Source organism: Mesoplodon bidens (assembly GCF_964165515.1).
Source record: "Mesoplodon bidens genome assembly, chromosome: 5".
Classification (NCBI taxonomy): Eukaryota; Metazoa; Chordata; class Mammalia; order Artiodactyla; family Ziphiidae; genus Mesoplodon; species Mesoplodon bidens.
The window spans coordinates 45355710-46345902 of NC_138161.1; the positions used below are offsets into that span (position 1 = coordinate 45355710).

The window sequence follows — 990193 nt, forward strand, 5'->3', positions numbered from 1 at the left end:
CAATAAATATAGTATATACAATCTGAGAATTCTGTTCTTGGAAAAAGGCTGGCAGTTATTCAAGTAAATGTCTTCACTTTACAAATCAGAATAATGATGCATAAAATAATTTGGTGATTTATTCAAGGTCAAATCACTAATTAGTGTCAGAGAACATCTCAAATTATTGTATAGAACTCATATAATGCAGACACTTTCTTTTTGAACATATCATAAAATCCCATTGTAACACATTGGGATTCTTATGTATCTGGGGAATTTGTTTATGGAATTGTTTTATTTTAGGTTGTTTCCTCCAGAGATTTTGCTCTTATATAATAGTGATTATGTCTTGAAAAATGCTACAGTAGCAAGCTTATCTAATCATTTCTTAGTTAAAAAAGTCTTATATGCTAAATAATACTCAAGTTTACAATGGCTATTTATAATTTCCTTAAAAATTAATTACACATGACAAAAATTTTAAACAACATACATTACCCCCAAATGGTTCAATGTGTAAGATGTCAATGTTAAGTTAAATATTGCATTTGCCTGGACAATCACCATGGATTTAGAAAGGTATTACCCATGAGAAAATATGTACTCCATATGTAACATATCACAATTATTTTGTTTATTAATTTCTTATACTTAATGAAATGTCTTATTTGGAAGTTGTTTCTCATATTCACAGATATAGAAAACAAACTTGCAGCTACCAAAAGGGAAAGGGAATGGGGGGGAGCAACAAATTAGGGGTATGGGATAAACAGACACAAACTAAAACATAAAATACCTAAGGAACAAGAATGTACTGTATAACACAGGGACTTATACCCATTATCTTGTAATATCCTATAATGGAATATAATATGCAAAAATACTGAATCACTATGCTGTACACCTGAAACTAACACAATATTGTAAATCAACTATACTTCAATTTTTTTTTAAGTTTTTATAAATGTTCACTAAGGCAGAGCAAAAATGTAAAGTTTTTCAGTGAAAGAAATGCTTTTGAAGTAATCCAAAACCAACTGGAAGATAATTGCTGTAAATAAAATATTCTTGTGATGGGTGCCTTTATCATTATATTAATGCACTTTTAGAGAAGGTAAAAATATATGTGCTCAATACATATAACTGAAATGTAAACTCAGTGATTAATTTTAAATTGAACAATATAAAGTTGGTTATAATACTTCTGTGCAATGCAAACTATTATATATAGAATGAATAAACAACAATGTCCTACTGTATAGCACAGGGAACTATATGCAATATCCTGCAATAAACCATAATGGAAAAGAATATAAAAAAGAATGTATAGGGCTTCCCTGGTGGTGCAGTGGTTGAGAGTCCGCCTGCTGATGCAGGGGACACGGGTTCGTGCCCTGGTTCGGAAAGATCCCACATGCCGTGGAGCGGCTGGGCCCGTGAGACATGGCCGCTGAGCCTGCGCGTCTGGGGCCTGTGCTCCGCAATGAGAGAGGCCACAACAGTGAGGGGACCGCGTACCGCAAAAACAAAAAAAACACTGTATAGTAAAATATACATCTTCCCATGTTCTAGGGAGAAAGCCTAGGATTTCAGTTTCCACCCACTCTCTTGGCTGGGCACCTTTGGGCAATGCAAAAGCTACACAAAGCTATAAAGCTATCATTCCTATAGTCTGCGTAGAAACCTAAACACATTGGAATGACTAAACTGAAGCAACAGAGCTATGCTTTGCATGGTACACTCCAAGCTACGGAATGTTAATTCAGAAAGTGCCTTAGACATCTCCATAGAGTCTTCCATGTCCCAGAGTGGACCTGGAGTAGTGGAATGAGTTCCATGCACCCAGGAGTAACATGAACATAGTTCAGAAAGTGACTATACCTATAGGACCATTAGGAAGAATAAAGGAATGGATTAGCTAAAACCAGAATGGACAGACAAATGAGGAAAACACATGATGAAGGGTGTCTCAGCTGAAGCTGGCAAGAATAGACAACACTGAGACTAGCAGTCTCTAACCCCAACACAGATTTGATGCTCCTAACACTACCACGACCGACAATAACAAAATCTCATTAAAATAGAGTCATAACTCTGGAGAAAGGTGTGTGCAGATCCCTGAAATACATAATAAGGTTATATTTCTGACAAAATGAAAACCTGAAATTAAAATTGAGTTATAAGAAAATGTTATATTTCTTGCATCTGAGTTTGTGGAGCAAGATGCATATTTACTAACTTAGAATAACAGATATTATAATCACCTTTAATAGCAAGGCCCTGGCAAGAATTCTAGACCCTCTTGGAAACTACTGTGCTTAATTTATATTTCTACCACCCAACAAAGGAATAACTGAAGTACTAAGATACAGATAAACATGATATCTGAGATTATTGTATATAGCTCTCTGAGGATAAACAAGACAGTCTTAGTATGGACTTGGACAAACACTGGGGGGGGGGAAATGAAAAACTTGATAGATCTTAACTTTAATCTTGAGCATTTTAAATTTATTGACAACATTTTCACCATCCAGACTTCATAATTTATAGGACCATTCTGTCCAACTTTCATTTGATTACCCAGACAATGGCAAAACCTTACTTCTTTCTATGAAAGTTGAAGAACTAACATTATTGGCCATTTTCACTTTCCTAACTCATCGGAGTTTACCTAAAAACCTTCTCCCTATGGCATCCCAATCTGTTGTTGATGCTCACCTCACCTGATCCCAGTCTCACCATTCGTAAATTATCTTCATCTTCTTTATCTCTGTGGCATTGAATTGCACCATGAAGATACCATATTTTCCTCCACTCTAAGAAAAATACTCTAAGTCATTATCTTTATGAGTCAAGACTACCCTAACTTTTCTATATGTAAAATTAATCTTATTTATATCCAATATTTGAGTAATCAGGAACAAGAATAAAGAGAAATAAAGAATAAAGAGAAATACTTCAATATCATAGTTAAAATCTGGAAGTTTTGCCAACATTCTTAAATTTAAAATAGTGACTAATTTCACCTGTGCATCAGCTCTTTCAGTAACTGGAGGTGAAAGAGACAGAGGAAGGATTATAGCTTATATCTTTGTAGGCCTTATGGTAATTAGGCTTTCTACAGAAGTCTCAGTTTAACAAGCTGTGGCCAACTGATGACATTTATTTTTAACTTTCTGCATCTGATCCAAACTTGCCTCAATCCACTATTTAAGTGCGTGGGAATGTTTTAAACTACTGTATGGGAAAAATTCCGCTTTAAGAACCCTTCTGATCTAATCTGATAAAGGATAGAACAGACATCCACTTGAGAGACAATATATCAGACTCCTAAATTGACATGTTACCTCTAGCAATGCATGTTATTTTGAATCTTACTTAGAGTAAATAAAGTATAACAGCACTATGATTACTAGGGTCAGTTATAATATTGGACTGACTGAAAACTGGTACTTGTCATAAACTCCCATGGAATATTCATTATTGGGAAAATGCTCTTTAAGGGACACTTCTTTTTTCTTTGTAACGTGCTAGGATCTTTATAAATATATTGTTAGGCTAACACTAAGCTGCTTAACTGACTGTATTGTCAGAGTTATACAGACATGTCTTTTTTTTGGGGGGGGGTGTTGTTTTTGTCCTTAATTTTTGAATTTTATTTATTTTTTATACAGCAGGTTCTTATTAGTCATCAATTTTATGCACATCAGTGTATACATGTCAATCCCAATGGCCCAGTTCATTGTCTTTCTTAATTACAATTTAATCACATGGTTTTGGTGTCCAGTTGAATATTAATTCTGTACCTCTTTATTCTATAAGAACTTACTGAGGGCCTATTGAATGCCCCATACACTGTGTAGGGGCTGGGAATAAAAAGTTGAACAAGTCAAGGTCAGATGCCCCTAAGAAATTTCAGTTTAATTAAACAAATGAGCACATAAATTATTAAAATATATAACTACACAAATCAGTATATGCATAGGATGCAATATATCTGTGGTGCTATGGGAGTACACAGTTGGGTCACAATACTGTAACTGAATACAGATTCAATTATGTTATCCAATAGCCCTTATACATGGAAATCATGTTTATTTTTCCTGGAAGTCAATGATGAGAAGTAAGTTTATTTCCACAGAGAAATTTTACACTCTCTTTTATTATATAATAAGAACTAGATAGCCTAAAGTAATTTGCCTTTTCTTTCTGACTTTAGTGCATTCCAGTAAGTAACTCACACTGTGCCTGATACTTTTTTTTTTATATATCTTTTCCAAATTAACTTTTGATGAGGAATGGATGAGGAAAGGAAGAGAAGAAAACAAAGAAAGGAAGGGAAAAACGTTAAGAAATTTAGAAGGGTTTAAAATTTAGTTTTCTCAAAATTTAGAAATAAATCTTACAAATTACAGCTGTCAAAAATCTCACCGTAGGGGCTTTCCTGGTGGCGCAGTGGTTGAGAATCCGCCTGCCGATGCAGGGGATACGGGTTCGTGCCCCGGTCCGGGAAGATCCCACATGCCGCGGAGTGGCTGGGCCCGTGAGCCATGGCCACTGAGCCTGCGCGTCCGGAGCCTGTGCTCCGCAACGGGAGAGGCCACACAGTGAGAGGCCCGCATACCGCAAAAAAAAAATAAAAGGAAAGAAAGCAGCAGCATCTGTTTCCAACTGAATGCTTACAATTGAACTGAAGTATCATCTGCTTCCAGCTGAATACACCTACAATGGCCACTTCACGGGGCTCGGGTTTCTTACAGCATGGTAGGTCATATTCCAAGAGGCAGAATCCCAAGCGTTCCAAGGAGCCCAGGCAGAAAATGAAAGGCTTCTCAGATGTCCCAAGATGTCACTTTCACTGCCCTCTAGTGGTTCAAACAAGTTAGTACAATTAGGCTAGATTCAAGAGGATGGGGAATTAAAACTCTATCTTTTGATGTGAAGAAGAGTATGAGTATTCCAGGAGGAAGGAATTGATAGCAGCCATCTTTGGACATTATGTACCCGAAGAGGTTCCACCAGTATTCTCACATCTCAAGACTGCATGGGAATGCTTTAGAGGAGACACATCACAGCAAAACCTTCGTCAATAAATAATTTTGAGTGTAAATTATTTAGATGTACCCCCACCCACAAGTTTCACTCTAAAGAACTCAGTAAATGTGAATTTATCCTTTAGATTTTAAAAATAAATTATTACATTCCATTGACTTTCATTTTAAAGAACTTCAATATTGCTTTTTTCATATATACAACAGACATGAAACAGAAATCAATTAATCATAGCTTTTTCATTGTCATTGTATTTTTCTTAATTTTGCATTTTCACTATTGACTACTTATTTTCAATTGCAACAAGACTGTCAATATGATTATTAGTGGACTTAAAACTGTCATTGAAAAAAAATATATTAAACATATATTCCATACATGCATATATTAAAAATAGATAGATGAACATCCCTTTATGCACATAAGGTTTTTATTTATCATATTCTGCTAAGTTTATCTGAATGCTTTCTCTGGTATAAAGCTGGAAATAACATAAAGTGTAATTGTGTTGTATTTCCCAGAGAGCTTTTGTTACACCAGTATTTTAAGAAAAACTCCATCATATTTTACACAGCTCCCAGCAAGCAACAATACATTCAGTCACATCAGTACTGCCTTTGCCTAGTTATCTGGAAGATCTGCTGTCCGTATTAATATGTTAATCTTCCAGACATTGAGGGAAAATCACAATATCTTATGGTTCCCATTATTTGGGTTCAAGGGTCTTATCAGTCATTACTAAGAACTGCAAGTTTCTCTACAAGAAAATGTTTTTGGTAAGCAAGCCTATTAGAATTGTCCTTTACGAGTATTGTCAGCATTCTTACCATTTCATACACCTACAAATATTCTTACTTTTTCATGCTAATATTTTCCCTCTTATTAATTATCAACAAATTTATCTACCCTTAAAATTCAAATTAGTATTGCAACAACTATGAACTTATAGGACTATTTAGTTAATATTTTATCTTATTATTTTATTGGTATAATATTAACAGAATGTTTTTCTACTAAAATTCAAAGCATTCCCACAAATGTCAAATGACTCACTTTAGCCATTAGGAAATTTCATTTTCCAAACCAGTTGCGTGAATCCTCAGAAACAATAACTTTTAAATTGCTTTGGATAGTCTTCTAATGCTTCTGCTGTTGTCAGGTTACCACTTGAGGAATATTGTTCCAGTTCTTCAACAAGATAATATCACACCTATGTACCTGTATCTCTGAACAGCAGTGTATAGATTATATAACATCAGTTGCAGTATCAGGGACTTATATAGGTCCATTTCATATTTCCTTAATCAACTCTGGTACAAAGCGATGCCTTGAATACATGTGAATCAGTTATCACCTAGAATTAGTTACTATTGTCCTACAAGGAGTTACCTAATCTGGAAGGAGATTGTGTGTGAGGCAAGGATTTCAACAGAAAATTAGCAAGATGAGAGCAGAAATTTCACTTCTGAAAAAGTTACTACAATTTGAAACAAAATTGGTTGGCAAGCCTCATATTCAATATTCTCTACTAATCTGACACTGGGTATTTCTTTGGGATTGAGGTTCATCTGAGGATGCATGTTTTCTGTCCTTACTAGTAGTAAGGAATAAAAGTGTGTAATTTCATAGAAGTACTATTAGCAGGCCATTAACCGGACAGAAGTATGGGTGGATTTCTGGAAGACTAATAGACCTGATCAAAGTAAGCCACATGTAACTGGTGTGTTAAACATATGACTCATAGAATGTCACCTAATTGAAAACCTGTTTTGATTTCCTCCTGTCCCTTAACATTTTTTTTCCAGTGGGGAAGGAAATCCTCCCCAGCCTTGGATATAAATTTGGACATATCCTATGAGTACCGTATTCTGTTTTAAGCAATGGATAGTCACTTAACCTCATAATCATAGACTCTATTTAGAATACAGAATATCTATCAAAATACTAATTAAACACTAACTCAAGAGTATGATTTCTTAAAACATTTCTCTCCTCCTTCAACTCTACTTCTATGTTAGTCCTGAAGGAGTCTACCTGCTTTCATGTTCAGTGATATAGTTGATCTCTACTCCCTTCATATTCAAGGATTTCTACTCTAGCTGTGGTTTGGTCCACCAGGGGAGAGAAGAGATATAAAAGAATAGGAAGAATTTTACTTGAATTGGGTGGCTTCTCTGTTTCTGGTTCTGGCAGGGGTTTAACACTGAATTCCTTTTTCTTTCTCATGAGCTGCTATTGGAAAATTTTCAGATATTTTAGTCTGTGACTGATATTGTCATTCCTTTGAACTGAGAAGGTGCATTTCTATACCTGTTGGACCCTTATGACATTCCACATTCTCTACAAACCTAGTGTTTATCTGCTTTTTTTTTAAGTTTATTTTTTAAGAGCAGTTTTAGGTTCACAAAAAAATTGAGGTACAGAGATTTCCCATATACTCCCTGCCCCCAAAGACACATAGCTTCCCCCACTATCAATGTCCCTCACCAAAGTGGTACATTTGTTACAACTGATGGACTTACATTGAGAATCATTGTTCTCCAAAGTCCATAGTTTAAACTATGGTTCACTCTTGATGTTGTATGTTCTATGGGTTTTGATAAGTGTATAATGGTATGTATCCATCATTGTAATATCATATAGAGTATTTTCACTGCCTGAAAATCCTCTGTGTCCCATCTATTCATCCCTCCCCACCCCCAATCCCTGGCTACCACTGACTTTTTTATTGCCTCCGTAGTTTTGCTCTTTCCAGCATGTCATATAGTTGGAATCATACAGTACATAGCCTTTTCAGATTGGCTGCTTTCACTTAGTAATATGCATTTAAAGTTTATCCATGTTTTTTCAAGACTTAACAGCTTATTTCTTTTTAGCACTGAATAATACTCCATTGTCTGGACGTACCACAGTTTATCCATTCATCTACTTCAGGAAATCTTGGGTGTTTCTCAGTTTTGGCAATTATGAGTAAAGCGGCTACAAACATCAGTGTGTGGGGTTTTGTGTGGATAAAGACTCAACTCCTTTGAGTAAATACCAAGGTCCACTAGCTTGTATGATAACAATATGCTTAGTTTTGTAAGAAACCACCAAACTGTCTTCCAAAGTGTACCATTTTGTATTCCCACCAGCAATGAATGAGAGTACCTGTTGCTCCACATCCTCACCAGTATTTGGTGTCATTGGTATTCTGAGTTTTGGCCATTCTGATAGGTGTGTGGTAGTATCTCATTGTTTTAATTTGCATTTTCCTGATGACACAGCTCCTGTTTTTATTACTGAAGTTCCTCAGTATTTTACTGTCCCTATGAAACTGAATTCAAAATGACCTGAGGGAATATTCATTCTCATATGTCCCACTCATTCTTTGTCCAACAAATTGAGGTTCAGGCTGCTCCCATTGCAGCACGTCTATCTTAATTTTACAGATTAGTTAGGCTTTCTAAAGTGGCCACAAGACCTTCCAGCACACATGCTCTTCTTACAATGTAATATTCATATACCTCCCCTTAAAATGTAGGGCCATTGTTCTCTGAAGAAGCCTAGACAACATGGAGGGGTATCAAGTGTAGAAGTCCTAATTGATGGTCCCAGCTGAGGTACCAGCCAGCATCAACTACCTGACATGTTTGGAAACCTTGAGTCATCCACAGCCACTCTTCCAAGCTGAAGCCTCAGACGTTGTGAAACAGAGATGAGTCCTGTTCCATGCTGTGCCCTGTCTGAATTCCTGCCCCCTCTGAGTCCTGAGTATAATAAAATGTTTGTTTTATGCCACTAAGGTACAGGCAGTAATAAATAAATAAATAAATAAATAAAAGTATATCAAGAGTGAATCATGCATCAGCCTCCTATGTCTTCCATATGCAGCAAATACATTTTGAGCTTTAAGTAGTCTGATGGATCTTCCTCAACTTGTACCACCATTTTACTTTTTCAGTAAGGCAACAGATTTTTTCACAGAAGTTTCTTCAAAATCCTTCTCCTTTAAGCCCTAATCCTTTTTCTAACAGCTGGGTCAAGGGGACATGGAGTGGATTCTTGTAGAGTTCCTTTGTAAATGCACGTAATAATCTGGCTTTGCTGTATCTAGGTATCAGGTTAGTGTCAAAACATCAATTTTAATATTTGTTACACACAGTATAAAGCATCCATAGAAGTTTGGGCCAGAAATGAGAGGTATTCTTCCTGTGGGGCTCCAGAGACAGACTTTATACTATGCCCACAGAATGACCAAGGACAGCAATATATGACCCAGGGACAGAAGTTTAGGACTTCCGGGTAAGATGGCGGAAGAGTAAGACGCGGAGATCACCTTCGCCCCACGGATACACCAGAAATACAGCTACACGTGGAACAACTCCTACAGAACACCTACTGAACGCTGACAGAAGACCCCAGACCTCCCAAAAGGCAAGAAACTCCCCACATACCTGGGTAGGGCAAAGCGGAGAGATTCCCGCACAGAGGATCGGTGCCGAGCGGCACTCACCAGCCCGAGAGGCTTGTCTGCTCGCCCGCCGGGGCGGGCGGCGCTGGAAGCTGAGGCTCGGGCTTCGGTCAGAGCGCAGAGAGAGGACTGGAGCTGTCGGCGAGAACTCATCCTGAAGGGGGCTAATGTGCCACAGCTAGCTGGCAGGGAGTCCGGGAAAACTCTGGAGCTGCCGAAGAGGCAAGAGACTTTTTCTTCCCTCTTGGTTTCCTGGTGCGCGAGGAGAGGGGATTAAGAGCGCTCCTTAAAGGGGCTCCACAGACGGGCGCGAGTCACGACTGAAAGCGCGGAGCCCGGTGACGGGCGTGGGACGCTGGGGCTGCTGCTGCTGCCGCCAAGAAGACTGTGTGCGAGCACAGGTCACTGTCCACACCGCCCTTCCGGGAGCCCGTGAAGCCCGCCACTGCCGGGGTCCCGGGATCCAGGGGCGGCTTCCCTGGGAGAACGCACGGCGCGCCTCGGGCTGGTGCAACGTCACGCCGACCTCTGCCACTGCAGGCTCGCCCCGCACTCCATGCCCCTCCCTCCCGCCCGGCCTGAGTGAGCCAGTGTCCCCAAAGAGGCTGCTCCTTTAACCCTGTCCTGTCTGAGCGACGAACAGACGCCCTCCGGCGACCTACACGCAGAGGCGGGGCCAAATCCAAAGCTGAGACCCAGGAGCTGTGAGAACAAGAAGAGAAAGGGAAACCTCTCCCAGCAGCCTCAGAAGCAGCAGATTAAAGCTCCACAATCAACTTGATGTACCCTGCATCTGTGGAATACATGAATAGACAACAAATCATCCCAAATTGAGGAGCCAGGAGTCAGTGCTGTGCCTCTGAGGTGGGAGAGCCAACTTCAGGACACTGGTCCACAAGAGACCTCCCAGCTCCAAATGGCGAGAATCTTCCAGAGATCTCCATCTCAACAGCAGCACCCAGCTTCACTCAACGACCAGCAAGCTACAGTGCTGGACACCCTATGCCAAACAACTAGCAAGACAGGAACACAACGCCACCCGTTAGCAGAGAGGTGGCCTAAAATCATAAAAAGTCCGCAGACACCCCAAAACACACCACCAGACGTGGACCTGCCCACCAGAAAGACAAGATCCAGCCTCATCCACCAGAAAACAGGCACTAGTCCCCTCCACCAGGAAGCCTACACAACCCACTAAACCAACCTTAGCCACTGGGGACAGACACCAAAAACAACGGGAACTACGAACTTGCAGCCTGCAAAAAGGAGACCCCAAACACAGTAAGATAAGCAAAATGAGAAGACAGAAAAACACACAGCAGGAGAAGGAGCAAGATAAAAACCCATCAGACCTAACAAATGAAGAGGTAATAGGCAGTCTACCTGAAAAAGAATTCAGAATAATGATGGTAAAGATGATCCAAGATTCTATTTCCCAGATCCAAAATCTTGGAAATAGAATAGACAAAATGCAAGAAACAGTTAACAAGGACCTAGAAGAACTAAAGATGAATCAAGCATCGATTAAAAACACAATAAATGAAATAAAAAATACTCTAGATGGGATCAATAGCAGAATAACTGAGGCAGAAGAACGGATAAGTGAGGTGGAAGATAAAATAGTGGAAATAACTGCTGCAGAGCAAAATAAAGAAAAAAGAATGAAAAGAACAGAGGACAGTATCAGAGACCTCTGGGACAACATTAAACGCACCAACGTTCGAATTATAGGGGTTCCAGAAGAAGAAGAGAAAAAGAAAGGGACTCAGAAAATATTTGAAGAGATTATAGTTGAAAACTTCCCTAATATGGGAAAGGAAATAGTTAATCAAGTCCAGGAGGCACAGAGAGTCCCATACAGAATAAATCCAAGGAGAAATACGCCAAGACACATATTAATCAAACTGTCAAAAATTAAACACAAAGAAATCATATTAAAAGCAGCAAGGGAAAAACAACAAATAACACACAAGGGAATCCCCATCAGGATAACAGCTGATCTCTCAGCAGAAACTCTACAAGCCAGAAGGGAGTGGCAGGACATAATTAAAGTGATGAAGGAGAAAAACCTGCAACCAAGATTACTCTACCCAGCAAGGATCTCATTCAGATTTGATGGAGAAATTAAAACGTTTACAGACAAGCAAAAGCTGAGAGAGTTCAGCACCACCAAACCAGCTTTACAACAAATGCTAAAGGAACTTCTCTAGGCAAGAAACACAACAGAAGGAATATACCTACAATAACGAACCCAAAACAATTAAGAAAATGGGAATAGGAACATACATATCAATAATTACCTTAAATGTAAATGGATTAAATGCTCCTACCAAAAGACGCAGATTGGCTGAATGGATACAAAAACAAGACCCACATATATGCTGTCAACAAGAGACCCACTTCAGACCTAGAGACACATACAGACTGAAAGTAAGGGGATGGAAAAAGATATTCCATGCAAATGGAAACCAAAAGAAAGCTGGAGTAGCAATTCCCATATCAGACAAAATAGACTTTAAAATAAAGACTACTAGAAGAGACAAAGAAGGACACTACATAATGATCAAGGGATCAATCCAAGAAGAAGATATAACAATTGTAAATATTTATGCACCCAACATAGGAGCACCTCAATACATAAGGCAAATACTAACAGCCATAAAAGGAGAAATCGACAGTAACACACTCATAGTAGGGGACTTTAACACCCCACTTTCACCAATGGAGAGACCATCCAAAATGAAAATAAATAAGGAAACACAAGCTTTAAATGATACCTTAAACAAGATGGACTTAATTGATACTTATAGGACATTCCATCCAAAAACAACAGGATACACATTTTTCTCAAGTGCTCATGGAACATTCTCCAGGATAGATCATATCTTGGGTCACAAATCAAGCCTTGGTAAATTTAAGAAAATTGAAATTGTATCAAGTATCTTTTCCGACCACAATGATATGAGACTAGATATCAATTACAGGAAAAGAGCTGTAAAAAATACAAACACATGGAGGCTAAACAATACACTACTCAATAACGAAGTGATCACTGAAGAAATCAAAAAGGAAATTAAAAAATACCTAGAAACAAATGACAATGGAGAAACGATGACCCAAAACCTATGGGATGCAGCAAAAGCAGTTCTAAGAGGGAAGTTTATAGCAATACAATCCCACCTTAAGAAACAGGAAACATCTCGAATAAACAACCTAACCTTGCACCTAAAGCAATTAGAGAAAGAAGAACAAAAACATCCCAAAATTAGCAGAAGGAAAGAAATCATAAAAATCAGATCAGAAATAAATGAAAAAGAAATGAAGGAAACGATAGCCAAGATCAATAAAACTAAAAGCTGGTTCTTTGAGAAGATAAACAAAATTGATAAACCATTAGCCAGACTCATCAAGAAAAAAAGGGAGAAGACTCAAATCAATAGAATTAGAAATGAAAAAGGAGAAGTAACAACTGACACTGCAGAAATACAAAAGATCATGAGAGATTACTACAAGCAAGTCTATGCCAATAAAATGGACAACCTGGAAGAAATGGACACATTCTTAGAAATGCACAACCTGCCAAGACTGAATCAGGAAGAAATAGAAAATATGAACAGACCAATCACAAGCACTGAAATTGAAACTGTGATTAAAAACCTTCCAACACACAAAAGCCCAGGACCAGATGGCTTCACAGGTGAATTCTATCAAGCATTTAGAGAAGAGCTAACACCTATCCTTCTCAAACTCTTCCAAAATATAGCAGAGGGAGGAACACTCCCAAACTCATTCTACGAGGCCACCATCACCTTGATACCAAAACCCGACAAGGATGTCACAAAGAGAGAAAACTACAGGCCAATATCACTGATGAACATAGATGCAAAAATCCTCAACAAAATACTAGCAAACAGAATCCAACAACACATTAAAAGGATCATACACCATGATCAAGTGGGGTTTATTCCAGGAATGCAAGGATTCTTCAATATACGCAAATCAATCAATGTGATACACCATATTAACAAACTGAAGGAGAAAAACCATATGATCATCTCAGTAGATGCAGAGAAAGCTTTCGACACAATTCAACACCCATTTATGATAAAAACCCTGCAGAAAGTAGGCATAGAGGGAACTTTCCTCAACATAATAAAGGCCATATATGACAAACCCACAGCCAGCATCGTCCTCAATGGTGAAAAACTGAAACCATTTCCACTAAGATCAGGAACAAGACAAGGCTGCCCACTCTCACCACTCTTATTCAACATAGTTTTGGAAGTTTTAGCCACAGCAATCAGAGAAGAAAAGGAAATAAAAGGAATCCAAATTGGAAAAGAAGAAGTAAAGCTGTCACTGTTTGCAGATGACATGATACTATACATAGAGAATCCTAAAGATGCTACCAGAAAACTAATAGAGCTAATCAATGAATTTGGTAAAGTTGCAGGATACAAAATTAATGCACAGAAATCTCTGGCATTCCTATATACTAATGATGAAAAATCTGAAAGTGAAATCAAGGAAAGACTCCCATTTACCATTGCAACAAAAAGAATAAAATATCTAGGAATAAACCTACCTAAGGAGATAAAAGACCTGTATGCAGAAAATTATAAGACACTGATGAAAGAAATTACAGATGATACAAATAGATGGAGAGATGTACCATGTTCTTGGATTGGAAGAATCAACATTGTGAAAATGACTCTACTACCCAAAGCAATCTACAGATTCAATGCAATCCCTATCAAACTACCACTGGCATTTTTCACAGAACTAGAGCAAAAATTTTCACAATTTGTATGGAAACACAAAACACCCCGAAAAGGCAAAGCAATCTTGAGAACGAAAAATGGAGCTGGAGGAATCAGGCTCCCTGACTTCAGACTATACTACAAAGCTACAGTAATCAAGACAGTATGGTACTGGCACAAAAACAGAAAGATAGATCAATGGAACAGGATAGAAAGCCCAGAGATAAACCCACGGACATATGGTCACCTTATCTTTGATAAAGGAGGCAGGAATGTACAGTGGAGAAAGGACAGTCTCTTCAATAAGTGGTGCTGGGAAAACTGGATAGGGACATGTAAAAGTATGAGATTCGATCACTCCCTAACACCATACACAAAAATAAGCTCAAAATGGATTAAAGACCTAAATGTAAGGCCAGACACTATCAAACTCTTAGAGGAAAACATAGGCAGAACACTCTATGACATAAATCACAGCAAGATCCTTTTTGACCCACCTCCTAGAGAAATGGAAATAAAGACAAAAATAAACACATGGGACCTAATGAGACTTAAAAGCTTTTGCACAGCAAAGGAAACCATAAACAAGACCAAAAGACAACCCTCAGAATGGGAGAAAATATTTGCAAATGAAGCAACTGACAAAGGATTAATCTCCAAAATTTATAAGCAGCTCATGCAGCTCAATAACAAAAAAACAAACAACCCAATCCAAAAATGGGCAGAAGACCTAAATAGACATTTTTCCACAGAAGATATACAGACTGCCAACAAACACATGAAAGGATGCTCAACATCTTTACTCATTAGAGAAATGCAAATCAAAACTACAATGAGATATCATCTCACACCAGTCAGAATGGCCATCATGAAAAAATCTAGAAACAATAAATGCTGGAGAGGGTGTGGAAAAAAGGGAACACTCTTGCACTGCTGGTGGGAATGTGAATTGGTACAGCCACTATGGAGAACGGTATGGAGGTTCCTTAAAAAACTACAAATAGAACTACCATATGACCCAGCAATCCCACTACTGGGCATATACCCTGAGAAAACCATAATTCAAAAAGAGACATGTACCAAAATGTTCATAGCAGCCCTATTTACAATAGCCCGGAGCTGGAAACAACCTAAGTGTCCATCATCGGATGAATGGTTAAAGAAGATATGGCACATATATACAATGGAATACTACTCAGCCATAAAAAGAAATGAAATTGAGCTATTTGTAATGAGGTGGATGGACCTAGAGTCTGTCATACAGAGTGAAGTAAGTCAGAAAGAGAAAGACAAATACTGTATGCTGACACATATATATGGAATTTAAGAAAAAAAAATGTCATGAAGAACATAGGGGTAAGACAGGAATAAAGACACAGTCCTACTAGAGAATGGGCTTGAGGATATGGGGAGGGGGAAGGGTAAGCTGTGACAAAGTGAAAGAGCTGCATGGACATATATACACTACCAAACGTAAGGTAGATAGCTAGTGGGAAGCAGCCGCATAGCACAGGGAGATCAGCTCGGTGCTTCGTGACCGCCTGGAGGGGTGGGATAGGGAGGGTGGGAGGGAGACACAAAAGGGAGGGGATATGGGAACATATGTATATGTATAACTGATTAAATTTGTTATAAAGCAAATATATATATATATATATATGACCCAGGACAATTTCAAGGGCCTACCTCTAAAGAAATAGAATTGAATTTCTGGAGTGGATAAGGGTTCTTAAAAGGGGTTTTGTTTCCCTCAGAGTAAAGAATTAATTATTCTGATAAGAGGATGGATTGGAGTCTAAGTACCTGACTGCTAAAATTTGACCAAATAGAAAAAGGGTTAACTTGGGAAAATCAAACCAGGAGGTCCAGTCCTATATAATAATATACAAGGGATATAAAACAAATAAAAATGAGACAATATAAATGATAGAAAAATATTTCCCAGAGACAAATAACAATGCTATTTTTTAAAAACAGACTTTATTTTTTAGAGCAGTTTTAGGTTAACAGAAAAATTGTACAAAAAATACAGAGAGTTTCTATTTATCCCTGTGCCCTGGCATATAATTTCACCTATTATTAAAAATTTGCATTAGTACATCAATAGATGGTACATTTATTACAGTAGATGAACAAATATTGATACGTTACTATTACCATTTTCTAGAAGAAGAATAGGGGCAGAATCTAGGTACCATTTAAGAATGCACAAAATGACTTTCCCTTCTGAAAACATATAGTTCAAAATGTAGAAACATAGCTTCAAAGCCTTCTTCAATAGCTCAGTTTATGGTTTGAATAGGCTTTTTTTTTAAACGTAAATTTGTTATATATATAATTAGGCACCAGAGCCATTTGTCATCACTAACAAGATAGTGTGAACCACCATGCAGATCAGTAGGAAGTCCTACCCATTCCACCTTCGAAATATATGGAAAATCCATTCACTTCTCCCTTCCTGTCAGCACCCTAGGACAAACCACTCTTATCTCACTCCAGAATTATTGCCCAAGCCTCTTATTTCTTCTCTGTGCTTATATTCTTACCTGCATTACAAAGAGCAGACAGAACACTCTTTGAAATGTAAGTATCACTGCTCCTGCCTCTTATTAGTATGTATTCTATATGTTTTGGCTTCACCATTTGTAAAACGGGTACAAAAAGAGTACCTACCTCATAGGGCTGTGAATATTAGATGAGTTAGCATGTATAATGCACTTAGAGTGAGACACATGATAAGCATTTTAAACATATAACACTAGAGTGTAAGTTCTATGTAAGCACATGTTTTCTGTTTTGTTCATCACTCTAATACTCAGTGCCCTGAAAAGATGCTCTGCATGCAATGCATAATTGTTGAATAAATGTGAGCTAGTAGCATTGGGAGACAGGTGTCATTTAAGAGAACGATTTTAAGACAAAAGAGAAAAACTATTTGGCATGTCGACTGAAAAAAAAATGTACAATGTGACAGTTGTGAGTTAAGTTTTTTTGAGGCAAAATGAGGACTATAGCCCAGGAGACAACATTTCAGATAGCTCTGAGAATCTGCTCCCAAGAGGTAGGGGGGGAAGGTCAGTATATATGTGATTTTGGTGAAGGGGGAATACATTCAATCAAGCACATATTTTTGGCAGAAGGTTGCTGCTAGTCTCATGAAGGTCACTGTCAGTCAGGAAGAGCAGACATCACCATGAAGAATTTTAGTGCTTTTTTAGATAAGAGGAGATGCAAGAATTAGGCTCATAAAGTCTTCTCCTGAAAATATCTAACTATCTGAAGACCTGTTCTGCAAGTTTTTTCCAGAGCACAGAGTGTCTCATTCCTGATCTCCACCCTGAACTCCTTTCAGGGACTGTTGAAGGTCAGCAGCTGCAGGGGCTCATAATTTAATCCTTATAGAGGTAGATTGCAAGTGCCAAAGGCAAGTGCCAATTTGTAGGTGACAGGCAAGAGTAACAAATGTGTAAATGTTGGGCCTTGAGAATGAAGAATGAGGTCATTTGGGAACTTAGTCACAGCTGGGAAGAATACTCACTGAAAAGATTCCATGACCTAAGCTTAATTTCATAGAATTAGATAAATTTTTCATAGATAGGTACACAGATGTATGCAAACTACATATGCATATGCTTGTGTATATTTGGGTGAACATTCAGAGATACAGGAGAGGCAGCATAACAATGAAAGATACAGCTTTTGGAGCCAGACTGCTTGGGTTCACATCCCTGCTTTACCACTTACTGGCTGGGTGACTATGGGTCAGTTCTGTGTTTCAGCTTTCTAACCTATAAAATAATGATAATAACAGCAACTACTTCAGAGTGTTGCTTTGAGGAGTAATTGAATTCCTATTTGTGATTAGTATTTGAAATTAAAATCTGAAGTGAATATTTATACTTGGAACAGTGTCTGGCACACAGTACAATAAATACTATATAACTGGGCTTCCCTGGTGGCGCAGTGGTTGAGAGTCCGCCTGCCAATGCAGGGGACACGGGTTCGTGCCCCGGTCTGGGAAGATCCCACATGCCGTGGAGCGGCTGGGCCTGTGAGCCATGGCCGCTGAGCCTGCGCGTCTGGAGCCTGTGCTCCACAACGGGAGAGGCCACAACAGCGAGAAGCCCGCATACCGAAAAAAATAAAAAAAAAAAAAAAAAAAAAAAAAAAAAAAAAAATACTATATAACTTTTTGCTAAGAAATATAAAAATTAATACTTTTTATTTTATTATATTTTAAGATTTATTTAAGAGATAATGACATTTTTATTGGATTTTCTTTTTTCTTTTTTTACTTTGTGCTTATGCCAAATTAAAGTTATAAAGGATATCATCAAGTGACACATTTTAGGACAAAATTAATAAAACAGTGGTAAACATTCTCCAGCTTTCCTGTGAAACCACACATTTTTAAAAAATCTACTAAAATAAAAATGAGATCCTGACAATATTTTTACATGTAAATTTAAAAGTCAAAAACAAAACAAAACAAAACATAAAACAAAGATAAATACTAGCATCTAAATGGAAAAATCTTGCTGTTTCTTTGACTGATCTCTGGGTAGGGGTATTAATTTTGGAACCTCTACTGCTGTTATTGAGTCTTTCAGGTCGTTTTAGTTTTGTAGAACCCAGGATGGTGCAACAGACATAGTGGGCATAGCAGGGTGATGGCAGCTCCTGAACCATTTAAAAAAGTTTAGCATCCATGATTAGGCATGTTAGGCAAGTAATTCTACTCAGAATTGAAATGATTTTTAATAAAGTTTCTATCAGAGCGACTACTTTTAATGTCTTCTGACTAACTCAGTGCAATATGCAAAAGGCACATCATATCAGGCTAGCTTTGAAGACTGTGTAAACACATGCAGTAGTAAAGTTATTGTTCAAAGTGAGCTTCATTTTTGTTGATGATAAACATGACTGTGTGTAACAGAATTCCTAGAGTAAAAATGAGCTGTTCTTGTAGAAGGTTGTACTGTGTGTTTACATGGTTTTCAAATCCTTTTCTTATTTTCCCCCATTATTAACATGGAAGTGGAAGTATTGGAAATAAAACTATAATACGCATGCACACACACACACGCACTAGACGAAGCCACACATGGCTAATTAATTTTAAATTTAATAAAATTAACAAAAAAAGTCAGTTCCCCAGTCACACTAGTCACAAACACTCAAAAGCTACATGTGAATGTGGCTAGTGGTGACTGTATTGAACAGGAAATATATACAACATTTTTAGTATTGCAATAAGTTCTATAAGGCAGTATTAACATATAGCTTTGTTATAGATAAATAACATATACACTTAATATTTATTTTAAAATTGTACATATTCTCCATAAGCAAGGAACTTCCTTATTTTTTTCCATTGGATAAAAATACTCAAAAACAAGCTTGAATATTCTTCCCATTGCTTATATATTTCAAACCATGATGCAAAATGAATCAGGAGCAAGTAAATCAAGAAGTCTTTGACTATTTATTAAAACTAATCTAAGTCAAGCTACCGTTTGTTTGTTTTTTCCCACTAATTTAGAAAATTTTATTTTTACCTGTAAAAATAGAAAATATATTACAATCGAATTCCAAACACTGTGAGCTTCAGTATACTTCCAATATTATGAAGCATGAATGGAATTTAACACTGAAATACTAGAGAAGTCTCACATGGACTCTGTAGTGGGGTTAAGTTCCCCAAGGAGTGAAAGACCATTTCCCCAACAACTCACAATAGGCACAACATGTATGTAATAATTATTATTCATATATAACACTTTATAAAGTTAAAATGACTCAAGTATTTAATAATCTTTAACAAACAGAAAAAGGGCAACTACATACTTTTTTACAGTTGAAAAATATAAGTATTAGATTATTCTTTACGAAAAAAGTTAATAAAGATGGTAAATTTGACCTAAAAGATAAATATTATTAGTATTTAAACACAAATTATTTAGCACATATTTTTTGTAGAGATTTAAAAGAAACATTCTCTGCTCTTTAGATTTTTCGAGGTCCTTGGGGAGACTGGAATGTGTTTCAAAGTTAGGCAAGGATAGGAAGAACCATATGCTGATTGTCAAAGGATTGGTATAAGTGAGTTATATAGAATTTGCACTTACCAGATAATTATAAGGATATATTAAGAAATGTTTATCTTCCATGTAAACATGTTAACAGCCATGGTAAAGAAACACACTATGATTAAAATGATATAGAACCCCTGATTTAAAAGGTAAATATTAGGTATATTAAGTTTTTTGGGTTGTTAAAGCTCACTTGGAAATATAATGATATGTCAGTCAAGACCTGTTCTTTTATTTTTTAATCGTTTAATATACACCAAAAAAAAAAACAAAAAAACCAAGAGAACGTCAAAAATGCAATCGTGGTAGCTGATTTCAAACTAAACTGAAATATTATAGAAAATATTTTTATAAAAAGGAACTTACCCACAAAATCCAGCTTAAGAGGTAATTAAGGAATCACTTCTCTTTATCTGACACTTTTAATCTATCTCCAATTTGATTGTAGTAAAATAATGTTTCGCATTATTCATACAAAAATAATTAAAATGTTTAAGTGACGGGGCTTCCCTAGTGGCGCAGTGGTTGAGAGTCTGCCTGCTAATGCAGGGGACACGGGTTCGAGCCCTGGTCTGGGAGGATCCCACATGCCGCGGAGCGGCTGGGCCCGTGAGCCACAGCTACTGAGCCTGCGCATCTGGAGCCTGTGCTCCGCAACGGGAGGGGCCGCGATAGTGAGGGGCCTGCGCACCGCGATGAGGAGTGGCCCCCGCTTGCCACAACTAGAGAAAGCCCTCGCACAGAAACGAAGACCCAACACAGCAAAAATAATAAATAAATTACTAAACTCCTACCCCCAACATCTTCTTTAAAAAAAAAAAAAAATGTTTAAGTGACAATGGTTATTAATATGGATAATATTATTTATAAATTTAACTATTTGACATACCAAAGTATTTTTATTGCAAAACCTAGCTTTGCCTTTTCCCAAAGCAGGGCTAAAACTGTCTTAGTACACTAAGATATAGTGCACTATAGCACACTAAATAAATACTAAGTTTATTTTGATAGGTTAATTTGAATACTTGAAGAGAAATTAATAGCAACAGTCCTGTGATATTATCTTATTCATTATGATGGAAATAATCATGCAGATTTCAATACATAAAGGATTATTTTAAAGATAGTTTTACTTTTTTCATTAGTTGTTCCTTGTTTGGTATTTAGAATATGATATTTAATGGTATTTATTCTAATTCAATCAAAAAAAGTTGTTTTGACACAGCTGGTCATTTTGGGGCATGAGAGATAAATGATAATATATCACCTGTAAAAGTAAAATAAATTTAAATATATTATTAAAAATTCTCTACATAATTTAGTTAAAATACTTTTTTGTGGATACCTGATGTCACACAGACTATTAAGTATATTTCATTTAAAAATTGTAAGTTACTTGAACCTAATAGAATTATTTGGCCATTTTGCATAACCTTTAGTACTTTATTATACTTGATATAATAAAAGTTCATGCACTAGCTTTCAGAATCAATTCACACCAGGAGTAAGTTTAACTCAAGCCAAAATAGTAACTGTAGAGATTCATGCCTTAGAGGGTGAGGGTGTGATTCCTCTCCTCTTGCATAACTGCAATAATTTGGAACTCCATTGTGGGATAACATACAATGTTTGTATTGGAATAATTCATATGTCTGTGCCCTTTAATACAATATAAACTTCCGATTGTTAGGAACTAAATCCAAATAATTGTTGTACCTTCCCCATAATGCTCAGCACAAATGCACAGGAAAATCTTGCTTAGTAAATTGTTACTGAATTAGAAAAGTACTAGAGAGTATGTTTTCACTGAATTAAAATTACATACACTCACAATGCGTATTACATATATATGTACACGATATATGTAATATATATATTTTTCCTTTTACTATAAAATACCATACAATATAAGAAGAAAATGCAATATGACAGCAGAATAAACCATGTCTTCATGTCTTATGAAGCCTCATGCTGCTTTTTTTCTGTGAGGTTTTTAAGATTTGACATGCTAACAATACAGTATCCAGCACTGCTTTGAATGTCTTCTTCCAGAAAAATATTAATTACCTTCTAATATCAAAGAAAAATTTCCAAAGTAAATAGTGTATGTGCTTTATTCTCTTAAAGCAAAGGGTCTCAAATTAACTATATATATTTGACTCTGTGGATTTTTTTTTTTACTTTAGCTGTATGCATGCTAAAACATACAATCATTTAATTAATTTATATTTAAAGGTGATGAAATGACAACAATAATACTGTTTAGAGCATGTCTCTAAATTTTATATTAACAAAAAAGACTTAATGATACTTATTCTAAGTAAAAATGAATATTTTAGACTTAATGTTTTGACATACTTGTGGATCAATATTCTTTTTACTCATGTTGCTTCTATCTTGACCTTAGAGAACACAAATTATAGATTTAAGTGGATTAATTTACTCTTTTACCAAAATAAAATACTTAGGACTTTCTCAAGCCTTGAAATATGCTCAGTATTAAACATTATAATACTTCCTTTTTTTTCTCAAAGGAATTAATTGCAAGTTAAGTCTCTCATCATTTAAAAAGCAAATAGTATTTGTGAATACTATTATATCTGCTATAAATGAAAGCTTAGACTAGTTTTTAGTGTCATATATCCTTTATTTAATAAAAATTTAATCATTCTTACCTGACTCCAGACCACATATATCATGAAGAACAATGGTCTTAGAGAATACAGAAGAATTCTGAAAAATATAGTACTGAAAAATTAGACATGAATGCTTTTCTGATTATAGGTATGATTCAAACAGGAAAGTGCAGATAAATCTACATGAATATTACATCTGGTTCATTGAATGGCTTATAATTTTGAAACTGTCACATGTCAGCAAATATATCAACACTGCTAGAAAATTAAAAAGGAAGTACATTTCTGTTAAGTGCAGTTGCTTCTATCTCACATAAGATAACCATGACTATATTTTAAATAAAAAGTTACTTTTTGTAAATAAATTATTTTTACTCATATCACCATTAACTCTTCTGAGTGAAGAGACCTGAGCACTAAAAAGAGCTCAACAAATATTTTAGAATGAATATGCATATACACATTATGTATGTATGTATGTATGTGTATATATAAATATAAAATGTATAACACAAATGGTCAGGTGGTTATGGTAATTCTATTTAAAATCCTGTTTTGAAATTGATAATCATGTCAAACCCATGGAATCTCACTCTAGTCAAAGATCAAGAAAATTACATTTCAATTCATCTTCTTTGAGATGAGTTTTTAAAAGGCCATTATATTCTACACATGCAAAAAACTGTCTAAAACATGAAGTATGTTTTATTTTAATATTTAGAAAAATCTTGTAATTATTTATTTTCTTAAAAACCAAAATCAGATTATGACTTTCAATTATCTGACCAGGTAAGTAATATATTATGTCATGCCTGACAATGATTTATTTAAACAAACAAAAATTGTGAATTGTAGGTGAATTTTTAGGTAGGGGTGAGGATACAAATCCAGGTTACTCAGCGCTTATTGTTACTCTGAAGTAAATACCAGTTTAGTTGTACCATGATATTGTACCTTAATTTGGAAATTGTACCATAATTGGAAATATTGTATCATGATTTGGAAATAAGTGTGAATCCTAGAAATAAATCTTAGGTTTTCTTTTTTTACTCTTTCTCTTTTCCCTCTATCCTTCCTTCTTTCCTTCCTTCCTTCCTTCCTTCCATTCATTAGAGCCATTTCCTTCTAGCCCAACTTTAAAAGAATCTTCTTGGTGTTCTCTTTACAATATAGTCTCAATTTTGCAATACTCAAGCAAAATATCAGAATTTAAGTTAAAATTTTGATAGTAGAATATTTTTACTCTAGGGTTTTTGTTTTTTTTGGGAAACAACTTCTTTTTAGTGGTATTCCATTCAAAAATTCTTGTAAGTCTAGTTAATTTAGAAACTAGAAGTTTAGAAATAGATTAACATAGTTTACATTTCTAAGTTAATAAATAGTATTATACATTCCTTCAGTTTAACAGAATATAACATATTTTTGGCATTTATAAGGAGTGTCTTCTTTGGCCAAAATTTTTCTCTTAGTGAGCTGTTAATGACATCTATAAAACTATCCACTGTAAGTGAATTTAAACATTTAAACATAAGGAATTCAAATTTAATTATAAAAAGGTCATGAAAAGATATTCTTTGACAGTAAATAAGATTATTTCGAATCAAAACATTAGTATATTGAATCATCAAACGCTTTTAAGAACTCTTATTTAAGCATAATGATTTATATTATAACGTAGTCTTTTAATTTTACAGTTTATAAATTGTAAACTGACTTTGCAAAAGCATATTGCAAATGATATTGACCAGTCAATATCTGTAAGAGTGGTAATGAGTAGCAAAATCAGATTTTACTCCTTTAAATACTAATATATAAACTCCATACTTAGTTATCTTTTCAGAAGTGATTTGCATACATTTAAATTAGCGTGGACACGTTTAAAGAGAGGCAGTGTCGAATTCCTAATGAAAGTGGAAGCACAGTCACCAATCGGAAAACTTCCTCAGTCTCAAAATCACTGGCATTTCACATTTCTCTTTTTGTAGCTGACTTAGACGTGCGGCATCTTTTGTTCTCCTTCTCTTTGCCTCCAACTGACTATAATGCAATAACTGAAACCACTTCTACTGTATGTGACACAAACATAGCAGCGCTGAAACGCGTCGAATGGAAGGCTGCTTTCTCCTCCAGAATTCTGTAAGCGTCGAATGCCAACCCTTTGCTCCTTCATTTACTCCTTCCCCAAATCTCGCCACTGTGCCATTTCCCTCTCGCCACTGTGCCCTATGAAAGGAAAATATCCTCTACTTTTTTTTTTTTTTTTTCTTTTTGCGGTATGTGGGCCTCTCACTGCTGTGGCCTCTCCCGTTGCGGAGCACAGGCTCCGGACGCGCAGGCCCAGCGGCCATGGCTCACGGGCCCAGCCGCTCCGCGGCATGTGGGATCCTCCCAGACCGGGGCACGAACCCGTATCCCCTGCATCGGCAGGCGGACTCTCAACCACTGCGCCACCAGGGAGGCCCTCCTCTACTCTTTACAATACCGCTGTTTCTCTTCTCGGTTCACTTTTCTCCATTGCCATAAATTTTTCTTCAAAACATTCTGATGAGTTTTGGGGAGGGCTTTTCGACCTCACTCGACTGTAATACCCTAAATCTTTTCAAGAAAGAAAACGATGATACTAATAACAGCGAAAAAAGTATTACAGAACCCCCACGCTAGTGACACGGGTTGCTTGGCGCACCCTTCACAAACGCGTTAAGTATAGCCTGAGCGCATTCCTCCTTCCGCGTGATGAGCCTCTTCCACCTGAGAGCAGCGGAGGCATTTTTGTTGTCGACTAACCCCCTCTAGCGCCGAACTGGCAGCATCCGAGCGGCGCCTGTCAGGAGGGCAGAGCGCGGGGCTTGGCGGAGCTCAGCTGCGCTCGCAGCTCGAGCTCTGCCCTCTAGGCCCGCCTAGGCCGCGGGGCGAGAGTGTGAGGGCCAAGCGCGCTGAGGCCCCACCCTGTTAGCACCTGTGTTGCCCGCCCCCCACACCCAACCTTGGGGGGCGAGGACGGCGTAGTCCCGTCAGGCAGCGGGCCGCCGCGGCTTCCCACCGACCCGAGCGCTGGGAGGGAGTGGGCGCCGCGAGGGGGCGGCTTGAGGGTGCGCGGAGAGAACTGTTCACTCGCAGGCACTCGGCGCCGCTGTGGATGTGGCCACGCACCGCTCAGCCCGTGGGTTCTCTGAGCGCGAGGTCCGACGCCGCCACGCTGCAGGCGCTCCGGGCCCCCGGAATCCCAGCGCCCACGGCTGCGACAATGCTCGTGACCTCCACTGAGAAGTCACGGCCGCACGGCGACGAGAAGACCTCAGTGAGCCCTGGTGCCAGGCACCCGTCCCTATCCAGCCTGATGTGACTTTCCTCTGCTGCTTGCTCTCTTCCTTCGCTCTCCTAGGACCAGCAGCGGAGGCGGCCGCAAAGCTGAGGCTCTCGCCCTACTGGGCAAGTTTGGGCGACCCGCGCTGAGGAGTGGTCAGGCTGGTCCGCCACCGCCAAGCTCATCCCGGACCCGGCGCGCTTGCCCACAGCACTCGCTCCCCTCTGGCGGCAGAAATGTAGAGAAGTCGGGGGTAGCCGTGTTGGGAGCTGACTAGCCCTAAAACGCTGGACGCTGCTTCCGCGAAATGGGGAGCAAAGTGCTTGGGGGACTAAGTGCGGCCTCAGAGATGCCCGGGAAGCGGTTGTCGAGGCCGAAGCGCGGCGCAGACGCGGCCGAGCTGGAAGTGTCTGCTCTGCGGCTCGCTGCCGTCGCCACCTAGGCGAGGGGCTGAGGGCGCAGCTCGGTAACTCGCTCGGACAGCTCGTGGCCCCGCGGAGCCTCTTCAGTCGTTCGGCTCGCGCCGCACTGGCCGGAGGAAAGTTCCCGCGGCCCCCGCCCGCTTCACAGCTGCTGTGCCCTCCTTGCTTTTGGTCCTGCAAGTGCCCACTTCAGTCCGGAGAGGCGCTCGGGCCGTCAGAGCTGCAGGAGCTGCCCGCCGCACCTGGTCCTCGTCACTCCCCCGCTTCCGGCCGTGAGGCGCCCTTCCCCGCCCCCGCGTTCCCCTCCTCCAAACTACAGCCCGAGCTAGCTCCTGCGCGCACGCTCTCCCGGGCCCAAGGGAATAGTCCTCGCGCGAGCGGGACACGGTGGTGGATGCAATTCCGCTCGCCTACAGCCGCCAGGAGCTCCCTGGCGCCTCAGGCAGCGTCCTCCTCCGAAGCAGCTGCGCCTGCCCCTGGGCAGCCTGGACCTTTGTGCCCTGCCCCCGGGGCCTCGAGCGGGGGGCGCCCCGGGACACCCTCTGTGGGCCGGGTGGAGGAGGAAGAGGAGGAGGAAGAAGACGTGGACCGGGACCCGTACCCTACGCGGAACACCTGGCTGCGTTGCTGCCACTTCTCTTTAAGGGGGAGAAGAGAGCCGGGGAGAGCCATGGGGGGCAGCGAAGTCCGGGAATTTCTTTTGCAATTTGGTTTCTTCTTGCCTCTGCTGACAGCTTGGCCGGGCGACTGCAGTCACGTCTCCAACAACCAAGGTAAGGGACGGGGCGCAGAAGCGAGAGGGGGCGGGAGGAGGCGGTTGCTCTGAGGACCGGTGCGTTGGTCGCCTCCTGCAGGTAACTTCGTCCCGGGGTAGGCTTCTCCGGGCTCTCTACACGAGGGGGTAGAGGATGTCCCCTCCCCAGAGCGCCCTGTCCACATCGGCCGGGGCCGGCGACCTCACGAATTCCGGTCCCTTCTGCTTCCAAATGTCTTTAAACGGATGCGTTAGCATCAGCAGCAGTTGGGTCCCAGCCCTGGCGGCTGCGGGCCCGCTCCCCGCTGCGCGGTCTGCGCTGGAGGTCAGGCTCCGTGGTACAGGCTTAATGGAGACTTCTGGTTCTCTGCGGTCGCTCGCAGCACGGTAACATGTAGGTATCTCCCACATGCCTTCAAGAAAGCAGATTGCTCTCGCTGTAGCCTCTGGCCAAATACCAACCTTTTGCCTTCGGTAAACTAAGCCGCCCTCGCCCAGGTGCAACCCCTTTATCCCATCCAGACCGAACGTAGACTTGTTGGAAATTATTCCGAATTATTTCTAGCCCAGATTCCCGAAGGGGCCAGGGGATAAGTGTTAGGTGTGAATTAACAAGTTGTGAATATCCTATTTATAAAGTCAGGTAAAGTGGTAAAGTGAAGATGAATAGTGTGTGAAAAGTGAAAGTGAGGTTTACTGAATGGAAAGCACTGAGAATTTTTGAACATTTTCTTGCCTTCTATCCAACAATCTTTATGAGACATATCTCATTGGATTTCTGCTATGAATATTTAAGGATCTATAAAAAACATCACCTGCATAATCTAAATCCTCCTAGACTAAGAGATGAACAACCATAAAAGTTTTCCAGCATGTACCTGGCTTGATGCTCTCACTGGCACTGTGATGGCTACCAATGTTACCTGGTAATATCACACTTTTACAAATACTTCAAATATAAAACTTCAATTGTAGTTACGATTCAACATATAAGGCTTCAAAATAATTTGCAGATATATAAATGGAGGTCAGATGACGTGAAAGTGTGCACTGTTTTTGCGAGGGTGAGAAGGTTGAGAGAGAAGGCAAAACAACACAGCCTTCTTTTTTGTTATCAACATGTATGACCAATTTGTTAGAATTATTCAGAATCAATATTCAATTGTTCTTATTTATACAACTGGTACTTTTGACATGTTTTTCTAATTCTTTCTCTTTTTTTTTTTTTGACCTGCGAAGTTGCAATCACAAATGCATATGTCAATTTGAAAATCCTACACAACCATCATGCCTGTAAGGATGTATCATATGAGCACCACCTATAGTGCCATACTCTCCTATGGCGGTGTATACCTTCACACACATCCCTTACTTGTTTTCAAGTAATATTGGCATTAAATATCAAAGGGGTAGTTACTTAATCTACCTCTGAAAATAGAAGATTGTTAAAAATAACATGTAATTATTTGACCTTTTTATTGAAAGAAGAGAGGAAATTTTTAATAATTGGAAGATCAGACATTTATGTTGTACCAAATGTGTCTAGGGCTACTAAAGAGATGTATACTTTGAAGTCAAGTTTACTAGAGATATTTTAACGGTTATTTCCTTGCAATCATTTCCCTAAATCAACATATATTTTTTCATTAAGTGCTGGTAACTCTCCAAGGCCCTGAGGATACCAACATAAATAAAACACATGTTAGACTCTTCACATGACTAAAGTGCCATTCTACCAAAATGTGTCAAATGTTAAAATATGACCTTTCAGATATTCATATTAAATTTAAGGACATAGAGGAGTTGTTTGTTAACCTCTTGCAGTAATTTTTATTTATTTATCTATTTTAATGACTTTCTCATACTTTTAAAAGACATTTTACCTAAAATATTTACCAATTATATGTAATTTATGTATGTTTTTATAAGTTAGCTTAACAGTGTCAGTATTACTCAGTTTACCCAACAAATAAGATAATTAAAGGTAGTCTCCTAAAACTCTTAATTTGAACTTGTACTAACATGCTAAAAACACAGGCTATGCATTACATTTGGGTAATATAGTGCCTAAAGGCTAAGTTGGGTAAAATTTAGAGAAGTTCTTCAACAGAAGATTATAGAGAAAATATGCTCAGATTTTTTTCATCAGACACAAATGATTCCTTTTAAAATGCTTTTTACAGCCTAAAGTCATAATGATTAGAAATTATGCCTTATAATACTTTGAGATAATTTTTGAATACTGAAATCATCACGCTAATAGTTAATAAAATGTGGAACTTCAAAATGTTATTTTTGTGAACACTTGGGGGATATTTTCTTATTTGTAGCTTCATAAATAGATGACATGAATCAACATATCTTACCAATTTGTAAACATTGAAAACATGAGGTATTACAGAATTATTATAGTATGTACACAATATAGAAATATTAATGTAAAATATAAATCAGATTTTTTTACACATAATAATAAACATCAGTAATATGATGAAGAGTTAATTTTAAGGATATCATATTCATTTTCTTAGTAACTTTTCATCCTAAGAGCTAATGGAATTCATGTTTTATTTTTAAAATTTGTTTTGGAGGGTAAAATTTCATTTTTATTTAATTTGCCTTCTCATTAAGTATATTCACAAGGTAAATTTTTAATGTTATTTATCTATTTTTACCAAATCATATAAAATCTTTCATGGTTGAATGAAGGAATCACCCTCTTCCCATTTCCTAGTTTTCCATATGTAGGCATAGTAAAACGATAAAAAAAGTGAACTACCTCATTTTTAACCTGGTGCTTAAGATGGTGCTAAGAGTAACTTGAGTACAGGAAGCATCTCTTCTCTTGTTTTTTTTAACTGCTGTGAAGCTCTGCACTATAAAGACAAATCAGTTTGACTTTCTCTTCCTGTTACCCAAACCTCCTTGAATCCATCAAAAAGTAGTGTTGCTTCCTAGATCACTTCATCTGATTAAGTAAGTGAAAGCGTGATTTGTACTCAGATTTCTCTTATTCCATTAGTTTTCCCTCTATTTAAAACCATAGTATTTATTTCGTGTTGGTAATTTTTATGTAAAAATAACAGATTTTACCCTCTTAATATATGTAAACTTTTATTTCCGTACTAGTAGGATACTTAGGAGAATATAAAATACAATCTTGTTTCATATGTAAGTAACCAGGTGTATCAATAACAGTGGTTAGTAGCCACCAGGGATCCATTAATTCAGAGATTACTCTGCTTTAGTCTAAGAGTTGACGCATCTCTCAGGGTGTGACTCATGTTTCCAAAAATAATCAATACTCAAATAATATATTAAATCAAAATATGGTTTGAATATGAGAGTCTAGTGAGCTCATTTTACTACCAAGATTGTGTGAATTGATCTTTCTCCTCCACCCAGGAAATTCAGTGACAAATGAAATAAACAAGGAAAACAGTAGTCTGAATCATTAGTTTCATTGAATTTATTAATTTGAATGAATTGAGTGTAAAATACACTAAGTTGTGTGTAAATACAGGTGAACATAGCTGAGCAGAAAAATATCTGCTTAATAAAATTCATAGCCCCAAATTAGTTGAACTTCCATAAGTATTGTTCACAAGCTATAAGTCTGTTGTTCTAATATTTATTGAAGGGGAGGAATTGAAATATTTTCAGAAAGGTCAAGAGTGAACTTTACTGAAAATATTTAACGTTGTGTTAAATAAGGAAAACTGAATGATTTATAAAGAATATTTCTAAAAGAACTTTCACTTATATAAAATTTATTTTCAGAGATAAACTATTTATAGTTGTAAAGGTGCAGATTGTAATCACATGTTTTCTTGTTTACCATAAGTATAAAAACAACCTAGAATGCAATTTTATTATACATTTACAAATTGAAATAAGCCATTGTGTAATTAGTCATTATGATTAGTGTTTAAAATAGAAATATAAAATGTCATTGATATGCATTGATCATCTAAATGTTTTTTGCTCTGGGTTTGGGATAACACTATATCTAAAAATTTTTTCTTACACAAAAATTATACAGTGTTCTTTAAGGATCTCTTCTTCAAACTAGGAATAACATGAATAAAGCAGTTTTAATTAAGATTTTCCCAAGGGGAAAATATATATCTAAAATTAGTGGTTAAATAACATCTTTTTACATTTTTAGTATTTTCAACTTTTCTAATAAGGAATTTGTATTACTTTTATGTTACAAAATTAAATATTGAGAAAAATACTAGAGTTGAAAGTCCCTTCTTCACTAATCACTACTGGTATAAATAACTTAAGTGCAAAAGGCATCATACATTTCTTGTATTTCCTTCTACCAATCCTCTTTCCCTATGACAAGCACCATATCTCAATCTTTCTCTTTCATTCTTCTCTTTTCACACACATGAGTACTTCTGACTATATATTTTATTTGTCCTAAATGGCGAGAGAACAGATCTTATTTTACAGTGTACATAGTCAACTGAACCCCAAAAGTAATAGAAATTTCTTCATTGTGTCCTTGACTCAACATTTCTTGGGAGTATAAATATGGTGGAGATCAGTACATATAGTTAAGTAATGAAAAGGGATTGACTTTGTCAATCATGTAATCAAACTAAATTTGTACAGAAGGATTAAATTGTTTATACATCCACAGTGTTATTTTTAAATAAATATTGTATATATTATATCATACATATAAAAATTGTGCAACATAATTTAATATACTACATCTATAGTGTTCTGATCAACTTGCAATTTCATTAGACTGACATTAGTTCTTTAAAAAATGGAAATTATATTACCTCTACTTTTGCCTTATTTTATTGAGTACTGTGTTTTCGAGTTTAATATTTAGATGATGAAGAGAAAAAGAATAAGTAAGGCAGACTTTATAAATGCCCTCATGGAATTTATTTTCTAGTAAGGGAGACTGACAAAATAATATTTAAGTAAATGAAACTATATGCTGTGCAGGAAAGAATACAGGCACTGAGCAAATAAGAGGAGGGACCTGCTATTTTAAATGTGATGGTTGGAAAGGCCTATCTGGGAGGTGATATGTAAGCCACATTCTCAAGGATGAGAAAGAGCTAATTGTACAGAATGGGAAGAAGTGCATTCTAGGTAAAGGGAATTGCCTGGTCAGTGACCTTGAAGGGAAATGAGCTTGACACGTTTGAAGAAATAAGTCCAGTGTGACTGGACCTTACTGAGCAAGGAAGAGATTTAGCACAAAGTAAGGTTTGAAAGATAGTGAGGAACCAGATACCACAGAGAAGAAAACAAGCCATGGAAAGGAACTGGGTTTTAATATTATCCTAGGTAAAATGGGAAGCTATTGAGAGATTTTAACCATTTTTCATTTTAAGAGCATTATGGCTAGTGAGCAAAGAGATGATTGGGAGATGACAAGAGTAGAATTAGGAGTCTGTTGCAGTTATCTGGGGTGGGGGACATGGTGGCCTGGCTAGAGTGGTGGTAGTGATATGGGGAGAAGAAGATGGATTTGAGATACATTTTGGAGTTAGGATTATAGGATCATTTTATCATTACAGAAAAATAAATGTAGATATTCAACATTTATATCACTTTTTTTCCAAAGCGCTGAAAAAATTTTCCATTACTCCCCGTAAAAATGACCTTGCTTATAACACTTGATAATTGACAGAGGATAGGAAGAGGGGGATGAGGCCCACTTTCCACTCTATTCAGCTCAGACTATGATTTAAAATATAATCTTAACAGTTTTACTATTTCAAACCATTGTCAAACCATTGTACATAACATTGTACACTCATATTGGATCAACAAATGAAATTTTTTAATGCATATTTGACATGATAACTTTCCATATATAGTCGTTTGTTGTCAGAGTGGATAATGGCACACATGGGTGGAGACATCTTCACAAAGCAATATGGTAATCCAACAGAGTCTATTAAAATATAGAGCAATATTTGGAAGTTTGGCTTATGCACCAATTTTGTTCATCTTTGTTATGATCAGATTACTGTAACTGAAAACAAAAATATAAGTGATACTAGATATCAAATAAGAATGTTTCACATATTTACTATCAGTCTTCTTTTATCTCTGCATTTTGTTTCAATGAAGAGAAATAAATACACGTTCAGAAAGCCTATAACAGATCCAGAAAATGAGATCTTAAGATGAGGGAAGAAACTATTAGGCTCTCCACTAAACGACAGTATATTGCATGTAATTTAAAAAATTTCCCTGACCAGTTATTATTCATTACAGTGTGTTGCATTATAATAATAATATATGAATGTAATCATTAAATAGAGAGAAGCATAAGAATTCCTAACTTAGTCATATATACTTTGTATATATTTAGAAAATTCATACTCTGGAAATGCTTCATTTAAACATTTCTAAATATTCTTAAATATACATATTCAAACATAGTAAATCTTATATTTTACTTTAGTGCTTAGAATGTTCTGGAGAATACTATTGATATTTTATAGTGATTTCCTTTCAGTAAACATTGACTTCTTAGGGATATACAATTTTGTTTTTCAATGATAAATATTCTAGAACTGAGTGAAAACATTCGTTCTTCAAACAGATATTTATCAGAGGCCTACTATTTGATAGGCAGTGTACTTACCATATATAAGAATTCAAGGAGAATTTTCCCTCCCAGAATATATGATCCAGTGAAGGGTTTCCAGTCTCTTTCCAAGACTGGCAGGAAAATTTTCTGTTTTCTTAAAATTAGATCCAAAATTAATTAGAAAAACTTTAAAAACACATTTGTTATATGGTAACATGTAACAAGTACTGTTGCTCAATTCTCATAATATATTTATGTACCATTTATTTAAAAGTAATTTCTATTCATTACAGTTTATCTCAAAGTTAAAAAAATAAGTCACTCAACAGTCACATATTAAGAATCTCCCTGTGTCAGGCATTATGCTAGGTTCTAAGTCTACAACAGTGATTATCATACAATCTCTGTTCCTTAGAAAATCAGTCTTCTCTGTTGATGTTATATATCCTTGAGTAATTGATATTTACTCTAATTACTTGATGATTTTTATGAGATGAAGAATTTTACAGTAAATGAGATCATGAGGGAGAGAAGGAAGGGGCTAAAGTAATACTACTAACACTTTCATGTGGTTTATTTGTAAAATTGCTTCACAAGGATCTTCTAATATTAGTTTTATGGGTGGGCATATATTCTATTTAATTACATGAAAAGTAAACATAAATATGCATTTAAAAACACAACTATGCATAGAAAATACAAATATTTCACATCTGTAATGGCTTTCCATGGACTGACAGGTAGAGGGAGATTTTTTTTGAAGGATGTTAGATGAGCTTTTTATGGTGTGTTTATTTAAGGTGGATTTATTATTAAAAACTGTGGTTAATGGTGAAGAAGCTAGTTTCCAGTTTCAGTTAGCAGCAAGCATACCTTTTAATTAAGCTTTGGAGTGGGAACTGGGATGAAAGTGTGTATTTTCAGTCCATGTACTGAAAAATAGATTCAGCTACTTTCCCAGGATACTGCTGTGTCCTCTAGCTGTTGGCCTGTTTGATGATCTGAACTTGCTGGATATAAATGAAAAATCACCCCTCTTCCTTCTATTTCATTTTATAACTTCAGTTGTAAAGTTGTACTTAACTTCTTGATCATAGAAGATATAACATCTCCTTAGAAACTGAATGTTCAGGAGGTAGAATTAGTTATGTATTATTCTTATAATGTTAAGTATCTGGATATATGGGATATTTATGTACATAATTTATTTACTTATGTTAACTTACTAATAACATAACAGTAGAATAATTATGTATTCTTTCAGATTATTATTATAATACTCATATTGGTGGTACACGAGCCTTGCAAAGAGAAACACATTCTTGTATAGTACATAGAGTATAATGTATAGAATAAGGAAAAGTACTTACACATGATTAAAAAAAATCAATATATGAAAAATTTCCTACCTATGATGACTAGGAAATAAAAAGGTATTACATTAATATGTATTCCAAATAAGAATTATCTAAAACTAATTGAAATGATTGCCTCCAAATATGAGTTGAAATATATCTCAATATCACCTTAATTTTTACTTTTAATGGAAGAAATTTGTTCCTTATATTGCTATGATACTTTAATATTGCTAAAACTAATTAAAATTAAACATTTAATTAGAAAATTAAACTATGTAGTGGCCAATGAATGTTATTCTAAAAATTGATGTCTAAGACAACTGAAGTTTATTTTAAAATATAATACAGTAGCTAAGTAGCTATAAACATGCAAAATGAAAGAAAAATAGAGATAGAAAAAAACTGAATTATGGTACTAATTTTAAAATGAACCTAATTGGTTAAGAAGTCTTTCTTGTTATACATATATATATATAACAATATCGTGGGTTAGAGCCTTATCTCTGCAAGTATAGAAATGTCCTGAGGACAGACAACGTTAGCTAAATCTCTTTAAAAAAAAAAAATCCTGAAAATTTCCTTTCACTCTCCTTCTGGATTTAAAGTATACTTAGACAACATTTAAACTGTGAATGCAGGTGAAAATAATTAGTAGTTGCCATTATGTGTGACAGGAAAGAGCTGAGCAAACTAACAGCATTGCACAAAATCATAAGACTTTTGTCAGTTTCTAAAATTAAATAAAGTCTATGCATTAGTCCACTTGTTAACAATTATAATGCCTGATCAACAACAACAAAAAATCCCAAGACTGCAGTAGCCACAACAATTTCATAACACTAGAACATTTAATGAGGAAACTACCCTGTTTCCTTGGCTGTTTTACATGCTCAATTTAATGAGGGAGCAGTCAGAAAGAGATCCTAACTTTTATCTGAAAAAGAAACAGAATTTCAGAAGTGCATATTGTTGGTATAGCATATTGCTTAGCATGTTTTAAAATAAGTGAAAAATAACATGCTCCAATTTTATTTTTATGATACTATATTAGAGCAAAAATTGTACCTATATTATAATGACTTACTGTCTTAAAGTGTTATAGTATAATAATTTCATTTTATAGTTTAGAAAGCTAGAGTTCACCCCAGTTATTAAAATAGCAGGTAGTTTGTTTATTTAAAATTTCATGTGTAAGAACCTTTATGATATTCACTAGTTTATGACCAAAAATCCATGTATATATATGCACTGTTTTTTTAGATTTTTCAAGAGCTCTATTACCTAGTAAAGCAAAAGTAAAATTTAAGAATTTATTTTAAAGTTTAGTATTCTAGAGTTTTAAGTACTTGTTAAAGCTAAATGAAAATTTCCCCTGAATTTATGAAGCCTTAAAATCAGATGAAATTGTTATCCTCTTTCTGCTATAAAGTTCTGAAATACTTTTCCATTGTAATATAGATATAGTTATCTTTGGGTTTTTGTTTGTTCATTTTTATTTTTATTACTTATATATAAACACTTCAGTTCTTAATCTATATGGTTTATTTGTATATATTTTCCTAGAATTCTCAAATTAGTTCAAAATTAAGTATATATTCATCCAATTTTTAAATGAGATATATTGATACCTACTATGTTTTTTCACTGTGCTGGGAACAGGAAACGTAAAGATGGGTCACTTTGCCCTGGACTTCTGAGAGCTTAAAGATTTAACTAATGAGGCTATTTATATGTCATTGAATAATTGACAAAACAATATGGATTTAGCTGTTCCATAGATAAGTTCACATCTGTGAACTATTGTTTACAGAGATGAAAATGTAAAAGTACCATTTTCACTGATCTATGAATTAGTATATGGAGACATTGAGAATAAATATTCATTCAGTATATTGACCATGACCCTATATTGGCACTGACTTTGTGTGCCTGCTAGAAATGAAATAGGATCTGCCCCCTGACATTAAGTACAACGTAGTAAAGTTGAAGAGTTGTACTTAACAGTTAAATACTAGCAATATAGCAAAGATAAAGGGAAATAATTTTAAAAATTATAAGCAGAAAAGAATCTTGAGTTACATATGGGAAATGAAAATGAGTCTCACATTTATCAGGATTCATCATCATAAATATATATAAGCAATAAGAGAATTAAAACAAATGACTCCTCTGGAAACTTCAATTTTTAAGCTACCTTGAATTAGTTGTTCTGCACTTGAAGATTAAAACTTACTCTCTGTATAGGTAAAAATAAAATCCAAGTAAATAATATCTTAGATTGAACATAGTTTTTTTTTTAACATCTTTATTGGAATATAATTGCTTTACAGTGGGGTGTTAGTTTCTGCTTTATAACAAATTGAATCAGCTATGCATATACATATATCCCCATATCTCCTCCCTCTTGCATCTGCCTCCCACCCTCCCTATCCCACCCCTCTAGGCGGTCACAAAGCACCCAGCTGATCTCCCTGTGCTATGCGGCTGCTTCCTACTAGCTATCAATTATACATTTGGTAGCGTATATATGTCCATGCCACTCTCTCACTTCGTCCCAGCTTACCCTTCCCCCTCCCCGTGTCCTCAAGTCCATTCTCAACATCTGCGTCTTTATTCCTGTCCTGCCCCTAAGTTCTTCATAACCATTTTTTTAATAGATTCCATATATAGAACATAGAGTTTTTAAGTAAATGGCACCACTTGGCTTTTTCATTAAAAGTTTTATCATATTCTTTAAGAAATAGTGTGTTTGATGATGGTGGCTGCTTTTAAAAAGAAACAGCACAAAAACTATAACAACACAAAATCTTGATTTTAATGGATTGTATGTGGCTTTCTCTACTGATTATTTTATATTTAGATGATGGTAAAATTGTAAAACCTGTATGATCTACACTATATGCAATTTAAATATTAAAAATGTTTCTCTAGTTTCTTGCCATCTCTTACCATTCTTGTTTTATTGTGATTCTCTCTTCCTTACCTCTATTAAATATTGGTTTTTAGAGGTGTTTCATAACTTTGAAATTGCTAGTATTCTTTAACATTTATGTTGAGAAATTAGATAAATTACCTTTGATAGATTCTGTATTTTATATTTGAGAAATGTGCCTGTAGAAGAGCATAGAGATAGAAATTGCTGCCAGAACTTGGTACTTTTAAACAGAGAAAAATCAATGGCAGATTATCCATGATTAGCTGTTGACATTTAGATTTGTACATTTATAATGTCAAAAAGCACTGAAAACTGTCAATTTAGTTTCTAAATTACAATAATATTCTTATTTTCAAATCCAACATTTTATGGTTCTCATCTGTCCTTCAACATAAAGATATATTTAAAATAATAATTGAAATAATTGCAGATCTTTTGACAAACTGGACTTTAAATAATTAATTGAAAAATTACAGATCTGCTAAATAAAAAGCCTAATGAATTACTCATCTCTTTATGTGCATCTAGGTTTGTGTTGTTGCCCTGATCATTATTTCAATACCCTAGTGCAGGCGTTATTTCTAACTTATGAAAATAAATATCTTTATAAAGGTATATTATGATAGGATTAATATTTCTTCTCCTTTAATCATTACACAATACCTAGAATATGGTCGTGTATTGCTATGTCATAAAAATTATTTTAATTCTGTGCTAGAGTATGTATCATAAGTCTTTAAAGTATTTTCTCCTCCAGCAGATGATTTGCCTGGGCTGTGAGAATCTGAGTTGTTGTCAGGCTTTACTAGATTGAGGATATTTTTTGAGGTTTGATATCTTAATTGTAAAAGATTATGATTTTAAGTACATCCCACCACACATATGCCACATTTATTATGGAATAGATCCCATCCTCCAAATGCACACTAGCTTGGTTGGAAGTTCTGCTTCTAATGTGGCACCAGAGTGTAGGAAGCTTAAATAGTATCTATATAACTAAGGAAAAAGCCATCAATTTTCTTTTTAATATACTTGTCTCTGATATACTTATTGTCCAGGTCCAAGATTATCCTGTTCAGTCAGTTGCTCTCAATTTCTTATAAAAAATTTGGACTTAATTCTCTTCTAATGCAAAATTAGGGAATGTTTCATGCAAATGGACTATTTTAAATTTATCTCCTTTAGCTAGTCTTAAATTGGAATGATTATGATTTTCTTTTATGTGTAAGTTCTTTATATACACTACTTACATATGTCATGTTAATTCCAAGTATTTCCCCCAAGTTACCTTTAATTATATTTATTACTGTTTGAATATCAAGATTGGCTTCAGCCTCCAAATTTTTCCACTTATCATTTTTCCCCTCTAATATTTGCTTCTGATGACATGCACACATTGAACAATAAGCAGTTGGGAAATAAATGCCCATTTACCAGTCACTCTAATAGTGCTTTATATACCAACGATAAGCTCCCTGACAAAATGTCAGTTGTAACTAATGTAACTTATGCTGAAGTGGGGTTTCTTACCTTCCAATTTTAATCTAAATCCTCCCAAATTCACTTATCTAATATTCACATGAACAAGAATGGCTGATACCTACCTAGTTATAGGTAGGTAGAAGACGAGGAGGAAAGGTAGGCTCAAGTTATAGGAATATTTACCACATGGAATGAGGATGACAAAAAAGCGGTTGCACCTGGCTCTACTGTAGGTGTGACATTATGCTGGATCCACACACATACACGATCTTCCAATATTGTCTAGCTTGGAAAAACTCCTTGGGTGGAAAAGCTAGAAAACAGTTGAAAGGGGGTTGAGAATTTGAGTAAGAATTTAGGCTGAATATGTAGCTGAAATCAAGGAACTTTCCTTCCTCAGTGATTATTTCTCAACACTTAATCTTTTTGGAGGAGTTTATAATTTTATGGAATGATGTCTATTAATCTTTTTCTCAGTTTTTTTTTTTAGTTTTTTTTAATGTGTAGAGAATCTTTGCACATCCTATTTAACTGTATTTTCTAGATGTGTTATGGCTTCAGGTTAATATATATCATGCCTCAGAGTGTGCTATGACAACAAACATTTCTTTTGAAGATATAAAGTGTTCTAGAAAGCAGTTAAGCAGAAAGTTGAAAAATATTCATATACTTAGATTATTAATTCCACTTTTATGAATTTAAATTCTAGGGGAATGCATGGATAAAGACAGGCCAAAATTTATATACAGGACTTTTCATTTCAGCCTTATTTATCAAACTGAAGAATTGGCATCAAAGTCAATGCCCCCAGATAGAAACATCTTCATAGAGACATAACTTCCTTTATTTGTAAAAATTTCTTCGATGAGGGCATGTGTATCAACAGGAGTCCCAACTCCCTCAATGTGAGATGGTGGAAAAACTTGTTTTGCTACTGAGAGAGCACATAAGAGAGATGATAGGAGAACAAGGAAGGAAGCCTTTGCAATAGGAGCAATCTGATGGAGATTCTGGGATTTGTTGAGAGTAGCCAAGAGGATGGTTTAAAAATGATGGTGTCTGTTGTTCTATTTGAAATTGTTCGCATGACTGCGATGTTAACAATTTCCCCTATCTTCACCTCCAACATTTTATCAAACTCTGTTATACTCCAGAAAAACAAGAATAGAAATCAGTTCTAATTTAAGTTCAAAATAAATGGATAGCATCTTTGTACTTAAAGAGGATGGTTCTCTGAAAAACTCAAAAATGTTTTGTACTCAGCAGTCTCTCCCATTAATACACCTATAAAAATGTATCTCCAGTTGATGGAGTATTTGACATAGTAGGAAAAATGAAGAAAAAGGCCAAATGCTTTTCAACTGTGTATATTAATTTAATTCTACCACTTTATCTTTTTATTCCACCTTTCCAAAGTAAGTAAGCAGCATAAATTACTGCACTTATTTTACTAATGGAATTTATATGGACATTAAGTTACTTGGCAAAGCTGATAGAGCAAATTAGTAACCACAAAGGAAAAAGAAAGCAGGCCTTAAGCCTGTTAGATCAGTGTACTTTCTAAATGAGAAGGAGAATTTCAGGCAACTCCTAGAATATTAAAAATGCAAAGGTATTGAATTTAAATATTGTTCCTCTACATCAATGTCTTGAGAACTTTCTAAAACACTTAACCTATATCACTTATAAATATCGATAATCTGTTTTAAAAGAATAGAAGAATTTTTTGGAAAAATATTTATAAAGAAGGATTTCTTTTACTGGATTATACAACTTTTTAAAATTAGCATTTAATAGTTATGACTTTAAGTAATATGCCATTTTTACTCCCATTTTCTTTATATATATTATTTTTGTGGTTGTAAGGCCCATTACTGTGTGCTTTTGCTTGTATGTTTATCATTTGTTTGTTTACTAATTCGACCAGATGTTTAAACTGCTTGTTAGGCACTGTACAAACAGTCTTGATTAATGAGCAATAATGACAATTTAAGTATCTAATGCGAAGCTGTACAATTTGAGTCTTCAGCCCCAGACTCTCCTCCTTTTGGACTACTTTTGATTTTCCTTCAATTCAGATCTAGCATAGCAACTATCAAGTCTTAATGTCTATAAGAACTGCTGAAGAACTTTTTCAAATGACAGATTGCTGAGCCCCACTACCAAAGAGTTGGATTTAGTGTGTTAAAGATAGTGTTGAGGACTGTTCATTTTTAATAAACACTCTGCTAAATGTAGATGCAGATGGTTTGAGAAACCCTGACTTAGGGATCCCTATCTGTATCCATTGCAGCAAATAGGGATTAAAGCTAGCTAAAATAAGCAGAAAAGAAATTTATAAGAAATTGGATATCTTATAAATAAAAATTGGATTTATAATATAAATGTTGGATTTATAAGACTTTGGATAAGATGATTTCACAGAACTGAAGAGACTCCTAGAGAACCAACTTTAGCAAAGGATAAGAATCAGGGCAGCACTGGGGATCTAGACATCAGGAATTAATCATCAGTCTCATTGGGCTGAATTGATTTCAACCCTTTTTCCCTATAATTGTGTTACTCAGCTAAAAATATCAGTTCTGCAAGAGTGAGTCTGAATGGCCTACATTGGATCATGAGCCCCTGCATCACAGAAAGAGTAGGACCCCTTGATTGACAACCTTACCATGACTGGACACTATGGGGGACAAGGAATTCCTTTAAAATGCAGTTACTAAAACAAGTGGAATGGAAAATGGGTGGCCAAAACCTAGCACATGTCTAATCACTGATAGTATAATATAATCCAAATAACTTCTTTTAGAATTTCAGCCCTTACACTAAAAACTCAATTATGAAATGAATATGACTTTGTATAATTAGAGTCTATAGTGTCTCCCAGTTCAGCCCAGAGGAGTTAGGCATCATATTGCTACTACCCTCAATAGAGTATTAGCAATTTAGGAGGCATATTATAATAGAATCATGAAGCCAGTCTCCTGAAAGGATAGCATATATTTGCTTTTACTCAAGTACAATTTGAAATATCATAATATGTTATGATAAAACTCTTATCCTGCCGTATAGAAGATAAGGAAACAATATAGATGGCCTGAACTAACCTTTTCTTTACAAGAAATTTGACTTTTACCAAGTGGCTTACACAAAATTTCAGTGCATTCAAAATACTGTACAATATTCTGGTCATTACTGTGTGCCTGGCTAACATAAGAAAATTTGTGACACAAAATATTGTGCCCAATATTGATCCAACTTCCATACACAATTATTGTGCTTTTAAAAATAAACCTATTCCTAAACTATAGAAACAAAATTGATATGCCTCTAAATGTTTTATTTTAAAAATATATAGTAAATGATGTTTTAAGGGGCTTGGATTTTAAGATTGCTAGTGTTCCATTTCAAAATAATTACATTTCTATGGGCCATTTTCCCAGAAATAGCTGTTCAAATGCAGTATAAATTCTGAGTTTTTGAGTGGTTACTCCTTTCTAGGCACCATTCTAAGTACTTCAATGTATTCAGTTGTGTAATCTTTACAACAACCCATAAAGTTAATCATTTTTCTCTCAGTTTTATAGGTAAGGAAATCAGGACATAAAATAGGTTAAGTAACTTGTCACAGTGTTAAATGGTAATAGAGTGTTATGCATTCAATTGTGTCCCCCCAAATTCCTATGTTTAAGTCCTAATCTCCAGTACCTAAGAATATGACCTTTTTAGGAAATGCAGTTGTTGCAGATGTAATTAGTTTAGATGAGGTCCTAGTGGAGTAGGGTGGGCCCCTAATCCAATATGACTGGTGTCCTGATTAAAAGGGAGAAATTTGGAGATAGACATGCACACAGGGAGAAGGCTATGTGAAGATTAAAGCAGATATTGCAGTTATGCATCTACAAGCCAAGGAACACCACAGATTGCCAGCAAACAGCCTTAAGCTAGGACAGAGTCATGAAACAGATTCTACCTCATGGTTCTCAGAAGGAACCAACCCTGCTGACCTCTTGATCTAAGATTTCTAGCTCTCAGAACCGTAAAACAGTAAATTTCTGTTGTTCTAACCCAGTCGTGGTACTTTGTTATGGCAACACTATGAAACTAACATGCAGAGTAAGGATTTGGATTTACACATTATAGCTCCAAAGTGTACATTCTTAACCAACACACTGTATTGTTTCCCTGCAGATAATTGAATAAATACATCATCTGTTAGGATGTAAAAGAGATCTAGACTAGGAAAGCTAATCCAGACTAAGAGAGCTAATAACATTTTTCTGGAACCTGACGTGCCTCTTTGTAAGGGCATTGAGAAAGGTACTTAAAATATTATTTTCCTTCAAAACTTCCAGTAACAAAGTAGAAAGAGACTATGACTAAATATGTTTGGAAAAAATCATGATCTGAGAACCACAGACTATAAATTTGTATAAATTAAGTTTATTTAAATATCAAAAAAGTGTCATCCTTAATAACTCTTGAGAGAAAGATAGAAAGTCTTAAGGAAGATCTCTGCTATACCTGTTAGGTGACTGTTTACATGTATTTCAGTTCATGTAGAGCATAACTTTTGCATATACCCAGACCTTGACTACTAGTGAATTAAACAGGAAAAAATGTAGAAAAATGATTGCTATTACACAAAGACCATAATGGAGACTGTGCATGGTCTTCTGCCCATAGATTTTTCTAATTAAAACAAACAGCCATGGAATTAAGGAAAAGTCATGTATAACCTAGGTATATTGATACCTCAGCTCTGAAATATTAGAGACAATAAAAGCTCAAGATGCCAGAGTTGCTCTGAATTGCCAAGAATAGAAGGGTAATAGCCTAAAAACCCTGAATTTTTTTTTTTCCTTCCAACTCTAAGAGGAGATTAAAGATGAGTTAAGGGGAAGTTTCTGCTTGGATTTATTAGTGGTAGGAAATGGTAATCTATAAAGCAGAAATATCTTCCTGTTAAAGTTTGGTAAGATGCTTGATATGTATCTCGTTGTATTTCTTTAATTTTTACTCTGTTCAGTGTTGCACAAATAGGCCTGGGTCTGAATTCCAGTCCTATGCCTTATTAAAATTAATTTCTTAGAAAATGGCTACTGTCTTAGCCTTGCTTTAATTATCTATATAATAGCAAAAATAACACCTATTGAGTTTTATTTTGAGAATTTATAAATGGAATATACCATATATATATATATGTATGTGTGTGTGTGTGTGTGTATATATATATGTGTGTGTGTGTGTGTGTACCTGGCCACGCAACAACAGTCACAATAATATAATAGTTAATATTTATCTACTGATTACTATGTTTTAAGGACTTTTGTGCATTGCTTCATTCCTTTAAACTAGGAAGTAAGTCATATTATTCCAAGTTGACAACTGAATTTGACAACTACCTCATAGAGAGTCTGAGGAATTTCCTCAAGGTCATAAGCTAGTAAGTTATATACAAAATTTTAGAATCAAACCTAGTTTACTATATTTGAAATAACATAATTAACTATATTACTAGTGGCCCTTTGTCAGGGATACAACTATAAGTAAACTTAGTTTTTTATGAATTTATTGTCTAATAGGAAGAGAAAGTCAAATGGGTGGAGACAACTTCTTGTCAGTGTGGTGATGGAAATAGGTACAGGTTACCAATGGCTTTGAAGGAAGGAAAATGTGGTCACATGTACTTTCAGGCATCAAGAAAGACTTCATATAGGAAGAGAAGCTTGACCTGAGTGTTAAAATACTAGTCACTATTCATTAGGTGACTAGTGATTACAAATTATTCCAGATAGATGGAATAACAGGTCCAAGGGCCTGGCAGAAAACACAATAGCATTTCACGGGGTCCTGGTAAATAGTTACGAATAGATAGAGACTATAAGGAAGAGAGAGGCAGGAGATGAAGGATGAAAAATAGACAGGGGTCAGGACATGAAGAGCTTTGATCAGCTGTGCCTAAGTGGTTTGTACTTTATTATTAAAAGCAAGAGGTTCTTAACTCTGGCTGTCCATCAAAATCTTATGGGGGGCCTTTGAAAAAATACTCATACTCAGGTCCAACCCAAATCTATCTTTATAAATACATTTTTGTGGTGAATTTTGGACGTCTTTCTTCCTACTCTTGTTAACACCCTATTAAGCATGTAGTAGGCAATAAATATTGGCTAATTGATGGCCTTTTGTCAGCTGATACAGCAACTTCAGAATTATTTTTAGTTATTTTGGTGAGTGATGCGAAGGGAATTTTTTTTTCATTATGGAAAAGTTACATTTTTATAAGAATGTTCTAGAATTTTAAAAAAAGATATGAAGGTAATAATGACCTGGAATATCAATGTGATATTCTGATATATTTATTATTGATTTACTGATAAATAGCCAAAAGGTGCATTTTTTTGGTGAGCAGCACATTCCCATGTTCCTCCCCTACTTGCACTGTTAGTATTAATGTAAAACGCACTGACTGCATTTTTTCCCATGATCTTGAAATCGACAGTATAGTTTTTTCCCTGTTTTAACTTCTAATACAGAACGAATATATTACCTGTGGGTTTTGTGTGTGTGTGTGTGTGTGAGAGAGAGAATGCAACATGCAGATTTAAAGTTTTTCATTAGTGCTTCAAAGGCAGAAAAGAATGAAACTAATCTAAAAATGTCTATCTGGGCATAAAAAAATTCAGTTTCACATATAAGGAGCTTGCGAGTCACCACTCGGTTCTAACAACAAGCAAAAACCTGAAAAGACTGAAAAATCAACTCTTCTTTGATCCGTAAGAGAGGGGAGGACACAGGGCAAAGTGCTTGCCCCCAAGGTTGGAAAGACAGACAGGCAGATGCAGGGAGTTATGGCTTCCCAGAGCAGAGCCTCACAAACAGAAACAGCCACCAGAACCATTGCTGGGTAGAACATGTCCAGCTATCAAGAAAAAAAATTACAAGGTATACCAAATGCAAAAGCCACAATTTGAAGAGACAGAGCAAGCATCAAAACCAGACATGACAGGGGTGTTGGGATGATTAGATTGGGAATTTAAAACAACTATGATTACTATGCTAAGGACTCTAATGGATTAATTAGACAGCATGCAAGAACAGATGGGCAACGTAAGCAGAGAGATGGAAATCCTGAGAATGAAACAAAAAGAAATGCATGTATATGTATGTATGTTTATATATAAGTGAAATGAATGACAGCAGTGATACATGGGAAAGAGGAGGAAATAAGACTATTTTGTTATTATAAGGTACACTACCTACAAAGAGGTATAGTGTTATTTGAAAATAGGCTTGCATTAGTTGTAAATGTATATTGCAAACTCAAGGGCAACCACTAAAAGAAGTGAAAAAAGAAGTATAACTGATGTGCTAATAAAGGAGGGAAAACGAAGTGAAATTTCATTTAATTAAATGGAATTAAACTGCAAAAGGTAGGAAAATAGTGAAGAGAAAGATAGGAACAAAGAGCAAGGGCAACAAATAGAAAGCAGTAATGACTGTGTTAGATATTATCCAGTTATACCGATAATCACGTTGAATGTCAGTGATCTAAATGGATGAAATGAAAGACAGAGACTGATGGAGTGGACCAAAAAACAAGACGCAACTATATGTTCTCTACAAGAAACCCACTTTATTTTTTTTATTTTTATTTTATTTTTTTTACATCTTTATTGGAATAAAATTGCTTTACAATGGTGTGTTAGTTTCTGCTTTATAACAAAGTGAATCAGTTATACATATACATATGTTCCCATATCTCTTCCCTCTTGCGTCTCCCTCCCTCCCACCCTCCCTATCCCACCCCTCTAGGTGGTCACAAACCACCAAGCTGATCTCCCTGTGCTATGCGGCTGCTAGATTTTTTGAGCACAGAATGGAGAAATATTGAACTAGTAATTCAATGTGGTAAATATTCTCTGGTAGGAATATACACAGGAGTTCCTGGAGCGTGAGGAAGGGTGGTATGACTTACTCTGCATAGAGGAATCAACAAGGCTTTCCATAGGCATTAAGATAATGCTTGTACATTCTCTGTGTGTATGTGTGGTAAAATGTGCATAACATAAAACTTATTACATTAGCTATATTTAAGTGTACCGTTGAGTGGTACTAAGTACATTCATATTGTAGTGCAACTATCACCACCATTTTTTTCTAGAACTTTTCATCTTGCAGAACTGAAACTCTGTACCCATTAAAAAATAATTTCCCATGACCCCTTTCCAGCTGCCCCTAACAGCCACTGTTCTACGATTTTTCTTTCTTTTTTCAAGTTTCACCTTTTCCCCGTGCCCCAGCCTTTGGTAACCACTGTTTTACTCTCTTGTTATTATGAGTTCAGCATTTTTCCCCCAAATATAAGTGAGATTATGCAATATTTGCCTTTTTCTGTGTGGTTTATTTCACTTAGCATAATGTCCTCCAAGTTCATCCATGTTGTTGTAAATTTTAAAGGCTAAAAATATTCCATTGTGCATATATATCAGCATTTTCTTTATCCATTCATCCATCAACTGACGTTTAGGGTTTTTCCATATCTTGGCCATTGTGAATAGTGCTGCAGTGAACAAGGGAGGAGAGGTATCTCCTAGAGATAGTGATTTTATTTCATTGGGTTATGCACCCAGAAGTGTGATAGCTGGATAGTATGGTAGTTCTGTTTTTAATTTTTTTGAGGAACTTCCATGCTGTTTTCATAGTGGCTGTCCCAGTCTACATTCCCACCAACAGTGTACAAAGGTTCTGTTTTCCACAAATCCTTGCCAACACTTACTATCTTTTGACTTTTTGGTAATTGTCATCCTAACAGTTGTGAGGTGATATTACATTGTGGTTTTGATTTGCATTTCCTGATGATTGGTGATAATGAGCATCTTTTAATATGCCTGCTGGCCATTTGTGTCTCTTCTTTGGAAAAATATGTATTCATGTCCTTTGCCTGTTTTTTATTTTATAATTTGATTTTTTTGCTCTTGAGTTCTAAGAGTTCCTCATATGCTTTAGATATTAACCCCTATTGGATATATGATTTGCAAATGTTTTCTCCCATTCTAAAGGCACCTTTTCATTTTTGTGGTTTCCTTTGCGTTCTAGAAACTTTTTAGTTTGATGTAGTCCCACTTGTTTATTTTTGCGTTTGTTGCTTGTGCTTTAGGTGTTATATCCAAAAAAATCATTGTCAAGGCCAGTGTCAGGGAGCTTTTCCCCTATGTTTTCTTTTCTAGGAGTTTTACAGTTTCATGTCTTACATTTAAGCCTATAATCTTCAAGTTGATTTTTATATATATGTAAGATAGGGGTCTGATTCTATTCTTTTGCATGTGGATATCCAGTTTTTTTAAGACCATTTACTGAAGGGACTTCCCTGGTGGTCCAGTGGTTTAAGACTCCATGCTTCTACTGAAGGGGGCACAGTTCAGTCCCTGGTTGGGGAACTAAGATCTCGCATCCTGTGCAGCAGAGCCAAAAAAAAAAAAAGACCATTTACTGAAGAGACTGTGTGTTCTCCATTGTGTATTCATGGCACCTTTTTGGAGAATCAGTTGACCGTATATGTGTGGGTGTATGTGCAGTTTATTCTGTTCAGTTGATCTCTGTGTTTGTTTTTATGTGCAGAGTCTTGAATGACATTGTTTATGATAAGGGAGAGTCAGTAGCAAAGGGCTTTTCCAAAAGATTGAAGAGACAATTCCAGTAGAGAGAGAACTAAAGAGTTTGGCATTTCTGTGAGAGAACAAGTAATTTGATATAGTTATCTTTTGGGAGGGGGGCAGAAGGGATTGGAGATAGAGGGGAAATCGAAGAGTGAGGTGATCCTGAATCGTTTTTCAGGTAGCATGTTTCAATAACTTTGTACCTTTTTCACTATGGTATAATGTCTTTAATACCTTTAAATAATAGCTCATTTAATCACTTTTGGTGTAATATGGCAACTTTGGGTAAGAGCATTTTACTTTGTTTATTATTAAAAGTATAATGAAATTAATGTAAAATCAAATCAAAATATAAGGAAGAATTTTACCTTTTTGTTTGATTATTAATATATACCTTAACATAATTATTTAAGTAATAATTATGATTTTTCTATAAGTCAAAGTATATTTTAGTATACCAATTAAAATACATTTATTTGATATGGCATAAAAATCTCTAATATTTTGATATTTGAAATTTATCAAATTTGCACTAAAATTCTCAGTGGTTCATTTTAATTATGTTCATATTCTAGAGCAACATGATGAAATAAATAAGAGGTCAAGCTGCAGTTTCAAGTACTTATCTGTAAATAACACATTCTGTGTGTTGAAAGCTACCCAAAATAAATGAATAGTTAATTACATACAATCTTTACCAAATTTTATCTTTTTTTTTTTTATTTTGCGGTACGCGGGCCTCTCACTGTTTTGGCTTCTCCTGTTGTGGAGCACAGGCTCCGGACGCACAGGCTCAGCGGCCATGGCTCACGGGCCCAGCCGCTCTGTGGCATGTGGGATCTTCCCGGACTGGGGCACGAACCTGTGTCCCCTGCATCGGCAGGAGGACTCTCAACCACTGCGCCACCAGGGAAGCCCTATTTTTACTCTTATCTCAATTCTCAAATTAATCTCTAAGAATATACATTTCTTTGTTTTATTGTTAAGGACTCATAAAGACAACAAAATTATTGAGACTAAAACCAGTTTTTGGAATAAAAACAACATGTAATAAGCAAGTTTTTTCTACTGTGTCCTCATAGCCCATGAGCCATTATTAGTGGGGTTGAGAATTGAGTAATGTTTTTAGGTTCATTCAATCATAATGAAAGGAAGAATTTTTGTTGAGTTTAGGTGATACTAGAGGAAATACCATCTTCAAGAGGAATATAAGAAAGGCTTAGTGAGTAAATGCATACATGAAAGTTGTGTTTTGTTTTAAAATTGACCAATTGCTTAGCTTAGTTTTATCATTATTTATGGTGTTATGGTAGGAACATTTCATTATAATGTGTGATATTTTGGAGTAGGCCTGAAGCAACTGGAGTATTAATCTTCTAGAAAAAAACAGAAATTTCACTTCTTAGCAACATGAGTCCAATACTATATCAAGAGGGTGTTCATTGAAATTTAATCTTTTGAACAGGATGAATTCAAAATTCTCTCCTTAAGTCACTAAGTTTCACAAGTTTGGGTCTGTTTCCTAAATGTTCTCAACTACCCTATTTTTAAGGATTTTACATGGTACAGTATATTATTTAGAATTTGAAGTAAAAGTAATTTGTTCATCTCAAAAATGTACTTCCTAATGCGAAATGGTTTGCTGTCCATCAGCCTATTCCCCTCTGTTCCTTATTGACTTGAGTGCCTCACAGAGTTCTTGGGTTTACTGAGTACCCAACAGAGGGTTGACAAAGGAGGAGCCCAATGACTGCGTCTTCAGTGTTTCTCACATCAGTAGCTTCCTTACCTGGGATTGGGGCTTTAGACAGTACTATTTATTTAATAGGTGCATTGTGGAATTCCTTTGAGCTAAAAATGTTTTAATATGTCATCAATTTCTCTGTAAGCAAGATGACTAGGATATCATTTCCTTTATAATAGAGGGTATGTGAGATAATTGCCACCATGGTCAGAGTAACCTACGTATTGCTGATTATTATCAGTTTGGCTCCCCTACTTAGAAAAAAGAGAACCCTTTCCCCAGTAACTATGTGAAATCTTGATATATAGGGGCTTCCATACTTCCCTAAATTCACAATTTGCTCTTCTAAGGCACAAAAGAACATGATCAAAATTTATAACTATGTCCCAGAGGAATAATGGGCATGAAGAATTGTTAATATTCTCCTTTATTTTCTGAGGTTTCAGGATGTTTAGTGTCTTATAAAAATAACTTTGCTAAAAGTTTGAATTTATATGAAAACCTAACCAAAGAGGGGCTCAACAAAAGTTATCATTCTGGCCACTTCAAGATGAAAGTGTCCAATCAGTAGGGTCCCTACATTTAACTTCAAAGATGTTGTAGCCACCTCTGTAGCTCTTTTTAAATGCTTTTTAATACCATCTGATGTTCCTTTCTGTAGCCATTCTCCAACTTCAGTGGCCATAATACACTGTTTTCTTTGTTAAGAGCACCAACTGATTTATTCTGGGTAGATGGTTCTTCCTGTTCATAGGTAAATTTTTTCCTTATATTTGAGTGTATTCTTTCAGATTACATATATATATATTTTTTCTAATCTGAAAAGATATGCCTAAAACTACTTCAAACATACTTTATCTTCCATATATAAAATCTCCCCTACCAAGTTTCCATTGAAATTTCTTTTGCTTAAGTAGTGATTTCATTTCAGTAGTTTTTTTTTCTTTCCCATATAATCAGGATTTTAGGATTATTACTGTGGCTTTGCAAATGTTTTGACTCTGCTCAAGTAATTTGTTTTCACACAGTCTGATAGAGAAGCATAAAGTTCTTTTATTATTTATTGCTTTTGGAACACTGGATTTATAATCACAGATCTTACCTACTCCCTCCCCAATATAATCTTCTCAGTACTTTGCAGATACTGAAAATAAAATATATTTTTTGTGTGTTCTGATTTATCCATTTTTATTGACATTTTGAGCCTTTACTAACTGCAGTTATATGTATTTAGTTATTCTAAATTCCTCACTCGTTCATTTTCATTTTGCTTTTCTATTCAAATATTCTTTTTAAAAAAGCAATCTTGAGGAAGAGTGTGAGGATTAAAATACACAGTTCTGGCCTTCAAGGAATTTAGGTCTATGGAAGAACAGTTACGCAAAGAAATACATACTGTGTGGTAAAATAAAGTAAGATAATTACTGTTAGTGAAGTATGTGCAAATTTCAATAAGGGGTAAGAATAAGAGCATCTCCATCTTATGGGGGTAAATTATGGAAGAAATCACATTTAGGTTAAGCCATAAGTGATGACTAGGAGTTGTCTTTTGGGACCAAACAAGCAAGAGTATTTCAAGCAGAAAGGAATAGCGTGAAATGTAGAGAGGTGAGAGGGCAAGGCAAGTTTAAGGAAGATCAGTATATCAGAGTAATGTAGGGTGAAGATGGGGTGTTGCAGAGGGACAGGAAGATGGGACCAAGCCAGGAAGTGTCTTGCATGCAATAGAAAGGAATTCAGAATATACCTTGTAAGGCAACAGTTGCCATTCAGTGTTGTCTTGAAAAATTTCCCTCTAATGTTAGTATATTTTCAGTGGGAAAGAAAAATGAGTGCCAAAAAAATAAGGAAAATACTGGGTTAAAACTAGTTAAGCAATATTTTATTTTATGTTTTCTCTGATCATTGTTACATAATTCACATCATGAATCTAAAAGCAATATAGAGAATAATTCAACTCTGTATAATCATATCTTCCTTTCTAGAGGCTTTCCATGAGCTTGAAATCCAAATTAAATTCATAGCACTTAGTATAATACATAGTTACATGTTTAGTTTATAGTTTCTGTTTATTTTCTCTTTTTCACATTAGATCATAATCACCCTGAAGGCAGGTGTTATGTTTATTTTGATTTACCTTTATACTCAGAACCTGGTTGTATGGTCAGTATGAAGAAATAAGTGCACATCTGAAGCAAATATTTTGAGAGAATTTTATAGACGATAAGGAGAACCACTGAGGAATTTTGAACAGAGAGTGGGGAAATCAGATTTGAATTTTAGGCAGATCACTGATGCTGCATTGTGGAAGTTAGATGAAGGGAACAAGACCAAGGAACCCTGTCCAGTTGAGAGAGAAAACTGGGGTAGGGAATAGAAAACGGATAGATTTGAAGATGATCCAAATAGTTAAGTATCAGTTTTCTATTGCTGTTGTAACAAATTATCACAGATTTAGCGGCTTGAACAACACAAATTTATCCTTACAGTTTTGTAGCTTAGAAATCTGACATGGGTCTCCCTAGGCTAAAATCAAGGTGTCAGTGGGACTGTGTTCCTTTGTGGAGGCTCTAGGGGAGAATCCATTTCCTTGCCCTTTTCCGCTTCTGGAGTCTGTTCACATTCCTTGGCTCATGGCTCCTTCCCACATCTTCAAGCCAGCAATGTTGCATCTCTCTGTTCCTTTCTTCTGTAGTCACATCTTTCTTTGACTCTCTTCCGCTTTTAAATACCCTTGTCACTACAGTGGGCCCCCCAGGTAATCTAGGAGGAGAAGAGTGTTGCCCCCCTATTTTAAGATCAGATGATTAGCAACCTTAATTTCCCTTTGCCTTATAACATAGCATATCCACAGGTTCCTGGGATTAGGGCATGAAAAACTTAGGGGGACCATTCTTCTGCCTGTAATATCCCATATGCAAACTGATAGTTGGGGAGTGAAGGATGAGTCAGGGATCAGATACAGGTTCCTAATTTGTGCACTTGTGCAGATCTAGGGTAACAGTAACTGAAATAGGGAAATCAGGAGGTGGTACCCATTCATGGGAAAATAATGAGCTCAGATGCAGACATGTTAAGTGTGAGGAGTGTGGGAGGAGGTAATTGAGAAGATATGAATACCAGTTGACCTGTGAGCTGGACCCAGGCAACAGGAGGCTCCTCACCGCCTCCCCTGTCCTTGGAATGTACAGTTCTGCCCACCATTCCCGCAGTGGGACCTGTTCCAAAGACGCAGCCTTGAGAGAGTAAGGTGGTGTTGAGACCATCTGGACAGTATACATGACTGAACCCAGTTGAGGCCTCTATATAAACTTATAAGATTCAGTCCAGTGGGTGTGGAGATTTTTCATCTTGTGGCTGCCCAAGACAAGCCTCGTATAAGCCCCCTTGTTTATTAAAGCCTACCACCTCCCGATCTGGAGTGGTCTGCCACTTTCTTTGCTCTCACCTAGCCTGCTGTGTACAGGGACCAGTTTGCAAACTAGCAAGGGGCCTCTGAATTGTGTCTAAAGTATAAGAGAGATTTATGCTGGAGATACTATTTTGGAGATTGAAAGCATTGAAATGATAGTTGAAACTTCCAAATGGATAAGTTTTCTCTGCAAAATGTAAAGACAGAGAAAACAAGAAAGAATAGATTCCTAAATAGTGTGCAATTGTGCATTACTTAAAATATGGCAGTTTTGATTATATGATGAAATTAAGTCATTGGGGAAGGAAAAACTATTAAGAGAAATTGCTCAGAAACTATCTGCATTGAGAAACCAGTGGTTTTTAGTTTTTTTTTAACTCTTTTCATTCTTTGTCAATAAAAATAAGGACGGCAGTGTGTTTACCTTTGTAAAGAGCAACCTAAGACAGAAACAGTCTGGCCAGCTAATTGTGGACACCATACCTAAATGTTTAGATTCTTCCCTACATCATCAGCAAATATTATTCTCTGTCCTTATTTGAAACTGTATAAAATCAACTCAGTAATTGGGATTTATTTTGCTCACACATAAGGATTTTTCTTGGAAAAATACATATACTTTGAATTAAAGAGAGTCTGCAGACAGAACCAATTCTCTTTCCAAAGAATAAAAATAGGCCTTCCAAAATTTAGCCAATATCAGATGGGCTATAACTATGGAAACTATAATATGCCTTGTAAATAGTATTTGAAATGCCAAAGTTGTAGTTGGCAGTACAGTACATATGTATGAAAACCTAAATAGAAAACTTTTCATTGTTTCTTCAGCACCATTCAATGTGAAGAGCTTTGTAATGGGTGGATAAAATTCTTTATTTCATAAATAGAAATAAACCTAGGGTATTTAAAAAAGTAAAACAGGGTTACTCTTTTCTCTTAATTTAGTACTTTTCAAGAAATCTGATCTTTAATTTGGTCTCTTGATATGTTTCCCTTCAGGGAAGGAGATTCCCTGGGGAGACAGATCATCAGTGAATAAATCATCCATCTCATTTATAAATTAGTCTCCTGTATGCCTGATTAGCAAGATTTAGTCTTCTAAAATATGACCACTCCTCAGAAGAATAAAAATTGAGCTTCTCAGCCGTGAAAGCTGAGGATGGAATTTGGATCTTGACGACTTCACTAAAGGAGTTTCTCAACATTTTACATTTCTTACCATAATTCGTGTCTTGGGTAATCAATAAATTGAAACTGATCAAGGTCTTATGAAAGCCTGCTTCTGCTTTCTTCTTCTTAATTATACTTGGTATACCCATGTTGGATAAAATATTCTCCATTTGCCTAAATGTTAAAATCCCATTATCATTTTTGTTGCATTTACTTTATTGCACAGGATCCTGTTGATAAACACTATGACAGTAGAACTTAACGATTTGCCTTCCATACAGGATAATGATGATGCCTGTTTTTTAAAAAATGCTTTTTTTTAATTTTTTCTGCCAACAATAAGGCTTCCATCTGTTATTCTTTTCTATATACTGAAGCCATGCTGCTCTTGGCATGGGTCACATTTGTAAATGTTTCATTTATGAACCATTCCTCCTCCTGACTCCTCTGCAGTACAGAAATATGCCACAAAAGATCAACTGTCTTGCAGTTCATGAGCTTCTAAATCTGGCATTGCATTTGCTCTGTCATTTCCTCAATAGTTTCCAGTAGGAAGTTGTCCTAAATAATTCTCGTGACTTTATTTATCAAATAATTATGCTAAAAAGCTGTTTAATGTGTAAAAGATATGACAACTGCTTGTCTTAATATTTTATTTGTCTTCACATTTTTACTGCCCATTTCTCTCATCATAGACTATTCTGTTCCATAGGCAATATTACTTAACAAAATCCTCAGTACAATTGAATTTAGTGATTCAGAAGACAACACACATTCTTTAGGCAGTCAAGGATGTTGAAATTATGGTAAAAGAGTTAAAAAATTATGTTTTTATTTAAATTATTCCTTTGTAGCATATCCCCAGAATGTATACTATTGTATGAACAGATTATCAAGTTTCATGACCTGACAACAGTGTTTTATAAGCAGCTGACTGTGAAATGTTGGTGTTCATAAACAGTTTAGTTAGCTGACTTAGACAAGAGTCTTAAACATTGGCAATTAACTGTACCATTTTTAGAGACTAAAGAAGCTAAGGTATGGATAATATTTCTGGGATCAGCTGGACAGGGGGTGGATGGGGAAATCTAAGAAAAAAATAACGATTTTTTTTCTTAGTTCTCTCTAGAAGACTCTTTGAGTAGATCAATTAATAAGAGAAATTCAACGGGCAAAGGAGAGACAACCATAATCCATAAAACAATAAGCAAACTTTTGTTTGACTTTATTTTTTTTTAACATACTATCTTGGTAGAGTGGCTAACAAGGTTAGAGTGTATTGAGAGCCAGATACTAAAGCTTAGAGCATCATTGATACTTGGTTTAAGGCAGGCCAACTCCCAATAATTGGTAGAACAAGAATTTTGACTTGGCTAAGTTTACACAAGCACACAATAGTAGAGCCACATATAGAACCCAGGAAGTAGATAGAAGGTATAATCTAAACAGAGGGTAATGTTTGGAGCTGATAGAAGTTGGAGTTTTAGGAATCTCTTTCAATATGTTTCTATGAGGAATTGCTTACATAGTGTGATTTTAGGTATGCCGTGAAAAAAGCTAAAGTCACTGTCACCTGAAGGGTGCTGTGATCAATTCAAATTTAACTTGAATAAATAAATAAACATTGCTAAGGTGAAATGAGTATTCATAAGCACATTTGTGTGCTATTTTATTTAAGATGTTTTCTTACTATGACAAATGCTTTCAGTGGGGCAGCAGATAGAGGGGGATAATTTGAACACTGTACATTGTCAGAGATGGAGATAGATGCACAGGATTTGGACTGAGAGAGAGCAGCCTGAGGGCACTCTGATGAAAGCGTAGGGGCTGGGTAGAGCAAAGAGGACTCCAAAAGGTACAGAAAATGTGTTCTTACAGTCCATTCTGTGCTCAATACAGCAGCCTACTCACTTTGTCTCTTAACCACATTTAAGAGAGATCATATGTGATAACCTTTGACCTTCTCCATTACAAACTAAAGCACAATAACCATTTAAATTTCCTGCAGTGCTTGCCTTCCCACTAATCCTGCACTGCATTTTCAATATTTGGTTAAGAACATTTTTACTTAAGGTATGAGTTTTTGGCCCACGCTCCCTTTCATTCACTTAGTTCGTTCGTTCATTCATTCACTTATTCATTTTATTCAACAAGTATATACACATACATACACAGACCCTTCCTTTGAGAAGGTCATATTATATTGGCAGAACTAAATTGTAAATAAATATTGATAATTGTATCTCTATTTGGCTATAATTTCATTGGACAAAAATGAGAATATTGTCCTTTCAAAGTTTTTTAATATATATATTTTTCAAAATTTTGAAAATACAATTACTATTTTTACCTGAAAATTTTTAAATTTCTGATGATTAAAACTTAGATTAGAAAAATGTTTACTTCTGATAATGTTTTAACTTTTTTTTAATCTCCCACTCTAATTAACACACTCTGTCTCTCCTGCCAAATTTAGCAGATATTTCTTATATTTGGTATTATTTTGGAGGAGAGTACCCTTCAGGTAGAGAATTATTTCCCTTCATGTTGTCTACCGGGGTGCATTTCTACAGTCTATTCATTCCTTAGCACTTCTTTAGAAACTGAGGTAAGTGGTCCAATTACTAACAGTTTTGATGGTGCTGTTGATGTAATATTGGGTGTCTGCCCTTTTAGAATAGCAATTTAATTTTACACCTTCTACTACACAGCTTCAGCCTTTCCTCTTCTGCACCTTCAGAATAAGGGCATTTTAATCTGTTTTGCTATATACATGTTTGAATAAACTAGGGCATGTGGGTTGACACAAAAATTCTAACAGTGGGAGTGAAAAGATAACACCAGAGACTCCTTGAGGGTAGACATTGTATCTTATAAACTTTCTAAACCCTGCGGTAGTTAATATAGAGTCTATATATAACAGATACTCAATTAATGGTTGTTGAAATAATATGGAAATGTCTTCATATAAAATCAAGTAACATTTTTGTGATTCCTGTGTCCTAATGAAGGAAGTAAAAAACTATTTCTATTATGTCTACGTAAGTGTAATGGCGGGAAAAAGCAATCTAGGAAAAATTTTTTTTCGTCCATTTTCAAAGAAAACTTTTTCACTGATAATTGTTTCTTAGACTCTAGTAAAACTCATTTTTTCCTTCTCAATGCAAAGCCACTACTGTTTGTTTTCAAGGTAGGGGTTTCAATAGGTTTTTTAGACTTTTCTTCCATTATATAGAAATAGTTTTGCATTGAAATGGCCATTACATTGTAGTTAAGACTTTCAAATAAGTAGTCATAATCTCTTTTACCAGAGCTATAAAAACAACGATTTAAGCACATTTCAGACCTTGAGTTTCATTTAAAAAAAAAAAAAAAAAAGGAAAGTGTTCAAAGCCCATGGAAGATAAGTGAGAAATGTGAGAAAGGAATGAACTAGAAACACAAGAAGCCTCTCTTATGCTGTGTAAGTGACGGGATGGAGGTGCAGTGGTTTGGACTAAGTGAGGTTTATGTAATAAATGTTGTGAGTTTCTGTGAGAGATGGAAAAATATATTTGTTAAATATATTGTAAGACTAGCAAATCTAAGACTAAAGCCAAGTAGTCTTTTCTACCTATTAAAACTGTGTAATTGAAGCAAATGGAAATAATACTTGTCCTAAACGAAGCTACTTAGTTTCTTTATAGATCAAAGTGCTGAAGATGTCAAAATGAAAGCATATATTGCTATTAATTTGGAACATGCCAAATTTCCTTTATGTTTTTTTTTTCCATAGAGATAACTGAACAATTTGATGAGGAAAGCATGACTTTGAGGTGACTCTTTGATAAGTCTTAGTGACCTTGTTCAGGAGCCCAGAGTGAACCTATCATTTAGTGACCTTGTGATGGATTAGATCCACACCTGGGTTCTCTTTGGGTCTCTGTTGTAAGCCCTCCTGTCTAACAGCAGCTTCAGAAATGATTATGAGACTGGAGCAGATAAGGCTGTGTCTAGCAGGATAACCATGTAAAGGTTCTTTTGAATAAACTAGGAAGGTGTAGAAGTGAGGATGAACATTACTAGTTATATTTTTAATCAACTATTAACCATTCATTGTTTGGATAAGGTTTTCAGTGGCAGTTCTTACTCAATGGTATAACTTGCCTTCTAAACAGAAAACTAGCTTGAATTTTTTGCCCCTTTTCTCCATTTAAGGTGATAATTAAGGAAAGTAATTTCTGGTTATTATAGCTTATTTTTCCATCAGAACTAAAAAACAGTGATTTGCTTCAAGAAAGGACAGAGTCAGAAGTTTGAACATGCTTTCTGAAAAAAGATATCATTTTCTAGTAGAGTAGAAAGGTGAAGGTTGTGAGTTCACATGGTCTAGACTGATTTTATTCTCTGATCTTGAGAAAGCTATTTAACATCTCTGTGGTCATATTACCTTATCTTTCAAGTAGGATTTCCAAACTCTCATAGGGAGTGACAGAAATAATCATGAACAACACCTATATTAAAAAAAAAACAACAGTAACAATAGAAATAAGAAAGTTATGACAAAACAAAATGCTTATAAATATACTTAATGAACAACTATTGATCTCAGTTTCTAGATAAAAATACTTCGTTATTTTTAAGAAGGAGTGAGTCTCCTTGGAAAATGTTGCCTTAAAAATAATGTCAATATACAGAGGAACATACCAGGGGTAAAAATAAAAATCCTATGTTTCCTTAAAGCAATCTGTGTTTGATTTATTTTTAGGAATTAAATATTGATTCTGGCTCTATATGAGGGTAGAGAACCATAGTATCTGGAAGGTAAAACTGACTTTTGTCAATCAAACACATGCAGTTATGTCAAAATATTACTTAATGTGGTAACCTGAATCCCAGTGTAAAGTAGGATCTAAACAGGATAACGTTGAAATAGACTACTGCTGTATGTAGATAGACAGATAGATATAGATAGATACATGTTTGTTTATATACCTGTGTCTATAATTTGAAATATTCTCTGATTATATTATGTCTGGTCATGATGTCAGAGGTATTCCCTTTATTTTACCTGTTTTTTTTGGAGCTACTGGAGGTGTGTTACAGTCAGTGGAACATGGAACTAACTATTAAAAGCCTTGTGACTAAGTTACTTAGTAATTTTATCTTTCTGGGTCTTATTTGTAAAATAAAGGCGCTTAATGGAATGATTCTAAGAAGAAATGCCTTGCCTTTCTTTGTATGAAGTCTATTGGAGAAAATTCTAAACCTGCGTTTACTGCTGTCTGAACTTTTAAAAATATTGATAAATCTTTGAACTCAATTGATATACCATTAACTTGAATTTTTACAGCAAAATTATCCTAAAAGAATAACTACCTTCTTAGTGGGTTGATTGATCTCTTCCTTGTTAAATTTTTCAAAATGATATATAAATAAAATCTCATCCTTTTTTTATTGTGCAGTTAGAATAAAGATGATCTTCAATTATATACTATAAACCTATATGCTAATTGTTTTTAAATTAATATATCTTAAATTTACTGAAAGGGATATCAAGACCTGATAAATTATTCAAAGGAAAGAAATTAACATTGAGCTTTTTAATCTTAGGTACTCATTACTCTCACATTTAATCCAGTGCTATCAACCTTGTCTTTATCATTTTTTATCTTCTTTTAGCCACAATAAAATTTTCTTATAACTTCCAAAAGAATGAGTAAAGGGAGCACTAATAAATTAAGAGAAATTTTCAGAGAAAAATATAATATGCTAAAGATTTATTTCTAAAAGTTAATAGGAAAATTGTACATAGTTTAGCCTATTCTGTGCATTATGTTGCTTATTAAATGAAGTAAACATTTTAAAAACTTTATTTTGATACCACCAATCTACTACTTCCATTTATTTTTTGGTTTACCCAATTTCTCATTTATTATGATATCAATAAATAATTATATTTTCATGTGTACTTCCTAAATAAATCATTGGTGTTAATCTTTCTGTATTTAAAATCTTGCCATTAAATTAAAAATAAAAAAGTATTGACTTTTACTGAAGTTAATATGGACAGAGTATTCTTTTCCTTCCTAAGTTTACAGTACTTTTGCACTCAAGTACGGGCTAGAAAACGTTTGTTTAAAGCCAGCAGGAGGAGCTCTCACCTTGCCGGGTCCAATGCTGTTAGTGTGCCTGAAAAACCTGAATTTGTGGGGGCTTTGCCTGTGAAGCAAGTGATAAAATTTAAACATGTATCACATATAATGGTGTTAAAAATAAAAATAAATCCTCAGTTTTATTTTGATATCAATGGATCCTTCACTTGTCAGGAATGCAAATTTGAAATTTTGCTGTTAAGAATTTTTAAAAGGTATGATTGCAGTTTAATGAGGAAAGTAAAGCAATTATGTAAATCTTGTTTCTTGAAGCTACTAATAAATTAAAAAAATGCTTCCTAAGGATCTACAGTGTTGTAGGTATATACATATTTTCTTTTTTGTTTGTTTTGAAATGAATATATTTTAGTTTACAAATTATAAATATTAAGAACCAAGCAGCCCAACTGTATTTTAGAAAAAATAATCATATCAATGAATGAATTAATTTGCCAATCTATGAAAAAGAAATCTCCGTTGGTAGACTTCAATATTAGGGATTTTTGAACACTTTACTCCAGTAAACCCCTTGATTTAAATGGCATAATTTGTAGGTAGTACCAGTAAAGTTTCTGTAGAACCCACTGATGAGAAAACCAGGATATAAACTTATCTAGATTTGGAATCAGCAAAATAAATGATTTTTCTCTGCATCTACAAAAATAAAAAAACAAATGATAAAGTTTTATACTCTAACTTAAAAGGAAGGAAGAAAACACTTTAAAAAAAAGTTTAAAGGTTTTAAATACTTTTTAAGGGATATCCTAGCATCAATCTTTTGGTTGTAATCACTTTGTGATCTAAGGAAAATTATGTAACCTCTCTGAGCCTCAGTTTTCTCATCTGTAAATTGAGTATTTAAAAAAAGAAACAACTTACAGGACAATGTGGAGATTCCTTCAAGAGGGAAATATATAGACCATCCTTCCTACAGTGACTGAATTACTATCATGACTTTAACAGCCTGCTAGCAAAATAATGATGTATTCCAAAAATATAAATGTGCTAAAGGAGTAACATTAAACTTTTGAGTGCCCCAAAGTGGATACTGGTATTACATACTTCTGAATTATTTTCAATAGTATATACCAAAAATAAAATAACATTTATTTAATAATAAGATTAGAGTTTTGAATATTTATTATATCTTCAGCTTTTTTTCTCTAATATGTGAGACTATTTTTTTACACCGAGTGAACCCACACACCATCAAATATCATTTTGTGAATTTGCATGTGTGTGTTTGTGTGTGTATGTGTATATGTATTTGTGTATGTATACATATATAGATATATATGTATTTGTACTTTCTTTTACTTCTAGGCTTGTTAGAATTGTATGTTAGTATGGAGTAAATGAGGCTTTAAAGAAAGCCTTTTTAAAAGCTGTAGCCCTTTATGTGTCCTTTCATCTCTTTATGTGCTATTAGCAGCATAAGCCATTAGCTAAATATATTAATACATTAAGAGTAGAAAATGGTGTAGCCTAATTCGATCATTCCTTCTTCATTTATTAACTGAAATATTTCAATAAGAGAAATGCACTGCACCCTGGTGGTGCAGTGGTTAAGAATCTGCCTGCCAATGCAGGGCACACAGGTTCGAGCCCTGGTCCGGGAAGATCCCACATGCCGTGGAGCAACTAAGCCCATGTGCCACAACTACTGAGCCTGCGCTCTAGAGCCCGTGCTCTGCAACAAGAGAAGCCACTGCAATGAGAAGCCTGCGCACCGCAATGAAGAGTAGCCCCCACTCACCGCAACTACAGAAAGCCCATGCACAGCAGTGAAGACCCAATGCAGCCAAAAATAAAATAAATAAAAATAAATAAATTTTAAAAAAGAGAAATGTTCCTTCATTAACTATTTCCTTATTCAGAAGTATTTCATATAGAAAAAGCAAAATAAATGTTTTATTCTTTTCAGATTATTTACCAGTTTTTAAAAATAATGATTTCCTAGTGTACTGCAAAAGTTATTAGTAGTTATTAGTAGGTATATTTTATCATTATGAATGCATGGATTTAAGCATGTTTGAAGTGTTTCAATCCCTTATAGTCATTAACCTTGTGTATGATCAAATTATAAATTTTAGGCCAGGGGAAGCCTATGCCAGTTGGTTCCGGTGTCCTTTTTTTTTTTTTTTTTTTTTTGCGGTACGCAGGCCTCTCACTGTTGTGGCCTCTCCCGTTGCGGAGCACAGGCTCTGGATGCGCAGGCTCAGTGGCCATGGCTCACAGGCCCAGCCGCTCTGCGGCATGTGGGATCCTTCCGGACCGGGGCATGAACCCGTTCCCCTGCATCGGCAGGAGGACTCTCAACCACTGTGCCACCAGGGAAGCCCCCTGTGTCCTTTTTACATGACCCTAGTAAACATTGATATATTCCCTGATTTGGTATAAGGACTATAAAGCACCACCAATGAAGTAATCTTACAAAAAGTAAAAATAAGTGGAACCCAGATCTGGTCAAGCCACTAAATATATCTACCAATTTAAAGGAAATACAGGGAATGGGGGAACATGTTCAATGATATCTCACGAAAAGGAAAATCTGGAATGTGGGATAAGACCACTTTTGTGGGTCAAAATTTTTGCTAGTAAATTTGATTTCATGTAGTGAAAAGATAACTGGCTATTTAAAACAACAGTGAGATACTGTTGCACACCTGTTAGAATGCCTTAAAAAATCTGGACAATACCAAGTTCTGGTGAGAATGTGGAACAACTGGAAAACCAGACATTCTGCTAATGGGAAAGTAAAGCTTTACAGCCATTTTGGAAAACAGTTTTACAGTCTTGAAGAATTAACATTCTTTATATAACCCAGTAATCACTATTTACCATGGAAAATTAAAGCATAGGTTCACATAAAAATCTGTATATGAAAGTTCATCAGCTAGGGAATTCCATGCAATAGAATACTTTTCAGCAGTAAAAAGCAACTGAGTGTTCAGTTGTACATATAGATACACATAGCAACATAGATGAATCTCAAATGCATTATGCTGAGTGAAAGAAACCAGGCTCAAAAAGTTTCATACTGTATAATTTCATTCATTTGACATTATGGGAAAGGCAAAGCCATAGTGACATAAGTCAGATTAATGGTTGCTCGGGGCTGGGGTGGGGAAAGGATTCATCATAAAGGATCACAAGGGTAGTTTTGGTGGTGATGGAAATATTCTATAGCTTGATTGTAGTGGGGGTTACATGGAAGTAGGAGTTTGTCACAATCCCTAGAAATGTACGTTTAAAAAAGGTGAATTTTGTTGTAAGTAAATCATACCTCAATAAACCTAACTTTAAAAAAAGAAAATGGGGGAACCTATAGATTAAAAAAGAAAAAAAAAAGACCTCACCATAATGTATAGAACCTATTTGGATCTTGACTTTCTGTTAAAATAAGTTGAGACCATAGGAACATTAAATAATGACTGGATATTTGATGACATTAAGTAATACATACTATTTATAGTAGTGAATTGTTATTGTAGTTATATTAAGAGGAGTCTTCATCTTGGATATACATATTGAAATTTTTACAGATGAAATCATATGATACTGGAATTTGCTTCAAAGAAATCTTGCAGTGAGAGTAGGTAAACATGTATAGATGAAATAAGATTGGCTATAGGTTTGTAATTATTGAGGCCGAGTGATTAGTACAATGAGGGTTCATTGCACTGTTTTCTCCACATTTTAAATTATTTTTGAGAATTTTGCATAATAAAAATTAATTAAAGAATTATGGCTCAATTTTACAAATGTATGCTTAGTGAATATACTGGAAGAATAATCTGCAATGAGTATGTAGAGTTTATCCAAGAAATTTAAGCATGGTTTCATACTAAAAATCAATAAAATGTATCACAGTCAAATAAGAAAACCCACCAAATCCTTGCTATAGACACTAAACAGCAGATGCCAAGTAACAGACTTCCAGTGACATTTTTTAAAAACTACAAAAACCCCTCCACTTTTTTAACTAGATGAAGAACTAAAACTCATGATGAGATACCAAAGGATTGTTTCTCAGAGTTCAGTCCATGACTGGCATCTGGGGGCCTTGAAGGTAATAGTTAAAATTAAAATCTGCTGAAACATGGGCCATACACATTAACCTGCTGGAAACACTACAAAAATCCTCTCCTGTTGATCTCTATCTATCTTTCTGGCCTCATTTCTATCCTCCTAGTTCCCCCAAATAATCTCCACTCCTACTCCCCATTCCAGCAACTGAGAAGTGATTTAGTCATAGCTCAGTTACTTTATAGAAGGTATTCTAAAATAAATTTGTTTCTCGTCACATCTGATTAAAGACCCCCTCATCCTAGCCCAGCCCAAATTGCATTTTCTTTATGAAATTGTCCCAGACCTGCCCTACCAGCCTTAGCCTAACTTAATTGCTAAGCTATTATATAGTTTTCAATTTTAGAATTTAACAGAGTATGTCATGATTATTTGTTTGCATGTCTTCTCAACCAGATTATGAGTTACATTTGGTCAGGGAAAAAGGTGCATGGTTTTTATTTTTGCTTTTGCCTTCTTTAGCAGTAAGTATACTAACACATACAATAATAATGTAATCTACACTTTAAAAATATGGATTTCTTCAAAATGAGTTGTTTCTGTACTTTGCCAATCATATATAAGGGCAGTTAATAACACACAAAGAAAATATACAGGCAGGCCTGCTTTAAAAGTTTTTCTTTCTTTAATGTGGTATAAAAAAGACTATATATGAAAATGGGGGGAAAAGCAAAGGTGATTATTTCATTGTTGGTTTGTAAAGTGACCCTATACTCATGCAGGACAAGGAAAGAGAGCAAAGAAACAGATCACTCCGGATTGGTAGGTGGCAGGTTTAATAAGCAAGGGAGCTTATGCACAAGGCTTGTCTTGGGCGGCTGTCAGACGAGTAGATCTCTGCACTTGACCACCAGAGGCTTAGAGACTTCAACTGGGTTCAGTCACGTATACCATCCAGATGGTTTCAGTAGCACCTTATTCTCTCAGGGCTCTGTCCTTGGAACAGCTATCACTGTGGGAATGATAGGCAGAGCATAGTTCTAAGGACAGGGGAGGAGCTGAGGAACCTCCCACCCATTGCTCAGGTCCAGCTTATGAGTCATCTGGTGGTCATATCCTCTTGATTAACCCCTCCAACATTCATCAATTTTAGAAGTCAGCTATTAAAAATGACTTTGTTAGTACTGTTACTCAGTCATCTATTTCATTTAGCATGTTAAACACCACACTATTTTAAAATTAATTTATAACCACCTTATATATTTTATATTTACTCAATATTATTAAGTATTATATATTAAGATTTAGTACCTACAAATAATTTTAAAGTAATTTAACTTATTAAAGCTAATACGATGAATAATACTAAAGGTCATTGACATTAATGATTTAAATAGCTGATTCATTCTTATGTCAATTGAGAAGTTCATGCAAGTTTTTTTGTTTCGTTTAATTCCAGTTGTGTTGCTTGATACAACAACTGTACTGGGAGAGCTAGGATGGAAAACATATCCATTAAATGGGGTAAGTTTAAATATCTTTTAAAATTGTTTTTCTTGTTAGGTTTTTAGGGTCTGTTATAATAGCTCAAGAAAGAAAAACAGTGTGGTTTTGGCTGTATTAAGTATGAATTATAGTGTATAAATTAAATTACATAGGAAAGATTAAAATGCAATTAGAACTGCTAACCAATGGGAATGATGTATAAAATTATTTGCTTTCTTCTAAATTAGTAATTGTTCTTTAATATAGTGTTTATACATAGTAGTATCAGAATAGCTATCATATAAATATTTTCTTTAGAAATAAAATTTTATGTTCAAGACACTTTTATTTTCTGGGTATATGCTTGTTAAATTTGGTAACCTCACTGAGTATTTGTACATAAACAAACTTTAGATTATCATAGCATAAGTGTATTTTCCAGATACTAACAATTTGGTATTCATTAGAAAATATGAGTCAGCTAAAGCAGTATGTGTCTTTTGAACTTGGCAAAAAGATACATTATGATCAGGCTTTTGTTAGCTGAGTGTAGTTGCTTTTGAAAGGCTTATAAGAATATATAATTTACTAAGTACACTTTTCCAGGTACTGACACCATTTTGGCTATGGTTGTACTTGACTTTTTATATGTTTTGATATATTTTGCATCATTTTCACAGTCAGTGTATTCCTACTATTTTTTTCATTTCAAGCTAAAGTAGAAAGGGTGGTTTGTGATGCTTTTTACCTAGATTTTGTCTATTTAAACAAATCTTCAATAATGGAGGTAGTCAGCTGCTTTCAGATATACTTTGGTTAGCTTTTCTTCCTTTTTTTAGAAATGTATTTTTCTCATTCATCACATTCTTCCTTGATACTGTTTTACATTGCTTTTTCTGTTACATCTACAAATTTAAATCTGAAATAAGTTGGTTGACCCAAAGTTGTTTTATATTTTTAGAATCATTCCAGTAATGCTGTTTCAATTTGACCTTTATATTGGCAATTATTCAACAGTTATTCATTAAATGTGTATTTTCAACTAAAAATTCCTATGAAGAGTTTAATCTTTCTGTCTTTAACAGGTTATTTATTTATTTCTATTTGTCTGTTTATAGACTATGGCTTTATTTTTTCTGAAATTTACATTTTATTCTTACAGAGCACTTGTCAAACCATTTCTGAGAATGTATCTTTTAAACTAAGATTATGCTTTTGCCTTCGTTATCTTATTTTCATTAAAATGAATAAACATCAGTATTCGTTGAGTGTGTTAAGTGTGTTATGTTTATCACAGTTACTTTCAAGAAGTGAATGAAACTTCTTTTTCGGAATACCCTTTCAAGATATATACATATCTCGTTTTCTCAGTATATGAAGTAACTTATAAGAACTTACAAATATTAAGTAGTTTACAAGCCCCACTTTTTCATTTTCTGGAAAAAAATGACAAAAATATTAACAGTCATACTATCACTGACCTCATCTTGTCATAGCCAAAGGATCACGTGAGGAACAGAAGGAGTTGTGCTCTGTTCTAGTGATTGTGTTTGGCTTGATCAGGCTGCATTTCTTAAAGCAAACTGGTAACCAGGAGACACAGGGACTTACAGAGTTACAAATAAACTTACTGCTATTGTTCTTGTAATGATTTTGTCATAGGTGTTATGAAATGGGGAATTTTTCTACTTCTGATTTATTATAGAGAGAGGGCAGAATTGTTTGAAAAGTGATGCTTACCTCATAGTTTTCTATTTTCCAGACACTGCACTAAGAATTTTATCCTTTTTTTTCACAATTGCCCTATGAGGTATGTCTTAGTTCTCTTTCCCTGTTGGAGAAACCCAGTTTTAAAGACGGTAAGGAACAAAATTTACCAAGAAGTTATAGGCCAAATAGTGAGTGATGGATTCCAATTCAAACTAAATTATTTCTGACTCTAATACCTGTATACGTATTATGGTACACTAACAGAGAGGAACATTGGAAACTTTATGAAAAGGCAATTATTTATGTGTGCTGTTTGCATAATTGATTCATATTTTTTTCTCCCCTTGATAAACATACTACTAAACTGAGATGTACATTTTGGGCACCAGCCAAGAATGAACAAGAGGAAAGAGAAAGAAGCAGGGAAGGAGACTACAGTAGAAAATAAATATGATAGAATAAGGTAGAAAAGGAAAAGATGGTTAAAAATTCATTGAGCATTTACCATATGCTAGGCTTTGTTCAAAGCACTTTACTCACATGAGTCCTAGAAATCAAGTATGAATTTTCCTTATTGAAAGATGTGAAAATTGAACTTCAGGTATATTAAATAACTTCTTCATGGTCACAGAGCAAGGAAATAATGCAGCAGAATTTCTAAGCCAAACATATTTTAATCTTCACATGTATTTCACAGTAGGTGCTTTTTATTTCTTTGAAGATTCTACCATGTAAAGATAAAGGGCAATGAGCAATACGTATAGACTACAGAGGGAACAATAACACATGGATTCAGACATTCAAAAGTAAATTGAATACTCAATTACCTTGGAATAGGCTATTTTACTTTTAGATTATCCCCCCAAATAATAATGCATATATGGCAAGTGTCAGCAGTAGGAATACTTGAAAATAGGAGCACATGGACATATTTTATAATACATATGGATAAAGCTTCATGAATTAGATAAAACAGAGGTGAACCAAGGGAAACAATAAACTGGATAGATGACATAAGTAAATTTTAAAGAAAACATACAACTTAAATTTCTCTTTTAATGAAGAGGATAGATTACGGACAGGAATAGAGCTTTACTTAGTGCTATTTGTAGTTTAAAACAAGTAAGGAAATAATTAGTAAGGATAGAAAAACTTTGAAAACAGTCTTCTAAAAATGGCAAGAATGAAAATCATCTAGACATCATAATTGGTTAAATAATTTAAAATCTATAGGAACTGTAAATCAGTGTATAACATTTAAACTACCATTTATATCTGTGTATTAAAATTATAATTAAATCTATTTGACATTGTGTAATTTTTTAAGGTTCTCAGGTTTTTTGAGCCATGCTAATTTGAATGGCCATTTTAACTAAAGTTGCCTTTTCTCAGAGACACTACTTCAGTTGTTTTTACAAATATGTCATGGGTAGAAAAGACAATAGATGATATATTTGACAATCTTATGATATAATATATATTTGGTGTTTCTCTGAATAAAGTATTTCCTAGGAGTAACTTTCAAATCAATAAAATTTTTTTCCATAAAGAATTGAACTAAGAGATATTTTTGAAATCATATAATGTATGATTTATATTATGAATCATATAAAATATATGCTTTAGTAAATTAATTCATAGTGGTTTTAATTTTTGTTGAGTTTTTTTTTTTTTTTTACTAAAAATACCTATTCCACCCTTAGTAACATGCTGATGTAATTACAAGAGTAGGCATTCATGATGTGCCTGTAAACAAAACCATTACTGATTATTTGAATATAACATAAGCACCTCTGGTTAGCAAATATGGAAAATAGATGAATAGTTTTGAGCAAGTGACATTTTAGGCTTGCAACAATTAAAAGAAAATATATTTATTTTCTTGCTTGCTTGTCAACTCATTTTTGCCAACATCGAAAATACACTTTCTGTTTTTAAAAGTCATGTCCAGAATTCAATTTAACACATTTCTCTTGTTCCATGTACTCTTTTGCAGTTTGGAAATAGGTCTACACAATCATAAGGCCAGAGAGAGTATCTTCAGGTAGTTTCGAGTAATGTTTTGTGAAAGAATAATAAAGGGAAGGATGAATTCTGCTTGAGGAAGATTGGTAGTAGGATGTGACCCATCAGCTCTTTCTTATAATCTAAGGAATCGCATATGGGCTGGAAGAGAGGGTAGAAGGCACCTTTTAGGAAAAGAGAGTGGCTTGAAGACAGGCACCGAATTCTTAAATGTATGCATTAAGTTTTAGGGACGTTGAGAATAATTTGTGTGGCTGAAGAGAAGGGATGTGGTGGGAAATAAGGCTACGATTATAGGCTAAGCTGTACTGTAGGAGACTTAGAATTTCAGTGTCTTAATTGATTTATATAGTGTGTATCTCAGCCCCTGTAAGTAGAAGTACTTTCTGGATTTGCTTAAACAATAAAAAATTATTGAAGCTTTCTTTTGTTTAAGACAATAACATAAACCCTTGGAAATGAAAGAAACCTTGGAAAATTGTTAGCAAAGGATGTTCAAAATATAGGTGTTCTTATTGATATGTTGAGAACAGAGTGAAGTTGAATAATTATATTTGTATAGAGTATGGAGCTTGGTTTTAGAAAAGAATGAATACTTCAGTGATTGGGAACCAGTGGTTGTAATTCTTAACACTGTGCTCTCACTGTCTAATGTCAAGAATTTTATATCTACATAATTCAAAACTGTTAAGAACTTTATCCTGTAAGTGTCCCTTCTATCCTTTATCTGTCTATGTACTACACTAAGGTAATAAAATTATGATGATCTCGTGGAGTAGCTAACAGAGTGCCATGATAATCAATGAAAGAATGCTGCGTCAATAAAAATTTTTGCATAGCACTATAGAAGTTATGTGAATACTGTAAAAGTGTTTTCACAAACGTTAAGTATAGGCATATGCCCTGGATTTTCTATTTGCTATTAGTAACTAATAATTGGTTAATACGAAATCTTACTCTGTGCAAAACTGAAGGACATATTTCAGTTTTGAAAATCTCCTGGGAAGGAAGCAGCTAATCTTTAAGAATTCATGCTATTTTAATGCTAATGAGAAAAAAAGAAACATGAAAGACATGGCTCAGGCAATAACTTTGTACAAAAGAAGCAATTAAAAAATATATATCTCGGGGGTTGGCGCGCGCTAAACGGGAGAAGCACTGGTTTGAGAAAAGCATGGGTCGCAAGTACACATTGGGACCCTGCCATTAATGGAGGGGAAAAGCGGGGAGACGCCAGCAGATTCCATCCTGTAAGCTGGTAGGAAGCCTGAAGGCTTGATGGGATTCCAGTGTGATAGGAGGCAAGGACATGCTTCAGGACCCCGGAGGAAGATGGCGGAAGAGTAAGACGCGGAGATCACCTTCCTCCCCACAGATACATCAGAAATTCATCTACACGTGGAACAACTCCTACAGAACACCTACTGAACGCTGACAGGAGACCTCAGACCCCCCAAAAGGCAAGAAGCTCCCCACATACCTGGGTAGGGCAAAAGAAAAAAAGAATAAACAGAGACAATAGGATAGGGACGGGACCTGCACCAGTGGGAGGGAGCCGTGAAGGGGGGAAGGTTTCTACACACTACAAGCCCCTTCGCGGGCGGAGACTGCAGGTGGCGGAGGGGGAAAGCTTCGGAGTAGCGGAGGAGAGCACAGCAACAGGGGTGCGGAGGGCAAAGCGGAGAGATTCTGGCACAGAGGACCGGTGCCCTCAGGCACACACCAGCCCGAGAGGCTTGTCTGCTCGGCCGCCGTGGCGGGCGGGGCTGGGAGCTGAGGCTCGGGTATCGGCTTTCAGTCGGAGCGCAGGGAGAGGACTGGGGCTGGCGGCAGGAAGAGAGCCTGAAGGGGTTAGTGCACCACGGCTAGCCCGGAGGGAGTCCGGGGAAAGGGTCTGGAGCTGCTGAAGAGGCAAGAGACTTTTTTCCCTTTTGTTTCCTGGTGCGCGAGGAGAGGGCATTAAGAGGGCTGCTTGGGGAAGCGCCGGTGACAGGCACGAGCCGCGGGTAAGGCACGGACCTCGGAGACGGGCGTGGGCCGCCGCCGCCGCCGCCGCCGCCGCCGCCCGCCCGCCGCGGCCCGCCGCCGCCGCTGCCGCCGCCGCCGCGGGGCCTGTGTGCGAGCGCGGGTCACTGTCCGCCCCGCCTTCCGGGGGGCCTGTGCACCCCGCCACTGCTGGGGTCCCCGAGACCCGGGGACGGCTTTCCCGGGAAAGCGCACGGAGCGCCACGGGCTGCTGCAACGTCACGCCGGCCTCTGCCGCCGCAGGCCCGCCCCACACTGCGCGCCCCTCCCTCCCCTCTGCCTGAGTGAGCCAGAGCCCCCGAATCAGCGGCTCCTTTAAACCCGTCCTGTCTGAGCGAAGAACGGACGCCCTCCGGCGACCTACGCGCAGAGGCGGGGCCAGGTCCAAGGCTGAGACCCGGGAGCTGTGAGAGCAGAGGCAGGGAAATCTCTCTGTGCAGCCTCGGAGGCAGCGGATTAAAGCTCCACGGTCCATTTGATGTGCCCTGCGTCTGTGGAGTGCATGAATGGACAGCGAATCATCCCAAATTGAGGAAGTGGACTTTGAGGACAAGATTTAAGACTTTCCCCCCTTTTCCTCTTTTTACAACGAATTATTCCAAATTAAGGAGGTGGACTTAGAGAGCAAGATTTCAGACTTCTCGCCCTTTTCCTCTTTTTACAACGAATTATCCCAAATTGAGGAGGTGGACTTGGAGAGCAAGATTTTTGATTTTTCCCCCTGCTCTCTTTTTGTGAATGTGTATGTGTAATCTTCTGTGTAAGATTCTCTCTGTATAGCTTTGCTTCCACCATATGTCTCAGGGTTCTATCGGTCCATTTTTTTTTTTTTTTCAATAATTACTTTCTAATTTTAATAACGCTACTATATTTCATACTTTATTCTATTTTACTTTACCTGCTCTTTCTTTTTTTCCTACTCTCCCTTCCTCCCTCCCTCCCTCCGCTCCTCCTTTCCTTCTTTCTTTTTCTTTCCTCCCTCCCACCCTTCTTCTTTCCACTTTCTTTTTCTTTCCTTCCTCCCTCCCTCCTGTCTTTCTTCCTTTCCTTTCTCCCTCCCTCCCTCCTTTCTTTCCTTCTTTCTTTCCATCCTTCCTCCCTCCCTCCCTCCCTCCTTTCTTTCTTCCTTCCTTCCTTCCTTCCTTTCTTCCCTTCTTCCTTTCTTTCCCTCTCTCTTTCTTTCTTCTACTAATTCTTTCTTTCTACTTTTTCTCCCTGTTACTCTGAGCCGGGTGGATGAAAGGCTCTTGGTGCTGCAGCCAGGAGCCAGTGCTGTGCCTCTGAAGTGGGAGAGCCAACTTCAGGACACGGGTCCACAACAGACCTCCCAGCTCCACATAATATCAAGCAGCGAAAATCTCCCAGAGATCTCCATCCCAACACCAGCACCCAGCTTCAGTCAACGACCAGCAAGCTACAGTGCAGGTCACCCTATGCCAAGCAACTAGCAAGGCAGGAACACAACCCCACCCATTAGCAGAGAGGCTACCTAAAAACATAATAAGGCCATAGGCACCCCAAAACACACCACCAGACGTGGACCTGTCCACCAGAAAGACAAGATCGAGCCTCAACCACCAGAGCACAGGAATTAGTCCCCCCCACCAGGAAGCCTACACAACCTACTGAAACAACCTTAGCCACTGGGGTCAGACACCAAAAACAACGGGAACTACGAATCTGCAGCCAGCAAAAAGGAGACCCCAAACACAGTAACATAAGCAAAATGAGAAGGCAGAAAAACACACAGCAGGTGAAGGAGCAAGATAAACACCTACCAGACCTAACAAATGAAGAGGTAATAGGCAGTCTACCTGAAAAAGAATTCAGAATAATGATAGTAAAGCTGATCCAAGATTCTATTTCCATGATCCATAATCTTGGAAATAGAATAGACAACATGCAAGAAACAGTTAACAAGGACCTAGAAGAACTAAAGATGAATCAAGCATCGATTAAAAACACAATAAATGAAATGAAAAATACTCTAGATGGGATCAATAGCAGAATAACTGAGGCAGAAGAACGGATAAGTGAGGTGGAAGATAAAATAGTGGAAATAACTGATGCAGAGCAAAATAAAGAAAAAAGAATGAAAAGAACAGAGGAGAGTCTCAGAGATCTCTGGGACAACATTAAACGCACCAACATTCGAATTATAGGGGTTCCAGAAGAAGAAGAGAAAAAGAAAGGGACTGAGAAAATATTTGAAGAGATTATAGTTGAAAACTTCCCTAATATGGGAAAGGAAATAGTTAATCAAGTCCAGGAGGCACAGAGAGTCCCATACAGAATAAATCCAAGGAGAAATACACCAAGACACATATTAATCAAACTGTCAAAAATTAAACACAAAGAAATCATATTAAAAGCAGCAAGGCAAAAACAACAAATAACACACAAGGGAATCCCCATAAGGTTAACAGCTGATCTCTCAGCAGAAACCCTACAAGCCAGAAGGGAGTGGCAGGACATAATTAAAGTGATGAAGGAGAGAAACCTGCAACCTAGATTACTCTACCCAGCAAGGATCTCATTCAGATTTGATGGAGAAATTAAAACCTTTACAGACAAGCAAAAGCTGAGAGAGTTCAGCACCACCAAACCAGCTTTACAACAAATGCTAAAGGAACTTCTCTAGGCAAGAAACACAACAGAAGGAATATACCTACAATAACGAACCCAAAGCAATTAAGGAAATGGGAATAGGAACATACATATCAATAATTACCTTAAATGTAAATGGACTAAATGCTCCCACCAAAAGACACAGAGTGGCTGAATGGATACAAAAACAAGACCCATATATATGCTGTCTACAAGAGACCCACTTCAGACCTAGAGACACATACAGATTGAAAGTAAAGGGATGGAAAAAGATATTCCATGCAAATGGAAATCAAAAGAAAGCTGGAGTAGCAATTCTTATATCAGACAAAATAGACTTTAAAATAAAGACTATTAGAAGAGACAAGGAAGGACACTACATAACGATAAAGGGATCGATCCAAGAAGAAGATATAACAATTGTAAATATTTATGCACCCAACATAGGAGCACCTCAATACATAAGGCAAATACTAACAGCCATAAAAGGGGAAATCGACAGTAACACACTCATAGTAGGGGACTTTAACACCCCACTTTCACCAATGGACAGATCATCCAAAATGAAAATAAATAAGGAAACACAAGCTTTAAATGATACATTAAACGAGATGGACTTAGTTGATATTTATAGGACATTCCATCCAAAAACAACAGAATACACATTTTTCTCAAGTGCTCATGGAACATTCTCCAGGATAGATCATATCTTGGGTCACAAATCAAGCCTCGGTAATTTTAAGAAAATTGAAATTGTATCAAGTATCTTCTCCGACCACAATGCTATGAGACTAGACATCAATTACAGGAAAAGATGTGTAAAAAATACAAACACATGGAGGCTAAACAATACACTACTCAATAACGAAGTGATCACTGAAGAAATCAAAGAGGAAATTAAAAAATACCTAGAAACAAATGACAATGGAGACACGACGACCCAAAACCTATGGGACGCAGCAAAAGCAGTTCTAAGGGGGAAGTTTATAGCAATACAATCCCACCTTAAGAAACAGGAAGCATTTCGAGTAAACAACCTGACCCTGCACCTAAAGCAATTAGAGAAAGAAGAACAAAAATACCCCAAAGCTAGCAGAAGGAAAGAAATCATAAAGATCAGATCAGAAATAAATGAAAAAGAAATGAAGGAAACGATAGCAAAGATCAACCAAACTAAAAGCTGGTTCTTTGAGAAGATAAACAAAATTGACAAACCATTAGCCAGACTCATCAAGAAAAAAAGGGAGAAGACTCAAATCAATAGAATTAGAAATGAAAAAGGAGAAGTAACAACTGACACTGCAGAAATACAAAAGATTATGAGAGATTACTATAAGCAACTCTATTCCAATAAAATGGACAACCTGGAAGAAATGGACACATTCTTAGAAATGCACAACCTGCCAAGACTGACTCAGGAAGAAATAGAAAATATGAATAGACCAATCACAAGCACTGAAATTGAAACTGTGATTAAAAATCTTCCATCAAACAAAAGCCCAGGACCAGATGGCTTCACAGGTGAATTCTATCAAACATTTAGAGAAGAGCTAACACCTATCCTTCTCAAACTCTTCCAAAATATAGCAGAGGGAGGAACACTCCCAAACTCATTCTACGAGGCCGACATCACCTTGATACCAAAACCAGGCAAGGATGTCACAAAGAAAGAAAACTACAGGCCAATATCACTGATGAACATAGATGCAAAAATCCTCAACAAAATACTAGCAAACAGAATCCAACAGCACATTAAAAGGATCATACACCATGATCAAGTGGGGTTTATCCCAGGAATGCAAGGATTCTTCAATATACGCAAATCAATCAATGTAATACACCATATTAACAAGTTGAAGGAGAAAAACCATATGATCATCTCAATAGATGCAGAGAAAGCTTTCGACAAAATTCAACACCCATTTATGATAAAAACCCTGCAGAAAGTAGGTATAGAGGGATCTTTCCTCAACATAATAAAGGCCATATATGACAAACCCACAGCCAACATTGTCCTCAATGGTGAAAAACTGAAACCATTTCCACTAAGATCAGGAACAAGACAAGGCTGCCCACTCTCACCACTCTTATTCAACATAGTTTTGGAAGTTTTAGCCACAGCAATCAGAGAAGAAAAGGAAATAAAAGGAATCCAAATTGGAAAAGAAGAAGTAAAGCTGTCACTGTTTGCAGATGACATGATACTATACATAGAGAATCCTAAAGATGCTACCGAAAAACTACTAGAGCTAATCAATGAATTTGGTAAAGTAGCAGGATATAAAATTAATGTACAGAAATCTCTGGCATTCCTATACACTAATGATGAAAAATCTGAAAATGAAATCAAGAAAACACTCCCATTTACCATCGCAACAAAAAGAATAAAATATCTAGGAATAAACCTACCTAAGGAGACAAAAGACCTGTGCAGAAAACTATAAGACACTGATGAAAGAAATTAAAGATGATACAAATAGATGGAGAGATATACCATGCTCCTGGATTGGAAGAATCAATATTGTGAAAATGACTCTACTACCGAAAGCAATCTACAGATTCAATGCAATCCCTATCAAACTACCAATGGCATTTTTCACAGAACTAGAACAAAAAATTTCAAAATTTGTTTGGAAAAACAAAAGGCCCCGAATAGCTAAAGCAATCTTGAGAACGAAAAACGGAGCTGGAGGAATCAGGCTCCCTGACTTCAGACTATACTACAAAGCTACAGTAATTAAGACAGTCTGGTACTGGCATAAAAACAGAAAGATAGATCAGTGGATCAGGATAGAAAGCCCAGAGATAAACCCACGCACATATGGCCAACTTATCTTTGATAAAGGAGGCAGGAATGTACAGTGGAGAAAGGACAGCCTCTTCAATAAGTGGTGCTGGGAAAACTGGACAGGGACATGTAAAAGTTTGAGATTAGATCATTCCCTAGCACCATACACAAAAATAAGCTCAAAATGGATTAAAGACTTAAATGTAAGGCCAGAAACTATCAAACTCTTAGAGGAAAACATAGGTAGAACACTCTATGACATAAATCACAGCAAGATCCTTTTGGACCCACCTCCTAGAGAAATGGAAATAAAAACAAAGATAAACAAATGGGACCTAATGAAACTTCAAAGCTTTTGCACAGCAAAGGAAACCATAAAGAAGACCAAAAGACAACCCTCAGAATGGGAGAAAATATTTGCAAATGAAGCAACTGACAAAGGATTAATCTCCAAAATTTATAAACAGCTCATGCAGCTCAATAGCAAAAAAACAGACAACCCAATCCAAAAATGGGCAGAAGACTTAAATAGGCATTTCTCCAAAGAAGATATACAGACTGCCAACAAACACATGAAAGAATGCTCAACATCATTAATCATTAGAGAAATGCAAATCAAAACTACAATGAGATATCATCTCACACCAGTCAGAATGGCCATCATCAAGGAATCTAGAAACAATAAATGCTGGAGAGGGTGTGGAGAAAAGGGAACACTCTTGCACTGCTGGTGGGAATGTGAATTGGTACAGCCACTATGGAGAACGGTATGGAGGTTCCTTAAAAAACTACAAATAGAACTACCATATGACCCAGCAATCCCACTACTGGGCATATACCCTGAGAAAACCATAATTCAAAAAGAGACATGTACCAAAATGTTCATTGCAGCTCTATTCACAATAGCCCGGAGCTGGAAACAACCTAAGTGTCCATCATCTTGTAATTTTTAATTGGAAGGTGGACATGATGTGTGGGTAAAAGGAACTGAGGTAAATAGGCCTTTAGTAATACAGTGGTAAGCTGTGGGGGGAGAGAAAGTGTTTTACAGTCCTATAATTAAGTCTAAGGCTTTTGGTGAGCCTGTACCCCTGGACTGTGAACTTTACCAGGGCTTCTCAACTTCCTTTTTCCCCCTTAGGTGGACAGGATGGCTAGAGGGAGCTGAAGTTAGGTATCTCCCTCCTCCTACATGGAAGCCTACAGCTGGATAGAGCTGGGTATTTTCCTTTCCTCAAGTAGATTAGGCTCTGTCAAAACCCCAGCAGGCAGGTAGGGCTCTGGTAAAGTACTTTTTCCTTAGGGCAGACCTTGTTAAGAAGAGCCGAGTGCTCTGGCATATTTCAAAGTGGTTCTTTTACATTTACTACTGTTAGCAACATTGTATAGTATATAAGTGGCTGAAACATTTGCTTAAAAAGTTTCACAAATTATGATTGTACTTAATTTTCTCTACCTTCTGTTTTTATTCAATGAACTGTCTGAATTTTTCACTTTCTCATCACCTCAATCACTACTGGTAGCAGTTGGCTTTATTTTCAAGTCCATTTAATCTAAAAAATGAATCAAGCTTTTATGCCTTTGATTACATGACATTACTGCTGCTATTCTTTCAATAAAGGGAGACATCAGAGTTGCCCATGGTGTGCAGTTTGAGTAGTAGACCATGACACTCCCAGGAGCTTATAGAAATTTAGTTCCACATATCTTGGCTTCACAGGAGACCTACTGTAAATTTCTAACCCCAAACATTCAAATTGTTAATGTCATGGATCTGCAATAAAAACTGTGCTTAAACATTTTATATATTTTTCATTTAATCCTAATAATGCCTATGTGAGGTAAGTATTATTAGCATCATCATTTTACAAATGAAAAAGCTGAACCTGAGAAAAGTTACATCACCTGCCCAAGTGTGTGGTGACATTTAGCTGGTACTAAAGCCAGCGTCATCTCAATTCCAAAACCAGGATTGTTAGTGACTGAGCGTAACATGGATTGATTTTCAACACTGTGATTGGTGCTATGGAGAGTGTAAAATAATCTATACATTCGCTCAAGTGCAGTCTTAATCTAGTTACAGTGTTATTACAATGATCCAGATTTTGTGTCAAAAGATACGTGGTTACTGAGAAGTGCTAAAAAAATATTAATTCATCTTTGAAGACTAAAGGATATCCCAAAACTAAGAATGGTTAATTATTAAGTACAGTTGTTTAGTTAGTGGCATAACAATATTTGGTGCATGTTTAGATTGTTTACATATTTTTTTCTCTTAGAAAAGAACTAAAGAAATATTCCTCTAGTGTATTTCTTCTGAGTCTGTTCTTTCGTATCTCATTTTTAATAAATATGTCTTTATACATGTCTGTTATTGACTGTAAGCTAAAGGGTAAAATATAGAGTAGTCCAACACAAAACCCAAAACATCCTTGTCGAAATAAGTATATTAGAAATGTTATAGAAATTAGAGAACACAATTAGAGAAATGTTAGAGCTTGTCCTTCTCGCACCATCTTCTAAGTAAATTGACCAAGAGGCTTGTTGAGGGATTTCCACTATGGTTAGTGCCCAGGTGCCCTATTCCTTCAACCATAACTTAATGAGACAAAGGTAGGCACCTGGCTGAAAGACAGCCAATTAATTGGCTAATCAGCTACCTGTCATCTCTCACATATGATTTCCATAAATGGCTAAAGCAATCACATTCCTTTTTAGGAATTTAGGATTTCTAAGTTCAGAGCTGAATGGAAATGGCAATCAGAAACTTCTGCCATAAAGATTCACTGAAAGATTCATGCATAGAAAAGGAGTAGAGCAGAGGGGCTCTGATAAACCAGAATCACATGCAAGTAAAAGTTCTAAGAGAACAGAAAACAAAACAAAACAAAACAGTAGTTGAAGGGCAACCAGTCAGTAGTAAGAGAATGGAGAACATAGCACATTCAGAGAAAAAACATGAGAAAATGTAGAGTGGGGTAGTCTGTACTTCCGGAGCTGACCAGGTTACTGCTAAATCTCCAGGTGCAGATCTTTAATATTTTAAAAATAAATTCCCTTTGCATGAGCTACCAAATTGTAAAGGTAGATTGTAAACTTGATCATGATGACGATGATGATGATGACTACAATGACGACAGGAGAAAAAATAGGAGATGGCACTATATTGAGTTTGACCAGGAAACGTGAAAAGCCATGGAAGTTAGAACTCCTTGAGGATAATACAGCAACATGAATCATCCAGAGCTATAGGCCTTCTTTTTTTTTTTTTAAGATCTTTATTGGAGTATAATTGATTTACAATGGTGTGTTACTTTCTGCTTTATAACAAAGTGAATCAGTTATACATATGTTCCCATATCTCTTCCCTCTTGTGTCTCCCTCCCTCCCACCCTCCCTATCCCACCCCTCTAGGTGGTCACAAAGCACCAAGCTGATCTCCCTGTGCTATGCGGCTGCTTCCCGCTAGCTAGCTATTTTACGTTTGGTAGTGTATGTATGTCCATGCCATTCTCTCAGTTTGTCACAGTTTACCCTTCCCCCTCCCCATATTATAGGCCTTCTTTTATCAAATCTTGCGTGGGTAAATGATCTCCCCTGCATGTGGGCAATCAGGGAAACAGGTGAATAAATATACATAGTTTATTAGAATCCATAAATTTTTAAATATTTAATACCTGAGCAACTATGAGATGTGACACTTCTCTCTGCAGTATCTCAGAATATTCCTTCTTGTATAGCAAACCCTACAAGTAAATACGTAAGTAAATGGCTTTCTGCCTTATTTTTCACTGGTTGAAAGAACATGTATTGGATAATGATGAAATTAATTCTGTGGTAAGGAAGAGAAGTAAGAGAAAAGCAGATAACAATGAATTAGGAAATCAGAATTGAAAGTATTTACTGACATCTGTGAATATGTAATTAGCTTATATTCTCAGGGAAGCTGAAAAATAAGTACGTATGCTATTCATTTTCCAGTATCTCCACTGTTCCTTTTTTTTTTTTGCGGTACACGGGCCTCTCACTGTTGTGACCTCTCCCGTTGTGGAGGATAGGCTCCGGACGTGCAGGCTCAGCGGCCATGGCTCACGGGCCCAGCCACTCCGCAGCATGTGGGATCCTCCCAGACCGGGGCACGAACCCGTGTCCTCTGCATCGGCAGGTGGACTGTCAACCACTACGCCACCTGGGAAGCCCTCCACTGTTCTTTAATGTATAGTCTGGAAGGTGTCTTCTCATAAACATATCTATTTTTAAAGATATGGGTTACTTTAAGCCATTACCCTTGATTTATATAATATAGTCTTTTCTTTATTCTATTTTTTGCATTGTTACTCATGAAACTTTAACTTTGTCTCCTACTTCTGAGAGAAGTTTCCAGTTGTCCTTTTAAAATGAACTCCCAAATTGTATATTCTAAGCTAAGATTCTGGTTTTATCAGAAAGTTCTAATTATTTTAACTATAGTCATTTCAAATATTTATAAACCATTTCATTTATAAATGAAAGAGTCTATACTCAATCCAAAGTAAGCACATACAAAGTTAAATTCTCTCACTAAACCCTAAAGGATTATTAGTGAAATACTTAACAACTAAATGAAATATAGTAGGCCAGGGATTTTTATAAATTTGTTTGTATTTTAAGTGATTGACTTACTCTTATGCCTCATAACCAGTCACCAAGTCCTGCTGATTCTACCTCCTAAAGCTCTTTCAAATCAGTCTTTATCATCAGTGCATCAATCTGGGTCCTCATCATTCTTCTCCAAATTACCATGGTTGTGTTTTAAATTATCCACTTGCTTTGGGTCTTCTCTGGCCCCTTCCACCAACCTTTCCAATCCATCCTTCATTTGTTGCCAGAACTGATCTTCTAAAGTGAAGATCTGATCCTGTCTCTACCCTACCTAACCCCTGCTTCCCTTACCTATACCATTTAACCTTTGACCCATAGCTGCCTCTCCATTTTTATCTTCATCCACTCCACCTTCTACCTTTTACTAAAGAGACTTTTGTGTTGATAATTTCTTCCATGTTAGTAACTTGCTTCCTCTTTTCTCTGGATATAAGACAGTGCTGTTGAGTTTATCTGGAAAGTTCTCTTACCAATCCCCACCTTCTCTGGCTTTCTCTTACTTTTTTTTTTTTTGTAAAGACAATTTTCAGTCTTTTCTGGGAAAACTTATACTGTCAAAGATTGAATTAAGAATCTTTTTTGGGGGGACACCAGGAACTCAGTGCATATCACAGTGTTTATCTCACAATATTTAAATGTCTGTCTCTTACTAGATTTTAAACTGTTGGAGGAATGGATTGGGTGTGTCATTTTGAGTTAGTGACTACCATATGACAGATGTTCAGTAAAAGTTGGTTGGATAGCTAAATAGATGTACAAGTAACAAATTATTCTACATACATATTGGTTAAAGGCTGTATTCTGCAAATCTCATTGGAGCTGGAACAGTTTGTTATTAACTTTGGGCATAATCAGATGTGACAAAAATACTAAATGATTGTGAAAATGGAACCCTTTTCTTATTCAGGATTGGTTTAGAGTACGGGTAGAAAAGTGTATATGTTTACTCTCATTTTTGTATTTTAGAGAATCCATTCATTTTCTCATTATCAATTTTCTCACTAAAATTGAAATTGAAAGGTGAGTGGGAAAGATATTTACCTATGAAATAAAAAGACTATAAAAGAGCTTATAAGCTATTTAAGCAACACTAATCAAGACATAATACACTTTCAAAGAATTAATGACTGGTTTAGAGCAGTGGATGAACTGAATCACATCTGGGAAATATTAACCCCAGACAGTTATTAGTACTGCACCTTGTTATTAAGATGAGAATAAAAAATAGACCATATGGATTTTTAATGGTTGATAGATGGACTGAAAATTTTAGAGAATTTATACTAACCAGTCAAGCTTTCAAAAAGCATAGGTCAGCATTAAATGTTAAATAGGTTTTGTACTCTGAATTCCATGCAATTAGTATTTTGAACTAATGTACCATAGTAAGCAAAATAGGTTCTTCAAGTGGATTGACTTTATTTTAGCAAAAAAACCCTGTTGTGCTCATAAATGTGATGCTTAACTTAGTCTTCATCTCCCCCATAATTAGGTAGCAATGTATACCAAATATTTCAATGAAATTAAAAAAGTCTTTAAATAAGAGAATGAATCTAGGATTTAAAATATATAAAAAATACAGACACACACACGTATATACATAGATGCACATCTATATATATGCAGACCACATTTGGAGAGGTAAAATTAAATCTGTATTATTGATTTAGATATCTCAATTTAATATAATGTTATTCACTTAATCAAATTATCTGCTTAACTTAAATGTAGTGCTTTCTGATGCACACTAGAAGGACTTTTTCATGGTTCCTATTAAGAATTGCTCTAAGAAATACCCACATTGTAAATCTGTTTTTTTTTTTTTGCGGTACGCGGGCCTCTCACTGTTGTGGCCTCTCCCGTTGCGGAGCACAGGCTCCGGATGCGCAGGCTCAGCGGCCATGGCTCACGGGCCTAGCCGCTCCGCGGCATGTGGGATCTTCCCAGACCGGGGCATGAACCCATGTCCCCTGCATCGGCAAGCAGATTCTTAACCACTGCGCCACCAGGGAAGCCCCACATTGTAAATCTTAAAGTAAATAAATAGGTATAGCAAACGTATTATAGTTATTTTTATTCTTTCTATCTATAAACACTGTATTAATTATTTGGATGACCATAAGCCCTGGTTGGCCTGGAATAGTCCTGTTATTTTTTCTGTTGTCACATAATAATTATTAATTGTGCCCCATTTATTTTTAAAAGTGGTCCTCATTTGGATGATAAATTGTATGGTCACTCTAATATTGTTCAGGTAATGTTAACCAAATTACAAATAAACATTAAATGTGTGATAATTCAAACATAAAAGAATATTATTCTCACTTTTGTAATAGTTTAAAGTGAGTTTTTCCCGGTGGTCAGGAGTTCTTCCTCCTCCTTGTATGGAAAGGGTAACTGTCCTCCTCAAAATTTCAGAAGTGGGACACAGTACTTCTTATATCTTACTGGCTACAACACATTCACATTACTACACCTAACTACAAGGGAGGTGGAAAATTTAAGTTATCCTGGGAAGAGGAAGAAATGGACTTTAGGTGAATGGACTAAACTACTAGTTGTCACCCGATATCCATTCTCCTTTTTTTTGCTCTCATTAACAGAACCTTGATTTTGAAGAAGTGATATATCCAACTATAAAACCCTACAGTTTCTAGTGTATTTTGCTGTTAGTTGTGACCAGAATACTATTCTAGCCAATGAGATGTAAATGAAGGTGTTTCGTGGAATTTCCAGGAAAGCTGCTTAAAATGAGCTCTGTCAACTAGAGGTCAACCTTTTGGATTAATACATTTCCCTTTTGCTGTCTAGAATGAAGATATGATGTCTAGCTCTTCAGCAGACACCTTGAATCCTAAGGTGAATTTGAGGATAAGATCACGTGCTAGGATGATAGAGTTGCATTAAAATTGTATGTGTGCTGTTGACTTCAGTAACATTAGAATATTGCCTTATATAATATTAAGTGAAATAAAGAGCAAAAAATTTCTAGTCTTTATTTTTAAAATGTATATGTTGGAACAACATGAGAGGAAATATTAATAAAACCACTTATTAAGAATGTTTTACTCTAGGTCATGAGAATATGGTGATTTCGGTTTTTGTTCATATTTTCTATTTTTTAAAATTCTCTACAATAGGTTTATATTTCTTTTAATATTAAAATAGAACATTTACTGAATGTATATTTTATTTATTTATGTTCTAGTACATATTTTATTAATTAGTATTATTGTGTAATTTTAAGAGGATTTAGTGTGGTTTAGTGTTGATATTTTCCCAACGATCAAATGTTAGTAGAAAATGACTTCAAAATACCCCTGGAATCCAGAGCTTAATATAAAAAATTAGCATATATATTAGATTAGATATATGTAGAAATATACCTTAAAATACTATTATATGCTTCCTGAGATTAGAAATAAGAATAAGCAGAATCTGATTTTATTAGATACCAAGAGATGTTATCTACGATTGATATAAAAAATAAGAAAGACTGCCTCAATTCAAATGGTAGAAATTGTGATTCAGAGCAGAAAGAATTGTCAGTGTTTATTCAATAGTCATTAATTTGTTTTTTTATCTATTTATCCATCCATCCAGCAACTGTTCATTAAAAGCCCATGATAGAGGATCTTTTATATACCTTTTGGTTTTTGTAAATTTTTCATTTATTTATTAACTTTGATTATTTTTAAGTGCAAATCATCTACTTAAGATTTTAGAACCAGCCTTTTCCAAAAAGGCATTTAAGATTATAGTTTTTTAAAAGTGTGAACAATATTTCTGTCCTTTATCCTATTAGTCATGAAAAAACTACCACCAAATTAAAAGTTATTTCTCCCAATATTATTCATGGTATTTTAGGAAAAAAATCACATACAAATAGTTGTTACAGTTTTATTATAACAAAAAACAGTATGATTTTTAGAAATGTATTTTATTGTCATTCCCATACCAATACATTGGTAACAAAGTTTTTGTATCAACACTAATTGCCATCCAATGTAATTTATTTTATGTGTTTTATGCTAAGTTTCAGGTCAGTACAACCCCCCCCCACACACACAGACACATACACACACACTCTGGCCCTCTTGGTGTGTCAGGGTTCTCAGTGATGAGTAGTGATTTTGCTATGTGTGTATTAACACACCAAATTTCTTCTTAGGGCAGCTATTTACTCATTACTCATTTGCTTTCAAGCAGTTCTTGGTAGGTGCTAGCAACAGACCACACTGAATAAAGACAGAGGTCAAGCTACCCTTTGTTTCTGGCTCTTCAGGTTTACACCTAGGAAGCAAGGAGGATGTTACTCAATCTTAAGGGCATCTTTCTGTACTCTCAACTCTGGACTGAGCTTCTGTTCAGAGACTCATTCTCCATTTAGAAAAGCAGTTTGCACCCAGTGCCTTCAAAATATGCTATTCTGTAGCCCATTTCCTTCTACATAAAAAGAAATGTGTCATTTGTCTTTGAGCAGATGCTAACAAATATAATCAGAAATTCTAATGTAGCTGCATATATTAGAGAGAATATCAAAATAAAGGGGGGAGGGTGCTAACTAAAATTAAAGTGTAGCTCAGTGACTTCCTTTATGTCGGAATTTTTCCAAATGAGTTCCAGAATTCATAAATATTTTGTGAATGCACTGATTGACAATGTGAATGATGTTATATAAATCTCCACAGGAAGTTTTGGCCTCCCAATTTATATGATTTGGTAATTTCTCCCTTTGCTCATGCAAAATGTAGTGTGGAAGAATGAACTAATTTTTGTTTTCAATGGTGAACCAGCCAGTGCTGCCACTTAGTGCCAGAATGTTCTCAAGGCAAAAATAGCTTGTCCCTCAATTCAAAATTTTTTTAATTCTAAGACCTTAAGACTTCAAAACCTAAAAATGAATGAAAACTAATGATTTTATAAGGTTTTATATTACTTGGGTTTTAAGAAATTAATATTGCTACAGTTACGTGTTTTGAAGTAAATATTACTAAAGAATGAAAACATATATTGAAACTAATATTTGAAGTAATATTATTAAAGAAGGAAAACATCTATTGAAAGTGATGATACATAATTGAAATTTAACCCTTAACTAGGGCAATGCCTAGAAACAAAGGGCAGCTTTTAGATATTGTTTTATAATCATTGTCCAAACTGTTTTTAATATTAAAGTAATGAACTCTGCCTACATAGTTATTTAATATTTATAATGTGACAAATATCAATATTTTAGTGGGAGCCATGCTAAGGATAAAATAGAGATTAATATTGAAAACAATATAGAAGGATAGTTTAACCTCAGCAATACCTTCCTGCCTTCTTCATTTCCTCCTCCTTTTTACCACCACTTATCTAATTTGGGGAGTCACAGTAATCACTCAGAGTTGCAAAGGATTTTTCTATTCCCAGTGTTTTCCCATTCATAAATTACTTAAATAATTTGTATGACCAGTGATTCTTTATGTATACATGTAAGAAAATGTAATTTGTAGATAATTTCAGTAACCAACTAGTTAAAACTACAGCCCAATCAAGAATTATTATATATAATATTATATACCATATCATGATATATACTATATCATGTACTAGTTTCCTAGGGCTGCTGTGATAAATTTTCACAAACTGGTGGCTTAAGACAATAGTAGTTTATTCTCTCATAATTCTGGAGGTCAGAAGTCTGAAATCAAGGCACTGGCAGTGTCAAGCTCCCTCTGAAGACTCTAGGAAAGAGTTCTTCTTTGCGTCTTCCAAACTTCTGGTGTTTGCCAGCAATCCTTACATCCTTAGCTGTATCACTTCATTTCTGCCCCCATCTTCAAGTGGCTGTCTTCTCTCTGTGTGTATCTGTGTCTTCATGTGGCTTCCTGAAAAGGACACCAGTCATTGGATTTAGGGTGTACCCTAATTCATTATGACCTTATCTTAACTTGATTACATCTATTTCAAATAAGGTCACTTTTACAGTTTCTAGATGGACATGAAGTTTGGGGGGTCACTAGTCAACCCACTGCATGTCAGTGTATTAATTTTCATAGTGCTATAAAAGGTATACTCATGATTTAAAATAGAACAATATGACAGTAAAATATGTGGGCTGATTCAATATGAAGTCAATATTGTTGCTCAGTGTCTGTTTCTTTCTTCAAGGTTAACGTCTGATGTTCTGAGTACATCAAGTATGTACTCATCAAGGAGTAGTTGGAAAGCTAAGGAGAGTAAACCACATATGCATTAGTGAAAAATATTTGATAGTTATATGCTGGTAAAATAATTGCTCTGTGTCTTCTGTCTTTTAGTATTTCATTATAAGCAGTGGTCCTGTTGTCCTGGAGGTTGCCGTCTTTAGTGAAATCCAAAGAAATGATGTTAAATACAACAAAGAGAATAGTGGAAACAAAGGAATTTGGGAAATTTGCATATTTTTCCAATTTCAGGAAGTAATCTTAATTCACAATTTAGGTATGAACTTCAACAGCCCTTATATAGATCTTGAAATGTTTCTGAAATGATGGAAACATGTAATCATTTTCTGTTAACTCTTAGTGGTCTTACCGGTGCTTCTCTCTGTCAGGTTTTGGTCTATCCTGAACTGTGAATCAATGGCAATTAAAGTAAATTATTATCCGAGATGGTTCCTTTTGAAAATGAAGTGAGCGTTATTAATAATTACTCTGGGACAATAAGTATAAACAGGGCATTAAATACTTCTGGCTATTTATTGATTTACTGATATTTTTATTGGTAGTTGGAATAATTGTGTCCCTCACATGCCTCAACACAGAAAAAAGTAATGATCAGATATAGCTTCTTTCAGTCATGATTAATGTTTCATAGTCACTGAATTAAGGAGGGGGAAGATAATTCAGTGAGTTGACTGAAAATTTGTGTTATCTGTTTTGCATAATCCCACAGACGAAAGAAATTACATATGTAATTTGGAAGAAAATGTAAAGGCTACTATCTGTTTAAGTTAAAATCTCACAGGTAACAAGTTAAATATTATTCTTGTACACATGTCCTTTTAATCCCAGGTGCTTGGATTACTGCAAATGAAATTAAATGGTATTGACTATCATCAGAGTGTTATTGAAAATATTCTGAAAGGAGACTTATGTTTTCTCTACAAAAAAGCTCCATTAATCTTGATGATACCTTTTTTGGGGAAAAGGATCAGAATTTTCTTTTTAGGATCCTCAATTTAAAGTAATTGCAAATTCAGTTATATAAGTTCATCTGTTGAGTCTCATTTATAACAGATGCTATGTGGAAAGATATATGTTTCAGGGCTGTGTTTTTCAGTGTTCAGTTATAAGAAAAAGCAAAGGAAATCAAAATAGAGAAAGAAGGAAGAAGATAGTGAATACAGTGAACATAAGAATATAGGAAATAGAGAAGGAAAGAGAAGGGGCTTCTGATGTACAGATAATATGGCTGTGATTGCGAGCATGGAAAGTGATGTTTGGTTTTGGAAATTCATTATTATCTACAGAATTTAGCAGAATAAGAAGGTTTACACAGAGTATTTTTACCACAGGAATAGACTCTGGCATGTGCCAATGCGATTAAGCATCCTATTCATCTCTGTCAGTCACGGCCCTTCAAAGACTGATTTCAAAGAATTACTCATTATGAGAGGGAGGACATAAGGAAACATTTGAAAGAACAAGTGATTAATGGCATCATTACAGAGTCCTGTAGCTATTATGCAAAACCTACAGTGTTGTGTGAACAAAATGAAAAACTGGAATATCCATGGATTTCCACTTTCTGAGTCTTTGATTGAAAAATGCATTAATGTAACAGGCCACAGATTGACAATAAACTTGACTGCCTGGCTAAATAGGAAGTGGTGATCAGTGTTGATTCTAACTACACATTTGTCTGTGAGTAGAAAAGAACTAATATCATTTCTGTTGCATAAATTGTGACATTTAATGCCTAGAGGGAGCATGTTAGGAGAGGCTAGAACTTGTGGAGAATGAGGCCTGCAGTAAGACAAGACAGTTTTTATCATTTCATGAGACTCCCATCAGCCAGGAGATACTGAAACTCTCTGCTATGGACTTCTTAGGTTAACCCAAATATATTCATGGAACTTGCAACAGACCTAAATATTTGAGTATGCTTATGAGGAAACAGCACATATACTGGCTGTCAAAGGAAAAAATAGGTAGATATATATGTACAGGCTTATGAGGATAGCCATGATGTTTATATATAGCTAAATGAAAACAGCTATTTCAGAATTACATGCATAACACAACCTTATTTTTAACCTTAAAATAATACCTACCAAATTATTGGCCATATATATACATATGTATATATATGTATATATACAGATACATATATATGTATATGTATGCATAATATACATACAGTCATAGAAAAATATTTGGTGAGTGACATCTAGTTGGTTATATTGTGGTAATTCAGTTACTTACTGGATTCAGGATTGGATTGAGAGGACTCTGGGAAAAGATGATTTTTATTTTTTTTACTACGTATCATTTTATTAAAAAGTAGTAGAATTACAGATGATATTCACATTCCTTTTTCCACCTTTGTAATAAACAAGGAAAATGCTTGGACTTCTAAAAAGGGACAGAATTATTAAACTTTTGGTTGTCATAACAGATAGAATAAAAATAAAACCATATGATTTATAACTTAAACTCACATTGAAGGAACAGCAAAAGCTTTCCGTGTCGCCAAATGAATGAGAATGGCGTCTTGATCCTTAGGGGCATAAAAGTAGAGGGGGATGTGTTTCAAAATTTCTATTGACAAGGAGAAAAATGAGGATACAGGCTTCATTTTCTGGCTTAGAGTCTACAAGTATAATTATCATTTTCAAGAGTGTTAAAGTGATTACTGATCAATTTCCAACAAGTCATAGGAATAGTGGTATTATAAGGTATTTGAATATTCAATCATATTCACTGATATGCATTAATGTGTCAATTCTGCCAAACATCTCTTACATAGTACCAAGAGGAAGGTTGGAAATTGTCCTGGCAAGGACTTTTTATCTATTGTACTTACAAGTAACATACAAAGACTTAAAGACATCACTGTGGCTTACTACAGAGTGGGATGATTATGCCAGTGTCACAAAACTTATTACTAGTTTAACATATCAGGGGATTATATTGAAAGATGATGAAAAGATGGGAAAAGATCATGGAGAGGACTAGGGCAGTGGATACCTCTTGGAATTCTTTACCATGTGTGGGATTGCTGCATTGGGAAGGATGGGCACACTTGCTGTTAAACTGAGCAGGTATTTGTCAGTTATTTATTTTTATTTTTATTTATTTATAATTTTTAATTGAAGTATAGTTGATTTACAATGCTGTGCTAATTTAGAAAGTTATTTTTAAAGCAATGTGATCAGTCTTGTCTCAATGTGATCAGTCTTGTCTCATAGAAAAACAAAAACCTTCCCTAAATTCAAACAAAGGAATTAAAACAGAAATTGTTTACAAATGTGTTAGAAGGACTGGAGGAGTAAAAGGGGGAAGTAAATATATGAAAATATCAGTAACTGCAGGAAACTACTCTTACCCTTTGGACAGGAGGGGCAAAAATAATTACCCAGAGCCCCATGTTGGAGGGCTGCTATGGCCACTCTTGCTCTTGAAACTACTGACTCCATTTTTCAGCAAGCCAGGAATCCCACACCTATGAATGCTAAAAGAGTCTTGTGGCCCACAGTTGGCTGAAGCTCTTGGACTCCTCTCTGCCATGGCTGGAGTCCACAACTCGGTTGCTGCTTCTGCATTGCCTGGAGCCAGAGCCAGTGAGGCTCTGTGGCTGACGCTGCTGAACTACTCCTGCCTCAGCGGCCAGAGCCATGGTATTAATATAATAGGGGAAAAAAATGCCCTTTCTCCTCCTGCTTCTAATCTCCCACCAGTGTCTAATTGACAGGATTTATCTGGACGTTGGGCAGCAGTGGATTCTTGGAAATTGCTACCACATATACTAATTCTGTCCATTAACTCAACAAGTGTATATTGAGCATCTGCTCTGTGCCAGATATATTTTAAACACAGGGGACTCAGACATGGACAAAACAGACAAAGCTTCTGTTTTACAGGGTGCTTACATTTTAACAGAGAGAGAAAGAAAATTATTACATGTATGTTACTACAATGTAGAGTGGTGACAAGCGCCAGATGAAATAAAGTAATGAGAGAAGAGTGACAGACTGATGGTGAAATGGAGCTGGAGTTGGGCGAGATCTCACTGATAAAGTAATATTTGAGCAAACCTTAAAGGAAAAATAAAAGGATTATGAGCCATGTGAGTAGCAGAGAGAAGAGTGTTCTTGGAAGAGCTGTCATCTAGTGTAAAATCTTTAAAGCTTGGATGGTTGACAAGTATGAGTGAAAACATGAGAGCCAGCACAGCTAGTGCAAAGGGAGTAACGGTGAGAGTTGTAGAAGTTCACTCCCCTTCCCCCCTGCATTAATAACAATTAACTCCTTTGACTCAGATATTCTATGGAACCCTCTTTGACAGTCTGTTCAAAAGGTACAGAAGAAATGTTTAGATATTTGCCAGGATTCCAGCAGCGGTACTACTTCTAAATTTGATGTACAGGATGATGATATACATGAAGCTCCTGCCAAATAAAATAACTCATAGAAATGAAAACAAAAATATTTTACCTGTCAAACTAACATTGTAAACAGACAATAACACTGACAAAAGAGCTTTAAAGCTAATGTTCTTGTTCATGCTGATAGCACTGTATATATTGAAAAGCAAATACATACCACAAACCATAAAACCAACAACATTCTTTCCTAGTTTTACCATTTATGAGAACCTTGCCTAGGGAGTGGAAAAAGTACAAGTGACACATGCTTGAAGATGTTAATTGCCTAGTTATTTACCATTTCTAAGAGAACAAAGAAAAATGGCTTTAGAATTCAAAGTACATTAATATTTATGATACTACAAATAGAGTTTCACTAAATCATAGATGTTTTATGGTGACTTGCATCTATAAGAACTTCAAGGCCTTAAGATCTTTCCTGTTCTGTGAATAGTTTTATAGGAATATTTTGTTTTAAAATTCTTTGAAAACTATTTTACATGTGATATAGAATGTTCCCCCCCATGTTTGACTTTTTTTTAAATTGTAACTTTTAATGTTCAGAATTATTAGTCTGAGCATGCAGTTACTCAATCCATGGCACTTGGCTTAATCATCCAGAATCCTGAATTTATCTAATTAAATGTGAAAATAAAGATTTAAAAATCATATGAAATATTATTATATCTCTCTGCAAAGAAAATAAACACAAAATTAAAGTTATTAATGTTATCTAAACCAAACTAGGTATTTCACAATTCGGTGGCACTGGATTCTAGAATGATAAATGTACTTGAAATGAAATATCTCAATGTGTTTTGTCACTTGCAAAAAAATTTGTAGCATGTAGGAAAGACTATTAATTATGCTTATCAGGTTTTTCTTACTATGATAGGAATCACCAAGAGTGACAATCTGTACAGATACTAGAGAAGAGAATTTGATTTTAATTTACTATCTATGGATCTTTTTAAATAGTAAATTTTTAGGCTGCATGAGTAATGAATTTTATCATAGATTACCTACAAATCATACTCTCATATTTTAAGATTTTTAAATTACAATAACTTTGTAAGTCATTCTAATCTATAAAGATTAACATTTCAAAACTCAAAATTACATTTTATAAAATTACATTTTATAAGGTCTGCTGAGTACAGATCATATTGAGAAATCACTGAGAAACCCAGTGAAATACCAAAAATATTATTTTTCTTTCCTTTCTTTTACTTTTTAAAAATAACGAGTTACCCAAATTAATTTACCAAGAAATTGCTACGCATAGCTGCAAGAGAGAGAGGAAGCAGGCAAGATAACTTCCAGTTCCCCTACTTTCTCTCTCTCTCTCCCTCTCTTTTTGTTTTTACTTTTATTTCTGCAGATCTTGCAGTCTCAGATTTCCACTCTGTTCTGAGACCAGCACTGTATGTGAAGTGGCTCAAGTGTCAGCCATCTTTGGTTAAGTTTTACTTAAGTCCAGGCTTTTGTCTTCCCTGGTTCTCACTTTCTTTACTTTTGGAACCCTATTCCTCATGCTCTCACACCTGTTCCACAGTACATCAAGACCCTCTTATTTCATGTATTTACCTACTGAGTATCTTGAACACTGCCAATGAGGGAACTTGTATCATCCCAGTTGTACATCCTGACATGCCATGTGCCCTTGCACCCTGTCATACCCATTTTTAAGAATATCTTTGTCTTTGCACCTTTGTCTACAATTTCCAGTTACATCATTTGTTCTTTGTCTTAATTTTCTATGTTGCTTCTTGTGGTCCATAAGACTACATAGCAGCAGCAGCAAAATCTACAGTACTTGGCTTAGGACAACTGTTGAGTTAGGAATTAAAGAGTTTTCAAGACACCTTTTTCTCTAGAAAGTTTATAGTACAGAAAAGTAGAGCAGAATTTGGGTCACTGGAAGTAAATAGGAGAAACTAGGACATGGGGAAGGATGGAGATTATGAGATAGGACACAGTTCTACAAGGATAAGATTATCATGTCTAAGTTTGCAAGACACTGAGCTTTCAGATAAATGATTCCTGGAATCCTGTTGGGAGTGGCAGGCAGCAAAGGTGGAGGGAATTTGCTACTAAGGAAATGGAGATATTCATGGACAAAAGTAGGTCCCTAAGTTGGATTTATAAAAGATGACTTCCTGCCACTTGTCCTATTTTTGATAAAATGTCAAGGAAGGTGATAATAAAAGGATCTGCAAAAAATTTTTTTATAAAAGAAAATTGTAAATAATGTGCATGTCTGATTTACATTATATATCATTCATTAAAATATATTTAGCACTTTTAGAAATATGTTTAGAAAAGTTTGCTATAGATACCTTGAATGCATTTTAAGACTGACCAGTTAAATAATTTACCTTACTTCTTTAGTAATATTTATTGTTCACCCATTATGTTTAAGGGACAGTTTTTGGTGTTATTTATTATATACCCCACTGAAAAATGTTTATTTTTATTTCTTTTGATTATCCAGATTATCTGTACATTATGATGATGGAAAAGTTGCAAATCAGATTTATTAGCTCCTGGGTCTTGCATCTATTTCTAAACCTTTACTAAACTTTTATCTATTGTTGATAACAAGCAAAAACATTATTTTGATATTTCTTTCTTGTTGTTCTATAATTGCCTTGTGTTTTCTGTGTTTTATTTGCATTGATATTGCATCTTTTGTATGAATCTTTTGTTTGCATTTATACTCTTTAGTGTTTTCAGTATTTAGTAAAAGATGTCAGATTCTAGAAGAGATTCAGGGATACTTTATGTTTCTGATTTTCTGTAATTATTGGTTATTTTATTACTGATTTTAAGATAGCCAGTAGTCTCTCCCTGAAGTCATATATTTGGTGTAATTTAACAAAATAATTTATAATATATACTGAGTATATACAATCCTGGGAAAATGTCAAAGTTCAGTACCATTCAACCAAGTAGGTTAAGTTTTTTTAACTCTCTCTTCTGTGAATCTGTATCACATGTTATATATAATTTTACTCCAAAGGCTAGTATAGTCTTATTTATTTATTTAACAGTTTCTATTTTTTTCCTATCAATAAAGGAATAAAACTGAATTACCACAGAATTTTTCAGAATGTTTCAGGTATTTCACCAGAGATTTGCCATGCCCTATTATCAATGGGATGATAGTGAAACACTGACTTGTACGGCTATTTTTATATGATTCAATTTTATGTTGCATATTTCTCATATTTTGCTTATTTAGATAGCTTATTATTAGTTCTTATCTGAGGTCAGTAAGTATGGTAAAATTATATTTCTACATTTTTTATAGTCATATTTTAGCAGTTTTTATTTCATATTCTGAGGTAACAATATCTGTCTATTCTTAACTGAGAGTCCATGAAGTTCAGTGGAATCTGGGAGCAGCTGGGGCAGAGGGTGAGCTGGATATGAGAAAGTGTTGTAAAGAAAGATAAGTAAGTAAATATTTGAAATCTTTTTAAAGTTTTACAATGAAGAAAACACTTCTTTTCTGTGTTCTTATTGTAAACTGTTGATGACTTTGGAAGCAAAGGCTATTTGAGTTTATTTGGAGGCACTGTGACATGAAGGGATCATCTTAATCTGGTTTTAAGGGGATGGCTTTGTTGACATTAATCTACTATGAGCCAGAAATAAAGTTTTCAGAGATTTGTAAAGTAATTGAAGCAGCTGAGAAAGATAAAGAACAGGGGTCATAGGTTTCTCTTGCTTTATATTGATTCAATTAGTAAGCAATGTAGTCTAAGATTTCAGCAGTAGATATAGAGAGGTGTAGACAGACTTTTGATGGCAGATATGATATTTTTCATGTTCTTTTAACTGGTTGTTTTTGTTCTGTCGTTATCTTAAAAAAGTAAAGAGTTTGGAGAGATTTTTCAGGACAGAGCTAAGTGTCATGTTAACTTCCTAAAGAATTAATTTTTAAACTAATATAGTTAGTGTGGATGAGGATTATATGGGTACACCTCTCAGATAATTAAGAAAAAAACCCAATAACTTATTTTAAGATTTTAAGCTAGTCCACTAGATGTATAACCTTTGAATTAGTTTTCAAAATCAGGCACCAGTGAAAAGTTCTGTGGTAAAGAAAAATGTAATATGAATTTTGTTTCATAAATATATTTCAATACTTATTTGATTGGTTTTCATTCTTTTCTGCTATCTCCCTCTTTTTGGCATTTGGAAATGGCTAATATCCATATCTGAGATATTAAACTGTATAACATATGTATGTATGTAGTAAAAATAACAGTATATATTTGAATTTCACTTACTAAATTTATATTTACCCCTTTCCAGACAGGATATGAGGCAACTGATCATAACACTGTACTTTCTCTGTTAATTAATTTATAACATTGAAACTAAAGATGGAGTAACTTTAATATATTCTAAATATTACATCTTAAGAAGCCTTCACAGTGCCTTTTATGTTAAAGGTGCACAATATATGTTTTTTATGTAAATGAATGAATGAAGTCAAACAACATGACCAATCTCAGTGAACTCTGTAACTCAACAGTTATGTTATGTAACTATTACAGTTATTACATTGTGGTCTTAAACCACAACTTTCTTAATAGGTAACTCTGGATGGGAGTCATGAATGTTGATTCTGCTGCTGAATTTATGCTTGACCTAGAGCAAGTTCTGTGTGTCTCTGGGCATATATTTCTTCAATCATACAATGTGGGATTTGGTCTAGATATAATGTAAGCTTCCACCATTCCATCTGGTGTCTGTAAGTAACTCGTTTGTGCTTGCACCCTCCCATAAATAATTAGCTTGTTAATTACTGAGGATGCCTGATCCATCTCTGGATAATTCTAAATGCCAGTAAAGTCTTTCTTATACTGAGCTAAAGTCTGTCTTCCTAAATTTTGTATTATTCATAAATGTGCTAAGTGTGCCCTTAGTATATTCGTAGAAATTATTGATAAAAGTAGTATACAGGACTGAACAGGGTATTATGTTATGGTTACATTTTTTAACAACAAAAACTATCTGTTAATCCACTTTTAAATTAGTACCTTTTGGACATGGCCATTAAATTCGTAGTAATCAATTAATTGTCCTTGTGATTCAACCAACTTGTCTGCATCGTGCACAGAAGGACACCACAGAAACTTGACAGATGCCTTGCAAAGTCCTGATCCATTTTGATGACTGCATTTTCTAGGAAAGAAGGAAGCGGGAAAGTAGGAAGGGAGAGAAGGAAAAATAGAAGGGAAGAAGGAAAGAAGGAAGGAATTAATTTATATAACTATGACTTGATATTAGAGAATCCATAGGGTTCTCTATACTCAAGAATTTTGCTTTTACAAATACCATTCTCTCTACATCATCAATCTCCATGTGCTTAAACATTCCCCCAAATGTTCTGTAATATCTTCCGTGTTGAAAACAATCTTTCTTTGACAATAGGGCATGCATGATTCACTCTTTCACCTTCTCTGTAGTCTGTAGCGTGTCTAATTTTGGGGGGGCGGGGGGGCTCATATTCTCATGATCTTTCTTCTCACAGACTTTCTCCACTGAAACTGTCCTTATCAGCCCTTAAAATCATTAACTTCATGTTGCCGGATCTTTTCTTTAATTTGAATTTTAATCATCCTCTCAGGAATATTTGACAAAGTTGGTCACTGTACCTCTCCTTTAGCTTATAAATACTATCTTTACTTGACTTCCAGTTGTTTGTACTCCATGTGTTTTTCTTCTACTTTCCTGGTCTTTTCTCTATCAGTAAAAACAGGTGATCCCATCTAGTTGGTGGCTTAAATGACATTAATTTAGCAGTGTTTTTAAAAATTATATCTTTTTCTCTAATGTTTCCTCTGAACTCCAGACTTTTGAATCTGACTCTCTATTTGATGTCACCACTTAGATGTCTAATGGGAATTCAAGATGCTCTGTCCAAGAAGGAGTTATTGATTTTTCTCACACAGCAAAAATAAAACAAAATAAAACCCTCTTCCCAAATTTTCCTAGTGTCAGTTAATTGGAGCCATAATCTACCCAATTGCTCAGGCAACAAACATAAGAGTCAGACTTGGTGCCTCTCTACCATTTAAATATATCTTCAATGTGAACATTTCCTAACATCTTCCCCACTGCCATCTTAGTCCCGGCCTAGCAATAGCCTTATAATTGGTCTCTCTTCTTTCTACTTCTTGCCTTATTCTCTCAACAATACCCACAGTGATCCTTTAAAATTATATCATATCACTGTTTTGCTAGAAACCTCCAATAGCATCCTTTCACTTTTAGAGCAAAATTCAAAGGACTAAATATGTGTCCTGCAAGGTTCTATATAAACAGGGCCAGGCTACCTCTCCAGCTCCATTACCTACTGCTCCCTCTGGTCAGTACTGGCCTTCTTCCTATTCCTTGAATTTGCCTTTAAACTTGTATTTTTTCTCAGTCTTTGTTTTTAACCATTTTATTGAGATATAATTGAAACAGAATAAACTGCACATGTTTAAGTGTAAAATTTGATGTCTTATGTACACCTATGACATCAGCAACATAGCCAATTTGCTGCGAAATATAACCCAAACTATCCAAAATAACCTTCTGAATTCATCATTCTCTATCCCTTTACACACCATTCTCTTCTCCCTAACACTTGTGTATTTCCCCATAACACTATAAGCTACAAGTCTACCTTTTTTACCTCTCTCTGCAGAGTTCCTGACTCATAGAAGGAGCACATTAATTATTGTTGACTGAAATACCATTGTTTTTCTCTTGAATGTTATCTCCTTTCCATTGCATTTATAATACTTCGTGCTTCTAAATGCCTTATGAATTGTTTTACTTTGATATATTTGCTTAAAATATGATCATGACACTTCAACATTTTTCTGAAAATCAAGCTGTCTTTAGGGGAGAAATGCTGATGGCTATTATGTTAAAATACTAGCTTTATAAACATTCAGCACTCATAGAAATATTATTTATCTAGCTACAATTTTAGAAATTTTCTGTTAAATCTAATTGAGTATATATTGTAATCATAAAAATTAAAATATTATTGTCTATTATCTTGATTGTGGTGATGATTTCATGGGTATATGCATATGTCCAAACTCATCAAATTTCATACATTAAATATGTGCATTTTTTTGTGTGTATCAATTATATCTCAGTAAAGTCATTTAAAAATAACATATTAGGAATGAGTTAAATATTTACAACTCACGTTTTGTGATTATAAGTCAGAAAGTGGATGCTATTTCTGTTCATTCAAATTAAATTTTTTAATTCAAAGACACTAAAGCCCTGTCTTATTCTTTTTCTAGTTAATCTCACTTTAATGAAAACATATGGTTATATTTTTAAAATGTGGAGGGCTTTAAGATCTTAAGAACACTTTTTTAAATATAAAAATTATGGATGTATGTAGTAAAATATGAAAAGTGCATACCAACTTTAAGATAACAGTTTCCTTTGAGCATACTCATGGAAGAGAGCAGAGGATATGACCTTTAGTGGAATTTGTAAAAATTTATTTTTTTGAAGCAAAAGATATGGAATTAATAAAATCAGAGTTTAACATTTGTTCAGATGTAATGCTGAACAAATTCTTGTCTGCTTAATATTAGTTATAGCTTTGATGTCTTTTAAATATTTTTAATTTTAAAAAACCAAACATTTAATAATAAGAAAATTGATCTTGCTGTTTAATTTAAATGAATCTATAACCTGGTAATGATTGGCTCTGTGTATAAGTTAAATTTACTGTTAAAGCTAACACAGTTTTTGTATTTCTTAAGAATTTTAATTTGCCAATTTTATTGTATAGATTTAAATGTCTTTTTCACATTATTTCATCTAAAGTTATTTGTTTTTCTACTTTCTATTACCTTTCCTCTCCTGAATATAGGACGTCTCAATTTAGTTGCCTAAGAACTGGAATCCAAGAAATGTAAAAAAGACAGTAGTTATCCTAAATAAATTTAAATAATTTTAGATAGGGATGGAGTATACATAAATGAAATACACTTAAAAAGAAAAACAATTTAGATTCACTTTCCAAAAGTTTCTGTTCTTTTTAACTTCACCATCAGTGGTATCAATCTTCTCTCTCTTTTTAAGGTTTTTATTTCTGACCCCCTTCAGTCAGTCATTAAATATACATAGCACAATCCTTTTTTAATGTTAGAAGTTTGGTCTAAAATTTGTTTGCCTTAAAAGAGAGTCCTGTCATGTTGAAGTGCATAAAATTACTGGGATGAGCCTTCTGAGAAGTCAGGAACCAAATGCCAGTCAATAGTGAAAACAACAGATTTGCCCTCATGAAATGTGTAACCTAGCAGGAGATATGGAAAAGTAAATAGGAAATTCTAATATTGTGAGTTAAAAGTGTTGGTGTAAAGAATACCAGGTGCTGTGAAATAGTAGAGGAAGCATCTTCCCCAATCACAGAGGTTAGGGAAAGCTCCTTAGGAGAAGTAACATCTAATTGGAGATCTGAAGGTTGGGTAGGACTTAGTCAGGCAAGAGGTAGAAAGGCACAAGTTTTTCAGACATAATCACAAATCCTTAAGCAAGAGAGCACAGTGATTTAAAGAAAGGAGACATGGTTGAATATGCTAGCAGCATGGTTTTGAGAGAGGGAAAAGCAGTGTCAAATGGAACTGGAGAAGTAGCCAAGAGGAGTTTTGAATGGCCTTGTGTATGCCACATTAAAGAATGTGGATTTTATTCTAAGGGAGTGATGTAGTCCAATTCACATTGTGGCTGCAGACCCTGCTCTATCTTACTATGCATTGTTCACTTTAAATTTTTATTTTAGGGACGAATTCTCTAACTTCCCAAACCTGATCATACCCCCCTTTCAGCACTTTGCACTTCACCTTCAGAGAGCATGTTATAATTGTAACAAAATAATAAATTGTGAGATTAAATGCTCAGTGTCTCAGTCTCCTCTTGGATCATAATCTATGAGATAGTAGAGATCAAACAGTCTGGTTAATTGCTGTATTATCAACATCTGTCTCAGTGTCTTTTATATAGTAGATGCTCAATAAGTATGTATTGAATGAATGATATATAGAGAGCTAATTATCAGGCTATATACACTATCAAACATAAGGTAGATAGCTAGTGGGAGGCAGCCGCATAGCACAGGGAGATCAGCTCAGTGCTTTGTGACCGCCTGGAGGGGTGGGATAGGGAGGGTGGGAGGGAGGGAGATGAAAGAGGGAAGGGATATGGGAACAGATGTATATGTATAACTGATTCACTTTGTTATAAAGCAGAAACTAATAAAAAATAAAAATATCAAAAAATAAAAATGATAGTTTTCAAGATTAATAATTTAGCTAAAGATAACTACAACTCAGTATTGATTTTAACCTTTTTTTTCTCATTCTTATCTCCCTCAATGTGTTTAACAAAGGATTATTGAGGTCCTCCCTGTACTAAGTATAGTGATACAGACTAAGGAATATAAGTGATTTGGTGTGAAGAATAAATATTTTAAGAATTAATGGCTACAATTCAAGCAAGGTGTAATGGAGTGGTACAATCAGCAATATTAAAAATGCAGCTAAAGATACAGATTTATTCCTCTGATTACAACTTATAGAAACAATTTTATCTTTTATGAATCTCTTGTATTCCTGAAGCTACATGTCAACTTTCAAATTAATTTTTATGCCAGTACAGAAAGAATTGTTGGAGGAGGGCTTCTTTTAGAGTATAATTACAGACTTGCGGTTAGTAATTTGTTAACAAATTATCCTAAAAGATTAGAAGATATCGATGAATCAGAAATAGCTACCATTTTTGCTATTCAGAAAAATCTACTTAGTTTTCTCAATCAATGATGAGTGCTTCTCTATTTAGGAAAGTTTTATGTTATGCAAAAATAAAATTTTTTTAGGTGGAAAAGTAAGTATGATTTTAGATACTGTTAGTAATCATATGTTTTTAAAAAGCCATTCTAGTTATGATCAGCAGCCACAAATGTTCTGATAAAAGTATCTGAATTCAAAAGGATCTAGTTAGAATTCTGGCTTCCAAACTGAATATTACATTGAAAAATTTCTGACAAAATTAACTTCAGCTCTTAAAGTTATAGTTCATGGTTTAAAAAGAATAGGAGTTCCAGAGAACCCTACTCAGTTAATTTATGCAGTGTTATGAAGAAAATACTTCATGATCTTTGGCACAACTAGATGGCGATATGGCAGAGTTGACTAGAGAAACTCCTATCAAGGGATAAAAGGTATTAGCTAGAAAGAAAAGAAAGTTGAGGAGTCTTCTTGTTTGCCTGGGCAGTATGAAGATTTATGAATATTCTAGAGCAGAGTTACCTAGTTCGATATTTTCCCACACTCTTTCTGATACTGAAATAGAAATTAGAAGAATGTTGAAGAAGGTCATCTAAATTTTTTTGTGACATTGGGAGAAAGTTGTGAGGTAAAAAAATCAAATTTCAATTTAGGAAAATTACATATGCAAATTAGTGAAAAATGTTAGTATTAAAGAAGAAACAAAATCTTTAGATAGGTAATTTAAATATTTTTGTCTGTAGTGTTTAAATATTAAATATAGGTACTATGGATGGACTCTGAAAATTTATAAAATTATGGGCATATCAAGGCATTGGCTTTTGTTTGTATTTTTTTTGGCTGCCCCATGCGGCTTGTTGGATGGTAGTTCCCTGACCAGGGATTAAACCCTGGCCCTAGGCAGTGAGAGAGTATGGAGTCCTAACCACTGGACGGCCAGGGAATTCCCAAGGCATTGGCTTTTTAAAACTAAAAGCACTGTGAAAAAATAAGATGTGTCTTCTAAAGGAAAATAAGGGAAAAAGAAGTTAAAATAAACCATGGCAGCTAAAAATTAATGTAAAGAAAATGTCACATATATTCAAATACTTGTTTCTTTTTCTTATTTTAAATTATGCATTCCTTTATTCATGTGTATTCATTATTTTTATTTTAATCTTAATGAAAGGTTTATTTTTTGTAAGTGGAACATAAAGTAATTTTGGCTAATCCAATTCATCTATACCTGAAGAAAACCATTGTTTTCTGGTGGAAGCTATGGAATTACTCTATAATGCATAGAAATGGTTAAATTTAGGTTGAATGGGAAGTGATGAGGGGGAGAAGTTCTAGGAACACCAACTGTGTCCCTACTACTCTACCTATATTTTGAAATTTAATTCTTACAAAAATTCTGTCATTTATTGTTATTCTAATTTTATAGATAGGGAAGGTGAAGCTTGTAAACTATAAGAAAATATCTTACATAATACCAGCATTTCTCTCTCAGGGAGTCAAGATTTAAATTAAAATTTATCTCACTCCAATACATGTTCTTCCCTTTATACTGCCATAGCCCTCTCACATGATGTTGGTAATGGTAGCAATTGCTAGTAGTAATAATAATAGTGATAGCACACATTTACTGTGCTTGCTGTGTCCCCAGCACTTTACATACATTAATTTTATTTAGCTAAAAAACAACCCTATGAAATATATACTGTTTTGTCCTAGTTTTGTAGGTGAGAATAAGATACTGCGAAATAGGAGAAACCACCATTGTATGGGTGTATGTAGGTTTGTGGGATTCTAGAGATGCAAGTGGTGAAATGCAGGCCTTCAATAAATTAAAATTTTATAGATGCTTTGTATTTCAATGTGGTTTTAGATATATGTCATGCTTTTAATAATTTATGACTTAAAATGCTGTTAATTGAGTCCTGAAAATGTTATGTAGTATTCAAGTCCTAAAGAAAGAAGATGGAGAATAGAACTATCCATATTTGTGGATGGGTAAAGAATGATGTACACATATTTGAACTTCTTGGTTCCAGGGTTACCTAAAAAGCATAATTAAATTTACTTTTTGATTTGGAAGCTTGAGAGCAGTCTTAGGGAACCAATCTATATCAGTTGTTTGTAAACAAGTGTCTTACTGGAGATAGAGAGAAATGTTGATTTTAACCTGTGCAGAAGATAGAGAAATAAAAGCATAATTGATAATTCTCATAATAATAAATGCAGGGAGTATTTGTCATTCTCTTTTAAGCTTTTTCCTTTTTTGTATCATCGTTGCTACTTTTGGTAATATGACATAGTAGTATTGTTGGCATTACTTGATAGGTTAATATCCTTCTGTGTTTACTGAAGGTCTGAGGAAACAAATAATGTATATAATAGTCTTGAAGGGGTCATAGGGAAAACAGTGAACCATAGGAAGGACAAAAGAGGTAGGGCCTCCAGTATGCAATGAGTAATGAGTAGGAGAGTGAAAGCACTCTCCTCAAATGGTGGGAAGTAAACTGGGTCTAATATGGCAGAATGCATAGAAGACTGCCCTTTTGATTAAAAGACTTATTACTTACTACCTGAAGAGACCATTATTATTACTGTAGGCCTCCAGAACAGAGGATCAATGAGTTCAAAACATTGGACAATCAAGAAATACAAGAAGACCCCAAATTGCAAAGACCCAATTTTAATAACTTAATGAAATTTACAAAATAAGAAATTAGTACGTTTTATTGACTGTAGTCTAATGCTTAGTAATCTACAAAAACGTGGATAATTTAATATTTGTGAATCACTATAGTACCATTAATAGTCTTCCATTTTATAATCACAGCTAAAGAACTGTTTTTCCAACATAGTCTAATTCTCCTACATATATATCTTTTCAAAGTGTTTTTATGCCATAGATAGAAAAATTTTCACATTGTACACATACAAATCTATATTTAGAAAATCATAAAAATGATATGTATCCTTACTATTTCTTATTTTACTTTTTTCTATCTTCTCTCCTCCTCCCTCTTCCCTCTCCCCTTCCCCTTTCTCCCTCTCCCCCTCTGCCCCTCTGCCCATCTCTGCAGTCAAGGACCACTAAAGTATTCCGAAGGTACAATCATGGTTGATATTTGCAGTGCATAGAGGTTGGAACACAAAAAACTATGATTTATGGATAGGTAATTAACACTAAATTTATAAATATGCTTGAGGTTAAAATATGTTTTGAAGGCAAAATCAACGAATGCTCTACTTTTCCAATTGGATAAAATTACATTTAAATTTTTCATATTAAATTTTTATAGTCTAATGTTATTAAAACCTGAAAAGGTATCCTTTTAAATCCTTCGCTTTAAGATTTCAAAAGTTGTGCTCTAATAAATTATGAGAAATTGTACTGTCAGTAATAGTTAATATATGAAGGCACTGCCTGATGGCTAGAATATCTTCACATTGCAGTTCTTTCAGTGATGGAAGGCAGCATGCAAGGCAACAAGAACATGAGTAGGAAATACATTAAAAATTATTTTGTTTACAGTTTTAGACTATGGGGCTTGATTTTATAATGCTTTTTGAAATTGTGTTTTAATAGTATTTTAAGTAAATTATATTTGGCTTTAATCTTCTTTTAGTGAAAATAAAGATTTCACATTTGAAACATGGGTTTGAAGTGTGTATAAAACATGGAGGAAGATATCAATCTAATTTTTAAAAAACAGATGACTGAGAGATATTTATGGAATCTAGAAATAACTTAGTCCAAACATGTCGTAGTAATTCTTGTCAAAGAGATTTTATACAGGAACGGAGCATTTTATACAGGCTCCCATCAAGAAAGTTAATGTTTGAGCTTATAAAGCAAATGACGAGGGAATCCTATCATGCCATTTCAGTTCTACCCTACTGAAAAAAAAATGTTTCTAGATATAGAACTATAAATTGATTATTATTGTATCACTGAGTCTATGATATGTTATGCTATCTGTACCAGAGGAAAGTAGGAAGTTAGTTAACTATTTTGAAATCTTAAAAAATAATTATTTTATAGAGTTCAGCAGAACTCTTATTTTATAGAGTTGTCGATTTTATGAAATAGCGCTTTCAAAATTATTTAGCATTTTCAGAGACAGTTTACCTCAATTTGTTTTACAAGTCATTATTCTAATTGTATGGACAGTTAGTAATATTTCTTATTTGTTTTGAAAAATGTTTAGATTCCAGCTTATATATGAGGGATAACCAAAAACGAATTGTAGTGATTTGAAAGCATAATATGAGTTTTTAAAATATTTGTTTTATTTGGCTGCACCGGGTATTAGTTGTGGTATGTGGGATCTTCGTTGCTGCATTCAGCATCTTCATTGAGGTATGTGGGATCTTTTAGTTGCAGCATGCAGACTCTTAATTGTGGCATGCATGTGGGATCTAGTCTCCTGACTAGGGGTGGAACCTGGGCCCCAAGCTTTGGGAGCGTGGAGTCTTAACCACTGGACCACCAGGGAAGTCCCTAATATATGAGTTTTGATTCATTATTTATTTCACGTTCTTATATACTTAATTTTCTGGTTAATAAACAAGTTTCTATGGGGGCAAAAGGGTTTCTTTTCTGTAACACTAGTTAATGAATTTACTGTGTTCTTGAATTAATTTTTAAAGTAAATTAAGTAAATAAATAAGGAAATATTACTTTAATAAAATATCCATGTCACAATTTCTTAACATAAGCAGGCACATTTTATAGTTAACATAAACCAAATCTAAGTTATCCCTCATTCACTATACTACATAATTCATAAATAAGATATGGAGGACAGTAGGATATAGTCATTTTTAGTAATTGTGTAATTGAAAAAAATCCCTACTCTTTGCAAGGCTTAAGGATATGTTGTATTTTTTACATTAATATCATCAGTAGATAGCACATTAGAATCCTAGTATGCAAGCTAGGGAAAGTATGAAGAAGTATCATGAACTTCAAAATTAGAGAATCTTTTCGGGAATGACAAAAGCTCCTAGATTCAGATTTGAGAGCAAGGAGTAATTTACACATCTACACATAAAATACATAATAAAATAAGTTTTAGGAAGAATTCAGGGCTTCCCTGGTGGCGCAGTGGTTGAAAGTCCGCCTGCGAATGCAGGGGACAGGGGTTTGTGCCCCGGTCCGGGAAGATCCCACATGCCGCGGAGGGGCTGGGCCCGTGAGCCATGGCTGCTGAGCCTGCGTGTCCGGAGCCTGTGCTCTACAACGGGAGAGGCCACAATAGTGAGAGGCCCGCGTACTGCAAAAAAAAAAAAGAATTCAATTAAAGTTTGTGACGGGAGAATAGATTTCACAGACATTCATAAAAGTACATTAATATTATCTACAAAGGAATGTTATCTCTTGCTTAAAGATGACTCATTTAGGCACTTCATTTAATTTAGCTTTAGGGAATTTTTTTTATATTTATGCCTATTTCAATAAGAGAAACTATCTTTTTTCAGTCTACTGAGACAGGGTTTATAATTGACTGTAATAACTTTTAGGTATTAAATACTATTTACAGTTTCATAGATCTAAAAGCCTATGCCTTTAGCTAAAGTAGAAATGTGTGTCCATCTCTAATAATAATTTTCTTAATATTTCTTCATTTGACAAATCACTTTGCTTCAAGCTCTTCGTGCTGATAAGTACAGTGTGGATATTTTTTCTTCATTTTCTATACTATTTTGTTCAAGTATTATCCTACTTCATAGAATAAAGGGACTGCATAAAATTATAGTGCATTTCTAAGTGTAGATCTGTAATTTGTGAAGTTCTCCTTTGCCAGTTCCTCTGCCATTTGATTCAAATAATCATTAAAAAATAAATTTTTGTAGTAGCACATATAAAAGCTAAAATCATAAGGAAACAAAATCAACAGGAGAGCACATGATCTAACAGTAGGCAAAGATATATATCCTAAGCTCCAATCAAAATACTTGCATTACAAATTAAGTTAAGAAACAAGGGAAAAGGCAACAGAAGTTGATTTTATCTTGTGTTCTCATCACAATAAATTGTTGGTAGAGAAAAATATTTTAAAAACTTAACAAAATATTTTGTGTTTATGTGGATTTTCTTTATCAGTGACGTGTCTCCCTACAACAAAAGATTTTTAAATTTACACTTTAAAATAAAACCAAATTGATGGGAAAAGTGCAAAGAATTTAATTATATAATTCTCATCTACTTATTAGATAAATTAGAAAAATCTCCTTTCATTACACTACAGTGTAGAGAATGTAGCAGAAAGCATTAAACACAATGAAAACATGACTTCATTTATTCATTTAATCAATTCACAGTATGTTTACTGAATGCCTATGTAGTGCCAAAGACCTGCTCTTCAGGAGTTTTTAAAAGCTTAGTGTCAAACTTCTCTTGGTTAATTAAGTTCTATTTACAAAAATAAACAAACATGTAAACATATTTCCATTAAGATAAACTATCCTCGTGTTGATGTGCATTTTTTTTTTTTTGCAATTTCATTGTTCCAGAAACCTTTAAGGAGGACTTCCTATATAGTTTTCTTTATGATTGTGTGTCTGTAATACATTGTATTTCAGTGTGAATATAAATTTTAGGATACCTGTATTTTTGTGTGTTTTGGGGAAGTCCCCCACCCCCATTTGTAAAATTAAGTCCATAAAATAGCTTCACCTTCATAAAATTTTTTGTTCTCTGCAATGAAAAGTGAAATAATTAAAATTTACATACATCATGGAATAAAAGTAATTTGTTCCATTTTTGAATAGTATTTGAGGTACAGGTTTATGTAGCCTTTAAGAGGAAGTTTTATTTAATACAAAATTTTATGGATTATGAAAAGGCATTAACTTCAAGCCAGCTTCTGCCCAGAATTCTTTAAGGCCATTAATTACCTGTATAAGAAAAAGAAGTTAAGTCTCATGCAGATATCCAACAATACTGTCTTTGTTTAGACTAATTATGTTTTACTTTAAGACTAAGGATTATACATAGAACTTTATCTAGAAGAATAGTTAGGAAAATATACATAATAAAAATTCAACCATGTTGTTTTTTATGTGATTTTAATTTTCTTTATGATTACAACTACAATGAGAACATGTTACTTTCTAAAGGTGATAAATCATATGATAATTGAAAATTACTAAGTACTTTTCTCCAGATCATATATAAATAGAGGAACATATTAATTAACTATATAAATCACTGTATGTTTACTTTTTGTATTTATTATATTATTTTTTCAATATATTTATTATGTTTGGTTAAATTTTTTAAAAAATTTTAAAATATCCAGAAAATAAAACATACCATTTTTTTACATCATGCATTTTATGATGTTTTTCTCCTAATGTAGGTTGTTAAAATATTCATGATTGTCATGAATTGGCAATGGCTAATCTCTCAACACCTTTATATAGCTCTTAAATTGGAATAGCTAAACAGTACTAAATAAATTAAATTTCAGAAGTGACTTTGAAATTCATTGAAAAGTCATAACTTCTAGTGCACTGTGTGTATATTTGTGATAACATAGAAGCCAATTTGATGGAGCTTCTGTTGGCCAAGGCTGTGAAAATTTGTGTCATAAAGAATATTGAGTAAAGTTGATTGAAATATATTAAGGATATTAATATCCTTCCATCTACCTTGATATGAGAGAGAGGGAGAGAGAGAGAGAAAGCATAAAAGAAAGAGCCTTATATTTTATGATAGCTATTATACCAAATCTTTACTTAGGATATTTGTAATTAAAGAAAAGAATTAAGCATTTATATATTCATTTTCCAGTAGGAACTCTATTTTTGGGTAACCAGATGGCCTTAGTTCATGAGGGACAGTTTTTCATTATAGAAAAATTCCTCCTACTAAATAAAGAAGAAGTAATAGAAAATCACCATTTTTCAAAACCTAATGGAATAATTAATTCAGCAAAGGTTGTCAAAGGATATTAAAATCACTAGATGAAATAATTGGGGAAAAGAATTGTTCAGGTTAAAAAAGAGAGACGTAGCCAAATGCACGATGTTGACCTTGATTGGATATATAGGTAAATTTGAAAATGGACTATATTTTTAGATAATATTAAAGAATCAGTGTCAATTTTATTAGATATGATAATGGTTATGTAGGAAACTATCTTTATTTTTCAAAGATTATAATTAAAGTGTTATGAGATTTACTTTAAAAAATTAAAATGCTAAAAATATATGATACTTGTAATTAAATTTAAGTGATACAGCTCATCGAACTTTATATCCTCCTGTATTTTTTCCTATTTTGGGAGAAAATTTTCAAAACAAAATAGCTAAAAAACTATTACAGAATACACTTCAGTTATCCAGCCTACTTTTTGCTTTTTATTTCTTTATCAAAAGCCTCTAAGAGAGAACTATTTTCCCTAGTATTTAACATTTTTTGCATTGCATAAACCACATGAATTATAGATAATGAAAAAATGAATGTTCAGTAGGATTGATCTGCAGTATTTAGAAAGAAGTTAAATTGCCTTAGTGCATCTCCCTTCTACTAAGGATATATTTACTTATTTTAACTCCAAGTTTCCAAAGTTGTAGACCTTTATTTTCTCTTCACCTATTAGTGCATTTCTTTAGTTAAAGATGTTTATAAAAACTTCAGTTTATTTTTTATACTTTTAGAATGCACACCTTGCCACAAACATCTAGCTTCCCCTACCTCTACTTCAATTTTCAGATTTCTCCAAATGAAATTACTCACTTTATAATAGAATTCTCTTGTAATTCTACAGTTTTATTAGCACCTGGCAAGAAGTGGGGAAACAGGAACGGTTCAGGATCAAGTTGCAGATCATTGAAAGTTGAGGCAGTTTAGGACATATGAAAGTTTTTTGGAAAAAAAGGAATTTAGTGTGAAATTATAGGGATACTGAGAGTAAGTGTATGACTATAAATTTTAGACTGAAATTGGAGGAAAGTTAAATATGTGAAACAGCCATCTAGCTATGGATTGAGGAGTCAGACAAGGGAGAGAGTATAGATATTTGTTTCTATTTTGGACTACCATAAACAATACTGTGATGATCACCTTAACACAGAACAGGAAATGACCAGACGACAGTTGTCATTATTTGTAAGAAATAGCTTTATTTCTATGGTATTTTATGACAAAAATTTTTATAATAATTGATTAAAAAGTTCTGGAGTCACGGTGAAACATTATTTTAATGTAGAAAACAAACAACTTTAAGATTTCTTATATAAAAAATCAATTTACCTACTATTATTTTTACAAATATCAGAAAATTATGGCATATTCCTTTCACCACCTGAACACACACACACACACACACTCACACAAACACACAACTTTGTCTGCTAGTTTGGGTTTTCTTGAAGCAGTTATAACTTCAGAATTTATGCAAGTGATATTTTCAAGGGAAGAACTTTTGCAAAATAAGGTTCTACAGCCAACAGCTTGAACTCCATAAGGAACAATAATAATTTAAAGTATTTTCCTCAGTAAGCCTTAAAAATAAATTTTATTTACATCTGCATAATCTGCAAAATTGTAAGACTTTTGATACCAATCACTGCTAGAAGTAAGTTTTACAAAGGCAGAGGTTTTTATGTGCTTTTTTCATGACTATGCCAAAAATTACTTGGGAAATAGTGAACATGAAATTAATAATTACACTTCCATCAGCACCATATATGAATCTGCTTTACCAAAGCTAGTAAGTTTTTTTTTAAAATAGTGTGAGATAAGTAAGGTTGCTTGAAATAATGCAAATATGGATATTACATATATAACCATGGCAAATGGTTCCCATACATACAGCAAGCTCACCCTTGCTCACCAAGCAAACCCACGTTTTATTCAGTTGTTTTTATGGAACTTCACATATAGCATTAATATTGGGTTTTATTGTATTAGCCAATTTAGTGGACTAAAAATATTTTGATTTGCAGTACTTTGCTTGCTGGTTGGTTATTGGTATTGACCATTGGTATTTTTCTTTTTCATAAATTGTCTGATCATGCCTTTTACTAGCTCTCAGAACTTCTTCATGGCCCTCACTTTTTAGCTGTTTCCAGTGTGTGTCTTTGAACCTCAATACTTCATAAAATTTTAATGATCATTAGCTAAATATTTCATCCTATGAGACAGGTTCCATATCTTCATCCTACTCTGCCATACCAAGAAAAAAAAATGGAGTATCTACAACCAGTCCTAAAAGAGGAATAGCATAATATCAACAATGATGTTTTAAAAGTGTATGGACTTGGGCTTCCCTGGTGGCGCAGTGGTTGAGAGTCCACCTGCAGATGCAGGGGACACGTGTTCGTGCCCCGGTCCGGGAGGATCCCACATGCCGCGGAGCGGCTGGGCCCGTGGGCCATGGCCGCTGAGCCTGTGTGTCCGGAGCCTGCTCCGCGGGGGGAGAGGCCACAACAGTGAGAGGCCCGCGTAACGCAAAAAAAAAAAAAAAAAAAAAAAGTGTATGGACTTAAGAACACGGGGAGGGGGAAGGGTAAGCTGGGACGAAGTGAGAGAGTGTCATGGACATATATACACTACCAAATGTAAAATAGATAGCTAGTGGGAAGCAGCCACATAGCATAAGGAGATCAGCTCGGTGCTTTGTGACCACCTAGAGGGGTGGGAGGGAGACGCAAGAGGGAGGATATATAGGGATATATGTATATGTATAGCTGATTCACTTTGTTATAAAGCAGAAACTAACACACCATTGTAAAACAATTATACTCCAATAAAGATGTTAAAAGAAATAAAATAGAATTTCAATGAGAAAACGGCCACAAAAAGGTGTATTTATAAAATGTACAAGGAGAAACAGAAACCACCTCGTGAATATCACTTGGTAAGTTGTAATATTTATACTTTTCAAGAAGTATTTTAAGGTCATTATTATTTTTTTCAATTTGGTGCCCTAGACTTTCAAATAACTCAAATTTCTGAAATTTTCCGGAGTTTAATGCTGTTGTTAATTCCACACAAACTACTCTTCCAACAAGTTAACTACTTTTGTAACCATTTATAAAATATTCATATATTAGTTTTCTGAACAAACAAATGATGTCTGTAATTAAAATCTCCTAAGTTCATAATATTAAAAACAAGCTATAGTTTTCTTTTTATTTATCCTGCAACGACTTTACTAAGCTTCCTGAAACTATGGGTTTCTCTATGATTAAATTTAGAAAATTTTTTGTTATCCTTTTTTCAAAAACTATTTCTGCCCCAATCTCTCTTCCCTCTCTATCTGGGACTCCAAAAACATGTATGCAAGACCACTTCATACTGGCCCTCGGGTCATTGAGCTTTTATTCTCTTTTCTTTTTTTAAAATCTTTTTTTTTTTTTCTGTGTACTTCAGTGTGGATGATTTCTGTTAACCTGTGTTTCAGGTTCAGTGATCCTTTTTTTTCTGTTTTGTCCAATATGCTTTTAATCTTATCATTGGATTTTTTATTTCAGATATTGCATTGTTCAATTCCAGAATTTTTTCTTGGTTGCTTTGCTTTGTTTTGTTTTGCAGTTTTTATATCTCCCCTGATTCTTTATAGTCATCTTTTCTTATAGATTTTTAAATAGATTTATCATAACTTTTAAACTCCTCTTTACTAAGTTCAACATCTGGTTTGTATATTTGTTTCAACTGACAGATTTTTCTCTTGATACCGGGTCATATTTTCCCGTATCTTCTCATGTTTACTGAATTCTTATTGTATACTGGACATTATGGATGATATATATTCATCCCTCAGTATCTGGGGAGATTGGTTCCACGAGTCCTCGAGTATACGAATATCCACAGATGCTCAAGTCCCTTATATAAATGCCATAGTACAATGCATATGTATGTTTATTGAAAAAAATCCATGTATGAGTGGACCTGTGCAGTTCAAACCCATGTTGTTCAAGAGTCAACTGTATTTTAGGGACTTTGGATAATGTAATTTTTCTCTAAAAGTTTTGAGTTTTCTTCTATCAGGCACTTAATTTACAGACCTTGATTTTTTTGAGACTTAGTTTTAGGCTTTGTTAGGGCTGTTTCAGTCTATTATGGTTTTGTACTCTGTTGTGGAGACCGTCCCTTAGTCTGGAGACAAGGTCTTTATTCCTAAGACATGGCTTTTGTGGTATTTTACTGGTAAGCTGGAGTGTTTATAAAGCCTCTGAATTTTTGGGACTTGAGATACAAACTTAACCTCCTTTGGGGTGGGCAGCTGTTAAAATCTCTACTAAGCTCTTACAGGGTTTCAGCTCTTTTCCTCTGGGCCACTTATAGTCTTGCCCAGAACAAGAGCAGTTTGAGTTAGCTAAGGTTTGAGAAGTGTGTATGTGCGGTTTGTGGACTCCCCTGCTCTCTGGCTCTGCACAGCTGCACCTCCACCCCCAATTTCCAGCTGCTCTGAAAGCCAGGAAGTCCAACATCTGTCCTCACTGGGGTGGGTGGGGGTCAATAAAACGGCACATTTCAGCTTGAGGTCTTTCTATCCCTTTGTAGCCACCTCAGCCCCTATATTATAGACCGATTTGCACCCTCAATGTAGATGAGGTGTCTAAAATGTGACACTTCACTAGTGTGATACTTTTCTTTCAAGGATCTTATCTCCTTTAGTTTCTGCCTCCCTTAAGTCTCTTCCATTTCTCTCATCCTCTGTCATTTCCAGAGATTATTCTTTTTATTAACAGAAGACAGTCTAGCGTAAGCTATTTTACCTTTATCAGAAGCTGAAAATATCCCAGAATAGTTTTTTCAACAGTCTTTTAAGAGAACTAATGCTAAAACCATAGGGCTATGAAGCTTTATTTATCTTGTAAAATTTATTTTGTGACTCTGTGGGGCTATGTTTTCAAAGTGTCCTCCCTCCCCTTAGTTGCCATCCTATCATGGCTTCGTGTTACGATCACCTTCTGCCAATATTATATGTAGACATTATTGTTTATACTTTAATTTCTTTCTGAGGGGGGACACTTCTGAATATCTTTAATATCATGCCATACAACCAAGTGAAGTTTAATCCTAGAATAGTGTTTTGCTTTATTTTTAGGTGAGAAAAGCAGTTAGTTCACTAAGAGTGCTCTGGAGTCATCACTCTGGGATGGAACATTTAGACTAGGAAAGTCCCAGGGTTCCAGGAATATTGCTGTACCCTATCAGAAGTCTCCTAATGAGAATAAGAGAGAGGATGGATTGGTGTCCTTTCATGCCCAAGGCTTAAGGACCTAGCTTTGTGTATCCCTGAAAGCATTTCAAAACTAGCAAGCACTTTGATAATCTCTTACTCCTACCCATGACTAAACTTAAACTGTGTTCACTCAGTTAGATTTTGAAATTACTGAGAGATTCCAAGTATTTGCCATGGCAACTCAGCAGAAAACTTTGCCATTTTTCTAACCTAAGCCTCTCCCATTGCCATGTACTATATTTTTTACTGTAGGCCAATGTTATTTGAAGTATACACTGGAGAGAGATGTCTTATGATGGTTTCACCAAAAATGGGGACATAGAGCATACCATTGCTGGTAGGTATTCCTAATTTAAAATAAGGCTTTAAAGACTGAAATATTTTTTCAATTATAGAAATAAGAAGTACAATACAAATACACAAAGTATTTAAATTTGATTTTCTCAGATTTTCCAAAATTTATTTTACCAAGGAATCCTTTTTGGTTATTGTAGTTTTCTTATTTCTGCCTGCTGATGTGGAGAATTATTCAGTGTGGCACTCTTAAATTCAGCTTGGCCTCAGTCCCTCCATGTAACCCTAACAGTTGTCTTATATTGATTCTCTGTTGCCCTCTAAGCTAACTAGACACACACTGGGAATGTTAAAACCCTTTAATAACCAGCTAATTGTATTGATCTTTATTTTATTGTATAATGATGTTTATAATTAACAGTGTTCATGAGCTTGCTATCATTCTCTTGTTTCACTTGTTTACTCGTGTACATACTTAAGGATCCAGTGTGCTTAGAAAATTTCATCTCCCTTCCTTTAAGCTGCAGTTTATACTCCATCTCTTATAAGATACTGCCATATATTGCCTGAAACAATTTGGTACTTAACATTTAAACTGTTTCTAGTATCCACTAGTACACATGTGTGCCATGTCTATCTAATTATTTGTTGTAATCTTCCAGTGAGAAAAAGAATTTGCAATTTATCTCCTGTTATAGCACCTGTGGCTTGTGAACCATATATTTTTTAATTACTAAATCATGAAAAATGAAGTTTTTACTAATTTCACCTGTATAATATACCTAGTTTATGTGTCATAACTTTAGGAAGTTATCTCTTGGACTGTCTTTTTGTTCAGCAACAAACTTTTCCCTGATTCTATTTTTTTTCTTTCCAAATCTGTTCTTTTCAGTCTTTTAAATTCTGCTTGCTTGTGCAAAGTAACAACCCATTGGCCAGAAATTTATGAAAATCAAATTAGTTTTACTGTTACTGTGTATTTCGACTTTGACATCTTCAAATTTGAAATATATGTTTAACACTGAATCTTTTATGGACTCTTGTGAACTCTTATGAACTCTTATTTTTTAGATAAGTTGGAAGGATTTCATTTGTATCTATGCACACTTTTAATTCAACAGGTGTTTTGATTGTTAAATATTAAATTATTTTTTTAAATGTCTGCAGTATCATATTGATGAACAGCTTCTCCTTATAAGATTCTGTCATTAAACCATAGGTTTTTCCCCACAATATTGTATTGTTCATGCTACAATAAGTTAATAATAGAGTTTCGCTTTCAAATTATAAAATATATTTTCTTGTTTTAATGATTTTTTTCCCATGGGGGAAATAAATTTGCACATACTTAAACCACAAAGAAGACTGTAAATAGAATACTTCATTTTGACTGACTAGACTATTCTGATATTTAATTTAAATGTCATGGGGGTCTGTATTTTTTTTTAACCACGTAGTCTTTATTTATCTATTTTTAAAATTTATTTATTTTATTTATTTATTTTTGGCTGTGGCGGGTCTTTGTTGCTGCACATGGGCTTTCTCTAGTTGTGGCAATCAGGGGCTACTCTTTGTTGCGGTGTGTGGGCTGCTCATTGTGGTGGCTTCTCTTGTTGCAGAACACGGGCTCTAGGCCCACGGGCTTCAGTAGTTGTGGCACACAGGCTCAGTAGTTGTGGCTCACGGGCTCCAGAGCGCAGGCTCAGTAGTTGTGGCACATGGGCTTAGTTGCTCCACCGCATGTGGGATCTTCCCGGTCCAGGGCTCGAAGCTGGGTCCCCTGCTTTGGCAGGCGGATTCGTAACCATTCCACCACCAGGGAAGCCCCCATATGGGTCAGTATTAATTTCTATCAGATTTTCCTTTTTTTCAACTTTAGTCTTCAAAAGAAGAGTGTTTTTAGAGTTTATTCTTTTTTTTTTTTTTGGCTGTACGCGGGCCTCTCACTGCTGTGGCCTCTCCCGCTGCGGAGCACAGGCTCCGCGGCCATGGCTCGCGGGCCCAGCCGCTCCGCGGCACGTGGGATCCTCCGGGATCGGGGCACGAACCCGTGTCCCCTGCATCGGCAGGCGGACTCTCAACCACTGCGCCACCAGGGAAGCCCCTAGAGTTTATTCTTAAAGATTAATTTTGGTTTTATCTTATTCTGCCATTATTATGATTATTTTTATTTTATTTTATTTTTTTTGCGGTACACGGGCCTCTCACTGTTGTGGCCTCTCCCGTTGTGGAGCACAGGCTCTGGACGCGCAGGCTCAGCAGCCATGGCTCACGGGCCCAGCCACTCCGTGGCATGTGGGATGCTCCCGGACCGGGGCAAGAACCCGTGTCCCCTGCATCGGCAGGCGGACTCTCAACCACTGCGCCACCAGGGAAGCCCTGCCATTATTATTAAAGGAATTATGTTAACACATTAGGGTTTTCTAATCTTAGTTGTAAATTATCATTTTCATAAGTGATCATTTGATTTTCAGAAATAATTTTTTCAGCATACCTTATTAATTTTTAACTGTGGCTTTGAAATAACCAAATGCAGATTTTTAGAATAATCAAAAGACAAAGTACATCAAGCAGATAGATATTTCTACTGATTTTGTGTTTTGTTAAACAAACTACATACTGAGTAACTATAATTGTACTGTAACTATATCATGGTCATATGAATAAGTGGATATAGAAATATTTACAAAAATAATTTATAATATGTATATTACTTTACAATGTTTTCAAGTATTAGTGAAGTTTAAAGTTATGAATTTAAGAATGGGCAGTTAGGCAAATGAGATTGAAATAAGTTTTAACATATTAAGTACCATAAAATAATCACATGGTTCAAATGTCATTTTCTAAAGGACTATCAATCCTAAATATGAAAACAGGAGTTAGCAAAAAAGTTCTTCAAATATGATAGCTTTAAATATTTTTACTCCTAGCATTATGAAGGAGTCCTCTTCATTACTTGTTTTTAATATACTAGCACTATGAAAAATGGTGATACCATTTACAATTTATATTCACTTTCAGTCGTTATACTGGAATTCAAATAATATTGATTCTCTAATGTCTACCCAAGCTTTGTACAAGTTTAAATGATACTGTAACACTAAGAGCATTTAGGTTAATGGTTACTGTTTTAGCAACCTCTCTTCTTTTAAGTAGTTTTTACTGTGTTCGTTTTCACTAAACCTGAAGACAATACTCATATTAATATTGTTATGGTTTTTAGAAAATAGCTATAACTAAATCATCAGTTTTACTAGATGTCAGATAGTCAATATTGGGGAAAAATCAAATTTAAAAATATTTTTTGCTTTAACTAATTACACTGATCATTTTTACAAATTGAGAGTGGTATTTTTCTGCCAACATACATTCTTAATTTTCTTCATTCAAGGTTAGAAGTGTAATCAGCAATATTTTCATTTTTGGTGAACACATACATAATATAACTATTATATATGTAACATATATATGTAAAACTATTCTGTGTATTGCACATGGAAATAATTCTTATTTATCCCTATTAAACAATGCATTTAATATTTTCCAGACTGTGTAAGAGCATACAACATTTAAATATCTTTCAAATTCAGCTTATAAAGATAGCACATCAAAGTTAGATTGTCCAGAAGCATCATATTTCATTTTGTATAACAGATATCATTCTAAATAGTTCAGCTTTTCTTAGAAATTGTTTTTACGTATGCATAGTTCTAAGGATGCTTCTGATCTGACTCACACATACATATTTTCAAATATAACTTGATTTGAGTTACTACAATGTAAATATATTTATCTTGAGTATATTGTTAATTTTACAGAGGAAGAGTCATTAGTGAAAATGAATACGTAATGTCATACCATAGAACACCTTCACCATGCAAAGTTGCTAAAACAGTATGGAACAATCCTCCTAAGGAAAATTTGATATAGCTTTCCTATGCTTTTCCAGACCTATTTTCAACACTGCTAAAAGGGGGGACAATTCAAGAAGGCACTGAAGAGACCTCCTCACCAGACCCTGATGTTACTTCTCCTCTGGATGTACATGCTGCAGGTCCATAGGAGCCAGGTTGGAAAAGTTTCTAGGAAAACAACATGTTCATTAATAACATATTTTTTAAGTAGAAAGATTCTTTTTCTATGGGAGTTTGTCTTTTTAGACCCCAAAGTTAAGTACATTAAAAAGTCCATATGCTTAGTTTGAACTGAACTTTTATTTCTTAACTTATTTTTTTTTAAATATCAATGACAAACATCTGGCTTCTCAAAAATATTTTTGAAATGTAATGGTTCTAAAGCATGTAAAATAAGGTAATTAGAAAACGTCATGGTTCTGTTTTATACAAACTTAAAAAAATCAAGCTGTTACTAATCCATTATAATGATAGAGTATGAAGTTAAATTATTATAAAAATTGGGCTTCCCTGGTGGCGCAGTGGTTGAGAGTCCACCTGCCGATGCAGGGGATACGGGTTCGTGCCCCGGTCCGGGAAGATCTCGCATGCCGCGGAGCGGCTGGGCCCGTGAGCCATGGCCGCTGAGCCTGCGCGTCCGGAGCCTGTGCTCCGCAACGGGAGAGGCCACAACAGTGAGAGGCCCACATACCACAAAAAAAAAAAAAATTATTATAAAAATTTATATCAACTTTTTCAAGTTCTGTGTATACTACATAAATGGCAGAAGGTAGTTTCTATAATTTTAAAAAATTATATCTCAGGCTCAAGGAAATGTATATTATTGCTCTTGATTTTAAGTGAAAGTTTAAAAGTAATAAGTATTTATATAATGTTGTTAATTATCTATACCTGGGAAGACTCCAGCGATACAGGTCAGTGAGTTAGCAAAATGACCTTAAAGGGGCATTTTTTTCATCCTAAGACTAGTCTCAAAACCTAAGTTTCAGATTTTATATATTTTGAAAATATAATGAATCTCTACTCAGAATATTGCAGTGCTTTGCAATAAAAAGAGTGGTGATAATAATTCTGTGACTAGAGATTGCACAAGATAATTATTAGTATAAATAATGTATTTTTAAAAAATATATAGCCAAGATTTTTAAGTTATAATTGCCAAGCAATAAACAAAATATATAAACATGAAAAAAAAATTAACTCTGACTATAGGAACATAATTAAAGAACTAATAAATTAATTTTTAAGTAAAAGATTAAGAAAAGCAATAGGTGATATTCTTGACATTTTAAATTTTTTTAATTTTTATTTTATATTAGAGAGTATAGTTGATTTCCAATGTTGTGTTAGTTTCAGGTGTACAACAAAGTGATTCAGTTATACATATACATATGTCTATTCTTTTTAAGATTCTTCTCCCATATAGGTTATTACAGAATATTGAGTAGAATACCCTGTGCTATACAGTAGGTCCTTGTTGATTATTTTGTATATAGTAGTGTGTATATGTTAATCCCAAACTCCTAATTTATCCCTACTCCCCACCTTTCCCCTTTGGTAACCATAAGTTTATTTTCTATGTCTGTGAGTCTGTTTCTGTTTTGTAAATAAGTCCATTTATATCATTTTTTTAGATTCCACATGTAAGTGATATCATAGGATATTTGTCTTTCTCTGTCTCACTTCATTTAGTATGATACTTTTTAGGTACATTCAAATTGCTGCAAATTGCATTGTTTCATTCCTCTTTGTGGCTGAGTAATATTCCTCTGTGTGTGTGTGTGTGTGTGTGTGTGTGTGTGTGTGTGTGTATACCACATCTTCTTGATCCATTCCTCCGATGATGGCCAGTTAGGTTGCTTCCATGTCTTGGCTGTTGTAAATAGTGCTGCAGTGACCATTGGGGTGCACTTATCTTTTTAAATTATAGTTTTCTCCGGATATATGCCCAGGAGTAGGATTGCTGGATCACATGGTAGCTCTATTTTTAGTTTTTTAAGGAACCTCCATACTGTTCTCCATAGTGGCTGTACCAATTTACATTTCCACCAACAGTCTGACATTTTAAATTCTGAAGTAGTTAGTACACAAAAAGTAGTATCTTTGCATGTGTATAAGAGCTAATGTTAAAATAGTATATATCTACATATCTACTTAAATTGTGGACCTTCTAAACTTTTGGATATCTCTCTAATTTTTTGATTCTCTCGCTAACTTTTTAATAGAAAAATCAGTGATCTATATGTGATTTATAGCCTTTATCACATTTGCCTTGTATTATAATGATTATTTCAAGAGAGTTTGTTTTTGTTGTTGTTATTTTTCTTTCCCTAGCATTAAGGTGTAAACTCCCTGAGAGAAGTGATTATGTCTCAATATACGATTTAGATTTCTGTCTCCTATGAGGTCTAATAAGTTTTCACACTTTAACTACTTAGAAAGTTTGTTGATAGAACCAAGTGTACAAAGTCAGGCATTTTAATAACAATACTTGGCCAAAAAACTGCTTTATTGACTTATTTGAAAATAGACCATCAGTTCCTAATGTTTTGTGCCAATTCAGAAGCATTTATGAGTCCATCTGCCTGGAAAATGTAAAGCAACTTTGGAATATGTATGCATCTCCTCTCAGTTCTTAGTGGCCTAAGACAGTGCTGATTGGACAGAATTATAATGGTGATCCAAATTGTACTATAAAATTCTAAGTTTTTCATATTGCATTGAGTAATAATATTCAATAAAACTGAAGTTCCAGTTATCAGACTCATTTAAACATAAAGTAAAAAATAATGTAGTATTCTTTGCTTTTTATGAGACAAATATGGCTGTTCAAAGTTCTGTAGAATTTAGTATGCATCAGCAAAACTGAAAAGAGACAAGGCAGCAATTTTTAAGGGGAAAATAGGTCAACGAACAGAATTCTCTAGCAGGTTGAGATAGAGAAAAACCAACTTCATTAACCTGTTAATCAGTATATAGTTTGAATTAATGTGTTAAACATATTTTTTTTCAATGAAAAAGAAAGGGTCCTAAATAGGTCAGCTTCAGGAGTTCATAGTGACAGGTGAACATAAGCAGTAATTCTACAAACATCTGCTCCCAGTGAATGAAGCAGATCTCCAAAGAAGCTGTTAAGAAAGGATTATAGTCCCTTAGAAACAATCTGGGAACTAAGAGATAATTTAGTTCAACCCTCTCATTTTGTCCCCTAATAGAGACTGTATTTACATCTATATGTATGTGTTTATATGTGTGTGTATATATATATATATATATATATACACACAAACAGATATGTGTATATATATGCACACGTATGTGTACATGCATATAATCATATTACAAGTTGAAAGATGGGCTAGCAGCCTGTATTCTCCTAGAGAAGAAACTGTAAAAATTAAACTATTAAATGAAAATGAAAGAGATAAACAAAGAAACTGAATTTAAGATTTTGGAAATTATCATTGAAATAGAAGAAAGAAGAGTTTTTCTGTTCCTGATTTATATTCTCTTATATTAATATTATATTAATGCATCATCAATTATATATATATCAGCATATAAATATGCTGCAATATGTTTATCTGTCCAACTATTATATATTTTTCTATAAAATTCCTTGAAAAATTATGTTATCTCCTTTACCTCTCCATGAAAGGGCTCCCCATCTCTGTACTCCCCATCTTCTCTTACAAAACCACTCTAGTTAGACTTTTGTCCAGCTGCTCCACCAGAGCAACTCAACTCAAGATCACCTGTACCACTTACATTATGAAATTTAGAAGTCGGTTTTCAACCTTCACCTTACTAGATTTATGAGCAACACTTATGCATTTATTATATATAATAACTACCTCTTTTTTGAAACAGTTGTATCACTTGGCTTCCATAACATCACTTTATTTGTTTCTTCTATATTTTTCTGGGTTCTTCTCCAGGGATCAATAATTTGACTCTTATATTGCCAGTTACTCTTCATATGGTCTTATTCAGTCTCAAGACTTTCAATATGTTTATGAATCCTGAATTTGTATTTCAGCCTGGACTTCTCCTCTGCACTCAGACTTGTATATTCAGAATGGCACCTGTTCAACTTAGGTGTCTGTCAGGCATCTTATGTAACATATCCAAATCTGAACTCCTTACCTATCTGCTTCTTCCACAGTCATCACCGTTTAATAAAAGGGAAATTCTAGCATTCCAGTATCTCCAGACAAAAATTTGAGTTATATTTGACCTCAGTTTTTCTCAAACCTTATAACTAATTTAACAGCAAATTTCTGTGACTTTACCTTAAAACTATATTCAAATTTTGATTGCTTTTAACACCATTTTTGCAACCACTCTGGTCCGTGATACCATCATCTTTTCCCCAGATTAATATACTAGCCTCCTAAATAGATTATCTGATTCCATACTTACCATCCACCCCAATAGCCTATTTAACTTTCTAGACCTGTGCTGCATAGTATGGAGCCCCAGAACTGATGGGTTCCTTGAAATGAAGTAATCTTCACTCACCCTGTAATGCCTGAAGTGCACACCTGGGCAAATTGAATGAGCAGCTAACTCACTCATATATGACCAAGGCTAATAAAGGTTGTGTAAGCCAGATATTGGAGTTATGACAGACTCCTACCTTATTCTAATAAGTAACATATATTACTCGCCCCCCAAAATAGAAGTGTACACCTGTATGACTTTAGTCAGAACAGTTAGTACTTTCATATATAGTTTCCTCATCTATAAAATAAATAATATTATCTACTTTATAGATCTTTTTAAGGGTTAAGTAAAAAAAATAAATGTAAACTAATTAGTACAGCACTCACCTACCTACTAGGGATTCTCTTATTTTCTAATTCTTAGTGTGGCTAAAACTGCTCACTCCCTAATTCAAATGCTGATGCCGTGCCTGGTATGTCTTAGACAAGAGACAGTCACTGTTGACCCTGCGCCCCGATGATACCCTGTGCACACTGCTGGTATGATCCTTATTGCCCTTACTGTTCTGTTCTGAGGTATACTGAGTTGTGGCTCTCTCCCTCATGAAGCTGAAATTCTGTGAAGTCAAGGGCTGTGGATTTTTCTCAGTTTTAATATATTAGTTCATGGAAAAATGTGGTAATTGGATTCTTAAAATTGAAACAACTGAACATGGAAGTTGAACAGTAACAATTAATCATCATTATTCATGAGAGATTATCTTCCAGAGACACCCTTATTCCTTAATAACTAAGTATTTGTCAACTCTCAAGCCTCCTGATTGTATGAAATCATTTTTCAATATTAATGTTTTAGTGTATATATCCAAGTTTATCTTTATTCACTTTTCATTACTTTATATATCTATTGTTGCTATACACATCATAATTGCCATTCTCCATGGTTATGTATTAGTTTTCTACCAAATTCTTTGGTGTCTGGCTAGTTTTTCATTATTAAACACTAAAACATTTTGTAATGGAGTTAGTGTTTTAAGAGAGGTGGTGATGCCTAATTATAATTTTCTTGTAATTTAGCCAACATTTATTTTTTCTTCTTTTACTTTTTCTTAGTTATGAAATATATTTTAGTGTTGACTTCCTGGCTGTTCTTTTTATTGAGTTAATAACTGGTAGTCACTGTTTTGCCAATGACGTTATGACAGTGAAAAAATTCATTTTTTTTCTTTAATTGCTTCAGTGTTTCAAATCTCATTTTCAAGAAAAACATAAGTGGGAAACTGATTGAAGGAAGATTTTCTCAAGCAAGATCAATATTTGTCTTATAATCAGATAGTAGTTCCATAACATCTACTTTTTCTATCCTCCATTACTTTTTTTAAGAGCCAAAAGGATGCTTAATGCATAGTTTTCTTTTTTTTTTAATTGAAGTATAGTTGATGTACAGTATTACATAAGTTATAGTTGTACAACAATTTTGGTTGTTGATTCACAATTTTTAAAGGTTAGACTTCATTTATAGTTAGTACAAAATACTGGCTATATTCCCTCTGTTGTACAATACATCCTTGTGGCTTCTTTATTTTAAACATAATAGTTTGTACATCTTAATCTCCTACCCCTATCTTTCTCCTCCATTGTATGTACATACCACATCTTCTTTATCCATTCTTCTATAGGTGGACACTTAGGTTGCTTCTATATCTTGGCTCTTGTAAATAATGTTCTATGAACGTTGGGATGCATATATCTTTTTTTTTGCATATATATTTTTGAATTAGTGTTTTTGTTTTCTTTAGATATATACCCAGGAGTGAAATTGTTGGGTCATAAGGTAGTTCTATGTTTAGGTTTTGAGAAACCTCCATACTGTTTTCCACAGTGGCTGCACTAATTTACATTCTCACTAACACTGTAGAGGGTTCCCTTTTCTCACATCCTTGCCAACACTTGTTATTTGTGTTCTTTTTAATGATATCTATTCTGACATGTGTGAGGTGATAGCTCACTGTGGTTTTAATTTGCATTTCTCTGATGATTAATGCTGTTGAACATCTTTTCATGTGCCTATTGGACATCTGCATGTCCTCTTTGGAAAAGTCTATTCAGGTCTTCTACTCATTTTTTAATCAGGTTGTTTGTTTTTTTATGTTGAGTTGTATGAGCTGTTTATATCTTTTGTATATTAACCTCTTATCAGTCATATGATTTGTAAATATTTTCTCCCATTTAATAGGTTGTCTTTTTGTTGGTTGATGGTTTTCTTTGCTATGCAAAAGCTTTTGAAACTTAATTAGGTCCCATTTGTTTATTTTTGCTTTTCTTCTTTTGCTTTAGGAGACAGATCTAAAAAATATTGCTATGATTTATGTGAAAGTATATTCTTCCTATGTTTTTCTCTAGGAGTTTTATGGTTTCTGGTCTTACGTTTAGGTCTTTAATTCATTTTGAGTTTATTTTTGTATATGGTATTAGAGAATGTTCAAATTTCATTCTTTTACATGTAGCTGTCCTATTTTCCCAGGACCACTTATTGAAGAGACTGTCTTGTCTCCATTGTATATTCTTGCCTCCTTTGTTGTAGATTAATTGACCATAAGTGTGTGGGTTTATTTCTGGGCTCTCTATTGATTTATATGTCTGTCTTTGTGCCATTACCACACTGTTTTGATTACTGTAGCTTTGTAGTACAGTCTGAAGCCAGAGAGTGTGACTCCTCCAGTTCTGTTCTTCTTTCTCAAGATTGCTTTTGGGGTCTTTTGGGTTTCTATACAAATTTTAAGATCATTTGTTCTAGTTTTATGAAAAATGCTCTTGCTATTTTGATAGGGATTGCATTGAATCTATAGATTGCCTTGGGTGGTATGGTCACTTTAACAGTATTAGTTCTTCTAATCCATGAACAAGGTATATCTTTTAACCTATGACTTGATTTAATTCTTTGTTCTGATATGCCTTATCTCATATTAGCGATGTAAGGAAACAAAGTAAGCATTTTTTAACTTGATTTTATTTTATTGAAGATGAAATTATTAGATATCAAGAGTATTTACAAAGTCCTCATTACTAACTACTGAATTATTAAAAACTCCTAGTAAAAAGGCACATAATTCTTTGCTGAGAGACTTCAGGTATTGAAGACACAATATCTGACATCAAGAGGATTGTGATAGAGTATGTATTCTATAGGTCATCATCATTATCATAATTGTTTACATGATATCTTACTTTATAGTTTATCAAATATCTTCACTTATGGAGATATAATATCCTCATATCAACTCTGTGATGTTCTTTATTTTATAGATATAGAACTTGAGGATTACATAAGTTTAAGTAACTAATTTAAATTTACTCAAATCAAAGTGTTGAAGCCGTGGGTAAAAATCACATCTTTTGATAAATTTCAAGTTTATATCATACACTTTATTTACAAGGACAGAAAACAATGAGTATGTTATAAATGCACTGAGTATATTATAAATGCAAACTTGGCATTATAGTCCATACAATTATAACAATTCAGAGAAAGAAGGGATCTCTATGACCTGGGGTGGTTGTGAAACGTAGCACAGTCTCTAAGCAGGAAAAAAGATAGGAATTAAAGAGAAGAGTTACTTACTGTTTCTCAGCAACCTAGGAAACCGTGGTTTACTTGGCTTGACCTCAGGGCAGGGAAGGTGGGTAGGCCTAATCCTGACAGCCGGACTCTTGGGAAACGTAATCCTTTCTCATCACCCAAGCTGGGTACTTGTCTCGTTGATCCACGCCATACTGGGAAGAGACCATCATCATTTAGCATCTCCCAAAACACCTGTCCAGACAAGAGGATGAGCTAGCTGTGGTCTGAGCCTTCTGTTTAATAGCCTGATAAGCACCACTGAGCATGGTGACTATCACATAATATAGATATGTTTTCTAAACTTACTGTTACTCAATGTCAGAGTCAATATTTGAATTCAGGGTTTTCTGGATTTTTCCATAGCCTATGTTTTTCCACCATACCATGTAACTTAGGTTTACCATGCTTTATTGTATGCCAATCAAATATTTTATTTTTTTAAATGAGAAATTGTGTTTGGAAATTAAATTTAGTCTTTATATTATTGAAAAATAACAGATAAGATTTACATTTCTAATTATTAAATCACTATTGAGAAATTGTATTTGGAAATTGATTTATTATTTATATTATTGAAAATTACAAGTCAATTATCAGAACTACATTTACTTTTAATTTAAACACTCATATATGTTATCATCTCTTCTTTCTTCCAGTGAGGAAGCAATTTTAAAATTGCTTTAAAATTACAGAAATGTTACATACTAGCAATAAAATACTCGAATTATGCCAGAGTCCATGAAGTAAAATGTGAACATTTCTAGCTCTGCTTCCTTTCTTAGAGTTAATTGCTATTAAAACTTGATATCTATCTTTAACTTTTTTTTTAATAAAAATCATCCAGTTCTACACATTTTAATGCAGATTTCTTTTATCACACTTGACAGTATATCATGGGCAACCTTCTATATCAGCATGTGCTGATCTATCTCATGCTTGCCATTTCCTCTTTCTTTTATATGCCATATCAAAATAATTAGCAAGTCTTATCAGGTCAACCTGAAAATATATCTAGAATCATTACATTTACTGCTGCTATTCTATTCCAGGCTTTATCTCCTCTTACTTAGACTATTTCAGTAACATTTTAACTGATGTCTTTTCCTCATTGCCTTCTGCAGCCTATTATCCAGACAGCAACCAGAATGACCCACTTAAAATGTAAGCCAGATCTTGTCATTCCTCCTGGCAAAAGCTTCCAGTCGTTTGAAGTCTTAAAAGAGTAAAAGCCAGAATCCTCACTATAGGCTGCTTAAGTCTTAGTGATCACAACTTATCTGAGATCTATTTCAGATTTCAGATAAGCTGTGCTTGATCTATTTCCACTTCTTTTAATGTGCTTCCCCCAGACTTCTCCTTGTCTTGTCCCCTCAGTTAGGTTTCAAATATCGCTTGAATATCTCCTATAAAAGAACACTCCCTTATTCACTCACAGCTCCCTTACCTCACCTCACTTTATTCACTTTTCACCACTGATATTTTGTATGTTTCTTTTAAATTTTATTTTCTTTTAAACAAGCTATCACCTAATAAATGTTCCGTGAAAGCAGATAGTTTGTCTTACATTTTCACTGATTTATATCCTAAATAGAACACTGTCTGGCACATAACAGGTTCTTAATAAATATTTGTTGAATGAATTATTTGAATGATTAATGAGCTATATTAACATCTGTAATATATTCTAAAATATAGATCAGCTATAATTTATCCATTGACCTATTGTAGATATTTCATTTGTCTCTAATTTTTCACCATTAGAAAAACTGCTCAGTAAACATTCCTGTGCTGTATTTCTGTAGACATATTTCTGAGACTAGAAATACTATATAAGATGCTATACATTTTTAGATTCGATATGTGTTACAAGGTGCCCTTCAAAAAGATGGATCATATGTGTGTTTCCAATATTGAGTGTTTTTATCCATGGGCGTGCTATATCCCTTACATTTATTCAGGTTTCCATGTGTTTTAATGAGTTTTATTCACACATGTGAACAGACTTGATATTTATCCATACTGTTTATGGTTTTTCAGTGTCTATACAGGAAATTTTTAAGGTATTCAGTAATGCATAATTTCCAAGGAGGCAACAGGAAAACAGTTTAGGTATATGAAGAACTTCCACTAACTTTGTGAAAGTTAGAATTGGTTATGTTGAATACTTACATCAGTACTCCCAGTCTTTTTTGAGCTCATTTTTGATAAATTTCAAGATTAATGGCAAAAAGGAGTGTATGATCTAAACAAATATTTTGACAGTGCATCTACAGAAGCAGGCAGAAATTTTTTAAATAGGGGTCAATCTTGGTGCTTTTTATTAAATGATCTTTATTTTAACCTTCACAGACACAATTCAGTGATTTAAAAAGATATGTAATGAAAAACACTCATTTTATTATCCATGTCAGTGAATCTATTATTTCCCACCTACTCACACATTATGCTAATAACTTTTTAGATGAATTCATTTTAATTAAAAAATAGGAGTCACTTGCAAAGTATTACAAGTAAGAGCAAATACAAACTGTGGTTTGTGTGATATAAAAAAATGCTTTGAAGAAATCAGCTGAAGAATCATTTGCTGGTAGCTCTGAGGGATAAAACTGTTTAGAACAATTGCCTTTTTCATGTTATGTGAATCAATATTCAGTAGGAAATTCAGTAGTAAATATACCCTCTGCATTTCTGGGCAAGTGTTTCAGCAGGTCAGTGTCAAAAGGTTGCTAAATGGCAAAATATTCCATTTTGTGAAAATAACATGAAAAATTTTAGAACATTGTTCAGTACATATGAATCTCTTTACAAGTGTCTTCCTAACCCATTCATACAGAGAAGTGGCTTAGAGATTGGGAATTAGAAAAAAAATCTCCCTTTGCATTCTCCACTGTCCAGGAAGGTTATTGAGAAACTTATAATTATGAGTTACATAGGCGATAGTAACTAATCCTGATGAGTGAATCAGAAAGTTTAAGCATATCCAGATAGCTATGACCCATTAACTGACTAATTTGTTCCTAACCCAGCATAATTCAAATGGATACAAATACTTACCCCAAAGCTGGAAAGCAACTATCAAGTTTGGTATTTTCATTCCAAATGGACTCTGTTGGTATTTTCATTCCTTCTAGTTGAATGCCATGACTATGGAATGAAAAGAAGCTATGTGAAGTAAACAGCTTAGAATTCCACAAAGAGGGGTTCCTGGAAGCTAGAAGACACATTTTACAAATACCTGAATGAATTAATTTGTCAGGAAAATTAAGGCATTAAAATGAAATTTAATAAAAAGGGGTGGGGTGGGGGTCGTCCAGATAATACAACAAACCCAGTACAGGAGAGAAACTAGAAGCTATAGAAAATTTGAATCACAGTGATGAGAAAAATAAAACTTGAATGAAGTTAAATACTTACGGTCTTAGCTTAAGTATATCGAACATAGCAGGAATAATGTTCAGAGTGATGTGGAAAATAACAAGAAATCATTGAAAGGAATTTGGGTAACAGTAGCATTGGTGGGTCAAAACACATGACCCAAAATGAAGAGAAATCTATGAAGTTGCAGAGTATGTGAAGAATATAAAAAGGAGAAAAGGTAGCAACAATGTTGGATGACTAAGGACATTATCATATTGCACACAGAGGTTCTCAATTTAATTTTGAAAATTTGAACCAGATAAAGTTATAAAATGGGGCCTCTAAATATCTGGAACTCTTCTCATATATGCAGAAGCATGCTTTACTTACTTTTAATGAAACATTTCTATTTCACAACATAAAGAATCTGTAATTGGGAATATATTAGAGACTTGAGAACCTTGTAACTGCAAAGAATAATAGAAGTTATTAAATTTCAATCACTTATAATTCCTGTCAATATAGCACTGAATGGAGTTGTGAAAATAATGGAATCCTTGGGAGTTAATAACCAAGTTATATTAGAATTCTTATTAGTTGAGTAAAATAAGATGGCTGGAAAAAGTAATAATTTAGTTCTGTTAATTTTTATTTAACTTAAAGAGATCTGTAATGATGTACATGCATGGGATCTCCCCCCAGAACTGAGCTATTAGATCACAAGAAGTAGAGAAAATGTAGTAAAGCTATGCCTCTTAGCAACTAGTTCAAGAGGGTCTCTGAAATCTCAGCAGTGGGAGTTTATAGATCTGTATTCTGTTATTTTCCAGCGTGACTCAACTGCTCATTGAATATTGGGCTCTTTCTTCATTATGTGCTATCGTGTTTCCTTTCAAGATTTTGATTTTCAGTTCTGCTGACTTGGGAAGTGGATCACTTTGGAAGTGACCCAACTTCCATAAGACTTAGTCATCCTTATATGTAAAATGTAGATAATATTACCTATGTCATAGGGTTTTTGTGAGTACTAAAGGTGGTTTGTGTGTAAAGTCTTAACACAATGGTTATACTCATTCAGTAGATACTGTTAATAATATTGAGCAGTACTTTAATATTGGGAATGATATTTCTTTGAATGATTAAGATTTTTGTGTACTGGCTTTTTGCCTTGAATTCTTACTGTATATATTTGTTGGAGGGAGAGATGGTTGATAATGGGACATTAACATGAAGTACTCATTTGTTATTTCTGTTGCTAAAATTCAGTCTTCATAGTCATATTGGTGAGTCTCCCCCAATGATTGTCTTACTTTTATTTTTAAAGGGTCACCTTTGCTCCACTGTGATCACTAAATGGATTATGAAGGGGCAGGACTAAAAGCAGGGACTAGTTGGATGGCAGTTGCAGTAGAACTAGTAATAGCTGATTGTTTGAACTAAGTTGTTGGCAACACAGATGGAGAAAAATTAGTGTGTGTTGGATATGTTTGAGAAGTAAAGCTAGTATGACTAGCTGTTGAATTATGTGTCAGATATGAGGGGAAAGTAATTGAAGGATCACTCCTAGAGTATTGCCCTGACTGCTTGGTAGATTGTGGTTGCATTTACTAAGATGGGCAAGACTGGCAGATGAGCAGAGGGGTGGAGGGGGAGGATCAAGAGTTCTGTTGCAACCATGTTTTGTGATGCCTGTTAGACAGCTAAGTAAATATGTCAAAAAGGCTGTTGTAGGGCTTCCCTGGTGGTGCAGTTGTTGAGAGTCCACCTGCCAATGCAGGGGACACGGGTTCGTGCCCCGGTCCGGGAGGATCCCACATGCTGCGGAGCGGCTGGGCCCATGAGCCATGGCCGCTGAGCCTGCGCATCCGGAGCCTGTGCTTCACAACGGGAGAGGCCACAACATTGAGAGGTCCGTGTACCACAAAAAAAAAAAAAAAAAAAAAAAGGCTGTTGTATATATGAGTTTGGAGTTCAGTGAAGAGGTCAGAGCTCTAGATACAAATTTGGAAATTACTGATATGAGGATAATATTTAAAATCATCACACTGATTGAGATCACCTAGTGAAAGAATGTAGACTTAACAAAATAGTGGGAATAACTTGTGGGTTTAGTTACTGTCAATATCTAATTCCTTCATAAGCTCAACTTCAGCATTGCTCTTATGGTCTTTATGATCACTCTATATAATAAACTTTCAGATTTAGTTCCGAATGATAACTGGTCCTCCCACCCACACCCTACCTACATCTCATGTTTCTTAATTCAAATTTCTGAAAAGGAATATCTGATTGACATATAGTTCCTAACCATTAAGTAGGGACTTACCTCCCTTCATTAACCTAGGGCTTTCCTGTAGATTACAAACCAATATTTTCAATATATACTCCATATTAGATATTATGCTATCCATTGTACTTGTGTTATCTCATAAAATGATTGAAATAACCTATGATAAGAAAGGTACTTTTAATTTTATTTCATTGATTATGAATTGAAGATAAAAATAAATCTTCCAGATCACATAACTTGTAAATTATGGATTTGGGATTTGAAGACAAGCCTACATAACTCCAAAGTGTAAATTTAAGAAGAAAAAGTTGTAAGTACAATACTTAAGCCCTGAACTGCTTGTCACCATGTTTACCTTTATATGAACAAACTCCATATACTGTAAGGCAGACAGAAGCCAATAAATAAACACTAGAGCATAGGACTGAAATTTCTAACAGCATTTGAGTTTTGGAATCCCTTTTTCCCTGTGACTAGCTCTATGCCTTCCTTTTCTGAGGTACTATAGAAACCAGTAAATTCTATCTTTTTACTTAAGATTATTCAACTTGCAGATGGACTGTCTTAAATAATACAGCCATGATGTACAACAGAGAAAGGGATGGATATTATTATTTAATATATTTATGAATAAATGTTACATAATTAATAAAGATATAATTCACATACTACAAAATTCACTCATTTAAAGTGTACAATTCAATGACTTTCGTATATTCAGAGTTGTGCAACCATCATTCCAAAGGGAAACCCTGTACTCATTAGCATCCCGTCCCCAGACCCCTCCCACCTCAACATACCCCAACCTCCAGCACTAGGCAAGCATTAATCTACTTTTTACCCCTATAGATTTACCTATTCTGGACATTTCATGTAAATGGAATAATACATTATATGTAATGTTTTTTGACTGGCTTCTTTCACTTAGCATAACGTTGTAAAGATTCATCCATGTTTTAGCATGGATTTCTTTTTTGTTTTCATTTAGCATTTATTTGTTCCTTTTGATTGTCAAATATTATTCAATTATATGGATATACTGCATTTTATCCCTTCATCTGTTGGTGGATATTTAGTTTATTTTCACTTCTGGTTAGTATAATAGTACTGTTATGAACATTCATTTATAACTTTTGGTATGGCAGTATGTTTTCGTTTCTCTTGAGTATGCACCTAAGAACAGAATTGCTAGATCACATGGTAGCTCTATGTTTAACATTTTGAAAAACTGCCAAATTATTCTGTCCCACTTTACATTTGCACCAGCATTGTATAAAGGTTCCAGTTTCTCCACATTTTCACCTACATTGATTATTGTCTGTCATTTTGTTTATAGCCATATAATATATCTAGTGGGTGTGAAGCTGATTCACATTTTGTTTTTTATTTGTGTTTCCCTAATGGTTAATGATCTGAGTGCTTTTCATGTGCTTATTAGCCATTTGCCTATTTTCCTTGGAAAAATTTCTATTCCGATCCTTTGCCCAGTTTTTAATTGGGTTGTCTTTTTGTTGTGTAGTTTTAAGAGTTCTTTACACTGGATACAAGTCCTTTATTAGGTATACTATTTACACATAGTTCCTCCCATTCTGTGGGTTGTTACTTTCTTTATGATGTCATTTGCGCCACAGAAACATTTTTAAAATTTTGAAGTCCAAGTAATCTCCTTATTTTCTTTTGTAGCTTGTTCCTTCAGTTTCGTATGTAAGAAACCATTGACTAATCCAAAGTCACAAAGATTTACTCCTATGCTTTCTTTTAAGATTTGTATAGTTTTAGCTCTTACATTTAAATCTGAGAGCCATTTTGCATTGATTTTTGCGTGCAGAGGAAGGAAGTGATCCAACTTTATTCTTTTGCATACAGGTGTATCCAGTTGTCTTGAATATTAATATTTTTTCAGTAATAAATACATTGCTTATGAAATGGGGGAAAACTGTACTTGGGGAAATTAGGGAAGCTTTATTTAATATGTAGCATTTGAGAGTTCCCTGAAGTGTGAATAGAATTTGGATGGGTAGAGAAGTACTAGGGAAGGGAATGATAAGCATAGGTGGAAAAGAGAAAGGAGCAAAAGAGTTAAAATAATTATTTCATTTTGTCCATAGCATGGTTTTCAGAAACCCAAAACCTAAACATAAATCCTGAGAAAATGGTTCAAGTGAAAGAAATGTCTTTGAAAGAATGTGCCTTGGAGTTACCTGCCCCTGGAGGCAAGTGAGCTGTTGTGTTTATAAACCAGTTCTCTAGAGTCCTTTGGTTAAGGACTGCTTTGGAGTGTGTGTTAATTCCCCAGAGCTTGTGACCTCCTCTGGCATTTTGGGTACCTTCCTAGAAGGGAGTTGGCTTGCTCTTAAGTTGATGGTCTGGGGATATGAGAACTATTGTAGTGCAGATAGTGGTCTGGGATAACGGCTTCATTTTCAGCCCTGACATAAGCTTTGATGGCTCCTGGTCTTGAACCATCACAAAATCTTTGGTTTTGTGAGTTCAGCAGTACCCTCATTGGTTTGTAATCTGTCTCATTTCTGGGATCATTGTTATCTGTTAGTCAGTGCCGCAGATCCTGGTATGTCAATGCCTCTTGATTGCCCTTCAAACTTGGCTACCCATTTTTGCATTAGAACAATTACATCCACCTTCACTGTTACATTTAAGTGTCACCATCTGGCCTCTGCTATTCAAAAATCCCATCATTCTTATTGAAACTAGGGAAACAGTTTCATAAGCAGACCCTTAACTCTACCCTTTATTGATCAATAATCACTTTCCTTCTAATGAAAGGAGAGTGTTTTCACTATTGGATTACACTGAGAATTTACTATAATTGTAGCCTAGAAGCTTGAAGGAGGTGGAGAGGGAGATTTTAAAGAGGGTAGGCTTTGTCTTGCCAGATATCTACTTGAGGTGAGGCCACTGCATGTCCCCCAGGCAAAGGGAGGCTCTTGTCCTTTGGCAAGGGTGAATGAGCTATTTCTACAGGCCCAAAGACTTTAGGGAAGTGTGGGAATTCAAGTTCTCAAATATCTTCATCCATGTCTCTTCTAGGTCTTAGAGGTTTCCCTGTTTATCCATGCCTGACTTTATGTAAGAGATATAACAAGGCTGTAAATTTATCCTTCTCAGCAGTTTGGTCCTTCCCAGTCAGGTCTTGAGCTTGGTTTGCATCCCTAACACCTTTCAGCTGCAGGAGACTAGTATCTCTATAAATACTATTTTTTTTTTTTTAAAAAAAGCCTTTGATTTCACACCATGTTGGCTGTTGGAGTTGGGTGTTGGCTGAGCTGAGTTTGTCATTTTTCTTCCTTCAATGCATTGATGGTATTTAACAGTAACCATTGTCCTTTATAATTACCTTTGCTACTGCAGTGTATCTTTCTCAAATTCTGGAAATATTACATAAACCAATGCAACCTATGAAATACCAGTTCACCACAGGTAAGAATGTTAGTAATTGAAATACTTCAGAATGCCAGGGGGTATCACTATTCACTTATTACCAGCACTGGAATTCTTGTTGCCATTTGGCTAGTAAGTAATCCAGTTACTGGGCTACTTGCTTCCTAGAATTGTTTTTTTGTACCAACTGGCTTAGTTGCAGTTCCCCTGTGATCTGATGCTGAGGTTAGAATTTGAGTGCAGATAGTTTATTTGGTAGATGCAGGAAGCATGGATCAGGGAAGAAAAGTGATACAGAAAAAGGATGGCAGCAATAAAGGGTGCTTTATTAAGCTAGTTAATACCATGGATAACTGGAGCTTAATCCCACTGGGACATTCAGGGAAATGATATAAAACATGTCTCATACAATATATTCCATGAGTTATTTTTAGAGGGCTTTTCCCCCAGGGATGTTAATTTCTTAGCACTTCTGACCCGTGTGTACACAGAGACTTGCAGTTTTGAGGAATAAAATGACAGCCCTCATGCACAGAGTTGTTAAAGCATCCTGAAAGGTCTGAGGAAATGGGCAGAGTACTGACAGCACCTGCTACAAGGAAGATGTGAAATTAAAGTGAATTAATGTCAGACCATGGAGCACATTGAATGCCATTCAAGGAAGAATTTAAATTTGATTATCTCTCAAGCAAGAAAGTTACACTGAAGTGACATATAGTGTAAATTGGGGAACAGAGAATGAATTGGGTAGTACAGTGGAAGGGAGAATATAACATGATCTTCCCTCTGTTCTAGCTCGGATCGGTACCTGCTCCCAGTCCTAATACTAAATCCACTTTTAGAAAGGTTCACTAGATAGGATAGCATTCTGAGTGTACTTCAGCAATATTTCAGGTCAAAAGAGATTCCATTCTCAAAATAATTGGGAATTTAGTAAGAACTCAGGCAAATATTCCTAAGATTAATTTTCTGTATTCCATTGTGAAGAGTCGCAGAAAATATCCCCTTCATCTTTAAGTTTAAATATCTCGTTCTAGTTAAAAGCAAATTAGCTTTTTTCTGGCAGAAGCAGCTGTATGTAGAGAGAAGCAACATGGTCCATGCCTGCATTCCCTCGTCTACTGTACTTGTTCAGTCACCTGCATGTGCCCTTTGAATCTCATTTTGTAATTTGTCATTTCCAGTAGCGGTTTGCCAAAGACAAGGAACAGAAATTAGACGTGTATGAAAAACACAAATGATAAAGGAGGAAATACTGATGAGCACTTTTTGGAATAATTTGAAACCCATTCAGAAACAGAAGAGTAAAAAATAATAAGATGTTTTTATACCTTAATCACTAATCTAGTAATAGCTGCATTAATTTGTCATCTCCATATAGAACACCAACAAGCAAATTCAAATTAGGCTAACTCACCCACTCACACAAACTTTAATCCCTTGCAAACCCTTGGCTACTTTTAATATTTCTGGGATTTATACTCAAAAACTCTCCTTTCCATCTTTCCAGTGTTGAGGACCTTGTTACTGGGTCAACTGTAGGTTGTCTTTCTTCTTTCTTTTGGAGGTATTCTCTACCAGTATTCACAGCTTATTGCAACAAATCCAGTGGAAAGACTTCTGTATTGTGCAGCAGACTGTCAGACATGCTTGGGTATATCTGTGTCCACAGTGGAGACAATTTATTTCCAGAAAACTCATCATGTGTCATGCAGTAGAGTTCTTTCTGATGTCTCCCTTGTCAAACAAAAGTGAAGAAATGTGCCGAAACATCAAGTAGTGGAAAAAATACTATGGTTTAAACTGTGATCTCTCTTACATATGTCTATGTAAAGTGAAAAACATCTGTGGCAATCAGTATATACAAACCTCTAGCTTTGGGTAAAATAATATCATTATATCCCCAAGATATCACAACCCTGTTTCCAAATTTGCAAAGATTAGGAGGAATTAGACTTTTCATGTGGCTCTCTCCTATGGTGCTCCCCCAGATCTCCAAATCCCTAGGGTGGTTTATTCCTGTATAAGACGTGAGACCTATTTAGTCTTTTCACTGTCTGGAAGAGAGGTGCCTCTAGAGGCTGGAATGACCAATCATGGCTGCCTCTTATTGCTGGCTACTTATTAGTTCAATGCCACATTATCATCCTTAGTCTATGCAAGTCCTCTCTTGCTTTATTTATTTAATCCTATTTCCTATACATATTCCTCTTCTTTTACCATAGACAATGATTCTGTTGTATTTGAGGAGAAAACCTTTAATTTGTATATGGTGTTAGACAATGTAAATTGTCTTGTGAATATATTATTTTGGTTTTCATAAACTATAGATCTCATTTTGATCACTATTTTTTTTAATCAGCCCTATGTTTTAAAATCTGTATTTGTTGCTGGGTGTTCATTTACTCTTTTAGTACTAATTGCTGTGAATGTAGTTTTTTGCTGTTTGGTTCCATTATAGTTTACTTATCTGTAAGTGATTATCTCCAACTTCCAGTTACTATAAATCATGCTATGATGAACATACTTATACTTTTCCAGTTAAGGCCTGCTGAATATTTCTCTAGGGTTTATGTATTTGTGGGTGTTTGTATAAATGTACATGTCATAATGTGTATGCATACTCAATTTAACTGCCAGAAGATTGCCCTCTATAATAGCTGTAAGAGTCTACTCTCTCATCAACAATTTATAAAGCTTCTTACTTACGTCTATCTTGACAGTACTTGAAAAGATAGAGCTTTTTCATTTTTGTCAATCTTAATGAGTCTAAAACTTTATTCCAGTGCTACTTCAGTTTCTTTAAGTTTTAACGAGTTTCTGAATCTTTTCGTATACTTGTTGGTATTATCCTATATCCTTAGGTATTTTAAAATTGGGGTTACTGGTTCTTTTTTTTAATTATTTATTTGTAAGAATTTTTTATGTAGTCTAGATATTTTTCCTTCATAGCTCTTAACACTGCAAAAACCGTATCCAAATCTGTCATCTATCAATTTTGTTCGTGGTCTCCTTTACTGAATATGAATTCTTGTTTTTGATGTAATCACATTCATCCGTTTTTCACTTTATATTTTGTACTTCAGGTTATTGTTTAAGAAGTCTTTCCCTAACCCTAGATCACAAAGATTTATTTACACTATATATTAACTTTATAGTTTAACCTTCACATTTAGATCAGTTGCCTTTGGGGATCAACCTTCTTATAAGGGATCACATAGAAATACAGTTTTGTTTTTTATATAGTGATCCAGTTTTTCTATTGAATAGCCCATCTGTTGCACTTTGATTTTGTATATACTCATTACTTGATGTTTACTTCCCACATAAACATGGTCTATCTTTAAATACTGTATTCTGTTTCATGATCCGTTTGCCTCTTTTGTGCTAGTATATAAGATTTTATTACTGTGGAATTATAGTATATTGTAATATCAATAGGACAAGTCATAATTCTAGGTTCTTTTTTTTTTAAATGACTTAGATATTTTTGAAATGTTATCCTTTCCTATACTTTTTAGAATAAGTTTACTAAATTTCCTAAAAATATAGAGCTGGTATATATATTAGAATTGAATTTACATTATAGATGAATGTGGGGAAAATGGACACATTTACTGTATTAAAGTATCCTGTCAGTATTATGGATTATAGTATTCCCATCCAGGAGCATCAGATGTGTTTCCAGTTATTCAGAATTTCTTTTGAGACCCTTACAGGGAACCAACTGGCAAAGCCAAAACGTGGTTCCCAGGGCCCAGTCCTAGCACTGCAAAGCAGAAGGATACCTCTGAAGCTGAGAGACAGTAACTTAATAATAGCTCAGATAAGATTTAACAGTTTCTTAAAAGTTTGACTGAATTTGTTTAAGTCCACATTTCTGCTCCCAAGTTAGTTTGAGCCATGTTGTCATTGTTGTTGCTGTTGCTGTTACTTTTTTATAAGGGGCCAATTTGTTGATTTTTTTTGTAGTAAATAAGATTGTTATATTTTTATTATCAGAAGTATATAAATTTCCTAGAATTAATTAGGAAAGACTTTAGTTTTTTGTGCTTGGAAACTGTATTTTTAACAATAATTTTATGCTTGCACATGGAGTATATACCCCATTACTTGTATAAACATAAAATTTATGGACAATTATAAAACTTACAAATCATGAAGAAGAAAGTAAAATTCACTGATAATCCTTTCTTTGAGAAATAATCACTGTTATTTCAGTTTTTTAAGAGTTCTTTCCTCAGCTCTATGTGTGTGTGTGTATACTTTCTCTGTGAATATTATTATTATTATTATTATATAATACTGTTAACCACGTGGGTTATATAATATTATATATGTAACATTGTTAGATAATATATAATGTATGCATATATTTTTCAAAATGGGAAATATAGTTAACTTATTGTTTTATATAGTTCAGGTTTTCCACTTAATATATTATGTATATATTTTCTAAGCCATTAAATGTTCTTTTCAAAATGAATTTTAATAACTGGATGGCATTCTATCATTTCACTATTTCACAATTATTACTTAAAACTTACGATAGGGCTTCCCTGGTGGCGCAGTGGTTGAGGGTCTGCCTGCCGATGCAGGGGACACGGGTTCGTGCCCCGGTCCGGGAGGACCCCGCGTGCCGCGGAGTGGCTGGGTCCGTGAGCCATGGCCGCTGGGCCTGCGCATCCGGAGCCTGTGCTCTGCGGTGGGAGAGGCCACAACAGTGAGAGGCCCGCGTACTGCAAAAAAAAAAAAAAAAGAAAAAAAACTTACAATAAATTCTAGAAGTGGAATTACTTTATCAGTGGCTTAAATACCTTCTTAGAATTCTCAAATATATTGCCAAGTTTTTCATGACTGGTACCCATCAGATGTTAATATTTTTTTCTAGGAAGTCCTTTTACTCTTAACTTTTTTGGATTATTTTGTTTTAGTTGTTACCCTTATTAGCAACATGCATTTGTGTAGCAGTTGTTCTTTTGTGTGTGGGTGTATGTGTTTTAATCATTGGAATATCCTTTGTTTTGACAAGCACTTTGATAGATTTTTGTATTTAAGATTGGAAACAGGAAATAGAGTGAACACTCTGAATAGTAAAAAGATGAATTTGATGTGTTTGCAGAAAAGTTGGAATGAGGAGAGTGGATCCACAGCTAGCATGTGGGTTGCAGTTACATTTTGTTTATTATAAAATCTTGAAGTGTTTATCTTTTAAAAGTGGATATTTAACAATTATTGTTTGAAAACTGACATGTGTATTTTACCTTCTGTCATGACGTCTTTTATACCTCCTATTTATACACTTGTTTAAAATTTTTCTTCTCTTATGACTTTTTCCCCTGGAATTTTTTCTATATTCTACTTCACTATATTTCTAATTTCTCAGACATGTATATTCATTGATTTTTTTCTATTAACTTATAAACTGTTGCATTTTACTTAAATCATTGCTCTAAATATTAACTATTTTTAATATATGTTAGATCCTTTCAGTATATGTAAGAGATGATACTGACTTTGAATGTAAACTTCTTAACTTTGGGAACCATATCTCTTTAAGTATATGTATTACTTAATTCCATGTCCTTTTAATTTTTAGCTACTTAGGAAATGGGCAGTGTTTTGCTTATTGGATTTATGAATTGTAAACTTTCATAGAAGAACGTAATATAACTAACACAGAGAAACATATATTTTCAATGTATTTTGATAGTATATTCATATGAAAAGTATTTCATAATATTTATTGTTAACACCTTTCTGTTCTTCTGTCTCTTAAGAATATTGGGTTAATCAGAAGTATACAGGATATTTAACATCCATCTAATTATTTTTGCCTGTTACGAAGCACCTAAGTACAAAAGTACCTAAGTTCACTGGTCCCATATAATGTATTTTAGAGCTGAAAGATTTATGTTCCCAACATGACCTTAAAACTCCATGCAATGCATCATAAAATTTTTAATACTATGCTAACAGCAATTTTAGGTTATTATTCTGTGGAATATAATATGTAATATCCAGGGATAGTTTTTTTTCTTGAAGTTTGCAAGGTGAATGGTTGTTAAGCATTTTTATTTAGTTAGCTTCAAATATTATTTTGCTTTTTTTCCCCTAAGAAAAGATTAGTGAAACTTTTTCTAAAGGTTGTTTGAAATAACAGGGTAAGCTTATTACACTGTCTGGCTTATTGCACAGTGATCATTATGTCAGATCCTATTTAAAACCATGCAGTTCTTTTAAACAGTCTTACAGAAAGAATACATTTAAACTATACTCTATGTAATCAATAATTTGTGAGATTGCAAATGAGGTGTAGGGGAAAATTCCCAACTTCATGTGACACTTCCCTCTAACTACTACTAATTTGATATTCTAGAGTAATTTTTTAATATTGGAAATCAGTGCCACAGAGTTATTTGAAAGAATAGTACCTGTGCTTTCACAATTTTCCCACTATATATACACTTACATTCTGTGTTTAAGAATCATTGAATACAAATATGCCCACAAAGTTAGTATAACCTATCATAATTTTGTGCAAGTCAGACATTTATTTATGGCACATGTAGTTTATATATCTAAGTCAATTAACGTAGACAAATCTCAGTTTGAAGCCATTGGATAAGCTGATGATCATTAGATATAGTTCCATATGCAGGATTCTGGTGTCAAGCAAACTTTGACATATCAGGAACAATTCCTATGGAACTGTAGGCCTGGGTAGAGTTATAATTTTATTTGAACTGTGAAGGTCTAACATATTTTGAAAAACCATGTCAAAATAGATATATTTGTGAAGTGTTAAGCAACATTAATGGGCCAGAACATGAACTGAAACATATGTACAGAATCATCTTCTTACCTTAAAAGAATCTCTATAAATTTATTTTACACATTACATATCTGTGATTTTAAAAAGCACTCTTTTTCTGATCCCTGCATGAAGATTGTGCTTCTGCCCACATTAGCACTCCACCAAACCTTTTTTTGTCATAGCTGCTGTAACTTCTCTGTTAAAATATCGGGTAAATATTGAACTGTTTACAGGACCTTTCAGCAGCATTTTTTTTTCTTTTTTTCTTTTTTGCTTTATAACAAATTTAATCAGTTATACATATACATATGTTCCCATATCCCCTCCCTTTTGCGTCTCCCTCCCACCCTCCCTATCCCACCCCTCCAGGCGGTCACAAAGCACCGAGCTGATCTCCCTGTGCTATGCGGCTTCTTCCCACTAGCTATCTACCTTATGTTTGGTAGTGTATATATGTCCATGCCGCTCTTTCACTTTGTCACAGCTTACCCTTCCCCCTCCCCATATCCTCAAGTCCATTCTCTAGTGGGTCTGTGTCTGTATTCCTGTCTTACCTCTATGTTCTTCATGACATTTTTTTTCTTAAATTCCATATATATGTGTCAGCATAGAGTATTTGTCTTTCTCTTTCTGACTTACTTCACTCTGTATGACAGACTCTAGGTCCATCCACCTCATTACAAATAGCTCACTTTCATTTCTTTTATGGCTGAGTAATATTCCATGGTATATATGTGCCACATCTTCTTTACCCATTCATCCGATGATGGACACTTAGGTTGTTTCCATCTCCAGGCTATTGTAAATAGGGCTGCTATGAACATTTTGGTACATGTGTCTTTTTGAATTATGGTTTTCTCAGGGTATATGCCCAGTAGTGGGATTGCTGGGTCATATGGTAGTTCTATTTGTAGTTTTTTAAGGAACCTCCATACCGTTCTCCATAGTGGCTGTACCAATTCACATTCCCACCAGCAGTGCAAGAGTGTTCCTTTTTTTCCACACCCTCTCCAGCATTTATTGTTTGTAGATTTTTTCATGATGGCCATTCTGACTGGTGTGAGATGATATCTCATTGTAGTTTTGATTTGCATTTCTCTAATGAGTAAAGATGTTGAGCATCCTTTCATGTGTTTGTTGGCAGTCTGTATGTCTTCTGTGGAGAAATGTCTATTTAGGTCTTCTGCCCATTTTTGGATTGGGTTGCTTGTTTTTTTGTTATTGAGCTGCATGAGCTGCTTATAAATTTTGGAGATTAATCCTTTGTCAGTTGCTTCATTTACAAATATTTTCTCCCATTCTGAGGGTTGTCTTTTGGTCTTGTTTATGGTTTCCTTTGCTGTGCAAAAGCTTTGAAGTTTCATTAGGTCCCATTTGTTTATTTTTGTCTTTATTTCCATTTCTCTAGGAGGTGGGTCAAAAAGGATCTTGCTGTGATTTATGTCATAGAGTGTTTTGCCTATGTTTTCCTCTAAGAGTTTGATAGTGTCTGGCCTTACATTTAGGTCCTTAATCCATTTTGAGCTTATTTTTGTGTATGGTGTTAGGGAGTGATCGAATCTCATACTTTTACATGTCCCTATCCAGTTTTCCCAGCACCACTTATTGAAGAGACTGTCCTTTCTCCACTGTACATTCCTGCCTCCTTTATCAAAGATAAGGTGACCATATGTCCGTGGGTTTATCTCTGGGCTTTCTATCCTGTTCCATTGATCTATCTTTCTGTTTTTGTGCCAGTACCATACTGTCTTGATTACTGTAGCTTTGTAGTATAGTCTGAAGTCAGGGAGCCTGATTCCTCCAGCTCCATTTTTCGTTCTCAAGATTGCTTTGGCTATTCGGGGTCTTTTGTGTTTCCATACAAATTGTGAAATTTTTTGCTCTAGTTCTGTGAAAAATGCCAGGGGTTGTTTGATAGGGATTGCATTGAATCTGTAGATTGCTTTGGGTAGTAGAGTCATTTTCACAATGTTGATTCTTCCAATCCAAAAACATGGTACATCTCTCCATCTATTTGTATCATCTTTAATTTCTTTCATCAGTGTCTTATAATTTTCTGCATACAGGTCTTTTGTCTCCTTAGGTAGGTTTATTCCTAGATATTTTATTCTTTTTGTTGCAATGGTAAATGGGAGTGTTTCCTTGATTTCACTTTCAGATTTTTCATCATTAGTATATAGGAATGCAAGAGATTTCTGTGCATTAATTTTGTATCCTGCAACTTTACCAAATTCATTGATTAGCTCTAGTAGTTTTCTGGTAGCATCTTTAGGATTCTCTATGTATAGTATCATGTCATCTGCAAACAGTGACAGCTTTACTTCTTCTTTTCCAATTTGGATTCCTTTTATTTCCTTTTCTTCTCTGATTGCTGTGGCTAAAACTTCCAAAACTAGGTTGAATAAGAGTGGTGAGAGTGGGCAACCTTGTCTTGTTCCTGATCTTAGTGGAAATGGTTTCAGTTTTTCACCATTGAGGACGATGCTGGCTGTGGGTTTGTCATATATGGCCTTTATTATGTTGAGGAAAGTTCCCTCTATGCCTACTTTCTGCAGGGTTTTTATCATAAATGGGTGTTGAATTTTGTCGAAAGCTTTCTCTGCATCGATTGAGATGATCATATGGTTTTTCTCCTTCAATTTGTTAATATGGTGTATCACGTTGATTGATTTGCGTATATTGAAGAATCCTTGCATTCCTGGAATAAACCCCACTTGATCATGGTGTATGATCCTTTTAATGTGCTGTTGGATTCTGTTTGCTAGTATTTTGTTGAGGATTTTTGCATCTATGTTCATCAGTGATATTGGCCTGTAGTTTTCTTTCTTTGTGACATCCTTGTCAGGTTTTGGTATCAAGGTGATGGTGGCCTCGTAGAATGAGTTTGGGAGTGTTCCTCCCTCTGCTATATTTTGGAAGAGTTTGAGAAGGATAGGTGTTAGCTCTTCTCTAAATGCTTGATAGAATTCACCTGTGAAGCCATCTGGTCCTGGGCTTTTGTTTGTTGGAAGATTTTTTATCACAGTTTCAATTTCAGTGCTTGTGATTGGTCTGTTCATATTTTCTATTTCTTCCTGATTCAGTCTTGGCAGGTTGTGCATTTCTAAGAATTTGTCCATTTCTTCCAGGTTGTCCATTTTATTGGCATAGAGTTGCTTATAGTAATCTCTCATGATCTTTTGTATTTCTGCAGTGTCAGTTGTTACTTCTCCTTTTTCATTTCTAATTCTGTTGATTTGAGTCTTCTCCCTTTTTTTCTTGATGAGTCTGGCTAATGGTTTATCAATTTTGTTTATCTTCTCAAGGAACCAGCTTTTAGTTTTATTGATCTTTGCTATCGTTTCCTTCATTTCTTTTTCATTTATTTCTGATCTGATTTTTATGATTTCTTTCCTTCTGCTAACTTTGGGATGTTTTTGTTCTTCTTTCTCTAATTGCTTTAGGTGCAAGGTTAGGTTGTTTATTCGAGATGTTTCCTGTTTCTTAAGGTGGGATTGTATTGCTATAAACTTCCCTCTTAGAACTGCTTTTGCTGCATCCCATAGGTTTTGGGTCGTCGTGTCTCCATTGTCATTTGTTTCTAGGTATTTTTTAATTTCCCCTTTGATTTCTTCAGTGATCACTTCGTTATTAAGTAGTGTATTGTTTAGCCTCCATGTGTTTGTATTTTTTACAGCTCTTTTCCTGTAATTGATATCTAGTCTCATAGCATTGTGGTCAGAAAAGACACGATACAATTTCAATTTTCTTAAATTTACCAAGGCTTGATTTGTGACCCAAGATATGATCTATCCTGGAGAATGTTCCATGAGCACTTGAGAAAAATGTGTATTCTGTTGTTTTTGGATGGAATGTCCTATAAATATCAATTAAGTCCATCTTGTTTAAGGTATCATTTAAAGCTTGTGTTTCCTTATTTATTTTCATTTTGGATGGTCTCTCCATTGGTGAAAGTGGGGTGTTAAAGTCCCCTACTATGATTGTGTTACTGTTGATTTCTCCTTTTATGGCTGTTAGTATTTGCCTTATGTATTGAGGTGCTCCTATGGTGGGTGTATAAATATTTACAATTGTTATATCTTCTTCTTGGATCGATCCCTTGATCATTATGTAGTGTCCTTCTTTGTCTCTTCTAGTAGTCTTTATTTTAAAGTCTATTTTGTCTGATATGAGAATTGCTACTCCAGCTTTCTTTTGGTTTCCATTTGCATGGAATATCTTTTTCCATCCCCTTACTTTTAGTCTATATGTGTCTCTAGGTCTGAAGTGGGTCTCTTGTAGACAGCATATATATGGGTCTTGGTTTTGTATCCATTCAGCCAATCTGTGTCTTTTGGTGGGAGCATTTAGTCCATTTACATTTAAGGTAATTATCGATATGTATGTTCCTATTCCAATTTTCTTAATTGTTTTGGGTTCGTTATTGTAGGTCTTTTCCTTCTGTTGTGTTTTTTGCCTAGAGAAGTTCCTTTAGCATTTGTTGTAAAGCTGGTTTGGTGGTGCTGAACTCTCTCAGCTTTTGCTTGTCTGTAAACGTTTTAATTTCTCCATCAAATCTGAATGAGATCCTTGCTGGGTAGAGTAATCTTGGTTGCAGGTTTTTCTCCTTCATCACTTTAATTATGTCCTGCCACTCCCTTCTGGCTTGTAGAGTTTCTGCTGAGAGATCAGCTGTTATCCTGATGGGGATTCCCTTGTGTGTTATTTGTTGTTTTTGCCTTGCTGCTTTTAATATGATTTCTTTGTGTTTAATTTTTGACAGTTTGATTAATATGTGTCTTGGTGTATTTCTCCTTGGATTTATTGTGTATGGGACTCTCTGTGCCTCCTGGACTTGATTAACTATTTCCTTTCCCATATTAGGGAAGTTTTCAACTCTAATCTCTTCAAATATTTTCTCAGTCCCTTTCTTTTTCTCTTCTTCTTCTGGAACCCCTATAATTCGAATGTTGGTGCGTTTAATGTTGTCCCAGAGGTCTCTGAGACTGTCCTCTGTTCTTTTCATTCTTTTTTCTTTATTTTGCTCTGCAGCAGTTATTTCCACTATTTTATCTTCCACCTCACTTATCCGTTCTTCTGCCTCAGTTATTCTGCTATTGATCCCATCTAGAGTATTTTTTATTTCATTTATTGTGTTTTTAATCGATGCTTGATTCATCTTTAGTTCTTCTAGGTCCTTGTTAACTGTTTCTTGCATTTTGTCTATTCTATTTCCAAGATTTTGTATCTGGGAAATAGAATCTTGGATCATCTTTACCATCATTATTCTGAATTCTTTTTCAGGTAGACTGCCTATTACCTCTTCATTTGTTAGGTCTGGTGGGTTTTTATCTTGCTCCTTCTCCTGCTGTGTGTTTTTCTGTCTTCTCATTTTGCTTATGTTACTGTGTTTGGGGTCTCCTTTTTGCAGGCTGTAGGTTCGTAGTTCCCGTTGTTTTGGGTGTCTGTCCCCAGTGGCTAAGGTTGGTTTAGTGGGTTGTGTAGGCTTCCTGGTGGAGGGTACTAGTGCCTGTGTTCTGGTGGATGAGGCTGGATCTTGTCTTTCTGGTGTGCAGGTCCACGTCTGGTGGTGTGTTTTGGGGTGTCTGCGGACTTTTTATGATTTTAGGCAGCCTCTCTGCTAATGGGTGGCGTTGTGTTCCTGTCTTGCTAGTTGTTTGGCATAGGGTGTCCAGCACTGTAGCTTGCTGGTCGTTGAGTGAAGCTGGGTGCTGCTGTTGAGATGGAGATCTCTGGAAGATTCTCGCCGTTTGATATTATGTGGAGCTGGGAGGTCTCTTGTGGACCAGTGTCCTGAAGTTGGCTCTCCCACCTCAGAGGCACAGCACTGACTCCTGGCTCCTCAATTTGGGATGATGTGTTGTCTATTCATGTATTCCACAGATGCAGGGTACATCAAGTTGATTGTGGAGCTTTAATCCGCTGCTTCTGAGGCTGCTGGGAGAGGTTTCCCTTTCTCTTCTTTGTTCTCACAGCTCCTGGGTCTCAGCTTTGGATTTGGCCCCGCCTCTGCGTGTAGGTCGCCGGAGGGCGTCTGTTCTTCGCTCAGACAGGACAGGGTTAAAGGAGCAGCCTCTTCGGGGACTCTGGCTCCCTCAGGCCGTGCGGGAGGGAGGGGCACGGAGTGCCGGGTGAGCCTGCAGTGGCAGAGGTCGGCGTGACGTTGCACCAGCCCGAGGCGCGCCGTGTGTTCTCCCAGGGAAGCCGCCCCTGGATCCCGGGACCCTGGCAGTGGCGGGCTGCATAGGCTCCCGGAAGTGCGGTGTGGACAGTGACCTGCGCTCGCACACTGGCTTCTTGGCGGCGGCAGCAGCAGCCCCAGCGTCCTACGCCCGTAACTGGGCTCCGCGCCTTCAGTCACGACTCGTGCCCGTCTGTGGGGCTCCTTTAAGCAGCGCTCTTAAGCCCCTCTCCTCGCGCACCAGGAAACCAAGAGGGAAGAAAAAGTCTCTTGCCTCTTCGGCAGCTCCAGTTTTCCCGGACTCCCTCCCGGCTAGCTGTGGCACATTAGCCCCCTTCAGGCTGAGTTCTCGCCGCCAGCCCCAGTCCTCTCCCTGCGCTCTGACCGAAGCCCAAGCCTCAGCTTCCAGCGCCGCCCGCCCTGGCGGGCGAGCAGACAAGCGTCTTGGGCTGGTGAGTGCCGCTCGGCAGCGATCCTCTGTGTGGGGATCTCTCTGCTTTGCCCTACCCTGGTATGTGGGGAGTTTCTTGCCTTTTGGGAGGTCTGGGGTCTTCTGCCAGCGTTCAGTAGGTGTTCTGTAGGAGTTGTTCCACGTGTAGCTGTATTTCTGGTGTATCCGTGGGGAGGAAGGTGATCTCTGCATCTTACTCTTCCGCCATCTTACCCGGAAGTCTCTTTTCAGCAGCATTTGATATGCTTAAATACTTTCTCCTTCATTAATCATTTTCTTTGCAATGTGTACAGAACATCACAATCTTAGGGGTTTCTTCTCCCAGTTTGCATTAACATGTACAGTTTGACTGTTCATTTATTTCATACCTTATGTTTGTAAGAATTACCAATTCAGGGGGCTTCCCTGGTGCAGTGGTTGAGAATCTGCCTGCTAATGCAGGGGACACGGGTTCAAGCCCTGGTCTGGGAGGATCCCACATGCCGCGGAGCAACTAGGCCCATGAGCCACAACTACTGAGCCTGCGCATCTGGAGCCTGTGCTCCGCAGCAAGAGAGGCCGCGATAGTAGAGGCCCACGCACTGTGATGAAGAGTGGCCCCCACTTGCCACAACTAGAGAAAGCCCTCGCACAGAAACTAAGACCCAGAACAGCAAAAATAAATAAATAAATCAATAAATAAACTCCTACCCCCAACATCTAAAAAAAAGAAAAAAAAGAATTACCAATTCATAATAAAATATAGTTAAATATTACAACATTTAGTTAAAATATTTAATCAGAGTCAAGGTTGTAGGCTTTATTAGTAATTAGAGCAAAGATAGGTGATCTGACTGGATCAGTAAATAGTCCTTTTTATATTAAAGTTCTCTACTAAAGAATACCTTTTAAGCAGCTTAGGTGTTATATCACTTATTCAGTTCTCTCTCTCCTGATGCAGACACATGTTCTTGATACCATTTTCCTCTCCTCCTCTCTCCACCTTGAAAACACGCACCCTCACCCCCACACACCCCCACCCCCGGCTCCACACACACAGAGCACCTCTCGGTTCTCAACCTGAGTCTTTGTCCTAAGGTAAAATCTTGTGCTCTAGCATAGTGCTGGCTGAGTCATCTGATGTTTGCAGACTTCAGTTAGTTCATCTGATATTTCTGTGTTCAGCTAAGTCGTTATTGAAGACTCTAAAACAGGATGATTAGTTTAGGAGGGAGCTCAAAGTTTATATATCTCTCAGTGATGTGTGATATTTATAAACCTGATGTAAGAAACAGTAGTCTCCCATGAGTGGAAGTGTTCAGAATTGTTTTAGTTAGAATTCAAGCCTTCTATTACTCATTTCCATAGCCAGCAAATATTAAGAACCTACTGTGATCCTGGCACTGTATACCCCTGGTGCTGGTGATACAATAATGGGACAAAACAAAGTCCCTGCCCTCATAGAGATTATATTGTATTTAAATGTATTTTAGTTCAAAGCCTCCATATGGGCTAATAGAACCTTCCAGATACTTGTGGTGGTGATTTTTCTGTTTTCTTTGAAGACTCAAATAAGTCAATTCCCTCCTTTAAGTCAATTTCCTCATCCATAAAACCAGGATAATATGCTTTATTATCTCTACCATATAAGAATGAAATTAAGTATGATTTGTGAGATTATTTTCACATGCTTTCTGTATTTGTGAAGTCCTGTGGAAACTAGCATGGAATTGTTGAACATAAGACAGAACAATTAAGATGAATATTTTCCATATCTTAATTGTAGAAATTCTATTCAAAGATAGTTTTTTGAATATCTTATTTATTGGTTAAGTGAAAATCTTAACTTTTTGTGCCAATTAAGGCTTACAGACATTCAGAAGATGGACTCTATTTAAGAACTTTTAATCTTCATGAATATGTGACTACTTTTTATGGGAAGAATCATTCCTTCTTAATGAAATTATCCTTCTTGTTATATTTTGGTCCTGTTAATAGGACAAATTCACCAAAAGTAATAAATTTATTTATAAAACTTAGTCTCAGTAGTTGTCTTCCAGATAGCTATGCCATTGAGTTCTTACTTTTTTATTAAATAGCTTTGTAGTGCTAATAAAAAAATTTTATGTTTACCCAAAGTGAAATAGAAATGTATATGTACATGATGCATTTTGCTTGTTGTTTTATTCTCTTGTTTTAGTCTGAAACTATTCATCATTTAAATGCAAAGCCTTCACTTTTCTGCTGCAAAACCGATTTATTTTATTAACTACATGCCTAGCAGCAGAATTCAGGGCACTAATTTTCTAAGTTTATGTCAGTATATTGACTCAAAGTGAATATTTAAGTGGTTCTGAGGAAAATATCACGTTAGAATAAGAAGGCCTCTATAACAAGCTTTCCTTTGGTAGAGAGTATTAGATGCTTATGATTTAAAAATTGTCATTACAGCTTACATAATGAGATGCCTATGTACATTCAACCACTTTAGTTTATTTAGATTATGCAAGATAAGAGGTAGAATGTTTGGAACAAATCAGATGTTTGTCATTTTACCAAATGAAGACTTCTTTTCATTTTCACCTCTCCTATTTTTTATCATTCTTAGAATGAAGTTGGAGATTTTCTTCCCCTGCATTGCTCCCTTTCTCATTTAAATTTAGTTTAATCTTGAGGAATAATTAGTTATAGCCAGATACTACAAAACCCTTGGTAACAAGTTATACAGGGAACCTAATTAGGAATTATAGATTTCCCATGATTTTGTTGTTCTTTCTTCATTTCATTTAAATCTATCTTTAGATTATCTTTTACTTTTGGAATAATATCTGGATAATGATAGGCTATTTCATTATTTTATTGATTAGTCATCTACCAATGTAATACTAACTAATTTTAAGTCATTTGTTCTTTTGGATTCTATATCTTTGCAATGATCTTTTGTAATATTCTATTTCCCTTTCATATTTCCCTTTATATATTTATCATAACCACATTTTGAAGAAATAAATCAAGAAAAAATAGTTGTTTTTTTTTTACCACATAGTTATCTCCCTTTTAGCTGATAGCTAGCATCTGTTACAAATAGAGGCAGAAATAAATTTAAGTTAGAAATTTTAAAATTAGAGTGCATGTGATTTTTAAAAAGGCAAGCAGAAAAAAGGGAAGAGAGGAAAGTGGTTCTACATACGTATTAGTAAGTACTTATTCATTTAGGAATCACAGGTAAAGGTATAAACCAAATTTATTTTTTTTTTAGCTGTCTCTTTCTTCACTGTTATTAGGATGCTTCCTTCCTTAGTCCCTACTGTCAGGATATTTAATATTGGTTTTTAATGATTTTTTTTTTTCCTTAAACCAGATCAGCCCTGCAGCTGTTCAGGTTCCTAATGGATCTAGGGTGTGATTTTTTTCCCCTCCCTTTTCTGTCTGTAGATAAAGAGGTAAGCATTTTAGTATGAAGTTAATTTCTCTCTTCCTTTGTTAAAATTTTCTTGAGCTATGGCCTTTGAGTAAGTTATCACTGCTATTTAAAAATGTAATTATTTTTCCAACAGCCCTTTCTATGCTGAGAAATAGACTATCTGCTTTTACTTAAAATTTTTAAAGTTTATTTTTTAAATAAGCATTTATATTCCTTTTGAATTCTAAAAATTTTCTGAGGGAAGAAGATGTAAATTTGAGAGATTCACATTAGAATTTTGGATGTTTAGTCAGTTTACTGGCAAATTCAAATTATCTGAATATTCTTGCCTAGGAAGGCTATATTTTTTTTTTTTTTTTTTGCGGTACGCGGGCCTCTCACTGTTGTGGCCTCTCACTGTTGTGACCTCTCCCTTTGTGGCCTCTCCCGTTGCGGCTCCAGAGCGCAGGCTCAGCGGCCATGGCTCAGGGGCCCAGCCTCTCCGTGGCATGTGGGATCTTCCCGGACCGGAGCACGAACACGTGTCCCCTGCATCGGCAGGCGGACTCTCAGCCACTGCGCCACCAGGGAAGCCCTAGGAAGCTATTTGATTGCCTTATTTTGTTCTCTGAAAAAAGAACGCAGTCTGACTCCACTGCCCAGTCACCAAAGTGACTGCCCTTTGCTTTAGGAATTAATTTCCTTGTTCTAACTTTCTATGTGTTCTAACTTTCTATGTCCAAAAGGAATCCACCTTTTAGTCTAGTTTATTTAGCTTGCTATAGAAAGAAAAACTCACTCTGTGTAGATGGGGATGGGTATTTAGAGAACCCTCAGGCATGAATGGATTAAGTACTGTTCATAGCTTTTTACATTTCCTATCACTTCTAATAAAGATTCATTTTAAGTGGAACTGCCCAAGAGATTTATCAGTGGAGAAATAATCTTAGGTTATGTACAACACTAAGCTGTATGTGCAGACTTCTGGCAACTTCAGCCATATACCAAGTTTTTTCCAGGGGGTTAAAGTCATGCCTGTAATTAAGACAAGCACATGTATAACTTACTGTCCAGTTTGAAATGTGTACGTACACCTAGTAATTATAGAAGTTGGATGATGAAATAATCAAACCTGTCATTAGGTCTGCTGTTAAGTTGGTCAATTCTGTCAGCTATTTGCTTTTTTTTTTAACATCTTTATTGGAGTATAATTGCTTTACAATGGTCTGTTAGTTTCTGCTTTATAACAAAGTGAATCAGCTATACATATACATATATCCCCATATCTCCTCCCTCTTGCTTCTCCCTCCCAGCCTCCCTATCCCACCCCTCTAGGTGGTCACGAAGCACCGAGCTGATCTCCCTGTGCTATGCAGCCGCTTCCCACTAGCTATATATTTTACATTTGGTATCGTATATATGTCCATGCCACTCTCTCACTTCGTCCCAGCTTACCCTTCCCCCTCCCCGTGTTCTCAAGTCCATTGCCTACATCTGCGTCTTTATTCCTGTCCTGCCCCTGGATTCATCAAAACCATTTCTTTTTTTTAAATTCTATATATATGTGTTAGCATATGGTATTTGTTTTTCTCTTTCTGACTTACTTGACTCTGTATGACAGTCTCTAGGTCCATCCATTTCAATACAAATAACTCAATATCATTTCTTTTTAATGGCTGATTAATATTGCATTGTATATATGTGCCACATCTTCTTTATCCATTCACCTGTTGACAGACACTTAGGTTGCTTCCATGTCCTGGCTATTGTAAATAGAGCTGCAGTGAACATTGTGGTACATGACTCTTTTTGAATTATGGTTTTCTCAGGGTATAGGCCCAGAAATGGGGCTGTAGGGTCTTATGGAAGTACAATTTTTAGCTTTTTGAGGAACCTCCATACTGTTCTCCATAGTGGCTGTATCAATTTACATTCCCACCAACAGCGCAAGAGGGTTCCCTTTATTCCATACCGTCTTCAGAATTAATTGTTTGCAGATTTTTTGAGGATGACCGTTCTGACAAGTGTGAGGTGATACCTCATTGTAGTTTTGATTTGCATTTCTCTAATGATTAGTGATGTTGAGCATCCTTTCATGTGTTTGTTGGTAATCTGTATATCTTCTTTGGAGAAATGTCTGTTTAGGTCTTCTGGCCATTTTTGGATTTGGTTGTTTGTACTTTTTGATATTGAGCTGCATGAGCTGCTTTTAAATTTTGGAGATTAATCCTTTGTCACTTGCTTCGTTTTCAAATATTTTCTCCCATTCTGAGGGTTGTCTTTTCGTCTTGTTTATGGTTTCCTTTGTGATGCAAAAGCATTTAAGTTTCATTAGGTACCATTTGTTTATATTTCCCTTTCTCTAGGAGGTGGGTCAAAAAGGATCTTGCTGTGAGTTATGTCATGGAGTGTTCTGCGAATGTTTTCCTCTAAGAGTTTTATAGTGTCTGGCCTTACATTTAGGTCTTTAATCCATTTTGAGTTTATTTTTGTGTATGGTGTATGTGATGTTTTGTTAAACATCACAAATGGTGTTTAATCCACTTTGAGTTTATTTTGTGTATGTGTATTTTTGTGTATGAGGGTTCTAATTTCATTCTTTTACATGTAGCTGTCCAGTTTTCCCAGCACCACTTACTGAAGAGGCTGCCGTTTCTCCATTGTATATCCTTGCCTCCTTTATCAAAGATAAGGTGACCATATGTGCGTGTGTTTATCTCTGAACTTTCTGTCCTGTTCCATTGAACTATATTTCTGTTTTTGTGCCAGTACCATACTGTCTTGATTACTGTAGCTTTATAGTATAGTCTGAAGTCAGGGAGTCTGATTCCTCCAGGTCCGTTTTTCTTTCTCAAGATTGCTTTGGCTATTCGGGGTCTTTTGTGTTTCCATGCAAATTGTGAAATTTTTTGGTCTGATTCTGTGAAAAATGCCGTTGGTAGTTTGATAGGGATTGCATTGAATCTGTAGAATGCTTTGGGTAGTATAGTCTTTTACACAATGTTCATTCTTCCAATCCAAGAACATGGTATATCTCTCCCTCTGTCTGTATCATTTTTAATTTCTTTCATCATTGTCTTATAGTTTTCTGCTTACAGGTTTTTTTTTATCTACTTAGATAGGTTTATTCCTAGGTATTTTATTATTTTTGTTGCAGTGGTAAATAGGAGTGTTTCCTCAATTTCTCTTTTAGGTTTTTCATCATTAGTGTATAGGAATGCAAGAGATTTCTGTGCATTAATTTTGTATCCTGCCACTTTACCAAATTCATTGATTAGCTGTAGTAGTTTTCTGATAGCATCTTTAGGATTCTCTATGTATAGTATCATGTCATCTGCAAACAGTGACAGCTCTACTTCTTCTTTCCAATTTGGATTCCTTTTATTTCTTTTTCATCTTTGATTGCTGTGGCTAAAACTTACAAAACTATGTTGAATAATACTGGTGAGAGTGGGCAACTGTGTCTTGTTCCTCATCTTAGTGAAAATGGTTTCAGTTTTTCACCATTGAGAATGATGTTTGCTGTGGGTTTGTCTTATATGACCTTTATTATGTTGAGCTAAGTTCCCTCTATGCCTACTTTATGGAGGGTTTTCATCACAAATGGGTGTTGAATTTTATTAAGAGCTTTTTCTGCATCTACTGAGATGATCATGTAGTTTTTCTCCTTCAGTCTGTTAATATGATTTATCAAATTTATTTGCATATATTGAAGAATCCTTGCATCCCTGGGATAAACCCCACTTGATCATGGTGTATGATACTTTTAATGTGTTGTTAGATTCTCTTTGCTAGTGTTCTGTTGAAAATTTTTGCATCTATGTTCATCAGTGATATTGGCCCCTAGTTTTCTTTTTTTTTGGCATCTTTGTCTGGTTATCGTATCAGGGTGATGGTGGCCTCCTTGAATGAGTTTGGAAGTGTTCCTCTCTCTGCTATATTTTGGAAGAGTTTGAGAAGGATGGGTTTTAGCTCTTCTCTAAGTGCTTGATAGAATTCGCCTGTGAAGTCATCTCGTCCTGGGCATTTGTTTGTTGGAAGATTTTTTATCACAGTTTCAATTTCACTGCTTGTGATTGGTCTGTTTATATTTTCTATTTCTTCGTGGTTCGGTCTTAGAAGGTTGTGCTTTTCTAAGAATTTGTCCATTTCTTCCAGGTTGTCCATTTGGTTGGCACATAGATGCTTGTAGTAATCTGTCATGATCCTTTGTATTTCTGCAGTGTCAGTTGTTACTTCTCCTTTTTCATTTCTAATTCTATTGATCTGAGTCTTCTCCCTTTTTTTCTTGATGAGTCTGGCTAATGGTTTATCAATTTTGTTTATCTTATCAAAGAACAAGCTTTTAGTTTTAACGATCTTTGCCATCATTTTCTTCATTTCTTTTTCATTTCTTTCTGATCTGATCTTTATGATTTATTTCCTTCTTCCAACTGTGGGATTTTATTTTTTTCTTCTTTCTCTGCTTGATTTAGATGTAAGGTTAGGTTGTTTATTTGAGATGTTTCTTGTTTCTTGAGGTAGGATTGTATTGCTATAAATTTCCCTCTTAGAACTGCTTTTGCTGCATCCCATAGGTTTGGGGTTGTCATGTTTTCATTGTCATCTGTTTCTAGGTATTTTTTGATTTCCTGTTTGATTTCTTCCATGATCCCTTGGTTATTCAGTGGTGTATTGTTTAGCCTCCGTGTGTTTGTACTTTTACAGATTTTTTTCCTGTGAAGTCTCATAGCATTGTAGTCAGAAAAGATACTTGATACAATTTCAATTTTCTTAAGTTTACCAAGGCTTGATTTGCAACTTAAGATATTATCTATCCTGGAGAATGTTCCATGAGCACTTGAGAGGAAAGTGTAATCTGCTGTTTTTGGATGGAATGTCCTATAAATATCAATTAAGTCCATCTTGTTTAGTGTGTCATTTAAAGCTTGTATTTCCTTATTTATTTTCATTTTGGATGATCTGTCCATTGGTGTAAGGGGGGTGTTAAAGTCCCCCACTTTCTGTGTTACTGTCGATTTCCCCCTTTATGGCTGTTAGTATTTGCCTTATATATTGAGGTGCTCCTATGGTGGGTGCATAAATATTTACAATTGTTATATCTTCTTCTTGGATTGATTCCTTCATCATTGTGTAGTGTCTTTCTTTGTCTCTTGTAATAGTCTTTATTTTGAAGTCCATTTTGTCTGATACGAGAATTGCTACTTTAGCTTTCTTTTGATTTCCATTTGCATGGAATATGTTTTTCCATCTCCTCACTTTCAGTCTGTATGTGTCCCTAAGTCTGAAGTGGGTCTCTTGTAGACAGCATATATACAGGTCTTGTTTTTGTATCATTTCAGGCAGTCTTTGTCTTTTGGTTGGAGCATTTAATCCTTTTACATTTAAGGTAGTTGTTGAAAAGTGTGTTCCTATTACCATTTTCTTAATTGTTTTCTGTTTGTTATTGTAAGTCTTTTCCTCCTCTTGTGTTTCCTGCCTAGAGAAGTTCCTTGAGCATTTGTTGTAGAGCTGGTTTGATGGTGCTGAATTCTCTTAGCTCTTGCTAATCTGTAAAGGTTTTAATTTCTCCATCGAATTTTAATGAGATCCTTGCTGGGTAAAGTAATCTTGGTTGTAGGTTTTTTCCCTTTCATCACTTTAAATATGTCTTGCCACTCCTTTCTGGCTTGCCGAGTTTTGTCTGAAAAATCAGCTGTTAACCTTATGGGGATTCCCTTGTATGTTAATTGTTGCTTTTCCCTTGCTGCTTTTAATATTTTTTCTTGGTATTTAATTTTTGATAGTTTGATTAACATGTGTCCTGGCATATTTCTCCTTGGATTTATCCTGTATGGGACTCTTTGTGCTTCCTGGACTTGATTGACTATTTCCTTACCCATATTAGGGACGTTTTCAACTATAATCTCTTCAAATATTTTCTCAGTCCCTTTTTTTTTTTCTTATTCTTCTGAGACCCCTATAATTGGAATGTTGTTGTGCTTAATGTTGTCCAGGAAGTCTCTGAGATTTTCCTAAATTCTTCTGATTCTTTTTTCTATATTCTGCTCTTTGGTAGTTATTTCCACTATTTTATCTTCCAGGTCACTTATCCGTTCTTCTGCCTCAGTTATTCTGTTATTGATTCCTTCTAGAGAATTTGTAATTTCATTTATTGTGTTGTTTATCATTTTTTGTTTGCTCTTTTGTTCTTCTAGGTCATTGTTAAATGTTTCTTGTATTTTCTCCATTCTATTTCCAAGATTTTGGATCATCTTTACTATCATTAGTCTGAATTCTTTTTCAGGTAGACTGCCTATTTCCTCTTCATTTATTAGGTCTGGTGGGTTTTTACCTTGCTCCTTCATCTGCTGTGTGTTTTTCTGTCTTCTCATTTTGCTTAACTTAGTGTGTTTGGGGTCTACTTTTCACACGCTACACGTTCGTAGTTCCCGTTGTTTTTGGTGTCTGCCCCCAGTGGCTAAGGTTGTTTCAGTGGGCTTTGTAGGCTTCCTGGTGGAAGGGACTGGTGCCTGTGTTCTGGTGGATGAAACTGGATCTTATCTTTCTGTGGGGCACAACCACGTCCAGTGGTTTGTTTGGGGGTGTCTGTGAACTTATTATGATTTTAGGCAGCCTTTCTGCTAATGGGTGGGTTTGTGTTCCTGTCTTGCTAGTTGTTTGGCATAGGGTGTCCAGCACTGTAGCTTGCTGGTCGTTGATTGGAGCTGCTTCTTGGTGTTGAGATGGAGATCTCTGGGAGAGCTTTCACCATTTGATATTACATGTGGCCGTGAGGTCTCTGGTGGACCAGTGTCCTGAACTCAGTTGTCCCACCTCAGAGGCTCAGGCCTCACACCTGGCCAGAGCACCAAGACCCTGTCAGCCCCATGGCTCAGAAGAAAAGGGAGAAAAAAAAGAAAGAAAGAAAGAAAGAAAAAATAAATAAAATAAAATAATTAAAATAGAAAACAGTTATTATAAATTAAAAAATTAAAAAGTGACCAAAAAAAGAAAGAAAGAAGAGAGCAACCAAACCAAAAACAGAGCCACGAGTGATAACAAGCGCTAAAAACTATATAAAACAATAAATAAATAAAGACAGTCAGAACCCCAGGACAAATGGCAAATATAAAGCTATGCAGACAAAATCACACAAAGAAGCATACAGACACACACTCACAAAAAGAGAAAATGGAAAAATATATATATTAAAAAAATAAAAGGAAGAGAGCAACCAAATCAATAAACAAGTCTACCAATGATAATAAACTCTAAATACTAAACTAGGATAAACATAAAACCAGAAACAAATGGGATGCAGAAAGCAAATCCCCAAGTCTACTGTTGCTCCCAAAGTCCACCATCTCAATTTTTGGATGATTTGTTGTCTATTCAGGTATTCCACAGATGCAGGGTACATCAAGTTGACTGTAGAGATTTTATCTGCTGCTCCTGAGGCTGCTGGGATAAGTTTCCCTTTCTCTTCTTTGTTCACCCAGCTCCTGGGGTTCAGCTTGGGATTTGCCCCTGCCTCTGCGTGTAGGTCACCTGAGGGTGTCTTTTGGGAAGTCTGAGGTCTACTGCCAGCATTCAGTAGCATTCCGTAGGAGTTGTTCCACATGTGAATGTGGTTTTGATGTATTTGTAGGGAAGAAGGTGATCTCCACATCTTACTCCTTCGTCATCTTGAAGGTGCCCCTCCAGCTATTTGCTTTTAGAAAATAGGAACTAAACTCAAAATATTCCAACTCTTCCATCTCATTATTGTTTATTATATTTTTTTATATTTTCATATGACTTAAAAACCTATATGTAAAACAATTCACTGTTATATAGTATAGAAAAAACTCAGTAAAACAAAACATGCATACATGTGTTGAAAGGTAAACAGAGGCATATTAAAATTTCTATGAATTTATTTGAGCTAATGAAGCCACATTCTTTCTTGGATGGGTCTCATATCCAGTCACGCCTCAGATTGGGACTTGAACCCATGATCCCTGACTTAGGAGGAGACTCAAACCCACTGTCTTTTAAGTGAAACTGCTCACCTGGTATCAGTACTTACTGAAGCTTAGGTTCTTTTGTCTTGTCACAGAAAGAATTCAGGGTGAGGCAAAATGATAGGTAAAGAGTGAGTTTATTAGCATAGGAAGCTTGTGAGAGGTACAAGTGGGCAGGCAAGGGAGCACAGCCCTGACAGCAAAGAGGGCTACATTTTTATAATCAAAGAAAAAGTGGGAGGGGGAAGACCACCTTCTTCATCATTCTTGGGTAGATGTCAAGGCTTACATCATTAGTTCCTCCTTTGACCCTATGTGGTTTAGCCGGGACTGTCATGGCGTTATTGAAATCATATGTATTTTAGCAGAAAGATGGTAACATATACTAAAAAATGGTTATGCATCTCAGGTTTTGGTATAATGTTCCCTTTCATCTAGTTTCTTTCCCCTTTCCCCTATATTCCATCTTGGCTACATGCAGAAATGCTCTTCTTCAAGTACCATTAACTCCCTGGCTTCATGTAACAATATTCAGACCCCATATCTATTGTCTTGTGTTTTAACTATCAGGACTTGTGGCTTGAGTGTGCCTGGAACTTGAATGCACCTGGTCTTCCTTCAAGATACAGTAGGTTGGGGCTCCCCTGGTGGCACAGTGGTTGAGAGTCTGCCTGCCGATGCAGGGGACACGGGTTCGTGCCCCGGTCCAGGAAGATCCCACATGCCGTGGAGCGGCTGGGCCCGCGAGCCATGGCCGCTGAGCCTGCGCGTCCGGAGCCTGTTCTCCACGATGGGAGAGGCCACAACAGTGAGAGGCCCGCGTACCGCAAAAAAAAAAAAAAAGATACAGTAGGTTATTGGATTCTTTTCTTGAATGGTCATTAGCTTACAACAGTTTCCCAAACTCCCTTAAAATTTCCTTTCTGTCTTTAATCCCCTAGTGGGATTTTTAAACTAATTATTCTACTCTATCCCTATCACTAACATTGATTTGAATCAGGCAGCATCAAACCAAAAGTGGTTAGGGTCACTCTGCCAACAGGAGCTAGGGGAAAGGTGTTTTTTATACAGCAGACATAGAAGCAAAGCACGGAAATTATTTGATTGGCTATAACTTAAGTGGGTACCTCATTTAAGTGGGAAAGGCTAGATGGCTGTTTGTGATTGGTTGTTCTTAGGTTTTTATTTCCTAACTTTGGAACATTTATAGGAATTTATCATAGCTCAGGTTTGGATTTGCTTACACAAGCTGCCAAGGCATTAGAGCCACCTCAGTCTAATAGCCTCCTTGTTTAATTACTTTAATACATGCTTCTGCAGGGTAGAATATCTTGTGAACTGTATCTGCTTTTGTGGCTGGTTAAGTAGAACAGAGAACTTCTTCTATCTATTAGTTATTTTATGAGTCTGTTTCTTTGGATCAAGGAGAGGATTACATGTGATGAATAGAAAAGCACTGTCTCTTGCAGTGTCTTGCTCAATGAAAGCTTTTGATTAAGCAAGAATCAGTTGTCTTCCAAAGGGTTGGCAGGAAGAATGTGTAATGAACCATATAGCTGTTTGTTCTAAGAATGTACATGTTGGATAATGGTATGGTAAAGTCACTGTGGCCACAGGAGGAAACAAGAATTACACTTGGAAAGGAGAAGTCTATTATACGCACAGGTTCCAGGAAGGAGGTCATCAAGGCTATGCAGGGCCACAGGGGAAGCAATCGGTTTTGGTCAAGTGACAGAAGACAGGAGTGAGGGGAAAGTCTGAGTCAGAACCCTTATTGGGGTTTCTGTGGGAAACGCAAGGCAGGGCCCAGTAAACAGCTTAGGATTGGCTAGTTTGAATAATTCCTTCAGACTTTGGGCTATAGGGTTGGTCTCTAGTTGCCTGGTACCTGCGCCGGGGTTTAAGACAGAAGAAATACTGGCTTGGTGTGTGAGAGTTAGGTAAGGAAGTAGTTGGGCCTATAGACTCTGGTTTGGTTGATTTGCCTATGAAAGATATGCTCTAGGCCCAGAGGCTTTTGGGATCTCTAAGAATTAACTAGCCCTGGGAGAGACAATCTCCCCTAGGCCAACAAGTCACCAGTAAAACATCATGAAATACAGAAAATGGAGTTAGAAGGCCTGGTTCTAGTCCTTGGCCCATGCAGTTCCTGGGTATTGAATTCCTTATCAGTAATGTGAAAATGAAAATATCTGTCTCACTTTATTGGACTGATGAGGACCAAATAAGTTAATATTTGTGAAAAAGCTTTGATGGTATAAATTCAGGATACAAATAGTTGCCCTCAGGAATCATTATATCCAAGGTGCCCTTGAAGTTTATAAAAGAAAGAACCCTTTGGTGTACAACTGATTCTTATTTAACCAAATCATGTACATCTAAATATTTCACAACTGGAGAATAAGTATGTGTTTGTTTTTGTTTTAAATAGGGGCGAAAACTTTTACCCACTAAATATATGTAGTACAGGACTGTGCTGCCAAAAATTATATGCATATAGATTAGTGTTATACATTATTTTTCTATACACTCTTCTTCCTCTGCCTTATTGAATCTTGTAATTCTTTAAGGTTAAAGTTCAGTCTCTCCATCTTGGCCCAAACTGCCAAACCACCCTCATTCACAAGTGTTGCTATCCGTTGGACACTTACTCTATTTACTATATATACTGTTTATTTGTTTCTTATATTCAGTTCTGTGCTGTCAATTATGTTTTCATAATTTATTACCTTAAAATATTATAATAAGTCCAGTAAGAGCAAGCAATTCTTGTATCTAATTTCTTCATTCCTCATATGGAATTTAATATGTACTGTAAACTCACTAAATATTGTTTATTGCTTATTAACACATGATCTGTAGGATCAGTGGAGAACTTTAGGAGGCAAAAGAGTTTGGAGGCAAATGTTTACATTAACCACCCAATAATGAAGCAGAACATAAAAGTTTTTTATAATATCTAACTCTCTTTGATATTAAAGAGTAATTATAGTACCTTATACTCCAAATCAGATTTTTTAACCTTTTTTAAAATTGAACTATAGTTAATTTACAGTGTTGTACAGCAAAGTGATTCAGTTATGTATATAATATACATATGTTTATATATGTATATATATATTCTTTTCCATTGTCGGTTATTATAAGATATTGAATATAGTTCCCTTTGCTGTACAGTAGGTCATTGTTGTTTATATATTTTATATATAGTAGTATGTATCTGCTAATCCCAGACTCCTAATTTATCCCTCTCCCCCACCCAACTTTCCCCTTCGGTAACCATGTTTGTTTTCTATGTCTGTGAGTCTGTTTCTGTTTTGTAAATAAGTTCGTTTGTATCATTTTTTTTTTTAGATTCCACAAATAAATGGTATCATATGATATTTGTCTTTCTCTGTTTGACTTACTTCACTTAGTATGATAATCTCTGGGTCCATCTATGTTGCTGCAGATGGCATTATTTCATTCTTTTTTATAGCTGAGTAATATTCCAGTATATATATGTACCACAACTTCTTGATCCATTGATCCAATGGACATTTAGGTTGCTTCCATGTCTTGGCTATTGTAAACAGCAGACATAGCTTCCATGTCTGCTATGAACATTGGGGTGCATGTATCTTTTCCAACTAGAGTTTTCTCTGATATGCCTAGGAGTGGGATTGTAGGATCATTTGATAACTCTATTTTTAGTCTTTTAAGAAACCTCAATACTGTCCTCCATAGTGGCTGCACAAATTTACATTCCCACCAACAGTGTAGGAGGGTTCCCTTTTCTCCACACCCTCTCCAGCATTTGCTATTTGTAGACTTTTTAATGATGACCATACTGACCGAAGTGAGGTGGTACCTCATTGTAGTTTTGATTTGCACTTATCTAATAATTAGCGGTATTGTGCATCTTTTCATGTGCCTTCTGGCCATCTGTATGTATTCTTTGGAGAAATGTCTGTTTAGTCTTCTGCCCATTTTTTGATTGGATTGTTTAATTTTTTGATATTAAGCTGTTTGTATATTTTGGAAATTGAGCCATTGTCAGTAACATCATTTGCAGATATTTTCTCCTAGTCTGTAGGTAGTCTTTTTGTTTTGTTCATGGTAACCTTTGCTATGCAAAGGTTTTAAGTTTAATTAGGTCCTATTTGGTATTTTTGGTTTTTATTTTCATCACTCTAGGAGATGGATCCAAAAAAATATTTCTGCAATTTATGTCAAAGAGTGTTCTGACTATGTTTTCCTCTAGGAGTTTTATAGTATCCAGTCTTTCATTTAGGTCTTTAATCCACTTTGAGTTTATTTTTGTATATAGTGTTAGAGAATCTCTAATTTCATTCTTTTACATGTAGCTGTCCAGTTTTCCCAGCACCACTTATTGAAGAGACTGTCTTTTTTCCATTGTATATTCTTGCCTCCTTTATCACAGATTAATTGACCATAAGTGTCTGGGTTTATTTCTGGGCTTTTTATCCTGTTCCATTGATCTATATTTCTGTTTTTGTGCCAGTACCATGCTGTTTTAATTACTGTAGCTTTGTAGTAAAGTGTAAAGTCAGGGAGCATGACTCTTCCAGCTTCGTTCTTCTTTCTCAAGATTGTTTTGGCTATTTGGGGTCTATTTTGTTTCCATACAAATTTAAACATTTTTGTTCTAGTTCTGTGAAAAATTCCATTGGTAATGTGATAGGGATTATATTGAATCTGTAGATTGCCTGGGGTAGTATGGTCATTTTAACAATATTGATTCTTCTAATCCAAGAACACGGTATATCTTTCCGTCTGTTTCTGTTGTCTTCAATTTCTTTCATCAGTGTTTTATAGTTTTCAGAGTACCAGTCTTTTGCCTCCTTAGGTAGGTTTATTCCTAGGTATTTTATTCTGTTTGAAGTGATGGTAAGTGGGATTGTTTCATTAATTTCTCTTTCTGATATTTTATTGTTAGTGTATAGAAATACAACAGATTTCTGTGTATTAGTTTTATATCCCGCAACTTAACTGAATTCATTGATTAGCTCTAGTAGTTTTCTGGTAGTGTCTTAAGGATTTTCTATGTATAGAATCATGTCATCTGCAAATATTGACAGTTTTACTTCTTGTTTTCCCATTTGGATTCCTTTTATTTCTTTTTCTTCTCTGATTACTGTGGCTTGGACTTCCAAAACTACGTTGAATAAAAGTGGTGAGAGTGGGAATCCTTGCCTTCTTCCTGATCTTAGAGGAAATGCTTTCAACTTTTCACCATTGAGTATGATATTAGCTGTGGGTTTGTCATATATGGCCTTTATTATGAAGAAGTAGGTTCACTCTATGCGCACTTTCTGAAGAGCTTTTACCAAAAATGCATGTTGAATTTTATCAAAAGCTTTTTCTGCATCTATAGATGATCATACATTTAAAAATATTTATTTATTTATTTATTTATTTGGCTGCACTGGGTCTTAGTTGCAGCATGCGGGATCTTCGTTGCCGTGTGCAAGATCTTCGTTGTGGTGTGCAGGATCTTCAGTTGCAGCATGCAGGATTTTTTTTAAAAGTTGTGGCATGTGGGATCTTTAGTTGTGTCATGTGAACTCTTGGTTGTGGCATGTGGGATCTAGTTCCCTGACCAGGGATCGACCCTGGGCCCCCTGCATTGGGAGCCGGGAGCCTGGAGTTGTAGCCACTGGACCACAAGGGAAGTCCCAAGATGATCATATGGTTTTTATCCTTCAATTTGTTAATGTGGTGTATCACATTGATTGATTTGTGGATATTAAAAAATCCTTGCATCCTTGGATAAATCCCACTTAATCATGTTATATGAACTTTTTAATGTATTGTTCGATTTGGTGTGCTAGTATTTTGTTGAAGATTTTTGCATCTGTGTTCATCAGTGGTACTGGCCTGTAATTTTCTTTTTTTGTGATATCTTTGTCTGGTTTTGGTGTCAGGGTGGTGGTGGCCTCATAGAACGAGTTCAGAAGTATTCCTTCCTCTGCAGTTTTTTGGAATAGTTTCAGAAGGGGATAGGTGTTAACTCTTCTTTAAATGTTTGGTAAAATTCATCTGTGAAGCCATCTGGTCCTGGACTTTTGTTTATTGGGAGTTTTAAAATTACTGATTCAATTTCAGTACTGGTAACTAGTCTGTTCATATTTTCTATTACTTCCTGGTTTGGTCTTGGGAGATTATACCTTTCTTTAGACTTGGGAATGGAAGGTGATACACTATTCCTAGAGCTTTAGATGGCTGTCCCCATTCATTTCTCTAGCTACAACCCTCTTTGTGAAGCAATGACCTTGAGCAATAAGATAGTATGCTACTTAGATCCTATGCTTTCCTTCTGTACCACACTGTAGGTAATACCTCTGAATTCCCTGCTCAGATGGCTTCAAATCTCCTTTCAAGAACTTTAAGGCTTCTTGTTGGGGGTCCATTCTCCAAAGGGTAAACTGTGCTACTGGTATGCTCAACCTAGGTTGAATAGAGAATCAGATTTGGCACCTTTTTGTAGCAAAGGAGGGACACAGCTGGGACATGAAGACTGGGATGCTCATGTATGTGCTTGTGTGAAGTCCTTCATGGTATGGGATTTACCTAGCATCAGGGAGGAAATAGAAATGCGGTTGACTAAGGTTAGGTGTTGGCTCTGGATAGACTACCACATGCTGGCATGAAATTCTGAGAAGTCCAAATATTTTAAATTTGAACCTGGCCTTCCAGTATCTTTCTAAAGTAGGCAAATAGAACATACTTAGAGTTTGACCTTCTTTGAAGAATGATTTATCATTTAAAAATATTTAGACATTTGGTATGTGAGCCCTATACTTCCATTCTTTCCTTGGACCCCATATTTTTAGAGGCTCTATTTATTTTAATACTTGGAAATTGTAACTAAAAGTTATGTGACTGTATAAATACAAATATAACTTTGTGTAAATGCAGTGTTTCCAAAGGATACATTATGATTTAAATATGATAGCATTTCTATATCTACTAATGACAATATATTTTTAGTAAATTTCCTAGCCTTTTAGATCTTATAGCAATCTTGAATTTATTTATACTCTTAGTGAATCATATTCAAATTTAAAAATCTAATTTAAATTACTTTCAGTATTCTTGGATCAGATTAAATTTAGCAGTTGATCCCTTTTGGCTATTTTGGTATCTGAATCTCATTCTGATTTCTTTCTTTCTTTTTTTTTATTGTTTGTTTTTTTTTTTTTTTGATTATGAGAGAAGAAACACCATTGTTTCTCAAAAATCATTAATTTAACATAGAAAATAATGTACCATTTTGTTAAACATCCTTATGTAGTGCTTTGAAAAGAACCACATTTCTCATTATTTGCATGTGTTTTGTTATTTCCTTATCTCTTGTTTCAGATTAATCCTGATTCAGTGTATGCATGTCATATTCTTCTCATCCCTGATCCTTCTTTCCATCTAAACATTTTTCCAAACTCAACATATTTTTAAATAAAGATATGTAATGATTTCAGAACTATTTTTTCTGTCACAGATGTAATTTTTCACATTTATTTAATCTCATATTTTAGGAGAATTGATTGTTTGATGAGAATGGTTAATACTTTATTAATATGAAGAGATATAGTCTGAAGATGTTAAGATGTAATTATTCAAACAGAATTTATTGACAGTCTATCTCTATACTCTTATATGGGAGAGTAGAGGATGCAGTGTAGACAATAGTAATTACATGCATTCCCTGAGGAATAAAATCAATTCTGATTAGAAATTTATCTGAAATAAGAATAATCACTGGATAAGTACCTTAGAGGCTTCCAATGGGAAAAATGCTTAGAATTTTGGACACTTATTTTGACAGTTCTCAGATTTTATTAGTTGTATCTTGTCTTACTATTTATATTCTGAATGGTTAGCTTACCATTTTAAATGAGCTCTGATAGTTCTGGTTTGCCTTTAAATTTACGTGTAACAGTCATATAAGACCTATAATATGTTAGGATGAAAGGTATTTAGATGGGTAATTTTATGTGCCTCTGTGAAATTTTTGGATCACCCCTGATAAGCAGTGGGTGTGTTTTGTAAAATTGTATCCACAGTTCTAAAGGAACTCATTGTTTCTTCTGGAAAATACCTTCTGAATTTCAAGCAAGCAACTTACAAATGAAATTTTAGATACAGAATTGTTTTTAAGTTTGCTTGATGGATAATATAAATTGTTTATTTGTGGAAATTTAAAGTAGATAATTGAAAGTATTAGTGTTTCAACAATCCAACAGACTAAGGAAAGAAGCCATTCTGTTAGAAACTATATTAATTGAAATTCCACCAGTCTCGATTAATTAACTCTCTCCAGCCAAATAAAATAAGAAACTGCAAACTGGATGAGTTAAATAAGCTTATTATAAATCACTGAAGTGTGGTATCAAGAAATAGAACACATTCACTATAGAAAACAGTTTATCATTTCCACTGTACTTTAATAGAAATGAGAAATTATGGTGACTAGTATGTTTTTCCAAAAAGACTGTGAAGTTACCAGAATGTGTTTTTGTTTACTGAAAATTATTATAACTTTTATTATACAAATAAAATATACTTACAATCTAAATTTGTAATATAGAAGTATGCAGTATTAGATGTATAAATAATGACAATGCCAATTAATTTCAATGTACTCAAACATTTTTACTAAAATTATAAAAAAGATAAGTTTTTTCTATTCATATAGGTGGCAGAATGCTTCTATGTAAACATACAGAAGTGAAGAAAATCCAATGATCTAGCTCAGAGTAAAAGCCAAAGTGTTTCCAATGCTCACAAGGGCTTTTTTGCACCTTCTTTGCCTCTCTGTTTAGTGCCCGTTCAAGCTGTTCCTAAAACATACCTATACCCTCCTGCCTCAGGGATTGGTACTTACTCTTTCTTCTTCACTGCCTCACCCCTAAGACATTACTTAAATGTCACAATCTCAGTACGGCCTTCTCTGGTCATACTATTTAAAATTTCAACCCTCTTCCCCATCTCCCTGCCTTATTTTTTCCCACTGTACTTTCTACCATATTTTTCATTTGACTCATTTACAGTTTTTATTGCGTCTCCTCACTCTAAGTAAGATCCATGAAGGCAGGGAGTTTTTGTTCAGCTAGTGCACTGCTGTATTCCTAGTGTCCAGAATAGTGCCTGATAAATATTTCTTGAATAAATCTAAAGCCTTCTCTATGTCTATTTTCTATCAAAATAGACATGTAAATGTTTAATTGAATACTGATGAATATACCTCAATTTGTGGCAACTTGGATATGAAGACAAATGGGTAACTAGAGTACATTTGTCATTGGTCTAGTTATTTGATCACATAATAGATGCTATTTTAGGTTGTTTATAAAGTACTAGAAACCATTTAAAGTTCTTTACATATATTAACTAATTTATGCCTCACAACAATCCTATGAAACAGGTACTCTTATCAGCTCCATTTTATAGTTGAGGAAACTAGAGGTTAAATAAAGTATCCCTTGATGTTGCAACTAACATGTAAGAAGGTAAGATTCATACCAGGACAGCTGGTATGTTCAGAACCTATTGTCTTAATGAAAGCCTCCTGGTTAAAATCCCGCATTATTGTTGCTTTGCTTTGCTTTATTTGTATCTTTTTTATTCATTTTTCTTTCAGTAAAACAGAAAATTTTTGAAGTAGTTGTATATGTTCGACCACTGTGGTTTCATAATCATTTATTTTATTTTTGCTTTTTGCAGTGGGATGCCATCACTGAAATGGATGAACACAATAGGCCCATTCACACATACCAGGTATGTAATGTGATGGAACCAAACCAAAACAACTGGCTTCGTACAAACTGGATCTCCCGTGATGCAGCTCAGAAAATTTATGTGGAAATGAAGTTCACACTGAGGGATTGTAACAGCATCCCATGGGTCTTGGGGACTTGCAAAGAAACATTTAATCTATATTATGTGGAATCAGATGAGTCCCATGGAATTAAATTCAAGCCAAGCCAGTATACAAAGATTGACACAATTGCTGCTGATGAAAGTTTTACCCAGATGGATTTGGGTGATCGCATCCTCAAACTCAACACTGAAATTCGTGAGGTGGGGCCTATAGAAAGGAAGGGATTTTATCTGGCTTTTCAAGACATCGGGGCATGCATTGCCCTAGTTTCAGTCCGCGTTTTCTACAAAAAGTGCCCCTTTACTGTTCGTAATCTGGCCATGTTTCCAGACACTATCCCAAGGGTTGATTCTTCCTCCTTGGTTGAAGTAAGGGGCTCTTGTGTGAAGAGTGCAGAAGAACGTGACACTCCTAAACTGTATTGTGGAGCTGATGGAGATTGGCTGGTTCCTCTTGGAAGGTGTATCTGCAGTACAGGATATGAGGAAATTGAAGGTTCTTGCCACGGTAAGAAAGAAATATTTAAATAATTATTCATGCATTCAAATGATGGTTTTTTAAAGGTAAATTGGTTGTATATTTATTTTCAAATAATACATTTTCAAATACTATTCCTGGAAGAATTAATTGTGGAAGAAATTGACTCATATTAACTATAAGATAATTTCTGATATTTTTTCCTCCTGGGAATGGTGTATGAAAATGTAAAATAAATTATATACCATAACAAGTGTTCTTCCATATTGCCTTCAGTAGAATAGTTGCTGTATGAATTGCTGTATTTACCTGATTTTTATAAAGGAAAGCAACATCAATAGTAACAACAAAAAGCAAAAGGGATCAAAGCAGGCATTTGCTTAACTTTTATGTTTTGGTGGTTTATAGAGAATATGACATTTAAAGACAGTTTGAAAGCAATTCTTTCTTTCATGTTGAATTGTAATAATTGAATAGTACCTAGGTAAGCCGAAATTATATTTAAATAAATGAGGAATTCATATGTTTGCATATGAATCATACATATGTTTAAAAATATATAGGATAGTTTATAGGAATGTTATGTGTTTGGTGATTGAGTACTGAGTATATCAGAAATTTATCCTTTGCTACTATTAAGTACAATTTCCTACCATATAACACATTAGCTTTTTTTGTTTAAATGACAGTACTTGTGCAAGATCGAATTATTAGGAAGTATGAACACAATGCAATGCTGATTAAGTTTAAAACCATACCTTTCATATAGTTATGATATGAAATATCTGTAATTTTCAAGATAAAACGATTTTTGTTTGAATCATTTTATGAAGGCTTATTAATCTAATAAATATATACACTTAAAAATTATTGCATATCCCCTGATAAAGATAATTTATATCAATTATGTTTGGATTTAGGACTCATAATCAAAACACAAATAAAGAAATAAAATTAATGCTTGGTAAATAGTAACATAGTAGAGATCTTTTCCTCTCAATGGTAAATTATTTATAGTTTTTTTTCTATAGCACCATACCGAATTTACTTACTTTTTTGGTGATGTTCGGTGGTATGTTCCCACCCATTAAAAGGGATGAAAGTAAATGAGAAAAAAACATATTTGTTTCTATATAAGGGTCAGTGGTAATATATGTGAATTTTTAAACGTTTTATCTATTTATGAAACACTTGGGTTCTTGAATGCTGAAAAAGTTCACTAAAGCCACCGGTGATGATTATGTTTGGTCATTTGAAAGTACTGTTTGTATGAAAAGTCTGTAGTATATTTATTTAAAGTGTGAGCCAACTTTCCTTCACTATTTAATCATTAAAATATATTTCATTGAAATTTATATAGATTTAATTCAAAATTTTTGTTCACCTGTAACAAGGATTTAGAATGAAACAAAAATAAGTTATCAATATAAATGATCCTTTGACGGGGCACTATAGAATATTTTACATTGGAAAATGCAACATGAATAATTTTCCAGTGAGATTAAGAAGGCAATAATAGCCAAGGATAAAACATATGACATATACTAACCATGTAGTTTTACCATATTTTATATTAGGTAGATGCTGGATATTGGTAAAAATAATAAAGCTTTAAAATTATTTAAACAATAATTATCTAAGGATTTATGTGATTAATTATTATTAAATATATTTTTGGCATTGATCACAGAATTAGAGGTAGTGACAATCATTGATGACTAGATGTTTTTTGTTTAATATGTCTGCTCTGTGAAATTTCATTCTTGTTTGCATGCCTGAAAATTCCTTCAGTTGTTGGCAAAGATGACTTTGGACATATGATAATTATCGGCTTATCTAGCACTACTGCTAGACTCGTTCATTTTTATGGCTTGTTATCTTTATTATAATTTATTTGACTGCAGAAATGAGAGAGTGGGTACAGTACAAATGTTCATCATCTTCTTCTAGCAGATGGCAGGAATTGGAAGGTTATACTTGGATTCTAAATCCATGGCTTACTAACTTCCTTATCCAAAAATAAATTAGTGGTTATAATCAATTAATGGTAAAGTATATGGAAAACTATTACATGCAAACAGATGTGCCTGGTTCCAATCGAATACAATGAATTGCTATTTACAAACAGAAAGGAAGTGGACGTGGAGACCTCATTTTTAGAGAAAGGTATCTTACACTATCACTAGTTTCCATTTTAAAGTATTTATTTAAGTGTGTTCTTGATGCTTCATATTGCCCCTTTCTATCCCCTGATAATAATTTTTTATCATGGATTCTGTTGCAGTCTGTCAACAATTTATCTCACAACCAAATCTCAGAATTACCTATAACCTACATGACAAATTAATTGAAATTTATGTGAATAAAGAATAGCTCAGGCAATAATGTGACTGTATGTTTATATATATAATGAGAAAAGAAAAAACAATGTATATCATTTTCTTCTGGTTTATTCTATTAGAGAATTTATTTTAGCTATTTTTTTGAGTACCTACTATCTGTTAATCATTTTGATAGGTAGTAGAGATAAAATAAGTAGAGGCATATGTTTCAATGATCTATTGCTATTGAGGTAAAATAACCCAAAACTTAGTAACTTAAAGCCATAATAATTTATGATTTCTTAGGGCTCAGGTGGGTAATTCTTCTGCTTATTGTAGAGTAAACAGAGGTCACTCATGTAGCTGAAGTCAGCTGGGAGATTAACAGGGGTTGGAATGTCTAAGATGACCTCTTATATTCCAGGGCCTATCTCTACATGGCCTTACCTCATTAAAGAATCTGACTCAAGCTTTTTTATAGTATAGTGGCTGGCCGAAGAGGGAGTTTTTCACATGGCCAGGTATAAAGTGAGTATACGAGGGGACTGCAAAAGGGGCTGAATGCCTGTAAGCATGTTTATAGGGAGCTGCCAGTGTAACAGTATACACAGTCTTCTCTCTTAATTCTTGTGACTAATGTCCCTCCTTCATGCACAAAAGCCCACATCCTCCCAAAGATCTATTCCATTATGGCATTGTGTTGAAGTCCAGAAGAGCTTCAGTGAAATCTCTTCTGGATATGAATAAAGCTTCATAGCTAAAGCTCTCCTTCATCTGGAGAATTAAAAACTAAATGAGATGTTATTGTTCCTCACACACACAACACACATGGGACAGGATTAGGAAAATTGTAAAAGATTCTCACATTCCTGAAGGCAGGGAACATAGCAGTCACTGGTCCATTGTGATTCTGAAATCCAGCAAAGGTCATCAGAGTCCCTAATTATAGGGGCAAGGACTGTTCTTTGCTTGGAGCCCAGTTCTGCAACCTGGGATTAGTTCTCTGTGGCTCTTTATCTTCATTACTCTTGACTTTGTCCTCTGAGTTATCCTCCTTAGTTATAAGAATTTCCATGTGGCCAGTTGCTAGTTTCACCATCTTTCAGAAAAACTTCTTAATTTGATCCACAACATTATGAAGTACTTTTTGTGTCTTCCAAGTTATCACAGGTAGTATTTCTCCCCAATTGTTGGTTGACCTTTCATTATCTCCAATAATAATTAATTTACTGCTCTTCCATCCTCCAGTCACAGCCTTCTTGCCACTCTTCCAGCCTTCACAGTCTTTTCATTACTAAAGCAAATGCTACATGTTTTAGCTTTTTGTTAAAACAGTATCTTTTATCCTGTATAAGTTATTTGCTTACAATCTGGAAATATGGACTGGGTTCAGTTGGCTGGTTCTTCTGCTGGTTTATCTGGGTCACTCAATGCCACTGCAGTTATTTGGAGGTTTAACAAGGCTGGACATCTAACATGGCTTCACTCACGTGTCTGATGCTTCATCTGAGATGTTTGAGGCCCTAAAGTCACTTATTGTGTAAATCCTGATAGCAATTTTAATACATTTCATTTTAGGAAATTTTTCTATTTTTTCTTTCTCTTCCATTAGAACTAGTTAGTCATTGTGCCATTCAAGGGACTTCACAATTTGGCCTTGTCTTATTATTTTCTGACTTTGGCAAATTCTGTCTCCTGTTCTGTTTTTGTTACTTTTGAATAATCCATGTATTTTTCATGTCTCTTGCTCTTTTTTTTCATGTTTTATCTAGCTGCTTGGTGTCCCTTTCTTCTTCCTTTTCTGCGGTGGAATTTTATTCATCCTTCAGGGTCTAGCACAAATGTATATATCACATATATATAGCACATATATCTGTATCTTCACAAAGTTAATTTCTCTGTCATCTGTGCTATAATTTGTTCTAATTATTTATGTGCCTGTTTTACCAGGGCTGTCAGATAAAAGAGATATATTTAAAAATCATTTGTGTAATGAAGGGTAAGAAATTTACTGATGTGAATGATAAGTAGTACCAGGTTCTACTGAATAGTTAAAGGTAGAAGTTGTTGGTATACTGACAGAATGCTCTGTGTCTTCATACTTCTGTGAAATAGGAAAGTTTTCTTCAGGGAGGGTTGTGGTATTTTAGATCTGGAAAGCCTTTGAAAATATTTTTATCCCTCATTTTATGAATCAGGATTCTAAGTTATAGAGAACAGTATTTTATTCCCTGGGGCCACTTGGTAACTAATACTAGATTTATAACTAAAGCCTAGATAATTCTCAGTCTGGTCTTTGTGTGTCTTTCTTCCCTCCCTTCCTCCCTCCCTGTCTCCTTCTCTCCTCCCTTTCTTCACTTCCTCCCTTCCTTTCTCTTTCTCTTTCATTTCCTTATTCCAAGCATCCATGCTCTCACCTGATGCTTTAACTTTTCCTGCCTGCCAAACAGTACAGAGGAGCCCTTAGTTATTCATCATGAATTAGTCCCTTTTCGCTCTGTGTTTATTTTGTGGAATCTGATACGGGCAGTGTTAGAACAGTATGTACACATCCATTCTGAGATTCAGGCTACTGAGAATGATGGAAAAATATAGATTTATCTGGGACTTTGCTGTTAGACATGATAAATAGGAAAAATTACAGTGAGGCTTTAGGAATACTCATAATTTATTTGAGTACATTCGAGAATTCTTGGGCTGCTACATAACAAAAGTACAATAAGCTGGTTTAAAATAGAATAAATCTATATCTACCCATACTATCATATATAATGAATTGTGTATATTTATTTGCATTTAAATAATTTATTATCATATTTTATCCTAAAAGTTATAATACTAAATGTTTCAACTTGTGATTCCTTTCTCTGTAATGTTAAGCTAGATCCAAATTCTAGAAGCACAAAAAAGAGAGGCACTTTTATTCTTATTATTTTCTATCAGGTTTAAATAGACATAAACATTATATTAAGCAGATATGCTAAAATTTAAAACCAACCACAGTAATTTGGGCAACTCTACATTATAGGCAATACTTTATACTTGACTCCGATATCTTATTTTTCATAACTTTTAATTTTATTTCATAAGTTCATAATTAAAACTGCCATACTTAGGCATATTGATGTTACAGATTTAATTTTTTAATTGTCTTAATTTATTCCACTAAGGGCTTGAATAAAAAATAGCATTGATTCATAAAACATTAATTTACATCAAATAGTGTTTCACTTCATATAACTAAGAATATCTTAACACTATGGAAGAAAATTGGAATCAATTAACATGGAAAATTGAATAATTTTGGTTGAGTTGTGAGTTCCGAAGTGACATGAATCCCTAATAAACTCCTGTTGGATATTAATTTAGAATAAATCTCATTTAGGTAGTAACACTTGTCCTTAGAGATATTAGTTAGGGTTTGGTATTTCAGACCTGCTATGAATATATATATATATATATTTGTTGCAAAGGTATCTTCTTTAAGCCTTTAAGTATCACATGATATAATTTAACAAAATAACATCTGGCTATGAAAGTAAAGTTCTAAAACATAAAGCATATTTTATAACTTTTTATCTTCTTAGAAACATGTTTTTATTTTCCCTCTAGTGCTGCTTAAAAATTCTGGAGGAAAGGATGGTGGCAATTCTTGGACCATTGCATTATTGTTCACAGAGGTGAATGGGATATGCAGGGCCTTTGGTGACATAGCTATCGATTTGATCTCCTGAAGAGTGTTGTTATTAAGGCTTCATGACTCTGTCCTCTGTTGCAATTCAGAAGCATTTATGCTCTGTGTTTATGATCTTCTGTCTAATCATGTTATCAGAGATGATTGTGGAAGCAGAGAGCATAAAGAAATTTTGAAACACCAGGATTTGCTGGCATTAAATAAGGGGGCTTGAGGGTATGATGAAAATCTGAAAGGTGAGATTGGGATCAGAAAAAGGGGCAGACTTATTGGCCCAAATAGTATTTTCACTTTCTAAAGGTTATCACAACATAAATATAAACTCTTACAATATAACCTTCAGTTCCAAATAAAGCTGCTTTATTGCATGAAGCAATTCCAGATTTTCATCTGGCTTGAGAAGAATATGAAATCAAGAGCCTTGAAGGAGTCTAAAAATAGAAGGTATTATTTCCAAACAAAACATAATAAAGTTAAATAAGTATATTGTACTTTGTTCTTTCTCACAATTTTTAAAATAGGTTAAAACATAAACTGTCTTAAAATGATCATTCTTAATAAATTATTTTGACCAAATTTTAACTTCAGTTATAGTTCTATTTTACTGTCAGCCAACTTGAAAGCTATAAATCATATTTCTATAGGAGCTATGCTTAATTTAAAAAATCCTTTCTTAACACATATATCTCTAAGAGGGGATAAAATTATATAGTATCTCTCTTTTCTTTCCAACATGACACACCATGTCACCCCCTGAAATTACTACCTTTCTTGTGAATGTTGTCTAGAGTTTTAGTTTGGCTTTTTAAAGAAACAAAATCAATAGTTTCATAAAATCAGTACTTAGATACACCAAGATATATTAACAGATTTTATACTTGATATTTTTTTCTATCATTATATCCTTTCTTCTGGGTTCATTATTCCATTTGCTGAAGTATATCCTTTGGTAGATCTTTTGGCAAGGTTCTGAAAATTTAAGCCCTTTATTTAATGGATATCTAAAAATATTTTGTCCTCCCTTTTCAATGATTGTTTATTTGGGTATAGAATACTAAATGACTATTACTATTCCTCAACACTCTGAAAATATTATTACCCTGTCCATAAGAATCTGTTGTTGCCAGTGACCTTCTGACAGTCTTAACTGTCATTATTTGGGAGATAGGTTCCTATAGGTTCCTATAGGTTCCATATTTTTGGTCTTCAGTTACATTATTATGTAACTGCTAAGGATTATTTTTTCCTGCTTCACTTTTCATTTTGTGTTTTAACCTGAAAAAGTGTGTGTGTGTGTGTATGTGTGTGTTACTTTATTCTGTTTTGTATTTCTAGAATACCTATGAGATATTTGTTGAAGACTTTCAATATTATCCTCTTTGTCTCTGATATTTTTTTTCTTTTAATTTTCAATCTCAGCTAATTTCCAGGTAATGAGTTTTCACTTTGGCTACAGCTAGTTAAGAGATTACTTCATCCATTGAGGTTTTTTTTTTCATTCTCACTTGTTATTGTTTTATTTCTGCCTACTTTGTTTCATAATTTATTTTTCTTTTTTATGGATACTATTTTATTCTTTATGCATTTTAAAGTCACATTCAAATAAGTTTTGAAAGAAATGAAGTCTAAATATTTCTAAGCATTAGTGTCAGCATGTACTTTGGAGTTGTAACTTGTGTGCTAACTTGTTTTCTGTGTCTTTTTTTATTTTTTAATTTAGAGAGTTTATATTTGAACTAATCTTCTTCCCTAGGGCCTTATAAATAGAAAACTGTAGAGCCCTAAGAAATTTACCAAATAATTCATGTTAGTATTACTGGTTGACAGGAGTTCCACTCCATACATTCAGGGATCTAGAACTTCTTGCATTTAGTGGGCCAGCCATCTCCTAGGGCCTTGTAGTTATCTGTGTCCAGTTCAGAGGTTGTAAAAAGATATTGGAGAAGGCACATGTGTTTCTTAACCAACTCAGATCTGAAGAGCCACATTAATTCCTCTCAAATACAGCACTGGGAACTGGATATGTGACCACACCTAACTGCAAATAGGGGTGGGCTGTTGTTAAATGTTATCCCTGGCTCAATAGTCACTTTCCAGCAGCAATTTTTTTTTTTTTTTTTTTTTTGCGGTACACCGGCCTCTCACCATTGTGGCCTCTCCCGTTGCAGAGCACAGGCTCTGGACGCGCAGGCTCAGCGGCCATGGCTCACAGGCCCAGCCGCTCCGCCGCATGTGGGATCTTCCCGGACCGGGGCACGAACCCATGTCCCCTGCATTGGCAGGTGGACTCCCAACCACTGCGCCACCAGGGAAGCCCCAGCAACAATTCTTTATCATGGAAGAGGAAGCCCAATTTTTGTAGATACTTGGTTATCTCTGCAGTAGTCTGCCACTTCATCCACAAAGTGTACATAAGCATCCTCATGTATCTGTCAATACAAATTTTTCTCCATCAGGTTCAGATACGTTCTCTTGTCAGCTGGTGACCTACACATTAAATGACAAGCCATTTACCCTAACACAAAATATACAATGGTTGAAATAAGTAGAAAACTGCCATTAAGAAGGGAGAATAATAGAAACTAGTGCTCCATAGCAGTGATGGGCAGGCATTGTGAAGAACCTCAACAGCAATTGAGTTGATGTTCTTATCTGTCGTTCTCAGTGGCCCTTGGCTATGCTATCTGTGAGCTTCTTATTATCCTGACAGTTTTTGAATTAGTTATTGGTGGCTGAACGGCTTTCATACCTGTTTCATGCTCATCTATTTTGGGGACTTCAGAGTCATTTCATAGTTACAGGGTCTTTTAGACCAGACTCATGATTTGTTGGCAATAAGATTTCCTTAAAGTCATAGTAGCCTTTTAATCTGTCAATTCCACGTGTCAGAAACTACACACAAAATCCACACCCTAAGTTTTTTCTTTGTGTACACACACACACACATACACACACATGCACACCTGCCCTTCAATTAGGGTAATATTTAAAAGCTGAGAAGACAAAATTCCAAATTCTAGAGCTTTAACATATAGAAGTTCATTTTTAATTTACATTACAGTCCAGGGTGTTCCTGGCTGTTGAGGGCTTTCCTTCATACAGAAAATAGGAGAATTATATATTTTCTGTCTGTAGCTCCATTATCTCGTATGGCCTTGTAGTCATCTGTGTCCAGTGAGAGAAAGAAGAAAAGCATATAGGGTACACATCTTCTTCTTAGAAGCCTTGGCATAGAAATGACATATACATTTTACTCACAGTTGACACACTTGTAAAAATTATATAATCAGTAGAGCAAAAGCTTCTTTGTGTAAACTTTAATATTAAGCTACATCTAGTATAAATAATCAGGATTTTTTTGATCAACAGACAAGCATTAGGCTATATATTAATGTTCCATCGAACCATATATAAACTGAACTAATTATGCTAAATTAAACATTAGAATATAAGTTATTTCTATAAATTTAAACCTTATTCTCTGTGCATAGAAATAAATAGGATTCAACTATTTGAAGAGGGGGTGATTATTTCCATGAAGTATCCATAATAGCAACAGAGAACATTCAGAATAAACTTTCCAGTGGGGTATTATGTAGTACATTGAAGATATAATGGCAGAATTTTACCAGAGGAGAAAAATATCTCACTTTTCATTTTATAGGAATAGAGTATAACAAAATACTGTATTTAATAAATCTGTATATAATTCAGATTAAATTTTATTCTAAGCATCATATCTATATATAGTAAAATTATATCATGCGTGTTAAAATCTGAGGATAATTTTGTTATACATTTTTTCATTGTATATTCAGAGCTAGCATTAGAACTACAAGGTACTATTGACTTTGTATCCTCCATATGAAAAAAAATGTAATAATTTGCATTTTTAGAGTATTTACATATCTCAGCTCTAGGGAAGTATATTTCAAAGGACAACATAGTTCTAAGGAGAATAGGCATCAAAGGAATAAAACTTGATACAGAACAAGGAGTGGGTGCGACAGGGTTGAAAAAAGTGTATCTGATATAAATATACTTAAAATGTTTACTTTGGTTTAACATATCTTGTTATCCTTTGTGAGAAAAGCATTTTTTATTTTATTTATAGTAACAGTTATGATTATCTGGGAAGTGATGATAAACTCGAATACACATTGTGATGATATGGAGGGGACATTCTTAATATTTTTGAGTCCTTTGAAATAATGACTTATAATGAGAATTAAATAAATTACTGGTGTCCTCAATTATGCATGTGGCCTTTTAAAGAAATAGTTCTTTTTTGTACTTGAATTTTTTTCCCTTTTGGCATATAATACTATACAATGGAAAATTTTAGTATTGCAAATATTTCTCTATCATTATTCTGTATAACCAGTTACTATTTTCAATCTGATCTTAGACCAAACTATTTGTTTTTAGGATAAGTTATAATAAATAAGGAATATAGGTATTACTGAAAATGGTAGTCTCCATTTTACAGACAACTATAGAGTGGTGATAATTTAAAGGGATGGAGATTTCCAGTTGCCAGTTGCTCTATACAAGGACTATCACCATATAAAGAGGCAAGCAGTACCAAAATTGATGGGGACTTTGGGAGCATAAAAACAAGCTCTGCTTTATCTTCAGCAGTGGACAAGGAAAAAGCATGATTTATTCCCATTATTTGACAGTATCAAAGGTGACTGCTATAGAAAGCCATGAAAACCTCTTGAAAGATGCAAACCCTGTTCCTTTGGACAGAGACAGACAACTATTGTCTTGGATAGAATTCTTTAAATAGGATCAGTTTATTTTTTCTTTTTTTCTTAAGATGCCTTATATCCTCATTTCTTTGTTTTGTTTCTATTCTTGTTTTGAAGTTAACTAATACTATTCAGGATGGTTTACTTTTCACCCTACCATGGTAAAAAAATATATTATTTATCTATATACTAATTAAATATTTAAAATGAAATTAACTGGACATTTTTTAACTGGTAAAACTTTGAAATGGCAATACATATGGATTATGTGAGAGCTTTTCTAAAGATTCGCTATTAATTTATTAATTGCATTATGACCAAGAGCATACTCTTCTTTTTTTTTTTTTTTTTTTTTGCGGTATGTGGGCCTCTCACTGCTGTGGCCTCTCCCGTTGCAGAGCACAGGCTCTGGACACGCAGGCTCAGCGGCCATGGCTCACAGGCCTAGCCGCTGCGCGGCATGTGGGATCCTCCCAGACTGGGGCACGAACCCGTGTCCCCTGCATCGGCAGGCGGACTCTCAACCACTGCGCCACCAGGAAAGCCCGAGCATACTCCTCTTAAAGCCTAATTGTATGTGGGTATTATAGATTGCTAAATGTGAACTAGTTTTTCATGCATATGAAATATGATGCTTAATTATGTAAAAAAATTTAAAAAATAATTATCCTATACAATAAATAGGATACATTAATTAGGTAAATATTTTTATTCAAAATGGTTGCTAAATTTTTTCAAAAGTTCTCTGACATCTATTGAGGTGACCACAAAATTTCTCTACATATTTATTGATGAAATGTTATAATAATATATTGCCTTAGATGACCCATCTTTGATTCAGTAAAGTTATCTGTTCCTGATGCATTATTACTTTAATGCTGAATTATATATTTTTTCTTACATTTGTTAAAAATTGGCAAGAGGATATTCTATCTAATGCAATGAATTACAAATTTGTTTTGAGTGATGTAAGGAAGAGTAGAATAATTTGATATACATACTGTGGTCTTAGATGAGAAGTTTAAATATTTGTAAGTTATAAATTTTAATTTAGAATTATAAACAAATCACACTCAAAATTGTTACTGTTTTGCCACTTTGAACTCAGCAGAAATGATTAGAAATGTTATATGAAATAATAAGTGGAATGACATATAGATTATTTCAAAAGGATGCTAAAGGAGAGCAAGAGCCCTGGCAGACATTAAAATATATTCAAGAGAAGATATTTAAAATGTGTAGTATTATTTCTCAAAGAGAAATATTTATCACTGGTACTGAGTAGACAGGGAAAAAATAGACTACATTACATGAAATAGTTTAATCTATGGTAAAGTAGAGATAACTAATTAATAGGGAAAATAGATGGATTATTTAATACCACGGTTCTTACTTTATAGGGATTGAGATAGGGGAGGGGAGAGCAACAGTGATGTGGGTATAGGGCCAGCACTGCCATCTTTTACCATGTCCCAAAGGAGTTACCTTCACCATTGAATCCATCTTTCTTTAAAATGTGTACAATTAGCCTCTAATTGTACCTTAGTTTAAGGATCTATTTGGGGGCAAGAAAAGTCCCACAGAAAATTTCTTCTTACAGTAAAATGAAACCTAAGGCAAAGTTTTAACAAAAAGATGTTGGTTTGTTGGATACAAATTAGGATTTTCATGGAACTTTACAACTATGATGAAACAGTAATTTTTGAAGAATAGGAGAAAAGGTGAAAGAGAAACATGAAAATAAGAAGACATCATCTAGGTATTAAATATAGATTTGGGTCAATCAAAGGAAAAATCACAGGTTGTTTTTGATATTGTTAAAGAAAAAAATCCTTGTGACACGTGTTAAAGAACCAAGTTTTTCGAGAGTGGCGACCAAGTCTGTGGAGCCACCCTAGGAGCTGGAGCTGTCATATCCCCTCCTCTTCCACTTCCTGTTGCAAGCTATAAAGTCTGTTCATACCATAGTGAAAAAACAAACTGTAAGGCAGACTTTATTCAGGGGCACTGCTGCAATGGAGTGTCATAGTAGTGGAGAGAAATTGAGCTTAACTCTGAATACAACAAGAAATGTGGGAATTTATAGCCACGGAGTATGGTGTGGGTCAATGGATGGAAAATTACTAAGAGGGAAACATCAGGGGTAAAGGTTGGGGCAGTTCTGGCTCAACCATCCTGACAGGATTCTTTCTCATGGTGGACCAGGGTGACCAGATACCACCTGGCGGATGATGGGAGATGAGGAATTGATCAGGTATTTAGGGTGGGGGATTTTCTCTAAACCAGTTTAGCAAGATTCTTGCTAAAACTGGACTCTGCAGGAACACAGACAAAAGTCCATGGTCAGGCCTAATTGAACAGAGGGCTCAGAAGAGCCTGACTAAAAGTTTGGTCAAGGAGAGAGAGACTCTTTGTCAGTATCACCTAACACTCTGTAGGTGGAGTTGGCAAACTACACCCTGCTTGCTGTTCTAGCCCCTTTTCGTAAATAGTTTTTTAGAGTACAGCCAAGTCCATTCATTTACATATTGTCTATCACTGTTTTCAAGCTACAGTTGCAGAGTTAAGTAGTTGCTTCAGAAACCCTATGGCCCGTAAACCTTAAGTATTTGCTTTACATATAGTGTTTGTAGACTTCTTCCATATAGGCAAATTAATGTATATCTGGGAAATATAAATAAAATTATCAAACTTGTTCTTTTAAGCCTGTTATTAGTGTGTTACATTTTTACAACTAAACAGAACAAAACTTCTAGTGGAAATGTTTTCCTCACAAGCTAGCTACTATCTTTTTATTCAGTCATTTGTTAAAGCATCTGTGCTAAGAAATATAATTTCAGAAATGCTCAATAGAGGATTTCATATTGATCTGTTTTGGGAAAAAGAGTTTGATTTTTATTAAAACGCAGAAATATCTGCAAGAAAAGACTTTATTTGTAAAACATATAGGGTATATGTGGGTATTTTTATTAGAGGCATATTCGTTCAGCTTTGGCCGTTTGCTGATGAGACCTTTTCAAAGACTGTTAATTCTGTCACTCTGAAACATCTTGACTAGTTGCCATGCTAGACACTGAAAATTTATTTGTTAAAAATTGGTGAGTTAAGGGCTTCTCTGGTGGCGCAGTGGTTGAGAGTCCGCCTGCCGATGCAGGGGACATGGGTTCGTGCCCTGGTCCGGGAAGATCCCACATGCAGTGGAGCGGCTGGGCCCGTGAGCCATGGCCGCTGAGCCTGCGTGTCCGGAGACTGTGCTCTGCAACGGGAAAGGCCACAACAGTGAGAGGCCCGCGTACCGAAAAAAAAAAAAAAAAAAAAATTAGTGAGTTAATAGTTTATATTCTTTGTGGAAAATGATACATAGGAGCAAATGATAAATAGATTCAGATTGTCATTTACTTAGAAATTACAAGGTAACAGATTTTATGTGAACCATAATACTCAGTTTCCAGTAGGTTCTCATTTTTTTCTCCCTACTTTCAGATTATATTGCACTTTCAGCAATGGCAGATACATTTTTATTAATGTATACCATAGGCTTAACAAACATTTATTGCATACCTATTACATCCTGAATTACAACTGAATTGCTATGAATTACCATGGTCCCTGCCACACAATACACACAGAACTTGCCACACTCTTTTGTTTAAATAATTGTGCTGTTGATTTTGTGAGGGGGTGTACATTTACATAGAGCCCACAATTTCATATACTTTGCTCAGTATGTTATAGAACATATTTAGAATGGGCATTTTAAAAAGATTCTCCAAGTTGTTGATAATCTTGAACAAGTGTCTTTTTATAAAGATTTTTCTAAAAAAAAGCAATATATTATACCTGTTTAAGGTATAAATAAGAACCTTTATTTTCAGCTAAATTAACAGTTTCACATTGTAAAGCATGTGTTGTGTAATGTTCTATGTATGCATAGGAATTTTTTGGCATATATTATCTTCCATAGCCCCCTTGCAAATTTATTACTGCTGTATTTTGTCATTCATTTATTTTTCTATTTGTCTTTCTTGCTCCCCCCCCACCATCTCTCTTATTTAGGCCCTTTGAAAAAATCAACTTAAGCTGCATGGTAAATATTTTATCATTATTTTCATTTATATTTGAGGTTTCTTAGACTGTGTACTACCTGATTAAGCTTTCCTGCAGGATTGTGACTATATCATGCCATTTTTATTCTTGTCTTTTCATATATATAGATATTCAAGTCATTCATTGCACTTAATCACAAATAAGGATTTGGAAAAATCATTTGACATTTAATCTTAAAATGTATTTTCAGCATTTCATTGCAAGCATTATCATCTCCTTCCTAAGGAATGTCAATCTAGCTCACACTATTCACTGTTTGAATAGAATGAATAGAGCGAAGTGAATAGAGTGAATAAAGCTCTTCAAATAGAAGAGCTCCTTCCTTCCTTCCTTCCTTCCTTCCTTCCTTCCTTCCTTCCTTCCTTCCTCCCTTCCTCCCTCCCTCCCTCCCCTTTTCCCTCCTTTTATTAATGTCTGGAACAAATACACACAAACTTAATTAGAGGAAATTGAGAAATAATTAATACATCTCTTCTGTTAAGATTCTTTTAGAATTTGAAAAAGAGTAGATACATGTATATGTATAACTGAATCACTTTGCTGTACACCTGAGACTAACACAACATTGTTAATCAACTATACTCCAATATAAAATAAAAATTTAAAAACAGATTCTTTTTTGTGTGTATACCAGGCATCCTTAAGAAGAGACTATGATCTTTGAACCATAGATATTAGCGATGCTTATACAATTTAATGGTCTGACTGCTAAGTTGAAAAAATATCATGCACCTCGTATGCCTACTAATGAAACATTGGAGAGAGTCTAGCATTGCATGTGAAATGTATCTTTAAATGAATATTACTTCAAAGGGATGGTCAAAGTATCTAAGAATTCCTAAAGGAGATAGCAGTGCTTTTTTGAGAGAATTTCCCTCAGTGCAATAACAATGAATGTCTATTCATTTACTGTCTGGTGTCCACAGAGTAGTACTATTTCATGAGAAATGTCTTAATTTTGCTATGACAACTTGACTTTTCCCAGATGGCCAGCATTTCAAAGTTCATCATATATATATATTCATAAGAAGGATGAAAGTGTTAATTCTAATTAAAATGATGCTCAGTTCATTAGTAGGTCTAATGAAACCTCCAATATAAGTAAATTAAACTGAAGATTATTGACAAGAGTTTTATTATTGGCAAAAAAAAGCAATTACCAAATCATTGACTTTTGTTGGTCAACATTTTCACTCCCTTTCATAGAATTATGAATTAAAGTTAGGAGTTAAAAAAAAAAAGTAACATTATACATCAAAAGTATTGTAGAAGAAAGGCTTACTAGTTGGTCAAACCTCATATTGTAAGAAAAGCAAAAGCAAAGTATGTTAAACTGAAAAAATTAGTGTGACGGTAAAAACATAAAATTATTTTTTCCTGCTGTCTCACCAAACAGGGCCTAGAACCAGCAATTTTCATCCAAAGCCATCTCGCTGAATAGCAGTATTTTTAAAAGGAATCTGTTCTTTAAATTTTTTCCCTTAAACTATTAAATATATTATTTTTCAGATCTCTTTTGTTTTGATCATTTGAAGTGATTTTTCTCTTTTTGGGCCTTCCATTCTTTTTAGTTGCATAAAAATAAATAATATATTACCATCAAGAATGACCTGAGTTTTCACAGAGATAAACTTATAGAGATTATCTCCTAGTTAATGTAAACATTCCAATTTCAGAAAAGTAAACTGAATGTAAAAAGTTCTCACAGAGAAAGTTATTTATATTTTAAAAGATTTGTTTACTTTAAAATATATAAAATTTAGTTAAAAATCAAGAGATAAATATAAAACATTATAACAGCTTTATGAAGTATAATGACATACAAAAACTGCACTTTAAAGTGTACAGTTTGCTAAATATTGATGTATATATGGCTATGAAAACATCAGCATAATCAAGATAATGAACCTATCCATCATCCCCCAGTATTTCCTCATGAACTTTATCATTTCTCTCTCCCTGTCCATCCTGCAGCCAATCACTAAGGCTCTATACATTAGTCTCTCTGCTTTAGTTCACATATTCTAGAATTGTATATCTCAGTGATTATATAGTGTACATTTTTCTGCCTGGCCTCTTTAATTTCAGCATAATTATTTTAACATTCATTCATTCATATACTTGCATGTATCAATATTTTTTTTTTTTGGCCGAGCACTAGAACTGTAAGTTGTTTATCCATTCATTTATTGATAGACGTTTTGATTGTCTCCTGTTCTCATCCCTAAGTATTTCATATTTTGATACTATTTTAAATACTGTTTTGTTAATTTTTATTTCCAGCTGTTTGTTGTAGAAATACAAATAATTTTTGTATATCGATCTTGTATCTTGTAGCCTTCCTAAATTCACTCACTCATTCTAGAATGTTTTCATATATTCCATAGACATTTTTAGTTCATATTTTCATTTCATCCATGAATGAAGAAACTTTTCTTCCTTTCCAAACTGGATTTTGTTGTTGTTGTTATTTCCTTGTTTCACAGATACTCCAGTACAGTAGTGAATAGAAATAGTAAAAACAGACATTCTTGCCTTGTTCCTGATCTTAGAATGAAAGCATTCAAATTTTCACCATTAAATATCATGCTAGTTACATTCCTGGGATAAACCACCCTTTTTCATGATTTAATATTCTTTATAAATATGATTGCATTTCATATTTATAAAAAATTAATAGTTTTTCCATCTTTGTACATGAGAGCTATTGACCTGTAATTCTCTTTACTTGTAATATCTCTTTCTGGTTTTGGTATCAAAGTAGTACTGACCTCATAAGATGTGTTCGGTAGTAATTTCTACTTTTCAATATTTTGGAAATTTTTATTAAGAATTGGCATTATTTCTTTTTTAAGTGTTTGATAGAATTCATTAGTAAAGCCATCTGTGCCTGGACATTGAGTTTTCCTAACATGTATGTGCTGATCATCACTCAGCTAAGTACTCAAAGAGCCTTTTGCAGATCTCAGAGTATTCTGTTTTTTCATCAGTCTCCTCTACGGTAATATGTATATATGTATGTATGTATTACATTATACATTATATGTATGTATATATTACATCATACCTAAACATTATATATTTATTACATTTTTATTTTTCCTAATAAGTGTGTGTCTATCATAATTAGTTATATACTTGTTTTAACCTGCATAATTAGAGAAGGATGAGTACAGGTGTGACATTTGAATATGGGTTTGGCAAACTGAATTATTGGCCCCAGTTCTTCATCTTTCCTTGTATTCATTCTCTTTCCCTTGTAACTTTTCAGTTCTTCCCAGTAAAGAGCAAGTATTTTTTCTGACTCCTTGACTTTGACCTCAACTATATGACTTAATTTGGCCAGTAGGATAAGAACCTAAGTTATTTGCAAGTTTGGAGCGTACCTCTCAAGAGACTTGGCTTGTTTTTTTTTTTGTTCTGTTATACCTCTGTCAACATCATGGAAGAGCTTTACTAGTATTTGCTGGAGCAGACTGAGCCCAGACTATAATGAGCAGCCAAGTCTAGCCAGATCCACGGACAGAAGCTGAGTAGCCCTGCCAAATCCAGGCTAGGTCAGGTGACCCCAGCAAACCCCCAGAATAAATACCAGGTGATTAAAAATATACGAAGAGCTGAACCCACTTAGAATAACAAAATATGAATAATGCATACAAAAAGTTAACAGATGTGCTCTTTATCTCAAAATGATAAGATAACATATCATGTAACCCTGGCCAAGCTAGAAAAAAATATGTTTTCTAGGGCAGTTCAGTTTACAAAAAACGTGAAATGGGCCTGCTCAATACCTAAGTCCATTGGAACATGGGTAAGAGGTCAAGAAAGTGTGGCATGGAGAGACAAAGCTATAACCATAAGTACTAACGAGGATAGAAGGTTAGGGATTATATTATTATGATCATCCTGTAGGGGTCATAAAGTAAGAAATGCATATTCTATTATCTAGGCTCAGGGCGTAAAAGCTCGGAGCAGTACACAAGAAGAGATTAACATTGGTCCAATACAATAACTTCTTCTAAGCATGTGGTTAAGAAGTTACTTGCTGAAGGGGATCTGATGAAAGTATTAAGACCCACCTTTAGGTTTTTTGGGTTGTTTTTTTTTTCAATTTATGTAATTTGAATAATCTCCATTCAAGTTTGTGCTTAGATCATGTCAACAAAGCTTTTGCTTCATTTCAATGAATCATAAATTATATATTAAGAAAAAAAAAACCCTCAGTCTAGATTTCTAACCTTGTGATCCCTGACTATTAGACTGAAGAGACTTGCAGCCAGAGTGGGGAAAGCCAGATAACTGACACTTTTTCTCGTAATTCATCAGCAAGTTCTATAGGCCTACTTTCAAAATGTATCCCAAATCTGTTCCTTCCTCTTGATCACTATTAACTTCATAGGTCAAATCCAGACTGGAATAGCCATGTTTGAACTCCAACAATCCATTCTTCTGAGAGTGGTTGGTCTTGCCTTTTATCTTCCATTGGCTTCATGTTATCTTTAAAATAAAACTCCCAACTCATGATCATGGCCTAGTAGCCTTCCCCTGCCCTCTTGGTCTAGCTCTTGCCTGTCTCTGCAACTTCGTCTCCTACATTTGCCACACTTCATGTGACTGTATTCCTGCTTACATCCCTAAGTTTTTAGAGTTCTACAAGCTTCTTCCTTCTTTAGGGCCTTTGCATTAGTTGTTTATTGACATAAATATCTCCCTCTACGTATTAGTCTTCTAAGGCTGCCATAACAAAATATTGCAGACTTGGTGGCTTACAGAACAGGAATTTGTTTTCTCACAGTTCTAGAGGATGGAAGTCCAAAATCATGGTGCCAGCAGTGTTCTTTTCTCATGAGGGTTCTCTTCCTGGCTGCATATGGCTACATTCTTGCTGTGTTCCTAGATGGCCCTTCCTCTGTACATGTACGCTACTGGTGTCTCTTCCTCTTCTTATAAGGACATCATGCCCTTATGATCTCATTTAATCTCTGTAGCCTTCTTTAAGGCCCTAACTCCAAATACAGTCACATTGGGGGTTAAGGCTTTGTCCTATGAATTTGGGGGGACATAATTCAGTCTATAACACCTTCTTTCCCTTCCCTACTACTTAGATCATCACATGGCTGATGACTTTTCGTTATTCAGGTTTTATATGCAATATCACTTCTTTAGAGAGTTCTTCCTTGACTATGGTTTATCCCTAGTATAATGGAACTCGACGAAACCAGGGACATTCTGACCCTGTTCACTTGTCTCCAAGATTATTATACCCAGAATTGTGCTTGGCACTTATGAGGCATTGAAAAGACATTTATTGAATGAATGCATTCTTCCAGTGCTCTGGCTTGAAAGGCATAGGTTATTTCTGGATGTGCCACACACTTTAACAGTGCATTTTTTGTGCCATTTCTTAGTGATGTACACCTAAACTACATGATCCATACTGATATCCAGAAAGATAGAACACAATGATGTTACTCTGATATACCACTGAATGGAGTAACTGGTTTATAGAAGAGTTACAACCTATTGTTATTTAAATAAGATATTGTTTTAGTTTTTTTGAATAATCCTCCCAGCTATTATGAAACTTCTCCCCTTTTTTCTCACTTGGGGCCTTTTCTTTGACTCTTTCTTGGACAGATGCCATAACTTTTCAGACACTTGGATTAATATTTTATTCTATTATTCATTTTAAAATGTCAGTCTCAAATTCCACTCAAAGCTTTCCTACATGTTACCATCTGTGCTGACAGATTTTATGCTTCGAGAGTACTGGGGTGTGGTTAGGCTTCCAGATACCTCTTTTCTCTCCCACTTCTAGATGCCAGCTCCATCTGTGATGTGACAACAGTGGACAGATTTCTTCTTACAGGACTCAATGAGATTGTAGTATTCTTTTTGTTGGTTGTTGCTGCTTCTAAGGCTGACACTCACTACAGATGTCCCCTGTGTATCTAGCCTCCCAGTGCTCCCATGCTTCTCCTGTGTGGTATATGTGTTCTTTCCTCTGAGAGTTATGTAAATGGTGTCCCATTTCTTGGATTACTGAAGAGGCAGATCAACATTCAGCTTCATTTCTTTCATCTCTATTCTTCATTAAAAGCCAAAAAAAAACAAAGACTCCTTCTTAAGTGACTTTTCCTTGTGGTAACTTGATGAGTGCTTAAGCCGAGGAACCTTATTCATATATATCACCCAAGGAAAGACCATATCCTTGCTTCATCAAAGAATAGGAGGACAGCTTACTAGTGCTTCTTATCTCAGCACCTCTATCTCTTGATTTGGTCATTATTTTCACACCTGGGCAGCATTAAACTATTTATGGATCCAAAGGCTCACCAACATTTTAGGAGAGAGAATAGATCTCATTTGATAAATTGAGGGAACATTTTAGGCAACCTTAAATTTATGAGGGATTCTTTTGACTGCCTTACTTCACATTACCCCCAAAGACCATTCTCTCTCATCACTCATTATTGCTATGAGGACTGGGGGCATTGAAACTGGTGAATCCTGATAAACCATTCCTTGAGTTCACAGCAGTTAAAGTTTGTGAATTAGGAGTACAGATTCCTAGCAGTGATTAAATTCAGCTTGGGCCTTGCTTGAAATTTGTGGCTGTGGGAAAATTCCCATTTAACATTCAGTTACAGTAGCATTTTACTGCATAATATGCTTTACAGTGTATATCTTATGTAAAATGGGGATTTTGTATAAAAAATTTTCTACTTTTTCTCATTTTCTATTTCTGTTTTACATGCAGTTATTCATTTATGCTCTCAAGTTTTGTAAGATTAAGTTATGCACAATATTTTATTTTTCCCAACTTTAAAAATTAATTTACATATTTAATATTTAAATATTTTAATTTACACTATGATTTTGGTTTGTCTTTACATCTGTTTTTTTCAAATTTGAATTTCTGTCCCAAGGGATTCCTAATGACCGGAATCCTGCTTAGATTTCAAGGACTTTATTCTTTTATTATTTACTTTTGTTTTCATAATCTGCCTTCTAAAATCTATTTTTCATGTTCTGATTTTACTACTATATATTAACTTTGTAAGACATTAGATATAAGCAAATATGACTAAAAGCTATTGTCAGGGAAAATATATTTTTCAGTTTTGTAATACGTAAACATTAGAAGTAAATTGTTTGGTTTTTTTAAAATACCATTTTACAGTGTGTCTTTTAAAATTATTTTCTATTTATATTCATTTAGATAAAAACCCTCAGATACATAAATATCCCATTTTCTCTCTAAGGAGCTACAAAGTTCAATTATTCATAAAGACAAATATCAGCCTGAGTAAAGAATTATCTGTAAGATTAGCAGAATGAATCTATTGCAACATACCCTGGAACTGATTTTTTTATGCATTTTAATGGAGGCAATATTTTACATTTAAGTATATTACATAGGAAAGTAAAATGTCAAAGCTTATCCCTCTCAGAGTTCAGAGCCTCACCTCTCTCTTTCTGTCTCTCTTTTACTTGGAGGAATTCTCTTATGAGAATATCTGGTGGTCAGTTCATTTCTCATTCTTTTAGAACAGATATTTGCATATCAAAGTCCTGAAACAAATAAACATACTCTATGATGGTCCCATCTGCTGTTCTCATCCTACTGAGACCTAGTGTAGGGAAAAGACGGTAGATTGGAGAAAACCCTAATTTTTCAACTATACACCAGTTTCTTTCAAATGGCGAAATACACGTTTTCCATATGTTTAATATCTACTTATTTGAAACTGTTAGAGCCAAAATAAAGTATTGATCCCTGTGGTGGGAAAGGGTGATAAGGTGGTGTGATTAGCAGGTCTCTACTGTAGCTTGTTATGATTTCATATAAAAAACATTGTCATTTTTATGACTATAAACAGTAAGCATTATGAGTAAATCAGTTTTAAGCTTTAAAATTGCATACATATCCTGACATATTTTATTTCTAACTGATCTGAAAGAAATTCTAAAAATAAACATTTTATATTCTCAAACATGAAGAATTTGAACCACGTGTGGAATGAACACAGGAATGTTTATTGTTTATTTTTTTTCTTTGAGGATCTAAAAACTAGAATCTAAAACACCTAAGAAAATCTAGTTGAAATTTTCAAAATTCACGAAATTGTTTACATGTTTCATTGAAGTTTCACCTTCTATGAGCCCAGTGTTACATTCAAAGATACCACATTGAATAAGACACAGTCTCTGCCAGCAAAGAGTTAACATTTGCAAGCTGCTCACTAATTGCTTCCTCTCTTTTCCTCCTATTTTAGTTTTAGATTATTTTAAGTGACTCTTGATTCTAATGTGTTTCATTTGAAAAATTATCTTTAAAAAACACCAAAAGCCAAAAAACAAACCACTCTTCAACGACAAGCATTCTGGTTTCTGAAATCACTGCAAGATGGAAGTTTTTTTGTATGACAGTAATTCTTTGTAAGGAGTTGGTTATGATATAATTGGCAATGCTGCCCCCATAGGTATAATTTTAAGAGGAGGCAGTGTGGTTTAATGATGAGGTATGCAGGCTCTAGAGTTCCAGACTGGCTGAGTTCCAAGCTCAATTCTGCTACTCACAAGAGTAAGCTGTTCAATCATTGCAAAATGGGAGAAAGCAGTACCTGTGTCATGAAGTTTTTGTGAGTATTAAGTGAGATAATGTACAGAGAGGATTTAGTATACCATCTCTGACCTTATAAACCTTTGAAATGTTAGCTGTTATTATTATGAAAAATTTCAAAAAAAATTAATAAAAATACAAAATCCTACTAGGGAGGAAGGAGAGAGAGAGTGATATTAAGTAAGTGAGTTGGTTGGGAGAGAGAGTTGATAAAAAAACAAAAGCTTCTGACATTAGTGGTTTGAAACTGGGCAGAGAAACTTTATATCTGCTTCTTACAAGTGAAGGTGTTGATGCTGCCTGACGAATACTGGTCTCAGTAGAAATTCAGCTATTTTTAGTCTGTTAAGAATTAGCATGAATAAACATTAACAGGTTAATGAAACTTCTGTCTGAAAATAAGTGAATCCAGTTGCTTGCTTAATGTACCAAAACCCAACCTTCTAATGCTTTATAATAGTCTCAATTCCTCTCAACACTATGAAGAAATAGCTTCTATCCCAGAGGTATACTGTCTTTAAAGAAAGTCTATTTTTATTAACATCGCTTTGTGGCCGTAACTACTATTATGTGGTTAGGGTAAAATATCTTGCTGATGACCCATTTCTGTTTCTAATAATTCTTAATCAAGAATGATATGCAATCCAGACACACATTTCTTTCCTTCATACTTACTCCTGATTCCCATATTCTGGTCCCAAAGTGGAACTGGGTGTCTAGAATTCCCATTAAAACTGTCAGTGACCAAATTTTCTTTGTTACTATCTAGCATTTTAAACGTGTGCAGCATCATTACACAGTTTTGATTTGTTAGTTGGGTATTCCAAAAATGGGAAGTAAAAAAATAATTTAGAGAGTACATACAGGGTAGGATTAACCATGCTTTATTGGTCCATCGAGGAATGACTGGAGGAACTGGTTTATTTTGTATGGAGATTAAAAAGCTGAAGACTGATTTACTAACTAGTGGTATATAGGGGAGAACTAAATTGTAGTTTTTATTCCATGGGTGAATTTGTAGAACTTATTTAACCACTTTAAACAACAGTTTCCTAGTTTGCAAGATGAAGATAATACTTATTCTCCCTTATGACTGTTGGGAGGATTAAATGAGACAGTATAGATTAATTGTTGAATACAGTATCTGGTAATAATAGGAGCTCAATAAAAAAAGGTCTTTTCCTTTATAGGTGGTGTGTTTACCATGAATATCAAAGTAGGAAATTATAGTTGTGATTACCTAAAACATTCAGAAGAATTATCTGAGCTACAGTGGTTAGCAGAGGAGTATTCTCTCTCCCTCTCTGCTCTCTCTTCAAAGAAAAAAAAATGAAAAATTTATTATTTTTTTTCAGGAATGACTACCGTGCTCTTCACAATTAAATGTAATTTCTGAAGGAGCTTTAAAAGTGATGATGATTTTCCAGTTTACCAGAAGTGGAAAATCATTTTTAATGTGTTATTAATAATGTTATTTTAAGGCACTCTATCCGTAGAAACTAGTCTGTTTGGCAACCCAAGTAACCACCTTTTTGATGTCTTGTCATAATCCAGAGTTAGACCCATAGAACAAAGGTTATAATCCTACTACTTCTGTAACCCCTTACAGTCTTCCATCATCTTTTCCTCCCTCTTCTTACCCCTAAAGGTTCTCCTAACCTCATTCCCTTTCCAGTGCATCTAGTATATTCTTTTCAGTAAGTTTGGCTACTTCTTAGAACTTCCGTGTAGTACCAAATTATTACCCTGTAAATTACCCTCATAAATTTATTTTAGTGAAGAATTTTAAGCAGCCTAAGTAGTCAAGGAATGAACTAGGAAAGTGTCCACTAGACAAAATATTATGGTTAGGCTAAAATTAAGAAATAGAAGCAGAATACAAAATTGTACAAACTATAGATATGACTTCATAAGACTCATGTATATTATTTGCTGTGATGAGAGTATTATGGGAGTTTTCCCACCTTTTAAATTTTGGAATTGTGGGGTGTGTGTGAGTGTAATTTATTAAGAAAAATATGTATGCATTAATTAACATAAAAATATGATGTGGCCAATTCAAATCCTAAGAGCTAGAGAATACTGATGAACTGCAGTTACTAGGTTATACCTATTATAAAAGTTATGCAGAGTAAAAGCAGGGACTGAGAAACTTTGAAGAAAAGTTAAGGGGTTCTTAGGAATGTGGCAGTACTTCAAGTCAGGAACATGGAAGATCCTGAGCAAGGAGTTGTGTGAGGAGGCTGTTGATGACTCACTGTTTTCAGAAAGGGTGGTATGAATTGGTTTAGGAGATCACAATTTACTCATTTTACTATGTGCACTGTTTTATTAAGTTTCATATTTAAGTAGTTAAAGTGTTCTGTGTGTGCACGGATGTTAATCAGATGATTCTGCATTGAAGAAAATGTGTAGATAATTATATGGACAAAATTTAATCTAGGAAAAATTGAAATACTTAATTTTAATGGTGTAGGTGAAAGGTAGTCAGCCCATCACCACAAATAAGCAATGAAGTAACATCCTGAATTTATCATCACATATATCATGGATCTTTAAGAAAATTCCAGAAGCAATATTTAAAACAAATTATTTAAAGATCACTAGTAAGAAAACAAATAAAAACACTGGTTTTAACCATAAAAAGTAGTAGCCATATGGTGGTGCTTGACTGGATAGAGTATCATAATGCTGACCATATTTTACAGAAAATTGAACATATTCTTAACTCAGTAACTAGAATAAAAAATGGTATGGAATGTCAATTCAGATACTCACCCAAACAAACAAACAAACAAACAACCCTTAATTCCTGAAATGTAAGACAAATGAAAAACCCAAGTTCATTACTATGGAAATGGCATTGAGGTTCAATAAGACTGCATTAGAAACAAGCCCCAAATCAGAGCTGCATAGTTCTAAGAATGCAAAAATATGCTATCATGCCTAGTCACCCCCACAAATTATAATACATGCTTTCTGAAGTAATGAAAATCTTGATGATAAAATATATGTGTCTTGTGTTTTTATAAATCAAATAACATTTTCTAAGAATTATTATGAACTAAAACCAAAGACAAACAAAAAAACTCTGACTTTGGATTTAAAGGGGTTCACCTTAGTTATTGTCTAATTCATTTTTTTTTTTTTTTTTTTTTTTTTTTTTTGCGGTACGCGGGCCTCTCACTGTTGTGGCCTCTCCCGTTGCGGAGCACAGGCTCCGGATGCGCAGGCCCAGCGGCCATGGCCCACGGGCCCAGCCGCTCCGCGGCATATGGGATCCTCCCAGACCGGGGCACGAACCCGTATCCCCTGCATCGGCAGGCGGACTCTCAACCACTGCGCCACCAGGGAGGCCCTGTCTAATTCATTTTTAACCTTATTATTGACCATAATTCTGTCCCTCTGTATCACGCACTAAGATTGTATTCTAAGCCTATGTTCTAATCCTTCTACGTTGCTACTTTAAAAACAAAACACTTTCTTGACAAGTTTCAATTTGAGCATTCTTTTCTCAACGGACACAATTTGCTCCTGTTGTTAAAAATGAAAGTATAATTCATTTCTGAATTATAATTTCATGTTTGTATGAAAAATATCATCTGATCCTAGTGATGAGTTTTTTACTTCCTGACCTCTAATGAGATGTTAAGATGTTAACAGATATAGCAAACTAAACTCTACTTTTGTTTCTTGGGGAGAGTTTTACAGTCTTTGTAATTATCAGTGTCATGACTGTACATTTATCACAACCTCAATATTTTCATCTTTTATAGACTTAATATATAAAACTATTTGTTGTCCATGAAAACACCATTTAGTATAATGTGATGGTTCATCCAGTTTTCTAAATAAAAGATTCAGATTCTATTAGAATTTCTTTTAGTTTCTGCATCAGTAAATGTATTCTTTTAAAGGCATTATTCCTTGCTGAAAGTTACCTCCAGCAATGAATTGTTGTTTTAAAACATCTAGAATTCAGTTGTGTCTGAGCAGATGGCTTTCCCTTTACCTGATTGCTTAAAATCTTCCAGGTTTAGCTTTTATTGTTAGTAGATTACCTACACCAGTTATTTTCAAAGTAACATAAGCAGGCTACTAAAAATAATGTGTGCACGCATGCCCATCCCCTACCCTGAGCTCTGATTTTAGGTTTCAAATTGAATTGTTTATGGCAATATATAAAACAGATGCAGAAGTCCTCTTGTACTTCACTTTGAACTTTTCTGGGACTTCAGAGCAACTTAGGCTTTTCAAAATGCAGTTTGAAAAATTCCTTGACCACTGTTATACTGTGTGAGTGTTAAAAATTATTTTGAAAGAGATAAAATTATAGTCATAGTTCCACATACTATTATATCTCCAGAATATAATGCCAGACTACTCAGGATAATTTAAGAATAAATGTAAATCCTATTCATTATTTTTAACACCATGTTCCTTGTTTTGCTCTCAATTAAGATTTAGAGTTTCTGCAAAATCCTTTTAGATACAAGTGAAATTCTTTGAGAAACAAGTGCAATAACTCTTTATATAGGATATTGCTATAGGTCAAAAGCACTCCAATTTTCCCCCAAAGAAGAGCACAAGCACCAGCAATTTTCACTGTTATTTTGGCTTATCCCTCCCAGGTTGCTTTTCCCCTGCCTTTCTCCTCTCTTCTTTTTTCTTATGCTAGAGAGAGCACCTTACCTCTTCTGCAATTCAAGTCCCTCAGCAGGATGCTTTGCAGATAAAATTTCTCTTTTGTATATAATGAACAGTTGAGAAGTAAGCTCTAGTGGTACATAACTTTTATAGCCACTAGGACTTTTTGCATGTTGCTCTTTTATCATTCTTTTCTTTCTTAATATCCTCCCAAGTGTATTTTGAACCAATGATATGCCTCTTCTAGTATCATGTTACTTTTCCTTGATTCTTTGTTATTTAATATTTGATTCATGTATTTAGAAATCTGTGATAACAGCCCTTAAGATTCCATTGAAAAAAAGAAATGGATATATTTAAAGAAATGGATTGTGCCTTAATGATAAAAATATTGGGGGGCTTCCCTGGTGGCGCAGTGGTTGAGAGTCCGCCTGCCGATGCAGGGGACACGTGTTCGTGCCCCGGTCCGGGAAGATCCCACATGCCACGGAGCAGCTGGGCCCGTGAGCCATGGCCGCTGAGCCTGCGCGTCCGGAGCCTGTGCTCCGCAACGGGAGAGGCCACAACAGTGAGAGGCCCGCGTACCGCAAAAAAAGAAAAAAAAAAAATTGTTTATGTGTAGTTCTATTGTTGGGAATTTAACCTTGAAAATTACAGGATTTTTGTAGCATATTCCATATTCCAAAATAATTTTCTTTATATTCTCAACTTTCTATTTGTAAAGTTGGATATTTCTTCATTTGTTGTCAGATTTTGCCTTTTAGAGTTACATCTGTTTTTCTCTTCTTCAGTCCCTTGCTATGTATCTGAATTTTTCATTTGTTATGACAAGATATATGATAGTGCTTTGATTTAATCCTTACTGTATTTCAGTAATTAGGATGACTTCAAAAGTACAGTGTGGATTATGTCATTAACTGTTTTATCACTTTCTAAGATATTTTTGTTCTATTTTTCTCTCATAAGACTTTTGCCCTAGAAATGGAGTCATTTTGTTATATTTAGAATTAGATATATTAATTCATTTTTCCAGTGGCATTGATTAGTAACACAAAATCTAGTGTCAGACTGACTTGGGTTCAAGTCCAGATATGCTAATTCCCAGCTTATGACTTTGAGCAAGACAAAAAATTTTGTAGTTTATTTTTTCATCTAGAGGAACAGCAATAGTATCTATCCCATTGGGCTATAGAGAGTATTAAATATGAAAATACCTTCAAAGATTTCAGCATAATTGTAGTCATGTTGTAAACATCAAATGGACCCTACCTAGTTTTATCTCCATTATTAATATGATGATTCTCTTTATGATGAGCAGAACAAAATCATTATTAAAAACTGAGTCATGAATGTTTTTACATTTTAATATTTCTTGTGATTTCCTTACCTAACTTAAAAAGATGTCATTGGCAACCGAGTAATGTTTCTGTCCCACAGCTTGGAGGTTCTTCAATTCTTTATGATTCCCTTTGCATGTACAAAGCAGGATTCAATGGATAAAAGACTTGGCTTTAGAGTGAAAGTCCTGGGTTCCATTTTGGGCAGTACCCTGTGCTTGAGTTTTCTCTTGAACTAATCATATAAAGTTTTACATTTAATTTCATCATTATCAAACAGGACTAATAATCATATCAGATGATTGTTTAAATGAAAAAGTGTATGTAATGGCACTCTAGATGTCCTCCCTGACCATATCCTGTTTACCGAGCAAGTGCACCCATTCCTTAGCTGTTCAGTGTTGGCTGCCAATGGCTCATAGCTATTCCCTTCTCCAAGAATTGTGCTTGGCTTGGAGCTGCATGTCCAAGGAAGCTATGTCCCCTACTACGCCCTGGAGAAACCCATAGTCATGAATGAATTGACATGGGATTTCAAAAGGCTAGACCCTTTAAAGTAAGAAAAATTCTGGTGTAATTCATGTTCTATAGTTCCTTGTGGAATTCAGCTAAAGCTAGACTGTAACTGAGACCACATCCTTGCATTGCTCCTTTTCCTGTCCTGTCTTGATTCTTTCACTTCCCTTTGAAGCCTGTCTTAGGCTTTGTTTCTTGAAAACAGTTTTAACCAAATATATTTGAAATGCTTTACCATAATGACATGGTAAACAGTTTTTTGTGATATAATATAATAGATCATCATGAGATTTTTAAGCATACCTTGTAAGGGAGGAAAACATTTCCGTCTACTCTTCTCGGTTCTTTTGGCTGGTCTATTAATTAAATTGACATAAGAGATTAATAGGAGAAAAAACAATTAATTACTTATGTCCAGGAGCCCCATAAAAATATGTGACCCAAAGGCAAGTCAGCAGTTGAGGCTTACATGCCATCCTGAGCTAAGGAATGAGACAGGACCTTGGGCCTCAAAGGGGAGGAAGGTAATTCATAGGATAATAAGAAGAGCAGATGTTTGGTAGTTAGATATTTGCCCTGCTATACAGATAAGTCATTCAGATAAAAAAGTTATCTCTGTTAATAGCTCTCTTTCTGGGCCAGACCCCCTATCTAAATTCTTTTAGATAGTTAAGAAAGAGGTGAAAAGTTTTTCTTGAGTCTGCTGGGTCTTAGCTGACCTCAGCTCAAAATAATTCAGTGCCAAAGTGGCACATTTGTGGATGGGATATTTTGGTCCCCTTCAACGTCTAATACTGAGATTTAAATACACAAAACATTTAACTTTGTTCACAAACAATTAAAACTACAATAGAGTTAAAAATTATATTTAAGCAAACTAAATAGTAGATAACTTAACCAAATGTGTTAAAACATCTACTATGTATCTGAACTGTGCTAGTTACTAAGAAAAAGAATGATAAGACAGATAGTTCCTACCCTCAAGGATCTTATATTTCCATGGGGGAGTTACACATATACACATACATACATACATAAAAATCACAATGACTTGAAAATTTCTATGAAGTATAAAGACATGAAATAGAGAATAACTAGAGGTCTAAACTTGGGAATAGTTAGGAAAGACTTCTTTGAACATGTGCCAGTTTGCCTGAAATCTGAAGAATATGAAGGGGCTGCTAGCAAAGTATATCAGTGGAGAGAATATCATCACGTGCAAAGACCTTCAGGCAAGATATATTTGACTTTTCCAGGAGAATACTGATGTGTCAGGAGTACAGTGAGTAATTGAGTGAAAGAGAAAGTTGAAAGGATAAGACAGGCTGAGATCACACAGGATTTATATGCCATGCTAGGAAGTTTGGATTTTGTTCTGAGTATGACGGGAAATCACTGAAGGATTGTAAATGGTGGAGGGTGGGTGTGGGTGTGGGGAGTGATATGATTTGATGAAAGGATAGTGGATTATAAGAGACAAGAAAGGAAGCAGGGAAACCAGTTAGACTGGAGGAGAGGTCATACTGGATAGGACAAGGGTAGTGGCAGTAAAGAAAAGAGGAGATATTTCTGAGATAGTATTTGCAGATGATTCAATTTAGTAGTTAGGGAGTGGAGTGTAGAGTTTGCAGTTGTATTGAGTATTAGGTAAGTGGAGAAAATGGGAGAAATCAAGTATATGATGCCAGAAGGCAGTGAAAAAAACTGATTTTAGGAGAAAAAGAGGTTAATGGTGGGCAGGTTAAATGTGAGACTGTACTAAAGCAATAAAATGGAGATACAGAATTGTATGTAACAGTCTATACACACTGGAAATTTTTACCTAATAGTCAACAACATAGAGATAGCCTTTAAATTTGGGAATTGATGTGCTCGGTTAGGGAAAGAGTATAGAGAAAGAGAAGATGGCTTAGCTGACAATTAGAAGGATTTAGGAGGAAAACTGGAAAGGGAGAGTTAGTGAAGAAAGAGAGAAAACAGTAAGGCATGGTCACACTGAAGTGTATGAAGGGAAAAAATTTCAAGCATGTTTATGTTGAGCACTGAAAAAGTCAATTAAAGTGAAATTTGGGGATAAATGGTCCATTGGAATTTGCAACTTACAGGATTCCATCAGATAACCTTAAAATAAAATTTAGGGAGTGGTAGAGACACAACCAGGTTGTAATAGATTGAAGAATGGAAGATGAGGAAGTAAAGAAAATATCAATAGAAAAATTATGGAAAAGAAGAGAAATAATTAGTTGGAATGGATTATGAGTCATGGAAATATTTATTTTTAAAATAGGAGATAGTAGAATATTATGAGTGTATGTATTTTTGTTTGACTTCAAAAATTTCTCAATTTTGAGCATTTTACTTTTAGATTTTAGTTTCAAATATCCTGAAGAAATAAGATGGTTTTTAAATGCACGTCTACATAAACCTTACATGTAGCAGATAGTAAAGAGTTAAGAGAAAAAGTGGCAGGTGTTTGCTACATGTTTATAGCTTTAGATCCTGGCTGTTTTGTTGCAGCCAGGGGACATTTTGAAGTAAGCAGTTAGGCAGCAAGTCTTCATGATATAATTGGATACTGAGCAAATTACAGCCTCAGAGAGAGCCCTTGTAACCTTTACACTACCAAGTTCAATACAACTGCAGAAGACTATGAAGAGACAACATGACTCAGAAAAGAGAAAGAGAACAACTCAAAACTTGATCTATCAGCCTGTTGTTTGAGATATACTATCGACTCCAGTGGAAAGAATGGTAGTTTAAATGAGAACTGTATCTGATAATTATAATAATAATGATGAAGATGCTATTTATCAATATTACAAATATATACACTTGTCGGCACTGAATTCTTTTTTTTTTTTTTTTTAAGATATTGGGGGTAGGAGTTTATTAATTTGTTTATTTTTGCTGTGTTGGGTCTTCATATCTGTGCGAGGGCTTTCTCTAGTTGTGGCAAGTGGGGGCCACTCTTCATCGCAGTGCGCGGGCCTCTCACTATCGTGGCCTCTCTTTTTGTGGAGCACAGGCTCCAGACGCGCAGGCTCAGTAGTTGTGGCTCACGGGCCTAGTTGCTCCGCGGCATGTGGGATCCTCCCAGACCAGGGCTCGAACCCATGTCCCCTGCATTAGCAGGCAGATTCTCAACCACTGTGCCACCAGGGAAGCCCGGCACTGAATTCTTGATGTCCTCTTGGAAATAAAGAACTTAGGCATTCTCAACTCTTATTGTCTTTATTTTTAATAATTTTCAGATGCTATCCATTTGGGTCTCAAGTCTCAAAAAGTATGGGGAGATACTCATTAAAATATACTCATCATACAAATGAGCTAATATTATACAATGGGAATTTTGATAAGGACTTTGAATCAATATCCTAAATATGGATTATATTTCATAACATAAAACAATTTTATTATGTCTGAGATTTTATATCAAAATAAGTTGTTAAAGTAAGAAAAAAACAAAAGATAATAGCTCTTGATTAAGGTGTACAAGCCATTTTCAACTTACCATGGCCTTTGCTTTTAAGGATAGACAAGCTTCTTATGAATTCTTCATGTTATGGGAACTTGAACTCTTTGGAGTGTTTTCTGTATTATTATTTAAACTCTCTTTCTCTGATCAATCCAGCTGATTTTAACATAGCTATAACGATCCAAGGATTCTCATTCTCCCTGGAGATGATTCCTGAAATAAAATAATTTAATTCTTTAGCTATGTCAAATCCTTCAGAGATCATTTATTTTATAATCAGTAACACCAGAGAAGTGATGCAGTTGTTTACGAAGGAGTGAGGAAATTAAATTAACCATTTGTTCTCTGAGTCTTACCTATATTTTATGTATGCCCATGGATTCAAAATTTTATTTATCATTGGTAAATATATTGTACCCATGATGTTTAGAATGTAATTCTGACACTTTTGAAAGGAATATCACACCAAAGGATCTGTATATGCAAGAATTCTAATAGCCTTTATTCAGAGAACTTTCTCATTCCCCCCCATTACTTTCTGTTTCTATTTTTGTTCATTTATAAAAGCTTGAAATGAATTAGCATACTGTCTTTAGTTTCTTTTCTTTTCTCTGTGCCAAGAATTCTTAGGCAAAAGCATCCAAATAGATGATCCCTCCACTACTAGGCTGAGTTTCTCATTGGTCCTTTGCAGTCCTACAATATTACATCCATACCTCATTTAGAACATTTATCCCATATTTTTGTATTATAATTGCCACGTGACCATTATTTAACTCTTTGAAATCAGATACCCTCCCTGGCTCTTGCCAGCCCTTGTCCCTCTGATTTAATGCCTGGGGTTGCAAATGGAGCTGAGAAGTTTGAGTGTATTGGATATTACTCCTGGAAGCACTGGCTGCTCCTTTGTAATGGTATATGTGTAATGGTGTAAAGTAAATTACCTCATTTGGGAGAATTTTGCCCTGTCTGTAACCCAGATATAAACCTCCTAGGAGAGGGTGCCCTTTCCTAGAACTGCCTGTTCTCACACCTACCCATTTTTTGTCTGACTCTCCATGTTTCAGAACTTTCTGTTGGACTGGAACACCATTGCTAGGTGTTTGCTTCCCCATAGATCCATTCTTGGTTCCAGCCAATAGATAACTCCCCAGTTTTTGAAGCAGACAAGGTTACTCAGCAGGAGGGACTGTGGACATTTTGAATCTCAGAGTAGGCTTTAAGTATAAAAGCATACACTGGGCTTCCCTGGTGGCGCAGTGGTTGAGAGTCCACCTGCCGATGCAGGGGACACGGGTTCATGCCCCGGTCTGGGAAGATACCACATGCCGTGGAGTGGCTGGGCCCGTGAGCCATGGCCGCTGAGCCTGCGCGTCCAGAGCCTGTGTTCCGCAACGGGAGAGGCCACAACAGTGAGAGGCCCGCATACCGCAAAAAAAAAAAAAAAAAGAAAGAAAAAAAAAGCATACACTTGTCCACATCCAAATACGAGCAGTAAGATCAGATGTACTGCCCTGTGTACAATCAGATCACACTAAAAGCTTGACAACTCCCATACTGCTCATATTCTCTAGCAGGCAGCACAGGGCCTGGTATGATGACTTGGCCTAGCAGTGTAGCTCCCTCCCAGCTTTATCTCAGTGGGTGAGCCCTCAGAGCAGACAGTAGGTAGCAAAACGGTAGCTGTAATAGCAGAGTGGCAAAGTGAAACAGCTCCCTGCTGCAGCCACTGACTCACATGAATACTGCTTTGATCTTGCACTTCATCCTTTTTTGTTTAATCCTGTAACATTTTTTTTTTTTTAGGTAAAGCAGGCTAGATTTTTATTCTTTGTTTTTGAAATTCTTAAATATCTGGAATTGACCCAAGAGTCTTACCTTTTGGAAATCATGAGCCAAAGGCAAACTAGCTTAGCCCTCAGTCTTATATTAGGAGAAGAGGAAGGTGTAATAGCTCAGCAGCAGCTCCACAGACAAGCCAACTCTCTCTTGGCAGGAGCAGCCAATCAGCTGTGAATACCCAAACCAGAGCTGCCTGCTCCCCCCCTTTTGGAACTATGTTTATCCACATATCCTAGAAGGATTCCCTAATCCTCTGGGTAGAAATATATAGACACTTGTAAAATGTAAGTGGGTCACTCTATGTATCAGGAACGCTGGAAGACCTTTCCAAGAATAGAGACATTTTCTGTGCTAATATTCTTCAGCAGATACTAAGAGGTACTAACTGATTTTGTACCAAACTGCAGGGACTACAGCATAATCCCCCTTTTCAACACAGGCTCTTCATCTGGATCATTTCACTTCCACCCTCACACCTGTATTTGTGACTTTTTCACTTGACTCCTCAGTGTCGATTGCTTTTTCCAATGTCCAGTCAAGATAAAACATCTAAAATTTAGCAAGTATAAAACCCAATATATTTATTACAAGGATCGTATAGATGTTTCTAAGTCTTTTTAATATCCTGGAACACAAAGAAAATATATTTTCTGTTCAGCAAAGTGGGGTCAATATGCCTGTATGTTGCTAGAGGTGATTGACCCCAAGGGCTGCCCCAGGCCCTGCCAAAAGCCTTGATGGCTGGAGGGATCTGTATCCATGCTGGTTGGAAATCCCTGATTCATATACAACACTCAGTTCCTTAGTATGGCATTCATGCTTTTTCACAGACTATTTCCCCACATAATCTCTTCCTACTTCCTACCCTTCCTTCCTCCCTACCCAAGGCTTCCTACCCTCCAGCCACATTAGTCTCTGTATATTCATTATAGTTTTAAGCTCCATATATTGCAGATACTGTTTTCCACATGTGGAATACCTGCCCAGTCTTTCTTCATTTGGCAAAGTCCTACTTATCCTTTAGGATTCAGCCAAATATTTATAATCTATCTTATGCAGAAAGATTTAGGTATTTCTTCTTCTGTGTTTCATTAGCATTTTGCTCATGCCACAATCTTAAAATGTTTCACATTGAATATAATTATTTCTTTATTAATCAACCACTCTGAGCAAGAAGATGGAATTTACTTTCAATTAATCAACTTCTATATGCCATGTATGGTGCTTTGTGCTTTTACATACCTGATTGAATTTAATAGTCTAAATTCTGTCAGGCTGGTTGTCTCAAACGTTTTTTACATGAGAAAACAGATACTTTTTAATCATTGTACAGTTTTCCTAAGGTGAAATATCTGGTAAGTGACAAATAATGGACTTCTTTGGATGTCCTCATACTTCACTGGCAACTTCTTTCTAACTAGTAAAGTTCTCTAAATCTCAACCTAACATTAAGGTGCCTATTAAAATGCTTAATGAATAAAAGAAGGAAGGAGAGAAAGAACAAAGGGAGGAGGGGAGAGAGGAATGAAAGAAAGAAAGAAAAACTGGATCAATAACCAGGTAAACTACAAAATTCCAAACAAAAATCTCTGGGCTTGTGTGTGACACAAGGACTGAATTGGCTTTTGACTTTCAAATAATTTTTGGACTATACCTTAGAGTTTAGGGATACAGAAAATATAATGAAAAAATGGAGTAAAGTACAAAAAGTTTGGTGACCCCAACTTTTTTTTTTAATTAAAGTGAATGTATTAAGCTAAATACTAAGAACTTTGTCTAACTAAAAAAAAATTAGTAAGTCTTTAGACATTCTTAAGAAAATAACTTTTTTCATGCAGATAAACTTACAGAAAAATCCTTTATTGTGAAGAATTTTATCCAATTTGAATATGTTGAAGTTTAAATATGTAGTTATGGCCATATTTCAATATCTAATATTGTATGAATGGCATTTAACGTATTTCATGGCTAAATTTGGATGCACATGTTTTAGTATATTATGCTATTTAATTTAATGTGATATGTAACATGATGTCTAAAACATCATGTAGTGAATGTAGTTTAAAAAATGTAGATTCTCTTTCTCAAGTGTACCATTTTTTAAGCAAATGTCTGATACTGATATTTCATACCCTGTAGAGTTCAATCAAGATTGTTTCCCTGGCAGATGGCTACATGCAAAGCTAATTACAATATGATTAAGAAGGGTTGGAATGTCACAAAATGATAAATTACCATAAATAGGATAGAGCAAAAATCACACTGTCAATATTTATTGGACACTTTTTATGAAGGGTGTGAAGCACTAATCTGCTTTATCCATTTCATTTTTCTTTGCCTTCCTTCATTTTCCTTCTTCTTAATCAAAATCAAAATCAAAAATACTCAAAATAACATTATCATAAATAACACAGAAAAATATAGATAAATATAGTTTGAAATTCTAAATCCCCAATTTTCTGATTAAAAAGAAATACATAAATTTTTTAGAAATTTTATGAATAGAGAATAGTAAGAAAACATTACCCATAGTCCCATTATACAAAGATGATATGCTTTGTCCTTGTGTTTTTTGAATAGTTGAAGTGGTAAAATGGCCATATGTTTGTCAGCAGTATTTGATCACTTCCTTTGTTGTAACAAGATGGGTACAGATGTAGATATGTAGGTACTTACAGTGGTGGAAGTTTGTTGACAATCTATTTTGATTGATCTCATTTTCACAATAATATAAGAAGCAAGACAACTATCTGAGAGTGATGGGAAGCAGAGATGTTGGAGATTTGAAAACGTAGTGTGAAGGAGACAGCCAGGAGTCTGGAGATGAAGCATATTGCAATTTCTGGGAAGCATTGAAATCTTCAAGAAGCAGAAAATTCCCACTTTATGCACATTTCTCCACTGATTATAAAAGAGGCACTATTCCTAACTTATAAAGCTGATTATAACCTTAATACCAAATCTACACAAGGGTAGTATAAAAAAAGAGAAATCAGGGGCTCCCTTGGTGATGCAGTGGTTGAGAGTCCGCCTGCCGATGCAGGGGACACGGGTTCATGCCCCGGTCCGGGAAGATCCACATGCCGCGGAGAGGCTGGGCCCGTGAGCTATGACCGCTGAGCCTGCGCACCCGGAGCCTGTGCTCCGCAACAGGAGAGGCCACAACAGTGAGAGGCCCGTGTACCACAAAAAAAAAAAAAAGAGAGAGAGAGAGAAATCAAGCCATCTTCATATTTGACCAAAAACTTCAGTCTTAAAGAAAATGGAAGACTGAGTATAACAATGTGTAAAAAGTAATATAGCATGACCTAGTTGGTTTTTATTTCAGGTATTCAAAGATATTTTAACATAAAATCTTTTAATGTAATTTATAGCATTATCAGGTTAAAGGGGAAATAGGATCATTTCAGTAGATGTAGGAAAATCCTTTGATAAGATTTAACACCTATTCATGATAAAGACTATTGGCATAGAAGGAATAGAATGGGATTTTCTTAACATAATAAAGTATTTTTAAATCAAAAATATACATTATTGTGAAACTCTAGATGAGGAGAGGGACTTGACAAGACACACACTGTCATTATTTTCAGAATTTTGCTAGATGCCCTCCTTCTAAGGATAGAAAACATTTAAGAATGGAAAGGAAGATATAAGATTGCTATTCAGAGATAGCAATATCTGTATAGAAAATCCAAGGTAACAGAGCAATAATCTATACAAATGAATAAGAGAGCTCAACAGTTTCACAGTTTCACTGAACAGTTTCAATTTACAAAAGCCAGTAGTTTCTATCTACCAACAAGAAGCATTAGAAATTATAATTGAAAGAGTTAATTTAGAAAAATCATCAAAAACTATAGGGATCCTAGGAAAAGATAAAACAAGCCCAGCAAAATCTTTAGAAAATAATTATAAAACATTATTAAATGTCAAAAAATGAAACCTAAGTAGATAAATATACTATATTCATTGATGAGAGCCTTCACTACTCAAAATATATAAATGTATATCATAAGTGTTGACAAACTAATATACCATTTGTCTGAATGAGTAATTCAGTTCAAAGTATTTAAAGTTCATCTTGCTTGATCCTGTTTTAGAAATCCATATGTACCCTACCATTATAGATACTCTACATATTATTTTAAGTGTTTTGACATATTTGATTTTCTTATTAAGTTTCTGTCAACCTGGATTTGTATTTGTGTGTGATATGATGATAGGATACATATGAATTTCTTAAATAAGACCCATCAAGACAAACTATAAGGAAAAATATTGAACATACTGATTTAATCAATATCTGAGGTTCTCTAAGAATATAAGAAACCATTAAAAATAGAAAATACTATCCACATTCTGATTGAAGGGATTTGTAGCTCATATCATATGAGATGTGCAACTTTGTATTAGAGATAGGAAAAATTTGTGCAGGTTATTTAAAAAATTAAATCTGCAGTGCAATGCGCTTGAATCTAACTAATATACAATATGTAAAATGGTAGGATGGGTTATTAAATAATTGGTTTACATAACTTCAGTTGGAAGGAAAGAAGCAGGGATCATTGGGAATATAAGTTCACTGAAAACAGGGCTTATCAAGGTATCTTAATTTTCCTTCTTAAAGAGTTGCTGGAGAAATGCTATAGTTGGTGTCAATTTCAGCAAGACATTGGCAGTCATTCGCAAGAGCCTTACAGACAAATGAAGAAATAATCAAGCTCCAGGACTGTTGAAAAATGGAACAATGTCTACTTTAATGGAATTCTCTAATGTTTATCACACAGCTCTACTGTGTGATAGAGATATCATGTTTTAGCTTGATCAGTATAGTCGATAAAGAGATAAAGTGTGTTTTTGTGAAAATAAAAAAGAATGTAGGGACTTCCCTGGTGGTCCAGCAGTTAAGTCTCTACAGTCCCAATGCAGGGGGCCTGGGTTTGATCCCTGGTTGGGGAACTAGATCCCACATGCATGCCGCAACTAAGACCCGGCGCAGCCAAATAAATAAATAAATAAATAGATAGATAGATAAATAAATATGCAAATATGGTACACATAAGTAATTCAATAAAACAAACATAATGACTGCCTAAGATGAGGCTTTATTTTGACACTCTAGGTAAAGAGTTTATAAATTAGTAGGAAAGCTTCGACAAGCAGATTTAGTTGTGCTGTGGGCAAATCTAAATTATTTTTGGCTGAGAGAATAAAACACTTAGAATGTAGTAATCGAGTAGTGACTTGATGGAAAGATAGGGTTTCATAAGCAGGGACTGGAGTGAGAGGTGTTGCGGGTGAAGGAAACTACATGTGAGCAAAGGCATAGAGGTGAAAAATTGAGAGACATATTCACAAGTGGCTTGAATATATCATCCAGGGGTCAAATTAAAAGAATCTTGAATGTCACATTATGTAGTTGTGCCTTTATTTGCTGAACAATGGTATTTAAGTTAGTTGAATGTGAAGATTATTCTTTCAATAGAATTTGGGATGTATTAGATTAGTGGGAGACTTCATGAGGAAGGCAGTAGTTCCAGTAAAATGTGATGTGATTCTTAGCTGTGACATTGGTAATGGATGAGATTGATGGGAGAAAAACTGTAGGGGTCAATCAGTAGAACTCTAACATGTATATTACTGTACACAGGGCATCCATTCATTTGATAAATATTTATTGATTGGCAGGTACTGAAGATAAAACAGTGAATAAAATCAGGCAAAAATCTGTGCTCTCAAAGAGCTTGTTTCTAGTGGGGAGAGACAGCTAATGAACAAAAAACACTAATAATGTATAATAAGTTAGGAAATAAATGTTATCGAGAGACACAAAGCAGAAGAGGGAATAGGAAGTGGGGGGGGGGGGCAGAAGACTGTGCATTTTTATATAAAGTCATCAGAAAATGTGTGAAGGTGATATTTGAGTGAGGACATGAAAGAGGTGAGGGAAGCAGCCCTAGAGGTATATGAGGGACAATTTTTCCTGGTAGAAGGAATGGCAAGAACAAATACCCTGAGGCAGATGCAGGTTGGAAGAACATCAGGGCCAGTGGGACTGGGAGGATTGAATGATGGGAGACAAGGTCAGGGCGGTGCTGGAGAGCTACCTCCTGTCTAAGGCCAGTATAAGGGCTTTGGTTTTTACTTAGTGGGAGACAGGATCCATTGGACAGCTTTCATCAGAGAAACGTCAGGATTTGATTTGTATGTTAACAAGATCGCTGTGGCTACTGTGTCGAAATAGGTTGAAGGTAACAGATTGGAAGCAGGGAGACTAGTTAGGAGGTTACTAGAATAAGCACCTGGGAGCAGTGAGTCATTATCCTAGCAATTTAAGTTAGAGAAAGCATGGCTGTTAATGCTCTGTTAACAGAGCAATTAGGAAGAATACCAGATTTGTGATAAAATAATGCACTTGTTGGGTCAGGCCGAATTTTAAGTGCAAGTAGTGCTTTCAAGTAGATTTATTAATCTAGATTTATAAGTCATTTGCACGCAGAGCTTATTAACCAGTATAGAACTTATTTGAATAATGTGCCTAGTGGAAAATATCATTGGCATTAGGGGTAGATAAGGACAGCTATCTTTAAGTCATTTGAAAAGTGTCAGCAGACAAATCAGATATTTTCCTCTGCTAATTCACAAGTGATCTAGGACACTGAACTAGGTCAGGTTTGAGTCCAGAATCACTGAGAGGTTTGGATAAAAACCCTCCAAGTAAGTGTTAAATCCATATGAGATCAGGAAGAGAGAGACTCGGATACAAAAGCAAATATTGTGTCGGAAAGATTCTGATTAGCCAGAAGATTTGATGCAAAAGGTGAGAAGCAGACATGCCAGAAGTAATTCACCTATCAATGAGTAAATATACTGGGTAACTTTTTATTTGCTCTTGGGTTATATGTGACTCTGGCTAGGTTGTGTGTCAGAAGGTTAAAAGGCACAGCCAGTAGTAAGCCTCGGGGTAAGTGTAAAAGCCCAAATAATATGGGTTGCTGTGAAATTTCAGTTGCATACCAGCAAGGATATGTTTCCCAAAAAAGGGAGTGTGTTGCTTTGAGAAGCATTAAAAATTACCATTAAGCTAAAATGGAGGGCCCCATGTCAGAGATATTATTTTTAAGTGGAAATTCAGGCAGGGGTAAAGAAATAATGTTAATGATCTCTATATTAATCTCTAATTCTGAAACTATATGACTATGAGACTGATACTTATTATTTTGAGCACAAAGATTGCCTCTGATAGCTGCTGCTTTTTATGATTCTTTATTTATTTGTCTAATTATAACTTCTCACAGCCTTAAACAGGAGAAACTAAAAGATTACTGTTCATTTGTTGGGTCCTACCCATACAGAGAACATAACCATGAAGGCATCAGCATTCTATCTTTCAGCCTAACTTTTTAGGAATAAAGTAGACTTAAAAATGTGATCCTCAGCATAACCTTGGAATTCACTCAGTAAATTTATGTACTAATATAAAACTTGAATTTACTTAGCTATGGTATGAAGAATCCCTTTGAATGAGGCTTCTATTGATTGAAAATATAGATCTTGTCAGAAAGAATAAGTTTATCCTGGAACCATATCCTGTGATACTATTTCAGGTAGGCTTGTCAGGACCCTCAGAGAAATGTGGAAATTGAGAATGGCAATACCATACTGGAAGCAATCTGTGAAACAATTAATAAGCTATGTAGCACTCATTTATTTATCACTAAATAGCCTGAATAATTTTATTTCTGCTCACAGTGTATCTTAAAAATGGCCACTGGGACATGTAGAATTTGGAAAGTGTCACTAGAGAGCTGCCTTTTTTTCTCTAATCAATTTTTGAACATAGAAATATTTGTTAAATCTTCTCTTTAAAGAACTATAGTATGTACGTTGATGTGTGGCCCAGGATTTCTGGTGCTTAAGGCCTGGCCCTTTCCCACCAGGAATTGCTATTTTGTAGAAGAGATAAAAATGTACATAACAGTTATAATTCAAGGTGCTATATGCTTTGTGTCATCTGAGTGACATACAAGTTATAGGAAGTCTGATATGCTTGTCACCTACATCAGAATAACCTAGAATACTTAAAAAAAAAAAATATCCGTTGGCCCTATCCAACTTAAAGCCGTAAAACCAAAAACTCTGGGGTGATATGTAAGAATTTATACATATATATATATATATATATATATATATATATATATATATGTGTGTGTGTGTGTGTGTGTGTGTGTGTGTGTGTATTTTTTTTTTTTTTTCGGTACGTGGGCCTCTCACTGTTGTGGCCTCTCCCGTTGTGGAGAACAGCCTCCGGACGTGCAGGCTCAGCGGCCATGGCTCACGGGCCCAGCCGCTCTGTGGCATGTGGGATCTTCCCGGACTGGGGCACAAACCCGCATCCCCTGCATCAGCAGGCAGACTCTCAACCACTGTGCCACTAGGGAAGCCCAATAATTTATATTTTTAAAGCTCATTGGATATTAGATATGGCACCCCAAAGTTACTGGTAAATGCTATAGTAGTTCCTGGAGGGAGATCACTTCCAGTAATTCTCAATCCAGTCAAGTTCACTAATACAGTTATAGATTCCCAAGCCTGGCTTCCATAGAAAGTTTTACTGTTACTTGGGCCTCACCCCCCAGAGATTCTGATATTATTCGAGATTGTTGTCTGGCTATGGGGTTATACATAGCCAGACATAGCAGATGATATATTCCAAAAGTTATAGTTCGGTTATAAGGCCATTCATGATTTCACGTAGCTTATACTCTATCCATTAGTCACAGTGAACTACCTACACACTCCAAAAGGATGATGGTCAAAGTAGTAGTGATGGTTAACATTTATTTTGTTATCATTATATGCCAAGTATTAATTTGTTTAATTCTCATGAAAACTCTATGAGGTAAAATGTTATTATTCCCATTTTACAGATGAGAAACAAACCTAAAGTGACTTGCCTAAGGCCACACAGCTGGTAAATGGCACAACTGTGTTTTGAACCCAACCAGTCTGGCTCTAGAGAGCACACATTTAATATTATGTTACCCACATACACATTATACTCTCCTTACCCCTCTCTTACCTCATTAAGCTATGTCATATATATTTACACTGCCTTGAAATATCTTCTTCCGATCTCTTATATGATAAATTTTTGCCACTTGCAGTTTACAGCTCAGATGTCACCTCCTACAGGATGTTTTCCTTACTTCCCTACCCTGAGAACTGATATTCTTGTTTTAGCAATTGTCAAAAAGTCTTTATATATATATATATATATATATATATATATATATATATATATTTTTTTTTTTTTTTTTTGTCTGTCCACATTAGTGTGTGAACTCCTTGAAGGAAAAGAGTGTGCTATATATGTTTCTGTAGTTGCCTTATCTATGTCTGGAATATAATAACTATTCAATACTTGTTGACTGAATGATTAAATGGAGGAATGCATCACTGAATGTATGGGAAAGCAAAAGTGTATTTTGGTCTCATAAGTAAATTAATTGAATTGATAAAGAGGCAAAGCCAAAAATGCATCAGAAGCCATTATAAAGCTACTTGAATTCCTAACTGTGGAATTTGGATTTCATTTGAGGATAGTGGGGGATTATTGAAGATTTTAAATAAGAAAGTCACATGATACATATTATTTCCACCAAGAAGACTTAATTGTAAACCCAGGAGGACCACCTGGGAAATCCTGTAAATAAGTCTTAACATCTCAAATCATCCTGGATACAATTTTATCCTTATCTAAGGAGGTCTACCTCCATCTAACCAAAGGCACATTGCGACTTGTGATGGGGGATGAAAGTGAGGAAAATGTGAGGAATGAAGGAATGGTGCTAAGCCCATATCCAAGAGGTGTGATAAGGCCACAAAGTGTAAAAGGACTTGCAAGTACAGAAGTCAGGAAGGTAGGGCACATGTTGCAAGATAAATAAGAGTAATTCAGAACAGAAGACAGGAAAATCGTCCATGGAAAAGGTCTGCTTTCTTAAAAATTCTAATTTTTTAAATTGAAATATAGTTTATATACAATATTATGTTAATTTCAGGTGTACCAGGTAATGATTCGATTCGACGTTTACATACATTATGAAGTGATCATCACGATAAGTCTAGTAGCCATCTGTGCTTATATAAAGTTATTAAAATATTATTGACCATATGCCTCATGCAGTGTATTACATCCCCATGACTTATTTTATAACTGGAAGTTTGTACCTCTTAACCCTCTTCACCTATTTCACCCAACCTCTCCTCCCTCCTGGCTAACATCTGTTTGTTCTTTGTACCTGTGAGTCTGTTTTCATTTCATTTTGTTTGTGTGTTTGGTTTTTTAGAGTCCACATATAAGTGAGATCATGCAATACTTGTCTTTGTCTGACTTATTCCACTCAGCATAACACACTCTAGATCCATCCATGTTGTCACAAATGGCACAATGTCCTTTTTATGGCTGAGTAATATTCCACTGTGTATATATACTATATCAGTTTTTATCCATTTGTCTAATGAAGGACATTTAGGTTGCTTTCATATCTTGACTATTGTAAATAATGCTGCAGTGAACATAGGGGTGCATATATCTTTTCGAATTAGTGTTCTCATTTTCTTCAGGTAAATATCCAGAAGTGAAATTGCTGGATCATCCAAAATGGATTAAAAAATTAAATGTAAGCCCTTACACCATAAAACTTCTAGAAGAAAGCATAGGCAGTATGCTCTTTGACATTGGTCTTAGCAATACTTTTTTGGATCTGTCTCCTTAAGCAAGGGGAACAAAAGCAAAAAATAAACAAATGGGACTACATTAAACTTAAAAACTTTTGCACAATGGAGGAAACCAGCAACAGAACAGAAAAGCAACCTACTGAATGGGAGAAGGTGTTTATAAATCCAATAGGAGGTTAATACCCAGACTATATAAAGAACTCATACAACTTAATGTCAAAAAATCAAACCACCCAATTAAAAATGGGACAGAGGACCTGAATAGAAACTTTTCCAAAGAAGACGTATAGATGGCCAACAGACACATGCAAAGATGTTCAACACTGCTAACCAGCAAGGGAATGCAAATCAAAACCATAATGAGATTACCACCTCACACCTGTAAAAATGGCTATCATTAATAAAACAACAAATAACGGGTGTTGGTGAAGATGTGGTGGATAGGGAACCCTTGTGCACTGTTGGTGGGATGTAAATTGGTGCAGCCACTCTGGAAAACAGGTTCCTCAAGAAATCAAAAGTAGAAAAAGGTCTACTTTTAGCTGAAGTTGGGTGAATGGTAAGGGGGAAATCCTGGAGATTTAAGGAACATGGAATTACTGGTAGCAATGAAAGGAGTGTTTTCTGAAGGTGAACCTGGCAGCAGTGTACAGGATAGTGTAGAGCAACAGTTGGCAACCTGGAGAGATAAGAATAATTTTTACATTTTTAAATGGTTGAAAAAAAATTTTAAAGAACACTTAATGACGTGTGAACATTATACAAAATTCAAATTTAAATGACCACAGATACAGTTATATTGGGATACAACCATGATCATTCGTTTAAGTATTGTTTATGGCCCTTTCAACTGCATTACAATGGCAGGGATGAGAGTTGCAGTAGAGACACAGATGGCCCACAAAGCATAAATATTATCTGGCCCTTTGGTTTGGTAAAACTGGAAAAGTTAAAAGCAGAGATCAATTAGGAGCCCCTCCTAGGGTGGGAGCCTTACAATAGGGTATTAACAGTAGCCTCTGAATAAAATAATAAAGATTTTATCATGCAACCTTCTTAAGTTGAATCTGTTGAAAGTAATGTCATCTCAGGGCATAAATGGCAAGGGGTGTAGAGCACAAGAGAAGAGTTAAGAGTGGAGAGTTAGGATAAGGGCAGGGGTTCTGTATAGAGTAGAACTGTGGGAAGCCAAATTTGAACAGAGTAGTGGGACCAGGAAGTAGTGAATGCTTTGGAATGGGCACATGTGCTAGTACTAAGGTAGAACCAGTAAGTGAGCCAGAATTGGACTTAAAGGAGATGACAGGAAGTAGTTTCTTGACCAGAGTAGGCACCTAATAAATGATTACTAAAGTGACTGAACTGGAACTGATCAGGCAGTAAAGCAATGTTGAAATCCAGGGAGACCATGGAGAGTAAGCAACCAAGAACCCAGAAAGACTGTGAGAAAGTGGACACATTCCAAGAAGCCTGGGTTCAGGGGACTAGCAGCAGTCAGCCTTAATACTGAGCTACTACTTCCTAAGCAACTTGCATTTGCAAGACACTCAGTGCATTTTCACATGTTATGTAGACCCCTTACATTAATCTGGCAATGTAAGTTGAACAGACATTATGCCTTCCATTTTACATTTATTACAATGGAGAATTATGAGTATCTCTCCACAGGCAGATTTACTATGTAGTTACCAAAGTTTAAGTTTCAGGGTCTCTCATTTTCATGGGTCCCTTCCCAGGCCCTGGTGACTTTATCTTTTTTTTTTTTTTTTTTGCGGTACGCGGGCCTCTCACTGTTGTGGCCTCTCCCGTTGCGGAGCCCAGGCTCCGGACGCGCAGGCTCAGCGGCCATGGCTCACGGGCTTAGCCGCTCCGCGGCATGTGGGATCTTCCCGGACCGGGACACGAACCCCTGTCCCCTGCATTGGCAGGCGGACTCTCAACCACTGCGCCACCAGGGAAGCCCCCTGGTGACTTTATCTTAAAGGAAACCTCAAATTATGTAATTTTCAGGACCAAAAAAATCTTGATCTGCCTTTGTGTTTACCTAACCTAGATGGTTGCGGTTGGAACTTCAAATTCAGTGTTCTTTCCACTGTACCTTGCTGTGTGTGTGTGTATATGTCCATGTGTGTTTGTATTTAAAGTTTCCAGCTTTCACTGTAACTGAGTAGTTATTGTGGGTATGTTTTTTCTTTCTTTTCATAAATGTTTCCAAGGCTAATGAGATTTTACCTCCTCCTCTCATTGCCCTCTCTACCATTTTTCATTTTTGATATTATTTTTTTATTTCCCTCTTTGGGAAATAATGAGGATGATTCTGATTAGCTGTGTTTTTTGAAAAGCTGAATCTAAATTGCATATCCTTACATGATTCTAAGTAGTTGAATGGGAACTGGGCTGACACATTTAATCTACTTTCCTCCTACAAAATGTTGCAGACTAACTCTTAAAAAGCACCAAATCAGAGATACACTATAGAGCAACCTTCATCAGAATGGCTTGACTACTTATTAAAAACGCAAGTTACTGTGTCTTAGCCAAATCCTACTGAACCTGAACCTCTGAGAATATTGACTGGGGATATGCATTTTTAACAAACTTCCCAAGTGATTCTTACTCACATTAAAATTTGAGAACATGGACTTATATATAACCTACCTTATTTAAGTCCTAGGAGTGTTGCAAATGTATTATGATGTAGTTGCTAAGAATAAAAGGATATTCTTCATCCATAGAGGGAACTTGGGAAATCTTAGCTTAAAAACCTCTACTAATTAAGATTCATAAGTAGAAATGGTTAGTTTATAGAAAAACTTTTCCCTGGGTCATGAATTTTTAGAAAGGTTTATAATCTTTCAGGAATTAGATTTATCTGGAAAATCACAAGGGTTTGCCAACTGACACTAAAATGAACAGCTGAGTGCTTGAGTGTGGTAAGAGGCATTAAGAAAGCAGAATGAGTTGTTAGATAAAATGTAATGTTGGGGAAAAATTGTCCTCCAGGCATCTATTTCCTTATAAAATACTTGAAAATGATTTCTTCTAATAACAAATCATTTATGAACTTTTTCAAAATTATAATTACGTTAAATAGCATTATGATCTTTTTCCTTTAGTGCTTCTTTGATTTCTCTGTTTTTAAATAAAAATAATATATTTCCTAAGGGATGACAATACTGAAAAGTATAGTACTTAAAAATACAGCGAGGGTTAAGAATGGAGCAATCCTAGAAAAGTCAATTTTGCATTTTAACTTGGGAAAGTTTTGATATGACATAATTAAACATGATATTTTAATTTGCAAATTAATTTTCTGTGCAACTTAAAATATATACTTATAATATATTCCTAGTATTATTAACACTTTCTTATACAAAATTCATTTAATACAACTGTAACCAGAATGACACCCTTCCAATACCTCAGTTATTTAGAGAAAATTCATATCAGTACTTCACACAAATATTTGGAGATATTATTCATCTCATGATAGTTGATATAATCACTGGAATAGACAATGCAGCATCCCAGAACTACCTTAAATCCATTTTAGCTGTTGTATAATCCAGTATGCCTGGAATAGCCACAATTAACACCTGTTATCCCAGCCCCCTTACTAGTAGTGCCCCTTTCACTCTGAGTTAACTTGCTTTAGATAACAAATTATATGCTGACCCTAAATTTGACATTCTTATATACTGGTAGGTAAAAGCTCCTTCTCCCATTTAAACATTCTCACAAATCCTTTCTTTCATCACTATCCCATGATAGATCATAGAAGCACTGCCACAAGAGGCGAGATACATGGGTATTCTAGTTTGACCTTCTCCCTCAATTTGGAGATGTTTGTGCTCATAAGTCTCATTACTTCTTGTTGGTTTTTGGCCTCCTGTGTTGCGTAGCACCTTCTCAGAAGTGGCAAAATGTCTAGATAGATCTGTGCTACTCCTATTTTGGTAAAAGGAGAATTGCTTGAACCTGGACCCAGCCTTCACACAAGCAAGCCCTGTACCAGTGGTGCAGATGAATATAAAAAGAATGGAAGTATTTTAGCACAGTGGTTGAAAACTTAGCCTGTGGAGTTAAACAGACCTGGGCTTGCAACCTGGTATCTTCATTTACTTGCTGTGTAATCTTGGCCAACTCATCCAAACTCTCTAACCTTCAGTTTCTCTGTAAAATGGGAACATTAAAAGTCCTTCTTACAACCGATCCAGCCATCGGAGTGCCCTGGGACTCCCTCAGCCCCCACCCACCCCAGCTCCAGCTGTCTTTCCAAGGTGGATCTGGCATGGAGCTCCTCAAAACTCCCCACCAAGCTTATGCCCACTCCAGCTCCATGTGGCCTGCCAAAGCCTCCTGGCACACACGGTCTTCAGAGGGGATGCTCCTACACAAGACCACACCTTTAAGACTAGGAGAGGAACCTGTTTTGCCTAATTCATAGAAACAAACACAGAAAGCCAAAACAAAATGAGGATACAGAGGAATATGTTCCCCAAAAAGAATATATAAAATCACAGATTAAAAATACGAATGGAACTGAAATATGTAATTCACCTGATAAAGAATTCCAAGAAGTGGTTATAAAAATACTCCTCGAACTCAGGAGAAGAATGGAGGAACACAGTGAGAAATTCAGCAAAGAGATAAAAAATACAAGAAAGACCCAATCAGAGCTGAATAATACAATACACGAAACAAAAAATACACTAGAGGGAATCAACAGCAGATTGGATGATACAGAAGAATGGGTCAGCAATCTGGAAGACAGAATAGTGTGAATCACCCAACAGAACAGGAAAGAGAAAAAAATAATTTAAATAATGAAGATATTTTTAGGGACCTTTGGGACAAGTGTACTAATGTTTACATTGTAGGTGTCCCAGAAGGAGGAAAGAGAGAGAAAGGGGCAGAAAACTTATTTGAAGAAATAGTGGCTGAACGTTTCTTAACCTGGGGAAGGAAAGAGATATCCAGATCCAGGAAGCACAGAGAGTCTCAAGGTGAACCCAAAGAGATCAACAACAACACATGTAATTAAAATAGCAAAAGTAAAAGATAAAGAGAGAATTTTAAAGGCAGCAAGAGAAAAACAACTAGTCACATACAAGGAAACCCCCATAATGTTATTAGCTGATTTTTCAGCAGAAACTTTGCAGGCAAGAAGGGAGTAGAATGAACTATTTAAAGTGATGAAAGGGAAAAACTTACAACCAAGAATATTTTACCCAGCCAGCAAGGTTGTCATTCAGAATTGAAGGACAGATAAATAGTTTCCCAGATAAGTAAAAACTAAAGGAGTTGATCACCACTGAATTGGTCTTACAAGAAATATTAAAGGATCTTCTTTTAGAGGAAAAGAAAAGCCCACTGCTGGTAATAAGAAAATATATGAAAGAAAAAAATCTCACTGTTAAAGCCAAATATATATAGTAAAGGCAGTAAATCAGCCAGTTTAAAAGCTAGTAAGAAGGGTAATAGACAAAAGTAGTAAAATTAACTATAGTTACAATAAGTAGTTAAGGGATACACAGAATAAAAATATGTAGAATATGATGTCAAAAACAGAAAACATGGAGGTGGGGAGTAAAAATATAGTGCTGTTAAACTGTATTCGAACTTAAGTGACTATCTGCTTAAAATAAACTGCTGTATATATAGGATGATATATATGAACCTCATGGTAACCACAAGCAGAAACCTACAATAGATACACAAAAAATAGAAAGGAACCCAAGCATAACACTAAAGGAAATCATCAAACCACAATGGAAGAGACTAAGAAGAAAGGAACAGAGAAATACTGTAAAGAAACAAACAAAAACCCCCCACCAAAACCAAAAAAAACCCAAAACAAACAATTAACAAAGTGACAATAAGTACATACCTATCAATAATCATTTTAAATGTAATTGGATGAAATGCTCCAATTGTAAGACATATGGGAGCTGAATGGATAAAAACAAGACCTATCTATATGCTGCCTCCAAGAGACTTCAGATCTGAAGATATACCCTTCAGGGATAGAAAAAAGATATTCCATCCAAATGTAAAGAAAAAAAAAGCTGGGATAGCCATACTCATATCAGACAAAATTGACTTTAAAACTAAGTCTGTTACAAAAGACAAGAAGGACGTTACATAATGATAAAGGGGTCAAGCCAAGAAAAGGATAAAACATTCATAAATTTGATGCACCTAACATAGGATAACCTAGATACTTAAAGCATATAACACCAGACATAAAGGGAGAAATTAATGGTAGTATGATAAAGTAGGGGACTTTAATACCCCACTTACATCAATGGATAGATTATCCAGACAGAAATTCATAAGGAAGTATTGGAAGAGTTAGAATAATTCCTGCTGGAATAAGGAAATATTGGCCTTAAATGACACTTTAGACCTGTTGGACTTAATATCTTAATATACTTAAACAGGATATTCCATCCACAAACTGCAGAACACATCCTTTTCAAGTGCACATGGAACATTCTCCTGGACGAGAGCACATGTCATGACTCAAAACAAGTCTCAAAAAATTCAAGAAGACTGAAGAAGTATAAGACATCTTTTGCAACCACAGTGATATGAAACTATACATCAGTTACAAGAAGAAAACTGGAAGAAACACAAATATATGGAGATTAAACAACATGCTGCTAAACCGTCAGTGAGTCTACAAAGAAATCAAAGAAGAGATAAACATACCTGAAGACAAATGAAAATTGAAATATAATTTTCCAAAATCTATGGATACAACAAAAGCAGTTCTAAGAGGGAAGTTCATAGTGACATAGGCCCACCTCAAGAGAAATCTCAAATAAACAATTAAACCTTACACCTAAAGGAACTAGAGAAAACCACAAAGTCCAAAGTTGGTAGAAGGGAGGAAATAATAAAGATCTGAGAGGAAATAGAGATTAAAAAAAAAAAGAAAAGATCAATTAAAACTAAGAGCTGGTTCTTTGAAAAAATAAACAAAATTGATAAACCTTTACACAGACTCATTAAGAAATAAACAGAAAGGGCCCAAATAAGTAAAATCAGAAATGAAAGAGAAGTTACAACCAACACCACAGAACTACAAAGGATCATAAGCGATTACTACAAACAATTATATGCCAACAAATTGGACAACCTAGAAGAAATGGTAAATTCCTAAAAGCATACAGTCTTCCAAGACTGAATCAGGAAAAAACAAAAAATCTGAACAGACCTATGACTAGTAATAAAATTGAATTAGTAATCCAAAAACTCTCAACAAAGAAAAGTCTAGAATCAGACGGTTTCACAGGTGAATTTTACCAAACATTTAAAGAAGAGTTTATACCTAGTCTTCTCAAACTATTGCCAAAAAAAAAAAAAAAAGAAGATGAAGGAATGCTTCCAAACTCATTCATCAAGGCCAGCATCATCCTGATAACAAAACCAGATAAAGACACCACCAAAAAAGGAGAAAATTATAAGCCAGCATCACTGAGGAACATAGATGGAAAAATCTGTGACAAAATATTAGCAAACCAAATTCAATAATACATTAAAAGAATCATACACCACGATCAAGTGTGATTTATTCTAGGGCACAGGATGGTTCAATATTCACAAATCAATCAACATAATACACCATATTAAAATTGAAGGATAAAAATTTTTTGAGTATCTCAATACATGCAGAAAGAGCTTTTGACAAAATTCTACACCCATTTATGGTAAAAACTCTCAACAAAGTGTGTATAGAGGGAACATACATCAACATAATAAAGTCCATATATTACAAACCCACCCACCCACCACTAACATAATACTCAATGGTGAAAAGCTAAAAGCTTTTTCCTAAGATTAGGAATAAGACAAGGCTGCCCACTCTCTGCATTTTTATTCAACATAGTACTGAAAGTCCTAGCCACAGCAGTCAGACAAGAAAAAGAAATAAAAGGCAGTAAAATTGGAAAGGAAGAAGTAAAACTGTGACTACTTGCAGATACTACAAATAGAAAACCCTAAAGACTCCACCAAAAAACTAAGAAGTAATAAATGAATTCAGTAAATTTTCAGGATAGAAAATTAACATGCCAAAATCTGTTGCATTTCTGTACACTAATAACAGACTATCAGAAAGAGAAATTAAGAAAACAATCCCATTTACAATTACATCAAAAAGAATAAAATACCTAGGAATAAATTTAACCAAAGAGGTGAAAGAACTGTACTCAGAACTATAAGACTCTGATGAAAAATTGAAGACGACACAAATAAATGCAAAGATGTACTGTGCTAATGGATTGGAAGAATTAATATTGTTAAAAATGTCCATACTGCTGAAAGCAGTCTATACATTCAGTGCAATCCCTATCAAAATACCCATTGCATTTTCCCCAGAACTGGAGTAAATAATCTTGAAATTCGTTTGGAATGTCAAAAGACCCCAAATAGCCAAAACTATCTTGAGAGAGAGGAACAAAACTGACTTCACAGTATACTACAAAGCTCTAGTAATCATAACAATATGTTACTGGCGCAAAAACAGACACATTAGATCAGTGGAACAGAACAGAGAGCCCAGAAATAAACCCTTTCTTATACGATCAATAAATCTATGACAAAGGAGGCAAAAATATACAACGGGGAAGAACATCATTTATTGATGTTGAGAAAACTGACATCTGCATGCAAAAGAATGAAACTAGACCACTTTCTTACATACTGTACAAAAATAAACTCAAAATGGATTAAAGACTTAAGGTAAGACCTGAAATCATAAAACTCCTAGAATAAAACATAGGCAATAAGGGCTTTGACATTGGTCTTAGCAGTATTTTTTTTTTTTCAGTCTGTCTCCTCAGGCAAGGGCAACAAAAGGAAAAGTAAACAAATGGGATTACATCAAACTAAAAAGCTTTTGTACAGTAAAGGAAACCATCAAAAAAATGAAAAGGTTATGTACTGAATGGGAGAAGATAGTTGCCAGTGATATGTTAGATAAGGGGTTGATGTCCAAAATTTATTAAAAACTCATACAACTCAAAATCAAAAAACAAACAATTTGATTAATAAATTGGCAGAGGAACTGAATAGACATTTTTCCAAAGAAGGTATACAGATGGCTAAAAGGTACATGAAAAGATGCTCCACATCACTAATTATCAGGGAAATGCACATCAAAATCAGAATATTACCTCACACCTGTCGGAAAGGCTATTGTCAAAAAATAAATACCAAATACATAAATAAGAAATAACAAGTGTTGGCAAGGATGTGGAGAAAAGGCAACCCTTGTTCACTGTTGGTAGGAATGTAAATTGGTACATTCACTATGGAAAGCAGTATGGAAGTTCTTCCAAAAGTTAAAAATAGAACTACCATGTGGTCTAGCAATTCCACTTCTGGGTGTTTATCTAAAGAAAAAGAAACCACTCATTCAAAAAGATAGATGCACCCCAATATTCATTGCAGCTATTTACAGTAGCCAATATATGGAAGCAACCTAAATGTTCATCTATAGATGAAAGGATAAAGGAGATGCCGTATATATACACAATGGAATATTACTCAGCCATAAAAAATGAATGAAATCTTGTCATTTGTGACAACATGGATGGACTTAGTGAGTATTATGAAATAGTGAAATAAGTTAGAGAAAGACAAATACTGTATGATTTCATTTATATGTGGAATCTAAAAACAAAACAAATGAACAAACAAAACAAAAACAAATTTATAGATACAGAGAACAAACTGGTGGTCACCAGAGGGTAGGAGGATGTGAAGATAGGTGAAATAGGTGAGGAGGATTAGAGGTACAAACTTCCAGTTATAAAATAAATAAGTCATAGGGATTTAACATACAGTGAAGGGAATATAATCAATAATATTGTAATAACTTTGGTGACAGATGGTAACTAGACTTGTGGTGATTGTTTCATAATGTATAAAAATATCAAATCACTATATAGTGTACCTGGAACTAACATAATTTTAAGTCAATTATACTTCAATAAAAATTCTTAATAAAAATGTTTAATAATTTTTTTAAGGTTCTTCCTTCCTTTCCTTATAGGTCTTCTGTGAGGTATGATTGAGTGAAGACATTTATTGCAGTGCATTACACATAGTACCTATTATTTTGGCTGCTTCTATCTCCATGACTGCCACCAGTACTCTTGCTTCTTCTAGATAAATTATACACTTCTAATAGGAATATGTGAGGAAATATTCTAAGGACAAAAGGGATATATGTTATCACTATCCCTATTTGTTGCCTTGTTCAAAGATCAGAAACTGCAGGATGTTACCTAACCCATTCATGCATTCAATCAACAAATGCAAACAGGTATGAACTAGAAACAGTAAAATGGAAAAGAATAGTGGCTTAAGGGCGATTTTACTTTAAACACCCTACCTTTCAACTGGATGCCCAGGATACTTCAGTCACAATTATTTCTAACTATCCTCCCACCTTTTTCTTTCCCCATATATATCAGTATTTAAAATAGAACACTTTGGGGCTTCCCTGGTGGCATAGTGGTTGAGAGTCTGACTGCCGATGCAGGAGACACAGGTTCGTGCCCCGGTCCAGGAAGATCCCACATGCCTCAGAGCGGCTGGGCCCGTGAGCCATGGCCGCTGAGCCTGCGCGTCTGGAGCCTGTGCTTGCAACGTGAGAGGCCACAACAGTGAGAGGCCCACATAGAGAAAAAAAAAAAAAAAAAGAACACTTTGCTAACTATATCCTATCTCTTCCTGCCTAATGGAGGAGGTGTTAGGGGTAGTCTCTTGTATCAGTTACATATTGCTGACCTCACCTGAGCTCGCTCCTGTAGTTGCAAAGAGCAGGCAGGTCACTTGTGGGCTGTGCTTAGCTGAGGGGACTGGGATGGCTCCCTTCTTCGTCTAACTGTGACCTTTCTCAAGAAGACTTTATACGGCAATGACAGTGTTCCAAGAGGGCAAGCCCCAATGTGAAAGGACATTTTAAGCTTCTGCTTGGGTCACGTTTGATGGTGTCACATTGTTAAAAGCAAATCACACAACCAAGTCCAGAGTCATTGTGTGAGGAAAATATAGAAGGTGAAAATATCAGGACGGTTAATACATTGAGAATCATTAATATAAGCAGCTATCTCAGCTATCACATAGTAATTTCTTTTTGATAGAAGGGAAATGACCCTAATATGTGTTTAAGAGCAGGATTTTTTTTTTTTTTTTTTTTTTTTTTTTTGCGGTATGCGGGCCTCTCACTGTTGTGGCCTCTCCCGTTGCCGAGCTCAGGCTCCGGACGTGCAGGCTCAGCGGCCACGGCCCCACGGGCCCAGCCGCTCTGCAGCACGTGGGATCTTCCCAGACTGGGGCACGAACCCGTGTCCCCTGCATCGGCAGGCGGACTCTCAACCACTGCGCCACCAGGGAAGCCGAGAGCAGGATATTTTTGACCACTGTTTATTGCTGAGCTAGGCATTAATTGTCTCTTCTAACTCAGGCATGAAAGAACTTCGTCTTATTTCTTAGTAGAATGGAAGGGTAAATTGAGCACTCTTGTAATGCAGTCTTAATTTAGACCCTAATCCTTTATCATTGGTTAGTGGCAATGTTTCTATCTCTGTAGAAAAAGCAAGATGAATTATCTAGTTTTATTCTGTTCTTATAATTTGTTGTACTCTCATTTTTTCCTAAATAATGATATTGAATTTTTTATGGATTTCCTATTTTAATTTAAACAATATTCTTACCACATTTTTAGTTGTAAGAAAATTAGGATAATTTATAGCATTAAAATGCATTGCAGCACAAAAATTGGTAATTTTAACTATCATTCTAAAATTCAATAATCTGTATTTGTTCTTAAAAACATTACCATAAATGTCTACAAAGGTAGGTATGTTTATGAACAGTATAGTATATGAATATAAACTCACATATGGTTTTTACTTGGAACATAAAGTATCTAGTATAATGTGCTTGAGTAGGAAAATTTTACCAAGTCCTTTTATCATTGTTTTTTGTTTTTTAAATAAATTTATTTATTTATTTTTGGCTGCGTCGGGTGTTCGTTGCTGCACACAGCCTTTCTCTGGTTGTGGTGAACAGGGGCTACTCTTCGTTGTGGCGCCAGCTTATTGTGGTGGCTTCTCTTGTTGCAGAGCACAGACTCTAGGCACATGGGCTTCAGTAGTTGTGGCATGCAGGCTTGGTAGTTGTGGCTCGCAGGCTCTAGAGTACAGGCTCAGTAGTTGTGGCTCACGGGCTTAGTTGTTCCATGGCAGGTGGGATCTTCCTGGACCAGGGCTCGAACCCGTGCGGATTCTTAACCACTGTGCCACCAGGGAAGTCCTTTATCATTGTTTTTAATATAAGTATTCAAATGAACAAGGAATCATTAAATCCTTAATTAAATCAATAGCTTAATTTTTCTTATATGATGGAACAAACAAATATAGTGAATTTCTTCTTAATCATTTTTAGCCTGCAGCTGGATTCAAAAAATCATTTAAAGATCTGTGAATCAATTCTACTGATGTAAAGAGTGAACTAATAGAAGTAGCTTGAGCAAGTCTTCTTAGTGACTTAACATCAGTAAGATTGTTTTTATATTTTCATATTTGAAATGATTTCTCAAAACCACTAAAGCCTGAGAATAGTGCTGGAGAGAAAATGTCTTTCTGATCTTAACTGAAAACTAACCTCAAGAACTTGAGTTTTTCATTCTATGACTGGCGAGGGGCAATTATCTCTGCTTGAGCAGTGGAGTCTTTAGATCAAACACTTAGTATAGGAGATAAAGGAAGCAGACAAGCTTTAAGTAAAATATACAAAAATAAAGCGAGTGGAGAATAAGTAAGCCATTGTTTTCATGGCTGTACGAGAAAAGAGAGGGGCCCCAGAAGAGAAGCAAGCAAATAAACACCCCTATGTATTTGATTTTCAGAGTCATTGAACCTGATATCTGAGAATCAAATTTTTCCTCTCAAATGGCTTTTCTTTATAATAATAGCTACGCGAAATAAAACCAGCTCTCTCGGAGGAAAACACATTTCTTTCTCTTGCATTCCAAATAGTTTCATTTGAAAGCAAACCTCAGACACCTGAGGGCAATACTGCTTCTTGGGGAAGATAATCATTTTAGGATTTGATAAGTGTAACACACATTGCAGTTCCTGTAAGATGTTTCACTAGTGTAGGGTTTTATCTTTTCAGTCATTAAAATTAATAAATCATTTCAGATATATTCTCATCAAGGGTGTTGTTATTTGGGAACACAGGAAGGTCTCACTTTTCACCTAAATACATTTTTGAAAACTATGAAGTAAATTAGGTCATCAGAAATCAACTCATATTTTCACTCTAACAGTTGATTGTTGAAAGTTTTATTCCTGATCAGTAATTTAGCACCAGGTTCATTACAGATGTAACTAAAAATAATTAATAGAATAATTGGATTGTAACTAATAACTTCATAATTATTAAAATTCATTTCTTAAGCACCATAAAATAGACAAACATGTTGAACATACCCATAGTAAAATAACAGCTAATATTTATTGAATACTTCTTGTGCTCAAAATGTTAAATCCAATACTTTCATATATTATCTGATCCTCTATTAAATGTTATTCTCTTATTATAGATGAGAAAACTGAGGTTAAATAGCTAGTATGGAGTCAAGAGTAATACCTAAAACAGTTATCTTAAGCACCTTATTATACTCTGTGGCTTATAATTTGGGGAAACTAATGTATTACAGAGTATACATACAGAACATAAGGTAATTTCATCAGATGAGCATACATTTTATAACAAGAGCCTATGTTTGATTAACAACAATTGTGCTGGCCTTCTAGAATTAAGTAAAGCTCTTTTGTGAATGATTTGGACGACCAAGATATCAGGTGAAAAAAATCCAAGGAATTTCTTCTTTTGTTCACAAATTTTCTCTTAACAAAGGATTACACATTCAAAGTGATTAATTAATTAACATTCTGGATTATTGAAGAAAGTCAGTTAACACTCAACTCAAGAACCTTGCTAGTAGACCCAAGAACAGAAACCCTGGAATAGAGAAGCAGATAATGGTGGCTTGGGTGGGTTAAAGATTCCAATAGAATGAAGACTGCAGAATCTTGGTAATAGACTTTAGAAAATTAAGTGAAGAAGAAGTAGCTAAAGGTTTTCTTCTAGAACACAAATACCAAGAAATGGGGTGACAGGAGTTGGAAGTGGAATGTGGATTCCAGAACAGTTGGAGGTAGACCTGGGGGTGGACAAAAATTGGATGTGAAGCAGGAATTGGACAAGATGGAAACCATGTAAGTTCCCCTTTCAGCAATACTACTAAGATCAAAATATAGTTGAAAAAGAGATTCAGAATGAGGGAAAGGAACAACATTGAACTGGAGAGCTAGATGAAGTTGACACTGCCACAATACATGGTCATATCCAAGGATGCAAAAAACAGAGTCTGCGCTTTGGGCCCAGAGGCTTTTTTGTTCTTTTACTCGAAGAAACCCCGAACGCTCAACAATCTGAGAAAGGAGCCATCCTTTTGTTTCTGGATGATGATTGAGTTGGAAAGCACACCCAAAGAAAAATAGATGATCAGTTTAAAATGGAAATAACTCTAACACTATATGTTTGTGGTAAGTGGAGATGGGGAAAGTACAGGGAGATGAGAAGGTAAAAAGAAATAAGACTGGTGGGGCTTTCCTGGTGGCGCAGTGGTTGAGAGTCCGCCTGCCGATGCAGGGGACACGGGTTCGTGCCCTGGTCCGGGAGGATCCCATGTGCTGCGGAGTGGCTGGGCCCGTGAGCCATGGCTGCTGAGCCTGCGCGTCTGGAGCCTGTGCTCCGCGACGGGAGAGGCCACAGCAATGCGAGGCCCGCGTACCGCAAAAAAAAAAGAAATAAGACTGGGATTTAGATAGCCCATCCCTGGAAGTCAGTTAAATAATACTCCCCAGGAAGGAGCCAAGGTGAGACAGGAAGTAAGAGGGAAAAAAGTAATCATTCATTTAACAACATTTTTAATGCCTACAATATTGCTATGTACTGTGCTGGGTGCTGGAAATACAGACATGAAAAGGTACATTATAAACTCATGAGGCTCTTGATCTAGTTGAGGAGGTAGAGAAGCATAGCAAAAATTGTATGGAGGTGCAGTAAGAACCACAAAGAGGTAGTCATAGGATGAATGGGTAAAGAAAGGAAGGATACTAGTTCAGGCTTAGTCCTTGGGGAGTGGAGAGGAGAAAGGAGGTAAAGATTCCTAGAGATTGTATTCTTGGTTGTGTCTTGAAGGTTGAATGGGAATTACACAGATATATAATAGAGGATGAGTATTCCAGGAAGACAGAGTGATACATAAAACATTTTGTAGTTGTGATGTAGCCTAGTATGTTTAGGAATTGGAAATATGGCACTGATGGATGTATCAGTCAGGGTCCGGTCCAATCAGGAGAGAGAAATCACATAGTAAATTGGACAGGAAAAAATTGATATGAAGAATTATTAACTATAACAGGATTTGAATAACTAGGGATTGTCTAGTAAGAAATAAAGAGAACTGTAAATAACAAAGTAATATTTGATGTAAGGAGTAACCACCACTTCTAGAGCTGAAACCACCACTTTAGACTGTCAAGTCGTCTAAAATCCTCTATTTATTAGAATCATATGTGGCATAATATGAATATCAGATTTTACCATACTTGAGTCAAATGTGTAAATAAAATGAGCAGTGATTAAAGGTGTGCTTCTGTCAAATTTTCAGAGAAATTCACCTTTACCCAGCAATCCTAGACAGATTCTTTTCTTGCACATTGCTCTCAAAGTGCTAGCTTCCTTTCCTTCATAGCATTTATCTTAATTTGTAATTATATATTAATGCTCAGTATTTGATTAAGCCTGTATTCCCCACTAAACTGTAAGCTTCAAGAAGACAGAGACTGTTTTGGTTCTCTGAGTACCTTGCACAGTAGCCGGCGCATAGTATGACATCAACAATCAATGTTTCTTGAATGAATAGCTGAACAAATCATTTTAGATTTTGCCAAGATAGTCTTGATAGCCCAGAAAAGTTTCTGTCTATTCTTCTCAGTGCCATTCAGAGGTAATGATACCTTCATTAATTGCATTTAAGTCTGGATTGCTTCTAATGCTTCTAATACCAACAAGTGATGCTGGTCAAGGTTTTTAAATTTTTTGTATTTTTTAAAATTTAAAATAAAATGTATAATTTAAAATTATTATATTGATATGTATTTAAAATATATATCAAGCGTTTTTATTTCCCCTTCTCATTCTCAGAGCTGCTATAATCTCTACTCTCAGGAAAGCTTCAGAACTGCACAGCTCCCCATCCTTCACATTTGTTTCACCATGATTGCTGCTTCAGTATTCCTCCTTTAATTAATGACTGTTCTTTTCCTAGAAAGCAAATAAATAAAAGGAGAAAAGGCTTGATTAAATTCTCATTTTTTTTCATGGTTGTTTAGCACTCTAACCTATTCAAAATGTACATACTCACAATTAAGGTAAAGTGTATTTGAGTTTGAAAAATTTACTGCCAGTCAAAAATACATATCTGGTAGGAAAATTAATACCTTGAGTTGTGACTGTCAAAATTCTTTGAACTAATGGGCCTTTACAGGGAGCGCATTATTCAGAATAGTTTAAAATATGCAAACAATGCACAAGGAGATTCATAAAGCTGTAGAATTATTCTAAGCCTGAACAAAATTTTTCTGATCTTTAAAGGGATTTAACTATTAATTTATTATTATAATTATTATTTTTTGTGATATGCGGGCTTCTCACTGTTGTGGCCTCTCCTGTTGCAGAGCACAGGCTCCAGACACGCAGGCTCAGCGGCCACGGCTCACGGGGCCCAGCCGCTCCGCGGCATGTGGGATCTTCCCGACCGGGGCACGAACCCGTGTCCCCTGCATCGGCAGGCAGATTCTAAACCACTGCGCCACCAGGGAAGCCCCCTTAGCTATTAATTTTTAAATGTTGAACATAGTTGACATTTCAAATTGAATTGTTACTGAAATAATCACATCAAATCTTGTGGTTAAATGTTTAAAGTAGAATCCATGAAATATGAATGTTACTAAATCAAGGCAAAGGGACTTTCTTCTGAATACATGATTTTTATTTAGATAAAATGTTAGATGCCTTTTGTTTAGAAATAAAATAATCTCTTGAGTGAGATGCATTTACTCTTCAAAGCAAATTCGGTTGTGTGGAACTGAAGGGGTTTATGCAGTGTTTACTGTGTGTTCACTGTTTGTGAGGATGTAAGTTTAAAAGCTATCAAACTCAGTTTCTGATGTCAAGACAATTAGACTCTGATGGCTAATATGGAAAAAAAACACTATTTCAAAGCAGTGTTACATACCAGTAATATTTCCCAAGGCCAAATTTCTTGAGGTGTGGTATGTCTATCCTTATTGTCCATTAATTGAGTTTATATGGTACATGGGTGAATATTTTATAATTGTGTTCCATTTTTAATTTTGTGTGCCTGCCTTCCACTCTACTCAGAGAATATGATACTAGTTGTTTATTTTTTTGGTAACTACATAAAGTTTACTTTTTAAATAAATCTAAGTTTGTTAAAGCAACTTGCCTTTTTTAAAAAAAATCATATATAGATACTAATACATATGGAACACAGGTATTCATAACCATAAAATGCTTCTCTAGGACTGATGTTTGAGAAATAACCCTAAAATCTCTTATAGTAGATGTTCAATAAAAATTTGTTGAATGAATGAGTAAATGAATGAGTAATGTGTCTTTTTAGAACTTTATTGTTCTAATAAGTAGAATCAAGGAGGGAGTACAGAGAGTGTATACATTTCTCTAGTTAATTCTTCGTAATTTGTTTTTAATCAGGAGTGTTTCTTTATCTACCATTGTCAAAATGTCTCATTTTCCAGGAACTTCTATGCCATTTATTCCATTGATGGGATCTCCTTATAGAACCTACACAGAAGAAAGACTTGAGAAAACATGACATTTATCAACACAAAGTAATCCCAAAAGTGCCAAGTTCTATCATGAAAAATAGATGTAGGGAATGCTCAACATATGAATTAAATGTACTTTTTAATATATTTTAATATCAAAAATTCATTTATACTGTTGACTTCAGTTATAAAACAGACTACTTGTCTTAGGATTTCTAGGTTTTAGAAATCTCAAGGAACAGAGGATTTCATAAAGTATTTCCAGAGTCCTACAGAAGGCATACTAGTGTTCCAAATGGGATGAGTTTCTGTTGATAAGACACAAGAGAAGGAGATATGTTTATCTTATCAAAACAGAAGGCTGTGGCTGTTACCTTCCCCTACATTTTGCAGTAAGCTGCCTCATCAGGGCCTTCTTAGCACATCAAATATCCAGTCAGCTATTTAGAGACTGTAGAGATTTCAGGATATAGACTACTTACAGTATGTGTTTTCATTTTTTGTTTTAATGAAACTAATTCAGAAATCAAGTTTTTACATGTCGGAGCTCCAAATGTTTCCCAAAGTATATCCAAATCAGTGCAGGAGCAGGCAGGACTCATCCAGGGATTAAAAAGAAAAGAATCATCACCAGATAATACAGATTGATTCAAAAGGGCAGACAGAATAAGGAACAGAGACCTAGTTTAGCAATTTAATAGGCCAAGAGGGAAAGTTTGCTTTTATTTTTTTGTACCAGGATATCTCAGAATGGTACTTAGCACTATACAGTTTTCCGGACTGAAAACATTTTCCTCTTCATAGTACATCTTCCATTTTGGAATTCTTTTCCTTTTCTCCTCAGTTACTTTCAGTAAATAATGATACATTTCAAAAGTGTTTATTGTTTAGTTTATGCTGACTACCAGTATCCATCTTTCTTAAACATCTAAATAGCATCATATATTACATAAATTACATCATACATTTATATCATATAGTCCCTTGAATATTAGATTTGTTCAAATATTTATTCAGTGTTTGTCCTGTACTAGGTAATATTGTGTTCCATCAGAAATACAAATATGAATAAGACAATTCGTGGTCTAAGGAGCTTCAGATTCAGGAGGGGAAAACTAATGGTTTCCATCTTATACATTTTAATTTCAAAATGACAGATACAAAACTTATAATTAATAAATGAGAGCTGGACAGTTGGATCTGATGCTAAAAAGAGAAGTCTGTAAACAAAGCATAAAGTTTGAAGTCAGTAAGATCTAAGTAATTGAAGAAATGATTAAGACTGAAATTGCCCAGGAAATATATATAGAAGAGACCCAATTGTGGGAGAGAAAAGAGAGCCAAAGAAAGAATGTAAGAGAACACAACCAAGTGGCATAAGCAAATCAAGAAGGGAGAGTATGTCATAGGACACTATCCGGGCAGAGATTTTCAAGAAGCGGGAGGACTGACATTCTCAATTGTTGGTGAGTGATAAAGTACACTGAGGACAGGGAATAAGCCATTGGCAATTTAGGCCAATTAATCTTTGAGAGAACCATTTCTATAGGGAGGGGAATGGGTTGTGGGAGTCAAGATAGCTGATTTCTGAAATGTGTCAAGAAGGTTAAGTGGCACTTGTTCAACAAGGAGTCACGGATAAAGAAAACTTGTTTAATGGTAGGAAAATTATACTCAAGTATTTTTTTGGGGGGGTGGGAATGGGCAAAAGCCAAAGGAAAAAGAGAAATTTAAAACCCTAAAAGAAAAAGGGTAGAACAAGATACAGGATAGCTTTGGAACAGGATCCAGAGTATAAGCAGAGGTGTTCAATGTGAAAGGAAGTTTAAGCACCTCTTCCTCTGAGACAGGAGGAAGCTTTGAAGGTATGATGTTTTGGATAACTATAGAGGTAAAGGGAGGCAAACTAAAGGAGGTCTGTGACATGCCAGGAAGTAGGATGATGACGATAGAGGCTTACAGAAAGGAGCTAATGGTTTGGAATCCAGCTGTAAAATAGAGTAGTCAGCTAGCTAAAGTTGAATAGAAATGCCTTTATGAGAAACACCTTTACCAGAAGGGCTTGGATATATGCATTCCCACTATTAATAGTTTTCATGTAAAAAGAAATAGTACTCGTCTAAAAATAAAAAAATAAGTTTTCAGGCATATATGTATGTGTGTGTATATCTATATACATACATTATTTATACATGCATATGTGTATATGTATGCACACACACATAAATGTACATGTATATATAATGTGTGTGTGTGTGTATAAAGAGAGAGAGAGAGAGAGAGATGGTCTTTACTGAAACTCTAAGGCAGGTATTTCCATGTAATTATTTCAATGTCATTAAAAGTCAGAAAAAGTGAGAGCTTTTCTAAAGTTAGGAGAAATTTTAGAAAGTTTGCCACCTTGCTTAGGAAAGGAGTTCTAACTGTTCATTAGGAAATAATCCACTTAAGGATTTCCCCAAATAGTATCTATTTGGTAGTCTAATGGTGTAGCATATAACAAATGTAAACATGTTAAAGTGTTTCTAGCAAAGTAAACATCTATTTTGAATTAAATATATTACAATATAGTTTTAAAATATGCTTTTTAAATTGCTCATTCTTAGAGTTTGAATATTTTACAATAAGATAGTTGCTAATAGGCTGTGCTTTATGTACACTGTGTGGTCTTGCTTTGCTCTTGCTCATCCTCTTACTGGGATGCCCTGCCATGGACGTGGCTTGACTGACTCTCATTATTGTCTCAAACCACACGTCAGGAAAACCTTCCTTGGCTGTATGATCTAAAAGCGCTTCCCTCCCACCTCACTACTCAGATTACTCTATCGGATCTTTTGATTTCCTTCAGAACTGAGGTTATCTTTATTGTCCATTTGCTTGTCGGTTTATTGTGTATATCTCTTGATTACCATATAATTCTATGAGGGCAGATATTGAGTGCCTGGAACATAGTCATCACTAAAGAAAATATTGCTTAAAAATGAATGAGCAAAGTTAAACAACATATGTATTCTGTATTTTATAATTGGCAATGTGTTTGGCTAAACGCATTTGTAGCACACATTTCCCTAAAACAAGGCTGCTACGTCAGGGAAGAGGACTTGGAGTTGAGGGAATTGGAGATGGAAGGCGATGGGGGGCTATCAACAGCACTCCTGTTCTGAACCAGAGGAGGTCAACCTGACCTCTTGATACACTGGTTTCTCTACATCAGTTGTGAGGCACATGAAAAGCAATGTAGTACTACTAATATATTATTAAGCTCTATGATAATAATTTTCTTATAAAATACTGTAGACCTAACATCACCTCTTTAATGTCACTCAAGCGTATTCCTATGTGGAAGAATAAAAGGCATTACAAATAATCGGTATAATATCATTGACTATTTACCAGGAAATGTTAATATGGCGATGAGTTTGAATTACTGTAGTGTTTTTACCCTAAAATAATTGTTTTGGCATTTTGAAAATAATTTGTAAATATCCATGGGTATTTTTGTGCATGCTATGAACCTCTTGCCTGTGTGCCAAAGTAGAAAATAGTTTGGAAGCTACTACTCAGTTAATTTTGTAGGAAAATAGGTGTTCTGGGTAGGCTGAATAAACCTAAGCTGCAGTTTCATTGAGGGGAGAGAAGACGATCAATGTGTCTTTGTGTTCACAGTGCCTGATACACATGGACTATGAGTTCAAAGTTGTCTGTCAAATAATATAATTAATTAATAAAATACATAAATGGTATGATTTAACCGGCATACCAAGTCCCTGTGACATGTTGGCTATTAATTGATAGAACTAACTTTGATAATCTAGAACTTTAAAGGGTAATTATGGTGATTATTTTCCCCAAAGTGCCCCATCATTAATTTGGACATCTCCTGGTATGAAAATGGGATCAGATCCGCTGTTTATCAGTGATTCCAACAAGGTGGGGAGACTTTCCTGAGTAGATACTGTGGTTTATAACAACCTGCGCCATTCTTTCCACACTTCATATACACACCACTATTCCTCCTTCAGCTTGCTACTTTTTTTACACCCTACCATTCTTTACTCCTTTGATGAAAATAATTGAAGTAAGCAATGTTATTTATAAGAGTTTGTCTTTTCCCTCCAGCATTTAGGAACTGTTATGGGTTGAATTGTGTCCCCTGTAAAGATGGTAAAGTACTAACCCCCAGTACCTGTGAATGTAATCTTATTTGGAAATAGGGTCTTTGCACATAATCAAGTCATTAGGGTGGCCCAAATGCAATATGACTGGTATCTTTATATAAAAGGGATTTGGACACAGAGACAGACACCACACATTGAGGGAAGATGATGTGAAGATACAAGGATAATACCATTTATAAGCCAAGGAACTAGGAGGGAAGCATGGAACAGATTTTCCCTCATAGCCCTTAGATGGAACCAACCCTGCAGACACCTTAATTACGGACTTCCAGTCTACAGAAGTGTGAGACAATACATTTTTGTTTTTTAAATTACCCAGTTTGTGATACTTTGTAATGGCAGCCTGAGGAAATTACTAAAGGGACAGAAAGTAATTGAGAATCATGGATTAGATGATAGTAACTGATTGGCATAACTTAAAAATATTCAGTTAATTATTAGGGATTTAAATAGAAAATTATATATTAATTAAAGTAATTTTCAAATACTTCATTTTTATATAAATTACTGTAGACAGTGTTGAAAAGAATTTCAGGAAATATAATTTGCTCACTATCAGTTGCAACTTGTTGCTGGAGTGTCAGTTGTTATCAAAGACTACTTAACCTGGGTTTCCCTGGTGGCGCAGTGGTTGGGAGTGCACCTGCCGATGCAGGGGACATGGGTTCGTGCCCCGGTCCGGGAAGATCCCACATGCTGCGGAGCGGCTGGGCCCGTGAGCCATGGCTGCTGAGCCTGCGTGTCCGGATCCTGTGCTCTGCAATGGGAGAGGCCACAACAGTGAGAGGCCTGCGTACTTCAAAAAAAAAAAAAAAGAAAGACTACTTAATCTAACCTTAGATTTTTTCCCATTGGGCATGGTACAAGTCGGCACTTAAATTAATCATGAATTTTTTTCTCAGGTTCAGGAGCCTGCTGGGATGTGTGTTTTGCTCACAGCATGTGGTTTTCTACTCCAAGCTTCAGATTAACTTTGACATCAGAAGCTCTGTAACTGCTTGCAGCATAGTGAGCAAAGTGCCCTCTTCTTTTTATCCTATCTTCTGTTATCATTTTTTATGAGGAGAGGCTGCTTTCTCTTTTACATATGGCACTCCACACCACATATGATGCAAAATAAGAAATTATAGATGTATACTGTTACACCTGTTGTATGAGATTGCCCTTTCCTCCAATCAGAACAGGGAATCCTTGGTAGCCAAATTGTACACCTTTCATCAAACTCATTCATTCACTCTATTCTATGTTTCATTTTGATCAATTCCATATGAAGTGAAGAGAATTTCTATATTAAAGCAATGCTATATAACCTCTCTTCTAATCTTACTCCTTCAAATATTGCCTGTTCTTTCTCTTTTTTTGGTTTGAACATTTAAAATAACTGTTAAGCAAAAGAGGTTTAAAGAAAGTAATGCACAATTATTTCCTCAAACCAAGGCTAACCCAAACATATCTTCCACTCAGTCTGGAATTTCTGACCATTAGAATTATGTCTTCACTTGAAGGCAAGTTCTACTTGAGGGAGACCCAAGAAGAGGTGATATCAGGCAGGGGCAAAATTAACTTACCAGTTTTATTATTCAGTTTGGTTGACTCACTTTGTTATTAGATTGGCAACCAGGATGAAATATAGTCTAAGACAAGTGCTATGACCTGAATGTATGTGTCTCCTCAAAGTTCATATGCTGAAGTCCTAATCCCCAGTGTGATAGCATTTGGGGTTGAGGCCTTTGGAAGGTAATTAGACATAGAGGGCAGAGCCCTCATGAATGGGTATTGGTGCCCTTATAAGAAGAGGTGGGAGAGAGATGATCTCTCTCTCCACTTTGTAAGGCTACAGCAGAAAGGTGGCTGTTCATAAACCAGAAAGAGGGCCCTCACCAATAACCCCAACCATGCTGGCACCTTGCTCTCAGACTTTCAGCCTCCAAAACTATGAGAAATAAGTGTTGTTGTTTAAGCTACCCAGACTACGTTATTCTGTTATAGTAGCCCAAAACGACTAAGACAGCAAGGGAACCAGACAGTATCCTCTTCTTATTCATGAAAAGAAGCTTCAGATTTTGCTTTAAGAACATTTACACAACTTATCTTATTGTGTTAGAAAGGTGATACTTTATTTTGCACAGGGGAAGCTGTGTCAATTTCTGTTAATATCTTGGCAATCAGTTAACTTTTTAAAAGCAGTTGTAAAAAGGTTAGTAATGTGCCCTTTTTATAAAACAAAACCCAAACAATTCAGAAGGGTTTATTATAAAACAAAAAGGTTTTCTCCTATCTTCATATGACCGTAAATCTCTCTCACAGAGATAAAAATTGCTAAGATTTTCTTGAATATCTTTTGGAAAATAGTCTATGCACATGTAAATTTGTATATGAAAGATTATTGCTATTTATAATCCACTTATGGATAAGCATGCTTGCCTCCCCTTTGTTAGAAGTGTAAATTATTATTTTAAAACAAAATATATACCAAATTCAGAAAGAAAAATCGGTATCTAGATATTGGATTAATTTACATTTATTTCAATCCTAGCAAAATTGTGTATTTTTTTAAATGTTTATTGGCCATTTATACTTTTTCTTTTATGAATTACCTATTCATGCCCTTTATTCATCTGCCTATTACTGATTAAAGTTTTTATTGATATTTCAAAGATATATGCTATTTTTATGCAAATTGAAGCATATTATAAATACATACATTTAAACTTGGATCCCTTTCCATATATGTATATCATATACCATGTTGCATTTTATGAAGTTACTATCATTTATTTTGCCAGCCTCCCTCTTGATGGGCATTTAGATTGTTTCCTTTTTTTTCCTATGGCAAATAAAAAACAACACATGTTGCATTTGTGTACTTACTTGATTACATGTATAGAATATTAATAAAATTGTAATTGGCATGTCAATGGGCACATGTATTTCAGATATTGATAGATATTTCCAGTTTGCTCTTTAAAAATGTGACAGCAATTTACAATCTTAAGAACAGTGTAGGAGAGTGTTTGTTCTCTCATACCTTAAGCAACACTTAAATACTAGGAAATACTTTAATCTCAGGTAACTTGTTAATTTAAAATAATGGTTTAATTAGCAATGTTTGCACTTTTTAAAGTAGAAGTAAGAATGATATTAGGGGTTTTTTGTTATTTTTTTGTTGTTAATTTCAAGGAAACAAAGAATCTCGAGCTCATTTGAAAAACGAATCCAGTAGAGTCACAGGATTTATTTTAATTTTATGCAAAAAAGAAGAAGAAAATCCCATTTTTTTATACTTTTTTTTTATACTTTTAAGGAAACAGATGTAGGTATGATTACTGGTATCAACAGAAATGGAAAACAATAAAGCAGATTTGCAAACTTTCAGAAATTATTCTTTGCATTTCACAACTCAGCATCATTCTCTGAACTCTGCTTATCTGAAAAGTCTCCTCAGTTCAAACAAAGCTTCCAAATACTCTTTAATAATTGGTAACAGAACAGGGTTATACATTCTCATGCAGGTTCCCATAGTGGATTAGAAAGTATAGTTGATACTTTTGAGAAAGTTCTCAATATACCATGTTATCAGAAAGTGTTTTATGATGTAGTGTCTACTTTTCTGCAGCTGAAGGGGGTGGAGAAAGGAACTTTAATTCTTAATTTTTTGGTATTTATTTCTCCACCAATTAGGACAGCCTGCAGCTTCAGGGCAAAGCATAGGAATTGCATTAGTTAGTATAGAGAGGGGGAAATGAAAGCAATTCTCAGAGGCTTAAATTATAAAGAATCAAAAGGGCAAAAGAGAATTTTAATAGATGGAGTATGACATGTGATGTTTTACATCTAGGTTTTTTTTTTTTGGCCAGTGTGAATTTTTTGTTCATTTAAAAATAAAGATAATATTTATATTGATATGCATGTTAGGAAAACTGAGTAATTAGATGTCACATGTTCCAAATAATTTTTTCTAATTTTCCATTTAAACTTTGACTTTTGTTCATCATGTTTTTACTTACTGCAGTAATTTAAACTTCTATGGAGCTTTGAAGTATCGTGCCACACTTTTAAAGGCAATAGTGATAAGCTTAGCTTTAGAAAATCTATGGCACTTTAACATACTTTTTCATTCTTGAGTGAATGAAAACGATTTTTCAGTTTAATATTTTATTACTGTGAAAAACATACTTTACATGACACCATATGTACTGGATAACAAATTGTATTTCTCCCCTTTTATTACAGTGGGTAGATTAATTAATTTACCAGTGCTTATCATATGCCATATTTTAAAGATAATACCATCTTCAGTGTGTATCCATGTTAACATTGCAATTAATGAAATAATGTAATCTTCTAAACTCTGTGGTACTGGAAGTGATAACTTTGCACCTCAAGCTGCTACAGCTCAGTGTGTGTGTGTGTGTGTGTGTGTGTGTGTGTGTCTGGAGAGTGTAGGGAAATCAGTAGCAGGATATGGAAGTCATTTCATTTAGTGGTGTGTTCTTTGTAATTAGTCTGTTTTTCAAACAAAACTGACCTCAGAAGTAGTTTTCCTCATCTAAAGTCAGAGAACTCTCCAAAATTGCCTCTATCACTGTTTATACAAAAGGCATCATGAAGAGAATATTTAAAGAGAGTGTATAATGAACTTAAACTCAAGATTGTATAAAATGTGGAATAGTAATAAGAATGGAAATTACTAAGTCTGGAGACCTTCAAGATGGCGGAAGAGTAAGACATGGGTAGTATAGTCATTTTCACAATGCTGATTCTTCCAATCCAAGAACATGGTATATCTCTCCATCTGTTTTTATCATCTTTAATTTCTTTCATCAGTGTCTTATAGTTTCCTGCATACAGGTCTTTTGTCTCCTTGGTAGGTTTATTCACATAAGAGCAAACCATTTTAACCTCGGCTAATTCATTTGTCATAAGAATTAACAATTATTTTGTGCTTAACCTCCTTCAGATTATTTCAACAAATGCGTTTTATGAAGATAGATGCTGCCTCAAAGCCACTTTCCTTACCATTACCATACATTTTTGGAAACGTTTTTAAAACTTCCATTTTCTTACCTCTACCTGGCCATTTCCAATTTATATCTCAATCATGAGTGTTTTATAGAATCAAGCTTTAGTGACAATGATCTCACAGCTAATTTCAGTATCCCCCCCTTTGTTTTTATTTTTATTTATTTATTTTTTTTGCGGTACGCGGGCCTCTCACTGTTGTGGCCTCTCCCATTGTGGAGCACAGGCTCCAGACGCGCAGGCTCAGCGGCCATGGCTCACGGGCCCAGCCGCTCCACGGCATGTGGGATCTTCCCGGACCGGGGCACGAACCCGTGTCCCCTGCATCGGCAGGCAGACTCTCAACCACTGTGCCACTAGGGAAGCCCCCCCCTTTGTTTTTAAAAATGAAGAGTTTTAACTTTTAATAAGTATTAACCCGTTGTTAATTTTGACTCTGTTTGGAGGTATCTCTTTTCCATGTCACATGCTTATTATGCTCATCATTTTCACTGTTTCTACAAAACTTCTGGTATATGGCATAACAAGATTTGTCCTGAGCTTCTTACCTTTTATTTTTACCTACCACTTTTCTCTATAGTCCTTTTATCAAGCTGTTATGTTCATAATTAACAGGTCTTTTTTCTATTCCTAAACTTGTTCCTTCAATTAATATATATGCTTCTCATATTTAGTACTACCCACAAATGAATGTTTACTACCACTGTATACCTTTCTTTCAAATACATATTTCCACTTTTAGAAATTTATTCAATAGTCATATTCACACAAATTTGCAAACTTAAATACACAAAGATAATCACTGAAACATTATTTGTAATATTAAATAATGAAAAAAATCTAAGTATCCCCCAATAGAAAAATGAGTAAATTTGATTATTGTATATACATACCTTGAATTCTATTTAGCCATTGAAAAGAATAAGGTAAGTCTGAGGTTGAAAGCTGTCTGTGATATGGGGCAAAGTGAAAAAAACAACTAATATAACTATATGAATCCATTTTAGTTTAAAATAAAAATTGTATGTGCGTGTTATGTGTTTGCAAGTGGTTATTAATGCATATAAAGCATCTGATAGATGTAGGTCATACTGTTAAAATGCTCCTTCAAGGGTTTAATTAGAAACAATGCTTTTTATTTCTTAAAGCTTTATACATACACACATACACACACACACACACACACACACACACAGGAGACCCTATTATATTTATAGTACTGAGAAAAAAATTAAACAATTCACTCTCTTTTTCTGTCAATTTTATTTATAATGTTCCTATATGGAAGCAATTTTATTCTACTTTTCATCCCTTGCAAAACACCAATTGTTAAAGATATTTGCATCATTCATGACAAAAATGGCAGATAGAAGCCAATATCCTTGACTTTTCCTACTCTATCTTTCCCTGTAAAGTGCTTATACACCACACACATGTGTGCCCGTGCGTGCGCTCACACATTTACATTTAGAGAATTCTACTACCCTGTAATAACACAAACTCCTCCAACTTTTCTTCATTATTATACTAGAAATGTTATTCTGTATTCTCTGCCTTTTGCATGATGCACAAAGTCCTTTTCTCACTGAGTCTAATCCAACTACAGGCATGACTTTAAATTCATGCAGGCAGCCTGTGTTCTTTGCAGCTACCCTTCTTGCTGCCTGGAATTCCTCTCAATTTCTGTTTTATGTAATTGCTGTATTTATAGATAATGTTGATTGTAGGATTTTTAAAAAATTAGTTTATACAAAGCTCTAGGACATGGACTTTGTGATGTAGAAGACAACAACCCTTTAGTGTCTGACATAGTTTTGTGTACTCTGTGACCTCAGGATAAATATGTGAAATGTGAAAATAATTTATACATCACAATTCCTTGCCTATCATTATTTTAAAACTTTATTTATATAAATATTACAAAGATCACTTATAAATTGAAAGATAATTTTTAAGAAAGGTCTTAGACTTCATTAGCAAAATAATACATTTCATGGTTTGAATAATACCATAGAAATAGTTTCAGCACTTCAGAGTTCTATGAATAATACCAGTTGAGCATTAAAATATTTTAAAACCACAACATGTATGATTACTTCAAAATATTCCACTTCGAAATGACTTCCAGTAAAAATTTATGACTGGTTCCTATACTTAGCTTAATATGATCAAGTAAGTAAAAATTTTATAAAGAAATGCTTCTTTCACCAAAAAGCAATATATATGAGTTGTACGTATGGTCAGAATATGGAAGCTTCATTCTGTTTTTAAACATCATGCCACGAACTCTACCTTAGGAAATGTATGTCCTCTACTTGCCAACTCTCCCTTTTGCTCTCATAAAATCATAGTTTGAGTGATGGAGCTAGAGAACTTTGACAAACTGAGTCAAAATTTATATCAAACTTGAAGTAATGCTGCTATAAACATTAGTGACATAGCACATGGTCGGCATGTTCATGTACAGTGATTCTTTGATAAAATGGCTGGACATGGTCTTAAGCAAGTTGCTTTGGGGGTACTGAAGAGTATCTAGTTCTCGGTGACATATGCTTTATATGAGTCAGACATCAAAGCAGCTTGTTTATGGCCTAATATAATACATTTCACAGGTTTACATTTCATTTATAGACCATAAAGAATGTTATCAAAAATAATTTACTATACAAAGACAGATAAAATAGAGTTATAGTATGAGTGAAATAGTACTGTATAATTGGGTTTGTTGTTTCTATTTAATTTACATTTTACTATTTATTATAGGCCTCAGAAACAAAATTGAGCTTTTATTCAACTTTTATTTTTACTTCTTAAAATACTTTTCATCTCTTCTTTAGTTTGAGTATATTTCTCTCATACCAATAAAATAAATCAAGAAGTCCTCTCTTTGAAATTGATGAGATAAAATTTAAAATTGCCATTTGAGAGCTATTTATTTATATAATGACAACATAACTTAAAATTATTTTAACATTCTCTGGAAATTATCAGGTTAATACAAAATCAATATGTAATTACAATCTTAAAGTCTTGAGCTATAATGTCTTCCTCATGCTGAAATTTAAAAATTTTGTGTGTAACAAAGGCCTCATCTCCTTCAGTATTTGTATTCAACTATAATTTAGATACAGGCATATCTCACTTTATTGCACTTTGCTTTGCTGTGCTTTACAGATACTGCATTTTTTAATGAATTGAAAATTTGTAGCAACCCTACATCAAACAAGTCTATCCATCCCATTTTTCCAACAGAATTTGCTCACTCCATGTCTCTGTTGCATTTTGATAATTCTCACAATATTTCAAACTTTTTCATCATTATTATATTTGTTATAGTGATCTGTGATTAGCGATCTTTGGTGTTACTATTGCAAAAACATTACAACTCATCGAAGGCTCAGATTTTATGGTTAGCATTTTTAGCAATAAAGTGTGTTTTAATTAAGGTATATATATTGTTTTGTTAAACATAATGCTATTGCAAAGTTAATAGAGTACAATGTAGTGTAAACACAAGTTTTATATGCACTGGGAAACCGGAATATATGTGTGACTTGCTTTACTGCTGGGCTTTGGAACCAAACCTGGACTATCTCTGATATGCCTGTATCTGCCAAGCATGCATTTCTTAGTTTACTTGTATTGTACTTACTAAAAAACAATTTTGAAATTTACTGATTTTTTAAAAATATCAAATTTTAAAGCAAAACAAATATTAAATATTTTATATGTAGTTTAGTGTTTAATATACTAGTTTTACAATATTAAAGTTATTATTGTCCTATTCTCTACAGTGATACACTTAGAAAATGGAAAGTGTATTAAGTTACAAGGCTTACCAGGAAATATAAATATAAATATATATACTTACAGGAGGACAGACAGACAGACACATATTGGCAATTATTTTTTAACATTCATTGGTTATATCTTATTATTTAATATTTCAAACATGCTAAAGATTTAAATATCTACTTAAGTAATAATGATTCAATAAATTTATACCAGAGAGAAAAATCAAAAGATTTTGTACATGAAGAATTTCTTAATCTTTTGATGAATAAATTTTAATAAATTATTAATTTTAATATATAAAAGTATACTAATCTATAATTTATAGCATTTTTAAAAGTCTCAATTTTAGCCTTTCATCCAATTGCATATTATCAAAATTATTTTAAGAGCAATTAAATATTTTGGGATTATTACTGTAGAAATGGGACTCAAAGCTTTTGGGATCCCTGCAGAACATGCTGAATATAGTTCAGTAGGAAAACAGACTTATGTTTCATGATGTGGGCATATCACAAAGGAGCCTTGCCTTCTGTCCAGGCACCACCCTTTGCTAGAGAAAAGTTTAATGACTGTTTTTGGGAATGCCTAACCTACGGGAAGAAAAAGACCCAGATGTTTAAAAGAGAAGGAATTTTTCTGGCTCTAGGTGAGGTGGGTTCTTGGAAATTGAGAAGGACAGTAGCAGCCTCTGTGCATGGAATATCCTCCATTCTCCCACACTGCAGCGAGCACTGGAGCTGCTTGGTGGAGATATTTCTCATGGAGGTGTATTTCTGAAGACTGAACCTCAAGTACAGTAGCTTGGGAATAACAACAAGGGCACATCGCCTATATTTAGCATGAGGAATGGGCTTGATGATCAGACCCAAGAGACTTGGATGAGACTATCAGTTGAACTGAAAACTCATCTCTTTTCCCAAGATTTCTGTACTGTGTAAGAAGCCAGAGATACTTGATGACCTAAACAGAGGGAAAAGGGCCTGCCATCTAGGCAGATAGGTATTCAGAGCCAGATTTAATTGATTTAGAAAATGGAAGATAAAAGGTTTAAGTTAATTTTCACCTGAGTAATGTGGAGCAAATGATACTCATTGCAAGGATTTGCATGTTAAAATGAAACATGTTAACTGCATTCTCAGTTATTGCTTCATCTCAGACAATAAGTAGTAGTGAATAGCTGCTCACCAATGTTCATTCCCTTCATGGGAGTTTTAACTGGCAAGGTGTTAAGGACTCTGCTGATGAAGTCTCTTTACTATTCAATGCAGTCATTATCAGCACAACTTTTATTTACTGAGTGCTGACAGTCCAGAGCAATTTAAAAATATTTGTGCTCTTATTTCCCATGAAAACATTTTTCAGTTGAGGAAATATTCAGAGGCTATAAATCACATGCTAAGGTCACAGCATTGGTAAGTGGAAGCCCCAGGATTTAAATTGAAGTTTATGTTATTCTAAAGTCCATACTGGAATTTCAGTCATTATAACTTGCTGGACAATTAATTTTGGCAAATACCAAGAATTATCCATGTGAAAAGGTCACTCGGCCTTCCCTGGGACTCACTCTGCCTCCGTTAGATACCATGAGCTGTACTATCTTCCACCTCTGTCAGGTCTCTGGAGAAACATGCTTGAACTCCTGCTATGTGGCTAATGTGTGCTCTCAGTGCTTCATTTCTGTCAGTATTGTTTCTTGCATTTACCTATCTGATGACACAGATTTCCTGGAACATACTTTGTTTTTGATGTTTTTATTCCCTCTGCCTCTACTTCGCTTCCGATTTCTTCTGTTCTTAGTCTTCTGAATTATTTTCCACCTTAGATCTCAGTGCCTGCCTTGGAAGGGACTGCGTTTGACCCACCCCTTTTTGCTTTGATTGTCAGCCCCTAACATCTTCTCCCAGTATCTGTGTCCCTGGATCCCCCCAAATGCTAAACACCAGCTCAATCCACCAAAACGTGGTGTGCTTAACATTCCATATGGAAAAGATTCTAGATAAAAGCAACCTCTAGGTGTGACACTCCAGACCCTAAGGAAGTTCCGGAAAAGGAATGCTGATGGTGTAGCACAGTCTGTTTCTAAAGGCACATTCAGTGTGTTTTATAACCAATAAGACATTGAATAGATACTGGACAAGAGCAAAATCCTTGGCACCTTCTTTTATGCCAAGGTTACTTGCCAGATCTTGGAGAAGATAGGATAAAAGAAATCAGGTTAGAGACCAGTGTGGCAGAGTAGCTACTCGAGAAGTTTGGATACCAGCTATTTACCAATTGGTAGAGAATTATTTCATACTTTGGCAACCTGTAGGGTTGTACCAGTGAGTGCTGGCTGAATATAAGCTCTGACTCTTACATGTCTGAAAAACAAAGAAACAATAGAGTCACAGATACAGAAAACAGTCTTATGGTTATCAGGCGGAAAGGTGGGGGAGGGATAAATTGGGAGATTGGGATTGACATATACACCCTACTATATATAAAATAGATAACTAATAAGGACCAGCTGTATAGCTCAGGGAACTCTACTCAATACTCTGTAATGACCTATATGGGGAAAGAATATAAAGAGTGGATATATACATATGTATAACTGATTCACTTTGCTGTACAGCAGAAAGTAATACAACACTGTAAATTAACCATACTCCAATTAAATAAATAAATAAATAAATATCAAACCTCTTAACGAGGTGCTGAATATTACATGATCTTTTCACAGTCCACTTTTCTAACTATTGATGACATAATGTTTACAAATTAAAATAGTACCTGAGTCAGTGGTCTATGTGCTTATTTTTCTCTGATAATTTTTATCCACTGATGCTTCTACTGATGGAATGTGAGTAATCTGAAACTCATGCAAAATAGGTTTCCCCTTGATATTCTCCACAAAATGGAGAGAATTACAGGGTCTCAGAAGTCTGTCATTTTTTCTTTCTGTATAAATGGAGCTCCCTAAAAAAAGCGAGCTCCCTAAACAAATTGAAATTGAACTCTCTAGACCTATTCTATGAATCTGAGTATCAGTAGCTTTGAACCCTATGATATGTAAATAGTATTAAAAATCTTCTGTCATTATTCACAAGATACACAGCAGGGCCCGCTTCCACCTTAGGAATCTCTGGAAGTGGAAAAATGACTTTTTCAGAGCATTTGGAAACCCATCAAACTATAACCACTTAGAAAGCTGAGCAATTCATAAGTTTTATGACATATCTAGCTTCAAAAACTGATGTAAAACTGATGCAATGCAGATTTAATTGAGAACACACAGGAAGATTATTTTCACCACTTCCTGAGTAAGGAACAGAGCATTATAAATTATATTGAAATCTTGTCTGTGTGTTTAATTGCTGAGTAGAGCACTGCAATTGATAGTTTAAGTACTAATTATTTTAATGTGATTATATTTAATTATTATAATTGCTATTCATATCTTATGTCCTAATAGAGAGACATCAAGGGGCTTTTGCACAAAATTATTATATTCTTCTCATGCTAGAAAACAGAATGGGGAATTTATCTTAGTTTAGTTGAAATAAGCTATTTGCTACTTCATTTATTTCAAAATGAAATGTTACTAATTATTTTTTTTTGACCAGAATATTTTATAACAAATGCTGTGAAACCCTTTGAAATTAAAAAAATAGAAATAGTGTGGATTATTTTTATGTGAATTATGACTTTGAACATTGTTTACTTGTAGATCACACTATAAATTCACATTTTTTTCTCCTGTCGGGCATTACTCTATAGAGAAAGGGGTGGTTAGACATTGTGATTTTTTTTTTTTACTCAGTTTATAATGTGTGGCCATATATTCAGCTCAGTAAGTGCGTAAATTACAACACAAATAAGATTTGAAAATTCAAAAAATGGAAGGGAAAAAGTAACTATGAAACAAATTGTAATTTATTGCCTCATATGATGCAAGTTTAATTTGTTTACATTTTGCAAGGGAAACACCTATTTACCATATTCTCTTTGATATAGTACATATAAAGCTGAAATATTGTGTTTCAGCTTGGATAATGGAGTCATTACCTCAATTTTAAACATTCTGCACCTGAAATTGGGATTCATGATGGACTCATTGGCTAAACAAAATTACAGCAAGTAAAAACAATTTCTAGAAACTTAAAAACTTGAGATTTATTTTTTAAATTTCTTTGTTACATAGTATGGGGAATAGAACTCATGGAAGTTATAAAGATTATACTTTTAGAACCAAGAAAAACCTAAAATTATATGTTGTAGAGAATAAGAGAGCTCGATGTTTATAACACTTGGCTATAGCCATTAAGAGTTATAACAATCTCTAACATTCATAGTGTACTTAGCAGGTACAGCCATTTTCCAAAAACTTTGTATATTATTATATTTAATCTTTACAACAGCCGTGTAATTAAAATATTACTCATCCCCTCCCCCATTTTATTGGGACAGTGGCATAAACAACACTGTCCCAAGAAAACTGACCTGTATGGTTTCCTATCCTGACCAATTTTCAGACAATAGAGTGACTTACAAAATAGTTTCTCCCTAGATGTTCCCCACAAAATGTGGAACATAGTCTCAGAGGTCTTTGTCATTTTCCACTCTGTATGTTGTTTCCAAAAGGAGCTACCCAAACGAACTGAAAGCAACATTATTAAGATCTATTCCACTATGGATCAGAGTATCAGTAACCTTAAAAACAGACCAAAAATCATCTATGGAAATCTGTGTGCATTGGGTCATGCTTTTAGGAAAGTCCCAGTCAGAGCTAATGTTGCTCTAAAAGTCTAAGCAAGTTAGATTATGCAGAGCAAGAATACAACTATTTGTGTTCTGTTGCATAGGAAGTCCATACAGAGGTTTAAAAGCATTCATAGTATCTGTATCCAAAAGAAAGAAAAAGAATCTAGAAGTCAACATTTATTGGCTTTATGACCTTGGGAAATATACTCACTCTCTCTAAACTTCAGTTTTTCGTTCTATAAGATTAGGCCTAATATTTTTGTTAAATAATTATTGTGAAGATTATGGAAAAAATTGGCCATAGTCTGTTTAGTGTGGACAGACTACATACTCATTGAATGTTAGCTACTTATTATTACATAAATATTTCAATGGTATGGGCTATATATTATTGTTTCTGTTAAGATGGCTTTCAGTATGGTTGTCTTAGCATCACTTGTGGTACTTTAAAAAAAGAAATGTGAACCTTTAAAAAAGAAGTGTTCAGGTTCTATCTCTGTAGCTTCTTAGTTATGTGGTGTGCTTGGGGAGACAAAAAAGGCCCAGTTGATTCTGATGGGTTGAGAATGATAAAGAATATTCTCAATTGACAAGGTATTTTCTTTTTAATTTATTATTTGGTTAACAAGGTTTTTTAAAAAAGTTAACATATAGTCACCACCACATGTAACTAAATAATAAATAGATATTTTCCCCTGGAAAGGCATAGCTTTGATTTTACAAATTCTTACCACATTTATTTTTCCTTTAATTTAACAATGTGTGTGTAAACTCTTATCTTATTCTGTGCTGGTCATATGCTAGGTAATGTGAATCTCACTGTTGTAATGGGAATAATGACAGTAGTTAAAGTATAGAGAAAATATTAATATTCAAGTGGAGATCACAGTTTAAGCTTCATCAATATATGGATAGCACTCCCTGACTTCCAAATGCACAACTTCTATAAATCGTCTTGGAGGACAAGGCTTAGACCTAAGCAAAAATGATGTGTTTGAGTCTCTCCTTGAATACAGATTTGTGGCCTGTTTTTTATTTTTTTCACTGAATTTGGTAGACAAAAATATATCTACAAAGCTTTCTGAGTCAATTACTCAGCATGGTGATGATGATGATGATGATGATTGTAATCACCACTATCACCATTATTACTTTGATGAGTTACAAACATTCTCTTCTCAGGAGATATAAAAAGCTGGTTACCAATGTTATTGGTACTCTGTACAATTTAAAGTGTGACTCATTGATGGAAGAAACCATATTGTAATATTGAACAGTTCTACTCAGACCTGTCTAGGAACATCAGGAGGACATATAAGGGCAAATACGGGTCTTAGAATCAGACACACTTAGGTTCATTTCCTGTTTCACTACTTACTGGCTATATTAGAGTTATACTATGGCAAAAAAAAAAAAAAAATTCCCTAAATGTCTGTGGCTTAACGCTATGGAAATGTAATGCAGCTGTCCTCCACAAAATGATTCAGGGACCTAGGCCCCTGCCATCTCATGGCTCCACCCTCCTTATAAGACCTCACTGTTTTCCTCATGTAGTTGATGACAGGGTAAGAGATATTAAATATTTTGACCTAGAAGTGACACAGTCATCTTTATTCATTGACAAGAATTAGCCAACAGATCTACCTACATAAAAAGGGAGGCTGAGAAATATGATCCCTGCTTGTATAACTACTTCCCAACTGCAACTCTAATTTAGAAAAAGGGGGTACAGATCGGGCTTCCCTGGTGGCGCAGTGGTTGAGAGTCCGCCTGCCGATGCAGGGGACACGGGTTCGTGCCCCGGTCCGGGAGGATCCCACATGCCGCGGAGTGGCTGGGCCCGTGAGGCATGGCCGCTGAGCCTGCGCGTCCAGAGCCTGTGCTTGGCAACGGGAGAGTCCACGATGGTGAGAGGCCCGCGTACCGCAAAAAAAAAAAAAAAAGGGGAGGGGTACAAATCGTTTTTGGTCGCTCTCTAGCCATGTTACCAAACTACCTATATGACTTTTAAAAATAAATTTCTATAATTCTGATTCCTGACTGAAAAAAGGAATAATACTCCTGAAATATAGGTAATGAAGAGTAAATGAGATAATATACATAATGCATTTGACATATAGTCAAGCAAAATATTACAGGCATGCTGTAATCATCATCATCACGTGTTCTGTACTTCATGTATATAAGATGATCACCTACTGCTACTTCTCTTTAGTAGTGTGATGTAATATTTCTGTCCCATTTATCATGAATGGTGATTAAATCTCATAATTTTATAAAATTACAAGTTATTTGCTTATGCCTTTATTTTATGAGTGTTCTTTCCTACAGGGGTATAGATATCAAATGCTTCATTTTTATAGTTATGGGCTCTGTCAAGGAAATTTCTGAGATTGAAATGGCTCTTTTTGGTCAGTAACTATGCAACTTCAGACAGGGGATGTTATGAGCAAAGGATTTCCCTCTGGTCTTGCCTATGTCATGGCCAGATCACCTTCCATACTGCTGATTCTGCATTAGAAAACCTATGCCAGTCAGAACATAGAGACTTCTGTGTGTAAACTGATTTGGCCTTTCAGTAACGTTTCTTTTATTCTGTGTTCTAAAACAGATGCTTACTGTTAAGGATGTGCACTGCTGATAATGTTGTATTTATCTTCATATTTGTAAATTACATAACATTTTTTGTTGTTTTCTAAAATGCTAGAGCAAATCATCAGATAGTTTCGGTTATGAGAACTCTAGCAATAAGTATTTCCAAAATAATACAGAAGAGCATCAGTGACTTGAATAGAGTTGAATATTCTCATCATGATATCAAAAGTAAACAGGGGCTTTTAATCACTTTCCGTTCTCATTATAGTTCCTGTCATAACAACAATTTTCTGTTTTTTAAACGGAAGAACAAGCAAGCAACAATTTAATGTCAATTGTCCCAGCCTCTTAAAGATTGCATTGTCACATTAGTTTAACTTCAAATCAAAGTTTAGAAATATTAGTGCTAGGCAGCTATTTATCTTGAGTTATTAACATTTCTCAGTTATTAACATCTGGTTACTTCTTTCATATTTCAATGATTGAAATATAAACAACAAATAGAGGAAAATGTCAAGTGTATCTCATTCTGATTAGTAGTATAATTGTAAAGTTCTTTTAGTCTTGATACATAAACTATTATTTTAGCCTTCACATTTAAAAAGTCTTCAACATTTTCATGGGGAAGATTTGCAGGAAAAAAAATGTTTGGGGTGAAATAAAAGTGGAAAGCTAAGGTGTGAAAGATTAAGGATAAAGAGTGTAGACCTCATTAAATAAATGTGAAATAATGCAAAGGGTAAAGGACTTTAGGTAAATGAACCTGATTTCTAGGTCTGACTCCAGCCAGCCAGGTGTGAGATCTTCAGTAAAAAATCTGTAATTCGGGAATCTCAGTTTTCTTATCTTTGAAATGGGGACAAAAATGGTCCTCATCCCCTATGATTAGTATATGATTTAAAAATTGAATAGGTAAGAGAAAGGACTGCTATTAAAATAAATAAAGACCCAGAAAAATAGCATTCTCTTTTTAATCAAAAACATTATAAAATGGAATATTATTCAGCCATAAAAAGGAATGAAATTGGGTCATTTGTAGGGACATGGATGGACCTAGAGACTGTCATACAGAGTGAAGTAAGTCAGAAAGAGAAAAACAAGCATCATATATTAACGCGTATATGTGGGATCTGAAAAAATTGGTGTAGACGATCTTATTTACAAAGCAGAAATAAAGACACGGACGTAGAGAACAAACATATGGATACCAAGGGGGCAAGGGGTGTGGGATGAATTGGGAGATTGGGACTGACATATATACACTATTGATACTATGTATAAAATACATAACTAATGAGAACCTACTGTATAGCACAGGGAACTCTACTCAATGCTCTGTGGTGACCTAAATGGGAAGGAAATCCAAAAAAGAGGGGTTATATGTATATGTATAGCTGATTCACTTTGCTTTACAGTATAAACTAACACAATATTGTAAAGCAACTTATACTCCAGTTTTAAAAAAGTATTTTTTTCCTTAACAAAAGTAGAACTATGGGAAAAAAATTCCTGTTTTCTATAGTTGTGGTCCCCCCACCTTCTTTATAAAATTATGTGACATGGGCTGATAGTGTTTGCCATTATTCCATCTCCCTTTAGACCAACGAAATCCCTGATTTTTAGCTAGGCTTGTGACTATTTAAAATAACTAATGCTTTTCCTTGCCTCCTTTTCAGCTCTGTGTGGCCATATGACTAAGTTCTGGCCAACAGAATGTGAGGAGAAGTGATAGGTGTAACTTCTGGGATACATCCTTAGAGCAGTAGTCTTCAAACTTTAGCTTGTATCAGCATCACTTAAAGGGCTTGTTAAAAAACAGTTATCTGGGCGCCATCCCAGAGTTACAGATTCAGTAAGTCTGGAGAGGGGCTTGAAAATTTGCATTTCTAACAAGTTTCTAGGTGACACTGATCTGCTAGTCTGAGGGCTACACTTTGAGAACCTCTGCCTTGTTTTCCTTTTATCTTTAATACTCAGAATGTGAATGTGATGGCTGGTGCTGATTCTGGAGCCATAAACTTGAGGGTCCTATCTTAGGAACACAGGTAAGAAAGTTGGAAGCCTACCTGCAGGACACTGCAGAGCTACTATATCAGCTATGAGCTGTCTACATCTATATTTTTCTGTGAGAGAGAAATAAGCTTTTAAATTATGCAAATCCTATTAATTATATTTTCTGTAAAATTCAGCCAAACCTAATTCTTAGTAATAAAATGTATTGGATATAATTAGAGCATCACTGTCCCAATTTTCCTACTCCTAGTTTCTGACAGTGCCCTGTAGTAGTCTTTCACCCAAACCTGTGTACATCACAGAGTTTTAAGCCTAACACCTGATCAGAAACTGAGAACTGAGCAACTTATATGAAATTCATTATTTAGGATTAAGACTTTTTTTTTTTTTTTTTTTTTTTTGCCTTGTGCGGGCCTCTCACTGTTGTGGCCTCTCCCGTTGTGGAGCACAGGCTCCAGACGCGCAGGCTCAGCGGCCATGGCTCACGGACCCAGCCGCTCTGTGGCATGTGGGATCTTCCCGGAACGGGACACGAACCCACGTCCCCTGCAACAGCAGGCGGACTCTCTACCACTGCGCCACCAGGGAAGCCCAGGATTAAGACATTTTTGAGCTGGAGGAATGGATTTTGCCTTAATTCCTGTTATTTCTTTTTTATGGGATTTTATATGTATCTGACTATATGGAGGAAATATATTTGTAAAATGTGTGTTTGTATGTGTATGTTTAACCTAAGGAGATATAAACATATCCTATACTTGAGTATTGAGCTTTTATAGCAAAGCTATATTTAGAGTAGTTTTAAAAGCATGTTACTGTATACATACATTTTAAATCTATGAGCATTTCATAGTAGTACTTAAACATGTTCAAGGATAAGGATTGATAATGAGATTTACTGACTTCATAAGTGTTGAGAGTGCTTGGCCTTCATCCTCATGCTTTATGATTTTTCTAAACCACTGAATATAACTCAAAAGGAGAATATAACCTGCCATGGGATATGCTGACCAAGGCATTTAAATTCTCAGTGAGACATGTAAGAATAGTCAGTATATTCAGGTATTTTTACTGAAAGCTAAAATCATTGGTAAACTCTGGCCTTTCTAATACAATTTTTGAGTTTTTTAAGGTTTGAATAATCAGGAATGGTTTTAATGATAAAAGACTTGAAAATTGAAAACCAAAAGTTAGTACTTAATTTAAAAGGGATATAGGATAAGCTTTGGCTTTTGTATTCAAATTTAGAACTATATTGAAAAAAAAAACAAATCAAATAAAGCCTTTATCATCTGTTAAACAACTTTTTTTTTTTTTTTTTTTTTTTTTGGCGGTACGCGGGCCTCTCACTGTTGTGGCCTCTCCCGTTGCGGAGCACAGGCTCCGGACGTGCAGGCTCAGCAGCCATGGCTCACGGGCCCAGTCGCTCCACGGCATGTGGGATCTTCCCGGACCGGGGCACGAACCCGCGTCCCCTGCATCGGCAGGCGGACTCTCAACCACTGCGCCACCAGAGAAGCCCTGTTAAACAACTTTTAAATCATAGGTAGCTCAAGGTTAAATTCCCCTATCTCCTAACATTTTCTTTCATTATAGTTCCCTGAGAATATGTTTGGTCATAAATAATCATTTAAATGAAAATTCAAATTCCAGTAGAAAAAAATCCAATTTTCAGACATTTCACTAATGTTTCTCATTAAAGCAGTTATATTTTCATATTATGAGAGCAAAGAGAAAATACAGTTTAAGAAGCTACAAGAATTGTTTTAAATATAAGTACTGAAAATTACAAACATGTTACATAGAAGATATTAGGTGATTTACAAAGATAGCATATAAATAAATCAGTAATAAAAGAGAAATAAAGACATTAAAGGAAAAATATAAAGAAAAGTACAAGCTTTTAATAAATGATATAAAGAATAGTTTAAATGGCTGAGCCATCAAGATTGACATCATTGCTATATTTTATTTCCCAGTAGTCAAAGGGAACAAAGTAATAACCAGTTGCATAATTATTATTACCTTTTTCTGAAGGAAGGAGATGTGCCAGCTATTAAACAAAACAAAACAAAAAAAACCTTTGAATTAAAAGCATTGAATTTGAAAAACAGAAAAAAAAATATTGTGGATGTTAAAATGTTACTTATAGCTGAATGACCTCCTCAGTGAAGATAAGATCACATTGGTTCCTTTTTTATAATGAAATTATCATGTGATACTTTTAATATATTACTTTATGTAATAGTTATTTGATTAAAATTTGTATCTTCACTGCCAGATTAGAAGATCCTGAGTACCAAAATATATCCTGTGTTTTGTGTCACAAATGTCATATGTCAAACCTCTGTCTATAATAGGTAAAAGAAATGTTTTTTAGTAATTAATGAATTATCAAAGTTTATGCTAAGAAATTCTGCCCAGTATTTTAATCACATAGCAGATAAATCAGAAGAATGAATGCAGCTAGTATATCTAAAAAGAAAATTCAAAGTAGGAAGCGGTTATTAAATAACATTTGTGGATGTGAATAATGATGTAGATATGAGTAATACCATTAAAAATGCCACATTTCCCTTTCTGTCAAATCAAAATTTTGCAATAACAGTGTAAAATAAATCTTAAGTTTAGGAATTTGAATTTAGATAACTCAAGCTATGAAATTAGGAGAGAATAATAATGACACTAATATATATTATTTACAATATATTCAGCAATTTTCTAAGTTCTTCATATATAGAAACTAACATACTTCTCACAGGAACCTTTTAAGATGGCATCATTACTGTCCTCATTTTGTAGTTACGGCTACTGAAGAACAAGGAGATGAAGGTCACACAACTACCAAATGGTAGAGCCAAGGATTGAATCAAATCTGATTCCTGGGTACATGCTCTAATCAGGCCTTATTCAATACCTCTCAAACATCTGAATAATTCACTTTATTTTTTGTATTTAATATTTCAAGTTATTTGAATTTTATTCAATGTCTAGGACCGGTGGGAGTTAACTTTTGATTTGTAGGATTACTTTAATTTTCTTGCTTTTTTACATACCTTTCTTAAGCATTAGATCTGGGTAGGCATCACAATTTATGGGAGGAAAAAAAATAGAATCCAGGCAGGGTATGGAAAGATAAATTAAAATAGAAGGGTCTGAGTAGATTTTAAATGGGAATCAGTTGATGTCATATGGTTATGGTCTATTATGTGAAATATCTGCCTAGGTTATTATGAAAAGTACTTGGGCCTCTAACACTGTTTCTAGGACCCTATCATAAAGAAATCAGTAAAGTAGGAAAAGATAATACTTTTTGTTATGAATGTACAAAAGAAAGAGGGTATATGGAACACCTTGGGGGCTACATCATAGTTTATAACTGTACAATCTACCATATCTATCAGGAAAATAGAGATACAATTGTTACATTGTTCCATCCACCATTGACGAATATGTTTACTGCTGTTTGATGATTCCTAACAACTAGGTGTCTTCTGCTGTCAGCATTGCTATCAGAGTGCAGTTCTACTATATTCTCATTAACATAATGATAAAATCAACATTAAGAAAACAGTTTCAGTGAGAATTTATGAGATTCTGTGCAATTAACCATGTAACAATATGGACAGAAATTTTGCGGAAAGCTGTATAAGAATAAAAATTAAAAGTAAAATATTTGTAGAAGTAGTCAGTGACCTGAAACTTTAGACTGTTGATTGCCGGCTTGTTGATATGTTAATGTAAAGTAATTATTACAGTGAATTGAAGCTGAAAGTAAACACGTATATTCATTAATTTAGTTTAAACTTCCTTATTGTTAATCATAGTTGGGATATCTATTTTCAGCAAAATGATCCAAACTTTCCCATCATACTTTGCCAACCATAAAATGTAAATATTCTTTCCTGTCAGCTTTCTAATTTCTTTTTTTTCTTTAAATGTGTTCCTTTATTTATTTATTTATTTATTTATTTATTTATTTTGCGGTACGCGGGCCTCTCCCGTTGCGGAGCACAGGCTCCGGACGCGCAGCCTCAGCAGCCATGGCTCATGGGCCCAGCCGCTCCGCGGCATGTGGGATCTTCCCGGACCGGGGCACTAACTCGTGTCCCCTGCATCAGCAGGCGGACTCTCAACCACTGCGCCACCAAGGAAGCCCTCTAATTTCTAACTAGGAAATGCTTTTTAGATTATTTAAAATCATAAGCACTTATTTGTCTTTAAAATAAGAATAGACTTTTTGTCAGAAATCTGTTTAATATGGCATATAATTTGTGTTTTGGTATTACAAATATGTTCACAATTTTTTTGCTGTCAGCATGTTCATTTGTTAAAGTATTACAGATTTCTTAGTAAGTATCTCTTACTAATTAGATAGTGTATTGTGTCAGAGACAGTAGTATGTGTTCATCAGATCTCCCTTTTAATAACTCTTTGTCACCCATCTGGATGAAATTTGCCAGCATACCTTGTGGCTAGATAGGGTTATGTGACTTAGTTCTGGCCACTAAGAATGTAGATTAAAATGATACATGTCTCTTCCACCAATTAAATGGCCTTCCATATGTGCCAAGCCCTCTCCCATCTTTCTTCTCACATCCTAATGATGAAAATCCAGTGGAAAACTTCAGTGCCTCTAGAGTATGAAGAAGCATAAAATGGAGGTATCCTAGATCCTAGAATGACCATATATGTAACTCAGTCTCTCTACTGACTACATTCAACTATAAAGTGAGTGATAATAAAATGAGTTAATAAACCTGTATTAAGCAAATGAAATTTGGGGGTGCTTTGCTGCAGCTGTGGGTCTAATATATCTGAGATTAGCAACATATTGGAAGTTGGAGAAAATTAAGAACAAAGAAGTCTATGCATATATTTTTAGGTGGCAAGTTAAAATTCACTCTAGGATGACATAGTTTATGGTGACACTATCATATTGGTTAAAGCAACTGTACTATGAATACAGTAAGAACTGGCAAAGCAAAAGGCCAATAAACAGAAACTGTTTTCACTTCAAATTCAGTATTGTATCTCTAGTTATAATAGAATAAAAGATGCAGTCATCTAGTGATCAAAGCACATGGTAGATGGATAAATAGATAGATTTTATATATATATATATATATATATATATATATATATAATCAGTAGCACAGAGGAGCTTAATGTTTGCTAAGCAATTTTGATGAACACAGGCCACAGAAAAGAGATCAGTATTTTATGGGATATAATAGATTTCTTTCTGATTATCTCCCCAAAATACCAAAGATAAGTAATAATGGTAACACTTATTCTTTAAGTGCTTCCCAGGTACCAGGGCACTCTGGAACCCTATTATATACATTGTCTTATTTAATGCCCACAACTGATTTTAGTGACAGAAAACAAAACCAGAGAGGCTAGTTAACTTGCTCAGATTACATAACTCTTGTGTGATAAGGCTGAGACTTACCCCCAGGCTCCACCTATTCTAGATACAGCACATTTTTCACTGTGCTGTGAAACACAGAGGAGTTAGTAAGAAGGAACCAAGGAAGATCAAAGGGACGTGTTTTAAATATTTTCAAGAAATCGTGAGTTTTTATTCTTAACATTCTCAAAATGATATGCCAAGTATCACTTATTATTTTCCACTTTTCTATTTGTATTGAAATATCTATACATTTTAGATATTATTATTTGTAATTCTCTCTCCTTATTCTATAATCTTGTCACATTCAAAATATAACTGCTACTAAGAAAAAAGCTTCTTCCAGGTAAAATACCCAGGTAACTGCACATGTTTGCCTGTCTTTTGTCCCCTTTGCAGTCTTTCAGCAGATTCATTTTGCTAAAACAGTACATAAATTTTCTATTCAAAACTTTACACGTGCATGTGAATTTACTATGTGAAAACGGCAGCATTTCATAAGGTAAGGAAAAGGTGAATTTTTCAGTGAATTGTTAGAGACTACTAAGTAAACACCTAAAAATAAAGTTCTATTTTATATCACACCTTACATTAGAGAGAATTCCAGATGGAATAAATAGTAAAATAAAAGTAAATAAATATAAAAAATTAAATCATGAAATAAATAGAAGATATAAAGGGAAAAGTTTGTTTTTCAGAAATCTCAGATTGTGGAAAGCTTTCTGACATTGATGTAATAACCAGAAGCTATAATACAGAAGATAAATTTGATGACATGCAAAATCCATAAGTCTAAAACAAAGCAAAAGCAAGCAAAAAACTGGGAAAATATCAGAATCTCATTTCAAAAACAGAAAACCAATTTCCCAAATGCACACAGTTTCTGTAAATCAATAAGGAAAGCACTGGAAATCCAATTGAAAAATAGGCAGAAAATATTAACAGATAACATAGGAAATGAAATACAATTGACTATTAAAGACAGACAAAATTGTTCACAATCAGGTAAATATATGCATAAAATATATATTAAAATATAATTTTTATTACTTTGTTAGAAAACAAAATGTTTGTTAGCACACTGGGTTTACAGGAATGCAAAGAAACTGGTACCATCCCACATTGTTAGAGGGGGCAAAAGGGGTATAGCTTTAATGAGGGCCATTTGGCAATATATTTTGAAATAAGAAATTTTTTTATATAAAGCAATTCTACTCCCAAGAAATTATTCCTTATATTTACTCATGCAAATATGAACTAACACATGCATAAGGTTATTAATTACAGCATTGTTTATAACACCAAAATATTGCAAAATAAGGCTATATCTTCATCTTTGGGAATTAGTGCATCCATACAATAAATAAAACATGACTATAAAAATGAGAAAGATTATGTGCCCTAATATGTAACAATTTCTAATATATATTATATACAGAAATGTAAGAAACATAATAGTACGTAGACTTCTAAAATTTCTGTTGAAAATGAGTTAAAAGAATTTCCGTGTAATATACTTTTATAACCATAAAAAATATCCAAAAGGATTGGTTGGCCCATGGAAGAAGAATTGAGTGGCAAACAAGCGTGGATGAGATTTCACTACAGATTCTTTAATTCCTTTTGAATTTTAAATCATATGAATTTATTTCTTATTCAAAAAATAAAGAAACAGTTTTGTGTTGATAGTTTGTCAAAATAGGGTTACCAAGTGACCTAGCAGCTTCCCTCCTAGGTATCTATCCCAAGAGAAATTAAAACATATATCCACACACAAACTTGTATACAAATGTTTATAGCAACATTATCCATAATAGCCAAAGAGCTGAAGTGCACATCAACTGACGAATGGATAAACACAATGTGGTATGTCCATACTATAGCATATTATTCAGTAAAAAAAGAATGAAGAACTGATATATGCAAAAACATGATGAACCTCAAAATTAATATGCTTAGTGAAGAAGCCCATCATAAAAGACCATTTATATTCTGATCCCATTTATGCTAAATGTCCAGAATAGTTGAATCTATAGACACAGAAAGTAGATTAGTGTTTGTTTAGGGCTGGAAGGAGAGGGGAATAGGGAGTAATTGTTAGTGGATATGAAATTTCTTTTTGGATGATGATGATGTTCTAGAATTGGGTTGCAGTGATCATTCCACAAATTTGTAAATATACTAAAAACCATTAAATATTGAATTACACAGGTAATTGGATGAACTATAATGGTGCGTAAATTATATCTCAATAAAGCTGTTAAAAATAAATTTATAGGGCTTCCCTGGTGGCTCAGTTGTTGAGTCCGCCTGCCGATGCAGGGGACACGGGTTCGTGCCCCAGTCCGGGAAGATCCCACATGCCGCGGAGCAACTGGGCCCGTGAGTCATGGCCGCTGAGCCTGCGTGTCCGGAGCCTGTGCTCCGCAACGGGAGAGGCCACAACAGTGAGAAGCCCGCATACCGCAAAAAAAATTAAAAAATAAAAAAATAATAATAAAATAATAAAATAAAATAAATTTATAACTTCCACATTGTTTACAGGATAAAGTCATTTATTCATTCAAACAGTATTTTAAGACCTCTAAGCGCTGTGTTAATCACTTAGAATACAGAATAACTGAGACATAGTATCTGTCCTGAAAGGGAAATAAGGAGGAAAATGTAATAAAAAGCTACATGAAAAGTTCTATAATAAAGGAACATACACAATACTTGAAAGCAGAGAGTTAGCAAAACTTCCTGGGGAATCTGGGGAAGGCTTCATAAAAGGAGGTAACATTTTAACTTTCCTTAAAGCATTAGGAGAATTTTTCCAGGTGTTGAGCAACAGTGTGTGAATTCAAGGTAATGTCATAAAGAAAAAAAAGAGTAGCTTTGTGGGATTGCAGTGCAAGCAGGCGGCTAGGGAGAGGGATGAGGCCACAGTGGTCAATGGAAGCCAGATTGCGAAGAGCCTTGTGTACTTTGCTGAGGAATTAAAGCTTCATTTTGTTTGAAATAAGGAGTCATGGGTAGTTTTAAGAAGGAATTAAATGTTTGTTTTAGAAACCTTTTTGTGATAGTATGAATAATAGATTGGAAAGAGGTGAGATTAAAGGAATGGAGACCATAGTGGAAGATATTGCATTATGCCCTGAGGAGAAAGGATGAGGGTCTGATCATGATAATGCAAAAGGGATGCACAGTTAGATTTGGACATTTTAGTGGAAGAAGACTTGATACTCACCAAAGTTGTGATGGAAAAGGAAGAGTATTTCAGTTTGACGAGATGAATAAGGGTGGGGTTACCAAAGAAAATAGGTATAGAAAATTTACTATCCTAGTATCTTCAAATCTACCAAATGCCTTGCTCATCCTAGGTACTCAAAGTTTGAATGAATGGATGGATGAATAAACTAGTCTCATACCATACTATTTTTCAGGCTTTTGTATATATTAATACCATATGTTTATATATGTGAATATTGACAATTAAGTGACATTTTTATTGACATGTATTTTATATTGGGGGAAAATTTGCCTGAAGATCTAATAAGTATTGTAAATAAATAGTAATGAGAATAGCTGCTTGCACAGTTTCATCTGACCTTCTCAAAATATTTTTTGAGCCAGGGTCCCTGCTTCCATTCCTATTCCCTTCTATAATCAATTCATCTTGGATGACACCGTCTGTTTATATGTTATATACCACTTTCCTCATTGGACTCCTTTGATCAAGAAAGACTGTGTGTTGTTTTCCTGTTGCCTGCTGAATCAGATCTATACTTCCCTACTTTTACTAAAAGGCGTTCCATAAGCTGAGCCTATTTTCTTTCTCCAGCTCCTGTGAGGATAATTCTTTATAATTGGCTGAACCTTATGTCTGTTCCCTATATAAATTGTTCTAACCCATGTTTGTATGTTTTCAGTTATGCTGTTTCTGTTCTGGAATGCACATTTCCATTCTTATTCAGGGTTCCTTTCATGCCCATTGTCTACCATGAGGATTTCCTTGATTCTGACAGACTAGGAAGGCTGAATCTGTAGAGAGTAAATAAAGTATATATTACATTATTTATCATTTAATGAGTATTATCTTTTGGTATTCCTCATTGTTTTTCTCTATTTTATTTCCTCAAATAGACTGTAATTCTTTCAGCCTAGGGATCTCATTTTAGTTGCTTAGCAGGTCATTCCTTTTATAGTGAAATTATGTGTTGTGTATTTTAAACATTTTTATTTTAAAGCTTATATTCGAGGGTTTTCAAATAAAACTACATGATACTTTTCTAAGTACCAGAACTATTACTGTACATAAGAGACCTAAGTTTCCTTCACTAATCTTGGCCTCATTCAAAACATAGCAGGATACCTTTTCTTGTCTCTGAAACCTTTATAATTCTAACTGGTACTTCCCATATCATGTGGTGCAAACCTAGGTAAATTGCATGCTAGGTAAGAGCTGCCATGGTATTACCCATCATAGGAAGTAGCAGGAAAGGAGTGTTAGTGGAAACGTGGTGTAGCGCTCAGTAGGAAAAGGAATACATGAAAACAATATGCTGGTTATTATCAATAGTTAAAATCAACTGGATAGCAAGTGTTCCCATTAAAAACAATCAATGGATGCCAAAATAGCATAGTCAGCATGAACCACTGATATTTGCAGATTTTGTTCATTCTAACTCTGGTATAGGATTAGACAGGGAATGACGCTGAAGGGGCTTCAGGAAATGGTACAAACTTTATTTCATGTATAGACCCTTATGCCTATTTCTTCAAAATATGACTACATTGCCAAGAAAGAAAGACAGTACAGGAAAAGGACACAATGGGTGGCTCAAAATACATGTATAATGCTACATTATATGATCTTATAGACTCATGAGATCTAAGAGCTAAAGGGGTTGTTCAATAAGCCTACCCTCCCTTCCCATATACCTCTGACAAAAGCCACCATTTGAGAGGCTATAGGCAGAGAATTTACCATCTTACAAGGTAGCCTATTTCATTTTTGACTAGTTTTGTTCTATAATCTGTATTCCCCAAGCTATCCCAAGAATGAGTGGATAAGGCAAACGTTAACATCTAGTGAATTTCACCCTCTTTGGGATCTCAATGTCTCCAAATACCCCTAATTATTTCTGGAAATTTCCAAGGGTTAACATGAATGTGTTCTGAGGACTGTTTTTTGTGTCTGCAGTATTGCAGTCAACATTTTCCTTCCTTGCTCTGGCTTCCAGTGTTGATGTCGAAGGCTCTGGCAGATATCAAATGTGGAAGCAATTCCAGTGGCAATTGTAACATTCCTGGGTATAGCATAGAGTAACCAGAGTGACAGATGACAGCCTATACTCATAACCACATCTTTGTCCTATTGTACTTGGTACATTAGTTACGAAGAAGTAACTATTGATTTATTGTCAACTTTTCCTATTAGAGTATAAGATGATTGAGGATTAAATCTAGGATTTATTTGATTTAGATCACAAATATTTATTAAATAAATGAGCAACTCTAAGCTTCTGTCCTCAACCAAAATTATTCAATATTCACTTTTCTTTGGGTGAGTGTTTACCCCCACCACCCCAAGGGAAACCTTCTTGGTCAAACATATAAATAAACCATTTGCAGTCTAGCTCCTTATAGACATGTATGGCTGAAATTTAGGGTGAAGGCTGTTTTGGCTTAAGGTAGAATCTGAGATAGATTTATAAAGTAAGTTTTGTGTAAAACAAAACTATCTCCCGTGGGCCTACTTCATCCCAGTGGAGCTTAACAGAATAAAACTTCTAATCTTGCAGGGAAGGGAGAGCAGTGTTAGGGCCTCAAATATACAGCTTCATGAACATTTTAAAGTAAAATTTTAAAGAAACTTGGAAAAATTGCTGTCAATAACTCCACTATTTGTAGTGAAAATGTGAAGATGCTAAAAGCTGCTACTTTTTCACCTTTTATAAAATACAGAGGGTTTTTTGTGTGAGTTCAGAAGAAGCAAGGAGCAAAACTGCAAGAAGCAGCGACCTTGGAGAGGGGGATGTGAAGAAGATGTGTAGCATTATTTACTCATTAACTGCAGAATATTTACTGAGCAAGGTCAAGGCACTGTGACAGATGCTGACAGCAGTAAACTGGATGAATAAATGCTCCTGACCTTATGAAGTTTATGTGGGCTAGTAGAGGACAGACAAAAAGTTTTAATTATTCAAATCATTAATGACAGTTGTGGTAACTACAGAAGTAATCATATACTAACCTAACAATTTCAACCAAAGTAATCATTGGCACTGTAAGGGCTGGAGTGTAGGGTAGGCATCATGTCAAGAAACATATTTTAGATCAACAGAAAATGAAATTCTAGGAGCAATTAAGGAGTATTGAAATATATCTTTATTATATTTCTTGCTTTTTGCAGAAATGAAAGGGTAAACTTACTTTTTATTTAATCTTTAATTAATGGACTACTTAACATATTCACTGTATTTTAAGTTAACACCATTCAGTGAAAAAGATGAAATTATCATCATGCGTAGGGATTAAAGTGACTAAAATATTGGCAGGTGGGGTTGGGTGATGGTCACAGATTACTTAGACATGGTCATGGTAGTATCTCCATGATGGTAATTTGCTACTTACACAACTCTTCTCAGAGAAAATTCAGGTAACTTCCCACAGTTTCACAGCTAAATGGCAGTCAGAAATCAAACACAACTCCATTTGACTGTTACATCTGATTCACTTTATTTTCAAAAAGTATTTTCCATGTTAAACCACACTGTTACATGTTTCATTTATTATTATAATTGTTGTTGATTTGATTTAAGAACTCAGAAATGTTACACCACCAATGTAAGCCCTTCATTTTACAGAAGAGGAAACTGGAATTCAGAGAGGTACTATGACTTGTTCAGAATCTTACTAAGATTAGACCAGAATTGTCATAAGTTGCAGGAAGCACTGCAAAATATATGATTGCTATGTATTTTTATATTTAAACAATAATTTGCATGCTAGTAAGAAGGCAGTATTTTTCCTTTAAATTTTATTATTGGCGATCTTTAGTAAAGGGGTTTGGGGAGAGCTTTACATATAAAGTGATAGTACCTGGTGAGCTTCTAACTGTTAGTGAAAACTTCTCCAAACTCAGCCAGGGATTAGGCTCTGAGTTATACACCTAGAGGTTTTCATCATGAACAGACTTAGAGGTTATGTTCAGCAACAACAATAATCCATTTACAACTGTAGAATTTTCATGTGAAAAATTTAATTTTTCTTCATGAATTTCTCCTTTGCATGTCATAAGAAATATCATTTGAATTGAGTTTTTAAGATCTATTATTATGGCGTTCGTTTGTTGTGAGTGAATTTGTTTTTAAATTGTATTTGACATGTACCTAGTTAAGTACTTGTTTTCAGCTTTTAACATAATAAGCAACATGTGCTATCACAGCTTCAATTTTCCTGCCAAGTAGAGAGTGACAGCTGTGTGACAATATGTAATGCATATTTTCATCGACAAATAAATTGGAAGGAAGGAAAAATAGCTTCTGGGTGGGCAGGTCACCATCATTTAAATGAATCATTAAAATTATATTTTTCCCTAGAAACAAAAGTGTAATGGCTTTTCTGGTTAGATGCACAATGGAAGGCCTTATTTGTATTATTGTAACATACTTTCTCTCAATTTACAACTTTCCCAAGATCCTTTGGATTTTTTTTCAGTTTTGTTACTCTTCTCCATTCAAGCAATATGCACTTATTTCTTAGTAAAGCTCCATGATATTTGTGTAAATGTATCCCTGAAGGACAGAATTGCTCAGTACACAGCCTTGTAAGTGAGACCTTACTCTTCCACAGTCATCTGATTGGCAAGCAAGGGAATTGAAGCTATAAGTAGACTGCCACTTAAGGAAGGTTCTTGTGATCACCGTGATTGAGGAAAGGTTACAGTACCAGGCTGGGGAGTTTAAATAGGCTGTATTTTGACTCAAAGTAAAATATGAAATATCATTTATTTATTACTCATTGCTATTTTGTAACTTTATATTTTATCACAAATTGTAATACATTTACTCATCTCCAAGAAGGCATAAGAATGCCGTGACTATATTTTGAAATCATATTTCAGTGTTGCTGCCTGAAACTTAAAGTTACCTCACTGTATTTCATTTTTTAGTATGTGGTTTGCAAAGGTGTGGTATTCATTTGATGATTTGCATGAATAACAAACAAAGAAAACATTTTAATTTCTATCTTTTCCAACTCTCAATTTGCTGTGTGTAAGTAATATTTTGGTATTTTATGTTCTGGTATGTCTTTATTTTGAAACTTCCAAAAGGTTAGCCTGGGACAGGACAACTATTCATGAGTTCTTTGATACTCTGAGTAAAACTTTGGACTTGAATGATGTCATTTGCAATTAAAAGAGCATTAGAAAAATAAATCTGTTATCTCTGGTAATCTTTTCTACAATATTTAGGCCTATCAGATTAATTACATTGGGACAGAAATCACATTTAGGGCCATTAGAAAGGGGAAGAAAAGCTAAGTGCTATTCCTCCAGAGTTTATTTAGGATTTGAAAATTGTGTTGGTCCAAAGATGATAATAGTTTCTGTTGTCCTCTAAGTGTATGAAGAAGTTAACTTTTTATGTGAAGCTTAATCAACATACGCTAACTTTCTGGCTGAAACAATATACCATGAGGGAGTTTCTTCTAGACTGCTCTGATGCTTTAATATACATTTTGTAACTTTTTTTGCCCAAGCAATATTTCATAGGTCTTTGTTCAGAGGATTCAGATATGGAACTGTACCTCTTTTATACGGGCTTCTTAATGCAGGCCCCTTTCAGTTTTTTCCCTCCTCTTGAAGTTTGTACTATAGAGTTAATACCAGTATGTGCTCCCAATTACCATAATTAATAACTGACAACTTCATTTTCTTTCATGATTTACATGAGAATCATTGTTCTTCTCTCTACACAGTCATGTTAGTGAACCTCAGAGGTCAACACCTTGATTTTTCTAGCTTACTGTTCTTATGCTTGTAATGTATTTGACTTGTTTTTAGTTACTCACTGCAAAAACAATTATTAGTTGGAGTCTCTACTGTGTGTCAGGCCCTAATTTTGGCTACACCTGCTTCCCTCGGGCTCAGCAGTGTCCTATAGATAAGTATTGTCCAGAATGGATATATTTCTAAGTTAGCGTACTCTGAAAATTACCTGTATAACCATTGTTTTGATTTGTATTTATCCTATCTTAGGTCAGATTTCCTGTAAAAAAGATCCTGAAGCAGTATTTGCCTTCAGGAAATTTACTGGGGAGTCCTCTAGGGAACTAGAGGGAATTGTGATGGGCACATGGAGAAGTTGAATTGAGATGTAGTTGCAGAAGAGGACTCCCTCAACCTCACAGGTTGCTCTGAAGCTAAAATGGCTATTCAGAGATTTCTTTAATGGAGGCAAGGAGATCCCCTGGCCCCCTCATCTACAAGTCATCTGTGAAAGCTGTAGGCCCCACCTTGTGTGAGCAGCTCCCCCTTTAGTGGAGGGCAACTTCCAAGGAGGTACTTGGCTGTGTTCTACCAGCAGCCAACATGCTTTGCAGCTGACATAATGGAGGCCTCGGTCCACAGAAGGGGATCTGAGTGACATACTATAGTACCTACAGAAAACATCTTCCTTAGCTTTTTTCCTTTTTCCACCCAGCAGTAATACCTGTTAATGTCTCTCTCACATTCATTCATTCATATTCATTCCTTCCCTCCCCCCTTCCCTCTCTCCCTCCTTCCCTGTCCTTCTCTCTCTCTACCTGAATCCCCCTACCTTCCCTAACCCACACAGCATTTCATCTGTATCTCTGTTATGACATTTACTGCATATTATCTTTTTTTTTTTTCTCTAGTGTGTGTGAGTTAGATTCATAACCATGAGGTGTGGGTACTTTAAAGGTAGAGGCTATTCTAACTGTATTTCTTACTGTCAGGTACAGAGTTAAGTCTTTTTGAAACATATCTAGTGGAAAAAAATGTCCCGTAGACTTCTTCTTCATAATTCACCTACAAAGAAAAGTAAAACAAAGATAATATTTTATGCATATCTAGAATCATGAGAGATATGATGAGAGATTTTAATAACTTTTTATTTCATTTCTAGATTAAGTCTAAGCATTCTCTGTCCTAGACCACTACAGAAAAATTACTGGTTTTGCTTGGATATCTTGGGACATACGGCCTATTCCTGATTACCATGAAGAGGTGATTACTACCTCTAACATAACATCTGCTGCTATTGTGCTATTCATTCAAAACTTAGAAGTAAAAATTGAATGTAGCAAAAGCAGCATTACCACAGAGGAGCTCCCTGATGAGGAAGGCCCCTTATACCTCCAATCAGACGCTCTACAAACCTGAACCACATTTAGGAGAGCTTGCCACACTAACCACTTTTTATAGTGATGAAGCTTAGTTTACATCAAAAGGAATCCGAAAATTTTGATACAGATCTTCCAGTAATATCAAGTGACTGTTTTATAAATTGGTATGGGGGCAAGTCCTTATATTTAAAAATTTTTGATTTCACCAGCAGATATGACTGAGTTATATGTTAGAACTACTGGATTAATTTCAAATATCTCTTCTCCTTGTTACACCACAACAAAATCTTACCACATATAAGAGCAACTGCTTAGATCATTATCAGTGCTCTTTTATTATTTTACAATTTCAGAATTTTACTTTGATGATTCTAGATTTGATATCATTAATTTTCAAATTGTCTCTTCTCTCAGTAAATACAAATAAATGATAATCACTAGCCCCCTATATCTTCCCATTTAAGATATATTTCATATTCTTATAACTGTATAGCTTGTTGTAATTTCCTTCATTGATTAAGATCATGTAGAAGGAAAAAAAATTTTTAGCTGTGATTCCACTCATTCATTCAGAAACCATTTTGGAGCTCGTTTTTTATACATAGGGTATTCAAAGACAAATAAGATGCGTTATTTTCTCTCAGAATCCTCACAAGTGTGGTGGAAGATATATATAAGCTTATCTGATACAATTGGATAAATGCTCTCTGGTACTGTGAACAGTGCTATTAGGAGCACTGAAAACAGAACAAATTCTTGACAGAAGATTTATTGAAAAATAAAGTGAATGAAGGAGGTCATAATTGAGCTGATCCTTGAAAGATAAACCTCACTTCTAATCGGCATCACCAGTGTGTGTGAAAAAATACTTCCAATATAGTTGGAAAATAGGCTATATGATGGATAGTAGAACATGACAATACTGAAATTAAAGTCAGCTATTTAAGGGCTTTAAAATAAATTTACCTTGTATTTAATGGATAACTACTTAAAGATTCTTTTGTTTTATTTTGTGTTGTTTTGAGAAAGGGAATGATATATCTTTATTTCAGAAAGGAAGTTTGGGTTGTATATTTAGAACAGAATATTAGTGAAAGCCTAAACAGGAGGCAATTTAAATAATCCAGGAATGACATTGCTGAACTATGAATGAAGGCAAAGAAAACTAACAGCTGTATTTTGCTAGGCAGATAAAGAAAATGTAGGAAAGGAGAGGTGGAGAATTACTAGAGTTTCTATCTTGAATGACTGGGTGAATGGTGATAGAGTAATTAATATAAGGAATTGGGGAGAAGGAACTGAAGTGGCAGGAAATATTAATTCACTTTTAAAATAGTGTCGTCTTCCATGTGACATTAGCACAACCAGATCTGTTTGTTCTACAGGAATTTGGGAATTTGCATCTGTAACTCAGCATCATTGTATATGCAGCGACTGAAATCATTGGAATGAATGATAATGCTGAGAGAAGGTGGGAGGTGAGGGAAGGATGAAAAGAGAGAGAATGAGAATAAAGAGAAAAAAGAGTTGAGGACTCATATCATATTATTTGTGGGCACATGTCCCTTTATATAGTTGCAATCATTGTATACACTCATTTAATGTTATACCCTACATACTTTCTCATTTTGTTATTTAATGAAAGGCCTTTTAGGATGCTGGAGTTAACTATATTTTATTTATTATTATTTATTTAACTATATTTTAGTGGCGCCACCCTTATATTTTATCTAAACGTATCGAATAATTGCATATAAAAGGCACTTTTGAACAGCATCGCCCTGTTACATAATTCCCTAAAAAAAGAATCCAGTACCAAATGGTCTAGTTTCAAAAGACGATCGGTTATATAAAGAGTTTTTGAGTTTGGGCCCAACGGCAAACAGACGATGAGTCAGCACTGGAACTTTTCTTCTTTATTTCCTTTCATACCTATGAAGATGTTCTTCTGCAGCAAGTGTATATAGAAAGAAAAGGGAAAAAAACTAGGAGGCTAATTATTCGCATGTATCCAATTTTAAAATGCTAGCTAATTTTAAATGTTTTACTTTAGAGGATCATGCTTTTTAAATCAAGGTTGCAAGCTTGGCTATGTTCATTTGTAATCAGCTGCACATTACACATGTAAATCTCACAAGATGTCTTATGCTGGAAATTAATGTTTTTGCAAGGAGAAACCAAGTGTTAGATAAATGGTACAGCATAATTATTTTATTCTTAAAAAAGACATGAAAATATATTCTCTATCTTTGGTAGTTACTTCATATACCAAGAAGTATGTATTATTTAACGTTATGTTCATCTCCTTTAGTGTTTGGCACAATGTTAGAACACGGTGAATGTCTGTTTAAAATTTAGGATGCTAAGGGTTCAAATTCATTAATTTGAATAAAATCATTAAATGATTATACTGGATTAAGATTTAATTTGAAGTTACTGAGACAGAGCAATTTTATATACAAAGGATTATTTAAAAGTCTTCTGGTTCTTTCAAACCTATTTCAGAGTACCTGACAACTTCTGATTCAGAATGCTGTAAAGCTTCAGTGTGCATATTACTAAGACATGCACTGGAATATCGTTTTGCCCTCTTTTCTCATACTTAAGCTTTCTGGTTCACTTCTGGAACCCCATCAATCATAAATATTCTAGAATCAGAGATTCTTTCAGTTGAAAAATTCCTTAAAAACTGCCTAGTCCAATCAACTGCCTAATGTGTACAGAATACTTGACGAATGCTCATTCAGCCTGTGCTAAACCTCCCAGAGACTGGTAATTCCCTGTCCTTTGAAGCATCTCAGTACAAAGATTTTGTGTAACATGTATCTTCCCTTGCCTAGTCTTAACATAGTAGTGCCTTTTCTGTTTTGGGGGGGAAGGGGAGCTCACCTGGATTGTCTTTATGGTAGTTTTTCCTAGCCTTGCTTTCAGACTTTCCTCTAATATCTTTTAAAGTAAGGTTAATAATTATCTTGTCAAAAATTACCTTAAAAAGACTAATTCTTGGACATTATTTTGAGGGGATGTCACCACCCTCCCTTTCTCCCTGTTCCATCCTACCCCAGCCGAGAAGCTGGATAAAGTGAAAAATTCAATGATCGTGAGACAATTCTACTTATCTTAGCAAGACATGTCCAAAAATATGTGCTTAATCCTAGGAGTTACTAAAGCTCAGTAACCACTGCAGGTCCTGCTTCAGGCTGTCTTTATTGACCTCAGAAATTTTAAGATTAGGTATCAAATGCCGGCAGGGGCATGAACAGTTTCAGATCTATCTTTTGAATTGCTGGAAGCATCTTTATTAAAACACAGTGACTGACCCACTTTTTTTTTTTTGCGGTACGCGGGCCTCTCACCGCTGTGGCCTCTCCCGTTGTGGAGCACAGGCTCCGGACGCGCAGCCTCAGCAGCCATGGCTCACGGGCCCAGCCGCTCCGCGGCATGTGGGATCCTCCCGGACCGGGGCACGAACCCGTATCCCCTGCATCGGCAGGCGGACTCTCAACCACTGCGCCACCAGGGAAGCCCGACCCACTTTTTTAAGGCTTTACAAATCTTAATTGGGAGGAGCTTGACTCCCCCAGCCCCTCACCGAAGTGCCCAAGAAAGGATTTTACTTCATTAGAAGAAGTCCAGCTGTATTGCTTAGAGAAATGCAGGATGTCATAAAGGACTCTTGGAAAAGGACATGCCTTTGGGCTATCACATTTAAAGATAGAAGAAACCAGTGTCCTGTTTGTTTTGTGTTTATTTAGAAAATGTCACGAGAAGACACCACTATTCTCCCCTTTGGACTTAAAGTCTAATGATGTTGTAGGGCAAGTGTTAACCTTTAGCTGAGAAAATATTTAGTTTGGATATATATTGAAACATGTTTCTATTGACTGCTTTCACATATTGCATAAAATATAGAACAGGAAAGGATTCCTATAGAAGCTGACTCAATTCAACAAGACTTTTTTTTTTTAGTTATACTCATATGAAATTGAAATGCTCTACTACCATATAAATAAGTAGAAATATTTCTAGAATATTTAAGACCACATCTGTTATCATTATATATATTTGTGGTACTTTTTCCCATTAATGCAAGAATATGGGCAGATATTCATTGGAAGGCAACATGGAGCTACATAATTTGTCTTCAGATTTGTGAATAAGAATTTAACTTACCAGATTATTCTTTTCTTCTTTCAAGAGAAATAGAAAAATGACCGTAAAGCCCTCATAATTATATGGCTAAATAAATAAATGATTAAAGTGAAATAGATGTTTTCAGACTTACTTAAATACATAAGTGGTTAAGTTTTAATTATTAATGGAATCACAGGCTGCTGATCAAGTAGCCTGGGAGATAGCCCCCCCCCACCTCTTTCACTGAATTTCAAACCCAGTTATAAATGCTTTCAGATTGTTTTAGAGTATTCATTTCAGTTGTAATAAGGACATAAGTAAAGGCCATTGATGTAGTTCATCTTTGTAGAAGACTGAGAAAGTGCTTCAGTCAGAGACACACATCCTACTGTGCTTTGGTTTAGTGAATGGATTACAAAATGAGACTTATTCAAGATCAAAAGGCAAGCAGGCTTGCATCCTAAGGCTATGATTATATCACAAAAGCCTATCTTGGTGCAGGTGTGGGATTTCCTACTACTTTAGAAGACAACTTTTTTTAGCCAGCACTGCTGGTCTCTTAAACTTTTGAAAAGGCACTGCAGTTTCTTTCCTTGACCCAGGCTTGAGATTTTTTGATTTAGGCCTGGGGGCCACATTAACAAGTTATTACCCCCACCTGATTCTAATGGCCAGGGGATTGTAGTTCTGTTGTCTCTTAATCCACAACACAGCACTGGCAGCTTGGAGCACAGCCCAGGAATGCTAACTCCAGGTGTGAGGCTTTAGTTGGCATTCCCTGAGTGCAGACGAAAACAGTAATTTTCCTGCTTTTCTGAACAGCTGTTTCAGTCTGAAAACAAGCAAAATAAAAATATAAGATGCGTCCAAGATTGCTTTATTTTTGGCATTTAGCACAAATGACAGTACAACTCTACAAAACTACCACCAAATAATTATGTAAAAAGGCAAAGTAAGAAATAATTTATTACTGCATCACTGCTAAACAGCTTTCTCCTGGGAATTTAGATATTGTTAAAGAAAAAAATTATAACACTTATTAAAGATGATGTCAGACTTTGTTTAAGGAGGACTATCATGATAGGTATACTGACAGTTACTACAATGGGGTTTTATAGTAGGAGAGGGAAATCAGGCTCAACTCCAAATACAACAAAGAAAATGGGGGAATTTATAGCCCAGGAGCAGGGTGAGCTGTTCAATGCATGGAAATTATAAAGAGGAGGATACATCAGGGAGGATTCTACCTAAACTGACCTAATAGGATTCTTGTGAAGGCAGGTCAAGGTGATCAGATGTCACCTGGGGGATGGCGGAGGATAAGGCACACAATCAGATATTGAAGATGATTGGATACTGCGGGTAGGGGATTCTTGTTGAAATGACTTAGAAGGATTCTGGCTAAAACTGGACAATGCAGAGATGACAAAGGAAGCCCAAAAGGCCTCATTGAGAAGAGAGTTCAGAGAAGCCTGAATAGAGTTTGGTGAAGCAGAGAGTCTTTGCAAATAGACCACACCAAAAGGTGGCAGATTACTTCCCATTACATTCAACTAACCGCTACTAGGTTCTTACACGTTACATCTGTTTTGCTTTGTAAGCTGTAATCAGGAACAGTGGAAATTCAGAGCCCTCACTTGTGTCAAAAAAGTATTCATAGTGATTCAGGATAATCAAATTAAATCCACAAGAACTGAAACTAGTTTATAAATTCAGTTCTGCTAATGTTTAAGTAATCAATATTAGTTTATTGAAAATCACTTCAATAAGAGGATAGAGAAGAGGATGGGCCAATGGGAGGAAACACAGGAAAAAGCAACAAAATGTTTATATCTAATTGGAAAACAAAGAATAAAACAACTAAAACAATGGTAAACATAAAATAATAATGAGGTAAAGTACCATTCTATAATGATCTTGATGAAAGGGATATTACATTCTATAAGTTAATCTGCTTCTATGCCACTGTTTGTTGGGTTACACTCCTTGATAATTAGCTTGTTGGATGTATCAATAGATACAGCTTAAACCCCAAACAATGAAAAATGTGTATTTTTATTTAGATATTTTCACATTTTCCTTTCTTCTCCTACCAGAATATTTATGTCCCATTGGAATCACCTAGGTATAATCATTCACAAATCACTTCCTGGGCGTCTATTGTGTGGTACAGTGGTAAATTATGTGTTGTATGCAGTAAAACTATAATGGAACTTCAAGGTCTGTCTTTGATCAAAATAAATATTATTTGGTGTCTGTTGAAGTGGAATTTACTAGTGAAATCATTTCTCTTTTTCTTGGATGGTGGTAGCTGTGGTAGTGGTGGTGGTGATACACAGAAACTGTCACTGATTTCCTGAACCAACCTCTGTTACTTTCCCCTCTCCGTTTATACATATGTCTGCAGTATTCTGTGTACCCTTCGTACATTCTCTTAACATCTCGAGTTTTTTTCTCTTTTCCTTCCTTTGTTCTCCAGTTACCATCTGTCAAACGGATCCACTATTCTTCTACATATGGGAAGTTATATCCAATTTGCTTTCATTGAAATTGGTTCGGCCATAATTCACATATAATTTTCATAGAATCCTGTTAACCCTTTTGTTAACATCTATGCCCTATTTGACTATACAGGTATTTCTAATTGACTCAAATTTTCTGACTCTATCTTGAATGCCATTTTTGTCATCTTTCTATATCAGTTAAAATATACCCATTACCTTAAACAGACTTTACAATATGACTTACAGAATTTCCACTTATACACACTCTAATTTATCAGTTTCTTTTTGTATTGCTGTATCATTTCAGTTTGAAAAAATCTTTATTCTCATGTTAGTATACATATATATCTGATATTAGGGGATATTAAGAAGTATAGATATTAATAATGCTATGACTGTGTAAAGCTTCTAATAAAAGTATGTCTGTTCTAGACAATGTGCGTGTTCCTAGATCTAACTGTTAAAAGTGAGAAGTATTTCATTTATTTTCCCTGTAATTTTCCCTGGTTACAGCCGAACGATCTTTTTTCCTAGTGAGAAGGGCTAAATTTTTCTCAGAGGAAATGTTGCTGCAGAAGTTTATTGTTACTACGATTATTTTACTGTATCCAATCCTATGCCACTTAATTTACACAAAGTGATCTTTAATCATTCAGGAGTTAATTCTTCCATCATTTCATGGGGGAAAATCAATAGTGCAGTTGATTTATACCTGTGAAAACCCTGCTACTGCAGTGGCAGATTAAAGTTACCATAGCAGAGGAGAAAAAGATCTAGTATTTAGACAAGTAGTAGTATGTAAATTAATTCCCTAGTGTGTGCTTTGCTTAATTTTAGACATGTATAAAGTAAAATATACAGAAGTCTCTATTATATAAATGTAATAATAGTATGTCTGCAGATTTTTAAATATAAGTGAAAATAGTAATATGCACATAGGTTTATATAGAAATGTATGGATAGATGAATTAGAGAAGAAAGGTAGATAATACACACTTGTCAGTATCCCCAAAGAACTGTATAAGAAATAGTAATTGATCAAGCATGCTTAGAATATTTCTTAGTCATAATAATGATTAAATTGAACTAGAGCAATATTAAATATAAAATAACAGTGATACTAAATTTTTGATGCCAGATTCCATAATATGATAATCAAATGAAGATGAAAAATTGGGAAAATATCTGTGCATTTTCATTATATATATATATTTTTTGGACAATATTTATTACAGAAACTTGGTCCCTTCCTTCTATCAAGAGAGAACAATTATGTACACATAACCTTATTTGCAAATGGAAAGCTAAAAATGACCCGACCAGATGCTTGGTGCATTATGTAAGAAACTGCTAGGATAGTGGCAGCAAACAGGTAATGAATCAGAAAAGTTCTCACTTGTCAAAGCATGTGGAGTAATGAACACTGTCCTCTTATTGAGCTGTTATTGCTAAAAATAATAAGCAAGAAAGATGCTATCTTGGTCAAAGTGTGTGGCTATCTGTTTATATATTAGTATACAGGCTGTGTGTCAGCAAATAAGCCTCTGGAGGCAAAAAACATCTGATGGTTTCAATCATAATCTAAGTGACCTAACATGTTAAAACTAAACTGGTATGTGTTCCACCAAAGATTTAAAAAAAAAAGGATTATGCAAAATTAAAGTGTATAAAACCCCTAAGATATATGATAGTAAAACAATGTAATATTACCCATATGTGGTAAATTTGTGAATGCTATTGTACCATTCGAAGAAGATAGCCCTCAAATTATTAGTTTGATATTGAAAGCAAATATATATGAATACATTTTAATTAGGTATAGGTTTCACTGCATAATCAGAGCCTTTGTGTTACAGAGCAGTTATCCACTTTGAAATAAATGCATTTATTTATTAATTCATAAAACAAATAATTGATGAGCACTTGCTACAACTCAGGAACTGTTTCCGGGTCTTGAGATACACATACAGTACTTTCCAAGAGAGGTGCTTAAGATTTATTAAAGTGCCGTACATCAAATGCTATCCTCAAAATTCTTTTTATATTTTGATTATTTGATTTTGGGGAAATCCCAAATTATGGGAGGTGGAAAACTGTTAAATGATTCTCTCAACCTATTATCTTTCTTAATGTCTTACTCTAACCCTGTATTAAAAAACCATGATTTGGCAAGGTAGATCGTTCTTTTCATGATGATAGTTAAGGAGTTACTAATAAGAAAATATACCGGTTTTCTTGCACAGAACTATTATTCACCTGCTTATTTCCCTGCCTAAAATGCCATAATGAAGATATATCCTCCAAAATCACACACACCTTGTAGGACTTAACACATTCATCTGTTGTAAGTTTTATTCAACAATCCCTAAGGTGTTGGTTTATCAGATTACTCTTAGCCAGTTGAAAATACACAGCTAAGCGAAGGGGCAATTACAGAATTTGCAACATCACCTGGAGGGCGTGGGCCTGAGCAGAACAAAGTCATGAAGAGGAGTAAATGGGTACCCAAAGTAGATTTACCAAGAGTAATCAATGTATGCTTTCGCCCAAGGCCAAGCTTGCTGCTAAATTCAATAGATATAAATAAATAAAACAGATAAAATATTTTTTACCCTTGAGGGCAAAAATATTACTATTTGGCCTTTCGAGGCAACAGTTTTTCCTCTTGTTTTAGCATTGTAGCATTGTAAAATGGCATACACATGTATGCAATTTTAAAATAGAATATTAAATGATGAGTCCATAAGTAGCAATGGAATAGTGAAGAGAAGGTAACTCGTGTTCTTAAAGGCTTCCAGTGATTGGTATAGGTTGAGATTTATCTTAAAAGATACTAGACATAGATCGTAAAGGCAGGACATTGAGTGGGAGTGAACAGCCACCTTACTGTGACTGAAATAGAGAGGTGGATAAAGTAGGAAAGTGATTTATGTTGGGCCTAGAATATTGGATTAAGGCATGTATATTTGTAGTAGTCAACTTTTTTTTTAATTAATTTATTTATTTTTGCTGTGTTGCGTTTTCGTTTCTGTGTGAGGGCTTTCTCTAGTTGTGGCAAGCGGGGGCCACTCTTCATCACGGTGCGCGGGCCTCTGACTATCGCGGCCTCTCTTGTTGCGGATCACAGGCTCCAGACGCGCAGGCTCAGTAGTTGTGGCTCACGGGCCTAGTTGCTCCGCGGCATGTGGGATCCTCCCAGACCAGGGCTCGAACCCGTGTCCCCTGCATTAGCAGGCAGATTCTCAACCACTGCGCCACCAGGGAAGCCCAGCAGTCAATTTTTGACAAGCAAAGTTTCTCAGATCTTAAGTGTCAAGTTTCTTTCAGATATTTAAAGCATTTTCAAACTGAATGGGAAAATTGGCATAAGGTAGTTTTGACTAGATTTTTCAACTGTTATTTGTTCATATCCATTTTGTCTTCTGTTTTACTAGGAAATATTAATTTATCAGAAGCCTTATTAAATATTTATTAGAAAAAATATATAATGGGTAAAACATTCAGAATGACTCTGAAGACTATAAATACTTACATTCAAGTGTTAAGGGATAGAGTTAAGATTATCAGGAAATATCCCTATGTCAAATGCTAAGTTGCAAACATAAAATCATGATGTGTTTTGTAAAATATGTCTGACTGTACAGACGAGGAAATCAGAAATTATATTGTTGATGTTTTTTATTCTTGGACTGGCTTAATAGTGTTTCCTTTGTGAACTTGTATTAAAACTTTAATATTAATAATTGATATTTTAACAGTATAAAAGTGATGCATACCATATGAATACCTATACCACCTAGGAGGTCAAGGAGGTCAAAAGTGTCTTCTCTAATAATGAGTTTAATTTGTTCCCAAGAGGGAATTCTAAATTTTATCCTTTTAAACATACCAACATAACTCAAGCTGTTAATTGTACAGTAGATTAATGATACTGAGTAAGTTATATAAAATTCTATTAGCAGCTCAGAGGGTGATTTTAGAAAAGCAACCGTATATTTGACCTGAAGAAAATTGCTTTTGCCTTTGTTTGTTTTCGTGAAATTAAAAAAAAATGTAAATATAACACAATGCAGAAGATGACTACAGCCAGATTTCAGTTAAAAACAAATGAAGAGTGATTTAATGTAAGGTTTATATTTCATATGCATTATAGTTATCCAAGGATTTCCCACTGGATAAGGTGATTTACCAACATAAGCAAATAGCAGCTCTTTCAGTACACTATTTCTGAAGCTATATATTTAGACTGTTTCTTTGATATTTTTTCAAACAGAATTGTTATTTGAAGCATTAATGAGAAAGATAGATCAGTGGTTCCTAACTCTAGATAAATTTTAGAATCATACAGGGAATCTTTAAAAAATACTGATATCTATGTTCAACACCAAAGAGATTCTGAGGTAAGTGACTGTGTCTTGGGCACTAATATATTTGCAGATCTACCCAGGTGATTTGTGAGTAGTGACAGGATTTTGAACAGTTGAGAGAAATCACATATCATTTATACTGAAATACGAGACAGTATTTCCAAGACCTTAATACTGGAATTTATTTCAAAGCAATTAACCAATAAAATTATCTATTATTAAAATGCTTCCTATTAATAATACTTTTCTGCATGTATTTTATGATTAAAAACTAAAGAGTCATAAATATATCTCAAGTGAGGCAAAAATCACTGCATTATAAAAATGTATTAATATAATGAAAAAGTAAAATAAAATTTGATATTTACTGACTTTTCCATATATTTAATTAAATTAAAAAAATCAAGAAGTAGACTCCAACCAGAGTAAATAAAGAAAGAAACTTCAAATAATAGTACTGAAAAATAAGAGATTGGTTCAAGATGGTGGAGTAGAAGGAAGTGCACTCACCCCCTCTTCCGAGAGCACCAGAATCACAACTAATTGCTGAATGATCATTGACAGGAAGACACAGGAACTCACCAAAAAGGACACCCCACATGGAAAGACAAAGGAGAAGCCACAATGAGATGGTAGGAGGGGCGCAATCACAATAAAATCAAATCCCATAACCTCTGGGTGTGTGACTCACAAACTGGAGAACAATTATACCACAGAAGTCCACCCACTGGAGTGAAGGTTCTGAGCCCCACATCAGGCTTCCTAACCTGCGGTTATGGCAACGGGAGGAGGAATTCCTAGAGAATCAGACTTTGAAGGCTAGTGGAATTTGATTGCAGGACTTCGACAGGACTGGCAGAAACAGAGACTCCACTATTGGAGGGCACAAACAAAGTAGTGTGTGCATCAGGACCCAGGGGGAGGAGCAGTGACCCCATAGGGGACTGAACCACACCTACCTGCTAGTGTTGGAGGGTCTCCTGCAGAGGCGGGGGGCGGCTGTGGCTCACCGTGAGGACAAGGACACTGGCAGCAAAAGTTCTGGGAAGTACTCCTTGGCATGAGCCCTCCTGGAGTCCATCATTAGCCCCACCAAAGAACCTGTAGGCTCCAGTGTTGGGTCACCTCAGGCCAAACAAGCAACAGGGAGGGAACTCAGCCCCACCCATTAGCAGACAAGCAGATTAAAGATTTACTGAGCTCTGCCCACCAGAGCAACAACCAGCTCTACCCACTGCCAATCCCTCCCATCAGGAAACTTGCACAAGCCTCTTAGATAGCCTCATCCACCAGAGGACAGACAGCAGAAGCAAGAAGAACTACAGTCCTGCAGCCTGTGGAACAAAAACCACGTTCACAGAAGGGTAGATAAAATTAAAAGGCAGAGGACTGTGTACCACACGAAGGAACAAGATAAAGCCCTAGAAAAAGCAACTAAATGAAGTGGAGATAGGCAACCTTCCAGAAAAAGAATTTAGAATAATGATAGTGAAGATGATCCAGGACCTTGGAAAAAGTATGGAGACAAAGCTCAAGAAGATGCAAGAAATGTTTAACAAAGACCTAGAAGAATTAAAGAACAAGCAAACAGACATGAACAATACAATAATTAAAATGAAAAATACACTAGAAGGAATCAATAGCAGAATAACCGAGGCAGAAGAACAGATAAGTGACCTGGAAGACAGAATGGTGGAAATCACTGCCACAGAAGAGAATAAGGAAAAAAGAATGAAAAGAAATGAAGAGAGCCTAAGAGACCTATGGGACAACATTAGACGCAACAACATTCACATTATAGGGGTCCCGGAAGGAGAAGAGAGAGAGAAAGGACCTGAAAAAATATTTGAAGAAGTTATAGTCGAAAACTTCCCTAACATGGGAAAGGAAATAGCCACCCAAGTCTAAGAAGTGCAGAGAGTCCCATACAGGAGAAACCAAGGGAGAAATACGCCAAGACACATAGTAATCAAATTGACAGGAATTAAAGACAATGAGAACTTATTAAAAGAAACAAGGGAAGAATGACAAATAACATAGGAGGGAACTCCCATAAGGTTAACAGCTGATTTCTCAGCAGAAACTCTACAAGCCAGATGGGAGTGGCATGATATATTTAAAGTGATGAAAGGGAAGAACATACAACCAAGATTACTCTACCTGGCAAGGATCTCATTCAGATTTGACAGAGAAATGAGAAGCTTTATAGACAAGCAAAAGCTAAGAGAATTCAGCACCACCAATCCAGGTCTACAACAAATGCTAAAGGAACTTCTCTAAGTAGGAAACACAAGAGAAGAAAAGGACCTACAAAAACAAACCCATAACAATTAAGAAAATGGTAATAGGAACAAACATATCGATAATTACCTTAAATGTGAATGGACTAGATGCTCCAACCAAAAGACACAGGCTCATTCAGTGGATACAAAAACAAGACCCATATATATGCTGTCTACAAGAGACCCACTTCAGACCTAGGGACACATATGACTGAAAGTGAGGCAATGGAAAGAGATATTCTATGCAAATGGAAATCAAAAGAAAGCTGGAGTAGCTATACTCATATCAGATAAAATAGACTTTAAAATAAAGAATGGTACAAGAGACAAGGAAGGACACTACATAATGATCAAGGGATAAATCCAGGAAGGAAATATAATAATTATAAATATATATGCACCCAACATAGGAACAACTCAATACATAAGACAAAAGCTAACAGCTATAAAAGAGGAAATCGACACTAACACAGTAATAGTGGGGGGACTTTAACACCTCACTCACACCAATGGACAGATCGTCCAGACTGAAAATTAATCAGGAAACACAAGCTTTAAATGATACAGTAGACCAGATAGATTTAATTGATATTTATAGGACAGTCCATTGGAAAACAGCAGATTACAGTTTCTTCTCACGTGCACACTGAACATTCTCCAGGATAGATCACATCTTGGGTCACAAATCCAGCCTCAGTAAATTTATGATAATTGAAATCATATCAAGCATCTTTTCCGACCACAGCGCTGTGAGATTAGAAATAAATTACAGGGAAAAAAATGTAAATAACACAAACACATGGAGGCTAAACACTACGTTACTAAATAACCAAGAGATCACTGAAGAAATCAAAGAGGAAATCAAAAAATACCTAGAGAAAAATGACAATGAAAACATGACAATCCAAAACCTGTGGGATGCAGCAAAAGCAATTCTAAGAGGGAAGTTTATAGCTATACAAGCATACCTCAAGAAACAAGAAAAATCTGAAATAAAAAATCTAACCTTACACCTAAAGAAACTAGAGAAAGAAGAACAAACAAAACCCAAATTAGTAGAAGGAAAGAAATCATAAAGATCAGAGCAGAGATAAATGAAATAGAAACAAAGAAAACAATAGCAAACATCAATAAAACTAAAAGCTGGTTCTTTGAGAAGATAAACAAAATGGCTAAACCTTTAGCCAGACTCATCAAGAAAAAGAGGGAGAGGATTCAATAAAATTAGAATTAAGAAAGAAGTTAAAAAGGACACAGTAGAAATACAAAGCATCATGAGAGACTACTACAAGCAACTCTATGCAAATAAAATAGACAACCTGGAAGAAATGGACAAATTCTTAGAAAGCTATAACTTTCTAAGACTGAGCCAGGAAGAAATAGAAAATATGAACAGAACAATCACAAGTGATGAAATTGAAACTGTGATTAAAAATCTTTCAACAAACAAAAGTCCAGGACCAGATGGCTTCACAGGTGAATTCTATCAAACATTTAAAGAGCTAACACGCATGTGGGAACAGATGTATATGTATGACTGATTCACTTTGTTATAAAGCAGAAACTAATAAAAATAAATAAATAAAATTAAAAAAAATAAAATAAAATAATAAAAAAAAAAGAGCTAACACACATCCTTCTCAAACTCTTCCAAAAAATTGCAGATGAGGGAGCACTCCCAAACTGATTCTACAAGGCCACCATCACCCTGATAGCAAAACTACAAAACAAGAAAATTACAGACCAATATCACTGATGAGTATAGATGCAAAATTCCTCAATAAAATACTAGCAAACAGAATCCAACAACACATTAAAAAGATCATACACCATGATCAACTAGGATTTATCCCAGGGATGCAAGGATACACAAATCAATATGATACACCGTATTAACAAATTGAAGAATAAAAACCATATGATCATCTCAGTAGATGCAGAAAAGATTTTGACAAAATTCAACACCCATCTATGATAAAAAAACTCTCTAGAAAGTGGGCACACATGGAATCTACTTCAACATAGTAAAGGCCATATATGACAAACCAACAGCGAACATCATTTTCAATGGTGAAAAACTGAAAGCATTTCCTGTAAGGTCAGGAACAAGACAAGGATGTCCACCCTTGCCACTATTATTCAACATAGTTTTGGAAGTGCGAGCCATGGCAATCAGAGAAGAAAAAGAAATAAAAGGAATGCAAATTGGAAAAGAAGAAGTAAAGATGTCACTGTTTGCAGATGACATGGTACTATACATAGGTAATCCTAAAGATGCCACCAGAAAACTACTAGAGCTAATCGATGAATTTGGTAAAGTTGCAGGTTACAGAATTAATGCACAGAAATCTCTTGCATTGCTATACACTAACAACAAAAGATCAGAAAGAGAAATTAATGAATCAATCCCATTCACCATTGCAAAGAGTAAAATACCTAGGAATAAACCTACCTAAGGAGGTAAAACACATGTACTCAGAAAACTATAAGACACTGATGAAAAGAATAAAAAATGACACAAACAGATGAAGAGATATACCTTACTCTTGGCTTGGAAGAATCAATATTGTGAAAATGATATTTTCATAATATATTTTCACTATACTACCCAAAGCCATCTACAGATTCAATGCAATTCCTATCAAATTACCAGTAGTATTTTTTACAGAACTAGAACAAAAAATCTTAAAATTTATACGGAGACACAAAAGACCCGAATAGCCAAAGCAATCTTGAGGGAAAAAAACACAGCTGGAGGAATCAGACTCCCTGACTTCAGCCTATACTGCAAAGCTACAGTAATCAAGACAATATGGTGCTGGCACGAAAATAGAAATATAGATCAACGGAACTGAATAGAAAGCCCAGAGATAAACCCACGCACCTATGGTCAACTAATCTATGATAAAGGAGGCAGGAATATACAGTGGAGAAAAGACAGCCTCTTCAATACGTGGTGCTGGGAAAACTGGACAGCTACATGTAAAAGAATGAAATTAGAATACTTCCTAACACCATACACAAAAATAAACTAAAAATGGGTTAAAGACCTAAATGTAAGACCGGACACTATAAACCTCTTAGAGCAAAACATTGAAGAACACCTTTGACATAAATCACAGCAAGATCCTTTTGTGACCCACCTCCTGGAGTAATGGAAAAAAAACAAAAATAAACAAATGGAATCTAATGAAATTTAAAAGCTTTTGCACAGCAAGGGAAACTAAACAAAATGAAAAGACAATCCTCAGAATGAGAGAAAATATTTACCAATGTATCAATGGACAAAGGATTAATCTCCAAAATATATAAACAGTTCATGCAACTCAATATTAAAAAAACAAACAACCTAATCAAAAAATGGGCAGAAGGTCTAAATAGATATTTCTCCAAAGAAGACATACAGATGGCCAGGAAGCACATGAAAAGCTGCTCAACATCGCTAATTATTAGAGAAATGCGAATCAAAACTACAATGAGGTATCACCTCACACCAGTTAGAATGGGCATCATCAGAAAATCTACAAACAGCAAATTCTGGAGAAGGTGTGGAGAAAAGGGAACCCTCTTGCACTGTTGGTGGGAATGTAAATTGATACAGCTGCTATTGGGAACAGTATGGAGGTTCCTTAAAAATCCAGAAATAGGGCTTCCCTGGTGGCGCAGTGGTTGAGAGTCCGCCTGCCAATGCAGGGGACATGGGTTCTTGCCCCGGCCCGGGAAGATCCCACATGCCACGGAGCGGCTGGGCCCGTGAGCCATGGCCGCTGAGCCTGCGTCATCCACAGCCTGTGGCTCCACAATGGGAGAGGCCACAACGGTGAGAGGCCCGTGTATCACAAAAAAAAAAAAAAAAAAAAAAAAAAAATCCAAAAATAGAATTACCATATGACCCAGCAATCCCACTACTGGGCATATACCCAGAGAAAACAATAATTCAAAAAGACACATACACCCCAATGTTCATTGCACCCCTATTTACAAATAGCCAGGATATGGAAGCAACCTAAATGCCCATGGACAGATGAATGGATAAAGAAGATGTGGAACATATATGCAATGGAATATTACTCTGCCATAAGAAGGAATAAAATTGGGTCATTTGTAAAGACGTGAATGGACCTAGAAACTGTCTTACGGAGTGAAGTAAGTCAGAAAGAGAAAGACAAATATCGTGTCTTAACCCATATATGTGGAATATAGAAAAATGGTACAGATGAACCAGTTTGCAGGGCAGAAATTGAGACACAGATGTAGAGAACAAACGTATGGACACCAAGGGGGGAAGTGGGGGTGGTAGTGGGACGAATTGGGAGATATGGATTGACATATATACATTAATATATATATGAAATAGATAACTAATAACCTGCTGTATAAAAAAATAAATTAAATTAAAATTAAAAAAAATAGTAATGAATAAATAATAATGGCTCATTTATTTGAATTTAGAAATATATACCTTATAGAGTTTTCAATATAACTGAGCATAAGAATGAAAATTTTAAATATTTGGATTTACTATTTTATAAAATACCAATTTTATACTGTGTAACCAAACATTTAAGAAAAAAAATTGGGAATGATGTTACTGACTTTTCACAGAACTTATCATTATAGCATTGTGTTTGAGATAGAAACATGTATGTCAGTCTCTATAGCTTTAGATTTATGTTTCCAAAATACAAATGACTAATTCATTTTAGTCTCATGTGGGTTAAGTTTAGTTTGTCCAAAAATGCATTTTTAATCTGTATACAAAAAAAAAGAAATGGGAAAAAATAAATTTTGACTTTGTTTTTTGTAATTTGTAAGAAATTGAGTGTAAAACAAGTACCTCTGTTATTTTCCTAAAATAAGGAGAGAGTGCAAGGTAATACCCAGATGACAGTTAAAAACTTGAAAATACACATATTTGAGTTTTTGGCCTATGCGTAGCACCCAAGAGGGTTTAACATGGTAGCATAACGCTGACTTTCAAAGGACACCTGTATTCAAAACTTGGTTTTTTTTGTAATGAGCTGCATGAAGTTGAGACAACTCAATTTATGCAAGACTGTAAATTTCAGACCCAGTTGAGCTTTCTAATCCTAGAGCCCCAAACCTTATTGATTATACCGCAACACCCAACCCCTGTCATTTCTCTTTGAATCATCTCCATCTGAAAATTTGAAAAATGTTTCTACTTCAAAAATTTTTGCTGACACACAAATAAGTTAGGGTGTTGAAAGTCGGCACTAATTACTAAAAATATGTTGGAGAAAGCCCACCCCAACTTTAATTTTATTCATTAATTCTTAAAATCTTTATGCTTACTCATTTTAAGAGTCTGTCAGAACCATGTCTATCAAACTTTAAAGTGCATTCAAGTCACTGAGAAATCTTGTTAAAAATGCAGAATCTAATTGTGTCTCAACTGCAACCTGAGAGCTTCTAGCAAGCCCCCGATTGATGCCAATGTTCTTGATTCTTGTATGTTATCTTGAGTAGCAAGATGTAAAAGGACTCACACTTGGTTGTATGGATAAGTGGACACTTTGAAGGAATTTTTGGACAAAATTCAAATGGATCCTGGATTAAATACAAAAATAAGTTTGATTGCATTGCTGGGTTTGCTGCAAAGTAAAAGAAACCTTGAAACATACACATACCCCAGCAAGCTGAAACTGCAGCAGGAAGCTGTGAATGGTGAGCATAAAAGAGGGTTGCCCTGAGGTCAAAGCTGATATCAGTGCTGTATCATGTAGGCAAGCCTAGTTTTCTTTGGGGCCTTAGGTTCCTATTTCTTATAGCTTTTCTGACCTCTGGTTGTTTATTCTACCTTCTGTAGAGTTGGCTTTCACTTGCCAAGAACACAGGCTAGGAGACCTCTTGGATTCGAATCTTGATCTAACCTTTGTACTTGGACAACTTATTCTCCCTTTATTTCAGTTTATGCAACTGAAAAATGGAGATAGTAATTGACCCTACAAAGTTGAAGTTGTTTTGAGGGTTAAGTGAAGTAATGCATGCCCAGAACAGAGCCTGAAATATAAGTGCTTGGTATTGTTTTCTATAAGTCATCATGTAATATTTCAGTGCCTTTAATATGTAGAAATTAATTTAGCAAAATCTTTATAAAGCTATACTAGGACTTATTGCTAAAAAGGAATTAAATAATTTGCCAAGTGCCAGTAGTAGAAATTGGTCTAGAACCTTGTTTTACTTACTATCTTTATTTTTCCATCTACATCTTTACAAGTAATTAAAAAACTACCTGCATTCTTATGCTTTAACACTTATTAGTAATTAATAACTTCTTAAAAAATATGAAATAGTTACAAAATAAATTTTTAAATACTGAGTAAAGTAGTTTATAGATTGCACTATAAACCATAGTATCTTATGGTGATATAACAGAAGGTGGAGGTTTTCCTTGTTTTGCTCCAATTCTGATATACCTCCTGGAGAAAGTACTAAGACCACTTACTCATACAGGCACCTCAAAAGCCTGCCAAATATTAGATAGCAGTTATTCTTTGAACAGTGCAAATTCACCAAAAAATAGTATGATCCAGAAGTATTATAATATTATAATATTGTTGTTCTCCATGGTTAAGTCAATTATTTACTTTGTGTGATGCTAGAGTATCCTTTTCTGGTATCCCCACCAGCAATAAGTGTTAGAGAACTTCCCATTTTTGTCAGCAGGGTAGGTATAGGTAGTCGTATTTTTACTTTAATTTAAATTTCTCTTACCAACGAGTTTAAGTTATCTTCTCCTTTTTGAAATTGTTTTTCCTTTATATTTTTCATTAATATACTTTACACATTAAAAATTATTTATATGCCAAAGCTTTAAAATCGTATAGATAGATAAGGTTTATTAAAAAAAAGAAACTAGTCGCTATGCACACCCATCTCCTTTCTTATCCCACTAACCAGAGGCAACAGTTTTCTCTTTTTTAGCTATTATTTACAGTTTTTTATCTGCATATATCTAAATAAAATGCATATATTACAATCTCAATTTTAGATTTTATCTATTATAGTAAGTTAACATTTTTAGCTAACTTTTTTCTTCTCAGATGTTACTAAATCCATATTCAATATTTTGTTGCTATGATTCTGTAAATATTGTTCACTGCTGGGCCATATAATGTACAAGGACATAAAATTTTATTTTCTTCTACACCATTTTTGTCCTGGAATTAATAATCTCCACAAATCTTTAGTGTGCACAGTTTTCTTTAGACATAAAAGTAAGTTTACCTATATATCTTATATTCTATAGTTTAATAAAATTTTTCATACAGTTAAATAGCTCATATATTGTTTCTCTTCCTTTTTCCCCTGTAAACTTTTCTTCAGCAGGTCCCATTTGGGTTTTGCTTTTTTTTAAGTGTCTGCTGCCCAGTTGTTGTCCTAAGACTTCCTCTTGCTCATTTTTGAAGTTCTTTGCCTTGTTCATCTGCTGAATTCCCTGTTTTTAGACCCTATGTTTTAATTTTCCCATGTTAATGCTCTTCTGTTTTTAAGGACTACATCTTCTCAAAGCTTCTTGAACTCTTGAGGAAAAGGGGAAAAAACATAAATGTTTATAGTCTTTGCATATAGTGTCTGTGTATACACAGAATTCTGAATTGACTAGGGAATTAAAAATATTCTTTAACTTCATATTAAGCTTATTTTTCCTTAAATTTTATTTTACTTTGAAAATGTATTATTGTATATGATAAATAAAATCAAACAATACAGATTACAATGAAATGTGACTCCCACTTTAAATTTTTAATACTTGAGGAAACAATCTAATTTTTTGCATCTGTTTTCTCCCACTAAATATATCTTGGAGATATTTATCAGTATATAAAATATAACCCTCATTTAACTATATCTTTATACTAGGCCATTGTCTAGAAGCTCTCACATAAAATTATCACAGTCAGTACTTCCTAGATATTCTGTATTTATGGAATTGATTTTCTACTTTTTCCAAATGGGTTTTATTTTTTTTGTCTTTTTAAACAGGAATATTTTCGTTATTCAAAATGTTATTTAGACTTTTTGGTTGACTTTTTTCCTTGCATATGGCTTTTTCTTATCTATTTTTATTTCTCTTCATTTTCCTAATTTTAATTTTAAGATAGCTTATTTAGCTTTAAGAAATGACAACAGTAAAGAAAACATTTTAATGCACTGTACTAGTGTCCTGTTTTGTTGTTATACTACCACTTGATATTTTTTAAAAGGGAAATTTTTTAAAAATCATTTGTAATTGGAAGAATTTGGCAATTCCCAATCAGTCTTGGAACTCTACTATATAGGTGTTTTATTTTGTGTCAAACTACATTTATTGAAGGGTTCATTTTTTAAATGTGAAGAATGTTTCTTGTTAGCTGAAATAAATCTTGAAAAGTGATTTTGTATTTTTACAAAGCAGTGTTTTGGGAGCAAACTGTAGTTCAAAAGAGAATAGCAAAATGAATCATTTGAAGAGTTGAGCACTTTCCAACAATTCCAGGAATGTGTTGGTTGTAAAATTCTTACCTGCTTATACCAAGTGGAAGGATTTCCAGTACACTTTGGTGAATTTTTAAGCACTGTGATCTACCTTTAATGGAAACTTTTTCACTTTGGTTATTTGAAACATCGCTGTGGAGTACATAATAGAACATAGTGTTAAAATGGTGAAGTCTCAAAAATTACCTAGTATTAGTTTTTTCCACAAATGTATGCTTCACTTCGTAAAAGTTTTTAAATTGATTCATTTTCATGTATTAGCAAATTTATACCAAAACTTTTATTTTAAAATATAATGTTTAATAGATCCTTTGATTACTCCTCTTATTCATTATAAAATAATCTATATTAACTCACCTGTCTGTAGCTTTGGCACCATTGACCTTTCTCTGCTTTTTGAATCTCTGTCCTTGAATATTAGAACTCCATCCTGGTTTCTGTGGTAAAGTTTTCTTGGTTTTACTCTACTTTTGTTTGCCGTTCTTTCTCCATATCCTTTGCTGGCTAGTCTATCTCCACACATGCATTAAAGGTAGGTGTTTCCTGAGAGTTCCAACAACAGCCTTCTTTTCTCATTCTATATGCTGCTGGAGGATATCATCTACTTTTATTATTTCCAATACTATCTATATGGTAATGTCTCCCAAAATGTGTTCTCAGCCCATCTCTCTCCTTAGCACCATTTCCAATAATCACCAACCTATTGGGCATCTCTACGTAATGTCCTCAAACTCAGGCATCTTAAACCCAGTCTGTTCAAAACCGAAATATTTTCACATCTGCCTATCCCCTCACTCTTTGCCTCTAATATTCCCTGTGGCAGGTAACTCATACCAGTCAGTACCTTATCAACTAAGTAGAAATACAGTGATAATCTCCTCTGCTTTTATTCTCTTATTTTCCATATTCCATTGTATGCATGTCCTGTAGATTCTCTCTTTAAAAACTCTTCTCCATTTCTAGTTCATAATCTCATTATTTTGTCCCTTTTTTTTTAAAGACTCGTTTTTTCTATTGTAAAGTTGATTTACAATGTTGTGTCAATTTCTGCTGTACAGCAAAGGGATTCAGTTATACATATATATGCAATCTTTTTCATATTCTTTTTTGTTATGGTTTATCACAGGATAGTGAATATAGTTTCCTATGCTATGTAGTAGGACCTTGGTGTTTATCCATCCTATATATATAATAATTTGCATCTACTAAGCCCAAACTCCCAATCCATTCCTCCCACCCCCACCCCACATCTGGCAACCAGCAGTCTGTTCTCTATGTCTGTGAGCCTGTTTCTGTTTCGTAGATAAGTTCATTTGTGTCATACTTTACATTCCACATATAAATGATATCATATGGTATTTTTCTTTCTCTGTCTGACTTACTTCACTTAGTATGATAATATCTAGTTGTATCCATGTTGCTACAAGTGGCATTATTTCATACATTTTTATGGCTGAGTAATATTCCATTGTATATATGTACCACATCTTTTTATCCATTCATCTGTAAATGGACATCTAGGTTGTCTCCATGTCTTGGGTATTGAGAATAGTGCTGCTATGAACATAGGGGTGCATGGATCTTTTTTTTTTTTTGAATTTTATTTAATTTATTTTTTATACAGCAGGTTCTTATTAGTTATCCATTTTATACACATAAGTGTATACATGTCAATCCCAATCTGCCAATTCATCACACCACCACCACCACCACCACCACTTTCCCCCCTTGGTGTCCATACATTTGTTCTCTGCATCTGTGTCTCTATTTCTGCCCTGCAAACTGGTTCATCTCTACCATTTTTCTAGGTTCCACTTTTATGCGTTAATATATGATATTTGTTTTTCTCTTTCTGACTTACTTCACTCTGTATGACAGTCTCTAGATCCATCCACATCTCTACAAATAACCCAATTTCGTTCCTTTTCATGTCTGAGTAATATTCCATTGTATACATCTTCTTTATCCATTTGGCTGTCGATGAGCATTTAGGTTGCTTCCATGTCCAGGCTATTGTAAATAGTGCTGCAGTGAACATTGGGGTGCATGTGTCTTTTTAAATTATGGTTTGTTCTGGTTATATGCCCAGTAGTGGGATTGCTGGGTCATACGGTAATTCTATTTTTAGCTTTTTAAGGAACCTCCATACTATTCTCCATAGTGGCTGTATAAATTTACATTCCCACCAACAGTGCAAGAGGGTTCCCTTTACTCCACAACCTCTCCAGCATTTGTTGTTTGTGATTTTCTGATGATGCCCATTCTAACTGGTGTGAGGTGATACCTCATTGTAGTTTTGATTTGCATTTCTCTAATAATTAGTGATGTTGAGCAGCTTTTCATGTTCCTCTAGGCCATCTTTATGTCTTGTTTAGAGAAATGTCTATTTAAGTCTTCTGCCCATTTTTTGATTGGGTTGTTTGTTTTTTTAATATTGAGCTGCATAAGCTGTTTATATATTTTGGAGATTAATCCTTTGTCATTTGGTTTGTTTGCAAATATTTTCTCCCATTCTGAGGGTTGTCTTTTCATCGTCTTTGTAGTTTCCTTTGCTTTGCAAAAGCTTTTAAGCTTCATTAGGTCCCATTTGTTTATTTTTGTTTTTGTTTCCATTACTCTAGGAGGTGGACCAAAAAAGATCTTGCTGTGATTTATGTCAAAGAGTGTTCTTCCTATGTTTTCCTCTAAGAGTTTTATAGTGTCCAGCCTTACATTAGGCATCTAATCCATTTTGAGTTTATTTTGGTGTATGATGTTAGGGAGTGTTCTAATTTCATTCTTTTACATGTAGCTGTCCAGTTTTCCCAGCACCACTTTTTGAAGAGACTGTCTTTTCTCCATTGTATATCCTTGCCTCCTTTGTCATAGATTAGTTGACCATAGGTGCCTGGGTTTATCTCTTGGCTTTCTATCCTGTTCCATTGATCTATTTTTCTGTTTTTGTGCCAGTACCATATTCTCTTGATTACTGTAGCTTTGCAGTATAGTCTGAAGTCAGGGAATCTGATTTCTCCAGCTCCGTTTTTTTCCCTCAAGACTGCTTAGGCTATTCAGGTCTTTTGTGTCTCTATACAGATTTTAAGATTTTTTGTTCTAGTTCTATTAAAAAATGCCATTGGTATTTTGATAGGGACTGCAATGAATTTGTAGATTGCCTTGGGTAGTATAGTCATTTTCACAATATTGATTCTTCCAATCCAAGAACATGGTATATCTCTCCATCTGTTTGTATCATCTTTAATTTCTTTCATCAGTGTCTTATCATTTTCTGCATAAAGGTCTTTTGTCTCCCTAGGTAGGTTTATTCCTAGGTATTTTATTCTTTTTGCTGCAGTGGTAAATGGGAGTGTTTCCTTAATTTCTCTTTCAGATTTTTCATCATTAGTGTATACGAATGCAAGAGATTTCTGTGCATTAATTTTGTATCCTGCAACTTTACCAAATTCATTGATTAGCTCTAGTACTTTTCTGGTTGCATCTTTTGAATTCTCTATGTGTAGTATCATGTCATCTGCAAACAGTGACAGTTTTACTTCTTTTCCAGTTTGTATTCCTTTTATTTCTTTTTCTTGTCTGATTTCCATGGCTAGGACTTCCAATGCCATGTTGAATAATAGTGGTGAGAGTGGACATGCTTGTCTTATTCCTGATCATAGAGGAAATGGTTTTAGTTTTCCACCATTGAGAATGATGTTTGCTGTGGGTTTGTTGTATATGGCCTTTATTATGTTGAGGTAGGTTCCCTGTATGCCCACTCTCTGGAGAGTATTTATCATAAATGGGTGTTGAATTTTGTTAAAAGCTTTCTCTGCATCTATTGAGATGATCATATGGTTTTTATTCTTCAATTTTTTAATGCAGTGTATCACACTGATTGATTTGCATATGTTGAAGAATCCTTGCATCCCTGGGATAAATCCCACTTGATCATGGTGTATGATCCTTTTAATGTGTTGTTGGATTCTGTTTCCTAGTATTTTGTTGAGGATTTTTGCGTCTATATTCATCAGTGATATTGGTCTGTAATTTTCTTTTTTTGTAGTATCTCTGTCTGGTTTTGGTATCAGGGTGATGGTGGCCTCATAGAATGAGTTTCAGAGGGTTCTTGCCTCTGCATTTTTTTGGAAGAGTTTGAGAAGAATGCCTGCTAGCTCTTCTCTAAATGTTTGATAGAATTCACCTGTGAAGCCATCTGGTCCTGGACTTTTGTTTGTTGGAAGATTTTTAATCACAGTTTCAATTTCATTACTTGTGATTGGTCTGTTCATATTTTCTGTTTCTTCCTGGTTCACTCTTGGAAGGTTGTAGCTTTCTAAGAATTTGTCCATTTCTTCCAGGTTGTCTATTTTATTGGCATAGAGTTGATTGTAGTAGTCTCTCAGGATGCTTTGTATTTCTGTGGTGTTTGTAGTAACTTCTCCTTTTTCATTTCTAATTTTATTGATTTGAGGCCTTTCCCTCTTTTTCTTGATGAGTCTGGCTAAAGCTTTAGCCATTTTGTTTATCTTCTCAAAGAACCAGCTCTTAGTTTTATTGATGTTTGCTATTTTCTTTGTTTCTATGTCATTTATTTCTGCTCTGATCTTTATGATTTCTTTCCTTCTGCTAACTTTGGGTTTTGTTTGTTCTTCTTTCTCTAGTTTCTTTAGGTGTGAGGTTAGATTGTTTTTTTCAGATTTTTCTTGTTTCTTGAAGTAAGCTTGTATTGCTGTATACTTCCCTCTTAGAACTGCTTTTGCTGCATCCCATAGGTTTTGGATCGTCGTGTTTTCATCGTCATTTATCTCTAGGTATTTTTTGATTTCCTTTTTGATTTCTTCAGTGATCTCATGGTTATTTAGTAACGTATTGTTTAACCACCATGTGTTTGTTTTTTTTACGTTCTTTTCCCTGTAATTGATTTCTAATCTCATAGTGTTGTGGTCATAAAAGATGCTTGATATGATTTCAATTTTCATAAATTTACTGAGGCTGGTTTTGTGACCCAAGATGTCATCTATTCTGGAGAATGTTCCATGTGCACTTGAGAAGGAAGTGTAATCTGCTGTTTTTGAGTGGACTGTCCTATAAATATCTATTAAATCTCTCTGGCCTATTGTGTCATTTAAACCTTGTGTTTCCTTATTAATTTTCTGTCTGGATGATCTGTCCATTGGTTTAAGTGAGGTGTTAATGTCCCCCACTATTATTGTGTAACTGTTGATTTCCTCTTTTATAACTGTTAGCAGTTGCCCTATTTATTGAGGTGCTCCTATGCTGGGTGCATATATATTTATAATCACTGTATCTTCTTCTTGGATTGATCCCTTGATCATATGTAGTGTCCTTCCTTGTCTCTTGTAACATTCTTTATTTTAAAGTCTGTTTTATCTGATATGAGTATTGCTACTCCAGCTTTATTTTGATTTCCATTTGCATGGAATATCTTTTTCCATCCCTCACTTTCAGTCTTTATGTGTCCCTAAGTCAGAAGTGGGTCTCTTATAGACAGCATATATGTGGGTCTTGTTTTTGTATTCATTCGGCATGCCTACCTCTTTTGGTTGGAGCATTTAATCCATTCACGTTTAAGGTAATTATCGATATGCATGTTCGTACTATTTTCTTAATTGTTATGGGTTTGTTTCTGTGGGTCCTTTTCTTCTCTTGTGTTTCCCACTTAGAGAAGTTCCTTTAGCATTTGTTGTAGACCTGGATTGGTGGTGCCGAATTCTCTTACCTTTTGCTTGTCTATAAAGATTCTAATTTCTCCATCGAATATGAATGAGATCCTTGCAGGGTAGAGTAATCTTGGTTGTATGTTCTTCCCTTTCATCACTTTAAATATATCATGCCACTCCCATCTGGCTTGTAGAGTTTCTGCTGAGAAATCAGCTGTTAACCCTATGGTGGTTCCCTTGTATGTTATTTGTCGTTTTTCTCTTGTTGCTTTCAATAATTTTTCTTTGTCTTTAATTTTTGTCAATTTGATTACTGTGTGTCTCGGCATGTTTCTCCTTGGGTTTATCCTGCCTGGGACTCTCTGCACTTCCTGGACTTGGGTGGCTATTTCCTTTCCCATGTTAGGGAAGTTTTCGACTATAACTTCTTCAAATATTTTCTCTGGTTCTTTCTCTCTCTCTTCTCCTTCTGGGACCCCTATAATGTGAATGTTGTGTGTTTAATGTTGTCCCAGAGGTCTCTTACGCTGTCTTTCTTTCTTTTCATTCTTTTTCTTTATTCTGTTCCATGGCAGTGAATTTCACTATTCTGTCTTTCAGGTCACTTATCCATTCTTCTGCCTTGGTTATTCTGCTATTGATTGCTTCTAGTGTATTTTCCATTTCAGTTATTGTATTGTTCATCTCTGTTTGTTTGTTCTGTAATTCTTCTAGGTGTTTGCTCTTTAATTCTTCTAGGTCTTTTTTAAACATTTCTTGCATCTTCTCTATCTTTGCCTCCATTCTTTTTCCGAGGTCCTGGATCATCTTCACTATCATTATTCTAAATTATTCTTCTGGAAGGTTGCCTATCTCTACTTCATTTAGTTTTTTTTCTGGGGTTTTATCTTGTTCCTTCATCTGGTACATAGCCCTCTGCCTTTTCATCTTGTCTGTCTTTCTGTGAATGTGGTTTTTGTTCCACAGGCTGCAGGATAGTAGTTCTTCTTGCTTCTGCTGTCTGCCCTGTGGTGGATGAGGCTATCTAAGAGGCTTGTGCAAATTTCCTGGTGGGATGGACTGGTCGTGGGTAGAGCTGGTTGTTGCTCTGGTGGGCAGAGCTCAGTAAAACTTTAATCCGCTTGTCTGCTGATGGGTTGGGCTTAGTTCCCTCCTTTGGTTGTTAGGCCTGAGGCAACCCAACACTGGAGCCTACCTGCCTCTTTTATGAGGCTAATGGCAGACTCTGACAGGGCTCATGCCAAGGAGTACTTCCCAGAACTTCTGCTGCCAGTGTCCTTGTCCTCACAGTGAGCTACAGCCACACCCCACCTCTACAGGAGACCCTCCAACACTAGCAGGTAGGTCTTGTTCAATCTCCTATGGAGTCACTGCTCCTTCCCCTGGGTCCTAATGTGCACACTTCCTTGTGTGTGCCCTCCAAGAGTGGAGTCTGTGTTTCCCCCAGTCCTGTTGAAGTCCTGCAATCAAATACCACTCACCACCATCTGATTCTCTCGGAATTCCTCCTCCCGTTGCCAGACCCCCAGGTTGGGAAGCCTGACGTGGGGCTCAGAACCTTCACTCCAGTGGGTGGACTTCTGTGGTATAAGTGTTCTCCAGTTTGTGAGTCACCCACCCAGCAGTTATGGGATTTGATTTTATTGTGATTGCGCCCCTCCTACCATCTCATTCTGGCTTCTCCTTTGTCTTTGCATGTGGGGTACCTTTTTTTTTAAGTTCCAGTGTCTTCCTGTCATTGATTGTTCAGCAATTAGTTGTGATTCTGGTGCTCTCACAAGAGGGAGTGAGCGCACTTCCTTCTATCCGCCATCTTGAACCAGTCTCTCTCTTGATTATACTAACAGGTTTCTGCTTAATTATTTCCTGCTTCTAGTTCTTTCTCCCTCCAGTTCACTCTCCGCACTGCTGCCAGAATATTCTTTCTAAAATGCAAAGAAGTTTTAAAAGGAAATGAAAAACATTTGCAATATGTGGAGTGATATAGGTTGCTCTTTTATTATAAGTAATTCAATATATTTAAAATGCAAATCTCATTTGTCATGCTCTTACTTAAAATAAATAGGGAAAGTAATCCTCTCTTAACTTCTGATCCTCATTTCAATAAAATCCAAAAGATATTTTCAAAGCATGCTGGCATTATAGGCTCCAGACACACAAAAGCATTTGCTTCCTTTGTCTACATCTCCTTTTGCCCACTTCTTACCCTGGTGAAACTCAGCTCATTCTATAAAACTTACCTTGGATGTTACCTCTTCTGCCTGAGCAGATATATTTCACATCTCTTTCTAATAGAGTGAAGTGCAGGTAATATCTATAAAGCTAACAAGATGTATTTGAAAACATTCAGTTATTTTACAGTCATGTATATCTGGCTCTGTGGGCATTATAGTCTTTGAAATTAACTCCCACCCAGTCCACCACACTTTCTCTGATAATTTTATATTTACTCAAACTTTTCCTTTTCTTGACTGTGTCCTTTGTGGGTAAAGAAATTGCATCTTTCATTTCTGTGTTCCCTCTGCAGTGCACAATATCAGGCACAAAGTAAGCATTCAATAAATATTTATCAATTTAATGAATAAATCTCATACTTATTACTTTTCTTGCTGTAAAGAACTTCAACTAGTAGAGAAAATTTTACCAAATCTTTCTGGACAGCATCCTCCTTTTTAATATTGAAACAAATTCACTTATTTATTTATTTAGTAGTTATACATGGGCAAAACTATGCAAATATGCATCAGATCGATAGGCTTAAGAGCAATTATGCAAGCCCAGATTGGGGACATTCTACTGGATATCTGACCAGCATTCCCTAAGTCTGTGAAGGACTTGGAAATTGAGGAAAATAGAAACTGTCACAGACCAGGGTGACATAACAATCAAATGCAATGTAACACCCGAGGTAGGATAAGAAACTGAATAACTTGTAGAATCCAAATAAAGTCTGGAATTTAGTTAATAGTAATATGCTAATATCAAGTTATTAATTTTGACAAATGTACTTTGGTAATATAAAATGTTAACAGTGTGGAAACTGGGTGAGGAGTACGTGAGAACTGAGGCTCTGTACTGTTTTTGCAATTTTCCTGCAAATCTAAAATTATTTCAAAATAAAAAGTTCATTTTCAAAAATGCAATTATGACTTAAGAAATGACTTAATTGTTAACATAATACAATATACAGATTTTCTAAATACTATGTGCACTCAGAGAACTTTTGTAATAAAAGCATACTTTGAATTTTAAAAACAAATAATCTTTTTCAAAAATTCAGTGGAAACTTATAATTGTTAAAAATGTAAATTTTCGGGCTTCCCTGGTGGCGCAGTGGTTGAGAGTCCGCCTGCTGATGCAGGGGATGCGGGTTTGTACCCTGGTCCAGGAGGATCCCACATGCCGCGGAGCGGCTGGGACCATGAGCCATGGCTGCTAAGCCTGCGCGTCCGGAGCCTGTGTTCCACAACGGGAGAGGCCACAACAGTGAGAGGCTCGTGTATCGCAACAAACAAACAAACAAAAAATGTAAATTTTCTTTTATTATATACTATTTGCTATTAGATTGATGTTAAATTGAGGTGCTCTAACTGCTTTTATGCTTATACATGATAGTGTTAATGATCTGTTTTATATCAAAATTTGAAGGCATTGTTTTTTACAGAATTTTTGTGTAAAACTCTGACCTTGAAATCAATGGAAATTTATACTGACTTTTGTCTACCTGAATATTATGAATCATTTTCAATTTTTATATTTCTAAAACCCCTCACAGCAAAATATGTTTAAGCAGTTGGTCTTTTCATCTATTACAAAAGTGAAACATTCCCTTTTCTGATATCAGGGGACATACTTGAGGGGTGGGCAGGCATACATTTGTTTTTCTTTTTTATTAATGTTTTGCTGTAGGGCAAATGTCAATGTAGCCACTTTCATTTATTTTTACCCCTCTTGCTGAATTCCTGTAGGGAAATTCTGCATATGGGTTTCTTTTATGGTTCTTTTCATTTGTATTTCCTGCTGTGACTTTGACAGTCAGACTGGCAGTGGGAGACAGAAATAAAAGAAGAAGCCTTAAAGAAATGTTATAGTCTCGTGCTGTGAATTTAGAAGATGACAGGGGTTTTTGGCTTGCTTCCTCTGGCCCATGACTAAAAGAAGAACTGTCACCAGGTTACAGGGCTAAGGGGAAGTAATGAGAACATATTTTCTCATGCAGGCTACCTAGAGGACTTTGATGCACATGGCCCTCCCAAGTCAATCTGAAACTCTAAGGCTAACAATTGCTGTGGCTAGATTCAAAACCACATTACTAAGAAAGAGGCTTGACCATCCGCTCTGTACAGGTTACATACAGTAGGCGTATAATAAGCATTTATTAATGATAATGGTGTGTAAATTTGCTTTTCACACCATTGTACCAGCAAGAGTCTATAATTGGTCAGTTTGTCTGTTTCTAGTGTAGCAGATGTATTCTTTTAAAAAAAAGATAATGAGGGCTTCCCTGGTGGCGCAGTGGTTGGGGGTCCGCCTGCCGATGCAGGGGACACGGGTTCGTGCCCCGGTCTGGGAGGATCCCGCGTGCCGTGGAGCGGCTGGGCCTGTGAGCCGTGGCTGTTGAGCCTGTGCGTCCGGAGCCAGTGCTCCGCAGCGGGAGAGGCCACAACAGTGAGAGGCCCATGTAACGCAAAAAAAAAAAAAAAAAAAAAAAAAAAAAGATAATGAAATCAGTGTGGTGAATTTGACCTTCTCGTTGGAGACAAAGGTGTTTCCAACTCATTTGGTAGGCAGCTGGGATTACATTTCCACTAATGAGGATCTTTAGGGCTATGCTAATAACATTTCTAATTGGGAAACTCAAGAATTGCCTATGAAAAGACTTCAAAATGTGAAATTCCTTAAGTTTAAAATAAATTTGAAGAAATATATAAGAGAAAACTACTTAGAATAGAAATGAGGAAGAATGAGCTTCCGATGATTACAAAATGGTCAAATTTGTTATCATATTTAAATACATACTTATTTTTAGGTAAGATACACCTCATTTTTTGAGCATTTGGTCCACAAGAATAATATGTATTTAAGATTAATATGCTTTGTTTTCAACTGAAATATAGTCAATCTTGTTGATTTTTTTAAAAAGTTTAAAAAATGCATTTGGAAAACATTCTAGAAGTTCATGAAATTACATACACACGTTCATGTATATATAATTAAATGTATATTATTAAAAATAAAATAGAATGTTGTCCTTTACATATTGAAATATGCAAACCAAACATTTGAAATTAGAAAAATATAAAATTTTTTCCTCAAAAAAATGAAATATTATCTCCTGAATATAATTTTTTTAGAATTGGGACTTATGCAAAGTGAGAACACAGTCCACACAAGACCACCCTTACTTCTGATGCCAGTTGCAAGTTTGGAGATTCCCAAATCCACTGTCAGGTTCAAACATTCACTAAAAGGATTCACAGAACCCAAAGCTGCTATATTCATGGTCACAATTTATTACAGCTCAAGGATACAGATTAAAAATCAGACAAGAGAAGAAGAGCGTAGTAGAAACCAAGAGAGTTCTAATCGTAGTGCTTCCACTTGTCCTCTCCCTGTGCAGTCAAAATAACATTACCTCCCCACCCCGACTGCCAACTTACAGTACAGAGTTTTCCCAACCAAGGGTGCTTACCCACGTTGCAGTGTTCAGAGTTTTAACTGGGACTCTATCACATAGGCATGATTGATTTCCCATGTGACTGATCTCAATCTCCACCCCCTCCAGATGTCAACTGATACCAGGTGACCCAAAGGCCACCCTAAATTAAATTGTTGGCACGGTTCAGAACCCACCCACCCACCCAGACCAAGTAAAGATAATCCTGTCAAGTATGACGTTACAAGGGTTTAGAGATTACCTCTCAGAAACTGAGGGTAAAGGCCAGATCTCATTTTGGGGTAAGGTTTAATTCTTTACCACAGGACCTAGTAAGTGTGTGGCCCTGTTGCTTCTGCCTGGCTTTTTAAAAGCCATTGCTATATTCACAGCTCAGAACAAAGCGTATTGACTCTGACATTTTAGTTTATCTGCATAATTGATTGATCCTTTTTCTTAATACATAAATGTTTTAAATTCTAATTCATGGAGTTTATTTATATACTACTATTGGGTTTTATCAAGATGGTAGAAACTGTCCTTAGGTTTTGAATAGCCTTACTGAGTTCTGTGAATTTATCTTCCATCTTCAAGAAAAGTACAGAAGTATTAAATTCTGACTGATAATTTATTCTTGTAAGAAGTCAACATTTCCCTCCTATGATGAACATTGGTATAGAAGCAATAAAGTAATTATGTTTTCTACTAGTTTGAGAAAAAAATAACAAAAAATTCTCTTGCCCTTGTTAAAAATTTGATCTTCAAGCTAAATAAAAATCATAGAAACTTTCATGAATACAGTGAGTATGTGAATGGAATTTTCACTGCCACCTCCTAATTCAGGTCTTCACTATTGGGAGACAATTCTCTATGGGTCTTTCATGTTTCTGCACATCTTGTAAGCTACCTTTGTTTTAGACTATCTTTTCAAGGATACTTATATAGTTAACAGCCTTAGATGAAAGAGACAGTGTCTGTCTCTGGAACAAAGAACAGGTTGATTTACTGTCCAGTATAATAAATTTCATGTCTCTCTCTGGGACAAAGTTTTGGTTACCTTACTGCCTTATACAAGGGTTCAGTTTCCTCTCCAGTAATGTAGCCCACTGAGTGTGAATATGTCACCTGTCTCCGTGGGAATTGAGGCTTGAGGAACCAACACAGATGCTGATATCTGGTAACCTTTTTACCTGTGAGTAATAAAGTCCTTTGTCTCTGATCCAGGAGTCTCTTGTCCTCTGCCAGCATCCATGAAACTGTGGCAGCCTAATATGTAAGCTTGCAAGTAGGATAAATCTCAGCCCCTTCATAGTTGTTGACACTCACTTCCTCTTCCCTCATTCATAAAATGTGTTTCCTTTTACTTTCTCCCCCTTTAATTTCTAACCTCTTTAATTCATCATAATCTGCCACTGCCTGATCATTCTTTCTAATGTCCACTCTTGACCCAAATGTCATGGCTACCCATTTCTTATTATTAAAGTACAAACTTTAATTAATTCACTTTAAATCACTTTAAATCATCAACTTTAAATCATTCATTTAGCAAAAATTTTAAAGCATTTACTACCTACTTTTTAGGCACCTAAGGTAAATAATAGACAAGAGAATCATACAACTGGTCCCCATAAGCCCAAGGACAAGTGCAGTGCTTTAAACTGGAATGCTTCGGTATTGGCTTAATGTACCTTCCTTGTCTTATTTTACACTATTCTCTTCAAAGAATCTATGCATTAGGAACCAAGATTGTCCCACAATAGGTCCTATTATTTTCTAACCCTATGCTTTTGTTCATCCCAATACCTAAAATACTGTGCTTCTGATCTCCACCTATTAAGAACCAGTCTGTGCTCTACAGTCTTTTTTAATAACAATTTCTTTATAAATGTTTCCCTTTTAAGTCCACTTAGAAGTGATCTTTTCATTTGTCTCCTTTCATGTGGCACTCCTTTATATTGTACTCATTAAATCCATTCCTTTATCTTATACCAGATGATGGCTACTTGAGGAAATATGAAATACATTACATGTCTTTTACATCTTATAGTGCCTTATGCTTAGTATGTACTCAGTAAAATTGAAATGACTAAGAAGCTAAATACAAATGTGAGAAACACCTAAAGCCTCACAAGCCAAGTCAAGCATTTTCTTTAGCTGTCATCATCTGCCAGTCAAATGCATTTGATAGATTCACTTTCTTCCATCAGACCTGGCCATAGAAGTACCAGCACACACAAGCATAGGACTGCTTGTATGAATTTAGCACTGTCTATTGGCCTTATTTTTTTTTTAACTTTTTATTTTATCTCAGAGTATAGTTGATTAACAATGTTGTGTTAGTTTCAGGTGTACAGCAAAATGATTCAGTTACACATATACATGTATCTGTTGTTTTTCAAATTCTTTTCCCATTCAGCTTGTTACATGTTATTGAGCAGAGTTCCCTGTGCAGACATGGAAGCAACCTAAATGGCCTTATTTTTAATAACTGAATAAATATTGTAATTAGATTATGTGCCTTACTGAGAAGTTTCAAAGCTCCTGACAAGTAATAAAGACCTGAAACATAAATCTAGACAATCATTGCATGAAAGATGTCATGCTAAAAATGAAACAATCAAATTATTTTCATTTTAATCAATATAATAAACATAGCTCAGTGGCATCATTATTAAAATTACTATAATTTATATTAATAGTCTATAATTAATATTAGTGTATTATAATATTACATCAATTATTAATCTATATTAAGTTCATATAATATAATTATAAAATACTTTTATATTATCTAATCTTTTAGTTTTTTGGGGGTTTTTTTTGCGGTACGCAGGCCTCTCACTGTTGTGGCCTCTCCCGTTGCGGAGCACAGGCTCCGGACGCGCAGGCTCAGCGGCCATGGCTCACGGGCCCAGCCGCTCCGCGGCATGTGGGATCTTCCCGAACCGGGGCACGAACCCGTGTCCCCTGCATCGGCAGGCAGACTCTCAACCACTGTGCCACCAGGGAAGCCCTCTTTTAGTATTTTTATTATTAATAAATAAAATTGATTTAGTCCTTGCTATGTCAAACATTATGTTAAATGCTTTACATACATTAACTCCAATAGGTAGAGTCTATTATTATTTCTATATGTAATGAAGGAAGAGAAATTAAAATCTAGAAATATTAAGTAACTTGCCTGGGTATATAAGTAACCCTGAAGATTATATGGCCATAATGGTTGAGAAACAAGGTATGAAGAATCAAGTTTCATTTGGGGATTATACTCCTTTACAAGGGTTGTGTTTCACTAAGTGTAATCCTTGACAAGAGAAGCAGAGTTGTACTAACGGATTATTTACGGTGTTTTCTCCCAATATTTTTACAATTAGGGAAGAAAAATATTAAGAGTTTATATTAGCAGGTGAAGATAAAATTCAATACTGTAATAGCTCCATCTCTTTATCATTTTATAATAAATTGAATTAGGTGAAAGAATTGATTGCAGTAAAGCCATTTCCCCAAATCATAAGCTAGTGTTAATTAATTCATTCTTGAAGATCAATATATATAAACTATTTTGTATGAGTAGTTTTGAGTACTTGAACAGAAAGTCAAAAATATTACAGGACAAACATTAAAATGTATAGAGAAGCAAAATTGAAATATTGTTGCTATCTCTGATTTTGACTTTAAGAAGACTATGTATGTTAACCAATATGTGGAATTAGACTTTTCATATTGCCTTGATTAGTGATTCAGCATTTACTCAATACTTGTTATCCTTTACTTTTGTTTGGCTACACAACTAATGGTTTCTTAAAGTTAACAGGAGAATGGTCTTAGTGATTAGTTTTTTTCTACCTGTATAATTACTTCATTGCCCATTTCTGTCCCTCTACAATAAGAGGGCAATAAGAAGGGAAGCTGACTCAATACCTTTTTCTCCTGAAAGTGAGACGAAGGAAGGGCATACTAGGATTCAGATCCAAAAACCATGCTTAGGCAACATTATCTCCAATGTCTCCTATGAATTCTCTTCCATTATGACTTCACCTGTTTTTTGTATTTCATGATGCTACCAAGATGTTTAGAGACAGTACTAGTAATAACACTAATTATCACCTATCGATCATTCTAAGAACTTAAATAGGCGTAGGTTAACAGAGAGGCATCTCTGTCATTTACCTAGTTAAAAAAAATTTTTTTAACTAATGAGCTCTAGAATACAAAGAGAAAGATTGAGTTTAGTTAATATATTATATAGATATAACCCTGCCAATTTGATAGCTCTCTTTAAAACCATTGTGTACACTTTTCTCCACAAAGAGTGAACACATGTAATTTCTGATAAGATCAGAATCCACATGTAGCTTTCATGTATCGTAGTTTTTCCTCAAAGTGCTTGACAGGAATTAAATGGCTGATCAGAATTATAAATCTGGACAATCAAATTATGATTGAATGAATAGTTAACCACAAAAATAAAATAATCCATTTTTTCCATTTCACTCAGTGCAATGAAATTACTCCTTGTCATCATTCAACCTTGTATTTTCAAAATGACTATTGTTAATATAAAAGCAAAGAGGTGCCTTTGAAAAGTTTTGTGAACACAACATGAATCACTTTCAAAAAGGCTATAAAATGAACATTTTAAATAAGTAGCCTAGATATGACCCAACTTTCAAGCATAATTGGTACTTGATGAGTGTTTGTTGAATACAAATCTTAGTAATCAAGTTCAAAGGGGAAAAAATAGTTACCTAAAGAATATTTTCCTTAAAATTCCTGGGAAGACTTGATATCTAATAAAATTCTAGTAATATTTATTTATACCTAAACTTTGATTAATTGTGCCATGTAGAATTTCATCAGATTGTATGGACTCTTCCAACAATGAGAACAACTCCAGTCCTGAAAGCCATGCTGCATATGATCAGAATTAAACTTCTACTTCTGGCCACATCAGAAATTCCAGTATGGTCATTTCTGGTGAACACTGACAGTCTCTAAAAATGTTTGCAAACTTAACCTAGTGAATTTTGATATGATGTCTCAGAAAGTTATATAGTTGATTTTTCTTCTAATAGAACTTATAAAATTAACCTATACACAGAATGAAAAATTATATAAAACCATGATTTAAACTTATTTACTTCAGTTAGCAAACACGTAAAAAGACTGAAATGTAATTGGAGTATTTTGTTGTGAAAATATTAAAAACATAATGGCTGTACTCTCCTACAGATGTTTTATTTCTTTGTTTTTAGAACAATATACATTTCGAACAGGGAATATTTTTCAGTTTAGGATATTCATTATTTCATTAAATTGATCAAGCTGTAATTAAAGTAAAACATACCAATATATCATAAAAAAATTATTCAGGCTTTGATGGAAACTATCAGAACAGTGTTACATCTAAATTATCACATATTGGGAAAATAGGTTCAATCTTTTTCTCTATACAATAGTAAATGAAGTTTTTATTTTCATTTTCTTTTTCTAGGTATATTTTTTACCCTTATTTCTTCTAAAATAAACCGATAACATTTACAGCAATACCTTGCCTGTTACTATGCACCCATTTGGTCAAATTTTATGAATGTTTAACTCACTCTACCTTTTGCTATTGTTGAGAGGCTGGTTATACCTTCAAGAACAATCTATTGGGTGCCATGTAGATCAGCAGTTCAAGAGATGAAATCCTGATATCACGTGCAATGAAAGGTGCCACAGGTTTAGGCAATTGAACTAAAATATACATAATTTATTCACATTATTATACCCCATTTGAATATGTAAATTGATGGCAATACAAGGAAACCAATCTTGTTCTATCTATGATGTAAGTGAAATAGGTATTATGTTGTACTGCGTTGTTCTACACATTTTCTTGGGAATTTCAACACTTTGAGGCTTCAGTATTATAGTTAGGTTTTTATAATAACTGAGGGAAAATTACAAGGTTAAATTTTTTCTTATCTAAAAAATAAGATAAGTAAACATTAAGTAAAGATTCCTTAAAAATGTCAAGAAAGACAGTATTGAGAAAGAAAAGAAAAGTCCAACTCTAATGTTGCTCTGCATTTAAAATACTGTCAGGTTCTCTTTTTTTGTTATAATGCAAGACCTTAAACCAGAACCTAAAAGACCTGGGTGGGGCTCTGTTCCTCTGCAGTATGCTGTACAGAATCTTCCAGAAGTCATTTGGTTTCTCTGAGACCCATTTTACTCATTGAAAAGGGTGCATATAATGCCATTCGCAAATACCTGAATAATTATATTAAATAAACTTTATAACAAATATGAGGATTGCTGAATATAAAAATACTGTAATACTGTGTGTTAGTTTTCTCTTGCTGCCATAACAAAATTATCAGCTTAAAACAACACAAATTTTTTATTCCCTAGTCTTTTTACATCAGAAGTCCAGGTTGGTTCAGCTGGTTTCTCTGCTCTTCATTTCTTTAGGCTGAAACCAGTGTGTTGGCTGGCTTGGGTCTTATTGGGAAGCTCTGGGAAGAACTGTAATGATTCGATGCTCATTCAGGTTTTAGGCAGAATCTAGTTCCTGTGGTTGTAGGACTGAGGTCCCATTAACCTTCCTGCTGTCAGGTGGGAACTCCCCTTAGTTCATAGAGGACTCTCAGGTCTTTGCATACAGGTTCCCGCATCTCAGAGCCAGCAACAGCATGTCAAATCCTCCTTATGCTTGGAAGCTTACTGACTGCTCCTTTTTGCCACCATTCTCTTGCACCTTTTCCAGTTCCATCTCTCTTATGCTTCCATTCAGGAAAATTCTCTACTTTTAAGAGCTCGTGTGATTATATTAGGCCCACCCAAATGAATGGATAATCCAGGACAATCTCCTTATTTTAAGGTCTGTAGACTTAAGTATACCTGCAAAGTCCCTATACCATGTAACATACTGACAGGTTTCGAGAATTAGGGCATTAACATCTTTGGGATGCCATTATTCTGCCTACCACATACTGTAATACAAATGTGAAGTTATTTTATTAGTTCTGTGGATGGAACTAGGAGAATGAGCTTGGAAATGTAAATAATATTCATCAGAGTCAAGGGAGTATTAATGTTAAGACAGGAGTGACATCTTTTAATCGGAAATGAATTTGATAAAAAAAAATCAGATCAGACTGGAAGGAAAGGGGACTTCTGAGGTAAATGTCCACTGCTGAAGCAGATTCCATATAGAAGATTAATTCTTAACATTTTAGATACAAATAAATAGACTTAACAAAAATTCCCCCAAAATATAATTTAATAAAACTAATGTTAATTAAGCAAATGGATATGAACATTTTGTGTATTGCCTACAATTATTTACTTTGATTAAAGAGCTATTGATTCCAATTTAGAAAAACCTTGATTAATGTAAAGTCGAGAATGTTGGTATAAAGAAATGAGTATCCAAGGTATAAAGAAATGAAAATGTTAATAAAATTTAGTTATTAGCCAATGTATGTCATAGCTAAAACTACACGTATACATTTGTATGCAGGCAAATTTCCATATATACAGATAAATTTGCTTCCATATAGTTTTAGTTACTCTGGCATTAACATAAATGCTTTATTCTTAATATTTTAAGTTTTCATAGGGAAAAGATCATCTGCACCTCTTACAATTTAAGAACATTGCTTGTTTTACTCTTACCCATTTTTAAATGTCAATTTAGTACTTTTTTATTTGAGTAAGGAGTTAAGCAGGTCCATTTTCATGTTGCTATTTCATGTTTTGAAATACAGTCCTAGGCAGGAATAAAGATGCAGACGTAGAGAATGGACTTGAGGACACGGGGAGGGGGAAGGATAAGCTGGGATGAAGTGAGAGAGTGGCATGGACATATATACACTACCAAACGTAAAACAGATAGCTGGTGGGAAGCAGCCACATAGCACAAGGAGATCAGCTCAGTGCTTTGTGACCGCCTGGAGGGGTGGGATAGGGAGGGTGAGAAGGAGACGCAAGAGGGAGGAGATATGTGGATATATGTATATGTATAGCTGATTCACTCTGTTATAAAGCAGAAGTTAACACACCATTGTAAAGCAACTATACTCCAATAAAGATGTTAAAAAATAAATAAATTAATTAATTAATTAATTAATTTAATTAAATACAGTCCTAGGGACTTCCCTGGTGGTGCAGTGGTTAAGAATCCTCCTGCCAATGCAGGGTACATGATTTCGAGCCCTGGTCTGGGAAGATCCCACATGCCGCAGAGCAACTAAGCCCGTGTGCCACAACTACTGAAACCTGTGTGCCTAGAGCCCGTGCTCTGCAACAAGAGAAGTCACCACAATGAGAAGCCCACGCACCACAATGAAGAGTAGCCCCCGCTCACCACAACTAGAGAAAGCCCTCACACAGTAATTACAACCTAACGCAGCCAAAAATAAATAAATTAATTAATTACAAAAATACAGCCCTATTCTCACATACATTTGAAATGTACCTTCTTTTGTTAAAGGTGAAGAGCTTACGTTAAATGAACAAATTAGCAATGAAATTCCTAACTGTGCTTAATATTTAGCACAGCAAGCTTGAGAGTTATCACTATTCTTGTTTAAGAAGAGCAGTTTCCTATTGAGGAAAAGTAGAACGTATTTTTGAAGTATAAAAAGTTATATCTCTGTTGCAACGGATCTGAACGTCTCAGCACTCATGATGTAACCTTATAATTTATAGAGAAAAGATTAAGTTTTAGAGTGTTCATTAAAGCTTATTCAGTCAGTGTAACTTTATATTTTCACAAACATATCACCATGAAGATAAGAAATTTTGTCTTATTATCACAGTGAGCATTAGTCTTTATAGAATAACATACATTCTTACTAAAGTTTCCAAATGTTGGGAAATTCTAAATTTTATTGCTTGCACATAATGTCTATTTTAAGCACTATGGGTATAGAGTGAATTTCCGGAGGTTGTTTCTGTGATTGTTGCTTTCTTTTGGTATAGTTTCTTTAAAGTGTCCATGTACACTTCAAATAACATTTCTTTTGAGAAATATACATAAATGTTCAGCTATGCTTTTCAATTCCTGGGTTTCCTAAATTCATGCTTAATATACCTTCTCTGTTAGGGTTCTCCAGAGAAACAGAACCAGTAGGATGTCTGTGTGTGTTTGTGTGTGTGTGTGTGTGTGTGTGTGTGTGGAGAAAGAGACAGAGGAAAAACAGAAACAGAGATACAGAGAGATTTATTATAAGGGAAAGGCTCATGTGCTTATGGGTCTGGGAAGTCCCAAGGTCTGCGGTTGGTGAGATAGAGACACAGGACAGCCAATGGTATGGTGTCTTAGTTCAAAGGCCTGAGAACCAAGAGTGCCAGTGGTATAAATTACAGTCCAAATACCACCAGGCTCAAGACCCAGAAAGAGCCAGTGTTTCAGCCTGAGTCTGAGGCTGGAAAAGACCAGTGCCCCAGTTGAAGCAGCCAGGGAAGAGGAGTTCCCTTTTCGTCAGCCTTTTTTGTTCTATTCACATCTTCAATAAATTGGATGAGGCCTACTCATATTAGAAAAGGCAATCTGCTGTATTCATTTTATTGATTCAAATCTTAACTCATCCAGAAACACCCTCACAAGCACACCAAGAATAATATTTGGCCAGATGACTTGGCACCTCATAACCCAGGCAGGTTGAAACATAAAATTAACTATCACAAGTACACCTCTTTTGAAGCTGGCACCTACACACATTTCCTTAAACTATACTTAGATCTCTGAATACTCAATAAAACCCCTTCCCCAGAAGAGGAGGTAAAGTGTCATTTTCCTTGGTAGAGGCAGGTCTAGTGGCTTATTATGGTGGCTTCTCAGCATAATATCCTTTGCTCCACAGCTCAGAGAACAATTGCGGGCATTCTGCCAGTTGCTGAATATATCTGTTCCAATTATGCATTCCAGAACTGGGGAGATAACCACAGGATGTGTTTGGGTGCTCACTGAGCCCACAGTGAGATGGACCTGAGCTAAAACTTCATCAATCTCCTGACCTCCATAAGACGCTACTCTGATATATGAACCACAGTGACATTTTGGTTCTCCTGGAATTAATGTCAGATTATATCCACTGTCCAGTAGATTCCCAATGGTCTGATTATTTCCATTCCCCCACTGCACATTTATCCTAATAAAAGCCAGTAGATCCCTTTGAGAAAGTCTGGGAGAAAGAGTAATAATGTAAATTGTTGGCAGTGTACCTGGGTTCTTCCTCAGTGGACCCTGGCTGCCCCTTCATTCTAGGACTTCTGGGTTGTAAACTGGCTCATGTCTGGGAATTGATTGAGCGGCTGTGCCTCTTTTTATGGTTCAGGCTAGACTTTTGACCTAGAACTTTTCTGCTTATGCAGATCAAATAAGAATTTAGTGGGCTTCCTATCTGTTTCCCTACTATAAACACCATAATCAAACTAGCCAACACCATAGGTCTGTGGGAATCACACTGTTCTAATTACTGCTTTGATGGTGCTGTTCATTATGGTAACTACTCCCACCTTGCCTTGGCATTTGAGTGTGGCTCCTTGGCCCCTGCCACCTTAGGATCCAGTTACTTCCATTGCATTTGTATTTCCTAATTCGGTGACTGCAGTTTCCACTGTACGGCTTGTCTGTAGTGCAGAGGGATCACAGAACGTTTCAAAGGATGTTGGGGCTCCCCCACCGCACAAATTTATTTCTTGTGGTCATGATGAAAGGTGTGTTTCTAGACCCTCCTAGTGTGGGTGAGTAGGTCTTAAATGTATTCACTCTAACATTCCAATCGCCTATTTCTAAATTTATTGTATTTCTGTTAAAAGTTTTTTAGCTTAGTATACCTCATTTTCAAGCCAACCCTGACCTGACACTGATATATAACATGTCAAATCAAATGTCTCTTTTTACCAAACATCACTGAAATCCCCATACAGTTGTTTTTATATTAGTAAGCTAGTAAATATGCTTGCACTAGTTAAAGTATTTACCATTCGATCTGAATTTTGCTGTTTAACACATTAATGAGAATAATGTAACTTCATACACTTCTTTTTAAACATTAAAATGTGTCTATTAAATACTTTGTCTAGCATTCTTTTGGTCCTACGAGCATCTGAGGCATCTTCTTATATGGTAGAGCCCATTTCCATATGGAAGTTGAAAATGCCTGGCTATTGCTTTTCAAGGCTCCCTTTCGGCTAGGGCACAGCATGATGTAGGTTCTGAAAATAATATTCACCAGTCGGAACTATCAGTATTCTTTTTGCTGATAAGTTGTGGCAACTATGGCAACTGTATCTGATTTCCAGAGAGGGCAGAAGCAGCAGTTCTATTGGCAGATTCCAGTGACTCAGCTGGTGGTTAACACTAAGGCATCTAGTGTCCAGATCTAGTTGGAATGTTGGAAGAGAGTGCCATGGTTTTGGATGTAACTCTGAATCCAGTTCTCTAGCTCTCCCAAAGATTCTCTGAGTTACCCAATATTCTTTCAATAAATTACTGTTCTGTCTATATCAACCACATTCTGTCACACCGTTGACCAAGGTCATTCTACACACATTAATAGAAATTATGTAAGAAATCTATATAAATATTATTATATCATTGTTGATCATTATTTTGGATGGTTTTCTTTTTTATATGTTTTGTGCAGACTGTTGGATTTCTGTAAGTTTAAACTACTTTTCTTGTGTTGCTTATTTTTTTCTACTCTGCACTTTTTAAGTGGTATTGTTTCCTTTATAATTACAAAACAATTACAGGCTTGGTTTAAATATTGTTTAAAATTAAGAATTGGAAATACTATTTGGTGTTATCTGAGGATATATTGTATTCATATGACGTTTATGGTTCCCGGCAGTCAAATGCTATTTTGGGAGACAATCTTTTCTTCATGATTAAGTAATTAACTCTACCTTTACTTTCCTCTCACAACCAATTAGTTGTCAGATTCTATGGGCTCTGCTTTCATGATGCCATTCACCTATCTTTATTCCTACTACCACCATCATCCTATTCAAGGGTCCTGTTAACTCTTTCTGGAACTTTTATTTAATGAACCTTTCTTTAATCACTTCTGCCTCCAATTCACTCTGAGGCCAGTTTAATCTTTCAGGAGCAGAGCTCTTAGCTATAATCTTTCTCACCACTGCCAGCTCAGTTGAATGTGAAATCCACAGCTTAACATGTAGGATTCTCCACATTACGGCCTCAGCCCACTTCCTCAAACGTATTTGTTAACTGCTGTCCTATGTGTACAGAGTTAGGGTAAAACTGGCCATTTTATTGTTAAACAGTGTCTTTATTTTTGTATTTTCATCTCTTTGCTTGTGCTGTTATTACTGGCTGTCCTTTTCTTAATCCTGACCCATAATGTCTTCCTTGGAGATACCATCCATACACCAAGATCTCCTCAAATGTCTCCTGACTCCCCAACAACATAGAGATTCCTCTGAAATCTCACAGGAGTTTTCCTAAATTCTACTTCAGGGATTTATAGGGTATCATATTTTCAACATCAAATTATATATATTTTAATAAATTCTCCCCAATTACATATCCTCTGCAGGGTATACATATTGCTTTAAACTTACAGGGTATTTAATAAGCATTTCTTAAATTTTATTCATTCATATAGGTGTTTGGTGCATTACAGGTTTCATAACGATAACAGGCAATGGAAATCAGAGCAAATAAATTTACAGTGTCTGGCTGACTTTAAGGAGGAATGGAAAATGTCTGAGGCTGATAATGAGGAGTGTGTGGACTGAAGTAAAAAAGACTAAAAGTGATTGTTATTGCCTGGGATCATTATGACTCTGCCAGTTAAGCTTTCTGCAGAAGGGAACGAAGCTTTCACTAGCATCAGTGAGCACCACTGTATGAAACAGATTAGCTAGAAAGTAGTAGGTAAAAGAACTTCATATCAGAAGTTGAAATGGTATTATCTTTTGGTGATTAATGATTTCTTTGAAAGTGTATTTTTAACTACTGAATACAAATTGCAATGTCTGTCTATACAAAGCAGGCTTGCAAGGCAGTCTGACGAATACAGACACTTGGTTTAGATTTAAAAGACAAGTACATGACTAGATTTCTGCACACCTATGAAAATATGAGGAATTATCTCTTCTATTTAGATTAGGCTTGTCTTCTACAGGACCTCTGTGTTTCTTTAAATATTGAATTTGGGTGATTATTTTGTTATAGAAAGCAATTATTCTCCCAAAGGAAGTTCTTAATTTAATGGAACAAGCATTCCATTAAATGGAATGCTACCATCTGTTGTTATTATGTGCAAATATATAAGTGCTGCTATGAAGGACACTAGATGTGGCTCTTAGTCCTGAACAATTACACTCTAAACTATTAGTTTTACTTTTAAAAAACCTTTATAATTAAAAAGAAATATGATAATAATTAACAAAACATCTATCCTTTCACCCTTTGTAGTTAGAATAGAAAAGCATGTACTTTTTTTCCTTTTTTTTTGGCATTAGTCATATAGTGATTTAATTATCTTTTTTCTTTTCATCAAAGAGTCAAACTGGTGGATATTGGTTTCTGTGGGTGGAAAAACTCTGCTTGTCTTCTTTTATATACTGAGTACATTATCATGTTAGGTTTGGCAAGTCAAATTAGAATAAAAAAAGTGTTTTCTCATAATTTAAAAATCCGTATTTGTTCACATTTGGCAGATATTTTTGAATCATTGTTTTTAAAGAATAACTGGAAGAATATTGAATTAGAATGCAGTGTTAGGGCTGCCATGCACAGTTTTTCAGGCTGCAGACTGCATAATTCCATGGGCTCCATAATACCTTTGTAATTTTGACATAACAAATGGCCTCTAAATCAGAGTAGATTATCATAAAAAGTTTTTTTTTTCTTGTTCATGTTATGTGACCACTGCTGATCAGCTGCTCTTCTGCTGCATGTCATCTTCATGCAGGTCCTAGGCTGAAGATATATCTTCTATTATGAATTTCTAGTTATAATGATAGGGAGGAAAGTAAGCATAGTGAAGCACACCCAGGCTCTAAGACTTCCACCCTGAAATAATAGAGGAATTTTGGCTTATATTTTTTTGGACAAAGTAATTTAAGTGATCACAGGTCACCAAGCTATAGATGTATAATCTTGTCACAAGATAAGGCAGGGAATTTTGGAGAACAGTAATATAATCTACCAGAGGCACCATTCATATGAATGAATAATGAAGCCTCTATGAATTCTGTTTCACTTAGACTCTGAATTTTTATGTTTGGATTCTCCCTATACATTCATTTTAGTTAAGTTTCTTTAAAAATTTGCTATGTTTTGAGGTATGGATATTCAGATTTTAAAATTTTATTTAAAAATAATATTTATCCAAATTAACTAGAGAATTGACTTAGACATATCATTAATTTTGAAGTTCAAAACTCTGAATATTAATAATGAAGCTAGCCAGCTAACTCTCTCTGCTTTAAGTTACAAGGTGTCATAAATGACTACTTTTGTTCTTTTTTATGTTATCAGACTTTAAAAATAGTGTTCATTAAGATGCTTTTCCTGAAGAACAGCCTAATTTATACAAGTCATTTTAGTATATAATCTGTTTAAAATCTACAGTATTATTCATTAATAATTAATTCTAATGGATAGTAAGTTTCAAAATCTATCATATATTGAGACCAGAAGGCTCCTTAAAAAAGACATAGCTCACAACTTTCATTATTAGTTCCATAGCATCAATTTCAATGCAATGAAGCTTTAATTACTTATTTCATTACTACACAAATTAAGATTTTAGACTTTTTCTCTCTCCTTGATTTCAGAAATAGCAATATTTAAATAATAGTTGGAGGTTATAATAGAATTCCATTTTGGATGGACTTAGTCATGAAAATCCAATTTAGATGTTATTTTTAAAGTCAAGTCTATTAATGCCATCTTTTTCACATGATGACATTGTCCTTAAAATAATTAGTTGTATTTGTAGTGTTGCTACAGAATTTGAAATATCAATTGATATAAAGCTACCATGAGATATATATTATATTATTTTTATTATGACCCAAAATACTGTGTTTGTAAATCCTGACATCTACCTTTTCATTTTCTTTTTTGAATATATTATATATATATATATTTTTTTTATAAATTTATTTATTTTTGGCTGCATTGGGTTTTCATTGCTGCATAAAGGCTTTCTTTTTAGTTGCGGTGAGCAGGGGCTACTCTTCATTGTGGTACATGGGCTTCTCATTACGGTGGCTTCTTTTGTTGCAGAGCATGGGCTCTAGGCGCCCGGGCTTCAGTAGTTGTGGCATGTGGGCTTTAGTAGTTGTGGCTGGTGGGCTCTAGAGTGCAGGCTCAGTAGTTATGGAGCTCGGCCTTAGTTGCTCCTTGGCATGCGGGATCTTCCCAGATCAGGCCTCGAACCCGTGTCCGCTGCACTGGTAGGCAGATTCTCAACCACTGTGCCACCAGGGAAGCCCTACCTTTTCATTTTTAATCAAAGATTTTAACTCCACTGTTCTTTATTCTAAAGCACTCCTTTTTTCTAGTGTACATGGGGTGGCATCTTACATTGGTGTCAGCATATTATATATAGCAGCATTTATGTGCCAAATAGGATACTGCTTTACACTCTCTAAAAATGTCCTACATTCAGGTTTTCCTTCAGCATTGAAACAGGTTATTATTTCTTCATTTGAGCTCCAGATAAAGTTGTTTGCTGATGTTTAGTGGCCAACATGGGCTGAAATATGCACACCTTCAAGCGCTCAAATCACATTCAGTGTGGAATTACATTTGCTGAGGCTAGATGTATGAGAGATACGTGGTAGCTTAGCTAGTAAGACACACGGATGCAATAGCAGGTTCTCTTGTATTTCATGTTCAAACTGGAATAAACATTAATTCAGTGCATTGGCTAGTAGAATCACCTTCAGTGATTACATAATCTGCCTTCTCTTCTTTCCTCACTTTCTCTTCCTACCTCTCTTCCCCTCCCCATCTAGTTTAAATATCATTAGTATCTTGTATGTATAATGTGATTCCATTGTATACATCTTTAGACGGTTATTATGGCCTCTCTGACACACTCATTCTCTGACACATCTTCCCATTTCATTTTCAGGTGTATAGGATCAGTGTCCAATTAATATAAGTGCACAGATACATATTGACACTAGTGTTTCATAAAATGCAACCATTTAATTCTCTTAATCTTAATTAATCTCTAATTAATTCTCTTATCTTCATGCTTTCCCTCATTTAACCTCACCTTAGACCTTTAATTTGAATAAGTGAATTGACTTTCCCCTACTAAAAGTAAAGTTTATAGAGATTTTAACTCTATGTGTATTTACCTAAAGTGCAGAGTGTAGACATGAATGGGGAGGCTGTAAAAGACCCAAGGTTGAAGAAAAATGCAGGCAGGCACTCCTTGTAAGCACTTGCTGAATACCCTCAGCAAAGTCAAAATAAGTGAGAGAGCCTATGTGGGATGGAGCTGGGGAGGGGAACAGTTTTATTGCTGAGCAAGTGAAAGTAGTTATCATTAATGCAACTTCTTTTGTACTCACAGTTGAATCAGGAAAGTCAAATTATGTAGGCTGAGGGGCCACTCTTATAAAGCGTCTTTAACACCTCAGGTATAACTGGCATAAATAAGCCCTAGGTGAAGCTATAATCGTAGATAAAGTTGCTAACATAAAAGTTTGTGCTGAAAAGAGAGTAGGAGAAATTGGACCAGGTCTGAAAGCAGGTGAGAGAAATAAATTCCAATGAATGACACCTAGGCACTCTGCATATTGCTGATTCGAGGGCCTGAGAGCCCCCTTTTTTTTTTTTCTTGAGAATAGTGCAAAAAGTAGTAATAAACTCACTATTAGGTATAGAAACTAACCAGGAAAGAATTCTGTCTTAGGTAGAGAAAAAGATACTAGAACACAGGAAGTTAGTACCAGCTGCAGGTTTATAAGAGATAGAAGGCATTGATTTCACGCGTTATGGAGACAAAAAATAATGTTAAATTTTTTAACATTTGAAACTTCTGTTGAATGAATAAATGCATGAATGTCAAAAAATTAAGTACAGACATTCATTCCAAAGCCATAGAGGTAAATTATCTACTATCCGATGAATGAAAGATGAGAGAAGTAGGTAAAGCTTGATTGTTTTTCAATCCTGGAAGCAATACATAGGAAGATTAATGTGTAGGAGAGTGATTATCAGTACGTAGAATCTGGGAGAGAAAAAGGTGGGCAGGAATCCAGGCAGCCATGTTTGTAAGAAGTAAGAGATAATGAAGGTAGAAAAAACAGGAATGGAAAGGAAGACAGACATGAAGAAGATATTATAACAATAGAGCCAATAGGTCTTTGAACTGGTTTGATATGATGTGTGGGTGAATTTAGAACCATAGCTAACTCCAAGATCCAAGCATTAGTGACAGTGAGAATGGTAGCTCTGTTATTATCATAACTACGGCAAACTAGAGAAGGAACAGATTTACCTAGACAGGCACGTAGTTAGTGAGGGGAGGAAAAATGATCAGTTCAGTTCGGGACATAATGAGTTTAAATATCCATCAAGTAAGATGGCTCGAAGATAATTTGTAACAGGGCTGTGCAATCTGAAAGGCCAAAACCATGGAAATTAACCAAGAAGCAACTCTGGAGGAAAAAGAATGTAGGGCACGGACATGAGAAAACCTTGGTGGGTAGTACAGATTAAAATTAAGGAGTGTTTATAGAAGAACAAGACATCTGTACTATTATACAAATCAAAGCAGAAAATCAAGAAGGAAGCACATTTCAACATTGCTTAATGTGATGCAGAATTGAGAAAGGCAACAGGTGACTTGTTCACTGGCAACCTGAAATGGTAGGAGTGGAGTCAGGTTGTAACGGGCTAAGGGGGAGGTGGGTGCTGGCATGAACACAGCATGTATAAATTGCTGGTTTTAAAGTTTGCTGTGAGACAGTGGTTTGACCAAGTGTGTAGTGAGCTAAATGGGATATAAGGTACAAGAAATGTGAAATATGCAGGAGTAGGAACTACATCTTAGCTATTTTGTATATCCTGGGGAGCTTTGCACAGTTCTTGGCACAGGGAAGTCTCTTAATAATTGTTGAATTAATGAATAAATGAGCAAGAAAACCAGCTGGAAAGCTATTTACTTTCTTGTCCAGAATCCTGAAACCCGTGTCCTTACAACTGTTTCAGGAACAGATAGCTTAAGCAGATCTAATTGCACTGTGATTCTTATTCATTCTAAAATCCCTGACTAGTACTTATATATGGAGGAAACATGAATTGCTGAGACACAACTTTAAGCAAATAAAAATCAGTCATATCGTTAAATATAATGCCGAATAGTTTTCTTCTAAACTATTGGACTGAATTAGATTCATTTTTAAGTATTGCTTCTTACCCATGAATATGAAGCTCTGTAGATTTGTATACATATGCTTTGATCATAGCATTCCAAAAGTGTAATGTCGTAAAATGAAGGAATTGCTCTAAACTTAAAGATGTACTTACTGTTGTACTATCTATCAATAGCTCAACTGGCTTCCTTTGAATAATAGCATGATCAATCCACTGCCCTATTGCTCAAATGACTGGTTACATAGTACAACCAAACTGTCGTAGTTTCAGGGAGTCAAGAACATTTACATTTGTACTGAGCAAATAACATGCTATTCATGACTTTGAGCTTGGGTAACTGATTATCTGAAAAGTGATTCATGATCAGCAACAACATAATTATTTCATAAGCCTACAGATTTCCATAGGATATGATTTTTGAGTCTAACTTGCTAGATTTTGTCATTTTCTGTTACTTCTCATGCCATCTACTGTATAAATATATTGAGCTTGTTTTGAAATATCTTAGAAGTTTTTACTAGACCTAGACTTAAATTCTGAGAAGTTAAATAACTTGCTAGTTGTAATAAATGTAAATGTAAAATGCAGTAAACTACTTTTGAAATGCATTAAAACTTAAATGTCAAAAGTGACATACTAGCAAATTCTCGAAATATGATTTATATTAAATGTTTTAAAATATTATCTTCAAGGTATTTAAACAAACATTAGCATATTAGTTCGGTCAGGCTGCCATAACAAAGTGCCACAGACTGGGTGGTTTATACAACAGAAATTTATCTAATCACAGTTCTGGAGGCTAGAAGTCCGAGGTCAAGGTGTATGCAGGTTTTGTTTCTTCGGTGACCTCTCTCCTTGGCTTGCAGATGGCTCTCTCCTCCGTGTGTCCTCACTTGGCCTTTTCTCTGTGCAGCCCTGGTGTCTCTCTGTCTGTCTTAATCTCCCTTTATAAAGACATCAATTAGATGGATTAGGGCCTACCTCATTTTAACTTAATCATTTCTTTAAAGGTCCTATTTCCAAATATAGTTACATTCTGAGATACTGGGGGTTAGAGCTTCAAAACATGAATTTGGGGGGGAAACAGTTCAGTCCATAACAATAAGCTAAAGTATTGGTAGATTTTTCTGTTCATCTAGAAAATTTCCTAAGTTTCCGACAAATGTGGAAAAATATGAAATATATATCTAGTAAATCCATTGTGGACAGCAAACAAAGAGCCCAGTGCATTGTAGTGATTGAAGGATTAGACTTGTAATCAGATAATTTGGATTCTAGTACCCCAATATACCAGAATATCAGAGTGGAATGATTTTTGGAAAAACAAATTGAATTACTATTGTGTCAGGAAACAGAACATTGGCTATAGTCTCAATTCTGCAAGTATTCCCAGCAAGTTTCCTCTTATATTTATCATTATGAAATGATCAGTCTACTTCTTATTCAGGTAAATATAGTCTATAATTCAAACAGAAGTGAAAATAAAAGTTTATTATTCTAAATTTGAAGGTTTGTAATCATTAACCATCCTGCCAAATTCACATGTAATGCATTTAAATGAAAACATGTAATATGTGTATCTTTTATAAGCCTTTTACTTTCCTTTGTGTTGTAGGCATTCCTAGTATGCAAAATAAATCATGCAAGTACCATGTACAATAATTGCTGTTTTAAAATTCTATCTATAAATTTGAAGTTATCTAAAATAGTCTATTAGAATATGTGGTAAACTTATTTTGAAGTACCAGTAGTAGACACACAGTGTTTGATGGGAATGGGAAAATTGGATTTTTGGCATGGACATCAAATCTGTTTAAGCTAACTAAAGCTTTATCTCTTGAGTGTCACCTCTATTTGGATGGCTTCAATGCACAGTGGCCACCACAGAGGCTTGACTGTGCTTTTGACCCTGACCTCTGAACATAGTGATTCATTAAGGATAGGCACAGCTGGACCAATTAGAACCCATCTCTAAACTGGAACTTGGAGTGGATAAATGTGACAGCCAAGAGTTGTGGAAGATAAGTCATGCTGGTGGCCGTGACCCAGAGAAAAGGCCCACACACCTCTGCCTTAAAAGTTCCCAGGGTGTGCCCTGGCTCCCACACTTCTGGAGGCTGGGTAAGATGTCCCAGTGGTTTTGTAAAAAATTGCACATCATTTTTATTCCTTTCATTTTGCTAGTTTGGCTTAGATTGCCGACAACTAAAATAACGTGTCTATATATGTGTTATATATATATATGTGTGTTATATATGTGTGTGTATATATGTATATATATGTGTATATATGTGTTATTTTATATATAACATATGTGTTATATATAAAATAACATGTTATTTTATATATATATTTCTAACATATTCTCATAAAACAACAATTTTAAATTGTCCTGAGGCAAGTTGTTTCCCACTGAAATTCCCTCAGAATATTGACTTTCTTCCCCAAATGTATCATTATAATTTTACATTATAAAGTTGCTTATCTAAAGAGGAACATTATTGGAAATAAATTTAAGAAATACACAGGATTGTCAATCATGCATTGACAGTTTTTATAAACGGGTTATTACTAATTGGCTATTCAGAAGCTATACATTTTTTTATTGTTAGCTTATCATGATTTGTCTACTGAGACATAAGCAGCACTTTGCTATTATGGAGAATTAATGAAGTTGAGCTAAAAGCACCTTAATCTTGTCAGAAACATCAAGAAACCAGTCTAGTTTCAACCAACCCTGATGATTTTGTGCAGAAGAAAGTAGCTTCAGGAAGTCTTTTCCAGAAGAAAGTACTTTTTTGAAAGTTGGCATTTTCTTCACTGATGTTTTCAAAAAATGTGACTTCCACATAAAAGAAAGGACTGTAGATATAATTCATTCTCTTTTAAATAAATAGGCATGAATTATGTGAATGATAAACATAAGGCTACAGCCTTTGATTTGCTGAAAAGTGAGTGGCTGCCTGGGACCCTACAGCCAGAGGAAATAAAGATGAAAATTTATAATAAAAATGTTTAAACATGGCTAATTTTCCCCTTTGTTTCTTATGAGGGAAGTATATGTATATTTTAAATCTATTTTATTTGTTTCACTTGGGGTTTACATTATTTTCAATGTTATCTGAAAATGCTTATTTTTAAGGCTCAACAGAAAGTGATAGTGTTTAGCTTAATTTTATTTAGTAGCACTTTGCACCCAAAACTTATAAAGGTTTTCACATATATACCTCTTTAAATTTCACATGTGACCAGAGTAGTATGTTATCTCCATTTTCAGATGAGAAGGTGTAACCAAGCAGAGTCAATGTTTCCAAAAATCATTGCTCTCTCTGACTCAGGTTTAAATAAAAATTAAATCCAATTCCATAAACCTGACCAAGGCGGTGAAAGACTTATATGCTGGGAACTATAAAACATTGATAAAGGAAACGGAAGATGATTCAAAGAAATGGAAAGATATTCAATGCTTTTGGATTGGAAGAATTAACATTGTTAAAATGGCAATCTGCAGCTTTAATGTGGTCCCTATCAAATTAGCCATGACATTTTTCATAGAACTAGAACAACTAAACCTAAAATTCATATGGAACCATAAAAGACCCAGAATTGCCAAAGCAATCCTAAGGAAAAAGAACAATACTGGAGGCATAACCCTGCCAGACTTCAGACAATCTACAAAGCTACAGTAATCAAAACAGCATGGTATTGGCACAAAAACAGACATATGGATCAATGGAACAGAGAGCCAGGAAATAAACCCACACACCTATGGTCAATTAATCTTCAACAAAGAAGGCAAGAATATACAATGGAGAAAATACAGTCTGTTCAGCAAGTGGTGTTGGGAAAGCTGGACAGCTGCATGTAAATCAGTGAAATTAGAACACACCCTCACACCATACACAAAGATAAATTCAAAATGGCTTAAAGACTTAAATTTAAGACATGGTACCATAAAACTCCTAGAAGAGAACATAGGCAAAAATTCTCTGACATAAATCATAGCAATGTTTTCTTAGGTCAATTATTATGTATATTCTTTCTGATTCTTTTCCATTATAGGTTATTACAAGGTATTGAGTATAGTTCCCTGTGAAATACAGTAGGTCCTTGTTGTTTACCTACTTTCTATATAGTAGTGTGTATATGTTAATACCAAACTCCTAAAAAAGAATGAAATAATGCCATTTGCAATAGCATGGATGGACCTAGAGATTATCATATTAAGTGTAGTAAAGTCAGACAAAGACAAATATCATATGATACCACTTATATGTGGAATCTAAAATATAACACAAACGAACTCATTTACGAAACAGAAATAGACTCACAGACATAGAGAACAAACTTATGGTTACCTAAGGGGAAAGGGGGTGGGGGAGGGATAAATTAGGAGTTTGGGATTAGCAGATACAAACTATTATATGTAGAATGGATAAACAACAAGGTCCTACTGTATAGCACAGGGAACTATATTCAATATCTTGTAATAAATTGTAATGGAAAGGAATATGAAAAAATATATATATAACTGAATCACTTTGCTCTACACCAGAAACTAACACAACATTGTATTCAACTGTACTTTAATAAAGTTAAATAAATAAATAAATCCAATTCCATAACTTGGAAAAATATTGATTATCACAAGAAATCAATTAAATACAAATTAAAACAATGATATACAACTTTGATAAATTATTAAGTAATATGAAAATATTAATACTCAAGGACAGTAAGCAGCAAGAAAATCATTCCTTTCATATAAAACTACTAGAATCGGTAACACCATTCTGCTAGCAATTTAGCAATATTTTGAAAAGCAATATAATTGCTTACTATTACTCAACAGTCCCATTAGGAATTTATCGTGAGAAAATAATCCTGAACCAACATTAGCTGTTGTCCAACAAAATTATTTATTTTTTTAAAACTGTAAGATAATACAATATAGCTAATTAAATTACTATACATCATATATTTAAAACGCTATGCAATTATTAAAATGATTATGTAGAAACCCAATTAAGAACCCGGAAAGATGTTCATATTTTATTAAATGAAAATAATGATTTTTAGTAGAGTGTGTATATATGTATATACACACATACCCATATGTATAGTATGTGTGTATATACATATGTGTATATATATACATGTATATGTATAAACACACACATATATTCATGAATAAAATTGTATATCCATAGAAAAAACATTTCAGGGATATATATAATATACTAGCAGAAGATGTTTTCTCTAGTCTGATTGAGGACAGTTTTTTGCTTATCTATACTCTACATTTTCTGCAGTGAACATGAATCTCCTTTGTATTACAACCATAAAATTTACTTTAATTATTTCGCTTATCTATAAATATAGTTATTTTTATTTACTATTTCCTTTGAATGCTGTGAAGAGTGATGAGTTAATGGCTGTAGAGCATTTCTGAATATGTAGAGCAGGAGTAAAAGTCTTAACATGAGTAATTAGTATGACTTCTTTTACAATTCGAGCATTGTAATAGATTAGACAGAAATGAGATTACACTAAATTGTGCTATTTTCCAGCTGTATTTTGTATGCTGACTGTATTTTATGAGTTAGAATAGTCTCATAACCCTAAGTCAGCATCTTTTAGATACTCATTTTGAGGCTAAAGTCAGGGAATATCATAAAAGTTAATAATATTCTTTAAAAATTCGTGTAAAAATATGTAAGTTATTCTAGATAGGATTTTATTTTATCAATATCTTTTATCTTCTTTAATTAAATTTAAAGTAATGGCCTCACTTTATAGTATCAAAGATGTTAGTCATTATTGACAGTTTTGATTGTGTATATGGTGTATGTGTGTGTGTGTGTGTGCACACACATGGACTTGTGTGTTTGCCTGGCCATAACTTCAGGTAAGATCCTGTCATGTCAGTATTGCAAATTTGTTCAGACTCCAAACCTTCCTTTTTCATTAAATTCACCAATCAATGTCCAAGGTGATCAATAGATTCTATAGCAGCTGACATGCTTTCAGCAGCAGTTTAGTAACAGGATTTTCTCACTTCCATGTTCCAGTTTAAATTGAATCAACTATTTTTCTCAAAATAATATAATGGCCTCACTGTTTGAAGATTTTTAAAAGTATCATTAGAGAAATAATATGTAGGTCAATAGTTTTATAGATAGAATTATAAAAATATATACCTGAAGTAATTTTCTGCATCAGTATTTTAGAATATAGAAATAATGCCTTTGCCATGGTATTTTATTTTACAAACCACCCCTAATATTTTTTTTTAATATCCTGAGATTAAGAGTATCATTCTTAAGGGAGAAAAAAAAAAAGAAGAGATTATCAAGGTTTATTTTAAAGCAAGCAATGGCAATTAATACCATGTGGTATGTCTTCAAAATTATGAGACTGTCTTTGCTTCTTAGGTTCTATGCCCTGGAAATAACTTCCCAGTCTACTGTTTCCATGGCCCATGGTTTCACCCTCTGGGAGGGTTTTCCTTTTCCAAGATGTTCCTTAGCCACCCGAAAGCAGGTGTTTAAAAATATGTATAACTGATTCACTTTGTTATAAAGCAGAAACTAGCACACCATTGTAAAGCAATTATACTCCAATAAAGATGTAAAAAAAAAAAAAAAGAAAAATGCCTTCCTCAGGAGCTAAGCAGACCTCTCAGCCTGTTTCCTATCTATGTAATTTTGGGTCCAATGGTTGTCTTTAAGTTTTTAACTCTTTTGATCCAGACTAATAGCTTTCATGTACAGCTCACAACTTTAAAAAACTTGGTTGTCTTTTTAATCCCTTAACTCTAATCTGCTCCATGTGCTAACTCATAAATCTTATTGAGATAATGCCTCTCTCTCAACTTAATTACCAGTATCTAGACCTTATCAGGCTTTTTTTTTCCTTTTTAAATCAGGGAGAGCCATGCCTTTATTATGTAAATCCAACTAAAAAGATTTACTGGCTGCCAAATTAATCAATTCAAAAGTTTTAATAAAGCTTGTGGTAGCCTAGCTAGCCCTTGAGTTAGTATATCAGCCTTTGCCCTCAAAACATTTCTCAATGAGTGGAGATGAGAAACAGTCGATTCCTTTAATCCTACAAGACCTGAATCTTGAGGATCTCTGTATTCACTTTCATTTCTCTTTGCAAAAAAGCCGTTTGTGTGTGTGTGTGTGTGCGTGTGTGTGTGTGCATGAGCTCATCTCTTCTTGTAACTTTGTCAAATATAGCCAATAGCATTTGACACACTAATAACATTCAATTTCCCAGTCTTTTTATCTTAAACCACAAGCTGTTTTGGTGTGTTATCAATTTACCCAGTGTTTCACCACTGTATAATATGAGTTGCCATCTTTCTAGCTCAACAACTATTCTCTAATCTGGCCTAGGAGATAATATCATATATTTTAGGGTTTTCTTGTTGTTGTTTTTTATGGCAATGCTGTATTTTCATAGTCAATTTATGTAATAAGTCTTCTACCTCAACTAGATTTTATTGTGATAACAAATGACCCAAAATCTCAGTGGTGCCTTAAAACAACATAGTTTTACCTCTTGTTTACATTATAAGTTAGCTGTGGAACTTAGTCTTGTGCTTCTTCTTCATTCTGTAATATAACTTGAAGGTTCAGCCCTTTTCTAAGATTTGTTGTTGTGAGGCAGAGGGAAAAGAGAAATTGTAGAGTAAGGTGACAGCTCTTGAAACTTCTTCTTAGACATGGTGTATGTTTTCTGTCCCCAGTATATTGGCAAGACACAGGATCAAGACTAATGTCAGTGGGTAGATAGGGTGGGGAGGTACAATCCTCTTATAGTCCTCTTATGGGCAGTAAATCATTAGAAATAATTGCACAATCATCTGCACTCTCCCCAGATATCAAGAGAATGCAAATTAAGAGAGAGATACCATTTTGCACACATCTGATTTGCAAAAAAATCCAGAATGTTGATTATGCCAAGTATGTTTAAAGACATAGGAAAATAGGAACTGTCATTCACTGCTGTTGAAACTATAAATTGATTTAATCACTTTAGAGAAAAATTTGGTAACATCTAGTAAAGCCGAAGAATATATAATCTATGATCCAGAAATTCCACATTTTTCCAGCAAAATTTTCCTAGATGTATACCTGATAGCATGTGCAAAGAGGTTTATCATGGCATTATTTTTAAAAACAAAGAGTTTTAAGCAACTTAACATAGAAATTAAGCAATACAGAACCAGCAATATAGAAACCAGCAATATTGAAATGGATAAACTATAGTATTTTCATATAATGGAATGCAAAACATCACTTGCAATGAATAAACTACATTTGCATAAATCAGCATGGATAACTCTTAAGAACACTATTGTGGGGAAGAAAACAAACTTCATGGTGAAGTTACCTGTCACCATGACGTTATTACAATTCTATTTTGCTGAGGATGATGCTGGAAGGTGTTCTACAGGATGTCTATAAAGTCTGGAAACATGTAAATATAACACCATCAAGGGCAGCTCTATCTGTAAAAAATAAATTAAATTATCTATGTTTTCAGACTTTATGGACACTATGGTATGAGATGTGCCAACAGGTATGACTGAAGATCATCAGTATCACAAAGTGCTTTTTAAATACTTGTTTTAAATTGTTTAAGAAATACACCTTAGGAAACAAAAACATGCTTTCAGAATGCAGAGTCAAGCAGGTCCTAGGAAATTTAGGTCAGGTCGAGTGTTGTTGCCTAAAATAATATTATTGTTACTTATGTAGGACAGCAAGCAGTGAGATTAAAAACAATCCTACTGTAGTTTTTAAAGTCATTTTCTCCAAACAAAATTATAATGCTTTTTTAATGCTTTGAGCATTTCCATGTCATGATTTAGGCCAGAAGTGGGTAAGGTGAGGTAGAATAGAATTCTATCTCTTTAGAAAGATGAATGTAGCCTCAGAAATGTTCTATATCTCTCTCCCTACTTTTCATCACAGGTCCTTAACTTTTAGCCTATATATCCTCTCCAGTTTGGAGATTGGAAGTTATTATAGTTCGAACCAAGAGAAGCTCAGAACTATCATAGGTCCACTTTTCTCCATTTCAAATTTTAGGCCATTGTGTGGTCTCTACTTAGTTCAGAAACTTTAGCTTCTATCAAATAAACCATTTTTACTTTTACAATACAAAAACTGCCAATATTTTAAAGATACTAGTGAATTTGCTGAAAATTTCATGTGATATTCTAAGAGTTCAGGGTTTCACATTCTAGCAGAGCTTCCTTCACTGTTGGTGACAGTGTATGTGTAATGGATGAGGACCTGATTACACCTGAACAGATGTACCAGAATCCCTGGTAAGTTGACCCAAGAGCTACCTAGAAGCTGATACTTGGGAGAGGTAATGGGCATGGTCAGTAGATACTGCTTATGAGGGTTTGAGTAATTTGAATATCCCTAGAGTCTAAGTGAGGACAAAATACAATTCTGAAAGGAACATTATACAACAGCCAAATCTATACTTGTAGCAGATGCTATATTGTCCCAGTCTTTTCTCTTTTACCACTTTAGAATCCACTGGCCCCTTGAGGCTAGATTTTACTTTGTGGGGAATCAGTGTGCCCAGGAGCAGGCCTCAATGAATGACTGATGAGAATTGGTATATTAATACCCCAACTTTCCCCACTCTCCTTAGATGGGATAATTTTGAGGTGTGTGTGCTACTCTGGCCTTCATGGTTTCCCCAGCTGGATTAAACTCCAGTCACCCAGGTTGGTGTCTGGCTTAAAACATCTTTATGTGCTGCCTTCACCTCTTATTTCATTTTTCCCCATATTACATCAGATCTCCTTCCCTTTCCAAATAAACCATTTTTCCTGAATTCTTGTTTCAGAGTCAGTATCTCAAGGAACCCACTTTAAGATAATATTGTTGCCTTCTTTATTCTTACTCAGCTTTCTAAAACAGTTTTAAAGGATTTGATTGCAGTCCAAAGGGAAACAAAGGAACTCTTCAGCTAAAAGACACCTTTAAGGTATCCTAGTTTCTGAAAACATTGCTGAAGCTGTAGGGAATCATACCAAAAGAAAAATCTGTCTGTGACTGTTTAAATTCCACTGGTGCTATCATTTATATCTGACATACCTTTGATTCTGGATTCAGCTTAGCTGCTAGCTGTCATCTGCTTGCTATCCCAACTTCCAGCTTCTGAATTCTACCCCAATAACTACTGAACTCCCTAGCCCTGGCTCCGCTTTTGCCAAGTCTGCACAGGATATGACATAAATGGCACTCTGGATTGCTCAGCAGCAATGTAAGAGGACCTAAGGGGATAGGGTGAAACTAGTAAGCACTTTGCTATGGCCCATTTAATTCTTGAGATATTCATTTGGCTGAAGGAACCAAAACCAAGGTTTACATAAGGATAAAAAGCAAAGTTAATAGAATGGAGATTTTTTTACCATTATTTTCTTTGCCCAATGAAATTCTTGAAATAACAAAGCTATTTATGATGAAAGAATCATTAAAGCAAATACTTAACATTGAAAGTGACAGTATCTGAACATGTTTTATAGGAGTGAAATCAAAATTAGGGAAACAAGATAGTTTTCACTGGCTTGAAAGTTGGTATTTATATATATATATGTAATTTTATCCCACTTGAATGGTGACTGTGATTCAGAAGGGTCAGGCATTTATTCAGCCTGTTTTCACTGCTGCTCTCTCTCCAGCTGGCCAGGCAAGTCTACTGCTCTTGCTTCCTGAAGGTGTTTGCTTAATTACAGTTGAGCAGAGTTCACTGGTGAGGTACCGGGATTGTTGGTACAGGCAGGTATGAGACAAGGAGAAAGTTAGAGAAGAGAGTTCTCCCAGCTCCTTTCACCTTAGCCTGTGACAAGCATCTTGTCTGAAAAGAATAGTAAAATAATGAATTTGATTTTTTTTTGGATTATTGTTAAATCCTTGATGAGCCATGACTGAAGGCTATGGCTGCTTTTGCATAGAGTGGGACATGAGTGGAGGGTGAAACTAAGCAAGGCAGTTATCTAGATGCTGTCATTCTTACATGCATTCGTAAATGTAGAGATGGGTTTATGCGGAGCACACATCTCATATTATGGCACTTGTCAGCCTGGCTGTACATTAGAAGAGCCTTGGGAACATTGGGGAGACACCCCGTCCACCACGACTGCCAGGATTCTGATTTAATTGGCCTGGGGTGTGACCAGGGCATCAGTCATTTTCTGAGTGCCTTAGGTGATTCTAATCTGCCTCTGCGGTTGAGAACTACCTGTGAGAAGACTGGATTCAGAGCAAGACAATCCGAGTTCTAATCCTGGCTTTGCCACCTTTGTCAGGCTTAACCTCTGTGGAATTATATGACTTCTTCAAACAACTAATGTTCAATTTCAGATATTGATACATATTTTAAAATATAAGAATGTAAATATGAACCTGATCATTGTCTCTGACCTCAATGAATTCATTAGCTAGTGCAAGGGGCTGGAGATGACCACAAGTTAACTTTAATAAAGAGCTTTATTGTTATAAACAAATCATGGAGAACAATGGCAGCAAGCATTTGCCTTTTTTTTTTTAACATCTTTATTGGAGTATAATTGCTTTACAATGGTGTGTTAGTTTCTGCTTTATAACAAAGTGAATCAGCTATACATATACATATATCCCCATATCTCCTCCCTCTTGCATCTCCCTCCCACCCTCCCTATCCCACCCCTCTAGGTGGTCACAAAGCACTAAGCTGATCTCCCTGTGCTATGTGTAGAAAAATCTCAGTCTCATTAAAAAACTATGATATGAGCTCAACCTCAAATAAGGGTATTCTAGGCTAAGGAGCAGCATTTACAAAGGCTCTGGAGAATGCAGAGTATGTTTGGGGGGAAAAAGTAGTTTAGGGTGGCTGTGTTGATTGACAGTAGGTAAGAAGTTATGAAGCCTTCCCAGGACCAGACTGTGAAGGGTCTCAATACCAGGTGCTCATTCAAGTATAAGAGGAATTCCTTAATAGAAATTTGATAGCAATGTCAAAAAATACTGTGTTTTACATTTTGAGAAATATGTCCCAGTTGCCCTCTAGGCTCCCACATGGGTCCGTGCTACAGAGAGGTTTGAATTGGCAAAACCAGGAATCAAACTCTGTAAGCAGAATCCATGAGGTCTTAACCATAGCACCATATTGCCTCAGGCTTCTCATGTATATTTTAATGAGATAAATCCTCTCTACCATATAAACTATCTGTGATTGATTGACTGAAATGGTGCATGTATGATGTTTCACCACATGCCTGGTACATATTATATGCTCAGTAGATTATAAATTTCTGTCCTATGGTGCTTGCAATCTGGCAGCCTCTATACCTGTGTGTCCTCTAGCAATGCAAGCATGCACACTCAGCATTTTTACCTGTACTGCCTAGTTACACACTGACTGTCTCAATTACCCAGATCATTAGTATAATTTTTCAGTCCTCTCATCCAATTTAATTCAGTAGCTATTTACTGAAAGCATATCAGTGCTCAGCAGACCATGTAGAGGCCCTGTGTTAGGTGTAAGAGGATACAAAGATGAATATGGCATACTCTTTGCACTTCAGGAGCCTGCGATCCAAAGGTTGAAATAGGTATATTCATACATATCGAATACAAGGCTAGTGTGGACATAGCTTTGATTGCATGCCAGAGGCAGAGATAGGGCAGACGTGAAAATCTGACAGTTCTGTGCAGTTTATTTTTAATTAAGCTGACGTATAGTGGCTGGTTTAAGTTGGAAACATTTTGCAAAAGGCCTAAGGGAGGGCTTCCCTGGTGGCGCAGTGGTTGAGAGTCCGCCTGCCGATGCAGGGGACACGGGTTCGTGCCCCGGTCTGGGAGGATCCCACATGCCGCGGAGCGTTTGGGCCCGTGAGCCATGGCCGTTGAGCCTGCGCGTCCAGAGCCTGTGCTCCGCAACGGGAGAGGCCACAACAGTGAGAGGCCCACGTACAGCAAAAAAAAAAAAAAAAGGCCTAAGGGACTATGGTTCAGAAATTACACATGAATTATAATCAAATTGCATCTTAGGAAGTAGAGAAAACGTCTAATTTCTAATTGCTCAGTTTGTGGATTTTAGCTAGTTTTCAATCACCCAGCAAATAAAAGCTAATTTATCAGTTGGACAGTTGTACTGCATTTCAACATGAGTGTATCTAAGATATCAAGATGTATTTTATGGAATGTGGTAAATGAAAATTTCGTTTCCTCCAATAAATTATCAAGCAGTAACCCTTGTCAGTTTTTCTAAAGTCTCTTAAGTCACTGAAGTAGTTTACTCATTAAACACATCTATAAATCTGACAACACTGAAAAATTGTCTTGGGGTATATTTTTATTAGCATTGGTCTTGTTTATTTCTTCAGTATTAAATATTTTATTAAATATTTAGATTCTTTTTCATAGTTACAGTCAATATAGGAAAATTGAAAGTTACCTGAAGCCTAAAATCTATTAATACTTTTTACAAAAGTCGAATCCTTAATTGGGATACTCTTATCCTCTCTAAAATTTATGTAAGTTACCTGATTTACATTAGCTTATCCTCTAGAGAAAATAAAACGTACAACCAGTGGGGCATGATTTATTATTAAAGAAAAGTAAACAGGGCTTCCCTGGTGGCGCAGTGGTTGAGAGTCTGCCTGCCAATGCGGGGGGCATGGGTTCGTGCCCCGGTCCAGGAGGACCCCACATGCCGCGGTGCGGCTTGGCCCGTGAGACATGGCCGCTGAGCCTGTGCATCCGGAGCGTGTGCTCTGCAACGGGAAAGGCCACAACAGTGAGAGGCCCGCGTACCGCAAAAAAAAAAAAAAAAAGAAAAGTAAACATGTTAAAAATATTATTATTTAATTAGGTAATATACTTGAAAGGAAAACCCCCAGCAAGCAAATATTAAGTTCTCTTTAATAAATTAATAACCTTTTTTTTCTAAAGGAACAGAATTATCTTCTCTATAAAACACTAGGATATTGTAATTAAACTGCTTGCATCCTTCATCATACTGCACTGCCTCAGTGTTCTCATCTGTAAGGCAATAATATATATTGAGTAGAGATAAATCTGGCTTCCAATCTTAATTAAGAAAGTGTTGTTATAAGCAGCAACACATAGCTCTTACATTTCCCAATAACCAAAACCCAGTGAAGACATAAATTCCTCACTGCCTGAATTAATGCTGGCACATAGGCACATAAGGACCAGAATCTTCATCACTAGCTCATAATTTTTGATTGCTCATCGTTGCCAAGGTACTCTAACTAGGCGCTCTAATGCATACACACATAACCAAACATGCTGACGTTGTTGCTTTTACATCTGAGCGTTCCACATGAGCAAAAGATAAAGCCTCAAGGAGATGACAGAGTAATAGAGAAAATTGCATTTTATGAAGTAAGGAAAATAACTGAAAGGCTAGAGACATAAATGAATATTTCCCCTCAGATAGAGCTGTTGTATACTCTTTATGCTAGACACTCCTTTATAATATTCAAAAAATAGGCTCTCTTTCTATGAACAAAGATCATGTTTGGTATAGAACTAAGAGAGAACTGTTGAAATTGGGAAAACTCTGAAGAAGTTTGAGGTCCAAGCTCTAGTAACGGCATCTTGAGGGTATATTGGAGAATGAATATTAAGGAACATATCTTCTATAGTGAATAGTGATAACAATTTACTGATAATTGAGCTGGAAGATAGTTGAACATATATTGACCATAAGAGTCATAGTCCCTTATTCAACAAATACTTGAGTAAACTCCTACTGCCGAGTTCTATTCTAGGTGCAAGGGATAAGTCATAAATAAGAATGATGTTTCCTACTCTCAATAATAGCAATAAAAATTAAACTAATAAATGAGAAAAATAAATTCAAATTGTAGTAATATTATGAAGAAAATAAGAACATGTGGTAAGAGAGAGACTGGTTAGAGGATCAGGCCTAAAGCACAAATATCTTTGGCACATTCCAGAAGAAGCAAGAAGGCCAGTATGACTGGAAGAGGGTGGAAGAGAGGGACTGAAAAGGGTAGGAGGGGCCAGATCTTACAGAACCACCCTTTAGGCTCTGTAAGGAATTTGATTTTATTAAAAATATAATTCTAGCAATTACAGAGGTTAAGCAGTAAAGATACTTTATAGTCTCTGCTTTTAAATGCTGACTTAGCTTTTTAAAGATCACTCTGATCAAAACTATGTTGTAAAGTGGTGCGTGCAAAAGTTGAGTCATTGGAGTAACTCAAGCAAAAGATGATGGTGATGTGGACTTGGGTATTAGCAGTGGAGAGGGACATATTTAACATCTATTTTGGAGTTGGAGCTATAGGAATAAAGTGATTTGCCTGCCTGAGGCAAAGTTAGGAGACCACATAAGACTTTTGATATTTATACAGATTGTAAGACTGGAGAAGTTGCCATGAAACAAAGTATGGTACCCAAGTTTGAACAAAACGATAGTGTCCCTGCTCCAGAATACTACAGGTGGCTCTGATTATGAGACTTCAAGGAGAAGGAAAGAGATTAAAGTCCAGAAAAAACTAGTGAAATGTTTAAGGGGTAGAGATCTAAGGAATGATTGTGTTGTGGAGGAAAAATGCCAAACCAGGGATTTGGAAGGCTTGAATTCTAAGTCCAGCTCTCTTACTGTCCCAATGTGTAAGTCTGAGGAATGAGCTTTATCTTTCTAAAGTTCTGTCTCCCCCTTTGTAAAAGAGGAGTGCTGTTTAAAAATATACTATTTTGTACTAAGATACCCTGGAGAACAAAGGGAGCTAAAGGTTTTTCCACACCACACGTCATCTATGAGCAGATTTTACTTCTGCAGAGCACAGCTGCCCATCCCAGGCTCCTTCTGCATGGGCTCCCATGGCTTCCTGCATACTGGACAGGGTGACTGTATGACATAGATTGTGATCCAGGGATTTTCTTTTTTTCTGTACAAATTTGTTAAAAAAAAAAAACCTCATTGAATTACAGAAAAAAAAAAGGATCATGTCTGTAATCACTAATGCCTTAAACATTTCATAATCTCTCCTAGTGTTTGGCTTTGGAAAAATGATTTGAGAGAGGCATGTTAAAAGTGTATACAACTGTGTGTTATAAATTTTTTTCACTAAATGACAGAATATTTTAAACCCTGAAAAGAGTCTAGAATGTCAAAAAGAGTAAATTTTATCCATATGAAAAGTAATACAGTTTTATTTAAGAAATAGTGAAATTATGAAATATTTGCCTAAGTATTAGGTAGCTATAATTCTCCAAATAGTATGATTTCTTAGGTTTTAGGCTTCAAAAATGTAAAGATACATCACTTAGATAATATCATGGGGTTTTTTTTCCCAAGAAAAGTTGACTTTATTTATTTTAGATAATATCATGTTTAAGGGAATCATTACATAGCACCTACCATGAGCCAGATACTAAGTGCTTTAGAAATAGTAACTCAATTAATTCTCAAGATTCCTCTACAAACTATTGCTGTTTTTGCAACTATTTCATAGATGAGAAAATGAGATACAGAGAAATTAACTAACTTTTCTGAGGTCACAAAGTTAATAAGTGGATGGATCAAGATTTGAATCCAGGGTATCTGACACTAGGATCTCTGCCCATAAATGCTGCATTATATCCCAGCATGGTAAAGGAAGACCTTTATTCTTTCTTTAAAAATTTAACATGGAGAAATAACTCCTGGATTCCTATGATAAAGTATTCTCCATCATCATGAGAAAAAGAAAAGACATTCAAATCCCATAGGAAGGAACTGTGAAGAAATAAAAACCATTTATAAAGCAAAGACTTTTTGTGCACTCAGCAGAGTTGATTGAATGAACTGAGTAAACAACCTTATGTTTGTTGAGGTAATCCAGTCTGGAATACAATTCAAGAGGATTCACTTGCAAGAGGAAGATTTTCCCTCCTGATCTTTAAGATGAATTGATTGGAAGATATGATCTTCCTACAGGATAGGAAGAGAAGGGGAGAAATATTTGGTGGATATGTTAAAGATCTATCTAACAGGCTTAAATTTTTCTTAAAAGTACACATAAAAATTGGGCAATTACATGTAATATAATTGTTATAAATCTTGCACTTACATCAATCAATAAATAATGTTGCAACAAAATTAAATTCACTTGTCTCAAGCAACAACTTTTATTCCACTGAGTTAGAAAATGTGTAAAGACTTCTTTCTCCTTTTTTTTTTTTCAATTTTGTTTCATTTGTTTCGCTTTATTATGAGGGAATATAAAAGTTAAAAAATACTGAGTATAAATAGTTGGATACATTCAGACATTGCAAAACTTAAACATGTTTGCTAAATTCTCAAGTCCTTTTGGTATGTAAGAATATATTTTATTAAGTGTAATTATAGTATTATACTATGCCTTTTTAATTCTCTTTGTTGGAAAATGGCAATTCATTTATGATATACATGACTGGGATATTTGGTTTAACCATTACAGCTGATTTCCTGACTCTTTTGGGAATAGGAGAGTTTCTTTCTTGGCATTGTAAATTTTTGTGGAATGACTGACCTTAAAACTTATGGATCTAGTCTTTATCCATTGCTTATAATGAGGTAGGAAACAACTAAACACATTATATAAATTATATTGCACATCATCCCAACAGTTAGGTCTGTTCTCATCTCCATTATACAGATGAGTAAATTCAGACTTACAATGGTTAAATAACTTACCTAAGGCAATATATTTCAAGCAATAGTATTTGAATATAAGATTTCTATGGCAAAAGCCCCAAATTTTATCCACAATGATAGTCAACATCATTAAGTGTATTAAATATATTTAATAAATATGTTTAAATTGTACTTAATCTCTCCCTTGTTCTTTGTCCACACTATTTTAAAAATCATTTCTCTTCACAATGTCACGCTTTCCTCTTTTCACTGCTACCACCCATGTTTAGTTGTTAAATATTTCTTAGTCTCCCACCTGGTCCTCTCACTTCTTGTCTCACATCGCTTTAATACATTTGGTACACTGTCAGAAGACTCCAGTTTAAATAAACTTCTGTTCCTTTGTTCAAATACTTCTGTGTCCTTTAGTGTTAATATAAACTGCTTTAAACTGTCATGTAAGACTTTTGATAACCATTCCCCATTAACTGCTTTATATCTCTCTTCTTTCCACTGTCAATTCTTCATTTTATCCAATTTGGCTTCCTCTCCATATTTAGGAACTTGTGATACTCATTTTCACTTCCAGATCTTTTTTCTTTCATTCTTCATCTTATTCTATCTTTCCATAGAAAAAGTCCAGTTAAAATGCCACATCTCTTGGCCAGTTTTAGCTACTCCACCTGACATTAATGTGTTTCCTCTTGAAACTCGAGGCATTTATTATCTGTACCATTCATGATGTATTTAATCACATAGTGTCTAATATTATCATATAACTTGAAGTGTACACTCATAACCTCTTCAGGGACTGGGTCTTATACAATCTGTACCCCCGACTTTTCTGTTAAATGCTGAGTGAGTAGTAACTGTAGTCAGCTATACACCTACCAGAGTTGCTCCACTTGAGGATAATCAAAGGTGATTGTACTTGAAAATTCAGTATCTGCTAAATGGTTTTTGCAGCAGCACTGTTATTTTTATATTAATTCTCCTGTTTGTAAAGGTGCAATAAAGGAAAATTACATATACATTCAAATTAAAATGTTCAGTCAAACATGGAAGCTGAATATCACAGGCTTCAAAATAAAAGCACATATTAAAATTTAGGATTAATTTTCTAAATAGTGCTAACTATGCTATTTCTCTGAAAACAGATATAATAAAGTATTTTGTTAGTATCAGGTATCTTTTGCAAGTGTTCCTGCCGCTTTAAAGAAGCTGTATCAGAATACTTGTAATTTAGTAATATTAACTGAATATTAAAATTTTGGTTTTGTAAGTCAAAGAATATCAAAGGCCACTGATTTAATCAGTTGTTTATTTAACAAATATTTATTGAGCACCTAATATGTACTAAGCACTGTATTAGAGGATGAGAATTTTAACAGATATATTTTCTTCTCACAAGTAGTCACACACTTTTGAATTGATCATAGAATCATCAAACCACTGCAAAACAATCAAATACCTGCTATAATGGAGGCATGTGCAATATGCACTTGGAACAGAGAGGAGAGACAAACAAATTGGTGTATGTTGATAATGCAATCAGCAATAGCTCCTTTGACCTTAGTATCTAGAGAATGTCCCAGTTTAAGGAAATCTGATATGCAAATGTATAAAGTAGATTAATTAGAGTTTGGAGGTGCATAAAGGAAGGTCTGCTAAGAATTGCTGCACTGTGTTTAAAATATTTATACATACATATACAAAAGATTTACACAAAAAGATTTATACAAATCTACTACACAAAATTTTGTAGATACACAGCTTCTGATTACTGGGATTTATAGCTCTGTAATAGAATATTTCCTGTGTGGTTCCTGGTTTTCCAATAGAAACACTTATTACGGGTTCATGAAATGCTATAACTGGTTTTACAGAGGAACTCCTTCTTGTCATGAAAATTGATTATCCAGGCACCAGTTTACAGATGATCTGCCTGGGTGTAAATAGTCATTGGAAAATTCAGGCTCTGGCCAACAGCATTAATATATGGAATGGTTCTACATGTGTGGAACTAGATACGAGCCAAATCAAGAGGCCATATTCTGATCAGACACATCACATCTGTAAAACCTGCACATCCTAGTTTCTGCTGATCGCACAGCCATATAGAGCTGTTGCAAGCATTGCATTGGATGTTATGAATCTTGAGTGTCTGCTGTTGCTGCATACAACATTTCACCCTTGACTGTGCTGTTGTGATCCGTAAGCATCTGTCATGTCCAAACCATGCTGGATCAATATAGGTACTCCACTTATACTAGACAGAAGATGCTGTTTCATTGTAATTCAATTCAGTATGTACAGAATATTTCAATGAAATGTAAACCAGGGTTTTGGTAGTTATTTTAAAATATTAATAGAAAGGTGATAAATAAACTACTGTTTAGTACATCATTTGTTGTTATTCAACATAGAAACATGGAAATAGAGGCAGAGATCAAGATCACAGAGTGGGAAGAACCTGAGCTCACCTCCCCCAACAAACATCAAAACTACAACTACATATAGAGCAACTATTACCAAACCAGGTTCGTTTTGACCAGTGCACAGCAAGCCAAAATGCTGGGACAATGAGCTTTGCCCCAAAAAGAGTGTTTGTTCGCAAGGCAGCCAAGTGAGGAGATGGGAGAACTGGTCTCAAATCCACCTTCATGAAGGGAAGAGGCTCAGGGTATATAGCATAAAGAATAAAGAAGTGGAACTTCCCTGGTGGTCCAGTGGTTGGGACTTTGGCTTCCAGTACCGGGGGTGTGGGTTCGATCCCTGGTCAGGAGCTAAGATCCCACATGCCTCGTGATCAAAAAACCAAAACACCAGAACATAGACAGAAGCAATATTGTAACAAATTCAATAAAGACTTAAAAAAAAAAGTCCACATTAAAAACAAAATCTTAAAAAAAGAAAAGAATAAAGAAGCTAGGAGGTCTGAGGCATGGGAAGTGTGGGGAAAGGTGTTTGAAAAAAAGTGTGATAATCACTGTTCTGCACAGGCATAGCTAAGCCACAGGCCTCTGCATATTCAAAATAATACTTGTGCATGTCCAGTTGAAGGGTTGGTGGTCCTATCCAGTCTTAACCAGCTCAGGCTGAACTAGACACAGAGGACTCCAAGTTCCTGGAAAACAACTTAGGCAAACATCTTATAGTTTATGCTATGTGTCACTTGGAGGATTTGCACATCTTTTGTAGCAACAATTAAAGTGCTTGATTACGGAAGTGGGTTACAGGTGAAATGAATTTAACTAACGATTACCAATGGTTTTATGACTCTCACTGAGAATAACCTGAAGATTAGCAGAACAGCTCTTCTACAACCAAGGCTGTAAAGAAAAAAAACACACGGAGTCTAGTAGAAGGGACTGGGAAGCCATCTAGTAGAGGCCTGCACCCCTAGTGGGTGACCCAGAAGAGGAGGGGGATATCACAGGTTCAGGGATCCATCCTTCCTAGGGGGCAAGGGTTTTGAGCCACATATTAGGGGCCCCAGCCCTGGGGTTCAACAAGTCCCCTTAGCTGGTTTGAAAACCAATGGGGCTTACTGGAGGGCAGTAAGAAACCAAGACTCTGCTCTTGAAGAGCACATGCACAGGCTTCTTTGCTCCCAGTCCCAGTACAGAGGCAGCAAATTGAGAACTGCCTGGTTCTCTGGCCAGCCTGCAAAGACCACCCCAGCATGCCCCCCCCCAGCTCTTTATCCAGCCCCTTCTGCCAAAACATCGCTCCCACCTAAGTCAAAGACTGCCATTGCCCATATATATGCACACACCGCAGAAGGAGCTGAACTAGTTCAGAAATGTAGCCTCAGGCACTGACCACACCCCCAACCAAGGTGGAGACTGCTGTCACCTAGGGGAGAAGCCCAACTTCTTCAGGGCTCCTGCTCCAGCCCCTCAGGCCTGCTGCCCCACCCCTGATAGGGCAACCACCACCACTGAGCCTAGGAGAATCCCAATCTAGCACCAGCACCAGCTTTAGCCACTCTGACTCCAGCCCTACTTCTCAACATGGCAGTGGCTGCCAGTGCACTCTGGGAGAAAATTCAGCCTGTGCTCACTTCAGATGCAGCTCTTCTATCAAAGCCACTGGGCACACACAGACTACATAGAAGCACCCACACACAAGGACACAACTTCAAGACTGGGATAGGTGACTGTTTCACCTAATTTCATAGAGAGAGAGAAAATTAAACAAATTGAGAACACAGAGGAATATTTTTCAAACAAAAGAAGATAAAACACTAGGAAAAAGCCCTAATGGAACAGAGATAAATAATTTACCTGATAAAGAGTTCAAAATAATAATAATGAAAATGCTAACTGAACTCAGGAAAAGACTAGATGAACAGACTAAGACATTCAACAAAGAACTAGAAAATATAAGAAAGAACCAGTCAGGGCTGAAGAATACAGTAAGTGAAATGAAAAATATACTAGAAGGAATTAACAGCATATTGGGTGATAAAGAAGGCACAAGTGATCTGGAAGGTAGAATAGTAGAAATCACTCAATCAGAACAGCAAAAAGAAAAAAAAATAATGAGTATAGCTTAAGGGGCCTCTGGGACAACATCAGGCTTACTAACATTCACATTGTAGGTGTCCCAGAAGGAGAATAGTGAGAGAAAAAGATAGAAAATGTATTTGATAAAAACATGGCTGAACACTTCCCTAACTTGAAGAAAGAAACAGATATCCAGGTACAGGAAGTACAGAGAGTCCCAAGTAAGATGAATTCAAAGAGACCCACAGCAAAACATATCATAATTAAAATGGAAAATTAAACATAAAGATATACTTTATCTGACAGAGTACACTTTAAAACAAACTCTGTAATAAAAGACAAAAACACTATATAATGATAAAGGGGTCAATATGATAAAAGGATATAATATTCTAAACATATATGTACCTAATATATGAGCACCTAAATATAGAAAGAAAATATTAACAGACATAGAGGGAGAAATTGACAGTAATACAATAATAGTAGGGAACTTTAACACCCCACTTATGTCAATGGATAGATCATCCAGACAGAGAATCAGTAAGGAAATAGTGACCTTAAGTGACACATTAGGTTAGTAGATACCTACAGGACATTCCATCCAAAAATAGCAGAGTAAACATTCTTTTCCAGTGAATATGGAGCATTTTCCAGGATAGATCACATGCTAGGTGACAAAACAATTCTCAACAAATTTAAGAGTATAGAAATTATATCAAGCATCTTTTCAGGCCACAAAGGTATGAAACTAGAAATCAATTACAAGAAGAAAAATAGAAAAAACAGAAACATGTAGAGACTAAACAATTTGCTACTAAAAGAACAATGGGTCAACAAAAAAATCAAAGAGGAAATCAGAAGATAACCTTGAGACAAATCAAAATAAAATGCAGCTTTCCAAAATCTATGGAATACAGCAAAAGCAGTTCTAAGAAGGAAGTTTATAGTGATACAGTCCTACCTCAAAAAATAAGAAAAAGCTCAAATGAAAAACATAAATTACTATCTAAATGAATTAAAAAAAGAACAAACAAAGCCCAAAGTCAGCAAAAGGAAGGAAATAATAAAGGTCAGATTGGAAATTATTTTTTGAGTGGAAATAAATAAAATAGAGACAAAAAAGAAACAGTAGAGAAGATCAATGAAACCAAAAACTGTTTGTTTTAAAATATAAATAAAATTGATAAACCTTTATCCAGGATCATGAAGGAAAAAAAGAGATAGGACTGACATAAAGAAAGTTAGAAGTGAAACAGAGGAATTACAACCAATATTGAAGAAATACAATTATAAAAGAGTATTACAAACAGTTATACACCAAAAAATTTGACAATCTAGAGGAAATGGATAAAGTCCTAGAAACATACAGTCTTCCAAGACTGAATCAGGAAAATATACAAATTTGAACAGATTGATTACTAGTATTGCAAGTGAATCAGTAATCAAAAAACTCGCTACAAACAAATACCAGGACCTCATGAGTTCACAGGGGAGTTCTACAAAATATTTAAAGAACAGTTAATACCTATCCTTGTCAAGGTATTCCAAAATATTGAAGAGGATGTAACACTGCCAAAGTCATTTCACAAGGCTACCACTACCCTGATACCAAAACCAGACAAATACACTTCAAAAACAGAAAATTACAGGCCACTATCCTTGATGAACACAGATGCAAAAATCCTCAATAAAATATTAGCAAACTGAATTCAACAACACATAAAAAGAATTATACACCATGATCAAGTGGGATTTATCACAGAGGTGCAAGCATAGTTCCATAGTTCCATATACACAAATCAGCATGATATGCCACATTAACAGAATGAAGAGTAAAAATCACATGATCATCTCAATAGATGCAGAAAAATCATTTAATAAAATTCAGTATCCATTCATGGTAAAAATCCTCAAAAAAGTTGGTATAGAGGTAACATATCTGAACATCATAAAGGCCATTTATGAAAAACCTACAGCTAACATCATACCAAACAGTGAAAAGCTGAAAGATTTCCCTCTAAGATCACAAACAAGGCAAGGATGCCCACTCTCACCATTTCTATTGAACATAGTGTTTGAAATTTTAGCAACGGCAACCAGAAGGAGAGAGAGAAAGAGAGAGAGGAAGGAAGGAAGGAAGGAAGGAAGGAAAGAAAGAAGAAATAAAAGGTATCCAAATTAGAAGGGAAGAAGTAAAATTGTCACTATTTGTGGATGACATGATACCATATATAGAAAACTCTAAAGACTCCACTAAAAAACTAATTAGTGAATTCTGTAAAGTTGCAGCATACAAAATTAATATAGAGAAGTCTGTTGCATTTCTACATACTAAAAATGAACTATTCAAAAGAGAAATTAAGAAAACAATCCCATTTACAAACTCATCAAAAAGAATAAAATACCTAGGAATAAATTTAACCAAGGGAGTGAAAGACCTTTACTCTGAAAACTAGAAGACATTGATGAAGAAAACTGAAGACCATACAAGTAAATGGAAAGATATGCCATGTTTGTGGATTGGAAAAATTAATGTTCTTAAAATATCCATATCACTGAAAGCAATCTAGAGATTTAATTTAATTCTTATCAAAATACCCATGACATTTTTCAGAGCACTAGAACAAAGAATGCTAAAGTTTGTACAGAGCTGCAAAAGGACTCCAAATAACCAAAGCAATCTGGAGAAAAAAGGAGCAAAACTGGAGGTATTACCCACCCAGATTTCAGACTGTCTGACAAAGCTACAGTAGTCAAAACAGCATGGTACTACCAAAGAAACAGACCCATAGCTCAATGGAACAAAATAGAGAGCCCAGAAATAAACCCATGCACCTATGGTCATTTAATCTATGACAATGGAGGCAAGTATATACAATGGGGGAAAAGATAATCTTTTCAATAAGTGATGTTGGGCAAACTGAATAGCTACATGTATAAGAATGAAATTAGAATATTTTCTCACACCATATACAAAATTAAACTCAAAATGGATTAAAGACCTAAATGTGATACTGAAGCCATAAAACTGCTAAAAGAAAACACATGCAGTATGCTCTTTGGCATTGGTCTAAGCAACGTTTTTTTTTTTTTTTCCTGCGGTCTGTCTTCTCAGGCAAATGAAACAGAAGCAAAAATAAACAAATGGGACCTAATCAAACTAGGAAGTTTTTTTCCCCTTTATCATCTTTATTGGAGTATAATTGCTTTACAATGGTGTGTTAGTTTCTGCTTTATAACAAAGTGAATCAGCTATACATATATCCCTATATCTCTTCCCTCTTGCATCTCCCTCCCTCCCACTCTCCCTATCCCACGCTTCTAGGTGATCACAAAGCACTGAGCTGATCTCTCTGTGCTATGCAGCTGCTTCCCACTAGCTATCTATTTTACATGTGGTAGTGTATATATGTCCATGCCACTCTCTCACTTTGCCCCAGCTTACCCTTCCCCTTCCCCTTTTCCTCAAGTCCATTCTCTAGTAGGTCTGTATCTTTATTCCCATCTTGCCCCTAGGTTCTTCATGACCTTTTTTTTTTTTTAGATTCCATATATATGTGTTAGCATATGGTATTTGATTTTCTCTTTCTTACTTACTTCACTCTGTATGACAGACTCTAGGTCCATCCACCTCACTACAAATAACTCCATTTCATTTCCTTTTATGGCTGAGTAATATTCCATTGTATATATGGGCCATATCTTCTTTATCCATTCATCTGATGATGGACACTTAGGTTGTTTACATCTCCTGGCTATTGTAAATAGAGCTGCAATGAACATTGTGGTACATGACTATTTTTGAATTATGGTCTTCTCAGGGTATATGCCCAGTAGTGGGATTGCTGGGTCATATGGTAGTTCTATTTTTAGTTTTCTAAGAAACCTCTATACTGTTCTCCATAGTGGCTCTATCAATTTACATTCCCACCAACAGTGCAAGAGTGTTCCCTTTAATCCACACCCTGTCCAACATTTATTGTTTGTAGATTTTTGATCATGGCCATTCTGATTGGTGTGGGATGATATCTCATTATAGTTTTGATTTGCATTTCTCTAATGATTAATGATGTTGAGCATTCTTTCATGTGTTGGCAATCTGTATATCTTCTTTGGAGAAATGTCTATTTAGGTTTTTGGCCCATTTTTGGATTGGGTTGTTTGGTTTTTTGATATTGAGCTGCATGAGCTGCTTGTAAATTTTGGAGATTAATCCTTTGTCAGTTGCTTCATTTGCAAATATTTTCTCCCATTCTGAGGGTTGTCTTTTTGTCTTGTTTATGATATCCTTTGCTGTGAAAAAGCTTCTAAGTTTCATTAGGTCCCATTTGTTTATTTTGGTTCCATTTTTCTAGGAGGTGGGTCAAAAAGGATCTTACTGTGATTTCTGTCATAGAGTGTTCTGCCTATATTTTCCTCTAAGAGTTTTATAGTATCTGGCCTTACATTTAGGTCTTTAATCCATTTTGAGTTTATTTTTGTGTATGGTGTTAGGGAGTGTTCTAATTTCATTCTTTTACATGTAGCTGTCCAGTTTTCCCAGCACCACTTATTGAAGAGGCTGTCTTTTCTCCATTGTATATTCTTGCCTCCTTTATCAAAGATAAGTTGACCATAGGTGCGTGGGTTTATCTCCGGGCTTTCTATCCTGTTCCACTGATCTATATTTCTGTTTTTGTGTGAGTACCATACTGTCTTGATTACTGTAGCTTTGTAGTATGGTCTGAATTCAGGGAGCCTGATTCCTCCAACTCCATTTTTCTTTCTCAAGATTGCTTTGGCTATTTGGGGTCTGTGTTTCCATACAAATTGTGAAATTTTCTGTTCTAGTTCTGTGCAAAATGCCAGTAGTAGTTTGATAGGGATTGCATTGAATTTGTAGATTGCTTTGTATAGTATAATCATTTTCACAATGTCGGTTCTTCCAATAGAAGAACATGGTATATCTCTCCATCTATTTGTATCATCTTTAAATTCTTTCATCAGTGTCTTATAGTTTTCTGCATACAGGTCTTTTTTCTCCCCAAGGTAGGTTTATTCCTAGGTATTTTATTTTTTGTTGCAGTGGTAAATGGGAGTGTTTCCTTAACTTTTCTTTCAGATTTTTCACCATTAGTGTATAGGAATGCAAGAGATTCTGGTGCATTGATTTTGTATCCTGCTACATTATCAAATTCATTGATTAGATCTAGTAGTTTTCTGGTAACATCTTCATCTTTAGAATTCTCTATGTATAGTATCATGTCATCTGCAAAGGGTAGGATTGTATTGCTATAAACTTCCATCTTGGAACTGCTTTTGCTGCACCCCATAGGCTTTGGGTCGTTGTGTTTTCATTGTCATTTGTTTCTAGGTATTTTTTTATTTTCTCTTTGATTTCTTCAGTGAACTCTTGGTTATTAAGTAGTGTATTCTTTAGCTTCCATGTGTTTGTATTTTTTACAGATTTCTTCCTGTAATTGATATCTATTCTCATAGCATTGTGGTCAGAAAAGATACTTGGTGCAACTTTTCTTAAATTTTCCTAAATTTACCAAGGCTTGATTTGTGACCCAAGATATGATCTATCCTGAAGAATGTTCCATGGGCAGTTGAGAAGAAACTGTATTCTGTTGTTATTGGGTGGAATGTCCTATAAATATCAATTAAGTCCATCTTGTTTAATGTATCATTTAAAGCTTGTGTTTCCTTATTTATTTTCATTTTGGATGATCTGTCCTTTGGTGAAAGTGGTGTGTTAAAGTCCCCTACTATGATTTATGTTACTGTCGATTTCCCCTTTTATGGCTGTTAGTATTTGCCTTATGTATTGAAGTGCTCCTATGTTGGGTGCATAAATATTTACAGTTGTTATATCTTCTTCTTGGATTAATCCCTTGATCATTATGTAGTGTTCTTCTTTGTCTCTTGTAATAGTCTTTATTTTAAAGTCTAATTTGTCTGATATGAGAATTGCTACTCCAACTTTCTTTTCATTTACATTTGCATGGAATATCTTTTTCCATTCCCTTACTTTCAGTCTGTATGTGTCCCTAGGTCTGAAGTGGGTCTCTTGTAGACAGCATCTATATGGGTCTTGTTTTTGTATCCATTCAGCTAGTCTATGTCTTTTGGTTGGAGCATTTATTCCATTTACATTTATGGTAATTATCAATATGTATGTTCCCATTACCATTTTCTTAATTGTTTCGGGTTTGTTTTTGTAGGTCTTCTCCTTCTCTTGTGTTTGTTGCCTAGAGAAGTTCCTTTAGCGTTTGTTGTAAAGCTGGTTTGGCGGTGCTGAATTCTCTTAGCTTTTCCTTGTCTATAAAGGTTTTTATTTCTCTGTCAAATCTTTTTTTTTTATTAGTTTCTGCTTTATAACAAAGTGAATCAGTCATACATATACATCTGTTCCCACATCCCTTCCCTCATGCATCTCCCTCCCTCCCACCCTCCCCATCCCACCCCTCCAGGCAGTCACAAAGCACTGAGCTGATCTCCCTGTGCTATGCGGCTGCTTCCCACTATCTATCTACCTTATGTTTGGTAGTGTATATATGTCCATGCCTCTCTTTCGCTTTGTCACAGCTTACCCTTCCCCCTCCCCATATCCTCAAGTCCATTCTCAAGTAGGTTTGTAGGTCTTTATTCCTGTTTTACCCCTAGGTTCTTCATGACATTTTTTTTAATTCCATATATATGTGTTAGCATACAGTATTTGTCTTTCTCTTTCTGACTTACTTCACTCTGTATGACAGACTCTAGGTCTATCCACCTCATTACAAATAGCTCAGTTTCGTTTCTTTTTATGGCTGAGTAATATTCCATTGTATATATGTGCCACATCTTCTTTATCCATTCATCCAATGATGGACACTTAGGTTGCTTCCAGCTCCGGGCTATTGTGAATAGAGCTGCAATGAACATTTTGGTACATGACTCTTTTTGAATTATGGTTTTCTCAGGGTATATGCCTAGTAGTGGGATTGCTGGGTCATATGGTAGTTCTATTTTTAGTTTTTTAAGGAACCTCCATACTGTTCTCCATAGGGGCTGTACCAATTCACATTCCCACCAGCAGTGCAAGAGTGTTCCCTTTTCTCCACACCCTCTCCAGCATTTATTGTTTCTAGATTTCTTGATGATGGCCATTCTGACTGGTGTGAGATGATATCTCATTGTAGTTTTGATTTGCATTTCTCTAATGATTAATGATGTTGAGCATCTTAATGAGATCCTTGCTGGGTAGAATAATCTTGGTTGTAGGTTTCCCCCTTTCATCACTTTAAATATGTCCTGCCACTCCCTTCTGGCTTGCAGAGTTTCTGCTGAAAGATCAGCTGTTAGCCTTTTGGGGTTTCCCTTGTATGTTATTTGTTGTCTTTCCCTAGCTGCTTTTAATATTTTTTCTTTGTATTTAATTTTTGATAGTTTGATTAATATGTGTCTTGGCGTGTTTCTCCTTGGATTTATCCTGTATGGGACTCTCTGTGCTTCCTGGACTTGATTAACTGTTTCCTTCCCCATATTAGGGAAGTTTTCAACCATAATCTCTTGAAATATTTTCTCAGTCCCTTTCTTTTTTCTCTTCTTCCTCTGGAACCCCTGTAATTCAAATGTAGATGCATTTAATGTTTTCCCAGAGGTCTCTGATATTGTCCTCAATTCTTTTCATTCTTTTTTCTTTATTCTGCTCTGTAGTCGTTATTTCCACTATTTTATCTTCCAGGTCACTTATCCATTCTTCTGCCTCAGTTATTCTGCTATTCAAGCTAAGAAGCTTTTGTAAAATGAAGGAAACCATCAACAAAATAAAAAGACAACATACTGAATGAGAGAAGATATTTGCAAATATCTCTGTTAAGGGGTTAATATACAAAATATATGAGGAATGCTTACTACTCAAAAACCCAGTTGAAAAATAGGCAGAGGACCTAAATAGGCATTTTTCCAAAAAAGGCATACAGATGGCCAACAGGCACATGAAGAGATGCTCAACATCATGAATCATTAGGGAAATGCAAATCAAATCACAATGAGATATCAACTTACACCTGTGAGAATGGCTATTGTCAAAAAGACAAGAAAAAACAAGGGCTGGCAAGGGTATGGAGAACAGCAAACCCTAGTACATTGTTTGTGGAAATGTAAATTGGCATAGACACTATGGAATTCCTTAAAAATTAAAAATAGTACTACCATATGGTCAAGCAATTCTAGTCCTGGGTATATATCTGAAGAAAATATAAACATTAATTTGAAATGATATATTGATACCCCAGTATTCATAGCAACATTATTTATGATTGCTAAGATATGGAAGCAACCTAAGTGCCCATCCATAGGTGAGTGGATAAAAAAGATGTGGTCGATATATATTGGAATATTACTCAGCCATTAAAAAGAATGAAATTTTGCCTTTTGCAACAACATGTATGGACCTTGAAAGTATTATGCTTAGTGAAAGAAGTCATAGATTGAAAGACAAATATTGTATGTTTTCACTTATATGTGGAATCTAAAAAATAAAACCAATAAATGAATATAACAAAACAGAAACACACTCACAGATACAGAGAACTAACTAGTGGTTACCAGTTGGGGGAGGAAATGGAGAACAGGAAAAGTAAGGGAAGGGGATTAAAAGGTACAAAATTCTAGGTATAAAATAAATAAAATACAATAATGTAATGTATAGTACAGTCAATATGGCCAATATTTAACTTTATATGCAGTATAAGCTATAAAAATATCTAATCACTGTGTTATAAACCTGAAACTAATATGTTTTAAGTGAACTATACTTTGATTAAAATCTTTACAGGGCTTCCCTGGTGGCACAGTGGTTGCGAGTCTGCCTGCTGATGCAGGGGACAGGGGTTCCTGCCCCGGTCCGGGAAGATCCCACATGCCATGGAGTGGCTGGGCCCGTGAGCCATGGCCGCTGAGCCTGCATGTCTGGAGCCTGTGCTTTGCAACAGGAGAGGCCACAACAGTGAGAGGCCCGCATACCACAAACAAAAACAAAACAAAAACAAACATACAAAAAAACTTTAGTTTATTTTTTATTTTTTTTATTTATTTATTTTTTTGCTTTATAACAAAGTTAATCAGTTATACATATACATATGTTCCCATATCCCCTCCCTTTTGCGTCTCCCTCCCACCCTCCCTATCCCACCCCTCCAGGCGGTCACAAAGCACCGAGCTGATCTCCCTGTGCTATGCGGCTGCTTCCCGCTATCTATCTACCTTATGTTTGGTAGTGTATATATGTCCATGCCTCTCTTTCACTTTGTCACAGCTTACCCTTCCCCCTCCCCATATCCTCAAGTCCATTCTCTAGTAGGTCTGTGTCTTTATTCCTGTCTTACCCCTATGTTCTTCATGACATTTTTTTTTCTTAAATTCCATATATATGTGTCAGCATGCAGTATTTGTCTTTCTCTTTCTGACTTACTTCACTCTGTATGACAGGCTCTAGGTCCATCCACCTCATTACAAATAGCTCAATTTCGTTTCTTTTTATGGCTGAGTAATATTCCATTGTATATATGTGCCACATCTTCTTTACCCATTCATCTGATGATGGACACTTAGGTTGTTTCCATCTCTGGGCTATTGTAAATAGGGCTGCTATGAACATTTTGGTACATGTCTCTTTTTGAATTATGGTTTTCTCAGGGTATATGCCCAGTAGTGGGATTGCTGGGTCATATGGTAGTTCTATTTGTAGTTCAGAAAAACTTTAGAAACATGAATTGCAATATTGATTATGAAGTAAAATTCAAAATATCATTATGAAATTCAGGTGCTACAGTTTAACTGTAAAATGGAGGACTACGTTTAGAAATTTAATGTCATGTTATAGTATTCTATCTTTAGAATTTTTAAGAAAACAAATGATAAATATTTTGAAGATCTGCTTTGCTAAGCTTTATTCTATAATATTCACACATAATTTTAACTAATAAGTATATTAATTATGTATATATATAATCCATACAACTTATGTTTGATCCTCTGCTCTGTCTGTAGTATTGTCTCAGTGCAATGCTGTATACAGAGTCCTTACTTTTAAGTAATTTACAATGTAGTTGAAAAGACATGCCTCTTTATATCAAATTAGAAATAACAAGTGTCAAAATGCGGGATTCAGATGATAATTTCAATGGTAGTTTACAGAGGAGGAGAAAAATATGCCTAAGTATTGCTGGGAATAAAAAATATGTATATATAATATATATTTGTATGTGCATGTTTGTGTATATACATTTATATTCATATAACGATAGGTATTGTCCAAAACAAAGTTTAGGCTAAAGAATCAGTAACCTGTCTTCAAATCCTGGCTTGCTCATCTATCATACATGTGACCTGGAGCAATTGTTAGAGCTTTTGTCTCTTCATTTGCCTGATGAAAATATTAATATGTATATCACTGAATTTTTGTAAGAGTTAAATATGATAATGTTTGCAAAACACCAATTTGTAGTGGACAATAAATTGTGATTATATATCAGTTATATCCATATCCTTAGTAACTCTATGAAAAGAAAATGTGTTCTTCTTGTTAGTAAAAATTTTATAGTGTATAGTTTAATAATTTTTACATTAGTTTTTTGCACTATTCAGCTACAAAAATACCACAAATACATGACAGCAGGACATTCACAACTGTCAGATTAAAGAATGGATTGTAAGTTTGTTGCTAAGCCAGCAGAAGATATGGTTGTCAAACTTTACTGAGGTGTCAGAGTATATGAGACTTTGAGCAGTGATGAGTGAGTTTGGTCAAAATGTCGAAATCATGCACACAAGCCATTTTATGATGAGTCTGTTCTTCAATTCTACATTGGAAGATAAAATGTGTTGCTTACTTTTTCCATAAAATGAGGGGATATATATACATAAAGCATTTTTTATGAAGTAAGTGTTGTGGAATACATTTTTATTTCTAATGGTCTGAATAAAATTATATTTATTTTGCTTCTTACACAAAAGAGTTTCTAAGAGAACAAGAAACCATCAGTTAAAGCTATCTCTGTCAATTAAATCCCACAAAAGAGTATTTTTCATTACAACAGTTATTTATAATCCAAATACCATCACCAATTGTCCTTTAAAAGTTGTGGTTCAATCCTTCACTGCTCTAGATAACAAAGTAGGCATGCTGTTCCAAATACAATGGGTACCTAACTTACTCTATGATAAGAACTCAGATTATGGATAGGAATGGAGATCGGCCTTAATTTGGCTCTTCTACCATATGACCTTCAGCAAGTGTTCCAGGTTCTCAGATCTACATAAGAAAGTGCCCCCCCAAACTTGGGGGCAGCTTCACTAGGGCCTGGAGAATCTACATCCCAGGTAGCTCACTTACCTGGCTTACAGGGTGGTGATGGCTGTCAGCTGGGAGCTCAGCCACAGCCATGCACCAGAGGCCTAAGTTCTCCACCTGGGCCTCTTCATGGCTGCTTGACCCTCCCCTTGGCCTGATGACTAGCTTCTAAAAGTAACCATTCCAAAGGAACTCACTGTAATTACAAACACACCCAGATTAAGAGGAGGGAACATAAACCTGAGCTCTCTATGGGAAAGAGTATCTATGAGACATAGTCAGAAGCCAGTATAGGGTGGGAAATACTGTTGGAGCCATTTTTGGAAAACACAATCTGTCATAGAAACTTACTTTATATCGCTTAACTTCAGTTTCCTCATCTTCATAATAATAAGCTAGGCAAGCTTCTGATCACTTTACATGTATTAATTAATTAACTCCTCACAACAAGCTCTCAGTTAGGTGCCCCATTTTACAGATGAGAAAAATGATGCACAGAAAAATAAGTTGCCTGAAGTGACAGGGTTAGTAAAATACAGAAGCAGAACTCAAAGCCATGTAATCTAGTTCCAAAGGCCATATCCTTTGTAGCTAATTTTTGTAAGAATAACTAAAAAACTGTAGAGAAAGTGCTTTGCACAACATCTGACTCATTCCGAATGCTCAATAATTATAAATGGTTTTGCTGTAGGTGTTATTACTAATACATAGTACAGTGAATCAGGGGGTGTTTTCTCTTTGACAATGGTTTTACTTATTTGGAAAAGTAAATTTACTCTGACTTAAGGAATATGCAAAAAAGGAATAATGAAAGACACAGTTGGAAACTGTCATTACTGGATGTCTAGAAAAAATAGTGAAATAGGAATAAGAATCTCTGATGAGGGACTAAAAAGTTAAGTAGCATCTCATTTCAAAGTACCTGAAAATATGATAGACTCAACAAGCACACTTTTTAAAAGGACTGTTAAATAGGAAGGAAGTAGTATTAATGCAGGCTTAAGTTTGATTGACTAAAATATACCTAGGAGCACCAAAGTTAATAAAAATAGCATTAGGAAATGAATGATAGAACAGTTAAAAAGTGATCTGTATTTTTAGAAAAAAATATGGTAAGCTTTTTATGTTGTGCCATTATTATTACCAGATTGTATTCAAACTGGTAATAAAAATGAAAAAGGTGTCTAATCCTAAAAACTGCTAATATAAACCTTTGGTCTCCATACCCTATCTTAACCTCAGAATAAAAACACTCACCTTACTCTCACACTAGAGACACCTTTAGAATTTTAATTTTGCATGTCACCAGCCTCAGACTCCTAAAGTATTTCTGATATCATATTCCAAGTAATGCTCTGTTGTTGACACTTGTCCATCTCTCAAATAAAAGCACTTTTTGAAAATTACCTTTAACATATAAATCATGACTCTGTGAATGAGAAAACATGGTGGAAGGGAAAACTAAGATCTAATAGATCCACTTTATGCTTGTTAATGGCAACTTACCTGGGTTTGCCAGTATATATCCCTGTTTATAAGTTTTTGTGTCACATAATAAGAAAACAAGCAAACAAAAAACAGTATATATCTTCTAGGTTGGTGTCCTCTCTTTTACCTAACCAAAAATTTAGACTGCTTGTCTGAGACCTGGGTGGTAGTCTTTTGGTTCAGTTCTCAAAGTCTTTGATATGTTAAATAGAATCAGTTCCAAGGATGTGCAGTTTGGGAGAAAGCCCAGGAGTTTATAAACAAGTGTGTGGAATTGCTTTCCTGAGCTCCTGTCTCTCCATGTTCTTCCCAGTACTTTCAGAATCTCTGTGACTCCTCTTTAAGGTCCTTTGTCTAGAAAGCCAGCTGGGGCTTTATTTGTTCCACTCTGCTGTGAACTTCTGCAACTGGATCTACACCCAGGACCAAGTGAGAGGAGGACAGAGAGAAAAAGAAATGGGACTCTACCCTCTCAGAACCACAGCTTCAGTGAAGGAAGAGGAAGTTTTTTCCTTCTTGAGAGTTTTGGCTCCTGTGGGCTCCCATTACTGACCACCACCACCAGTCTACTGCATGATTACTTGAGGGTTGGGCATGAGAGAACAGGAAAAAATAAGAGAGAGAGAGAGAGAGAGAGAGAAAGAAAGAAACAAAGAGGGAAGGGATTTCCACATTCTCTCCTGAGCATTAGGAATTCCATTTCCCACTTCCAGAGCTAAAGAGAGCTGGAGCTCTGACTGTGACCTGGTGGGCATTTCCAGGTTTCCAGTCCATTCAGTCCAGGCTCCAGCCCCAAGCACTGGGGAAAAGAGGAAAGAGGGAGGGAGGGAAGGATGGCAAATTCATTGCCAGTTAGGTAGTACTACATATTTTGGTATTTTCCAGTATGCCTGCTTCTACTTACTTTTCAGAGTCCTCAAATAGGGGGTATTGTGCCCAGAGTTAACAGATAAACAGGTCAAAGAGGGTGTGGTGTTCCATACTTTTTGGAGTCCTTTCCTCTGATTCTTTAGGGTGAAAGTCATGTAACCTACAGTATATTTTTGTAGGTAGGTCTGATTTTTTTTTTTTTTTACTTGCTTATTCAAGAGAAAGTCTACTTTAACATTTCTCTGGTGGAAGTAAGAAATTAGAATTCATAACAGGACACTTTTATATTACCTTCATGAGGACTTCATAGTAGCTCCCCTGCAAGGAAAATTAGGTTGAATATTTTGAAGCACAACCCACAGTTTATTATTAATAAACTTGTATTTGGCCTTGAGATTTTTCTTTGGTAAGTTATTAATAGGTTATTCTGAAAAAAGAAAATATTTATGCTTATTTACCCTTAAGTTTTAGGGTTTTTTCCTTTTTGTTTTTCAATTCTCCAATCTTCCCTGCCTTCTCTACTTACATGACAGCAAATTTTAATTTCTATAACTGTAGAACAATATCTAGGAAAACAGTAATGATACTGCCTATCCCAGTTTATTAAATTTCCTGAGTTCTAATGTTTTGAGAAATGATGCACATCACATATTTTACTGATAAGTCATTCAGGTTTATCTAAACTTACAGACTATTGAGAATCTATGAGGGAAAAGCAGTCAATTATATTAATATCACTTCCTGTCAGACAGCACATATTTCAGTATTTCATCAGCTGATGAGAACTGCACAGCATGATATACCAACTGGGATTTATCATGGTCCTTTGTCTTAAAGTTCTTTGATAATAAAGATAAACCTAAAAAATCATTGCTAGCAGTATATAGCCTAACAATTCAATTTTTAAAATAAAGTACGTGTAGAACAGGTCACACATTTCTTGATTTTGTTTTAGCAGACATAAATCTGTGTGTGTGTGTGTGTGTGTGTGTGTATAAAAATACTTTCCAACTGTATTCCAGTCAATACCCGGAGAATTTAATTTTCTGAGGACAATGAAATTTCAAACATTGATAAGGGAAATTATATGGCAAGGTATGTACTTCATTAATATTTGTGGTATTTCATAACTATACTCATGTATGTGCCTTTAATACATGCTTTTCTATAAAAACTACTTTGTACCTTTTAATGTGTAACCCATCTTTTATCATTATTTTAGGCAACCACTTAAAGTTCCTCAAATCATAAATGTATTTTTTGAAATAGAAAACTGTGTTTTAACTTAGATTATTTATTATGTAATTTGATGAAAATATATATTTTATATTTTATAGATCCCCACTACCAAATTACATTGTATTTATTTTTCTTTTTATTTAATTTTATTTATTTATTATCTTTGGCTGCGTTGTGTCTTCGTTCCTGCGTGCGGGCTTCTTCTAGTTGTGGCGAGCAGGGGCTATTCTTCGTTGTGGTGCACAGGCTTCTCATTGCGGTAGCTTCTTTTGTTGCGGAGCATGGGCTCTAGGCATGTGGGCTTCAGTAGTTGTGGCATGCGGGCTTCAGTAGTTGTGGCTTGTGGGCTCTAGAGCGCAGGCTCAGTAGTTGGGGTGCATGGGCTTAGTTGCTCCTTGACATGTGGAATCTTCCCAGACCAGGGCTCAAACCCGTGTCCCCTGCATTGGCAGGTGGATTCTTAACCACTGCCCCACCAGGGAAGCCCTGTATTTATTTTTCTAGCATTCTTGCTACTTTTATCATAAGTACATGACACCAGAAAATTAAAAAAATCATTTCATATATATCATAAATAATTTGTTGGTAATTTTCTTATTCTCAATTAAATATACTCACTCCAATTATATGATTAGAAATTTAGTAAAGTCTAAAATTCTTTAAACATAGTTGATTAAACATATAGATTTAACTCCATTTCCTCAGGAAACTTCACCAAAATGAGTAAGAGAATATAGAAGGTTTACACTAACAAGGGCAAAGTAAGGGAGAAGAAAATACGTCACGTGAGAAAGGTCAACATGTCAACAAAATTGCAGAAAATGAAAATCAAATGGAGAAGTGGTAGCTCACTTAGCAATGGAACTTGGTATGACTGCCTGTAGGAAGAGAAGCTACTTTCACTTCGTACTGTTCTGTTGGGTAAATACCAAGGAGTGGAATTGTCCGAAGATATGTGTATGTTCCTCTATAGTAGATACTGCCAAATAGTCCCCCAAAGGGGTAGCATCACTTTCAACTAAAATATAGAATCACTGTAGATCTTCTTTATCCATTCATCTGTTGATGCACACAGATTTTTTCCATATCTTGGCTATTGAGAATAATGCTGTAATGGACATGGGAGTGCAGATAAGTTTTTCATATCCTGTTTTTATTTCCTTTGGATGTATACCCAGAAACAGATTGCTGGGTCACATGGTAGCTCTATTTTTAATTTTCTGAGGAACATCCATACAGTTTTCCATATTGGCTGCACCAATTTGCATTCCCACCAGCAGTACACAAGGGTTCCCTTTTCTTTACATCCTTGCCATCATGTATCTCTTGTCTTCTTGGTAATTGCCATTCTAACACTTGTGAGGTGATATATCCTTGTGGTTTTCATTTACATTTCCCTGATGACTAGTGATATTGAGCATCTTTTCATGTACCTGTTGGACATTTGTATATCTTCTTTAAAGAAATGTCTGTTCAGTTCCTCTGCCTATTTTTTATTTAACTGTACGTTTTTGATTGTTGTTGCTGTTGTTGTTACTGAGTTGTGTGAGTTCTTTATATATTTTATATTTATCAGATATATCAGATATATGGTTTGCAAATATTTTGCCCCATTCTATAGGTTGCCTTTTCATTATTTTTATTGTTTTTTTGCTGCGCTGAAGCTCTTTAGTTTGATGTAGTCCCACTGTTTATTTTTGCTTTCGTTGCTGGTGCTTTTGCTGTCATATTCTAAAAAAATCATTGCCAAGACCTATATCAAGGAGATTTTCCACTATGTTTTCTTCTAGAAGTTTTACAGTTTCAGGTTTTATGTTTAAGTTTCTAATTCATTTTGAGTTAATTTTTGTGAGTGGTGTCTGGTCAAGTCCAAGTTCACTTTTCTGTATGTTGTTATCCATCATTTATTGAAGAGACTATCCTTTTGCCATTGAGTATTTTTAGCTCCCTTGAAATATATATTTGATTGTTTATGTAGGAGTTTATTTTGGAGCCCTCTATTCTGTTCTACTGGCCTATGTGTGCATTTTTATGCTGGTACCATACTGTTTCAATTCATATAACTTTGTAGTATAGTTTGAAATCAGGAAGTGTGATGCCTCTAGCATTGTTATTCTTTCTCAGAATTGCTTTGGCTATCGGGGTCTTTTGTGATTCCATAAATTTTAGGATTGTTTTTTATATTTCTATGAAAAATGCCATTGGAATTTTGATAGGGATTGCATTGAATCTTTAGTTGCTTTCACGTAGTGTGGACAATTTAACAATATTAATTCTTCCAATCCATGAACATGGGATATCTTTCCATTTTTTTGTATTCTCTTCAATTTCTTTATCAAAATATTGCAGTTTTCTTTGTACAGGTCTTTCACTTCCTTGATTAAATTTATGCCTAAGTATTTTACTGTTTTTTATGCTATTGTGAATGTGACTTTTACGCACATCATTAGAAAATTGATACAAAAATATATATAACAAAAATGACAAACATAAAATTAATATTGCTAATAAATAGCACTTATATTGGGTTGGCCAAAAAGTTCATTTAGGTTTTTCTGTAAGATGTTATGGAAAAACCTGAATGAACTTTTTGGTCAACCCAATAAATTAATAGAAGATAAGCAACCAATAGAAAAAGAACAAAGGATATAAAAGGCAATTCATAGAAAAGTATAAACAAATGACCAATAAAAATATGAAAAAAATGTGGAGCATTAGTGGCAATTAGGAAACTTCAATTAAAGTAACAATATTTAACTCCTCATACTGTCAAAAGGTAAAAGAGTGACTAACATTAATTATAGGGATTAGCAGGGTGAAAGGTTAGGGTGCTCACTTACATTATTGTGCATTTTAGAAATGTTTAGGAATGTAACGTGGAAATATGTGTTAAAACAAATAATAAACATACCCTGGCCCAGAGTGTCTATTCTTGGGAACTGAAATATAAGTATCATCATGGGGATATTTACTGCAGCATAGTTTATAAAGTATTTCTTCCAAGTGGGAGATTGTTGACACATATACTACAGATACATCACAGTGACTTAAATACAACCATTGACCTGGAGAGATTTCCATGTTATACTTGATAATTGATGAAAACAATCTAAAGTTTATTGATATTAGCTCAATATTGAAAAATCAATAACACTAAATCCTTCTGTTCATAAATATGTAAACATATATCTACACAGCAGTGTGTTGACATTTTAGGAAAATGATATTTGAAGAGGAAAGAAGGAAGAAAAGGTGGAAATAAGCCAGATTTCTAAATGACATTTTAAAGTAAATGTTCATACAAAAAGAACATACATGTTATTATCTCAAATATATATCTATATGTATATGTTGTCATGAATGTTTTGAATATAGAAATATAGAGAAATTGAGAGGTACTAAAATGAAGGTTTAATCTGAAGGTCGATATCTGAATAGCTTCTTCTAAAAGAAAACATTAGAAACCACTGAATCAGATAATATTTTACTTTCCATCTGCAGTATTGATATATGTTGGGAAACATTCTTATTTTGGGTGGTTTGTTTTTTGGAAATGAAGTTCACATACCCTATAAACAGAGAAATAAGGAAGTCGTAGAGAAAGAAGGGATGTATAAGAAAGTAATTTAAAAGTTCTCAAGACATAGGGACTGATATCCCATTTTTAACAAATACAAAAAAAATGTAAAAGTACTAACTAAAAGATATATAGCATGTTCATTCCATTTACAGAATTATAGTAATCTCATATTAGACATCAGTGAATTAATCACTTATTTATTCACTCATTCAACTTTTCAGGCATTTATAAAAACTTAAATATATACTCAAAATATTCTAAAGCATTGTAGGTATAAGAATGGTAAGGCCCATGTCTGGCTTGTGGCAGTTACAAGAAGTTGAGGTGATAGCGTGATCAAGTGGTTGTATAATATGATTCAGGCTAAAAACAGAGGTGCATGCTGTATACCATTAATGTGTGCTATATAAGAAGAATGTTACTGCCTACAACAGTGGTTTTCTAACATTTTAACAACATCATCCTTAATGTTTAAATGAAATTGTAGACTAAGCCCTAATATTAAAATAAGGTAGTAATTTAAGAATCCAAATATATTTTATAAGTTCAAAATTTTAAGGTTTTCAAGGACAATTTTGAGTTAACAAGCATTTGAAATCAGGGATAGACTTGAGAGTTACTGCAACAATATCCAATTTGTATTTGTAGTTTTGCAGTAGGCAAAAAAAAAAAATTCACATGGATAGTAATTTCAATTGGAAAGATTTTGTTTCAATTGGAATATTAAAATAATCATTCTTGAGTTGTAGTTGAATCAGTTTCAAGATTTTTACGACCTGCTTCCATCCCTTACTTAGAGTAATGCCACAAGCCAAAAAAAATCTATAAATTTGTAGTGAGATGCCATGATCAGAACGTGCACTGAGTAGACATGCATTATCTTCTGCAGGAATTTAATTAACAGAGTACTCACATGCTGTCCAATTCAATAAAACAAATAAGTACCAAGCACGAACTTTATGACAAGCACTGTGCCAATCTGTCCTTTTGGCACTTACAGCCATTAAACAAATAACTGCCAAGGGATTACTAACATGGAAAAGGCACAGGTGCTTAGAAAAACTAGTCTAGGGAGTCAGGTAGAGCTTTCTAAAAGAAGTCAGACTTGAAAGATGACTCAGAGTCAGCAAGATGAATGGGTCATAGGGTGGGGATAGAGAGAACAGATTTTTCAACAGAGGAAAAGGCTCAAAGCAGAACAAAGAGCATAGTAAACTCAGAAATTAACAGAGTCCCTCAGCAATTCATTCATTCATTCATTCATTTACCAAATACTCATTGAGGGCCAAGTAATGCCTGATACTGTTCTAGGCCCTGGAGACACTTCAGTAAACAAAACAGACAAAAAAAAAAAAATCTCTGCCCACATAGAGCATACATTTTAAGGGGAAATGGCTTAAAAAATTAAACTTATCGAGTGTCAGATGTTGTTAAGTTCTTTGAAGACAGGAATAAGAATGGAGAGTAATATGGATTACTCAGGTAGGATGTAGCAGGAGTTGCAATATAAAAAGGGGAATCAGGGAAGGCTGTATTAATACAGTAATGTTTGAATAAAGACCTGATGTAAGGGAGGGAGAAAACCATACAGACAGCTGGATAAGAGCAAATACTAAAGGCCCAATGGCAGGAGAATGCTTTGGATGCCCAAGATTCTGAAGGAGGCCAGTGTGGCTGGAGCAGACTACTTGATACAAAAGAAGAGGTAGAAGCTGCAAAGCAGGGTCACAGGGAATGGATGGGGAGCAAAATCATGCAATGCTTAGTAGGCAATTAATAGGGCAGTTGGCTTTACTCTAGGAGAACGGAAAGCCATCGGAAGGCCCAGAGCCCAGTGATAAAATGATCTGATATATTTTCTAAGATCACTGCTTGCTGAGTTGAGAATAGACAGTAGAAGGGCAAAGCCTTAACAGAGGGAGTTTGAGAGGGGAGCAGCTTTATCTGATGTGGTTGGAACTGTAGGCAAGGTGAAGCCATGGGTGAACTGTAGGCAAGCCATGGGTGAACTTGTAATCCAAGGTAAATATTTTAAACTTTAATGTAAAGATGATGGGAAGTCATCAAAGTTTTTTATACAAGGGGATGTAATGAACAGATTTCTGTGTTCAAAATTGCACTATCCAATATGGTAGCCACTAGCCAGCCACATGAGGTTATTGCATGCTTGAAATGTAGCTAGTTTTAATTGGAATGTGCTCTAAATATAAAATATGTATTAGATTTCAAATACTTTTTTCCTTCCTGAATATATAAGCAGAAGCCTTACTCATAGATTCATAATTGTTAAATTAAGATTCTTGTTTATTTTTACACAGAACATTTTGTGAAAATGTGTTGAGTTAAAATACATAGCTTGTTAAGATATTTTTTAACATAATATTTGTCACTGGAAAATTACACTTCTTTTATTTTGTATAACAGTTTTAATTTAGAAAGTGGCCAGCAGTCATTTCTTTGAGACTAGAAACAATTAAGCCTCCCACCATTCAGGACCCCGGATGTGTAACTTATCGTAGGATCCTTTTTTGTAGGTCTTCCATTCCTATGAAAATGTTCAGAGAAAATCACAACATGGATTTAAGTGAATACAAAATGAAACATTTGATAGCATAACTTTAGTCACTTACATTTAATTTTCATTATGTTTTGTGAAAATTTAGCCAGTAGCCTACAGTTTTCATGATTTTTGTCATATGTGTATAACAAACATACCTTATTTACTTGATATTTTGTCTACCCACCTTTAAACTTAAGTTTTTAAATGAATTTATTTCAATATAATAAATAGAAAATTGTTTGCCACAGAAAAATAAAAAATGCTCTTGATAAAAATGAAGCAGTGTTATCAAACTATAGCTATGTCCTGCTACAATCTCTGAGTCTAAGGCCAGGTCTCATTTTGTTCAAAAAATATTTAGCCAGTAAGGAAGATGTTAAAGATATACCCACACTACCCTGGGACTTTCTCCTTAAATACTCAGAAGAGCTGAGAGAGAAATGGAATGGAAATCAATTTTAAAGAGTGTGATTCAATGTTATTTAATGCCATCTCCCAGAGCTACACAATCGTCTCCCTAATGTGGGCAGCCCCATACTTTGGTAAGCACTGTTATTTTGCATATCTGTGTTTCAAGTATGCCTTTTTAAAGTAGCAACCTCAGCTAAAATATGAAGTCCCCATTGGGTAACTTATTTTGAATTACTAATTTCATTCATTAATATTAGCATGTATTTATTGACTTTTCTGTGTATGTGTGAACTGAACTCTGACATCCAAAGTGTGTATAAGTTAAAATATGTTATACACGTACAAATAAAATAACTCAAGCGATAATAAAAAATATTGTTTTTCCTATGTTCACAGCTTGCAGACCAGGATTCTATAAAGCATTTGCTGGCAACACAAAGTGTTCTAAATGTCCTCCACACAGTTTAACCTACATGGAAGCAACTTCTGTCTGTCAGTGTGAAAAGGGTTACTTTCGAGCTGAACAGGACCCACCTTCCATGGCATGTACCAGTAAGTCTGTCCATTTTGCATTTGAAAATCCTGTTTCCAACTCTTTTGGTCTTTTTATTCTAAATTTTTTTAAAAAGTGACTATACAAAATCGTATGCCATCAAGGCTATTTGTCTTTGATAATAGTCAAGGAAAAAGTTTCTCTGTCTTTCTTAGCATAATTGCTTTTCAGCTGCTTGCAAAGAACGTATTTATTCCTCAAAAATCACGTTGATCACTGACATGCATATACCAACCTTGATTTGGAGGCCCTGCGAATTTTTCCTAGGCATAATCTGTCCTTAGGAAGTTAAAGCAGTTTAAGGCTTTTTGAAGCTCTATAAGCAAAACTTCTGTTTTTTGTTTCAACCCTTGAACTTTTGAGGGCACATCAGTTTAGGAACATCATTTGGTGTGTGTGGGAACTTCAGTATGGAACTTTGAAAGTCATTGTGCTATTGTTATATAGTATTGTTATATAGAAAAGTTCGAGTTTTCCTTGACATTTGTCCTTAAAGGAAGATATTTTTGAGTTTGTCCACATTTCACCTCTCACTTTCTCTCTAATTTTGGGGTTGGAACCAACAGAATATTAAATCTAAATGTGAAGGTCATTTTAATGCATGCACCAAGAATTTTAAATTATTTGTATTCTCCTATTATTAAAGTATCATAAATTATCTGCACTATAAAAATAAAAGTGAATATATTAATGCATTGCTAAGGTATGCAAAAGTAAAGTGTCACCTCTTAGTTATAAAAGTCTTGTTAAATACATCAATAAGATATAGTGAAAATTTGCCTTCTTGTTGATTTGGTGCCAAAATGTTGCTTATCTTATATAATTCTATAGGGGCAAAAATGGATTGAAAATTATGTAATGCCACATATTCCTTAGAGACAGTGGAGATGTTCCATTTCTTTTAACTGATGCAGCTTATAGATTTGTATACAGTACTACAGACTTATAAAATATAAAATAGGGCTTCCCTGGTGGCGCAGTGGTTGAGAGTCCGCCTGCCGATGCAGGGGACATGGGTTCGTGCCTCGGACCGGGAAGATCCCACATGCCGTGGAGCGGCTGGGCCTGTGAGCCATGGCCACTGAGCCTGCGTGTCCAGAGGCTGTGCTCCCGCAACGGGAGAGGCCACAACAGTAAGAGGCCCGTGTACCGCAAAAAAACAAACAAACAAACAAACAAACAAAATATATATATATATATAATAGTTTTATAGAATACATTTAATAAAAATACAACACATTCATTAGTAGATGTAATTTTTGCTTTCTGACTGTAAGTGCTGAGTGACTACTTTCTTCAAAAAATTGTAGCCTGAAAAAGTGCTACCTAGATTTTTTTTTCTAGTAAGTTTATAAGTAGGAAAAGGAAAATTCTAAATATAATTTCTCACCTAATTGTGGAAATAGTTTTGAACAGGAAAAGATTTCAATTACTATTTATATGTAATCCTTTTTGCACAATTGCTGTATATTATTATATTATATTGTGGACAACGTGCTCCAGCTTAGGTAGATGGTAGCGTTTCCAATGGCTACAGTTGTGCCAGGCAAGAATCCATGAAAACCTACATCAGAAACTAAATGGACTTCCTAGGAGAGTGATAGAGAAGAATCTGCAATTTTTATTTTCTTAAAAGGTCATAAATAGACGATCGCCAAAATGAAGGAATAAATTGTTTCCCATCAATATAACCCTTCAATGAGGTGATAGAGTAGGTAGTTGGGGAGGTTTAGTTCTCTGGAGTGAGAAACTATTAAGGAAATAAATATGGGATATAATAAGGTCTATGAACCTCAGTCATTGTTGAATCTGATATGTTTACTTATTAGCTTAACATTTTATGTTTCTCGGATTTTCTCTCTTTAAAAAAAACTTTTTTATGCTTGGTATTGTAAGTTATGTTTGCAATTATGCTAGCCTGCTTTAACTGTGCTAAATGGAAGCAGAGAAGTTTAATTCTGGTCATCGCTGAGCAGAGCTTTAGACAGGGAACAGCATGCTGTATTGCCATAGAGATTAAAAGAGAGAACTCCAAAGAAAGGTGAAAACTTTTGTCAGATCTCCCCTCGTCCAGCCACTCTCAAGGCTTCTCTCTGCTACTTCCTTGAGGACTTCTTTTCCTTGTTTTAGCAAAAACTTAGCATGGTGTACTAGTAAGTTCACCATCTTTTAGAGTCAAATTATCTGAGTGTAAACCTTGGCTTTGGTACTTACTAGCTATGTAGCCTTGGGCAAATTATTTAACCCTTTAACCTCTGTTGTGCCATTCTTAGTGTTAATAACAGTACCTACCTCATTCTGTTGTTATTTATAATGATTAAATAAGTTAGTATTTGAAAAGTGCTAAGAATAATACCTGGCACATAGCAGCTGCTATATAATTGTTTGATACAGAAAGCTGTTCTCTCACAATTCATTTTGAAATAATATTTGATAAGTTAGTATTCAAGCTGTTAAATACTTTATGTCGATAGTATTATGCTGGGCTCACAGTTTCCATTATCTACATTCCTACAAATTGAAAGAAATAACGTACTGAATTTGTAAGACCTTTTCACAAAATATATTAAGTCCTCTACCTCTATGCATATCTAAGTAAAGTTTTATGAATTATACTCTGACTAGGTGAGAGACCCTAGCAATTATTATAATATATGCAGAAAAAGCAAGGACCATAAACTCCAAAGCATCATGCTTCCTAAAACTTGAAAGATAAGATTGTTAGGGAAGAAAAACCAGGAAAATGGCAAGCCAAGAAGAGATCATTGAACAGTTAAAGTTAAGAGGACCAAGGTAACTTCACCAAGATACAGAACTTTTGAGGCCAAGGATCAAATTAGCAGTCAACCTTTCCGTTTTTCATTAACCTAAACAATAGCCAAATTCTAATGGTTTTATTTATTTATTTATTTTATTATTATTATTTTTTTTGCTGTACGCGGGCCTCTCACTGTTGTGGCCTCTCCCGTTGTGTAGCACAGGCTCTGGACGCGCAGGCTCAGCGGCCATGGCTCACGGGCCCAGCCGCTTCACCGCATGTGGGGTCTTCCCGGACCCGGGCACGAACCCGTGTCTCCTGCATCGGCAGGCGGACTCTCAACCACTGCGCCACAAGGGAAGCCCACTTTCTGCTGTTTTTGACTTAGCATTTGAAGCTTTGCTTTCAGAGAATATTCCAGGCATTTAAAAGGAAGCTTTGTTTTTTTTAACTTGATATCAGGGGCAGGGAGATTTTGAATGTTTGGGTTTAAAAGAAAATGGAGGACCAAAATACTGAAAATGACTAAGACATTTGGCTAGTAAATGGCCTAGTAGGGAAAGAGCTCCTAGATAGGTATTGTATGTAATCATATGAATGATTTGATTCTAAGGAACTCAGGAGATCTTTCCCTGCTCCTTAGCACTGTCATCAAAACAACAGCAACCCTTAAGTTTCTGGTACAACAAAGCATGTGACTTCACCATTAAGAGTTTTATAATTTCTTTGCATTTTCACTGTAGAGATAGGTATTTTTTTTAATTTCATAATCTTGAGACATATAATATATATGATATAATCACATAAATATTTTCATTAAGATTTGATTTTTAGAGCAGTTTTAGGTTAAGAACAAAATTAAGAGAAAGTATAGAAATTTCCCATATACCTCCCTCCTCCCAACCCAGACATGCATAGCGTTCCCATTATCAACATCCTCCACCAGAATTGTACATTTGTTATATTTGATGAACCTGTATTAACACATCATAGTCACCCAAAGTCCATAGTTTACACTAGGGTTCACTATTGGTGTTGTACATTCTTTGGGTTTGGACAAAAGTGTAATGACATGTATCAATCATAATAGTATCATACACAGGATTTCCAGCGCCCTAAAATCCTCTGGGCCTATATTCATCCTTTCCTCCTACCAACCCATGGCAACCACTTATTTTTGTGCTGTATCTATATCTATATATCTATATCTATATCTATATCTATATCTATATGTTATATAATTTTAATCATATAGTAGAAGATTTCAGATTGGCTTCTTTCACTTAGTAATATGCAGTTAGGGTTCTTCCATGTCTTTTCAAGGCTGGATAGCTCATCTATTTTCAGTGCTGAATCATATTTCATTGTCTGGATATACCACAGTTTGTTTATCCATTTACCTACTAAAGTACAGCTTGATTATTTTCCAGTTTCAGCAATTATGAATAAACTGCTATAAACATGCATGTGCAGGTTTTTGGATGGACATAAGTTTTCATCTCCTTTGAGTAAATACCTAGGAGTGTGTTTGCTGAATCATACGGTAACAATATGTTTAATTCTGTAAGAAACCACCATACTGTACTATTCTGCATTCCTACAGTGTGTGAGAGTTCCTGTTGCTGCACATCCTCATCAGCATTTAATGTTATCAGTGTTCTGGATTTTGGTTATTTCTAATAGGTGTGTAATGGTACATCATTGTTGTTTCAATTTGCATTTTCTTGATGGTGTGATGCGGGGCATCTGTTCATATGCTTATTTGCCATCAGTATATCTTCTTTGATGAGGGGTACACATAAAGATTTTTAGGTGTTTCAAATGGCTACAGTTTAAAAAAAGATGTCTCATAATCAAAGCTAATCCCTCAAATATTGGCTGTGGAGGGGTGATCAAATCCTTCCATCTATTGGGCTGAGCTATTATTGTTAACTTCCTCTTTTGATTTTTTGTTTCCACTAACTCCTTCCTCACCACCTATAAGTGTACTCAAACTTCTATCATTAAATAATGTTCCCAGTCCAATACTTGTTCTACCAAAACAAGTACCTTGAAAAAGCATTCTTCATCGGCTTGGCTACTTCTTCACACACTTTTAATTTACGTTTTACTCTACTACATTCAAATTTTTGCTCTTCACTCTCCTGCAATCATGTTTTTCTTTGTGTGAACTGTGTAAGAAAATAAACTGTGTAAGAAAAATTCACCAATGATCTTATTTGCTGTATTGTGTTAGAAACATTTTTGTCTTGTTATTCATGACATCTAACTTGATCTCTTCCTTTTTCTTGAAACTATTTGTTCTCTTTTATTCTAAGACTTTGCAATCTCCCCTTTACCCACTTAATTTTCTGAACATCGTGTTTGTTACCATGGATAGTTTCTCTTCTTTTGCTCACCTGTTAAATACTAATTTTTCTCATGCTCCTTTCTTAACTTTCTTGTCTCATCACATGTTCTTAATCGCATGACTTCAACTAACACCTGTAAATAGATGATGCCTATATTTTTATCCATATCCCAATCTTCTCTCTTAAGGTCCAAAGTCACCTAGCCAACTAATTACGGGATCTGACAACCTGTATGTCCCATAGAAACCTGCCCACACCTCAGATCTTGTATCATACCATACTCTCCTTGGTTATTAAACTCATGAACTTCCATGATGCTGTACTTGTTCTCATCCTTAATGTCAGCAATTTCCTCTACTCCAAGTGTTCTCCCTTTAGGTCCTCTTGTGGTTGTTTTCTTTTTGGCAGTCAGGCTCAAATGTCAATTCTTAGGACAGGCATTTCCTGATCACCTGTTCAAAAATAGAATCCCTCCCAGTTACTGTTTTCTATATCATATATTTTATTTTTTATGCATTATGTCACTCTTTGAAAATATCTGATTTATTTTTACACTCACTTCCTTGTTTATTGTCATTCTACCCATAGTAGATTACAAGGGGATCATGAATGTTCTTTCTTTACTGTGTCTCCAGCACTAATAATAGTACCTGGCAAATACTAGGCACAAAATAAATATTCGAAGAATGAATAAACTAATAATTTTAGCTCACCTACAAAAGTCAATTTTATTACTTCTTACCTCAGCCTACTCATCCATCCCAGCTTGTTTCCATATCCTGGTGAATCCTCATCTACCCATGCATCCAAGCAAGAAAGCTTAGAATCATTACCCCTGTCCCTACCCTTGGCGTGCCCAAGTAGTCACAAGGCTTGTCAGTTTTACTTCTTAATATTCCTTCTGTCCATTCCTTCATATCAACTCCTGGTCCTTTCCTTTTGGTTAAGGCCCTCAACTCTTTCTTGGGCTAATTTAATAATATTTTGGCAAGTCTCCTTCCTTTAGTCTTCCATCCCTCCAAATATTCCAAACTATTAGAAAATATTATTTTTAAACAAAAACAAAACCTTGATCATATTACCACTTCTTCTGCATAACATCTTTCAAAGCCCAACACCTATTTGCCAAAATTGTAAGAGGTCAATCCAAAAACATCCAAAGTCCATCCTTGTCCTCTTTCTCCATCTCTAATTTTAACTATATTAGGATCTCTCAAACAATCCTAATATCCAGTTATATCAGCAACATACTTGTAAGTTTGGATCTTCTTGATTTTTAAAACATTGTTTTAAAAATCAAAAATCAATGTTTTTAAAACATTCATTGTGCTTCTCTTACATGAACTGCAAAGTATATTAAAGAAATTAAGAATAAGAAATTTAAAATGAAATGCTGAAGTGTTTTCCCTATTATCTTAATCTACTCCATAAACTCTTAATTTTATTTCATTTTTCAGGTGACTCATTAATGTATGTTCTGTGCTTTAAAGGATGAGCCATGGAGAACACTCCAGGCGACCCTGCTCCCTGCCAAGAAGTCTGTTATCAAAATAACTGTCTAAGGCTTTTCTAGGCCAGAAGGGAAAAATGCTCACTAAGGTTGGAGAAACAAAGGACTATAGAAGTTACTAAGAAAGTACTTGTCAAGCAAGAAAGGCAGAGAGCATGAAAGGACTGAGAGAAATGAAGTGAGGGTCTAATATACGGATGCATAAAAAGTTAGACAAATGTAATTCCACAGTCAATGCATTTTCATTTTGATGTTTCTCATGTGTTTAAATCAATAGGAGGAATTTTATTTTTTTAGTTACTGAACAGGTGCTGGAAGATTAACACATTCAACACATATTTGTGCTGCTTACTTAGAAAAGTTCAAAACATAAAATGCAAATCATATATATGGGTACTACTTTTGCACATCATTAAGGATTTCACTTTTCTTGGTCGTCTAAATATGTAGTCAAGTACCTTAGTAAAATGGTTTCTTCCAATTTCATTCTTAATACATAGGCAAATACCATGTCTTTTTATCTTTATATTTGGTATACAGTGACAGTGGTTGGAATGAAAGTGTAAAAGTTGAATTTATTTTTGCTCTAAGGTTAACATTGTAAAACATGGCTTCTTTATTTCTGGAATGATTGGCCATTTAAGAAAGTCATTATTCTCTCACTCTTAACTTTGAATAGAACAAATATTGTGTTGAGATGCATCAGGAAAGGTGTTCTTCCCTGTTTCATCTGCCCTACTCAGGTCCTCCACTCTGGGTGGGTATAGGATGCTCCTATACAGATACCCCTGCTCTACTTGCTATCTTTTCTTTTTCTGCCCAATCGCTTTCATTTCACTTTCACTTCCTCTCTCTCTCTCTCTCTCTCTCTCTCTCTCTCTCTCTCTCCCTCCCTCCCTCTCTCTCCCCTAAGCTTCTTTTGCCTGGAAAAAAAAAAACATTCTGGTTCCTTGCTTTTCTGTCTCACAACTGAAAAAGCAAAAGCGCAACTGATTGCTTAGGTGACTGATTGTAAACACAAGGTAGCAGCCACAATTTTACAGAAGCCAGAATGGGAGATATTGCATAAATGGATTTATTACCTTTAACAGGCTGTGTTATATTCTAGACTTGTTCTCATCATGGAAAATAACTCTAAATATTTACTTTATGTATGGCAGTGGTATATTTTTAAAATAAAATGATCCTTATATTATAGGATACATACCTGTATGTAATGAATCCCAGTTTCCCTAATACAGATCACTGATGTACGATGTCACTTGAGCTTCATGGAGTTTCCTAAACATAAATACTTTAATTTTTATTTCAGGCAAGGTTCTTTTATCAAATTACCTGGGAGAGGTTCCTCCATAGGAAGCGATATTAAGTGGTTATTCTGCTGATTCTGAAGAATTGAATTACCACTTGCTACCAGGGCGAATCTGTTCTTGGCATCTTCAGTTGGAACTCAGAGAGAATTGTCCCATTTAATGTCATCTACTTGTACACAACAGACCACTTACCATGACTAATCCATAATTGGAAAAAGAACATTCATAATTATCCCTACGGTGCTATGCCTTTTGAGAAAGATTTATTAATTGGCTTTAATCTATTCATTTATTGCTTTGCTTTTCCCTCCCAAAATATGACAGTGCTTAGTCTCATCATATTTCTCTTATTTCTAATGAGTATTTAATTAAAAATAACTGACTCAGACACAGAAAGGGCTGTATGTAGGTGTGCAAGATTTTTTTCTTCATGATATTTAGCGAAACTGGATGATTTTTTACTCAAAACACCCAAGCGCAGGCTGCTCATGATTTCATTTGTGTTTTAGCGTGCTTTTATTATGAATGTGGTTTTGCCGTTTAACTCTTGACCTACACAATTATAGCATATTTCTGTAGTTTTTAGAATTAGTTATTCTATGGGTTTTTATTGAAGATTTTTTCTGCATCGATGAAAATAGTTGATAACTTTTTTTAAAAATTTTTCCAAGGTAAAATTATGTCCACGCTCTATGGCATAGAAATTTGGAGCCACAAATGCTTATTTTTCAAGTTTTGAGTGTCTATGGAACTGTATTTTGAGAAGCTTTTAATCCTTCCCAATGAGATATGGGTGGCTGTCCATTTTGCTATGGGTTTTTATTAGTTAATACCAGTTTTCATAATATAAACATCCCCTTCCACTTCTTACATGATTTTCAAGTCACATGGTTCTCTCTTGAATCAGTAACACTGGATTCTTGCAAAGATTATAACCTTGAACTCTCTGCTCTCCAATATTTTTCAAAATTTGCACTATGTGAAAAATAATTCTTGGAGGGTTGCACAAAACTATGCATTCTATTCATCTTAGTTAAAGCACATGCCACCTTTGGATCAAGCTAGACCAGAATAGACCTGTATACAAGAATACATATATTTCATTGCAATATATACATTTGGTAAGCACCAGTCACCTTTTCTATAAAACAGGGATATAATTAACTACCTTACAGGTTTATTATGATAATTGAATGAAATAAATCATGTGAAATATTAAGTACACTCCTTAGAACAAAAAAGTGCTAAAAAATTTTGGTTATATATTTTTGAATACATGCCTACAATGTATAAAGTAGTCAGCTCTGCCTGAGGACAATGGGAAGGTGTCACAAAGGGGGTAAACACCTAAATCAGAACATGAAGGATGAGTAGGAATTTTCCACAGAGCAAAAAAAAGTAAGGGAACAGTATGTGCAAAGGCATTGAGATGCAGCAAAAGGGAGAAAGAGGCTAAGGGATGGGCCTAGTTATAAAGACAAATGTAGACGAGGTTGAGAGATTTAGGTTTATTCTGGAAGTGAATGGTATTTAGTCTATTAGATTTCTTTTTTTATTTTTGTTTCCTTTAACTATGAGTCTTAGAAATGAGGGAAAATGTAGCAAGAATTATCTAAGTCTTCATTCACAGTATTATGAAAACACTAATGGACAAGTCTTAATTTTAGACATCAATTTAGTTACTGAAATAAGTACAGTAATATTGAAAAAAAATGAGAATATGTAGAATTCAAAGGATTTGGAGTGCACGTGTTTCTGTATCTTGAGCAGTATTTATCTTGAAGGTTTAATTTTCAGTTACTCTTCCGTAGATATTTTTAAATGCTTTAAAGTAACATTATTAAAAGAAATTTGTTGTAGGAAGGCAATAAATTGCTCTCTAATTTGTGTGTTTTGAAAATTTGCATTTGACAGTACTCTAAGCAAAGCACTATAAAAAAATCTCTTTTTCTATTTATAGGATGAATACATTGTGACAGAAAATATGGTAGAAAAAATCTAAACATAAAAAGACCTAGGTATACTCCTACCACTAATACATTTCATGACCTTGACATAATTATAAAACTTTCCTGGGCCTGATTTCTTTATCTGAATAAATTGATTTAGTTCCTTCCCTGTGGTGAGCTTGAAGCCCCAGTTCTATGGTTATTCATCATCCATTTCCAAATATACAAACATTTTATGAACAAAACATTGATAGAGCACATAGGGGTTTAGGTCTGAATACAAAATTTTGTTTACAGGGCTCTTATTGAATACCTTTTTCAAAGATTATATAGGAAGGATATTAGATTAATAACATAAATATAGATAAAGTTAAAATTGATAGTGATAATGCAAAGAATGAAATGACTTTTAGAGTTTTAAATTATGTCTATATGCAGATCTGACAACTGATATTTTTAGTACATTATTAAAGTCTGGAGATGTACTTTTTCATTTATTCATATAATTTACTCCTTTGCAAAACATTTGCCTAAACATCTCTAGATGATTTTATATATATATATATATATATATATATATATTTATATATATATATATATTCTGATGTTCTCTTTGACATAGATAAACATAGACCTATTTTTCTCTCATTCGTAAACTCAGATGTAAATAATATGCTTTTTATTAGGAAACTGTACTATAAAGTCTTGGTAGTCATTAAATTAACAAACACATTTTTAAAAAATATTTATTTATTTGGCTGTGCTGAATCTTAGTTGTGGCATGTGGGATCTAGTTCCCTGACCAGGGATCAAACCCAGGCCCACTGCACTGGGAGCGTGGAGTCTTAGCCACACGACCACCAGAGAAGTCCCCAACAAACACACTTAAATTATTGCCAGGTAGTAAGTTAAGGACTGGAAAATATAGTTTAATAAAGTTTAATAGGCAATAGCCTTTACTGATTTTCAGTTATTTGGATCAAATTTTCATTGTTCTTAAGGATAAAAAAGGCATATGTAAGCCACAATTAGTTATAGAGTTAATGGGTGAATGAATAGTCACTCTTCAGTTAATATGAAAAAGACCCCTATTTATTTATGAGTTAATATATTTCTGTAATTATAAGCATAAAATTTGAAATCTACAGCAAAGTATGTAGTAACTGAAATGTGACCCCTAAGTTTGCTCTCCTTCAGTGTCAACCTTTATTTAAAGGGTGTTCTGCAGAATGCTAGTATTCCTTCGTATGCTTCTTAGAAAATAACATTCCATGAATTAGCGTTTGGGAAATGTTGGATTCAACAAAGTGGAGCAAATTGTGTTTCTTTTGTTTCAGCGTCAATCTGCCACAGGAATCTTAATATGAGCACTGAACTCATTTTTTTTGTGATATCTCATGGGACTAGAGCTATTATGCATGATGTATTTTGGGAAATATAGTTCTGTTTAAAACATTTTCCATAAAGAAAAAATTTACATCAAATTTTAAAAATTGGGGCTTCCCTGGTGGCGCAATGATTGAGAGTCTGCCTGCCGACACAGGGGACACGGGTTCGCGCCCCGGTCCGGGAAGATCCCACATGCCGCGGAGCGGCTGGGCTCGTGAGCCATGGCCGTTGAGCCTGCGTGTCCAGAGCCTGTGCTCCGCAACGGGAGAGGCCACAACAGTGAGAGGCCCGCATACGGCAAAAAAAAAAAAAAAAAATTGAAAAAAGTATAGCTCACCTGGCCTCTGCTACTCTGAGAGGAAAATGGGGGCTGCAGGGCCAGATGCTCTTCTGGGGAGGGACAGGACCGCACTGCCACAAGCTTCTCATAATTTTACTATTAGAGCACTATTTCTTTATTCTTTAAATGTGTAAAGGGGAAATCCGAATTGAAGCCAAAAAAAAAAAAAAAAGAAGAAGAAGATTGAAAGTGTGTTTTTTAATAGAAATAAAATTGTAGTTTTTATTTAAGTATATTACATGATGGGCTAGAAAAACAGCTAGCTGCAAATTAGGATAACTGTCCTTTTCTTATGAGGTTGGTTTGGAGGGTGTAGTGTGGAGATAGCTTTTTTCTATGTGAATTACTTGTTTCCTTTAAAGACAAATAATCAACATAAGAAAATCCCTGAGAGTTTTCAGTACAGATGTCTCCAAAAGAGTTATTGCTGCCAAGATATTTTTTCCCTGTGTGTCACATAATCTTTGTATAATTTATAAATGATAACAAAGCAGTCAGGCCACATTCATAAAAGCCCAGTGACACATAATTTAGTTGAATCTGAGGATTAGAATTAATTGTTCTAAGTTCTTTCTTTGTTCTAAGTTCTAAATCTTAGTAAATGATTCATGCATGTCCTTACAGCTTATTATTTGCATGAAATCACAGTTTAGCTGGCATAATTTAGCAGCAATTAAAAAGCTATTTAATTGTCATGCAGATTGGTATGAGAGCCCTTGAGGAAGAAGGGTGTCTGCCGTTTTTATTTAAGTATCTCTAGGCGGACAGTCATATATTTGCAGACACCCATAACATAATTGATAACATTCTTCCTGTTCTCGGAAATGTAAGTGAATAATAATTCATGTTTTTCCATTATAAATAAGAGAAAAAAACAACAATATGAATATGTCGTTCTGTAGGAAGACATTATTATGATAATGATAATGAATCTTTATCTCCTAGCCATGAGACTAGGTTGGAGGTAAAGAACTATGCCTATCCCTGTGCTCTAGTTTATAATCCCTTCCATATTTTCCTTTCTGAAGGTAGACGTTTCTTAACTCTCTGGAACATGAAATGACATAAAGCAAGGTATGAAGAAACCTTTTAGAAAAACTAACTGTCCCTTTTCTAGGTCTAGCTTTAGGTGGTATACATATAGGTGTCTGAGTCCTACCCATTAGGCTGCTGATATCAGGATCCAACAAAATGAAAAAGGAAAATGTAACACTTCTTAATATCTCAAAGCCAATACACAATCATATAGGTTTAGGAGTGATGTTATGCCACTCTAACAGTATATAACAGATCTTGCTGCTGAGTCCTCTGTACTCATTTAGACCATTCCCCACACTGCAGCCAGAATGCTGTTTTTGAAACACATCACTTCTGTAGATAGAATCTGTTAGTTTCTTCCTGTTAAGCATAGAAACATATTCAGACTCATTCCAATGAGCCGGCAGTCTGGCATTATCCGACCCCTTCCTGTTCCTTAAAACTCACTTCTTGCTTCCTCCTTCTGCATTCTAGCCACAGTGATTTTCTAACAGTTCCATGACTATTTTAAAATATTTTTTGACTAAAGAGCCACACACCTTCTACCTCTAATATTCTTCCCACCCCTCTGAACATCTTCCACATCACCTATATTAGGCCTTCTCAGAATGTTTCTCAGGTTATTTCAGCTCCTTTCCTTTTGATTTCTGTAGCTGCACTTACTATAATTTGAATTTTATTCTTCTGTTTGTGTGTGTGTATTTGTGTTTATCTAGCCATTCAGCTAAAATGTTAATGACAAGAAAGCAGAAATAACTTTTATCACATTCATGCTGTAAGCCCAAGATCTAGCAGAATATCTGGCACACATAGTAGTCACTAAAAATATATATATTTAATGAATGAATGACCATATCTTGAAATCCAAAAGAAGCTTATATCAAAAATTGAATTTCCTTCTATGGAAAGAATGTCACAGAGAATTCTTTCCCTCCTTCTAAGCAAATTTTCTTGATAGCGGAAATTTAAAGAGCTGTTTAGATTTCTCAAAACTAAGCTTTTTAAAATACAGCAGGAATATTAATTAGTTATTTATGCAATAAATTATTTTTCAAAAAACCTGTCATAAGCACAGTCTCTTACAGAAAGGATTCTGTGGTATTTCACAACATAGCACATAGCACAGTGCCAGGCACCTAGTAGACCTTCAGTTAATATTTGTTCAGTGAATGATATGAAACTGAGGTTTGAAAGACTCAGATAAGTGTAAAAGATTATTGACACAATTTTAAGAAAAGGCTGGAATAGTTAAAGGATATAAATTCTCTATGCAGTGTGATCCGTATGGAAAAATGATGAGAAAAAAGAGAGCAGATGCTCATCCACCATCCATGAGAAACATGGTTTGTGCACTCCTGATGACGAATAAGAGGATTCTGTGGGTCTCTTTATAAGCTTCTAAGGACACACTTACTTATGTTTAGTAAAGTTAATCTAAATAAAAGTCTAGGTACCATTTCTTATGTATACCCCCTTTTATCCCTTCCATATAAAGCTTTTTTTTCCCACGAAATTGGCAGGACCTAGTAAAAGCCTTTATGCTGCCTCCAGTTTCCCTTCCTCTTCCCCTTCTTCCAAACTGTCTGTCCACCCTGAGCTTATGGCCATTTATTCTCAGCCTGTGAGAAAAAGATTCTTAGAGAGATTGTCCAGAAAAATGAATGGGAGTTTTAGTTATACATCAAGCATAGTTTGAGGACTGAAAGACTGAACACAGCATGTTTTATATAGGCATGTTACTATTTTTTCAAAATTTTAAAATGATATAATTATTAAGATGTATTTAAAACCATCACATAATTTAAAATAATGTTTTGTTATATACTTTCCGTCAACAGATTTAAAAAGTATAATTACTGTATCTTTTGGAGATCTGTGGCTTTTGATATTAAATATTGAAATTCATATACCAAAAGTTAAGATATAGTCCATCTTCACCCCTAAGACTCCACTCTTACTAGACTAACTCAGATATTTTTAACCATATTTCTTTATGGTTTCCGTCAGAAGAAAGAGCTCAAACTAATATAAAAGACCAGCAAGTGTTTATTGATGACGTTTTCAAGTTAGCACCATAATTCATTGTCCTATACATGTACATTTGTTTTTTAATTGCTTTCTCTAGGGCCACCTTCAGCTCCTAGGAATGTGGTTTTTAACATCAATGAAACGGCCCTTATTTTGGAATGGAGCCCACCAAGTGACACAGGAGGGAGAAAAGATCTCACATACAGTGTAATCTGTAAGAAATGTGGCTTAGACACCAGCCAGTGTGAGGACTGTGGTGGAGGACTCCGCTTCATCCCAAGACATACTGGCCTGATCAACAATTCCGTGATAGTACTTGACTTTGTGCCTCACGTGAATTACACCTTTGAAATAGAAGCCATGAATGGAGTTTCTGAGTTGAGTTTTTCTCCCAAGCCATTCACAGCTATTACAGTGACCACGAATCAAGATGGTAAGTTCCACTGTTGTTCTCTCAAAACTTATCTATAATTCCCTTTTGATGCTTAATATCCCTGGTGGACCTATATTCACTGAGGTGCAGTTGTACCCTCTATACATTATAGGGGTGATTTTCTGGTTGTTTCTTATTGTTTCCCAAGGTGCAGAAAGATATTTTTGATATTACTTCTTAGTAGTATGGTCAATTATATATAAAGGTTCTCTTTAATATCTATGTATTTATGTTTTTGATATAATCCTATACTAACATATCTTAATGAGCAAGTCCATATTACTTACCAACAAACATCAGACATAAATAAAATGTTGCTACATGAATTGAAATTCAGTTGCCGTACTTATGCAGCCATCTCTTTTCCATGTCAAATAAGCAAATAGTAAGAATTTATGCTAATTATAATTCATATCTATATTGTAAAAATAATGCAGCTAGCAAGCCTAACCATAATCCACTCCTAAAAGAAACAGCAAAAAATATCCAGAAATGTGTCTATATGCTGTTGTTTAGGTGCAGTTTTGTGTAAAAAATAGTTAAACTGTCTTTTTTAAAAACTCCAATTGCTTTCAGCTAAATGGTCCCTTTTAACACTACAGGTTTTTACTGCAATGTAGTTAGGCATGAATAGGCCTATGATTTTTTTAAGTATATAGTCTCTTTAATTCCCCCCATAACGTAATTTATCACAAAGCATGATACAGGAAAAGCTTCAAAGATTTTTAAAACTCCCTTTGAGAAGCATTCATAAATTATGTTGATACAGAAGTGATTGTCTTATAGAAGAAAGTATTGTTTTATATGTTTTATACTATTCTTTTACACTATATTTGTTTGCTAGGTCTGCTATAACAAATGCCACAGACTAGGTGGTGTAAACAACAGAAATTTTATTTCTTATTGTTCTAGAGACCAGAAGTCCAAGATTAAGGTATCAGCAGAGTTGATTTCATTCTAAATCCTCTCTCCTTGGATTGTAGATATCCATTTTCTCCCTGTGTCTTCATATGTTCTTTCCTATGTGCATGTCTCTGTCATAATCTCTTCTTGTAAGGATACTATCATGACAGATTAAATCCCACCCATATGACCTCATTTTACCTTAATTTCATCTTTAACAGATCTATCTCCAAATTCAGTCACATGCTAAATTCAACATATGGATTTTAGGGGATGCAGTTCGGCCCATATCATGCATTATGGCAGCTATGGTGATATTTAAAGTAGAAATATATATAAGATGTTGGAATACTATTCAGCAATAAAAAGGAGCAAACTAGTGATACACACAACTTGGGTAAATTTTAAGGGCACTATGCTGAGTGAAAAAAAAACAATCTCAAAAGGATGCATACTGTATAATTCATTTACATAGCATTCTTGAAATAACATAATTGTAGAGATGGAGAATAGATTCTTGGTGGACAAGGGTTAGGGCTTAGGGAGAGAGGGATTGACTATGAAGGGGTAGCAGGAGGGAGCCTTGTAGTAATAATATAGTTATGTATTTTGATTATGGTGGTAGTTACATGAAGTTAGATACGTAATACATTGCAAAGAGCTACACGCACAACATGCGTGCATGCACACACACACGAGCTCTATGGATTTTCCCAATGTCAATTTCCTGGTTTTGATGTTGCACTATAGTTATGCAAGTAGTTAGCATTGGGGGAGGCTGGGTAAAGGGTGTATGGGACCTTACTATACATTTTTTTTGCAAATATCTGTGAATCTATAATTATTGCAAAATAAAAAGTGAAAAAACCACTGCAAAACCTATAAAGTATACAGGAAGGAAACTTAAATATTCTACTAAAAACATATTTGAACTGGATGTGACTATTTTATTCAAAATAATATATATAAGTTCACTTTGCTGATAATCTTCAGAAATGCATCTAATAAAGCAAAGCCAAATAATACTGTAGAATCACCATTTTTGTATTTACTGTATAATATTCCTCTTCATCTAGCAAACTGCTCCACATCATAGAATTTGCTCTATGATTGTTCAAAGTGTAATTCCTGTTTTCTCTTTTTTTTCTTCTTTCCCAAAGTATGAACAAAATCTTGTCAGATGTGTCTTCAGCATAAAACCGATAGGGTCTTCTGTTTCTCTCTGCATTAGCAGATTATTTCTAAGCCTTTTTTCTGCCACTTGATTAAAAAAAATATAGTCCAGTACAACTGTTCTAACTATAGGGTATAAATAATTAAGTTTGGGAATAAAAACAACATATCACTTTAAGTAAAATATATATGTAAATATGTTTACATAATTTCATACATTATATACATAGCAGTCTTTCAGGATTAGAAGAGAGTTCATTTAGGCTATTTTTCTAATTTAGCAGAAGGGCAGGATACGAACTGTTTCCCACTTTGAAAATGAGAGAATTCATTAAAAGTATATTGTTATAAGGACAGAAATTATACAAAGCATGAAACAAGATACAATATCCATATATTGAGGCTATACATTCTGGTAGGGGACAGTATTATTAAATAATCCTCCCCAGTAAATTTATTTTTGAGAAGAATATTGAGACACAATTATTGTTCATTTAATTCAACTTTGTTTTAGTTATAAATTATAATGAAAAATCAAAATATATTTAAATTTTGTTTGAAAAGTACATCAAGGTCCTAAACTGAGCTAAAATATTGCCACATATATGCTTTATAAAATATTATGACCAGTCTTACACGTATGAGCCACTTATCTCCATGTCATAATTTTAAGAGGCACCAAGAAGGTCTTCTCTTCTTGTGTCTGAAATTCTGATGTTAGAAAATCATACCTTTAAAAATGCAGATATTCCAGTCAAGGGTAACATTATGAAATAATTCAATCTGTGCATGTATCCATTACTCTCTTCATATCAGAAGGGGTCAGATCCTAGTATTGGGTAAAAGGAGCTTATAGAAACTGGAGTGTCCCAGAACCAGACTTGAGCTGTCATCATTGTGTGCCAGCCTTAATAAGATAACAGTGTTACTGTTGCAGACAGAGGGAGGGATTTGCCATCATTCCACTTGGGTATCTTTGGAAATTCTCTTTGAAGTGACTCAAGAGGCACTGTCCAAAGTTACAGGGTAACACACTACAATTTTGTTGGACTGAGGGGACCACAGTAAATTATTTGTCTCATTATCCGTAGGTTACATATCATTGTTTTCACACTAAAATAGAAAAGTGTTATGAGCTATTAATAAGCCTTTAATTTATTCAACATATGTACAGTGGTGAGCAAGCTTTTGTGAATTTTACACCCTGGTGGGGAGGCAGATAACAAATAATTTGACAAATACATAATTAGTACTGTGATAAGTCCCACCAAGGAGAAGCTCAGGGTGCTCTGAGAGCATGTATTATTCAGGTCTAGAGGATAAGGGCTGGTTTTCCTGAGGAAGCAGTATTAAGTTAAGTTCTGTTCTGAGAGATGAGTAGAATATGAGTAGGCCACGTGAAGCCAGGAGAAGGGAAAGAATGCTGAGTAGAAGGAACCAAGCAAAGGTTGAGCAATTGAGGAATTAGGCCCTGATGAATAATGGACCCAAGAACATCTAACAAGTTGATATATTGCAGAGGTACAACAGGATTTGGGGAAGGAACTGAAGATTTAACTAAAATTTGGAGAAATGAGTTGGTGTCTGCAACATAGCCAAGACAAGTTAGGGGAACAACCACTTAGCAGAAGATGCTGATATATCATCAGGGCCAGAGGTAGGGAAAAAGAAAATCAGCAGAATAATAATATTGTACATGAGGCAACCTTGTACAAATAGGAAATAAAATAATAGAGACCGAAAAATATAGACAATTGCATTAATTATGTTTTTACTATTCTGTGCACAGTGTGGAATGTGAGGATAAAGAGGAAGTTTGCTTCAAATTACCTTTTCTTTCATGTAGTTGATTATATGTATATGTGTTTTCTCATACTTAAGAAATATTAAGGAAACCCCATTAAACAACCTTGACTTAATTGTTTGCTGTCTGCTTACAATTACAGAAATGTAAAAAAAAAAAAAAAAAAAAAAAAAAGAAATTTCCAAATCACTTAGAACCACTTAGCTGTAGTTAGGAAAAACATTCCTTGATTATCCTGATTCTAGTTGGATAAATAAGGTTATAGATTTAAGACTATGACTCTCATAATTAGAAATCTTTGCAATAAACCTTAATTAACTGACTTCTGCAATCACTAAAAGCTTTTTGGCAACCTTCTATTTTGATAGTTTATTTAAATGGTCTTTAAAGGTGGTTCATTTAGAGAACAGAACAAGAAAGCAACACCTAGAAAACATTTGATTTTAATCCTCAGTGCATGATAGAAAAACTAAGGTGTGTAATTGAGTAAAAGGAATTATTCAGGTCATAGACAGGAAAGGAAAATGTTAATCATGGATAGTCAGCCTGAAACAAATTGTGTTTGTAGATATCCTGATGTGTGCAAAAACCTTTAGGGACCATGTTCAAAGTGAAAGGCATGCTAAGTTACAAACCAATTCTGCTGATATTTACTAAAGGGTCTTTAAAGCAATTATTGTCAGAAGCAGTTTGTCCAGTCCTTCAGCTTCCTAAAATATATATTCAACACTCCTGTCTCTGCCAATGGGTGACTATTCTGTATAGGTCTTGCTTTAGGCTTACATTTTGATTGCAGATTTCATATATTTGCTCAGGTAGCAATAATTAATTGAACTGACATTGAAAATAGATTTAAATCAACAAAAGTCTCCATATATTTATAAACTTGAGATGTCTATTTGATTTACAGTTCACTGCAGTCTGAATATACAGTCTATTTCAAATAGCAACCTTTTGCATGTTGCTAGAGTAGGTAACTAGGGACATTATAAACATTCACTCATCTTTATATCTGTATTTTAATTTATTTTATGTCTGGATATTCCTCATAATCCTCACGGTGTTTTGAAAATTCTTGACAGTGGATATTCTTTTTTCTAAAATCTGTGCAAGTCTATTCAAAGTATAAAAGTTTTAAATGCTTACTAAAAATATACTGAATATAAGCCAGTGGCATGATAAGTTAAAAAAGAAAAAAAAAGCAATAACCATAATTGAAGCTAAGGGTGATGCTATACTATTTGTATTTTTCGTATTTCTTAAACATAAGAAAATTATATATTCAAAAGCCACAGACACTTTATATTGAAGGATAAAATTTTCCTATCTCCTAGGAAAAGTGTTTTTCTTCTGAAAAGTGCACTGAATATTTTATGTAGGGAAGATAATTGAAATGTCAGTCTAGTTAATCACAACTAAATAACTTTATGGTCCAGCCAAATATTAAATTATGATAGAGTCTGGATGATTGTAAACTTTGTGTTTAGTCCTGGGAAACATCAAGTTACTCCCGAGTTTAGTGTCTTTTTGTGGCATGCAACTTTTGAGTAAACGAATGATATAGAAAAGGCTCTTGACCTTAGCAGTGAGTTTCCTGAAGTTGGTAAATGGCTCAGCTCTTAGTCAAGAAGTGTAGAAATTCAACTGTTCCCAGTCACTTGTGTACAATAACACACGTGGTTCTCTCTCACTGGATCATAGTCATATTTTTAATAGTTGCTTTCCTGACCAATGTGAAAGTTTCTTGAGAACAAGGATGTTGTGTTATTTGACTGAACATATCCTCAACCTACATTGACTATAACCTAATAAATCTCTTGCATTAACAGATATTGGAGATGGTTTCAGTTAATCTTTCATTCATTAATTTATTATTTCATTCATTCAAAAATATTTATTGAATATTTACTATCTGACAGAAACTGTTCAATGTGCTAGAGATATAGCAATAAAGGAGAAGGACAAACCGTTAATAGTGTCCCTTCGTTCAGGACATTATATTTTAGTATCAGGAAGTGATATGTCCCATGAAGAAAAACTAAACACAGTAAGAGGTTTGGAAGTGATGGGGAAGGGGCATTTTGCATAGGAAAACCAAAAACACCTCTTTTGATATAACACTTGAGCGGATCATGAATTGAAGAGAAAACCCTGTGAATATATAAAAGAGTATTCCGGGCAGTGAGAATTAAAAGGGCAAAGCCTTAAATTTAACCAGGAATTTGTCTAGAAAGTAACTGGAAAGTATTATTGCACATGTATTCTTTAGCATATACTAAATTTCATGCTCACTAAGTCCTGTGGTGCTGTTCTTATAGAATTTTTAATAAAAGGTTTTAATCAACACTAAACCATCCTTTAATAGCAATCATGGGTTTTTTTTTTGGTGATTGTACATTGCTAGAAAAATATGTTTAATCCGAAACTTGATTTTAAGCAGTTGGCTTTTAGAGTCGTCAGCTGTTTCTCTGAGAAATTCTCATTTGTGCATTTTTCAGGAAAGGTGACAAAGTGTTTTCTTTAGCATAAAGTAATTAGATCTTATTGCTATTTTGATGCCTCCACTACCACATTAACAATTTTAATGGCATTTCTCCATATAAATTGCAAAATTAGTAATAGAGATTGTTTAGTAAAAAATTTTAAATCCTATAAAATAAATCTGGTTAGCAGTGAAGATAAATGCATATGATCACATTTTGCATAATCTATGACTGTCATGATGTAAGGTTCTACTTTATGGTTGAGAACTGTCTAGCACATTGTTTGCTCATTTTCAATGCAATTCTTTGTTTTGAAAATGGGCGCCAATTTAATTTCATTAACTAAACTCTGCCTGCATAACTTGACTGATTTGGATAACTGGATTATTGGATTTAAATGTGGTTGCTCTTAAAAACTAGGTTTTCATTTTGGGGGGATGTTTTCTAAAAGTCCCTTTTACTTCAAAGTAAATATTAATAAAGATTTTTTTTGAATAATGTGAGAATAAAGCTAAAAGATTTTCAAGGTTGATAGATTATTCTAATTATTGTTTAAAATATGAAATGTCTTAATACTTAATAAATAGTTTGTAAAGATTGAAAACTAATTGCTGACCTTTTAATCAGACTGAAATTCCATATAGCATCTTTAGATTAAGTAGCTTTTTTTTTCCTTCATGTATTCCTCAGCACTTTTCTATTTGGTTTGGATTCTAAAACAGTCAGTTCCAGCTACATAATTTGTGGTGCCCAGTGAAAAATGAAACTGCAGGACCCTTTGTTCAGAAAACAGAAAAAAAAAAGGGGCCGTTAAAGGTACTAACATATAAAGCTTTTTCCTTCTGCAATTTCTGTCTCTCAACTTGTCATGGTGCTTTTTAAATTGCCATTTAATGTCCTTCTAAGTAAAGAAAAAGTAAATTTCAAATTATTAGCTTAAACTTTACCATTCCTCTTTAATTGCTCAATGCTATCTTTAAATGTAAATATAAGAGCATTTAACTCATTTGTGAAATCATCGAAATCACAGTTCTTTTCCTAGAGTCCTGCACCACTCCCTATCCCCAGTACCCAGGGGTATCTCAAGCAGACCAGAGCAGGCAAATGTAATACAGACAAAAAAAGTTTGGAAAGAGGAAGAGAGGGTGTCCCCAGGCACTGATCCAGTCGAGAGGCCCTCCCTCTGCACAGGAATACTTGTAGGGAGACTGAGGACACCTCCAGGTTCCCAGGGCTTCCAAACCCACAGTGGAAGGGAGAACCCTAAGGGTCTTTGAATATCCTTCCCAGAAACTATTGGCTACCTGCATGGAGTGGATGAGAAGCTTGCCCTCACTAAAATGTGGCCTCTGCAGAACAGAGACAGCCAACACACACACACACACACACACACACACACACACTCACTCACTCACTCACTCACTCACTCCTCTACACTCCACTCTCCAGTGCTAGAGAGCCCTACCTAGACCCTTCTGTGCACATGCCCAGATCCCCACTAGAGACAGGGGACAACCCAGAAATGTGGTCTTCCCTCCTCAGAAGTTAACAAAGTCACTTAACCCAGGTGGAGAATGGCAGCAATCCGTGGGCAGTGCAGGGAGTAGAAGACTTCTTGGCAGAGAGCAGGGGGGGAAGACAGGGAAAACACATCCCCAGGAATGTGGGGAGGGGGAGTGGCCAGAAGCTGGACCTTGCCTAGAGCCGGGGCTTCAAGCTCCCAATGCACACTCCATTGTCCCATCAGACTTCACTTACAAAACATGAGTTAAAGATAAAATTATTAAGAATTTCAAGATGGCATTAGCTGAGCATTAAACCCTAAACAGGTTCAGGGAGCCGTGCAACTGCGGCAAGTCACACTCTTGAAATCGGTCCTGAAAACATTTTACGAAATAGTGATGTCGTTGTTTTTCCCATTTACCTTTTTGTGTTAGTCAGCAAACAACTATAGTCAGTAACTATGATGTGCAAAGTACTGTGCTGTATGCCATGTAGTGAAAAATAGATGCATGTTTGAGTGTTTGAGACATGGTATCTACTACAGAGCAGTCAACAGTCTTTCATTCTTTAAGATTCTTTAGAGCTTAGCTAAATAAAGACTAATTAAACGTATAATATCTGATTCAATATGCATTTGCAAGAAATGAGTGCCTGAAATATTACTTAGTACACAAGTCCTTAAAATATGTATAAAGTAATAAATGATTAAATAGTGATATGGCAGGTGGTGAATGTTGACATTTCACTTTTCTGTTTTTATGAAAGAGAGACTAGTTCTTTGGCCACGTATTTATTCTGTTATACAGTGGGCAAAGCTTTTAGTAATAAAAGATTAAAAACAGAAAAATTGAAAGGTAGTTCTATAATTTGCCTAATGCTCTTCTAATTATTTTGCAATTTTAATAGACCTAAGGGTACATTTCATAGCTATTGATACCTTTGTCCTCTGCTCTGTATTGTTTTATTGAGTCATTTCCAAGGTGTACCCTGAGATAAAAGTATTTTTTTCTCAAAATAATTATGACATGACTCATTGAATTATTTGTATTCATCCTTTCAAATTGTTATCCAGCTTACATATTTCTTAAGTAATCTCTCATTAAAGCAAATAAATAATATTCCAAGGGTGATAACTATATCTATAATATGTGAATAGAAATGTACTTTTCATTCCATTTTGTTTTGTCTTTAAAAACTTATTTTACTCTTTTGCTGAATCACTAAATCTCTAAGATATGATTACCTTTTACTTTATAATGCCTGTGTGAATTGATGTCCTCTGTTTTTGACTTCCTATTTCAAGGCTGTTTTATATAAATAGTGAATGATTGACTACTTTCTATGAGTTTTAGATTATATATATATATTTTAATTTTTATTTATCTGTTTATTTATTTTGGCTGCTTTGGGTCTTCGTTGCTGCGTTCGGGCTTTCTCTAGTTGCGTTGAACGGTGGCTACTCTTCATTTGCGGTGCATGGGCTTCTCATTGCGGTGGCTTCTCTTGTTGCGGAGCACAAGCTCTAGGCGCACGGGCTTCAGTAGTTGTGCCACGCAGGCTCAGTAGTTGTGGCTCACGGGCTGTAGAGCACAGGCTCAGTAGTTGTGGCACATGGGCTTATTTGCTCCGTGGCATTGGGATCTTCCCGGACCAGGGCTCGACCTGTATCCCCTGCATTGGTAGGCAGATTCTTAACCACTGTGCCACCAGGGAAGTCCTTAGATTATATTTTGATAAGTTTATTTGATAGCTATGTCCTATCTCATAATTTTATGTTTTTAAAATTTTTTATTACTTTTTATAAAGATAAATGTTGGTCAGTTGTAGATATCAATTGCACATTTAGATTTCTAGAAATTGAGAATAGGTTCCTCATTCTATTTTTATGAGAATAAATATTTCATGTGCTGACAGTTTTGAATATTTAAAATGTTCAACTGCTGTTTTTATTTAGCTGTTTTTTTGTTTTTGTTTTTGTTTTGTTTTGCTGTACGCAGGCCTCTCACCGTTGTGGCCTCTCCCGTTGTGGAGCACAGGCTCCAGACGCGCAGGCTCAGCGGCCATGGCTCACGGGCCCAGCCGCCCCGCAGCATGCGGGATCTTCCCAGACTGGGGCACGAACCTGCGTCCCCTGCACTGGCAGGTGGACTCCTATTTAGCTGTTTTATCCAAAATGTGAGATATTTGTATTAAGAGCAGGACAATTAAACTCTATTTGAAGTTCTACTTAATTATATATTTAAATTTAAAGATAACTGACATGGAAAATTATGTCCTAAAAAAAACTGTTTTCCAACATCTGAATTTTATTAACCTAACTGCTGCCAGTTCATTTTAGTTGTATACTTATAAGGTGACAATTTTCATATGCCTTAAAGGATCTCAAGAGAATATAGACTTCAGCTACAAGTCATCAGGCAAGATGTTCTTATAAATGTTATAAGTAACATTATATAGATAAATATATTTTATATTATAAATAAATGTTATTTTATCCCATTTCAAAGACCTCTAAGAAAGAGCTCCAATTCTCTTGTATATTTTAACTGACTCTTTTATGGTCTTCTATGTATCTTGTCTCAAATCTTCCTTCTGCCTATTAGCCTATTTAAGAAGAAAATACAAAAAATAAATTGCACTTCAAGAGCTAGAAGTTCTTTCTCTGCATCATCACTCTTTGTAGATGGGAAGACCATCAGTAGAACATTTTATTAAGATTACTTCTACTTATTTATTTGTTAGAAATAATTTTTTAAAAATTTTAATATAATGTAAATTTTATTCTAATTTTCTCAATAAAAGAAAGAATCCATAATGTTAGGTGAAATGCATAAAGTAACCTAATTGCAATTAATTCTGATAGACCTTTTTTCATGATACATCCTTGATATATCCACTTTCTTTACACGTGAAGAATTAGATAAAGTTTTTATAACCTTTTAAGACCAAACTCCTCTTTATTGTACTATGATCTAGAACTAACTATCTTTCTCTAAGCTGTTCTCTACAAATGTCCCAATTCTTTTCATTTCCCTTATTAATTTGAATTTTATTTTCTGCTTCCATAAATTTTTCTTTTCTCCCTTGTGGTAGCTCACAGTCTCAGAGGAAGGAATGAAGTCACATACTTGCCTTCATGTGACTTTTAAATCCATTGTAGTTTTTCGTGGTATCAGAGGTACTGTAAGCAGAGTATGGGAGGAGTTACCCTTTGTTTGATGTAAATTTGGCCAACAGGGACTTGATTTTGTAGGGAAAACTATTATTTTATTCTTTATTAAAGTATAGTTGATGTGCAATGTTATATAAGTTACAGTTATACAATATAGTGATTCAGTTTTCAAAGGTTATTATGCTCTGTTTATAGTTGTGATAAAATTTGGCTGTATTCCCTGTGCTGTATAATATACCCTTGTAGCTTATTTTATAAATAATAGTTTGTACCTCTTAATCCCGTACCCCTATATTGCTCTTCCCTCCTTCTCTCTCCCAACTGGTAGAGAGTTGTTCTCTATATCTGTAAGTCTGTTTCTCTTTGTTATATTCATTAATTTGTTGTATTTTTTAGATTCTACATATAAGTGTTATCATACGGTATTTGCCTTTCTCTGTCTGACTTATTTCACTTACCATAATATCCTCCATGTCCATCCATGTTGTTGCAAATGGCAGAATTTCATTCTTTTTATGACTGAGTAGTATTCCATTGTATATATATATATATACCACATCTTCTTTATCCATTCATCTGTTGATGGACACTTAGGTTGCTTCCGTATCTTGGTAATTGTAAATAACACTGCTATGAACGTTGGGATGCATGTATCTTTTCAAATTAGTGTTTTTGTTTCTTTCTTACTCAGGATTGGAATTGCTGGGTCATATGGTAGTTCTGTTTTTAGTTTTTTGGGAAACCTCCATATTGTTTTCCACAGTGGTTGCACCAATTTACATTCCCACCAACAGTGTACAAAGATTCCCTTTTCTCCACATCCTCGCCAATATTTGTTATTTGTGTTCTTTTTCATGAGAGTGATTCTGACAGGTGTGAGGTGATATCTCATTGTGGTTTTGATTCTCATTTCCCTGATGATTAGCGATGTTGATCATCTTTTCATTTGCCCATTGGCCACCTGCATGTACTCTTTAGAAAAATGTCTGTTCAGGCCTTCTGCCCATTTTTTAATTTATTTTTTATGTTGAGTTGTGTGAGCTGTTTATGTATTTTGGATATTAAACCATAACTCTAATTTTAGGGTCAAAAGATGCTAAAATTATTTTTGCTTAATTTTTTGATAACTTAGAAGAGTATATATGTTTGGGATTTATAACAACCAAGCAAAAACTCAGATTATACATTGTCTAAACTTAACACATAATCATGGCAAACAGATGGTATTGCTGAACTGGATTTTGCATAGAAATTGCTTTCTTTATTTTTATATTTTCATATTTCAAGAACTAATTGCTTTCCTCATGATTCCATTTCTTCACTGAAATTTTGCTTAATTTTCTTTGTAAAAGTTTTCTTAGGAAGTATGGCATCAGGTTTCCATAATATTATCTAAAAGTTCACTGCATTGTGCTTGTATATTGAAAATATCATCTATTGCTAGGACAGTGAAGGTGTTACATAATTGCAAAATGTAGTGCTGCTTCATTTGTACATGGTTTTTCAAAAAATGAGTTCTCATTTGAGTACATCCCTTAAAACATGAAAAGTATATTTAATCAAAATCAATGAATGAATAATTAGCTTACATTTCAGGAACTAATTTGTATTTCTAAGGAGAAGATAGAAACAGTTTCTGATTAAAGGAAATGAAGAGGTAGCCTTGAAAAAAGTTCTTAATATATGGAGAGATTTAATATAGGATAAAGAACACATATAAAATCAATGGGAAAAGCATACATCACTGAATAAAATGTATTGAGGGAAACTTATTATTTAAAACATTTCAAGTTAATTCTTAACTAAGAAAATACCTGAAAGAAATCCCAAGTTATTAAACAGATAAATGTTAAACATAACATCTTAAGAAAAAGTAAATATAGGTAAATATATGACTAAATAGAGAAGCATATAAAAAATAAATTACAAAGCAAAGGACAGATGAGTTTAATAGAAATTTCACATATCAAATTCATTATAAATAAAATGAAAATAAGCAGTAAGCTGGGTAAAATACTTGTGAAGAATAGACTATGGTAAAATGGGCAAAGGATGAGCAGTCAATTCTTAGAAGAGATACAGTTGCCTAATATGCATTAAAAAAGAACTTCATTCTTGCTAAAGTTCAAATAAATGAAAATTAAAATGATAGGTAATTTTCTTCTAATCAAATTGGACATGTTTTTGTTTCTTGTGAGGTTTTCTTTGGTAAATGGTAATGCTTATGTATTCTTAGAGTATGATTTGGTCAGAACTCCCACGTCACTACAGGAAAACTACAAAATTATAAGGCAATGTGTTTCCAGTGCCTTAAAATTACTATATCCTTTAAATCCACTACTCTATATTAATATCTAGGAAAGATGACATATAGAAAAACTATATGTGTGTACAAACATGCATTATGTATAATAAGGAAATGTATAAATATCCTAAGTGACGAGAGATAAACAGCGAGTAAAATGTATTATGTCTGTAAGATGGAATGTTAAGTTTAATGAATGAGAATAATGCTGACAGTACTATAAGGACTGCAGGATTGGAAACTATATACATCATCACCCAACTATGTAAACAACCGATGTACACAAATAGTCATAAGAAAATGAATAGCAAAATTTTCTAATGTTGGTACTTGTTCTCTCTGTGTGGTGGGTTTATGATTGATTAGTTCTCTAAAGTGACTTGTAAGGTCCTTCATGATCTGGCCCTGATTATCCTATTATAGCTCCTTATATTTACCCGGTCTCCGTACTTACCATGCTCTGCATTTCAATTGCATGTCCATTTTTTCTGTTGGTTTGTCATAAATGTTCATATCCCCAAGGCCTAACATGACACATTTCACATAAAACTATACGTTAAATATTTACTAAATAAATTAGTGAATTAAGAGGATGGGTATGTAAACACACACACACACACACAAATTTCTACCATACATAAAGTGAACCTTTTAAAGCTTTAATACCCTGATACTTTTGCCCCTTAGTCATGAAGTGCTCACTTAGGACATCAACAATAAGCATTCTATTCGTAGGCTCATCATTCTGGAACAGACCTACAGAAGGCATAGTGTTCAGTTGTGTAAACCTAAGCAAGAATGCCCTGAAAATATACAGGAGAGATTATTGTCTATTTGGTTTTCCATAAAACCAAATTTCATATCCTGTGTACATAGTTTAGTCTGCTATTTACCATCTGCACTCTCATGAATTTGTAGCTCATAATGTCATTTTTTTATTCTCTTGAAAAGTCCAGTAGTTTAGTCATATAGAGAGACAGGAAACAGCTGGTCAGAATCTGATCAGCTCTGAGTTCTAGTCCCTAAACTGCTACTATCCAGCTGTGTAAATTCAGGCAAGTTATTTAATCTTTCTGGACCTCAGATTCTTCATCTGCAAAATCAGTATATTGCACTAGATAACATGATGAGCACTCTAATATTCAGTAATTCCATTGAATAACATGATGAACATTCTATGTGCACAGTCTTTTATATTTAAAATCAGTGTTCTATATAATTCCAAAGACTTGACATAATAAAAATAAGAAAATAACACAGTTTATGAATTTGACACCTCCGGTAAAAAGAAACCTCCTCCCTAAAAATCTCATTGTAACTTTCCACGTATACAGCTCTTGCTGTAGGTCTCATTCTGCAATATTTTACAGTATTATTGGAAGTTTGCCATGGTGACTTCAAGTTGTACAGTTGTTTTTAGAGGTAAAGAAGAAGTATCTCAGTAATATTTCATCCCATGTTCAAGTTCATATTACTTTACTCTCAGAGAGAAGAAATAAAAATCTGTTATTTGGAAAATAAAAATATGTATTGCATTAGAAACTTGACTGTGTAAATAGATAAAATTTTCATGGTTTAAGCATAGAAATAAAAATGTCATCCCCTCCTCTCCTTTCTTTCCTTTTTTTCCCCCACACTCTGGTCTCTGTCATTTTCAACTTCTTTTGTGTTTGTTTGTTTTTCTGGCTTACCACTTGCTTTGATCATGTATTTCTCAAGACTGTATCTAAGTCACTCTTCAAACTGATTTGCATGTGTTCTCTATTCTGTCACTTAATTCCATGATATGATAAATTCCAAATATAATTTAGTCTTTCAGCAGTAAAATTTAAGCTCCATGAGGGCTGAACTTTTCCACTGTATTTTATTAGTCAGGTCACTCTATCCCTGGAGCATTGAAGAGTACTAGGTATAAAGCTCAGTAAATTCTTGTTTAATAAATGAACGAGCAAACATTCATTAAGCCATAATGCATGATTAGTACTATGGCTCATCATATAGTATTGATAAGAAAGGAAGAAGTTATTGTGGCTTTCTCAAATGCCTTACTTACTCTAATTGAGGAGACAAGGTTAGCAGTCTGAGAAAGGCTAGCAAAAAATAAAAAGAAGCATATTTTTAAGTTAAGTGTTTAAGTTATAAGAATCAGATTGTGAACGCTTGAGTTCAGAGGAGGAAAGCTTAACTGAGCTGGAATACTTCCTGGAGGAGCTTTACCCTAAAAGGAAGAAGATCATTTGGATTTGCCATGTAAGAAGTGTTGAGCCTTGAGATTATGAAGCCATGCAGGAGGAACAAATTTTCACAATTTGTTTCTGGCAGGGTTGTAGAAAAGCCTAATTCTTCAAGTGTATATCTGAAGAAGCTTTCAATAAATCAAGATTTACACCATAGTCAGTCTTTAATAAGAAAGTTATAGAATCATGCTCATTCAATTTAGGAGGCATTTTGCACACACTATTATGGAGTAGGTCTTAGTAGCTGTGTTATAATCTGCTTCCTCAAACATGAGCAGTGCTGGATAAAAAGAGTAGAATATCAAAGATGAGATTTGCCAGAAGGAGAAGCTTACTTCTGGGGGGTTGTTCTTTTAAGGAAGCAAGTTTAGCAAAAAATAGTTTCCATCTGGGAGCAAATTTACATGGCACTGTTACAAGGTGTACAGTTTGATAGTGATTTATAAACAGCCATTAGAGTGAGATACTTGTCTTCCCACAGCAACATCTCTGACCACTAAGCACTTTTTGGTCAAGCCCCTAGGATTTAACTGCAGGGTGTTCAGTTATAAAACCGTTTTTCATCGATTTGAGCTGTTGAGTTCTTAACTGTAGCTTATTTTCACTTTGATTTTGAAATCCAAAAATGCCAGTCACAGCATTTAGGAACTAAAATCATTGGCACAGGAATTTAAATGAAGAGTGATGAATCAAGGCTGCCAGTGGCTACTGCCTCAGCCAGGGGCAAACACCACAACCACAGGTTTTAATAGCCTTGCATGCCTAGTTTCAAATTAAGTGTGACAAATTAAGCAGGAAGTTAATTACTATCTTGAAACAAATAGTCTGATGTTGATTGGAAAGGGCATCATAAAGATGTGTTTTATGGTAACAGAATACCCATAGGAAACATTAGAAAATAGAGATGTACAAATAATGATTAGTTCAAGTACCAAAAAAGGGGAGGGGCGGGTAAGGGTTATTATGCATCTGGTTAAATGCGTGCAGGTATATGAAAAGACTTCCTCTGAGAATAGTTTTGCTAGTCTAAAAACAGGAAGTGAATTCACGGATGCATCACAATCTTGGTACCTACATGGTGGATGAGGTAGTAGGTGGCCCAGGTACCTACCTATATCTCTTCCACTGCAGACCAGTTATTAGAATGCCTGTCAACTCTTCTCATGGCAGAAGCGCTAAAATGAACAACTGCACCTAGAGTGAATATGACCTTAAAAACCCAAAGATACTATAAATCACAAAATTCTTAACTAGTCCTTCATTAATTTTTCTGTACCTTCACTCCATGGCCCTTACTGTCTTTAGATATTTATTAGACAGCAGTTTCTTCTTTAAATCATTTCCTACTTGACTTAATGATTTGTAATACTGTTTGAGGAAATATTTCAAGAAAGGATCTGTTCTTTGAAGTTCAGATGGGTCTTAGGAAAGATATAGTTCAACTTACATTTAGTGAGATAAAGTTAAAAATCACCTACTGTGTCAGACACTGTCCTTAGCACTTATATTAAATCATAATGAAAAACCAGCCCAGTAAGTTATCATTATAGACATTTTCCAGTTGAGGAAACTGACATAAAAAGAGACTAAGTAAAATGTCAGCATCACCCAGTTAAGACATAGACAAACCAGAGTTTGTAGTCAGGTATTGTGGGTCCAGAAGTCTGTGCTCTTAACCATTAGGATACATTACCTTTTGAAACCTGGGCCTGGAGAGAGCAGCAGTAGTTATAAAAATAATTATCGGGCTTCCTTGGTGGCACAGTGGTTGAGAGTCCGCCTGCCGCTGCAGGGGACACGGGTTCGTGCCCCGGTCCGGGAAGATCCCACATGCCACGGAGCGGCTGGACCCATGAGCCATGGCCGCTGAGCCTGCGTGTCTGGAGCCTGTGCTCCGCAACGGGAGAGGCCACAACAGTGAGATGCCCGCGTACCGCAAAAAATAATAATAATAATAATAATTATCAGTTGTAACTTTTTCACATCAGTTGTTTCACTTCTCTACCTGTTGCAAGTCAGAAACATATCTTCCTCAGAAAATAAAGATTAAATACAAAGATTAAGGTAGCTTTTTATCAGGTTCTGTAGGAAATATGGTGAGCTACCACAGTAAATGTATAACCTCCAGGAGGCTTTTGACCTGTCCTTGGAGCACGTGAACTTTGCTAGCCTCTCACCACAATGTCTTGCCGAAATGAAAGTCAATAAATCACAGGATCCCCAGACACAAAATTCTATCCTTAAACAGAAAACGTTCTTAGATCTTTCAAAATGTTAGTTCTTAATCCTGAAACAAGTATTTTTGCTGTTCATTAATATCCGTATGTTTATAATAGGGCACATTTAATAAATTTTAGAGAAAAAACAAAATTAAATGATATATTTAATAAAGGAAGAGTTCAAATGCATTTATTCTCTGGTACACTTCTTCAGATATATGTATTTTGTCAATTCCAAAAGAAACATATTTGATAAAACTCCAGGCACTCCACCCAGCCATCGTGGTCTCTTTTGCTGTTGCCCAAACACCCCAGGCACATTCCTGCCTCATGGCCTCTGCCCTTTTCGTTCCCTCCTTCAGGTCTTTGCTCCAATGGCATTTGGTCACAGAAACTTTGTATGGCCACTTTAGTTAAAGTTATAATTTTTCACGTCTACCATTCCTGACTACATTCTCTGCCTTCTTTTTTTTTTAACGACACTATCACCATATTCCATTTTACTCAAATGTTTATTTTCTGTCTCCCACCAACTTTAATATGAACTCCATGTAAACAAGGACTTCTGTCATGTTTATTTGCTATATTTATTTGCTATATTCCCTGTGCCTAGAATTGAACCTGGTTCATACTAGGCACCCAGGACATGTTTATTGAATACTGAAACACAAAATGGAAGAATAATTGAATTTTTTTTAAGTTAGAGTTTCATAATAATTCATTAACCATTTTCTAATTAGATAGTCTAAATAAATATGTGAGTTAGTATTGATATAAAATTCCATTGCAAAACTAGCTAATATTTACAGTTCAAATATCTGTTATTTTCATATTTTCACTGTAGTCAATTATTAAAATACTCTGTGTAATCAGCATTTTGTTTTAAAAGGTGATCTTAATTGCTAAGCAGAATCAATTTATATTTATTAATGGCCATACCTATATCATGAGCATGGCTTAAACATATGTTTCTGGAGAATTATAAAACATGTCAAAATTGTTTGAAAGAACAAATGTTTAAAGGTGTTGACACAGCAAGTGTAAATGGTTCCTGCTTTGTAGTTAGAAATAAATCAAATTCATTACTGTATCCTCAGGGCCTAATACAGTGCCTAGCACCTAGGAATATTCATAAACATTTTGAATAAAGGAATATATGATTAAATAAAGGAATGCACTTTTAAACTTTATTTATTTATTCTAATTTTTTATTGACATATAATTGATTTACAATGTTGTGTTAGTTGCGGGTGTACAGCACAGTGATTCAGTTTTATATATATATATATATATATATATATATATATGTATGTATATATATATATACACATACATATATAGACTTTTTCAGAAACTTTTTCCTTACAGGTTATTACAAAATAATGAGTATGGTTCCCTGTGCTATACAGTAGGCAGTAGGTCTTTGTTGGTTATCTGTTTCATATAAAGTAGTGTATATATGTTAATCCCAACACCCTAATTTATCCTTACCCCCCTTTCCCCTTTGGTAACCATAAGTTTTATATGTCTGTGAGTTTCTTTCTGTTTTGTAAATAAGTTAATTTGTATCTGATTTTTTAAGATTCCTATATATAAGCAATATCATATGATATTTGTCTTTGTCTGGCTAACTTCACTTAGTATGATGATCTCTAGGTCCGTCTTTGTTGCTGCAAATGGCATTATTTCATTCCTTTTTATGGCTGACTGATATTCCATTTTATATTTATACCACGTCTTCCTTATCCATTCATCTATCAATCAACCTTTAGGTTGCTTCCATGTCTTTGCTATTGTAAATAATGCTACAGTGAAAATCGGGATGCATGTATCTTTTCAAATTAGAGTTTTCTCTGGATATACGCCCAGGAGTGAGATTGCAGGATCATATGGTAACTCTATTTTTAGTCTTTTAAAGAACCTCCATACTGTTCTTCATAGTGGCTGTACCAATTTAAATTCCCCCTAATGGTGTAGAAGGGTTCCTTTTTCTCCACACCATCTCCAGCATTTATTATTTGTAGAATTTTGATGATGGCCATTCTGACTGGAGTGAGGTGATATCTCATTGTAGTTTTGATTTGCGTTTCTCTAATAATTAGCAGTGTTGAGCATTTTCTCATGTGCCTATTGGCCATCTGTAGTCTTATTTGGAAAAATGTCTATTTAGATCTTCTGCCCATTTTTTATTGAGTTGTTTGTTTGTTTTTGATACTGAGTTGCATGAGCTGTTTGTATATTTTGGAAATTAAGCCCTTGTCAGTCACATCATTTGCAAATATTTTCTCCCATTCTGTAGGTTGTGTTTTCATTGTGTTTTCTTTGCTGTGCAGAAACCTTTACGTTTAATTAGGTCCCATTTGTTTATTTTTGTTTTTATTTTCATTACTCTAGGTGATGGATCCAAAAAATGTTTCTGTGATTTATGTCAAAAAGTGCTCTGCCTATGTTTTCCTCTAGGAGTTTTATAGTATCTTGTCTTACATTTAGGTGTTTTATCCATTTTGAGTTTATTTTTGTATATGATATTAGAGAATTTTCTAATTTCTTTCTTTTCTATGTAGCTGTCCAGTTTTTCCAGCACCACTTATTGAAGAGATGGTCTTTTCTCCATTGCATATTCTTTTCTCCTTTGTTGTAGATTAATTGACCATAGGTGTGTGGGTTTATTTCTGGGCTTTCTATCCTGTTCCATATGATCATCTCAGTAGATGCAGATAAAGCTTATGACAAAATTCAACACCTATTTGTGATAAAAACTCTTCAGAAAGCAGGCATAGAGGGAACAGAACATAATAAAGACCATATATGACAGACCCACAGCTAACATCATACTTAATGGTGAAAAGCTAAAAGGATTTCCTCTAAGATCAGGAACAGGACAAGTATGCCCACTCTCATCACTTTTATTCAACATAGTTTTGGAAGTCCTAGCCACAGCAATCAGAGAAGAAAAAGAAATAAAAGGAGTCCAAATTGGAAAAGTAGAAGTAAAACTGTCATTGTTTGCAGATGACAGGATACTATACACAGAAAATCCTAAACGTGGTACCAGAAAACTACTAGAGCTCATCAGTGAATTCAGTAAAGTTGCAGGATACAAAGTTAATACACAGAAATATGTATATTTCTATACACTAACAGCAAAAGATCATAAAGTGAAATTAAGGAAACAATCCCACTTACCATCACATCAAAAAAGAATAAAATACCTAGGAGTAAACCTACCTAAGGAGGCAAAAGACCTGTACCCTGAAAACTATAAGATGCTGATGAAAGAAGTTGAAAACAACACAAACAGATGGAAAGATATACAGTAAGTCCCCTACATACGAACCTTCAAGTTGCGAACTTCCAAAGATGTGAATGTGTGTTCACATGTCCAATCACGTAAATTAGTTCATGTTTCGTACATTGTCACCTGTGTGCATCCTCTACAAGGATGTGTGCTTTTGTGTACTTTACTGTACAGTACTGTTGATGTGCGACAGGAGGAGCTTCCTAATGAAGACCCGATGGAATTGGAGGCCCAGAGAAAGGATGAAGAGAGACAAGAGGAGGAAGAAGTAACTAAATAACCAAAGAGATTCACAATGCAGAAAATGGCAAGGGGATTTTCTTTATTTGAGGAGGCACTGTTAGTTTTTGAGGCCCAGAACGCGAATGTAGAATGGTACACAAAGGTTGCAGCAGCTGTTCAGAATGCAATCCAGTGCTACCGTGTCATCTATGGCAATAAAAAAAGAGCTACTACTCAGACATCACTGAATTGTTTTTTCGAGAGGATAGATAGAATTGAATCTAGCAAGGAACCAGAACCTGTGCCATCAATGTCAGGCATGAGTAGAATTGCAGCTTGCCCTCGGTCTCCTACTGCTGATGATCTTTCAGCTCTACCATCTCCCACCTCCTTTCCCTCCTCCAGCCAGTAACTCTTCTTGCCTGTTCACTCAGTGCCAGCCCCTGTATGCCAGCTGTTGTACTGTACTACTGTACTTTTCAAGGTACTGTACTGTAAGATTAAAAAGATTTACTTTATTTTGTGTGTCTGTTTGTTTTTTATGTATTATTTGTGTGTAAAGTATTAAAAACGTATTACAGTACAGTACTATGTAGCCAATTGTGTTAGCTGGGTACCTAGGCTAACTTTGTTGGACTTACAAGCAAATTGGACTTATAAAGTGCTCTCAGAATGGAACTCGTTCATATGTAGGGGACTTACTGTACCATGTTGTTGGATTGGAAGAATTAACATTGTTAAAATGACTATACTACCCAAGGCTGTCTACAGATTCAATGCAATCCCTGTCAAATTACCAATGTCATTTTTCACAGAACTAGAACAAAAAAATTTTTCAGTTTGTATGGAAATACAAAATACCCCAAATAGCCAAAGCAATCTTGAAAAAGAAAAATGGATCTGGAGGAATCAGGCTCCCTGACTTCAGACTATACTACAAAGCTACAGTAATCAAAACAGTATGGTACTGGCACAGAAACAGAACATGGAACATGATAGAAAGCCAAGGGATGTACTTTTAAGTTAAATTTTTGTGATGATTTACTAAATGCCTTCTTCTTAAAGAGGATATGTATACCTAGGCAAATAAGGTTTGCAATACAACACGTTCACAGTAGACCACTTTTCTTCATTTATAATAACTTACTAAAATATATAAAGATATAAAACATTGTTATGCTTAAGAAATAATTTAAATAAAGAATTCAAGCATTTAAATTTATTTGCTAATATGTTTGTAAAAATGTAGAATAAAAAATATCTTTAAGTTATAGAATTTTGCATGATATATCAAAGCTATTTTCTGTATAATTCAATCTTTTGATATAATAGTGTCAAACAAAATTTAAAGAATAAAAATTATAAGATCAGGTATATGTTCCTAGAGAGGAGAGTATAATGTGGTAGATGGACATGAGACTGAGGGTCTTCAGCTCCTGGTTCTCATTCTGATTCTGGCCAGAAATTTGGATGAAATTAGACCATTACTGTAGTTTTCTGTACTGTACCAAAGCTTTCTCATGACATAAACAGGACAGTTTCTAATATTTATTCCAAATAAAAAATGTGAAGTTCCTATGTAGGTAGATTCCAGATCTGTTCATGTATCCCCCTACAATCTAACTTTTTTCTATAAACAGCCAGACAGTAAGTGTCATAAACTGTACGGCTGTGTGGGCCATATAGTCTCTGCCAGACAACTAAACTCTGCCCTTGCAACAGGAAAGCAACCCTGGATGATACATAAATGAAAGAGCATGGCTGTGTGCTAATAAAACTTTATTTACAAAACAGGTATTTGGGCTGGATTTGGCCCACAGGCCATAGTTTACCAATCCTGCCCTAGATTATAAAGCTTTATGTTCTTAGATATAGTAATTGGATGCTTTTGCTTAATATGCCCATACTTGAAATGTGAAGAAAGGAAAATGAAAGATTCTCTGAAGACAGGTGTTTCTTTCACTTAGAAATCATCATTTTGAAGTAAATAGTTGGAACTTTATTTTTTTAAATATTACAGGAACATGAAGAAGAGTATTTAAGTCTTTTAGTTTTCATAAAATAGTTTGAGGCATTGTTAATCTTAACTAGTGAGAAAATGAACAATTTTTATGTAAATGCATACACATAGTGTGGATTACAGAAATTTTATTATTACCTAAAATTCTATCAACTAATATGAGGAATGGTCAGATTGTATAGTTCTCCAGTTCCTCCAATTCCAGACTCCATTTGAGGATGCGTAATACAAAACTTAGTTAAATTTAATGAGATAAGTAAAATACTAGTATTCCAACTTAATAGGAATTATTTCCATGTGAGTATCATTTACAGGGATTCCATGTTTAAAAAATATAAATCTAGGCTTTTGTAGAGATTTCACTACCACAAACAAATACAACTTATTCCAGCTGTTTAGCTTTCACTTTATTTGATTTTTGCTTAAAAACTTTGTAAATCCAGTTCAAAAGCAGTTGGCAAAGCCTGGGTAGATTGGTGCAATAAGAGAGGACTATAAAATTGGACTGATTTGAGCCATCAGGATAAAAAGATTGACATTTATATAACATTTTTCTTAACCTTGTCTTGATTTACTGCACAAATCCCTGGGAAATGAGTAACAATGAGCTGAAAGTATGGTACAAATATAGCACAAAGAAAAGAAAGAATTTAAAATTTGATATTTGGTTTGTAGTTTTTTTTTTTTTTTTTTTGTGGTACACGGGCCTCTCACTGTTGTGGCCTCTCCCATTGCAGAGCACAGGCTCCGGACGCACAGGCTCAGCGGCCATGGCTCACGGGCCCAGCCGCTCCGCGGCATGTTGGATCTTCCCAGACTGGGGCATGAACCCGTATCCCCTGCATCAGCAGGCGGACTCTCAACCACTGCACCACCAGGGAAGCCCTGGTTTGTAGTTTTTTAAAGATGGGCCTGTACATAAGTATTTACCAGAGATTTCCGTGAGATGATTTGCATATAGATAAAGTTATTTATGTATAAGGTCAGTTTATACTCCATTTTCCACTAGAAATAAATAGGAATAAAGAGGTCTTGTCATGAAATAGAAACAGAGGCAGAACTACTGAGATCTGTAGTTAGTGTTTTGTAACCACAACAATTTGTTATTTTAGTGTTGAAATATGAGTTTAATCTACTTATTAAGTGAAAATTAGTTGACTACATTTTTTGTTGTTACATTTATTTGCTTATTCAAATTGTGAGTATGGGTTCCTATACCTGGGAACATTCCATTGACTGAAAAGGCAACTAAATAACAAATGGTTCCACAAGTCAGTTTAAATAAATGTAGTATATTCTCTCTCTTTTTCTTCTTCTTCTTATTTTTTTCTGTGGGGTCTCTATTGGTAGAAAGTCACTTAATGTTTTTTTCTAAATACAGATGATCAGTCCTTTGCAGCCTGAGACACTTTCTTGTACCTACTAAAATAGAGAACAATAATCCAGTTTAGATCCGCTTTTACAATGCCTGTCAGAGTTTAGCCCCTATTAGAATAATAGTTTAAGATCAATAGAAAGGGTGGAAGGAAATAACACAAAAATATTATTCACCGGGTTTCCCTGGTGGCGCAGTGGTTGAGAGTCCGCCTGCCAATGCAGGGGACACGGGTTCGTGCCCCGGTCTGGGAAGATCCCACATGCCATGGAGCGGCTGGCCCGTGAGCCATGGCCACTGAGCCTGCGCGTCCAGAACCTGTGCTCCACAATGGGAGAGGCCACAACAGTGGGGGGCCCGCGTACCACACACACACACACAAATATATATATATATATATATATATATATATATATGTTCACCACATCTTTCCTGAGATACAGTATGTATCATGTCATAGACCTTCAAATAAATATTGATTGATGGACTAAATGAGTGAATGAAAAAATGGAAAAAAAAAACCCTTGTGTTTACATTTGCTATCTATTTTCATTTAATATTTTAAATTTGAAGTTACTTACTTTGCCTCAGGAAGTTTTGTTTTCATTTTACTCTCTTGACCCAAATGGAAGAAGATTAACATATTTAAGTTTAAAAATCACTAAACATATTATCACAGTGAAGTAGGGTTAAATTGGGGGAATTTTAGGCCCAAGAAAAAGTTGTATAAATCTTCTTTACTCTTTTAACTAGGACAAATACTCAGTAGATGTTTTCCGAGCAATAGAGAGGTTCCCAGGGAATTATGTTTGGAAATGGAGAGAATAAAGATGAGTGAATAATTCTACCAGTTAGGAATGTATTTTGCTAAAAGTAATAGAAAATCTGGTTGAGTTCCTTGGACAAAAAAGAGTTTATTTTTTTCTCATGTAACAAGAATGGAGGTAAAGTTTTGCTGGAGGCAGTTGAACTATTCAGTGATAATTCATCACTTTTGGCTCTTCCTGTATGTCTGCTCTCTCATGCAAAGGTTCTTGGCTTCTTCTTCTGATTGCAGTGATACTGGCTGCACATCCAGGCATCATAACTGTTTTCAAGACATGGAAAAGGATGTACAACAAAATGGCGATAATAACCCTGTATGTTCCTTTTCATTGGCAAAGAAAAAGCTTTTAGCAAACTATAACCAGCAAATTTTTGTTTAGATTTCATTAGTCAGAACTTGGGGTCATAGCTATCCCTAACTGCAAGGCAGGCTGGAAAATCAAGTTTGGTGCATTTCCACCCCTACAGAAGAAAACGACAGCAAAGAACATACTTGAAATGGGCATTGAGTAGGTTAACCTGTAGTATCTGTCAGAATAATCTTCAGCAAGTTTGTTAATTGAACTATATAATAGATTCTGAGAAAATTAACCAATATGAATATTTAAATGAATTATAAACATCATTTAGATCTTAAATGCTATTTCTTGGTTTGGAGAAAGCAACTGGGAAGCTAAATACTAAAAGTTTAGAAGTGGTTATTTTTAGGATGCAAAATGAGAGCTTTTTTGTTGTTGCTATTTGTATTTTAAAAATAGTTTACAACAAGATATTTAGTTAAAAGAAAGAACAGATTTTCTAGGAAAATGGTAATAGAGAAGTTAGTAAGTTCTTTATACTTTAATGTTCACTAAGTAAATAGTTCTACTTTATAAAGTATTGGAGATTTATTAAATACTTAGTGTGTGATTAGTACTTCATATCATCAAATCATACAGGTAGGAAAAGAATATGGTATGGTGGCCTACCTCAAAGATAATACTCTGCTTAGGGAGATCTTCACATTTCTTTTATTTGCAATATATTACTGGGCCTGGTGATAGGAAGACTTTTTCAAATTCACAAAAGACAAGAAATTTAAATTTGTTTTTTGATAGAAATCCAGGAATATACTTCTCTATCACATTGGGCAATCATCCTTACTTTTGTTGTACTTTAGCCTTGTGGCTAATCATTACCTGTTTATAATCTTTTTTTAAACTAGGGTCCATGGGATTAAAAGGACTCTCTGTTTCCTCTCCCTCTCTCTTTCTCTCTCTCTCTCTCTCTTTCTCTTTCTCTCTCTCACACACACACACAGGTGTGTGTGTGTGTGTGGGTGTGTGTGAAACCATTAAGTAACTTTGAGGAACACATAGGCAAGCTCTGTCGGATCTAGAGGTAGTAAAGTTTTACTAATCCAGAAAGCAATAGAAAAATTTCAAAAGCACAGATCAGATGTTGCTTGCACACACACACACACACACACACAAATATTTAAATTCTCAATATATCTAAAATAACATAAACAGATTTAAAAGGTAGAATTTTTTATAACAAACATGAAAATGGTTGAATTTTTCTTAATCTATAAATATAAATAAATCAATATGAAAAGCACTAAAATTAATGGTCCAGAACATAAACAATTTTAAAAAGAGGAAATAAAAGTTACTTAAAGTTATTAAGACAATAGCTTTCATTAGTAAGTAAAGAAATGCAAAAATTATAAATGGGAATTCTTACCTATGAAATAGTAGTGATGAAAAAATACATAATATTTGATACTGGTGAGGGTATTATAAGATAAAATTCTCATATACTGTTGGTGGGAGTTTAGATATGTTTAAAAGTTTAAAAAGCATGTGAGAAATATTTACTGGGACACTTTAAATGTTTGCATCCTTTGACCTAGTAAATTTACTACTAGTAAAAAAAATCACAAAGAAGTAGAAACATAAACTTAAAAAAGTAAATATTTAACAAAAGAAGGAGGGTTTAATAAATTATGAACTATTTTTAAATAAATTGTTATGTACTGTTGGGGAGGAAAAATTTTCCCTTCTTCCCTTCTAGGATCTTTGGCTGGTCTAATAATTAAATTAACATAAGACAGATTAACAGGAAAAATAATTTAATTTGTATATATGGGAGCTCCATGAAAATATGAGACTCAAAGAAGTGACAAAAGCAGGAGCTTTTATTCCTTTTAGACAAAGAAACAAATTTGTGACGGATTGACAAAACAAAGGGGTTTGGGCTTGGGGTAGTAAATTGGTGAAGAAGTAACAAGGTTTGTTTACACAACTTTCTAGACCCTAAATCCCCTATCTCTGGTGATAAGGATGCCTTCTGCCCTCCTAGTAAGGGAGGGTACCTTCCACGTGGGAGATTTATCTTCTGCTTTCAGGAGGGATCAAGGAGGGTCAGAATGTCCTTCTTGCACAAGTACCTTGAATTCAAGAAAATCAATATGCCAAAGTGGCATATTTTGGGGTGGCATATAAGTCTACCAAGGGTAGAAGCAATGTATTTTGAATCACTGAATTCTTCACACATCCTGTTGAATGTATGAAACAAAGTATGCATGAAAAAAGATGGCAGATATTTATTCATATGGTTCAAATAACAGAGCAAACTAAACAAAGGTTGTTAATTCATAAATTTAGCTGTCAACCAACTTATTATGATAATATAATTTTGAATTTTATTAATTCTGTAATTGTCTTTTATTAATTAAAATACTTGGCTATTAAAGTTTTTAGATCTTTAAATTCATTGCTAATTTCACAATCCAGTATTACATGGACATAGAACATATTGTACTTCATGAATCCACATTTGAGTTTGGGTTGCCTAGTCATTGTCAACAGGAGTATAATTTTCAGAAAAAGCCAAAAATAATGATAGAATTTAAAAGTATCAATATTTAGATTTACTTTATAATTAAAGCAAAACTACTCTAAAAAATAATTTGAAAAGTAATGAAAATATTTTGTAAAAAGCTTTATTCCTATCGTCTCTTCTATAAATGCTACTGACTCTGTTTCTACTTTTCTAGTTCTACAGTGTAAAAGAGGGGCCCAAGAGTATATTGATAAAGCATCTCCTTCAGGGGATTACTTTCATCATTTTTTTCCCCTGCAGGTTAAGAAATCTTCTTATCCTCCCAAGAACTCTTTCTGTGCTTAAAGCATGTAAACAGTCTTACTAAAAATTAATGATACATGTAATCTTGGCTTGCTATAGGGGATGTTACTGCAATTGTGATTTTTCATGCTAGAAGAGAATATACTTCCTCTTATTAAGTAAGTCATATTTGCCTTAGACAACGCAATTCTCTAAGCAACTTCATTCTGCCTTTATGACAGATAAACATTCAAAGCTTCATAGTATAACTGAATTAGGTCACGTTACTACAACCAAAACAAGGTGGAAATGATGCAAGACTTACTGCTTAGTTCAGTTTTCCTAACCATTTAAACTCAGTAGCAGGGTTGCCAAGTTTAGAGAGTCTTCATGATACTCTCCAGTACAGTACCTATGAAGAATGTCTCCAGTGCAAGCTCAGAATGTTTTTTTCTGCTTCTTTTTTAAACTTCTTCACTCATAGACAAGTGTACATTATTTTGAACATATACAGTAAATACTGCACAACAGAGAACATATGGGTCATGCCCTGAATTCCCAGAGTCAAAAAGTAGTCTATGGCTAATGGTTTAATTTACCCAAACCCTACGGGTACCTAAATACAGGGACCATTGAGGATTCAAAAAAAAAAAAAAAAAATATATATATATATATATATATATATATATATATATATATATATGGTCCTTCCTAATTGTATCTCATATTTGGAAATCCAGGCACTCATTAACCCTCTCACCTCTGACAGAGAGTAAGAGCCAGAGGATGGGTGGTCAAGGACTTAAGTTAAGCAGTATAATTTACATCCAAACTGGGTCGTTTCTGAAATGAAAGAGGAAGATATTTATATTCATGCCAGTACACCAGGCATTAGCCTGGGTTGTCCCAGGCAAACCTAGATATAAACGGTTTGATATATTGGTAGAATGAATGAGCTTCTGGATTGACACATTTCCGAATGTACAACCTTACTCACGAAAACTATGACCTCTCTCCTGAGTTTGTTCAAGTAAATAGATATTAATACATACTAAATATTTTACTGCCTTTTTGTGTGTGTCTTCTGTGTTTAAATTCCTTTAAGGTTTTTAAAGATAAAATAGTCTATCAGAGTTTCTCTTGTAATTTATACAATATTTAAGTTTTTATACAATTAAAATTAAGCCAATTAATTAATGTCATATACACTTTCAGTTTTTCATAATAGAAAATCAGTGGCCACTTCTTAAAGGATGTTCATTAAGCATTAATTTTATTCCCTTTCTTACTTTGTTTTTTCATAAGTTTCAAAGTAAATACAGTGAAAATTAACATCAGAGTTTAGACCCAATGACTGCTAGTTTCCTTTATCCTATTAAGTATTATAAGTCTATTTGTATGAAAGAATAACAATACTTTGAATTTAGAACTAGTAATTTTATGCTGTAAGGTTAGACATAAAGTTATGTCCAAGACAAAGGTGACCCTTTAATTGATAATTTAACGTATACAGGCAGTTCTTTATTTTTACAAAAATGATGCCTGAAAATACGTTTTAAAGTTTATAAATTTAACAGTGCCTTATAAGTTAATAAAAGGATTCCCCAAGAGCTTCATATATTATAAAATGTTGAACTGTTTTTCTACAGACATGGTTTTCTTGAGCCCAGACAAATCCAAACAGGTGGGTGAAAAATCTTTACAAGCTACAAGAAAAAGACAGGAGATAGTTAGTCACCAGTCAGTCCCAAGAACCCACTTTTCAGTGGCCAACACTGACCAAATGAGTAGTTAGGAAGCTCCAATACTAATCTTCAAATAGAGGGCTCCAGGACTCCCTAAGCTCATGAGGTAGGGGTGGAGAGAGGTCTATATTCTTTCTACCACCAGAAGGGCCTCCACGTGATTTTCAGAGTATTCTCACTCACCAGACTATCAACAACAAGGGACTTAACCACTGTCTAAAAATGCTGAATGAGGCTGGCAGTTGGTGAATGAAGAGAATTAATTGGAGGAATGGGTACCCACCAGAGATCTTGCAATCATAGATTTCCCAGGGCCTGTCTGCCACAGACTCCTGATGGGGGAGAATGTGGGTCAGGATGGAGAGTTGGGAAACGCAGCAGAGACGCTTTAGCTTGTGTGGTGTCAAGGGTTTGGTGTTTTACTAGGCATTTTCAACAGCCACTAACTTATACAAACAGGCCTAAAAATACTCCTCTCTACCTTGGTGACCAGCCAGTCTTTGGTCCTAGCAGTAACCATGGGAATTAGGAATTAAATACCAGGTAATCAGAGAAGGACAAATCTGGCTCAACCATGCTTTGTTTCCAATGCTAATTAGGTATCCTAAGAAATGGAAAATATGAGTTACTTCCAAGTTAAATTTGTTTCATTCTAACCCTAGAAAAGATTACAATCACTAATTCAAAACAGTTTGGGAACAGAAATATGAAGGTGAGCACTGTTTGTTAGTTTGTTGTTCATTCTGCATGAACATATTACCAATAAGACATTTTTGTTCCTTGATAGGGAAATTTGAATTATTTTAAAGTGGTTGAATTTTAAATAATGATAATGATCTGTGTTACAGCCGTATAACTTCTCAGTAGATATTTTTCAGACATTTTAGAATGTCTCCTAAATAAAGTCACAAAATGAGAACACAAATCACAAAGTAAATAAAGGACCAGAACATCTATCCTGGTTTTGTTGTTACCTTCAATATATTCTAAAAAAATTTCTGGTAGGAGAAATATGTTACTTTTAATCTACTGATATTATTTATGACTTATGTACAGCATTCATGCTGTGAATGATAGAAAAAATATATTTTTAAAATTTATCTTACTAAAACTCCCCTACTAAAGGTATGCTATTTTATAAAAAGAAAATGTCACCCTAACATGTGTGGCTAAGAAAAAGAAAAAATGAGCCATCATAAGCATCTTTTGAGTGCTGTCAGATTGCTCAAGTGAGGAGAATGGGGAAACCTATAAAGCAAAGCAGGTCAGAGCAGGGGAAGTGCAAATTAAAATCAAGTCAGGCTTAAGCGAAATGAAAGAACACTTTACAAGAAAGTCCAAATCTAGTTACACAATACATCACAGGCAGGAAGGCAAGCAAAGAATCAATGAAAACTGATTATGATCAAGGTGGATTCAAGGATGGAAGAAGATAGCAAAGAGTAAATGTTTGACGTTGATTTTTACTGAAGACATGAGTGACATTTTCACTCTCAAAATTTTTTTAGAAGGAGAAAGGTCAGAGTTATTAGATCAAACACTATCCAATTCATAGGTGGTGCTAATCCTATTATAGGGTAGAAATAACCATGAATAAATTATATGCTACCAAGCATTTTAAAATAATTGAAAGATGAAATTATGAAAGTATTGGTCTAAATATTGGGAAAGTAGCCAGACTGCTGCACTTCCCTGTAGGTAAAATAAAGGCTGATACTAGTGTTCCCCTTGAAGGATTGTTGTGAAGATTAAATGCAGTAACATAAATAAACTTCTCAGAACAGTTCCTGGAATGTTAAGTGCTCAAACAGCATTATAATTTTTGTTATTTATCAAACCAAATGAATATTATAAGATTAGCAAGCAAACAAGGGTTGAAAAACAATAAACACAGTAAGGCTCACTGATACCTGGATCACAGCCTTTACTCTGCTATCTGTATGATCATTCTCAAGGCACCTCATTTTTCTGGGCTTTATTCTTTATAAAATCAAGAGATTGAATTAGATTATCTCTATGGTCTCATCTAGCACATCTATGATTTTTGGGACTTTATGCATCAATAATCTTAACGTCTTTGTAGAGTTGAGGTCTATCATATATATGTTCTTAAATTATTTTAATATTTATGTTTTCTTTATGTATCTCTTCATAAGATTGTAAGTTTCATACTTTGTACAAACATTAGGGCAAGTTTCAATACCAAAACATTTTCTAGAATTCACTCTCAAAGGTGAAGTCTTGAATTAGATTTCTCTTGCCCTTTGATATGTACCCATGAGCATGTTAAACATGTCCTACAAAACAAGCAATTTGACTCCATTTCCTCATCTCACACAATAAACTTAACAGATGATAAGTACAGATTTGGCAGTTACTTCTCTGTATACTAGAGAAATTTTGTCTTTTATCAATATATCTTTACGTAATTCAGTCACTTGGCAGTTTTTGCACTATTTTAAAATTAAGTAAACCTTTTTATCAGGGTTGTTTATAAACAAAAGAAATAGACTTTGATTAAGCTATGTAAGGATGTAACAGAAATTAAGAAAAATTGAGCTAGGAATCTAGGGAAGGATATCAATTAAGGCAGTATAGGATATAGAAAACTAGGTATTCTTCAGAGCATTATTGTTTAGATGACTCAGCTCCAACTTCTTTTTTCTTCATCAGTACTATCAGGGTTCAAATAAACAAAATAAAGACTCTGATATTGCTAGAATGTGCCCCAATTTAGCAGAAGAGGGAAAGGCAAACGGCCTCAAGGATATCTTATACGGTGACAGAAAAAGGTCTGAGGAAAAATGAGATGGGCAAGAGAAGTTTAGTGTTATCAGATGACACTTGGGAGGTGTTTTAAAAAAAGGAGAAGACGAGTTTTGTTTTCAGTTTGTAAAGTTATGATCTAAATTGTAATTATTAATTCTCAAAGTGTGTGTGTGTGCATGTGCGGTTTTTTGGTTTTGTGTGTGTGTGTGTGTGTGGTACACGGGCCTCTCACTGTTGTGGCCTCTCCCGTTGCGGAGCACAGGCTCTGGATGCGCAGGCTCAGCAGCATGTGGGATCCTCCCGTACCGGGGCATGAACCCGCGTCCCCTGAATCGGCAGGCGGACTCTCAACCACTGCACCACCAGGGAAGCCTGTGTGTGTGTTTTAAAGTCACTGCTTTATTAGAATTATCCATTTAAATACAATTAAGTTACAACTTCTCTTGGGGAAAAGGGAAGTATATACGCCAAAGAGAAGGATGGATTCCACTTTAATTTGTATTTTATTTGCATTAATTTTATTTTTTGTTCATTTGCATTTCTCCTTTTAAAAGTAAATTTAGACATTTGTTTCATACTGCTAAGGGAGAGCAAATTCTCAATCTTCTTAATCAAGTGTGCCTATTGCTTCAATCAGTCTCTTACTCTGCTTCCAATCATTTTCACCCCACACTATAGAAAATTGCATAGAATACTGAAAAAGAAGCCTGAAGGGACTGAAATTATAAGGCAAATGAAATAAATTGAGGTTATAATAATAACAATATTATCAACATCATTATCATCATCATTATGAGTTAGATTTACTCAGTGCTTTCTATGGGCCAGGTACTAAGGAATTTACATATATTAACACGGGTAATCCTTATAACCTGCCTGAGTATAGTAACAATTATTATCCTAATTTCATAGGTGAACAAATTGAGGCACAAGTGAGTTCTTAATCAGTAAGGGTTCTGGCAAGGTATCACACGTAAAGAAGGGTAGCTTTTAAAAAGAATTTAATGAAGGCACTGTTTATAGAGGGGTAGGCAGGATTAAGATAGGGGATAGGAATAGTGAGGTCTAAGGCCCTAGCATAGCCGGAAACCATTGCCTTTGGGAGCCTAAGGAAAATGAGGAAGACACTCTGCTTCTTCAGACTGAGGCTACAACAGGGGAGCTGTAACTATAGAGAAATGCAGCCACCAAAAGTCATTGGAGGGGGAAAAATGGAGCAAAAGGAGCATATATCTCTAAGTGTCTCTCCTCTTTCTCCCTACCCATGCCTCCCATAGGTGAAACCCACCTAGAATCCAGAGGGCAAGGTATTGTAGCTCAGGTATTGTAGTTGTCATGGGTCAGCTTTCTGGGATATCTAACAGGGCATAGATGGGTGAAGAAAGAATATGGGGGAAACAACTTAAGCAGCACATCTATGTTACTTGACCTGCATCACACCGTTGGTGAGTGTGGAAGCTGGAATTTTATTTGTTCTGAGAAACGGTCTGCCCTGGGAACCACCCCCATAGCAACCGTTATGACAATTTGCACAAAAAAGCATCCCATGGACTACTACTTGTTCCAAGACATGGCCTGCCACAAAAAAACCCTCATCTCTAACTCAGAACAATCTTTCCTCTTTTGAAATATTCTAACTTGCTTGTGTATGCCTTTACAGCCAAAGACCACCAAATGTACCTAAAGACCAAAGATCATTTCCAAAACATCTCACCTTATTAGAACACTTGCAGATCAGTGATTTTCTCAGGAATTCCTCTTTTTACTCCAGAGCACTTACACTCTCCCTTCTAGCACCTTTGGAGCCTTGCCAAAACACAGCAAATAGGTTCATTTGCTGCAAGTTTATGAATAAATAGCCTTTGTTAATTGTGTCTCCAACTTGATGTTGCCTTGACAATTTTTTCCTGCTATATTATACTACTTCTCTAGAATAGCTCTACTACAGAACTATTAACTTAATTAGGAAGAGCAAAGAACAGAATAAGGCATGGGTACATACTGCACTGGTCAATTATGGGACCAATTTGAACATCAAAATAAATACGATCAATAGTAGATCACCTCTTGAATAAAATAAGAATCAATGAATCTATACTGACAATAAAAGTGAACAAATAATAAAATAAGGAAGTGAAAAAATAAATATGGGGAAAGGGAAACTCTTTCCTACAGTACAATGTCTTCTAATAGATATAGAAGATATGAAGGACTTAGAAAATTACCATCTTGCATTCATCATAGCAAAAGTATATTCAAGCAAGAATATCAGTGAGGACTGTATCTTGGGGGTAGGAGTGATTTGATGAGAAACAATATATTTACATGTTCTTAAAGAATATTCTTCCCATATTACTCATTAATTAGAAAGGGAAACTATTAACTATAAAATGAATAAAATAGATAACACTTTAACAAAGTGATCAAAATTGTCATTACCAATCAGGGTGAATAGACATTGTGTGCCTTGGGATGTGAGAATTCATCACCAGTTGTTAATGATGAGATTTCAGCATCACTTATATATTATCTTAAACAGAAACATATAACCTAGATGCATAATCTGAGGGAGTGATCAAGTAAAAAGTGAGAATATTAAACTCAAAGATAGAAAGAAAAGAACAAGAAAATATACATAAGGAAGGAATTAACGACAAAAAAATCCCAAATAAAACAGAAGAAACACTAACATGTAAATCAATTCCATAACTGATTTTGAGAAAACAACAACTTGCAAGTGAGTTTTCTCCTCAATAACAGAAGGGAAAACACTAAAAATTAAATTTGAGGAAATAAGCACAGAAAAAGAGATATTGTAAATTTAACAGAGTACATCATAATAATTGTATGTACCAAATCTGAAAAGTTGGATGAAATTTATGATTTTCTGGGAAAATCAAATATCCTTTCTAAGGAGAAAGAAATAAAAATAGACAAACTTGGAAGAAACTGAAAATTTATCAAAGCCCTGGACATTGTCAGAGTTGGATTCTTTTACATATTTAAGAAAAAGATAATTTATATCATTTATAGAACACAGGGAAGAAAGAAAATTTTCCAAACTACCTGAACCAAGCCAGAATTACACAAGGCCTTACAAAAATAGCATATAAAGAAATATTTAGGGACTTCCCTGGTGGTCCAGTGGTTAAGACTCTGCACTTCCAATGCAGGAGGCATGGGTTTGATCCCTGGTCAGGGAACTAAGATCCCACATGCCACGCAGTGCAGCCCAAAAAAAAAAAAAAAAGAAAAATATTTAGATGAATTATGCTGCTTATGAATATCAGTGCTAATATCATAAATTTAATGTTTACTTCACCCAAGAAATGCAAAATTATCTAATATTAGATGATCTATTAATAACTCAAAGGAGAAAAAAATTATCCTAAAGGATGCCTCCAAATCTCCAGGCAAAATTCAATATCCAGGCTTTAAAAAGCAGAATTGGAAGCTTTTTGGCAAATTGTTTTCAAATAATTTGAATAAAATCATTTGATTATTATGCTAAACCCTCCCCCCGAAACAGCGTTATGCACAATAATGAATCAAGAAGTTAAGTAAAAGAAAAAGAACATGTCTTATTTTTAATTTTATAACTTCAAATTAGGTTTGATTTTTTTTTACATTTGTAGATTAATTCTATTTCAAAAATAATTTAAAAGATATGAAGAAAGGGCTTCCCTGGTGGCGCAGTGGTTGAGAGTATGCCTGCCGATGCAGGGGACATGGGTTCGTGCCCTGGTCCGGGAGGATCCCACATGCCGCGGAGTGGCTGGGCCCGCGAGCCATGGCCGCAGGGCCTGAGCGTCTGGAGCCTGTGCTCCACAACAGGAGAGGCCACAACAGTGAGAGGCCCGCGTACCGCAAAAAAAAAAAAAAAAAAAGATATGAAGAAAGCTGAAAGAAAATATCACCAAACTTTTACATAATGTGGTACACATAATAAGAGCTCAGTATGTGGCCAATTAGGAGTTTAAAGTTAGTATATGATTCTATACTGTGATAGCCAAAGAATGTTTATTCAGGTAGCAGTTCAAAAATTGAACACATTTCCCATTAAAATTACATTTCTTAAGGTATTTACAGTATTCACATTGGCTTATTTTCTTATCAAGCTTTTTATAGCAGTTTTATTGAAAGACTGACAATTTCAGCAAATACTCATTTAATGTCAGCCATCATATAAACAAAGGATGCTACTAGAAGATTAATTTTTTAATAAAAAATAAACTAAGTTATACTACCACAACCAAAATGCTTTGTTGTATATTTTCTGCATTATTCCCTATTATTGACTTGGAATATGAGTTTTTAAGCTAACAATATGAAAAAGGAAAAGGATACAAGTAGATTAATCTATATTATATTAAAAAATGACAAGTCAAATTAACTGAAAAATTTTAGTCCTATTTTATAGATTAATATTTGAAATATAGAATATTATTTTGGGACATTAAGACAAATAGGAATAAATATCTCATAAATTATAACAAATATTCATTGAATAATGTAATTATGCCAGTTTTTTTTATTTTATGTGTTTAAATTGGCAAAGAAAATGATAGGATGTAGTTTTCTCAACAGCCCATTATAAGTACAGTATGGTTAAGCAATTAAGCTTCATATATTAAAAAAAAGTAATTAAAATTATTATTAAGTAATAACATTTGGACACATTGTTTGTGACAAATAAAATTTTATGTTATAAAGACTAAGTTCTAAAAATGGCAAAGCATCAAGTTTCAATCCAAACCATCAATTAGAAGCACAAACTAAAACAAATTTAGTTGTCTCTAATTTAAGGTTATATTGCAAACTATAATCTTTACTTAGAAATGTAATAAATTCCATGATTTCACAATCCTATTCTTCTAATCTTAAAAAAAATTAGTTTTCAAGAATTCTGTTTTATGTTTCTGTTATCCATTGCTTAACTCAATACCTAGTATTTAATAGATAATGAATGTTTGAATGAATAAATCCCTATATCAAAAATGTATATCCCTACAATTTTAAAATAAATTTCTTTAATGTTTACTCTTCATGACAGTGTATACCTACTTTGCATAAAAGCAATGTCAATGCTTCTGCCCCAAACGTATTTAATCCTTATTGTTTTACTAGCTTTTAAAATCTGTGCCCTTTGATTACTTTGGCTTTTTTTTTTAATTAGTTTTTATTGGAATATAGTTGCTTTACAATGTTGTTAGCTTCTACTGCACAGCAAAATGAATCAGCCAAACATACAAATATGCCCTCCCTTTTGGGTTTCCCTCCCATTTAGGTCACCACAGAGCACTGAGTTCCCTGTGCTATTCAGTATGTTCCCATCAGTTGTCTATTTTATACGTAGTATCAATAGTGTATATGTGTTGATCCCAATCTCCCAATTCCTCCCACCCCCACCCCTTTCCCTCTTGGTATCCATACATTTGTTCTCTACGTCTGTGTCTCTTTTTTGATGATAATGGCTGTCATCAAAAAATCTACAAACAGTAAATGCTGGAGAAGGTGTGAAGAAAAGAGAACCCTCATACAGTGTTGGTGGGAATGTAAATTGATACAGCCACTGTGGAAAACAGTATAGAAGTTCCTTAACTAAAACTAGAAATAGAACTAGCATATGACCAAGCAATCCCACTACTGGGGATATACCCAGAGAAAACCATAATTCAAAGACACATGCACCCCAATGTTCATAGCAGCACTATTTACAATAACCAGGACATGGAAACAACCTAAATGTCCATCAACAGAGGAATGGATAAAGAAGATGTGGTACATATATACAATGGAATATTACTTGGCCATAAAAAGGAATGAAATTTGGTATTTACAGAGACATGGATGGACCTAGAGAGTGTCATACAGGGTGAAGTAAGTCAGAAAAAGAAAAACAAATATCATATATTAACGTGTATATGTGGAATCTAGAAAAATTGTATAGCTGACCTTTGGTTACTTTTGAATAAAAAATATCTATGCAAGTTTCACTTTAAAATTGATTTTTCCCCCATTTTGCAGGAAGAAACAGCCTTGTTAGTTTTTTTGTTTGTTTGTTTTGTTTTGTTTTTGGCTACTCCATGTGGCATGCAGGATCTTAGTTCCCTGACCAGGGATCAAAACTGTGCCCCCTACAGTGGAAGTAAGGAGTCTTAACCACAGTCGGACTCTCAACCACTGTGCCACCAGGGAAGTCCTATGGAAATTTTTGACTCTGTATCTGTCAAAAACTTTTCTGACCTGTAGGATACTGCCATCTGGTGAACCAGTGTTGGTAATCATTGATCTGACCACACAGTTGAAATTTAAAACACAACCACTATTCATCTTTTAAAGATAAACTTCAGAGACATCAGTGATGGTTAAATATCTCTATTTTGTTAAACATTAATTAGTTACACAAATGCATGAATATAATTAATAAGCATAAGACATTGGGTATGTAGGATGTTTTGTTCAAGATGTTCACGGTTTTTGTTTGTTTTTTGTCATTATTTATGGCAGCAATATGATAAATGTAATTCTTTAGTGTTCATTATATACTTGTAAAATATCTGTCTCATTTATAAGATCAGGTAAAGTAGAAAATCAGATGTGGTTAGATTTCTACAATCGGCATACTTTGATATGATAGTTCTAAAAAATTAAATCAAATACTAGGGATACCCTTTAAGAAACACTTCACAATTACAACACATTAACATAACATTGAGTCATGAGATAGGTTGTAACCTTGTTTTTTAAATAGAAATCTTATTAATAAATTTTAAAATTTAAGAAAATTATTAAGAAAATCTGCAAGAGTATGAGATAAGCTTGTCCAAATAAAAATAGCAAATTCTTTCTCATAGGTCAACAAATTACTTACTTAGGTGACCCTGTTTTATTCACCTTCTGAAATTTGACCATTAAACAATGTATTTCAATTCTTATATATTCTAAAAATATTCCAAAATCATATTCATATATATAATATATACATATATGTGGACTAAAATATATTCCAAACATATATATGTATTAAAATTTGGACAAAAGACTAGAAACATTCACTCTTCCTACTTAATATTTGTGGTTACTCTTTAATCAGCGCTAGTATTAACAACTACTCCTTTTTCTTTCTACTAAGGATGATTTTTTACTTCTGATATCAATTTTTTAAGTGAATATTTTGTCTAGCTCAGGATTTAGAGATGAAAATTTTATTTTCCTTATTGTAACTGTAAAATAAAGGACTGTGAAAGCAACAGCTCACATAATACTAATGTGAAGTCACCAAGAGAATGCAACAAATAGTAATAAAGTTTGCTTTCCATGTTCATATCTCTAGATGGATTTGCTATAAGATAGCGCTATACTTAGCATGACAGACAATAGCATCTTTTTTCTTTTTTCCACATGGATCAAACTTACCATTAAGTCGAATATTTATTTATTTGGTTGTGCCGGGTCTTAGCTGTGGTAGGCAGGCTTCTTAGTTGCGGCATGTGAACTCTTAGTTGTGGCATGCATGTGCGATCTAGTTCCCTGACCAGGGATCAAACCCAGGCCCCCAGCATTGGGAGCACGAAGTCTTATCCACTGTGCCACTGGGGAAGTCCCAAGTAACATCTTGACATATTTATATTTCAACATTCTTGCATTGTTTTTGACATCTTAATAAATGACTTGAGTAATTATTTTAAAGGAGTTTTAAATACAACTATATTCTATTTTTATTCCTTTCCTAAATCCCTTGATAGATTTTGTATCAAACATAATACCAGATTTGCCTTATCTGATTGTTCAGAGTTTTACCAAAGCATTTTATTTCCATTCCTGTCATTGTCCCCTGAATTTGCCCTAGTAATGAGAATTTCAAACCTAGAGATAGGTTTTGATCAAGTTTTATGACTAATTTCTATAAGGCATGACCATGTTAAGACTCCCACAGATCAATCTTTTTTTTTTTTTGGTAAATATAATTTTTTTTATTAGTTTCTGCTTTATAACAAAGTGAATCAGTCATACATATGCATCTGTTCCCACATCCCTTCCCTCATGCATCTCCCTCCCTCCCACCCTCCCCATCCCACCCCTCCAGGCAGTCACAAAGCACCAAGCTGATCTCCCTGTGCTCTGCGGCTGCTTCCCACTATCTATCTACCTTACGTTTGGTAGTGTATATATGTCCATGCCTCGCTTTCGCCTTGTCACAGCTTACCCTTCCCCCTCCCCATATCCACAAGTCCATTCTCAAGTAGGTCTGTGTCTTTATTCCCGTTTTAACCCTAGGTTCTTCATGACAATTTTTTTTTAATTCCGTATATATGTGTTAGCATACGGTATTTGTCTTTCTCTTTCTGACTTACTTCACTCTGTATGACAGACTCTAGGTCTATCCATCTCATTACAAATAGCTCAGTTTCGTTTCTTTTTATGGCTGAGTAATATTCCATTGTATATATGTGCCACATCTTCTTTATCCATTCATCCGATGATGGACACTTAGGTTGTTTCCAGCTCCGGGCTATTGTGAATAGAGCTGCAATGAACATTTTGGTACATGTCTCTTTTTGAATTATGGTTTTCTCAGGGTATATGCCTAGTAGTGGGATTGCTGGGTCATATGGTAGTTCTATTTTCAGTTTTTTAAGGAACCTCCATACTGTTCTCCATAGTGGCTGTACCAATTCACATTCCCACCAGCAGTGCAAGAGTGTTCCCTTTTCTCCACACCCTCTCCAGCATTTATTGTTTCTACATTTCTTGATGATGGCCATTCTGACTGGTGTGAGATGATATCTCATTGTAGTTTTGATTTGCATTTCTCTAATGATTAATGATGTTGAGCATTCTTTCATGTGTTTGTTGACAGTCTCTATATCTTCTTTGGAGAAATGCCTATTTAAGTCTTCTGCCCATTTTTGGATTGGGTTGTTTGTTTTTTTGCTATTGTGCTGCATGAGCTGTTTATAAATTTTGGAGATTAATCCTTTGTCAGTTGCTTCATTTGCAAATATTTTCTCCCATTCTGAGGGTTGTCTTTTGGTCTTGTTTATGGTTTCCTTTGCTGTGCAAAAGCTTTGAAGTTTCATTAGGTCCCATTTGTTTATCTTTGTTTTTATTTCCATTTCTCTAGGAGGTGGGTCCAAAAGGATCTTGCTGTGATTTATGTCATAGAGTGTTCTACCTATGTTTTCCTCTAAGACTTTGATAGTTTCTGGCCTTACATTTAAGTCTTTAATCCATTTTGAGCTTATTTTTGTGTATGGTGTTAGGGAGTGATCTAATCTCAAACTTTTACATGTCCCTGTCCAGTTTTCCCAGCACCACTTACTGAAGAGGCTGTCCTTTCTCCACTGTACATTCCTGCCTCCTTTATCAAAGATAAGTTGGCCATATGTGCGTGGGTTTATCTCTGGGCTTTCTATCCTGATCCACTGATCTATCTTTCTGTTTTTATGCCAGTACCACACTGTCTTGATTACTGTAGCTTTGTAGTATAGTCTGAAGTCAGGGAGCCTGATTCCTCCAGCTCCGTTTTTCGTTCTCAAGATTGCTTTGGCTATTCGGGGTCTTTTGTTTTTCCAAACAAATTGCAAAATTTTTTGTTCTAGTTCTGTGAAAAATGCCAGTGGTAGTTTGATAGGGATTGCATTGAATCTGTAGATTGCTTTGGGTAGTAGAGTCATTTTCACAATATTGATTCTTCCAATCCAGGAGCATGGTATATCTCTCCATCTATTTGTATCATCTTTCATTTCTTTCATCAGTGTCTTATAATTTTCTGCATACAGGTCTTTTGTCTCCTTAGGTAGGTTTATTCCTAGATATTTTATTCTTTTTGTTGCAATGGTAAATGGGAGTGTTTTCTTGATTTCATTTTCAGACTTTTCATCATTAGTGTACAGGAATGCCAGAGATTTCTGTACATTAATTTTGTATCCTGCTACTTTACCAAATTCATTGATTAGCTCTAGTAGTTTTTCGGTAGCATCTTTAGGATTCTCTATGTATAGTATCAAGATCAATCTTTGTGTGGCTATGACTTCACTTTTTCATGAGCACAAGGAAGTGTTAGATAACAGCTATGTCTATGCCAAAGGAATCGCAGCATTTTGTTTCACTCTTAGTTGCTTGTTTCTAGGATATGGGGAGAACTTAGTAAATAATTAATTGTGGTATGAAGGCTACTACCTCACTTGACAATTCCCTTTAAAAATGAGCTATACTCTTGAGTCCTTCTTTAGATAGTTTTCTTAACCTTGACACACCTCTAAATTGTCTATAGTGTTCTAAGAATGCCTGATTTAATCCTGGTTACCAAATATATAGAACAGAATCAAATTTTCTGTTAATCATAGATAAAGATTAGTTAATATTTATTATTTAGTAATAAATGTAACCATTATTCACTATAATCTACACATTTATATTGAAATATTTTTGGATTGATTTGCTTCTAAACCATTCTACTCTTCACCAAAACTCAATAAATACAAATGTAATCATTAAATTTTTTTTCTGAATGTCAGGAATGAAAAAAATCATGCATGTACTCCTCATAAATATATAGAATCTGATTAGGAATTTGAAATTTAAATTCTAACTTTATTGCAGGCTTCCTGATTAACTTGGGGAAATCACTCACCTCATTTTTTTTTCTACTCAGTTTTCTGATTTTAAAGAAGTTATATTCATTTATTTAACATGCATTTGTTGAAAGACTGTCAGTTGATGATCTTAATAATTTTTCTCAATCCTCGCAGAATAGAATGTTTCCTGGAACAAAATTTTACAGACTTTAATTTTATTATTATTATTAACACAAAAACTTATTGTATAGACTACCAAACTTAAGTTTATCTTAATTTCCTCTTAACTATCCTTTGGCTAGATAGTTTTCCACTGCTGATTGGAGTGTGTGTGTGTGTTTGTGTGTGTGTGTGTGTGCGTGTGTGTGTGTGTTTTAGACCCCATAGTTTTCTTATTCAAGGAGTATATGGCCATGTGCAAGCATATCCTTTTATTATTTATGTAAGCTATCCCTTTCAAAACTCATGAAAGAACAAAAATAAAACCTATTTAGGTTGGAGTCATATGCCCCAAGGATTGAAATGCATTGCTTTGCCTAGAACCAGCACAGAAGGGAAATAAATGAAGGGGACATTGTTTACTTTTGAGTTAGAAGGATCATTTCATATTACAATGCTTCCTAAGAAGCCTGAAGCAGTCATTTGAGAAGAGTAGACAAGTGTTTTTCTTGTTGTTCATATTTATCTGAAAGGAAGTTTTAAGAGCACGGAGAGTCTCTTAGTCATTAGGCACTAGAGACATTATAAGGAGATCAGAGGAGACAAAGCCCATCACGTAGAATATATTTGTATAATTTGATAATTTTGTTACAAAACTACGTATATGATTTATATTTTTTCTACTTGAAAGGGAAACTTATTTGGGAGAATTTTTTCTCTTCTTAATAAATTGCCAAATCACATATAGTTTCCTTGAAACCCAGAATAGCAATTATCATTTGACTTTTCTAAGGTTATAGCTAAGTTGGAAAAGAAGTCTTTTATTCAACATATTTCATGAGGAACACACGGCCTTCAGGGAATAGCATGGTTGAACTGAACCTAGTCAATAACAGATCGCATACCCTTGGTTAACTTATTAGCCACCTGTTTCATTTTTACAGCATAATAGAAAAGTTAGGATTCCATCACTACATATGCAACATTTTGCACTCTGAATGCTTTCAAATCAGATAAAACCTCAAGTGTTGATATTGAGGATAACATTCATAACTTTCAAGATCAGATATGAATTCACTCTTCAATATTTTCCTTTTTTATTATCTTTATTATAATAGCTTTTTATTACAAAAATCTCAAATAAATGGAGAAAAATCACACCAAGAATTCTTCAGATCTTAGATTGGCTTAACACTAATACAAAAACAGATACTGCAGTGTTTGAAGCTTAATTGTATCTGTCTGGATTAAAAACCACTATGAATTCCAATAATAATTATAACTTGAATGAAGACAAAAAGTGTGTGTTATCATGGATAAAGACAGTAACTCTGTACATTACTGTTGACTTTCATGTGAGACAGTGCTCACACCCACTCAATCACTCAAACAAAGTGTCCCCACCATGATGATGATCGCTTTCACTTTCCCCCTACAAAACATGAACACACCTCTGCACACACATGGTGGGCAGTGGATCAACCTTGGTAAACCATGGACATGTTTGTGAGGATACATCAAGTGGTAGGAATGTGACTAGTTTATGGTACCTTATTTTCCAGTTCTGAATATCAGGAGACTTCTAACTCCATCCCAGAGACAGAAGTGTTTTATGAGGTACACTCTGCAGTAAATTTGGCTAAGCTTGGTCTACCCGAGGAACAGGGTTCAGGGCAAGAAGGCACTTGTGATGCCTGAAACTGGTTTAGAATTGAGAGCTACGTGATAATAGGCTTGAAGCACAACCTTGTACTCTTAAGGCATGACAAAAGAAAAACAAAAAGAAAAACAAAGGAGCAGTGCCATCTCTGCAAATCTTTCCTGGCCTTTAAAATTTGCCTCAGTGATATTCTCAATGAGATTCCATCCTGTGAAAGCCCTGAAATGATGTGTTCCCTTTCATCAAGGCCCACTGAAAACACAGGGTCACAAAGCATGTGAACCCCAGCCATTCAAAATCAATGTCTGTGAGTTAAACTGTTCTGCCCAGACTGAGATTCTAGTTTCCAGCTTCTGTGAATCCAAATAACAGTCCTAGGAACAACTTGCAGTCCTGGCAATGACCACGTGTGTATCTTCTCCCACTACTTTTAGATAATCTGATCTTGGTAGATATTTTTAAAAAAGAGAAATGACAAATGCTAGCAAGTTTTATCTTTAAGTGTTTTCTATTTTCCCTAATAATTCTACAATCAGAAGATTCAGCATGCTGACTAAACAGACTTACTTATTGCCTTTTTGATTATTGATTATTTAATATTAATCAATTTATTCAATTTAACAAACACATAGCACTCCCTATGCATCAGACAATGTGAAAGTTGCTTTACAAATATAAACTCATTTATTTCTCACAACAGCACTATGAAATACTTGTTTTTTCCCCCATATTATAGGTAAGAGAACTGAGGCAGAGAAAGAATAAATACATGGTCCATCATGGTGAGACGGCTTCTCAGTGTTGGAACCAGGTTTCTAACACAGAGAGTCTGCCTCCGGAGTCTCTACTGTTAGCTATTTTGATCTGCTGTTCTTATCAGTTTGCTCACATCTTTCTCCCTATTAATCTTGACATGATCAATCAGTATTTATTAAATAAATGAAAGCTTTGATATGCATATCTTTGTTTAGATGACCTAAATAGTGTGCCTTAAGACACTGGCAAAAAATTTGTTCTGCATATTGATTAATGTTTCACTTAAAATTATGCTGTGAATGTGATATTTGCCTGGTAATACTTATAGACCACTGACCTATATATTGAGCAACATGACTTCTTGTTTTAACTATGTTTGAATCATGGCACCTAGCAGAGAAAAGGGCTAGGAATTATAACAAATGCATGTCGTAGAAATAAATAACTAGTAACTTGCATATGCACAGTATACTTTTACTACCAAATTTACTTCAGTTTGCCAATTAAGTCATTTTAAAAAGAGAATTGTTGCCACTTTTCCTCCTTTCAAGTTCATATTGAAAACTGATGTGTTTGACCAGCTCAACATCTGCCAGGGTGATGAGTATGTTTCCTTTTCCTATAGTATTTTGGAATAAGAGCTGTTGATAATTTGGGGCTATTTTTTCAATGACATGCACAATTTAATGATTCTCTTTGCAAAAAGAGAATTTGATATGATACTATACTTTTATTATTTAATTTTGTTGTATTCTTCAAAACCTGTCAGAAAATAGAAAAAATGAACAGCTCTTGTCATAATGCAATATTAAAAATACAAAGAAACATTTGTTCCTAAGCCGCTATTTTTTCCACAGAGATTTTCATAAGCATTGATATTTTTACACAGAGGTTTGCTTAAGTAATGATATTTTTAACCACAGGCAATTCTTTTTAGTCATTGTCAAAACTGACAGCTAACTTTAAGTGGAGTATATTGTCTTTGTATAGGAAAGCATCATATCTTATGCCTTATGACATTAATTATAGCTACCAACATTTAAAAATAAAATATCAGAAATGGCATCACATTGCTTACCTCCACAATATTTCTGGTTGTCAGATAGTTTGATCTTTGCCTGGAAAATTAAAGACTTAGCACGTCCTATTTCCTTATACTTTTTTTAGAAAGTATGTCATCTTTCTCATGTAAGAGAAGAAAATATTTCCTTATAATATTTTAGAATTTTTTGTACTCAGTGGAAATACTGAGTTTATTTTAGCCTAAGCCATATTATGGACTCAAACAAAGTAAACATTCACCCAACATTGTGCCTAAGTCTTTTTATTAGCTGTATGACCAATATTGTATAGTCAGCTTTTCCATGAAATAATAACATAAGGCAGAATATTACACTTTTTATGTGATAAAAAGCTTAATATTTATATGAATGGGATATTCACTCAAATAATAAAATCAAGAGATGAAGAAAGAGAAAAAAAAGAGAGAAAGAAAAAATGAACATTTGTTAATGAAATTACTTGCAAAACATTAAAGAAAATTCTTTTATAGTGTTAAAAGATGTTAAACTATTTAAAGAAGTAGAATTATTTCATATTGGGACATTTATCAAAAAATAATTAAATAATTTAAAAGATTCTGATGTGTCCATGGGAGGACATATGTAACAACTGTCTCTGAGAATGACATGAAGACTAGCAGAACAGATTTTCTACAACTAAGGATATAAAACAAAGGCTACATTGAGACAGGTAGGAGGGGCAGAGAGGCAGTCTAGTCAGAACCCACACCCCTGAGGTGGCAACCCACGTACAAGACAGATATCACAACTGTGGAGGTCCCCCCAGAGGAACGAGAGGTCTAAGCCGTGAATCAGGCTTCCCAGCCTAGGGGACTTGCACTGGGAAGCCAAGCTCCCATAAAGTCTGGCTTTGAAAACCAGCAAGATTTATGTCCAGAAGAACCAGAGAGCTGTTGGAAACTTAGACTCTACTCTTCAAGGGTTTATGTACAAACTCACTCATTCCAAGTCCCAGTGCAGACGCAGCAGATTGAAAAGTATCTGGGTCATAGGAGAGGGAGATCGTAAGTATTTTAGGGCATATGCTGGAGGGGCAGGTATTTGGTGGAACTTTCTCCAGGGACTGAAGCGCTGGCAGGTGCCTTTTTTTTTTTTTTTAACTCACCTTCCACCTAGCTGGCCCAGTATTGACAGGCACCATTTCAGTCACTCCTCTTCAACCTAGCTACCACCATGCTCCCTAACCCAGTAATCCCCTAGAACCTGCCACACCCCACCCTGCAGACTACCCCAGCTGGCACCACTGCCCCCAAAAGGGGCTCTCACTCTGAGGGGCCAGCCCTGCACACTAGCACATGCACAGCACTTGTGGCTGCAGCAGTCACAGCCCAAATACAACAGGAGGGGGCATGCAGCACACACAGGGCATACCTCTGGAGCACCTGGCTCTGGTGACCATGGCAGGTTGGCCACGGGGCCCCACAGGACACCTTCTACATAAGGCCACTCTATCAAGACTGGGAGAGGTAGCTGATATATCTAGTACATAGAAATAACACAGAGAGTTAGGCAAAATGAGGAGACAAAAGATTGCCTTCCAAATGAAAAAACAAGACCGAACTTCAAAAGAGAACTAAACGAAACATAGGTAAGCCATTTACGAGAGAAAGTTAAAAAAATAGTCATAAGGATGCTTACTGAACTCAGAAGAATGGATAACCTCAGTGAGAACTTCAGCAAAGAGATAGAGAATATAAAAATGAACCAGTCAGACTGAAGAATACAACTGAAATGAAAGATAAACTAGAGGGAATCAACAGCAGATTAGAGGATCAGAAGAAAAGACCCCTGATCTGGAAGACAGGGTAGTGGAATTTCCCCAATTGGAACAGCAAAAAGTAAAAAGGAAGATAGTTTAATAGACCTCTGGAACAAAGTCAAAGATACTAACATTCACATTAAAGGGGTCACAGAAGGAGAATAGAGAGAGAAAGAGACAGAAACCCTATTTGAAGAAATAGTGGCTAAAAACTTCCCTAACCTGGCAAAGGAAACAGAAATCCAAGTCCAGGAAGCACAGAGAATCACAAACAAGATAAACCTAAAGAAACCTTTACCAAGACATGTTATAACTAAAATGTCAAAAGTTAAAGATAAAAAGAGGTTCTTAAAAGCAGAAAGAGAAAAACAACTAGTTACCTACAAGAGAACCCCCATATCAGCTGATTTGTCAGCAGGAACTTTACATACTATATGGGACTGGGCAAGGCACAATATATTGAGAGTGCTGAAAGAACAAAAAAAATTACAACCAAGACTGTGCTACCCAGCAAGCTTATTCAGAATTGAAGGAGAGATAAAGACTTTCCCAGACAAGCAAAAGCTAAAGGAGTTCATCAGTACTAAACCAGCCTTACAAGTAATGTTAAAGGGACTTACTTAAGTGGAAAAGAAAAAGCCATAACTAGAAATAAGAAAATTATGAAAGAAAAAAATCACACTGATAAAGGCAAACATATAGTAAAGGTAGTGGGACCAAACAGTTTTAAAGCTAGTATAAGGATTAAAAGGCAAAAGTAGTAAAATCATCTGTATCTAAAACAATTAGTTAAGTGATACACAAAATAAAAAGATCTAAAGTATGACATCAAAAGCATACAACATCAGAGGGGAGTGGAGTAAAAATATAGTGTTTTTAGAATGCACTTAAATTTAAATGACCAACTTAAAAATACACTGATATAGACATAGTACCATAGAACCTCATGGTAACCACAAACCAAAAATCTACAACAGATACACAAGAAAAAGTATTACAAACATAACACTAAAGAAAATCATCAAATCACAAGGAAATATTACAAGAGAAGAAGAAAGGAATAGAGAAGAGCTACAAAAACAACCAGAAGACAATTAACAAAATGGCGATAAGTACATACCTATCAATAATTACTTTAAGTGGAAATAAACTAAATGCTACAATCAAAAGACATAGGGTGGCTGAATGGATTAAAAACAAAAATAAACACAAGACCCCTATATACACTGCCTTACAAGGGACTCACTTCAGAGCTAAAGACACCACAGACTGAAAGTGATGGGATGGAAGAAGGTATTCCATGCAAATGGAAACAAAAAGACAACTGGGAGAGCAGTATTTACATTTGACAAAATAGACTTTAAAACAAAGACTGTAACAAGAGACAAAGAAGAGCATTACATAATAATAAAAGGATTCATCCAACAAGAGGATATAACATTTACAAGTATCTATGCACCCAACACAGGAGCACTAAATACATAAAGCAAATATTAACAGACATAAAGGGAAAAAGTGACAGTAATACAATAATAGTAGGGAACTTTAACAACCCACTTACATCAGTGGATAAATCATCCAGACAGAAAATCAACAAAGAAACATTGTCCTTAAGTGACACATTAGCACAGACAGACTTACTAAGCATGTACAGAAATTCCACCCCCAAACAGCAGAATACACATTCTTCTCAAGTGCACACAAAACATTTTCCATGGTAGATTACATACATGTTAAGCCACAAAAGAAGTCGCAATAAATTTAAGAAGACTGAAATTCTATCAAGCATTTTTTTCTAACCACAGTGGTATGAAACTAGAAATCAATTACAAGAAGAAAACTGAAATAAACACAAACAAGTGGAGGCTGAACAGTGTGCTTCTAAACAACCAATGGGTCAATATAGAAATCGAAGAGGACACAAAATTAAAATCCACAAAAAAAAGATTGATAAATTTGACTACGTAGAAATTAAAATTATCTGCCTGGCAAAATCTACCACAAGCAAAGTTGAAAGGCAAAGATGAACTGATATATAGACAATATAGATATAGATATAAAGAAACATAGAGGTAGTGATATATATGACATAATAAAAAGGCTAAAAAGTACCTAAAATCTGAAAATATTTTAAGAATCAGTAAGGAAAATAAACAGGCCTTCATGCAACTGATGGCACTGTGACTTGGTGCAACTTCATAGATGGAGGACAATTAGATACTCTCTAAATACACACACACCATATACACACACATACACACATACATGCCTTATATACCTGTGACTTAGCAGTTACACTTTTAGAAATTTATTCTAGTGATATATCCACACATACTTGAAATACAGGATTACAAGGTTATTCAAGCAGCATTGTCTACAATAGAAAAGATTGGAAAAAATCTGCAAGCCTATGAATGGTTAAATAAATTATGACATAGATAATGGGACACTATTTGGGGGTAAATAAAAAGTGAGGATACTCTTGATACTGAATTGGAAAAATATCCAAGAATTATTAAATGAAAAAGTAAGTTATGAAACAGTGTGTAGAGTATTCTACTATTTATGTACGAAGGGAGCCAAAGAGAGACACATATTTCTTGCATTTGTATGTTTGTATAAGTATGGGAAGGTAAACACAGTTAGACTCACACATTCACACAAAATAAGAGCATTGTTTGAAGAAGGGAAATAGTATAATCAAATACTGTCAGGGTCCTGTCCATATTTGTTGTTATTCATTGATCTTTTTTTTTTTTTTGCGGTACGCGGGCCTCTCACTGTTGTGGCCTCTCCCATTGCGGAGCACAGGCTCCGGACGTGCAGGCTCAGCGGCCATGGCTCACGGGCCCAGCCGCTCCGCGGCATGTGGGATCTTCCCGGACCGGGGCACGAACCCACGTCCCCTGCATCAGCAGGCGGACTCTCAACCATTGCGCCACCAGGGAAGCCCCACTGATTTTTTTTAGGTGCCCCTGGTGTCTATTGAAATTACCTGAGGATTCTCTACCTGAGAGTTTTATTTTTATCCAGGTCTTCCCTTTGGGCACGCTAGGTGTGCCAGGGCATTAACACCCTAGGAGCAGCCTCTAGCAAGGAGAAGTGGAAGTTAGAGGGTGGCATCCCCAGATTCTTCCCCAGATGGTGGGCTCACCCTGAAATTTGTTTTACACCTATCTCTCAAGAACTCCTGTGGGATCATGGCCAGTTAGTCTCAGCAGTGAAGAGCTTGCTAACAGGTCCTGTACTGGCTTCCTTCTCTTCCCTCTCACTTCCCCATGCTCTACGTGGTGCCTCCACACTTCCTTCCAGAAACCACATGCTTGAGAGTCCTTGTCTGCTTGTGTGCTTCTTAGGGGACCAGCCTAAAATACTGGATGACTGGGAAACAAGCAAGAGGAAAACTTTGCACAGTATGCTCTCATTTTCTTTCATTTTGAATCATAAGAATGTTCTAATAAAAATTAACTGAAAATATTGGACACTAGGAATTGAATGAGCTGCAGCTCTAGACCACTTAATATCATGTACTCTAGGAACTAGTCTCTGACTAGAGTTTGGGTGGCCCCTTCCCCCAAAGTTTGGCCTACCAATTACATAAAAAGTCGTTTTAAAACTTTGTTATTTCAACAAATGGATCATCTCACCTACAGTTGTCACAATCTAATTCTCCTAGAGAAGCCTTATCCTCAAGTTTTGGGGTTAATTTGGCTGCTACCTCATTCACTTCCCTCACTATATTTTATAAATAAATCTTAATGACAGTTGCCAGATCTATCACATCACATTGGGCTATGAGATATTATTTATGAAATGATTCTAAGGGCAGAGCTCATGCAGTTAACTCTCTCCCAGTGTATTCCTAACTGCACATTTTATTTTGCAAACATCTAATTATATCCAGGTATTTTAAGACTTATGGCTTCAGTACACCTTTTGTTCACTGTCAGTTTGGATGATATTTTCCTTGGCCCTGCACACTCTTCTAGAGATTGAGGCCAGTTTAAACTCTAGGATTTTCACAGGTCTCAGCCCATGAAATTCCATACAGTGGAGATGGAGTCAGAAGGCCTCTACTGAGATTTTAACATCACCACCTGTAATGACCTGCAATAAACCATTTTGCACCCCTGTAAACTGCAGATAACTGATGTGCCTTAGAGGGTTGTGGTACAGATTAATTATCATGAGGATGATTCTGAGAATGGGTTATTGGGATATTTTTATCATATGAGCTATATATGTTAGATCTCTATTGGGATAGATTATACAAATTTTCCCATACTTAGCTGTTAGGCAAGGTCTGACACATATTGTAGCTTATATTTGGTCATGCCAGGAAATTCTAGTTTGTTTTTACAATTCCCTGCTTTTTATTTTTTATTTTATAGGTGATATGTGCTCTTACAGTCACATTTATGCTACTTTTTCTGTCACTAAAAATGAATATCCATACCTTCAAGATTTATTTCCCATTTGAAAGTATATTCTCTGTGTCCTTCGGGTGAAAAAAATTACACACATTCTTGGTGTTAAAAGGCATGTTTGAATTTTAAATCTGTGAAAACAGTGTTTAAAAGTACCAAAAATTGGGCCCAGGAGATTTTTTGTTTTGTTGTTTTTTATCATCCCATGCTTTCTAGACCAGTCCAATGCCTCTTTTTTTGCTACTATGGCATAAGTGATATGATGTAACTTATTTCTGAAAAGCACCCAGTAAATAGATCTGCATATTGTCATTGGGCTCTTTGAAGCCACCTCCTCTCGGGTCCTAACATGTGCTTTGGAGCCGGAACATTAAGACTGGTATGAAACATCATATAGGATTTTTGGTTTAGGAAAACTTTTTTGTATAATTGTGAAATTCTCAAAGCTCTGAAAACCCACTCTGTTCCTGATATCACAATCTTAGTCCTCTTCCAAATGAACTGAATCCTGTCTTAATTTAACTACACTTTACCAACATTACAACCAATGTCATAAATTTGATTTGTACTAAGTGTTGATATAAAGACACTCATCACATTAACTTCCTGGGATTTATTATATCTGCAAAACATAATAACAAAATGTATATAAATAGTCCTTTAGAAAATTTCTCTATCAGGACAGATATATTGCCCTCGACTTTGACTGCCTGACATGGTTACTCGTACATTTCTCTTAGGTTCATTTGCCATTATCTATTAGTGGATAGTCTTATCCTGGTGGTATCAGCCCTTCTTTCTCCATAGGAACAATATTTATTTCCCTCAAATAAAAACCAGCACAGCCTAGATCTTTCTCACGGGAGGTGTAATGGACTGAACTATGTCCTCCCAAAACTCATAGGTTAAAACCCTAACCCCCGATAAGACTTTATTTGAAGATAAAACCTTTAAGGAGGTAGTTAAATTGTGTCATAATGTGGAACCCTAATCCAATAGGATGGTGCCTTTATTAGAAAAAGAAGAGACATCAAGCATGGATATGCACAGAGAAAAGACCATGTGAGTTTACAGTAAAAAGGTGGCTTATCTGAACGCCACGGAGAGAGACATCAAAAGAAACTAACCCTGTCAGCACCTTAACCTTGGACTTCTGGCCTCCAAACTGTGAGAATGTTTGTTGTTTAAGCCACCAGTCTGTGGTATTTTGTTATGGTAGCCCCAGCTGGTCAAATAGGAATTTATATACATATTTTCCAAATTTGTGGTAAATCCCAAAGTCTCAACTTTTAACCAGATTAACTGTAATTCCCCAGAACATGCATATATTTGGCACAGTATTTCAGAACAAAATATGCAGAAAATGCAAGCCTAACCTTTTTAAAGCATTATTATTTCAATTCTGTATCACATATTTTCTTTGTAAATATCTATTGACTAAATTGACATTAGTGGCAATTATAAATGTTTAAAACATTCTCAATAATACTTTAATTAAATATAGAACTAAATATTTGGAGTATATTTAAAATTTATGCATTTAGTTGTCTCTTACTTTGGAAGACAAAATATATCAGGTTTTTAAGAAAATTCTCACATAGAGCAATTCCACCATTTTTTACAGCATTCATTGAAACCAACCTGTAGTGAAAGCCATATGTGTAGACATGAAGATTTACATGTTGATTATTTCCCCACTTCCAATTAGGAGAAATAATAGTAATCCTATGATAAAATATGATAACATTATAATTTATTTGTTCATTTATGTATTCAACTAACATTAATTCAATGCTTACTCTATATGACAAGAATCATGGGGGTTAAGCAGAAAATAAAGCAAAATCTCTGCAATCAAAGAGCTTATATTTTACTAAGAAAAGCAGAAAATGAATTAATTTTTTCAATGAAATCAGTTCAATATTCAATGAAATCAGTTAATTCATTAATAATAAATAAATGCAGAAATGTTCATTTTTTCTGGACTGAAATGATAGACTAACTACCCTCATAAAGTTCCTGATGCTGTAATCTAAACAGCACCAGACTCCAGAATCTGAGTACTAATCTTGGGTTTACCATTACTAGCTGCAGTTCTGCAGTTCAGTTAACTTTATAAGCCCTAAATGAAAATTCTAATACTTCCCTGGCTTGCCTCAAAGAGTGGTTGTCAGGAGTGAGTGAAATAAAATAAGACAGTAGTTTGAAAACTTGTAAGCAGCATACAGTGTGTACTTCTGTAGAGTGAGAGTAACTAAAAACGGATCTCTCTCTGGCTCTTTCAGGGAATTCTACAAATTATTCTAATCTGTATCTCAGCCCATCTCTCTTTATCAAGCTCCAAACTCAAATGTTCAACTAGACAGGTTAATCTGTATTTTTCATAGACAAAATAACCTCAACATATCCAAAATATGACTCACTACTCAGGCTTCTCTTGCGCCAACCTTTTTTCTCTCTTGTACCCCTTTTCTTTGTTGCTTTCAGCACTATACATCAGAATTAGAAACCTGAAATCTGTCTTGCAACCAAAAACCTATCAGTCGACACCTCTTGATAATTTTGAAGTTTGTGTTCTTCAAATATGTTCCTGCCTATCTCTTTCTAAGGCCGTTCATTACCTTAGTTAGTTCTCATCAGTATGATTTTAATAATCAACTATTATCATCCCTTTCTCCATTCTTGTTCTCCTCAAACTTATCCCTACCAAAACTGCCAAAGTGAAATTCTAGACCTTGAACTATATTCTTTAAGATCTTTCAGTAGAAACCCACCACCTATAAAAGAAAGGTTGGGGTACTTGCCATAATAAGTGTGGTATAACAAAATCTATTATCTTTCTACCTCTCTAGTCAAATCCTACTGCTTTTCCATCCCTTACACTTTACAAACGAGTAATGCACAGTAAATTTCAAGTTACTTCAAACTCTATTCTGTTGTTATTCACATATCTATTCTTTTTGCCCAGAATACCTTTCACCATCTTATCACTTTATTAACTCTTACCTTTCAAAACCCAACTCAAGCTTCTCTTCTGGGGTATCTTCATTGATCCACATGGAAAAATAAAATAAACACTCCCTCTCGGCACTCTGCTGTATTATATATAAACCTCTGCTACAGAACTTATGTTATTTTATAATTCTTAGCTTGTATGTCTAACTCATTTACTACAATATCAATGATTTATAGATAGGAATTATTGATTTTTTGAGCTCTAAAACCTAGCCTAAAACATGGCTCATCATGTACACTCAGTGAATGATTCTTAATGATTCTCAATCTAAAAATCACAATAGTTTGACTACTGCAGACCCATGAGGTCAGAGAGAACTTTCAGTGAAACAGAAATTAACTCTGTGATTTACCTACATCAGTATTCAAGACCATATCTCTCATTTATCCTTTGGATGTTTTGTTTGTTATTTTGTATGGGGAAATTAAAAACAAAACTGCTAAGTAATAACAAAGGTCATATGGTCCCTGAATGACTGATTTGTACCTGGTTTTAATTTTATTGTGTATATAATTTTTGGACATTAACTTCAGAAAGTGTGAAGGAAGCTAGGTAAAAAAATTGAGTTAGTTATAAAATAGTGTTATAAAAATACTTCTAATATTATTGTATGTGCTATTAAAAATTTGCCCATTTACTCCATTGGAAAACAAAGTTTCTCCATTGTTGAGAAACGTTTCTGTCTCAGTGGCAAGTTTGTTTCTCCACCAATCATGCAAACTAGCTAAGTTACCTTGGGGATGGAACTAGCCACTGGTTACTACTCACCTTGAAAGAGCTTGTTTCCTTTTAGAAATTATTTTGCACATCTTTATGCAATGCCAAACTTCAGTGGCCTTAAATACACATATTAAAAAATATTATTTCATCTTGTGTTTTCTCATTGTTACAGTGAGAGTGATGGTCTTTTATGACTTTCTATATGTAACTCATAGTGGAAGATCTATAATGTGCTTTCAAAAACATAATTTGATATGGTCAGAGTAGCATTGTTTCTCTTTATTTTCAAAGCATTTTATACTTTACATGAATGCTTCTTCTTGTTTTCCAAGTTATTATTTACACTGTGATTTCAAGTTCTTCTATTTCAGTCCCTACATTAACCAATTCTACATTTCAGCTTAATGTAATGCCTTGCTAACCATTCTCCTCTCCTGATGATTGGTGTAGTTTATTTCAGAATTTTCCACATACAAATGGAAATAAAGGAGTATCTAAAACTTTATGGACCCAAAGTTGCATGAATGTCTGTCCTTTATACTTTTAATATTTATCTTTATGATATTCCAAATATACTGTATATTATGTACACTGGAGGCTGCCAATTTAATGCACATTTGTGTATGATAATACTCCTTTTAGATATCCATCAATTTGTTTCCTCTAATGCTTAGTCACTTAAACAGCAAAAGAACAATAAAAATGTAGGTATTGATCTCATTCCATAGTATTGTTTCTACTTTTATCTAACCAGGAATGTGCATAGAATTTGGGGAATGTTGGAATTCAGTAATTCAGAAGAACAGTTAAATAGTGGATCTTGACTCACTAGAAACTATGGTAAGGATTGCAACTAATGACTTATGTTTTCGAACAGTAGATCTTTATTTCATGCTAAGCTGTACTGCTTGATTCAGTATACAAAAGCTAAATAGCTGAGACCACCCAGCTGAAAATATACAATGAAAACCTTCACGTTGAATCACAAGCTCAAATATAAGGCGAAGATAACTTATTTTTTTTAAAGTAAGAGAACAATAAATTCTAAAGTATTTGTGGAAGGTTAGAGAGAAGAAAGAAATTGAGCAGAAGAATGAAAGTAGACATTAAGTAGTTGCTAAAAGTGGGAGGGAAAACAGAAGTTAACTTAGAAGTTGGTCAAAGCTAGGTGATGAAAAGTTGATGTGACAAGTTTGGAGAACCCTAAATCAAACTTACTTGCATGCACTGGTGACCAATATCACATACACAAAAAATATTCTTTAAGTCTTTTATCACTAGCTGCATCTTTATAAGAGCTGTTTCACTGTTTGCTCAAAGAAAATTATTCCATATATCCAAAACATCCTGTAATGACTAAAATAATTACTTCAAAAATCAGAGTACTTGTGACTTCCAGTTGCATACCTACCATAGTAGAAACAGATAAACCAGTATGGATCAAACTGATTGTGTTTTTCCAAGAAGGAAAGAGTCCTCTCTGTAGGAGGCTGCACATATAAAGGATTAACTACAATTCTAATGATCTTTTGTAGATGTTGTGAATCAAACCTGTAGATTCAGATTTATAAAAAATAACATGTCGCCATCTAAGCAGTCGACACCAAGATATTACATACTATTTCCCCTCCACTTCATTTTTTGCAGATCATCAAAGTAGGGGTTTCACGATACAAAGTTTGTATAAACAAAATAAGTAACAGAAAAAATGCACAACTATATGCCTATTGAATTTATTAATTTCCTGGCAAACAGTCATGGCATTATAACATAAAGACAACTATATACTTAAATTTCTTGTCCCTCCCAAGTGAGATGACATATATCTTGACTGACCTCTGTAAAAGAATTTTAAGCAATAAGCATGGTCCACTTTGTCCAAAAACTTGTCTGTGAAGGGAAAGAGTAATAGACAAAGGGAAGAAATAGAATCAAAGAAGGTGCAGTATAGGAGATGTATAGCTTAGATATCATATAGTGAACTTTATTTGTCTGTAATATTTCTTTTTAATTAATTTATTTATTTTTGGCTGTGTTGGGTCTTTGTTGCTGTGCACGGGCTTTCTCTAGTTGCAGTGAGTGGGGGCTACTCTTCGTTGCAGTGCACGGGCTTCTCATTGCGGTGGCTTCTCTTATTGCCGAGCACAGGCTCTAGGCGCGCCGCCTTCAGTAGTTGTGGCACATGGGCTCAGTAGTTGTGGCACACAGGCTCAGTAGTTGTGGTGCATGGGCTTAGTTGCTGCGTGGCATGTGGGATCTTCCCGGACCAGGTCTTGAACCCATGTGCCCTGCATTGGAAGGTGGATTCTTAACCACTGTGCCACCAGGGAAGTCCTGTAATATTTCTTAAAAATGCCTTTGGAAACCAGGGGAAGAGGGTAACATTAGCCAAGTTTTATTATTGGTTTAGAGATATATGCACAGAGGGATTTAAAGCATAAAAAGCTTTAGCAGATATATGTCAGTTAATCTTTTAACAACCCTATGAGCTGTTTGTTTTTCCCATTTCACAGATTAAAAAACTGAGGTTCACACTGAAAAGTGCTAAAGCTAGTTTTGAAACCAAACATTCCTATTTCACATCCTCTGTTCTTGCCACCAGCATTTGTATCTTTCTGTAGGACTGTATAAAGTTTCAAAGCAAACTACAATTATAATTCTGTTCTATGAAGCTGAATTTCATTAACTTCAGACCTATTAGAACTGGCTCTACATTAAGAATGCTTATAGAAATTTTCTTGCTTAAATACATAGCTAATTGGTTATATATAATTAATGATTTTCAAACATCTTAGAATTTTAAATTATTGAGTCATATTCCATAGTTGCTTTAAAATGATTCAATCTTACAATTATTGACTAAGTTCCATTGAATACATTTCCCTCCAGATATGGAAAAATATCTTCCTAACTAACTAGCTGTTTTACATAAACCAAAACAGTCAGATGAAAAATTACCTAATAATTGGGTCTAAATCATTATAGGTTTGCTGAATTTAAGAAATCAATATTGAAAACTGGCAATTGTTGTAACAAAAAAGAAGTCTTAAAATAAAAACACCCTATGATTAGATGCACTCGTATGCATTTCATTGTTCTCCCACCCCAAGGAACACCAGTCAAAACAGAATAAATAATAGTGTTCTAGCCAGAAAGAAAAAACTCACAAGTAAGGTATCTTTCAGAGATTTCTGCATTTCCTAAAGTGTCATGTGCCATATATCCTGATAGTCCCCTTAAGAGCGTAGTATTATAATCTATACCCTGATGCTATAAAATATATTTTATCATTCAGATTCCAATATCTTACTGGAATAGCCTAGTGAATTTATCTATTTATCTTTAGATTCATATTTCTTTACCCATATAAGAATTATGCACATTCTTTTCAGCTAAATGCCAATTGTACTATGCAATCAATTTTTCTTTGGTTTTATTTCACAATCAAGAATTGGAGAAAAATAGAAATGGGAATTTCACAAGTGTTTTAGGAGGTTTTCAGTAAGCCTTTAATTTAATTAAAAATGTTTATAATCTAAACAAAGAAATTCCTTATGGATGCCAAAAGACGAGAATAGCCCAGATGCTGTTGTTATTTAGCTGTGTGATCCTGCAAAATTGGAGTAAACTTTCCAGTCCTCAGTTGTCTTATCTGTAAAATGAAAGAGATATACTAGATAAACTCTAAAAAAGACTTTTTCACCTCTAGATACTATTTGACTCATTAACATATTTCTAATTAATTCAATATAATACAAAATTATAACACCTAAAACAACAATGCATATATATGTTGTAAATAGTGCTTAGGGTTGCCCTCTTAGGACAGACCGAGGAAAGAAAAGGGAATGGGAGGGGAGGGGAAGGCAAGGGAAAGGAAGGGAAAAGATGATCAAAGAAAGGCTACTCTGGTACTGTCACCCTCATTATGGTTTTCTGAACGGTTAATTTACCTCCCAAAAAAGACTAACAAAATCCTTGATGCCACTTATAGAACTCCTGGAGATGACCAGGTGTACTGCATTCTCCACCCACCTGATTCTTCTATAAGTTCAATTATAAAGAAATACTGCAGAACTATAAGCCAATTCTGTTTTGCCCACATGTGTAGCCCAACCACATATATGTTTTAATGTAATACAAAAGAATGTACTTGCTTTTAATTTCATGACACAAGCCATTTGAATACTCATTAAAATTATAGTTATCATGATAATATAGTACTAGAATTCACAGTTTAAAATCTTTTCCCATTTACTTTTCTTAGATACACTCCTCGGATTGAACTGATACTAGATTACTGTACAAACTCATAACTTTGGGCTTCTTTTTTATGCTCATCATTGTACATGAAGGGTTTTTAAAAATAATTTATACCCCCATGAAACAAAATTCTGTAATAATTCTAGCTATTCCTAGTGCACAATGTCTGACATTCCTCCCCAAACTCCATCAGGACAAATGGAAGCAGGTGGTGGTTGTGGAAGATGAGATAATCAGGCACAGAAACCAGCACATCTGTGATGATCCCTAGAGTTCCTTGGAGATGGGCCTTCCCAGTGCAAGAGGAGGAGAGGAATGACAGGATAAGGAGGCAAAATGGAATCCCCTGGAGCAATACACATAGACGCTGGAAAAGAACTGTTGGTTTTCACCCAAGTAGAAAGGGGATCAGGAGATCACATCTGGTTTGTCAGTGAGGAGACTTAAATGCAAGATGTGTAGAAAGTGGTTCCGAAAATTATCTGCTCTTGTATGCAGAGGACCCGAGTCAGCGTTCTAGATCTCAGTATATAGATACTTAATTGAGAGTTTAGAGTCATCAGGAACCAAGGTCTGCTTTGGGGAAATACATAATCTTGTTAGGATCTCTTATAATCGCTATTTTGCTGATTCAATCGATATTTTTTAGTTCCTGTCTTACTTCACCGTACTGCACAATATAACAAATCATGTTGCAACCTGATAGGAATGATATGGAAAACAGAGTCTGGATTTCTCACATCCTCCTTAACTCCCTGAGTTTTCTCAGTATTTCTTAAATGGATTGATGACAAGTGTCAAGAGGTATCCATGGTATTATATAAATATCACAATCAATAGATGGCTTTAGTTAAAGTTATTCAGCAAGACTGAGTTTCTATAAAAATTTGATAAAATATCACTGTTTTAATAAATTGATTTCTTTCAAGTAGACAAAATATTGAGTCCTTCTATTTATATAAGTTCTTTGTGGCAGTTATTTATGTTTAAAAAATGAACAATTTTCCAATAATAGAATTTGTTTTTCTGGAATAAGAAATAGGAAAAGGAACTGATTTAAGTAAGTTATATGACTTCAAACTTGATGAAACTAAATGATCAAAAGTTGATGTTAGTTTATTCCTTTATATTCAGAGTTCTTAACAGAGAAGTTATTTTATAATGTCAGTTGTAGTTTTATCATTACAGAGTCTTCTTCATGTATAATTTATCCAACTTATTGCTTCAATTTAAAACCATTCAGCTAGTTGCATTCTCTGTGAAAAAGGAGAATGACTCACTTCACAATAAAACTTCAGTCAAAAGGCAATTTTACATTTAAATAAAATTTTATTTTTATATTATAAAAAATTTTAAATAATGTCTAATATCATTATTTATTCATTTCAGTGTTTTGGACCCTTTTATCATTTTCACAACACTTTCCTTCATTCTGATGTGGAATCAAAAAAATGTACATACTGCTTCACTTTTTTAAAACAGAAAAACAGTTTATTTTATATGTATGCAGGCTATACTTTTTTTCTTTATATTATTTAAAGTATTTTTATGTCCTGAGTCAGCCTAAAGACAAACTACATTTTATTAGGTAAAATTAATGAGACAATTAAAACTTTTAAACAGCAGATAGAAAGTGTGATGCCACTAGTTATGTCATGATTTTAGGGGTTGTTCAGATATTTGAAAAAGCAGTTAATTATTTGAAAACTTCTGATAACTATGGAGCATCTGTCCATTTTCACAAAATCTCATTTTAAAAACTTGGTCGAAAATCAAGAATAGAAGATCTGCTTAGTCCCCCCCAGCCCCCATGACCCCTTTCCCTTTCTATTTCTTTTTCTCTACCATCAACATTTTGTTTCAGAATTGGCATGGCTTTATAGTCTTAACCACACACTCTCAGGAAATAAAATCTTCTTATTTCAGACCAGAGAATACAAATATTTAGCATAATACAATAAATTCCGTTAGTAAACTAAATCTCCACATTAACTTAGAACGGGGCATGTTTAATGATTTCGATACTCCGTGACATCCTGCTATGATATAAACAGATGCATTTTAAATAATAAAGAAGAGTTATACTTTCTCTGCCATAAAACCTTAACTTATTTTTTACAAAATAGAAAGCAAATCATGAAGAAATATAATGTGGCATCTGAAATATACTAAATTACTAATCTCCTGCTGCCCAATCTATTCAGTATTCTCTGATGTGGAGTGAAGGTTTGAATCTTTTCCTTAAGAGAGACAGTGAGCAAAATGATGGCTGACGAGAAACGTTATCACCCCCGCCACTTTCTCTTTCAAAAGCTCAGAGAGGGAAGAGGTCTTTTCACCCAAAACCTGTATTCCTTTTCAAATGCTTAGACCTCCCAAGTACATATGTTTGTGGGAAGCTTGGAAGAGGGTCCAGCACACTCTATGATTTTGCCTACGTGTAGTGAAGAATTGGGAAAGAGAGAGAGAGAAATGACACTCCTTTGGACCCAAGGGATGCTTCTCTTTTTCTAGACTTCAGAAACGAAACATAATTCTGACTCTGAAGGGGCAGCTTATTTACCACATCATTCTGTGCTCTCAGGGGGAGAAAGTATGAATTTAATTATGTCCCTGTCAAGAGGTAATTTCATCTCAAAAATTAATTTTCAGTGCTTTGGAGTTATTGCACGTTAAAAATATTGTCACACAAAAAACATGGGTGGCTGTCACAAACATTTTGAAACTATTGACCTTACATAGCTTCATCTGCACAACTATTGATTTTTTTCTGTCTTTATTTTGACATTTCATATGATTTCATCTAACATTCATCACTGTGGAAATGTCAGGTTTAAGGGTGTGCTTTTATTGTTTGGGTAGAGCAATCTTAGAAGTGGTTCACTACTTATCTATTAGAAGCAGTAGGCTGAATGCATCAATGTTGAAATGATTCAGCATGAAGTTACCACACTTATTTTTCCAGAGGTTTCCATATTGCTCTTTTTTCCCTCCTGAGAAGTGAATTGGGTTGTCATTTTGGATATTAGATGTCAATAATTCCTTAACTGGGCTTCAAAACACTAAACCCATGAGTATTCTTAATTGGAGGACTTCTTAAGTATGAATGATACAATTGTTAGTAGAGTTTCTGTTTGTTGGGAAGATGGTAGGGGCACTAATACATTTCCAAATACCAGTTGTTCAGGACATAGCCAGAAATCAGTATTTTAGTTCAATTTTATCATATAAATGTTTTGTCTTATCCAGATTTTCAAACTAGATTCTTCATGTTGTCTTACCCCTAACCCCATGGGAGATAAATGACTTTTTAAAGATCCTGAATGGCATCTGTGACCAAAATATCATCTGAAAATGTGTCTCTCGTTTGCTTGGATCTCTTTTATTATTATTATTATTATTTTATTTTGCAGTACACGGGCCTCTCACTGTTGTGGCCTCTCCCATTGCGGAGCACAGGCTCCGGATGCGCAGGCTTATTGGCCATGGCTCACGGGCTTAGCCGCTCCGCGGCATGTGGGATCTTCCCGGACCAGGACACGAACCCGCGTCCCCTGCATTGGCAGGCAGACTCTCAACCACTGCGCCACCAGGGAAGCCCTTGGCTAGCTTTTTTAAAATGACATTTGCAGTGTGTTAAAAAATAAACCGAGGACTTCAATTGAACAGTGAATAATTTTTGTGTAAATAGGCTGAGTTTTATTAGTATAAAAACTGGAAGAAGAGTCAACAAGTTACTTGTGTTACTATAGACTGGTTTCAAACCAGCCAATAGCATGTAAAAATCATATTTCCAGGCAGAACCAGCTACATAATTTGCAAGGCTCAGTGCATAATGAAAATGTGGAGCCCTTTGTTCAAAATTATTAAGAATTTCAACAACAGCAAATATTAAACTAAGCGCAAGGCCCTTCTAAGTGTTGGACCATGTGTTACTGAATAGATTGCATGCCCATGAAGCCAGCTCTGTTTCTAGGCCCTATTCATGAAAATTTAACTTTCTAATTCCATTTGTTAATGAAGAGAAACTTGACCTCCTTACACTATAGTTTTCTTTTCTAAAGAAAGCAACCTTGAACTGAGATAATCCATTTTCAGATTCAATAAAATACCATTAGCTAACTAAAATTTTAAAAATGATTTATTGCTAAAGTATGCAAAGTATTATTTTGCTTGATTATTTGTTTTTTCAAGGTCTCTGAATTAGCAATTTTTTAAAATTTTTACTAGCTAAAGTAAAAGCAAAATAAAAATAAAAGTAAATTCCACTTGATCATTCTTATGACGACATTTCCTGTGTATGCATGGCAAATCTAGAAGCTTCAAGTATCTCTCCATCTGTCAGCAGATATGCAGAGAAAAGTACTGTTAATGAAAATGGCAATACACACACGGTGACCTTTAGAAGTTACCCACTATTCTCAATATGACATTACTTTTCCCGTCAAATAAGAAACTATTATCTGGGTTTCATGTTCTCAACCAATTGCTATCAAAGCAGTAATAATTGATTTAAAAGGAAAGGAAGTATTATAATATGACTATATCTCATTTATTAATGAAATATTTTTCCATTGGCCAAAAAAATTACCAGAAGAGGTAATTATGCTATAAAAATACAGAGGGAGATTTGTTCCATATGATTCTTAAATTCTAAGTAGTTGCAATGATTTAAAACTAAATCACTGTACTAAAATACAATTTTCGGGACTTCCCTGGTGGCACAGTGGTTAAGAATCTGCCTGCCAATGCAGGGGACACAGGTTCGAGCTCTGGTCTGGGAAGCTCCCACATGCCGCATCTAAGCCCATGCACCACAACTACTGAGCCTGCGCTCTAGAGCCCGCGAGCCACAACTACTGAGGCCACGAGCCACAACTACTGAACCCACATGCCTAGAGCCTGTGCTCTGCAATAAGGGAAGCCACCGCAATGAGAAGCCTGGGCACCACAATGAAGAGTAGCCCCAGCTCACCGCAACTAGAGAAAGCCTGCGTGCAACAACGAAGACCCAACACAGCCAAAGATAAATAAGTATATAAATAAATAAAAACAAAATGCAATTTTAGTGGAATGTGAGGTTTTTTTTCTTTTTAGTGGCATGTGAGTTATTTTCCTTTTAATTGAATAGAAAAACTAAGATGTTTTCGAGTCTTTCATGTTTTAATTATAGTATTTGATTCTGTAAAGAACAGTTATAATGAGAGCTGGCCTACATAATGACATTGCTCAGTGTATTATTTACTCAGATTTTTCCTTTAATCCCAGCATTTACTTTCTTTTACATATTCAAAGCAGATGCTCTTATGCTAGCATGTGTATTAATGTTAATTGAAGTTATTCAGGTGGATGACAAAGAAAATTAGACCCCCGAGGGGTATCATCTTCCCTTGTAGTTTAAAAAAAAAAAAGCTTTCAAGAACTACCTATATAAATTTGAACAAAATACTCTACTCCACATGCCAGTATAGATTTCCTGTAGTGCATTTGATCATGCAGCTGAGAATGCCTCCGACAAGATATATGCCTTATAAAAAGAGTTCAGATGATGTAATGGGTTTATAAAAAGAAATTCTACATAAATTCTGAAATGTAATTTTGACTATAAAATCATAAGGAAAACATTTATTAATGTTGAGAAAAATTTTATTCTGACAAAAGAAGGATACACAAGGTAGGAGAAAGGTATATGCATATATGAAAGAAAAAATACATAGGTAAAAACACTTATTAATGAACTTATGTGAGTCAAGTTTGGAATAAAGTATATATACTTGAGAATGAGAGATGGAGGAATATTGGGAGGAAAAAACTCACTAGTTTAGTTGTGTGTCAAATCGTCATATTTATATAAATCAGTACCCAGATGTGTTTGTAAATCATGGGACTCAAAAAAATACTATATGGAATTTGTGAAGTATTTAAAATCTTTTGTACTCTGTGGAAGAGAAAGCTGTAGAAATCTCTCTTCCAAAGCAGGTATTTAATTCCATATTCAAATCCACACGTAAAAAATCTTTAAGAAGAGATAAAATTGACAAAATTGCAAAAATTACGAAATGTAATTGGTATCTGATAAAATTGCAAAATGTAAATGGTATCTGTTGACTTTCAGCGGAATAAAACTGAAAAGAAAATATTTCTCCCAATAGTACCACAGGGAGAAAGAAATATAGTTTCAAAGCACAGGAGAAATTACAGATTTCAGTATTTTAGTGGAAATATAAAAAGCTGAAATAAAACTGAGAAACAGTGTAACAACCAAAAATTATTCTTAAAATTATCAGATTAGGAAGGATACTGATGGAAATGTACATCTGAAGTCACTTCTTATTTGCTTAGTCTATGAACTGAAAGAGTTTTTTATATTTAAAAAGAAAATGCAGGTTCTGTTGATTGACTGATCCTCCATAGCAAGCAGAAAGCTTCAGGAGTTCCTAAGATATTTTAATCCAGTTTCACTGAATACCTCCACCCTTATTTTCCAGTCTGTCCCCTCAGACCTTTCCCTTTTTTCTTTTACTGCTTCCTCCTTCTGTGCTCATGTAGATTGCCATTTCTCCCATCTTCACAGATATCTTGAGGGACTGCTCATATGCCACCCCCATTTCCAAGACTTTCCTGAACTTCCCAGATCAAAAGGATAGCCCTACCTCTGAACATCCTTAGTCTTTTTTAAAACTTAGGAACATATTTTATTCTTTCTTCTAACTTGTTTCTTTATGCATGTTTCCCCCACCCCACCCCCGGTAGCACTTTCTAAGTTTCTAATCTGAACCACCCCATTCTAAATAGTATTAAGCATGATTAACCATGTTGCTCTAGAAGCACACTGGCTGGGTGTAATTCCAGGCTTCTGTACTCATTACTGTGTGATTTGGGGGAAGTCACTTAACAATTCTCTGGTTTCTTCATTTATAAAGTAGGCATAATCATAGAGAGAGCCTGTGAGAAATGAACAGTTTAATTTATTATATTTGTCTGCTAGTGCTATCATAACAAAGTACCACAGATTGGGTGGCTTTATTAAGAGTCATGGATTCTGAGAATCCAAGGAGAAAGTGTCTGCAGGTTTGGTTTCTCCTGATGCCTCTTCTTGGCTTGCAGAGGCTGCCTTCTCACTGTATCTTCACATGGTTTTCCTCTGTGGTCGAACATCCTTGGTGTATCTCAGTGTGTCCAAATTTCCTCTTCTTACAAGGACACCAGTCAAACTGGATTAGGGCCCACCCTAAAGGCCTCATTTCAACATATTCACCTCTTTAAAGGCCCTATTTCAAATACAGTCAATTCTGAGGTACTAGGGCTTAGGGCTTCACCTTATAAACCAGGGTGCAGGGGGTAAATTTCATCCATGAAGAACACATAAAACAGTACCTGATACATAATACTTAGTGAGTTCCTGTGGGGGTGGTGCTGTTTCTCTCATCAGCTTTGTTCCTTTGGCTTCTGATCATTTTGGGTATTTCTGTCTTATTCTGCCAATGAATATGTGCTTTTCCTTATAATCTAAAGATAATTTCAAATTTGGATTCCTGTGGCCAACCTCCCTATGCCTATTTACCTTAAAAACAATTTTGTCTGTTACTCTATAAATATTTCATTATTCTATCATATTTAACTGAAATTTTAAGCTTCCAGAAATCTCCTGTTTTCTCAACTCTGCATATTAAAAATTTTGTTGTTTTAAATTGCAAAGTATTTTCCATTACCACAGAATAACTCAAGAGATAGGAATAACTGAAATATAAGAGATTCAAGCAGTTTGATAGAAGTATGTATAAAATATCATATATATTCCATGTGCATTATACTATATGAGAAAGACTATTACTGGTCCGAGCTAATGGTAAAATACTGAAAGTTATTTTACCCAAGAGTCACTAGATTCAGAATAATTTGTCACTCTTAGAGAATTCCAGATGGCACAAAAATTGAAAAAAAAAATCAATTCATAGACATATTGTGATCTAGAAATATTCACATGGAATTTCCTTTAATTATAAATGTCCAATGACTGAGTTTTATTTAATTTACAGACAGGGAAAGGCAGTTGCTGCTAGTAGCTTTCTGCAGAATTGTATACAATATTTAGAGTACTCCGGCTTTGACACTATAAATCAACCACCTTTTTTTCTTATTTTCAGCATATCACATTAAACAATATAAATCTTACATTTTTACTCTGAATAAATGGTTCTAGCTAGCTTAGTAGTGATCAAGCAAGGGGAAAAAGAACTAATCAGGAAAATAATCTGACCAAAATTTGAAAATTACCACATCTGCACAGATGTAACTGCCCACAGTCCTTTTCTGAGGAAAAGTGAATTAAGGGTACTCCCTTAGAAACCACTTAGAACTTAAGAAGCTTAAACTTTTATAACTTAAGGCAGAAATGTCAGCTCTTTACAGAAGTTTCAGTTTTCTAGTCTTCAGTCAAGCAAACGGTGTTGGTAGAAATTGGAAGCACACATCGTGAAACAGCAAAAACCTCTTCCACAGCAAAGGACAAAATAATTTTAGGCAAAGTCTTGGACTGCTGTAATTGTAGAGGAAAGCACTGGAAATCTGATGAGATTTCTGAAATATGATTTGCCTCATTGCAGATCATCTGAAATTAAATGAGAAGTGTCTTTTATTTGCATTAAAACTGGCTACCCAATCCACTGATGCTTCTTAGCACAGTGTTGTGTATCAAAGCTTTATGAATTCAAATAGAACTCATATCAATATCTTCTCTATGACAGAGTAGCTTCCCAGTGCCAAACAGAGAGGTCAATCTTCCAAATACTGCGAATGACACTCTTGCCGTCAGGCTATCAGACATTATTTTTATGCAGAAGATTGAGCCTAGAAAAGCTTCTTATTGTCACTTTTAAATTCAGCTAAATTTTAAATGAACCAGGAAAGTTCATGCTAAAAGTAATAAGCAGTAAATTACATTATAAAATATAAAAATACTTTGTCATGCAACCAACCATCCTATATTTTATATTTACTAACTGTAAGTTTGTATATAAGTGTAATTCTTCTATATCTTCCTAAAAAATAATTCAGCAACTGCCTTCTTTGAAATGCATTTCCAGGTTAACTTTACACATATCCACATAAGTAAAGATTCTGTTTTTAATAATAAGACGTTTTTCTTTTGTTTTGTGAACATGAAGTGAAAATGAAAACACATGTGAACTACTTTACAGTTTACATGCAGTATGCCTTAGTGTAAACAGAGAAGAAAATAAGTGATGCCTATGAGGATTTCCAAGTTTATTTTGTTAATATTCATTTATTAGTCCATTTAATAATAACATTAAACTCATTACATGTTAACATAAATAATATTTTATAAAAACAAAGCTATATTTTCCAAAACAAAAAAAAATGTTTACTGAGAAGTACAGTCTTGATATATGTTTTTAATTGATGTTTTTATTGAAATGATTGTAGATTCACATGCAATTATAAGGAATAATACAGAGAGATTCTTGTATACTCCTTACATACTTTATCCATTTTCCTACTCAATGGGAACATTTCACAAAACTAAAGTTTAGTATCATAACTGGGTTATTGACATTAATGTAATCCAACAATTTTATTAAGCTTCTTCACTTTTACTTATCCTCATTAGGAGTGTGTGTGTGTGTGTGTGTGTGTGTTTATATGTATGCGTGTTCTATAAAATCTTATCATCTGTGTAGGTTTGTGTACCAAGTTACTGAACAATACTAATGCCACAAGAATCACTTGTGTGGTCCTTTTATAATCACACTCACCTCTCTCCATCCCTTTTCCTCTAGCATATTACACTCTCTTCCATTTCTAAAATTTTGTCATTTAAAAAATATTATTTAGGGCTTCCCTGGTGGTGCAGTAGTTGAGAGTCCGCCTGCCGATGCAGGGGACACGGGTTCGTGCCCCGGTCCGGGAAGATCCCACATGCCGTGGAGCGGCTAGGCCCATGAGCCATGGCCGCTGAGCCTGCCTGTCCGGAGCCTGTGCTCTGCAACGGGAGAGGCCACAGCAGTGAGAGGCCCGCGTACTGCAAAAAAAAAAATATATATATATGTGTGTATATATATATATATATATATATATATATATATATATATATATATATTATTTAAAGGGAACTATACAGTATGTAACCTTTTGAGACTGGCTTTTTTCACTCAGCATAATTCTCCCTGGAGATTCATCCAAGTTGAATCAATACTATATTCCTTTTAACTGCTGAGTAATATTTCATGATATGTATGTATCTCAGTTTATTTGAACATTCATCTGTAGAAAAATATCTTGGCTGATTCCATTTTTAACTATTAAACATAAAACTACAATGTGTATTCATGTATAGGTTTTATGTGAACATAAGTTTTCTTTTCTCTGGGATAAATGCCCAGAGTGAGATTGCTGGGCCCTACAGTAATTGCATGTTTAGGTTTAGAAACTGCCAAACTGATTTCCAGAGTGCCTATGCCATTTTGCATTCCTACAGGCAAAATATGAGTGACCCAGTTTCTCTGCATCCTTGCGTTTGATGTCATCATAATTTTTTATTTTTGCTTTTACATTAGGTGTCTAGCTATATATATCGTTGTGGTTTTAATTTGCATTCCCCTAATAGCTAATGATATTGAACATCATTTCATGTGCCTGTTTACCATCTGTATATCCTTTTTGGTGAAGTGTCTTTTCATGTCCTTTTCACATTTTTTAATTTAATTATTTGGTTTTTTGCTGATGAGTTTTGAGAGTTCTTTATATATTCTAAATACTATTTCTTGGTCAGATATGTAATTTGCAAATATGTATCTTCTTCCAGTTTGTAGCTGGACTTTTCAATCCTCAGGATGTGGGCTTTCACAGAAAGTGATTAATTTTGTTGAGGTCTAATTTATCAATTTTCCTTTTCTGGATCATGCTTTGGTGTCAAGCCTAAGAATTTATTTCTGAGTCCTAGATCCTAAATATTTTCTCCCATGCTTTTCTCTAAAAACTTTTATGTTATTTTACACTTAAGTAAATTTACATGTACATTGTTTCTAACTCACTTTGAGTTGGGGCTTTTGTTGAGGTCCATTTTTGGGGGGGCCTATGGGCGTCCACTTGTTTCAGTGTCAGTTGTTGAAAGACTATATATACTTCCTCCATTGAATTACTTTTGAACCTTTGTCGAAAATCACCTGAGCCCATTTGGATAGGTCTTATTTCTGAATTCTCTATTCTGTTTCATTGATTTAAACGTCTACATTTCCTTTAGTGCCACCACTGTCTTTATTACTATCGCTACAGAGTAAGCCTTATATCAGGTAGAATATTTCTCACTCTTTATTCTTCTTTATCAAGACTGTTTTAGATATTGTAGGGTCTGTACCTTTGAATTTTCAAATAAGCTTGTCTATGTCTACAAAGAAGTTTGCTGAGATTTTTCTAGAGATTGCATTAATCTTATAGACCAATTTGGGAAGAATAGACATCTTTACCATGTTGAGTCTTCCAGTCCATGAACAGGGTATATTTCTCCATTTATTTAGGTCTTCTTTAATTTCTTTCTTTTTTTTCAATATCCTATAATTTTCAACATACAGATCTTATACATGTATTGTTTTGTTTTGGGGGGTTTTTTGTTTGTTTGTTTGTTTGTTTGCCACACTGTGTGGCATGTGGCATCTTAGGTCCCCGACCAGGGATCGATCCCATGCCTTCTGCAATAGAAGCATGGAGTCTTAACCACTGGACCGTCAGGGAAGTCCCCTTATACATGTATTGTTAAGTGTATATTAAAGCATTTCATTTTATTTGCAGCAATTGTAAATAGTATTGAGTTTTTACATTCTGTTTCCACATATTCATTGTTAATATAAGGTATGCAGTTGATTTTTTTATATCTGTAACTGTATTTCCCTCTTTTTAAAAATAAATTTATTTATTTATTTTTGGCTGTGTTAGGTCTTTGTTGCTGCACGCGGACTTCCTCTAGTTGTGGCTAGCGGGGGCTACTCTTCATTGCAGTGCCAGGGCTTCTCATTACGTTGGCTTCTCTTGTTGCAGAGCATGGGCTCTAGGTGCGTGGGCTTCAGTAGTTGCAGCACGTAGGCTCAGTAGTTATGGGTTGCGGGCTCTAGAGCACAGGCTCAGCAGTTGTGGCACACGGGCTTAGTTGCTCCGCGGCATGTGGGATCCTCCTGGACCAGGGATGGAACCTGTGTCCCCTACCTTGGCAGGTGGATTCTTAACCACCGTGCCACCAAGGAAGTCCAAGATATGCAGTTGATTTTTATGTGTTGATTTTGTATGCTGCAGTCTTGAACTTAGTTATTAGTTATAAAAGAGGTTTTATTTTATATTCTTTAAGATTTTTTTATGGAGATAATCATGTCATCTGCAACCAGAGTTAATTGTATTTCTTCCTTTCCATTCTGAATGCCTTTTATCTCTTTTTGTTGCCTTATTGCAGTGGCTAGAATTTCTAGTACAGTATTGAATAAGAGTGGTAAGAGTAAACATCCTTCCTTTGTTTATGATCTTATTGGGGGGAAGCATTAAGTTTTTTACCATTAAGTATGATATTATCTGTATGTCTTCATAGATGCTCTTTATTAAGTTTGGGTAATTCCCATTTATTCCTATCTTGCTGAATATTTTTATTGTGAGTGGGTATTGGGTTTTGTCCAATGCTTTTTCCATGTTGACTGATCATATGATTTTAATTCTTTAACTTGTTGATGTAGTGGATTAAATTGATTGATTTTCAAATGTTGAACCAGTCTTCTATACATGAATAACTCCCACTTGGTCATGGTGTATGATTCTCTTAACACATTGCTGAATTCATTTTGCTAATACTATACTGAGGAATTTTGCATTTAAGTTCATAAGAGATTGGTTTTATTTTTGTTTTTGTTTTTGTCTGGTTTTAGCCTCATAAAATGAATTGGGAAGTGTTTCCTCCTCTTCTGGAAGAAGAGATTTTCTGAAATCTCTGTGTAAAATTGTTGTCAATTATTTAGTTTTTAGTGGAATTCCCCAGTGAAGTTGTCTGGGCCTGGACAATTCTTTTAGGGAAATTTTAAATTATTAATTCAACACTTGTAATGGTTAAAGGGCCTTTAGATTGTCTATTTCATCTAGGTTGAGTTTTCTTCACTAAACTAATAATCTGTGATTGGCGTGACTTGGATAACATATCCACTTCTAGACCATTCACTTAATCAAGGGAATGGAGTAATATGATGGGCAGTTCTGTCAGAACCACATGGAGTGTGGAAGAAGCTAGAGGGTACTATGATAGGAGGAGTGGGAGCAGGTATACTGGGCAGGTACAAGTGCAAGATAGTTCTCTAAGGTCCAGGCATGCTTCATGACTGCACCCCTGCAAGGTCCAGCACTTAGATTATCAAAGATTGCATTAGCCTGATGTGACTCTGACCCCTTAGGCCTCCATCGCTTCTTCACTCCTTCCTATTCCCTTCCTTGAAGTCCTTTTAACCTCATCCTGGTAAGAAGAGAATTAATAGTATCTGAGCATCCCCCTATCATGTAATATTTCACAATGGCAATAAATTGAAGTATTTAACAACACAGGCTTTGGGGTCAGGTTAATCTGAGTTTATATCCTGACTCGGCCACTTACTTTCTTGATGACCTCAGACAAGTTCCCTCATATCTCTGCAAAACAGAGATGTAAATAGCTACCTGAGGATAATTGTTAGGATTAAAAGATATAAAAAGGGCTTTTCACAGGGCCTAGGACAAAATCAAACCTGAATTGCTATGGGCCCAAGCCACAAAACAATAGAAGAAACAACACATATTGCAGAGGCAACTAACAGTTCACAGCTAGCTCCTGGACACCCCCATAGCTCATGACCCTGCCCCAAAAGAAACAGCCAACACCCTGAACTGAGTGATAAGGGCTATGAGGTGGACAGGGCCTTTCACTGATGCCAGAGAAGTGTATACAACAGAATGGAGCTCTGGTAGCTTAGCTTCCCTTAAGCTGCTTAAGAACCAAACCTCGAAGAATAAAGTCAGTAGCTGGACCAGAGCCAGCTGGCTTGTCACAGGGCCTGGGGTCTGGGTGAAAATAACCTAAATATTTTCTTCCAGTTAAATTTTAAAATAGATAAAAAATTTATAAGGTGGATATTTATAGTCTGTTAAGGACAAGTGCTACACAAGGTAAGACTCTTATTCCATACAAGGGAGCATGAAGGATTTAGATTAAATATTGAGGAGTTTTCCAATGGTAAAAACTGTTATTCAGGCAGTTCCTGACCAAATGCTTCTGTGTATAGGTAGATGGTCCCCATGGCTCTTGTACTGCCACACCCACCCATAGTTGGAGTCATCACTGTCACCATCAGTGGAGCTCTGTCAGTTGGGATTTGAACAGGTAGGAATCCAACTAAGTGACAAGATGGGTGGGTGGAGAGAGGCAGGTTTGGTTTAGGTAAGAGTTCAGTACAGTCATCAAGGACCTAGATCCTTTCTCTCCAACTGATATCCTCAGCCTGTCAGCTTTTGCCCTCAGGCAAAAACTCCCGAACTCAAGATAACTGCAGAACATCCAGTCATCACATTTTCACACAGCTGTGTCCAAGGCCTGGAAAGAGAAAGTGGGTGTTTCCCTTATGTCTTAGTCTGCTGGGACTGCCATAACAAAATGCCACAGGCCAGGTACCTGAAACAATAGACAGTATTTTCTCACAATTCTGGAGGCTACGAGTCCATGATTAAGGTACCAGCAAATTTGGATTCTGGTGAGACCTCTCCTCATTTGTAGTCAGCCACGTTCTCGCTGCCCTGTCACATGGCCTTTGCCCTGGGTTGGTTTGGAGAGAAAGCTCTGGTGTCTCTTCCTCTTCTTAAAAGGACACCAGCCGTATTGGGTTAAGGCCACACCCTTACTCACCTTTACTACCTCCTTATAGGCTCTGTCTCCAAGTACAGTCCAATTGGGATGGGGCTTCAAATTATGAATTTTGGGGCAATGTAGATCAGTCCATAATACCTTCTTACTCATATCCCTTTTTTCTTTCTTTTTTTTTTTTTTTTTTTTTTTTTTGCAGTACGCGGGCCTCTCACTGTTGTGGCCTCTCCCGCCGCGGAGCACAGGCTCCGGACGCGCAGGCTCAGCGGCCATGGCTCATGGGCCCAGCCGCTCCGCGGCATGTGGGATCTTCCCGGACCGGGGCACGAACCCGTATCCCCTGCCTCGGCAGGCGGACTCTCAACCACTGCACCACCAGGGAAGCCCCTCATATCCCTTTTAAAGCATGAGAAAAATCTTTCCCAGAAGGCCTAAGTTGACTTCTCCTCAATTAAGTCATTCACTGGCAAGGGGAATAAAATTGCCATTAGTGTTTACCCAACTGAGAGTGGTCCCAGCCTGAACACCCAAGGAATGAATGAAATCTGTGGGCACAGTGACCATCATAAAAACAGCTTGGAACTTTAGGAGGTTCTGTGCATTTAAAATTAGCAGGAAACAAGGTCTTTAAAAAACAGTTTAGAAGAGCTGGCTCAACAGCTGGAGACTTGTCATGCTCTGCTGGTGTGCTTGCAGACAAAAATATTAATATTTCCTCCCTCACTACCTGATTTTAATATGTATTAAATTTAATATATATTTATTTGTAACATTAAATTAAATATATCTATTTTTCAATTTCTTTGACTTGCCTTGACGTTATAACAATTAAAATTAATTTTAAAAGATATATATGCTCCGGCTTCCCTGGTGGCACAGTGGTTGAGAGTTCACCTGCCGATGCAGGGGACAGGGGTTTGTGCCCCGGTCCGGGAAGATCCCACATGCCGCGGAGCAGCTGTGCCTGTGAGCCATGGCTGCTGAGCCTGCGCGTCTGGAGCCTGTGCTCCGCAACGGGAGAGGCCACAACAGTGAGAGTCCTGCGTACTGCAAAAAAAAAAAAAAGATATATATTCTCTTACTCGAAATCACATTTGTGGTTACCAAAGTCAGGGAGTGGGAGGAGGGGGGATAGCATGAAGGCAGTCAAAAACTACAACTTCCAGTTATAAGATAAATAAGTACTAGGGATGTAATGTACAACATTAAAAGTATTTTAATGCTGTATTTTATATGTGAAAGTTAAGAGAACAAATCCTAAGAATTCTCAGCACAAGGAAAAATATTTTTTCCTATTTCTTTAATTTTGAATCTATATGAGATGATGGATGTTTACTAAATTTATTGTGATAATCACTTCTTGATGTATGCAAGTCAAATCATATGCTATACATGTTAAACTTATACAGTGCTGTCTGTAAATATCTTTATCAAACTGGAAGAAAAAGAAAAACATACATTTTTCTTTCCCAAACTGTCTTCCTATGTTTCATGCCTCATATATTTATATTAATTCAGTAAAACCAACTTCCTCAGATACATTACTGGGAAAAAAATCACTAACAGAGATTTCCATTTGAGGAGAGACTGAGACAGTAGGCAATTGTGAAGAATGAAGCATTGTAGGACAAAAAATGTAGACATACACAGAGAACACATGTTGGAGCTGAAGACATCAAAAATGGTCCAAGTTTTGGAAGCTCAGGAGAGGAACAGCGGAATATAGAGAGGAGCAGCAGGTTATACAGAGAAATTAGAAAAGAAAAAATGGCTACAAAGATAACTATTGCTCTTTCAAAAGAAATTGCCTGCAATAATCTTAGGCAAAGAGCAGAGAAGTCTCCTTTCTTCCTTCTACTTCCTAATGCATATAATCCTGTGTTCACAGAATCTGAACTCAGAGCAAATATAGTTTACATGTGTTTTTTTTTAATCTTACATCTGACCCTCACTTTTTAAAAATTGAGGTATAATTTTCATACAGTAAAATTAATTCTTTTTAATTTTATAGTTTTGATGAGTCTTGACAAATGTATGTTGTTGTATCATCACTACCCCAGTTAAGATACAGAACACTGTATGAATTTACACAAGTTCCCTCATGCTCCTTGCCGTCAGCCTCCTAAACCAACCCGTCTTAACAACCAATATTCTGATTTTTGTCTCCGTGGTTTTGCCTTTTCCAGAATGTCACGCAAATAGACATATAGTGTATAGCCTCTTAACTCTGGCTGTAATGCCTTTGCAATTCATCCAGGTTGTTGCATGTATCAGAAGTTTGTTTCTTTTTATTGCTGAGTAATAATTCTATTGAATGAATTTCCTATGATTTGTTTATTCATTCACCAGTTAATTAAAATTTGGTATTTTTCCCCAATATTGGTCAATTTTGGATAATATTATTCATATATATAATATGAACAGTGAAACTTTCAAATACAATGCTTGTCCATAAGTTCTCAATTCACTTGGGTAAATACCCAGAAGTGGAGTTGCTGGATCATATGGTAAGTGATGTCCTATGAGCATTGTGACAGCAAATCATAATCTTTCTCAAGACTATCTTGAAGAAACCCTCACATTTTATTAATTAAATCTGACACCTTATTATAATATATTCTCCCCATTCTCCCTTTTTTATTATAAAAATCCATATCACATTATAGATGACTATTAAGGTTTCTAATATTTTTCTTTTCTTTTTTATCAAGGAGGATGGGTCTTCAATCCTGTTTTTGTTTTCTTACCTTGTGTAATCCACTTTAACCAATCAGTTGTAATCTCTTTAATGCCCCTGTATTCTTCACTTCAAAGTCTGCAACCAGGGATAGTTAGGGAGTTTGGGATTGACATGTACACACTGCTATATTTAAAATGGATAACCAACAAGGACCTACTGTATAGCACAGGGAACTCTGCTCAATATTGTGTAACAACCTAATTGGGAAAAGACTTTGAAAAAGATTCGATACATGTATATGTATAACTGAATCACTTTGTTGTATAACTGAAACTAACACAACATTGTCAATCAACTATACTCCAATATAAAATAAAAAGTTAAAAAGAATTATCCCTCTAGTAATTACAGGGATGATATGGTGGTCCCAGATTGTCAAGGATCCAGGATCCTTTTCTAATCACTTTCCCATCCTCATAACTCCCATCTGAAGGTCCAAAATTGCTGTTTCAGCTCCTACCATCACATCCCCCTTCCATTAATTAGTAAGTGAAAAAGGAAGAAAAGTCCACAGGGCATATGCCTTTGTTTTGCAAGCATAACCCAATTTGCATTCATCAGATCTGTTCACGTTTCTTAGGCCAAAACCTAGTCACACAGCTATATATACATCTTCAAAGGAAGCTGGAAAATGTAGTCTTTAGCTAGGACACAAAATATCTATCTTATATTTTTATTACTATTGAAAAAATAGAAGAATAGTAGAGGGATAACCAGTGATCACTGCAATGTATCATCCAGATGTACAAACAAAATACTTAGAAATCATCTTTAAAACTTCTCTTTCTCTTCCTTGGAGACTGAAGCCATCACAAAATCTTACAGGTTTTACCACTTAAACTTTACTTGTCTTTTCATCTTCAACACCCATTCTAGTCCAATCTTCCAATGACTCCTGCTTGGAGCCATAAAATATCCTCATAATTTATTTCCCTGAACATAGCACTTTGGCCTCTCTATAATCAGTTCTCTATTTTTTTAAGGAGGATTATCTTTTAAAAATTTGGATATGTTCATTATCAGTTGATACTAAGTTTTTTTTGATAAGATAAAATGTATAGGGTACATTTTCACCTTCCCCTAGGGTAAAAACTGTGTTTGTTTTGTTCATTATTACATCTCCAGTGCCTATTATGAAGTAAATATACCCCCAAAAAATTACTGAATGAATTTAATAAATAAAATTATCCAATGAATAACCCAATTTTTACTTTGGGTACAGGGAAGAACAATGTATTCACACAATAATTCTGGGAAGAGTGGGTAATACAGTATGTGAAAGTGACTCAAAGGTACCAATGGAAATGAATATGGGGTTGCCTCTACGAAGTTCTCATTCCAGAAACAAATATTTGGTTAAGTGAACTTAGATTAGATAGTAATCATAGGTGTTTTTTTCTTTGATGGAACAGTATTTATAAAAGTGATGGAGTGGACCTGGCCTTCCTTTTCAGCTTTAGTTACAATGGTAATATAATTTTACCAAGTGGACAATTATCAGAAATAATTAAAATACCTTACCAAATGAGTTAAAGTTTATAGACTAGAGTAAATTCTTAGAGAAAGTACAGTTATTAGTCATTGCCTTTCACAAACTTCAGTGGTATGGCAACTTCCTTGCTAAAAGTTTACATGCTTTCTTGTACTATTTGATCAATTGAAAAGACTCTGTTCATAAACTTCAGTATTTCTGAAATGAATTTGTGGCAAGTATACTTTTCACATTTAAGAATTGAATTACAAATTGAATCTTTTTGAGAGCCATATGTCAAGACATGTTATCTTTGATTAAAGAAGCATCAAGTTACAAACATCTACAGTTAATCACTCTATGGTCTTATCTGATTTTCTAAAAATTTACAGTACCAACAGAACTACTATCTTTTGTTTAATGCACTGACGAACTTTTTAAACTTAATTTTTGAACAATCATAGTTTTGTGTTTGTATATGAAAGAAAACTATTTTATATACATTCTTTTCTATGCTAAGAATAGAAAGTAAAATACTATGAAAATGACAATGTAGAATAGGATAGTATATGATTCCTTATAAAGAATACCATAAGCCAAATATTATTTCTAAAATTCTACATTTATCCTTGAAAAATAGAAATCTGATAATAAAGATTACCCTGATATTATATTGCAAATTCATTTGACTGTGTTATCCATATACTGACTTTAGTCCAAATATTTGATTTTATGATTTTTGGGGGTCTAACTTCAAAGTTTAAGACTGAGTGAATGTGCATGCATATTAAAACTTGGCAGAAGTAAATATTAGATCTTTCTAAATTTAATCTTATTTTCTTCCAAGTTATTTAAAAACAGGCTTAATTCCTCATGTGAAGAATAGTGGATTTTTTTTTTTTTGATTATGTAGTAACTTTCTCAGGTCACTTGAGAATCGTTACTATATTTGAAAAGGTAATTTATCATTATCATACTCAAAAAGCATTTATTAAGCAACTAATTGAGCATAATTGGGCTAGGTGATCCCAAAGGTAGTTACATAAATATAAATTATGAAATTAATAAATACAGGAAACTAATAGAGTTAGATAAAAAATTAAATATATTAATATCAGGAAAGTATTTTACCATGATTGATCAAAGATATATCCATTAAGTTTATCAGAAGTTAAGTAGCAGAGCCAGAGATTCTGGAAGCATACAGAATTAGGATGGGAATTAGATAGTAATCATAGGTGTTTTTTTCTTTGATGGAACAGTATTTATAAAAGTGATGGAGTGGACCTGGCCTTCCTTTTCAGCTTTAGTTACAATGGTAATATAATTTTACCAAGTGGACAATTATCAGAAATAATTAAAATACCTTACCAAATGAGTTAAACATCTCAGTGGGCTTTTTTTTTTTCTTTTGGTACTTTCCTAACTATAGTACTTTTATACTGCCTATAAAATTAGTTTATATATCCTAACATTTATTTTTTACCTCTCTGAATACTGAAGCATATTTCCCATCACCGTTTCATGTAGCCTTAAAATTGATGTTGGTATAAGTTTCCATGCATTATTAAAATCTCCTTTCAATTTATTTTATATCAAAATTCCATCTTACTCATATAAAAGTTTTTAATAAAAGTGAGGAATATTACCTGCAGACTTATCTTTGATCAGGATTTCAGTTTTTGAAAGCATCAAAGGTCTGTTATATGAAATGAAAAGAATCAAAGTTCAGGACCATGACAAAGTTTTTGAGTAAAGCTAACTTCAATTTTGTGAGCAATGCTTTGACAATTGTAATCACCAGATATACATATTTTTCTCATCAAGCTAATCTACAACCCCATATACATGCCATTGTCAGCATCATCAGCCAGTATTTATGGAGGCAGACATGTAGAGCATTGTGCAAAACAATAGTAAGTCACAGTGATATATAATATCTTACGCAAGGTATTTACCAATTTATATATGCGTTTCCCTTGCGGTTTCAGAGTTTTATAAAAATAAAGGAATGAGTCATGGAAAGAAAGCATAAAAATTGTGGCAGACACAATTGCTTGCCTACCACAAAGCATCCTTTTTTTTTCTTACCATTATAAACACAATTTTATTCAGGCAGTAATGTTCCTGTCCCCAAGGGAAGATACATTTTTGCCTAAACTAGTGCTTTCAATGAAACTTTTGAAGCAGAAAGTTCTGACTGATCATGACTGTTTGCCATTAGCATGTTTAATATTCTTGGCCCCCACAATTCAAGTTCAGCTTTATGTCCCAGGCACAATGACAATTTAAAAAAAAAAAGTGCTCTCAAAAGGTCCCAAATACCCCCTACAGAGTAGTATCAATCCTAGTCAAGAAACAGTTGTCTAAATTAATCATAGTAATCCTGTCCTCCTTTGCCAGTTTTTGGTCTAAGAGCAGCCATACGACCGACCTAGTTCTCACAGATGTTATGTCAAGATAATTTTAATGGATTACCTCTGGGAAATTTTTTACCACCTGATAAAAGATGTAGCATTAGGAAAAAACCTTTGCCTTGTCCCTTCTACCCTTCCAGCTCTGGATACTATTGAGAGAGGATGGGATATCTGGAACATTAAACCAGTGGTCTTATTATTCTGAAGCAAAAAGCCTGACCATAAAAAACCTTCACACTGAGAATGGTAAAGCAGAAAGATAAAAATTCCTAAGCCCTTGAAGACATTGTTTAACTGATGAAACATACTAGGAAGATATGTAACGGGTTTTATTACTTAAGGCTTAATTAGCCAAGTCATCCATTATTGCAGATTAACACCATGGAAAACAATTTAAAAGACCTTCCCAACACATTTTTTACATTGAATCTTTTCTTTCTTAATTCATGTTTAGATTGTTTTACAAATATAGTGACCCTAAGAAAAGTATTGTAGAAAGCCTGCAATAAAAGGGAAGTAAATTAAAACTATTTATTTTAATGTTTTACGAAAATAATATTTTTGTATACAGTGGGTACACCTTAAAGGACACCTTGGAGGACATTTCAGCATATATCCAGTCTAATTCCCATCACTTGCTTCATTTTTTATTATAACAACCTCTTCAAATGGTACACCTTCAGCCTGAACATTTCCATGATGTAGAACTTAATAAGTTCCAAGGCATCCCATTCCATTTTTGGACAGCTGTCATCATTTGAAAATGTGCCTCAGTCTGCTCCAAATATGGCTCCCTATTGTTTCCCCTACATTAGTTCTGTGCTCAACGCCCTATAGAAGAAAATCTAATCTCTCCTTTCTTGCTAACAGGTTCTAATTAGGCAAGGTTAACAATAGGAAGACAATGATAACCTGTGGGATAAAACTGAAATATGAGATGTCAGAGAATTCCAACCTGGCATACATAGGCCTTGCTAAATGGCCTTGTACATCTCCTGCTAAGCCTATTTGGCCTTCAACGCACCATCCATTCATTGCCCTTTTATTATCATTAAACCTGCTGTCCTCAAGCTCTAAAAATGAACAACACACTGCATATGTTCAGAACTATTTTACTAGAGACCAAAAAAGTGACAGAAGTCCATCCTTCTGTTCATGCCAAAGTGCAGTTTGTCGATTGAAAGATGTTAGTTGATGCAGTGGGAATGGGCTGGAAAAACTCATTTGGCATGCCAACATAGCTCTTATACAGTTATTTCAAATTTTTAAACTAGTGACTTTTCACATTTTTAAAACATTGACTAAATCTATAATCAAACAAATCCCAAATCCTGAGCAATATCCATGTGATTTTCAACTAAAAGGGTTTATATTGTTTTTGTTATGCTTTCTTTTGTTTCTAACAGTAGAGTATTATTAGAAATTTCAGAGAGATATATTATAACTCTTGTCAGTTTGGGGGAAAATATGTCTTAGGTTTTATCACATATAAATTTTTGGAAAGATATATGTTGAGGAAAATTACTAATAAAAACAAATCTATTAAAACAATTTCTTCCACTCTGAAATGACTCAGTTTTCAATGACAAATAGAGGCAACTTACTCTGATGAGATTAAAATTAAAAATAGAGTGGATCTTTAACTTGGAATAATTAAAGTAGCTCTTCTAGGATTAGAAAATAATCATTAGAAGATTATTATATATGATAAAAGCTGTCTTTGTTTTTCCTGAAAAGAACGTTAACCTGTAAGTAGTAGAAGGAAATTTTTTTGTTCACAATGCCTGCAAGTTGGGATGTGGGGAGTGGGAAGGTGTGGAAGATGGGAGTAAATATTAACCATTACCAATATAATGTAACTATTATCTCTTATATTGGTTTATCGTTACAATTAAAAACAGATCACCACATATGAAAGAAATATTTTAGAATAAACATGACCCTCAGTATGATGAGAAGAAATCTCATAAAGAAATATACAGATCTAGAATTCTATGCTAGACTTAATCAAGACAATAATCAGAAGAAGTTCATTGGTCAGATACAGAGCAGGTCAATTTAATTGCTCTAAATTTTCTACTACACTACAAGTTTGTGCAAATAGTGTCTGTCTTATTCAGTACTTCACACATATACCAGAATCATTATTTCCCCTAAAAAACTCTGTGTCTACTGAATGAAGAAAGAAATGAATGAATGAATAAGAAAAAATGTGCATTGATAATGTGGATTTTAAGTTAGCAGTAAGAAGTTCTGCCTCTATATAATAGCTGGGAGTAACTTCTATTTGACCAATTGTTCTACAGATAACAACTATAAACTCTGGATAAAATATAAAAAAAAAAAAAACTACTTGAAAGGCTCTGGAAATCTCCCAAAAGGAGCCAGATATTTGGGAGGGTTGACACCTGGAGGAAGAGAACAGCACTGGACAAGTTGCCATTTTTACAGTTTTTCCTTGAGATCAGTCCCCAGTGTGTGTCATAATAGGTGCCTAAATTGGGGGAGAAAATCCTGTCTTACTAGTATGGAGAACCAGAAGACAGAGTTTGGAGCAACCACAGCAACTGGAAAGTGAGGGGTGAGAAACACCAGAAAGGAGAGAGCCACAGAAGAGGGGAGCCCTAAATTATATGTGTAAACTCTACACTAATCTCTGGCTAATTCTGGAACTGTATATATGTGGGACATATTCTAACAGCCATGCTAAGGCAAAAAGAACTATTCTGTGATTTCAAATGATGCCCACCAAAAAAGAGAGAGTTTGCAGTTCAAATTCAGTCAAGTTATCTACTTCAAAAAATAATAATAATAATCAGTACGTTCAAAGAAACAAAACAGAATACAGAGCCTTGCAGTGTATTATTCACAGTGCCTGGGTTGCAATCCAAAATTACCTGACATACAAAGAAATGGGAAAATGTAGGGACTTCCCTGGTGATCCAGTGGTTAAGAATCTGCCTTCTAATGCAGGGCATGTGGGTTCAATCCCTGGTCAGGGAACTAAGATCCCACGTGCCACAGGGAAACTAAGCCTGCATGCTCTAGAGCCCATGCGCCACAACTAGAGAGCCTGCACACTGCAACTACTGAGCCTGTGCGCTCTAGAGCCCACGCGCCACAAATAGAGAGAAGCCTGCACGCCACAACAAAGAGCCCACGCACCACTAAGAAAGGTCCTGCATGCCGCAACGTAGATCCCACGTGCCACAACTAAGACCCAGTGCAGCCAACTAAATAAATAAATAAATATTTTTTGAAATTTCCTTTACAAAAAAAAGAAATAGGAAAATGTAGCTCAAACAAGAAAAAATATGACTAATGGAGACATTCTAAAATTACCCAGATTTTGAAATTAACAGATAAGCATTTGAATGCTATTATTATAACTATGTTCAAGAAAGTAAAAAAGAACCCAATAGAAATTATAGGGCAGAAAAATAAAATATATGAATTTTGAAATTCACTGGATGGATTTAACAGAAGATTGGAAAAGACAGAAGAGTTAGTGAACTTGAAAATAGATCAATAGATATTGTTCTAATCTGAAGAACAGAAAAAATATATATAAATTTTTAAAAGGACAGGTGCCTCAGAACCCATGGGGTGATATAAGAAGTATATTTGAATCTTGGGAGAAGAGAAAGAAAATAGGACAGAAATAAATTGAAAAGATAAAGTCAAAAAATTCCACCAAATTAGGCAAAAAACATAAATTTACAGATTCAAGATTATCAACAAACTCCTAGCAGAATAAATACAAAGAAATCCAATCCTTGACACATTATAGTCAAACTATGTCCAAAAAAGTAGAAAATCTTGGAACCACTGGAGAAAATATGTTGGGCTGTAAATCAAGTGTCAATACATTTAGGTGGATTGAAATAATGTAGCAGATATTCTCTGACTAAAACGGAACTAAATTAAAAAGCGCAATGAGATACTCAGAAAAAAGTAATTATATGGAAATCATACAACACTCTTTAAGTAATCCAAAGAAGAAATATCAAGGGAATTGCAAAATATTTGGAAATGAATACAGGCATACCTTGAAGATATTGCAGGTTTGGTTTCAGATGATCACAATAAAATGAATATCACAATAAAGTGAGTCACATGAATTTTTTGGTTTTCCAGAGCAAATAAAAGTTATTTTTATACTATACTGTAGTATATTAAGTGTGCAGTAGCATTATGTCTAAAAAATGTACATCTTGATTAAAAAACACTTTATTGCTAAAAAATGCTAACCATCATAAGACCCTTCATCAAGTCATAATCTTTTTGCTGGTGGAGGGTCTTGCCTTGATGTTCATGGCTGCTGAGTGATTAGGGTAAGTGGTTGCTGAAGGTTGAGGTAGCTGTGGTAATTTATTAAAATAAGACAAAGATGAATTTTGCTACATCAATTGACTCTTCATTTCATGAGCAATTTCTCTAGAATATGCAATGCTGTTTGATAGCATTTTACCCACAGTAAAACTTCTTTCAGAATTGGAGTCAACCCTCTCAAATCCTGCCACTACTTTAAGAAGTAATTTTATATAATATTCTAAAGCCTTTGTTGTCATTCAACAATCCTTACAACATCTTCACCAGGGGTAGATTCTATCTCAAGAAATCACTTTCTTTGCTCATCCATAAGAAGCAACTCCTCATCCATTGCAGTTTTATCATGAGATAAGAGCAGTTTGGTCTCATCTTCAGGATCCACTTCTAATTCTAGTTCTCTTGCTATTTCCACCACATCTGCAGCTACTCCTTCCACTGAAGTCTTGGACCCCCCAATGTCATCCATGAGGGTTGGAATCAACTTCTTCCAAACTCCTATTAATGTTTGATATTTTTACCTCTTCCCATGAATCGATAATGTTCTTAATGGCATCTAGATAGTAAATTCTCTTCAGAAGGTTTTCAATTTACTTTGGCCATATCCATCAGAGTAATCACTATCTATGGAGCTATAGCCTTACAAAATATATTTCTTAAATAAAAAGACTTAAAACTTGAAATTATTCCTTGATCCATGGGCTGCAGAATAGATGTGTGTCAGCATGAAAACATTAATCTTGTTGTACGTCTCTATCAGACCTCCTAGGTGAACAGGTGTATTGTCAATGAGCAGTAATATTTTGAAAGGAACCTTTTTTTTCTGGGCAGTAGTTCTCAACAGTGGGCATAAAAAATTCAGTAAATCATGTTATAAACAGATGTGCTGTCATCCAGCCTTTGTTGTTCCATTTATATAGCACAGGCAGAGTATATTGAGCATAATCCCTAAGGGTGATAGGATTTTCAGAATGGTGAATGGGTATTAGCTTCAACTTAAAAGTTACCAGATGCATTAGCCCCTAATAAGAGAGTCAGTCTGTCCTTTGAAGTTTTGAATCCAGGCACTGACTTCTCCTCTCTAGTTATGAAAGTCCTAGATGGCATCTTCTTCCAATATAAGCCTGACTTGCCTACATTGAAAGTACTTTGTCTGGTGTGGCTACCTTCATTAATTTTCTTAGCTTGATTTTCTGGATAACTTGCTGTAGCTTCTACAACAGCGCTTACTGCTTCACCTTGCACTTTTATGTTTTAGAGATAGATTTTTTCCTTAAACCTCATGAACCAACCTCTGCTGGCTTCAAGAGTTTCTTCAGTGGCTTCTTCACCTTTCTCAGCCTTTATAGAATTGAAGAGAGTTAGGGCCTTGCTCTTGATTAGGCTTCGGCTTAAGAGAATGTTGTGGCTAGTTTGATCTATCCAGATCACTAAAGCTTTCTCCATATCAGCAATAAGTCTGTTTCGCTTATCATTCGTTGTGTTCACTGGAGTGGCCGTTCTAATTCCCTTCAAGAAGTTTTTCTTCCATTCACAACTTAGCTAACTGCTTGGGTCAAGGGGCCTAGCTTTCAGCTTATCTTGGATTTTGACTTGGCTTCCTCATTATTTCTAGCTTTTGATTTGCAATGAGAGATGTGACCCTTCGTTTCACTTGAACACTTAGAGGGCATTGTAGGGTCGTTAACTGTCCTAATTCCTATAATGTTGTGTCTCAGAGAATAGGGAGGCCTGAGGAGAGGGAGAGAGATGGGGAAACAGCCAGTCAGTGGAGCAGTCAGAACACACACAACATTTATTAAGTTTGCTGTGTTATATGGGCACAGTTTGTGACACCCCAAAACAATTACAATAGCAACATGAAAGATCACTGATTGCAGATCACCATCTTAAATACAATAATAATTTAAAAGTTTGAAACATTGGAAGAATTACCAAATGTGCCACTGACACACAAAGTGAGCAAAAGATTTTTCAGAAATGGCACCAACAGACTTGCTCAACACAGGGTGGACACAGACCTTCAGTTTGTGAAAAATACAATATCTGAGAAGTGCAATAAAGTGAAGCACAATAAAACAAGGTGTGCTTGTAATTAAAACACATCAAACCAAAATTTGTGAGATACAACTAAATGGCTTAGAGGGAAATGTGGAGTTTTTAATTGGTTAGAGTATAAAAGAAGAAATGTCCAAATCAATCACTTAAAGTTAAGAAGCTAGAAAAAGATGATCAAAATAAAACCAATGCAAGTACAAAGAAGGAGCAATAAAGTTAAGAGCAGAAATCAATGAAATAGAAAATAGGCACACAATACAGAATATTCACAGAGCCAAAACTAGTTCTTTGAAAAGATCAACAAAGTTGATACACCACTCACAAGACAGAGAATAAGAGAGAGAGATGAGAGAGAGAGAAGACACAAATTAACAATATCATGAATGAAAGAGGTATTATCACTACGGATCTAATAAAAAATAATAACAAGGGAGTAATATGAGCAACTTTACACCAACTACCTTCAACAATTTAGCTGAAATGGAGCAATATGTGAAAAATTAGGCAGTTAACAGGGGACTAGGTATGCAAATATCAAAGAATGAGGGTAAAACAGATGTTCAGATGCCCAGGTACGGAAAACACAGAAAAGATAAAAGAGAAAAAAGAAAAAAAAAAAAACCCTCAGCAACTAAATTGAGAGCATGAGAAAAAGCTAAAATGTTATTAGCTATTTTCTGTTTGGAGAGAACTAATTTTTAATTCTTGCTGGTAGAATCCACAGGTATAAACAGAAGAAAGGGAGCTGCCTTGAGGAAAACTCTCTTGGAAAGTAAAGAGTTCCTGTTACCCTCAAGTATGTGGCCATCCTTTAGTTAAATAGGAATTTTGATTATATGGTCAGAGCTGATTTGACTGAAATCCCATTGAGTTAAAGATGAAAAACTGTAGGAAATAAAACTTTCTCCAAAAAAAAAAACCAGAATAATTTTTTTCACTGTTAAGAAGCTATGTAAATAGTACTTCACTACATATAAGGACCAGTTCTACAAAGTTCTGCATTTATTTCTGGGTATGTGATCTTCTATTTTCTGTAATTCTTTTTTTTAATCTTTATTTTTTTATTGAAGTATAGTTGATTTACAATGTTGTGTTAGTTTCAGGTGTACAGCAAAGTGACTCAGTTATACATACATATATAGCTAATCTTTTTTGCAGATTATTTTCCCATATAGGTTATTACAAAATACTGAGTAGAGTTCCCTGTACTATACAGTAGGTATTTGTTGGTTATCTATTTTATATATAGTAATGTGTATATGTTAATCCCAAACACCTGATTTATCCTTCCCCCCTTCCCCTTTGGTAACCATAAATGTGTTTTCTATGTCTGTGGATCTATTTCTGTTTTGTATATAAGTTCATTTGTATCATTTTGTTAGATTCCAGATAGAAACGATATCATATGATATTTGTCTTTCTCTGTCTGGCTTACTTCACTTAGTATGATAATCTCTAGGTCTACCCATGTTGCTGCAAATGGCATTACTTCATTCTTTTTTATGGCTGAGTAATATTTCACTGTGTATATATACCATATCTTCTTTATCCATTTATCTGTCGATGGATAGTTTGATTCCACATCTTAGCTATTGTAAATAGTGCCACAGTGAACATTGGGGTGCATATATCCTTTTGGTTTATGGTTTTCTCCTCATATATGCTCAGGAGGGGGATTGCAGGATCATATGGTAGCTCTATTTTTAATTTTGTAAGGAACCTTCATACTGTTTCCCATAGTGGCTTCACCATTTTACATTCCCACCAACAGTATAGGAGGGTTCCTTTTTCTCCACACCTTCTCCAACATTTATTATTTGTAGACATTTTTGATGATGGCCGTTCTGACCGGTGTGAGGTGATACTTCATTGTAGTTTTGATTTGCATTTCTCTAATAATTAGCGAGGGTGAGCATCTTTTCATGTGCCTTTTGGCCAACTGTGTGTCTTCTTTGGAGAAATGTCTATTTAGATCTTCCCATTTTTTGATTGGGTTGTTTGTTTGTTTTTACATTGAGCTGTATGAGCTGTTTGTATATTTTGGAGATTAATCCCTTGTCAGTCGCATCATTTGCAAATATTTCCTCCCTTTGTAATTCTTTCTAGGCTACATAACAAATTACCACAAATTTAGCAGCTTAGAACAATGCCTGTTTATTTTGTCAGCGTTTCTGTGGGTCAGGAGTGCAGGCATGGCTAAGCTGTGTCCTCTGCTTAGTGTCTCACAAGGTTGAAGTCAAGGTGTTGGCTGAGCTGTGTTCCTTTTCTAAGAAGATTATGACATCATGAATTTTGCTCTGCATTACTTAACTGAATTTAGTTAACTGCATTAACTCAAACTGCACTTGAGAAAATATAATTTATTTACAAGGTAATATGTGTAACTCTAAATGAGGTCGGAGGAATCAGCTACACAGGGCAAAATCTCAGATAGTATAATTTATAGTGTAAGGAGAGAAGTGATTAAGTAAGCAAACAATAACAATTTACTTGTCAATCTTTAGTATCTCACCTTACACATGCTCTGACTACTTAGCTAGTGGCCCCACTAAAATGCTGTCATGTATGCTTATGTTGGCCCTATTAGCTCAATGAAGCTCACTAAGGAAAGTGTCTCTGTAGGAGACATTACTCAGCTCCCTTCCATCAATAAGATGTGCCCTTTAGAGTTGTTTTCTCGATAGCATAATTGTGATGCATAATGCTGAGTCTTCTGTCCAATAGGGAGCAAGGACTGCTTTGTTGTTGTACATCTAGTAGGAGCCTCATTGTTTTTCTCTGTGAATGGCACAAAAATTTCATAGGTGCATCATTTTCGGCACAAAGTAGGCAGCTTGTCTCATTAATGTGCACACCTAGAGTTGCTGTTACTATCAGTAAGAAACTGTGTTAAATAAGTGACTTTGGTTTTTCACCTGCTAGGCTCTAATAGCATCCCCAAAGTAATCTTGGTCTAACAGCTTGAGTCTTTTGCAAAAGCGATCAAGTGATCAATTCTTTTGAACACTAAGGGGTAAACTTCAGCTCTGTGCAGAATGCCAGGTGCAAGAGCAGTTGCCGTGAATAGCAGCAGAAATTTAATATGAGTCATGCAATTTAGCATGGGTACCTACTAACAAAATTTTTTAAGTCATTACACCATGTCTGAAAGAAATAAGGCAGTGAGCCTAACAGAAATCAGGCAGTTGATCTAAAAATATGTTTTTATTCATTCAGAAAATATTTCTTCAACATCTAACATTTGCCAGGCTGTGCTAGGTACTGAAGATAAAGCAATAAATAAGGTTGATGTGGTCATTGCTTGCATCAAAAGTACATTTTGGTAAAGGTGGGAGATAAATACAGACAAAAATCATCATTTAATTACAATTTGATGGGACCTGTGACACAATAGAATATTTCAATGTGCATGAGAGCAAATAAGTTGGAGATTTAGATGTCTCATTTTCACAGAAATTAATGCCTCTGAATAATTTAAACCATTGAGTTTGATAAAGATTTATGTATATAGGGCTTCCCTGGTGGCGCAGTGGTTAAGGGTCCGCCTGCCGATTCAGGGGACACGGGTTCGTGCCCCAGTCCAGCAAGATCCCACATGCCATGGAGTGGCTGGTCTCGTGAGCCATGGCCGCTGAGCCTGAGCGTCCGGAGCCTGTGCTCCGCAACGGGAGAGGCCACAACAGTGAGAGGCCCGTGGATTGCAAAAAAAAAAAAAAAAAGATTTATGTATATAATGTTGTTATTCAGTATTGTCAATCAGTATATTTTTGAGCACACCCACATGTATTTTTAAAAGAATTCCTTTAAACCATATATCTATGATAAAATCACAATATGTTATACCTCAAAAGTCTTTGTTATTACAAATAAAACCCTTCACATTTAATGTTTATAACTCAGAAAATGAGAAAGCTAAATTTTTATAGCACTTAATTATCATTTTACATTTATTATTTATTTAAATATTTTTAGGCCAAATAGTAATTTAGGAATGTGATTTGTATATCATGTTTATGGGCTAATAAGCCAATATTTCATTTTTACCATTTCTGATTTTTAAAAAAATTTTGTAACCTTATTATATTGTGTTTTTTTACTTAAAGGAGTTTTATCTGGGCATTTGAAAAATATGGGTGTACCTTGTTTCATGATATTTTATGAAAAATACACAGCAACAAGAACCCTATGGGTTAATTGAATCCACAGTCAAGCATTCACACGTTAATTAACTTGAAAAAAAGTCTATTGAAGTATGCAAACCACCAAGTCAAGGTGTCAATTTCATTTTAATTTTAATCAGATCATCCAATCTGTGAAGGTACTTATGGTCCTAGTTTGTAAAGTAGAAGGATGTGTGGAAGTTCATTAAGATTGCTGTAACGCTTCCAGAAAAAGAACAAAACCTGTGTTTGAAATGGAAGTAATTTAATTACTTATTTACAGAATTCAAGAAGAATTCACTGTGGTTTTACTTTGTAGATTTTACTTTTTGTGTGAGTATAATTTATTTAGTCTAGGAAGTAATTTGGAGATGTTGAGTCTAAAGTTAACAATTCTCTACAGACAATAGCAGTTCTTAAACTGGTTCTGGGTACTTTAGTAGAAGATATTAAAAGCCATAAATACCCCACATTACCCCTGAAATATTTATCAGAAAAGTCTCAGGTACTACAAAGACAAAAATAAATTATTTCTGTAGGTTATTCAAGCTTATATTTTTTTCTAAAATTATAACAAACTTTTAAGCACCAAATTGAAATGTGAGTTTGTGGAACAATCATTGGCCTGGGAATCAGGATACCAGGGTTTGTATTTCATTATAAAATAATGGAGTAGGTTAAAAATTAACCTCAAGACTCTTCTAGCGTGATGTTCTGCAGTCCACAGTGGGCATACAAACTTGTTTTTTTCTTTTTTTTTTTTTTTTTTTTTTAATATTATTATTTTTTATTAGTTTCTGCTTTATAACAAAGTGAATCAGTCATACATATACATCTGTTCCCACATCCCTTCCCTCATGCATCTCCCTCCCTCCCACCCTCCCCATCCCACCCCTCCAGGCAGTCACAAAGCACCGAGCTGATCTCCCTGTGCTCTGCGGCTGCTTCCCACTATCTATCTACCTTACGTTTGGTAGTGTATATATGTCCATGCCTCTCTTTCGCTTTGTCACTGCTTACCCTTCCCCCTCCCCATATCCACAAGTCCATTCTCAAGTAGGTCTGTGTCTTTATTCCTGTTTTACCCCTAGGTTCTTCATGACATTTTTTTTTTAAATTCCGTATATATGTGTTAGCATACGGTATTTGTCTTTCTCTTTCTGACTTACTTCACTCTGTATGACAGACTCTACGTCTATCCATCTCATTACAAATAGCTCAGTTTCGTTTCTTTTTATGGCTGAGTAATATTCCATTGTATATATGTGCCACATCTTCTTTATCCATTCATCCGATGATGGACACTTAGGTTGTTTCCAGCTCCGGGCTATTGTGAATAGAGCTGCAATGAACATTTTGGTACATGTCTCTTTTTGAATTATGGTTTTCTCAGGGTATATGCCTAGTAGTGGGATTGCTGGGTCATATGGTAGTTCTATTTTTAGTTTTTTAAGGAACCTCCATACTCTTCTCCATAATGGCTGTACCAATTCACATTCCCACCAGCAGTGCAAGAGTGTTCCCTTTTCTCCACACCCTCTCCAGCATTTATTGTTTCTAGATTTTTTGATGATGGCCATTCTGACTGGTGTGAGATGATATCTCATTGTAGTTTTGATTTGCATTTCTCTAATGATTAATGATGTTGAGCATTCTTTCATGTGTTTGTTGGCAGTCTGTATATCTTCTTTGGAGAAATGCCTATTTAAGTCTTCTGCCCATTTTTGGATTGGGTTGTTTGTTTTTTTGCTATTGAGCTGCATGAGCTGTTTATAAATTTTGGAGATTAATCCTTTGTCAGTTGCTTCATTTGCAAATATTTTCTCCCATTCTGAGGGTTGTCTTTTGGTCTTGTTTATGGTTTCCTTTGCTGTGCAAAAGCTTTGAAGTTTCATTAGGTCCCATTTGTTTATCTTTGTTTTTATTTCCATTTCTCTAGGAGGTGGGTCCAAAAGGATCTTGCTGTGATTTATGTCATAGAGTGTTCTACCTATGTTTTCCTCTAAGACTTTGATAGTTTCTGGCCTTACATTTAAGTCTTTAATCCATTTTGAGCTTATTTTTGTGTATGGTGTTAGGGAATGATCTAATCTCAAACTTTTACATGTCGCTGTCCAGTTTTCCCAGAACCACTTATTGAAGAGGCTGTCCTTTCTCCACTGTACATTCCTGCCTCCTTTATCAAAGATAAGTTGGCCATATGTGCGTGGGTTTATCTCTGGGCTTTCTATCCTGATCCACTGATCTATCTTTCTGTTTTTATGCCAGTACCACACTGTCTTGATTACTGTAGCTTTGTAGTATAGTCTGAAGTCAGGGAGCCTGATTCCTCCAGCTCCGTTTTTCGTTCTCAAGATTGCTTTGGCTATTCGGGGTCTTCTGTTTTTCCAAACAAATTTTGAAATTTTTTGTTCTAGTTCTGTGAAAAATGCCAGTGGTAGTTTGATAGGGATTGCATTGAATCTGTAGATTGCTTTGGGTAGTAGAGTCATTTTCACAATATTGATTCTTCCAATCCAGGAGCATGGTATATCTCTCCATCTATTTGTATCATCTTTAATTTCTTTCATCAGTGTCTTATAATTTTCTGCATACAGGTCTTTTGTCTCCTTAGGTAGGTTTATTCCTAGATATTTTATTCTTTTTGTTGCGATGGTAAATGGGAGTGTTTTCTTGATTTCATTTTCAGATTTTTCATCCTTAGTGTACAGGAATGCCAGAGATTTCTGTACATTAATTTTGTATCCTGCTACTTTACCAAATTCATTGATTAGCTCTAGTAGTTTTTCGGTAGCATCTTTAGGATTCTCTATGTATAGTATCATGTCATCTGCAAACAGTGACAGCTTTACTTCTTCTTTTCCAATTTGGATTCCTTTTATTTCCTTTTCTTCTCTGATTGCTGTGGCTAAAACTTCCAAAACTATGTTGAATAAGAGTGGTGAGAGTGGGCAGCCTTGTCTTGTTCCTGATCTTAGTGGAAATGGTTTCAGTTTTTCACCATTGAGGACAATGTTGGCTGTGGGTTTGTCATATATGGCCTTTATGATGTTGAGGAAAGTTCCCTCTATGCCTACTTTCTGCAGGGTTTTTATCATAAATGGGTGTTGAATTTTGTCAAAAGCTTTCTCTGCATCTATTGAGATGATCATATGGTTTTTCTCCTTCAACTTGTTAATATGGTGTATCACATTGATTGATTTGCGTATATTGAAGAATCCTTGCATTCCTGGAATAAACCCCACTGGATCGTGGTGTATGATCCTTTTAATGTGCTGTTGGATTCTGTTTGCTAGTATTTTGTTGAGGATTTTTGCATCTATGTTCATCAGTGATATTGGCCTGTAGTTTTCTTTCTTTGTGACATCTTTGCCTGGTTTTGGTATCAAGGTGATGGTGGCCTCGTAGAATGAGTTTGGGAGTGTTCCTTCCTCTGATATTGTTTGGAAGAGTTTGAGAAGGATGGGTGTTAGCTCTTCTCTAAATGTTTGATAGAATTCACCTGTGAAGCCATCTGGTCCTGGGCTTTTGTTTGATGGAAGATTTTTAATCACAGTTTCAATTTCAGTGCTTGTGATAGGTCTATTCATATTTTCTATTTCTTCCTGAGTCAGTCTTGGCAGGTTGTGCATTTCTAAGAATTTGTCCATCTCTTCCAGGTTGTCCATTATATGGGCATAGAGTTGCTTGTAGTAATCTCTCATGATCTTTTGTATTTCTGCAGTGTCAGTTGTTACTTCTCCTTTTTCATTTCTAATTCTATTGATTTGAGTCTTCTCCCTTCTTTTCTTGATGAGTCTGGCTAATGGTTTATCAATTTTGTTTATCTTCTCAAAGAACCAGCTTTTAGTTTTATTGATCTTTGCTATTGTTTCCTTCATTTCTTTTTCATTTATTTCTGATCTGATTTTTATGATTTCTTTCCTTCTGCTAACTTTGGGATGTTTTTGTTCTTCTTTCTCTAATTGCTTTAGGTGCAAGGTTAGGTTGTTTATTCGAGATGTTTCCTGTTTCTTAAGGTGGGATTGTATTGCTATAAACTTCCCTCTTAGAACTGCTTTTGCTGCATCCCATAGGTTTTGGGTCGTCGTGTCTCCATTGTCATTTGTTTCTAGGTATTTTTTAATTTCCTCTTTGATTTCTTCAGTGATCACTTCGTTATTAAGTAGTGTATTGTTTAGCCTCCATGTGTTTGTATTTTTTAGAGCTCTTTTCCTGTAATTGATATCTAGCCTCATAGCATTGTGGTCAGAAAAGATACTTGATACAATTTCAATTTTCTTAAATTTACCAAGGCTTGATTTGTGACCCAAGATATGATCTATCCTGGAGAATGTTCCATGAGCACTTGAGAAAAATGTGTATTCTGTTGTTTTTGGATGGAATGTCCTATAAATATCAATTAAGTCCATCTTGTTTAATGTATCATTTAAAGCTTGTGTTTCCTTATTTATTTTCATTTTGGAAGATCTGTCCATTGGTGAAAGTGGGGTGTTAAAGTCCCCTACTATGATTGTGTTACTGTCGATTTCTCCTTTTATGGCTGTTAGTATTTGCCTTATGTATTGAGGTGCTCCTGTGTTTGGTGCATAAATATTTACAATTGTTATATCTTCTTCTTGGATCGATCCCTTGATCATTATGTAGTGTCCTTCTTTGTCTCTTCTAGTAGTCTTTATTTTAAAGTCTATTTTGTCTGATATGAGAATTGCTACTCCAGCTTTGTTTTGGTTTCCATTTGCATGGAATATCTTTTTCCATCCCCTTACTTTCAGTCTGTATGTGTCTCTAGGTCTGAAGTGGGTCTCTTGTAGACAGCATATATATGGGTCTTGTTTTTGTATCCATTCAGCCAATCTGTGTCTTTTGGTGGGAGCATTTAGTCCATTTACATTTAAGGTAATTATCGATATGTATGTTCCTGTTCCCATTTTCTTAATTGTTTTGGGTTCGTTATTGTAGGTATTTTCCTTCTGTTGTGTTTCTTGCCTAGAGAAGTTCCTTTAGCATTTGTTGTAAAGCTGGTTTGGTGGTGCTGAACTCTCTCAGCTTTTGCTTGTCTGTAAACGTTTTAATTTCTCCATCAAATCTGAATGAGATCCTTGCTGGGTAGAGTAATCTTGGTTGCAGGTTTTTCTCCTTCATCACTTTAATTATGTCCTGCCACTCCCTTCTGGCTTGTAGAGTTTCTGCTGAGAGATCAGCTGTTATCCTGATGGGGATTCCCTTGTGTGTTATTTGTTGTTTTTGCCTTGCTGCTTTTAATATGATTTCTTTGTGTTTAATTTTTGACAGTTTGATTAATATGTGTCTTGGCGTATTTCTCCTTGGATTTATTCTGTATGGGACTCTCTGTGCCTCCTGGACTTGATTAACTATTTCCTTTCCCATATTAGGGAAGTTTTCAACTATAATCTCTTCAAATATTTTCTCAGTCCCTTTCTTTTTCTCTTCTTCTTCTGGAACCCCTATAATTCGAATGTTGGTGCGTTTAATGTTGTCCCAGAGGTCTCTGAGACTGTCCTCTGTTCTTTTCATTCTTTTTTCTTTATTTTGCTCTGCAGCAGTTATTTCCACTATTTTATCTTCCACCTCACTTATCCGTTCTTCTGCCTCAGTTATTCTGCTATTGATCCCATCTAGAGTATTTTTTATTTCATTTATTGTGTTTTTAATCGATGCTTGATTCATCTTTAGTTCTTCTAGATCCTTGTTAACTGTTTCTTGCATTTTGTCTATTCTATTTCCAAGATTTTGGATCTGGGAAATAGAATCTTGGATCATCTTTACCATCATTATTCTGAATTCTTTTTCAGGTAGACTGCCTATTACCTCTTCATTTGTTAGGTCTGGTGGGTTTTTATCTTGCTCCTTCTCCTGCTGTGTGTTTTTCTGTCTTCTCATTTTGCTTATGTTACTGTGTTTGGGGTCTCCTTCTTGCAGGCTGCAGGTTCGTAGTTCCCGTTGTTTTTGGTGTCTGTCCCCAGTGGCTAAGGTTGGTTTAGTGGGTTGTGTAGGCTTCCTGGTGGAGGGGACTAGTGCCTGTGTTCTGGTGGATGAGGCTGGATCTTGTCTTTCTGGTGGGCAGGTCCACGTCTGGTGGTGTGTTTTGGGGTGTCTGCAGACTTTTTATGATTTTAGGCCGCCTCTCTGCTAATGGGTGGCGTTGTGTTCCTGTCTTGCTAGTTGTTTGGCATAGGGTGTCCAGCACTGTAGCTTGCTGGTCATTGAGTGAAGCTGGGTGCTGGTGTTGAGATGGAGATCTCTGGAAGATTTTCGCCGTTTGATATTATGTGGAGCTGGGAGGTCTCTTGTGGACCAGTGTCCTGAAGTTGGCTCTCCCACCTCAGAGGCACAGCACTGACTCCTGGCTCCTCAATTTGGGATGATGTGTTGTCTATTCATGTATTCCACAGATGCAGGGTCCATCAAGTTGATTGTGGAGCTTTAATCCGCTGCTTCTGAGGCTGCTGGGAGAGGTTTCCCTTTCTCTTCTTTGTTCTCACAGCTCCTGGGTCTCAGCTTTGGATTTGGCCCCGCCTCTGCGTGTAGGTCGCCGGAGGGCGTCTGTTCTTCGCTCAGACAGGACAGGGTTAAAGGAGCAGCCTCTTCGGGGACTCTGGCTCACTCAGGCCGGGCGGGAGGGAGGGGCACGGAGTGCGGGGCGAGCCTGCAGCGGCAGAGTTCGGCGTGACGTTGCACCAGCCCGAGGCGCGCCGTGCGTTCTCCCAGGGAAGCCGCCCCTGGATCCCGGGACCCCGGCAGTGGCGGGCTGCACAGGCTCCCGGAAGGGCGGTGTGGACAGTGACCTGTGCTCGCACACAGGCTTCTTGGCAGCGGCAGCAGCAGCCCCAGCGTCCCACGCCCGTCACTGGGCTCCGCGCTTTCAGTCGTGACTCGCGCCCGTCTGTGGAGCCCCTTTAAGCAGCGCTCTTAATCCCCTCTCCTCGCGCACCAGGAAACCAAGAGGGAAGAAAAAGTCTCTTGCCTCTTCGGCAGCTCCAGAGTTTTCCTGGACTCCCTGCCGGCTAGCTGTGGCACATTAGCCCCCTTCAGGCTGAGTTCTTGCCGCCAGCTCCAGTCCTCTCCCTGCGCTCTGACCGTAGCCCGAGCCTCAGCTTCCAGCGCCGCCCGCCCTGGTGGGCGAGCAGACAAGCCTCTCGGGCTGGTGAGTGCCGCTCGGCACCGATCCTCTGTGCGGGAATCTCTCCGCTTTGCCCTACCCAGGTATGTGGGGAGTTTCTTGCCTTTTGGGAGGTCTGGGGTCTTCTGCCAGCATTCAGTAGGTGTTCTGTAGGAGTTGTTCCACGTGTAGCTGTATTTCTGGTGTATCCGTGGGGAGGAAGGTGATCTCGGCGTCTTACTCTTCCGCCATCTTACCCGGAAGTCCTCGTTTTTTTCTTTTTTGATCCTTATACATTTTACTCATTTTTAAAATCCCTGAATTAGCTATGGAAAACAGTATGACAGTTTTCTAAAATTAAAAATAGAATTACCATGTGATCCAGCAATTCCACTTCTAGATATATACCCAAAAGAATTAAAAGTGGGGACACTAACATGTTTGTATATGCATGTTCTCAGCAGTATTATTCACAGAAGCCAAAAGGTAGAAACAACAGAAGTGTTCATTAATGAATGAACAGATAAACAAAATGTGGTCTATATATACAATAGAATAGTATTCAGCCTTACAACAGAAAGAAATTCTGATACATGCCACATCATGGATGAATCTTCAGGACAATATGCTAAATGAAATAAGCCTATGACAAAAAAGCAAACACTGCGTGATTCTACTTACATGAGGTACCTAGAGTATTCAAATTCAAAGAGATAAAAAGTAGAATGGTGGTTTCCAGGAGCTGGAAAAGGGGAGAATGGGGAAGTAACTCTTTAATTGGCACATATTTTCAGTTTGAGAAGATGAAAAGAAGATGAAAGAAGTTGGATGGTGATAATGGTGGCACAGCAGCGTGAATGTACTTAATGTCACTGAACTGTACATTTTTAAATGGTTAAAATAGTAGATTTTATGTTACGTGCATTTTACTACAATTTTTAAAAAGTCCTGAATTGATGTAAATTTTTTGAGAAAAATTATGAGGACAATTATGAAAAAATCTAATATCCAGCATTATTCTTTGGGGAGATTGTATTTTAGTATGATAGACCCTGTTAGTGTTACCTGAATGAATTTTTTTGGAATCTAGTCTTCTTCATTTCACAGTTGGCCTGAACAGTAGTTTTTTCCCACTCTGTTTTAAGTATTTCAGGAGGCATCAAGAAGGCATGCACATTTGAGATGTAGGAAAGAATAAGATGCAGGACTGTTTTTCACGTGATAGAGTTCCTTAGATTTATGCCACAACCAGCAAAATTTCAAAGAAAGAAGCCAATCTTCATGATTAGGATCATGTTTTAAAGAAAATGTGAAACAGTTACATATAAAAACAATTTATTTCTGTGCAACTCTGGAGCCTTGAATATATAAGAATATTGATTTACACCAGCAACTGATAATTATTTGCCCTTAGCAGAATCAAGAGGCACTAATTCCTTTTTAAAAATGCCTTTTTAAATAATATATAATTTATTTTGGAATTTGGTGTTTAATTTTGAAAGTAAGTGGGCCTGATTTTCTGGAAAATGACTTCAAAAAATTAATGAAGCACAAATTGAAGACTTGAGTTTGGGATGTCCATCTTAAACAATCATGAGCAACCTTCCCATTCCAAGAAAATACCTTCTCTCAGGTCAGGTTGATATTGGCTGGTATAGAAGGAGAAGTTAACATGTTTAGATTTCAAAGAGTTCTACTGAATACAAAGAAAAAAAGAAAGTTATATGTTAACAAAACAAGATCTTATCAATATCTCAAAAACTAGAGCTACTTTACCAAGACCTTAATTTGTAGAATGTATTCATGGAAAATATATTTAAAATGTAGATATATTCATTTTATAACAATTTGAAAGACAAATGATTATTTCTTACATTTTTTGTTAAAAATCATAAAATAATATGTCAGTATTTTATGTCATCAGATATTTATTGAGCACATTATTTACCAAGAAATTAGCTTATTCTAGGAATGCAAATCTGCATAAGCTAGACAGTGTCTTAGATACCATCAAAGGACATAAGCTGTTAAGAAGTGTGATATCTTCAGGACACCACAAGATTCTGTAGGAACAGACAGAGGGAAAACTAATCCAGTCTAGTGATGTCCACAAATTTTTCCAGAAGAGTTAAATCTAAGCATAAACCTTACAAAAATGATTAAGGTTTGACTGTAAAAACTAATAAAAGGTAGGGAGGTGGGTGGTTAAAGGTATTAAGGAATAGAAAAGAGGTATCTGCCTTAAAATCCATAATCTAATTTGTATATGTATAACCAAAGCTTGTTTAATATTTATTTAGAACTGCTAAACTATGATATTGAGTTTACTTAGAGACATTTTAAAGAAATTTAAAGGTATTCCTTTATTTGGAATAAAGAAATATCCCAAAGCAGTTGACAGCTCAGCAGTAGGTGAGCCTCAGGTTCTATAATGTTCTATTTTATTCTAAACACTACCCTGTCACATTTTAAATATTATGGTAGAAAAAAATTATACAGACATTTTCCTTTTTCTTTCTTTTTTTTTTTTTTTTGCGATACACGGGCCTCTCAGTGTTGTGGCCTCTCCCGCCGCGGAGCACAGGCTCCGGACGTGCCGGCTCAGCGGCCGTGGCTCACGGGCCCAGCCGCTCCACAGCATGTGGGATCCTCCCGGACCGGGGCACGAACCGGTGTCCCCTGCATCGGCAGGCGGACTCTCAACCACTGCGCCACCAGGGAAGCCCCTATAGAGACATTTTAATAGATTATATTTTTCACTCCTCTATTTCCAGTAGTGGACAGTAGCTCCCTCCTATATTCCTGTGGTTTTCCTATAAAGAATCCATGGCTGAATTTAAATAAAAGGCTGTTTGGGGGTTGTTTGGTTTGGTTGTGGTTGTGGTTTTTTGTTTTTGTTTTTCCCCTGTAAGCTCTGTTCTGTTTTAATCATCCTCAGATAAGGGGGTTTATTTTGTTTTGCTTTTCTACAACTACGTTCTGTAAAATAAAAAAGAATCCCACTCTGTGGGGAGTAAGACTCATTCACTCAATGGCATAAAACTCTCAATTGCTACAGTCTGGATTCAAAACCCACCATCAACATTTCTCTCTCACAATATTACGGAAAGATACTGAAACTTCAGCAGGCTCTCTCTAAATCAGCCTGAGAAAATTCAGTATGGGATTGTTGTTTTGGCTTATCTTGAAAGGCCACATTGATTTAAGGCCTTTCTAACTATAGAAACTCCACATTGTGATGTATTGATCCCTTGCATTTCCATCTAAATCTAGATCTTTCCATTTTCCTGGTCTTTCTATATTCTAGGCAGTTTATTCTCTTGTATATTAATAAGAACAATATACTAGGTATAGCACTTTTATTAATTCGTTAATTAATTCAACAAATATTTATTCAACACCTACTGTGTACCAGGCAGCATTTGCTGGTCTGTCATCAGTGCACTAAATAAATCCAGTAGGCAACAGTTTAAAATTTTCCAGTGATGGGATATTTAAAGTGGTAGAGCCCTCTTTTAAAATTAAGCATTAGACTGAATCATTTAGATAACTAATGGAGAAGGTCCTATGTTCATATGTACATGTGTGGAAATGCCATTTCTGAACTAGTTTATTGTTAATAGAACAATCTAAGGCTGAAATTAATAACACACCAGCATAGAATATGCCACTACTTTTTTCTCACTACCCTGTAAAAACAAAGAGTGGGGATAAGCAATAACCAGAAATGAGAGTAAGCAAATCCAACAAAAAATGTATGTTTGGAAAAGGTAAACAAATGAATAAACTGTGATTATATAATTATGTAGAATATAAAAACTATTTTATTGTAAGTCAGAAAACTTGGGTCATGTACTACCTCTCATCATTGTTTAAAAACTATGGCCTTGAATTCCATGAGTTCATTGAACTTCACTTCTATCGCTATGAAATAAAAATAATAAGAGCTGGCATTTACTAAGCACTTCACTGAGTCCTCACAACACCCTAGGAGGAGATATCATTACTATTCCCTTTCTGAAGATGAAGAATGATGGTATGTAAATTAGAAACTTGGCCAAGGTAACACAGTCAATGAGTGGAGACTGAGATTTGAACCCGGGAAGTCTTGCCCTAGAACCCATGGCTATGAACCTGTGAGTGCTTTTATAAGGCCACGCATGAAGTAATAAAAATGAAAGAGCTTTATAATCTATTGTGCTAAGAACACTAACCTATAATAATATTATTATTAAAGTGTGAATGATTAACACATTGCCTGTTTTGTGTGTGTGTGTGAACTCATCTTTAAAGTAAACAGAGAGTAAGTTAACCTCCCAGATCAACTAAAACAGGTCACATGCTCAGACTTGATCTTCTAAGACACTGTATGTATGGGACAGCAGTGAGGAAAGTAAGGTCCCAACATTTACTTCCCTGGCTCCCTTCCTGCAATGTTATTTCTGGCCTGCTGTGTCCCTGAATATTGGGGCACTGCTCCTTTCCAGGCAACTTCTCTTTCTGACTTCCCTTTGGCTTTCTGCTTAACTGCCTAATCCATCCCATTAGACCCAAAGAGAGTAACAGTTGCTTTTTGGTTTGGGACTTTCATTTGTTTCTAGCTCCCCACTATCCCTGTAGTTCCCCTACACTCTTCCCACACCTTTGTAAGCAGTCCCTTTTATCAAATCTTCCAAAATTATCCCAGTTTGAGTGTACCATCTGGTTCCTGTTGGTAACATAATTGGCATGGTGTACTGGCTATTAGGAGGCATTTGGGGGGGCTTTCAGATAACACTGGCAGGTTAATACAACTACTAACGAAAACATCTATGTTAAATAAGAATAGCAATAAAAATATTCCAGTGAAAAATCTATCTCCACTTTAGATATAGTCTCTTAAAATAATTAGTACATTTAAAATGCACAAGACCAAAAACAAAAAGCAATGTAGCATGCTTGTGCATAACCAGAGCCTGACTGTGATTTTTTTTCTAATGTACTTTCTTATATAACATAGCATTACTTTCACACTTCTTAAATAATTCATATATACCTTTGCAAGTTCAATGTGCTGACTTCCAAGCTCAAAATTTACATGTTCTTTGTTTGACAACAGTACCATATGTTGGTAAACACTGAACTCATCTGGAATATTCTAAGCCTTTTCCTAATAATATTGGAATAATGTTGGAAAGAATCAAATCAGAAACTGCCTATTTTTCTGAGACAAATGTCAGTTAATCACAGCCTGAAGGCACATTTTAATTTCTGTCTATTGTCCTCATATATTTTATTAGTAGTAAAAGGAAAACATACTAGTATACATTGACAGATTAAAATGAGAGACTATATCATATCTGCTTCTATTAAAATACAGTGTATGGATAGTTTTGAAACATTTACACATATATATGTATACATACACATATATAAATCAAAATAAGTCAACAATACTTCAACATGTATAAATTTACTTAATTTGAAAATATACATGCCTATGTAAAAAGTAGCATTTTTATTTTTCATGAACAATATTTCATAACTAATAGATTTTCTTTTTTACCTTATAAACCTTATATACTAGTCAAAGGTAATAATTATTGAATTTATATTTGCTACATTTTTATTTGTTGAAGAATTCAGCCTGTTTCAGTGGTAGTACGTTTTCAGAATGAATGAATTAATGAGATGAAATATAAAAGAAAAATTTTTTTAAGTTTTCCAAATTCCAACTTCATTTGTCTGTTAACGTCTTTAAAAATCTCTAGAGAGGCATACAAGTAAGCATGCATTCATTCATTCTTTGAACATAGAGGTATTAAGTGCTTATGATTTGCCAGGCACAACCCAGGCGCTTGGGATAATTATCACTATACTTGGGTGGGGAAAACATACAATAAATGAGTAAATAAATGAATAAACATTTACTCGTTGTGATTACTACTGTAAGGGAAAAACATGTAAGGTTTTTCTGTAAGGTTGCTATGAAAGATAAGTTGACCTATTTTGGATACAGAGGTCAAAGAAAGTTTCTTTAAAGAATTGACACTTAAACTGGTATCTGAAGAATCAGAGTAAGCCAGCATGTGAACAGTGTTCTAGAAACAAGAAAAAGCAGATGGCTCTGAGCTGAGAAAAGAATTTTCCATGTTTTGACAGAGGACGTTTGTAGCTGGACTATAGTGAATGAGGGAGCAAAGCCTCATGATAGAATGTTGGAAGTTTGGCTTCCTAGGAGCCAGAGCATGCAGGTGAGAAGTTTGGATTATATTTTAAGTTATTTTTGGAAGACATTGAAAGTTTTCAAACAGGAGGTGGCATTACCTGAATTACCTCTTTAAAAGAGTGTCTGGCTGCAGTGTGGGGAAGGGATTGATGAGGTCAAGAGTGAAAGGAAAGAAATAAAAAAACTTTTTCATTAGATCAGCCAAGAAATAAAGGTGGTTTGGACTGGTTTGGTGCCAATGGAAATGGAGAAAAATGAATTGAGTCAAGGTATATTTTTAAAGTAAAGCTGGCAGGACTTGCTGATGATTGTTTGGTGGATATGGGGGATCAAAGAAAAGGAGGATTCATGGTTGACTTTCAAGTTTCTGTCTTTAGCAGCTGGTTCCAATTATTGATATGGGCAAGACTAGGGACCAACAGATAATGACCAACCTGGCTTAGGTGGCTGGCATCAGCTTTTTGCCTTAAATTCAGTATGAGTTTCATTTTTTTTAGAAGGTGTTGGGGGTAGGAGTTTATTGATTTATTTATTTATTTTTGCTGTGTTGGGTCTTCATTTCTGTGCGAGGGCTTTCTCTAGTTGTGGCAAGCGGGGGCCACTCTTCATCACGGTGCACGGGCCTCTCACTATCGCGACCTCTCTTGTTGCGGAGCACAGGCTCCAGACCCGCAGGCTCAGCAGCTGTGGCTCACGGGCCCAGTTGCTCTGCAGCATGTGGGATCCTCCCAGACCAGGGCTTGAACCCGCGTCCCCTGCATTAGCAGGCAGATTCCCAACCACTGCGCCACCAGGGAAGCCCCTGTGATTTTCATTTTGATTTCCGTTCCTTGCTCCTTGGACCTCCTTGTTTTATGCGACCTATGAGTCCTACTGATTGACACAGTAATACATTTCATGGCCAGAATTTAATTTCTGTCTTTAAAGCATTTATATACTAATAATCAATATATGCCTTTCCTATATTTTGCTGGTTGTAAATAATATCTATAATGAGAGCCCTAGTTATTTACCATATTTTGCAGTATGCTACTTTTATTTTCAGACTGCTAATATATAACAACAAGCTACCAGGTGAAAAAAAATCAAATTTATCAATCTTCTATTCTCTCCATAAGGACAGTAGCTTTATGAAAGTAGGGACCATATATACCATTTTAGTCCCTACAGTGCCTAACAATAAAAAACAAATAACTGTTGATTTGAAATTGACAGGAGAGCATTAGAGTGATCCCTTCACCCTCCACCACCCCCTATTTTCAGTCGTATGGCGTTTGCTGCTGCTGTGGTAGCAAACTCAGCCAAATTGAGATTTGGAACCTATAATATACTACTTGTGATGACAGATGCACGAATAGAGATTTGGTGCTTCCATTTATGAAGAAGGTGATCTGATTCTGCCAAAGAATACTTTCCAACTCAAAACTCTCAATGTTTCTAAAAATTAGCACAGGAAGAAATAGTAATAATAGTCTCCATTCATTCATTCTTTTATTCATTCATCTAGCATATAAGAATGCTGACTGTGTGCCAGTCTTAGTAATATAAATGTGAATAAGAGAAAATTCCTGACCCCAAACAGTTCATAGTATAACAAGGAAAATGTATAGTCCCGGCATACTTGTCTGCTACTTTTTTTTTTTTTTCTGCCACTCTTATAGTGCTGCTATATTATGGCTGTGTTCAGCAAGTTAGATGTACTTAGTCATTTGCATACCATGTAAAGCCAAAGTATATAACAAATGAACTTCAGGGTTTTTGGGAGACAATATTTGTTAAATACTAACTGATATCACTGTAATAGTTTAAATGCTATGGAATCTAAAGGAAAGGAGGAAATGTATAGCGGCTATTACATATTAAAGGGTCTTTTATTTTATGAGATTTAACACGACAGTTTGCACAACTCTATACAGTATGACGAATGAACATTTTCTAATTTACTCTGTGCTAAGCATTGTGCTTTGTGTATTAAAAATGTTATCTGATTTACGTTTTTGAAGCAATACTTTAAGGATGCAGTTATAATCACCATTTTTCAGAGAGAATCTGAAGTTCAGAGAGTTTGAATAAGTTGTGCAAGATCATGTAGCTAATGAGAGATGGAACTGAGACGAAAGGCAAGCATGCCCATGCCTGGAACTGGAATATAATGCAATCATCTGATTTATTTCCATTGTTGGATGCTAGAGAATTATAATTCCTTCTATTTCTGGGATCATGAATAAGGGTGGGAGATGAAAAGTCTGGTCCCATCCATAGTTGAATTTTACTGTAGCAAAATATGTTTAATCCATGCAGAAAGATCCACAATTATCTGAGGGATTCATGGGTCCTAAAGCCTGTTCATTATAAATATCAAATTCAGCATAGCATTTTAGCTAATTTGTTTTATGTGAAAGGTACATTAAATTCAAACTTTATGTCAATTTTAAATTTGATTCTTAAAAATAAACATATATGGGCTTCCCTGGTGGCACAGTGGTAGAGCGTCCGCCTGCCAATGCAGGGGACACGCGGTCGTGCCCGGGTCCGGGAAGATCCCACATGCCACGGAGAGGCTGGGCCCGTGAGCCATGGCCACTGAGCCTGCCTGTCCGGAGCCTGTGCTCTGCAACGGGAGAGGCCACAACAGTGAGAGGCCCGCGTACCACAAAATAAATAAATAAATAAAAATAAACATATAGACAAAGATGTAGGGAAAGTGAAACTTTCATGCATTGTTAAGGAGCCAGTCAATTGGTATAATCTCTTTGGAGAGTAAGATGGTATGAAGATGTGTATATACTTCATACAAATGCAATTCTACGTTTATATTCACACTTTAAAGAGATTCTCACATGTGCTCAAGGAGATGTGGGCAGAGATGTTCAGTGCTGCATTGGTTTCAATAGCAATAATTTTAAAAGGACCTATAATTTTATCAATATAGGAATAAGTAAATAACTTTCAGTATAGTAATACAATTAAAAATTATACAGCAGTTAAAGTGAAGGAACCAGATGAACATGTGTTGGCATAAATTTAGAAAATGAAACATTGAATTAAAGACATAATACATGTAAAACAATTCATTTTAAGTAAACTTTAAAAGCACTCCAAACAAGATTATATCACCTTATACTACATTTCATACTATACTATATTACATATAGTGCAATATATAGTATTATTACATATGACAATAGTATATTATGCATTTTAAGTTTATATATATGCTTATAGTAAACATAGAAGGACGTTGCAGAAAAAGATACATACCAGTAACCAGGCTAATGGTTACTTTTGGGGTAAAACACAAGAGAGTTTGCTTAAGGAGATTATAAAAGGGACTCTTATTTATCTGGAAAGTTGTTTTGTTTTGTTTTTAATTACACAAAAACATATGGAAACCAAATCCTTCAAATTTCCTGTTTTTTAAAACTAGGTGGTGACATATGTTTATTCATTGTACTGTTGTCCTTTTCTCTTTGCGTGTATAAAATTTCATGATAAACAGTAAGCTTGTGCTTGAAATTATCTTCTTAAGAGCATTTTTGTGATTTACATTATTAAAGAGGTTTTCTTAAAGTAATTTCTATTTATGAAATGTAATTTTGGAATGAATAGTATATTTCCAATCCCTCTTTGAAATGTACATTTTTATTTTAAATGGCTATAACAAACTTAAGAACAAACATTTTGGATGAAATATAGTTTTTCATCCTTTGTGCAATTTTAAAAATGCACCATGTCTCTGATCTCACATTTCAGCCTTGTGATAACAGCTTGGTCATAAAATATCAATCACAATAGGCTGTGGGAATAAGCTGATAATATTCCTCTTTTCCAATGAGTCGAGTAGTTGAAAAATTTGTAAGTTCCCAGCTACTGTGGTCACATCCATTTCTTTGTTAATAAGGAAAGTAAGTCATTTTAAAAGATAAGGTAAAATTAGAATATTATTTCACAAGTAATTTACTCTTGAAGTCAGAAAATTGATCCAAGAATGGCTTGTTATTTGAATTCATCAGCCACAAAGTCAGTAACTATTCAGCCTTTTAGGAAGTAGTATCTGTAAAAAGAAATAGTGCTTTTGAATTATTATAATGTGATTTGAAAGTTAGAGATGATCATTTTTAAAAGAAGATGCCGTTTGATTCTGAACTTATCTTTTATTATCATCTTGCTTTATATCACTAAGACTTCATATATTGTAGTCAGTTTAAAAAGCCATCACAACTATTTCATTTTATACCCTCATGTAATGCAAACTTTTTCTTCTTTACAAGAATGTCTTTTGCCTGTTTTTTAAAAAATAAATCAGCTGTTTTTGCTGTGTAAAATTATTGAAAAATGATTTATATGAAGCATTTGTTGGATATACAATTCTTTGAAAATTTGTTTGTTTGTTTGTTTTTGAAGGTGTTATGTCACTGTTAGATCCATGGCTTTTGTTTTACACTAGAGGTAAAACTTTTCAAGGCTTTCTCAGAGACTGAAATATGTTCTCTGATTTTATTTTCCTTTACTTAGGGAAGTAATAGCTATTTGAACTCCTGTTTCTCTCAATACTTTCTATATTCTAGGTGCATTATATATCTTAAAGGACTAAAGTAAAAGTTAAGACAAGTTCCAAACCTCATATACTTCTTCACTCCTGTTTCCAAATTAATCCCTCCTTCCAGCTTCCCACTTTCACAATTGCTTTCACAATTCTCCCAGTTGCCCAGACTCAAATCCTTTCCTCTCCTGCCCTTTTGCGTCTTTCACCTTTAACATCTCATTCTCACCTACAAACCAGGAATCAGTTTCCAAAGGAACCATCCTGTTTTGATACCTCTCATTACCACTCTTTCCCAGGCCCCCATTGCCTCAAGCCTGGGTTATTGCAACAGTCTTCTGAATGTTCTCCTTGATGCCCTCTCTCCTCATCTTGACAATCCACCCACATCACTACGTTTTTTTTCTCCAACTTACACTATTGAGTTTAAATATTTACTCTCTTCTCTGATGGTATTTATGACTTCTTGTTTTCTGGCTTTGGAGACTTCGCATAGTCTTGGTTAATATTTCTTATTAGACATAATGTTTTTATAGAACAAATATTTATTGAGCACCTACGATGTGTTAAGCTCATGCAGGCACTGGGCACACAGCAGCAAACAAGGCAAAAATGGTTCTTACTGTACCTCTTTAGTCTCTCCACAAAGTAATGTGTATCTCTCATTTCCCAACAAAACCTTATACTTTCTACATACTCTGGTCATTCTGTTACATAGGCCTTTATTTTTCACCTTGCATAATAAAAGGGAGGGTATTTTTGAAATAAGTTGTCTTAATCATTATGCTACCCCCTCCCACTTCTGTTGTTTCTGATTTAAGATTGGTCTCTTTAGCATCACTGAGAAAATACTAGGGAGAATTCAGTGAATTCCATAATTATTAGCGTATTAGACTTTGTAGCGAAATGGTAACTTCAGCACATTTTATTCCCATAAAATCCTGGATCAGGGTGAGAAGGAGGGAGGGGCTAAGGTGGAAAAAGCTATTGAGTAAAATTTCCTGAATATACATTTTCTTCTGTCTCTTATTTATTTAAGCCACAAAGCAAATTAATCAGTTTTTTATAATTATAACTATGAAGAATTAAGGGCATAGCTTATGAAAAAAGGATGATCAGTGCATATCCTAGATAATACATCTTTGCTTAATTTCCTGAGAAAATATAAGTATCATGTTAATAAATATTGTTTTTAAATATTTGAACCCTTACTACAGATATAAAATTAATGCTTGAAAAAAATCAGTAATGCAATATTACTCAGCAGCTGAAAGGAACAAACTACTAATATTGGGTTGGCAAAAAAGTTCATTCAGGTTTTCCATAAGAGGTTATGGAAAAACCCAAACAAACTTTTTGGCCAACCCAATACATGTACCAACATGGATTAATCCCAATTCCTTTTGCTAAAAGAAAAAAAAAACATACAAAAAAGATTGCATACTGTATGATTCATTCATATAAAAACATAGAAAATGCAACCTAACCTATGTTGAGAGAAGGTGGATCAGTAGTTGTCTGGGACATTTGTGGGAGAGAAAGGGATTGCAAATGGTGCAAAAAGAATCTTTTGCTGGTAATAAAAATATCTGGTATCTTGCTGGTTTATGGGTGTATACATATGTCAAAACTCGTCAAATTGTACAATGTAAATGTATACAATTAATTATGTATGAGGCATACAATAGTGAAGGGAAAACATTAGATTTTAATATTTCACTGTTATAATAATAGAGATACCAGACAAATACAATCCAGATTTTTCCCCAAAGGTACTAATTTTAGTAAAACTTAGGCATGAAATTACTTTAAAAAGATAAACTGACCTACATGTGGAAGTGTTCAGAATGAAATAAGCAGGCTCCTAGTTGGATCATCTGGCTAGTAGAACTGGTTGATCACATGTTGCAATTTCTCTTTAAAATGTCTATAAAACAGATATAAAAACATAGTGAAAAAAGAATATTTCCAGGTGTGAAGTCAATTAGGACTAACAGCATGTTTTCAGAATCTGAAAGGATTCTCTAAATTTCTAAGGCAGAAAGAACTAGGCTGAATATGCTTACCATTGGTTTACTTTTCTGAAAGTGAAGAGAGTTTTCAGCCTTTCTTTGATTCATTTTGACAATCTCTGTCTTTTAATTGGAGCATTTAGATCATTGGCATTCAAAGCAATTATTGATACATTTGGATTATTATCTACCATATTTGTTACTGTTTTTCTATTTGTTGCTTTTGTTCTTTGTTCTTATTTTTGTCTTCCATTCTTTTTCTGCCTTTCATCATTTTTAATTAAGGATTTTATATGATTCTATTTTCTTTTCTTTCTTAGCATATTGTTTGTACTTCTTTTTTATGTTTTTTTAGTGGCTACCCTAGAGTTTGCAATAGGCATTTATAGCTAATCCAAATCTACATTCAGATAACACTGTTGGACTCCACAAGTAGTCTGAGTACTTTATAACAATAAAATAATCCTAATTCCTCCCTCCCATCCCTTGTATCATTGTTGTCATTCATTTCACTTATATATAAGCATATTTAAGCACATATATGATACATATAAGCACATATATACATAAGATGTATACATGAACATATATATATGTAAGCATACATAATTGAATACATTGTTACTATTGTTATTTTGAAGAAACTTTTGTGTTAGATAATTAAGAATAAAAAAAAGTTTGGGCTTCCCTGGTGGCGCAGTGATTGAGTCCGCCTGCCGATGGGGGGGACACGGATTCGTGCCCCGGTCCGGGAGGATCCCACATGCCGCGGAGCGGCTGAAGCCGTGAGCCATGGCCGCTGAGTCTGCGCGTCCGGAGCCTGTGCTCCACAGCGGGAGAGGCCACAGCAGTGAGAGGCCCGCGTACCGCAAAAAAAAAAAGTTTTAATTTTACTTCATTTATTCCTTCTTCAGTGTTCTTCCTTTTTTATGTAGATCTGAGTTTCTGACCTATATTATGTTCCTCTCTCTAAAGAACTTCTTTTAACATTCTGCAAGGCAGGTCAACTGGCAAGAAATTTCCTCAGTTTTTCTTTGTCTGAAAAAGTCATTGTTTCTCCTTCACTTTTTTATTTTATTTTTTTTGGTACACGGGCCTCTCACTGTTGTGGCCTCTCCCGTTGTGGAGCACAGGCTCTGGACGTGCAGGCTCAGCGGCCATGGCTCATGGGCCTAGCCGCTCTGCGGCATGTGGGATCTTCCAGGACTGGGGCACAAACCCGTGTCCCCTGCATTGGCAGGTGGACTCTCAACCACTGCGCCACCAGGGAAGCTCTTTCCTTCACTTTTGAGGGACAATTTTGCAGGGTAGAGAATTCTAGGTTGGTGGGGTGTTTTACTCTAAACACTTAAAATATTTTACTCTACTCTCTTTTTTCTTGCATGGTTTCTGAGGAGAAATCAGATGTAATTTTTGTCTTTGTTCTTCTATAGGTGAGGTGTTTTACTTTCCTCTGGCTTCCTTCAGGATGTTTTCTTTACCTTTATCTTCTGTAGTTTGAAAGTGGTATGTCTAAGTGTAGTTTTTTTGACATTTACCTTCATTGCTTCCTGGATCTGTGGTTTGGTGTCTGACATTAGTTTGGGGGAATTCTCAGTCATTATTGTTTCAGATATTTCTTCTGCTTCTTCTATTTCTTCGCCTTTTGGTATTCTTATACATATGTTGCACTTTCTGTAGTTTTCACACAGTCTTTGAGTATTGTTTTATCCATGCTTTGCTGTCTTTGCTCTTTGGTTTTTAAGGTTTCTATTGGTATATCCTCTAGCTCAGAGATTTTTTCCTCAGATGTGTCCAGTCTACTACTGAGCTCAATAAAGGCATTCTTTATTTCTGTTAACAGTGTTTTTTCTTTCTAGCATTACTATTTATTTTATTATTTTATTATTTTTGGCTGCGTTGGGTCTTTGTTGCTGTGTGTGACTTTCTCTAGTTGTGGTCAGCAGGGGTTATTCTTCATTGAGGTATGCAGACTTCTTATTGCGGTGGCTTCTCTTGTTGTAGAGCATAGGCTCTAGGGTGTGCAGGCTTCAGTAGCTGTGGCATGTGGGCTTCAGTAGTTGTGGCTCGCGAGTTCTACAGCTCAAGCTCAGTAGTTGTGGAGCACAGGCTTGGTTGCTCCGCAGAATGTGGGATCTTCCCAGACCAGCAATCGAAGCCATGTCCCCTGCATTGGCAGGCAGATTCTTAACCAGTGTGCCACCAGGGAAGCCCTCTAGCATTACTTTTGATTCTTTCCATCTCTCTGCTTATATTGCCCATCTGTTCTTGCATGCTGTCTACTTTATCCTTTAAAGCCCTTATCATATTATTCATAGTTGTTTAAAATTCCTGTTCTGATCATTTTAACATCTCTCCACTGTCTAGTTCTGATGCTTGTTCTGTTTATTCAAATTGTGTTTTTTGCCTTTCACCATGCCTTGTAATTTTTCTTAATAGGTGGACATGAAGTATTTGGTAAAAGGAACTGCTATAAATAGGCCTTTAGTAATGTACTGATGAGGTGAGGAAGAGGGGAAGCATGCCATAGTCCTATGATTAGGTCTCAGTCTTTTCGTGAGGCTGTGCCTCTGGATTGTGAACTTCACAAGTATTCTTCAGGGTTTTTTTTTTTTCTCTCCCTGCTTAGGTGGAACAGGATGACTAGAGTGGACTGGGTTGAGTATTTCTTTTCCCTGAGTTAGTTAGGCTCTGAATACATCAGCAGGTTAGGCTCTGGTTAACTAGTTGCCCCTGAGGGCAGATCTTATTACGAACAGAGTGTTGCAGCATATTTCAAAATAGTTCCTTTTCTCCTACTGCTGCCTGAAGCATGAGGGAGTTTTTCTCCAAGTTTTAATGTAAGAACCTGGAGGTAAAATTCACAAAGTATGGGAGTTCTTCTATCACTGGAAGCCCTGGAGTTTTTAACTCTCCAGAGTTGTCCATATTGAGCCTCCAGCAATTTGTCAATTATAGTTCAGGTTTTCCTACCACAACACTGGTTTCCACAGCAGTTTCTGTTCTTGAGTCTCTGCTCCAGTAAGCCAGGACTCCCTGTATTTGCCTGTCTGTCCCTTTAATTTGGGAGCAGTGGTTTGCCCTCTGACTTCATCTCTTTTACGAATCCAAGAAGAGGTGTTGATTTTTCAGTCTGTTCAGATTATTACTTCTTTTGGGGATGGAGTGGTGACTTTCATGCTCCTTACAGGTGGAACCAAGCCCACTGTCTATTTTGCTTCAGAAATGCAAGATCTAAACTGGAACATTGGCAAATCATTTCTGCCTGGTGGGTGCTCCTTTTTTTGAGTCAATGAGACTTCTTGCCAGCACTATTACTTTCTACAGTCATTCAGGGATTTATACTCATCAGAAAAACAGGAAGTAAGGAAAATGATGCCAAGAAATGATGAATTATGCTGGTAGCAGTTTGGGGAAGATAAGAAGAGTATAAGTAAAAATTTATGATGCAGATTTCATATTATCAGGGTGCCAGAGACTCAGGTAATGAGGATAGGAGAATAATAGAATTACATTTGATAAAAATCATCTAGAATCTGCAAATCCAGGCACATCCACCTGTTGTCCAGCTCTGAGTCTAAATAGATGACACAGGGACCCACATGGATAAAAGTGTGACAAAGACAGTTTTCCTGTCCTGTGTATTGCCAAAGTTCACCTGGAGAGATTTTTCACTTGAAAAACAGCTAACAACAAAACTCAAAGCCATCATGTGACCAATTAAAAATATTTCAGAACCAAGGAAAAAAAAACATAATATAGATGATTAGGAGGAAGTTCAGACCTCTGAAAATCTTATTACTTTAGAAACGAGAAACATAGAAAAATGTTTATGATTTTCAAAAGTATGGGCTTTCATCTCATGGGGGAAAAAAGCATAACGTAAAAAAAAAAAAGTTGGATGTGAAATGAGAATGTAGATGTACTAATTAAAGACATCAGAAAAATAATTATGTGATAAAGAATAATAAAACTTGAGGTGATAGGAAACGGAGAAATGACAAACTAAATGAATAATGTTGCATACACATTTTAAAAGCTGATTCAGCATTTTTAGGAATAGAAAAATTATTAAAGCAGTGAGACAGAAGTCCATGGGAGGATAGAGAACAACTCTACCACACAGGTGCACCTTAGGAAGTATCCAGAAGTCACTGAAGACAGACCTATAATAGTCATCACAAAATTTAAAACCTGATCTACAGAATGAAAAGATCTCATTTATATTGCCTAGAAACAATCTGGAGACATGTTTTGGTTATATATACCTTTTTCTTTCTTTAACACAAGGATTTTAAAATATATATCTTGCAGGTTTTGTGATAGTAAAAATAATTATTGACAAAAAATTTATCAGGCCCATCGTCAGAATAAATCCTAGAAGGTGCTTCCTATGTATGGACTTCTTTACCCTCTATAGTCACTGACCACTTTGAGAAATACATATACACATATTCTCACATGCCTAGAATTGTGCTCACAAGCGAAGGAGATTCACAGTCTGCCAGCAACACACCCAGGGAAGTTCTCAGCCTTCAAAATGCGCTAAGTGTTGAGGGGGAAATATTGTGACACAAACTTTTATACCCAGACAAGTTGCATTTCGTATGTGAAAGAAATGAAAAGTCTGAGCTATTCAACAGTTATCCTTATACTCTTATAGGAAAAAAGTATTTACTGACATATTTCAGCTATGAAGTGAATCAAATATGAAAACTCACATGGACTAGTCACAGAGTATTTAAAAAGGGGAATCTGTCTATGAATTTATAATAAAAATATAATTCCAATTTATTTACATAGAAAATATCTATCTCAGTAATATTATAATAGTGAACATTTTTAAGTTTCCTTTTTAAATGTACAGTCTGCAATCACCCATCTCCTGATGTTAAAGCAACAGCTGCATCAATAACAGAAAAACTGAGGCAGAAGAAAGAATAAGTGACCTGTAAGACAAAATGGTGTAAATAACTGCTGAGGAGCAAAATTAAAAAAAAGAAAAGAATTGAAGACAATCTCAGAGACCTCTGCAACAACAATAAACACACCAACATTCTAATTATAGGGGTCCCAGAAGAAGAAGAAAAAAAGAAAGGGTCTGAGAAAATATTTGAAGAGATTATAGTGGAAAACTTCCCTAACATGGGAAAGGAAATAGTCACCCAACTTCAGGAAGCACAAAGAGTCCCATACAGGATAAAACCTAGGAAAACACACCAAGACACATACTAATCAAACTAAAACAAAAATTAAATTCAAAGAAAAAATATTAAAAGCAGCAAGGGAAAAACAAAAAATAACACACAAAGGAATTCCCATAAGGTTATTAGCTGATTTTTCAGTGGACACTCTGGAAGCGAGAAGAGAGTGGCAGGATATACTTAAAGGGATGAAAGAGAAAAACCTACAATCAAGATTACTCTACCCAGCAAGGATCTCATTCAGATTTGATGGAGAAGTCAAAAGCTTTTCAGACAAGCAAAAGCTAAGAGAATTCAGCATCATCAAACCAGCTTACAACAAATGCTAAAGAAACTTCTTTAAGCAGAAAACACAAGAGACGAAAAATACCCACAAAAACAAACTCAAAATAATTAAGAAAATGGTAATAGGAACATACATATTGATAAAAACCATGAATGTTAATGGATTACATGCCCCAACCAACAGACACTGGCTGAATGGATACAAAAACAACACCCATATATATGCTGTCTATAAGAGGCCCACTTCAGACCCAGGGACACATACATACTGAAAGTGAAGGGATGGAAAAAAAGATATCTCATGCAAATGGAAATCAAAAGAAAGCTGGAGTACCAATACTCGTATCAGATAAAATAGATTTTAAAATAAAGATTGTTACAAAAGATAAGGAGGGATACTACATAATGATCAAAGGATCAATCCAAGAAGAAGATATAACAATTATAAATGTTTATGCACCCAACATAGGGGCACCTCAATACATAAGGCAAATGCAAACAACCATGAACGTAGAAATCAACAGTAACACGATAATCATAGGGGACTTTAAGACCCCAGTTACACCAATGAACAGATCATCCAAAATGAAAATAAAGAAACACAAGTTTTAAATGACACAATAGACCAGATAGATCTAATTGATATTTATAGAACATTCCACCCAAAAGTGGCAGAATACACTTTCTTCTCAACTGCACGTGGAAAAATCTCCAGGATAGATCACATCTTGGGTCACAAATCAAGCTTCGGAAAATTTAAGAAAACTAAAATCGTATCAAGTATCTTTTCTGACCATGATGCTATGAGACTGGAAATCAGTTACAGGAAAAAAGCTGTAAAAAACGGAAATAAATGGAGGCTATACAGTGCACTACTAAATAACCAAGAGATCACTGAAGAAATCAAAGAAGAAATTAAAAATACATAGAAACAAATGACAATGGAAACACGATGACCCAAAACCTATCAGACGCAGCAAAAGCAGTTCTAAGATGGAAGTTTATAGCAATACAATCTCACCTCAAGAAACAAGAAAAATCTCAAATAAACAATCTAACCCTACACTTAAAACAACTAGAGAAAGAAGAACAAAGAAAACCCAAAGTCAGTAGAAGGAAATAAATCATAAAGATCAGATCAGAAATAAATTAAATAGAAATGAAGAAACAATATCAGAGATCGATAAAACTAAGAGCTGGTTCTTTGAAAAGATAAACAAAATTGATAAACCTTCAGCCAGACTCATCAAGTAAAAAAGGAGAGAACGCAAATCAATAAAATTAGAAATGAAAAAGGAGAAATCCCAACTGAAACTGCAGAAGTACAAAGGATTATAAGAGACTACTACAAACAACTATATGCCAATGAAATGGACAACCACGAAGAAATGGATAAATTCTTGGAAAGATACCATTTTCCAAGACTGAACCAGGAATAATTAGAAAATATAAACAGACCTATCACAAGTAATGAAATTGAAACCATAATGAAAAATCTTCCAACAAACAAAAGTCCAGGACCAAATGGCTTCAGAGGCAAATTCCATTAAACATTTGGAAAAGAACTAACACCTATGTATCCTTTTCAAACCCTCCCCAAAAATTGCAGAGGGAGAAACACTCCCAAATTCATTCTACAAAGCCACCGTCAACCTGATAACAAACTCAGGCAAAGATGCCACAAAGAAAGAAAATGACAGGCCAATATCACTGATGAACATAGATGCAAAAATCCTGAACAAAATACTAGCAAACAGAATACAACAGCACATTAAAAGGATCATACACCATGATCAAGTGGGATTTATGCCAGGGATGCAAGGATTCTTCAGTATATGCAAATAAATCAGTGTGATACACCACATTAACAAATTAAGGAATAAAAACGATATGATCATCTCAGTAGATGCAGAAAAAGATTTTGACAAAATTCAACACCCATTTATGATAAAAACTCTCCAGAAAATGGGCATAGATGAAACCTTCCTCAACATAATAAAGGCCATATATGACAAACCGACAGCAAGCATAATACTCAATGGTGAAAAACTGAAAGCATTTCCACTAAGATCAGGAACAAGACAAGGATGTCCACTTTCGCCACTCTTCTTAAACATAGTTTTGGAAGTCCTAGCCACAGCAATTAAAAAAGAAAAAGAAATAAAAGGAATACAAATTGGAAAAGAAGAAGTAAAACTGTCACTGTTTGCCGATGACATGATACTATACATAGAAAATCCTAAAGATGCCACCAGAAAACTACTAGAACTAATCAGTGAATTTCTTAAGGTTGCAGGATACAAAATTAATGCACAGAAGTCTCTGGCATTCCTATACACCAACCACAAAAATTCAGAAAGAGAAATTAAGGAAACACTTCCATTTACCATTGCAAAAAAAAAAAGAATAAAATACCTAGGAATAAACCTGCCTAAAGAGGCGAAAACCTTTTACTCAGAAAACTATAAAACACTGATGAAAGAAATCAAAGATGACATAAACAGATAGAGAAATATACCATGTTCTTGGATTGGAAGAATCAGTATTGTGAAAATGACTCTACTACCCAAAGCAGTCTACAGATTCAATGCAATCCCTATCAAACTACCAATGGCATTCTTCACAGAATTAGAACAAAAAAAATTTACAATTCGTATGGAAGCACAAAAGACCTTGAATAGCCAAAGCAATCTTGAGAAAGAAAAACGGAGCTGGAGGAATCAGGCTCCCTGACTTCAAACTATACAACAAAGCTGCAGTAATCAAGACAGTATGGCACTGGCACAAAAACAGAAATATAGATCATTGATACAAGATAGAATGCCCAGAGATAAACCCACACACACGGGCACCTAATTTATGGCAAAGGAGGCAAGAACATACAATGGAGAAAAGACAGCCTCTTCAATAAGTGGTGCTGAGAAAACTGGACAGCTACATGTAAAAGAATGAAATTAGAACACCCCCTAACACCATACACAAGAATAAACTCAAAATGGATTAAAGACCTAAATGTAAGGCCAGACACTATCAAACTCTTAGAGGAAAACATAGGCAGAACACTCTGACATAAATCATAGCAAGATCCTTTTTGACCCACCTCCTAGAGAAATGGAAATAAAAACAAAAATAAATAAATGTGACCTAATGAAACTTAAAAGCTTTGGCACATCAAAGGAAACCATAAACAAGACAAAAAGACAACCCTCAGAATGGGAAAAAAATATTTACAAATGAAGCAAGTGACAAAGGATTAATCTCCAAAATTTACAAGCAGCTCATGCAGCTCAATATCAAAAAAAACAAGCAACACAATCCAATAATGGGCAGAAGACCTAAATAGACATTTCTCCAAAGCAGATATACAGATTGCCAACAAACACATGAAAGGATGCTCAACATCACTAATCATTAGAGTAATGCAAATCAAAACTACAGTGAGGTATCACCTCACACCAGTCAGAGTGGCCATCATCAAAAAATCTACAAACAATAAATGCTGGAGAGGGTGTGGAGAAAAGGGAACCCTCCTCCACTGTTGGTGGGAACGTAAATTGGTACAGCCTCTATGGAGAACAGTATGGAGGTTCCTTAAAAAACTAAAAATAGAACCACCATCCGACCCAGCAATCCCACTACTGGGCATATACCCTGAGAAAACCATAATTCAAAAAGAGTCGTTTACCACAGTTTCATTGCAGCTCTCTTTACAATAGCCAGGACATGGAAGCAACCTAAATCTCCACTGACAGATGAACTGATAAAGAAGATGTAGCACATATATACAATGGAATATTACTCAGCCATAAAAAGAAATGAAATTGAGTTATTTGTAGTGGGGTGGATGGACCTTGAGTCTGTCATACAGAGTGAAGTAAGTCAGAAAGAAAAAAAACAAATACCATATGCTAACACATGTATATGGAATCTAAAAATATTAAAAAATGGTACTGATGAACCTAGTTGCAGGGCAGGAATAAAGAGATGCACATAGAAAATTCACTTGAGGACATGGTGCCGGAGGATGAATCGGGGGTGAAGTGAGAGTAGCATCAACATACATACACTACTGAATGTAACATAATTGGCTGATGGAAGCAGCAGCATAGCACAGGGAGTTCGGCCCGGTGCTTTGCAATGACCTATATGGGTGGGATGGGGAGGATGGGAGGGAAGTTCAAGGGGGAGGGGATATCGGGACATGTGTATGCATATGGCTGGTTCGCTTTGTTGTATAATAGAAACTAACATGGTATTGTGAAGTAATTATACTCTAATAAAGACCTATTTAAAAAGAAAAAAAGAAAAAAGATTTAATACAGGGATTTTGTTTTTGTTTTTGTTTTTTGGCTGTGTAGGGTCTTCGTTGCTGCGCCTGGGCTTTCCCTAGTTGTGGCAAGCAGGAGCTACTCTCCTTTGCGGTTCATGGCTTTCTCATTGTGGTGGCTTCTCTTGTTACAGAGCATGGGCTCTAGGCATGAGGGCTTCAGTAGTTGTGGCACACAGACTCAGTAGTTTTGGCTCGTGAACTCTAGAGTGCAGGCTCAATAGTTGTGGCTCACGGGCTTAGTTCCTCCACAGCATGTGGGATCTTCCCAGACTAGGGCTCAAACCCATGTCCCCTGAATTGCCTGGTGGATTCCTAACCGCTGCACCACCAGGGAAGTCCCAGTATGAGGAATTAGAAACATAGTTATATCCTAAAAGAGAATAAAGGTGAGAAAAGAAGGATGCTGAGGTATCCCAGAGAGTAAAAACTGCAGAAAGAAGTTACAACCTCTCAATTAGGAGGACAAAAGGCAAAAGGTGGTGTTTCCAGAACACTGGAGCTCAGAGGAGGAATGACTACATATCTGATGCTCATATCTCCAAGGGGAGCTGTCAAATAATTGGCACTGGTCTTCACCTGGTGAGATTAAGAAAACTTTTGAATTGTCCAGAATATTGCTCATTTATTTTCTGAAATGTCAATTCTGCCTCAAATGCCAATTAAAATCATGTACTGCTCCTTATTTACTTCTGCCTGCTCTTTCTATGTCAATTTCATTTTCATCTAAATTTGTTTCTGTTTGATACTCTCTTATTTTAAAGGTCATGAAAATATTTTAAAATTTAAAAGATTTTTTCTGTTCCCTTCTTTAAATAACTTTCAAATACAATTTTTCATCTGCTTCATATCTTACTGCTATCTCAAAAATTACTATCTACCATGTGTTAAGTTTTATTTTAGCATAGTTTTATTTCATTCATGATTATAAAGGCAACTTCCTCTTCATATATATGCTTTTTCTCTTCAGTCTAGTCATTTGTCCTTTCAAGACTGTGGCATTTTCTTCCAGACTTTATTATTAATTGTAGACAACGTTGGTTTTAATATGACATAGTGAAACAGAACAGGACCCTATGATCCTTCCACCAATCCCCCCAATTGCCCCATGTCCTCAGCCTGCCTTTTGTCTGTGGAAGAACTTTAACCAAACAGTAAATTTAATCAGAGAAGTGAGAAAATGCAGACATAAAGGAAAACAGTCAAGTGAGACCAAATAATAATAGTTCAGTCATTAAGCAAAGTCAAGGACCTTGCCCAAGTTCCTCCTCAAGGGCTGTAGATAATATTCTGAGCCATAACCTGTGAGCTGTCTTATAGATACTAAAACCCCCACCAGGTGGAAGAAGTTAACTACACGATGACCAGCCTGTAACCGTGACATAAGCCGCCACAATTCCAAGAACTGGCCTCAAAGAAGTGGGAACAAACTGACCCTGGAACTAAAGACTAACTCTATTTAAAACAATCAAGATAATGCTGATCTCAGCACTGCATGAGTAATTTCAAGATGACTGTCAGAGCCTACTGTGCTGTTTCCGCATGTACCCCCTCCCTCTGTCTATAAAAGCTCTTGCCCACTGATTGTCAGTCGGGGGAGTCAGCCTTTGGACAGGAGTGTGCCCTCCCCCTCCCCCCTATTGCTGGCCACCAAGATAAACCATGCTTTCCTTTCCACCAACCTTGCCTCTTTATTGGCTTTTGAGTGGCCAGCAGTGGGACCCTCACTTCTGGTAACAGTTTATTTTGCATCCAGCATGGGGCTGCACTCTCCCGACATCTGGCTCCCCAGTGTTTTCCAGAGCCAACAGCCACAGCAATGCGCCAGGATGGTTGCAATGAGCCAGCTGCTCATGGCTAGCTGGCCTCAAGGGGGGGATTTAGGGAGACGTTCCTAGCAGCTGACAAAACCATTTGTTTTGGGGATCCTCCCTGTTTCTCCCCTGCTTGGCACTGGCTGCTAACTTATGCTTTTCCTTGGTGGAACAGAAACATGCATCTGGACAAGCTGATGAGCTCCAAGACCAAGTAAGTCCACCCGTGTGCACCCGGGCAAACTTCTCTTTTGAGCACAAAGTGCTATTTGGACATTTTGCCATTGGTTCTGATGTGTGTCTGACATTGAGTGCTGTTTGTGAGCACAAAGTGCTATTGGGCATTTTTGCCAATTGTTTCTGATATGTGTCTGATGTCAAGGACCCTCAGTGTTGGGGAAATGTTTGTTTGGGACTTGTATAGGTCATCCTCTTGGCAGATTTGTGACAGGTCTGTCTTCTGGTGTATGAATGTATACTCCATTTGTGTGATTGGTATCTTTGTTGTCTTTTGTAAAAAGGAAAATTCAGGTTCAATTCATTAGAAAAATTTTAGCTATAAAAAAAGAAAAAGAAAGATGTTTTTTAAGCAATGTATGGCAACAGTATTCTTCAGACTCCAGAGGAGATTAGTTAAGATGAAACTCTTTTAAAACTCCCAAACTGGTTCTTTTTGCGTATGCAGTTAGAGAAAGCTAGCTTGATAAAATACTGTTTTCAGAATTCTGACTCTGAGAGAACAAAAATATGCCTAGGAGAAAGCTTGAAGTTAAGTCTTATCAGGTCCTTAAAATACAAACACAGCCCACTTTGCCTGAGACTTCAGCTTTGGGTTAATTAGTAGAACTTCAAAAGATGTTTGGGTTCATTAAACATATGTCTTCTACCACATTAAACAGAAATTGTGCTATGAAAAAAAATGTATGTTTTTAGAGGTTATGGAATATGTTCTTAAGTTTGCAAATCAGAAAATGCTGGTATAACAGTTCAACACTTGTTTCTTGGTTTTGTTAGGATCTTTTTTTTTTTTTTTTTTTTTTTTTTTTTTGCGGTGCACAGGCCTCTCACTGTTGTGGCCTCTCCCGTTGTGGAGCACAGGCTCCAGACGTGCAGGCTCAGCGGCCATGGCTCACGGGCCCAGCCGCTCCGCGGCATGTGGGATCTTCCCAGACTGGGACAAGAACCCGTGTCCCCTGCATCAGCAGGCAGACTCTCAACCACTGCGCCACCAGGGAAGCCCTAGGATCTTTTGAAGGTTAAAATTGTAATATGTAATTAAAGCTACTAAAATGTTAGGGAAAACATTTCAGTGTATAAAGCAAGTATGATATGTGTTGCCACTGAAGAAGGTGTAAAGACCAGAAATATATTTGTTGAGGAAAAAAAGAAAAATAATTTTATCCTAGGACTGTTTGCTTATGTTAGGGAAAATAAGGGATGAATTAATGTGGATCTAGAAAGTGATAGAAGGTTTATGAAAAAGGAACTTTGAGAAAAAAAATTTGTACATTATCAGGATTAAGATTAGATTGATTTAATTAGGTAAATGATTTTTGTTATTAATAGTAACCTGATACAAGACTGGAATTTGCTTTTCTTTCTCCCCATTAAGAAAACAGAATTTTCCTGGAATATTGAGCTGCTTTTGATAATGGATTTTTAAGTTTCTTTCTCTAACTAACTTTGAGTATTCCTATGGGCCCCTAGGCATCTTAGAAAAAATATTAAAGTAACTAGAATTATTTTGTATGTTAAATTATATGAAAAACATTTGATGACTTTCAGATCATACTGCTAAACAGGGTAAGAAATTTTTAAAATTCTCATGGAAAGCTGTTGTTTTGCTTCAAACCATATTTTTGACCTCATTGTTCAGGATGGAAAAAATTGTCTAATAAAATTATCACAGAGTATAAATATTTATTATGTGTATCACTGCTGGCTTTAAGTTTACTGCTAAAAGCACATGTACAATGCTTATGTGACAATTGGGCGTAAATGATAAAATATATATCCCGTAGAATGTTTCCCCGTCAGCATAGCTCTGTACTTGTTTTTTATGTCTGATTAGTTTTCCCCCAACGTGGTTAACTAGGCCAATATATAAACAAAAATTAGGCCTAGCACCGAGAGACATGAATGGACCCAGAGCAAGCAACTGAGCCACTCTGGCAATGCTGAAAAAAATATGTTGATTATAAGTGCTTTCTATGAAAAGATTTACAATTAAAAGGGGAAAATGATGGAAGAAATTTTCACATACTGAGGTATGGAGAAGTCATTCTGGCTTATACATGATTTAATTTGAACTTTAGGCTAACCAAAACAGTAGGTTTGTAGCCTATTAAACATACATTGTACATCTGCTTTAACCATTAAGGAAAAAAAAACCACATTCAGAGAATAATACAAAGATAAATTTTGATTATAATCCTCATAATATGTCTACTAATTTTCAAATGTTTGTCCAGGTACTATGACAAAGTAATCAAAGAGAGAGGTAATGTTTTCATAATGTAAAATACTGATGCTAAGCTTGGGATTTAAGATTATTTCCAACTCTGTGTCCATTCACAAAATTAGGCAGGACTCCACCCCACTTTATCAGGAAGTAACCAGAGTGGCTGTCACCCCATTCCCTCAAAGAGTTGGGGAAAATTGGAACAGAAGTAGAACTAAAACCGAGTTCCTTTGCCACGTTTATGATTAACCCCTCAATCTAAAACTTTATTCCCTTTCTTGTTTTGTACCTGTCCCTCCTCAAGGTTGAGGAGTATCAAAGAAAAGGGGGAATTGAAACAAAACAGGACTCTATGGTCCTCCCCACTGCCCCCTGTCCTCAGCCTGCCTTTTGTCTGTGGAAGAACTTTAGCCAAATGATAAGTTTAATTAGAGAAGTGAGAAAATGCAGAAACAAAGGAAAACAGTCGAATGAGACCAAATAATAATAGTTTAGTCATTAAGCAAAATCAAGGACATTTAGTTCCTCCTCAAGGGCTATAGGTAATATTCTGAGCCATATCTTTTGAGCTGTCTTATAGATACTAAAACCCCCACTAGGTGGAAGAAGTTAACTACATGATGACCAGCCTGTAATCATGACATAAGCTGCCACAATTCTGAGAACTGGCCTCAAAGAAATGGGAACAATCCTGACCCTGGAACTAAAGACGAACTGTATTTAAAACAATCAAGATGATACTGATCTCAGCACTGCATGAGTATTTTCAAGATGACTGTCAGAGCCTACTGTGCTGTTTCTACATGTAGCCCCCTCCCTCTGTCTATAAAATCTCTTGCCCACTGATTGTCAGTGGGGGGAGTTGACCTTTGGACAGGATTTCCCCACCCCCCCTAGGTTGCTGGCCTCTAAAATAAAGCAAGCTTTCCTTTCCATCAACCTTGCCTCTTTATCAGATTTTGAGCAGAGAGCAGCCAGACTCCACTTTCAGTAACAACAGGAGTTCTATTGATTTTCAACACTTTCCAGTCCTTCTGTTATACAGATATTTTAGTTAGCTTATACTTGCCAAGTCAAAATAAATGAATAAAACAAAACAAATTTTTCTAATGAAAATATACCTGAAAGCATATGAAGTAAGTGAAATACATAAGATTAAAAAACTCAAAATACAGTTATTATACAAAGCTTTGCAAAAGATTAGTTAGCATAATAATGAGAATAATAGCCTATTTATTTTTTATTGATGCCTATTAGATCCCAAATACTGAGTTAGTCACTTTTTACAGATTACCTCCTGAAACTTCCCACAGCAACCCTATTAGGTAGATGCTACTTCCTAGTTTATAGATGAGAAAATGAGGTGTAGAGAAAATAAGTGAATTGCCAAGAGTTAAGCTACTTAGCCAGAATTCAAAGTCAAGGACATCTAGCTCCAGATTTGACTTTTTAAAATCCTACATTACTCATAGAGAATGGACTTGAGGACACGGGGTGGGAGGGGGAAGCTGGGGCGAAGTGAGAGTAGCATCAACGTATGTACACTACCGAATGTAAAATAGTTAGCTAGCGGGAAACAGCATAGCACAGGGAGATCAGCTCAGTGCTTTACGATGACCTAGAGGAGTGGGATAGAGAGGATGGGAGGGAGGCAAAAGAGGGAGGGGATATGGGGACATATGTATGCATATGGCTGATTCACTTTGGTGTACAACAGAAACTAACACAGTACAGTGAAGCAATTATACTCCAATAAAGATCTATTAAAAAAAATCCTACAGTATACATGCTTATTTAGTAGGCCACAGAATATTTATGGAAAAATCAAGTTAAAGAGACAAGCATTCTACTTTCACTCAATTCCTGTGTCTTCTCCATGAGAGCAAATGAGAATACTATCAGGTTTAGAGGTTTGGCTGATGTGTGTATTATATGCAAATACAACATTTTGTGAAAACTTAAAAATGTTGGAAGTACTCTGGAACATCAAATAACCATGGCTAACTAAATTAAAGAAATTTTAGTAGGTTGTGAGCTGTGGTTATTTTTTGGTTGATTCCTTCACCATTTGGGGCCCAAAAGACTGCTTAGCACTTAGCCTAAACTTTGGAAGCATTTATAGAGATATTCTGTTCTCATTCAGATAAGGAGAATTAAGTCACTTGACGTTTTATTGTGATTGTTTCCAGTAGACTCTCAGCTTTATATTAGAACAAAAATAATATGCATTTACAAATAAAAGAAAGCAGAATTTGATTTTATGTGGTGTAAATGTCTATAATGTTAACTATTTAGAATTATTTGTTTTAGATGGATTAGTGTATGGATGATGAGCATGTTTTAAATGAAATTCTGATAAGCATATTAGCAGAAGTTTTAAATTACAGTAACTGATTTTGACATCCTCAGTAAATGCCAAGAAACATAGCTTTTACAGCAAGTTCATGGAAATGTTCAGATAAAATATTTATGAATTCTCCACTAAAAGAAAAGTCTCTTATGGTTTTGTTTGACAGAGGATGACCTTTGCTTCAATAAGTTCCCATCTTTGCTATAACTTAGTGTTTAGATGCCCTGCTTAGATGAATAAAACATAACATTTTGTTCTTTGTGTTTTCTAGTATATGTGATAATTAATAGAAAGGAAGACTTTGAAGCTTTAAAATGAAGTAAATGGGTGAAAAAAAAGGCATTAAGAAATCTTTGAAGATCAATTTCTCAGCAGGAAATTTGTCAAAGCAATTAGGATCTACCCTGACTTGGTCAAACACAGCAGTGCTCAGTTGATGTGCTCTTTCACATAACTAAAGCATTTTTAACTTTAGTGATCTGTGCTAGTCATACAGTCAGTCACCTGATGGTTCATACAGAGATGAGTAAACGACTCAGTTATGTAAAAAGGAACTTTATGAGAATAAAATCAAACATACTACAGTTTTTAATATGAAAACTAAACAAACAGGAAAACGTGAATTTGATAACTTTCAACTGGATGTACTATAGATTCACTGTAGGTTCAATTTTAATATTTGTGCTTCTCTTCTTGCTTTAATTCTTATATTCCTTTAGAAAGAAGACAGTATTACTTTCTACTGAGGTATAATCAGAAAACAGTTGCAGTTGAGGTAAACAAGAAGTCCCCTACTCATGTCCTGAAGATCTGAAAGTTTGCTAAAACAACCATCTATTCCACCACACCCTTTTAGCAAATAAGGTGTCATCTGGTCCAAAGGAAAGTAACACATTAATTTTTGTGGTCATAGGACACCATTGATGCATTTAATCGATGATTTATTTAATGGCCTGACCCACAGGTAGGAATTTATTCTATGGTATTGAAAGATTACTTAGGACTTCAATATGTAGATAGATAGGGAATAAAGTATGGACTCATTAATATTTTTTATAATGATCTCTCTTTGTAAAGACATGTGAAAATTTGATTTTACTAGAGATATTGACATCACACGTCCCCAGACAAGGAGTAATTGTGCCCCTGTTGTGGGAATTATATCTATTTTCTGCCAAAACTCTCTGACATATACTGGACACATCCAGAGACATTGGAAGAAGGGCACTACTCATATTTGGTTAACATATATTTGCAGAATTAAAACAAGTAAAGTGCCAAGTTCATATTATTGAAATTGTTCATTGAAAATGCATGCCCTGAAAATTAGATTCCAGCATATTGGCATGTTTTTAACTAATCAAGTGCCAGTGGGTTACATGAGATTTATATATGTTCACTGGCATGCAAATAACAGGACCTGGAGAATTCCAAGAAAGTATATACATTTGAATAAATGTTTGAATTTCCTGGACTTATCTTCTAGATCAGCAGTCCCCAAAATATTTCTACAGAGGATTAATCCTGTGACATGCTTTTCAAAAAGTGTTTTCTTGGTCAGTTGAGTTAGGAAGTGTGCATGCTATATGACCTTCTTCGCTGCTTACAGCAGAATAACACATTAAAAGCTTTGATAATTCCTTCAATAAGAAAACTTATTTGGCATTTTTTCCCCATCTAGTGTTCCCAAAAATGTACTTAAGTACAAAATTCTTCTCCTGTGCAACATTTATTAAAATCCTAAGCATATAATCTTCTGGAAAATTATTCCCAACCTAGCGTTTACCAAAGATATTCAAATTTAATAAATATCCTCTGGGAAATATTTGCCAAAATTCTTTCATACATGAAGAAACAAGTTGTTTTCTGCATGGCTTTTTAGCATGTGGGATATGAAAGGTTTTCCTGGATTTGTGATATTGACTATTACAAAATCTTCTATAACATTTTTATTAGTGAAATGGCTTTTTTATGACAATAACAATGTTTGTTCAATGTTGTCTTTTGTTCACGACAATAACAGTAGCCAATAATTTTGAGTGCTTACAATGTGTCAGAAATTAATTTTAAGTGCTTTAAATGAAACAATATACGTAGTCTTCACAATCCTCAGTGGTGGATATTATTATTTCCACTTTTTGGAAGAAAAAACTGAGGAAACAGAGAGGTTAAGTAAATTGATTACAGTCGCATGACCAGTGAGTAGCAGAGCTGGGATTCAAAATCAAGCACCCTGGCACCAAAGCCCAAGTGCTTAATCATAGCACTATATGCCACTTATCATGAGAGCCTGGGCTGAGACTCTCATGATCCTCCCTCCAGCTCCACTCATTTGTAGCTTTAGGCTCCCAGTGGCTACTGGGATATCTCAGTGAAGAGGAAACCTAGTCTTGCTTCAGAAGCTTAAGATACTTGACAGTCTTTCTGATGCTTAATATGCCAGGAACATGACCATAGTCAATATAAACTCTTGAGCCAGAGTCAACAGAATAAAGTTTCCAAAGTTTAGGCTAACATTGTTTCCAAAAGTAGTGTTCTAGCATTCTGATATTTTATGAACATTGTACCAGTAAAAGTTTTTCACTTTACATAGTATGAAATAAGAGAAATATAATACCATTACCTCTTTTTTGGATATTTACAGTAACTTTGTTTAATCTAGCATTTTCCAAACTTATTTGAAGATATATCTCCTTCATGGTACACCTATCAACATCTCGAAGACCAAAGTTACAACCACACTAAGTTTGATAAATAGTGAGTAATGACCAGTGATGTGCTGATGTTTAAAAATTGGATCTCCAAGGCAAAAAGGAAAGAAAGTTTTTTTTAAAAGACTGATTTACAGAGTTTGAATGTTGTAGTGAAAAGATAGGCACAATAGGTTCTGAAAAGCTGACAAAGGCTGGCTGCAGCACATCATATATTTCTCAATCTCCTCAAAATCTAGCATTACCTCTTACTTCATCATTAAGAATTGGCATCTCTTTATGTGGAGGCCATTATACAAGCGTTCAAGAGGGATTTTCAAGGATTATATTCAAGGCTCTTATATGATTACTTTATGTGGACACTTGACATAAGTGCTTAAAAAGTCACATCTGGACTAAGTCACTACCAATATGGTTGTGATGCCATAGACTTTCTTCCAAAATTCCTACATTAGATGCATATCAAGATTGCCTATATCCTAATAATCCTAGCTCTAGCTGTTTAAATGTATTCCTATCACAAAAAGGCATTATACAAGAGTCTATAATAAAAGACAGTACACACCGAAGTGGAAGAATACCCAAAGGGACTAACCATAAGGAAAGAAAAGAGGAAACAAATTTAGACCAGGTTTATTTCAAAGATCCACTATCTACAAATATTTGCTCCCTAAACTGTTGTGCCCTAATGGAGTTCCCTCTAATTCCTTACAAATATCACTTTATCTAAACTTTTCTTATACATTATCATAAAATGGCACATTGATATGTATAAGGAGTTCAGTCAGGCTCTCTCATGAAGACGTCTAAGACGACAGTACCATCCACAGTTATACTACTAACATTGAAGCCATTCCCATTGCATTGAAACTGTCAGGGTAGAAAACAATTTTCTCTACCCTCTTTTTTTATTGTTTGGGAACCTACAAATTAAATTGACAAAAGACAGATTATCAACAGTAAAGACAGATTTTTATTCATGTGCATGCATAGGAGTTCACAGAAAAACATGACTCAAGGAGATGGTTAGAACTGGGGACTTATAACACATCTTGACAGGGGAAGGGGAGGGGAATAAGAGTACTTATGGGAAAACAAATGTCTTTTAGAAAAGATATATGGGCCATTAGAGAAATATATGGCAGATACAATAGTTTTGTGACAATGTCTATTTAGGTGATTTCTTGTCCTGGTGCTAACTTCTCCTTTCTGGTGATAGGAGTCAGTCCTCCCTGGTTGCAAAACTCCTGAGGAGGGGATTTATGACAGTTGAATTCTTTTGGGAGGCTCAGCTTTTATACAGATAAGTAGAGTTTAGAAGTTTAAAAAAGAAAAACTTTATAGTGTACATTATGGATCCCTTCAAAACTCAAACGGAGGACTTCCCTGGTGGCACAGTGGTTGAGTCCGCCTGCTGATGCAGGGGACACAGTTTCGATCCCTGGTCTGGGAAGATCCCACATGCCACGGAGCAACTAAGCCCATTCACCACAACTACTGAGCCTGCTCTCTAGAGCCCACGAGCCGCAACTACTGAAGCCCGCGTGCCTAGAGCCCATGCTTTGCAGCAAGAGAAGCCACCGCAATGAGAAGCCCAGGCACCTCAACGAAGCCCGCTAGCCACAACTAGAGAAAGCCCGCTTGCAGCAACAAAGACACGACACAGCCAAAAACAAAAAACAAAAAAACAGAAAACAGAAAACCTCAAATGGACAATGATATATATAAAGTGTAGAAGGCAGTAGAACAACCCAAATGTGGGAAGATAGTGACTGAGGTTAGGGAAGTCACCTTAGCAAATTATTCTCAGGTTTTTCTGAAGCACAGCTGCAGGCAAGGAAACATCATTGTGGGTATCTGGGAAAAAAAATGTCCTGCAAGCAGAGGTCATTTCTTAGTGAATTTATGATGTGGGCTAATTTTTAGCCTGATAGGCCACTTCTCTTTGAACAGAGATTTGGCTTCCTTAAGAACCAGGCAGAATTATGCAACTAAAGGCTGCAGATTCAAATCAAAGAAATTAATGTGTATGTAGTAAAAAAAAGAAAACCTTGCCCATTAATTCAAATTGATCTCTTAAGTCAAAGTCAGAAAACCATGATAAGAATTACAATAAATGACATAATTCTAAAATTATTAAGAACAGAAGTACATATATTCAGGGTGACACTCAAAATACTTACAGCATAGGCATTATCCAGATTAAAGAGTGCTGGCTGTAAACCATTTATATGGCCATGATAGCATGTACCCACTAAAATGCCATCATTACATTGTCAGATTTCCTTGTTTACCTATCACTTTGCTTACACTAACCTAATATAATTTGAGTATTCATAAATTGTGTTGCTAAATTCCAATTTTAGTTCTTAAAATTAATATTAAATCTTATGTATTTTTCATGTATACTGTACAATTAATTATAAGTTAATGTTAAGAAAACAAATACTACTTGGTTGCATAAACTCACCTTACAAATGTATAGGCTAAAAAATTGTTTTATCCACATACTTTTCCCCCTAGAAACAGAATTTAGAAAAAAAGCCCACAACTACTTAGCACATCATGTTGCATTTTAAATGAAATACAAAAATGTGGCTAAGATTCGCATTATTCATAGTGAATAATAATACTTAGATCATTTTTAGTTTTGAAAATCTTTGTAATCCTATTAACTTTTGCAATAAATATGGAGCAATGCCATTTGGCTTGTTAACAAAGTAGTCAGAAAAATCGCTGGGAAAAAGTGTAACATATGCACTAAATACCTTTGAAGCTACTGTCAGAACGTGAAGTAGAAATTACGAGCTAGCAGCCAATGTGAGAAAACACTAGGTTTTTTTCCGCGTGCAGTTATGACTTGTAAACAACAATGACTAACTAGAGAAAATGAGAGCAAAACACAGGGCTCAGCCAGGTGTTATTTTACGTAAGTTATTTATTCTGCTATTTGATCAGTGATAAGAACAAAATCACCCATATCCTCAGGAACACATCAATGTTTCAAGGCAGCTGTGGGAGCACCTGGCTACTTGTCCTATGTAAAGACTACCTCTATCAAGGAAGAATCAAGATTTATTCCTCTTGGCTTGAACCAGAAACCATGCCAATAAATCTACTGTTGCATTGCATTGTTTCTTTAATGAGAGAACAAAAGCAGTTTTACGTCCTATTTCTGGTGAATTGGCAGGAATACACTTGCATCCTCTTGAATCTGTGTGACAGGTTCCTTCAACATTCCCTCGAGTGGCCAGCAGCATGAGTGCTTTCTCCCTTTGTATATTTTCTATAAATGCACACATACACATACTATTGGTAAGGAAGAAACTTTCTTCTCCCTTCTAGGTTCTTCTGGCTGATCTAAGAATTAAATTGACCTGAGACAAATTGACAAGAGAAAATCAAACAAAAGTTTAATAACATGTATATATGAGAGAAGCTCAGGAAAACTGAGTAACTCACCAAAAAATGGTTGAAACCTTTGCTTTAAATACCACTGTCAGCTAAATACAGAAGAGTATGCAGGGGTAGTGATTTGGGACTTCGAAAGGGAGAAAGGCAATTCACATGGAAATGGAAAAGCATATGTTTGCTGGGCCATGCAGAGACAGTGGGAAACAAAGTGAATTCTGACAGGGCTGACTGACAAGGTTGTCCTACCACATCTAGCCCATATTCTTTACAGACATCTCTAGTGATATCTCTTATTCAGGGAATAGGCCCTTTACCTAAATTCTCTACAGCTAAGGGAGACATAAAAAGAAAGGCTTCCTGAGTCTTCTGTTTCTTAAAAATAATCAGGCTATTTCACTAAGCATGATACCGTCTAGGTCTATCCATGTTGCTGCAAATAACAGAATTTCATTCTTTTTTATGGCTAAGTAATAATTGTGTGTGTGTGTGTGTGTGTGTGTGTGTATCACATGTTCTTTATCCATTCATCTGTTGATGGATACTTGGGTTACTTCCATATCTTGGGGTTACTTCCTTTATTATAAATAATGCTACTATAAACATTGGGGCACATGTATCTTTTCAACTTAGCGTTTTAGATTTTTTTGGATATATACCCAGGAGTGGAATTGCTGGATCATATGGTAGTTCTATTTTCAGTTTTTTGAGGAACCTCCACACTGTTTTCCACAGGGGCTGCACCAATTTACCTTCCCCCCATCAGTGTATAGGAGTTCCCTTTTTTCCACATCCTCGCCAACATTTGTTATTTGTGTTCTTTTTAATGTTAGCCATTCTGACAGGTGTGAGGTGATATCTCACTGTGGTTTTGATTTACTTTTCTCTAATAATTAGTGATGTTGAGCATATTTTCATGTGCCTGTTACCTATCCGTATGTCTTCTTTGGAAAAATGTCTATTCAGGTCTACTGGCCATTCTTTAATCAGATTGTTTGTTTTTTTGATATTGAGCTGTATGAGTTGATTATATATATTTTAGATATTAACCCTTTATCAGTGGTATCATTTGCAAATATTTTCTCCCATTTAGTAGGTTGTCTTTTCATTTTGTCAATGATTTCCTTTGCTTTGTAAAAGATTTTAAGTTAAATTAGGTCCTGTTTGTTTATTTTTGCTTTTATTTCTTTTGCCTTAAGACACAGATCCAAAAAAACTATTGCTATGATTTATGTAAAAGAGTGTTCTGCCTATGTTCTTTTCTGGGATTTTTATGGTTTCAGGTCTTACATTTAGGGCCTCAATCTATTATGAGTTTATTTTTGTATATGGTGTGAGGAAATGTTCTCATCTCATTCTTTTACTTGTAGCTGTCCAGCTTTCCCAGCGCCACTCTTTTTTCTTCATTATATATTCTTGCCTCCTTTGTCATAGATTAATTGACCATAGACACATGGGTTTATTTCTGAGCTCTCTAATGAGATAAATCAGACAAAGACAAATACTCTTTGTTATCACTTATATGTGGAATTTAAAATAATTAAAAACACAAACGAATGAATGCATATAACTGTTGACTGAAAAAAAAAAAGTACAACCTAAAAGTTGAGAGTTATTTTTTATCCGGCAGATACTCTTAAGACTTCAAGCCCAGGAGACAGCATCTCAAATAGCGCTGAGAGACTTCTCCGAAGAGGAAGGGGAGAAGCCAGGATATGTAGGAGTTTTTGCAGCTAAATCAGGTAGTCAGAACATCAAAAGACTACTGTTAATAAAAGAAAACCAGGTTTCTCAAGTTAAGGAATTGCTTTTCAATGTATGGGAAGATGTAAGAGTCTGGGCTCACTGAAATCATCCCTTTGATATGCACCTCAGCTATCTGGGGCTAGTATTCTGAGCTTCCTCAGCCTCTCTGTCAGGGTGTCTGCAGTGGCTGACAACTAGAAGGGCTTGGCAGTGCGCAGCCCATTTGTCTCCATCCTGAGTTCCCTGAGGGCTCACCTTCCAGGCAGCTGTAATGTAATGGCTTGATGGCTGCAACATAGTTTGTTTACTGATATGGCAGGCAATATTTTAGTCCTGATAACAAAACAGAAACTGACTCACAGATATAGAGAACAAACTAATGGTTACCAGTGGGGAGAAAGAGTGGGATGAATGACAACATAAGCATATGGAGTTAAGAGATAAAAACTACTATGTATAAAATAAATAGGCAGCAAGGATATATTGTACAGCAGAGGGAAATACAGACATTATTTTGTAATAACATTAAATAGAGTATAATCTGTAAAAATATCGAAACGAATATATTAGTGTATCCAGGTCTTCTGCCCGTTCTTTAATCAGGTTGCTTGTTTTTAAATCAACTATACTTCAGTTAAAAAATTAATAACCAACCTAAATTAATGCTCATGCCAAAGAGACACATTAGGTGGTGGCAGAGTTTGCTTCCCTACAACAAATATATACTTATATAAAATTGTGAAGATAACTTTCACTTCCAAAAAGTAAGAGAAAAAACCCCAAAGCACAGCTTTTTAAACATTGTACAGCTAGATTACATAAAAAACATATAGAATCTTAGCGTTACAACCTATAAAAGTATGGAATCCAGCAGACTTTTACTGATCAAGAGATGTTAAACTGTGGCGAGGGAAAGTGAGAGTTCAGCTTAGGGGGTGGAACAGGTATCAGGATGATGAAAATGGGTTTGGAATTAGTGAAAAGGCAGTTGATATTGGGAGCACTCAAAATCGATAATCAAATAACTCATAATATTTTGCGTTTTGCTTTTATTTCTCAGTCCAAATACATTTTCAATTGAGACAGTTCAATAATGGAAAATATTGAAAAGAAACTAACCCAAGATGGATTTTAATATTATACAATCAAATTATGGCATAATGTCCATTTTCATCATCACCATATGTTCAAACTCTTATCACTTTGCAATAATCTTTCCTTATTTTCTGGTATTATTATTATTATATGTTATTATTTTCTTACATTAATTCTACTCTCATAAAATGATGATTATATACATGGAATATGTAAATTAATTAGATAGTGTTCACATGGTACCTTAAAGGATTTATAGAACAGAACCTCAGAGGGCAGGACAATTGTCTGAAGCCTTGAAACAAGATTTAAACAAGTTCTGAATAAAAGAGATACTCACATGCAAGGTACCTAATGTGTTTGTGTGGCACTGTACTAGGTCCTATGGGAGCTTCAGATCTTGAAATGTGACACAGTTCCTAAAGTACAGTTGGTAAATGCAGGACTTAGTCTGGAGTCTGCTCCGTATCTTTTATGTAATTGTGAGTAAGTTATTTCCAGTCTGATCCTATTTCCTCAACTTTAAAATGAGAATAGTGTACTTACAGAGTTACAGTGTATTTCAGGTGATTTAATATATGTGAAAGAGCATGAGAAGTTGAAAAGTGAACTACAGTTTATTATTTATTCTATAAAGAGGAATAGAATAGCAAGAGCTTAAGATAAAGGCAGTCAATGCTAGATGTCATGTGGAATAGACAATAAATGTTTTAGGAGTTCAGACATCAAAATCAATTCCATTTGAAGTGATCAAAGAAGTCTTAAGCTAGTCTGTGTTTCTATCTTAAGGGAAAAAAGGTAATTGCTCTATTTTATCTTATAATATGAATAGAAGTCCTTATATATGAATCTCTCTTCTAAAATTCCCAAGTTTATCCATGGATTGTTTCACAGCCCTAAAATGTGAGTGAAAATTTCTGGTGTGTTTATGCACCTTAGGGGTCCAACAGCATAGAAAAAGGTCTTTATTTTTCCTTCTTGAGCCATCTAATAAGCAAGTCCATAACACTTATGAGACTAATTTTCATAAAACTTCTTCATTTCAAATACTTTTGAAGCCAGTCATCTTTCAGCTAGCTTTCTCTCCAATTTTGTATCCTCCTTTAAATTCAAGGATGACGGAAATACAGGGTAACTAAAATTTGATGACACCTCCATAAGTCACATGTATCACTTCATAGTCATAGCTTATAAATATATTAATATTTAGGTTCAACTCTTTGAAATTTATTAAATTTTTAAATTATATTTTTGAAAACAATCTTTAGAATAATGAGCTAAAGCTAAGATTAGTTAGGCTCTTTGAAATAAAATCATATTCCTTTTAAATCAGTTTTAAAAATTATGGATAATGTAATAATTTGTTAATGTAATTTAAAAATCAGTAACTATCAGACAATTATTAGATTTATGTCTGTTTTGCTCTTTTAACATCTAGTTTTCCTAGGCCAGCATGGTAATGGTAAACAGCTATTAGTAGTTTAATGCTATTATAGTTTTAGATATACATATATATGTGTATATATACACACACATATATATATATTTGTTTTGTTTTTTTAGAGAACCCACAGTTTAGTTTTTTTCAGAGCAAAGAAAAGAGAAACTTATGATCACACTAGAAGAAACTCAGCCAGAAGTTTGGAATCTGTACTGAAACAACAGGTTCAATGAGGACAATATCCTGCAAATACAGTTGATTTGCTGTTGCATCTGTCTACTGTTTGTCTAATATTAACAACTGTAAACAGAGTAATACAAATAGTATTTGGAAAAAGCCTTTCACTGTTACAGTGTCAGGCACAACATGCCACTTCTTTTCTTACCATTGGTTTTCTTTGCCTACCTGGGCTTCCTCTTCTTCAGTAAAGTCACTTTTGATATTGAAGGTCTTGAGAATCTCCTCATGAGTTTTCCCTCTTGATCATATTGGCAACAGTCTTGCATGTGATATCAAGCAAACCTTTGATGTTTAAATAGTTTGCAGCCAGAGTAAGTTCAAAAAGTGTTCCTTGGGAAACTTTCAGGAATCCTTCTTCCCAGACAGGGATATCACCCCTTTCTTTTTCTTTGTTCTCATCATCCTCAGGAGAAGGGTCATCCTCGTGGTGGGTGCACCACTGAATGACCTTTTTTAATGCTGCTGTAATTTTACCTAGAAGAATTACTAAAAACCAGTCGTTTTTATTTTAATGTAATATTATGAATAGGGAGATTGTGTGAAGTTAAGATGAAAAGGGACAATTTACTGATTTTTCTCTAGGGCCATGCCAACTTTCTGAGATTTTGGTGGATAGTATATGTTAAATTCCTAGAAAATACTGGCACAACATATATCGTTTTACTGAAACTTGACAGGTAATAATAAGGTCAACAGAATTTCAGACTGGTCTAATTTGAGGACATTTTTTCCCCTTATATGTCAAAGAAACTGCATTTTATAGCATCTTTCATGTCAACAGTTTCTCAAATGCCTCTGAAATGATGTAATAGTCAGTAGAACTATATGGTATTAATCACTGAAAACAACAGCCTAAAGACAAACTTAACAGTGAGCACATTAAATCAGCCAGTCAAAGACTAATAAAATAGAAATTAAAATGGCACAGATTATACTGAAAAGAAATTTAAAGATGATGCTTCAGGTTATACTCTGTATATGTACGTGCTGATAGTGCTGTGTCATTTTGATTCATTATTAATAGTGATTTTTCACTGTGGGTATTGAGAGGTTTCTCTGCAAGTATTTCCACACATTTTTCACTAACATCTTGTTAAGCTACCTGCCAGCTTCATGTTGGCATAGCAAGAAGTAGAAAGATTGAGCATGCTTTGTGTTACACGATGTTAATTTTTCCTTGGGAAAGACTCTTGAAATTCAAAGGTAAAGAATTTTTAAAAAATAGATCAACATTAACTCTGAGGAAAAACTGGAAAAAATTAGTCATATATCACCTACAATTTAAGGCAATACAATCACAAAGAGGGAGACCTCTCCCTTTTCTAATAAGAAATTTAGAGAAAGGGAACCCTGACATTGTAGATTGAATAAGGAAAATCTGTAGGACCAGAGTATCCAAAATGTTTTTTAAGGAAAGAAATTGAATGCTTTTTAAAAGTAATATATCAAATGAGTTAGGTAATTAAATAGATGACTTTTTATCACTGCTTTAGAAACATATTTTTTTAAAAACTTACCACTTGTTCTACTGACTCATAAATGTATTCAAAATTAAGGTCTTCAAAGATAAATCAGTTGAATTGTTTGTTGTAAGTTTCCTATTGTTATTGTAACAAGTCACCACAAACTTATTGTCTCAAAAACAACACATATTTGTTACTATACAGTTCGGGATGTCAGAACTCCAAAATAAGTCTTATAGGGCTGGAGGCTCCAGGAAGGATCCATTCCTTCCCTCTTCCAGCTTCTGCATTCCTTGGTTCACAGCCTTCTCTTGTGTAGATGTCTCCACCTACCTCCCTTTTATGAGCATACTTATGATTATATTGGGCCTACCTAGGTAATCCAGGATAATCTCATCTCAAAACCTTTAATTTAATCAAAACTGCAAAGTCCCTTTACCAGAGAAGAACATTCACAGGTTCTGGGGATTACAATGTGGAAATATTTGGAGGCCATAATTCATCCTATCACAGGTGTCATAAGGTTGAACATATCACAGTGTTTTTCTCAGGTTTAGAAAAAAGACAGAAACTAGAAGGAAAGCACCAATTCTGCTGTATGTAAGTATCACATGTATATCTCAAATTCATAATCAGGTTTTAACTGCACAGGGAAAGTAGATAACAGTATATATTACCATTAAACTCTGATTACAGGAAAAAACACATCATGAGCAGATATCATTAGAATATATTATGCTATCTAAAGCACAGTATATTTAATAAACATTTCCAAAACAAGATATAGATCAGAAATATTTGGAAGCATGTTATTAGGTTTCAAAAAAGTGTCAATTCACATGATAAATATCACATTTACAAAATTTCACAAGTAAAATTACTATATTGAGTATAGTGTGTTTCTCTTCTGTGCATACACAGAAGAAACACTGTTGCATGTTCTTGCTCTGCAGTTATACCCATTGGTTCATTAGCAAAGAAAAGGGGAAAATCATATTGTCTTAAAAGTCTTCTCTGAGTTGTACTTTCTGGTATGTATTATTTATTTATTATATAATTGTTCTTAATTCACATTTCATCATGTTGGTTATAATTCCTTTATATCACACATACACATCTTTCTAGAAAGAAGCACAGGGAAAAAAAGAAAGGAGAGGATGAAGCAAAGAGACACAGAAAAGCACTAAGAAATGACATGAAGAAAAAATGAAGGAAGAGGGATAGGAAGAAGAGAAAGAAGAAAAAAAGAAGAAAGGTTGATAGATAAGCAAAGTGGAAGAGTTAATTCTATTATACTAAAGGCAGCACTAGGACTAGGTGGAAGTTATTGGAAGAAAAAAATGACTCCATATGAGTACTTTTTATCAGTTAAAGATTTTCAAAAGAGAATGGGCGAGCAACCTCCCTGAGTAGGGGAAGGAAGATACAGGGCCTTCAACCATGTGAGGAGGATACAGCAGGTGCCGGAGAGACAGACATTCAAGATGGCAGAGCAGTAAGACATAGATATCACCTTCCTCCCCACAAATACATCAGAAATACATCTACATGTGGAACAACTCCTACAGAACACCTACTGAACACTGGCAGAAGACCTCAGACTTCCCAAAAGATTTTCTTTTTTTCCTTTTTCTCTTTTTGTGAGTGAGAATGTTACGTTTCTTTGTGTGATTTTGTCTGTATAGCTTTGTTTTTGCCATTTGTCCCAGGGTTCTGTCTGGCCGTTTTTTTGTTTGTTTGTTTGTTTGTTTTAGTACAGTTTTTAGTGTTTGTTATCATTGGTGGATTAGTTTTTTGCTTTGGCTGCTATCTTTTTCTTTTCTTATTTTTCATTTTTAATAATTTTTTTATTTTTTATTTTAATAACTTTTATTTTATTTATTTCTTTTTTTCTCCTTTTCTTTTGAGCCATGTGGCTAACAGGGTCTTCATGCTCCAGCTGGGTGTCACACCTGTGACTCTAAGGTAGTAAAGCCAAGTTCAGGAAATTGGTCCACCAGAGACCTCCCAGCTCCATGTAATATCAAATGGCAAAAGCTCTCCCAGATATCTCGATCTTAATGCTAAGACCCAGCTCCACTCAAATGACCAGCAAGTGACAGTGCAGGACACCCTATGCCAAACAACTAGCAAGACAGGAATACAACCCCACCCATTAGCAGAGAGGCTGCCTAAAATCATAATAAGGTCACAGATACCCCAAAAAACACCACCAGACACGGTCCTGCCCAACAGAAAGACAATATCCAGCATCATCCACCAGAACACAGGCACCAGTCCCCTCCACCAGGAAGCCGGTACAACTGACTGAACCAACCTTAGCCACTGGGGGCAGACACCAAAAACAACAGAAACTGTGAACCTGTGAAAAGGAGACGCCAAACACAGTAAGTGAAGCAAAATGAGAAGAAAGAGAAACACAGAGCAGGTGAAGGAGCAACGTAAAAACCCACCAGACCAAACAAATTAAGAGGAAATAGGCAGACTACCTGAAAAAGAATTCAGAGAAATGATAGTAAAGATGATCCAAAATCATGGAAATAGAATGAAGAATATACAAGAAAGGTTTAACAAGGACCTAGAAGACCTAAAGAGTAAACAAACAATGATGAACAACACAATAAATGAAATTAAAAATTCTCTAGAAGGAATCAATAGCAGAATAACTGAGGCAGAAGAAAGTATAAGTGACCTGGAAGATAAAATAGTGGAAATAGCTACCACAAAGCAGAATAAAGAAAAAAGAATAAAAAGACTTGAGGACAGTCTCAGAGACCTCTGGGGCAATATTAAACGCACCAACATTCAAATTGTAGAGGTCCAAGAAGAAGAAGAGAAAAAGAAAGGGACTGAGAAAATATTTGAAGAGATTATAGTTGAAAACTTCCCTAATATGGGAAAGGTAATAGTCATTCAAGTCCAGGAAGCACAGAGCAGTGCCATATAGGATAAATTCAAGGAAAAACACACCAAGACACATATTAATCAAACTATCAAAAATTAAATACAAAGAAAATATATTAAAAACAGCAAGGGAAAAACAAAAAATAACACACAAAGGAATCCCCATAAGGTTATCAGCTGATTTTTAAGTGGACACTCTGCAGGCCAGAAGGGAGTGGCAGGATATACTTAAAGTAATGAAAGGGAAAAACCTACAACCAAGATTACTCTACCCAGCAAGGATCTCATTAAGGTTTGATGAACAAATTAAAACCTTTAAAGACAAGCAAAGGTAAGAGAATTCAGCACCAACAAACAAGCTTTACAACCAATGCTAAAGGAACTTCTCTAGGCAGGAAACACAAGAGGAGGAAAACACCTACAGTAACAAACCCAGAATAATTAAGAAAATGGTAATAGGAACATACATATCAATAACTACCTTAAATGTAAATGGATTAAATGCTCCAAACAAAAGACATAGACTGACTGAATGGATACAAAAAACAAGACCCATATATATGCTGTCTACAAGAGACCCACTTCAGACTTAGGGACACATACAGACTGAAAGTGAGGGGATGGAAAAAGATTCCATGCAAATGGAAATCAAAAGAAAGCTGGAGTAGCAATTCTCATATCAGACAAAATAGACTTTAATATAAAGACTATTACAAGAGACAAAGAAGGACACTACATAATGATCAAGAGATCGAGAAGATATAACAGTTGTAAATATATATGCACTCAACTTAGGAGCACCTCAATACATAAGGCAAATACTAACAGCCATAAAAGGGGAAATCGACAGTAACATAATCATAGTAGGGGATTTTAACACCCCACTTTCACCAATGGACAGATCATCCAAAATGAAAATAAATAAGGAAACACAAGCTTTAAATGATACGTTAAACAAGATGGACTTAATTGATATTTATAGGACATTCCATCCAAAAACAACAGAATACACATTTTTCTCAAGTGCTCATGGAACATTCTCCAGGATAGATCATAGCTTGGGTCACAAATCAAGCCTTGGTAAATTTAAGAAAATTGAAATTGCATCAAGTATCTTTTCCGACAACTATGAGACTAGATATCAGTTACAGGAAAAAAAGCTGTAAAAAATACAAACACATGGAGGCTAAACAATACACTACTAAATAACCAAGAGATCACTGAAGAAATCAAAGAGGAAATAAAAAAACACCTAGAAACAAATGAGAATGGAAACACGATGACCCAAAACGTATGGGATGCAGCAAAAGCAGTTCTAAGAGGGAGGTTTATACCAATAAAATCCTACATCAAGAAACAAGAAACAACTCAAATAAACAACCTAACCTTACACCTAAAGCAATTAGAAAAAGAAGAACAAAAACCCCCAAAGTTAACAGAAGGAAAGATATCATAAGTATCAGATCAGAAAGAAATAAAAAAGAAATGAAGGGAACAATTGCAAAGATCAATAAAATAAAAGCTGGTTTTCTGAGAAGATAAACAAATTGATTAACCATTAGGCAGACTCATCAAGAAAAAAAGGGAGAAGACTCAGATCAATAGAATTAGAAATGAAAAAGGAGAAGTGACAACTGACACTGCAGAAATACAAAGGATCATGAGAGATTACTACAAGCAACTCTATGCCAATAAAATGGACAACCTGGAGGAAATGGACAAATTTTTAGAAATGCACAACCTTCCGAGACTAAACCAGCAAGAAATAGAAAATATAAACAGAACAATAACAAGCACTGAAATTGAAACTGTGATTAAAAACCTTCCAGCAAACAAAACCCCAGGACCAGATGGCTTCACAGGCGAATTCTATCAAACATTTAGAGAAGAGCTAACTCCCATCCTTCTCAAACTCTTCCAAAATATAGCAGAAGGAGGAACACTCCCAAACTCATTCTACGAGGCCACCATCACTCTGATACCAAAACCAGGCAAAGATGTCACAAAGAAAGAAAACTACAGGCCAATATCACTGATGAACATAGATGCAAAAATCCTCAGCAAAATACTAGCAAACAGAATCCAACAGCATATTAAAAGGATCATACACCATGATCAAGTGGGGTTTATCCGAAGAATGCAAGGATTCTTCAGTGTATGCAAATCAATCAATGTGGTACACTGTATTAACAAATTGAAGGAGAAAAACCATATGATGCTCTCAATAGATGCAGAAAAAGCTTTCAACAAAATTCAACACCCATTTATGATAAAAACCCTCCAGAGTGTAGGCATAGAGGGAACTTACCTCAACATAATGAAGGCCATATATGACAAACCCACAGTCAACATCATTCTCAATGGTGAAAAACTGAAACCATTTCCACTAAGATCAGGAACAAGACAAGGCTGTCCACTCTCACCACTATTATTCAACATAGTTTTGGAAGTTTTAGCCCCAGCAATCACAGAAGAAAAAGTAATAAAAGGAATCCAAATCAGAAAATAAGAAATCTGTCGCTGTTTGCAGATGACATGATACTATACATAGAGCGTCCTAAAGATGCTACGGGAAAACTACTAGAGCTAATCAATGAATTTGGTAAAGTAGCAGGATACAGAATTAATGCACAGAAATCTCTTGCATTCCTATACACTAATGGTGAAAAATCTGAAAGAGAAATTAAGGAAACACTTCCATTTACCAGTGCAACAAAAATAATAAAATAACTAGGAATAAACCTACCTAAGGAGGCAAAAGACCTTTATGCAGAAAACTATAAGACACTGATGAAAGAAATTAAAGATGATACAAATAGATGGAGAGATATACCATGTTCTTGGATTGGAAGAATGAACACTGTGAACATGACTATACTACCCAATGCAATCTACAGATTCAATGCAATCCCTATCAAACTACCACTGGCATTCTTCATAGAAGTAGAACAAAAATTTTCACAATTAGTATAAAAACACAAAAGACCCTGAATAGCCAAAGGAATCTTGAGAAAGAAAAGTGGAGTTGGAGGAATCAGGCTCCATGATTTCAGACTATACTGCAGAGCTACAGTAATCAAGACAGTATGGTACTGGCACAAAAACAGAAATATAGATCATTTAAACAGGAAGGAAAGTCCAGAGATAAACCCACACACACGGTCATCTTTTTTTTATATAAAGGAGGCAAGAATATACAATGGAGAAAAGACAGCCTCTTCAATAAGTGGTGCTGGGGAAACTGGACAGCTACATGTAAAAGAATGAAATTAGAACACTCCCTAACACCATACACAAAAATTAACTCAAAATGCATTAAAGACCTAAATGTAAGGCTAGACACTATCAAACTCTTAGAGGAAAACATAGGCAGAAGACTCTATGACATAAATCACAGCAAGATCCTTTTTGACCCACCTCCTAGAGAAATGGAAATAAAAACAAAAATAAGCAAATGGGACCTAATGAAACTTAAAAGGTTTTGCACAGCAAACGATACCATAAACAAGATGAAAGACAACCCTCAGAATGGGAGAAAATATTGGCAAATGAAGCAACTGACAAAGGATTAATCTCCAAAATTTACAAGTAGCTCATGCAGCTCAATATCAAAGAAACAAGCAACCCAATCCAAAAATGGGCAGAAGACCTAAATAGACATTTCTCCAAAGAATATATACAGATTGCCAACAAACACATGAAAGGATGCTCAACATCCCTGATCATTAGAGTAATGCATATCAAAACTACAATGAGGTATCACCTCACACCAGTCACAATGGCCTTTATAAAAAATCTACAAACAATAAATGCTGGAGGGGGTGTGGAGAAAAGGGAACCTACCTGCAGTGTTTGTGGGAATGTAAATTGATACAGCCACTATGGAGAACAGTATGGAGGTTCCTTAAAAAAACTAAAAATAGAACTACCATATGACCGAGCAATCCCACTACTAGGCATATACCCTGAGAAAACCATAATTCAAAAAGAGTCATGTACCACAATGTTCATTGCAGCTCTATTTACAATAGCTAGGACATGGAAGCAACCTCAGTGTCCATCAACAGATGAATGGATAAAGAAGATGTGGCACACATATACAGTGGAATATTACTCAGCCATAAAAAGAAATGACATTGAGTTATTTATAGAGCGGTGGATGGGACCTAGAGTCTGGCATACAGAGTGAAGTAAGTCAGAAAGAGAAATAGCATATGCTAACATATATATATGGAATCTAAAAAAAAAAAGTGGTTCTGAAGAACCTAGGGGCAGGATAGGAATAAAGACGCAGACGTAGAGAATGGACTTGAGGACATGGGGAGGGGGAAGGGTAAGCTGGGTCGAAGTGAGAGAGTGGCATGGACGTATATACACTACAAAATGTAAAATAGATGGCTGTTGGGGAGCAGCCGCATAGCACAGGGAGATCAGCTTTGTGCTCTGTGACCACCTAGAGGGGTGGGATAGGGAGGGTGGGAGGGAGTTGCAAGAAGGAGGATATATGGAGATATATGTATATGTATAGCTGATTCACTTTGTTATAAAGCGGAAACTAACACACCATTGTAAAGCAATTATACTCCAATAAAGACGTTAAAAAAATAGAATGGATAGCTTTGTGAAGAAGTATACTCTTTAGTGCAACTGCTGAATTAAGACGTGAATACTCAGCTATCAGTGGTGCATTGAAGGGTTTTCTGCATTGCTTGCTGAAAAGAAATTTATTAAATGGCTTGTAAGATCTGTCCTAATATTACGATTCTGTTACTCAGCATTCACTATTAAGATTTTCATTGTCACAAACACATGTGCATAAGAGTGTGCGCTCGCTCGCTCTCACTCTCACCTTCCCTCAATTTCTCTGTTTCTCATCTAAACACACACACACTCATCCACACAGGCTATCCCAATTTATAAGCCTTCATATGCCCACTATGCTTAGTAGATGACTGAGAATTAGCAACATTTGATAGATCTTTAGGAAAACACATTATCTCATGACCCATGGCATAAGTCTTGATTACGTGCTCAAAATAAGACGTATTTGTGATAATCCACAGTGTGATTTTGAACTGTAGTTTTAGTGTTTGATATTTTAAATTTTCAAGAAATAACCTTGACATTTTTTGAGTTAATGTCAAAATTGGCCTTCACATCTTGTCGTTAAACAATTGCTCACTTCTCTGAACCTCAGTGTCCTCATCTTTAAAGTGGAGACAGTCTCCTTCCCATAGATTTATGAGAATGAAATAAGATAACATACATGGTATAAAGTAAATGTTTAATAAAAATTGATTAACACTTAATTAGGAGCAAAATAATTAACTAACTAGAACAATTCACTGTTTCTTCAGATATCTCCATGTAAGCATAAGAAAACAAAGCTTTTCTAAGTGTGAATAAGATCTCTTTTGCTAACTAAATCCACTTCCTACTTTTATTTTCAATTTTTGTTACACAGTTTTTGGTAAACTATTTGAGATTCAGAAAATGTAGTAATCAAAAAGGTTTGTATTAAAACCATTTTCAGAAATGTGGTAATCTGTTCAACAATCATTTATGTTGAAGGTCAAAGCTAAGATTTTTGAAAGTTTAAGAAAGGATGTATATCAGAAGTACAATCCTGCTGAAGGCTATACTGAACACGTAATTCTTACTCAGGAAACATTGCTTGAGTCTTTAGGTCTTTCAGTTAGCTTCTGATCTGACAAACTCCAGAAGATATTATTTCCCTGACTATTTCTCTCCTTCTGTGACTTTTTAGAATCAGAAGTAAAGATCAATTAGTTGCCCTTTTGTGTCCTAAAATCAGTTTTTCTCATGTGGAGGAATAAATGTATTTTCTGCGTTATATCAGTTGGCGCTACAGTGTTGTCACAACATGCCAAATTCAGATGCTATGTAACCTTGAATTATTAAGACAAATTCATTAAATATATTCAAAACAAATGCTTTAGCTTTCATGCATTGAAACCTTATTTTAAAATGAAATTCTGTATAGTGTTGTTCTTCTCTGAAAATATAAAATGCAGCATTTGGGTTTTATTGACCTATTAATTGTTTCCCACATCCTCTGCTTTCAAACTCATTAAGTGTTTAAAATGCATGCTTAGTGTATATTGATACAGCTTTTTTCAAAACCAATATGGTAATAATAGTATGACACAAAATCCAAATTATATAAAGCAATTTTCTCTATAAAATAATTTAACAATATCAAAATTTATGCACAAAAATTTGTGCATAAAATGTCAGAACTCTAACAGGACAATATTGGAAACTTCAACATCCAACATTAGAGGAGTGACTTGATAAAGTATCAGCATAATTGAATATTTTAGCCATTGAAGTAAAAATTATAGAAACTATATTAAAGTATGGAATAGGGATAAGAATATATGGTTTAAAATAGAATTATCTAGAATTAGGTATATTTAACAACTATGTAAAACATGGATGTTTACATATGAAAGGAATGTGCAAAAGTGAAGAAATTTTAGGATTTACATAGATCTTAGACCCTGAAGTCCATTTGTAAGTGAAGATTCTATGTAGTTAGGGAATAGATTCTTTATTTCTCTTTTATAAAAGTATAGGAGAGGATTCATATAATTTAGGTGATGTGTCTGTACAATTAATTAACCATTGGACAAATGGAAATAGAAAAGATAGTACCTAGATTTTAACCAGTAGTCATTCTAAAATGCTACTGGCCTAACTGAATTTCTTATAAGTTTTGCAAGGATTATATCATTTGTCCTTGAGTGCTAAATCATTATGAGGCAAAAAGTATTAACACTGGTAATAGTGCTTTGTGATATTGTACATTAAACTGAAAAATAAACTATAAGATTGTATACATGAAAAGGACATTTTCAAAAGTTGTAAGAAACTCATATACTTTAATCAACTTCTTATTTGTTTTATTCACTTTAAAGTTATAATTTTTCCATAAAGCACCATTTAATACATTATTATACTATAATCCAAGAACATTAATGCATTTTTCAACAGGGATAAATTTATTAATGGTAATTTATTAGCAGTGAATATGACTCAATTTAAATAGTGAATTATCAGAACACTTTCTTATTTACCATATTACCCATTTCTATTTTAGCTTATGGCACAAACTTCTATTTCTTATAAATTTCTATAATTATCGCACATTTTAAGAATATATCTTAATCCAGCAATATTGCTGTCACTGAACAGCTGAAAAGAGTTTTAAATGTACTTTCTAAAGTACTCAATTCCTTAGGGGAACCAAACTTGTCATTCTCACAAATTTAAGAAAGTACTGAATAGTTTATCCTTAAGATACAAAGGCAACATTGGGAAGTAAATTACCACATTTAATACTTGAGTCTTATAAGTTTAAAGAATTTTCATCTTGATCATAGAGAATCAATTTTTTCAAATCCTATTTTCAACTGCAATTGGTACATTTGAATGGATTTCTGAAAATGAACGGGAAAGATATCATGAGTTCATAATGAAACTTCTAATTCGAGTTTACTAGTATAGGGTTTTTACTTACCTTCATTGGTCTGGTATCTGTATCTCCTTTTTCCCATAGGAAAAAAAAAATCCTAGTTCTCAATAACACCAACAAAATTACTCATTTGATTTATCCCTCAATACACACACACACACACACACACACACACACATTCAGAATTACAATACCAGTAGTACCATTAACAATATCATTACTAAAAACAGTTTAATAATTTTTGCAGTTTTTTTTAGTACTTAAAATATGTTCTATTGGTATGTATGTTAAGTTACTGTGTTTTAATGTCATTTTAAGTAGTTCCTCTTGAAGACTATACTTTCAACTCAATACACAGCTTTCTTTCTACTGATTTTTTGAGATTGCTCTTTTAAACGTTAATTTATTTTTTAATTATTTAAAATATTTACAGGGTTCCAAAGTAAATCTTCAGGGGAAGATATATTCAGAGATGTTTTGCTTCTCACCCTGTAGTGTCCATCCTATTGCCTCCCACCCTCTAAGGGTAACCATTATTATTCGTTTTTATTCTAGGTTTATCCTTACATTGTTTTTTATACATTTTTCTCCATCTCACTTTCTTCACTTAAAAATATATCCTGAAATAACTCCATTCTAGTATTTATATATGGTCACAATTCCTTTTTACAATTTCATAATTCTCTGGTGGATGTAGCGTAGTTTTTTCAATCAGTCCCTTATTGATGGGCATTTAAATTGTTTCCGATCTTTACAAATAAATCTCAGTGAGTAGTCTTATAAATATGTCACTTTGTATTTCTGCAGTGTTTCTTTCAGATAGAGTCCCAAAAGCCAAAGCATAAATGAATATACAATTTGCCTTAAATTGTTAAATTTCCCTTTATAAGGATTGTGCCATTTTGCCTTTACACCAACAATGTATTAAAGTGCTTTTCCCTATAGCCTAGCCAACAGAGCCTGGTGTCAAATTTTTGGATTTTTTGCCAATCTAATAGATGAGAAATGGTATCTCAGTATATTTAATTTGTATTTTTTAAGAGTGAGTTTTAACTTCTATGTAAAAAACTCTATGTAAAAGATAAGTAATTAGAATATTTAAAAATGAGAAGTATTTTGTTAGATAAAAGAGCCTGCAGTATATGCATTCTAGTTAAATTTTGAAGTTTAACACAAGATTACTTTAGGTTAGGATTGGATTGTTAAAACAATGTTATATAGAAGAAGGAGATAGACATGACTGTGAAAATGAACTTCAGAAATTAAATATTTCAGTTTTATTCAAATATCATAGAAACCATGCAAAAGAAATAATCCTCACATTGATAAGCAAAAATTTACTGTAGTTAAGAAGTTTGTGATATAAACTTCTATAAAGTACTAAGACTTTATAAAGTACCAAGTCTTGAAGGAAAGTCTATAAATGATCTTGTAATTGCAGAGGATTTTCTATAGCAAACTTAGATTTGATTAAATATAGAAGTCAAGTCTATTGTACTTCAAGTTGTAGCCCAAAACCAAAGCCAGTTTAAGAAAAATTGTTGTCCTCCAGCAAAACCAGAGATGGTGAGTTCTGGTCCTTATTCGTGGACTATCTGAGTCTTTCCTATGTTCCTTAATAATGTTTCTAAATATATTTTAATATTTTATTTGGATTGAATAAAGGAGATCCTGTCATATTACTCTGACATCAATAACTAATGTCCACTTCAGCAAGAATTGTGTTTTCCTTAGAAGACAAAATATTAAAGAAAGGATTATGGAGAATGATTCCTGCCAATTAATTCTCAGTTATTTTCTTTCCTTTCAGCACCTTCCCTGATAGGTATGGTAAGGAAGGACTGGGCATCCCAAAATAGCATTGCCATATCATGGCAAGCACCTGCTTTTTCCAATGGACCCATACTGGACTACGAGATCAAGTACTATGAGAAAGTAGGTCTTATTTGGAGCTTCCTAAAACTCTACATATACATATATATGCATATATGTATATACTAAACATGTTATTATACAATATTATTTTACTTTAAAACCTATTCTTTTTCGGCCTAACATCATACCTACTATGTCTTTGAGTACTCTCCAATATACTATTGTGCTTATAATTTCTTAATTAATTTGTCTTGTTTTATGTCAGATTAAAGTAGAAGACACAAGATGTTCATCTCTACCTTCACTTACTCTAGGGAGTTTTACAATAGAGTTAGAAGTTGTAACTACTTCAACTTACAGTTTAATTGACACAACATTGTTTCTAAAACTCACTTGGGAAGAAATAGTAAAATGGAATTACCATAATCTAAAGCAATTTCGTGTAGGCCATATCTTTTGCCAATGAGTTTAAACTTACAGTCCGCTAAAATTTGGAAAGTATGATTTAAGGTTTAAATGGAAATAGCTGATGAATTAAAATTTTTCTTTACATTCAGGTCAGCTGATTTATTTTATAAGTTAGCAAGATAAATATGGTTAATAAATCAACTTTTAACCTTAATTTCCATTTCTGTCATTTAAAATTGTTCTCAGTTACTATATTTTCCCAAATTATATACTTACTTAGTTTTATGGTATTCACATACATTCTTTCTTTATGCTTTTCCCTCCATCCCTCACCATTATGATATTGTCCTATAGATATTATAGCAGAACATATAGTCAGTTCTGATAATATGTCCTATTGGGCTGATACTACCCTGGAATATTGATGAAGTGAGCATTACATTTAAAAAATTATAATGTAAGGGCTTCCCTGGTGGCGCAGTGGTTGAGAGTCCGCCTGCCGATGCAGGGGACACGGGTTCGTGCCCCGGTCTGGGAGGATCCCACATGCCACGGAGAGGCTGGGCCCATGAGCCATGGCCACTGAGCCTGCGCATCCGGAGCCTGTGCTCCGCAACGGGAGAGGCCACAACAGTGAGAGGCCCGTGTACCGCAAAAAAAAAAAAAAAAAAAAAAATTATAATGTAAAAATTGTATATAATTCCCAGTGGTATATTAAAATAAGAAAGAACTTGTGTTTCTGTAACTTACTAGAAGCAAAGGAACATCACAAATAAATTTAGGTTTCCTATGGAGAAACGTAGGGCAAGAAGAGAAATAGAAGTCTTTGTTTTTCTATTCTGCTGCTTCTGAGCAAATGTAAGTTTGAAAAGGGGAGAAGTAACTCAGTAGCATGGCTGTATCTAGTAATTTCAGAATTACGTAGTCAATGAAAACTATCATTATTATTAACTGACATGGATAAATCCTTGGTCTAAGAAAGGAGGAATTGACTCCGTTTAATTGGCCTATAGATTCTGCAGATTGGTCTAGCCAGCATGTGCTAAGAAATCCTGTTGGGCTATTCTTTCAAATGTTACAACCCGTAGCATCCTGTCACAAAAATATACGTATTTTCCATCCACTCGTTTAAATATATCTTCATGTACTCAAAAATTCAGAGTATTTAAAAAGCAATGCACACATATTTTTAAGAAACTTTTCAGAATAAAAATATTTCTCTGTGTTTTATAAAGGTTATATTTCATACACAGAAAATCACTCCTATTCTATTGTCCTTTTTACGTCATTGTTTGAAGATGAAAATAACTCGCAATAGTTCCAATTAAAGAAAAACTACACTGATACCATAAAAAGAGAACCACATTCATCCAGTCAAATCTTTATAAATTAATAATATTCTGAAAGATGGTCATTGACATAATATCCATGATTGAATGCTAGAATAAATAGTGTTATGAAGGAATTTATTTTGTAAGAAAATGGCAGTGATCCAGTGCTAATGGATTAAACATGGAGTTGGAAGCAAAGGATTCCTAATTCATGTACTGACTCTGACTCTCATTATGCTTGTGGTCAGGAAAAAGTCTATTAATCTCCCTATGTCTCAGACTTCACATTTATAAAATGGAAATAAAGATATCAACTCGTCTGGTGGAGAGTAAAGATTAATTATGAACAGACCTGAAGATGAAGAGTGTATGAAGTCAGTATTAAATATCATTTAAGAGAACATTAGGGTAATATTTGGCATATTATATAGTACAATATAGAATCAGAGCACAATAGCATGGGAATTATGCACAAACTAAATAAAAATTATATCTGCATACATAAATACATAATGTGTAGGCAATCAATCAAGATGTTAGAATATCAAACCTCTCAGAGAAAGCATAAAATGACTGACAGCATTAAAACTTTTCCCAACTATGACTTCAGATTCTTACTGTACCTTTTATATATCTATATCTATAACGTGGTTTCTCCTCCCAAGAATTATTTTTATAAAGCTTATAACTAGGGCAACCTACAGTAGGACTCTTAGTTAAAAGTGCTAATTTCTTTATTAGGAATCTAAATATAGTTCAGTAGGAAAAGCAAAATACAAAGCAGTACATGTACAAATGATCCTATTTGGGGAACACAAATATTCCCCCATCTATGTATATTTTTGTGTGGTTATATTAACATACAGAATATGGAATGGAAATATGCTGTGTTAGGTGTTACCTATTGGGTTAGAATGGGATGAGGGGTGGAAGTACATAGATGGAGTTAAGAGAGAGAGCAAGGTAGCAAATATAGATAAATATGGATGGATGGATGGATGGATAGATCCTAAATAGCTTTGGTAGCTGTCCTAGATCAAGTTGCTGAAAGGCAGACCCTGAGATGGGAATTTGTGTGTAAGTGATTAATGATGAACGCTCCCAGGAGAACTGGTAAGACAATGGGGAGGCAGGACTATGAAGGAAGATGCAAATCAAACTCAGAGTGAGCAGGGGAGCTCTGGAGTCTAAATTACGTCTCAGAGTTCATCGTATGGAGACAAAGAAGCTGAGCTTCCATACTCAGGCTCCAGTCAGTCATTGACCACAGGCCTGAATGGACATATACATGTGGTATTCAGGAAAAAGTCATAGGCACATCTGGTTCTCCATTGTGGCTCCAGTTGCCCAAGTTTAGGTGTCTAAAGTAGATGGCAGGTACAAGCCTTTAAATGCAAAACGCTTAGAAGCTAGGGGGTGGGAGCACGAACAGGTAAAGGTGATCCAAGTAGATCTCATGGCACACCAACTAATGACTAAGGCACCTCAGTGCTCAGAGAGCTAGTAGAGAATTTTACTTCTTGGTTCATTATGATATCCATAGTCTCCTCAGTCTTTAATATTGGTGCCTCAGTCTTTAATTTATGGCATTTAAACTTTACATTTCCTTTCAATCAAAGATATAGTATATTGCTAAACTTAATTAATATACAAATGATCAATATTCCTCCATTCTCTGAGGAATTCATGCTTTTTATTAAGTTATTGTGTTAGGATCAATATTCTGTAAATCAGGAGAGAAGTTAAGCTGCTTAGAATGTGAAGTGTCTACAAATATCTGAGGTCAAACACATACTGTTATTACCAGTGAGCTTTGCTTAGAAAAAGGCATTGGCATAAATGTTCAAAAATTTGAGTTTGGCTCAGACCTTAACTTTCTTAGGCGTGTTTTCTCATCTGTAAAGTAAGGGTCCAGAAAGATAATCTCTTCCATTTTTAGCTGTTTCCAAATGCTGCTATGTTTGTGTTTGTACAGTTATATAGATATGTTATACTATCTTTCAAAGAACTTACGTATACTAAAATTAAATACATACACACATTTTAAAAAATACATCACCACAGGGAATAATCTTCACATCATAATTATATATAAAAATTAAAACCCTGCTATGATTGTCTTTTGTTTCTGTGTGTGTGTGTGTGTGTGTGTGTGTGTGTGTGATGAGAGGGCTATGGAGAAGAAAATATATTGCTTGTGGGTTATAATTAATTAGATATTCTCTATTCAGTTAATTATACTCCCCCAATTCTTGATTACTTTTCTCTTTTCATACTCAAAAAGTGTTTTATTTTTTTAAACTCACATGAATATAGTTTGAATATGAAAAGTCACTTAAAATAATGAAGAAAGTCATGCATGTTACCAAAAAAGTTTATATTTTGTATTTACTTACTAACAATGCTTTTCTTTAAAGTAGAGCCTCCTCATAATGAGGGAACTGTTAAAAACCATGAAGACAATTTAGGTGATACACAATTTATATAAAACTTCATGAAGTGGATGGTCTCCTTTCAAGGAAGTGCCAAATGGGCCGGAAGGCAGGGAGCTTTTATAGCACAAGGAATAAAGAACAAGGGAGACAAAAAGAGAAAATATCTGATTGGCTGGAGCCACACAGTCAACCTTGTTTAGGGTGAGAATGAACAAGGAAAGAAGTATATAGCCCAGACCTGGCTTGGCGTTTGGGGACTGGGTAACTGGATATACTGCATGTTTTTTTTTAATTGAAGTATAGTTGATTTACAATGTTGGTTAATTCTGCTGTACAGCAAAGTGACTCAGTTATACATATATATACAATCTTTTTTGTATTGTTTTCTGTTATGGTTTATCCCAAGACATTTAATATAGTTCCCTGTGCTTTACAGTAGGACCTTGTTGTCCATCCATTCTATATGTAGTAGTTTGCATCTACTAACCCCAAACTCCCAGTCCATCCCTCCCCCACCAGCCCCACTTGGCAACCACAAATCTGTTCTCTATGTCTGTGAGTCTGTTTCTGCTTCATAGATAGCAGAAATATGACATTTGTGTCATATTTTAGATTCCATATGTAAGTGACATCATATGGTATTTGTCTTTCTCCTTCTGACTTACTTCACTTAGTATGATAATCTCTAGTTGCATCCATGTTGCTACAAATAGCATTATTTCGTTCTTTTTATGGCTAAGTAATATTCCATTGTATATATGTACCACATCTTCTTTATCCATTCATTTGTCAATGGACATTTAGGTTGTTTCCATGTTTTGGCTATTGTGAATAGTGCTGCTATGAACATAGGGGTGCATGTATCTTTTTGAATTATAGTTTTCTCTGGATATATGCCCAGGAGTGGGATTGCTGGATCACATGGTAATTCTATTTTTAGTTTTCTGAGGAACCTCCATACTGATTTCCATAGTGGCTGCACCAACTTCCATTCCCACCAACAGTGTAGGAGGGTTCCGTTTTTCCACACCCTCTCCAACATTTGTTATTTGTAGACTTTTTAATGATGGCCATTCTGACTGGTGTGAGGTGGTGCCTCATTGTAGTTTTGATCTGCATTTCTCTAATAATTAGGGATGTTGAGCAGCTTTTCATGTGCTTCTTGGCCATCTGTGGATATACTGAGTTTTTGATCCAGCAGAGCTTTTACAGAGACACAAAATTATCAGTTTTGGTTTGCTGACTTGGCACTCCAGATGGGAGCGGTTCTATCTTGGACTTAGAAAGTTATTTCAATAAGTCAGTAAGACATCATCTGTCCCCAACCCCTCAGTCTCCACCTTCGACATGTTGTGGACCCTCCTGCAGTCAGTAAATATCAAAACTCTCATTGAACATCAAATACACCATTCCCTTAGCTCTGCTCCTACCTCCTTTCTTTACCCTTTGTTTTCACATTTTTAATTTTTCTTCTCCTTTGTTTCTCTGCCCATAGTACTTTTCTTTCTCTTGCTTCTTTGTTCTTTTATTATATTTATCAAAGACAGTCTTGATTAGAGTCATTTATGTGTGTATCTGACTCCCTCACTAGCTTGGAAGGCCCTGAATAAAGGAGATCATTTCTTGTTTGTCTTTGTCACCCAACCTTGAGTCAGTGCCTAACACCACTGTTTGCTTTCAGTCAAATTCTAAAGAAAGTAATAAAATCCTCTCTTTGTTCAGAACTAATTCAGAGGAAATTGAAACAACTTACAAACCACTGTGAAATTACCCCTAACAATTAAGAAAAAAAGAAAGAAAGCCCCGAGAACTTCCTGTTTCTACCTGTTCATAAGAAGGACACACACTGATATCCATCAGCTGAGACAATGCTCTGTTAATAAATAGAATGTAAGCACATGAGGGCAGGGATTTCTTTTGTCCACGTTCATATCCTTAGCACTCAGAAAGGCACATAGCTCATAATTCATAGGCAACGATAGTTGGCCAATTATATGCCAGATACTTTTAAAAGTGTTTTTTATGTATTAAGCAGTTCAGTTCCAATAACAACGCTTTGTAATAAGTACCATTACCCTTCCCATTTTACAGATGAAGAAACTAAAGTACAAGAAACCTAAGTAACTTCACCAAAATAACCCAGGCAATAAGTGGTTGTTAACACCTACTTGCATCACAATTGGATGTCTCAGAAAAGTCAGTGCTTTCTGCTGATGCTGATTTTCTAGGTTCCCTTCATTACTCTCTGCTGCCCATTTTGCATCTATAAAATGGCAGCAATAAATTATACCTACCTCACCAGGGTGTTGTACAGCTCCACTAATTACCAACTGGTAGCTCATTTTGCAAACATGAATCCTCCATAATAGTTCATTATTCTTACATCCAATATTTAAAGACCTGTGAATGGTAAAGTCTTTTCCTTACAGTTCTCTCATTAATTTTTTTTATCAGTCAGCAGTTTTTAGATTTTGCTTAAGAAATTTCATCATAAGAAAGGAAACATTTCTTATATACATATGGTCAATAATTATAAAATTCTGAATTTGTTTAACTTGCCATTGTTTCACCTACTCTACCAATTATAGAATTGAGCATCTACGAGGTTTATATAAAAGATGTAATTTCATGTCATGAAAACACTGTATTGTTTTTTAAAAAAAAACGTGAAGAGATTTGTGGGAAGCTTTTCATTACGGGAAATATTTTCATCACTCAGGGATGATTTAAAGTAGTCTCTTTCGATAGGATGTTGAATCATTGGTATCTTTTGTAAAAGTCTCATACTTCTCAACAACAAACTTTGCACAATAAGTCTCTTTTTTCTTTCTCTCCCCTCTTATTCTACCTTCTCAGGGTAGTTTTTCCCCCAAGATAACAATTCAATAAATACTACTTTTTTCCTAAAATATAAGCAGTAAATCTGCATCTTTATTTGATTAAAAATATATGAAGCGCCCACCCCTACATCCGGGGCCTACATGCGGGGGTCACGTGGCTCTTTACTTTCTGTCTCTGGCCGGCTGGGCGTGAGCTACTGCTGGGGAGGCGCGTGGAGCCTCGCGCTGCTTCCCCTTCGTCTCCTCTCCTGGCCGGGGCCCCGAAGGAGTTCGCTGACGACGGGTGAGCTGAGCCTGCCGCCAAGATGCCGCCCTATTTTCAGAGGCCAGAAAATGCCCTCAAACGCGCCAACGAATTTCTTGAAGTTGGCAAAAAGCAGCCTGCTTTGGACGTTCTTTACAATGTTATGAAAAGTAAGAAACATAGAACATGGCAAAAGATACACAAGCCAATTATGTTGAAATACTTGGAACTTTGTGTGGATCTTCACAAGAGCCACTTGGCTAAAGAAGGCTTATATCAGTATAAGAACATTTGTCAACAGGTGAACATCAAATCTCTAGAGGATGTTGTTAGGGCATACTTGAAATTGGGAGAGGAGAAAACTGAAGCTGCTAAAGAAGAATCCCAGCAGATGGTCTTAGACATAGAAGATCTGGATAATAGTCAAACTCCTGAGAGTGTTCTCCTAAGTGCTGTTAAGTGGTGAAGACACTCAGGATCGTACTGACAGATTACTTTTAAATTCATGGGTTAAATTCCTGTGGGAATCATACAGTGTTTGGACCTTCTTCGAAACAATTCTAGAGTAGAGTGTCTCTACCATGATATTGCCCAACAAGCTTTCAAATTCTGCCTCCAATATACCTGTAAGGCTGAATTCCGTAAGCTGTGTGACAATTTGAGAATGCACTTGTCTCAGATTCAACGCCACCATAACCAAAGTACAACAATCAATCTTAATAATCCAGAGAGCCAGTCCATGTATTTGGAAACCAGGCTCGTTCAGTTGGACAGTGCTATCAGCATGGAATTGTGGCAGGAAGCATTCAAAGCTGTGGAAGATATTCATGGGCTATTCTCCTTGTCTAAAAAACCTCCCAAACCTCAGTTGATGGCAAATTATTATAACAAAGTCTCAACTGTGTTTTGGAAATCTGGAAATGCTCTTTTTCATGCATCTACACTCCATCGTCTTTATCATTTATCTAGAGAAATGAGAAAGAATCTTACACAGGAAAAGATGCAAAGAATGTCTACTAGAGTCCTTTTGGCCACTCTTTCCATCCCCATTACCCCTGAGCGTACTGATATTGCTCGACTTCTGGATATGGACGGCACTATAGTTGAAAAACAGCATTGCCTTGCAACACTGCTAGGCCTGCAAGCCCCACCAACGCGAATTGGCCTTATTAACGGTATGGTTGGTATAAGTTTTAGCATTCTTATGGCTTTGAACAGAAAGCTATATGGTCAGGTTTTATAATTTATGATTATTAAATGCTGGGAATTCTGATCCATGGACAAGTTTGAGAACCACTGGTGTAAGTCAACACTGTGTTCAGTTGAGGTGTTTTGTCTTGAGTGAGCAGGGGTTAAATTTGATGTAGCAGACAAGACTTGGACTGGCTTCGAGGAATAATATGGGCCACTTGGTAAGAGAAGTGCTGATGGGCAAGAATGTTCAGGGGCTATAGAAAAAAAGCTGATAGGTGTTAGAAATATGATAATGAGGCTAGGAAAGAATGTAAGTAAGATTAGGCCCAATTCTGGACAATTAAAATGTTTCCAACTTTTTTTTCTTTTAAACTTTCATTGTATGTTACCAAGGCAGTGGTTCTTAATCAGGGCTATGCACTGAAATTTTGTGAAGTACTTTTTTAAGTGCAGATTTCTAGGTTTCACCCACTGCATTCACTAAATCAGTTTCAGAATATGGAGCCTAAGATTTTGTATCTTCACAATGTTTTACATTGGAATCTTTAATTCAGTGGAAATTTATCACGTGAGTGTCTGTTACATGCCAGGCAAGTGATACTTAAATGGAATTTGCACTCTTAGAGGAGCTTAGATTTTAGAGATTCTGGTTAACAGTAATAGTCTGACTTAGTGGTTATTGTGGTACACCTCCAGCAAATTACTTTGGGACAAGAGAAAAAAGAGGGACAGGTATTAGAAAATAGGCCTTACTTTACTGGCAGTCAATTAATTGAGATAAAAATTAACACATTTTCTATATGGCAACAGTTTTCTCTTGTAACATAGTTGTCTGTATAGTAGCAAGGCAAATTCCCTTTGTGGTCAACTTTTATAAAAAAACTTAATATCTAAAACAGTATTTCTCTGTCTTTGTATGCCTGCATGTTTTATTCTGCTTCCACTTGCAAAAATCAGCTTGTGTTTTGGAAAGTTTTTATGGGACTGAATTAAATTATAAAACAACAGCATTGTGTTTAGGAAGAGGTCTTACTAGCAAAAAATTTTTTAAATACTGAAAATTGTGCCAAACTGGAAGTATAATCCATATCTCTTGAGCCCACGTCTGTACATAGCACACCTTGATGTTAAAGATACTTATTCAGGGGTGAGTATTGGTGGGATCAGGGTCAGTAGCCAGGACATCCAGATCTGGGTGCTCATTGTACCCATAGATAAATGTTTAAGTTTATAAGAAAGGTACTGGTTGGTGCCAGATGAATAGAATAGCTAAATGTCAAGAGGCATTTTATAAAACTTGAGTTCACCATATGTACAAGGTCGAGACCTGAGTTTTGGGCTCATATAACAAATTCATAATCACCAAGAGAATGATTCTAATATCTCAGGAACACACTCAAATTAATCAAGTTCATAAGAGATTGTTAGGTCAGAAAGCCAATTATTAATTTTAGAGAGAAATGTACTTTAATAGATTATGGTAGCCTATCTAGCACATTCCCTATTTGGAAGGGGTGCTAAATGGAAAATCTAGAATAATAATTTATTTATTTATTTTAAATCGAATTATAGTTGGTTTGCAGTGTTGTGTTAATTTTTGCTGTACAGCAAAGTGATTCAGTTATATATATATGTACATTTTAAAAATATTCTCTTCCATTATGGCCTATCTCAGGATACTGAATATAGTTCCCTGTGCTGTACAGTAGAATCTTGTTGTTTATTCTGTATGGAAGAGTTGGCATCTGCTAACCCCAAACTCCCAGTCCGTCTCTACACCCCACACCCCTGGCAGCCGCCAGTCTGTGCTCTGTGGGTCTGTTTCTGTTTCATAGATAGGTTCATTTGTGTCATATTTTAGATTCCACCTATGGGTGATATCATGTGGTGTTTGTCTTTCTCTTTTTGACTTCACTTAGTATGATGGTCTCTAGTTGCATCCATGTTGCTGCAAACGGCATTATGGGTATTTTTGTGGCTGAGTGGTATTCCATTGTGTGTGTGTGTGTATTTATATTACGTCTTCTTTGTCCATTCATCTGTTGATGGAAATTTGGGTTGTTTCCGTGTCCTGGCTGTTATGGATAGTGCTGCTGTGAACATAGGGGTGATGTATCGTTTTTTATTATGGTTTTGCCCAGATATATGCCCAGGGGTGGGATTGATGGGTCATGTGGTTGTTCTAGTTTTAGTTTTCTGGGTGACCTCCATGCTGTTCTCCATGGTGGCTGCCCCGGTTTGCATTCCCACCAGGAGAGTAGGAGGGTTCCCTTTTCTCCACACCTTCTCCAGGATTTATTTGTAGACTTTTTGATGATGGCTATAGAATAATTTCTTGATAGGAATGAAATCAGGGCTGGGGGAATTTTATTTGAATGCTTGTATCACATCTTATTCCTATAAACATACAAGGGCACTTACAAGGGAAGTATTCAAATGCTGTGGGACATCAGTCATGCACCCATTTTGCACTGGAGTTAAACCTAGAGTGCTCGAGAGTGTGGACATCCTCCTGTCTTGGAGATGGGATCTGCCAACAGTTGCTTCAGTTTGGAACCTAGTCTGTAGGGGTACGTGCTCCTGTGCTTTGGGGGTCTTGGTTTGTTGGCTGCAGTTTTTCTCTCTTTGGGTTAGCAGTTTCCAACAAGTAAAGGATAAAGGTCACATGCACTGCATGTAGTTAGAGCACAGGTAAGATAGGATTTGGTTATGGGCAGTTTGGGAGTTTATAAAATTATACCACTTTTTTGTCTCCTTTGTGAGGGTGGTTTATGCAAGCAGCATCTTTATTGTGAAAAGAAGTTGAGTTCTATTCAAATATAAACTTAAAATGTATTAAACTGTAACGTTTTTTTAAAATACAAATCATAAATGTAATTGCATAAATTCTCAAAAGAGTTTTCCAGTCAACACTCTCCCATTTCCCCCAAGAATAACCACTGTCCTGATTTATAACACCACAGATTAATTTTGCCTGTTTGTATATTTTATATGAAATTTAAATTTCACATAAATGGAATAATATGTGAAATTTTTTTCCTCACCATCTGGGAGATTTAATCATGTATTGAATATAGCTGTGCTTTCTTTGACCGTTTCTGTATATTATGTGAACCTATCCCTTTTTGTCCTGAGTTTTTTGAGTTTGTAGCTATCAGGAGTGACGCAGCTGTAATAACTTTTGTGTGATAAAGTTGTTTGTAAACTGGTATTTTACTTGTTATCGATAATAAATTAGTCGATGTTGGCCACACACACACAAAAATATATGAAGCAAATATTGTAGAAATAATCAACTGAAAAAGAAAAAAAATCCTTCTCTCCTTCCTTATACAATTGTCAATATACATTTCTTATTTTCTTCTGTTGTATTTCCTTCACTTAGGTGTTTGCCCAAAAGCGGAAGAGAATTTTCTGTTCGCTTCCACAAATGCTACTCTTACCTCTATCCACTGTTTAGGTACAGAAACATATCTCATTTATTCTCTGCATCCTCCTTCCACAATGACCATCTAATGTGTACATTTTGTAACATAAATGTAAACTTGCATGTAAATTGAAACATGGTTTTCATATAGGAACTAAGAAAAGTGTGGTTGAAGAAAGGGCATATGGATTCCCTGGATCACAGGAGGAACTTGTTGAAATGCAGGTTCTGATTCAGTTGACTGGAGGTGGCTTAAAGGAGGTGGGATGAGGGTTTACATTTGAAACAGCTCACAGGGAAGGCTAGCACTGCCTCTCCCAGGACCACACTTGAACCTCTAAGTCTCTAGAGGCACCACTTCTCCATTACCTCACTTTAAAGGTGTGGATAGAGGGAGAATAACCACAACCCTCTAAACATACATGTGAACTTAAATATTGAACCATCTTTATAACTGGCTAGAACCTCTGTAGGTGTTACATGTCTCGTGTGATATTTGAACCTAAAATATTAATCCAAAGCAAAATGCAGTAAATAAGGGACCAAGTCAGTTTCAGATACAACTGAGTTGTTTCTAACGGAATCAGCAAATTCCTGAGCTGCTAAATAAAAGTTTTGTGTTCTCTTTTTTCCTTTCTTTTCATAATTCTTATTTGTTGCCATGTCCACCACAGAGAAATTGGATATGAGCATTTGGTACTAATTAAAACAACATTACCTGATAAAAAATGGATGGCAAGGGAATTTACTGATACAAACACTCATTACAGAGATTTCATTGCCAATTTCCATGTTGTGTAGCAAACACCACACTATGTAGAAGCCTGTCTGGTTTAGTGAGCTCAGGGAGTCCCCACAGTGCCTGGAGCAGAGATTTTCGTGGTCGCAAACCTGGGACTGGTGCCAGCACTGCATCAACAGCAGCATCTGTATGGTTTGAACATATCTGAATAGAAAGAAATAAAAATATATTTGCACTACACCTCTAGTATAAGGTTTGCACGCATATGAAAATTGCAAATGTCTACTGACTCCTCTAGCTTTAAATTGTCTTCTGTTTCATAAGAGTCTTACTACCTTTTGTTTGATTTGAAAAATGGATTTGTTTAAAATTACAGAAGCTAGATTTAGTATGTCAAATATTTGATACATCCAAAAGAGGAAAAACTCAAATTGGTAGAACTAAGTAAATATACTTCATTTAAAACTTTAGAATATATCTAAATTTATAGACTGAAATGAAGGTTATAAGCATAGTGAGTATCAAAGTTTATGTTTTGGTTTTCAAGAATCAAACAGTACCCACTTCACTGTGTTCAAAGGGCCTGGATTCTTTTGGTGGTATGTAGTCACCAGAAGTGCAATCTTAGCCCTGATGTTGTAATACTAGCTAAGGCTGCTCATTAATCACACTTCTGCCAACTTGCTATATTTCAATCAGCTCTAGATTTCATAACATTTTAATTCAATTTCACATCCTGAAGTCATAATCAGTTGCTTTGATATTCCTGGTCAGACTTTTCTTAAATTGCTTCATCATCACTTTAATGAATTCCATGTCTTCATCTCTTTTTTGATGAGGTTAGGGTAAACTAGATTATTTTCCAATTCTGAAATTCCATGATTACATAAGCTTATTATTATTTTATTGTGTCTGGCTTTGCTATGCAAGCTGATAAGAAATTATCAAGTAAGAGTAATGAAGGAATGAGAGATTTGATTCCAATGAAAATATGAGATATTAAAAAATTACAGGAAAGTATATAAAAATCTTAAGGATGAAAGAGTAATTCAATTTCTTCAACAATCTGGAAATCTATATATTTACAACCAAGTTTTGCATTTCTAAGAAAAGATTAAAATATAAGGCTATTTTAAAAAGATTAATTACTATTCCTATAAATTTCTACCTCCTCTTAAAAATTATTGTTTGGAGGGAAGAAATAATACAATGGAACATACAGCTTGGAGTAGAGGTTATAGAACCCACAATACCAAATTCTAAGAGGATCACAAATGTCCCTTTAAGTAGGGCAGGTGGTGGGACAAAATACTAGAAACTATTCTAGGAAAGTGTCTAGGTTAGTGCCCACCAGAATCAGGATAGCCTCGGAGTATGCAAAATTAGCATTTTTCCATTATAGTTTCATTCCTTCAGAAAAAAATTTTTCTGGGAAGTAACAAGGACACAAATTCAAACTTCCTCTAAATTTCTGATCTAGTTTGGTGAAAATCAGACAAACAAAAATCCCATAGAAAGGCACCAATTATTTGAGTGTGATATTGCCATGAATTCAGACTTCATTCAGCCTTCAAAGAACTGCTCTTCCATTAATGTAAAATGTAAATATAATGTTACTACTTCAGAAAGCCAAATGTACAAGTCAGATATCTAACTTTCTATCCTAAAATGATGAAAGGGTAAATACTACTGTATAATGCCTGTAGGCAAATCTTGCCAGATTTTCTAATATAAATTTGAAGCTAAGAATTGCAACTCTGGTAGATTATGTTATCTAACCCTTAGCAAGTTTCCCCTGATCACTGGCCTTGTTAAAGTGTTGACTGAGTCATACTCCCTTGGGAGAAATGTAAGTTTTGCTCTTTCAAGTGCAGTTAAAGATACAACCATATTTTTGCCTATTCCTTAAACAATTACAATTTGGGGCTAAAAGTACAAATATAATTACCAATTCATAAAGTTACTTTTTTTTCTTCTGATACTGTACTGCTACTTTTTTCATCTTGCACTTAATGAGGAAATCTATAAACTGAACAAAGATGCATTCATTTCTTCTGAGGATTTTAAAGCCTGTAATTGTATGATAAATCACGTGACGTTATCTTGTGAGACTTCCTATAGAATACGAGGTGGCTGTTTACAGAGTGCATTGTTTAGCCCCATTTTCCTTCAGGGATTTATTAGGAAATGCTAATAGAGGAAATAAATATGGACCGTACAGAGGGTAAGGTAGAGCTAGCAACTTTTCTTAGTAGTCAGTCAGGAATTTGGTGGGGTTTCCTCCTTGGATAGTTCACTCCAATAAATACTTCTGTGAAAGGTGTGTATGTGTTTTTAAACTGCATTTTTAAGCACGGTTTTTATTAGACCCCATAGATTTCAAAATATTGCAGTATTATAAAGAAAATCCAACTTTTTATTTAAGAAATATGTAAGCTTCTGTGTGCCTCTGCTGCCTGACTTGATTTGCAGATTTTTTTTTTTTTATTGCTGGAGGGAATGTCTAACATCCAAGATTGTAGTGTATCCAGTATTAGGAAACCTGTTCTTCTGGAGCTAGAGAACGCTTATTTATTGCAAGGCCAAGATATGATTTTGTTGGATGAATTAGGAAAACAAAAATGAGTTAGAAGCTAAAATATTTGCACATTTCTAGTCCTTAAAACTACTTTCCCAATCTTGAATGAAGGTAGAGAAAACCATTTTGGTGTTAATACTTAACTTGGATTATGAAAAAACAAAAATAATGTTAACAAATAGTAGTTTACTGAGTGCACTCTACTTGTATTAATTCATTTTAAGACAAGTTAATTAGCTGCTAGCTAATTGAGAGACACCTAACTACTTCATGATTACCACTTAGATTTTAACCTCCAGCTGGCAACTTAATAAGAAACTGTGATAAAAATATATTTAGATATTGATAGAACATTAAAAGTGACTGGACTGTTGCTTATTTCATTTTTCTTCTGTTGCTTTTTTAACTTTTGGTGGCTTTTTAGTCAATTCACATTGATATTTGTGAAACAAAATATTTTACACAATAATAAATATTCTATCTAGTCATAGTGGATTTGGACAGACCTGGGTTAGAATTCAGGCTTTGAAACCAGTTAGCTTTGTGACCATAGGCAACGAGTTTTATTTCCTTAAGACTTAACTTCTTCATCTGTTAGGAGAGAAATGATAACAGCCACATAAGCTATTATGAGGAATAGATTAAGTGAGACTTTTAAACATAAATCATTCATTTGCTCCTGGGAAAGAGTAAGCGTTCAATACATAGACCCTACTAAAACTGATATTAGTTTCAGTGTCATTACCAGTTTTAATTTTAATATGGTCTAGTTGGCACAGTAGGTCCTTTAAATTTTTGTCACCCAAACAGAATGCCATCTTACCCAAAGTGCAAGTGTGACCATCAAAAGGATTATTCTGTTTTATAGATCATATGGTAATAAGTAAAACAGGGGTAAAGACATTAACAAATGTGTGGACTAGGGCACAGAACCAGTTCCTACATTTAAAAATTACCATCCACATCAATATGAATCAATTGATACCATCCCATAATATTATTTTATTATCACAGAAGTTTTAGTATGAGCATGTGATAACATTCTAATTTGGAAATTACAAAAATTGATATCTTAAATTATGAATTTACATAGTTTATGAACTGTAAAACATTTGACATTAAATAAGATACAGAAAATTTTTTTCTTATAGCCATAAACATGGAAAATAGTTTCATTCTTATTGTACTTCCAAGTACCATTAGATATATTGATGACAATACAGGCCATATTTTGCTTTGATACAAGATTCTCACTCTTCTAAGTTTTTTATATATGAGAATAATTCATGAAACATGGTGTTCTATTTATTTTGGCAGATTTTATTATTTCATTACTCTCTAGGTAGGATAAATTACTCTAATGGGTCCACCGTTTCATGTCTTACCTCATGGTTTCATTTCTTCTGTGTCTTTCTGTATACTCTTTAAAGGCCAAAGTAGGTTATGCAGAGGATACACAGCAGCCAAACATTCTCTTTCTCTCATGTACCATCTTTGCAATAGCAACCTTTTCTCTCTAATTATTTTATTTATTTATTTATTTTTATTTATTTTTGCTGCACTGGGTCCTCGTTGCTGTGCGCAGGCCATCTCTAGTTGCGGCGAGTGGGGGCCCCTCTTCACCGTGGTGCACGGGCCTCTCACTGTGGTGGCCTCTCCCGCTGCGGAGCACGGGCTCCAGGCGCATGGGCTCAGCAGCTGTGACTCACGGGCTCCAGAGCGCAGGCTCAGCAGCTGTGGCGCACAGGCCCAGCTGCTCCAGGGCATGTGGGATCCTCCAGGACCAGGGCTTGAACCCGTGCCCCCTGCATTGACAGGCGGACTCTCAACCACCGCACCACCAGGGAAGCCTTTCTCTCTAATTATCAATCATTCATGAAAATAGAGATATACCGAAAAGTTGGCAATATTGTGGTAAATAAGTAAAGATTTCACATACAAAGAGATTCCCAAACTGAGAGCGTGAGAACCCTCTTAGAAATATAGAAGTTAAAAATATGAATGATTATTAGGGAAAATTTAATCTAAGTCTCTGATATTTATTAGGAAGCTAGACCCAGAAGAATTGTGGCTTGTGTGATGTTGACCATACAGGTGTCCTGAATGCAAGGCCAGTCCTCTTCTAATATTCTGTATTGTCTCAGAAAGCACCACCATTTGAAAGCTACTTCCCTTATAGGAAAAGATACTGAACATTAACCTCATCTACAGATCAAATGCATTAGTTTTCTATTGCTACGTAACAAATTACCCCAAAACTGAGCAGTTTTAAGCAATGAGTATGTATTATCTCACAAAATGTCTGAGAATCAGGAATCCAGGAGTGACTTAGCTGGGTAGTTCTGGCTCTGGGTTTCCCATGGGGTTGCAGACAAGCTGTCATGGGCTGCAGTCAGCTGAAAGCTTAACGAGGCAGGGCAACTTTTTTTCCAGCTCATTCATGTGACTTGGGCAGAAAGCTTCAGCTACTGTTCACGGGGACCTGATCACATCTAAAAGAGAGTGCACATTTAACACCAAAGAGGCAGTGTCTTTTATCATCTAATCTTAGCAATTACTATCACTTCTGTCATATTTTATTGGACACACAGTTCAACCCTGAGAGGGGATTGCATAATGGTATAAATATTGGGTTGGCCGAAAAGTTCCTTCGGGTTTTCCCGTAACATCTTATGGAAAAACCTGAACGAACTTTTTGGCCAACCCAATACTAGGTGTGGGGATCATCAGGGTCAGTTTTGGAAGCTGGCCACCATATCAGGCTTCTTGGAAGAATCTATGATATTTCAATTTGCCTTCAACAAAATAATTATCTCTGAGAAAATGCAATGTACCTATTCTGAAGTGCCAATAATTTTTAAAACATACTCTAGAGAGTTCAGTGATATGGCCATTCCATTTTTTAGAATTTCCCCAGAAGATTGGCCTATTCTATTCAAAATTCAACATATAAGCTTAATTTCATACACATATGAAGTTAACACATACACATACGATCTCTTTTTTTCCAAATAACTCAGTCATGTCATTTAAAAGCCCTTGTAGTTGTTTCTCTGTCTCTAAAATTAAAGTAACATAAACAACCTAACATTTTCAAGTAAGCAACATGCATACTCCTCATGATGAAGGTTAAACAGAAAAATTTATACAGAACTTTGGCCTTGTATTCAGCTATAACTAAGAATTCATGTTGTTTTGACTCTTGCATGACCTTAACAATTTTTGATAGTTAAAGTAGACCAGGTCTCACCAGAGCACAATTCCCTGGTTTACAAAAGGAATAAGCCACGCTTGGAAACAACAGAAGTCTCCTCTCCCTATATAACCACTCTAATACAGTAAAGATACATAGGAAACTAGTTAATATTGTGTAAATAATTAAAATTTTAATTTATGAAAGAGATTTCTAAACTTGATTAGATGAATGAACGTAGTGCTTCCCAGGTCATTAAAAAATTAAATATTTGAACTTTTTCTCAAATCAATATTAGTTAAAGTATAAAAAACAAGTTAAGTGCATATGTATATAAGGAGCCATGGGAATATTTAATAGGTTAACTCTTAAGTATACAAAAAAAGCAAAAGAGTTGCATGAATCTGTTTGTGTGTGTGTGTGTGTGTGTGTGTGTAAATGGAAAATTAAATCAAGAAAGTTCATTTCCCAAGATGTTTGTATCTGGATTTGTGTTATCTAATATACTCAAATATCTCAATAAAGGCATGGCTAAAAATAGAGGCGTTTCACTGCTTCAACCAGTCCTCTAAACTCTACTCATCTTTTCTAATTGTTACTCAGTACATCTCTTTAAAATCAAATTTCTTTGAAAAAATGCCACACTTTCTTTTTTTGTAACACCTTTATTGGAGTATAATTGCTTTACAATGGTGTGTTAGTTTCTGCTTTACAACAAAGTGAATCAATTATACATATACATATGTTCGCATATCTCTTCCCTCTTGCGTCTCCCTCCCTCACACCCTCCCTATCCCACCCCTCTACGTGGTCACAAAGCACCTAGCTGATCTCCCTGTGCTATGCGGCTGCTTCCCACTAGCTATCTATTTTACGTTTGATAGTGTATATATGTCCATGCCACTCTCTCACTTCTTCCCAGCTTACACTTCCCCCTCCCCATATCCTCAAGTCCATTCTCTAGTAGGTCTGTGTCTTTATTCCCATCTTAGCCCTAGGTTCTTCATGACCTTTTTTTCCCCCTTAGATTCCATATATATGTGTTAGCATACGGTATTTGTTTTTCTCTTTCTGACTTACTTCACTCTGTATGACAGACTCTAGGTCCACCCACCTCACTACAAATAACTCAATTTCGTTTCTTTTTATGGCTGAGTAATATTACATTGTATATATGTGCCACATCTTCTTTATCCATTCATCCAATGATGGACACTTAGGTTGCTTCCATGTCCTGGCTATTGTAAATAGAGCTGCAATGAACATTGTGGTACACGACTCTTTTTGAATTATGGTTTTCTCAGAGTATATGCCCAGTAGTGGGATTGCTGGGTCGTACGGTAGTTCTATTTGTAGTTTTTTAAGGAACCTCCATACTGTTCTCCACAGTGGCTGTATCAATTTACATTCCCACCAGCAGTGCAAGAGTGTTCCCTTTTCTCCACACCCTCTCCAGCATTTAGTATTTCTAGATTTTTTGATGATGGCCATTCTGACTGGTGTGAGATGATATCTCATTGTAGATTTTTTTTATTAGTTTCTGCTTTATAACAAAGTGAATCAGTTATACATATACATCTGTTCCCATATCCCTTCCCTCTTGCATCTCCCTCCCTCCCACCCTCCCTATCCCACCCCTCCAGGTGGTCACATAGCACTGAGCTGATCTCCCTGTGCTATGCAGCTGCTTCCCACTATTTATCTACCTTACGTTTGGTAGTGTATATATGTCCATGCCTCTCTCTCGCTTTGTCACATCTTACCCTTCCCCCTCCCCATATCCTCAAGTCCATTCTCAAGTAGGTCTGTGTCTTTATTCCTGTTTTACCCCTAGGTTCTTCATGACATTTTTTTTTCTTAAATTCCATATATATGTGTTAGCATACAGTATTTGTCTTTCTCTTTCTGACTTACTTCACTCTGTATGACAGACTCTAGGTCTATCCACCTCATTACAAATAGCTCAATTTCGTTTCTTTTTATGACTGAGTAATATTCCATTGTATATCTGTGCCACATCTTCTTTATCCATTTATCCGATGATGGACACTTAAGTTGTTTCCATCTCTGGGCTATTGTGAATAGAGCTGCAATGAACATTTTGGTACATGTCTCTTTTTGAATTATGTTTTTCTCAGGGTATATGCCTAGTAGTGGGATTGCTGGGTCATATGGTAGTTCTATTTGTAGTTTTCTAAGGAACCTCCATACTGTTCTCCATAGAGGCTGTACCAATTCACATTCCCACCAGCAGTGCAAGAGTGTCCCCTTTTTTCCACACCCTCCCCAGCATTTATTGTTTCTAGATTTTTTGATGATGGCCATTCTGACTGGTGTGAGATGATATCTCATTGTAGTTTTGATTTGTATTTCTCTAATGATTAATGATGTTGAGCATTCTTTCATCTGTTTGTTGGCAGTCTGTATATCTTCTGTGGAGAAATGTCTATTTAGGTCTTCTGCCCATTTTTGGATTGGGTTGTTTGTTTTTTGGCTATTGAGCTGCATGATCTGCTTATAAATTTTGGAGATTAATCCTTTGTCAGTTGCTTCATTTGCAAATATTTTCTCCCATTCTGAGGGTTGTCTTTTGGTCTTTTTTATGGTTTCCTTTGCTGTGCAAAAGCTTTGAAGTTTCATTAGGTCCCATTTGTTTATTTTTGTTTTTATTTCCATTTCTCTAGGAGGTGGGTCAAAGAGGATCTTGCTGTGATTAATGTCGTAGAGTGTTCTGCCTATGTTTTCCTCTAAGAGTTTGATAGTGTCTGGCTTTACATTTAGGTCTTTAATCTATTTTGAGCTTATTTTTGTGTATGGTGTTAGGGAGTGTTCCAATCTCATACTTTTACATGTACCTGTCCAGTTTTCCAAGCACCACTTATTGAAGAGGCTGTCTTTTCTCCACTGTATATTCGTGCCTCCTTTATCAAAGATAAGGTGACCATATGTGTATGGGTTTATCTCTGGGCTTTCTATCCTGTTCCATTGATCTATATTTCTGTTTTTGTGCCAGTACCATACTGTCTTGATTACTGTAGCTTTGTAGTATAGTTTGAAGTCAGGGAGCCTGATTCCTTCAGCTCCGTTTCTAGTTCTCAAGATTGCTTTGTCTATTCGGGGTCTTTTGTGTTTCCATACAAATTGTGATATTTTTTGTTCTAGTTCTGTGAAAAATGCCAGTGGTAGTTTGATAGGGATTGCATTCAATCTGTAGATTGCTTTGGGTAGTACAGTCATTTTCACAATGTTGATTCTTCCAATCCAAGAACATGGTTTATCTCTCCATCTATTTGTATCATCTTTAATTTCTTTCATCAGTGTCTTATAGTTTTCTGCGTACAGGTCTTTTGTCTCCTTAGGTAGGTTTATTCCTAGATATTTTATTCTTTTTGTTGCAATGGTAAATGGGAGTGTTTTCTTAATTTCACTTTCAGATTTTTCAATATTAGTGTATAGGAATGCAAGAGATTTCTGTGCATTAATTTTGTATCCTACTACTTTACCAAATTCATTGATTAGCTCTAGTAGTGTTTTGGTAGCATCTTTAGGATTCTCTATGTATAGTATCATGTCATCTGCAAACAGTGACAGCTTTACTTCTTCTTTCCTGATTCGGATTCCTTTTATTTCTTTTTCTTCTCTGATTGCTGTGGGTAAAAATTCCAAAACTATGTTGAATAATAGTGGTGAGAATGGGCAACCTTGTCTTGTTCCTGATCTTAGTGGAAATGTTTTCATTTTTTCATCATTGAGAATGATGTTGGCTTTGGATTTGTCATATATGGCCTTTATTATGTTGAGGAAAGTTCCCTCTATGCCTACTTTCTGCAGGGTTTTTATCATAAATGGGTGTTGAATTTTGTTGAAAGCTTTCTCTGCATCTATTGAGTTGATCATATGGTTTTTCTCCTTCAATTTGTTAATATGGTGTATCACGTTGATTGATTTGTGTATATTGAAGAATCCTTACATTTTGGAATGAACCCCACTTGATCATGGTGTATGATGCTTTTAATGTGCTGTTAGATTCTGTTTGTTAGTATTTTGTTGAGGATTTTTGCATCTATGTTCATCAGTGATATTGGCCTGTAGTTTTCTTTCTTTGTGACATCCTTGTCTGGTTTTGGTATCAGGGTGATGGTGGCCTCGTAGAATGAGTTTGGGAGTGTTCCTCCCTCTGCTATATTTTGGAGGAGTTTGAGACGGATAGGTGTTAGCTCTTCTCTACACGTTTGATAGAATTCGCCTGTGAAGCCATCTGGTCCTGGGCTTCTGTTGTTGGAAGATTTTAATTACAGTTTCAATTTTAGTGCTTCTGATTGGTCTGTTCATATTTTCTGTTTCTTCCTGGTTCAGTCTTGGAAGGTTGTGCATTTCTAAGAATTTGTCCATTTTATTGGCATAGAGCTGCTTGTAGTAATCTCTCATGATCCTTTGTATTTCTGCAGTGTCAGTTGTCACTTTTCCTTTTTCATTTCTAATTCTATTGATTTGAGTCTTCTCCCTTTTTTTCTTGATGAGTCTGGCTAATGGTTTATCAATTTTGTTTATCTTCTCAAAGAACCAGCTTTTAGTTTTATTGATCTTTGCTATCGTTTCCTTCATTTGTTTTTCATTTATTTCTGATCTGATCTTTATGATTTCTTTCCTTCTGCTAACTGTGGGGTATTTTTGTTCTTCTTTCTCTAATTGCTTTAGGTGCAAGGTTAGGTTGTTTATTTGAGATGTTTCCTGTTTCTTAAGGTAAGATTGTATTGCTATAAACTTCCCTCTTAGAACTGCTTTTGCTACATCCCATAGGTTTTGGGTCATCGTGTTTCAATTATCATTTGTTTCTATGTATTTTTTGATTTCCTCTTTGATTTCTTCAGTGATCACTTCGTTATTAAGTAGTGTATTGTTTAGCTTCCATGTGTTTGTATTTTTTACAGATCTTTTCCTGTAATTGGTATCTAGTCTCATAGCATTGTGGTCAGAAAAGATACTTGATATGATTTCAATTTTCTTAAATTTACCAAGGCTTGATTTGTGACCCAAGATATGGTGTATCCTGGAGAATGTTCCATGAGCACTTGAGAAAAATGTGTATTCTGTTGTTTTTGGATGGAATGTCCTATAAATATCAATTAAGTCCATCTTGTTTAATGTATCATTTAAAGCTTGTGTTTCCTTATTTATTTTCATTTTGGATTATCTGTCCATTGGTGAAAGTGGGGTGTTAAAGTCCCCTACTATGATTGTGTTACTGTCAATTTCCTCTTTTATGGCTGTTAGTATTTGCCTTATGTATTGAAGTGCTCCTATGTTGGGTGCCTAAATATTTACAATTGTTATATCTTCTTCTTGGATCGATCCTTGATCATTATGTAGTGTTCTTCTTTGTCTCTTGTAATAGTCTTTATTTTAATGTCTATTTTGTCTGATATGAGAATTGCTACTCCAGCTTTCTTTTGATTTCTATTTGCATAGAATATCTTTTTCCATCCCCTCACTTTCAGTCTGTATGTGTCCCTAGGTCTGAAGTGTGTCTCTTGTAGGCAGCATATACATAGGTCTTGTTTTTGTATCCATTCGGCCAGTCTGTGTCTTTTGGTGGAAGCACTGAATCCATTTACATTTAAGGTAATCATCGAGATGTATGTTCCTATTCCCATTTTCTTAATTGTTTTGGGTTTCTTATTCTAGGTCTTTTCCTTCTCTTGTGTTTCTTGCCTAGAGAAGTTCCTTTAGCATGTGTTGTGAAGCTGGTTTGGTGGTTCTGAACTCTCTCAGCTTTTGCTTCTGTGTAAAGGTTTTAATTTCTCCATCAAACCTTAATGAAATGCTTGCTGAGTAGAGTTATCTTAGTTGTAGGTTTTTCCCTTTCATCACTTTAAGTATATCCTGCCACTCCCTTCTGGCCTGCAGAGTGTCCTCTTAAAAATCAGCTGATAACCTTATGGGGCTTCCTTTGTGTGTTATTTTTTGTTTTTCCCTTGTTACTTTTAATATATTTCCTTTGTATTTAATTTTTGATACTTTGATTAATATGTGTCTTGGCATGTTTCTCCTTGGATTTATCCTGTATGGGACTCTCTGTGCTTCCTGGACTTGATTAACTATTTCCTTTCCCATATTAGGGAAGTTTTCAACTATAATCTCTTCAAATATTTTCTCAGTCCCTGTCTTTTTCTCTTCTTCTTTTGGGACCCCTATAATTCGAATGTTGGTGCGTTAATGTTGTCCCAGAGGTCTCTGGGACTGTCCTCAATTCTTTTCATTCTTTTTTCTTTATTCTGCTCTGCAGTAGTTATTTCCACTATTCTATCTTCCAGGTCACTTATCCGTTCTTCTGCCTCAGTTATTCTGCTATTGCTCCCTTCTACAGTATTTTTAATTTCATTTAGTGTGTTGTTCATCGTTGCTTGTTTCATCTTTAGTTCTCCTAGATCCTTGTTAAATGTTTCTTGCATTTTCTCTATTCTATTTCCAAGATTTTGGATCATCTTTACTATCATTACTCTGAATTCTTTTTCAGGTAGACTGCCTATTTCCTGTTCATTTGTTAGGTCTGGTGGGTTTTTACCTTGGTCCTTCATCTGCTGTGTGTTTTTCTGTCTTCTCATGTTTTTAATATTACTGTGTTTGGAGTCTCCTTTTTGCAGGCTGCAGGTTCGTAGTTCCCGTTGTTTTTGGTGTCTGTCCCCAGTGGCTAAAGTTGGTTCAGTGGGTTGTGTAGGCTTCCTGGTGGAGGGGACTACTGCCTGTGTTCTGGTGAATGAGGCTGGATCTTGTCCACATCTGGCGGTGTGTTTTGGGGTGCCTGTGGACTTATTATGATTTTAGGCAGCCTCTCTGCTAATGGGTGGGGTTGTGTTACTCTCCTGCTAGTTGTTTGATAGCGTGTCCAGCACTGTAGCTTGCTGGTCGTTGAGTGAAGCTGGGTGTTGGTATTGAGATGGAGATCTCTGGGAGATTTTCGCCATTTGATAGCATGTGGAGCTGGGAGGTCTCTTGTGGACCAGTGTCCTGAAGTTGGCTCTCCCACCTCAGATGCACAGCACTGACTCCTGGCTGCAGCACCAAGAGCCTTTCATACACACGGCTCAGAATAAAAGGGAGAAAAATTGGAAGAAAGAGAGAGAGAGAGAGAGAGAGAGAGAGAGAGAAAGAAAGGGATAAAATAAAATAAAGTTATTAAAATAAAAAATAATTATTAAGAAAAAAATTTTTTAAGTAAAAAAAACAAAGCAAAACAATCAAAAAAAAAAAAAAAAAAAAACGGACGGGCAGAACCCTAGGACAAATGGTGAATGCAAAGCTATACAGACAAAACATCACACAGAAGCATACACATACACACTCAGAAAAAGAGGAAAAGGGGAAAATGTAATATATCTTGCTGTCGAAGTCCACCTCCTCAATTTGGGATGATTCGTTGTCTATTCAGGTATTCCACTGATGCAGGGTACATCAAGTTGATTGCGGAGCTTTAATCCGCTGCTCCTGAGGCTGCTGGGAGAGGTTTCCCTTCCTCTTCTTTGTTCTCACAGCTCCCGGGTCTCAGCTTTGGATGTGGCCCCTCCTCTGCTTGTAGGTCGGCGGAGGGCGTCTGTTCTTCGCTCAGACAGGACGGGGTTAAAGGAGCAGCTGACTCGGGAGCTCTGGCTCACTCAGGCCGGGGGGGAGGGAGGGGCACGGAGGCGGGGCGAGCTTGCGTCAGCAGAGGCCGACGTGACGTTGCACCAGCCTGAGGCGCGCCGTGCATTCTCCTGGGGAAGTTGTCCCTGGATCACGGGACCCTGGCAGTGGAGGCTGCACAGGCTCCCGGGAGTGGAGGTGTGGAGTGTGACCTGTGCTCGCACACAGGCTTCTTGTTGGTGGCAGCAGCAGCAGCAGCCTTAGCGTCTCATGCCCGTCTCTGGGTTCCGCGCTGTTAGCCGCAGCTCGCGCCCGTCTCTGGTGCTCCTTTTAGCGGCGCTCTTAATCCCCTCTCCTCACGCACCAGGAAACAGAGAAGAAAAAGTCTCTTGCCTCTTCGGCAGGTCCAGACTTTTTCCCGGACTCCCTCCCGGCTAGCCGTGGCTCACTAACCCCCTACAGGCTGTGTTTACGCTGCCAACCCCAGTCTTCTCCCTGCGCTCCAACCGAAGCCCGAGCCTCAGCTCCCAGCCCGGCTCGCCCCGGCAGGTGAGCAGACAAGCCTTTTGGGCTGGTGAGTGCTGGTCGGCACCGATCCTCTGTGCGGGAATCTCTCCGCTTTGCCCCCCGCACCACTGTTGCTGTGCTCTCCTCCGTGGCTCCGAAGCTTTCCCCCTCCGCCACCCGCAGTCGCCGCCCGCGAAGGGGCTTCTCGTGTGTGGAAACCTTTCCTCCTTCACGGCTCCCTCCCACTGGTGCAGGTACCGTCCCTATTCTTTTGTCTCTGCTTTTTCTTTTTTCTTTTGCCCTACCCAGATACGTGGGGAGTTTCTTGCCTTTTGGGAGTCTGAGGTCTTCTGCCAGCGTTCAGTGGGTGTTCTGTAGGAGTTGTTCCACGTGTAGATGTATTTCTGATGTATTTGTGGGGAGGAAGGTGATCTCTACGTCTTACTCTTCCGCCATCTTCCTCAACTCCCACACTTTCTTAATTTAGAAACTTAACATCCTCAAGAAATGCATCAGACCTTTAAAATTTAGAAAAAAAATAATTACTACAAAAGTGCTCTGGGAGTTAAACTATTACAGCAAAACTCTTTTGACTTATTCCCACATAGTAAGCGATATATAGTAAGCTGTTACATCTCCTGGCTGTGCTATTATTATCCTGATTCCCCAAGGGAAGACTTAAGGGTCTTAGATTCTTAAATGAGGGGGAAAAAACCTAAGTCTGTATGCTACTTCAAATAAGTAGAAATAATTATGAGGCTTCTCTGACCAGACATAATTTATGCCTTGGAGAATAAAGCAGGGCCCCTTGCAACAGCCATTAGTGATGACACTGATATAGTTACTGTTTGAAAAAAGGTATCTGCCCAGAAAAATCAATTATAAACCACCAAATGTTCCTTGTACTCTTCAGAGAGGTTCTATGCTTACTGTCTCTTATGACCTATCCATTAAGAGACTGGCTGGCTATACTCCTAATGGTTTTCTTCAGTTATTTAGAAAGGACTTCTAAGCTTTTGTATTTCATATTGAAATGGCCTGCAGAGAATTTCCTGATTGTCTTTCTTTCAGAACAGAAGGGTCTCTCTGGGGAAAACAGAGTAATCCAGGTGGCTTTGCTCTAAAAACGTAACTTAGAAGCCTCTCCAGTTAGCACTGTTTGTCATGCAAACGTTGAATCTCATAAAATGAAGCAAAATGTATGATGATGTTGCTGTCACTGAAAAATTATGGGAAAAAATAGTTAAAATAGTCATTAGGAGTAGTTATCTGTAATCTAAGCCAAGGCGAAGCTGATTTGAGTATCTGCATTCATCAACTTTTTTGTTTTTAAACTTATCACATTCTACTTCTCTTATTATTAGTGCATGAGTGTCCAATTATAATCATCCAATATTAATTAGTCCCAGATGTGAGTGGTGTTTTGTAATTCTATCTGATCTATTCCTCTGATACCTTGAAGCTCATAAAATTTTCTAGACAAAAATACACCTGAAAGCAAAATTGAAATGAAGACAAACTGTATAAAATGGTATAAAATATTCCAAATATGTTACATGTTGAGGTTAGGATATGAATTTGTGAAACGGTCAAAACAAACTTAAACCGGTCCTATGTAATGGTTACCAACTTGATCATGTATACATCCTTAGATTAAAAAATTCTCCTGAGTTTTTAACAAAGTCTGTAGACAGGAAGTATTTGTCTTGGTTTTATTAGAGGAACTTATTAAGGAAGTAGTCTTTGAATTGAATGAAATCTAGGTCTTATAGGAAATTCATTTAAGGATTTATTTGGAGCAGACCACAAAATGGACATTACAAACACATTCATGTGCAATCTCTGATTTCTATCCCTTTATTAAATTAGATGATCAGTAAGAAGTGTCTACAATACATTATCTAAGCCCCTTGAAAAAAATTTCTCCAGTCAGTTGAAATTCAATAATATGCCTGTATTGTGCCTTCAAAAACATCAGTTGAAGTTATTGTCTACTGATTTATTCGATAGTCTTTATTTTAAAAAGCACTTGTGTTCTCCTACTTGAGTATTGTTTGAGGAAAAATCTGATTTTCTAATTTTAGTATTATATAGTTTGTTTTCAAAAATAAAATATATTTCTCAGTTTTACTTAATTACCAGACATTCTGAACCCAGTTTATGGTCTAGTACTGTAATCTGCGGAAGACAGAAATCTAAAATACCTACTCCTTTTTATTCTTACAGATGGACACTTTACCTTGTATTAATATTTTGTTTTAATACAGGAAAAAGTGAAGAACAAAGACAGGAGGGGAAAGAAGGAACTAAAATATATTAAGTACGCATTATGTACCAGGTCCTGAGCTACACGTTTTTGCTACCTATCTAATAGCAAATCCAGAATTCTTTACTTTACACCATGGTGCCTCCTGAAAATTAAATCCAAGACTCTTTTACAATCTAAAGTTACATTAGAATTTAGCATTAAATGAAACTCTGTAAGAAAAATCCGTTATGGATACAGCTTTAAATAATTATAGAGATAAAACATTTTCATTTTTGGTTTAGGGATTAACCCAGGATGGGGAGGTATTTAATATTAATTGTTGTGGCAAAATAGGAAGAGAGGAGCACTCCAAACAAGGGGCACACTTGTGTGAAAACCCAGGACAGAAAGGAAGTTCAAGAAAGTTGGCAAGTTCAAGGAAGGGACAGTTTACCGTGGCTTGAGTATAGTAGGTGAGGAAGAGGAGATGAGACTGAAACAGTGTGCAGAAGAAACCCGAGGACACCCTTCCTTTCTCCTTCCTTGCCACCCTTCCTTCCTTCCTTCTTTCCCTCCTTCTTTCCTTTCTTCCCTCTTCTTTCCTTGCCTGATTCAATGAATATCTATTGAATGTCAACATGTATGATGTTTAGCACTACAGATTCATGTTAAGGATGATTAAGATTTTAAATAGTACTTTATGATATTTGGTTAAATATGCTTAAGATATAATTAACTCTCACTAAAAATTTTTTGCCTTTTGTGATTATAGAATATCTTCATGGCTTTCATTAATACCATTTTAACTTTCAGTGATTTTTACCCAGTTCAATTCTTAACAAACAAGTCAATTTTATAACTCTCATTCACTTATTTTCCTTTTTAAATGCTCAAATCAAGACAGGTGTTTATAAATGTATTTCTTTAAAATGTTTACAATCATAATAATAGTACATTTGATTCATAAATTTAATTTCCCAAAATACTTAGTTTGGAATGCATCCAGAATAAAATATTACATTATTTCAGGAAATGTATGCTATGATCAAATGTATATTTAAAACAAGTATATAAACAAGTATAGTTCCCCTATGTCTTTCATTGCAATTTTACTTTATTTTAAACATATGTGTGAATTGCTATGTGAAGAAGATTTTGCAGGGACAAAAGGAATTGCAAGTTACTGCAGACCTTTCTGTGACCATGCTTACCTCCCCGTGCTCGGTTGTGAGTCACCTTGAGATCATATCTGATGCATCTTTGCATCTCCAGCAACTAGTACACTGTTGGACATAGTGTAATAATTCAATAAAAATAGAGAAATAGGTGATTGGATGAATGAATGATTTGTCACTCCTAAACTTCTACTTTATTTTCTCCTATGTATATTTTAATTGAAAAAACAGTGCTGTGTCACATAGTCTTGGTAGAAAGTGGTTTATTGGGTTTTAGAATGGTGCCAGAGTAGGCATTCTGAAATGTTCTTTCTTTGCAAAATAAGTTGGTATGGGTAAGGCATAATATTGATGGTAATTTTGGTCTCACAAAAAATAAAATAAAATTTCAAGGACTCCCCTTCCCTATCAAAAAAAAAAAGAAAATGGAGGAGAAACACAGATGTCATTCTGGTACAGTGGAGTTTCTCTGAGAGTAGATCTCTCAGTACTCTGAAAGCATCGTTGTCAGGATCAGAGTATTGGACCACCAGCTAAAAAGGAGAACTGATCCTGGGTCTCCGATCTTCAGCCAAGTAGCTCAAAGAAAATTGAAGTGGTACCATCTTAGCAGCAGCCTCTGGCTACTTGCAGATGTACAAATAAATCTTTCTAGAGAAAAGCTTTCGAAATTTAGGACCCAAAGACACTACAGACTGTGATCGGGCATTAAGATCACAATCAAAGAACATGAAGCACAGGAAAAAGCAAGACATGAATGAATCAGCAGAAACAATCAGAAACAAATTTAAAATTCCAAGGACTGCATATGTTAAAGAATCATACATAGAACAGCTATATATGGAATGTTAAAAAAAAAAATGCAATCATGAAAGTTAGAAAGGGACAAGAAGAATGGGAAGATTGGGGGAAAATGGGACTTCTAAAATGAAAAAAATATCATTATTTTAAGAAAAAAATCAACCAGTGGATTAAAAAGTCATATCATATATTATGTATCTTTATACATATGATAATAAGAGAGACAAGTAAAAGGAAAATATAAAAGAGGAATAAAAAGATGTGGAAGATAGAATAATAAAATCTAACATATACTGAGCTGGATTTTAAGAAAGCACAAACAAAGAATGGAGAGCATGTAATACATGAATAATGGCTGTAAATTTTCTAGAACCAATGAATCCAAGCAGTACATCATATCCAAAATAGGAAAAATAAGAACTCATGTTTCTAGACATGTAGAATGCATGAATTCTATAGTAGAATTGCAGAATATAAAAATATAGAGAAAGGGCACATTTTTGAAATTAGTTAGACATATAGAAGAGACCATTGACAAAGGAACAACAATTAGAATTAAAGCAGACTTCTTAGCACAAGAGAAAACAGAAAATTTAAGAATACTGCTCTCAAAGTTATGATAGAAAACATTTATCAACCCCATATCATCTAGGAACAGAGGTAAAATAAAGACATTTTAGAGATAAACAAAAAGAGTTCATCACCAGAAGACCTACCATAGAGGAAATCCTAAAGGATGGACTTCAGTTAGAAGAAAAATGATTCCAAAACGATAGTATAAGAAGCAAGAAGTGAATAAATTAAATAATAAACATATACATAAATCTGAACAAACATTACCTGTATAAAATAATAATATTTCAAGAAGAGAACTCAAATACTGGGCAAAAATAGCATTCATGAGTCAAAGAAGGAATCATAAAGGAAATTAAAGTACATCTAATTGAACAATAATAAAAATATTACATAGCAGAAAGCACGCCATGCTGTGTAAGCAGTTCATAAATGGAAATGTATAACAACTTCTTTTATTATAAAATAATAAACTTCAAAAATGAATGAGCTAAGCATCCTACTTACAAATTTAGCAAAAGAAAAAGCCCAGGGAAAGTAGAAGGAAATAAATAATTACAAGAGCAGAAATAGGAAAATAGAAAACAAAGATACAATAGCGATCAACCAAACCAGAAGTTGAAATGATGAATTGATTATATAAAATTTAGAAAGACTGATCAAAATAAAAGAAACAAGAAATAATAATGAGAATAATAATGGTGGTAGAATACAAATATTGTAGGGATTGAAAAGATAGTGAGTTTAGCAAGATCAACTCTATACAAATAAAAGTGAAACCTTGCAATAACGTCATAAAAATATTATTTACTAAATTTGACTGAAGAAGAAATAGATAACTTGAATAGTTACTTAAATAGTTGTTTAACTATTAAATTTGAAACAGTGTATAAAAATTGTTCAAAAATTAAGAGCTTCTGGCTTAGATGAGTTTTTTTCTTTTAATTTTTACTTTATATTGTATTATAGTTGATTAACAATGTTGTGTTAGTTTCAGGTGTACAGCAAAGTGATTCAATTATACATATATGTGTATCTATTCTTTTTCAAATTCTTTTCCCATTTAGGTTATTACAGAATATTGAGCCGAATTCCCTGTGCTATACAGTAGGTCCTTGCTATCTATTTTAAACATAGCAGTGTATACATGTCAATCCTGGTTTTAGAAGTCACTTTACCAAACTTTCAAGGAACACATCATTCCAGAAATATGCAAACACTTCTTGAGAACAGAAAAAAAAGAGAGAATTCTCTGCAATGTATTCTCTATGAACAGAATAACTTCCTAACTAAAATAGGACAGCAGAAATAAGAACTATGGGCAAATATCACTCAGAAACATAGATACAAAATTCTAAACTAAATGTTAGCCAAATAATCCAGCAGATTATTAAAAAAAGAAAAAAATGAGTAAATTAGTTTTATTTCAGGAATGCACTGGGTTTTAACAATAAATAATTTGTAAATGCAATTTACCATGTTAGTAAATTAAAGGAGAAAGCTTTCTGTAGATGCAGAAAAGGCATTTGATACTACACCTATTCTTGAGTATAATTCTTAGAAAACTAGGAACATAAGATAACTTCCTTAAGGTAATTAAAATTAAGCAAATATTCTTCTTAGTGGGGGAAATGTTAAACTAAATCTCCTATAAATGGGAATTACATCAAAATGTCTATTAACATTGCTTCTATTAAATACTGTGGGACCTAACCATTTCAATTAAATAAAAATTTAACAATAAAATAAAATCATACGGATTGTAAAAAGAAAACTCACATTATTCCAGATGATATGAAATTCACACCAAATTTACATACAAGTTGTTTAATGAGATTTTAGCAAGGTGCCTGGCTATAAAACTTCAATTGCATTTCTGCACACCAGCAACAAACAATTTTTATAGAAAGTACATTACAATAGCAACATAATCTGATGAGTATTGGGGAATAAATCTAAAATATTTTTCAATATAGGCAAAACAATTTTAAAACTTGATAGATTTTAAAACGCTCAAATAAATGGAGAGTTCACATTCATGGATAAGAGAGACTACTTTTCCGCCAAATGATATGTAGACTCCATGCAATTCTAATAAAAATTCTAGCATGTCTTTTTGTAGAAATTGACAAAACTGATTATAAACTTGGTATAGCAAAGAAGAAAAAGGGAGGGCATGAATGAGCATGACATTTTTGATGAAACTAAGCCAGGGTTACATGCCTTGACAGATATAAAAAAAGCACTCTAAAGTATAGTTATTAGGCTAAGTGATACTGCTGCAGAATGAGAAAACGACCAACGTATCATAACGGAGAACCTTAGAAACAGACCTACACATACATGAACCTGTAACGTGACGGAAGTGGCGTTGCAGAGCATTAGGAAAAGTATGTCTTATTCATTAAATTGTGCCTGGCAATCTATATTAGAAGGAAAATAGAAGGAAAAAGGAACTGGATCCCTACCTCAAACCATTTATAAAAATTAAGTCCAAATGTTCTAAGGATGTAAATGTGATGGGAAAAGCATTTTACATTTTAGAAGAAAAATATGGAATAATATCTTTCTTACCTTCGGTAAGGAAAATATTTCATAAATGAAATGAAAGACCTTACAATAAAATAAAACTAACTTTGATTACTTTCATTTTAAGAATCCTTTCTTTCCAAAGAACCTATTAAGATTGCAAAAAGACAAGCCACAAACTGGGAGAATACAGCTGCCATGTTTACAACTAGCAAAGGATTATTATCCAAAATACATGAAGAAATCCTAGAAAACAATAAAAAGAACAACCCAATAGAAAAGTCAACCTGTATAAGAAAAGATTCTCCACTTCATTAGTAATAAGGAAAATGTGAATTAAGACAACAATGTGATAACGTTTTACACATAATAGATTGGCAAAAATTAAGAAATCTGACATTTCTAAGAACTGGAGATGACGCAGAGCAATATGAACTTTTACATTTCTAGAATCAGTGTAAGCTGATAAATCATTTTGGAAAGTAATTTTATCAATTTCTACATTTTTATATTCAATGACCCAGCAATTTTACACCTAAAAATCTTATATATGTGGTCAAGAAAATGTCCTGCAATGTTTAAGGAAAAATTGTTCAAAAAAAATCCAAACTTTCATCTTTAGAAAAAGATGTAAATAAATTGTATGTTGAAATAAGTCATGTATATTAGTGAAAATGAATGAACATTATGTACAAATGTATGTGAACATTATGAAAAAATGTAATGTCACAGTATGATAAACCTTAGAAACATAATGCAGTCCCAGAAGAGTCCATACAGTATAATAATATTTGTAGAAAGCTCAAAGACATACAAAACTAAACAATGTATTATTTATGCACTCATACAAATGTGATAACACATTCTTTAAGCAAGGATATGACCACAACAAGGATAGTAAATACCTCTGTGAAAGAGGTAGGGGCTTGAATAGGAAAAAAGAGCTAAATCTGAGCTAATGGTACCATTGAGACAGAAAACAGTTCATATGATATTGCTCATGGTATCTCAGAATTTATATTAGTATAGTATATCTTAAACTAATGTTTCTCAAAGTATGTACCATAGAGCTAGTCTTAATAGATGGAATTTTTTTTTAATCACCATAGGGTTGCATGGTCAAACAATTTGGAAAATGTAGCATATATTTTCCATCTCTGGAGTTTAACAAAACACATGAGCATAATTAAATGCTTGGGGGAAACCTGCAGCAAAGTAACCTACTTAATTTTATTTAACCTAGTGCTTTCTAAATTTATATGACCCGGTGGCAGCCATGAGAGTGCATTACTTAGATCTCCCTTCAAGAGAGAACCTGCTGAAAGGAAGGTCTCCAGCTGCTGTGGGATCTACCATTCCTCCTGAGCCCCTAGTAGTAGAGCCAGGCCTTTCTTGATGAATGCAGAACTTGTTTGGGGCTCCCGTATACCTGCCCAAGAGACTTTCAGAATTGCACTCCCATCTGAGGCATTTTCAACCCAATTCTATTTCTTCATCTCTCTTTTCACAGGAATCAGACTTTCACTGTGGTCTGAAAGCTCTCCTTGTCTAACTTGATCCCTTTCCTTGCACAGATTTTACCTGCACAGGTATTGCCCTCCATAAATATCTTCACTTTCAACATCATTTTGGAATCTGCTCCCCAGAAGACTCAAACTTACACAATCATAAAACTTTTTTTTTCTTTAACCATAACACATATTCCTTGGAAATAACGTTCCATGGAAAACCCTTTGGGAAGTGCTGTTTTAAGCCAAACTCCTGCTGCCAAGCGAGGAATTATTTCAGCTCACTCATTCTTTCATAGTGGGAAAACATTATTTTTACATGATGTATATATCTTTTTTTCCTCTTTATCCTTTGTTCTTTACTTTCGGAATGAGGGGTGTGGAAAAATAATCCTCAGTGCCAGTGTAAATCAATCCAACATTTTTATTAAGTAACTCTGCCATTCTGATGTGTAGTTTTATTTATTTCACTGAAGCATAAATTTGAGGCAAGAGCTCTAAGGAAGAAAAAAAAGTAACTAGGTTTTATTCTATTTCTATTAATTTTTAAATACTGCATAGTTTTATATCCAAGTCAAATTAAATAATTCATTATAAAATTATTATTTAAAAGATGAAAAATAGAAAAGTAGATATAGTTTATTGGGCATCATAAAATATTCTATGCCTCAAATAATCTGTACCCAGAAACATTTTTGACAGCCTCATTCCTTTTAAATTTAAAGAAATTTTTAAATGATTTAATGAGTAAGGCAACTATAGGAAAAAATAATTACAATAAACTAATAAAACTAAAGTCCGTCTGACTTTGAAACGGATACCTAGAGGTGTCCTCATGGGAGTCAAATCACAAATAATTTTTCGAAGGTGAGCAACTGAAATGTCAACAATTTATAAAATATCTTAGGACATCACTCATTCATTCATTAAAATAGCATTACCAAATTCTTAGATGGCAGGTACCTGTGCTAGGTATCGTAGATTTGTGTTAGAATAAGCCTCAAATTCTGGAACTTGCAAAAAATAAAATAATTTAGAATTCATTTTCAAATACTTATCATGGGGGCTTTCCTGGTGGCGCAGTGGTTGAGAATCTGCCTGCTAATGCAGGGGACACGGGTTCGAGCCCTGGTCTGGGAGGATCCCACATGCCGCGGAGCAACTAGGCCCGTGAGCCACAACTACTGAGCCTGCGCGTCTGGAGCCTGTGCTCCCCAACAAGAGAGGCCGTGATAGTGAGAGGCCCGCGCACCGTGATGAAGAGTAGCTCCCGCTTGCCACAACTAGAGAAAGCCCTTGCACAGAAACGAAGACCCAACACAGCAAAAATAAATAAATTAATTAATTTAAAAAAATAGACTTATCATGAATAGAACATATTTGGTTTCAAAATTATGATTTGATTTTTATTCAGAGTAATTAAATAATTTTTTTGGATGGGCGTACTCAAATCAAGACTAAATTCCTTACTTTAATGAGATAAAGTTTAGATGAACCTCTCTTCATAAAGCATTCACCTTGGCTACTTTTGAAAATGCATTTATCTTAATGATTTTGAAATGTCCTTCCTCAGTACTCTTATAAGGGAGGCTGAGTTAACAGCCTAGTGTTATGTACTCCTTACTGAGCTGTTAATAGCTTTACAGTCTTTCAAAGAATACACCTGCTGCTCATAAAAACATTTGTGTTGCTGCAGAATTTGGCTGTGTTTTAATATCATATATTTGCAGTGACCTTGTAGAATCCACACTGATCTAATATTTTTAGGGGAAAATAAGTAAAAATAGACATCCCATTTACTTGAGTATATCATTGGAAAATTAGAGAATTTCATTATTACAAATTCTAATATTTGAAAAGTTGTTTTCCTTTAATGTTTTTAATTTTCATGGTGAACACTATTTGAGTTTGTTTAAGTGTTTATTCTTGAAATTTTGTCTCAATTTATATATGTTGAAAAAGACAGGTTTATGTTCCTATATGTGTGTATATTTTAATTAGAAACTAATGACTTGAATACTATTAGAAATGTCAACATTTCCACAGAATGATTGAAAAAGGAAGAGTATTAGAATTAATTTAGATACTCCTTAAACCTTTAGTAATAGAAAATCTAAGTCTGTAATTAGAAAATATAAAGCTTTAGCAGAGGAAGTATTCTGCAGTTCTTCATGGTTGAATGCAGTGTAAATTAATTGTTTTTGGCTGTTTCAGTTAGCAAAGGCAAATTGCTCCCAGAACCTATATTTCATCCTTCTATTATCACACAAGGACATTTAAAGAAGGCAATCAATGCAATCATTATTTCCATATGTCCCTTGATTCTTATGATTTCATGGGGTAAATCACAGCAGGTAGATGGATGAAATCTTTCTAATTCAGTTATGCCTGAATGTGTATAGCTATTACAACTGCTACTATCAACAACCCCTTGGTAATTTTCTTCCTATTTAGTGAATTATGCATCATAACATTTTTACCTTAATATATTTAACAGCTACATTTTTTTTTTTCTCGCTCTACGCGGGCCTCTCACTGTTGTGGCCTCTCCTGCTGTGGAGCACAGGCTCCGGACGCGCAGGCTCAGCAGCCATGGCTCACGGGCCCAGCCACTCCGTGGCATGTGGGATCTTCCTGGACCGGGGCACGAACCCGTGTCCCCTGCATCGGCAGGCGGACTCTCAACCACTGCGCCACCAGGGAAGCCCCAACAGCTACATATTTTTAAAAGACCACCATATAGTCCTTCTGAAGACTTAGTTCACTGGTTGGTTAGCACAGTGGCTAAGGTTTTTTATTGCTATTCATCTGTAACATGACAAATAGGTGGCAGTAGCTGACAGATGTATAGTGCCTCTTAGCTCCTGAAACATGTCACATTAAGGATTATTACAAATCACCATTTTTAATTCATTGTACCAGTGAGAGCTACATTAACAACTAGTCAACTGGTCATGCTCACAGATGCAAGTACTAACTTGAGGCCCAAGTAGCGAACCCTAAAGGAGGATCTGTCATCTGAAGAAATTTCTAGACATTGGTGTTATTCTCACCCATAGATCTCAATTGCACCCCTAATCACACAAGACATTAGACTCCTGGGCATTCAGCTGATTTTTCCTACTAACTTTATTGACATGGAATTAAAAGATGAAAGTTTCTGTAGTTCTGAGTGATTAATTTACTAAATAACCAATGCAATTCCCGTCTACTAACTCAGAATATAATTCATTATTAAAATATTATGTCTTACCTTAAGTGACAGATTTTTCCACCAACTACATAGACATCTATTTAATAATACCAATAGAAGCAATAACAATAGCCATTCTATCTTGTATATGAAGAGGATGTTCCAGTTTACAATATGCTTTCATATGCATTCTCATTTGATGCAACACAACAATATTGTGAGGTGGATGGAGCTGAGGTTTTTATGTTTATTTTTCATCTGAGTGTGCTCTGGCTCAGTAATATTATGATATGCTTACATTCATCTCTCTGTGAGTCACAGAAAGACAGCACTGTATCTCTAAATTGCAACTCAGTACTTTAATTAGTAAGGTCATCAGTTTACCAGTAAATATAGAATATCCTGTTGAAATTATAACAGAATTAGTAATCTCAGAATAAAGCCTTGAGAAGCTCTTAGTTTTTTTGAACTGTTACATAGATATCCTCCTAAACTCACTATGATAGAAAAATTGAAATGAAAGTTCACATAAAGGAAATTAGTTTGGCTTACTCTTTCTAGTTTGCCTTCATAGATGAGTTTAGATACTTAATTTTTTGTGACAAAAGAAATAACAGTTTTATTCTTCCTAATGAGCCTCTTGCCTATTACCTTGTAAAAAGAGGAGGTGATTTGATGAGTACTCAAAATCCCATGAAATAGCAACAAAATACAAGCTATTTACACCGTTGTTAGACTAAGTATTGTGAACATCAGTCTCATACTATGATTAGGATTATGAATTATTTGTAATATATAGAATCTAGATCAACTTTTTTCTTTACCTCTGTGTTTGTCAATATATTAATAAAAGGGAATATAAACTCTAACATAATATATAAAGTTCCTAATGATATGTGGCTGTAGTACAATACTTAATATTGGAAGCTACATAGTGTAATAAATAACAGCACAGAATCCAGAGCTAGACTCCCTGGATTCAAATCCCAGCTCTATCACTAATTTATTGAGTGACCTTGGACAGCTTACTTGATCTTTCTGTATCTCAGTCTTGTCATTTGTAAGACCTACTCCACAGAGAAGCTTTGAGGATTTTCTGGGTATTGGGACTGCTTATAGAGTCTGCAAAATAATACTATGAAAGTGTTAACATTAAAAAAAATTTAACTATGTTATATTTTGTTTATACTTTCAATTGATTTGTTTTGACTAATTTAACCTGTTGTTGCAGGCCTAAAATTTATCTGACTCTTCCAAATGGAAGAGTTTAAGTTGGAATGTTTAAGTTGATTAAGTTTCATGTGTTAAGACAGAATCTTCAAAATACCATCACCCAACCTAGTGGCAAAAAATAGAATCAATCCATATTAGAGGTCTATGAAATGCAGATTAATGGTCAATCTGCTTGTTCCAGTTACCTATTACTGCATTACTACCCCCAAAAGGTAGTGGCTTAAAAATAACAATTAATAAGTATTACCTCTCATGAATCTCTGGGTCAGGTAATTTGAACAGGACACATCAGGAGAAGCTCATCTCTGCTCCACAATTTCTGGGACCTCAGTTGGAATGATAGAAAATAGGCTAGGGGCTGGAACACCTGAGGAATGGCCATGCTTAGGAGCTCATCATCATCCCCCTCTCCCTCCCCCTCCCTCTCTTCTCTCCCACCTCACCTCCTCTCTCTTCAAGGCTCCTCCAAGTGGCTACCTTGGTCTTCTACATAGCTTAACAGTCTCAGGCTAGCCATACAATTCAGAGCTCCAAACAAAAAGTGGAAATTGCCAGTTTTCTTAGAGACTGGGCAATTAATTGACAGTGCCTCACTTCTACACTACTTTATTGGTCAAATCAGTTACAGGCTAGACCAGATTCAAGGGGTGGGGGGCAAAGATCTGACTTTTCAATGAGAGGGGTGTAAAAGAATTTGCCTCCATCTTTAATCTGCTGTACTACTTGATTTTAGACCTACATAATATTATATTCCATGCTTTGTTTCTAGTCTGTACTAATTTTAAAAATAAGTGTATTTTGTACTAGGCCAAAGCAAATTTATTAATTTTGAATGTGTATGAAATTCTAAAAATTTAAAACTATTTCAATAATTGTATCTGGAGATATTGTAGGGTAAAAAAAAAAAGTTAATTTAGAAAAGTAAAGTAAAAAAAAGAAAAGAAAACTTCCACAAAGAAGTTTTTCAGTTCTTTGAATCTGGACTGCACATTGGGTTGTGCCAATGTGGTCATTTCAAATAAAATAGAATTATACAGATCAGATTACCCAAACTTGAAAATAAGAAGATTTCTGCATGTGTAAGGAAAAAGCATCCATTACTAGCACCACTGCCCGCCCCCACCACCCAAGAACAAACTGCATGAATACTTAAAATGGGCAACATTTGTGACTACGAGCAAAGAACTTCTTCACTGTGGTCCAGATTATATTTTATATTACCCTAAATTTAACTTATTACTTCATCATAATTTTCTTTTTCTAATTTGATTTCAAAACTAGTTTATATATGGAGTAAATAAATAATATACATCCATTGTTTGATAATGATGCAGATTAAAATAATATTTCTGGAAAATGAGTTTGCTTTGCCTTAAATTCCTTTTCTTGCCTTTAACACTGTCTGTAGTCATCTACACACTTATAAGTTCCTTTGACTTTAAACAGCAGCATTGAAACTAGAAGAACCGTGTGTGTGTGTATGTGATCTGTGGGAAGCTGTCAATTACTGCAGTGTTTATTAATATATTACTTATTTTCTGTCAGTGATGAGATATTACTCAGTTTCCAGTCACAGTATCTTTTTTTTTTTTTTTTTGCGGTACGCGGGCCTCTCACTGTTGTGGCCTCTCCCGTTGCGGGGTACAGGCTCCGGATGCGCAGGCTCAGCGGCCATGGCTCACGGGCCCAGCCGCTCCGCGGCATATGGGATCCTCCCAGACCGGGGCACGAACCCGTATCCCCTGCATCGGCAGGCGGACTCTCAACCACTGCGCCACCAGGGAGGCCCACAGTATCTTGATAAACCTATTTATCGTATTTTATTATAAATCTTGAGGCATTCATTTGATGCACATCTTAATATTACTAGTCCTCTGAGTACATTTAAAGGCAATGACTGCCTTAGATCATTAACTGAAAATACTGAGTTATTTAGAGTATAATGGGATGCTTTTCAAGTCAAGATGATATCACTTACAAAGAAGGTTTAAAATCTCTCTTTTGAGGAGGTGGGACTGCATTCCTTGAAAAATTACGCTTTGTAGCTTCATACATCAATCTTTTTTTTTTAACATATTTATTGGAGTATAATTGCTTTACAATGGTGTGTTAGTTTCTGCTTTATAACAAAGTGAATCAGTTATACATATACATATGTCCCCATATCTCTTCCCTCTTGCGTCTCCCTCCCCGTCACCCTCCCTATCCCACCCCTCTAGGTGGTCACAAAACACGGAGCTGATCTCCCTGTGCTATGCAGCTGCTTCCCACTAGCTATCTATTTTACGTTTGGTAGTGTATATATGTCCATGCCACTCTCTCACTTTATTCCATGTTACCCTTCCCCCTCCTCGTATTCTCAAGTCCATTCTCTAGTAGGTCTGTGTCTTTATTCCTGTCTTGCCCCTAGGTACATCAATCTTAACAGATATCTTTGTTTCAGTTTTGAACAAAACAAGTATATCTGTTATCAGATCACAATTAATGGTATTTGGAATACCATTTATAGTTGAAGAAGTCAACATATGTGTAGTAATGTTTCCAAAGATGTTTAGTGTGGTTTTTTTCCTCTCAGTGGCATTTATTGATAACTTATCCTAATTTTATGATAAAAGTTGTTTTTTAACTAGCTTTTATATAGCTATTTTAGTACTTGACCTAAACTACTGACATCAGCAGTAATTTGTAAACTTTTCTAAAAAATATCTAAACTAAGTGTAATCCTCAAATATTCTTATAGTGATTATAATTTCCTTTTCATTTCTCCCTTTTTAGATAATTTTATTCATCCTCAATACTTCAGTAAATATGAATTTTTAAAATGTTTTGTTCTACATATGTTCCCTCCTTTTTCTATCTGTATGTTATTATTCTTATCACCAAATTTACACATGGTTTTAAAATTCTTGTAAGTTACCCAAAACCTTAAAAATGAATGATAAACTTAAAGTTGTTGTTTGTCTATAACATACTTTTAAGAAAATCATTAAGGAATTTTGGGATGGAGGCACTTTCTTTAGAGACAGGTATCAGAGACAGGTATCAAGCTTTAAACATTTAATTTCTACTTGAACACCATTATAAATATTTATGGAGTAATAGAGCATGAAAGAAAAATCTGTATCCCATCTGCAATAAGGTAGGTTACATGAAGACAGATGGGAAAGTTAAAACTGAATAAATATTAAAATATATATGTATTAAAAGATATTTCAGCACAAATCTTAGGTGTTTCAAGCGTATTGTTTTGCAAAGTATTTTTTGACAAGTAGAATCTTGGCTGTTCTCCACAATGTTCTGAAGAAAACAAGCCAGCTATAATGACATAATATTATTGCATTTTGATTATGGAAGTACCATAAGCCAACAAAACAATTTTTCTCATCTCTCATTTGAACTATCATTCATTTATGCACACTAATTTTAAATTGCTATAACAATATGTATAATTTAAAAGCTAAACATATAGAGCAATTAATTCATTAATTTATTTGTTCAGTATACTTGGCTAATGTATCATGATGTATCTTGTATCGTTGTAATTATGAGAGGTTGCAATATGCTAGAGACACTGCATTAAGCAGTGAGAATATAGAGGTTAACAGGCAAGCAAAACACTTATTAAATTTTTAGAAAGATCTCTCACAGCATCTGCAGAATTACCTCAAGGCATAGGTCTATCATTGCCCTAAGTTCAGTGCACCACCTATTGATAATAACTCCTAAAAGAAAGAAATAATGCTAAACACATTTGTTGGAGCCTGTAAAAGGGTTTTACGTGTTATTTGGCTTTTTATATTACAACAAGCCTGACCCTTTGAGATTGTATAATCTTCGCAGTTTTCATAGACAAACTGACTACCACTAGGACTCCTTTGGTCTCATTCTAGCACCAGTATTTTGTAAAGGTCACACTGGAATAATCTAGCCATTTTCCCTAAAACTAAATTTAACCACAATTTCAAGCAGTTAATTATCAACATGTAACTTATCTGTTCTCTGAAAATCAATTATGAATGCTTAATTCTAGAGCAATATACTGCTCCCATCAGGTGTACTTTGCTGCCATCTCCTACTATTGCTCAACATTTAATGTTCAAGGAGTGCATTTAATTTCATTTTAGGTGAAACAAGATACACATTGGAAGGAATATAAGAAAAAAAGTCATGAATGCATTTAAAAGTGATTTAGGGTTATCTCCTGTTTTGGATTACTGGGTGATTATAGTAAATTATAGCTGTGGTATACTAAATGATACTTCTCCAAAAGTGCAGTCGTTGTGTACTTAGAATATCTACTTCTACATTTTTCTTACTTACGCTTAATTTGTAATTTTGTCATCGCCAAATTTTACTTTTAAAAAAATTCAGAACACCTTACCCACTAACTTAGAACACCCTACCAACCAGTTTGTTAACCCCTTCTCTCCCCAAATTAGAAACTCCCTCTTGTGTACTTAAATGATTGTGAGAAAAGAAAGTAACGCTTTTGGCTACCAGCATCAAAACCCAACTCTGATGATTATTTAAGGATGTCAAAATGTAGAATCCAAGGCAGAGCAGAATGTTCTAGACTCAAGAAGGCAACAGTCAGAACAGCTGAGGTTATTCAACGTAATTCTCTTTCTGTATTTTTCATGATGGATTCAGTGTCATTGGAGAAGAAATCCATAATCATTTTCACTTGCTTTTATCTCCAGGGCAATCAGCTTTGTTGAGCACCAGCCCCATTTTCTCCTGATTGTGGGGCTAATTTAGATCTGGTCACAGGAGAATCAGTGTGAGCTGGAAGCCATCCCAATTTGTGCTCCTACATTGGAGCAGGAGTTCTAGTAGTCCAGTTCCCAATGATATGTGACCAGAGCTGCACCAGGTGTTAAATGATGGCTAGGTATTCCTTTGTGAATATCAATCAGTAGATATGTATTAAACACTAACTATGCATCCAGCATTCCTTTGCTTTTTTGTTTTGTTTTGTTTTTTGAAGCAACTATATATCACATTTTTGAGGAAATCGCTGTCTACACAGGCATATATATTGATATGCATTGAAATAACTAGAGGAAGGAGTCAGGTAGTATAAAATTATTCCTTCATTCTTTACATCATTCCTTGAAAATCATGCAACAAAATTAAAAACGTTTTAAAAAATCCCCCCATCTCACCCCAATATCTATTTATTTGAAAATTTAGAATATTATCTTAAATAACACATATTTAAGGGTAAAAGACTTAAATTATAAACTATTCTAAAATGAAAGACATTTTGATACATATATATCCAAACCTTAAAAAGATGAGGAAGAAGGAATGAATAAGTGTAAAATCAAAAATTAATGAAACTGAATCAAGAAAAGTATATTTGATTTAAAAAATCAAAATCCAGTGTTTTTGAAGACTGATAAACAAGCTTGACTAGAAGGAGGAAAACGTTATTTATGGAAGAGATTTTCAATAATAGGACAAGCCTAATTGTAAATTTACATCAATAAATGTACTATATAAATGTAATGGATAATTTTCTGTTGATTACCAAAACTGAATAAGAAGAATATCTGAATATAGGATGAAATAATTTTAAAAGATGGTCAAATATCTGTCCCTGAAATGGTCTTTCAATTAAGGTTTCAATGAACAGATAATTACCATGTTATATCAATTATTGCAGAACATTAAAAAATGAAAATTTTCATAATACATTCTCTTAAATATAGCTTAACCCAAATAGTATAACCAGATATTGATAATAAAAAAGGGTAAAAACAAGAAAACTCTAGGCCAAGATCATTTATAAAGAGAGGTATAAAAATTCTATTTGAAATACTATCAAACTGAATCCAAAATTGAAATAAAAATTTTAGAACTATATTATAACCAAGTATTAACAAGTAGGGTTTATTTTAGGAATGCAAAGATAGTTCTTCACAACTATATACTAAATTAAGGTGAACAACGTAGAATCACCTTGGCAAATGCAGATAAATTGTTTTATAACATTCAAAATCCATTTCACATTTTAAAAACAAAATACAAACAAAATTACAGTGTAAGAAAAAGGAAGAAAAGTTCTCACCTAGATATCTACTAAAAACCTAAATCAGACACAATTATATTTAACAGTTCCACACTAACAGCTAATCCATTCAAGAACAAAGAAAAATAAGATTCTTACTTTTACTGCTACTATGTAGTATTCTACAAAAGATCTTTGAATTACAGTTATGAATACAAGGGATTTTCTTTTTTATACAGCAAACTGTTATAGATTTACTCATACAGGTCTTGCATATTTCTTGTCAGATATTTAAGTATTATAAGGTTTCTATTGCTATGGTATATGGAATATTTTAAAATATAATTTTACTGGTCATTGCTAGTGTATAGGAAAGCAACTGATAATTGTATGTTGGCTAACTAACTGACTTATTAGTTCTAAATCTTTTCAGTTAATCCTCTACGAATTTCTAGGTAGACAGTCATAATTAACAGGGAGAAAATGATGGTTTATTATAGCTCAATCATTAGCGGAGACATTTTCACATATTAAAAAAAACTATTGTTTTTAAATTTCAGTAAAATAATTAGGAAGAACCTGTGTGTGTACCTTATGGTTTGCCTGGAGTAGAATAAGATTCTCTCTCTAAAAAGCTCTAAAAAAGGTATAGATTAACACTTCTTTGGGATGAATCAAAGCAACTGATACAAGAATGAAAATAGATGACTTTTTAGGACAATAAGCTCTTATATAAGTATGCCTATTTTATGGACATGCTATAACTTCAGTTCCTGGGCTCACACAGCTCATTCTGATGCTCTATTTTGCCAGTCCTACAACCGGAGTGCACTAGGAGTTCATGACTCAGAGATTGACTCATTCTAATTAAATTCAAAAGCAAACTGAGGAACAAAGCACAATGCCCATATATTGATTTTAGGGAAGCCTGTCCTTTCCAGGAACATATATATTTATTTCTACTTCTATAGCACTTGGGAATTCACATTAGTAATCAGGAGATTGCAGCATCAAAGTAAAAATATGAAAAATCTTAAGGAATCTTTCAGCCAGGGTATAAGTACCTGCGCCCAGGTAGGGCTCATTATTGTAATGACCTATAAAATAAAATACACCAAATTCATTGTCTCTCTTCTTTGGAAAGCAATTGTTAAACTCTGGTAGGATCTAGTACACAAGCTTTCCTTTTCCTAGGGTCATATGAAATAACTTCCTTTCATTCAAGTAAAATATTTTCAGGTTTGCTAATACCATTGTTTAAGCAACAGGATTCTTTGATAACCTTTCAAACTTTATGTTTCTAGGCTGTGCAGTTCTTGCTTTGTCAGGGAAAATATCTTTCTGCAGATAATCATGTTCTAAATGTGGTTGTAATTTGTTTAGTTTTGAGACGATTATTATGGAGACATCTCAACAGTCTTCTGTCATGAATTGTTTGATGAATGTGTGTTTGTGTGTGTGTGTGTGTGTATGTATGTGTGTGTGTGTTTGTATGTGTGACAGAGAGGCAGGGTAAGAAAGACAGACACAAAAATGGAAAGAGAAAAGAGACAAAAAATGACTTAGATGACCCCTAGCAGAGCTATTAACATCCACTATTTTCTTTTCTTAGGACTCTATAGCTTCAATCTCCTAGCCAGTAGAACAAGAGCTTTACCATTGGCTTAATTAGGACATTGCTAATTAAAAAATAATGATTGTGGTAGTAGAGTGCTAATTTTTAATAGCACTTTTACCTATTCCTGATGACTTAACCTTGGCATGACTTGAAAGGATAAAGGAAAATCCAACAATGCTTTTAGTCTGTCCTCTTAGTACTGTTCTGTGAATAAAGCCATGTAGAGTACCATCATACATAAAAAATTCTAGAAGAATCTCCTGGACCTTATCAAAAAAATTCTATTCTGAAGCCCCAAACACGAATATTTTATGTTCCTTGGAAGATTGGGTGAATTATAAGCCCCTTGGAATTTCCTGGAATCTGTCTATATGACATAATATCAGAATAGAAAAAAAAATAAAGGCAGAATGATTGGATGTGTTAACCTTAGTAGAAAATAACTTTATCTTTGAAATTTTCAATGTTGAAAATTGTTTCTACCACTGAGGAACTATTTATATAAAAGTATTCTAGTGCCATCAAATCACTACTCTCTGGTTCACAGTCTGTCTTAAATTTGAAGTTATTTCTAGTGATCAGATAATCAAGAACATAAAGTGTGAAAAAAATAACCTTGGCTCAAAGTCTAATTTATAAGCATTTTTGCCCTGCACATATCTGCCTAAATTGGATAGTGAAAACACAACTTTAACAGAAGCCACTGACTAGTTATGTGACGTGCTTTGGTAAGTTACTTATTCTTTCTGCACCAATTTCATCATATGCTAAGTGAGACTAAAAATATTACCAGTTCTTATTGCTTCACAAGATTATTATGAGTACTACATAAAGAATGTGTGTGAAAACACCTTGCAAATTGTAAAGTACTGCATAAATCATGGTTGTTATCTTATGATTGCTGATATATATTTAGATCTATATATCTGTACAAAAAAACTCTACAACATAATTTTTAATCACATATGTAATCCAATTAGTTTAAAATTTTTAAAAAATACAACAACGTGGTAACATCTTACAGAAAACCCCCTAGACCCAAAGACTTTAAGAGAAAGCAAACCAGCTAAAAGATGACCACTTTGTGGGTCTATTGCATCTAATTCCATAAGTGGGGCGGTAAACTCAAGAGATTAAGATGAGGCGTGAAGAGAATCAGTCACAGCAGAAGAGAGCGGACTTGTATTTATAACATACAAAAATTATAGAATATAATTGTTTAGGTAGAACTTTGGTGATTATGTAAGCCAGATCTACTATAGAGCCCTAAAACCATACCCATAGAGAGCATTCAGTGAATGTCGGTGCAATGAATGAATTTTCTGTATAAGCAAATCAAAGTCTTGAAGGTGACTTACCAAAGTACATAATAGAAGCAGAACCAAAATCGAGCCAAGACAGGAGAATTCTAATCCAGAATTCTTTACATGCTGCCTTCTGTTGATAACAGACCATGTTACCTCTGGTTGCAGAAAGATGCAGCCATAGTGACTGGACACCTGAGCCTATTTCTTTTAACTAAGTTAGTTTTCAGATTGAATGCTAAGAGAGTCCAGACTCTAGTAAGAACATCCCTGTTAGTGTTCATGAAGAGTTGCCATCTATAGAGATAAAACATAGAGTCAGTATTTTAAGCAAATGAAAGGTTCAATGTACCAATAAGATTAGACTCCCAGGAAAACCTAGATCCTCAGCAGCTGGGACAGGACAATTCCTGAGACTAAGCTGCAGGCTCTGCCCTTGAGAAGAGAACCTTAAATAAAAGTCTACATCTCTAGAGAGTAATACATGCATATTGTTTGACAGTGAATGCTCTGTGTTCACACTATAGTTCTGAACTATGTTCTTAGTATATGTGAATACAAATATATAAAATAGAAATTGTATATATGTTTATTTTAGGAAATGATATACATAACAGTACATTAAAGTGTATTGCTACTAAATGATTTGTCCCATGATTGATATTATTATTTATGCTTAGCCAAGGGGAAGTAGTGCAAAAACTGTTTCACGTTCAGCCAATGAGCATTAGTACAGAAGACTGCCAGTGCTCTCCCATCCACAGTCCAGTGTACTTTGCAACCCATGGGGTTATGCCTTTGGAGCTTCATTTTATGCCATTTATTTACTACCTGACAACCTGTTTTGACCCTTAAAAGTGTGAAATAATAATCCTGGATCTGCCACAAAGACTAAAAAAGTAGTGTATTTATGGAAATTAGTAAATATTCAGAACTGGTTGATAATATATCATGAAAATTTATGAAGTACAGTAGTGCAGTACTTAGAGTGAAATTTGTAGACTTAAATTGTATTTGAAAAGATGTACTGACAATTAGTGAGTTAAGCATGAAATGTAAAAAGTTAGAAGACAATATAATTAACACAAAAAAGAAGAAAGAAAATAATTTATAGTAAGAGCAGATATTAAATGAAATAGAAAACAAAGAAACAATAGAGAGATAAAGCCAAAAGTTGGTTCAAGCCTCTGGAAAGCTTGATCAAGAAAAAAAAGAAAGTACTAAAATGAATAATATTAAGAATGAGAAGATTTTATTATGGATTTAGCAAGGGTAAAAAACTTGTAAGATAGTTTTATGAACAATGGAATGTATTACCTAGGAACGTTGAAGACATAGGTATTATACAAGTAGCAATTCCATATGGTACAAACTCTAGAAAAACTCTCACACATACCCTATTCAAGCATGTTCAGAATTGAGCCCCCATGGATGAATAAAGAGATCTCGATGGCTCTGCAGCAAAGCACTGTCTCTATCTGGTGACAGCTACTTTGAATTGGAGTTGATGTGTCAGCAGAAAGGCAATTAGCCAAAGTTCTGGGACAGTAAGTGCCCTATGCTTTTCATGGGTAAGTGCTAACTTAGTTTCCCAAGAGCTTGGAAACACCAGGAGGAGGGGGGCTGATATGCACTAGAAGGAGGAACTCGCATGACTGTTCTCTGAGCTCTCTTTCTTGGCGTGCTCCGAGGAGGCAAGATGTGAGGCGAGGCAGCTGCCCCCGCACTGCTGTGTTGTAGGCTGAGGAACCATGTGAGCATACTTCCTACTTAATGATTTTTATTCCAGGGATATAGCTACAGATACACTTCTGTATAACAGCAGACATGCTAAAAGCTATTTGCAAAAGGAGTCCTTTGCTCCCTGTAACTTTACTGAGTAATAAATTACTATTTAGCTATGTTTTCGTGAAGCAGCAAAGACATAATGTGTTAATTATTATGGGGCAATTCTAAGTCAATTTTTCAATCTGTATCTCCTCTCTTTAAGGATAAAACTAAATTCTTTTTTCAGGATTTTAAAATTCTCTCAATCATAATTTCATACTGTGCAATGCTACTCAGAATACCCCAATACTCTAATGTTGCAGAAAATTCTGTGAGAGGTGGAATATTCTACTCTTCTATGTAAGAATGAATAATCCAAAAGTTTTTACAAGTTTCTACCAGAAACAGTATTATCTCTTCCAATAGAACACAGACTTTCTTTCTCCACAATATGGGTGTTAAACCCCCTAATTATAAAGGCTTTCATCTTAGAAAGCTTCTTCTTTAGGCCCTTAGCAGATAATTACTGCCACCAATGATTTTATATAATTTATTTTCTTGGATTTTATAACAGGCAGATATTTATTTATTTTCTAATCTGGAAAGGACCTAGGGATAAATATAAGTTACAATTTATCTGTTTTGTCTTTTTTATTTAAAATGTTGCTATTGTTAACTCATTTTTCTTTGTACTTTGTGTTTAATAAACAGTTGTATTTGGGGTATAGGTGACAAATTCAATTCCTCAGCTAGACAGAGAATAACCATGTAGCATATAAAGTTCTGACAAACAAGGCCATAAAGTTTTTTTTTATTTTTACAGCTTTATTGGAGTAAAATTGCTTTACAATGGTGTGTTAGTTTCTGTTTTATAACAAAGTGAATCAGTTATACATATACATATGTTCCCATGTCTCTTCCCTCTTGCGTCTCCCTCCCTCCCACCCTCCCTATCCCACCCCTCTAGGTGGTCACAAAGCACCTAGCTGATCTCTCTGTGCTATGCGGCTGCTTCCCACTAGCTATCTATTTTACTTTTGGTAGTGTATGTATGTCCATGACACTCTCTCACTTTCTGACAGCTTACCCTCCCCCCTCCCCATATCCTCAAGTCCATTCTCTAGTAGGTCTGTGTCTTTATTCCTGTCGTCGTGTCTCCATTGTCATTTTTTTCTAGGTAGTTTTTGATTTCCTCTTTGATTTCTTCAGTGATCACTTCGTTATTAAGTAGTGTATTGTTTAGCCTCCATGTGTTTGTATTTTTTACAGATCTTTTCCTGTAATGGATATCTAGTCTCATAGCGTTGTGGTCAGAAAAGATACTTGATACAATTTCAATTTTGTTAAATTTACCAAGGCTTGATTTGCTACCCAAGATATGATCTATCCTGGAGAATGTTACATGAGCACTTGAGAAAAATGTGTATTATGTTGTTTTTGGATGGAACGTCCTATAAATATCAACTAAGTCCATCTTGTTTAATGTATCATTTAAAGCTTGTGTTTCCTTATTTATTTTCATTTTGGATGATCTGTCCATTGGTGAAAGTGGGGTGTTAAAGTCCCCTACTATGAGTGTGTTACTGTTGATTTCCCCTTTTATGGCTGTTAGTATTTGCCTTATGTATTGAGGTGCTCCTATGTTGGGTGCATAAATATTTACAATTGTTATATCTTCTTCTTGGATCAATCCCTTGATCATTATGTAGTGTCTTTCTTTGTCTCTTATAATAGTCTTTATTTTAAAGTCCATTTTGTCTGACATGAGGATTGCTACTCCAGCTTTCTTTTGGTTTCCATTTTCATGGAATATCATTTTCCATCCCCTCACTTTCAGTCTGTATGTGTCTCTAGGTCTGAAGTGGGTCTCTTGTAGACAGCATATATATGAGTCTTGTTTTTGTATCCATTCAGCCAGTGTGTCTTTTCGTGGGAGCATTTAATCCATTTACATTTAAGGTAATCATCGATATGTATGTTCCTTTTCCCATTTTCTTAATTGTTTTGGGTTCGTTATTCTAGGTCTTTTCCTTCTCTTGTGTCTCTTGCCTAGAGAAGATCCTTTAGCATTTGCTGTGAAGCTGGTTTGGTGGTGCTGAACTCTCTCAGCTTTTGCTTGTCTGTAAAGGTTTTAATTTCTCCATCAAATCTGAATGAGATCCTTGCTGGGTAGAGTAATCTTGGTTGTAGGTTTTTCTCCTTCATCACTTTAAATATGTCCTGCCAGTCCCTTCTGGCTTGCCTAGTTTCTGCTGAAAGATCAGCTGTTAACCTAATGGGGATTCCCTTGTGTGTTATTTGTTGTTTTTCCCTTACTGCTTTTAATATGGTTTTTTTGTATTTAATTTTTGACAGTTTGATTAATATGTGTCTTGGCGTGTTTCTCCTTGGATTTATCCTGTATGGGACTCTCTGTGCTTCCTGGACTTGATTAACTATTTCCTTTCCCATATTAGGGAAGTTTTCAACTATAATCTCTTCAAATATTTTCTCAGTCCCTTTCTTTTTCTCTTCTTCTTCTGGAACCCCTATAATTCGAATGTTGGTGCGTTTAATGTTGTCCCAGAGGTCTCTAAGACTGTCCTCAGTTCTTTTCATTCTTTTTTCTTTATTCTGCTCTGCAGTAGTTATTTCCACTCTTTTATCTTCCAGGTCACTTATCTGTTCTTCTGCCTCAGTTATTCTGCTATTGATCCCTTCTAGAGTATTTTTAATTTCATGTATTGTGTTGTTCATCGTTGCTTGTTTCATCTTTAGTTCTTCTAGGTCCTTGTTAAATTTTTCTTACGTTTTCTCTATTCTATTTCCAAGATTTTGGATCATCTTTACTATCATTATTCTGAATTGTTTTTCAGGTAGACTGCCTATTTCCTCTTCATTTGTTAGGTCTGGTGGGTTTTTATCTTGCTCCTTCTCCTGCTGTGTGTTTTTCTGTCTTCTCATTTTGCTTATCTTACTGTGTTTGGGGTCTCCTTTTTTGCAGGCTGCAGGTTGGTAGTTCCCGTTGTTTTTGGTGTCTGTCCCCAGTGGCTAAAGTTGGTTCAGTGGGTTTTGTAGGCTTCCTGGTGGAGGGGACTAGTGCCTGTGTTCTGGTGGATGAGGCTGGATCTTGTCTTTCTGGTGGGCAGGTCCACGTCTGTTGGTGTGTTTTGGGGTGTTTGTGGACTTACTATGATTTTAGGCAGCCTCTCTGCTAATGGGTGGGGTTGTGTTCCTGTCTTGCTAGTTGTTTCGCATAGGGTGTGCAGCACTGTAGCTTGCTGGTTGTTGAGTGAAGCTGGGTGCTGGTGTTGAGATGGAGATCTCTGGGAGATTTTCGCCACTTGATATCATGTGGAGCTGGGAGGCCTCTTGGGGACCAGTGTCCTGAAGTTGGCTCTCCCACCTCAGAGGCACAGAACTGACTGCTGGTTGCAGCACCAAGAGCCTTTCATCCACATGGCTCAGAATAAAAGGGAGAAAAAGTAGAAAGAAAGAGGATAAAAGAAATTAAAATAAAGTAAGGTAAAATACAATAAAGTTATTAAAATAAAAAAATAATTATTAAGGAAACAATTTTTTTAAAAAGTAAAACAAACAAAAACAGACGGATAGAACCCTAGGACAAATGGTGAAAGCAAAGCTATACAGACAAAATCTCACACAGAAGCACACACATACACACTCACAAAAAGAGGAAAAGGAAAAAATAATAAATCTTGCACTCAAAGTCCACCTCAATTTGGGATGATTCGTTGTCTATTCAGGTATTTCACAGATGCAGGATACATCAAGTTGGTTGTGGAGATTTAATCTGCTGCTCTTGAGGCTGCTGGGAGAGATTTCCCTTTGTCTTCTTTGTTCGCACAGCTCCCGGGTTCAACTTTGGATTTGGCCCCACCTGTGCGTGTAGGGCGCCGGAGGGCGTCTATTCTTCGCTCAGACAGGACGGGGTTAAAGGAGCCGCTGATTCGGGGGCTCTGCCTCACTCAGGCCGGGGGGAGGGAGGGGTACGGTTGCGGAGCGAGCCTGCGTCGGCAGAGTCCGGCGTGACGTTGCACGAGCCTGAGGCGCGCCGTGTGTTCTCGCGGGGAAGTTGTCCCTGGATCACGGGACCCTGGTAGTGGCGGGCTGCACAGGCTCTGCGGAAGGGAGGTGTGGAGTGTGACCTGTGCTCGCACACAGGCTTCTTGGTGGCGGCAGCAGCAGCCATGGCGTCTCACGCTCGTCTCTGGGGTCCGCGCTGATAGCCGCGACTCGCGCCAGTCTCTGGAGCTCCTTTAGGCAGCACTCTTAATCCCCTCTCCTCACGCACCAGGAAGCAAAGAGGGAAGAAAAAGTCTCTTGCCTCTTCGGCAGGTCCAGACTTTTTCCCGGTCTTCCTCCCGGCTAGCCGTGGTGCACTAACCCCTTCAGGCTGTGTTCACTCCGCCAACCACAGTCCTCTCCCTGCGCTCCGACCGAAGCCCGAGCCTCAGCTCCCAGCCCCGTCCGTCCCGGCCGGTGAGCAGACAAGCCTCTCGGGCTGGTGAGTGCCGGTCGGCACCGATCCTCTGTGCGGGAATCTCTCCGCTTTGCCCTCCGCACCCCTGTTGCTGCGCTCTCCTCCATGGCTCCGAAGCTTCCCCCCTCCGCCACCCCCATCTCCGCCAGTGAAGGGGCTTCCTAGTGTGTGGAAACCTTTCATCCTTCACGGCTCCCTCCCACTGGTGCAGGTCCCGTCCCTATTCTTTTGTCTGTTTTTTTTCTTTTTTTCTTTTGCCCTACCCAGGTACGTGGGGAGTTTCTTGCCTTTTGGGAGGTCTGAGGTCTTCTGCCAGCTTTCAGTAGGTGTTCTGTAGGAGTTTTTCCACATGTAGATGTATTTCTGGTGTATCTGTGGGGAGGAAGGTGATATCCGCATCTCACTCTATCGCCATCTTCCCCCTCTCAAGGCCATAAAGTTTTAAAATTATCTTTAAGGATTTTTTTTCTCAAAAGTCGCTTAAGGAAAATGATTTTCATAGTTCTAAATCTTATAGGATCACCAGCCAATAAATGCAGTTTGATACATTCTGCATGTATGTAGTTTACTTCGTTTGCCTGGAAGGTCTCCTGAACAACAGATATTTTCCGGCAAAGGCTAAATGAAATCTTGATGGGAATATTATAGATCGAATTTAAACATCAAATGAGTGACTTAATTAATGATCTTGAAAGTCACTTCCATCTCTGAGAGTCTGTATCTTTAGATATTTTGTCATGAGAATAGTGGAGAATTAACTCAAGGGCCTGGTAGCCTAATTTGACCTATGAATTTAGAAGAGCTGTTCATACAGAAATATTTTTTTCAGATACCGTACTGGAACACCATTATAAAGTTACTGAACAATAACACTATACAAAAACAGTATTGACTTTAATGTGTTCCCACTACTAGCATATTGTGGACAATCTCTTAAAGGCACAAGTAAATTGTTCTGAGGTGGTGGACAAGACAGCCCACTTAAAAGACTCTGAATGACGAGGGCATTCAGTCAGTTGTGGTTCCTGTTAGTGAGAAGAGGTAGTTTGGCAGTTAACCACGGGTGACTGGGAACCAAGCCTCCAATCCTGCTGATTTCTGAGGTGTGCTGTCTTTCATACTGTGCTGTGTCTTTGATGCTCCCTCACAGGCGGACCATTTTAAAATCTACCTCACGGGGAGGGGGAAGAGTAAGCTGGGAAGAAGTGAGAGAGCGGCATGGACATATATACACTACCAAATGTTAAAATAGATAGCTAGGGGGAAGCAGCCGCATAGCACAGGGAGATCAGCTCGGTGCTTTGTGACCACCTAGAGTGGTGGGATAGGGAGGGTGGGAGGGAGACACAAGAGGGAAGAAATATGGGGATATATGTATATGCATAGCTGATTCACTTTGTTATAAAGCAGAAACTAACACACCATTGTAAAGCAATTATACTCCAATAAAGATGTTAAAAAACAAATAAATAAACAATAAAAATAAAAACAGCGAACTGGACAAAGGCTTCATGGTGCGACACAAGCCCAGGGTCTTCTGGCTGCATTAAATGAGGGCAAGAAGTCAACACAGTTGAAACATATACTCCCAGAGGGTTCTTTGAAAATAAGAAATATGTGCTTTTTTTTTTTTGTATTTAAGAAAAAATTTATTGGAGTGTAGTTGATTTACAATGTGTGTTAGTTTCAGGTGTACAGCAAAGTGACTCAGTTATATATATATTCATTCTTTTCTGGTTTTTTTTCTCATAAAGGTTATCACAGAATATTGAGTAGAGTTCCCTGTGCTGTATAGTAGGTCCTTGTTAGTTATCTATCATATGTAGTAGTGCATGTATGTTAATCCCAAACTCCTGATTTATCCCTCTCCCCTGCCCCACGTTTAACCTTTGGTAACCATAAATTTGTTTTCGATTAAAAAAATCTACTTCACAATCATTATGTATCTCGTACATCTTTACAAAGTAAACTGTGGTATTTTGCAGAGGAGTCAACTCTCCCTCAAAGGAAAATGTTCATCATTTTATGTCTTAAGTTGCTTCAACTTCAGTGTTACTACTGGGGAATCACTGAGTTTCAGAACAATGCATTGATTCAGGATAAAAGATCGCAAACTTTAAAAAAACAATTAATTTATTTTTCCTTTCACCCACAGGTCTACCCACGGATAGCGCCGGCATTTTGGCACTACCTGCGGGTAGAAGTGAGTAGCGGGTACTTGAATTCTCCCACCCTTGCTCCTTGCTTGCTGCTGGCGCGGTCTGATCTGATGTGCCCATTTTATTCAAGATTCAGCTGCCATTCTGTGTAAAATGTGCTCTGCACGCCACCACCATTCCTTAGAGTCAGGTCAGAAATCCAAATCACCAAAAATACAAGATCATCTTCTTTCTTAATAAGTTTCCAAATCAAGACCATATCATATGCATTATAACTGATGAAAAACGAAGCACTAAATTATGGAAAACCATGCTTGCACCAGTTCTTAATCAGTATTTTTGAGAGAGAATTCCTCAGCTTGACTTTACAGTGTCTCGAGGTAAAGGAAAATAACCCTGCTTCACTCCCCTTCTCTTCTCTTCTGTCTCCAGGACCACGAGCAGCAGCTCTCCTACTCCTCCACGAAGTCCAAGGCCCCCAGTGCCATCATCACAGGTCTCAAGCCAGCCACCAAGTACATTTTTCATATCCGAGTGAGGACTGCAACAGGGTACAGTGGATACAGTCAGAAGTTTGAGTTTGAAACAGGAGATGAAAGTAAGTTTCACACAAAGATATAAAATAAGATGTTAATTTAGTGTGGTTCTAATGTGACCTGATAATTGAAAATCTGATGTCCCAAAATTTGAATAGTCTCATCATGCAGGATTCTGTTCATGTAAATACTCATACAGTCGTTTCAGTTAATGCTTTGGTGCTATCGTTAAATATTTTCATGAAATGTCTTGCTCTACCACAGTTGTAATGTGGCCTAAATCTGTCTCTTTATGCAGAATTCATCACTCAGGCCACAACACAGAGAGTCTCACTGGGTGGTGTTAGCCTAATTGTCCGCCAGTCTTGGCATCATAATGGGATACTAATGAATACTTGGAAGAGAGTAAAGCCATGAGCAAATGATTTTAGCAGTTAGTTCAAAATTATGCAGCTTTGGCTTGTTATATTAGATCAATAAAAACAGTGGTCAGGAGACAAACTCCCCTGAAATGCACATTATAAGTTTAAATATTAGATGCATGGGCTTGATTAGAAACTCAAATTAATTTCATAGCGTCAACATATTGAAAACCAAAATGGGAGATGAGGGGAGTGAGGCGTTCCAAAATCATGTGACATAACATTAAATGGCATGTTCATTCTAAACCCAGTTCTACCACTGAATTATTTTTTCAATTTTAGAAATCCATCACATTGCCATCTTTGTAAGGATGATATAGGTGGCTTTTGCTATGTACTTTAATGGAAAAATATCTAAATACCTAATTATAATAAAATTCTGTTCCCATCACTGTTAAAATGCCTGTATTTGCATAAGAATTCAAGAATAGCAACTTTATTGTAAAAATTATTTATGAATAACAATAATAATGTCTACCATTTATTGAGCCTGTTCTCATAGGTGCCATAAATGATGTGCAGTATTTTACATGTGTTGTCCCTTTTAAAGGTTTCAACATCCAATGAGACCAGTATTATTTTCCTAATTTTACTTATGAGAAATCAGAAGCCTAGGGAAATTGAGCAACTTGTCAGATTCATGCAGCTGGTAAGAAAGCTAAGCTAAAATTTGAAACTAAGGGCTATCTTCTTCCAAGGCCAGTACTCTACCATCCTGCCAAGTCCTTCCATTGGAATTATAAAATGCTAACGGTAGGACCACTGATTAAGCCACAATTCCCCCAGTTTATCACTCCCTGAAAGTGAAGCTATGTGAGTTTCTAACTATATGACAGAAGGAGTGTTTTGTTGTTGTTTTTAGGTTAATGAACAACATTGATCATAAGAACTTTTTCGTTACAACTATATCTAACTAAAAAGTGGAAAAGCACTGACATATTTAATTAAGAAGGAATACAGCTTAAGGAGGGAAAGTAAACAAATGAATAAAAAGAATACTTATAACCTGGATGTTTAATATCTGTGATAGTCATTTGTAATCCCACTGAGGACTATTGACTTTTCAAGCTAGAGATGAAATTATTGGGAGTGTAGTTATCACAAAACTCCATAATCAAAAGCAATATTCAAAAAATGTCCCTGCTATGTCCTATTGACTGCTTTCTTCCCTGCCCACATGTCAAGACTTAATCTAGGTGCAAAGCCAAGGACACAATTCAAGGAAAGTTTGGTCCAGGGAAGAGTCACATCATTGTCTTATCCAGGGTGTGTTTATTGTGTCTTATTTCACAGATGAAGAAATTCACCTAACTTTTTAAAAGTATGACATTTTTGAGTATTATATCATCAAGTCAGAAATGTACTCTCAAACTCATAGGTCTAAATCTAGATAATTCATTTATGTTTGTCTGGGACTTTTAGACAAAGCAATCTAGTCTAATAAGAAAATGTAAGTTCTGATCTAAATTTTAAAATTTGTATTTGGTTTTAACTCTAAATTTCAACTTATTGTACTTTCAGTACTAGAATTCTTTCAGATGTTATGTAAAAGATAAGTACTTTGAAACTCCTTAGCAGAAAGGTCCCATACTTACCATGACCCAGTATAATATTGATTCATTCAATGAAAAATATATAAGACAGTTAACATGTGCCATACTCTGCGTGAGTCTCTGGGGATAAAAAAGTAATAAGACCTGCAACCTCTGCCTTCGCATAATTTATAGTCTAGATTTGTGGGAGGAAAATGAAAGTTTCAATTAAAAAATACAAGGTTGAATGACATGTACTACCAGACAGATATGCAAAGAGTGCTACGAGAGCGTAGAGAAGCTGCCCTAATTCAGCATGAATAGATCATGAAGGTCTGGAGGATGAGACGCAGTGGCTCATTCTTTAAAGAAGGGTGATAAAGGAATAGCAAAAGCACTGAGACCTGAAACAGCATGAAAAATTTAAAGAAAAGCCAACTATTTGGTGTGACTACAGTGAGGAGACATGAAAAATTAAATGGTGGGAGCTAAAAGCAGAGAACTATACAGGGGCCAAGAACAAGACGAAGTTGCTCTTTGGGCCATGTCAAGCTTATTGGACTTTATGAAGAGATTGAAGATTCATGGGAGGATTTTAATTAGGGAGTAACATGACCAGTAACATGTGCAGGACTGTCTGTTGAGCAGTTTACACAAATTATCTTTTTAATTCTGCTAAGATTATAACTCTTTTTAGAAACGTAAGTAGCTTTACCAAAATCTGATAACCAATGAGTGGAGGTGCAGGATTAGAACCCTAGAAGCACCTGACAGCAGCAGCAGACAGCAAACACCATATTCTGAATTACTGATTTATAAATGTCATGAAAGTGACTTTTATAACACCGCTGAAGAGACAACAGCGTTTGAGAAGAGTCTGAAAAATATGTTTGTGTAAACCTGGAGTTTGGGTGCATAGAGCGGCTCCCAAGTCAATTTACAGCCTGAGGAAAAATCATTTAAAGGATCATTTTTTATCTGGTTAGTTTTAAATTGCATTTTCAAAGCATGCTGTTTATATCCAGAAGAGAATTTCAATGAATAATGTCATAGTAGGATATGTGTAGGTTTACTATAAATTCAGGAATATAATGATATGAATCCAAACTGACAGCATCAGTCTTTTTCTCTACATACCCTCCTAGCGCAGCTTTAAATTTTTATAGCTTTTGTTTTTCAAGTACTGTCTGAACTATTGTAATGTCAACTTTCTTATTAAAGTCTCTCTTCTGTATTATTTAATTAACTGACTTTATAATGCATAGAGATGGGGTGTGAAGTGGGGAGGTGAAATTAGGTACTCTCTCATTTGATGGTCTGGTTCAAATTTTTTAAAACAAGCAAAACAAAGTAGTTTACAATGTCATTCCCTTTAACCGTACCTATTTTACTTTGTTCAACTTTTAGTTTGCTAACAACCAATGAGACAATAATATAAAATATGAAACAATTCTTCTTCAAAATTATAATGTTCTTAACTGATTACTTGTACTCTACAAACATAGTAGCTTCATTTATTTTTTAACATCTTTACTAGAGTATAATTGCTTTACAATGTTGTGTTAGTTGCTGCTGTATAACAAAGTGAATCAGCTATATATATGCACATATCCCCATATCCCCTCCCTCTTGCGCAGCTCTCCCACCCTCCCTAGCCCACCCCTCTAGGTCATCACAAAGCACCGAGCTGATCTCCCTGTGCTATGCAGCTCCTTCCCACTAGCTATCTATTTTACATTTGGTAGTGTATATATGTCAGTGCTACTCTCTCGTCCCAGCTTACCCTCCTCCCTCCCCGGTCCTCAAGTCCATTCTCTAGTAGGTCTGCGTCTTTATTCCTGTCCTGCCCCTAGGTTCATCAGAACCATTTATTTTTAGATTCCACATATATGTGTTAGCACACAGTATTTGTTTTTCTCTTTCTGACTTACTTCACTCTGTAAGATGAAGTAAGATGGACACTAGGTCCATCCACCTCACTACAAATAACTCAATTTTGTTTCTTTTTATGGTTGAGTAATATTCCATTGTAAATATGTGCCACATCTTCTTTATCCATTCATCTGTCAATGGACATTCAGGTTGGTTCCATGTCCCGGCTATTGTAAATATAGCTGCAATGAACATTGTGGTACATGATTCTTTTTGAATTATGGTTTTCTCAGGGTATATGCCCAGTAGTGGGATTGCTGGGTCATATGGTAGTGCTATTTTTAGTTTTTTAAGGAACCTCCATACTGTTCTCCATAGTGGCTGTATCAGTTTACATTCCAACCAACAGTGCAAGAGGGTTCTCTTTTCCACACCCTCTCCAGCATTTATTGTTTCTAGAATTTTTGATGATGGCCATTCTGACTGGTGTGAGGTGATACCTCACTGTGGTTTTGATTTGCATTTCTCTAATGATTAGTGATGTTGAGCATCCTTTCAGGTGTTTGTGGGCAATCTGTATGTCTTCTTTGGAGAACTGTCTAGTTCTTCCGCCCATTTTTGGATTGGGTTGTTTGGTTTTTTTTGATATTGAGCTGCATGCGCTGCTTGTATATTTTGGAGATTAATCCTTTGTCCATTGCTTCATTTGCAAATATTTTCTCCAGTTCTGAGGAGCTATCACCGTGACTCCTCTTGCTCTGTTTTTAGACCAGAGGTTGGATTTTTTTCCAGAGTCAGAATGTGCTAGTGGAAACCGGCCAGCAAGTTTAAAGAGTACTAACTATGACTGTTAGCACTATAAAAAGAGCCTACTTGAACTATAGCTATTGGGATCCTCTTTTCCTAAGTCTATAGAACAACCTCATTCCCTATGTTATATAGGAAGAGAGAGAGAGAACAAGGGAGAGAGAATTGACTGATAGGTCTATAGATAAGTAGGTAGAAAGTCACTCATATATAGTCACAAAACACTTTCTTTTTGTGTTTCAATACGGACGTTTCATATGTCTGCTAATCTCTCTTAGGACTAATAGTGTATAGCTAAGTATTATGTTCACTAACAGCATTTATTGAACTGCTGTTGTGTACAGGTCTTTTGATTAGGTACTGTAATCGATCCCCCCATCTTTTTGGAATAGAGTTAAAATTACAATAAACTACAGAATCAGTAGTAAGAAAGTAAGAACACATAAATATTCCATGTGGATCTTCTCGAAAGATAGGTGAACAATAGATAGGTGTTAGTCAGAAGCTCTCAAGTATAAGAATTTTCTCAAAATTAATATAAACTCCATATTATGCCCCAAAGTATCAAACACACCCACACGCACGCACACACACTGGCGTGCGTGCACACATACACACTGTCAAGTACAGGCCTTTTTGGCTTATATGAATGAAACAACAGAAAATTTTATCTGCCTCATATTTGTTTTTATTTCTGAGCTTATTTTCTGGAGAAAATGTGCTTCTTTTCAATGAAGAAAAAGATGAGAATTAAAATTGAAAAGTTATCTATATAACCAATAATGTTATCCATATCCTTACAAATTGCTTGAAAAACCATATTTGATTCAATTTTAACAATCATCTGTTAAAATTACACGTACATTGTTAAAAAGAAATAATTTAATGATAAGGCAGTCAAACATTTGTTTTCATTTAAAACACAACCAAGATTTATCTAATATTCAAATGTAATTTACAGAAACAAAAAAATACTTTCATGGGTTCATTTTTTAAACCAAAATAAAATATATCCTGCTAGATTGCAGTCAACTTAAACATTTTACTTATATACTGTAAAACAGTTTGTGAAGCTATCAAAAGGTAGGAGAATCCATAGCTTAAAGCCAATTTTTGAAAGAAAACTGGAATTTTACACGTAATTTATCTCTTCCATTGCCTTAATGGTTATCCAAATGATCCAGGAGAGTTAATACACAGCCAACATATAAGCAATGCATTCCTTTTCCCTGAAAAGATTAATTACACCTTAAATTTTAATAATATGTAAATTTAGGATTTTACCTGTAAGCTACATGAAGCACTTCTGTAGCACCAAAGCCACATCTGTCAGCATTTTACCCAAAGTAGTAATGATGGACTAGATTTATATCACTTAAATAACCACATAAAAGTCATTATGATCAACATTAACTAACCAAAGTATAAATTACTGAATCATGGCAAGTGTTTCAAATTAGAATCTTATGCCACATCTTACACATTTATACAAAAAGTGTTATGTTGATAAAAATGAATAAATTTAATCGCTTAGTTATTTCAAAAACACCCATAAAATTTAGCTGTTTTTAGTATGGTTTCATATTTAAGCAATTTGATTAGTTTTAACAATTTATGTATGGAAATGATCCTGAAAATTAAGGTGCAAGATCGTGTCTCTAATTTCTTCTTCCTTAGTCTATTTTTCATGCCCTCATTTGACTAATTTTTCTATACTCAACTTTCTACACTTAAAAGCTCCAAATCGTTGGGTATTTTCTACTGAATAAAATGTGAGCTTCTCAACAAATATTCAAGTCTTCCTCCAGTCTAATCCAAATTGACATCGTTTCTGTTCTATTTCCCTCTAGTTAACATATACCCTGGGAAAATGTATAAATGCTCATGCACGAAATTTTCTGAATCTTCGTCTTATCTAAGTTGTGTCTGTGACTTCCAACTGGCATATTCAGAAACCTATCACATTACAAATGGTCAGTCCGGCTCACATGCTACACCTTCTGAAGTGTTTTTGATCAATCCAGTGAGAAGTAATCACTCTTTCCTCAGACTTTCTGTAATATTTTATTGTGTGAGGGCTTACTTCTTTACTAAGTTGCTAGCACTTTGAGGTCAAAAACTGTCACCTGTGTATCTTTGTGTCTCATAAAATGTCTTATACATAGTTTCCAGTACACATTTAATTAAATAAATGAAGAATGTGTAATTTCAAAATATAGAAGAATAGCATATTGCCTACCTGTCGAAAAAGAAAGAATCAAATATTTTTTTTGCCACAGGTAAGCAATATTGCTTGCTATATTTTGGGTAACAAGCTGTAACTTATTTGAGTCATGTAGAAACATGATATATGCAATTTTAATTACAAATTAATTGTTAATTCTAAAATTTGGGGGTATTTGAGGTAGAGTAAAATAACTTTTTTGTTGTTAAATAGATATCCCTCCTTACACACCTTTTTAAAAAAAAATCTCTATTATGTTTGATCCAGTCTATTGGTTGAAACCCAATCTGTACTGCTTTAATTACCAAGGATGAAATTAGCTACATCATTATTAACAGCAGCCAGAAACTTGGGGATGATTATTAATGGTGAAGCATGAAGCAGAAAGAGGGCCAGCTGACCCTGGTGGAGTAATAAAAAAGTTAATTAATCAAGGAGGCAGATTTCATATTTATGAGTCTACCCAGAGGAGGATGAATTCCAGTATATCAGACTTTAATTTGAAATAATCTTCAATCAATAGCACACTTTCAGTGTTGGCAGCCATAGCTGTCTAAACAGAAACATCAGTAGGAAAGAAAAATTTTCTAGCAGTTAGGTTGTCTGAATATAAATTGGCCTACCTTATGACACAATGAAGACCTCTTGTAAGACTTTTTGCTGAAGCTAGCTGGATGCTTATTCAGCATGTCATAAAGGAAATCCCTGCTTTGGTTAGGAGGTTGTGATAGAAATTTAATGTAACTTCTAACATTGATATTTTATAAAAACAGATAATATTTAGTGAGTTCTAATTATGCTTCAAACACTATTTAATTCTTTATGGCTACTAATATACTTACAACCTTTGAAGGGGGTGCTATTATCATGCCTATTTTATGGATTAGAAAACAAACACAAAGATGTTTAGTAACTTACCAGGTCCTCACAGCTAGTAAGTGTTAAAATAGGGGTATTGTGGCATTAGACTCTTTTCATGCTTGGAACCAGGACTGAGTTCCCTTTCTACTCATTCAGTGTTTTCACTTTTCTTATTCAGGTTGGTCATTACTTCTAATTTTCTACATGATTATTTCTTATTCTTACCTCCAATACTCCACTCTTCCTTAACTAATTATATTCCTCCTTAGAATAAAATGTGTTTGATTTTCAGAAAACTGTAATTATTTACAAACCACCATGCATCAAGTTCAGAGGGTTATCTGTGTTTTAATGTAGATTTATGGATTAATGCACACATGGTACACCTGGTATGCCATTCTAAAGGGGCAAAATAATGCAGTTAGTCTGATTACCTTAAATGAGCTGGGACTTGATGAAAAGTAACTATTTGCATAGAAAATGGAAGTCTCCTTTTAAGAAGCCTGCATTGACAAAAATATTTTGCGTCAGTTTTGCACGGATCCAAAAAAGATTTTAAATGATGGGAACCGGGCTTATGCACCATAGGACAGATTGAAGGCCTTAATATGAAAAATATTGAAGATTATAACTTTGCCAAATGGGCTGGAAAGAAAATCATTCACTATTAACAGGTACTTAGAAGTTGTAAAATGTGTATATCAATGTGCAGTGTTACAATTTGGATCATATTAAAAAGGGAACTAACAAACAGCAATGGATCTATTTCTTAAAACAGAATATAGTTTTATTTTAAGCCAATAACCTGCAGCAACATACAGAAAAATATGATTTCTTTGGGATATAAGCCATCATCCCTTGACTAGAATTTTTTTTTTGAGATCGGGAGCCATTTCTTATTCATTTTTTACTTCATGTATTGCTTTGCATGTGTCTGACAAATAGAAAAAATAAACAAAGATAAATAATATATGTTCTCTGTCTTCAAGAAGCTCACCACTAACCTCACTAGAGGCTCTTGTAACAGAGTTCCTTATTTATGTCATTCCCAAAGTCTAATTTTAATTTGACTTGATTTGAGATGAGATGGATTGTTTCTATCAGCCATCATATAAATCGCCTGAATTTTTCTGTCAAGCTATTTGACTTTTCAACCTTGAATTCTTTAACAGAGCAAAAAATGTTCTTAAGACATTTTAAATTGCTCCAAATTTAGTGAAAAATATATTCTCTATGTAATACTTGAAGATTTAGAGCCATTCTTTAGACTACACAAATCAGCTGTATTGACTTCTATTGTAAAGTGGTTTTTTAGTGTCATATTTTCGTTGTTAGAAAAGCATAAAGGGCAAAGCAAAGATAAACCTAATCTCTTAATATAACCATATGGAACCTATCTGGAACTGCTCGTATGTTTCTTAATTATGGTTGACCTCTCACCCTCATCTGTTGCATGATCATTTACTATTCTCAGGACAGGGTTGGGAGTATTGTGATGTTCAGTCATTGCTTCTAGAACGCGTTAGGGTAGTTCCAGCTAGCTGTAGGGTGATGCCCAGTGGCAATACATAGATGTGGTTCATACAGGCAAAGGGTAGAAACACATGATGCTGGGATGAAAGTGTCCTTTAGAAGCCATGGACTGCAAGGATGACACAGCACAGGGCCTTGGTTCCTTTCATAGCTTTATTTCCTATTTCCTGATTGAATTCTATCCACCTGGTAGTCCATCGTTTCCAGAGCTGAAAAAATTTGAGAGTGGAATGAAAGAGTTGTCAAAATGTCCAAGTCAGGTGAAAAGTACTTTATGGAAAGTACATAAATACTAAATACTATCTGCCGATGTCAAAACATAAAGATATAACATAGTTTGAATTGTACTTACCACGGTACCAGTATACAGTAAAAATAATTTTAAATTATCTAACGTAACATCTTTTAAATGTGTATTAACCCAATGCAAGGCATCTATCTGCTTTTGCCTTTATCTCACTGTGAAGTCCCAATACTGAATGGACAGATGTTTATAAAACAAACCCAGCCAGCTCTACCAAGGCCTGTGTGAAGAATCAAGAAGCAGCTTAAGTATTTGCGTTACATTTTACTTTTTCAAGGGAAACAGTAGTTCAGTGAATTTAAATTGAGTAATAAGAATTCTTGGCAAAATAATAGTAGGAATCTTTTAAAAGATTTAGCTGTGTGTGCACAGACCTGAGCAAGACACGCGTGAGCGCATTACCGACTATGCAACAGGCAGAGAAGCGGAGTGCGGCAACCTTGCTGCCAGTTATAAAACAGCTGATTTACAACAAACTGAATCCATATTCTCTTAAGCTTTTGGAAAACTGAGCATCCTTTAAAAAATGCTCTTGCACTGTAGGTATTCTTTTAATTAAATAGTTCTATATGCTGTATACAAAACAGAAGAGCAGACTAAATGATTTTTTTCAACAATCAGTTTCAGCATTTCTGTAAACAATAAACATTGCAATATGACTTAATAAAGTTAGCATACATATGTATATTTATATATACATATATATGTGTATACCTATACATTATACATATACTTATATTCGTATATTATATATGAATATATAATATACATATATTATGCATTTTTACCCACTTCCTATTCTCATTCTGAGATGAAGGAATGAAATTGGCAATGTTTTCAATAGTGTTGCATAAGCTGTTATCCTTGGAAGTAAAAGAGCTTATTTCTAAATCTGATACAAAGTTTGTTCCAAATTTGACGTGATGAGAAAGAAAGTGAAGGGCACTTGAAAGGAAGCAGCAAAAGCTAAAGAAGGCAGAAGAATGTTCAGTTGTTCGATTTATTTCCTCACTCCACTCCATCAAAAAATATTAATGAGGGCCAGATATAAAGGCAGGCACTGGGGATTCAAAGATGAAAAGAATAAACTTGTTCTTGACTTTCACAAAAGTTAGTTGAGAAGTTCAGATAATTACACAAGATTACAATACAGGGTTACATGCGATGCTTCGAGGGGCACAAGGAGAAAAATCCAAACAAATGTATCAAGGAAAGCTTCCAAAAATAAATGACGTCTTGAAGGAGACTTTAAAGTTAAATAAAACTTAACTGTGAAAATGATGGGGATGGAGGGTGAGATAAGAGGGCTGGGGAGTCTCTCGTGTGTGCAGGTAGAGATGAAAGAGTATGGAACTTTCTAATAACTGAAAATTTCAGTATGCCTAGGACTGTGGTTCTCAAAATGTGAACCCTGCACCAGAAGCATCCAGCAACACCTGGGAACCTGTTAGAAATGCAAATTTTCAGACCCCACCTCAGACTTACTGAATCAGAAACTCTGGGGTGTAGGGGTGGGACCCAGCATTCTGTTTTAACAAGCACTCCAAGTAATTCTGATGCACAGTCTAATTAGAGAGCCAGCTTTCATCAGAGGGTACAAGGATAGGGGTAAGGAATGATGGGGGTGATGATCTTGGTACAGGAAATATAGGCTAAGGGGCTGGATTCATAGGCAGGGGCCATACCATGCCATCCCTTACCTTGCTACTGAAGCTGAAACCTTCCTGAGTTTTTATTTTTCTTCCAGTTATTTGTAGTTTTGGAGACAGGCAAGGCAGTCAGAACAAGCTTTCCATAATGGACTTTCCTGGAACCATTGCTAACACATCTCATTATTTCCTCACCTTCATTTTATCCACACTAAAAATAAATCCTTCCAAATATCTTTTTCATTGTCACGCCTATAGCTGTCATAACTTCCAAATTCCCCAGAGACTATTTTAGCCTTAAGAATTCACCTACAGAAGGCGCTGGAACCCTGGGAATTATCAATTTAAATTCTAACACATGCTTGCTCTCTGCCAGCGTGTAAGCCTGCATATTTCTCCTTGACAGTTCATATTTGGTCTCTGGACTTTCAAGACACAGTGAATTATGACCTGCTCACCAGAGCCTCCTGAGAAAACTGGAGCTGAGCCACCCCATGCCCAACCTTCTGCGAAAATTGGTCAGTCCTGGTTATTGAAAAAATCGTGGAAATTAAGTTATCTGGGAAACTTCATGAATCTAGATATCATAGAGGTAAAGGTGATATGTTAGCAAAGCAAAGTTAGATGCCAAGACTAATGTGCCACACAAATGTGTCACTGACTCATCCCAGGCTAGGTTACTTGGTTGTTTGTTCTAATTGGTAAAGGAAAATGATACATTCAGGTAGGCAACATAGGACTTGGTATCTTGGCTTATGAGGATTTCTCCACTCCAGACCAGTCTGGATCAGCATCCAAGCTCTGCTACTCCATAGGAATTAGTACCTAAGGAGGGCAATTTAGTCTGTTTAAGCTTTAGTTTTCTCATCAGGAAACTAGAAATGTATTCATTTGTTTGTACACTGATTCATTCAACAAATATCTGTGAGAACCCATTCTGTATTCTTTACTAAGTACTATTCTACGTGCTAGGGATACAACAGAAACAGACCGAGATCCCTGCTGTTCCACAGCTTACATTCTAGAGAGGAGAGAGACAATAAACAGGCAATAAGTAAGATATTTAGAATGTCAGGTGATGCAGAGCTAAGGTGTGTTGCCTCAATCTCCCCTTCAGGACCCAGGCATTTATTCCTTCAGTTCATGGGAGCGCTGCTTGCTGAAGACTCACAGCTGAATTCCTTTCCCAACATTGCCTCTGTCCAAAAGAGGCTGAATGCCCCAGAGACATCTCCTCTCCCCAGGGGCAGTCAGAATTCAAGACTGGTCAATGAGAAACACAAAGATTAGTCCCATCACTTCAATTCAGGACAACTGTGAAGGGCCAAGTCAGCTCCAGAACTCCCTGAGGTCGGCTGAGGTCTTTGTAGCCACCACATCGCAGTTCAGCTGCTCCATTTTCCCATTTCTGCTTCCCTCACTGCCCCATGTGTCGGTACTGAGGTCACTCTTGAGTAAACCTATAGCATGCAGAGCCCCACTGCAGAGTCTGCATCCCAGGAAACTCCATCTAAGACAGATGATGAGAAGTGCTCTGAAGGAAAGTAAAGCTGAGGGGAGGTTAGGGAGTGCCTCCCTCCTCCTGTGGTCGTGAAATGTTAGCTCTCACTATAATTCTAATTTGGGGACTTCCCTAGTGGCTCAGTAGTTAAGAATCCGCCTGCCAGTGCAGGGGACATGGGTTTGATCCCTGGTCCAGGAAGATCCCACATGCTGCAGAGCAAATAAACCCCGTGCGCCACAACTGCTGAGCCCGTGAGCCACCACTACTGAAGCCCGCGCGCCTAGAGCCCGCGCCCTGCAACAAGAGAAGCCACCGCAATGAGAAGCCCGCGCACCGCAACGAAGAGTAGCCCCGGCTCGCCGCAACTAGGGAGAGCCTGTGCGCAACAACGAAGACCCAACACAGCCAGAAATAAATAAAATTTATAATCCTTCATAGAGAAGGGCCTCGCCCTTGGTCTTGAAGAAGAGGAAAGATATAAAGAACAAGCATAAAGGAAAGCATAAAGATCAAGGAAATTTTTTATGATAGCAACTGATTCGAGCAATTCAATTTGGCAGATATTTCACAAATAGACAACTAAAGAAGCAGTAAAGAAGAATTTTGGTTAAACGCTTAAGCTTTTCCCCACACTCACTGCTGAGGGCCCAGGTTCAATCCCTGGTCAGGGAACTAAAGTTCCACAAGCCATGGGGCACGGCCAAAAACTTTTTAAAAATTTTTTTAATTAATCAATTTTTTAAAAAAAGAGCTCAAGCTTTGTATTGAACCCTGGACTTAGGTCTTTATCACTTTCTAGATATCAGACTTGAGCAAGTCAGTAAACCTCCCTGTGCCTCAGTTTCTACATCTGGAAAATGGAGAGAATACCACCTACTTTCTAGTGTTGTTCTGAGTATGCAGTGACTCAGTACTTAGCAGACTATCCAGCACTCATGTGGTTAGAACTCAGTAAGTATTGGTTATTAATACTGATTTTATTGGTATTAATTTTCAACTCTAACATTCCATTCTAGCAAATTCAAAACTGTATTTAAAAAACAAAACAAGGACTTCCCTGGTGGTCCAGTGGTTATGACTCCACACTTCTACTGCAGGGGGAGCATGGGTTCGATCACTGGTCAGGGAAGTTCCACGTGCCACACAGTGCAGCCAAAAAAAATAATAATTCATTCAAAAAACAAAACAAAACATTATTCTTTATTATCTTCTTGCATGTAGACATTTTACAGTGGCACTCAAGTTATTCTCTGATTTCTCCCTCTGACATTTATTTTTCATGCCCATTAGCTAACCCTTGAGACTAGTTGGCTAGTCTTAGTGTTAGCTTTTGTTTAACTTTTATAGGTGACATATAAGCATGAGTGAGATTCCCCAAGATGAGCTGGCCTTCCAGGGGTTATGCACTGAACTGGATTCAGCCAAGGAAGCTCCACACTTGAACTTGTGAGATACCAGATCTTAGCCAGCATAGGAGGCAAGTCAGGGAGCCTCCATCAGTTCCATTCCAACAACATTATCTTGTGGACCCAGAACCACTGTCTCTCCTGTTCCAATGGTAATCAAATTATTTATGGGTTGGGCCATGTTTCTTTTAAATATTTAAATTACAAAAAGTCTTAATGCCAACAGACAGTATAGCATAATGGTTAGGAGGTCAAACTCTAGAACTAGACTATCTGTATTTAAATCTAGTTCTGCCACTTCTATCTGCATAACCATGGACAGGTTACTTAACCTCTCTGTGCCTTAGTTTCTCCAATTATAAAATGAAGCTAATAATACTACTGTCTCATATGATTGTTTTGAAGATTAAATAGATTGATACATGTGAAGTGTTTAAAACTGTGGATTACATACATAAGCACTTTAAAAGTGTTAGTTATTAAAATAATTACTACCCTTCCTCTGAGGGGGACTCCTTCACTGAGTCCAATATGAATTTTTGAATAAGCCTGTGCTGTGAATCAGCTGCCAGTCATCTCCAAAAAAAAAAAAGAAAGAAAAAAATTAAGAAGGAATAAAAAGAATGTAATTCTGGCAAGAAACCTCCCTTAGGTTACCCTCTGTGGAGTCCTCTTCAGTTTTCAAGTAGAAATGACATGATTTATGTACCCATGGCCACCTACCCCAGTATAAATTTTTAAAATTAAATAAATAACAACTGATTTCCTTGCAAAAGAATAAGCAACCTACAGAAAATCACATTTATCTATATATTGAAAACTATATTTTGACTCAGAATAGGTATTAGTTATGCTATTACTTCTATAAGTACTAAGCATAGAATATCCTATTTGAGGAAAGATTTTACTTTTTCAAATTATGAAATAGATGCAGGTTTGAGAATTGTTGAACTTTTATAAAATCACATTTTTACTTGCATAATGACTAGAAAGAGGGATACTCCATTCTTTTCCAAATAAACCTGTGTTGCCTGGCAGACAGAGCACCAAGTGGAAACATACCAAGGAGCCTTAGGGTTATCTAATTGCCCTTAGCACATTCTTTCTTCTGTCATGTTCTGTACTGCAACTCAAAATGCCTTTTGAATCCTTCTAAATTGTTGACAGCTAATTTCTGTCCATTAGAGACCCACTTCTCACTGTTGTATTTATCCGTCTTAAGAGCTGCATCTTTTTATAGCTAGCTAGCTGTATTTTTGTCATTTTCCCTCTCTCTTCTTGCTTAACTGTCCACTGTGCTGATAGATTTCAAATTGTATTAAACATATACATGCAGTTAAGATACCCAATTAACACTCATGGTGATTTTCTTTTAAGTTATGTACCTTTACAATTGCTATTTGCTTGAATTCAGCAATAGTTTTATGGATTATAAAAATATATCATTCACGATTAGACTCTACCCTACCCTTGAGATTATTAATAGAAGCAGGCAATATAAATTTAACAAGTTTTTATTTAAAAAACAAACTTCACGTGAAACTGTCTCTGTCACCATTTTCTCCAGTGTTCTTACTTCTTAAGATAAATACTTTAGTACTTACAGAAAATGAAGGCCACAAGTGAGTAAATAAGAAGTTGATACGGTAATACTATCTTTGCATTGACCTGTGACATCCAGGGACCTCTAAGTCCTTAGAACTTGCATACATAAGGAGAGAAGGGGCATCTTACTGAGTCCATGACTGGGAAGATATTTGAGGGAGTCTCATATGCAACTTTAGCTTCAGACTTCCAGTAGCTTATACTGTGGAAATTGGGGGATTAGGACAGGTGAAGAATGCCAAAACTCAGTAAGGAAAATAAAAGCAATGAGAAGAATACTTTCTGTCAATCTTCAGAAGAGAAGCGGTGTAGAAAAACTTACTTGGGCTTCCCTGGTGGTGCAGTGGTTAAGAATCCGCCTGCCAACGCCGGGGACATGGGTTCGAGCCCTGGTCCGGGAAGATCCCACATGCCGCAGAGCAGCTAAGCCTGTGTGCCGCAACTACTGAAGCCTGCGCGTCTGAAGTCCGTGCTCTGCCCTAAGAGAAGCCACCGCAATGAGAAACCCACGCACCACAACGAAGAGTAGCCCCCACTCGCCGCAACTAGAGAAAGCCTGAGCGCAGCAATGAAGACCCAATGCAGCCAAAAATAAATGCATGAATAATAAATAAATAAATATATAAATAAAAGAACTAAAAACATTTTTTGAAAAGACTTACATTTAAAAAGAAAAAGAAAAACTCACTTGAGTTTTTATATGTGCACCTCCATTGCCAGGGGGGAAAAAGTACTTAACACATGAATCAGTCAACACCTTTTGTTAATCATCTAGAATTACTCAATCAAGAATATTGTTTAACAGAACACACCCAAACATATATATAACTAATCTAAATCATTAGTATCAATTATTAGAGTTAAGAGAGAATTATAGCTTTAGTCACATTTCATGTTTTAGGGAGAAAACTGAATGCTTGCTGAATGCTTTTTCCACATATATGCTAACGTATCTAAATTGCCCTTAATTTTTATGGGGATGCTTTCTCGGAAAGCTTGATTAACTAAACAGAGGATTGTTGATTCTTTTACTTGCAATTCTCTTCTCCCTAAAAACATTCCAGGCAGTTTAAGACACATGTACAAAATGTTTCATAACTTAGAACTAGAAGTAGAAAATTAGATCCATTAAAAACAAGAAGGAACAAAGTCTTGTCTTGATAATTATTACTAGAGATGTATGTGTGCACCATCTCTGCCTCTGAGATTTCTGGCAGCAGCCAGAGAATAGAGAGGTGATCACACTTTTATAATATGAAGCACAATTGCTATAGGAAATATGTATGGAGGGCATTGAGGATAATGGCCTCAAGCAGAGCTTTTTCACCAAATGAAGAAGTTTGTTTCATGTGGTATTTTCTGACCACAACCTTTGATAGAAGACCTGACGGAGGTATAGTGTCACTGATTGAAGGTGGTTTTCCCATGGTGGTATACCATGAGCTAAGTTAAGGAAAAAGAGATATAAGAATATGCCAGACAGGACTACAGTGGAAACATGGGGAGTAAACCTAGGCTTCAAAAAGGACTGAAACAAGAAATCGGAAGACTCTTGACATGAAAGCAGCCAGTCTTTTTCTTGTTCTACACAGCCACTCATCTCTGTTTCTCTCTCGAAAGACTCTTTTTCCCTGACTCTGTGTTCATTTAGGAAAGGATATCTATCTGCCCCATGACTTGCAAACTCACATTTCTGCTTCATTTCAATCATGGATCAAAACTGCTAAACACTGTGAATCCTAATCTCAAATTCCTGGAAGAGAGACTGTGAGTGGCCCAGTTTGAGTCATATCTCCATCCCTAATCCAATTCATGTCTGGGAGCCAGAGACAGAACAGTCTTCCAAAGCACTACCCTGGGGTAGAGGCAGTTTTCAGAGACAGGGCTGAACAGATATCCTAAGAGATGCTTACTAAGAATTTTAAGGTTAGTCTTTAATGAGTGCTTAGAATGTGAATTCTCTATTTTTGTATTGAGGGATGGTGCAAGTGCTTTAAAAATAAGATGAAGAAGATGCAGAAATCTTTCTGCTGTTAAAGCCAAGATGCCCAACCAATGTTTTTGCTCATGCAAAAATAAAATCTCCCCACATTTGCACTGAAATGGGCTGCAGGCAAAGCAAAGATTGTCCTTAGGAAGCAGATTTGGATCTCCTCCCACAATTAAACGTACTCTCGATCGAAAGCCTGGAGTTCCACACCACAGGGTACTGTGGGAAAAAAAGATGATTCTGGCCTGGAAAATTTTCAAAGCAAGTGTTCCAAGTCATCAAAAAGAAGCCCAAGGAGGACTGCTCCCATGGAAAAAGTTATATATTGAGCTGCACAGTTCTGCAGCATGCTTTCCAGGATAAGCTATGGAAAAAGTATGTTATACAAAATGGAATAGGTTGTCTAGTTTGTAGAGTTTTGATCAACTGCCTTTTGTCTGCCAAAGAAAATGATTTTAGTTTTGATAAAGTTGATGATTATACAGTTCTTTCTGAAGCAGTAGAATGACCGAATTATTTGTATCCAGAAATCAATTCTAGTTGTTGAAAATGAAACCCATATCATCAACATATAGGAAGAGGTTTATCTTTCTGTCTACCAAGATGGCACATATGCAGTTTGTCTACATTCAGTATCAAGTTGTGAAGATATTGGTTTAAAAGATGAATAAATAAAACACAATGCCTGTTTATATTACATGAAATTGTGAATGGGTATGTCAGGAAAATTTTCCCCTTTAGTTCACCATTCTTTTAGAGTGGCATTTACTCTCATTTTTTTGGAATCATAATACTAAGCCTCAGTTTTAAGTTAACTTGATCCTCTAGGCAATGAATTAAAAATTTAGTGGAAGATATATATATTCAAAGCAAATAGTCTTATTTTCTTGAAAATAGTAACATTAAATAGTAAAGTAATACTGTGCCCAAAACCCTCTTGCTTCTAATACAAAATATTTAACTTGGAGACCTCACTCATCGTTTAAGGGAAAGCAATTAACATAAATAATTGAGGGACTGAGAAAATTGAATCGAGCCATAGTTTTGTAGGACTATAGGTTGGCCCTTTTTAAAATAGGGTTGATTCTCCTTGAATCTTTCCAGAACCAATTATAGTGATTGGTTAAAGGTTGAGGTAAATAGTTTGGTGTTATTCAGAACAGGCTTCAAACAGTTTCAAACAATGATCCAAAAACTTGCCCTACAACTTATTTGCTTTCAGGGGATGATCAAATGAGTTCTGGCATAAGGGGTAACAGGTCCCTGTTGGATGTCTGGGATCTAAATTACTTGGGACACCATGCTTGGGTCCATAAAACTGAGAGAAATTACACTCCCACCCCAACATTGCTGGTTTCTGTGCTTTCACAAATACTTCTACTGAAGCCATATAAGGGACAACTGTAGCCTCAAATCTGCTTTATCATTAACTGAGAAAATTAGGTAAAGGTCTTCCACAGGAATTTGTTTAGCTCCAGAGTTGGTAGTAATGAGTTTATAATTAGATGGGTTTAACTTGGGCAGATTCTTCCACAATCTGATTTTAACATGCTGTCACGCTAAACTTGCCAGAAATGTCAGTTCATTTGTTTTTTTTTTTTTTTTGGTTTGTTTGTTTTTACATCCATGCAATTTTTAGTAAATCAGTGCATGAGATCCATTAAATATACGCTAGACAGGACTGATTTCCCCCTGAATCTGTCTATTAAAGGGAAAAAATAAAAAGGAATCTTTTCAGGCAGAACATTTGATATTCTTTGTATAACAAAATGTTGTTTTATAAAAGTAACTGCCCCCCCCCATCCCATTTCACCTTATCCTTCCTATCCTATCCATCTCATTGTGGGGACAAACATACTCAGGAGGCTGTGGTCAACATCAAACTTTAAAAAAAAATAGTAAATGGAGATAGAAAACATCCAGCTCAAGCAACATAATAAACGATGAGAAATTATTAGTACCTAGTTTGGAAATAAAAAGACCCACTTACCCTCCTGTCCTCTCATATTAGGATATGCATGTGGAAAAATACAACCAAATTCTTTCCTCTTTGGTTCATTATATTAAATAGGACTATCAGTTTCAAGTAACAAAACCCCAACTGGCTTAATAAAAAGTGGGACTTTATTGCTTTCTGTAACCAAAGTCAAGGAGTAGCATGAGATTCAGGCCAAATCCAGGCTCTCCAACTATGTTCTCAATACTTTCTTGGTCTCAGTTCTGCTTTCTTCTCTGTTGGATTTATCTGCAGGCAAGTCCTTCCCATATATATACATGAGTTTATATCTCCAGTAAAAATGGCAATTCTGATGAAACTCACATCTCCATCAACTCTACCTCTGAACCTGAGTACGAATGGTAGCCTGAGAAAAACATAAGCATGATGTCAATTTAAATTTTCATGATCCATCCCTTGCCTCTCTTTCTCCAACCTCCTATTCAGCCTCTTGATCTGTGTCTCAGACAGCCCAAAGTACACAGAAACAACAACTCAAGATGGTGAGCTATTTTGTGTTTCCATATTTATGAGGTCATTTCTTCAAACTAGAATGTCCCAATATCTACTCATCACCTTGGTGACTTGCAAATTTATTCTAATCATTCTAGCTTTAGCTTAGGAATCACCTCCTTTATAAACCTTCCTTCACTTCTTCCCATCGAGGTTATTACTCTCCTACTCTTCCCTCATTACCTTCACATGTACCTCCATTTTAGCAACAATTTTATTATATTACAATTAAGGCTTACATCTGTAACCCCTTCGCTAAAGAGAAACTACTATGAAGACAGGAAAATATGCTTTAGTTTTCTTTGTCTCCCCAATCCTTGTATCATAGTGTTTAGCACATTCTACATGATTAATATTTTTGTTGTTTTTGAATGAATAATGTGTCAGTGAGGAGGATTTCCTCAAGAAAATCTATACAACTTTTTCTAAGTAATCAATCTGTGTTTCTTATCAGGATTTTTTCTTTAAATATTGTTATGAAAAATCGATCCTAAATAAATCTTTTATTTTATAAGCCTATGAAATTTGTGATCTCTATACATTTAATTACAAACCTACTTAACCTCAAACCACACTAACCTTTATATTAAAAGCTATAACCTCAAGTGCATATATATGCCTACCAATATGTAAATATCCACTATTATTATTATGATACTTGTTGAATAGTGTTTGAAATTGAACATAATAGGTTCCAGATCAGTATTCCAGGGAATTTGTGAAATTTGTAAGGAAATTCTGTTGTACACTGGATCTTTAAAGAAAATGATGAAATATGTACTTTGGCAACATGAGTATTTCAATTGCAAAAAAACAAAATGTTATCAAAGATCTATCTCAACTGCCAGTAACTATATGAAATATAGATAATTACAAATTAAACTCTTGACATTTAGAATGTTAACAGTAGTTCCAGGTGTTTAAATGCCTCAATCTCTTTTCTTTGTTCTTTGATATTTGTCACATGAAGCCTACCTGTAGCAAGGCATGTTGACCATTTATTAATGCAGACAAAAATCTCTTTAAAAAAAGAAAAAGACAAGTGTTTCATCATGCTACACTACCTGCCTCTGCTTCTGCCTCTCCATCAAGTTGTACACATTCACATTTTCCAATTATCCCTGTGTCATTTGGCATTTTTATCTGACAAGTAAATTAAGGTCATCAAGAAGAGTGACTCTTGAAGTCTTCTGTGTCCCAATGTAGCCACAGTTTGAAGTACTGAATTGCATTGTTTCTGGAGAAATGACAGAGCAGTGGAGGAAAGCACGCATGTGGAATAATTTTCTGAAAAAGTGTAATCCCAGCTAAGGGTCTTTACTTCAACAGAAATGATTCATGAGGTTTGTTTCCATCCAGCTGTGAAGAGAATTCAGTAACTGGCTTACTAGAGTGTATCAGAGAGTTTCTTGCTATTTTTTCTCTCTCTCTATCTAGCTCACTATCTCTCTCTCCCTCTCTCTCGTATACCAGTCTTAGGGATATTTTTCCTTTTGGTAGATGACACCAAACGTTGAATGAATATAAAAGGAACATGTTAGTACAATCTCAGGCAATACTTCTTCCTCTAAATAGCTACTTCATTCAAACCCTAGGCTGGGATATTTGAATAAAGAAGTTTATTCACACTATTTTCTATTAATTTATCTTTGAACATATTAAATGCCAAAATACAAAAGTGTAGGGGAAATTTTGTGTCACTAGAACATTTTTAAGCATTAATATTACCAAACAAATCATACATGAAAACTTTTTATAGTCAGAGATGTTTAATCCTTATATCTAGAATGTGTTCTTTATCTCTTCTTCATGAAAATATGCATTTATTAATCCCTATACTGTGTAAGGCACTATGCTAATCCCATGTGATACAGAAAGGAGAATGATATTATTTCTGCCCTCAAGAAGCTTATGACATACTTGAAATGGGCCAAAAAATGGAAATCTTCAGAAAATGAATCATTTTTGATAGTTGAAGTTTTCAGACAGAGGTTTGGTCTTTAAAGTATTATTTTTATAATTTTTAAATATTTTGAATATTTTTCTAATACTGCATCCACAAACTCCTGTCCTTTTATATAAAATATCTTGAACATATCTCAGCATTTTTTAATGGACCTTGAATAATCATGTTAATGTATTGAGTTCTAACATAGTGAGTCCTTTGGTGCTCCTTGAATTTTATAGGGCTATTTGATCCTCAACTCCTGCCTCCAGAGTAGTATATATTTTGGAATTTTATGTCAGATTTTCAGTTTTCCCAGTTGTTCTTTCAGTCAGCCTAGCAGTGTGCACTTCCATTCAATTCCCTCTCTTCAGGTATCTGCTTTGTGAACTTGGAAATCAATAAACATGTCTGAAGTAAGAGTGTGAGGCACTGAAGCTGCTTTATGAGTAAACTCTGCGTTCATTAGTATGTGAACATCTGTCAGATGTTTCTTCAGAGGCTCTTTACGTCTGTCTTGTTTGCCAGTGCTCCACCGCATTCCACGTAATTGAACTTGCCATCTAGCTGAATTCAAATACATGTGATAAGATGAGTATCTGAACTAAGAAAATAGCTGTGGGGATAGGAGGGAATGGGAATGAATTAAGAAATACTTTAAAATGTAGGAATGACGGTATTGATGATCTGATGATCTGCCTGCATTATGTGAGGGCTGAGTCCAAAGTTTCAGTCTTGGACATCTCTAAGAATGGTATACTTACTGCGATGGGAGGATTTTACTATCTAGGCAATAGGAAAGTCTGAGGGCTTTTTTTTTAAAAATCATTTTATTTGCTGAGTATTTTTAAGTATTATTTTGAAGTATAATTATCTGGGCACATAATGTGGGTTGGACTAGGAAGAGACACTGTGGAAAGGCAGTCTAATAGAAAATTATAAAAGTAGCTTAGTCACGTGAGGCTGAAGTCTTAGAGGCAGTACCAGTGGTAATTAAAACAAGATAACACAAAACATAATAATGATTTGACTTTGGACCTGGAGTTATAGGGAAAGGTAAAATCAAAGATGACCTCATGCTTCAAGTCCAGGTGGCCAAGAGAATAACACCATCTACAAAATCACAAGATTATCTTCATCTAGGAGAACTATTTCTTCAGTTTTCATTCCTATCTCACACTCTTATGTCTACATGACCATACAGTGGTGAGATTTTACAGACTCATGAGTCTCCATTGTATATTGCTACGTCTTTATATATATATGCCTCATTTCATAAGGTTAAACCAATCCTGACTGCAGTATATACCCTGAGAGGGGAATTTTTTTCCTGAAAAAATAATGCTAAGGATTTCCTGAATCGATTGTCAACAAACCTTAAGGTTAATTTAGTGGGTGCTCTCCATACATTACTTTGTTGAGATTTCTGCTGTGTTTAAAAAAATCATTTGGTAAAGTGTTGAGATAATAGTATTTGAAATTTTGACATTTCATCTAAAATTGGGAGTCATAAATAAAACATGTGAATATGAAACAAATTTATTTCACCTGGCAACATTTTGAGAAGTGCTTTATTCAAAAAAATCATGTAAATGTTGTCTTCCATAACTTTAAAAAGATGTTAAAACAGAAAACAGTTAACTTTAAAAAGTTATTGCGTAGAAAATGACACAGAATACAAATAACAAATTTTACTTTGAAATGTAAATATAAACTAGAATAATCTTGATTACAGAGAGACAAAATCATATGCCTCCATAGAAGAAAATCCTTTGGTTAAAAATAGCCAAATTGCTTTTCCCTCATACTTTCCTTAAGACATGAAATCTGTTTTTTTAAGTATTTGAATTCCAAGTAAAGAACTTCACTTTTTTCTCTTTAAATAGCAATATCTAAAGCAAACCTCACTTAATAATGTCACCCTGACTTATGCCAGGCATTGGGTAGGTACTAAGTCCTTGCTCAGTAACAAATTTGCAACTCTTTTTGGGCAATTGCTTCCTCTTAAGGAAGTATGCTTCTTTCCAAACCATAGAATGAAATATATCATTTTAATATACTTATCTTTTTCTAAGGCTACAACCTCATTCCATTAAGCAAAGGAACATTCCCAATCACCTAGTCACAATTATTGTGTTTCTTATTGTGTTACTTCTGAAGGACAGGTTTGCTCTGTATACACATTTCTCCTACAAAACTAATTAGAAATAAGCAAGCTTCTTCTCAGGATTGAAAACATGAATAAGTGGTACTATAGACAAGTTTTCACAACAGAGGAATTTGTAACTATACTATATTTTTATGGAATCCACTTGGTAGATGATTTTATGGTTTATTTGTCGAAGTGTCTGTTTACATTAATCAAGTCTTTGAGACCTCTAAACAAGGAACAACTCCTCACTGTCTCCCTCCTTCTATTCCTTTTCCTTCCCCTCCTTCTCCTCCTCCTTCTTCCATCACATCATATTTCCAAACTCCCACTCTGCTGACTCACCGCCAAAGGCTGTTTATTCTCTTCCAGAGCACCTTGCAGTTTCTCTTTTGTAACAGTTCGTAGACTCATAATTATTTGCTCATTGTTTATCTTCCCCACTGGACAGTAAATCCAGGAGGACAGTCTTTATTGTTTACCACTGTATCCCTAGAGTCCATCTCAGTGCCTGCCATGTAATAGGTGCTCAATAAACATTTATTGAATGAACTAATAAATTCTTAACCTTGGATTCACATTTATAAACTTAATCTACTCAACTTGATCAAATGTAGAAGTCTGTACTTTCTAGTAGTCCCTGCCTTCCAGGAAGCATTATCTCCAATAATACAGAATAATTAGAGTCCTCTGATTAAAATAGTGTTGGATAGACTTACTTCATATATGTAACGTTACTACCTTCAAGGTAAATCTCTACATATCAAGTGGAAGGCAAGAATATGGATTACCCTAGGTTAATCTGACCTGTTTTATACAAGAATCATCCAATGCACACAATCATTCAATCCATTCACACAAACAAATATTTATTGAGCTACTACCATGTATCAAGCTCTGTAGGTCAAATACTGTATTAGTTTCCTAGGGTTACTATAACAAATTACCACACATAGTGGCTTAAAACACCAAATTCATTTTCTTACAGTTATGGAAGCCAGAAGCAGAAGCATGCTCTCCCCTAAGGCTCTAGGAGAGAATCCTTCCTTGCCTCTCCCACTGTCTGGTGGCTCCAGGCATTCCTTGGCTTGTGGCTGCATAACTCTAGTCTCTGTCTCTGGCCTTCTCCTCTTTATTTTCTCTTCTCCTGTCTCTTATCAGGACGCTTTTCATGGATTTGGGCCCACCCAGTTGATCCAGGATGATTGAGGTCCTCAGTTACACCTACAAATTCCTCTTGGGGGAGGGGGAGGAGGAGAGGATGTCTTCATTCAACGTATTATAGATACTATAGTGAACAAAGTCCCTGCCATAGAATTTGCAATCTAACAGAAAGACAGATTACCAAAAAAAGGTAATTTCAATAAAACATGATAGAAATTTATGGATAAAAGTAGTACAAGGGTCTGTGGGAACATATATCTAGGGACCTGACAAAATCTAAACAACCAGAAAATGATGTGATGTTCATGTAGGAGGATTGATTAGGAACTGACCATGAAAGTCCAGCACATTGAAGGAACTGGCAGAAATTTAGCACGGTTAGAGAATGATGAGAGATGAATCTGGAGATATATGCTAGAGCCATTTGTAGAGAGCCTTGTTAACAAAGTTAAGGGCTTTGGACTTTATCCTGAGATAAAGTCAGAGCCCTGTGTTTGGCTACATTAATATGATAAAAAGGCAGAAATTATCCCTATCTGGACCAAGAGCTGAAGCACAGGTCCTACGAATTCCTCTTATTTCTGTATGGCAAATCTTGTTCTTCCCAGTATTTGATTGCAGCCTTAGTGAATAACACAATATCATAGTAAAATTGCTCTGAAGGATTGTGTTAAGAATATTTAATTCAACATTCTCATTTTTACAGACATGAAACCAAGGTCAAGCAAGGCTATGATGGTTCTAGAACACACACAATAGCCCCAAGCCAGTTGTTCTGTTAGTGTAAATGGTGGTGCAAAATAGTGGCAATAGTATGGGCTTGGAGATTGATAAATCAGGGTTGGGTGGCCAGCTTTCTTGTGTACAAGACATGTGACCTTAGGCAAGTAATATAACCACTTAAACTAGGAATAATCATAGTACCTACCTAATAAGATGTTGTGCAGATAAATTTGATAATGAATTTGAAGCACTAAGCATACTGCTAGAGGATAGTTTACTATTGAGTACATATGGCTATTGTTGATGATGATGACGAGATTCATAATGTTTTCATAATCAACCCAAACCCAGCCCCATCATCCAGAGAATTTTACTGTCAGTATAATAGTACATCACATTATATACTCTCATTTTCAAATGACTTATTTTCAAATATATATATATATATATATATATATATATATATATATATATATATATAATATTCTCCACAGAGGAGTGTTTAGAATTCCTAGTACAGATGTTTAAGAAACAATTATGCAGAATATACATTTTTCAAAGTGTCACATCTTAATACTGTTATCCTATTAAAGTTTTAATTGAAGCAAAGTTCATAAATATGTAATCACAAAGTGAAAAAGAAGATATATTAGTAGTACTGGCATTTTACTGAGCAATTATTTAAATTAAACAACACAATTTTCTATAATGAGGTAATCTGATTTTCCAAAGGCACCCAATAACATAATCATCTCCACCATCTGAACTTTGAATACATGGTGTCAATAAATCACTTGCTACCTGGCTACCATGAAAATACATGCTCTAGGTTTGAAACTATATATTTTACAAATACACCAGTTGGTAAGTAAATAATGTTTTCTTTTTAAATGCTACCTCCTTTATCTTCAAAAACTAAATGTTTTCTATAACATCTACTCCTTACAATTTGTTATTCAATAATTTTCAATGAGAAAATGTGACATTTTAAAGCACACATTAATTCCCATGGTATCAGTGTTATTTTGAAGATTAGGAAATCCAGTGAGGACCTAATAAAATACCTTCAGTACGTTATTTATTGGATAAGATTCAACTATTTAACTTGTCTCTACCCAGATTGTGAGCTACAACTCAACACTGAAATAGATTGCCTGAAAATATCTTGATTAAATCATAGTGACTAAGGTCTAATTCCAAGGTTTAGTAAATTTCTTACTAAAACCTGAACATAAATGACTTTTGTTTTTATTTACATTTAGATTTCTTAAAAAGCCTCCTAAATGCTTGACTGGTTTCTTACTGACTCAACAATAGCATTTAAGGTTTAGATATTCTCTAGTAGATGTGTCATTTTTATGAGAAAGTTATTACTCTGGCTATGATTTGCACATAGTTTACCCTGTACTTGATTCCCAGAAAAAGACCTACTTCTACGGAAAGTACCCAGGTTTAATAAATTTAAATTATTATGGTAGAGAATTAAGCAGTTTGCTTTTCAGTTATATTTTTTCTCTGATTCAGTTTGCTGCTTTCAACTGATTAGATTAATCATATTTTATAGTAATCTAAATAAAAATCAAGCTTTATTTAAGTTAAGGGATATTGGAGGCACTGATTGATTTAATGTTTTAGAATATTGATAATTAACTGAATTATTATTGCAAGTTATAGAATAGGAAGGAGAAATAAAACAAATATGTAAAGCCTGAATTCTGGTGATAGTCATGCGTGAGCTGGATCAAGTTCTTTAACTTCACTCAGCTTCAGTTTCCTTACTTCTATTATTAAGCAATTACCCATATGCCGTCCAATAAAATTGTGTCTCATTAAAACTTCAGTAATACAGAGAATGAAAAGTGCTAATGAACTAATAGAACTAAGATATTTTTAAAAGATTCCTGGAAGGTTAGTGAAACATGCAGCCCTTGCAGCTTTTTTTTTTGGTTTGTGTTTTTTTGCGGTATGCAGGCCTCTCACTGCTGTGGCCTCTCCCGTTTTGGAGTACAGACTCCAGACGTGCAGGCTCAGCGGCCATGGCTCACGGGCCCAGCTGCTCCGCGGCATGTGGGATCTTCCCGGACCAGGGCACGAACCCGTGTCTCCTGTATCGGCAGGCGGACTCTCAACCACTGTGCCACCAGGGAAGCCCGCCCTTGCAGTTTTGATACAGTTTTGTAAATGAAAGAAGTAATATGCTGTTATCATACATAATCTATATTTTTCCTGAAACAAGGAAGCTTTTAAATGTCATTTTTTTAATGACTGCTAGTCAAACATCTAAGCAACTACTGTGTATACCCTTGTGCTCTAGAGGTGGGAATTCATAACTTTGATGTTTGAATTAAGCTCTGTGAAATATAAAGAAGTTCGTTCTTAAATTGTGCAATAATAGCCTTTTCACTTTGTGAAAACAGACATCAAAACAGTCTGTAAAGCCTGGTCTGTTGGTGTATGGTCAGGCCACTCAAGATGGCTCTTCTCTTGCTCTCTGTCCACCCACTGCTCGACCTGCCCATGCTTCACCTACACCCTACTCACATGACTATACAATCCTCTTAATTATAGGGTTTAATCAGTAACTGCCTACCTGCTTACCACCTGTACCAGCTGCTGGTTTCCCTGGTAACTGATGAGCAAACCTGAAGTCAATTCCCCTTATAAATGGTAGCACCACCCCCCCCGCCATAGTGAAGACTGCTACTGTGTCCTGCCTGCTCTTTGCTGTCCACGATGGGCTGTCGCTCCAGGACTTACAGACTTGTAAGAATCCCTAACCAGTAAACCGTCGCTGCCTCTGTCACTGTCTTCTGGCTCTTTCTTTGGTCTCTCAGCTGGGCAATTACAAGGTTTGCAGGCCTGCAGGGTGTAGCCCAACAGTTGGCAAAAGTGTTCAAGTAAATAATTTAGCAATTATATAAACAAAATCCTTTAGTGAGTCTGCTGATTTAATTTTGCAAAACCTACTTAATCTTAAAATGAGGGGTACTAGGAATCCATCTGCTTTCTTGGTATTTTTGCAAAAAAGAAGAAAGGGTTATGTGGTGGGTTATGACTTCAGTCTTCAGCCCTCATTTGGGGTTTGCATCTTGTGTGCCAAATAAAGGGCAAATGTGGGAATTTTTGGTATGCATTACCATATTTTCAAGCATATGCTAAGTTGTAAAACAATTTGGTAGTGAAACGTCACCCAGGGAAATGTTAATATCGTACCTGTGTTTCAGCTTCCGACATGGCAGCAGAGCAGGGGCAGATTCTCGTGATAGCCACCGCGGCCGTGGGAGGATTCACTCTCCTCGTCATTCTTACTTTGTTCTTCTTAATCACTGGCAGGTAACTGAATTATACCAGAGTATTTCCAAGATTTGTGAATAGCCATTCTTCTTATACACTGTGTGTTCAAGGGCTTTTAAACTTAACAAAGTATACGTGTGAGAAAAGGGGGTCAAGGCAGATTCCACTCTGACAGTGAACTCTATGTGGCAATAGAACCACCATGGCAAGTTCTCTGTGTCAACAGTTCCCTGAATATGGAAGCAACTGAAGACTTGATAAAAACACTTTGAAAACAATGAGTGATAAAATCCTACTTAATAAGTTACGCCTGGGTTTTTCCTTTACTGCAAGCAAACTATACCATTAAAGGGATTTTGCTTGGAAAAAAAAATAATTAAACAGAGAAACTGAACAATATATGTAAAGTGCTTTATAAACTTAATATTATAGAAATTTTTTATTCTATCCATTAAATATTGAAAGGATCTATATTAGAACTATATTAATGGTTGTATAAATCAAGTTATTTTTCCGCCTAAGAGTAATATGGATGAAAAATTAAAATAACAATAAATTTAATGTAGCAAAAGACCTGGACTTGAATCCCAACTAGCTTGTCAAAGTGCTTCATCCATCTAAACCTTAGATTTCTATTTTTACACAGTTTGGTATCACAAAGCATTAAAATGCTTTATTGATTTTTAAACATATTAGATTGTTTCCATGAGCCAGTTACTGACAATGCAGAGATGTGAATGAAGATAATGTGTATGAAATTATTTAAAAGAATAAGTGTCATTTCTTATTGAGCCCTTGATATTTGGCCCAGACTTTTGTCAGAAATTGTGAAGTCTTCAGATCATATTTTCACTCCTACAAGGGGAAAATATTCCATCCAGATTATCAATAGTGACACAAAATACCTTGAGAGTTTTCCTGATACAGCAAAATATCAGTGTCATGATTTAAAACTGTAATAAGAATGCCAGTGAAACAATACACATCCTTACTGACTCCAGCTGAAGTACACCAGCCTACTGGGAAACCCTGATTATTTGATGATGCACAGAAATTACCTTCAGAGCCAGTAGTTCAGCAAACTATGAACACCCTTTGTTTTATTCATTTTTAAAACTCTTACATACCAATATTTTGTTAAAAATCATTACAGACTTATAGAGGATATGCATATATGAAAAAATATTATCAGAAATTTTGACAGCAGACTAGAAGTATAGATCAATAAATTGACAATTACTTAGGCACTTATCAAGTGTGGGTCCCTGAGGAAATGTAACTGCTACCTGTTAAGAGTGTATCAGATTTAGTTATAACAAATCTACTTGATAGGATTTATCAAGGAACAAAGAAACACAAGGATATTCTAATGTGGTTAAGTTGAAATGGTGACTTCCTTATGAAATTAATTGTAAAAGGGGCACATTTACCCCTATGTTCACTTAAAATTTTCAGGTGTATAAATAGACATAGCATGACTCTTGCAATTAATAGTGTCTCAGAGTTCATTTTAATAGCAGTGTCATATTTATTGTCAATTTTAAAGAATGCCTCTAAATTCATAATGGAAATTGATTCAAATTCTATTTTATTTAATAGTGATTCAACATGTAGCAAAATTGGTTCTGATTTTTAAGTTATATTTTATGTATTTGTAGAACATGAGCTAAGGCCTTATTTCCTCATAAAGTATTTCAGCAAACAGTGATTTAAATAGCACATACACATGTAGAAAAACATTTCATTAAAATATCAGAAAATACTGCCTTTACACATAAATATGACAAAAGAAGACTTTACAGTCATTGTAGGCTAAATAAAATTGGCCTAATAAACCTGAGAGTTGGGCTCGACTGTTATCTTTATTTGGGATTCCTGAAGCAGAATTTGAATACCATTTTTAAAAAGATTTAATAATAACCAAAAAAATTGAAAGTTGAAAATAATTTAGTACAATTTCCATGTTTGCCAATTTATGTGACATCAGAAACTGCCTTAACATTCTACATACTGGAAAAAAACAAGTTCAATTACATAAGATAAAATAATTCATTCTGGAGCATCTCTTAAGCACTATGCTAGGGAAGCATTCACTGGAAATTATTCTATGAAAATTGTAAGACGTATCTGAATAAATATGCAATTTGTCATAGGATCTGAGACCAAATTCACACTGAAAGATTGGGTTGTGCACCACAGATGTTTTCTGTTTAACCATTTGGAATTAGCAACTTGATGAGCTGCCAGAAAATATGGATGTTGCCGAATTTTTCATGTTGAAGAAGTCATAGGAGAAAGCACCTGCCTGTTCTTCAGAGCGTGATTCTTCTGAGAAAGAACAGAACATGCCTCCACCACATTTCTAATATTAAAAAAAAATGCAGTTTAGCACTGAAACTGGAAGACAGTTGTCTAAATTTCTGAGATTCTGAATCAAAAACAATTTTTCCATTGTGACTTTTAATGCATTTCATCGACTCTAGCTATTAGAGACCATATAAGGAAAGACATGATGGTTACTGCTTGTTATTAAATATTTTCTAAGCTTCCTATCATTTGGATCAATCAATCCACTTGAGAGTATTTTATTCCTATCTGGGGCTAATTTTGATGTATTAAAAAAAACCTTCTATGGTGTATTTTCACAGGTTATAAATATGTTCTTAAAAGTGGTCTTTATGATAACTTTTGCCTATGGGTGATAAGTATTTTAATTAATATTAGTTCTTATCCAGCATAATTACTAAAATAAGATTCTGTTTACCCTTTTTAAAGATGTCAATGGTATATAAAGGCCAAAATGAAGTCAGAAGAGAAGAGAAGAAAGGACTTACAGAATGGGCATTGTAAGTAGTTCAGTGACTGTCTTCCATGATTTTCTACTGTTCCAGCACTTCAAGAGTTCATTTTAAACATGTATCCATGAATTGTGAAAGCCAAAGAAATTCAGTTCCAACCTTTCAGCATTAAGACTTTTCATCTGGTTTCTAGGTTTGCTGGTGGAAATTGCACCTGCTTCTCATTAAATGATATTACCTTTTTCCTAATTCTGCTTGCTGGAAAACACAACAGACTGAATATGCTAAAAATACAAGATGACTGATTATATCTAGTTATTTACCATTCACAATGGCTCCAAAACATTAGTTGGTTTTATTTAGTAGAGCATTAGCCATAGAAATATTAAGGAATTCTTATTCCCTCTTACAGGGACTGTCATTTAACATATAACAAATCAATTTACAATTCATTAACGCTAAAAAAGAAAATCAGCTCTTTAACTCTTAGAATATGTATGAAATCCTTGAGCTGACTACAAGGTTATATTCATTTGAAGGATCTCTTCCCAAGCAAGCTATAATTGCCACTATAGTTGGTTTGATAATTGCCACCATCTCCTCCCCAACACCCACCTTCACCTCCACCTCCAAATTGCAAACTACTTTGTCAAGACAGATTCTCTGGCATGAGACGCTGAATTAACAAGAAAGGGATGTTCTCTAATTAACCACAGTATAGAGATAATATGTGAGGCAAGTTGTTTAACTATTTAAACTCATCTTCTATTTCAAATTGAGCTCAAGTTATAAGGGAGTTTTCAATCTATATTACCCTCCAGCTAACAGAAAGGATTTAAGTGAAGAAATTAAAAACTAGAGGGATGCTTTAGGGCTATTTTTAAGGCTCATGTGATTTCTCAGAGAGAGGTCTGAGGACAAGCTGCATTAGAATGTTTCACCCTTACTCACCAAAGTTCAGACTCAGAAGGTCCAGGGTAGGGCTAAGACATAAGCATTTCCAGGAAGCTCTCCTAGGTGGTTCTTTTCACAAAGAGTTTGAGGCTTACTGCCCTGGCAGGGAAGGGAGAGCCGAGACAGCTGATACCAGGCAAAGGATGAGCTGAATATAATGTAGACAGAGGCAGAAACCTGGATCTAGATACCTGGACCAATGACTTAAGCTGAGCAACCCTAAGATTCACTGCAGTGAATTCAGTACTGAACTGCAAAAGAAAAAGATGCTCCTGAGGTATTTATTACCTGTTTTCCAACTAGCAGTTTAGCATAAACTAAACCAGATGGGCCCAGCAAGAAGCAATGAAAATAACCTGAGGCAGCCAGGTACAATAGAAGAAAGATAACAAACAGATGTTTAAGAAGACACGAATAAGTAGTAACCAGATATTCAAAATTGAAACTAAGTTTGGGTTTTTTTTTTCCTATACTACATATATTGCTAAAAAAAAAAAGTGTTACTAACTAATCAGTTTATTCTGTAGAATGTATATCACTTTAAATTATTGAATGGTTAAATGTTAAAACCATGTATGAGTTAATAAATGGCATCTGTTACCTGTTCATAAAGTAATGTTATCAATATGATACTGCTAATCATCTCATAGTAGCCTTTGAGCTTCTAGTATTCAATCTGAAATCACAACTCCTACTGTTACAAAAATATCATGAAGAATATGAACTAGAGGTACAAATGATCTGTTCTTGTTTCCTCCAATCTAAAGTCAAATTCTTGAGTTTGAGAAGTCAAGAAAAACATAGCATTTCAGAATCAGTCAAATCTATCAAGAAATATGATTTACTGGTGCTCTTTTGGGAAGTACTAATCTTCTCATATCCAGTACTAGAAGACAGGAGGCAAAAAGTAATGAAAGAAGACAACAGGCATAGAAGAACTCATGAAGCAAATTATTGCTAATAATGGGCATTTCATCACCTCTTCTAAACTCATTTTACTGCCTTTTGTTTGTTTGCTTTTGAGATATTCTTGCAAGAGCATGTTTCTAAGGAGACCTAGGCAATGCTTAATTCAGGGTGTTGTATGGTTTTCAAAATCTAAGAAGCAACAAATCCAGATATAATTTACTCTGCCACAAATTTAGCATTGATCTTTTAATCCTTACTAATTCATATTCAGTAAAGGCTTGCTGTGTGTTTATTGACTATAAAACTATACCTAAGGTATTTGGAAAGGTGCAAAGATGTATAAGAAACGATCTCCTGTCCTCTAGGAGCTAGCAACCTGATGTGGAAAACAGAAACCAGTGAGCAAAACAGAGGAATATCCACAGGCAGTCTGTGACTACTTTACATACTGAAGACGTTGCAAATTAATATGCAACCAGACATCCAATTTTCTAGCCACCCCTATTCATCTTCCTAACTGCCTGTGGGCTGTGAGCACCCACCAGAGAAAGAGGAGCAGCTACATCTGGTCAGTGACCAGATTTGGACCTTTGATTCTTATCCTCCCCTCCAGGGTAGACAGTGGGTCCTTTCCAGGACAATGTACAATTTAGCCATGGAAGCAACTACAAGAACACAGAACAGGGCCGTTTCCATAATGTAGTGGTCCTCCCTGTCACTGTGCCATGGAGTCTATGCTTTATTGCCTAAGAGTTTCTGGAAGGGGGGAGAGCACAGGACTGGGACATGAGTTCAGGAAAACCTAGTGTCTTAGAGTACAAAGGTCCAGGAGGGACTCTAAGGGACTTGTTTTCTTTGGGGGTTGGGGGAGAAGGTTTATGCTCTTTTTCCCCCATGTCCTGAGCTAGATCAAATGTAAAATATATGGGTACTAGTGGCTAAGTGAGCTGATTAAACCTTTTACAGAAATATAATAAAAATGTGTCTTATGGAACTTGTCAGCTCACTCTCTGAAATTACCAGGTTATTTTACATCAAGAGTTAGGTAAATAAAATTTTGAGTCCAAGTATTCAAAGCTTTAATGGGGTGGCAAGTGGGTGGGGGGAGACAAAAATAGAAAAGAGAATTGAATTGAAGTAACAAGAATGCTTACATCATAAAAACAAACAACCCGACTAATAAATGGGCAGAGGAGCTAAATAGACATTTTTTTAAAGAAGACATACAGATGGGCAATAGACACATGAAAAGATGCTCAGCATCACTAATCAAGGAAATGAAAATCAAACCCACAATGAGGTATCACCTCACATATGTCAGAATGGTTATTATCAAAGAGACAACAAAGAACAAGTGTTGGCAAGGATGTGGAGAAGAGGAAACCCTCATGCACTGTTGGCAAGAATGTAAATTGGTACAGCCACTTTGAAAAACAGGATGGAGGTTCCTCAAAAAAGTAAAAATAGAAGTACTGTGCAATCCAACAATTCCAATTCTGGATATTTTCCTGAAGAAAACAAAAACACATATATGTATGCATATGGCTGGTTCACTTTGTTGTACAGCAGAAACTAACACAACATTGTAAAGAAATTATACTCCGATAGATAAGAGGTACAAACTTCCAGTTATTTAATAAGTCATGGGTATGTAATGTACAGTACAGGAAACATAGTCAATAAAATTTTAAAAGCTTTGTATGGTGGCAGGTGGTAGCTAGACTTATCGTGGTGATCATTTTGTAATGTATAAAAATATCGAATCACTATGTTATACACCTGAAACTCACATAATATTCTGAGTCATTTAGAGTTCAGTTTAAAAAAACAATGACTACTTTAGTACGTCACTCCTCATTTCAAATATTCACAAGATGTGTGATTACTAGAATACCCTTGAACTAATTCAGTCTTTTATTTTGTTGCAGTACACTTCCCAGGAATTAAAACTTACATAGATCCAGATACATATGAAGACCCATCCCTAGCAGTCCATGAATTTGCAAAGGAGATCGATCCCTCAAGAATACGCATTGAGAGAGTCATTGGGGCAGGTAAACATAAAGTCTACACTTTTGAAGTTACGATTCCTTAATGGTTTTGTAACTGGTTTATCAACATACTATTTTAAGTCTTAGCAGTTTTAGTCACTGAAAATTTTTTAAAATGAGAAGTAAAATTATTTTGTATATATGATGTTATTGTTTTAAAAAGTATTACAAGTGCCCAAATTCAGCTTCCAAACAATGAGAAAATCCACAAAAGTTATTTTTAACATCCTGTAGTCATCCTTTCAGTATTGAGATAAATTACAATGAAACTAGAGTGATTCAGGAATTTATTTTGGAAATGCAACTTCAGGAGTTTGTCATAGGTTATTACAGATTTACTTAAAACCCAACGTCTACAGACATACACTATAATTAGTATTCACAGTGATGACCTTGAGGTCCTGCAAGATCCAGAAGTGTTCTGAGACTCACTGAGTATAAAATTAAGTTCAGTATAGTTTTATATCACTTTAATACAAACTAATAATTTCCACATGTAGAATATTCAAATACTCAGAACACTATATTGTTCAATTATTCTGGATAAATACAAATTTATTATGAATCAGCCCCCAAGAATTTATTCTGTACATTACTTAGGGCACAGGCCAAGCCAAGAGACCCCAGAATATAAATGTGTTCCTCTTGCAAGTCCTTGACCCAAGGTGAGTAATCCATGCTGGCAGAGGAGCTCTCATGCGGAAGGTCTTGAAAGGACCCAGGTTCCTTCTACCTTTTGCTCTGCCTTCCCCTAGCATGTTATCCTCTGAATGGTCAAAGCTGGTCACCAGCACATCTACCTTTTGGTCTATGAGAGGAAAAGGAAAGAGTTTGGGCCCTTTGCCTTTGCCTTTAGGACAATTAGCTTTGTCTTTAAGGCAATAACCTGAAATTGCAAACATGTCTATTCACATCTCAATGGTCCAAATGCAATCACGTGGCTACACTTAAATGCAAGAGAGTTTGGAAATATAATTTCTGACTGGGCAGCCATGCATGCAGCTAAAAAGGGGAGGGGAATGTGCTACTAAATAGAGAAGGAAGACTAAATCCTGAAGGGGGGGTGTTGTCCTCCTCTAGATGCTGGATATCTGTGTAATCCTTTAGAGAGAGCAGGACATACCATTCCAGCTGGGTATCATGTCTTTGCAAACACCAGAAGGCTTTCTTCTTTTCAAAACTCTTCTTCACCAGAAAGACCGGCTACATAATTTGCAGGGACCAGTGCAAAATGAAAATGTAGAGTTCCTTGTTAAAAAGACTATTAAGAATTTCAAGACAGTGACAACAGAGCATTAAACAGTAGAGCACTTCTAAACTCAAGGCGCTGGGTGACAACACCCAAGAAGCTGACTATTTCACAGAGAGCTAGCACTACACTGAGAATTCCAGGAAATTTGGAGAGAGCCCTTCCTTATGTCATTTCACTCCTTATGCTCCATGGATCATCTCATCTCCTCCATGGCCTATTTTCCCTCTGAAAGCTGACACAAGGGCCCTATACTCTTAAATCTTGATGCTCACAGCCAAAGAGCTTGTCTTATCAGAAAGATTAAGAACCTGTAATGGAACCAGATTCTCTTCTGATGAACATAAAGCACGTCAATAGGCATTAAAGGCATAATTGAAAAGAGTGATTGCATTATATCCATTTAGTTTGGGGGTTCTTTTTCTTTTTTTTATTTGTTATTTTTATTTATTTATTTTTATTTGTGGCTGTATTGGGTCTTCGTTTCTGTGGAAGGGCTTTCTCTAGTTGCAGCAAGCGGGGGCCACTCTTCATCGCGGCGTGCGGGCCTCTCACTATCGCGGCCTCTCTTGTTGCGGAGCACAGGCTCCAGACGCGCAGGCTCAGTAATTGTGGCTCACGGGTCTAGTTGCTCCACGGCATGTGGGATCTTCCCAGACCAGGGCTCGAACCCGTGTCCCCTGCATTGGCAGGCAGATTCTCAACCACTGCGCCACCAGGGAAGCCCTGGTGGTCTTTTTCTTAAGACAGCAGAGGAATAGAAAAGAGAGGAGGTTGAGTAATTCTATTGCACCCTATATTTGGCTTTCTTCCTCTGGCCCCTGAGAAAACAGTGGTATGACCTTTCATACTGCATTGTTCCATACTCATGTAGGTACAGGAGAAGTATTTCTTGTTGTAGAGTTTTGTGCATATTTTAAACACCAATGTCTGAAATCTGTTGAGAGAGAAAAATCAAGTATCTGAGGTGTGCAAAGTGTCAACTGAAAAAAAAAAACTACACAATTCAAAAACTGTGAGTTGAGTTCATTCATTGTCTTACTGAGGACTATTCCCTGGGAGACAGCCTATCAGATAGCTCTGAGAGACTGTTCCAAAGAGGTAAGGGGGGACCTGGCAAGTGGGATACGTGCAACCAAGCGCACATCTCACAACTCGGTAGAAGGTTGCAGCTAGTCATAGTCATGAGGAGGAACAGATATCTTAGTCAATGGTTTTAGTGCTTTTCTAAGTATGGGAAGATACAAGAATCCAGATTCATAAAAAAATTTCTCCAGAAAGTATCTAACTAGCTGAAGACTTGTTCTGCCAGTTTTCCCAGAACACAGAGTGCCTTCATTCCTGATTTCTGCCCTGAACTCCTTTCAGGGTGTATTAAAGGTCAGTGGCTGCAGTGGCTAATAACTCAGTCCTTATAGAGCTGGATGGCTAGTGCTAGTGACATTCTTTAGTTAGCAAGACAAATAAATTCAGTTTATCTTTAGTGTTTGGGTTTTTTTAACCAAAATATAATTTTATCCTGAAAAAAAGTATGACATATTGCCAAAGCAAACCGTAACTATTAAAGAGACTATTTTAATATCATGGCCTCCCTACTCTGTCTAAACTCTAGTATGTCATAATGGGATTCCTTTTTTTTGGCAAAGACAGAAGATGTATAGGTGTATAGGATTAACATCAGTGTCCCTTTTATAATTATTCATCTTTGACTATTTCAGCTTTCAAATAATATGCTAAGTGAGCTTTTACTATCTTCAGAAAAATCATAAAAATAAAAATGCTTTATGAGAAAAAGCTATTGTAATATAACTTCCCTCTTTGTGCCCCTGGCCTATACTACTCTCTTGTTATTTAACCCCATTAGGTCATGTTCCTAAAGCTCAGCAGCAGTGTGAAAAAAACATTGTTCAGTCAAACGAAGGAATTAATAGAGTTTTCTAACATCCATGATATTGTAAGGGAGGAAAAACTTTCCTTCTAGGGTCTTTTGGCTGGTCTGTTAATTAAATTGGCATAAGATGTTAACAGGAGGAAAAAATCTAATTATGTACTACAGGAGCCCCAAAAGGACAATGAGAGGCTCTCACTGACAGGCAGGCAACTGAAGCTTATATGCCATTTTGAGCTGAGAAGAAGGGGGTGGGGTTTGGGGTTTCAGAAGGAAGGAAGACAATTCATAGGAGGATAGGAAGAGCAAATGTTTGGTAAGCAAATGTTTGCCAAGCCTTACAGAGACAATGGGGTACAGATGAATTTGATCTCAAGGGCCTGCCCCCTGCCCCCTGCAAGCTTAGGCACCTAGCTCTTAGTCTTTGTAATTATCTTTGATGTTAGCTCTCTTCCTGGACCAGACCCTCTATCTAAGTGGTTTTAGGCAGTTAAGGGGGTGGTATAAAGCTCTTCTTGCATCTGTTGGGCCTCCATTATCTACAGTTCAAAATACTCCTCGTGCCAAAGTGGCACCTTCTGGGGCAGCCCGCCCTGTACCTCATCAACATAATTGCACAACTGTTTACTTGCTCAACTTTTTACTGTCAATACTTTCCTCTGGTTGCATCATATTCTTTATTTTTTCCCCACCCATTTGATTGTTTCTTCTCAAATTCCATTTCCTTATCATCTGTGTGCATGAGATATTCCTGTTCCCCTTAGAAGTGTAAGTTAAAGGACTTAAGGGGAAATGTGGATGCTGTACAGAGGGGGAGTGTTGTGGGGAAGATGGGACAGAGAGGCAAGATATCAAGTCTTGATGATTGTCGGATGAGAGATATCAGGTCCCATTAAGGCACTGAGATTAGCAATAGAGAAGGATGCCTAGATTCACAATTCATTGCTGAGGAAAAATCTGCAAGGCCTCCATGTTTTTTTGCAAAGAAATAGTTAAAAATGCTTTCCAGGTTTCCAGTTAGGAGAAATATAATATAATCATTAAGTATTTCTTAAATGTGTTATTAAAAAATGAACCCCAAAATAGTCACATTAAAAGAAAGAAAAGAGCATGGAAAATGATATCACACCTAACCTATGACATTTCTTAACATGTCCACTGAAAAATGTTTATTAGATGACTAATATCTACTTATAAAAAGGCACTGAACTAATTAGTTTTTTCATATTAAGTCACTATGCTTACCAAAGACCTATGTATTCAACCTGTCTTCCACAACCTTTGTCCTGGGATTTTCAACTTTATAACCATACAAATATTATGCAACAAATCCTTGGAAAATTTAATTTATCCAATATCTAGGCTGTATGTATATTCTTAAAATATATATGCTATCTTTCAGTGTAAATTTTACTATTTTTTAAAATGTGTTTTTTAGGACTTTTTTCTTTTGTATATCACTATTATGTGTGATATTGGCAGTTTATCTTTCTTAGTTCATCAATACAGGCCTGAATTTCCATGAAAATGCACATTTCCCTTTAAATGAAGTGAGTAGCTCTGTTGCATAGGAGACGATAAAGATCATCTATCTCCTTTGACTTTTTGCATCATAAAATGAAATACTGTGGCCAGAGGAAAACAGAAACAGTAAAACAGAAATTCCCAGGCTAAGAGAGCCAAGTCAGATTAGGGTAGAATCATTATTTTACACATATTTTGAGAGATAATGAGAAAACTAGTAAACTAAATTTTAATCATGGGCTGAAAAAGGTCATTGGAAGGCTATTTCTTTTTCAGGGTAGTACTGAACCTAAACCATTCTATGAAAAACTTGCAGAGTATCTAAAATTTTGAAACATTATTCCACTGAAAAAAATCGTTCTTATGTCTCTAAGCCCATAGGGCACCCTTCTTATATTTGACCTTCCCTTTTCCCTAGTCTCAACGGAAATGCATAATATCTCCCCATCATTCATATTCTGTCCCTTTATCTATACAAAAGTCATTACCACCTCCACTATCAGCCTTGTCTTCTGGCTTACTGTCACCATTATTTTTTCTCTTCCTTGAAAAGTCAGGAACTTTTAGCTGTTGGTTTCTCAGCAATCATCTGCAGGTAAAAGAAAGTCAAAAGGACAACAAAAAGGATATAAAAAGTGAGTGTCAAATCAGTGATTTATTCAGCCTAATATTTGATTCCCTTATTGCCTTTCCCCTTTGAGGTCATAGTTGCACATGATAATGTGCAAAGCAAAATGCTTGCTTTATGTGCCTTTCTTAATTCCCCTGCCATCCCTCAGCCAACCTCTTCTCTGTAGTTTAGAATCTATTAATTTTAGTTATCTTAAACTTTCTGATCCCCTTTATTATTTTTGTTCCTCTTCTACAGCTATAGTATAATTTTTTGCAACATGACAATGAGAAACGTAGGCAGTATTCCAGATGTGGTTGCACAATTTACTTTTTACAAAGAGTATCTTGAATTTATGGCTCATTTCCTCTATCTTTAAATGAGATGATCTTATCAGATATAAATTTTGTCCTTGTCTTTCAACTTAAAGGATTTATGGTAGAGGTCAGATTCATTTTCTTTTCTAGGAAACTCCTTTGCCCAACCAATAGACTGAAAGTAGGATCAACAACAGATTCTGGCAAGATCTTTGTGCTTTTTACTCAAGAATTCCATAGCTTTCTAAATCAAATCATGTAATGAAAGATGAGCTTTACCCTGTCAACAAAAAATTAAATCAGTCAATCTAACAAAGAAATGGAAAATTTTATTCGAGCCAAATTTGAGGATTTTAACCTGGGAAGAGCATCTCAGAAAGCTCTGAGAACTGTTCCACCTGATAGAAGTCAAGGCACAGTTATATAAGTTTTCTGACACAGATGGCTGTAGATCAAATTACTTATTATTGAGAAGTTTACATAATCCAGATCTAAGCGTCATCATGGTGGGTCATGTGACCCCTTACAAGATCAAGAAGTAATGTTATCTTTTAAGGAGCTGTCTTGTTGATGCTAGGTGAATGTTGCTGTTTATGGTTGAGCAGGTATTTCTGCCCATGAGGGAGGTCTGGTCGATAATGCAGATACACAATGCACAGTGGTGGGAGAAAGGAGGCCAGAAGGCAGAGAAGAATTTCTGTCTAAATTTTTCTTGTTTTGCCATAAAATATGAATTTTATTTCACAGTCCATTCTCCCTGGACATTATGATATGAATTAAAAACACAGAGACTGAAGGCACACCGATGCAGACTTGAATCACAGCTTTGCTACTAATTCACTCAGTGACCTTCTGCAATTTACTGATCTTTCGGAAATTTGCTTTATCTATAAAATAGATTCATAATAATAATAGTTACTTTGCAGGATTCATGGAAGAGTTAGAGATGACACATATTGAGGACCTGTCATGCTATAGACACTCAGTAAAAAGGTGGAAATGACTATTAGGTTAAAAAGAGATATAGCTTTTTTTTTTTTTTTTTTTTTTGCGGTATGCGGGCCTCTCACTGTTGTGGCCTCTCCCGTTGCGGAGCACAGGCTCAGCGGCCATGGCTCACGGGCCCAGCCGCTCCACGGCATGTGGGATCTTCCCGGACCTGGGCACAAACCCGTGTCCCCTGCATCAGCAGGCGGACTCTCAACCACTGCGCCACCAGGGAAGCCCGAGATATAGCTTTTATATTCGGTTAATATGGATAGAAGAATGACACTCTGTGCCCAACTCTCAACATATTTTATGGTGTAAAATATTAAAATATTGCATATTGATGAAAAATTCAGAAGCTAATCGCTTAGGTAACTAGAGTGATACCTATGATTTTCAGAGTTCGTTGAAAATTAGTAATTAAAAATGAAGTTTCATTTTTGTCAGTACAGTAAGAACTATGCCCATCTCAACAAATGCTTTTCTTTTTTATTTTTGTTTTTAATTAAAGGAACTCAAAACTTAATTTTTCCTACATCTTGTGAGATTATAATAATCATATATGTGTTTATTTTTTATTTAAACAAGCCATACAATGAAATGAGTTTAACAAAAGAAATTTCTTTCAATATCTTAATGTAAAATCATTGTAAATAAGTCATCAATTTATTCCTGGCACATCTAAGAACTTAGGTTAATTTATCAATTTTAATAGACTTTAATTTTATTTTACTTACATTTCAACACTACCTCTTATTTTGGGGGGCCATTTAGTGTACATTTTCTATCTCACATATACATTTCTCAATCTTACAAGTTGCCTCATCATAGTAGTTGTTTGAGAACTACTTGTTAAATAAATAAACAAATGAGTAAATAAATGAATGACTGAAAGGATATAGAATTATTTCCAAATAATTATTGTAAATGACTATGTCTATCTGGTTATCAACAAAAATCCTAATATGGAATTTAAAGTACAACACAATACAATATAAAATTGAATGCATATTATATACAAAGTATATAAAAATAAGACAAAAGAACAAATTTATAGAGGACAGTTGTGAATTATAGTAGTTGAAATATTTTATATTAATAATTTACTTGATGAATTACACCAAAATTATAGAACTTATTATATGCCTTTGCATTCACATAGTGAAAAAGAAAATCTTACAGAAAAGATTACACTGAGATTTTATTTTGTACTGCATTTGTATAACAGATGAGGTAATTTTGAAAAATTTTTATAACTTACAAGGGACTGATTAATTTTCAAACTTTTTTCCCCTTTGGCTTTTTCTTCTAATTTGTATATTGTTAAAATATTTGATGAAATGAAGGAAACTTGGCACCTATTTTCAAAAAAGTACTCCAAGGAGATAGGGGAAGACTGGATACATCTTATATACAAAGAAAAGATTAAAATAATGGTACATTCTCTTAAGGCTAAGAGCCAAAATAGAAAAAAGAAGACCCACACATCAACAGCAACAGTTTTTATCCCTTACCATAGTATATTAGTTATCTCTTGCTACATGACAAATTGCCCTAAAACTTAAAGCAAGAACATTCACTATCTCAGTTTCTATGGGTCAGGAATTCAGTCATGGCTTAGCTTCTGCAAGGTTGTTCATAAGGTTGCAATCAAGGTGTCAGCTAGGGCTGTGGTCTCATCTGAAGGCTCAAATAGTCAAGGATACACTTCCAACCTTATTTATATGGCTTCTATCAAGGGACAGATTGAGAGTTGTTGCACTGAAAGCCTTAATTCCTCATTGCCAGTTGGCTGGAGAACACTCTCAGATTCCTTCCACGTGGACCTCTCCATCATGGTAACTTAGTTCATTAAACCCAGGAAGAGAGTCTCCTAGCAAGATGGAAATCACAATCTATTGTAACCTAATCATGGAAGTGACATCACATCACTTTGCCTTATCACATTAGCTATAAATATGATACTAGATCTAAGCCACAGTGGGAATCGCACAAGGGCATGAATACCAGGATGCAGGGATCATTGCAGGCCATCTTTGAAGTCCACCTATCTCATATAGTAAACTTCCAAACTTGAAGTTCATTTGGAGTTTTAAGTTTAATATGAATGTATTAAAGATGGCAGACTCTTATTAAAAATATATTTGGGGGATAAGTTCGTATAAAAATTGGATACAGTTGTAAATTTCTCTCTTGTAAAGAAGTAAAAGGTTGTTTATGTTCTACAATTATTTAATAGTGCCACACACTCAATAAAGCTGCCTGAGAGACCATGTGTGTTCTTACGTTGGTGAACAGAAAGATGTGAATTATATGATTATATGATTTGCGTATGTCACACTATAGTTCTTCTAGCATAAGGTAATTAGTTGATTGTTCCCATAGTGATACTTGTGTTCTCAGTCTAATTGTCTGTGTATTTAACTAATGGCTTTTGTCTTTGTAGCCTGTCCAGGTTATCTATTGCTATGTTACAACCCATCCCCAAACTAAATGGCTTCAAATAATAATTGTTTCATTTATTCATGATTCTATGGGTGAACAGTCTGGACTGGGCTCAGGTGGAGCTGGGGGTTTTGTCTTTTGGTCTCACGTGAGGTCACTCCCATAATGGTGGCTCAACTGAACATGTTGTTGTCAGGTGGTTGGTCTAGGGGATTCTAAGCAGGGATGATTCATCTCTGTTCCATATGGCTTCACCTCCACCCACAGGCTAGACATCTCAAGGTAGTGTTTCAAGCAGGTGAGAAAAAGAGTTGTAAGACCTCTTTAGACCTTTGCTCTGAACTCCTACAACATAATTCTGATACTGTATCTTGGTCAAAGAGAGTCACAAGGCCAGCCCAAATGTAGCAAAGTGAAGAAACAGATTCTACCTCTTGATGAGAAGAGCAACAAAGTCACATTGCGAAGGGGCATGCATACAGAGTTGGGAGGAATTTGTAGTCATGTTTTACAATCCACCATATTGCTGATGGTTGAAAAAATATTATTTTTCAAGCCTAGTTTGAATAACATATTACGAGTTTATTTACTATTTTGTCTCCAAGACCATTTTTGCTTTGCATTCCTAATGAATGATATTCATGTTTTCCTTATTTAGCAACTATGAGTACATACTATGAGGTTTACAAAAATGAATAAAGAAGGAACTCAGGCTCAAGAGGGAAGGTAAGGAAAGTCCAATATATAAGGTAGAAAGGGGACAGAAAGGACAAATAGAAAGAGACAGCATCTTAAGTGAGCAAAACATACATATAAATCACTACTGAAATTCAAAGAATCGGGAGATAACTGCAAACTAGTCAATCAGATTACATTAGGGAGATAACTGCAAACCAGTCTATCAGATTGCATTAGGGAGATGGCATTTGAAAGAGAAGGAATGCCAAAATGAAGAAAATGCTGTTTAGACAGGGGGAGAGAGAAGTGACAGAATAAGAGGTGTGGAGATTGTGAAGAGCAATTTTGGGCAATTTCAAGAGATTTTAGAGTTGGGTGACACTTGCTCTTTATTATACCTAATTTCTCTTCAAAGCCTAGGATTTCCCTTTTTCCTGAAATAGCTCTAGTCCTGCTTCTTAGCCATTAGTAATGGTTAGTGCCTTTTCTGTTTTAGGTTTTAATGACTTAGAAAGTATAAAATGATTAAAGAGAAGAGGAATGTTTTTTGCTTTTATCAGGCAACTAATAAAAATAAAAAGAAAATGCCTTTCTACTTCATAATTGTTGTGAGAAGCAGATGAGATAAAGTAGAGTCTAATTAACCATCCACCCTTTATCAGAACACTGCCAGTGAAAATGTTCACTACCTCACCAGGAAGACTATTCCCTTCCTTAGGAGCAGTTCCAATAAATCGAGAATCTTTGTGAGTAACAGTATGCTTCCTTATAGCCCTGTATATAATCTTAAAACACTACACACTGGTACTGGTTCTGAAAAATTGAACTTATACAAAGTAAACCTAAGCCTTCTTCTGCACTACTCCATGGCCCTTCAAATATTTGAAGAGAACATGTGAACCTCATAAATCTTCCCTTTCTTGCCTAAATTGTCTAAACCTTTCAAGCATTTCCATCTGACATGCTTTCTGGATACTTCGTCATTCTGATAACCTTCCTCTGGAGAACTAGAGTTTTTCTCTAAATCTTTTCAGAATTGAGCTCAATATTCCAAATATTTTTAATCAGTGCAGAAACCAGGGCTAGCACCATTCCTTCTAGGCCTCAATTAATGCAGCCTGAGTTTGCATTTGCTTTTTGAAGAGTTGCCACACACTGTTGGCATAGGGACAGTTTACTACCAGCTTATCCCCAGTGGTCTTTCTCAAATGAGTTGCTTTTAAGCCAGGCCTATTTCTACACTTGTTCAATTGACCTTATGATGCTGGGCTATATTTTATTTATATGGCCACAATGTATATCTATATAAACCATATATATTGTCTATCTATCAAAACTTACATGTTTTCTCATAGTCCCACTTTATAAATATTCCTATTAAATTTCATCAGGTTTATACAGGTGAATTTTCCTAAACTATCCAGGTCGTTCTCCATCTCAATTAGATTAGGCAGTACAATTATCGTCCTTTCCAGTGTCATCCCTGAGTTTTTCTGCCTTACAGTTTAGCTGTGTGTCTTTATAATATCTAAGCTCAGAGCTCCCTGTGCTGCAGTTATTTAGTACACTTTCTAATTTTTTTCTTTTTTAGGATAATTGTGTTTGCATTGTTGGAATCCTTTATTTTATAGATACCTATCCCTCACTCTTTATAGAATCTCTGAACATGAATTTGTAATCAATCTGTAGACAATTTTTTAAACTGCCACCCTGAAGTTTAACATCTACAATCATGGACAAGGCTTTTTTCCTAGGCTGTTAGGTATCTTAAAATTAAAATGATAAGTTTCTCCCAACTTCATACTTCAAAGGGCTTTATTCAGAACTAAATCAAAGTAACAGTTCCTAATAACTTTTTGAAAGGTGGAAACAGCAACAAGGCAGGAATTTATGATCATTTTTAGCCCCTCATTTATTGCTTTCATGGTGGAATAAATAAACACAGGATGGGAAAGTGTGTTATGTAAGGATTGTTTAGAACTTGAAGCATATGGGCTTTCCATTTAGTCTAATGCAGATCTTTATTTAAATGGAAACCTCTAATACTCTGTTTCTGCCAGAATCTATCATGTTTTCCTCCTTTGCTTTATCCTATCAGGAAGGTAATCTCTCTTTAATATTAATAAGAAGCAAGAGTTACTAAAGTTTATAAGCTTGAGACAGGTTTTACTTGTCATCTCTTTCACTCCTCACAATGCTAAAAATCACAAGAATTATATATGTCCATTTTACAAGCAAGGAAATTAAGACTTAGAGAAATTAAATTATTTGGTCAGAATGAACCATCTTATACATAATAAAGCCATATTCAGCCACAGAGTACTCTGGTTTCAAGCCCATGCTCTTATTAACCACTACTTTATTACAGATAACTTTTTTTAACATCTTTATTGGAGTATAGTTGCTTTACAATGGTGTGTTAGTTTCTGCTTTATAACAAAGTGAATCAGCTATACATATACATATATCCCCATATCTCCTCCCTCTTGCATCTCCCACCCACCCTCCTTATCCCACCTCTCAAAGTGGTCACAAGGCACCCATATGATCTCCCTGTGCTATGCAGCTGCTTCCCACTGGCTATCAGTTTTACATTTGGTAGTGTATATATGTCCATGCCACGCTCTCACTTGGTCCCAGCTTACCCTTCCCCCTCCCCCTGTCCTCAAGTCCATTCTCTACATCTGCGTCTTTATTCCTGTCCTGCCCCTAGGTTCTTCAGAACCATTTTTTTTTCTTTTTCTTAGACTCCGTATATATGTGTTAGTGTACGGCATTTGTTTTTCTCTTTCTGACTTACTTCACTCTGTATGACAGACTCTAGGTCCATCCACCTCACTACAAATAACTCAATTTTGTTTCTTTTTATGGCTGAGTAGTATTCCATTGAATATATGCACCACATCTTTATCCATTCACCTGTCGATGGACACGTAGGTTGCTTCAGTGTCCTGGCTATTGTAAATAGAGCTGCAATGAGCATTGTGGTTCATGACTCTTTTTGAATTACGGTTTTCTTAGAGTCTATGCCCACTAGCAGGATTGCTGGGTCATATGGTAGTTCTATTTTTAGTTTTTTAAGGAACCTCCATACTGTTCTCCATACTGGCTGTATCAATTTACATTCCCAGCAACAGTGCAAGAGGGTTCCGTTTTCTCCACACCCTCTCCAGCATTTATTGTTTCTAGATATTTTGAAGATGGCCATTCTGACTGGTGTGAGGTGATACCTCATTGTAGTTTTGATTTGCATTTCTCTAATGATTAGTGATGTTGACCATCCTTTCATGTGTTTTTTGGTAATCTGTATATCTTCTTTGGAGAAATGTCTATTTAGGTCTTTTTCCCATTTTTGGATTGGGTTGTTTGTTTTTTGATATTGAGCTGCATGAGCTGTTTGTAAATTTTGGAGTTTAATCCTTTAATCCTTTGTCAGTTGCTTCATTTGCAAATATTTTCTCCCATTCAGAGGGTTGTCTTTTTGTCTTGTTTATGTTTTCCTTTGCTGTGCAAAGCTTTTAAACTTCATTAGGTCTCATTTGTTTATTTTTGCTTTTATTTCCATTTCTGTAGGAGGTGGGTCAAAAAGGATCTTGCTGTGATTTATGTCATGGAGTGTTCTTGCGAAACTCTAAGAGTTTGAGAGTGTCTGGCCTTACATTTAGGTCTATAATCCATTTTGAGTTTATTTTTGTGTATGGTGTTAGGGAGTATTCTACTTTCATTCTTTTACATGTACCTGTCCAGTTTTCCCAGCACCTCTTATTGAATGGGCTATCTTTTCTCCATTGTATATTCTTGCCTCCTTTATCAAAAATAAGGTAGACATAGGTGCGTGGATTTATCTCTGAGCTTTTTATCCTGTTCCATTGATCTATATTTCTCTTTTTGTGCCAGAACCATACTGTCTTGATTACTGTAGCTTTGTAGTATAGTCTGAGGTCAGGGAGCGTGATACCTCCAGCTCCATTTTCTTTCTCAAGATTGCTTTGGTTATTCGGGGTCTTTTGTGTTTCCATACAAATTGTGAAATTTTTCTTCTAGTTCTGTGAAAAATGCCAGTGGTAGTTTAATAGGGATTGCATTGAATCTGTAGATTGCTTTGGGTAGTAGAGTCATTTTCACAACACTGATTCTTCCAATCCAAGAACATGGTATATCTCTCCATCTGTTTGTATCATCCTTAATTTCTTTCATCAGCATCTTATAGTTTTCTGCATACAGGTCATTTGTCTCCTTAGGTAGGTTTATTACTAGGTATTTTATTCTTTTTCTTGCAATAGTAAATGGGAGTGTTTCTTGATTTCTCTTTCAGATTTTTCATCATTAGTGTATAGGAATGCAAGAGATTTCTGTGCATTAACTTTGTATCCTGCTAGTTTACCAGATTTGTTGATTAGCTCTTTTTGTTTTCTGGTAGCATCTTTAGGATTCTCTATGTATAGTATCATGTCATCTGCAAACAGTGACAGCTTTACTCCTTCGTTTCTGATTTAGATTACTTTTATTTCTTTTTCTTCTCTGATTGCTATGGCTAAAATTTCCAAAACTATGTCGAATACTAGTGGTGAGAGTGGGCAACCTTGTCTTATTCCTGATCTTAGTGGAAATGGTTTCAGTATTTAACCATTGTGAACAATGTTGGCTGTTGGTTTGTCATATATGGCCTTTATTATGTTGAGGTAAGTTCCCTCTATGCCTACTTTCTGGAGGGTTTTTATCATAAATTGGTGCTGAATTTTGTCAGAAGCTTTTCCTGCATCTATTGGCATGATCATATGATTTTTATCCTTCAATTTGTTAATATGGTGTATCACATTGATTGATTTGTATATATTGAAGAATCCTTGCATTTATGGGATAAACCCTATTTGATCATGGTGTATGATACTTTTAATGTGCTGTTGGTTTCTGTTTGCTACTATTTTGTCGAGGATTTTTGCATCCACGTCATCAGTGATATTGGCCTGTAGTTTTCTTTCTTTGTGACATTTTTGTCTGGTTTTTGAATCAGGGTGATGCTGGCCTCGTAGCATGAGTTTGGGTGTGTTCCTCCCTCTTCTTTATTTTGCAAGAGTTTCAGAAGGATAGGTGTTAGCTATTCTCTAAACATTTGATAGAATTCGCCTGTGAATCCATCTGTTCCTGGGCTTTTGTTTGTTGGAAGATTTTTAATCACAGTCTCAATTTCATTGCTTGTGATTGTTCTGTTTATATTTTCTATTTCTTCCTGGTTCAGTCTCAAAAGGTTGTGCTTTTCTAAGAATTTGTCCATTTCTTCCAGGTTGTCCATTGTATTGGCATAGAGTTGCTTGTAGTAATCTCTCATGATCCTTTGTATTTCTCCAGTGTCAGTTGTTACTTCCCCTTTATCCTTTCTAATTCTATTGATTTGAGTCTTCTCCCTTTTTTTCTTGATGAGTCTGGCTAATGGTTTATCAATTTTGTTTAGCTTCTCAAAGAACCAGCTTTTAGTTTTATTGATCTTTGCTATCGTTTCCTTCATTTCTTTTTCATTTATTTCTGATTTGATCTTTATGATTTCTTTCCTTCTACTAACTTTAGGTTTTGTTTGTTCTTCCTATAATTGCTTTAGATGTAAGGTTAGGTTGTTTATTTGAGATGTTTCTTGTTCCTTAAGGTAGGATTGTATTGTATAAACTACTCTCTTAGAACTGCTTTTCCTACATCCCATAGGTTTTGTGTCATCGTGTTTCCATTGTCATTTGTTTCTAGATATTTTTTATTTCCTCTTTGATTTCTTCAGTGATCTCTTGATTATTAAGTAGTGTATTGTTTAGCCTCCATGTGTTTGTATTTTTTACAGAGTTTTTCCTGCAATTGGTATCTAGTCTCATAACGTTGTTGTCAGAAAAGATACTTGATAAGATTTCAATTTTCTTAAATTTACTAAGGCTTGATTTGTGACCCAAGATATGATCTATCCTGGAGACTGTTCCATGAGCACTTGAGGAGAAAGTGTATTCTGTTGTTTTTGGATGGAATGTCCTATCAATGTCAATTAAGTCCATCTTGTTTAATGTATCATTTAAAGCTTGTGTTTCTTTATATATTTTCATTTGGGGTGATCTGTTCATTTGTGAAAGTGAGGTGTTAAAGTCCCTTAGTATGATTGTGTTACTGTCGATTTCTCCTTTCATGGCTATTAGTATTTGCCTTAGGTATTGAGGTGCTCCTATGTTGGGTGCATAAATATTTACAATTGTTTTATCTTCTTCTTGGATTGATCCCTTGATCATTATGTAGTGTCCTTCTTTGTCTCTTGTAATAGTCTTTGTTTTAAAGTCTGTGTTGTCTGATATGAGAATTGCTACTCCAGCTTTCTTTTGATTTCCATTTGCATGGAATATCTTTTTCCATCCCCTCACTTTCAGTCTGTATGTGTCCCTAAGTCTGAAGTGGGTCTCTTGTAGGCCGCATATGTACGGTTCTTGTTTTTGTATCCATTTAGCCAGTCCATGTCTTTTGGTTGGAGCATTTAATCCATTTACATTTAAGGTAGTTATCAATGTGTATGTTCTTATTGCCATTTTCTGAATTGTTTTAGATTTGTTATTGTGTTTCTCTTGTGTTTCCTGCCTAGAGAAATTCCTTTAGCATTTGTTGTAAAGTTGGTTTGGTGGTGCTGAAATCTCTTAGCTTTTGCTTGTCTGTAAAGATTTTAATTTCTCCATCGAATATGAATGATATCCTTGCTTGGTAAAGTAATCTTGGTTGTAGGTTTTTCCCTTTCATCACTTTAAATATGCCCTGCCACTCCCTTCTCGCTTGTAGGGTTTCTGCTGAAAGATCAGCTGTTAACCTTATGGGGATTCCCTTGTGTGTTATTTGTTGTTTTTCCCTTGCTGCTTTTAATATTTTTTCTTTTTATTTAATTTTTGATTTTTTGATTAATATGTTTCTTGGCATTTCTCCTTGGATTTTTCCTGTATGGGACTCTCTGTGCTTCCTGGATTTGATTGACTATTTCCTTTCCCATATTAGGGAAATTTTCAACTATAATCTCTTCAAATATTTTCTCAGTCCTTTTCTTTTTCTCTTCTTGTTCTGGACCCCTATAATTCAAATGTTTGTGCATTTAATGTTGTCCCAGCGGTCTCTAAGATCGTCCTCAATTATTTTCATTCTTTTCTCTTTATTCTGCTCTGCAGTAGTTATTTCCACTATTTTATCTTCCAGGTCACTTTTTTATGCTTCTGCCTCAGTTATTCTGCTACTGTTTCCTTCTAGAGAAGTTTTAATTTCATGTATTGTGTTGTTCATCATTGTTGGTTTGCTCTTTACTTCTTCTAGGTCCTTGTTAAACATTTCTTGTATTTTCTCTATTCTATTTCCAAGATTTTGGATCATCTTTACTATCATTACTCTGAATTCTTTTTCTGGTAGACTGAGTATTTCCTCTTCATTTTTTTGGTCTGGTGGGTTTTTACCTTGCTTCTTCATCTGCTGTGTGTTTCTTTGTCTTCTCATTTTGCTTAACTTACTGTCTTTGGGGTCTCCTTTTCACAGGCTGCAGTTTCGTGGTTCCCGTTGTTTTTGGTGTCTTCCCCCAGCAGCTAAGCCTGGTTCAGTGGGTTGTGTAGGCTTCCAGGTGGAGGGGACTAGTGCCTGTGTTCTGGTGGATGAGGGTGGATCTTGTCTTTCTGGTGGGCAGGACCACATCCGGTGGTATGTTTGTAGTGTCTGTGACCTTATTATGATTTTAGGCACCCTCTCTGCCAATGGGTGAGGTTGTGTTCCTGTCTTGCTAGTTGTTTTCCATAGGGTGTCCAGCCTTGTATCTTGCTGGTCGTTGAGTGGAGCTGGGTCTTAGCATTGAGATGGAGATCTCTGGGAGAGCTTTCGCCATTTGTTATTATGTGGATCTGGAAGATCTCTGGTGGACCACTATCCTGAACTCAGCTCTCCCACATCAGAGGCACAGTCCTGACTCCCAGCTGGAGCACCAGGACCCTGTCAGCCACATGATATCAGTCTTTCAAAGTTCCACTCCAGTGCTCCATCGTCCGCAACCTCTCAAAAAGGATTCTTTCCTTGATGGGTAAATTCTCTGGCCTTCTCTTTATTCTCTCCTGTATCTTGAGCTCCAGGTGTGGTCCTCAGGCAAGTCCCTTCAGCTCTCCATGGCTCTGTTTTAAATTTTGGCAGACTGACTGGGACTCTGCGGCATGCTGCCCACTGGCCATGCCCTCAACCCCTCCTGCCACCACAGAGAGCAGACAGTGCCACAGATAACTTTTTATGTTTGTGAATCTACACTTCCTCCATAAGGATATCTCCTTCCAGCACTTGTGCAATTGCTATTTCTTAAACTATCCTTCTTTACCACAATCTTCATTTGTCTTAGGTGAATTTGGCTATTTCTTGCTTCTATTCCAGCCATCTGTCAATCTTTTATCAGCAGTCATTTCCCAGCTCCATGATGTGAGAACTGCATCCTAGTTGCTGAAAGATTGCTGTGATCTGTAGGGGTAGATTGGGTTGTCACTACTACCACTACCTAACTTTATGTACATTGATCCACCAAAAAACCAAGTGCCTTAGCAGGACCAACATTGATGTGGATATTGACTGTTGTCATGAGGTCATTCTTTAAGGTGAGATTACACATTTCCCTCATTTGAAGCATGATTCTCATTTCTTATATGCTACATCAACCTTTCAGCAAACGCTGTCAGCTCTGTCTTCAAAATATATCACAGATTTTAGCCATTTTTTTAACACTTCACAGCTCTATCCCTGGCCCAACCCACCAACATCTCTCCTGGCCTCCTTTCTCCCACCTTTGCCCTTCTGTAATATATTCTCCACCCATAGCACTGGAAGGTCCCTTGGAATGTAAAGCAGATAGTTTCAGTCTGCTCAAAACCCTCTAATCACTTCTTGACTCATGGTAAAAGTTGGTTCACCTACCCAGCTCCCTCTTTAACTTCAGCTCCTATAACCTCTCCCTTGCTCACTGCTCTTTGGAACCAATTTCTTCCTTCCTCTTCTTCAAACATGTCTCATGGACTCCCATCTCAATACCTTTGTACTTGATGCCTCATCGAGTTACACCATGGCTCCTCCCTCACTCCCTCACATCCTTCAACCCCGGGGCAACGTTACTTTATCAGAGAAACCTCTAAGGACATTTATTTTTTGTGTGTGTTTTTTAATTGAAGTATAGTTGACTTACAGTGTGTTAATTTCTGCTGTGCAGCAACGTGATTCAGTTATACGTATATATACATTCTTTTTCATATTCTTTTCCATTATGATTTATCACTGGATATTGAATATATTTACCATGTGCTATACAGTAGGACCTTGTTGTTCATCCATTCTATATATACCAGTTTACATCTGCTAATCCCAAACTCCCAATCCATCCCCCTCCCAACACCCTCCCCCTTGGCAACCACCAGTCTATTCTCTATGTCTCTGATTCTGTTTCTGTTTCATAGATAGGTTCATTTGTGTCATATTTTAGACTCCACATATAAGTGATATCATACGGTGTTTGTCTTTTCTGTCTGACTTATTTTACTTAGTATGATAATCTCTAGGTCCATCCATGTTGCTGCAAATGGCATTATTTTGTTCCTTTTTATGGCTGAGCAATATTCCATTGTATATATGTACCACATATTCTTTATCCATTCATCTGTCGATGGACATTTAGGTTGTTTCCACATCTTGGCTATTGTGAATAGTGCTGCTATGAACATAGGGATACATGTATCTTTCTGAATTATAGTTTTGTCTGAATATATGCCCAGGAATGGGATTGCTGGATCCTATGGTAATTCTATTTTTAGTTTTCTGAGGAACCTCCGTACTGTTTTCCATAGTGGGTACACCAACTTACATTACCACCAACAGTGTAGGAGGGTTTCCTTTTCTCCACACCCTCTCCAGCATTTGTTATTTGTAGACTTTTTAATCATGGCCATTCTGACCAACGTGTGGTAGTACCTCATTGTAGTTTTGATTTGCATTTCTCTAATAACTAGCAATTTTGAGCATCTTTTCATGTGCCTATTGGCTGGCCATCTGTGTTTCTTCTTCAGAGAAATGTCTCTTTAGGTCTTCTGCCCATTTTTTGAGTGGGTTGTTTGCTTTTTGTTGTTGTCTGAGCTGTTTGTGTGTTTTGGAAATTAAGCCCTTGTCAGTTGCATCTTTTGCAAATATTTTCTCCCATTCCATAGGTTGTCTTTTCATTTTGTTTATGGTTTCCTTTGCTGTGCAAAAGCTTTTAAGTTTAATTAGGTCCCATTTATTTATTTTGTTTTTATTTCTATTGCCTTGGGAGGTGACCTAGGAAAACATTGGTATGATTTATGTCAGAGAATGTTTTGCCTATGTTCTCTTCTAGGATTTTTATGGTGTCATGTCTTATGTTTAAGTCTTCAAGCCATTTTGAGTTTATTTGTGTGTGGTGAGAGGGCGTGTTCTAACTTCATTGATTTACATGTGACTGTCCAACTTTCCCAACACCACTTACTGAAGGGGCTCTCTTTTTCCCATTGTATATTCTTGCCTCCTTTGTAGAAGATTAATTGAACATAGGTGTGTGGATTTACTTTTGGGCTCTCTGTGCAGTTCCATTTATCCATAGGTGTGTTTTGGGGTTAATACCATGCTGTTTTGATTACTGTAGTTTTGTAGTATTGTCTGAGGCCTAGAATGATTATGCCTCTTGCTTTGTTCTTTTTCTTCAGGATTGTTTTCACAATTCTGGGTCTTTTACGGCTCCATATGAATTTTAGGATTATTTGTTCTAGTTCTGTGAGAAAGGTCATGAGTAATTTGATAGAGATTGTGTTAAATCTGTAGATTGCTTTTGGTAGTATGGCCATTTTAACAGTATTCTTCTAATCCAAGAACATGGGATATCTTTCCATTTCTTTGAATCATCTTCAATTTCCTATATTAATTTTTTTATTAATGCTTTATAATTCTCAGTGTATGTCTTTCACCACCTTGTTGAGGTTTATTCCCAAGTGTTTTACTTTCTTGTGTTGCAACTTTAAAAGGCATTGTTTTTTTACATTCCCTTTCTGATATTTTATTGTTGGTGTAAAGAAATGCAACTGATTTCTGTATGTAAACCTTCTATCCTGCTACTTCACTGAATTCATCAGTTCTAGTAGTTTTTGTGTAGAGTCTATAGGGTTTTCTATATATAGTATCATGTCATCTGCATATAATGGCAATTTACCTCTTCCCTTCCAATTTAGATACCTTTTATTTCTTTTTCTTACCTGATTGCTGTGGCTAAGACTTCCAATACTAAGTTGAATAGAATAGGTGAGAGTGGGCATCCTTTTCTTGTCCCAGATTTTAGTGGGAAGACTTTCAACTTTTCCTCATTGAGTACTGTATTGGCTGTGGGTTTGTCATAAATAGTTTTTATTATTTTGAGATATGTTCCCTCTATACCCACTTTGGTAAGAGTTTTTATCATGAATGGATGTTGAGCCTCTAAGGACATTTATAGAGTAGCAACATTCCTCCCACACTCCCTTCCTGCCTTACTCTGCCTTTTCTTTGCAGCAGTTTTTACCAACTGACATATATTTGTTCTATTTTGTTTTTTCCATTGTCTGTCTTCCTCTTTGTCTCTCTCACTCACTTCTGTGTCCTCAGCCATGTGGAAGGTGCTACATAAACTTTAATGAATGGATATATTGAATAGATTTTACAATATACAAAAATGATGAAAGCATTTGTTCATACATTAAATGCATTTTATCCTCAAAATGGTCATAGCCTGGTGTAGGATTGGAGTGAGGGGGCCAAGATAGTAATTCACCTTATACATGCCAGGGTTGAGTGTTGCGATGGAGACATGATAAGGGACCATCAGCCTCTCAGAGAAAATGCAGACAAGTTAAACTGAGTAATCAAAGAAGACCAACACAAGAGATGACTTCATCCTAAAGAGACTGGAGAGCAACTAAAGAATGTTAGAAGAATTACACAACCTTGCAGTTAAAATGATTATGCTGATGTCTTGTGGAAGGAGGATTTCAATAAACAGTGATTGGCAGCAGAGAAACCAGTTAGAATGCAGGGATTCAGCAAGACACATAGAACAAGTCTCAGTTTCTGTTTTAATTTTCAAAACCAAAGTGGCTTGCACATATCTAAAAAGTTAAAGAAAATAGAAGGGCTTGTAATGAAAAGCACAAGCATTCCGTTCTTCCTCTTGACTCTCCATCCAACTCCAAGTCCTATTCACCTGTGGCAATACTTTTTAACTCACTCTGTTTTGTAAGTCCCATGATTACTTCCATATCTACTTTTAGTTTAAACATTGTCTGTTGACTTCCTTTTATCATAAAGATTTAGCTTCCTTAGAAACCCACCTCTCCTCTCAATGTAACTGATGTTCCCTTTTTAACTTTAAATATTAAAGTTTTGTATATTATCCTAACATATATACATGCTATTTTTATACTTATGGCAGTTTCTTACCTATAATCAAAGTGGAAATGTAAAAACAGCTTATTTTCAAATTACTTTGTGGTGTTTGTAAAAAGTTTTGGCCTTTTCTGCTAAGATTTCTAATACAGAAGCTCCTGGTACTCAGATGTCATTTTTTGTCAAGCTGAAAACAGAGAAAGATTTAGCCACTTTTAATCTGACTACTGAATCGTGTAGGTCCTTTTTTTTTTTTTTTACATCTTTATTGGAGTATAATTGCTTTACAATGGTGTGTTAGTTTCTGCTTTATAACAAAGTGAATCAGTTATATATATACATATACATATGTTCCCATATCTCCTCCCTCTTGCGTCTCCCTCCCTCCCACACTCCCTATCCCACCCATCCAGCTGGTCACAAAGCACCGAGCTGATCTTCCTGTGCTATGTGGCTGCTTCCCACTAGCTATCTATTTTATGTTTGGTAGTGTATATATGTCCATGCCACGCTCTCACTTTGTCACAGCTTACGCTTCCCCCTCCCCATATCCTCAAGTCCATTCTCTAGTAGGTCTGTGACTTTATTCACATCTTATCCCTAGGTTCTTCATGACATTTTTTTTCTTAGATTCCATTTATATGTGTTAGCATACAGTATTTGTCTTTCTCTTTCTGACTTACTTCACTCTGTATGACAGACTCTAGGTCCATCCACCTCACTACAAATAACTCAATTTCATTTCTTTTTATGGCTGAGTAATATTCCATTGTATATATGTGCCACATCTTCTTTATCCATTGATCGGATGATAGACACTTAGGTTGTTTCCATCTCCTGGCTATTGTAAATAGAGCTGCGATGAACATTTTGGTACATAACTCTTTTTGAATTATGGTTTTCTCAGGGTATATGCCCAGTAGTGGGATTGCTGGGTCATATGGTGGTTCTATTTGTAGTTTTTTAAGAAACCTCCATACTGTTCTCCATAGTGGCAGTACCAACTCACATTCCCACCAGCAGTGCAAGAGTGTTCCCTTTTCTCCACACCCTCTCCAGCATTTATTGTTTCGAGATTTTTTGGTGATGGCCATTCTGACCGATGTGAGATGATACCTCATTGTAGTTTTGATTTACATTTCTCTAATGATTAATGACGTTGAGCATTCTTTCACGTGTCTGTTGGCAATCTGTATATCTTCTTTGGAGAAATGTCTATTTAGGTCTTCTGCCCATTTTTGGATTGGGTTGTTTGTTTTTCTGTTATTGAGCTCCAAGAGATGCTTGTAAATTTTGGAGATTAATCCTTTGTCAATTGCTTCATTTGCAAATATTTTCTGCCATTCTGAGGGTTGTCTTTTGGTGTTCTTTATGGTTTCCTTTGCTGTGCAAAAGCTTTGAAGTTTCATTAGGTCCCATTTGTTTATTTTTGTTTTTATTTCCATTTCTCTAGGAGGTTGGGTCAAAAAGGATCTTGCTGTGATTTGTGTCATAGAGTGTTCTTGCGAATGTTTTCCTCTAAGAGTTTGAGAGTGTCTGGCCTTACATTTAGGTCTTTAATCCATTTTGAGCTTATTTTTGTGTATGGTGTTAGGGAGTGTTCTAATCTCATACTTTTACATGTACCTGTCCAGTTTTCCAAGAACCACTTATTGAAGAGGCTGTCCATTCTCCACTGTACATTCCTGCCTCCTTTAAGGAAGATAAGGTGACCATATGTGTGTGGGTTTGTCTCTGGGCTTTCTATCCTTTTCCATTGATCTATCTTTCTGTTTTTGTGCCAGTACCATACTGTCTTGATTACTGTAGCTTTGTAGTATAGTCTGAAGTCAGGGAGCCTGATTCCTCCAGCTCCATTTTTCGTTCTCAAGATTGCTTTGGCTATTCAGGGTCTTTTGTGTTTCCATACAAATTGTGAAATTTTTTGTTCTAGTTCTGTGCAAAATGTCAGTGGTAGTTTGATGGGGATTGCATTGAATCTGTGGATTGCTTTGGGTAGTAGAGTTATTTTCAAAATGTTGATTCTTCCAATCCAAGAACATGATATATCTCTCCATCTGTTTGTATCATCTTTAATTTCTTTCATCAGTGTCTTATAATTTTCGGCATACAGATCTTTTGTCTCCTTAGGTATGTTTATTCCTAGATATTTTATTCTTTTTGTTGCAGTGGTAAATGGGAGTGCTTTTTGATTTCACTTTAAGATTTTTCATCATTAGTATATAGGAATGCCAGAGATTTCTGTGCATTAATTTTGTATCCTGCTCCATTACCAAATTCATTGATTAGCTCTAGTAGTTTTCTGGTAGCATCTTTAGGATTCTCTATGTATAGTATCATGTCATCTGCAAACAGTGACAGCTTTACTTCTTCTTTTCCAATTTGGATTCCTTTTATTTCCTTTTCTTCTCTGATTGCTGTGGCTAAAACTTCCAAAACTATGTTGAATTAGAGTGGTGAGAGTGGGCAACCTTGTCTTGTTCCTGATCTTAGTGGAAATGCCTTCAGCTTTTCACCATTGAGGACGATACTGGCTGTGGGTTTGTCATATATGGCCTTTATTATATTGAGGAAAGTTCCCTCTATGCCTACTTTCTGCAGGGTTTTTATCATAAATGGGTGTTGAATTTTGTCAAAAGCTTTCTCTGCATCTATTGAGATTATCATATGGTTTTACTCTTTCAATTTGTTAATATGGTGTATCACGTTGATTGATTTGCATATATTGAAGAATCCTTGCATTCCTGGACTAAACTCCACTTGATCATGGTGTATGATCCCTTTAATGTGCTGTTGGATTCTGTTTGCTGGTATTTTGTTGAGGATTTTTGTAACTGTGTTCATCAGTGATATTGGCCTGTAGTTTGCTTTGTTTGTGACATCCTTGTCTGGTTTTGGTATCAGGGTGATGGTGGCCTCATAGAATGAGTTTGGGAGTATTCCTCCCTCTGCTATATTTTGGAAGAGTTTGAGAAGGATAGGTGTTAGCTCTTCTCTAAATGTTTGATAGAATTCACCTGTGAAGCCATCTGGTCCTGGGCTTTTGTTTGTTGGAATATTTTTAATCACAGTTTCAATTTCAGTGCTTGTGATTGGTCTGTTCATATTTTCTATTTCTTCCTGATTCAGTCTTGGTAGGTTGTGCATTCCTAAGAATTTGTCCATTTCTTCCAGGTTGTCCATTTTATTGGCACAGAGTTGCTTGTAGTAATCTCTCATGATCTTTTGTATTTCTGCAGTGTCAGTTGTTACTTCTCCTTTTTCATGTCTAATTCTATTGATTTGAGTCTTCTCCCTTTTTTTCTTGATGAGTCTGGCTAATGGTTTATCAATTTTGCTTATCTTCTCAAAGAACCAGCTTTTAGTTTTATTGATCTTTGCTATCATTTCCTTCATTTCTTTTTCATTTATTTCTGATCTGATCATTATGATATCTTTCCTTCTGCTAACTTTGTGGTATTTTTGTTCTTCTTTCTCTACTTGCTTTAGATGCAACGTTAGATTGTTTATTCGAGATGTTTCCTGTTTCTTAAGGTAGGATTGTATTGCTATAAGCTTCTTTCTTAGAACTGCTTTTGCTGCATCCCGTAGGTTTTGGGTGGTCGTGTCTCCATTGTCATTTATTTTTAGGTATTTTTTGATTTCCTCTTTGATATCTTCAGTGATCAATTCGTTTTTAAGTAGTGTATTGTTTAGCCTCCATGTGTTTGTATTTTTTACAGATCTTTTCCTGTAATTGATTTCTAGTCTCATAGTGTTGTGGTCAGAAAAGATACTTGATACAATTTCAATTTTCTTAAATTTACCAAGGCTTGATTTGCGACCCAAGATATGATCTATCCTGGAGAATGTTCCATGAGCACTTGAGAGAAATGTGTATTCTGTTGTTTTTGGTTGGAATGTCCTATAAATATCAATTAATTCCATCTTTTTTAATGTATCATTTAAAGCTTGTGTTTCCTTATTTATTTTCATTTTGGATGATCTGTCCATTGGTGAAAGTGGGGTGTTAAAGTCCCCTACTATGAGTGTGTTACTGTCGATTTCCCCTTTTATGGCTGTTAGTATTTGCCTTATATATTGAGGTGCTCCAATGTTGGGTGCATAAATATTTACAATTGTTATATCTTCTTCCTGGATCGATCCCTTGATCATTATGTAGTGTCCTTCTTTGTCTCTTCTAATAGTCTTTATTTTAAAGTCTATTTTGTCTGATATGAGAATTGCTACTCCAGCTTTCTTTTGGTTTCCATTTTCATGGAATACATTTTTCCATCCCCTTACTTTCAATCTGTATGTGTCTCTAGGTCTGAAGCGGGTCTCTTGTAGACAGCATATATGTGTGTCCTGTTTTTGTATCCATTCAGCCAGTCTGTGTCTTTTGGTGGGAGCAATTAATCCATTTACATTTAAGGTAATCATCGATATGTATTTTCCTATTCCCATTTTCTTAATTGTTTTGTGTCCGTTATTGTAGGTCTTTTCCTTCTGTTGTGTTTCTTGCCTAGAGAAGTTCCTTTAGCATTTGTTGTAAAGCTGGTTTGATGGTGCTGAACTCTCTCAGCTTTTGCTTGTCTGTAAACGTTTTAATTTCTCCATCAAATCTGAATGAGATCCTTGCTGGGTAGAGTAGAGTAATCTTGGTTGCAGGTTTTTCTCCTTCATCATTTTAGATATGTTCTGCCAGTCTGTGCCTCCTGGACTTGATTAACTATTTCCTTCCCCATATTAGGGAAGTTTTCAACTATAATCTCTTCAAATGTTTTCTCAGTCCCTTTCTTTTTCTCTTCTTCTTCTGGAACCCCTATAATTCGAATGTTGGTGCATTTAATGTTGTCCCAGAGGTCTCTGAGACTGTCCTCAGTTCTTCTCATTTTTTTTTCTTTCTTCTGCTCTGCAGCAGTTATTTCCACTGTTTTATCTTCCAGGTCACTTATCCGTTCTTCTGCCTCAGTTATTCTGCTATTGATCCCATCTAGAGTATTTTTAATTTCATTTATTGTGTTGTTCATCATTGCCTGTTTCATCTTTAGTTCTTCTAGCTCCTTGTTAAATGTTTCTTGCATTTTCTGTATTCTATTTCCAAGATATTGGATCATCTTTACTATCATTATTCTGAATTCTTTTTCAGGTAGACTGCCTATTTTCTCTTCATTTGTTAGGTCTGGTAGTTTTTATCTTGCTCCTTCATCTGTTGTGTGTTTTTCTGTCTTCTCATTTTGCTTATCTTACTGTGTTTGGGGTCTCCTTTTTGCAGGCTGCGGGTTCGTAGTTCCCATTGTTTTTGGTGTCTGTCCCCAGTGGCTAAAGCTGGTTCAGTGGGTTGTGTAGGCTTCCTGGTGGAGGGGACTAGTGCCTGTGTTCTGGTGGATGAGGCTGGATCTTGTTTTTCTGGTGGGCAGTTCCACGTCTGGTGGTGTGTTTTGGGGTGTCTGTGGACTTACTATGATTTTAGGCAGCGTCTCTGCTAATGGTTGGTGTTGCCTTCCTGTCTTGCTAGTTGTTTGGCATAGGGTGTCCAGCACTGTAGCTTTCTGTTCGTTGACTGAAGCTGGGTGCTGGTGTTGAGATGGAGATCTCTGGGCGATTTTCGCCATTTGATATTATGTGGAGCTGGGAGGTCTCTTGTGGACCAGTGTCCTGAAGTTGGCTCTCCCACCTCAGAGGCACAGCACTGACTCCTGCCTGCAGCACCAAGGGCCTTTCATCCACATGGCTCAGAATAAAAGGGAGAAAAAGTAGAAAGAAAGAGGATAAAATAAAATAAAGTAAGATAAAATAAAATAGTTATTAAAATAAAAATAATTATTAAGAAAAAAATTTTTAAGGAAAAAAAAAAAGGATGGATAGAACCTTAGGACAAATGGTGAAAGCAAAGCTATACAGACAAAATCTCACACATTAGAATACAATTACACACTCACTAAAAGAGGATAAGGGGAAAAAATAATAAGTCTTGCTCTCAAAGTCCACCTCCTCAATTTGGGATGATTCGTTGTCTATTCCACTTGTTGTGTATTCCACTGATGCAGGATACATCAAGTTGATTGTGGAGTTTAAATCTGCTGCTCCTGAGGCTGCTGGGAGAGATTTCCCTTTCTCTTCTTTGTTCTCAGAGCTCCCGGGGCTCAGCTTTTGATTAGGCCCCGCCTCTGCGTGTAGGTCGCTGGAGGGCGTCTGTTCTTCTCTCAGACAGGACGGGGTTAAAGGAGCAGCTGACTCTGGGGCTCCGGCTCACTCAGGCCGGGGGGAGGGAGGGGTGCGTATGCGGTTGAGCCTGCAGCGGCAGTGGCCGGCGTGATGTTGCACCAGCCTGAGGCGCGCCGTGCGTTCTCCCGGGGAAGTTGTCCCTGGATAACGGGACCCTGGCAGTGGCGGGCTGCACAGGCTCCCCGGAAGGGAGGTGTGGAGAGTGACCTGTGCTCGCACACAGGCATCTTGGTGGCAGCAGCAGCAGCCTTAGCATCTCATGCCCACCTCTGGGGTCCGTGCTGTTAGCCACGGCTCGCACCCATTTGTGGAGCTCCTTTAAGCAGCGCTCTTAATCCCCTCCAGGTACGTGGGGAGTTTCTTGCCTTTTGGGAGGTCTGAGGTCTTCTGCCAGCATTCAGTAGGTGTTCTGTAGGAGTTGTTCCACTTGTAGATGTATTTCTGGTGTATCTGTGGGGAGGAAGGTGATCTCTGCGTCTTACTCTTCCGCCATCTTCCCCCTCTCCGTGTATGTCCTTTTGAATGATGCTACCTTCTCCAGAGTAGGTTTGTTTTTCTATGTCCTATTGGTAATGCGTGAATTCATGGCTGAGCCTCTCCAGAGCAGGCCTCAGCAAACTATGGCCCACAGGCCAAATTGCCTGTTTTAGTGGGACACAGCCCCGCACTTCTGTTTAGTCATTGTCTATAGCTGCCCTCATGCTACAACTGCAGAATTAAGTAATATTAAGTAGTTGCAATAGAGTCAGAATTTTCCACAAGCCTAAAATATTTATTATCTGGCCCTTGGGAAAAAACAAAAACAAAAAAAAACCCTGCTCTACACTGTTCTAAGACTCGAGCAACATCCATTATATCCAAACTCTGCCACATGAGCTCCTGCATTCCTAAATCCTATTCTCCTGCTTCCATTTGGATTGATACATGGGGCTCATCCTTTATCCTGGTCATTTAACTAAGTTAAAGCCACTATTTCCTCTATCACAGGATCTTCCTCTTTTTCTATCTATCATCATCATTTTGCTGAAACACACTTTCCATTTGCTTCCTAACTGAGAGTCGAAAGTTTGCAGATGAGTTATATTTTCTTTTAGATCTGAAAATGTCTTTTCAATAAGTGCAATAAGTAATCTGGGCATAGAATTATAAGTTTAAAATATTTTTCCCTCTGGAGGCTCTGAATGAGACATTTTGGGCACTTAGGGACATGTTTTATTGGAGATACTCAAATGCCAATATGTGGTTTGTATTTTCCCTGGGAATTTTCTTTCTCTAGGAAAGAATCTTTGGATATTTTGTAGGAATTTGTGGTCAGTTCTTCCCTTTAAAACTTTCAGAATATACCCTTGCCCTGTTTGGGGCCCACTTCTCACTTCTGCCCTTTGCCATAATGGGTGTATCTGAGCCAGGAGTCCATCTGTGGTTCCGCCATATGAATTTCTCTCCTCTCAACAAAAGCAATCTTTTCTCTTCCTTTTTGTACCCTACTACACATATCAATACTCCCCAATCACTTTCCGTGTTTAAAAATTTGCTAAACTCTCATCCACTGAAGTCCCATCTCTGGTCCTTTATCCTAAAGGATTATACCTAGTGATTTTCTTTTCTATTATTACAGGGGCATCAGACTGGGAAGGGAGATAGGCACATGTTTATGCTACCATCTTTAAACAATTGCCAGACCTACTATGTTTTCAATGCTCTACAAAATGAGACAAACCCTAGAGATACCTCAAAAATAAATGTATTCTTCTAATATATATTGATTTTTGACTCTCTCCCTTATTTTAACCCAAAGCCCTTTTCATGTTACTTTTCACAACATGATAGAAGACTATTAGAATTGTTTCCTATTTATCTTCCTAAATAAACTTTAAATTTCTAACATTAAAAATCAATTTAAAATCCATATGATTCAAAATATTTTGTTAAAATGCATGTTGGGCTTACTTTTGATTAAATAAAACATAAAAGCAAATGATGGATCCAAAAATAGACTGATCTGTTTTTATCTAAAGATAGCAGCTACTGTGTGGAAATACCAGTTTTATAATACCTCAAATAAAAATTTCCCTGTATATGCACACTAAATATGCAGTATATTTTACTCAAGTTGTGGATATTTTTTCTGTTATTATTTAGCAGCATCCATGACAAGTGTCATGCAGCTTTTGTTTATTCCATTAACATAAACATGAAATATTCCTGTTCATGCTTTTCTGTGCAATGAAATTCAAAGGAATCATCTGGCCTTCCATTATTTAAATAAGAAAAAAGGAAAAGAATCAATGACAAAAAATTATTTAGCATCTTTCTCTGCTCTGCTTGCAGTCTTATATGCCTGGTCAAAATGTTTTTTAAAGTTTCTGAAAATTCTACTGCTCATTAATCTCAATTTCAACGAGCCATATGATATATATTCACATTATTATAAATGCATTTTTCTTTACTTCTGTCTTCCATTAGCCTATGAGGTTTTTTTTTTAACTTACATTTTTTAATTTGATTGTAAAATGCAGTGTGATAAAACTTAGAAAGTACTTGAAACATGATAATATTGTCAACCATTTCTTGAGCTTTTAATCTAATAAATAAGACTAAATGTTTATGTGATTTTAACAGATACTCTTGCAGAGCTCTAGTAGCAGAGTTCAACCCATTATTTTTCCTTTCAAACATCATAACTGGTGTCATCTAATCTGGGATGGCTACTGCTATTCATGGCTAATTTGGGGACACTGGAATTAATATATAGTCTTAAATTTGGAATTGCAAGTACCATACCCAAAGTGCAGATTTTGAATGGATTAAAAATCTAAGGATCTGCTTAAGAAATGCGTCCCTAGAATGCTAAGTTGATAAGAATTTTCAAGGTATATATTCCATATACTGTTTATATCCTTAAAAAAAAAAAACCCAGAATTTTCTTACTGAATGAGAGCAGTAATCCACCCCAGCAATGAGAGTGGTGCTAGTAGACATTATGGAAAAGAGTGTTTATCTCCACTGAGATTCCAAAATGTATGGTTGTCCTCTGGACATCCCTGAATTAATTAGTTCTAATGCTATCAGTGGTTTATTTAAACAAGCTTGAAGGTCCTACTATTTGTTAAATTTCCACAATATTTTAGTTCAGTAATGCACATTTTAAATGAATTAATTTATATAAAGAGCTTAAAATAATGCTTAGTACCTACTTGGCTATTATTATTCTTTTCATGTAATAGGAGGCAATGAGTAAAAGTATATTAAGAAATAGTTTTTCAATGGCCATGCTCAAGCTCAAAGAGTTGCCTATTCTAACACTTTGTGAACAATATTTTCATAATTTCTAAGGTGACATTCAGTATTAGGGATAACAGTCCTGGACTTGAGTTTCTTAAATCTCTCAGCAAGGAGGTATATAAAAATATTCCAAAAATGGAAAGCAAAAATTGACAGAAGAAGTATAATCAAAAATTGATAAATTTGCCAATATGGTAGGAATTTCTGATACACTTTCTTTAATAATTGCTAGATCAAGTAGAAAACAATCAGTGAGGCTAGAGGGAGTGAGGAATATAATTAACAGATTCTAGCTTATGGATATGTAGATAGAATGATAAACCTAAATTTGCCAAATCACATTCCCTTTTTTTATTTTTATTTTTTTAAGTTATTACAAAATATTGGCTATTTCCCCATATTGTATTATACATCCTTGTACATCTATCTTACACCTAATACTTTGTACCTCCCACTCCCCCACCCCTGTGTGCCCCTCCCTCCTTTCTCTCCCCACTGGTAACCACTAGTTCTTTTTTTTTATTAATTAATTAATTTATTTATTTATTTATTTTTGGCTGTGTTGGGTCTTCGTTTCTGTGCGAGGGCTCTCTCCATTTGCGGCGAGCGGGGTCCACTCCTCACTGCGGTGCACGGGCCTCTCACTGCTGCGGCCTCTCCTGTTGCGGAGCACAGGCTCCAGATGCACAGGCTCAGTAGTCGTGGCTCACGGGCCCAATTGCTCCGCGGCATGTGGGATCCTCCCAGACCAGGGCTTGAACCCATGTCCCCTGCATCGGCAGGCAGACTCTCAACCACTGCGCCACCAGGGAAGCCCCACCACTAGTTCTTTATATCCGTGAATCTGCTTCTTTTTTGTTATATTCACTAGTTTGCTGTACTTTTTAGATTCCACATATAAGCGATATCATACAGTATTTGTCTTTCTCAGTCTGACTTATTTCACTCAGCATAATGCCCTCCAAGTCCATCCATTTATATATATATATATATATATATATATATATATATATATATATATATATATTTATATTCTAAAAAATATATATATATATATTTCACATCTTCTTTATCCATTCATCTGTTGATAGACACAACAGGTTGCTTCCATATCTTGGCAAATGTAAAAATAATGCTGCTATTAACATTGGGATGCAGGTATCGTTTCCAGTTAGTGGTTATTTTGTTTTTTGTTTCTTTTTCAGATATATACCCAGGAGTAGAGTTGCTGGGTCAAATGGTAGTTCTATTTTTAGTTTTTTGAGGACCCTCCATACTACTTTCCACAGTGGCTGCACCAGTTTACATTCCTGCCAACAGTGTACAATGGCTCCCCTTTCTCCATGTCCTTGCCAACATTTGTTATTTGTATTCTTTTTGATGATAGCCATCCTGACAAGTGTGAGGTGATATCTCATTGTGGTTTTGACTTGCATTTCCCTGATGATTAGCGATGTTGAGTATCTTTTCATGTGCCTTTTGCCTATCTGTATGTCTTCTTTGGAAAAATGTCTATTCAGGAGTTCTGCCCATTTTTTAATCAGGTTGTTTTTGTGATGTTGAGTCGTATGAGCTCTTTGTATATGTTGGATAGTAATCTCCTATCGGTGATATCATTTGCAAGAATTTTCTCCCATTAAGTAGGTTGTCTTCATGTTTGCTTGATGGTTTCCTTTGCTGTGCCAAAGCTTTTAATTTTAATTAGGTCCCATTTGTTTATGTTTTCTTTTATTACCTTTACTTTAGGAGATGGATCCAAAAAATATTGCTGCCATTTATGTCAAAGAGTATTCTGCCTATATTTTCCTCTAGGAGTTTTATAGTGCCCAGTCTTACATTTAGGCCTTTATTCCATTGTGAGTCTATTTTTATATATGGTGTTAGAGAATGTTCTAATTTCATCCTTTTACATGTAGCTGTCCAGTTTTCCCAGAACCACAAAGTTCCCAGACTGTCTCTTCTCCATTGTGTATTCTTGCCTCCTTTGTCTAGATTAGGTGACCATAAGTGTGTGGGTTTATTTCTGGGCTCTCTATCCTGTTCCATTGATCTATGTGTCTGTTATGGTGCCAATATCAAACTGTTTTGACTACTGTAGCTTTGTAGTACAGTCTGAAGGCAGGGAGCCTGATTCCTCCAGCTCTGTTCTCCTTTCTCAAGATTGTTTTGGCTATTTGGGGATCCTTTGCACTTCCATACAAATTTTAAGTTTATTTGTTTTAGTTTTGTGAAAAATGCTATTGGTGTTTTGATAGGGGTTGCACTGAATGTAGATTGCCTTGGGTAGTATGGTCATTTTAACAATATTGATTCTTCCAGTTGAAGAACGCAGTATATCTTTCCATTAGTGTGACATTTGCAATTTCTTTCATTAGTGTCTTACATTTTCCTAGTATAGGTCTTTTGTCTTCTTAGATAGGTTTATTCTTAGGTATTTTATTCTTTTTGATGTGATTGTTAATGGGATTGTTTCCTTAATTTCTCTTTCTGATAGTTTGTTGTTAGTGTATAGAAATGCAACAGGTTTCAGTATACTAATTTTGTGTCCTGAAACTTTACCAAATTCATTGATGAGCTCTAGTAGTTTTCTGGTGGCATCTTTAGAATTTTCTATGTATAGTATCATGTCATCTGTAAATAGGCAAATCACATTCTCTTAAAGTACAAAAATATTAATGAAAACTGACCATGTACTAGGCCATGAAGCAATTTGCAACAAATCAGATTTTTATAGAATACATTTCTAACCAAAGTACAGTTAGCTTAGAAATAAATAGAAAGGTAACATAAAAAATTAGACAGTTTAAAACATAGTTTTAAATAACTTGTGGGTTATCTTTAATGTAATTAAATAACATTTAAATAATTCATGGGTTATTTTAATATAAATGAGAAAATCTCTAGAACTAAAAAAAAAATGAAAAAAACACATTTTAAAACTCATGTGGTACAATAAATGCCGTACTTTAGAGGTAAATACATATATAGCCTTAAAATGCTTATTTTAGAAATGAAGAGCTACTAAAAATTAATAAGCTAAGCATCCAACTTAACAATTTAGAAAAAGGGAAATAAAATAATCAGAAAGAAAGTGGAAGGTAAATAGTAAAGATTAAAAACAGTAAATAGAAAACATAATAGAGAAAAAATAAATTATTTTCTTAAAAATGTTAATAAAATTATAAAACTCTGATAAAAAAGATCAAGAAAAATATAAGGTATAAGTAAACAATGTTACAGATGACAAAGGAAAAGATATAGCTACTAATAAATATTTAAAAATCAATAGTAAAATATAAACAGTATGTGACAATAAATGTAAAAACTGGATAAAGGAGACAAGTTTCTAGAAGATTGTATATTACAAAACCTCAGGAGGAACAAGATCCTATATTGTCCTATGTCCACTCCATAAACTGTATCAGTATTTAACAGTTTTTTCCCCACAAAGGAAATTTTGGATCTAAATTTTGAGGGTTGGGGTGGGGTGCAAATTTTACCAAACATGTAATTCCAAAACACATATACAGAAATACTTTCAAAGAATATTAAAGTTTTATTCCCCAGACAAATCTGCGGGCTGAAAAAAGTTCGTTTGATTTGTATTTTGGTATTAATGAAATGTAATGCTAGGCAGTTTTCTTAGGTTGGATATATCACTGAACAAAAATTATTTCCTCACTTCTTTGGGGTTTGTTTCAATAATAATATTCTAAGTGCTTATTTGTTCAGTTAGCATAAAGGAGTGAAATTATAACAAATTATAAATGGCAAAAATGTTGCTCTATAATGTTTATAATAATGACTCATGACATTTGATGGTAAAAACTATCTTTTAAATAATAATTAAAAAGCTGATTGCAAAGCTCTTTAAAAAGAGATTTGTTAAGATAAGTTATGTTACATATAATAGCATGAAAACTGCATATACTATAATAATCAATAAAGGATCTTAATTATATACAGAAAAATAGTATATAGTATTAGTACACGTTTAAGAAAAATAATATAAACTTTATGCTTAGGAAATAAAGTAGAAGTATATACACCAAAATGAGATTGTATTCCAGTTATTTGGCCTATGGGTGATAGCTTCTTTCCTTTCAAGTTTTTACTCTAGCAAATGTTCTCATTTTAATGTCACTGAATTTAGGTAGCATCCTACAATTGGTAGCATTCATAGTTTAATTCGCAACAGTATTTCCTTCTTAGAAACACATATAATAATGGTATATATTGCAATCTAGGACTCAGTGAAAACATCTTCTGAATAAATAAAATAATGAAACATAAGCTTTTTAGAAGATGAACTATGATGAATGTCTTCTGAAGGACAAAACTGACTGAATAAAAGTTTGCCTAAAATAATGTTCACATTAGTGAAAATAGCGCTTTAACATGAAAACAAACTTTTTAATGTTCATTTTATTAGAACATGCGCCTGATACTATCCCTTGAGAATAAATAATCACATTAAAATGTCAACAATTCTGAATCATGGTTTAATTTACAGAGTCATTACTGATTATCTATGCATATTTTCTTTAAGATAAAATGAACTAATATAGGTTTATTATAAACCTTTGGTATATTAAAGCTCTTCAAAGTCTTTATTGCTATTAAAGAATTGTGTAGGGCTTCCCTGGTGGCGCAGTGGTTGAGAGTCCGCCTGCCAATGCAGGGGACACGGGTTCGTGCCCCGGTCCGGGAAGATCCCACAAGCCACGGAGCGGCTGGGCCCTTGAGCCATGGCCGCTGAGCCTGCACGTCCGGAGCCTGTGCTCCACAACGGGAGAGGCCACAACAGTGAGATGCCCGCGTACCGCAAAAAAAAAAAAAAAAGAATTGTGTAATATCACTTTTAATAGTAACTCAGGACAGACACTCACTGGCTTTTTTAATCAAAATAATCATCTCTGTATTTTTGGAAAGCTGATTTTTCTCCCATTTTTGAAAACATTTTGACCACTACAGCTGACAGTCTACTAGCTTCTCTTAGTCATGCTTGACTAAACACAAGTCCTCTGCTGTGAATACTGATTATGTTTATTGCCTGACTGAATTCCAAAATGTCTTATTTGTGCCAGTGCGGGAATTCATACATGCTGGGGGAAATGATACTGTCTCACGCTTGCCCACTCAAGTAATACTTGAAAATGTTTAATGTATACTTTCACATAGAGGATTCAATACTGATGAAGGTGTCTGTCATGAGGATGTCAGTCAGGAAACATTAGACCCATGCTGTTCATGATGACAGACACTGGGGGTTAAGATGAAGACAAAATCCCTGTGCTCAAAATTTTCACAGTGTAATGGAGAAATGAATGAATGGAAAGTTACAGCTAATGAGAGAAGTGTTGTTAATAGAAAAATATAAAAGGGGGGCATTGGAGAGTAATAAAGGATCATGCTTAAATGGAGGATATTATCCAGCCTAAAATGGAAACTAATATTTGAGAGCTAACTCTTTGCTAAAAGCCATCCATGTATTATCACAAGTTAATGGCTTAATAAAACACAAATTAATTATTTTACAGTTCTGGGAGTCAGAAGTCCCAAATCAGTCTCATTGGGTTCAACTCAGGGAGTTGACAGCACTGAGTCACTCTGAGCACATCAGGGAAGAATCTGTTTCCTTGACCTTTCCAGCTTTTAAATGTCTCCTGCCTTCCTTGGTTCAAGTTCCCTTCTCCATCTTCAAAGCCACCAGCATAACATCTTCAAATCTCTCTCTGACTTCTTACCTCTGTTTCCATCATCCCATCTCCTTCTCTGACTCTCAGAGCCTTTATGATTACACTGGACCCAACTGGATTGTCCAGGATAATCACATCTCCATCCCTTTTGCTGTATAAGGTAACATAGTCACAGATTCTGTGGATTAGAATGTGAACGTCTTTAGAGCTACTAAATGAATTAAGGGATAAAGACAGAAAAGCAGGTTTTAAGAGATATTATAGTTGAATTGTGTCCCCCCCCAACCCTGAAAATTTATATGTTATATCCCTATCCCCCAATGTGAATGTATGGGGAAGTAGGGCTTCTAGATTTTAATTAAAGTTAAATGAGATCATAAGGGTGGGATCCTAACATGATAGGATTGGTGACTTTATAGGAAGAGGAAGAGGGAGAGATCTCTTCCTTCTCCGTGGCCTCACCAAGGAAAGGACATGAGGACACAGTGAGAAGGTGGCTGTCTCCAAGGCAAGAAGAGAGCTCTCAACAGGAAACCAATCATCTGGCACCTTGATTTTAGATTCCCAAACCTTCAGAACTGTGAAAAACTTAATTTCTGTTGTTTAAGCCATCCAATCTGTGGTATTTTTTAATAATAGTGCAACCCAGCTACTATAGGAGATAATGATAGGATTGCCCTTAGAAGATGTCTAGGTAGTTATGCAAGTCTGGAGTTCAAGAGAGAAGTCTGAGCTGCAAGTGTAGATTTGGAACTTAACAACCTAAAGGCAGTAGCTGGTGGTAGTGAAAGATATTACCCTGAGACAGTGTGTGTACTGAAAAGGGATTGTAGCTGAGAAAAGAACTATATTTTTCTAGTAACACTTCTATCCAATGCAGAGTGCTCAGCAGCCTGGTTATAGGAGGAGAGACTGGCAGATGTTTGAACCGGTCCTAGGTTTCATTTGCAGAGAATGGGTGGCCGCAAGGCTAGTGAAAATATGTAGTAACAGTAGGAGCTGCCAGAGGCAATGCTAGGTACCTTTACTTCTTATAATTCTGCAAATCAGATAGTCACGTTTTATAGATAAGGAAACGGAGACTCAAAGACATTGAGTAACTTTCTCTGGGTCACAGAGATTTTTTTAAATTAGATTTTATTTCTAAAATGGTCCTTCTGATGGCAGCATAGAGAATAAATTTTTATAGAGCATCAAGCAGAGTTTTGAAATGCAAATATTTTTTAGTCTAAAGAGCTCTTTCAATCTGCCTTGAGGGAAGAAAGCAGGTGGTATGAGAGGCCTGTGGTAGAGGCTGATACTGGATTAAAAAAGTGTTCTAGGAGTAGAGGTAACAGTGAGTTTGAAAAGTCAAAATAATATGAATAAGAGTATTCAATAAGTGAGTAATACACTGGACTTTATGATGTCAGGGATAGAGAAAACTTTAATCTTCTTGAGGACAGAGTTATAATTGGGAGTTTGTTTTATCAGAAGAGAATAAAAACTTGCTCAGAAAGAAAAAGAGGCTGTCTGATGTTTGGAATGTGGTGTGGGAAAAAATGGATAATGCGTTACTGACCTCACTCACTAAAGAAATCCTTACCCCTTGTTTGATAAGGAAGTCATTCTCCTGTCTTGCAGAAATCCTGCTTCCTGGCTTAGGCTTTAAGAACCCAGCAGTGAAGGATACTTAGAGTGACATATTTAACATACTCTCTGTGGTATCAGTATAATTTTAAAAGACTCAGTGGTTACATGGAATTTTTCTTAGACTAAAAAGCTTTGTAAAAATTTACACATTACTCTTTATCTCTCAAGAAGAAGATAGGTGGTAAGTATTTAACCTATCCACAATGATACTAAAGCAGGAAAAAGTAATATGACTTCCTCTAATTCCACAAAACAAATTAGTGGCGATGCCAGAAATAGAAGCCCTAACTTGTAAACCTGTCCTCTTCCATGTCTTAGTCGACCCTTCCTATTGACAAGCCTTGTTAAACACGAGAAGTCTTGCATTGTGTTGAACCTTCCTGTGAAGTTGAATCAGAAACATTCAAATATCATTTCAACTGGTGTGAGATTATGTTTTCAAAAAGATGTTGTTCTCTTTCCTATGTCGAAGGTGTGCTGTGTTCTCTTTCATATGTGGAAGAAACCAGACAGAATTAGTCATAAGGATTCTGGTATTTCATCCCTGAATGACAGACAGTGAATGCAATGGGGTGTGTGACCCTCCTGATAATAATAATGGAATTTACCTTAAGACCTCAAGAGACTAATAAATCCCTCTAGAACTGAATTAAAAATCTGTTATATGATTTTCCTCTATGCCTCTTCTTTTTACTCCTTATATGACACTTTAAACTATTCTTCCTGTTGCCTTTATACTCAGAAATGAAACTGGATTGTTTGCAGTTAAGTTTAAAAATAAAACTGAATACAGAAGGTATTGAGGTATCTCTTAACTGTATACAATGAAAGAGGAGCAAAAATTGGAAAATTTTTACTCTCTCTAAGATAGCCCAACTTTGAGTCTGGAGTTGTGTTTTCCCCACATTCATGCAGCAAGTATTAAAGAAGTGCTTATTATGTACTAAACACTGAGAGTACAATAGGAAATAGAGACAGTTAATCCCTGTGCCATCATGACTTAGATTACAGTTGACTGGATGGAATTCAGGGGAAGTGTTGAAATGGAGGGATAGTTACTAAATGAGTAAACTAATTGAAAATGAATTTCAAAGATAATTTCACATAGTTCAAAGTGCTATACAGTAAATATGTTATGCTAATGCTCTCAAGCCAAAGACCCCAGGAACACACTATAGTTGAAAAAGCTGGGTTTATTGCTCATTTCAGCAAGGGAAAACACACACCATGGGGAACTCTAGTGTGTGTCAGTAAAAAGGTGTTAGAAAGAACCTATTACAGCACTTGGGCTTTGGTTGGGTGATTTGGCAGGGGGTCCAAGAAAGCAGGAGTTTGCTCTGGATTAAATGCTGTCAGAAAGCAATGGCAAATCTGCAATTGAATATCTGTTCTCATTGCCTCCTATTGGGTGCCTCCATTGATGGCCGAATACACAATGCCTTACATTGAACAGGTGAGATTAACAGGTACTTATTCATTCCATATACTTACAGCCGGGGCGGTGGGAGGAGGGACACCATATGCCACACAGGGCCACCTGGGCTACACTTGGGAACCCAGTGGACAACCGGGGGCTGTGGGAGACAGGCTTTGTAGTGTCAAGAGGGTAGGGTACCCCCGATACCCTCAGGAGGATGTGACTGGCTTGCTTGAATCATTCCCCAGGCTGGCAGGAGAGTGAAACCTGTCACTCAGGGATGAGGAGGAACTGCATCTTATCCGTTTGATAAGGTGGGTTGTTTGCCCTTATCTGTGGGAGCAGAGTGAGGAGGAGAACCCGTGGTAAAGCCATTTGAGGCCCTCCCTGTTCCCCCGCGCTGTCAAACAGCACATAATATTGGGCCTTAGTTTTAGGACTTCTGCCATAGTATCTCAGTGAATCTTATCTACAGGGAAGGGAGACTAGAACAAGAATAAGGTTTTAATTGGTAGAGAAGTAGCAGTCACTCATTTTAGCTAAGAGAGGAGGAGATGTTTAGTATTTTGGGCAATGTGACTTTGCCTTTTTTTCTGTGCTTAGGCAAAATTATGCAGCAGCCTTGCTCAGTCTCATTTTATTGTGTCTCAGAGTAACCTGGTTGAGGTTGAGGTTGGTATAATGTCTGATAGGAGAATAAAATAGCCTAGCTCTGAGAGTGAGGCCGGCTTCTGATTGTAGAGCTGCTATTTTTTTCTGTCTGATTTGGAGGGACCTGATGTTGGTGGGGGACTAAATGAGATGGGTTCATCAGAGTAAGTTTCTGAAGAGGGGAAAGGTTGGCATTTGCTGCTTATATAAAGCCATTGCGTAGAGAAGAACTGAGCAGGGTGGAGACAAGGGAGGAAGGGGAACAACTTGTAGAGAGCGTTCCCGTCAGAGGGAAACAGCAAGTGTGATGAAAGAAGCATGTCATTACACCTGAGAGTTATGTTTTATTTTATTTATTTATTTTAACATCTTTATTGGAGTATAATTGCTTTACAATGGTGTGTTATTTTCTGCTTTATAACAAAATGAATCAGCTATACATATACGTATGTTCCCATATCCCCTCCCTCTTGCATCTCCCTCCCACCCTCCCTAGCCCACCCCTCTAGGTGGTCACAGATCACCCAGCTGATCTCCCTGTGCTATGCGGCTGCTTCCCACTAGCTATCTATTTTACATTTGGTAGTGTATATATGTCCATGCCGCTCTCTCACTTCGTCCCAGCTTACCCTTCCCCCTCAAAAAAATGGTTCTGAAGAACCTAGGGGCAGGACAGGAATAAAGATGCAAACGTAGAGAATGGACTTGAGGACGGGGAGAGGTATGTTTTTAAAAACCGTCAAGAGCGTGGCTTTCTGCTTCAGTGGCTCTCAAGGGGTTGGAGGTAAGGGAGTACCAGAATCTCAGAACAGGGGGAGTAAACTTTCAGAAAGCCTCCAGGGGATGTTGATATGATAATCCTCCAAGACAGATTGTCCCTTGTTGCCTCTACCCTCCTCCACAGTTTTAGTTAAACGATATAGGCTTTATGTGGAAAATCCAATTCTAATTGATAATTTAATATGACCCTATATACCGTAAAACAAAATTGCTTGTCCAGAAAGGTTTTAACACCATCCAGGGAGAGAGATGGAATTGTTAGCAAGTGCGTGGGCTGTCAGTGGCAGAAGATCAATTATCCTAGATATATTTTTCTTGACTCTCTTGAGACTAGATAGACTGTAGTGAGTTTTCCAGACCATCTAATATACAACCTAGTTAAGCGAGGTCTCCATTTCCATTTTATAGTGAAGGATTCCTAATATATGGTTTTATCATTCCATCTACCTGTGCATATCCAGTTAATGTGTTTGAACACTATACAATAGTGAGTTTGAAGACATCATTGTTACTAACTGGGAATTTAGCATATTAACACAAGTATTAACAATGATAAATATCTCAGACAGCAGAGAATAGTGATTATAAGCATGGACTCTGGAGCCAGATTGCCTAGGTTCAAATTACAGCTCTACCACTTTGTAATTACATTACCATGGACAAGTTACTTAGCTCGTATGCCTCAGTTTCCTCATCTGTAATGTGAAGATAATAACAGTACCCACCTCAAAGGTTTGTTGTCAAGATTAAAATATTTTTTAGGTTTTTAGACCTGGCCCATGATAAGCACTATATATGTGCTAGCTTTGTAATAATGATGGTGAGACTGTGTTGGTAAAGGGAAAAAAAAGTATTTAACACCATATTCCTATAGTTGATGAGTTAATGATCAACTAAACAGTATATATAAAAGTTCACATTTTATTAAGGAATAAATTCTCTTTCCTATGATTACATACAGGACCTCCACTCTTGCTACAAGGACAATCATATAATGGATCAGTCTTTGGCAATATTTTAAAATATGCATTTAATTTAAAATATTTTTTCCTTTCTGGCTGATTTGCCTGATTCATCCAGGCTTACTACAGATAAGAGTTATAATATATTCTATGACTGATTTTTTTACACTATGCCTAAAGAATGCACTAGGGGCTTCCCTGGTGGCGCAGTGGTTGAGAGTCCGCCTGCCGATGCAGGGGACACGGGTTCGTGCCCCGGTCTGGGAAGATCCCACATGCCGCAGAGCGGCTAGGCCCGTGAGCCATGGCTGCTGAGCCTGCGCATCCGGAGCCTGTGCTCTGCAAGGGGAGAGGCCACAACAGTGAGAGGCCCGCCTACCGCAAAAAAAAAAAAAAAAAAGAATGCACTAGGAGTCTCAGATCTTTAATTGAGGCAGCCATATTTAGTGTCACTGAAATAAGTGTGATAATAGCTTGATCATGCAAAGCTTGACATGAAGAAAATACCTGCCTGGTGTTAATAAGATTACATGAATTTCACACAACAGAAGACCAAAGTAAATTGCCACTCTGCCTATCTTGATAAAATACCAACAGAGTTTGCTATTCATTTCACTATATTCAAAAGTTTATTTGAATTACTATGAAATGTTAACAGAAAATCACTTGCAATCTGGGCTCATGGCAGGTGAGAGGTTTTAAAATATTGTTGAATCTTTATATGTACTAACAGATTTATTAAGGCAAAATAAAAGAAAGAAGAGAAAAAATATTTGTTTTGTTCTAGATATTCATTAAAGCAAACCAGAGTGATCTGAAAAGGAATTTCAAGTATCTTAGTAGGCCTGGATATATCGGACATTAATTTAAACATATACATATACCTTTACTCTCAAGGTTCACAGCCTCAATAGAAGAATGTTGAAAATTTCTATCATTTGCCAATTTTTTATGTCTAAGAGAAAATCTTTAAAAAATTAAAAACATTATTACAAACAAAACTGGAAAACTATGGCTTCTTTCTCCTGTGAACATAAGAACATTTAACTTCCATTAAGTTGAAAGCATCATTAAGTAAAAAAAAAAAAACAACTATTCTTGTTTTGATGTCAAATTATGTAAGATTTGTAAAACCCCAATATCACATACACTGAACTTAGGGACCACATTCTAGTCAGCATTTTTTGTTTGCTTGTTTGTTTATTTTTTTTACCATATATATATATATATATATACACATATATATATATATATATATAAAACTCGCTAGACTGCTTTTTATTTCTAATGGACATGTTTACACATAATTTAGGAAGCAAAGTTTTGGCTTATTTCCTTTCTAGTTTTTTTTTTTTTTCATTTAGAAAAACATCTTAGCATCTATACCGAAATATAATTAATATCCATGAATAGTCAACATTTAGTTGACTGTAATGAATTGGTTCAAAGAAAATATGGATAATCTGTGGTGCTGCAAAAATTTAATTTGATCCTCTACACTTAAACTTACATAGCATCGAGCTACTGGCCAGAACTGCTAGCTAATAAACCAACTGAAGATACTTTAATTTTTATTTCTTTCACCTTTCCAAAGATTTATATAACTTAAAGCACATAAATAGTACTTTACAGTTTATAAGCACTTTTATATGCATTATCACTTTTGATCTTCCCAGTATCCTTATGGGGAAGGAACATTATAGAATTACAAAAGGTTTCATTATTATATTCACTTTATAGATGAATAAATTGGGGATCAAGCATCATGCTTTTAAGTAAATGCAGGAAATTGACCATAGAAAAATTAAATATGAAATCTCAAGCTTTATTGAATTTACTGCATTGCACTGAGAAGTCTCTGACCATCCTTCCCTCAATAACCCCTCTAGTCAACCTTGTCTCCTTACTGCCCTACGTCCATGTCATTCTCTTTACTGTTTCTGACCGTTGAATCTTTGTCTTCACTTCCCTCACTCCATATACTCCTGTCTGGAATGTTGCTACTTTTCTTGAATATCTGAATGCTACCCATCATTCAAGGTCCAGCAAAAGTTCCACCTCCTCCAGGAAGTCTTGCAGCTCCCATTGTTCTTACTTAAATAATACAACATTTGCAGGGATTGGTTCTTAGGTTCCTAAGTGTTTCAATGTTTCATCTAAATTCTCCTACTAGACTATAAGCTACAAAGAACAAAGACCAACTCTTATACTTCTTTGAAATCCACAGCACTCTAGCACTGGATATATATGTAGTAAATTCATGATAAATATTTGGCTGTTTTTTAATCTATCCATTGGTGCCATTGCTGAACTGTAGATAATCTTACTGTATTTGTATTCAAACCATGTGACATGTAATTTAACCTGTGTGAACTCAACTATAATAAGTAATTATAGTTAATTATAATTAACTATAATTATAGTGTGGTCTTTTCAATATGTTCATATACCAGTTGACCCTAGCATTGATTTCTAATGGCAGTGAAGCCCAGACATATGCCTGTGCAATCAAATCAACTACATATGCCTGATGGATTCCCTGAAAAGAGCAGGCATTTGGCCCATATATCAGTATTGAGAACAGGAACAGGAAATGTTATGCAGTGATTGCTTTTCTATAGAATTGCATTAGCATCACCCATTCTGCTAGTCATAATTTTTCAGCAGATCAGGGATATCTATCAATGGAAGTTCCTGTGGTACAGCATATGAAAATGCATTTCATTATTCATTACAAATGATGCTGATCAGGCATATTGTCATTACAAGTTTAATTTTTAAGGAAGAGTTCTCTGTGTAAAAATGGCACATTTGAGAGTCATCGTCTTAAAAAACAAAAAGATGGTACTTTGTGACAATTCAGTTTTTCTGGAATATAAGTATTCTGTTTAAACAACTACTTTTGTTCATATTTTAAGGTGAATTTGGAGAAGTCTGTAGTGGGCGTTTGAAAACACCAGGGAAAAGAGAGATCCCAGTTGCCATCAAAACTTTGAAAGGTGGCCACATGGATTGGCAAAGAAGAGATTTTTTAAGAGAAGCAAGTATCATGGGTCAGTTTGACCACCCAAATATCATTCGCTTAGAAGGTGTTGTCACAAAAAGTAAGTACTGATTTTCTTCTTTTATATATCTGTCTCAATTCCTTAAATAAAAAAAAAGCTTACTAGCAATATCACAGCCATTTTGGGGATAACTTAGTTCAGATATCATCTTCAGATATTGTCCCTTGGAGTCTTGATATTAGTCTATGACATTATCAGAGTTTGCATTGGTCACCAAACAGCTTTGAAATGTTTTTTTATTACCTGTAAATCATTTGCTAATTTAACTTGAAATAATAAATCAAGGTAAAGGGTTATATATTTTTTCCTAATTTCTGTAAGCAATTCACTTCTTCTGAACCTGCTTAAATTTCAATATTAATAGAAGAAACAGTTAAAATATTTGGGGTCATTAAGGTAAAATAGTTCTGTTTGTAAATAAATGTCATAGACAATACAAATATAGAATGCTTTATCTAAAGTAAAACTTTCAAATAAAAAGTTCTTTATGGAAACTACCTACATAAATGCCATTAGAACTGTATTATTTTAATTTATATAAAATGAAGAAAAGAATTACAATTTCTGAAATAAAAATCCAGTTTTTACAGAAATAGTAGGATCAAAACCATTCCTTTGGGAAAAAAGTTTCTCGGAAATCCAAAACTAATCATATCATCTAAGAAATAGATTGCAATATCTTCACTTTTATTTCAATAATGATAAGGCATAACTTAATATTTCTCTTTATTTTATTCACTAATGAGTTATAACATAAAACTCAATATAGTATGGCATTGTAAACTCATAAAAATAATCTAACTCTTTGAGAGGCATTTTTCTTTTGTAAAACTGAAATTTCTTTTAAAACTATTTAGATGAAATTGAAATTTCATGTTATATTTGGAAGAAGGAAAGTGTAAAATCTTACTAAAAACGTTTAACTGACTCTGTGTCTGAAACTCCAAAGTCCTTCTCACAATGCATTGGCCAACATGCTATCCAAGGAGAGCAGAAAATTACTGATAGCCATGACAGTTTGGAGGACACAAAAGTTTGCTTTTGATTTCAGCTGTTGCCATGGGCTGTTACTTTAGTGGCCTTAGTAGAACCTTCCAGTATTCATGCCCTTGTGTTGTTCTCTCCCACATTGATTGTGGGCTTGTCCATGTGACTAGCCTTGGCCTATGGGACATTAACAAGTGTGATACAATTGGAAGCATCTTACATATTTGTACACTGGACCTTATCCTCTTGGAACACTCTGTCATGTAACTTAGTCTCCAATGTTGAGCAAAGCCAGTACCTATGGTGAGGCCACACGCAGAACTGCAAAGAGGAGAACTGAGTCATTCTAGTCAACAACAGCTCTACAAGAGCTCCCAGCAGATAATCAGCACTGAGTGCCAGCTTTGTAAAGAACCACCTCAGACATTACAGCCCCTACTTCTACTGCCAGATGGCTGCAGCTGCAGATGATATTTTGTGGAGCAAAGTATCCACCCAGCTCAGTCCAATCAACCTGTAAAAATCATAAGAGATAATAAAATGGTTGTTGTTTTAAGCTGCTCCGTTTTGGATAGTTTATTACACAGCAATAGATAACCAAACAGATGGACACCAGTTAGAATTCCACTCCTGCCACTGAAGTCTTGTGAAGTTTTAGGTAGATGATTTAACATCTCTATTGTTTACTTCCACACTGTAAAATGGGGCCAAAATAAGTCTTACCCAATAGGAATGCTGTATGGATTAATTTTATAAATGTATTTAGCATGTGACTCATAGTAAGCCACATTAAATGGTAGCTATTATTGGTACTATAGTTTACCATTTCATTCTCATGGTAACTCTTATGCATATCTGCTGAACCTTCAGTATTCACTGAAGGATATTGAATATCAAACGGGTGAATTAACCCACATAAGGACCTCTAACCCATAGTAAGTGATATGACTGATGTTCAGACTGAGGTCTGTCTGTTTGACAGATCCATGGGATTTTTTGTTTCTTTGCTTTTTATTTTGCTGAATAAATCAGAGTTTTACACTTTGCCTTATCTGAATTAAATAGCATTAAATAAATGACAATCTAAATAAAATAACACAATACTTTTTAAAAATAAAGAAAATATTTAGGTGAGTGGAATAAACTATCTCTTATGTAAAATTTGGAGAGATCCAGATATGCCACAATACCTAGCAATAATACTAATCTAAAAGAGAGAGAGGAAGCAACATATTAATTATTTCTTTTATATATTCTGACTTCTTTGTCATTAATTTAGCATGAACATTTCAAGTTATTCCTTCTGTTTTATATCTCTCTGGAATGAAAATGATAATTTTAAAGTTGGATTATGAACCTTTGCAAAACATTTAAAATAATTTAAGTATGCTGTTGAAGTCCTCGTATGAGTATTTATGCATGAAATATCTGGAAATAAATATCTAACACTAAATTCAGATCAGATATTTATTTTCTACCTTTGATAAATCACATTCTGTGTATTATTCATGTATCCCTATGTGTTTTATTATCTATATAATATTATATATAATTTGGCCCTAAGAAGTAGTAGGAATTATTCTAAATCAACTGAAGAGGTTTAATAATATAATCTATGGCACTTGTCTGCCAGTTTGAAATACTCAGTTTATTTCACAAAGACGTTCAAACAACTAACACAGTGATTGCTTTACATCTCTAACAATCTTGTATAAAATTGGGACCAGTGACCCTTAACGTAGCCCAATTTTTATGATTCCTAGGTGAAGGTCCTTATTCCGTTTTAAGAAAAAGAAAAAGAAAGGGAGAAAGGATAAGAAAAGAAAAGAAAGGCTAATTGAGAAAGGATAGATACAATATGCTTTTGAGTGGCAATAATCATTGTAGTTTTAACTTGTAAGTATGAGCCCCACATAAGGGTGTTGTAGTGATGCTGAGGTGGGTGGTGGAGATGGAGAAAGGAATAATTCCCCCAAAGACAAGTGGGCGTATTTATACTGTTATATTCTTGCAAATGCTAGGGGATTTTTAAGAGAAAGGCAATAAATAAATGAATGCCTCATTTCCATAAATACATGGTAATTGTTCCAAGATTACCCTTAAGTAGCTAAGAGATAGCTAGCAATTAATGCTCCCTAAGGACTACCATATTGCATAAAAGATAATACTGACAAAGATAAAGATGCAGTATAGGTTTATACGGTCATGTTAGTAGATTATCCTGGGGTTCTGAGAAATAAATACACTGACTCTCAGTTGCAAGTAATGCAAAATTATAGATCAAAATCTTCATCAGATCCTTTTATAAATTCTTAATATGCATAATTTTTATCTTACCTATAGGTTTTATTGCCGAGATATACATATTATAAAGTTCTTGGAAACACTTTTGCTCTTTCATACTTGTGCATATAACTACTTTTATTATAAACTTCAAAGTTAAATGATTAAAAGCTGTGTTATATAGAAAGTGTGTCAGATAAAAGTTGAACCTATTTGTTTGAGACACATCACAATTTCATTAACCTATTAAGAAGCAACTGATATAGAAAGAGATTAATCCAGCTAAACCATTTGCTTAGCACATATATTTTCTCCAAGAAGCAAATAGAAGCCATCAGTTAGAGAACAGACTTGTAGCTATTAGTACCATGGATAGTAGCAGTTTGTAACAGGTGATGTATACACCAGTGTCATTAACTACATATCCAAAAGAGAAAGTGCTACCTTCTATAAAAAGATAAGAATTGTGGTTAAATGATAAAGAAACACAATGCAGTAACCACACTCTAGAAGATGGGGCCCTACAGTTTGAATTCATGATGATATGGAAGAACCAAAAGGAGAAAGAATGAAGTGCCTATCTCCCAGCTTAGGTAACAACTAAATATAGGTATACTAACTACATCTCAAATAAATCATAAATCCAGTGAGGAATAATAGAAGTCAATCAGGATATCAAACAAATTCCCAAACATAAATTTATTTTATCATGGGACATTGCTAAGGACTCTAGAACAGCATAGAATCTATAACACAAAGTACTGGGCCTGCACAAACCATCTTTAAATATTCCAGAACGTTGAGGGTTCCTTCCAAATAGTTTTGATGGGTCCACCTGGACTCTAAGTCAGAGAGTAGATTCGGGCCAGTCAAATAGACAATAAATACACAAGAACTGTTTCTCCAGTCCCAGAATTGCATTTTACTTGTCAAGTAATACATTCTCCAAGATTTCGACGATTACAGTTGCCACCAATATGATAGCTGCCTCTCCACCTGCTTGTATATTCTGCTACTCGACACAGGGTCTTGTGCAAGTTATTCAATGACTTTAAGCCTCGATATTTTCCTCTGCACAAAGGATTGAAAAGTTCAGATTGTACTACAAAACAAGAAAGGTCACATCTAACCCTAACATGTTTGTATTTCGTTCCTTTGCCAAAAGAAAGAGTCATGAGATGTTGGTAAGGAAGGTTTGTGCCAGTAATAACTTACCACCCCACCTCCAACTTTATTATAATGTCAGGTTCATATCGGTGATCAGGAAGAAACAAAAAGTGCCTTTAATAAAGTGTTTATCTTACAGTCTGTAAAGTAGAAAAGTATAGGTAAAATTTTGCTGTAAGCAAAATCAAGGTTTGGATATATGGAATATATGTTGAAGGGAGTGAAGCATTCTGTGAAACTGATTCTAATGAAAGAAATTAGACTTTTTTTGTGAAATTCAGCTACTCAACTAGCTAAGATAGGTTAAGAATTTTGTTTTACTTTGTTTTGTTTTCCTAGGAACATTTACTGAGCACCACCAAGGTGTCAGACACTACTGCTTATTAAAACCTAGAGATAGAGAAAAAATGGTCTCAGTGCTCTTGAGAAGCTCATTTGTTGGCTCCAGTCCACTGGGAGCAACAAACAAGTAGGCCAGTATTTCCCAATATGGTGTGGCATGGGCTATTTTGGATACAATTATTTGTTAACTTATTCATTATTTTATTCAGAGAATATTTATTGGGTGCCAACTCTTCTAATCACTGGTAATAGAGTAGTGAAAAAGACAGAGCTTTTACCTGCTGGAGGAAACAAAAAGGAATCTAAATATATCAATATAATTTTAGATAAAGAGAACAAACCTGAGAGAAGTGAAGGAGCAAGCCATGCTAGGGTTTGGTAGGATAGTATTCCAGGCAGAGGAAACAGCAAGTTCTAAACCCTTGTGCTAAGAAAGAATGTGACGTGTTGGGGGAGCATCGAAAATAGCTAGAGCTAAGTAATAATAGTGTGAATTATATATTGAAAGAAAAAACTAGAGACAGGTAAAACAGTACGGAGGCTAGTATAGTAATCCAAGTGAAAAATGATGAGAAAGATAAAGAGAAGAATTAGATTCAAGAGCTGTTTCCAAGGTTAAATTAGGAGACTTGAGTGACTGATTATATATGAGGAATGAGGGAATGGGGATGGTTTTGGATGACTTCCAAGCTTCTGGTTTACATAAGCAGGGAGACGGAAAGGAAATTATGGAGAAATAATAGATTTGGAGGGTTAACAATGAATTCTGATTTGGACGTGATAAGTTACAAGTGTCTTGGACATTTAAAGACTTCCAGGAAGCCTCGGTGGAATTCTGGTGTGCAGGTGCAAATGATGGGTGGATCAGTAGTTGAAGCCATCGGGAGGATGAAATTACCCAGAAGGTTGAGGAGAACTAGCCCTAACAGGCTGACTTAAAAAGAAAAGCTTATGAAAGAGACAGACAGAACAACCTGGAAGAAGGAGGACAGATCTCTAAGAATGAAAGATGGGTCATTAGCACAAAATGAGCTGGGAAGCCAAATAAAATAAGGATTGAGAAGCATCTATTGGATGGAGAAACTAGGAGGACACAGCCCACTGTGAGAATCAAGGCCAAGATTGCAGTGGACTTTAGAGTGAGTGAGGCATGTGTGCACTGCAGTCAGACTGATAGCTTAAAAAATGCAAATTAGATTGTGTTCATTTCTTACTTAGATTCCAAATGCTTAGCATTCTTTAAATCATTCATTCATTTAAGTAATATTTATTATGTGCCTAACTATTATGCGCCAGCACTTTTCTAAGCATTAGGTATTTGGCAATGGATAAGAAAGTCAAAACGCCTGCCCTCCTGGGTCAGGTCCCTGGGTCTTCTTTCTCTGGTTTCATTCTCCACCATCCTTCTTGAATCCTAGATTGCTTTCATACTAAATGACAAAATCATCTCAAAACTTATTCTCATTTTTCCCATGTATTCTTTCTTTTCTAAATCCCTGAGGCACTGGAAGAAAATGTACCAAACTGACCCTAAATGGGTACATAGATAACTATGGTATGCAAAGATTGTTGGTAGCTAGAAGACCCAGCTGCCTTTGGAGTTACCCGCCTTCTTTTTTTCAGTCATGTACAAGGCTAGATCATTTGCTGAGGTGATAGGTAGAGGGCCTGAGGTGTTGGTGAATATTTGAATTGGCTCTTGAGAAAAGTGTGAAAAAAAACTGATTAGGAAAGGTTAGAAAGATTGTGGGTATTAGTAAGAACACAAGAGAACCTGGAGATCAGGACAGAAGCTGCTGCCCCAAAGAGCACTGTTGATAAATGAGGAAAAGAGTTGATAGCCTGAAAGTAGGAAGAAATGCAACCCGAGGGAAAAGGGAAGATGAGAGGCAACAAAAAGAGAAGAAATAGAGATTTTCTCTCTTCTCCTACCATCTTTAATATTTACTATTTACTGTTTACGGAAATCAGTGATGAATTATTCTTATGCAGTTTCTGGAGTCTAACGGAGTCTCAGGAGATCTACTGCAAAGTATTTGCCACTTGAAATTATAATGTATACATATGGATAAATAGAAAATGAAGCAAGTGTGACTCTGAGAAACAGTAACAAGACGACATAGTCTGGTCGCCCTGTGTATCACACTGTTCAAGCAGCACTGGGGCTAATCAGGATCACCAGCTTATTTTCTTTCTGCCAGAGTGTACTTCTCTCTTTACAAGAGAGAATAAACTTCCCCTGTATTCAGAAGGAATTTATTCTTGTCTCTTCAGTGTTTAAGTATCTGAATTTTCTCAAGGTCATTCACTCTAATCATCTCCCTAGATCTACTTCTAACTTACTGTCTCCTTCCTGTGGTTCTCTCTCTTTTCTAAGCCAGCCTGCTAATTATTGGGTAGACTATAATAAGAAGTATCAGTTTAAAAATGCTAGTAACAGGTTGTTCAGTCTGAAGATAACACTGTAAGAACTAGGAGAGAAAAGAGAATATAAAAACAACTTTATGCATACATAATATTGCCTTTTAATACATCTAAATAAAATTGAATAGAGCCATCTAGAGGGTGAAATCTTACTCATTTCAAAAGTGAAAATTCTTTCCAAATCATTTGGAAAGAATGATGCAATTTGTTCTGGTAAAGAGTTCGATGGCTCCAAATTTGAGAAGGGCTATAGATAAATCCATGTTATAGATATTAATTTGCATCCATAAACTCAGGAGAATGAGTACCATCCTTCCAGGCTGCAAGGTAAAGTAACCAGTCATTACTTAGGAACTTTTTCACCAAGTTCCTGATGGTCTTATATATTGATAGGAGTGAATAAAGACCAGGAGGAATCTTAATCACTGAAAATGATTATGGGCTACTGAAAATGATTATTGGCCCCTTGTATATGTGATTTCTGATTTAAAAAATTATCTCAAAGTAATGAATGGAAATCTAGCAGTGTCCTTACTTAATCCCTTGATGAATATCTTAATGCTTGTTTTGTTGTTGTGAGAATATATTACTATAACTTTCCTTAAATTTTCACCTTGATATAATTTCAGACTTACAGAAAAAGTTATTCAAATAATATTGTTCCAATATAACTCTCACTGTTTCCCCTGATGTATTTTACATAAGCATAGGACTATTATCAATGCCAAGAAACAGACATCTGTACAGTACTATTTACTTAACTACAGACTTTTATTCAGATTTTATCAGCTTTTCCACTAGTGTCCTTTCTCTCTTCTAGGACTCATCCAGGATCCCACATTGCATTACTTATTGCATCTCCTTAGTCCAGTCTGTGTTTAATCTGTGCAATTCTTCAGTCTTCCCTTGTCTTTCATGACCTTGACAGTTTTCAAAACTACTAGTCAGTGATTTGTAAACTGTCCATTAGTTTGGGTGTGTCCGTTGTTTTTTCATGATTCAATTTGTGGTTATGCATTTTTGGCAGGAACATCACAAAATTTGCATACCCTCTTTATGCATTATATCCGAGGGTACATGATGTCCACGTGCATTATCCCTGGGTATGTTAACAGGGATCACTTGGTTAAGGTGGTGTCTCATAGAAAGTTACTGAAAAATTACTTTTCCCCTCTTGTAGTTAATGTATATTTGGGAGGATATTAGACTATGCAAATATCTTGTTTTTCCTCAGACTTTTTCCCATTAATTTTATCATCCATAGCAGATCTTGCCTGCAACAATTACTACTGTCATATTTTAATGGTGATTTTTCTGTTTTTCTCTTTCCTTCTATATTTATTAATCAGAACATTTCTTTAAGGAAGAACTGTGTTTCAGAATGTTCTGTAAATGGAATTACACAATAAGTAGCCTTTCAGACCTGGCTTCTTTCTCTTAGCAGAATGCACTTGAGATTCATGCCTCTTTGTTGTTGCTGAGCAGTACTCCTCTGTATGATGTACCATCAGTTTGGTTCTGCATTCAGCGGTTGAAGGACATCTGGGTTGTTTCCAGTTTGGATGATGATTTATAAAACTGATATGAACATTCATGTGTAAGTCTCTGTGTAAACACATATTTCTATTTATCTTGGAGAAATACCTAGGTGTGGAATGACTAGATCCAATGGTAAATATATGTTTAATTTTCTAAGAAACTGCCAAACTGTTTTCCAAACAGGATATTCCATTTTACATTTCCACTAGTAATTAATGAGAGTTTCAGTTACTCTGCATCATCAGCAATGCTTGATACAGTCATTTTTTTTAATTAGCCATTTTAGTGAGTCTATATTGGTATCTTACTGTCATTTTAATTTGCATTTCCTATGACTATTGATTTTGATCATCTTTCCATATGTGTACTCGCTATCCTTATATCTTTTTTGGTGAAGTGTGTCTTCAGATTTTTACCCATTTTCTTTCATTGGGTTGTTTTTTCTTAATGTTGAGTTCTAAAAGTTTTTTTTTAATATTTTCTAGATACAGTTCTTTGTCAGAAATGTGATTTGTAGATATTTTTCCAGTTTGTAACTTGTTTTTCTGTTCCATGAAGAGTGTCTTTAGCAGAGTAAGTGTTTTTAATTTTGATAAAGTCTAATTTTTTTTACTTTTTTCATTATGGATTGTGCTTCTCTGTGTGGTATCAAGAAACTCTTTACCTAGTCCAAAGTCACAAAGACTTTCTCTTCTACTCACCTCTAGAAGTTTTACGTATAGGTCTATGATCCCTTTTGAATTAATTTTTGCATAAACTGTGAAGAATGGGCCAAGGTTCTTTATTTTTCTGTCTTTCTTTGCATATGGAAAATTTCACCACCATTTGTTGAATTCGTTTTTTTTTTTTTTTTTTTAAGGTACAAGCCTGTTTTTCCTCATTTTTAACTTTCTTTCCTTGCTTAGAATCCTTCAATGGCTTTCCTTCACCCACAGGACAAAATTCATGCCACTGTATATAGAAATTCAAGGTTCTAAAGATTGTACTCCACTCACAGCATATTTTTAGCCTTATTTCCTGGCTTCTCTACCTCAGTTTATATTCTATTAACAGTAAATCACTATATGATTCATATTTCAAATGAAATATTCAAATAAGTAGTTCAGTGAATCAATGACTGATCATATTTGATCATACTTGGCCCTCTTCTTGGAAATTCCTCTCCTTCCCACAACTCCATCGCCCTTAACTCAACCAGCAAACTCTACTTATGAGGGATGACTCAGCTTATATGAAACATCTTTTCTTAATCTTTGTACTCGTAGATATCTACATTGCACTTAACATGTTGTGCTATAATTATCATTTATATGTAGGACCCAAAAGTCTACTGTTTCTTAACTCTTACCCTATAATATTAGGACCTCTGCACCCTTTTGCAATGGCCGTGAATTTTTTCTGGGAGAACAATACAGCATCTGCGCTGTCTTTTACGCCTGTTAGGGCTCCCTCTTACCTTCACATTTCCTGCCCACAGCCCTTGTAGAGGCTCCAGCAGCCCAGCCACTGCCCATTAGTAGGGAAAAACTATCCTGCCATTCATTTGGTTTCTGATGACCCTTAATTTCCTGTTAGTTAAGGGTTAAACTCAGTGTACTGGCCACCCCATATTCTCTATTTAATCTTTTTTTAAAAAATAAATTTAGTTACTTATTTTTGGCTGCATTGGGCCTTTGTTGCTGTGCGCGGGCTTTCTCTAGTTGCTGCAAGCGGGGGCTACTCTTTGTTGCAGCATGCAGGTTTCTCATTGCAGTGGCTTCTCTTGTTGTGGAGAATGGGCTGTAGGCACACAGGCTTCAGTAGTTGTGGCACGCAGGCTCTAGAGCACAGACTCAGTAGTTGTGGCACACAGGCATAGTTGTTCTGCAGCATGCAGGATCTTCCTGGACCAGAGCTCGAACCCACGTCCCCTGTACTGGCAGGCAGATTCTCAACCACTGCGCCACCAGGGAAGTCCCTCTCCATTTAATCTTAATTTTCTATTCTAGCTTCATCTTACTCGCCCCTCAAGCTCCCTCCTCCCAAATCTCCAATACATACCCCCCGATGCATATTTTATATTACTTGCTTTTGGATAGAGGGGGGAATCCTATGTTATATTGGAATGGGGATTTGGGGAGGCCATGATATCTTAAGGATAGTCTTTATTTTATTTATTGTGGTGCCTAGCATGGTGCTGAGCATACAGTAAACACTAAGTTCATATGAATGAAGGAAAATTGTAAGAAAGAAGGAAAAGGAAGGAAAGGATAGGGGTAGAATAAAAAGAAAGAGGGAAGAAAGTAAAGGAAAGAAGGAACTTAATTTTTCAAGGACTTCAAGCCCAATTTTAAATTTGAACACTCTCTAATGTCAGTTACATTTATATGAAATTGGCAGCTTTTCTCATAATTGTGCTTCTCTGTACTTTTGTAATTTCTCCTTCCTCTGAACAGCAATCATATTTTAGCTGTTTTTCTCCTATGAAATTTTAACTATATATGTTACATTATAATTTTTTAGGAACATGTCTTTTTCTACTGTACCAGAATCAACTTCAGAGTAGGACCACATTACCTAGTCTATATCTTATATGTTATAACACTCAATCTCAACTTCGGAAGGGGTGAAGAAATATGGTAATGTGTTTCCTCAGCCTGAGAAGTAAAAGTAGGCACAACTTAGACACTCATGATTGAGATACAGCAACAGAATGATGTGAATTTATTGACATTTTTATTAGGTTACATCAATCACTGTGAGTGAATTTATTCATTTCCCACTCCTCACAAATGTCAGCCAGAGACATCAGTGATTTTTTTTTTCTCCTTTTCATTCAGATGCAATGGCTATTTCAGGATTCTTGGGCCTGAAAGTAATGCATTGACCTTTCCCCTAAACATTAATGGCATGATTCTCTTGAAATAATCTCAGTTTTCATTTTGACAAAGCCATATATTATATGGGACATGCTATTGTAGTTGGTACAGCAATCCATAAATACAGAAAGCTATGGCACCTCTGTGACTTTGTCCCTATTTCATATACCTAATCACTGAAGTATTCCATTACACTGGAATGAAAGTATACAAAAATGCCTTCCACTAGCTGGAGTTTCTGTGATTTAATGATTTCTTTAATATAGATAATATCTCATTGCAAGAAATTCCAGGATATTGCCTAGGGAACACAGGTCTGGATAGGAAGTATAAGGCTGCTGGAGAAACTCAAGCAGAAGGAAGGGTGGCTTAAAAAGAGGAAGATGCAAGGGTGAGCCTTAGCAGGATTTCTTAGTTTGTTCAAAGAAATGGAGAAACTAGTTATTTCCCTAAAAGAGGATTTATAGTTAATATAAGTATTTCTTACGTTAGCTAAATAAATTTACTAAAACAAAAACAAAAGCCTCCCTTATGTCACCTCTAACATTCCAAATTTTTCTGCCTCAGTGAAACACTGTTTCTAGGTCATAGAAACAGTGTTTCTAGGTGATGGATAACAGACTCAGTATTTCACACCAAGTACCTCCAAGTAAAAAAAACTGGAAGACTACATTTATCAAATAATGAAAGTTTTAATCATACAACTTGTAAAGCTTAAAATTACTGTTTTTAATAAGATGGGCCAAATGAAACAGTTGCTAAAACTAAAATAATGCTACCAGTTCTCTGATATATTTCCCAGATTTTAGCTACAAGGGAAATTCTTAATTGCTAAGGAGGCCCACCCTTCAGTCTAATTACAGGAACCTACTCTTCTTACTAATTAAGATATTGAGAACTGACTAGGAAAGCAGAAAGAAAAAATCATTGGTAGAGAAGCTGGTGTGGATGGAGCAAATCCCTTTTTAAGTCAAATTTTAATCCCTTCAACCTACCCAATAAAGACTTCAAAGTAATGATCATTAAGATGCTCACTGATTTCAGGAGTACACAGTGAGAATTTCAACAAAGAGTTATAAAATATAAAGAAGAACCACACAAAGCTAAAGAATAAAATAACTGAAATTTTAAAATATTCTAGAAGAAATAAACAGTAGTTTAAATGATACAGAAAGATGGATCAGCAATGTGGAAGACTGATTAGTGGAAATCACCCAAGCTGAACAGGGAAAAAAAAATTTTAAGCAAGGATAGTTTAAGAGGCCCCTGAGACAACTTCAAGCATACTAACATCCACATTATAGGGGTCCCAGAAGGAGAAGAAAGAGAGAAAGGAGCAAAGAAATTATTTGAAGAAATAATAGCTGAAAACATCCCTAACCTGGGGAAGGAAACAGACATCCAAGTCCAGGAAGCACAAAGAGGCTCAAACAAGATGAATCTAAAGAGGTCCACACCAAGACACATTATCATTAAAATGGAAAAAATTAAATATAAAGAGAGAATCTTAAAAGCAGCAAGAGAACAGATACTAGTTACTTACAAGGGAAGTCCCATGAGATTATCAACTGATTTACCAGCAGAAACTTTGCAGGTTAGCAGGGATTGGCACGATGTATTAAAGTGATGAAAGCAAAAACCTACAACCAAGAAGATTCTGCCTGGCCAGGCTGTTGTTCAGATTTGAAGGAGAGATAAAGAGTTTTACAGAAAAGCAAAAGCTAAAAGTGTTTAGCACCACTAAACCAGCTTTACAAGAAATGTTAAAGTGACTTCTCTAAATGGAAAAGAGAAGACCACAGCAAGAAATATGAAAATTACAAAAGGAAAAAACTCATTGGTAAAGGAAAATATACAGCAGATCATCCACTTATAAAGCCAGTAGAAAGGTTAAAAGACAAAAATGGGAAAACAGTGTCTATCCACAATAGACAATAAATGATACACAAAACAGAAAGATGTAGAACATGATGTCAAAAACATTAAACATAGAGGAGGGTGTAAAAATATAGGGTGGTCAGAATGCATTCAACCTTAAGAGATCATCCCTTAAAATAATCACATATGTATATAAGTTGTTATATATGAACCTCAAGGTAACTACAAACCAAAAACCTATAATAGATACACACACACAAAAAGAAAGGAATGCAAACATAACACTAAATATAGCAACCCGCAAACGGGAGAATAATTACAACTGCAGAGGTTCTCCCCAAGGAACACGGTATCTGAGCACAACATCAGGCTCCCTTGCCTGGGGGACCTGCTCCAGAAAGAGGATCCCCCAGAACACTTGGCTGTGAAGGCTTTGAAGGCCAGTGGGGTTTACTTTCAGGAGATTCAGAGAGCTGTGGAAATAGAGGCTCCACTCTTAAAGGGAGCACACAAAATGTCACATGCTCCAGGACCCAGGGCAGACGCAGTAATTTGAAAAGAGCCTGGGTTAGATCCACCTGCTGATCTTAGAAAGTCTCCCATGGGACATGGTCCTGCCCACCAGAGGGCTCAGGACCTGGCACCACACACCACTGTACAGACGCTAGGCCCAGGACCCCCAGGGCCCTGAAGCCAGAGACCCTGGGATACAGGTCCACCTGCCAGCTGGCAGACACCAGCCCCAGGACAACTGTAGCCCTGCAGCCTGCCATTACAAGACCGATTCCACCCATCAGCAGGCCAACATGAGCCTTGGGACACCCCAAACCCCAAAGCTAGCTGTGTCAAGAACAGGTCCCACCCACCAGCAGTCCAACAGCCGCTCTGGGATCCCTGGGCCCTGTAGCCAGACCCCAGGATTCCACTTTTCCCACCAGTGGGCCAGTACTAGCCCCAGGCCCCCCAGTGTCCCATAACAAGCTGCCTCATGGCCCAGCCCCACTACTCTCCCAAGACTGAACCAAGAAGAAATAGAAAATATAAACAGACCAACTGCCAGTAGTGAAATTGAATCAATAAAAAAAAAAAAAAAAAAAAAAACTCCCAGCAAACATAAGTCTAGGACCAGATGGCTTCACAGGTGAATTCTAACAAATATTTAGAGATGAGTTAACACCAATCTTTCTCAAACTATTCCAAAATCCCAAAATTTGCAGGGAAAAGAATGCTTCCAAACTCATTCTATGAGGCCAGCACCCTGATACCCAAACCAGACAAAAGATATCACAAAAAAAGAAAATTACAGGCTAATATCACTGATGAAAATACATGCAAAAATCCTCAACAAAGTATTTGCAAACCAAATCCAACAATAAACCAAAAGGACCATGATCAAGTGGGACTCAACCCAGGCATGTAAGGATTTTTCAATATCTGCAGATCAATCTTTGTGATATACCACATTAACAACCTGAAGAATAAAAACCATATGATCATCTCAATAGATGCAGAAAAAGCTTTTGAAAAAATTCAATATCCATTTATGATAAAAACTTTCAGGAAATGGGTATAGAGGGAACATACCTAACACAATAAAGGTCATATATGATAAACCCACAGCTAACATCATACACAAAGGTGAAAAGCTGAAAGCATTTCCTCTAAGATCAGGAACAAGACAAGGACGCCCATTCTTGACATTTTATTCAACATAGTATTAGAAGTCCTAGCCGCAATAATCAGACAAGTAAAAGAAATGAATGGAAACCAAATTGGGAAGGAAGAAGTAAAACTGTCACTGTTTGCAGATGATGTGATACTATGCATAGAAAATCCTAAAGAGGCCACAAAAAATCTACTGGAGCTCATCAATGAATTCAATAAAGTTGCAGGATACAAAATTAATATACAGAAATCTGTTGCACTTTTGTACACTAACAATGAACTACCAAAAAGATAAATTAGGGCTTCCCTGGTAGCGCAGTGGTTGAGAGTCCGCCTGCTGATGCAGGGGACATGGGTTCGTTTCCCGGTCCGGGAAGATCCCACATGCCGCAGAGCGGCTGGGCCCGTGAGCCATGGCTGCTGAGCCTGCGCGTCTGGAGCCTGTGCTCCACAACAGGAGAGGCCACAACAGTGAGAGGCTCATGTACCAGAAAAAAAAAAAAAAGATAAATTAAGGAAACAATCCCATTTACAATCACATTAAAAAGAATAAAATGCCTAGTAATAAACCTACCTAAGGAGGTAAAACACATGTACTCACAAAACTATAAGACTCTGATGAAAGAAATTGAAGTCGACACAGATGGAAAGATATACTATGTTCTTGGATTAGAAGAATTAATATTGCTAAAATACCCACACTACCCAAGGAAATCTTTAGATTTAATGCAGTCCCTAGAACAAATAATTTTAAAATTTGTATGGAAACACAGAAGACCCCAAATATCCAAAACAATCTAGAGAAAGAAGAACAGAACTGGAAGTATCATACTTCTCACTTCAGATTATACTACAAAGCTATAGTAATCAAAACAGTATTGTACTGGCACAAAAACAGACACATAGATCAATAGAACAGAATTGAGAGCTCAGAAATAAACCAACACACTTATGATCAATTGATCTACAACAAAGGAGGCAAAATATACAATGGAGAGAAGACAGTCTCTTCAATAAGTGGTGCTGGGAAAACTGGATAGCTACATGTAAAAGAATGAAATTAGAACTTCTCACACCATATACAAAAATAGACTCAAAATGGATTAAAAACCTGAGGTAAGGTAAGACCTGAAACCATAAAACTCGAAAAAAAAGAACACTCTTTGACATAAATCATTGCAATATTTTTTGGATCTGTCTCCTAAGGCAAAGGAAACAAAAGTAAAAATAAACAAATGGGACCTAATTAAATTTAAAAGCTTTTGTACAGCAAGGGAAACCATCAGCAAAACAAAAAGACCACCTACTTAATGAGAGAAACCATTTGCAAATGATATAACCAATAAGGGGTTAATATCCAAAATATATAAACATCTCATACAACTCAGTATCAAAAAAACAAACCAATTAAACAATAAACAGAAGACCTGAATAGACATGGAAGACATTCAGATAGTCAACAGGCACGTTGAAAAGATGCTCAACATTGTTAATCATCAGAGAAATGCAAATCAAAACCACAATGAGATATCACCTCGTAACTGTCAGAATGGCTATCACCAAAAAAAATTAATAATAATACAAATGACAAATGTTGGCAAGAATGTGGAGAAAAGGGAACCCTTGTGTACTGTTGGTGGGAATGTAAATTGGTGCAGCCACTGTGAAAAACAGTATGGAGGTTCCTTTAAAAACTAAAAATAAAACTACCATATGATGTAGCAATTCCACTCCTGGGTATATATACAAAGAAAAGAAAAACACTAATTTGAAAAGATACATGCAACCCAATGTTCATAGCAGCATTATTCACAATAACCAAGATGAGAAATCAACCTAAGTGTCCATCAACGGATGAATGGATAAAGAAGATGTGTTGTATTTATATAGTGGAATACTACTCAGTTATAAAAAAAGAATGAGATGTTGCCATTTGCAACAACATGGATGGACCTGGAGGGTATTATGCTTAGTGAATTAAGTCAGACAGAGAAAGACAAATACTGTATGTTATCACTTATATGTGGAATCTAAAAAATAAAACAAACTAGTGAATATAACAGAAAAGAAACAGACTCAAAGATACAGAAAACAAACTAGTGGTTACAATGGGGAAAGGCAAGTGTGGAAAGTCAAGATAGGGATAGGGGATTAAGAGGTAGCAACTACTATGTTTAAAATAAACTACAAGGATATATTATACAGCACAGAGAATATAGCCAATATTTAATAGTAACTATAAATGGAGTATAATCTATAAAAATTTTAATTACTATGTTGTACACCTGAAACTAATGTAATATGGTTAATTAACTATACCTCAATAAAAAGGTAATTATTTTTTTAATAAATTAAAAAAATAAAATATATAGGAAAAATTTGAGGTATAGGATGTATTCTTGAAACTTTCAGACATTGATAAAAAAATTGAAAGTGACAAAAACACATGGAAAGCTGTGTCATGCTCATGGATTGGAAGAATTAATATTGTTAAAATACCCATGCTACCCAAGGCAATCTACAGATTTAATGCAATCTCTATCAAAATGCCAGCAGCATTTTTCACAGTACTAAAACAAAAAATTCTAAAATTTATATGGAATCACAAAGGACCCCAAATAACAAAAACAATCCTGAGAAAGAACAACAAAGCTGGAGGTGTCATGCTCCCTGATTCCAAACTATACTGCAAAGCTATAATAATCAAAACGGTTTGATACTGCCACAAAAATAGACACATATATCAAAGGAACAGAATAGAGAGCCCAGAAAAAAACCCACACTTACATGGTCAATTAATGTATGACAGAAAGGTGAGAATACACAGTGGAGAAAAGACAGCCTCTTTCATCAATGATGTTGGAAAAACTAGACATCTGCATGCAAAAGAATCAAATTGGACTACTTGGGCCTCCCTGGTGGCGCAGTGGTTGAGAGTCCGCCTGCCGATGCAGGGGATACGGGTTCGTGCCCCGGTCCGGGAGGATCCCATATGCCGCGGAGCGGCTGGGCCCGTGGGCCATGGCCGCTGGGCCTGCGCGTCCGGAGCCTGTGCTCCACAGCGGGAGAGGCCACAACAGTGAGAGGCCCGCATACCGCAAAAAAAAAAAAAAAAAAAAAAAAAAAAAAAATTGGACTACTTTCACACACCGTATATCAAAAAAAACCTCAAAACGGGTGGATGACTTAAATGTGTCCATTGATGAATGGATAAAGAAGTTGTGATGTGTATATACAATTTAATATTATTCAAACTTTTAAAAAATGATATCTTGCCACTTGCAACAACATGGATGGATCTAGAAGGCATTATGCTAAGTTAAATAAGTCATACAGAGAAAGACAAATACCATATGATTTCACTTATATGTGGAATCTAAAAAGAAAACAAATAAAATGAAATAGGACTTACAATTGCAGAGAAGAAATGGTTGGTTGCTGCAGGGAAGGAATGGGTGGTAGGGGCAAATAGGTGAAGGAGATTAAGAGGTACTAACCTCCAGTTAAATAATAAGTCACAGAGGGATAATATACAGCATAAGGAATATGGTCAATAATATTGTAAAAGCTTTATATGGGACAGATTGTTACTAGAATTATCATAGCGATCATTTCATAATACTGTATGTGCAAGTGTCAAATTGCTATGTAGTGTACCTGAAACTAACATAACATTGTATGTCAACTGTATTTCAATTTTAAAAACTTTAAAAAATTTCTCAGAAACATTATGAGAAAAGTCACACTGGAATTTAGAATCTTGGCAAATCAATTTTGGAAAGACAAAATACACCTACTTCAAACTTTAACCTCAATGGGTAATATTAGAGGCAGGTATTGCAGTAAATACTATTTTTGTACTTTCTAAATTTTGTCCCCAAAGCACTTCTTCAATGATGCAGAAATAATAAAACAATGATTATCTAGTTATAAATACTTTATATTCTGATTTTTAAAAGCTGTAACTTCTTTTTGTTCTTTCAGTGTCTCACAACCTTTTTGCTTTCCAGAATTGAATCTTCTCCTACAAAGCATTGCTCACAATGGTCAAGTTAGCTACACTTCAGTGAACACATTAGAGAACCTGTTTAATGTCAGTTTGTGACTCTCTGGACCCCAAATTAAAGAAATCTTCCCTAGACTAAGGCAACTGCTTCATAACTGCTCTTCCTACTGTCACTCTTGCTCTCACCACAACCCATTCTTCAGCCAGAGTGATCTTTGTAAAAGAAAATTTGCAGATTGCACTCAGGGAGAAAAAAATCTAAAGTCTTCCTTTGGCCTACAAGGCCTTTAATGATCTGAACCCTGCTTACTTCTCAGACGTTGTCTTCTGCCTCTTCCTCCTTCTAATCCACTGTGCTCCAGACCAGCTGTGTGCTTTGAACACACCAATCTCACTGCTGCTCAGAGCTCCATATGTTCCCATTTACCACCTTCCCAAATATCCTCACAAGGCTGGCTTCTGAAAACCTGAAAACCCTACCTAAATCTAAAGTAACCATCCTCTTCACCCTTAGGCAGTCTTTATCCTGTATCTTTGTTCTGTTTTCCTCCCTTGCGTATATAATTCTGTGAACTCATGTAGGCTTTGTTCCTGTGTGTTCAGAATATTCTGCATCAAGGAAAGTTCTAGCATATATGAAAGTAAGCACTCAACAGAGAGTTGCTTTATAAATGAATGAACCATTTTAAGCAACAATATCATTAAAACAATACCATACTAGCATTTCTGGAATTTCCAGTTTTACTTATGCCTTTATTTTGGCACATTACCAAATACAGATTATTTAGACCAAATAAATTATTCAGTTTAAATTTTAAAATAAAATGTAGACCAGAGCAGAACTATGTGTGTTTCTGTAAAATATTTTTATAGTACATCAAATTGGGTGTTTGTAGGATACTTTTTATAATTATTTATAAGCTAGACATGTAATTACTCTAAATACCCTAAAATTTGGATTATGTAGCGAATAATGGAATTATCGAACACTACATATGTTGAGAATTATATAGAGAAGTCTTTCCAGTTTAGATAGATTAGCTTGTTTGCAAATTAGTTAATAAAACGAAACTGAAAGAAAAGCTTAAAGCAGGACATTTTTTAAAAGTAAGTTAATTTTACAAAGCATGTTTGTTGGAAAGCAAGGTGAATTTTTTTAATTAAATATATTCCCCAAATAACAAATATTTCATTAACTTGTCATTAGTTCAATAAAATTATTTTCTAAACCAAGTTTATTTTTGGGGAGAGAACACACCAAAAATATAGTAGTGTTTATCTTTGGATTATAGTTTTGGAATAATTTTGTTTGTTTTCACCTTTCTGTTTTTGCACATTGTCTGTGTTTTCTACAATAAACAAATATTGTGTTGGTATTTTGTTTCTAAGCAATGATTAAAAATGTCCTTATACTAAATTGAACAACCTTGTGAAATTGCCACTTTTGTAGGTCAAAAATTTTTGAATGTAGGAAATTTCATATGGTTCTACGTAAGAAGAACCATTTCTAATAAACTCAGTTTGCGAGTTGGCCAACTTACAAATGGAATGTTACGTGATGCACAATAATTTTTTTTATAACTGAACCCTTCAAACAATTGAGGAAAACATCTTGCCAAATAAAGGAGCAAACTAATCAGTTACATAAACCCAACTCATACTGATTCAAGGAAAACAAAAGTAACTTATTGGGTCACATAACTGAAAAGTCCAACAGTAATCCAGGGACAGCTAGATCCAGGGCTTGAATGACAGTGAAATCACAAACAAACAAATAAAAAACAGCCTCTACTTTTCTCTATAGGCTTCCCTTAGGCAGATTCTTTCCACTTGTTGGGAAAGATGGTTCCCTGCAGATCTAGTGAATAAGTAGTTCCTAGTTGGGCCACATGCCCACCTTTGGTGTAATCATTGTGTCCAGGTGGATAGGATGCTCTGGCCATACTGTGTCACATATCATCCCATCTGGAAGGAAAGACTGACAAGAATAGCTTGGAATTAGCAAGGGGCATTTCCCTAAAGGTAAAACAACAAAGAAGTGATTAGTGTTTGCCATATGGGTTTAAAAATATCTCTAGGAAAGTAATTTGTTTGGTTTTGATAGTTACAAGCATAACACTTTCTATGTTTGTATGCGTAATCAATAGATAACAATAATATACACCATCAGACTTGCAGGGTGAATCATGAAATAACAGAATGTGAAGAAAGTCAGATATTTTAGGAAAACAAATACATTGTTAACAGCAACAACTTTTAGTGTAACCATGATTAAGATGTTCATTATAGTTTATGTTTTTTTCAATATCTGCTTAATGAAATAAGATAATAAATGGACTTTTAAAAATTTATATTTGAATGAAACCAGAAAAACAATGAAAATAACTCATAACCCTGCCATTTAAAAAATTATTGTTAAGTATATAATGTGATTATTCTTCTGCTATCCTGTCCCAACCCCTACAGTTAACCCCTATTAATAATCCAGAGATAGGCTTCCTAAATTTTCTATAAATTTATATAAATGTATCTCTGTCTATACCTCCCTATATATTGTTTAATGAACAGAACTGGAACCATGCTGTGCAAGTTAGATGCAGTTTTTTTTAATTTAGCAATTATCAATATATTATTTAGGATTATGTTTGTCTCTGAGTAGCTGAATGACTAGAATCATTGTGGTTTAAAATAAGGTAGAGGGCTTCCCTGGTGGCGCAGTGGTTGAGAGTCCGCCTGCCGATGCAGGGGACACAGGTTTGTGCCCCGGTCTGGGAAGATCCCACATGCCGCGGAGCAGCTGGGCCCGTGAGCCATGGCCACCGAGCCTGCGCGTCCGGAGCCTGTGCTCTGCAACGGGAGAGGCCACACAGTGAGAGGCCCACGTACCGCAAAAATAAATAAATAAATAAATAAAATAAAATAAAGTAGAAATTAATTTCTTCCCCACATAATGGTTCCATGATCATTAGGTGGTCAGGTTCCTTCCATCTCATTTTTCCACTCCCCTCAATGGGATTTCAGCCTCACAGACCAAGATGTTGCCCTAGTTCTACCTATCCTGTCCACCCTCTAGCCAGCAGGGGAGAGAACACTGCTTACTGGTCACATTGAGAACACTTCATGAAAGTTGTGCTGAGGACAGCTGCAAGGGAGTCTGGGAAACGTAGTCCTTACTTTGATGATCATGTTATCTATGTTAATCATGCCTTTTTATTTTCTGATGTTTTGACATATGGGCCTAGTTGATTCTGGAAACACTGATCCTTTCAGGGCTAACCACTTCCTTGCATAGTGAAGGACTCACCTGCAAGTGGACCTTTCATATGCAAACCAACCAATTTAAAGGCCACACTCAGCACTTCCTCCTTTGTTGAGCAGTCACATCCCAAGCTATTATTCTCCATCCTTATCACCCCAGGGCCAAGTATCAGACAACTAGGAGCTGCCCCTATACCCCAAAGCCTGCAAAATTATTTAAACTAGCCAATCCTAAATTTCTTTAGCTGCTTACATTGCCTCACCCACTCCTTCCTAACAAAATCTGCCAAAGGTTCTAGCCCACATTTTCCCCTCCCTCCTTCTTCCTCCTGACCAACCCTAGTGCTCTCCCATGTGGCCCTTTGTGGTATGCTATGCCTCCTGTTTCTAGAGATCTTTGAAGTATAAAAAGTCTACCTTCATGACTGTCATTTCTGGTCTCTGTGTCTTACCATACCTTATCAAAACAAATCCTGGGTACATTTTAAAACATCTCCAGATAATGGTGATGATTGCACACCACTTTGTGAATATACTAAAATCACAGAATTTAAAAGGGTGAATTTTATAGTATGTGAATTATATCTAAATTTTAAAAGTTTAATAAAATAATAAAACAGTGGGTTCTGTTACAGTAGAAAAATGGAATAATGAATACGGGGCGGGGAGTGATAGCCATGCTACAACAATATCATATACCAGATTAGCACATAAAAATATCTCTCATTTTTATGTCTGTCCTGTATTAGTATATTATATTTTACTCAACCTTTCACTTAACAGTAAAAGTTTAGATTGCTTCCCTTTTTTTCTGTTATAAACTATGCTGTAATTTACATCCAGATCATGCTTTTATTATCATAGGATAGATTCTTAGACATATAATTCTTAAATCAAAGGAGATGTGATATTCTTTTAAAACAGATACTGCAAACTAGTTTCCAAAATATTGTACCAATTTAGGATCCTCTTAAAGGATTGAGTGCCCATTGATTTTTATTTAGCACTACCTGTTATTCATCTTTTTAATTTTTACCGATCTGCTTGGTTGTAAAAAACACCTCATTACTTCATTGGGTTATTAGCATTATTTTTATGTTTAATTAGCCTTTTTCAGTTCTTTCTCACACAATTGCCTGTTCATGACCCTCACTATTAACCTAGGGTATATAACTGATTATTAACCAGGGATATTAATATTAACCTGCTATCTGGAAATGTATAAGATCATCTCTTCATCTTATATGATCCCATATATGTCTAAGAATGTGTCTTCTTTACATTAATTCTGACTAGCTGTCAATGTCTCCTTGAGGAAAACTCATTTTTCTCCATTCCAGGGTACTTTTTTTCAGTTATTTCTTGGAAACTGACTCTCCGCAATTTTTTTTCTCTTGCTAGAACTCACATAATATGCACACTAGATATCCTGAATCAATTTGCCTTTATATTTTATATCTTCACTTGAGATTTTCCATTTTCATGTGATTTTAAGATAGGTCTTCCATATTTTTAAAGATGAGCATTGAATTTTTAGTATTTTCCTTCTCTTTTTTAATTTCCATGATGCATTTTTCTTTTTCTTTCACAATATCTTATTGTTATCACCTTAAGAATTCTCAGTACACATTTTTAATTACTCTTCCATTTCATCAACTATATCTGCCTTAGAGGAGCCATCTTCTGTGGTGGTTCAGCTTGATCTCCTTTTTAAACTCTACTTAACTGTTCTTCACTGATTCATGTCAAAGGATTGGTTACCTCAGCACAGGTACAAGAAAAATAGTAGTAGATTTGGCAACCAATCAGTATTAATCAGATTTCCTTTTTCAGTGTAGAGCTTATCTACTAAAGGATAAAAGGGGATGGAGGAAGAGAAGCCACTTGATTCTCAGGCTTCTGCAGCTGGGATGGGAGGTCCTTTTCCAGCTGATTGAAGGCATATTCCTCTCAAGCAGGAATGGCAGTTTTTTCCCATAACCACAGGCAGCTAGCTGTGGCAGAACTTCCCCTCTTATGATAAGAACATCCACTCAGCTACTGGACTCCCAAAGACAGTTTCAGGATTGGCAGACTTCACCTCAGGTTCTGCAAGAGAGGTGAGCTTTTTACCAGGCCACTGGCTACCTTCTGTTTAGTCAATGAGTAAATCTTAGACTTACTGATTTTCCCCTCACATTTCCTTGTTTCCTATCTCTCCCAATGCCATGACTGTTCTGTCTCGTGTCCTCTTTCTCCCCTTTCCTGTGCTTTCTGCTACACTTCTCCCTCCTACATATGTAAGTATATATTTGCAAGCATATACATGTATAAGGCAATATTAATGTATCTTGTAAAAGAAAAATGGAGGTAAAATAATACTTTAAAAGGCTTAAAATATGTCTAAAAGGCATAAAATATGTCTAAGCCTTTCATCTGAAATGGTTTTTTTAGGAAGTAGTGCAACTTTTCAATATTTGTGAGCAGTATACATGTAGTATTTGATATATGTTAAATAAAAAGAAGTATCAATCAACTTTGTCTCTGGACTTACAAGGAGTATCCCAGATGTTAGAATATGAATATTTTTTTTGTTAGAGTGAACCCTTCTACTTATACTAATGATGAGACAAAATATAACTTATACACTTTAAAATGTTTAAGAATTGCTTGCTATAATATTTATTGATAACTTGTAGAAATTGGTAGTAAACTAATCAATATGTGCAAGGCATGCACAGATTTAATTTAGGGCCAAAATATATCTCATAATCTAAAAATATTGGAGGGACTTCCCTGGTGGTCCAGTGGTTAAGACTCCACACTTCCAATGCAGGGGCCACAGGTTCGATCCCTGGTCGGGGAACTAAGATCCCACATGCAGTGCAGCGTGGCCAAAACAAACAAACAAATAAATAAAAATAAAAATATTGGAAATAATAGGATTTATCTTTAATGCATGGCACGCATAAAGATACATACTCTGTGGGCTTCAAAGTAATATAGAAGGTTGACAAAAGAGATAAGTCCAGAGCAGATAAAATAAAAACAAATTACCAGTATTACCAATATTTCACACACATATAACCAGTATCACCAGTGTTACATAATACACATGGCCATTAATAAAAGCAAGATGAAAAGTTCCATTAACTTTGCCTTGCTCCCCAAATTCCCTGCAATTATAATGACAGTGCACAAAAAGGAAAAAAATCTGAATTAGTGTCAAGAATAACAGGAGAAATCTCTAGAAATTTTGATGAATATGTGCAAATGAAACCATCAAATAGTTGGTTTTGAATAGGTAGATTAGTCAGAGAGGCAGGGTATACAGCCCAAAAAATCCACAAGTAAAACTGTCGGAGCCATTCTTTTAGGGACAATGAAGTTTCTAACCAGCAGAGACTGAAGGTGGGAAAGCACTCTGAAATCAGAGTGACTAGTGAAATTTTTACGAAACTGCTGTTGCCCTCCCTACCTACTCACTTCCTTTCCCCACTTCCTAGTATTCAGAGCCACTGGAAATGGTGGCATACAGCCCCAGGCTAAGAGAGGAAGCAGGCTTTCTAGAAAAGTAAAGCAATATACCTGAAGAGCAACAGAGCTCTTATGTGGGTGCTGACACCCCAGAGTCAAGCTTCCTTATTTTTCGCCTGAGACCATGAATGGGTAGATTTGCCTATTCATCATCCATTAGTGCATCCTAGAGTTAAAACCTGCTGGTCAGTAGCAATTAGTCAGCTTTCTTGGCTAGGGGAACAGCTCTCAAAATGGAGAAGATGGACAACCAGGCTTACTAGATTTTGAGAAAAACCAAGGGCACAAAAGCAAAGCAACAAGAGAAAAAACAGAAATATTAACCGTAAAAATTATTCAGGAAACATAAGAAAATCTTTTTTTTTAATCTATTTGATTTTCTCATTGTATCCATAAAATAGGAACAGGCTGCCATGGGGGGAAAAAAATCCAGCCAAACTCTCTAGAGCGAGGGTCAAAAACGATTGTTCAGACATGCAAGGAATAAGAAACTCCCTCTTTCTGAAATTATTATTGAAATTTAAAATAAGTGCATATGAAATAGAAAGAAATGGAGTCCAAACAGCGTGGTACCTGAGCTCAAAGGAAAGAAATCCCACGAGGACAGCTATGCAAAAATGCCCTGAGAGCAATTAGACTCAATTAGAAGAGTAGTCCTAAATCTCCAAAAGAATGTCTTTAAATAAAAGGACAGTATGGGTGTTGTTAAACAGTGTGATTGTGAAGCTAGAGTATCTTGTCACTAGTGACTAGCTACTAATCACACGTGCCCATTTGCATTTGAATTTAAATTTTTTTTCCTTAGCCACACTAGCCACATTTCCAGGACTCAACAGCCACATATGCTAGTGGTTACTAGACTGCGCAGCACATATATAAAATATTTTCATCATTGCTGAAAACTCTATTGAAGAGCTTTGATCTTGATGGTATGGTGAGCATAAATCATTCATTCATTTTTCAGCAAATAGCCATTGAGTAGCTTCTCTGAAGAATAGAAAAGGCTGGGAGTATAGCATCCACAACGGTATAGCAAAGGCATTCTTCTCATGAGGGCTTAGTGTGTAACAGACAGATAATAAAAAAAAAAATGTATAATATAATGGAAATGGTTGACAGCTGCGAAAAGGAAAACTAAAACAGTGTAAAGAGATAGAGGAGGTTGAGAGCAAGGACTATTTGAATTTGGGTGTGAGTGGAGGCTTCTCTGAGAATGTGATGTGAAGGGGAATTGAGGTTAAAAAGTCACATGAAAACCTGTAGGAAGCATATTCCAGGTAAAGAGAAAAACAAGTTTTTCCTGAGGTGAAAAACTTTTTTTTTTAATTGAAGTATAGTTGACTTACAATATTATGCCAATCTCTGCTGTATAGCAAAGTGCCTCAGTTTTACACATATATACATTCTTTTTTTTAATATTCTTTTCCATTATGGTTTATCCCAGGAGATTGGATATAGTTCCCTGTGCTATACAGTAGGACCTTGTTGTTTGTCCATTCTAAATTTAGTAGTTTGCATTTACCAACTCCAAATTCCCAGTCCATCCCTCTCCCTCCCTGCCCCCCTTGGCAACCACAAGTCTGATCCCTGTGTCTGTGAGTCTGTTTCTGTTTTGTAGATAGGTTCAATTGTGTCATATTTTAGATTCCACATATAAGTGATATCAAATTGTATTTGTCTTTCTCTTTCTGACCTACTTCACTTAGTATGATAATCTCTAGTTTCATCCATGTTGCTGCAAATGGCATTATTTTGTTCTTTTTATGGCTGAGTAGTATTCCATTGTATATATATGTACCACATCTTCTTTATCCATTCATCTGTTTTTGGACATTTAGGTTGCTTCCATGTTTTGGCTATTGTGAATAGTGCTTCTGTGAACAAAGGGGTACATGTATCTTTTTGAATTATAGTTTTGTCTGGATATATGCCCAAGAGTGGGATTGCTGGATCATGTAGTAATTCTATTTTTAGTTTTCTGAGGAACCTCCATACTGTTTTACATACTGGCTGTTTTACTTACATTCCCACCGACTGTGTAGGAGGGTTCCCTTTTCTCCAATCCTCTCCAGCATTTGCTATTTGTAGACTTTTTAATGATGACCATTCTGACTGGTGTGAGGTGGTACCTCATTGTAGTTTTGATTTGCTTTTCTCTAATTAGTGATGTTGAGCATCTTTTCATATGCCTACTGGCCATCTGTATATCTTCTTTGGAGAAATGTCTATCAAGGTCTTCTGCCCATTTTTCAATTGTTGTTTTGTTTTGTTTTGTTTTTTAATTTTTTGGCTGCATTGGGTCTTTGTTGCTGCATGCAGGTTTTCTCTCTAGTTTCAGCGAGCGTGGGCTACTCTTCATTGCAGTGCATGGGCTTCTCATTGCAGTGGCTTCTCTTGCTGTGGAGCATGGGCTCTAAGCATGTGGGTTTCAGTAGTTGCAGCGCATGGGTTCAGTAGTTGTGGCTCGTGAGCTCTAGAGCACAGGCTCAGTAGTTGTGGTGTGCGGGCTTAGTTGCTCCACAGCATGTGGGATCTTCCCGGACCAGGGATCGAACGAGTGTCCCCTGCATTGGTGGACAGACTCCTAACCACTGCACCCCCAGGGAAGTCCCAGGTTGTTTATTTTTGTTGTTGTTGAGTTGTATGAGCTGTTTGTATGTTTTGGTGATTAAGCCCCTGTCAGTTGCATCATTTGCAAATACTTTCTCCCATTCTGTAGATTGTCTTTTTATTTTTTTATGGTTTCCTTTTCTGTGCAAAAGCTTGTAAGTTTGATTAGGTCCCATTTGTTCATTTTTGGTTTTATTTCTATTGCCTTGGGAGACTGACCTAAGAAAACATTGGTATGACTTATGTCAGAGAATGTTTTGCCTATGTTCTCTTCTAGGAGTTTTATGGTGTCTTATGTTTAAGTCTTTAAGCCATTTTGAATTTATTTTTGTGCATAGCATGAGGGTGTGTTCTAACTTCATTGATTCACATGCAGCTGTCCAATTTTTCCAGCACCGCTAGCGGAAGAGACTGTCTTTTTCCCATTGTATATTCTTGCCTCCTTTGTCGAAGATTAATTGACTGTAGGTGTGTGGATTTATTTCTGGGCTTACTATTCTGTTCCACTGATCCATATGTGTATTTTTGTACCAATAGCACACTGTTTTGATTACTGTAGCTTTGTAGTATTGTCTGAAGTCTGGGATGGCTATGCCTCCTGCTTTGTTTTTATTCCTCAGGATTACTTTGGCAATTCTGTGCCTTTTATGGTTCCATGTAAATTTTTGGATTATTTGTTCTAGTTCTGTGAAAAAGGTCATGGTTAATTCCATAGAGATCACATTAAATCTGTAGATTGCTTTGGTAGTATTGCCATTTTAACAATATTCTTCCAATCCAAGAGCATGGGATATCTTTCCAATTATTTGAATCCTCTTTAATTTCCTTTATTAGTGGAAAACTTTAAATGTAACAGAACAGGAGGAAGGCTATAAAACAGCAAACAAGGAGGGCAGTAGCAGGAAAGAATGTCAGAGAAGTAAGCAGGAGGCATATCATGCAAGAATTCACAGGCAAGAGTCAGGGTATGGATTTTATCCTAGGAGTAATGGGAAATTGGTGTATAGGGGTGGGCAACATGATCAAATTTATGTTTTAAAACCATCACTTTAGCTGTTTTGGTATCAAATTAATGATAGAAATGCCAGTGTAGAAGCAACATTTTATCTAAAAACTTTAGAAAAAGTAAATGTATTTACAAGAAAGTTTCTGATTCAAATAGCATGCAAATAGAAATATGGAATGATCTATCCAATGAATGGAGTTTAAGAATTAAGCTTTCATTTAACCTTGTGGTCTGAAACATTCTCCTTCAAAGGACAGGTTTAGTGATAGAATTGTACTTCCTTCTCTACATATTAATTGAGATAGTGGGTTTTGCAGGGAATAATTATGTGAGCAAACTATTATAAATCTTATTTATTAGTATCAAATTTTCATAATCAATCTGCAAGCAAAGAATGAAACAAAATCATATTAATAGTTACAGATATGAGGTTATTCAAATTTAAAAGAATTACATAACTGACAATTCAGACGGTGGACACTAATGAAATTTTTTTCATGTTACATAGTGAAATGTTGATGGAATAATTAATAGAGGTTTAAAATGTTATTTAAAAGCATTGAGTTAATTAGTAAGGATAAAACTAAAAATAACTAACAAAAGTAACTAACAAAACTCATGAAGAGGTCAATATATTAGTAAGGAGTCAGTTGATTCTATTTAAATCAGATAAGTCAAGAAATACCAGTAAAAATGTATTACTTATAATTATTATAATCCCTAGAAAAACAAATCAGAAATGTGTAAGATGTAGTTACCTCTCAGGAGCAAAAGAGACACAAGGGCTGGCAGACTTTTTTTGTTGTTGTTTAATACCATTTTGAAGCATTTGAATTTTTAACTATGTGCTTGTAATGCTTTATAATAATAATGATAATTCTACTACCTAGGACTTATAAAATATTTTGTTATTTACTGATATTGTATTATAAAATATTACACTTAATCTTTTCTCACAATCAAATTTATATGAATTGACAAAACTACAAATTTAGATGCTGAGTAAATGTTCCACTTTTTTTTTCTTTTTTTTAAAAAAATCTTTATTGGAGTATAATTGCTTTACAATGGTGTGTTAGTTTCTGCTTTATAACAAAGTGAATCAGCTATACATATACATATATCCCCATATCTCCTCCCTCTTGCATCTCCCTCCCATCCTCCCTATCCCACCCCCCTAGTTGGTCACAAAGCACAGAGCTGATCTCCCTGTGCTATGTAGCTGCTTCCCACTAGCTATCTATTTTACATTTGATAGTGTATATATGTCCATGCCACTCTCTCACTTCGTCCCAGCTTACCCTTCCCCCTCCCCATGTCCTCAAGTCCATTCTGTATGTCTGCATCTTTATTCCTGTCCTGCCCCTAGGTTCTTCAGAACCATTTTTTTTTAGATTCCATATATATGTGTTAGCATACGGTATTTTTATCTTTCTGACTTACTTCACTCTGTATGACAGTCTCTAGGTCCACCCACCTCAATACAAATAAATCAATTTTGTTTCTTGATGTGCATTTTGTTTAGTATAAGTAACTACAACAAACATTAGAAACAGCATATTCACAAAAGTGGGCCATACAGCCAGTTCAGCTACAATAAGAGCAAATTTTAAAAATTGTTCTCAGTACCTCCAGTCCCATTGGTGAAAAGTGCAAGGTTGAAATTTAAAGAATAAATGGATAAAAATTGCAAGTCATATTGAGTATTAAAAACCATGATACATAGGTTATGACAAAAATTGCCATTCAAGATTTTCTTTTCCCAAAAGGTAAATAATTCGTACATAATGTATTATGTACCAGAAAAAAAAAAAAGGAAGAAGAGAATAGTAACATTGTGTTGGATTTCATCAATATAGAGATTTAAATGCACAAAGATCTCTGAGGCTAATGTCAAACCTGAAAAAACTGTAGGCAGTTTTTTATACCCTTTAAGACCAATTGCTGCATAATCAGAGGTCATAAGAGGATGAAAGCTTATGTGGGTTCCAAGTAAATGTCTGGCATATAGAGCACCCCAGAGGCAGAAAAAACTTGAAAAATACCATTCCCAGTGTCAGAAAAGAGAGTAAGTGAAAGATAGAGGTGACTCTCATCAGCAGAGAGATGATATCCATGATGCCCAATCCACATGCCAAGAGAGAAGTTGTTTACAGAGAGGAATAAAGTCCAGAAGTGAGCCTAAGGAGTCCCCGGCCAAAATTCATTTTTAAAAAAGACAGTTTTGGGGCTTTCCTGGGGGTGCAGTGGTTGAGAGTCCGCCTGCCGATGCAGGGGACACGGGTTCGTGCCCCGGTCCGGGAAGATCCCACATGCCGCGGAGCGGCTGGGCCCGTGAGCCATGGCCGCTGAGCTTGCGCGTCAGGAGCCTGTGCTCTGCAACGGGAGAGGCCACAGCAGTGAGAGGCCCGCATACCGCAAAAAAAAAAAAAAAAAAAAAAAGACAATTTTGTTTCAGAAGCACATAAAGTAATCAACTGAATTAATATCAAAAGGAATCTGAGCAGTCAAAATCAGCTCCTTGAAGCCTTCTACATTAAGCAGTTGCCATGATTTACAAAGCACACTATAAATATTTAAGGAAAATGAACTGAAAGAAAAAAATCAAATTGTGAATTTGAAGTAATATTAGTAGTTTTATTGCTATAGATGAACATTATCATCTATAAAAACAGCTTTTGAAGAGAGAAGAATCTGTGTTGAAATAACTATGTGTATGATTTACAAATCCTGAAAGAAAGTTTTAAATTCCCTCTAAATAATTCTACCTTTGACAAGTCATAATCAATAAGCTCTGATGTTAACTCAATAACAGAATGTACCCTGAATATTAGAATATTCATATTAGATATTGTACCCTAAATTAGATAATGTACCTTGAATACTAGATATTAACATAATAAAATATCAGAACTTACAAATTATGAATACAAATATTATTCAACATATTTATTAAGATTGAAAAATTTTCAAGTTCTTGCCACTAGAAGACCTCATAAAGAAAGGAAGAGTCTTTATAGACTTTACCAAGTAAACAGTGGAAGGGAGTCTCAGTACTAAACTATCTAGCCAAACCCCTTTAATTTAGTGAGAAACTTGAGACTCTAAAGACTTACTCTACTAAAGATCATATACTTAATTATTGCTTAAGCTAGGATTATATAAATAGCATTGATGTGAAATCTGATTTTGGACAATTATGACTTGAAGTCAGTTTTATATATTGATTATCCAGGTTTATTTATAAAATGTATTTGTCGGGGCATTTTGGTGAGAAGTCATAAAAATCAAAGTCATATTGTCTTAATCCAAAAAGAATTTATTGACTCTTGTAACTAGAAATCCAGCATTATTTAGCTGCAGGTATGGCTGGATCTAGGATTTTTTTTTTAAGTTGCTTTTAGTCTCTTGGCTATGCTTTATTCTATAATGGCCTCACTCTGCTCATGTGGCAGTCCCTGTATCTAGAGGTTGACTCCCAACTGTTGATACTTCAATTCCAATGAATAATAAATAGCCTTTATTCCTTAATAGTTGTAACAAAGTCCTGGAATTGAGCTTCATTGGCCTGACATGCCATAGGCTCACTGCTGGAGCTCAACAGGGATGGAAGCATAGATTTAATCCCCACCACTACCAAATAGAAACCACACAAAATGAGAGAAGGGAAAAGGTTTTTAAGGACAATCAATGTGCTCTTCCAAGACCAAAGGAAAATGAGTTGTACATAAGCAAAAGCAGGAGATGTCCACCACTTTCAACTGGGTTCATTTTTTATTATTAAGATGACATCACATCTGACACACTTAATATCATGATGTTGTAGAAAGAGCAATGGGAATGGAGGCAGGGCAATCTAATTGTGTAAGATCTAAATGAATAAGTTGACAAACCTTTCGAGTCTACTTTCTTCATGTGTAAGTTGTTTCAAAAGTGCATTCATCTTCGCAATTCTATGATTGATTTGATGAGGTTAAAAGAACTTGGTAAATAAAGGCTCATAAGCCAGGAATAAAAATAGGCCTGCTGTATTACTCAACTTCAGAGGACATCATTCATGTAGAATACAATAGAAGAAATCCAGCAATGTTATCTATAAAATGGGGCTAGTAATGCCTTCTTTACAGAGTGCTATGACGATTTAATATAGTAATACGTGAAAGAGTCCAGTGTTAGCCACTATTATGGAATGAATTGTGTCCCCGCAAAAGATATGTTGATGTCCTCCTTGTCAGTACTTCAGAATGTGACCTTATTTGGAAATACAGTGACTGCAGATGTAATTAGTTAAGATGAGGTCATACTGGAATAGGGTGAGCCCTTAACCTAGTATGACTGGTGTCCTTATAAGAAGAGGAGAGAGAGACACACGGAGAAGAATGCCATGTGAAGACACAGAGACACACAGGAAAGAAGACAACCATATGAAGATGGAAACAGAGATTGGAGTGACTATTTACAAGCCAAGGTACGCTAAGGATTGCAGGCTGTCTCCAGAAGCTAAGAGAGTCCTGGAATCAGATTATTGCTTAGAGCTCTTAGGAGGAATCAGCACTGCCAACACCCTGATTTTAGGCTTCCAGACTCTAGAACTGTGAGAGAATATATTTCTGTTGTTTTAAGCCAGCCAGTTTATACTTTGTCACAGCAACGCTAGGAAAGTAATAAAGCCACATTGGAGTCAGTCATGGTTAGTTAAATTTGAAAGTATTTTAATGTTTTCTAAATATGGAACTACTCATATATTTTAAGTCTACTGACGTTTTGAAAATAAGAATATTAAACAACCACTGGATTTGTTTTTAATTTTTATTGGAGTATAGTTGCTTTACAATGTTGTGTTAGTTTCTACTGTACAGCAAAGTGAATCAGCTATACATATATCCTCTCTTTTTTGGACTTCCTTCTCATTTATGTCACCACAGAGCACTGAGTAGAGTTCCCGGTGCTATACAGTAGGTTCTCACTAGTTATCTATTTTATACATAGTATCAATAGTGTATATATGGCAATCCCAATCTCCCAGTTCATGCCACCCCCCCTTTCCCCCTTGGTATCCATACGTTTGTTCTCTACGTCTGTGTCTCTATTTCTGCTTTGTAAATAAGACTGTCTATGCCAACTTTTTCAGATTCCACATATATGCATTAGTATACGATATTTGTCTTTCTCTTTCTGACTCGCTTCACTCTGCATGACAGTCTCTAGGTCCATCCACATCTCTACAAATGACCCAATTTCATTCCTTTTTATGGCTGAGTAATATTCCATTGTATATATGTGCCACATCTTCTTTATCCATTCCTCTGTTGATAGACATTTAGGTTGTTTCCATGTCCTGGCTATTGTACATAGTGCTGCAATGAACGTTGAGGTGCACGTGTCTTTTTGAATTATGGTTTTCTCTGGGTATATGCCCAGGAGTAGGATTGCTGGGTCATACGGTAGTTGTATTTTTAGCTTTTTAAGGAACCTCCATACTGTTCTCCATAGCGGTTGTATCAACTTACATTCCCACCAACAGTGCAAGAGGGTTACCTTTCCTCCGCACTCTCTCCAGCACTTATTGATGTAGATTTTTTTGATGATGAATGGTCACACCATCCTGATGGGTGTGAGGTGGTATCTCATTGTAGCTTTGATTTGCATTTCTCTAATAATTAGTAATGTTGAGCAGTTTTTCATGTGTTTGTTGGCAATCTGTATATCGTCTTTGGAGAAAGGTCTATTTAGGTCTTCTGCCCATTTTTGGATTGGGTTGGGTTTTTTTTTTTTTGATATTGAGCTGCATGAGCTGTTTATATATTTTGGAGATTAATCCTTTGTCAGTTGCTTCATTTGCAAATATGTTCTCTCATTCTGAGGGTTGTCTTTTTGTCTTGTTTATGATTTCCTTTGCTGTGCAAAAGCTTTGAAGTTTCATTAGGTCCCATTTGTTTATTTTTGTTTTTATTTCCATTTCTCTAGGAGGTGGGTCCAAAAGGATCTTGCTGTGATTTATGTCATGGAGTGTTCTGCCTATGTTTTCCTCTAAGAGTTTTATAGTATCTAGCCTTACATTTTATAGTTTTGTAGTATCTAGCCTTACATCTTTAATCCATTTTGAGTTTATTTTTGTGCATTGTGTTAGGGAGTGTTCTAATTTCATTCTTTTACATGTAGCTGTCCAGTTTTCCCAGCACCACTTACTGAAGAGGCTTGTCTTTGCTCCATTGTATATTCTGGCCTCATTTGTCATAGATTAGGTGACCATAGGTGCATGGGTTTATCTCTGGGCTTTCTATTCTCTTCCATTGATCTATATTTCTGTTTTTGTGCCAGTACCATGCTGTCTTGATTACTGTAGCTTTGTAGTATAGTCTGAAGTCAGGGAGCCTGATTTCTCCAGCTCCGTTTTTGTTTGTTTGTTTGTTGTGTTTTGTTTGTTTGTTTGTTTTTCCTCAAGACTGCTTTTGCTATTCAAGGTCTTTTGTGTTTCCATACAAATTGTAAAATTTTTTGTTCTAGCTCTGTGAAAAATGCCATTGGTAATTTGATAGGGATTGCATTGAATCTGTAGATTGCCTTGGGTAGTACAGTGATTTTCACAACATTATGTAAATGACTATACTACCTAAACAACCATGCATTTGTATTGGTCATCTCATATATCTTTATAACACTTGCCACTTTTGCCTATTCTGTTCTAGAAATCCTTTCTTACTTTACTTAATACCCTTCTCTCCCAACTCTCCATTTATTCCTCTGACTAGCTGTTTTCTCTCTTTGTCATGTCCTCCTCTGCCCTTCAATGTTGGTAGAGTCCAATATTCAGCCATCAATCCTCTTCTCTTTTTACTGTGGCCATCGATGACCATTCATGGATTACCAAATTCATAGTTATAGCCAACATCACTCTCCTGAGTTCCAAATATGCAATAGATGGCTGCTGTTTTACATCTAGATATCAAATGCACAGCTCAAATGGAGTGTGTCCAAAACAGAAGTCACAGTCTTTTTCCCAAATATGTTTCTCCCCCAGCATAAACTCCAGAGTTATCACAGATTGTCCCTTTCCCTTACTCTTCACATCTAATCCAGAACCAAGACATTTTGTTTCTAACTTCTTCACTCTCATATCAGTCCCCTGCCTTTCATCTCCATTACTAACTTGGTTAAATCTCTCATTGTTTCTTTCCTGAATTATAGAGAATCACATAAGTTTTATCTCTGACTCAATTTTTGCTATCCTCCAATTCATCCTACCCACTGCTGTAGGAATAATCTTTATAAAATGAAAAATAGATAAAATTACTCCCCTGCTTAAAAATATTCAAGTTTTTCCACAGATTGATGGAGAGAGTCTAAGTTCTTTGGCAGAGTATTCAAAGCCTCATTGATCTGGCACTTGCCTCCTTTCTAGGATGAGTTTTGCTGATTGCTGTGCAAACTTCAGCTCTATTCAACCACTTAATGTCTCTAGAGCAGCTCCTTATGCCTGGAATGTTCCTCTCCTCTCTCTCACTGGCAAAAACTTTTCCTTCTTGGGTTCAGATCAAGACTTCCCTCCACCACATAGTATTATGACCCCCTTTTTTCCCTTACTCAGATTTATTTTATTATTTAAAATTTTTATTCCTCTTATTTCCTATTCAAATATCTAACATAGCACCTAAACCAGAGTTTTGCCCTTATTATTTTGTACACATTTGTCTCCCCAAGTACCACATAAAGACAGGGGTTCTCCACGATGTATCTCAATATATGGCACATAATAAGTGCTCAGTGAGTGTCTGCTATATTAATGAACAAAAATGAAAAACTAAAGGGATAAGTGGATGAACCAATGTAAGAGTAAATATTGAATGAGCCCTATAGACCCCCAGTGAAGTATTTCACATAAGAGTAAGTAAGTTCTTGACTCTGTATACATTGGCAGTAGTTAAAAGCACAGACTCTCAAGTCAAGTTGCTTGGATTCCCTGATTGGCCGCTTATTTAGGTGACTTTGGGCAAATTTCTTCATTTCCATGCAAAGAGACTGGAATGTAATAGTTCTTTTTTCATTGTGTTGTTAGGAAGATTAGCTGAATATATATTTATATTATTAAGACTGTATTATGAAGATGAAATGAGAATATAGTAAATGTTATATACATTGTTAAAAATGCTTTTAAAGACATAAGGTTAGAGGCAAGATTTTTATTTTAATTGGAAAGAATATTCTTTCTGTCTGCATATATTGAAAAACTCTGAACTTAAATTATTATAAACAACATTTCTGTAGTTCCTAGTACTTTCTAAAATACACATAAAAATATACCTGTTTATTGAAAATAACAAAGTTCTTTTCTGCTAGAGCAAATGCTTGCTATGATCATTTTTTACTCCCTAACGGCTTTTCTCTATTCTGGGATTCAGGACCAGAGAGGGATCATGTAAGTTACCATGGCTTTTGTTGAATCAAACCCTGTTGAATTCCACATTAAAAAAAATAATAATAATTAATTAATTAATTTAATACATATATATATGTATTCATATATATATATATATATATTCCTTTAATGTGCAGAATCCACTGGCACTGTTACTGGGCCATACTACTAATTTTTATTTCACCCCAGCTACCACCAACAATTTTAAGGTTTAAATACATAATATGTAGGATTTTAAAAATTAAATCTAAAATTTACAAGCAGCTCATGCAGCTCAATATCAAAAAAACAAACCACCCAATCCAAAAATGGGCAGAGCACCTAAATAGACATTTGTTCAAAGAAGATATACAGATTGCCAACAAACACATGAAAGAATGCTCAACATCATTAATCATTAGAGAAAAGCAAATCAAAACTACAATGAGATAACATCTCACACCAGTCAGAATGGCCATCATCAAAAAATCTAGAAACAATAAATACTGGAGAGGGTGTGGAGAAAAGGGAACCCTCTTGCACTGTTGGTGGGAATGTAAATTGATACAGCCACTATGGAGAACAGTATGGAGGTTCCTTAAAAAACTAAAAATAGAACTACCATATGACCCAGCAATCCCACTACTGGGCATATACCCTGAGAAAACCATAATTCAAAAAGAGTCGTGTACCACAATGTTCATTGCAGCTCTATTTACAATAGCCAGGACATGGAAGCAACCTAAGTGTCCATCAACAGAGGAATGGATAAAGATGTGGCACATATATACAGTGGAGTATAACTCAGCCATAAAAAGAAACGAAATTGAGTTATTTGTAGTGAGGTGGATGAACCTAGAGTCTGTCATACAGAGTGAAGTAAGTCAGAGAGAGAAAAACAAATACCGTATGCTAACACATATATATGGAATCTAAGAAAAAAAAAATGGTCATGAAGAACCTAGAGGCAAGATGGGAATAAAGACACAGACCTACTAGAGAATGGACTTGAGGACATGGGGAGGGGGAAGGGTAAACTGTGACAAAATGATAGAGTGGCATGGACATATATACACTACCAAATGTAGAATAGATAGCTAGTGGGAAGCAGCCGCATAGCACAGGGAGATCAGCTCACTGCTTTGTGACCACCTAGAGGGGTGGGATAGGGAGGGTGGGAGGGAGGGAGACGCAAGAGGGAAGAGATACGGAGATATATGTATATGTATAACTGATTCACTTTGTTATAAAGCAGAAACTAACACACCATTGTAAAGTAATTATACTCCAATAAATATGTTAAAGTAAATAACTAAAATCCGTGATACAAATATAAATATGAGGGATTCATAGAAGTGAGTGGTCAGGAATACTTTATGGAGAAAAAGATCTGTTGGGAGTTAACTGATACCTGGGATTTGAAAAGGCAAGGAGACAGTATGGAAGGCATTCCAGATGGGAGAAGCAGTGTGAGCAAAGGTACAAGAGCAAGAACATTCCTGTATTTTGAAGATGAGAACATCTCAATCTGCCTTAAGCATTAGGTTTAGATGGGGAGGAGTTAGAATATAAATTGGAAAGGTGTGTTAGGCCATACTATGGGAAGCCTTAAATGCTAAACCATGATATTTTAACTCTACCCAAAATATAATAGAAAGTTTTGAAGAATGGAGAGATGACAATTCTTCCTGAAGGGGATGTTGTGCATAATTGCTAGGATAAACTAGAGGTCAAATTCAGGCCAGATTTCAAGGAAATAATCTTCTACCAATTTAGAAGCCAGAATGTAGCAGCAGAGAAGTCATCCTCAGATTCTATTAAGAGCTAAAGGGTCAACCAGAGAAAGGTCATACTAAAAGAGTTCACCTATAGAGTCATGGAAAAAGAGTTTGAAACTGAAAGCCTAAATTCAGGGGTAGACTCTGGGATGAACAGAATTGACACACGGTGGGCAGAGCCCTGGTCAGATTATGTTATCATATATAAACATATCACATGTGTCACAGTAGGAAGCTGTCATTTGGGGCAGCAGTCTCACTTGTTAGAAACTTTTCCTTCCAGGGTGGCTGGGAAACTCAGTAAACCCTAATAGGGAAAGAGTAGAAGCAAAGGGACCAATTAGGAGCCTGTTGCAATAGTCAAAATCAAGGGTAGTAAGGGCCAGAGGTAAGATGGCAGAAATGGGATTATAGGGGTAGACACAAAGAAGATTCAAGAGAAAAACACTACTTTTTAAAAGTTCTACAGTTTCTGCAAAATTTAAGTGTTAGTTGATAGATTCTGAAGCTGACTTGCAAGCTAATTTTAGAAAAATCAGTCTCTCAGTGACCTGGCTACTGAATTATCATCTCAAATGCCACATTTTCTTATTATTTCATTATGATGTAACCTTCAAAGGACAAAAATTACTTGAGTCATAAATCTTATTTCCCTAGGACCAAAAGAAAGTCTGCCTTGAAATTTGTAATAAAACTCTTTCCTCTATTTCACACTATACAACAGACACACGTTAGACCCCAATTTTTCTGTTATTCTGACTCACCACGAATTTGCTGTTAAATAGCTTTTAATTGAGATCGAACACTAAGAACCTAAAAAGAAGTGAATTCTCAGTTCACAAAAGACTGATTGCCAAGCCCTGCAGCATTTATAAACATTAAGGTCAACGTGAAATATAGGTCAGTGAAACTTGCTTGCAAAATTGCTCTGGACTCATAACCACCATTGCAATATATAGCACAGTAGCAGCTTTTAAGTATACCTCTACTACCACTTTCTGTTCATAAAACCATGAGGTTATTTTGATCCAGTTTTGCTTTTTTCCTTCAGTCAGCATTTTATGCATATATGCAAGCTATCCTTTTAATCTTGGCAATTTATCTAAAGTAGAAGCTTTCTTGGACCAAAATCTATATAGTTCTGATTAATGCCTGTGTCACTTTAAACACTAATCCCTTAGTTGTTCCTTTTTCCTCTTTTCTGTCTTTGTTTTATACTGATACTTTAATGTGCTTATTGGGTTATAAGGTACTCATAATAATATAAGACCATAGCCACGTAATGGAGTATAATCATAGTAAATGATATCCCACATTGTTCTTGGCTTTCTAATTTCCAGATATTAAGGCTTAGGAAAGTATAAATGTATGAGATAATTTTTATTTTAGGATTCCTCTGTGTTGTATAGCTAGTTCAGGAAAGACCAACTTTGCTGGTGTGATTTCCTTCTCATTTGCCTCTTGTATACCTATTATGTACCAGATACTATGCTATGCATTTTTCATATGTAGTTTTATTAATCCTCACAAACACTACAGAGCTAATTATTATTATTAGTTGCCCATTTCACAAATAAGGAGTTTAATTCAGAGACATTAAATAACTTGTTCAATATCACACAGCTTGTAGGTAGCATATTCAAGATGTGAATCTATGTCTGTCTAACTTTAAAGCTCATACTCTTTAATTATGTTAGGCTAAATTTTCTACTTTCTTCCCACGTATTCTTAACAATCTCCCCTATCTGTACAACACTCCTGAGTTAAGTATAAGGTAAGGAAACAGTCAAGTTTCTTAGTAAAGAATAATACCAAACTCTTACCACAGATTTTTACTAACTGTGTCTCTGTTAAATAACTGTGCCTCCCAATGACTTGATTTGGAAACTGTTGGACTATTTAAAGTGTAGAGAGTGCTGGTGGAGCTTCTTAATCTTCTTATATGTGTACAAAGAATTCAGTATGAATCACAAGGGTCAAAACCAGCAAGAGAAACTTAAAAGAATAAATATAAAGCAGTGTGCTTTTAGATCATATTAAGTAAAGGAAGTCTTTAATGCAGGTCAACTGGAAAACACCACTGGATTTTAGTTGGCCACAAGCTCAATAATAGATAGCAGTGGGGCATGGCTATTACAAAAAAGCTAACTCCATTGATATAAGAAAAGGACCATATTTAAGGAATGAAAGAGCCCTTTTATAGTCTACATCTGGTATACTGTGATCAGTTCCAGATGACACATTTTAAAGTTAACATTGACAAAGTAATGTTTTTTCCAACAGTAGGGTAACCAAGATGGTTAGATTTTAAAATAAGTGTATGATAGATCAAAATATGTTTATCCTACAGTCAAAAATGTAGGAAGAAATGGAAGGGAAAATAATAGGTCTCTCCAGTATATCATTTATGTTGTCACATGCAACTTTAAGACCAGTGGATGGAAGTTTTATGAAGACAAATTTTATATTGATTTTATATTAGTTAGGAAAGCCCAACAATGAAACAGACTGACACATAGCATAGTCACAAAGATGCAAATAGAATAGCAAAAAAAAATGTCCAGGATGTCCAGGCTCTTCTCAATTCTAAGATCCCTTACCTGAATGATAGCCCTGGTATTTTTCTTTCATTTTATTTATTAACCTATCGTGTCATGTGGACCAAGCCACTTTTCACCCTCTTTTTATTTAAGCAACGTAGAAGAAGGTATTCATTTAATTACTTTGAGAAAGAACTGTGGGTTCCTCTCAGAGCAATCTAAGTTTCATTATCTAATAGAGGGATGGTTTTAACAATCTAATGCTAAAAGTTGAATTTATAGAGTCAGTCAATCAACAAGCCTATGTTAAGCAGGTAATGAGATACTAATGCAGAAAAGCTCAGTCTGTACTCCTTCTAAGGAGTATGTAAGTCTAGTAGAAGTGACAGAGAAGTTGAGGATTAATACTTGAGTACAGTAATATGTGATAGATGAGTGAATGAGGTTGAGGGTAAGCACACTGGATCCAAAGAAGAATGAGAATAAAAGAAAGTTTCCTAGAGGAAGTAACACTTAAGCAGATTCTTGAAGAATGACTAGAATTAACTTGGTTAGACAGGTGAGGAAAGCATTTATTATTAGCAGAAGAAGCACATAGGAAGAAGTGTGAAACAAACCTACAAGTGTTTTCTTATTGTGGGAGCAGAAGGTGTATTAAACCAATGTTGGTAGATGTGCCCAGAGAGATCGACAAGTTGGAAGTAACAGAGAGAAAAATTGCAATATTTGTTAAACAAAGGGTTAATATGGAAATTATATGATGAATTGCTACAAATCATTATTTAAAGACCCCATTATATAAATGGGGCAAAAATATGAACAATTGGCATAAAAACAAATATGATCAATAAAAATGAGAAAATATATTCCATTTCATGAGTATCCAGTAATATCCAAATTAAAACCAAAATTAAATCATTTTACCTATTTAATTAGCAAAAATTGAGGATATTAATAATATTGATGCTAGGGAGGAGATGGGAAAATAAGAATGTACTTGTCATTCACTATTGATAGGGGTATAGATTGACATAGACTTCTGGTGGACTATTTGAAAGTATCTTATTTTAAAATGAACATATTGTTCAACTCTAAAACTTCACAACTATGTAACTATTCTAGATGTCCACACAATAACCTAAATACTCACTGGGAAGAAAATGGTTAGATAAATTATTGCATATTTGCTCTAGTGAATATTATGAGGCAGTTAAAAAGATGGCGGTAGATCGATATCACGAGGGGTCTTGGAAACAGGGAATCAAGTTTAAACATAAAAAACCAAGTTAAGAGCCAGATATGTTGTATAATCTCATTTGGTTAAAAAATGCACAAAATGAAACTGTTGATTTTCCTATCTATGTATGTTAACATACATCACATACAAAAACATCTGAGAAGGCCCATATCAAAATGATAGCAGCAGGGGCTGGGATTAGATGAATAATAAAAAGGGAATTTTCATTGTTCTAAGTTGTTTAAATTTTAATAAGAATATATTTGTGCATTACAGTGTAATTTAAATTATAAGCATTATTCTTAAATCTGTGGGGAGCCCTTAAAAGGTTTTAAGCAGGGAAATAACATAAACACATTTGGATCTTAGTAATATCCTTCTGCCAGCTGAATATAAAGGGGATTGGTGAGAAGTTAAACTGGAGTTAGGGAAACCAATGAAAAGGTGATGGCAGTAATCCAGAGTATCAAATAATGCCTGACTTAACTAAGACTGTGCAATTTCAGTGATGATGGAAAGAAAGAGATGACCAAGAAAGATATTTCCTACATAGATTTCATAGGACACCACCTCTTAGAATAGAAAGGTGATTGTGAGACAGGAGTCTAAATGACCCTCAAGTTTCCAACTTAGAAATTAGCTGAATGGTCAAGTCCATTCACTGAGTTAAGGAATACAAAGGGGTGTGTGTGTTAGGGGATGGATTATAGGAATTGTGATTCTTAGATCCTTGCTATCTTGAGGACTTGGGGATTTTGAATAGGTTGGCTATCTGAAAGATTTTTTCTATCAAATCTTTTTTTCCAAGAGCAAAGTACCTATATAGAAGGGGTCAATGTCAAATGGGTTCCATCTAAATGTCCTAGATTTCTATGAAGTTTCAAGAAATTTCTAGATTTCACACAAAGTTTTTCAGTGGATTTTTCCCTTTAGTAATCCAGGGAACAGCTACATCTACGTGTGATAGGGATGGCACCATTGTGGGAGAAAGTATATCAATCTCATCCTCTAAAGAGTTGTACCCCTCCCGCTTTCCCTCTATCCACTCACCAAGCAGCCTGACCAGCTAACATTCAGGTGGAAGCCCAAGCTTTGAGCAATGTCTTCTGTCAGAATAGTCTAAGTGCATGCTGACTTATAAGTCTTGACAAATTTGGATTCTTTGAGTCAGAAATACTTTTTGCCCTCAAGTTGATCCCAATGCAACTTAAGTGGAAGAAGAATTCAATTCAAGAAGACTACTTGTTTTCCTAAATTCAAAGCATACTGTCTTTATTTAATCTATATACTTTGTTTTATTGTTGAAAATGAAAATAAAAATTCATTCATATATAAAACTGACATTAAAATTAGATTAGAAATGACCCATGGGATGTTTCCATTTATCAATCAGAATTCATCAAAAGTAAAAGGTTTATATCTAAATAATGGTAGAAAGTATATGATGAGTCATTCAGTCATGCATTAGTTTTTACTATGTAGAATAATACTCTAGAATATCCAGAATGATAATTATGAGGGTTGTTTCAACTTCAAAGTGTGAGATGAAGTCATCACAGGATATTGATGCAGTTAATTCAGGGACCAAGCATGTTAAAGGAGGACAAATTAAACTATCAGTTTATGGTTAGATTCTGTTGGGAGTGACAGAAGATCCCATGTAACAGTGGATCAAAAGAATAAAAATTATTTCTCCACGCATAAGCAACATCCAGAGGTAGGCAATCGATAGCTGGAAGGATGCCTTCATGATTCTCAAAGACTCAGCACCTTCCTTGAGTGGCTATCCTCAGCACACAGTCCAGGATGGTTGCTTAGCTCAGTGCTTCAAGAAGGAGGAAAGGGTAGCCACGGTCATATTTCCTCCATTTAAGGGCACTTCCTCTTACACTCATTGGTCAGAACTTATTCATATAGCCTCATCTGGATGCCTAAGGAAGCTGAAAAAATATTTTATTTATTCTGGCCAGCAAGTACCAGCTAAAAATCAGGGGTTCTGAAACGAGGAAGAAGGAAATAGACATTGAGCCACTGTCAGTTTCTGCCATCAGGAGGTCAGATCATGACTAGAGATGCAGGACATTCCTCAGTCAGCAAATATGAACTGAAGTTGTTCCTTTTGTGGGATACCCAGCATGTGCTGGAAGCATGTTAGTCTTTTTTCTTTCTTTCTTTTTATTTGTGTATGTATGTATGTATGTATGTATGTATGGCTGCTTTGGGTCTTCCTTGCTGCTCGCGGGCTTTCTCTAGTTGAGGTGAGCGGGGGCTACTCTTCGTTGCGGAGTGCGGGCTTCTCATTGCAGTGGCTTCTCTTGTTGCGGAGCATGGGCTCTAGGCGCTTGGGCTTCAGTAGTTGTGGCTTGCAGGCTCAGTAGTTGTGGCATGTGGGCTCAGTAGTTGTGGCACGTGGGCTCTAGAGCGCAGGCTCAGTAGTTGTGGTGCACGGGCTTAGTTGCTCTGCGGCATGTGGGATCTTCCAGACCAGGGCTCGAACCCATGTCCCCTGCATTGGCAGGCGGTTTCTTAACCACTGCACCACCAAGGAAGTCCCAGAATGTTAGTCTTTAAAAGTTATTTCTGGTGGGGTATTGTTACAGAGTCGAGATTATTTTCAAGTTTTTTCATAAGATACATATTTTAAATCAAAGAAAAAGTATCTCAGGAAAATAAAATTTGTTGTTTCATTGAAGACTGAATGTTTGAAAAAGTCTTATACATTTGTTTATTGTGTGAGATTGTGCTAAAAGTTTGGTGAATCAATACTTTATAAACAGACACACATAAACATAAAACTTCATCTTTATGCAACCGATTTTCTTTGATCTGTATATGTCATTTACCCCAAAACCTATCTCCTCTTCATTGTTTATTTCGTCGCAAACCTATTCCACTATTCAGTATTTGTCTTTGCCAGCACATCTTTTCTACAGTTTGCTAGATTACAGTTAAATCTATACTTAAATACAAACTTTCTGGGACTCACTCCAAACTTAGAGGTTGTGATTACAGTTAAGAAATGATATTGTCACTTGCTTTTTCCTTCCCTGAAAATACTTTATCTCCTTGGGTCACTGCCATTCAGTGCTATGAAAATGTAATTTGAAAAGCAAGTTTAAATGGGGCTTTCTAATTAGGCTGTACTCATTTTTACTTTCCCAACCCTGTGTCCATGTTACCCTGGAGTTAACATTCTATGTGAGATCTCTATGCCTTTGAGTATGAATGGGTAACTCTCAATGATTGAGTTTGATCCAACTGCTCATTCAGCTGAAGTGAATTAAGGCTTCTAGGGCACCAGGGTACCATTTAGCAAATTACCTCATCCAGCACACTAAATTTGCCTCACGTGGGTGAACAGCTTTCTTCCAGGGAGCAGTTTCATCACCCCAGTTCTCCACTGGCCCAACTTTATTGATGCTAAAGGGTGATTCATATGAAACAATATTTACCCACAGCCTCAGACAATAAGACTGTATAATGATGTGCTCCATTTAAGAGCACAGGTGCCAGTATTTAAAGGGTAAATGAGAGAGCTGTTTTCTTTGGATTTTTTTTTTTATAAATCAAATGTAAATGAAAGTGCATCATTATTCTCTAAACTCTGAAACTGTAAAATTTGGTGATAAATTCACCACCGTATAATAAAATGACTTGGCCCCTTAAAAAAACAAGCATCTTTTTCTTTCAGTACTAACAAGCATCTTTTTCTTTCAGTACTAACGCAACAACATGTACACAAAATGAGCCTATTTAAATAGCAATAAAATTGAATGTAATACTTTGAAAGCAGTAAGTTTTCTTCATTTGCCAATAAAAACGTTCTCTTAATTTTAACTCAGTCCTGTTCTTCTCTTAGGTATTAACTCCAGACACTTATTGGTTCCTTTTTTGAAAACTAACATCAAGAGCATAAAATATATTTTGTGATGCCATAATTTGTTAAATGATGCTTTGATAGTGGCTGGGTGCCCAAAGAGCCCATGCAGAAACAAAATGCACTCAAACTGCTTCCAAATGTTTTCCTGTCCACATATATCATGTCAGAAGCTGCAGTTTCTCTCACACTGTCATTGTATCCAGAAGCTATAGTCATTCAGCACCACTAGCAGAACATTTTCACAAACTACCGAAATTTACATCCAAGCCAATATTTAGAATGTAATGAAAAGCATGTATGTTAAATGAACCAGTAATCTATGATACAAGAGTCTGAAATTGTCTTGGAACTAGCTCTGAAGAACACATTAATGGGAGCATTTTCAACAGTGAGCAACGCCTGCCAGCCTTCTTTCTCTCACTTTTTCTCTGTACGAAATCCCTGAATCTCCTTCAGTAATTCTCACAGAACAAAATGTACTTGGATCCTCATTTTGAATTCAGTCTAATGGCCCGCCAAGGATAACCTAATGGTAAACAGTCATGAAAGTGGTAGCACAGCGAGGGGCTTGAATATTGTCAGTGGAGATGTTATTTCAGGCAGTCTCAACATGCCCAGTTCATGTGGCCTAAGAGTAATAAAATCAGGCTTCTTTAAGTCTGTTTCCATGTTCTCCCTTTTTATCAGGAATGAGTGTTATCTCAGATTGGACCTGAAAGTTAAATTAATATAGGCCTCAAAGGCATCAAGCTTAAAAGAAAGGAATAGCCTCAATAAAAATTAAAAGATACATTAAACTGGATAATGCCTGACTCTTTTCAAGCTCATTTCACATTTAGGATCTCCTTTGAAAATAGAGCCCAACACAGGTATTAGTTTGCTTCAGGCTGTAGTTGAAGTTGCTGGCTTGTTTCTAAGAGAGTCGGGCCCCCAGAGAACGTCATCTCTAGCTCTGTGCCTCACCTTTCTCTTGGGCTTAAACAGTTCCGATTGGTCTCCCCTCAAGAGCCTCTCTCTTTGCCCCTTCAATCATAAATGAGAGGGCACATAGGCAAGACTGAAAGAAATGAATGGGAGGATATGTGTGGAGCCCCCCATATCTGGCTTTTAGTGTCATTCACTGTCCATCTGTCTGTCTGTTAATAAAGAACATAGGAGCTAGTGAGAGTGGCTTTACATGTCACAACACTTTTATGACTCTAATGATATTTTGAGTCACCTGCTAAACCAGTTAGTTGCAGCTTAGAAGTTGTTATCAAAGCCAACAATAACATTGTCGTGAATAAGGAAGATGAAGATATGCTTTGTAGTTGCTGTTTTTAAAAGTTATCATCACAAGTGACCCCTAACTGCAAATAGCATGCCAAGTTCTGTTGGAAATATAAAAATGAGAAGCTCTTCATGGAATTTATTATAAGATCTGTCATCAACAGAAAGAATTATACTGCAAGGAAAAGAAATGTGATAGTGTTATATGTGAGAGAAGGAAAAGAGCCGAGAAAGGTGGGTAGGGAGGTCCTCCTTGACTGTCTATGTTGTGCTAGGCATTTTATAAGCACTCCCTTGTACAACTGTCTTCATAACTGACTATTTCCACATGTTACCTAAATGGGAACTGAGCCTCAGGGAGTGGAAGTGACTCCATGGTCATCCAGCAAGCTACGGCACGTAAGGTTTGACCTTGGATCCCTCTGACTCCAGCACTTGTGCCCTGTGGTTGACAATTATTCCTGCAGTGACAAAATGAAAAGTCTCTTAAAAGAGGTGGCACTTAGGCAGGGCATTTAGAATGGATCAGACCAGAGGCAGCATTCTCACTTTGTGCTAGGAGTAAGCAACACATTAAAGGAACAATGAATATTCGAGTATGTTTGAACTAAGAAGTAAAGATTTTGAAGCCACTCTTATGTATTGGGTTTGTGCTCAGCAGTAAGGAGATTTTGAGATTTTTAAGCTGAAAAGTGACATGATCTGAACTGGAACTACTCGGGAAGGTACCCTCCTAAGTGTTCCCACCGTGCATGGTCACAGGGAATGACATGAACAGAAATCCCACATGCTTACCTCAAGCAAAAAGTAGCTTCCTGGAAAAGTGGATGTGTCTTTGCCACCACCATTGCCATTATGGTGCCACCCCAGTCATACATTTACAGTATCAGAATTGATGTAAAATCATTAGAGACTTGATTAGTTTTGTTCTCTGTTGGCTGCTCTCAATTATTTTCAAGACCAATTGCGTTTCCTGATTATTTCAAGACCAGTCCAATTTTCAAAATGGTAATCAGTCAACCAAATTATCCTGCCATCTACTCCACACCATATAGATACCAAATGAGTATAATTCTGACCTGAAAAAGCCAACAAAACTTTGAAAGGAATTTAAATATCTTAACCTTAATTGAGAAATGCCTGGTAGGTACTAACACATTTTTTGTAGATAACACTGACAAGGGTGTTATCATCAATATCTGGCAGTGAAACTAAATTCATATTTTGTACAGAATAGAGCAACAATGTGATGTACCTGACAGCAGGAGACATGCTAGCAACGAGTGGCCAGTCTGGTCTGTAGGCAGCCTTGGAAAATTACAAAAAGGCAGATGCAGCCTGCCTCATGACCTCTTTATCAGGTGTGCTAAAGGTGCAACCCTCCCTTTAGTAATGTGACAGATATACCCATAGTTCATAAATATTAAATCATAGCACACGTTAGCTGTGAGCTAAATAGATCTAGCTTTCATACAAAGGCTTCTTAGCAGCTCCTTAGCTGACTCCTTGGCACCTGAAGTGTAAAAGCATTTTTAAAGAACAGATAGTTTAAAAGTCTGACCCAAGAAAGAAAAGGCTGGGTCGGCATCTGCCAACCAAGGCCCTCAGTCAGGAGGACACACTTTTCAATTTCAATTCACTGCGTCACCACTTCTTAGGAAAAAGAATTCTAGAATTTTAATCTGTCCCTGGTTCCTAAACATTGGCTCTGCATAGCATTTAAAGTAGAAGGTTATAAATGTCATTGAGCTTGAATAATTATATACAGTTTTGATGATATTTATATTATTAGAGTATACATGGTTTTAAAAGCTCTGACATCAAGAAAATTCAGTCTATTATTTATCCAGATAAAGTCAAGCTTTGAACTCTTCATCTAAGATGGTTTTAATTCAACTCAATAACTATTACATTAAGCCCCTACCATGCACAAGTTCTGGGATTGGTTATACAGGAGAGAATAAGATGTGTATGACTCATCCCTGTTCTGAAGGAATCACAACCTGGTGGGGAAGACAAACATGTCAGCCAGAAGTCATCAGCTGGCAGTCCACAGGCTGAAGTCAGCTAAGAGGTGTGTTTTATTTGATATCTACAGTGTTCTTTAAAACATTTGAATTCATTGTCCTTAGCCAGAACTTTTACCCTTCAGTTGGACTCAGTGCCTTTGTCACCAACCTGATATATATTGTACTTGACAGGTCCCAAAAGGCATTTGAGTTTGGTATCATAAAATTGTAAACAAATAAATACTGTCCCTATGATAGCATTTTACCTCTATTATAGTACCAACATTAACAGGGGCACCGCAGGAGGAGTAGCAAGTTCTCACCAGGTTCGGTAGGCATGTTTTCACAGAAGCCAGAGGGCCTTCCAGGAGGAAGAAATATCATGGAGGCCTGGAGACATGAAATCATAGGTCAAGTTTAGGGAATTAAAGAGAAGAAATATTTGTCCCTCATTTATTAAACACTTACTGTCAGCCATTAATAGGCACTTCCTAGATGATCCACAATAAACCAATGTAAGCGTTTATTATTAGCTCCATTTTTCAAATGAACAAACTAAGTATCAGAGAAGGTAAATAACTTAACCAAGATTAATCATATGGTGAATGATTGAGTCAAAGTTCTGCTTGCCCTCAAGCCTAGGCATTTTCACTAGTAAACCTGATGGATGTACTGGCAGATTGAAAATTTAGTCAGGATACTTTTTTGATAATTAAAATTCCAGGCGCTACTGAACATAAACATATGACTGCTGGACATAACCCATATTTGGGGGAAATATAGGCTTCATTTAATGTAGCAGTGGAATAACAGTTAAGTAAATAGACTTTTAAGCTTAAAGGACATTTAGGGAAGTTCTACTCCAAGTTAATTTTACAGGTTAGGAAACTAGGCATTTTTTAAATATATATTTTTTAAAGTTAAAGAACTTCTGTATTAAATTTTAATTAAAATGTATTTTTCAATAAATGTTCTTAATCAGCTTCAAAATATTTTAATTCTCCTTGTTAATGCTATAGTTTTAAAAAATAATTTACAATAAGTTTTATCACACATATCTTACAACTTTAAAAATAACTCAGGAAAATCTGAAAATTTCTTTTTAAAAGCACTGAAGATTAACTCATAAAAATCTAGCCATGAAACTGCCCTTTTTGCTTCAATAATTTTACTATGACCTATTGAACAACAGGATGAGAAATCTATAAAATTCATATTGCAGTGACCTGAAGGATTAAAAAAGAAGCCAAAACAAAGCAGTAATGGTTGCATGATCTTTAATTGTATTTGGTGCCGAAGAATCTACATGGAGATTAGCTGTGCTAAAAGGAAAATACTAATTTCATTGTAGGCATATTTCCATTTATAAGAATTTAGGAAATGGGCAAAATTTTGTAACTGCATCTTTGGCTTAGCTTAGTTAGAATCATTTCCTGAAAATAATAGTGTCATATCAAAAAATATTTTATTTCCACTCTTTGTACTAGAAATGTGTCATAGTGCCAGGTAAAAAAGAGGTGCTTCAATAAATATTTACTGGATAAATGAATAAGTCCATAAATGGATACAAGGATAAATGAATGAGTCACTCATAAACAGAATGATTCTCTCTCACATTCTAAGCCTAATTAAAAATTAGCTCTTGGCTAGTCATTAGAAAGTTGCCACTGACCTGGGAAGCAAGTAAGCAGGCAGAGTATTTCCTTAGATCCTAGCAAGATATTTGCCTAAGGAGCAATTTGTCACTTTTCATTCATCATTGATGTATCCACTTATTCAGCTTGCACCCTGTGCATCTTCTGATCTACTTAGAAGAGACCAAGTTGTGTTCCCAGCTGGCCCATCTCAAGCTTTACAATAAAGCAGGAATCTTTTCTGTACCAAATTAGGCAGAGCAGCTTACTTTTTTCTAGACTGCATGCTATTACATAAAGAGACCAAAAATAAAGTTCTCAGTGGAGTAAAAGAGTCATTCTTCCAATGCCTTACATGAAAATAGCTCTTCTTACGGTTGCTGGTCCTCTTCACTGGTGATGTAACTGTTAGAGTCTGAGTCTTCATCCACCATCACAGAAAATTAGGAAGCGTGTGTTCAAACAAAACTAATGAGCTTATGGTTTTATTTTACTTCTCTCAGAGGAAGAAAGAATGTGTGATGCTATAAATTATTGCAACAGAAGAAGAAAGAGGCACATACATGAGATACACAAGGAGTGGAGGGAAACACAAACAATCTGACAAAGAAGGGACAGCTGAAATTAGACAGATGATCGATAGATAGATAAATAGATAGATGGAGAGACAGGCAGGCAGACAGACAGACAGACGGATAGGGAAAGAGGTAGAGAATCTTTGAAGGTTCAGAAGTGAGCATTTCTCAGGAAAAACAGCCCTTCAACATAGCATTTGGTTTAACAGACTATGTTATCACTGAACTTTGAAATTATTCATACTGTAGCTCAGAGATACCATCATTAACCAAAACCACACAGTTATGGAGAGGCTGCTATGTGTCAGTTATAGAACTCTATACTGGATACTTAAGGGTGAAGAAAGGATCTCTACTCTGAATGTATACATACTCAATTCTTAGCTCTCCAAATTTTTGGTCTTGTCCCTATCAGTAAACATTTTTGAGCCCAAAATCTCTACTATATGAATACTAATTTATGTCATATATATCTACAATTTTACTGTATTTATTGTAGTTTTATAATTATTATAAGCCACTCACAAAATATATTTAAAGGAATGAAATTAAAATATTTTGAGATAATATTTATATATTAATAACACAGACTTTATCAATTTAGGTCTGATTGTAAGTTCAGTTTATTTCAATACTTGCTTTCAAATAATAATCACACCACACATAGGCACAATATACATAAAATGGTACATATTATGGCCAGGTTTGTTATGTTATTTGTAAATCCCTGTTTTTAGTATTGTTCCCAGTGACTATTTGTGATCTACTCTTTTTAGATCAGATTAAGTCATCCTTGCATTTCATACTGTGCTTGAAAAAGAACTCATTTTAGGAGTTGAAGACAGAGTTTCCATACTCTATATTTATTTAATATACTCACATATGTGTACATGTATTTTAAGTTTCCAATTCTAAATTGTTTGTCTTGAGTTAAGACTATGCATTCTTTGTCTATACGTAGATCAAATGGTTATCTGCAAAAATACAGCCTAATGGAAACAATTTGAAGGAGTCAAATCTCAAAAGTTCATGTTATAGGGATACTGCCCTTATTAAACTTTTCAGCATCAAAATTAAATTATTGATATGTAATCTTCGAAAAAAGGATTTGTTCTGTTGGGGATATGTGTATGTATGTGGGGGAGGGGTAGTTCTTCATTAGAAAATTTAATTAATCTTTATTTCTGTTTCCCACCTAAAGAGGTTTCTTTTTTAAAAACATTAGGGCTAATAGTATTGTCTTATATTTATGATAATTTACTCACATTTAAACCTCACAAACAGCCCCGTTAGATAGGGTCAGTTATTTTCATTTCACAGAGGAGAAAGTTGAGGCACAAAAAGTATAAGGTCATAGTTTGTTATCTTTTACACAAATTCTTTTTTTTTTTTTTTTTTTTTTTTTGCTGTACGCGGGCCTCTCACTGCTGTGGCCTCTCCCGTTGCGGAGCACAGGCTCCGGACACACAGGCTCCGCGGCCATGGCTCGCGGGCCCAGCCGCTCCGCGGCATGTGGGATCCTCCGGGATAGGGGCACGAACCCGTGTCCCCTGCATCGGCAGGCGGACTCTCAACCACTGCGCCACCAGGGAAGCCCTACACAAATTCTTAATGATATCTAATTTCTAATATAAAGTTATTTCAGAGAGATTGCTGCAATATCCAATGAAAAATGGGATTATTTTTCATTGAGTTTGGCTAAATATATTTTATTATATTTCTTTGAAAACTGCTAACTCTACAGGCAAGATTATTCTCAGATGATCTGAGTGATCAGTCCTCCATTAATTAATGTCAGAATACAGGCTGCACCAACTTCTTCACACTGTTTCTTTACCTCATTATATGACCTATTCATTAGCAACCATTTTTTTAGGATTCTTTATTCTCGGACAGGGTTTTTCAGTGGGTGCTACCAGCATTTTGAGAGAGAATTCCCATTTGTACAGTCAGGATACCACTTACTGCAATGCCTTCAGCATGCATCCTGACCCCCACCCACTAAACACCAGTGATGTCTTCCCACAGTCATAATGTGCAAGGCTCCCTAAATGCATTGAGAACCACTGAGTTAATGAAAGACATAAATCACCAACCTCTGCAGCCAGTGACTTATGTTAATCTTACCTTACACCAGTAGTTAATAGTGTCTTTTATCCATCTGATATCCATAAGTGTTTGAAATTATATTAGAGTAGGGTTACCAGGTTTAGCAAGTAAAAATACAGAACACCCAGTGATCTGGTAACTCTATATTACAGACAGTATAATGCTAATGTCACATGTTGGTCTCTCTTTAACCCGCAACTCAAGATCACTAACAAATTGGAAACTCAAGAATTTGAGATTTAGAAAAGCATGTATGAAGTGACACATTTTACATTTCAAACTTGTAATGGCTAGAGGAATACTCTCATCACATAAAAATCTAATTTGTATTAACAAATACTTAGACTATTGAAAGTAACTAAAATCAAAATACTCGTGGAAATTTATATTTCTCCTGGTATAGATAGTAGACATTGTTTATTATTCAGCTACAATGTAATTGATTAATAAATTCCACCATTACTTTAAAAAACCCCAGTCAGATGGGGTCAGCAACTTAAGAAATAGAGCAAATCAGACTAAAATTATTTCATATCAAATTCCAAAAGGTTTGTGAACTTATTTCTTGTGAATTAAGAGATAAGGGGGTTATAACAAAGAATAACTTCAGTTTTCCTGTTTGAGCTGTGAAAACGTAGAGCTGTAGTGTTTCCTGCAATCTCTATTGACATGGCTGACCTTAAGAAGAAAACTGATAAGGCGTTATTATCACATAATGTGTTATCTCAATGGAATATATATTCATGCGCACCAGCTTTTCTCTTTGTTTCAGATATAAAAAATGACAGTTACTTAAGGAAGAGATGCCACAATAAATGAAAGACCTTTTAACCCACAGTAAAGAAACATAACAAAGCCATTATGAATGATGCAGCAAGTTTAGGAAAATGAAAGCTGCTATTAAAGATGACAGGCCATCACAACAACAAAAGTAGTAATCAGTGTAATTGTAGCAATAAAATAATATTTGTATTTAGTTTCTTTCAAGGAGTTAAAATAATGGACATCTTTTCTAAGTTAACAGTTTTGAATAATGTTGGCAAAAATAGCAAAAACTCAGATAAAAAGCTCTAAATGTGAAGCAGGTAAACATTATCTAGAGTCACTGTTCTACATGCTTTTGTTTTCCTTCAGATTTCCTTTAAGATAATTACATTTATGTCTCTTTTACTTTCCTCTTCATGACGATGATATTCTTTTTCTTTATGATCAAGTGTTCTTGAACCAGGCTTCTGATTACTTGACTTCAATAAATCCACAGCTAAAATTGGATCATTTTTATTTTTCACAGCATATAATAAAATCTGAATTTCTTGTAATTATTTTCCCTGTTGTAAAATCCCCATTTCTTTCGTAACTTTAAATAAGAATGCTTTATAAATATATAATTATCTCCACGTGGTATTCAGTGAAGCTCCTTACATTAATGAGTGTTTTCGCAGATGATGATGAAACATTGCAGTGCGGGAAATGCCTTGCGTGGGCAACACAGCACACAGGCTTATGTTAACTTTATGCTCAGTGATAAATATCCCATGTAGTAACAAAAGAGTAATTAATTTCACTGTTCATGGAAAGTTACCTCAGAGCACTTTCTGGCTTACATTTGGCATTTTTGCCACACATCTGAATGTTTAAGGGACTCCAGCTCTGCTGGGCCATTTTACTAAAGTCCTGTAAAATATACAACAAAACCAGTTTATTCACAGTATAAGACACTCCTTCTACGCTTTCTTTAATCCAGTGCACAATATATAGGCCTCACCCGTGAAAACATTCATTGTAACTTTGCTCTTTCATAAAAACATCTCTAAAGATCTAATAAATGCTGCTTTTTCTTTAGCAACAACTTTCTCCATAGAAGCAAGATATAGACAGTATGGTATACCACATCCTTTAGTCCTGGTCAAAGTTCAAAGAAAAATCCAATTTTAACTTATTTTAGATGCAAAATTTGTGTCAAAGTACAGAGCAAAGTCTTTTAAAAAATACAGGACTTGCTAAATTTGAACCGGGTCTCTACATATGAAAACTGCTGTGCCTGATGGGGGTTTCAGACGTCTCGAATGAGATGCATTTCTTACAACTATCAGTGTAACTTGCTTTTAGGGTATTATTGTGATTTAAACTTAGATATACTATATCAATTACCAGTGCTGTCCATGCACTAATATTGCATGTATATTACATTTTCTTCTGAATGATTTTAGTATCTTTCAGGTCATTGAGGCACCAAAATGTAATGCCACTATTCCAAAGTGCTAAGTTTCTAACTCGTATTCAGGGGATCTCAGTCTCGCATATAGGAAATGACTCATTTATTTTTAATCTGTAGTGGAAAGACTTTGTACTGGGAGTCCACCAGCTATGTGATATCACTTCCCCCACTCAGTTTGCTGGTCTGTAAAACGTGGATTTTTTTGACTGGATGATCTCTAAAGTCCTTTTCAGCTCTGATATTCTTTTATGCTGTGATTCATTATTTTATGGATAAGCATCCAAGTAGTTTACTTTTTTTTTTGCTTCTCTCTCAATAGCCTTCTTAAAAGTGAAAAAGTATATGGTTCTACCTTTGCAAACTCTCATGTCTTGTCCCTAATAGAAAAGTGAAGCAAATTAAGAAATGTGTATGTTGTTTTTCTTACCACTATTTCAAAAACGTGTAATTACTGTGTGGTATAGAAGCTTTCCTCATTTTAAGTTCTCTTACTGATACACCTAAAGTAAATCACTGCTTCTTCTAGTGTAGCACAAATCCCAGATCCTATCGTGGCTATTTTCTGGGTATCTTTAGCTCATGTAGAGATGAATTCTGTATAGATTCTGTCAAATGTAGATTTAGAAATTTCATCTTAGCATTCTGATGCTTCTAAACCCTCTTTAATTGTAACTAGTTAAGAGTAACTTTCTTTTCAGAAAACTAGGTTTATTTCTTAAATTTGTGAATAAAAATGCATTCCATTCCTTTTAATTTCATAGCTTCCTTGTAAGGTTTGATTTCTTTATTGATTATAGATTTGTTCCAATTAAATGATCAACAACTTTTCCACAAAGAATACTTTTTGATTAATGTCAATTTTTATCTCTTAAAAGGATCCTTCCCGGCCATTGGGGTGGAAACGTTTTGCCCCAGCTTCCTGAGGGCAGGGTTTTTAAATAGCCTACAGGCCCCGCATCCAGTGCCAGGGAGAGGATCTTTGCCCCCCAGGATTCCTGCTGGTAGGTATTTCAGGTGAAGTTTTCTGCCACCGTATACAGCAGTAGGATTGTGCTTACAATTGACAGAACAATACAGAAATAAATATTTCTAAAATATATTGTTGAACAGAAATGCAAACGACTTTTTAAAAGGCAGGAACCACATTTGTGATACCTAATGCTCTGAAAATAATATAAAGGAAGTAGAAGAAGGATCTGTAAACTGAGCACCCAATCAGCAGAGTGCTGCCTCTTCCAGGAAAGTTTTTTCATAAATAAAAACTAGAGACCAGGTCCCAAATTTGTAACTCAAGAATAAAACAAGGATGAATTTAAGCCACTTTACCACTTGGAACTGGCTAGAAAAAAGAATTTAAAACTGAGTGTTATTAACTGAAAAAGTAATTTTATATCTGAGTAAGTTTACAGAGATTTAAAGTTCCATTTCACTAAAGAAAAATTATTTGAAAAAAGGCCAGAAAGTAGCAAACTTGGAAGAAATTTTTGAGAAAGAAAATTAACATGCAGTTTTCCCTAAGAATATCAATCTGACCAAAGCCATATTTTATCAATGAGGAAAAACAAAATATAGGATATTGAGCATTTTAAAATGAAATTTCAAAGTTTAGTAAATCACTTTGTATATTATCCTTGGTATTATTATAATCATAAATTATTTTACTCTTGTCATTTTGTAAAATATCCAGCTGCCTTCCTCCCTGGTACCTGAGGCATGCAAATCCAGTTTATATTTTAGATGTGTTTAGCAAGATGGAATTAGGATATTGATTCTTGGAGTTTTTAGTCATAATTCTTGTGTTTCTTATCACAGTTAATACTTATGCTACACATTGTGGTAATGACACCAATATTTTCAGGAGGGCTGGCCCAGACAGCAGAATAATGGAAACATTTGAAAAACTAAGAAATACAATGGAAACAAAATCCCATCATGCACACTTCTTGTTTTTCTTAGAAAAATTATTCCATCAAAGCCTAAAATTATTACACTGACATTTTTCTTTTGCCTTTCAGTTACCCTTGCCTACTTAGTTATAACATACAAAAAGTGACAACCATAAATATGCTTTAGTGTCATTTGGTTTTATCTTTGGATAATTACTAAAGTGGTTGCAGACTTTGTAGCCAGCAATGCCACTGATAAGTAGGAATGAAAATTATATGAAATAAAAATTAGCAATTTTAATTCTAATGAGTGTTATGCCACCTTTTTTCTCCCTAGGAAAAAAAATGGTATCAGTTGCACACGAATTTTATTGTTGGTGATAGTAGTGATGGTGGTGTTGCAAAATATTGGAAATAAAAATCTATATAGGGCTTCCCTGGTGGCGCAGTGGTTGAGAGTCCGCCTGCCGATGCAGGGGACACGGGTTCATGCCCCAGTCCAGGAAGATCCCACATGCCGCGGAGCGGCTGGGCCCGTGAGCCATGGCTGCTGAGCCTGCGCGTCCAGAGCCTGTGCTCCGCAACGGGAGAGGCCACAAGAGTGAGAGGCCCGCGTACCGCAAAAAAAAAAAATCTATATAAACTCAGCTCTCAGAGTTAACTGCAAATATAAAAATATAGGATTCATGTCTATTAATATTTCAGTGACTAGAATTGAAGAGATGAACAGACGATTTGTAGTTTAATGACAAACTTAACTCTTAATGACAAATCTTGGTAGATTTAGGTACATTTGGCAGAAATGACATTACAAATCAGTAGTGACTTGAATTATTCAACATCACTGGTAAAAATGACAACGCTTGTCATTTAGCCACTGAGCCTGATAGAAGTAAGATGGTGTTTCTATAACAGACACAAAACAACTTTCCCGAGAGGGATCTAAAAGAACATCTAGTGCCCTCTTCTTCTAGGCTTTAAGCCAGATTTGCCTCCAACCTTCATGGGAGAGAAAACCCAGTTCAGTTTCCATGACTTAAGTACAAATCTGGTGTAAAGCAATTGCTTCATAAAACATGTATAGATCTAAACTTGTTCCCTCAAACTGAAATTAACTCAACTCACTTTTTCTGGCTTATATCACTTTGATAAGTGATCCCTGTACACTTTCTCTGGTACTTTTCAGTAATCACTGCTATGATTTCTAAGGTAATTTTTATCTTCTTCCATTCAACTATAGCTTATTTCCCAAGAATTCTCTTTATATTTTGTATAAAGAGGAATGAAGCAATGATATGAGAAGTTTTTATTATTTCATATTAAAAAAAAAAAAAAGAACCCTGAAGTATTTCTTTGCCATCTAATAGCTGAGTGACTCTTCAGGTTTAGAACATCAATTTGAGGGCAGAAAGCACTTCCTTCCTTGACCTGTATCATGGTACCTTAAAAAGCTGGCCAAAGGTTGATGCCTACTGGACAGAAATTAATTTGCTTTCTACCAATTGTTTATATGTTACAGTACTTTTAGGGTCTCATAAGACATTTGCTATGTCATTCAAGGAATCACAAAATCTGTTCTAATGATGGTGCTAATTTAGTTCCCAGTTACTTCCTTAATCAAATTTAAATGAGATACATGATTATGTCTTATATAAAATAGTTTCTTTGCATTCATGTCACACTGTGCTATCAAGGAGCAATATTTTTGCAGTATTTTTTTTTTTTTTTTTTTGGTGTGCGGGCCTCTCACTGTTGTGGCCTCTCCCGTTGCGGAGCACAGGCTCCGGACGCGCAGGCTCAGCAGCCATGGCTCACGGGCCCAGCCGCTCCGCGGCATGTGGGACCTTCCCGGACTGGGGCACGAACCCGTGTCCCCTGCATCGGCAGATGGACTCTCAACCACTGCGCCACCAGGGAAGCCCCCTGCAGTATGTATTTTTACACTAAGTGCAATAATAAGAGAATCACTGAATCATGAGAACCAGAAAGCAGACAAGCCTGAAATCAGTATTTATGTAATGGTTGTGAATTATTTATATGACCTTTTACATTTCTAGAAAGGTCATAGTAAAGGGTTATTATTCTTAGTTTCAAATAGAGAAAAATACCAGGAAGTAATTGGCTGAAAGTTGAATAGCAAGTATATTCATATATTTATTGCAATGCTTTTCAAATAGTAGTCATCCAATGAAGTAGGAAAATCTCAGGAGAGAGAAGGCAGGAAGAGTGGGGAGGGGAGCTGAGGGAAGCAAAGAGGATGGAGAAAGAGAGGAGAAATTAGAAAGATATAAGTGAAATTGTATTTTTTGAATCAAACTCTTCTCCATTGTATTCTTCCCTATTAAAATCAAATTCTACCTCCTTGAAAAGAATTAATGTCCCTCTTGGAAATATGTTATCAGGTATATACCCTAAAATAAGCTTGCTCTCTTTGCTCCATCTAGTTATTTCTTTGATTTATTTCTATAATCAAACAGTATTTGAAAGTGGGTAGAACATTTTATATGCCATAGAGTATTGATTATACATAGGGTCTTAGACTGATGACTTATGACACCTTTGCCTTTACACATTTAGTGGCTTATATGCTTACCATAAACAAAGAAAATCAGAGTAATAAAGGCATTGAGAAACAGAATTATGCACTGATAATGATGGTGTAATAATATATGGAAGTTGCACTGGTCCAGTCTTCCCTGTTACTTCACAGCAATAACTATCTGACATCATGTGATATCTTAAATTTACATAAGATCCAAACATTACAATGTGTCTTGAAAACTAGACTTATTTATAAAATATAAAGGCATATTCATTATACTCAGAAAGTAACATCTTAGGTTGAGTATGATTAGATCAAAAATTCTACCTTACATTTTTCTAGCAGTTTTCTGTCAGTTGTGGAAGACTTGATAATATTTTTCATTACTGAAGTAATTCATATGTATAGATTAGATTTTAGGCCAAACTCAGATATATGCCTTAAACTAAGAAGCTTTTTCAATTATAAGCAAAGCCTACAAAGGAGAAGACATAGGAGACAGGCAGCATGTGGGATATAGAAATAGATAAATTCTAAAAATAAAAATCAGTGTTGAAGGTCTTCCTAATACGTCCTTTGTGGTTAGTCTTGGAAGCTCTTTAATTGTTGAGGGGATGTTCTTCTGAAACACCATCTTGGTTTGTCTACCTATGCTTTAAATATAATGCTATATATAAAACACCTCTTTTGACATTTTTACCTGAGCTGCTCTCTGTTGCGTGCCATGTGTGAGGTTCAAGGTAAATGGCAAAGATGGGGTAAATAGCTCTCTTCACCTTCTTGCTTTGTCAATTTTGTGAGACTTCCTCACTGCTTACTCTGAATCGGTTTAAAAAATAAATGTGAACACATGGGGACTCAAAAATCAGATTTGCAACTACTAGGTATATGATTAATAGTAATGTTTAATATTATTTATTTATTTTTACCTTTGCAAAGAGATTTGAATGAGCCTTATACTCAAGTAGCCAGACTTTTTCATATCCTTACTACTGTCCCCCTGACTAGTAATGTTAAGATATGAATTCACAATCCAGTTTTCTATAAACCAGTAACAGATCCAACTAGGCCATTTCTATAGCAAAGGAGTTACAGTGCTAAGCCAATATTAAAATGTCGTCAAAGTCTATTAACAGCTCTTCGGTCACCTCCACCTTGTTGAAGAGCAGCCCCGGCCGGCCTTGCGCCTCCTCGCGGGGCGCCTCAGGGGCCGCTCAGCGTCTTCCACGCCCTCAGGGGCTTCGGGCGCCTTCCGCTTTGCCCTCAGCGCCCTCGCTGCTGCTTCTTCCGGTCGCGCTCCTGCTTCCTCTACTTCCTCCGACGTCTTTTCTCCAAAACGGCGGGAGACAGCTCCTTGGCGCTGCCCTGGCCCCGCGCCTCCGGTATCTTTTCAGGCAGGCGCTGCCGCAGAACGTCCAAGGAGCCCAGCAGCTTCTAAGACTCGAGTTTTGCCAGCCGACTTGCGCTTCTGCGGCTCGGGCCTGGGCTGGGAGCAGATCTTCTTGGCCAGGCTCTGCAGCCGGGTGGATGAAAGGCTCTTGGTGCTGCAGCCAGGAGCCAGTGCTGTGCCTCTGAAGTGGGAGAGCCAACTTCAGGACACGGGTCCACAAGAGACCTCCCAGCTCCACATAATATCAAGCAGCGAAAATCTCCCAGAGATCTCCATCCCAACACCAGCACCCAGCTTCAGTCAACGACCAGCAAGCTACAGTGCGGGTCACCCTATGCCAAGCAACTAGCAAGGCAGGAACACAACCGCACCCATTAGCAGAGAGGCTACCTAAAAACATAATAAGGCCATAGGCACCCCAAAACACACCACCAGACGTGGACCTGTCCACCAGAAAGACAAGATCGAGCCTCAACCACCAGAGCACAGGAATTAGTCGCCCCCACCAGGAAGCCTACACAACCTACTGAAACAACCTTAGCCACTGGGGTCAGACACCAAAAACAACGGGAATTACGAATCTGCAGCCGGCAAAAAGGAGACCCCAAACACAGTAACATAAGCAAAATGAGAAGGCAGAAAAACACACAGCAGGTGAAGGAGCAAGATAAACACCTACCAGACCTAACAAATGAAGAGGTAATAGGCAGTCTACCTGAAAAAGAATTCAGAATAATGATAGTAAAGCTGATCCAAGATTCTATTTCCATGATCCATAATCTTGGAAATAGAATAGACAACATGCAAGAAACAGTTAACAAGGACCTAGAAGAACTAAAGATGAATCAAGCATCGATTAAAAACACAATAAATGAAATGAAAAATACTCTAGATGGGATCAATAGCAGAATAACTGAGGCAGAAGAACGGATAAGTGAGGTGGAAGATAAAATAGTGGAAATAACTGCTGCAGAGCAAAATAAAGAAAAAAGAATGAAAAGAACAGAGGACAGTCTCAGAGACCTCTGGGACAACATTAAACGCACCAACATTCGAATTATAGGGGTTCCAGAAGAAGAAGAGAAAAAGAAAGGGACTGAGAAAATATTTGAAGAGATTATAGTTGAAAACTTCCCCAATATGGGAAAGGAAATAGTTAATCAAGTCCAGGAGGCACAGAGAGTCCCATACAGAATAAATCCAAGGAGAAATACACCAAGACACATATTAATCAAACTGTCAAAAATTAAACACAAAGAAATCATATTAAAAGCAGCAAGGCAAAAACAACAAATAACACACAAGGGAATCCCCATCAGGTTAACAGCTGATCTCTCAGCAGAAACCCTACAAGCCAGAAGGGAGTGGCAGGACATAATTAAAGTGATGAAGGAGAGAAACCTGCAACCTAGATTACTCTACCCAGCAAGGATCTCATTCAGATTTGATGGAGAAATTAAAACCTTTACAGACAAGCAAAAGCTGAGAGAGTTCAGCACCACCAAACCAGCTTTACAACAAATGCTAAAGGAACTTCTCTAGGCAAGAAACACAACAGAAGGAATATACCTACAATAACGAACCCAAAGCAATTAAGGAAATGGGAATAGGAACATACATATCAATAATTACCTTAAATGTAAATGGACTAAATGCTCCCACCAAAAGACACAGAGTGGCTGAATGGATACAAAAACAAGACCCATATATATGCTGTCTACAAGAGACACACTTCAGACCTAGAGACACATACAGATTGAAAGTAAAGGGATGGAAAAAGATATTCCATGCAAATGGAAATCAAAAGAAAGCTGGAGTAGCAATTCTTATATCAGACAAAATAGACTTTAAAATAAAGACTATTAGAAGAGACAAGGAAGGACACTACATAACGATAAAGGGATCGATCCAAGAAGAAGATATAACAATTGTAAATATTTATGCACCCAACATAGGAGCACCTCAATACATAAGGCAAATACTAACAGCCATAAAAGGGGAAATCGACAGTAACACAATCATAGTAGGGGACTTTAACACCCCACTTTCACCAATGGACAGATCATCCAAAATGAAAATAAATAAGGAAACACAAGCTTTAAATGATACATTAAACGAGATGGACTTAGTTGATATTTATAGGACATTCCATCCAAAAACAACAGAATACACATTTTTCTCAAGTGCTCATGGAACATTCTCCAGGATAGATCATATCTTGGGTCACAAATCAAGCCTCGGTAATTTTAAGAAAATTGAAATTGTATCAAGTATCTTCTCCGACCACAATGCTATGAGACTAGACATCAATTACAGGAAAAGATGTGTAAAAAATACAAACACATGGAGGCTAAACAATACACTACTCAATAACGAAGTGATCACTGAAGAAATCAAAGAGGAAATTAAAAAATACCTAGAAACAAATGACAATGGAGACACGATGACCCAAAACCTATGGGACGCAGCAAAAGCAGTTCTAAGGGGGAAGTTTATAGCAATACAATCCCACCTTAAGAAACAGGAAGCATTTCGAGTAAACAACCTGACCCTGCACCTAAAGCAATTAGAGAAAGAAGAACAAAAATACCCCAAAGCTAGCAGAAGGAAAGAAATCATAAAGATCAGATCAGAAATAAATGAAAAAGAAATGAAGGAAACGATAGCAAAGATCAACCAAACTAAAAGCTGGTTCTTTGAGAAGATAAACAAAATTGACAAACCATTAGCCAGACTCATCAAGAAAAAAAGGGAGAAGACTCAAATCAATAGAATTAGAAATGAAAAAGGAGAAGTAACAACTGACACTGCAGAAATACAAAAGATTATGAGAGATTACTATAAGCAACTCTATTCCAATAAAATGGACAACCTGGAAGAAATGGACACATTCTTAGAAATGCACAACCTGCCAAGACTGACTCAGGAAGAAATAGAAAATATGAATAGACCAATCACAAGCACTGAAATTGAAACTGTGATTAAAAATCTTCCATCAAACAAAAGCCCAGGACCAGATGGCTTCACAGGTGAATTCTATCAAACATTTAGAGAAGAGCTAACACCTATCCTTCTCAAACTCTTCCAAAATATAGCAGAGGGAGGAACACTCCCAAACTCATTCTACGAGGCCGACATCACCTTGATACCAAAACCAGGCAAGGATGTCACAAAGACAGAAAACTACAGGCCAATATCACTGATGAACATAGATGCAAAAATCCTCAACAAAATACTAGCAAACAGAATCCAAGAGCACATTAAAAGGATCATACACCATGATCAAGTGGGGTTTATCCCAGGAATGCAAGGATTCTTCAATATACGCAAATCAATCAATGTAATACACCATATTAACAAGTTGAAGGAGAAAAACCATATGATCATCTCAATAGATGCAGAGAAAGCTTTCGACAAAATTCAACACCCATTTATGATAAAAACCCTGCAGAAAGTAGGTATAGAGGGATCTTTCCTCAACATAATAAAGGCCATATATGACAAACCCACAGCCAACATTGTCCTCAATGGTGAAAAACTGAAACCATTTCCACTAAGATCAGGAACAAGACAAGGCTGCCCACTCTCACCACTCTTATTCAACATAGTTTTGGAAGTTTTAGCCACAGCAATCAGAGAAGAAAAGGAAATAAAAGGAATCCAAATTGGAAAAGAAGAAGTAAAGCTGTCACTGTTTGCAGATGACATGATACTATACATAGAGAATCCTAAAGATGCTACCGAAAAACTACTAGAGCTAATCAATGAATTTGGTAAAGTAGCAGGATATAAAATTAATGTACAGAAATCTCTGGCATTCCTGTACACTAATGATGAAAAATCTGAAAATGAAATCAAGAAAACACTCCCATTTACCATTGCAACAAAAAGAATAAAATATCTAGGAATAAACCTACCTACGGAGACAAAAGACCTGTATGCAGAAAACTATAAGACACTGATGAAAGAAATTAAAGATGATACAAATAGATGGAGAGATATACCATGCTCCTGGATTGGAAGAATCAATATTGTGAAAATGACTCTACTACCGAAAGCAATCTACAGATTCAATGCAATCCCTATCAAACTACCAATGGCATTTTTCACAGAACTAGAACAAAAAATTTCAAAATTTGTTTGGAAAAATAAAAGGCCCCAAATAGCTAAAGCAATCTTGAGAACGAAAAACGGAGCTGGAGGAATCAGGCTCCCTGACTTCAGACTATACTACAAAGCTACAGTAATTAAGACAGTCTGGTACTGGCATAAAAACAGAAAGATAGATCAGTGGATCAGGATAGAAAGCCCAGAGATAAACCCACGCACATATGGCCAACTTATCTTTGATAAAGGAGGCAGGAATGTACAGTGGAGAAAGGACAGCCTCTTCAATAAGTGGTGCTGGGAAAACGGGACAGGGACATGTAAAAGTTTGAGATTAGATCATTCCCTAGCACCATACACAAAAATAAGCTCAAAATGGATTAAAGACTTAAATGTAAGGCCAGAAACTATCAAACTCTTAGAGGAAAACATAGGTAGAACACTCTATGACATAAATCACAGCAAGATCCTTTTGGACCCACCTCCTAGAGAAATGGAAATAAAAACAAAGATAAACAAATGGGACCTAATGAAACTTCAAAGCTTTTGCACAGCAAAGGAAACCATAAAGACCAAAAGACAACCCTCAGAATGGGAGAAAATATTTGCAAATGAAGCAACTGACAAAGGATTAATCTCCAAAATTTATAAACAGCTCATGCAGCTCAATAGCAAAAAAACAAACAACCCAATCCAAAAATGGGCAGAAGACTTAAATAGGCATTTCTCCAAAGAAGATATACAGACTGCCAACAAACACATGAAAGAATGCTCAACATCATTAATCATTAGAGAAATGCAAATCAAAACTACAATGAGATATCATCTCACACCAGTCAGAATGGCCATCATCAAGAAATCTAGAAACAATAAATGCTGGAGAGGGTGTGGAGAAAAGGGAACACTCTTGCACTGCTGGTGGGAATGTGAATTGGTACAGCCACTATGGAGAACGGTATGGAGGTTCCTTAAAAAACTACAAATAGAACTACCATATGACCCAGCAATCCCACTACTGGGCATATACCCTGAGAAAACCATAATTCAAAAAGAGACATGTACCAAAATGTTCATTGCAGCTCTATTCACAATAGCCCGGAGCTGGAAACAACCTAAGTGTCCATCATCGTATGAATGGATAAAGAAGTTGTGGCACATATATACAATGGAATATTACTCAGCCATAAAAAGAAACGAAACTGAGCTATTTGTAATGAGGTGGATAGACCTAGAGTCTGTCATACAGAGTGAAGTTAGTCAGAAAGAGAAAGACAAATACCGTATGCTAACACATATATACGGAATTTAAAAAAAAAAATGTCATGAAGAACCTAGGGGCAAAACGGGAATAAAGACACAGACCTACTTGAGAATGTACTTGAGGATATGGGGAGGGGGAAGGGTAAGCTGTGACAAAGCGAAAGAGAGGCATGGACATATATACACTACCAAACGTAAGGTAGATAGATAGTGGGAAGCAGCCGCAGAGCACAGGGAGATCAGCTCGGTGCTTTGTGACCGCCTGGAGGGGTGGGATGGGGAGGGTGGGAGGGAGGGAGATGCATGAGGGAAGGGATGTGGGAACAGATGTACATGTATGACTGATGCACTTTGTTATAAAGCAGAAACTAATTAAAAAAATAAATAAATAAACTTAAAAAAAAAAAAAAAGTCTATTAACAATGATTATCAGTATTTTCCTTTCCATATTTCGTGTGAAATCCTATCTGATATGGAGTCTGGGCAAATATTGCATGCACTATTATCCAGTCAAAAATTTTTTTATTGAGAAGGCATATAGTTTAGATATTAGAAATAAGCCAGGAAAAATAAGTAAGGTTGAAGCTGCAGAGAATCTAGGATCTAGTGAGTATAATATTATCAGATCTTGATGCATATAGAGGACTGCAGAAAAGCAATAATGCAAATACATAAGACTGGATGGCAGACTTTGAAGGAATATACAATGAGTTAAGGAAAACTGACATGAACTCAGTTTGCCAAGGGAAATCAACAGTGGAAAAGTATATACCTTTTAAATACAACCAAACTGCAGTTCAGAAAAATCAAAGTAAACCATTTCATTTCTTTGTATGTTCAGGCATCCTAAAAGAAAAGCCAGTAACTTTGTTTTCAATCTACAATTGGGCGTTTCAAAATTAATCACTTTTGACAACATTTCTGCTGCTAAAGTTCTCCTGAGGATGACTATTCTTTTTATAATTTTCTGTAGTATACATGGCAATTTGCTTTATATTAGCTTTAACAAATACTGTTGTAATAAATATACATAAAAGATAAGATTGTGGTTTACTTTTTAAGTAAGAGGTCTTCAGGGGAATAAAGAGACTCTTCTTTAATTGAAGGGTGTATATTTTATATATTTCTGCGGCTGAAAATGTTGCAAATTACCCTGAATAAGATATGTGTAAATGAGTGTTTTTGTGTGTACCCGCTTAAACCAAAAGCTAATTATAATAGGAATAGGATAAACTGGATTAAATGTGCAAAGTAAGATCCTGAATAAATGATTCAAAATGTAAACTGTGGTGAAAAGAGAAAACTTCATCTCAATTCTTAACTCCTGGTTTCTTTATTCCTTGCCATGTGTGTGATTTCAAGCCCCAGTAGGCCCTACCCAATACTCATCTGCACAGTTGTGTCTCCTGGAGAACTCTTCTCCTTGAAAATTTGTTCAGCTGCAGACTTCAGAAGGAAATCCTGTAAACTGCAACTATTTGAAAACTAGGGTAGGGACTCTGAAGCAGGGTCAGACAGGAACCCGAGATTATCCTATTTCAGACCTGTGGAAAGGCATAGAGAAGAGACGGTCACTGATAAAATGACAAAGGGAACACACCCAGCCAACAGAAGCACAAGGAAAGTGACATGAGTGACTGTATTTCTAGTTATACACCCATAAACAACCCCCTTCAAGTATTTGCAACACTGTTATTGCTAGGTTAATGTTACTTAAAAACACTTTTGGGCATATATTGGTAGATTCCAAAACCAGTGCAAGAAGGGCTAGCCGGGTAACATTAAGATTGTGTTCGGTCTGCTTCCTCTGTTGCTTAAAAGTCAGTGAATTCCAAAGAGCATGCATGTCATCTTTTGGTTCTTTGGCTTACTTGAGGAGAAATACACAAGAGGTTAGAAAAGATTTAAAACCTAAATTTAAGACAACTTGAAGATATCATTTGGAAAAAGAAAAGTCAGGATGGGAACACATACAAAATGAAGGTGTAATTTGAACCTTCAAGTATTATTCAGTTTATAAAAACTTTAATCTGTTGCAGGGTCTATGAGTTTAAGGGCTCCTATGGACCCACGGTCATGATGTTGTGGTACAGGTCATAGACTCAGATTCCTTATGGATTATACTTTGTTTCTTGGCTAAAAATAACATAGACTCTCTTTTCCAAGAAAATGGACATATGATCATATAAATAAATGTTTGTATACAATTTCAGGAGGTCTCTGGACACCCTGAAGTCCATCAATGAAGAATTTCAGATTATTAAAAACTCAGTGTTCTATATATAAAGTTATGTTTTAAGACATCGTGAACAGCAGCACCTTTATGTAAGACTGACAGTGCATTTAAAAGAAAAAAAGAAACAAAGCAGCAGGATGCATTTGATATCAAGCTCTCGAACATTTGCAGAGAATTTCTATTTGTTTCCTACCAGAAAAACATGAAAAAATCTTAAAAGAGCCTTTAAGTAATCTCCAGATTCTTTTTACTAGTTCTTTTTACTTTCCTATTTTCGGATTCCGTAAATAGTTTTAGCCTTTGACTTTCGCTCTTCTTTCTTATTAGCATAAATGTTTCTTTTATCTAAAGATCATTTCAGTAAGTTTGAATCTTAAAAATCCAGACTTTATATATATGACAATTTAAATTCTCAGTTGAGAACATATATCTACCCACTAGGGACATTCATGTTTTATTATTACAAATTATACCATCTATTTTGGTCCTATTCAAAGAAACTATCAACACTTTCAAAAGATTCATCCAGGAACCATTTTCTTCTCCCAAAGAAAAATTCTGAAAAACTTTACACAGCTTGCTAAAGCTTAGTCTCCATGTGAGTCAGTATTTAATCTTTGTGTTGGTTGGAATTGTTGTGTTGGTGTGTTTTCACCTTACTGGAAAACATGATAAGAAACTGAGCTGCCTAAATGCCTCTTGCTCTTTCATAGGGCAGCATGCTTGCCCTTCTGGGCTGCTGGGCCACTTAAGAACATAAGAAAGGTGGGGAAAGACCATACCTGTTGTAAAACACATCTCATCTCAGCATTCATTCTTTTGCATTGTACGACAAAGCACAGAGGAAGTTGCCCTGTCGCACAATGTTAACTTTTCATATTTCTATTCACAGAGGTCTTACAGAAAGTGTATTTAGCAAAATTGAACATTAAAAAAAAAAGTTAAATCCTTTGTAAGAATTGCAGAAAAGGTTCAAAAATAAGTAGTAACTTTCCTGGGAGGCGGGGAAAAGAAAAGTAGTTGGTAGTTTAATTTACATCATATGTATGATTCATTTAACAATGTTTTCTCCATTATAATTAAAATCTCACCATAAATAACCTATGCAGTTAGGATTAAATATATCCTGTCCAGAGGTTTGTTTGATTTTTAAATTTTCTGTTGATTTTCTTTTCATTAGTGAATAATACAAAAAACCAAAAGGCTGAATATTTGATCATTTATGTAATCACAACACACTTTTGAAGGCAGAAGTAAAGCACAACATTTGAAACACTACTGGAAAATATGACACTTTCTTCCCAAAGCTTCAGGACTCTTTCTGAAAACATTCCTTTGTATAGGAAACTTAAGATCATTATCATAAACTGATGTTTAAGAGATGGGGAAAGCAAAATCTAAAGGCTATTCCAGCAAGTTTCCTTAGCACACATTTCCTGTTTATATAGATGATCATAAGGCTTTATGGAGCTTTAAAATCCTAGAACTTCTCAAGGACAAAACATCTTTGGCAACAACACAATGCCCAGTCCATAATGGCTTTCCAAGATGTGTTTCTAAGATGAGGCACAGAGATTTGGGATAATACTTCATGTACTCTAAATTACTAATGGAGACCCAAGTATTATCTGGGGATAAGACAAGATGGACAAGCATTCAGACTCTGGAGCCAGATTGCCTGGCTTCAAGCCCTGGTTCTGCCAATCGCCCAGTGTGTATCCTTGGACAAGTTCCTTAAACTCTCAGTACATCCATAATCTTATCTGTTAAATTGAACTAGTGACTATACTCACCACAGGGGCTGGTGTGAGGATTAAATGAGTTAACACATGTAAAGCCCTTAGAACAGTGTCTGGCACACTGAAAAACTTATTTTTTAAGTCAATTATTATTACATATGTGCTGATTTAGATGTAGTATCTATTTTTTAATTACCCACACAAAAACTTTTCACAGATAGAAACCAAGAACAAAAGCGGCATAAAATTATTTATTTGACATGCAGTTTAATGTGGTTTTGAAAAACTTAGCACATATTTCCTGTTTCATGTTTATGTTTGGAACATTTCAGAGTATTTCAAGTCATGAGAATTCTCTGATATGTTCATTATTCATTGCTACCTAGTGGTAATTAAACTATAGATTATCATATAATCAATTATTTCTTTCATAATAACGAAATCTAAAAGTCATAAATCAACTAATTTCAATGCATGTGCTTTTAATTTGATCATTATCACATTACTTTTATACATGTGGATGTAATAAAAAATCAAGAAAGCCATTCTTAAAAACTCACATGTTATTAAAATTTTGCAATATGGTTAGTGTCTTATGTTGAAAACCACAGTCTAACATCAGGCATCTTTGGCAGTAACTTTCATTGCCAACAAGTTCTAGCTAAAGAGAAATCTTTTTGCCCGTATGTAATTTTCAGTAGAAAAAGTACAGTACTGAATATTACTGAAGTTAATTGATACAGACGGTATGCCACTGCTTTCTGGAACTGTCAGGAAAATTATGTTTCATTTCTTTAGCCTCATATCTTAGATTTACTCTAAAAGAGATCTAGAAGTGCCACCATTTTCATAAATGCAAATCAACCCTCCTAATTTCTGCTCAACTGTTTTATCACAGAATAAAATAATTTATTCTTCAGCATTAATCCAAGGTTATTTGGCTCACTTCTGAATTTAAGAAGCAAAATAAAGAAGAGAAAGCATGGAACCAAATTAACAATAATTAATATATAGATTTAGGGTGGTTCAAATAGTTCTAAGGTTAAAATCAATTCTAGAGTAACCTAAGGTATATTGGTAGAGGTCCAAATTTATAAATAGAGTACAGAAGACACAAGATGGCTTTTTAGATAGGAATAAGAATCTACTTCCTACAGAAGCTATTTCTAAGAAACTCTATATTATAGTATGGTATTTAAAGTAAGAAAATACCCGTTTTGATTATTTAACTCTAGGAGAAACCATCTTGTTCTTTAAAGCAACTTCAAACCTGTTGATTTTGGGTGTAAAGAATTTAAGTGGACCTTTGAGACAGTCAGGAAAATTCCTAAATATATTGATCTTAGTCATTTTCAGTAATGAACCTTCTTCACTCTGAAAAACACTTCTTAATTTAGGATTCAATATCTAGTCAGTAAGGTAAGATATAATACATTTACTCATTCGTTCTTTAAGCTATTATTGGGTGGTTTGATGTTTATAGTATTAGGTACTATTCTCTGTGTTGTAAACTCATTATCTCATTTAATCCCACACCTCACTCAATGGAGAAGGTGGATTAACACCTCCTCCACAGTGACTTAATCTATCTCATGAGATGGGGGAGGTATTATTATTATGTAAAAATATACAAATATACAAATGAGGAATGTATATAGTATACAAATGAGGAGACTGAAGCAGTGAGGTAAGTGAGTTATGAAAGGTCGCTTGCCCAAAGTGGAAGAGTCTTCAATAGCATGCTATCTGACTCTAATCCCACATCTTCTAACTACACTGTGCTGAGCACACAAGACGCAAGGCAATAAACCATCCCAATTTGCCTGGGACACAAGGATTTCAGTGATAAAACCAGGAATTAACTGTATCATATAAAACATGTAAACAGCAGTTATTTTTACTTTGCCATAAGATATAAAAGAATATGTCAATGCCAAAGTACAATAAAATATTGAAAGGATCCATTTTTATAAAACTATTTTTTTCTACATAGTGAACAATTGTAATAAGAAGGGGGAAGCAGATAACTACGCCCAAAAGGAAAGAAAGTAAAGGTACACCAACATTTTTGAGTGGCAACTATTGCCAGACTCTGTGTCAATCATAGGTTTTTTCATCTACTCCTTTGAAAAATCACATATAGTATGTAATATTATCCTCATTTTATAGATGCAAAAACTGCAAGAGCTAAAATAACTTGCCCAAGATCATGCAGGTAGCATAGCTAGAATTGGAATTGTTTTTTTCCTCAAAACCATATATTTTATACTACAAGTAATTTAGGATTAAAGTCTATTGATTTGCCATTCTGTTATTTCAGTAACTCTGCTCTAGGGCTAGAATTATCCTTAGAAAACATCTTTATTTGTGTGTTCCTTCTGGCATTCCAGTCAAAAATAATTAAATTGAGTACCTCCTCTGTGCCTCACTCTGTGCTATATGTAGCTAGTAAAGAATTAAGCACCAGTCCTGACCTCAGCAACATTTTAAAGTGGAAGGCAGACAGCTTTGTAGTTAGTATCCATGCCATACCTAATAAATGTTATACAATTGTTTAAGATGTAAATGGAAGAAAAAGTAAACCATCAAGTCATCCTAAAACAAAAAGTGATTCACGGGAGAATTGACCGTGGAGATGGTATTTATGTTCCTTTTTTATATGTAAGTATATGATTTTACCAAATGAAGACAGTGAGAAGGCAGTCTTCCAAAGAGAAGAGGAAGGTCCAAGTTAAGTCGTACTTAGGAAATTATGAGTCCCCTAGAGAATTTGAAAAACAGGAGGTGGGGAACTGGGGCTGTAAAAGATGACATGGAAACAAAGGTAGAGGAAAGATTGTGAAGGAATGTAATTGCCAAGCAGTTTAGACCTTAATCCTGAAGAAAACAATACAATATGTAAAGCAGTCTTTAAAGGAGGGATGAGACATTAGTCCTTTATAGTAATTGTTTACTTATTTCTATTCCCCTTTCCACTATACACTCCACGAGAGCAGGATCTTGTATTGATTGAGGACGTTTCTCCAGAAACCAGAAGAGTACTTGATGCATAGTAGGCATTTAAATATGTATATCTGCTATATCACTGAATGTTTAAAATAATGATTATACAAGCATTAACAGGTACAACCAGTAAACGATTATTGTAATACGTCAAGAGAAAACAAAGGCAGAATGTGGACAGTAATAATAGGTTTTGTATAAAATCAGCACCACTTAACAACTTATGGACTAATAAGGGTTTATTAAGTGGGAAATCCAGTATTACAATAGGGTTTCAAACCTGGGTAATTAGATGGATGGTGGTGTCTTAACCAAAACAGAAATAGAGGAGGAAAAGAAGGTTCAAGGGAAATCTTTTTAAGTTTGTATTTGAATTCACTGAGACTAAGATTCATTTGGGACATGATCTGGTAATCATCAGGCAACAGTGTTAAGAGGAAAGCAATCCTCCAATTTTAGTTCTTGTGAATAAAAATAATTATTTAATATATAAATTTGTTCAAATTTGTGTCATCCATATTTCTTGAATGCCTTAGAGGGATAAGAAAACTATTTCATTTATTATGAAATCCATTTGAGATTATAATTATAATTCACTATCAGTACAGCAGAAACAGGGAGTAGAAATAAATAACTGGCTCAAAAAGTCCTGAATTACAACTTGGGAGGAAGGAAATACAGGCAACCTGTCAATCCGAATTATTACCATAAATTTTGTTACCTATTAGACAAAATATAGACATGTTATAACATTAAATAAACTAGATTGATTTAAATCTGTAATAGAGTTTTGCGGTTGTTGAGATTTGTTTGGATTCTTGATATTACTGACTACACATTAGAAATTGCCAAACTGACACAAAACACTACATCCAGCACAAACTCATTACTTACGTGAAAATGTTGAATCTGTAACCTCCTTTCAGAGTCTTCTCTGAGGCCAAAAAAAGGTGGGCACTGTTTCACTCACAAAATATTTTCCCCAGAATTTCCCTGGAACATTTAAAGAATGCCTCTCTTTTGTTTCCTTTAACAACAACACAAGAATAGCCTTATCGTTATCTGTTTTCTCAATACCTATATCAAAATCATCATAAGTATTGAGAAGCTGCAAATCTGAAAAAGATTCATTTGTTAATAGTCTATAAAAGTCCCAGTGAAAGAAAATTATTGTTCTCTATAACAGAAAAAGATGATATGGCATTTTGTGATTCATTGCGTTCAGAATGTAAGTGATTTCTTATTGAGTCTTGATTCTAATGCAGTTTAAAATATCCATAACGATATTTGGGCTATTCATGAAGGAAAACCAAAGAACTTCACTTTTTGTGTGACTTGTAAAAGTATTTGTGAAGGTCTCTTCAACTTATGAGGCTTCTAAAAAAGATCTGGGGATTTTGAGACTTGACTAACATTTACGAATCCTGGAGCTTGTCCATTGACTCCAGTATAATGCAAATGCTAAACTAATCCTGTGACATGAGGCACTTAGGGTAACTGGCTAAAACTGTAAAAATGGAAATAAGCTGAAATATTTTGAAAATATAAGAAAAAGAGAATCACATCCAAATGTATTTTCTAAGAGCAAAAATGGAATATATAATTTTTACATATTTAAAAATAACCCAGAAAAAGCACTGTTACCAATGGACTTCTCACACCTAACCACATATTTGAAGAATATCATCCTAACTTTCATAATTTCCCTCATACCTACCTACTTTCTTGATTATAAAATGTAATCATGGACTGTAAGCTTGTAATCTTCACAGTGTATCTAACTTCCCTGTAGAAAACCACTAGGAAAAAAATTACAGGTTAGATACCAGCGATATTCCAAAAAAAAAAAAACTCCTTAGTTTAATAACACTTGCTTTCAAATGATGCTACTGAACAAAATACAAAAGACTCAGAGCTCAGTTGTGAAACTTTTAATTTACAAGAAACCTGGGGAGTCTTCCTTTGACTGTTTATTATCTTTAATGAGAAGATGAAACTTGTCACTGATGAATTTTAAGATTGTATAAAGTATATCCCAAGGAGATTCAGATAGCACTAATTTCAAAGTACTTTGTATTCACATAGATTAGAATCTTGCTGAAGTACTTCAGTGTTACTCTCTTAGGAATTGTGAAACTGATGAGAAAAATCAACTTGTTTCTATGAAGCACCTACTCTGCTCAGCTCTATGGGAGATGACCTTGAGAAACCCAGTGAATGGGGATACAGAGCGTCTGTGGGAAGTTGAGGGAAAAAACAACCTAATACAAAACCAGGCACACATTTCATAATGCAGACAACAGATGTGATGGGAGTGCAACCATAGGAAATGGCTGTGGGAGACTTTCATGGCGGAGGTGCAGTGTATAAATTCTAGGGAGATGTGAGTGTGATTAGGGAAAGAAGCAAGTTGCGAGATAATCCTGGCAGGGGAATACCAAAAGGAAAGGCATAAGGAGACAGGATTGAATAAGTATAGGTGATAATGACAATTGATGAGGCAGTAGATGATAAGGTTAGGAGAGAAGAGGTCCATCACTGGAGAGGATTGCCTAACAGCATGGGCCTCACAGTTCTGATCTATAAATCATGTCTGAGAGGCACCTTTGGCATAAAGGTTAAGAGCTTAAACTCTGAGACAGACTGCTTGATATGGCCACTTAGTAGCTATTTGATTGGGGGCAAGTAGTTTAATTTACTATGCCTCAATTTCTCTATCTGTGTAACAGGGATAATAATAGTATTCCTAGGGAATGTCAGGGGTTTTTTAAATATATTTTTATTTATTTTAAAATATATTTTTAGAAAACTAAATATGTTTCTCTGACAGCAATGGTCAAGATAGATTAAACAGGTGTGATTATGAAAGAACCTGGGCAGTCATCGTAATAACCCAAATTTTCCCCTTAACATCCATAATCCATGATCATTCAAACTGGAATAGTGGACTCATAATTTTTATTTTTCCCTACCTTGCTAACCAAACATTTGCATCAAGCTCCTGTCTCCAAGCTCTCTGAAACCCATGGCCAAATCAAAGATTTCATGACAAACTTTCAGATTTAAAACCCGGGTCTTCTAGATCCCTGCCTACATTAGTGCTGACAGTTCATTTGACCTCAATATTTTCTGATATAGTTTTTTCTTATCTGTATTTGGGTGAAATTAATGACTTTTAGGAACATTATAGAAATTTGCCCAAATGGAAAACTTCTTTGGGTTCTAATTCTATGCATGATAAATTGGGAACTTTATTGCTACATTTAACCTTTACCACATCTTTCTTTAAAATACAGATTCAAGTGTAAAATCTAGTATTTGCAGACGTTGTACTAATTTGTTCCAGTCACCCTTTGTAACCCTCAAGGCTTTGGGTTCATAAAAGGGACATGAATTACAATATGAGATCTAATATTTCCGTCATTGGTACACTTAATTTCTTTCCAGATCTTCTTTGTGCTCATAAGGGAAAACTGTGCACAATGCAGATTGAATTGCTAAAATTTCCAATGAGAAGTGAGAAATATAGAAGTAAAAAGTAAATATGTCATACATGTTTATTTCAGGTAAATATCATTTTCCCTCCCTAAAATGACTTTATCTTTTAAACTCGGGCAATTGAGCAGAACAAATAGATTCTTTTCTTTGAAACGAATCAGTTACTTATGTCAAATATTCTACCTAATAGAGGTATATTGGGAACTGTAACAATTGCAAATAGATATGATAAAAAAGAAATAAATGATGTTCAGTTTCTGATTTTAGCTTCTGCACTAGACTATGAAATCAGAAGTTACTTATTTTTCATGTACTGCCATCATTGTTCTGTTGATCTAATCTATGTCCAATAAAGAGATGATCAAGAACTACTACAGATCCCACCAACTTTGTAGCATTCATCAATCTACTGATGTTTTTCTACTTAAAAGCCCTTAAAAGTAGACTATGACTGATGGTTTATAATTTCTTAGAGAGAATTCATGAATTTCTCCTTTCTGCTTTGCCTTAGGAACATTTCAGAAATGCCCAGTCTAATGTAATTCAGCCATAATAACTGCATCACTGGAGAAGTACCACAACTGCCAAAGCAGCTACAGTAACTGCTTAAACCCTGACTTTAGCTTGTTGATTGCCTTTTAAGGAAAAGCTCAGGACAAAAAGAACATAATCTGAACAAGTGATTGCAGGGCTTTAGAAAAGGAAATGCTTAATCACTTAGTAATTCATATTGCAATTCATGTTCTTTTTATGAACTCAAAGGAAATAATGCTATAAAGAAATGGAGAAATGTGTATGTTTAATGTGTTTATAGAAGTGTGTTGGAAAATGAAGTTCCTATTAATAAAATACAAATAATTTAGCTGCCACAGCTGGAAATCTCTAACTGCAGCACATATTTCTATAATTGCTGTAATTCTTATGTGTTCTCTTGCTCTCTTTGCAGGCAGACCAGTAATGATTGTGGTGGAATATATGGAGAATGGATCCCTAGACTCCTTTTTACGGGTGAGGTGCTCTTTTCTGATGGCATTTAAATAAGCTATTCTGAGTTCTAGATTTAAAACATTTATCATAAATTAATTTTTGCATAATGTTATTCATGGATTTTTCCATGAAGAATAGCAGGATTTTCTCTAGGGTGTGTTTCTCTGATACTGTGATACATTAAAGTGTTACTAAGAGGATGGGGGGAATATATACACATGATAATATAATTGATTTCTCCTATAAATTCACTTGCCATATTAATATATACATATTTCAAATGATATTATAAAGAAAGAGATTAAGTGAAGTTCAGTAGCTTCACATAGCCTGTGTGAAGCAACTGAGTTTCATTTTGCTTTATCACATTTAACTATTTAGTAGGATATTTTATGCATTATCTATAATGCTGAACCCTTTAAATTGATGTATATTTACCAATAATGACTCAAGTTCATAGCAGAAAATGGATTTTATCAGTTTTGTCCTTCTTAAGTTCATTGGCTGACTATTTAGAAAACAAAAAGAGAAAGAATTAAACTCTGGCTGAGATTTGTTTTAGAACAAAAATTTTTAAAGCACTCTTTTTAAGTGACTTATCCTTGAAAGTATGGTGTATACAAAAATCATTTGTTTTATATAATGGTACAGAATAACACAGCTGAGAAGGTACCATGAATTTATAATTCAAAATGTGTTTATAATATTTTTAACATTTAAAAAGCCAATATATGCTACAAAAATATTCATTGATATTGGAAAAAACAGAAGTATTAAAAAAGTCACTAGAGTATTTTGCATCCCCAGCAGAGGTCACATATGTGCATGTCACTGTATTCCTTAATATATATTTACCTACAGAGACATAGCCAATTTTCTTATAAAATGACTGGACTTTTGCTATTTGAAATGTGTTATATGTTTTTCTTCATTTTTTATGGGAATAAACAATCTCAAGCATTCTTTCTTCACTACATTTTTTGCTTAGTGTTATTTGGACAAGTTCTGTGTGCATCTTACCTCTCTCCCTTGATCTCATTTTCATTTATTTTTCTTGATTCCATGCCCTCTTCTTCCAACTGCTCTCAATATTAGCAGTGATAATATATTTATACCACGACTGGACTTGATGTCCAGATTCAATGCCAGAAGCTGAATTCAGCAAAATTGTTGAGTTATTATCGAGCAGTACTCTTCACAGAATGCATACCCTCAACCAAGTATGCTCTGTAAGGCAAAATGAAATTCATAGGTGTTTAGGGACGTGAACTATTTGTTCTTTTCTGTAGCCATTCTCAGAATGTTATTTTATAGCTTGTATCCATTTCTCCTGTAAATGTGCTAAATTACTTTAGGATAATTTTTCAGGACCACCTATAGTACTTGAAATGCATATATACTTATGCCCTTCCATTATGTTTAATCAGAAACTAATTTTTATCAGATACATATCAAAATGACTTATTATCTAGTGGCGCTTCAGATAGGATTTTTTATCTACTATATCCTAGAGCTGAATATAATGGCAAATAATATAACAGACACTCATTTAAATTGCTGCTGAAAAATGGATCAAATGACTGCCACAAGCAAATTAGGAGAGAAATGTTAGCTTCAGAGATACTTTTTATCCTGCTGAATCATCAATCAATTAAAACATGTTATAAAGAAAAGATAATATGTTATAAGTAAAATATTTACTTATAAACATGCTACTACATGTTTATAAGTGGTATGTTTCATGATCTAAGATTTAAAAACTAATATTTTTCAGCTCTTATGCACCATGTAGGTTAGATACAATACAATCTGGGAAAGAATAAATGTTCAAATAATGGTGGCTACCACTACTAATACTATGAGAATCTTAACATATATTATCTCAGTTCATCTTGGCTCTGCCACTTACTGGCTGTGTGACCTTGTGACTTGAGCAAGTGACTAACTTCTCTGTGCCTCTGTTTACTCATCTATAAAGTGGGAGTATTAACTGTATCCACCTCATACAATTGTTATAAGGATTGAGTTGATTATTGTAAAGCATATAGAATAATGCCTGACACATTGTAAAGGGTGGAGCAAGGATTGAAACTCAAGTCTCTGAATCCAAAAGCCATGTTCTCATACACTTTGAATTCTATCTTTTTATTAAATTACTTATGACTTCTTATAAGTCCACTACCATCTCCCCATGGGGTCTTGGGTTCCCTCCTCACATAGAATTTCTATTAAAATAAAAATCATATGAGTGGGATGAAAAAACATAGGGCCAATACTCCCTTTTTACTCTTCTATAGGATTCTTACTTTCTTTGTAATCATATCTCTTATATCCCAGAAGCTCAAAGTGCTTTATAAACTTTAGGTCAATAGCAGATATTCAACTCCCCAAGGCAAGCAGAAATAAAATATATAAATATATATATATATATATATATCCCACAAATTCTGAAAAGCGAAGTCATTTTTCAAACTACTGCTTTAGAATTTGATAATCGCAGCTTCTGTTAGCACAGAGAGGAGGAAGTGGCTAAGTGCACGGCACAGTAGGGGAGCCATCCATGGCTCATTAATAGCGTTCTGTGCTTACTGGAGCTGGAAAGGATTTCCCTCGGTCTCCCACACTACTTGAAAATCACTTCAATTCACTGTTTTATATGACGGAGTGGTAGCAAATGAAGTACAAGATTACAGTCTAGTGCCAGCAGCAGTGGCTGGCTGGCTGTGATATTGCACCAAATTCATAAATCTACTGTTTGGATCCTTGCGGACATTCCTCCAGATATGTATTAGCAGGGAGAGTGTGGTGTGGTTAAGTAAGTATGTTTGTGTGTATGTGTGTGTATATGTGCATGTACGTGTGGAAAAGAGGAGTGGGTAGGTACATAAGTATGTATGTGTTTTAAATTTTAAAATAAAATGCAACCTGACTTAGCAAGCAGAGCATCAGCCTAACTGCCCAGAAGGTATGACCTCACTGATGTGCAGGTTTTCCTAACTTTTCCAAGGAAATACACTAGTGTGAATGAATGCAGTCTTGACCATTATCCCTGTACAGTCTCTCTCCATCTATACATATGGATTTCATAAACAGTTTTTGTAGCGGCACTTACCTGGCAACTGCTTATCCCTAAATCTTTGGACCTCCATTTTTATAGCAATATTAACTAGCAATCCAAATAAAAATAGTTATAAATTACTTTAAAAATTCAAGATATCATGTGTCAAGCACAAACAATTTCTTCCTTTATTTTATAACATTTGTTGAATGTGGATTTGTTTATTATATCACAAAACTCAGTTATACAAAGATATAACACCACTGGTTTCAGTTCAAGAGGGTATATTGTGTTCATGCTGCAGCATCCTGCTCCCATCTCAAAACCTTTGACATAAGAGAAAAAGATATACATACATTACTTATAAAGCACAATCACATAAGCAAGCGAGAAAGTGTCATCCAGAAATAATAAGAAGAAAAAAGTTGGAGAAATTAGTAAAAACAAAAAGCAAACAATCAGATTGTATAAGGAAACTGCCAACAGAATCCGATTGAGTAAGGAAACCATAGCCAAAAACACACTCAGGGAAGGATGTTTGAGAGCAAGAGGAATATGTGGAAGATAGTGCTACCAACTGAAATAAAGATATAGGGGAGGAAAAGGATGGGCCGGTAATTGGGAGAAGATGATGAGTTTAATTTGGATCTTGTTACCTTTGAGTTGCCTATGGAACATGCGGTGAAAGTGTCCAGACAAAATTAGAAAGTTATATCTGAAACTCAACAGGAAAATCTTGACTAAAGTTAAAGATTTGGGAGCCGGTAGAATAAAAGTGGTTATTAAACCCAAACCATGATATTTTCCAGGAAGAAATGTTAGACAAAGGAAAGGAGTTGAACAAGGTTGGAACTCTGTGGCATACCAACCTGAGGAAGCAGCATCGATGGCATCTCCATCCATGAGAGGTGAAAGACAAGCAAGGGGGGAGAGGAGGCCATGGTATCCCAAACCTAAGAGAATAGAGCATTTCAGGCAGGAGCAAACAAGCAATTGTATTAAGTGCAGCAGAGAAATTCTGGAAGACAGAGACTATGACATCTATATGGTATCTATGACTAAGGCAGAGACTAGACATCTATGGCATTTAGCACTTAAGAGGCCCTCCAAGATCTCAACAAGAGCAGTTTTAATGGATTTGTCCCAGGCAGAAGCCAGACTGTAGAGGGCAAAATGAGACTGAAATATAAATAGAATTGACAGGTGGAGATCAATTTTTAGGGGAAAAGTGGGTGAGATGGCAAGGCAAGAGATAAATTAGATGCTAGTAGACCAAAAGAAAAATCAAGGGTATTTTTTAAGATAGAAAACAATTTAGACAATTTAACACTGAGGGCTAGGAAATAAAGAAAATACTGTTAAACGGGTAAGGCAAAATATCTCAGGAGATGGGAAGGTACAAAATCAAGGACCCTGGTGAAGGATTAACTTTGAGTAGCAGAAGCCTCCACATTTTCCAAGACTTGAAGGAGCTGTGTGTTATGGATCTAGAGGGATTTATGAGGAACATGCATTAAATTTAAGAAAATGATACCTCATGCTATTGTATTTCTATGCGAAGTAGGAGGAAAGTTTATGTGGGAGTTTGAGGACAAATCTTCATTGAAGGTGAATGCTTAGAGTAATTGCTGAAGTTAAAAAGATAAATTGCTGGGCTTCCCTGGTGGCGCAGTGGTTGTGAGTCCGCCTGCCGATGCAGGGGACACGGGTTCGTGCCCCGGTCCGGGAAGATCCCACATGCCGCGGAGTGGTTAGGCCTGTGAGCCATGGCCGCTGAGCCTGCGCGTCCGGAGCCTGTGCTCCGCAACGGGAGAGGCCGCAACGGTGGGAGGCCCGCGTACCGCAAAAAAAAAAAAAAAAAAAAAAAGATAAATTGCTGATGAGAAAAACAAACAAACAAACAAACAAACAGGACCATCAGGATCAGGTTCTACTCCAAGAACACAGATTTTTCAGGACCCCTGCAAGGGTAACCAGCTAAAAATCTTTACCAAGGCTTTTAATGATATGCAATGTAAGTGGCCAAGAAGAGGATCTTCTGGACTGCTGGCCCAATGATTTGTATTCGTTACAGGCCCTCTTCCTCCACTCCTGCCAGTCCCCATCTTTGGTCCTAGAGAAAACAAAATGATTAACTAGTTCTGCTGACTTACAGGTGATGCTGGAGAACATGTGTTTTGGCAGTGGTGTGCATACTTCTGTGATTTCCTGCAGGAACAATTGACCGCTCCCCTCCCCTCTGCAATGTAAGACTGGAGATAAAAGAGGCTATTGTTTGTAGAACAGGTACAATAGAACAAGAATACTGCAGGGGAATTGGGATGGTAGTTCAAGTAAGCAACCAGTGAAGCCAGGTTAGACAAAGGAGGCAATAAAGAGGCCGTTAGACTAGAAATAAAGAGGCTGTTAGGCTGTTATGGGCTGGAAGTCTTTATTAGGTAGAAGAGCAAGTATAGCTGTGTATGAAGGTGGGAGAGCTAAGGAAAAGAACGTGGCCAGAAAGTAGGATATTGGCAGTGGTTTGTTAGAGCCAGATCATACCAGCTTGTAAGAGGTGATGATTAAATAGTCAGGAATCTGGGGAGCTGGTTGTTAAATAGGTAGTCGCTTGAAATTGGCCATGATGGGAGTATTTACACCACAGAAATTGGCAAATGCTACACATCAGAGCTTGTTTGCTTTATTTTATTTTTTTATTTTTTGCGGTACGCGGGCCTCTCACTGCTGTGGCCTTTCCCGTCGCGGAGCACAGGCTCCAGACACGCAGGCTCAGTGACCATGACTCATGGGCCCAGCCGCTCCACGGCATGTGGGATCTTCCCAGACCGGGGCACGAACCCCTGTCCCCTGCATCGGCAGGCAGACTCTCAACCACTGTGCCACCAGGGAAGCCCCGCTTTATTTTTCTTCAGAGAGTCAGTTTGCCAACACCTTAGACTGACATTTAGGATTTCTGAAGTGAGGTAATTTCAGGGATGACAATTTCCAGGTGTGGTCTAGGAGTCAGTAGCTAAAGTAAAAACAAAGATGAGTATCTTTAATTAAGTAATGTAGCTAACATTTATGTGTGCTCTCTCTGAGTCAGGCATTATTCCAATCCCATGCCTTAAACATGGTAAGCACTAGGTAAGCACCTAGTGCTTACAACCACATTGTGAGGTAGGTGTTACTATTATCCCCTCTTTACCAATGAGGAAGCTGATGCAAAGCAAATTAGTTAACTGGCCCAGTGTTAAATGGCTGATAAATTATTCATCATTCATTTATTTTTTTGCACAAATATGTGTTGACAAACTATAGTAGGGCAGGCACTATTCTGGAGCTTGGAATATAGAAGCAATCAAAATAGAAATTAAAAACCAGTGGGAAGAGAGATAAAGAACAAAATATATGGTACATCAGATAGTAGAGAAGAATAAAACAGGAGAAGTAGAAGTGGATGTGAGATTGGGTTTCGATATTAAGTTGAGTGGACAGGGAAGGTCTCTCTGAAAAGTGGCATGTGAGTAAAGATGGCAATAAGGTGAGGGAACAAACCAAGTGGGTACCAGGGGGAAAATAATCCAGAGAGTAAAAACAGAAAGTACCAGTGCCCTGAGGTGGGAGCATTTTATACCTGTAGAACAGCAAAGTAAGTCTTTATGCTCAATGACTATATGCTTGTTTTTCCTAGGTCAGTGCTAAGCCATGCCTATTATCTCTTCATAATTATTAATAATGACCCTTTTACTCTGCAGTAGGGATGATAAAATACAGCAGTAACCCTATCATTATGGCTAGAATGGAGTATGCAAGGGGAAGGACAGTAGGAGCTGAAGTCAGAGAGTGGGTGGAGGCAGAAAGGGGATCAAACCTTAGAGGGCAATGGTTCTCAACCTTGGCTTCACATTATAATCATTCAATTTAGAGAGCTTTTAACAATCCCAGGTTCCAGACTGCACCCCAGATGAATTAAAGCAGAATTAAAGCAGAATTTCTTGGGGCGGGACACATGCATCAATATTTATTAAAAGTTCCCTCATTTGAGCCCAATATGCATCCAGGTTGGAAAACACTGAGATAGGATCTTGTAGGCCACTAAAATGACTTTGAATTTTCTTTGGGTAAGACAGAAAGCCATTGTAGGGTTTGGAGGAGAGGCACAACATAATCTGATTATGTTTTAAAAGGATTGCTCTGGTTGTTGTATTGAGAAGAGACTCTAGTGAGATACAGATGGATGCAGGGAAATCAGGAGGCTTTTGCAATAATCCAGGTAAGGAGATGATGGTGGCTTAGATTAGGATAGTTGCGGTTGAGCTGATGGAAAATGGTAGATTCTGTGATGTATTTTGAACATAGAGCCAATGGGATTTGCTGGGGGTTTGGATAAAACATTTAAGCAAAAGAGAATATTCAAGGATGCCTGGCATCCACAAAACAAGGTCAAGAATAGGCAATAACTACTTCCTATAGTCATTGTGACTTTACTGTAGTGAATAGCTAATAGACCTAAAATCCCTAGATAATGTCTGGCACATATTAAGGTCTCCATAATGTTATCTATTATTATTATAATATATTTCAGACGATGTCACTAAGAGTTTTAAAATTGTTTTTCTGTTACTTCTTGGTCTGTTTTTTCTAGTGGCTAAAAATATTTTTAATTTTCACCATAAAAAAAAATCTGGATATACCTCACAAATATGAGTATTTAAATAATACATATAAGTGCATATCAGCATTTCAAAAGCAATGTGTGTCATTTGAAGATTTTCCTTGAACAAATGTAAAGCAAATATTAATTTAAAAAATTAAAGGGATCTTTTAAATATTTATGTACTCAAATTATAAATCTAGTAAAGATGGCATTTTACCTTATGCTAGTTATATATCAATAATGAGAGCTGTGTTTTATTAGCACACTTTTCTTGTAAATTGTGTTTTGTGGAGTTATGTTTGTGCTGGGGTATAAGAGCACAATTATCCACATCACGTGCATTTTATATTCAACAGTGGAAAGAAAGTGAATTACATTTATCCACCAATATCTGTTTTTAAACCATAAAAGTCACAGTTGAATTACATCCCTTTAATTACATGTTTTTCAGAAGAAAATATGTGAAACTTCATGTTGATGAATGTTATTACTATCACGCCTGTGCCAGCTTAATGACAAAGACTATTCTAAAAATAATGTGACAATAAACATCCAAATATATGAAAGCATAGTGTACTTGGAACAAAGCATATGAATGGCTGAACGTTTTATGCTTAAATTAGGAGTTAGAGCATCAATTTACAATAGCCTTTAAACATTTTAGTACTGTAAATGTGTGTTGTGTCACTTGTAGCACCTGGTACCATGAAATTGTATTTTCTAAATTCCTATTCATTCTAGTTTTTCATATAAGGTTTTACATTGAAATTTTTTAATTGGTATGTAATTTATAACTATAGTGATATATAGAGAAGTTCTATGCATTTTCCTGAACTCCTCTGTAGTCATTCCTAACCCCTCATTTGGACCATACAGGAGATTTTAGATTTACAAAACTAGATTTAGATTTAGATTTAGATTTAGATTTAGATTTTAGATTTAGACTCAAAACTTGTGGTTCTCAACTATGGCTGGAAATCAGTTGCCATCCTACCGAGATTTTACAAAATACACATGCATACCCAGGCAGATATATTTTGCGAAAACCTTCCCAGTAATTCCGATGCACTCTAATAATGCTTCATCAGGATCTTGGCACTCTGTGACGCCCTGCCCCAGATGCCAAACAAAAAAAGTTTAAATTTTCTTGACTTTATTTAAGTGCAGCACACAATAGCTATTGTAGTTTATCTTTATATAAACCTAAGCAAAAAAAAAAAAAAATCAAATTCAGTAGAAAGCTTTGTAAGTTAAAGCTATATTATATATTCATATTCACTTTAATGTCTTAAAATATAATTCAAAATCCAATTTCCATGTTTCACAAATCCATATTCACTTTTCTTCCTATATTTTTTAGGTGTATTAGAAATGACATTTTTAGTGTCCTACTGATGGAAATTTCTGATTCCCCTCCTGGTGACCTCTCCCTTCTATAAATAAAAATATAACTCTGTGCCTAGCTTAAGTCCAAATCCATGATTCTACAAAAGAATAAAGCCTTGAAGGATTTAATAAATATTCTATGGGAAATTATAGTAAGATTTTCAATTGGGGAGGCCACAAGAACCAAGACTTGAGTAAAAAGGAGATACTGACTTTTATTTGTTCAGTGGTTATTTTAAAACCAGAATGATCAAATGATCTGATCTTTTCAAATCTATATATAGCCTTAGCTGTTTCTTTTTCTAATTCAGGAACATTTTTAAAAGTCATAGCATGGTCAACTCTCTGATTTAGAAACATATAAAAACTGAATTTTAACTTTAAGCTTAAGTTGTAGAAGTAATCCTCCAAGGACTGTTTTCTGCAAAGTCACTTATAAATCAATGGTTGAGAACTCAGAATGCATTTTCCCATAAATATTTCTTTTAGAGCTTCGCTTAAGTCCCTAGGCAGAGCCATAAAAGCCTCTTTAACACAGACTACAGCTAAAGGATGTAACTTTCAATATGAAAGGGGGCCTGTAGTTTCCTTCAAAAAAAGAAAGAGTGTGTTTTCCTCCCCCTCTACATGCCTTTTCTTGGGCAAAAAAAATTTTAATGCCATTTTTCTGTGGAATCCACCCCTTTCTTCATATCCACTTCCCAGGTCCTCAGATATTCAACTTTTATTGTTTTTAATTCCATGTGGTAAGACACCTTCCCCAGGCTTCTCCTCTCATCCACAGGGTAGGCCTTTTTCCACTACATAGAATCGCCTGTAACCTGGACCTTCACCCCACCCTAATCTAAGCTGCCATTCTCTCACTGCCACAGATCTCAGCTGGATATAAAGTTAGACTAATTCATACTAATATGTGATTCACAGATACTATTTTAATTCCCCTAGATAAGTTTGCATTTTTTACATGAACTTGTGAATCCAAATTTTTTTTCCATTTTACTTTATTCTGGTAATTATACTTGACGTGAGATCTACTCTCTTGACAAATTTTTAAGTGTACAATATAGTATTGTTCACTATAGGTACAGTGTTGTACAGCAGCTCTCTAGAGCTTATTCATCTTGCTTAACTAAAACTTTATGCCCATTGATGAGTAACTCCCCGTATACCCCCGCCCCCCCAGCCCCTGGCAACCACCATTCCACCCTTTTATCTCTAGTCTCACATCTTATCCTGATTCAATTTTTTGGTGTTTAATTCACCCCTACAACATGTTATTTCTTCTCTAATATGCTTTGCTTTTATGGTTCCCTCTTCCAGGAATGCCATTCTAGTCTTTTGCCACCTAAGTTTTTCATGATAAGCATCATATCTTCTGGAGGTCTTGCTGAAACCCCAAGTTCATTCTTTCAGCAAAGGTCATGTCTTTGTATTGAATACTATATTCTGTCTTTGAAGGTCTTTGAAGGATTTTAAGCAAATGATTGACAGGGTGATATTTGTATTTTCAAAACATTGAATAGGGTTTCCCTGGTGGCGCAGTGGTTGAGAGTCCGCCTGCCGATGCAGGGGACATGGGTTCGTGCCCCGGTCCGGGAAGATCCCACATGCCATAGAGCGGCTGGGCCTGTGAGCCATGGCTGCTGAGCCTGCGTGTCCGGAGCCTGTGCTCCACAACGGGAGAGGCCACAACAGTGAGAGGCCCGCATACAGCAAAAAAAAAAAAAAAAAAAAATTGAATATATTTGTTTTTTTTTAAAAAAAAAAACAAAACGTTGTGGGACTCCCTGGTGGTCCAGTGGTAAAGAATCCTCCTTCCAATGCAGGGGACGCAGGTTTGATCCCTGGTCAGAAAACTAAGATCCCACATGCCATGGGGCAACTGAGCCCATGCACCACAACTACTGAGCTTATGTGCCTCAACTAGATAGCCTGTGTGCCACAAACTACAGAGCCCACACGCTGTGGAGCCCACGCACCACAGCTACAGAGGCCATGCACCCTGGAGCCTGCATGCCACAACTAGAGAAGAAAAAACCCACATGCCACAACTAGAGAGAAGCCCATGTGCTGCAACGAAGAGACCGGAAGCTGCAACTAAGACCTGATGCAGCCAAAAATAAATAAATAAATAATAAATAAATCCTTAAAAATAAAAAACGTTGTTAGACAATAATGTGATGACTTCAGGACAACATAGCACATTTGCACTAAGCACAGACTAAGTACTTGAGCTCACCCTAGGATGAATGGACACTGAGAGGCTTAAACTGTCCGTGGGGCACAACCCACAAGGTAGGGTTTTGAAAACCATCATCCAGAGCTTTCATTACTGTGGAGACAATGTGACATGCCAGTGACTGCTCAAATCTGGGAGATGTTGTGCTCCACGGCCTGAGAGGAGGTTGTGTGGAGCTCTGTCAGAAGTAGCAGATATTATTATGTGCAGCTTTCAGAAACCACCTTCCAATCAGGCTCACCCTCTCTGTCACTTAGATGTTAAACTCCATGTTTCTTAACAGTCGGTCTGAGAAAGGAAAGAAAAAGAAGAATTAAGACAAACTGAATTCCAGCTACTAAGCTCTGAGATGCAGTGTGTAAAGATGCCACATTCGCTCTCTTTTATTTGAATCTGCCTTCCTGGGAAAAAAACATATGTCATTAAAAAAATTCATAGTTTCTTTTTGATTAATCTCTAGAAGGCAGCCCAAAGATATTAAATCTCAGCACTCTCACATTTTTCTCCTCCCCTCATAAACAATTCAGTTCAACTTGAATTAATATTTATTGAGTGCTGACACAAGGCATGGCAGTATAGTGGATGCTATGATAGAATGGCTACATAAAAGGAAGAAAACCAGCGTCCTACCTTAAAAAAAAAAACATTCTTTTTTATACAAGGCAATAAGAATAATGTAGTAATAGCAACCAGTGCACTATAAGATAGTATCAAAGGTTATTTAATTCAGTCACTATTTATTAACCATCCACCATATTCAAGAAAACCAATATATCCTAAACTACACTTGAGGAGGCTTATGTTGACAAGGGCTAGAAAAAGGAATATAGAATTTGTTTGAAGGAGAGAGTTGCATCACTTGTAGAGAAACAGATTTTTGCCATACCTCATGTATGAATAAGCGGGGTTATTCCTTTCAGCCAGTCATGGATAAATAGATCTTCATTTGTTGGTTTATCTAGATTGTTCTTTGTTTATTTTGGTTTAATGGTCTAAGAGCTCTTTCATACCTTGCTTTATTAAGCTAAATTATGCTGCCTAAACTAGCCCAGACTGGGTCATTATGGCACACTTAGGACCAACAATTTTCCAGGTAACTCCAATTAGTAATACAAGCTCTGGAATTAGACTACCTGGATTCAAGTCCTGACTTCACTATCTACTAGGTTATTACATCTGTTTCTCCTTAAGTTTGACCATCTATAAGGTGGAGACAGTAACTACCCTTATATCAGAGTTGTTTCAAGGATTAAATGAGATAATACCTCTAATGAGCTTATAACTGCATTTGGTGTTTAGTGTTTAAGGAATGTTAGATATTTTTTCCCTATAAGACTGTGGCAACAATTGAGGTTTATGAGTTCCCAAAAGAATATACAACTATTTTGGGAGATTCTCTTTAATCAAGCACACATTTTATAAACAGCAGATAGATAGATAGATAGATAGATAGATAGATAAATTGTCACAGGTTGGGTTCCCTGTGAAGAAGATTCTTAAAAGAATATTTGCATGAAGGAACTTTACTGGGGAGAACTCTCAGGGTCAACTCCCATATTTCTATGGTTTCCGGAAATTTGGAAGCTGATAGTTCTTAGCTGAGCCCCTTTCTGAAAAATGGTTTTGGCTAGAGAAAGCCATCTCACCCAAAGCCATGACACCTTTACAGGGGTAGCCTGCATCCAATAATTAATTGATGTGGGAATATAAGGGCTCAGACCCTTTTCCTCAATTTAGACCAACTCTGAAGAGTTAGTCCAGATCCAGAACATTCCATGGGATATTCCAAGGCCTCTGTTGTGAATGCACTACTATTCTTTAACTTCTGTTGCTGCCCAATCCTGTTTTCTCCTATGCCCCACAGATGTTCATCCTGAGAATGTGTAATCAAGGATCAACATTTAACAAAATCAATGAGTTTTACTGCTTCACCAAGTACATTCTTATATAAAACTATTTTTGTTCTTATTGTTCATGTAGCAGATAAGAATATGAGAATACTAATATAGGTTAATTTGGTGCTATTGCCTTGATTTGTGTTAAGACTCCTGAACTTTTACCCACCAGAGTTTTGTACCACTAGTGAAAATATCAACAAAGTGAAAAAAAAGGCAGATGCATGTCTTAGTTCTCTTATAAAAAATAGTTTTGACCTTATGGACCCCTGAAAAGGTCTTGGCCATGTGAATTAGAAATAAATTTACTACATTGTATAGACCCATCATAGAAAATGGAGAAAGTAGTTTATATTCTTTTCAAACACCAAAATCTCATTTTTTCATGGTGCCATGTGTTGTTATTAGAACCATGATTGCTATGTTGCTGATATGAAAGCAATTAATTCACATCTCTTCAAATGTTGGTGATAAGGATAGTTAAAATAATTTTAAAATAACTTGCATAAAATAGAAAAAGAGGGAGCACTCCCAAACACATTCTATAAGGCCAGCATTACCCTAATAACACAGCCATCCAAGGACACTACAGGAGGTAAAACAAAAAACAAACAAAAAAACTACAGGCCAATATCCCTGATGAACATAGATGCAAAAATCCTCAACAAAAAGTTAGAAAACTGAGCTCAACAGTATATCAAAAGGATCATACACATGATCAAGTGGGATTTACGCCTGGGATGCAAGGATGATCAACATCCACAATTCAATCAATGTGATACACCACATTAACAAAATGAAGGATAAAAATCATATGATCATCTCAATAAATGCAGAAAAAGCATTTGACAAAATTCTGTATCATTTATTATTTTAAAAAAGCAAAACAGGGGCTTCCCTGGTGGTGCAGTGGTTGAGAGTCCTCCTGCCGATGCAGGGGACATGGGTTCATGCCCTGGTCTGGGAAGATCCCACATGCCGTGGAGCGGCTGGGCCCATGAGCTATGGCCGCTGAGCCTGCACATCCAGAGCCTGTGTTCTGCGACGGGAGAGGCCCACGTACCGCAAAAAAAAAAAAAAAAAAAGCTAAACAAAATGAGAATAAAGGGAATGAACCTCAACATAATAAAGGTCATATATGACAAACCCACAGCTAACATCATACTCAAGAGTGAAAAGCTGAAAGCTTTTCCTCTAAGATCAGGAACAAGACAAGGATGCCCACTCTTGCCACTTTTATTCAACAGAGTATTGGAGTCCTAGCCAGAGCAATTAAGCAAGAAAAAAAAAAAAGTAAAAGGCATCCAAATTGGAAGGAAAAAAGAAAACTGTATTTGCAGATAACATGATATTATATATACCAAACCCTAAAGACTCCACCAAATAAAAACTTTTAGAACTAATAAATGAATTCAGTAAAGTTGCAGGATACAAACTCAATATACAGAAATCAGTTTCATCTCTATACACTAACAATGACTATCAGAAAGAGAAATGAAGAAAATCCATTTACAGTTTTATCAAAAGAGAAGAAAATACTTAGAAATAAATTTACCCAAGGAGGTGAAAGATCTTACACTGAAAACTGTAAACAGACCCCAAATAGCCAATGCAATCCTCAGAAAGAAGAAGAAACCTGGAAGCATCACACTCCTGATTTTAAACTATTTACAGAGCTATAGTAATCAAACAGTATGGTATTGACATAAAAACAAACACATAGACCAATGGAACAGAAGAGAGAGCCCAGAAATAAACCCATGCATATATGGGTTTCTCTCATGAAATGGGAGAAAACATTTGCAAACCGTATATCCAATAAGGGGTTAATATCCAAAATGTACAAGGAATTTATACAACTCAATAAAAAAACAAATGATCCAATTTTTAAATGGACAGAGGACCTAAATAGACATTTTTCCAAAGAAGACATACAAATGACCAACAGGTAGGTGAAAAGATGCTCAGCATCACTAATCATAAGGGAAGTGCACATCAAAACCACAATGAAATATCACCTCACACCTGTAAGGATGTCTGTTATCTAAAAGACAAAAGTAAAAATGCTGGCAAGGCTGTGGAGAAAAGGGAACCCTTGTACAATGTTGGTGGGAATGTAAATTGGTACTACCATTATGAAAAACAGTATGGAGTTTCCTCAAGAAATTATAAATAGAGCTATCATGTAATCCAGCAATCTCACTTCTGGATATAAGGAAACTAAACTATTATCTTGAAGAGATATCTACTCCCATGTTCACTGCAGCATTATTCACAACAGCCAAGGTATGAAAACAACCTAAGTGTCTGTTGATGGGTGAATGGATTAAGGAAATTTGGAATATATATAATGAAATATTATTCAGCCTTAAAAAAATATAAGAAAGCCGTGCCATTTAGCACAATGTGGATGAGCCTGGGGGACATTATGCTGAGTAATAAGTCAGAGAAAGATAAATACTGCATGATATCATTTACATGTGGAATCAAAAAAAATGTTGAACTCATAGAAACAGAGAATAGAAAACTGGTTGCCAGCAGGCGGGGTTGGAGGGGGGAGTTGGGAAAATAGGCAAAGGTTTGTAAAAAGGGTACAAACTATCAGTTATATGGTGAGTAAGTTCTGAGGATATAGTGTATAACATGGTGACTGTAGCTGCTAGCACTGTATTGTATGATTGAAATTTGCTAAGAGAGTAGAACTTAAAAGTTCTCACACACACACACACACACAAAACAATGTAACAAAAAAAGAAATATATATATCTATATATATATATCTTGCATGATAACCAAAAAGTGGAAGTAACTCTAATGTCTGTCACTGATGAATAGATAAACAAAATTAATAAAATATTTTTCTTCATTAAAAATACTGATACATGCTACAACATGAACCTTGAAACATTATACTAAGTGAAAGAACATAGTCAAAAAGACCACATATTGTGTAATTCCATTTATATGAAGTACCTAAAATAGGCAAGAGATAGAGATAGAAAGTTAATTAGTAGTTGATAGAAAGTTGATTAGTAGTTGCCTATGAATGTTGGAGGGAATTGGGGGAGATGGGGAGTAACTGCTAGTTAATGTAGGGTTTTGGGGGGGAATGATGAAAAAGTTCTAAAATTGATTATGGTGATGGTTACACAACTCTGTGAATACACTAAAAATGACTACATTGTATACTTCAAAAGCATAAATTATATGGTATGTGAATTATACCTCAATAAAACCATTAAGAAAAAACTTGGAGCAAAATTTTAGCAAATCAGAGCCAACACTGTAAAAAGGAATTATACCTCACAACCAAGTGGGATTTACCTCAGTATGCAAGACTGGTTTAACTTTCCAAAATCAATTGTTACCCATCATATCAAGTGGCTAAAAAAGAAAAATCATATGATCAGAGCAATAGGTGAAGAAAAAGCATTTGACACAATCCAATGCCAACTCATGATAAAAACTCTCAGTAAAGTAGGAATAGAGAAGAATGTCCTAAACTTGATAAAGCCTATGTAACAAAAAACCTGCAGCTAACATCATACTAATGGTGAAAAACTTAAAGCTGTCCCACTAAGATCAGGAACAAGCAAGAAGGTACACTCTCATTACTTCTTTTCAGTATCGTACTGGAAGTACTACCTAATGCAGTAAGACAAGAAGTTGGTGGGGGGGTGGAATATAGTCTTTATTTGCAGATGACATGTCATCTATGTAGAAAATCTGAAAGGACTGACCAAAAAGCCTAGACTAATAAGCAATTATAACAAGGTTGTAGGATACAAGGTTAATATACAAAAGTCATTTGCTTTCTTACATACCAGTAACGAGCAAGTGGAATTTGAGATTAAAAACAATACCATTTACATTAGCACCCCACAAATGAAATACCTAGGTGTAAATCTAACAAAGTATGTCTAAGATCTAAATGAGGAAAACTACAAAACTGTTATGAAATCAAAGAAGAACTAAATAAATGGAGAAATATGCCATGTTCGTGGATAGGAAGACTCAATATTATTAAGATGTAGTTCTTCCCAAGTTGATCTACAATTTCAATAAAATCCCAATCAAATCCCAGTAAGTTATTTTATGATATTAACCAACTGATTCTAAAGTTTAGAGACAGAAGACCCAGAATGGCTAACACATTACTGAAGAAGATCAAAGTTGGGGATGACACAACTCAACTTCAAGACTTATTATAGTAATCAAGACAGTGTGATACAGGTGAAAGAATAGACAGATGGATTAATAGAACAGAATAGAGAGGCTACGATGAACATAGTCAACTGGTCTTTAACATAGGAGCAAAAGTAATACCATGGAGAAAAAATAGTCTTTTCAACAAATGGCACTGGAACAGCTGGACATCCACATGCAAAAAAAAAAACAAAAACAAAAAGAATCTAGACACAGAACCTTACACCCTTCACAAAAATTAACTCAAAATAAATCACAAATCTAAATGTGAATCACAAAATCATTAAACTCCTAGCAGATAACATAGGAGAAAACCTAGACAACATTGGATATGGCAATGACTTTTTAGATACAACACCAAAGACACAATGCAAGAAAGGAATAATTGATAAGCTGGACTTCATTAAAACTTCAAACTTCTATTCTGTAAAAGACAATGTCAAGAGAATGAGAAGCCACAGACTGGGGAAACTATTTTCAAAAGACACATATGATAAAGGACTGTTATCCAAAATATACAAAAACTATTAAATCAACAACACAATTAAAAAATGGGTCAAACTACTAGGTATAAAATAAATGTTACAAGGGTATAATGTACAGCACAGGAATCATAGTCAATATTTATAACAACTTTGTATGTGTAATCTATAAAAATACTGAATTACTACATTGTATACCTGAAACTAATATAATATTTTAAATCAACCATACTTCAGTTTTTTTAAAAGCAAGCTGAAAGGAAATAAACGACAATAGAAAGAAAAAGAAAAGGCCAAACACCTTAACAGAAACCTCACAATAGAAGATATACAGTTAGCAAATAAGGACATGAAGATTCTCCACGTCATATGTCATCAGGGAAATGAAAATTAAAATGAGATACCACTTTGCTCTTATCAGAATGGCCAAAATCAGTAACACTGACAACACCAAATGTTGGTGAGGATGTGGAGCAACAGGAACTCTCCTTCATTGCTGGTGGGAATACAAAATGGTACAGCCACACTGGAAGACAGTTTAGGCAGTTTCTTACAAAAACTAAACATACTCTTTCCATACGATCCAGCTATTGCCCTCCTTGGTATTTAGCCAAAGGAGTCAAAAACTTATGTCCACATAAAAGCCTTCAGCTATATAAACTGCTATAAACAGTCTATAAACAGAGATGTTTACAGCAGCTTTATTTATAATTGCCAAAACTTAGAAGCAACCAAGATGTCCTTCAGTAAGTATATGGGTAAATAAACTGTACATAAAGACAATGGAATATTATTCACCACTAAAAATAATGAGCTCTCAAGCCATGAAAGGACATGGAGGAATCTTAAATGCATATAACTAAGTGAAAGAAGCCAATCTGAAAAGGCTGCATACTGCTTCCAACCATATGACATTCTGGAAAAGACAAAACGATGAGACCATGAAAAAATAAGTGGTTGCCAGGGGAGGGGAGTGACAGGGGTGATAAACAGGTGGAACACAGAGACTTTTTAGAGCAGTGAAAATACTATGTTGTTGATATATGATACTATACATAAACAGTATGTGATAATGTAACGGTGAGTACATGTTATTATACATTTGTCCAAACCCATAAAATGTACAACACCAAGAATGAATCCTAATGTTCAAACCATGGACTTCAGGCGATTATGATTTGTCGTTGCAGATTCACCAGTTGTAACAAATGTACCATTCCAGTGAAGGATGTTGATAATCGTGTGGGGAGGCTATGCATGTGTGGGGGAGCAGAAGGTATATGGGAAATCTCTGTACCTTCCTCTTAATTTTGCTTTGAACCTAAAAGTGTTCCAAAAAATAGTCTTTTTTTTAAAGAAATAACTTGGTGCTTTGTGCCACCCTCAGAACAAGATAGGAAGTTAAATTTCAACCTGGTGTTAAGTAACTATTTCTCTATATAATGTAGGAGTTTCTGTTGCCAACTGATTTTTCAGGAAAGTGAGTGGAGAATTTTCTGATTAATATTAAAATGACAAAAACTACTTATGATTATAAGTTTTTATTAAATAATGACTATTATTAAAATAAATGATGGGCTGTGCTATGTGTTTTGTATGTGATTCTCACTATAATTCTGAGTTAGATTTACTATTCTCATTGTACAGATAAGGAAACTGAGGCACTCTTTAGTATTCAGATCGTCCATTAACATTTCCTACTATACAGAAATTCTGCCTTGACAAGAACTGTTGATACCAGACAACTTCACTTACTAATATGTAAAAGAACCATCTCTTTAAAATTAGTGTAATCCTTTCTAGTCCAAAAGAATTTGTGCTTTCAAAGGCTTTGAGATTCCTAATAGAGAAGAGGTAGGTAGGGTACATGAGAGAAGAGGCAGATTTTATCTAATTGTGCACTGTCTAAGAAGATGGATGGGAAACATAAAGAGCTAATAACACCAAAGATTTTCTTTGCTAGGTTATCTTTTATACATTAATTATACAGAAGAGCCTGCTTAAATGGATACTCTTGCTGTAGAATGTTTCTTTTAAGAGAGTGTTCTTTTCCTTACTCTGCACTTGAGTTGGCAGATATTATCAGAGAGCTATCAGGGACGTATGTTGATAAAGTAAGAAGAAGTTTATTCTGTTTGTAATATAAGTTTATTTATTTAACTGACTGATGAATCATCATTGTATAGGAGACCATGTCACTGTGATATGGTCAAATCATCACTGTGTTTAAGCTACTCTATAGTTTTAAATCATATATCCATGAAAACTGCTTTAACTTTGCAGATTTTGAGATACTCTTATGTATGCCTCTATCACACTGTATTAGGTAATGTAGTCCTCTAGTCTCTTAATAGATATTCATTTTTAATATCATTCATAAATAAATGTTACCTGATGTGTGAAACCAACTTGATAATCTTATGTTTCTCAATAACCCCATTAATGACAACAATCTCCAAATAACTAAATAGAACAATATGCATTACTTTTCAAACTTAAATTATTTTTATATTCATTTTCTCTACATTTGTACTGTTGTACTATTTTTATCTGGTCTTATTGGTGCACACATCTTGTATGAATGACAACTGGATTTTTTTTACTTTTTAAAAAAATATATTATTTTTATTTAGAAAACAAATTTGTGGTTACCAATGGGGAGAGTGTAGGGGCGAGGGACAAATTAAGGGTATGGGATTAATATATACAGATTACTATTTATAAAATAGATAAGCAACAAAGATATACTGTATACCCATCATCTTGTAATAACCTATACTGGAGTATAATTTGCAAAAAATACTAAATCACTATGCTGTACACCTGAAACTAACACAATATTGTAAATCAATTATACTTCAGTTAAAAATATTTTTTTAAATCAAGGTGAGAGGCATAAATAGTCAAGGGATTGATTACTACATACCAGTGCTGTGCTTGGCTTGTTATTCATATTTCTTTTAATTTTCCCACTGGGAACTATAATAAAATAGTCCTGTTTTCAGTCAATTGCCAACACCTTTCTTTATATTTGCTCTATATTGTTTTCCCTGGGTATCCGTCGGGGATTTGTTCCAAGACCTGCCTCAGATACAAAAACACGCAGATGCTCAAGTTCCATAGCCAGCCCTGTGTATCCGTGGATTCTGCATCCTTGGATACAACCAACCCAGGACTGTAAACATAGTACTGTACACTATCTGCCGGCTGGTGGAACCCACAGATGAGGAAGGCCAACTGTGTATTTATTGAAAAAACTCCACGTATAAGTGGACCTTCACAGTTCAAACCCAGGTTTTTTCAGAGTCAACTTTATAAGGAAAGATTGGGAAAATCTAGTTATTTTCTGTTTGCATGTGGGTTTTTTTCCATTCACCTGCAACTTTCCTAAACTCATTTATGCAATCAATTTTTCTTTTTCGTTGATCATTTTTCACTATATTTCCAGCAATCACACAGCTTTCATCACATCCTAGGTTTTACTGCCTTGGGAGCTCACTACTACGGAAAGTGAATTCTCTTTTCTTGGAAGTCTTTGCTACTGTCTTACTCGATTTTAGTTCCCTTTTGTTACTTAAAGTTTTTGAAATCATTTTTTCTGGAATTTAATTTGGTTGATTCTCTTCTCTCCTTTCTTTTCCCTCCTTCATCATTTCAAGCTAGATTTTCCTTTCCTTTAAATCTCCAACAAATTTTTACCTTTTGTTATGAACACAGTCAATGATCAGCAAAGTTGATACTTACATTCATTGGATCCAGTAAAATAAATTCAGGAATTTCATTTAATACACCACACACACCTACACAAACAGGCACACATGCATGCATGCATGCATTCACACGCACTACAGTAAAATAAATCAATGTAAATAACTGTGATTCTCTTTCAGAAACATGATGGCCACTTCACAGTCATCCAGTTAGTTGGTATGCTCCGAGGCATTGCATCAGGAATGAAGTACCTTTCTGATATGGGTTATGTTCACCGAGATCTAGCAGCTAGGAATATATTGGTCAACAGCAACTTAGTATGCAAAGTTTCTGATTTTGGTCTCTCCCGAGTGCTAGAAGATGATCCAGAAGCTGCTTATACAACAACTGTAAGTTTATACATCCTTTTCCAATATAGTTTGTTTACTTTTATTATTTTTAATGTTATTAGAGTAATTCTGGCTTTGTTTTCTAATTTTCTGCTCTCATTTGTCGTTTTCCCTATTTAACATCATTATCTAATTGAGAAGTATTTGTTTTATCTGAGTGCCTGTTTTTAAAAAGAATTGACACTTAACCGCTTCCTTTCTTCCACTCTGTGGGGACTTTAACATCATGCTTGAGATCCACATCATTACTGCCCTCACAAAAAATCTGCCTTTGCCTGAGTATTTTTGATGCTTCAATAGTTATCTCCTTTAAATGGAGTTCTGTACAGGCCAATGGTGCAATCAATTAAGTCAGTGATGGTGAAGAACCAGTGGTTAGGAAATGAAAATTTTTTTCTCATAGCAAATGTTATGGAACGTCTGATCATACTTAAAAATGAACAATGTAGGTTTCTCTGGAGATATATAAATACACTCTCAACCTTCTTTTGAATGGGACTTGGGGGAAATGTGAGCAGGAGTAGAAGGCTAAAACTTGAGACCCAAACTATCATCTGTCAATAATACGATCTCAACTTAACTCATGAACCAAATCATTCCACTGATCTCTTTGGTTATTGTTTCAAGGAGTTAAGTCTCAAGCTGTCAAAAAGCTAATAATTTGTAAAATTATACTAGTCTGTTATTTTTAAAACAGAACCCTCACCATTGACTCATTTCAGCTTCAATGAAAAATGAGTCAGTAAAACTATTCAAGATGTTTTTATTCTCTTATTCTGACATTACACATTATTTTAAAAGAGGCAAATCTTTTATTTAGTTATCTTTTATTTCATTTTCTATGAGATGTTTTTTGAAACCTCACTGTATTTAACTGCTCTAGAATGGATACAAGTTTAGTATTATGAATAAAACATGTTATACCCTTACTATGTTTGCTTTGTAAAAATCCTCTACATTAATGTATTGATGATATTTTCACTAATTTCTCCAACAATGAAATGGTTCTAAGGAGAATAAATTAATCTGAGTCTGATATATAAGGTAGAAGTATCTACTGATCTTCTAATTTGATCAAAAAGCTTCATAAAAATAAAATTCTATCAAGTCTGAAAATAAATTGTTCATTTTAGAAAAAGCAGCATTTTCAAATCCATTTTCTAACTGGAAAATGTCATAATTATTTTCTTTTTCTTTTCAAGGCTTTTATTTTCTTCTCTTTTATTTTTATAAATGTATAACTTAAAGCAACTTTTCAAGTTATGGAACAATGCATGTAAGATTTTTCTACTATGCATATTATTTACAACCTTGGAGAACAGTATTTAGAATTATTATAAAAATATTATAAAATAAAATGTTCATTACAATTGCAACAAGTATGATCTACTAAAAGGATAAAATAAGATAGGAAATAATGAACAATATATTTAGGAGTAGTTACTAGATTCTTTGGCTATATGTCTATATAGATACACTTGAAATTTCATATTAAATAATATTTTAACTGCTTTTTTAAAATGAGAAGTTCATAACTAAATTTAAGATACTAATAAAATTGACAGGGTAACTCAAATCCTGAAGCATGTATAGATTTTGTTGTCAGATTTGACATCCAGATTCCAGACATATTCTTCTCTCTTATATGATTGTAAGGACTAAGAGGCCTAGAACAGTGCTGTCTTAGTTTAAATCTGACTACAGAATTAAACATCAAATTAGGTCACCATATACTAACACTCGGAAAAGTGCTTCTTGAAAGTTATAGATTGTGTCTTTTAGTTTTGAACTTTAGAACTCTATTTTTTTATATAGCAGGTTCTTATTAGTTATCCATTTTATACATATTAGTGTATATATGTCAATCCCAATCTCCCAATTCATCAAGATTATGTCTTGATTAAGAAGTAAGTCTCTGAATTTGAGGTACCAAGTACATGGTAAATAATGTAACCAAGTACTTTTTAAAAAAAAGTCTCAGACATACCTAACTACTCAGAGGATCATGGGGTACAAAATCTCATATACTGATTAATTGACTTTATAATGAACATGGACATTCAAATCTCAAAATAACAGACCTCTTGCCTTCGAAGAGCTTCCCTTTTGACAGGGTAGACAGACTCATGCTTCCTTGCTATTCAGTGCATTAAATCATGTGGCAAAAGTCTGTAAAAGAAATGTGGAAGTACCAAAAAGCAGAGGTCTGGAGAAAGCATCACAAAGAAGATAAGTTGAACAAATATTAAAAGATTTCATTAGGCAGACAGTTGGGGGGGAAGATCCAGATAGAGGAAACAGAAAGAGAAAAAGACACAGAAATTTGGGGAAGTGAATAGGAATGTTTACACAAATGTGGACAGTTTGGAATGGGGGCAAGAAGCAGTGGAGGGGCCAGGTTTCTCAGGAATAATTGTGGTGGTAGTTGGGTGGCGTGTCAGGAAATTTGAAGCTTTTTCTGTAGTAATTAAAAGACAGACATTGATTGATTTAAATAGAGGAATAATAAAATACATACATGTTTTAGAAAATATTATTGAAACAGTGTGAAGGAAAGCTTGAAGGACAGGAGGACTGATAACAGGAAGACCAGTTAGGGCATAATTGCTATAGACCAAAAAGGTCATATGGCTTTAATTAGGGCAATAGTGGTTGGAATAAAGAGGGAGGAAAATTGAAAATTGTTATGAATGTATAATTTACAAGACACAATAACTAACTAGATGGGCTTCCCTGGTGGCGCAGTGGTTGAGAGTCCGCCTGCCGATGCAGGGGACATGGGTTCGTGCCCCGGTCCGGGAAGATCCCACATGCCACGGAGCGGCTAGACCTGTGAGCCATGGCTGCTGAGCCTTCGCGTCCGGAGCCTGTGCTCTGCAATGGGAGAGGCCACAACGGTGAGAGGCCCGCGTACCGCAAAAAACAAAAAAAAACAAAACAAACAAACAAACAACTAACTAGATATGAATTATAAGGAAGAAGAAGGACTAAAAGATGACACTAGTATTTCTAGATTGAACTAGTTGAATGGTGATGTTTTATTAATCAAGACAGAGAATCCCTATTAAAGATAACTTGGCTAAATTACAAAGCAGAATTAGAACAAAAGGTCACAGGTACTCTGTCTCAAAGTCATCAAGATAATGCCAGATTGAGCGGTGTCATTCTGTTCAAATTTTGTGTAAAAATTTTAGGACTTTATATAACTGTACTTTTTGTATTTCCTGTTAAAAGGAATAAGACAGAAAACTACTGCCTAGTGAAGATATACCTGAGTTCAAGCAAACCCTGTAAAATAAAATAAAGAAGAATGGTCATTTATATGAAATTGATTCTTTGCTTTATAAAAATATTAAAATGAAAATAAATTAGCAAGCTCTCTTGATACATTTTTTAAAGTAGGACTTCATTTTTGAAAGTTTTATCTGTATACAACTTTCCTGGAACATATCTTTTTTTTTTTTTTTTTTGCGGTACGCGGGCCTCTCACCACTGCGGCCTCTCCCGCCGTGGAACACAGGCTCGGGATGCGCAGGCCCAGCGGCCATGGCCCACGGGCCCAGCCGCTCCGCGGCATGTGGGATCTTCCCGGACCGGGGCACGAACCCATGTCCCCTGCATCGGCAGGCGGACTCCCAACCACTGTGCCACCAGGGAAGCCCCTGGAACACATCTTTTACCTTAAAAGATTTTGACTCTTTCTCTTGCTGTATAATTGCTATTTCCTCATTTTTTAAATAAATGTTTTTATCTGTATCACAAAGGATTTGGAGGAAGGGAGGCTTGTGAAGGGTTTTAAAAACATGAAGACATCATAGATAAAGATGTGTTTTTTTTGTATACTTCAAGAAAGTAGTCATTGTAACTACCCCTTCTGAATCAATACAGGGGCAAAATAAATAAACATTTTCCATTATGATGACTTTGCCAATATAAAAAGCACATATCACAGCAAAGAGCAGTAAGAACTGCTTAAAAGACAGGCTGAAAAGATGGAGTGACCATTGTGACCCCAGTACTGGCTATCGTGCTGAACTGGTCAGCCTGTGGTAGGTGGAGCCTACCACAGCAGAATGGCCATTGGAGCCAGACTGACCAGACCAGAAAGAGATGAGACAAGAGAAATTACTCTGCCAACAGTTACTGAGACTTTAGCCCCCTAGTTAGAAGACCTATCCATGTAATGTATGAGAATGTATTGTCTACACTATAAAATACACTAAAGTAAATAAAGGATGGGATTTACAACTGATAATAAGCAGAAAATCTAGTATTTCTTCCTACAGCTTAAGAGTGTTTTGCATGTCCTGCATCAAGTCTAAGACTATTTATTCAACATGTATTCAATACAGTTTATTATGGAGCTACCATATTTAAGGCCCTATCCTTTGGAGGGCCAATTACCAAAAATAAAGGGATTCTTGAGAAGAGATAAAAGGCTGCACAAAGAGAGGACCAAGACTAACTGAACAAGTAATGCATAATAAAACCAACAGATGTTCAGACACCAAGAGTGGGCAATGAAGCTTGAAAGGCAACTACAGGAGTAGCAGATTTTCCTGGTAAGCTCTGTACTAAAATACATCAAGCCTTTGCAAAGGGACATTAAGAACTGGTGACGGCATGAAAGCCAGGAAAATTGGGCTAAAGATAGAAGGGAAAAAAATGCACGAAAATAGGATCTAGACAAGGACTGAGAGGCCTTGTTTTTACATGCCAATTCTATAAAGAGGCTACCAGGCACTTTATGAGGAGAGGTTGGTGAATGATTATGAACCATACCTAATGATACATATACAATTAGTGATATGTAGCTAACTTAATCTGCACAGAATTTACTGAGTTTAGATTGTTCTCATTTGATTACATGGTCTCATATCTGGTTATAATTTAAGTGCTAAGAAATCTCTTCCTTTACTGAATCTAACACACATTCACATGGACAATTGTTTTATATCCAGTTCTGGAGGAGGGACTCTCTCATTTGAATATTGCTAAGCAACACGTCTTAAACTTACATTGAAAATATTAAGCTTCTTTGCTCTCAAGTATGGAAATGAGGTCCTATTTACCTAAAAAGAACATTAAAAGATATATTATGGCTCACACTTGTCTGTTTTAAGAAATAAGTTTTATTTAAGATATGGTACAATGGCAGTTACTGTTCAGAGTTTTTTTTTAACTATAATGAGTAGCTCCATTTCTTATATTTTAAGATCAAAACAAAATGGAAGAATCATTTTATCACAATATCTGTAAAAATTCTAAAATTCCTTGATACTAATTTTCAATTGTGTTCACTTGTGTTATGAAGACAAAGTTTGCTTTTTTCTTTGATAGTGATATTTCCATACAAGTACTTTCCTAGTTGAAGTACAGTCTCATTATTGACAACACATAATCTGTATAATCACAGTTCTGTTAACATCTTAATTCTATTTACTTTGCATTCATAAGACCTTTCCAAGCTCCAACTCTTAACCTCCCCTCTTCTACATGAGATGTGAGAAGAGTCAATCTAAGAAGACATGCTCTATACCCAACATGGAGATAATTAAAGCGAATAATGGAGCAGCATGAGGGGCATATATTTACCTTGTATTCTAGGGGGGAGATCTGAGCAACCTTCCTCCTTTACCCCTAATTCAAGTGTTTCTAAGTTGGCGTGACTTTTTTTTGGCTGCATCAGGTCTTAGTTGTGGTACGTGTTGAGGCATGCAGGATCTCTCATTGCAATGTGTGGGCTTCTCTCTAGTTGTAGCATGTGGGTTTTCTCTTCTCTAGTTGTGGCATGAGGGCTCCAGAGCCCGTGGGCTCTGTAGTTTGTGGCATGCGGGCTCTAGTTGAGGCACGTGAGCTCAGTAGTTGTGGTGTGTGGGTTTAGTTGCCCCACGGCATGTGGGATCTTAGTTCCCTGACCAGGGGTTGAACCTGTGTCCCCTGCATTGTAAGGCAGATTCTTTACCACTGGACCACCGGGGAAGTCTCTGGCTTGACTTTTTGATGTAAATTTTTAAATCTTGAGACATGTCCAGCTTTAAGAGTAAATATTTTTAATGAAAGTGAGATAAAAAGTATTTTAGATCATTCACTATTCTGCCTCTAAGTACTTTAATTTAACATGAATAGTTGAGATTTGCCTGGAGAACATGCTTAACCTGCTAGTAAAACCTACTCAGAATTTTCACTCACTTCTGTCTCTTAACTAAAAGAGTTACTGTAAAAAGTTATGCAGTAAAATATTTTTAAATGCTTTCATTTAAAATCATATGGTATCCAATGAGCTAAATAAAAGGACTTGTACTGAGAAATGTTTCTGATATTTCTGGATTTTGAAAAATAAAACTTTATCCTTTGAGATCCTACCCCAAGATTCTCTGTCCATCAAGACATTGATGATATAGGTGACACTGTGCTGAGATACACCATGTGGTAAAGTGCATCTTACACTAAGTCTATGGAGGTGAACCAGGGCCAACCAGAAAAATGACTTGTACTTCAATTGTCCCTTAAGATTTAACCAAGCAAAAAATGGAAGTGATATGACAGCTTCGGGCACAAAGGCACTCTTGGGTAGAGGACCGTGAAACCTACTAGCCCCCATGAAGCTACATATCATTAACATAAATAGAAATAAGGACAGGTTTCTGCACAGAATTTGATGAAAAATTCGAGAAAAGGAAATGAGAGTTTCCTCTAGGCAAATGTAATTCAGCAGCCTGAATATAAAGAAAAAAAGTGAGAAAAATAGCTATGTTATCAGAAAGCTATAATGTGAAGATTTAAATAACTTCTTTTTCAATAAAAATGTGGGGAACAAATAAACCTTGGAAGAATGAAAAACAATAAAATCCTGGCTTAATAAACTGAATTCATCACTAAGAAAGGATCTATGCCATTTGAGGAAAACAAGAAAATGACTCTTCCCAAAAACAGTTCTCACCTGACAGGTATTATGATAGTAGTCAGTCAAAATCAGTCAAATATACAGACTATTATAATTAGCTGAAGAGGAAGAAATCGATGTGCTAATATTAGGTTTCTCAAATTCAAAGGGAAAAAAGTGCCCTTGAACCAGCAAGTGTTTGTTTGATGGACTAATTCATGAGCAGAAAATCTGACAGTTTTTATTAACCTTTGTCAATATAAACTTTTTGTAAAGGATATTCTAATGATCTAATGTATAAAAACTGTATGCTCAGGAATTAGTGTGTCCACGCTTTGAGCCCAAGTGCCAGAAAGCAAATCCACAACAATGCAGATGAAAGGGCAACAAAGCTTTATACTGAACCAGAGAGAACATGTTCGGAGTGCAAAGCAAGAATATTCAATAACTGTTCAAGAGACGAATACCATACATACTGGCTTGGATCACAGGCTGAGAGACCCAAAAGCTTCATGGTAATTTTCTGGGACAGTGCTATCAGAGGGCACAGACCTCTTTGAAATGTACTACTTAGGTGAATTGACAATGGCAGGTCTTGAGCATAAGATGGAAATGGGAATCAACAATATCAGATAATATCTAAAGAATGATTTCCTGAAAAGGTCTCATCTCTGAAGCTTAGGAAACAAGGGTTTGTGATCATTACAGAGCTCTTGGCAGTAAAACACATGAAACAGGTTTGAAGATTATCATACACGGAGTAGAAAAGGACTGTGCAAGCAGATTGCTCTATCAGAAATCTTGAAGCTAGAGAGAAGACCATCCTGTTCAGTCATACATACCATTAAGAAGCCAAGCCATGCTTTGGGAAAACCCCCATCTGTCATTTGTGCAAAGCATGTACAAAAGCAAATCCTTAGTAGATGTAAGTCCAGTGTCTTTCCAATATGCATTTTAAAGAAAGGACCCTAAGGCCTTAGACCTGGGAAGACATTACTGAAGATAAGAGACCACTAAGAAATTTTCTGTTCAGTGCTCAAGGCTTGGGGTGACTTACGAGTAGTTTTTTTTTTTTTCCTAAAGTAATGTATCCCTTTAGATTTTTATAAAACCCTAGAGAGCAGGTTATTTATCCTTTACATTTTTTAATGCTTTCAGCACCTAGATTAATGTACTACTTAGTGGCTGCTTAATTAATTGCTGATAATTACACCAATAAGAAAATGGTAGAAAGAAAGTGATTGAAACTATAAGAACATTATTTTCAGTAAAATTATATTAATTTTTTTCTCTGATGTCACTGTTAATTACAAGCCACCAAATGAGTAAGCCTAAGACAATCCTTAATGTATCATAAGGAGATGAAAAAATTACAGTAGAAAGCAGCAGATGTTACAAACATTGAAGCAATTATAACTATGGGTCAGGGTATTCACAAACAGGGGAAAATTCTATTTTGAAGTCTCTGAAAACATTCTACCAATGTTTTGGTCAATGCCTACAGCATGGATAAGACCCAAGACAAATTGTTCATAAAAATCACATAATATATAATATTTTAATACCTACAAACATCTGAATATATCCAATCCTTCTAGTGTAAGTGCTAATCAATGAGGAATAATCAAAGACCAGTCACAGTTCTCAAGATATTTGGCGTACACCTTGATGTAACCAAGAACCACAGGAAATACCAAGTTCTGCTTGTTTTTGCAACATCCAACACTGTGTAATTCAGAGGTTCTCTCCCTGCTTCCAGTGATTTTAGAATAAACCCAGACTAAATTGATTTCCTGGGGAAGATCAATCAGCGGATGTTCAGCAAGCAGAAAGTACAGTGTTCATTGGCCCATCTTGCTTGTGCAGAAAAAAGAAAAAAACAAGACAATGTACACAAAGTTGCTGACCTTAGCCCTGGAGTTTCAAAGGTACCATCTGAAGAAAAAAGTCATTACTAATGCTTAATTTCTAGTTTTATCTCTGATGTGGAAAAAAATGCTTTTTTTCCTCTGACAATAAAAAACTGGAAAGGAAAACATTATAAATACAGGATAAATCCATGAAAGCTCTGTGAAAACTTACTTATTCCCAGTGTAAAGAGCTTCACATCAATGGCAAATAAATTGAAAAAGGTTATCAGTTATTTATGCTGTTTGTGGCAGACCCTGTTAGTTGGCTACCCAACCTCTCTTGTCGTCTCTTCCTTGCTAATAAAATCTTTATTTGGATGTTTATGATGAACTCACGTCCAAGAAATAAATCATGATTTATACATAAGCCAGTTATACCATTCTCCTTTGACACTTAAATTTTACTCTTTGACAGGTCACTTAAACGTAAAGGAAAGTGAGATTGGCAACTTTGGGGAAAATTTTGGGGTTGAAGTCTACTATAAATAGGCTTGATGTAACCAAGAGCCACATCTTGGTTACATCAAGATGTAATCAAGCTCTCTTTCTTGGGAGAGCTTCGTAGAATTGGCCCCTTCTTTTCTTTATTGCCTTGATTATAGTTTTGGAAGGACATAGGCTTGGGGCTGTGACAGCCATCCTTCAGTCATGAGGCAACAAGCCTAGGAGACAAACCCAGTGCTAAAGATGGCCAAGTAGGAGAGCAAAAGAACCTGGTTCTCTGACGAAATTGTTAAGCACCTATGTCAACACAGAATCCACTTACTCCAGTTATTTGTTTATAATTTAGTTAAATATTTTATTTGCTTAAGCTACTGAGAATTGGGCCTTCTATGACTCTATGACTTGTATCTGAAGACATTCTGATACAGTAATCAACACATAAGAAAACCTCCAGATTAATAGGTAATGTAAATAGGAAAATGAAAACATGAGTTCAAGTAAAATATCACCTCAGTCATACAAACTGACTAAATTATCTAAGCAGACTATAAATATATAGTTAGTTTGAGGATTCAATAATCATAATTTATTCATTTAACCTGTATATCTTAATATTATTGGGTGCTAAATTGGAGATTAAAGTACTTAAGGTCTGGGGAGAAGACAGGCATTAAATAATCATGTGTAATTACAGTCTGAGATTTTATACAACATGTGTGTTGAGTGCCTATTGTGTGCCAGATACTGTTCTGAGGATTGGAGATATTCCAATGAATAAGCTTTTCTTTTGGAGCTTGCAGCCTTGAGTATGGTGGGAATAAGGATAATAAACAAAGTTTAAAAAAAAAAGGGAAAGAGGAATCTCAATCTTAGATAGTGATAGATGCTGGGTGTATAATAAAAACATAAAAAGTAAAATTGAGTAGCTATCTTGGAAGCATGGCTAGAAAATACGTGTTTAATGAGGTGTCATTTGAAATGAGACCTGAAAATTGTAAAGGTACCAGCCAAGAAAAGATCTGAAGCCAGATGTTCTGAGGTGAAGGAAAACAAATATAGATCCTAAACCTTAGGGAACAAGCTTGGCATATTTTAGCAGTAGGAATAAGGCCAAGATGTTTGACACACTGAGAGATCAGGGAAAGTGGTAGGAAACTACAACTGAGAGGCCAGATCCTGTATAAACTCAAAGGTCATGGAAAGGAGTAGACTAACTATGAAATGAAGCCATTGGAAAACTTTAAGCAGTTGAGGACATAACAGAATTTGTGTTTTTTAAGAGCTCACTCTGCCTGATATGTTGGGAATGAATTGTAGAGGGCAAAAGAGAGAGCAAAAGATTCATTTGCCGCATCCTAGACAAGAAATGATGGTAGCTTTGTGTAAGCTGGTAATAGAAAACATAAAGAATGGTGAAGGTACTTGAGATATCTTGTGCCAATAACTCTGCCAACATATATGAGTATGTGTGTGTATTTATATATTTATATATTTTTTAACAAGTAAGGAAATTGAGGCCCAAAGAAATTAAGTGATGTGCTCAAGTCACATGGCTATAACGTTAGGAACAATGTCAACTATTGCTATAATGACATTGTTAAAGGAAAGTATCTGTTCCACAACTGAATCTTCCTCCTTCTCCAGTACTTCCCAATGTAAATTCTTTCCTGTCCTATGCAAACTTCCTTCTGTTTCTCACCTCTGAGACCCATGCAGAAGATAATGTTTAGCAGTAGTTGAAAGTCTTTGAAGATTGAGAAATAAGGAGAATGATCTCTTAGTCTTTGGTGATATATATTACAAATACACACATATCTCAAAATGTTTCTTGTTCTTTTGTTTATTGAACTTTTTAAAGTATTCTGCAATGAATATTTTACTTCATGCTAAGAGAAAGAAAACAATATATGTTATAGAAATAGAGAAATACCTCCCGGCAGAGTTCCAAGATATCTTTCTGATCAGTATATTTAAAAATTTTTCTCCCTGGTATTAGTTGGTGAATAAACAACATGTTTGTTTGATTGTTTTCATGTGACTTTTCTAATCAAAAAGATGGAGGTCATTTCACTGGGTAACATTTATTTTTAAATGAAGGATGAAGAGATTAAGGAAATGAACATTACCATTACTGATTTTTTTAAATGGAACTCTGGGCAATATTCCATGAAACCTCAGATTCTTCCACAGTTTCAAGTTCAATACCTATCCCTCATTGTCACCCCAGGGCCTACCATTAAGCCCCACAATCATCAGCTTTTCCAAGCCTATAAACAATCATTAGGAGATCAAAAGTTAGAGAAAGTGCTATTGAATTCTGAAGTACACTTTTAAAAGATACAAAACTGAATTTCAAACATTCAAAAGTTTATCAGCATCCTTGTTAAGAAATAAATACTTTTTCCCCATTTTCTCTATTTTCTCACCTGGCTATCCCTTTGTTGGTTTATGCTAGCTACATCAATCAGGTTTTCATACAGCAAACATTTACAGCCATGGTTTGCTACAGGCCACTGAAAAGGAGACCGCAAATAACTTTCCTCAAACTTTCCCTTGGACCTCTCCCTCTGCAAGGAACAGCTCTGAATGCATTCATGATTCATAAATATGAGCATATATTCAGATCATGACCTATTCTAATTAACATAAACACACAGAGTTTCACTATGCCTAGTTCTGCTTCTTTAAACTTGCAATAAGAACGGGGTGTTATCATATGAAGCATGCACATTATTCAGTTGTTTAACCATGCTCTTAATCAGTGTATAATATGTGTCATAAATAGGCAGCTGCTAAATGAATTATACATAAAGATAATGTTTTCTAGATTACTCTTTTCTGTATATATTGAATAATTTAGGTCCTAACACATTCTGATCCTTAATTCTGTTTTTTTTTTATAGAAACTGAATCATTACCTTTTTCTTTTTAGTGGTAAAAAAATTTTGTTTTTCATATATACTATAAAAGTAAAAACTCTTTAAGGGAAAACAACTTTTTTTTTTTTTTTGGCTGCATTAGGTCTCCGTTGCTGCATGTGGGCCCTCTCCAGTTGCGGCAAGCAGGGACTGCTCTTCGTTGCGGTGCACGGGCTTCTCATTGCAGTGGCTTCTCTTGTTGTGGAACACGGGCTCTAAGTGCCCTGGCTCAGTAGTTGTGGCACACGGGCCTAGTTGCTCCATGGCATGTGGGATCCTCCCTGACCAGGGCTCAAACCCACGTCCCTGGCATTGGCAGGTAGACTCGCAACCACTGAGTCACCAGGGAAGCCCCAACATTTTTAATTTAAGTGTTTATAAGATATATTTTTTGAGGGCTCAGATTTTTTTTTTAATTAATTAATTTATTTATTTTTGGCTGCATTGGGTCTTCGTTACTGCGCGGTGGCTTCTCTTGTTGCGGAGCACGGGCTCTAGGCAAGCGGGCTTCAGTAGTTGTGGCATGCAGGCTCAGTAGCTGTGGCTTGTGGGCTCTAGAGCGCAGGCTCAGTAGTTGTGGCGCATGGGCTTAGTTGCTCCACAGCATGTAAATTCGATAGAACCAAGTTGTATTATTCATAGAAAGTAATAACTAACAAAGGCGAAGGGTAAGCTATTACACCCTCATATACACCCCACCCTCAATAGAATTTCATAATCAGGGCATTACAATAGGCCAATATGTATGTGGAATCATTACGTAATGAAGAAAACACTATAGACATAATATGGTAGAAAAAACAGGGTGTTATAAACTTGGAGTTTATAACCGCATCTTGAATAGACTTGATAATACTGTCTACTCTCTACAGAAATATTATAACAACCAACAAGATAATAAGCTAAAGTATGGATTATAGCCTCTATTAAGATGAACAGCATAAAAATCACCTAAGGCACTTATTTAAAATGCAGATTCCCAATTCCCAGCCCCAGAGAGTCATTTTCATTCAGCAGGTCTGTGGGAAGAGTAGCAAGGTATGATCTGGAAATCTGGGTTTTTAATAAACACCCAGGTGATTGTGAAACAGGTTATCTAAAAGTCCTATCTCGCTTAACTGCCCTAATATAATCTCAACGCATATCCAATTATTTCTTCCTCCAGCCTTACACATCATTAAGTAAGACAAAAGTCACAAGCAGGTAAAAGATTTGTCAATATAGTGGGAAAGGGGTTGGGAGAGGAGGGAAGGTGAGTGGCATGGATGAGGGGAAGTTAGATTTGTTATTGTCACACTAAGAGACCTTATTTGAATATATATTCCATGTAGCCCAAATTTTGTTTTCAGTTTCTCTTAGAAGATCGTTTTCAGTATAAAACATGCTTAATAATGAGTGAAATTGTTAGCCCTGATGTTAAATTTTTATTCTGTTGTTACCTTTGTTTTGATGGCCTCACTAGTCTCCACTTTGCTATACCTTCATGCAGTTTCTTCTCTTTATCTGTGATGGTCATTTTTCTCCAATATTGACTGATGCGGAAATGTATGCCCCTCTCTGGGCACTTATGGAAGGCCTGTAAAATTTTGTGAAAATACTTTGAACTATGATATAACTATAATCTGTGGCCAAAACATGAATAACTTTCCTCAGCAAAGTCATGCAGTTGCCCCAGGTGCTGAATTTTATCTCAGAGTCTTAAAACAATTATGTGTATTTCAGATTATGCCATTGAATGTTTAATATCTCTAAAGTTGATGGGTTTTCAGGGTACTTGGACATGATTAGATTTTGCTTGAACTCCAATATGTCTTCTTTTTTTTTTAACATCTTTATTGGAGTATAATTGCTTTACAATGGTGTGTTAGTTTCTGCTTTATAACAAAGTGAATCAGTTATACATATACATATATTCCCATATCTCTTCCCTCTTGCGTCTCCCTCCCTCCCACCCTCCCTATCCCCCCCCCCAGGTGGTCACAGAGCACCAAGCTGATCTCCCTGTGCTATGCGGCTTATGGGAAATAGTAGAAACTGCTGGAGTTGCAGTTTCTAGAGTTTTAACGTAGAATATATCTTCTGGTTTTAAAGTGAAATTCATTCTCCACACTCAACATTAGAAAATACAGTCGTCTTAGGATCAATTTATAAAAAGTATACATACTAGGGAAAAAAAGACATAAAAGCATGATAAAACAAAACAAAATAATACTTGCATGTAATCATCATAAAATGATGCTGCCAAAGGGTCATGATACACTTGTACACATATGCCCCCTTGTGGTGAATGAATAGGACACAGGACATTTGAAAAGGTTTCTGGAAATCAAGGAAGAGTGACTTTGTTTTTCTTAGTTTAGTATTGTCTGAGATAGAAGATGTACATTTTGATAAGCCCCGATTTACAAGGATTTTACTTATGTATTGTTTACTAAAGCTTAGTAACTCTGAACTATCTACCCATAAGAAGGGAGGAAGGATCAGAGAAAACTGACTTCTAATATTTAACTGAGAAGTTACCCACATTCATATTGAGATTCCAATACTGGACTTTTAAAATGATTTAGTCAGTGTTTTTATCTATAAAATTTAAGGTATGAGTGGAAAAATAATCCCAGTGAAAAGATCAAATGAAAAGTGAGAAAAAGGAATTATTAAAGTAAGTGAAAGCAGCATGTTTAAAATAAATCGGGTGGAAGACAAAGAAGTAGAGAGAAACTTAGTGGAAAAGAAAATAAAACATGCAGACTTTTCATTGACATTTTTAAATGCCAATGCTAAGTTTTCTTGCATATAAATGAAACTCATAGTTTTGAGAACATTTAAGAGACCTTGAAGATGTCTCGAAGGGCAAGAGGGCAACCATGATTCTTAGAAGATTTAAGGCAATGAATGATTCTACAGATTTGAGCACAGAAGCTTATATATAATTGATACATATAAGGGGGAAAAGGGTAGATAAATGAAACTAGCAACCTGATAAACTGTAGTTAATGAAGAGAGGGTTAAACCAGAAAAGAATATTGAAATATAAACTACTCCAGTGGATTTTCTGTAGTATCAGGAAAACTACCTGAAATAATAATAGCAACTCAGGCACTGTTTTGAAAAATAAGTGATACCTATTTTATGGATATGTTTTCCCAAATTTATTTGGGATATGAGTGTGGTAACATATAAAATAATTTTGAATAAAACAATTCTATATTTTCCTGCATTACCACAGATTATATACAGGCTATATAATCACAGAGTTTAGACCACATTTGTTCAGGTAAGAATTTCCCCCATCCTACCAACACTATTGCAAATTTATTCAAGTGTTAGAAATAGCCCAGAAAAATATAAGCCGATTTAGCACATAGTAAGATCTATTTGTAAATGGTTATTTTCCTCATCCTGAAACAAGAGAATATAAGGAAGTCTCAAGAAAAAAGCAGAACATTTTCTCTGATATCTTGAATTCTATTTCTGGCTAAATATACTTTTTTAATTCCTACTCTTTTTTTTTCCCACTTTTTTTTTTGGCTGCACAGTGAGGCATGTGGAATCTTAGTTCCCCGACCAGGAATCAAACCCCCTGAGGTAGAAGCAAAGAGTCTTAACCACTGGACCGCCAGGGAAGTCCCCTTAATTCCTACTTGAAAACTTATAAAACATGGACAGAAAGAGGGTTATAATAACAATCTTAAGATATAATATTCATTATACTTCCTTTGGTATTTTGCACTGTTCTCTTGATTTTTTTTAAATATCACTATATATTCATTTTTACTGGTTTTCTAGCTTTGAATTTTTGAGGTTAATCTGGGTCACATTTCTAATAAAAGTTTTGTAAAACTCCTCATGTCCCTCTGCTGTCTAAATTGTAACCATCTTGCCATTCACATTGGCAGGAAGTGCAGTACAGTTGAGTCTGAACTTTGTGATTTGAAAGGTATTGTGACCAGACTGTAAAGTCCCTTGTCCTTCACTGTACATAGCTTGAATATAACTTGCCTAGAACAAGATAGGAGAGAGGATAAGGGATGTATGTCACAATTTTCAAGAAATAAACAAACAAGAGTAAGGAAAACAAAAATGAAATATGAATGTGGCACAATGTGACAGAAATATGCCCTATTAAAACAGCATTTTGTAAGGTGTACCTCTTGCCTGATTTTGTCTGTACTGGCCCAGAATCTTAGCTGTCATAGTCACAGAGACTCTGCCAGTAAAGATATCAATAAATGACAATATCTGGAGAGTATTCTTCAGTTCTGGATTTGTGGGGATGACAAAAGGATTACTTAAAATACCCTAAACCTATGTTATAAAAATAAATCAAAATACATTTTACCAGATATTACATTAACCATAGGTCTACTCAACATACAAGAAAATAACATTCTAATATTAAATTCCAATTTCTTCTTAGGAAAAATTCATAAAAAGTATCTACGACAATAGTCTATTTTGGTCTAATCTGAATTCTTTTTCCAGTTTTCAATGACTCCTTTCTATATCTTGTCATTTCTATCAGTACACTTGCTCATAGTTCACTTCAGGTGCAATCTTTTTCACTGCATTTCTAAGATGAGTTACTTCCAATAATAAAGTGGAAAATACTTGTTCCCTACCATCTTTGTAAATCCAGAAATAACATCTCTTTGTGTAGTGCCATAGCACTGCCAGTCTTTCTGAATCCTCATACTATGCACTGCATTTTTTCATATAAATGTGAAATATTGATAAAGTTTTTTTTGGTACAACATTATCAAAAGAAGTTCAGAGCAAAAAGAATTGTAAAGACCGAGCTCCCTAATGTTGGTCACCTTACATGGAGGTGTCTCAAGCCCCCATGTTCATCTTAAGAAAGATATTAACATAGTTCAAGAGCTCCTCCACTGGCTTCAAACACTAAAGAAACTTTATAGAACCCTGGAGCTTATGATGGATGAGGAACTATTACTGAGACATTTTATAGTTTATAAAACTTTGATTTTCAAGCTGCAAATTCTAGTTTTTAAGTATATAATCAGGTTTTCAGACATCCAAGCTAAAATGCCTATTAGACATTTTCTCAGCCTAACTCTGCTAGTCAATTTGGGCTGCCATAACAAAATACTATACAGTGGGTGACTTAAACAACAGGAATTTATTTCCCCCAGTTCTGAAGGCTGAAAGTCCAACATCAAGGTTCTGGCTTATTCAGTTCCCCAGTGAGAGCTCTCTTCCTGTCTTGCAGAGAACCACCCTCTCACTGTGTCCTTACATTATGAAAAGAGAGAGAGCTCTTTGCTTCCTTTCAGGACACTGATCCCATCATGGGAGCCCCACCCTTATTACCTCATCCAAACCTAGTACCCTCCCTAAGCCCCCACTTCTGAATACCATCACATGGGAGGGGTGGTTTAGAACTTCAATATATGATTTTTGGAGGGACACAAACATTCAGTTTATCACACTAATCAAGTCCTAAAGAGCTGAAAACTGGGAGATGTGTTAAAATTTCCCCTGAAAGATCAGTTTGTTTTTTCTGTGGTGGTTGTTGTATGTTAGTTGTTTATCCTTAAACCAAGCCATTAAAGGGGAAATTTTAATACTTAAGTAAAAGAATCCTAAAACTAAAATTGTAACAAGGTTTACCTTCATTTACGGAGTCCTCCTTAAGCAATACTACCCCATCACATCTTTCACAATTTTTCTTTTGGGCTTAAACAAATGTGCTCAAGTTTGAGATTTACACAGTTGGATTTCCTCTCCTGGATGTCCTTGTAGTCTCTGTATACATAGTTCATGAGCTGCATGGACAAATCAGCACTGCTCTGACTGCTCCTTGGCAAATTTTTGAAAAGTAACTTGCTCTTTGGGTGGAAAACTATACTTATTCCCCTTAGTGTATATCAAGATGTCAAAAGCATTATGTATATATGATTCAGGCTGCCATCCTGTCCAGCAGGACTACCTTTTAAGTCCTGGAGACCAACAAGAACTCAAATAGGAAACAGAGATCTCTTTAGTATCTCAAAATTTAAGAGCTAAGGGAGTGGGAAGAGGAGGGAGATGAGGAAGGAAGAATAGATTCAAGCCTCTTTTGCATTGGGCTTAGACAATCAGCCTGTCCCCTTTTGCAAATATCTCCTGATTCCCACTTAAAAGAAAAAAAAAACTTAAAAAAATTAAATATTAGTTAAACAGGGAAGAAAAAAAGTAAAGGTGAAACATGTTTTAAAACATTAAATAAAATAACCAAGGATTAAGCAAGTTATAAACTGGAAGTTTAAAGGATTTGAAAGTGCCCTGAGAAATGGAAGATTCTTCTTTCGTGAGGGTATCTCAGGAGGCCAGGACACAGGCCCTGCCCCCAACCTCAGCAAGGAGCCCTCACCTGCAGCATCCAGACCTAAGGCATCAAAACAAGTTACCCTCTGTGAAAAGGAGTTCTAGCTCATTTTCCAGCTCACTTCATCTCTGACAGTCCTGAATAAACAGTCTTCCCTTCCACCCCTGCTTCCTTCTCATAGAGCAGGACTTTATGGGAGACTTATTTCTTCAATTAAAAAATAAAGAAAATCTTCAGGGAATGCTTAAAGATACCTATTTTTTATGGTACTCTTAGCATGTACTCTTAAAAATTAGAATAAATATTCACTTGAATTAAATATCCACCAACAAGAAAATAGATTAAGTATGGTGTATCCATGTTATGGGGCAGGTAGCAGACATTGACAGTGTGCTTCCTATATTTCTTATTTCCCTTTACTATTGTTAAGTACACAGGCTCCTAATATGCATTTGTTACTGAACTGAACTTGGGTCCATTCACCTGTGTACAATAAAGCCGATATACTGATACCAGGTGGTAGTGAAGGAAAATGCAGTGTTTATTGCAGGCACCAAACAAGGAGTGCAGGCAGCTAATGCTCAAAAACACCCAGACCCTCTGATGGCTTTTAGAGAAGGTTTTCAAAGACAGGGTGAGGGAGAGTACTGTGGGGTGCGTGAGCAGCTCCTGGACATTCTTCTGATTGGTTGGTGGTAAGGTAATCAGGAGTCAATATCATCAACCTTTTGGGACCAACCCTTCTGGGGTCTTTGTGCTTGTGGTCAGCATGGAGTTAACTTCTTCCACCTGGTGGTGGTTTCAGCAAAACAGCTCAAAGGATATGGCTCAGAGTATTATCTATCGTCCTTGAGGAGGGGCTAAAAGTCCTTAACTTTGTTTAATGGCTAAACTATTATTATTTTATCTTGCTTGACAGTTTTCCTTTGTTTCTGCATTTTCTCACTTCTCTGATTAAGTGTATTCTTTGGAACTCAGGGAAGGCCTGGGAAGCTAAAGTTTTTCTACAAACAAGAGGCAGGCAGAGGACATGGGAGCAGTCTGGCCCAGAAAGGCTCCATAGGGTCCTGCTCAGTTACACATATACTCCAACAGTCAGCACCTGGGGCTTTATCAGAATACTGCCCTAGAGACTGCTGGCATCTACTTTGCCTGCAAGCAAAAAGGCCTGGGAAGCAACTTGGGATTTATATCCTACCAGGGACAGCCTTGGACCAATAACTGGCACTGGCAGAGGCCGAGGTATAAAGACCCCAGCACTCATCTCTAACCTGGATAACTCTGTAGGAGGAATATAAAAAGAAATGCATGAAAATGATAAACAGCAAGTTCAGAGTAGGAGACATAGGGTATGGTAGTCAGGGCAATAAATGAGATCTGGAAGAGAAACCCCTGGGCTTCATCTGTATCAGAAATACTGTATTTTTAAAGCCAAGTGGTGGATATATGAGTGATCATTGTATTAGTTTTTATGTGACATTTTATGTGTCTGAAATATTTTATAATATTTTTAAAGAATTTTGGAAAGATTGACAAGGTAATGCTCCATGCTTTTCATTAATATTAAGATATATATTGTCATGTTAAAAATGTTAAAAAGATCCAGCGTCCTCACATTTGTCCTTCAAAGAGGGTGCATCTACCCAAATTTAGGGCTAAAAGAGAAATCCTTAAAAAAAATTCTATAACCACCTAATCTTCCACTTCTCCTACTGACTCCACTTTTTCTATTGTTGATATAACTCATCAACACACTTTTCCCCATGGTTTTCCCTCACTTATCTTCCCAACAGTGACCTCATGGTCACCTATTTCAAGAATGCACATTCATAATTTGAATCATCTATCCCCTTCATCTTCAGCCTCATCAAAATTCAGCCCTGGGTAATATATGTTTTCCCTTTTGCCTACTTCTGTTTCAAGGCTCCTGACTTTTACCATTTAAGTGATAAAACTCTGCCAGTGGACTTCTCTGTAAGTTTTTCTATGAGAACAACTGTTTGTAGGCACTTTGAGGATAGAGATTGTGTCTCCATTGTAATTTCTATCCCTGTATTAGTTAGCTAGGGCTGCCATAACAAAGTACCTCAAACTGAGTGGCTTGAACAACAGAATTTATTGTTTCACAGTTCTGAATGCTGGAAGTCTGAGATCAGGGACCCTATAGGGTTGGTTCCTTCTGAGGGCTGAGAGAGAATCTCTTTCATGCCTCTCTTCTAGCTTCTGGTGATTTGCTGGCAGTCTTCGATGTTCCTTGGCCTATAGAAGAATTATCCATATCTCTGCCTTCATGTTTACATGGCATTCTCCTTGAGTGCGTGTCTCTGTGTCCAAATTTCCTCTTTTTTTTTTTTTTTTTTTTTTTTTTTCTTTTTGCGGTATGCGGGCCTCTCACTGTTGTGGCCTCTCCCGTTGCGGAGCACAGGCTCCGGACGCGCAGGCCCAGCGGCCATGGCTCACGGGCCCAGCCGCTCCGCGGCATATGGGATCCTCCCAGACCGGGGCACGAACCCGTATCCCCTGCATCGGCAGGCGGACTCTCAACCACTGCGCCACCAGGGAGGCCCCCTCTTTTTTATATGGACACCAGCTATACTGAATTAGGGGTTCACCTTAGTCCTGTATGACCTCATCTTAACTAAGTACATCTGCAACAACCCTATTTCCATGTAAATTCATATTCTGAAGTACTGGGGTTAAAACTGCAGCATAGGAATTTTGGGGAGACACAATGCAACTCATAAAAATCCCCTATGTCTGAGATCAGAGGCAATGAGTTGTTTTCTTTCCTTGAACTAAAAACAGTCCCCTGGAGAAAAGGCTTTAGCTTGTTACTCAATAAATATTCCTTGAATTCAACTGAAAAGAGTTGAAGACATTGTCAATTTCGGTTTCGATTTGAGCCCTTTACTTCAGTCAGTGTCCTGTTGTCATATGCAATACTCCAAGTAGTTTGTCTTTTAAGTATTCTCTTACCTACCTCTTTCCATTAAACGGGAGAGCATTATTTTCCACACAATGTAGCCTTGGAACACCACTATATTAATTTCCCTAATGGGTTCTTCTGACTTACAAATGCAGGGTTTACTTTGGCTTGCATATGAAGTTTGATTGCATGCATTCATAATTGAGTTTCCTTTTTGATTTATTAATCAGAACCATCATATCTCAAAATGATAATTAGCTGGCAAGTTGTGGCAAACATATACAAAGTTATAGATATCTTTTACTTTCTGTCTGCATGTTAATATTTTCTAATAAATCATATAACTGTAAAAGTGACAGAATACCTAGAGTAAATATTTTACTTTTATTGAAAGTGTGACATTTTAGAGTAACATTCTTAAATATTCACAATGTTTATGGCTTAATTAATCTGCTTCTCCAAAATTTGACTCTTTAATATTTTGAAATGACTTCATAGATATTTTTTACCATTCAACATGGAAGACTGTTGGGTTACATGTTCTGAATTTAATTTATACAGTATTGCCTCTGGAAGGATGTTGCTATAGATACATAGATATAGATACAACATTTCCATTTTCCCATTTACAGTTTCACTGATACTGTAGTAGAAAAAACAAATTATCATTCAACACATTTGAACATTTTCATATCTGAGTGCCTATACATAAATAAATGTGAAAGATATTAACTGATATAACTTCTTTTCTAGGCAGATATGCTGAAAGCATCCGATGACTTCAAAATATTTAAGCAAGGAAAATCAAGGAACACACAACTAGAGCTTTCTGATTAGCCTTTAATCCTTTTTTTTTTTTTAACCAGCAATTACTTGGAGATTGGAGGGATTGAGACAGTCAATTTCTTAAAGTACCTTTTGTAGAGAATAGCCTAGGCAAGATCTTAAATAACATTAAGATCATGGCTCATTGGAGAGCACAGGGGACCAATGTCTGAAAGGTCAAAATTCTACTCCCAGTTTCTCCTATTTGCTCTTTTATGGAGAAAATTAGAGAAGTGAATGACCCAGTAGAAGTTTTATGCCTTTGGAAGCTACTTCTATTCAAGCCTCTGTTGATCCTTTCATATTTTGGGGGAACAGAAAGAGCAGAACAATGAATATACTTGCCTTACAGAGAGCACAAAAACTGTAAGATGCTTTATCAATTTTTTCCCACAAGAGAAAGATCACTAAGAGTAGGTTCACCAAACTTCTCTCCCAAGGAAGTTATTTTTTTTCCCCACATTTGTGTTGAGAACTGGTCTATGTCAATTGGGTCATAAAGTCTTTTTAGTGGATAGCCGTACCAACCAAAACAATTGAGGTGGCTGAGATTGAGTGACCACCCCCTCAAACTTGCTTCAAGTTAAAATTAGAGCAAATCAGGAAAATTCTGCCTCATATATCGATATTTATCATACAAACATTTTTTAACAAACAGGAACAAGGCATTTGTACAATTTGTTCTGTGAGATAATGAAGTCCCAATTCTCCATTCTTATAGGGGATCCCTAAATATCTTTCCTGAAAAAAATATCATTTGAGGAAGCCTAAACAACAGCCAGAGAGCCAGGAGTGTATAGCCTTGCAGGCCAGGCAATCAGACATCTTCAGATTAACTGTCCCAACCACTTAGGGATTATTGAGAGATTCGAATCCATCCCTCAAGTGACAGGCTAGCTATAGGCCTCTCTGCATTCCTATACTCTGATTATGCAAGAGGAGAAAGTTATCACCAAAATATTTTAGCTAATCCACATATCTTAAATGCCACTAATCTCACCAATGAGGATCCACTTCTAAACCCATTATACTGGCTAACAATTCACCAATTTAACCTATGGAATTCCTTTTCTGATGTTGATCATTCTAATTAATAAAGCTTCTGAGTGTCCATCAACAGAGAAATGGATAAAGAAGATGTGGTACATAAGTACAATGAAATATTACTCAGCCATAAAACGGAATGAAATTGGGTCATTTGTAGAGATGTAGATGGACCTAGAGACTGTCATAAAGAGTGAAGTGAGTCAGAAAGAGATATACAAATATCGTGTGTTAACGCATATATGTGGAATCTAAAAAATATGGTATAGATTATCTTATTTGCAAAGCAGAAATAGAGACACACACAGAGAGCAAACGTATGGATACTAAGGGAAGAGGTGGGTGGGGTGAATTGGGAGATGGGGATTGACATATATACAGTCTGGGTACTATGTGTAAAGTAGGTAATTAATGAGAACCTACTGTATAGCACAGGGAACTCTACTCAGTGCTCTGCAGTGACCTAAATGGGAAGGAAATACAAAAAAAGAGGGGCTATATATACGTGTAGTTGATTCACTTTGCTGTACAGTAGAAACTAACACAACATTGTAAAGCAACTGTACGCCAATAAAAAAATAATAAACCTTCTGATATTGATCCCGTATAAATAGCTAAATCAGTTGTATCAATCCCCTCTGGGGTCTGGGCTTCCTTTTAGAATGCTAGTGAGCCATCACTGAGATCCCAATAACTGGTCGTCACACCGAAAGTGTAATGTAGGAGGAGCTTCAAGATGGTGGAAGAGTAAGACGCGGAGATCACCTTCCTCCCCACAGATACATCAGAAATACATCTACACGTGGAACAACTCCTACAGAACACCTACTGAACGCTGGCAGAAGACCTCAAACCTCCCAAAAGGCAAGAAACTGCCCACGTACCTGGGTGGGGAAAAAGAAAAAAGGGAAAACAGAGACAAAGAATAGGGACGGTACCTGCACCAGTGGGAGGGAGCTGTGAAGGAGGAAAGGTTTCCACACACTAGAAGCCCCTTCGCAGGCAGAGACAGCAGGTTGCGGAAGCGGGGAGGCTTCGGAGCCACGGAGGAGAGCGCAGCCACCGGGGTGCGGAGGGCAAAGCAGAGAGATTCCCGCACAGAGGATCGGTGCCGACCGGCACTCACCAGCCCAAGAGGTTTGACTGCTCGCTCGCCGGGGCGGGCGGGGCTGGGAGCTGAGGCTCGGGCTTCGGTCGGAGCGCAGGGAGAGGACTGGGGTTGGCAGCGTGAACACAGCCTGAAGGGGTTAGTGCACCACGGCTAGCCAGGAGGGAGTCTGGGAAAAAGTCTGGAGCTGCCGAAGAGGCAAGAGACTTTTTCTTCCCTCTTTGTTTCCTGGTACGCGAGGAGAGGGGATTAGGAGCACTGCTTGAAGGAGCTCCAGAGACGAGTGCGAGCCACGGCTAACAGCGCGGACCCCAGAGACGGGCATGGGATGCTAAGGCTGCTGCTGCCGCCACCAAGAAGCCTGTGTGCAAGCACATGTCACTATCCACACCGCCCCTCCCGGGAGCATGTGCAGCCCGCCACTGCCAGGGTCCCGTGATCCAGGGACAACTTCCCCTGGGGAACGCATGGTATGCCTCAGGCTGGAGCAATGTCATGCCGGCCTCTGCTGCCGCAGGCTCGCCCCACATCCGTACCCCTCCCTCCCCCTGGCCTGAGTGAGCCAGAGCCCCCAAATCAGCGGCTCCTTTAACCCCGCCCTGTCTGAGCGAAGAAGACAGACGCCCTCCGGCGACCTACACGCAGAGGCAGATCCAAATCCAAAGCTGAACCCCAGGAGCTGTGCGAACAAAGAAGAGAAAGGGAAATCTCTCCCAGAAGCCTCAGGAGCAGCGGATTAAATCTCCACAATCAACTTGATGTACCCTGCATCTGTGGAATACCTGAATAGACAACAAATCATCCCAAATTGAGGAGGTGGACTTTGGGAGCAACGATATATATATTTTTTTTCCTTTTTCTCTTTTTGTGACTGTGTATGTATATGCTTCTGTGCATGATTTTCTCTATATAGCTTTGCTTTTACCATTTGTCCTAGGGTTCTGTCTGTCTGCTACAGTGCAGGACACCCTATGCCAAACAGCTAGCTAGACAGGAACACAACCCCATGCATTAGCAGAGAGGCTGCCTAAAATCATAATAAGGCCACAGACACCCCAAAACTCAGCAGCAGATGTGGACCTGCCCACCAGAAAGACAAGATCCAATCTCATCTACCAGAACACAGGCACTAGTCCCCTCCACCAGGAAGCCTACACAACCCACTGAACCAATCTTAGCCACTGGGAACAGACACCAAAAACAATGGAAACTACGAACCTGCAGCCTGCAAAAAGAAGACCGCAAAAACAGTAAGTTAAGCAAAATGAGAAGAAAGAGCAACACACGGCAGATGAGGGAGCAAGGCAAAAACCCACCAGACCTAACAAATAAGAGGAAACACGCAGTCTATCTGAAAAAGAATTCAGACTAATGATAGTAAAGGTGATCCAAAATCTTGGAAATAGAATGGAGAAAATACAAGAAACGTTTAACAAGGACCTAGAAGAACTAAAGAGCAAACAAAGAGAGATAAACAACACAATAAATGAAATTAAAAATTCTCTAGAAGGGATCAATAGCAGAATAACTGAGTCAGAAGAATGGATAAGTAACCTGGAAGATAAAATAGTGGAAATAACTACTGCAGAGCAGAATAAAGAAAAAAGAATGAAAAGAATTGAGGACAGTCTCAGAGACCTCTGGGACAACATTAAATGCACCAACATTCGAATTATAGGGGTCCCAGAAGAAGAGAAAAAGAAAGGGACTGAGAAAATATGTGAAGAGATTATAGCTGAAAACTTCCCTAATATGGGAAAGGAAATAGTTAATCAAGGCCAGGAAGCACAGAGAGTCCCATACAGGATAAATCCAAGGAGAAATATGCCAAGACATATTAATCAAACTATCAAAAATTAAGTACAAAGAACAAATATTAAAAGCAGCAAAGGAAAAACAACAAATAACACATAAGGGAATCCCCATAAGGTTAACAGCTGATCTTTCAGCAGAAATTCTGCAAGCCAGAAGGGAGTGGCAGGACATACTTAAAGTGATGAAAGAGAAAAACCGACAACCAAGATTACTCTCCCCAGCAAGGATATCATTCAGATTTGATGGAGAAATTAAAACCTTTACAGACAAGCAAAAGCTGAGAGAGTTCAGCACCACCAAACCAGCTTTACAACAAATGCTAAAGGAACTTCTCTAGGCAGGAAACACAAGAGAAGTAAAGGACCCACAATAAGAAACCCAAAACAATTAAGAAAATGCTAATAGGAACATACATATCGATAATTACCTTAAATGTAAATGGATTCAATGCTTCCACCAAAAGACATAGACTGGCTGAATGGCTACAAAAACAAGACCCATATATATTCTGTCTACAGGAGACCCACCTCAGACCTAGGGACACATACACACTGAAAGTGAGGGGATGGAAATAGATATTCCATGCAAATGGAAATCAAGAGAAAGCTGGAGTAGCAATTCTCATATGAGACAAAATATACTTTAAAACAAAGACTATTACAAGAGACAAAGAAGGACACTACATAATGATCAAGGGGTTAATCCAAGAAGAAGATATAACAATTGTAAATATTTATGCACCCAACATAGGAGCACCTCAATACATAAGGCAAATACTAACAGCCATAAAAGGGGAAATTGACAGTAACACAATCATAGTAGGGGACTTTAACACCCCACTTTCACCAATGGACAGATCATCCAAAATGAAAATAAATAAGGAAACACAAGCTTTAAATGATACATTAAAAAAGATGGACTTAATTGATATTTATAGGACATTCCTTCCAAAAGCAAGAGAATACACATTCTTCTCAAGTGCTCATGGAACATTCTCCAGGATAAATCATATCTTGGGTCACAAATGAAGCCTTGGTAAAATTAAGAAAATTGAAATCGTATCAAGTATCTTTTCTGACCACAACGCTATGAGACTAGATATCAATTACAGGAAAAAATCTGTAAGGAATACAAACACATGGAGGCTAAACAACACACTACTTAATAACCAAGAGATCACTGAAGAAATCAAAGAGGAAATGAAAAAATACCTAGAGACAAATGACAATGAAAACACAATGACCCCAAACCTATGGGATGCAGCAAAGGCAGTTCTAAGAGGGAGGTTTATAGCTATACAAGCCTACCTTCAGAAACAGGGAATATCTCAAATAAACAACCTAACTTTACACCTAAAGCAATTAGAGAAAGAAGAACAAAATACCCCAAAGGTAACAGAAGGAAAAACATCATAAAGATCAGATCAGAAATAAACAAAAAAGAAATGATAGAAATGATAGCAAAGATCAATAAAACTAAAAGCTGGTTCTTTGAGAAGATAAACAAAATTGATAAACCATTAGCCAGAATTATCAAGAAAAAAAGGGAGAAGACTCAAATCAATAGAAAGTGAAATTAAGAAAACACTCCCATTTACCATTGCAACAAAAAGAATAAAATATCTAGGAATAAACCTACCTAAGGAGACAAAAGACCTGTACGCAGAAAACTATAAGACACTGATGAAAGAAATTAAAGATGATACAAATAGGTGGAGAGATATACCATGTTCTTGAATTGGAAGAATCAACATTGTGAAAATGACTCTACTACCCAAAGGAATCTACAAATTCAATGAAATCCCTATCAAACTACCACTGGAATTTTTCACAGAACTAGAACAAAAAATTTCACAATTTGTATGGAAACACAAAAGACCCCGAATAGTCAAAGCAATCTTGAGAAAGAAAAACGGAGCTGGAGGAATCAGGCTCCCTGACTTCAGACTATTCTACAAAGCTACAGTAATCAAGACAGTATGGTACTGGCACAAAAACAGAAATATAGATCAATGGAACAGGATAGAAAGCCCAGAGATAAACCCACGCACATTTGTCACCTTATCTTTGATAAAGGAGGCAAGAATATACAGTGGAGAAAAGACAGCCTCTTCAATAAGTGGTGCTGGGAAAACTGGACAGCTACATGTAAAAGAATGAAATGAGAACACTCTCTAACACCATACACAAAAATAAACTCAAAATGGATTATAGACCTAAAAGTAAGGCCAGACACTATTAAACTTTTAGAGGAAACCATAGGCAGAACACTGTATGACATAAATCACAGCAAGATCCTTTTTGACCCACCTCCTAGAGAAATGGAAATAAAAACAAAAATAAACAAATGGGATCTAATGAAACAAAAGCTTTTGCACAGCAAAGGAAACCATAAACAAGACGAAAAGGCAACCCTCAGAATGGGAGAAAATATTTGCAAATGAAGCAACTGACAAAGGATTAATCTCCAAAACATACAAGCAACTCATGCAGCTCAATATCAAAAAAACAAACAACCCAATCAAAAAATGGGCAGAAGACCTAAATAGACATTTCTCCAAGAAGATATATAGATTGCCAACAAACACATGGAAGAGTGCTCAACATCATTAATCATTAGAGAAATGCAAGTCAAAACTACAATGAGATATCATCTCACACCAGTCAGAATGGCCATCATCAAAAATGTACAAACAATAAATGGTGGAGGGGGTGTGGAGAAAAGGGAACCCTCTTGCACTGTTGGTGGGAATGTAAGTTGATACAGCCACTATGGAGAACAGTATGGAGGTTCCTTAAAAAACTAAAAATAGAACTACCATATGACCCAGCAATTCCACTACTGGGCATATACCCTGAGAAAACCATAATTCAAAAAGAGTCAGGTACCGCAATGTTCATTGCAGCTCTATTTACAATAACCAGGACATGGAAGCAACCTAAGTTTCCATCAACAGATGAATGGATAAAGAAGTTGTGGCACATATATACAATGGAATATTACTCAGCCATAAAAAGGAATAAAAGTGAGTTATTTGTAGTGAGGTGGATGGACCTAGAGTCTGTCATACAGAGTGAAGTAAGTCAGAAAGAGAAAAACAAATACTGTATGCTAACACATATATATGGAATCTAAAAAAAAAAAAAGAAAATGGTCAGAAGAACCTAGGTGCAAGTCAGGAATAAAGATGCAGACCTACTAGAGAATAGACTTGAGGATACAGGGAGGGGAAATGGTAAGCTGGGACAAAGCGAGTGAGTGGCATGGACATATATACACTACCAAATGTAAAATAGATAGCTAGTGGGAAGCAGCCGCATAGCACAGGGAGATCAGCTCAGTGCTTTGTGACAACATAGCGGGGTGGGATAGGGAGGGTGGGAGGGAGGGATATGCAAGAGGGAAGAGATATGGGGACATATGTATATGTATAACTGATTACTTTGTTATAAAGCAGAAACTGACACACCATTGTAAAGCAATTATACTCTAATAAAGATGTTAAAAAATAAATGAAAATAATGTGTAATATATAGTAAGTAATTTACAGTAAATTACAGACATCATAGCATTACAGCAAATCTCTAAGATACTGAGATCTTTTATGGTACCATTGTTCTATTATCTGCCTTCCTCTTTTTTTTTCTTTTTCTTTATGCCTATGCTCTCCTTTATGCTAATAGGCATTCTCTTTTGGCTTCTTCTCTTCAATTTGTCGGTCAGTATGTCTCTGATATCTTATGTTTGGCTTCCTAGGAAATAAGCTTTTCCTGTTACTACCTACATTGATAATTTCTCCAAAAGAGGTCTCTAGACCACCTGCTTCAGAATCATGTGGGATAAACTGTTAAAAATGCATATTCCCAAGGAGCACCTCTGAGTTTTCTCTAGAAATCTGCAGTTTTAACAGACACACCTTCTTCATGGTTCTTATACACACTGTTTAAAACACATTCTATTTCGCATGTTCCAGTCAAGTAATAAGATTCGTATCAAACATAAACTGTGTGCAGATGGTTTTTATTTGGTATTTTTCTTGGTTCATCTACTTTTCAGCACGTTGTGGAACCTTCATAAATATTCAATAACTGTAAGGCAAACTCTCAGTTATTCAGGTGTGAATTAACTAGCTGATGGATTATCCAAGCTCTCAGCTTCTTCCGCCTTCTTCTTAATGTGTTGTGGCTATTTCTCTGGGAACAAATCACTCATCTGTTGCAACTTGTTAGCAGGTTTGATAAAAGGCTGAGTTTCTAGGCATATTGAAATGAAGTTGGGGGTTTTCTGTGTAATAAATATCCTACCCAGAAGGACTACCCCTTCTACAGATAATGAAGAGCTGGCTATAATATCTACCAGTCAAACAAGGGCAGAAAACACTGGCCTGACCCATTTGGTGGGAAATAAAATTCTTCATAATTGCTGTCACAAGTTATAATACATATTCCTAAATATCCACACAAAACACCATAAATACAGTTAGAATATCAGGTAATTAAACAGAGGGTAAAAATTTCTTCCCACAAGGGTTTCAAAATGCCATTGATAGTATCCTTAGACAAAATAGGGAAGAAGTTAAACAAAAAGAGACAAAGAAAATCCTTTCTTCTCAGATACATTCTACAAAAATACAGTAGAAAACAGAATATTTGGCCATCTCTAATAATATTTATCTACTTCACCACTTTTTCCATCTCTTATGCATATTTCTGTCCTTAGGGTTTACTCAGGTCTCCTGGTATATTACTGCCGTATGACATGATTATAGGCATACCCAGTTTTAGGACCTTCTTACTCAATGGCAAATTCTTATATATCTGTAACCGTCTGGTCATTTAACATACAGAGCCTGAATTACTCACTTTCAAGTAATTTATGAGCAACTCAACATGGTGATTCATGCCTCTGAACAGAAAAAAAAGAAAAAAAAACTTTTTGATTTCAGCAAAGCCTAATAGTTTAATGGATTTTAGCACATAGCATACTCACTTCACTCTAGTATACTCACTATCCACAGAGGTCCTTTGTCGATCCCCACCAGCACACACACTTCCATTTTCTTCTTCAAAACAGGTGTCGTGAAGGTTCCTCTAATTTTTTCACTAGCCTCTGCTATTCATCTGCTCAGGATTCCTAGGCCTTTCACAAATAAGGGTTTCAAACTCACCAGATCTAGGAGCTGTGGGATAACAAACGACCTCTAAGAACACCTAAGTTTAAATGATCGTAGAGGATCTTCTGGAGGGTCTATATTAGTTTCTTTCAGGATCCTTGGTGTCCCTTATGTGGCGTCAACTCAGTCACTGACCATACATTTTTTAGCAGAGTCTCAGTTTTCCCACCTGCAAAAATGTGATACCACTTATGTGGTTCATTGTAAACTTGGCCTGTCTATAGCATAAATAGCTTCCTGTGAACAGAAAGCCAGCTGAGACCAGGAGACATGGGGTTTAAGAACAAGTTCACAAATAGCCACACCGTTCAATCATTGCCTGCCCTCTCTCTCAATTCTACCATCCCTGAAGGCTGGGGCAGGGTAGGATGGGGGGAGAAATGGAATAATGACAGATGACATGTGGACTTCTATAATATGTTCTTAAGAAAGAAGCAGGTAAGATAAATTCTTATCCAGTCACTGTAATCCTTTCTTAAAAAGCCTGCTTCTGTCTGCTGTTGCTTGATCACAGACTATGTGATCTGTGTATGAGAATTATGTGTTGGAAAGTGTGGGTTTATGAGACCATATTCAGTTGGATTATGCAAGTGGCAAAGTCCTTGATGGAAGTCAAATATAATATGCTTAATTCACACACTGCCTTATTATTCTTTAATATCGAGGCTCCTTGCTGTAATCTTGGTATTGTTTGCATGGAAGATAGTGCTTTAGATAGACTCAGGCCAAAATAATTTAATGCTTTTTTTAAGTGCTCTATATAACCAGGAACTGTTAAGAAACTGCTGCAGGAGTCTTGGGGTAAAAGATGAAATCCTAGCATAGATTTTCAATATCAAAAAAGAAAAAAAGAGTAGGAATAGAAGCTATGATTTTGATAATTTTCTTTCCAAAAGGTTTAACCTCGTTCCCTATGCACACTGCAAAGCTGTTTAGATTCTCATTTCAGTCAGAATACCTTTGACTGCCCCAGTGTGGCTGCTGAGAACTTGATTTAGGATATACCGTGCACTAGTGGATTATGCAGTCCATCATTGTTCCTGAGAGGATGAGCACTTTGTGCTTTCCAGATGAAAAATGGAAAAGTTTCAAAGATTCTATGTAAATCCCAATTAAATTTAGATCCAAAATTGTATTGTTCCTTTCCTAGCCAAAAGGATTAAATTATATAACGTCTTTTTCAACTCCAATTTCAAGTTCTGGTTCTTACCTATTAAATCACCCAAAGTGCTTTTACGGTTCTACCAAATAATACTACAACTTCCAACCCTAAAGAATGCTACTTTCTGCTACATACTTCTTGCCTTTATAATGATAATCCCATGCTCTTCTGCCTGCATCTCCTCTCTGAATAGTGACTGCTATGACCAGTCCTTTTTCCAAACTATTCTTATTTCTGCAAATTAGGTGAGTTTTTTGTCTTTCAAGACCAGTGCTTTATTTACTATAATTCCTTTTACATGTTGAGAGGAGTAGGGGAGTAGTTATTGGAAGTTTAGGAAGAAAAGAAGACTTGCACGGTCACTGAAAATAGTGAAGGTCCCATGGAGGCAAAATAGACAAATGCATCGAGGAGAGTGGAAGTATACTGCTGCATCCCTAGCCTACGGTTTTTTTGGTTTTAAAAGAAAGACAGATAAAAAGGAAGGAGAAAGAAGGAAATTTTAAAAAGTGGGAGGAAGGAGGAAGAGGAAGGGGAAGGAGCCCTTTATAGGAAGGAGGGATGGAAGGAGGAGGGGAAAAATACCTTTGAACGTGTCAAAGTGAGTGCTCCTTAAATCCTGCTAAGATTGATTTTGTTACCATTTTGTATAAGCGACTTCTCTCAGGGTCATGTGAGAGCAGAAACTTATTCCTTACTCTGAAAAACTAAACTACATATTTTTCCTTAAAATTGATTTTGCTAAAATGGATTTTTCATATTGAAACCTCAGCTTTGATTCATTTGCATTCCAAAGTGAAAATGATCTGGGTAGTGAGAAGGAAATGGAAACTTCACCAGGTAAAACTTCCGCATACATCATAGCAGAAGTGTGCAGAGGTGAGTCTCTGTAAATCAAATGCCTGTACGCCTGACCCTTTAAAAAAAAAAGTCCCTAAGGAGACTGGCTATTAATAGGACCCTGTTGAGAATTCTCTTTTTAAATGAAGAAACTTCTTTAAAGATTAATTATCCTCACACTACTTCCTTATCACTAGTTTGTGTTTCTTTTCTGTAAAGTCAGTGTTGCAAGCATTTGGTTTGTAAAAACTCATTTCTGAGATATTACTTCAATAACCTCAATGTGAAAAGAAGCTGAAGTGTAGAAGGGAAGCATAGAGACAGGAAGAGGGAGAAAGAGAAGGAAGAAGAAGAGACCCAGGAAGGACAGTAACATGAATATTCCAACAAATTCCAGACATAGCAGGGGAGGAGAGGAGATAAAACCATTGCTTTGAATCAATAATATCCCCATCCACTTTTCACTGATGGAAGATGAGCTGAATTAGTAGTTATTGAAACATGAACCTCCTCTGTGTTTCTCTGGCAGTTCTGGGATGTCTTGCCAGCAGCCTAACCTAATCTGGCAGAAAACAGGTTAGGATCAGGTTGAGACTATTAATCCCACTCTAGGTCACATGTAAGGATGGGTATACCACAATTTGAGGACCTCAAAACAAGCTTCCACAAGAAAAGGCCCCCAAATCAGGGTAACCCTTATTCCACGGGCCTCTGTAGACCGGGCCATTGACCAAGTCCATCCTCTTAAGAATCTATTTGCTCCAGACTTGATGCACTTCTGAGCATATGGAGGAGCAAAGGCCTCATGCCCCAGCATTTAGTCCAGGGCCATCTCAACCAACTTTTGCTGACATAGGTCTAACTGCTCTAACAAAAACTGCATCTTGCTGCCCGCAATAATTTTTAATTATAACTCTACTATAACAAGAATATATTTTACCCTTGATTTAAATAATATAACTTATGTAGTAGTAAGGGGTAAAAGCTTTTCCAAAAGTCTTTAAATATTCCAAAGAAAAGAGTGGTATTTTGTAAGAAAGAGCTATACTTAAAATGATGTGAATGCAAAAAAACAAAGAAATGTAAAAGCTAAGCATAGCACTCTACCGAAGGAAAAACAAAAAAACAAAAAATCCTAGATGATTAGCTAGTGATTCATTGCCCAAGAAATATGTCTATGTGAGTGGTAATGGAAGCATATTAACAGCACTGTGTTCCTTTTCTAAGTATCTGAAACTGTATTCCAACCAAGTGCACATGTTGTCTCAATTCTACTACCCACCTAAGGATTTTAATAAGGCTACATTGATCCCCACCAGCTCGCTTACTAATGCTTTATAACACACTCAGGCAAGAATGGTTGCAATGTACTTCTTCTCAGCAATTCCTTTTTATCCATTTGAGCATGCAGTTTTCAAGAATATTTGGGTACTTCTGGCTATACAAAATAATTTTCCTTTTAGGCAATAAAATAATTTACCTAATCATTTTATTAATTAATAAGCCCATATTCTGCCTTTTCAACATAAAAAAGATGAAACCAAATTTTCTCTAGACAGGACCACCAGCTTCTGCTGGTTTCTGCTAGTGTTGTAGCCCTGTGACTTAGAGGAATCAGGAAAATTTAATTAATGAGTTTGAATCAAGTCCTTGAAAAGTATAGTACAATGGCTTCTGCTTATTGCAACCACTTTAGGAAATGGTTATTTGAGCCTAACAACTGACTGATTCAATTAAAAGGAGACAGGAAAACCATTTGCTGAAGCAGGCACTCTGTTACTCACTGCTGTCATCTAATCATCTAAAGCACATCTCTTAAACCACAACCTTGTAAGCTGTGGTTCTCCATCTTTTCCCATCCTACTTTATTTGAAGACTATGGCACAAACCCATTTTTTTTTACTCACTTCACCAAGAATCCTCAGCCAGGAGGTGTAGTGTGCTTCGGAATTTGGGGTGAGATTACATGAGCAATAAAACCTTGCAAGATTCTAATATATCAAGATACACAGCCATATGGGGGTTCTTGCTCCCATTCAGATGAAAATCACATCTCCGGGGTCTGTGCTTTGCGGGAGACAAACTATTGAATAAGAAATAACAGTACACTGTTATTCATTTAATTCACAACAAGAAGAGCAGAAAGCAGTCAGAGACCTGCTTCAATTCTGGTTTTATGGTTATACAAAACCCGCAGACCTTGGATGGGAAGCTTAAAGAGTAACAAAGACCCAGTGGAAAGTGACAACCCAAAGAATCTACATAGCATAACTCTTGTTTTGGACCCTAGAAGACCAAAATGTAACTTTATTAGCATAACTTTGGAATTCACTTTATGATACAGGGGGTAATAACCTTATCTGAAACACTTGTTCTCTATAATCTCAGAATATGTATCTATATACCTTATAAGAACAAAACCTAATTTATTACATCAGATCTTTTAATTGAACTTCAGGAATGCTTACGTGGTTAAATTAAATCTTAAATCAGAAGTAGATTATTGTTGTAATGGATGTCAGCCTGTAGTCTTTTAACTTAAAAGACAAAAGAATGGCTGACTTATCTATATTCGAAAATGTATGCAGGAGTAAAAAGAAAAAATGTAAGTGATTAAAAGTGATCCAATTCTCGGTGTATTCTTAAGGTAGAGCCAACAACATTCCTGTTGCACTAGATATGAGAAAAAAAAATTTTTAAGGCAAAAAGGAAAATTCCAAGGCTTCCTAGTCTACCTAAAAGGGAAGAATACATGGAGGAGCAGTTGGAGAGTGAAAATAATTGCTTGATTTTAGATATGTTGAGTTTTATGTGCCAATTATACATCCAAGGGAAGATGTTGAGTGGAAAGGTGTATATAAGGCTAGAGCTGAGGAAAGAGATCCAGGCTGGGGATATACATTTGGGAGTCACTGGCATATCAGTGATATTTAGAGCCATGAGACTGGATGAAATTGCCAAGAAATAAGAGGAGTCCTGGGGCACTCTGAGCTGAGAGGTTGAGAACAGGATGAGGAGATTAGTGAGAGGGAATAATCATCAGCGTAGAAGAAAAGTGAAGAATGGGTGGTGTCCAGGGATAAAAGTGAAAAGAAGTATTTCAAGGAGAAAGGAGTTATCAAGGAAGAGGACTGAGAACTGACAATTTGATTTAGCAAAAAGGAGGTCATTAGTGTCTTTGAAAGAGTAGTTTCAGCAAAGCAATGGAGGTAGAGGTTTGATTGAAATGGATTTAAAGGAAAATGAGGGGAGAAGCATTGAAGCCAGGAAGTATAGATAACTTCTGAGGAGTTTTGCTATACAGGGAAACAGAGACATGTGGCACCAGCTGGAAGGAGAAATTAGGTTAGTAGAACTTTTCTAAGGTCATAGTATGCTATGACCTTTCTCTCAGGAGAAAAAGAGCAGTGCAGATTTCCTGAAATTATGTCCTTGAGAATAGAATATAATGCACAAGAGGAATGCTTGGCTTTAGATGGGAGTAAGAACTGTTCATCTCAAGTACTAGAAAGAAAACAGAGTATATGAGTCCAGATGTGGTCATGCCAGTTTGTTGAAATTCTCTTCAGGATAACTATTTTCTCAATCATGTTAGAAATATAAGCAGTTAAAATTGAGGATGAGGTAGGAAGTGTTAAGAAGAAAGGATTTGATGTGGAATACTCATCAGGAGAGTAGGAAAGTTACCTAGGGTTTTGCCATCCTAAGTGGCAACCACTAAACATATGTATCTATTGAACACTGAAATATGACTTGTGTAATTGAGAAACTGAATTTTTTATTGTACTTAATTTTCATTAATTTTAATTTTGATTTAAAAATTGATGCTCATTCCATTCTTTTGAAAAATCTCAGAATGTTTGGAAAAGCTTGAGTATGTAATTCTATGGTTTCAATCATAAATTTTAGAGAATTTAATACAGATCAAGCATTTTTAAATTGAGAAGTGTTCTCTGTGTAAGATACACACCAGATTTCATAGAATGAAAAAAAAAGTGAACTATCTCATTAATATTTTATATTCATTATGTTGAAATAATACTTAACTATATTGGATTAAATAAAATATATTTTAATTTAACCTTTTTACTCTATTTTTAATGTGCCTGCTAGAAAATTTTAAATTACACATACAGCTCACATTATATTTCTGTTGGAAAATGTGGGCCAAGGAAAATGGAATATGCTTCACTCCTGCTACGGAGGTAAAGAATCCCAGGAAGGTGATTCAGTTCTCCCTTTACTAGCACTTGACCTAAAAGCTTAGCATTTAAAGTGAGAGAAGTAAAATCTTCCATATCATTGTGTTTTGTCTGTTTCTCCCAGGACTCTAATAGTTTTGCTTTATATATTTTGATGTTGGCTATTTGATATACAAAATTTTATAACTGTTATTTTCATTCTTTTTAATATGACTCGTACAAACCCTGATTTCACTTTTGTTTTGATTGATGTGGAATATTTTTATACATTCTTTTATATTTAGTCTTAGTCAGTCATTTTATTTCGGATATATATCTTGCAAACAGCACATAGTTAGGTGAGTGTGTACACACATGTATGCATGAGACTCAATCTGAGAGTCTCTGTCTTTTAATAAATAATTTAACACATCTTCATTTATTACAGTAACTGATATGCTTATTGTTAATTCTGTCATCTTAGTTTTCCAAACTATCTTTTATTTTCCTAGTTTTGCTATATTAATCAAAATAACTCTGCTTATTTATGATTCATTAGTGAGTTAGTTGTCTACTAGTAGTTACCTTAAATTGCTTTTAACACATATTTTGTATCCCTACCCTATCAACTCTCAGAAAAGAATTTGCCTAGCTTTTACTTCTCCTGCACCACCACTTCTAAGATTTTAGCATTAATCTGTAATCTATTTAACCTCTTTCTTCATTTCAGTGGGAATTTAGAATGTGGAGGGCTTAGTCACACACAGCCATGTAGTTTCCAGAAACTACAAGATAATCACGGAATTCTGTGTGTAGTAGTATACAAAGTGTATTAGTTCCCCAAAAGTGCCTAAACCAATAAATCACTACTTCTAATATGCAAAATGCATTCTGTGGTACTAGTGGGCATGATAAACAGGTTGCAGGAAGCTGTTTAAAAGTAACTTTAAGTATCTCATGCCTGATTAATGCACTATAATATGGGACATGCTTAATGAAAGAATCATTAACTGGAATATAATTAGATGTTTAATTCAGTCCCTAGTCAATCATTTGTTTTTAAATACACCTAAGAGTAAACAACCTCAGCTATTTTGGTTTTTACCTTGATCTTGTCTTGAACGTGCATAGAGGAGCATCTGTGGCATGTACAAAGAGGTACCAGATCCCTCAATATGCCAAAGCATCTTTCTTTGAGAAATGCTTTCCTGGGATACCCCAAAGATGGCCCCTTTTTAAGTTATTTTGAGTTTGTATTTCTGTGTTGTCGAGGGACACCAGCTTATAAAAGGTGCTTAGAAGGCTCAACATTAAGACATTTGTTTAACCCTTTGTGATCCAAAGTATTTGACCATACAATTTTTTGCTTGCCTTACACTGGCAATTCATTTCCAATGGAACCTATTTTGGGGAATGTTGCTGCATGATGTCCTGTTGTGAAATAGTTAGAGGAGTCAATTTCACTTCTTTAGAGTTACACTTGATTACCGAGCTCCCAAACTACTTCTTATATTTTTGATGTCTTTTAGGGTTTTAATGAAATACCTGTCAGCTTTGACTTTCAGCTCCCCTTCCTCCCTCCCTGCTCAAATCTGCAAACAACTCAAATATAAACTCAATGGTGGGAAGGAACCAAGAGGTTGCAGCCACAGGCACATGTACTCAGACTCACCTCTATTCTCTGATATCTAAGAATTCAGTAACATGTCAGGCTCATAATGATCACTCCCTTATCCCTTACTGGGCTTTCTCTGAGAGAGTTGCCTTATGGAAGCAGACTTCTGGTGGGCCAGGCCCACGGTGTACCATGTAGACATACCCAGCCACGGCTCGTGTTCTCTGGGATCTCTCAACAAGTGTGCACATATATGTCTCTAGTTAGACTCTCAATTCCTTGAAGGAAGCATCTGAGGACATGTTTACTTTTATATCTCTACTCTTTGCAGTATAGGTACTTGAGTGTTGCTGAATGAATGAGTCACAAAACAAATGTGAAAAGTGAAAAAATAGCTGGGTTCTCCAACTTCTCAATTATTTCAGAGGTAAGCACTTGAACAAAAATGCCAGGGCATGAGCTGATATCATCATGGTTTGTGTACTTATCAGTTTCCAAATATTTAGCATACTGAGGTGTTTTAAATAAAAGGAGCCAAGAAGGAATGAAAAGTCTTTGTATTTTTACTTTTACAATGAAAATCTATTAAGTATTTTTTTGTAACTGCTCTACCATACACATGCATAGGAAAAATATACAGAATCAGCATCAGGATTAACAAAAGGCAAAGGTAAGTAGGTAAAGACAAAAATGATAAGACATTAGGTTCATGGATCAACATGAAAAAACAAATAGCCAAATAGAAAAACATGAGAAAAGAAAGAGCAATTCACCAAATATGAAATACAAATGACAGTGAACATATAAAAAGCTGTTCAGCCTCACTAGTAATCAGAAAAATGCAAAGTAAAACAAGATTGTATTTTCAACCATCAGACTGGCAGAAATTAAAAAGATTTATAATATCCAAAGCTGGCAGTGTTAAGTAAAAATGAGCACTTTTTCATACACTGCTGGTGGGAGTATAAATTGATAAGACAGTTTTGAAGAGGATTTGGCCATATCACAAAATTTCAATTGTAACTTTTAGCCAACTAGAGCTCCTCCACAGAAACTCTTTCACATGAGAACCAACTTATGCACAGGATATTGATAGCAACATTATTTGTGTTAAAGAAAAATTGAATGCAAATTGTGTCCTCCAATACAGTAATTTTAAATTAATAGTTATACATTCATACAATAAAATATTATACAGATATTAAAAATAATGAAGCAGACTTTCATGGACTGACTTGGAAAACTATAAAACATAGTGTTAAAGGAAAAAATTAAAAGCATATTGGAAATTTAAATTTTGAGCATAATATTTTTAGATATACTTGTGTATGTTTATTCACTTAATAAATCTGTCACTTGCACAAGCTCTTTAAGCTACTCAAATATCTGATGCACTGATATGTTTTGAATTAAATACTACATTACAAATAAAGATGAAAAATATGCTAAAACAGGGTTGATATAATACTCACTAAGCTCAACAGTTGTTCCTGACTAGGAGAGGGCCAAAGAGGATGTAATATGTTTTATTCTGTATAGTTCTGTATAGTTTGAATACTTTGTAACAAAAATGTATAACACGCGTAATTTTTTAAATATATTTGGTCTCTGGTAACCATAAGGTTTGTTATAGCCATCATATAAAGCCTGCCCAGCTTAACACATACATGCCAAGCAGTTGAAAGTTTAGAATCACTGATTACAGAGGTGCGAGCAGCATCACACACTGACTCTTAGGTACTAACGCACATTGTTCCTTAATAATGGGCAACCGGGGCAACCGGTCTAATTCAATAAATCTAGTCTATTCCTTCCCTTCTTACATAGACTACTTAGATCACCTGGTAGGCTATGAGGCAGTTAGCCAGTCCTTCTATACAACTCTGATCTATCAGTTGAAGGTTAAGTGATGAAAACCATCACAGCTTTAAAAAGTTGAAGGAATAAAGATGATGGTGAAATGTCTCAACTCTGACCCCTCTATAGATCACTTTTCCGAGTACCATGGGAAGCTAAAAATAAGGTGTCTTAAGGAAAGTAAATAATCCCCAGGGCTTAATAAGGTTATCTAAAAGTGTTAGTATTTACAGCCCACCTGAAGCATGCACTTTCTTTAGTTGACCCTTCTATTTATTGACATAAAGAACGGACAATGTCTATCTATATCGCCATACAATTTTACAATGCTGAGCAAGTAACGTCGCAATTTCCTCTTAGACAATGACTCCTCACTGCTCATCTTGAAAATCCTTTTGCAGGAGTAATGATCTCCCTCTTAAATTGTGGTTGAATCACTTGTGCTCAATAGAGGGTGCATTTAGTTCGAGCAATACATTTTCCAGCAGCATGAACACTAACACGGAAGCCCCCTGTGCACAGTGCTCATGTCACATGGCTATTTTTCCAGTGAAGAATGCTGAAAAACTATCTAAGAGCTCATTTTCCTCTTGATTTGTCATCTGTATACCCTATGGACAGCTTGCCTGTCACTACTCAGTTGTTCAAAACAAAATACATTCTCTCATATTGGACGGTAAGAATTTATAAACACAGAGATGTCCCACCTAGTTACAGCTCAAATGGAACAAATGTCAGCAGCTGGCTGTCACCTGACTACATCTTAATAACAACAAAATCTTCCCTTCCATTTTGAATGCATTATTATAAATTTTATAGAAACTTTCTATAGTGCTTCCAGTTGTTTTTATTCTGTATCTACATTTTTCAGTCAGAAACCATTAGAAAAATCTGTTTCCTCTTTAAGAGAAAAAGAGGTCTTAGAATACTTTTGAATTATAATTTTTAATTAACCTAAATTCTCCTAATGTCAGTTAACTCAGTCTTTATTGACACCATGCTCTTGTGAACATATACAATTTTAATTACATTAAGGTGATATTTTAGTTCCTGACCATTGTATAAAAAAAGAGCCCTTTTCTGCAGTTGTCTGCCTTATATCACTACACTTTCTCTGATGTATGCAGCAACATTCATTTAATAAATATAGCTCCTGGTAATAACTGTTAATTGGGAAAAATTATAGAAAATAAACAGCATAATAACCCCCAATACATTAGTGCAGATGTAGTAACTATAAAAGGATAATGAAATCACCCTCTGAGGATTCAGTTGCTTTTCATATGTGGACCAGAATTAAAGTAATAAAAAACGAAACTTTACAATTTTACAGAGAGGAGAGTAGCTGGTGACAATTTGTCACAGTTTAATATGAAGCTTTCTAGCTTATTAAAAATTTTCTTTTTGAGTTCTGAATTCCCTGAAGCATTGTCAGTCCAGGAGCAAGTTAGCCCAAGGGTTGATTAATTTAGCTGCTCACCAGCCCCACAAAAAGCCTTACATATTTCTTTCCATATTACTGCTCTGCCCCTCTATGGTCAGCGTAGCTTTCTTTCTGGTTGCAAGATAGCTGCTGCAGTTCTAGTCATCCCATCCAGATTTCATTACAGAGGAAGAAGAGAAGTTGTTCACTAAGCATTCCCAGAAGCACCTCAGCTGACTTCTGCTAGTATTACATTGGCCAATGCCTCTTCCTAAATCAACCACAGGCAAAGAGAATAGGATTGCCACCAGTGGTTTTGTGAATATGATTATGTGGAATAGGGTGAGTAACCCAACACAATCCTAGTTCTGCTCAAAAAAAAAGAAATAGTTTAGTGAATGTTTATTGGATAGACATTAAAGAGTATTTGCTACTCCCTGGATTTACTGCGTCTTTACATACATGTCCACCTCTCCATGAAAATGTGTGCTGCCTGCGAGTGGGTGCTACTTTATATGTGCATTCGTATGTTCAAAGCATGTTAAATGTTCAGTAAATAACTCTCAATGAATGGATGAATGAATGAATATAAGAACAAGTATTTAATGCATAAGAATACAAGAAAAGTTACTGTGAAGTTAACAAAGCTTAAGTTTTAGAGGCTTCTTGTAAGAATCTAAGAAAAGCTATAGAAACATGTTCTTATGATCATCTATTATAAAATCTGCAAAAGTAAGATATTTTAACAGCAATTGGTTCAAATCACTGACTCTGCTCTGACAGACTTGCCTCCATCACATTTCTCCCAGTGCTGGAATGACCACAAGCACTTTGGGAATTCAGTTATCAGAAAGTTGAGTTGGGGATACATTTATTTTTAGTTCAGTGAGATATATTCATGCATTTCTAAGTCATTTCCATGTATAGTAATGTTACTGCTATCCACCTGGTATAGGAATTGTTTCCAGAAGTACCTCTCCACCCACCATGCTGAATCATTGCAAGATGATACAGAGGTGCAGGGCCAGAAACGTTAATATGATAGAACATGCCTTACAGGACCCAGCCCTGAAAGAATGTTAGCAGTGAAGGAGGAACAAGGATTGAAAGAGAGGGAGACAGAAACTGGTCTGTTTAAATTTTTTTCAATCAGATATATAAAATTATAAGTAGAGGATCCAGTTCTTATCAAGGTCCAATCAAAACAGTATCTCTCCTGTCAAAAATATATTTGATAATGTAATGCATACAATTTTAAAAGCATCATAACTTTTCTCACTTTTAATGGGTATTGCATGAAACAGAATTGATCAGAATCCCTGGTTGTAAGAAACAAATCTGTAGTAGTACTGAAAACAGCAAGTTTGCCTATAACAGCTAATATATTAAAATTGATAGGTTTTCTCAGATTTAGCAACCATCGTAAAAATTTACACGATATCACCTATAAAAGGTTATGAAGCTGAAAGAAATTTTTCTAAACTAATAATAAAACCAAATTTTGACCAACCATGATAAGGGAAAGATTGACCTTTTGTATTCTCTTTATAGAAAATTGTTATAAAACTGTTGTCAAATGAAGAGGTGAACAAAGTTACCTAGCCACAAATGAAGCTAATGGGTATGCCATTCCAATGTAGCAACAGCCTAAAATAAGAATAGTAGCTAATTCTTACTGAATGCTTTCTAAGGACGTTGCATGTGTTTACTTCTTTAAGTGTATTTACAACTCAATGAAGTTACCGTATATCCAGTATAGGCTATGTTATATAACAGTAGCATATAATCCCCCAAACCTCAGTGGCTTAGTACAGGAAAGGTTTATTTCTTGCTCACTGTCTATATCCTATAGCTAGAAATTGTGCTTTATATAGTGGTCACATAAAAACTTAGTTATGACAGTGCTTCTACCATCTGGAATATCTCCAATCGTTGTAACAAGGAGAAAGGGAATGACAAATAGCACATTGCCTCTTAAAAGCTTTGACTGGAAGTGACAACAATCATTTCTACTTACATTTTGTTGACCAAAGAAAGTCACATGGCCACACCTAAATTCAAAGTTAGGCAAAAACAATCTCTCCTAGAATGAGAATAACAAATATTTATAAACAGCTAATAATAACTTCTACAGATACTATTATCACTAGTTGACATATAGGAAAACTGAAGAGTAGAAAAAATTAACTAACCAAAGATTATACAAATAATAAGATATAAGACTAAGCTTCAAATGCAGGCTTCAGAATCCACAAGCTTAACTTCTACCTTAACTTCTACTTCTGCTATGCTTCCTCCTCCTTTGATGTACATCTTTGGTAAATCCCTAAGCCCTGGAATGGAATGGCATTACCCCAAGCATTATATTCTTACTAACAATTATGACAAGTAATACGATTAAGATCCACACATTTTCTAGTTTATTGAGCAACATAGTTTACACTCTCAATCATTATATGCATTCAAAAAACATTTCTAAAGCACATTCAGAAGTTATACATGAATATAGTTATTTATATAGTTATTCACTTATTATTCAATAATAATTTATGAATAACTCTATAAGTAACTATATTTATAATATAGTTTTTCATTTATGATGTTATCACATCAGTTTCATGGAGAAAAATAAGAGGAGGAAATACCTCGAACACTGGAGGAAAGGATTATCTGGCAATTAAAGGGCCATCTATGGGACATTTAACAGCTGTAATGACTCATTGCCAATGATCAGTAGCCTGCCTTTCCTCCCTCCCTTCCCTCTTCCCTTCCTCCCTCCCTCCCTCCCTCCCTCCCTCCCTTCCTTCCTTCCTTCCTTCCTTCCTTCTTTCTTTCTTTCTTTTCTTCCTTCCCTCCCTCCCTCTTCCTATACTTCCTTCCACCTTCTCTTTTGCAGAAATGTATTGCATTTTATATGGCAGTTATTAGGAATTGGAGAGAGAAACAGGAATAAGATCTACCCCCCAGTCCCCATGGCACTCACAATCACAGCCGTAAATGAGATGCATAAATGCAATGTAAGATTCAATGAGACAAACTGAAAGTCTCAGAAATTCAAACTCTACACATATGCCTGATTTTATAGGTACAGAACCAGGCTATAATTTGCCAGGATATGTTTATTACAGCTCTCATCCTGTGAATTTATTAACATCCTCTCTAATGCATAAGACCTTTTAGTTTCATTCACTGAGGTGTTTATAGCTGACATGCACTATCTTTCCTGGCTTTTATGCCCACATTTGTTTACACTGACACATGTTGCTATAGCTTTTGTCTAGATAAGATTTCAAGTGTTTTCACCCAGAATTATAGTAAAGAGATGCATTTATAACCAGAATTATAGTAAAGAGATGCATTTATAACCGTCAGGGAATACTGGATCTTGGATTCTGTGTTCTTTGACATCTGTTAGTAAATATCTTACTACCTTCACTGGCTTTAGAGTATTCATTGTTTACCTGTGGCACAGCAAAAAATATCTCCCATATTTTGTGGAGGGAAATTCTGTGTCTGACTCTCATGGTTCTGAGAGTTTACAGCCATCTGGCAGAAATTCTTACTTGTACTTCACCTGCAATGATTTGTGTGTCAGGCTTTTTGTCTCTTATGGTGCATGAAGAGGACGAATGAAAGTCCTTTCCCCTGCAATATCTCTCCTGCTCATAAAAGTTACTTTTCCAAACTTTAATTACTGGCATGATATCCTGTCCCCATTCTTACTGTCAAAGGTCTTATTTTGCTTTCTTTTCCAGTAGATCTTCAAGAGCTTTATGTATTTTAGTCTGCCATAGTTCCTTCGCTGTAAAGAACAAAGATAGCTTTTGTGCTGTGCTACAGCTGGCTAGTGTCTTATCTCAATCTGTGTCTTCAGTTTTTTGTATAGAAGTACAGGTGGTTGTATATTTGTTAAAATATCATTGAAGGGCTTCCCTGGTGGAGCAGTGGTTGAGAGTCCGCCTGCTGATGCAGGGGACACGGGTTCGTGCCCCGGTCCGGGAAGATCCCACATGCTACGGAGTGGCTAGGCCCGTGAGCCATGGCTGCTGAGCCTGCGCGTCCGGAGCCTGTGCTCCGCGACGGGAGAGGCCACAACAGTGAGAGGCCCACGTACCGCAAAAAAAAAAAAAAAAAAAAAAATTGAACATGGTGGCTATAATATATTCAAAAATGCTAACATTCAAACTGGAAGCAAATATTTTGTTTCCTTTTTAGTTGTCAGAGATTGTAATATAATGACATGTAGTAAGCATATTCCCTATTTCAGACTGAGACTGAGGAAGGATCCCAAATTAAGTTATTTTGTACTGCATTTTCCTTACAATTTTGTTGAAACCATTAACACTTTGGTATTATAGAAAGTTTGGGAAAACAAAACAAATAAAAAAGGAAGAGCTATTTCTGTAGAAATGCTGCATAATAAGCACACCCCTACCCCAAAAAAATCTCTGGCTCACAACCAGCCTTTATTTCTTACTCATGAGTCTACAGGTCAGCTGTAGCAGCTCTGCTTAAAATGCCAGTTAAGTTCAGGTTTGTCTCAGCTTTCTCATTCTGGAACCCATGGAGCAGCAGCTACATATAGCATGCCCTCTCATGGTGTAGGGCAGGAGTGCCAAAGTGACAGCCAAACAATCCAAGCACATTAAAGCCTCGGTTTGATATGACGTATTTTACCTCGCATTACATTGGCCAAGCGAGTCTCATGCAAGCTCTGTCAGTGAGGCAGGGCTGTATCCTTCACTCACAGTGAGCAATGGCCAGTGCGGAGAGGAAAGTGAGACTTGTGATCAAGTAATGCAATCTATCGTAAGTCTGCGTTATGACTCTCTGTCTTCCTCGTATGGAATATGGTAATTGCCAGGGGAAATTTCTAATCATGTATGTCAGTGTACGTAAGAAAAACCATCTTGACTTCTTGGGGTATATTTCTTCCGTTATTTGATATGTGGTTCTCTACTTCTACTTGTCTTTCATGCCTTCAATTTAGGTCAAAGAATGATATATGTTTCTACCATAATGTATTAGAATTCATATAAAACCACCTAATAATGTGACTCTTTCTCAAATGAGATTATCACTTTTTTTTTAAGTAACATGGTGGATACTTCTACCCACTTCTTTTCTAAATAAGATTATAATTTTTTAAAAACTAACTTGAGCTTTGGCCCACTTCTAAATATAAGAATGAAATAATTATTTCATTAAAACAATAAAACTCGGGCCTCCCTGGTGGCGCAGTGGTTGAGAGTCCGCCTGCCGATGCAGGGGATACGGGTTCGTGCCCCGGTCTGGGAGGATCCCATATGCCGCGGAGCGGCTGGGCCCGTGAGCCGTGGCCGCTGGGCCTGCGCGTCCGGAGCCTGTGCTCCGCAACGGGAGAGGCCACAACAGTGAGAGGCCCGCATACCACAAAAAGAAAAAAAAAAAAAAAAAAAACAATAAAACTCCTTTTATCCACAATAGAGCCATACCATCTTTCCCAAATGAAGATTTTTTAATATTTTTGTATATTTAAATTTGTCATTATTCATTGAGTAAGCCAAAAATATAGATTATACCAATGTTTTAAATGCTCAATATAGTTTTATCTTTATTTCCTCAAAGTTCTCCTTCCCTGTGAAACTTGACATGCCTTATAATTGATATAACATTTCATAACTTGAAATAATCAAAAAATTGAAAAATCTTTGGTTTAGTTTTATACACATTAAACTTTAACAACAAATATGTTCAGTTTTGCCAAGTAACACCATCTGCAGATAATGGAGACTTATGAAGTCACATGAAAGTTCACAGAATATAAACTTTGATGTTTGTATTAGAGATTGGCCAAATGGTTTGTGTTCACTCAAACATCATGATGTTCGGCTGTTTCCAAGTCCCAGGAAATATGGCACAGCCAACAATCTGTCCTTCCAGTGTCAAAGTAAGATGTATGTTCAATTCCATTAAAATTGATGATGGGCTGAAAAACACGCTGTTTGATTTTGGCTAGATGTGTAAAAATTAATTTTCTTCTGGAATCTAGTATTTGTTTGTTTGTTTTGTTTTTGTTTTTTGTGTGCCGGCTTTGAGAGCTGGCACCTATGAGGGGGGTGAACAGGGTCTCTATAGCTATGACTCCAGGCTAAGGTGAAGCCTCTTTAGCCCCTCCTGACAGCCTGCTCTGGGCTGCAGCTGAGCAGCTGGAAACACGGAGCCTAGTTCCAGGAGCTGAGGGAGCCAGTCTTCATATTGCTGTGTTCTATTTTCAACAAGTTTATTGAGATACAATTTATATTCCACAAAGCTTATTTAAAGTATACAATTCAATGATTTTTCATTTACTTTCAGAATTGTACAACTATCACCATAATCTAATTTTAGAACATTTTCACCATCCCCAAAAGAAACCCCCCCATTCATTAGCAGTCACACCCCATCCTGTTCTTCTCCACAGCCCTAGGCAACCACAAATCTACTTTCTATTGTTATATATTTAACAATTCTGGACATTTCATACAACATGTGGTCTTTTGTGACTGGCTTCTTTCACTAAGCATAATGCTTTCAAATTTCATCTATGCTGTAGCATGAATCAGTACTGCATTCCTTTCTATTGCCAAGTAATATTCCATAGTATGGAATACTGTGTTTTGTTTATCCATTCATCAGTGATGGATGTTTGAGTCGTTTCCACTTTTTGACTATTAAAGATAATGCTGCTATGAACTTTTGTGTACAAGTTTTTGTGCACACATATATTTTCATTTCTCTCGGGTATATATATATATATCTAGAAGTGAAATTGGTCCGTCATGGTAGACTTAGACATTGTAACTCTATGTTTAACTTTTTGAAGAGCTGCCAAATTGTTTTCCAAAGTGGATGCACCATTTTACAATTCCACCGGCAATGAATGAGGGTTCTAATTTAAATACATCCTTGCTAACATTGTTCTTGTCGGTCTTTTTAATTATAGCCATTCTAGTAGGTGTGAAGTGGTACCACACTATGACTTTGATTTATATTTCCCTAATTACTAATGATGTTGAGCATCTTTTCATGTTCTTATTAGCTATTCATATATTTTCTTTGAAACAACATCTGCTCCTTTTCCCATTTTTAAAATCAAGGTGTTTTTTTTGTTGTTATGTTATAACCGTCCCTTATGTATTCTGGCTATAAGTCCCTTATCAGATATAGGATTTGTAAATATTATCTTACATTCTATTGGTTGTCTTCTCACTTCCTTGATGACATCATTTGAAACACAAAAAGTTTAATTATTATGAGGTCAAGTTTATTTTTTCTTTTGTTTCAAATTTCATCTTTTATGCTTTTGGTGTCATGTTTACAAAACCATTGCCTAACCCAAGGTCACAAAGATTTACTACTGTGTTTTTGTCTAAGATCTTTATAGCTTTGACTCATATTTAGATCTGCGATCCACTCTGAGTTAGTTTTTGTTTGTGATGTAAGGTAGGTGTCTAACTTCACTCAGTTGTCCCATACCATTTGTTGAAAGACTATTCCCTCCCATTGAATTGCCTTGACCCCTTTGTCTAAGATCAACTGGCCATAAATATTTATTTATGACCATTTATTTTTGGACTCTCAATCCTATTTCACTGACCTGTATGTCTGTTTACACTGTCTAGGTTTTTATAGCTTTGTAGTAAGTTTTAAAATTCAGCAGTGTGAGTCCACTAACTTAGTTCTTCTTTTCAAGATTGCTTTCGCTATTGTGGGTCCCTTGCAACTCAGCCTGATTCTGAAAGTCAAAACGGAAAGCTCTTTTTAGCCCATTTTCTTTTTTGTTTGTTTGCTTTTTGCCTGGATCACACATAGAAAGCCTAGTAACTTATCTCATTAAATGAATGGCATGGGTGTGATTGAGGGAAAAGTTGTTGAATATAAATATACATATGTTCACATACTAAAATATCTCCAAGCTTTAGATATTATCATAAAATTCTTGCTTAAGGAAAAGTGTGTATTTGAATTTCATACTCTAATAACCCTAACACCCAATTCGTGTGGCAGCTTATGTGTCTCCTTGCACTAAAATATTAACTGAAGCAGTAGTTGTAAATTAACATCCATGTGAACATAATTAGGTTTGGAAGGGCACAAGCCACATGACATCAACAGTTTATAGAAAAGAGCAAATCCCACTTCTACCCACTACTGTTATTCTTACTTTGAACTTTTAACTATGCAAACTTGTTTTGTGAAGAAACATGATTATTTCCTTAAAACCAGAGAAGAGCAGTCATATAAATAATACATAGGGCACTTCCCTGGTGGCACAATGGTTAAGAATCCACCTGCCAATGCAGGGGACATGGGTTTGAGCCCTGGTCCGGGAAGATCCCACATACTGCGGAGCAACTAAGCCCGTGCGCCACAACTACCTAGCCTGCACTCTAGAGCCCACGAGCCACAACTAGTGAGCCTGTGTGGCACAACTACCGAAGCCCTCGCACTCTAGGGCCCATGCTCTGCAACAAGAGAAGCCACCGCAATGAGAAGCCTGTGCATTACAACGAAGAGTAGCCCCCACTCGCCACAACTAGAGAAAACCCGCATGCAGCAAAGACCCAAAGCAGCCAAAATAATAATAATAATAATAACAATAAAAATAATACTACACACAACTGGGGAAATGGCTGCTGGTTTCATGTTTTGCCCAACAACCATGGTCTTTCTTTGGATCTGAGTTTGTTTCTTTATTTATTTTTTCCCTTCTTTTATTTTTTTTAATAGATCTTTATTGGAGTATAACTGCTTCACAATACTGCACTAGCCTCTGTCACACAGCAAAGTGAATCAGCCGCATGCACACATACATTCCCATATCCCCTCCCTCTCGAGACTCCCTCCCACCCTCCCTATCCCACCCCTCTAGGTGGTCACAAAGCACCGAGCTGATCTCCCTGTGCTATGCAGCTGCTTCCCACTAGCTATTTTATGTTTGGTAGTGTATATATGTCGATGCTACTCTCACTTCGCCCCAGCTTCCCCCTCCCCCACTCCGTGTCCTCAAGTCCATTCTCTATGTCTACATCTTTATTCCTGTGCTGCCACTAGGTTCATCAGTATCGTTTTTTTTTTTTTAGATTCCGTATATATGTGTAGCATACAGTATTTGTTTTTCTCTTTCTAACTTACTTCACTCTGTATGACAGACCACCTCACTGCAAATAACTCAATTTCATTTCTTTTTATGACTAATATCCCATTGTATAAATGTGCCACTTCTTCTTTATCCATTCATCTGTCGATGGACACTTAGGTTGCTTCCATGTCCTGGCTATTGTAAATAGTGCTGCAGTGAACATTGTGGTACATGAGTCTTTTTGAGTTATGGTTTTCTCAGGGTATGTGCCCAGTAGTGGGATTGCTGGGTCATATGGTAGTTCTATTTTTAGTTTTTTAAGGAACCTCCATACTTTTCTCCATAGTGGTTATATCAATTTACATTCCCACCAACAGTGAAGGAGAGTTCCCTTTTCACCACACCCTTTCCAGCATTTATTGTTTCTAGATTTTTTGATAATGGACATTCTGACTGGTATGAGGTGATACCTCATTGTAGTTTTGATTTTCATTTCTCTAATAATTAATGATGTTGAGCATCCTTTCATGTGCCTCTTGGCCATCGGTATGTCTTCTTTGGTGAAATCTCTATTTAGGTCTTCTGCCCATTTTTTAATTAATCCAATCTTTGTTTTTTTGATGTTGAGCTGCATGGGCTGTTTATATATTTTGGAGATTAATTCTTTGTTGTTTCATTTGCAAATATTTTCTCCCCTTCTGCGCGTTGTCTTTTCGTCTTGTTTATGGTTTCCTTTGCTGTGCAAAAGCTTTTAAGTTTAATTAGGTCCCATTTATTTTTTATTTTATTTTCATTTCTCTAGGAGGTGGGTCAAAAAAGATCTTGCTGTGGTTTATGTCAAAGAGTGTTTTTCCTATGTTTTCCTCTAAGAGTTTTATAGTGTCTGGTCTTACATTTAGGTCTTTAATCCATTTTGAGTTTATTTTTGTGTATGGTGTTAGGTAGTGTTCTGTATCTGAGTTTATTTAGGTAGCAAAAATATTATGGAGAGGCTTTCATAATAGCCCTAAAATTTTAATAGCCTCACCTCTCCGTTCCCAAAGTTAAAGCATTTATACTGTAAAACTTGGAATCCATTGTCAACACCTTCTTTATTACATGGGACTTTCTTTTTTATTTAGATTGTGTCCTACTGCCAAGTTTGTTATTTTCATCTGTCTTTCCTCTTTTTCATAATAGTTATGCAGAAGTTTTCTAGCTGAATATAATTCACTGTCTTATTCCTTAGGTAAGTCTTTTTCTATGGTAAATTATTAAGAAGTACTTCTGGCATATGTAGTAAACCTTTGGCAGATAATCAGTATTTGATCAGACTTTTTAAGGAAGATGCTTTGAGGGCATTTCAAAAACAAGGTTTTGTTGTTATTTTTTCTGACTCAGGTCTTTTTATGGTAGAGTTGCCAGAAACGCCATAAATCTCAAAATGGCCATTCTTGTCCTAAACCGATTGACCCTTCAGTTCTACATCCTCAGCTAGCTCAGGCATTCTACTGGACGTCACTGCCATTCTCTGAATAACTTATGGGATTTACAATGCCTTGTAAAAAGCACTGAAACATCTCTGCGTGTGACTTGTTTGCTTTTGAAAGTGACATCTTTTCATAGTAGTGGAGAGTTGCTGAAAAACTTTTCTGAAACATTATGTTTTTCCATTCATGCTCAGGTGACTATGGCTCAGTTATCAGTGACCTCAATTTTCTGCCCTGTTGTTTTTCATATTAAAAAATACATGTGGGCAGTCTCTTCACAAAGTCACACATTAAACAGCACTACCCAATAGATCATTATTCTGTGTGCACTCTGCCATTTCCAGTGATTACCTGACTTTTGGAAATAAGGAGAACATTAGGAGCATCTACTGAGATATTCAAAGCTGTAATATTATTAATGTTTCTTAGGGTCAGCTGGAATGTTTACATTGTAGCTATGATGGTGACTCAGAGAGTGACATGTATGGTTGGTAAGTGGCCTTTGTCAAGGCTTCACAATGGCCTGATAATAATAAAAAAGGTAAATGAGGAAAATACCATCTGGTTCAGTGAGATAGCCATTTATAAAGAACATTGAGCACATATGAAGTGATCTGCCCTACATAGAACATAAGGAGATGCAGCGGACCTGCCAGTGTGGGTGGCTTATCATTTAACTTTGATGTCCAGGGAAAATACTGAAAAGCATTAACCAAAAAGGAGAGGCACATAAATTGTTGGCAGAGAAATTCAGATGTCTGGAGCAGCAGCACCAATACATGTTTAAATAAACATGTTTTCTTATCAAAAACCTGGAAGAAATAAAACAAAATCATTCCTAGTCTTCTTCTGAGGAACAATTGTTTTTACTATTTGGAAAATGTAATGAAGATGATTACATGGATGTAATTATCAGCAAAAGTAATTGCTTCGAGAACATAAGAAACTTGTGTGTTTAAGTGTTGAACAAGGATTTTGTATGGAACAAGAAATGATGTGGATAAGATTGTGTATGCTTGTTTAAGACCATTGTTTTCTGAAATTCACGTCTTAGAGCAAGTATTTAGACAAATTGAAAACACAAAGTAAGGTAATGTTTGCAAAATATCTGTCACAGTGTCCAGTAAGCACTTAGGAAGTGTTATCTATTCTCATCATCATAATTACTATTAATATCATCATTATTATCATTTCTTCTAACACATAGTTACAGTTGTGCTCAGTCAAGTAGTTATTGATTTACATGAAGGTCTTCATCAAAGGTAAAAGAAGTAAAAAACATCTTACTACTCAACATATTATCCCCATCTTTGTACCCTGTTTTAGTACTTCAGTTGCAAATGGTTCACAATTAACTTTGATTATTTTACAGCAAGCACAGAAATAGTTATCAAAAACCTAGTTTCTAGTCCTACTCTACCACTCACTATTGTGTGACCTAGAATGAGTCTTATTTTCTCTAAGCCACAGCTAAAGTTGATGGTATTTATGAGTACCTTTCTTATCTAATATTCTAAGGGGTAGCTCAAGGGGCAGAATTGCAGGAAAAGTTTTATAATATATTGCATTCACTTTAATCTGTCCTTGGAAATCACCTCACTTCTGCCCCAAGCAAGTTCCACATCTAGTTTAAAAAGTGTCATTTCACTGAGTAGTACTGCGGGCTGCAGAAACTACCATTGCAGTGTGTAATGGATATCAAACATTTACTAAGGATAAAAACCTGCCTTAACCTGCTTGAAACCAAAAACTGAACTTTCAGAAACTATTCTATAACAGAGAGATAGACACCCATTGTCTTTAAACTATCTTTACTATTTGCAGTACCTTTAACCTTCATGTGAATTTTATAGCAAACCAAGTCAAACTTTTTTCAACTGTTTATCCCTGAGCGGTACCATCTGATATGAATAGTATTCCATCAAAATGCGTTTTTTTTCCTGAGGAAGTCTTGCTATAATACTGATCAGAATGACAGCCAGTGCATTATACATTACAATAAAACATCCCCAGAGCAAAGGTACATGTGATGATGAATTATGCTAATATCTTACTGTCGTTATGTTATCAGCACTCAGATAGTGATTTAGTGAGGTACATCATCAGTGAGAGATTATCTGATTTCATATTACTCAAAAAAATGACACCATCATGGAAAACTGCAAGCAGATTCAGTTGATTAATAGGGTTGGTGATATTCTAGTGCCAGAAGTCATGTATAGTGGTATATTAAAATGTCCTTTGAAACTGAAAACAAGTTAAAGAAAGATAAGTCCATGAGGTGAGGTTATAAAAGCACTGTCAATTTAAATACTATTACTGTAGACAGAGTGGAGAGTTAAGTATAAACCAAAAGTCATCCTTTGTCCTTTCTTCAAACATTTGACAAAGATTTTGTTCTACTTAATTATCTTTACGAAACCTTGAGAACTTCTTATAAGAAGCTGTCTGTCATAAGACTACTGGTTATCCAATATATCTGCAGTATACAGATGACACTTTGTGATGATATATGCATTATGCCCCAAGTCACTGAACCAATCAGACATATCACAAAACTTGTTGAGTAACAGCTAATTTATTCAGGATATAAGCTGATCACTTTTGTTCCAGGATCTTCTTTTGCACAGGATCTTGCACACATTAGGCACTCAAAAGATACTTACTAAACTGAATTAATGATTCTCTTATAATGTTCTATTTTATATTCCAAATCACAAAATAATGTCTGATGCCAAACTGTTAGATTAGAAGAGCCAGACACCATGGATTGCAAATAGAAAAAACTTCATTTTTCTTGGCACTACTCCTTCTATCATGATCATAAAGGCTGGAATTTCTTCCCCACAGCTGTCTGTATAAGATCTCTGACCCATTCATAGTCAGAGGGGTTATGGGAAGAAGACTAGGTAAGCTGAAGGATAGCTCTCACTTAATTGGTACTCTCTTGATCTGACATTGATGATTTGAGCTTCCTGGGTAATTAAAACTAACTCTGTCATTACTTTCATAGCTTCTTTGGGGACCCCTCCCAATCACTACACATATCTTTCCTGAAGATTTACTAACAAAGTCTGTGCCTTTTAGAGCTCATGATCATTCTGTTAGTCTGTTTTCCAGCTGTTCACCTCTCTGTTGACATCTTACACTTTTGGACAAAGTGCCTTTGAAAAAAAAAACCCAAGCAGGTCCCATCCCACAAGGCCCATGTCTGATTCAAAGACAGACTCCTTTGCCCTGCTGTTAGTGAAAACACAGCTTATAACAATTACAATAACTAACTTTTACAGAGTGCATACTATGGTCCAGGCATAGTTTACATGTATTAACTTATTCAACTTTCTCAAGAAGATAAGATATGATTATCCTCGTTTTTACAGATGAAAAAATGGAGCCATAGAGGTACTAATTTAACCAAAGTTACAAGGGATGAGAGAGCCAAGACTCAAGCCTTGGTGGTCTGAGCTCTATGTGCATGCTCCTAATTACAGCACTAAATTGTAGGTTTTATATTCACGCTAAATACTATATTCATTTTTAGAACTACATACCAGTGTTCTCTGCTTAGAACAGGTACCAACCAGTCAGTGTCTCACCTTTAAGCTTTTCCAGGCATGGATCAAAACAAGTGCCTTGTATTCCATCAAACTCCAATAGCAAATAAAAATTCTCCCAGTGTTCCTACCAAGTACCTCACTAGATTTGACATAAGGGGGTGCCTCAACACTTCAACTACATTCTCCAAAAATAGTTATTTCCATCCAAGCCTCTTCAGTGATCTGGGTACTGAGCAACAGGTGACAAAGCCAGTGGTTTTGTTCCTTTGTTTTTGAATCTCTCTTATAAAGCCTTGTTGTAATGTAGGAGAGGTTTGTAATGTAGGACACTTACTGTGTGTTATTTTTTTCTCTTTGGCCTTTTTGGGCCTTGGCTATAATTGAGATAGAAAGAGCCCTACTTTAATATCCTTTTACAAAAATAAGGGCCATTTTCTGTAACCTGAAAGATAAGGATATGAGAGTATATTGCTTCTAGGAATGAGTGGGTATGTCTCTTCGTCAGTAGTAAAAACCTTAAAAGATGAATGTGTTCCAGACCTCAAGAAATGTTTCAGGGTCATGAAAGGAGTTTTTACTTCAGCTGATTTATGTGTGCAATTTCAATAGGGCCGCCTGTTCTAGAGTGCTTCCAGGGATCCACTGGTTAGATCATGATGAAGTTGGTATCAACCTGTCAGTGTGCAATTTGGCTTGGAGGTGTGTTATCAATTTCCAGAGCATCTAATATACTCGACTGAACGGACAGGATGTGGGGCGCTCTGCATCCCAGCAATCATTGTGTCAATCTGTCGCACGCATTGTTAGAGTGATGCCAGTCTTCCTCTGCAAAGTACTTCCATTTAAAACTTCCCAAGAAAACTCCAAAAATAGGTTGAACAAGTATTCTGACCCCTTTTATACACTGCAGCTGTCCTTAGTTTTATTGGCATGTTAAATGAATTATTGTTAAATTATGTTTATTTCATTTAAATTTAAACATGGTAAATTATTAATGAATTTTTAAGAAATAAGCAAAGCATTAAAAATAACCAGTGTATATGTTTCTTTTATTCATTTATTTACTAATAAAGAAATAGTCATTGTCTTAAGAAGAAAAAAGGTAGTGACAAGCAAGCTGCTTCACAATCTAATTCTTGACCATAAAGGTTTTTTGTGAAACTGTTTTGCCACCTACAAATTCTTCTTCCTTGTGGGAAATTTACCTCTACTTGTCTTTTGCCTCTAAAAGTTGAAGGAGGACACTTTAGTGCTTAAAAAGGTGAAACAATGTTTCAAGCTAACACAATAAAGTTAATATGTAAAGCTCTTTACATTTATAGAATATTTTATTCATAATACTTTATTGAATGTTGACAAAAGGAAAGCAGAATTATATAATGGAAATATCACTGGTTTGAAGGCAGAGGCCTGCATCCAAGTCTTAGATCTGGCACTTTTGCTGGCCACGTTGCCCTGGATAGTTTTCCTGCTTGCCTTTTCTGATCTTCATTTTCTTTGACTGAAAATGGTGACAACTGTTTTTATTAGCAGTAAGTAAACTGAGTATAGGATCTGGGCCTTATTTATCTGTGTGTCCACAGGTTCCAGCCCAGTGTCTGGCAATAAATGCTTCATGATGAGTAAATAAACCCATGAGGAATTATTATCTTCCATTTACAGATGAGCAGAGTGATTCCCCAAAAGTTTCAGTGACCTAGTGTTACACAGCCAGTGAGGAAAATGCCATGAGAAAAGCATTTCTTACGGTTGTGAGAACAGGATCAAATTCTGGGAGTTCTGATACATGTGGAGTTCTCTTCCTAGCACTAGAAGAGAATACCCAGGTGTATATAGACAGTAGATTTCAGAAGCATATACTTCAGGGTGTTCCACTGGAGAACTAGTTTATTCCCCCTCACTCCCTGCAGATAATTACAATTAGCAACAAATATTGATACTATGATGCCTTCCCTCTTGGTGGAGATAAAGAATACATAACAGATATAGCACTTGTTTCCCCTTTTGAAATGACAGACATTTTTCTTATGAGTGTATCCTGCACAGTGTTTAGTGTAGAGACTAAATATGAAAAGAAATAATACTAATAATTACTCTTACATGAACTAAGCAGTGTCGCAGCATTTTAGATGCATTCTCTTCTTTAATCTACAAAACATCTCTGTAAGTTACTGTCATTATCTTCTCTTTACAGCTGAGAAAATTGAGGTATGGAGAGGTAAGGAAATTTGCCAAAGGGCACACAACTCCTAAGTAGCAGAGGCAGGATTCAGATCTAAGCAGTACAACCTGAGAGCCTGAGCTCTTAAGCTCTACACTTTACTGTCCTGGATAGTAAATAGAGAAGTGTAGGACACACAAAAAGGATCCTGATATGCAGTTCCCAAATGCAACTCAAAAACTGAAACTTAGCAAGAACACAAGGCCTGGAAGAATATACTATGCCTCACAGAAAAACCAAGTAATGTCTAAAACACATGAAAATTAATCCCTTTTGCAGCTTTCTCTTATGCCACAATTTACTATAACACATGTTCAGGTAAGCATTTAACTAAATATCAATGTATTTTGTCTGAACTTGCATTTGACTAGAACAAATACCCTCAATTTTCAAGGGATGGCAGAAATATTAATTCTGTGGCAACTGTCGTAGCCCAGGTTCCCAAGAAAACAGAGCCTCAGAAAAGAATTTAAAATGATGAGGCTTTATTTGGGAGGTACCAACCAGAGCATCTAGACAGAGGGAGAACAGAGGTGAGACAAGGAAGAATGTGGAGAGATGCCACAACAGACCTCTGTGCTTGCTGCTTCTTCACACGGACCATGGAAAAAAAGCGATTGAGAGACGTGTCCACTAACCATGCAAAACTTCTCCAAATGGGTTGCGTGGAGAAACCATGCTTGAAATCATTCATGGCAAGAAGGAAGAAGGAGGAATTTCTCTGTCCAGCTCCTTCCTGACTCCTGTTTCCGTTGGCCAGTGTTCACCGTATTCTGAGTTAATTCCCCCGTGCTTCCAAGTTGAGTGAACTGGCACCTTCAATGACCACATGAGATGTCAGGTTTCACATTCTTCAGTGTGATGTATCATTCGAGTCCAGAGTGGTGGAAGTCACAAATTCTGAGCCTATCGCTGATGGAACTGAATGCACGGAGGTGGACTTGGCATTCCCAAGGCAAGGGCCCGGTCAGCCCTCAGGGGTGGCATCAATGGTCCACGAGGCAGATGAGACTGACAGAAGCTGAGAGGTTCCCTTATACTTATGAAAATTTTAGGAAATCAGCTTCTTCAACTCAGCTGAACAGAATATCAAAAGTCAAGGCCACTAAGAAAGAACCGTCTCCTTTAACATACGACAACATCTAAGTGTAGGGTATAGAGGAAAAAGAAATGCAAACATACACACACACAATACACATATACAAGATATGCATACAAATATGTATATTATATATATAATTTTCTTCAATATCACAAAATATTTAGTACTGCATATTATAATCCAACCACAACAAATGGATTTTTAGAAAAACAATTGTGAAAAGATGTGGGTTTTCAGAGCCAGTATTCCATTAGTGGTAGACCATGGCAGGCCAGGCCTCACACAGCAGGGAGAAGAGTGCAAAAGGCATTAGGAAGGAAAGAATGTTAGGAAACCTCGCACAGGCCACATCACAGGCCAAAGGCCAGGAGACAGGTGGGTTGTGTCATAGGGTAAAGAAAAGGGTTTCCCTGTTGGTGAGCAGAGCATAGTATCCAGAGCATCTGGCAGCAGGTCATGAAGGGTAGTCCAGGAAGGCAAGCAACCTGTGCTAGTCACAGTTAATGGATTTTAGGGTCAAGAAGTCCTTGTATGGGGGTGGTAGTGGCCCCAGAGCTTAAGAAAGAGCTTGTATGCTAGTGATGGCTGAGTATTCCTTCTTGGGGAGATCAGAGGGTATGAGGGCAGAGAATCCGATTAAAGGGCCAGACAAGTCATTCAGTTACTAATTTTCCTGAATTAGAGTACACTGACAGCTAGTGATGTTTTTTTAACAAAAATTTATTGAGCACTTATTATATCTGATATTTAATATATATTTCAGACTAGCAACAAATACAAAAATTCTATAGTTTATTGTGTATTTTGATAGTCTAACATAGTTCTCACAATCATAGACCATCTGCATATATAATTTCATTTTAAATAGTAAAATTTAATATTACCATTTGTATTTGTCTGATAATGATTACCTACCTTCTTGACTGTTGTACAGTATAATTTATACTTATTTGACACTCACATTTATGTGTGATCCCTTCCTCCTTCTTTCCCATCCCCCATCAAGTGTGATGCAGTCAACTCCTTAAATGATAAGTGGTAGAAATATTCTGTAGAGATGCCTAGCCATTTCCCCAAATATATAAATTGAGTGTCAAGTTGAAAATAATGCAAAGTATCTACATTCCTAGTTCAGTGTTCTCAAAAGTAGCCCATCCTGACAGCTGGCAAGAGTATCCTACTCTGACAGTCTGACCGTTACACTCCAATTAAATATAAAAACAGATCTGAATCTTTTTCACCCAGTTGTACTGTCAAGGATAGTATAACTTGACTGTCATATAGAGCTCCTTAAATCAGCCTGCCAAGAAAATATGATTGTAGTACAGATTTTAGCATTCAGAAATATACACTCCCCTTTCACTTACACAGATTTTGAGGGTCAAAGATATGCATTTTTATGAGATATTTTATTATCTTTCAACCTTTGTGAAGATCAGTGTATTAGAATAAAGAAAACTTTTCTCCTTTACTGCTGAAGTGATTTGGTACAAGGGAAACACTAATGAGGATTTTTTTATTACTTACTGAAATTTTCCATTGGACAAAATGAGAAAGTTTTATTTTAAAAAAAGATGGATGCAATATTTAAATTCCATAATAATTTTGGAAACTAAGCATCTGTTCAAAATAGATGAATATTTAGAAAAGGGATAAAAGTGTGGAGTTTTGAATTTTTCTTAGAAACATGATGCTTCCAAGAAGAGTCGCAGCATGTTTCAGCAAAAATTTAAACCCTAAGAGCCCTGACATAAATCTAAGCAAAGAGAGGAACTTTTAGAAGTAGATTTTTTCCCATTTATTTTAAATGTAATATAGTTCTTATTATAATACCTAAAAATGATGAGTTTTGGGTACAGCAACCTAATCACTCTTTCTCTTATTATTGTCATTCCAATGGTTATACTTTTAGACAGTGGCATGCAAGTCATCCTGGCTTTGACTCCCATGGGTTGATTGAATCACATTATGTTTTTTAACCAGTTAGATCATAAACTCCATCATTTAACACAGTGAACTACTAAAACCTCTAGGACTTTCTCTTCAAACTAAAATGTCCTAAATGAAGATATCCAAGTTTAATACAGTTAAGCTATCATCCCCATTTTATCATCATCAACCTGAGCACCCACTGTACTAAATGTAAGATGTCTCTTTTTCCTTGAATTATAAAAGTTGATCTTTCCTTTTTAAGAGATACTTAGGAGAGGGAGGGTGGAATCATTTTAGAGCTCATGAAAGTGAAAGACTGACAGCACTGGTTGAAGTCAGACAGAAAGCAGTCAGCCCTGAGGAAGCATGGCTGACAGCGACGCTAGTGCACTACAACGCTGGCATGAAACTTCCTCTAGATTCCAGGAAGAAGCCATTGGGGAAGAGCCTGTCAATAACGTAAAACTGGGCCAAATCGTTCTGGTTGTGGACTGTTAGCAAAAGCCTACCCAAGACTAATTGGAGATGACTAAGCTCATGTTTCAAATGAAAAATATGAGCATAGACATCCTCAAATGAAAGGAGCTTTCCTGCAAATTAAGATGTTATATTTTTTAATAGTATTTTGGGTTTAATATCTCAGGTATTTTTCTACACGTAGATATTTTCTTCCTGAATTATCAGAGCTGTGCTTTAAGTTCAGTTTTGTTTACCAGAAAGATATGAGAACAAGTTTAATGCTGTGAAAGATGTTTACTTAGAGCAATAATATGACAAGCAGAAGTGAATACATAGCAACTTGCACATCACATAAAGCTTTCCAACCAACACTGGCTTTAAAATCATCAGTGAACTAAAAAACAAAACAAAACATAAAATTAAAACCAAGGGTATAGATGAAAACCACCATGTCAAAAACACAATCAAATAAATCATCTTCTTTCGTGCTTAAATGATGGATGAAGCTTATGGTAACCATAACCACTGTTTTTGATGCCTTGAATTGCTTCAGAAACTTGACCTTCAGTTTATTTCTCTGGAGTATAACACTGAGCCCATGTGAAGTCTTTTTCCCTGAGCAAATTTGTTGTCAGAAGGGGAAAAACAACTAAAAATTGATCCTATAGAATTTCATAAATGACAACACTGGAAAACAACCTTTCTGAGTGAATTTTCTTTCTTCTACCTAGTATACATATATATGTGAGAAAAAAACCCCAAAAAGTTGGACATTTGTCCTTTTTCCCTTCAGATAAACTGCTTAAACTATGAATTTAATATAGACTAAAGCACACAAAAATCACTATGGATTAAATAGGGAAAAGGTAGAATGTTTTTAAACATGGCATTATTAATTTTAAATATCATAAGAAATCTTCCTAGTCTAATTAGCAGGTCCTTAGAGGATTTTCCCTAATACATAAATTTAAAGTGTGTATAAATGATGCTTCAGGATGGTCCTTGAGAATTTTACAAAATTAGTTTTTTAATATTCTTCCCTCAACTTTGTTTATGTATAATTAATATGGACTCTCCAGTTAGATATGTTAAGCCGAGTAAATGTCATCCTATTATTCTCTGGAACATGGCAAATAAATAATCAGAGAAATTGAAATAGATGTCTTTAATGTATAAAAATTTGGTGCTGTATGTGACTATTATAGGATTATTGAGTAATGCTACTAACTTCCTACAGATGGCAAGACGTTCCTGTTTCTGCTCTTGCCTCTATCTGTCCCCTATCCCCCATCCACAGTGCAGCCAAAGTGATCTAAAAATAACAAAACAAAACCCCTATTTTGATCACCCCATTGCTTGAAGTCTTTCAATGGCTCTCCATTGCCAAAAGAAAAGGTCCAGATCCTTTAAATGCCTTAGGAATCCTTCATGATCTTTAAGCCCTTCGTGATCACTGCCTTGCTCACTTCTCTAGCCTCTATCTCTCCCCACTCCCTCATCTCACACTCTACTCTCCAATTGCACTCGAATTCTCTCAGTACCTATAAATCTGTTTTACTCTCTCTTGTGTACCTGCTCTTTTCCCTGCCTGGACCAGTCTTTCCTCCTCCCATCCCTGACCTCCTTTCTTTTGTTGATCTAACTCCAATCTTCCATAAGGTCCAAGCCTAGACATCATTTTTTCTTGAAAGCCTTCCCTGACTCTCCCCTATCATGGCATCTATCATATTTCATAGCATCCTTTAATATGTGTCACCCACTAGATGATAAGCACTGTCATGATCTTATGCTATGTCTCCAACTCCTTTAATATTAATAGAGTATCTGTTATGCTCAGACTCATCTCTAAGCTCTGAAAAAAATAGCAAAGAATCAAGTGAAGTCAAAGTTCAAATTGTATTCTGAACACACAACAAATATTTGTTGGCAAGAACAGTAAAAGAAAACAGGACAGTAGAGAACAAAATAAGGGAAAAAAATGAAGTCGAGAAGAGTGTACAGGGTGAAATAAGAAAGAACGAGGAGACATTGAAGGTAAAATGGAAAGGGCTCATAAAAGTTCAAGTTGATCTCTTAAAAGACCCCACCCACAACTAGATAGGCTCTCGTTCATTTAAAACTTTGCCTTTGTGATATTATTTGAAAGTGGTAGAGATGGTTCCTTGCTTCATTATACCTGTAGCAAGTACATCCGTATTGTCACGTTATGCCATTCAGCATTCCAGTGATGTCCTCCAGAGCCATCTGCTGTCCACAATGAACAAGCCTTCAGAACCCAAATGATATATTTAAGCCTGAGCAAAACAAGCTGGAAGCTTATTCTAAAAGCATTGATTTTCCAAAATTTATTCACTGGGAAAATCTGCTGTAAAACAGTGAATATGTTATGCAAGTAAAATTAGACCTTTCAACCTGCTTGGTATGACGCATGGTGGCACACACTTATTGCAGGTGATTCTGCCAAAATTAAAAGTAATTTCATTTTTTTATTAGACATTTAGTGCAAAAGGTCAAAAAAGACGTTTAGGATCCCTGTCATCTCTTATACTTAAAAAATTTTTTGTGACTTACTTACAGCATCTTTTTACCAGGTGATGCAGATCTTTAAGCCACAACAAAATTAGGGTGAAAACAAACAAACAAATCAAACCAAATTGTGTATAATTTTGCATACAGAAACCATGACAGCTGCATCCTAATTGTAAAATCCTGTTTACTAGGAACACATTTCAGGTTATGGTGCCATTATGAAGCCCCATTGCCTACCGTTTTAAATGTCTAACCAGGGGCTTCCCTGGTGGCGCAGTGGTTGAGAGTCCGCCTGCCGATGCGGGGAACGCGGGTTCGTGCCCCGGTCCGGGAGGATCCCACATGCTGCGGAGCGGCTGGGCCCGTGAGACATGGCCGCTGAGCCTGCGCGTCCGGAGCCTGTGCTCCGCAGCGGGAGAGGCCACAACGGTGAGAGGCCCGCGTACCGCAAAAAAAAAAAAAAAAAAAAAAAAAAAAAAATGTCTAACCAAGCCTTCAGTGATATGGCTATTGTTGATGTTTCCAACTTCACGGCCACTGGCTTCCTCCTTGGACTCTAATGGACAGCAATTTTAGGCAACTTACAATTCCTGGAACATATTATGCTGTTCCACCCCTCTGTGCTTGGAACTCACTGTTCTCTCTGAAAGGAGGCCCTGGCCTCTTTGTCTCACTCATCAAACTCCTGCTTTTCTTCTAACTCTGTCGAAAACATTACCTTTATTATGACGCTTTTCTGCTTCTCCCCATAGCCATCCCAAACAGCTGACCCTCCTTTTTTGCTGCCAGATGCATCTTGTACAGACTTCTGTTAGAGCCCCTACCCTCTGTGCTGCCATTATTTGTTTATGTCGGTGTCTTTCCTACTGTAACATGATCTCCCTGAGGACAGGGAGGATGTCTTTGTGACTCAAGCCCTGGCATGTGAGATGTGTTTTGAAAAAATGTTTGATCGTGCCACCTTCAGCACCTCTCTGGGCAATGCCCTTTATCAACTGAAAATTTCGAGTGGGAAATTTGCTTTATTTTCCTTATCATTAACCAAGTTCGTAATGATGACTAAGAAGGAACGAAGAAGGGAAATTTGAATTCCACTTACACAGTATGGTTCCGAGACTGTGCTTTTCATTTTACCTGATTTGCCTAATTCATCCCTTCCAGTCTTCCCCTCAGCAAATAATCATTAAATTCCTACTATAATCAAAGCACCATGCTAAATACTATAAAGTAGATTACAAAGAAGAGTAAAGGCCCCTCCAAGATTTTTATAACCTTTCTGGGAAGACAATACATTCACAATTTAGAAAGCCAAAGAGTACATAGAAGGTATGTGTTGGTAAGTGCCAAATGAAGCAAACAGACACTGGGTGTTATAGGCAGGCAGAAGAGAAGTAATCACTTCAGTCATGGACAAAATAGCACCAGAGAAAAAACTGACAAGACAGCATTCCACGCTGGAACAATGGAATGAACAAAGATTTGTATAAATTGGCTCTGCTAAGAACCTGAAGATATAAGAAACCTGTTCTCTCTTGGGCTTCCCTGGTGGCGCAGTGGTTGAGAGTCCGCCTGCCGATGCAGGGGACACGGGTTTGTGCCCCGGTCCGGGAAGATCCCACGTGCCGCGGAGCGGCTATGCCCGTGAGCCATGGCCGCTGAGCCTGCGCATCCAGAGCCTGTGCTCCGCAACGGGAGAGGCCACAACAGTGAGAGCCCGCGTGCCGCAAAAAAGAAAAAAAAAAAAAAAAAAGAAACCTGTTCTCCATATTTTAACCATTTTATCCCAACTTTAAAACTTAAACTTATTGGGAATACTAGCATTTTAATTATTCTCTCAGCCAAAGCCTACCTTTAAAATAGAATTTATTTGCATTAAACCTTGTTTGGGTATTTCCAGTTCCAGGTACTTCCAGATTTTTCTCAAGTTCTTACCCACCTTTGGATGTGAGCCCCTCAGCCTTGTCCTTCCCACCGAGCAAAGTTCTCTCAGTCTTTCAGAAGACTGTGCCCTCTCCTCTGTTGAGTGTTCATCGGTCTGAGTAGCTGGTCCCAAACAGACTGCCCCTAAAGATGTCATTATGTCATCTTGCCTCACCTCTTCAGGTTACGCTCAGAACTAGCCTTTCTGAAAATGGGTAATTTGAGGTCACGGTTCCTCTCTGAACTGATATAGCACAACACTGCACACAACAGCTACAAGAGAAGACCTGCTTCTCTGATATGTTCAGTCCGAGCACTGTGGATCTGTCAAGAAGAGTCTGATTTAATGTATAAGGTGCCTGTGGGCATAACAGTGACACAGGGAGCAACTGAGCTCGGCACTAACCCTTTCTGCTACGTTTCCTCAGGCAGAAGTGGAGGTGGTCCCTTCTGTTTTAACTCACTGGGGTATTACGTGTTTTGACAAATCAGAGAGTATTAAACGTCACATGAACTGCAAGATCACACAGTCCAACCCCTCAATTTACAGAGAATCTGCAACTTGCCCAAGATCACACGACAAATTACAGAAAAAAGAGAGATGAGAAGCCAGGGGTTTTGCTTCACAGTCGCTTTCTCACTCCACATTGTACACTTTCGCTCCAAAGGAGGCACCCCTGGGTTTATGAGAATTACCACTGTGTATGCCCCGGAGTCCTAAGCACTTTGTCCATCCTTTCTGAATATTTGTTTTCAAACAGGGTTTCCAAATAATACTAGTATAAATACAGACATACCTCATTTTATGCAATCTCTTTTCCTAAAGACGGGATCTGAATTTTTTCCCCAAATAAATAGCATCCAACCGTAGATGGAGATGGATGGTATAAGTATTAATCAGTGCTTTTTATTATTATTATTCTCACAGGACAACTGATAAGAAAGCAAAGTATTTGCTCTTTACTGGTATACATCAGTTTGAGGCTATTCAGATAAAAATGCCTTTAAACACTCAAGTGTTATATGCATAAAGAATTATATTATTGTTTTATATATTAGTGTTTAATGTATTAAATGTCTCAATATTAATGGCCCAAAATAATTAATCCTTTATTCCTCTTTATGATTTATGTGGGACATTTTTAGAAAACTATTTCTTCTATGCTAATGTCCATAGGTCTTTGCCATAAAAACTATAGATGAAAACTTTAAGAAAACTTCATTAAAGTACACCGGGGAAGAAGTAGGGGGTTAGCTAGGCTTCTGAAGAACTGGATTAAAATGAAAAGAGAGAGAGAGAGGAGAGAGGGGTGACATAAGGAAGAGTGCTACTGTCCAGAGAAGAGTAGGAGTCGTATTTTTAACTCTGTTCGTATCAGCTATCCTCTTGGGACCTTACCATACAGTATATTTGTAAAATCATAATGAATGATAGATTGGTTTTTTTTTAATTGCCTTTCCTGTCAGTGGTTATCTACACTCAGATACAATGACAATTCTCATAATAATGTATATGATTAATTCTCGCATGATAGTAACATTGTGTCTTACTTCATCTACCTTATAAAATGGAGAAGAAAATCTCATTTAACAGATATCCCCCAGAATAGTCTTATTCACTTAATGATGTAGCAACTATAGTCTCATCGAAAGAGGGTACTGAGAAATAGAGGGCAGTGAATTATTTTAGGGAGCAATTTAAGAGAAAGCAGGTAAAGGATTCTAATTCTTGAGGCTTTGAACAGCATGATAAGCACCACTGCATTAAAGGAACAAAAAAATTAGCATTCACTGAGCTGTTTATACATTTAGACAGTGAATAAAATGGACTGCAGTTTTAGGTAGATGGTATGAGGCGAGAAAAATGAGAAGTCTTTCCATAGTTAAGAATTTTTTTAGAGAGTGGAAAATGAAGCTGACGAGGAGTTAACTACTCATGTTTATTTGAAGTCATTTCTCACCTGTCCTATTCCTTATGAAAAACACAGTGTAAGTAAATTTCAGAAGTAGATAATTGTTTCATAATCAGAACAGGGAGTTTGGGTTAAAGTTAGAGTAGGGCCGGCGGAACCACAGTGCCTGCAGGAGCCAAGAGGACACTGGAAATAGGTCAAGTGTGTCTGATGAAAGACTTGGTGAAATAGTAGAGTGGCGTGGTGGTGCTCTGGAGAGCCCATGGCCTGTCTAAAGGCATTTAGATTCACTTGAAAAAAAAACTTAGCCATGAAATACCTAACTGCAGGCCTATTTCAGCTAAGGTCAAACAGTTTGTGAGTTCTGGATTCATAAGATCCAAGACCCCGAGACCTCAGTGAATACCCACACAGGAACAAGAAACAACTGTTCAGAAGTCTTTGTTTTACATACAAATGTTAAAATGGTGTATTTCATATGTTCGTGGCCTAAAACAATGATAGTTACCATAGATTTCTACAGTACTGGTTATCCTATAAAAATTGGTTATTTTTAAGTCACAACCAATGATTTAACATTTTAAAAATACTATGCCAAAAAGAGTCTTTTGCTTATAGCAAAAGTATCTCTGTCTAACACCTATGAATCCCATGATACTGATGCAAAGTCTTGTGTGTATCTACATGTGCATTTTTGAGGGGAAAGGTTTGTACAAAGAGAAGAGGAAACACCCAGGAAAAGGAAAGAAATCCAGAGAGAATCATTATCAGGCAGGTCCATCTGTAGGCAGAAATCTGGGTGCCGTAGATAATGTTCAGCCATAGATAATGTTCTTTGATGACAGAATTCTACCTATGAAAGAATAAGAGGAATGAGGTATGTCTTCAGTCTTGGAAGGTCACTGGTGGGGCAATAGCAGGAACGTAGACATGGGACCAAACTCACTGGACCAAGATACACAGATTTCCTCAAACTGCACAAGACAAGGTCTAGATTATAGGAACCGAGTCAGAGCCTGTCCCTCAGCAGAATTGGTGCCTCTGGTTTGAGAAGATCGCCCCTGAGCCTGGACACTGTAGGGGGTGGCTCAGTGACTCGAGATGAGTGAACTGGGATGCTGGTCTGGGCTGGAAGCCAAGCAGGTCCAAAAATAAGACAAATTTAAATACATGAATTAAGGAGACAAATAATGTTTGCTGAGCGCCTACCATGTTTTGACAGCTAAGGGATGCTTCATTTGTACTATCTCATTTAATTCCCTTAATAAATTATACCTAGAGGCCAAAATATTAGAAGCTTTCTTCTTTACAAAAGAATTCAATTATACCTAGAAGCCAAAATATTAGAAGCTTTCTTCTTTACAAAAGAATTCATTGCATCATGGTCCTCAGTATTTCTTCAAGGAAGGACAGATTTTATCCCCATATTTCAGAAGAGCATAAAACTTCACAAAGTACCAAAGTTGCCCTAGATCAGCAAATTTCAGTGAAGGAGGAGAGTATATGCCCCTCTGAGAGGAGGTGGGGATGTCATTTTAAAAGATTTGCACCAGATAATATTTGTGCATTATAATATTTTAATTTGTTGATTTGGGAACACAAACTACAAAGAGATGCTCAGAGACGGGTTTATTTCTCAAGATCAGTAATTCTCAAGAGAAAGAAGAATATTCCCTTAATGAGAGTTGTTTGTATAACTACTCTGTTGTGAGATCTTTCTGTGATTTGCTATGACTTCCCAGGACACTGTAACAAATTGAGGCAGAATACCCCAAAATGCTGATTCCCCCACTAGCGCTCCCAGGCCACTCTGCCACAGATAATCCCACTAACAAGAAAGTATAATGTAAAGTGATCTTTCGGGAAACACATTAATGCCTCTTTCACTAAGTTTCCTCATAATGAGTTTTCCAAATAACTAATGGTTACTCATTAACAGTATTTTAACCTATTAAGAGTTAAAAAGGAAAAATGGCAATATATTGGTTCCATCCCATACCTTCCTAAAAGCTATTATTCATGCTGTTGCCTTCTTAAACAAAAGTGGTTATTTTAACTCTTCCTCACCACTCAGGATGATCACTGTGACCATTGACCTGGGATATATAAGAGCGTCCTTGTCTCCTTTGCTATCTGTCATCGGGCTATCTGTTCACACAGTTTAGGTACCAACTCATATGGCCTATCTCCTTACAATATAATCTGAGCTGAGACACTGTAGGCAAATATTAAAACTCATTATAGTTTACTATTTTATGATCATTGAATCAAGTCCCCTCATTCTGCATATCTGAAATAAAAGACTCAGAGTTAAGACTTGCCCATGGTCACACAATGGATTATGGTAGAGCTGCATCTCACTTAGAATTTAAAGCTCACAAGGAAAAACATTATTTAGTCAAAATTGCCATTAGAAATTCCTTAAACTAATATTTAAGCATGGTATATATGTTTTCTGTACTATAATTTTTATACTCATTGGAGTTTTGGGTACTACAGCAATAGATGGAGGAAATAAAAGGAAAGTCTGCTGGCAAATTGGTGTCTATTCAAACCATTTGCCTTTAAGATAACCATCAAATCCATTGAATGAGAAATGAGATTTTTATTGTATTCTTCTTTCTCAATGGAATTTTTCCATTTGGTTTTAGTATTAAGCCTCTGTAACCTTACTATATTTCAATTGATTGTTCCCTCTGCTGAAGATTAGAGGATTAAGTTCTAAAACTCAGATGTGAGTTAAACACAACTAGAATACAACTCCATGAGGGGTATAGAGTTTACAGGCACACAGGGCTCCTGCTTCCCCCTTTAGCACTTTTTCTGCTACAATCTCCCTACCTAGTTATTAGAAATCAAGCTCTGGATATGCCTTGAAAAACAGAAAAAAGGTTTGCTAACAAACTTCTCAGTAGTGATATCCAGTTTGCTTACTTCCTGTTTCTCCTATGTTCCCTAAGTGATTAAGCTTGCTGCATAAGGGGGGTATTAGTAACTGAGAAGACTTTTGAGTTACATTCAGCCATTTTGATTAGTATCTTTGGTAACTTCTTTTTTCTCACAAACATATGGCCAAGCAACATGTAAAGTTCCAATTATTGTGATTTCAAATTTAAAGTACTATTTGTTCATTCCTGAAACCTGAAACAAACATCTGGTGGTTAATGCTTTGAGGAAAAAAAAAGTACCTTAGTGCATTACCTCTGTCTATGATTCAAGATCATGGGCAAAAATAAGTAGATGAGATAAAGCCACAGGAGTTTGTTGGTCCATTCAACTAAAAAAAAAAAATTTTTAAAGAACTGAAGTAGGAGTTTCCTCTAAAGTAGGAAAAACAGTACAGACCATACAGTAATCTTAAGTACATCTTCCTTTCTGTCTCATCTTGCACTTAGATATAAACTATATCTAGTATAGATCCTCCCATTAGAAAAAAAGATTTGAATGCTTTCTTATCTCCATCCCATATATGCTCAGAATTATTGCAGTTTGTGCATACTGTCAGGTTCATGTTACCATGCATTTTTGTTAATGAGAATAGTATCTCCTACATTAAAACTTCTGCGCCAATTTTTCATACTTAATATTTTAAGATTTATTCTAACTCACTTTCCATTACAATATGACACTTGGGGAAAAAATCTGAAATAAAGATGTACTGTCCTTTTTGCATGGTTGCTCATCTTAGGGAAAAATTTTTGATTTTTTAAATGGGGGTAGTATATTAGTCTGTTAGGGATGTCATAACAAAATACCATAGACTGTGTGGCTCAAATAATAAAAATTTATTTTTCACAGTTATGGAGTCTGGACATCCAAATTCAGGGTATCGGCAGTTTGGGCTTCTCCTGAGACTCTCTGTTTGGCTTGCAGGTGGTCACCTTCTTGCTGTGTCCTCACACGGCCTTTTCCCTGTGCCTGCATACCTCTGGTGTCTCTTCACTTTCTAAGAAGGACACCAGTCATATTGGATTAGGGCCCACCCTCGTGACCTCATTTAATTTTATGACCTCTTCAAAGGCCCTAGCTCCAGATTACAGTCACATGGAAGGTTAATGCTTCAACATATGAATTCTGGGGGGAACACAATTCAGTCCATAACATGTAGCAATGCTTATTAATCAAACATTCTGTAATATCTTCCTCTTGAGGAAAAAAGTAAAATCTTAGGAAGGAAAGTGATAAAGTTATCATTTATATGCGATACCAAGTTATAGGAAATATAAATTTATATGTGACTCGTTTATATGAGATGTCATTTATAAGTGAATGCACATAAAATAACCCTTAACTCCATTTTTTAGCCTGTCTCATAGAACTCACAAAGATTTATTTAGCAAAGGAACAGCCCAGCAGACTAGCAAGTCACACTTCCACGTACTGTTTGCCAGAAGAGACCAAGAAATATCCAGATTCAGAAATGCTCGATGAGACTGCTGCTCTTGCATCTGCTCTGAGGTCACATTTACAGATTTGGTATTTATTCTCTGGAAGTGTGGCCTCCATATTTGAAAGAAGCCTGAGCCTGACTTAAGTGGCTTCAAAAAGCAGGGCCACAAGCCTGAGGAGCTTCAGCCACAACACACACTAAAACAAAGGCTGCTGCAGTGAGAGTGCACAAATACAAGTCGGAGTAGCCTTGTCCCTCCTGCGGCATAGACCACCTAGTTTTTTCAGAACACTGTGTTCTGTTGGATCATTTACAATGTTCCCATTTCTGAATTTTTTTAATGCCCTGGGTTAAGGGTTGCCAAATGTAGTAAATAAAAATATAGGATGCCCAGTTAAATTTGAATTGCAGGTAAACAATGAATATCTTTTTAGTATGACTATGTCTCGTGCAATATTTGGGAGGTACTTATACCAAAAAATAATTCCTGTATGGGAGATACTAATACAAAAAAAAATGTACTTGTTATTTACCTGAAATTCGAATTTAACAGTGGGTCCTATATTTTATCTGGCAACTCTACTTCGGGTTTAAGAATGAATCCTCCCCATCCCGAACTCACCACCCTCTTAAACTTCCATCACCAACTTTGCACATTTAACTTCCTGCTCTTAATTTGGTGCTGCCCCAAAAGGTGAAAACCCCAGGTTTCAGGCTCCCTTCTGTTATACTACTGTGATATATGGTTATAGATACTCTGTGTTAAAACACGAAAGTTAGTTTGGCCCAACTTTCCCCCCATGCTGAAATATTTGCATCTTTATATCAATGTTCCACAATACTACTATGATAACATTAGTTGACACCATGTGCTTAACAGTGTGGGGAAGAGTCTAAATCTCTAAACCTTGGGCTCAGTCTGCTCACCTGTAAAAGGAGGGGACTGAATTCAAGGTATTTTCCCCCAAGGTTCCTTTTAAGAATTCCTTGCCACAGGTCTTTAAAGTGAGGTTCTGTTAATGTTCTCATTTGCCTTGTGAAACTTAATTATTCCTATTTCGGGTGAATCTCTTTTCCCTTCAAGTAAGTGGCACTTAGATGACTAAATAAGTAGTGTTTCGGTTACTCGATTAACGGCTTCCTCTTTAAAGATATTCGCCTTAAATTCCTCAAGAGCCAGAGAATGCACCCTTTATTTCCCTCCACCCCACTCACCCTAACACCAGACTTTGAGCACAGCGGGTGATCAGATGATGTGGTCCTGCAAGTGCTGATAATGATGAAACAATTCCATCGTGGTGGGTTTTCTGACTGTCGAATATCATTTGCTGGGAACAGAAGCCCTCTCCGCGGGGTAGGAGACCGCCGTCTGGGAGCCGCTTGTTGTACTCTTCCGCCATCTAGTGGCGCCAGGGTTGCTCTCCTTCGCTCAACTTGCTGTTCAGAGCTGCAGATTTCAAAAATTGTAAATCAAATGCGTAGTTTTATTCTTGTCATTACAGTAAGAAGGGACTTATGGAGCGTTTTGAGAGATAAAATGTAATGTGTTGATAAAAAATAAGTATAACGTAATAGCAGACTTTAGTACCTGAACAGTATAGACTAAATTCATGCAATTTAGTCTCTTTAATATGTTCAAATGTTAACTTGACCGTAGAACAAAAATATAGACTATAGAGTTCTAAGGAAGATATCTTTTTCAGGGGCTTTTGTATAATGTTCAAGGATTTTTAAATTTCAAAGAAACGTAATCGTAGCAGATGAAAAAGAGCAACAGGGAAAGGAAATAAAGTTCTGATAAACGTTAAATTGTTTAGAGAAAAGTCTCAATTCTGTATTTAACCATTTGACTTCAATTAAGTTAGAACTTATTATCATTATTATTTATACATGCAATACAATGTTTAATGAATGTTGAATGATATTTAGCTTTAATGTCCTATAATCTGGAACATTCTTCAAATGGCATGATAGTGAATTTAATTGTGTGATTCTAAAGTGAAAATAAATTTCTCTAATGAATGAAATAAAATATTTCTGAAGTGTGACTTATTTCCCATTAAAGCTGTTTTCACTGAATAACTATTATAGGAAATATATTTCTGACATTTTAACATTATTCTGGTTTCTTTTTATTTTTATTTAACATGCCAATGCTATCATGCAGTGTTTAGGTCTTTCTAATAAAATATATTTAATTGCAATGCCACTTCAATCTTTAATACACTTGTGACCCAACTGAAAAAGTCTCCAATTTGTTTTCCAGGGTGGGAAAATACCCATAAGGTGGACAGCCCCAGAAGCTATTGCCTACAGAAAATTCTCCTCGGCAAGTGATGCATGGAGCTATGGCATTGTCATGTGGGAGGTCATGTCCTATGGAGAGAGACCTTACTGGGAAATGTCTAACCAAGACGTAAGTGCCACCCATAGTTAAACTGCCATTTTATGAATGCAGACATATTAGCATTGATGGGGAAATATGCCTTTTGCCCTCACTCAAATTAGCCCTTATCTTCCTGAGAGTTGTCAGGGTCTGTGGCCGAACTTGAGCAGCCTTTCACTCTGAGCTGTATTTGGTGTCATAAGGGCCAGCTGATGGACTTGGTCACGTAAGTACCTGATCTATGTCTTACATCTGATACTTCCACATATATCACTCTAAGGTAGTGTGACTGTGCTTATGCAATAGCCTTGGCCTACAGGTGACAAAAAACAATGAATCATGTTTACTTTTCATTTCTTCCTTAGAGCAATTTAACGTACCACTGTAAAAAGCAAACTAATTTAGACTAGATATTCCTTAGTAGAAAAAGATTGAATGTTTTCAGGCAATGTATTATCAGTATGTGTCATGAGGTATGGTTCTTTTGAGATACATGACCCTCTTTGCAATCTGTTTTGTTTCCGTTTTATCTGTAAAAACTACCCTGGTGGCTAATAAAACTGTAGAACAGGATAGTTAACACACATTTGACCTCTGTAGACTGTCCAAGGTAGTAGAGATGGTTGTCAAAATATGCTAGGATCCTGACAACGCAAGTAAATGTGCTGTCAGAGCTGCAAATATATTTTAATATCCCACTCCCTCATCCCAGAATTAAGACTTTGTCTACTCGTTTGCTTCCTCCAAGTATCTAATGGTTTCTGAGACAATGGCAATGGGAAGTCAGCTCTACTGGGATCCTGAATGTTCATAAGGGGAAACAAAGACTATATGATTATAGAAGATCCCTAAACACAGTCAACTCCTGTCACATCTCTTCTCTGTTTTCCATTCAGTTGCTTGAGCCTCCCCTCCACACCTCACACTCATTACTTTACCCCCACCTCAAGTTGTCCCAGTATCTTTATCTTAAGGGTTTGTTCAGTGACAGAGAAGGTCTATCCTTTTTGAATGCCAGACACAGAGAAGACTGGGTTTTGGTTAGCTCACCATGGCTATTGTTTCTCCCTGCCTTGGAGTGTTACTTTAGAAGCTGAGTCCTGCTCAGTCCTGTGGGTGCCTACTGACTCTGTGGAGAATACCAGGTCCAGAAACCTACATGGCAGCAGGTTCAAGGTCATAAAACACTGCTCAATCTTGCTCTTTAAAGCACATCATCAAAACACAAAGCCAGGTGGCTCGGTCCTGCAGACCATTTGCCCCTAAGTACAGAGTATGCCATAATCAGCAGCCTTTCCTCCACTCCCAACACTTAGACTTTTTGGATCCAGGTCATTTGCCTAGAGTTTACTGTCTTTCAGCGAATTTTATTTGAAGGAGCTCGTTGCTCTTTCCTGTCTCTGGGCCTTGTTTGGGGCAACTTGTGACCACCTCTCCAGCTCTTCTTAAAATTGAACCCCAGAAGCAGAAATTCGTCCCTTCTCTCCCAGAAAGAATTCATCTTTCTTTCACCAGTTATCCAAGGTAATAGAAGCCCTGGATTCAGTCACCATAGTTCCTGCTCCACTCTTAACCCAAGATAATGCTTGCGTGCCTGTCCTACTTTGACATGACTAAAATAGGCCATTCAAGCAAATCTCTAGACTAAAAAGTCCTCCTCCAAATGAGTTAAAGTCTTCACTGCACAGAAGAGCCCTCAGGTCAAGTACCCTCCTTAACTGGTACTCCATTAATCCTTGTCTTAACCTGTTTCCTGACAGACGTAAGATAAAAAATTGCCTAACTCAGAGGACTCCAAACTTTACTAATAATACATCCTTGCCAGTAAAAAGTTCTTGAGCATTCACAACTGACACATGTATACTTATTTGCACATTGTATACAAGTACTACCGTACTAATATATTCATTTTTCATTGAAAAATATTCATTGGGTGCCTTCTCTGTTTCAGGAAGCGGAGATACAACAGAAAACAAGTGTTACACCTGGAAGGGACCATAAAGATTATCTAGTCCAACCCGAGTTGAACTTGGTTATGAAACTGAGGCTTAGAGAAGTGACATGATTTCCCTAGAATCACATAGTAAGTGCTTTGACAGTGATATTAGAAGACAATTCTATTAACCTTTTAGAAGACGTTATGGGCAAGGAGAAGAGAAGAGGGGATAACTGCCTCTTTCATGGTGGTTTAGTTCACAGTGTATGGGCCAGTGATCTCTTGCCCTCATTGAGTTTATATTCTAGCAAGAGGGAAACAGACTTTAAACAAAGTAAATCAGTAAAATATATAATATGTAACCTGATAATCACTGCTTTGGGGGAAAAAAGCAAGAAAGGAAGATAAGAAATGCTAGGAGTTTGATTTTAAATATATATATATTGCCAAATATATTTGTAACAGTCATTTCATATGGCCATAAAAGTCATAGTCATTCTTATTAGACAATAGGATGAGACAAATAAACATAAAGAGAAGTTCTATTATTTTTCCTGCCTCCTGGATTATCATCCTGCTGCCTGGGGTACATTGTACCACCAATTTGGTAACCACGGCCATGGTTATGTAGACTATAATTCAACAATGAAAGTGCCTCAGTTTCATGACCAATAAATACAATGAAAGGACTAGGTTAAATGATTTTTAGTATCCCTTTTAACAGTAACAGGCTATGGTTTTATAATCTCTGCAGAAATAGTTTTATCATACTTGTCTCAGCAAAGGAATGATTCAGATTGTGCTTTTCTCAAGTTTAGGAATCTCTGTGGCGGTACAAGAAATCTGATAGGACTTCCACAGAGCGGAGCAGGTACAAGTGAAGATACCAGACTGCAAGACAGATTTTCTAGGAGAGCAGCCTCTGAGAGAAAAAGCCCAAATGTGTAGTTTCCAACACAGACCCCCATGTAAATTGTTCTTAACTGTTGCCTAGAGTAGTCCAAGCCCTGTTGTCAACTCCTCCCTTCATGGATCTGGCCCAGCAGTTCACCCAGCCATTCTGGCCATGTGTGTTGATGACCTGTGTCCAAGATGACCATTTACAGAGCCATTCTGTCTATTAAACCTCATTTGGCCACAAAGGCTATATCTGGAATCAGAAGACGTTGCTGCAGCCAGGAATAGACTCCTGGACGTTAAGCCCATCCTCATTCATTCAGGGTTGCCAATGCCCACAGCACAAGGCTGAATGCTCCCTCCACCCAGAGCTTGGTGGTTCTTCAAGGACCAGGTAAGGGCTAAGCTGGTTATTTTCATGGTCTTTGAGTGGCTACCAAAGAATATGCAAGCAAGGATCTGAAAAGAGGAGAACAAAAGTTCTGGGGAAAATAATTAAAAAGCCAAACCCTCTAGGCCCTCAGATCAATACAAGAGGAGAGGAAAGTACTAAGAGCTAAAATCTTGTTTGTATCTTGTGAATAATTTTTGCTGCTGCAGTAGAGTTGAAATTCTGTTTAGCTTAACATATTGGAAGTCAGCGTATCTGTGACAGATCCTGAAACCAGAATTTCTGTTTGGAAGCAGAAATAGCTTAATCAAAACTTTCCAAGCTGCTCTCTCCAAATATTAGTTATTTCCTGTTTGTCCTGCATTTCTCATGTTTGATCAAAGTTTAGTCTTGTGTTTGACTTTATGCAACCAAGGTGTATTTTAAATAAGGAAGGTCATTTTTAGACAGTAAAAATTCAACTATGCTCTGTTTTAATATTTTGTATTTTTATTACATTTTGGTGAGTTTAATTTATGGGCTTAGTTGAACATGGAATGTTAACATGCTTTAGGATTTTAAATGAGTTTAGGAAATTTCAGCTAGTTTTCATGAAATAGTCCCTCCATTCTGCAGACTGTGGCATATTTCATTGCAATGAACAATTCTGAGTTTGCATAATCTATTTTCATGAATAATATAATGATTTTCCCAAAGGTCAGTGGTAATGTACATTAGGAATGTACATAAGGAAATGAGAAAACACAGAGTACCCAGGACTAGTCCATAAAAGACATACCAAATGTAAGGGTAGGTGCCATCTGCTTAGCCTTTCAGCAGTTACTGATGAACACATGCCAGTCACTGGGCATGTGGATGGGGATGGAGAACTAGAAAATCCAGCCCCCACTGCCAAGGAGCCCGCTGTGTAGGTGAGGAGATGAAGTTCTGGCATTTCTAAGTCTTGCCCCTGCCCCCAAGTAGAATGTACACTCCTCAAGGGTAGACCTCAGGCCTTCTTTTCCTTTCTAATATAAACAACATTGTGTGAATGTAACATAGCTATTTTTTAGCATATGCCAAAAAAGCATACATACTCTATTATTCAAGGTACTTTTGATTATAAATGACAGAAACTCAATGTGAACTAACTTAAGTAAAAATAAATGTTTTCATTCATGAGACTAAGAAGGAGTTGAGCAGTGCTATATCTCAGGGATCTGCAGGATTTTTAGTGCTTCCCAAGCACTAGGTCCATTGACCTCATTTTTTCCTATTGCAAAGGTCTTCTTTGCTTTATTCTTCTTTATGCTCCAGGGTTCAGCATTCCAGCTTAGCAACCTCAGCAGAATGAAACCTTCCCTCTGTGAAAATTCATACACCAATCCCAGAGAAGACTGGTTGGCTGTGTTAGGGCTCTACCCAACTTTGAACCAAAACCATGCCAGGGAATGGACACTATGATCGGCCCAGCAAGGTTTAGGTACCAGCATGTGCATTCGGAGGTGGGTGGAGCACTGTGATTGGCAATTGCCCCATAATCACATGGAGTGAGGGAGGAAGTCCCCAAAGGAAAGCAGTTGTGCTGCCAGAGATATACTATAGTGTTCTTTTCTGTGCATTGTTTTCAAGAGCAGTTTTATTTATTGCTGTATCAAATGGCACCAAAATATTAACACTGTGCATCATTATATTCTAGTGCAGCAGCAGGTGTAGTGGAAAGATCATGAGAGCTTTAGAGCAGGGTTTCACAACCTCAGAACTATTGTTGGGCCAAATAATCCTTTGTTGTGGTTTGTAGGCAGGGGTGCTGTCCTGTGCATCTTTCACACCATCCCCGGCCTCTACCCACTAGGTGCGAGTAGCACCCTCCCAGTCATGACAACCAAAACTGCCCCCAAACATTGCCTAGTCAGAGATGGGGTATAAAAATCACTCCCAGTTAGAAGCCACTGCTTTAGAGCTAGAAAGACCGGGGTTGAAATCTCAGCTCTGCAGTTCACTGGCCATGTAATCTTAGGCAAGTGGTTTCAGCTTTCTGAGATACTGTCTATACTGGGGTTCAAATTACTCAACTGCAGGATTTGAAAAAGTGGGGTTCTATGATGGGGTTCAAAATACTCAACTGCAGGATTTGAAAAAGTGAAAGATAATATATATAAAGCACCTGCTACATTAGAAGGTATTTAATTAATCAAAGGTAATAATCATAGCTTGCAATTTCTGAATTTATTATGAGCCAAGTATTTTAGCATATTGGCTCATTTAATCCTCAAAATAATTATTTAAGATAGATACTCTTTTTACTCCCATTTGTAGATACAAGGCTTTCTAGAAAGTTTAAACAACTTACCCAAGGTTACTAGATGGTTAACGATAGAACTGAAGTTGAAGCCCCCTACTTACTCCTAAGTGCATGCTTTTACCCTCTGAGCTATACCATAGAAGTCTAATTTTCAAAGGAGTCTCCATACCACGCAAGCTCTACGTAATGAGATCAAAGCATCTTTAATTGTGTATGCCACTGTGTCACAAGAGAAGTGTTTTCATTGTTTCCTGTCAGCAAAAGAATGTGGATTGACTCACTATTGTTTGGAACTATAAATCTCTTCTGCAGTATTTTTTTGTCTTGATGTTAAAAATTTATTAAATGTACTATATTTATTAAATTTCTTAAAAATATTTAAGGCAGCAGCTTAAAATAAAATTCTAATCATCAATATATTTAGACTATTACCAGAAACATGTCACAGGCACATTGAAGGTGTATAGATCCTTGCTATTTTCTAGCATTTTTTTCTTTTTTTTTAAGGTATTGCAGGATAATGTTCTATGTTATTTTCATCCAAGTTCAAAATAATTGTTGTTTACTACATAATAGGAGTACACTGTAATGCTAGGAACTACACTGGCTCCAAAGAGGACACCAAGGGCACTGCAGTTCTTACAACACTTACACTGTGTAATGTGCTTAACCGAAGAAAATGCAAGCAAAACATGAACAGCAGGCAACATTAAATAATCAAATCCCCACAGAGCTAATATGTAGGAAAAAAACTAGCACCACATAAATGAGAGGCAACTTAGCTCAAACTAATGATCTGAATGCAAGACTGTAGACTTGGATTTTGTTTGTTTTGTTTTTTTCCCTGACATGCTGCTGTTTTAGAAAAAAAAGAAAGAATGAATGAATGAAAAAGAAAGGGAGGGAGGGAAGAAGGAAGGAAGGAAGGGAGGGAGGGAGGGAGGGAAGGAAGGATTCACCTTGAAGCACTTTGAAGCCCAAATACCTTCTAGGTATGGTATCATTTAGGTATATGCTACTCAGCTAGTTCAGTTTCCCAAAAAGAGAACCACTATGAGAGCACATCTCATTTGAGGTTTAGTAGGAAACATAATACTGCTTCAGTGTTTTGGAGTTTTTTTCTCCTTACTTTTCAAAAGCTTTTATATAATAGTGAGTTTTGCTTTAGATTGCTTTCTGAAACTTACCTGAAGAAAAAAATTAGAGTTCAGCTTTAGGATACTTTTTTTTTTTTTTTTTTTAGGAGTTTTTTATTTTTTATTTATTTATTTTTTTAAAGTTTATTTATTTATTTTTTTAATTAGTTTCTGCTTTATAACAAAGTGAATCAGTCATACATATACATCTGTTCCCACATCCCTTCCCTCATGCATCTCCCTCCCTCCCACCCTCCCCATCCCACCCCTCCAGGCGGTCACAAAGCACCGAGCTGATCTCCCTGTGCTCTGCGGCTGCTTCCCACTATCTATCTACCTTACGTTTGATAGTGTATACACGTCCATGCCTCTAGTAGTAGGATACTTTTTTATATAGATGATGTGGTTAGAAATAACCTTTTGACCTTACCTGAATTGATCCCTCTTTTCAAAATTTGAGAAGGAAGAAAATAACCTTTTACCATATTTTGTATTTGTCTTCATGATTGTATAACCTTTCTCAATTATAGGTCAGTATTTCAGCCAAGAATAGTGGATGTGTAGAATCCACTTACCTCAAATGCAGTATAATTTTATGACTCAGAGAGTCCAGTCATTTCCAATTTTTGTCACTGATTAGATTTTCCAAACTCTACTTTATTATGTAATGGTCCTTGTGTAATGATCTGTGTAAGATACAGTAAACTGCTAAAGGCCCATTCCCATTATTTCAGCCTTCCATATTACAGAGGGAATTTTTGCATTTGTTTGATTGTGTTTCTACAAAAGCAATTTTCAAAATGACCTTCTTTTTCTCAATTTTTCAATAATTCCTACTATTGGTACACAGGCAAGGGCAACATTTTAATTAAATACATACTAATTACACTAACATGATGCATGTCTGTTACAGAGGCAAGAGTAATAGGGGATATTATGAGATTCAATCAATCACCATTGTAAGTATTCAGATAGTAAGGTTTCAAGTAGAGGAAACCAATAACCAGTATGCTACTAACACAGTATAATTTTCAAGGGAAATTTTTTTCTAAATAACCACAAAGCTAGAAGATATATACATACCAGCAACATTCTCATAAAAAATTAATTATACCTTCAATTTCTATTTGGAAGAAATTTACAGTCTACTGCTCTTATAATTTTTATAATTATTTTTTTCTCTTTAAAGCATATTTACAAAGAGGGCTCTTTTTTTGCCAATTAGGACAAATATCTTCTTTTTATTATGTTCATCTTTAAAATGTAGAAAACGCCAGATTGCTACAGTAAAGGAAGTTCTTATAAGATGCTAGATTCTATATCTTTTTTTAAACATTTATTTTTTATTGAAGTATAGTTGAATTACAATGTTGTGTTAATACTGCTATACAGCAAAGTGACTCAGTTATACATATATATACATTCTTTTCCTTTATGGTTTATCCCAGGATATTGAATATAGTTCCCTGTGCTATACAGTAGGACCTTGTTGTTATCCATTCTGTATATACCATCTGCTAATCCCAAATTCCCAATCCAACCCTCTCCCAGTTCCCTCCCTCTTGGAAACCACCAGTCTATTCTCTATGTCCCTGATTCTGTTTCTGTTTCATAGATAGGTTCATTTGTGTCATTTTTTAGATTCCACATATAAATGATATCATATGGTATTTGTCTTTCTTTTTCTGACTTACTTAGAATAATAATCTCTAGTTGCATGCATGTTGCTGCAAATGGCATTATTTTGTTCTTCTTTATGGCTGAGTAGTATTCCACTGTATATATGTACCACATCTTCTTTATCCATTCATCTGTCAATGGACATTTAGGTTGGTTCCATGTCTTGGCTATTGTGAATAGTGCTGCTATGAACATAGGGGTGCATGTATCTTTTTGAATTATAGTTTTGTCTGGATATATGCCCAGGAATGGGATTATGGATCATATGGTAATTCGATTTTTAGTTTTCTGAGGAACCTCCATACGGTTTTCCACAATGACTGCACCAACTTACATTCCCACCAACACTCTAAGAGGGTTCCCTTTTCTCCACACCCTCTCCAGCATTTGTTATTTGTAGACTTTTTAATGATGGTCATTCTGACTGGCATGAGGCGATACCTCACTGTAGTTTTGATTTGCATTTCTCTAATAATTAGTGATGTTGAGCATCTTTTCTTGTGCCTATTGGCCATCTGTGTTTCTTCTTTGGAGAAATGTCTCAAAGAGGATATTTTAAAATCCCCTTTTCCTTTGTACTCATAAACTATTTTTCCATAGTGTTCTGATATTTTTAGTGGGCCCAGGAAATATGTTATTAAAGTTGCTTATTATCTTTCTAAAATTGAAATGATGCATCAATGAAGAAATATCTGTTTTTTCCCTAGAGAGTGCTTGGGAAAATGGGCCTGAGTTTTAAGAACATTGTCTTCTTAAAGAAACAATTATTTCAGAAAAGTAGATTTGAAATGTGTGTTTATACTTCCAAAAAGTATACTTTGTTGAGGGGAACTGGCATAGTAGTGAACATCATGGTTCTAAGAACAAAAAACTTTACAATTTGTATGGAAACACAAAAGACCCCAAATAGCCAAAGCAATTTTGAGAAAGAAAAATGGAGCTGGAAGAATCAGGCGCCCTGACTTCAGACTATACTACATAGCTACAGTATTCAAGACAGTATGGTACTGGCGCAGAAACAGAAATATAGATCAATGGAATAGGATAGAAAGCCCAGAGATAAACCCATGCACCTGTGGCCACCTAATCTATGACAAAGGAGGCAAGAATATATGATGGAGAAAAGACAGCCTCTTCAGTAAGTGGTGCCTGGAAAACTGGACAGCTACATGTAAAAGAATGAAAGTAGAACACTCCCTAACATCATACACAAAAATAAACTCAAAATGGATTAAAGACCTAAATGTAAGACCAGACACTATAAAACTCTTAGAGGAAAACATAGGAAGAACACTCTTTGACAGAAACCACAGCAAGATCTTTTTTGACCCACGTCCTAGAGTAATGGAAATAAAAAAAAATAAACAAATGGGACCTAATTAAACATAAAGCTTTTGCATAGTAAAGGAAACCATAAACAAGATGAAAAGACAACCCTCAGAATGGAAGAAAATATTTTCAAATGAAGCAGCTGACAAGGGATTAACCTACAAAATATACAAACAGCTCATGCAGCTCAATATCAAAAAAACAAACAACCCAAGCAAAAAGTGGGCAGAAAACCTAAATAGACATTTTCCCAAAGAAGACATGCAGACGGCCAAGAAGCACATGAAAAGATGCTCAACATCACTATTAGAGAAATGCAGATCAAAGCTACAATGAGGTATCACCTCGCACCAGTCAGAATGGCCACCATCAAAAAATCTACAAACAACATAAATGATGGAGAGGGTTTGGAGAAAAGGGAACTCTCTTGTACTGTTGGTGGGAATATAAATTGATACAGCCACTATGCAGAACAGTATGGAGGTTCCTTAAAAAACTAAAAATAGAGCTACCATATGACCCAGAATGTACCCTGATAAAACCATAATTCAGAAAGACACATGCACCACAATATTCATTGCAGCACTATTTACAAAAGCCAGGTCATGGAAACAACCTAAATGTCCATCAACAGATGAATGGATAAAGGAGATGTGGTACATATACACAATGCAATATTACTCAGCCATAAAAAGGAATGAAATTGGCTCATTTGTAGAGATGTGGATGGACCTAGAGTCTGTCATACAGAGTGAAGTAAGTCAGAAGAGAAAAACAAATATATATTAACGCATATATGTGGAATCTAGAAAAATGGTACAGATGAACCTATTTGCAGGGCAGAAATAGAGACACAGACATAGAGAATGGACATGTGGACATAGGAGAATGGGGAGAGGGGCTGGGATGAATTGGGAATTGGGATTGACATATATACACTACCATGTGTAAAATAGATAGCTAGTGGGAACCTGCTGTATAGCACAGGAAGCTCAGCTCCATACTCTTTGGTGACCTAGATGGGTGGGATGGGGGGTTGGGAAGGAGGTCCAAGAGGGAGGGGATATATGTATACATATAGCTGATTCACTTTGTTGTACATCAGACACTAACACAATATTGTAAAGCAACTATACCCCAATTAAGAAAACAAAACAAAAACATCATGGTTCCCCAAATCTTCCTAGTCTTAGTTTACTGGGATATAGTCTGTCCCTATCTAGATTTTTGTCTTTCTGCACCAGGAGCCCTGTGGGAAACAGTCCTTTCAAAGGAAGCCAAATCTAGATCTGGATGCTACAGAACTTGGAGATCAAGAGATGTTACCAGAGGTCCTGCAGACTAAGCCTTCAGTTTCACTGACTCTAGGAACATAGCTTTTTGAGCTGAAAAGTACAATCACAAGTACTGAATCCAGTTTCCTTTTCTTAATGAGGAGACAGAGACTTTCCTAAGAGCAGAGCTTGTTTAGGACAGCGATGCAGTTCAGGTGACTCCTTCACTTATGCTCTTTCCACTACTTAAAAACTGAAGCATAGTTGCTTAGAAGGTGTTAATTATCTCAGTCTCAAGAAGTGTGACTTTTGGGAATTCCTTGGTGGTCCAGTGTTTAGGACTCAGAACTTTCACTGCTGAGGGCCCGGGTTCAATCCCTGGCTGGGAAACTAAGATCCCACAAGCCATGTGATGTGGCCAAAAAAAAAAACAGGTGTGACTTTCAACTGTTAGGGCTAAAGATTTTCCAAACCATAAATCATATCATCAGCAATCTTTTAACCTATGAATCCTACACTTCATATTTTCCCCCATTTTGTCCACTCATTCAACAATCTGAAAGGTGGTAACCTACTAAGGGCAAGCACTCTCCATTTTTATAGATTCTTGACATTCTATTTCAACTTCCAAAAAATGAGGTTAGAGAACTGTCTTAAGTGTAAGATTTTAAGAAATTCTTCATCTTAAAGTTTGAAAGGAAATCTTAGGTTTCCATGCCCTAATGATTTAAATTATAAATTAGCTTCAGAAAAATTGTTTTCTTTCTGTATCTTATTCTTTCATCACTCTGTCCCCCTTTTTTTCTAATGTACACTGAATTTCATTTGGATTTTGATTGTTTTTCACTGAATTATAAATTCTGTATGTTGAAAAATATTGACTAAGAAAATAAGTATAATATTATAAATGTTATAACTACTTCTTTCCTTTCTTTTTTTCTTTTCTTCTTTTACCTATGCAGACACAATCATTATATTGCATATCAGGAAAATACATTAGCAATGTTTTCAGTATTACTGTTTTATAAACCTAAATGTCCTAATATCTATAAGTAATCATTATCACAAAAAGTAAGGACATACTGGGACTCTTTGCTTCACCATCCCTCTTCAACCTGAAATTAAGGTTGATGAATTAAACTTATCAACAAAACCATCATGAATATTTAGAGGGAAGATAGAAGTAAAATCATTTCACAGTCCATTTACTAGTGTACATTTCAGCTCTTGCTAAAATTTTGAGACAGTTTCTTTTAAAATAACTTTTTAAATAAGTAAATTCAATGTGCTTCTCTTTAGGAGTTGTTTAGCAGTGTTATAATAATGTGATTCCCTGCACAGGCCAAGCAGTCCTTGTTCAATAGTATTGTTCAGGGATATCTCAGTGTCTTCATATTGACTGTCTACTCCTTGTTTGCCTAGTTTAATAAAAGGTGCACATTGCCTGCTTTGATTCAGAAACTGTCAACACAATTGGAAAACTCATCAGATTCAGCAAGAGCAGAACAGTCTGCTACGTGTCCCAGCTGAGCCTTGTGTAGATTCTAGGCTGCTAAAAATTGCAGTGTCATTGACAAGGAACCAGTATGATCTATTTAGAATAACCAGCCAGGTTTTAGATGATAATTTCTGACAGAATCTAATTTCTTCTACCTCTGCATAGAAGTTATCACTGCAGTCATTTTCATATTTTTTCACTTTGTTTTAAATTTTCTTCTTACATTTTAAAATAAGGGTATAACCTAGTATAACTCTTCTCCAAAGGATGACAGCCTACAGCTATCGTAAAACCATACTGTTAACAAAATTCTCTCTAGTTAATTATCACCCCTTCATATCCTAAAACAATAAGCCTCATTTAGTCTTTTAGACAAAACACCCCATATGCTCCTGGCTCCCTGTCAGTCCTTGACTAGGGAATCAGAAATACCTATAAAACAAAACTTCCCACAAAAGACATGTTAATGAAGATAAAGGTTAATATAAAGCTTTCATAGGTCACATATATGACAATTGGAGCTCACTCTTTGACTTGACAAGGCATTGTTTTAGATGCTGGGAACATATGGAAAAAAGAAACAGTTCCTGCTCTTGAACTCGGCTTGCCCAGCTGAGAGACTGCAAGTGTTTTGTAGTGGCCAAAGCAAAGGGGAAACAGGATGCAGCCAGAGGTGAGGACTGAGAGCCAGGGTCATGGTGAGCCACTGCAGAATTTCAGGAACGTGATCACAGTTTCACATCAGCAGGATTGCTTTGGGTGCACTACGGGAGATGACTGAGGAAGGAAAAGGGGAGACAAAAAGACTAGTTAGGCGGTTGTTGCAGTGATCAAAATGAAAAATAAATCATTTGAAGAGAGGATTAAAACTGGAGCAGATTTAAAATATATGAAGGTGGTGGAATCAACGTGTCTTAAGTTAATTTTGAGCACCCGGAAAGGCAAAGGCCCAGATGACTCCCTGATCTCTGACCTAAATCACTGGAAAAAAAATGGTACCCTTTTCAGAGGACAGAAATGCCAAAGCAGGGGCTTTCCTGGTGGCACAGTGGTTAAGAATCCACCTGCCAATGCAGGGGACACGGGTTTGAGCCCTGGTTCAGGAAAATCCCACATGCCGCGGAGCAACTAAGCCTGTGCGCCACAACTACTGAGTCTGTGCTCTAGAGCCCAAGAGCCACAGCTACTGAGCCCACGTGCCACAACTACTGAAGCTCTCACGCCGCAATTACTGAAGGCAGCATGCATACAGCCCATGCTCTGCAACAAGAGAAGCCACTGCAATGAGAAGCCCGCGTACCACAATGAAGAGTAGGCCCTGCTTGTTGTAGCTAGAGAAAACCCACACGCAGCAACGAAGACCCAACACAGCCAAAAATAAAGTTAATTGATTAATTAATTAATTTAATTAATGCCAAAGCAGGAACAGGGTTAGTTTTGAACAAAAAAAAATCATGGCACCTATATGACAACTTTATGAAGTGTTATGTCCCATAGACAATAGATGGAGAAATCTGGAGAGAAAGCTGAGCTGGAGCTGCAAGCATAAAAGTCATGAGCAAGTAGGTGAGAGGGAAAGCATGGAGTGTGTAAATGTGTAAGAGAGGCTCAAGAGCTAATTCTGGGAGAATGAGGTATGTGGCTCAAGACTCAGGACAGATTTTTTTTTTTTTAAGTGAAACCCCTCAATCTAACTTTAAACAAGAACCTAATGTTCATTTTATTTTATTTTATTTATTTATTCTTTTTCGGTACGCGGGCCTGTCACTGTTGTGGCCTCTCCCGTTGCAGAGCACAGGCTCTGGACGCACAGGCTCAGTGGCCATGGCTCACGGGCCCAGCCACTCTGCGGCATGTGGGATCTTCCCAGACCAGGGCACGAACCCGCATCCCCTGCATGGGCAGGCAGACTCTCAACCACTGCACCACCAGGGAAGCCCTCAGGACAGATTTTTCGCTACCACTATCATGATTCAGAGGCTACCAAGGTGATAATATTAGTCCATTCTTCAGGGCATTATTAGCTATGTGATATTGACCCAATCTGTTCATTAGTTTGAGCTTCAGTTTTCTTACCTACAAAAGATGTAGAACCACACTCACATAGGTATCTTGAGATCTAAATAAGGTAAGCTGTGTTAAAACACCTAGCCCGGAAATTGACATATATTAAGCTCTCAAAGTTTTATATGTTACTTGAATCCGAAGCCAGAAAGATCACAGAAAATTTAACTCATGGTCACTCCAGCCCCAAAATTGCTTCTCCTCCTTTGTCTTCTATCTTTATTAGTTGACCAAGCCAAAAACCTAGAAGTCATTCTTCTCTTCTCCCTCTACTTCCATACCCAATTTCACCCTAATCTCGCATTCCTGTCAGATCAGTCTATTTCTTGTACCCCACATCCACTGCTTTCACTAAGGCCATCCTGACCTCTCTCCTGGATCACTGCAAGCCTCCTTCAGGCTTCCCACGCCCTCTGATGCACTCTTCACATTGCAGCCAGAGTGAGCTTCCAAAAGATAAATCTAATGTCATTTGCTTGCTAAAACCCTTTGCATAAAGTCTGTATTTATAGCATGTAAAATCATTCATGATCTCAAGAAATATAGTTTTTACTTAACTCTTGAGCCTCAAATCTCACCATTCCTCTCTTTGAAGACTCTATTCTAGCTTCAGAAATCTACTTTCATTCCCTGATCAGGTCACATCTCCTCTCTTGGACCCATCTAGTCTAGTCGACCCTGCTACCTTCTACATTCAGTTCACCTCCTCTGAGAAGCTTCCCCAAGACTGGGTTAGGTACTCCTCTGAAGTTTCCACAACTCCCTGTTCTACATGGCACTTACCATATTCAGACTCCTTGGTCACCTTCGCTAGATTATACATTTCCTAAAGACAGAAATATTTCTTACTCATTATGTTATCCCTTATACACGGTATGCTCAATAGTATATTTTAAGTGATTAGTATATATCTGTTTGGATAAATAAATTAAAAATCCTTTAGAAATTTGTTGTGTCTTTTAACCATCTTCGTGAATCATATTGCTTAAATCTCTTCTCTAGCTACCTTCAAAACCGGAATTTTTACGTGCGTGATCTTCAACAAATTAAACCTCTCTGTGTTTAAGTTCCTTGTCTGTAAACTGAGGATAACAATAGTACCTACCTCATAGTATTACTGTAAGGATTAAAAGAGTTGATGCATGTAAATCATTTAGAAATGGCACCTGGAAGTTTCCAAGAGCTCTCAGTAATTGTTAGCTGTTATTATTATTGTCACTGTTACTGTAGTTATTAATATTTTCCTATAAGGTGGGAACTTCATGTTTGACATCTGTCATGAACCAGGGCTCAGGACATAGTTCACAAAGTCACAAGTTAAAGAACAGAGGAAGCTTTAAAGCCAGAGGTCAGCAAGAAGCAATGTCATGAGTCCCTTAACCTCCCATTCTCCCCACAGAAAGGCATTCTGGGACCAGACACGTTGCTGAACACATTATGGATAAAGGTTCCTGGTGAAGGACCACACTTTCTTGTCACTCTGTCTCCTTACAGGCCAGTCATGAGAGCAACTTTGTCAAAAGAGAGTAAACAGCCTGCTTGACACCAAGCAGGCTGGATGTGAGTGTCAGCTGTTTACAGGAGTTGTCTGGAAAAGTCAGCTCCCCAGCAGCTAAGGACGTTTGGGTCAATGGGAAATAGTAAACCTTCTGGACAGGAGTAAGAAACCACGTCTTTACAGGAAGCTGACGTTGGGTCCAGTGCCCTCTGTCTTAGAGAAGAGCAAGGCCCAATCTCACCTGGCCGTTGTCTAGCCAAACCAGGGAGAAATTATATCATTTTGAACAATACTACTTGATGCCCCAGTTTTTTACTAATATTTCCTTCTGAGGTACTTCAAATGCTGTCATGCTTCTGCTTTGAATCCATCTTGGGTAGCTTGAGACTCCAGGTTTTCTAAGAGTCTGCTCTCTATCAAGACAGATCCCAAAATTTCTTCTAATAGCTTTTGTTTTTGTCAATAACATTTATTAATGTGTCAGGTACCATACTAAGGGATGAGAATACAAAATATAGGGACATAATTCCTTCTTTTATGTATGTTTAGCCTGAGAGGAAGCAGATGAAATATTACAATACAATGTAACAGATGCAATAATAGAAATGTGTGCAGGACTCAGAAGCACTCAGAAATTACTCTGTTCAGCCAGAGATTACATTTTGCAAACTATGAAGTAAATACGTTTTTGATTTACCCAGAATATAAAGCTTAGGATCCAAATAAAAACATTGAAGCCCAATTAGCAGATGTATAACAATAGATAAAATGGTAATCATCACTCCTAAAATTACATCAGTTGATATAAAATTGGAGAGGAAGATGTTATCATGAGAACTGAAAAGCATTCCTGGGGAATGGCCAGAGGAAAAGTTTGGAAGCTGAAAGAAACAAAGTTCAAATTTCAGCTCTGCCACCTATGCTGTGTGAATTTAGGCAAGTTTCCTAACATCTCTGAGTCTAAATTTTCTCATTTAAAAATAGGTATAATAATAACTACCGTATTGAGTTATTTTAAGCAGTAAATGAAGAAAACTATGCAAAGCATCTAGCACATGATGCTCAATAAAGGCAGCTAATTTTTTTCTCAGCCTATAACTTCACTTGTCATCTATTTGATTCTATGCACTTATAATTAGGTAACTGTGAAATCGACTAGAGAGCTCTCCTGGGGTGGGATTTTAAAGTCTTTCTATAATGGAGTTCTATCCTATTTTTCTTAGTTACTTTTCAAAACTATCCACAGTAGTTTTGATGCATTATAAGCATTTTTATACACATCCTGTTTTACTAAAATGTGTTGCAAAATGTCTTAAAATTCAAGCCTAGTTGGTAGCAAAAGTAGTCAGAAAACAGATGAGAAAAAATCCTATTCAATAATGGAATATAAAATGAACAGAAAAAAAGCTAGTATCCTGACAGGTTAAAGTGTTTTGGTCACAAAGACACAGATGGGATTATGAGACATTTCCTATTACTAAAAAAGCTAAAGCTTAGCAGTTAAGTGGTTCCTGAAGTTATATTTTTGCTTCTTTTTGCAGACTGCCTCTAGCATAAATTATAGATATTTTAGAGTCATGTCAAATATTGTCAATTAAAAAAGAAATTAAAATGAGATGTGTTTTTTTTATTATTATAGAAAATGAAAGTGTGTAGATGGTGGTACAATAAAGAGAGCACTGATAACAATATTTACACTTACATTTTTGTATTTCTGTTGTTGGCACAGGGAAGAGGTAAGCTTGAATTGTGCCTGTCTTTAAATATTCGTCTGTCCCTCAATTTTCCCACATCAAAAATGGGGGAAATATCAATGGAAAAGCTTGGGTCCTAGCCCACCAGACACCTCCATTTTGAGGGGCAGGGGGAAGATGCCTACACAGGACCATAAGATGCACCTTTTAAAAGACCTTCATTTTTCCTCACAAGGTGGCATTTTAGAGAGGGGAAGCTGTGGATTTCAGAGAGCCTGCCCTGCTTTAGGCAAATCCTGAGCCACAATCCTTTAAAAACCCTCCCAGAGAACCACCTAGTCTATAAAAATATGGTTCCAGTTCAGTGCCCTCTCTATGCAAAGTTTTTCTTTTTAACTGTTTAGTTAAATTTTAACAATTGGGGAATTTTGAAAACTGCTTTACACACTTCCTTGCCTTCTTAAAATAAAAGCAGACAAATGTTTAAAAAAAAAAAAAGAAAGGGGGTAAATAAACCCTTTCCTTTGTCTTTCTCCCAGAGATAATGTAAGAATAGTCACGTGAATACCTTTGAACACTTTATTAAAAAATAAACTACATAAATTCCAGATCAACTTTATTGCATTGTTAGGAAATTCCCAGTGGGTAGTATATTAAACAGAGAAATAGATAAATATCTTACCTCATCTTGTATGTGATTTCCTAAGTACAAAAAAAATAATAATAATACAGTTATCTTGTTGTTACTCTTAACTTTGGCTTCTTATCCTGTCCCTAAAGCTACACTGTCCTATAGAGTAGCCACTTGCCACATGTGGCTATTTAAAATTTAATGTCAATTAATTAAACTAAAACTAAAAATTCAGTTCCTCAGTCTTACTAGCCACACTTCAAATGCTCAATAGTCACATGTGACCACTTGCCACCATGTTGGACAGAGAGAACATTTCCATCATCACGGAAAGTTCTATTGGAGAGTACTGGCCCAGAGGATACTCAGGCTGAATGTCCTGTTGCTCTGTGGCCTTAAGCTGGGCACTGATAGCATTTCAAAGATTAAATGACCTTAAAAGTTCTGAAAGGACTTCATTATAACATCAGTGTCAGACTAAGGGAAAGACAGAAGTAAGTGAAGAAGAATTAAAGAGGCAGGGCTTCCCTGGTGGCACAGTGGTTAAGACTCTGTACTCCCGATGCAGGGGGCCTGGGTTCGATCCCTGGTCAGGGAACTAGATCCCACATGCGTGTCACAACTAAAAGTTCACATACCACAACTAAGGAGCCCACATGCTGCAACTAAGGAGCCCACCTCCTTCAACTAAGACCCGGTGCAACCAAATAAATAAAGAATTAAATAGACGGTAAAGAAGAAAGAAGGAAGGATGGCTACAAAAAGAATACACACTGACATTATTATAAAGGGATAAAAAATGAACCAGGAATTCAGTGCTTCTGCAGAAGTACAGTTTTACTTAAAACATTTGTCACATGTGGTTTGTATTAAATGCATCAATCTTAGACTAACTTTCTGATGTCCTAATTGGGTTTTGAGGCATTCCAGCTAAATCACACAAAAACTATTTCTGGACATTGGGATGAAATTTAACCTCCCATATGTATACCACAAGTTTAAAAACATATTTTTCCTCTCAAGGGGGGTCAGCAGATGCTATGAAGATACTTGCAATTCTTGTTCACAACTTTCGTATTTATCCTTGTCTGGACCACATGTACTCACAAGTAGTTTTCATGCTTACCAATGTTTTGGCTTCCACTTCCTGTATAAAAGGAATTATAACTTAGCATGTGTATTATTTGTCCCCCAAAGTAAGAGAATAACCTGTGTATGTTTGCATTTAGGTCATTCTGTCCATTGAAGAAGGTTACAGACTTCCGGCTCCCATGGGCTGTCCAGCATCTCTACACCAGCTGATGCTCCATTGCTGGCAGAAGGAGAGAAATCACAGACCAAAATTTACTGACATTGTCAGCTTCCTTGACAAGCTGATCCGCAATCCCAGTGCCCTTCACACCCTGGTAGAGGACATCCTTGTGTAAGATTCATAATGTTGATTTTTCCCCTTGACAATCATAATTTCTTTCAGGCTGCAGACAAGACTAACAGGTAAAGAGGAGAAAGTTTGCCTTGATAACTGTCTAGTTGTCTACCTTTTAGAATATTCTGTATAAACGATATTTTATTTATCAGCTGAAAAAGCAGTTTATTAACATTTTAAAAAACGATTTTTTTCCACAAGAAAACAAGTTCCCCTTTCCTTTTGTCCATATCTAATCTTTCGGAATCACTTTTTAAATATATTTTCCTGTGTGGGTCTATGGTATTTCTAATTGCTTTCTTGACTTACTGATTTTCTTCTTAACTTTATGAGAAGAAAATCTTATGTGTGTGTGTGTGTGTGTGTGTGTGTGTGCAGCCCCTTTAATTTTCTTGTCCATTCTATATTCTATTCCTCTCTTTGAAATGGCAAGCAAGACAGGGGCAATTTGTGAATCAGCCAGGAGCAAGGATGTCTCCTGCTGATATGATCACACCCAGCTGTTGTTACTTTCCATTGCTAAAACCAGAAAAAGACAGATGACAAGATAAGAAAATGAAAGCACTCATCCACCATTTTATAAAAGTCAGTAGCGTTGAGAGATCTACCCACTTCTCTCTGAAAAGCAATTATAAGAGGGAGAGTAGAAGAAAAAAAACCACTGCCATCTATGTCTGAACATATAACATTTAAAATATTGTTAAGTTGAAAATATATTTCTTTAGGCCAAATTGGACTTAAAAATAACCAAAGCATTTTCAAAGCTTACTTTCCTGACTCAGGAGATGGCCAATAGGATATACAGATGTTCAACTTTAGGTCACAAGTTCAAGTCAGTGCAGGTTTTAGTGACAATAAAGCCAAAGGCTCTTCAAGAACTACTTGAAACAGACCTCAGTTCATAGCAGAGCATAGAAGGTTTCACCTCTAAATCACTAATTGGCAGCCTCAGTAAAGTGAAGCCAAGCATGAAATAGCTAGAGATTAAACTATTATTCTAGCCCGTCTTCCCTAAAGCAGTCCAGCACAGGAGGCTGTAATGGTGGGAGTGGACGTGGGGGCCATTTTGAATTTTATCATAAAAGCAATGGGCAGCCATTGAAGGATTTTAAGCAAGAGAATGGCATGATCACATTTGCATTTCTGAAAGATCACTCTAGGGCTGATTTAGACTAAAAGTGTAAAACAAGGAACAAGACGGGAAACAGAGACAGTTATATGTTTTCAGCAATCCAAGCTAGGAAAGGTCAGGGCCTGACTTATGAAATGAGAATCAGTTTGGAGTCAGGAGATAAGAAAATGGATTTATTACTAGATAAGGAAAATGAATGTGCCTTGGTCATTGAGTGAACAAGGAAAGAGGAGAAAAGTATCAAGATATTTGTCAGGTTTCTTTCTTAGACAAGTTGGTTGATGGCATTACCACTGAGAGAGAGGGAGAAGGACAAGTTTTTGGAATAGAAATGAGACCATTTCATGCATATTGAGTGGAAAATTCCTGTGGGGTATCTAAGTGAAGATATCCAGTAGGCACTTATATGTATATAGGTTGAACTCAGTTAAAAAGATCTGGGCTAAAGATGTAGATTTGGAGATCATCAGCATATTGATTGTACCTGAAGCTTTAAGCGTAGTTTAGATAACCCATGGAGAATATAAAGAATGAAAAGAAATAGGAAAAGAATGCAAACCTTTGGAGCACCAAGATTTAAGAAATGAATTGAAGAAGTGTACCCAAAGGAGACTGAGAAAGAAGAGCCAGACAGGTAATCAGGAAAACAGGGAAAGCACAGTATCCTAGAAGCCAAAAAAAGGAGACAGTTCCAGGGAGTTTAATGTCCAAGGCTTTATGAAGCTCCCTTAAGATAAAAATGAAGTGTGTCCATTGGATTTAGCAACTATGTGTTTAGGTTTCATGGGCAGCCTTTGCAAGAGCATTTTCACTAGCATCATGTAAGACAGATTCAGTGGGGGAGGAGTGAATGTGAGGTCAGAGAGGGGCGCTATACAAAGTACCAAGTCCAGTACTGTTTTCTCAAAAAATCTGTATCTGAAAAGAAAGAGAAGTGGTTAGAGAAAATGTTTCTTGTGTTTTGTTTTTATATGTTTTATTGAAGAGATGAGCATGCTTTAATAATGAAGAGAAAGAACTACTAGAAAGGGGTCATGGAGTGAGTCTGAAATCATTTAATCTGGGCCTCTTGTGGTTTAGGGTCAACGGACTCCACAACCAGTGCCCGTCAACAGAGCTCTCTGACTGTTCTATGGCTGTAGACACAGGCAGGTAAGAGCCTTCTTTTTGAAGAAAAGCAGATAAAACAATTTCTTCCCTGCTTTTTCAAGATAATGAATCTTCCTCATATTTGGAAAATAACGATAAAGAATTTAAGGTGAGAAAATATCAGAAAGTCCAAATGAACCAGAGGTAAAGTCAGTATGAGGGCTGGTGACTGAGGGCCAGAAGTTATGCTTTAACTGGGTGGGCAATAATCCAGTGGACGGGCCAGAGAAAGGCAGGCTCCTCAATGGCGCCGCCACACGTGGGCCAGGAGTTGGGCTTTATATAAAGTTGGCAGTTTGATTCAATTCTAAAGTCTGATCTCTGGGACTTCCCTGGCGGTCCAGTGGTTAAAGACTTCACCTTCCAATGCAGGGGGTGTGGGTTTGATCCCTGGTTGGGGAGCTAAGATCCCACATGCCTCGTGGCCAAAAAACCAAAACATAAAACAGAAGCAATATTGTAAGAAATTCAGTAAAGACTTTAAAAATGGTCCACATAAAAAAAAAAAAATCTTAAAAAAAAAAAAAAGTCTAATCTCTGGGGGACCAAATGGAAGTTTTTGTGACTGATGTGCTGTCCTTGTTTCTGACAAAGACATATGTGCTACCCTTACTATACTCTTGTTTGGGAAACAAAAAGAACCAGAGTTCTAAGGGTATCATGCCTGAACCTTTATCAGTATTCTTGTTTTCAAAGCAGCCTGAGTGGGTTTCCCTTGTCCACCCCCTCACCCCCAATGCCACCCACCTACCCTGATCCCAGAGCACTGAGACCATTTAGGGAGAAGAGATGTGGTAGATTGGAGGACGGCAATGTTAGCTACAGAATGCCTGGTTTGCTTCATGCTTACAAAACTGTGACATTGCCACTCCATCCCCCAGATTCCAAAGCCCAGTCACTTGTCCCAGAGTGATGTTGGACTAAGGAAACATGATGGGGTATAGAACTGCAGTCTTTCCTCCCATGTATCTCTCAAGCAGGTAAAGGAGTCTAAGAGTATAATTCAGAGCAGCTCTTATTAAACTCTCCCGTACGCTCCTTTTCTCTAATATCCCCAAACTCCCAAAGTTCTCTCACACTCCTATACTGACATAACTCTCTTACCCACTAGGTCCCCATGGTTTTTCTTCCACGCTAATTGCTTTTTTTCTCAAGAATTCACCTGAGAAGGTTTTATCCATTCTCTTGACACAGTAGTAAGAGGGGAAGAAATTAAGGCGACAAAGAGGGGAGAGGAAAGCTGAGAAACCCACAGCTTCATCATTTTATACCAGCTTATTGGAAATTTCATAGACCTTATATCTGTAATTTTTCTTTCAAAAGACAGAATACCCAGTAGAAAGAAAAAAGTGTTGGTCAGAGAAGGCTTTTATTGTTTAGAACAACCACTCCAAATAATGCTGACATTCTTGTGCCTGACACACTCCCATGGGAGTATTCAGAGCCCCTCTTGCTTTCTCTGCTACTCAAGAAAGCATATGGATATATAAGTGAATGTAATGATATAAGTACAACCTTAAATCCAATTGATTGTAAAAAATAATTTGAGAAAGTACCTTAGTAATATAGGCAGTCATTCTTTCATGCATGAATTTCAAACTACCTTCATTTTCATTTACAGTACAATGATGCCTTATAGCCCCCTTTCAAAGAAATATCTAGAGCTGTCACAGCCCCTGGGAAAAGGGCCCAGCTTGAGACCAAGGCTACATGGAGAACAACGTGAGGAGCGTTGCCTGGCCACACCTTTTGAAACACCTCTTCTCCCTTTCCCTGACCCTCAGGATCAACCCAGAGGCAAGCATATTGCCATGGAATCCAGAGTCACATCTGGGGCCCGGTAGTTTAATAGCACAAAGTAGATTGATGACTAGATGGCTGTCCCTTCACCCAGCCCTACCTTCCCCACCCTACCTACATCGTCCTATACACGCACCCTCCCACCTCTTAACCCCCACCCCTGTTTCTTCCATACACCATAGCCTACTGCATGCACTAGGCTGAAGTCAGCTGGACAGTGCCTTTGGACAACGCTGCCGTGTAATAGGAAAATAACTCTTTCTTCCAATCCTGCTCCAGATCCCCAGCATGTCACTGATAAGAATTTTATAGATTATGGGCTCCTCGACAACATCAGCTAAAAGGTAGCATTCAGAAACAGGCAACAATTGACCAGATGGACCAGTCCATGACAGAAATCATATTCCACCCAGGCCAAGGCACATAGGAATATTCTCACTACCTGCTAGGCCATAATTAAGGATCTTATAATATTTTAGCTCTTAGGAGCTGGAACTACCACTTTCCTTAGTATGTATAAATTAACTGTTGAACTTTCAAGCACTTGGCTTCTGGTAATACGCGAATCATGAAGGTAAGGAAAAGCTCAAACCAGTATCATCTGCTTTAGAGAACTGCAAGTAAACATTATAAGACTAAATGGTACTACCTCCCTCCATCCAATTAATACAGCACCTGCAATGCTGTCTCCTGAGGGCAATAATTTTCAACAGTTTGTTAGAAATGTTTCTATTCATTTTGAAAACATCTTGCTAAGTGCTGCCTAGGCTGTCCATAATCATCACTTACTAAATTGTTTATCCCTATAAACCAAGTCATGGACAACTTGTTCTGTTTAATTTTTGTAACTAACAGTTTTACTGTTTGTTTTCCTGACAGAGGAATAACTGGCTGGCCAAAACTAGTGTTATAATTGAGTGAAAAGCAAAGCTTTGCGGAAGGAAGACAGAATATTAAGTATTAATCAGGAAGTGTGAAACTTCTACCCGTTAGAAAATCTAAATTCAATTCACATGAACTGTTGCCACAATATAATACTACTAATGTTAATACGAGTACTGATATTGATACAAGGTCTATGAATCATTAACAACAATAACTATTACTGCTACTTGTTGAGAGCCTACTATGTGCCAGTCATTGTACTAGGCACTTTTATCTGTCATGTCATGTAATCCTGTTATTATCTCCATCCCTCAGGTAAGGAAACAGAGACTCAAAGAGGCTAAATTTCCCAGGGGTACACAGCAAGTGATTACTAGATCAGGAATTTGAATGAGGTCCACCAACTGCAAAGTCCTTGTTCTTTCCACTGCACAGTATACAATCACCGCACTGTTTATGATTATAGGAAAAGAGGATACGTTTTTACATCTCCAGATAGATTTTCTCTGGACTTATCAGACTTCATCAATGGAGTATATTAAAATTCCAAAAAGAATTTGTAGCAGAGCACAGCCTGTTATTTTATGTTCTGCTAAGCAAATACAAGGATGTAGAAAATGAGTATGACCTCATTCATGGGAATAAGAAGCAAACACATAATCTGTATATTCCCCCAACTTTCTCCTACAATGCTCGGCCACTTGAAGAACATTACTTGAAAAAAGAAAGTAGTAACTACAACAAAATAAAGAAATGAGGAAACTATGGCAGCAACATGGTTTCACATTTACATCCTCAAGCATTTTTGTAGTTTGAATTTTTCCAGTGTTGGCAAATGTATGTTTTGCTTCTTTTCCTTGTTATGGCCGACATTACTAACCATCACAGCACTCCTTCTCACTGAGCCCAGATGCTGCCTCTGTATCTTTTTAAGACCACATTTTGATAACCACTGGCAATGAATTGTAGTTGGCATGTGATATGAAATCTATTTCTGTGCCTGTATTATTTACCCACAAAAAATAGGCTTTCCTGAGGTTCAGTGATCTGTTCCTCTGACTGTAGTGACCATGTGCTAAGAATGTACTCAGAATGTAGGAAATATTTAAGCAGTATTATGCCTACCCTGTATCTATCCTTCCTAATGTTTAAACACATCTATAATTTTAAAATTTGCTTTGAATTTCACTCCTTCATACTTTTTACCAATTATCAGCCTTATTATGAGAATTAAATAATCATGTCGATAAAAAACCTGAAGACTTACTGAAAATACGAGGCCGACAAAAAATAACTCAGGCTCCCAGTTTAGCACTGAGGAGCGTCAGATTGTTTGGAACAAAGAGATATTGCCCACAAGCATGAAATAGTCACAAGATTTATGGCATGGTTCTATGCCCTTAGAATTTTATAACATCTTGTGCAAAATTTCACTTTAAAATTTTAAAAGAATATCAAAATTGTTTCATTAACTTGTGTTCAAGTTGACGATTAGGCCTAATTATAGGGAGGGCAATGTTTTATTTTTTAATCTGATTAGATAAATTCTTCCTTCAAAGGTTAGGTAGGTAGTTTGTGTAGTAAATAGTGTGAAGTGTAGTCCCTTAGTCATGAGATGAGAAACTCATGTAAAAACAGTGATATTGAATAAGATAAATGTTGCTGTTGTGGTTCTAGGTCCCTTATCCCTGTGCTGCCTCACTCACCTGTAACTGCCTCTTCCACTCTGAAACCTATCAAGACAGATAAGCAAACATTTTTGCAATGTGAGGAATAAACTAAATAAACAGCATATTCATTAATAGGCTGACCATTACAGCAATAAGCTCTTACTCTTCCATTTAATGAGTTAAATGAAAGTAGATTATCCATCATGAATCAGCCATTATGTCATGGACCAAACTTTTCTGTAGAGAATATTCAAATCTAAATTATCACTTATTTAATAAATTGCTTTAATACTTTCAGCATTGTGCTAAGGCCTACAGAAAATAAAAAGATATATGAGAGATGATTCCTGCCATCAGGGAGTTTTAACTTACTCTTTAAAAAAAACATTCTTCTGTCTTATGGATTTTTCCCAAGGAAGTAATTCAACTGAAGCATAAAGATACATGTTCTACGATTATATAATCATCTGTAATAAATTTAATAAGGTTGCTAGCAATTTAAGAGTCTGACTCAGGGAATTAATAAATTATTAAGCATCAACCTACAGAATACTATACACTCACTTGACTATTAGTTATGAAGACCACTGACATATAGAAAATGTTCATCAGTATGTGAAATAAAGGCAATACAGAATAGAATGGACCCTATCTGTACAGTTCTGCTAACCATATATAAATATAAGAGCTAGGAAGAAGTTATGTTAGAGTGGTAAGGAGAGAAAAGCCTTTATGCATGTGATACTTTCATATTAAAACAAGATCCATATGGTAATTCTATTTTTAGTTTTTTAAGGAACCTCCATGCTGTTCTCCATAGTGGCTGTATCAATTTACATTCCCACCAACAGTGCAAGAGGGTTCCCTTTTCTCCACACCCTCTCCACCATTTATTGTCTGTAGATTTTTTGAGGATGGCCATTCTGACCGGTGTGAGATGGTATCTCATTGTAGTTTTGATTTGCATTTCTCTAATGATTAATGAGGTTGAGCATCCTTTCATGTGTTTGTTGGCAATCTGTATATCTTCTTTGGAGAAATATCTATTTAGGTCTTCTGCCCATTTTTGGATTGGGTTGTTTGTTTTTTTGATATTGAGCTGCATGAGCTGCTTGTAAATTTTGGAGATTAATCCTTTGTCAGTTGCTTCATTTGCAAATATTTTCTCCCATTCTGAGGGTTGTCTTTTGGTCTTGTTTATGGTTTCCTTTGCTGTGCAAAAGCTTTTAAGTTTCATTAGGTCCCATTTGTTTATTTTTGTTTTCATTTCCATTTCTCTAGGAGGTGGGTCAAAAAGGACCTTGCTGTGATTTATGTCAAAGAGTGTTCTGCCTATGTTTTCCTCTAAGAGTTTGATAGTGTCTGGCCTTACATTTAGGTCTTTAATCCATTTTGAGTTTATTTTTGTGTATGGTGTTAGGGAGTGTTCTAATTTAATACTTTTACATGTACCTGTCCAGTTTTCCCAACACCACTTATTGAAGAGGCTGTCTTTTCTCCACTGTATATTCTTGCCTCCTTTGAGAATGGACTTGAGGATATGGGGAGGGGGAAGGGTAAGCTGGGACGAAGTGAGAGAGTGGCATGGACATATAAACACTATCAAATGTAAAATAGATATCTAGTGGGAAGCAGCCGCATAGCACAGGGAGATCAACTCGGTGCTTTGTGACCACCTAGAGGGGTGGGATAGGGAGGGTGGGAGGGAGGGAGATGCAAGAGGGAAGAGATATGGGGACATATGTATATGTATAACTGATTCACATTGTTATAAAGCAGAAACTAACACACCATTGTAAAGCAATTATACTCCAGTAAAGATGTTTAAAAAAAAAAAAAAAATATATATATATATATATATATATCCATAAATAAATAAATAAATAAATAAAAATTAAAAAAAAAAAAAACAAGATCCTACCTTGGAATAGTGTTTCTCAAAGTATAACTTTTCTTGAAGTATTTTTAATAGGTCTCTTTCTTTTATATTTACATGATGAATATAAAATATGGAAAACTTCTGAGGATAAATACCTTCCTGCTTTTTAATGGCAGTTTTAATACCTCCTGGTAACCTAAGAACTTTCTAATTTAAAATACTAATACTATTATGAACTCAAAGGGCTCATTAGAATCAAGACTTCTTGGCTCTATCAGTGCTATTCATTTTCACATATTTAGATATATTGAGGGTATGTGTTTATTGCACCTTAAACTATACTATTACCTATTCTAGCTATACTGCAGCCCTTTCTCTAATCTTAATTGACCATAATTTATACCTGGAAGAATTTCCTAATTCTACCCCCTCCTCATTTTTCTGAGGAAAGTAGTAGACCTTTGACCTTCTGTTCTACAATATGTACTTTTTTTCTGTGAGGTTTTGCTGTAAAGACATTTCTCAGGTGGGAAGCTCCCACTAATCACCAAATAGCAGAAATTTTTACATGCTCAGCAAATAGCAGACTGAATTTATCATTGTACATGGCTGATAAGAAAGGGCGTTTATTGTTTATTAGGTAATATTCCAGAGAATTCATGTGAGGGTGATGGCACCCCACCCTCAAAACCAGAAAATAGCAGCATTTTTCAACTTCATTATAAGGTGAAAGAAAAGTTATTGCACAGTGGCTGTGAACAATGAGGGAACACTGACCTTCCTAAATCAACTGTCAGTGCGGGCGTATAACGGCCAAAGTGTAACTAGGTTACTAAAGATGTGTGGAGAGAAAGGGAATTATGGTATTGAAACATTCTAGTAGCAAATAGTGGATGCTTTTCAACAGAGAAATAGGCCATTTAAGTCATTTAGTATACAGAATGTCCTTCCATGACCTTTCTATACTAAGGACGTAAAATTAGCAAATTACATTTCCACTCACCAATTATATGAATTGTGAAAGCTCAAGAGTTATTCCAGCATTATCTCAGGAGAGAGAAGTGGAAGTCATTTGACTGTGTCTGTTCATCAAGAATGGCATAGGAGTATGAAGGGAAAGTCACCTAAACACATCCTTTTAGTTTGGTTCAGTTTCAACAGATTTCTCAGACAAGTAATTAAAAGACATGAGAGCCATAGTGTTTTGAAATAGAACATTCAGCTTCCTAACGTATATTGTTTTATTTATGTTAATAAGCAATAAGGATACCCTGGGCACTTTGATATTTAAACTTGGTCAGTGAACATACTACAGCACTATTCCTGAAGTATGTTCTGTAGGAAACTGGTCAGATAGTTTAGGAAAATAGTGCAGAAGCTATTTTGAATCCTCTTATGTATTCATACTGCACATTAGGATAGTGAAGGCTCTAAAAAATGCCACAATTAAAAACCCTGTTTAACTCTGTTTGACATGGAGAACTTAATTGTTTTTATTGATATATGAACTGTTATTTATTTGATAATTCTTATTAATATAAACACCTCTAGGAAACTAAGAAATATAGCAACCGTTAAAGTGTTTATTGGTAGATGCCATGATAGCTTTTCAACCTTTAACATAACTAAACTTTGTTTAGGGTCAAATCATGAATCATTCTGATATTAATTAGAATGAAACAGCCCATAATCCAATAGCATTGCAGTTTTTAGTACAGGAAAATAAAATGTGGCTTTACAGCCTCCAAAATAGGAATTATGGTAACAGAATTGAGTAGTGGCTAAAAGGACACAAGTCACTGTGAAGAGTAACCAGATTCCATATGGACTACAGTATAATCACAAGATACATGCATTTAGTTTATGCAAATTTCAATTATATAGAAAGAGCAATAATCCCTGGATTTCCCTGTCATCCTTCTTCACCCCCCTGTCCACCTTCAACTAGAATCCAGTTTAGAAAAGTAGAAGTCAATGTAGAATCAAAGAAAAACCAAAGAAATGAATTTTAGGTCTTTAGTAGGGACTTTTCCTAAACAATTCCAAGGGGCATCTTTCAGGGTCTTCAGGAGTCATACAGTGTACAACTTGTATGCCCATATATTATGTACATCTCTGGCTTTTGTGCTCCTAAAGACCCGAGTCCTGGTGATATACCTATATGTATCTATGTCTATATATTCACACATTCACTAGCCTTTTCAAAATAATACCTTTATATTATTTTTATATTAAAACTACAAAAGTATCCCCAACTGGAATGCCCTTATGCATCAGATCTTAGGACCAGAAATACAGATTTCTGTATCATTACTTTAAGATCCATCAATGACGGATTCCTTTTTCTTGTTAACCCAAGCTTGCATTGATTTTGCTTTAGTTTTGTGCTTTATTAATATCTGTGCTTTGGGCTGTATTACCCTATACTTGGATGTATGTAAATCTTATTCATGCAATTGAGCTCTATGACAGCAGAAATTACTTTTTAATAAATAATAAATTCTTGTTGAATGTTTGAGGACAAATAAATGGAGACTTGATCAATGAATTCACCATTAAAAAAAGAAGGGGCTATCATAGCAAATGTGAAAAAGGGGACTTCCCTGGTGGCACAGTGGTTAAGAATCTGCCTGCCAATGCAGGGGACATGGGTTCGATCCCTGGTCCAGGAAGATCCCACATGCCGCAAAGCAACTAAGCCTGTACACCACGACTACTGAGCCTAAGCTCTAGAGCTCACTTGCTGCAATTACTGAAACCCGCCCCCCTAGAGCCCGTGCTTCTCAACAAGAGAAACCACCACAATGAGAAGCCCGCGCACTGCAACGAAGAGTAGCCCCTGCTCGCCACAACTAGAGAAAGCCCGCGCGCAGCAATGAAGACCCAACGGAGCCAAAAATAAATTTAAAAAAAATGTTTAATGTGAAAAAGGCCAAAGGGCATAGACTCAGTGGCAGGTCAGAAAGCGTATGAGTGAATAGCCTGTGGCTAGTTACTTTCTTTTGGGGTATTCCTCAAATTTGAAAACAGAATTTCATGCAAGAGAAAAAAGTAAACAGAAGTTAGCAAGATGTGGGTTTTCTCAAGATACATCAAGTATAAGACCTAGTAGTGGCAAAAAGCAGGAAAAGACAAAAGAAACTGACAAGTGAAACTGACCGGGTATAAGTGGCTGATTTGAATATGATGGAAAAATTTTAAATCTCTAGTTTTCTATGGAGGATGAAAACATTTGATGTAAGAATACTGTAAAATTTAAAAATAAAGTTGGGTATTTTTTGCTTTATCTGGCTTTTAAATGGTCTCCATGCTTGTTTGTTTGTTTTTTCCTTGTAGAATGCCAGACTCCCCTGGTGAAGTTCCTGAATATCCTTTGTTTGTGACGGTCAGTGACTGGCTGGATTCTATAAAGATGGGGCAATATAAGAATAACTTCATGGCAGCAGGGTTTACAACTTTTGACCTCATTTCAAGAATGAGCATTGAGTAAGTGGTGCTATGTTTATTACTATATTTAGATGCTCCAGTCAGTAGATTATAAATTCAAATACTATATCAAGAACACCATAGTTAAACTACCTTCCCTAATACTAGGATGGTGTTTCCACATCTTTCCTCACCATTTCTATCGATCATTCTAGTGAAATTTGGACATTACACTTTTAACTATTTTCCTTTGAAAGAATATATTTAACTCAAAAAACTATTTAAAATTTTAAATGCTTTCTAAAATGCATATTACTCTTGTTCACATCATAGACTTTACATCAACATAGTTTTACCTTAGCAAATTATTTTTGACTCGTATACTAAATCAATTCCTATTACTTTCATCAAATGTAATAATTGTAATAATACAATATTATGTTATCTCAGAGCTTTTTCTCTATGTTATAATGGTCCAGCATTTTTCCACTTTCTCAAATGCTATCCTTTCATGGTGCAGTGAAAATGCTCGACATGTGCTTAAAAGAAAGATACTAAAACTAGTAGGTGAAGCCATATGAAATTGCCATTGTTGTAAAATAGTAATGGTAAGTTCATACTGTTCAACATAATACAATGGCATTTTTTCAGATTATTGAAAGACCATGACAATTAAAATGGAGTCCACATTATACTTTCTATCCTACATGCTACTTTGCTAATACTGTTGAAAATTTATATAATTACATAAAACCCTTGGGCTTATGAAATATCTGAACATTAACATCAGTACCTGAATTCTTTGTATCCTTAAATCTGAGGTTGACCTGACGCATTCTCTGGCACCAGGGTTAAGAAAAAGGTAACGAACTCCTGTTGTTCATTTATATCTCTGCTTAAACTCTCATTTTACCAGGTGTACAATTTTTGGCAAATCTGACATGGGGCACATTTACCATATCTAAATGTTCATTTCCTCTCTGTCATACCTACTAGATCTAAATGTTCATATTCTCTCTTTCTCTCTCTCTCTCTCTCTCTCTCTCTCTCTCTCTCTCTCTCTCTCTCAATCTCTCACAGTGATATTAGAAGAATTGGAGTCATACTCATTGGACACCAGAGACGAATAGTCAGCAGTATACAGACTTTACGTTTACACATGATGCATATACAGGAGAAGGGATTTCATGTATGAACGTACTACAAGCACCTGTGTTTTGTGCCTCAGCATTTCTAAAATGAAAGATATCCTCTCTACTACCCTCTCTTCTGATTCTCCAAACATCACTTCACAAACTGCAGTCTCCTCTCAGACTACGGGCACACACCCTTTGTTTATGCTTCCAACCTGGATTTAAAAATCACTCATCATAGCTCCTCTCTGAATAACCTGCAAATAAAACCCTGGCGCACTGCAGATTATCATTACACAATGGTAAATAACTCAGCATGGATATGTAACTTTGTATAATTGTATTTCGGAAGTGTTCAAGGACTTAACCCAAAGGAATTTGGGGTTAATGATGTATTCAGAGTTTGATGGTAGATTAAAAAGAAAGAGTTGACCTTTCTTTCATGTTTTGTGATCAAGTAGCTTCCAAACTGACATGAATATTTATTTTTTAGATAATTATATTCAACTCTGTGGGTCATATCGTTAACTCTATCCTACAATACTTTACCTGTCAAAGCCTGATGTTGTTAGAATTATTTGCAGAAAAGACCAATGATTTCATGTAGTGAATTCTTGTCAAGTGTGACTGTGGTGAGAAGGAAGTTATCAGGGAGGGTGAGGGAGAAACATACTGTGCTTTTAAAACTTCTTAAGTCTTGGTTTGTCTTTTTTTTAAATTAACTTTTTAGTGTCCTACATATTTCATAGTAGGTGGTAGTTTAGAGGCAGGCTTTCCCCTCTAATTTTTTACTAACTATAGTATATTTCTCTACTGCCTTATGAAGATCACCCCTGGAGAGACCAAGAGTGAGTCCATTGCTCTAAAGGCTATAAATAGAGTGAAGCATGGAATAATCCATGACTGTTTCCTTGGTTCATCTTCACAAGTTTGCAAGAGTAATTATCAAAGCATTAAGAAAATTATTCTCAGCAGAATTGCTTTGAATAAAAGATCTATGATTATAGCCTTAGATTAAACGTAAAAAGATTTTAATTTAAACAGAATTTTATGATAGTTACATGGTGGCCCAAGAAAATAAACACATCGAGCTGTCTAATATTGGTACATTTTGCAAGTTTAAGAATTTTTATGTTTTGTTCATAAAAATAAGTTACATGAACATGCTGAGCTGTTTTCCAAACCTTCCAAGAGACAAGTATGCCGTTGCATACACCAAAGAGGGTATAAACGGATCTAGCACATGAGCATATATGAATTGTGTGTAACCTGAGTCCTTGATACAGTAACATAAAAATGTATACACAGCTAAGGTGTGTTGTTGCCATAATCTTCTGGAGGCTGCAAAAACAGTCAAATATACTTTTCATTGAATTAAGCTGAGTCAGCTTATCAAAACAGTAGTGTCATATGAACAAATTCAATTATAAAATCAGCTGTTCCCGGTGAAACTAAAAAAATGACTGCTGTGCTAGGTGGAAGAGTAGTGAGAATGTCTTAAGAGAAGAAAAGAGCCGGTTGTCTTGAAGATGCTGATTTAATATAAAAATTAAGTTTTATTTGATCCCGCAGATAAAGGTGCCCTACCCACATCCTCAAATTCCTACCTAAATTACATTGTTTGGTGATAGTAGTTTTCTTGCTATAAAAGGAGTCTCGATTTTTCTTTTTTCCTATTTTAAGATTTGTTGATTGTCCCATTAGACTAGACCCTTCCACATGTTTTCTTTTGTTGATTTATCTTCTGATTTTTGCCTACCACAGCTAAAATTTTCTCATTTCGAAAAAAACAGAGAGAGCTAGAAGGAAGAGTCTTTAAAGTATTCCTTAAAGTACAATAAAAAAGAAAAAAGTGGGAAATCCATCACTTTTTAAGTAAGTGTGTCAGAAATAGCTAGCAACATTTTCCAGCCATCACGTGCATGGTCATGCATCACTCACAGACTGTCTGCAGTTTGCTTGTTACATTTACACAAATCTGGATACATTTAGAGGAAATATAAAATTTCCATATTTACCTATCTTCAAATATATATTAAATAAGAACAGATGTAAAGCAGATTAAATTTATTAATCATATATATTTATTTTTATAATACAACAAAAAACATATTTAGAAAATAAGGAATAGAATAATTATGGTCTTCCATAGGACTCTGTCAGCAACATCTGTATACTTTGATGAAATAAATTCTATAAAGTATTTAAACGTCTATGGAATGGGCATTCAGTGCTTGCAAGATTTAAATTCTCTGTTAAGAATTTTTTTCTTCAAAAATCCAATGATCCTATTCTATATCTGGTTAATTCATACTTTGTTTTCCTTCCCAAACATCTTTCTGTAGTATTATAAAACTGCCTTTTCACTTTGTCTCTTACCCCCAATCCTCTTTAAAACTTACATTTATATTTTTTGCAACTGTAAGCATGATAATCTTTAGTGTAAATGTGAACCTCATCATGGTCAGAGCAAGGTATGCGAGATTAAACAGAAACATTAAAAAATAAGTATATCTATTTCTTTATTGCCTACCAATCACAGATTTGAAAATTTTACATGAAATAGTTTGAGATTTACTAGTGCATATATTCAGTAATTAAAGCTGTTTAATATTCATAACATAGAATGTAATGATAGAAAATGAGTAACATCCATAAATCACAAGCCTCCAAAAATAATCTTTAATAACTAAAATATGCATATATAGTCATGTACCTGCTTTATTTTAAATTTCCTAGTCTATACTACTGAGGGGCTTTTTAGATTTTGAAAATCAGACAGCTGAAGGAAACATTTTTTAAAATTTTCTACGTGGTCAGTTTCCAGCCTATAGTCAACTCATTATCTCATAGTATATATAAGACATAACTGGGAAAAAATGTAAAAACAATGTACAATCAAGAAGAGAGATTAGATATGTAAATCATTATACTAAGAAAACCATCAGAAGTTGCAAAGCTCTTGGCTTAACAGGAATCAAGAATTATAGCACGTTTGCACTGAGTTATAACTTGATAAATGTTATGCATGCCATAATCAAGAAAGATTTATCTTATTTCACTCTGTATTACTCTTTAAAATCTATCCAACTAAATACCTGAAAAAAAAAATTTTCCAGCCACAGCTTTAAGGCCCAACTCAGCCCATGAAAGGAAAACAAATCCAAATTTAATCCTTGAAAAGCAGTCTTTACAGGAGGTCTTCTGAAGATGTGGTGAAGAATGAATTATATTACCTATCTCCCAACAACAATTTTCTTAAAAAGCCATTTTAATGTTTTTCCCTACCAAATTTCTACTCTGTAAAGCAGTCAGTTAAATCTCTTATCTCAAAATGTTCACCAATACTAGGTATTTTGGGTCCTACCACATTAATGGGAGCATTTACACATACAGAGGGTATGAATTCTGGCTTTTCATTAACTGGAAATTAAGTGCTTTGGAAAGTAATTTCAAAATGGATGAAGATGATCCTTTCCTACTGCTTTAGCTAGGGAAACGTGTTATTAATTTAAAAGAAATTAATATTTTATGAATCAAAAACTGTTATCAACTCACAGTTGTTGTACATGTCTTTATATAACAAAGAGATTAGAAGAAGATGTAATCACTTCTTTTAGTATCATCAACTTAACTTTTCCAAGTTCAAATTCCATTAAGTATCAAAGACTCATATTAACTTTCGATCCAAAAATATTTTAGTGCTTTTTATATGAAGACTCCAAAAGGTAGAGGAGCACACTGTGTCAAATTGATGGTATTCTTCCATTAGAACACTGGGCACTGAAGTCATCCAGCTTTTAGTTTTTATTTTCAACATTTTCAACAGATTTTCAATTTTTTATAATAATGTTCAATAAAGGTAGTGTAAACTTTAGTTCATTTTAACAAATATCTATAAGGTGTCTATAAGGTGTCTCCTACATGCATAAAATTTTATGGCAAAGATGAATTTGACTGTAGTGTCCTTACATTCAAGTAACTCTTAAGCTTAAAACTTAGAGGTTAGAGCCTATTTGCTATGTTTGCTGTGATTGCCATGCCACTAAGGGTTAGTTCTTTCCACAGAACAAAAATACATTGAATAAATAAAACCTTGTCCAATGTGAAATAAAACCTTGTCCAGTGTGAAATAAAAAACCTTGTAAAAAAAAAAAAACCTTGTCCTGTGGAAAGAGATATTTTGGACCTCAAATTTTCCATAGAACACTCCACACTTCCTCTGGCAGAAGGGAGCACACTTGCTGGATTCTCTAAGAGAATCTCTCTTGTTAACAGCTGATCCTCCTCAGGAGTCACATACTTCTATTGTCCAGTGGCATACTTTTCAGTTCAGGTGTAGGCTCACTACCTCAAAGGTACTTCCAGTTAGAAAACATCAGCCATTTTTCAAAAACAGTTCTGGGGTAATCTCTTGCCCAAGCCAATTCACTGGCCTTAGTAAATGTAATAATGAGTATACAGCTGAAATGGTTGCATAAAATTCTTTCAAACATGATATATTTAACAAAGGAAAGAGATGATTACTCATGACCAGAGCGCATATATTACTAGGTGAAATAAAGGAAAAGAAAAATCTTATATTCCAGAAGAATAAATACCCCATCTTTCTCTTACTATTCCCTTAAAAAGATAAGTATTAGACAAGTGTTTCAAAGATTTCTGAGGATAAAATATATTTTTTTTTGTTATAAGAGGATGTGGCGTGATATATGTGTCTCCTGGGGGAAAAAGGCCAAAAGATCCATAAGAAGCTCCAAGTCATCAAAATGTAGTTTTAACTAATCCTCTTTCATCTGACTAATAATTATATCCAATTTTAAATTAATGATGGATTTAAATAAAATGTTTAAAAAAGAATATTTACATCTTAATTAGAAGACTTAGGTTCTTTGCTCTTAATTCAAAAGAAGTTAACAAAAACCTGGTTGGCATTGGCTTTTTTGGGATATTAGAATAGATTTAAAAGTCTATTTTAGCTTATCAGTATTGAGTCAAAATTATTGTATTTAAACGTGATACAAAAAAATTAAAAGTAAACTTTTCAATTACTATGGATAGCAAAGCACTACTAAAAATTAAACTTCATCTTTTGGAAAAGAATCTGGCAAATACAAAGTATTGTATTTCTCTTAATGCTACCAAGTCACCTCCATTTTATTACACTTTTGCACTTATCCATTGAAAGCAAAGTTTCTTTCTAAACAAAATAAAGAAGGTTCTTACTTGAATTTCCACACTAGTTTATCAGAATACCAAATCTCTATATTCTTAAGGGAATTTTTGATTTATTTCATTTAAAGGGGAAGATCTCAAAGAAGAATTCCACTACCTTTTAGACCTAATTCATCCTAAAGAATATAAAAAGCGAGGACAGATCTCTTTTAAATGTAATGATATAAAGATGTGGTATCTACTTTCGATTAGAAAATAAAGTACAGATTAACAACACAATTTCCTGGGAGTTGTAGAAAAGTACCAGAATTAGTGAAAATCTCCTTTGAAGTAAAGCTCTGTTCTCATCCATATTCCTCCATTACTTGTAGCCTCTGGCTAATCTTTAATTTGTCATGATAAACTTACTGTTGGTTAAGATAATGTTATCAACTCAAACTATAAATCAGAACAACTGAGATATGACTTTAAGGTGTTCAACAAAATAATAAAAGGACAACCCTACTTCAGGATTCTAATTTAGTTAGCATCAGAGTCTCCATTCATTAGAGAGAGATTGAAGGGAGAACTGTCTTTATTCCAAAAGAATACATTATTTTAAAGAAAATTCCAAGGACAGGAGAACCTTCATTTTTCATATATCTAAATCAAATTTTATATTTAGTTAGGCATTATTAACTTTGAAGATAGATGTCCTTGTTTTCATTGGTTAAATATGAGCTTTCATGGCAAGCAATATTGATGTGAACATTACTATACAAGTTTTTCTATGTTTATAGATCATCATCCTTAGAACAGTCTTAATTTGCCTTTGTTCTTGAAAGACCAAATATCATTTAACTTTTTGAAATACTGATAGATGGAGTGAACAGTGCTAAATCATAAAGATGAATAAACAATACACTTTTGAGGTTTTTACCTAATTTAAAATGTCCTCTTCTATTGCTTTTATAATAAATTAGAAGTCTCTCTTCCACATTTAGTAATTTGTAGAATGATATCTATGCATTTAGATAGAAATTGTTTTTCTAAAATTTTCACATAAACACATCTTCATTCAGAGAGAAGCCAGAATATAATTAATTATATTAGTTCATTTTTCAAAGTAGTAACTGATGCTCTTTTTAGAATTATTTACCCAGTATTATCATTTTTTAAGTTGTAATGAAGTTTTTACATAACTGTGCATGTTTTATTCATTGCCACATAGCACTGCTTAAATAAATCTGCTTAAAATTGTTGTCTTTAGAAGCTCTATGACAAAATTAATGACCACTCATTAGATAACAGACTTGTAACTGAACAAGCTATTTTATGTTGATGTGATTGATGTGAGCATTGTTAAAACCAATTTGTTTGAAAATCCATTGGTATTTTATCTAGAGCTATTATTGCAGTATCTTCAAGAGTATCTTTAAAACAATACTGACAATATAATAATAATATTCGTGGACAATATAAAAATAAACAGTGACTGAGGCTTTTTTAAATTTCTGCGCTGCTTGGAAAATAAGGTTTAACTTGCATAAATGCTTGTCATGGAAGTTTTTAATTTGCTTTAATGTGATGTTGTTCTCCCTATGCCATATGTATGTATTTAAAGAAAATTGTATTAATATATTTATACAATGCAAAAATCTCATTTTCTTCTTACAGATATGGAGTTTTGATGTAATTTTAGGTGTTTTAGGCCTCCAAGAGAAAAAAATCAAAATGTGAGATGGGAGCATTTTTTTTTTTTTGGTGGGGCACAATACCTGAGCGTTCCTAACAAACATGGATATGGGTAACACTGGACTTTAAAGATTACTATATGTGCTTTATTTATGATACACTATTAATAATTTTGTTAATCATACTTCATCGTTAGATTGTGTCACTGGAAATTTGAATAACTTTGCACATTTTTCACAAACTGTACTTAGGTTTAATTTTGTATGCAGTATAAACTTTGACAGCTTAATTTTGACTTTTGATGGAATAATTGTTAATTAACAGTCTATGTTTCCTAAAATGTTAGTTATACCTTCTAAAATAACCTTATTTTTTAAAAAATCACAGGCAGAGCATGAATGCAGAACATGAAAATGGACCAAGTTCCATTAAAACTGAGGAAAAGGCAAAAAGGTAATATAAAGAGGAGTTTGTGTTAAAACTATTAATTACCTCATTAAAAAAACCAAAAAATTAATAGAAAACTGTTTGAAAATTATGTCATGTTACTCTTACTGGTAATTTTGAAGCTAAAATGCATTTTGAGGATGAGAATCTCTAATATAAATAAGTCCACTAATATTTGTTAAAATATGTATTGCTATATAAAATTAGAAAGAAATCTTACCAAAATATCAAAAATTTAAATTTATTTTTTAAAAGTATATTAACAGACTGAATGATCACAATTATTAACATTTCCATACTAATAGTTCTTTTGATTTCTAAGACATATATAATTAAGAATTTGCCTCCCCAAAATTGAATATTAGACTGTCAAAGCACTTTATACATATCACTCCTATTAATAAAAAGGTTTTCCTTCTGCTTTATTAAATGTAAAAACAGTATATATAAGATGCAGGTAAAAATAATTGAGTTGAAAGGGTAGTCTTTTTGAATCAATTTATGCTTTTATACAGATATATAAATTTTACACATAGTCTAAAAAATACAGGACCTATATATGAGTTGTACATTATATCTTATGATCTCTAAATGCTTATATTGTTTCAAGGAGATTGCCTTCTCTTTTCAGTTATTTTAAGTATTAAAAAAAAAGGACTGCTTTATATATTTCCATTCAGTCCCTCTAATATTGCTTGTAACCTTCCAATTCTCAGAGAAGTTGCAGCTAAAATCCATAACATAGTCGTTAGAAATTATTATTTTTGAAGCTACTGCTCTTATCTAATACCAGTCATATATTCCATAAAGTCTTCTGGAAAGAGCAAAGTCTTTTACTTTCTCATGAATGGAAATACAAAAAGAAAGTCTTCCATTAGACTTTGTATACTCAAAGTACTGTAGTGAACATATATTTTTATAGTTACTTTCCCACTGTTTACTGTTTATTCAATTTTTAAATTTCACCAAATGGGATACTTCAAACAAATGTGAAAAACCATTCCATTTTTGCATCAATTGCTTATTTTCTATGGAGTATCCAAAAATTCCTTTCAGGAAGCAAAACATTCCCTTTCCCACCTCACAACTTTGATCACTCTACCATTAAATGAAATAGTTAGGTGTCTGTATTTTAATATAAAGAATAGCAACAACAAAAAAATTATGATTTGTCCAGTTAAAGCTGTTTATACTATGGGGAACAGATATAATAAACAAACAAACACAATTAAATCAAGTGTGTTTGCTAGTCCAAAACTGTATAATTCCTAATTTTAAAAATAGTATATACACATATATACTGATTTACTTTAAATGTATATTTATCCATAAGTCCATTCATTCATTAACTAATGCTTACTAAACATTATCTTGTACAAGTGTCTTATTCTCAACACAGAGGACACAAAGCGACCAAGACAAGCAAAAGCCCCTGTCTCATGGAATTGACCTTCTAGTGGTAAAGACACACAATGAAGAAGTACTCATAAGTGCTATGCTGAAAATTAAATTAATGTTGTTACATAGCATGACTGTGGCTTCTTCATATTAAGTGGTAAGGGAAGTCTTCTCTGAGGATGTGATATTTAAGCCGATGTATGAAAAGCATGAAGGAACCAGTCATGAGAAAATCTGGGGGAATTCCAGGCAGAAGGAATAGTTTAATGTGTGAGACTTTTAGAGTGTTTGAGGGTAGAGAGAACAGTGTGCTCGGTACACAGTTGATGAGCCAAAAGAGAGGCAAAAAATGGGATGGCGGTCAACGAATATTTATGAGGCCACTACAGTAGTTTAAGCAAAAAAGAAAAAAAAGTGGCTTTTGTTAGAGAAGAAGTAGTGAAGATGGAGAGAAGTGGATGTATGTCGGGTATGTTTGAAGACAGAGCTTGCTAATGGATTGGCCCTGAGGGATAAAGAGAGAAAAATTGAAGATAAATTCTACATTTGAAAAATAAGAAATGTAGTCAGTGGTGGTGCAGGAGAAGCAGGTTGGGAGGGAAAAAAATCAGGAGTTTGGTTTTAGCCATGTAATGCCTGAGATACCTGTTAGATATTCAAATGGAGATACTGAGGAGACAGTTATATATAAGAGTTCCAAGGAGCGATCAGGGCTAGACATCAAGATTTAGAAGCCATCAATATATATATGGTATTTAATGTTTTTAAATCACCTGGGAAAAGCCTGTAAGATAGAGAAGTAGGCCTTGATTGAGATCCAGGGCATGTCAATGTAGAAGTTAGGTGGAGAATTAGAAACCAGCAGAGGACCCTGAGGAGTGTAAGGTAACGTAGAGAACAAAAAAAAACAATTGGCCATCTGGATTAAATGCTTTAAGAAGCCAAGTTTAAAGTAAAGAAATGGACTTTGGGCTTGGCAACATGGAAGTTACTGATGATTTTGACAAGGGCAGTCTCTGTGAAGTAGTGAAGTCAAAGCCTGATTGAAGTGGATTGAGAAGATACTTTAGAAAAGAATGTGGAGTCAGTATCTATACACAACTCTTTCAAGAAGTTTTACCATAAGAAAGCAAGAGGAACAGGGCAGTAGCTGAGTAGTTGGAAGTAGATATGGGGTCAAGAAAGCTGTGTGTGTGTGTGTGTGTGTGTGTGTGTGTGTGTGTGTGTTTAGAGAAAGGATGCTAGGGAATATTTATATATGAATGAGAATGATCTGGTAGAAAGGGGAAAACTGATTATGCAAGAGAGAATTTAATTAGAAAAGGCTTTGAGAAGTAGAAAGGTTAGGATTCATAGCTTAAGTTGGAAGGTTAGTTTTTGATAGGAGGAGACAGAACTACAATGGGAGGGAAGGCAGAGAGTGTAATATGCAGATAGGTTGGTAGATTTGTGGTAGAAATGTAAGGATGTTACTGTGTGAGTAGTCTTACTTTACCAAGAGGAAATAAAAGTCAGTATAAGGAGTGGGAAGCAGGTATAGGCTGGAGAGATGTGTAGGTAGTTGGAAAGGGGGAACACACACACACACACACATATAAACATATATATGTGCATATATAAACATAGTCAATGGGGATTTGTATGTAATACACCACAGGACAAAGACCTACTGTATAAAATATATTAAAGCCATTTTACTAAATATTTTTGAGACATCTTATTTGGAAGACCTGAAACTGAATTCTGAGCTTTTCCAAGGATGCTGATAACAGAGTCCTCTTTCCATAATGTAGAGATTAAGTGAGGACTTCTCAATGCCATAGATACTTCCCATGTTTTGTTATTTTTGTCTACTGCAGTGTAAAAGACAGAAACATCTTGTAGCCATTCTAATTCAAAGCTTATGAAAATTAGTTTAATGCTTAAAGATGTGTATTATATATTCAAGCTGTCAATTTTCTCAAAACACTATTTTGAGAGGGTCTGAGCCCCCATCTGAAATTAAAATAAATAAATAAAGGTAATCAGGCTCTAATCGTTTGGTAAAACAATATTTTATTGTTTTGTTTTCATATAAAAACATCTGTCATTTAAGAGAAACACAAGGGCAATATATTTTTTTTTCATTGTGCCCTCTCTATCCTATAGGAAGGATGTGACTTTTTCATTGTGCTTGGAGCTTTATTTCTGGACAGGCTGTATGTAATTCAGTGTGTTGGAATTTATACGTGCAGATTTATTCTTTGGATTTGATGTAAAATTAGACTGAATAATGGAATAAGATTGCTCTCCATTTTTTTGTTTTAGCATAGCCAAAAATATAAAGATATATGTGTACATATAAATATGCATTTGATTAAACTCAATATTTGAATGGCCATATCAAGTATTAAATGGTAGATTTGACAGTTGCAGTGTATTCAAAATAAAAAAGTTATAAAAATCTTTGTAGCACAAATCCTAAAAAGTTTATTATTTAAATACTAAATAGTACATTTATATTAAGTGCCTAGATAACAACTGTCTAGGTTGAGACATTTAGTCCCTCATAGAGTAATATTTGACTAATGATAAACTGCAGCTGAAAACATTTTTTCTTCCTATGATTTTTAAAATGTATCTCTTTGTAACCTGTCATAAAGTTATTTATCATTAATTATGGATTTAGCACTACTCTTGCAAAAAGGGGAAAAGATCTGTTTGTGAGAAGAAGGAAGTGCAGCACTGCATTATTTTTTCTCTTTAGTATTACATCACTATTTAGAGCTTCAATATATGCCTTTCACTCAGGTTCCTTACACAGCCTATGTTCTTTTTTCTGGTTGTATCACAATATGGTAGAAAGATAAACACAGTAAGAGGGTGTTTACAATAGAACTGCAATCCTACCTATTATCTACTTCACTATGACAATGAAGTAGTCCAGACTTACTTGAAGGTGGTATTGTTTTCATCTTACGAAATCTACTGTAATATTATGATGTTCCATGTATATTTTCATGTGCTGGCATGCTTACAAGTTATAGTGTTATAGAATGCTCAGCTCTCAATGAGGGATTGTTTGCGGTGAATTGCATTACATATGTCATCTATCTATTTGCTGAAAGAATATGGTGTTTAGCAAAACTACCTGCTGAGCAACATAAGATTTTTGTACAAAGTACAAGTTACTAATTATTGTATTTTATTTTTCTATGATTTCCTAAGAGGCATTATCAGGGTCTTACAGATGGAGTAAGCCTGTTTATTAAAATATCTATTAGCAAATAAAAGTTACAGTTCTGGTGGTTGAATTTGTGACTTTTTTGTATTGTGTTGATCATATTTAATATAATTTATCTTTTAGTCTATTAAATCTAGATGCTCTTTACATATATTAGTAATTTTGGAGACAAAATCATAGCTGTAATTTTTCACAATAATATCATTAAGGTCAAGACATAAATTCACATAAGTCACTATAAATAATTAGTACATATTTTTATAGTGATTTTATATCAGCAAAATATTTTGTGAGATTCAAGTGAATTAAATTGTTCATTGCGTAGGTAATCCTGTATACAAATTGCAGATGACTGACAGATACACATAATGTACAACAGTTCAAACAGCTTTACACTATCAATATTCATTCCAAAAACATCCAGTAAATTACCAATCATGGATTTTCTATATTTTTTAAAAGTTGCTGGTAAGAAAATATATTAAAAGTATCCTGAATTAATCAGAATAGCACTGTACTCACCATATCTCACTCTTCTCTCTTTTATAATTCTTACCACAGTTCCAAAAGCCAGTATGAAATTTAAACTGGTAATAAAGTACTTGAAACTTTCTTTCCTTATACAGGTATCTTAAGAAGCCTTCATAAAATTAAGTACCATTTTTAAAGCTTCTTATTCTCATAATAAGGAGACCCAAACTAACTTCTTAAATCAAGTGAAACCAGTTTTTATGCTGAGCCTTGAGTGTATTGTTGAGAGCTGTTTTGGTTGGCAAAGCACCAAAACAGCAGATTCAACCATATGAAGTATTTACTTTTTTAAAGGTTGTTAGTTTCAAAACTGACATTTTCTAGATTATTGAATAGATTGTGGGTTTCATGACCACTATTTTATCTCTAATAATAAGAAGCAAACACATCAACTACACTTACCTAAGATAACTATTTACTTAGCTAAATTTTTGTAAGAGAATTATGTACCTTAAGATAACTATTCACTTAGCAAAATTTTTAAAAAGAATTATGTTATCTGCTTAAATTGACTGAAAAGTTGGATATCCAATCTCTCCACTTCATTTCCAGTGTTCACCAAATGTTTTGTACTAAGCAAAAACAGAGCTCAACCTAGGGGCAGAAAATATCAACTCCAAACAGGAAAAATTGTCTGTACACGAAAGTTTCCTGAAACATAAGATTTCTACTTAGCTCTAAGGGGAAAAAAAAAAAAAAAGTCAAAGTCCGGCTGTAAGTACTTTAGCTTCCAACTTTTATCAAAGTGAGTCACAATACCCAGACACACAGAAAAGTAATTAATACCTCAGTGTAAATTCAGTGTCAGAAGTTAAAGGACCACATTTAAAAATCTTACCCATATAATAAAAATTGCAGGACAAAGGAAGATAGGAAATTGTTTATTGAACACCTACTATGTGCCAAATATACATACCTCTGTTACCTACTTATTCCTCAAAACCACCAAATGAGTTATTTAGTGTCTTTTTGAAGGTGAGGAAGCTGAACAATAGAGCAGCGTTAACTGGACTAAGGCTACACAATAAGGCGGAATATATTTCCGTACTCCATTTCTTCAAGGACATTGGTAAGTTCTTTTGGATACGCAACTATAGGGTTTTTTTTGGTTTTGCATTTTGTTAGTTTTCATCTTTCAACAAGAGTCACTAGCCCAGAACATATTTTTTCCATTGTAAAAATAACAGAACCGCATTTGAAAATTTGGAAAATAAAATGCATCCCATGATCATGCAAATACAACCTTTCCCCCATTATTACTTTTACAGAATTCCTTCTAGTCTCTTTTTCACCCTGCTAATCCACTTAATAGGCCGAAATTGATAGGCCAAAGAACAGGTAGGGTAGTAAATATAACACTAGGTAGCTAGAGGGGGTAGAGAATCTCATACTCCTGGCTAACAAAGGAGATAAATCATTTACTATTACTATAATACCCCAGAGCAATTTAAGAGGGTGGCTAACTTTAAGCATTGGGACTACTGATTCCTGACCACCTGCCGATTTGATTCTGGGGACTGTACTCTAATCGCAGGGGATTATGCCTCGTGGAAATCTCTTCAGGAGATCAGACAGCTCAGAAACCAGGTTCAGGCAGACTTCCTTTGCCGAATAATGCCTGTGAGTTTATCTCCTCTCCTTGCCCGCACGAACGGTTTTGCTTCTCCAGGACTCCGGGGTCTGAGGCCTAACAGCCCGTTAAAGGGTGGATGCTACGGGCAACCAGGCAATTCCGGCGTACTTCTCGCCCTAGAACGCGGCGCCCATGCTCGACGTCGACGCAGACTCCTCAGCGCTCTGGGCGCCACCAGGTGCGCCGCTCCCTCTGAGCTGACTTTCCCGAGAGGGCGGAGAGACCGCGCGGCGAGAAAGGCCCGAAGCCAACGCGGACGCCGAACACTTCCCAGCAGGCTGTGCGCGAGCCTACAACTCCCATTATGCTCCACCGGGGAACTGCGCGGCTCCTCGCTGGGAGGCGGCAGTTTACCCCTTCAACCTCGCTTACACTTCTAAAATACTCCTCGCTGTGCCTCTGGCATTTGCGGGAGCTCTTCAATCCCTTAACAGGAGCACGGCAGCTGACGCGCTGAGACCTCTGAGGAGGCGTGGCTCCGCACCGGAAAAACCTCCGGTTGCCCGGGGAACGCCACGCACCACGCCGCCTGACCCGCCACTGATGCTTGGGCTGAGCCAGAGGCTACCCCCTCACCCAACTTGCGGAGGCGAGGCGGCTTTGCTCAGGCCCACGGATCCTTCCTATGGAGGCCTAGAGAGGAAAGCTGAGGGACGCCCGCACTATATTCCCATTGCAGAGAGGGATACGAGCGAGTGCGTCCATTCCTGTTCTTCAGCAGCTCCCGGGCCCGCAGGGCTAACCTCAAAGACCAGGTATCTCCCCAACCCCAATTTTTGTATCCAGCGCCACCCCCCAGTCCCCTCCGCCACCAATTTTAGAATTGCTCTTCCTCATGTTTTTCATTCCGTGTGGTTGTTTCTAATGTGTGAGAACTAGAAAAGAAGTGGGCTATGGACCCCAGAAAACTCATGGAACTGCTTTGGGTGAATTTTTGTTTGATTGGATGGTTTTAACACTGCCCGATTTGGGCCTCTTTGTTTGCTGTGTGGGAAGTATAATTGAAATTTCATCATAAAAAACTGAAAGCTGAATAAAAATATTTATTGGGGGTAGTGAGAGTGTGCTATAATTCACTCTAGAAACATTTTTAAAGTTACAAAGTACCATTCATGTTGTTTCCTTTGCTCGACCACTCTCTCTCTGTGTAGCCTACCTTCCAAGCTCGTACTATGGGTAACATTCTAATTCTACAGGACTTTTCTGGCAACAAGTTAAAAAAAAACTTTAGAAAGCAGATTGTGGGACTTCCCTGGTGGTCCAATGGTTAAGACTCCTCGCTTCCACTGCAGGGGGCCCGGTTCAATCCCTTGCTGGGGAACTAAGATTCCCTCGTGACGCCTGGAGGGGCCAAAAAAAAGAAAGAAAAGAAAGCCGTTCCTCAGATAACAGCCAAGAGAATTTGATTGGCTGGTTTGCAGAGAAAGGAAAACAGTAAAATAAGAAACTGGAAAGGTAGATTGGAGCCAGATTGTGAACAACTTTAAAAGCTATGCATGGAAGTTTAGACTTTATTCTAAAATCCTGAAGTTCTCAATAGTGACTGTACATCAGAAACACAGATGCCCTGATTCCATCTTCAGAAATACTAATCCAGTTAGCTGATTCCAGTGTGCAGCCAGGGGCGAGAAACATGACTATAGGAGTAGGTTGCTACAGAAAACTTTCACTGTATCTCCTCCTGTGCACTTAGGACATGGTTAATGAATGTCGAGTGACTTAAATTATCTTCTATTTCCTTATTTCATGCATGCAAAAAGTAAATTTATAAAGATGTATAATTACTAAGAAATAGAAGCATATATAAGGCTATATGATAGTTGTTTATAAAACAACTTCAATAAATGTAATTATATCTCTTAGAACAACTGACTTCTCTTTTAAATTGCATATCCCACAGTATTTCAATAACAAGCATCAGGTGTTTGATAATCCATGAAAAAAGGGACAGAAAATCAGAATCCGATGTTCTATGAAAAAACAAATATTCAGGTATCAAGCTTTTGACAATCAATGCTTTATCATAGATGCCCAGAGGGGGATGATATGAGAAGTGGTCATATTTTTTAAAATCTATTCAAAATCGTATGGGAATTGCAAAACAAGATATAAACCTATATCAGTATGCTTAGTACAATTAATAACAAAGTGAGTAATAGCAAATTTACTTTGAATTAAATTGGTCTGTGTGAGTTGTTTCGTGATATCAGAAGGCTAACTTAAAGTAGATTCTACAAATGCCTATCCCTAAGCTGAGATTTAAAGGAATGGGTTGAGTGAGATTTGAATCTCCAACACAAGGAGAGAAGTCGATTCAGGCGGCGCAAATAGAGTACCTGAAGTCAAACTCATCCCTTGGGTAAGACAACTGTGGCCCCATGTTAGGGTGGGTGCTTCACCTCTTTTCTGCACATCATTGGAATTCAGTTTTGAAATTTCTGTCCACAATGATCTCTGAAGGGGCCTAAGCAAAACTAATGATGCAGCCATCTTTCAGATGCAGTTGTCTTAGAAGCTTCTTTATTTTTTAAGTTGCTGCATCCTCACATCCTTCAAGGTATGGTCTTGCCTTTTTGGTGTGGAATAAAAAATACTGAAGGAGCTGTAAGATGACAAGCTTCTGGAACCTTAGATGGAGATGAGAATAAATCAATTAAATGAAACTGATATTTAGAGGGGTTTTTTGTTTTGTTTTGTTTTGTTTTTTAAGAGAACTTTGAAAATGGTGGTTTGGAGAGTAATAGGAAATGTTTGGAATACAGATGTATTGTAGTTACTGCTGTAGCAGTCCCTGCAGCAGTTGAGGGCTGGCAAAAGTGGTATCTCTCTTCTCCCACCACATAATAATGTTTTGGGAGGTGGGGGTGGTGATGGACCCAAAGGAAGAACCTTTGGAAAGTTTCATTTGGAGACCCGAAGTCTAAATCTAACAGTACCTTAGAAGGGTATGAATAGCCATAAAGTTATCACATAGCCAGCAACACACCATCAGCAGTTTTATTTGACTTCAAAATGCTTATGTTTGGATTACTGATGGAGTTTTTTTGGAAGTTTGCATTGGAAGGATTTTTTTTTTCCCAAAGAAAGAATTGATAAACAAATGAACACTTCAGGGACAAGTTAACAAAGAAACTTTTATGGTATTTGAGAAAATGAGATGAAAATGTAAGATTGGTATTTACATTCATATTCTTTACTAGTACACTAGTTAAAATTCTTTTAAAATGATACTTAACAGGATAGTTCATGTAAGTTATAGTTTCAAAGAAACAAGTATTTATTAAGGTTCAAATTGTGTGTGTGTTTTATACATAACCTTCTTCCCAAATGGATTTGTGGTGACTTACAAAGATATACGTAAGGACTAAGGAAAAATTAAGATAAATATATCAGTTAGGATTTTTTGTTTCTGTTGATAGAAGATATAACCTAAACTGGATATAATCAAGCAAAGAAACAAAAATGGTGAATTCAATGTTTATTACTTTGTATTATTGCAAACTACAATGGGGCTGGCTTTAGAAAAAGATTTGACCAGTGGCTCAAATGATGTAGCCAAAATCTCAGTTTTTCTCTGTTATTCTGATCTGCCTTCTACTTTCTAAGCTTCAGCATCAGGCTTCACATGAACGCCATTGCCCATACATTGTTCAAGATTTCCAGAAAAGGCTGCAAATATTCTCAAGTATCACAAATGACAGACTCCACATGATTCTGAGTTTAACCACATTTTCTTCTTAAGTATTATATGTCACGATGAGAAATGTACAGTTATTTCAAGGGCATTATTCTGTGTTGTCAGGGGTTATTATCTGCCAATCTGCATTTCAGTTAAGACTCCTTTCTGGTAATCAGCTTAAACTCTGTTTACTAAATGCAAAGCTACATTGACATGGTTTTCACAATATCACTGTGTCTTTAAATTCTGAAATTTGGGATACATATGCTCATATTTTCTATTCTTAAGGTGCCTGTGGGTAATATATCTTTTTTTTTTTTTTTTTCCTGACTTGCAGCTGGTTTGTAAATACTTGACTCACATTATGGGATTGCTAGACAGACTTTCAGGCTTGCTTGGCCTGAGGAAGAAGGAGGTTCATGTTTTGTGCCTTGGGCTGGATAATAGTGGCAAAACAACAATCATTAATAAACTTAAACCTTCAAACGTAAGTATATTTATTACATACTTTGTGTATTTTCTTTTGATAAAGGACTGTTTTTATTTTTATTTTTTATAATCCATTATTTTTTTTTATTGGAGTAAATTTGCTTTACAGTGTTGTGTTAGTTTCTGCTGTACAATGAAGTGAATCAGCTATATGTATACCTATATCCCTCCCTCTTGAACCTCCCTCTCCTGCTTCTCCCACCATCTAGGTCATCACAGAGCACCAAGCTGAGCTCCCTGTGCTATACAGCAGGTTCCCACTAGCTAGCTATTTTACGCGTGGTAGTGTATTTATGTCAAACCTAATCTCCCAAGTCATCCCACCCTCCCTTTCCCCCCGTATCCACATGTCCATTCTCTACGTCTGCATCTCTCTATTCCTGCCCTACAAATAGGTTCATCTATACCATTTTTCGAGATTCCACATATATGCGTTAATACACAATATATGTTTTTCTCTTTCTGGCTTACTTCACTCTGTATGACAGACTCTTGGTCCATCCATGTCACAAAGAACCCAATTTTGTTCCTTTTTATGGCTGAGTAATATTCCATTCAATATATGTACCACATCTTCTCTATCCGTTCATCTGTCATTGGACACTTAGATTGTTTCCATGTCCTGGCTCTTATAAATAATGCTGCAGTGAATATTGGGGTGCATGTGTCCTTTTGAATTACAGTTTTCTCTGGGTATATGCCCAGTAGTGGGATTGCTGGGTCATATGGTAGTTCTATTTTCAGTTTTTTAAGGAACCTCCATACTGTTCTCCATAGTGGCTATATCAATTAACATTTCCACCCACAGTGCAAGAGGGTTCCCTTTTCTCCACACCATCTCCAGCATTTACTGTTTGTAGATGTTTTGATGATGGCCATTCTGACCAGTGTGAGGTGATACCTCATTGTAGTATTGATTTGCATTTCTCTACTAATTAGTGATGTTGAGCATATTTTCATGTGCCTCTTGGCCATCTGTATGTCTTCTTTCATGAAGTATCCATTTTTTAATTGGGTTGTTGGTTTTTTTGATATTGAGCTGCATGAGCTGTTTTTATATATTGTGGAGATTAATCCTTTGTCTATTGTTTCCTTTGCAAATATTTTCTCCCATTCTGAGGGTTGTCTTTCCTTCTTGTTTATGGTTTCCTTTGCTGTGCAAAAGCTTTTAAGTTTAATTAGGTCCCATTTGTTTATTTTTGTTTTTATCTTCATTACTCTAGGAGGTGGGTCAAAAAAGATCCTGCTGTGGTTTCTGTCAAAGAGTGTGTTTCCTATGTTTTTCTTCTGAGAGTTTTATAGTGTCTGGTCTTACATTTAGGTCTTTAATCCATTTGGAGTTTATTTTTGTGTGTGGTGTTAGGGAATATTCTAATTTGCATTCTAATGTTCTAATAAGCACCACTTATTGAAGAGGCTGTCTTTTCTTCATTGTATGTTCTTGCCTCCCTTGTCATAATTTAGTTGACCATAGGTGCGTGGGTTTATCTCTGGGCTTTCTATCCTGTACCATTGATCTATATTTCTGTTTTTGTGCCAGTACCATACTGTCTTGATTACTGTAGCTTTGTAGTATGGTTTGAAGTTGGGTAGCCTGATTCCTCCAGCTCCGTTTTTCTTTCTCAAGATTGCATTGGCTACTCAGGGTCTTTTGCATTTCCATACGAATTGTAAAATTTTTCTTCTATTTCTGTGAAGAATGCCATTGGTACTTTGATAGGGATTGCATTGAATCCATAGATTGCTTTGGGTAGTATAGTCATTTTTGCAATATTGATTCTTCCAATCCAAGAACATATTTCTCCATCTGTTTATGTCATCTTTGATTTCTGTCATCAGTGTTTTATAGTTTTCTAAGTACAAGTCTTTTGCCTCCTTAGGTAGTAGGTTTATTCCTAGGTATTTTATTCTTTTTGTTGCGATGGTAAATGAGAGTGTTTCTTAATTTCCCTTACAGATTTTTCATCCTTAGTGTATAGGAATGCAAGAGATTTCTGTGCATTAATTTTGTATCCTGCTACTCTACCAAATTCATTGATTAGCTCTAGTAGTTTTCTGGTAACATCCTTAGGATTCTCTATGTATCGTATCATGTCATCTGAAAACAGTGACAGCGTTACTTCTTCTTTTCCAATTTGTGTTCGTTTTATTTCTTTTTCGTCTCTGATTGCCGTGGCTAGAACTTCCACAACTATGTTGAGTAAGAATGGCGAGAGTGGCCATCCTTGTCTTGTTCCTGGTCTTAGTGGAAATGCTCTCACTTTTTCACCATTGAGAATGATGTTTGCTGTGGGTTTGTCGTATATGGCCTTTATTACGTTGAGGTAGGTTCCCTCTGTGCCCATTTTCTGGAGGGGTTTTATCATAAATAGGTGTTGAATTTTGTCAAAAGCTTTTTCTGCATCTATTGAGATGATCATACGGTCTTTATTCCTCAATTTGTTAATATGATATATCACATTGATTGATTTGCATATATTGAAGAATCCTTGCATTCCTGGGATAAATCCCACTTGATCATTATGTATGATCCTTTTAATGTGTTGTTGGATTCTGTTTGCTACTATTTTGTTGAGGATTTTTGCATCTATGTTCATTAGTGATACTGGTCTGTTTTATTTTTTTTATGATATCTTTGTCTGGTTTTGGTATCAGGGTGATGGTGGCTTTGCAGAACAAATTTGGGAGTGTTTCTCCCTCTACAATTTTTTGGAAGATTTTGAGAAGGATTGGTGTTAGCTCTTCTCTAAACGTCTGATAGAATTTGCGTGTGAAGCCACCTGGTCCTGGGCTTCTGTTTGTTGAAAGATTTTTAATTACAGTTTCAATTTCATTACTTGTGATAGGTCTGTTTATATTTTCTGATTCTTCCTGGTTCACTCTTGGAAAATTGTACCTTTCCAAGAATTTGTCCATTTCTTCGTGGTTGTCCATTTTATTGGCATATAGTTGTTTGTAGTAGTGTCTTATAATCTTTTGTATTTCTACGGTGTCAGAAGTGATTTCTCCTTTTTCATTTCTAATTTTACTGATTTGCATCCTCTTTTTTTCTTGATGAGTCTGGCTAAATGTTTATCAATTTTGTTTATCTTCTTGAAGAACCAACTTTTACTTTTATTTATCTTTGCTATTTTTTCTTCATTTCTATTTCATTTATTTCTGCTCTGATCTTTAAGATTTCTTTCCTTCTACTGACTTTGGGTTTTCTTTGTTTTTCTTTCTCTAGTTGCTTTAGGTGTAAGGTTAGATTGTTTGAGATTTTTTGTTTTGTTTTGTTTTGTTTTACATCTTCTTTGCAGTAAAATTGCTTTACAATGGTGTGTTAGTTTCTGCTTTATAACAAAGTGAATCACTTATACATATACATATGTTCCCATATCTCTTCCCTCTTGCATATCCCTCCCTCCAACCCTCCCTATCCCACCCCTCTAGGTGGTCACAAAGCACCAAGCTGATCTCCCTGTGCTATGCGGCTGCTTCCCACTAGCTATCTGTTTTATGTTTGGTAGTGTATATATGTCCATGCCACTCTCTCACTTTCTAACAGCTTACCCTTCCCCCTCCCCATATTCTCAAGTCCATTCTTTTTTTTTTTTTTTTTTTTTTTTTTAGTTTCTGCTTTATAACAAAGTGAATCAGTCATACATATACATCTGTTCCCACATCCCTTCCCTCTTGCATCTCCCTCCCTCCCACCCTCCCTATCCCACCCCTCCAGGCAGTCACAAAGCACCAACCTGATCTCCCTGTGCTATGCGGCTGCTTCCCACTATCTATCTACCTTACGTTTGGTAGTGTATATATGTCCATGACTCTCTTTCGCTTTGTCACAGCTTACCCTTCCCACTCCCCATATCCTCAAGTCCATTCTCAAGTAGGTCTGTGTCTTTATTCCTGTTTTACCCCTAGGTTCTTCATGACATTTTTTTTTAAATTCCACATATATGTGTTAGCATATGGTATTTGTCTTTCTCTTTCTGACTTACTTCACTCTGTATGACAGACTCTAGGTCCATCCACCTCATTATAAGTAGCTCAATTTCATTTCTTTTTATGGCTGAGTAATATTCCATTGTATATATGTGCCACATCTTCTTTATCCATTCATCCAATGATGGACACTTAGGTTGTTTCCATCTCTTGGCTATTGTAAATAGCGCTGCAGTGAATATTGGGGTGCATGTGTCCTTTTGAATTATGGTTTTCTTAGGGTATATGCCCAGTAGTGAGATTGCTGGGTCATATGGTAGTTCTATTTGTAGTTTTCTAAGGAACCTCCATACTGTTCTCTGTAGTGGCTGTACCAATTCACATTCCCACCAGCAGTGCAAGAGTGTTCCCTTTTCTCCACACCCTCTCCAGCATTTATTGTTCCTAGATTTTTTGATGATGGCCATTCTGACTGGTGTGAGATGATATCTCACTGTAGTTTTGATTTGCATTTCTCTAATGATTAATGATGTTCAGCATTCTTTCATGTGTTTGTTGGCAGTCTGTATATCTTCTTTGGAGAAATGTCTATTTAGGTCTTCTGCCCATTTTTGGATTGGGTTGTTTGTTTTTTTGTTATTGAGCTGCATGAGCTGCTTGTAAATTTTGGAGTTTAATCCTTTGTCAGTTGCTTCATTTGCAAATATTTTCTCCCATTCTGAGGGTTGTCTTTTGGTCTTGTTTATGGTTTCCTTTGCTGTGCAAAAGGTTTGAAGTTTCATTAGGTCCCATTTGTTTATTTTTGTTTTTATTTCCATTTCTCTAGGAGGTGGGTCCAAAAGGATCTTGCTGTGATTTATGTCATAGAGTGTTCTGCCTATGTTTTCCTCTAAGAGTTTGATAGTTTCTGGCATTACATTTAGCTCCTTAATCCATTTTGAGCTTATTTTTGTGTATGGTGTTAGGGAGTGATCTAATCTCATACTTTTACATGTACCTGTCCAGTTTTCCCAGCACCACTTATTGAAGAGGTGTCCTTTCTCCACTGTACATTCCTGCCTCCTTTATCAAAGATAAGGTGACCGTATGTGCGTGGATTTGTCTCTGGGCTTTCTTCCCGTTCCACTGATCTATATTTCTGTTTTTGTGCCAGTACCATACTGTCTTGATTACTGTAGCTTTGTAGTTTAGTCTGAAGTCAGGGAGCCTGATTCCTCATGCTCCGTTTTTCGTTCCCAAAATTGCTTTGGCTATTCGGGGTCTTTTGTGTTTCCATACAAATTGTGATATTTTTTGTTCTAGTTCTGTGAAAAATGCCAGTGGTAGTTTGATAGGGATTGCATTCAATCTGTAGATTGCTTTGGGTAGTACAGTCATTTTCACAATGTTGATTCTTCCAATCCAAGAATATGGTATATCTCTCCATCTATTTGTATCATCTTTAATTTCTTTCATCAGTGTCTTCTAATTTTCTGCATACAGGTCTTTTGTCTCCTTAGGTAGGTTTATTCCTAGATACTTTATTCTTTTTGTTGCAATGGTAAATGGGAGTGTTTTCTTCATTTCACTTTCAGATTTTTCACCATTAGTGTATAGGAATGCCAGAGATTTCTGTGCATTAATTTTGTATCCTGCTACTTTACCAAATTCATTGATTAGCTCTTTCGTTTTCTGGTAGCATCTTTAGGATTCTCTGTGTATAGTATCATGTCATCTGCAAACAGTGACAGCTTTACTTCTTCTTTTCTGATTGGGATTCCTTTTATTTCCTTTTCTCTGATTGCTGTGGCTAAAACTTCCAAAACTATGTTGAATAAGAGTGGTGAGAGTGGGCAACCTTGTCTTGTTCCTGATCTTAGTGGAAATGGTTTCAGTTTTTCACCATTGAGGATGATGTTGGCTGTGGGTTTGTCATATATAGCCTTTATTATGTTGAGGAAAGTTCCCTCTATGCCTACTTTCTGGAGGTTTTTTTATCAGAAATGGGTGTTGAATTTTGGCGAAAGCTTTCTCTGCATCTATTGAGATGATCATATGGTTTTTCTCCTTCAATTTGATAATATTGTGTATCACATTGATTGATTTGAGTATATTGAAGAATCCTTGCATTCTGGAATAAACCCCACTTGATCATGGTGTATGATCCTTTTAATGTGCTGTTGGATTCTGTTTGCTAGTATTTTGTTGAGGATTTTTGCATCTATGTTCATCAGTGATATTGGCCTGTAGTTTTCTTTCTTTGTGACATCCTTTTCTGGTTTTGGTATCAGGGTGATGGTGGCCTCGTAGAATGAATTTGGGAGTGTTCCTCCTTCTGCTATATTTTGGAAGAGTTTGAGAAGGATAGGTGTTAGCTCTTCTCTAAATGTTTGAAAGAATTCGCCTGTGAAGCCATCTGGTCCTGGGCTTTTGTTTGTTGGAAGATTTTTAATCACAGTTTCAATTTCAGTGCTTGTGATTGGTCTGTTCATATTTTCTATTTCTTCCTGAATCAGTCTTGGCAAGTTGTGCATTTCTAAGAATTTGTCCATTTCTTCCATGTTGTCCATTTTATTGGCGTAGAGTTGCTTATAGTAATCTCTCATGATCTTTTGTATTTCTGCAGTGTCAGTTGTTACTTCTCCTTTTTCATGTGTAATTCTATTGATTTGAGTTTTCTCCCTTTTTTTCTTGATGAGTCTGGCTAATGGTTTATCAATTTTGTTTATCTTCTCAAAGAACCAGCTTTTAGTTTTATTGATCTTTGCTACTGTTTCCTTCATTTCTTTTTCATTTATTTCTGATCTGATCTTTATGATTTCTTTCCTTCTGCTAACTTTGGGGTTTTTTTCTTCTTTCTCTAATTGCTTTAGGTGCAAGGTTAGGTTGTTTATTTGAGATGTTTCCTGTTTCTTAAGGTAGGATTGTATTGCTGTAAACTTCCCTCTTAGAACTGCTTTTGCCGCATCCCATAGCTTTTGTGTCATCGTGTCTCCATTGTCATTTGTTTCTAGGTATTTTTTGATTTCCTTTTTCATTTCTTCAGTGATCAATTCGTTATTAAGTAGTGTATTGTTTAGCCTCCATGTGTTTGTATTTTTTACAGATCTTTTCCTGTAATTGATATCTAGTCTCATAGCATTGTGGTCAGAAAAGATACTTGATACGATTTCAATTTTCTTAAATTTACCAAGGCTTGATTTGTGACCGAAGATATGATGTATCCTGGAGAATGTTCCATGAGCACTTGAGAAAAATGTGTATTCTGTTGTTTTTGGATGGAACGTCCTATAAATATCAATTAAGTCCATCTTGTTTAATGTATCATTTAAAGCTTGTGTTTCCTTATTTATTTTCATTTTGGATGATCTGTCCATTGGTGAAAGTGGGGTGTTAAAGTCCCCTACTATGAGTGTGTTACTGTCGATTTCCCCTTTTATGGCTGTTAGTATTTGCCTTATGTATTGAGGTGCTCCTATGTTGGGTGCATAGATATTTACAACTGTTATATCTTCTTCTTGGATCGATCCCTTGATCATTATGTAGTGTCCTTCTTTGTCTCTTTTAGTAGTCTTTATTTTAATGTCTATTTTGTCTGATATGAGAATTGCTACTCCAGCTTTCTTTGGGTTTCCATTTGCATGGAATATCTTTTTCCATCCCTTCACTTTCAGTCTGTATGTGTCTCTGGGTCTGAAATGGGTCGCTTGTGGACAGCATATATATGGGTCTTGTTTTTGTATCCAATCAGCCAGTCTGAGTCTTTTGGTGGGAGCATTTAATCCATTTACATTTAAGGTAATTATCAATATGTATGTTCCTATTCCCATTTTCTTAATTGTTTTGGGTTTGTTATTATAGGTCTTTTCCTTCTCTTGTGTTTCTTGCCTAGAGAAGATCCTTTTGCATTTGTAAAGCTCGTTTGGTGGTGTTGAACTCTCTCAGCTTTTGCTTGTGTGTAAAGGTTTTAATTTCTCCATCAAATCTGAATGAGATCCTTGCTGGGTAGAGTAATCTTGGTTGTAGGTTCTTCTCCTTCATCACTTTAAATAGGTCCTGCCAGTCCCTTCTGGCTTGCAGAGTTTCTGCTGAAAGATCAGCTGTTAACCTTAGGGGGATTCCCTTGTGTGTTATTTGTTGTTTTTCCCTTGCTGCTTTTATTATGTTTTCTTTGTATTTAATTTTTGACAGTTTGATTAATATGTGTCTTGGCATGTTTCTCCTTGGATTTATCCTGTATGGGACTCTCTGTGCTTCCTGGACTTTATTAACTATTTCCTTTCCAATATTAGGGAAGTTTTCAACTATAATCTCTTCAACTATTTTCTGAGTCCCTTTCTTTTTCTCTTCTTCTTCTGGGATCCCTATAATTCGAATGTTGGTGCATTTAATGGTGTCCCAGAGGTCTCTGAGACTGTCCTCAGTTCTTTTCATTCTTTTTTCTTTATTCTGCTCTGCAGTAGTTATTTCCACTATTTTATCTTCCAGATCACTTATCCATTCTTCTGCCTCAGTTATTCTGCTATTGATCCCATCTAGAGTATTTTTAATTTCATTTATTGTGTTGTTCATCGTTGTTTGTTTGCTCTTTAGTTCTTCTAGGTCCTTATTAAATGTTTCTTGCATTTTGTCTATTCTATTTCCAAGATTTTGGATCATCTTTACTATCATTATTCTGAATTCTTTTTCAGGTAGACTGCCTATTTCCTCTTCATTTGTTAGGTCTGGTGGGTTTTTATCTTGCTCCTTCATCTGCTGTGTGTTTTTCTGTCTTTTCATTTTGCCTATCTTACTGTGTTTGGGTTCTCCTTTTTGCAGGTTGCACGTTGGTAGTTCCCGTTGTTTTGGGTGTCTGTCCCCAGTGGCTAAAGTTGGTTCAGTGGGTTGTGTAGGCTTCCTGGTGGAGGGGACTAGTGCCTGTGTTCTGGAGGATGAGGCTGGATCTTGCCTTTCTGGAGGGTAGGTTCACTTCTGGTGGTGTTTTTTGTGGTGTCTGTGGACTTATGATTTTAGGCAGCCTCTCTGCTAATGGGTGGGGTTGTGTTCCTGTCTTGCTAGTTGTTTGGCATAGGGTGTCCAGCACTGTAGCTTGCTGCTCGTTGAGTGAAGCTGGGTGTTGGTGTTGATATTGCGATCTCTGGGAGATTTTCGCCGTTTGATATTACGTGGAGCTGGGAGGTCTCTTGTGGACTAGTGTCCTGAAGTTGGCTCTCCCACATCAGAGGCACAGCACTGACTCCTAGCTGCTGCACCAAGAGCCTTTCATCCACACGGCTCAGAATAAAAGGGAGAAAAAGTAGAAAGAAGGAAAGGAAAGAAAGAAAGAAAGAAAGAGGATAAAGGAAAATAAAATAAAGTAATGTAAAATAAAATAAAGTTATTAAAATAAAAAAATAATTATTAAGAAAAAAATTTTTTAAGTAAGAAAAAAAAATGGACAGTTTGAACCCTAGGACAAATGGTGAAAGCAAAGCTATACAGACAAAATCTCACATAGAGGCATACACATACACACTCACAAAAAGAGGAAAAGGGGAAAAAATAATAAATCTTGCTCTCAAAGTCCACCTCCTCAATTGGGATGATTCATTGTCTATTCAGGTATTCCACAGATGCAGGGTACATCAAGTTGATTGTGGAGACTTAATCTGCTGCTCCTGAGGCCGCTGGGAGAGATTTCCCTTTCTCTTCTTTGTTCGCCCAGCTCCCGGGGTTCAGGTTTGGATTTGGCCCTGCCTCTGCATGTAGGTCGCCGGAGGGCGTCTTTTGTTCGCTCAGACAGGACGGGGTTATGGAGCAGCTGATTCGGGGGCTCTGGCTCACTCAGGCCGGGGGGAGGGAGGGGTACGTAGTGCGGGGTGAGCCTGCGGCGGCAGAGGCCGTTATGACGTTGCACCAGCCTGAGGTGCCCCGTGCGTTTTCCCGGGGAAGTTGTCCCTGGATCCCGGGACCCTGGCAGTGGCGGGCTGCACAGGCTCCCCGGAAGGGAGGTGTGGAGAGTGACCTGTGCTCGCACACACGCTTCTTGGTGGCGGCAGCAGCAGCCTTAGCGTCTCATCCCCGTCTCTGGGGTCTGCTCTGTTAGCCGCGCCTCTCGTCTGTCTCTGTAGCTCCTTTAAGCAGAGCTCTTAATCCCCTCTCCTCACGCACCAGGAAACAAAGAGGGAAGAAAAAGTCTCTTGTCTCTTGGGCAGGTCCAGACTTTTTCCCGGACTCCCTCCTGGCTAGCTGTGGTGCACTAACCCCTTCAGGCTGTGTTCATGCCGCCAACCCCAGTCCTCTCCCTGCGCTCCAACGGAAGCCCGAGCCTTAGTTCCCAGCCCCGCCTGCCCCAGCGGGTGAGCAGACAAGACTCTCGGGCTGGTGAGTGCTGGTCGGCACCTATCCTCTGTGCGGGAATCTCTCCACTTTGCCCTCCGCACCCTGGTGGCTGCGCTCTCCTCTGAGGCTCTTAAGCTCTCCCACTCCGCCACCCGCAGTCTCCGCCCACGAAGGGGCATTTAGTGTGTGGAAACCTTTCCTCCTTCACGGCTCCCTTCCACTGGTGCAGGTCCTGTCCCTATTCTTTTGTCTCTCTTTTTTCTTTTTTCTTTTGCCCTACCCAGGTACGTGGGGAGTTTCTTGCCTTTTGGGAGGTTTGAGGTCTTCTGCCAGCGTTCAGTAGGTGTTCTATAGGAGTTGTTCCACGTGTAGATGTATTTCTGATGTATCTGTGGGGAGGAAGGTGATCTCCGCGTCTTACTCCTGCACCATCTTCCCCCTCTCGAGATTTTTGTTTCTTGAGGTGAGATTAAATTGCTATAAACTTCCCTCTTAGAACTTATTTTGCTGCATCCCATAGATTTTGGGTTATGGTGTTTTCATTGTCATTTGTTTTTATATATTTTTAAAATTTCTTCTTTGATTTCTTCAGTGATCTCTTGATTATTTAGTAGTGCACTGTTTAACCTCCATGTTTTTGTATATTTTGCAGTTTTCTTCCTGTAATTGATTTCCAATCACATAGCCTTGTGGTCAGAAAAGATGCTTGATACGATCAGTTTTCTTAATTTTACTGAGGCTTGATTTGTGACCCAAGATGTGAACTATCCTGGAGAATGTTCCATGTGCACTTGAGAAGAAAGTGTTTTCTGCCACTTTCAGGTGGAATGTCCTATAAATATCAATTAAATCTATCTGGTCTATTGTGTCATTTAAAGCTTGTGTTTCCTTATTTATCTTCTGCTTGGATGACCTGTCCATTGGTGTAAGTAGGGTGTTAAAGTCCCGTACTATTATTGTTACTGTCGATTTCCCCTTTTATGGTTGTTAGCATTTGCCTTATGTATTGAGGTGCTCCTATGTTGGGTGCATAAATATGTATAATTGTTATGTCTTCTTCTTGGATTGATCCCTTGATCATTATGTAGTGCCCTTCCTTATCTCTTGTAACAGTCTTTATTTAAAAGTCTATTTTATCTGATACGAGTATTGCTACTCCAGCTTTCTTTTGATTTGCATTTATGTGGAATATCTTTTTCCATCCCTTCACTTTCAGTCTGTATGTGTCCCTAGGTCTGAAATGGGTTTCTTGTAGACATCATATATATGGGTCCTGTTTTTGTATACATTGAGCTAGTCTGTGTCTTTTAGTTGGAGCATTTAATCCATTTACATTCAAGGTTATTATCAATATCTGTGTTCCTACTACCATTTTCTTAATTGCTTTGGGTTTGTTTTTGTGGGTCTTTTTCTTCTCTTGTGTTTTCCACCTAGAGAAGTTCCTTTAGAGTTTGCTGTAAAGCTGGTTTGGTGGTGCTGAATTCTGTTAGCTTTTGCTTGTCTGAAAAGCTTTTGATTTTGCCATTGAATCTGAGTGAGATCCTTGCTGGGTAGAGTAATCTTGTTTGTAGGTTTTTCTCTTTCATCCCTTTAAGTATATCCTGCCACTCCCTTCTGGCCTGCAGAGTTTCTGCTGAAAAATTAGCTGATAACCTTATGGGGATTCCTTTGTATGTTATTTTTTGCTTTTACCTTGCTGCTTTTAATATTTTTTCTTTGAATTTAATTTTTGTTGGTTTGATTAATATGTGTCTTGGTGTGTTTCTCCTAGGGTTTATCCTGTATGTCACTCACTGTGCTTCCTGGACTTGGGTGACTGTTTCCTTTCCCATGTTAGGGTAGTTTTCCCCTGTAATCTCTTCATATATTTTCTCAGACCCTTTCTTTTTCTCTTCTTCTTCTGAGACCCCTATAATTTGAATGTTGGTGTGTTTAGTGTTGTCCCAGAGTCTCTAAGATTGTCTTCAATTCTTTTCTTTCTTTCTTCCTTATTCTGCTCCTTGGCAGTTATTTCCACCATTCTGTCTTCCAGCTCACTTATTCTTCTGCCTCAGTTATTCTGTTATTGATTCCTTCTAGTGTGTTTTTCATTTCAGTTATTGTGCTGTTCATCTCTGTTTCTTTGTTCTTTAGTTCTTCTAAATCTTTGTTAAACATTTCTTGTATTTTCTCAATCTGTGCCTCCATTCTGTTTCCGAGATTCTGTATCATCTTTACTGTCATTACTCTGAATTCGTTTTAGGTAGGTTGCCTATTTCCTCTTCATTTTTTTGGGCTTGTAGATTTTATACCTTGCTCCTTCATCTGCAACATATTTTTTTGTCTTCTCTTTTTTTTTTGATGGGTGGGATTGTGTTCCTGTTTTACTGGTTGTTTGGCCTGAGGCTTCCAGCACTGGAGTTTGTAGGCTGTTGGGTGGAGCTGGGTCTTGGTGCCGAGATGAGGACTTCTGGGAGACCACACTCCAATGAATATTCCCTGGGGTTTGAGGTTCTCTGTTAGTCCAGTGGTTTGGACTCGGAGCTCCCACTGCAGGAACTCTGGCCTGACCCCCATCTTGTGAACCAAGATCCCGCAAGATATGTGGGGCGGCAAAAAAAAAAAAAAAGAAAAGGAGCAGAACTATAACAAAGAGTAAAAAATAAAATTAGATTAGAAAACTAACAGATTTGTTAGAAAGAATAAAAATATAGTTGAAACAACAATGGAAGGTAAAACAGAACCACAATAGTAAAAAAGAGGAGAAAAAGAAAAAAAATTCCGGAAAAAGCCTTGGCTCTGGGGGGCAGGGATTATGCAGGGGCAGGTTTCAGGTGGGGGCGGGGCCTATGCTTAGGGCCAACAGAGCAGGAAAAGGCCCTGGAGGGGCTGGGTGGGTGGGGCGGTGAGTCTTAGGCTCAATGCAGCAGGAGGAGCCTCAGCAGGAGGGGCCCAGGCAGTGCCTCTGGCCTTGGAGGGTGGAGGACCTGGTCCAGGACCCCAGCAGGCTCACTGGGCCCGAGTGGGCAGGGGAAGTGCTAAGCATGTTCCCCCCAATCCTCTGATCCTGGAAGGCCCCTCCCCATTGGCCTCTCTTCTTCTCTCCTCTCCCTCCCTCCTATGCCCCTGGGACCCACACGGCCAGAGGAGGTCCTGGAAGGCAGAGGACCAGACCTAGAAGCCCAGCAGGCTTCCCGGGGCCAAGTGGGTGGGGGAAAGGCCCACAGTGCCTTCCATGATCCCCTGGCCCTGGATGGTCTGCCTCTCCTCCTCTTTCCCCCTCCTCCCTCCCTCCCATTCTCCTAGGACCCACAAGGCTGGAGGGGGCCCTGGAGGTCAGAGCACCAGGCCTGGGAGCCCAGCAGGCTTCCCGGGGCCGAAGTGGGTTGGGGGGAAACACCGGCTGCACCTCCCCTGATCCTCTGGCCCCAGAGGGCCCCTCCCTCCCACCTCTCCTCTTCTCCCCCTGCCTCCCTCCTATGCTGCTAGGACTCACGTGGCCCGGAGGGGGCCTTGGAGCCCAGCAAGCTTCCTATGGCCGAGTGGCCAGGGCAAAAACCTGTCGCACTTCCCTGATCCTCTGGTCTGGGAGGGCTCCTCCCGCCCACCTCTCCTCTTCTTCCCCTCACCTCCCTCCTATGGCTCTAGGACCAACGGGGCCTCGGAGGGTGGAGGACCCTGCTGAGGAGCCCTGAGGGCTTCCCAGGGCCAGACTGGGCAAGGGAGATGCTAGGCGTGCTCCCCCTGATCTTCTGAGCCCCCCGAAGCTCCCTCCAGGCATGGGAACCCCTCCCCTCTCCCACCCACCCCTCAGGTGCACCAGTCCTGTCTGGCCTCCACTTCTCCTCCCCCTCAATCCCCCCTCATCCTACCCAGTCGCTTGGGGGTTCCTCCCATCTCCTTGGGCATTGAGGTCCCCCACCAGTGTCCGGCAGGCATCCTAGTTGTGGAGAAACGCGAACTCCACGTCCTCTCCTGCCGCCATCTTGACTCTGCCCCCTGTATCTTTCTGCTAAAGAGAGATAAGGCAGGATTATTTTGTTTGCCATTATAACTTCATTATCATGTTATGTAATCTTGTTAAATTTGTGGTACCTTAAATTAATAAGTATCAGCCAGCCATAATTTGCAGTGTATTTTATGCAGGTAGGTAGGTAAATCTTTATTATTTAAACTGGAATGTTTTCCAAATGTCTTTTCTTCTCAGATGATCTTCACAAATTTGTGGAGTTTACTTTCAGGTAGCATTGCCTTCTTTTCGGCTCTCTCTTTACAAGAAGAGCAAAACAAAGGGAAATGTGAATCATTTTTGTAGGTTCTATGGATAAACAGACAGTTTCCCAGGAGTGTGGTATGCATATCAGTAGTAGCAAGCAAGATGACTTTGAGTCATTTAAGTAGTAAGTACTTGAACATATTATTTTAATAACTGAAATATATATAAAGCTAACACATCCACCACATAATGCATGAGTTACAGTTAGGTTCTGCTACATATAAAGAAAACCCACATAACAGTGGACTAAATAAGATACTTATTTTTCTGTCATCTAAATAAGTCCAGAAGAGGTATTCCTAGGCTGGTGTGGCAGCTGCATGGTCCAGGCATCTTCCATCCTTCTGCTTTGCTATCCTTAGTGCCTGGTTTTCTTCAAGATCCTCAGGATCTCCACATGGCCACCTTAGTTAACTATCTTATCTATATTCTAAATCACAGGGATGAGAAAAGAACAGGGCAAAAGAATAAGCCTTCTTGCTAAATAAGCCCTCTTTAAAGAGCTTACCTAGAAGCCCCAACTAATGACCCTTTTACCTCACTGGCTGAGGCTGGATTTTTTTTTTTTAAGCAGGACATATTGCTGCTTCCATTAGTAATAGGGGTCCTGTAAGTATGAAAGAAGAGGAGAGTGGATATTGGGTAGACAGCTAACATTTACAGTTGTAAGTACTTTTATCTAGGTAAAAACCATTAGTCAATCAATGAAAAATGCTGAGTAAAAAAATAATATAGACTACATACAGACAGAACAAAAATTAGGAAGCTGGTAATCTTAATGACTGAATGGCTGGAGAGTGGGAAGCATTGCTCCTAAATATGGTAATTGAAGGTGGACTTCAATGCCTCCAAACAGTACTTCAGGTTGAGCAGAATGAGAAGCCTTACTGCCTTTTTTTTTTTTTTTCTTTCTCCCAACGGCTTCAGTTATACTTCTGTTTAGTTTGAGATTGCTTTGGAATTACAAAAATGCCATTATTTCTTTTCTTCTGGTCATCATTCCCTTCTTCTATGTGAGTGAGTTTGCCACGTGGAAACAACTAACTGCTGGTGTATTTTCAGGTGGGAGTTTGTTTGAGGCAGGCGTGATGAGAAGTTGAAAATGGATTTGCAAAGCAATTTAGGTGTTTTAAGGGGCTCCCCAGCCAAGCTGGAAATCATGCTGAAGTCAGGCAGAGATAAAAACTAGCAGTTTTATTGAAAAAGGTGATTTTGGAGGGCAAGGTTTAGGTCTGGCCAGAGGACTTGCTCACACTCTAAGTTATGACTCATGTCCCCAAATTCAAGCTTTCCTCCTCAGGGAAAGATCCTGCTCATCTAGGTTTACTGCATGGTTAAGAACAGGTGAGAATGCATGGTTTCAAGAAGCATGTGGCTCTCAAAGAGACAGAGACAGAGAGGCAGAAACAAGGATGTCAGTTTCCATTTCATAAACTGAGAAGTCAAAGAAGTCTCTTTTTTTTTTCCCCTATGAAGAGGAATAAATTTGGAGAGGGGAGATAGAGTAACCAGAAGTATTATTTTAATGGATTTCTCTCTATATAGAAGCAGAGAAAAAGAGATTCTTCCCCAGTAAGGAAAAGAACAGGTCAGAAAGTCCATATACATTGGAGTCTGTCTCCTGACCTAGGTGATTATGAGAGATTTCTTTAACAGTCCTTGAGAGGAAGATATAGCATCCTACCCAATTGAATGGGGTCTGAATTGAATTTAGAGAAGGATGGATGTATGGTAAAAATAGAGCCACATGCAGCGGTGCTTGGGTCCATAATTAGTTCCATGGATCAGCTATCAGCTAATAGTTAAACTATTAGCTGACCCCAGTCTTTTGGGCTGGTGACCTGCACTTCTGCAGGTAGGGTTGTGAGCAAGATTATAAAGAAATTCTTTAGGTAAGGTCCTTTAGGTCCTATCCTATAGGAGATATTTCCATTTCTCTCCACATGAAGGAATATCCTCAAAAGTAATTTTTTTGTAAAAGTAGTCTCAAATAAGTACAAAATGATTGAAACCAGAGCCACAGTTAATAGCCCCAAAGTGGACCAGCACCCCCCCAGTGCCTACCATACTCAAATTGGCAGAAATATCATTCAAAGAACAAAACAGAAATTACATTATCTTTTTCCATCATCCCCAACAGTATAGTGATCTTCTGTCCCAAGACATGGTTATTACCATAGGGATAATCTTTGATATGGATGGGAACAGCTTTCTTCTCCAAACATTATTGGTCATTTGTTTGGGGCAGAAGGGTAAGGAGGCAGCATGAGCTCGGTCTATCATCTTGAAATATTCTGATATCCCAATTTCAGACTAGTCCTGTGAAAGATCTGCTAACCCTGCCTAACACACCACATCAGTCAGGGAGAGTCCTCAGGAAAACCTGGGCTTGCAGCCAGTAAGTAAGGCTTTTCAATTAATCTTCTTTTGCTTTCCAACATACCTATCTCTCTGCTACCTCTGATGAATTACGGAACTAGCCTAGACTATCTCCAGGGCTATTTTTAAGGAGGTAGCCTAATTTCTGACACCACTTCCTGAGCCTTAATCTTTAGGCAACTATCCTGTCTCCTGAGAACAATTGACCTCTACATCCTGAGAGCAGAGTAAGTTGCTTTACTTTAAAAAAATTTTTTAAAAAAACTTGGTGACAGTAGCCAAGAGGACACTTGAAATGGGACTTCTTAAAAACCCCAAAACCTCTGTCATTCAGGCACAGATATAACACTTGCTTCCTCCCTACCTTTGAACTCAAGAAAAGTCTCTTGTGAGCTTACATCTACTGTGAGAAATTCATTATTTTTAATGAATTAAGGTGAATAATAGAAATCTACAATGCTCTATTAGGAAATGTCTTGCAAAAGAAATCACAAATCTCATTTTAGAGTATCTTATTTTGGGGGGATAAAATCAGTTTCTAGATAACAAGATACTTCCTGGTTTTAATTTAAGCTGTCCTAATGTTCATTTATTGTTAATATACTAAGGTTGCTGATCTAGGTTTTCTCAACTGATGAATAGAGAGAGAGGAGGTACATTTTAACTTGATAACTTTCCAAGAACCTGATCTTAGGTGTCACTTTCTTGAGATGTGCTCTGTAAACACCTTTCTTCTAAACTTCCCACTTTTGCCCCACCCCCAACATAAATGCTCTCATTCTATCGCATCACCCAGTTTTATATTCTTAACATTTAAAACAATCTGAAATTACCTTGCATATACAGTTGTTGTTTATTAAATTTTTCATGATAAAATTAAATTCCGTAAGAGTATAGATCTTGTATTGTTCAATACTGAATCCCAGACACCTAGAATATTGCTTAGTAGTTAAATGTATTTTTGGACAAATGGACTGATGGGTGATTTTTTTTAATTTTTATTTTTGGGCAGGGAGTAATGATCGATAGATAGCACCAAGGATATCATTTTTAGCAGTCTTAATAAAGCTAACCAAATAGGGCCTCTCTTAGAAATCTTGTTCTACTCTTATTGATGTTGGTCTATTCCTGAGCTGTCTCAGATAGCCTAGTCCACTTAGGTAATAATTCCTGTGCCCTTTGCTTGCTTTGTAAGCATTCCCTGTCCAATTTAGAGAATTACCAAATGTATTTGTTCCTGGATAGAGCAGAGGAAAGTTAATCGGTGGAGACTATTTCGGAATTGTTTAGAGGAAAATCTGGAAGTACCAGCCCACATATCTTGTCCTATCCTGATTAATTTGTGGAGTTTCTTCTTTCTAATTATCTTCCAATAGAACTTTAGAAGTGAGGGGAAGAAAAGAAACTGAAATTGATTAATTTTATCCCTATTAAAACAGCAAGTTAAAGGGTAGCTCGTCTGGAAACAGAAAGAGTTTGTGAGGAAACTGGGTGATTGTGAAGAGGCTAGGCCAATTTCTAATTACAGTTCACTGAAGACAAAGCTACTCATTTGAGGTATATTTTCTGAGATTTCTTTAAACTTTTAACTTTTTTATTTTTATGTTTTTCCTAATAATAATAGCTGATGATTTTATCACATGGTTGGCACATGAAAATCCATAAAATCGAAACAGTGTTGCATTTTGGGACAACAAAAATTAGGAAACTCTTTATTCCAAAGTTTGCCGTGCAATAAAAGACCCCTAATGTATGAGGCAGGAATCCCAGTAGCAGGAAATAAAATCTGTCTAACATAAACAAAAAGAGATATTTTTGGAAGAATACTAGGCAGCTCACAGGATGAAAGGAAAAGCTGAATAAACAAATCTCAGAAAGCCAAAACCAGGGCAGCTCTGGGAGGTCTTTTCACTAGCACATTACTATTGAGGTGACAAAGCTACAGTGACTTTTCACCTTCTGTCTTTCGATTTGAATTTTCAATTTTCAGGAGTACACTACCGAAGTGAACATAATGATGTGGAGCAACAATTTCCCCTCTACTTCTCCTCTGTTTACATAAAAGCAACAAGATGAGCTGAAAGGAAATTTTTTTAAGTTACACTTTGGGCAGTATGGAGAAAATTGGGGAATGAAACTGAAATCAGTGAGAGTGTAATTCTAATAATAGCAAACATTTGTTGAGCATTTACTATGGACCAGACACTATGTTGAGTATTTTGCATCCATTAACTTATTTAATTCTCATGATAACATTATGAGTTAAGGATAGTAATAATATATTTTACATTTGGGAAAATTAAGGCTTAGAGCAGCGGTCCCCAACCTTTTTGGCACCAGGGACCAGTTTCATGGAAGACAGTTTTTCCACAGGGGGGGGTGCAGGGGGGTTGGTGGGGATGGTTCAGGCGGTAATGCGAGCAATGGGGAGCAATGGGGAGCGGCATATGAAGCTTCGCTCGCTCACCCACCACTCACCTCCTGCTGTGCTGCCCAGATCCCTACAGGCCACGGACCGCTACCGGTCCAAGGCCCGGGATTGGGGACCCCTGGCTAAGAGAAGTTAAGTAACCTGTTTAGGTAGTATATTAGCAATTAGGAGTAATCAGGAGGCTGTCGTAGTAATTTGAAGCAAGAAACGATAAGGGCCTGAGCTAAGTTAGTGAGATAGAACCAATAAAGCTTAGAGAACGGTTGTATAGGGAATGTAAAAAGGGGAGGAGTTGAGAATAAATCCTAGGCATCTGGGTTAGAAGGTGAATGGATTTTTATTCAAAAGGAGAAAGTTTTGATGATAGAAGTATTATGATGCATTTGATGAGCTAACTTGTCCATTTAAGGCCTTTTACTTGCCTGTGGGATGTGTCAGCAGGTCTCCCACTATACTCTTGCCCCCTTGCAATCTCTTTTCCACACAGTTCCCACCATGGCCTTCAAGGCCCTACCTATCTTACTTGATTACGTACAGCTCTTTTCCTTACTAAATATACTTTAGACATACAGGCCTTCTACTTTTTCTGAGTGGTGAGTTCCTCCCCGCCTTGAGGTCATGCCCTGGCTAATTCCTTTGACTGGAATGTTCTTTGCCAATATCTTGTCATAGCTTTTCCCCTTCTTAACATTCACTCCTGGGTGAGATGTCCCCTCATCAGAGAGGCTCTTCTATACTAACCCTCCTCTGCCCCATTGCCTCCCACCCTCAATCACCTTTCATTGCACTGAGCACTGCTCAAAATTGTGTTCACTTGTAACTCAGTTGTTTATTGCGGTTTACCTCCTCCAGGTTATAAATTCCATGAGAGCAGGGACCATGTATATTCACCATCTACACATGAGCACAGTCCTCTGTAGCATATATAAACTCAATAAGTATGAAAGATTAGAAAGTCCTATATGTGAGCTGAAGGAGACTTTTGAAACCACTTTAAGTCTGTGGTAACTTGCAGCAAGCCACAAAATGTGAATGTGAAGACACACATGCAGATTTATAATTAGTAAACCTTAAACTTTATAAAGAATTCACATGCAGTGATCTCATTGCAAAATTTATAATTTTGTTTAATCCTGTCATCTCCTTAGTGGCAGATTTTAGAACTGGAAAATCTGGGTGCTTTTTTTTTTTAACGTGAGGAAAAATTCATCTTTGGTAATTGCAAATTTCTAAACTTTGTCTTCTCTCTTAAAGGCTCAATCTCAAGATATAGTTCCAACGATAGGATTCAGCATAGAGAAATTCAAATCGTCCAGGTAATTCATTTTATTAAACTTGTGATTAAGAAGTTGTGGGTGAAAAATGATATTAGATCTACATAGTTATTCCTCCTACTCTTAGAAAAAAGTAATTTGCTATTTCAGAAGCCCATAGATTTTAAATATTTGTACCACTACCTCTGGATTATTCTAAAGAATTCAGAGTTTAGATAAACTCTGACAACCTCACTAGCAAAGGAAATATCTTTTTTATATGTTACTCATTGTAAAATCATATTTATATTCAAAAAAATTCATTCTATGGCACTTGTACTTGAAAGCTGGCCCAAGTTGAATATTGTATATTCAAGGGTGGTTTCTTTGATTGAAAACAATTTAAAATTTTAAGTAAAAGTTACAATTTTACTACCTTATAATGTAGTCATGTTTTTTCATTTTGTTTGTTTTGTTTTATAGTTTGTCTTTTACAGTGTTTGACATGTCAGGTCAAGGAAGATACAGAAATCTCTGGGAACACTATTATAAGTAAGTATGTTTGTGAATGTTGGTAAACTAGATGGTTATATTTTAATAACCAGTAATGATTAGAAATCCAAAGGATTACATGGGCTAGGTTGCAATGTTTGTTCTTTATATAATTTAAGTATACTTCCTAATTTTTAAAAAAAGTATAATCATACTTCACATTATTTCTCAAATGCTTCAGATTCTTTCTGACCTTGCATATGTTGTTCTGTCTGTTTTTAATGTCCTATTCTACCCTACTTCTCTGCAACTTAAGGTTAATATATTTGTTCTTTAAGGACTAGCTCAAAAATCACCTCCTCTATGAAGAATTCCACTGTTTTGCCCAGTTATTCTGTCCCCCGTGTTGACACGGTACTTCGTCCATTCATATCTCTTGAATCGTACTTATTACATCTTTAACTCATGTACCATAGCTGCCTCCCTAGTGGGATTATGAACTTCTCAAGGGAAGGGATTTTTTTTTAATTCAGTATTTCTTCAAGACCAAGTATGATTCTGGCCAGATAGATCAGTAAATACTAACTGTATAAATTTAGTTAAAATAACAGCACTAATAGTTGATCCATGTGTTCTACAAGCAATTCTAAACAAGATATTTTTAGCATGTGCAAATCAAGTGCTCACCAATTTCTTCTGATTAACAGCTGTCAAGTTGCTAGGATCCAAGTGTGTTATACCTTCTCAAGATTTGCATGCGATGTTAAAATAAATTCATTAAACTTGTAATATTGCTAGGACTTCTTCATTTAAGATGAGTGTAACTCACTTTTGGAGTCTGAAATTTATAAACAGTATCTCTTCACTAAATGCACTTTTGTTCTTATGAACTCTTGTCTTGAAATGGTGTGTGATGACTGCCAGATCAGATTTTAATTTTCATTGGCTAATTCTTTTTTTTTTTTTTTTAAGAAAATGTTGGGGATAGGAGTTTATTAATTAATTTATTTATTTTTGCTGTGTTGGGTCTTCGTTTCTGTGCGTGGGCTTTCTCTAGTTGCAGCAAGCTGGGGCCACTCTTCATTGCGGTGCGCGGGTCTCTCACTATCGCGGCCTCTCTTGTTGTGGAGCACAAGCTCCAGAAGCGCAGGCTCAGTAGTTGTGGCTCACGGGCCTAGTTACTCCGCAGCATGTGGGATCTTCCCAGACCAGGGCTCGAACCCGTGTCCCCTGCATTAGGCAGATTTTCAACCACTGCGCCACCAGGGAAGCCCCCTCATTGGCTAATTCTTTCATGCTAATGTGGGGACAAATGTTTTATTCCTTGGGTAGGAACCAAAGGAGATTTATTCCAGATATTCTTTTCATATTGAAGGGCTATTTAAATCATATAGAGCCAGAGGACCTCTGAGGTAGAAAGAGAAGAATGCTTCAGATTTGAGGGCCAGTTTGGAAAAGGAAGGGTGGAATGTTTGTGGTATCCTGCAATAAATTCTCTGGGGGAAATGTGAGGTGTTTTTGTTTTTAAGGAAACCGCAGTTTTCAGTATAGGATTTGTTTATTCTTCCAATTAGTAGGTAAACAATTCTTTTTTCTAAAAAAAAAAATGTATTTACTTTAATTACTTTAAAAATGTAACATTTATTTTAATTACAGAAAACATAATACTGCATAAAAAATAGTACTTCAAAAAAGGAAGCTTTTTTTCTGACTTTAACTTCTTTTTCTTCAAAATCTTTTTGGAAGAAGTTAATGAATTCAGGAATATTATAGGTACATTTTAGGTGGAATGCTGAATATGGTTACTGTTGAGAAGTCTACAGTAATAGTAAATTTATTTCCTCTATCTCTGTACTTTTCTGATTGTGAAAGAACAAGTGCATTTTAATCTATTAGACTGAAAGAGGTTAAAAAGATTAATTAAGTCTACTGTTGGCAAAATAAGCCACTCTTGTAGTGAGAATGTACCATCTTTCTTAGGATAATTTATCAATATCTGTTAAAATGAAAAATGTTCATGCCCTGCAGCCATAATTTTTGCTTTCAGAAAAGTACAGTATGACTAGGACTACTGGGCAAAGATACACAGAGAAGAATGTGTGTTGAGAATGATTTATAATGACATTTTTTCATATCAATTATATGAAGAAAAAAATTATTCTTAATACAAGTATGTGCTTAATATATATGGAGAGAGAAGAAAATTCTTAGTGGAATATGTACCGCACCATTAATAGCATTTGTTTTGGGAATAAGATTATAAAGGAAGTTTAGTTTGTCATTTGTATGACTCTGTAATGTTAATTATTGTATAATTTTTGCATATTACTCTTAGAATATAAGAAAGTAATAAAGCATAAAAAGTACATATTTGGAAAGGAGTTAGTGTTTGGAAAATATAGAAAAGCATATTTAAACATTGTTTCCTGTAAATCTCACTACTAATAAATTTACCATTGTTAATCTTTTGGGTATGTTTCTTCTATTTTGAAATATATAATATACACTTTACATAATTGAGAAAGGAGCCTTCTAAAGTATGTACCATGTACTATATAGTTTTTCAGTTAACATTCTATGATAAGGGTGAATCAGGAAAAACATAGAAAGGATGTAACTCTCATGGCGGCCTAATATTTTTTCATATTCCTGTACCCAAATTTGCTTAATCATTTCTCTATTTTTGGACATAAAGACTGTTCTCAGTTTTTGAAGATTATAGGCAATTCTTCAGTTAACATATTACTGTATAAATCTCTGTCATACTTCATGTTTCCTTAGTATAAATTCCAGAAATGAAATTACTGGCTCAAAGTGAACATTTTTAAAGCTCTTGATAGATATTTCCAATTATATCAGTTTCTATATCCACTAGTAATATGTGACTGTGATAATCTGCATTCATTTTTTAAATGATAGGAGAAAATAGTATTAAAAAGTTGTTTTATTTTTATATGCATGTGGTTACTAATGGCATTGAACTTTAAAATCTTAATTTATGATTACACTGAGTCACAAAAAATATATAAATGTCCAATAAATATATGAAAATATATTGAACTTAACGAGCAATTAACAAAATACAAAGTAAAATAATATGCTGTTAGGATGGTAAAAAATTGAAAAGAATGATAAGAGCCATGCTGGCAAGGGAGTGGGAAACGTGCTGATAGTAGTACAAATTGATATAACATTTCCAGAGGATAATTTATCAATGTTTATCTAAAACTTTAAATTTTGTATGTATTCCTGGAAATTTTATTCCTAAGAACAGATCTTAAAGTATCAAGAAATTTTTAAAATGTATTTAGGAAGATGTTTATCCCAAAGTTTTTCATAGTAATGAAAATTGGAAGTAACCTATGAAGTCCAAAACTAGAAGTTTGATACAATATTTAATGACACGTCCATTATACTTTATAATCATTAAAAGAAAGATGCGAAGGAAATCAGTGATTTTTGAAGTGCCGCTGTGATCTATAAGCGAATCCTTATATCATTTCAGTGGCTGGTTATCAGCTTAAAAGTCAAATAGAATAAAATAAAAGCTCTTTGTAAGTATTGTCTCAGGAGACTATTTCAAATATATTTACATATACTTATATGTCTAACTGCATCTTAATGTAAAATATATTTCTCACTATGGTTATGGTAAAAAATATTTGAGAAACACTGGTGTAGCGCTTTAATGTTTCATATAAAAGTAGTTCAAACTATACTGCAAAAAAAGATCAGGGAAATGTACATATATTTCAGAAAGGCAGTATAAAACAGCAGGATTCCATTTAAATACAGATGTAGATATTCATATATGAATATACACAAAGGAAATGTTGAAAATGATTTACATGAAAATATTAATGGTTGTATCTGTGTAATAGGATTATGGTTTTACTAGTTATTTTTTAAAATTATGGAATGTCACTATATTTACCATATTATGATCCAAATGAAAAGAAATGATTTTACATGAAATATGACTAACATGGTTAATATATTAATTACTCATATAAACCAAAGCCTGTAATGTATAAATGGACATAGGACATGAAGACATAATACACAGGTTAGGAATTGCAAATGGATAGTAAACATAGAAAAATGTTCAAGTTTGTCTTTAATATTTCTCATTCTTTATATTATACAGAGAAGGACAAGCCATTATTTTTGTCATTGATAGTAGTGATAGATTAAGAATGGTTGTGGCCAAAGAAGAACTTGATACTCTTCTGAATCATCCAGGTACATGTGTGTGTCTTTCAGTCTGTGATGTCTGTGCTTTGGGGTCTGTTTATGTATGATGTTTTGTTCTTTGGTGTAAGCAAAACGTGTTGTTTACACTATGTGATCTTTTATTTAAAATTTTTGAATTTTAAAACATTAATTATGCAGAATTAACAATATCTTTACTTTCAGTACCATATATTTTTTAAATTTCAAAGCTTTTTGCAATGTTTTTATTTCCCTGAAAATGAAAATGCCCTTTTTTTCGATTATGTAAGTAATGTGTCAATAGCAAAATATGTGGATGGAAAAAGAATAAGGAAGAAAGTAAAAATCGATGTTTCAACACATTAAAATTTTTTTGGTTACCATCTTTTTACGTGTGTGTGTGTGTGTGTGTGTGTGTGTGTGTGATCACAGCATTTCTTAGATATTTATTGTGGGAATTCTTTTAAAACAGATCTTTTCTGTTTTTAAACTACTCCGAGCCCTCCAATCCTCTTTGAAGATATCAATATTAACAGTTTGGTACTTTTTCTTTCATACCTTTATCTATATTTCATATCATATATACATACACAAACATATACAGGTACCAAAGGTACATACAGTCGCCCTTGGTATCTATGGGAGATTGATTCTAGGATCCCCAAGGATACCAAGAGCTGTGGTTGCTCAAGTCCCATATAAAATGGTGTAGTATTTGCATAGAATCTATGCACATCCTCTCATATACTTTAAGTAATCTCTAGATGCTTATAATACCTAAGAAAATATAAATACTATGTAAATAATGCCAGTGCATGGTAAATTCAAGTTTTGCTTTTGGGAACTTTCTGTAATTTTTTCCCGGCATGTTTTCCATTCACAGTTGGTCGAATTTGTGGGTGTGGAGTCCACGGATACAGAGGGCAAACTGTACAGGGTTGGGCGCTATGAGAACTGTCATCGTTATTTACTAGACAGGATCATATTCTGTACACTCTTCTGCATCTTCCTCTTCTTAAATAACACTGCATGATGGAAATCCTTTCAAGTCAAATTTCATATATATAATTATTCTTTTTAATGATGCCTAATATGCCATACTGTGAATGTACCACAGTTTATTCAGTCATTCACCTGTTGCCAGATATTCTTTTTTTTCCCACAGTAAGTTTTCCAGTAGTATTGTGGAATTCTGCATTTTTAGCCTTACTCATGCAAAAAGATTTTAAGTGGCCTTTGTACCTGTGGTTTTAGAAAAGGACTTCTAACAATTCTTGCTGCTTATCCATAATATCCTTGGTATTTTTATTGGACAACCTCAAGTTTATTCAAGTATTTGGGGGGGAAATTATCCAGCCTGTACTTTTTATGTGACTTTTTCACTTCTAAAAACTTAGTCTTTTATCTGGGTTGAGAAGGCACTTTTGATTCTACATTCCCTTTTTGTTAATCTTTCCACTTTCTCCCCCAAAAGTGTTTTGACGTTGACCAAAAAATGAAATAGTTCCTACAAAATCTGCTTTAAATACCGTGGGAACCTTGATTTCCTCAACTGAAGCCTTGTCCATGTATCTTTATGTACTTACTGATACATTTATTTTATAGGTTAGATTCCCAAAGGAGGGATTTCTCAGCTGAAACGTATATGAAGTTTTTTTTAAATTGAAGTATAAGTTGTAATACAGTGAAATGCTCAGATCTTAAGTATATAGTTCTGTAATTTTGATAAATGCATACACTCATGTAACTACATTCCCAATCAAGAAACAGAACATTTTCATCACCTCAGAAAGTTCCTTCATGCCCCTTTCCAATCAACACCCCACACCTGGAAACAGAGGAACTACTAATCTGATTTTGATCCCCAGAATTTTGCCTATTCTACAATTTCATATAAATGAGGGGAAAGGTACATACATTTTTGTGCCTAGGTTTTTTCATTCAGCATAATGTTTTGGGGAGTCACCCACGTTGTTGTATCACTTGTTTACTCCTTTTACTTGCTTTGTAATATTCTATTATATGAATATACCACAGTTTGCTTATCCAGTCTCTTGTTGATTAATATCTGGGCTGTTTCTAGTTCAGGGCAATTATGAATAAAGCTGGTGTGAACATTTTTTTGAGATATAATTCACATATAATATTATATCAGTTTCAGGTATTCAGCATAATGATTTGATATTTGTATATACAGTTGGCCACTTGAACAACTGGGGTTTGACCTGCACAGGTTCGCTTATATGCAGATGTTTTTCAAATAATGCTACAGTAGTACTACATGATTCGAAGTTTATTGAATCCACGGATGTGGAACCGCAGATACAGAGGGTCGGCAACGAAGTTATTCACAGATTTTTGACTGTGCAGGGTTTGGAGCCCCACCCCCACATTGTGCCAGGGTCAACTGTATTATGAAATGATCACTATAATAAGTCTAGTTAACTTTTTTTTTTTTTACAACACAGTTTTTTTTTCATGGGATGAGAACTTTTAAGATCTATTCTTAGCAACTTTCAAATACACAATATAGTATTACTAACTGTAGTCACCATGCTATACATTACATCTCATGAATTATTTGATGACTGGAAGTTTGTACTTTTTGGCCCCTTTCACCCATCTCAAGCTCCCTCCACCCCAGCCGCCTCTGACAACAGCCAGTTTCTTCTCTGCATCTATCGGTTTGTTGTGTTTTGTTTTCTTCAGATTCCACATGTAAGTGAGATCATATGATATTTGTCTTTCTCTGACTTATTTCACTTAGCATAATGGGTTCCATCTTGTCATTTCCTATCTTGCAATGGCCTCCCCTGATTTTGTATTAGGGCTGTAGAGACCTCATAAAATGACTTGAAGAGTATTTACTCCTCCTCTATTTATTTTTTTATCTTTTGGATTTGTGTAGAATTGGTATTATTTCTTTTTTTTTTTTTTTTTTTTTTTCTTTTTTTCTTTTTGCGGTATGTGGGCCTCTCACCGCTGCGGCCTCTCCCGTTGCGGAGCACAGGCTCCGGACGCGCAGGCCCAGCGGCCATGGCTCACGGGCCCAGCCGCTCCGCGGCATGTGGGATCCTCCCAGACCGGGGCACGAACCCGCGTCCCCTGCACCGGCAGGCGGACTCTCAACCACTGCGCCACCAGGGAGGCCCTGGTATTATTTCTTACTTAAACATTAAAATAGAATCTACCAATGAAGCCATCTGGGTCAGGATTTTCTGTGTATGTTGGGGGCATGAATTATAAATTCAGTTTCTTTAAATGATGTAAGGCTATTAAAGTTCTGTATTCTTGGGTCACTTTCAGTAATTTGTGACTGAATTTGTTAATTTGTTAATTTATCTAAGTTGTGAAATTTATTGGCATAAGATTGTTTGTAACATCCTCTCATTATCATTTTAATGTCTGTAAGACCTGTGTGATATACATATCTTCTTTCATTTCTAATATTGGCAATTTATGTTTCCTCCCGTTTTTCTTGCTCCATCTTTTAAAGAGTTTATGGTTTTATTAATTTTCCAAGAACCAGCTTTAGGTTTTGGTACTTTCCTCTGTGGGTGTGTCTTTTTAAAATTTCATTAATTTCTTCTCTTTTTTTATTAAGAACTTTCATTTTTATTATGAACTTTCTGTATTTAAATTGAATCTCATTTTATCTTTTTCAGATGGAAGTAGAAATTGTTGATTTTACACCTTGCTTTTCTAATAAAGCATTTTACACCTTTGTTTTATAATAAAAGCATTTAAAGCAATACATATTTTCTGAGTATTTAGCTATATCTCACAAATTTTGATATATTTCTTTTCTTTATTATTTGGCTCAAAGTATTTTCCAGGCTTACATTGTAAATTCTTCTTTGATGCTTGGATTATTTAGTAGTGTATTATTATTTAATTTCCCAAATATTTGGGAATTTTCTAGGTATCTTTTTGTGATTGATTTCTGATTTAATTCCATGTGATCAAAGAACCTATTCTGCATGATTTTTATTCTTAGAAATATATGGCCTTACATATACAATTGAGTGTGGTGAATGTTCCATCTGCAATTACGTAGAATGTATATCTTGCTGTTCTTGGGTGAAGAGTTCTGTAAATGTCAGTTGACAGTGTTATTCCCTTATTCCACATCCTTTCTTTATTGAGGTATAGTTGATGTGTTAATACAATATCATATAAGTTTCAGGTGTACAACATAGTGATTCACAATTTTTAAAAGTTATGTTCCATTTATAGTTAATATAAAATATTGGCTATATTCCCTGTGTTGTACAATATATTCTTGTAGCTCATTTATTTTATACATAGTAGTTTGAACCTCTTAATCCCCTACCCCTACCTTGCTCCTCCACCCTTCCCTCTCCTGAGTGGTGACCACTAGTTTGCGCCCTACGTCTGCGAGTCTGTTCCTTTTATGTTATATTCACTAGCTTGTCGTATTTTTTAGATTCCACATATAAGTGATATCATACAGTATTTGCCTTTCTCTGTCTGACTTATTTCACTCAGCATAATACCCTTCAAGTCCATCCATGTTGCAAATGGCGATATTTAATTCTTTTTCATGGCTGAGTAGTATGCCATTGTATATACGCACCACATCTTCTTTATCCATTCATCTGCTGATGGACACATAGGTTGCTTTCATATCTTGGCAACTATGAACACTAGGGTGCATGTATCATTTCGAATTAGTATTTGGGTTTTTTTTTTGATAAATACCCGAGAGGAATTGCTGACTCATATGACAGTTCTATTTTTAGTTTTCTGAAAAACCTCCATACTGTTTTCCATAGTGGCTGCACCAATTTACATTCCAATGGGCAGTGTACAAGGGTTCCCTTTGCTCTACATCCACACCTACATTTGTTATTTGTGTTCTTTTTGATGATAGCCATTCTGACAGGTGTGAGGTGATATCATTGCAATTTTAATTTGCATTTCTCAGATGATTAACGATGTTGAGCATCTTTTCATGTGCCTGTTGGTGAGGTGTATATCTTCTTTGGAAAAATGTCTGTTCAATCTTCTGACCATTTTTTAATTGGGTTGTTTGTTATTTTGATGTTGAGTTGTATGAGCTGTTCATATAGTTTGGATATTAACCCCTATTGGTCATATCATTTGCAAATAAGTTCTGCCATTCAGTAGGTTGTCTGTTCATTTTTGTCACTGGTTTCCTTTGTTGTGCAAAAGCTCTTAACTTTAATTAGGTCCCACTTGTTTATTTTTGCTTTTATTTCCTTTGATTTAGGAGACAGAGCCAAAAAAATGTTGCTATGATTTATGTCAAAGAGTGTTCTGCCTGTTTTCTCTTCTAAGAGTTTTATGATTTCAGGTAGGCTTTAATCAATTTTGAGTTTATTTTTAGATATAGTGTTAGAGAATGTTCTAATTTCATTCTTTTACATGTAGCTGTCCAGTTTTCCCAGAACCTCTTATTGAAGAGACTGTCTTTTCTCCGTTGTATATTCTTGCCTCCTGTGTTTTAGATTAAATGACCATAAGTGCATGTGTTTATTTCTGGGCTCTCTATCCTAATGTGGTGTATCACAAGGATCAGCGGATCCTTCCACTGATCCACGTGTCTGTGTTTTTGCCAGTACTATACTGTTCTGATTACTGTAGCTTTGCAGTATAGTCTGAAATTAGGGATCATGACTCCTCCAGTTCTGTTCTTCTTTCCCAAGATTGTTTTGACTATTCAGGGTCTTCTGTGTTTCCATACAAATTTTTAAAATATTTGTTCTAGTTCTGTGAAAAATGCCCTTGGTATTTTGACAGGGATTGCACTGAATCTGTATTTTGTCTTGGGTAGTATGGTCACTTTAACAGTGTTAATTCTTGCAATCCGTGGTATCTTTCCACCTGTTTATGTTATCTTCAGTTTCTTTCATCAGCATGTTATAGTTTTCTGAGTACAGGTCTTTTACCTCCTTAGGTAGGTTTATTCATAGGTATTTTATTCTTTTTGATGCAGTTGTAAATGGAATTGTTTTCTTATTTTCTCTTTCTGATAGTTCATTGTTAGTGTATAGAAATGCAGCAGATTTCTTTATATTAATTTTGTATCCTGAAAATTTACTGAATTCACTGATGAGCTCTAGTAGTTTTGGGGGTGCATCTTTGGGATTTTCTATGTATAGGATCATGCCATCTGCAGACAGATCCTTGTGATAGTTTTACTTCTTCCTTTCCAATGTGGATTCCTTTTATTTCTTTTTCTTGTCTGACTACTGTTGCTAGGAATTCCAAAACTGTTTTATATGAAAGTGGTGAGAGTGGGCATCCTTGTCTTGTTCTTGATCTTAGAGGAAGTGCTGTCAGCTTTTCACCATCGAGTATGATGTTAGCTGTTGACTTGTCATATGTGGCCTTTATTATGTTGAGGTATGTTCCCTCTGTACCCACTCTCTAGAGAGTTTTATAATCATTAATGAATATTGAATTTATTTCAAAGCTTTTTGTGCATCTATTGAGGTGATCATATGGTTTTTATTCTTGAACTTGTTAATGTGGTGTATCACAATGATTGATTTGTTGGTACTGAAAAATCCTTTCATCCCTGGGTTGAATCAATGTATTGTTGCATTGGTTTGCTAATATTTTGTTGAGGATTTTTGCATGTATGTTCATCAGTGATATTGGCCTGTAATTTTGTGTGTGTGTGTGCGTGTGTGTGATATCTTTGTCTGATTTTGGTATTAGGGTGGTGCTAACCTCATAGAATGAGTTTGGAAGTGTTCCTTCCTCTGCACATTTTGGAATAGTTTGAGAAAGATAGGTGTTAATTCATCTCTAAATATTTGATAAAGTTCACCTGTGAAGCCACCTGGTCCTAGACTTATATTTGTTGGGATTTTTTTTTTTTTTTACTACTGACTCAATTTTATTACTGGTAATTGGTCTGTTCGTATTTTCTATTTCTTCTTGGCTCAGTCTTGGGAGACTGTACATTTCTAGAAATTTGTCCAGTTTTTCCAGGTTATCCATTTTATTGGCATATAGTTGCTCATAGTAGTCTCTTATGATCCTTTATATTTCTATGGTGTTGGTTTTAACTTCTCCTTTTTCATTTCTTATTTTATTGATTTGGGCCCTCTTCATTTTTTTCTTAATGAGTCTGGCTAAAGGTGTATCAATTTTGTTTATCTTTCAAAGAACTAACTTTTAGTTTCATTGATCTTTTCTATTGCCTTTTTAGTCTCTATTTCATGTATGTCTCCTCTGATCTTTACTATTTCCTTCCTTCTGCTAACTTTCAGCTTTGTTCTTCTTTTTCTAATTCTTTTAGGTGGTAGGTTAGGTTGTTTATTTGAGATTTTTCTTGTTTCCTGAGGTAAGCTTGCATCAATATAAACTTACCTGTTAGAACAGCTTTTGTTGGGTCACATAGATTTTGGATCCTTGTGTTTTCATTTTCATTTGTCTCCAGGTATTTTTTGATTTCCTCTCTGATTCCTTCAGTGATCCATCGGTTGGTTGGTAGCATATTGTTTAGCCTCCATGTGTTTCTGTTTTTTGCAATTTTTTTTCTTGTAGTGATTTCTAGTCTCATAACATTGTAGTTGGAAAATATGCTGGATATGATTTAAGTTTTCATAAATTTACTGAGGCCTAACATGTGATTTATCCTGGAGAATGTTTCATGTGTACTTGAAAAGAATGTGTATTCTCCTGATTTCAGGTGGAATGTTGTGTATATATCTATCAAGTCCATTGATCTAATGTGTCTTTTAAGGCTAGTGTTTCCGTATTGACTTTCTTTCTGAATGATCTGTCCATTGATGGAAGGGGCAGTTAAAGACCCCTACTATTATTGTGTTACTTTCAATTTCTATATTTACCTCTGTCAATATTTGCTTTATGTATTTAAGTGCTTCTATGTTGGGTGCATATATATTTACAATTGTTATATCTCCTTGGATTGATTCCTTGATCATTATGTAATGTCCTTCTTATAACAGTCTTCATTTTGAAGTCTATTTTGTCTGATATAAATATTGCTTTCCTTGCTTTCTTTTAATTTCTATTTTTGTATGGAATACCTTTTTCCATTCCCTCACTTTCAGCCTGTGTGTGTCTTTAGATCTGAAGTAAGTCTCTTGTAGGCAGTGTATGTACAGGTCTTCTTTTTGTATCCATTCAGCCATTCTATGTCTTTTGAGTGGAGCACTTAAGTCATTTGCATTTAAAGTAATTATTGATATATATATGTTCTTATTGCCATTTTATTCATTGTTTTAGGTTATTTTCATATCTCTTTTTTGTTCGTTTCTTCTTTTTTCTCTTCTCTTGTGATTTGATGACTCTCTTTAGTGTTATATTTAGACTCCTTTTTTTGTGTGTATATCTATTATAGATTTTTGGTTTGTGGTTATCATGAGGTATATATAATGTATGTATGTATATGCATATATGTATATTTGTTTTAAGTTACTGATATCTTACTTTCTAATGCATTTTAACAAGCCTGCATTTGTACTCTCCTCCCCTCATGATTACTGTTGTTGATATCATATTTTGCATCTAATTGTTTTGTGTATCCCTTAACTGCTTATTGAGGATATAGATGATTTTACTACTTTTGTCTTTTAACCTTTTCTACTACCTTTGTGCATAGATGGTTTCTTATCTTTGCTACACATTTATTTGCCTTTACTGATGAGCTTTTTCCGTTCATGCTTTTCACCTTTCTCATTGTGTCTTTTTCTTGTTCACTTAGGGACGTTCCTTTAATATTTCTTGTAAAGCTGTTTTGGTGGTGCTGAACTCTTTTAACGTTTGCTTGTTTGTGAACCTTTTGATCTCTCCATCAGTTCTGAATGAGAACTTTACAAGGTGGAATATTCTTGGTTGTAGGTCTTTCACTTTATCACTTTAAATATATCCTGCCACTCCTTTCTAGCGTTCAGAGTTTCTGCTGAAAAGTCAGCTGATAGCCCTATGGGACTTCTGCTCTATGTTACTCATTGCTTTTCTCTTGCTGCTTTTAATATTCTCTCTTTATCTTTAATTTTTGCCATTTTAATTACAATGTCTTGGTGTGCTCCTCTTTGAGTTAGTCATGTATGGAACTTTGTATTTCCTGGACTTGGATGTCTGTTTCCTTTCCCAGGTTAGGGAAGTTTTTCAGCTATTATGCCTTCATATATGTTCTGAGGCCTTTTCTCTATCTCTTCTTTTTCTGGTACCCCCATAATGCAAATATTATTGTGCTTGATGTTGTCACAGAGGTCTCTTAAACTGTTCTCATGTTTTTTCATTCTGTTTTCTTTTTTCTGTTCCACATCAGTGGTTTCCACAACTCTGTCTTCCAGGTCGCTGATCTGTTCCTCTGTATCATTTAGTCTACCGTTGATTCCTTCTAGTGTATTTTTCATTTCAGTTATAGTACTCTTCATCTCTGGTTGTTCTTTATATTTTCTAACTCTTCGTTAAAAACTTCTAATTTCTCTCTCTGTGCATCCATTCTTCTCCTGAGTTCTTTGATCATCTTTATGATCACTACTCTAAGCTCCTTCTCAAGTAGACTTCCTTGCTCCACTTCACTTAGTTCTTCTTTTGGAGTTTTATTTTGTTCTTTTGTTTGGAACACGTTGTTCTGTCACTTCATTTTCCCTAACTTTCTGTTTTTATTTTTGTGTATCTGGTAGGTTGGTTATATTCACCAACCTTGAAGAAGTGGCCTTTTGTAAGAGATGTCTTATGTGTCTCAACAGTACACTCCTCTCTTGTCACCAGAGCTATATGCTCTAGGGGTTACCCTCTATGAGGCTGTATGGGTCCTTCTGTTGTGTTGGGCTAACGAGTAGCTTGGTAGGCCTGGTTGGCTCCTGGTTCATTGGTTGCCAGGTCCTGCTTTGTGTGAAGGCTGATGGCCACTGGTTGGCAGGATCAGTTCTCGAGGTAGCTGACTGCATAAACTCAAGAGGCCCTAGGGCTACAGCTGGTTTACTGGTGGGCAGAGTCAGGGTCCAGGAAATCGTGGGGCTGTTGCCTGCCTACTGGTGGCTGAAGCCACGTCCTGGAGCTAGTGCTGACCTACTGGCAGGCAGAGCCAAGTCCTGGGTTCTGGTTGCAGGGCCCAGGGGTCCCAGAGCAGGTATTGAATCGCTGGTGGGTGGGGCTGGTTCCTGACACAGTTGGGTATGGGGCCTAGGATGTCTTGAAGCTTGTGTTCACCCACTAGTGGGCAGGGCCAGGACCCAGCCAGTCCCAGAGCAGGGTCTGGCCAGGGCAAGGCTGGGATAAGCTAGAGAAGGATTCCAAAATGAGCTTACTGGCACCAGTGTCCACATGGTACAACGAGTTCCCCAAAATGGCTGCCTCCAGTGTCTTTGTCCCCAGGGTGAGCTTTATCTCTCCAAGATCAGCAAGTAGATCTGACCCAGGTTCCTATCAAATTACTGCTTCTGCCCAGAGTCCTGAAGCCCATGAGAGTTTGTGTGCACCCTTTAAGAGTGAAGTCTCTATTTCCCCCAGTTCTCTGGGTCTCCCAAAAGTGAGCCCTGCTAGCCTTCAAAGACAAATGCTCTGGGGATTCGTCTTCCCAGTGCAGGACCCCTGGGCTCAGGTGCCTAGCATGGGGCTCAGATCTGTCCCTCCTTTGGGAGAACCTCTGCAGTTATAATTATTCACTCATTTGTGGCTCGCCTACCCAGGGGTATGGGATTTGACTATATCTCTACTCCACCCCTCCTACCCATCGCATTGTGATTCCTTCTTTATATATTTAGTTGTAGAATATCCTTTCTGATATGTTCTGGTCTTTTTCATTGATGGCTGTTCTGAAAACAGTTGTGATTTTGGTGTGCCCATGAGAGGAAGTGAACTCCATTTTGCACCTTGAGAGTGTAGAGAATAAACTGCCTGGGGACAGTCCGGGAAATGAAGGCTCTGTGCTGTGGTTTAAGATAATCATCTGGGACAAGCAGCAGCACAGCCAGGCATCAGATGTCAAGGGGTGTGGACAGGGAGCCTTTTCTTCCCACAGACACCACCCAAATTTGCTTCCTCACTCAGTCCTGTGGAAAACAATCACACATCTCCCACAATCTTACTGATTTTTTTTTTTGTCTACTTGTCTATCAATTTCTAAAAGAGGGGTGTTGAAGTGTCCACTATGATTGTGAATTTATTTGATTTTCCCTTTAATACTCTCAAATTTTGCTTTATGTATTTGGAAGCTTGTCTATTAGATACACACTTAAAATTGTTTTGTTTTCTTGATTGATTCACCTTTTTATAATTTTTAAATGCCTTTCTTTTTCTTTGCTAATACCCTTTGTCTTGAATACTACTTTGTCTGATGTTGATGTAGCCATGCCAGCTTTCTTACACTTAAGCATATGCATAATACGTTTTGCATGCCTGAATTTTACTTTCAACTTGTTTGTGTCCTTAAGTTCAAAGTGTGCTTCTTGTAAACTTCATATCTTACTTTTTTATCTACTCTGAAATTCTCTGCTCCAGGATAAATTCCAGCTGGACTAAATATTTAAATATAAAAAGTACACTATTACAGCAGTGGAAGAAACTATGGGAGAATTTTTAAATTAGAAATTTATATTTCCTTTGACCCAGCAACTCCACTTCTCAAATTTATCCTATAGATGTTCTGGCCCCTGTACAAATTTTTGTATGTACAAGTTTATTCATTATAACATTGCTTATAGTTGTAAATATTGGCAATAACACAAATATATCTCAGTTGGGTACTAGATACATAAATTATGGTACGTAGTACTGAAACATAAATTATGGTACACAGTACTGAAAGTCAGGACATTCACAACTGTTAAAATAATGATGAAACTGCTCTGTATATACTGATATGGGACAATCTCCAAGCTATGAAATTAAGTGAAAAGCAAAAGGTGTAAAATAATGAGAATAGTCTGCTGTAAGAATAATATATAATAATCGTTTTCAAATATGTAAAATATTCATAAAAAGATGCCAAGGTGCCAAGAAACAGATGATGATATGGGTTGCCTCTTCTAAGGAGGACAGGTGTATGGACTAGGACAAAGGTGGGAGGGAGGAGGTTCTTTTGCTGCATACAGTTTTGTCTCTTCTGAATTTTGAACTATTTATATGTATTATATATTCAAAAGTAAAAAAAAAATGCTCCCAAAATTGTAACAAGGTAAAAACATCTTGTTAAAGTATCTAGGTTACTTATAATGCTGCAACTAAAATATAAAACCAGGATCCATTTTATACTCCTACTTCTGTTTGAAGTTGACCTCTTTTTTTGTTGACAGTAAAAATGAAACCCAAAATGTTTGACCCTTTTCTAGGTGCTGTTCAGTAACTCTTTAATGAGCCCCCCATCCCACCTCATCCATCTTTAGTTTACAGTTGCAACCAGAGGGCAGATAATCTTAGGAAGAGGTATTTTTAAAATTCTCCTGTCACTCAAATACATGCTTCACAGTATATGTCTTTAAATGTTTATGTATGTGTGATATGGGAAGAAGTGATTGGAAAACAATTTCAGTGGATTACAGTTTTAAGGATTTGGGAGAAAGTAACCCAAAAAGCTGGAAATGTGATGATAGTCTTATTTTCTCTTTTAGATATTAAACACCGCCGGATACCAATTTTATTCTTTGCGAACAAAATGGATCTTAGAGATGCAGTGACATCTGTAAAAGTGTCTCAATTGCTGTGTTTAGAGAACATCAAAGATAAACCATGGCATATTTGGTAAAGTTTTATATTTACTTTTCATTTTATCATTCTGAAAAAAATCTCCAAACTTTAAGGTTTTTTTCCAAGCTCACTGTATAAATGGTAGGATGTAAGGTAAAGATTTTGTTTTATAGAATCGTGGCTTGCAGGCATTCATTAATATATTACTGTTAAAACCTTTTCAAATCTTTTCAGGGATAGACAAATAAAAACAACTCTTTAAAAGAACAACTTAAACAACCCACTTACTCACCCAAGTTCAGCCACACTGATTTCCTTCTGCACATTGAATCAGCCAACCACAGTCCCACCTCAAGGTGTTTGTACCTGTTACTCCCTTTGTCGGAATCATTCTTTAAAATAATTTTCCTGCTTGTCATTGCGCTTCCTTCAGGAAAGAAACCTCTCTTAATAACTCTGAAACATCACTATACCTTACCCCCGTCTCTTGTTTTTTCCTTACTTTGCTTTACTTTTGTATTGCCATGTGACCCCTTCTTCTTTTCTTTTTTGTTTTATAGTCTGTCTTCCTACACTTGTGCATTAGTACCATGAGAGCTGGGATTTCATTGATTTTGTTTACTCTGTAACCCCCAGAATAGTAATGGTACCTGCTACTTAGTAGATACACAATAAGTATTTGTTGATATGAATAAATAGAAATGCAAAAATTAATCTTATTTGGACATACTAATAAGGTTGAACTCTTAAATAATTAGTGTCTGAAATTATTATACATTGTTTATTTGGAAAGCAGTTTCTTACTAATATATTTAACTCCAGTGTGCCTTTCTACCAAAATATTCTAACAAGGATAACCAGAAGTTATATATTAGTATTTTAAAGCCTACCACTACCTTATGTTAAATTAACCTTCCTTCTTTCCACCTGCTTACCTCTCCGTGCTGGAAGATATCCTTCTCTTGCCATTTTTCCCCTTTTTATAAGAAGATATCTATAGAGAAAGGCTGAACACAAAACAAGGAAGTGGTAGAGCTCAGAGAAGAACTTTAAGAGCTAACCTTGGTGCTGAAAAGAGAAGAGCTTGAGAAAGCCCTTGAGGCTTTTCTGTACCCAGGCTTCATATCTCAAGTAAAACCCTCCTTACTTTGGAAATCAGAGGAAAAGTCAGTGTTTACTAAATGATTCTTGAGTTGGAATTTGAGGTTTTGTGGTATTTGGTTGGTGAAGAAAGGAGGGACTTGGGGTAGAGAAATATCTTGAGATAGAACCTTTGTATTTTTGTATATCATACTTAAATTGATAACATCTGAAGTAGAATAATTTTTAATTTTTGCATTAAGTGTTGTGATTGCTTTGATAGAAAGTACAACATTCAAAACATGGGACTAATTAGTAAAAGATGCAGTCCTCTTAATTTCGAAGTACAAATTAATTTTACAAATGGAAAAATCTCTTTCTACTTAAAATAATTAGTAATTGAATTTTAACAGATTTATTGTGACATCTGAATATTATTTAGTGAGAGAAAAAAGTAATACCTGATGCTAAAAAGATATGGACTTATAACATTGCCAGTTTCTATATTACACAACTTATAGAAGAATACCAAGTTTTTCTTTTGAATTTATCTAAAATTTTGACTTCTCCTTAATTCAAACTGGACATCTTACTAAGTTTCAATTAGTGTTTCACTTGTTAAGTTTGTTTTTATCTTTTGCAGTGTTTTTAAAGCATGTATGAAATTAAAAATACACTTATCCATTAATTTTAGAGAAAGAAAGTAGCACTCAGTGATGCAGAGATAAAATATTGCATCTCTCTTGTCTTAGGTACAAGTAAATTTGGTCAGTAAAGAAGAGCTCATAGAGAAATATAGTCTGGAAAATTAAAGGAAAAATTTTTTGGTTTATTTTTGACCAGTGTACTAAACATATAGTCAACTCTGATTTTCAGGTCTGATTGTGTTATTGTTCTTCCAGTGTGTTCTTTGACTAAGTCCCTGGTGTGATATATGTACGTATTTGCTTTTTTACTATCTTGTGAGGGAGACAGATAATAAAACAGGTAAATGGATGTATAAAATGTCAGTTGGGAGGATGAAAAAAAATGAAGTAGAATAGTAAGAGAAAGAATAATGGATGTGGTCCCTCTCTGAGATCTAATTGAAGTCAGGGAGCAGTTCACACAAAGGTTTAGAGGAATAACTTTCCAGATAGAGAGGCCAGCAAGTGAAAAGGCTCTTGGACGAGAATGTGCCCGGTGTTTTCTAGGAACAGCAAGAAGTCCATGCTGGCTGGGACAGAGAGATCTAGGGGGAAATTGTAGATGAGGCCACTGAGAAATAACCAGGGGCCATGTCACATAGGGCCTTGTAGGAAATGGTAAAGACTTTGGCTTTTATTCCAATTACAAGTCTTAACGATTTATTTGAAAGGAAAGGTAAAATTTAAATATTTGGGAATTATTAGGAAAAGATGCAGGGTTTTTAGTAGGGTAGTGACACCTCCACCAAAGGGGAAGGATTTCTTCATGGTACTGTACTCTTGTTTGGGACTAGAAGTTTGTGATAAAATGAATACATTGATCTTACTTGATATAAATATTTCAGTTACTGATGTTTTGCCATTAATATAGGTAATCCATAGTTTGCTTTGAATAACTGTGTATCTTATGCTGTTTGTCTTCCTATTTTAAAATAATTCTATGATAAGTCATATTCTTAGTCTAGCAAGTAATTCCTTGGAAGTAATTTCTGTTTTGATTAGAATCCAATTAACAGCTTTAAGGTAATTGAGTACATTTAAAAATCATGCTTCAGCACACTAAAAGGAACCCTAATCATTCAGAAAATCTAATTACGTATACTAATTGTTATTATACGATTATATTTTGAAAGGAAATAACTATATCAGTAACATGTTATGAGAAGCTATTAGTCTGAGTCTTTGAAAAGGATTATTTGATACCCTAAAAATCTTCTGCATTTTATTATTTTAGTTTATATAAGTTTTTATTATTAATAAAATAATGTCACAGTAAGGATTTAGGTTTACTCTCAAGAATGGAAAGACAATTAAAAGATCCTGTGTTCAGTGTTTTATATCCATATCTCAAATATTTAATTCTTACCATAATCACCTGAGGCCAATGGTGATATTCCCCCAGTTTACAGAGGCAGAAACTGAAGGCAGAAGAGTTAAACAACCTATCCAGGTTTTTGAAGCCAATAAATAAACAACTATGGTTGAAATCTCCTGGAATTTTTTTATTCTACCAGTTTACCAAAGTTACAATTACAGGTTTATGCCTTTTAGATATCAAACTTCATGTCAAATAAAGTCACTCCATCCTATGGCTAAATTACAACCGAAGTATAGCATTTCTAATAAATAAATGCTGTTGAATCATTGGGGCTGGTAGGGTTGTGTATTCTATAACACGTTTCCGCTACTGGAACAATAACTCAAAGTGTATGTTTCATTAATGCCAGTCTGAGTAATATTCCTAGACTAGTAACTTTTTAGTGATATACTTTTCCAAATGTCCATATAAATTATGAATAATTTTCTCATGTCTTGCTCCTGAACACTTAGACTTTTATATCCTATATATATTCAGTTTCAGTGCTTAGCCAGTTTTGCTCAGATATGTTAGTAGAATATATTAATTTGCTATATGGCAAAATTGTAATTATTTATTCTTGTAGTTTTATGATGTAATGAAATGGATTTTTTTTTACGGATTTTATTGCAGTGCTAGTGATGCCATAAAAGGAGAAGGATTGCAAGAAGGTGTAGACTGGCTTCAAGGTACATCACAAAATACTGTGCATCTTCAGCCTTTATTTCCCTTCCATTCACGTTTTCTTTCCTTCTTTACATTTTATTTTTATTATATCACTTCCTTTCTTCCTCTTGTTTCCATTTATTTCTGCTATCAGAAAAAACAATACAGTAAGTATCCAATACTTTGCTCCATTTACTTCAATTACATTTTTGTAAGGATTTATTTAAATAAAGTTCTTATATCAACATGCATGACATCTCTAGAAAATAATTTTAATTTATGGCAACAAATTTCTGTCAGATCTAGTAACAGAAGCACATTTGAAGTTTGGGACAAACGTTAGACCTTACTGTCAATAACTAAAAATAAATCTTCATGGCATGTATCATTCAAGAATCATGCTATACACCATATGTAGCTCCATTTATTCATGGCGTGTTTTTACAACTTTTAATATCCATATTTAGTATTATATATGCTGGTATTCTATTAATGTTTTGTAATCACTGTTCTATTTGTTATTCATCACAATAGCTATCATAAATTAAGATACATCATTTTTCCTAAGGTTACATTGTCTACTAGACACAGGAATGGATTGAAGCACAGTGACCCACAGAGAGCAACAAAATGTGCATGTGAATGAAACCAAGTTCTATAGATCCTTCTTATAACATGACCCTTGAAGGTCAGGCCAAAAAATTTCCATTTTTGAGCAAGACAATTGAGGATGATTTCTATTAGGAATCTCCCTGCCCTGAACAAGGGTGAAATAACAAGAGGTTATAAAATCTAGCTGTAGTCTTGTGGCTATAAATTTAATTTCTTCTACACAACCCTTTTAATTCCAGTTATTTGTGTTTTTTTTTTTTTTCTCTTCTGTGTGTCATAGTGGATCTAAGAGTAGCCTGCTTGTCCATACATAAAGAGACTTAGTATTTCTTTGGTTCAAAGTACTAAATGTACATCTGATAAATATTTCTATGTGTTATTAGTAAAATGTGGTGTTTTAGGTAACTGCACAGACCATTGTATTTTTTTCTCTTTTGTGTTGTCATCATGACATTTACCATTAAACTGCAAAGAACCTTCTAGTTATATTTTACAATTAAGTGAAACTTAACTGAGAACCTCTAGTAGCTCTCAGAAGAGCTAGTGGGATTTTTTTGTGAACACACCAACTTCATTTCCTAGACTGTGCAAAGAAGTGGTCAAAGTGACCACTCTGGGACTGATTCCCACATGAAACAAATAGGTTACAGAGGAACATTACAGAGAAGACACTAGAAGCATATTTTCAGCCTTTACTTCTTATTTTACAAGTGCTTATTATTGTTCACAGTGGAGATATAGCATGGATGGAGACACCACAATTGCTCATAATATAGTAATTCAAAGCACAGTAACTTACTGAAAATAGGTTGATGGTCATCTGGATTTTAAATTGTAGATCTCTCTGTTTTTTGGGGGGTGGGGTGGTTATTTTGTCTGTAACAGTGAGGCCACTAGGTGTCAGTAATGATCCAACATCACAGTGCCACTTGCCAACTCTGGTCTTACCTAATTTTTGTGTCTTTGACTTTTCTGATCCATTATCTTTGCATCTTACCTCCCAAGTCTTTGTAAGAAGGATACTTCATTGGAAAAATTTTTGTGCCCTTGTGTTACCATATTATTTTATGTAACCTTTACAACAATTCTCTGCAAAGTAAGTAGTAGTATCCCCATTTTATGTGGGCAGCATGGAATAGTAGTAAAAAGCACTTGGGCTTTCAAGTCTAGCAGATTTATTCCACTACTTATTAATTATTAACTAATGTCTCTATCTTATAAAAATAATTTTCTTCATCTGTAAAATTAAAAAATAAAATTTCAAAAATTGCCATACAGATTAAATGAAATACTGTATGTGTTAAAGTGCCTACCATAAGAAAGCACTCAAAAAATGTTAAATTTACCCTTTTACCTAACTTCTCTATTTAGTAGAGGAGGAAACTTAGTATGTAGATTTAAAAGTATATCAGTTTGGTTTTGAGTAGGAGATCCTTCGTTCATAATTTCTATGTAACAGTAAATAGTTTACGTTTTTAATGCTCCTAACTGTCTCACTGGATTTGAAAAGAGGGGAAAACCTATATTGCAAAATAGGTAGCCGTAAATATAGGAGACTAGTCTGTGCCTATAACTGCTAACTTTTTAGCCAAAAGTTTTTCTGTAAATCTGTGAAAGATGTTCTGAACTTATATCTCTTCATTTTCCTTGCAAAATTCTGAAATTTCCTAGCATGATAAACCAGAAGTCCTCTGGTTCATTTTGGACCAATTTAATCTTATTATTTTAAGTTTACGGTTGAAAAATTGGGGGTAAAACATTAAATGACACATTTTGTGCCATGATTCCATTCTCTTTTGGAAGGATTCTCAATAATTACCTATGCACTACAGCCCAAAGACAAGAACCCATGAGTAGACCATGAAATATTTTTTAAAACCACCACAGAATATACAGAAACCATTGCAGAGGTAAAGAGAGATATTTATAAAAAGAAATCCTCTCACGTGACTAATGAAACTTATTCATTGTATCACTTTATCTGTATGTGAAAAGTTAATAATGCTTCCAGGTTTTAATATAAGAATTTTATAAACTATGCATATGAATATTCCAATGAAAGACCGAGGGTTGAACACACACTTAGTTTCATCCCCTCTTCAGATCTCACTAACAGTAAAGAGACTTCTGTTTAAAGCCATTTAACCCAAAAAGAATGGGAGCGACAAAAATGGCAACCAAATTTTGGAAGCCAAATATCTAATGAATGTTGAATAACTTAACAGACCTGAGAAAGCGGAATTCTAAGCTAGCACTGGAGAAAGCTGGAAAACATCCTAATTTACATTGCAGATCCCCTCAAAGGCTCAGAAATTGATGGAAATTGGAAATAAGGATGAGGTGAGACGGAAAGGAGAAGACAGTTTTACATCCTTGCCCCTAAAGAAGATTGAAGTTTCTTTCTTTGCAGAGAGTCAAATAGTATCCCTGGATTGGAGAACACCAAGCACAACTGTATGTTGGCATGCTGAACTGAAAATGAGGAGTAACTGAAAGTTTCTTACTGAAGGTTATAACCGTCTTCTGCCTTCTCCTATTTCTCCTAGAAGACACTGGCAATAGGTAGGAGATAGCAAGTCAACTTTGAGGAGTCAGACCAGACTAAGAGAAAAGACCTAAACATATTAACATCAGAAATTCTCAAGGAAATGGCTTAGCTAGATACACTAGACTGAAGATCACTTTGGACAAGCCTCACACATGTAACAAAATTCCAATCAGCTTTATAGTGTTCACCCATACATATGAGAAGATAGCAAAAGATCACCAAGTATTTGAAGATCAAAACATTAAAATTATGGAACATAAACCAAAAAAGCAGATTAGACGAAGACTGTTTAGGGAGAACATTTCAAAAAACTATTAGAGTAGCTTCAAAGAGATAAGAGAGAATGTATTACTTTCATGAATAGGACAGGAATACTACTTGAAAAAGAACAAAGAACAAAAAAAATGAGTTCTTGGAAAATAATAATAGAATAGTAGAAATGGAAAACTCAATAAAAAGAAGATAAAAAAGAGACACTCTCTCAGAAGGTGCAAAAAAGACAAAGAATGGAAAGAAAAGGTAAAGTAAGGAGTCATTTTAGGAGGCTTAATAACCTAATAAGTTCTAAAAGAGAGAACAGAGAAAATAGAGGGGAGAAAGTCATCAAATAAATCATCAAACAGTATTTTCCAGAACTAAATGATGAGTTTTTAGTTGCAAGGCCCCTTGAGAGCCCAGTGCAGTGGATGAAAATATTCCCACACCAAGGTGCATCATTATTAAAATCGACACTGGAAGACAGTGGAAGATTCTACACGTTTCCTGAGAAGAAAATAAAAGGTTTCATCTAGAGGATAAGGAAACAAAGTAGCAACAGACTTCTCACCAGCGACACTTGGAAGCAATGCCTGGAAGAATCTAAGGAGAAAATATTTGCCGGCAGTATCAGTGTATTATAACTGTATAATTAAGACATCTTCAGCCATGTAAAGTCTCAAGAGTTCACTCTCTATACCATTTACTAAGGTAGCCACTGAGGTGTACTGATCAAAAACAAAAGAATAAACCAACAAGAAAAAATAAGGGAAATAGGAAAATCTGCACAAGAGAGTTGGGAAGGAATCCCTAGGATGATAGTGGAGATCCTAGAGTGATAATGAAAGATCTCATATGAAAATAACTGGGCAAACATGGAGAACAACTGGTTCAGATTAAATAGTTTTGCACAAGACTAAGGGAGAGTTCTTCAAGAAAGTGAAATTGATCAACTGTGTATTATGCTTCATAATAGTAAAGTTTGAAACAGGGTGAGAGTAGTGGGATTGAATTAATGTTAAGTACATTAAAAAAAAAAGCTAAGGCAGGGTTGGGGATGAAGAACAGTTAATAACTGCAGGGAAAACAAAATGTAGTAGAAGAAAGGAAAAGTAACTGGCGTATATCACTCATTTCAGCTGTGAATAGCATTCACATAGTCATCCTATTGATGACTACATCACCGTGTTAGGAAAATGGGAGTATTGGTCACATGATGAGCGTGGCAGAAGAACAGTGTACAAGTGTGTGAGAACCGAAGTCCCTTATTACATTGAAGGAACTGATATTTCAAGAAGTAATAATAAAAGCATATTATTTAGAGATACACAGGTAATAACCTAAAAGGGAGTTGAAAGTAGTTGCCTGCGAAAGTAGAAAGAGGGGATGAGGCAAGGGACTGCTTTTTTTTTAATACAAGCCTCGTAGAACTAGTTGATTTTAATTAGGTGCATGTAAAATGACAAAAATACAAACTATAGTGTGAATTGTGCTTTTAAAAAGAAAAAAACGGGGCTTCCCTGGTGGCGCAGTGGTTGGGAGTCTGCCTGCCGATGCAGGGGACACGGGCTCATGCCCTGGTCCAGGAAGATCCCACATGCCGCGGAGTGGCTGGGCCCGTGAGCCATGGCCGCTGAGCCGGCGCGTCCGGAGCCTGTGCTCCGCAACGGGAGAGGCCACAGCGGTGAGAGGCCCGCGTACCGAGAAAAAAAGAGAAAAAGAAAGAAAAAAGCGTACACATAGGTTTCTACCATGTTCTTATGGATATGTCTTGGATTACTTTAGAGAATGGGTTTTGCCCTGTAGAGACTGATAATTTTTTATTTGGTTTTTATTATCAGATCAGATCCAGGCTGTGAAGACATGAAAAGATAGTATTCGGAAATCTCGACAATTTTCAATTCAAGGAATATATATTAAGGCAAACTGAATACTTTAAATTTTTTGAAAGTTGTTTTTATATCTAAGAATACTTGATAATCTTCTACTTGCATTTATGGACTCTGAATGAGGTTTTTAAGAACATAAGACTTCAGGTATGCTAATCTGGCCATTAATTATATAAAAACTAAATGTTTCCTGAAGGGCTCCCTCCCCAGAATTATCAACTTCTTGAAAGATCTACATTTGATTGTAATTAGAATGTGTAAAGTCAGAGTTATCTCAGTATCTCATCTTGATTTATGATATCTTTAATGCATTTTATTTTTTTAATTGTCTTCTAAAAACTTAGCTTATGATATGACTTTGTAGTATGATTATGCTTGTGAAAAAGAACTTTTAAATATTTATAAGGGACCATGGGTAATTAATATATATTAAAGTTTTGCTATATGTCACCATCAATAAAACATAAAATGTAATATACAAACTAGTGTGCTTTATATGCTGAAAAGAATAATGCTGTGTTAATATGGTGTTTGGTGTTTTACTGTCAAACATTTGTAAATTACCTGAGACCAAGTTAAGCTGAATTTATTTATTCAGTGAATAAAACACTGAATAAATAAATGAAACATCTCTGTACCTATACAGAGGCATTGTCCTAGGCAATGGTGATACAAGGTAAACAAAACGTATTCCTTATCCTCAGAGAACTTAAAATTTAATGAGGGAGAATTTGAGAATCTTTTCATACAGAGTATCTAATTTTATTTCATTGGCTGACTGAAAATATTGCATTTTAAGATTAAGAGGTATAAAAGTGAATTAATGTGATTCTTCATAATTATTACAACTGATTTATTCTTTCTTCCTTTAAAATGTCTCCAGTTTACAGCAGTACTTTGTTAAAATAGACTGTGACTCACCAACTGTGTTTTTCCTGAGCATAAACTGCTACAAAAATGTTTTTTAGAATTTTAAACATATTTCTGCCATCTACTATATGCAAATTGTGTTACTTCTCACAACTTAGAGACTGCTTATAATTGTAAACTCTAAATAGAAGCTTTCATTTTTAATTAATCACTGGGAAACAGTGGATAGAGCAATGGTGTAAATCCTGAAAAATATTACATATAGAGAAAAACTGTAATATACAATGTGTAACATCATAAATATCCTTAGCTGTGAAAATGATAAAAACAGAAGACAAAAGGTAAGTGAGTAATAAAGATGTATTATGATAACTACAGTAGCGGTATGTTTCACAGAGATTTGAATAAAATAATTTTAAAACTTCAGTAAAAGTTCTATAATTCAGTTTCTCTTAGTCCAGAAATCCCAGTGATTTCGAATTTGGCACATTGAAAGTTATCCAGAATATTCCAGTGATCCAGCATTTTAGCTAGCTTGCCAGCCTCTCATAAATTGTTTTGATGAAGATACAAAGTGAGTCTCATTAATCTAGAGCTGCCTCAAATATAAAAAAGACATGAAGATGAAAATACTGTAATTCAACAAAAAAAACTTAATATGCTATAACTATTTTAGGAGGATGGAGAAAGGGGTGTTTTAAGAGAATTCAAGTCCTCATCTACCATAAGGTAACAATAACAATAATAAAAGCTATCACTATATTTTGAGCAAGATATTATTACATGTATGGGATTTTGCATCATATAATCCTCATAATAGTCTTATGTAGTAGATTCTAGTGTTTGTTTTATAGACAAGGAAACTGAGGCCTAAAAAAGGTTGTTTATGGTCACAGAGCTAGTAAATGGTGGTGCTGGCATTCAGAACCAAACAATCTGTTTAAAATGGATGATTCAAGAGCTAAGAGTATTACTGATTTTAGAAATATAGAGATATCTGCCCTAAGAATAGCTAAAAGGATGGGAAAAATCTCTCACTGGGGTAGGAGACAGGATTGGGGTGCTGGAAGTCAGGGACGAGGGACTACTGTTTTTTTCTTTTTGCTTGTTTTAAGCCTATTAACACTTCAAAATTTAAACTCTGGGCAGGAATGACTATGATAAAAATAATTCTTGAAATTATGTTGATTTGTTGATTCTAAATTAGTATTCCACAAACTACAGTAATTTATACCTATGCAAATATGTAGAAGAGAGTACTAAATGCTTCCTTTGTTTTCATGATCTCCAGATCTAGTTTATAGTCTATAAACATCCATTCGTACTCTACAGTTTCTTGTAAAGATTATGTAGAAGCAAGTTGGGCTACAGTGGTCACAGCACGCCATGTGTGTATACACTGAGGTTATTGCATTTGTATTTAACATATTATGCAATTAAAATTTATTGCATTAAAGCTCAAGCAAGTGTTTTTTTATGTTTAGACATCACTGTGTTAACAAAGTTTAATTCATTAAGCTCCACATTTCAATGTGACACCTCATAAAATGTTCAAAAGTTAGCCTATTGTATGTTTTGCATTTAAATATTTATAATGTGGCCCTATTCAGCCTGTGCCTTATAAATCACAAAAGAGCTGAGTTGTATATATTTTTCATTTATAGGTTGTCTGCTAAAAATTATGAATTGCCTTCTGATTACTTAAGTTATTTTTTTCCCACCGTATTGTGATTTCCATAAATATATGTAGTTACTCGAGAGAAAACTTAAGGCAAATACATCCTGCATGTAGCTCTGGTGCATTAAAATACTGTAGCATTTTAACTGATTTGCTTTCTGATTTTTCCTTCTTGCTTCTTAGTTAAAAAAATAAATAAAACCAATATTAAATGCTCACTTAAATGGATGTTAAAATAGGTTTGTTCGTTTCTGTGACTGGAAGGAAATACTTTGACTGAGAAATGGTTATTGTGTTTAATTAAATGTTTCAAGTAACTTATTTATTACATTTTTATTGTGAATCTTTCTCATTAAGGATGCTCCTTCTGGGGTTTGCCACACTTGGCAGCTTCATGAACATATAGTATTAAGCTTTTCTCTGGTGATTTAGAATAAACCAAAAAGGACAAATTTAATTCTTCACCAAATTTCAAGTCACCAAGTAATGCTAGAAGTCATAGATGAATAGGAGGTACTTTGAAAATAAAATTTGGTTAGAAATATAGTAGTAATAATAAACATTTTTGTGGTTTTTACTATGTGCCAGGTACTTTCTAAGCATTTTATATATGTATATTACTTCATTTAATCATCATAACATAATATGTATAAAATGGATAACTAATAAGAACCTGCTGTATAAAAAAATAGATAAAATTCAAAAAAAAGTCATCATAACAACTCTATGAGGTAGGCGCTATTATCTCTATTATGTAGGTCACGGGTCAGCAAACTACTAATCTGTCTTTGTACGGCCCTTGAGCTAATAATGGTTTTACATTTTTAAAGCGTTATTAAAAAAAAAAAGGCAACAGATAGAGTATGTGGCCCACAGAGCATGAAATTATTTACTGTCTGGGGCTTTACATAAAAACTTTGCCGACCCCTATTGTAGATGATGAAAGTGAGGCAAAGGAGGTTAAGTAACTTGCCTACGGTCCCATTGGAAATAAACAGAAGACCCCAGATTTTGAGTCTAGACTATCTGGCTCCAGAATTTGTGTTCTTAACCTCTACAAGGTTTCTTGAAAAGCTAAATAAAGAGCATTCTAAAATGGAATAGAACAATTTGAAATTACTTCTTTCTTAAATAATTATATTAAAGATGAAAAATCAGATGCAAATAGCTGAAAAGTAATGCTCATTGAAATCCTTTTTCCCCCCCAGTTATATTGATGTCTTGGCCCTCTGATGCCTTTTTTCTTCCTTTTCTTTAAATAGGTGGCAACAGATGGGGCTGATTCTGAAACATCAGACATGTTAATGTTTCAAAGTTTAATCACACACAGATTATCCCCAAGCATCTGGCGTGGTCTTCCAGATTTCTCAGGGACTTTTACCAATATTTTGAGTTAACTGATAATTAGTGTTGACAGTCTTGAAACGTGGTAAAATGTAGGCACATTAATAATCCAATTTGTGAGTATGCATTTTAAGTTGTGACCCCAAGTAACAACTATAGCTAAAAATATTTTCTTAATTGCAAATATTTTATGGCTTTGCCTCAGTGTTCTAAATTTTTGCCATTTGACTATTGGAATAGTGTATATCCATAAAGGCCTAGGCCCAGAAATCAGTGTGTGTGTCTGTGTGTCTGTGTGTCTGTATGTCTCATTCTCTTTGGAAAACTTTATAAACTCTTCCAATTATTTAATGAAATGTTATAATGTTACAGTAAAATATTACTGAGATAGGTTTACATTTCCTCTAATTGAGAGTAATCATTACTGTTGGAGTTAAAGCCAATTTCACATTAAGCTCTATTTTCTTAGGCTCAGTGTGTGCGTGTGTGTGTATATCAGAATGCACCATCCTAAGGTCATAGGAAGGTCTCACTTCACTCATTTTAGTGATCACTAACTATTTCCCCAGGGATTTCTTGGGAAGGCTTATAGATATATCTTACAGATACGTTATTCTTTCTGTGTTGTAGGGTTTTTTATTTTGTTTGTTTTTGTGATGCTCTTAAATGTGATACGTCAGTTCTTGCCATTTCTGGAAACTTTATTATCTACTTGATATAGTTTTTACTGCATTTTTTAGATGCTGGATTATTAGTGTATTAAGTACTGTCCACTAATTCCGTGAGCTTAATTTATAGATTCACAAAATATCACTTATCCCTTTTTACATTGTAAAACCCCCATACTGTGACTAACTTTATTTCATTTATACATAGCAGGACAAAATTTCTTAAGAACAAATAAAATGATTTCCAAGACCCTGTATCAACATGGTATCTTGTTAATGTTAAAATCTGTTTTTCTAATTTGAAATACGTCTAACACAGAACTATTTTTTAAATATTAATGCTATGTTTGCTGATTAAAAAGTGTGTTGGTCTCTATAAAGGCAAGAGGCAATATTTTTCTACTAATTAGACCTTCAGATGTAACAAGGAGATATATCAGTACTTATCACAGAACTTGTCTATGTGGGAAATGGGTATAAACTTAAGAAATAGACTATAGTTCTTTCTTAAAGAGATCAGGACAATTCTGAAGCTTCGCCTCCATATCAGGAGGTCTTAGTCTTTTTTAGGAATAGGAATAGGGCTTGCCCTACTCTAGAATAGGATTCGAGCAGCAACTTTGTCTAGGAAGCCTACAACTGTATTTCCTTTTAATATAAGAGAATTACTAGTGCCACAAAGAAGACTTTATTTACATTTAAAGATTATACAGTACTCTGTATTTAACTTAATACATCCTTATTTTTATTAGATTTATTTAAATATCTGTCTTATGTATCCTACCTTCCAGAAGGAAACTGAGGAAGAGTATCTACATCCTAAGGTCACTTCATAATAAAATGAAAAACCGTAATGCTAAGTGTCTTATTCTAAGGAAACTTAGAGGTTATTCACTTAACTCATGGTTAGTTTTTATTTTTTTCATCCTTTTTTCTTTAGCCTTACTTCAAATTGTTCTTCAAAAGTCATAAGTTAATATCGATATATATGCATTTATTAAGACAATCCTTTAATCAACTACAATCAGAAAAAATTTTCATAGTGTAACTTAAGTGTAAACTCTCTAATTATAAAGGAGGTACCCAAATCCTTACCTTCTCTTCCTTCTTACAGAAAATAGTATGGAGTGGGAGGGTTCAGTGGTGCCCTGGATAAAACTCAGATCTGGGCTAACGCAGAAAAATCATGATTTCAGATTGCTTCCAAGTCCTTGTAGCTATCACTGAGTAGATGGCTCTCTAAAATTGATAGCACATTTGCTTATTCCAATAAACCCAGGTCACAGCTTGGAAGCCAGAATGTGAACACATTAGGGATTGACATGGCTCTGCGTAATAATGTAAATCACTTCACAGACTATATTATATTTAGAAAAATTGTTTCCCTCAAAATTATTCTAGAATTTGACTCAGTAGTTATTTTAGAGATGTGTGCATAACCTTGATTTGCAAGGGCAATAATTGTGTCTCGAATGTTTGAGTCTTTACCATAATCCTTTATTGAGGAAGCTGATGCATCTCATCTTCCTTTTTTTTTTTTTTTTTTTCTTTTTGCGGTATGTGGGCCTCTCACTGTTGTGGCCTCTCCCGTTGCGGAGCACAGGCTCCAGACGCGCAGGCCCAGAGGCCATGGCTCACGGGCCCAGCCGCTCCGCGGCATATGGGATCCTCCCAGACCGGGGCACGAACCCGTATCCCCTGCATCGGCAGGCGGACTCTCAACCACTGCGCCACCAGGGAGGCCCTCATCTTCCTTTTTTACACATCCTAGTCACTCTTCTTTTGAATATCCACTCACCACCTAAGATCCTTTTCTCTGCTGGTTCCTGTATTAAGTGTTTTCTAAGCAAGTATATCTGTTCCTAGGGTTCCCTATGGAAAGTCTTAACATATTCTATTTAATTGAACCATATGGCATTGCCATTTTGTAGGCCCAAAGCAGCTGAATGATAGCACTTTCCTATGGTTCAGTTAAGGTCACCTGGAAACTTCTGAACAGCTTAATTTTTCAGTAAGTGTCAAAGAAATCAATACCTAAGCAGCCACAACCTAGCCTGGCCCAAAAAAGACCTATGGTTTTTTTGGCCAGAATACTTTGTAAGTTCCATGCCTCAAACCAAGCCCGTAATCTGAGGGATTTCTTAATTTTTAAGATATATATCATTTCAGACACATTTTATGAGCCATTTCAGATTCTCTCAGACTCACCATCTCTTGTTTCAGCTGCCACTGCTTGTAGGCTCCAGCCAACCATATGTAGGTGCAGAGCACCCTATGTTTGTTCCCATGCCCCTCCCCCTACCATTCCAAAACACACATAACCCAGCAGGGGAACCATTGACAAGTGGAAGACAAGAACTAGTGAATACTCCCCTCTCTCTATTGTTCCCATCAATCATGGACAGTCTAGAGACTCACCATATATAGCTTCTGGGATGATTACTGTGACTCTAACAATTAGTCACACTCAGCAGCGGCCAGCTCAGGGACACCTCACATTGCCACTCCCCTAACCTGCTTCACTCTCCTTTCCCATAACTTTATTTCCTAATAATACAGAATCTCTCTGCTTCAGCAATGCTTTCTGAGGAACCCAGACTATATCCAACAATATTCTCAAATTTGGATCAGAGTCACCTATGGTCGAATACATGCTGAAGTTTGAGAAGTATTCCACTTGGACTTTTCTTTTTTCATTTTTATGTTTTAAATGTTTTTAATATTTATTTTATATTGGAGTAGAGTTGATTAACAATGGTGTGTTAGTTTCAGGTGTACAGCAAAGTGATTCAGTTATACATATACAAACATCTATTCTTTTTCAAATTCTTTTCCGATTCAGGTTATTACAGAATATTGAGCAGAGTTTCCTGTGCTGTACAGTAGGTGCTTGTTGGTTATCTATTTTAAATATAGCAGTGTGTACCAAACTCCCAAACTATCCCTTCCCCCCCCTGGATAACCATATGTTCATTTTCTAAGTCTGTGAGTCTGTTTCTGTTTTGTAAATAAGTTCATCTGTATCACTTTTTTTTTTTTTAGATTCTACATATAAGTGATGTCATATGATATTTATCTTTCTCTGTCTGACTTACTTCACTTAGTATGTTCATATCCATGTCCATCCATGTTGCTGCAAAGGACATTATATAATTCTTTTTAATTGCTGAGTAATACTCCATTGTGTATATATATATATACCACAACTTTCTTTACCCATTCATCTGTCGATGGACATTTAGGTTGCTTCCATGTCTTGGCTATTGTAAACAGTGCTTCAGTGAACAGGGGTGCATGTATACTTTCAAACCATGTTTTTCTCTGGATATATGCCCAGGAGTGGGATTTCTAGATCATAAGGTAGCTCTCTTTAAAGTTTTTAAAGGAACCTCCATACTGTTCTCCATAGTGGTTGTACCAATTACATTCCCACCAACAGTGTAGGAGGGTTCCCTTCTCTCCACACCCTCTCCAGCATTTATTGTTTGTAGACCTTTTGATGATGGTACTTCTGACTGGTGTGAGGTGATATCTCATGGTAGTTTTGATTTGCATTTCTCTAATAATTAGTGATGTTGAGCATCTTTTCATGTGCCTCTTGGCCATCTGTTTGTCTTCTTTGGAGAGATGTCTATTTAGGTCTTCTGCCAATTTTTTGATTGGGTTGTTGGTTTTTTTGGTATTGAGCCACATGAGCTGTTTGTAAATTTTGGAGATTAATCCCTTGTTGGTCACATCATTTGCAAATATTTTCTCCCATTCTCTAGGTTGTCTTTTCATTTTGTTTATGGTTTCTTTTGCTATGCAAAAGCTTTTGAGTTTAGTTAGGTCCCATTTGGTTTTTTTGTTTGTTCTTATTTCCATTATTCTAGGAGACGGCTTGAAGAAGATATTGCCGTGATTTATGTCAAAGAGTATTCTGCCTATGTTGTCCTCTAAGAGTTTTATAGTATCTGATCCTACATTTAGGTCTTTATCCCATTTTGAGTTTAGTTTTTGTATGGTGTTAAAGAATGTTCTAATTTCATTTTTTTTACGTATAGCTGTCCAGTTTTTTTCCCTGGGTCCTGGTGCACACAAGACCTTGTGTGTGCCCTCCAAGAGTGGAGTTTCTATTTCCCCCAGTCCTGTGGAAGAATTCCTGCCATCAAACCCCTCTGGCCTTCAAAGCCAAATTCTCTGGGGGCTCTTCCTCCCGTTTCCAGGTCCCCAACTAGGGAGCCTGATATAGGGCTCAGAACTTTTGCTTCCATGGTATAATTATTTTCCAGTTTGTGGGTCACTCACCTGGCAGGTATGGGATTTGATTTTATCATGATTGTGCCCCTTCTACTGTCTCATTGTGGTTTCTTCTTTGTCTTTGGTTGTAAGGTATCTTTTTTGGTGGTTCCAGCATTTTTCTGTCAATGGTTTTTCAGCAATTAGTTGATTTTGATGTTTCCATAAGATGTGAGCTCATGTCCTACTCTGCCATCTTGTCACCAGGATCATCGTTTTTTAAATAGACTTTATTTTTAGAGCAAATTTAAGTTCACAGCAAAACTGAGCAGAAGATACAGAGATTTCCTACATACTACTGTCCCCACATAATGCAAATACCCTCCCACACTGTCCACATCCTGAAGCCCTAGGGTTTTGAAGCACGTAAAAGTCACCCTCAAGTGAGCATAGTGATAAACAGTTGATCAAAAGCTACCTTGGAAGTTCTGCCTCTGGGTAAGTTAGAGTAAGTACACTCCATCCTATCCCCACCGAATGCAACCATAAAACCTGCATAGACCAGCTATTTGAATGCATGGGCCAGCTACTTGAGGACTCTGAGTAGCAGTCAGATTGAAGAAGACCAGAATTTAACATACCACAAGACCAACAGTGAGTTTACCCATTTTTTCCCCTTTGGTAGCCCCTCTACTTGGGCTTAAGGCTGCTTAAAACCCAGAATTGGGAATCTGTGCAGACAGAGCTTCAGCGAAAACCTAATTTTGGCTCAGAGAGTGGGAAGGGAGTCTCCTAATGACCAGCAAAAATTAAGAAAATACTCCATTTCCTTTTTCTATGTTTTCTTGTACACCAGCTCTCAAACAGTCTGAGGGTGTCAGCAGCAACAACAATAGCAACAGTGGCAGTGGCAAACCCACAAACACCTAAAATTCTGAGGAAAGGGAACCTTCGTGTACAATCAGAGGAGCTGTGGTCCCAAGAGGATGTGGTAAATCCCATTGCTTTTGTTCTCTCTGTCTTCCCACTGCTTGGCCCCAGACGGGCATATTCATAGGAAGTGTATGGCAGAGCAGGGCACATAAAGCCTCAGCTTTCTAGCTGGCAGGTTTAAAAAAAAAAAGAAAGTGGGGGGAGCCCCAGGAACTAAATACAGAGGAGATTGGGAGAGGGAAGAGATCAGCAAAGTAACCCCATAAAGTTGCTTATGAAATCTCAGTCTTGCCCTCAGTGTGGGTCTGAGTCCAAACAGCATACACAGACTTTGAGAAGTAAACTATGACCCAAATTCAAGATTAGCCACTGGGTGGCTCACACATGGCCTAGATATGAATAAAACTTTGGAGGTTTTTGAAAACAAATAACATTGAAATATGACTCCCACAAGGCTGGTTGGAACTTTTGGCCTGAATCTAACCAGAATGAAGGGCTGCTGAAGAAAAATTATCAATAATCTCCATAGAATTTAAATAAGAGAGACTTCCCTGGTGGTGCAGTGGTTAAGAATCCGCCTGCCACAAATTTGGTGAAAGGCAGAGTGTACACATTTCAGAAGCTCAGCTTGAAAGCAGCCAGAGAAAATGACATATTACTTACAGGGAAACAGCAACTTAAATGACTACTGATTTCTCATCAGAAATCATTGAGGCCATAAGGAAGTGGCACACCATTTTCAAAGTGCTTAAAAAAAGAAAAGGAAGGAAGGGAAGGAGGGAGGGAGGAAGAAAGGAAAGGAGGGAAGGACTCTCAACCCAGATATCTAGCAAAAATATCTTTCAAGAATGAAGGTGAAATAAAGACACTCAGCATATGAAAAGCAAGAGCATTTATTGCCACCAAAACTGCTCTAAAAGAAATGCTAAAGAAAGTTCTTCAAACAGATGGGAAATCTTACCAGAAGGAAACTTAAAGAACATCTTATGTTCTTTAAAACGTGTTTGACAGCTGAAAACATTGTGTTATGTTTCAATGTATGTAGTTGTAATATATACTACAACCACAAAATAAAGGAAAATAAAGGGTCAAATGTGGTGCTTTTCTACTCTTGAAGCACAAAAATATTTTTATAAGTAGACTGTGAAAAGTATGTTTATTGTAATACCTAAAGAAACCACAAAAAACTATACAAAAAAATAAAAATCATAAGTAAGTTAAAGTGAAATACTGAAATATATTCACAAGATCCAAAAGAAGGCACAAAAGGGGAGGCAGAGAAACAAAATATGGAGGGAACAAACAAAACATAATTGTAGACCTAAATCTAAAAATATTAAATGTAAGTGGCCTAAGCATACCAATTAAAAGAAAGAAATTGAATGGATCAAAGCATTACAAAACTATATTTCCTTACTAAGTTACTGTCTATAACCTCTCCCTTGACTAAAATGCAAGCTGCAAGAGAGCACAATTTTTTTATTCACTGCTGTGTGTGTAGTGCCTATAAAAGTATCTAGCATGTGGGAGTTACTCAATAAATGAATGCACAGAGAGATGAATGAATGAACTGCAAGTAATTCAATTCAAATATAATGATATAGGAAAGTAAAAAGGTAAGAAAAGGTTTACTATTCAAACACTAATCAAAAGAAAGCTGGAGTGGCTATATTAATATCAGACCAAGTAGATTTCAGAGCAAAGAAATTTATCAAGAACTAAGATGGGTGTTAACATAATGATAAAAGGGTCAAGTTACCAGGAAGACAACAATATTTTTTTGTTTTGTTTGAATTTTATTTTATTTATTTTTTTATAAAGCAGGTTCTTATTAGTCATCCATTTTATACACATTAGTGTACATATGACAATCCCTATCTCCCAATTCATCACACCACCACCACCAGCCCCCGCCGCTTTCCCCCCTTGGTGTCCATACGTTTGTTCTCTACATCTGTGTCTCAGTTTCTGCCCTGCAAACCAGTTCATCTGTACCATTTTTCTAGGTTCCCCATATATGCGTTAATATACGATATTTGTTTTTCTCTTTCTGACTTACTTCACTCTGTATGACAGTCTCTAGATTCATCCACGTCTCTACAAGTGACCCAATTTCTTTCCTTTCTATGGCTGAGTAATACCCCATTGTATATATGTACCACATCTTCTTTATCCATTTGTCTGTTGATGGGCATTTAGGTTGCTTCCATGTCCTGGCTATTGTAAATAGTGCTGCAGTGAACATTGGGGTGCATGTGTCTTTTTGAATTACAGTGTTCTCTGGGTATATGCCCAATAGTGGGATTGCTGGGTCATGGTAATTCTATTTTTAGTTTTTTAAGCAACCTCCATAGTTTTCTCTGTAGTGGCTGTACCAATTTACATTCCCACCAACAGTGCAAGAGGGTTCCCTTTTCTCCACACCCTCTCCAGCATTTGTTGTTTGTAGATTTTCTGATGATGCCCATTCTAACTGGTGTGAGATGATACCTCACTGTAGTTTTGATTCGCATTCCTCTAATAATTAGTGATGTTGAGCAGCTTTTCATGTGCTTCTTGCCATCTGTATGTCCTCTTTGGAGAAATGTCTATTTAGGTCTTCTGCCCATTTTTGGATTGGGTTGTTTGTTTTTTTAATATTGAGCTGTTTATATATTTTGGAGATTAATCCTTTGGTGATTCATTTGCAAATATTTTCTCCCATTCTGAGGGTTGTCTTTTCGTCTTGTTTTTAGTTTCCTTTGCTTTGCAAAAGTTTTAAGTTTCATTAAGTCCCATTTGTTTATTTTTGTTTTTATTTCCATTACTCTAGGAGGTGGCTCAAAAAAGATCTTGCTGTGATTTGTGTCAAAGAGTGTTCTTCCTATGTTTTCCTCTAAGAGTTTTATACTGTCCGATCTTACATTTAGGTCTCTAATCCATTTTGAGTTTATATTTGTGTATGGTGGTAGGGAGTGTTCTAATTTCATTCTTTTACATGTAGCTGTCCAGTTTTTCCAGCACCACTTATTGAAGAGACTGTCTTTTCTCCATTGTATATCCTTGTCTCCTTTGTCATAGATTAGTTGACCATAGGTGCGTGGGTTTATCAATGGGCTTTCTATCCTGTTCCATTGATCTATATTTCTGTTTTTGTGCCAGTACCATATTGTCTTGATTACTGTAGCTTTGTAGTATAGTCTTAAGTCAGGGAGTCTGATTCCTCCAGGTCAGTTTTTTTTCCCTCAAGACTGCTTTGGCTATTCGGGGTCTTTTGTGTCTCCATACAAATTTTAAGATTTTTTTGTTCTAGTTCCAAAAAAACTGCCATTGGTAATTTGATAGGGATTGCATTGAATCTATAGATTGCTTTGGGTACTATAGTCATTTTCACAATATTGATTCTTCCAATCCAAGAACATGGTGTATCTCTCCATCTGTTGGTATCACCTTTAATTTCTTTCATCAGTGTCTTATAGTTTTCTGCATACAGGTCTTTTGTCTCCCTAGGTAGGTTTATTCCTAGGTATTTTATTCTTTTTCTTGCAATGGTAAATGGGAGTGTTTCCTTAATTTCTGTTTCAGATTTTTCATCATTAGTGTATAGGAATGCAAGAGATTTCTGTGCATTAATTTTGTATCCTGCAACTTTACCAAATTCATTAATTAGCTCTAGTAGTTTTCTGGTGGCATCTTTAGGATTCTCTATGTATAGTATCATGTCATCTGCAAACAGTGACAGTTACTTCTTCTTTTCTGATTTGGATTCCTTTTATTTCTTTTTCTTCTCTGATTGCCATGGCTAGGACTTCCAAACTATATTGAATAATAGTGGCAAGAGTGGACATCCTTGTCTTGTTCCTGATCTTAGAAGAAATGCTTTCAGTTTTTCACCATTGAGAATGATGTTTGCTGTGGGTTTGTTGTATATGGCCTTTATTATGTTGAGGTAGGTTCCCTCTATGCCCACTTTCTGGAGAGTTTTTTTATCATAAGTGGGTGTTGAATTTTGTCAAAAGCTTTTTCTGCATCTATTGAGATGATCATATGGTTTTTCTCCTTCAATTTGTTCATATGGTGTATCACATTGATTGATTTGCGTATATTGAAGAATCCTTGCATCCCTGAGATAAAGCCCACTTGATCATGGTGTATGATCCTTTTAATGTGTTGTTGGATTCTGTTTGCTAGTATTTTGTTGAGGATTTTTGCATCTATATTCATGAGTGATATTGGTCTGTAATTTTCTTTTTTTGTAGTATCTTTGTCTGTTTTTGGTATCAGGGTGATGGTCGCCTCATAGAATGAGTTTTGGAGTGTTCCTTCCTCTGCAATTTTTGGAAGAGTTTGAGAAGGATGGGTGTTAACTCTTCTCTAAATGATTCATAGAATTCACCTGTGAAGCCATCTGGTCCTGGACTTTTGTTTGTTGGAAGATTTTTAATCACAGTTTTAATTTCATTACTTGTGATTGGTCTGTTCATATTTTCTATTTCTTCCTGGTTCAGTCTTGGAAGGTTATATCTTTCGAAGAATTTGTCCATTTCTTCCAGGTTTTCCATTTTATTGGCAAAGAGTTGTTTGTAGTAATCTCTTAGGATGCTTTGTATTTCTGCAGTGTCTGTTGTAACTTCTCCTTTTCATTTCTAATTTTATTGATTTGAGTCCTCTCACTCTTTTTCTTGATGAGGCTAATGGTTTATCAATGTTCGTTATCTTCTCAAAGAACCAGCTTTTAGTTTTATTGATCTTTGCTATCATTTTCTTTGTTTGTATTTCATTTATTTCCGATCTGATCTTTATAATTTCTTTCCTTCTGCTAACTTTGGATTTTGTTTGTTCTTCTTTCTCTAGTTCCTTTAGGTGTATGGTTAGATTGTTTATTTGAGATTTTTCTTGTTTGTTGAGGTAGGCTTGTATAGCTATGAACTTCCCTCTTAGAACTGATTTTGCTGCATCCCATAGGTTTTGGATTGTGGTGTTTTCATTATCATTTTTCTCTAGGTATTGTTTGATTTCCTCTTTGTTTTCTTCAGTGATCTCTTAGTTATTTAGTAACGTATTATTTAGCCTCCACGTGTTTGTGTTTTTTCCCTGTAATTGATTTCTAATCTCATAGCTTTGTGGTCTGAAAAGATGCTTAATATGATTTCAACTTCCTTAAATTTACTGAGGCTTGATTTGTGACCCAAGATGTGATCTATCCTGGAGAATGTTCCGTGCATTGGTTGGAATGTCTTATAAATATCAATTAAATCTTATCTGGTCTGTTGTGTCATTTGAAGCTTGTGTTTCCTTATTAATTTTCTGTTTGGATGATCTGTCCACTGGTGAGGTGTTAAAGTCCCCCACTATTATTGTGTTACTGTCGATTTTCTCTTTTATAGCTGTTCGCAGTTGCTTTATATATTGAGGTGCTCCTATGTTGGGTGCATATATATTTATAATTGTCATATCTTCTTCTTGGATTGATCCCTTGATCATTATGTAGTGTCCTTCCTTGTCTCTTGTAACATTCTTTATTTAAAAGTCTATTTTATCTGATATGAGTATTGGTACTCCAGCTTTCTTTTGATTTCCATTTGCATGGAATATCTTTTTCCATCCCCTCACTTTCAGTCTGAATGTGTCCCTAGGTCTGAAGTGGGTCTCTTGTAGACAGCATATTTATGGTTCTTGTGTTTGTATCCATTCAGCAAGGCTGTGTCTTTTGGTTGGAGCATTTAATCCATTCACGTCTGAGGTAATTATCGACATGTATGTTCTTATTACCATTTTCTTAATTGTTTTGGGTTTGTTTTTGTAGATCATTTTCTTCTCTTGTGTTTCCCCCTTAGAGAAGTTCCTTTAGCATTCGTTGTAGAGCTAGTTTGGTGGCGCTGAATTCTCTTAGCTTTTGCTTGTCTGTAAAGCTTTTGATTTCTCCATTGAATCTGAATGAGATCCTTGCCAGGTAGAGTAATCTTGGTTGTAGGTTCTTCCCTTTCATCACTTTAAGCATATCATGCCACTCCCTTCTGGCTCGTAGAGTTTCTGGTGAGAAATCAGCTGTTAACCTTATGGGAGTTCCCTTGTATGTTATTTGTCATTTTTCCCTTGCTGCTTTCAATAGTTTTTCTTTGTCTTTAATTTTTGCCAGTTTGATTACTGTGTTTCTCAGCATGTTTCTTCTTGGGTTTATCCTGTATGGGAACCTCTGCACTTCCTGGGCTTGGGTGGCTATTTCCTTTCCCATGTTAGGGAAGTTATCAACTATAATCTTTCCAAATATTTTCTTGGGTCCTTTCTCTCTCTCTTCTCCTTCTGGGACCCCTATAATGCAAATGTTGTTGTGTTTAGTGTTGTCCCACAGGTCTCTTAGGCTGTCTTCATTTCTTTTCATTCTTTTTTCTTTACTCTGTTCCACAGCAGTGGATTCCACCATTCTGTCTTACAGGTCAGTTATCCGTTCTTCTGCCTCAGTTATTCTGCTATTGATTCCTTCTAGTGTATTTTTCATTTCATTTATTGTGTCGTTCATCTCTGTTTGTTTTTCCTTTAATTCTTCTAGATTTTTGTTAAACATTTCTTACATCTTCTCAATCTTTGCCTCCATTCTTTTTCTGAGGTCCTGGATCATCTTCACTATCATTATTCTGAATTATTTTTCTGGAATCTTGCCTATCTCCACTTCATTTAGTTGTTTTTCTGGGGTTTTGTCTTGTTCCTTCATCTGGGACCTAGCCCTCTGCCTTTTCATCTTCTCTGTCTTTCTATGAATGTGGTTTTTGTTCCACAGGCTGCAGGATTGTAGTTCTTCTTGCTTCTGCTGTCTGCCTTCTGGTGGATGAGGCTATCTAAGAGGCTTGTGCAAGTTTCCTGATGGGAGGGACTGGTGGTGGGTAGAGCTGGCTGTTGCTTTGGTGGGCAGAGCTCAGTAAAACTTTAAGCCACTTGTCTGCTGATGAGTGGGGCTTGGTTCCTTCCCTGTTACTTGTTTGGCCCGAGGCGACCCAACACTGGAGCCTACCCGGGCTCTTTGGTGGGGCTAATGGCAGACTCTGGGAGGATTCACACCAAGGAGTACTTCCCAGAACTTCTGCTGCCAGTGTCTTTGTCCTCATGGTGAGACACAGCCACCTGCTGCCTCTGCAGGAGAGCCTCCAACACTAGCAGGTGGGTCTGGTTCAGTCTCCTATGAGGTCACTGCTCCTTCCCCTGGGTCCCAATGTGAGCACTACTTTGTGTGTGCCCTCCAAGAGTGGAGTCTCTGTTTCCCCCAGTCCTGTCGAAGTCCTGCAATCAAATCCCGCTAGCCTTCAAAGTCTGATTCTCTAGGAATTCCTCCTCCCATTGCCGGACCCCCAGATTGGGAAGCCTGACGTGGGGCTCAGAACCTTCACTCCAGTGGCTGGACTTCTGTGATGTAGGTGCTCTCCAGTTTGTGAGTCACCCACCCAGCAGTTATGGGATTTGATTTTACTGTGTTTGCGTCCCTCCTACCATCTCACTGTGGCTTCTCTTTTGTCTTTGGGTGTGGGGTATCTTTTTTGGTGAGTTCCAGTGTCTTCCTGTCGATGATTCTTCAGCAGTTAGTTGTGTTTCTGGTGTTCTTGCAAGAGGGAGTGAGAGCACGTCCTTCTACACCGCCATCTTGAACCAATCCTCTATTTGTACTCATTCTTCAATCCAACTCAAGTCCTCAAATCAATGAGTCCTTCAAGATTTGAGACATCCCTTTTTCATTTTCCTGTGACTCATACTTCTTTCTTCCTGGTAGTTTGTTGGGGTGGGGGTACAAGGAGGAACTCTCCAAAATCCGGAACTCCACACCAAGAAGACAACAATTTTAAATGTGCATTCACCTAAAAAACATCTTCAAAATACTTGAAGAAAAATTGACAGAGCTGAAAGAAATAGATCCATGATAATAGTTGGTACTTCAACACATCTCTCTTAATAAGTGATAGAACCTGTAAACAGATGACCAGCAAGGTTATAAATGTCATCCAACTGCTATATTGAAATGACATTTATAGAAAAACACTCAATCCAACAACATCATAATAGTACTTTTTCGAGTGTATAGGGAATGAATCATCAAGATAGGCCATATCCTAGGTCATAAAACAAACGTTAATAGACTTAAGACAATTGAAACCATACAAAGTATGTTCTCTGACCATGAAGGTATTAAATTATGAATCAATGACACATTTAAAAATCTCTAAACACTTAGGAATTAAACAACACATTTCTCAACAATCCATAGTTCAAAGAAGATAATTCAAGGGAAATCAGAAAATATTTGTAACCAAACAAAATGAAAATGCACCATATCAAAATTTCTGGGATGCAACTAACAGCACTCGAAGGGAAATATATAACATTAAATATATAACATTAAATTAGAAAATTATTTCAAGTCAATAATCTATGCTTCTATGTTAAGAAAAATGAAAAAGACAAGAAAATTAAACCTAAAGCAAACAGATCGAAAGACATAATAAAGATTAGAGCAGAAACCAATGATATTGAAAAACAGTAGAGAAAAATCAGTGAAACCAAAAGGTAGTTCTTTGGAAGAAATAAACTACCATAGCTTTGAAAGGGGTTCTAGGCCTTGGATGGACCTTGCTTTGATTCACATATTCTCTTGTTTTCTGATCCTGATTTAGTTATTAGCTAAATCTCACTACTAGAAATAGAAAACACTTTATATGATAAAATCAGATTTTTGATGCAACCATGGGAGATTGAGGGATATTTTTCAAGGCCTTGACCAGCCATGTAAATCGAACTGTTTAGAAGATTGACTTAAGAACTGGAGACAGATAGTAAACAGCAGCATTGAACTATTTCTTATTCTGTGTTTTTGACAACTTGTTTGTAGATATCTATGGAAATACACATGTATGTATGTATGTTTGAATCAGGACAGATTTAGGACTCTGAGAAGATAGATAATCTTTCACAAAATTAATTTAAAAGAAGATTCTTTGTATTTCTACTTAGAAATTATAACTTATTAATACAAGTGATACCCTAAAGTTTCATAAAGCATTCATTCTCTGAAAAATACCAATATGTTTTAAGCTGTTAATGAGGTCTCCAAAATGTTTAAAATTTCATGCTTTTTGTTTCACATATGCACATTTTGGAAATCCTGGATGGTTATATTACAGCAGTACTGATAATACGTTTCATTTTCTGCTGTTAAATAAAGACCAAATGACATCATTTTGTACCCTATCCTAATATTTTACAGTAGGGTATGTAAAGAAAAGTGGGAGAATTGAGTAATCACAGTATTCACAATTATATAAACATGGCAAAATCAAAAGAACTTATCCATTATAATCAATATTCCATTCGCTTTGCAAATAAGTATAGTAAGAAGATCCTATCTTTATATGTACCAACTTGCATGAGTTCATTTAGCCAATCAAGATATCAGGAATTAAAAATGGGTTCTTTGATGGGACTTCCCTGGAGGTCCAGTGGTTAAGACTCCGTGCTCCCAATACAGGGGGCCCAGGTTCAATCCCTGGTCAGGGAACTAGATCCTGCATCCCACATGCCACAACTAAGAGCCCACATGCTGCAACTAAAAGATCCCGTGTGCTGCAACTAAGACCCAACACAGCCAAGTAAATAATTTTTTAAATGGGTTCATTGATAGCAAAGTAAAGTAATGAAAATGATACTGAATGCAAATTATGATTCATTATGCCAACAATCAAATTGATAACAATTAAAATATGAAGAAGAGACATAATTTCTTCTCTCATGTCCCTCTTACAATCCATCAGCAAATCCAGTTTCAAAAAAAAAATCCAGAATCTGACCTCACACCCCCTTCACTAGAATTTCTCTAGTCCATACCACCATAGCCTCCTGTCTGGACCTCTAAATTCACTTCCTAGTCACTCCGCTTCCCTTCTACCTCAACAACAATGTTCTCCCTTCGCAGCAACCAGTGTCATTTTTCTTTTTAAAAAATAAAACATATCACTCTCCTATTCTGAACCTTCCAGTAGCTCCCCATCACATGTAAAATAAAATCCAAAACTTTACCAGGGCTTACAAGGGTCCCTACCTCATGTGTTCCAGCTACATCTTTAGTCTCCTTCCCAATAACTTGCTGCACTTCAGCTTATTAGTCCTCAAATGAGCCAAGCCCATTCCCTTTTCAAGACCTTTGCATTTGCTCTTCTCTCTACCCAGAATACCTTTCCCTGGATCTTTGCATGTCTCACTCCATTTCATTCAAATCACTTCCTCAGAGGTTTCATCTCTAACTATCATATTCAAACCAGCAAATTCACCCTCCTCCTCTATTCTCTTCTCCTGCTATATTTTCCTTAAAACACTTTATCATGACCTGATATTATTATATATATTTATGTATTCATTGTTGGTCTTTCACACTAGAACATAAATTTCACAAGTGCAGGGAATTTATTCACACCTTACATTCCAAGTGCCTAGGACACTGCATGGTATATATTGTGCCCACATTTGTTAAATGAATGAATATGTAAGCCAATATTATATGTAATTTTTTTGTAATTTTTTGGGGGGCATATTAAATAAATTTGGAATGTTATTGAAGGTTTTTTTTTACTTTTATTGAAGTAGTCTTTATTTTTTTAAAACAGAAAAGAATAAAGAATAAAACAAGCACAAACACCAATTACCCCTGTACCCAGAGAGTGTTTGTTAACATAGAGAAAAATTATACATGCATAAGATTTTTCAAAAATTAACAGTACAGAAATGTAAATATTAAACAATGTCTCTCTTACCCACCTCCATGGTTTCCCCCCACCATCTCTCTCCCAAGAGATGTACCTATCACATATTTCTTATATCCTTACAAAGAAAAGAAAGTAAATTTTATGGCATATATAGATCCTTTGAAAATGTATACACCATATTGTTACTCTTTATCTTCCTTTAAAAATAAAATTAATAGTTAACTATACTTATTGGCATTTTCCATATCATCTTATTCTTTTTAATGGCTGCATAGTTCTTTGTTCATATGTACCATTATTTGTCTAATTTGTCCCCTTAAACATCTCCATTTTTTCTACCACTTTTTGTATCATAAGTACTGTGGCAATGAATTTTTTTTTCTTTGCTTAGTATTTGTAGATTTTTTTAAGTTTATTTTTTATACAGCAGGTTCTTATTAGTTATCTATTTTATACATATTACTGTATACATGTCAATCCCAATCTCCCAATTCATCGCACCACCAACACCCCCACTTTCCCCCCTTAGTGTCCATACATTTGTTCTCTACATCTGTGTCTCTATTTCTGCCTTGCAAACTGGTTCATCTGTACCATTTTTCTAGATTCCACATATATGCGTTAATAAACGATATTTGTTTTTCTCTTTCTGACTTACTTCACTCTGTATCACAGTCTCTAGGTCCATCCACATCTCTTCAAATGACCCAATTTCGTTCCTTTTTATGGCTGAGTAATACTCCATTGTATATATGTACTACATCTTTATCCATTCCTCTGTCGATGGGCGTTTAGGTTGCTTCCATGACCTGGCTATTGTAAATAGTGCTACAATGAACATTAGGGTGCATGTGTCTTTTTGAAATTATGGTTTTCTCTGGATATATGCCCAGTAGTGGGATTGCTGGGTCATATGGTAATTCTATTTTTAGTTTTGTCAGCAACCTCCATACTGTTCTCCATAGTGGCTGTATCAATTTACATGGAATGTTAGTGAAGGTTAATATTTGATTATGCTAGTCTAAATAAAATATTAAATTATTCAGTGATTAGCTATTTTTATATATTCATTCAACTTCTATTCCTAAAGATATTCTTTAGCTTCTAACTGTGAGGTACTGAGCCAGTAATATGTTATCTTTTTAAGTTTAAAGTGCATTCTGCTTCTGCTTGGTAGAAAAAGTTCCTAATAGACCAACCTTCTTACTGTTAACTCTAAATTCTGATCAACAACAAAAAATCCAACTACCTGGGCTTCCCTGGTGGCACAGTTGTTGAGAGTCCACCTGCCGATGCAGGGGACACGGGTTCGTGCCCCGGTCTGGGAGGATGCCACATGCCGCGGAGCGGCTGGGCCCGTGAGCCATGGCCGCTGAGCCTGCGCGTCCAGAGCCTGTGCTCCACAACGGGGGAGGCCACAACAGTGAGAGGCCCACGTACCACAAAAAAAAAAAAAAAAAAAAATCCAACTACCTGAAAGTTCTGAAGAATGAACAGAAGCAGGCATATTTTGGAGGGGGGTTGAAACTCAGAAGAAGGCACTGGCATGGGGTGAGTTTCACCTTTTGAGGCTTTGAGCCTGAGGACAGACCTCAGTCACAGCATGGGGTAGCTAAAATTCTGACAGAAAACTTGCCATATTTTTGGCCTGAAGAAAAGAGTACAGACCATGGGACAACCAAAGCCACTGCAAAGTGATGGGACGAGCATTCAGTAAAGGAGAGATCCAGAGAATGGAGTCTAAAATTCTAAGCATAAATTTTCCTAAGTCTCTGGCTGAGCCTCGAACCATGAACAAATAGGGCAAATTCAAAGAAGCTTTCAGATAAGGCTAAAATAATTAACTGAGATTTGATTTGATGTCCTCAATGAGGAAAATCAAGTTTGAAGTTTGAGTTTAATGAATTTAATGTCCCTATAAAGCAAAAATGGCAACACTTTTTGGAATTATATAATAGAATCCACAATCTCCACAGCATAACATTTGAAATATCTGAGACAATCCAAAATTACTTGTTTTTTTCAAATTAATTTTTAATTGAAGTATAGTTGAATTACAATGTTCTGTTAATTACTGCTGTATGGCAAAGTGACTCAGTTGTGTATATATATATATATATATATATATATATGCATTCTTTTTCATATTCTTTTCCATTATGGTTTACTACAGGATATTGAATATAGTTCCTTGTGCTATACAGTAGGACCTTGTTGTTTATCCATCCTATATATACTGGGTCGCATCTGCTAATTCCCAACTCCCAATCCAACCCTCTCCCACCTCCCTCCCCCTTGGCAACCACCAGTCTATTCTCTATGTCCCTGACCATTTCTGTTTTATAGATAGGTTCATTTGTGTCATTTTAGATTCTACATATAAGTGATATCATATGGTATTTATCTCTCTCATTCTGACTTACTTCACTTAGTATGATAATCTCTAGTTACATCCATGTTGCTGCAAATGGCATTATTTCATTCTTTTTTATGGCTGAGTAGTATTCCATTGTATATATGTACCACATCTTCTTTATCCATTCATCTGTCAATGAACATTTAGGTTGCTTCCATGTCTTTGCTATTGTGAATAGTGCTGCTGTAAACATAGGGGTGCATGTATACTTTTGAGTTATATAGTTTTGTCTGGATATATGCCCAGGAGTAGGGTTGCTGGAACATATGGTAATTTTTTAGTTTTCTGAGGAACCTCCATACTGTTTTCCACAGTGGCTGAGCCAACTTACATTCCCACCAACAGTGTAGGAAGGTTCCCTTTTCTCCACACCCTCTCCAGCATTTGTTATTTGTAGACTTTTTAATGACAGCCATTCTGACACGTGTGAGGTGGTACCTCATTGTAGTTTTGATTTGCATTTCTCTAATAATTAGTGATGTTGAGCATCTTTTCATGTGCCTATTGGCCATCATATTTCTTCTTTGGAGAAATGTCTCTTTAGGTCTTATGCCCATTTTTTGATTGGGTTGTTTGTTTTTCTGATATTGAACCACATGAGCTGTTTGTAAATTCTCTAGATTAATCCCTTGTCAGTTGCATCATTTGCAAATATTTTCTCCCATTCTGTAGGCTATCTTTTTGTTTATGGTTTCCTTTGCTGTGCAAAAGCGTGTACGTTTGATTAGGGTCCATTTGTTTATTTTCTTTTTTATTTCTATTGCCTGGGAAGACTGACCTAAGAAAACGTTGGTACAATTTATGTCAGAGAATGTTTTGCCTATGTTCTCTTCTAGGAGTTTTATGGTGTCATGTCTTATGTTTAAGTCTTTAAGCTATTTTGAGTTTATTTTTGTGTGTGGTGAGAGGGCATGTTCTAACTTCATTGATTTACATGTGACTGTCCAACTTTCCCAACACCACTTGTCGAAGAGTTTGTCTTTTTCCCATTGTATATTCTTGCCTCCTTTGTTGAAGATTAATTGATCACAGGTGTGTGGGTTTATTTCTGGGCTCTCTATTCTGCTCCATTGATCTGTATGTCTGTTTTTGTGCTAATACCATGCTGTTTTGATTACTGTAGCTTTGTAGTATTGTCTGAAGTCTGGGATGGTTATGCCTCCTGCTTTGTTGTTTTTCTTCAGGATTACTTTGACAATTCTGGTTCTTTTATGGTTCCATATGAATTTTAGGATTATTTTTTCTAGTACTGTGGTCATGGGTGATTTGTTCTAGTACATGTGGTCATGGGTAATTTGGTAGGGATCACATTAAATCTGTAGATTGCTTTGGGTAGTATGGCCATTTTTACAATATTAATTCTCCAATCCAAGAGCATGGGATATCTTTCCATTTCTTTCAATCATCTTCAATTTCCTGTATTAATTAATGTTTTATAATTCTCAGTGTATAAGTCTTTCACCTCCTTGGTGAGGTTTATTCCTAAGTACAAAATTACTTGTTCATGAAAAACCAGAAAACTGTGACCCATTCTCAAGGGAAAAGATAATGGAGGTCAATACTGTGAAGACATAAATGGAATGATCAGATAAGGACTTTAAGGCAGCTGTAATATCTCAATGAGGCAAAGGAAAACCTGCTCATAACAAATGAAAAGATAGGAATTTCAGCAGAAAAATAGAAAATATAAAAAGAAAGTAAATGAAATTCTAGAACTGAAAAACACAATATCTGACATTAAAAAAATCATAGAAATCATTCATTTCATAGAATGAAAATGACAGAAAATAAGCAGTGAACTCGAAGATACAGCTCAGTAGGAAGTGTTCTATCTGAAAAAGAGAGAGCAAGAAATATTGAAAAAAAAAAAAGATCAGTGCTTCAGGATCCTGTGGGATAATATCAAAATTTTAAAAATATATGTAGGGCTTCCCTGGTGACGCAGTGGTTGAGAGTCCGCCTGCCGATGCAGGGGACACAGGTTCGTGCCCCGGTCCAGGAAGATCCCACATGCCGTGGAGTGGCTGGGCCCGTGAGCCATGGCCGCTGAGCCTGCGTGTCCGGAGCCTGTGCTCCACAACGGGAGAGGCCACAACAGTGAGAGGCCTGCGTACCGCAAAAGAAAAAAAAAAAAAAAAAATATATATATATATATATATATATATATATGTAATAGAGTCCCACAGGGAGAGGAAAGAGAGAATGGGACAGAATATATTTTTGAAGAAATAATGGGTGAAAAATTCCTAAATTGAATGAAATATATAATTTATAGATACAAAAAGCTTAGAAAACCCCAAATAGAGTTAATACAAAACAAACAAAAAACTAGGTGTATAATAGCAAATTGTTGGGACTTCCCTGGTGGCGCAGTGGTTAAGAATCTGCCTGCCAATGCAGGGGACATGGTTTTGATCCCTGGTCCGGAAAATCCCACATGCCGTGGAGCAACTAAGCCTGTGCACCACAACTACTGAGCCTGCGCTCTAGAGCCCCCAAGCCAAACTGCTGAGCCCGTGTGCCACAGCTACTGAAGCCCACGTGCCTAGAGCCCATGCTCCACAACAAGAGAAGCCACTGTAATGAGAAGCCCACACACAACGAGGAGTAGCCCCTGCTCTCCGCAACTAGAGAAAGCCCGTGCACAGCAATGAAGACCCAACACAGCCAAAAATAAATTAATTAATTTTTAAAATGAAAGAAAAAATTCCTTAAAAAAATAGCAAATTGTTGAAAACTAAAGAAAATCTCAGACACATCGGGGTTGGGGGGGGAAGAAATCAACATTATATACAAAGTAACAGTGATACAAACTACTGTGGATTTCTTATCAGGAAGAATCTGTGCCAGAAAACAGTAGTACAATATCTTTAAAGTATTGAGAGAAAAAAAAAATGTTGAACCAGAATTCTAAGATAGAAAACTAAGAAAAAATTTCACCATTATATCTGCACTACTATAAGAAATGTTCTTTAGGCTGAAGGGAAATGATACTAAAGGGAAACTAAGTTTCAGGAAACAATGAAAACCAATTAAGTGGTAAGTATTTGGGTAAATGTAAAAGACTTTTTTCTTTAATGTCCTTACGTTTAAAGCAAATATTTAAAGCAAAAAGTGTAGCGTATTCTTATGGGTTTTATAATGTATGTAGATGTAATACAAATGACATATGACACTGCAATATAACTGATGGGGGTGGCTTATAAAGGACCTAAACAGCTTCAAAACTTCTACAGTTTACATGGAGTGATAGAGTAATAATTCTAGTAGAGAGTGTAAATTAAGGATGTGTATTGTAATTCCTAGAGCATCTATTTTAAAAATTTAAGAGGTATGTTAAAAAGCCAATAAATTAAAATGGATTTTATCAAGTGATCCAAGTAAACATCATCTGTAGTGGGACAAATTGAAATCATGTACACCAGCCATGAGAAGAGCATAACATTACTTTTGTGGTATTTGTACGAAAAATGCATAGCCTGACTCTAAGCACAAGGAAACACCACATACCCAAATGGAGGACTGTCCCTGTAACATTCAAAAGTGTCACAGTCATGAAAGTCAAGGAAAGACTGGTACTTCTACAGAATGAAGGAGACTAAAGATACTTGACAACTAAATGTAATATGTGATTCTGGATTGGATTACTTTGCTGTGATGAACATAAATGAGACAATTAGCAAAATGTGAATGGGGCCAGAGGATAAGATGGTAGAATATAGTAACATTAATTTCTTGATTTTGAGGGTTGTGTTGTGGCTATTTAAGATTTTAACAGAATGGTCATATTTGTAAGTTATATCAATACATCAAAGTATTTAGGGGTGATAAGGACATCAGCTCCGGATGCGCAGGCTCAGCGGCCATGGCTCACGGGCCCAGCCGCTCTGTGGCATGTGGGATCTTCCCGGACCGGGGCACGAACCCGTGTCCCCTGCATCAGCAGGCGGACTCTCAACCACTGCGCCACCAGGGAAGCCCAGGACATCATTTTGAAAATATACTTTCAAATGATTCAGGGAATAAAAAAGGTTATTTGTACTGTTCTTGTAGTTTTTCAATAAGTATGAAATAATTTCAAAATAAAAATAATCTTTAGATAAAAATAATTTTATACAAAATAGCAATATAGAGTAAGTGGCATTTTACATAAGAAGAACCAGAATAGAATACAGTAGATTTGAGTAATTAATTTTCAAAAAAGAAAGTCTAAAATTGTATAACATAAAAATCAACGGCCTGAATATGTTGACAACTGCAAACAGTATGGGAAATGTGAATATAGTTATTATATGAGTTACAGATCTCTTGAAATTTGTAGATATACTATTAGACAATACAGCACTGCTGCCAATTTTTAGAAGAAAAAAAGCACTTTAACCACTAATCATAAACATGGACCAGGTGACTTCCTGGATTTCACAACAGAAATAATAACAACCTGACAAGTTAGAGTGAATTCAGTGTAATAGCTGTGAGAAAGGCAATTTATACAAGAATGCCAAACAAATGTCAAACTTTTTGATTCTTGTATACACTTGATTTTGGTCCTAAATTAGATATTTGGTTAGTAGTAAGACTTCTCCATCCTGATTTACTGGTCTAACCTGTCTCAGTCAGTAATTGGCAGATATAAACTCAGATTATGTAAATCGAGTTAGGATCAGTGCAGCAGTTTCTCTACTTGCATATTTCTCATACTTTATTATTGTCATCTACTTTTTAATTGTGCAATTATTTTAAAGAATGAAGCAAGTAGTTCACTTAAAGGTAGTTTCATATTAACACACCAAAGCCCTTGAATATCCTTATGTTACACATAGTATTTGATGATTCACAATGTAGTAGCACCCACTGACTGTAATGTCTCCTCACCAAATCAGATAGCAGATATTAATTATATGTCTATTGTTGGCCCAGTGTTGTAAGCACTCCTGTTGGGCTTTGATACTGCTTTCTGACAAGTGTGACATTTCTAATATAAATGTTTCAACAGGTGTTTTAACTGGTTGTGGTTGCAGGACTTTCTGATCCATGTTTCTGGAGCCTGATTTGTGAAATCTATCCCTGACCTCAAGTACAGCCTGCCCAAGTGATACAGTTAGGCACTTTCTTCTCCCCTTTTCCCATGTACGTATTTCTCACTTTTCAAATTTATCACACTGTCCTGTAGTTTGTAACTGTCACTTAGTTCTGTTCTCCTTTTTTGAGACAATGTCTTGAGGTGGATCACATTGTGTATGCCAAACGCAGGGCCTGGAACAGGTAGAATGTTTATTGAACAGGTAGAAGGACATAAAATAACTTTGTAGATGGGATATTGTTTTTTGGTTTTTGGTTTCTCTTAATATATATTCCTCCCACCAACTTTCCTAATCGAGTTTGAGGCAGCTAACACTAGAAGAATGACTACTAGGTCAATGATCTTGAGTTAGACTCTATCTAGATCTTTATTTCAGAATTTTCCATTTTCTTATTTTTTGTTTTGTTTTGTTTTTCTGAAATGTAGACTGATTAATAAACTTTTCAGTAAATACATAATTTAAAAAAAATTCTCTGGCTACCTTCCTTACCTACTAAGGAAGAGTTTTCCAGTAGCTACTTTTTAAATTTTATTAAAAGATGCTTTTTATTTCTAAGCTAGACTGTGTTTTATTTAAGCTGCAGAGACTACATATACCTACAGAATGTCTTTAAGTGGTAGGAAAAACTAGAATGAAAGTGGCAGAATTTAAGATGAATAAGTTAATTTCCATTCCCCTCAGACTGCATATGGTTTATAAAGTTCTATATTGTGGTGTGGTCAGCTCTTTCATTTGATGATGTACATGACTGATCATAGGAAGTGAAGTTCCTGTTGAACCAGATAGAAATGGAATCATCATTTCTGGAGTTACTTAAATTAAGACCAACTGTGAAATTGATAAAATCAATTTGTTTATTTGATTATCTTCCAGACTTGATAATTCAAAGTCATATGTCAATATATTCACCTGTAGGAGAAATAAACCAAATGACTTATGATGGAAACTGACTACCCAGAAGTACTTATTTGGGGAGTTGAGAGAAAGAAAAGTAAAGTAGAAGATAGAATGTAGAAATGAATGCAACTTAAGAATGGTTGTTAATATGAAATCAATTACAAGAATTACCTTTTTACTTCGATACTGGAGTCAAAATATTCCTATTGTAACTTCTTGTCTTCTGTTTTACCTTTTTTTCATAGGTAACTCCTTTTACTATTTACCTATGAAAAGTTGATTGGAAGAGGTGAGGAAGGAATTCAGTCGCTAACCCAGACTGATGGAAATATTTGATGCAGGCTGCTTTTGTTCATTATTTGCAAAACCAATTAAGTTACAGTTTGATAAATTTTCACAACTTTTTCAACATGAAAGCGGAGGCATTGAGAATGTACTTACTGCATTTCTAAAAAACCAAAATTGTATCCTCTACAGTAACACTTGATTTTATAAGCTCCATATGGATTTTTAAACTACATTTAGCAATATTTTTAAATGAAATTTCATGAAAGTTTGTTAATGATATTATTATTTCATAATGGACTATGTAAGATTTCCATAGGTAAGTATCAGTACTTCATCACTCCAGATTATAAACAAAGTGAATAGACATCTAGTCCATTCTATACAAAGAAAATTCATGTAAAGGAAATAATGCTAATCTCAATTTTAGATTAGGTAAAGTCCCCATTTGAAAACTGTGGCTTATCTTACGTGACAGCATGTATCATTTCCAGCTGCTTTCTCTCTCTAATCAAAACATTTGCTCACAATAACAGCTGCCTCTATGCCTTGCTTTTAAACCATTTGCAGCAAATCAAACTGGGAACGTGTCCATAGTAAGAGAACTCAGGATTCTGGGATATGTCTGTTCTCCAACTTCAAAATAAAAAAAACAAGAAAGCTAATTCACAAACCAATTATCTTTTTCCTCTGAAGCTTTGTTTCATGAGCCCTAATAAACAAAATTTACAATAAACACTAAAATAGTACAGTCCAGAAATTTATAAACAATTGTTCTTTTCAAAATAAATCCATTTAAAATTGTATATCAGATATGTACAATACAGTGCATAACTTCTGTACTCATCAATTATTTTGGGAAAACAGAATATAGGAACTGAGTTTTGCAAATAATAGTAAATTATTATTCTGAGCCATTATCTGTGTCATGTGTATGAAGCTGCATTACTAAAAGTTAATAGTCTACATATGACTTTATATTATAGATAGCTTTTGACTCAAACAAAAGACATATCAAACTGAATTGGTATGAATAACTATTTTGGAATAGATTTTATAATCTATGTTTGCCAAAGAAATTCTTCTTCTATTTATATACCCTTTAGAATACAATGGTTTGGTATTAGCAAATTTTGCACTGTTTTAGAAGAAAATATCTGATTGTTAATGTTATAATTTTTTAAAGCATTCATTTCTCTTCATAAGTATCATCATCAATTTCAAGGGAAGAAAAGAGTAAATGTAATTTAGGTCAGACTAACACATCTTAATTTAAGCATTAAAAGATGTGTGTTTGAAAGATGTCAATCTCCACATGTTCTGGAAATAAAAACCAGACAAACAATACAACAGAACTTCATGCATCCCATAGAAGTCTGAATAACCAATTACTTAAAATTTCACCATCTGCTCTCATTGAAGCAGCAAGACTGAGGCATTTTCCCGTGTTACAAACCATGATAATCAGAATGTAACAGAATGAGAAATGCTAACACCATTTTCCCCCTTTCTTATTTGCTGTTGTGGTTCTTAATGAAAACCTGGGCTATATAAAGGAAAGGGGAGGACGTTCCCCCGCCCTATCTCCTAACTGAGTGCTTATACCCAGTAATAGCTTTCTGCTGCCCTGGGCAGCGTGACATTGCCTCATTTGGCCACGCACAGCTATTATTCTAGGAGGCAGCTAGTGAAGTGCCCCGATCCATCTGCTTGCTTTTCATGGGCTGGTGCTTTCCTTGATGTTGACAGCTGTCTTAGTACTCCTGGGCCACCTGCCACATAGTAAATACTGTGCTCCAACATATATACAGAAGCTTATCCCTCTGGTGGACTTTTTAGAACAAAAAGCTTAACATTTCTAAACTACACTTGCATCTTTGCTGAAATGCTTCAGAGTCAGCACTTTGTCTTTTCTCATACTTTTGAGGAGTACAGTGCTTATGCATTGGGAATGGTAGTTCAGTTACAGTGTGATGAACTTCAGCTTTCTCACACATCAAATAAGTATTGAATTGCAGACCTTTTGTGGAAGTCATGGTGGTCACAGGAGGCAGAGGGGAAGAAAGTTATCTCCTCTAGTGAGCCTTCCTGAAACCTTCTAGACTAAGTTGGGGTCCATCCTATTTATACCCATAGAAAGATTTTCCGTGTCCTACCTGCTTTGCTCCTCTGTTTACCCCATTGCTCCTTGAGGGAAAGCACTGGTTTTTATTCATCACTGTAAGAATGAGTGTGTATCTGACACATGGTTGGCACTCAAGGACAGATCCAGGTTTTAAGGTATGTGAAGATTTTTGTAATTTCTCTTTAAAGAGAAATATTTAAAATTAAAAATAAAAATTAGATATAAAAGTGAATGAAGCCACAACTACTGAAGCCCACGCGCCTAGAGCCCATGCTCCGCAACAAGAGACGCCACCGCAATGAGAAGCCCGCGCACCACAACAAAGAGTAGCCCGTGCTCACCGCAACTAAAGAAAGCCTGTGCGCAGCAACGAAGACCCAATGCAGCCAAAAATAAGTAAAAATTTTAAAAAGTGAATGAAAAATAAATCATACAAGTTACCAATTTTAAAAGGTTGACTAATACTACAAATATCACGAAGTCTAGAAAAACAGTATTTTTTCCATTAACTGCCTGGTATACCTCTATAATATTTTTTTTTCTTATACTTTTGGTATACTCTTTGATAGCATTTCATATGACAATGATTTTCTAGTATCATTTTCGGTACATATAATGGAAAGAGAATTCAGTCTTTCCTCAAATTTGGTTGAGTCTATTTATTATTGATAGAAGGGCCAGGTAAACATACAACACGATACACTCACATACACACTCATTGTTTGTGGTATTGCTACAGGTTTGTGCCCTACAAACAAAAATTCTGAAAAATTGTATTTTACTGATTTTCATTAAATAATTTTGCTGCATTTACAATTATAAAAATTATATACATTCCATTATTGAACATGTTACTGTTATGAGAGAAATTACATCAATTAGAAGTGATTCTTTCTGTTTTGGTTTTGTCTTCTGATGCCTGAAATAGTCTTCTATAACTCACCTTTTGCTGTTGTACATTTTGAATCTTGTTTCACCTCCACTACCCACACATATTTTCAGTGTTAGGGGAATTAGGATGTGTTTATGTAGTGATAATGTATCCTGGGTGTAATGCTTGGTGAGTTGCACAATGGACAAATTGGAATTTAAGCAGTAACAACTATTCTTTGGAGAAACTGACAACCAAATAAATATATCCTACTAAATCCAAACTAAATGTATCCCCAATGCAAATTTCCCGGCAGATCCCAAAGTGCCCCCAATAACTCCAATACCAACTGACTCTAGGCATAAGGTGATGGAGGGAAAATCCAAGTGGAAAGAGATTGTGGTCTTAATTGCAGTTTAAATGTTTGCTTTTGTAAATTTCATAAACACACACCACCAAGTGATCACATTCCTGAGTTCACACTGGAAGAGACCGTACCAGTGAGATGCCCTGAAGCTTCAGCTTCATCAGCTTCACAGTAAATGTGCTTCTACTGCAGATACTCATTAAATGTCTTCAGAAAAACTGAATGAACAAATGAAGACAACTGTGCTAAATTAGCATCTCTAAGATCCTTACAACTCTAAAATTCAACTTTTTTACAGACTTCCTAATGTAATCTTAGAACTTGGTATTCAGAAATTTGTTATTATGAGTTTAGAATATAAGAATGGAGGACATCTAGGAACTGATAAGTACTTGAAAAGTAAATAAATTAAAATTCAGGAATCATTAATTTATGGTTTTAAGCTAACTTTTCATAGACGAAGTTTGCCTTAATTGAGGCAGGACACCATGTATACTTACCTTACAATTCATTTAAATGCTTTGTTCTACCACAGGCTGGAGATTAGAATATCGTTAGACATTGTTTCCTTCATGAAGTAGTTGCTTTTGAGGAAAAAAAAATATATATATATATATATACACACACACACATATGTGTATATATATATATACACATATGTGTGTGTGTGTGTATATATATATATCATGGGCCTGTATTGGACCAACCGTTCATTTTAGGGGCCTCTAATAACATTTATATTATCTTATGCCTTTGCAAGCTGTTTATTAATAGAAGGGATTCTAGCTGGATGAACATTAGCATTATTTCTACTACATATACTATCACCACCAATACTATAGAAAGTTTCTATATGAATGAAGGACTTTACCCATCATGATTCTATGCCTTCTATTTACCAAGGATAGTGGTTACTGAACGAATATGACTATCACAGCATTCTCCTGAACAGCTATTTTTTAGAGAAATTCCTTTCTTAAAAAAAAAAGCATTATTAGGTAAAACCATAACTCAGTAATAAATCTTACTGGCCCCAGTAAGTTTTTATCCCCAGAAAGACTTCCTGAAAATCTACCCTCTGGTTAGGTATTAGGGTGTAGGGCTTGCTTTGGTCACAGTACAAGTGGTGGACACATCTGGTAGTTATTTAACATTCCTTTGGGGAGATTAATTCTCTAGCCCTTCTAGCTGGAGGGAACAGTTTGCTTCATACTCTCCTTGCTTTCATATTCTCTGGGCTTTCTGGTTAGCTGGCCTTTAATGGAGATTCTTCCCTAAAATAATAAGACTCGAATTGGGAATTTTACTTGTCTTATTCTAGTGTATTATTCTACCTTTTCCCTTTTTTCTCAGACTCACAGACAGGGAGGAAAGATTGCAAAAGAGAAAGTGCTGACTAGCACTTTTGATCCCAGATGATCCCAATCTTGAGGGATTGTCTGGGATGAACCCAGCAGAAGGAAACTAGACTGATTTGACTTTGGTAGGTTAAATTGAGCCAGAACAAATTAGGGTGAGTGGCTTTGGGCTCTGCTGCAGTTAGTAGGGGCTGGAGTGCTTCTTCGAGGCGGCTGTGGTGTGGCAGGGAGGCTCAACAGCCATCAGCTGGTGCTGAAATGACCTGGGGTGTATAGCCATCCAATCAACTCATCAGCAACCTTCTCCAGGACTCCAAAGCCAGAGGGGGGATGACCCCAGGGTACCTTCCTGCCCCTCCCCCAAGTCAAAACTGCCTTGGACATTTCATTTTTATCTCATTTACTTGTATAACATTTTTAGTGAACAGGTATAGGATATTCACTTTTCTGATTTCTACACCCTCACAGGGGCAGCTTGGCTTTAAAACAAAACACCTGGGGTGAATGGGCCCCTTGATATTTTCTCTACTAGCCACTAGGGTATAAAAAACTAAAAATAAAAAATTGTGCTACTATATTAGTGAAATAAGTCAGACACAGAAAGGCAAATACTACACTACATGGATTCACTTATATTGATGCATCTAAAAAAGTCAAATC

General features: G+C 35.8%; 2 protein-coding genes across 5 annotated transcripts; both read left to right on the forward strand.

Annotated features, from left to right (window-relative positions):
- Positions 1-27098: 27098 nt before the first annotated feature.
- Positions 27099-894280, forward strand: EPHA6 (EPH receptor A6; the record flags this gene model as incomplete). Of its 4 annotated transcripts, XM_081234488.1 has the most annotated exons (20): positions 27099-27477; positions 67415-67479; positions 172738-173401; positions 371062-371217; positions 385992-386327; positions 540610-540734; positions 597794-597841; positions 598230-598395; positions 627757-627865; positions 630602-630672; positions 634416-634541; positions 680220-680405; positions 738425-738554; positions 760161-760218; positions 781993-782202; positions 857516-857665; positions 877177-877370; positions 879586-879657; positions 889225-889374; positions 890395-894280. In XM_081234488.1, 20 exons carry the CDS (start codon positions 27099-27101, stop codon positions 890507-890509), a joined length of 3510 nt encoding a protein of 1169 aa, XP_081090614.1. In that variant the 3' UTR covers positions 890510-894280. The 4 variants fall into 4 exon arrangements, with proteins under 4 accessions (XP_081090614.1, XP_081090616.1, XP_081090615.1 ...); XM_081234490.1 differs by lacking the exon at positions 879586-879657; XM_081234489.1 differs by lacking the exon at positions 597794-597841.
- A 10583-nt stretch (positions 894281-904863) lies between these two features.
- Positions 904864-958081, forward strand: ARL6 (ARF like GTPase 6). The gene is made up of 8 exons (XM_081235196.1): positions 904864-905283; positions 908545-908694; positions 929246-929307; positions 929728-929796; positions 933884-933978; positions 946533-946662; positions 950365-950420; positions 955654-958081. The coding sequence occupies exons 2-8, from the start codon at positions 908572-908574 to the stop codon at positions 955677-955679; spliced, it is 561 nt and encodes a 186-aa protein (XP_081091322.1). The 5' UTR covers positions 904864-905283; positions 908545-908571; the 3' UTR covers positions 955680-958081.
- The last annotated feature ends 32112 nt before the right edge of the window (positions 958082-990193 follow it).

Bases quoted from the DNA above. Each gene is read 5' to 3' on its own strand.
- ARL6 (XM_081235196.1), top strand. From the start codon at position 908,572: ATGGGATTGCTAGACAGACTTTCAGGCTTGCTTGGCCTGAGGAAGAAG. The intron at 929,308-929,727 runs GTAATTCATTTT...TTTGTTTTATAG, and splicing joins GAGAAATTCAAATCGTCCAG to TTTGTCTTTTACAGTGTTTG. The intron at 946,663-950,364 runs GTAAAGTTTTAT...ATTTTATTGCAG, and splicing joins GATAAACCATGGCATATTTG to TGCTAGTGATGCCATAAAAG.